Source organism: Coregonus clupeaformis, chromosome 1, assembly GCF_020615455.1.
Source record: "Coregonus clupeaformis isolate EN_2021a chromosome 1, ASM2061545v1, whole genome shotgun sequence".
In the NCBI taxonomy this organism is placed as follows: Eukaryota; Metazoa; Chordata; class Actinopteri; order Salmoniformes; family Salmonidae; genus Coregonus; species Coregonus clupeaformis.
The window spans coordinates 63,547,407-64,402,225 of NC_059192.1; the positions used below are offsets into that span (position 1 = coordinate 63,547,407).

General features: G+C 43.7%; 8 protein-coding genes, 1 non-coding gene and 1 pseudogene across 26 annotated transcripts in view; 5 read left to right on the forward strand and 5 right to left on the reverse strand.

The window, feature by feature from the left end:
* The first annotated feature begins 2,829 nt into the window (after nt 1–2,829).
* On the forward strand, nt 2,830–5,275 carry si:ch1073-126c3.2 (uncharacterized protein LOC555816 homolog). The gene is made up of 6 exons (XM_041899505.2): nt 2,830–2,951; nt 3,174–3,271; nt 3,446–3,560; nt 3,762–3,874; nt 4,312–4,426; nt 4,642–5,275. The coding sequence occupies exons 1-6, from the start codon at nt 2,900–2,902 to the stop codon at nt 4,815–4,817; spliced, it is 669 nt and encodes a 222-aa protein (XP_041755439.1). The 5' UTR covers nt 2,830–2,899; the 3' UTR covers nt 4,818–5,275.
* A 26,985-nt stretch (nt 5,276–32,260) lies between these two features.
* On the forward strand, nt 32,261–142,222 carry gfra1a (gdnf family receptor alpha 1a). Of its 2 annotated transcripts, XM_041883222.1 has the most exons (10): nt 32,261–33,278; nt 33,938–34,240; nt 35,990–36,073; nt 51,931–52,062; nt 121,405–121,756; nt 123,318–123,427; nt 124,334–124,468; nt 132,478–132,677; nt 140,198–140,245; nt 141,058–142,222. In XM_041883222.1, the coding sequence occupies exons 1-10, from the start codon at nt 33,239–33,241 to the stop codon at nt 141,211–141,213; spliced, it is 1,560 nt and encodes a 519-aa protein (XP_041739156.1). In that variant the 5' UTR covers nt 32,261–33,238; the 3' UTR covers nt 141,214–142,222. The 2 variants fall into 2 exon arrangements, with proteins under 2 accessions (XP_041739156.1, XP_041739166.1); XM_041883232.1 differs by lacking the exon at nt 51,931–52,062.
* Nucleotides 142,223–162,212: 19,990 nt separating this feature from the next.
* On the reverse strand, nt 162,213–513,901 carry LOC121571651 (attractin-like protein 1). Its single transcript, XM_041883244.1, has 30 exons — nt 512,894–513,901; nt 451,350–451,433; nt 451,004–451,117; nt 450,232–450,360; nt 449,230–449,438; nt 442,733–442,907; nt 442,306–442,393; nt 429,963–430,218; nt 425,170–425,353; nt 423,243–423,397; nt 416,310–416,394; nt 415,671–415,882; nt 412,941–413,059; nt 412,582–412,698; nt 412,284–412,416; nt 409,276–409,463; nt 407,845–408,058; nt 406,597–406,785; nt 385,562–385,798; nt 385,130–385,267; nt 346,785–346,878; nt 335,618–335,670; nt 325,726–325,820; nt 325,439–325,517; nt 324,236–324,393; nt 302,793–302,854; nt 282,575–282,653; nt 219,531–219,644; nt 184,590–184,704; nt 162,213–162,945 (listed from the first exon to the last, which is right to left on the reverse strand). The coding sequence occupies exons 1-30, from the start codon at nt 513,133–513,135 to the stop codon at nt 162,821–162,823; spliced, it is 4,242 nt and encodes a 1,413-aa protein (XP_041739178.1). The 5' UTR covers nt 513,136–513,901; the 3' UTR covers nt 162,213–162,820.
* On the reverse strand, nt 168,641–168,716 carry trnaa-ugc. Its single transcript has one exon. It is a non-coding gene; the product is annotated as a tRNA-Ala (tRNA).
* A 55,055-nt stretch (nt 513,902–568,956) lies between the features above and the next one.
* On the reverse strand, nt 568,957–571,128 carry LOC121548222 (annotated as a pseudogene).
* Nucleotides 571,129–578,566: 7,438 nt separating this feature from the next.
* LOC121548992 (inactive phospholipase D5-like) lies at nt 578,567–666,396 on the forward strand. The gene is made up of 10 exons (XM_041861110.1): nt 578,567–578,731; nt 635,432–635,568; nt 649,528–649,720; nt 658,477–658,585; nt 659,442–659,566; nt 660,488–660,685; nt 664,785–664,921; nt 665,108–665,273; nt 665,490–665,580; nt 665,777–666,396. The coding sequence occupies exons 1-10, from the start codon at nt 578,567–578,569 to the stop codon at nt 666,049–666,051; spliced, it is 1,596 nt and encodes a 531-aa protein (XP_041717044.1). The 3' UTR covers nt 666,052–666,396.
* A 10,586-nt stretch (nt 666,397–676,982) lies between these two features.
* LOC121571674 (cilia- and flagella-associated protein 36) lies at nt 676,983–701,255 on the forward strand. Of its 9 annotated transcripts, none has more exons than XR_006001754.1 (12): nt 676,983–677,308; nt 681,956–682,020; nt 682,274–682,375; nt 684,101–684,215; nt 684,548–684,635; nt 698,234–698,390; nt 698,912–698,980; nt 699,142–699,253; nt 699,565–699,720; nt 699,913–700,059; nt 700,423–700,530; nt 700,707–700,797. XR_006001754.1 is itself a non-coding variant. In XM_041883277.1 (12 exons), exons 1-12 carry the CDS (start codon nt 677,206–677,208, stop codon nt 700,788–700,790), a joined length of 1,311 nt encoding a protein of 436 aa, XP_041739211.1. In that variant the 5' UTR covers nt 676,983–677,205; the 3' UTR covers nt 700,791–701,255. The 9 variants fall into 9 exon arrangements, 7 of the variants coding, with proteins under 7 accessions (XP_041739211.1, XP_041739233.1, XP_041739214.1 ...); XR_006001752.1 differs by lacking the exon at nt 700,707–700,797 and adding an exon at nt 700,154–700,259 and having other exon boundaries at nt 699,560–699,720; nt 700,423–700,511; XM_041883277.1 differs by having other exon boundaries at nt 699,560–699,720; nt 700,707–701,255.
* On the reverse strand, nt 701,215–734,353 carry LOC121571660 (serine/threonine-protein phosphatase 4 regulatory subunit 3). 2 transcript variants are annotated; one of them, XM_041883256.2, is made up of 16 exons: nt 733,880–734,353; nt 732,703–732,758; nt 730,423–730,521; nt 729,348–729,971; nt 719,618–719,695; nt 719,394–719,510; nt 718,742–718,858; nt 718,313–718,444; nt 718,051–718,153; nt 705,094–705,135; nt 704,850–705,008; nt 704,236–704,405; nt 704,015–704,154; nt 703,607–703,755; nt 703,319–703,518; nt 701,215–703,168 (listed from the first exon to the last, which is right to left on the reverse strand). In XM_041883256.2, the coding sequence occupies exons 1-16, from the start codon at nt 734,019–734,021 to the stop codon at nt 703,070–703,072; spliced, it is 2,427 nt and encodes an 808-aa protein (XP_041739190.1). In that variant the 5' UTR covers nt 734,022–734,353; the 3' UTR covers nt 701,215–703,069. The 2 variants fall into 2 exon arrangements, with proteins under 2 accessions (XP_041739190.1, XP_041739198.1); XM_041883264.1 differs by having other exon boundaries at nt 703,319–703,437; nt 733,880–734,352.
* A 268-nt stretch (nt 734,354–734,621) lies between these two features.
* On the reverse strand, nt 734,622–743,866 carry LOC121571705 (polyribonucleotide nucleotidyltransferase 1, mitochondrial-like). 2 transcript variants are annotated; one of them, XM_041883344.1, is made up of 28 exons: nt 743,646–743,866; nt 743,290–743,350; nt 743,119–743,193; nt 742,802–742,907; nt 741,655–741,704; nt 741,493–741,556; nt 741,359–741,406; nt 741,152–741,265; nt 740,822–741,008; nt 740,679–740,730; nt 740,532–740,589; nt 740,334–740,430; nt 740,113–740,215; nt 739,898–739,968; nt 739,754–739,790; nt 739,576–739,642; nt 739,386–739,475; nt 739,187–739,240; nt 738,973–739,082; nt 738,800–738,871; nt 738,644–738,707; nt 738,467–738,550; nt 738,298–738,381; nt 738,073–738,179; nt 735,590–735,645; nt 735,359–735,437; nt 735,125–735,172; nt 734,622–735,027 (listed from the first exon to the last, which is right to left on the reverse strand). In XM_041883344.1, exons 1-28 carry the CDS (start codon nt 743,762–743,764, stop codon nt 734,872–734,874), a joined length of 2,313 nt encoding a protein of 770 aa, XP_041739278.1. In that variant the 5' UTR covers nt 743,765–743,866; the 3' UTR covers nt 734,622–734,871. The 2 variants fall into 2 exon arrangements, 1 of the variants encoding a protein (XP_041739278.1); XR_006001755.1 differs by lacking the exon at nt 735,590–735,645 and having other exon boundaries at nt 734,984–735,027.
* A 35,472-nt stretch (nt 743,867–779,338) lies between these two features.
* LOC121571715 (girdin) overlaps nt 779,339–854,819 on the forward strand; it is an 88,610-nt gene continuing 13,129 nt past the window's right edge. For 5 of the 7 annotated variants that reach the window (XM_041883359.2, XM_041883366.2, XM_041883383.2 and 2 more), the window contains exons 1-27: nt 779,339–780,125; nt 780,258–780,358; nt 787,849–787,957; nt 805,968–806,037; nt 821,006–821,064; nt 822,349–822,432; nt 822,708–822,848; nt 824,367–824,536; nt 839,915–839,996; nt 841,507–841,665; nt 841,836–841,982; nt 842,509–842,653; nt 843,036–843,214; nt 844,373–844,510; nt 845,042–845,356; nt 845,549–846,304; nt 846,871–847,001; nt 847,200–847,338; nt 847,697–847,879; nt 848,028–848,189; nt 848,674–848,951; nt 849,159–849,302; nt 849,722–849,908; nt 850,394–850,539; nt 850,684–850,776; nt 851,324–851,526; nt 852,085–852,156. In XM_041883359.2, coding sequence (XP_041739293.1) covers nt 780,063–780,125; nt 780,258–780,358; nt 787,849–787,957; nt 805,968–806,037; nt 821,006–821,064; nt 822,349–822,432; nt 822,708–822,848; nt 824,367–824,536; nt 839,915–839,996; nt 841,507–841,665; nt 841,836–841,982; nt 842,509–842,653; nt 843,036–843,214; nt 844,373–844,510; nt 845,042–845,356; nt 845,549–846,304; nt 846,871–847,001; nt 847,200–847,338; nt 847,697–847,879; nt 848,028–848,189; nt 848,674–848,951; nt 849,159–849,302; nt 849,722–849,908; nt 850,394–850,539; nt 850,684–850,776; nt 851,324–851,526; nt 852,085–852,156 — 4,456 coding nt within the window. In that variant the 5' untranslated portion in view covers nt 779,339–780,062. The remainder of the gene's footprint in view (nt 780,126–780,257; nt 780,359–787,848; nt 787,958–805,967; nt 806,038–821,005; nt 821,065–822,348; nt 822,433–822,707; nt 822,849–824,366; nt 824,537–839,914; nt 839,997–841,506; nt 841,666–841,835; nt 841,983–842,508; nt 842,654–843,035; nt 843,215–844,372; nt 844,511–845,041; nt 845,357–845,548; nt 846,305–846,870; nt 847,002–847,199; nt 847,339–847,696; nt 847,880–848,027; nt 848,190–848,673; nt 848,952–849,158; nt 849,303–849,721; nt 849,909–850,393; nt 850,540–850,683; nt 850,777–851,323; nt 851,527–852,084; nt 852,157–854,819) is intronic. The other 2 variants (XM_041883374.2, XM_041883394.2) reach the window with 1 other exon arrangement.

Genomic DNA, 854,819 nt, shown 5'->3' on the forward strand with positions numbered 1-854,819 from the left:
TCGCCAGCCCGGCCCGGCCTGTTCCTGCTCCCGCACCAAGCCTATGGTGCGCGTCGCCACCCGGCCCGGCCTGTTCCTGCTCCCCGCACCAAGCCAATGGTGCGCGTCGCCAGCACGGCCTGTTCCTGCTCCCGCACCAAGCCTATGGTGCGGCGTCGCCAACCGGCCCGGCCCGTTTCTGCTCCCCGCACCAAGCCAGGGGTGCGCGTCGTCAGCCCGGTCCGGCCCATTCCTGCTCCCCGCACCAAGCCTGTGGTGCGCATCGTCAGCCCAGTCCGGCCCGTTCCTGCTCCCCGCACCAAGCCAGAGGTGCGCGTCGTCAGCCCGGTCCGGCCCATTCCTGCTCCCCGCACCAAGCCTGTGGTGCGCATCGTCAGCCCGGTCTGGCCCGTTCCTGCTCCCCGCACCAAGCCAGGGGTGCGCGTCGTCAGTCCGGTCCGGCCCATTCCTGCTTCCCGCACCAAGCCTTGGGTGCGTGTCGTCAGTCCGGCACAGCCCGTGCCCGGTTCACCGGTGCCTGGTCAGGTACCGGTCAGCTGCTCCACACCGGAGCCTAAGCAATCCGCTCCACCGATGTCCAGTCCAGCTCCAGCCAGCGGGACCAGACCAGGGGCACTACGGGGGGGTTATTAAAGGGTGGTGGTCACGCCCGGAGCCGGATCCGCCTCCGAGGAGGAATGCCCACCCGGCCCTCCCCTGTTCGGTTTATGTTTGGGGGGGTACTGTCACGCCCTGGCTCTGGGGACTCTGTTATGTTGAGCCTGGGTGTGTAGAGTCTATGTTTTGTGTTTCTATGTTCAGGATCTAGTTCATTGTGTTTCTATGTTGGCCGGGGTGGTTCTCAATCAGAGGCAACGAGAATCAGCTGTTGCTTGTTGTCTCTGATTGGGAACCATACTTAGGCAGCCTGTTTGGCACAGTGTATGGTGGGATCTTATTCCGTGTTGGTTTGTGTTTGTTACCAAGGACTTCGTATCGTTTTGTTGTTTTTGTTTGTGTGGTGAATATATAATAAAGTATGTTCGCATTCCACGCTGCGCATTGGTCCAATCCTTTTGACGATCGTGACACAGTGGTGTATTTGATCTGCGAATGTGCTAGCACCAGCCTAGTGAGCCGCCCTCTTATGTGCGAATGAAGTGAGTTCGAAAAAACTACAAGTATGCATATTATAAATAGTTTTCACATACAAACTTTACATGTCCGAACTCCGAATCAAATAGTCACACGATAATTCCCGGGTTCGAGGGCATTATTAATTTTATAAAATGTTTGCCAACATATTTACAAAAATATTAATTAAACGTTTTCATTCAAAACATTATTTTAACAAGAAAATGTGTTTTTGCATTCTGAAGTTGCTACCCAAGCGGGCTGGTCTTTTTAGTTATTTTCTCCTGTATTGACCCAGTCGTTAGTTCTAATGGTTCTATTCATTTGGCGTTGTTATGCTAAACAAATCATTGGCCTGTAGCTAGCTAGCAGAGATTCAATGATGATGATAAACAAGAACTTCAGAAAATAATGATTGAATAAATATCCAATAGGCCCAAAGTTAAATCTAGAATTGGCTTCCTATTTCGCAACAAAGCCTCCTTCACTCATGCTGCCAAACATGCCCTCGTAAAACTGACTATCCTACCGATCCTTGACTTCGGCGATGTCATTTACAAAATAGCCTCCAACACTCTACTCAGCATATTGGATGTAGTCTATCACAGTGCCATCCGTTTTGTCTCCAAAGCCCCATACACTACCCACCACTGTGACCTGTACGCTCTTGTTGGCTGGTCCTCACTACATGTTCGTCGTCAAACCCACTGGCTCCAGGCCATCTATAAATCACTGCTAGGCAAATCCCCGCCTTATCTTAGCTCATTGGTCACCATAGCAGCACCCACCCGTAGTCTGCGCTCCAGCAGGTATATCTCACTGGTCATTCCCAAAGCCAACACCTCCTTTGGCTGCCATTCCTTCCAGTTCTCTGCTGCCAATGACTGGAACGAATTGCAAAAATCTCTGAAGCTGGAGACTCTTATCTCCCTCACTAACTTTAAGCATCAGTTGTCAGAGCACCTTACCGATCACTGCACATGTACACAGCCCATCTGAAATTAGCCCACCCAACTACCTCATCCCTATATTGTTATTTATTTTGCTCTTTTGCAACCCAGTATCTCTATTTGCACATCATCTCTTGCACATCTAGCATTCCAGTGTTAATACTAATTGTAATTATTTTGCACTATAGCCTATTTATTGCCTTACCTCCATAACTTGCTACATTTGCACACACTGTATATATATTTTCTGTTGTATTTTATGACCTTATGTTTTTTTTACCCCATATGTAACTCTGTGTTGTTGTTTTTATCGCATGCTTTGCTTTATCTTGGCCAGGTCGCAGTTGTAAATGAGAACTTGTTCTCAACTGGCTTACCTGGTTAAATAAAGGTTAAATAAAAAAAATAAAAAAAATACATAGGCAACAATTATTATGTTTGGCGAGTCCGAGCTAACCAAGCTAGTTGATGATGTTAATAGTGAAGTTTCCGTTGATGGCACCTACAAGCTCTCACAGTCTCACGTCAGAATTAGACGTTCATCCATGTTTCTCAAACGTCAAATTTCGAAGATGTTCCAAACTTCTAAGTGTTTAAGGTTAAGTTTAGGCATTAACTCTGAATTTTTAAAGTTAGGGTTAAGTTTAGGCATTAACTCCGAATTCTTAAGGTTAGGCATTAACTGTGAATTCCTGCAAGTCCACGGTCTGGCCCATGACTGGGAAATTGGTCAGCAGCAACATAAACTTTGTACCCTCCCCAAAGTGCAATCAGTCGTTAAATACACCAATGGTGGTTACAACTCAGGCTGAGGGAAGAAACACAACATTGACAACATGACAAAAACTACAACAAGAAGAGTTCTACTTTACTTTTGCTCACTGACAGGTAAGAAGGCAAGCCATGATGGGGGTAGAAACTTAATTGAGCCTTCAAATTCATTATACGTGTTTGAGTTTATGGTAACAATGTATTCAAAACAGTAGGCCTACATGCCGAGTATCAACCTGTCACATCATGACACTCATTTTTCCATCAACAGAACAACTACACATGGGCAGAGACAAGGTTGAGACTGTTGTGTGATACTGAATGTTTTTTGTCTGCCAGCTGTCCTCTCATATGCTGTTGCTCAGGAGAAAGATGTTGGGAACCATAAGTGCTCCTCAACCACCTTGATGTTTGAACAGCTCTCTACTCAGCTTACGGTATGGATAACTTCATCACTGAATTTTGTCTAAAATACTGTTAAATCTGTGATCAACTTTTACAAATAATGCAATGCTGATCAATTACTCTGGTTAACTAGCTTGTAGTTTACATGTTTTGGTACTTGGATTTCTAACAGATGAGTGACATCTCTTTCCACTATCTTTAAACAGGAGGCAGCACAATGTGCTGAAAACATTACTAGCCAGTGGAGCGATAACCAGACTGCTGTTGTGATTAACTCCCTAAAAACACTGACAGTCATTCTACAGAAACATCAAGAAACAGGTTAAGACTCCTGAGCAAAATACAGATCTGTGTACAATAAGAGTGTGTTGCTGACAAATACTTTATTGGCCCCAAATAAGCTATGGCAGAGCAAAGGGCCTCTTTTAGTGTAACCAATAATTACATTGGCTTCATTTTGTGTCTTTCTAAATGTATTACCTAAGTAATTATTGTGTTTCTGTGTATGTTTTCCTTGTATAGCTTGCCAGGCCGTTGATCCCAATCATTGTCCAGCTGCTGTAGCCCAGAGTGAAGGAGGACTTGTGTGTGTCACCATCAACAACAGGCGTTACTGTAAACCCATGTGCAATGAGGTACTCTTTCCTGTAACATCACATGCCTATGAGCTAAAAGCCTCTTATAATCACACTGTATGGTGGCACAAAGATTAAATATGCAGTATGCTACAATTGGCTATTCCTTTATATGAAACACAAACAGTTTCTGCAAAAAAAGAGTTTCTACAGAAAATGGGGGGAAATAAAATAAAATAAAATGTTTGGTTCTTACAGGGATACTTCGGGATTTTGGCAACGAGGCCCTTTATCTATCCCCAGAGTCAGATGAAATTGTGGATACCATTTTCATGTCTCTGTGTCCAGTTTGAAAGAAGTTAGAGGTAGTTTCAAGAGCCAATGCTAAGTAGCGTTAGCGCAATGGCTGGAAGTCTATGGGTATCTGCTAGCATGCTAGCACATTATTCATTATTTGCCATAGTTGCCTTATTAATTGTAATTTATTCACTACACAGGGCTATGACTTTGCGTTCTTGAGGACCAGTCGTCTGTATGAGAACTGCGGTGCAGACACCAAATTCAATTGGACAACCCAGTACATCGGAGGTAACAGGCTGGCCGTTTGCAACAGTAAGTCCTCTCTGTAAAGCCTCTATAAAGTCTCTCTATACCTCCACAGAAAGGCCATGGTGCACAGCTTGTAGAGCTGTAATATGTAATACTGTAACTAAAACATCCTCTAATTCTGTTGTAAAGTCTTAAATCATATTGAAATAACGATGATATGTTTCAAAGTCAGATGCTGTTCAAAAGTCGTAAGAATGTGTGTCCCTTTGTCAATGCAGAATCCTCAAGACCTATTGCAGGTGCTAAAACAGCCTACTTTCTCAAGGACCAAGACTGCCTGACGACCAAGAGTTACGATGATCAGGTGTTTAAGATCATTCAGCAGTTCATCAATGAGCTGAAGAGCAAAGGCATCGAGGGAGAGACAAAATACACCTGTCTCGTCTGTGGATAACCATAATAGAGAGGAGTGAGACTAGAAGGGAACGCTTCAGAGCTAGTAGGATCTCAAACCTCATATGTCGTTCAAGTTGCCAGAGATAAGATAAATGTTCCATACCATAATCACTATCACTAGCTGCTAAAACTCTCTACATTAATGAGGAGAATAATGAATTGAATTGTTAGATACTACTGCACTGTTGGAGCTAGGAACACAAGCATTTCGCTACACCCGCAATAGCATCTGCTAAATATGTGTATGTGACCAATAACATTTGATTTGATTTGATTTTAATTAAGAAGATTTATATCTTTGTGCTCAGCAGAACTGAAGTATGGAAGAAATGTTAACGAAATGCAGACATTAATGGTTTGATGTCAAATGCTCTTATTTTTTATTTTGTCATCATCACTTTCTTTTTCTGACTTGGGGATTGTGTTTGTAATAAATGTCATGTTTCTGAAGCAACATTACGTTGTGTGTCGATATTTCTCTTAATAACCAGCACCTCAGGTTTAGGTGTTAGACAGTGGGTGGATTTGTTGCATACACATTCACTTACACCAAACGTTCTTCATGCAGGTTGCATATTTCTTATTTGATGTGCTTCAAATTCAAATACAAAATTCAGTTGTTAAATGATCAGACTACTGCAATCTCAAAGGATATAAAATGAGCATTTTCAAATCCCAGGTGATGTGAAGCAGAATGCTGACAGTCCAGAAGCTGCAAACCACTTAGTCAAATGGCCTGATTTGAATGAATCCGGGTCATGCTCTGAAGTCAAGGTCAGCATAGCAAATACTCTAACAGGATTTGAACTCATTAACTATTATGTCATAAATCAATCAATTAATGGTCAATCAAATTCAGGGATGACATGGAAATGATCTAGAGAAGATATACACTATACACAAATGTATGTGGACACCTCTTCAAATTAATGGATTCGGCTATTTCAGCCACACCCGTTGCTGGCAGGTGTATAAAATCAAGCACACAGCGATGCAATCTCCATAGAAAAACATTGGCAGTAGAATGGCCCTACTGTAGAGCTCAGTGACTTTCAACGTGGCACCGTCATAGAATGCCACCTTTCCAACAAGTCAGTTTGTACAATTTCTGCCCTGCTAGAGCTGCCCCAGTCAACTGTAATTGCTGTTATTGTGATGTGGAAATGTCTAGGAGCAACAACGGCTCAGCCGCAAAGTGGTAGGCCACACAAGCTCACAGAAAGGGACTGCCGAGTGCTGAAGCGCGTAGCGCGTAAAAATCGTCTGTCCTGTTCGTCGGGAGCTTCATGAAATGGGTTTCCATGGCCGAGCAATTGCACACAAGCCTAAGATCACCATGCGCAATGCCAAGCGTCGGCTGGAGTGGTGTAAAGCTCGCCGCCATTGGACTCTGGAGCAGTGGAAACGCATTCTCTGGAGTGATGAATTACGCTTCCCCATCTGGCAGTCCGACGGACAAATCTGGGTTTGGCGGATGCCAGGAGGAAGCTACCTCCCCCAATACATAGTGCCAACTGTAAAGTTTGGTGGAGGAGGAATAATGGTCTGGTTTGTCATGGTTCGGTCTAGGCCCCTTAGTTCCAGTGAAGGGAAATCTTAACTTTACAGCATACAATGATATTCTCGACAATTCTGTGCTTCCAACTTTGTGGCAACAGTTTGGGGAAGGCCCTTTCCTGTTTCAGCATAACAATGCCCCGTGCACAAAGCGAGGTCCATAAAGAAATGGTTTGTCGAGATCGGTGTGGAAGAACTTGACTGGCCTGCAGAGAGCCCTAACCTCAACCCCATCGAACACCTTTGGGATGAATTAGAACACCGACTGCCAGGCCAAATCGCCCAACATCAGTGCCCGACCTCACTAATGCTCTTGTGGCTGAATGGAATCAAGTCCCCGCAGCAATGTTACAACATCTAGTGGAAAGCCTTCCCAGAAGAGTGGAGGCTGTTATAGCAGCAAAGGGGGGACCAACTCCATATTAATGCCCATGATTTTGGAATGAGATGTTTGACGAGCAGGTGTCCACATACTGGTGGTGCATGTTGGATCCCATAATCGTCAATTATATAAATGAGTAATTGTGTTGGTACCACAGTACTATACTGAACAAACATATAAATGCAACATGTTTCATGAGCTGAAATAAAAGAACCCAGATATGTTCCATACACACACAAAAAAGTATTTATCTCAAATGTTGTGCACAATTTGTATTATTATCATTATTATTATTTTATTTTTTTTATGGGGTAGATCAGCTTTAGTATTGCAGATAGATTGTGGCTTCCATCAATGTAATTGTCTTCATCATTTCCAATCCCCCATACATTTTTTTTTTAAATATATTTTTCTTTACTATTTCCCCCTAACCCTACCACCCCTCCCCTAATTGGAGTAAACTAATGGACAACAATACTTAGGCTTCTACTTCCAGCTTATACATACTATATACATTTTACGGACACAGTATATTTTACAATAGTTATCTTTTGTTTGTTTTTAGTGCCATCCTCCAGCTACCCTCAACCCCTCCCATCTATCTCTGAAGACCATTCAATTTTGATTTCTATTTGCCATATATTTTTAAACTGTGCTGTTTCACAAAAGTTCTGAACCTATATACATTTTATGGACACAGTATATTTTACATGAGTTATCTTTTGTTTGTTTTTAGTCCCACCCTTCAGATCCAATCAACCCCTCCCATCTATCTCTGAACACCATCCAGATCTGATTTCTATTTGCCATATATTTTTCAACTGTGCTGTGACAAAAGTTCTGAACCTATCTATTCTCATAGTTTCTACAGATTATAAATTAAGATACATTTTTAATATTAATTTCTCTACCATAAGCCGCCTCCAACGTCATTTTAGAAAATTTGGCAGTACATCCAACCGGCCTCACAACCGCAGACCATGTGTAACCACGCCAGCCCAGGACCTCCATATCCGGCTTCTTCACCTGCGGGATCGGCTGAAATCAGCCACCCGGACAGCTGATGAAACTGAGGAGTATTTCTGTCTGTATTAAAGCCCTTTTATGGGGAAAAAGTCATTCTGATTGGCTGGGCCTGGCTCCCCAGTGGGTGGGCCTAGCTCCCAAGTGATTGGGCCTATGCCCTCTCAGGCCTGCCCATGTTGCGCCCCTGCCCAGTCATGTGAAGTCCATAGATTAAGGCCTAATTTATTTATTTAAATTGACTGATTTCCTTACATGAACTGTAACTCAGTAAAATTGCTGAAATTGTTGCATGTTGCGTTTATATTTTTGTTCAGCATAGTTGAACAAGAACATCCTGGTCTGGTTTGCCACCATGTGTGGTGTCAAATGGCCTCTATAGGGCAGCAAATAATACAACTAGCAATCTCTGCAAACATCTAAAAGTTTTAATGGACTTCACTCTTTGGGGACATTTATGACTATTTAATACAATTATAGCCAGGGATAACGTTGGGATTTTGTAGGTGTAAAAGTAACTCCTACTATCTTTCCTATAAATTCAAAATAAGAAACCTCAAGAAATGTCACTGACGTTAGTAATTATTTCCTCTGAACTGGCTGCTTTGAAGTTGAAAACTGCTTCTGCACCTGGAAACAGAGACCATTGACCAACATCATATCAAAAACATATACATGTACACTCAGTGTTGGGGAGTAGTGAACTACATGTAGTTACACTAGTAATTTAACTATATTTTGCAGTAGCTTGGTGGTAGTCCCCTGTAGCTCAGTTGGTAGAGCATGTGGTCCTCTGTAGCTCAGCTGGTAGAGCACGGCGCTTGTAACGCCAAGGTAGTGGGTTCGATCCCCGGGACCACCCATACACAAAAATGTATGCACGCATGACTGTAAGTCGCTTTGGATAAAAGCGTCTGCTAAATGGCATATTATTATTATTATTATTATTATGGCGCTTGCAATGCCAGGGTTGTGGGTTCGTTTCCCACGGGGGGCCAGTATGAAAATGTATGCACTCACTAACTGTAAGTCGCTCTGGATAAGAGTGTCTGCTAAATGACTAAAATGTAAATGTAGTTGAACTAAATTCAAATCTTGGTAGTGTTTTCAGTAGTTAATAAAAAAATGTGCCATGTAGTGGCAGGAACTACACCCTACTTTTTTTGCAAAAATAAAATAAAATATGGGTGAAGAAGGCAAGAATTGCCTTTCTTTTTTGGCATCAGACCTGCCTAAATCTCACTTGAAACATAGGTTTGGTGTTTAAAAGGCTAAATTACACATTCTGTTAACATCTGACTCCAGAGTGATCTGTTCCTGCAATTTTTAGCCTATGACATTTCAGATTGACATATGATAATTTATCACAAAGTATTCTGAATGTAGTGAACTACTTTTTCAAAGTAACTTTAGTTAAGTAAACTATATTTCTCTTAAGGGTAGCTTTAGTGTAGCTTAACTTCTTCCAGTGTGAAGTAATTGGTAGCTTGGTAAACTATGTTTTCAGAGTAGCTTCCATAATTTAGGCAGAGACCATCATCTGATTCATTTGTATTTTCATGGAAAAACAAACAGAAAAGTCCACTATACAGTGGAGTAAGTCTACTGGATATGTTTTTGGTTATTCCTGTTCTCTGATTCTAACTGATATGTTGTTTCTTTCTCATTATTTTCATAGTGCATATAAAGATATTTAATGTACAGCCTGGTGCAGTCAGATTTACTGTACAATATGATACTGCAACTACAATAATTTCCACTAGAGGTCAGTTTCCAATCATTTTCAGGGGTAAAGAATTAACATAGGTTAGTAAAACAAATGCATGGGATTTGCTCTTGCTCTCTCTATCGCACTAAGAATATCATCCCGTCTCAATATCTAATCTATGGCTAAAATCCTATAATGTCTTGGTAACAACATGTTTAGTGGGTAAAGCCAAGACCTTCAATGAGCTGACAGTAAACACAAAATAAGTACTTTGACTATTGGTCTGAAATAAAATAAATCGAGAACTGTGAAGTACTGTGAATATTTTTCAAATAGAAAAATGGTAAAATACACAATCATTATGTTTTTTTGTTATGTCTAAAGATTTGTAAGGCTTTGCTGGTATAATCAATCATTCTCCTAACCTCTAACATACCAGAAACATGTTTGGACACTGTGAAATTCCTTGAGTATTGGGGACTCTTCTGAGACAGTTTCTGCAATAGAAAATGGCCTTTTACAATGAAAGCAATTTACTTACAGTGCCTTGTAAAAGTATTCATCCCCCTTGGCGTTTTCCCTATTTTGTTGCATTACAACCTGTAATTTAAATTGATTTTTATTTGGATTTCATGTAATGGACATACACAAAATAGTCCAAATTGGTAAAGTACTTGTTTCAAAAAATTCTAAACAATAAATAATGGGAAAGTGGTGCGTGCATGTGTATTCACCCCCTTTACCATGAAGCCCCTAAATAAGATCTGGTTCAACCAATTACCTTCAGAAGTCACATAATTAGTTAAATAAAGTCCACCTGTGTGCAATCTAAGAGTCACATGATCTGTCACATGATCTCAGTATATATACACCTGTTTTGAAAGGGCCCAGAGTCTGCAACACCACTAAGCAAGGGGCACCACCAAGCAAGCTGCACCATGAAGACCAAGGAGCTCTCCAAACAGGTCAGGGACAAAGTTGTGGAGAAGTACCGATCAGGGTTGGGTTATAAAAAAATATCAGAAACTTTGAACATCCTACGGAGTACCATTAAATCCATTATATGAATGTGTATGTACAGTGAGGGAAACAAGTATTTGATCCCCTGCTGATTTTGTTTGCCCACTGACAAAGAAATTATCAGTCTATCATTTTAATGGTAGGTTTATTTGAACATTGAGAGACAGAATGACAACAAAAAAATCCAGGGAGTGCTCCTAATCGCAGCTTGTTACCTGTATAAAAGACACCTGTCCACAGAAGCAATCAATCAATCAGATTCCAAACTCTCCACCATGGCCAAGACCAAAGAGCTCTCCAAGGAATGTCCAAAATGCTCAACTTCATTTTTATGCTGATGATACTGTTATTTACTGTTGTGCCTCATCTCTTACAAAAGCTTTCCAGAACTTGCAAACTGCTTTTTATACTGTTCAACATACCTTGTGTCAATTGAAGCTTATCCTCAATACTGACAAAACTAAACTAATGGTGTTTTCTAATGCAAGAAATAGACCTCTGAACCTTTCACCTGTTACTACCTGTCAGGGCAAGGAGATTGAGGTTGTAACCTCATATAAATATCTTGGAATTCTAATTGATGACGGCCTCTCTTTTAAATTGCATATTCAACAACTTACAAAAAAATTGAAGCTGAAATTGGGATTTTATTTTAGGAATAAGGCCTGTTTTTCTTTTGAAGCCAGAAGGAGGCTAGTATCAGCTACATTTATGCCTTTACTAGACTATGGGGATATTTTATATATGAATGCTTCCGCTCAGTGTTTGAGATCAATTGACACTCTTTATCATGGTACTTTGAGATTTATTTTAAACTGCAAAACCCTTACGCACCACTGTACTTTGTATACCAGGGTTGGCTGGCCTTCTCTAGTCACTCGTAGGCTCAGTCACTGGTATACTTTTATTTACAAAGCCATTTTGGGTTTACTACCTTTTTATTTGGGCATTTTTATTGTTCAGAAATGTGGTGGGTACTCTCTTCGTTCACTGGACTTTATCCTGCTAACTGTTCCAAATGTCCGAACTGAATTTGGTAAAAGGTCTTTTATGTACTCTGCGCCATCGTCTTGGAACACCTTACAAAATAATTTTAAACTGGAAGAACTTGTCCCGATTGGTGTTTTTAAATCTCTGATGAAGGATTTTGAGGCTGATTCCCTGACCTGTCAATGTCTTTAATTTGCTGTTTTTGATATTGTTATACTCTTGTGAATTCATGAATGGTTTTTACTAGATTACTTGTAGTTTTTCATGTTGTCTGTCTGTAATTTTTTGTAATGACTTGGTGCTGCCTATCTTGGCCAGGACGCTCTTGAAAAAGAGATTTTAAATCTCAATGAGCCCTTCCTGGTTAAATAAAGGTTAAATAAATAAATAAATAAAAAAGGATGTCAGGGACAAGATTGTAGACCTACACAAGGCTGGAATGGGCTACAAGACCATCGGCAAGCAGCTTGGTGAGAAGGTGACAACAGTTGGTGCGATTATTTGCAAATGGAAGAAACACAAAAGAACTGTCAATCTTCCTCGGCCTGGGGCCCCATGCAAGGTCTCACCTCGTGGAGTTGCAATGATCATGAGAACGGTGAGGAATCATCCCAGAATAACACGGGAGGATCTTGTCAATGATCTCAAGGCAGCTGGGACCATAGTCACTAAGAAAACAATTGGTAACACACTACGCCGTGAAGGACTGAAATCCTGCAGAGCCCGCAAGGTCCTCCTGCTCAAGAAAGTATAAATACATGCCCGTCTGAAGTTTGCCAATGAACATCTGAATGATTCAGAGGAGAACTGGGTGAAAGTGTTGTGGTCAGATGAGACCAAAATCGAGCTCTTTGGCATCAACTCAACTCGCAGTGTTTGGAGGAGGAGGAATGCTGCCTATGACACCAAGAACACCATCCCCACCGTCAAACATGGAGGTGGAAACATTATGCTTTGGGGGTGTTTTTCTGCTAAGGGGACAGGACAACTTCACCGCATCAAAGGGACGATGGACGGGCCCATTTACTGTCAAATCTTGGGTGAGAACCTCCTTCCCTCAGCCAGGGCATTGAAAATGGGTCGTGGATGGGTATTCCAGCATGACAATGACCCAAAAGACACAGCCAAGGCAACAAAGGAGTGGCTCAAGAAGAACACATTAAGGTCCTGGAGTGGCCTAGCCAGTCTCCAGATCTTAATCCCATAGAAAATCTGTGGAGGGAGCTGAAGGTTCGAGTTGCCAAACGTCAGCCTCGAAACCTTAATGACTTGGAGAAGATCTGCAAAGAGGAGTGGGACAAACTCCCTCCTGAGATGTGTGCAAACCTGGTGGCCAACTACAAGAAACCTCTGACCTCTGTGATTGCCAACAAGGGTTTTGCCACCAAGTACTAAGTAATGTTTTGCAGAGGGGTCAAATACTTATTTCCCTCATTAAAATGCAAATCAATTGATAACATTTTTGACATGCGTTTTTCTGGATGTTTTTGTTGTTATTCTGTCTCTCACTGTTTAATTAACCTACCATTAAAATTATAGACTGATCATTTCTTTGTCAGTGGGCAAACGTACAAAATCAGCAGGGGATCAAATACTTTTTTCCCTCGCTGTATATATATATAAATATATATATATATATATATATATATATATATTCGAGAGAAAAAAAACATATGGGGGATTGGAAGTGATGCAGACAATTACATTGATGGAAGTTACAATCTATCTGCAATATTAAAGCTGATCTACCCCTACATTTTTTTACAAAAATATACCTTCCAAGAGAGGGCCGCCCACCAAAACTCACGGACCAGGCAAGGAGGGCATTAATCAGAGGCAACAAAGAGACCAAAGATAACCCTGAAGGAGATGCAAAGCACCACAGCAGAGATCGTAGTATCTGTCCATAGGACCACTTTAAGCCGTACACTTCACAGAGCTGGGCTTTACGGAAGAGTGGCCAGAAAAAAGCCATTGCTTAAATAAAAAAATAAGCAAACACATTTGGTGTTCGCCAAAAGCCATGTGGGAGACTCCCCAAACATATGGAAGAAGGTACTCTGGTCAGATGAGACTAAAATTTAGCTTTTTGGCCATCAATGAGAACGCTATGTCTGGCGGAAACCCAACACCTCTCATCACCCCGAGAACACCATCCCCACAGTGAAGCATGGTGATGGCAGCATCATGCTGTGGGGATGTTTTTCATCGGCAGGGACTGGTAAACTGGTCAGAATTGAAGGAATGATGGATGGTGCTAAATATAGGGAAATTCTTGAGGGACACCAGCGGAACCCATCCAACTTGAAGGAGCTGAAGCAGTTTTGCCTTGAAGAATGGGCAAACTCCCAGTGGCTAGATGTGCAAAGCTTATAGAGACATACCCCAAGAGACTTGCAGCTGTAATTGCTGCAAAAGGTGGCTCTACAAAGTATTGACTTTGGGGGGGTGAATGTTTATGCACGCTTGTGTCTTATTTCTTGTTTGTTTCACAATAAAAAATAGTTTGCATCTTCAAAGTGGTAGGCATGTTGTGTAAATCAAATGATACAAACCCCCAAAAAATCCATTTTAATTCCAGGTTGTAAGGCAACAAAATAGGAAAAATGCCAAGGGGGGTGACTACTTTCGCAAGCCACTGTAATTTGAGGCTCATATATTTGAATATCTCAGACGTGATTAAATTTGGTATGTTAAGCCTATGAAAAGCTAGTCTCTCATTACACACGAACATTACATTTATCATTTAAAAAAATTGTCTGACCAATACTACAACCAAAGGTTGACCGTGCCAGCATATTGGAAATAGAGATTGGCTTGCACACATACACTTTTAAAAGACAGCACTCATTAAATTGACATGCATTCAATTTCAAACAATCAATAGGTGAGTAAAAACTCAGTTTAGGGCCAGTTTGAAGCATGATTAATGAACACACTCAGGAGGAATTATGTGAGCACAGTGAGCTTAGCTTCCCCAAAACCCCCATCCTCAGCACATCCTGTGGACTAATCAGGCTGTCAGTAATGAAGGAGATTTGTGGGGACAGAGGAACAGAACATGCTTCCCCCACGTATGATTTAAAAGCAGGGGGAGGCAAACACTGCCTCCCTGGGACAGATTCTGTATCGATCCATCCTTTTCATTAAGCTCTTCACATGTGAATCGGAGCTTGTTCTTTTTTTGACCGGATAATACAGGCAACATATCAAAGTCTTAATTAATGGGATTGGGGTAATGCTGCATTATTTACACATCCTGGTCTGAAGAGTGCCAGAGAGGCAGGATGGGTGCACGTCCATTCAGCGCTTCTCAAACAGGACCATTAACAGGATGAGACAGGAAGACAATAAATGTGCAGCAATTGGTGACTCACACACCAAATACCCAGAGCCATGCTGTTCTGTCAGCAATGCTGATATGATCCTGGGTATGTCTGTAAAACACAGTCCTCACATATATATTGTATATGCTTCCAAGCACATTTGTGATCTAAGTTTTGACTCTATACACACCTCAGGATAAGCCTTGATGTAGCAGTAACGGACCACTCTCTTCACGCAAACGCTATAAACGCAATGTATAGTCAGTGAGGCTCCAAGCAAGGCACTGGAATCCTCAGGCATCCTTACATGTCTCTCACGGTACAGCTGGCCAGTTTGGATGTGCAGTTGACGACCTTAAGCAAGTGCTTTCTGTGAGGGGCTTCTGGCTGACCATCAGAATCTCTGCTCTCAGTGACTCTGTCATTGATTTAGCCTTATTCAGCTGGCTCTCCTGGTCTGAAATAAACAACGATTAACAACATTACACATACCGGTCAGTGTGACCCTAAAGAAAATGAATCTAGGGGATGGATTCAATTCAGTCTACACATTTTCTACTGTATGTTGTCTTTCAGATTGTTTTATCTGGTGGAATGGCCTTCAAACATCTACCAGACTGGATCAAATATGTACCTCTCATAATATTTTTTCCAGTCCTTGTCGCTCCAAATGGAGACCTCTCTTTTCTTCTTGCATAGAGTTCATCCAAGTGTTCTTTTGGCCCATGGACTCCATTTCTAAGACAGGAAGGAAAATACAGTACATAAATCCTCAAGGTTGGCCAGAACAGTGCATGGTTAGTGTAGCATCAGGTTATATAAAGTAAATAAATGATTAATTCATAACCTAGCAAATAAATATACAGGACCAGTCAAAAGAATAATGGAATAATGTAGTAACCAAAGAAGTGTTAAACAAATCAAAATATATTTTACATTTGAGATTCTTCAAAGTAGCCACCCTTTGCCTTGATGACAGCTTTGCACACTCTTGGCATTCTCTCAACCAGCTTCACCTGGAATGCTTTTCCAAAAGTCTTGAAGGAGTACCCACATAAGCTGAGCCCTTGTTGGCTGCTTTTCCTTCAACTCTGCGGTCCAACTCATCCCAAACCATCTCAATTGGGTTGAGGTCGGGGGATTGTGGAGGCCAGGTCTTCTGATGCAGCACTCCATCACTCTCCTTCTTGGTCAAATAGCCCTTACACAGCCTGGAGGTGTGTTGGGTCATTGTCCTGTTGAAAAACAAATGATTGTCCCACTAAGGCCAAACCAGATTGGATTGCGTATCGCTGCAGAATGCTGTGGTAGCCATGCTGGTTAAGTGTGCCTTGAATTCTAAATACATCACAGACAGTGTCACCAGCAAAGCACCGCCACACCATCACACCACCTCCTCCTCCATGCTTCACGGTGGGAACTACACATGTGGAGATCATCCATTCACCTACACTGCATCTCACAAAGACACAGCGGTTGGAACCAAAAATCTCCAATTTGGACTCCAGACCAAAGGACAGATTTCCACCAGTCTAATGTCCATTGCTCGTGTTTCTTGGCCCAAGCAAGTCTCTTCTTATTATTGGTGTCCTTTAGTAGTGGTTTCTTTGCAGCAATTCGACCATGAAGGCCTGATTCACACAGTCTCCTCTGAACAGTTGATGTTGAGATGTGTCTGTTACTTGAACTCTGTGAAGCACTTATTTGGGCTGCAATTTCTGAGGCTGGTAACTCGAATGAACTTGTCCTCTGCAGCAGAGGTAACTCTGGGTCTTCCTTTCCTGTGTCGGTCCTCATGAGAGCCAGTTTCATTATAGCGCTTGATGGTTTTTGCGACTGCACTTGAAGAAACTTTCAAAGTTCTTCACATCTTCCGTATTGACTGACCTTCATGTCTTAAAGTAATGATGGACTGTAGTTTCTCTTTGCTTATTTGAGCTGTTCTTGCCATAATATGGACTTGGTCTTTTACCAAATAGGGCTATCTTCTGTATACTTTGAAGAATCTCAAATATAAAATATATTTTGATTTGTTTAACACTTTTTTGGTTACTACATGATTCCATATGTGTTATTTCATAGTTTTGATGTCTTCACTATTATTCTACAATGTAAACATTTTTACAAATAAAGAAAAACCCTGGAATTAGTAGGTGTGTCCAAACTTTTGACTGGTACTGTATATATTACCCAACTTCACATATTAACAGAAACAGTGTCTCATTTACCTCCCCTAAATTAAGTATCTCAGATTGGGTTTGGCTTTCAAACACAGTCTCCCATGAAAGGCAAATGGTACCATTCAGGTAATTACATACTACCTGGCTTCAAATGATATAAGCAATTATGAACGTTAATTGTGCTTGTGGAAAGCATAAAAAATTACTGTCTAAAAGGCATTTAGGACAATTGGTTCCTATGAGCGTTAAAAAAAGTCAAAAGATAAAAATAAAGCATTTAACCTTTGTGAAGGGAACAGTTAAAGAGAGCTTGAAAGTACTCTGGCAGTGTTCGAATACCCATACTAGCGTACTACATACTTAAACTGCATACTATGTACTCATCGTTGCATACTATTTAGCACGTACCATTTAGTAAAAAGTATGCAGTATGCCACGGCCACAACGCAGTAGTGGCTCCTGACTGGCTGGGTAGGTGGGGCGGGGCCGAGTGCGGGTGGATTTTTCAAAATTCAACAGACATGCCTGAATACCCATACTTACGTCCTAAATAGTAGGCCGTTTGAGTATGCGGGGGAAAAATGAAGTTTAATAGTATGCGACATTTCGAAAATCAAGTATACTTTAATTAAATGCCCGGATGACATACTCATTTCGGCTTTAACAACAGCTGATCAATTAGATACGGGGATGCACTACCGAAATCAACAAATAGCGGGAAACAACACAAATAGAATGTTTTATAGAATGTGAATTTTCGAAAATATTTTACTAATTTTGGCTCTTTATGTAGTAGAATTCGATGCAAACTTTTCCACAATGCATTGGAAGAGGTAGGCTGGGAGTGATAGGACCTAGTTCTCTTCAAGGCCACAAATGGATGATTGGGAAAGGTAAGAGTAAAAAAGGCAATGCCTGTGCACGTGACTTCCCCACGTTACGTTAGGGTGATTTCTTCCTTTCTCAGCTGTCTATCACAGACTCCTGGTTTCAGGCAATCGGTGTGCACAAATGGACATTTGGACTGGCCCCTCACACTCTCTGGAGCCCAAGCCAGCAGTGGATTCTTCGCCTGCTCCTAGGATGGAGCCACAGCCTTCAGCTACTGCAGATGTCAAGTGCAGCCAGGACATTGGGGCCTCTCCAGCCCCGCCTGCCAGCACTGTGCTAGTTCCAGCCCGAGGGTCCTGCTACCTCCAGACCTTCCAGACCTCGCCTCATGGTACCCGCCAGACATGTCACCGGAGTCACCCCTGATGTCCCCCCTAACCTACATGGCCAGTTCCCTGCCACCACGGTAGGGTCAGAGTTCCCTGCCTCCACGGTAGAGTCAGAGTCAGAGTTTCCTGCCCCCGTGCTAGGGTTAAAGCTCCCTTCCTCCCGGGAGGGTCAGAGTTCCCTTCCTTCATGGTAGGGTCAGAGTTCCCTTCCCTCCTGGTAGCCTCAGAATTCCCTTCCTTCCTGGTAGGGTCAGCGTTCTCTTCCAGTAGGATCAGAGTTCCTTTCCTTCCCGTTAGGGTTAGAGTTTCAGTTTCCTGCCTACCTGACAGTTGTAAAGTGTCCAGTCTTAGAGCCCCCTGCCCTGCTAGGCCATAAGTTAGCCGCCCTGTTTGAAGGTCTGTAGTCTCCTGCCCTGCTCAGTTCTCAGCCCCCTGCCTTAGTTGGTAGGCAGTTGCCTAGCCCGCCAGGTTTAGAGCCTCCCGCCCTACTAAGCCTAAAGTTTGCTGCACTAGGCTTTCTGTCTCCAGACCTATTCAGCCTGCAGCTCCCTAGCCCACCAGGCTTTCAACCTACTGCCATGCTAGGCCACAAGTTACCTGCGCTAGGCCCTCAGTCCCTAGCACCAGATCCTCAGCCCACAGCTGTACTAGGTCCACTGTCTCCAGCCCTAGTCGGCCATCAATCCCTAGCCCAGGTGGGTCATCGGACTGCTACCCCGCTAGGCTCAGAGTGACCTATTCCTGCAGTAGACCCAGAGCTCTACTGCTATCCTAGCTCTCATTCGTTCTTCCTGTCAGGTTCATAGTCAGTTTCCCTGTCAGGTACAGAGTCTGTTTCCCTGGCAGGTCCAGAGTCAGTTTCCCTGGAAGGTCCAGAATCAGTTTCCCTGGAAGGTCCAGAGTCAGTTTCCCTGGCAGGTCCAGAGCCAGTTTCCCTGTCAGGTCCAGAGTCAGTTTCCCTGGCAGATCCAGAGCCAGTTTTCCTTTCAGGTCCAGAGTCAGCCCCCAGCCTCACATGGCACCCAGTCGCCTGTCCAAGCTCTAGGCTCAACTAGGTTTGCAGCCTCCTGCCATACCTAGCTTGCAGTCCTCAGTCTCAGTTGTAGGTTCTCAGTCTTCTGCCACACCTGGCCTGCAGTCCTTAGCCATAGCTTTAGGTCATATGTCCCCTGCCCTGTCAGGCCCTGAGTTTCCTGCCCTCCTAGGCCCTCAGCCCCCTGACCTGGGGGCCTGATGTCTCCAGTTCTAGGGGGCCGCCCGTCTCCTGCACTGGATGACCCTCCGGCCTCCGCATATGAGGAACCACCTGACCTCGGCATTCTACTCAGCACCCACGGATGGGCCCCAGCGGACTTGCACCAGCTGAGATAAAGGATCCTCTGCCACTCCCGTGGCGTTCCATGGGGTGGGCAGACACTGTTCCTGCAACATTGTGCACCTTCCTCAAGGGGCGGCCCCTAGGCCCCTTACGTACACCAGAGCCTGCAACCTCCTGGCCCCCATGGTTCTCTACTGGCTATCAACTGCCCCTCTAGTTCGGCCAGATGCACAATAGGACTGGACCCCACCTCGTGTGGTCCCTTAACTGCTCTGCCCCGCCTTTCCTGCCGGATAGGACAAGACGCTTAAAGACTATGCCCCCCATTGAGGCCTTTTCCGACGTGTGGATTTCCTTAAGAAATCCAGGGGCGGCTGTAAAAAAGGCCTTTCCCCACAGTCCTGTTAGGGTAATTTCTCCCCTTGTGATTTGACCCCTGTAATTGCCATTCTTGTTATGTTCCTTTTTGACATGTACAGGAAGAGCTCAACAACATTATGAAAGGTTGATGAATCTATCTTCCGCATGTAATCCAAGTGTGTTAAAACGTTTCTTACAATAATACTAATGTAATCCGGCGGAAACTAGGAATTGATTTTGTAGCGCCACTTGCAATTGATCCATTCAGTCTCTGATGAAGCCTCTCTACTAGATTAAGGGTTTTAATTATATAACGGATCACCTCTTAAAAGTGAGTCAATACTGCACTTAATCTGTGAACACACTGCAATTCATGTAGCTATTTGACTATTCACTGTACTCTGTACATTCACTGCTCAACCAAGTGTCTGTTATTATCTCTGTCACTTTAACAATATTGTGTCACACCATGCTTTGAGGTTTGCTCTCTCACACACATAATGATAGCAGCAGATTCAACTTTCCATCAAGTTCCTTGGAGACACATTTGAATATTTATGTCAATGACTTGATCCTGTCTTGACATCTGGCAATAGCCACCTTGACGGAAAGAACATTGAAACAGAAAATACACAAGTGAACTTCATGACAAACACAACCAGTCACGCTCTATAGGCATCCCAATTCCCCAAAACAGTCAATTGAAAATGAAAAATAGACTAATTTAGCTAACCTTACATTAATAAAAGCTAGATAACTGTTAAGTAGCTAGCTAGCTAGCTAGCTAGAAAGGAAATTCTGGTTTGCAGCTCACCCTCTTGAGATTGTGGTGTTTTCTCTGATATTTGCTATTAGGTTAGCAGAATTTGTTGAAAAATAGTATCCAAACTCATATCTTTATCGGAAAAAAATCATATCTATATGATCTTTTAAATGATTTATTAAACATGAGGTTAGCCAGGACAGCAGTAAAACATATGCCGAGTGTGTTGAGATTCCAGTCAGAATTCCCGCCAACAAATGTGCATGTGTTCTATAGCGCAAGTGCATTTGGCAGGACTCACTCTGATCAACATTGTCCAGGCTGGTTACATTTTGTTGGCTTGAGGTCAGTTTACTTTTAACAGAAAACATACTAATATAGTGGAAAATTTAAAAATCACTATGTCCTCACCCAAACAAGGCCTACATAAATGTGTTAGACCTGGGGTAGCTTAGTGGGGCAGGGGGCTATTCAATGTAGCCTATAGGCCTACCACCATGAAGACATTCTGTAAACATGGTCAGAAATGTTCCAGTGCAGCCATTCTCTAGACCATTCATCAGAGCTGCTTCAATTAACTATTATTAGTTCTCATTATTGTTTGACATTTGTAAGTACAGTCAGCAATCAACTTTAATTCAGTGCCATTTGCTCCTTCAAGATTTGTCACATACCGGTAGGCTTATAGAGGCTAATTCTTCACTTTAACCAATTTCCTCCTGAACACTGTTGGAAATAATGGTTTTATCCGGTGCCTTGAAGAAGCACATTAATTAAGTGAACGCCTGCTCATTTATATGACCAGGACTAGCCTATATCATTCTGACATTCATTTGCAAAATTAATAGTAAATAGTAATTGAGTCTTTTCATAAATCCCAGATTGATGTTGCGCACCTTCATGAGGTTGGTAATTTTCCCTTTGAGATTAAAATAGCAAAGTCATCAAATTATATAGGTTACCCAGATAATAAACACTATATTTTTTCCTCTCTCAACGTGCTTCCCAGATAGCACATAATGTTCTAATAACCATATGTTTCTTATTGCTTGGTGAGAGCATGGTTGTCCTATGGTTATTTTGCATACAACCTTCCCACAACTTTCTGGGAATGGAACAGGATAGTTGCTTGGCTTTGGAACATTCTCAGCACATTTAAGGAATTTGACAAAAAAACGTGATTATCTTGGTATTTCATTACTTTAACAGAACGTTTCCTAAAAGTCCAAACATGGTTACATTTAGTAAACATTTTGGTAATGTTATAGGAACATTCTCCAACTGGTTTGACATTGGGAATGTCCTCAAATAGTTCAGAGAACGTTAAGAAACAACCTTCTTGTAATTTGTGTAATGCCAATCCTGGTTATAGGTAACAATCCTTCGTATGAACTGCTAACATTATTACAAATATTATTAGTTAATTGTGGAAATAAATTAAGATATGCAAGATTTTTAAATATATACAGTACCAGTCAAAAGTTTGGACACACCTACTCATTCAAGGGTTTTTCTTTATTTTTACTATTTTCTACATTGGAAAGAAATTCCACAAATTAACTTTTAAGAAGGCACACCTGTTAATTGAAATGCATTCCAGGTGACTACCTCATGAAGCTGGTTGAGAGAATGCCAAGAGTGTATATATTTTGATTTGTTTAACACTTTTTTGGTTACTACATGATTCCATATGTGTTATTTCATAGTTTTGATGTCTTCACTATTATTCTACAATGTAAAAAATTGTATTAATTAACAATAATTTTTATTTGAATGTGCAAATTGTTCAAACAGATCCGCAAGGTAGATGGATTTTTTAAAATACAGTGAGGGAAAAAAGTATTTGATCCCCTGCAGATTTTGTACGTTTGCCCACTGACAAAGACATGATCAGTCTATAATTTTAATGGTAGGTTCATTTGAACAGTGAGAGACAGAATAACAACAAAACATCCAGAAAATCGCATGTCAAAAATGTTATCAATTGATTTGAAATTTAATTAAGGGAAATAAGTATTTGACCCCTCTGCAAAACATTACTTAGTACTTGGTGGTAAAACCCTTGTTGGCAATCACAGAGGTCAGACGTTTCTTGTAGTTGGCCACCAGGTTTGCACACATCTCAGGAGGGATTTTGTCCCACTCCTCTTTGCAAATCTTCTCCAAGTCATTAAGGTTTCAAGGCTGACGTTTGGCAACTCGAACCTTCAGCTCCCTCCACAGATTTTCTATGGGATTAAGGTCTGGAGACTGGCTAGGCCACTCCAGGACCTTGATGTGCTTCTTCTTGAGCCACTCCTTTGTTGCCTTGGCCGTGTGTTTTGGGTCATTGTCATGCTGGAATACCCATCCACGACCCATTTTCAATGCCCTATCTGAGGGAAGGAGGTTCTCACCCAAGATTTGACACTACATGGCCCCGTCCATCGTCCCTTTGATGCAGTGAAGTTGTCCTGTCCCCTTAGCAGAAAAACACCCCCAAAGCATAATGTTTCCACCTCCATGTTTGACGGTGGGGATGGTGTTCTTGGTGTCATAGGCAGCATTCCTCTTCCTCCAAACACGGCGAGTTGAGTTGATGCCAAAGAGCTCGATTTTGGTCTCATCTGACCACAACACTTTCACCCAGTTCTCCTCTGAATCATTCATCAGGATTTCAGTCCTTCACGGCGTAGTGTGTTACCAATTGTTTTCTTGGTGACTATGGTCCCAGCTGCCTTAAGATTATTGACAAGATTCTCCCGTGTAGTTCTGGGCTGATTCCTCACCATTCTCATGATCATTTCAACTCCACGAGGTGAGCCCCAGGCCGAGGCAGATTGACAGTTGTGTTTCTTCTATTTGCGAATAATCGCACCAACTGTTGTCACCTTCTCACCAAGCTGCTTGGCGACGGTCTTGTAGCCCATTCCAGCCTTGTATAGGTCTACAATCTTGTCCCTGACATCCTTGGAGAGCTCTTTGGTCTTGGCCATGGTGGAGAGTTTGGAATCTGATTGATTGATTGCTTCTGTGGACAGGTGTCTTTTATACAGGTAACAAGCTTAGATCCCTAATCTAAGTGCAAAGGAACGGTCAATAATGTTCCCAGCTGCACCTGAATCTACTAGCGCCTTATGCTGGGAATGCGGAGAAAACTCAGGAAACTCTATACAGACACACATGTGCGCAACAGGGAGCTCTGTGTGAGTCAGGTGCCTACTCACCTGGGATGATCCACCAGTGCCCTGCCTGCTGCCTCGACTCCCTGGGGAACCTCCCCAGCACCGACCAGCAGTGTGCCCTCTGCAGCCACAGGTGGTGCAGGAAACGGCCCCTCACTCCGGTCACCCTTAGAGCAGCACCTCCAAGCTCCATAGGTGTAGACTCGGAGGTGCTGGGGGATGGAACAGACGGACCCCAATCCAAGCGTCCGTGGGTGGCCAACAGGTTATCCAGCCGGATGGATAAATCCACCAGCTGGTCAAGGGTAAGGGTGGTGTCCCTGCAGGCCAGCTCCTGATGAACGTCCTCCCGTAGACTACACCGGTAATGGTCGATCAGGGCCCTCTCGTTCCATCCCGCGCAGGCAGCCAGGGTCCTGAAGTCCAGTGTGAAGTCCTGTGCACTTCTCTTCCCCTGTCTGAGATGGACCAAGCGTTCCCCTGCCGCTCTCCCCTCAGGCGGATGATCGAAGACCGCCTGGAAACGGTGGGTGAAATCCTCGTAGCGAACCAACATTGAGTCTATCCCTCCCCATTCGGCGTTGGCCCACTCCAGCGCTTTCCCCGACAAACAGGAGATGAGGGCGAACACTCTCTCGTAGTCCGAGAGAGTCGGGTGGATGGTCGCCAGGTAGAGCTCCACCTGGAGCAGGAACCCCTGGCACCCGGCAGCCGTCCCATCATAGGCCTTCGGGAGCGAGAGCCGGATCCCACTGGGTCCACGAGACGGAGGGGTGGACAGCGGTGTGGGTTGAGGTGAAGTTGATGGGGGTGTGGGAGAACCCTCTCTCTCCCATCGCTCCATGGTGTGCAGCATGCGATCCATGGCTGTGCCCAGATTGTGGAGCATATTCACATGCTGCTGGACGCGCTCCTCCACCGGTAACGGAGGACTGGGTGCACCTGCTGACTCCATATGAGGTGCGTGATTCTGTCAAGTGTCAGTGTGCAGCGGTAGGACGGAGTCAGGCGCAGGACACAGAACTGAGTAACAGACTAACTTTACTCGGAAAGAAACAAATACTAATTCCACGCAGGGAAATACACCAGCTCACAGCGGTCATAAACACCAAACAAAGAACAATCATGCACAAAACCATGAGGGAACCAGAGGGTTAAATAGGGAAATAATCATAACGTGATGGGAACCAGGTGTGTACAATAAAGACAAAACAAATAGAAAACAGAAACGTAGATCGGTGGCAGCTAGAAGACCGGTGACGACGACCGCCGCGACAAGGAGAGGCACCAACTTCGGCGGAAGTCGTGACACATCCCAGCTCTGCAGATTTTGCTGCAAAGTGATAGAATCATTAGATAATTTGTTTTGGTACAGTCCATATGTAGCTTGTTTTTGGCTGCAGGTTAAACATTTACCTTGAGCTAACACTGCAAATAGCACTGCTGGGTGATTTAAAAACTGATAGTCAATCGATCAATAATATAATAACACTCTTAGCAAAAATGTTTATCTTTAATTTACAATATGTAGAATCTATGAGAATAGAAAGGTTCAGAACTTTTGTGAAACATCACAGCACAGTTGAAGAATATATGGCAAATATAAATCAAAACTGGATGGTGTTTAGAGATAGATGAGTGAAGCTGAAGGATGGGATTAAAAACAAACAAAAGAGAACTATTGTAAAATATATTGTGTCCGTAAAATGTATATAGTATGTATAAGCTGGAAGTATAAGCCTAAGAGTTGTTGTCCATTAGTTTAATCCAATTAGGGGAGGGATGGTAGGGTTAGGGGAAAATAATAAAGGAAAATATATTTTAAAATATATATATCTATTTTATATATTTACAAAAACATATATGGGGGATTGAAATGATGCAGACAATGACATTGATTGAAGCCACAATCTATATGCAATATTAAAGCTAATCTACCCCCTCCCCCCCAATAAAGAAACAACCTTCTTCTGTGAGAATTTCAGTACTTTAGCATAACGTTTCCTACAGGTTTTCTCATGGTTCTAGTTAAAGTATGGTTCTAGTTAAAGTCATGTTCTCAAATTGTTCCGAGAACGTTAAGAAACAACGTTCTTCTGTGGGAATTTCAGTACTTCAGCATAACGTTTCCTACAGGTTTTCTCATGGTTCTAGTTAAAGTATGGTTCTAGTTAAAGTCATGTTCTCAAAGTTCAGAGAACGTTAAGAAACAACGTTCTTCTGTGGGAATTTCAGTACTTCAGCTTAACGTTTCCTACAGGTTTCCTCATAGTTCTATTTAAAGTAACATTCTCAAATTGTTTACGAGGACGTTAAGAAAACTTTCCATAAAAAACGCTTTAGTAACGTTCAGAGAATGTTCTGAGTGTTATTTAAAAACATATACATTCCGTTCTCAAAATCAACAAAACTCTCTCTAGGGCACCGTGTAGCTCAGTTGGTAGAGCATGGAGCTTGCAACGCCAGGGTTGTGGGTTCGATTCCCACGGGGGGCCAGTAAGAAAATGTATGCACTCTCTAACTGTAAGTCGCTCTGGATAAGAGCGTCTGCTAAATGACTAAAATGTATCTTGTTAAGTGTGTTCAGGTGGGTTGGCCCTGCCCACTAATTGGCTGCACCTGATCTTAATGAGTGCTTGTTTCCTTTGAAATAGGGTCTGTTTGAATAGACTAAAATGAACAGCTTTGTATTAATTTTTTTTTTTAAACATGGCATGCTAGCTACATCCTGGTGGCGCAGTAGACTAATTCCATGGATAAAGAACAGAATGTCATAGGTTTGAATCTCAATGATGCCGTGCCACAATAAAAAATTAATGTGTTTTCATGATTAGTGCTTAAGCAATGTGTCTTATCTGTGCTTGGAGTTCAAAACACTTAACCTAAGATAGCAGTGTTATTAAAAGTGTTATTGAAACATGTTCTCAGAATGTTATTTAATTACCTTTAAATAACCTACAATTTACGTTCTCAGAACGTTAATAAAACCTCCCAGGAAAACTTTCAGGGAACCATAGTAAAACGTTCTCAGTATCTCCCAGCAACCAAAAATGAACATTCACAGAACAGGCGAAGTTATCACTTCTGTTCTCAGAATGTTTCAGTTTTACCGGTCAGGAAACGCATGGCTTGTTCCCAAAACCAATGGGAAACCAAAAACGTATGTTCCCACAACTTCCAAGGAACCAAATGTGCTCGCTGGATTGTAATTTGCTCAAGGAGGACACAGATTCTATTTTATCTGAACAAAATATAGGCCTAATTTGAAAGCCAATTAATTTTACTTTCGTTGACCTATGCGTTTTTGCACATTAGGCCTAGGCCTATGTATGTTCCCCTTTATGCATTTGCAGAATTTATGTTGCTATTGTGCTGTAGAATTACCCTAGTAGCCTATTTGTTAAAGACTCACCAATGTCACTTTGTACCTAATAGGCCTACAAGAAGATATGCCTATGCGCACTTAGCTCGCTTCTGTGTTTGTTAAACCGTCATCTAAACCTAACCTACTCTCAGACAATCATTTGGTTTATGAAACTTTTTTCAGCAGTTTACATGGTCCGTTAATAGTTATGCATGTTGTACTTCAGGTCCTAGGGGTAGGCAACGCGCCTGATTGGTGCCCATTAATTACCAGTTTGAAGGCGCCAATTCTGGCGCAGTGGTTTAGTTTCTCCCTATTCGTTATTCTTAGGTGACATCAATGTATAGTCTCTGTATCATTAGAGTTGATTAAGCAATTTTGTTCTATGCTGATTCATTTTTTAATGTCATTTCATATTAGTGTATCAGATCTAGGCTAGATGTAGCTTTTCTTATTTTCTTATTTATCTGGATCCATTTTTAGGCCTATATATTCGAGTCGACTGCTGAACATTATTAATTTGCTGTAAAAATGCCTGACTTCACCAGAAGACTGTTGTCCAGCCAGTGCCAATTCCTGACATATCCCTTGGCCATGAGACACCTAATCTATTCTTTCACACCATCTGTATAAATGTATATGGCCCTGGTCTCTCAGCTTCCCATTTGTGTATTAAAGGATTCAGTCCAGTTGATATAGTGAAGTAGAGGGGAGCATTCATTGTTGATTGATTCGGTTCAATATGGCATTGATTATATCTCACTTATTAATATAATGTAGCCTAACTCTGTGTTATTCAGTGGTCACAGTTAAAAATGTAATATGGAAAAGTATGTAAAATGAACCAAATAGGCCTAATGAAATGTTCACATTTTAACGATCATAAACCACTCAATTTGAATGATTGGAATAGCCTTCAAATTAATTCAGATAGTTTCATATTACATGAGACATGTCTAGGGCTAGGCATATAGTGATTGCATTATTTAAACTCACCAAAAAAAAAAATGTCCTCTCACTGTCAACTGCGTTTATTTTCAGCAAACTTAACATGTGTAAATATTTGTATGAACATAACAAGATTCAACAACTGAGACATAAACTGAACAAGTTCCACAGACATGTGACTAACAAAAATTGAATAATGTGTCCCTGAACAAAGGGGGGGTCAAAATCAAAAGTAACAGTCAGTATCTGGTGTGGCCACCAGCTGCATTAGGTACTGCAGTGCATATCCTCCTCATGGACTGCACCAGATTTGCCAGTTCCTGCTGTGAGATGTTACCCGACTCTTCCACCAAGGCACCTGAAAGTTCCCGGACATTACTGGGGGGAATAGCCCTAGCCCGCACCCTCCGATCCAACTGGTCCCAGACGTGCTCAATGGGATTGAGATCTGGGCTCTTCGCTGGCCATGTCAGAACACTGACATTCCCGTCTTGCAGGAAATCACGCATGAGGGAGGAGGATCTCTTCCCTGTAACGCACAGAGTTGAGATTGCCTGCAATGACAACCAGCTCAGTCCGATGATGCTGTGACACACCGCCCCAGACCATGACGGACCCTCCACCTCCAAATCGATCCCGCTCCAGAGTACAGGCCTCGGTGTAACGCTCATTCTTTCGACGATAAATGCGAATCCGACCATCACCCATGGTGAGACAAAACCGCGACTCGTCAGTGAAGAGCACTTTTTGCCAGTCCTGTCTGGTCCAGCGACAGTGGGTTTGTGCCCATAGGCGACCTTGTTGCCGGTGATGTCTGGTGAGGACCTGCCTTAAAACAGGCCTACAAGCCCTCAGTCCAGCCTCTCTCAGCCTATTGCGGACAGTCTGAGCACTGATGGAGGGATTGTGCATTCCTGGTGTAACTCTGGCAGTTGTTGTTGCCATCCTGTACCTGTCACGCAGGTGTGATGTTCGGATGTACCGATCCTATGCAGGTGATGTTACACGTGGTCTGCCACTGCGAGTACGATCAGCTGTCCGTCCTGTTTCCTTGTAGCGCTGTCTTAGGCGTTTCACAGTACGGACATTGCAATTTATTGCACTGGCCACATCTGCAGTCCTCTTGCCTCCTTGCAGCATGCCTAAGGCACGTTCACGCAGATGAGCATCTTTCTTTTGGTGTTTTTCAGAGTCAGTAGAAAGGCCTCTTTAGTGTCCTAAGTTTTCATAACTGTGACCTTAATTGCCTACCATGTGTAAGCTGTTAGTGTCTTAACCCTTGTGCTTTGCTGGAAAAAAATGACATCCATTATGTTACGGGTCAAATTGACCCTGACAGTTTAAACACACTCAAGACAGTCAAAGAATTAAGTAAAAACAGAAACAACTTTATTTTGTCTTATCAGACATTTCAGAAGAAGAAATACAATACTTTTTATTTTTTTTAAACAATATTTAAGAACTATTTGTTAAACATATTTCCTTTCTCACAAACAAGATTTTTCAGTTTCCCCAAGTAGGTTTTTTCCCCCTATTGGTCCATATTATCCCTTCAGTCTTTCTCTCTACATGTTGAACACAATGTGTGTGTGTGCTTTCTGCAGATGTATTTATTGCATTCTACACAAGTGGTGCTTGTTTTACTGTCTTGTCGAGGGGGCAGAGCTGGCATCTTTTCCGTTTCTTGCCACTGCCTGTATCCACTGGATCCATTTCTGGTTGATTGGAGGCATGTGTTGATGGTCCAGCTTGAATTTTCTGGACGGCAGATGCAGCTGCTGTCGACCGAGGAGGCCGGACTCTCCTCTGGATCTTGGGAGTGATGAGAGCTTTGCCGAGCTCCTCTAGGAAAAGCCGGCGTCGGTACAATTTGCCACCATTCCATTGCTGGTTGATTTCAGTCCACAGGACATAGGCATTGTAAGCAGACACATCCACAATGTTGTAGAAAATCACCAAAGGCCAGCGGGCAGTCATGCGCTGACAACTATATGTTGCTGTGACTTTATCCAAATTGTCAACTCCTCCTTTGGTGGAATTGTAGTCCAGTATTATTTGTGGCTTGATGTCCTCTCTTGCACTCAGCGATGCATCTTTGTGCATTGTGCTCATTACAAGAACATTCTTGTTCTTCTTTGGGCAGTATGAAACAACAGTTGCATTTTCAGAGAAAGGAAATTTAGAGGAATGCACAGTTCTGCCCTGCATTTTCAGAAGCTCACTGGGAAGTTCAGGTTTGTTTTTTCTGATTGTTCCAACCATGGTCAGCTTTCTCTTCTGTAGTTCAACACCAAGGCGGTAGGATGTGAAGAAGTTGTCACACGTGATGTTATGACCTTGCAGCCCTTCACTCATGTCCAGCACCACCCGCATCCCCTGGTTTTTCTCAGGCACTCCGCCGGGTGGCTTCCCAGTGTAAACTTGCATATTCCATGCATAGCTTGATGTGGCATCACATGCTGCCCATATTTTGATGCCACATTTTGCAGGCTTGTTTGGCATATACTGTCTGAAGGGACAACGTCCTCTGAATGGAACAAGGCGTTCATCAACTGTAACATGAGGACTGGGATTGTACAGTAACGGTAGAATTTCCACCCATTTATCCCATACATCTCTGATTGCAGCTAGTTTGTCTCTTTCACGTCGACCCGGTCTGGTATCACGGTTATCAAAGCGAATCACCCGAGAAATTATGTGGAATTCTTGTAGAGACATTGTTGCCCGAAATATTGGCCTTCCATTCTCTTCATTCCACAGGCTGGCCGTTGCTTCTCCGTTTGACCGGTAGACTCCAGCTAATATGAGCAATCCAATGTATGCATGCAAGTCAATCCGATCCAGTGGCTTCCAGTTCTCTTGAAACACACGGCTCCCCTCCAAGTTGGTCATGTCCAGAACAATCTTCTCTATTGCTTGGGGTAAAAAGAGCTCAAAAGCTGATTGTATGTCATGGACTCGAGTGACAGCAAATCGTGTAGGTCCTGGAACCATTTTTATTACATTGAAGCTGAGAGTCTACCTTGACCTCGTTGTGGTGACGGTGACCATTCAATATGACCATCTTTAGACTTCCATGTCTTCTCTTCTCTTGATGATGCTTGTTGCATGCTCTGTCTCTCATCTGATGTAGGGGATGGTACGGCAGACTCCTCCTCTGAATCCTCTTCAATGAAGACAAAATCTGGATCATCAACAGCATTGTCCTCTATCTCTGAAATATCCTCTGTCTCTGAAACCTCTTCTTCTTTTTCACTGTCACAGTCCAGAATTTGTGATAAGACTTCATTGATTGAAAATCTTTTGGAGCTCATTTTGAGTGTCTGTGTCAGGGACCTGCTGCTCTCACACTGAGGAGAAGCTTGGGAAAGCCCTTTTTAACCCAAACACAATTCTAAAAGTGCAACCAGGACCAGTCAAAACAAAATAAATCAAAGACACTTTTTTGTTTTGCACCTGTGCAAATATATATACACATGAAAGCCTCCGGGTCAAAATGACCCACAACATCATGTTTGTATACAAAATGTACACAGACATTCCACAACACATCAGTGTGTCCACATTTTGCAGTTAGGTTCATGACCCTAAATGAGGAAAAGTCATGTAATTTCATGGCGAAAAAGAGTGGTTAACTAGTATTTTAGACAACGCAAAAGTGGAAACGGGTCAAATTGACCTACAACATAATAGGAGGGTTAAGGACCCTTCCACAGGTGCATGTTCATTAATTGTTTATGGTTCATTGAACAAGCATGGGAAACAGTGTTTAAACCCTTTACAATAAAGATCTGTGAAGTTATTTTGACTTTTACGAATTATCTTTGAAAGACAAGGTCCTGAAAAAGGGACGTTTCTTTTTTTGCTGAGTTTATAATCAGATGCATATTGAGGCTTTTTATTAACCAACAGATGGCGATATTCACCTATGCTCACCATTTTATAGGCGACTCGATGTCAACAGTGGATTGACTGGCTGCACTGACGGCTCTACACTCTTTTCTCCAATTATGGAATGGCTAGTGTATGGTTTGCACTGTGAGCAGCACAGCAGATAGACAATTTAGGCTCCGTCTCATTTTTCTGCATGCGCATACGGCAGCATTGATACGAGACGATCTGATTAGATTTTCTGTGTGGAAAAGGGAACAAACACAGGCTTTCATCGAATTGGTTGGAAAGCGCACACGTCTATACAGAAATGCAATATTGTATAGCGTATAGCTATTCTCTGTGCGCATAGGGTTGTATATCGCTAAAATTAGTGTGGCGTTTTGATCGGCGATAGCAGCTTTGGTTTTGACTTGGGGATATTCCCATAACATATTTTGAACGTTTACATGTTGAACCCATGCTCTCTGTGACCCCAAGAATAATGGAATATTGTGAATTATAGTGGAGTAGACTAGTCCTACGAAATTAATCAAGACAATAGGCTATTTTGATTCAATTGAACAAAGAATCAACAATAAAAAATCTTGCGAATAGTGTCATAGCCTATCTTGTAGGATAGAGTATGCAAAAAAAAAACGTACAGTTCGTGTAACGTGTGCAATTCACTTATTTATTTAGCCAAACATCAACACTGTATGCCTACGAAGAAATAAAATGTGTCTGAGAAAGTTTAATAACAAAATGTATCTACTTGTCATCACCGAAATCCACGTTGAAATGCAGAAGTTCCACTGCCTTGCTGCTGCTGCCTGGTTGTGGCCACTGCACTATTGAGCACAGCATCATCGCGCGCTCAGACGCACGCGGGCATCCTACGAGCTGGAGTCCCGAGAGCACTCTGGCCGGTTCGTTTTGTCTCCTTGTGATCTCTTATCCTTGCCTTTTGTTTAGTTTTTACACTGAAAGGAATCATTCTGTGGTTGATGGTTTCGGCTGCCTGTCGCAAAATTGGAGTACTTTTGGGTCGGAATGTTTTACGCATGAAGGCAGCTGGATGTGTTCTGAATGTCGGACCTCATGCCACCGATGTTTTCAATGGATTTGAATAGAGTGGAAATACCTTCGGAATAAAATCACGAAGTTTTTTTTCTATACGTTCTATAAATTCCATTGTAACAAGGCATCACACGGATAGAAACGCAATGATCTTCGTCACTCTTTATGTCGTTCTGCCTCTTTTAGGTAAGTTTTAGTTTCAAGGCCAATGACTAATATACACTGCAAATGCCTAGTGTAAACATACAGTATATAACCACATTTGTAAATGGACAATGATAAGCAGTCAGAGGGCAGCTGAGATAAATAAATAGCAAACTTGGTGGTCGTTATGGAGAGAAATGGGCAATCCAAATGCGTGCCATGCCCACAGACTAGTGAAAAGTAAATTATGAGCCCATGTATCCCAATCGAAGTGAATTGAGTTCTGATTTTGAAATGGACATAACTAAAGACAGTGGCAATTCATTATTTGTCTCTCATAACCGATATACCCTTATTATAGCCAACGTTGCAAAAGCATGTACTTCATATTTAATAACTTTACTTATCCTCTGCTGATGTATTTAATGTTGCACACATCGATAGGGTATGAAATGCATTGAACGCTAGTCTGTGACTAGTAGTCTATGAAATGTTTGTGTTATTATTGTCACTTAATTGCATGGAATTGAGCAATAAAATACGATCAATATTTTAATCTTTAAAGCTGCTTTCATTTAGTTTAATCTCTGAATATTTATTGTGACTAAATCGCGTATAGCGGACAATATTTAACATATAAACGACAGAAACATTATTATTATTATTATTGTTAGGTCTATTATTATTCATTCTCTCCACAGATGTTTTGTATGCCCAGGAGAATGCCCTTTCTGGTCCCAACCGCCTCGATTGTGTCAAGGCGAGTGAGCAGTGTATGAAGGGGCAAGGATGCAGTACCAAGTATCGGACAATGAGACAGTGCGTTGCTGGAGGGAAGGAGAGAAACTTTAGCATGGTGGCTGGACTGGAGGCGCAGGACGAATGTCGGAGTGCCATGGACGCAGTCAAGCAGAGCCCCCTGTACAACTGCAGGTGTAAAAGGGGCATGAAGAAAGAGAAGAACTGCCTTCGCATCTATTGGGGAATTTACCAGACTTTGCAGGGTATGCACTATCATTACAGTTGGCTACAACACAGCAACCACACAATAATTGTCAGAAGTCAATAAAGATGTTTTTAATCCAAAACTCCCATACCTGCTGTAATGTATTAACGGACCATGTAAACTGCTAAAGCAAAAACAGATTCAGGAAGAAAACACCACATTATTAGGTGCGTAAACTTCCCTGCCAGTGCATACTGGGAATGGTAATGTCCTTAAGACATCTCTTGGAAGGAATCGAGTGTAAAGCTCCTTTGCACTCATCATCTTATAGTTGATCATACACAAAAAATTGTACTGCTTAATGCCAGTGGCCAGTGGGGCAGAATGGGTTCTCAGTTGCGCAACTGACCGATATGCCTAATCAACTGTAGGCTAATGAGTTGTAGGGCAGCATGGAAAATTGACTGACCCAGATATCCATCCCATGTGTCCTTGCATGGCTGCGTGTCGGCTGTGTTTACACAGGCAGCCCAATTCTGATATTTTTTTCACTAATTTGTCTTTTTACCAATCAGTTCAGAAAAATATCTGATGTGAAAATATCTGATGTGATTGGTTAAAATACCAATTAGTGGAAAAAATATCAGAATTCGGCTGCCTGTGTAAAGGCAGCTGTTAGACAGCCAGCCCAATTATGATCTTTTTTTCACTAATTGGTCTTTTGATCAATCAGATCAGATCTTTTCACATCAGATCTTTTTCAGAGCTGATCTGATTGGTCAAAATAAGTCTAAACGCAGCCCATGGTAGCTCACAAACATTTAGTGAAAACAATAACCCATGTGCATGCTCTTTAAATGAAATCTATCTATCTAGCTATACTGAACAAAAATATGAACGCAACATGCAACAACTTCAAAGATTTTACTGCGTTACAGTTCGTATAAGGAAATCAGTCAATTTAAATACATTAATTAGGCCCTAATCTATAGATTGCACATGACTGGGAATGCAGATATGCATCTGTTGGTCACAATATCTATTTTTTTTATGTAAGGGTGTGGATCAGAAAACCAGTCAGTATCTGGTGTGACCACCATTTGCCTCATGCAGCGCGACACATCTCCTTCGCATTGAGTTGATCAGGCTGTTGATTGTGGCCTATGGAATGTTGTCCCACTCCTCTTCAATGGCTGTGTGAAGTTGCTGGATATTGGCGGGAACTGGAACACGCTGTCGTACATGTCGATCCAGAGCATCCTAAACATGCTCAATGGGTGACATGTCTGGTGAGTGTGCAGGCCATGGAAGACCTGGGACATTTTCAGCTTTGTTTCAGAACATTCAATTATCTGGCAACAGCTCTGGTGGACATTCCTGCAGTCAGCATACCAATTGGACGGCCCCTCAAAACTTGAGACATCTTGTGTTGTGTGACAAAACTGTACATTTTAGAATAGCCTTTTATTGTCCCCAGCACAAGGTACACCTGTGTAATGATCATGCTTTTTAATCAGCTTCTTGATATGCCACACCTGTCAGGTGGATGAATTATTTTGGCAAAGGCGAAATGCTCACTAACAGGGATGTAAACAAATTTGTGCACAAAATTTGAGAGAAATACGCTTTTTGTGCGTATGAAAATATTCTGGGATCTTTTATTTCAGCTCATGAAACATGGGACCAACACTTTACAAGTTGCGTTTATATTTTTGTTCAGTGTATCTGGTTGTCTGCAACATTTACATGCCTATTAAAACTGCAAGAGTATGTTAAAAATCACATTGTATTTCATTATTCCTTTCAGGGAACGATTTCCTGGAGGACTCTCCTTACGAGACCATGAATAGCCGCCTCTCTGACATATTCCGACTGGCCCCCATTATTTCAGGTAAGGTCATGAATTTATTAAGAGTTTATGATGGTGCCACTTATTGCGAAGTTCATGGATGGACGCCTGGCTTCTTTGTGAATGTATACAGATTAAATGCAGGCTGTGCATGATCTTAGTGCAATTGTGTTTAAAACATTTTACAATCCTCACACTTTCCCTATTTCGCCCCAATGAAATGCATGCCCATTATAAGTGATCTTGCATGGAGATCTATAGTTCTGAGTGTTCACTGAGAGCTCAACACAGTGTGGTGGTGTGGAGTTGGAAAAATTGAAAAATGCGTCGGGTTGCAGCATAGTTTATTGGGCTGTGTTTAAGTCATACATCCTCTGTTTAAATCGTACATCGTGGTCAACAATTCGATCTGCACATTGGTAGTTTATGAGCCACCTCTAGATGGCAATATTCTCCCTTATTTACGATCGCACAGGCGCAATCCATTGATGCTATAGTGGCCTTTCTGACTTTCCCTTGGTCTTTGTTGAGAGGAACTCCCATCCAGTGCGCGTGAGGTGGCATATTGTGTGGCTGGAATAAGAGAGTTTGAGATTAGTTTAATAAGCACATGGAAATGTTACACAGAGATTTGGCTCTATTTAGATTTGCAATGGGATTGTGAATATAAAGGGAAGGTGCTTCTTATTTGCTTTTGAAAAGCTCTTTATGTTGATTGACGTTTGCAAATTATTTCTTAGCGATGGGTCCCACAGATCATCCATTCCTCCTCATCACGGGATATTTATGGGCCAGGCAGGGTAAGGGAGACAATAAGGGTGAGAGGGGAGACAGGACGGGTGTCAGGGAGGTTTAGGTCAACACAGTGCCTCTCACAACCCATACTCCCAGGCAGCCCTATAACATGTATGTCTCAGTAAGGCTTAAAGGACTCATAGTAAGGAACAAAGGGAGGCATTGTGAGATGTAATGAATCTGTAATAGGCCCTTCTTGGGACCTGAGCCTCATAATCTCCAGTGACATTGGGCATTCTCCTCAGAACCCTCCTGATTATAGTGAGGTTTATTCCTGATCTTTCCTACACACCCCCAGGCCCCACAGTCCTCATTCCCACCTCTACTCTGGGTACTGTAGGCCTCTGATGGACTAAACCAGACATAAAGCTGGAACAATATCAGTGAAGCTTATAGGGTACACAGCTGCCTTAAAGCACACTGGATGTCCTTTATTCTTATTAAGAGAAAATAAAAGAATAGTATTAGAACAGCAGCTGAAATGTTTAAGAGGATGTGGAGAGCTCCGAGCGTGATTGCATGAACATTCACACACACACTTTTTCAAACATACAATACCAGTCAAAAGTTTGGACACACCTACTCATTCAAGGGTTTTTCTTTATTTTTACTATTTTCTACATTGTAGAATAATAGTGAAGAAATCAAAACTATGAAATAACACATATGGAATCATGTAGTAACCAAAAAAGTGTTAAACAAATCAAAATATATTTTATATTGGAGATTCTTCAAAGTAGCCACCCTTTGCTTTGATGACAGCTTTGCACAGCACGGACATGTGCGTACACACACATACACATACACACACACACACACACACACACACACACACACACACACACACACACACACACACACACACACACACACACACAGTTCTTAGTTAATTGAATTATTTTGAAATATTTTCTCCAGGCAGATATAATGCTTTTAGCCTTATGTTGAGTCAGGGTGAGTCACTTTGAAGTATGAGTAAGTCAGTCTCTTAATGTGGTGGAAGCTGCCACATGAGAAACGTCAGTAGAGTGTACATCTCAGGAACAGAACATGTCATCTCATTTTGATTTGATCTAGATTTGCCATTTAAGTCACATGGACATTACTATGAGTGCAAAACAAACGTACAAAATCTTGAAACACAAATGAATGAAATCTGCAGATAGCAAATGTATCACATCAGTGACCACAACATGCTTCTTTGCTGGAGCTGAGTTATGTATTTTTCTACTTCTTCTTTTAATACAAGCGGTGCAGCTTGTTTCTTTCCCCTCCATTTCCTCATAGAAACCCTAAGTCTCTCTCAGTGAGAACTACCTGTATTGATGTCTGTTTCCACTCGATTAATGGCTCATTGAATGCTTCTGGGCTTCCGCTGTCTGCAGAGCTCATTGCTTCTTATTATCATGAAGAGCCAATGCTGTTGTCTGTGCGCCAGGCTAGGGTATTTGTGAAACATACTCAGTTTGGAGTGGTTCCTGTGTCAAGGTTCACAAAAGCCACAACTGCTGTCATAAGACAGACATGGTGAGTCATCTCATTCAAGGGATGTGCCCTTCTTTAAATATGTTTGAAAGTAAATGGTTTACTCACACAGAGTCACACATGTTTCAATTACATGCTGAGTTCACCCCAGTGCACCTGCTCATGGATGAAGTACCAGATAATTTAATTCATTTTGTACATTCCTTTGTGTGTTTGCATGTGTGTGCGCGTGAGCAAGAACACGATGGAGAAATAGAGGAAGAGAATTCAATGAAATGGTTCCTTTTCCGCCCACCAGTTTGCCATCTTGTGATGCACTGATGCATAGAGAAGGCAGTGAGAGCCCATTTCTCTTACATTCAAGTGGACTTGCATTACTCCCAGACCATTTGCCCCTGCTGAAGAGGCAAGCAGTGGAGGAAATGGATGAATACACAGCACAGTTTCATATTACCATAGTCATGAACACTCACTGGTCTGGAGCCTCTCATACTGACCAATGTAAATACTTCCTTCGATTTTGAGAACTAGAATAACAAAGGTTTGTTTGCTGTATGTGTGGAATAACATTGGAGGTTGACTCCTCAAAGTGTAAACCAAAAAGAGTTGTTGATGTACTGCAGTTTAAAACTGAGGAAATTACAAAATGGTCTGGCTTATCGCCACAGAGATATAGCTATGGTACAATCACTCTGTAGATAAACCCCTTTTAAATGTCAGCCAATTGTCATTTACTGTTCAGAGCGTCAATAAGAACAATGAAACCGGAGGGAAAATGTGACACAAAATGTATTACCGAGTCTTCTGTGCAGCAGGGGCTGGCTGGACTGAAATTGCTTAAATGATGAGGTAGCGGTGAAGAACATCAAAAAATCTGGGAAGTACTACTATGAATAAAGATGAGTTTCTATATCACTCCATTATTTTCTGAGACCTGTATACGACCTTTCCCCATTACGTTTTTGTGGTTTAAGCTGATGACAGATCATGATGATGATTATGAGGTCAGCACATAAACACACAACAGTGGCATTTAAATCATTTAAAGGATTCTCTCTGAAGTCCTTGAGCTGTGAATGTGTGAAAACACCTGTAGTCCCAACCTTGCAGACGGACCACACAGCACCTTAAATCCCCATACTGACACGATGCTGAGAGCCTGTCAACACAGCTCACTGCTGTTGGAATGCCACTCTTATAATGAACTCAGAGCCCAGCAGTGTATGAGAACAGACTGCTACTTGGGTTCTTATAGAGTGAGAGGAGGGAGAGGAATGGGAAAGAGAACGGTATATGTGTTGTTTGGACTCAGTAGTACCTCTGCACTTTATGATGTGTTGGTAGAAGTATTATGACAGCTCCAACCCTGGATTCCTCGAACCAACCAAAACCCCTCTCAATGTTATTGCTTTGGTGTTTGACTCTCTGTACTTTCCCCAACTGAAAATGTTTGTGTGAGAGAAAGAGAATATAAAAAGGAGATGTCTTTGATGGTAGCATTTCCATATCAATATTCCCTGTGCCACCTGAAAAACAAATGTCATTAAAATGGCTACTTTGATAAAGCAGCTCCATTTCCCCTGTCTGGCTGTTTGTGTCAGGATGTGTCAATCACAGGCCAAGCCTGGGCCTTTGATGTCTGGGTACAGTGGTGCTCTATCTGTCAGAGTTGTGGCCTCAGCCTCCTCAGTGAGCACTGACTGAGATAGGAGTTCTATGTTAACGTTCCCTTGCTCCCTCCTTCCTACTTTACAAGGGTTCTTTGTTCTGCTAAAGACTCCCAAATCCTCCTAGAATTTGATGTCGTAGGGAGACTTCACATCTGAAAGCTAATCAATAGCCAGACATGTTAAAATAGAAACCTGAGGCTGTGCATACAAAAAACTATTGATTTGTCTTTTCGCCCGAGCTCTTCTGTTGGACTGGATCAAAGGATAATCCCTCTGTTGCTGGAGCTCAGGTATACGGTTCCACAATGCACATCGGTCTGGAGGAGTCGGGAATCTCCACGGAGTTGTCTTGAATCCTCCACTCTCATCTGCTGTCTTAGAAGATTTAGGGCAGGGGTTCCCAAACATTTTTGCTGTGCGACCCCAATTTGATATACACAAAAAATTGCGACCCCACCATGTGAAGAAAGTGATGTAATCAACAGCCAATGTTTACTTTTTTAATTAGGGCTATGACAGTTTATTACAAATCAGTCTGACAGCATATATATTTCAATCTTAAAGAAGTATGGGTTGAAGTGACTGAAATGTATCAGAAAGGTATTGGGAAGTTCAGAAGATCCTCAGGCAATAACTTTGTATGACCTTCTGTGTAGAAAAGAACATCATCATTGATAATGTTCTTTCCCCCCCCACTCTGATTTAGTGCCTGGTCTTGTCCACTCTGTTCTAATGAGCCCTTGTGGGCATTGTAGAGGGAAACAGAAGAGGTGGATGTGTTCCTCGGCAGGTAGCTTAGTGGTTAAGAGTGTTGTGCCAGTAACCGAAAGGTCGTTGTGCCAGTAACCGAAAGGTCGCTGGTTCTAATCCCCGAGCTGACTAGGTGAAAAATCTGTCGATGTGCCCTTGAGCAAGGCACTTAACCCTAATTGCTCTGGATAAGAGCGTCTGCTAAAATGTAATGTAAATGTTATCTTTCAGTGATGGGGTCATAATATTTTGTTATTAAACCATTAGAAAGATATAGCCACATTTGTAGGAAGACAACAGATACCGCTCTGTTTATTGTAACCGCATCTAACGACTACCGGAAGTTATTTACTTAACGATTCGGTTCTATGAACCAAGCACAAGTTTCTCTTGCGACCCCATTTCCAAATCAGGCGACCTCTAGTTTGGGGAACGCTGCTGTAGGGATTGATTATAATATTAGATCTCTATGAAGGTTTTTTAAACTCCTTCAAATACCACAGCTACGCATAACTTCCTGTATGTCTGTTTTTGTCTGTCCATCTGACTTTCATCCAAAAGTCTACAGCTGTCCCTTCAAGTCACACAGAGGATTTAGCCACAGGTCGAGGGGCTTTAGCTGCTTAATACACACACACCGTTCCAGACATTACTCTCACAGCTGCAGCCTAATGACAGAATAATGCTAACAGAAGCATCAGGTTGCAGCCTTGTCCCTGCCGCTAGCTCTATGTGGCCAAAAAATAATTTAGTTAAAGGTGACCAGAATGGAGTCCTCCTGGGAGGTTTCTGATTGGATATAAAGTGGGAGAGTGATTCATCATAGTTAATCAATGCTCCTGACAGCTCGAATCAGCAGGGGCGCCACATGTGCCAGCTACCTCTAATGCTTTTCTGCCCAGATGCATGCAAATTATCCATACGGCAAACAGTGAGGTGTCAGTCTAAAGTCAGATAGATGTCGTGAGTAACCATGTTTAATCAAATCTTCACTGTCTTCATACAAAAAAAGAATCCTACAGTTTTAGGCCTACAGTTTTAGTTGTTTGGTACAATAACATTTTTTTTCATTGGTTGGGATTCAATTGATTATTATGCAAAGGCATACATACTGTATCATAGGATACTTTTCTTGGATGGGCAAGTCCTTTAAGTGACCACTGGCAGGTGTCAGACTCAGAGATGTTAGCCTTGGGTAAAACTACAGTCCTAAGCCCTCAAATGAAGTGACAGAACATACACTAAATGACCAGAAGTATGTGGACACCTGCTCGTCAAATATATCATTCCAAAATCATGGGCATTAATATGGAGTTGGTCCCCCCTTTGCTGCTATAACAGCCTCCACTCTTCTGGGAAGGCTTTCCACTAGATGTTGGAACATTGCTGTGGGGACTTGCTTCCATTCAGCCACAAGAGCATTAGTGAGGTCGGGCACTGATGTTGGGCGATTAGACCTGGTTCGCAGTCGCGTGCCAATTCATCCCAAAGGTGTTCGATGGGGTTGAGGTCATGGCTCTGTGCAGGCCATTCAAGTTCTTCCACATCGATCTCGACAAACCATTTCTGTATGGACCATGCTTTGTGCATGGGGGCATTGTCATGCTGAAACAGGAAAGGGCCTTCCCCAAACTGTTGCCAAAAGGTTAGAAGCACAGAATCGTCTAGAATGTCATTATACTGTATGCTGTAGTGTTAAGATTTCCCTTCGCTGGAACTAAGGGGCCTTAACCATGAAAAACAGCCCCAGACCATTATTCCTCCTCCACCAAACTTTACAGTTGGCACTACGCATTCGGCAGGTAGCGTTCTCCTGTCATCCATCAAACCCAGATCCGTCTGTCGGACTGCCAGATGGTGAAGCGCGATTTATCACTCCAGAGAACGCGTTTCCACTGCTCCAGTCCAATGGCGGCAAGTTTTGCACCACTCCAGCCAATGCTTGGTATTGTGCATGGTGCACATGGTGGTTTGTGTGCGGCTGCTTGGACATGGAAACCATTTCATGAAGCTCCCGACGAACAGTTCTTGTGATGACATTGCTTCCAGAGGCAGTTTGGTACTCGGTAGTGAGTGTTGCAACCGAGGACAGACGATCTTTACACACTACACCCTTCAACACTCCGCGGTCTCGTTCTGTGAGCTTGTGTGGCTTACCACTTGGCGGCTGAGCCGTTGTTGCTTCTAGACGTTTCCACTTCACAATAACAGCACTTATAGTTGACCGGGGCAGCTCTAGCAGGGCAGAAATTTTATGAACTGACTTGTTGGAAAGGTGGCATCCTATGACGGTACCACGTTGAAAGTCACTGAGCTCTTCAGTAAGGCCATTCCACTGCCAAGGTTTGTCTATGGAGATTGCATGGCTGTGTGCTCGATTTATACACCTGTTAGCAACGGGTGTGGCTGAAATAGCCGAATCCAATAATTTGAAGGGGTGTCCACATACCTTTGTATATATTGTGTACATGTAGATGTTGATCCCTTTTTAAGGCTGCAGCTGTTTGTTTTTTTCAGCTGAGAGGGAGGTAGTGGTTTGTCTCTGTGTGTCTGTGACTCTTCTAATCATGACTGGTAATGTTTTATTTTAGTGGTAGATCAGCTTTAATTTTGGAGATTGATTGTGGGTTCTATCAATTTCATTGTTTGCATCATTTCTAGTCCCCCTTATTTTTTATTTATAAAAATAAATAATCAACCCTACCACCCCTCTCCTGATTGGAGTAAACTAACAGACAACCCTACTTCTACTGCTATTTACAACTACTTTCGCTCACATGTACGGTACATGTAGTTAAATAATTATACATATAGTCTTATTTTCCTTTTTCTGCAAGTGCTGGATTTTCATTCACCATTCATCTTAACTCCACAGATTAACCCAACTTTCCCAGTATAATGCCATTTTGCAAAAATCTTTTGCAATACATCCCTCCATTTTACTGTGATGTCTTACGAGGGTCTTGAACCTCCCTATTTGTAACATTTCTACTGATATTGCCCTCAAAATAAATACTTTACCCATGAGTATAATGACATTTCCCATTGACTGATTGTGTTTTTTCCGATCACCTAACAATACAGTTATGGCTGGTAATATTAGTAGTCTTCTGATTGTACAGGACGTTTGTGCTGCAGCACTTGTCTTGAGAGAACCCCCCAACTTTTAATAACAGTTTCAGTCAACAAACTTCCTGGAAAACAAAAGTCCATGAAAATATACATCACTCCGGTATCCAGCTGTTTTTGGCTTTGTGCCATTCTTGATCTCAAGGATGTTAAATGACAGTATTGATACATACAGTGAGGGAAAAAAGTATTTGATCCTCTGCTGATTTTGTACGTTTGCCCTCTGACAAAGACATGATCAGTCTATCATTTTAATGGTTTATTTGAACAGTGAGAGACAGAATAACAACAAAAAAATCCAGAAAAACGAATGTCAAAAATGTTATAAATTGATTTCCATTTTAATGAGGGAAATAAGTATTTGACCCCTCTGAAAAACATGACTTAGTACTTGGTGGCAAAACCCTTGTTGGCAATCACAGAGGTCAGACGTTTTTTGTAGTTGGCCAACAGGTTTGCACACATCTCAGGAGGGATTCTGTCCCACTCCTCTTTGCAGATCTTCTCCAAGTCATTAAGGTTTCGAGGCTGACGTTTGGAAACTCGAACATTCAGCTCCCTCCACAGATTTTCTATGGGATTAAGGCCTGGAGACTGGCTAGGCCACTCCAGGACCTTAATGTGCTTCTTCTTGAGCCACTCCTTTGTTAGCTTGGCCGTGTGTTTTGGGTCATTGTCATGCTGGAATACCCATCCACGACCCATTTTCAATGCCCTGGCTGAGGGAAGGAGGTTCTCACCCAAGATTTGACGGTACATGGCCCCGTCCATCGTCCCTTTGATGCGGTGAAGTTGTCCTGTCCCCTTAGCAGAAAAACACCCCCAAAGCATAATGTTTCCACCTCCATGTTTGACGGTGGGGATGGTGTTCTTGGGGTCATAGGCAGCATTCCTCCTCCTCCAAACACGGCGAGTTGAGTTGATGCCAAAGAGCTCGATTTTGGTCTCATCTGACCACAACACGTTCACCCAGTTCTCCTCTGAATTATTCAGATGTTCATTGGCAAACTTCAGGTGGGCCTGTATATGTGCTTTCTTGAGCAGGGGGACCTTGCGGGCGCCGCAGGATTTGGTGTTCTCGGGGTGATGAGAGGTGTTGGGTTTGCGCCAGATATAGCATTTTTCTTGATGGCCAAAAAGCTCAATTTTAGTCTCATCTGACCAGAGTACCTTCTTCCATATGTTTGGGGAGTCTCCCACATGCCTTTTGGCGAACACCAAATGTGTTTGCTTATTTTTTTCTTTAAAAATAGGCTTTTTCTTGCCACTCTTCCGTAAAGCCCAGCTCTGTGGAGTGTATGGCTTAAAGTGGTCCTATGAACAGATACTCCAATCTCCGCTGTGGAGCTTTGTAGCTCCTTCAGGGTTATCTTTGGTCTCTTTGTTGCCTCTCTGATTAATGTCCTCCTTGCCTGGTCTGTGACTTTTGGTGGGTGGCCCTCTCTTGGCAGGTTTGTTGTGGTGCCATATTCTTTCCATTTTTTTATAATGAATTTTATGGTGCTCCGTAGGATGTTCAATGTTTCTGATATTTTTTTATGACCCAACCCTGATCTGTACTTCTCCACAACTTTGTCCCTGACCTGTTTGGAGAGCTCCTTGGTCTTCATGGTGCCGCTTGCTTGGTGGTGCCCCTTGCTTAGTGGTGTGGCAGACTCTGGGGCCTTTCAGAACAGGTGTATATATACTGAGATCATGTGACAGATCATGTGACACTTAGATTGCACCCAAGTGGACTTTATTTAACTAATTATGTGACTTCTGAAAGTAATTGGTTGCACCAGATCATATTTAGGGGCTTAATAGCAAAGGGGGTGAATACATATGCACGCACCACTTTTCCGTTATTTATTTTGTAGAATTTTTTGAAACAAGTTATTTTTTTCATTTCACTTCACCAATTTGGACTATTTTGTGTATGTCCATTACATGAAATCCAAATATAAATCTATTTAAATTACAGGTTGTAATGCAACAAAATAGGAAAAACGCCAAGGGGGTTGAATACTTTTGTAAGGCACTGTATACTTAACAAATTACCAGACAATCGTGAGCTGGCATTTGTAGGTTAAATACTGTGGATGTTATCCATACATATCTTACTTTTGTTGAAAGTATAAATTATATTATAAACTGTGTGGTTCGAGCCCTGAAAGCTGATTGGCTGACAGCCATGGTATATCAGACCGTATACTATGGGTATGACAAAACATTTATTTTTACTGCCCTAATTACATTGGTAACCAGTTTATAATAGCAATAAGGCACCTCGGGGGTTTGTGGTACAGTGGGGAAAAAAAGTATTTAGTCAGCCACCAATTGTGCAAGTTCTCCCACTTAAAAAGATGAGAGAGGCCTGTAATTTTCATCATAGGTACACGTCAACTATGACAGACAAATTGAGAATTTTTTTCCCAGAAAATCACATTGTAGGATTTGTAATGAATTTATTTGCAAATTATGGTGGAAAATAAGTATTTGGTCACCTACAAACAAGCAAGATTTCTGTCTCTCACAGATCTGTAACTTCTTCTTTAAGAGGCTCCTCTGTCCTCCACTCGTTACCTGTATTAATGGCACCTGTTTGAACTTGTTATCAGTATAAAAGATACCTGTCCACAACCTCAAACAGTCACACTCCAAACTCCACTATGGCCAAGACCAAAGAGCTGTCAAAGGACACCAGAAACAAAATTGTAGACCAGCACCAGGCTGGGAAGACTGAATCTGCAATAGGTAAGCAGCTTGGTTTGAAGAAATCAACTGTGGGAGCAATTATTAGGAAATGGAAGACATACAAGACCACTGATAATCTCCCTCGATCTGGGGCTCCACGCAAGATCTCACCCCGTGGGGTCAAAATGATCACAAGAACGGTGAGCAAAAATCCCAGAACCACACGGGGGGACCTAGTGAATGACCTGCAGAGAGCTGGGACCAAAGTAACAAAGCCTACCATCAGTAACACACTACGCCGCCAGGGACTCAAATCCTGCAGTGCCAGACGTGTCCCCCTGCTTAAGCCAGTACATGTCCAGGCCCGTCTGAAGTTTGCTAGAGTGCATTTGGATGATCCAGAAGAGGATTGGGAGAATGTCATATGGTCAGATGAAACCAAAATAGAACTTTTTGGTAAAAACTCAACTCGTCGTGTTTGGAGGACAAAGAATGCTGAGTTGCATCCAAAGAACACCATACCTACTGTGAAACATGGGGGTGGAAAAATCATGCTTTGGGGCTGTTTTTCTGCAAAGGGACCAGGACGACTGATCCGTGTAAAGGAAAGAATGAATGGGGCCATGTATCGTGAGATTTTGAGTGAAAACCTCCTTCCATCAGCAAGGGCATTGAAGATGAAACGTGGCTGGGTCTTTCAGCATGACAATGATCCCAAACACACCGCCCGGGCAACGAAGGAGTGGCTTTGTAAGAAGCATTTCAAGGTCCTGGAGTGGCCTAGCCAGTCTCCAGATCTCAACCCCATAGAAAATCTTTGGAGGGAGTTGAAAGTCTGTGTTGCCCAGCGACAGCCCCAAAACATCACTGCTCTAGAGGTGATCTGCATGGAGGAATGGGCCAAAATACCAGCAACAGTGTGTGAAAACTTGTGAAGACTTACAGAAAACATTTGACCTGTGTCATTGCCAACAAAGTGTATATAACAAAGTATTGAGAAACTTTTGTTATTGACCAAATACTTATTTTCCACCATAATTTGCAAATAAATTCATTAAAAATCCTACAATGTGATTTTCTGTATTTTTTTTCTCATTTTGTCTGTCATAGTTGACGTGTACCTATGATGAAAATTACAGGCCTCTCTCATCTTTTTAAGTGGGAGAACTTGCACAATTGGTGGCTGACTAAATACTTTTTTCCCCCACTGTATATGGCCAATATACCATGGCTATGGGCTGTATCCAGGCAGTCCACGTTGCGTCGTGCATAAGAACAGCCCTTAGCCATGGTATATTGGCCATATACCACACCCCCTCATGCCTTATTGCTTAAGTAAACATCCCCCAACCTCCTGAGTCCTATACTACGAATCAGGTTTGAGGAGTTAGCGAGGTAACTTTGGTCAACTCAGAGTTCAACTTGGGATAACCGGTCACACAAATGTGGCTCACCAGGTACATTTCTATGGCAACGAATCCCTCAGTACTAACCTGCTCTGGGTCAGGCTAACTCAGGGCTAACTCCACTTATCCTGAATGAAGTGTCTGAGCCATGAGTTGAGGACAAATTAAATCATATTCCCTCCCTCTCGCAAAGATTGCGTCATCATCCCTTTCCTCGCTGATTAAATATTTTATTACATGTTTTTTTGTGTTAAAAATAGTCACATTAAACTTGACTTATTGCACATTTTGTTGTGTTACAGCCTGAATTCAAAATTGATTAAATATATATTTTTCTCACCCATCTAGACCTAATACCCCAAAATGACAAAGTGAAAACATGTTTTTTAGAAATGTTTGCTAATTTATTGAAAATGAAATACAGAAATATAAGTATTCACAGTCAATACATGACCTTTGGCCGCAATTACAGCTGTGAGTCTTTACTGGGTAAGTCTCTAAGAGCTTTGCACACCTGGATTGTACAATATTTGCACATTATTCTTCAAATAATTCTTCAAGCTCTGTCAAGTTGGTTGTTGATCATTTCTAGACAGCCATTTTCAAGTCTTGCCATAGATTTTCAAGCCGATTTAAGTCAAAACTGTAACTCGGCCACACAGGAACATTCAATGTCGTCTTGTTAAGCAACTCCAGTGTATATTTGTCCTTGTGTTTTAGGTTATTGTCCTGCTGAAAGGTGAATAGGTCTCCCAGTGTCTGTTGAAAAGCAAACTGAACCAGGTTTTCCTCTAGGATTTTGCCTTTGCTTAGCTCTACGTTTCTTTTTATCCCCAAAAAACGTCCTTGCTGATGACAAGCATACCCATAACATGATGCAGCCACCACTATGCTTGAAAGTATGGAGAGTGGTACTCCGTAATCTGTTGTGTTGGATTTGCCCCAAACTGTTATGATTTAACTGGATAAGAACCCAAATGCAGACAAGTACACGAAGCCATATAAGTTTTAACAGGTTTATTTACAATGTTCAAAGTCCAGGTTTCCAAATATATGGGAAGAGCAAGTCCAGGTTACAGGGAGGGTAACAGATCCAGATCAGGGCAGGTGTGGTACCGTAATGTCCTAGTGTCCGTGATGAGTCCAAAAGAGAGGTCCGGTATTGGAGAGCAGGATGGTGGTGGCAGGAGTGAAGCGGAGGCAGGAGTCAGGTTCCAAATATCTGTGGCACAGGAGAAAAAGTAAATAGAACAGACCAAAAACACAAAGAGCAAAAATAACCAGGTTGAGTCGGCAGCGAGACTAACATGGTCGTCTTGACTATGATCTGACGATGAGTGGTAAGTTTGACCGGGTCTTAAAGGCTGAGGTGATTATGGTGAATGAGCTGCAGCTGGAACCCTGACTCCCGCACACCAGACTTCACTCCTGCAATCAAGGACAGACAGAGGGGAGGGAGAGAGCAGAGAGAGCTACCTAGCAGCAGTAGGCCTAACACAAACATAACGCTTTGTATTCAGGACATAAAGTTAATTTATTTGTCCCATTCTTTGCAGTATTACTTTAGTACCTTATTGAAAACAGGATGAATGTTTTGTAATATTTGTATTCTGTACAGGACTCCTTCTTTTCACTCTGTCATTTAGGTTAGTATTGTGGAGTAACTACAATGTTGTTGATCTATCCTCAGTTTTCTCCTATCACAGCCATTATACTCTGTAACTGTTTCAAAGTCACCATTGGCCTCATGGTGAAATCCCTGAGCGGTTTCCTTCCTCTCCAGCAACTGAGTTAGGAAGGACGCCTGTATCTTTGTAGTGACTGGGTGTACTGATACACCATCCAAAGTGTAATTAATGACTTCACCGCGCTCAAAGGGATATTCAATGTCTGCTTTTTTTTTTTTTTTTACCCATCTACCAATAGGTGCCCTTCTTTGCGAGGCATTGCAAAACCTCCCTGGTCTTTGTGGTTGAATATGTGTTTGAAATTCACTGCTTGACTGAGGGACCTTACAGATAATTGTATGTGTGGGGTACAGAGATGTGGTTGTCATACAAAAATAATGTTAAACACTATTATTGCACACAGAGTGAGTCCGCGCATCTTATCATGTAACTTGTTAAGCAAATTTACACTAATCGTTCAAAAGTTTGGGGTCACTTAGAAATGTCCTTGTTTTCGAAAAAAATAAAGCAATTTATTTCTCCATTAAAATAACATGAAATTGATCAGACATACAGTGTAGACATTGTTAATGTTGTAAATGGCTATTGTAGCTGGAAATGGCTGATTTTTTGTGGAATATCTACATAGGTGTACAAAGTCCCATTATCAGCAACCATCAGTATTGTGTTCCAATGGCACGTTGTGTTTGCTAATCCAAATTTATCATTTTAAAAGGCTAATTGATCATTAGAAAACCCTTTTGCAATTATGTTAGCACAGCTGAAAACTGTTGTGCTGATTAAAGAAGCAATAAAACTGGCTATAACCAGAATAGAAAGAGGAGTGGGAGGCCCCGGTGCACAACTGGGATGCTGACCTTCTAGGCAGAGTTGCAAAGAAAAAGCCATATCTCAGACTGGCCAATAAAAAGAAAAGATTAAGATGGACATTCTGAGATATGGCTTTTTCTTTGCAACTCTGCCTAGAAGGTCAGCATCCCGGAGTCGCCACTTCACTGTTGACGTTGAGACTGGTGTTTTGCGGGTACTATTTAATGAAGCTGCCAGTTGAGGACCTGTGAGGCTCCTGTTTCTCAAACGAGACACTCTAATGTATTTGTCCTCTTGCTCAGTTGTGCACCGGGGCCTCCCACTCCTCTTTCTATTCTGGTTATAGCCAGTTTGCGCTGTTCTGTGAAGGGAGTAGTACACAGCGTTGTACGAGATTTTTACATTATGGGGTATTGTGTGTAGGCCAGAGACACAAAATCTTAATTTAATACGTTTTAAATTCAGGCTGTAACACAACAAAATGTGGAAAAAGTCAAGGGGTGTGAATACTTTCTGAAGGCACTGTATCACATTACACATTTAGTGACAGGATGTTGAAACTTCACCCACAGTAAAACCTTTGTATGACTTATTTTATCGATAGGAGTGTGAAAAAAGGTGCTTGTGCATTGATAAGCACACCAAAGACGGCATTAACGATACATAATAAAGAAAAACGTCACTTCCTATTTCACACCATAGCCTGCTGAGTTCACAAGATAACTTTTCTTTCATGTTGATTTCTAAAAGAAAATGCAAATGTGGCACTGACTCGCCATGGATTGATGTCTCAGCATTGTCTCAATGAAGAGTTCGGCATTCAACTAGTCACGCGCAGTTACACGCCTGCAAGAGTTTGCGGCAGGCGGACGAGCAATATCCACAGTCATAATACGGATGAAGCCTGAGCTGGAATGTGAAAATTATTGAAGCTGAGTAGATCTAGCTAGCGTTGTAGTGTTACCACTCTGGTCTTTTATTTGCCACCAACTACCGTAAATGAACAACTTATGAGTGGGATATGAGTGGGAGTATTGTGAGTGAATAGTGTTGTGAGAGTTCAAAGTATAAATAGAAAATGCAAAGATGCTACATATACCTGTGTAGTCGCCATAGAGCTATATCTCATGTTGTGTAATATAATTAATAGGGCAGTACCCTGGGCATGGCATCTTTCCTTGTGTTTGGTGCTACCATCTTAACCAGAAACTGTCTGTTGTCAACCAGCTGTCTTTAAGAACTATACTCCCTGAGCAAAACACTGCCCATTGCAAGACCTCCCCTCTTCTCCTTTGTACTGTCCCAAACCTTCCACTAACCTCAGCAAGCTGTAGTCCTCTCTAACACCTTTCCCTTTGCCCGCCCAGTGACTCTCCTCCCTATGACCTGTCCCTTTTACCCTCTGAGTGTGGCCTGTCCCCTCTCCCCTGGTCCACTGCACTGTGAGCTCTGTTCACCCTGTGGTCCTGAATGTAGCGTGTCTCTTGCAGAGGAAGGGGTCAGCAGCAACCCCTGGAGCGGCCCCGTCACCGTGCCCACAGGGAGGGGGCCCCAGGGCAGGGGCCGAGCAGTGGAGGACCCCAGTAGAAACAGGAGAGCTCATCCCAATTGGGCAATTCTGGGTAATTAACATCAAGACATACAGGATGCACGACAGCAAGTGGGTGTGTAAAGGTGTGTGTGAATGCATGTGTGTGTGAGTGTGAGAGACAGAGAGAGAGACAGAAAGAAAGAAAGAAAGAAAGAGAGACAGAAAGAAAGAAAGAGAGACAGAGAGAGAGAGAGAGAGAGAGAGAGAGAGAGAGAGAGAGAGAGAGAGAGGGGGGAGAGAGAGAGAGAGAGAGAGAGAGAGAGAGAGAGAGAGAGAGAGAGAGAGAGAGAGAGAGAGAGAGAGAGAGTGGGGTGGGGTGGTTAAGAAGGTTTATCAGGAGTTGATGAGATATGTTGTGATATTGTGTTTTTGCATTTGTTTGTGGTTGATTTGTAGACTGCTGTGGGATGAAATCCTTCTATCCTTTTTTATAATAGGGTTTTGTAGCAAATATCAATAAGATTATAACACAAAATTACAGTATGTAGTCTTTAGTCTATATCATCCGGCCCTAAGATAAATCGTTTTCTGGGTGTAGCAGGATTGTAGCATCCTTGGGAAATAGTTTTAGAGCAGATGCGGTCTATGCTCAAGCCCTGGAGAGCAGAGAGAGAGGATGGGGAGATGTCATGCTTTACTACCCTGGACCATTTTACATACCCAGAGTATTAGAAAGATTACCAGTGTAAATAATTGATGTGGTTTTCTCAGTGGCTGTGTGTGGATAAGAACAGTGGGGTAGTGCATGCAACATTTAGGGAGCGTTAGATTCACCTTAAACGTCAATCAGTGTTTACCCACCTGTTTCACCACTACATCACTGGATGCACACACACGCACACACACCAAACACCAATACCCACACCCAGTGTCGTGCTTGCTCTCTGTGTTGCTAAAGGGGTGATCACATCAGTGAAGCTGAGAGGCTGAATCAGACTGAGCGTTCAGGGGGACCTGGGGGGTCATAACTCACTTCCACTCACTGTATGAAGTGCCAAAACACTGGTTCATTCTCACACTGAGCAATTGGAATACATACAATTTACAAACCCTCATGAAGGCAAATCTGCAACAAATGCATCCCATGCTCACATACAAATGCATCACAATGTGCGGGCTGGGGGGCATTGTAAATTATGTGGCTAAGAATGTTGTGCTCTTTAGATCAAAGCATTCCGCCTAACTTATTCACTCTCCCACAAACAAACCTCAATCTAAAACTAAACACCTTATTCAGTGTAATGCAATTAAGTGTTTGGTTGTATCGTGGCCCTCCTACTCACTATGAATGAATGCCCACATGAAAAAAGACTACAGTTGACTATAGAATACTACAGTAGTACTTACTATAGAATTCTATAGTAAACTGTAATGTACTATAGAATACTATACTATACACTGTGGTATCCCTCGATCATGTGTAGGACCTACTATAGAATGGTGTAGTATACTGTAGAATGCTATAGTAAATACTCCAGTATAATCAGCAAAAACAACAGTGTAGTAAATACTACAGTAATGTCTGCAAAAACACTAGTCTGCAAAAACATTACACTTTTTTAACAATAGTAAATACTACAGCATTTAATTTGCAGATACCTTGCCCATTCCCTTCACCCCCATAACGCAAATATTGTGTTCACTACAGGTTATATAAAATAGTAAATACAGTAAAGTCTGCAAAAACACTACAATGAATACTATAGAATTGTTCCATGTGGAAATTTACTAATCTCACTCAGCAGACGATAAATGAACCACAGTAGTGAGACGGAGGGACCGTTTCCGTAATGATCTACAAGAGTGACAAGAGTTTTCCAATAAAAACAGTTTCACGCCAGTGTTTGTCGTCTTATACTGGAGCATTGTGGTAGTGAAAACAGTGTTGTTCCGTCTGATTTAATGGGATTAAAAGGCAAAACATGTCACACTTTATTAGTTAAATGTAAACAGAGCCAGTGATAATATAACCAGGGATTATAACAGTCTGACAGGGTATTGAAGGTGCAGTAGCCCTGCTAAATGTGGTACAGCCTTATCATTTTGTTTTGATAGGTGTTAGATTCAGCAGGGAGTGTGTGAAGTTATCTCCACCTCTCAGTGGCTTACAGTGGCGCTGTTTTAATAACTCTGCCAAGTGTGTGAGCGAGCGAGAGCCAGGGCCCTCAGGGAGGCACATTCAGATTAATTAAAAACTAAAATCCCCAGAATGTTGTTAGTCATTGTTGAAGTTAAAATGAATGAGGCTGTGGGCTTCCCGTAAAGAGAGTTTTGGAAATATTAATCAAATTATTAAAGCAGATTTATTGTTTTATGTAATTAGTCATTTAAAGCATCACATCCTGCTGGGTTCGCAACAGGGTACATGTACTTTTTGTGTGGAAGTTTATAGCATATCCCGATGAGGTTGTTGCTGTTTTAACCATGATAAAGGGACATCCCTATTATATCAGAATGGATGGTAAATCATAGTTGACTTTGATATGATTTTGTAATCCTCATATATAGATCATCTAGGGAAATGCCTGGGAAATCAGACCTGTGTTTCTTTCAACACTATTTTAAATGCCATTCCATTCATTTGTGTTTTGGACAATCCTCAATTAAGAATTGACTTAAAAAAAGATAGCTCACACAGATTCCAGACTGAGTAGAACATATTGTTATTTGATGGTGTTAATATTTGTACTTTTGTAGTGTACATACTGTGCATTCGGAAAGTATTCAGACCCCTTGACTTTTTCCACATTTTGTTACGTTACAGCGTTATTTTAAAATTGATTAAATCGTTTTTTTCCCCCTCATTAAACTACAAACAATACCCCATAATGACAAAGCAAAAACAGTTTATTTTATTTTTAGGAAATGTATAATGATTTTGAAACTGAAAATCACATTTACATAAGTATTCAGACCCTTTACTCAGTACCTTGTTGAAGCACCTTTGACAGTGATTACAGCATCGAGTCTTCTAAGGTATGATGCTACAAGCTTGGCACACCTGTATTTGGGGAGTTTCTCCCATTCTTCTCTGCAGCTCCCCTCAAGCTCTGTCAGGTTGGATGGGGAGCGTCGCTGCACAGCTATTTTCAGGTCTCTCTAGAGATGTTCGATTGGGTTCAAGTCCGGGCTCTGGCTGGGCCACTCAAGGACATTCAGAGACTTGTCCCAAAGCCACTCCTGCGTTGTCTTGGCTGTGTGCTTAGGGTTGTTGTCCTGTTGGAAGGTGAACCTTCGCCCCAGTCTGAGGTCCTGAGCACTCTGGAGCAGGTTTTCATCAAGGATCTCTCTGTACTTTGCTCCGTTCAGCTTTCCCTCAATCCTGACTAGTCTACCAGTCCCTGCCGCTGAAAAACATCCCCACAGCATGATAGTGCCACCACCATGCTTCACTGTAGGGATGGTGCCAGGTTTCCTCCAGACATGACGCTTGGTATTCAGGCCAAAGAGTTCAATCTTGGTTTCATCAGACCAGAGAATCTTGTTTGTTGTGGTCTGAGTGCTTTAGGTGATTTTTGGCAAACTCCAAGTGGGCTGTCATGTGCCTTAACTAAGGAGTGGCTTCCGTCTGGCCACTCTACCATAAAGGCCTGATTGGTGGAGTGCTGCAGAGATGGTTGTCCTTCTGGAAGGTTCTCACATCTCCACAGAGGATCTCTGGAGCTCTGTCAGAGTGACCATTGGGTTCTTGGTCCTGACCAAGGCCCTTCTCCGCCGATTGCTCAATTTGGTCGGGAGGCCAGCTCTAGGAAGAGTCTTGATGGTTCCAAACTTCTTCCATTTAAGAATTATGGAGGCCACGGTGTTCTTGGGAACGTTCAATGCTGCAGAAATGTTTTGGTACCCTTCCCCAGATCTGTGCCTCGACACAATTCTGTCTCTAAGCTCTACAGACAATTCAACCGACCTAATGGCTTGGTTTTGTACTGTCAACTGTGGGACCTTATATAGACAGATGTGTGCTTTCCAAATTATGTCCAATTCAATTCAATCAAGTTGTAGAAACATCTCAAGGATGATCAATGGAAACAGGATGCACCTGAGCTTAATTTTGAGTCTCATAACAAAGGGTCTGAATACTTATGTAAATAAGGGATTTCTGTTTTTTATTTTTAATAAATTAGCAAAAATGCTAAAAACCTGTTTTCGCTTTGTCATTATGGGGTATTGTGTGTAGATTGATGAGGAATATATATATTTTTAATCCATTTTAAAATAAGGCTGTAACGTAACAAAACGTGGAAAAAGTCAAGGGGTCTAAATACTTTCTGAATGCACTGTATTGTACTTTCACTGAAATTCACCCTATTAGCTATGGGTGTAATGGTTCACCAAACCCACAGTTCGGTACATATTGCGATTTTGGGGTCACGGTTCGGTTCGGTTTTGGTACAGCTGGAAAATATAATGCCATTCACAATGTTCAGCAATGTCTATTGGCCAACAAACTGTGTCAACCATAAACTGAAAAGTAAGCTATCATGTTTGTAAAGAAATTATACAGTGCCTTGCGAAAGTATTCACCTATTCCTATTTTGTTGCCTTACAACCTGGAATATAAATTGATTTTTTGGGGGTTTGTATCATTTGATTTACACAACATGCCTACCACTTTGAAGATGCAAAATATTTTTTGGGGTGAAACAAACAAGAAATAAGACCAAAAAAAATAAAACCTGAGCATGCATAACTATTCTGCCCACCCCCCCCCCAAAGTCAATACTTTGTAGAGCCACCTTTTCCAGCAATTACGGCTGCAAGTCTCTTGGGGTATGTCTCTATAAGCTTGGCACATCTAGCCACTGGGATTTCAAGGCAAAACTGCTCCAGCTCCTTCAAGTTGGATGGGTTCCGCTGGTGTACAGCAATCTTTAAGTCATACCACAGATTCTCAATTGGATTGAGGTCTGGGCTTTGACTAGGCTATTCCAAGACATTATAAATGTTTCCCCTTAAACCACTCAAGTGTTGCTTTAGCAGTATGCTTAGGGTCATTGTCCTGCTGGAAGGTGAACCTCCGTCCCAGTCTCAAATCTCTGGAAGACTGAAACAGGTTTCCCTCAAGAATTTCCCTGTATTTAGCGCCATCCATCATTCCTTCAATTCTGACCAGTTTTCTGGCCACTCTTCCGTAAAGCCCAGCTCTGTGGAGTGTACGGCTTAAAGTGATCCTGTGGACAGATACTCCAATCTCCACTGTAGAGCTTTGCAGCTCCTTCAGGGTTATCTTTGGTCTCTTTATTGCCTCTCTGATTAATGCCCTCCTTGCCTGGTCCGTGAGTTTTGGTGGGCGGCCCTCTCTTGGCAAGTTTGTTGTGGTGCCATATTCTTTCAATTTTTTTATAATGGATTTAATGGTGCTCCGTGGGATGTTCAAATTTTCATATATTTTTTCATAACCCAACCCTGATCTGTACTTCTCCACAACTTTGTCTCTGACCTGTTTGGAGATCTCCTTGGTCTTCATGGTGCTGCTTGCTTGGTGGGGCCCTTTTGCTTAGTGGTGTTGCAGACTCTGGGGCCTTTTAGAACAGGTGTATATATACTGAGATCATGTGACAGATCATGTGACCCAAAGATTGCACACAGGTGGACTTTATTTAACTATTTATCTGACTTATTGAGGTAATTGGTTGCACCAGATCTTATTTAGGGGCTTAATAGCAAAGGGGGTGAATACTTATGCACGCACCACTTTTCCGTTATTTATTTTGTAGAATTTTTTTGAAACAAGTTATTTTTTTTATTTCACTTAACCAATTTGGACTATTTTGTGTCCATTACATGAAATCCAAATAAAAATCCATTTCAATTACAGGTTGTAATGCAACAAAATAGGAAAACGCCAAGGGGGATGAATACTTTTGCAAGGCACTGTAGAGTTAAAAAACACATTAATAGATTGCTTTTAATAAATCGTGTTTTGTTGTTGCATTTAACTGGCGGAAATGCTGTTTTAGAGGGTATTTCCTTAGTAGGTGACATCAGAGGTCACAATGTGTGAGAAGTGGGTGCTCAGAATGATTTCCCACTAGTAATTACCAGTTTGAGGGCCGTTCAAGTGGATTTTTCCCAGTCGTATGTGGTCAATTCCCACTTCCTACTTAGTTACGAATGCACCATAACACTGCCTCCTTCAGTGCCAGATGCACACTTGTGACTCTCATAAAAGGGGTGTGTCTGTAGCACGGTACATCTCCCACTACAGGTAATGTGATGGGGCTGTTAAGTAAGCACATTGAAAACTTCAACTTTGGTTTGCTTATATAGATCGAGTAGGCCTTCTAGAGGGAAGTTCGTAACGTTGCAAGAGCACTTTCAAGAGGTGCTGAAACCCCATATTTTCAACCACCGAGAATAGGTGCATATCCGCGACTATAAACAAAAATATAAACAAAATAGCCTACTTATCGCTCTTGTAATTTCTTTGGCCCGGCCAGAATCAGCTGCCAAGGGCTGCTTGAATGCAGAGGGGAGACAATGTTGTGTTGTTGTTTCTTTGTGTTTCCATCTCGCTCGGTTATACTGGGGTGATGTCAGCATAGACTATTCTCGTTGAGTATGGCAACACACTGTTAATGTTTTATCCACAACTCTCTGTCCATCGCTGTTGTAATCTACTGGCAAGCCAAAATGTTCCCAAACTGGAGATTTAAAGGATGTAGGATCCTCCAATTCTGGTTTATCGACCCCACCACTCGCCATCGTACAGAAGTAGTTCCCAGCTGCGCCTCACAAAAGGACAGTTTGAAATGCGGCAATAAGATTATAATTTTTATTACAACGTGCACATAGGCTCTAGTGTTTTTTTCGGAATAGCCTGAAATGTTTTTTCTGCTCAGATTTACTCAACAGGCATAGGACTACAACGCAGCGTAGGCCTAGCCTATAGGCATTGTGTTTTTATTTGTATTTATTCATTCGGGTTCATAGGACCGAACCAATGTCCCCGTACCGAACGGTTCGGTACAAATATATGTACTGTTGCACCCCTACTATTTTTACAGGAGGGGGTCATAGTTCCGGAGTGACCCACGAGGTGTAATCCTCCGACAACCTTAGGCACCTCCTCATTCACAGTCTGGACTAATCATTATCCTATTGGTGTCACCTGTGTCTACCTGTTCACCTGTGTATTTATGCCCTCACTTCCCTGTGTTCCCTTGCTCTGTTTTCTCTGCTAGTTTCTTGATGCCAAACAGTACTAATCAGTGTCTGATCGCAAGATGTATGTACAGGTACTTGAGAAGTGTTCTCCCTGTTTCATTGTTGTTTTCAGTTGTAGTTAGTACTTTGTATGTTTGCTATCGGCTTGTTTTTGGAGACCAATTTGCTCCTCCTTTATTTTATCGTGACAAGTCCGTTATTTTGTGTCCTGGTTTTGGGACCACCAGTAAAGATCCTTGTTTCACCATCTCTGCCTACTGCCTACTGTCTACCCTCACCGCACCTGGGTCACACCTCACACCAACCCTTACAGAAAACAGAGTCAATATGGACCCAGCGGAGGCAGCACAGTATCAAAGCGCATTGGCAACGCAGGGAGCTATGCTGAACCAGCACGACCACAGCCTGCAGCAGATCACTGAGAATCTCCGCCAGCTGATGATCGCTGTGCAGAGCCGGGTGGACAACCGACTAGCCCCGGCAGCCGGTGGAGCAGAAGCCGCGGCAGCGGCGTCTCCAGTCTCGCCTGCAACATCGCGGGAACCCCGCCTACCACCTCCGGAGAGGTACGACGGCCGTCCAGAAGGCTGCAGGGAATTCCTCACCCAATGTTCCCTGGTATTCAGCCTACAACCCTCTTCCTTCCCGACGGAGCAGGGCAAGGTGGCCTACATTATCACTCTGTTGATGGGTCGGGCCCTTTCCTGGGCTACCGCGGAGTGGGAGTTCCGGACCCGGGCTCGAGAGGCAGATGGTCGTCCTTTACGTGCAGGGGATATCGGAGGGGATGAAGGACAAACTCTCCTTCAGGGAGCTGCCTGAGTGACTGGATGGCCTCGTCGACCTCTCGGTGTGGGTTGACAATCGGCTTCGTGAGAGCGCTAACAAGAGAGGGATGACGCAAGGCGCGCTTGTCCAGGATGGAGAAGCAGAGATGTCTGTGCCAGGGACGTTGCCTGTACTGCGGCCAGACAGGTTACCACTGCGACTCTTGCCTGGAGAAGCCTGGAAATTGGAGGGCTTGCTAATATCGGGAGGGGTGCTAGCGAGCCGGAACCAAAACCCCAACCACAGAGACTCCCAGACTTTTTTCCCCGTCTGGGTTCAGTGGGCCCTTACTGCACGTCGGGCGCATGCACTGGTGGATTCGGGGGCCGCGGAAAACCTGATGGACGCGGGGCTGGCCCAAGGGTGGAGCGTTCCGTTACTCTCCCTCTCCAAGCCGGTTCTAGTCATGGGCCTGGACGGCCGGCCGTTGGTGTCGGGTTCTTCATTACCCGGCGCACTGTCCCCGTGCGTGTCCTGGTGGCAGGGGGGCTATGGGAGAATATCCAGTTTAGACTGGTCCACGGGGCGGCTCATCCTGGAGGGAGGCTCCGCCTCCATCCTGTTCCAGTCTCCACTGACCACTCATCAGCCCAAACCACCGTCCCAGACCACCTACCAGTCCTCACCTCTTCCCCAGGTCCCGCACTCCGAACCGCCTACCGCCCTAGTGGCGGTTGCCACCGGGAGGACGGCGGCTACAGACTCCGTCACCAGCCCAGACCTAGACCTGGCAGGCATTCCCCGGGAGTATTGGGATCTGGGGGAGGTGTTTAGTAAGAGGCGTGCCAAGGGCCTACCTCCTCACAGGCCATACGACTGCGCTATCGATCTCCTGCTGGGCGCCATGACCACACGAGGACGATTGTTTTCCTTGTCCCGGCCAGAGACGCTGGCCATGAGGGAGTATATCGACGAGGCACTCAACGAGGGTCACATCCGTCCCTCTACCTCACCCGCGGGTGCGGGCTTCTTCTTTGTGGGGAAAAAGGACGGTGGGCAGCGGCCGCGCATTGATTACCGGGCGCTCAACGACATCACGGAGAAGAACCGCTACCCAATCCCCCGATGATGACGGCATTCGAGTCGTTGCAGGGAGCCCGGGTCTTCACCAAGCTGGACTTACGAAATGCCTACAACCTGGTGAGGATTCGGGAAGGGGACAAGTGGAAGATGGCTTTTAACACACCCAGAAGGCATTACGAGTAGCAAGCCATGCCGTTCGGTCTAGCCAACGCACCTGCAGTGTTCAAGGCGTTGGTCAATGACGTGCTCTGGGACCTCCTCGACTACAGTGTCTTTGTGTATTTGGATAACATCCTAATATTTTCAAAGGACATGAGTGAACACCAGCAGCACGTTTGGCAGGTCCTCTAACGCCTTCTCCGTCACCAGCTCTACATCAAGGCGGAGAAGTGTGTGTTCCACACAGATACTGTCTCCTTCCTGGGGTTCATCGTCACCAAGGGGGACCTACAGATGGACCCAGCCAAGGTCAGCACGGTACTGGATTAGCCCCAGCCCTCATCCCTCAAGCAACTACAACGGTTTTTAGGGTTTGCTAATTTTTATAGGTGATTTATTCGCAATTTTAGCTCCCTAGCCGCTCCCCTGACAGCCCTCACCCAGATGAGCGTCCACCCCTTCGCCTGGACCCTGGAAGCGGGGAACACATTTGATGCACTTAAGCGGCACTTTACATCGGCCCCGGTCCTAGGGCATCCTGATCCGTCCCTACAGTTCATTGTGGAGGTGGATGCTTCAGACGTTGCGGTGGGAGAAATCCTGTCCTAGCGGTTCCTCACGGACGGTAAGACACACCCCTGCGCGTTTTTCTCCCGTCGGCTGTCCCCGGCGGAGCAGAATTACGACGTGGTGAACCGTGAGCTGCTAGCGGTCAAGCTCGCCCTGAGGGAGTGGAGGCATTGGCTAGAGGGAGCCGCCCATCCATTCATCGTATGGACTGACCATAGGAACTTAGCCTACATTCAAGGGGCCAAGAGGCTCAACTCACGCCAGGCCAGGTGGGCGTTGTTCTTCACCAGGTTCCGGTTCACGATCTCATACCGTCTGGGGTCGAAGAACACAAAGCCTGAAACGCTCTCCTGGTAGTTCGACCCCATGGACCTGGTGGAGAGGGACGACCCCATTGTCTCCAACACCCTGATTGCTGACCCAGTTTCATGGGGAATCGATAGGCAGGTCAGAGCAGCGCTACGGCGGGAGCCCGATCCGGGCGGAGGTCTATCGGGGAGAATGTACGCAAGGTTGCGCGCCAGCGACTGCTTCAATGGGTGCACGCGTCCGACCTCACCAGCCATCCGGGGGGCACCAGGACGTTGGTGTTCCTGCGTAGGAGGTTCTGGTGGCCATCAGCTGAGGGGGATACGCACGCCTTTGTGGTGGCTTGCCCGGTGTGCTTGCGCACGAAGAGCTCACATCAGCCCATGGCAAGGCTGCTCCGACCCCTGCCTATCACCAAGTGCCCCTGGTCCCACATCTCGCTGGATTTAATTTCCGCCCTACCCCCCTCTGATGGATACACAGTCATCCTGGTCATTGTGGAAGGCTGCCCACTTCATTCCCCTTCTCAAACTCCCGTCAGCTCGGGAGACGGCTAAGTTGGTGGTGCAGCATGTTTTCCAGGTACATGGCCTTCCCCAAGATGTGGTGTCGGATCGGGGTCCGCAGTTCGCCTCCAGGTTCTGGAAGGCGTTCGCCACCTGCCTCGGCACCTCCATCAGCGTGTCTTCCGGCTTCCATTCCCAGTCGAACGGGCAGACGGAGTGCGTCAACCAGGATCTGGAGGGGGTGCTGAGGTGCTACACCTCCAGCAACCCAGCTACGTGGAGTCAGCAATTGGCGTGGGCGGAGTACGCCCACAACACCCTTCTCTGCTCGTCCACCGGCCTGTCCCCCTTCCAGTGCCAATACGGGTACCAACCCCCGCCCCCCCCTATTCCCCGAGCAAGAGGAGGAGGCAGTGGTCCCGTCGGTCCAGGCCCGCATCAGTCGCTGTCGCCGCACCTGGAGAGCCACACCTGGGACAGAGGGTGTGGCTCTCCACGCGGGACCCCCCGGTTCGTCGGCCCATTCAGAGTGGTCCAACGAGTCAACCCAGTGGCCTACCGTCTGAAACTTCTCCCCACCATGCGGGTGCATCCCACATTCCATGTGTCCCTACTCATGGCCGTCGCCACCTGTCCCCTGGCTCCCCCTCCTCGTCCTGTTCCCCTGCTGCGCCTCGTAAGAGGGCAGCCGGATTTTACTGTGGACCGGATCCTGGACTGCCGGCGGGTGGGGAGGGGTCCTCACTTCCCTGTGTTCCCTTGCTCAGTTTTCTCTGCTAGTTTCTCGATGCTCAGCAGTACTATGACTGTCTAAGAAGGAAGCTAGCGGTGGCTTAAATCAATTAAAATAGTTAAGAATTGTTTGTAACTAATATAGAGGAGAGTCGGAGCAGTGGTGTGGGCGCTATTCTCCTCGCGGAGATGGCAAAAAATGCTAATTTTAGGGCAATTCCCAGGATTGGGATCACGAACGCAGTTACGTTTGCGTGGAAGGAGAAGGACATGGAGCCTTTTGGAAGGGAAACATTTGGGAGGACTTTGTTGATGGGAGTGTTAAAGCTGGCGGTAAAGGACGTGATGTGCCTCCAGGCGAACCCCTTGGAAGGGGCTTATGATGTGGTTTTACACACAGAGGGGAAGCATGACGAGGTCATGAAAAAGGCGAGGGAGGTGGAGAAGGCCAGGCCGATGTGCCACTACGAGGTGACAAGCTTGGCCAAGAACAACTTCAGGGTAATAACAGTAAACATGTATAACCCGCATGTTAAGGACGAGGAGGTGAGGGCTTTTATGGGGAGGTATATGGACAATGTCTCCTCGGCAAGGCTCCTCAAAGACTCGCTAGGGTTCTGGAACGGGAAGAGAAGCTTCCAGGCTCTGTTGAGGGAAGACCCAATGGGCCTGGGAGGTTATCTTCATCCTCCAGCTCTGTTCTCCCTGGGGGCTGACATGGGGACGTTGTTTTATGCCTGTCAGCCCCCTTTCTGCAGACGATGCATGGCCTATGGCCATAATTTCGCCTCATGTGGGGAGAAGAAATGCAGGGTGTGTGGGTCTGAGGCACACGAGGCGAGGGACTGTGACGAGTCGAAGAAGTGCCACGGGTGTGGATCGTCAGCACACCTGTGGAGGGAGTGTACGGCTCGTCACAAGTTGTATGCAGCTGCAGCTGGTGGGGGAGCAGGGGCAGAAGCGGGGGATGGAGGAAGAAGAGGAGGAGGAGTTCCAGACCCAAGCACAGGGCCAGAAGCAGGGGGGAGAGGGGGGGCCGAAGTGGGGGGAAAGCGAGATGTCGAGGGCCCAGGGGGATGAGGTGAGGGAGATGATGGAGGAGCTGGTGATCAAGGGGGGCTGGGTCTCCCCACTGCCGGCGTCTCCAAAGAAGAGAGGGAAGAGGAGGGGGAGATCCTCGGACAGGAAGAGGGAAATGGGTGGTGGGGGAGAGGGGGGGGCAAGCGTGTAATGGGGGAGAAGGGCGCTGTGGGGGAAGAATCTCCTGTGTCCTCGCTGGACCACCCCCAACGCACAGGATTAGGGTTTTTATAATAGGATATTGTAAGAGGAAAAAGAGGGAGGAAAGGAGGGAGGTAGATCATATCCAAAGGCTGCTCGAACTCGAGCTCGAGGCAGGCAACCTCGGCGGGTCGGTAGATTGGGAGAGATCCTCTGCCCTAAAAGCGCAACTTAGGGAGGTGCATGAGCGGAAGGCTTGCGCTTTCCTGGAGCGTGCGCATAGTGGGTTTTTAGAACACGACGAGACTTATTCCACCGTGTTCTTTAAATCAGTTAGGGGAAGACAGAGTAGGAAGGTAATGTACAGGGTTAGGGAAGAAAACGGTAGAGTAGTGAGAGAAACTGAGGAAAATGTCAAGGTGACCACGGAACATTTCCGAGGTTTTTTCAAGAAAGGGCAGTAGATGTAGAGCAGGGAAACATGTTTTTAGAACACCTGTCCCGGCGAGTGCTGGAGGACATTAGAGAAGCGATGGAGGCTCAGATCCCCTCGAAGATGTTGAGAGCGCCCTCAGGAGGATGGGAAAAGGGAAGGTGCCCGGGATGGATGGGCTGCCGGCAGAGTTTTACCTGAAGTTTTGGGGGAAACTTGGTCCAGTAGTCCTTGAAGTCTTGAAGGCCATCCTCGAGATGGGGGTCCCAAGGGGATTGATGGCCGTAGGTGTGCTGTCACTTCTTTACAAGAAGGGGGACGCAACAGACCTTGGCAACTGGTGGCCGTTGACCATGCTGTGCGTAGATTATAAGATGCTTGCGAAGGTTCTAGCTGACCGGTTGCGCACAGCCCTTCCCTACGTCGTCCATGAGGATCAGACGTGTGGGATAGAGGGCCGCTCTATTAGGTGGAACCTGAGTTTGATTAGGGACTCCGTCACTTGGGTAGAGGATAGAGGGCTGCCATTAATGGTAGCAGCACTTGAACAGGCTAAAGCCTTTGATCGAGTGAATAGATATTTTCTTTTCAGGGTGTTAGGTAGGTTAGGTTTTGGGGAGAAGTATATAGGGTGGTTCCGTGCTTTATACGTCGGAGCAGGGTGCCGGGTTAATGTAAACGGTCACATGGGTGACGTTTTTGACCTCACGTCGGGGGTCAGGCAGGGGTGCCCGCTCTCGGCACTCCTCTTCGTTCTGTACATGGAGCCTGTGGGGGCTGCCATTAGGGCAGACACAGGGGTGGAGGGCTTGCTTATCCCTGGGAGCGGTGGGCTGCACGTTAAGATGACGCAGTACGCCGACGACACTTCCTTGTTACTATGCAAGGACTCGTGCCTGACTAGGTCCCTTGCCATCATTGGGGAATTCACCCGAGCGTTGGGAGTGGTTCTCAATCACGCTAAGTCTTCTGTTAAGTTTTTCGGAAGATAGCGTGGGAGGACAGATGTGCCTGGGGGGTTATCTCTCTGTATCGGGGCCCTGAAGATTCTCGGGGTCTTGTTTGAGACCTCCGGCTCAGCAACGCTGAACTGGAACAGGAGCATCGCAGTGGTACAGAGGAAGCTGGGGATGTGGAGGGCTAGGTCGTTTTCCTATATAGGCAAGGTCCTGGTCCTCAAGGTGGATGTGTTGCTGTCTCTTTTGTATATGGCGTACGTCTACCCATTGCCAGCTAGTCTGAGGAGTGGCAGGCTTGAGCGTGTCGCGAGGGTTCGCATGCTCTGTCCCATCGGGGAGGGAGGTAGGGGGGTACCACATTTCCCACTCAAGCTGGACTCGATTTTTGTTTCTTTTTTGTTGACAGAGCTGGCTCCTCCGGTGATACACCCGTCTGGTTACTTCCTGCGGGTGTTCTCTCTTACCAGGCGAGAAGCATAATGGTGTGGTCTAACACGGGTCCTTGCACGGAACAGCTGCCGTGGCACTTTGGCTATGCGGCCAAGTGGCTGCGTGCGCACCCCGAGGTTGAAGTTGCCCGATTAGGTTTAGATCACAGGCACCTGTACGAGTAGGTGAGACAGGGATTGTGTCCAGGGCCCGTAGTGAGTATCCCGGCTGTGGTCTGGGAAGGAGTGCAGGTGCGTGGTCTGGACAACGGGCTCAAGGACCTGGATTGGTTGAGCCTCCATAAGTGCTTGCCCATGTGTTCCATCATGTACGGGCGTGGTATGACACGATCCCCCACCTGCCCAAGACCAACTTGTGGCGGGGAGGAGACATTGCGCCATGTTTTTTGGGGCTGTGCTTTCGCCGGGGTGGTATGGGCTAGGGCAAAGGTGTTGATAGGCAGGGTGAGGGGGGATTTTGTTGTGACGTGGGCTAGGGTAGAGAGAGGTGTAGGGAAAGCGAGGGGGACGGTTAGGGACAGGTTTCTGCTCTGGCTTCACATAAGCCTCTTTAAACGGGAGTTGTGGGAAGCTAGGCAGAAAATGGAAAGGACAGGGAGAGAAGGGGATGTGGATGGGATAGTGAGGAGGGTGGAGCAGCATTTGAGGGGGAGAATGAAGAGAGAGGAGAGGAAGTGGGGGCAGCATGCTGCTCGGGAGAGGTGGAAGGGGGGTTTAGAGTTAGTGTAGAGGGGTAGGGATTTAGGACTTTTGTGTGTGTTTTTAGCCTGGGGTGTAATTTCTGTTATTGTTCGGTTGTGTGGGTGTTTGATATGTATTGTGTTGGGTAGTTTTGTATTGTTACTTTTAGTGATGTTGGGGTTGGGAATTAATGGTGTCTGTAATGTGTATGATGATGTATGGTGTGGGTTTTTGAATAAAAACTTTTAATCACTAATCAGTGTCTGATCGCGAGACGTATGTACAGGTACTTGAGAAGTGTTCTCCCTGTTTCATTGTTGTTTTCAGTCGTAGTTAGTATTTCACATGTTTGCTATCGGCCTGTTTTTGGAGACCAATTTGCTCCTCCTTTATTTTATTGTTACAAGTCTGTTATTTTGTATCCTGGTTTTGGGAACAACAGTAAAGATCCTTGTTTCACCATCTCTGCCTACTGCCTACTGTCTATCCTGCACCGCACCTGGGTCACACCTCACACCAACCCTTACAATTATTGGCATAAAATAAAGCCATGGCCCTAGCTCCAGAGAGAGACTCGGGTCCTGTGTGAATATTCCAAGCGGTTTATACCGATGGGTTTGTTTGCTGTTAGGCCTTCCACTCCGCTCCCAACTCTATCATGTACTGTTTACTTTGTTGCCGGCCATTTGCATTCGGTACATAAAGACATGATGAAAGAGCTAAACAGGTCACAGAGCCTTCCAAAAAAGCCTGGAGGACTTGGTGGCACAAAACCAGCCTCCTGACAGGTGACTTTGAAAAATAATGTTCCAGATTTAGAGCATTAAGAGAATTCAGGCTGGCATGGCGACCAACATTCCTGAGGGGAAAGGGCAGCCTGGTCACATAGAGTAGACGTAACATAGTCAACGTAAATCCAGGACACCCAAATTAGTATGATATCTTACGTTTGGTATGGTATGGTTACATAAGACAGAAGGTTACTTAAGGCAAAAACGAAAGTAGGGTGGTAGGTCGGAGTGGATGGGTAGGCGTATAACATGAACGTTTAGCAACCCGAAGGCTGCGTGTTTGAATCTCATCACGGACAACTTTAGCATTTTAACTAATTAGAAACTTTGCAACTACTTACTACTTTTTAGCTACTTTGCAACTACTTAGCATGTTAGCTAACCCGTCCCCTAACCCTAACCTTACACCTTTAACCTAACTCCTAACCTTAACCATAACCCCTAACCCTAACCCCTAGCTAACGTCAGCCACCTAGCTATCGTTAGCCACCTAGTTACCTAACTAACGTTAGCCACAACAAATTGGAATTCGTAACATATCATATGTTTTTACAAATTCGTAACATATTGTACAAATTGCAATTCGTAACATATCATGCGAAATGGATGATGGACATCCACAAATTAATGCATACCATACGAAACGTAACACATCATACTAATTGGTGTTTCTCGGATTTACTTTTAATATGTTACGTCTACCCCTGAGTCCTTGTTGAAAGGGGAGTGAAGTTATATTTTTATATGGTGGTTTTTCACATAACTACCATTGTAAGGCCAAGGTCAGGTTTGATGGAAAACTGCAGGTTTTGACTGGGAACAAGTTGATATTCATTGAGGATATGTACTCTGTGTCCAACATGAATCAGCATAATACCATACATTAAAATGGGCTGTACTTAAATGTCAGTATAGCATCAGTCTAGAATACTGAATCCAAAAGTAGCTTGGTCATGGAACCCCTACAGTGAGGGAAAAAAGTATTTGATCCCCTGCTGATTTTGTACGTTTGCTCACTGACAAAGAAATGATCGGTCTATAATATTAATGGTAGGTTTATTTGAACAGTGAGAGACAGAATAACAACAAAAAAATCCAGAAAAACGCATGTCAAAAATGTTAGAAATTGATTTGCATTTTAATGAGGGAAATAAGTATTTGACCCACCTCGTGGAGTTGCAATGATCATGAGAACGGTGAGGAATCAGCCCAGAACTACACGGGAGGATCTTGTCAATGATCTCAAGGCAGCTGGGACCATAGTCACCAAGAAAACAATTGGTAACACACTATGCCATGAAGGACTGAAATCCTGCAGCGCCCGCAATGTCCCCCTGCTCAAGAAAGCACATAAACAGTGGTGTGAATTTTTTTTTGCCCCCTTCCTGATTTGTTATTTGTTTCCATGTTTGTCACACTAAAATGTTTCAGATCATCAAACACATTTAAATATTAGTCAAAGATAACACAAGGAAACACGAAATGCAGTTTTGAAAGGAAGGTAGTTATTATTAAGGGAAAACAAAATCCAAACCTACATGGCCCTGTGTGAAAAAGTGTTTGCCCCTCCTGTTATAAGACAACTCAACTGTGGTTTATCACACCTGAGTTCAATTCCTCTAGCCACACCCAGGCCTGATTACTGCCACACCTGTTCTCAATCAAGGGATCACTTAAATAGGACCTGCCTGACAAAGTGAAGTAGACCAAAAGATCCTCAAAAGCTAGACATCATGCCGAGATCCAAAGAAATTCAGGAACAAATTAGAAAGAAAGTAATTGAGATCCATCAGTCTGGAAAAGGTTATAAAGACATTTCTAAGGCTTTGGGACTCCAGCGAACCACTGTGAGAGCCGTTATCCACAAATGGCAAAAACATGGAACAGTGGTGAACCATCCCAGGAGTGGCCGGCCGACCAAAATTACTCCAAGAGCGCAGCGACGACTCATCCAAGAGGTCACAAAAGAACCCACAACAACGTCCAAAGAGCTGCAGGCCTCACTTGCCTCAGTTAAGGTCAGTGTTCATGACTCCACCATAAGAAAGAGACTGGGCAAAAATGGCCTGCATGGCAGAGTTCCAAGACGATAACCACTGCTGAGCAAAAATAATATTAAGGCTCATCTCATTTTTGCCAGAAAACATCTTGATGATCCCCAAGACCTTTTGGAAAATACTCTGTGGACTGACGAGACAAAAGTTGAACTTTTTGGAAGGTGTGTGTCCCATCACATCTGGCGTAAAAGTAACGCCGCATTTCAGAAAAATAACATCATACCAACAGTAAAATATGGTAGTGGTAGTGTGATGGTCTGGGCCTGTTTTGCTGCTTCAGGACCTGGAAGACTTGCTGTGATAAATGGAACATTGAATTCTGCTGTCTACCAAAAAATCCTGAAGGAGAATGTCCGGCCATCTGTTCGTGATCTCAAGCTGAAGCGAACTTGGGTTCTGCAGCAGGACAATGATCCAAAACACACCAGCAAGTCCACCTCTGAATGGCTGAAGAAAAACAAAATGAAGACTTTGGAGTGGCCTAGTCAAAGTCCTGACCTGAATCCTATTGAGATGATGTGGCATGATCTTAAAAAGGCAATTCATGCTCGAAAACCCTCCAATGTGGCTGACATTACAACAATTCTGCAAAGATGAGTGGGCCAAAATTCCTCCACAGCGCTGTAAAAGACTCATTGCAAGTTATCGCAAACGCTTGATTGCAGTTGTTGCTGCTAAGGGTGGCCCAACCAGTTATTAGGTTGTAGGGGGCAATCACTTTTTCACACAGGGCCATGTGGGTTTGGATTTTGTTTTCCCTTAATAATAACAACCTTCATTTCAAAACTGCATTTTGTGTTTACTTGTGTTATCTTTGACTAATATTTAAATTTGTTTGATGATCTGAAACATTTAAGTGTGACAAACATGCAAACAAATAAGAAATCAGGAAGGGGGCAAACACTTTTTCACACCACTGTACATGGCCGTCTGAAGTTTGCCAATGAACATCTGAATGATTCAAAGGAGAACTGGGTGAAAGTGTTGTGGTCAGATGAGACCAAAATGGAGCTCTTTGGCATCAACTCAACTCGCCGTGTTTGGAGGAGGAGGAATGCTGCCTATGACCCCAAGAACACCATCCCCACCGTCAAACATGGAGGTGGAAACATTATGCTTTGGGGGTGTTTTTCTGCTAAGGGGACAGGACAACTTCACCGCATCAAAGGGACGATGGACGGGGCCATGTACCGACAAATCTTGGGGAGAACCTCCTTCCCTCAACCAGGGCATTGAAAATGTGTCGTGGATGGGTATTCCAGCATGACAATGAACCAAAACACACGGCCAAGGCAACAAAGGAGTGGCTCAAGAAGAAGCACATTAAGGTCCTGGAGTGGCCTAGCCAGTCTCCAGACCTTAATCCCATAGAAAATCTGTGGAGGGAGCTGAAGGTTTGAGTTGCCAAACGTCAGCCTCGAAACCTTAATGACTTGGAGAAGATCTGCAAAGAGGAGTGGGACAAAATCCCTCCTGAGATGTGTGCAAACCTGGTGGCCAACTACAAGAAATGTCTGACCTCTGTGATTGCCAACAAGGGTTTTGCCACCAAGTACTAAGTCATGTTTTGCAGAGGGGTCAAATACTTATTTCCCTCATTAAAATGCAAATCAATTTATAACATTTTTGACATTAGTTTTTCTGGATTTTGTTGTTGTTATTCTGTCTCTCACTGTTCAAATAAACCTACCATTAAAATTACAGACTGATCATTTCTTTGTCAGTGGGAAAACGTACAAAATCATCAGGGGATCAAATACTTTTTTCCCTCACTGTATGTCTACAGCCAATGGTCTATAGGAGCAATGTGACGAAGGTAGGCCTACCAACAGACAGCAGTTATGTATGCAGACTGTGTTTTCAGTCTATTTGAACGCATCGAAGTAAAGTTTAAATCTTCATCTGGCGGGGTTGTGGCTGGGCAGGCCTTTACAGCTTGTACTTCATACATTATTCACACACTCTGATTCACCTAGGTAGAGGGGTGAGGGAGAGAAGAAGGGGCATTGTTTTGTGTGTGTGTGTGTGTGTGTGTGTGTGTGTGTGTGTGTGTGTGTGTGTGTGATTGTGTACAGTTGTGTGCAGTATGAGGCTTTTTGCCCTGTCCCAGACATTATGGAATAGTAGCTGTGTGAGGCTCACAGTGAGCGTGGTGTCTTATTCCTGAGCTGTGGACTGCCCCGGATGGCTCCTGCCTGCCTGCTTGCCTGCGGAGCTCTTCTATTTAAATCACTGATGACGATTGGCGCGCACACTACCTCAATAGACTGCCAGGCTTCCCATCGCTGCATCGCTGTGCCTTTCTGCTGACTGAATGATGGGCAAAGCAATTTTCCGCCAAATGGATCCCAGTGGGCAGTGATTGTGACGAGTATGGTGCGTTGGCTTTTCGCAGCGGCCCCAACGGCTGCAGTTTGGCAAGGCACCACAGTGATATTTGTGCTGCTACAACTCTCATGCAGATCTATTAGCTTTCAAGCACCTCGTCAGAGAAGTGACCTGTTGAGAAGGCAGTGAATGAGAATGGAGAGAAATGGCCGTCTGCCTACTTGCGCGTTTGTTATTCATTCTTACAGGGGAGTGACTCATTTTTAAGTGACCTGTATAGCAGGGAAATACAGGCTGGCAAGTTGGAGTCCGATTTGCTCTGGCGCTTTGGGAAATATGTGTGGGCTGCATGCTTAACTTTTAAATTTACATGCTAAGTACTGGTGCTAGGTCTTAACTGGGGAAGTCAAGTTTGAAATGTACTTGTCGCCAATGCGCTTAAGACTTTGGTACAAAGGAATCCAATTTTGTTACAAGTGGAAATTTGGGTAATATCTTTATACAGTATAGTCACTCACACTCACTTTGAGATTGTTAGTCTTTTTGTATGGAATTAATTCACATCAACAGCCGATGCAAAATCAGATTAATAAATGTATTCAAATATCCTGTTGTGTAAGAATATCCATAATGTTATTCCATAACTGAAATGATCTCCCTATATATGCATATATGAATTTCATATCATCAGGAGTTAAAGTTGTCCCTGCCAGCCATGATATGCAGGATCAATACCAGTGGGAGTTGACCAGCTCAACTAGCATGCAATGGCATCTCTAATGATGAAGCGCGTGACACAGTCCACCCCTCCACTACATTGGATTTGAATGTGTTTACCAGAGAGGAGATGGGCATTTTCACCCCTGCAGAAGCACACTATCCCAGACTACCCCGTACACATCCAATCGACGATAACGTGAAAGAAATAGGGAGGGATATATTTTCACCCAGCATCTTATTAGGACTTAATTTCAACAAATGGGATTTGTTTGCAAATATAATTCCATTTAATTGACTTACGAGGCATTTTCTTTCCTGCTTCTCTGCCATGCACTCAACTTTCAATCTAAGCAATAGATCACTCAAAAGCCACATTTGATTTAGCAGTTTGCCCTGTGACGAATTGAGTTGTTTACACAAAGCTCCAATAGCTTCTCGTGTGACAGTGCTTCGGGGCACATAGGTTGGTTGAGTTAATTGGAGAAGTCCGGCGTGAAGAGCAACAGCAGGGTCTGTTGTCTGAATGTGTCAGCGGGAATGAGAGAGAGACATGGCAAGTTTTACTGGAGGGAAATCAGAGCATGCACCTGTTCCTGCTCTCAGCTCTCAGACAATCCTGCTGGATGAGGTTGGTCATCTGTCTGAGGAACCATCTGGTGGTAAATGAATTTACTCATGTTGGTAACCTATCTCTGTTGGTAGCGTATGGCGCTCGCAACACCAGGATAGTGTGTTCGATTCCCGGGACCACACATACGTAAAATGTATGCCCGCATGACTGTAAATCGCTTTGGATAAAAGTGTCTACTAAATGGCATATACAGTTGAAGTCGGAAGTTTACATACACTTCGGTTGGAGTCATTAAAACTCGTTTTTCAACCACTTTCTTGTTAACAAACTATAGTTTTGGCAAGTCGGTTAGGACATCTACTTTGTGCATGACACAAGTAATTTTTCCAACAATTGTTTACAGACAGATTATTTCACTTATAATTCACTGTATCACAATTCCAGTGGGTCAGAAGTTTACATACACTAAGTTGAATGTGCCTTTAAACAGCTTGCAAAATTTCAGAAAATGATGTCATGGCTTTAGAAGCTTCTGATAGGCTAATTGACATAATTTGAGTCAATTGGAGGTGTACATGTGGATGTAATTCAAGGCCTACCTTCAAACTCAGTGCCTTTGCTTGACATCATGGGAAAATCAAAAGAAATCAGCCTAGACCTCAGAAAAAAATTGTAGACCTCCACAAGTCTGGTACCACGTTCATCTGTACAAACAATAGTATGCAAATATAAACACCATGGGACCACGCAGCCGTCATACCGCTCAGGAAGGAGACGCGTTCTGTCTCTTAGAGATGAACGTACTTTGGTGCGAAAAGTGCAAATCAATCCCAGAACAACAGCAAAGGACCTTGTGAAGATGCTGGAGGAAACAGGTACAAAAGTATCTATATCCACAGTAAAACGAGTCCTATATCAACATAACCTGAAAGGCCGCTCAGCAAGGAAGAAGCCACTGCTCCAAAACCGGCATAAAAAAGCCAGACTACGGTTTGCAACTGCACATGGGGACAAAGATTGTACTTTTTGGAGAAATGTCCTCTGGTCTGATGAAACAAAAATAGAACCGTTTGGCCATAATGACCCCCACCCTTGCAAGCCGAAGAACAACATCCCAACCGTGAATCATGGGGGTGGCAGCATCATGCTGTGGGGGTGCTTTGCTGCAGGAGGGACTGGTGCACTTCACAAAATAGATGGCATCATGAGGAAGGAAAATTATGTGGATATATTGAAGCAACATCTCAAGACATCAGACAGGAACTTAAAGCTTGGTCGCAAATGGGTCTTCCAAATGGACAATGACCCCAAGCATACTTCCAAAGTTGTGGCAAAATGGCTTAAGGACAACAAAGTTAAGGTATCGGAGTGGCCATCACAAAGCCCTGACCTCAATCCTATAGAAAATGTGTGGGCAGAACTGAAAAAGCGTGCGCGAGCAAGGAGGCCTACAAACCTGACTCAGTTACACCAGGTCTCTCAGGAGGAATGGGCCAAAATTAACCCAACTTATTGTGGGAAGCTTGTGGAAGGCTACCCGAAACGTTTGACCCAAGTTAAACAATTTAAAGGCAATGCTACCAAATACTAATTGAGTGTATGTAAACTTCTGACCCACTGGGATTGTGATGAAATAAATAAAAGCTGAAATAAATAATTCTCTCTACTATTATTCTGACATTTCACATTCTTAAAATAAAGTGGTGATCCTAACTGACCTAAGACAGGGAATTTTTACGAGGATTAAATGTCAGGAATTGTGAAAAACTGAGTTTAAATGTATTTGGCTAAGGTGTATGTAAACTTCTGACTTCAACTGTATACTACCTACACATACCAACATGATTACTTAAATTTGCTCTGTGAATTTCACCGGGTGTAGAAACCATGTGTGTTATACTGGAAGGTGAAATGTGGTATCAAGGACTTCAAAAGTATACACCATAAAATCTAGACATTCTACACTTGTGCGCGCACACACACACCAATTGCCTTTTACTTCAAAGTGTTGCCTGAGATGCTTACCCTGTGAGGTAAATATAGTATCTATTATCCATAACATTTTACTATATAAAAATGATACATAATATGGCTTAGAGCAGTGGTAGGCAAACATTTTGGGATTTAGAAATTCAACGGATGTCCACACAGATTTGCTAGTCAAAATACATTTTAGGCCCAGAAAACGGCAGTTATTTGAACATAGACGCTGTAGGTCCATTATAATTTCTTCATACTTTATATCAAGGTTTAGGTTTCAAGTGTGGCCTGGAGTGGTTTTCAAACCCAAAATAATATTTTTTTGTGGCCAGCAACTATTTTGTAAGAAAAAGAGGAGAGACAGGGTATGCACTGTTTAAATACAGCATGTGCAAGAGTGAGGAAGGAGGCATGGCACTGTGAACAACCCTGAGATGTCTGCACTTGCGTTTCACTACAGCGAGCAGCAGACAATCAAACAAAGCTTGGTATCGAAGCACAGCAGCGCTAGCCTAGTGGAACTGACATACTGAGTACATAATCCTCGAGCAGCACAGCGTAGAGCGAGGGCAGTGCGGCGTCCAGGCAGGCAGGCTGCCGACAGGTCGACAGGCATCACGCTGCTGCAGACACCAAATTAAGGGAGTAAATGCATAGGTACTCCTCTTTCCCCAGAGAGCCTTCTCTCCATTATGACCGTTCCGATTGGTCCTGATGCGAAAACATCCAATTAGATTTACTTTGGGGAGCTTTGATGTGATGTCAAAAGTGTTAGTAGTATTTTGGGGTAGGAATACGTTGATATTAGATGCAGGCATTTTAGGAAGACATTAAAATGTAATGGAAGTTATGTAAAGGGCTAATTTAAAGATTATCACACTGTGAATCAGTCGGAGTAAATGCTGACAATCTGTCCACTGAAAGCCATTGGCTTTTAACGGGTTCTCAGATAGGAGTTAGAGGAATAGAGAAGCATCTTTCCATTGTAGTATGATCAAAACAATCCCCCACACATACACAATCTCTCTCTCTCTCTCTCTCTCTCTCTCTCTCGCGCGCTCTCTCTCTCTCTCTCTCTCTCTCTCTCTCTCTCTCGCTCTCTCTGCGCTCTCTCTCTCTCTCTCTCTCTCTCTCTCTCTCTCTCTCTCTCTCTCTTTTCCCCCCTCCTCTCCCTCTAGGGGAAATGACTTTAGGAAACATGCCGTCCTATAGCAGGTCTTTACTTTAACATCAGATGAGTCAAGTTTTCTCCCTCTCACACTACTCTCTCCAGCCCCAGGTAAAATGGCAAACAAGGTTACCTTTGAACTGTATTTATTTATGAGAAACATGCATTTGTTCACATGCAGTTTCTGACATGCAGGTTATTCCGACATTCTTTGGTAGTTCAGGTAATTCTGTATATGTGTTGTAACTATAGGTTCGCATTATCCTCCGAGATACAGTACCATAGACCTCCTCTTAAATGTCTTCCTCTTTGTCAAGCAGATTCCATAAAGCATATTTATCTGTTATGAAGGATGTCATGTACACATACTTTATAATTTGGAAAATGTATGTTTCGGGAAGTGGTCAACGTGCCTATGACCTTGTGATAACTAATAGGTGGGAGAATGATTAATAGCAAATCATTACCTAAAGACAGATAGTTCCTATTTATTTAAACTTTATCCCTACATTACTCCCAGATAGCGGGCTGGGTCATCCATCATTCATAAAGACTACTGTAAGACTGTGCCAGAATTTGCATTTGCCGTTATAGTACGTTTTTCTTCCCTTTTTGGTCTGAAAGACAAATGTCATGGTCATTTAGGTCTCGGTAGTTATAGCTGTTTTTCCTGTGGTGGAGAGGAGAAATGATGAGTGCATAGTGGGGAAATGTTTGAGGCTGATAGCCACACCGAGTCCTACATTTAGGTCCTCTTGGTTTTTGGCCACAGTACAGTGCCTTGCAAAAGTATTCATCCCCCTTGGCGTTTTTTGTATTTTGTTGCATTACAACCTGTAATTTAAATGGATTTATATTTGGATTTCATGTAATGGACATACACAAAATAGTCCAAATTGGTGAAGTGCAATAAAAAAAATTACTAACGTAAAAGTGGTGCGTGCATATGTATTCATCCCCTTCACTATGAAGCCCCTAAATAAGATCTGGTGCAACCAATTAACTTCAGAAGTCACATAATTAGTTAAATAAAGTCCACCTGTGTGTAATCTAAGTGTCACATGATCTCAGTATATATACACCTGTTCTGAAAGGCCCCAGTCTGCAACACCACTAAGCAAGGGGCACCACCAAGCAAGCGGCACCATGAAGAGCAAGGAGATCTCCAAATAGGTCAGGGACAAAGTTGTGGAGAAGTACAGATCAGGGTTGGGTTATAAAAAAATATCAGAAACTTTGAACATCCCACGGAGCACCATTAAATCCATTATTTAAAAAATTGAAAGAATATGGCACCACAACAAACCTGCCAAGAGAGGGCCGCCCACCAAAACCCAGGGACCAGGCAAGGAGGGCATTAATCAGAGAGGCAACAAAGAGACCAAAGATAACCCTGAAGGAGCTGCAAAGCTCCACAGCGGAGATTGGAGTATTTGTCCATAGGACCACTTTAAGCCGTACACTCCACAGAGCTGGGCTTTACGGAAGAGTGGCCAGAAAAAAGCCATTGCTTAAAGAAAAAAATAAGCAAACACGTTTGGTGTTCGCCAAAAGGCATGTGGGAGACTCCCCAAATATATGGAAGAAGGTACTCTGGTCAGATGAGACTAAAATTGAGCTTTTTGGCCATCAAGGAAAACGCTATGTCTGGCGCAAACCCAACACCTCTCATCACCCCGAGAACACCATCCCCACAGTCAAGCATGGTGGTGGCAGCATCATGCTGTGGGGATGTTTTTCATCGGCAGGGACTGGGAAACTGGTCAGAATTGAAGGAATGATGGATGGCGCTAAATACAGGGAAATTCTTGAGGGAAACCTGTTTCAGTCTTCCAGAGATTTGAGACTGGGACGGAGGTGGGGGGTGCAACTCAATAATAGGAAGGTGTTTCTAATGTTTGGTATTCTCATTGTATTTAAAACAGTTTGTTTGGAAGGGTTTCAGTTACATATATGCCATGTGGAGCAGTTGGATTTGGTTAATAAGCTTGGCAGAGACTATCTCTCAGATTTGTATGCCTCAGTGGTATTTGTCATGTTTTCTAACAGATTCTTACATCACTCCGTCTCTCTCATTCATATACACAGAACAAGATTGACATAAAAATGGGCATGCACATACATATTCAGAGGAATGTATACATAAAACACAACCCCCCCTTCCTCTCTCTCTCCCTCTCTCCTCTCTCTCCCAGACACGTACGCAAACACATTTCTCCCCCACTCTCTTCCACACCGGGCCAGATGCAGACATAGATTTTTCAGAGTGCTCCCTGAGTTGTCAAGGCGATAGAGAAGTGCTTTTGGTAGGGAGAAGTTATGTATGGTATTAAGAAAATGCCCTGTAAAGGAGGGTTCTGAGAATAGGAGGAGGGATAATACTTTTTTCCAGCATGGGAACCTGATGGATTTAATATCACGCTTGGTAGAGATCAGCCCACTGGCAATAAGAACGTATATACATTTATGAGAGCTGGCTGATAATAATTGAGCGTCGTCTCTCTGAAGACTAAGGGCTTTTGGTCCTGGTGCTGGTGTGTCTGTAGCAGGAAGATGAAGACTCCTAAGCCCTGGAAGCATTCATCCCTGTGCCTCTAAGCCCCAGCATTTATCCAGCAGTGCTTAAACCACAACAGGTCAAGCCTTCACTATTCACTATGGGGGCTTAGCCCAGGCAGCCCCATCCATCTAGCACAGGGCTGAGTAGGGCTGCCACGCCAATGATGAAGTGACATGGCCACAGGTGCTAGCAGGCACATTTGAACATGAAAGCATGCATGGACTGTATAGGTAGACACATCCTAGATTGATACACACTTGAACAGGCAGGCATGACTTAACACATATATGCACTTTGATACGTGAAGACACATACTGTGAAATCACATGTAACCACTGTCAGAATACCTATGAGGTTGGCAATACATCTATCTTTAACTTCTAGGCTATGTGAGGATTTTGCTTCACTCTTAGATCATGCCTCCTGTGACCCAGTTGAACAGATTATTTGCCTCATTTGATTCTTTCCCACTAATCATGTGTCTTTTCTATTGGCAAATTGAAAGCCCCCAAGGGTGCATTACTAGGCCGCTGGCGATGGTAAAACAGAAAATGTACATTTTCATAGGTTATTAAGCATTGATTCCCCTTGGATTAAGAGGTATTGTAAAACTAAGCAGCATGAATTTTAAATGTGTCCTGTAATGCTGTTATCAGCTTAGTGGAGAGGCCTAATGGCAGCATTATTTATGTGCACAAACACACAAGTATGTCCTTGTGTTGTGTACACCCTACATCTCTGCTTCCCAGAATCACAGTATGCTTTTTCAGTAGTATGCTTTTTCACTCTGGCATTTTTACAACAAACAGGTCTACACACAATATGAGGATGCATTCTCTTACACATACATTTTCTCTCCCTTTTTTTACACACAGACGCACGAGCACATGCACACACACACAAATAATCAGTACATGAGCAACTTCCCCCAATTAGCCACCCTTAATTTTTCCACGCAGTCAGATAAAACGGAACTGAGTGAAATCAAATATCCTTAGGTACAAAATATTTAACATATCCACTTGGGAAGGCAGACAGAGATGAGTGGGAAATTAAACAGAAATATTTCCATTAGGAACACACTGTATCCACCTGGAGCCATCGCAGTACTGTAGCAAAGAGGACTGGACTCTCAAGGTCAGAACATGCCTAACACGTTAGTTATCCAATAGCATGTGAAATGCCCTAGTCACTTTCACCCGCGGATAAACACATCCATGGTAAACACATCCAATTGCATGTGAGAGATACTACAGTAATAGGATCTTAATTTGACCTGTATTGTCCCAGAAAAATAATCCTGCAGCAACAGGATTTGAACGTTTAGTCCATAATGTTGCTTGATCGGTGGTTAGGCTATTAGCTGGCCAAAATTAGACTACATGAAAAGTGCAATACTGTTAATATAACCGTGTGTTAGTGCGGGTTTTCAGTGAATTTATGTAAATCACGAAGCTCATCTTCATTTCTTGCAGTGCAGGAAAATTCTCAGCAACAAAATAGTGATCAAATTAAGATCCTACATCTGTACGTGAAATCATGTATGCGAAACACAAAGGATAGATCAATGTGAAATGAGCATTATTTTTCTGACAAGACATGCACTAGTTCAGGGTCGAAGTGATGACTACCGTTGCTTCAGTTCTGTGCCCGTTGATGTTGCTGGATGTGAAAATATATGTTGTGTAAATGTACTGTAAAAGTGTTGTTACCTAACAAGACGGATTCACATCTTAAAGTGGCAGTCAGCAGTAGAAACAGTAACAAAGTGTCCTTCTCGCCCCTGTTTCGGTAAAAAGCTGAGGGATGGGGCTGGAGAAATGTAGCAAGTCTCAAATTCATAGACAGAGCTATGGATGCGAGGACTGATCATGCATGTTATCAAAATTATAGTTTTGATGCTATGTAGTGTTTGTCTACATTTACTCTGTTTACAAACATTGGAGTAAAGCAAGCTTAACAGGTTCTGATTGGGTACGACAGTTGAACTAAATTCATTAGGAATTTATAAGTTATATTCTTCAAGAATCAATTGGTACATATCATTAATTTATAAGTCCAAAAATGGATGTAGCAACTGCTGATTGCCCTTTTAAGAGTGTTATTTTCTTAGACCAAAATGGATTCCACTAAAAGAGGAAAGGGTCTAATATGTAATATAGCAACTATTGCAAATTACAAAGAAATAATAGGATAGGTGTGCTCTAATACCATCTGCGCCATTGAAATAATTTCGGATTAAAAAGTAACATAATTTCCTGGAATTTTCCATGATCTAGAGTAGTTGTTTCCAAACAGGGCCACTAGCACCCCTCTGGGTTTTTGGCCTATCCACAGGGGGTACTTGAGAAGACTCATGAGACCATAGGCCTACTGGTAAAATGCATATGAGGGGGTACTTCAGGGGTACTCCGGACATAGCAGAAATTCAGTTGGTGGTATAGTAAACAAAAAAGTTGTGTGTGTTTGTGTGTGTGAGAAGACAAAAACACATACCGTCAGAGCACTGTGAACAGAGGTACACACATGCATGTGCACACACACACAGTACACAGCACAGCACAACACAGCTGAGATACCAATTTTTACTCTGGTTATTTTATAGCATCTCCCTAGTAAATATGTTCCCTGATCCGCCACTATAATATCAACATCAGTGAATGATACATGTCATTCTCTTAAATTTGCCCCAGGTTAATAGACAGCTGATGGTTGCCTAAAAATATCAGTGTCAGATATTTTTTTTTTTACATCAAGTTAGGGGGGGGGGGGGATTCAGCTGTTTAATCCTTTTTTATGCCAATGAATTAATTATATTGTGTGCTAAAATTGCAGTTGTGTGTGGTTGCTTTGAATTTAATTAATGCACAAGGGCTTTTAATATGTATGTCTATGGACTAATAATGCATTGGCAATGCTTAAAAGTGTATAATTCACTCACTATTCCATCATTGTCTTTTTCAATTGAATGAATAAAGCTGTGCTTGCTCAAATAAAGTAATATTCTAATAATAATCTAGAGCCAATCTAAAAGATGAAAGGTATGATGCACAATGAGCCATGATGGAGAAAGACACATGTTATTTAACTTAATATATGTCTTAATAACATTCCACACATATCATTATGCTCTGCTTTACTATACATTTACATCATCTTCCACTTATCCACACACATAGCAAACTGATGCAACTCTAATGTGCGTATGAGTGTAAATGTATTTTGTCAAAAATAAAACGTGTGTGTGTGTGTGCACTTCGCGTGTGGGCATGAGTGTTTGTGTGTGCATGTGCCTTATTTTAGCCTTATCTTAGCTCATTGGTCACCATAGCAACACCCACCCGTAGTATGCGCTCCAGCAGGTTTATCTCACTGGTCATCCCCAAAGCCTTTTTCCTTCCAGTTCTCTACTGCCAATGACTGGAACGAACTGCAAAAATCTCTGAAGCTGGAGACTCTTATCTCCCTCACTAACTTTAAGCATCAGTTGTCAGAGCACCTTACCGATCACTGCACCTGTACACAGCCCTTCTGAAATTAGCCCACTCAACTACCTCATCCCCATATTGTTATTTATTTTGCTCATTTGCACCCCAGTATCTCTATTTGCACATCATCTCTTGCACATCTATCATTCCAGTGTTAATACTAATTGTAATTATTTTGCACTATGGCCTATTTATTGCCTTACCTCCATAACTTGCTACATTTGCACACGCTGTATATATATTTTCTGTTGTATTTTTTACTTTATGTTTTGTTTTACCCCATATGTAACTCTGTGTTGTTGTTTTTATCGCACTGCTTTGCTTTATCTTGGCCAGGTCGCAGTTGTAAATGAGAACTTGTTCTCAACTGGCTTACCTGGTTAAATAAAGGTGAAAGAAAAAAGAAAAAAGAAAAAAAAGAAAAAAAGAAATAAAATGTGGACACAAATGAATGTATTTACTCTCCCCTCCTGGTTGTGTTCAATATCTCCCCCTACCCACCTCCCACCTGCCTGTGCTGATGAATGGCCTGGTCCATTTCCCCCCTGTGCTCACCTGTAAGTGTTTCTAGAACGAGAGGGACCCATTCTTCCCCTCCACACAGATGCTCACATACATCAATGTTATGATTTAACTGGATAAGAACCCAAATGCAGACCAGTACACCAAGCCAGAGAAGTTTTAACAGGTTTATTTACAATGTTCAAAGTCCAGGTTTCCCAATATAGGGGAAGAGCAAGTCCAGGTTACCGGGAGGGTAACAGATCCAGATCAGGGCAGGTGTGGTACCGTAATGTCCTAGTGTCCGTGGTGAGTCCAAAAGAGAGGTCCGGTAATGGAGAGCAGGATGGTGGTGGCAGGAGTGAAGCGGAGGCAGGAGTCAGGTTCCAAATATCTGTGGCACAGGAGAAAAAGTAAATAGAACAAGCCAAAACACAAAGAGCAAAAATAAACAGGTTGAGTCGGCAGCGAGACTAACATGGTCGTCTTGACTATGATCTGACGATGAGTGGTAAGTTTGACCGGGTCTTAAAGGCTGAGGTGATTATGGTGAATGAGCTGCAGCTGGAACCCTGACTCCCGCACACCAGACTTCACTCCTGCAATCAAGGACAGACAGAGGGGAGGGAGAGAGCAGAGAGAGAGCTACCTAGCAGCAGTAGGCCTAACAGTACCCCCCTCTACGGACGCCACCTGGCGGCCGACGGGGTTTATCGGGATGTAACCTATGAAACTCTCGGACCAGAGCAGGATCCACAATGAAGCTCCTGGGCACCCAGGAACGTTCCTCAGGACCATAACCCTCCCAATCCACCAGGTACTGGAAACCACGACCCCGGCGGCGAACATCCAGAAGTCGCCGGACAGTGTAGACCGGACCCCCACCCACGATCCTGGGCGGAGGAGGGGGACGAGAGGGCGGGCACAGAGGGCTAACCGACACAGGCTTAATCTGGGAAACATGAAAGGTGGAATGAACCCGTAGGGAGGCAGGAAGCTGTAGCTTAACCGCACAGGGGTTAACAATAGACAGTATCTTGAACGGTCCTATAAAACGAGGCGCCATCTTCTTAGACTCCACCTTCAATGGAAGGTCCCGTGATTTCAGCCATACCTCTTGACCAGGAGAGTAACCGGGAGCCTGGGACCGGTGACGGTTGGCTTGCCTCTGCATGTACGCCGAAGCTCGGGACAGAGCTACCCTGGCCTTCCTCCAGACCTTGAAGCAGCGGCGCATGTGGGACTGCACCGAGGGTACCGCCAGTTCCCTCTCTTGAGAAGGGAACAGGGAGGTTGATAACCCAGAGCACACAGAAAAGGAGACAAACCAGAGGAAGCGTTAGTCAAGGTGTTATGAGCATATTCCACCCAGGGGAGCATGGAGCTCCATGACCCAGGGTTAGACCCTGTGACACAGCGAAGAGCGGTCTCCATCTCCTGGTTCGCTCTCTCGGCTTGCCCGTTGGTCTGGGGGTGATATCCAGAGGACAGGCTGGATGTAATGCCCAAAGCTTTACAGAAAGCTTTCCACACCTGGGAGACAAACTGGGGACCCCTGTCAGAGACAATATCCGTGGGTAGACCATGAGAGCGGAACACATGTTCAACCAAAATATCAGCCGTCTCTCTGGCAGTGGGCAGTTTAGGTAGGGCCAAAAAATGAGCGAACTTAGAAAAACGATCAATCACCGTAAGAATTACAGTCTTTCCAGACGAGGGGGGAAGTCCAGTGACAAAATCCATAGCGATATGCGACCAGGGCCGGCTGGGTATAGGTAGAGGTCGTAGATGACCAGCGCTGGCCTGGGTGGAGTTCTTACTTCGTGCACATACCGTACAAGCAGCAATGAAGGCTCGAGTGTCCGCCTCCATCGTGGCCCACCAGAACTTCCGTCGCACAAAGTCAAGGGTCCGCGAAACTCCAGGGTGACAGGTAAGGGGAGACGAGTGAGCCCACTGAAGTACCTGGGAGCGAGCAGACTCAGGGACAAACATCCGGTTAGGAGGACCCCTCCCAGGGTCAGCTTGATGATGTTGAGCCTGTCTAACAATCCCCTCGATGTCACATGTGACGACCGCAATACTGCAGGTAGGAGGCAAAATGGGTTCAGGGTTACTACCAGTATCAACAGCCGAATGAACACGAGACAGGGCGTCAGGCTTGACGTTGCGTGACCCAGGACGGTAAGACAGAGAAAAATTGAATCTCCCAAAAAATAGTGCCCACCTGGCTTGACGGGGGTTGAGCTGCTTCGCTGACTGGAGGTAAGCCAGATTCTTATGATCCGTCCAAACGATGAAGGGTTGTTCCGCCCCCTCCAACCAATGTCGCCACTCCTCGAGAGCCAGCTTAACGGCGAGCAGTTCGCGATTGCCAACATCATAATTCCTCTCTGCCTGAGAAAGTTTCCTTGAGAGAAAAGCACAGGGATGCAGTTTGTTATCTTCAGAAGAACGCTGTGACAACACCGCACCTACCCCAGTGTCGGATGCATCCACCTCCACGACAAACTGGCAGTCGGGGTCCGGCTGCATCAGAATGGGAGTCGAGGCGAAGCGATGTTTCAGTTCTTCGAACGCTGATTCGGCCCCTTCATTCCAAGCGAACGGTCGTGAGATGGAGGTGAGAGCGGTGAGTGGCGCCGCAATGCGGCTGTAGTCCTTGATGAACCTCCTATAGAAGTTCGCAAACCCCAGAAATCGTTGAAGTTGTTTGCGGGTAGAGGGGGCTGGCCAGTCCGTGACAGCAGAGATCTTAGCTGGGTCCATCCGCAACTCCCCCTGAGCGATGATGTAACCCCAAAAAAGAGGTCTCAGACACATGAAATTCACATTTCTCCATCTTCACAAACAGTTTGTTCTCCAACAACCTTTGCAACACCTGGCGCACATGCAGTTCATGTTCCTGGGAGGACTCTGAGAAAATCAAGATATCATCCAGATAGACAAAAACAAACCGATTCAACATGTCCCGAAGGACATCATTGACTAGTGCCTGAAAAACAGCAGGGGCATTAGACAACCCAAAAGGCATAACCAGATACTCAAAATGTCCCAAGGGTGTGTTGAAGGCAGTCTTCCATTCATCACCTTTACGAATGCGCAACAGGTGATACGCATTTCGTAGATCCAGTTTCGTAAAGATGGTAGCACCATGAAGGAGGGGAAAAGCAGAATTAATCAAAGGCAGAGAATACTTGTTCTTAATGGTGATGTTGTTAAGTCCACGGTAATCAATACAGGGTCTGAGGGTCTTATCCTTCTTAGCAACAAAAAAGAATCCCGCTCCTACAGGTGACGAGGAAGGACGCATAATACCTGCCGCCAAGGAGTCCCGAATGTAGTTCTCCATAGCCTCCGTCTCCGGCCGGGAGAGATTGTACAGGCGACTGCTGGGGAGCGGGGCTCCTGGCTGGAGGTCAATGGCGCAGTCGTAAGGCCGGTGAGGAGGAAGAGAAGTAGCTCTGTGTTTGCAGAAAACGGATGCCAGGTCATGATACACGTCAGGAACATTAGAAAGATCCATGGACTCCAGTGGAGGTCGAGGCACAGTACTGGCAGGAGTCAGAGCAGAACACAAACAATTCACATGACAAAATGTGCTCCATGAAACAATTCTACCTGTCACCCAATCAATGTGTGGATTGTGTCTTATGAGCCAGGGGATACCAAGGACCAGAGGGGTCTGTGGGCAGTCGATAATATGGAATTGAATGTTCTCCTGATGATTTCCCGACACTCTAAGACAAACAGGAACAGTCTGATGGGTAATATGGGTCAACAATTGTCCATTCAAACCCTTAGCCTGCAGCGGACAGTCCATAGGAACAGTCTCCAAATCCATTTGTTGAGCCCACTCTCTATCCAAAAAGCTTTCGTCTGCACCAGAGTCAATCAGCGCACTAACAGAGAGATTCTGGAACTGCCACTGGAGGGATGCCTGGAGCAGAATGCGGGGAGAAGAGGAAGAATCCGCTGCTCGGCTCACCAAAACTTCTCCCATTAATGATGAGCCGGCCCTTTTCCCGGACGAACTGGGCAGGAAGGAACGAAATGACCAGCTTCTCCACAATACAGGCAGACCCGAGCCTGAATGCGACGTGCACGCTCCTCTGAGGACAACCGTGCACGACCCACCTCCATGGCTTCGGGTTCAGTGCTCCTCGTATCGACTCGGGAAGACACGGCTTTCTCCGTAGGGAAGATGCGGGGAGGAGTTTGTTGATGACAGACAGGTTGCTTGGAACTAACACTCCTCTCCCGGCGGCGCTCCCGAATCCGATTATCCAACCTGATGGTGAGTGAAATAAGATTATCCAGCGTAGGCGATTCATCATATGACACCAATTCATCTTTTAAAGTCTCAGACAAAGCATTGATGAACACTCCTTGTAATGCCTCGTCATTCCAACCACTCACTGCTGCTAAAGTCCGAAACTCCACTGCCATCTCCGCCACACTGCGAGCCCCCTGCCGAAGAGAAAACAACCGTTTCGCAGCCTCCTTGCCTCGTACGGGGTGGTCAAAAACCTTCCTCATCTCAGTGGTGAAGGCAACGTAAGCGTTGCAAATGTCCGACTGACTCTCCCAGACCGCGGATCCCCAGGCACGAGCGGAACCGCTAGTAGAGTTGATAAGGTAGGCAATACGGGCTCTTTCTGAGGCGTAGGTGAGTGGCTGTTGTTCAAACACTAACGAGCATTGAGTCAAAAAATCGCCACAGGTTCCCATGTTCCCGTCATAGCGCTCTGGAGCAGGAACAAAAGGCTCTCTGATCTGGGCTGAAGGGGTAGTAAGGGCAGACACTTGATTGGTGAGTAATTGAACCTGATTAATCAGCACCTGACTGTCCTCAGCAATCGTCTTAAACAGGGTATCATGTTGGCCAAGTAAAATGCCCTGATTGGCTATGGCAGTCCAAATTTGAGTGCACTCTGGGGTGGTATCCGAGCTACTGTCTGCTGGGTTCATGATGGTCAGATCATACTGTTATGATTTAACTGGATAAGAACCCAAATGCAGACCAGTACACCAAGCCAGAGAAGTTTTAACAGGTTTATTTACAATGTTCAAAGTCCAGGTTTCCCAATATAGGGGAAGAGCAAGTCCAGGTTACCGGGAGGGTAACAGATCCAGATCAGGGCAGGTGTGGTACCGTAATGTCCTAGTGTCCGTGGTGAGTCCAAAAGAGAGGTCCGGTAATGGAGAGCAGGATGGTGGTGGCAGGAGTGAAGCGGAGGCAGGAGTCAGGTTCCAAATATCTGTGGCACAGGAGAAAAAGTAAATAGAACAAGCCAAAACACAAAGAGCAAAAATAAACAGGTTGAGTCGGCAGCGAGACTAACATGGTCGTCTTGACTATGATCTGACGATGAGTGGTAAGTTTGACCGGGTCTTAAAGGCTGAGGTGATTATGGTGAATGAGCTGCAGCTGGAACCCTGACTCCCGCACACCAGACTTCACTCCTGCAATCAAGGACAGACAGAGGGGAGGGAGAGAGCAGAGAGAGAGCTACCTAGCAGCAGTAGGCCTAACAATCAATAGCTCAGCAGGCGCTTGCCTAGCATGGGAACCCTATAGAGCTGGACTTCCAGTCTCCATCACAGCTTTCTATATGTCTGTCTGTCTGTCTTTCCAGGAAAACTCACATCTGCAGAGCAAGGAGACTATATATTATGTTTCACAGCCAGAGGTTATATGAGGAAGTTAGTATCTGGAAAACATGGAAAGGGACAATTTAATAGATGTCCATGGGCCAATTATTATTTAAGTGCTTCTCAGTACTGGAGAAGTGAAAAGTTGAGTCTCAAACGGAAGCATAATTCTTATCAATCAACATTCATTTGAGATGAGATGGCCAGCAATCTCCACCAATATTGTATCCTTAATAACAGCGATGAGAATGTAGCTTACTAAATGGCATAACAAGCACAGCAGTATGTGGTTCTGAGTTTTCCTTGACCACGTGACATGACCAATCCTGTGGTTCACATGCGCACCCATGCATGGAGCTCTTATCCTTCATCTTAACAGCAACAGGTTGGGGGTGAGAACACCTTCCCTCAGGGTGAGGAATGTGGAACATCTGGACAGTGTCTCAGTGACAGTCCACACCGGTCTTCTCTCACCTCTCCCTGGGGTCACAGGGATCAGGCCAGGTTAACACAATGGAGTCATTTCCCGAGCAGTTCCATCATAGCCAATCCACAGGTTCCGTCAGGTGACAGGACAGTGTTATTTATCAGTGTCAGAGATGGAGCTCTGTTATGGGGTATGATGGATGGACCTGGGCTTTTTATTGACTGAGATGTTCTGTGTGTACATTCCCATTTTAAACAGATAAGGATCTAAAGTATAAAACAAATACCTTCACAGTGAAGTCTGTGTAACATCAGCCACTACTTCAGGACATCAGTGTTCATAACAATATATCTGTTAATGGATATAAGCTATTACTCACATATGACTGCAGCAAGAGTAGCCTACGTATTTGATCTCAAATGGCAGATGGATTCTTAAAGTAACTTTCCAGTGAAAATCTCACTTTTAAAAGTTCATATCCTGTTAACTCATACCCAAATAATGTTGTTGACTCGTCCTATACTCGTATTTATGGCCAAAGCATGAATTGGAGGGGGACAAAATACTTCAAAAACCCCACCTCAAACTTGTATCTCAAACAGAACGTTTAAAAAATGCTTGCTATTTCGTCATTGAGGATGATGGCTGGCCAATCAGCAGTCTACTCGCATTAATATCTTTAATGACCAGTATACACCCAGACCCTGCTGTTTTTGGGATACACCCACACAATTCCAACACAGAAAAGCTGCTTTTTAACATACTTAATTACCATTACCAAAAACGATTTAACTCATATTGTAATTAATTATAGGCCATATTTCATAGAACTCTGCAAACACTGGACACTTACTTTAATACATACATTTTTGGTGAAAGGGGGATTTAACTTTATATTCAAGTAGATTTACTTTACCCATTAGCAGTTTTTAGTTTTGACATTGGTTGGGTAAAGTTGGAAATCATTTTAAGAGCAGAATGGCACGGTTGGGAGGAGAAGCATAGTTTTTGATGCATCAACTCAACTCGCCGTGTTTGGAGGAGGAGGAATGCTGCCTATGACCCCAACAACACCATTCCCACCGTAAAACATGGAGGTGGAAACATTATGCTTTTGGGGTGTTTTTCTGCTAAGGGGACAGGACAACTTCACAGCATCAAAGGGACGATGGACGGGGCCATGTACTGTCAAATCTTGGGTGAGAACCTCCTTCCCTCAGCCAGGGCATTGAAAATGGGTCGTGGATGGGTATTCCAGCATGACAATGACCCAAAACACACGGCCGAGGCAACAAAGGAGTGGCTCAAGAAGAAGCATATTAAGGTCCTGGAGTGGCCTAGCCAGTTTCCAGACCTTAATCTCATAGAACATCTGTGGAGGGAGCTGAATGTACGAGTTGCCAAACGTCAGCCTCAAAACCTTAATGACTTGGAGAAGATCTGCAAAGAGGAGTGGAACAAAATCCCTCCTGAGATGAGTGCAAACCTGGTGGCCAACTACAAGAAACGTCTGACCTCTGTGATTGCCAACAAGGGTTTTGCCACCAAGTACTAAGTCATGTTTTGCAGAGGGGTCAAATACTTATTTCCCTCATTAAAATGCAAATCAATTTATAACATTTTTGACATGCATTTTCTTTCTGGATTTTTTTGTTGTTATTCTGTCTCTCACTGTTGAAATAAACGTACCATTAAAATTATAGACTGATCATTTCTTTGTCAGTGGGAAAACATACAAAATCAGCAGGGGATCAAATACTTTTTTCCCTCACTGTACAACCGTTCATAGCCTGTTTTAAAGATCAAGTGAGACTTTCCGCTGCCTAGTGAGTCTCTCCACTCATGTACCTAACCATGCCTGAACAACGCACACTGCAAAGTAGACCAAGTCAAGCGAGGCCCCTGTCTGTTTGATGTTGTGTTCAAAAAGCAGAGGTGGTGAAAGACGAGGGGTTTGAACAGAACTGAGAGTAGGAGATCTGGGATGGTTCCGGCCTTCAGTCACAGCAGGGGGATTTCCCCTCCAACCCACAGGGAATCACGTCAGCTCACCTAATGGTCCCAGCAGGAACACTGCAGGAACACTAATCAAAAGAAGCTCTCCGTCATCGTACGTCAACAATCAGTGAAGACACCATACCATAGCTGAGCAAACCTCAAATAAACTCTGTGTGAAGTAAACATATTGAAGAGGGTGTTTATAGTTTGTAAGTTTAGTGTTTGGGCTTTAAAGTGCGGCGCTTAGAGAACTTTGATCAGGGGTGTCAAACATGCGGTCCGCGGGCCAGATCCAACCTGCCAATCCGGCCCTTGGGTGTTTTGATTTTAGAATAAAAAATGTTTTGCAAATTTATTTTGGGGGGAGACCAACTCAATATACTTTAAATTACTGAAACCAAATTGAAACTGTGTAGAAATGATAATGGACCTAAATTCATACAGTTTCTTGACTGTCCAGCTCGCTAATAATCACCGAAAAGAAAGGTAGACAGTAAGGGAGCATCGGAAATTCCCCAAAATGTAGACAGCGAGGAAATCTAACACATTCTCAGTTTGGCCCACCGGACCTTGTTGAAGACCAAATGCGGCCCCCGGGGCAAAATGACTTTGACACCCCTGGTTTTATAATGTGCTTTGTAATACCACCATTTAAAATCCAGTTTGCTCTGTGCCATGGTCAGTAATTCCCCTCCCTCTGCCTTGCTTTTGAACTTGTTCATAGCAGATACTCTGGAATGATTCCTCTGTCTGAATTGTCCTCTGTCTGAATGATCTCAAACTAGAGCCACATCCTGACCTTCCACCCCTGTGGTGGAAATGGAGTCATACCTCAACAGCATTGGGTGAGTGTAAAACCACAGAGGCACAATAAAACCACACAACGACTTTGTCATCGGTACAGCTCTTGACTAGCCAGGGTCATTTCCTGTGAGTCCGATATGAGGTTCTTCATCATTGTGGCTGTAGGTAAAGGCTCAGCAACTCTCAATCTAGACACACAACAAAGAGAAATGCTGCCATGTTGCTATTACTGTTGGAGAGGCCTGCAGACATGAGAAGTGTGCAGACACAGATACACATTCACACATGCATGCGCTCACACACACACACACATGCACACACACAGACAAACACCTGCATGTGCACACAAACACACATACATGCACACACACAGACAAACACCTGCATGCGCACACAAACACACACACACACACAATCCGGCCTTTACGGCCACTCTATCTCACACCTGGCTCAGTGACAGCTCATTCCAAATCAATAATGTGAGACAGAGCCGGGATGGAGCATGCTTTCCCCCACAATCAGCCCAAGAGTGAGGGAATCAATTATTCATCGTCCTTGTAATGGGCCTACAGCCCCTCAGCACCTAAAACACATTGATATCCCCAGATCTCACAGCTAGGCTGTTCAGGAAGGGAAAATTCCTGTTTAAGTTTAACCCTTATATTGCGCTGGTAAATACAACAAACTTTGAAAATGGAGTGGCTGACATGTTTAATAATCTCCAGCACTGCTTAAAAATCAGTGCGGGAATCAACTCTTTAAAGTGTGTGTATAATGTTCAATGTTGCAACTGTAGTAGTGGCTTGAGTGAGTGAACATATTGACCAGGTAATGGGATTGTTTCAGGTTGCTTTGTTGCATTCAAATCCTGTATGATAACACTCTCTGGTCCATTCAATTCATCCACCCCTCTCTATTATAGAACACCTACTTTCTACAAAGCTAAATATAATATACACACACACACACACACACACACACACACACACATGCAGATTAAAGGAGGATAGATTCCTTCAACCTTGAGATAGTTTTATGAAATAGCATATGGGTGTTTAAATATACATCACTAGGCCCAGTCACCTAGCTCTTAGTATAAATCAATGCCCCTCAGTTGTGTGGAGATGCTCTGTGGACTCTCTCTAGCCCTCTCTCTCTCTCGCTCAAATCAAATCAAATATATTTATAAAGCACTTTTTACATCAGCAGATGTCACACAGAGCTTATACAGAAACCCAGCCTAAACCCCCAAAGAACAAGCAATGCAGAACTGCATCGATGAACTCGACAAAGAGAGGATTCTCTTGCCTTTAATCTTGTCAAGTTTGTGTGCTCAGCCTCCTCCTGTACTCCCTGTTCACCCATGACTGCGTGGCCAAGCACGCCTCCAACTCAATCATCAAGTTTGCAGATGACACAACAGTAGTAGGCTTGATTACCAACGAGACCGCCTACAGGGTGGAGGTGAAGGCTCTGGGAGTGTGGTGCCAGGAAAATAACCTCTCACTCAACGTCAACAAAACAAAGGAGATGATTGTGGACTTCAGGAAACAGCAGAGGGTGCACCCCCCTATCCACATCGACGGGACCGCAGTGGAGAAGGTGGAAAGCTTCAAGTTCCTTGGCATACACATCACTGACAAACTGAAATGGTCCACCCACGCAGACAGTGTGGTGAAGAAGGCGCAACAGAACTTCTTCAACCTCAGGAGGCTGAAGAAATTTGGCTTGGCACCTAAAACCCTCACAAACTTTTACAGATGCACAATTGAGAGCATCCTGTCGGGCTGTATCACCGCCTGGTACGGCAACTGCACTGCCCGCAACCGCAGGGCTCTCAAGGGGGTGGTGCGGTCAGCCGAACGCATTACCGGGGGCAAACTACCCGCCCTCCAGGACACCTACAGCACCCAATGTCACAGGAAGGCCAAAAAGATCATCAAGGACATCAACCACCCGAGCCACTGTCTGTTCACCCCACTGTCCTCTGTAGCTCAGCTGGTAGAGCACGGCGCTTGTAACGCCAAGGTAGTGGGTTCGATCCCCGGGACCACCCATACACAAAAAATTTATGCACGCATGACTGTAAGTCGCTTTGGATAAAAGCGTCTGCTAAATGGCATATTATTTATTATATTATTATCATCCAGAAGGCGAGGTCAGTACAGGTGCATCAAAGCTGGGACCGAGAGAATGAAAAGGCTTCTATCTCAAGGCCATCAGACTGTTAAATAGCCATCACTAGCACACTAGAGGCTGCTGCTGCCTATTGAAATCACTGGCCACTTTAAGAAATGGAACACTAGTCACTTTAATAATGTTTACATATCTTGCACTACTCATCTCATATGTATATACTGTATTCTATTCTATAATATTCTACTGTATCTTAGTCCATGCTGCTCTGTCATTGCTTGTCCATATATGTATATATTCTTAAATTCCATTCCTTACTAGATTTGTGTGTATTGGGTATATGTTGTGAAATTGTTAGATATTACTTGTTAGATATTACTGCACTGTTGGAGAAAGAAGCACAAGCATTTCGCTACACCCGCAATAACATCTGCTAAACACGTGTATGTGACAAATACAATTTCATTTGATTTGATTTGTCCTGTCTTTCTTGTTCTCTTCTCTTTTGAACACTCAAGGTTAAGATGAGCTGTCAATAGAAGCAAATGATTGCACCAAGCAAAACAAGGTCTCACGTTGCCACACTTCCAAGATACATGTTCACTTTCAGAATGACCGTGTGAAAGCCGGAAATCGAGGTTCAATTAGGGATGAATAATCACTGGGTTTGTTTTGTTGGATTCCTTTGTACAATAACAATAACATGTTCTCTTCAGCAAACAAGAAATGATACTTCCTGCTGGTCAAATCAGGGGCTTCACTTTTGCCCTAAATCTTACAGCTGTGCAATTTTCACAGTTGTGAGCTCAACCCCCGTAGTCTAAGGCTGTTATTCCTTATCACTATTTGCTGTTCCCTCGTCAAGTTAGCACATAACCTCCCCCTTCCTCCCTCTCTCTTTTTCCTTCTTTCTGTCCTCACATTACACTTTCCCATGGAGGATAGCAGGCTATTCATCTATACTGAGCCCTAGAAGTTCACCCCTCCTCTCACCCCTCATCCCTTCCTCCCCCTCTCCTCCTCTGAAGGATAGCGTCCTTGGAGAGCTTCAGCCATGATGAGGTGGCCACTGCTGCAGTTATATCATGGTAACTTACATTATTGCACTGCAGGACGACTCGTCTCAAAGGCCCACACAGCTAGGGTCAAAGTTCCACACTCTGATGAACAGACATGTCTCACAGTTCAAATTTAATCTGGAAATGAGAGACATTATTATTTTGCTGGACACTTTTCCTGTACTCATTATAGTAGTTGTGCTGTGGAGTGTTATGGATGTTTGAATCATTTACACATTTCACACAGACCAAATAGGTGGACTTGGGTCAATGGTAGGTTTTACTGGCTGCATTGTAACCAGCTAGTGCTATGTAATCATAATGTAATGTTGCTCGATGTTATTGATTCACTGAAGAATATGGAATCAATTCACCTTCCAGTGGGACATTGTGGTGGGATTACCTACTAACAAAGCTCTGTGTGGTCTGAGTATGAAAAATGTATGCACTCACTAACTGTAAGTCGCTCTGGATAAGAGCGTCTGCTAAATGACTTAAATGTAAAAATCTCTCAAAATGACCATACAGTATATTGTGTGCATTTTTTATACCGTTCTTTCGATTTACTAAGCTATCAATCGCTACATTTGACTGAATTACTCCCAAACATAGCTTCATAATCAATTTGCCCACCACTGAAATTGTGATTTGCCAACTCTTTATGGTTCAAATATCATGAGACAAGCAGATATGAATAGTTGAGGTGATTTGTATCTGCATCTCTCAGCCCCTACTCAATAGTAGTGCAGATACAGGTAACTGCCAAAATAAAGGAAACACCAACATAAAGTGTCTTAATAAGGCGTTGGACCACCACGAGCCAGAATAGCTTCAATGCACCTTGGCATAAATTCTATAAGTGTCTGGAACTCTATTGGAAGGATGCAACACCATTCTTCCACGAGAAATTCCATAATTTTGTGTTTTGTTGATGGTGGTGGAAAACGCTGTCTCAGGCAACGCTCCAGAATCTCCCATAAGTGTTGAATTGGGTTGAGATCTGGTGACTGAGATGGTCATGGCATATGGTTTACATCATTTTCATGCTCATCAAACCATTCAGTGACCACTTGTGCCCTGTGGGTGTAGGCATTGTCATCCTATGGGGGTATAGCCATGGTAGTCAAAAGAATGGCCAAAAGAATGGCCTGCCCAGCATTTGTTATGCATGTTGGGATGTTAATTGCTTAATTAACTCAGGAACCACACCTGTGAGAAGGAAGCACCTGCTTTCAATATACTTTGCATCCCTCCATTATTTTGGCAGTTACCTGTAGTCGTCGATTCACAGCCATGGGGGATAGATGCTTTCATTCCTGGGATGTCTGTTCTTTATGCGTTTGCAGATAAAACATCCCCCTGTCCCTCTGCTGTAATGGCCTGTAATGAATCCCCTTTAACCACCACTCACCTGGCCATGGCTCAACACCACCAATCCCTGAAGAGACTGCTTCTCAACTCGTATATTGTTGCTGTCTCCATTTATGAAATTGATTAAAGTTTAAGTTGGAGTTGCCTTAGAGATGGAGTCACAGATTACATAAAAAAATGAGTTTTTTATACTTTTAATTTAACATGACAGTAGCTTGATGAAATTTCTGTTAAGTTTTCCTTCCATTATAATTTTGAGACGGTTGAATGGATGTTACCTCACTGTTAACAAGTTGGAGGGAACTCATAACTTTATGGTGAACATTACTGGAATGAGTTAGCGGTTCAGATATGAAAATAGTGTCAGCCTAGTCATGAAGAATCAGAAGCTAACAACTACATTCATTTCCTCTGTAGAGAGTGGTCCTTCAGACCTGCTTGTCTCTTTCTACTGATGTATAATTACCTTCCCCACCTTCCTTCCCCTAATGGATAGAAAGGAACACATCCTGATTTAGGGCACTATTCAATCCATATCGTGGAAGTTCAGCGCTAAAGCCCAATTGAAATCGAAAGCCAATGTTCCCGCATTGGCGGAAACTGCATACACTGTAAATGCTGCATATGTCGGCTCAATCGGAAATTAGCTTAAAATTTCTATTGAACAATCTGTAATAGTTCAGCGACACAGATTGAATAGAGCCCATACTTTAAACCGAGCCTTGTAAAAGGATGCTCCATAATAAGTCCTGCACATGATAACAGAAGTTGGTTTCTTCTAGTGCATGAACATGCTACAGAGTGGTTTTCTGAGTGATCACAATGGCCTTGGTAAATGTCTGGATTTCCCCCCCCTGCTTTTTAAAGCAGTCAGACAATGTGATTAAGCTATGCCTTAACGTAAGACGACTTTTCTAGTGTTTCTAAATAATGACGGGGGAAGTAATTATGTCTCTAAATGGCCCTGTACCCGGCTGGTTGCCTGTGAAGTCATTAGGTAATCTCATTTAGTAATGACCTCATGGGTCGTTCCTGTACCTCTCACATTCACAGTGGGAACAACAGGATGTGTCCCTGACTCCCCGCTTCATTTATTTGTTTGTTTTTAAAAGAAAAACAGTTTTGTGCAGAGAGATGGATTCCAAAAGTCTGTGCTGTGAAATATAATAGCGGTGAGGTTTCAGTGGAATTGCCATGTGAGAGAAGAGGAAATGGTGTGCCTCTGGATTTTGATCTGATCCGCGCTCTGAGACCATTGTTACGGAGTCTAGTTGATAGGTAATCGACTAGTTGGACTGTTCCCCAGACTCCACGCGTAGGGATTTGTACAAGGCTTAACAAGGCTATTAAACTGAACATTGGTGTCTGTCTTTATTCCTTAATCCAACATATCATACAGAAACATGGTATCAGAAGTGGCTCGGAAAACACACGTTTGTTATTTTTGTAGCTAAGTACAGTATAGGCGCAGTTACGTTCCATATGCGAACACAAGCCGTTTCCTACTCACAACACTGATCAACTCGTGTTAGCTGGCTAGCTAGCATCACTACCTACCTCCATGACTGAAGACAAAGAAATCTCCTATTCCATTGCTATGGCAGCGAACATTCCGCCACCAAATCACATGGTTCTCACAGGGGACTGGAATACTAATTGGGACAACTTCAGGGATGAATTCGAGGACTATGCGCTGGCGACCGGTCTACATGAGAAACCCAACGAGGTACAAGCGGCAACTCTGAGGAGTTTAATGGGCAGCGAATGCAGGCATATCTACCGGCACAATCTCACCCTCACGGCACGACAACAGTGTGATGCAAAGGCTATATTGGATGCATTGGAGAATTACTTCAAACCCGCCAGAAACGTAATTTACGAGCGGTTCGTTTCTGGAAGCTGCAAACAGGAAGAGGGTGAGTCAGTACACAACTTTGTAACCCGTTTGAGAGAGAAATCCGCCACTTGTGAATACGGGGGATTGAAAGATGAACTGATTCGTGACAAAATAGTACTGGGAATTGCAAATGAGAATACGCGCCGGCGTCTACTGAGAGAGAGAGGCTTAACATTAATAACTGCCATCGAAATGTGCCGCACTGCTGAAGTCACTGACATGAGAATGAGAGCAATGGAAACGGAAACCCCACGCTCCGACGTTGATACTGTTCACGCTGTTGCTAGGCAGACATTCAGACAAAACCAATCGAGGCAGAGTAATTCACCACGAACGGTGAACACAGAGAGCCCCGTAGCATGTAAATACTGTGGGAATACACACACACGTGGCAAAGTGCACTGCCCGGCCTATGGAAAACCATGCAGAGCTTGTGGAACTAATAATCACTTTGCAAAAGTGTGTCTCAAAAGCAAAAGAAGGGTGAGTGAGGGCAAGATTCACTGTGTTGATGATGTTACTCAATGTTCAGAGCTGAACAGTGAAAGTGACATTTACATGCATGAATCCATTGGGGCTGTACACTCAAGAGGGAAGAAATGGTTTGTGACACTACGATTACACAACAAGCAACAACAATGTCAACTGGATTCGGGTGCTACATGCAACGTAATGAGCTACAAAGACAAAATCAATCTGGCACCTGACACACATCTATTTCCCAGCGATACTAGACTAAAGCTGTACTCAGGAGAACTAATGAGCTCTATGGGCACCTTTGAGACCGAATGTGTTATTCGGGGACGCAAACACAAGCTGGAGTTCGAGATTGTGAAAACCAGTCAAAATCCTCTCCTCTCAGGCTCTACATGTGAACGCCTGGGACTGATGCAGTTCACTGTACCAAATGACCTGCACATTGTGGATCATGTCCAGCATGGACCCCTGTCCAAAGAACAACTACTCAGCAGATATGACGATGTATTCAACATGCCCGTTGAATCAGTGCCTGGGGAGGTACACTTTGAAGTGGATGAGAGCATTACTCCAGTCCAGTGTGCTCCTCGCAATGTGCCCATTGCAATGAAAGTGGCTGTGAAGGCCCAGCTGGACAAGTATGAGGCCGATGGCCACATGACATCTGTGACTGAACCAACTGACTGGATCAGCAATATGGTCATAGTGAAAAAACCAGAGAAGCTGAGGGTCTGCATCGACCCAAAGCATCTGAACCAAGCACTGAAACGATCCCACTACATCATGCCGACACTAGAGGATGTCCTCTATAAGCTTCCCAAGGCCAGGATTTTCACCTTGGTGGATGCCCGAGATGCATTCCTTCAATGCAAGCTGGACGAAGAAAGCAGCTTCATGACTACCTTCTGGACCCCCTGGGGTCGGAAACGCTGGCTCAAGCTCCCGTTTGGTGTCTCAGTGGCGCCTGAGGTATACCAACGCAAGCAGCACGAGTTACTGGCTGGGCTCAAGGGCATTGAACCCATCGCCGATGATATCCTGATCGTAGGCTGTGGTGAAACAGACGAAGAAGCAGAACGCGACCACGATGTGAAGCTCCTGGCACTGATGGAGCGCTGCCGATCAGTTAAGCTTCGTCTTGGCCTGAAGAAGCTGCAGTTCAAGGTGAAAGACGTCCACTTCCATGGCCACATTCTCTCGGCAAAAGGCCTGAAGCCGGACCCAGACAAGGTCCAAGCGATCCTCGACATGCCAAACCCGTCTGATGCAAAAGGAGTACAGCGTCTCATCGGCTTTGCAAACTATCTTGCAAAGTTCATGCCACACCTATCAGCAGTCTGTGAGCCTCTGCGCCGGTTGCTGGACAAAGACACACCATGGCACTGGCTACCCAAGCACGAGGCCGCAGTGCAGGAGATGAAATCTCGGGCTTCATCCATGCCAGTGTTGCGCTACTACGACGTCACAAAGCCTGTCACAATCCAGAGCGACTCTAGCCAAAGGGGACTTGGATGCTGCCTTATGCAGGAAGGCCAGCCCGTTGCGTTTGCCTCGAGAGCGCTCACCCCCACCGAACAAAACTATGCACAAATTGAGAAAGAGTGCCTCAGCATCGTCTTCTCCTGCCAGCGATTCCATCACTACTTATATGGTCGAGAGCTGGTCACCGCTGAAACTGACCACAAACCACTCATTGCCATATTCAGTAAACCTCTCCTCAACGCGCCCAAGAGGCTTCAAAGTATGCTCCTGACTCTGCAAAACTACAGCCTGAAGGTCATTTACAAGCCAGGACCTGAGATGTACATCAGCGACACACTGAGCAGGGCAACAGCACAATGTACAGGTAGAGGCACTGCCTATCAGCGGCAGGCCATCTGTTCGCTACAGCAGGAACAACAAGATGTTCAACAGATCAATCAGGCAGACTACTTAAACGTGACAGATCACCGCCTAGCCCAGATCAGGCAACATACTGACAAGGACGAACACCTACAGTCACTGAAGTCCATGGCTCTAGCAGGTTGGCCATATCTGAAAGAGGAGACACCTTTCACAGTGAGAGAATACTGGACCTTTCGAGATGAGATCAGTGTGCAAAATGGCGTCTTGTTCAGAGGTCAGAAGGTCATTATTCCCAAATCACTACGTCCAGAGATGCTTACCCGCATACACTCCAGTCACGTCGGAGGTGACGCATGCTACCGTCAGGCTCGTGAAACATTATACTGGCCAAACATGCAAGCAGAAATTAAAGACTTTGTCAGCAACTGTACCACATGCAACGAGTACGCTCATGAACAGCAAAAGGAAACCATGATGTCACACGAACTGCCCACAAGGGCCTGGCAAATCATCAGCATGGACTTATTCAGCCACAGACAAAAGGACTATCTTCTCCTCGTTGATCATTACTCTGACTTTTGGGAAATTGAACTGCTCCCTGACTTGTCCGCAGAGACGGTCATAAAGCGCTGCAAGGCGCAGTTTGCAAGGCAAGGTCAGCCTGACAAGGTAATCACGGACAATGGCCCACAATTCACTGCACAGTTCAAGCGTTTCGCCTCAGAATGGGAGTTTGACCACGTGACCTCCTCTCCAAGACACCCAAAAGCAAATGGCAAGGCAGAATCAGCTGTCAAGATTGCAAAAAACCTGTTAAGCAGGGCCTTGCGCGACAGCAACGACCCATGGAAAGCGATCTTACAGTGGAGGAACACACCCACCGAAAACATGGACAGCAGCCCAGCACAACGCCTTCTGTCCAGACGTCTGAAGACTACTATCCCCGTAGCTAACAAGCTACTTGAGCCCTGCGTCATGGTTGGCGTCACGGACAAACTGCGTCACAGAAAGCAGCTCGCTAAGTGCTTCTACGACCGGACTGCTCGAGACCTACCAGAGCTGGAGGTGGGTGAAACTATAAGGATGAAACCGCTGCCGGGAGACCACACAGGACTTTGGAGGCTGGGCACATGCCTACAGAGAGTTGCACCACGTTCTTACCTGGTGGATGTTGGTGGCTCCCTCTATCGTCGCAATCGGGTGGATCTGCGCGTAGCAGAGCAGACAAACCAGAACATGCCATACACTCACTTAGATGAGCTGGATCACAGTCCAGGCCTAAGGGTAAGGGGTGCAGAATTGAGACATGAGCCAACTGAAGGTGAAGCTTCTACCCCACCAAACTCTCCAGCTCGTGGCCCTAATCCTACCCCTGTCAGAGCCAATACTTACTCACGGGTGGGTCGGCTGTGCAAGCCACCGGACAGGCTTACTCTGTAAGCAAGAGACTTAACTTGTTGTCTGTTAATTTAAAAAAAAAAAAAAAAAAATTTAAAAAGGAAGATGACAGCTGAAGTAAAAAGAAAATGTCATGCTTTTCAATTGTTATGACTTGACTGTTAAGAACGCAATGTTATGCCGTTATGTTTGCACTTTCTATTGAAAAGGATGATGTTACGGAGTCTAGTTGATAGGTAATCGACTAGTTGGACTGTTCCCCAGACTCCACGCGTAGGGATTTGTACAAGGCTTAACAAGGCTATTGAACTGAACATTGGTGTCTGTCTTTATTCCTTAATCCAACATATCATACAGAAACAACCATCTCGCTGCCGAGAGTACAGCGGCACAGATTCATGGGGATCACATATCTCCTACAATTAGCTCTCCTATCCACCATATCTGCTCTGTCGGGTGGAGCCACTCTGTCAGTAGCCTTACATGGGTACTAGTCTAAAACAGCCCCATCCTGATGCCCTGCACTGCGATCATGTCTGCTCAGCTTTCTGCTTCTCGCTCTCACTTTCTCCCTCTCCCTTTCTCTCTCCCTCTCTCTTTCTCTCTCCCTCTCCCTTTCTCTCTCCCTCTCCCTCTCCCTTTCTCTCTCCCTCTCTCTTTCTGTCTCCCTTTCTCTCTCTCCCTCTCTCTTTCTTTCTCCCTTTCTCTCGCCCTCTCTCTTTCTCTCTCCCTCTCCCTTTCTCTCTCTCTCCGTTTCTCTCTCCCTGTCTTTGTTCTTCCTCATCCCTCTCTCTTATCCTCCTTCGTCAGCAGTCTTGATGGAGTCAGTGTAGCACTCAGTTATCCTTATATGGATACCTCTATACACTTTCTATCTCCTCTCTCCATATCCTGCCAAACATACGTTTTTTTCCCATACGCGTTTTCCAGCTCCACCTGCCAGGAATCTGAGAGTCGGGACTATCCATCTTCAGTGCAGACTTTGGCACGCTGGATGTTTAATTAAAAATGTATCGCCCAAAGAACTGGGTCATATGCACTTAAAGTGTTGAAGACACAGCTTAGAAAATAAACATCATCAATCACAGGCTCTAGTCCACAATGCTTTGTGAATGGTGATTCAGCCTGATGCTGCATCACCATAGCCAATTATAGTGGGTGACAGTTGGGAAAGTTTGTTTTACAGCTAAAAGTCTCCAAATGTCACAGCTTTTAGGATGCTGTCCCAGAAGATAAACTTTTGGGCTGTCTGTCATCCAATCTTTGGACACTATGAAACAAATGTGATGGATGTGCTCATTGCAAAGCAGCAAGTGAATGCATGGTGAAAGAGTGGTGCTATCGGCTGTTATTTTCCAAACCCACTATTTTGCAATGATAAGTTATTGTATACCAACTCAACAATACAACAATTTAGATCAATAACCTCAGCCAAAGACAACAAGGGTCCTTCAGGCTATAAAAAATATTACATTTTATTTATTGATTTATTATCCCTACATGTAGATTCTGTCCCCCTACATGTAGATTCCTTTGAAGATGTATTTACATTGAGTTTATCTCATTATTAATTCATATCCTAGCATTTGAATATCATGTTTGATGCATGTGACAGATATTTGTTTTCTGTGAAAACTAAATCTTTCATTTGATCCTTCATTTAAATAAGCTGTTTTTGCATTAGTTCAACTTTGACATACAGTCTGTGTTGACTGAAAATACAGTAACTGCCAAACCAATCAGTGCTATATAACATTATCATTTTTGTATCACATCCCAACATGCAATTTATTCAAGTGGCTTGCGAAAGTATTCACCCCCCTTGGCATTTTTCCTATTTTGTGGCCTTACAACCTGGAATTAAAATGGATTTTGGGGGGGTTTGTATCATTTGATTTACACAACATGCCTACCACTTTGAAGATGCTAAATATATTTTATTGTGAAACAAACAAGACATAAGACAAAAAAACAGAAAACTTGAGCATGCATAACTATTCACCCCCACCAAAGTCAATACTTTGTAGAGCCACCTTTTGCAGCAATTATAGCTGCAAGTCTCTTGGGGTATGTCTCTATAAGCTTGGCACATCTAGCCACTGGGATTTTTGCCCATTCTTCAAGGCAAAACTGCTCCAGCTCCTTCAAGTTGGATGGGTTCCGCTGGTGTACAGCAATCTTTAAGTCATACCACATATTCTCAATTGGATTGAGGTCTAGGCTTTGACTAGGCCATTCCAAGACATTTAAATATTCCCCCTTAAACCACTCAAGTGTTGCTTTAGCAGTATGCTTAGGGTCATTGTCCTCCTGGAAGGTGAACCTCCGTCCCAGTCTCAAATCTCAGGAAGACTAAAACAGGTTTCCCTCAAGAATTTCCCTGTATTTAGCGCCATCCTTCATTCCTTCAATTCTGACCAGTTTCCCAGTCCCTACCGATGAAAAACATCCCCACAGCATGATGCTGGATGGTGTTCTCGGGGTGATGAGAGGTGTTGGGTATGCGCCAGACATAGCGTTTTCCTTGATGGCCAAAAAGCTCAATTTTAGTCTCATCTGACCAGAGTACCTTCTTCAATATGTTTGGGGAGTCTCCCAAACGTGTTTGCTTATTTTTTTCTTTAAGCAATGGCTTTTTTCTGGCCACTCTTCCGTAAAGTCCAGCTCTGTGGAGTGAACGGCTTAAAGTGGTCATATGGACAGATACTCCACTGTGGAGCTTTGCATCTCCTTCAGGGTTATCTTTGGTATCTTTGTTGCCTCTCTGATTAATGCCCCCCTTGCCTGGTCCGTGAGTTTTGGTGGGCGGCCCTTTCTTGGCAGGTTTGTTGTGGTGCGTGGGATGTTCAAAGTTTCTGATATTTTTTTATAACCCAACCCTGATCTGTACTTCTCCACAACTCTGTCCCTGACCTGTTTGGAGAGCTCCTTGGTCTTCATGGTGCAACTTGCTTGGTGGTGCCCCTTGATTAGTGGTGTTGCAGACTCTGGGGCCTTTCAGAACAGGTGTATATATACTGAGATCATGTGACAGATCATGTGACACTTTGATTGCACACAAGTGGACTTTATTTAACTAATTGTGTGACTTCTGAAGGTAATTGGTTGCACCAGATCTTATTTAGGGGCTTCATAGCAAAGGGGGTGAATACATATGCACGCACCATTTTTCCGTTATTTATTCTTTTGAAAAAAGTTTTTTTTTTTCATTTCATTTCACCAATTTGGACTATTTTGTGTATGTCCATTATATGAAATCCAAATAAAAAAATCTATTTAAATTACAGGTTGTTATGCAACAAAATAGGAAAAACGCCAAGGGGGATGAATACTTTTGCAAGGCACTGTAAATCTTGTGTTCCAGACTGTCTGAACTGTTCTTGAGCGGATGATGATGACTCAGTGGTTTGATGTAACCTCAAGTCCCCTTCCTAAAGTGATGGGGGCTCAATGTGCTGATTGACACTTGGCAGATGCAGACGAGATGCTGTCATGTGACTATATCAAACTGGGGCCTAAACTGAGCCATGGCATATGGCTGTCAACTCTGAGCTAAAATAATCATTATAAGCGTATGATCCAAACACGAGGGGACAGGCTCTCCTATTGCCATAACAGTAGCTACACACTGCCATTCTCTAGCGATTCTGAAAGGTGGCACTGAGATTGGTTTCAGTACCATCCGACTATATAACAGAAATGGTGCACGGCTATTCATTTTACACTCCCCGAAAAAGATATTGCGACAAACTTTCCTCAGACAACATCAAAGTTACTGTATTTTCACATGATGAAAAAATATAGGAACACATTTCAAGGAATGATCCTGTTCTAGGTCAGATCTATATAATATCCTACCGATATGAAAAACATTGGTATGTTATATGATAATGATAGTAATAGTTATGCTAGTAGCCTCAAGACAATCATATTAGATTCAGACATATCTATTCTCAAAGCCCTCTCACACCCACAGACAACCACCCAAAATTCATAGTCTGAAAGGGAAAAAGAATAACTAATTATCGACCAACAAGTTTGCTCAATCCAAAGTTACAACCAACTGATTGCAGCATTACTGCAAAAATGGAGAAGGAAAGTGGAAGGGCGAGAAGGTAGGGAACTTCTTTGTCTGCCATAGATTAAAGACTAAAATTGGCTGAAAAAGATTGGCATGAATTGAAAGGACAGAAATGTTAACAGCTGCGCCATACAGGTTGCAAAATAGCTGGGAAGAGATTTTCGATGTACCGTTCCATGGCACATGGTATATGAACTAAAACACAAAACAACACTTGATTCAACACTTAAGAGTTTTTCAATTTAAATTATTATACAAAATTATTGCCACCAACAGAATGTTATATACTGTATATGGGGCATACAACAGTCTCGGCTCTGTATATTTTGCTGCGAATAAAAATAATCAGGAGTACTTTTTTGTACTAGTGTTGAATAAAATAGTGTTGACAGCGCTGAATAAAAACTTAGACATGAACTCACTCATTTTAAAAAACAGCTCTTTGCTATTTTCTTTGACAGTCTCTCACTGATCATGCTTTTAAAAGTTATGAAATCTCACGTAGGCCTGTATCAAACTTTGCTGTGGCCGGGGTCGTGGAAGCTGTAGCCACTGTGTTTTGAGCTTTCCGATTGGCCAGCGCAGTAGGCACACTCGATTTAGCCACATATCTCCTGGTCCGCTGGGTAGGAGGAGTTTGTCTTTTCAGACAAATTAAATGGTTCAAAATGGGAACACTTTGCCTACCCAGTGCGCAGGGCTTCTGAATCAAATGCACTTACCGCCAACAGCGCAACACAAATAAAAAATGTAAAGGAGCGCAAGCCTTTATCGTTGGCTTTTCTACAGAAATGTTTGGTGATCAACTAGGAATGCCTTGAAGATCGACCAAAAAAAAGCAGACATTGAATATCCCTTTGATCATCCGTTTGAGTGAAGTTATTAATTACACTTTGGATGGTGTATTAATACACCCAGTCTACAAAGATACAGGCGTCCTTCCTAACTCAGTTGCCGGAGAGGAAGGAAACCGCTCAGGGATAGTCCCCTGTAGCTCAGTTGGTAGAGCATGGCGCTTGCAACGCCAGGGTTGTGGGTTCGTTTCCCACGGGGGGCCAGTATGAAAATGTATGCACTCACTAACTGTATTCGCTCTGGATAAGAGCGTCTGCTAAATGACTAAAATTTAAAATGTAAATGAGGCCAATGGTGATTTTAAAACAGTTACAGGGTTTAATGGCTGTGATAGGAGAAAACTGAGGATGGATTAACAACATTGTAGTTAATCCACAATACGAACCTAATTGACAGAGTGAAAAGAAGGAAGCCTGTACAGAAAACAAATATTCCAAAACATGCATCCTGTTTGCAACAAGGCAATAAAGTAATACTGCAAAAAATGTGTTATGTTTGTGGCAAATCCAATACAACACATTACTGAGTACCACTCTCCATATTTTCAAGCATAGTGGTGGCTACATCATGTTATGGGTACGTGTTACAGACACTGGGAGATTAATTTATCTTTCAGCAGAACAATAACCAAAAACACAAGGCCAAATATACACTGGAGTTGCTTACCAAGAAGACAGTGAATGTTCCTGTGTGGCCGAGTTACAGTTTTGACTTAAATCTACTTGAAAATCTATGGCAAGACCTGAAAATGGTTGGCTAACAATGATCAACAACCAATTTGATAGAGCTAGAAGAATTTTGAAAAGAAAAATGGGCAGATGTTGCACAATCCAGGTGTGGAAAGCTCTTAGAGACTTACCCAGAAAGACTCACAGCTGTAATCGATTCCAAAGGTGCTTCTGCAAAGTATTGTCTCAGGGGTGTGAATACTTATGTAAATTAGATATTTTTGTATTTCATTTTTAAAACATTAGCAAAAATTTCTAAAAAACATGTTTTCACTTTTTCATTATGGGGTATTGTGTGTAGATGGGTTAAAAATTAAATGTAATCCATTTTGAATTCAGGCTGTAACACAACAAAATGTGGAATAAGTCAAGGGGTATGAATACTTTCTGAAGGCACTGTATTCTGGTATTGTCCCCATGGAGCTTGTTTCTGGTCAAAGGTTCAGGAATGGCTGAACAATCACAACATTCATTTAAAATCAACCCTACAAACAGCAGTGTTGGGTGATTTGGGAAGCCATAATCAATCAACAATATAATAATACTCTTAGGAAAAATGTTCATATTTAACTTACAATTTGTGGATACTATGTGATTAAAAAAGTAAAAAATGCATGTAAGACAGCACAATTGAAAAATATATTGCACATAAAAGAGGGTGGTCTACGGAGATAGGTGGAATGGGCTGAGAGTAGCAGAGGGGTGGGATTAAAAAAGCAGCTCATGATCGGTAATAGTTATTACTGAAAACACTATATACACTGTAGATGTCTGAGTACTATCTATCCTAAATGTAATGTGTATATCAAAAACACAATATATTTGTTATGTAACTACTGTGTATAAAACTACCATGTACTGTATGTAAAAAACAAAAATGTTAAACAAAGTGACTTTTGGCCTACGAAGAGGTGGATGGGCCAATAAAAAGAAATAAAAGAAATCTACCAACAATAACTTTCCCTTGTGTTGCCGCAGTGTAACAAATTCATTGGCACTTTGGTACCACTATTATAAATCATTATGACAGGTCTGGAGGTGTTGTGTTGAATACAGTACATTCACAGCATACATTGTGTTTGTGTGGTAGGCTTGTATGCGCCAAGAAATAAGCAGGATTTTTTTGTCAATATATCCTCATCTATCTCTGTGTGGTGGCTGGTGGTTTCGCATAAGGAGTGGGCTGGGGGGCTGTGGGACTGGGGTCGCTAAAAGGCTTTGGGGAGAAGGATGGGTAGTATTTGTAGTATTTGTATTAAAGGACCCTCTACCCTGCTGTTTCCTTGTGGCCCACTCACAGAGGAGGTTCTCCTTACCGCCTGATCTCTACACCACCTGATTGTTAATGAAACAGGCCACAGTAGAAATTCATCACTGTGTAATGCAATATCTGAGAGTAACAGAGTCTGTCCTCGCAACGATGACCCCCACTCCCATAGGGGACCAGGGAGGACAGAGGGTACGGGGGAGGGGTAAGGTCCAACTTGAAAGAAGGATAGTGAAGGGAAGGAGCAAGAGAGAGGGGAAAGAGAGTGAGTGAAAGGGGGGAGATGAGAGTGAGAGGCACTGCGGGGATCAATTACAGAGGTTGTGAGTTAGCGTATTTGCAGCCCTGGTATGTGGGTTTATTGCACTGGGACACAGTCGGGAGAAACAGGGAGCTTATTAAGCACCAGAGAAGAAGGAAAAAAATAGATGAGTAAACCTGGGGGCTTCCTCTCCTCCTCTCATTCATTTCTGCTTGTCAGGCACTTTCAGTTGCAGACCATTAAAGTGATGAGCAGATGAACTTAAAGCAATGATAATCGAGAGGATAGACTGACTAGAGACACTTTATAAATATCACTATAGAGAGGCTGGACACAGCATTGAACTGCAACACTGATGAAACTGATCACAAATCATCATAGCTGATGTCTTCTCACACCCATTTAGAAGTCATCACACATCTTCACACTCATTTAAGTGACTACTAGTATGCACGACTCACCGCAAATTATCACAGCAGTGTAAAACTAATTTAAAATCCATCACAGCGATGCCACAGACATCACACTGTCTTTCAGTACAGGACAAAACCCCTTATAATTCATCAGACCTCCAGGAAACTCCATTGAGACCATCACCGACTAGGTTGCTCCATAGGTTCATGGACTCATACTGTGGCATTGTACACTCATCATCACAATGACAAATTCATTACCCTGACGCTAACCCCTACAACTCAGTTGACTCCTGTCTATGGACACTCAAAACAGCTCATCATATGCTTCACTAGCTCAACATCATTCCCCATTGTCCTCCACCATTCACTGCCTGCCCACAATGGACTAGAACCACTAAATTGATACTTGATCAAGCACCTAAAAAACCCTATTTACTTCTGGCATCCAATAATGCCATCTCATCGCTGTGTTCCATGCCCTCTACGCTCGGGTGATTCAGCACTGTCTGTGTCTGTAGAGCCCCCCCTCCCAACGTGATATTAATTCACCTTGAGCCCCTGTGTCTGTACAGCAAACAACTCCCCAAAGCTAGCAGATGGGGATGCATACAGGATTTGTGTGGGAATGTGTTTTTTAATGACTCCCTTCTGTACAGTCGGATCATTACCTATCGATCAGCTGATTATTTAACCCCTGGTTATATCGCCAGTCACCTGCATCATGGCTGGCACGCCCACTGAGGCACAGGTTATATGGCGGGAGGTCAAAGCTGTACAGGTGAGCATGTATACTATCCATATGAAGGGTGTAATTGAAGCCTTGGTTTAATCAAGTCCCTCTCTGACCATCCACTGATTGCTAAAGGCCCAGCCAGGATACATAAATGTGTTAAAGGGATGGCGCTCACAGTCTGCCAACCCTGGCAATCTAGAGTAAGGCTCCCTCTGGATCTGTGGTTAACCCCACCGGCTGCTTACCATTCAATCATTCCTCTCTTTTCAATGCAGATGTGGATATAAGGTGTGAGAAATAAAGGAGAGGTTTTAACTGGTTGGCGTCGCAGAGTCACACCAGTAGGGCCAACTAGGCTGTGGATGTGTAGTGTAAGCATGAAGCCATCACATTTACTCTGTTATTCCTGTGGAAACAGATAGGCTAACAGTCATAAAAAGGCAATTAACATTTTACATTTTTGTCATTTAGCAGACGCTCTTATCCAGAGCGACTTAGTTAGTGCATCTTAAGATAGCTAGGTGGGACAACCACATATCACAGTCATAGTAAATACACTATATATACACAAAAGTATGTGGACACCCCTTCGAATTAGTGGATTCGGCAATTTCAGCCGCAGCCGTTGCTGACAGGTGTATAAAATCGAGCACACAGCCATGTCATCTCCATAGACAAACATCGGCAGTCGAATGGCCTAACTGAAGAGCTGTGACTTTCAACGTGGCACCGTCATAGGATGCCACCTTTCCAACAAGTCAGTTCGTAAAATTTCTGCCCTGCTAGAGCTGCCCCGGTCAACTGTAAGTGCTGTTATTATGAAGTGGAAACGTCTAGGAGCAACAACGGCACAGCCGCGAAGTGGTAGGCCACACAAGCTCACAGAACGGGACCGCCGAGTGCTGAAGCGCATAGTGCGTAAAATTGTCTGTTCTCGGTTGCAACACTTACTACCGAGTTCCAAACTGCCTCTGGAAGCAACGTCAGCACAAAAAGTGTTCATCGGGAGCTTCATTAAATGGTTGTCCATGGCCGTGTTCTCTGGAGTGATGAATCACACTTCACCATCTGGCAGTCCGACGGACGAATCTGGGTTTGGCGAATGCCAGGAGAATGCTACCTGCCCCAATGCATAGTGCCAACTGTAAAGTTTGGTGGAGGAGGAATAAAGGTATGGGGCTGTTTTCCATGGTTCAGGCTCCTTCAATGAAGGGAAATCTTAATGCTACAGCATACAATGACATTCTGCTTCCAACTTTGTGGCGATAGTTTGGGGAAGGCCCTTTCCTGTTTCAACATGACAATGCCCCCATGCACAAAGCGAGGTCCATACAGAAATGGTTTGTCGAGATCGGTGTGGAAGAACTTAAATGGCCTGCACAGAGCCCTGACCTCAACCCCATTGAACACCTTTGGGATAAATTGGAACACCGACTGTGAGCCAGGCCTAATCGCCCAACATCAGTGCCTCACTAATGCTCTTGTGGCTGAATGGAAGCAAGTCCCCGCAGCAATGTTACAACATCTGATGGAAAGCCTTCCCACTAGATGTGGAAGCTGTTATAGCAGCAAAGGGGGGATCAACTCCATATTAATGCCCATGACTCTGGAATGAGATGTTCGATGAGCAGGTGTACACATACGCTTCCTGTGTGAGGTAGGGTTGTAATATATGGATGTTATAGAGAATGAACCTGCAGGAGAATGTCACTGGTTTGATGTTTGCAGAGAACAGCAGGGTGTTGTCCAGGGTCACGCCAAGGATCGTTGCCCTCTGGGAGGGGGACACCATTGTCAACCATGACGGAGTGGTTTTGTGCGGGCAGGCATTCTTCGGGAGGAAGAGCAGCTCTGTCTTGTCAAGGTTGAGCTTGAGGTAGTGGGCCGACATCCAAGCTGAGTTATCTACCAGGCACGCAGAGATGTGTGTCGCTACCTGGGTGTCAGAAGAAGAAAAGTAGTTAAGTTTCATCCGCATAGCAATTATAGAAGAGACCATGTGAGGATATGACGGAGCCGAGTGACTTGGTGTATAGAGAAAAGAGGAGAGGGTCTAGAACCGAGCCCTGGGGGACAACAGTAGTAAGAGTCCATGGTGCAGACACAGATCCTCTCTACGTCACCCGGTAGGGGCGGCCTGCCAGGTAGAATGCAATCCAAGAACGTGCAGAGCCTGAAACGCCCAGCCCTGAGAGGGTGGCGAGGAGGATCTGATGGTTCACAGTGTCGAAGGCAGTGGATAGATCTAGAAGGATGAGAACAGAGGAGAGAGAGTCAGCTTTGGCATTGCAGAGAACCTCCGTGACACAGAGAAGAGCAGTCTCGGTTGAGTGACCTGTCTTGAAGCCTGACTGGTTAGGGTCAAGATGATCGTTCTGAGAGAGATAGCGAGAGAGTTGGTCAGAGACAGCACGCTCAAGTGTTTTGGAAAGAAAAGAAAGAAGGGATACCGGTCTGTAGTTTTTGACGTCAGAGGAGTTGTGTTGGTTTTTTGAGGAGGGGAGCAACTCGGGCCATTTTGAAGTCAGAGGGGATGCAGTTAGTGGTCAGGGATGAGTTGATGAGGGAAGTGAGGAATGGGAGAAGGTCTCCAGAGATGGTCTGGAGAAGGGAGGAGGGGATGGGGTCGAGTGGGCAGGTTGTCAGCTGGCCAGACCTCACTAGTTGCAGGATTTCATCTGCAGAGAGAGGGGAGAAAGAGGTCAAGGCGTAGGGTAGTTCTGTGTGAGTGGGACCAGTGGACTCAATAGGCTGAGTGAATGAGGAGCGGATGTCGTCAACCTTCTTTTCAAAGCCATCTGCAGAGAGGGAAGGGTGGAGGATTAAGGAGGGAGGAGAAGGTGGAAAATAGTTTCCTAGGGTTAGAGGCAGAAGCTTGAAATTTAGAGTAATAAAAAGTGGCTTTAGCAACGGATACAGAGGAAGAGAAGGTAGAGAGAGAGTGTAAAAGGATGATAGGTCTTCCGGAAGTTTAGTTTTCCTCCATTTTCGCTCAGCTGCCCGCAGCCCTGTTCTGTAAGCTCGCAATGAGTCACTCAGCCACGTAGCAGGAGGGGAGCGGTAGGAAAGGGGACAGTGCGAGTCATAGTATGCGGAAAAGTAGGAGAGTAGGGTCGAAGAGACAGAATCAGGAGACAAGAGGGAGAAGGACTTAGCAGAAGGGAGAGATGATAGGATAGAAGAGGAGAGAGTTGTGGGAGAGAGAGAGCGAAGATTGCGACGGGCCATGACCATCTGGGTAGGGGCTAAGTGGCTAGGGTTGGAGGAAAGGGAGACAGAAAAGGAAACAAAGTAGTGATCAGAGAACTGGAGGGGGGTTCCAGTGAGATTAGTAGGCGACCAGCCTCTAGTAAAGATGAGGACAAGCGTATTGCCTGCCTTGTGAGTGGTAGGGGAATGGGAAAGGGTGAGGTCAAAAGAGGCAAGGATGGGAAAGAGAGAGTTGGAAAGAAATTAATCGAAGGCAGACATTGGGAGGTTGAAGTCGCCAAGTACAAAGAGCGGTGAGCCAGCGTCAGGAAATGATCTTATTAAGGTGTCAAGCTAATTGATGAAAACTGTAAGGGCAAATGGTATATATACAGGGGGTACCGGTACCGAGTCAATGTGTGGGGGCACCGGTTAGTCAAGGTAATTGAGGTAATATGTACATGTAGGTAGAGTTATTAAAGTGACTATGCATAGATAATAAACAGAGAGTAGCGGGGGCAATGCAAATAGTCTGGGTAGCCATTTGATTAGATGTTCAGGAGTCTTATGGCTTGGGGGTAGAAGCTGTTTAGAAGCCTCTTGGACCTAGACTTGGCGCTCTGGTAATGCTTGCCGTGCGGTAGCAGAGAGAACAGTCTATGACTAGGGTGGCTGGAGTCTTGGTGTGCTTGGACCATGTTAGTTTGTTGGTGATGTGGACACCAAGGAACTTGAAGCTCTCAACCTGTTCCACTATAGCCCCGTCGATGAGAATGGGGGCGTGCTCGGTCCTCTTCTTTTTCCTGTATGCTGAGATGAACTCGGCGTTCTTGACCACGGAACAGCAGTTCCAAACGCTGCCAAATTAGAAGGGTTGCAGTCAAGTGGTGGGAGCGTCTGTAAAGCCTACAGGGAGAGGAGCGAACAGGTATAGAAAACACACACATATGAGATCTGAAAATAACTAGGTAAGATACTCAAGTGAGAGAGTGGTGTGGAGCCGGTCGTGGTAATTATTCTAATCAAAGGAGAGACTTTTAGATTTCCTCAAAACAATTGAACTTTATTAATTACTGCAGTAATGGAGTGTAAACAGTCACCAGATGGTGTAGAGTTAATGCCCAAATAAACAGGATTCGGTTACAACTCTTTATAGTCTTCCTGAGTCCTTGTGACGAAGAACAGATATGTGAAATTATACAAAGGTACATTGTGCTCTCATGCAACAGACATCAAGATTTACATGCCGCCAAATATATGTCTCTAGTTCATTAACTGCTTGTTTATACAAATATACTAATGCAACATAGGATACTAAGCCCTTTTCTCAGAAGAGTCAAGTATTCATCTGCCATATGGGATAAATAAACTGGAGATTGGGTCTCCCTGGCACCGACAGAAAGGCACACAGACACTAATCATGGAATGGAATGTTGTCTTATCACCAAGCCATCGTAAATCGACTGTCAGAGTTCAATCTCAGTTGACACAGACACATGAGAGTTCTAAAAACCCTATTATGTTGCCTCTCAGAAGAACAGACAGTGTGAATGTACTGATATAGGAATACATTCTAATATAAAAGTAATGTGATTAACATAATGTTGTAATTCTACAACAAGCCTTCCTCTCTTTCCTTTCTCGAACAACTCGGCAAAACTGTCTTTGTTTCGGCGTCGGTCTTAGTTTTGCGACGAGACCACCGCTGACATGGCTGCCGCTGAAAAAACTGTGGAGACTGAAGTACTAATACTAATTGCTAATTGCCTTGCAAAGGTGAAGAGCACACCTCCTGGTACTAATTGCTGATTGCCTAGGAGAGGAGAAACTCTAAGCCTCAGCTGAATCTGGTAATTAATGGTGTGGCTGTTGAACAAGTTGAGGAGTCTAAATTACTTGGTGTTACCTTATATTGTAAACTGTCATGGTCAAATCATATAGTTTCAATGGTTGTAAAGACGGGGAGAGGTCTGTCCATAATAAAGAGATGCTCTGCTTTTTTGACATCACCTTCCAAAAAGCAAGTCCTGCAGGCTCTAGTTTTGTCTTATCTTGATTATTGTCCAGTCATGTGGTCAAGTGCTGCAAATAAATACCTAGTTAAGCTGCATTTGGCCCAGAATGGAGTGGCATGTCTTGCTCTTCATTGTAATCAGGGGGCTTATTTAAATACCTGCATGCCAGTCTCTCTTGGCTACACATTAATGTGTTGAAAATTCCAAATTGTTTGCATAGTCAACTTACACACAGCTCTGACACACACAGTCCCCAAATCCAGAACAAATTCAAGAAAGCATACAGTATTATATAGTGCCATTATTTCATGGATTCCCTTCCATCTCATATTCCTCAAATGAACAGCAAACCTGGTTTCAAAAAACTGATAAAGCAAAACCTCACTGCAAACGCCTCTCCCCTATTTGACCTAGATATTTTGTGTGCATGTGTTGATTTGTAGGCTGTGTGCCATTTTCAAATGTATGTAGTTCTGTCCTTGAGCTGTTATTGTCTATTCATGTTCTGTATTATGTCATGTTTCATGTTTTGTGTGGACCCCAGGAAGAGTAGCTGCTTTCACAACAGCTAATGGGGATCCTAATAAAATACCAAATACCAATACAGCTACTGATTATGAAAACAACAACAGTCACAAATTGTCCTGCCCCTTAATCCTGGTTGATGTGCCAACAATCATCTGCAAGTTACGAGCAGTCAGCAGTTCACACACCAAGTAGGCTACTGGGAAGACAGGCAGCACTTAAAGTAGATGGCCCTAGCTAGCAAAAAGACAGTACTAGACAACAACAGATAAAGACAAACATTATACTTATCACTCCTGGAGACATCAGGAGTCCTCTAGCTATAGAATAAAGCACCCTGAGATGGAGCCTGAGAAGCTGGTTATATACTCAGAAAAGAGGTGAAACCACTTCCCCTCCAATAGTAGTAAACTCAGCAAAAAAAGAAACGTCCTCTCACTGTCAACTGCGTTTATTAACAGCAAACTTAACATGTGTAAATATTTGTATGAACATAACAAGATTCATCAACTGAGACATAAACTGAACAAGTTCCACAGACATGTGACTAACAGAAATGGAATAATGTGTCCCTGAACAAAGGGGGGGTCAAAATAAAAAGTAACAGTCAGTATCTGGTGTGTCCACCAGCTGCATTAAGTACTGCAGTTCATCTCCTCCTCATGGACTGTACCAGATTTGCCAGTTTTTGCTGTGAGATGTTACACCACTCTTCCACCAAGGCACCTGCAGGTTCCCGGACATTTCTGGGGGGAATGGCCCTAGCCCTCACCCTCCGATCCAACAGGTCCCAGACGTGCTCAATTGGATTGAGATCTGGGCTCTTCGCTGGCCATGGCAGAACACTGACATTCCTGTCTTGCAGGAAATCACGCACAGAACGAGCAGTATGGCTGGTGGAATTGTCATGCTGGAGGGTCATGTCAGGATGAGCCTGCAGGAAGTGTACCACATGAGGGAGGAGGATGTCTTCCCTGTAACTCACAGCGTTGAGATTGCCTGCAATAACAACAAGCTCAGTCCGATGATGCTGTGACACACCGCCCCAGACCTGTAGCGCTGTCTTAGGCATCTCACAGTACGGACATTGCAATTTATTGCCCTGGCCACATCTGCAGTCCTCATGCCGCCTTGCAGCATGCCTAAGGCACGTTCACGCAGGTGAGCAGGAACCCTGGGCATTTTTCTTTTGGTGTTTTTCAGAGTCACTTAGTGTCCTACGTTTTCATAACTGTGACCTTAATTGCCTACCGTCTGTAAGCTGTTAGTGTCTTAACGACCGTTCCACAGGTGCATGTTCATTAATTGTTTATGGTTCATTGAACAAGCATGGGAAACAGTGTTTAAACCCTTTACAATGAAGATCTGTGAAGTTATTTAGATTTTTACGAATTATCTTTGAAAGACAGGGTCCTGAAAAAGGGACGTTTCTTTTTTTGCTGAGTTTATTTATTGGGATCCCTAATTAGGCGCTGCCTAGGCAGCAGCTACTCTTCTGGGGTCCAAGACAGGAAACAAAGCACAACAAATAAAATGCATAAAATACATAGTATACATAATATAATAAATAATATACATAACACTACATAATCTCCTGCCTCTGCCTCACGCTTTAGAAACAGGAGATGGCTCCTGCCCTATGAGCTGTTCCGGCTTGCACAAACCAATAATTAGTGCAAGCCCACCTACATAATACAATAAATAATTCAGTGCAAATTACAATACAGAATATATAAAAATGTCTGTCTCTTCTTGGTCCCCGTTGTGCCGTAAAGTGTTCTTTTATCAGTTTTTTAAATCAGTTTTTATTGCTACGTTGAGTTACCTGGGGTGGCAGAGAGTTCCATGTAGTCATGGCTCTATTTAATAATGTGCATTTCCCAGACTCTGTTCTGAACCTGGGGACTGTGAAGAGACCTCTGATTGCATTTATTTACCGATGAGTGTCTGAACTGTGTGCCAACTACTTGAACAGAGAGTTCGGTTACCTTCAAAACATCAACACCTCGCACAAAGTCCAATAGTGATGCAGTCCATCTCTCCTCAACTTTGAGCCAGGAGAGACTGACATGCATGTTACTGACATTTGCCCTCTGTGTACATCTAAGTGCAATATGTGCTGCTCTGTTCTGGACCAACTGCAATTTACCTATTTTCCTCTTGACCACACAACTGGGCAGTAGTCCAGGTGTGACAAAACTAGGGCCTGTAGGACCTGTCTGGTCGACTGAGATGTCAAGAAAGCAGAGCAACGCAATAAAGCCACTGGTTACCAAAATAACAACAGTCACAAATTGCCCTGCCCCTAATCCTGGTTGGTGTGTCAAGAATCATCTGCAAGTTATGAGCAGTCAGCAGTTCACACACCAAGTAGGCTACTGGGAAGACAGGCAGCACTTAAAGTAGATGACCCTAGCTAGCAAAAAGACAGCACTAGACAACAACAGATAAAGACTAAATTAAAGATGACAAAGATTTTCTGGCACATCCATTATCCATAACAATCTCTCAGGAGGGAACATTCCCCAAATATTCTGCCTTGTTTTCTTGTCCCGTGGATTGGAGGAGGAGGAAGAGGTCATTACTCGACCTAGAGCCCTGTGGTAATTGAAATTAGGGAGGGGGTTGGAGGAAACAGGCGACATGATAATCAATTTGAAGCTGTATCGGTAACAAGAGCTGCTGGGGGGCTCCAGCCCCCTATGAAGAGACCAGATGGCCCCAGCCCTGTGTGGGCCTGTGAGGGTGGAAGCGGAGGGGAGAGACAATGGGAGAGAGGGGAGGGGAAGGGAGCATGTGCAGGAAGGGATGCATGGGGCAAACACTTTTAGCTGGATAGAGGATTTTTGTGTGTGTGTGGTGCATGTGTGTGCGTGTTTGCTTGAGAGACGGTGCCATCTGCCAGCAACGCACTCGGGGTTCAGCAGATGTGTTCTCTGACACTGGGGGTGCCGCAGAGAGGGATGTGGAGAGGGTTCTAACACACCACAGTCTACCTCTGTGGGAGAGAGGAGACAGACGGCTGGGTGACTGGACAGCTGCATGGCACATGACACCCACATACGCACATACACACCATACCACAAATGCAAACACACACTGACTCTCTTGTACCGGCTCTATGAACACTCACTGGACTCTTCCCACACACTGACACTCCAACAAACACACACACACTACATACGCTCACACACACAAAACACACACACACATGCATGTTGATGCCAGTGTTGATGCCAGACACACACACACACTCTTCACATACGCTGCTGCTACTCTGTTTATTATCTATCCTGATTGCCTAGTCACTTTTATCCGTACCTATATGTACATATTACCTCTATTACCTCAACTACCTCATACCCCTGCACATTGACTCTGTACTGGTACTCTTGGTATTTAGTCTCATTATTGTTACTTTTTATTTAAAATTTGATTTGATTTGTTACTTTATTGTGTTACTATTTCCTTTTTCTATGCACATTTTTCTTACTTTTTAACTCTGCATTGTTGAGAAAGGGCTCGTAAGTAAGCATTTCACGGTAAAGTCTACACCTGTTGTATTCGGTGCATGTGACAAATAAAATCTGATTTGATTTGACACACACAGATGCACAGATGCACAGGTCCACACATACTAATACAGTATACACACTCACATGCTCACACAGACAGACATAACTCAGAACTCTGTTTTTTTCCATTGGACCCTGAGGGTAAAGGCCCTTTTGGGGACATAGGAGGGGGAGGATGTCTGGTCAGGTCTGTCCTCATTTGGATGCTGTCCTATTCTTTTTGTTAGACAGACAGACTGACTGACTGACTGACTGAATTCAGGGTCAGCAGATGACAGGAGATGCAGCTCCCAGGCAGCTGTAAAGTACTTCTCTCTAGACAGATATTATGTGTCTGGTCATTGAGCAGAGTAGCACAGACAGACTGAGTGAAGGAGAACTTCCAGATCTCAGTGAAAGGTCACAGTGAACCCCAGCTGGCCAGACCGGCCCGGCCAGTCATCTGGAATTGGCCGCGGGGACCAGCGGGTACCCTGAATGCACATCTATGACCTTTAGAGAACGCACTTCCTGTCTACAGCACCAGAAACAGTGTGTTAGTGTCTTCATTGAGGAGGGAGTGTGTGGCAGGGATATTCTACTCTAGTTTTCACAGGCTTTAGTGTCTAGCAGTTGTCTCTCTTTCCTGGAGCTAAGGTTTTAAATTGAAATCAAAGTGTGAGAGAGTCAGTCTTATTCCCTCTTGGTTTATGGGTGTTGGTGCTGGTGGCAAGCACATGCAAGCCTAAAAACTAGTAGACACTGTGGACATGAGACACTGTGGACACCCCCTGTAGCAGAGTGTAAGGCCCGTCTCTTCATTTAGTGTAACCCCACCTCTGTTACTATCGACAAACCACTGGACCATCCACTGTCCTCATCTAGAGAAGTGTTGAATCTTGTTAACACTATTTTCTGATCGCGACACGCACCACTCGTCTCAAGCCGGCTTCCACCAACCAACCGCTCCCATTTTTAATTGCCGAAAAATGTTGTTTGTTGCTTCATTTTCAAAACAATCTCTTGAAATGTTAATTAATGAGGGATCTGTAAGAAATCTGCCAATTAGTGAGACCTGACAGATGAGCAGGCAGTGGCGCCGGATGCGTTGATGACTCAGGAGTTCAGGAGAGCTGCATATTTGTTTTGCCTGCAGGGCTGCCGAAAGGAGGGGCACTGTATGATTTAGGGCGAGAAACAGGGTTAGCAGTAAATGGGCTGCTTGATATCAATTAGCAAGGAAGAGATCATTATGGGGGAAATATTCAAGGTTCCTAAAATATTTACATATTGTTTCTTTTTTCCATCCACTCAAATATTAGTTTGGTCAAGTGATGCTTAACTCTGTCTAGCACTCTCTCAATTTAGTTAGGTTAAACCGGTTCATATTATAGACAGTGTTATCAATCTATATCAATCAATACATTACCAATCTAGAGATGATGGAAAATTAACTAACCCTGTTGTCCTTTTTGTGACAGGCGAGCCCGTGGTGACGAGGGGGAACAACTGTCTGAACGCAGCCAAGGCCTGCAACCTGAATGACACCTGTAAGAAGTACCGCTCAGCCTACATCAGCCCCTGCACCAGCCGTGTCTCCACTGCAGAGGTCTGCAACAAGCGCAAGTGCCACAAAGCCCTGCGGCAGTTCTTCGACAAGGTGCCACCCAAGCACAGCTACGGCATGCTGTTCTGTTCCTGTCCAGCCGGCGATCAGTCGGCCTGCTCCGAGCGCCGGCGCCAAACCATCGTACCAGTCTGTTCCTATGAGGACAAGGAAAAGCCCAACTGTCTCTCCCTGCAGGCCTCTTGCAAGACCAACTACATCTGCAGGTACACTAGGATAAACAGTTGTCAGAGTACGTAATATAGTACACAGGCATCTTGCAAGACCAACAACATCAAACATATAGCATAGCAAACAATCACATAGTCTCACGTGTCAGACTCCACATTTAAAACACAGACTGACCTATGTCAGTATATGGATAAAATGACATTTAAGTCAACACTGTATTTCCCCAAGCCGTCTTTGAGATAGCATCCTCTGTAATGTGAAGAGGTGCTGCAGATTACAGATCCAAAGTGATGGGGTGTCTAAGTTAACACAGCATGGAGGTTGCTATCATGCCTTCAGAGGTGTTGAGAAATATACCAGTCCCTGATAAAAGCTGTGAAAAATAAACAAACCTGTTAAGATAACTGGATACTATGTTGGGAGACTGCATCAGAAATAAACCATAACCATTCACCATGTAATGAATATAAGCAAACACTAAAGCTACCTACAATAACTGAGAGTATTCAGGTTAAGCAGTGAAACACTCCCATTTTCTTTCTGAATGTATGTATTTTCGGCCTTAAGTGTTTCATTTAGCTGTCATGTAGCAGTATTCAGGCTAGAATTACTGGGCAGTGGATTGGATGTGTTTGGGTTAAGTGGCCTGTGTATCATTGGCAGTAATAGAGGCTGTATTGAAATGCAGTGAAACAGACTGGACTCAATGAGTGACGTCTGCCATCGCCTCTAGAGCTACAGCACTCTGTCTGGGATTAAATGGAGGCATTAGTGCAAATAAATTGGTTCCATTTCGATTCCAGCCTCAGGGCTGTGCAGTCTCTCTCTCTCTCTCTCTCTCTCTCTCTCTCTCTCTCTCTCTCTCTCTCTCTCTCTCTATCTCTCTCTCTATCTCTCTCTCTATCTCTCTCTCTCTCCCTAATTCTTTCTTTCTTTCTTTCTTTCTTTCTTTCTTTCTTTCTTTCTTTCTTTCTTTCTTTCTTTCTTTCTTTCTTTCTTTCTTTCTTTCTTTCTTTCTTTCTTTCTTTCTTTCTTTCTCTCTCTCTCTCTCTCTCTCTCTCTCTCTCTCTCTCTCTCTCTCTCTCTCTCTCTCTCTCTCTCTCTCTCTCTCTCTCTCTCTCTCTCTCTCTCTCTCTCTCTCTCTCTCTTTGTCTCACTATTTGTCTTATTTTCTATCTCTTCACTTAGCAAAATGTTCCCTTCTCAACAAATATGTAACACTAGGTGGTACTTGGCATCCCAGCTCCTCTCTGTTTGTGGGGAGGGATTATACCAGGCGTACTTGCTGGCTGCTCCCTCACCATATGGGAGGTGTATCACAGAGTGGAATCATCACAGCTCTCCCTCTTCTCCCCTTCCACTAACACAGGAACAGATTGATGAGGGTACACAGACCCAACCATGCTGTGTGTATGGTTGTGTGTGTCCTTGTGTTAGTGTGTGTGTGTGTGTGTGTGTGTGTGTGTGTGTGTGTGTGTCCGTGTGTGTGTGCGTACCAATCAGTACCAGTGCTTTGTCTATTTGACAGTGACAGTTAGTCTTATAGGAGAGATAAGAAAGTTCAGATACACTCACTGTTTGTGTTGTGTCTTTCAGGTCCCGTCTGGCTGATTTCTTTGCCAACTGCCAGTCTGAGCCACGCTCCCTCTCTGGCTGTCTTAAGGAGAACTACGCTGACTGCCTGCTCTCCTACTCTGGCCTCATCGGTGAGTCTCTCCCCTGTCTCTATTGGTAAACCTTTCATCACACACATTGATGGGTCTCCCTATGGTCTTTCATTTTCTCACTGAATCTTCATACTGTCCCCTGAGTGGATTTCCTTCCTGTTGCTATTGTCATCTGTCACAGAGGGTGCCCTTAATCCCCTTCCCATCTTCGCTCTAGCACAGCGCAACCCAACGTCACACCACTTCCTCATGTCCCTTCACATCATTTGATAAAATTAGCTCATTGTTCAGAGGAAACCAAGGAAACCAAGACTCATAGTTGCAGAAAACGCAATAGAGCGAGAGAATGAGCGTGTGAAAGAGATAAAGAAAGAGGAGGAAATTGTGTAGAGAAGATAAGTCTTCTTTATCTTCTGCTTCTGTGTGCTGAGGGACCCATCCTAGCTCAATCCATCACATTTCCCGTACTAGCACAGCTGTAGCAGATAGTCCACACAGCAACCAGCAAAATGCCAATTCATTTTGTCGCAAACAAAAATGGCTTGTTTGGACAGACGCCAGTAGAGGAATAATGCATTGAGGAAGCAAGAAATCACTGACTGCATCTATTTAGTTCACTACAAAGAGGAAGAAACCTAATTCGTCACGCTGCCTTTGGAAATACTCCATGACGTTTCCAGTGTTACATGTTGTTCAGAGAATTGGATGAAGATCTAGCTAGATTTTTTTTGCTAACAGTTGCAGTATGATAGGGATTCAACATTGCATGATGGTTTGGGGCAGTGAGAGGTGGAAACTCTTTCACCATGACCAGCCAATGACCAGCCAAGAGTGCTTATAGGTCATGGCTCTGTCACAGAGAATAACATGTCTATAGAAAACAGTATGGTAGATAAACTCTGTTCCTTTAAGTAATCTACTGTATTTCATCCCCCCTCCTTATAGGTACAGTGATGACGCCCAACTACCTGCGTTCTCCTAAGATCAGTGTTGTTCCCTACTGTGACTGCAGCAGCAGTGGTAATGGCAAGGAGGAGTGTGACAAGTTCACAGAGTTCTTCACAGACAACACCTGCCTCCGTGAGTGACTGACCAGCCTCCTCCTGTCCTCTCCTCTCATCTTCATTCTCTTACCATTTTCCTGTCTCCTCCACTCTTTCATTGTGGGTCTCCTGCCAATTATTCATCCCTCTCTCACATTCATCCTCCCTCTCTCCCAATTGATGCTCCATCTCCCCTGTGAGCTCTTTGACGATGGAGCAGAAAAGCAGAGATAGAGGAGGAAGAAACAGCGATAATGCATGCACACATTAATATATGTTTGTGTGTGTGAGTAAGGGGTTCCAATATCCGCATAGCTCTCCCAGATCAGCAACCAAGGCATTGTCTTCTAACTCTGTGACCATCCTTTCACATATCAGACAGCTTTAATTAACCTACCTCCCCTCCCTCCCTTTCCATCCTCTCCTCCTTTAATAAATATGGCTGCTTCACTATCACAAGGTGTCAGGCCTCTGGATATAGCAGATCCATGGCTGTGGTGCCTTTCTTTGTGCAATCACATCTCAACTTCCTCTGCTGTGTTATTAGTATGGCATTGTCTCTCAGCGCTTTATTTCCATCAAAGCCAGTAGGATCCAATATAGTCATGCTCTCACTGACCTTATGCGGGAGTTTGTTTTCACTGTATCATAGAGATAGAGTTGTATGAAAACATTTATTCTCAATGTGACAATGAGCACAACATAGCACTATCGCAAAAGAGACATTTCTTTAGTGGAATTTCAGTGTCATTGAAGTCTTTTTGACACACTGCTATTTGGGTTTTAGTTTTGAGAAAGAAAGCCATTGAGATAGTCTATCTCAGGGATCATCAACTAGATGATATTGAGCAAGTAGCCTGGCAGATAGGAGCGTTGGGCCAGTAAAGGTTGCTGGATCGAATCCCCGAGCCGACAAGGTAAAAATCTGTTGTTCTGTCCGTGAGCAAGGCAGTTAACCCCCAACAACAACTGCTCCCTGGGCACCGATGATGTCGATTAAGGCAGCACCCCGCACCTCTCTGATTCAGGGGTTGGGTTAAATGCGGTAGACACATTTCAGTAGAATGCATTCAGTTGGACAACTGACTAGATTTCCCTTGTCAGGAGGCCAGAACATAATTAGAAATAATTTGTAGACTGCATATTGACCGCAATATATAATATTTGACTAAAACATAATTTAAAACATTGCTTACAATGGTTTATGATCTCATATATCTATCTATTATGCGTGGGAATACTTTGGAACAGATTGGTGTGTTTACAGTCTTTTATGTACAACAATTTAAAGAATTTTTTTTTAAAAATTGCTTCGAAAACTTGGGAGGCCAAATAAAATCACCCGCGGGACGCCAGTTGGGAACCCTGGTCTATCTAGACAGACAGGTTTCCTCCAACAATGTACAAATGTTCCAGCATACATGTACAGTGGGGGAAAAAAAGTATTTAGTCAGCCACCAATTGTGCAAGTTCTCCCACTTAAAAAGATGAGAGAGGCCTGTAATTTTCATCATAGGTACACGTCAACTATGACAGACAAAATTAGAAAATCACATTGTAGGATTTTTTATGAATTTATTTGCAAATTATGGTGGAAAATAAGTATTTGGTCAATAACAAAAGTTTCTCAATACTTTGTTATATACCCTTTGTTGGCAATGACACAGGTCAAACGTTTTCTGTAAGTCTTCACAAGGTTTTCACACACTGTTGCTGGTATTTTGGCCCATTCCTCCATGCAGATCTCCTCTAGAGCAGTGATGTTTTGGGGCTGTAACTGAGGAACACGGACTTTCAACTACCTCCAAAGATTTTCTATGGGGTTGAGATCTGGAGACTGGCTAGGCCACTCCAGGACCTTGAAATGCTTCTTACGAAGCCACTCCTTCGTTGCCCGGGCAACACGACGAGTTGAGTTTTTACCAAAAAGTTCTATTTTGGTTTAATCTGACCATATGACATTCTCCCAATCCTCTTCTGGATCATCCAAATGCACTCTAGCAAACTTCAGATGGGCCTGGACATGTACTGGCTTAAGCAGGGGGACACGTCTGGCACTGCAGGATTTGAGTCCCTGGCGGCGTAGTGTGTTACTGATGGTAGGCTTTGTTACTTTGGTCCCAGCTCTCTGCAGGTCATTCACTAGGTCCCCCCGTGTGGTTCTGGGATTTTTGCTCACCGTTATTGTGATCATTTTGACCCCATGGGGTGAGATCTTGCGTGGAGCCCCAGATCGAGGGAGATTATCAGTGGTCTTGTATGTCTTCCATTTCCTAATAATTGCTCCCACAGTTGATTTCTTCAAACCAAGCTGCTTACCTATTGCAGATTCAGTCTTCCCAGCCTGGTGCAGGTCTACAATTTTGTTTCTGGTGTCCTTTGACAGCTCTTTGGTCTTGACCATAGTGGAGTTTGGAGTGTGACTGTTTGAGGTTGTGGACAGGTGTCTTTTATACTGATAACAAGTTCAAACAGGTGCCATTAATACAGGTAACGAGTGGAGGACAGAGGAGCCTCTTAAAGAAGAAGTTACAGGTCTGTGAGAGCCATAAATCTTGCTTGTTTGTAGGTGACCAAATACTTATTTTCCACCATAATTTGCAAATAAATTCATAAAAAATCCTACAATGTGATTTTCTGGAATTTCTTTTCTCAATTTGTCTGTCATAGTTGACGTGTACCTATGATGAAAATTACAGGCCTCTCTCATCTTTTTAAGTGGGAGAACTTGCACAATTGGTGGCTGACTAAATACTTTTTTTCCCCACTGTATTTAATTAAACCAATGTCAGTTTGGCAGAGAGGAAAGGGTGGCGTTGGGAAAGCCGTCCACAGTAATATCTGTTCATGTCCTGCCATAAACATTTTTTGGGGGCTAGCTAAATGGTACTGCAGGAGGATATTTTCAATGAGTGTATTTCGTAAGTGAGTAGTTTGCTTGCGCCATGACGTCAGCGTTACATGCTTACAACCACTGACTGGCTGTGGCTAAAATTAGCCTAGCTATCTGCACATTACCCACATTAATTTACTATAGAAACTACAGTACTTACTATAGAATTCTGTAGTAAACTGTGGTATACTGTAGAACAGTGGTTCTCAAACCTCTCCCCTGCGACCCCAAACATTTCACAATTTTGTTTTAGCCCTGAACTAGCTCACCTGATTCATCTAATCAAGGGCTTGATGATTAGTAGACAAGTTCAATCAGGTGTGCTAGCTCTGGAATAGATCAAATACATGGAATGGCGGGGGTCCCCTAGTAGATGTTTGAGAACCACTGCTGTAGAATACAATACTACACACTGTAGTATCCCTCGATCATTTGTAGTACTTACTATAGAATTTTGTAGTATACTGTAGAATACTATATTAAATACTACAGTAATGTCCGCAAAAGCACTACAGTTTAACTATAGGAATACTTAATTTGCATATACCCTGCCCATTCCCCTCCCCTATATCCCAATTTGTGCCACCCATAAGTGAGAAACCTACATACATGCCAAGTATAAACCATATATTGTGTTCCCTACAGGTTATAGAAAAAAGCTGACAGAAGCTTTCTGGTCAGACCTACCTACCTACCTACAGGTTATGGAAAATTAGGTATTTCAGGTTTTGTCCAGCAGGTTTCCTCAAGGAGAAAGCAAAAACACTATGGTAAATGCTACATTAATTTCCACAAAAACACTACAGTAAATACTACAGTAAAGTCAGCAAAAACACTATAGTATTTTTTCATGTGGGTGTGTCCGCCGATGTCATGTTTCTGAGGGGATTATTTTTGTGCCCCGCCTACTCAAACTCATGATTTGTTAGGAGATTTGTCTGTCTGAAGGGCACCCTCACCGAAATTTTCTCCTGCCCCGAAAATACGACATAATTCCCAGACCATGGGCTCTTTTGACAGTGTCGGAGGTGGAACTGCGTTAGAGCTGTCAAATCCACAAGCGGCTCCAGCATTAAACCTAAAGCGGACATTGCCATTGGTTGCACAAAGTATCACTGAGAGAGATCCCATGCAGCCTTGTTTACAAGTTCGAACACTGGAATGTGAGATGTAATCTACACCTCGATTAGGCTGATAGAAATCCTCATTATTTTGTTAAATGATTTTCCATTTGAAAACATCAGCTATCATTGGCTATCACCGGTTAGCACTTGATCTGAATGAATCTAGGCCCTAGTGCTGTTGCCCTACACTGTAAAAAATGACTGTTTGGATCAACCGAAACAAATTACTTCAACTGGTTACAAGTAAATGAGTTAGGTTTTCTCAATAAAAGAAATACTACACTTGTTGAAATATATGATTCCCTATCCAAATTTCTTCAATTGGGTTACAAGCGATTAATAAAATTCCCTGTAAAACAAGAAAAGTTGGGTCAAGAACTTGAAATTATGTTTCCAAAATATTCTTTACACTAGGCATTCACATCTACTAGTTATACTATCACAACCAAGCATTGGCTACTGTATGTGAGACTCTTTAGTATCACATACTCATATGCAACTATCAATACATATGCTGGCAGTGTACAGTTTTCAATTTGAATGGCAGCTACAACAGACCAGATTAACTGGAATGACATTCACTCTCACGGGTCAACAAAAAGAACAAACTGAAAGCCACACCCCCAATAAGCCACACCTCCAACTATTCTGATGCATGATTTGTTGAACACAATTTAGGGCTCTATTCAATCTGCATCGCTGAAGAGTTATGATCCCCTGCTGATTTTGTACGTTTGCCCACTGACAAAGACATGATCAGTCTATAATTTTAGTGGTAGGTTTATTTGAACATTGAGAGACAGAATAACAAACAAAAAAATCCAGAAAAACGCATGTAAAAAATGTTATATATTGATTTGCATTTTAATGAGGGAAATAAGTATTTGACCCCTCTGCAAAACATGACTGGGATTTCCGAAAACTACCACTGAGAGGTCAAGCTACTGTGGTTATTAGGGGTGTTTTGCTCAGTCACTACATGTCTCTGGGCTCCTCAAGACATCCACGAAGAGCCTGTGAAGTTTGTCCAGATTAAACTGTGTCCATCTCTCCCTCTATGCCATTTAAAATGTACATTTCGTCATTTAGTAGACACTTATACAGAGGGACTTACAGTTAGTGCATTAATCTTAAGGTAGCTAGGTAAGACGACTACATATCACAGTCATAGTAAGTAACACTTTTCCTAAAAAAAGCAGCTATCAGCAAAGTCAGTGCAAGTAAGAAAAGAGAAGTGCAAGTGTTGAGCATAGACTGAAGGTAGGGAGGGTCAGTTCTGGGAGCCAGTGGAGAGTGCAAAGGAACGGGGTGACATGTTTCGAACTTGGGAAGGTTGAACACCAGACTTGCTATGGCGTTCTGGATAAGTTTCAGGGGTTTGATGGCACAAGCAGAGAGCCTAGCCTCTGATTCCCTCAAAGATGCCAAGGCATGGCTGAGCCCTCTCCGTCTCTCTCTCTCTCTCTCTCTCTCTCTCTCTCTCTCTCTCTCTCTCTCTCTCTCTCTCTCTCTCTCTCTCTCTCCCTCTCTCCCTCTCTCTCTCCCCCTCTCTCAATTCAATAGACTTCATTGACATGGCAAGTTAAATGACTAACAACAGCCAAAGTACACATATAACAACAATGATTGGACTAACAGAAATAAATGACATTAGGCATGCATTACAGTGTTGTTACATCACCAAAAAGGAGGAAGCGAGTGAAGAGAAGTAAAGAGTAACTTCTGCTAAATGGCATATACAGTATAGAGTTATTGGTGGTCCATTTGCCGGTAGCAGTGGCATTGTGACAAAGAACATCCCAACAGAGATGTCACACTGAGTAACCGGCAGAATGATCACCAATCCATAAGTTCCCTGGGGGCGTCCTCCCTCTGTGCCCCTGAGAAATCACTTAGGAGAGCAGCAATGACGCTATTCTTCTGGCCAACAGCATGAATGGACCTCCAGCGGGCACATTGGCATGGTTCCTTTATGCCACCTCTAAGCACTCACTCCTAGTTCAAAAGAACAGAGATCAGCTTTTGTTACCGCTCTCCTATAAAAACCATCTCTCTTTAAAGAGAGGGGAAGATTGACTGAACTACTCCCTTTAACTGTGTCCTTCAATAGTAAATCCAATCCTTATACTGATTGATTACATATTTGTTCAATATGACTACGCAAAGTAAACGCAAGAACTCTGACTATTGCAATAAAGTCAATGTTAATCATGAACTACTTGAATGTGGTGTTACCTCACCTGGGCCTATTTGTTTGGCTCAACAGAGGGCCACTGTACACTAATGCCTCAGTCTGTCAGTGTTTAGGCTGATGCAAATGTGATATGATATCATGTTTACCCATTTGCTGTTTGCACTTGTTGAAGGTCAGGTAAATTACGTTTTCCTGTCAGGGAAACGATTAAGTAGCAGATTCTGCAGATTCGGGGCTGTTTGCACACAGTGTGATATTCCCTGTGTTTAAACATGGGCTCTATCTACTCTCTCCCTTTGGTAAGGCAAACACTACATTCCTGTGCAGCTGGAACAGCCTGCCTGGCCTACCTGTGTGCCTGGAGTCTAACATTGCTTAGACATGGTGTTTGCGGAGTAAAGGCCCAGTATTCAACCCCACTCTCATCTGTCAGCAAGAACAGGACACAGTTTCTATGTGTCCAGTTTGTTGTCAATGCCTGTAGGAATACACTCATCCTATTAGGGGTGTATACGGTATGTATTCTCAGGGGCTTGACTGGCAGGTTATACATGTCAGTATTTCTCAACTGCTGCTGATTGCTTCAGCAGGGTTCCTCAAACTCCATTGAAACCTCTGACATTGAGCTAGAGCTAAATGGGAGCTAAACTCATGTTTCACAGCACAAGCTTTATGCCTAAATACGAGCCCAAACAAGAGAAGCACCTCATCAGCCATGACAGACAACACAGTCTAATGCTGTGTCTCTAATTAGACTTTGTTGGAGAACAAAGCTCCGTAAAAGACCATATCAACAAATTCAATATGCTCATCAGGCCGCTGCTGTGCTGGCACAAAGCATTAGGGCACTAGGATAGGCTCAGTGGCACACCCGCTTTCTTCACAGCAAGATAATGAAATCAGCTCTAATTTATTCGCTCACAGCCAGCCTTTGAGAGGTGTGGCGGTGCCGGAGAACTTTACAGCCCTAGAAGATTCCAGCCTAAATGAGCTGACAAGTATAAAAAAAATATTTAAAAAAAGTAGGAAAAGTGGTGCATAACTCTGGTCCATCTATCTTCAGCTCTCTCTGTCTGCTTCACTTCAAAGATAGACCAGGTGCATTGTGTGCACACTAATGGATTGGGTAAATAGCCTCATCATCACTTTGTTATTATTATTATGGCCCTAGCTAACATATTCATATCCCTCAGCTCAGCCAAACTAAAGCACACTCACTAGAGTTGTATATTATAAATGAGTTTTTCCCCCAGAGTAATTCCATATAATTTGATTGTTCTCTCCCACCTATTCCATAGTATTTGGGAAAGATTGCTTAATAATGGATAGTGTTTTACTCCAGTAATGGCTTTATGAAAACCTTTTTGTTTTGGACTTAGATGTAGTCTCTTTCTCTCACACATACACCGGTGAAGAGCAGGACCATCCTCCACAGTGAATTTCATAAAAATATAAATAGTGAAACGTTAAAAAAGTTATCATTTTTAGATTAAACTATTCTAAATATATTCACATGTCACCAAATAATTGATTAAAACACACTGTTTTGCAATGAAGGTCTACAGTAGCCTCAACAGCGCTCTGTAGGGTAGCACCATTGTGTAGCCGGAGGACAGCTAGTTTCCGTTCTCCTCTTGGCACATTGACTTAAATACAAAACCTAGGATGCTCGTGGTATTGTGTGTAGGCCAGTCGCACATTAACTCAATTTAATACATTTTCAATTCAGGCTGTAACACAACAAAATGTGGAAAAATGAATACTTTCTCTCTCAATCTCTTCTCCCAATGCAACATTGACGTAGGAGTCTAACACAGAGTCTGGTCTCTCTGTAGGCAATGCCATCCAGGCGTTTGGGAACGGGACAGACGTGGGAGTGTGGCAGCCCATGCCTCCGGTGCAGACCACCACCTCCACCACCACTCCTTCCCAGAAGGCTAAGGACCGCTCCCCCAACTCACTGGATGCCACCACAAACACCAACCATCTCAACGCAGGAGACGAGTCCCTCTACCACTTCTGTGGCAGCTTGCAGGTGAGGGCTCCAGTAGCTATGACACACAGCAAAAAATGATTTCATGCCCCATGGACCTCCTGTCCTGGGGGCCTACGGCCCAGCATCTAATCTTAGGAAACTATTTTAAGAAGGCACTGGCTTAATTTAAGCATTATTGATTTAATGAGGTAGAACAAATATGTAGAGTATCCAGCTAGCACATTTGGTTCCTTGAAAGTTGGTTCTGAGAACAAAGCCATACGTTTCCTGACTAGTACGTTTTTTAAATGTTTTGATAACAGAAGTGACATTTTCACTTCATCTGGGAACTTTTAATTTTAGGTTGCAGGGAGGTTCTGAGAAAGTTTTACTCTGGTTCCTTGAAAGTTTTCCTGGGATGTTCTATCAACGCTCTGAGAATGGAAATTATAGGTTATTTTGAGGTTTTTTAATAACTTCCTTAAAACTTTCACTGAATGTTTCAATAAAACTTTTAATAACACTGCTAGCTTATTTTGGGTTAACTTTTTTGAACTCCAAGGACAGATAGGATACACGGAAATGAATTTCCTTAGGCATTAATCATGCAAACACATTTATTTTTTATTGTGACACGGCATCAGTGAGATTCAAACCTATAATCTTCTGTTCTCCATGGAATTATTCCACTTCGCCACCAGGATGGAGCTAGCATGCCATGTTTATTTACGCATACAAAGCTGTTCATTTTAGTTTATTCAAACAGACCTCATTTAGAAGGAAATAATTTATTAAGATCAGGTGTGGCCAATTAGTGGGCGAGGCCAACACACCTGAACACACTTAACGAGATAGAGGATAGAGAGGTTTGTTGATGCTGAGAACGGAATGTATATGTTTTTAAATAACATTCTTAGAACGTTCTCTGAACGTTACTAAAGTTTTCTTGTGCTTTTTATGGAAAGTTTTCTTATGGAAAGTTCTCGGAACAAGTTGAGAACATGACTTGAAATAGAATCATGAGGAAACCTGTAGGAAACGTTATGCTGAAGTACTGAAATTTACACAAAAGAACGTTGTTTCTTCACGTTCTTGGAACAATTTGAGAATTTGAATTAGCAATATGGAGTGGGAAAGCAGCCATGCGTTTTGACAATTAATAGACACTGCAGTACATAAAACCTAATAAAAACATCTATATTGTCCAGGACCGGAGTCTATGCAGACCGGTGCGCCATCGCCAATCAGAGCTACAGTAGGCCTATATGCAAATAAGCCAATTGCCACACGGGCCTGCCATCATTCACTTTGAACTGGACTGTGTGTTTACAGGCAGTAGCAACAATGCGGCTTTAGATCATTAGAACACATTCACCAAAAGCCACAAAATAAACCTGTATGGATTTCTGCAAATATGTAAATACCACGGGAGTCCTCTTACATTTGGGAACTTCACAGTCTTATTGATCAAACAACCATGCAAAGGTAGGCTCTCTCTCCCTCAGTTGCCTATGCACATCAACAACAACGAGATCAACAACTAATGCTAGCCAGAGTGAGATGAGCAAAAATCTAACGAGGGAACATTAGATAAATCCTCTCAAAAGTTTTCAGCTAGTTCGCCGTCAAAATTGCACTGATCAACGATGGGGAATAGTAGCCTGCTCGTCCTTCTGCAGCTTGCCTGCCAATGCATGCTTTTCCCAACCTATGTTTTGATAACTGAATGGGAACTTGCCTGCCTGCCCATTTATTTGATCGATGCCAATTACATTTGATTGACAACTAAGAGATATGCTAACTGTGGATAACAGTCCTTCAAGTTCAGCATAGCTAGCTAGAAAAGCGATTCACCGCTGTAGCCACCAAAAAACGATATGAGGGGAAAAAGTCGGTCACTCACCCACTCCTCCAATGACATGACATCCTCCCAGCAGCTAGTTAGCCAGCTAACATTAGGCGCCATGTTTTTAGCTTGCTAAATAAATAGCTAGCTACATAAATAGATACGCTAGCCCAGGGGTGTCAAACTCAATCAGCGCACGACGCACATATTTGAAAAACACATAGCCTATTTGTTTTTACAAAAAAAAAACTTTGACCCAAACTGGCCATTGTTTTATTAGAAAAAATATGGTCCTATATAATGTCCACTTATGTACATAGGATGCTGCATATAGCATTTTTACATATTATGTATTGTAGTTGAATAGCCTAGGCTACTGCTCAAATGTTGCTGTAATAGGCCTACATGTTTCTCCTTTGCATTGTGTTTTGTTGCAGGTTTTTGGGGGGGTTATTCATTGTCAAGCTTTAAAAACCGAAGCCAGACTGTAACATTTTAGTAGCCTAGCTAGGACTGTGGCATGTGTCTGTACACTTTCCCTCCACTGCGCGCTGTAAATGGGACCCAGGAAAGCAGCACAATTGAGGTTGAGTCACCGATGCGAGCATGGTAATTTCAAGTAGATGACTCAACTGTTGACTCATTTATACTCATTTGTGTGTGTCATATTCGGCCGCAGGGCTTGTTTGACACATGTCCGCTAGCCTATTAGCCACATTATGACTGACTTGTGATCATTGCCCTAGATAATTTGATTGTATTGACATTCCCAGCCTTAGTTACAGTCATCCGTTTTTTTAATTCAAAATATTGAGTAATTGAAACTGAAACAGTGCGTCCCGAATGGGTGGTTATGCTGAAGTACTGACATTTCCACAGAAGAAAGTTGTTTCTTAATGTTCTCTGAACTATTTGACAACATTCCCAATGTCAAACCAGTTGGAGAACATTCCAAGAACATTAATAAAATAATGAAATACCAAGAAAATAAAGTTATTTTGTCAAGTTCCTTAAATGTGCTGAGCCAAGCAACTATCCTGCACCATTCCCAGAAAGTTCTGGGAAGGTTGCATGCAAAATAACCACAGGACAACCACGCTCTCACCCTGCTCTGAGAAACATCTGGTTCTAAGAACATTATGTGCTAGCTGGGTAGTACTTTTGAGACCCGATACTGCTTTTTTTCAGCAGAGCCTGCATTAACTTGTAAAGGACTAACAGTTTATTAGGAGTCTGAGGCACATATATTGAGTTGTTATCCTGGCCTATTAGTGGTGTAGCAAGACACTGAGTGGAGTCATTCTCATAGCTAGACACTGTCCTTCAGTCAGTCAGCACATCCTGCTACACACTGCAGCTCAAACACTCACTCCAATAGCAGACACACTAGATATACTCCATCACACACACAGCATACACACACTCTAGCGCCCTAGAGAATCACACACCAGTGTGCAGGCTTCATTCACCTCTGTAATAAAGGCACGGTGGTGTCACCGACAGGGTGACGTGTGGTCTGATCTAAATGTCACCTACTGCCACCCAGCTCCCATTAACACGGATGACCGCCAGCCTGACCGCCAGCCAGCCGACCCCTCGCCTGATGAGGTCCTGCATCCCTGGCTGCTCTGCCTGCACCATTTGAAAGGGCATTCATATGCTAATAGGACAGATTAGGATATATTACCCAGATTGATCTGGATGGGAGATAAATAGTGTGCAGGCCCAGGGGTGGAGCGGGAGTTATCTCTGTGATGATGACAGGGTGTCTCCTGGCGTAGATGACCTGCTGGAGATGGATCTTACATTTACATCAGGGGACAGAGACTGGTGCTGTATCAGAGCTCACTGTTAGGATGGTTGATGGTTATTAAGATGAACATCTAAGATTGTAACTCGATCAATGTGAATTGTTGTCTTTCTGTTCAAAATACAAAAGGCTTCAACAAAGCAAATCCAGTTGTATATCAGCAATGTGATGTAACTGACACTAATGTTCAGATTTGGGATGCTCACAGTATTATGTCCGTCCAGGGTCCTGTCTTAGATACACACATTCTCTAATCAGATGAAAGCGCTCACTTTGCAAGGACACACACATCACACAACATACAAGTACAGGAGGCAATCATCCTTCCCACACACATGCGCATGCAAAACTATTGTATGGTTTAGCAAACCTTTATTTGTCTCACATCACACACACCGCAAACACACAAACACACACTACACACACACACACACTAAGCTGATAATGAGGCTGGTGTATTGGCGAGTTAGTGCTGTTGGCGCTGTACACGTGGCGTGTCAAGCTGAAGTTAATGAGAGTGTGTGTTCCTGTATTAGCCCTGTTTGCTCTGAAGCTTGTGTTGAGCAGGAACGGCTGTCTGAGGCAGACAAGCTCTTTCTAATCACATACTCAGGGGACGGGCCTGTCAGAACAGTCACTCCTCTCTCCTCATCGATTACAAACCCTCTATGCTGGCACTGGCAGACAGCTGTAGCACTGTGCAAAACCAATGACTCAGGACCCCACTAGACTTCTAGCCAAAAGACAACTTTGTAACTTCCCATGTAAGGAGCTCTATACGTAAACAGCTTGAAATATGTGCTTTTTTATCTTTCATTTTGTTAATTTTCGCAAATCAAATTTAGTTCTACTGTGTATTCCTCAAACTGCCAGGAAGTATTTTTTCTTTGTGACCGTAAGCTTCAAACTGAATTAGGAAGGATTCTCTTTGTCTTGTATCCGGTGAGAGCGATTTGCCTCTCTTTGTGTGGATTGAAAGTGGCGCAGGCAGAAATGCCTTTTGTCCCACGTCAGAGATTCAACAAAGTCAGATGACTCCCAGCGTATCTCAGCACCAGGAACAATAGCAAGGAGAGTCTGTTGTGTTGCTGCTGAGCCCAGCAGGGCCTGTAACGCTCCCCAACCTGGGCCTGACAGTTAAGAGCAGCAAAACAGATTATTCACTGTGAACCCCAGAGGTGATTCAATTTTACTTATGAATAGTTCACTCAAACAAAAATTGCTTAGCTGCCCTTAGACAAGTCTGTATCAAACAAATTCAAACAGCATTTCTGCATCAACATCATCAGTGGGTGAAACTGGTTATAAAGACGTCTTTTGTAACGTCATGGTCAGGTTGTATTTACGGTATTTGGTATTTTATTACGATCCCCAAAGCAGCAGCTACTCTTCCTGGGATCCACACAAAACATGAAACATGACATAGTACAGAACATTAATAGACAAGAACAGCTCAACGACAGAACTACATAAATTGTAATAGAACATTTTTTACTTGTAATCTGGTTACAGGTTATTGGTATTCAACACCCTACACATACATATGCATGTACTCATAAAGGATGCAGGTCTGATTCTCCTCCATTCCCCATGAAATCCCGTAGATAATGCATGGTGATATATGAAACAATAACCGCATGCCCAGTCAAGCTGACTGATGGTTTAGGCAAGCGGGAGAGAAATTAATTGTGGGACAGCTCTGGATTCCATTCAGTGGGCATTGACAAACATCTCTAATTTCCCTCTGCTGTGTCCCATCCAGCTCCCACTAGAGCCAAATCCACACACCCTCACACTATCTTCTACATTCCCACATTACACTGATCAGGACTAGTTATCAGTCTAACTTGATTTGCCCAGTTGGTTGGTCGTAATGTGTTTTCTTCACAAAGTACATATTACTCCACATAAACATTTACATTACATTTACATTTTAGTCATTTAGCAGACGCTCTTATCCAGAGCGACTTACAGTAGGTGAGTGCATACATTTTCATACTGGCTCCCCCGTGGGAAACGAACCCACAACCCTGGCGTTGGAGTGTGATCCACTCCAAACTGTCAATGCATAAAATCAAAATTGTGTGGACATTGCAAGAAATATATTGTCATTTCACATAACCATACCACAAGGTAACTACTCTACCTGCTTCATTCATGACAAGAAAACTAACGGAAACAAGCTAGCCAATGTGCTAGTTAGCTAACTAGCTAAGTTAGTTAGCTAGATAGCTTACATTAACCAGCAATACAAATAGTCCAGACTCGCTGAATTATTACATTATCATGCCTGCCCTGTACCATATTCCCCATGTCTCTGGGGGTAATACTTGTAGTGCCATAAACCAGCCTCCAATTTCATTTATACTGAACAAAATATAAACGCAACATATAAAGCTTTCTTCCCATGTTTCATGAGCTGAAATAAAAGATCCCAGAAATTTTCCATATGCACAAAAAGCTTTTTTCTCTCAAATTGTGTGCACAATTTTGTTTACATCCTTGTTAGTGAGCATTTCTCCTTTGCCAAGATAATCCATCCACCTGACAGATGTGGCATATCAAGAAGCTGATTAAACAGCATGATCATTACACCGGTGCAACTTGTGCTGGGGACAATAAAAGGCCACTCTAAAATGTGCAGTTTTGTCACACAACACAATGCAACAGATGTCTAAAGTTTTGAGGGAGCGTGCAATTGGCATGCTGACTGCAGGAATGTCCACCAGAGCTGTTACCAGAGAACTGAATGTTCATTTCTCTACCATAAACCGCCTCCAACGTCATTTTAGAGAATTTGGCAGTACATCCAACTGGCCTCACAACAGCAGACCACGTGTAACCACGCCAGCACAGGACCTCCACATCCAGCTTCTTCACCTGCGGGATCGTCTGAGACCAGCCACCGGACAGCTGATGAAACTGAGGAGTATTTCTGTCTGTAATAAAGCCCTTTTGTGGGGGAATATTCCGTCTGATTGGCTGGTCCTTGCTCCCCAGTGGGTGGGCCTAGGCCCTCCTAGGCCCACCCATGGCAGCACACCTGCCCAGTCATGTGAAATCCATAGATTAGGGCCTAATTAATTTATTTCAACTGACTGATTTCCTTATATGAACTGTAACTCAATAAAATCGTTGAAATTGTTGCATGTTGTGTTTATATTTTTGTTCAGTATATTATACTGTCAGACCTACATCCCCACAACACACACACAGGCAAACACACACACACACAGTTTTCTCTAGCTCCCACTAAATGGAAAACGACAAGTAATTTAAAGCATGAGAGCGACTGGCTCACATAGGGCACTGAACGCAACCCTCTCATGTAGATCCTCACTTCTGTTTCACTGTTGACAACAGCAGTTTCCCTTCAAGGTCTTTGTCCACTTGAGGCCCTGCAAATACCAGATGACTGGCCTCATCATACGACATTACCTAGAGCAGCCTTGCTCTTGTTCAAGGCACATATAAATAAAAGGATTTAGAAGTGGAAAAGCACTGAGATTTAACTGTGACCGGAGACGTTTCCTCATACAACCTGGTCCGGGAAGTGCAGACTTTTCCCGTCACTTTCCAGTCATCTGTAACAACTGAATCAAAATACTGTAAGAGGACCAACGGCGACATGTATTTCAGTAGAAAATGGTCCTGTATGGCTCAGTTGGTAAAGGATGGCGCTTGCAATGCCAGGATTGTGGGTTTGATTCCCAGGGCCACTCATTCGAAAAACATATGCACACATGACTAAGTCACTTTGGACAAAAGCTCCTGCTAAATGGCATATATATTATCCAAAGCAACAAATCACTGATGTTGAGCACTACCCATGGTCCATCACTGTTCACAACCACTTAGACGAGCGCATACATTCATACTACACACAGTATGGTGGTTTTGACCATATCACTCTTGGTTTTACAGGCTCAGAAACTGAAGTCCAACATCTCAATCGATGGTGTGCTTTGCGTGGTAAGTGGAGAGCATAATTTGATTATCCTGATTAACCTTGTTTGAGAAAAAAATATGAATCTAACTTTAAGCCATAACTATCAACTAACAATTCATCATGACTAAGGCCATGAGGTTTTCCTGACCATATGACCTAACCAGAAAAATGTGAGTGGGTCCTAGCTAATCAGTCATGATCTATGTAAAACTATGTATGAACAGTAGTGTAGATTTTCAATTAAGAGGAAAGACTATGGTAATTACTACTCAGACCCTAACCTCATGACACAGACCCACAGAAAGAAGTCAAGGCGACCCCTTCTGTACACATGCTCATGGTCTTTGTAGTCTGCTGGGCTGAAATGTGAGCATTGCTTATCTAGTGCTTTTCAAAGTTCAGTAAATGTCATTGTACATAATAAAGCAGCATTATTCCATGGAGTGACATTTAAGGAGGCAGTGGCAGGTCCAAACAGCCTGAGAAGAGATGACCCCTTTTCAGCACAGCAATTCATTAGCGCGTCAAAGAGCTTTTCATCTCATCTCCAAAGTAGCACATGGATATGATAGAGCCACCCTGGCATTTTAGTTCTCAAAACAAAATTATTTTTTTAACTTTCCAGTCTAGTCTGCCAATTTAATCACACATTTTGTGGTGTTATTAAGACTTTCTTATTTGATTTGGATTATGTCACCGTTCTTTAATTGAAAATGTGTAGCCCCAAGAGATCATGAATGTGGACACTTTAAATGCAGGTTTTAGATGCAACCAGGGACAAACTGATCATTATGATTTGTCAAATTGCTTCAATTCTCTGTCTCTCCCTCCACAGGACCCACAGATCAACGACCCCGGTATATCCAACTCCATCTCCAGGAATTCAGCCGGGCTGCCGTCATGTCAGGCACACCTGTACTCACTGCTGCTCCTGCTGGCCGTGCTGCTACACTGCACCCTGGCGGCGCTCTACCCCGCGACAGTCTTGTAGCCATGCTACCTTTCCAAAACATGGACAGACTCAATTTGTATAAAGAAGAAATTATATTCTCTGTTCCCAGTATACATGTTGTATTTTTATTTCCCTTCTCTCTGATTCCTTTTTTAATTCTAGTTTAAAGAAACATTACGTTGAAGTGTGCTAAAGTGATCTCAGTGTAACTCAGTTTTGCTCTGTTTTCTCTTGTTTCTGTTTTATGAAGGGAAAAGCTTCTATTTCGGTCACTGGGCGATCATGAAAATGCATTGCTACATTCCAATACACAATGGCTGGTGGCTTTTGGGCAGTTCCTGGTACGAGTCCTTCACATGGGATCTAATGTATTAATAATGGTATTGTCATTAAGCAGGCGCTTTTATCCAAGTGAGTTTGTGTGTTGAGGCTGAGGTCTTTGAAGCATAAAGTCCCCATCACTTTGATCGCAATGGTTTACATGAGGTAGGCAGCTTTTTAGGTGTCAATATATCTCATCTGTGGCGTGCGTGTGTGTTTTGATATGGTGTCTGCCATCCTTTCACATTTGAGAAGAAAGAATTTGAAGATGTGGATGTGGATGGAGCTATGAGGGCCCAGAGCTCAGACAGTATAGATGGCTAGACCACAATGAAGTCTTGGCTTTAGAACCTTTGATCTAAAATGGCTACAGAACTCCTTATTCTGTTGGGTGCCACGTTTGTGTCACCAACTCAGCCCGCTGCAGCAAAACACACATATTAAGAGCTCATTTAAACATTGTAGCTCAGGCAACGCACGCATGCAAAAAGCACATGCGCAAAGACCAGCACACACATACAGTACACACTCACACCCACATGTAAAGGCTGGTTTCTCCCTAACATGTACATTAAGCTATTTGACTGAAGGTTTGGGTGATATGGTGATTGTACATTGTGGAATTTGACATTCTTTTGGTCTTTCAAAGCAGTCTGACATACAGTTGAAGTCGGAAGTTTACATACACTTAGGTTGGAGTCATTAAAACTCGTTTTTCAACCACTCCACTAATTACCTGTGGATGTATTTCAATGCCTACCTTCAAACTCAGTGCCTCTTTGCTTGACATCATGGGAAAATCAAAAGAAATTAGCCAAGACCTCAGAAAATAAAATGTAGACCTCCACAAGTCTGGTTCATCCTTGGGAGCAATTTCCAAATGCCTGAAGGTACCACGTTCATCTGTACAAACAATAGTACGCAAGTATAAACACCATGGGACCACGCAGCCGTCATACTGCTCAGGAAGGAGACGCGTTCTGTCTCCTAGAGATGAACATACTTTGGTGCGAAAAGTGCAAATCAATCCCATAACAACAGCAAAGGACCTTGTGAAGATGCTGGAGGAAACAGGTACAAAAGTATCTATATCCACAGTAAAACGAGTCCTATATCGACATAACCTGAAAGGTCGCTCAGCAAGGAAGAAGCCACTGCTCCAAAACCGCCATAAAAAATCTTACTTTTTGGAGAAATGTCCTCTGGTCTGATGAAACAAAAATAGAACTGTTTGGCCATAATGACCATTGTTATGTTTGGAGGAAAAAGGGGGTTGCTTGCAAGCCGAAGAACACATTTTTACATTACATTTTAGTCATTTAGCAGATGCTCTTATCCAGAGCGACTTACAGTTAGTGAGTGCATACATTATTTTATTTTTCATACTGGCCCCCCATGGGAAATGAACCCACAACCCTGGCGTTGCAAACGCCATGCTCTACATCCCTGTCGGCCATTCCCTCCCCTACCCTGGACGACGCTGGGCCAATTATGCGCCGCCCCACGGGGGGCCATCCCAACCGTGAAGCACGGGGGTGGCAGCATCATGCTGTGGGGGTGCTTTGCTGCAGGAGGGACTGGTGCACTTCACAAAATAGATGGCATCATGAGGAAGGAAAATGATGTGGATATATTGAAGCAACATCTCAAGACATCAGTCAGGAAGTTAAAGCTTGGTTGCAAATGGGTCTTCCAAATGAACAATGACCCCAAGCATACTTCCAAAGTTGTGGCAAAATGGCTTAAGGACAACAAACTCAAGGTATTGGAGTGGCCATCACAAAGCCCTGACCTCAATTGTATAGAACATTTGTGGGCAGAATTGAAAAAGCGTGTGCGAGCAAGGAGGCCTACAACCCTGACTCAGTTACACCAGCTCTGTCAGGAGGAATGGGCCAAAATTCACCCAACTTATTGTGGGAAGCTTGTGGAAGGCTACCCGAAACGTTTGACCCAAGTTAAACAATTTAAAGGCAATGCTACCAAATGCAAATTGAGTGTATGTAAACTTCTGACCAACTGGGAATGTGATGAAAGAAATAAAAGCTGAAATAAATCATTCTCACATTTCACATTCTTAAAATAAAGTGGTGATCCTAACTGACCTAAGACAGGGAATTTTTGCAAGGAATAAATGTCAAGAATTGTGAAAAACTGAGTTTAAATGTATTTGGCTAAGGTGTATGTAAACTTCCGACTTCAACTGTATTTTCTCTATACTGGATGAAAAGGGGGAATGGATGTAGGGTTTCTGGTAGACAGATAATACATTCCTACCTGAATGAGTTTGTGAGCACTGTACTCTAACTGCTCTGTAAGCATCGTAAAGAGCTGTGGTGCTCTTGGCAACAGCCATACAGATGATGACTTTAAGAATTGTATCAGCTCACGAGAGATTGATTCTCATAATCAATGCTTTATTGTGTACACTGTAATTACACACAATCATTCAACAGACTAGCATACTTCTGCTCAGTGTATTGTCATATTGCCTTCACAATAAAACTGTCAAACTTATTGGAGCGAAGACTTATAAATAATATACGATTAGCATCTGAGTCCAGCTGACGCAGAACATGTGACTCTTGTATGTATATTGTAGCATTTTGTATGTTTCCTGAGAATCGCTGAGAAAATATCAACCTTGTAACATAATCATATTTAACTCTCAAATGAAATGTGCAAGTAAAAAGATACATTTGAAGTAATAATTTGCTCATGTGGACCACCCAACACACAGTCACCTCACACTTACATGTGGCATGTGCAGCAAATTACTTTAGCCTTTGGACATTTTAAAGCATTTATGACATGCTGCTTGGGCTCGTGTGGCTTTTCAAAAAATAATGTATATGACATGTTATTTACTGGGCATTAATAATAATAATAAAAATGATATATGTATGTACTTGATTGAAACAGTAATTGGACTAGAAATGTCTGATTATATCTTCTGTTCAGGAACATTGTGAGCAATTTTATCAGATTCAGATTCCCTATAAAATACATCAAATTAAACAATAGCATTTTTGTTTTACAACAAGCTTCGTATTTGCCCCAATACGTATAAATTAACTAATGAAAATGAAGATATCAACGTAGCTCTCCTATTGTATTTCCTGAGCAAACAAATATTCTACTAATTTTATGAGATTCAGATTCCCTATAAAATGCATCAAATTAAACAATGGCATTTTTGTTTCACAACAAGCTACGTATTTTCCCCAATACGTATGAAGGAACTAATATAAATGAAGATATCAATGTAGCTCTCCTATTGTATTTCCTGAGCAAACAAATATTCTACCATAGTTCCATTTATGCTGTTGCCTAAATATGATATTGTTTTTTGGTAAATACCTTGATATTTTTCTATCTTTTACTATTTTGGCCTTAATTTATTAAACTGGTACATCCGGCACAAGTAAGGAGCATATAGGACCGTACACATAGGTTAAAGTTCAAAATATCGCATGGGTGATAGGAAATGCAATAAAGGATATAGACTATCATTTGATCTATGGGGTCCGAGGCAGCTGGGTGGTTAAACGCATTGGTATCTGCAGTTGGATTGCTGATATTTCACAGAGATGTGTTGGAATCTGTGGGTGAGGGAGGATAACGAGCAGGGGCAGGTGAAGACATAAAATACCCCAAGAGTATTTGTATTCATCTGCATCACATTGGTTGTTTAACTTGAAGAAAACTAACTGCAATGTTTATAATGATTGGAAACAAAGAATCACTCAGCTATCCACGTTACTTTTTAGCTTGTGAAAATATACAATCTATTGTATAAAATGATAATTAAAATGTTGACTCATCCAACAGTGAGGTTGTTTTTTTATTTATTAGGGGATTGTTTTGTGGCCTGTTATAACCCTGTTTTGCTGGCTGTATGAGAGAGAGAGAGAGAGAGAGAGAGAGAGAGAGAGAGAGAGAGAGAGAGAGAGAGAGAGAGAGAGAGAGAGAGAGAGAGAGAGAGAGAGAGAGAGAGAGAGAGAGAGAGAGAGAGAGAGAGAGAGAGAGAGAGAGAGAGCGAGAGAGAGAGAGAGAGAGAGAGAGAGAGAGCAAGAGAGAGAGAGAGCAAGAGAGAGACAGAGAGAGAGAGCAAGAGAGAGAGAGAGAGAGAGAGGCATACACAGAGACAGTAAGAGAGAGAAACATAGGCTGCATTTACACAGGCAGCCCAATTCTGATATTTTTTTCACTAATTGGTCTTTTGACCAATCACATCAGCTCTGAAAAAGAGCTGATGTGAAAAGATCTGATGTGTTTGGTCAAAAGACCAATAAGTGGAGAAAAAAATAAGAACTGGGCTGCCTGTGTAAACGCAGCCATAGAGAGTCCTGATTCAAGTAAGGTGAACCTGTCTGCATAATTAGACACATGAGTAGCCATTGTCTGGTATCTGTGCATGAACTGTGTGAGCTGCGGAATCTGGAGCTGTGCTGAAAAGATTGACCGTGTTGATACACACCAGTTTATCTATGACATGCTGAGATGAGGAGTGGTTCCAGATGAGGACATCAGCCTTGGCTTTACCATGTCAGATAAACAGCTCCCATGTTCCCAGGACATTGGGGAAAATGTCTGACAATGTCAAAGGAAAACATTATCTTCGTGTCATGAATCAAACATAAGAAAGTTCTAAAAATGTTTGACATTTCCCTGGCCCTGGGCCTAGATTATTTACAGAGGGAACATTCTCAGAACACCTCTGGACAAATTCAAGGTAATCCCACTTGAAATACTCTAGGAACAAAACATGAAACGCAAAAACAGATAAGCTTCAATGCAGAAACACAGAAAAAAGCAGCAAATAGCATCTAATGTCTGTATGGCCTTTCTCTGGACATCATACTAGGAGTGGGTTGTTTAGTTGGAATGGGTAGAAAGACAGCCAACAGCGTTGACCTTTCCAATCCCACAGATTAGGGAACGCCTCACAATTATTACATCACATGTTGTTACGTAGTTTTTTCTGAAATCAACTCAAAATGTCACTGGTGTGGTTCTTTCAACAGAATACCAGCTGGTTCTTCATGTAAGTATGTTTTTTGCAGTAATTTTCTTAATGGACAGAAATCTGAGACAATATGTTAGAACGTGTTATACAGATTTTGACAGAATGCAGCAGCAGCTGTGACAAACACATTGAAATGGGACTGTCAGAGGGATGTTGAAAGGAAGCACTGAAGATGTTCATGCTGGTTTTGTGACAAGAATCAGCTCTTACAATTAAGTTAAAGTGCTTGGTTGATATGTGGCTTTTATATTCATCCAGTCCTCTTACAGTAGGCAAAACAACATACCATAATCTCTAGTGGACAGACGCACGTAACATTTATCGAGCATCTGACGCAATTTTGCACGATTTTAATTCTGGATTTCCGAGAATAATATGTATCAGCTGAGGTTGAATGGAATGTGTTCCAAAGAATAACACCAATGTTATGTAACTTGGGCTCCCATCATGCACACGCACAATATTTCCAATCATATACTGTAAAGAGGGACAAATAGATGGAAATGGCATGGGCTAAAGGAGGATAATGCCTTTTCAGACAAACAGAAAAAATGGTATTAATGTCAAACAAATGCAATGCACAACCTTGAAATTAAAGCCCTCCAGCAAAAAGGGGAACAGTAAAATAAAGATACTGAACATTAGTTCTACTAAATGTAGGGAATACAATGTTTGATAGTGAGAGTAAAACTGCATTTCTCATTGGAGATGTGCTAATTAAGAATTAGTCTATTGACACTAGCCTCTGCCGTAATGGAAAGAGAGCCGGTGACGTAACTTCTGCTTTTGGACGTTAATAAGGTGACATGCCATCTTAACTCCTCCTCCACATTTACTGGATTGGTTGAACAGTGTGGAAGAGAACCTCCCCAGACAGTTTGTTTCCTTCTCGTCAAGACCAGTATGTAGGGCATCTAGTTTCAGGCGTTTCTTTTACGCCTGCTACGTTAGGTTAATTGACGCAGACCAAGAGGAGGCTTCTATACATATTGACCTAAAGGAACCTTGGTTATGTAAATGACTGTTAACTGCACTTCAAGAAAACAGTGGACTATAAACTGAAGTACCTGAAAACATTTTTCAGGCAATTATCAAGGCTAAGATGGTCTAACAAAATAATATTGTATAAGACTGGTCTAAGGAGGAACTTGGTGAACTCGATGAGCTGGCTTCTCAAGGAAGTCCTATTGAAACAAATGTTGTAGAAAGGGAAAGGAAAGGGGGTACCTAGTCAGTTGTACAACTGAATGCATTCAACTGAAATGTGTCTTCCGCATTTAACCCAACCCCTCTGAAGCTGGCGTTGCATAGAACATGTCTAATCTAAAAAAGTGCTGGTATTATATTTAGTCTGTGAAATAGAAGGGGAAAACAGGTTTTAAGCATCGTCTGCAGATTAATGTTCATATCCACAACTGTACAGTCTGCAATTCATTTCTGAAACTACTTAATAGGTTGTAAAAACTGAAAAGATGTAAACATTTCAAGTCACTTTACACAGGCATTAATTCACATCTATTAATAAACATGTCACATGGGGGTTGCTGTACAGTGCCTTCAGAATGTGCACTACATGACCAAAAGTATGCAGAGACTTGCTTCCATTCAGCCACAAGAGCGTTAGTGAGGTCGGGCACTGATGTTGGGCGATTAGGCCTGGCTCGCAGTCGGCGTTCCAATTCATCCATCCCAAAGGTGTTCGATTGGGTTGAGGTCAGGGCTCTGTGCAGGCCAGGCAAGTTCTTCCACACTGATCTCGACAAACCATTTCTGTATGGACCTCGCTTTGTGCACAGTGGCATTGTCATGCTGAAACAGGAAAGGGCCTTCGCCAAGCTGTTGCCACAAAGTTATTTGCACAGAATCGTCTAGAATGTCATTGTATGCTGTTGCGTAAAGATTTCCCTTCACTGGAACTAAGGGGCCTAGCCCGAACCATAAAAAACAGCCCCAGACCATTTTTCCACCTCTACCAAACTTTACAGTTGGCACTATGCATTGGGACAGGTAGCGTTCTCCTGGCATCTGCCAAACCCATATTCGTCCGTCAGACTGCCAGATGGTGAAGCGTGATTCATCACTCCAGGGAACGCGTTTCCACTGCTCCAGAGTCCAATGGCGGCAAGCTTTACAGCACTCCAGCCGATGCTTGGCATTGTGCACGGTGATCTTAGGCTTGTGTGCAAGAGCTCGGCCATGGAAACCCATTTCACAAAGCTCCCGACGAACAGTTATTGTGCTGACGTTGCTTCCAGAGGCAGTTTGGAACTCGGTAGTGAGTGTTGCAACCGAGGACAGACGATATTTACACACTACGCGATTCAGCACTCAGAGGTCACGCTCTGTGAGCTTGTGGCCTACCACTTCACGGCTGAGCTGTTGTTGCTACTAGACGTTTACACTTCACAATAACAGCACTTACAGTTGACCGGGGCAGCTCTAGCAGGGCAGAAATATGACGAACTGACTTGTTGGAAAGGTGGCATCCTATGAAGGTGCCATGTTGAAAGTCACTGAGCTCTTCAGTAAGGCCATTCTACTGCCATTGTTTGTCTATGGAGATTGAATGGCTGTGTGCTAAATGTTATACACCTGTCAGCAACGGGTGTGGCTGAAGTAGCCGAATCCACTAATTTTAAAGGGTGTCCACATACTTTTGTATATAGTGTATTTACACCCCTTTACTTTTCCCACATTTAGTTGTGTTACAGCTTGAATTTAAAATGGATACAATTTAGATTTTTTGTCATTGGCCTACACACAATACCCCATAATGTCAAAGTGGAATCAGACATTTTTGGACATTTTTCACAAATTAATAGAAAATGAAAAGCTGAAATGTCTTTGTCAACAAGTATTTAACCTCTTTGTTATGGCAAGCCTAAATAAGTTCAGGAGTAAACATTTGCTTAACAAGTCACATAATAAATTGCATGGATTCACTCTGTGTGCAATAATAGTGTTTGATTTGTGAACGACTACCTCATCTCTGTACCCCACACATTCAATTATCTGTAAGGTCCTTCAGTCGAGCAGTGAATTTTAAACACAGATTCAACCACAAACACCACAGAGGTTTTCCAATGCCTTGCAAAGAAGGGCACCTATTGGTAGATGGGTAAAAAAAAAATGCTGAATACCCTTTGAGCATGATGAAATTATTAATTACACTTTGGATGGTGTATCAACACACCCAGTCAATACAAAGATACAGGCGTTGTTCCTAACTCAGTTTCCGGAGAGGAAGGAAATCGTTCAGGGATTTCATCATGAGTCCTATGGTGACATTAAAACAGTTACAGAGTTTAATGACTGTGATAGAAGAAAACTGGGGATGGAGCAACAACATTGTAGTGAATCCACAATACTAACCTAAATGACAGAGTGAAAAGAAGGAAGCCTGTAGAGAATAAAAAATATTCCGACGTATGCATCCTGTTTGCAACAAGGGACTAAAGTCAAACCAAAAAATGTGGCAAAGAAATTAACTTTATGCCCTGAATACAAAGCGTTATGTTTGGGGCAAATCCAACACAGCACATTACTGAGTACCACTCTTTATATTTTCAATTATGGTGGTGGCTGCATCATGTTATAGGTACACTTGTCATCGGCAAGGACTAAGGGTTTTTTGGGGGGATAAAAAAGAAACGGAATAGAACTAAGCATAGGCAAAATCCTAGAGGAAAACATGTTTCAGTCTGCTTTCCAACAGACACTGCAAGACAAATTCACCTTTCAGTAGAACAATAACCTAAAACACAAGGCCAAATCTACACTGGCGTTGCTTACCAAGATGACATTGAATGTTCCTGAGTAGCCTAGTAACAGTTTTGACTTAAATCGGCTTGAAAATCTATGGCAAGACTTGAAAATGGCTGTCTAGAAATGATCAACAATCAACTTGACAGAGATTGAAGAATTTAAAAAAGAATAATCTGCAAATATTGTACAATCCAGGTGTGCAAAACTCTTAGACTTACCCAGAAAGACTCACAGTTGTAATCACTGCCTAAGGTGATTTTAACACTGACTCAGGGGTGTGAATACTAATGTAAATGAGATATTTCTGTATTTAATTTTCAATACATTTGCAAACATATCTAAAAACTTGTTTTCACTTTGTCATTATGGGGTATTGTGTGTAGATGGGTGAGTGAGAAAAACAATTTAATCAAATTTAATCAGGCTGTAACACAACAAAATGTGGAATAAGTCAAGGGGTATGAATACTTTCTGAAGGCACTGTAGCTCACTGAAAACCCCCACGGGCAGTTTATGTCATATGGAAAAATGGATTATGAATACTAATAAATGTTTATGCTATAATTATTCCACTGTTTTGTAATCCCTATGTAATTATTTTACATTTTACATTTTAGTCATTTAGCAGACGCTCTTATCCAGAGCGACTTACAGTAATTATGAGGCTAGTTTACAATCGTACTGTATGCCCCTTCAAATTATGATATTGTAAAGATATACTGATCTAAATGATCCTGGGTCACAAATGAACTTGTAATTCCACATTAATGCATGGTAGGTCGTATGAGAAAATGTATAACTAATTGATTCAGATTAAACCCATTCGATTGGCATGAACCAGGAACACTACTCACTGGGAGAGTCTTGTACCAGGAAAGTTGTGACATAGAAGTCCCCCTCTGACACAGGCCAAAGAACCATACTTTCCCATCATTCCTACCATCTTTCCTATCTCATCAGATACTAATTTCTGTCACTATAGTTAATTTTTTCCTTTTCTCTTTGTTCTTGGTCCAATGTGAGGAGAAGGCCTCCTTTTGTTGTGGTGAAGAGCACTATTGACAGTGGTCAGGGTCAGATGGGATAGAATAACCATTCTTCTCAGGCTTCGGGGCTGTGGGTGTGAGGGTCCAGGGGACAACCATGTGCTTTGTAAGACGGCCGGCCCTGCTCAGTCATTTACCATTAGAAGTGGAAATGACCCACCGCAATTGGAACATAATGGCATAAAGATTGAGGTCTGGAAGTGGCATCAATCATGTGAACGTGGGTCGGGTTGACCCTGAGTCTTCACAATGAGATGAGTGTGGCCGGCCGGTCAGGGTCCATTAAGAGGGAGAATGTGATGGGAGGAATTAAATGGTGTGAATGTGAGAGTACATTAGGAGATGCTACAGTAGGGGACATACTTCAAACATAATAGTAGCTAAGCGTGGCATACTGTATGTCAAAGCTACAGCATATTCACAGTAGAAATGCATATGCGTGTGTGACTGTCTCAATAACTGGGTGGCTGGAATAGACAAAAAATGGCTGCTCCAATCAGTGCCCTCTGAGAAACAGCGGGTGGGCTTAGGCAAAGATTGCCTATTATATTGACAACATATTCAAGTGAACGCTCTAACAATGGAAATACATGTCCTCAAAGATGGAAAGCGAGATCAGGTGGGTCCATTCTAGCAAATGAGAGGGCAGATACGCGTGTGAACAACAGGACATAGAGATAGATAGAGGACTCATCATGGGCATCTCCATTTTAAAGTAGTCAATTCTCTTATTCTTCATTGGCTGATTGCTCCCAGGAATCCCCACCCAGTTGACTACTTTAAAAAGGTGGAAGCCCTCAATGGCAATGTCCATGCTAAAACTGGTTATAGCTATGATGAGTTCTCTATCTATCTCTATGACAACAGGCTCCGATATAGTCGTTCTTTTCAAAGTTTGCCAAAATATGCGTCCACATATCAGTGCATTCTTTTTTTTTTTTTTTATAATATGTTTATTATTTTCCAATAAAAATAAAGTAAAAAAAGACAGCAATACAAACAATGACATTCATTGTACTGTTGGATGGGATGGCCAGTTTAGAGGACAAAACAAAAGTTAACTCACACATACACAAAATAAAACAAAATCCTATTAGGTGGTACATGTATAAGAAGACAGCATATAGTCATTACAAGCAGTGTAGTTCAGCCAAAAATAAATATTGAGTGGAGTACAGCACAGAGTAGCAGCAGATCGTCAGCCCAGTTATGAAGCGGGACTAGACCATTTATCCAGTATCGGCTGCCATATTTTGTAAAACAATGGACTTCTATTGGAGGTGTTGTATCGAATCTTTTCCATATGGATTACATTCCCTAAATCCCGTAACCACATTTCAAAGGTAGGTACAGTCTCCAATTTCCAAAATTGCAATATGAGCCTTTTGGCTAATAGAGTACAAAGAGAGACAGCTTTCCCCTCCTGGTTATTCCCATCAACTGTACCAAACAGAGCGATCAATGGGTCTGGGGCTAGAACTCTATCAAAGGCCTTAGATAAGTAATCAAAAATGAGAGCCCAGTAAGCATGTAATTTAGGGCATGTCCAGAATAAGTGGGACAACGTCCCCTCCTCCTGCTTGCACCTCTCACACAGTGGTGAGGTGTCCGGGAATATTTTATGCAGTTTTACTTTTGAGTAGTGTAACCTGTGTATCACCTTAAACTGTACAAGGTTGTGTCTGGCATTCACTGAACTGTGGTTTATATTCCTGAGAGCTTCTATCCAGTCCTCATTTGAGATTTCTGAACCAAGTTCTTGTTCCCAAGCCCTTTTAATGGTGTCTGTGGATACCTCTATGTGGGCCTGTAGCACATCATACAGTCTAGAGACCGACCCTTTTGAGTGGGGTTTGACAAGGATCAAGCTATCTAATGTAGGACTATTTGGCTTCATGCCATACTGTGGGATGTGTGTCCTTAAGAAATTCCTGATTTGGAGGTATCTAAAAAAATTTGTTGTTGGCATGTTGAACTTTGCCTGTAGTTGTTGAAATGAAGCTAACTGACCATCTATGTATAGATTACCAATTGTTGTGAGCCCCTTCTCCCTCCACTGTGAAAACACCACATCATCCAATGCAGGGTGGAAAGCATGATTCAGGCTAATCGGGCTGTCTATGTAAACAGTGGGTATGTTAAGAAAATCCCTAATCTGTTTCCAGATCCTAAGAGTATGACCAATGACTGGGTTAGAGTCATAAGTGGCTTTTTTCACATATGATGGGCTATTAACAAGTGCAGGGAGTGAGGAACGTTGACAGGAGGCCTGCTCAATCAAAAGCCATGAAGGCATATCCTTCCGTCTCATCTCAGGTAAACTTTCCCTCCAGAAAGACACAATGTTCAGATTAGCAGCCCAATAATACAGTTTGAAGTGAGGAAGGCCAAAGCCCCCTCTATCTTGTACTTGCATAAATGCTTCTTTGCAATTCTGGCTGCCTTGTTATCCCATAAAAATGGAGTTACTATTGAATCCAGTTTCTTAAAATAGCTTTGTGGTATGAAATTGGGTAGACATTGGAAGAGGTAAAGAAACCTGGGTAGGACAACCATTTTAATAGCGTTTATACGACCAACCAAGGAAATAGGCAGAGTTTTCCAGAAATCTATATTTTGTTTAAGCTGATATATTTTCATGTCCCAATTCACTTTCAATAGCTGGTCAAGGTCTCTTGTCACTACAATGCCAAGGCTTGTGAACTTGTCCCTCACTGTTCTAAACGGGGTAGATTGCAGAAATTGCATATCCACAGGCCGTGATATTGGCATCAACTCACTTTTTTACCAGTTTATCTTGTAGCCAGAGAAGGAGCCGAATGTGTCTATCAAGTTAAGTAATGGTGGAATAGAAGTTTTAGGCTTGGACAAAAACAAAAGAACATCGTCTGCATATAGGGAAATTTTGTGCTGTGTGTCTTTTATTTTAACAGAAGCTATATCGGCACATGCCCGAATGCGCGTAGCAAGGGGTTCCATGGCTATAGCGAAGAGAGCAGGCGAAATAGGGCACCCCTGTCGGCACCCCTTGAACAGGCGGAATGACTGCGACATTTCCTGATTGGTCACCACGGACGCCATTGGGTGTGCATAAATAATTCTTATCCAATTAATAAATTCCTTTCCAAATCCGAAATGCTCCAGAACCGACATCATATACTTCCACTCAATCTGATCGAACGCCTTCTCTGCATCAAGAGCTATTACCACTGCCTCAACTTTATGATCATGATACATTACGTTGAAAAGGCGTCTCAAATTGTAGTATATATGTCGGCCCGGGATGAAACCTGTCTGGTCAGGGTGTATGATGTCGGAAATATATTTTTTTAATCGGTTTGCCAATATCTTTGTCAACACCTTGTTTTCTATGGGGGAGTAACGACACGGGGCGATACGACGACATCTCCATGGAATCTCTATCTTTTTTCAAGATCAGGGCTATTGTAGCCTCATACAGTGTTTGCGGGAGTTTGGTATTTTCTTTGGATTGTTGAAACATTCGCAGCATAAGTGGAGATAGACTAGCACAGTACTTCTTGTAGAATTCTATTACATATCCATCGGGCCCAGGGGCCTTGCTGTTTGGAAATTGTGCTATCGCTGTGTTAATTTCATCTAAGGTTATCCCTGCATCGAGTGCGGCAGCTGCCCCCTGTCTAGTTTAGGAAGTTCACAATCAGCGAGAAAGCGCTCCATAGTTTGTGGATCAGTAGCATCGCATTTTGATTGGTATAGCTCTGAGTAAAACTGTGCAAAGCATTTATTAATGTCCTGCGGATCTGTTACTATTTTACCCTTCTTGTCTTTTATTTTGTGAATAGCTCTAGATGCTTGTACATGCCTTAGCTGTCTTGCTAATAATTTATGTGGTTTGTCCCCCAGTTCAAAATAACTTTGTTGCGTTCTAGCAAGTAAAGAGCCCACCCGTTTCGAAAGGATGGTATTGTATTCATACTTTAACTTTGTGATCTTCTCAAGGACTGTATACGAGGAATTTGTCCTAAAAACGTTCTCCTGTTCCCCTAACTCTCTTTCAATTTCTCTCAGCCTAGTATTGGCACGTTTCTTCCTCTCTGATGTATAAGAAATAATGTAACCTCTAATCACAGCCTTTAGAGATTCCCAAAGGGTGGAGTCGTCAACATCCCCCGTGTCGTTAGTACTGAGGAAAAAGGCAATCTGCTCCTTCAAATACTGACAAAAAGCCTCATCTTTCAACAGGTATGCGTCTAAGCGCCACGGTCGCCGACCTGTCGACATATTGTCGAGTTTCAGCACCATGGACAGAGGAGAGTGGTCCGTAATTAGAATGGGGTGATAGGTAACCGACTCAGCTGCTGAAATTAGTTTGGAGTCCAACAAAAAATAGTCAATTCTGGAATATGATTTATGAACTGATGAAAAGAAAGAATAATCCCTGTCTGTTGGGTGCGTCAGTCTCCAAATATCGACAATGTTAAGGTTTGTCATCAATGTATTTAGACAGACACTGGCATTTGATTGTTGAAGTGACCTTGATAGCTGTTTATCTAAAAGAGGGTCTAACGTACAGTTAAAGTCACCTCCAACAATAACACTTGTATCCGAGATATTTGGTATGGCCTTAAATACCCTTTGAAAAAATAATGGATCATCGAAGTTGGGTCCATATAAATTGACCAAGGTTATTGGTTTTGAATTCAGTGTACCAGCCACAATAATATACCGACCATTAGGATCTGAAATCGAGGTTGAGTAAACAAAAGGAATGTTTTTCCTTATCAGGATTGCTACCCCTCTCGCTTTTGCATCAAAGTTAGACTGGTATATCTGACCGATCCAGCCGACTCGTAGCTTGGCCTGCGCGGTGCGTTTAATATGAGTTTCTTGAAGAAGCACTATGTCAGCACCCAGTGATTTAAGATGAGAAAAAACCTTAGCTCGTTTCACGACATGCCCTAATCCATTACAGTTCCAGCTGACTATCTTTATTCCACCTGGTCTACTCTGTGCTCGGTCACTATGTGGCATTTCTTATTTTAAAGCAAATTGCTGCTGTCATACAAAACCCAGAAGAAAAACGTCCCGCCGTGCGGGAGCTTGTCATGCCACCTGTACTAATAAACGTGAACATAAAACACAGACCCCATCCCCCTCCCGTCCCTTTACTGAGTGACTTCCCCAAACGAAGCACTCCTTGGCTAACACACAAACGTTAGGGTGTCTAGACATAAAGCTTGAACTAACTCGTCTTCTATAGATGCTCCGCATATAAACTAATATTAAATAACACTTAACTTAACTCTCATGTTAGGGGGTGAGTGGCGCTAAAACATGACATGCCAAACAATGCTATATTAGCCACAACATCTCACCTATCATATAAGTCCCAATTTCTGATCTTCTGATCGAAAAGACATAGGCCGGAAATTCAATTCACACACATTCCTGGCCTGTATTTGGCCATTTAGCCTGCTGGCACAGCCGTTCTGTATCCTCAGCCGGGGAGCTTGCTTGTCAAGAACAGATCGGCCTCTTTTGCGTTGTCAAACGTACGTGTTGATCCCTCGACTGTCACCTTAAACCGGGCTGGGAAGAGGAATCCATATCGGATGTTGGCCGCCCTGCATTTGTTGCGTACCTCATCATACTCTTTCCGTTGGTTCCTCACCTCCAAGGTAAGATCTGGGTAGAGAGACACCCTGGCTCCGTTGTAGTTAAGGGGGAACTTTTGACTAGCCAGCTTGAGGATAAGATCCCTGGTGTGGGGATAGTGCAGCCTTACGATGAATGGCCTTGGTGGCCCGCCCTTGGCCGGCTTCGTTGCCTGTGCTCTGTGTGCGCGGTCGATCAGGATGGCCGTTTGAAGTGTTCACTCCCCAGCAATGCCGGTATCAGCTCCGAGACAAATTCAGTGGGTTTCCCTTTCTCAGTGTCCTCCTGGATCCCACATATTCGGATGTTCTGGCGTCTTGAATGCGACTCGAGCATTTCCAGTCGGGCCTTCAGGGTTTTGTTGTCATTTTTGAACGTTGCGCACTGTTTCTCTATGTCCTGTAGCCTGGCCTCGTGATCGATTGTCGTCTGCTCAACCTCGTGCACCCTTCCCTTAGTTGCCTTCACAGTTTCGGCCAAAGTCCCAATACTCTTTGAGATATCAGCCAACCTTGTGTCTACCTTCTTGCTTAGTGCGTTTATGGCAGCCAGTATGTCACTTTGAGTAGGATCTGTGGGGAACTCTTGGAAGCTAGCCTCTTCAGCTAGCTCCTCGTGGGTCGGCGACGTTGAAATTGGTTCGTTGTCTATCTCATTCCAATTATCTTGTTTAGCGCCCCCTTTTTTGTTGCCTTTTCCCTTTGTCATATTTGTTTGAAGTTATAGGTTGTGAGAGGTTAAGATAAATATTAATTTGTTTCAAAATTGAGCGGAGCTCTAGCAATGCACGTCTACTCCATAGCACGCTCTCTAGCGCCCCCCATCAGTGCATTCTTAACAACTTAACCATTACAAAACTTAAATTAGATCAAATAAGCCCCATGTAGTAAATTAGCGATAACATTTTTTGGTTTACTCCAACACAGACAGTCTTTTAAAAAACAGTTGTATTTAAAATGGCAGGAAAGTGCACCACTTATCTCTCTTTACTAATGGAGAAGACAGCATGAGTATCGACAGTATGCAGCCCTTTCATGTATCATTGGATGGTGGAGTGTTAAATTAGAACCTAGCACAAATCTTTTAAGATCTACACTCCCCATGCCCTATCGAAATGTCTTCACAATTCTCTGACTATTCAAGTATACAAACATTAGACATTCAATTAAAGTGTTTATGAGGAAATATAACTAGGGCTCTATTCAATCTGTATCACGAAAATTCAACATTACAGCGTGATTTAAAATTAAAGGCAATGTTCCCGTGTTAGCGGGGACTGCATTCACAGTAAACGCTGCATATGTCGGCTCAATCGTAAATTACCTTTACATTTCTATTGCGCAATATGTAATGCTTTAGCGATACAGATTGAATAGAGCCCCTAGTCTTGACAGTGTAATAAGTCACATAAGACACATTACATATCAAAATCAACACACATTCTACAACTGAGCGATCAAACCAAGACATCCTTTAGGCGGATCTTTCAAGGTGTCCGATGTCAGTATCTTTTAAGTACTCAATGCTTGTAAATAAATCATATTGACATCCGGTGCATCAAATCAATAAAGCTTGAGAATTGAGTGGCAACAAAATACAAAGGAGACATTTCTAAATTACAGTATGAAGAAGCATCAAAATGTTTAATTGTAACTTTACATAATATGCCCATAATGAACAAAATAATGAGGTGAGCTGCTCAATTTCAACAGATCTGTGTAAAATACATGACATGTAGTTCACCTGACCGGAAAACATCAGATTCATCACATTTCTACATTTCTTATGTACATTTAAAAGTGTGATAATTTATTAGGGTTCGTTTACAATGATTTACAAGACAAAACGTGACACAGAACATAGGATGCTTCGGATAAAAGTGTAAACACGACAAACTTAAAAGTGATACAGAGAAACTAACTGCCCAAATGCCAAAAACATGTGCAAGAAAAATAATAATACAAATGGAAACAAAGATTTTCTTCATATGATACTGGAGGATGAAGAAACCACAGGACCCACAACCTGACTGAGGCTATGTTCCAATACTTTGAATATGCATGCATGCTTCCTTCCTCCCTTCCTTGAAGAAATTCCAGGTAGAGAGTAGGAAAGGAAACATATACAATATAACATTTTGGAACTGAGAATGGTATAGGCTGAATAGAGTTGCAGAGTCCACGTTGAGTTAGTGTGTAACACAAATTAATCAACCTGGATATTGAGGTTAAATTACTCATTTGGTTTTTGTCTTATTAACATACTGTACAAGAAAACATTACATCTAAGTACAATTTGTTAGGATTTGCCTTTTATGACTGTATGCCCTTGTCATTCCCTTAGAAACACAATCCTATACAATCACAACGAAATATGGCAAAATAGAAAATGAGTAGCAAATAAAATATTATTTTATATTCTAAATCTATACTTAAATAAACCAAGGAGTCTTGCTATGTATAAAGGATATGTGTTGACGGATAATGAGAAATATGTTGAAACATCTTCACATACAATTAGGTCCAAAATTATTGGCACCCTTGATAAAGATGTGCTAGAAAGACTTTATTCAATAAATAATAGAAATATTGAGCTATATTGTATGTAAATATTTTTTGGGGGAAATTATATTATTTTATACTAATACAATTGCTCAGAGAAAGAGATTTTGTTTAACAAGTAATATATATATATATTTTTTAAATAGAGCTTTGGCCATGCACACCAGAGGTGGATTTGGCGTTGAAAGAAGGATGCATTTGCAGAAAAGAAACCCATACCTACTGTAAAATATGGTGGATATATGATGTTATGGGGCTATTTTGCTTCCACTGGTCCTCGTGCCCTTGTTAAGTACGCCATAATGAACTTTACCCAGTACCAGGCCATTTTAGCCAAAATCTTGGTTGCCTCTGCCATGAGGCTGAAACTTGGCCCCAAGTAGGTCTTCCAGCAAGACAATAACCCCAAGTAAACATCAAAATCCACAAATAAATGGTTAATTGACCACAAAATCAACATTTTCCAATGGTAATTTGTCTCTGGAAATCTGTGGTCGAACACCTGTGGTTTGAATTGAAAAGGGCAGCCCATAAGGATCTGGAAATATTCTGTATGGAGGAATGGTCTAAGATCCCTCCCAATGTGTTCTTCAATCTCATATTATCCTTGCAAGGTGAAGTATTTTGTGTATTCCCGCTGGGACCACCCATATGAAAATGTATGCACACATGACTGTAAGTCACTTTGGCTTATATTATTATTATTATTATTATTATTATTATTATTATAGGTATTGAAAGTTATTCAAAACAGGGGTGCCAATAGTTTTCACCCCTATCTTTTTGAGAATGTTTTTTATTACTTAAACTCTTTCTCTGAGCATTTGTAATAGTATAAAATACTATAATTTTCCGAAAAATGTAACACAATATAGCTCAGTATTTTGTATTATTGATTTTATACAGTATTCTTTGCTCATCTTTATCAAGGGTGCTAATACTATATGACACATGGAGAGGACATGCATTTGAATGCCATAATAAATGTCATGCCATTGCTCTTTGACAATGAACTTAAACATAAAAAACACAGGCATGTTTCAATACTGATATACCAGTTTTCTTCCTTTTTTTCGCTGTTCTTTGCATCCGACTTCTTCATTGGCCCATGACATGCTGTACTGCTGGTAGGCTAAGTCATGTGAGGAACTCAGTGCAGAATCCTCAGCACAGGATATACAGTGGGGGAAAAAAGTATTTAGTCAGCCACCAATTGTGCAAGTTCTCCCACTTAAAAAGATGAGAGAGGCCTGTAATTTTCATCATAGGTACACGTCAACTATGACAGACAAAATGAGAAAAAAAAATCCAGAAAATCACATTGTAGGATTTTAAATGAATTTATTTGCAAATTATGGTGGAAAATAAGTATTTGGTCAATAACAAAAGTTTCTCAATACTTTGTTATATACCCTTTGTTGGCAATGACACAGGTCAAACGTTTTCTGTAAGTCTTCACAAGGTTTTCACACACTGTTGCTGGTATTTTGGCCCATTCCTCCATGCAGATCTCCTCTAGAGCAGTGATGTTTTGGGGCTGTCGCTGGGCAACACGGACTTTCAACTCCCTCCAAAGATCTTCTATGGGGTTGAGATCTGGAGACTGGCTAGGCCACTCCAGGACCTTGAAATGCTTCTTACGAAGCCACTCCTTCGTTGCCCGGGCGGTGTGTTTGGGATCATTGTCATGCTGAAAGACCCAGCCACGTTTCATCTTCAATGCCCTTGCTGATGGAAGGAGGTTTTCACTCAAAATCTCACGATACATGGCCCCATTCATTCTTTCCTTTACACGGATCAGTCGTCCTGGTCCCATTGCAGAAAAACAGCCCCAAAGCATGATGTTTCCACCCCCATGCTTCACAGTAGGTATGGTGTTCTTTGGATGGAACTCAGCATTCTTTGTTCTCCAAACACGATGAGTTGAGTTTTTACCAAAAAGTTCTATTTTGGTTTCATCTGACCATATGACATTCTCCCAATCCTCTTCTGGATCATCCAAATGCACTCTAGCAAACTTCAGACGGGCCTAGACATGTACTGGCTTAAGCAGGGGGACACGTCTGGCACTGCAGGATTTGAGTCCCTGGCGGCGTAGTGTGTTACTGATGGTAGGCTTTGTTACTTTGGTCCCAGCTCTCTGCAGGTCATTCACTAGGTCCCCCCGTGTAGTTCTGGGATTTTTGCTCACCATTCTTGTGATCATTTTGACCCCACGGGGTGATATCTTGCGTGGAGCCCCAGATCGAGGGAGATTATCAGTGTCTTCCATTTCCTAATAATTGCTCCCACAGTTGATTTCTTCAAACCAAGCTGCTTACCTATTGCAGATTCAGTCTTCCCAGCCTGGTGCAGGTCTACAATTTTGTTTCTGGGGTCCTTTGACAGCTCTTTGGTCTTGGCCATAGTGGAGTTTGGAGTGTGACTGTTTGAGGTTGTGGACAGGTGTCTTTTATACTGATAACAAGTTCAAACAGGTGCCATTAATACAGGTAACGAGTGGAGGACAGAGGAGCCTCTTAAAGAAGAAGTTACAGGTCTGTGAGAGCCAGAAATCTTGCTTGTGATTTTCTGGATTTTATTTTCTCAATTTGTCTGTCATAGTTGACGTGTACCTATGATGAAAATTACAGGCCTCTCTCATCTTTTTAAGTGGGAGAACTTGCACAATTGGTGGCTGACTAAATACTTTTTTTCCCCACTGTATTACCTCAGAGTGAAGCAACCATATAGTCAAGTCACAAGCTATTCTACCTAGACCCATAGGCTGCTCTGTTAATTTAGCCTGGATTGAACTTGGGCAGAACATACATTAAAATAAAACACGAAGGAGCTTTTATCTTTGTATCAAAATGAGCACACATCTCTCCAACAAGAGGCCCTTGGCATTGTTCTTTCAGACTCACGTCACATGACAGTCAAATCTCCAGTGGCGACCTGCTCTTCCTGAACTCTTAAGGAGATGTATTAACAGGGAGGAAGTGCAGACTACAAACTTCATGGCTGAGAGCCAATGGGACGTCCAGAACCCCCCAGCTGGGCTGGGCAGAGATCCAACCAGAGAGCAGACAAGTCACTCTATAAAGAAACCATTACAGGGCGTGGAGGTGAGGAGGCACACTTTGCTGACAATCAACGTCTCAATAAAGGGATTCTGTTATCACCAGGTTCACATCAGCACGCCGTGTTGTTGAGAGACTGGTAAAAATAGAGTGAGAACTCGTTATAAAACAGAAGCGTTCACGGTCCTTTCAGGTGCATTCAGGCTCCCCTTTTGGTCAGGCGGTTCAAACACAGGTCCCCTGATGTGCTACTGCGTGCGGTTTGCGATTCTTCAGGCCATGGTATTTATCTTTGAAGTCTCCAGGTTTCTGCTGCGAGGTGTCAATCAGGGCACTGGCGATGGCAATGCCTACAGGGAGAAACACATAGGGGAGGGAGTGAAAGGGAGGAGGGAGAGAGACAGAAGAAGGGAGGTGAGCTTCAAAGAAGACACTCAGCAGTGTGGCAAGTAAAACACAGCAGACAGTAATGAGCTCACTGCCTCCCGCCCACTTAAACCCATTCCCAGAAACGCTTCCCCAACTCTTGCCCAAGCCCTAACATATCAGAGTTCAGCAGGAGACGAGGGACTATATGTCACTGAAGCATAGCTCTATGCCTCTCTAGGCTGCTATGGGTTGTTGTTTTTCAAAAAAAAAACTATCTGATGGTCTGCTATTTTCTCCACAATGCAAAAAAAAGTGGAGAACACAATGACACAATGACACCAGCTGCTTACTGTAGTTAATATGGATTTTCAGCATGGCTTGCCCTCTTTACAGCGGTAGGCTTGACTAGTATACTCATTAGGACAGGAAGTACATCTCCTTGTATGCAGCCAAAACAACTAAAGAGAAAAACAAGGAAAAGCTCAACATGTTTAAGCATTTCACACACCAGTGATTCCTGGGTTTTTGCAGAGGGAAAGCTGATATGTGTGTGTGAGAGTGTGTGTGTGTGCACGCATGGTGCCTATGCATGTGTGTGGTCAAGCCACAGTGCGCCTTGGGTAGGCATGGCAACAATCGCCTCAGTGCTCTTTCCTGTCGCTATGAACAGGAGGCCAAACCTCAGCACTGATTACAGAACAAGATGTCTGAGTTCGAGAGGTATAGAGAAAGGGACAAAGTGAGGGTGGAGGAGAGAAAAAAAGCCTGGGCTGACACTCTAGTCTATAGCCTGACGTGTCTGGTCAGTGGAGCCAGACAAGATTACCTGTCAGCCCTTCACTCCAAATCACAACTAGATCCTTTCCAACACCGTTACCTGCCACTTTTTCTATAGCAATCACTACACGGTTTCATTGCAGCTAATATGTCTGACCTTGAAAACCACGACATCCAAAGCCATCACTACTATTGGATAGAAACCACCACCACATGTAACTCTTGAAAGACAAACTTTCCACACTTAAAATTAACACTTTTTAAACTCTAAATTAAAGCTTTTCATAGAAACTAAAAACACTTCATGAAAAAGCTTACACAGCGTTTCCCAAACTCGGTCCTGGGGCCCCCCCTGGGTGCACGTTTTGGTTTTTGCCATAGCACTACACAGCTGATTCAAATAATCAACTAATCATCAAGCTTTGATTATTTGAATCAGCTTTGTAGTGCTAGGGCAAAAACCAAAACATGCACCCCTTGGGATTCCCAGGCCCGAGTTTGGGAAATGCTGGCTTACAACCAAATAGCTTATTTTTCATGATTGCTATTTAAAGCCAATGGCTTCTGGATAACCAGAGATATCCAGCTCAAATTAAATTAATTGGACAACATAATCAAATCAGGATACAGGTGAGTGGAGGTGAAGGGCGCTCCCTGCTAATGCAACCTATTAAGGGAATTGTTTTGTCAGGTGAGGTTGCTGGATCACTAACCCTAATGTACAAGGTGGTTTAGAACAGGAAGTGCCTTTCTAGCACTGGGGACCCCAAATACATATAATTTTCAATCAAACAGGAATGGCACACCATACTATTATACTAAGATCTGACAAGGGTTTCAGGTAAGAGAACTACAGTAAAAAGGCCAGGTCTTCCTTGAATGTTAAACAATTTTGAAATGTAAAAAAAAACCTACAACTAAATACGAAGAACAAGCATATTATTCTGATGACAGCTTGATTACTGTAATGAAATATAATATAATTAGTGTAATCTGCATGATGTAGAGTTACAGGCCAATATCACTTTCCAACACAGATTACAACAGCTGCTTGACCTTCACGTTCAGCTTTTAGTATTTCTGCTGACCAGGCAGGATTTCTCCATGAGCTACTGTTGGATCCCCATTATTCAAATAGCGTCATTAAGAGTGAGAATCCTTGTGAAAACCTTGTCCTAGTTTGATACACTACATGATCAAAAGTATGTGGACACCTGCTTGTCGAACATCTCATTCCAAAATCATGGGCATTAATATGGAGTTGGTCCCCCCTTTGCTGCTGTAACAGCATCCACTCTTCTGGGAAGGCTTTCCACTAGATGTTGGAACATTGTTGCAGGGACTTGCTTCCATTCAGCCACAAGAGCATTAGTGAGGTCGGGCACTGATGTTGGGCGATTAGGCCTGGCTCGCAGTCGGTGTTCCAATTCATCCCAAAAGTGTTTGATGGGGTTGAGGTCAAGGCTCTGTGCAGGCCAGTCAAGTTCTTCCACACCGATCTCGAAAAACAATTTCTGTATGGACCTCACTTTGTGCACGGGGGCATTGTCATGCTGAAACAGAAAAGGGCCTTCCCCAAACTGTTGCCACAAAGTTGGAAGCACAGAATCGTCTAGAATGTCATTGTATGCTGTAGCGTCAAGATTTCCCTTCACTGGAACTAAGGGGCCTTGCCCGAACTATGAAAAACAGCCCCAAACCATTATTCCTCCTCCACTAAACTTTACAGTTTGCACTATGTATTGGGGCAGTTAGCGTTCTCCTGGCATCCGCCAAACCCAGATTCAGTTATTGTGCTGACGTTGCTTCCAGAAGCAGTTTGGAACCCGGTAGTGAGTGTTGCAAGCCCTACGCGCTTCAGCGGTCCCGTTCTGTGAGTTTGTGTGGCCTACCACTTTGCGGCTGAGCTGTTGTTGGTTCTAAACATTTCCACAATAACAGCACTTACAGTTGACCGGGACAGCTCTAGCAGGGCATAAATGTGACAAACTGACTTGTTGGAAAGGTGGCATCCTATAACGGTGCCACGTTGAAAGTCACTGAGCTCTTCAGTAAGGACATTCTACTGCCAATGCTTGTCTATGGAGATTGCATGGCTGTATGCTCGATTTTATACAGCTGCCAGCAACGGGTGTGGCTGAAATAGCCTAATCTACTAATTTGAACGGGTGTCCACATACTTTTGTATATATAGTGTATCTTCACCTGACAATGTGGTTGACAATGTGGTTGACAATGTTGACCAGATGTGCAAGCCTCATCTCAGAGTCAGTTCCTATAGTAACTGAATTTAATGCATACTCTGTTTTTAAATCTGTTAAATACATACTTATTAACAGTCTTTTAAAATCCCCATCTCCCAACCTGGCAGGACCGATATTATCTGAGACTGGGAGTGAATGAAAAGTGTCACATAAGAGGATCCACTCTGGGTCAATAAGCTCTGGTTCCCACTTGGTTCTCATATCACTGTCAACAAGCTCTCCACTCAGACCTGCGCAAGGGGAACAGTAGGTATCTCTGAAACCCTCAGAATAACTGGACAACACTGTAGTCGCCCAGCCAGTCCAGCCCAACCTGCACTGTAGGTCAGAGAGAGAAAGAGAGCCCTGAGTCTGGATGTCCATAGACACTACGCCTGGAAACAGAACACCCTACACTAGCATACCCTTACATTCCCAATAATGGCAACATCATTCCAAAAGGAAAAGGGATTTAGAAAAAAGATTAAGAAAAAAATAGCAATCATATCTTTATTTTGTATGCCTTATCTTCCCTCGACACACTCAGCGGCGGATGTTAGTTTAACGCACTTAGAAAAAGCCAAGGCCACCGGACCACATGGCTGTGATGGGAAACGGGGCGTCATGGTGGCAGCACGGCGGAGAGAGTGATAGAGATAGATAGATGAACAGGAGAGCAGAAACAGGAGAGATAACTGGGACCCTGATTGTGTTTTTCCTCCATTTTCCACCGCTTGCTTGGAAACTTCAAGAGATTTATAAACCAACGAGTTACCTGACGCTGGGAGACTTACAGTGCCTAGTGAAAGTTTACACACCCCTTGCACGGTCTTCAAATTTTACTGCCTTAAAATGAAATATAAAAAGGGATTACATTACATTTTCCCCTACAGATCTACACAGAACATTTTCCTAAATAATACAAAATAAAAAGACGAAGATGTCTTGATTGCGTATGTCTTCACACCCCAGAGTTAATACTTGGTGGAAGCACCTTTGGCAGCCATTACAGCTGTGAATCATTTTGAATAAGATTCTACCAACTTTGCACAACTCTTAGGGCAACATAGACTACCGTTCAAAAGTTTGGGGTCACTTAGAAATGTCCTTGTTTTCGAAAGAAAAGCAATTTTTTGGTCCATTAAAATAACATCAAATTGATCAGAAATACAGTGTAGACATTGTTAATGTTGTAAATGGCTATTGTAGCTGGAAACGGCTGATTTTTAATGGAATATCTACATAGGCGTACAGAGGCCCATTATCAGCAACCATCAGTCCTGTGTTCCAATGGCACGTTGTGTTTGCTAATCCAAGTTTATCATTTTAAATGGCTAATTGATCATTAGAAAACCCTTTTGCAATTATGTTAGCACAGCTGAAAACTGTTGTGCTGATTAAAGAAGAAATAAAACCTGGCCTTCTTGAGACTAGTTGAGTATCTGGAGCATCAGCAATTATGGATTCGATTACAGGATCAAAATGGCCAGAAACAAATAACTTTCTTCTGAAACTCGTCAGTCTATTCTTGTTCTGAAAAATGAAGGCTGAAGATCTCGTACAACGCTGTGTACTACTCCCTTCACAGAACAGCGCAAACTGGCTCTAACCAGAATAGAAAGAGGAGTGGGAGGCCCGGTGCACAACTGAGCAAGAGGACAAATACATTAGTGTCTAGTTTGAGAAACAGACGCCTCACAGGTCCTCAACTGGCAGCTTCATTAAATAGTACCCGCAAAACACCAGTCTCAACATCAACAGTGAAGAGGCGACTCCGGGATGCTGACCTTCTAGGCAGAGTTGCAAAGAAAAAGCCATATCTCAGACTGCCCAGCTTAATCTTTTCTTTTAATTGGCCAGTCTGAGATATGGCATTTTCTTTGCAACTCTGCCTAGAAGGTCAGCATCCCGGAGTGGCCTCTTCACTGAAAACAAGGACATTTCTAAGTGACCCCAAACTTTTGAACAGTAGTGTATATCCATCATTTTTGTAAAAATTGCTCAAGCTCAGTAAATGTGATTGGGAATCATTGATGGGCAGCAATGTTCAAACCTTCAAAAATGTAAGTCAGGACTGAGAGTGGACCACTCAGGAACATTCACACCTCTTGGAAAAACATTATTACATTTACATTTTAGTCATTTAGCAGACGCTCTTATCCAGAGCGAATTACAGTTAGTGAGTGCGTACATTTTTCATACTGGCCCCCCGTGGGAATCGAACCCACAACCCTGGCGTTGCAAGCGCCATGCTCTACCAACTGAGCTACAGGAGTGTCTTTGTCAATAAAATGTGTGCAATTGTCCCTCTGAAAAATCAAACTATATACCAGGGTAAGATTTACAGACGACTGAGGTGGGTTATCCTCTAACTTTTTACCTGGGCTTTCTTTTGATCCTGACAAACACTCTGGTCCCTGCCGGTGAGAAGCATACCCATAACATGATGCTGCCACCACAATACTTGAAAATACAGACACTCTGTTTTGTATTGTATTGCATTCGTGTCCAGTAGAAGATTTTCTTCATAAATAATTAAAATGTGTTGTGGCTAACGTTAGCTAGGCGTTAAGGTTAAATCAAATCATATTTACATTTTAGTAGACGCTCTTATCCAGAGCGACTTACAGCTAGTGAGTGCATACATTTTTCATACTGGCCCCGTGTGGGAATCGAACCCACAACCTTGGCGTTGCAAGCGCCATGCTCTACCAACTGAGCTACACAGGGCCAGTATATTTGTCACATACACGTGTTTAGCAGATGTTATTGCGGGTGTAGCGAAATGCTTGTGCTTCTAGCTCCGACAGTGCAGTAATATCTAACAAGTAATATCTAACACAAATCTAAGTAAGGAATGGAATTTAAGAATATATACATATATGGACAAGCAATGACAGATTGGCATGGACTAAGATACAGTAGAATATTATAGAATACAGTATATACAGTGGGGAGAACAAGTATTTGATGCACTGCCGATTTTGCAGGTTTTCCTACTTACAAAGCATGTAGAGGTCTGTAATTTTTATCATAGGTATACTTCAACTGTGAGGGACGGAATCTAAAACAAAAATCCAGAAAATCACATTGTATGATTTTTAAGTAATTAATTTGCATTTTATTGCATGAAATAAGTATTTGATACATCAGAAAAGCAGAACTTAATATTTGGTACAGAAACCTTTGTTTGCAATTACAGAGATCATATGTTTCCTGTAGGTCTTGACCAGCTTTGCACACACTGCAGCAGGGATTTTGGCCCACTCCTCCATACAGACCTTCTCCAGATCCTTCAGGTTTCGGGGCTGTCGCTGGGCAATACGGACTTTCAGCCTTTCTCCCTCCAAAGATTTTCTATTGGGTTCAGGTCTGGAGACTGGCTAGGCCACTCCAGGACCTTCAGATGCTTCTTACGGAGCCACTCCTTAGTTGCCCTGGCTGTGTGTTTCGGGTCGTTGTCATGCTGGAAGAACCAGCCACGACCCATCTTCAATGCTCTTACTGAGGGAAGGAGTTTTTGGCCAAGATCTCGCGATACATGGCCCCATCCATCCTCCCCTCAATACGTTGCAGTCGTCCTGTCCCCTTTGCAGAAAAGCATCCCCAAAGAATGATGTTTCCACCTCCATGCTTTACGGTTGGGATGGTGTTCTTGGGGTTGTACTCATCCTTCTTCTTCCTCCAAACACGGCGAGTGGAGTTTAGACCAAAAAGCTCTATTTTTGTCTCATCAGACCACATGACCTTCTCCCATTCCTCCTCTAGATCATCCAGATGTTCATTGGCAAACTTCAGACGGGCCTGGACATGCGCTGGCTTGAGCAGGTGGACCTTGCGTGCGCTGCAGGATTTTAATCCATGACGGCGTAGTGTGTTACTAATGGTTTTCTTTGAGACTGTGGTCCCAGCTCTCTTCAGGTCATTGACCAGGTCCTGCCGTGTAGTTCTGGGTTGATCCCTCACCTTCCTCATGATCATTGATGCCCCACGAGGTGAGATCTTGCATGGAGCCCCAGACCGAGGGTGATTGACCGTCATCTTGAACTTCTTCCATTTGCTAATAATTGCGCCAACAGTTGTTGCCTTCTCACCAAGCTGCTTGTCTATTGTCCTGTAGCCCATCCCAGCATTGTGCAGGTCTAAATATTTTATCCTTGATGTCCTTACACAGCTCTCTGGTCTTGGCAATTGTGGAGCGGTTGGAGTCTGTTTGATTGAGTGTGTGGACAGGTGTCTTTTATACAGGTAATGAGTTCAAACAGGTGCAGTTAATACAGGTAATGAGTGGAGAACAGGAGCGCTTCTTAAAGAAAAACTAACAGGTCTGTGAGAGCCGGAATTCTTACTGGTTGGTAGGTGATCAAATACTAATGTCATGCAATAAAATGCAAATTAATTACTTAAAAATCATACAATGTGATTTTCTGGATTTTTGTTTTAGATTCCGTCTCTCACAGTTGAAGTGTACATATGATAAAAAATGACAGACCTCTAAATGCTTTATAAGTAGGAAAACCTGCAAAACCGGCAGTGTATCAAATACTTGTTCTCCCCACTGTACATATGAGATGAGTAATGCAAGATTTGTAAACATTATTAAAGTGACTATTTTTCCATTTCTTAAAGTGGCCAGTGATTTCAATAGGCAGCAGCAGCCTCCAGTGTGCTAGTGAAGGCTATTTAACAGTCTGATGGCCTTGAGATAGAAGCTGTTTTTAATTGTCTCGGTCCCAGCTTTGATGCACCTGTACTGACCTTGCCTTCTGGATGATAGTGGGGTGAACAGGCAGTGGCTCGGGTGGTTGATGTCCTTGATGATCTTTTTGGCCTTCCTGTGATATCGGGTGCTGTAAGTGTCCTGGAGGGCGGGTAGTTTGCCCCCGGTAATGCCTTTGGCAGACCGCACCACCCTCTGGAGAGCCCAGCGGTTGCGGGTGGTGCAGTTGCCGTACCAGGTGGTGATACAGCCAGACAGGATGCTCTCAATTGTGCATCTGTAAAAGTTTGTGAGGGTTTTAGGTGCCAAGCCAAATTTCTTCAGCCTCCTGAGATTGAAGAGGCTCTGTTCTTCTTCACCACACTGTCTGCGTGGTTGGACCATTTAAGTTTGTTAGTGATGTGTACGCCAAGGAACTTGAAGCTTTCACCTTCTCCACTGCGGTCCCGTCGATGTGGATAGGGGGGTGCACCCTCTGCTGTTTCCTGAAGTCCACGATCATCTCCTTTGTTTTGTAGGGGTTAAGGTTAGGTTTAGGGTAAGGTAAGGGTTAGGTAACATGCTAGCTAAGTATTTAAATGGTTAATGTTAGCTAACATGCTAGCTAAGTAGTTAAAAAGTAGTACGTAGTTGCAAAGTTGCTAATGAGTTAAAATGCTAAAGTTGTCCATCATGTGATTCAAACACGCATTTGAGTTGCTAGACCGCGTTATGCGCCCACCCGTCCTCCCCAACCACACTCCCTCCCTTGTATCGTTTCTGTCTTATGTAACCTACTGCCTTCATCTGTGATTGAAATGCACTGTACACAAAATCATGTAATGGACATGAAAATAAATATATATTTGTGTGTATCACGAATTTCGCATTAGTAATTTGTGTCTATGTCACGATCATTTGTGATAGTGGGTTGGTAATGGGTATGCTTGTCACTGGCTGGGACTGGGGAGTTAGTCAGGATCAAAAGAAAGATGAAAGGAGAAAAGCCCAGGTAAGAAGTTAGAAGAAAACCCACCGTAGTCTTCTGAAAAAATACAATTAGTTTTATTTTTCAGCGGGACAATTACACAAACTTAAATGCCAAAGACACACCAGAATGGCTTTCCAAGAGGTGGTGAGTGTTCCTGAATGGTCCAGTTGCAGTCCTGATCACATTTACTGAGCTTAAAGCTGCAATATGTAACTTTTGGGGTGAATTCACATAGAAATGTGAGTTATAGATATGTCATTCTCATTGAAAGCAAGTCTAAGAAGTGGTAGATCTGTTCTATGTGCGCTATTTCTATGCTTCCCGTTCTTAAGTTTAGTTTTTTGCATCTTTTACTTTCGGTTCGGTACACCAGTTTCAACCAGCTGAAAATACAATATTTTTGGTTATGGCAAATATATTTCACAGCGGTTTAGATGGTACAATGATTCTCTACACTATACTTGCTTGTTTTGTCACATAAACAGAAATTAGGCAAACTATTAGAATTTTTGCAACCAGGAAATGCTTGGGGTCATTGTCCATTTGGAAGACCCATTTGCGACCAAGCTTTAACTTCCTGACTGATGTCTTGAGATGTTGCTTCAATATATCCACATAATTTTCCTTCCTCATGATGCCATCTATTTTGTGAAGTGCACTAGTCCCTCCTGCAGCAAAGCACCCCCACAGCATGATGCTGCCACCCCCGTGCTTCACGGTTGGGATGGTGTCCTTCGGCTTGCAAGCAACCCCCTTTTTCCTCCATACATAACGATGGTCATTATGGCCAAACAATTCTATTTTTGTTTCATCAGACCAGAGGACATTTCTCCAAAAAGTCCCCACGTGCAGTTGAGGTCTTGGCTGATTTCTTTTGATTTTCCCATGATGTCAAGCAAAGAGGCACTGAGTTTGAAGGTAGGCCTTGAAACACATCCACAGGTACACCTCCAATTGACTCAAATTATGTCAATTAGCCCATCAGAAGCTTCTAAATCCATGACATCCTTTTCTGGAATTTTCCAAGCTGTTTAAAGGCACAGTCAATTTAGTGTATGTAAACTTCTGACCCACTGGAATTGTGATACAGTGAATTATAAGTGAAATAATCTGTCTGTAAACAATTGTTGGAAATATTACTTGTGTCATACACAAAGTAGATGTCCTAACCGACTTGCCAAAACTATAGTTTGTTAACAAGACATTTGTGGAGTGTTTGAAAAACGAGTTTTAATGACTCCAACCTAAGTGTATGTAAACGTCTGACTTCAACTGTACGCAATCAACACATCAATCAGTAATTTGGAAAATGTTCTATAATTTTTCTTTCACTGAAAATGTGGAGTACGTTGTGTAGATCTGTAGGTTTGGCAGATTACATTTTAAGGCAGCAAAATGTGAAGAATGTGCACTAGTGACTGTTTCTTTACAGGCACCTTGGCTAAATGCATGTTGCTGGGTGACGAGGGCACCACCACGGACTCTTACCTCGGACTGCACTCCCTCAACAGATTTATCTCCCTCTCTCCCTCTCCATATCTCCTTCTCTCTCTCTCTTTCTCTCTATTACTCTCTCTGTCATGGCATGTCCACCTCTCCTCCTGAATAGGCAGATTATCGTTGATGAGAATAGGATTGCTGTGTTTGTATGGAGACTATGTTTAAACTCCTAAGAACATGCTGGTATCTGGCAGGCAGATGGTTTTCTTCCCTGTTCTCATCCTATAGGGGAATCCCAACAATGAGGGAGGAGGTAGAGAAGACTGAGATGATGGAAAGAGGAGCAGGTAAAGAATTAAGACATGATGGGAAAGATGAGCGGTAGTAAGACTAGAGAGGGAGATGGCTGCTAGACAGACGTCCATCCATCTGTTTGTCTGTCTGTCTCTGTCCCTTTAGCAAATAGGAGGATGTCTGTGTCTTTTGGATATTTTATCCAGGTGCCAATCTAGCTCCAGCTGTACAGTAAGTCTGTCTGAGATGCCTGACTTTAAAAAGTACACACCCTTTCTCAGACATTTTTGAATGTTGAAACCAACTTCCCTACATTCAGGCGAAGTTCCTCACTAAGCAGCTAGTCCCAGTAGGTCGGAAGCAGAGTGAGCAGATTAATACAATAGCCCCCCACTCAACTATTGGACTGAAGGAATACACTAGTTAGAGCCACCGCTCCCCTGACTTAGACAGAATAAGTAGTGTGTGTGTGTTGGGAGATGGGCAATGATAGACTCCAGAGTGGAGGGATTTGGTGCCTCTTCTGGTCTCCTCGGCAGAGCACTGTAAAGCCAGTGACACACAAGGGCTTAGAGAAGTCGACTGCTTCAGCAGCTAGTAATCTCTACACACAGACAGGCCTGTGGAGAGGAGTGTGTGTGTATGTGTGCGTTGGGCATGTGTGTGGGTATGTGTGTGTATTGTATGTGCAGGCAGATTGGCTATACCAGATAACTATTAATACAACAAAAACTTCTACTACTTGTAGTGGATGGAGAAACTACAGTTGAAATGTGACATTTCCTCCATGGTGTTATGTATGGATATGGTTGGTATGGAACTCCTCTATGTAACTTTTCCTATGAAGATGAGCCCTTTATCCACCTGTGCTATCCTGGGAGCCTCAGCTCTGCTGATCTCAGCATTACAGAACAATGTGTTTGAGCTCTGTACCAGACAGGACTGTGCACTGCTCTACCCAGCACACAAACCCCAACCTCGCAACATCCAGGCACTTTAATCCCAAAATCGGAGAAACCGTCAGGATCCTAAGAGGAGGATTACTATGGTGCAGGTGTCGTGATAACGCAGGATTCTGAGTTTTTCACGCAGAAAAGGAAAGATAAAACCCAGAAAAAATGACTTACTGTGTTTTGTAAACGCAGATTAAAAATTATTCTTATTGTAAATTCTGCTCGGTTCAGTCAGGGTTCGCACCAGATCATGAATGTAAAAGGACACATTTTGTGCTTCAGTTGCACTTCTCCACTTAGATGAAATATTTTTGCTGGCCCCTAAGACCCTCACAAATTTTTGCTGGCCCCTAAGACCCCCTAAGACCCTCACAAACTTCTATAGATGCACAATTGAGAGCATTCTGTCTGGCTGCATCACTGCCAGGTACGGCAACTGCACCGCCATCAACCGACTGGCTCTCCAGAGGGTGGTGCGATCAGCCCAAAGCATCAACGGGGGCACGCTGCCTGTGCTCCAGGACACTTACAGCACTCAGTGTCAAAGGAATGCCAAGAAGATCATCAAGGACCTCAGCCACCCGAGTCACGGTCCGTTCACTCTGCTACCATCTAGCAGAAAGAGACAGTACAGGTGCAAATCGAATCAAAGTTGATTGGTCGTGTACACAGATGTTATCGCAGATGCAGCAAAATGCTAGCTATAACAGTACAGTAATAATTACTAGCAATACAAAACAACACGCACATCATCCAAAAACTAAAAAGAAAGACATTGAGAAATATCAGAACGAGAAATGTTAGAATACGTAATATAAATATATACAGTGCATTCTGAAAGTATTCAGACCCCTTGACTCTATCCACATTTTGTTACGTTACAGTCTTATTCTAAAATGGATTAACTCAATACCCCATAATGACAAAGCAAAAACAGGTTTGTAATTTTTTTTGGCAACAATAAATCAAATAAAACAACTTAAATATTACATTTACATAAGTATTCAGACCCTTTACTCAGTACTTTGTTGAAGCACCTTTGGCAGCGATTACAGCCTCGAGTCTTCTTGGGTATGATGCTACAAGCTTGGCACACCTGTATTTGGGGAGTTTCTCCCATTCTTCTCTGCAGATCCTCTCAAGCTCTGTCAGGTTGGATGGGCAGCTTCGCTGCACAGCTATTTTCAGGTCTCTCCAGAGATGTTCGATCGGGTTCAAGTCCGGGCTCTGGCTGGGCCACTCAAGGACATTCAGAAACCACTCCTGCGTTGTCTTGGCTGTGTGCTTAGGGTCATTGTCCTGTTGGAAGGTGAACCGTTGCCCCAGTCTGAGGTCCTGAGCGCTCTGGAGCAGGTTTTCATCAAGGATCTCTGTACTTTGCTCCGTTCATCTTTCCCTCGATCCTCACTAGTCTCCAAGTCCCTGCCCATGAAAAACATCCCCACAGCATGAGGCTGCCACCACCATGCTTCACCGTAGGGATTGTATTGGCAATATTGGTGATGAGCGGTGCCCGGTTTCCTCCAGATGTGACGCTTGGCATTCAGGCCAAAGAGTTCAATCTTGGTTTCATCAGATCTTGTTTCTCATGGTCTGAGAGTCCTTTAGGTGCCTTTTGGCAAACTCCAAGCGGGCTGTCATGTGCCTTTTACTGAGTAGTGGCTTCCGTCTGGCCACTCTACCATAAAGGCCTGTTTGGTGGAATGCTGCAGAGATGGTTGTTCTTCTGGAAGGTTCTCCCATCTCCACAGAGGAAATCTGGGGCTCTGTCAGAGTGACCATCGGGTTTTGGCCACCTCCCTGACCAAGGCCCTTCTTCCCCGATTGCTTAGTTTGTCCGGGCGGCCAGCTCTAGGAAGAGTCTTGGTGGTTCCAAACTTAGAGTGGCCTCCATCAACTTAGAATGATGGAGGCCACTGTGTTCTTGGGGACCTTCAATGCTGCAGACATTTTTTGGTACCCTTCCCCAGATCTGTGCCTTGACACGATCCTGTCTCTGAGCTCTACGGACAATTGCTTCGACCTCATGGCTTGGTTTTTGCTCTGACATGCACTGTAAACTGTGGGACCTTATATAGGTGTGCCTTTTCAAATCATGTCCAATCAATTGAATTTACCACAGGTAATCAATCAAGTTGTAGAAACATCTCAAGGATGATCAATGGAAACAGGATGCACCTGAGCTCAATTTTGAGTCTCATAGCAAAGGTTCTGAATACTTATGTAAATAAGGTATTTCAGTTTTTTTTATACATTTGCAAACATTTCAAAAAATCTGTTTTCACTTTGTTATTATGGGGTATTGTGTGTAGATTGAGGAAAATGTTTAATTTAATCAATTTTAGAATAAGGCAAAATGTAACAAAATGTGGAAAAAGTCAAGGGTTCTGAATACTTTCCGAATGCAGCCCGTCGACGTGGATGGGGGCATGCTCTCTCTGCTGTGTTCTGTAGTTCACGATCTGCTCCTTCGTTTTGTTGAGGGAGAAGCTATTTTCCTGCCACTACTCCGCCAGGGCTCTCACATCGTCCCTGTAGGCTGTTTCGTCATTAGTGGTAATCAGGCCTAACAGTGTTTTGTCATCAGCAAACTTGATGATTGAGTTGGAGACGTGCGTGGCCACGTAGTCATGGGTGAACAGGGAGTACAGGAGGAGGCTGAGCATGCACCCTTGTGGGTCCCCCATGTTGAGGATCAGCATGGTGGGGGTGTTGTTGCCTACCTTCACCACTTGGGGTCAGCCTGTCAGGAACTCCAGGACACAGTTGCACAGGGAGGGGTTTAGACTCAGGGCCCTGAGCTTAGTGAAGAGCTTGGAGGGCACTATGGTGTTGAAGGCTGAGCTGTAGTTGATGAACAGCATTCTTAAATAGGTATGCATCTTGTCCAGGTGGGATAGGGCAGTGTGCAGTGCAATGGTGATTGTGTCGTCCGTGGATCTGTTGGGGCGGTATGCGAATTGTAGTGGGTCTAGGTTATCGGGTAAGGTGGAGGTAGAGGTAATAATAATAATATGCCATTTAGCAGACGCTTTTATCCAAAGCGACTTACAGTCATGCGTGCATACATTTTTTTTTGTGTATGGGTGGTCCCGGGGATCGAACCCACTACCTTGGCGTTACAAGCGCCGTGCTCTACCAGCTGAGCTACAGCTGGCTCTACCAGCTGAGCCACAGAGGTGATATGGTCCTTAACTAGCCTCTCAAAGCACTTCATGATGACAGACGTGAGTGTTACAGGGCGATAGACATTTAGTCCAGTACCTTAGCTTTACTGGGTACAGGAACAATGGTGGACATCTTGAAGCAAGTGGGGACAACAGACTGGGATATGGAGAGATTGAATATGTCCGTAAACACTCCAGCCAGCTGGTCTGCAGATGCTCTGAGGATGCGGCTTGGGATGCCAGCAGCCTTGCGAGGGTTAATGCGCTTAAATGACTTACTCCCGTCGGCCTCGTGAGCGAAGTGGGCCCTCATTGGCATTTCGATGTTGTTTTCCTCTAAATGGGCGAAGAAGGTGTTTAGCTTATCCGGGAGAAATGCGTTGGTGTCTGCGATGTGGCTGGCTTTCCCTTTATAATACATGATTGTCTGGAGTCCCTGCCACATACGTCTCGTGTCTGAGTCGTTGAATTGCGACTGCACTTTGTTCCTGTGCTGTCGTTTTGCCTCTATGATTGCCTTACAGAGGTCATAACTGGTCTGTTTGTCCATATTCCCAGTCACCTTGCCATGGTTAAATGCAGTGGTTTGTGCTTTCAGTTTTGCGCGAATGCTGCCATCTAGCCACAATTTTTGGTTTGGATAAGTTATAATCGTCACAGTGGCAACAAAATCCTCTATGCACTTCCTGATGAACCCAGTCACCGAGTCAGTATATACACTACCGTTAAAAAGTTTGGAGTCACTTAAAAATGTCCTTGTTTTTTCGAAAGAAAAGCAATTTTTTTGTTCATTAAAATAACATCAAATTGATCAGAAATACAGTGTAGACATTGTTAATGTTGTAAATGGCTATTGTCGCTGGAAACGGCAGATTTTTTATGGAATATCTACATAGGCGTACAGAGGCCCATTATCAGCAACCATCAGTCCTGTGTTCCAATGGCACGTTGTGTTTGCTAATCCAAGTTTATCATTTTAAAAGGCTGATGGTTGCTGATAATGGGCCTCTGTACACCTATGTAGATATTCCATAAAAAATCAGCCGTTTCCAGCTACAATAGCCATGAAGAGGCGACTCCGGGATGCTGACCTTCTAGGCAGAGTTGCAAAGAAAAAGCCATATCTCAGACTGGCCAATAAAAAGTCTGAGATATGGCTTTTTCTTTGCAACTCTGCCTAGAAGGTCAGCATCCCGGAGTCGCCTCTTCACTGTTGATGTTGAGACTGGTGTTTTGCGGGTACTATTTAATGAAGCTGCCAGTTGAGGACCTGTGAGGCGCCTGTATTTCTGATCAATTTGATGTTCTTTTAATGGACAAAAAAGTTGCTTTTCTTTCGAAAAAACAAAGAAATTTTTAAGTGACTCCAAACTTTTTAACGGTAGTGTACGTCAATACTATTCTGCATCAAAGCCAGAACCGAAAGATTGGAAAACAGCTTCTACCTCCAGGCCATCAGACTGTTGAACAGCCATCACGCCATCTTGTCACGAATTCAGCCGAGGCTGCCCCTCCTCCTTGCTCGGGTAGGCTTCGGCATTCATCGTCACCGGAGTACTAGCTGCCACCGATCTATGTTTCGGTGTTCCACTTGCTTTGTCTTGATTGTGCACACCTGATTCCCATCACGTTAATTTGTGTCCCTATTTTACCCTCTGGTTTCCTCATGGTGTTGTGCGTGAATGTTTGTTGTTTTTCTGTCTTTCTTGTGAGCTGGTATTTTTCTTCCCTGCGTGGAAGACATGCTCTGTTACTTTTGTTAAGTAAAGTACATGGTTTACTAAGTTCTGTGTCCTGCGCCTGACTCCGTCCTACCGCTACACACTGACGCATGACACATCTCCTGTAGTAAGTGAGAGTAGTAAGTAATACTCCTGTAATAAGTAATAGACAAAGAAGGACTCACTCACACAAGCTCAAACACACACACACCTCATACACACAGACTCTGTACTCACATATACACTCACACACGCACATACGCCCATACTCACAAACACACTCACTCACAAACACATGCATACACACACACAAACACACACAAACACACACAGCCAACGCTGATGTCCCATATACTGTCACGTTCGTTCATAAACGGGACGGACCAAGGCGCAGCGTGATATGCGTACATGTTTATTTTAACTTAATAAACAACACGACAAAACAACAAACTAAATGAAACGTGAAGTCCAAGGTAGAACACAAAACATACCTTACACGGAACAAGATCACACAACCCACTAGTGCCAATAGGCTGCCTAAGTATTGTCCCCAATCAGAGACAACGAGCGACAGCTGCCTCTGATTGGGAACCACACCGGCCAACATAGAAATACCCATACAAGAACCTATAACATAGAACAACACAACATAGAAAATCACACCCTGACTCAACAAATAAGAGTCCCCAGAGTCAGGGCGTGACATATACACTGAGGGTACAAAACATTAGGATCATCTATCTAATATTGAGTTGCACTCCCCCTTTTCCCCTTAGAACAGCCTCAATTCGTTGGGGCATGGACTCTACAAGGTGTCGAAAGCATTCAATAGTGATGCTGGCCCATGTTGACTCCAATGCTTCTCACAGTTGTGTCAATTTGGCTGGATGTGCTTTGTTGTGGTGGATCATTCTTGATACACACAGGAACATGTTGAGCGTGAAAAACCCAGCAGTGTTGCAGTTCTTGACACAAACCAGTGCACCTGGCACCTCCTGCCATACCCCGTTCAAAGGCACTTTAATCTTTTGTTTTCCCCATTCACCCTCTGAATGGCACACATTCACAATACATGTCTCAATAGTCTCAAGACTTTAAAATCCTTCTTTAACCAGTCTCATCCCCTTCAACTACACTGATTGAAGTGGATTTAACAAGTGACATCAATAGCTTTCACATGGATTCACCTGGTCAGGTGTTCCTGTTTTGTACTCTCAGTGTATATAGAGACATTTAACACTGGACGGTTAATTTTATACTGTCTTTCTCACTGTGTATTCATATATTGTATTCTTCATATAGCTTATTCTATATATATATACTGTATCTACTACTGTACATTGCATTTTTGTTACAACGTTTATACACACTGTGTATTAATGTACTGGATTCTTAATTATATACTAGATTACTGTATAAACCAGATTCTTATTCATATACCGTATTCTTCATATAGCTCATTCTAATATATCTACTACTGTACATTGCATTTTTGTTTCACTGTTTATACACATATAGTGAGGGAAAAAAGTATTTGATCCGCTGCTGATTTTGTACGTTTGCCCACTGACAAAGACATGATCAGTCTATAATTTTAATGGTAGGTTTATTTGAACAGTGAGAGACAGAATAACAACAACAAAATCCAGAAAAACGCATGTCAAAAATGTTATGAATTTATTTGCATTTTAATGAGGGAAATAAGTATTTGTTGGCAATCACAGAGGTCAGACGTTTCTTGTAGTTGGCCACCAGGTTTGCACACATCTCGGGAGGGATTTTGTCCCACTCCTCTTTGCAGATCTTCTCCAAGTCATTAAGGTTTCGAGGCTGACGTTTGGCAACTCGAACCTTCAGCTCCCTCCACAGATTTTCTATGGGATTAAGGTCTGGAGACTGGCTAGGCCACTCCAGGACCTTAATGTGCTTCATCTTGAGCCACTCCTTTGTTGCCTTGGCCGTGTGTTTTGAGTCATTGTCATGCTAGAATACCCATCGACGACCCATTTTCAATGCCCTGGCTGAGGGAAGGAGGTTCTCACCCAAGATTTGACGGTACATGGCCCCGTCCATCGTCCCTTTGATGCGGTGAAGTTGTCCTGTCCCCTTAGCAGAAAAACAACCCCAAAGCATAATGTTTCCACCTCCATGTTTGACGGTGGGGATGGTGTTCTTGGGGTCATAGGCAGCATTCCTCCTCCAAACACGGCGAGTTGAGTTGATCCCAAAGAGCTCGATTTTGGTCTCATCTGACCACAACACTTTCACCCAGTTCTCCTCTGAATCATTTAGATGTTCATTGGCAAACTTCAGACGGGTCTGTATATGTGCTTTCTTGAGCAGGGGGACCTTGCGGGCGCTGCAGGATTTCAGTCCTTCACGGCGTAGTGTGTTACCAATTGTTTTCTTGGTGACTATGGTCTCAGCTGCCTTGAGATCATTGACAAGATCCTCCCGTGTAGTTCTGGGCTGATTCCTCACTGTTCTCATGATCATTGCAACTCCACGAGGTGAGATCTTGCATGGAGCCCCAGGCCGAGGGAGATTAACAGTTATTTTGTGTTTCTTCAATTTGTGAATAATCGCACCAACTGTTGTCACCTTCTCACCATGCTGCTTGGCGATGGTCTTGTAGCCCATTCCAGCCTTGTGTAGGTCTACAATCTTGTCCCTGACATCCTTGGAGAGCTCGTTGGTCTTGGCCATGGTGGAGAGTTTGGAATCTGATTGATTGATTGCTTCTGTGGACAGGTGTCTTTTATACAGGTAACAAGCTGAGATTAGGAGCACTCCCTTTAAGAGTGTGCTCCTAATCTCAGCTCGTTACCTGTATAAAAGACACCTGGGAGCCAGAAATCTTTCTGATTGAGAGGGGGTCAAATACTTATTTCCCTCATTAAAATGCAAAATAATTTATAACATTTTTTACATGCGTTTTTCTGGATTTTGTTGTTGTTATTCTGTCTCTCACTGTTCAAATAAACCTACCATTAAAATTATAGACTGATCATTTCTTTGTCAGTGGGCAAACGTACAAAATCAGCAGGGGATCAAATACTTTTTTCCCTCACTGTAGCCTGTATATATATACTGGATTCTTGACATAGCTCACTGTAATATACAGTATCTACTGCTGTATATATCATTCTTAGTATATCTTTTTGGTGTATATACATATAAATTAAATTGCATTTGGATTACTGATACAGTGTTATTTGGGCTGTTAACCAGATTCGTCCTGCCATTCTTGATTTCTTTTTTGTTTGTTTGACTGTTATTTGTGTACTTGTTTGACATTTTTACTGCATTCTTAGGAGCTAGTAACACAAGCATTTCGCTGCACCCGCTATAACATCTGCTAAACTGTGTACGCGACCAATTAACTTTGATTTGATTTATAAAACACACTTATGCACAAACACGCACCCACACACACATGCACTCACATCCTAACTGGTGTTGGCATCTCTTCCTGACTAGTTTGCCCACATCAGATGGGCCCAGACAAATAGCCATTTCCAGTTTCCACCCCCAGTGTTCCATAAAGCCCCTATGGCATCCGACCACATCTCTCTCTTTCTTTACCCGGTTTCACAGCACTGCTTCAGCACTTACTAAAGAGTGACAGTTCCATTACTATAGTTCCATGTATGATATGCATATAAAGTACTTAATCAGCACAATATTACCGCATTAAACTGTCCGACCACCACAATACAAAAAGAGGGCTCGCAATGTTAACCAATCACCACAATTTTACTTCATAACATTTTTCAATCAAGCCACAGGTCAACAAACATTTCACCCATCGGCACATCTCTTGACAAATTGAACACAAATCTTTGCAAACTGACATGCAAAATGTCAGAATTTCTGCAGCAAAATCAAGCCTTTTTGCCTGCAACTATCACAAAAAAACACTGCAAAATCACGGAAGAACTGACTTACTGCAAAGTATGTATTTACCCAGCATTTGTAGCCAATACTGTAGCCTGTACATACTGGCTGCACTTATCAGCTGCTACGATTTGCCCAGTACCTGGTGGCTTTAAAGGCTCCTCTAAACGTAATACAAGCAGCTTTTCCCAGCATGAGAACCTGATGCCTTGTAAAGTGCTTAATTTTTGCTGTCTTTTACAGGCTTCCTGCTACAGTCACTTTTACACCTGCTCGTATTTCAGCTCATGTATTATACCTACATGATGAGCCGACAGCACTCTCTCAGAAAGCCCTGGACTTCAGGGGAAAAGGAAAAGGAGAGAAATAAAATAAGTGAGAAAGCGAGTGAGAGAGAGAGAGAGAGAGAGAGAGAGAGAGAGAGAGAGAGAGATAGAGAGAGAGAGAGAGAGTGTGTGTGTGAGTGTAAGGGGCAAGAGTGACTGAGGGAAAGCGATATTTTGATGGCTGCTGACAGTTCTAAAGCATTCCCGAGCTCATCTCTGTGACACTGGGTGCCATTCAAATGGTCATCTCCCTATTCATTTACCCACAGCACAGCGGCATATTTAACACCTCTGAAATATCACATATCCTCTTAGGAGAAACATGAGCTCATCTGGGCTCTGCTGGGAAACCCATTGGAGAGAACAATCGATCCAACAGCCTGTTAATTCCTCCAGATGTAACATGGCTTTTTCTGTCTCTCTCAAAACAAAGCCCCTAATAGCTGATAGATCAGGTATATCTGTGTCCGTCCAAACACAGATGGTACACAGATTTCCAAATTGAACTGCCAGAAGTAGAGAAATCGACACAGGCAGATATTGGGTTCTAGTTGCGATAAAGGGGAGATGGGGTTGTGATCTAACACAGAGAGAGAGGATAGGTGAGGGAGGAGGGGGAGTAAGGGAGGTTGGGGGAGGAGAAGGGTCTCCACCTCTAGAATATGTCATGCTTCAGCTAGCACCTGTCTGGAGAGACTCTTGGGGTCCTCTCCATAGACATGCAGGGGTTGAATCAAGAAGGTAGGGAGACAGAGAGAGCTATTTTGTAAATAATCTTTCTTTCTTTCTTTCTTTCTTTCTTTCTTTCTTTCTTTCTTTCTTTCTTTCTTTCTTTCTTTCTTTCTTTCTTTCTTTCTTTCTTTCTTTCTTTCTTTCTTTCTTTCTTTCTTTCTTTCTTTCTTTCTTTCTTTCTTTCTTTCTTTCTTTCTTTCTTTCTTTCTTTCTTTCTTTCTTTCTTTCTTTCTTTCTTTCTCTCTCTCCCTCTTTCTTTTGTTCTATATCTCGAATGGTAGAGGAAAATAGTGGCATCTGAAGCCTGTGGGTGCCATTTAATAACCAAAGAGAGAAGGCCTGGTCTAGAAGATAGACAGTGAGTGGAGAGGAGACGGGTGCTTACCAGACTGGCCAGGTGGTGGTATTCCTGAAGGGACTCTGGGCAGACACAAGAGGACGGTCAGTACGCCGGCCCTGCTCCCCCAACAAGGCTCCACTGCTATAGGCTTGGGCATACCCTGCACAGAGAGGAAGGAAGGAGCATGTCAGACATGTCAATCAATAAACACTCCGAAATCCCATCACAAAGTGGAACATTGCAACGCTTGTGTTCAGCTAAAACTTTGCTTGTTATACGCAAAGACAATATGCAAACAATATGGAAAATGTATTATATGTGCATGGATCCAGTATGTAAATGGACAGCAGTATCCACCATGTACTACATCATTGACTGGACATCTATTTGAGTTAGGCTGGAAGTCCAGGCGATGGAGGGCCCAACCCCACCCTGCTCCAATCTCCCCCAGATGCGGACCTCACACACGGGGGAGCGGGCTGGCTGGCAGCCCCTAGAGCTCTACCTGAAGCCAGAGTAATGGATATGGATGGATGGAGGGGACAGCAGGCGCAGGGGAGGTATTCTCCTCCTCTCCCCTAAGCCCACTACATCCATTCCACTCAGGCAGGTTGAGGGACAGACCTTTACAGGTTGAGGACCACTCATTTACATTCATAAAGCTATGCTCTCCTCACCCAGCAGCTCGGGACGTGCCTCAAGATACCAGCCTCACTTTCTCCAAGGAGAGGGTGTAAAACATGTCCCTGTCAAGGAGGCAGGGTGTGTGTAAACAAACTGTACACCCCAAAGCCTTTGTCATTACTGCCACCAGAAGCATTCCAACATGGAAAGGCCAAAATCACAGCTCTGATCATACACTTTAGCAAATGTGTTTTTCTTTTTTTCCACTCTCAAAGTACAATTTATCATCACTTACAACTGCTGTGTCAACCCTGTACCTAGACATTGTCAAAGGCAGTACATTTTCCCTGTAGTATGTCATTGGATGTACAAACACACACAAAAACACAGACACACAGACACACACCCTTTCAGCTTTAAGGCGCATCGATCCCTGCTATGAGATGATTAAACAGAGCGATGAGACGTTGACGCTGTCTCTTGATCGTCCTCAACGGTGCCTTGCTGCTATGCACAGCTCTCAAACACATAACAGAAGCACAGCAGGGGGGCGTACAGGAGAAAAATACAGAGGAAACAGGTGGTTCAAACAATGATGCTGAAGAGGAGTAGATGGGTGAGATGCAGAGGTGATGCTAGGACAACATAGTCTAGAGCTAGAGTTGAGCTTGAGGGCAGCAACTCTATTATATGTTAGTTTCTTTGTTATAAGGTCTTTGTAGCACTGGGTGCTTGTACCTGTCAGATGGAGCGCTATTGAGCTTGACCCCGGTACCACACCACAGGAGTCAGGTTGGTTGGACCGTGTTTACTCCTGGTGTCTGCTCTGGTCTAGGGAGGATCCGAGAGGAGACTGTTGCGGTTGTTTACCAGAAACAGGGAAGAGGGCTTGACCTCTGGTCGTCTAGATCAACGTCCAGTCGGTAGATGATAGCAGTGCAGCCTCTTACATAGGCTGGGTTACAGTTCCAGCACCCTACTATGCTCTACTTTACACTACAAATGACACACAGACAAACCCTATGTGTTTCAGTTGGAATGCACCAAAGGTATGTCAATATGGTGAAATGAAGGTGGACAGAGGGGTGCTAGCATATAGTCAGTACTTGAAGGGAGCCTTTCCTCTCTACAGTACTCTGAAGTGCCACAAGTGCCTGTCTCCTTGGGTAGAGCTCCCTTAGAGAGTAGCCTGTTCAGTCCAGCCGCATATCTCTCCAGAGACCTCACTTCAGCTGTGCCCGCCTTCCCTTGTTCTCCCCAGAGACATGGTGGCAATGCTGGGTGCTCTACATTTACATTACATTTTAGTCATTTAGCAGACGCTCTTATCCAGAGCGACTTACAGTTAGTGAGTGCATACATTTTCATACTCTACCTGAGATATACTATCCATTTACCGTACTGCTATTATTTTCTGGTCTTCTTCCCCCTCCTCTGCTCCCCTCATCTATTTTGGTCTTACACTCTTCCCTGTTTGCACTTACGAATACTCTCTGCTCTGCTCCCGCCTTGTCGCTGTTCTCTCCTCTCTCACGTCCTCTATCACAGAGACATTGAGGCGTTTCTACAGGCACTTAAGCTTGAAATGAAATACATATGAAGCGTTCTTCACAAAAAATATAAAATACATTAAAGGGGAATGGAGAGAGAGAGTGAGAGAGACAGAGAGAGAGAGAGAAAGAGAGACCAAGAGAGAGACTGAGAGAGACAGAGAGAGAGAGGGAGAAAGAGAGGCGCTTGATAGGAGTACAATGTGTGAGTTGCCCTACCACCCAAGTGGTCTGTAATTAAGTCCAAACATAAAAACAATGAACAATTATCAAAATGGCAATTACAAACCAGCAGTCACAGGGACAATGTGTAATGGCCCCAACAACGCAGCGCACAGTCTGAAAGAGTGCCAATCCATCCAATTCCTCTTATTACATACCCACCCACGCACACACCCACGCATGCACGCAGACACACAGACACAGAAAGCCCACTAACACCACACTACCAAAGGCCGCCGCCCCGCCGCCCCTTCCCTTCCATAGGCCCCATTGCTAATAGGTTTAAGTGCTGAAGCATACAGCATAATTACAGGGTAGCGCCTCCCATGTTTGTTTTGTGTTAAGGGGCATTAAGAAATGATCAATTTGCCAGCTCTCTGAAAGAGGAAATGGGTTCACGTAAAGAGCCATCTCTGGTAGAACAGAGTGCAACACTATGCCACATCCAGGAGGTTCTTATTAGAGCGCGATGGCCGCTAGCACACTGCTACCAATTACAAGAGCTGAGAAACACAACACAACAATTAGTGGCCATGATGATGTGTTTCCATTTGGAGTGTCAGAGCGAAACAAGTGCTAGAAGAACCTGGCAGAACCTCGTCATTTAAGCTTTCTTACAGGGGTTTGGAACAAGCAGCTCATTTGAATGGCACTTCTGCAGAAGAAAATACATCTCACAACACGTTCACATGTCAGTGTTGAGTGTTACTAACATATGTTTGCAAAAAGTACAGAATAGTATATATGTTCAACTGTGTGCACCTCGTAATCACCACAATACTATACATTAACTTTGCATTCATGATCATCTTTTGAGTAATGGAAATTGACAAATTCATGTAGCATGACTTAACGCCCTTGAGTCTAAGCCATTTGTCTATGATATCTACTACCCTAACACATGGAATGGTTTTAATATAATAATAACATGGCCCATCTAGCTAGCTATTCGATACAGCACATCTCCATGGAGAAAGATCATGAGAGTATGTGACCTGGTGTGTGACTGGGTCCTTTGATCCTATAATATAATAATAATAATATGCCATTTAGCAGACGCTTTTATCCAAAGCAACTTACAGCTGAAAACACACATACGTTCGCTTAGCTGAGATATTTCCTCCAGGAAACGACTGGTTAATGGATCTGACGCTCCTCATTTCCCCTCACACTGACCGGCCACAACCGTGAGCCAGCATGCAATTACACCACACACACACACACACACACATTCGTGTATGTACACGCACAAGGCAACACAACAAATATGTCATCATCACATAATTTAAAAAGTTACAGTGATATGCAACTAGGCTACAGTGTAGTTAAGAATGTACTGCAATCTCTAATAGGGCTTACTCCCTGTGTCCAACCTGTTGCTGGGAGCAGGACGACAGAGGAAACCCTACTCTGGCTGTGTCTCTGAGGGCTGAAAAACTCATCTTTTTAAAAGGCTTCATTAACACTGATTTATCATTCTGGAAGACAGCTCCAGAGGGCCATACATCTCCCTGCAGCCGCACGGCCACACATATTTGTCAATTTAATTTCAATCCTCATTAATAGGTATTTTAGTAAAATGACACCTTCAAGACGAGTGGCATTAAACAGTGGATGGGGTGGGGGAGTCAGTGATGAAGTTGTCCTGGACAGTAGAGTGCGACTTAGAGCCCCCCCTGGCTCCCCTCCTAAATTAATCAGCTTAAGTAGTAAGGACAAGGAAGTAAAGAAGAGAGAGAGAGTGCCAGGGCCAGGTTAAGGGTGAGACTTCTGGCAGCCATTTCGGACTAGAGAAAGATTGCTGAGCTGTACAGTAGAAAGGTTTTTACAAGCATGCAACACTTTAAAAGGAGAACTTTAACTGTATTTCCTGACCTGAGGAGAATTTGAGAGACATTCAGCTCCATTCGTCTTTCATATCTGAAGTGGGGGAATTATCCACTGGGGCTAACACTACATTCAACTTTGACATTATAAAGGACCGCGACACAGTATGAATACCACGTTGTAGTGCTAGTGTATAAAGGCACACCTTGACACTGTAGAAGTGGCAAACCACTTGGATCCATTATCCCATTTCTGCCCATTATGTTTCTCTTTTCCCTGATGAAGTAAGGGTTTTTTCTAGCTCTTCTCCTCCCTTTCACCCCACACGGAGAGAGAGAAACAGAAAGAGAGAAACAGAGAGAGAGAGAAAGAAAGAGCGAGAGAGAAAGGGAGAGCGAGAAAGTGAAAGTGAAAAGAGAGAGACATGCATTCCAGGTGGCAGCTTGTAAAATGGCTGACCCATCCAATCTAATAAAACTCTGTTAGAGCGCCGCCTGTCCCTTCCAAGAGAAAAGTGGTCAATTCTCATGCACTTAAAGGTGGGAGGAATAGATGGCTAAATAGTTTGCTGGGTGAATGATGGCAGAGGTTAACCTTTCACTGCTGTAGTCCTGTTTTACTATTCCTTTCTGCTTCGGTGGTTTTCTTATAATGATGTGCTTAAGAGGTGTTAGATCCCTGTTGGATTGTTCAACTCCGACATAAACACAGGGTTGAGAAAAGTCACAAGGCATGTCTATCTTTTCCCCTCCAAAAACACAGAGAATGTAGTATAAAACAGAATAAAATAGATGATTTTAACAGTGTCTCAAGATGTCTCGGTCCCCTCTCTCTACCTCATTTCTCAACATCCTACCCTGTACACCTTGCACATCTATTCTGTTAGACGTCCAGAGTTCCTTCAACTCAGAGAGTTCTCTGCACAGCCTCCAGTCAACATCAATTTTCAGGTAGCATTAGCATTCAATGGCCACACCAGATGTAGACAAAGGCCACTAAGAGGCTCTTACAAACAGCCATACAAAGGGGACATCAGTACTAAGTGGTGAATAGTAAAAGTGATGGAGGAGGGTGTCCACTGAGAAACACGCTGCTCCTAGTTGGTAATAGATAGATGGGGGAGAAGAGTGGAAAACAGGGCCATGGTATAACAACGTCTACAGCATGGAGAGAGAAACAGAAAAAGAGAGAGAGGGGTGGAAAAGACAGAAAAAATTGCAAAAGATTGAAATATGTATAAGGAGAGAAAGTGTGGGGTTTAGAGAGGGAGGGGTTAGTGATCTGGGCTTGGTAATTAAGATGTGTGTGGTCACATCCTGTCCCCTACTAGAGTTAATGTAGTGTATGTGGGTCACTTGTCAGTGGACATGCACATCCTCTCAGATGCCATAAACAGCTAGGGCGAAAAGGTGAATCGCTCGAGCCAATCAGAGAGAAGAATCATGCAAATATATGTCTGCTGGGTACAATTTTTACCTTACAGGCAGGGAGGTAAAGCGCTCATCTCTGATTCAGACATGGCTCAAACCATCCCACTTAATCAAAAGCCAATGAATACCAAATGCCTTGTTAAATCTTCTCCCTCAAATCAAATCAAATCATCCCCCACCTTCCATATGAAATGCCATCATACGCAGATGCCTGCCATTCTTAGAGAGCTGTGTGTGTGTGTGTGTGTGTGTGTGTGTGTGACTTTGATCGTCAGGCAGTCTGAATTAATGCATTCCCAGCACAAAGGATAACAGATTACTCTCAGAGCATATTCAACTTTTAGACACAATGCAGAGCCTGCTGGGGTATAATAATGTCACCCTTTCATTAACATGCCTTTCACATTAATTACTTTGCTGAATAGGCCTACCACATATGCCTGCAGAAGCACTTACATACATGTAACTGCCAAAATAAAGGAAACAACAACATAAAGTGTTTTAATAGGGCATTGGGCCACCACGAGCCGCCAGAACAGTTTCAATTCGCCTTCGCATAGATTCTACAAGTTTCTGGAACTCTATTGGATGGATGCGACACCATACTTCCACGAGAAATTCCATCATTTGCTGTTTTGTTGGTAGTGGAAAACGCTGTTTCAGGCGACACTCCAGAATCTCCCATAAGTGTTCAACTGGGTTGAGATCTGGTGACTGAGACACACACACACACACCCTTTAAACCCTCTATGGTCCTTTGAGACCCCTCTTTCAAAGTCACTGAGATCTGTAAGCATGAAGGAATGTTGTAAATGCTTAATTAACTTAGGAACCACACCTGTGTAGAAGCACCTTCAAAATACTTTGTATCCCTCATTTACTCAAGTGTTTCCTTTATTTTGGCAGTTACCTGTATAAGCATCATGAACAGACACACATATGCACGCACACAAATTCCAGTCTTACTGTGTCAGAAAGATGCACAATAGAATATGGGCTTTTGTTCTAAATCTGCACCTTGTTATAGTCTACACAGAGAGGGAGACACTGAGGCATCTCCCTGCAACGTTCATACAACGCTTAATCACCTGGCTGGCTTGCTCTGACAAGGCAAAAAATAAACCCCCAAATCAAAGCCAGACACCAAAAGCCATCTTGTTTCAGTCTTATCCTACACCAGGAGGGACATGATGAAAGATTCAGCCAACAGTCATGTAAAATGTAGTCACCTGACTTACCCTAACAAGGCAAAAGCCCAAAATAAGAACAAGGCAGCAGAAAGCAAAGTTTTAATCACCATCGATTTGTACCCAAATCTAACAGCAATCTGGAATGAATTCCCTGTAATGCCCTTTGAGAGATAATGGATCTCCAAACAGCTTGTGCTTTTCTAGCTGGAGAGGTGAAAGGAGGAGAGATGGATGAGGCAAGATTAGGGCTGTGGCGGTCATGAAATTTTGTCAGCCGGTGATTGTCAAGCAAATAACTGCCAGTCTCACGGTAATTGACCGTAATTAACATAAACAGGTTTAGCATCTCCTGGCTTCCACGCATAGCCTACAAGCCACTAATGCAGACCTTTGGAATATCTACATTTTAAAAAGCCTAGTAAATCCATTTAATATAGCCTATATTTTCACAATAAATCCATTATTTATTTTAGACAGGTCTAAAGAAGCATGATATGAAGAAAATGTAGTCTATTTCAGAAGAACAGAATAGCATATTCTGAGTTGTCCTTATGTTAGGCCCTGATCTGGCTATGCCAAATGGCTGTGGGCTACACTAGTTAGCAGATAAGATTTGCTTAGAATTCCGTGGCATTATTTTATATTATTTTATAGTATGGAGAATACAATTGAACAAAGCTGAATAACATCGAAAGGAAATCTTCTCCAAACGATTTGAGGGAGTGCGCACATGCGGCTGTTCTGTGTTGAGCGGTTTACAAAGAAATAGGTACTCCTATATGCTTAATTTATAGTTATTAATGTAACTTTAGTTGTTCTACAAACGTTGGGCTATATGTTTAGATTTTTAATACATTGTAAGGCTGCATGATGCGACTCTAATGATGATATGAAAAAAGTTGCTTGAAAGGCATGAGCTCTGCTTTGTTTTTTGCGCAGGATGTACACACTTGCACAGGCTGTCTCTCATTCACAATTTGACAAGCACTAGATAATGCCACGAATTTCACGGCGGCATCCCCTTTGTGTGGCCGTAATGCACCCAAAAAAGATCCATGCCTTTTGCGGCCAGTGGCCGTTGTGCCCTTGGCCTGGAGTGCTGCGTTGTGCCCTTCTCCCTGTGTGCTGCGCGGCTCTGAAGCACCTCTCACTCACGTGATCGGGTCTTTCTCACAAGCTACAAGTGAAAACAGACACATCAGGGACGCAACTGCGCGCATCCTTATCCAATTCCGAGGTGCATATTGAAGGTACTGGAAGAACTGTCCACATTTACTTTTCGTCAGCCAACAAGATGAGTAGGTCTAATGAACAGCAAAAGCACTAGCCTATGTCAATCCACTATCCCCCATAGTACAAAAGTTGACCTATTCTCTATTCTGTGCAATAAATAAATATTCCAAACATAGTCTGGGACAGTTGTGGGATGCGATAGATCCCAAATTAATACAACCACTAGCATCAAAAAACATTTTTTACGCAATGTGGCTGACGGAACAGATGGGGACGGTTGAGCTAACGTGAGCTAATGTGATTAGCATGACTGTTGTAAGTAAGAGCAAACTTTCCAGGACATAGACATATCTTATATGGGCAGAAAGCTTAAAGTCTTGTTAATCTAACTGCACTGTCCAATTTACTGTAGCTATTACAGTGAAAAAATAGCATGCTATTGCTTGAGGAGAGTGCACAACAACAACAGAAATTATCACGCCAACTGGTTTGATACATTCACCTCTGAAGGTAAATAATGTACTTACATTCAGTAATCTTGCTCTGATTTGTCATCCTAAGGGTCCCAGAGATCAAATGTAGGAACTGGGTTCTACAGTTTGAACCCCTGCTGTCTCTGGCTCCACACCCACCCCACCCGGCCATCTAGATGTGTGAAAGTTAATGTATAAGTTAATGATCCATCATGTATGAGATTCCTGGGAGTGTGTAAACTTACATTTTGTATTACCATATCATGTTTGTATGTTCTCTATAGTTAGGTACTTGAAAATGTATCAATTTACCAATTCGGCACATTTGGGCAGACTTCATACAAAATAGTCCAGTATTGCAATGCTTCACTGGATCAATCTGAAACTTTGCACACACACTGCTGCCATCGAGTGGCCAAACTCTAAATTGCGCCTAAACTGCAATATTATATTGTGGCCTTTCTCTTGCATTTCATTTTTTTTTGTTTGTATTATCTTTTACCAAATCTAATGTGTTATATTCTCCTACATTAATTTCACATTTCCACAAACTTCAGAGTGTTTCCTTTCAAATGGTATAAATAATATGCATATCCTTGCTTCAGGTCCTGAGCTACAGGCAGCTAGATTTGGGTATGTCATTTTAGGCGAAAATTGAAAAAAAGGGTCCGATCCTTAAGAGGTTAAAATGTTGATAAACTATTAGGATATTTCTTCACATTATAAGCGCAGCGATGCGTACATGGCAGTAGGCTATAAGCGCGAATGTTCCATTAGTGGGAAAACACAATTTTCAAAAGTGACCGCAAATGTGATTATGCATGTAATGCTGTTATTATAAAGGTGCATTTTTATGGTGAAACTTATCTTCCCCAAACTTGAAACTCACATGCTGCTTACATATGTCAGTTAGGCTCTACACCCCTTGTAAAGCGGATTAATGTGCTTAATTTTAAGAAGTTATTTGGCCACTTTAGTTGTGATAAAAACCTTATCAAAACATATAGGCCTATGGGCTAGGCTGCATGAGGTGTGCTGGGCATCATTCTCAAGTGATAATATATAATTCACAAACGATAGGCTAACATTGTCACCCATCAGACTATTCTTGATTTAATCTTGTCTTTACATATACACTACCGTTCAAAAGTTTGGGGTCACTTAGAAATGTCCTTGTTTTCCATGAAAACATACATGGAATGAGTTTGAATAGGAAATATAGCAAAATGCATAGGACATGTAGTCATTGACAAGGTTAGAAATAATAATTTTTAATATAAATAATAATTGTGTCCTTCAAACTTTGCTTTCGTCAAATAATCCTCCATTTGCAGCAATTACAGCCTTTTAGACCTTTGGCATTCTAGTTGTCAATTTGTTGAGGTAATCTGAAGGGATTTCAACCCATGCTTCCTGAAGCACATTCCACAAGTTGGACTGGCTTGATGGGCACTTCTTACGTACCATACGGTCAAGCTGCTCCTGCAACAGCTCAATAGGATTGAGATCCGGTGACTGTGCTGGCCACTCCATTATAGACAGAATACCAGCTGACTGCTTCTTCCCTAAATAGTTATTGCATAGTTTGGAGCTGTGCTATGGGTCATTGTCCTGTTGTAGGAGGAAATTGGCTCCAATCAAGCGCCGTCCACAGGGTATGGCGTTGCAAAATGGAGTGATAGCCTTCCTTCTTCAATATCCCTTTTACCCTGTACAAATCTCCCACTTTACCACCACCAAAGCACCCCCAGACCATCACATTGCCTCCACCATGCTTGACAGATGGCATCAAGCACTCCTCCAGCATCTTTTCATTTGGTCTGCGTCTCACAAATGATCTTCTTTGTGATCCCCGAACACCTCAAACTTCGATTTGTCTGTCCATAACACTTTTTCCAATCTTCCTCTGTCCAGTGACTGTGTTCTGTTGCCCATCTTTATCTTTTATTTTTATTGGCCAGTCTGAGATATGGCTTTTTCTTTGCAACTCTGCCTAGAAGGTCAGCATCCCGGAGTCGCCTCTTCACTGTTGATGTTGAGACTGGTGTTTTGTGGGTACTATTTAATGAAGCTGCCAGTTGAGGACCTGTGAGGCGTCTGTTTCTCAAACTAGACACTCTAATGTATTTGTCCTCTTGCTCAGTTGTGCACCGGGCCTCCCACTCCTCTTTCTATTCTGGTTAGAGCCAGTTTGTGCTGTTCTGTGAAGGGAGTAGTACACAGCGTTGTACGAGATCTTCAGCCTTCATTTTTCAGAACAATAATAGACTGACGAGTTTCAGAAGAAAGTTATTTGTTTCTGGCCATTTTGATCCTGTAATCGAATCCACAATTGCTGATGCTCCAGATACTCAACTAGTCTCAAGAAGGCCAGGTTATATTTATTCTTTAATCAGCACAACAGTTTTCAGCTGTGCTAACATAATTGCAAAAGGGTTTTCTAATTATCAATTAGCCATTTAAAATGATAAACTTGGATTAGCAAACACAACGTGCCATTGGAACACAGGACTGATGGTTGCTGATAATGGGCCTCTGTACGCCTATGTAGATATTCCATTAAAAATCAGCCATTTCCAGCTACAATAGCCTTTTACAACATTAACAATGTCTACACTGTATTTCTGATCAATTTGATGTTATTTTAATGGACAAAAAAATAGCCTTTCTTTCAAAAACAAGGACATTTCTATGTGACCCCAAACTTTTGAACGGTAGGGTACATATACTCATGAAGCCTAATTACCGTGACTAAACGTGACCGCCGGTGTGGCGGTAATATGGTCACCGCAACAGCCCTAGATGTGACGCTTGGCATTCAGGCCAAAGAGTTCATTCTTGGTTTCATCAGACCAGAGAATCTTGTTTCTCATGGTCTGAGAATCCTTTAGGTGCCTTTAGGCAAACTCCAAGCGGGATGTCATGTGGCTTTTACTGAGGAGTGGCTTCCGTCTGGCCACTCTATCATAAAGACCAGATTGGTGGAGTGCTGCAGAGATGGTTGTCCTTCTGGAAGGTCTCCCATCTCCACAGAGGAACTCTGGAGCTCTTTCAGAGTGACCATCGGGTTCTTGGTCACCTCCCTGACCAAGGCCCTTCTCCCCTGATTGCTCAGTTTGGCCGGGCGGCCAGCTCTAGGAAGAGTCTTGGTGGTTCCAAATTTCTTCCATTTAAGAATGATGGAGGCTACTGTGTTCTAGGGGACCTTCAATGCTGCAGAAATGTTTTGGTGCTCTTCCCCAGATTTGTGCCTCGACACAATCCTGTCTCGGAGCGCTACGGACAATTCCTTCGACCTCATGGCTTGGTTTTTGCTCTGACATGCACTGTCAACTGTGGGACCTTATATAGACAGGTGTGTGCCTTTCCGAATCATGTCCAATCCATTGAAGTTACCACAGGTGGACTCCAATCAAGTTGTAGAAACATCTTAAGGATGATCAATGGCAACAGGATGCACCGGAGCTCAATTTTGAGTCTCATAGCAAAGGGTCTGAATACTTATGTAAATAAGGTATTTCTGTTCTTTATTTTTAATAAATTAGCAAACATTTCTAAAAACCTGTTTTTCGCTTTGTCATTATGGGGTATTGTCTGCAGATTGATGAGGAACAATTTTAATTTATTCCATTTCAGAATAAGGCTGTAACGTAACAAAACATGGAAAAAGTTAAGGGGTCTGAATACTTTCCGAATGCACTGTATGTCAATCTACTATCCCCCATAGTACAAAAGTTGACCTATTTTATTCCAAACATAGTCTGGGACAGTTGTGGGATGCGATCGATTCCAAATTAATACAAATACTCGCATCAAAAAAACTTTTAAAAGCAATGTGGCAGATGCAACAGATCAGAACGTTTAGCTTAAAATGTCTATAAACTATTAGGCTATTTCTTCACATTATCAATTGCAGCAATGTGCAACTGTAGGATATAAGCGTGAATGTTCCAAAATGCAATCAATTTGCGGGAAAACACCATTCTCAAAAGTGACCACAAATGCTATTATGCATGTAATGCTTTACTATAAAGATGCATTTTTATGGTGAAAATTACAGTGAGGGAAAAAAGCATTTGATCCCCTGCTGATTTTGTACGTTTGCCCACTGACAAATACATGATAAGTCTATAATTTTAATGGTAGGTTTATTTGAACAGTGAGAGACAGAATAACAACTAAAAAATCCAGAAAAACGCATGTCAAAATGTTTTATAAATTGATTTGCATTTTAATGAGGGAAATAAGTATTTGACCCCCTCTACTTCAGAAAGATTTCTGGCTCCCAGGTGTCTTTTATACAGGTAACGAGCTGAGATTAGGAGCACACTCTTAAAGGGAGTGCTCCTAATCTCAGTTTGTTACCTGTATAAAAGACACCTGTCCACAGAAGCAATCAATCAATCAGATTCCAAACTCTCCACCATGGCCAAGACCAAAGAGCTCTCCAAGGATGTCAGGGACAAGATTGTAGACCTACACAAGGCTGGAATGGGCTACAAGACCATCGCCAAGCAGCTTGGTGAGAAGGTCACAACAGTTGGTGCGATTATTGGCAAATGGAAGAAACACAAAATAACTTTCAATCTCCCTCGGCCTGGGGCTCTATGCAAGATCTCACCTTGTGTTGTTGCAATGATCATGAGAACGGTGAGGAATCAGCCCAGAACTACACGGGAGGATCTTGTCAATGATCTCAAGGCAGCTGGGACCATAGTCACCAAGAAAACAATTGGTAACACACTACGCCATGAAGGACTGAAATCCTGCAGCGCCCGCAAGGTCCCCCTGCTCAAGAAAGCACATATACAGGCCCGTATGAAGTTTGCCAATGAACATCTGAATGATTCAGAGGAGAACTGGGTGAAAGTGTTGTGGTCAGATGAGACCAAATTCGAGCTCTTTGCCATCAACTCAACTCGCCGTGTTTGGAGGAGGAGGAATGCTGCCTATGACCCCAAGAACACCATCCCCACCGTCAAACATAAAGGTGGAAACATTATGCTTTGGGGGTGTTTTTCTGCTAAGGGGACAGGACAACTTCACCGCATCAAAGGGACGATGGACGGGGCCATGTACCGTCAAATCTTGGGTGAGAACCTCCTTCCCTCAGCCAGGGCATTGAAAATGGGTTGTGGATGGGTATTCCAGCATAACAATGACCCAAAACACACGGCCAAGGCAACAAAGTAGTGGCTCAAGAAGAGGCACATTAAGGTCCTGGAGTGGCCTAGCCAGTCTCCAGACCTTAATCCCATAGAAAATCTGTGGAGGGAGCTGAAGGTTCGAGTTGCCAAACGTCAGCCTCGAAACCTTAATGACGTGGAGAAGATCTGCAAAGAGGAGTAGGACAAAATCCCTCCTGAGATGTGTGCAAACCTGGTGGCCAACTACAAGAAACGTCTGACCTCTGTGATTGCCAACAAGGATTTTGCCACCAAGTACTAAGTCATGTTTTGTAGAGGGGTCAAATACTTATTTCCCTCATTAAAATGTAAATCAATTTATAACATTTTTTACATGCATTTTTCTGGATTTTGTTGTTGTTATTCTGTCGCTCACTGTTCAAATAAACCTACCATTAAAATTATAGACTGATCATGTGTTTGTCAGTGGGCAAACATACAAAGTCAGCAGGGGATCAAATACTTTTTTCCCTCACTGTATCTTCCCCAAAGTTGACACTCACTTGCAGCCTATTTATGCCAATTAGGCTCTACACCAGTTGTAAAGCGGATTAATGTGCTTAATTTTAAGAAGTTATTTGGCCACTTTAGGCAACATGAGGTGTGTGACTATGATTTTAAAAAGGTGGGGTGGAAAAAGGCAAGCGCTGTTTCTTGCCTTACTGCACATAATTCACAAGTGATAGGCTAATATTGTCACCCATCAGACTGTTCTTAATTTAATATTGTCTTTACATATACTAAATAATATATGTGTGAAATTAGTTTTGATTTAGAATGGACCATTATCATGCACATGTCTCGGAACAGGGGCAAGGGGACAAAATACATGTCATCTATGCACTTAAATGGGGAATGAAGAACACTTTTCCCGTGATTCATTTTCATGCCAGCCAGGTAGTCTATACTCCTGTTGTAAAGCGAATCAATGTGCTTAATATTACAAAAGTTGAGAAATACATATAGTAGGGTTAGCCTATAGAAAGCTGAATGGATCCTCCTCTTTTTAAAAGAGGCCATCAAAACGCAATTGCATAGCCTACAGAAATGTTGCGCAACATGAGCTCATGGGCTGTCATGAAGTGTTTGATTTGATTTTTCGAATACATTTGCATTGATGTCAGAGTGATTAGAGGGACAATAGAGTGCTGAGTACCAGGCAGTTAGCAAGTTTGGTAGGCTACTAATGACCATCAGCAGCATCAGAGCTTGGAGAAGCCTAGTTACCATGACTAAACGGTCATGTGGTATTTGACTGCGGTCATGACTCCTGGCAGCCGGTGTGGCAGTAATACGGTCACCGTAACAGCCCAAGGCAAGATGGAGGGAGGAGAAATGGAGGGGGGTAGAAAGAGGCCAAATTCAGACAGACTGGCTAATTAGAAGAGCCCTCATAAATCAAACAGGAACATGGAGTAGTGAGAAAACAAGACTTATGGCCACAACATCTGGTATCATTCAACTGTAAGGATCTTGCAATTAAATTGTTATAACACTATCATAACATCAAAGCCATGAGATCCAAGCCATGAGATATCATTGACAAGAAATTAACCGGATATAGTAATACATATACATTACTCTATAGTTTGTTATGGCAGGTAAAGGTTTACAAAGAATGCACAGACACACACACACACACACACACACATCACCTGTGCCATATTCCCCTCAGGTGACATACAACTGTGACATGATGACACAGATACTGTAGTAAACTCACCAGTAGCCCCTCTAGGGAGTGGAGAGTGACCCCTCTGTGGTGCCCCTTGAGAGGATTAGTCCAGGCATGCAAACCTACCCCCGCAGAGAGATTGCCGGGGAGGAGGAAATGGTGCTGATCAGAAAGCCGTGGCTCCCTCTGCACATTTCACAAGCCATTGACCAGTGCACTTATCCATTTGACATCCCTCTTTAGGAAGTAGCAGGTCACAAAATATCTGCTCTCCAACACAGGCTCCTTGGCTCACTGCTGTAGCATCTGTGCAGGCCAAATTAAACAGGAGGGTTGATTCAGCAGCGCTTTATTACTATCAAATGCTGTTCTATATTAGATCTACAGTATTTCTTAGCCATGTGTTAGTTTGTTATGTTTGTTTTAAGTTGGCTTTGTCTGACCCATCTAAACCTTCCAGGTCATTGGGAAGGAGAAATTGCGTGTCGTAAATGCTTGTGTGTGTATGTGTGTGTGCATGTGTGTTTTGTCTGACTAATTGGATCTGTTTAGTAGGGAGAGGAGCCTCTGCCACTGATTGTGTGTGAGAGTAGTGACACTACAACATTCCATAATAGAGATGGGGAGAGGAGCGAGGAAGAACAGAGAAAAAGAGAGAGAGAGAAAGAGAGAGAGAAAGAGAGAGGCATAGGCAGATCTGGCTCACAAGAGAAGGCAGGCTATGTGCACACTGTTCACAAAATGATGTGGAAACTGAGCTGCACTGCCTAACCTCCTGCCAAATGTATGACCACATTAGAGATACATATTTCCCACAGATCACACAGACCCACAAATAATTTGAAAACAAATCAAACATTGATAAACTCCAATATCTGTTAGGCTAAATACTGCAGTGTGCAATCACATCAGCAAGATTTGTGGCCCGTTGCAATGAGAAAAGGGCAACCAGTGGAGCACAAACAACAATGTAAATACCACCAATATTTATCTGTGTATTTATCTTCCCCTACTATTCGTACTACAACTATTTGCACATTGCTAAAACACTGTACATAGCTGACAATACAACACTTGAAATGTCTATATTTTTCAAACCTTTGTGAGTGCAATGTTTACTGTTAATTTCTAATCGTTTTTTGTTTATATTATTTTGTGTCTTCTCACTTTTGTTTATTGTTTATTTCACTTGCTTTGGCAATGTAAACACGTTTCCCATGCCAATAAAGCCCCTTTCAATTGAATTGAATTGACAGAGAGAGAGAGAGAGAGAGAGAGAGAGAGAGCTAGGGGGATGGAGAGGGAACAGGATGGACAGAGAGAGAGAAGATATTCATTCTCTTTTAATCTCTGCATTCCAATTCTTGCCGATATGAATTATTGCTCTGTGTTCTATGTGTCCTCCAGCAATACTCCATGATTCTAACACTCTTACTCAAGTCAAGGATTTTAAGGGGAGGGTCAATGATGTGGTCCTTTTGACCACACACAAACAACTCCATTTGGCAAATCTGACCATAACTCTATCCCCTTGATTCCTGTTTACAAGCAAAAACTCAAACAGGAAGAATCAGTGACGCACTCAAGTGGTCCGATGAAGCTGATGATAAGCTACAGGACTGTTTCGCTTGCGCAGGCTGGAATATGTACCGGGATTCATCCGATGGCATTGAGGAGTTTACCACATGAGTCACCAGCTTCATTAATAAGTGCATCGATGACGTCGTCCCCACAGTGACCGTATGTACATATCCCAAACAGAAACCATGGATTACGGGCAACATCCGCATTGAGCTAAAGGCTATAGCTGCCGCTTTCAAGGATCTGGACACTGATCCGGACGCTTATAAGAAATCCTGCTATGCTCTCCGACGATCCATCAAACAGGCAAAGCGTCAATACAGGACTAAGATCCAATCCTACTACACCAGCTCTGACGCTCGTTGGATGTGGCAGGGCTTGCAAACTATCACAGATTACAAAGGGAAACCCATCCCGAGCTGCCCAGTGATGTGAGCCTACCAGATGAGCTAAATGCCTTCTATGCTCGCTTCAAGGCAAGCAACACTGAACCATGCATGTGAGCACCAGCTGTTCCGGACAACTGTGGGATCACACTCACCATAGCCGATGTGAGTGAGACCTTTAAGCAGGTTAACATTCACAAGGCCGCAGGGTGTATTACGGATTACCAGGACGCGTACTCAGAGCATGCGCTGACCAGCTGGTAAGTGTCTTCACTGACATTTTTAATCTCTCCCTGACCCAGTCTGTAATACCCGCCAAGGTAACCTGTCTAAATTACTATCACCCCATAGCACTCACATCTGTAGCCATGACATGCTTCGAAAGGCTGGTCAAGGCTTACATCAACACCATCATCCCATACACCCTGGACCCACTCCAATTCGCATAACGCCCCAACAGATCCACAGATGATGCAATCTCTATTGCACTCCACACTGCCCCTTCCCACCTGGACAAGAGGAACACCTATGTGAGGATGCTGTTCATTGACTACAGCACAGCATCCTCACTCTGCAACTGGATCCTGGACTTCCTGATGGGCCACCCCCAGGTGGTGAGGGTAGGCAACAACACATCCGCCACGCTGACCCTCAACATGGGGGCCCCTCCTGTACTCCCTGTTCACCCACAACTGCGTGGCCGCGTACAACTCCAACACCATCATTAAGTTTGCCGACAACACGATGGTGGTAGGCCTGATCACCGACAACTATGAGACAGCCTATAGGGAGGAGGTCAAAGACCTGGCAGCGTGGTGCCAGAACAACAACCTCTCCCTCAACGTCAGCAAGACAAACAAGCTGATCGTGGACTACAGGAAATGGAGGGCCGAGCAGATCTTCAAAAAGTTCTAAAGCTGCACCTTTGAGAGCATCTTGACTGGCTGCATCACAGCTTGGTATGGCAACTGCTTGGCATCTGACCGCAAGGCGCTACAGAGGGTAGTGCATACAGCCCAGTACATCACTGGGGCCGAGCTCCCTGCCATCCAGGACCTCTATACCAGGCGGTGTCAGAGGAAAGCCATCAAAATTGACTCCAGCAACCCAAGTCATAGACAGTTCTCTCTGCTACCGCACGGCAAGCGGAACCGATACACCAAGTCTGGAACCAAAAGGACCCTGAACAGCTTCTAACCCCAAGCCATAAGGCTGTTGAATAATTAGTTAAATAGTTAACCAAATAGCTACTCGGACTATCTTCATTTACCCTTTTTGCCACAACTTTTTTGTCTCATCACATACGCTGCTGCTACTGTTTATTCTTTGTCGCTTTATTCCTAGTTATATGTACATACAGTATCTACCTCAATTACCTCGTACTCCTGCACATCAACTCGGTACTGGTACCCCGTGTATATAGCCAAGTTATCGTTACTCATTGTGTATTTATTATTTTTATTATTACGTGTTTTACTTTTCTATTATTTCTCGATTTCCTTTCTCTCTGCATTGTTGAGAAGGGCCCGTAAGTAAGCATTTCACCGTTAGTCTACACCTGTTGTTTACGAAGCATGTGACAAATACAATTGTATTTTATTTGACACGCCATACTACTGATCACTAAAGCATCATAATTCATATCTTAGAAACACCAAAGAGGATAATGTTCTGAATTCTCTAGGGTATAAGGGGGGTGGTGGTTCTGGCTGAATCGACATAATGGGCTACATGCATTTGGGTCAGGGACTGCCATTGGTTCAGCCACTTCTCTCATTTGCAAAATATCTAATCTGAATATTTGTCATAGAAAAAAAGAGCCAGCCTCTCTTTGAATTTCATCATTTAGTGATGGCAGTGTTTGCCATTTAATACACAAATGTTATTGCAATGGAATCTACTCTCAGCCTGGTATCTGTTCATAGCCTGAGGGGAGGCATTCTCAACAGAGAAACTAGTAGCAGGAAAACAGTTCTAAGAACCAAAAGAAACATTACTACATCTCTGCCTTAATCTTAGAAATCTGTGATCTACGATGAAAAGAGCCGTCCCGCTCCTCCTCCGCCCGTTGATGTATAGTCTAAACTCAGTGTCATGTCTTATTAACACCTGTTTACTGTCTGAGAAGTTTCGCAAAACAAGACATAAACAAGGCCCACGATAGAGCAGACACTCTCATCACCGTGACAAGCCCCTGCCACACTGGCATCGCCTGGCTGGCATCGTCGCCCACGGGCGCTGGCACGCTCCCTCTCACACCTGTCAACGCTGAGCTGGGGGAAACACACTGCGCAACACACACACACTGCGCAGCAACATCAGCTTGTGGTGGTGTTCACTGAGTGGTTCTGCTGAGTTTGCCAGTGTACGGGAGGAGACGCTGGGACTTATTATAGCTGAAAGAACTGAGCAGACATAACACAAACATGTCTAGGGATGTGATGAGAGGCGACACAATCATCTTTTCAATCTGTCTTTCATTTGCCGCTCAGCCACAGTTGGCCATTGCGATGCATTCAAGCGCTGCTGTGGAGTGATGTGCTGGGCTGGCTCTGGAGTGGTACAGCTGTGTGAGTCACTTTGAATCAAACTGGGAGTTTGATCTGGCTAAGGTTCTGTTTGTAAAGCGAATCATTTGCTGTGCTTTAAGGGCTCAAGTTATGAATCAGATGGATACATTCTACAGATTCAGCCTCCAACAGGTGTTAAGTCCTACACTGGTAACTGGTTTGTAGTAGGCCTACTGCTCTGAATCAAAATTCAAGAAGCAGAATTAATCTGAGCTGTATCACTCATGTGAATCAGAGTCAGACGTCAAGCACTTCTTTGATTCAGTCACATAGTAAAGTTTTGAATCAGACAAGACGTATGAGTCTGACAGTCAGGATGTCAGTGGGTAGTATAATTAATGTGTGGAGTGCCAGTGAATCAGTCTCAGTAAAAAAGGTTAGTATAGCAGCTGACTCTCTTCCCTCAAGGTTCCTATTCAGAGTTAACCAGGCTGCTGCTGCCTACTGAATCAATCAGCAGCAGGAGAGACTGACTCACCAGTCTACTAAGTGAGTGAGTAGGCACCACAACGCTACATTACACAACACTTCTCAACTCTGTCATCCAAGTCTTCATGTGAGCCAGAAGTGTACATGGGACCTCTTGGAGGCTCCCAGTCAGCCTCCCCTAGCATGGCCCAGCTCCTGGCTCAGAAAGCTGGGGTCTTCAGGGAGCTCATTGTGGTCGACTCCCAAGTCAGAGCACCAGAGCGCTGTCTCGGGAGACGGATTCATTAGCCACTGCAGATAGATATAAAACATTTCCATTTTAATCAGAGCGTCGGTCAGCGTAGCTACAATCCTATTAGGTAGCTGGGGGGACAAAGAGGCTATTCTGCAGCCCCTCACCTCCACAGACAACAAATTAATCATCTCTATAATGCTTAATGAAAGCCAAACTTTTTTGACTCTTAATTCGAGAGGTGGAGTAGATCTTTCATTTTTCCCCCCTCACTATTAACGGGTATGATTAATGTGTTTTCTGAGGCCTCAGATGTGCTTCGTGTCGGCTGGGGAGGAGAGAGAGGCTCCCACGCTCCAAAACGGTAGAAAGGCCATTATTTCAGAATGTTTGCTCCAAATTCACTATTGATTTTTACTTATTTCAGAAGGCAGAGATATTGATTACAAGCTGAGGGGGAAACAAAGAAACACCTATCATTAAGAAATAAGATAAAGTCTTAATAGAAAATAATTGGCTGTCTGGTACCTCATGCGTAGCCGTACACCTGTACCGGTAAACACAACACAGCCCCAAAACAACATGTGTAAATTATTGCTACATTTGTTAATTCCTCTTATGAGTTTGCTGATTATATGCTGCACAGGCATTGCAAGCTGGAAACAAAATGACTACATGCCAAGTCATGCAGAAATGCAGCCCCATAAACTGCATATTTGTCCTCACTAAAGAGGATGCTTTCCTAAAAACAGTTAATTTATTTGGTCAAAAGAATGGTCATGCTGCCTTCGGAAAGTATTCAGACCCCTTGACTTTTTGTTAGGTTACAGCCTTCTTCTAAAATTGATTTAATAGTTTTTTACCCTCAACAATCTACACACAATACCCCATAATGACAAAGCAGAAACTGGTTTTTAGAATTTTTTGCTAATTTATTAAATAAAAAACAATAATATTACATTTACATAAGTATTCTGACCCTTTACTCAGTACTTTGTTGAAGCACCTTTGGCAGTGATTATAGCCTCGAGTCTTCTTAGATATGATGCTACAAGCTTGGCACACCTGTATTTGGGGAGTTTCTCCCATTCCTCTCTGCAGATCCTATCAAGCTCTGTCAGGTTGGATGGGGAGCGTTGCTGCACAGCTATTTTCAGGTCTCTTCAGAGATGTTCGATCGGGTTCAAGGCCGAGCTCTGGCTGGGCCACTCAAGGACAGTCAGAGACTTGTCCCGAAGCCACTCCTGCGTTGTCTTGGTTGTCTGCTTAGAGTCGTTGTCCTGTTGGAAGGTTGAACCTTCGCCCCAGTCTGAGGTCCTGAGCACTCTGGAGCAGGTTTTCATCAAGGATCTCTCTGTACTTTGCTCCGTTCATTTTGCCTCAATCCTGACTAGTCTCCCAGTCCCTGCCGCTGAAGAACATCCCCACAGCATGATGCTGCCAACACCATGCTTCACCGTAGGAATGGTGCCAGGTCTCCTCCAGACGTGACGTTTGGCATTCAGGCCAAAGAGTTCAATCTTGGTTTCATCAGACCAGAGAATCTTGTTTCTCATGGTCTGAGAGTCCTTTAGGTGCCTTTTGGCAAACTCCAAGGGGGCTGTCATGTGCCTTTTACTGAGGAGTGGCTTCCGTTTGGCCACTCTACTATAAAGGCCAGATTGGTGGAGTGCTGCAGAGATGGTTGTCCTTCTGGAAGGTTCTCCCATCTCCACAGAGGAACTCTAGAGCTCTATCAGAGTGATGGGTTCTTGGTCACCTCCCTGACTAAGGCCCTTCTCCCCTGATTGCTCAGTTTGGCCGGGCGGCCAGCTCTAGGATGAGTCTTGGTGGTTCCAAACTTCTTCAATTTAAGAATGATGGAGGCCACTGTGTTCTTGGGAACCTTCAATGCTGCAGACATTTTTTGGTACCCTTCCCCAGATCTGTTGTCACGTTCGTTGAAGGATGGGTCAGACCAAGGCGCAGCATGATATGCGTACATGTTTATTTAAACTGAATAAACACACGACAAAACAATAAACAAACGAAACGTGAAGTCCTAAGGTTTAACACACAACAAACCTTACCCGGAACAAGATCCCACAACTACACAGTGCCAATAGGCTGCCTAAGTATGATTCCCAATCAGAGACAACGAGCGACAGCTGCCTCTGATTGGGAACCACACCGGCCAACATAGAAATACACATATTAGATAGAAAACATGGAACTACACAACATAGAATATACACACCCTGACTCAACAAATAAGCATCCCCTGAGTCAGGGCGTGACAGTACCCCCCCCAACGGTGCGGACTCCGACCGCACAACATAAACATAACAGGGTAGGGGCCGGGTGTGCATTCCGCCTCGGAGGCGGATCCGGCTCGAGGCGTGACGACCTCTCACTCTCCGCCTCCCTGTTGCACCCCTGGTCTGGTCTGGACCTCGGGCCGCTGCTTCCCCTCTCCTTCCTCCCACGATACGCCAGGCCCTGTCTGGACCCTGGTGTGGGAGACCCCGAACACACAGCAATAACTTTTCACTTCCTCCCTTTGTATCTCTGGATCTGGCCACATCAAGAACAGCACAGTAATCAATAGGGCCTTGAAAAGAGATTGCAATTCCAAGAAGTATTGAATGAAAGTGTGTTTGTCTATAGGCACCCTACTTCAGAGCATTGGCCTCAGCCTCAGCCTTCAAATCCCCCTCACAATTGAGAGAATTACGTTTAAGTCTGTGAAGTGTTATTCAAGCCAGCAATTGTGAGGACAAGTCCTTCATGCCAAAAGTGTGTGGATTTAATGAAGACCAAGGGGACTCAAATGGAGGACAATACAGTTAATAAAGTCCAAGTGACAAAGGAAATATGCCATGCATGCTCAATGCGTTGTTTTTGACAAGCAGCCCAAGTGTCAAAAGGGACCTTTAATCTGATTATTCAACCAATGTGGTCTATTTGGATAACATCACTACAATCTGCATTACCAAAATCTCCCACGTTGTGTCTCAAAGGTTACATGAGTGACGCACTAGCACCACTTCCTGTGTTTACTGCACTTCTTGAGTGCTCAGAACAGTTGACGTCAATCATTATACCCGCCATATCTGTCATAACCCTGCCTGCGCGCATAGACCCATTAGTTCCACCTTGTTGACATGGCCCTGCTGTAAGCACACAACAGCAGCTAGCGCAAGCTAATGGACTGATTAATGCAGGACTTAGAAGCAATCAAACAATAACCCCTGATCCACAGGACTATTGAGCTCCATCTGCTAATAGCAGGTCCACCGTAGGCTGATTGCATGTGATGACTGTACAGGCAATAAAAGGGAGATGGAGGTCTACTCAGGAACAGATTCATATGCATCAATGGTTGAACACGTCAGGCCTACGCTGGATAGAGCGGCACTGAGTATCATTGAAAGACACAGAGACACACATATAACCATCCAAGTAGAGTTCAGCAATATTGTTGTACTGGATTAAATATTTTTGGCAATCAGTGGGTTAGGGTTAGGTGATATTAGGCATCCTGCAATGGGAAATCCGAATGGCCATTCATTATTAACACTAGAACAGCTAAAGCAATCATTTTGACTGCTCATGTATTTATTTATTTTATTACTCTGCCATTTTTAAAGTCATGCCCCGCTCCGTCCTTGAATTTTCCTAAATAAGTCTAAAAAACACACTGCCGTTAGAATCGTAATATCACAAACAGAACTGGAGTTATATCCAGTTTTAGGAGGGCATGTCATTTTTTGAATGGTTTTCCCACGTTGCCCCTCCTTCTCCTGACAGCAAGGCATAATTATGTAATCACCAATTGTGAATGAAGAACAGGGCGGGCCATTCTATTTTATTGGCATATTCTAATTATAATCTCAAAATGATATGTATCCTATATCAGTCCACCAAATCCAAGCAGTCTTATCAGTCTACTCTGGCCTATAGTGAGAGCCTGTGTAATTTCCAATGGCAAGAAGACCAAGATGAATGGATGCACATGCTGTGTTAGCGCTGCTACAAGATCTGAATGAAAACGACTTAGATGGTGGGGAATAAAATAAATGAATCATGACATCTCTGATGATTATTCTTCTGATTCTGAGCCTCAGCCTGAACCTACACCTCTGAGGCCTAAGTGCAAAAAAGCCAGAACGGTACGCACTGAGCAGGTGCCCACGCCACCACTAAATGAAACGGTGAGATGGGAGAAAGGAAGGAACGGTACCATTTGGGAAAATATCCACATCGGGCAGCAGGTGAGCGAGTGTCGGAGAATGTGGTGATGAGGCTTAGGGAACCTTACGTTGGCAAGTGGAGAAATGTCAGCGTGGACAATTTCTTCACTTCACTGTCATTGGTGAACAAGTTGCTTGCAAATAAAACAAGCCTAGTCGGCACCTTGAACAAAGCGAGACTGGAGCTCGCTCTGAGCAAAATAAGGCAATTGCACAGCCGTTGTACTCCAAAACGGTGCTGAAGAATGACAAGACAACACTCACACTATACCAATGCAAGGCAAGAGGGAACGTTTCTGTCATGAGCACCATGCATCCAACAGTTGCCAGCGACTGGAACACAATAAAGAGAAAACCAGATACTACAACCAAAAGGTACTGTATGTCAATATTACATAATACACATCGCCATATATAGATAAACATATGAAATGCATTATGCTCTTCTGTATAACACGTGTTGTTTTTCCTATGGGAAAATAATCCTAATGTTTTCTACTCTATTATTTTCCATAGGTTGGTGTGGATGGCACGATTAGTAGGTGAAAGGAGGAACTCGCCGCTGGCCTGTTGCTGTGTTCTACAACATGCTTGACTTGGCTGCTATCAACGCACACGTGTTGTCCAAGTAGCGCATGAACAACACCATGCCCAGGAGAGACTTCATCATGAGTCTGGCACACGGGCTACGTGAGAGACATCTGAGGGCCAAGGTAGCAGCAAAGATTCCACGCAAGCCTTTGCGCGAGGGAAACTGTGCACAGCTCCCAGGGAGGACACAGTGCCAGGTGGCCAGATGCACAAAGAACAGAACCCAAGACACCTGTGTCACCTGCAAGCGAAGTGCTTCTACATCTGCATTGCTTGCTGTTTGTGGTTTTAGGCTGGGTTTCTGTATAGCACTTTGTGACATCTGCTTTATATATACATTTGATTGATTGATTGATTGAATGTGGGAAGTGGGTCAAGCAAGTGAAAGTGGTGAAGATTTGTGTCGACTGTTAGGACAAGGGATAGCCGCTAAATGAAATCCAACTGATGCCATTGCGTGAAAACCCAGACCATGTAAGCACAGGTTGACAATAATTGACTATTTTTGACTGCTGTCATTTCGACACTTATATTCATTATGATGCCATTATTGCTTTTGTGCTGATTTTCACTATTTATCAAGCACACTTGGCTCTTATGATTTTTAGGCTACTGTTTTCATCATTTGAGTACGCGTTTTGCTGACCATGCTAGTGTCTTTCTGGTTGGGGTATTTTGTAAAAAAAAAAAAAAACATATATATAAAAAGAAGCTGTTACTGTGTTCCAACACAGATGGTTTCTGTTTCATAGTTGTAACGAAGGCACTCCACCAATTAAATGTATTGAACAGTTGAATTTTTGTTTTTACATATAGCCTACAGTAACATAAACTAATGAAAATGCTATTTTGTTATTTGAAATGGAAAAATAAATATTGTACTCTAATGTTACTTAACACCATGAACACAACCAACATATTATTTTAGGGATAGCATATATGAAATGTATTAATTACACTGTTAGAATTTTGCAGTCAGAATGACTGCTCATTAGCTTGAAGGGGGTCCCTCGAGGCCCAGGGGTTCTAGTGTTAATAAGTGCATCGACGACATTGTCCCCACAGTGACCATACGTACATATCCCAACCAAAAGCCATGGATTACAGGCAATATCCGCACTTAGCTAAAGGTAAGAGCTGCCGCTTTCAAGTAGCGGGACACTAATCCGGACACTTATAAGAAATCCCGCTACGCCCTCCGACAAACTATCAAACAGGCAAAGCGTCAATACAGAACTAAGATTGAATCCTACTCTGACGCTAGTCGGATGTGGCAGGGCTTGGAAACTATCACGTATTACAAAGGGAAACCCAGCCAGGAGCTGCCCAGTCTACGCTCGCTTCGAGGCAAGCAGCACTGAAACATGCATGAGAGCACCAGCTGTTCCGGACGACTGTGTGATCATGCTCTCCGTAGCCTTTAAACAGGTCAACATTCACAAGGCCGCAGGGCCAGATGGATTTTACATTTACATTTACATTTACATCATTTAGCAGAAGCTCTTATCCAGAGCGACTTACAAATTGGATTACCAGGACACGTTCTCAGAGCATACGCTGACAAGCTGGCAAGTGTCTTCACTGACATTTTCAATATCTCCCCGACCCAGTCTGTAATACCTACATGTTTCAAGCAGACCACCATAGTCCATGTGCCCAGAAACTCCAAGGTAACCTGTCTAAATGACCACCATCCCGTAGCACTCACATCTGTAGCCATGAATTGCTTTGAAAGGCTGGTCATGGCTCACATCAACACCATCATCCCAGACACCCTGGACCCACTCCAATTCGCATACCGCTCCAGCAGATCCACAGATGATGCAATCTTTATTGCACTCCACACTGCCCTTTCCCACCTGGACAAGAGGAACACCTAGGTGAGAATGCTGTTCATTGACTACAGCTCATCACTAAGCTAAGGACCCTGGGATTAAACACCTCCCTCTGCAACTGGATCCTGGATATCCTGATGGGCCACCCCCGAGTGGTGAGGGTAGGCAACAACACATCCGCAACGCTGACCCTCAACACGGGCGCCCCTCAGGGGTGTGTGCTTAGTCCCCTCCACAACTCCAACACCATCATTAAGTTTGCAGACGACATGACGGTGGTAGGCCTGATCTCCGATGACAATGAGACAGCCTACAGGGAGGTGCCAGTGTGGTGCCAGCACAACAACCTCAACCCTCAACGTCAGCAAGACAAAGGAGCTGATCGTGGACTACAGGAAATAGAGGGCCAAGCACGCCCCCATTCACATCGACGGGGCTGTAGTGGAGCGGGTTGAGAGCTTCAAGTTCCTCGGTGTCCACAGCACCAAGGACCTATAATGGTCCAAACACACCAACACAGTCGTGAAGAGGACACGACAACGCCCTCAGATCCTCAAAAAGTTATACAGCTGCACCATTGAGAGCATCTTGACTGGCTGCATCACCGCTTGGTATGGCAACTCCTTGGCATCCGACTGCAAGGACCTCTATATCCAGGACCTCTATACCAGGCGGTGTCAGAGGAAGGCCCTAAAAATTGTCAAAGAATCCAGCCACCCAAGTCATAGACTGTTCTTTCTGCTACCGCAGAAAGCCAAGTCTGGGACCAAAAGGCTCCTGAACAGCTTCTACCCCCAAGCCATAAGACTGCTGAACAGGTAATAAAATGGCTACCTGGACTATTTGCATTGACCCCCTTTTTAATTTATTTTTTTACTGACTCTCTTGAATTGACTCTATGAACACTCACTGGACTCTACCCGCACACTCACACATACTACACTGACACTCCAACACACACATGCACTACATACGCTAACACACACTGGTCCTCTGTAGCTCAGCTGGTAGAGCACGGCGCTTGTAACGCCAAGGTAGTGGGTTCGATCCCCAGGACCACCCATACACAAAAATGTAGGCACACATGACTGTAAGTCGCTTTGGATAAAAGCGTCTGCTAAATGGCATATTATATTATTATATATTATACAAAAAACACACACACATGCATATTGACGCCACACAAACACACAAACAAACACACAAACAAACACTCTTTCACACTCGTCACACACGCTGCTGCTACTCTGTTAATTATCTATCATGATTGCCTAATCACTTTTACCCCTACCCTACCTACATGTACATATTACCTCAATCACCTCAACTACCTCGTACCCCCAGCTAGTTGACTCGGTACCGGTACTTCTTGCATATAGCCTCGTTATTGTTATTGTGTTAGATATTTCCTTTTTTGTGCAAATTGTCTTACTTTTTAACTCTTCACGGTTGGGAAAGCGCTCGTAAGTAAGCATTTCATGGTAAAGTCTACACCTGTTGTACTCGGCGCATGTGACAAATACAATTTTATTTTATTTGATTGTGAGTCAATGTCAATCTGCCCATTCTCACTAGACAATGACAGAGCCTATTGACTTTTCCTCTTATCACAAAGACAGTGTCAATTACAAAGCCATTAGCAGAATGACTTGTTGTTGTCCTTGTGCTAATAGGTGATTCTGTATGACACTGGCTGCATTGTCAGAACAGTCCACATATTCTGTTTTATCACTCTCTCTACATCCGCTAACAACAGAACAGCAGTACATCTGGTACCCAGCCCAGGCCTGCGGTGAGGCGGTGTAAATCAGATCTGTTCTGTCCTGTTCTTGCCTCAAACAAAAAGCAAAGCGCTATGAAAATAATCTATCCAATGCTTCAGTCTTAATGTGACCGTTTGATGGGTCAGCTAAATCGGAGACAGCCGGAGAAGAGACAGGCTAACCATTACTCTCCGGAGGAGGAGTGAGTGAAGGGAGGGATATGTGAGGAAATGCAGAGGAGTTGGGGGATGGACGGGTCGGCTCGTCTCACACCTTCACTGATCCTCTCAGAGCCTCTCCCTGGCTGACTTGTAGGTTGCCTGTAGAGGAGCTTGTAAAGCAGGGGGAACAGGGTGCAGGTCCTCCAGGGAAGGCAGTGGACTGTAGGCTCTATTTATGGACGTTTCATGTGAGCCCTTTATGGTGCATGGATCTGGGAGGCATTTTAGAGTAAAAGATTAAACGTGTTTGAAATGCAGTACCGTGACAGGCTGGGGAATAAATAGCCAGATATTCAGACCCAAAACATTGCATAATGTAACACGGCAGGCTTACCACAGCTAGATGGAAGGCCTGTGTTTGCCCTTATGAAACTGTACTGGTGACTGAAATATTGAGGGAAAAACTGAATTCACTCCACAAGGATAACACCAGGTCAAGAACGGCCAAGAACAAACTCTGCATTTTTTGTTCTTACAGCATTTATCCCTTCGAAAGAAGAAGCTCAACAGAGGAGTTTACGAATCAGAAGTTTATGTTGGGACAAGCAACGTTTCTCCAACAAGGAAAAACGTCCCCACCTGCTATTTCCAACTAAGCAAACTGCTACGGGGCGAGAGAGAGAGACAGAGCAGTAAGACAGGTTTCTACCCTCACTGAAAGCAGAATACCATCCAGGAAGATTTATCACTGCTGTATTGTCCCCATTTGCCACCAGTACACAGTGTTTGCCCAGCTGAGATTGATAGTTATGGACAAATGGGAAAGAGAGAGGCTGAGAGTCAGTTTACCCAGCTGAATCAGCAGGTGGCCCCATCATAGCACTGAAATATCCTTGGGCCACCTTTGTAATGTCCACATGATAATAAAGGCTTTCTGTTCAATACAAATAGAACACCAGGGGCCGGTTGGGCATAAAAAAGTTGGTCTTAAATGCTAGGTCAGGCGTAGCTACGTCCGAATTTGGAATCAGAATTTACACCTATTACACCTAGTCGTAGCTAAGTCCGGCGTAAGCAATGCGCATTCATGAGATTTGATGCTTCATAATGATGGTTGCTAGGCAGCGCCCGTTACTAGGCTGTTACCATACTTGTGGCAGTTCTAAACATTGCGAGGCATGTCGCTTCACCCATCACTTCGCAAAGCCCACCACTATAAATGCACGTTTTCTTAACCACAACTGGATGGATCAATTAATAATTACTGTGGGAATGAATATCACTGAATGACGGAACTATTTGAATAAAGTAGGCTAATGCCGTTGAAGGCATTTTGCTTACTGAAACTCCCAAAGTCATCCAACCGTTTGAAATACAATAAAGCAATAGCTATGTGTGGTCAACCATAATTTCATCACCATTATGATTGGGACAGTGTTATCGCACTGCTTTGAGACAAGCGTGGGGACTCGTCATGATAAATCAATCAATGTCAGATTTTTGTTTTCACGGAATCTACATTTGGTTACAATTAGGCTGGAAAAATGTTAGCCAAATTGAGGTGAGTGTTCATGATGATAATCTTTAGTCTAGTTTGCTCATCTAACAGTGTTATAAGAACATTTTGCTAGCATGTTAGCTAGCTATGTAACCTACACTAGCCTAGTATAACAGGTGGATTATTTTGCTTTTCACTTGAGCAGTAGCCTAGGCTATATCCCGACTAAAAGCCCTGACTTGTCTGAAAATCTATCAATGTGATTTTGTTTAACTGAATCTCCATCTGTGAATTTGGTTATTTGATCTTTGGCTGGGCAAATACAGTGCCTCCCAGTGAAGCATTTTTTCTTCTTTGGCTCTGTACTCCAGGACATTGGATTTGAAATGTTACAATGACTGTGAGGTTTAAGTGCCGACTGTCAGCTTTAATTTCAAGCTTGATGTAATCATTGCGTGCTAGGAATATGGGACCAAATGCTAAACGTTTGACTACTTTAATACACATAAGTGAATTTGTCCCAATACTTTTGGTCCCCTAAAATGGGGAGACTATATACAAAAAGTGCTGTAATTTCTGAACAGTTCACCCGATATGGATGAAAATACCCTCAAATTAAAGCGGACAGTCGGTACTTTAACCTGAAAGCAATTGTTTCATTTCAAATCCAAAGTGCTGGAGTACAGAGCCAAAACAACAAAAAATGTGTCACTGTCCCCAATAATTACAGAGGGCACTGTAAGTGGAGGTGGCAGCTCATCTATTCATTTTGCTAATATCTGAGGGGTGAGATTTAATAACACTGCAGCATGTGACAAAACTAAAGCTTTTGTCTGCATTTCTAAACTTTACATTTGATTGAGAACAGAGGCACAGGTCACTGCAAATTAAACCTAACCTATGTACAATTCATAATTGACAGTGATGGAAGGTGTGTGTGTAAGCATGTGTTTTGGTGGGGGTTTTCATGTGTAGCTCCAGATGTAGGTTTATTCTATCTGTGTTCTCTCTCTCTGATGAGATCATTGGCTTTGTGGGTGCTGATAAAACACACAAGTAAAAGGCTTCAAACAGTCCATTTCTCCCAGGTGTCATAAATATTCTTTATCTCCTCGCTGCTCCTTTCATTACCCTCCGCCCCAGCGCATTAAATCCCCCAGATTGGAAAATAAATACAGCGCATTAAAACATTAGATATGAAATTGATTCATTTCTCCCCTTTGAATAGCATTATGAAAACACCCAGCGCCATATATCACTCTGGGACGGAAGGCGAGATGCGTCCGGGCATCTTACAGATGCTCGTTCCTGTAGGCTCATCAGCTTTACGACGTTACGTGGATGTTATGGATCTTCTTATATACGTGATTGATGCTGATGAGTTACCTCTTGTTTTATTCTGCGGTCCGGTCATTTGGAGAACCATGATTAGATTGAGAGAAGGAGGGGGGGGTTAAGTGCTGTGTGATCTACATGCTAGATGGGTAGTTCACTGGTTATGGTTATTATAGACTCAAGACTGGGGTCTTTTACCTTTAAATTAAAAGTGGTTGTTGTCTTTTTGCGTCTGTCATTCAACTCTTGACAACGCTTGCGTGGCGTGCTACTAAGCAAGTGCAGGAACTCAACCCAGCTGTTTTATTCTGTGTGGTATTTGTGTACCACTTTCATTTCCATGCCTTTCACTCCAGTTCAGAAACAATGAACAGGATCCAGGTGTGGTGTTTGTGTGTGTGTGTGTGTGTGTGTTTGTGTGTCTGTCTGTGTGCGTGTGTGTGTGTGTGTGTGTAAGGGCTGTGGGTGTTTTAGTAAGCTACTTTAGTAAGCCAGTTTTACAACCGTCTGGGGACTAGAAAGCCCTCAGGTCACTGATTAATAATAGCTGCTCCAGACATCCTTTATCAACGGCAGGGGAGGGGAGAAATGATTAGGACCTATTTCAATCACCTTTGGCCTTAGGCTACACACCCACCTACGCAATGCATCTCTCCACTTTGATGTACCTGATCACAAGGCAAGGCGTCTCCTCAATACTACAGACACAGGCCAAGTCCCCTGTAGCTCAGTTGGTAGAGCATGGTGCTTGCAACGCCAGGGTTGTGGGTTCGTTTCCCATGGGGGGCCAGTATGAAAATGTATGCACTCACTAACTGTAAGTCGCTCTGGATAAGAGCGTCTGCTAAATGACTAATATGTAAAAATGTAAAATACCCACACAGGATGTTGGATTTGGTTTGATTGTCTTCTGATGACACCGCTATTGTCTGTCTTTATAATGACATGCCATATTACTTAACCCTACTCTTTCATAGTCTCTACTTTAGATAGCTTGTCTTCCATAGACCACTCTGATGACATTAGGAAATAACTTATGTTTGTGCGATTTTTTCATTGCATACCCGTCTGGTTTTCTGCAACCGTTTAGAGACAATTTGCAAGCACATAGATGATTTTAAACCAATCAATCCAAATTCTCTTACATCTGTTAGCAATACGCGCCTCCAATGACCTCTGTCTTGTTGATCTTAACCAGATGCCGGTTTTGAAACAAAAATGTTGTACTGTATTTCTCTGAGTAAATAACAGACTGTCACTCATTTGCCTGACTTTTACCGGATGTCAATAATTGCAGCTGGTTCTTTGAAGATTCTCAGGAAAGCAAATTTCTTTGAAACGCTGCGTTGTGTGGGATGGAATCCAAGAAACACACCATCTCACAAGAGTTGTCAGAGGCATTACTCCTCTCAGAAGAGTTTGTGAGTATCCTTGAGTGTGTGAAAAACTGTTTTACCGGCGCCTTGAAGCTGTGTGAAAAACCTCATCTCCACTTAGCACACATTAGCTAACTGCTCCACTCCACTCATGGTCATTGAGAAAGGGCTTAAGCCACTGTGTTATCCATTTGTTCAGAGGACAGGTAAGGCAACATGTGTCAACCTCCTCACGTGTATTGGCATTAAATACAAACACAACACTGCATTCAAATAAATTACACTTATCAATCCAGTAATGTTTTATTTGCTGTGTGTATGCTTCCTGCAGCCCTGTATATAGTTTGTGGGACTTTAATCCAATTCCACACTTTCGATGCTAGTAAAATGTAATCAGCATATCAAAATGCTGAGTAAACATTTGAAATGCCCTCCTGTACACCTTTTTCAAATGGCTTTGGCCCTAATACACCTGTACATAGAAACACAGGTCCAGAACTTGCTGTTACACAGTAACTGTCTAAATTAGGTATGAAAACCGATTATGAATCCATTTATTTGCCTGCAAGTACAACTGTTGTAACCATTTTCTTATTTACCATGCAATTATGCTAAATAGTCTCTGTGGAGCAACACCAGCTGTTACTTAATTAACCTTTACGTGAAGAGACCATTCCATTTCAATGTTTCTCACCTTCAGGAGCTCGAAACGGGAGAAACAGGAAAAAAAATATATAAATATATTTTGGGTTGGACACCGATGAAAGGCTGTAGAGTTAGCTGTGGGGGAAAACACTCCTCTAAGGGCTTACTGCTAACATAGGATATGTGCCCATGCAGTATAATACTACCATCTACTATATTAATAGTGATACCAGGAATAATGCATTATCAGAGCATACTTTGCCCCCCTGACACTCACTATCAATTCCATTAATGCCGGATGTGGACTGGCCAGCAGGCGGCAGCTGTTACAGAAACGTGTGTTAGAGCCGGTAAATCTTTTATGAAACAAAGACCTGGAAAACACACAAAACCACTAAGGATATTCAGAGGTAGATTATCAGATCATACGCAATACCCATAGAGGGAGTGTGGGAACACAATTCAGGATGTCATATATAGGAGGCAAACTAGTTATACCCTTTTCATACTACTGAGACTAGCCGAGCTAAGATTAGCCGAGCTGTACTGTGCTGGCTTGGTTATGAATCCACCATAGTTGCTGGAACGGTGCTGAAAGGGATAATATGAAAGGACCTAACCCATGTTATCGGGCACACAGCAAGAAAAGGAATTGGTTTTCAGCATGTCCATATTTCTTAACAAACTAGCCTTTCCTACCACACTAAACTCTGGACATGTTCTTTGTTGTGTGATTTCCCACAATGCCTTCAGTATTTGCTTGAGTTGGCCACATATGTTTTGCATTTCAAGTCGTGAAACATCCCTGCTTTCTTACACCCAAGCTCCAGTGTCTACACACAACAGAGGATGCTGTGGGCGATCTCGGTGCCAAGCCTGTATTCCACGGTATCACCATCGCCGTAGACAACAATATGCTAATGAGCTGTGATAGGTACCCACCTCCACCTGCCCCTGCAGCAGCTCTTCCTGTTCCTGGCCGACGCCTACATCCAGCGCCACGGCAACCGAGGCAAAGGGACGGCTGGCCATCTGCTGTCGCTCCCGCATGAGCTGCTGTAGACAGGAACGAGAAAGGGAATGAGAGAGAGAGAAAGAAAGAGAGACAGAGAGAGGAAGGGAGGGAAGAGAGAAGGGGACCAGAGGAGAAGAACAGCAGGGGGGGGTGGAGGAAAAAGAGGCAGAGGGGAAGAGAGGAGGGAGGAAAACTGAATTAATGAGGAAGTGGCAGATGAACAAAGCTTGTTTGAGTCAGACGCTGAGCGGTTCTTTATCGGCGTATGCTCCAAACACTCTGACGAAAACAAACACAAACAGAGACGGAGTGGGAACAATAGTGGGGACACACAGGAGCCAAGCAGGGCCTGGCTGGACAGGGACCACACAGACACACAGGAGCCAAGCAGGGCCTGGCTGGACAGGGACCACACAGACACACAGTAGCCAAGCAGGGCCTGGCTGGACAGGGACCACGCAGACACACAGGAGCCAAGCAGGGCCTGGCTGGACAGGGACCACACAGACACACAAGAGCCAAGCAGGGCCTGGCTTGATATGGACCACACAGACACACAGTAGCCAAGCAGGGCCTGGCTGGACAGGGACCACACAGACACACAGGAGCCAAGCAGGGCCTGGCTGGACAGGGACCACACAGACACACAGGAGCCAAGCAGGGCCTGGCTGGACAAGGACCACACAGACACACAGTAGCCAAGCAGGGCCTGGCTGGACAGGGACCACACAGACACACAGGAGCCAAGCAGGGCCTGGCTGGACAGGGACCACACAGACACACAAGAGCCAAGCAGGGCCTGGCTTGATATGGACCACACAGACACACAGGAGTCAAGCAGAGTCTGGCTGGATAGGGACCACACAGGAGCGAAGCAGGTCCTGGCTGGATAGGGACCACACAGACACAAAGCACTGATAAGAGCTGGCACACAATGCTGAGCGATTAACCAAAATGTTATTTTTCCGTTTTTAAACAACCAATTGACTGAAGTCGGTTGAATTATTGTCTACGGCGTTTTTTTTTCTGTGAGCTCAATACGCACATCGCACAGTCTCTCTAAAGGTGAATTATATCCAGCCTTAACTGTGTGATTTAGTAGTGAGTTGTAGTTTCCAAAAGGTCAATATTCTATATAGTTTAGCGCAAAAAAGCGTGGTAATTAACTACAATGATCACAATCCATTGCGCATCTACTTGTTGGGTCTGTTTCTTTTTCGACTGCTATGGAAGAGAAAAGAATGCGTGATCGTGAGGTGATATAGAGAGCAGCTGTTGCTTCGCGAGGTACCTCTACCTGAAAATACATGATCTAAGTGATTGATAGTTGGTATTCAGCAGTCATAAAATTATGCCTTATTTAAAAAATTTTTTTATTTTGTCAGACAGTATAAGCAGCAGCTCTATAGAGATGAGATGATGACTTGGAAAGAAATAATAAAGTCATCAAATAAAACAAATGTAAGGCCCCGTGTAGCTCAGTTGGTAGAGCATGGCACTTGCAACGCCAGGGTTGTGGGTTCGATTCCCACGGGGGCCAGTATGAAAAAAATATGTATGCACTCACTAACTGTAAGTCGCTCTCGATAAGAGCGTCTGCTAAATTACTCAAATGTAATATACACAACAACTGAAATATGATATTAAAGTAATGTTAATAAGTGATAAGCAGTAATGGGCAGTCACTACCAACATGGGAATTGTATTAATTGTTTTATTCTGCATTCAACCCACATAACGCCTAGTGCATTTAATATTTAGAAAAATAATAAAAGAAATTGACAATTGTGATTATTTTCTAATAATCGAACCGAAACCGAACCAACCTCAAAAAGCACTAATCGCACAGAACTAGCACACACACCTCCCACTCATGTATATTACTGTACACACACACACACATATATCCACACACATACACCTACACACCCACACTTTTTCGGCTTCAATAAAGTAGGCTGATGTTATTGGGCTATTGTTTCTAGTGTTTCTTTTGTTTTATCTTGGGGGTAATCACCTGTTCTATGTAAAGCACACTTGTTTCAGAGCAGTTATGCATAGTGTTGGTCTTACATCATCAATGTTTTCCTCATTGAGTTTCAGTAGAAAGTCCTGCTAGAGACATACCATACTGGGCAATTGTAATGGGGTATACTGTATATACATTATACAAAAGCTGTTGCAATGATGAAGGAATCCCACTTGGATCTGACTTAGACCTTGACAATGATATCTTAACCAGAGGTGCAGTCTTTTTCACTATGCCATAGACGGCATATTTGTGCTAGGTAGTACATGGTACTATGTGTGTTTAATGTTTTGACATAGGCTGGAGTCTGTTTGTATAACCAGTCAACCAATCTTTTGCCCAAAGAGTAGGAGTTATGTTTGCATGTTTAAGTTAGCATAACCCTTGATCCTTGACCCTGCCATGTGGTTGGTATCTGTGTGCTAACGTGACTACCACAGGATCCATGTCTGACATTTACTCTGCATTCCTAGTCAACACTACCTACCTACTCACCAGCGCACAACATTAGTGTCTGCAGGCATGAACAGAACACTACAGCTCACTCAAGCGCTATGGCATGTAGTGATGTGTAACCTGTCTGTTTCTGTTAGTCTGCCTGGAACACACACCTGTCCTGCTTTGTCAGGCTGCGTCTGTTAGCATGGCTGCTAGCTCAATGCCACTAGCACAGCACCGGGGTGTATGTGGTTAAAGGGAGCAGAGCAGTGTGTCTCTGTCTGTTAGCGTTAGCTCCTTCTCCCTATCCTCTATCCTGTCCCTCCTGCAGGGTTGGCGTGAGGGACGGTGAGCTGGTCAAGGTGAGCTAGGTCGGGGAAGTAGAGGCTTGATTAATCGGTCTGGACAGTCAGAGAGGCGATCATAAAAGGGAAGGCGGGAGAGCTGGGTCTGTGAGTCCAGTGGATACTGTGCCCTGGTAGAGCATATGTATTTTATGTCCCCTGACAAGTCCTTTACAAGTCAAGAAGGACAAGGTGGTATCCATATCGGCTGCCTGTAAATGACCAATAAAACGCCTAATTCATTTCAGAATACTGTAAACAATGACAGGCAGATATGAGAGGGGACGAGAGGTGAGGGGCAGAGGAGAGGAACTGACAGACTTTGGACCAATAACAGCAAACCTGTTTCTCCTGTGTGCACAGACAATAACAAACATTGTTGAAGTACCTGCAAGAGGACATTTTGAGAGCTGTTTGGCAGACTGACTACGGGGCTCCATGTAGTGCTCATTTATTTAAATGGAGTGAAATGGCACCTGCCCAAAGTGAGAGTAGACTAGGTCTACTAAATTCATACTTTGATACACTCTGAACTTCTATGGGCTATAACCCTACCCTTCAGAGGGGCACTGAGCTGCAAAGCTCAATAGGACGCACAAGTAAATACAAACACACATCAGTGGGAACCAGAACAAAACCATAAATCATCCGTGCTTTGGCTAGAGAAGTTGACCCATTTTCAGAATCAGAAAAATTGAATATGACAAAGTAATGATCTGGGGGGCATAGAGAGGCATTGACAGGAGATTGGCTTTTGTCCAGCAAAACACTATTCTTGAGAGCATGCACTCACACAAAGACGCTGATGTAGTGAAATGCCAAGCTCATTGAAAATACATTTCTCATGCTATATTGCTGAAGTGAGGAGCCAGTAGATATATGGCTGGAAGAGGGTGGACCTGTGGTCCTGCCAATCTGCATCCTAACTGGATTACTTAATCAATGACATAGACTCCTCTGGGCTTATCCTGATTAATGTCTTAATCAGTGATTAGAGGAGAACTGCAAACAAGACCTGTCCAACTCTTAATGAGACTCCCTGTGTTCATCAATACAGCCCTAATGAAGAGGAAAGTGTCATTTGGGTTGAGGACAATAATACAAACATCTAACGTCTGATTCAGTCTGATCAGACTGGCTCTATGGAAACAAAGATAAAGATCTGAGAAGTTTTACACATCCACCAACACATATTATGGTAGCTATAAGTATGATTATCTGATTTTCTAATAGAGGTGTGCTAGAATGGAAAATGATGTTCCTCTTTCCTACTACCTTCCCACTGTAACAACAGATATAGGGAAGTCTCTTTAATGACTTTGTTCAAGTGCACACACCTCATTATGTTGCCCTTGATGACCGTCAGGAGACAGCACGTTGGACATTGTTGGAGCTCTACACTGACGCAGACACGATTGATATCCTTTCAATTAATCATTCATTATCTTCTTATTAAACCCCTGTCCTCTGGCTGACGCTCAGCTTGGGATGGAGGAGTGATAGGACAGGTGGCAGTTATTGGCATGAAATATTTAAACAGGCCCTCTAATGGAGAGAAAGAGAGGGGTCCCCTGAGATGGGCTGTGATTTGACAACAATACAGCGCTATTACACCGGACCTGTTGAGTCATAAACTCCCTGCATCCCACATCTCCGCTGTATGCCGCTGGGCATAATATCGAGAGGCGATAAGAAACATAATTTCCACCGTATTTGCAAAGTTTCCAAGCAACATTTGTCTACTTGTTGAAAGAGGGTGAGAAATCTCATCTGTGCAAACAAGGGCAAAGATATACCTGCAAGATGAAATACCACAGTGGACAATGTTCTTAGAAGAGTCACTTTTTGGCAAAGAAATGGGTTTAAACTTTGAAAAAGTGGCTTTTGGACAAATGTTTTGAAATGAAAAACAAATTGACTGAGAAGTGGAACAGTCTCCATAACAATGACCATCATAGCCAATCAACAGTAGCAGTGACAGTGTGTTGTACAATTGAAAAGAACACCTTTGGAACGATGCAGCCTTGACTGGAGGCAGAATGTAAGCAAAGTGAATAGGAGCAGGATCCACAGTGCAGTTGCTACACTATAACAAGTGAGAAACCTCTAGTAGTCAACTACAGCACTGCGCTGAGCACAGTCAAGTCAACACATTTACCTTTCCCAGAGACCTTGTCAAATAAATCCTCCTTCATTGTGTGTAGTAATGTGAGTGAGAAAGAGAGAGCTCTTCTAGTGTTGTGTTTAATTGAACTGGACAGAGTACACCAGAGTACACCGATCCATTTCCATTCAGTCATGTAACGGCCTGCTAATTGGAAAAAATAATTTTCCTGCTAAAGTCCTGTCACATACTTATTTCTGCCTACTCCTTTTAAATATGAACAAAAGACAGTATAAATAATATAGATATAATGGATATTAGAGAGAGAGAGAAGAGGGAGATAGAGAAAGAGAATGAGGGAGAGGGGCACAAGAGAGAGTAAGGGTAGTGTCACGACTTCCTCCGAAGCTGCCTCCTCTCCTTGTTCGGGCAGGCTTCGGCGTTCGTCGTCACCGGCCTTCTAGCCACTGCCGCTCCATATCTCATCATTCCATTTGTTTTGTCTTATCTATTACACACACCTGGTTCATATTCCCTCATTAGTACGTGTTTCATATCCCCTCATTAGGGCTCCCGAGTGGCGCAGCGGTCTAAGGCACTGCATCTCAGTGCTAGAGGCGTCACTACAGACCCTGGTTCGATTCCAGGCTGTATCACAATCTGGCCGTGATTGGGAGTCCCATAGGGTGGTGCACAATTGGCCCAGCGTTGGCCGGAGTAGGCCGTCATTAGTAGGCTTGCATAGTTAAATGAAGGTTAAAAAAAAAAATTGTACGTGTATAAGTGTTCCCTCTGCCCCCTTGTGGGTGATTGTTTATTGTGAGGAGATAGTAGCTCAGTGTATTTTGTATTGCCTGTTTGTTCCAGTGCGCCTGTTTTGCGCACTGGACTGGTTAACGCTGTATTACGGAATAAACTCTGTATACTGGCATTTACCCTCCTGTGCCTGACTCCTTCAAATCACGCATCACAGGTAGAAAGGTTGAGAGTCATGGGAGAGAGAAAAAGAGAGGTTGGAGAGAGAAATGGAGATCCATACAAGAACCATAGTGGATGGAAGAGGAGTAACATCCATACTGGCTTTCTCTCTCTCCTCTCCCTCTCTCTCAATGAAATTCAATTCAATTTTACATTTTTAGTCATTTAGCAGACGCTCTTATCCAGAGCGACTTACAGTTAGTGAGTGCATACATTTTCATAATGGCCCCACGTGGGAAACGAACCCACAACCCTGGCGGTGCAAGCGCCATGCTCTACCAACTGAGCTACAGGGGACAAATTTAATTTGAGGGCTTTATTGGCATGGGAAACACAAGTTTACATTGCCAAAGCAAGTGAAATAAACAATACAAAATATTAACAGTAAACATTACACTCTCTCTCTCTCTCTCTGCTTCCCTCTGTCGTCCCCAGACGGGACAGTCAAGGTGTAAAACAGCATGTAAATCACCCACTGTTGACATTTCACACCTTGGGGGACAGGGTGGCGGGCCAGGGGAAGAGTAAGTGGAGAGGGGAGGAGGAAAGTGGGCCGATTCAGAGTTCATAAATTATATAACATTAAATTAGCCCCCATCATCGGCCTGCCCCGACAGCACTCATCCATCCCACTCTACCCCGAGCAGCCATGACCACAGTGGACGGCCACAGATATGGCATTGAGGGTGGGAGGAACTAGGCCATGTGGGAGTGTGTGTTTACCTCAGTGTAGTAATGGATCCTCACTTCTCTCCACCATCTACCCTCACGCACAGCTAAAACCCTACCATCTGCAATTACTTATCCTGAGGACAGGTCCTTAGCACAGACAGCATTAAATATTCCCTCAGACAGATGATCACACCTACTACATTCCTACAAAGGTGTGTGTGTGTATGTGGATGTGTGTGTCAGAGCTAGGTGGCTATTAATAAAGAGGACCTACAGCAGGCATCCCCAACTGGCAGCCCGCAATTTTAATACAACTTTTTATTTTATTTTCTATTGTTGGACATAAAATACTGTAAAAAGACCAGCGAAATCAGCTCCAAGTGATTTACATTTTGGAAATCTGTTCCAAAGCATTACCACGCATAATAGAGAGATATAAGTGATTGTATACAAATGTAAGCAAAGTTTGAAGTGATTATGTTTAAGTCATTGGTTTGGGCTTCTTGCGGTCAATTTGCCCCTTGACCATCCGCTCAAGAAAAAATCAGCCCACAGCTGAATCTAGTTGATGATCCCTGACCTACAGCATTCCATGAGGGCAAGCTAGTGCAGCGGACCTACATGCCACCTACAGACCCAAGAGACATGCCCCCCCCACACACACACACCCCAGTGCACTCGGGGGAGACTGAGACAGATGGGATGCTAATGCTAATGGGACACATGGCTAAATGGACTAAATGGCATGATAAACACTGTTCCCCTGGAAACCAGTGGAAACCACCAGCGGCTCCCTACACAGCCCTACTCTCCAACTAACAAAATAGCAGATTAATGCCCATCAATTTCCAAATGTGCCACAGAGGCAAGCATAATTGTCAGACGTGACCTTACTGTGACTGTGGCACATTTTTCCTTCCAGCTGGTTGGCTGGCTGGGTTCAATGGCCAATTACAGCCCACAGCTGACAGGGAGGCAGGGTGCCTCTTCCTGCCCTCGTTAAATTACCTCATTTTAATTAAATTAGTAAATGAAGGGTCAGGGGTCATCTCTTTCTGTGGGTGACAATGGCTTGTACTAGGTTTCTATTTCATGCTTGATCACACAATGGTAATGCAGGGAAATGTTTAATTACCACTCTTCTTCCTCTTATGTTGCTGTCTCTCAGACCCCGTTGCTCTTACTCTGGTGATGTGGATGGTAACCTTGAACCATTGTCCAAATACTGTATGTTGTCATTGGCACATCTCATGCTGGAGGCCTGCTATTTAAATTATCTTTAAAAATAAGGTAGTACCCCTGGTGTTTTTTTTACCAACGTCACCCCTTCTTTTCTCCAGTACACAACCCTAGTACCACAACCTGGGATGATGTCTAAGGCTGAACCTAAACCGGCTCAGAGCTGGAGGCCATGGACTGATCCAATTACAGAAGGCCCAGATCCAACAGCACATCAATGGGCAGAGAGCCTGTGAAATACAGTAGGACTCAGCAGATTTAGCACCAGCCCCCAGCTTCATCTCAACATCTCTTTAACAAGGAGCCCACCCAATCAATCCCCAATCAATAGCTATCTGTGGCCACAGCAGCAAGAGAAAGGCCTGGCCCAGCGATATCCTCAGGGAGCTGGGAGGCTGCATAGAGTTAATAAAGAGAGCCGCTGTGTAAGTGCTGGATTAGATCATCCTATTTCTGCTTGGTGTGCCAGGGAATTAAAAAGAAGAACAAAAACAGAACATCCTTTGCTGCACAATTATAAACCTCTGGGGGTTGGCAGGGGAGGGGTCGATAATGTTAGAATAAACAAATATTCTGAAGTGAGGCCTTGAGTGGTTGGTGCACCCAATTAAACTTTGATCAGATTGAAGGGAGACAACTGTCTCGGAAGTAAACAAGCCGATACTGCTCTATTACACTACAGACAGAGAAAGACTGACACACCTCTTCCTATGGTTTAGTTTACAGTAGTTTACTTATTTGCACAGATAAATAGGGGATCCAGTACAATGTCTATACAGCTCTATCATAGTCATAGAGATATGCCAATGTTCCCCAACCGTCACTGCCTAAGTCTGTGAATGGCAATGAAAACTTTCTTTACTCACTTCAATATTCACCAGAGGCTGTGTATACTCCTAGTACTGTAGATGCATAACACTAGTGTTTGTGTTTTTAAAAGGGACATATCTCTTTGTACTGTATGCTCAAGTGCACTGTGTACTTGGTTTTTCCCTCTCTTTTTTCTGTGAAGCGAGAGCAGGCAGGCAATTTCTCTGGCTTTCATCTATTTTTCTCTGCATGCTCCTCTTACTGTTAAAGTAGGGATCAACTCAGAGATGGAGGGTTCTCAAGTACAGGTATTGTACTAGAGGACTTTCTTTCTAGGTAAGATTATTTGAAATCATAATACTTTACGTGAGTTCCACATGTCCTTCTGGAGAAAGAGAAAACTTAAATGTATTATTAGTCTCAAGCCTTTACATTTGATTTAGAGTAGAGGCAGCATTAGAAGAGAGTCTTGGGCGTTTACATTTAATTAAGAGTACATGCAGCATTAGAAGACAATACCCAACAGGGGAAGCTTTGGCATCCCAGCTGATAAGTATCAGTAACGTTCTTACCCTCAGGGCATTGCTCATGAAATCGCTGATTCACTTTGCCGAGCAAAACAATAGACTGTGAAGAAAACTATATAGAAAACACTTCCACCAGCCTGCTATTCTATGCAAGAGGAAGAGTGGAAGGCTCCCGGAATATCTTTGTTGTTAAGTAGATTTTACACAGCGGTATTGTGAAAAATGACTTAGGACAGTGTGTTGGAATAATGTTGTGTTTGGAGGCTATGGCTTGGCTCGTGAAACACGCCAGGCTATTCTAGCTGCACAAAGTGTTCCAATGAACCAAATATCCATACTCATAGACCTAAAAGAACATTCACAAAACAGCATTGTGCTCTGTCGCTCTGGGTATACGTACAAACCAGAAATAAACATAAAAGGAGAGATAGAAAGAGACAGAGCAATAGAGAGAGATTCAGTAGAGCAAGAAAGAGAGAGAGATGGCGAGAGAGAGAGAGAGCTAGAGAGAGAGAGAGAGCTAGAGAAAGAGAGAGCTAGAGAGAGTGAGAGAGAGAGAGAGAGCTAGAGAGAGAGAGCTAGAGAGAGAGAGAGAGCTAGAGAAAGAGAGAGCTAGAGAGAGAGAGAGTGAGAGAGAGAGAGAGCTAGAGAGAGAGAGCTAGAGTGAGAGAGAGAGCTAGAGAGAGAGACAGTTAGAGAGAGAGAGTGAGCTAGAGAGAGAGAGAGAGAGCTAGAGAGAGAGAGAGCTAGAGAGAGAGAGAGCTAGAGAGAGAGAGAGAGAGCTAGAGAGAGAGAGAGCTAGAGAGAGAGAGAGCTAGAGAGAGAGCTAGAGAGAGAGAGCTAGAGAGAGAGCTAGAGAGAGAGCTAGAGAGAGAGCTAGAGAGAGAGCTAGAGAGAGAGCTAGAGAGAGAATGCTAATTAATCTGCAGAAAAAGCGGGGTCTGTTATTCCTCCGTAGCCACAGCGAGCAGCAAGACAACATCCCAACACAGCATGACTCCAGACCCATGGAGAGAGACACAGAGAATGACCAGGCGCTCACTTGTACATTGATGCTGGCTCTGGTAGACTCGTAGCACAGGGACTCTTGCAGTACACATGTAAGTTACTGTACCATATGCCATATGGGACCAAAGAGGTCCCATTCAGACTCTGGGTCAGACATAGCACTGACCACAGATAGACAGACAAATAGATACACAGTGAGAAAAGAAGAAGAAGAAAATAAGTTCACATGGTCTAAAATGGAAAACAGATGCACTACCATAAGAAGCTGTTTCTAATGCACATATCTTGAGTGCACTACTGAATTGCTATGATTGTGTAACATCTCTCCACTTCTTAAACAAGCATTCATCACCCAGAGGAAAAAATAGGAACAAGAAAACGTTCACCCTATGGATGAACTATAAGATAAAAAAGGAAGAGACGGTATGCCTAATTTGAATGAGCATGGAAGGATGGACATCAAGTCAAATCAAATGTTATTTGCCACATGCGCCGAATTCAACAGGTGTAGACATTACAGTGAAATGCTTACTTACAAGCCCTAACCAACAATGCAGTTTTTCAAAGAAAAATGTAAAATAAAGTGTTAATTAAGAAAAATAAAAAAATTAAAGCAAATAGCTAAAGAGCAGCAGTAAAATAAAATAGCAGTAGGGAGGCTATATACAGTGGGGTACCGTTACAGAGTCAATGTGCGGGGGCACCGGCTAGTCGAGGTAATTGAGGTCATATGTACATGTGGGTAGAGTTAAAGTGACTATGCATAAATAGTAAACAGAGTAGCAGCAGCAGTGGGGGGGTGCAAATAGTCCGGGTAGCCATGATTAGCTGTTCAGGAGTCTTATGGCTTGTGGGTAGAAGCTGTTGAGAAGCCTTTTGGACCTAGACTTGGCGGTCCGGTACCGCTTGCCGTGCGGTAGCAGAGAGAACAGTCTATGACTAGGGTGGCTTGAGTCTTTGACAATTTTTAGGGCCTTCCTCTGACACCGCCTGGTATAGAGGTCCTGGATGGCAGGAAGCTTGACTGGGCCGTACGCATTACCCTCTGTAGTGCCTTGCGGTCGGAGGCCGAGCAGTTGCCATACCAGGCGGTGATGCAACCAGTCAGGATGCTCTCGATGGTGCAGCTGTAGAACCTTTTGAGGATCTGAGGGCCCATGCCAAATCTTTTCAGTCTCCTGAGGGGGAACAGGTTTTGTTGTGCCCTCTTCACGACTGTCTTGGTGTGTTTGGACCATGATAGTTCGTTGGTGATGTGGACACCAAGGAAGTTGAAGCTCTCAACCGGTTCCACTACAGCCCCGTCAATGAGAATTGGGGTGTGCTCAGTCCTCTTTTTTTTCCTGTAGTCCACAATCATCTCCTTTGTCTTGATCACGTTGAGGGAGAGGTTGTTATCCTGGCACCACATGGGCAGGTCTCTGACCTCCTCTCTATAGGCTGTCTCATCGTTGTCTGTGTTCAGTCCTACCACTGTTGTGTCGTCGGCAAACTTAATGATGGTGTTGGAGTCGTGCCTGGCCATGCAGTCATGGGTGAACAGGGAGTACAGGAGGGGACTGAGCACGCACCCCTGAGGGGCCCCCGTGTTGAGGATCAGCGTGGCAGACGTGTTGTTACCTATCCTCACCACCTGGGGGCGGCCTGTCAGGAAGTCCAGGATCCAGTTGCAGAGGGAGGTGTTTAGTCCCAGGATCCTTAGCTTTGAGGGCACTATGGTGTTGAACGCTGAGCTGTAGTCAATGAATAGCATTCTCACGTAGGTGTTCCTCTTGTCCAGGTGGGAAAGGGCAGTGTGGAGTGCAATAGAGATTGAATCATCTGTGGATCTGTTGCGGCGGTATGTAAATTCTAGGGTTTCTGGGATAATGGTGTTGATGTGAGCCATGACCAGCCTTTCAAAGCACTTCATGGCTACAGACGTCAGTGCTACGGGTCGGTAGTCATTTAGGCAGGTTATCTTAGTGGCCTTGGGCACAGGGACTATGGTGGTCTGCTTGAAACATGTAGGTATTACAGACTCAGTCAGGGAGAGGTTGAAAATCTCAGTGAAGACACTTGCCAGTTGGTCAGCACATGCTCGGAGTACACGTCCTGGTAATCCGTCTGGCCCTGCGGCCTTGTGAATGTTGACCTGCTTAAAAGTCTTACTCACATTGGCTACAGAGAGCGTGATCACATAGTCATCCGGAACAGCTGATGCTCTTATGCATGCTTCAGTGTTGCTTGCCTCGAAGCGAGCATAGAAGTGATTTAGCTCGTCTGGTAGGCTTGTGTCATTGGGCAGTTCGCGGCTGTGCTTCCCTTTGTAGTCTGTAATAGTTTTCAAGCCCTGCCACATCCGACGAGCGTCAGAGCCGGTGTAGTACGATTCAATCTTAGTCCTGTATTGACTCTTTGCCTGTTTGATGGTTTGTCGGAGGGCATAGCGGGATTTCTTATAAGCTTCCGGGTTAGAGTCCCGCTCCTTGAAAGCGGCAGCTCTACCCTTTAGCTCAGTGCGGATGTTGCCTGTAATCCATGGCTTCTGGTTGGGGTATGTACATACGGTCACTGTGGGGACGACGTCATCGATGCACTTATTGATGAAGCCGGTGACTGATATGGTGTACTCCTCAATGCTATCTGAAGAATCCCGGAACATATTCTAGTCTGTGCTAGCAAAACAGTCCTGTAGCTTAGCATGGGACTCAGCAGCTGATTGATCTGTCCTACCGTCCTTTAAGTGGAGTGACTCATCACTGTTCTTCTAGCTCTATGGTTCCATTGTCACCACCATAAGAACAAACACAGTCCCAAAGTAAGCACCCGCTCCGACAAGTTCAGACTAGAGTCAAAAAAGAGCTAAGAGATCCCATCCACACTGGCTAACTATAGGGTGTGGAGAGAGAGATACATACTGAGTAAAAATATTAATTCTGAACAAGTAGTTCACAGAAGATAGGGGTTAAATGTTTCTTTTTTTGGAGAGAACACACAAGAAAGTATCAGGTAGAGAAAGAGAGAAAGCGGAAGAGAAAAAGAGGCCAATGTAAACAAGGAACGTCTAACTGTGAGGGAGTTTATGTAAGTATGCTAATCTGTCTGTGTTTACATGTCTGGTCTGGGAGAGAGAGGCGAGAGAGAGGAGAAAACTGTGTCTGCTCTCTGGTACATCGTGGGGCACCATGTACAGTAGACAAATTAGGACCCTCTTCTGCAGAAGAACAAGAAGCTGTGTGCGTCACAGTTCTGTAGGGTACCACTCCATCGACAGATAACACTTTATGGTGCAAAGTCAAACTTAGTTAACGAGGCAGTGCATAAAGAGTCCAAGAGGTCTTAGTGAGCAACATTGTATCATATTCTGGTACCAACAATACTATAATTGGATAGAAACGTAGGTGACAAATTCCAACTCTGCTAGTGAAACTCCCAGCAGGCAATAACGGAACGTCCTACCGCCGTCTCAGATTCCCAGACCCTTTTCATCTTTCTCCATGGAATGTGCAGGGTGTTAGTGCTGCTCCTTAAACGAGTGCCAGAATGGATACAATCTGTGCAAGAAGATGCTCTTAACACAGAGGATTCTCCTTGGAGTTAGACTTAGAGGCAAAATGCACAGTACGCTTATAAAACCACCTCATTAAAAGCACAAAATCAAAGATTTACCAAAAAGCATAAGACAAAACCTCAAATGACCTACTAACCCATCCTTGTTGAACCAGGACAATGATAAACACACAGTATAGGAAGTAAATGGTCAGGATTGACGCCATAATGAAAATTCATGCTCTCGTGTCGTGTGAATAGAAAATCCATACCTTGTGTGCCACATACAGACACTCTGTCAAAGCTAGAACCGTTTTAATAAATAAAGTGCTAATGCACACACATTCATCTCACATGGGGCATGCCTTGGACATTGACCAAGACCATTTCGTGTGTGAACTCCCCTCTGAGTCTGTCTGACTCACTCTACTTGACCTAGCTCAGAGCTCAGTGTCCTTCAATACCTTGGCGTCCATTTCACCAGGCTGAGATAACGGGAGGGATTGTGCTCGGCTGCCCGTTCTCCATATTGGCTGTTGACTCTGAGAGAGTCGGAAAGAGTGGGCCCTCTTCAAGAGCTCTTCATTACACACTACAGGCTGATTGGAGCAGATGTTAGCACTTGATGGTGCAGAGCTCATACTAATTAAAGAGGCTCTCTCTTCTACTCTCTCTCCCTCTTTCTTTCTCTCTCCTCTCTTTCCTTCTCTCTCTCGTCCTCTCTCTTGCACAGCTGCCAGAGAGGGTGGAGTAGACCAAGCGGACGTCAGCAGTAATATAATTGGGCTATTCCATCTGTTGATCAGAGGGAGAGGGAGACAGAGACAGACAGAGAAAGAGAGACAGAGAGAGAGAGAGAGAGAGCGCACGCGAGAGAGAGAGAGAGAGAGAGAGAGAGAGAGAGAGAGAGAGAGAGAGAGAGAAAGAGAGAGAGAGAGAGAGAGAGATAGAGAGGGGAGACGGAGACAGCGACAGAGAGACAGAGAGACAGAGAGAGACAGAGAGACAGAGAGACAGAGAGAGAGAGAGAGAGAGAGAGAGAGAGAGAGAGAGAGAGAGAGAGAGAGAGAGAGAGAGAGAGAGAGAGAGAGAGAGAGAGAGAGGTCATGGCTGTCGTTCTGGTCTGGAACACCCTCCAGACCTGAAAGTGCATTAAGTACTTTGGAAAAGTTCTTCTGATTCCGATATTAGTGTTTAATGTGCCAGTGTATAGACTGTATTCAACAGGTAAGCAATAGTCTTGAGACTTTCCTCCCTTTGGCTCTTAGACAGTCCAGCTGGCTGTGTTGTCTATCTGTCTGTGTTGTCTATCTGTCTCTGTGCCAAGGAGGAGGGGCTGGCCTGCCAAGCGTCCGTTACAGCTCACCACCCACCAAAGACCCAGACTGCCAGGATAATGAAGCATGGGTCAGACGCCCCGCCCTGTCTCACCTCTCCTCATCACTCTTTTTTATCCCTCTATCTCAACCACAAAGACTCATTAGCCAAGACCTGCCTCGGAGGACCAGTCGCCATGGTAACACCGTTATGATATCACCACACCACGAGCAGGGTGGTCTGGTGGTGGGGTGTGAGCGTGAGAGAGGGGCGCTACACTTTGCTGGCCAGTAACAGTTCACTGGTCTCACTCTCTCTCTCTCTAGACATCTGCTATGAAAAAGGTCTGTGATGCTAAGAGCCGATGCACCAGCGGCACCAGACAAAGGTAGATGAAGGGGGGAGGGAGGGACGTATCGGATCTGTTAGTGCTGCTCCAAATGGACTTCCTGTCTGGACGGTCCACCTGTTGGTGGCGTGGTTCCTCTGTGAGCAGGGACGGGGACGGAGACGGGGGGTGTCATGCGTCACCCTGACCGGGCTAATCCAATAGAGGGACTGTGGAGGTCTGTTCAGAGCCCAGGCCCAGCCGGAACTGGAGTGAGATCATTACGATCGCTGTTCCGGACATCTGCCGGCATCTTTAAGCAGAGCAAGGTTGGTTTGGGGTAATTGTGGGTGAGGAAGGACTTGCCGTGACCTCCGGCTGTGTGTGGAGGAACAAGGCAGAACTACAGGGAGAGAAAACACAAACGCAAGACCCCAGAGAGATGGGGTGGGCTAGCTCCCAATGGACAGAGATCACACAAGCACAGGCCTATTAGACTCCAGTAATCATCTCTATCCTCTGCTCTGAGGCGGGGGAGCATATTGAACATACTGATGGATTGAAAATGAACTAAAGTCAATTATGCCATACTTCGGTATTCGTCTCTGTCTTTGCTCTCGGGTTGTTGGTTTGTTTGGGGTGCAATAATGGGTATGTAGATTCATAATTATGAATTTAGTGAGCTGAGGAAATTACAATAGATGAACTGCCAGCAGGGGGTGAAATGGGATGAAAACACACTCTTGAATTCCACTTTCACTTTTCAAAGAGATGAGGAGGTGAGACGGTTCTGGCTAGAGGTATGCTTATGTAATGCTTAAGTTAAGTAAAGGCATAGACTCAACAAGCATAATGATTTCCGCTGTACTTTATGGCTATGAAAAACAATAGTGCTACAGTCACGGCAACAATGTTGACCTTGAAATGTAAACAATAGACAGGATCAATAGACATCCCCTTTAGACAAGGCATGTGGATTCATGCGTAAGCAGACTGTGCATGTGTGTGTATGTGTGTGTGCGCGACAGTGTGCGCGTGCGTTTGAACAACACTGACTCCCCTCCCAGTCCTGGAGGAACTGTGGTGACAGTATCTCCTCCTAATAATGCACGAGACAAAACAACAAGGCATCCATGAGCTTCACATCAAGCTTCAGTTTACAGTAGTTCACTCCTCAGTTTCTACACCTCTCTATGGTAGAACTCTGAGACAAAGAGCGTACTGTATTCTATACCAGAACTCTCATCACTGGGCCCACTGCCCTGTTTTTACATAACAGCAAGACACTTTTCTCTACCCCCAGAAACATGACGGCTCCACGGCTGTGAGCGCCCTAGTTAATCTCTAATTTAATTTACGAACTTGATGTGGGTAGGTATGCCTCTGAGCGGTGCGGCTATATTGCCCACACCTCCGCCTTGGCTGCCCTCCCAGTTCTCAGAGTAACCCACTGCTGTCCGACTCGGCTCCGCGTGGTAAAGAAACAGATGGTAGCGATCGGCCGCTAATTTACCCAGGGTACCGTGGGAGGGGGATCTTTGACCACTATTTACATCTGCAGCGCTGCACACACAGCTGCTGCTGCCTCTTTATTCTGTTTGGGAGCCAACCACAGACCAGCACAGCCGTAACACTGGGATACAGGGTCAAGACACTGGGCACCATTGCTCCAGCTCACCTCTGACCCTAACTGATAAACCAGAGTGGGCAGGAGCATCGTAAACATAAAACACTACATGTTTAAGTGAAGGCGAGGCTTGACTTGAATAATATCCTCCTGAGACCCAGCAATTCATTTATGTCCTCTCTAGAGGCCATACAAGCCACTGTATTAAGTCCTGTTGTCCCTTAGAGAGGACATTGGGCTTTTCAATGATATCACATGTGTGGGGGGGTGTGACCTTGACAACTTTATCTTCCTGCTTTAAAAAACAAAAATGGCTGCCGTCAAAATGTGCACCTTTGATGGACATTTGAAAAGAAGTGTGTGTAAATATTAATTATACTTTTTGTGAGTTTGATATTCTAATTGTTTCTAGTAAGTGAATAGCTCAGGAATAGTTAAGTGAGTTGTCAGGACTGTGTAATACTTTTTTCACATTAAATAATAGCTAAATAAGATCTTATCAAGAAATGTCCTCTGCTACAGTGTCACGATCGTCGTAATGAGTGGACCAAGGCGCAGCGTGAAATGCGTACATCTTTTATTGAGTACTATAACAATAACAAAACAACAAAACGAAACGTGAAGTCCTCGGTCATAAACACAAATCTACACGGAACAAGATCCCACAAATGACAAGTGCACAAAAGGTCCCTAAGTATGGTTCCCAATCAGAGACAACAAGCAACAGCTGATTCACGTTGCCTCTGATTGGGAACCACCCCGGCCAACATAGAAAACACATGAACTAGAAACTGAAAATAGAACACAAAACATAGACCCTACACACCCTGGCTCAACATATAAGAGTCCCCAGAGCCAGGGCGTGACAGTACCCCCCCCACCCCCCAAAGGCGCGGACTGCGACCGCGCCAACTAAACCCAACAGGGGAGGGGCCGGGTGGGCTTTCCGCCTCGGAGGCGGATCCGGCTCCGGGCGTGACCACCACCCTCTAACTACCCCCCCATAGCGCCCCTGGTCTGGTCTGGCCCCGCTGGCTGGAGCTGGACTGGACATCGGTGGAGCGGATTGCTTAGGCTCCGGTGTGGAGCAGCTGACCGGTACCTGACCAGGCACCGGTGAAACAGGCACGGGCTGTCCCGGACTGACGACGCGCACCACAGGCTTGGTGCGGGGAGCAGGAATGGGCCGGACCGGGCTGACGACGCGCACCACTGGCTTGGTGCGGGGAGCAGGAACGGGCCGGACCGGGCTGACGACGCGCACCACTGGCTTGGTGCGGGGAGCAGGAACGGGCCGGACCAGGCTGACGACGCGCACCACAGGCTTGGTGCGAGGGACAGGAACAGGCCGGACCGGGCTGGCGACGCGCACCACAGGCTTGGTGCGAGGGGCAGGAACAGGCCGGGCCGGGCTGGCGACGCGCACCACAGGCTTGGTGCGAGGGGCAGGAACAGGCCGGGCCGGGCTGGCGACGCGCACCACAGGCTTGGTGCGAGGGGCAGGAACAGGCCGGGCCGGGCTGGCGACGCGCACCACTAACTTAGTGCGGGGAGCAGGAACGGGTTGGGCCGTACTGGGAACACGCACCACTAACTTAGTGCGGGGAGCAGGAACGGGTTGGGCCATACTGGAAACACGCACCACTAACTTAGTGCGGGGAGAAGGAACGGGTTGGGCCGTACTGGGAACACGCACCACTAACTTAGTGCGGGGAGCAGGAACGGGTTGGGCCGTACTGGGAACACGCACCACTAACTTAGTGCGGGGAGCAGGAACGGGTCGGGCCGGACTGGGAACACGCACCACTAACTTAGTGCGGGGATCAGGAACGGGCCGGACCGGACTGGTGACACACACCACTTACTTGGTGCGAGGAGCGGGACTGGGTTTCATCATAAACCTCCGCTCCCTCTGCTGCCTACTCAGTTCCTCTCGCCGTGCCTCTACTCTCTCCTTCTCCCTTATCGCCTCCAGTAGCTCCTCCCTCTGACCAACTAACTCCTGCTCCCTCATGACCAATAGCCCCCGTAACCTGGTGGCCTCCTCTCCTATTCTGCAGATACGCCCTGTAGCTGCCTCCAGCAGCCCCGTCGTCCATGCCGTGTGCCCCCCCCAATTTTTTTATTGGGGGTGCCTCTCGCCTGTCCGACGACGACACTGTTGGCGCTGTACCTCCTCTCTCGCCAGGGCTTTAACCTTTGCCCATGGCCCTTTGCCCGCGAACATGTCCTCCCAGGACCACCATTGGCCCACCTGGGCCATCGCCATCTTCTCCAGCTCCTTACCCGGCGTTTGCTCCGAAACACGCTGCTTGGTCCTGTTTTGGTGGGATCTTCTGTCACGATCGTCGTAATGAGTGGACCAAGGCGCAGCGTGAAATGCGTACATCTTTTATTGAGTACTATAACAATAACAAAACAACAAAACGAAACGTGAAGTCCTCGGTCATAAACACAAACCTACACGGAACAAGATCCCACAAATGACAAGTGCACAAAAGGTGCCTAAGTATGGTTACCAATCAGAGACAACAAGCAACAGCTGATTCACGTTGCCTCTGATTGGGAACCACCCCGGCCAACATAGAAAACACATGAACTAGAAACTGAACATAGAACACAAAACATAGACCCTATACACCCTGGCTCAACATATAAGAGTCCCCAGAGCCAGGGCGTGACATACAGTCCCCTGTAACTCAGTTGGTAGAGAATGGCGCTTGCAACGCCAGGGTTGTGGGTTCGTTTCCCACGGGGGGCCAGTATGAAAATGTATGCACTCACTAACTGTAAGTCGCTCTGGATAAGAGCGTCTGCTAAATGACTAAAATGTAAATGTATTGGACACCCGGATGCCACAACAGTTTTTCACCTACTGTAATGTAATTTTTTTTTCATATTTATGTCCTAATGACCATTACAGAGGACAATTTTGCACTTACAATAAAAGATCAATAACAATATTTTTTCCAAACAAATTCTATTTTCATCCCAAACAATTATGTAAAATATCCTACAAATAAAAAATTGGGGTCTCAGGAGAATATACTGGGACTTGAATACAATATATATTCACAGTCCTCTTGTTTAAATGTTTTGTTTTACTGCCTGAGCTAATAAGTAGTTTGAAAGTGTTGTGTGACAGCCAGGTATGGCATGATATGAGGAGGATGTACTGATGCATATTTGTCAGGTCGTGTTGTAGGTGTGGTGTAGGAATCAAACGCAGGAAGCAGACTGAATTCCAAAAGCTGTATTCCTGCCTAAACACAGGCAACAGGACGAAATAAGCCTGACAGCAAAATACGCACGAAGGCGAAAAGACAATGCGCACAAACAGGTGCGTCAGGAAGAAATAAGTGCACACACAAGTGCAACGAACGCTCCAGCAAACAGTGGAGAAAATAACGCTCAACCGAGCAATACACAGACTGACGGTAACAATCACACACAACACAAGACAAACACAACGAGAAACTTATAGGACACTAATTACTACAAAACAGAAACAGGTGTAGAAACAAACAGACAAAAGCAAACGAACATGAAACATCAATCGGTGGCAGCTAGAATTCCGGAGACGACGAACGCCGAAGCCTGCCCGAACAAGGGAGAGAGGCAGCCTCGGCCGAAACCGTGACAATATTCATGAAGCGGTTGTACCACAGGAAAGTTTTCACCTGTTCTTTCCCTGAGGGAATAAAAACATACAAGGTAGAACGAAAGGTTAAATCACTTTATCACTTAAGATGAAGTATAGACAGACACTTTCATGGTTTTACATTGTTGGTTACATTTTATAAATAACAGGTGCAAATGCTTAATAAATCTGTTCCCATGTCAAATGAGATTACCAAGCAGTTACTGTAACAATGGGAATCACTCTGAGACCAGGTGGGAAGTTAGCAACCACACACTACACAGGTGTGGGTGCTTTATTTGTCTTATTTCACACTTGTACATGTGTGCATTGGAAACTCTCCCTGAGACACCCGCAGAGAGTTGAGGTCAGTTACAGTTTTTTCAAGCATACCTTGCTCAAGGGCACAACGTCAGATTTTTCATCTGTCGGCTCCGGTATTCAAACTAACAACCTTTTGGTTGTCACGATCGTCTACGAGAGAGGAGGACCAAAGCGCAGCGTTGGTAGCGAACATATTGATTTTAATGTAAGACACGAGAATACAAAACAAAACACGATCATGAAGTCCTCAGTGACAACGACTGAACATAGAACAAAAACCCACAACACTAAGGTGAACACTGACAGTTTAAATATGGCTCCCAATCAGAGATAACGAGCCGACAGCTGACACTCGTTACCACTGATTGGGAGTCACACGACCAAACAATGAAACACAACCAAATACAACACAACCAAATGAACACACCCTGGCTCAAAATACACAGTCCCGGAGCCAGAACGTGACAGTACCCCCCCCTAAAGGCGCGGACTCCGACCGCGCCTACACCCCAAATAGGGAAGGGCTGGGTGGGTATTGCTCCTCGGAGGCGGCTCCGGCTCCGGGGCTTGACCACCACCCTACTACAATCCCCCGTAGTGTCCCCAGTCCGATCTGACCCAGTTAGCTGGATCAGGACTGCCGACGCGCACCCCTGGCTTGGCGCGTGAGGCAGGAATGGACCGGACCTGGCAGACGATACGCACCCTTTGCATGGTGCGTGGAGCCGGAACAGGCCTCACCAGGCTGAAGACTCGCATCCCTGGCTTGGTGCGAGTAGCAGGAATGGGCTGAATCCGGCTGACGACTCGCACCCTTGGCTTGGTGCGAGTAGCAGGAATGGGCTGAATCCGGCTGACGACTCGCACCCTTGGCTTGAGTGCGAGTAGCAGGAATGGGCTGAATCGGCTGACGACTCGCACCCTTGGCTTGGTGCGAGTAGCAGGAATGGGCTGAATCCGGCTGACGACTCGCACCCTTGGCTTGGTGCGAGTAGCAGGAATGGGCTGAATCCGGCTGACGACTCGCACCCTTGGCTTGTTGCGAGTAGCAGGAATGGGCCGGACTGGGCTGGCGACGGCACCACAGACCTGGTGCGGAGAGCAGGAACGGGCAGAGCCGGGCTGACGAGACGCACCACAGGCTTGATGCGGAGAGCAGGCACGGGCCGTGCCGGACTGGACGACGCACACCACTGGCTTGGTGCGGGAAGCTTGGATGGGCCGGACTGTACTGGGGACACACACCACTGGTCCTACACCGGGATCTGGAATGGGCCGGACCGGACTGGCAACACACGCCAGTACCTCTCGCCGTGCCTCTACTTCCTCCATCCCCTCTTCGACCAGTGGCCCCCGTAACCCGGCGGCCTTCTCCGGCAACCCACTGGGCCGCTCTATCGCGGCCTCCTGCTGGTCCGACGTCGTGAGCCCCCCCCTAAAAATTTTCGGGGCGTCTCTCCTACCCGTGGACCAGGTCTCCATATCCCTCGCCAGCCTCTCGCCCTTCTGCCATAGTGTCAAGCCCTTCTCCTCCTCACTCGGCTTGACCCAGTCCAGGAGGCGAAGGAGATCTGTGAGGGATCTCCCTGGCGACGGCTCCTGGACACGCTGCTTGGTCCCATCTTGGTGGGTTTTTCTGTCACGATCGTCTACGAGAGAGGAGGACCAAAGCGCAGCGTTGGTAGCGAACATATTGATTTTAATGTAAGACACGAGAATACAAAACAAAACACGATCATGAAGTCCTCAGTGACAACGACTGAACATAGAACAAAAACCCACAACACTAAGGTGAACACTGACAGTTTAAATATGGCTCCCAATCAGAGATAACGAGCCGACAGCTGACACTCGTTACCACTGATTGGGAGTCACACGACCAAACAATGAAACACAACCAAATACAACACAACCAAATGAACACACCCTGGCTCAAAATACACAGTCCCGGAGCCAGAGCGTGACATTGGTTACCGGCCCAACACTTTAACCTTGAGACTACCTGCCGCCCCCAAGTTAGTGCACTATAGGGTCATCTCTCCAACATTAGACATACTCAACAATAGTCACTTAAAGGTACTCACATATCAAAACAATTAGTCAATGCCATGGGTGGCCCTCAGGCCACACAATTAACATGTTTCATTATCGCCGCGACTAGAGAGAAGCGACCCTGTTTGGTTTGCTGACGGAAGCATGATCAGTGTGCTTGGTTTTTAATTATGCATGGTTAACCTTTAAGTTTCAAGTTTTAATGTCACGTGCACAAATACAGTGAAATGCCTTTCTTGCAAGCTCTTTATAGCTAGTGATTCAGCTGCCGTTTCACTGTCTATAGCCACCTGTAAACCTATGTGAAGGGAAATAAGTAAACCATTTGGTAGTGGTATATGATGGAATACCTCTAACTGACCTCTCACATGTAGGTATACTATTTCACATGCTAAGATCAGCTAAAATCGGCTGACTTAACGGCAGCTTCACCAGCCAATAAGGTCAAGCAACAATGACCCATTGAGTCAAGGATGTGAAATGGCAACACATCCCCAGTAACGATAATGACAATAATGATAATAATAACTATAAGACTCATTTTGTGCCAAGCTGAGTAATCGTTATGGTCACAGCGTTATTGACTCTGGTGATTCCCTAGGACAGCTTCATAAATGTTCACTGCAGTGGGCTAAATCAGGGTCACACAGAGTGTTTGTTGGTAGTCTTAAAGAAATCTACTTTGAAACAAAAGTATACACCTCACACACATGGTTATGGGCTTAAAAAAAGAAGACACCTGTACCATGTCAGATACAGAGTTGAAATGTATTCAATTTTGAGTTTCCGTCCCAATATTACACTTTATTTACATCACAGAAGACTGAAATATAACAAAACCGTTTCACATAGAAACACTGTATTTTCAGCTGGTTTTTTAAAATAATGTTTATTAATTATGAAAAAATGTAATAACGTTCCACCTATGAGGCCACTAGAGGGCGATTTGGTAATTTGACTGCAAGAAAGGGCCACGGGCCAGCCCAAATTAATAGTGGCTGATGGCCCTTTTCTGTTTTATGAGGTCACTTTAGTAAATTAACTGAGGATGAGAGTGGACAGAGTGGACGTGGTGATCCATACCATCATGTAACAAGGCCATCTCATCAAGATGTCGAAAACAGAGAGACGGATCGATTTATTCATCTAACCATCTACCAGGTATATCATTAACAACAAATTATATTTTACAGTAATGAATGCTTAGTCAAGAAGTGAACAGATATTGGAAAACAATTGACAGTATTGTACATTTAAAAAATCAGCACTATTCCTTGAGTGATCTAGGCTACCACATTCTTACACTGGACAAAAATATAAATGCAACATACAACAATCAGAGCTAATGCATGTGTGCTAAACTCTCAAGTGTTTGTGAATTATCATAAGCAGTAATAAAATGGCACATGGCTGCATTGACACTTCTGTAACCTTTTTTCACAAAATGGCTGTTGCTGGCTCAGTTTCTCATTAATCATCGCTCGTCCTCTCCTCTCCTCTCTGGGCTGACAGCTTCTTGGTCATGTTGGTTGCCATGCCTCTCCTATGCTCTCTGTTCTCTCCTCCCCTGTTACTGTATTTCTGATAAATGTCCTATTCCATAGCTGGCAAAAGTTGGAAAGGTTCAACATCATAGGACAGCAGTGGGTCATTTGTTTACTAAAAGAGAAAACCCAAACAATAGACATAACATTGTATTCTAATGGAGAGCGCACAACTCTCTGCATCATTAGGTCCAACGTAATTAAAAGAAGGAAAATAAAACATGAGTTTTCCAAGCCACACACTCACTATCTGTCTTTTAACCATATGTCTCACATAGAAAATCCACAGCTAATGTACCACAAAGCCTTCAGTTTGTAATTTGATTAAGAAATACCCAGTATCCTCTATCCTTCATCCCTCCACACCAGTGTCTGGCCCTGCAGGAGGTTAATGTGTTGTTAGTTACTGCTGCTGGTGTCTGGCCTCTAGTCTACACCACTAGATACTTCCCTACCACTCTACACTACAGTATATACTCACCTACTGTTCCCACTCATTTCACTCTGGTTTCTGCATGATGAGGGGTTATGATGAGGTGAGTGTGTAAAGTTGTTCCCTCTCTCAGTGTAATGGTGCCCAATGTCCCCACCTGAGGGTCAACGTATCTGTGTGTGATTGAACTGTGCTGCTGCTACTGACAGTGGTTGATTTATGTGTGTGTGTGTGTGTGTGTGTGTGTGTGTGTGTGTGTAGCAACTAGGAGTGAAAATAAGGCGGGATGGTCCGGTACGGCATCGAGGCAAAATAAATAGTGGGGTATGCCATACCGGTAAAACGTGAGCCTATCATAATAACAAAAACAAAATGTCAAGGAAACTGTAGGCTATTACACCATTATTTATCATCACAGCATTTCTGAGGCATGTAAATGGACGCTTCAAAATGTGATGTGGTTTGACGAGAACACTGTCATTTTGCCAAGGCAGAGATGAGTGGCCGACACTGAGATACGCGCGGACAGCAGTGGAGCAATTAATTATGTAGCCAAATGGCATTACACTTTTTTATGTTTTGTGTAACTGATGTCTCTTTCCATTGGAAATATGTTGCGAGTGGACGAACGTGCGCGGGTAGCCTTAGAAAGGAGCCCTTTGAAGTGATTGTTTGACAATCAGATGAAAACATCATGACTGGTTGTGTTTATGCCACAATAAAAGGTAAATAATTGTAAAAGTTAAATGACAAATATGTATGACTAGGCCCACCGAGATGCTATTGAATTAATAGGGATTCTAAATATAAATCTAGGATTAGGTAGCCACCTGGAGCGGCAGATTGATGGCAGCATGTTTCGAGCTAAACTGACCAAGACGCACCTCCAACAACCCACAATACCTCACATTATTCTGCCTAAAAACAATGATAACTTCTCTCACCAAGTGGCATGACGGCTATTTAGGTGAGCACTGATGTATTACAATGTCACGAGAGACGCTTTTTAATTTATTATTGAGGAGAGAGAGTGCAGGAGAAAGTCAACTAAAATGGCAAGCAGGCAGACATCAGCTTTGGAGCGGCTTTGGCATAATCAAACAGAGGAGGACAGCAAATGGTGCTGAAAGTAATTGATTTCAACAACTGTCTTCATTTTAATTTGACTTCACTAACAACAAGATGGCTTTGTTGGAGCCTATTTCTTCCTATATACAGTGGGGAGAACAAGTATTTGATACACTGCCGATTTTGCAGGTTTCCCTACTTACAAAGCATGTAGAGGTCTGTAATTTTTATCCTAGGTACACTTCAACTGTGAGAGACGGAAATCCAGAAAATCACATTGTATGATTTTTAAGTAATTAATTTGCATTTTATTGCATCACATAAGTATTTGATCACCTACCAACCAGTAAGAATTCCGGCTCTCACAGACCTGTTAGTTTTTCTTTAAGAAGCCTTCCTGTTCTCCACTCATTACCTGTATTAACTGCACCTGTTTGAACTCGTTACCTGTATAAAAGACACCTGTCCACACACTCAATCAAACAGACTCCAACCTCTCCACAATGGCCAAGACCAGAGAGCTGAGTAAGGACATCAGGGATAAAATTGTAGACCTGCACAAGGCTGGGATGGGCTATAGGACAATAGGCAAGCAGCTTGGTGAGAAGGCAACAACTGTTGGCGCAATTATTAGAAAATTGAAGAAGTTCAAGATGACGGTCAATCACCCTCGGTCTGGGGCTCCATGCAAGATCTCACCTCGTGGGGCATCAATGATCATGAGGAAGGTGAGGGATCAGCCCAGAACTACACAGCAAGACCTGGTCAATGACCTGAAGAGAGCTCAGACCACAGTCTCAAAGAAAACCATTAGTAACACACTACGCCGTCATGGATTAAAATCCTGCAGCGCACGCAATGTCCCCCTGCTCAAGCCAGCACATGTCCAGGCCCGTCTGAAGTTTGCCAATGACCATCTGGATGATCCAGAAGAGGAATGGGAGAAGGTCATGTGGTCTGATGAGACAAAAATAGAGCTTTTTGGTCTAAACTCCACTCGCCGTGTTTGGAGGAAGAAGAAGGATGAGTACAACCCCAAGAACACCATCCCAACCGTAAAGCATGGAGGTGGAAACATCATTCTTTGGGGATGCTTTTCTGCAAAGGAGACAGGACGACTGCACCGTATTAAGGGTAGGATGGATGGGGCCATGTATCGCGAGATCTTGGCCAACAACCTTCTTCCCTCAGTAAGAGCATTGAAGATGGGTCGTGGCTGGGTCTTCCAGCATGACAACGACCCGAAACACACAGCCAGGGCAACTAAGGAGTGGCTCCGTAAGAAGCATCTCAAGGTCCTGGAGTGGCCTAGCAAGTCTCCAGACCTGAACCCAAAAGAAAATCTTTGGAGGGAGCTGAAAGTCTGTATTGCCCAGCGACAGCCCCGGAACTTGAAGGATCTGGAGAAGGTCTGTATGGAGGAGTGGGCCAAAATCCCTTCTGCAGTGTGTGCAAACCTGGTCAAGACCTACAGGAAACGTATGATCTCTGTAATTGCAAACAAAGGTTTCTCTACCAAATATTAAGTTCTGCTTTTCTGATGTATCAAATACTTATGTCATGCAATAAAATGCAAATGAATCACTTAAAAATCATACAATGTGATTTTCTGGATTTTTGTTTTAGATTCCGTCTCTCACAGTTGAAGTGTACCTATGATAAAAATTACAAACCTCTACATGCTTTGTAAGTAGGAAAACCTGCAAAATCGGCAGTGTATCAAATACTTGTTCTCTCCACTGTATATACGAAAAAAAAAGAGATAGGCCTACCTGTTTGACAGAAGCAATTATGCTATCCATAGATTTGTCAGTATAGCCAAATCCTCCAATATTGTCACCATGCACTCCTTAAATACCTCTGTGTCTGGGAAGGGCTTGGTGTGTTTGGTTAAAACCAGGGCTCAAATTAAGTGAGGGTATGCTGTACCATTTGTTAAAGAAAAGGGCAAAAATGATACCTGTTGTTAGCTTTATATTTTGAAATAAATAAATAAAAAGTATCCAGAAAATGTAAGCATTCTATAACAATGCTTAACTCTGTGATGCCTTATGCTACAAGCAAGCTTTAAAATGACCACAAAATACTTATTGATTAGTCTCTATGACATTCTGAAGCTGAGTTGCGGCCTTCAATATTCAAGGAGACAAAAAATGGACTTTGCTATTCTGTCCCTATTAATTGAGCTTTTCATTTTCTGAAAAGATAAGATGTTTAAACCCAGGAAGCTTTTAGGGAAGCACTTCTGTTGTTGGGTTAAGCAACGGACGAGTAGCCAGCAGTTGAAGCTTAACATTTCCTGCGTCGGTTGAGTCTCTGTCTGGGTGGAAAGGTAACTTTTGTTAGTGCCATTCTTAGATTCATAAGGATGTCTAATATTTAATTATCTGCAAACCGCAACCATTTCGTTGCAAACAAGACACTCAGGTTTGACATTGGAGAAATATGGTAAGAATGCCTATTTCTCTGTCCATTCTTCCCTGAAACTTCTATTTTCATTATCCACCTTTCTTTCTTTTCAGACTTTTTCAGATCAATATTTTGTCTTCATTACAAGCTGTTTTTCCCCAATCAACGCAAAAATAAATATAAAAAGCGTGATTTGATCAGTGTTATCAGATTGAAAATATTAGGATATGAAATGAAAACATTTTACTATCATATGCTATCTGGGGGCCCCCAGACCTGCAAGAAAATGGGGGTTGGGGGACCCCTGGAGGTTGGGTGCCCTGGGGCAAACCGGCCCTGGATGCGCTGAAATGAAAGCAACTTCCGAAATTGAACACTCGGATTATAGTCTGATATTATGTCTGATTTCACAAACCACAAACAATGTAAAGTATGTATAGATAGGTGTAATCTAGAGCCAAGCGTGTAGATTTTTTATCCGAGGCTATCCTTCTATTGACACACTTGTTGAATTATGCAACATAACGTGACAACAACAGTAATGAATGAGGCAGTCTAGACAGTGCAGGTGAGTGCAGGTAGGGTCGACAGAGCAAATGTTTGGTGATTGCTGCCCTGTTCCACCCCTTTATGTTAACGGCTTCATATATGCAAATACACCTATATTATTTATGCAAATGAGGCATATATAATTGTATTTAACACAAAATATTAAGAAATACGTGACACCATTAGAAAATATATACAGTGCATTGGGAAAGTATTCAGACCCCTTGACTTTTTCCACATTTTGTTACGTTACAGCCTTATTCTAAAATGGAGTCAATTGTTTTTTTTCCACATCAATCTACACACAATACCCCACAATGACAAAGCAAAAACATTTATTTAGTTTTTTGTAGCAAATGTATAAAACAATAAAATTAAAAAATGTCACATTTATATAAGTATTCAGAACCTTTACTAAGTACTTTGTTGAAGCACCTTTGGCAGCGATTACAGCCTTGAGTCTTCTTGGGTATGAAACACCATTCTTCTCTGCAGATCCTCTCAAGCTCTGTCAGTTTAGATGGGGAGCGTCGCTGCACAGCTATTTTCAGGTCTCTCCAGAGATGTTCGATCAGGTTCAAGTCCGGGCTCTGGCTGGGCCACTCAAGGACATTCAGAGACTTGTCCCGAAGCCACTCCTGCGTTGTCTTGGCTGTGTGCTTAGGGTCGTTGTCCTGTTGGAAGGTGAACCTTTGATCCTGACACTCCTTCGTTGTCTTGACTAGTCTCCCAGTCCCTGCCGCTGAAAAACATCCCCACAGCATGAGGCTGCCACCACCATGCTTCACCGTAGGGATAGTGCCAGGTTTCCTCCAGACATGACGCTTGGCATTCAGACCAAAGAGTTCAATCTTGGTGTCATCAGACCAGAGAATCTTGTTTCTCGGGGTCTGAGAGTCCTTTAGGTGCCTTTGGCAAACTCCAAGCGGGCTGTCATGTGACTTTTACTGAGGAGTGGCCTCCGTCTGGCCTCTCTACCATAAAGGCCTGATTGGTGGAGTGCTGCAGAGATATCCTTCTGGAAGGTTCTCCCATCTCCACAGAGGAACTTTAGAGCTCTGTCAGAGTGACCATCGGGTTCTTGGTCACCTCCCTGACCAAGGCCCTTCTCCCCCGATTGCTCAGTTTGGCCGGGCGGCCAGCTATAGGAAGAGTCTTGGTGGTTCCAAACTTCTTCTATTTAAGAATGATGGAGGCCACTGTGTCCTTGGGGACCTTCAATGCTGCACAGTTTTTTTGGTACCGGTCCCCAAATTTGTGCCTCGACACAATCCTGTCTCGGAACTCTATGGACAATTCCTTCGACCTCATGCACTGTCAACTGTGGGACCTTATATAGACACGTGCATGCCTTTCCAAATCATGTCCAATCAATTGAATTTACCACAGTGGACTCCAATTAAGTTGTAGAAACATCTCAAGGATCATCAATGGAAACAGGATGCACAAGAGCTCAATTTCGAGTCTCATAGCAAAGGGTCTGAATACTTATGTAAATAAGGTATTTCTATTTTTAATTTGGTATACATTTTCAAAAAAATTCTGAAAACCTGTTTTCCCTTTGTCATTATGGGGTATTGTGTGTAGATTAATGAGGACATTTTACTTTATTTTATTCATTTTAGAATTAGGCTGTAACATAACAAATAGTGGAAAATGTCAAGGGATCTGAATACTTTCCGAATGCATTCTAAGAAAAGAAAAGTGAAATATTACAATAAATTGAACACCTGAATTCCCACCAAAATCCCAGAACTCATTATTTGTCCATCTGTTGCATTTAATAGAGCGAAAGAGTGAGAGAGAAAGACAGAGATAGAGAGCGAGAGATGAAAAAAATAAAAAAGATAAGTCTGTTTTCCTTCAGGGGGGGCTTATTTTGATAGGCAGTGAAAAAATGATGAGGGCTGTGTGTGTGCCTCGAGGCAGTGCTTGTCAAATAGTACCCTGGTAGCTAACTTCAATACTAGAGGACAAAGACTTTGAAAGACTAAGCAGCTGGCTTAATTCATTAAGCCAATCGAAGCAGGCAGATGTCAGTGTTTGTTATTTTGCCTAATTTCAAGCAGCCTCCGTGAAGCAGAGCGAAATTGAGGATAGAGATCGCCTCGAGTCAAGGTGCTTCCATCATACGAGCAACTCACCTATTTCCATTTCTTATTCCAAGAGGGATAATGACTTTCGGCTAATCAAGAGAATTATCTAAATTGTCTGCTCTGAGACAAGTACTTCAGGTAGGAAAAAAACATAGACAGGTGTAATGATATGAAACTGAGAACTGTTGAAATTGAGAGTTGTCTGAATACTGCTCAATACAGTATTGAACAGGCATATTGATGCTGCTTCAAGGGCTTTCTGTTTTTTGTACCCCTACAGGTACTCTCACACCAATAACAACAAATCCAACCCCCTCCAGTTATAGTGCCATTGCTAAACGCACAATGCACCATGAACCATAGTTGGTTCATGAGAATATCCTGTTTCCTCTCTCATTTATAGCACACAGTGGGCCCTTTACCCCAGACAAAACTGTTCCAATATGTTACATTAACAATCATTATTTTGCAAAGCCACATTCTTTTTAAACCATCTCACCCTTTAAATCATGGCAAATTACGCTCTAGCCACTGAGATAAATAAATAAATAAATAAATAAATACATAATATGCCATTTAGCAGACGCTTTTATCCAAAGTGACTTACAGTCATGTGTGCATACATTTCTACGTATGGAGATCTGTTTATATTACTGGCCCAATCAGTCATGCTACATTCAGAGCCCTCTACTACAGAGTAGCAGAGCAATGCTCAACCAGACTTAAAGAGAATGATGGGGAAGGTTCATAATAGTCAGGGAAGGGTTATTAGCTGTCCTGTGCAGCATCCACCTAGAGGTGGTGTCCTTGTGGAAGGAATATACACTGTGTACAAAACATTAGGAACTCCTGCTCTTTCCATAGACTGACCAGGTGAATGACCAGGTGAAAGCTACGATCCCTTATTGATGTCACCTGTTAAATCCACTTCAATCAGTGTAGATGAAGGGGATGAAAGGGTTACAAAAAGATTTCCAAGCCTTGAGACAATTGAGACATTGATTGTGCATGTGTGCCATTCAGAGGGTGAATGGGCAAGACAAAGTGCTTTTGAACGGGGTATGGTAGTAGGTGCCAGGCACACAGGTTTGTGTCAAGAACTGTAACGCTGCTGGATTTTTCACACTCAACAGTTTTCCGTGTGTATCAAGAATGGTCCACCACCCAAAAGACATCCAGCCAACTTGCCACAACTATGTGAAGCATTGGAGTCAACATGGGCCAGCATCCCTGTGGAACGCTTTCGACACCTTGTACAGTCCATGCCCTGACGAATTGAGGCTGTTCTGAGGGCAAAAATGGGTGCAACTCAATATTAGGAAGGTGTTCCTAATGTTTTGTGCACTCAGTGTATGGTCCGTTGTGGAACTAACTGACTGGACAACTCCCATCTACACGCATGCACTTATATAGCACTGTATGCGCACACACGTACTTAGAGGCATATACACACATACTGTACACACACACGTACTTAGAGGCATATACACACATACTGTACACACACACACTTAGAGGCATATACACACATACTGTACACACACACACTTCTGTATTTCAACTCTATAAATGCAAAATAGGCTCAAAGCACAGGGACGATAAACAGATGCAATACAGTTTATCATTATATTTGGAAAAATGATTTTGTCTAAAACTTGGGGGAAATTACACTAATAGGGCAAGCTGTGAATCTCCACAGACAGAGGGCTACTGTACTGATTATTGGGACCTGTCTAGTTATGATTGATTAAGTCAGTGTGTGAGGCCGATAACTGCATTCATTACCCTGCATATTTACAGCATGATGTCTGGGATCAATACACAATGCTCTACATGTTACTGAGTCTTCAGGAGCCTCTGTCTACCTCTCTGTCTGTCCGCCTGCCTCCCAAACCCCTCTCTCTGTCTCTGTGTCTGTCTGCCTGTCTCTTTGTCTGTCTCTCTCTCTGTCTCTCTGTCTTTCTTTCTTTCTCTCTCTCTCTTTCTCACTCACTCAGTCTCGCTCTCTCTGTCTGCCCCATCCCTCTCTCTCTATCTTTCTCTGTGTTTGTCTGCCTGTCTGTCTGTCTCTCTCTGTCTCTCTGTTTGTCTGCCCCAACCTCTCTCTGTTTGTCTGCCCCTACCTCTCTCTGTTTGTCTGCCCCTACCTCTCTCTATCTCTCTGTCTGTCTGCCCCTACCTTTCTCTGTCTGCCCCACCACTCTCTCAATTCAATTCAATTTCAATTTAAGGGCTTTATTGGCATGGGAAACGTGTGTTAACATTGCCAAAGCAAGTGAAGTAGATAGTAAACAAAATTGAAATAAACAATAAATATTAACAGTAAACATTACACTTAGAAGTTTCAAAAGAATAAAGACATTTCAAATGTCATATTATGTATATATACAGTGTCTCTCTCTCCCCCCACCCCTCTCTCTCTGTCTGTGTCTCTCTCTCTTTCTCTGTTTGTCTCGGTCTGTCTGTCTCTCTTTCTCTCTCTCCTTTTCCTGATTTCCTGCTTGCCCACTGTGGTGAATATGGCAGGGCAGCAGTGTTACCCTTTTACATCAGCCACCTCATCTGCCATCTCCACACACAGTCAATCCAGGATCTAAAGTAGCCCCTCGTATTTTACTAGTCATTCAATCTGTCTGGGTTTATGCACACTGGCTGGATTTATAGACCCCTCTTATAACACAAACATGCACACACACACACATACACACACACACACACACACATTCGGTTAACGCTTGAATACTTACATACATGTAAACATCAATGCAGGCAGGGGCTACACATATACAACACACACACAAACACACATCATTATATTTTCTTTGGGGTTGGGTGAGCTCCCCATACACCATGTCCACTTCTGTTGGACCTTCCATCAACCCCATCCCCCTCCCCCTGCAGTGACCCCAGCTATTACCACTAGGGTCAACGAGGCAGGAAATGGCTGACAGCCATTAGAGATGAGGGGTTGGTTGAGAGGACAGTTCAGAGCTGGCAGAGACAACTAATACATCCTATATTAACAACACATCCCTCACTATTAAAAACCAAGAACAGCAATCAATGTAGTTATTCTACATAGGGCTAACAGAAGCAGGATTATGTGAAGGTAACACAGTGTAATAAAGAAAATCAGACCCTGAGATGATCTGTTTATCAATGATCTATTGCATACTGTACAGAATGGTCCGTCACAAAATGCCGTCATAATATATGCGCAAACTGTTCCGAACTGTTTCGATTGGGAAGCCTTTACTTCTACTCCAATTACTGCTACACCAAGACATCCAGGCTGTTGAGTCCACAAGCCAACCTCTACCCACCAACATGTCTGCAATATGCTAATGACTATGTTAATTAAGTTATCAAACACATCATTAATCCCCCAAGTGTGTCAATATTAGCACTCGTCTTAGGGTTTTACAAGTACTGTTTACACAACCGTGAGCATTCTCCATACAGCCTCTTGAGATGACCTATTCTCTGCACTCTTCATCATGTTCTTACTGTGGAATAGGCTGAACACTGAACATCAGCGTAATAACAATGCCAGAGGAAAATCACGCATGCACGCACACACACGCACACACACACACGCAACAATCACACAAAATAATGTTTTAGTCACTTCAAAGAAGGTGAGGCTAGAGGGCAGATATAAGAAAGGAAGGAGAAGAAGCACTTGAACATGAGCGAAGCGGGGGATAAAGAGTGATTGCTGTGTGAGCTGTTGAAGTAGTGGACACGGTGCGGTCATGTTAGCCACGTATACCCCGTGGACAGTTGACTTCAGACCTGCGCCTGAGTCTGTCCAGTGAATCCCTGCATGTCCAAATCCTTATATACAGGAAAAGCAGCATGAAAGGGTGGGTGAGGATGCAGGATGGAGGGTGAGGGAGCGTGAGGGTGGCGAGAGGGAGTCGGGATGCACTCTGATCACAGAGCCACTCTCGCTAATTGTCTCTTCCTGGTGCGAGACTTGCTGAGGACCAGGAGTGGGGGGACTCGATTCCACGGCACTCGTTTCCGCGGCAGCTGTCACCGCTCTTCTGGAGAAGGGGAGAGCAGGGGCTCTTCAGCCCTCACAAGGTTGGCACACTCAGAAAGACAGAGAGAGAGAGAGAAAGAGAGAGGGGGGGAGGAGAAGGGCAGGAAAGTTTCCCTACTTCACAATTGTAAAAGAGGAAAGGGGGAAAGGCATGAGTCAGAGAGAGAGAGACAGACATCATACCATAGAGAAGTGAGTGTATTGGGTATGGCAGTGGTAACCTACAACATCACCTGACGTGTGGAGCAGATCAAACCTGCCACATAGACAGCCCTGTTTGCTGATAAGGGGCTGATGATGTACTGTAGGTCTACCTCTGTGGCTGAAGTGGACAACCAGTGCATAGACTGACATTTAGCTTTTCACCATCACAGCCTACCTGGACTTTAAGCAGGAGGAGAGACGCTGGGCTACAGTAACTCAACGGTCCCCTGCAGCGAGCTAACATGGCAGAGGATGATGGAGACCGTGATAGCCTCACATAGACACCAATGTTACGCGTCACTTTGACACAGTGGAACAAAATGCTGTTTCACACACAATTGAATGAGCCCTGTTAATCTGATAAAGGCTCAGCTTTCATGTAAAATTAGTCGAAGCATTCCCCTATCTGAGACATGCATTAATTTCTCTCGCTGCTGGCTGTGGGAGGCTTTAAGTAATTTAACAGTCAAATCTTTACTATTCTAATTTGGCCTCCTAGTGATACTCCTTGAGGGCTTGTGTGTGAGTGTGCATAAGTGTGGAGTTTAGTGTGTGTGTGTGCGTGTTAGTGTGTGCATGCCTGCCTGTGTGTGTGCGTGTCAGCACGTGCATGTTTGTTTGTCATTTTAGTGCATCACTGCATACTAGTTGTTTGTTTGTCAGCTGTTTGTTCACCCGCACGAAAATGCTAATAACCCATCCGCAACCACCCGACTATATATGATAAAGTGAAAATCTGAGGCCCACACCCATGCATCAATCTAAGTAAAATAAAAAATATAAATCCCCATCAAAATCCATCAGTTTAAGCTAGAGATATGTTTTTTTGCATGGTCGAATTTGTATAGTCTCACAATCATCACTGCCATCATCCTCCGTGTATGATGTAAACCTTTTCTGCCCGTTCACAAAATCACCTGCTGATTGGCGTGTAGGCTATTTGGCGCACATACAGTTAGGCCTTAAAGCTTAGATTTACACACTAATCCAGATAGCCTAAAATAATGAAAGAAAAACCTCAATGTAGCCTATAGATATAAATTGCACAAGAATGATACATTTATGGATTTTTTAAGGTATTGTTTTCTCTTTATTCAACCCGCCAGACAGACACTACTGCATACGTCACGATTCCACATGTGTTTGTAAGTGTGTTCATGGGTATAGGCAGAGCCATCTATTTAGATATTCTATATACATGACTCTGGATATGGGCTATACCATAATAGTATGATTGTCTGGACTGCTTTGATCATATTGGCTAATGTTAAAACAGGGTGACAGGAAGGCATTTAGTGGACAGTCTGTATCTAGCAGAACAGGATGCAGATACCTCACTGTTAATCCTGTTTCTAAGCTTCACACTTCAGAACAGCAATCCAATTACCCACCGATCCCATATCTAGCTGATTATTTAACAATAGAAAAGCCATTTTTAAAGTAATGTCCCCCCCATTCTTCACTTTTCCTTAATAAGTCTATATAACACACTGTCGTTGTTAGAATCTTAATATCATGAACTTTTTTTTCTCCTGCCCCTCATTCACCGCCAGTCATTAACTGGCAGTCAGCCTGCACAGCTGATTATGGCCTGTCGAAACTACACCTAAACTATATCAAAACTAATTTCACACATTCTGTATAATAATAGAGTTAGCCTAAAGACAAGATTAAATTAGCAACAGTCTGATGGATTTTGATAAATTGTTAAATTGTATATGAAGACTCTGATGAACAGCTCAGCTTGGAATTGACACAGAAACACAGAAAGAAGCGCCAAAAAGTGGCTTTTGTAAATGCTCCTACAGTCACAAGCAGGTAAGACGTTTTAATGTCTATATAATAACAGCAAGAGCAGATTCTGCAGTTTCTAAATCACCTATCCTTGCCAAACAACTCTTGAAAATTACCCCTTGAGTTCTATTTCCAAATATACCTTTTTGGCAGAATTACCACGATGCCATGCGCTCCCCACGTGCACTCCCAAAGCTCAAAGCACAGCAATATATTAAAACTCAACATATGTCATTTTGTTATTTTGAAAAGCATTTTCTTAGTTTCATAATGTTCCTTAAGACCTGCCCTTAACTAATTAATAATGAATGATCTTTGAGATGGTGTTTATTTAATGGATTTTAACACTTGAATTGTGGTGTTTTAGTGGTTTTTCAGTTTACACATAGCCTATAGTTACATAAACTATTGAAAATGCTATTGTGGTCTTAGAAATACATTTTCTTTCATATTCTAATGTTACCTAAGACACAAACATAACCAAATTATTATTTTTGTGATAGTTCTATTTCCGCTGTTGTATACCAGAGTACAGGTACGGCCATTCAGTTAAACAAAGAAACATCCTGACCAGGTCTCAAACATAACAACACATAATAGCACCGTAATTCCAAAAATCCACAATGTCATCATAAAATAAGTTGTAAGTGGGGTTCAGGCTCCGGAAAATGCCCTAGTCACAAAGATAAGCTGGGGGAAGCTATGCAATGGGGATGGAGCAGGGTTGCAGTGTATATGTTTGATGCATGTGTCTAGATATTGTCTGGATATTGTGTTGGACAGTCTCTGTGTGAGGGTCTCTGTGTGTGTACATGCATAAGGGAGAAAGGGACATTGATTGTGTGATGGTCTGTGTACGTACAGTGCCTTCAGAAAGTATTCATACACCTTGACTTATTCCACATTTTGTTGTGTTCAGGCCTGGATTCAAAATCGATCTATCACACATCTACACACAATACCCCATAATGACAAAGTGAAAACATGTTTTGAGAATTATTTTCAAATTTATTGAAAATAAAATACAGAAGTCTCTCATTTAAATAAATATTCAATACTTTGTAGAAGCACCTTTGGAGGCGAATACAGCTTTGAGTCTTGGGTGTCTGTATCAGTTCTGCACATCTGGGGATTTTCTCCCATTATTCCTTGCAGATTTTCTCATGCTCTGTTAAGTTGGATGGGGAGCGGCGGTGAACAGCAATCTTCAATGGGATTCAAGTCTGGGCTTTGGCTGGGCCACTCAAGGACTTTCACATTCTTCTTCTGAAGCCATACCAGTGTTGCTTTGGATGTATGCTTGGGGTCATTGTCCTGTTGGAACATAAATCTTCGCCCGAGTCTAAGGTCGTTTGCACTCTGAAGCAGGTTCTCATCAAAGATTTGCCCCTGTTTGGCTCCATTCATTGTTCTGTCTATCCTTACCAGTCTCCCAGCCTGCCGCTGAAAAGCATCCCCATAGCATAATGCTGCCACCACCATGCTTTACGGTAGGGATGGTGTTAGACGGGTGATGAGCCTGTGCCTGGCTTTCTCCATACATAGCGCTTTACATTCAGGCCAAAGAGTTACATTTTTGTCTCATCAGACCACAGCATCTTTTGCCTTATGATCTCAGTCTTTCACGTGCCTTTTTGCAAACTCCAGGCCTGCTGTCATGTGCTTTTTTCTCAGGAGTGGGTTCTTGGTCACCTCCCTGACCAAAGTCATTCTTGCCCGGTTGCTCAGTTTGGTCGGAAGGCCAGCTCTAGGCAGAGTCTGCGTAGTTCCATATATTTTCAATTTCCCAATGATGGAGAGCAATGTGCTCTTGGAAACGTTCAACACTCTAGAAATTGTGTTATACCCTTCCCCAGATACTGTATATGCCTTATCACATTTCTATCTCGGGGATCTACGGACAGTTCCTTGGACTTCATGGTATAGTTTCTGCTTTGAAATGCACTGTCAACTTTGGGACCTTATATAGGCAGGTGTGTTTCTTTCTAAATCATGTCCAAACAATTGAATTGGCCACAGGTAGACTCCAATCAAGTTGCAGTGACATCTCAAGGATGATCAAAGGAAACTGGATAGACCTGAGCTCAATTTCGAGTGTTATAGCAAAGGGGTGTGAATACTTTTGTAAATGAGATATTTCTGTATTTCATTTTCAATGCATTTGCTAACACTTCTAAAAACATGTTTTCACTTTATCATTATGGGGTATTGTGTGTAGATGGGTGAGAAAAAAAATATATTTAATCAATTTTGAATTCAGGCTGTAACAACAAAATGTGAAATAAGTCAAGGGGTATGTATACTTTCTGAAGGCACTGTACGTACAAAGAAAAATAGGCATTGTTTTATCTGTGAGTTTCCATCTTCAATAGAGGCAGGACACCTGCAGTATTCCATAACCTGAGGCCTCATCAGTGGATCTACAGAGTCCATAATGCACAGCTCAAACAGAGTGGCTAAGGGACAAAGGACTAGCAGACATGGCTCTGGTTCAGAGGCACAGGGTTTAATAAGTGTCTGCTTTCAAGCAGCTGAGCACCTGCCCATGCTCATATGTTCTGGTGTTGGAATCTGCCTCAGTTAGGGGGCTCATATGCTGGGGAGGAGTGTGTGTCATATGCTGACATTAAACAATTATCTCAGGGAATCATACCACAGACCTGAAGGATATACAGAATGTGTACACCTAATAAGCTTTCACATTTCTAGTTTTGACAGAAGATGACAGATGTCATCAGTCATCAAACATGTCATTACAAATCCAATGAAACATCTGTTTTTCATTTAAAAAACACATGGCTAAAAACTGTTGTCATTATTTTAAGAAAAAAGGTTAGCTACTGTATCATCTCCATTTCTTGCATTATTTGAAACAGGCCCATTTTCATAACACCAACCTGCTTGCTAAACAAACACACATCATTTAAGCTGCAGCCGCCACAATTTCCATCCCCAGACAAACGTATTTGCATCTAGCTAATCAGAAATAAATTCAGCCACAGTAAGGGAATTTATAGGATGTAAAGCAGGGTAAATTAGATAGTGTCAATAAAATCAGGCTGTTCTTTTTATTTTCAATAGAGCTGATTGAAGGGGGGAGGGCAGACTCTGGGGACGTTGTTGTTTGCTACATAACAAATAAGTTTGAGACATAGAGGACTTGTGTCAGCATTCCCTCGATGTGTGTGTGTGTGTGCATTCACACATACACACACAAACACACACACATACACACACAGGCTAAATTCACAGACATTAAAATGCTGCCAGCAGACACTATTGGCGCATTCAGCTTTAGAATCCGTCTGACAGCAACAAACCCCCTCATCAGTGAAACCGGACCCAGAACATGATTATCACAACAAGCAAGAGAGAGCATGTAGATGCCAAGCTGTATGAGAGGCGGGCTGTGTTCTAACTAATGAGACATGAGGACAGAGTGCCCTCTACAGATGCTTTAGTCTAGTGTGAGAGAGCTCTAACTGCATGCTGGCAAGGCAATACATCTGTACTTTACCTTCGATGTGGCCGTGTTTCCCCACTATGAGTATACACTTGTAAGTATGCAGGCTGTGAGAGACCTCTAGAAGTAAACAAACCTATCAGTGACTACACTGCAATAAAACAAATGTAGTGGCTTGCGAAAGTATTCCTTGGCATTTTTCCTATTTTGATGCCTTACAACCTGGAATTAAAATTGATTTTTGGGGGGTTTGTATCATTTGATTTACACAACATTCCTACCTCTTTGAAGATGCAAGATATGTTTTATTGTGAAACAAACAAGAAATAAGACAAAAAAATTGAAAACTTGAGCGTGCATAACTATTCACCTCCCCAAAGTCAATACTTTGTGCCACCTTTTGCAGCAATTACAGCTGCAAGTCTCTTGGGGTATGTCTCTATAAGCTTTGCACATCTAGCCACTGGGATTGTTACCCATTCATCAAGGCAAAACTGCTCCAGTTCCTTCAAGTTGGATGGGTTCCGCTGGTGTACAGCAATCTTTAAGTCATACCACAGATTCTCAATTGGATTGAGGTCTGGGCTTTGACTAGGCCATTCCAAGACATTTAAATGTTTCCCCTTAAACCACTCGAGTGTTGCTTTAGCAGTATGCTTAGGGACATTGTCCTGCTGGAAGGTGAACCTCCGTCCCAGGCTCAAATTATGGAAGACTGAAACAGGTTTCCCTCAAGAATTTCCCTGTATTTAGCGCCATCCATCACCGATGAAAAACATCCCCACAGCATGATGCTGCCAACACCATGCTTCACTATGGGGATGGTGTTCTCGGGGTGATGAGAGGTGTGGGTTTGCGCCAGACATAGCATTTTCCTTGATGACCAAAAAGCAACATTTTAGTCTCATCTGATCTCCCACATGCCTTTTCGCGAACACCAAACTTGTTTGCTTATTTTTTTCTTTAAGCAATGGCTATTTTTCTGGCCACTCTTCCGTGTGGAGTGTACGGCTTAAAATGGTCCTATGGACAGATACTCCAATCTCCGCTGTGGAGCTTTGCAGCTCCTTCGGGGTTATCTTTGGTCTCTTTGTTGCCTCTGATTAATGCCCTCCTTGCCTGGTCCGTGAGTTTTGGTGGGTGGCCCTCTCTTGGCAGGTTTGTTGTGGTGCCATATTCTTTCCATTTTTTAATAATGGAGGGATGTTGAACATTTTTTATATTTTTTTATAACCCAACCATGATCTATACTTCTCCACAACTTTGTCCTTTACCTGGTTGGAGAGCTCCTTGGTCTTCATAGTGCGGCTTGCTTGGTGGTGCCCTTTGCTTAGTGGTGTTGCAGACTCTGGGGTCTTTCAGAACAGGTGTATATATACTGAGATCATGTGTCACTTAGATTGCACACATTTTGACTTAATTTAACAAATAATGTGACTTCTGAAGGTAATTGGTTGCACCAGATCTTATTTAGGGGCATCATAGCAAAGGGGGTGAATACATACAGTGGGGAGAACAAGTATTTGATACACTGCCGATTTTGCAGGTTTTCCTACATACAAAGCATGTAGAGGTCTGTAATTTTTATCATAGGTACACTTCAACTGTGAGAGACTGCACAAGGCTGGGATGGGCTACAGGACAATAGGCAAGCAGCTTGGTGAGAAGGCAACAACTGTTGGCGCAATTATTAGAAAATGGAAGAAGTTCAAGATGACGGTCAATCACCCTCGGTCTGGGGCTCCATGCAAGATCTCACCTCCAGAAAAAAAAAATCCAGAAAATCACATTGTATGATTTTTAAGTAATTAATTTGCATTTTATTGCATGACATAAGTATTTGATACATCAGAAAAGCAGAACTTAATATTTGGTACAGAAACCTTTGTTTGCAATTACAGAGATCATACGTTTCCTGTAGGTCTTGACCAGGTTTGCACACACTGCAGCAGGGATTTTGGCCCACTCCTCCATACAGACCTTCTCCAGATCCTTCAGGCTTCGGGGCTGTCGCTGGGCAATACAGACTTTCAGCTCCCTCCAAATATTTTCTATTGGGTTCAGGTCTGGAGACTGGCTAGGCCACTCCAGGACCTTGAGATGCTTCTTACGGAGCCACTCCTTAGTTGCCCTGGCTGTGTGTTTCGGGTCGTTGTCATGCTGGAAGACCCAGCCACGACCCATCTTCAATGCTCTTACTGAGGGAAGGAGGTTGTTGGCCAAGATCTCGTGATACATGGCCGCATCCATCCTCCCCTCAATACGGTGCAGTCGTCCTGTCCCCTTTGCAGAAAAGCATCCCCAAAGAATGATGTTTCCACCTCCATGCTTCACGGTTGGGATGGTGTTGTTGGGGTTGTACTCATCCTTCTTCTTCCTCCAAACACTGCAAGTGGAGTTTAGACCAAAAAGCTATATTTTTGTCTCATCAGACCACATGACCTTCTCCCATTCCTCCTCTGGATCATCCAGATGGTCATTGGCAAACTTCAGATGGGCTTGGACATGCGCTGGCTTGAGCAGGGGGACCTTGCGTGCGCTGCAGGATTTTAATCCATGACGGCGTAGTGTGTTACTAATGGTTTTCTTTGAGACTGTGGTCCCAGCTCTCTTCAGGTCATTGACCAGGTCCTGCCGTGTAGTTCTGGGCTGATCCCTCACCTTCCTCATGATCATTGATGCCCCACGAGGTGAGATCTTGCATGGAGCCCCAGACCGAGGGTGATTGACCGTCATCTTGAACTTCTTCCATTTTCTAATAATTGCGCCAACAGTTGTTGCCTTCTCACCAAGCTGCTTGCCTATTGTCCTGTAGCCCATCCCAGCCTTGTGCAGGTCTACAATTTTATCCCTGATGTCCTTACACAGCTCTCTGGTCTTGGCCATTGTGGAGAGGTTGGAGTCTGTTTGATTGAGTGTGTGGACAGGTGTCTTTTATACAGGTAACAAGTTCAAACAGGTGCAGTTAATACAGGTAATGAGTGGAGAACAGGAGGGCTTCTTAAAGAAAAACTAACAGGTTTGTGAGAGCCGGAATTCTTACTGGTTGGTAGGTGATCAAATACTTATGTCATGCAATAAAATGCAAATGAATTACTTAAAAATCATACAATGTGATTTTCTGGATTTTTGTTTTAGATTCCGTCTCTCACAGTTGAAGTGTACCTAGGATAAAAATTACAGACCTCTACATACTTTGTAAGTAGGAAAACCTGCAAAATCGGCAGTGTATCAAATACTTGTTCTCCCCACTGTATGCACGCACCACTTTTCCATTATTTATTTTTTAGAATTTTTTTAAACAAGTTATTTTTTTCATTTCACTTCACCAATTTGGACTATTTTCTGTATGTCCATTACATGAAATCCAGATAAAAATCAATTTAAATTACAGGTTTTAATGCAACAAAATAGGAAAAATGCCAAGGGGGAATACTTTTGCAAGGCACTGTATAGAGTGGAATTCTGCCAACAATAAACACAACAGCATTTGTGGCTGTAGCTTAACTTTGATAGAAACAATATCAACCATGGAAGGCATTGGATGGTGTTAAGAGATAAATGGGAGGGGTTGAGTGGAGCTGAAGGGTGGAACTAATAACAACAAGATAACTAATGTAAAATATACTGTGTCCGTAAAATGTATATAGGTTCAGAACTTTTGTGAAACAACACAGTTAACAATATATGGCAAATAGATATCAAACTGGATGGTCTTCAGAAATAGATGGGAGGGGTTGAGGGTAGCGGAAGGATAGAAGTAAAAACAAACAAAATATACCTATTGTAAAATAGATTGTGTCCGTAAAATGTATATAGTATGTATAAGCTGGAAGTAGAAGCCTAAGCGTTGTTGTTCATTAGTTTACATCAATTAGGGGAGGGGTGGTAGGGTTAGCGGAAAATAATAAATATATATATATATATATATATGTATTTTGTATGTATGTATGTACAGTGGGGAAAAAAGTATTTAGTCAGCCACCAATTGTGCAAGTTCTCCCACTTAAAAAGATGAGAGAGGCCTGTAATTTTCATCATAGGTACACGTCAACTATGACAGACAAAATGAGAAAAAAAAATCCAGAAAATCACATTCTAGGATTTTTAATGAATTTATTTGCAAATTATGGTGGAAAATAAGTATTTGGTCAATAACAAAAGTTTCTCAATACTTTGTTATATACCCTTTGTTGGCAATGACACAGGTCAAAAGTTTTCTGTAAGTCTTCACAAGGTTTTCACACACTGTTGCTGGTATTTTGGCCCATTCCTCCATGCAGATCTCCTCTAGAGCAGTGATGTTTTGGGGCTGTCGCTGGGCAACAGAGACTTTCAACTCCCTCTAAAGATTTTCTATGGGGTTGAGATCTGGAGACTGGCTAGGCCACTCCAGGACCTTGAAATGCTTCTTACGAAGCCACTCTTTCGTTGCCCGGGCGGTGTGTTTGGGATCATTGTCATGCTGAAAGACCCAGCCACGTTTCATCTTCAATGCCCTTGCTGATGAAAGAAGGTTTTCACTCAAAATCTCACGATACATGGCCCCATTCATTCTTTCCTTTACACGGATCAGTCATCCTGGTCCCTTTGCAGAAAAACAGCCCCAAAGCATGATGTTTCCACCCCCATGCTTCACAGTAGGTATGGTGTTATTTGGATGCAACTCAGCATTCTTTGTCCTCCAAACACGACGAGTTGAGTTTTTACCAAAAAGTTATATTTTGGTTTCATCTGACCATATGACATTCTCCCAATCCTCTTCTGGATCATCCAAATGCACTCTAGCAAACTTCAGATGGGCCTGGACATGTACTGGCTTAAGCAGGGGGACACGTCTGGCACTGCAGGATTTGAGTCCCTGGCGGCGTAGTGTGTTACTGATGGTAGGCTTTGTTACTTTGGTCCCAGCTCTCTGCAGGTCATTCACTAGGTCCCCCCGTGTGGTTCTGGGATTTTTGCTCACCGTTCTTGTGATCATTTTGACCCCACAGGGGTGAGATCTTGCGTGGAGCCCCAGATCGAGGGAGATTATCAGTGGTCTTGTATGTCTTCCATTTCCTAATAATTGCTCCCACAGTTGATTTCTTCAAACCAAGCTGCTTACCTATTGCAGATTCAGTCTTCCCAGCCTGGTGCAGGTCTACAATTTTGTTTCTGGTGTCCTTTGACAGCTCTTTGGTCTTGGCCATATTGGAGTTTGGAGTGTGACTGTTTGAGGTTGTGGACAGGTGTCTTTTATACTGATAACAAGTTCAAACAGGTGCCATTAATAAAGGTAACGAGTGGAGGACAGAGGAGCCTCTTAAAGAAGAAGTTACAGGTCTGTGAGAGCCAGAAATCTTGCTTGTTTGTAGGTGACCAAATACTTATTTTCCACCATAATTTGCAAATAAATTCATAAAAAATCCTACAATGTGATTTTCTGGATTTTCTTTCCTCAATTTGTCTGTCATAGTTGACGTGTACCTATGATGAAAATTACAGGCCTCTCTCGTCTTTTTAAGTGGGAGAACTTGCACAATTGGTGGCTGACTAAATAATTTTTCCCCCCACTGTATGTATGTGTATGTATGTGTATATATATATATATATATATATGTGTGTGTGTATGTATGCATGCATGTATGTATGGTATGTACTGTATGTATGTATGTATGTATGTATGTATGTATGTATGTATGTATGTATGTATCTATACAGTATAAAGTATTCAGACCACTTTACTTTTTTCAAATGTTGTTACGTTACAGCCTTATTCTAAAATGGATTGAATAAATTTTTTCCCCTCATCAATCTACACATAATACCCCATAATGACAAGCAAAAACATTATTTGTTGCAAATCTATTCAAAATAAAAAACTAAAATACTTTGTTTACATAAGTATTCAGACTCTATGCTATATGACTCAAAATTGAGCTCAGGTGCATCCTGTTTCCATTGATCATCCTTGAGATGTTTCTACAACTTGACTGGAGTCCACCTGTGGTACAATCAATTGATTGGACATGATTTGTAAAGGCACACACCTGTCTATATAAGGTCCCACAGTTGACAGTGCATGTCAGAGCAAAAACCAAGGTCGAAGGAATTGTCCGTAGAGCTCCGAGACAGTATTGTGTCGAGGCACAGATCTGGGAAAGGGTACCAACAATTTCTGCAGCATTGAAGGTCCCCAAGAACACAGTGGCTTCCATCATTCTTAAATGGAAGAAGTTTGGAACCACCAAGACTCTTCCTAGAGCTGGCCGCCCGGCCAAACTGAGCAATCGGGGGAGAAGGGCCTTGGTCAGGGAGGTGACCAAGAACCCGATGGTCACTCTGAGAGAGCTCCAGAGTTCCTCTGTGGAGATGGGAGAACCTTCCAGAAGGACAACCATCTCTGCAGCACTCCACCAATAAGGCATTTATGGTAGAATGGCCAGACGGAAGCCACTCCTCACTAAAAGGCACATGACAGCCCGCTTGGAGTTTGCCAAAAGGCACCTAAAGGACTCTTAGACCATGAGAAACAAGATTCTCTGGTCTGATGAAACCAAGATTGAACTCTTTAGCCTGAATACCAAGTGTCACGTCTGGAGGGAACCTGGCACCATCCCTACGGTGAAGAACGGTGGTGGCAGAATCATGCTGTGGGGATGTTTTTCAGCGGCAGTGACTGGGAGACTAGTCAGGATCGAGGGAAAGATGAATGGAGGAAAGTACAGAGAGATCCTTGATAAAATCCTGCTCTAGAGCGCTCAGGACCTCAGACTGGGGCAAAGGTTCACCTTCCAACAGGATAACGACCGTAGGCACAGAGCCAAGACAACACAGGAGTGGTTCGGGACAAGTCTCTGAATGTCCTTGAGTGGCCCAGCCAGAGCACAGAACCCGATCGAACATCTCTGGAGAGACCTGAAAATAGCTGTGCAGCGGCGCTCCCCATCTAACCTGACAGAACTTGAGAGGATCTGCAGAGAAGATTGGCAGAAACTCCTCAAATACAGGTGTGCCAAGTTTGTAGCGTCATACCCAAGAACACTCAAGGCTGTAATCGCTGCCAAAGGTGCTTCAACAAATTACTGAGTAAAGGGTCTGAATACTTATGTAAATGTGATATTTCAGTTTTTTTATTTGATAAATTTGCAAACATTTCTAAAAACCTGTTTTTGCTTTGTCATTATGGGGAAATGTGTGTAGATTGATGAGGGGAGAAAAACAATTTAATCAATTTTAGAATAAGGCTGTAACGTAACAAAATGTGAAAAGTGTCAAGGGGTCTGAATACTTTCCGAATGCACTGTATATACATATCTCATTTAAAATTGGAGATAGATTGTAGCTTCCAATTTCCAATCCCCATATATTTTTTGTAAATACACTGCTCAAAAAATAAAGGGAACACTAAAATAACACATCCTAGATCTGAATGAATGAAATAATCTTATTAAATACTTTTTTCTTTACATAGTTGAATGTGCTGACAACAAAATCACACAAAAATTATCAATGGAAATCAAATTTATCAACCCATGGAGGTCTGGATTTGGAGTCACCCTCAAAATTAAAGTGGGAAACCACAGTACAGGCTGATCCTGAACTTTGATGTAATGTCCTTAAAACAAGTCAAAATGATGCTCAGTAGTGTGTGTGGCCAACACGTGCCTGTATGACCTCCCTACAACGCCTGGGCATGCTCCTGATGAGGTGGCGGATGGTCTCCTGAGGGATCTCCTCCCAGACCTGGACTAAAGCATCCGCCAACTCCTGGACAGTCTGTGGTGCAACGTGGCATTGGTGGATGGAGCGAGACATGATGTCCCAGATGTGCTCAATTGGATTCAGGTCTGGGGAACGGGCGGGCCAGTCCATAGCATCAATGCCTTCCTCTTGCAGGAACTGCTGACACACTCAAGCCACATGAGGTCTAGCATTGTCTTGCATTAGGAGGAACCCAGGGCCAACCGCACCAGCATATGGTCTCACAAGGGGTCTGAGGATCTCATCTCGGTACCTAATGGCAGTCAGGCTACCTTTGGCGAGCACATGGAGGGCTGTGCGGCCCCCCCAAAGAAATGCCACCCCACACCATGACTGACCCACCGCCAAACCGGTCATGCTGGAGGATGTTGCAGGCAGCAGAACGTTCTCCACGGCGTCTCCAGACTCTGTCACGTCTGTCACGTGCTCAGTGTGAACCTGCTTTCATCTGTGAAGAGCACAGGGCGCCAGTGGCGAATTTGCCAATCTTGGTGTTCTCTGGCAAATGCCAAACGTCCTGCACGGTGTTGGGCTGTAAGCACAACCCCCACCTGTGGACGTCGGGCCCTCATACCACCCTCATGGAGTCTGTTTCTGACCGTTTGAGCAGACACATGCACATTTGTGGCCTGCTGGAGGTCATTTTGCAGGGCTCTGGCAGTGCTCCTCCTCCTTGCACAAAGGCGGAGGTAGCAGTCCTGCTGCTGGGTTGTTGCCCTCCTACGGCCTCCTCCACGTCTCCTGATGTACTGGCCAGTCTCCTGGTAGCGCCTCCATGCTCTGGACACTACGCTGACAGACACAGCAAACCTTCTTGCCACAGCTCGCATTGATGTGCCATCCTGGATGAGCTGCACTACCTGAGCCACTTGTGTGGGTTGTAGACTCCGTCTCATGCTACCACTAGAGTGAAAGCAGCGCCAGCATTCAAAAGTGACCAAAACATCAGCCAGGAAGCATAGGAACTGAGAAGTGGTCTGTGGTCACCACCTGCAAAACCAGTCCTTTATTGGGGGTGTCTTGCTAATTGCCTATAATTTCCACCTGTTGTCTATTCCATTTGCACAACAGCATGTGACATTTATTGTCAATCAGTGTTGCTTCCTAAGTGGACAGTTTGATTTCACAGAAGTGTGATTGACTTGGAGTTACATTGTGTTGTTTAAGTGTTCCCTTTATTTTTTTTAGCAGTGTATATTTACTATATATATATATATATATATATATATATATATATATATATATATATATATATATATATATATATATATATACAAAATATATATAAATATATTTACAAAAAAATATATGGGGATTGGAAATGATGCAGGCAATTACATTGATGGAAGCTACAATCTATCTGCAATATAGAACGTCAGAACATACCTCAGAACATGTAGGGGGATATTATTACAGAAAGTGAGCCTTGGGAACTTTGCGGGAAGAAAATAAATGAAACCGGAACAAACACAAATATAATTGGTGTGGGCCATGTTATGGCTCCAGGGAGACGTCCTTGCCATGTCCCTTAGAGTACTAAGCGCTGGGTCCCTGGCTCCTTTGAAGATTGACGTTGGCGTTTGGCGGCGGGCGTTTCAGATCCCTGCGAAGCTGGGGACCTTCAGGCTAATCTACCGTCAGATGATAAAAGCGGTCACCTGTGCAGAGCTGATAGTGTGGAGTCATTAATGCACAGTGGGTCCGTAAACATCACAGCTGTGTTTGAAGACTGATACACTATCCCTGTCTCTCATATTTACTCCAACTTCTGTGTCCTTGTCGGCCTATACCCCAATACAATGTATTAACAACTATCGATCATGCAGCTTGTACCCAAAACAAAGTAACACAAAGGGTGATTTGGTGCTCACTGGCCCAGACAACATAATCTGTCCAACAGGAGATTGTGGTCTGTGTTGCACAGTGTGATAGGTCTATAGAGGGTGCCAAGTACTGTAGGCCTTCAGAGTCACCTCAACTCACAGCTATGGGAATAACTTTCTCATCACTCTCAACACATTAGGTGGCTTCTCCACTACTACTGGAAAATATAATAACTTCAATAATTAGACTATCAAACATCTAAATTATTAAATGTGATTACTGGGAGCAACTACATAATAGATCTACATAATTGCTTTCAAATCTGTCTAACTTGAGAATAGCAGGGACAAGTTAAGAAAAACAAATAGCATTAAAACCTCAAACGTAATCACATTTCTGTTCATTATGGAATGTTTTTTCAGCTCATACAGCTGAATATCTCTAAACTTTAATGCAATAATGACTGCAACGAAATGACACAATATGTTAATTGCTTTATGCAAAGAAATGCGACTGTCTAATTTAAGATAATAAATGTAATGGGGAATTGCGGTAATTATCATACCGACACCAAAAGGTCAGAAGTGCACAGCCTTAACAAGTCTCACCTAATATGATAATATACACACACACACACACACACACACACACACACACACACACACACACACACACACACACACAAAAAACACACACACACACACACAAATGAAGGTTTAATTTTTGCCCTCAAAATTCATGTAGCTCTTTTGAGGACGACAGCGGCTAAACTAAATTACAGGAATAAATCACAATTTAATCAGAGAATTGGGCAACATCTGTCTGTGGTTTGGATTAGCAGTTAGATTGGACTGGAGACTAGAGGGGGGTAGATGGTAATTTCAGAGGGGAGCTGGTGAGAGACATATGTGCCACTTCCATACTCTACAATCTGACTAAACCCAATACAGATTTTAGCTGTGTGAATATTTTCAGGGTAAAAATGAGTCAACGCAAATGTAAAAAGTACATTTACTGCAGTAAGCTGCTTAACATGGCCATCAGACAACCAAATTATTAGCAGAGCAACACATACAATTGACAATTAAAAAAGAAAGCCATTATCTATTAATTTGTTTGTTTATTTGTTTATTTATTAATTGTGAGAAGAAGAACAAACTTAATTAGGTTAGTTGTCAAAATAGGGCTTTTTTTTCAGTCTACAGAGGGGCATACCTATTAGGGGAATCAAAGAGGTCTGTACAAGCTGTCTTGTGCATCATCATTAGAATTTCAAAGTATTTTTGATTGTTTGATCTCATATCCCAAAATGGTTGTTGGAAATGTAATTTAGCATAAGCCCAGTGTATTTTCCACTCTGCTGGTTGTGATCCATAATTAACTCTGAAGAGATCCCATTTTCACCTTCACAAGAACAATCCCTCCAAAGTTTCACCCTTAGGATATGTGCCAACAGATGATACTGTGAATACAATTGGAATGGTGCTACAATATAACTGCATTGAAATTAAGTCAAATAATGAGACATTTGCCTTTACCGTAGTACCAAAGAGTACAGTATGAAGATAGGCTAAAACTGCTTCTCAAATAGAAATCCTCGATCATGCTTGTAGGCGATGTCATGGTGACGTTGGCTATCTAAGCTCAAACGCAGAAACACGTCAAATCAAATCAAATCAAATTTTATTGGTCACATGCGCCGAATACAACAGGTGCAGACATTACAGTGAAATGCTTACTTACAGCCCTTAACCAACAGTGCATTTATTTTTAACAAAGAAAGTAAAAATAAAACAACAACAAAAAAAGTGTTGAGAAAAAAAGAGCAGAAGTAAAATAAAATAACAGTAGGGAGGCTATATATACAGGGGGGTACCGGTGCAGAGTCAATGTGCGGGGGCACCGGCTAGTTGAGGTAGTTGAAGTAATATGTACATGTGGGTAGAGTTAAAGTGACTATGCATAAATAATTAACAGAGTAGCAGCAGCGTAAAAAGGATGGGGTGGGGGGGCAGTGCAAATAGTCTGGGTAGCCATGATTAGCTGTTCAGGAGTCTTATGGCTTGGGGGTAGAAGCTGTTGAGAAGTCTTTTGGACCTAGACTTGGCACTCCGGTACCGCTTGCTGTGCGGTAGCAGAGAGAACAGTCTATGACTAGGGTGGCTGGAGTATTTGACAATTTTGAGGGCCTTCCTCTGACACCGCCTGGTATAGAGGTCCTGGATGGCAGGAAGCTTGGCCCCAGTGATGTACTGGGCCGTACGCACTACCCTCTGTAGTGCCTTGCGGTCGGAGGCCAAGCAGTTGCCATACCAGGCGGTGATGCAACCAGTCAGGATGCTCTCGATGGTGCAGCTGTAGAATTTTTTGAGGATCTGAGGACCCATGCCAAATCTTTTCAGTCTCCTGAGGGGGAATAGGCTTTGTCGTGCCCTCTTCACGACTGTCTTGGTGTGTTTGGACCATGATAGTTCGTTGGTGATGTGGACACCAAGGAACTTGAAGCTCTCAACCTGTTCCACTACAGCCCCGTCGATGAGAATGGGGGCGTGCTCAGTCCTCTTTTTTTTTCCTGTAGTCCACAATCATCTCCTTTGTCTTGGTCACGTTGAGGGAGAGGTTGTTGTCCTGGCACCACACGGCCAGGTCTCTGACCTCCTCCCTATAGGCTGTCTCATCGTTGTCGGTGATCAGGCCTACCACTGTTGTGTCGTCGGCAAACTTAATGATGGTGTTGGAGTCGTGCCTGGCCATGCAGTCATGGGTGAACAGAGAGTACAGGAAGGGACTGAGCACGCACCCCTGAGGGGCCCCCGTGTTGAGGATCAGTGTGGCAGATGTGTTGTTACCTACCCTTACCACCTGGGGGCGGCCCGTCAGGAAGTCCAGGATCCAGTTGCAGAGGGAGGTGTTTAGTCCCAGGATCCTTAGCTTAGTGATGAGCTTAGAGGGCACTATGGTGTTGAATGCTGAGCTGTAGTCAATGAATAGCATTCTCACGTAGGTGTTCCTCTTGTCCAGGTGGGAAAGGGCAGTGTGGAGTGCAATAGAGATTGCATCATCTGTGGATCTGTTGGGGCGGTATGCACATTGGAGTGGGTCTAGGGTTTCTGGGATAATGGTGTTGATGTGAGCCATGACCAGCCTTTCAAAGCACTTCATGGCTACAGACGTCAGTGCTACGGGTCGGTAGTCATTTAGGCAGGTTATCTTAGAGTCCTTGGGCACGGGGACTATGGTGGTCTGCTTGAAACATGTTGGTATTACAGACTCAGTCAGGGACATGTTGAAAATGTCAGTGAAGACACTTGCCAGTTGGTCAGCACATGCTCGGAGTACACGTCCTGGTAATCCATCTGGCCCTGCGGCCTTGTGAATGTTGACCTGCTTAAAAGTCTTACTCACATCGGCTACGGAGAGCGTGATCACATAGTCATCCGGAACAGCTGGTGCTCTCATGCATGCTTCAGTGTTGCTTGCCTCGAAGCGAGCATAGAAGTGGTTTAGCTCGTCTGGTAGGCTTGTGTCACTGGGCAGCTCGCGGCTGTGCTTCCCTTTGTAGTCTGTAATAGTTTTCAAGCCCTGCCACATCCGACGAGCGTCAGAGCTAGTGTAGTACGATTCAATCTTAGCCCTGTATTGACTCTTTGCCTGTTTGATGGTTCGTCGGAGGGCATAGCGGGATTTCTTATAAGCGTCCGGGTTAGAGTCCCGTTCCTTGAAAGCGGCAGCTCTACCCTTTAGCTCAGTGCGGATGTTTCCTGTAATCCATGGCTTCTGGTTGGGGTATGTACGTACGGTCACTGTGGGGACGACATCATCGATGCACTTATTGATGAAGCCAGTGACTGATGTGGTGTACTCCTCAATGCTTTCTGAAGAATCTCGGAACATGTTCCAGTCTGTGCTAGCAAAACAGTCCTGTAGCTTAGCATCTGCGTCATCTGACCACTTTTTTATTAACCGAGTCACTGGTGCTTCCTGCTTTAGTTTTTGCTTATAAGCAGGAATCAGGAGGATAGAGTTATGGTCAGATTTGCCAAATGGAGGGCGAGGGAGAGCTTTGTATGCATCTCTGTGTGTGGAGTAAAGGTGGTCTAGAGTTTTTTTTCCTCTGGTTGCACATTTAACATGCTGGTAGAAATTAGGTAGAACGGATTTAAGTTTCCCTGCATTAAAGTCCCCGGCCACTAGGAGCGCTGCATCTGGATGAGCGTTTTCCTGTTGATTTATGGCCTTGTACAACTCATTCAGTGCAATCTTAATGCCAGCATTGGTTTGTGGTGGTAAATAGACAGCTATGAAAAATATAGATGAAAACTCTCTTGGTAGATAGTGTGGTCTACAGCTTATCATAAGATACTCTACCTCAGGCGAGCAAAACCTAGAGACTTCCTTAGTATTTGATTTTGTGCACCAGCTGTTGTTTACAAATATACACAGACCGCCACCCCTTGTCTTACCGGAGTCAGCCGTTTTATCCTGCCGATGTAGCATATAGCCCGCTAGCTGTATGTTATCATTGTCGTCGTTCAGTCACGACTCGGTGAAAGATAGGATATTACAGTTTTTAATGTCCCGTTGGTAGGATAACCGTAATCTTAGGTCATCCAATTTGTTATCCAATGATTGAAGATTGGCTAATAGGATTGATGGAAGAGGCAGTTTACTCGCTCGCCGTCGGATCCTTACAAGGCACCCCGATCTACGTCCACGATATCTCCGTCTCTTCCTCACGCGAATGACGGGGATTTGGGCCTTGTCGGGTGTCTGTATGATATCCTTCGCGGCCGCCTCGTTGAAGAAAAAATCTTCGTCCGATACGAGGTGAGTAATCGCTGTCCTGATATCCAGAAGCTCTTTTTGATTATAAGAGACGATGGCAGAAACATTATGTACAAAATAAATTACAAATAATGCGGAAAAACACACATAATAGTACAATAATAGTCATTGGGTCTAACGGTCGTCTCGCGCCTAACAGCGCATTTGCAGGCCGTCAAATCAAAGACACTCCTTCGATATAAAGTTGTTTTTGACAAAAAGTCAGGTTGTCACTTTCATGAGGTTGGAGTAATAACATGTTCAACTACTTAAGACATTGTCTCGAATCTAGGTTTAGATTTAGAGAAAATTAACAGCTAAGGAAGAATCTTTCACTTCTCTCATTGACTTCTCAAACCCCAAACCCCGGCCTGGTCTGCTTGGTCTGATTTGCATGGGTTCCCGAAAGTCTTGCGATGTCTATGGGTTTAGAAACTCTGTGGTATTACTGTATACTTTAACGTCATCTATGTTCCCTATCATCTCTCTAATCCATTATAAGATCTGGATACATTGTAGTGTTGTCACGATACCAACATTTTACTAATGATACGATACCAGGCCAAGTATCACGATACCAAGTAGTATCGCAATTACACAGGGAAAAAATTCAGAGTGGCCTAGCGTCCTGTTTGCCTCGTCCCCCTGACACTTGTTCCCCTTTTCTAAACGCTATGCATATGTGCTACACAAAAAACCTGTCACTGATATTCACACTTCCACTCAATTCAACATATATAGAATTTAACTTCACACTGTATAATCAAACACTGCATAGAATGGCGATTTGCTCATATTTGCAAAGGCCCACCTGTGATTTGGCTGGAGAAATGGGAGGAAGGAATATACAGTGCCTTGCAAAAGTATTCATCCCCCTTGGCCTTTTTCCTATTTTGTTGCATTACAACCTGTAATTTAAATGGATTTATATTTGGATTTCATGTAATGGACATGCACAAAATAGTCCAAATTGGTGAAGTGCAATGAAAAAAATTACTTGTTTCAAAAAATTCTAAAAAATAAATAACGGAAAAGTGGTGCGTGCATATGTATTCACCCCCTTTCCTATGAAGCCCCTAAATAAGATCTGGTGCAACCAATTACCTTCAGAAGTCACATAATTAGTTAAATAAAGTCCACTTGTGTGCAATCTAAGTGTCACATGAGCTCAGTATATATACACCTGTTCTGAAAGGCCCCAGAGTCTGCAACACCACTAAGAAAGGGGCACCACCAAGCAAGCGGCACCATGAAGACCAATGAGCTCTCCAAACAGGTCAGGGACAAAGTTGTAGAGAAGTACAGATCAGGGTTGGGTTATAAAAAAATATCAGAAACTTTGAACACCCCACGGAGCACCATTATATCCATTGTAAAAAGATTGAAAGAATATGGCACCACAACAAACCTGCCAAGAGAGGGCCGCCCACCAAAACTCACAGACCAGGCAAGGAGGGCATTAATCAGAGAGGCAACAAAGAGACCAAAGATAACCCTGAAGGAGCTACAAAGCTCCACAGCGGAGATTGGAGTATCTGTCCATAGGACCACTTTAAGCCGTACACTCCAAAGAGCTGGGCTTTACGGAAGAGTGGCAAGAAAAAAGCCATTGCTTAAAGAAAGAAATAAGCAAACACGTTTGGTGTTCGCCCAAAAGCCATGTGGGAGACTCCCCAAACATACAATAATCGAGAATTTCAACAAGCATTTTGCTACGGCTGGCCATGCGTTCCACCTGGCTACCACTACCCCGGCCACCAGCTCTGCACCCTCCGCTGCAACTTGCCCATGCCCCCCCTCACTTCTCCTTCACACAAATTCAGACAGCTGATGTTCTGAAAGAGCTGAAAAATATGGACCCCTACAAATCAACTGGGCTAGACAATCTGGACCCTTTCTTTCTAAAATTAGCCGCCGAAATTGTCGCAACCCCTATTACTAGCCTGTTCAACCTCTCTTTCGTAACGTCTGAGATCCCCAGAGATTGGAAAGCTGCTGCAGTCATCCCCCTCTTCAAAGGGGGTGACACTTTAGATCCAAACTGTTACAGGCCTATATCCATTCTGCCCTGCCTTTCGAAAGTATTTGAAAGCCAAGTTAACAAACAGATCACCGACCATGTAGTCTATCACAGTGCCATCCATTTTGTCACCAAAGCCCCATATACTACCCACCATTGTGACATGTACACTCTTATGGCTGGCCCTCACTACATATTCGTCGCCAAACCCACTGGCTCCAGGTCATCTATAAATCACTGCTAGGCAACTCCCCGTCTTATCTTAGCTCACTGGTCACCATAGCAACATCCACCCGTAGTATGCGCTCCAGCAGGTAAATCTCACTGGTCATCCCCAAAGCCAACACCTCCTTTGGCCACCATTCCTTCCAGTTCTCTGCTGCCAATGACTGGAACGAACTGCAAAAATCTCTTAAGCTGGAGACTCTTATCTCCCTCACTAACTTTAAGCATCAGTTGTCAGAGCAGCTTACCAATCACTGCACCTGTACACAGCCATTCTGAAATTAGCCCACCCAACTACCTCATCCCCAAATTGTTATTAATTTTGCTAATTTGCATCCCAGTATCTCTATTTCCACATCATATTTTGCACATCTATCATTCCAGTGTTAATACAAAATTGTAACTATTTTGCACTATGGCCTATTTATTGCCTTACCTCCATAACTTACTACATTCGCACACACTGTATATATATTTTCTGTTGTATATTTTACTCTATGTTTTGTTTACCCCATATGTAACTCTGTGTTGCTGTTTTTATCGCACTGCTTTTCTTTATCTTGGCCAGGTCGCAGTTGTAAATGAGAACTTGTTCTCAACTGGCTTACCTGGTTAAATAAAGGTGAAATAAAAGAAAATCAAAAACTCTGGTCAGATGAGACTAAAATTGAACTTTTTGGCCATCAAGGAAAACACTATGTCTGGCGCAAACCCAACACCTCTCATCACCCAGAGAACACCATCCCCACAGTGAAGCATGGTGGTGGCAGCATCATGCTGTGGGGATGTTTTTCATCGGCAGGGACTGGGAAACTGGTCAGAATTGAAGGAATAATGGATGGCGCTAAATACAGGGAAATCCTTGAGGGAAACCTGTTTCAGTCTTCCAGAGATTTGAGACTGGGACGGAGGTTCACCTTCCAGCAGGACAATGACCCTAAGCATACTGCTAAAGCAACACTCGAGTGGTTTAAGGGGAAGCATTTACATGTCTTGGAATGGCCTAGTCAAAGCCCAGACCTCAATCCAATTGAGAATCTGTGGTATGACTTAAAGATTGCTGTACACCAGCGGAACCCATCCAACTTGAAGGAGCTGGAGCAGTTTTGCCTTGAAGAATGAGCAAAAATCCCAGTGGCTAGATGTGCCAAGCTTATAGAGACTTGCAGCTGTAATTGCTGCAAAAGGTGGCTCTACAAAGTATTGACTTTTGCATCTTCAAAGAGGTAGGCATGTTGTTTAAATCAAATGATACAAACCCCCAAAAAATCAATTTTAATTCTAGGTTGTAAGGCAACAAAATAGGAAAAATGCCAAAGGGGTGAATACTTTTGCAAGCCACTGTACATGCATAATGATCTGCATGACATTGTGGCAGTAACAGGAAAACACTGCATGAAACCTTCCTCACTCTTCAGTAAACAGACCCACACTCTCCCTCCCTCCCTCCCTCCCTCCCTCTCTCTCATAAACACACACACACCACTCTCTCTCCCGCAAACACATACACATACTGCTCCCAACTTTATAAACGCAAGGCACCAAGAGATAGATTTTTTTCTATATTTTAGGCTTACATTAGGCCTATATGAATCCTACCTTTGAAGCACATCTCATGAGTAGCAGACCCTTTTCCTTTATTCCTGTGCCAATCAGATTTGACTAGACCTACTGTCAAATTAGAAGGTTGCTAGCTAGGTAACGTGAATGATATATATATTTTTTTTATCTAACCAATAATTAGCAACCCGGAATTAGTTTAAAATGGCCCGCGACATGGTTTGTGAAATTAAATAAAATGTGTGCGAAATCGTGCAGGAAGAAAAAAAGGTAGCTCTGGTAATATGGGTCATATTTTGTTTTACGGTTTGAGCTATAGACAAGCCATTTTCTTTGCTGTAAAGCTGCAAGCATGCCTGTCGCACAGCTGTGCACTATTTGTCCTCTCTGGCACTCAGAGGCTGTGTGACAGCGAACTTGCAAAGCCTACTCAGACTGGCCTGTGCTCTTTGTTATACCAGTGATGAAATTATACAATGTTTCAACTTTGCTCGCTCTGCGTGCTGCTCCAATGTATCAAATGTACAAATGTAACAAAGACAACTCATTAGGGACTGCATCCCCAGTCGCCATCACAGCTACATTATATTTCAAAAAATGATTGAGGAATAGATGCGCAGGAAGAGTAGACGGGGCTGATTACAGCTCCCACACGTGATATGATATGTGCCTGAAAGTGAAGTGGAAATTATTGGACCAGCGCATACAAAAAACTAGTGGCTGTTGCTTAAAAAAATGCAAATGAATTTATAAACAAAACTGACTTCATTAACATTTTATAACAGGCACCATCGGGTTCTTTAGATTGGTAGGGCCGAAAAAAATATGAAATGGTACTACGGTAATCTAAAATGTTGGTATCATAAGTATCATGAGGTTTTGGTACTGTGATATTGCTGTGGAACCGGTACACCGTGCATCATTAATACATTGATATATATAAAACTGCATACAAGCTTTATTCACGCTAATGAATTACTGAAGCCCAGAGCACATGCGGTTTACATGGAGCAAAGGAGTCCTCTAATCACGTCAGAGGACCGTGATGCATCATCGATTCCCCCAGGGGCCTGTGTATAATTTATAATATTCCTTTTTTTTGTGTCACTTATATAACTGATTAAAACAACAACCCCTAGACTTCTTGTTTACAACAGAGAAATGAGAACTTGTTCAGAAACGACCCATTGGACCACAAAAAATAATAATGGCTATTATAAATTAGCCCCATTTGGTCCTATTGACCAAGTCCCCGAGCACCTAATATCAACAATTTATCTCATCACTCCTGCTCTAAATACATAAAAACAGGAAGATCATAAAAATACAGCATCCAGCTCCATTGATTTGCATTGTTAATTTCCCGCTTGATGGTGCAGGGTTAGTGATGGAGGAAGTAGGTAAGAAGTCTCCTGTGTAGTTAATCACAAAGTTATGAGCTGCCAGCACTGAAATACGACAATTGCTTTTCACTGTTTCTGACAATATGCGTGCAAGCGTGTGTTTACCTCAGTGTAGTAATGGATCCTATGTTCTTTTCCTCACTTCTCTCCACCATCTACCCTCACGCACAGCTAAAACCCTACTCAAAGTGTGTGTGTGTGTGTGTGTGTGTGTGTGTGTGTGAGAGAGAGAGAGAGAAAGAAAGACATACACAAATATAAACACGTTAACACTCCATTCCCCAACTGACCACAGGCATGCAGTTGCTAGAACATTTCTCACACTACCTTGTCTTTCCATAACATCTTTTTGACAGACATTTCATTAATTTATATTTATATTTATTTATTTCACTACATACCTCTCTGTTCAAACCGTGGTCATACAATAGGGCTACAACCCCCTGTAATATATGGGATGTAGTAAAATAACTATGTGTGATATCAGTGCCACTGGACTCTACCCCATGGGTGACATGCCATATTAAAGCTGAGTGTTAGTGTCCACAGAGAGAAGAGTGAGGCAGAGTGAATGCAGCATTGCAGCTCTTCTGTGATATGGGACTCTTCCTCATTAATAATGTAGACGTGTCCACAAGCAAGTGTGCTCTCACTGGGGAACAATGCTAAACAAATACACGGCTAGCCAGGTAAGAGGAGGCTTTACACTACACTGCAGATGTCACCACCATTCATTCATACTGGCATAAAATGTGGTGTTTTGGCTTCAAGTCTGCCGCATAAGCACAAACAGGAGTGTTGCACATGTACAGTGGCTATATTTTATATTCCCAGTGGCAATCCAAACCACACACACACATTTCTGCAACAGCAGAAAACTTGTTTCACACAGTTCCTGTAGGTATAATCTAAATGTTGCAGAGAACTTTAAAATGACTTGGCTAAACCAATAGCTGTCCCACTAACATAAGAATCACTTAATAATCTTAAACACAAGATATGAAAGTAAAATGGTCTAATAAGATGTGCACATTTTGATAAAAGGACAGAGCTAAGACAGGCGGGAATATTCCCCTCTGTGATATTAAAACCATTACATATCTGAATGCTTGGAGCACCCATCTCCAAAGCACATCATTTGATGAAGAGAAAACCACCAACTGTGGCAGCCTTGGCAGAGGAGGAACAAAACCACTAGTGTTTTAACTATAAGAGTCCTCTGTGAAGTCTCAATGGATTTCACAGAAATCGAGCATGTTACATCTCAATTAAATCCACACTGATGTTCGTATTGATTTTAAAAGCCCAATCATGACTCATTTAAGTTGCACATTGGTATGTGTGTGTTTATGGCACCGTTTTGCAGCCTATAAAGAAAACAGAAGAGTAGAAAAACAGACAAATGGAAACGATGTGGCATCTGTTGCAGCTTTAAGTGATATATCACTCCATTCCACTTCGTTAAGCATCACTCCGTCAGAGTTAATTGGTTCATGAGGAGCAGTAATTAAGGGGAATGGCCGTGTTCATCGCTGCACACCGCTCATTAAGGAGTGAGTCGTGTTTGCAGAGCGGGTGACATTAACACAACCTTCAGAACATCCGGGGGTCGGTAGCTGCCTTTGCACTGGAGGGGGGAAATTAGGCCTTGCCTGCAGGGGAAGCTACTAGTGAACGGCACACAGTGGGTATGGTACAGAATGTGATGGGGGGACTACTACCATTATAATAATGTTCTAGAGTCTACCCTACTATGTTGACATGTAGAGTCACAGACGAGGTCAGTCAATGTCATTGAGGATCTGGTCTGTTCAATTGTCCATGAAAAGGTGAAGGAATAATTGTGTCAATATTTATTAAGCTGTCAAATATACACTGAATGTATAAAACATTAGGAACACCTTCCTAATATTGAGTTACATCCCCCCTTTTGCTCTCAGAACAGCCTCAATTCGTCAGGACATGGACTCTACAAGGTGTCGAAAGCATTCCCACAGAGATGCTGGCCCATGTTAACTCCAATGCTTCCCACAATTGTGTCAAGTTGACTGGATGACCTTTGGGTGGTGGACAATTCTTGATACACACAGTAAACTGTTGAGCGTGAAAAACCAAGCAGTGTTGCAGTTCTTGACACACTCAAACCGGTGCACCTGGCACCTACTGCCATACCCCGTTCAAAGCCACTTCAATATTTTGTGTTCACCCTCTGAATGGCACATATACACAATCAATTTCTTAATTGTCTCAAGGCTTAAAAATCCTTATTAACCTGTCTCCTCACCTTCATCTACACTGACTTAAGTGGATTTAACAGGTGACATCAATAAGGGATCATAGCATTCACCTGGATTCACCTGGTCAGTCTATGTCATGGAAAGAGCAGATTTTGTACACACAGTGTACATATAGAGTACCAGAGGCTCTTACCACTGCATAGGAGATCATGTATGTATGTTCAAACCCACAGAGACAGCAACACACACAAAAACATACACAGATTAGTAGACACAAACACAAACCCAGAGTCTGAATTAGTGAGAATAGAGCACCCTCTTATTTGTGCCAGTAAGGGGGTTTGAATCTGGTGTTGTACTGTGTGATCCACTCATGGGCCACGTTCCAGGCAGACTACATTGCAGTCGCCCGCCAGATCCAATTACATCCTAAGATATAGTAATCTGATACCCGTCTGCGCAGTAAATGATGTGGCATTTTACCATTGGTAGATGTTTGCAATGCACCATGGTTGCCAACAATTAGGACAGCTGAGGAGATTGACCTATGACCTACCTCTCTCCTCCTGGACGCCCAGCACGTCTGTTTGACCTTCCACACCACCGCTGCCACCAGCAACAGGGACAGGAAACAGCTGCAGGAGGAAACAGCACAATCAATAAACCAATCAATCAATAATACATTGGCGGCAGGTAGCCTAGCGATTAAGAGCGTTGGGCCAGTAACCGAAAGGTCACTGGTTCAAATCCCCGAGCCGACTAGGTGAAAAATCTATCAATGTGCCCTTGAGCAAGGCACTTAACCCTAATTGCTCCTATATGCTGCTCTGGATAAGAGTGTCTGCTAAATGACGAAAATGTTAATTTAATTAGCTAATCATCCATTATATGTTATCTATTAATTATAGTATTTACATGAAATATAATATAATTTCACAACAGTACTATGAGGAGGTAAGGACAAAAGTAGCTGCATACAGTCAACCCTATTATTTAAATATTTCATAATTCTTAGAATTGGGATGACGTCACAAGGGGGTAGTGACCATTTTCATGGTCTACCATGTAGGGTCACTTGTAGCTAGCTGTCACATGACCAATCTGGTAACGCTTTATAATAACGTTCAGTAATAACCATTTATAAGGCATTCATACATAGTTTGCTCATCATGTATTTATTAGTATACCTACATTTGTAAATTTGTAAGTGCTATATAGATAGTTATTCACACAACTTTTTAATTATTTATTAATTATTCATATAAGGTGTTCTTTTAAACCATTTTACAAATTACTTTTTGCAGTACCTGATCTAAAGTGAGCCCTATTCATACTTTTGAAATACTTTATAAATGTTTTGAATGGCCAGTGAAATAATCTCCTGGAAAAATTTGTCAATGTACTTTGCGGAAGATTTGGTTGCCTTTAACTTTTTTTGACAGTTGTCATTTCTCCATGTGCCTGCATAGAGTGCTGCATGTCTGTTTACCTTAGAGAAAACTACAAAAATGTCCACCAAAGGGGTAGCAGCACCGAATACTATGAAATGGACTTTAAGATTGAGTGACTGACTGCGGAGGTAAACCAAGTGAAATATGGGGAAATAGCATGAGATCAGTTGGACAACATCAATAACCCCATGGAGTGGGTCAGGGAGAGTGGCCATCTTACACAGAGCAATGTCACATAGAATGACCCCAATGCCAATGACATTAGATCACACAAAGCCTGTCTTTCAACCAGCGCTTTTACAAGTCCTGGAGGCCAACGAACCAAACCGCCAAGGCAGGAAGTCAATTAGAGACACTTGTGAGTTACAGTCCAAGACAATCACTATCTTCATAACGCCCTCTGTGTACAGCTAGAAAGTAGCGTAGAAGCAATGACCACATTGTAAAGGGCTAAGGAGTTGTAATTAGCATGACATTTCCAAGCCAAGCCTGCTGAAAGGCTGTGGAAATGCTCTTTCTCATATGTTCTGGAAAACCACTAGTACAGTACATAAACTATCAGACTGAGGAATTTGCCTAGTTAGTGATGTGTACCATATACTGAGAGTATGGTACATACTTACAGTTGTCACTATAGGTGCATGTGTGTGCAGGCAATATTGTGTGAACTTAGATATAGAATAAAAATGTCTATGACAGGTTTGATTAAATATGACCATACGTCAAGCTATGACCAATTTCTTCACCAATGTCTTAAAACTTTGGGAAAATAAATAAATAATCATGAAAGTCTCACACAACCCTATGATGACTGTAGCTCCATATTATTACATTTTTTTGTCATTCTAGCAGACACTCTTATCCAGAGCGACTTACAGTTAGAGAGTGCATACATGTTTTTTGTTGTTGTTTTTTTTCATACTGGCCCCCCGTGGTAAACGAACCCACAACCCTGGCGTTACAAACGCCATGCTCTACCAACTGAGCTACACGGGACATATTGCTGGCAGGAGTGTAACTAAGATTGTTCGGAACAGACTCTGGCTTGGCCATATTTCAAAGCGCAATCAGTAACAGTCCATCATTCCACATCAAATCTATTAACTCAGCCTGCAATGAATCCCAAACAGGGCGGCTTACTGTGCTAATTGGGAGAGGAGAAAGCTAACTGTCACTATTGAAGAGATATTAGGGGGAGGTGAAAGGTGTGAAAGCTGATTCCGGTCCCTGTCGTGGAGCATACACTTCTTGGGGTTTCTTACACATATAGATTCATGGCTTTAGCCAAGTCATCCGCAACCAATGATATTCAAACCAATGAGTTACATGTGCAGTTCTGGGGTGGATGGGAGGGTTGAGTGGGATGGATACAGTATATGTTTAATTGTGTGTGTGTGTGTGTGTGTGTGTGTGTGTGTGTGTGTGTGTGTGTGTGTGTGTGTGTGTGTGTGTGTGGTTTCATTTTGCTATCCTTGTGGGGACCAGAAGTCTGACCAAGTGGGGATATTTCTCCGGTCCCCACAAGGAAAAAGGCTATTTTAGGCGTAGGGTTAAGGTCAGATTTAGGGTTAGGGTTAGAATTAGTGTTAGGTTTAGGAGTTAGGGTTAAGGTAAGGGTTAGGTTAATGGTTAGGTTTAGGGTTATGGGTTAGGGAAAATAGGATTTTGAATGGGAATCAATTGTTTGGTCCACACAAGGATAGTAAAACAAACATACAGTGCATTCAGAAAGTATTCACACCCCTTGACTTTTTCCACTGAAATGTTTTGGCACTGACCTACACAAAATAATGTCAAAGTGGAATTATGCTTTTAGAAATTTTTACAAATTAATTATAAATGAAAAGCTGAAATGTCTTGAGTCAATAAGTAATCATCCCCTTTGTCATGGCAAGCCTAAATAAGTTCAGGAGTAAAATGTGCTTAACAAGTTACATATAGTAATAAGTTCTGTCTCCTCCTGTTGCTCCCCTCCGGCGCTCTGATTCGCCGGTCTACTGAGCCACCGGTCTGAGCGCACCACCTCGGCAACACCGGAATGGAAACCCAACGCACCCTAATCACCTCCAGCGCACCTGCACCTCATCATCTCATCACCACCCCTATTTAGCCCTGGACTGTTCCTTATGATGTTGTGTGTGATTGTTTAGCTTCGTGTCGTGTCCGCTATCTTTGTTATTTCTCTTTGTCATTGTTTAAGTAAACCTTGACCTTGTTAATTCCTGTGTCTGCGTCCTGCCTCTTCGTATACTCAGTACTCGTCACGAGCAGTGAATTTCAAACACAGATTCAACCACAAAGACCAGGGAGGTTTTCCAATGCCTCACAAAGAAGGGCACCTATTGCTAGATGGGTAAAAACAAAAACGGACATTGAATATCCCTTTGAGCATGGTGAAGTTATTAATTCCACTTTGGATGGTGTATCAATACACCCAGTCACTACAAAGATACAGGCATCCTTCCTAACTCAGTTGCCGGAGAGGAAGGAAACCGCTCAGGGATTTCACCATGAGGCCAATAGTGACTTTAAAACAGTTACAGAGTTTAATAGCTGTGATAGGAGAAAACTGAGGATGGATCAACAACATTGTAGTTACTCCACAATACTAACATAAATGACAGAGTGAAAAGAAGAAAGCCTGTACAGAATAAAAATATTCCAAAACATGCATCCTGTTTGCAATAAGGCACTAAAGTAAAACTGCTAAAAAATTGGCTAAGAAATTAACTCTATGTCCTGAATACAAGCGTTATGTTTTGGGCAAATCCAACACAACACATCACTGAGTACCACTCTTCATATTTTCAAGCATGGTGGTGGCTGCATCATGTTATGGGTATACTTGTCTTCGGCAAGAACTAGGGAGTTTTTTTAGGATAAAAAAAGAAACTGAATAGAGCTAAGCACAGGCAAAATCCTTGAGGAAAACCTGGTTCAGTCTGCTTTCCAACAGACACTGGGAGACAAATTGACCTTTCAGCAGGACAATAACCTAAAACACAAGGCTAAATATACACTGAATTTCTCACCAAGGCGACATTGAATGTTCCTAAATGGCCTAGTTACAGTTTTGACTTAAATTGGCTTGAAAATCTATGGCAAGACTTGAAAATGGCTGTCTAGCAATGAGCAACAACCAACTTGACTCACAGCTGTAATCGCTGCCAAAGGTGATTCTAACATGTATTGACTCAGGGGTGTGAATACTTATGTAAATTAGATATTTCATTCAATATTTCATTTTCAATAAATTTGCAATCTCTAAAAACATGTTTTCACTTTGTCATTATGGGGTATTTTGTGGGGTGAGCAAAACATATCTGAGGGGCTGAGGGTTAGTTGTTCAGTATAGTGGATCACATGAACATGAACATGGGGAAGGGGTTTATAACTCGTCCAATCATCCGAACCACTGGAGAACATATCACAAAAACCCAGCAGCAAGCTACAAGATCGATACCCAATCCTCCACACACAATCCACAAATTACCAAAACAAAGACAATTCCATCTGTACACCATACTGTACCATGCTGTTATCCAATTATATTCCCCCAGGCACACTGAATGGCAAAAGGCTGATTTCTAAGGGAGCCCAAATAGTGGATAACACGATCCCAATTTGTTTACCTTTCTATCAGTTACAAAGAAGAGCACACAAAGCAGTGTTGTTTGTCAAACTGCCTGGAGTATCCCTCAGGTCGCAGCGGCACAGAATGTTGATAGCCATTTTTAATTAATTGGGACAGCTGATAGAGGCTTATTAGCCACTTAGCTTTGTATATTGTCTCTGTGCTGAACTTGAGCAAGAGGAGAAAGAGAGACGATTTCTAATCAACTTAGAGAGAGGAAAAGTGTAATTGGACCAAACTGAACTGCAATGTCACCAATTAGCATTGGGGCTGAAAAGGAGAAGCAGCATAAACGCTCCTTCATTACCACAATTTTTCTTGCTCATTTAGGGAACCACTCTGGAAAGTGTGAACAAGAGAGAGAAAGAGAGAGAAAAAAACGATTTAACCACTCTTCAAAGACAAGCTGGTCATAATAGTTTTTAGAAGTTAATCAGAGTCTGTTAGAATACTAGATAAAATTAAGTGAGAACCTTCCAACCTTTTTTCCCTCTCTCGTTTCTTTCTCTCATGTATGCATGTGTGCATATGTTAAAGATATGCATGATGTACCGTAGGAGATGGCATGGTCACACACACACACACACACACACACACACACACACACACACACACACACACACACACACACACACACACACACACACACACGCACACACACACACAAAGAGTCAGACAGATAGGCAGACAGGTGAACTGTACAGTAAAGATAAATGCAGAAAGATAAGTAGCTTGCATGAACACTAAAATAGAGGAACAGACACACAGTGTAACTGTCACGACTTCCGCCGAGGCTGCCTCCCCTCCTTGTTCGGGCGGGTTTCGGCGTTCGTCGTCACCGGCTTACTAGCTGCTGCCGATCCATTTATCATCACTCCACTTGTCTTGTCTAATTAGTCACACACACCTGGTCCTTATCCCCAATTAGTCATTGTATAAGTGTTCCCTCTGCTTCCTTGTCTGTGTGGGTGATTGTTTGTAGTGAGCTGTGTGTAGCTCGGTTGAGCTACCCTTACCTTGTTGTTGCCAGGGTAGATATTTCCCCTGTGCCTGAGTTTTGTTGTCGCATGCTTGCGCAACTGTTTATCGACTGAATAAACTTTTTGGATGCGTATTACTCTCCTGCGCCTGACTCCTTCTATCACACGCATCACATAATCACCCACCCGCTATGGAGTCAGCGGGAGAAGAGCGCATGCCTGGAGTCATGGCACGGGTCCAGGAGCACTCCACGATGCTTCAGGTCGTCCAACGCCTGGTGAGGAGCAGACCCGATCTGTCGAGACCAGCTGGCCAACCGGATCCAGCCACCTACACCCCAGCACCAGGAGGGCTCCAGATATCCCGACCACGGGCGTTTGAGGGGACAGCGGTGCTGTGCCAGGGATTCCTCCTCCAATTGGAGCTTTACTTCGCCAGCATCAGGCCGGCACCATCGGAGCGGGAGAAGGTGTCCGTCTTCGTTTTCTGCCTCTGTGGGAAAGCCCTGGAGTGGGCCAACACGGTGTGGAACGAAGGGGGAGCCGCGTTGGAGGACTACAGGGAGTTCGCTCGCCTCTTTCGGGCAGTATTCGACCACCCGCCCAAGGGTCGAGAGGCGGGTGAGCGACTGGTCCACCTGAGGTAGGGGACGGGACCGCGTAGGACTTTGCGTTGGAGTTCCGGACGCTGGCAGTGGGTCCGGGTGGAACGAGCTCGCTCTGATCGACCACTTCCGGTGCCATTTGCGGGAGGATGTCCGACGAGAGCTAGCATGCCGGGACACCATGTTGTGCTTCAATAAACTGGTGAACATGGCCATTCAGTTGGACAACCTGCTGGCAGCCAGAGGACGGCGTGGTAGGGGTCTGCCCGTTTCCACCCCGGAAGACTCGAACCTCGAGCCGATGGAGCTGGGTGGAGCCGCCGGCCGAGAGAGCGGAGGACGACAGCGCCAGTGCCACACTGGAGGCGCGAAGGGACATTTCACCACACGTTGTCGTCAACGCTCTTCTAGGTTTGGAGGCAGCAGGCAGGGCACTCTCACATCACCCCAGGTATCGAACACCCACACTTGTTCAGAGCCCTCTGTTGCACACTGTAAAATACTTGTCTCCTTTCCTGAGCGCATGGATGTTCCCCAGTGTAAGGCGCTAGTTGATTCAGGCACAGCTGGGAACTTTATGGACAGGGCATTCGCACATCGTATAGGCATTCCATTGATTCCCCTATCCATTCCATGCCCCAACAGAGCACTTGATAGTCGACCATTAGGGTCCGGGTTGGTTAAGGAAGTTACTGCACCAGTCACCATGATTACCCAGGAGACTCATTGTGAGCAGGTTACTTTTTCCATTATTGAGTCTCCTGCTTTCCCTGTGGTATTAGGTATCCCTTGGCTAGCACTCCACAACCCCACCTTCTCATGGCCACAGAGGGTTCTCACAGGGTGGTCGCGAGAGTGTCAGGGTAGGTGTCTAGGTGTTTCCGTTGGTGGAACCCCGGTGGAAAGTCCAGACAGTACCTCCACCGTGCACATTCCCCCTGAATACCTAGATCTGGTGCAAGCGTTCTCTAAAATGCAGGCTACTAAATTACCACCTCATCGGGCGGGGGATTGCGTGATAAACCTCCGGGTAGACGCTGTACCTCCCAAGAGTCATATATACCCCCGTCACAGGCTGAAACGGTGGCTATGGAAACATATGTCACCGAGTCCCTGCGCCAAGGGTATATACGTCCCTCCATTTCACCCGCCTCCTCGAGTTTCTTCTTTGTGAAGAAGAAGGACGGAGGTCTGCGCCCGTGCATTGATTATCGACCACTGAACAGGGAGACGATCAGATTTAGTTATCCTCTCCGCCTCATTCCTTCAGTGATTGAATCAATGCATGGGGCGCGCTTCTTCACCAAATTAGATCTCAGGAGTGCGTACAACCTGGTGCGTATCCGAGAGGGAGATGAGTGGAAGACAGCAATCAGCACAACCACGGGGCATTATGAATACCTGGTGATGCCCTATGGTTTGATGAATGCTCCCTCAGTTTTCCAGTCCTTTGTGAAAGAGGTGTTTCGGGACATGCTTGGTCGCGGTGTAGTGGTCTACATCAATGACATCCTGGTGCATTCCGCTACGCGCGCCGAGCATGTGTCCCTGGTTCGCAAGGTGCTGGCCCGACTGTTGGAAAATGACCTTCATGCTAAGGCAGAGAAGTGTATGTTTTTCCAGCAGTCCGTCTCCTTCCTTGGACACCACATTTCCACCTCAGGTGTGGAGATGGAGGGAGATCGCATTTCAGCCGTGCGTAATTGGCCGACTCCAACCACGGTTAAGGAGGTGCAGCGCTTCCTTGGCTTTGCCAACTATTATCGGAGGTTTATCTGGGGCTTTGGCAAGGTCGCAGCTCCCATTACCTCCCTGTTGAAGGGTGGGCCATCCCGGCTCCGCTTGTCTGCTGAGGCTGACCTGGCCTTCAGCAAACTGCGGGGTCTGTTCACCTCAGCCCCAGTACTGGCCCACCCCGATTCATCACTACCATTCCTAGTGGAGGTGGATGCGTCCGAGGTTGGGATAGGAGCTGTCCTGTCTCAACCCTCGGGTATGCCACCCCAGCTCCGCCCCTGTGCGTTATTTTCGAAGAAGCTCAGCCCGGTGGAGCAGAACTACGGCGTTGGTGATCGGGAGCTGTTGGCTGTTGTCCGAGCCTTGACCGTGTGGAAGCATTGGCTCGAGGGGGCAAAACAGCCTTTCCTCGTCTGGACGGACCACCGGAACCTGGAGTACATCCGGGCAGCGAGGAGGCTGAATCCTCACCAGGCCAGGTGGGCCCTATTCTTCACCCAGTTTGATTTCACTCTATCATACATCAAGGGGACGAAGAACGTGAAGGCAGACGCGCTGTCCCGGCTGTATGACACAGAGGAGAGGCTCAGAGACAACACTCCCATACTGCCGGCCTCCTGCATTGTGGTGCCGGTAGTATGGGCGATGGACGTGGATATAGAGCAGGCATTACGCACGGATCCCTCTCCACCTCAGTGTCAAGATGGACTACAGTACGTGCCTGCTCTTATCCGTGATCGTCGGATCTACTGGGCACACACGTCACCCTCCTCTGGTCGCCCAGGTATCGGTCGTACAGTGCGCTGCCTGAGTGGAAAGTATTGGTGGCCTACCTTGGCTAAGGACGTGAGGGTGTACGTCTCCTCCTGCTCGGTGTGCGCCCAGAGTAAGGCACCTAGGCACCTCCCAGCGGGTAAGCTACAACCGTTACCATGACCATGGTCTCACCTTAGCATTGATTTTCTGACTGATCTTCCCCACTCCCAAGGTAACACCACCATCCTGGTCATTGTGGACCGCTTCTCCAAGTCCTGCCGCCTCCTTCCTCTGCCCGGTCTCCCCACGGCCCTGTAGACTGCGAAGGCCCTGTTTACTCACGTCTTCCGGCACTACGGGGTACCAGAGGATATAGTGTCTGACCGAGGTCCCCAGTTCACGTCCAAGGTCTGGAAGGTGTTCATGGAACGTCTGGGGGTCTCGGTCAGCCTGACTTCTGGGTTCCACCCTGAGAGTAATGGGCAGGTGGAACGGGTAAATCAGGACATGGGTAGGTTCCTGTGGTCCTACTGCCAGGACCGGCCGGGGGAGTGGTCGGTGTTCTTGCCATGGGCAGAATATGCCCAGAACTCTCTCCGCCACTCCTCCACTAACCTAACGCCTTTCCAGTGTGTTCTAGGTTACCAACCGGTTCTGGCACTGTGGCACCAGAGCCAGACCGAGGCTCCTGCGGTGGATGACTGGTTTCGGCGCGCAGAGGAGACGTGGGATGCTGCCCACGTTCACCTCCAACGCGCTCTGCGTCGTCAGAAGGCCAGCGCTGACCGCCACCGCAGTGTGACCCCCATCTTTGTACCGGGGGAGAGGGTCTGGCTCTCGACCCGGAATCTGCCCCTCCGCCTGCCCTGCCGTAAGCTGAGCCAGCGGTTTGTGGGGCCGTTCAAAGTCCTGAGGAGAGTCAACGAGGTCACATATAGGTTATTACTTCCCCCTGATTACCGTATTAACCCCTCATTTCATGTGTCTCTCCTCAGGCCGGTGGTAGCTGGTCTGCTCCAGGAGCCTGAGGTGCGGGAGGTCCCTCCACCTCCTCTGGACATCGAAGGGGCCCTGCTGTACTCCGTCCATTCCATCCTGGATTTGAGGCGTCAGGTGGGGGGCCTTCAGTACCTCGTGGAGTGGGAGGGGTACGGTCCGGAGGAACGGTGCTGGGTCCCGGTGAGGGATATCCTCGATCCCTCCATGTTACGGGATTTCCACCGTCACCATCCGGCTCGCCCTGCTCCGTGTCCTCCTGGCCGTCCCCGCGGCCAGGGTCGGCATCAAGGGGGGTGTATTGTCACGACTTCCGCCGAGGCTGCCTCCCCTTCTTGTTCGGGCAGGTTTCGGCGTTCGTCATCACCGGCTTACTAGCTGCTGGCGATCCATTTATCATCACTCCACTTGTCTTGTGTAATTAGTCACACACACCTGGTCCTTATCCCCAATTAGTCATTGTATAAGTGTTCCCTCTGTTTCCTTGTCTGTGTGGGTGATTGTTTGTAGTGAGCTGTGTGTAGCTCGGTTGAGCTACCCTTACCTTGTTGTTGCCAGGGTATATACAGTGGGGAGAACAAGTATTTGATACACTGCCGATTTTGCAGGTTTTCCTACTTACAAAGCATGTAGAGGTCTGTAATTTTTATCATAGGTACACTTCAACTGTGAGAGACGGAATCTAAAACAAAAATCCAGAAAATCACATTGTATGATTTTTAAGTAATTAATTTGCATTGTATTGCATGACATAAGTATTTGATACATCAGAAAAGCAGAACTTAATATTTGGTACAGAAACCTTTGTTTGCAATTACAGAGATCATACATTTCCTGTAGGTCTTGACCAGGTTTGCACACACTGCAGCAGGGATTTTGGCCCACTCCTCCATACAGACCTTCTCCATATCCTTCAGGTTTCGGGGCTGTCGCTGGGCAATACGGACATTCAGCTCCCTCCAAAGATGTTCTATTGGGTTCAGGTCTGGAGACTGGCTATGCCACTCCAGGACCTTGAGATGCTTCTTACGGAGCCACTCCTTAGTTGCCCTGGCTGTGTGTTTCGGGTCGTTGTCATGCTGGAAGACCAAGCCACGACCCATCTTCAATGCTCTTACGATACATGGCCCCATCCATCCTCCCCTCAATACGGTGCAGTCGTCCTGTCCCCTTTGCAGAAAAGCATCCCCAAATAATGATGTTTCCACCTCCATGCTTCATGGTTGGGATGGTGTTCTTGGGGTTGTACTCATCCTTCTTCTTCCTGCAAACACGGCGAGTGGAGTTTAGACCAAACAGCTATATTTTTGTCTCATCAGACCACATGACCTTCTCCCATTCCTCCTGTGGATCATCCAGATGGTCATTGGCAAACTTCAGACGGGCCTGGACATGCGCTGGCCTGAGCAGGGGGACCTTGCGTGCACTGCAGGATTTTAATCCATGACGGCGTAGTGTGTTACTAATGGTTTTCTTTGAGACTGTGGTCCCAGCTCTCTTCAGGTCATTGACCAGGTCCTGCCATGTAGTTCTGGGCTGATCCCTCACCTTCCTCATGATCATTGATGCCCCACGAGGTGAGATCTTGCATGGAGCCCCAGACCGAGGGTGATTGACCGTCATCTTGAACTTCTTCCATTTTCTAATAATTGCGCCAACAGTTGTTGCCTTCTCACCAAGCTGCTTGCCTATTGTCCTGTAGCCCATCCCAGCCTTGTGCAGTCTCTCACAGTTGAAGTGTACCTATGATAAAAATTACAGACCTCTACATGCTTTGTAAGTAGGAAAACCTGCAAAATCGGCAGTGTATCAAATACTTGTTCTCCCCACTGTATATCCCCTGTGCCTGAGATTTGTTGTCGCATGCTTGCGCAACTGTTTATTGACTGAATAAACTTTTTGGATGCGTATTACTCTCCTGCGCCTGACTCCTTCTATCGCACGCATCACAGTCACTCAAACATATGAAGATATACTAAGAGAAAAACAGAAGAAAGATGCTAAAGGAGAGGCATGTAGAGGGTCAAAACATGTCCAAATTATCAAATTACTGTACTGTTGTTACAGTACCTGAAATAAGATGATGACAGTGAAATCTATGATTGCATACTGCCCTAACTCACGATTGGAGAAAAAACACCTAAGGGAATAGATCTCCTCCACTCTGTCTATCCCCCTCACCCTTCCTAGTTCCTGCTCTCTCTCTCTTTCACTTTTCCCCTCTGTATCTCTATCTCTGTGGTGCCAGCTCCATCATGTCAGTGTGCTGTGCCCTCCGCCTGCAGGGCCCGACTCACACACTGGGCACCGCAACTCTGCCGCCCTACCACTTCATCTCTTATACACACTAATGGAGCACAGCCAGCACACACACACACAGAAACATACACACCAAGGCATGCAGACACGCACACTCACACACAAACATGCAACGGACAAAACATATACTCTCACACACATTCACACATACAAAGACCACAAACTCACACCCTCTGTGATATGCACATGCATAGCCTACATTTACACAGACACATTTACAACCATGTTAACATAGCCACACCCTCTGACACATGTGAACTCCTTTTTCCCTTTGCCTAAAGCATCTAATCAACTGAGGTGACACAGGGAGGCACATACTGCTTCTGCTAAAGCCTTTGAGCTACTACCAATTGGATGCATCTCACAGGACCCATGATGCACAGGGCTCTGTTGAGGTTTTATTTATTGTGATATAATTATAACTGCACTTGATCACTGCAATAAACTTAACAAGGCAGGATAAGAGCAGGGGACAAACACAGAGAGTGACATTACATAGAGAAATCAGCTGTTACATCTGAAGAAAAAGTGGGAAAAGTACATGCTTCAGAAGCTGCTTACTAAAGAGGACAGTGGGTGAGAAGGAAGTGCGTGAAACTACGAAACATGACACAGTGGAATAAGCTCTTGGAGGAACTCGACTGAACCTTAAAGGCCCAGTGCAGTCAAAAACGTGATTTTCCTGTATTTTATATATATCTCCACACTAAGAGGTTGGAATAATACTGTGAAATTGTAAAAATTATGATAATGCCCTTTTAGTGTAAGAGCTGTTTGAAAAGACCGCCTGAAATTTCAGCCTGTTTTGGTGGCATGGAGTTTTGGTATGCCTGGGGACAGACCAATAAGACCAATAAGAAAGACTGTTCTAAACCTGTCTGTCAATAATGAAACACAACGCACAGTGCTTCTGTCACACCCTGATCTGTTTCACCTGTCTTGTGCTTGTCTCCACCCCCCACCAGGTGACTCCCATTTTCGCTATTATTGCCTGTGTATTTACAGTGAGGGAAAAAAGTATTTGATCCCCTGCTGATTTTGTACGTTTGCCCACTGACAAAGAAATTATCAGTCTATAATTTTAATGGTAGGTATATTTGAACAATGAGAGACAGAATAACAACAAAAAAATCCAGAAAAACGCATGTCAAAAATGTTATAAATTGATTTGCATTTTAATGAGGGAAATAAGTATTTGACCCCTCTGCAAAACATGACTTAGTACTTGGTGGCAAAACCCTTGTTGGCAATCACAGAGGTCAGACGTTTCTTGTAGTTAGCCACCATGTTTGCACACATCTCAGGAGGGATTTTGTCCCACTCCTCTTTGCAGATCTTCTCCAAGTCATTAAGGTTTCGAGGCTGAAGTTTGGCAACTCGAACCTTCAGCTCCCTCCACATATCTTCTATGGGATTAAGGTCTGGAGACTGGCTAGGCCACTCCAGGACCTTAATGTGCTTCTTCTTGAGCCACTCCTTTGTTGCCTTGGCCGTGTGTTTTGGGTCATTGTCATGCTGGAATACCCATCCATGACCCATTTTCAATGCCCTGGCTGAGGGAAGGAGGTTCTCACCCAAGATTTGACGGTACATGGCCCCGTCCATCGTCCCTTTGATGCGGTGAAGTTGTCCTGTCCCCTTAGCAGAAACCCCCCCAAAGCATAATGTTTGCACCTCCATGTTTGACGGTGGAGATGGTGTTCTTGGGGTCATAGGCAGCGTTCCTCCTCCTCCAAACACGGCAAGTTGAGTTGATGCCAAAGAGCTCCATTTTGGTCTCATCTGACCACAACACTTTCACCTAGTTCTCCTCTGAATCATTCAGATGTTCATTGGCAAACTTCAGACGGGCATGTATATGTGCTTTCTTGAGCAGGGGGACCTTGCGGGCGTTGCAGGATTTCAGTCCTTCACGGCGTAGTGTGTTACCAATTGTTTTCTTGGTGACTATGGTCCCAGCTGCCTTGAAATCATTGACAAGATCCTCCCGTGTAGTTCTGGGCTGATTCCTCACCGTTCTCATGATCATTGCAACTCCACGAGGTGAGATCTTGCATGGAGCCCAGGGCGAGGGATATTGACAGTTATTTTGTGTTTCTTCCATTTGCGAATAATCGCACAAACTGTTGTCACCTTCTCACCAAGTTGCTTGGTGATGGTCTTGTAGCCCATTCCAGCCTTGTGTAGGTCTACAATCTTGTCCCTGACATCCTTGGAGAGCTCTTTGGTCTTGGCCATGGTGGAGAGTTTGGAATCTGATTGATTGATTGCTTCTGTGGACAGGTGTCTTTTATACAGATAACAAGCTGAGATTAGGAGCACTCCCTTTAAGAGTGTGCTCCTAATCTCAGCTCGTTACCTGTATAAAAAACACCTGGGAGCCAGAAATCTTTCTGATTGAGAGGGGGTCAAATACTTATTTCCCTCATTAAAATGCAAATCAATTCATAACATTTTTGACATGCGTTTTTTCTGGATTTTTTTGTTGTTATTCTGTCTCTCACTGTTCAAATAAACCTACCATTAAAATTATAGACTGATAATTTCTTTGTCAGTGGGCAAACGTACAAAATAAGCAGGGGATCAAAAACTTTTTTCCCTCACTGTATACCTGCGTTTTCTGTTTGTCTGTTGCCAGTTCCTCTTGTCTTGTCGAGTCTTACCAGCCCATTTTCCAGCATCTCTAGTTTCTGTTTTCTAGTCCTCCCAGTTCTTCCTGCCCTGACCCTGAGCCTGCCTGCCGTTCTGTCCCTGTTTAACGCTGCCTTGGATTACTGACCATTCTGCCTGCCCTTGACCTGCCGTTTGCCTGCCTCCTGTGTCTGCATCTGAGTCGTGTTAGTACGAACTGGCCATGACTAACCCAGCAGACTCGGACCTGCTCCGCAACGCCGTCTCCTCCCAAGGAGCCACCATTGGAAGACTCGGGGAGTTACTTCAAAATCTTATGGAAGGATTCCAGACCTTGGTGGTATGCCACGACAACAATTTCAATACATTGCTGGAGTAATTCGGCGGATTGTCTATTAGGCAGCCAGCCACTACAGTAACCTCCCATCCTCTCAGTAACCCCGCTGTCAGCAGCGCGTCTCCCCAGCCGACCACTGCTTCCCGAGAACCCTGCTTACCTCCTCCGGAACGTTATAGATTCTGGAACCTGTCGGGCGTTTCTCCCAGTGCTCCCTCATCTTCGAGCTGCAGCCCTCTTATTTTCCCTCGGACCGCTAGAAGATAGTGTACCTTATAACGCTGATGTCTGGGAGGGCTCTCGCCTGGGATACTGCGGTGGTGAAAAAGGTGTTTGATTCTCTGTTGTCTGGGAGAGAGGCTGCTCGGAAGCTACTCCTACAACGTCAAGACTCCCATAGTGTGGCAGACTATGCGGTCGATTTCCACACATTGGCCGCCGAGAGTGCCTGGAACCCAGAATCCCTGTTCGACACGTTCCTTCACGTATTATTGGAGGAGGTTAAAGACGAGCTCGCAGCCCAGGAGCTGCCCATGGATCTCGACTCTCTCATTGCCTTGACCATACGGATCGATGGGCGGCTACGGGAACGTAGGAGGGAGAGGAGGTCTGTTCCCAGTCACACTCGCTCGTCCAAGGATCCCACCTCGCCTCCGAGGAATCCCGGAAGTCCCCGTTGTCTACATTACTGAGAGAATCCGAGGTTACCCGAGTTCCCCCGGGACTCACCGAGGTCTGCCGACTCGCCACCTCCAGAGCCTATGCAACTTGGCAGAGTTAAATTATCGTTTACGCAGACTGAACACCAAGAGCTGTCTGTATTGTGGGACTACAGATCATTACATTTCTACCTGTCCATTAAAAGACCAGGCCCATCAGTAGGTACGAGTATGCTGGTGGGCCGTACAGAGAATTTCCAATCTCCCATTACTCGTACCCCTCTCCATGCCATCCTGCTGTGGGGTGACAGGTCTAAATCTCTCCGGGTACACTTTGACTCTGGTGCCGACAAGAGTTTTATGGACACTACCCTGGTGTTAGAGCTGGGAATCCCCACTCAACCCCTCTCCATTCCCATGGACGTTAGAGCGCTGGATGGGCGCTCTATTGGCAGAGTCACCCACAATACAGTTCCTTCCGAGTGTCAGGTAACCACAGTGAGTCTATGCAATTTCTGCTCATCAAATCTCCTCAGGTACCCATGATGTTGGGGTTTTCATGGCTCCAGAGGCACAATCCCCTTATCGACTGGACTGTTGGTTCTATCAAGGGTTGGAGCCCGTTCTGCCACACTCATTGCCTGAAGTCGGCGCAGCCTACCCCGGTACGTCTTCCTGCGGGCTTGGAAAAAGCCTCGAACCTCTCCGCCGTCCCAGCGGAGTTACAGGACCTCCGGGAGGTTTTCAACAAGGCCAGTGCCACATCACTTCCTCCGCATTGGCCATACGACCTCGGGGGCGGCTTTATTCCCTGTCGGGTCAGGAGACCAAGGCGATGGAAAGGTACATTAAGGACTCCCTGGCTGCAGGGTGTATCCGTCCTTCTGCTTCCCCCGCCGGCACAGGGTTTTTCTTTGTGGAGAAGAAGGACAAAACCCTGCGCCCATGTATCGACTACCGGGGCCTCAATGACATCACGGTCAAAAACTGTTACCCACTACCACTCATCGCCTCGGCTTTCGAGCCTCCCCAGGGGGCTACGATCTTCTCGAAGTTGGACCTTCGGAACGCCTACCATCTGGTGCGGATATGGGAAGGAGACAAGTGGAAGGCAGCCTTTAACATGGCTAGGGGGCACTACGAATACCTGGTGATGCCATTCGGACTGACCAACGCTGTTGCAGTGTTCCAGGCCCTGGTTAACGGTGTTCTCCGCGACATGTTGAAACGCTTCGTGTTCGTCCACCTTGATGACATCCTCATTCTTTCCCGCTCAGCTCAAGAACATGTCCTCCAGCGTCTCCTGGAGAACCAGCTTTTTGTTAAAGCTGAGAAATGTGAATTCCATCGCTCTACCATCTCCTTCCTAGGATACATCATCGCTGCAGGTAATATGCAGATGGATCCTGGCAAGGTGAGAGCGGTGGTGGATTGGCCTCAACCCACATCCAGAGTGTAGCTGCAACGCTTCCTGGGGTTTGTTAATTTCTACCGCCTTTTCATCCGGGGTTACAGCACCCTGGCTTCCCCCCTTTCAGTACTCACCTCTCCCAAGGTCCCGTTCACATGATCTCCAGCTGCTGACTGGGCGTTCTCTGACCTCAAGCATCGTTTCACTACAGCTCCCATCATAATACATCCGGATTTGTCCCGTCAGTTTGTTGTGGAGGTCAACGCCTCGGACGTTGGAGTGGGATTATGTCCTGTCCCAGCGTTCTGCCCAGGACCAAAAGCTGCATCCCTGCGCTTTCCTTTCCCATCGTCTTAACACCACTGAGACATGGGAAATCGAGAACTACTCGCGGTGAAGATGGCGTTGGAGGAGTGGAGGCACTGGTTAGAGGGGGCGGAACATCCATTCGTAGTGTGGACTGATCACAAGAACCTTGAATATCTCCGCACCGCCAAGCGCCTCAACTCTAGGCAAGCTCGATGGGCCCTGCTATTCACTCGGTTCAACTTTACCATCTCCTACCATCCGGGATCCAAGAATGTGAAGCCGGATGCGCTCTCACGCCTCTATAGCCCCGCTGTTACACTGTCAGACCCCGAGACCATTCTCCCTCGTCCCGGGTTCTGGAAGGTGTTCTGCACACTCATTAGGTCGTCGGACAGCCTGTCCTCCGGTTTTCACCCCAGTCTAACGGCCAGTCGGAGCGAGCCAATCAGGACCTGGAGATGGCTCTTCGTTGCCTCATCTCCGCCAACCCCACAACCTGGAGCCAGCAATTTGTGTGGGTGGAATACGCCCGCAACACCCTTCCCTGCTTGGCCACTGGTCTCTCGCCTTTCGGGTGTTCCATGGGATATCAGCCCCCGCTCTTCCCTGAGCAAGAGGTCAGCATACCCTCGGCCCAGATGTTTGTCCGCCACTGTCGCTGTACCTGGATTAGAGCCCGGTCCGCTCTTCTCAAGACCACCTCCAGGTATCGTCTCGGGCAGAGGGTATGTGTCACGATCGTCTAAAACAGGAACAGACCAATACGCAGCGCGTTGAGTGAACATGATGACTTTAATTGATAAAGCACGTAAATACAAAACAAAAGACGATAGTGAAGTCCAACAGTGACTATGACTGAAACGGAACAAAAACCCACAACCACAAGGTGAAAACACACAGTATAAATATGGCTCCCAATCAGAGATAACGAGCCGACAGCTGACACTCGTTACCTCCGATTGGGAGTCACTGACCAAACACGGAAACAAAACCAAAACCAAACACAACAAATGAACACACCCTATACCCAACACACCCAAATGAATACACCCTGGCTCAACCAACACAGTCCCGGAGCCAGAGCGTGACAGTACCCCCCCTAAAGGCGCGGACTGCGACCGCGCCTCAATACGGGCTAAACAAGGGAGGGCTGGGCGGGCATACCTCTTCGGCGGTGGTTCTGGCTCTGGTCGTGGTCCCCACCCCACCATAGTCACTACCCGCTTTCGTAGCCTCCTCCAACTGACCCCCACCGGATTAAGGGGCAGCACCGGACTAAGAGGCAGCACCGGACTAAGGGGCAGCACCGGACTAAGGGGCAGCACCGGACTAAGGGGCAGCACCAGACTAAGGGGCAGCACCGACTAAGGGGCAGCACCGGACTGAATGGCAGATCCTGGCTGGCTGGCTCTGGCGGATCCTGGCTGGACCGGCTCATGGCTGGCTGACGGATCTGGCTGCTCATGGCTGGCTGACGGATCTGGCTGCTCGTGGCTGGCTGACGGATCTGGCTGCTCGCGGCTGGCTGACGGATCTGGCTGCTCGTGGCAGGCTGACGGATCTGGCTGCTCATGGCTGGCTGACGGATCTGGCTGCTCGCGGCAGGCCGACGGATCTGGCTGCTCATGGCTGGCGGAAGGCTCTGGCTGATCCTGTCTGGCGGAAGGCTCTGGCTGATCCTGTCTGGCGGAAGGCTCTGGCTGATCCTGTCTGGCGGAAGGCTCTGGCTGATCCTGTCTGGCGGAAGGCTCTGGCTGATCCTGTCTGGCGGAAGGCTTTAGCGGTCCCGGTCTGGCGGACGGCTCTGAAGGCTCATGGCAGACGGGCGGCTTATGCAGCGCTTGGCAGACGGACAGTTCAGACGGCGTTGGGCAGACAGGCAGTTCAGGCGCCTTTGGGCAGACGGGCAGTTCAAGCGCCGTTGGGCAGACGGGCAGTTCAGGCGCCGTTGGGCAGACGGGCAGTTCAGGCGCCCGTTGGGCAGACGGTCAGTTCAGGCGCCGTTGGGCAGACGGCAGACTCTGGCCGGCCGAGACGCACTATAGGCCTGGTGCGTGGTGCCGGAACTGGTGGTCCCGGGCTGAGGACACGCATCTCAGGGCTAGTGCGGGGAGAAGGAACAGGGCATGCTGGACCCTGGGGACGCACATAAGGCCTAGTGCGTGGTGCCGGAACTGGTGGTCCCGGGCTGAGGACACGCATCTCAGGGCTAGTGCGGGGAGCAGGAACAGGCCGGGCTGGGCTGGCGACGCACACCGTAGACTTGGTGCGGGTGGCAGGAACAGGCCGGACCGGGCTGGCGACGCGCACCGTGGGTTTGGTGCGAGTGGCAGGAACAGGCCGGGTCGGGCTGGCGACGCACACCGTAGGCTTGGTGCGGGTGGCAGGAACAGGCCGGGCTGGGCTGGCGACGCACACCGTAGACTTGGTGCGGGTGGCAGGAACAGGCCGGACCGGGCTGGCGACGCACACCGTAGACTTGGTGCGGGTGGCAGGAACAGGCCGGACCGGGCTGGCGACGTACACCGTAGGCTTAGTACGTGTGGCAGGAACAGGCCGGGCTGGGCTGGCGACGCACACCGTGGGCTTGATGCGTGGAGTAGGAACAGGCCAATTAAGGAAGTGGCAACTCGAATGAACTTTGATCGCTTTTATTCAAATTTTTACATTGCAAAAAGTGAAAATACTTTTCCAGTACCGTATCTGGCCAAATAGGTCCCGGAACAAAACAGTCCAAGATGGAGAGGTGCCGGATCCTGTTCCGGCAGGATCCGGCTCAAATTAAGCACGGACAACGCTCATTCAGTGAAACCGGTTGACTGGCAGAAGTTGGCCTGGAGACAGCAGACACAATTAGGTCTGTTGTGTTTTTTTATTAAGCAGCAAGGGATTAACCATGGAAAATGGCATATTTGTTTGCCTTATTAGTTCCATCTAAATGGTACGTACCTGAAAAAGGTGACAAAAAACTGCACCAGGTCCATGATGCTGTTGTGCTGGGAGAAGGCAATCTATGGAAGGAAAGACAGAAAAAAGGAGGATGTGAGAAGGATGTGAAAGATATTGAATATGTTGCATACAGTGGACATATTGATAATACCTTAATAAAACATATGTTGCTGACAAGAAACAGAAGTAGACAGAGTTTCCATTAGAATAATTCAATATAGTAGTTTATGCTACTGGCTGGAGACAGTACACACAGCAGGGGGATTCATTTCAAATGTACACCTTAAGTTCCGCAGCACGTGGACTATTTTCCTTCCCCGCTAATCAGGGCCTGTTCCAATCAAGGGAAACCAGGTGAGTGGATTTTCTGGCCAATCAATGACATTACACAGTCATTGTGGTTAACTATTAAAGTGAAAAGTCTAAAGGGAACGTTAACGTTAACCAAACTAAAGCCATTTTTCAGACATTAACGATCTTGTGCATGACGGTGCAATAATAAATACATGCATTACTGTACATGGTTACACAACCTACCCACACATGTAACAAGGACTCATGTGAAACCGCTGTTTTGTAGATATCTGCTTTACCTAAGGCTAGTGGTTGCTATGAACCATTACATAAGTTACATAAGGGGACTAATTTTTCTTTGCAATGCAAACTGCATTAGCTGCAGCACCACATGTTCTCTCCCACTTCATGACTAGTATGAGAGAGGTGCATGACTAAATCTACCTCCCATATTTGTAGATCACTTTATGCTGTGAGAGACTAAACTATTCAATGATATATTCAACTATTGTGATTTTCTCATTTGTTAGCTCATGCAAGGGGATATTGAATGGCACGTTGATATGTTTGCAGGTATAATTTAAAATCAAATCACATTTTATTTGTCACATGCAGCGAATACAACTTGGGTAGACTTTACTTTGAAATGCTTGCTTATGAGTCCTTCCCAATGATGCAGAGTTTAAAAATAGTAACATAAGAGGAATAAAATACACAAAAATAGAGCTATATACAGGGAGTACCAGAACCAGATCAATGTGCAGAGGTACGAGGTATTTGAGGTAGATATGTACACGAAGGCAGGGTAAAGTGACTAGCCATCAGGATAGATAATAATAAGAGTAAAATAAAGAACAGAGCAGCAGCAGCAAATGATGAGTGTAAAAGTGTGTGAGTGTGCGTGTGTAATGTGTATATATGTGTGTTTGTGTTGTGTCAGTAGGCGTGTGTCTGTTATGTGTGTGGGCGTATGTAGTGTGTGTGAATGTGTGTGGTTTTTGTGTGGGAGTGTCAATGTAGTGTGTGTGAGTGAGTGTGTATATGGTGTGTATACATAGTCTAGTGAGTGTGTGTAGGGTCAGTGCAGATACACTACATGAACAAAAGTATGTGGACACCTGCTCGTCGAAAATCTTACTCCAAAATCATGGGAATTAATATGGAGTTGGTCCCCCCTTTGCTGCTATAACAGCCTCCACTCTTCTGTGAAGGCTTTCCACTAGCTGTTGGAACATTGTTGCAGGGACTTGCTTCCATTCAACCACAAGAGCATTAGTGAGGTCGGGTATTGATTTTGGGCGATTAGGCCTGGCTCGCAGTCGGCGTTCCAATTCATCCCAAAGGTGTTCGACGGGTTTGAAGTCAGGGCTCTGTGGAGGCCAGTCAAGTTCTTCCACACCAATCTCGACAAACCATTTCTGTATGGACTACGCCTTGTGCACGGGGGCATTGTCATGCTGAAACAGGAAAGGGCCTTCCCCAAACTGTTGCCACAAAATTGGAAGCACAGAATTGTTTAGAATGTAATTGTATGCTGTAGCGTTAAGATTTTCCTTCACTGGAACTAAGGGACCTAGCCTGAACCATGAAAAACAGCCCCAGACCATAATTCCTCCTCCACCAAACTTTACAGTTGGCACTATGCATTCGGGAGGGTAGCGTTCTCCTGGCATCCGCCAAACTCAGATTTGTCCATCGGACTGCCAGATGGTGAAGCTTGTGCTGCCTACCACTTCGCAGCTGAGTTGTTGTTGCTCCTAGACGTTTCCACTTCAGAATAACAGCCCTTACAGTTGACCGAGGAAGCTCTAGCAGGGCAGAAATTTGACGAACTGACTTGTTGGAAAGGTGGCATCCTATGACGGTGCCACGTTGAAAGTCACTGAGCTCTTCAGTAAGGCCATTCTACTGACAATGTTTGTCTATGGAGATTGCATGGCTGTGTGCCTGATTTTATACACCTGTCAGCAACGGTTGTGGCTAAAATAGCCAAATCCCCTAATTTGAAAGGGTGTCCACATACTTTTGTATATATAGTGTAGTTTGGGTACCATTTATTAACTATTTAGCAGTCTGGCTATTTAGCAGTCTTATGACTTTGGGGTAGAAGCTGTCTCGGAGCCTGTTGGTCCGAGAGCCGGACGGTAGCAGAGTCTTTGGCAATTTTTTGGGCCTTCCTCTGACACCGCCTGATATAGAGGCCCTGGATGGCAGGGAGCTCAGCCCCAGTGATGTACTGGGCTGTCTGCACCACCCTCTGTAGCGCTTTGTGGTCAGGGCGGTGCATTTGCCATACCAAGCGGTGATGCAGCATAAAACTCCACAATGTGTTTATCAGTGGCCTGCTTAACCAAGTTTAACTGGACAAAGTGGAAGAAGTCCTGTACTGTACATACCATGGCAGTAAACACACACATTACACTACAAGGATAAGCATGTGTAACCTACACCAAGTCCCCTCTGCTCCCCCACCACACACAAACTAAGTTCTGCCTGTCACAAACTATCACATTTGCTGTATACAGCACCAATCTCTACATTTCCTTTACTTGTCATCTGTCCCAATGATCAACTCTGTTTTCCCCTTCTCCCCATGACTACACCTGTACAATGTTGGGCCACGCAGAGCCTGCTGTTAGTACAAACCCACTGCCTTCAGCTACAAGTCGTCAAAAGGGTTTATTTCTACGCTGAAGTCATTCACAGAAATTTGATAAGTTTGCAGGCATAATTGATTTAACATATTTTCACTAAGCCAAGAGCAGAAGTCGACCTAACAGAAGGTCTACGGGTTTGGTCGTTTTTAATGTCCTCCTCACATTGAACAGAGGGGAAATATGTGCTGTTCCATATGTTTCTGGTAGATAATTCTAGTTCCTATACATAAAAGGTGAGTCAAGACATAAACACATGGCTTTTGAGGAATAATAACCTGTCAAAAACCCGGCCATGTTTGAAGAATACCTCAGAAGGTAGTTGGTGGGGGAGGAAGGATTTAAGTGATTTACTGGCATGTATGTTTCTAGTGAAATTGCCTTCCATTGAAACATTTTGAGAAAGTCCGATTTTCGTCCAGAGGGACACACCATTAAGGGTGATATCAGATGGAAGCCTTGGTCTACAGTCAATGCACTCAGCCCTCAAGTATTACCCCTCCCCCCCCTCCCCACCACATATCACGGCTGATGCACGCTGGTGAGGACGGCCCTTCAATTTACGACAGCCGCAGTTGGGAAAGCAACAACAATCAATAAGCAGTACGGGGCTGGCCCTCTTCTGCAGGAGATGTACGGCGGTAGCGTCGTCGCCAGGTCTCGATGGCACTGGCAGTCGAGGAAAACGGGCACATCACTCCTCCTGACATCAACTGCTTGCATGGAAAATATCCCTCCATCATAAAAGAGAATCCTTTTCTGTCGTTTTTTGAAATCTCAGCACTCACCCGCCTTTTACTCTGTTCCATTAAAAAGCTCTTTGAGGAAATGGGAGCGCTGTGAGCTTGCTAGAGTCGGATCCCTTTCGGCAGGCCTGCAGGTTTTTTGGAGAAGGCCCAGTTGATGGTGTGTGTTCTGTGATGGATCACTAGGAGCAGTGTTTGTGGTTTAAAGCAAGGCAGGAAGGACATGGCCATAAAACCAGCAACATCTCTGTTTGCTCTGGATCTCTGAGGGCTGGTATTAAAGCCAGGGCTGTGGGGTTAAAGGGGCTTGCAGTTAAATGCCTCACTACAAACAGGTTGAGTGGGGAGAGCAGAACTGAATATGATCACTTAGGAGAGTGCTCAATGGTTTACATAACTTTGCATTAGTGAATATAAATGTTTGATTAGATCTGTTTAAATATGTCAATGTGAAAATATGTAAATTAAGTGGAAAGAGTTCCGCTTATAGGTGGATTCTACTACCCTGCCATAACTGAATAGGAACATGTCTATTATAAATAGCCAGAGGTGGGACCAAGTCCCTATTATTCGAGTCACAAGCATGTCTCAAGTCACAAGGTCCGAGTCTCAAGTCGAGTTCCAAGTAGAACGGGTCGAGTCTCGAGTCAAGTCCAAGTCGTGCATTTGAAGAGCAAGTCAAGTCGGGTCGAGTCACACGTTTTTACTTGTTCAACTACAAAAAGTTTTTACTTGTTCAACTACAAATCTTTGTCTATTTATTGAGGCTACCAGACAGCCCTTTTAACGATTTTGTCCACAACATATTTTGATTATGTAATAATACATTTTAACAACAAATTCCAAATGCAAGCTTCATAAGTAAATGATCAATTTCAAACAATTTCATACCAAAATACCAGCAGGCCTATGCTAGTAATTGTTGCTTGATGCCCCATTGCTGGTGAGCTTGCAAAGTAAACAGTTAATATTTTTGGACCTGCATATTTATTTATGGCAATACTCTCTCCCTACATTTTGACGTTTGCGCTGTACCCGATCCTATAGCTGTACAACAAATCTCCAATCTGTTTGCTAGCTCACCCGACCTGTGTTGATTGACAGTTATGCTGGTCTAATCAGAGGGCCGAGTGTGCGTTTCACTAGCCAATATGTTGCACATTTTTTGCAAGTGCGATGCTGCGGCTACTGTATCTGTCTGCGTGGAGAGTAATCCACAGAGACAATGTTCCACAAAATGAGTGACAGAACGTTACAAAACCTGGCCAGATAATTTCAAGTCATTAGTCTGAAGTCAAAGTCGAATCCCGAGTCTTGAGGCTCCAAGTCCAAGTCAAGTCTCTAGTTATTTTATTTTATATGAAGTCGAGCCTCAAGTCATCAAATTTGTAACTCGAGTCAGACTCGAGTCCAAGTCATGTGACTCAAGTCCACACCTCTGTAAATAGCAGGCCAACTATATTAATAATGAATAGGGGACTGTCAACAGATCACATAAGAGGATAAATAAGATGATAATTCTCCCACACACACTCAGTCCCATACCATAGGCCTGTGTTCCAACTCCACTCCCTCTCTACTAGAATCAAATTGTTTGGAGATCAGAGGTTAATAATGTATTGAGTGACAGTGCCCTCTAAAGCTCAATAGCAACCTATTTGAGTTGCAATTAGTACGAGTGAGACCAAACCAAGAGAGAGGAGAGGGAAGAGATAGTCACAGGCCTCTGAAGTCAATGATATGACTCAAAGGCCCAGAGGCCCACATTAAGACAGAAGAGTCATTACTGCAGGCCTACGGTGGCCCTCATGGGACGGTCAGAGAGGCAGTGAGGTAACTGTGCTGTTCTCAATTCCCAAAGCCTGGCGAATAGTCGCTTGTTAAAAGCTAGAGTAAAAGAGAGATTTCAACTTATCAATAAGAGATGGGAGAAATAGGGAAAGGGGTGCAGTGGATCACAGGGGGGAGGGGATAGGAGGGTAACTGTGTGAATGTGAGTCTGTGAAATTAAGAGTGTGTGTGTCCAAGAAAGAAAAATCAAGAGAGAGAGCGAGAGAGAGAGAGTAAGGGTGAAAGAGCGAGAGAATGAGAGAAAGTGCTTCTCCACAGGAAAACTGGACATGCGGCTACATTAGCATATTCATGAGGATACCTAATGACCACAGCAAGGCATTAGCTGAGTGTGACATCCACCTACACAGTATGCTAATCAGTGATCCTCAGCGATATGTGTTAAACATTTTACCGTTTTCAAGAGTAACCACAAGTGCACTCCTTTTAAACCGATAGGTGCTCCACTCACTCATTCCTCTCAGAGTTTATATACTGTATGTGTGTGAATTCATTGTTAAGTGTCATCGTTTGAAGAGTATATTTTTAAACCCATGTTTACCCCAGCTACAATATGTTCTTTGTTATATAAACATTGAATAAAGTCATGAAGTCGTATAGCGAGCCATCATAAAAGACCACTTGTGTTACATTGTGTTTATCTATCTGCCATACATTGATCTAGACCAGGGCTGTTCAAGTCCGGTCCAGGAGGGCCGAAACACTTCTGGTTTTTGTTTCTACCTGGTAGTTAATTGCACTCAACTGGTGTCCCAGGTCTGATTCCTTATTAGAAGGATGAGATGAAAAACAGAAGTGTGTCAGCACTCCAGGACCAACACTAAAAGCCCTGATCTAGACTCACTAATTCTCCCTCTTCTCCCAATGTGATGGCGGCATCATTGATATCAAATAGAGCCTGTTGCGCGCTAACAGCCATCACCAGAGGTTTGTGCATGTTCCTGTCCCTGGGAACTGACATGACTGCAAGGGGGCGGGTCGAAAACAGACCAAAATGGGTCCAGAGTACCAGGAAGAGAGCTACCCAGCAGTTAGCAACATCTGCAGGGTTCCCCGAAAACACTCTCCAAGAATAAAAAAGTCAGTAGCAGCTTTAGTGACCGCTGTGACTTGTACAAGCTCCAAACCAATGTAGGGATTACATTGTTTATATTGAGTGTGGTGAAGAGAAATACAGTGGAATCATTGAGTGGAATAAAAACATGTTTTGGCCTTTGACTGACTGTGTCCTTTATAATTCATTTGTTTGTCTGTTAATTTTAAAGTTAGACAATTCTCCTGATAAATTGAACAGTGTTTGAATGTAAACAGTTTCCCTGTCAACTAATCAATTTCACCAATCTTACATGGCAGCCTCAAGGTTTGTTCTTCATTTTAGAAAAGAGGTGAAAATAAACAGTCATATTGTTCAGATTTAAGTGCCTGTTGCAAGATCATCATTAAAATTCCTTACAAAATAATTCCTCTACATTCCGGTTTATATGTTAATGACCGTGAGTCACTTGTACCCCCAATCAACATCCATGAACTAATAGCCCATGTCTTATTATGACATCTCTCTGTTTCCCATATTTTTAAACAGGCAGCACTTAACCTGGCCTCTCCTCTTACATCCATAGGAAAGATGATCTCCTCCTGATAAGACCATCATCAGATAGAGATGCTGCTATGTTTTATGTGCCGTTTCAATTTCCCTTTTATCCAATAAAGGACACATTGTCACTCCCATCGTCGGGAGGCGAGCGGCTGTTGAGGTACACCGCACAGTGCCTGTCAGCAATTACATTATGAAAGGCATTCTACTTAATGATGTCCTCTGAGAGGCTAAATAAGTGACTCTGTGTTGGGAGAAAATCGAATCACAGACCAATCGTGTGCCCAGAGCCGGGGAAACAACATGGCCGCCTCACTGAAACCCATTTAATCAGCTGAATTAGGCCCGGCCGTGCAGGAGTCAGTGGAAAGACGGGAATCGATGAGAGGGCAGGATTCATACAGCCTTTATTTCTGTGGGGTGGCTGGGTAGGCGATTGATAGGGCCAGGACTTCACACACACAGCCTTCATTAAACAGACACTGGAGACACTCTGGAGGTGCAGGGCGGAGAGGAAATGTGCTATACATGAGCAGTTATTATTTTACAGCCCAGGGCATCAGTTTGCTGAGTATACTGAGTTCATTCTGACAGGTATATCGTCACTCACACCAAACTAACCATATAGAAGATTAGAGTAGTTCTGCTGAGAACTAATAATTGGTAATAGGGAACTCTTCTTCTGTCAAAAACGTTAAAACAGAAAATACACAGCAGTAAACGCAGCAAGGTAGCAGGTACAGTACACCGTTCAAATGATAGAAACAGATGACATGAATCTGTAGGTCAGGCAATCAGAGAGAGAAAGGGAGAAACAGAATAATAGAGAGATCGAGGGAGGCAGAGGGCGGTAGGCCTATGTCCCAATAAAATTTGCAACAAAAAATCTCAGACTGCCTTGACCAGTTGAGTTACCATCACCTGGCTCTACAAATCAGAGAGATAAAAAACAGAAAATACATTTCAGTAAAGTATGATGTCATGGTAGAAAAAACTTAGAGGGGAAGAAGGTGCAAGGTCACCGTGACAGATTCAATCTAAATCTGTTCCACAAGGACAGACGATCAGCAGCTCACTCTGCCCTCCAAACAGCCCTGAGAGCAGGGGTGAGGTCATATGGCTACAGGGGGCACACTCACACTAACGGGGGGAGGGGGGGGGGACTGGGCGCGTCCGTCATCCGGTGTAGTCTTTCCCGCCTAAGAGCGATGGGCCAGAAATACTTCCCACTACAGCTCGGCAATACATCACAGAAATAGTGTGCTAATGTATCCCATCGTCACCACTGTGATTTGTCCTCATGACTGATAATTGGAATATGAATAATACAATGTTTCATGTGAAAGGAGGTGGAGGAGGACTAGAGCACGGCATACAAACAGGAATGTGAAAACGTTTTTTTTTATTTTTTTTGAAAAACAAATATGTAGTGAAAAACATTCAAACATGTCAATATACAGTACATAAACTCAGCAAAAAAACAAATGTCCTCTCACTGTCAACTGTGTTAATTTTCAGCAAACTTAACATGTAAATATTTATATGAACATAACAAGATTCAACAACTGAGACAAACTGAACAAGTTCCACAGACATGTGACTAACAGAAATTGAATAATGTATCCCTGAACAAAGGGGGGGGTCAACATCAAAAGTAACAGTCAGTATCTGGTGTGGCCATCAGCTGCATTAAGTACTGCAGTACATCTCCTCCTCATGGACTGCACCAGATTTGCCAGTTCTTGCTGTGAGATGTTACCCCACTCTTCCACCAAGGCACCTGCAAGTTCCCAGACATTTCTGGGGGGAATGGCCCTAGCCCTCACCCTCCGATCCAACAGGTCCCAGACGTGCTCAATGGGATTGAGATCCGGGCTCTTCGCTGGCCATGGCAGAACACTGACATTCCTGTCTTGCAGGAAATCATGCACAGAACGAGCAGTATGGCTGGTGGCATTGTCATGCTGGAGGGTCATGTCAGGATGAGCCTGCAGGAAGGGTACCACATGAGGGAGGAGGATGTCTTCCCTGTAACGCACAGCGTTGAGATTGCCTGCAATGACAACAAACTCAGTCTGATGATGCTGTGACACACCGCCCCAGACCATGACGGACCCTCCACCTCCAAATCGATCCCGTTCCGGAGTACAGGCCTCGGTGTAACGCTCATTCCTTCGACGATAAACGCATATCCGACCATCACCCCTGGTGAGACAAAACCGAGACTTGTCAGTGAAGAGTACTTTTTGCCTGTCCTGTCTGGTCCAGCGACGGTGGGTTTGTGCCCATAGGCGACCTTGTTGCTGGTGATGTCTGGTGAGGACCTGCCTTACAACAGGCCTACAAGCCCTCAGTCCAGCCTCTCTCAGCCTATTGCGGACAGTCTGAGCACTGATGGAGGGATTGTGCACTCCTGGTGTAACTAGGGCAGTTGTTGTTGCCATCCTGTACCTGTTTCCCAGGTGTGATGTTCGGATGTACTGATCCTGTGCAGGTGTTGTTACACGAAGTTCTGCCACTGCGAGGACGATCAGCTGTCCATCCTGTCTCCCTGTAGTGCTGTCTTAGGCGTCTCACAGTACGGATATTGCAATTTATTTCCCTGGCCACATCTGCAGTCCTCATGCCTCCTTGCAGCATGCCTAAGGTACGTTCACGCAGATGAGCAGGGACCCTGGGCATCTTTCTTTTGGTGTTTTTCAGGGTCAGTAGAAAGGCCTCTTTAGTGTCCTAAGTTTTCATAACTGTGACCTTAATTGCCTACCATCTGTAAGCTGTTAGTGTCTTAACAACCGTTCCAAAGTTGCATGTTCATTAATTGTTTATGGTTCATTGAACAAGCATGGGAAACAGTGTTTAAACCCTTTACAATGAAGATCTGTGAAGTTATTTGGATTTTTACAGTCCTGAAAAAGGGACATTTCTTTTTTTGCTGAGTTTAGTATAAAGACAATAACAAGTATAGTACACACCCACACATATTCTACCTGTCACATCTTCCTCCAGATGTTAGTGAAGAGAAAGTGACATTGCTACACAGACATCTGTCACACTAAGCGACTTCCTATTCCCTGTGTTCAGGAGTGTTTAATTAGGAGGTTGTTTCCTTTCAAATCTGATTACGCTCTGTGAAGTGGATGTGAAAGGTATGTGTTACTCTGTGTGTAAGTATGTGCATGTGTGTGAAAGAGAGAGGGAGATCGATCGCTTAGTGGGGGAGTGTATAACAAGCCTTCGGTCATTGTAACTACTGAGACCGTTCGTCAGAGTCAGACAGAGTGTGAGTGACAGCGCTCAGGCAGTCAGGCAGTGTGTTGGACAGCACTCAGGCAGTCAGGCAGTGTGTTGGACAGCGCTCAGGCAGTCAGGCAGTGTGTTGGACAGCGCTCAGGCAGTCAGGCAGTGTGTTGGACAGCGCTCAGGCAGTCAGGCAGTGTGTTGGACAGCGCTCAGGCAGTCAGGCAGTGTGTTGGACAGCGCTCAGGCAGTCAGGCAGTGTGTTGGACAGCGCTCAGGCAGTCAGGCAGTGTGTTGGACAGCGCTCAGGCAGTCAAGCAGTGTGTTGGACAGTGCTCAGTCAGTAAGGCAGTGTTTTGGATAGCTCAGGGGGTCCTCTGGGATGTTGATTGCCCCAAAAAGCAGACCATGACCGGAGGGAGGAGGAGGACCCATCTTTACACCCAGTCTCACTGCCACAGTGAATAACATCACGTCAGGGACCAGAGCATGCGGCTACACCCGCACTGTTAACGAGGACTGAAATGGTCACGGTCAACCTAGTTTCTCCCATAATAGGAGGGGTTCAGTGGGCTTGTTTACATGCAGACTACCAATAACAATACATGTAGAAATCTTTGGAGAATAGATAAGCATACACATTTCTAAAGTATTTTAGAGACATAGACATGTCTAAGACACACACTATTTGTGGGGGAAGGTTTAGAATTGTTCATGTACAATACTTTTAGAAAACTATGATCTAAGGTTCTTAGGTAGACCGCCTCACAGAGCAAAAATTTAGCCACCCCTTCTTTCTGAAACTGTAGATGATTTCCAATCAACTGATGTGTCCCCGTATCTGCAGGAAACAAATAGAAACTCAATTCAATTCAAAGTGTGTATTATTCTGTGTGTTTCTGTGTAGGAGATAGTGAAAGAGAGAAAAAAGATAGAGAGATCAAGTAAAAGCCTTCCCGAGTGAAAGAGAAATAGAGAAAGTGAAGGAGAGGACAGGGATCATAGCCCTGGTGGCGAAAGTAACCTCTCTCTTGTCATTAGATCAGTCCAGCCGGGGAAAGCCAAGGCAACACATCTCACCAGCCTATCTCTGCCTCCATCTGACACACTCTGAAGTGGACACAGCTAGCCTGACCTGGCCTACACATCCCAGAATGAAACAATATGACTGGTCTGGAAGAGTCTTTGTATGACAATAGCTACAGAAACCTGGACATATGGTATCTAATTTTGGAATCAAAATCGAAAGAGTTTCTTCTCAAAGGATGAGTCACTCAGTCAGCTAAAAGGACAGATGTTGGTGGTGCATTTCACTGAGAGTGAGACTTCACTATATTTGATAGAAATTGTATATACATTACATACTAAACCAAACTTTAGAGCAAAACAATATATAATTAATCATTGAGACTGGCCATTAGAAATCCTCTGGACAATTCCTCATTATTACCGTGTATGTATCGGAACCCACCAAGGTCAAGAGAGCGGCAGGGTCTCGTGTTACTGATGACAATGCGTCCGACTGAGACGGCTCTATATACGGCTGTGGGATAGTGCTCATCATGATAATTAACTTCTCACGTTACCATCTCATCTGTATAGAGCTCTGATAAAAAAGCATTTATGGGAAATACATATGAGCCCCGATCAATGGACAGATGACCTAAACACATGCCGCAGGACACTCTGCAATCAACTGCTACATTCATATTGGAATACTACCAGAGCACCTTCAACATTCTGTATTTGATATTCCCCTCTGAGAATGTTTATCTGTTTGATTGTCTGTTTGGCTGCTGCATCTAAGGCCAGCTGGTGCTGCTCTGTTGTTCTCTCCCCGAAAGCTATGACATGAAAATAAGAAAATATGTAATTTACCAGAGAAGCAGTGGGGACTGGGAAAGGAATCCCAAATATGAGCTACAGAGTATGTGACAGTCCCAGAAGATATTTCAGATGTTGCAACATATGTCTAGCATATCCTATACCTCCATATATTTTTTTTTGGAATGTGTCTCAGTGTTGATTACCTAAGCATGCTATTTGCAGTCAGTCCATTCAATCAGATTTCAGCCCATTTCATCACAACATTGGATGTGACAGATATCTTAAAATATCACCTCCAAAATCTACTTCAATTTTATGGATCATAAGACTAAACCATGAATATTTTGTACGGTTGTCTCAGTTTTAAGGCAATCCTAAATAATTGATGGCAACACTACAAAACTCACGGATCATTAAAGATTATTTTTTGCCAAACACGTTTTATTATAGTTTATGCTCAATGTCCTATCAAGGCTTTATGCCTTTCTAGAGCCATTTCACATATTTATATGTTCTGTAGAGAAACATATTGTTTAAATCAGATATTGTTTTCCAACAGTCCTTTCAAGCGATCAAATCCATTGCAGGAAGTATAAAAACCACATATTTTTGGAGAGGGGAATTGTTCTCTGTGTACACATGAGAACATACAGTTATGACTATAACTACTGTTCCTTGAAGGAGGGAAACGAGGTACAGCACAGTGATGGGGATTTTAAGCGCTAGCTCCCTCTACTGTAGAACATTAGAATCACGCCTGACAAGGCCAATGAACATCGTGCCTCACCGGAAGCCCCGCCTTCCACAGGTGATAAACCCAAGGCACGGATTAATTCCTTTAAATTTCACAGCTCTTCATCGAGCCCAGAACTGGGCAGCGCGGGGCCGAACAGGTGTTGTATCTTCTTTCCCACAAAATCTCCAGGTAATTGATGTGTGGCATGCTCTGCGACACTGTCCACAACACCCGAATTGAGCTGTCCTCGCAGGATATAGCTCGACCCATGGGGGTCCCCAGCGACAACAGCCGCGGGTCCCTCCATTGAGCCAGAGCCCATAGGTATGACGAGACACCCAGAGTGACCGGTTTAGGGGTTTAGGTGGCGCGATGATGCCTCCAAGCGAGTGTCTTTCACCCACAGCTGGAAAGGTCGCAATAGCCCGAGGGGAACTACAGCTATCATAGAAGCCATCTTCCCTAATAGGCAAAAATTAGGCCAAGCAAAGCCAGAAACCGGCCACCCTCCGCAGGGACAAGAACACACGATTCTACACTGAATCTAACTCGAGACCCAGAAACAGAATGCATTGAGATGGAGTCAAACAGCTCTTCTCTTGATTCACTATGAACCCCAGACACTGAACATGGGAAACCAGCATGGATGTGTGTAACGCCACCTGCTCCCTCGACTCTGCTACCACCAGCCAATCGTCTAGGTAGTTCAATATCCTGAGCCCCAGACACCGCATAGGCGCCAATCCCACCTCCACAACTTTGGTGAAAGTGTAAGGCAAGAGGGAAAGCTCCAAAGGGAGGACCAGAAACTCGTAGGCTACAGCCTTGAAATGGAACCTCTGGAACCTCCTGTGAGGGGGATACAGTGGGGAAAAAAAGTATTTAGTCAGCCACCAATTGTGCAAGTTCTCCCACTTAAAAAGATGAGAGAGGCCTGTAATTTTCATCATAGGTACACGTCAACTATGACAGACAAAATGAGGAAAAAAAATCCAGAAAATCACATTGTAGGATTTTTTATGAATTTATTGGCATATGATGGTGGAAAATAAGTATTTGGTCAATAACAAAAGTTTCTCAATACTTTGTTATATACCCTTTGTTGGCAATGACACAGGTCAAACGTTTATGTAAGTCTTCACAAGGTTTTCACACACTGTTGCTGGTATTTTGGCCCATTCCTCCATGCAGATCTCCTCTAGAGCAGTGATGTTTTGGGGCTGTCGCTGGGCAACACAGACTTTCAACTCCCTCCAAAGATTTTCTATGGGGTTGAGATCTGGAGACTGGCTAGGCCACTCCAGGACCTTGAAATGCTTCTTACGAAGCCACTCCTTCGTTGCCCGGGCGGTGTGTTTGGGATCATTGTCATGCTGAAAGACCCAGCCACGTTTCATCTTCAATGCCCTTGCTGATGGAAGGAGGGTTTCACTCAAAATCTCACGATACATGGCCCCATTCATTCTTTCCTTTACACGGATCAGTCGTCCTGGTCCCTTTGCAGAAAAAACAGCCCCAAAGCATGATGTTTCCAACCCCATGCTTCACAGTAGGTATGGTGTTCTTTGGATGCAACTCAGCATTCTTTGTCCTCCAAACATGACGAGTTGAGTTTTTACCAAAAAAGTTATATTTTGGTTTCATCTGACCATATGACATTCTCCCAATCCTCTTCTGGATCATCCAAATGCACTTCAGACGGGCCTGGACATGTACTGGCTTAAGCAGGGGGACACGTCTCGCACTGCAGGATTTGAGTCCCTGGCGGCGTAGTGTGTTACTGATGGTTGGCTTTGTTACTTTGGTCCCAGCTCTCTGCAGGTCATTCACTAGGTCCCCCCCGTGTGGTTCTGGGATTTTTGCTCACCGTTCTTGTGATCATTTTGACCCCACGGGGTGAGATCTTGCGTGGAGCCCCAGATCGAGGGAGATTATCAGTGGTCTTGTATGTCTTCCATTTCCTAATAATTGCTCCCACAGTTGATTTCTTCAAACCAAGCTGCTTACCTATTGCAGATTCAGTCTTCCCAGCCTGGTGCAGGTCTACAATTTTGTTTTTGGTGTCCTTTGACAGCTCTTTGGTCTTGGCCATTGTGAAGTTTGGAGTGTGACTGTATGAGGTTGTGGACAGGTGTCTTTTATACTGATAACAAGTTCAAACAGGTGTCATTAATACAGGTAACGAGTGGAGGACAGAGGAACCTCTTAAAGAAGAAGTTACAGGTCTGTGAGAGCCAGAAATCTTGCTTGTTTGTAGGTGACCAAATACTTATTTTCCACCATAATTTGCAAATAAATTCATTAAAAATCCTACAATGGGATTTTCTGGAATTTTTTTTCTCAATTTGTCTGTCATAGTTGACGTGTACCTATGATGAAAATTACAGGTCTCTCTCATCTTTTTAAGTGGGAGAACTTGCACAATTGGTGGCTGACTAAATACTTTTTTTCCCCACTGTATATGGCCACATGAAAGTACACCTCCTTCAGGTCGATGGAGGTGAACCAATCTCCCGGGCACACTGACTGTAACAACAGGCAGTTCGTGATTATTCTAAATTTGTAGACCCTGAAGTGCTTGTTTAGGGCACGGAGGTCTAAAAAGGGACGCAAAGTCCCGCCCTTTCTGGGAACCAGGAAATACCGTCTGTACCAGCCGTCCTGGCCCTCTGACATAGGAACCACTCTGACAATAACGTGGGGCACCCACAACAAATTGTTGCCTATACCCTGACGTCACTGTTCGCATAATCCAGGGCGACACTGCGCATGCATGCCATTGGTCGACACAGAAAGCGAGTCTCCCGAAAAGTGCCATCTGAAGGGGCGGAACGCCACATTCGTTTCCGCCATTCTTGTCAGTGTCTGACTATGGGAAGGGACTATTTTTATTCAGCTCACATGTGGAGGCCACAACCCTTGACACCTGTGCCTGAAGCCCGGTACACTCTGGATTCGAGGGCTTCGGCTACCAGTGACGCACCCCAATTGGCCGTGCCACTAGGGGGTACTGTTATCACAGCGAACATCTGGGTAGTGGGGCAAGGGGGGACCCCAGCCCGTGCCACCTCCCCTCTCATCGCACTAGATCGCGGGGGCTGCACGTATTTAAAAAAAAAACTTTATCATGGAGGTTATCATGCCCACCAGTCATAGGTACCAGTGACACCGCACCTTATAACCCAGCTGGAAAAGGGGGGAGGGGTGCCCCCCCCTTGTGGACAGAGAGCACCTGGGGAATACATTGTGCTTCCATGATACTGTATAGCCCTCCTGAAGCCCGGCCCTTTTATGGGCACAGGAGCTCTAGCAATGGCCGACGTAGTACACCGGTCAGCCATAGCCAAACACAGAGGCACTGTTGTCACAATACCGTTTGCTAGTCGACGTCAGCCATGTGGCTTCTCAGTCTTGCTAAGCCAGTAGCCAGCTATCTGGCATTATCCCCGTGGGCCAGCACTAGCCAAGCCCGCTGCCAGCACAGAGCTAGCCGAAGAAAACCGTGTGGTGTTTTCCTTCTGTCTTTAGAATCTCTTGACCGCAGCATGGTTTAGAATAATCAAGAGACTGAACGCTACGTGTGCTAAACGAGAGAGCTACACAAACAATTCCACCATGGGAGGCAGGAATTGCCAGTGGCAGTAAGCTAGCTAGCTCGCCTTGACAAGTCAGCTAACCTGACTACCACGCAATGCAGCGCTGTTAAGCTAGCCTGTTCACGTCCACATAACACCGGATCATCAACCAAGTCTGGGAAGAGAGGTAAACTGGGCTTGACCGAGGCAGTCACAGGCGGCAGGGAGTGCCCACCGACACGGCTGCCCTCTCCCTTCAAGTCGCCCCCCTTAGCCGGCGACAGAGAGCACAACAACTGGGTTAAGCTAGGGCAGCTTTCACATGCTTCAGCCCAGGCAGACAATACATTTTATCTGACAACGCCACAATTCATCCCCGGGTCATGTAACTCAGACCCAGCAGTGGTATGGGCACCTGTGAGAGGAAGCCATAAGATTCCCACACGTTTGCCAAGGGAACATGCGTGCACAATGGACTAGGGGAACAGTGTCAGCCGCGGGCAAGCCACTGTTACTGGCACTGTCCTTTCTTCCTGCACACAAGATGACCCGAGCGGGTACAGCCGTAGCATGCACCACACCGAGACATACCAGACAGCACAATGTCAGCATCTTTTAATTTATATTGGCATGGTCTTGAACCCGAACCCGGCTTGTTAGCCTTCGTCGTTTTTGGTTGCATTAGCCATCTTACTCAGCCTGTGAGCCAGGCTAAGCAGGCAGAAGAATAACTAACAGATTCAGTAGGAAAATCACAAAACCAGTTACCAAGCTTTAACACACACCATCCAGAAGGATGAGCATGCCCTCCTTAAGTGAGACAGTTAAGTTGGAGTAAAGCCTGTTGGATTCTGCGTTCCCATGTTTATTTTAAAGAATGCGTGAAATTGTTCTGCTCAACTCGAGGTGAAGAGCAGAAGAATTGAAGGAATTAATCTGTTCATTGGCCTTGTCAGGCGTGATTCTAATGTTCTTCAGCAGAGGGCGCTAGCGAGCAAACTCCCCATAGCTGTGTTGTACCGAGTTGACCAACTGAAAGGGTACAACACGGTACAACACAATAGGCTTTCCAAAAGTACACAATTATCCATTTAATAGATTTGATCAAATAATTCCTCTATACTCACAACTGAGACGTTGTAATTTTTAGTCATTTTACATTTTAGTCATTTTAGCAGACGCTCTTATCCAGAGCGACTTACAGTTAGTGAATCCTTTTTTTTTTTTTATACTGGCCCCCCGTGGGAATCGAACCCACAACCCTGGCGTTGCAAACGCCATGCTCTATCAACTGAGCTACATCCCTGTATGCATTTATTTGGTCGAAGATTCTAATTGTCTTCCTAGGAAGTGTAACATGCTATCACAAGATCAATATGCATTTTCTCTTAATTTAGACAAACAGCAATTCATAATACAAACTACGTATAGCGGTAGTGTGTACTCTGTGTTGCTTAACCATTGCTATAGGAACAGAAGGGTACTAAGAGTCCTGCTGTGTCTGCAATCAGCAAGGCTTTCAGTTGTTCACATTATTCCGGTTCTATTCAATCCTATTAAATCTCATTAAATACAATTTCTTAATATTCCTATGGAACCCTGTCTCATGACAGAGAGTAAATTGTGTTTGCTGGGGAATTAACATTCCAAATAATTCCCAGTCAAGACAGGCCTATTACACTATTGGAAACAGTCACCCCCTGACAAACCATTCAAGCATGCAAATACACTAACGTTCAAAGGTTTGGGGTCACTTAGAAATGTCCTTATTTTCCATGAAAACATACATGAAATGAGTTTGAATAGGAAATATAGCAAAATTAATAGGAAATGTAGTCATTGACAAGGTTAGAAATAATGATTTTTCATTGAAATAATAATTGTGTCCTTCAAACTTTGCTTTAGTCAAAGAATCCTCCATTTGCAGCAATTACAGCCTTGCAGACCTTTGGCATTCTAGTTGTCAATTTGTTGAGGTAATCTGAAGAGATTTCACCCCATGCTTCCTGAAGCACATTCCACAAGTTGGATTGGCTTGATGGGCACTTCTTACATACCATACGGTAAAGCTGCTCCCACAACAGCTCAATAGGGTTGAGATCTGGTGACTGTGCTGGCCACTCCATTATAGACAGAATACCAGCTGACTGCTTCTTCCCTAAATAGTTATTGCATTGTTTGAAGCTGTGCTTTGGGTCATTGTCCTGTTGTAGGAGGAAATTGGTTCCAATCAAGCACCGTCCACAGGGTACGGCATGGCGTTGCAAAATGGAGTGATAGCCTTCCTTCTTCAAGATCCCTTTTACCCTGTACAAATCTCCCACTTTATCACCACCAAAGCACCCCCAGACCATCACATTTCCTCCACCATGCTTGACAGATGGCATCAAGCACTCCTCCAGCATATTTTCATTTGGTCTGCATCTCACAAATGTTCTTCTTTGTGATCCAAACACCTCAAACTTTGATTTGTCTGTCCATAACACTTTTTTCCAATCTTCCTCTGTCCAGTGTCTGTGTTATTTTGCCCATCTTCATCTTTTATTTTTATTGGCCAGTCTGAGATATGGCTTTTTCTTTGCAACTCTGCCTAGAAGGTCAGCATCCCGGAGTCGCCTCTTCACTGTTGACGTTGAGACTGGTGTTTTGCGGGTACTATTTAATGAAGCTGCCAGTTGAGGACCTGTGAGGCGTCTGTTTCTCAAACTAGACACTCTAATGTACAGTGGGGAAAAAAAGTATTTAGTCAGCCACCAATTGTGCAAGTTCTCCCACTTAAAAAGATGAGAGAGGCCTGTAATTTTCATCATAGGTACACGTCAACTATGACAGACAAATTGAGAAAGAAAAATCCAGAAAATCACATTGTAGGATTTTTAATGAATTTATTTGCAAATTATGGTGGAAAATAAGTATTTGGTCACCTACAAACGAGCAAGATTTCTGACTCTCACAGACCTGTAACTTCTTCTTTAAGAGGCTCCTCTGTCCTCCACTCGTTACCTGTATTAATGGCACCTGTTTGAACTTGTTATCAGTATAAAGACACCTGTCCACAACCTCAAACAGTCACACTCCAAACTCCACTATGGCCAAGACCAAAGAGCTGTCAAAGGACACCAGAAACAAAATTGTAGACCTGCACCAGGCTGGGAAGACTGAATCTGCAATAGTTAAGCAGCTTGGTTTGAAGAAATCAACTGTGGGAGCAATTATTAGGAAATGGAAGACATACAAGACCACTGATAATCTCCCCTCGATCTGGGGCTCCACGCAAGATCTCACCCCGTGGGGTCAAAATGATCACAAGAACGGTGAGCAAAAATCCCAGAACCACACGGGGGGACCTAGTGAATGACCTGCAGAGAGCTGGGACCAAAGTAACAAAGCCTACCATCAGTAACACACTACTCAAATCCTGCAGTGCCAGACGTGTCCCCCTGCTTAAAACAGTACATGTCCAGGCCCGTCTGAAGTTTGCTAGAGTGCATTTGGATGATCCAGAAGAGGATTGGGAGAATGTCATATGGTCAGATGAAACCAAAATATAACTTTTTGGTAAAAACTCAACTCGTCGTGTTTGGAGGACAAAGAATGCTGAGTTTCATTCAAAGAACACCATACCTACTGTGAAGCATGGGGGTGGAAACATCATGCTTTGGGGCTGTTTTTCTGCAAAGGGACCAGGACGACTGATCCGTGTAAAGGAAAGAATGAAAGGGGCCATGTATCATGAGATTTTGAGTGAAAACCTCCTTCCATCAGCAAGGGCATTGAAGATGAAACGTGGCTGGGTCTTTCAGCATGACAATGATCCCAAACACAGCGCCCGGGCAACGAAGGAGTGGCTTCGTAAGAAGCATTTCAAGGTCCTGGAGTGGCCTAGCCAGTCTCCAGATCTCAACCCCATAGGAAATCTTTGGAGGGAGTTGAAAGTCTGTGTTGCCCAGCGACAGCCCCAAAACATCACTGCTCTAGAGGAGATCTGCATGGAGGAATGGGCCAAAATACCAGCAACAGTGTGTGAAAACCTTGTGAAGACTTACAGAAAACGTTTGACCTGTGTCATTGCCAACAAAGGGTATATAACAAAGTATTGAGAAACTTTTGTTATTGACCAAATACTTATTTTCCACCATAATTTGCAAATAAATTCATAAAAAATCCTACAATGTGATTTTCTGGAATGTTTTTTCTCATTTTGTCTGTCATAGTTGACATGTATCTATGATGAAAATTACAGGCCTCTCTCATCTTTTTAAGTGGGAGAACTTGCACAATTGGTGGCTGACTAAATACTTTTTTTCCCCACTGTATTTGTCCTCTTGCTCAGTTGTGCACCGGGGCCTCCCACTCCTCTTTCTATTCTGGTTAGAGCCAGTTTTGCGCTGTTCTATGAAGGGAGTAATACACAGCGTTGTACGAGATCTTCAGGTTCTTGGCAAATTCTCGCATGGAATAGCCTTCATTCCTCAGAACAAGAATAGACTGACGAGTTTCAGAAGAAAGTTATTTGTTTCAGTTTTCAGCTATGCTAACATAATTGCAAAAGGGTTTTCTAATGATCAATTAGCCTTTTAAAATGATAAACTTGGATAGCAAACACAACATGCTATTGGAACACAGGACTGATGGTTGCTGATAATGGGCCTCTGTACGCCTATGTAGATATTCCATTAAAAATCAGCCGTTTCCAGCTACAATAGCCATTTACAACATTAACAATGTCTACACTGTATTTCTGATCAATTTGATGTTATTTTAATGGACAAGAAAATTACTTTTCTTTCAAAAACAAGGAAAATTATAAGTGACCCCAAACTTTTGAACGGTAGTGTATATATATTGTTAAACCTAATTTAATGTATCTCCCTGGGTGGGGATGTAACGTAGTTGTGGTTTGTGAGATCACTACTGACAGAACCTCACCTGGATCTTGATTGGCCAGGAGAAGTTGCTGACGTAGACATAGAAGGTGATGTTGGAGTTGACCCGGAAGTTGAACTTCTCACAGGAGAAGCTGTCTCTGTGTTCCTGGATATTGGTCTTGGACACAATGGGCACCTCTTCGCCAGAGATGGTGCCAGCTGGGGGTGAGAGGTGGGTCATAGTGTGAGTCGTCATGGGAATTGATACTGAGAGGATAATACAGTTGGTGATGGTCAAGCACACATATAGGTACAGAGGGCATAGGTACTGCTGTGACAGTTGCGCCAGTCAAACAAAACCAAGTTTTGTGATGACAGTCGAGAGAGAACACAGAAACAGGTAGCCAGGCTATTGACAGTGATGTTTTAGAAGACAGATGCACAGATTCTAGCAGTGATAGTGGGTGTAACCTGTCAACACACATGTAACTCCCAGCCAGAGACATGATCTGTTCAAATAAAGCTTTAAAAAATGGAAGGAAAGTGGATTTCTACTTTCCTTTAAAAAAAAGATACATGCATGTATATTTTAAGTGGTCCAAATTGAAGACGTCATCAAGAATACTGCATTAATAGGCCAGACTTTGGGACGGCTTAAATAAAAGATTACCCCATCCACTTTATTAGTGCCATAACACAGGCTCACTGTAATTGTTCTGCACATATATTCAAGCCCTGAAGTTTCCTCTCAAATGAAGTTTAAAAAAAAGAAAGAGATTCTGGGCCGTTAACACGGGAACAGTCTGGGCAAGGTTTTATCTTAATTGAAATCACACAAAAACACTTCAAAAATCCCCCAATGCCATAATTAAAAATATCTCCACAACATTTTTCAAGAGGGGCATTCCTCTACAGACATTCTTGTCTAATGAGAGACACTGAGTAGAACAACAAAGGCACCATTCCCTCTGGGTAAGATGACAAATAGAGTGAGATTTCGTACATCAGAGATTGTACATTTTATTTTTACCATCCCAGGTGAAAAGTACAGTATAACAATGTCCTACAATTGATTATGTAGTGCAGGGGGTGTACATTGTGTGATGCTGAATGGGTTATATCTGCCATTGTGAATATAGCTAGGTGGTCAGTCAGAATCAAATGAGATGGAAGACCCCGACATGTTGTCAAACAGTCAATTAAACATTTACAATAGTGCATACCGATCCAAACTACGGCAAAATGATCAGCCAAAACAAGTTACCTGTTGATCCAATAGACCAGGTGATGTTGAGGTTGAAGTTGTTGGATGCATTGATCGACATGTCCAGGTTTTTGTTGCTCTGTAAAATATGACCACAAAACGAGGTCGAACACATGTATTCCAAACCAACATTATGATGACTTGGAATAATACTTATGTGGGTTTTCTCTTCTTTACATAATATATGCATGATATACATGTTAGATGCACAAAATATATAATAGAAAGGCTACATGAGACCGTCCCTCTGGCCCATCGATGACTGAGGCCTCAGTGTGGTGACTGACCTGTTCAGGAGTGGCCATGAAGTTGATGGCGGTGTAGTGGTGGTCATCCTCCTGGAGAAGGCTGAAGGTGAACTGATAGTCAATCAGCAGGTTGTCTACAGGCACATAGAGACAAACAGAAGATCAGGGATGTATTCTTAAAGTGCAGGGACACACAGTCAGAAGAACCACAAGTCAGAACAACTCCAGTTGGAAGAGTTGCCCAAGAATCAGACCACAACAAGTGCAAGTGACTACCTTCATTTTCATATCAATAATGTAGTATTTCAATCAGCACAAGCTGTACTAGGAAACAAGAGTAGACGAAAATCAATATGACATGGGTGGACGGCTAATAGAAGACATTCACTGGGATTCAATGCCCGTTGTATTTTTATAAATGTTTCTCCTACTCAATGACATGCCCTCATTGTCTGAGCCACAATGGGCTGTAAGGCTGGGATTTGGAACATTTAAAAACTGGACCTCAGCAGGACTTAAGGAAGGTCACCTTGTCTGATTACATTCAGAAGACAGCCCTTGATTCGAAGGGTACTGTCTAGGAGGAGCCCTGTGGGAGACAGTCTCTATTGGATTGTCAATATGCTCAGCAGGACGGTTCACTAACCCCTTCAGATCACTGTTATTAACTCTTCAGGGGAGTTCAAGTTCCACCAGGGGTGCACAACTGAACTCCAGTCCTCAAGTGGTTGCAGGGCCTGCTGGTTTTCTTTTTTGCCTTTTGATCAGACATAGGCCAGGAATATGCACACTCTGGGCATTCAATGATACAGTTGAAGTTGGAAGTTTACATACACTTAGGTTGGAGTCATTAAAACTCGTTTTTCAACCACTCCACAGATTTCATGTTAACAAACTATAGTTTTGGCAAGTCAGTTAGGACATCTACTTTGTGCATGACACAAGTCATTTTTCCAACAAATGTTTACAGACAGATTATTTCACTTATAATTCACTGTATCACAATTCAAGTGGGTCAGAAGTTTACATACACTAAGTTGACTGTGCCTTTAAACAGCTTGGAAAATTCCAGAAAATGATGTCATGGCTTTAGAAGCTTCTGATAGGCTAATTGACATCATATGAGTCAATTGGAGGTGTACCTGTGGATGTATTTCAAGGCCTACCTTCAAACTCAGTGCCTCTTTGCTTGACATCATGGGAAAATCAAAAGAAATCAGCCAAGACCTCAAAAAAGAAATTGTAGACCTCCACAAGTCTGGTTCATCCTTGGGAGCAATTTCCAAACACCTGAAGGTACCACGTTCATCTGTACAAACAATAGTATGCAAGTTAAACACCATGGGACCACGCAGCCGTCATACCGCTCAGGAAGGAGACGCGTTCTGTCTCCTAGAGATGAACGTACTTTGGTGCGAAAAATGCAAATCACTCCCAAAACAACAGCAAAGGACCTTGTGAAGATGCTGGAGGAAACAGGTACAAAGGTATCTATATCCACAGTAAAACGAGTCATATATCGACATAACCTGAAATGCCGCTCAGCAAGGAAGAAGACACTGCTCCAAAACCGCCATAAAAAAGCCAGACTACGGTTTGCAACTGCACATGGGGACAAAGATCATACTTTTTGGAGAAATGTCCTCTGATCTGATGAAACAAAAATATAATTGTTTGGCCATAATGACCTTCATTATGTTTGGAGGAAAAACAGGGACGGCTTGCAAGCCGAAGAACACCATCCCAACCGCGAAGCACAGGGGTGGCAGCATCATGCTGTGGGGGTGCTTTCCTGCAGGAGGGACTGGTGCACCTCACAAAATAGATGGCATCATGAGGAAGGAAAATTATGTGGATATATTGAAGCAACATCTCAAGACATCAGTCAGGAAGTTAAAGCTTGGTCGCAAATGGGTCTTCCAAATGGACAATGACCCCCAGCATACTTCCAAAGTTCTGGCAAAATGGCTTAAGGACATCAAAGTCAAGGCATTGGAGTGGCCATCACAAAGCCCTGACCTCCTATAGAAAATGTGTGGGCAGAACTGAAAAAACATGTGCGAGCAAGGAGGCCTACAAACCTGACTCAGTTACACCAGCTCTGTCAGGAGGAATGGGCCAAAATTCACCCAACCTATTGTGGGAAGCTTGTGGAAGACTACCCAAAACATTTGACCCAAGTTAAACAATTTAAAGGCAATGCTACCAAATACAAATTGAGTGTATGCAAACTTCTGACCCACTGGGAACGTGATGAAATAAATAAAAGCTGAAATAAATCATTCTCTCTACTATTATTCTGACATTTCACATTCTTAAAATAAAGTGGTGATCCTAACTGACCTAAGACAGGGAATTATTATTAGGATTAAATGTCAGGAATTGTGAAGAACTGAGTTTAAATCTATTTGGCTAAGATGTATGTAAACTTCCGACTTCAACTGTATGAACTCATCAATTCAGTGCCAGGGATCATTTGAAAACACAGGGATACGGTCCTTGTAGACTGGAGTTGTGCATCCTGCGAGGCCTATACACACAATGGCCATCACAACCAAACCCCACTCACTAAGAGAGAAATTACATCTTCATAGCCAAATCAAATCAAATCAAATGTTATTTGCCACATGCGCCGAATACAACAGGTGTAGACATTACCGTGAAATGCTTACTTACAGCCCTTAACCAACAATGCATTTATTTTTTTATAAAAATTAAAATAAAACAACAACAACAAAAAAGAAGAGCAGCAGTAAAATAAAAAACAGTAGGAAGGCTATATACAGGGGGGTACCGGTGCAGAGTCAATGTGTGGGGGCACCGACTAGTTGAGGTAGTTGAGGTAATATGTACATGTGGGTAGAGTTAAAGTGACTATGCATAAATAATTAACAGAGTAGCAGCAGTGTAAAAAGATGGGGTGGGGGTGGGGGGGCAGTGCAAATAGTCCAGGTAGCCATGATTAGCTGTTCAGGAGTCTTATGGCTTGGGGGTAGAAGCTGTTGAGAAGCCTTTTGGACCTAGACTTGGCGCTCCGGTACCGCTTGCCGTGCGGTAGCAGAGAGAACAGTCTATGACTAGGGTGGCTGGAGTCTTTGACCATTTTGAGGGCCTTCCTCTGACACCGCCTGGTATAGAGGTCCTGGATGGCAGGAAGCTTGACCCCAGTGATGTACTGGGCCGTACGCACTACCCTCTGTAGTACCTTGCGGTCGGAGGCCGAGCAGTTGCCATACCAGGCGGTGATGCAACCAGTCAGGATGCTCTCAATGGTGCAGCTGTATAACTTTTTGAGGATCTGAGGACCCATGCCAAATATTTTCAGTCTCCTGAGGGGGAATAGGCTTTGTCGTGCCCTCTTCACGACTGTCTTGGTGTGTTTGGACCATGAGAGTTCGTTGGTGATGTGGACACCAAGGAACTTGAAGCTCTCAACCTGTTCCACTACAGCCCCATCGATGAGAATGGGGGCGTGCTCAGTCCTCTTTTTTTTCCTGTAGTCCACAATCATCTCCTTTGTCTTGGTCACGTTGAGGGAGAGGTTGTTATCCTTGCACCACACGGCCAGGTCTCTGACCTCCTCCCTATAGGCTGTCTCATCGTTGTCGGTGATCAGGCCTACCACTGTTGTGTCGGCGGCAAACATAATGATGGTGTTGGAGTTGTGTCTGGCCACGCAGTCATGGGTGAACAGGGACTACAGGAGGGGACTGAGCACGCACCCCTGAGGGGCCCCCGTGTTGAGGATCAGCATGGCAAATGTGTTGTTACCTACCCTTACCACCTGGGGGCGGCCCGTCAGGAAGTCCAGGATCCAGTTGCAGAGGGAGGTGTTTAGTCCCAGGATCCTTAGCTTAGTGATGAGCTTTGAGGGCACTATGGTGTTGAACGCTGAGCTGTAGTCAATGAATAGCAGTCTCACGTAGGTGTTCCTCTTGTCCAGGTGGGAAAGGGCAGTGTGGAGTGCAATAGAGAATGCATCATCTGTGGATCTGTTGCGGCAGTATGCAAATTGGAGTGGGTCTAGGGTTTCTGGGATAATGGTGTTGATGTGAGCCATGACCAGCCTTTCAAAGCACTTCATGGCTACAGACGTCAGTGCTACGGGTCGGTAGTCATTTAGGCAGGTTATATTAGTGTCCTTGGGCACGAGAACTATGGTGGTCTGCTTGAAACATGTTGGTATTACAGACTCAGTCAGGGACATGTTGAAAATGTCAGTGAAGACACTTGCCAGTTGGTCAACACATGCTCGGAGTACACGTCCTGGTAATCCGTCTGGCCCTGTGGCCTTGTAAATGTTGACCTGCTTAAAAGTCTTACTCATATCGGCTACGGAGAGCGTGATCATCCGGAACAGCTGGTGCTCTCATGCATGCTTCAGTGTTGTTTGCCTCGAAGCGAGCATAGAAGTGGTTTAGCTCGTCTGGTAGGCTTGTGTCACTGGGCAGCTCGCGGCTGTGCTTCCCTTTGTAGTCTGTAATAGTTTTCAAGCCCTGCCACATCCGACAAGCGTCAGAGCCAGTGTAGTACGATGACAGCTGAATGCACTACATGTCTGTCTCAGAAGCTCACACTGTGCCATTCACTCCCCCATTTCACGGCTTCTATGAACTGCTGTTTATCAGCCATTAATTTTTACACATGAGAAGAACAAACAATTGTTTGTCATCATTCTAACTTAACAAAAAGACACTCCTGCTGTGTTCAGAGAGGACTTAATTTGACTTCTTTTCAGAACGCACATTTCAAGCCTTAGCGAGACGAAAGGAAATTATGTTAGACAAATAGTTGTGTTTTGTTTAGTCACCACGCCGAATTAAAGGAATTAGCAGATATCAGATCAAAGCCAATGCGTGTCTCTCTCTCCCTCCCGCTCCGGGCACACACGTTGGTGTGTGTTGTTTATCCCATAAGGGTCTTTAGTAAACTTCAAACAGTTCCACATGCTCTGTAAAGAGGACACATAAGTGCAGGGAAATAGACATTGTGAGGTTTCTAGGGTGTTTGGTACCAGTGTATGGTGCTTATTAATGTACAGTATACTTAGACCACTGGGGCCGAGCTCCCTGCCATCCAGGACCTCTATATCAGGAAGGCCAGTAAAATTGTTAAAGACTCCTGCCACCCAAGCCGTAGAGTGTTCTCTCTGCTTCCTCACGGCAAGTGGTACCGGAGCTTCAAGTCTGACACCAACAGGCATAAGACTGTTAAATAGCTAGCCCCCCGGGGCTACACGGACTATTTGCATTGACCCTTGTATTTTATTTTTGCACCGTCTCTATGCACACTCACTCACACATACACACATGTCATTTGCTCACACACACATAAAAAATGCAAACACATTTATACTGACTCTACACACACGCAAACACACACACTCACATACAATCATAATTTACGCTGCTGCTACTCTAGTTATCATATAACCTTATGCCTAGTCACCTTACCCCTATACATATCTACCTATATCACTCCAGTATCCCTGCACATTGTAAATATGGTACTGGAACTGACCCTGTATATAGCTTACTTACATTCTTGTGTTCTTCTTATTTCTATTTCTTATGTGGTTTTGTTCTACTTTACTTTATATTATAGTTCTACATTGATATATTAATTACTGAACTGTTGGGATAAGAGCTTGCAAGAAAGGCATCTCACTGTACTGTTGCACGTGACATTAAAACTTGAAACTTGTTTCTGCAGTAATGAGGAGTGTGTGTGTGCGTGTGTCTGTGTCTGTTTGTGTCTGTTTGTGTGTGTGTGTGTGTGTGTGTGTGTGTGTGTGTGTGTGTGTGTGTGTGTGTGTGTGTGTGTGTGTGTGTGTGTGTGTGTGTGTGTGTGTGTGTGTGTGTGTGTGTGTGAGAGTGCGTGTGTGTGTGTGTTTTCAAGAATACATTTTTGAGTTCACAGAGAAGACAATGACATTATGCAAAGTGGAAAACTTGTCAAGTTGCACAATTATTTTCAACATGTTTCAATATGTTAGATTTCATGCCTGATTTCATGGCCCAACGGGGGCCAGTATACAAAATAATGTATTCACTAACTGTAAGTCGCTCTGGATAAGAGCGTCTGCTAAATGACGTAAATGTAAAATGTACATGTAATATTTGCCACTGTGGTGCAAAAGCTCAGAGTGCAAATTAAAATTCTCATCAGAGAAATGTAATCTAAATGTTCATTGGGCACACATTTGACCTTACAAAGATAATTAAATAAGGCAATGTAAGCATCAAATGAGCTACACAAGACAAAAGTTTTCATAGACGACTCATGGTATTAGCATAATGTGTAACTTTATTCAGAATCTAAAAGAAAGAACAAAATCTCACCTGTAAAGTAATTTCATATTCAGAAGCCTGCATCCAATAAGTTGAAACAAACATGATGCCCTATTCAACATCAGCTATACAGGATCCACTTGGAGATTTCATTTAGTGCCTGTTACCATTCATTACCTTGCATTTGAAACACTTTCTTCAAAGACAAATAACTACATGTACAGCATATTAGTACACGGGGAAAGCAATTTGTTTAAAAATAATATCATAAAAAGGTAAAAATCACAGAAAAATGCATTTTCAAAAATAACACCAATAACCAGGTTTCCATCCAACCTTTTTATGCAAGTAAAGAACATGTCGGATAAAAAATGTCAAGACAGGCCTAACGGAAACATCAAATTTGTTGGTAAACTTTCCAAATGTCGACAAAACTAAATACGCTAGACAAGGTGGGTCCTTTTTGTGCAGGTTAGCGTTTTTTGTCATGAATCTTGTTCTGGAGGCAGCTCTACAGAGTGATCACTAGATGGCAAAGCATGGAAACCTAGCTATTGAGACTTTACACTCAGGACACTGGCTCAGAAGAAGAGGTGTCCTTGATTATTCTGGGCCCCCAGGTAAAGTGACACCTATAATGATGGAGGTATCTTCTGTAAAGTAGCTATGAATATGTGCTTGTCTGATGGTAATACTCAGCTTGTCTGATGGTACTACTCAGCTGTCTGAGCCAACTGCCTGACTGATAATGTTCAGACATCTATTGTACAATTCAGTTGTCTGCTCAGTATTACTAACATTAATTCAAATGGAGATAATTCCCTCAGTCGGACAGACACTCTTCGTGACAACACCGAGGTAAAATACCATAGTCTACATAGCCAGTCTACAATTAGCAAGTAGAGACTATCAGCACAGAAAAGCCTCCGTGCTTGGGTCTGGGGAGAGTATCTCTCACTGTATCTATCTGACACTGGTTAGGCGTCTGCGCAGAGTGCCTGTCAGATAGTGTTTAGTGCAGACCGCCTGATCCTCTCATGATAAGGGGCTTGAGGGTTGAGGCTGGTAATGGTGGGTGGCGGGTCTGGTGGGACACACTTGGTGGCTCCTTCTCATTAGGGCCTTCTAGCTGACACTGATCCACTGTGAGGGCAACTCATTACCCACACTAACCTGGTCAGCCACTGATGACCAGCTTCCTCCTTAGCATCAGCCATGATTACATTCCAGTGGGAACCCACTGGGCACACACTGGTTGAATCAACATTGTTTCAACGTAATTTGTCAACGTATTGTGACATGGAATCAATGTGGAAAATACATTGGATTTGAAAAAAGTCATCAACCAGTACTGTTTTCATCTAATTTCAACCAGCATTGTAAACATTGAAATGAGGGTACAACTTCAACTGAAATACTTCGACTTAAGTAAATGAGTCAATGTATGATGAGGTTGAGTAGTGTTTGACATTGTATATGTCACTCCACAGACCACCCACTATACAGTATATTAAATATAGGATGAAAAATATTTTTTGCATTTCTACGTGGAATTTTCTACGCAATTTCAACATATACATAGTTCTGATGATTATGCTGAAATTAGATTGGTGTAACAACCTGTTAGTCAGGTTAAGTCAAATAATATAAGTTGAAGTTTTACCCTAATTTCAATATTTACAACTCTGGTTGAAATTAGATGAAAACAGTACTGGTTCATGACTTTTTTCAAATCCAATGTATATTCCACGTTGATTCCACGTCACAATACATTGACAAATTATGTTGAAACAATGTCAATTCAACCAGTGTGTGCCCAGTGGGAAGTCATCTGAGCTAAACCACAGTCCTCCACAGTACTGGTCCTCCAACAATGACCTAGACCAGTTTCCAATGGTAGGAAGTATTAGGCCTACCATTAGTAGAATTATTAAGTATTAGTAGTAGTAATAGAAGTACATATTGAAGCCATTAAGTAGTTGTAGAAGTACTAGTAGTTGGACTAGTGGTAGTTGTACAGTAGCAACACCTCCATTAATAAAATGATATTCCTCATCATCATTACTCTCCCTATCATTATTAGTGTCATTGTGCTAGATGGCTCCACATTTCTGCCTTGTCACAACTGACATTAATAGACGGTTAAATAATTAGCATGTAATGAGCGTGCAAAGTAAACATCAATCCCCTCAAATAGAGGATGTCACACTCAGTTCCCCAAGGAAAACAACATGATAAAAGCTTTGAATCTTGATTGGTTATGACCTAATTGTAGCATTTAAGTGGGGCTTAGCCTTTGAGCCTAAGTTTCTGTGCTCTTGACATATGGAAAACACTAGCCGTCATCAAACATGGCCAACCTTTCAGTCATCTGAAGTCAACAACAGCTTTGCCGATGACCCTGCCTGTTATGAAGATTTGAAATGCCATGTAGGATCAAAATCAGTCATACTTTCTCACAGACCTCAAATAGAGCTCTTATTTGCCCTCCATGTCCACCGTTATATATCTGAATAGCATGCTAATAGATGATTTACAGCCACTGTTCTATTTGATAGAACAGTGTATGATAAAGGAACACAGGAAACAAATGAATTTCTAATGTGCCATTTAGAGTATCTGTGTGATTGTTTGGCCATGTTCAAACAGACCTGGCAGATAGGGAGCAAATGGACCAGCTAATGACTTTGAACCCTCTCAACCGACACAGGGGAACGATCAGGATATGACATGTCCCTCAGGGGACACAGTCCGTAGCCAAACAGAGATACACAGATAGACACCTCTCAGAGTGACCATAGTGATTGAGAGTGATCTCCGGACCCATGTCCTCCACTGCCTCCTGGTAACTGTGGGTACACTGTACAGCCAGGGTGCCATCTAGTGCCCTCCTTACTCAGACATTATGCCAGTCAGCTGAACAGACGCAATCTCTCATGAATAATAGAAGACAGTGGGTGCCACAGTGAGTGATGCTGGTAGATGTTCTTAACCTTTCTAAAGCTGGTTAGAATCTGACAATACAAATACAGAACAGTACTAGTTCAATAGTTGACAGTACAGATGAGTGTTATTAGATAGAGATTTGTTTTATATATATCTGGATGTGTTTTGATGTTGTGAAAGGTTGTGCTTTTCTAGAGCTCTGGTCGCTCTTCTTCCTTAAAAATGGACAACCTCTCTCATAGAACTACATTCATGCATGACTACACTCAACAGGATTACTATTGGAAGTGACAGTACTTGAACTTTGTCCAAAACAGCTACCCTTACAACCCTGGTCAGTGGACCAACTTCCACCGGCTGATGCCAGAGAGCATATGTTTTTAGTAAAATATTTCACCAATGTACTTTAACTTGAAAAACCACCAATTTGCTGCAAATTAGTCACATCAATATGAGGCCAGTGATCTGACATTGACATCTGGAGAAAGAAGCCCCTCTAAACCTTGCTACCATCTCCTGCTACAAATCAAGTTTAGAGCCTGACAAATCTGCAGTGGATTGCTGCCATACTGCCTGGCACAGACTAAACGCTTCCATCTGCTTAGCCAACTCTCACTACAGGGCAAAGGTCAAAGAGATGTGCAGATGTGTGGTATGCTGCAATGAAGGTGTGGCTGCAGCGGCAGGATACTTACAGTAGCACGTTCCTCTGAGGGGGTTGCCAAGGTAACGGTTCTCAGAGTCGCAACTGCAATAATGGGAGAGAAGGGGGAGAGGGGGAGAGAGAGAGAAGAATAGAAGACATAGAACAATGAGCTTAACAAGGTATCTGTCACTTTGCCAAAGCCATCAGTCATCACAGACTGTTATTAACATCATTCTGAGGGTTATTTTGGGCGTGTCAGGGAAGAGTGTCTTTGAGAGTAGTGTTAGTATCTGAGGTGACAGTACTGTGTGCTGCTTCTGGTGCTGTCCTCTCCCTGGTTATGATGAGGTGATTTCCCCAGATAGCCCTATCTGACGATACCTCTCTGCTCAGGAGCCTTGTATATGTCTGTCTGTCTGTCTGTCTGTCTGTGTCTGTCTGTGTTCTGAACAGCAGGGGAGTTAGAAGGCTTCAGACAGCCCAGCTAGAGAACACCTTGAACGCTACTGAAAGACAGGGAGGACAGCTAGGACCTAATAGAGGCTTGAAAAATAAGCTAAACTGAATAAGTGCTATTACACAACTCCAGTCAGGTGTGTGGAGGACTCCATCAACACTTAATTTGACCCTGTGTTGATTAGTCCTCCACAATCAGGCAGCCTTGACTCCAATACTAAATGCAGGCAGAGAATTGAAAGCAGACTGTACTGTGGGGGTCAGGAGTACCATGTGTGAGGGTTATTGTGGTAGATGGCATTTGATCATCTGGTTTGGTTTACGAGGCAGGGGTCATTACTGCAGTCCAAAGACCCATGTTTATTACCAATACCCAACTTCTACAAAACCCAGGGGGAGACCTTGGAAAGGGCAACAGTGTGGAAAACCGCCACTTTGTAAATACATACTCCACTACTTTGACAAGCCTATCTAAACACATATGATACATCGTCAAATCTGCCCCTTGAGTCAATAAATGGATTCAGAACGTAATTGCTAGGGTTTGCAAGGCTGGTCAGGCATTGGTTACAGCTAAATAAGGTAGGCAATGCTCACTTTCCTGTGCTTGTACATAACAAAACAGATCTGAATTTCATTCAGTGGCTGGCCAACCCTTGGTATGAGGGTCATAAAGTAGCAGTAATGAATATTTCATAGCCAAGGACGGATCTTTATCCTTATGTATTGTTCTTTTAGAGGGCGTTGTTAACAATAACCCCACAAAACAGCTCAAGAGGACTTCAATTCAAACACAAAGGCCACAGCAGTGTTATCTGGTTTGTACGCCTCAGTCCCTCTATTTTTCGAAGGCCTTGTGAGGATACGAGTTTGGAACCGATTGTATTCCCCTTACACAAAGGCAAGGCAGAGACAAAAATATTTTCCAAACCATTATCTGTGTCCTCAGTTAATCTTAAGAACATGACAGCAATTTGAAGATGCACCATGGGGACTTTAGAAGGGGCCCCTAACCCCACTCGCCATCTCCCCAGAGAACACTTAACACTTAGCTAGGGGCTGGCTGGTTAAGTAGCTTATCCAGTGGTAACGGTGCCAAGATGGGTGTACCACCTTTGCTTACTTCCCCAGTCTCCCTTCTTTCTATCTGGCTGCCTTTCACTCCTACGCTCACAGACTGGGATGACAGAGAGAAAAGCACCACTGTCCTTCGGGACCCTTAATCTGCTATTAGGCTGCCACAGTCTCAGCTTTTCTCCAGACAACAGAACACACACACACACACACACACACACACACACACAGGTTGTGTGAAGAGTGTTTGACTCCCTGTGAACCCTCAGCACGGCTTTCTCTGTGAGCCTTGACAGAGGGCGGAAGGTCTGAAGATTAAAGGTCGCTGTGGGCGCGTGCCATCGCTCTGTGTATGTGTGTGTGAGAGAGAGAGAGAGAGAGAGAGAGAGAGAGAGAGAGAGAGAGAGAGAGAGAGAGAGAGAGAGAAAGACAGAGAGAAAGCGAGCGAGAGAGAGTCTCTGTGGTTTGTCTGTTCATGCAGCAGCTGCTGTCAGTAAAAGGAGGAGCATGCTGAGGTAAATGCTGAGATGGGAGATTGGAACTATTTAAAAAGCCAACTTCCCCCTCTAACTCACACAAACCCACCTATGCCATGACCCCACTGGGCCACACAGTGTGCCAGGCAGGGTGGCGACAGCAGTGCCAAAATAAACCTCTGAAACTGAGTCTGTTTACTTCTCTCTCCTCTGGGACCTAGGTTCTAGGGGAGCACGGATAGAACCTAGGTGTCAGGGGAAGCAGGAAAGGAAGGGGAGACTGCTGAGTTTCAGTCTGTCTGTCTGTCTGTCTGATAGGAAGGAGTCTTTTAATTAGACTCACCACGTAAGAGGTACCTACCTTTGATTTCACACTTATGCGTGCACAGAAACAGTGCAAACACACACACACATATCAAATCAAATTAATTCAAGCTTTATTTATATAGTACATTTCAGACATGAATGCAACGCAATGCGCTTCACAGGAAAAAACATAAATAAAAACAATGAAAATAAAAACAGAAACATAAGAGGATAAAAAACAAAAGAATAACAATACAACTGAAAGACTAAAAAGCACCCTAAGGAAAAGCAAAGCTAAAAATATGTGTTTTAAGATCTATTTTAAATATGTCCACAGTTTCGGCCCCCCTCAGCTTCTCTGGCAGGCAATTCCAGAGGCTGGGGGCATTATACTGTAACTAAAGGCTGCCTCTCCATGCCTCTTGGTCCTAGGCTTTTGGATAGTTAAAAGGCCGGGTGCCAGAGGACCTAAGGGACCTACTGGGTACATAACCTAAAAGCATGTCTGACATGTATTGGGGTGCAAAATCATACAGCTGAGCACACACATACACTCACAGAGTATTCGATCCTAATCAAAACAAACACACAAGAAAGAGCTAATTAGCAGCAGAGCGCAAACAAGGACAGGCCTTAGCTAAACAGGTTAAGGTGTTCCTGTAAGGACAGGCCTTAGCTAAACAGGTTAAGGTGTTCCTGTAAGGACAGGCCTTAGCTAAACAGGTTAAGGTGTTCCTATAAGGACAGGCCTTAGCTAAACAGGTTAAGGTGTTCCTGTAAGGACAGGCCTTAGCTAAACAGGTTAAGGTGTTCCTGTAAGGACAGGCCTTAGCTAAACAGGTTAAGGTTTTACTGTAAGGACAGGCCTTAGCTAAACAGGTTAAGTTGTTCCTGTAAGGACAGGCCTTAGCTAAACAGGTTAAGGTGTTACTGTAAGGACAGGCCTTAGCTAAACAGGTTAAGGTGTTCCTGTAAGAAAGACTGGCCCTCAGGCTACCTTTATATGGAGACAATCCAGCAGATCCAAAACTGAAGAGATTATCATAGTGTTTTCTGAAATCTGTCACGGCTGCTGTTCTTCTGCCTTTTATTTTGTATTTTCTCCCCGACAGCAACGCTTGGATGCAGCCTGCTTCCCACATGGAGGCAATTTCAACAGCCACTTAACTTGACATTTATTTGCTCAGTGCAAATTTCCCTTGTCCACCACTTAAGGCTCACATCTCCCTCCATCAAACTTTGCTCTGCCTCGCTGGTCCATGGGCACGCAGGCAGAAGCTCACAGGAATACACGGTATACTAGCAAATACACACATACTGTAATTTAAAACATTTACATTTTAGTCATTTAGCAGACGCTCTTATCCAGAGCGACTTACAGGAGCAATTAGGGTTAAGTGCCGACAGATTTTAAAACCTAGTTGGCGCGGGGATTCAAACCAGCGACCTTTCGGTTACTGGCCCAACACTCTTAACCTCTTTGCTACCTTTCACACTTCAGCACCATTCTATAAATAAATAAATAAATATGCCATTTAGCAGGCGCTTTTATCCAAAGCGACTTACAGTCATGCGTGCATACATCCTTGTGAGCTGCCTCTGCTGAGGAGAATGAGAGAGCAAGAGAGGAGCCTTGGCCTAGCTTAGTGGTTAAGAGCGTTGTGCCAGTAACCAGTCGCTGGTTCTAATCCCCGAGCCGACTAGGTGAAAAATCTGTCGATGTGCCCTTGAGCAAGGCACTTAACCCTAATTGCTCCTGTAAGTCGCTCTGGATAAGAGCGTCTGCTAAATGACTAAAACATTTAAATGTGTTGACCGAGCCACTCTCTCTCTCTTCTTTCCCAAGGAAAAAAAATGCTCCAGGAAAAAAAAAAAGTGTTCTGATAGTATAACATTTTAAAATCCAAATGCGGGAAAAACACAGCTAGCCTGTTGGATGGAGAGAGGATGTTCTCAGCTTTCAGTATTTTTTTCCCTCAACTCTCAATTTTGAGCTCAATAGCAACTACTTTACAAACAATATATTATATATGGCTTTGAGATACAGAGCGGCGAAATGTGCATTGGACATTGCAAGTGGATAGGCATCATTAGGCAGTAGGCTACAACTGCAATGTAATTTTGGACATTCAATGTACTGTTAGATTAATACATGGCTACTAGCGGTGGGTATTATCTTTAAAGTTAGTGATCTAGCTAATGTGTAGTCTATTACACTGTGAATTACTTAATAAGATTATTGAATTTTTTTATCCATTGCGTGATGCCGCATTTGTTTTTGGGTACGACCAAATCATGGGTGGGTGCCACCAACAGAAAAACATAGTGGCACCAGTGCCACCAGGGTAAAATGGTAGTCTGGAGCCCTGCTACAAGGGGAATGTCCACCTTATTGACACATTTTAATATTGTAGTGGACAAAGATGAGAAGGACGTTGGCGCGGCCAAATGCAGGCTACTGTGCAACTCGCTATTCAGGTAGGATGCAATTTCAGAACTTTTATTTATTCATTTTTTCTTATTCATAATAATTTGTTTTATCATTATTATTATTGTATATCGTTGTTATTATTGCAGGCCGAATCATTAACCTAAACCAGTTATTTAAATATGCAAAATGTGTTTTGTTTCATTCTGTTGAGACATTTTCTTTGGCTACATTAAGTTTGATATGTCGTTTTAATTGTGTGCTCCGTATTTAGTTTAAGATAGGTTATAAGTTGGCCTGTTGTAAAATCAATGTCATTAGCCTATTGCTCTCATTTGTTGGGTACGGTAGGCACTTGCTTTTCTTGGTAATTGCTGCAATATAGCAGTTTCAAAACTTTTGTGAAGGTTTAAACCAGGTCTCAAGTGTTTTGCTAAATTATTTTGAGCCATTTTCTTTGGCCAAATTAAGTTCCAAATGTAAAGTTGTGTTTGCCGTAATATAATATCCTGTTCGTATGTTCCCTATAAACAATGGCTTGACTTAATTTTTATATTACCCTAACACACTAATAAAGTTTAGAAACGTTTGTGAAGGTTTGGTGTGGTGTGGCTATTAGTCTATTTTACTGAAGGCCGTTGATATGAAGGCAGTGCGCACCGGCGCTCCAACTGATTCTGACAGTTGAACTTGAGGTGAGGAAGAATGTTTTAGGCCTACCAGAGTTACTCCTATAATCGAATCTCTCTCTATGGGGCTAGGCCTAAGCTTCTCTTCCTTTATATACAGTTGAAGTTGTAAGTTTACATACACCTTAGCCAAATACATTTAAACTCAGTTTTTCACAATTCCTGACATGTAATCCTAGTAAAAATTCCCTGTCTTAGGTCAGTTAGGATCACCAGTTTATTTTAAGAATGTGAAATGTCAGAATAATAGTAGAGAGAATTATTTATTTAAGCTTTTATTACTTTCATGACATTCCCAGTGGGTCAGAAGTTTACATACACTCAATTAGTATTTGGTAGCGTTGCCTTTAAATTGTTATACTTGGGTCAAACATTTCGGGTAGCCTTCCACAAGCTTCCCACAATAGGTTGGGTAAATGTTGTCCCATTCCTCCTGACAGAGCTGGTGTAACTGAGTCAGGTTTGTAGGCCTCCTTCCTCGCACACGATTTTTCAGTTCAGCCCACACATTTTCTATAGGATTGAGGTCAAGGCTTTGTGATGGCCACTTAAATACCTTGACTTTGTTGTCCTTAAGCCATTTTGCCACAACTTTGGAAGTATGCTTGGGGTCATTGTCCATTTGGAAGACCATTTGCGACCAAGCTTTAACTTCCTGACTGATGTCTTGAGATGTTGCTTCAATATATCCACATAATTTTCCTTCCTCATGATGCCATCTATTTTGTGAAGTGCACCAGTCCCTCCTGCAGCAAAGCACCCCCACAGCATAATGCTGCCACCCCCGTGGCATAACGATTGTCATTATGGCCAAACAGTTATATTTTTGTTTCATCAGACCAGAGGACATTTCTCCAAAAAGTACGATCTTTGTCCCCATGTGCAGTTGCAAACTGTAGTCTGGCTTTTTTATGGCAGTTTTGGAGCAGTGGCTTCTTCCTTGCTGAGCGGCCTTTCAGGTTATGTCGATATAGGACTCGTTTTACTGTGGATATAGATAATTTTGTACCTGTTTCCTCCAGCATCTCCACAAGGTCCGTTGCTGTTGTTCTGGGATTGATTTGCACTTTTCGCACCAAAGTACGTTCATCTCTAGGAGACAGAACGTGTCTCCTTCCTGAGCGGTATGACGGCTGCGTGGTCCAATGGTGTTTATACTTGCGTACTATTGTTTGTACAGATGAACGTGGTACCTTCAGGCGTTTGGAAATTGCTCCCAAGGATGAACCAGACTTGTGGAGGTCAATTTTTTTTTATCTGAGGTCTTGGCTGATTTCTTTTGATTTTCCCATGATGTCAAGCAAAGTGGCACTGCGTTTGAAGGTAGGCCTTGAAATACATCCACAGGTACACCTCCAATTGACTCAAATTATGTCAATTAGCCTATCAGAAGCTTCTAAAGCCATGACATCCTTTTCTGGAATTTTCCAAGCTGTTTAAAGGCACAGTCAACTTAGTGTATGTAAACTTCTGACCCACTGGAATTGTAATACAGTGAATTATAAGTGAAATAATCTGTTTGTAAACAATTGTTGGAAAAATGCACAAAGTAGATGTCCTAACAGACTTGCCAAAACTATAGTTTGTTAACAAGAAATTTGTGGAGTGGTTGAAAAACAAGTTTTAATGACTCCAACCTAAGTGTATGTAAACTTCCGACTTCAACTGTATATATTTGTATATTAATATCATACAGTGGACGCCTAAGCCTATAGGCCTATGCATGCAATGCCCTGATGCATTCAGTGCTCAAATCTCTGACCGCTGAACCGTGAGTTGGACATTTATTGTTTTAGGAAAGTAAAAAACAATAAAGCAATAGGCTATAAAGTTTTGCATATGCTACAAATCAAAACACAAGGAATAGGATGATTTTAAGGACACGTAAATGTGGCTCACTTGGCCAATATCCCTCGTTTATTGATGGTGTTGGCTGCGTGGGAGGACGCCCTAATGGGTTACGCACCCAACGCATATGGATGACCGGAAAATGGATGACCGGAAACCCTGATACACACACACACCAATAAGCACACACACACAAAAATACAAGTAAAAACTCACACAGGCACTGATACGGCTGACAAACACATACACTTACTATACTTATTATATCTACAAAGATAACATATACTGTACTCATATAACCTTGCAAAGGTTGTTCACAAAAACATAAACTCATATAAATATACATTTACAAGCGCAAAAAAGAAAACCATGCATGCACACACGACACACACACACACACACACACACACACACACACACACACACACACACACACACACACACAGAGAGACAGGCGTCCTGCTCTTGCTAATGGTTCCTTTATTGCAGCCCGTCAGAGTGTACACACCTGCTGAAGCTGAAGGGGATGAGGGCGCTTACCGCCAGCCCAGGGGAAATCGCTCGTTCATAATCAAAATGGCAAATAAATAAATAAATGCCTTCCATTACACACAGCCATTTTGAGAAAACTCTCAGAAAAACAAACAGAGTTTTGACGGCGAAAGCATTTGATGGGAAGCGTACGTGACATATCAAGAAGTCGCACAGTGCCGGCAGCGGAGGAAACAAATATAATTCAATGTGGGAAGCCGACTGCTCCCGACACTTCAAGTATCTGAGTGAAGGACAACAAATGAAATATGGGATAGCGGGGATCAAACGACAACATTTGATCCGAGTTTTCCGGATCAAAAACAACAACATTTGTTCTGTGCATGGTTTAATCAATATCACATTGAATCTCTTTTTCTGTAGCCTAGTTTCATACTGTACAGGTTAACATATTTTTTGAGGAGTCATGAATCTACTGTAAACAAGCAATTTGGTTTAGATTGAAGAGGGTGGAAAACTAGGACTGCCAAGACGTTTTTTTGATGAATAGCACTTTGAACCTCAGAAACACCTCAATCAACTACTATTCATCATTTCACCTCATCTCAGCAGAAAAGCTGGCTAAAACTGTGTACCAGAACAAACAAATATGAATCTAAAATCAGTGGTTTACATTTGTAGTTTCCTTGATGTAAAACTATTTTACAATCTAATCCGAAATTGCAATCTATTCATAAAACAAAAACACACAAATTAGTCTGTATATGTGCTCTGCTTAACATGGAAAGAAAGGCTTGTGTTTATATGTAGAACGTACAGTCATCGTTCCCTTGGTCAGTTGTGTAACTCATGCCAGTCACATGGTATAAATACAAGTGTGCAGTATGAAATGAGGCTTGCTCTGATGTGACAGATACTTAACCCTTGGCCTACAGCTTGTGTGGCATACCACTTCACGGCTGAGCCGTTGTTGCTCCTAGACGTTTCCACTTCACAATAACAGCACATACAGTTGACCAGGACACCTCTAGCAGGGCAGAAATCTGACGAACTGACTTGTTGGAAAGGTGGCATCCTATGACGGTGACACGTTGAAAGTCACTGAGCTCTTCAGTATGGGCCATTCTACTGCCAATGTTTGTCTTTGGAGATTGCATGGCTGTGTGCTCGATTTTATACACCTGTCAGCAATGGGTGTGGCTGAAATAGCCGAATCCACTAAGTTTAAGGGGTGCCCACATACTTTTGTATACACACTGTATAGGTACCTTTAAAAAAAAGTAGGGGCGTGGATCAGAATTTGATGTGTCCACCATTTGCCTCATGCAGCGCGAAACATCTCCTTCACATAGAATTGATCAGGCTGGTGATTGTGGCCTGTGGAATGTTGTCCCACTCCTCTTCAATGGCTGTGCGAAGCTGCTGGATATTGGTGGGAACTGGAACACGCTGTTATACACGTCGATCCAGATCATCCCAAACATGCTCAATGGGTGACATGTCTGGTAAGTATGCAGGCCATGGAAGAACTGGGACATTTTCAGCTGAAATTGCAATAGATAAAATGCAATTGTGTTCATTGTCCATAGCTTACGCCTGCCCATACAATAACACCACCGCCACCATGGGGCACTCTGTTCACAATGTTGACATCAGCAAACCACTCGCCCACACAACGCCATACACACTACACTGTCTGCCATCTGCCCGATACAGTTGAAACCGGGATTCATCCTTGAAGAGCACACTTCTCCAGCGTGCCAGTGGCCATCGAAGGTGAGCATTTGCCCACTGAAGTCGGTTACAACGGCGAACTGCAGTCAGGTGAAGACCCTGGTGAGGACGATGAGCATGCAGATGAGCTTCCCTGAGACAATTTCTGACAGTTTGTGCAGAAATTCTTCGGTTGTGCAAACCCACAGTTTCATCAGCTGTTTCCGGTGGCTCGTTTCAGACCATCCTGTAGGTGAAGAAGCCGGATGTGGATGTCCTGGGCTGACGTGGTTGCACGTGGTCTGCGGTAGTGATGCCGGTTGGACATACTGCCAAATTCTCTAAAACGACGCTTATGGTAGAGAAATTAACATTAAATTATCTGGCAACAGCTCTGGTGGACATTCCTGCAGTCAGCATGCCAATTGCACGGTCCCTCAACTTGAGACCTGTGGCATTGTGTTGTTTGACAAAACTGCATATTTTAGAGGGGCCATTTATTTTCCCAGCACAAGGTGCACAAGTGTAATGATCATGCTGTTTAATCAGCTTATTGATATGCCACACCTGTCAGGTGGATGGATTATCTTGGGAAAGGAGATATTATCACTAACAGGGATATAAACAAATATGTGCACAAAATTTGAGAGTAATACGTTTTTTTGTGTGTATGGAACATTTCTGGGATCTTTTATTTCAGCTGATGAAACATGGGACGAACACTTTGCATGTTGCGTTTATATTTTTGTTCAGTATATTATGACCACTCTGTGGAAAGCTGAGAATCTCACGAACATGATGGTGTTCTCCATTTTGCCACAAGCCTCACAAGCCTCATCTGAAGGTCCCCGGTACCAGTTTAAAAAATGAATGGAAGTATATATGGAGATAGTTTAGTGCCTAAAATAAGGGGTTTAGACAGGGCTTAGACTCTAGAGGGTTAATAGAGAGTGTGCATGCACGTGTGAGCAATACAGGAGAATGCACAGCATGTTAGTCCTGTAAAAGGAGCAAAGGTCAAATGATAATGATGAGAGATTCCCCATTTGGAAAACAAAACCTTTTCACTCGTATTCAAATCATTAAGACACCGCTATAAAATACATACGTGCACATGATTTGACATTCACAGAGACTATTCTACAAAATATATGCATGCACACTCACTCTCTTCATCAATCTCTCAATCCCTCATAGACACGTGCATGCAAACTCAAACACACACACGCACGTGTGCACGCACACAGGCACCCTCCAGAGCTGAGGAGGCCTCATTAGAAAACTACAGTGCCATTGGCAGCAGTGCACTCCTCCACTCCTCTACTCCCAGATTTATTGATGTAGCATTTTTCACCCTGCCTTTACCGTGCCAGTGAAGGCACTTTGGGGTATTATAGTGCTGCAGAAGGCCAGCCTGGCTCTCGGATGGCACAAACACACTGGGTGCTGTTACCCCTGTGCCAATCCCATTACTGGTCCTAAAGCCTGGGCTTTAAGGCCCCAAACGCAAATTAACAGAGAGCCAAATTGCTGACACTGCGATTCTCAATGGGTTCAGAGAGAGTACAACCCCAAATCTCATTCTGAGCTGCAGACGACCGGGGTCAAACAGTAGTTGTGGGATATACCATTAACATGGTATGAGCTAAAATCGCCCTATGTATTGCTGTTGTAGTGGAATTATGCAATAGGATTGATAATGAAGTGTGCTAGGACAAAATACATCATACTCACAGTTGGCACTGGTCTCCCTTGATCCCTTTGGTTTGGCAGTAGCATTTCCCTGTCGACACCTGACATATATTGGCATGTCCGTTGCACTTGCAGGCTACCATGATCAAACGGAGGAGAAAGAAAGAGAGGAGAGCAGGGGAGAGATGGGAAAGAGGAAAACACTGTCAGTCATCTCACAATGACGCACAACACACAAACCTGTGAGTCAAACCTGTGAGTCAGTGAGTCAGACAGGAGAGTGACAGGGCTGAATGTGGCCCTGAGCTCTAGGGCAAATCTGACATCTTTCTGGACTGTTCTGTTTATGTCTAAATACCCCTCTCTGGTGGAAAAGGGGTCAAGACTGGTGTCCTCACCTAACCCTAAGGTCAGTGACCTTGGGTTAGCCAGTGGGGAGTGACAGTGAGTCACATAATGTGATGGTTGCAGAGGACAAAACAGCATTGCATTTAAATATTTTGTACACTCAAGAGCAACAATAGGCAGATACAGTTTGAATGTTTACAGCGAGTCAACGTTTAAATCGTGACTGTTAGCTTCTGTATATATGCTGACCAGAAACCTTGGGGATAAAATTATCTGATGAAATTGCATGTGTATGTAAAAAATGATGGGACTGGGGAGTGTGTTTATAGTTATTCATTCTGAGTGGTCTGATCGAGGGAACGCAGAGGAAATGGGTAGAATGTTGTTTCAGAGCAATGAGGTCAAGGTAACCTGGGGCAGAGAAAGTATAATGAGAACAAAATATTCTCATGCCATTATATGAGTGAGTCTAAGTACATGATTGTGTGTCTTCCAAAGAAGGGACCTTTGGAGGAAGGATTGTTGACATATAAACCACACAAAAGTATGTGGACACCCCTTCAAATTAGTGGATTCTGCTATTTCAGCCACACCCGTTGCTGACAGGTATATAAAACCGAGCACACCGCCATGCAATCTCCATAGCCAAACACTGGCAGTAGAATGGCCCGTACTGAAGAGCTCAGTGATTTTCAACGTGGCACCGTCATAGGATGCCACCTTTTCAACAAGTCAGTTTGTCAAATTTCTGCCCTGCTAGAGCTGCCCCGGTAAACTGTAAGTGCTGTTATTGTAAAGTGGAAACCTCTAGGAGCAACATCGGCTCAGCCGCAAAGTGGTAGGCCATACAAGCTCACAGAACAGGACCACTGAGTTCTGAAGTGCGTAGCACGTAAAAATTGTCTGTCCTCGGTTGCAACACTCACTACCGAGTTCCAAACTGCCTCTGGAAGCAATGTCAGCACAAGAACTGTTCGTCGGGAGCTTCATGAAATGGGTTTCCATGGCCGAGCAGCCGCACACAAGCCTAAGATCACCATGTGCAATGCCAAGCATTGGCTGGAGTGGTGTAAAGCTTGCCGCCATTGGACTCTGGAGCAGTGGAAACACGTTCTCTGGAGTGATGAATCACGCTTCACCATCTGACAGTCCAACGGACTAATCTGGGTTTGGTGAATGCCAGGAGAACACTACCTGCCCGAATGCATAGTGCCAACTGTAAAGTTAGTGGGGGAGGAATAATGGTCTGGGGCTGTTTTTCATGGTTCGGACTAGACCCCTTAGTTCCAGTGAAGAGAAATCTTAACGCTACAGCATACAATGACATTCTAGACCATTCTGTGCTTCCAAATTTGTAGCAACAGTTTGGGGAAGGCCCTTTCCTGTTTCAGCATGACAACGTCCCCATGAACAAAGCAAGGTCCATAAATAAATGGTTTGTCGAGACCAGTGTGGAAGAACTTGACTGGAGTGCACAGAGCCCTGACCTCAACCCCATCGAACACCTTTGAGATGAATTGGAACACCGACTGCGAGCCTGGCCTAATCGCCCAACATCAGTGACAAACCTCACTAATGCTCTTATGGATGAATGGAAGCAAGTCCCCGCAGCAATGTTCCAACATCTAGTGGAAAGCCTTCCCAGAAGAGTGGAGGCTGTTATAGCAGCAAAGGGGGGACCAACTCCATATTAATGCCCATGATTTTGGAATGAGATGTTCTACGAGCAGGTGTCCACATACATTATTTGACATTTATACAACAGGTGGGTCTAATCCTGAATGCTGATTGGTTAAAACTGCATTCCAGCTGGTGTCTACAGTGAGGGAAAAAAGTATTTGATTCCCTGCTGATTTTGTACATTTGCCCACTGACAAAGAAATGATCAGTCTATAATTTTAATGGTAGGTTTATTTGAACAGTGAGAGACAGAATAACAACAACTAAATCCAAAAAAATGCATGTCAAAAATGTTATCAATTGATTTGCATTTTAATGAGGGAAATAAGTATTTGACCCCCTCTCAATCAGAAAGATTTCTGGCTCCCAGGTGTCTTTTATACAGGTAACGAGCTGAGATTAGGAGCACACTCTTAAAGGGAGTGCTCCTAATCTCAGCTTGTTACCTGTATAAAAGACACCTGTCCACAGAAGCAATCAATCAATCAGATTCCAAACTCTACACCATGGCCAAGACCAAAGAGCTCTCCAAGGATGTCAGGGACAAGATTGTAGACCTACACAAGGCTGGAATGGGCTACAAGACCATCGCCAAGCAGCTTGGTGAGAAGGTGACAACAGTTGGTGCGAATATTCGCAAATGGAAGAAACACAAAAGAACTGTCAATCTCCCTCTGCCTGGGGCTCCATGCAAGATCTCACCTCGTGGAGTTGCAATGATCATGAGAACGGTGAGGAATCATCCCAGAACTACACGGGAGGATCTTGTCAATGATCTCAAGGCAGCTGGGACCATATTCACCAAGAAAACAATTGGTAACACACTACGCCGTGAAGGACTGAAATCCTGCAGCGCCCGCAAGGTCCCCCTGCTCAAGAAAACACATATACAGGGCCGTGTGAAGTTTGCCAATGAACATCTGAATGATTCAGAGGAGAACTGGGTGAAAGTGTTGTGGTCAGATGAGACCAAAATGGAGCTCTTTGGCATCAACTCAACTCGCCGTGTTTGGAGGAGGAGGAATGCTATGACCCCAAGAACACCATCCCCACCGTCAAACATGGAGGTGTAAACATTATGCTTTGGGGGTGTTTTTCTGCTAAGGCGACAGGACAACTTCACCGCATCAAAGGGACGATGGACGGGGCCATGTACCGTCAAATCTTGGGTGAGAACCTCCTTCCCTCAGCCAGGGCATTGAAAATGGGTCGTGGATGGGTATTCCAGCATGACAATGACCCAAAACACACAGCCAAGGCAACAAAGGAGTGGCTCAAGAAGAAGCACATTAAGGTCCTGGAGTGGCCTAGCCAGTCTCCAGACCTTAATCCCATAGAAAATATGTGGAGGGAGCTGAAGGTTCGAGTTGCCAAATGTCAGCCTCGAAACCTTAATGACTTGGAGAAGATCTGCAAGGAGGAGTGGAACAAAATCCCTCCTGAGATGTGTGCAAACCTGGTGGCCAACTAAAAGAAACGTCTGACCTCTGTGATTGCCAACAAGGGTTTTGCCACCAAGTACTAAGTCATGTTTTGCAGAGGGGTCAAATACTTATTTCCCTCATTAAAATGCAAATCAATTTATAACATTTTTTACATGCGTTTTTCTGGATTTTGTTGTTGTTATTCTGTCTCTCACTGTTCAAATAAACCTACCATTAAAATTATAGACTGATCATGTCTTTGTCAGTGGGAAAACGTACAAAATCAGCAGGGGATCAAATACTTTTTTCCCTCACTGTATTTCACAAGTTACCACCGGCTAAATCTATGACGTTGAAATGCCTATTTACTCTGTTCCATCTGACTGTGCAATCTACTGTCTCATCAACCCTGCCAGGAAATGTATAAAATTGATCTCCACTATAAAAAGCATCTCGACATTATCTCCCATTTCTTTTAGACTAGCATTTGGTTTTCAACAGCAGAGATTTGTATAAACCTTGCTGTCTGTCTCTCCGACCTTTTCAATAGCGTTCACCACCGTCCCATATAGAGTGAATGTGTCCGAACGAGACAGACAGCAAATTGAGCTGGTTGACATAGCAACATATACAACGTATTTTCTGTTGACTGGCTAAATTGATACTTTGCTGTGAAAACTAAAATGGATGAGTGGAACATTTCTTTTGATCTTTTCGGTGGCATGACTATGGATGAATGGGAAAAAGAGATGGCAATAATACCCAGGCATGCAGATTTGGGGGATACTGCATTGAATGACCTAGAGAAAAGCCACAACGAAAAAAACACAGTTAAGAATACAAACTGGGCTGTGCGGTGCTTCGAGGGCTGGCTAGCAGAGAATAAAAAAGTTGTTGACTTCAAAACTGTCACTAAGGAAGAGTTTAACATCCTCCTCCGACAGTTTTATGGAAATGTACGAAATGGGAAGGGGGAGCAGTACAGCATATGTAGCTACCCGGCACTCCGGAGTGGGCTCAACCGGTTTCTAAATGACCCACCCATCGGTCGCAGCTGGTGCCTTATGAAGGACACTGAATTTACCACCTCGAATCATGTATTTCTGGGCAACATCAAACAACTTAGAAGGCAAGGAAAATATATCACAAACAGCCACCCTCCCATCACCGATAAGGACATGGCCCAGCTCCAAAACTCCCAGGCTCTGAATCCCGGTACACCAAGGAGTCTGGTCCAGAAAGTGTGGTTTGACCTCCAGTTACATCTAGTTCGAAGAGGAAAATAGGGGAACAGACAACTAAAGCCCAGCTAATTCCTCGTAAAAACAGACGAGAACGTTCTAAGGTATGTCTTTCATAGCCTGTTTGTGTTATTTCTAAGTTGCACTTGTAATTAGGCTACTGGAAAACACTATTATAACAACGTGTAAAAACGGCCAGCTCATCTCCTTTCCAAGACCCCAACTATCTTTTGGTTTTCCTATTGGAATAAGGTCCCGCCAATCATCATAATTTTATTAGCCAATCAGCAGCCTTTTCCCCCGGGACTTAGCGTAATACCCGACCAGGCAGGGCCTCAGGCAGTCTGTAGTTTCCATTTTGATGACCAACCAGTTTTTCTCTCCTGCTTATACTACCTCCTTTCTGATGTTTATTGTGCGTGCAGCTAAATGTAAGTGCCAAAATATTGATGTCTTGTTGTTTGGAGCTAAATAGTGTCTGTTGTAAATATGTACCATTTGTGTTAAACTTGTTAGCTTTAGCATTAGCATTGTCCTCCGGAATGCATGACTATTTAGCATGCTTATTAGCGATTAGCATTTTTTAGCATTTGTCTGTGGTGCTAGGCTATTTTCGGTTGTAGATTGTGCATGCTTATTATGTTGTTTTATAATGTGTAGTTATTTCTACATTGCTCTATTGTTATTTGTGCATCTATCATGTGTTTGGGTCCACATAGCCTGTTTAGTTGTTGACATGCAAATAGGCATATTTTTCCCATACTGTGCTATAGCCTAAGTTCTCCTCTTTTCTTTACAGAACCACAATTAGTATCAGAGAGAGTGGTGTTGTATGTGTGTGTTTGTGGATCTTCATTAAACCTTGAACTGGAACTACTGCTTCCTCGTGTTCTGAACGGACACCCTGTGGTGGTTGCTACCAGCCTAAAATCCAGCACCTACATGTTTTATCCCTTTTTTACTGGTCCTTCGAATTCATAAACAACCCATATTTGTCATGGTCATTACAAGCCTGATTCAGTAACTGCCAAAGTTCAAGGATGCCAGTCTCCAGAGAAGATCCTCCACAAGTTGTGGTTCGTCCCCGCTGTCTGACTCGCCCCCCACATCGTCTGGTCGACTATGAGGTAAGCTACGAGTCAAGGCAGACACCACACACAACAATACACCACTCCAACAAGGGACCACGAGCAGAGGGCACTGTGAGTGGAATTAATTACTCTCACAACAAGACCAGCAGCAGCTACCCTCCTGTACAAGATGAGTGAGAAACCCATTCTCCTTCCAGAACAGTCATAACATGCCTGAAGCTGATAGGAGAGGAAACTGAGAAGTTGACACGGGAGATACTGGAGCTATCGGAAGAGCTAAAGTAATATGCTTCAATGGGTCCCCAACAGTTCAAGTCACTACCCAGGCTGACCCGCAACAGTGAGGATGGAGCCTCACCTTCATCAATGGCCAACTCACCGGCCCCCCATAGCAGGCGCACCTCGACTAGAGATTGTCATCATCAAAGTCAGCCTGAGCAGGCACAGCTGGTGACAACCAGAGATGATAAACTGCAGTCACAAAGGCAGCGTGATAAGATAGAGCAGGTCATTGAAAACCTGGGGTCAGAGGGCTCTCCTTCTCAGACCAGTCATCCTCAGTCATCATCTACTCAGTCAACCCCTCGACGTCGTTAGCCATCGCACCTGTGAGACCGGTCGACTTCTCATTGCAGAACTCGTAGCCCTACAGTGCCACCTAGAGGGCTGACTTCACAGGATCGCCAACATCAGCCCTCACCTAACTGCTGCGGTCAGCCTACACTTGATCACTGTTGTCAGCTCGCACCTGACTGTCGCCGCCGCGACTACTCACCTGACCGTTGCGACTACTCACCTGACCGCTACAGTCAGCCTACACCTGACTGTCGCCGACGCGACTACTCACCTGACCGCTATGGTCAACCTATGCCTGATTGCCGTCGTAAACCCTCAACTGATTGCCATTGTCAGGCCATGCCTGACTGTTGCCGCCGCGACTACTCACCTGACCGTAGCCGATGCGAATACTCACCTGACCGTTGTCATCACCCCACACCTGACCAGCGCCACTGCGACTACTCACCTGACTGTCACTGCCGGGCCTACTCACCTGATCGTCGTCGACACTCACCTGTCCGCTACCGCACACCTTCTCCACCCAGCCGGGAGTGAGTCTACCGTGGACCAACTCCTACCATCCCCAACTTCACCAATGAAGATCCACAAGAGTTTGCAAGGCTGAAGGTGGCCCTCGACAATGTGCTGCCTGTAGATGCAACAGAGTGCTTCAAGTTTCAGATATTGGTGGACCACCTGAAGTTGGAAGAGGCTTTGCTAATTGCCGACTCCTACAGCAACAGCAGGTACCCATACAGTGCCACCATGTAGTCCCTCACAGAACTGTATGGCCAGCCCCACCAGCTTGCCCTCCAACACATTGCTTGGTTAATGGATGGCCCCAACATCAAGAGTGGTGACACCAAGGCATTCCGAAGATTCGCTCTGAGGGTGCGTGCCTTGGTTGGCATGTTGGATCAGCTAGGGAGTAATGGACAGACAGAACTGAGGTGTGGCTCACACGTCTCCCACCCTCTTAGCTAAGTTACCACACGACCTAAGAGCCAGCTTCAAGAGATGTGTGAACCCCATCAAGACACCCATTCCAACCCTCCTTCACCTGGCAGAGTGGCTTGAGTACGAGGTGAGATTGCAAGTAGAAACAGTGGTTCAGTAGCGAACAAAGCAGGGACCACCCTCGCTCACGCCGAGATCAGTGTAAAGACAAATCCTTCCCCAAGACCATCACCATCCTCCATGGAGGTGAGCAGAGAAAGGATGAAGTCGAACTCTCTGCACAGAACCAGTCTCCGGAGGAAAGGTCACGGGAGAAGCCAAAGAAGTATTGTCCGTTCTGCAACACCACGCAGCATTACATGAATCAATGCACCAACTTTCAGCTCCTTTCCAAAGAACAGAAAGAATCCAGGATCAAGACAGATTAAAGATGTTGGAAGTGTGGACACGAACACCAAGCAGCTCACTGTACTCTCAATGCTAAGTGAAAGAAGTACGAGAAGAAACATCTTGAGATTCTCCACGAGGTCAACACTAGCCCAACTGCTACAAAGAACGCTAGCACGAATGCTATGAAGACCGCCAGCACAAAGGCGTCAACAGAGAACATTTGCCTGGTGAGCTCCACCGCAGAGACCCTCTATGTTGATCGACCTTCCGGCAGCAGCAAGGTGCTGCTGAAGATGAGTCAAGTCATCTTGCGGAGCAGCAACAAGTCACTTGACACGTACGCCCTGTTGGTCGGGTCGGAACGCACTATACTACTACATGAAGCAGCAGAGCAGCTAAACCTCCAAGGAAATCCTGAGGACTTGGCACTTCGTACGGTGCATCAAGATATCTGAGTCGTCCATGGAGCTTCTGTGTCATTCTATGTGGCCCCTGTTACTCAACCAAACAGGTCCTTTGACATCCAAAGAGACTTCACAGCTGAAGAGTTGGGCCTCGCACCGCATACCTACCCGGTCGAAGCCCTTAAGAAAATATATTGGCACCTCAAAGGCCTACCCCTTCAACCGCTGGACCAGGCGCAGCTGTTACTGCTCATCGGATCAGACTAACCCCATCTAATCACCCCGACAGAGCCAGTGTGTTTGGGTCCCCCTGCTGGACATGCCACCATCAAGACTCAGCTCGGATGGACCCTTCAAGATCCTTCAAAGTTCCTGCAGCAAAGTCTTGCTCCACAACAGTGCCTACATACATCCCTTGTCTCTCCATCTGCAGAGCTCTTCAGCCATGTAGAGAAGCTCTGGCAGTTGGATATGCTACCGTACAGGAGTGAGAAGCTCGTCACATGGTCCAGACAAGATGTAGAAGCCATGCATCTACTGGAGGAGAAGACAGTCAGGGTCGAAGTGGACAGGGTTCAAAGGTACGCCACTCCCCTTTTGTGGAAGAAGAACCTTCCTCCCTTGGAAGCTCCGAAGGAGGCAGTACTGGCTCATCTGTGAGGGACAGAGAAGTGTCTATCCAAGGATCCAGAGAAATCAGCAGATTACCACACAGAGATTCACAAGTTGGTGGAGTCCGGCCACGTTAAGAAGGTATCCCCAGTAGCAGTCAAAGAGTACCAAGGTTGACACATTCCCCCATCATATGGTCCATCACAATGGGAAAAACAGAGTTGTCTTCAACTGTTCCTTCAACTACAGGGGCAAGAGCTTGAACGAACAACTCTTTCCCGGACCTACCTTGGGAGCTACTCTGCTTGGAGTCCTTCTCCGTTTCCGGGAACACTCTGTGGCCATCAGCAGCGACATAAAGTGGATGTTCCATCAAGTCCGCCTGCTACCCGAAGACCAGCCTCTTCTCCGGTTTCTGTGGCGAGACCTAAACTGATGATTACGCTGATGTCTATGAGTGGTAGGTTCTTCCCTTTGGGATGACATGTAGCCCCTGCTGTGCCACGTTTGCCCTTCAGAACCATGTGTTCGACCACAGTGAGCCCGAAGAAGATGTGCGCTTTTCTATAGAACGCTGTTTCTATGTAGACAACTGTCTACAAAGCCTACCCTCTGCGGATGAAGCCAATAAACTGGTGGACAAGCTGAAGTACCTTCTTGCTGAGGGAGGATTCGATCTACGCCTGTGGGCCAGCAACCTTCCAGCAGTCATCAAACACCTACCTCAAGAGTCCAGGTCGGAAAACGGTGAGCTGTGGTTCACCCAGGATGGCATGGAACCCCAAGAGCACACCCTTGGATTACGATGGCAATGTCTGTCTGACACTCTTGGCTACAAGCAAGGTCACATGGAGAAAGTTGAACCCACCATGTGCAACATATATCGGATCCTTGCCAGCCAGTACGATCCACTCGGCTTCATCGTCCCATACACCACACGGGCCAAGGTTGTGGTCCAGAGGCTCTGGAATAAGAAAAGAGGGTGGGATGGCCCAGACCTACCTGAAGATCTTCTCCAAGTGTGGCTTATTTGGGAGAAAGAACTTCCACAGCTGTCTCAGGTCACACTGCCAAGGTGTTACGTCAGCCCCGACATGGACCTCCCAACCAGCACAAGAAGTGTTCACATCTTCAGTGATGCCTCAGAACGTGCGTACGGTGCCGTTGTGTACCTCCGTAATGAAGACACCAATGGACAGATCCAAATAGCATTCCTTGCAGCAAGATCAAGAGTGGCCCCAAAATGACAACAGTCGATGCCAAGACTCGAGCTCTGCGCTGCACTTACCGGTGCCCAGCTGGTCGTGGTCATCAGAAAATAACTCACCCTGGAACTCCATGAGGTCACGTACTGGTCGGATTCTACAACAGTCTTAACCTGGCTCCAGTCAGACTCCTGCAGGTACAAAGTATTTGTAGGCACAAGAGTCGCAGAAATACAGGAGCTCACAGACCCCCAGGCCTGGCGTTACGTGGACACGGAGAGAAATCCGGCTGACAATATCACACGTGGCAAGAGAATACAACCGTTGGAGTCAGCTTTCAGAACACAACCGTTGGAGTCAAGGTCCTCCATTCCTGTGGCAGGCCCAGTCATCCTGGCCGAGAAGACCAGTCCAAGTCCCTCCTGACGAAGCAGAGGAGCTGCGGAAGCCTACCTTCTGTGGACTCCTGTCAGCGGACACCAAGTCGTCTCTCCCTGATGTTGCCCAGTTCAACACTTTCCATGAGCTGGTGGAAGCCACAGTGCAGTTGCTAAACGGGGCGGACAGTTGTGCCGACAGCCCTTCAGCAGACGATTTCAAATGCCTGATCTGGTACATGTCAGAGCCAATGGGCGTGAACTATCTGGCAGCACTTCTCCCCAAGATCTGCAGGGCAGCGGGAACAACTACATACACAAATCACAGCATCAGGACCACGACAGTCCTGAAACTTGCCAATGCTGGTTTAGAAGCGAGGGAGATTATGTCAGTGAGTGGGCATTGGTGCGAAGGTTCACTCCATAGCTACTGGCGTCCCTCACTGACAGACAGAAAACGCTGGAGCAACATCCTGGCCGAAAATAAAGAGAACACTGCAGCACCATCAACAACCAAAAGGCTGAAGCAAGGCAGCAGAAGTAGTAGCACAGACTCCGACAGATATTTCAACCAATGCACCATCCAGGGGAATGTGACATTCAATAAGTAGCAATAGCTATGTCAGCTGTGGTGGATAACAAAGAGAATGTATGTTTTCATTTATTAAAATTAACTCAAATGAATGTCATGAATTGTCTTTCTTTTTTCTGAACAGTGTCCTGACAAGAGAGCACATTTTCTCTGCCAGGCAAAGTCGTGCATCATAAACTGATTGTTATGGATGTATCCAAATAAATGTCACTAGAAAACAGCTTAAACAAATGCAAATGCAGCTACTTTGCTGGCTGTTATTCTGGCTGAACTTTTTGACGTAAGTTAGCTAGCTTGCAAGCAAGGGATAAGAACGTTGCCAGCCCGTATGGCAATGGAACATTTAGAACGAACGACTGGGTCGCGTCTATAGATACAGAACAAAAAAGACTGAACGACTGGGTCGCGTCTATAGATACAGAACAAAAAGACTGAACGACTGGGTCGCGTCTATAGATACAGAACAAAAAGAACGAACGACTGGGTCGCGTCTCTAGCAACCCTAGATTTGTGTCAGGACTATATCTTGTGGCAGGATGAAATAGTACAAATAAATTAATCAAAATAACGTTTTTAATGAAAATATGTCAATCATTATTTTAATATGTTGGTGACCCGTTACCAACAACTTCGTCTCGGGCCTAACAACACCCGTGCCAACATATCCAACAAACACCGGCTTCTCGGGCATTATCACTTAATTGTATCTTAAAGCATAATAGAGAAATAACTGATTGAAGTTGAAATATTTGTGAAACATTATGGAGTCTTAAAGGAGGCCTGGGTAAGGCCAAAATATCACAAATCTAACTTGAATTAATTATTTCTCAATTATGCTTTAATATACAAATGTCAAATATATGTCAAGAATCCTTCATCCAAAGGAGCCTTTTATGGATAAAATGTGAGGAATCACCAGAGAGAGAGAGAGAGAGAGAGAGAGAGAGAGAGAGAGAGAGAGAGAGAGAGAGAGAGAGAGAGAGAGAGAGAGAGAGAGAGAGAGAGAGAGAGAGAGAGAGAGAGAGAGAGAGAGAGAGAGAGAGAGAGAGAGAGAGAGAGAGAGAGAGAGAGAGAGAGAGAGAGAGAGAGAGAGAGAGAGAGAGAGAGAGAGAGAGAGAGAGAGAGAGAGAGAGAGAGAGAGAGAGAGAGAGAGAGAGAGAGAGAGAGAGAGAGAGAGAGAGAGAGAGAGAGAGAGAGAGAGAGAGAGAGAGAGAGAGAGAGAGAGAGAGAGAGAGAGAGAGAGAGAGAGAGAGAGAGAGAGAGAGAGAGAGAGAGAGAGAGAGAGAGAGAGAGAGAGAGAGAGAGAGAGAGAGAGAGAGAGAGAGAGATGCTGTAGGTGTATCTGTGAATGTAGCATGATCTCTGACTCATCCAGCTCCTTACAGAAGTTTAACAGGTATTAATCCAGATATAACACAGTCTGTTCTTGATGTGGAAAATTATCACTATACTTTATTAAAAATCAAAGTTCTTCCATAGTTTTTGTAGAATTAAGATAGACTTTATTACACAGAGTAATGTGAGCCGAGATGGTCTGCAGAGCACCTCCCATCTACCTCTCAGCTCTCCGTTTATATAGTCATATTCACATACATCTTAGTTTAGAGCCCCTCCCTCTTGGGTTCCCCCACCACCAATCTGGTTTCCCTCTCTCTACCGCTCCGCCCACTTCCTTAGTCTATGATAGCGGCTAAATTTGACTTTTAGTATCCTGCAAAAACACTCATGTTCAGTTTAAACTCTGTTCAACCCCTGCTCTCCCTGGCTTGACCTGAATATTGATTGTTGGACATGACATGTCCACACTTAATCTTTCAAACATACCCAAAACCCACCCCATCATGCTGTAATCAATCAAGAAGATAGCCAAGGAGAGACAAAGGGTTTAGCCTGAACTCTGTTCAACCCTGGCTCGTTCCAGGGATATGCCTAAGGAGAGCCACAGGGTCATAGTTTGGTTGCAGTCACAGATAAGATAAGACAACTGTAGAATTTAACCCAATGACAGGTCAGATGCCCATTTTACACACACACAAACCTAGTGAGAGGAATTCACTAAGTTCTTGCCTAGCAACAGCAATGTACCAATGTTTAATTATGACTCCTTGTTCGTCATGTGTGTAATTAACTTTGTTTATCTAATAATTTACAGAAAAATTCCCATAATTCTCACAATACATTGGCAAATACTTTCACTCTCTCAGAAACTTTCCCAAAACCAACAACAAGCAGTTCCACTCAGTGACAAATCATCAGGACAAAAACAATACAGTGCATAGAGCCTTAGAAATATCCCATTAAAACTTGACTTTCGTACATAAAGTACAGACCCTTAGGGACCACTGTGATATCCCTGACACTGGCAAGAAAAACTAGACCATCCTCCTCCTTCTCCATACTGCTGTTCTGTTCTGTAGGAGGCACGGAACCCAGTGAAGTGCACCACTAACTAACTACTGCAGCAGTAGAGACATACCACTTCACTTCCACTGTCTGTCCTATTTTCAGAGAAACACCCAGAGAGAGAGATCAAAATAATGAAATTAACAGAGAAAATATTATTCTGTGTTGGGAGGCAGTGCAGGTTGTTAGCTTATCTTTGGGACATATGCTCTACGAGCGGCAGCTCTCTCAGTGCATCCCTGCACAAATTCCAAAATGGAGATCTCCCCCTCCATCTCTCCCTCCCTCTTTTGAACAAAGCCAAATAGAGAAGTTTGACAAAGACATGTATTGTATTTTTCATCTTTAATCAGATGTAACTGACCCAATTAAAGAGGCTGACACAGAGACAATGTAAGATGGCTCTCAGTAAATATGTGTTCATGACACTATTCACTTGACAGTAAAGTTAGTATTTTCTGTAGAATGAGATTTCTGGGTATTTAGTATTTTATTAGGATACACCGCCTCTCACAGCACTAGTGGTATATGTAGTACAGCATACAGTGGGGAAAAAAAGTATTTAGTCAGCCACCAATTGTGCAAGTTCTCCCACTTAAAAAGATGAGAGAGGCCTGTAATTTTCATCATAGGTACACGTCAACTATGACAGACAAAATGAGAAAAAAAAATCCAGAAAATCACATTGTAGGATTTTTTATGAATTTATTGGCATATGATGGTGGAAAATAAGTATTTGGTCAATAACAAAAGTTTCTCAATACTTTGTTATATACCCTTTGTTGGCAATGACACAGGTCAAACGTTTTCTGTAAGTCTTCACAAGGTTTTCACACACTGTTGCTGGTATTTTGGCCCATTCCTCCATGCAGATCTCCTCTAGAGCAGTGATGTTTTGGGGCTGTCGCTGGGCAACACAGACTTTCAACTCCCTCCAAAGATTTTCTATGGGGTTGAGATCTGGAGACTGGCTAGGCCACTCCAGGACCTTGAAATGCTTCTTACGAAGCCACTCCTTCGTTGCCCGGGCGGTGTGTTTGGGATCATTGTCATGCTGAAAGACCCAGCCACGTTTCATCTTCAATGCCCTTGCTGAATGAAGGAGGTGTTCACTCAAAATCTCACGATGCATGGCCCCATTCATTCTTTCCTTTACACGGATCAGTCGTCCTGGTCCCTTTGCAGAAAAACAGCCCCAAAGCATGATGTTTCCAACCCCATGCTTCACAGTAGGTATGGTGTTCTTTGGATGCAACTCAGCATTCTTTGTCCTCCAGACATGACGAGTTGAGTTTTTACCAAAAAGTTATATTTTGGTTTCATCTGACCATATGACATTCTCCCCAATCCTCTTCTGGATCATCCAAATGCACTTCAGACGGGCCTGGACATGTACTGGCTTAAGCAGGGGGGACACGTCTGGCACTGCAGGATTTGAGTCCCTGGCGGCGTAGTGTGTTACTGATGGTAGGCTTTGTTACTTTGGTCCCAGCTCTCTGCAGGTCATTCACTAGGTCCCCCCGTGTGGTTCTGGGATTTTTGCTCACCGTTCTTGTGATCATTTTGACCCCACGGGGTGAGATCTTGCGTGGAGCCCCAGATCGAGGGAGATTATCAGTGGTCTTGTATGTCTTCCATTTCCTAATAATTGCTCCCACAGTTGATTTCTTCAAACCAAGCTGCTTACCTATTGCAGATTCAGTCTTCCCAGCCTGGTGCAGGTCTACAATTTTGTTTTTGGTGTCCTTTGACAGCTCTTTGGTCTTGGCCATTGTGGAGTTTGGAGTGTGACTGTTTGAGGTTGTGGACAGGTGTCTTTTATACTGATAACAAGTTCAAACAGGTGCCATTAATACAGGTAACGAGTGGAGGACAGAGGAGCCTCTTAAAGAAGAAGTTACAGGTCTGTGAGAGCCAGAAATCTTGCTTGTTTGTAGGTGACCAAATACTTATTTTCCACCATAATTTGCAAATAAATTCATTAAAAATCCTACAATGGGATTTTCTGGATTTTTTTTTCTCAATTTGTCTGTCATAGTTGACGTGTACCTATGATGAAAATTACAGGCCTCTCTCATCTTTTTAAGTGGGAGAACTTGCACAATTGGTGGCTGACTAAATACTTTTTTCCCCCACTGTAACATAAACAAGCCATCAAACATACCAAAACACCTCCCACACTTCCATAACCCACACAGCCATAACCAGATACTTGTTCAAACACACAGACCCAAGATGAAATGCCTGCCCTCACACAGTCATACCAAAAACAGAAAAGTCTAAATATTTTTGGGATTTAGCTATACCGTATTTGCATTTTAAGTTTTTGAGAAAAGTAAGACAAGGGATTTACTCAATCGGAATTATGCCTAGCTACACAGACAGTGTAGGATTAATGTAATACTGTATACAGTACTCTGGCTCAATGTAGGCATGAAGAATGTTCTAACATTCAGGCTCAGTGTACGTTGCCACAAGTAAAATCTGGTAGCAGCCACAATGAAAATAGAAGTAGGATAAAGAGAATGAACGATCATTGGCCCAGTGCAGGTATAGCTCTGTAGACTACATTGTCAAACTTCCAAAGTGTCCAGTATGCGTTGTATTAACAGTGGGTTGGCTCCGGTAGACTGTGCTGTAGAGAGGGAGCAACCTGCAGCTATAGAGCTCCTCTATAGCTCTCTGTTTCAGCACTTAGACAGGAAGATGTGGGCAGCATGGACTGACTTTATAGCACTAGAACAGGGTCTACTGCAGATATCATAAACATACACATACACACTGATACACACACACACACTCGGAACTATATACACTAACCCAAACGGACAAGGAACAAACAAACACCCAATATTATGCCTATGCTTGCGGAAACATGCATATAGTGTACAGTACATACACAAATGCATATGAGCAGACTCACAGCCTGACCCTCACTTTACTCTTGTTATTTCAAAACTGTGGTTGTCTACAGGTACTGCTTCTAAAGTTCTCAACAACTGACACATCTATACACACCAGCAGAAGAACCCACAATGCATCTCTTAGAACACTGAGACACAATGCAGCTCGCACTTCTGAGACAAGTTCTGAGACAACAAGCTGTGATAGCTAGCTGATTCAAAGGCAGGTCTGACACTCATGAGCCTCCCATACTGCACACTCTGGTCCTGTGAGACTTGACACGTCTTAGAGTGTGTGTCCCTATAGTGTAACACTGTGTGGTGCATGGTGGCATACAGGTAGAAGTGGTGTCTCATAACATTCACTGTCAGTCACTCTAGTCCCTCTAGGACCTTCCTTTTGCTGAGGTTAACACTTGTGACTAAGTTCTAAAAATGAAGGAGACAAAAGTGTCTTTGAGGTAGCTTTGCAGGGCAGAAATACTGGACTAAGAAATAATTGCAGAAGCCATTGATGTGATTCAAAATAGTTTAGTACCAATTTTACATATTTCATTTTAACACTGTAACCAGCTCACAGGGCTTCAGTGTTTGCCTGTTTAAAACCTTGCCTGTTAAATCAGCCATCGATTCAGGCCAGAGAATCCAGGTGAGCGGACTCAATATCATAAATTAGTCAATTAAGCACCAGGGAGAACTAGCCTAAGACTCCTTCTAGCCTTCTAGGACTAGAGTTGAAGTTACCTGCTGGAAACGGATTGATTTCTAACAAGGTGGAACAGTACCCTAATCCCTTATATACTCTCTGGCAAGATCAATTACATTTACAGTGGGTATGCCTGCATTTGGTTGCTCATCCATTCATTTAACATGGCCACTGCTAGTTCTTTACCATACTAAAATCTGTTTTGATTGAGGATGCCTTGAAAACAGTATTGCATTAGGATCCACTAAACTCTGATGCGTGGGAGGGGATTGGATATGAAAAAGCATCACACACCATATTTTCTGCTGACAACACAAAAATAAGATGAAAAAATAATAATAATCCTCTAACCGACAAGCGGATTTGATATAAATCATATTTCCTATTCCTTGTGCAAGCCCCTGTAGAGACTACAATTTCTCACCCCACTGCATCCTGCATCTGTGCGTAAAAGACAGCAGATCTAATGCACAGACACTACAATGGAGTGTGTGTGTGTGTGTGTGGGTTGGTTCTTCTATCCTTGTGGGGACCAAAAATCCCCAAAAGGCCCCACAAGGATAGTTAAACAAGGAAAATTCTCCCTCGTGGGGACATTTCCCACGTCCCCATGAGGACAAGGGCTATTTTAAGCTTAGGGGTTAGGGTTAAGGTTAGGAATTAGGTTTAGGGTTTGGGTTAGGGTTACGGGTTAAAGCTGCAATATGTAACTTTTTGGGCGACCCGACCAAATTCACATAGAAATGTTATAGATGTTTAATTCTCATTGAACGCAAGTCTAAGAAGCGGTAGATCTGTTCTATGTGCGCTATTTCTATGCGTCCCGTTCTTAAGTTTAGTTTTTTGAGTCTTTTACTTACAGTTTTGTACACCAGCTTCAAACAGCAAAATAAAAAATGGTTATGGAACATACAGTATATTTCACAGCAGTTTAGATGGTACAATGATTCCCTTAACTATACTTGCTTGTTTTGTCACATAAACTGAAATTAGGCGAACTATTAGAATTTTAGCAACCAGGAAATGGCAGAGTGATTTCTGCATAATGCACCTTTAAGGTTAGGGTTAGGGAAATAGGATTTTGAATCTAAATCAAAATTTGGTTCCCACGAGGATAGTAGAACAAAACGTGTGTGTGTGTGTGTGTGTGTGTGTGTGTGTGTGTGTGTGTGAGCGTGCATGTGTGTTGTTGTTTTAGTTATTGTGTTACATAAACCAGGTTTCCATCCAACAAACATGTCTGTAAAAAAAATGTCACGACAGGCCTGATGGAAACAGCAAATTTGTCTATAAACTCTGCAAATGTCAAAGAAAAAATCGTGTTCCTAATGTTTGGTATACACAGTGTACATGTGTGTTCCTAGTAAACATAAAGCTTTGCAGGTCTTTGAAGACACAGCAGGCCTGTATGGGTTTCTCCACTGACTGTTCATCTCCCCCGGCCAGCCTTTCAACCTCCTCTCCATTAATCGCCATAGGCCTGCCAACAAATGACAAGTTCAAATAATCATGACATGAATAAAATAATTGAATTGGAACCAGGCATTTTCTTCCTTCACACAGAAATTGAAATGTGCCAGCATTTTACAGTCCTTTTCTCCTGTCCTTCGAAGCAGTCAAAGGGGCGAGATTATACTGTACTGGCTGATGTTGGCAGGCAGAATGGTGTGCTTACTCAACTCAATGCCTGGTGTTCAGGATAGCCTGAGCATAGTCAGCAGACACACAGAGTTAAGCCTCCTCTGTGCTGCTGAAGAGATGTGTTGGCACAACAGCATTAACACACTTCAAATATAATATAAAAATGTCAAATCATGGAATCTAAACCAGCAACACTGTATGTGCAGGTCTCACACATTGCAAACAGAGACACTGACTACAACGCTATTTAATAGGGGCCTACCAAATCTCTATGTCCGGTTGACAAAGGACCTTCTAGGCAGACGGCACACAGGTAATTGTAGAGCGGTCTGTCTGTAAAGAGCATGACCTTCACAAAGCCTTCAGTAATGAAGGTAAACCTAATAACCCATGTGGATCACAAACGATGCCTGGCTAAACATGATTAAGTGTCACTGAGCTTTGCCTATGACATAACGAGGGGGGCAGCTAGATGTCCGGTGAACCCTAATGGAGATGGCAGAAAGACTAAATGGAGGGAGAAGATGATGGAAAGGAATGGAGAGGAGAGGAGGGGAGGGGCATGCTGTTCTGATCCTTCTATTTTAGATCATGTTGATCTTTGTTTGAAGACAGGGCCAATAATCAATTACATTGTTTATTGTTTGATTTAGTTTTTAAATCAACCTATTTGTCTAATCCTATGCCTTTTGGAAGAATACCATTTTCTACCTACTTCATAAATCTAAACCATACAGATCTGCTATCTTAATTTGATCACAATGTTGTCGCAGATAATTTTGTTGCGCAGCAGGAAATACAAATAGTAGTGTATTCAATTTTTTCAAGTTTCTAAAGTTTGTAATTTCCACTTTAACATTTCTGTCTTGATTTGCCCTAATGAAAAATGTATCAACCCCTACAAAAATATCCATTCAATATAATCCACATAATAATTCAAATTTCCTGTTGTTGCAGGATTATTTTCCTGCTGTGAGAAGCAGGGTCAAATTAAGATAGCATATCTGAACACTGTGACTTAGCATATAGTTCCTAAAACGCTACTTGAAACAGGACAAGTGCACACATCAAATGTAACACACCTGTGATACAGTGGGGGAAAAAAGTATTTAGTCAGCCACCAATTGTGCAAGTTCTCCCACTTAAAAAGATGAGAGAGGCCTGTAATTTTCATCATAGGTACACGTCAACTATGACAGACAAATTGAGGAAAAAAATTCCAGAAAATCACATTGTAGGATTTGTAATGAATTTATTTGCAAATTATGGTGGAAAATAAGTATTTGGTCACCTACAAACAAGCAAGATTTCTGGCTCTCACAGACCTGTAACTTCTTCTTTAAGAGGCTCCTCTGTCCTCCACTCGTTACCTGTATTAATGGCACCTGTTTGAACTTGTTATCAGTATAAAAGACACCTGTCCACAACCTCAAACAGTCACAATCCAAACTCCACTATGGCCAAGATCAAAGAGCTGTCAAAGGACACCAGAAACAAAATTGTAGACCTGCACCAGGCTGGGAAGACTGAATCTGCAATAGGTAAGCGGCTTGGTTTGAAGAAATCAACTGTGGGAGCAATTATTAGGAAATGGAAGACATACAAGACCACTGATAATCTCCCTCGATCTGGGGCTCCACGCAAGATCTCACCCCGTGGGGTCAAAATGATCACAAGAACGGTGAGCAAAAATCCCAGAACCACACGGGGGGACCTAGTGAATGACCTGCAGAGAGCTGGGACCAAAGTAACAAAGCCTACCATCAGTAACACACTACGCCACCAGGGACTCAAATCCTGCAGTGGCAGACGTGTCCCCCTGTTTAAGCCAGTACATGTCCAGGCCCGTCTGAAGTTTGCTAGAGTGCATTTGGATGATACAGAAGAGGATTGGGAGAATGTCATATGGTCAGATGAAACCAAAATATAAATTTTTGGTAAAAACTCAACTTGTCGTGTTTGGAGGACAAAGAATGCTGAGTTGCATCCAAAGAACACCATACCTACTGTGAAGCATGGGGGTGGAAACATCATGCTTTGGGGCTGTTTTTCTGCAAAGGGACCAGGACGACTGATCCGTGTAAAGGAAAGAATGAATGGGGCCATGTATCGTGAGATTTTGAGTGAAAACCTCCTTCCATCAGCAAGGGCATTGAAGATTAAACGTGGCTGGGTCTTTCAGCATGACAATGATCCCAAACACACCGCCCGGGCAACGAAGGAGTGGCTTCGTAAGAAGCATTTCAAGGTCTTGGAGTGGCCTAGCCAGTCTCCAGATCTCAACCCCATAGAAAATCTTTGGAGGGAGTTGAAAGTCCGTGTTGCCCAGCGACAGCCCCAAAACATCACTGCTCTAGAGGAGATCTGCATGGAGGAATGGGCCAAAATACCAGCAACAGTGTGTGAAAACCTTGTGAAGACTTACAGAAAACGTTTGACCTGTGTCATTGCCAACAAAGGGTATATAACAAAGTATTGAGAAACTTTTGTTATTGACCAAATACTTATTTTCCACCATAATTTGCAAATAAATTCATAAAAAATCCTACAATGTGATTTTCTGGATTTTTTTTCTTCTCATTTTGGCTGTCATGGTTGACGTGTACCTATGATGAAAATTACAGGCCTCTCTCATCTTTTTAAGTGGGAGAACTTGCACAATTGGTGGCTGACTAAATACTTTTCCCCCACTGTATGTCTCTATATAGCCCAGCTGTGTAGACCAGAGTTTCCCCAAACTCGGTCCTGGGGTCCCCCCTGGGTGCATGTTTTGGTTTTTGCCCTAACACTACACAGCTGATTCAAAAAAACAACTCATCATCAAGCTTTGATTATTTGAATCAGCTGTGTATGGCTAGGGCAAAAAAAAAGCTGATTGGGAGCTGATTGGGGAAAGCCCAGGACCGAGTTTGGGAAACCCTGGTGTATACTATAGTTATTTAGCATAGCGTGAAACCATCTCTTCTGAGAACGAATCATTTTCTGCTAAAGAGGGTTTGGGTTTGGTCTTCCATCTTGCCTTTGTTAGATTGTGAGGAGTTGGCAGTTTGTTGAGATAAAAGGGACTTGCTATTCTGGCTTTAATGATCATCTAAGGTCAAGGGCTATGAAAGCAGATAAAGGCTCATGACCTTTCTGACATCAATAGGGTCTTGAATATAGAGGTGCAGAGTGAGTGACAGGCCTACTCTCCACACTCAGCAGATTAGTATATAATAGGAGGGCATTACTCTCAGGTTGATGTATCTGCTAAACTTGACCTGCGGTTTTGACATGGTAATGAGACGCATAATAATTAAACTCCCACCACTCCACATTCAGGTTGGCTCAGTTACAGGTATGCAATCCTATAGCAGTAGATGCCTTTTCCAGATCAGAGCGCTAAGCGTTTGTGTGTGTGTGTGTAGAGTCGTGGTCAAACGTTTTGAAAATGACACAAGTATTGGTCTTCACAAAGTTCGTAGCTTCAGTGTTATGAGATATTGTTGTCAGATGCTACTATGGTATACTGAAGTATAATTACAAGCATTCCATAAGTGTCAAAGGCTTTTATTGACAATTACATTAAGTTTATGCAAAGAGTCAATATTTGCAGTGTTGACCATTCTTTTTCAAGACCTCTGCAATCCACCCTGGCATGCTGTCAATTAACTTCTGGGCCACATCCTGACTGATGGCAGCCCATTCTTGCATAATCAATGCTTGGAGTTTGTCCGAATTTGTGGGTTTTTGTTTGTCCACCCGCCTCTTGAGGATCGACCACAAGTTCTCAATGGGATTAAGGTCTGGGGAGTTTCCTGGCCATGGATCCAAAATGTCGATGTTTTGTTCCCCGAGCCACTTAGTTATCACTTTTGCCTTATGGCAAGGTGCTCTATCATGCTGGAAAAGGCATTGGTCGTCACCAAACTGTTCTTGGATGGTTCTGGGAGAAGTTGCTCTCGGAGGATGTGTTGGTACCATTCTTTATTCATGGCTGTGTTCTTAGGCAAAATTGTGAGTGAGCCCACTCCCTTGGCTGAGAAGCAACCCCACACATGAATGGTCTCAGGATGCTTTACTGTTGGCATGACACAGGACTGATGGTAGCGCTCACCTTGTCTTCTCTCGACAAGGTGTTTTCCGGATGCCCCAAACAATCGGAAAGGGGATTCATCAGAAAAAATTACTTTACCCCAGTCCCCAGCAGTCCAATCCCTGTACCTTTTGCAGAATATCAGTCTGTCCCTGATGTTTTTCCTGGAGAGAAGTGGCTTCTTTGCTGCCTCTCTTGACACCAGGCCATCCTCCAAAAGTCTTCGCCTCACTGTGCGTGCAGATGCACTCACACCTGCCTGCTGCCATTCCTGAGCAAGCTCTGCACTGGTGGTGCCCCGATCCCGCAGCTGAATCAACTTTAGGAGACGGCCCTGGCGCTTGCTGGACTTTCTTGGGCGCCCTGACGCCTTCTTCACAACAACTGAACCTCTCTCCTTGAAGTTCTTGATGATCCGATAAATGGTTGATTTAGGTGCAATCTTACTAGCAGCAATATCCTTGCCTGTGAAGCCCTTTTTGTGCAAAGCAATGATGACGGCACGTGTTTCCTTGCAGGAAACCATGGTTAACAGAGGAAGAACAATGATTTCAAGCACCACCCTCCTTTTAAAGCTTCCAGTCTGTTATTCTAACTCAATCAGCATGACAGAGTGATCTCCAGCCTTGTCCTCGTCAACACTCTCACCTGTATTAACAAGAGAATCACTGACATGATGGCAGCTGGTCCTTTTGTGGCAGGGCTGAAATGCAGTGGAAATGTTTTTTTGGGGATTAAGTTCATTTCCATGGCAAATTAATTGCAATTCATCTGATCACTCTTCATGACATTCTGGAGTATATGCAAATTGCCATCATCAAAATTGAGGCAGCAGACTTTGTGAAAATAAGTATTTGTGTCATTCTCAAAACCTTTGACCATGACTGTATGTGTTTGCGCGTGCATGCATGTATGTCTGTGTGCGTGTGTGCGTGAATGTTTGCGTAGTGGCCAGAAATAGGGCCACTGGAGGGGGATTGACTGGATTCCGAGAGGCTGCTGGGAAAGGTGCTCTACCGGCATGGGCCTTCATGGACCAGGTACACATACACACATTTTTCACATAATGTAGGCGTTAATACATATGTACAGTATACTGACTCAAGCATTCACATTCCGCATGGATTCACATATAACAGCGTCCTTCCACACTTAACATGACAGCCACTCATTTATACCCCGCCACTGCCAAAGGGTGTGTGTGTGTGTCTGCGTACTTGTGTATGTACAGTTGAAGTCGGAGGTTTACATACACCTTAGCCAAATACATTTAAACTCAGTTTTTCACAATTCCTGACATTTAATCCTAGTAAAAATTCCCTGTCTTAGGTCAGTCAGGATCACCACTTTATTTTAAGAATGTGAAATATCAGAATAATATTAGAGCAAATGATTTATTTAACCTTTTATTACTTTCATCACATTCCCAGTGGGTCAGAAGTTTACATACCTCAAGTAGTATTTGGAAGTGTTGCCTTTAAATTGTTTAACTTGGGTCAAACGTTTCGGGTAACCTTCCACAAGCTTCCCACAATAAGTTGGGTGAATTTTGGCCCATTCCTGCTAACAGAGCTGGTGTAACTGAGTCAGGTTTGTAGGCCTCCTTGCTCGCACACGCTTTTTCAGTTCTGCACACACATTTTTTTATAGGATTGAGGTCAGGGCTTTGAGATGGCCACTCCAATACCTTCACTTTGTTGTCCTTAAGCCATTTTGCCACAACTTTGGAAGTATGCTTGGGGTCATTGTCCATTTGGAAGAACCATTTGCGACCAAGCTGAATAACGTCCTGAATAACGTCTTGAGATGTTGCTTCACTATATCTACATACATTTCCTTCTATTTTGTGAAGTGCACCAGTCCCTCCTGCAGCAAAGCACCCCCACAGCATGATGCTGCCACCCCTGTGCTTCACGGTTGGGATGGTGTTCTTCGGCTTGCAAGCTCACCCTTTTTCCTCCAAACATAACGATGGTCATTATGGTCAAACAGTTCTATTTTTGTTTCATCAGACCAGAGGACATTTCTCCAAAAAGTACGATCTTTGTCCCCATGCCTTTCAGGGTATGTCGATATAGGACTCAATATAGATACTTTTGTTTCCTGTTTCCTCCAGCATTTTCACAAGGTCCTTTGCTGTTGTTCTGGGATAGATTTGCACTTTTCACACCAAAGTACGTTCATCTCTAGGAGACAGAACGCGTCTCCTTCCTGAGCGGTATGATGGCTGAGTGGTCCCATGGTGTTTATAATTGCGTACTATTGTTTGTACAGATAAACGTGGTACCTTCAGGCATTTGGAAATTGCTCCCAAGGATGAACCAGACATGTGGAGGTCTACACATTCTTTTCTGAGGTCTTGGCTGATTTCTTTTGATTTTCCCATGATGTCAAGCAAAGAGGCACTGAGTTTGAAGGTAGGCCTTGAAATACATCCACATGTACACCTCCAATTGACTAAAATTATGTCAATTAGCCTATCGGAAGCTTCTAAAGCCATTACATCATTTTCTGGGATTTTTCCAAGCTGTTTAAAGGCAGAGTCAACTTAGTGTATGTAAACTTCTGACCCACTGGAATTCTAAGTGAAACAATCTGTCTGTAAACAATTGTTGGAAAAATTACTTATGTCATATACAAAGTAGATGTCCTAACCGACTTGCCAAAACTAGAGTTTGTTAACAAGAAATTTGTGGTGGTTGAAAAACAAGTTTTAATGACTCCAACCTAAGTGTATGTAAACGTCCGACTTCAACTGTATGTGTGTATTACAGTGCATTCGGAAATGTCCACATTTTGTTACGTTACAGCCTTATTCTAAAATGGATGAAATTGTTTTTTCCCTCATCAATCTACACACAATACCCCATAATGACAAAGAAAAAACTGTTTTTTAGAAATGTTAGCAAAACGGAAATATCACATTTACTTAAGTATTCAGACACTTTACTCAGTAATTTGTTGAAGCACCTTTACTCAGTACTTCTTGGGTATGATGCTACAAGCTTGGCACACCTGTATTTGGGGAGGCTCTCCCATTCTTCTCTGCAGATCCTCTCAAGCTCTGTCAGGTTAGATGGGCTGCGCTGCTGCACAACTATTTTCAGGTCTCTCTAGAGATGTTCGATCGGGTTCAAGTGTGGGCTCTGGCTGGACCACTCAAGGGCATTCAGAGACTTGGCTATTTGCTGTTGGAAGGTGAACCTTCACCCCAGTCTGAGGTCCTGAGCGTTCTGGAGCAGGTTTTCATCAAGGATCTCTCTGTACTTTACTCCGTTAATCTTTCCCTCGATCCTGACTAGTCTCACAGTCCCTGCAGCTGAAAAACATCCCCACAGCATGATGCTGCCACCACCATGCTTCACCGTAGGGATGATGCCACGTTTCCTCCAGACGTGACACTTGGCATTTAGGCCAAAGAGTTCAATCTTGGTTTCATCAGACCAGAGAATCTTGTTTGTCATGGTCAGAGTCCTTTAGGTGCCTTTTGGCAAACTCCAAGCGGGCAGTCATGTGCCTTTTACTGAGGAGTGGCTTCCGTCTGGACACTCAATCATAAAGGCCTGATTGGTGGAGTGCTGCAGAGATGGTTATCCGTCTGGAAGGTTCTCCCATCTCCACAGAGGAACTCTGTAGCTCTGTCAGTGACCATTGGGTTCTTGGTCACCTCCCTGACCAAGGCCCTGCTCCCCCGATTGCTCAGTTTAGCCGGGCGGCCAGCTCTAGGAAGAGTCTTAGTGGTTCCAAACTTCTTCCATTTAAGAATGATGGAGGCCACTGTGCTCTTGGGGACCTTTTTTGATACCCTTCCCCAGATCTGTGCCTCGACAAAATCCTGTCTTGGAGCTCTATGGACAATTCCTTCGACGTCATGGCTTGGTTTATGCTCTGACATGCACTGTCAACTGTGGGACCTTATATAGACAGGTGTGTGCCTTTTCAAATCATGTCCAATCAATTGAATTTACCACAGGTGGACTCCAATCAAGTTGTAGAAACATCTCAAGGATGATCAATGAAAACAGGATGCACCTGAGCTCAATTTTGAGTCTCATATCAAAGGGTCTGAATACTTATGTAAATAAGGTATTTCTGGTTTTTACTTTTAATACATTTGCAAAAATTACTAAAGACCTGCTTTCGCTTTGTCATTATGGGGTAACGTGTTTAGATTGATGAGGGGAAAAAATAATGTAATCAATTTTAGAATAAGGCTGTAATGTAACAAAATGTGGAAAAAGTCAAGGGGTCTGAATACTTTCCGAATGCACTGTATATCGTTCCAGCTCAAAAAGCACAAAAAATTGGATTTCAACATCCACCATCTTAGATTGTTCTGAAATCATTTCTGTAGTTAGAAACAGATCAGATAATCATTCCTGCAACATTATTTTGTTGAACATTTGAACTATATAGAAATTAAAACGAATTGATTGCACCCAAATTAGCCATTTCATTATATAGGATTCATATAATATTCAGTAAATATAGTACCCAACATCCAATTTGGACCAAACCTTTTCTTAACAATGATTAAGCAATGGACAAAAGCAACCCAATGACCCCCCAAACCCCACACCAAGCCGACCCCAACGGCCAGTATATAGTATCAGTTCGCTATGTCTGACATGTAGTATGAAGTTGCAGCTAGGAGTATTGTTTCTTCATACTATGTCATCTATTCTCAGTGAATTTGGTGGTTATTTTCCCCTTTTCAGAGAAATTAGTCATTGAAGTTGTCATATAACCTGATATTACCAGGGGCTGACCACTATATGGTTTTGTTCCTGCTATTAGATTAAAAAAGTGTGAATAATCTTTATCCCCCTCAATGTTAATTCAAGACTGAACCTTCAAATGATAATGATTTATAAATGTAGAGTTAAAGTTTACTGTTAGAACAATGTATTTGCCCAAATACATCTAAAATAAAAATCATGTTTTTTTGTTGTTTTTTTCACCTTTATTTAACCAGGTAAGCCAGTTGAGAACAAGTTCTCATTTACAACTGCGACCTGACCAAGATAAAGCAAAGCAGTGCGATAAAAACAACAACACAGAGTTACATATGGGGTAAAACAAAACATAAAGTCAAAAATACAACAGAAAATATATATACAGTGTGTGCAAATGTAGCAAGTTATGGAGGTAAGGCAATAAATAGGCTATAATTACAATTAGTATTAACACTGGAATGATAGATGTGCAAGAGATGATGTGCAAATAGAGATACTGGGGTGCAAATGAGCAAAATAAATAACAATATGGGGATGAGGTAGTTGGGTGGGCTAATTTCAGAAGGGCTGTGTACAGGTGCAGTGATCGGTAAGGTGCTCTGACAACTGATGCTTAAAGTTAGTGAGGGACATAAGAGTCTCCAGCTTCAGAGATTTTTGCAATTCGTTCCAGTCATTGGCAGCAGAGAACTGGAAGGAATGGTGGCCAAAGGAGGTGTTGGCTTTGGGGATGACCAGTGAGATATACCTGTTGGAGCGCATACTACGGGTGGGTGTTGCTATGGTGACCAATGAGCTAAGATAAGGCAGGGATTTGCCTAGCAGTGATTTATAGATGGCCTGGAGCCAGTGGGTTTGGCGACGAATATGTAGTGAGGACCATTTACATTTACATTTTAGTCATTTAGCAGACGCTCTTATCCAGAGCGACTTACAGTTAGTGAGTGCATACATTATTATTATTATTTATTTATTTATTTTTCATACTGGCCCCTCATGGGAATCGAACCCACAACCCTGGCGTTGCAAACGCCATGCTCTAACAACTGAGCTACATCCCTGCCGGCCATTCCCTCCCCAACCCTGGATGACGCTGGGCCAATTGTGCGCCGCCCCATGGGTCTCCCGGTCACGGCCGGCTACAACAGAGCCTGGATTCGAACCAGGATCTCTAGTGGCACAGCTATCACTGCGATGCAGTGCCTTAGACCACTGCGCCACTCGGGAGACTAGGACCAGCCAACAAGAGCGTACAAGTCACAGTGGTGGGTAGTATATGGGGCTTTGGTGACAAAACAGATGGCACTGTGATAGACTACATCCAATTTGCTGAGTAGAGTGTTGGAGGCTATTTTGTAAATGACATTGCCGAAGTCAAGGATCGGTAGGATAGTCAGTTTTACGAGGGCATGTTTGGCAGCATGAGTGAAGGAGGCTTTGTTGCGAAATAGGAAGCCGATTCTAGATTTAACTTTGGATTGGAGATTCTTAATGTGAGTCTGGAAGGAGAGTTTACAGTCTAACCAGACACCTAGGTATTTGTAGTTGTCCACATACTCTAGGTCAGACCCGTTAGAGTAGTGATTCTAGTCGGGTGGGCGGGTGCCAGCAGCGTTCGATTGAAGAGCATGCATTTAGTTTTACTAGTGTTTAAGAGCAGTTGGAGGCTACTGAAGGAGTGTTGTATGGCATTGAAGCTCGTTTGGAGGTTTGTTAACACAGTGTCCAATGAAGGGCCAGATGTATACAAAATGGTGTCGTCTGCGTAGAGATAGATCTGAGAGTCACCAGCAGCAAGAGCAACATGAATTGATATACACGGAGAAAAGAGTCGGCCCATAATTGAACCCTGTGGCACCCCCATAGAGACTGCTATAGGTCCAGATAACAGGCCCTCCGATTTGACACATTGAACTCTATCTGAGAAGTAGTTGGTGAACCAGGCGAGGCAGTCATTTGAGAAACCAAGGCTATTTAGTCTGCCAATAAGAATGCAGTGGTTGACAGAGTCGAAAGCCTTGGCCAGGTCGATGAAGATGGCTGCACAGTACTGTCTATTATCAATTGCGGTTATAATATTGTTTAGGACCTTGAGCGTGGCTGAGGTGCACCCATGACCAGCTCGGAAACCGTATTGCATAGTGGAGAAGGTACAGTGGGATTCGAAATGGTCGGTGATCTGTTTGTTAACTTGGCTTTCAAAAACTTTCGAAGGGCAGGGCAGGATGGATATAGGTCTGTAACAGTTTGAATCTAGAGTGTCACCCCCTTTGAAGAGGGGGATGACCGCGGCAGCTTTCCAATCTCTGCGGATCTCAGACGTTACGAAAGAGCGGTTGAACAGGCTAGTAATAGGGGTTGCGACAATTTTGGCGGCTAGTTTTAGAAAGAAAGGGTCCAGATTGTCTAGCCCAGATGATTTGTAGGGGTCCAGATTTTGCAGCTCTTTCAGAACATCAACTGTCTGAATTTGTGTGAAGGAGAAGCGGGGGGGGGGCATGGGCAAGTTGCAGCGGAGGGTGCAGAGCTGGTGGCCGGGGTAGTGGTATCCAGGTGGAAAGCATGGCCAGCCGTAGCAAAATGCTTGTTGAAATTATCGATTATTGTAGATGTATCGGTGGTGATAGTGTTTCCTAGCCTCAGTGCAGTGGGCAGCTGGGAGGAGGTGCTCTTATTCTCCATGGACTTTACAGTGTCCCAAAACCTTTTGGAGTTAGTGCTACAGGATGCAAATTTCTGTTTGAAAAAGTTAGCCTTTGCTTTCCTAACTGCTTGTGTATATTGGTTCCTGACTTCCCTGAAAAGTTGCATATCACGGGGGCTATTTGATGCTAATGCAGTACGCCATAGGATGTTTTTGTGCTGGTCAAGGGCAGTCAAGTCTGAGGAGAACCAGGGGCTATATCTGTTCTTAATTCTGTATTTTTTAAATGGGGCATGTTTTTTAAGATTGAGAGGAAATTATTTTAAAGAACAACCAGGCATCCTCTACTGACGGAATGAGATCTATATCCATCCAGGATACCTGGGCCAGGTCAATTAGGAAGGCCTGCTCGCTAAAGTGTTTTAGGGTGCGTTTGACAGTGATGAGGGGTGGTCGTTTGACCGCGGACCCGTAACGGACGCAGGCAATAAGGCAGTGATCGCTGAGATCCTGGTTGAAGACAGCGGAGGTGTATTTAGAGGGTAAATTAGTCAGGATGATATCTATGAGGGTACCCATGTTTACGGATTTAGGGTTGTACCTGGTAGGTTCGTTGATAATTTGTGTGAGATTGAGGGCATCTAGTTTGGATTGTAGAATGGCCGGGGTGTTAAGCATAACCCAATTTAGGTCACCAAGCAGTACGAACTCTGAGGATAGATGGGGGGCAATCAATTCACTTATGGTGTCCAGGGCACAGCTGGGTGCTGAGGGGGGTCTGTGGCAAGCGGCAACAGTGAGAGACTTATTTCTGGAAAGGTGGATTTTTAGAAGTAGAAGCTCAAACTGTTTGGGCACAGACCTGGATAGTATGATAGAGCTCTGCAGGCTATCTCTACAGTAGATTGCAACCACCCCCTTTGGCAGTTCTATCTAGATGGAAAATGTTGTAGTTGGGGATGGACATTTCCGAATTTTTGGTGGCCTTCCTAAGCCAGGATTCAGACACTGCTAGAACATCAGGGTTGGCGGAGTGTGCTAACGCAGTGAATAACTAAAACTTAGGAAGTAGACTTCTGATGTTAAAGTGCAGAAAACCAAGGCTTTTACTGTTACAGAAGTCAACAAATGATAGCTCCTGGGGAGTAGGAGTGATACTGGGGGCTGCAGGGCCTGGGTTAGCCTCTACATCACCAGAGGAACAGAGGAGGACTAGAATAAGGATATGGCTAAAGGCTTTAAGAACTGGTATTCTAGTGTGTTGGGTACAGAGAATAAAGGGGGCAGATTTAAGGTTTGGGCTGAGGCTAAACAGAATAAACAGGACAGGGTACCATGTAAAGGAACAGTCCAGCAGGCATCAGCTGTGCAGCTGAGTGATCATAAGGTCCAGTGAACAGCAATATGTGAATCCGAGAGCAGTTCAAATTGGTGCTTCAGCACAGCGAGCAGGAAGCACGGTTGTAGTTTGCGTGTGCTAGCGGGCCGGGGCTAGCAGATAGATATTCGTCGCAACGGGAAGCCTGTTGAAACCACAGACGATTACGTCGGCAGACCAGTCGTGATGGATCGGCAGGGCTCCGTGTCGACTCTAGGAGGTCCCGTCCGGTTGACAGAGAGGTAGATAGCCGGGAGATGTGCTTGACTCAAGGCTAGCTTAAGGCTGATTAGCCAACAACAACGTTCATTTGGTAGCAGCTAGCTAGTTGCGATTATCCAGAGTTAAAGGTCCAGTGATTCAGTGATTCTGGTTCTGGGTCGATAACTCGCTGTGCAGACAGTGCAGACTGGCCGATAATAGTCCAGGCTAGAGCTGGATGGTAGGTAGTGCAGGCCACGGACAATGGAGAAAAAGCCGCTAACTGTGGCTAATAGCAAGTAGCTAGTTAGCTGGTTAACTGGCTACTCCCGTCCGGTAGACAGAGAGGTAGATAGCCGGGGCTAGCTCAAGGCTCAAGGCTAACTGGTGCTATGGGGGCAATGGTGATTAGCCTACAGCAACCTCCATTCGACATCCATTTGGTTGCGGCTAGCTAGATCCGGTGTTAAGGTCCAGTGATTCAGTTATTCCGGCAGAAAATCCGATGTTCTGGGTCAAAACCGCTAAAGGTGGCTAATAGCAAGTAGCTAGTTAGCTAGTTAGCTGGCTGGCTAGTTTCAACTGGAGATTCTAGATAAAGGTGAGTTTTATTTTTATTTATTTTTATTTCACCTTTATTTAACCAGGTAAACCAGTTGAGAACAGGTTCTCATTTACAACTGAGACTTGGCCAAGATAAAGCAAAGCAGTGCGATAAAAACAACAACACAGAGTTACATATGTGGTAAAACAAAACAAAGTGAAAAATACAACATAAATAAATATATATACAGTGTGTGCAAATGTAGCAAGTTATGGAGGTAAGGCAATAAATAGGCTATAGTGCAAAATAATTACAATTAGTATTAACACTGGAATGATAGATGTGCAAGAGATGATGTGCAAATAGCGATACTGGGGTACAAATGAGCAAAATAAATAACAATATAGGGATGAGGTAGTTGGGCGGGCTAATTTCAGATGGGCTGTGTACAGGTGCAGTGATCGGTAAGGTGCTCTGACAACTGATGCTTAAAGTTAGTGAGGGAGATAAGTGTCTCCAGCTTCAGAGATTTTTGCAATTTGTTCCAGTCATTGGCAGCAGAGAACTGGAAGGAATGGCGGCCAAAGGAGGTAAATAATAGAAGGAGTAAATAATAGAATCCGTTCCACATTGAGTGAGGCGGGTTGCAGGAAAGTACAGTGGGGGAAAAAAGTATTTAGTCAGCCACCAATTGTGCAAGTTCTCCCACTTCAAAAGATGAGAGAGGCCTGTAATTTTCATCACAGGTACACGTCAACTATGACAGACAAAATGAGGAAAAAAAATCCAGAAAACCACATTGTAGGATTTTTAATGAATTTATTTGCAAATTATGGTGGAAAATAAGTATTTGATCAATAACAAAAGTTTCTCAATACTTTGTTATATACCGTTTGTTGGCAATGACACAGGTCAAACGTTTTCTGTAAGTCTTCACAAGGTTTTCACACACTGTTGCTGGTATTTTGGCCCATTCCTCCATGTAGATCTCCTCTAGAGCAGTGATGTTTTGGGGTTGTCGCTGGGCAACACGGACTTTCAACTCCCTCCAAAGATTTTCTATGGAGTTGAGATCTGGAGACTGGCTAGGCCACTCCAAGACCTTGAAATGCTTCTTACGAAGCCACTCCTTCGTTGCCCGGGCGGTGTGTTTGGGATCATTGTCATGCTGAAAGACCCAGCCACGTTTCATCTTCAATGCCCTTGCTGATGGAAGGAGGTTTTCACTCAAAATCTCACGATACATGGCCCCATTCATTATTTCCTTTACACGGATCAGTCGTCCTGGGCCCTTTGCAGAAAAACAGCCCCAAAGCATGATGTTTCCACCCCCATGCTTCACAGTAGGTATGGTGTTCTTTGGATGCAACTCAGCATTCTTTGTCCTCCAAACACGACAAGTTGAGTTTTTACCAAAAAGTTCTATTTTGGTTTCATCTGACCATATGACATTCTCCCAATCCTCTTCTGGATCATCCAAATGCACTCTAGCAAACTTCAGATGGGCCTGGACATGTACTGGCTCAAGCAGGGGGACACGTCTGGCACTGCAGGATTTGAGTCCCTGGCGGCGTAGTGTGTTACTGATGGTAGTCTTTTTTACTTTGGTCCCAGCTCTCTGCAGGTCATTCACTAGGTCCCCTCGTGTGGTTCTGGGATTTTTGCTCACCGTTCTTGTGATCATTTTGACCCCACGGGGTGAGATCTTGCGTGGAGCCCCAGATCGAGGGAGATTATCAGTGGTCTTGTATGTCTTCCATTTCCTAATAATTGCTCCCACAGTTGATTTCTTCAAACCAAGCTGCTTACCTATTGCAGATTCAGTCTTCCCAGCCTGGTGCAGGTCTACAATTTTGTTTCTGGTGTACTTTGACAGCTCTTTGGTCTTGGCCATAGTGGAGTTTGGAGTGTGACTGTTTGAGGTTGTGGACAGGTGTCTTTTATACTGATAACAAGTTCAAACAGGTGCCATTAATACAGGTAACGAGTGGAGGACAGAGGAGCCTCTTAAAGAAGAAGTTACAGGTCTGTGAGAGACAGAAATCTTGCTTGTTTGTAGGTGACCAAATACTTATTTTCCACCATAATTTGCAAATAAATTCATTAAAAATCCTACAATGTGATTTTCTGGATTTTTTTTCTCAATTTGTCTGTCATAGTTGACGTGTACCTATGATGAAAATTACAGGCCTCTCTCATCTTTTTAAGTGGGAGAACTTGCACAATTGGTGGCTGACTAAATAATCATCCTTCTACTGTATATTTAGTAGAAGGATGAAAAGTGTGATAGGGAAATATATACATAAAATACACCAAAAATACAAAAAACAGGCTATTTACATGGACACACAAGAGAACACGACCGCACTGCTACGCTATCTTGGAAGATAAGATAGCAGCTTGAGGACTACGCATTCCTCATTTCATTCTTTCACTTTATTTTCTTTCTTCAGTGCATCTTCTATTGCAGTGATAACGCCCAAATTATATTGGTGACCAGTTGCAGTGGTTGGTGCCTTATGGGATACTTCAGAATTTTGGCAATGAGGCCCTTTATCTACTTCTGCAGAGTCAGATGAAATTGTGGTTACTATTTTTATGTCTCTGTGTCCAGAATGAAGGAAGTTAGAGGTAGTTTTGCGAGCCAATGCTAACTAGCGTTAGCACAATGACTGGAAGTATATGGGTATCAGATGATGCTTGTTGTTGGTACATAACATGTGTCCTCTCTGTTTTGCCAATAAAATGACCTTGCTGGATAACTTGGTACATGAATTTCACCTTTACGGTCATGTTTTCATCATCCACAGCATCGGCAATTCCAATCCAGTACTCATCATCATAGCAACAAACTAGAACTCATGAACTCTGACAGGAACCCGCAGCTTCCATCACATCGTTCCACTCTCTAAAAAGCCTCAGAGGTGCAAAGAGAGTTTCCAGTGACACAGATTATGCCATTAAGTTTGACTTGGTCCTTGGGAAACCCATTTTTGTTTTCATATGATGTATTTGGGCAAATAAATTGTTCTAACTTGAACTCTTCCCCTATATTTATAAATCACTATCATCTTCACACGTCTGTAAACTAATAGCAGGAACAGCACCATCTAGTGGTCAGAGCCTGGTAATATAAGGTTGTATGGGGGGCATAAACCTAACAACTGCAATTACTAATTTCTCTTAACAGGGGAAAATAACCATCACCAAATTCCCTTTGAATACATTACATAGTATGGAGAAACAATACTCCTAGCCGCAGCTTCATACTACTTGTCAGACATAGAGAACTGATACTGTATACTGGTCATTGGGGTGGGCTTGGTGTGGGGTGTCCGTGGGTGGCTTTTGACAATTCCTTTGGATTCCTCATGTCTTAGTCATTGGTAGGATGAAGTTTGGTCCAGATCGGATGTTAGGTACTATATTTATTGAATATTATGTGAACCCTATTAATTAAACGGACCAATTTGGCTGCAATCAATTAGCTTAATATCTCAGAGATCAGATGATATTATAAACTAAATAATGTTGCAGGAATGCTAATCTAATAATGCTAATAATATTTCTAACTGCAGAAACCCTATTACAGAACAATCAAAGATGGTGGGGGTCATGGCTTGCTGAAATGTCATGGAACAACCCATATGTGTTTCGAGAGAGACAGAGAAAGAGAGAAATAGAGAACGGGGAGAAAGAGAGAGCAGAAGAGAAAGAAAACCAAAAAGTCAAGAAAGAAGGTGAAAGGGTGTTGAAGTAGGCTACTCCTGCATGCAAGATTTATGAAAGGCAATAATAAGAGAATTCTGCATGAAATCTTAGTGGTTTGGGGAACACTGTGAGATGTGAATACCATTACACAGAAAGGTTAGCGGGCAAACAACACAACACAATATGAGTTTATAAATCCCCTCAAGAGCAATTTAGGCGTCATTGAGAGCACAAAACCACAACAGAAAAACCAACAAGCAATTCAGGGTTGGAGACCATTAAACAAACAGGCAGGAAGAGAGACAGAAAAACAAAAATACAGACAGACAGACATACAGACAGACAGACAGAAACCAAGACAGACAGACAGCGAGAGAGAGACAGACAGACACACAGACAGACAGACAGACACACAGAACGACAGACAGAAAGCGAGAGAGACTGACAGACAGACCACCCAACTGACCAACCGACCGACAGATAAACATGTCTCTACATCACATGTAGAGACAGGGCCTGTGGAGGACTAGTTGGGTAAAGGGGCTCTACTACAGTCTGTAATGGAATTCACCAGGCTAGCACAGTGTGCCATATCCAAAAGCAATAAAAAACATTTATTTGAACTCTGCAGTGCTGGCTTCATGCAAGGAGAGGGTGGAATAAAGAGAGGGAGAGGAGGAGAGAGAGGTAGACTAAAAGAACAACAACCAACAGCTTTCTGGGGCTCCCGGTGTGTCTTTTGTGTGACTGTGTGCCTACAGTGCAGTTAGTGAACAAAAACACACTGGAAGTCAGACATATTACGCTGCCACTTGTCCAGAGCAAACAAAGAACAAAGTAGGCCAACCAGAAGTTTCCAGAAGAGTGTTAAACAAGTACAAGTACTACTACAGCTGTAGTTAAGGAGAAACAGATCAGTCATGGCTACCATAACACAAGAGCAAATGCTAACCTTGGCACATTGCATCAACCAGGTTTACAGTAGCTCAGGCAACACTGGCTGCCTTACCTTGCTTTGGTATTATCTCGTATTGTAAGTTTTGGTATTGTAGTCAACAGAAAGTGTCTGGGACTGTACGTTTTGCTATTGTACAGTAAATTCCCTCACCAAGCTCTATCAAACCTCTACCACCACAGCAGAACATGTTATGTCACCATGCTGTTCTCTTTCAAAAGTCAATTTATATGCACAGCCCATCACAGGCTAGTGCTAAGAGTGTTCTCTCTCCTTCTCAAAGTACTCTAAGCCCCAGAGAGAGGTGTGCTGCAGTGAGTCAAGCCATGCCGTACTGTGCTAGACTGGGCTAGGCTGGACAGGGTGAGCAGACGGTTTCAGTGTCTCCACAAGGTGAACCTGTCAGTGAGACTTGGAGGGCTATTCTCCTCACCACATATGTGCTGCATACACACACTCCTTCAAACACACACACACTGCCCCCTCTCACATTGCACAAGGTCAGCTCTTCATCTATCACGGCCGGGGACACCAGACCGGGCAATCTCTCCTCCTCCTGTCTATCCTCCATCTCCCCATTTCCCCCTAACATTCTATTATCCATTCTTACTCCAAGGGCAGCTCTGCATTCCTCATATTTTAGTATGATGCCTTGTTGACGTGCTGTCTCTCTCGTCCTCTCCCCCCACCTCTCTCTCTCTCTCTTCAAATCGCTCTCTCTGTCTGATGTCTACTCTCCCTACTCTCCTGCCCCTCCACAATGTAAAGACATGAGGAGATAAATCCCATTCGGAGCCTAATCCAGTACAGATCAGTGACTTAGAGCCATTGACGCCCAGGTAAATCGTTCTATCCTGCAAGACTGAGGAGTGAAACAGCCTCCACAGGCACACTCCTCAAGAGTCAGCCTGTTAAACAAGCGGCCGTGGTGGGGAGGTATATATATGACAGACGGGAGTTAATAAATTGCATTTAATCATGACAGCGTTAAACCTGTTGGGGGAGGGATGGTGATGGAGGGAGGAAAGACAGAGGGGAGGATTGAGGGAGTGTGAGAGAGGAGAGAGGGTGAGCGGCCCTGTGCTCGTCGCCAGCGGCGGGGGCTGCAGTCAACTTCAGGAAATAAGAAAATGATTAAATGTGATTTAATGACACGTGCCACCCGGGGAAAAAGCACATCTGTCAGCCGGAGAATGACGTTATTACACCTTCCTCTCTCTCACGCTCACTCACTTTCTCCTACTCTTTCTTTCTATCTCACTATTATAGTCTACAGATATCGGTTTCCTTCCTCTTTCCATCCTCTTTCTTCCCATCTCTCTTTCTGGCCCTCTCTGTTATTCACCTTGCTCTTTCTTTCCATGTCATCCTGAGAGATTCAGAGTGATAGTGTTGTGGATCTACCAGATCAGCGTTTCATAACAATCGTGACCACTGGACTGGACAGGATTGAAATAATGCAGCAGCTGATCGAACTCTGATTAAACACAGAGCTGCTCAAGCGCCTGTCTACTACACCTTTCAACACAGTCAGAAATACATCTGAGCCAAAACCTTTACACACTGCCCCCTCCAGTCCACTCTGCTGCACTGCACCCCTACTGTACTTACCCTGGCACTTCCCACCGTTAGTGGGGTCTCCATGGTACCCAGGCATGCAGGTCTGGCACTGTGGTCCGGTGGTCAAGTTCCTGCACTGCTCACAAGCACTGCCGTTGACACACGTACTGTGGCCGTTACACTGACAAGCTGGAAAACAGGGAGAGAGAGCGAGAGAGATAGAGATTATCAATGAGTGTTTGGGTATGTACTTAAGTATTTGGAGTGGGTGTATAGCTTTAAGTCTGAAGCCAAGGGAATACAATAAATGTGAATGTATTTATGTGTGTTTATAGTTGTATTGATGTGCTACATGATGTGTCTGAGTTATAATGAGTTTTTGTGTGTGCGTAGTTACATGGGTCGACGTACCTACGTGTATGCATGCATGCATTTGTCTCTGTGTGTGTGTGTGTGTCTGTGTGTTTGTGTGTGTTGACTCACCAGGGCAGTGGATGTAGGCCCAGTCAAACCCTTTATCTCTGGGGCAAAGACCAGGCTCCAGCACCATGTCTCGGTCCCTCTCCCTGTCTCTTGTCTGTCTGGAGGGGCTCTTCATGGGCCCGCGGTATGAACCCTCCATACACTGGCCTTTCCCTGTGTTAGTGGGGTCTCCACACCAGCCACACTCTGCCTGATCCAAACACTGGCCACACGTCCTCAGGCCCGAACAGTTCTGAGCTAGAAGGAGAGAGAGAGAGAGAGAGAGAGAGAGAGAGAGAGAGAGAGAGAGAGAGAGAGAGAGAGAGAGAGAGAGAGAGAGAGAGAGAGAGAGAGAGAGAGAGAGAGAGAGAGAGAGAGAGAGAGAGAGAGAGAGAGAGAGAGAGAGAGAGAGAGAGAGAGAGATTATTTAGACACATCCACAATTAACAAAACTATAAATGCAACATGTAATGTGTTGGCCCCATGTTTCATGAGCTGAAATAAAAGATCCCAGAAATGTTCCACACGCACAAAAGCTTATTTCTCAAATTCTGTGCACAAATGTGTTTACAGTGGGTATAGAAAGTCACCACCCCCTTTCAAAATGTTCACCTTTGGTTGCCTTACAGCCTGAAATGAAAACACATCAAATCAGACTTTTTCCGGCTTTATTTACACACGGTAACCCACAATATCCAAGTGAGAAAAGAAATATCTAAAAAACTCTGAAAATTAATTACAATTAAAACAGTCAAATACCATACTTGGATAAGTGAACACCCCCCCTTAGAATTGCAATTGAAAACTTTCTGAGGTATAACCAACCAACTTCCAGATCAAAAATTAAGCTAATTGGCTTCCATCTGTGATCAATTGTATTGACTTTGATTAGTTCAGAATAAAAGCAGTTGTTCATAGAGGACTCCACTGCTTTGTAGTGCAATTCAAAGCAAAGAATCCACTATGGGCGGAACGGTACTTTCAAAAGATCTAGGAGATAAAGTTGTGGAAAGGCACAAATCAGGGGATGGATATACAAATATTTCAAAGGCTTTGTCTATCCCTCGGAGTACAGTTGAAAGGGGGTGGTGACGTTCTATACCCACTGTACATCCCTATTAGTGAGCATTTCTCCTTTGCCAAGATAATCCATCCACCTGACAGGTATGGCATATTAAAAAACGGATTAAACAGCTTGATCATTACACAGGTGCACCTTGTGCTGGGGACCATAAAAGGCCACTCTAAAATGTGCCGTTTTGTCAAACAACACAATGCCACAGATGTCTCAAGTTTTGAGGGAGCGTGCAATTGGCATGCTGACAGCAGGAATGTCCACCAGAGCTGTTACCAGATAATTTAATGTGAATTTCTCTACCAACGTCATTTTAGAGAATTTGTCAGTATGTCCAACCGGCCTCACAACCGCAGACCACGGGTAACCACGCCAGCTCAGGACCTCCACATCCGGCTTCTTCACCTGTGGGACCGTCTGAGACCACCACCCGGACAGCTGATGAAACTGTGGGTTTGCACAACCAAAGAATTTCTGCACAAATTGTCAGAAACAGTCTCAGGGAAGCTCATCTGCGTGATCATTGTCCTCACCAGGGTCTTGACCTGACTGCAGTTTGGCTTCGTAACTGACTTCAGTGGGCAAATGTTCAGCTTCGATGGCCACTGGCACGCTGGAGGTGTGTGCTCTACATGGATGAATCCCGGTTTCAACTGTATCGGGCAGATGGCAGACAGCAAGTATGGTGCTGTGTGGGCGAGCGGTTTGCTGGTGTCAACGTTGTGAACAGAGTGCCCCATGGTGGCAGTGGGGTTATGGTATTGGCAAGCATAAGCTACAGACAACCAACACAATTGCATTGTATCGATGGCAATTTGAATGAACAGAGATACCGTGACGAGATCCTGAGGCCCATTGTCATGCCATTCATCCGCCGCCATCATCTCATGTTTCAGCATGATAATGCACGGCCCCATGTCGCAAGGATCTGTACACAATTCCTGGAAGCTGAAAATGTCCCAGTTCTTCCATGGCCTGCATACTCACCACCCATTGAGCATGTTTGGGATGCTCTGGGTCAACGTGTAAGACAGTGTGTTCCAGTTCCTGCCAATATCCAGCATCTTCGCACAGCCATTGAAGAGGAGTGGGACAACATTCCACAGCCCACAATCAACAGCCTGATCAACTCTATGCGAAGGAGATGTGTCGCGCTGCATGAGGCAAATGGTGGTCACACCAGATACTGACTGGTTTTCTGATCCACGCCCCTACCTTATTTTGTTAAGGTATTTGTGACCAACAGATGCATATCCGTATTCCTAGTCATGTGAAATCCATAGATTAGGGCCTAATGGATTTATTTCAATTGACTGATTTCCTTATATGAACTGTAAATCTTTGAACTTGTTTCATGTTGCGTTTATACTTTTGTTTAGTGTATTTAGACACATTAAAAAGTCCCTTATACAGTGAGAGAAAAAAAGTATTTGATCCCCTGCTGATTTTGTACGTTTGCCCACTGACAAAGAAATGATCAGTCTATGATTTTAATGGTAGGTTTATTTGAACAGTGAGAGACAGAATAACAACAAAATAATCTAGAAAAATGCATGTAAAAAATGTTATAAATAGATTTTTATTTTAATGAGGGAAATAAGTATTTGACCCCCTCTCAATCAGAAAGATTTCTGGCTCCCAGGTGTCTTTTATACAGGTAACGAGCTGAGATTAGGAGCACACTCTTAAAGGGAGTGCTCCTAATCTCAGCTTGTTACCTGTATAAAAGACACCTGTCCACAGAAGCAATCAATCAATCAGACTCCAAACTCTACACCATGGCCAAGACCAAAGAGCTCTCCAAGGATGTCAGGGACAAGATTGTAGACCTATACAAGGCTGGAATGGGCTACAAGACCATCGCCAAGCAGCTTGGTGAGAAGGTGACAACAGTTGGTGCGAATATTCGCAAATGGAAGAAACACAAAAGAACTGTCAATCTCCCTCTGCCTGGGGCTCCATGCAAGATCTCACCTCGTGGAGTTGCAATGATCATGAGAACGGTGAGGAATCAGCCCAGAACTACACGGGAGGATCTTGTCAATGATCTCAAGGCAGCTGGGACCATAGTCACCAAGAAAACAATTGGTAACACACTACGCCGTGAAGGACTGAAATCCTGCAGCGCCCGCAAGGTCCCCCTGCTCAAGAAAACACATATACAGGGCCGTATGAAGTTTGCCAATGAACATCTGAATGATTCAGAGGAGAACTGGGTGAAAGTGTTGTGGTCAGATGAGACCAAAATGGAGCTCTTTGACATCAACTCAACTCGCCGTGTTTGGAGGAGGAGGAATGCTGCCTATGACCCCAAGAACACCATCCCCACCGTCAAACATGGAGGTGGAAACATTATGCTTTGGGGGTGTTTTTCTGCTAAGGGGACAGGACAACTTCACCGTATCAAATGGACAATGGACGGGGCCATGTACCGTCAAATCTTGGGTGAGAACCTCCTTCCCTCAGCCAGGGCATTGAAAATGGGTCATGGATGGGTATTCCAGCATGACAATGACCCAAAACACACGGCCAAGGCAACAAAGGAGTGGCTCAAGAAGAAGCACATTAAGGTCCTGGAGTGGCCTAGCCAGTCTCCAGACCTTAATCCCATAGAAAATCTGTGGAGGGAGCTGAAGGTTCGAGCTGCCGAACGTCAGCCTCGAAACCTTAATGACTTGGAGAAGATCTGCAAGGAGGAGTGGGACAAAATCCCTCCTGAGATGTGTGCAAACCTGGTGGCCAACTACAAGAAACGTCTGACCTCTGTGATTGCCAACAAGGGTTTTGCCACCAAGTACTAAGTCATGTTTTGCAGAAGGGTCAAATACTTATTTCCCTCATTAAAATGCAAATCAATTTATAATATTTTTGACATCCATTTTTCTGGATTATTTTGTTGTTATTCTGTCGCTAACTGTTCAAATAAACCTACCATTAAAATTATAGACTGATCATGTCTTTGTCAGTGGGCAAACGTGCAAAATCAGCAGGGGATCAAATACTTTTTTCCCTCACTGTAGAATACGTTGCTGCACTTGATAACATTAATCAGTAGTATAAGTAAGCACTGTTAGATCCATCCACCTAAACAACACATAAATAAAGTAGACATTTGTTACTCATTATTGAATTAATTCTGTTGGCAGTGGGAGGTAATGCTGTCTAACACTTTCTTAGACAGCCACTGACTCTTCCTGTAATAGCCAGCTGATTCATTATTTAATGGATTAGAGGGTGGGGATACATTTACTGTTTTTCATTTAGAGAGAAATGATTCCCAACTTTAGGACAATGTTGTTGTTTTTTGCTTGACAATTAGTGTTATTGAGCCAAGTTATCAAGAACTGCCAAGTTATCAAGAGCTGCCAAGGTTATCAAGAGCTACCAAGGTTATCAAGAGCTGCCAAGGATATTAAGAGCTGCCAAGGTTATCAAGGCTTGAGTTGGAAATAACAACACTGAGGTTGATAAAGTATGTTTTCACATCATCTATTGAAAGCTGAACGCTGACTCAGGCCTTCCAACCAAAGAGTGACATTTTGCAAGCATTATATTTTAGCAAACATGCCTTTGTTCAGTCTATCAGAAAAGGGAGAGGGCTGCGGGTGGCAGCCATATTGGAACCCGTCGGACTGTCTGACAAAAGCAGGTGGCTGGCTGACGACAAAGAGTAGACCCCCTAGACATAGGGAGAGGTGAACGTCTGTTCATCCCATAGCCCCAACATTTAGAGAACAAAACACTTCCTTGCAGTCTTTGATAAAGGCCCCCAGGACCAAACACAATTTACAGTGGGGAAAAAAAGTATTTAGTCAGCCACCAATTGTGCAAGTTCTCCCACTTAAAAAGATGAGAGAGGCTTGTAATTTTCATCATAGGTACACGTCAACTATGACAGACAAATTGAGGATATTTTTTTCCAGAAAATCACATTGTAGGATTTTTTATGAATTTATTTGCAAATTATGGTGGAAAATAAGTATTTGGTCATCTACAAACAAGCAAGATTTCTGGCTCTCACAGACCTGTAACTTCTTCTTTAAGAGGCTCCTCTGTCCTCCACTCGTTACCTGTATTAATGGCACCTGTTTGAACTTGTTATCAGTATAAAGGACACCTGTCCACAACCTCAAACAGTCACACTCCAAACTCCACTATGGCCAAGACCAAAGAGCTGTCAAAGGACACCAGAAACAAAATTGTAGACCTGCACCAGGCTGGGAAGACTGAATCTGCAATAGGTAAGCAGCTTGGTTTGAAGAAATCAACTGTGGGAGCAATTATTAGGAAATGGAAGACATACAAGACCACTGATAATCTCCCTCGATCTGGGGCTCCACGCAAGATCTCACCCCGTGGGGTCAAAATGATCACAAGAACGGTGAGCAAAAATCCCAGAACCACACGGGGGGACCTAGTGAATGACCTGCAGAGAGCTGGGACCAAAGTAACAAAGCCTACCATCAGTAACACACTACGCCGCCAGGGACTCAAATCCTGTAGTGCGAGACGTGTCCCCCTGCTTAAGCCAGTACATGTCCAGGCCCGTCTGAAGTTTGCTAGAGTGCATTTGGATGATCCAGAAGAGAACTAAAACCAAAATAGAACTTTTTGGTAAAAACTCAACTCGTCGTGTTTGGAAGACAAAGAATGCTGAGTTGCATCCAAAGAACACCATACCTACTGTGAAACATGGGGGTGGAAACATCATGCTTTGGGGCTGTTTTTCTGCAAAGGGACAAGGACGACTGATCTGTGTAAAGGAAAGAATGAATGGGGCCATGTATCGTGAAATTTTGAGTGAAAACCTCCTTCCATCAGCAAGGGCATTGAAGATGAAACGTTGGCTGGGTCTTTCAGCATGACAATGATCCCAAACACACCGCCCGGGCAACGAAGGAGTGGCTTCGTAAGAAGCATTTCAAGGTCCTGGAGTGGCCTAGCCAGTCTCCAGATCTCAACCCCATAGAAAATCTTTGGAGGGAGTTGAAAGTCCGTGTTGCCCAGCGACAGCCCCAAAACATCACTGCTCTAGAGGAGATTTGCATGGAGGAATGGGCCAAAATACAAGCAACAGTGTGTGAAAACTTTGTGAAGACTTACAGAAAACGTTTGACCTGTGTAATTGCCAACAAAGGGTATATAACAAAGTATTGAGAAACTTTTGTTATTGACCAAATACTTATTTTCCACCATAATTTGCAAATAAATTCATTACAAATCCTACAATGTGATTTTCTGGAGAAAAAAAAATCTAATTTTGTCTGTCATAGTTGACGTGTACCTATGATGAAAATTGCAGGCCTCTCTCATCTTATTAAGTGGGAGAACTTGCACAATTGGTGGCTGACTAAATACTTTTTTTCCCCACTGTATGCTTAATACATTTACTGAATACTAACATGTGCAGCGTAGGTACTTTAACAAGAAAGTGAGGGCGTTTGGTCAGTTTAGAGGACAAAGTTATCTCAAAAAGCCTCAATGGAGGTGCACTTACTCTCCATATAAACATTTATGTACTGTATGTAAGCCTTAAAACGTCAGTGCTTTCAAATACACTTCTGACATACAAATACAGTACCAGTCAAAAATTTAGACACACCTACTCATTCAAGGGTTTTTCTTTATTTTTACTATTTTCTACATTGTAGAATAATAGTGAAGACATCAAAACTATGAAATAACACACATGGAATCATGTAGTAAACAAAAAAGTGTTAAACAAATCAAAATATATTTTACATTTTAGATTCTTCAAAGTAGCCACCCTTTGCCTTGATGACAGCTTTGCACACTCTTGGCATTCTCTCAACCAGCTTCATGAGGTATGCATTTCCAACAGTCTTTTGGAGGAGTTCCTACATATGCTGAGCACTTGTTGGCTGCTTTTCCTTCACTCTGCGGTCCAACTCCCAAACCATCTCAATTGGGTTGAGGTCGGGTGATTGTGGAGGCCAGGTCGGGTCATCTGATGCAGCACTCCATCACTCTCCTTGTTGGCCCTTACACAGCCTGGAGGTGTGTTTTGGTTCATTTTCCTGTTGAAAAACAAATTATAGTCCCACTAAGTGCAAACCAGATGGGATGGCGTATCGCTGCAGAATGCTGTGGTATCCATGCTGGTTAAGTGTGCTTTGAATTCTAAATAAATCACTGACAGCGTCACCAGCAAAGCACCCCCACACCATCACACCTCCTCCTCCATGCTTCACATGCGGAGATCATCTGTTCACCTACTCTGCGTCTCACAATGACATGGCGGTTGGAACCAAAAATCTAAAATATGGACTCATCAGACCAAAGGACAAATTTCCCCCGGTCTAATGTCCATTGCTCGTGTTTCTTGGCACAAGCAAGTCTTCTTCTTATTGGTGTCCTTTAGTAGTGGTTTCTTTGCAGCAATTTGACCAAGGCCTGATTCACACAGTCTCCTCAGAACAGTTGATGTTGATATGTGTCTGTTACTTGAACTCTGTGAAGCATTTATTTGGGCTGCAATCTGAGGTGCAGTTAACTCTAATGAATTTATCCTCTGCAGCAGAGGTAACTATGGGTCTTCCTTTCCTGTGGCGGTCCTCATGAGAGCCAGTTTTATCATAGTGCTTGATGGTTTTTGCGACTGCACTTGAAGAAACGTTCAAAGTTCTTGACATTTTCCAGATTGACTGACCTTCATGTCTTAAAGTAATGATGGACTGTCGTTTCTCTTTGCTTATTTGAGCTGTTCTTGCCATAATATGGACTTGGTATTTTACCAAATAGGGCTTTCGTCTGTATACAACCCCAGTTGTCACAACACAACTGATTGACTGAAACGCATTAAGATATTTTGATTTGTTTAACACTTTTGTAGTTACTACATGATTCCATATGTGTTATTTCATAGTTTTGATGTCTTCACTATTATTCTACAATGTAGAAAATAGTAAAAATTAAGAAAAACCCTGGAATGAGTAGGTGTGTCCAAACTTTTGACTGGTACTGTACATACAGAGTACCAATTTAGTTAGTTACTAAATATAATCTTAACTGCCTGTCCTTGATGAAGCATAGCAGTGACTAATACACTTCTAACTTCCTTGTCAACATTTCATTGAGTTTTTCTTGAGGACATCTCCAGTAAAAAAAAGTGCTTTGTGTTGCTTAAAGTACACTAATGCCATAAACATCACAACAAAGGCTATTTTATTAGTACCACCTGCATCCTCCTTTATACGCTTAAACTATTTGATATGTTTATGCTATTGCTAATACTATTTTATAAACATTTTTTTATGTATTTATTTTATACTATTGCTAATACTGAACAATTCAAACACTTTCCCCCCAATCCCCCCTTCCCTGATACATGTGTGAATTGTGTACTATAAAATTGCGCCTTCCTGTATTATACTTATGCTAAAATGTTTATTCTATTCTACTGAGCCATTTACTTTATGTTCGTGTCCTTAACATTATTATTTCTTATTGTTGTTGCATTGCCGACAAGGAACTTGCAAGTAAGCATTTCGTTGGACGGTTTATACCATGTGTATCCTGTACATACAACTAATAATCCTTCAAACTTGAAACGTTATTACTTCTTTCCGAATGTTGTCTCTGTTGAGGATACATTGTTATTCATACAATGTTTCTGACATTCAAACAAACGCTTTACTGAGAAATGGGAAATTACATATTTTACTGCATTCAATGCTGACAAAGAAATTCTCCATCCTTACCTCCCTTTTATGAATTCAGTGTCAGAATGCGACGGTGAAATGCGGTAGGCGAAGTCAAACGCAGGACACAGAGCTACTGGAAACGTACTTTACTTGAAAGTAACCAGAGAAGAAAACAATCTCCATACAAGGAGGAAAAACAACCCGCACACTAACACTGCCGATGACGAATACAATAACACACAACACACAATGAACGACAAGAGGGTTAAATAGGGAATACAATACAACGTAATGGGAAACAGGTGTACACAATCAGGACAAAACAAGTCAAACACCGAAACATAGATCGGTGGCAGCTAGTACACCGGGGACGACGAACGCCGAAGCCTGCCCGAGCAAGGAGGAGGAGCAGCCTCGGCTGATTCCGTGACAGTACCCCCCCCCTTGACGCGTGGCTCCAGCCGTGCGCCGACCCCGGCCTCGGAGACGGCCAGGAGGACGCGGAGCAGGGCGAGTCGGATGACTCCGGTAGAAGTCCCTCAACATGGAGGGATCTAGAATGTCCCTCCTGGGGACCCAGCACCGTTCCTCCGGACCGTACCCCTCCCACTTCACGAGATACTGCAGGCCCCCCGTCCGGCGCCTCGAATCCAAGATGGAACGGACTGAGAACGTCGGAGCCCCCTCGATGTCCAACGGGGGCGGAGGAGCCTCTCGTACCTCACTCTCCTGGAGTGGACCAGCCACCACCGGCCTGAGGAGAGACACATGGAACGAGGGGTTAATGTGGTAATTAATGGGCAGTTGTAACCTATAACATACCTCGTTCAATCTCCTCAGGACTTTAAAGGGCCCCCCAAACCGCCGACCCAGCTTCCGGCAGGGCAGGCGAAGGGGCAGGTTTCGGGTCGAGAGCCAGACCCGGTCTCCCGGTGCATACACCGGAGCCTCACTGCGGTGGCGATCGGCGCTTGCCTTTTGACGCCTGATGGCCCGCTGCAGATGGACGTGCGCAGCGTTCCAAGTTTCTTCCGAGCGCCAAAACCACTCGTCCACCGCAGGGGCTTCGGTCTGGCTCTGATGCCAAGGTGCCAGAACCGGCTGATACCCTAACACACACTGGAAAGGCATAAGGTTAGTGGATGAATGGCGGAGGGAGTTTTGGGCTATCTCTGCCCAGGGAATATATCCTGACCACTCCTCTTGCCGGTCCTGGCAATATGACCTCAGAAACCTACCCACATCCTGGTTAACTCTCTCCACCTGCCCATTACTCTCGGGGTGAAAACCTGAGGTAAGGCTAATCGAGACCCCCAGACGTTCCATAAATGCCCTCCCGACTCTAGAGGTGAACTGGGGACCCCGATCAGACACTATATCCTCAGGCACCCCATAGTGCCGGAAGACGTGTGTAAACAGGGCCTCAGCAGTTTGTAGGGCAGTAGGGAGACCTGGCAGGGGAATGAGACGGCAGGCTTTAGAAAACCGATCCACAACGACCAAGATCGTAGTGTTCCCCTGGGAGGGGGGAAGGTCCGTGACAAAATCCACTGATAGGTGAGACCACGGCCGTTGTGGAACGGGTAGGGGTTGTAACTTCCCCCTGGGCAGGTGTCTAGGTGCCTTACACTGGGCGCACACCGAGCAGGAGGAAACAAAAACCCTCACGTCCTTAGCTAAGGTTGGCCACCAGTACTTCTCACTAAGGCAGTGCACTGTCCGACCAATAACCAGATGACCAGAGGAGGGTGACGTGTGAGCCCAGTATATCAAACGGTCGCGAACCTCGAGCGGCACGTACCTCCGACCCTCTGGACACTGTGGAGGAGTAGGGTCGGAACGTAGCGCCCGCTCTATTTCCGCATCCACCTCCCACACCACTGGTGCCACTAAACAAGACTCCGGGAGTATGGGAGTGGGCTAAATGGACCTCTCCTCTGTGTCATATAGTCGGGACAGGGCGTCTGCCTTAGCGTTCTGGGACACTAGTATATAGGTGAGCTTAAATACAAAACGGGAAAGAAACATTGACCACCTTGCCTGGCGAGGATTCAGCCTCCTCGCTGCCCGGATGTACTCCAGGTTACGATGGTCAGTCAGAATGAGAAAAGGGTGTTTAGCCCCCTCAAGCCAATGTCTCCACACCTTCAGGGCTTGAACCACAGCCAGCAGCTCCCTATCCCCCACATCATAATTGCGCTCCGCCGGACTGAGCTTCTTAGAATAGAAAGCACAGGGGCAGAGTTTAGGTGGCGTACCCGAGCGCTGAGACAGCACAGCGCCGATCCCAGCCTCGGAAGCGTCCACCTCCACCTGGAATGCCAAAGAGGTATCCGGATGTGCCAGCACCGGAGCCGAGGTAAACAGGTCCTTCAGACGTTTAAACGCCCTGTCCGCCTCAGCTGACCACTGCAGGCGCACCGGACCCCCCTTTAGCAGAGAGGTAATGGGAGCCGCTACCTGTCCAAAGCCCCGGATAAACCTCCGATAGTAATTGGCAAAACCCAAGAAGCGCTGCACCTCCTTTACCGCGGTGGGAGTCTGCCAATTACGCACGGCAGAAACGCGGTCAATCTCCATCTCTACCCCTGACACGTACAACCGATGTCCCAGGAATGAGATGGACTCCTGGAAGAACAGACATTTCTCCGCCTTCGCATACAGGTCATGCTCCAACAGTCTACCAAGCACTCGACGCACCAGGAACACATGCTCGGGTCGTGTAGTGGAATATATTAGAATGTCATCAATATATACCACAACACCCTGTCCATGCAAGTCCCGGAAAATCTCGTCCACAAATGATTGGAAGACTGAAGGAGCATTCATTAACCCGTATGGCATGACGAGGTACTCATAGTGACCCGAGGTGGTACTGAATGCTGTCTTCCACTCATCTCCCTCCCTAATGCGCACCAGGTTGTACGTGCACCTGAGATCCAATTTTTTGAAGAATCGTGCCCCGTGTAATGACTCCGTCATACTAGCAATCAGAGGGAGAGGATAGCTGTATTTGATGGTGATCTGATTTAGACCACGGTAATCAATACACGGGCGTAAACCCCCATCCTTCTTCTTCACAAAAAAGAAACTCGAGGAAGCAGGGGAAGTAGACGGCCGTATGTAACCCTGTCTCAAAGATTTGTTGACGTAGGTCTCCATAGCGGCCGTCTCCTCCTGACACAGAGGATACACGTGACTACGTGGAAGCGCAGCGCCTACCTGGAGGTCTATCGCACAATCCCCCTGTCGATGAGGTGGTAATTGAGTCCCCTTCTTCTTACTGAAGGCGAGAGCCAAATCGGCATACTCAGGTGGAATGTGCAAGGTGGGAACTTGGTTCGGGCTTTCCACCGTCGTTGCCCCTACGGAAATGCCTACACACCGCCCAGTACACTGATCAGACCATCCCTGGAGAGCTCTCTGCTGCCATGAAATATTGGGGTCATGAGCTGTTAACCAGGGAAGCCCCAACACCACGGGAAACGCAGGAGAATCAATAAAATACAACCGTACTATCTCCTCATGACCCTCCTGCGTTTTCATCCGGAGAGGCGCCGTGACCTCCCTAATCAAACCTGACCCCAACGGGCGGCTATCTAGGGCATGAATGGGGAAGGGCACATCAACAGGTACGATAGGAATCCCTAACTTATAGGTGAACTGGCGATCAATAAAATTCCCAGCTGCGCCTGAATCTACTAGCGCCTTATGCTGGGAGTGAGGAGAAACCTCGGGAAACACCACTTTAATACACATATGATCAGCAGAGAGCTCTGGGTGAGTTGGGCTCCTACTCACCTGGAATGACTCATCAGTGCGTCGCCCACTGCCTCGATTCCTAGGAGACCCTCCCCAGCACCGACCAGCAGTGTGTCCTCTGCGGCCACAGTTGGTGCAGGGGACGGCCTCCCTCCTGGTCTCCCTCCTGGTCTCCCTAGCACCAGCACCCCCGAGCTCCATAGTGGTCGGCTCGGAAGTGCTGGGGGATGGAATGGACGGCCCCGAATCCGGACATCCGCGGGTAGCCAACAGGGTATCCAGGCGAATCGACATGTCCACCAGTTGGTCAAAGCTGAGGTTGGTGTCCCTGCAGGCCAATTCCCGACGCACGTCCTCCCTCAGGCTGCATCTGTAGTGGTCGATGAGGGCCCTCTCATTCCATCCCGTATTGGCAGCTAGCGTCCGGAAGTCCAGCGCGAACTCCTGCGCGCTCCTCCTCCCCTGTCTAAGGTGGAATAGACGCTCACCCGCTGCTTTACCCTCTGGGGGATGATCGAATACTGCCCGGAAGCGGCGGGTGAACTCCGCATAGCTGACCGTAGCGGCGTCTATCCCACCCCATTCGGCGTTGGCCCATTCCAGCGCCTTGCCGGACAGACAGGAGATGAGGGCGGACACGCTCTCGTATCCCGAGGGCGGCGGGTGAATGATTGCTAGGTAGAGTTCAACCTGGAGTAGGAAACCCTGACACCCGGCCGCGGTGCCATCATAAGCCCTCGGGAGCGAGAGCTGAATCCCACTGGACTCCGGAGATGGAACGATGGGTATGGCTGATGATGGTGGTATCGTAGGATGAGGTGTGGGCAAACCTCCACTCTCCCATCGCCTCAAGGTGTCCATCACCCCTTGGATGGTGGTGCCCAGGTGCTGGATCATGGCCTCTTGTTGGGTTACACGCTCCTCTAGTGCTCCCCTTGGCGCAGACGATCCTGCTGACTCCATCGTAATGGTGTGTTATTCTGTCAGAATGCGACGGTGAAATGCGGTAGGCGAAGTCAAACGCAGGACACAGAGCTACTGGAAACGTACTTTACTTGAAAGTAACCAGAGAAGAAAACAATCTCCATACAAGGAGGAAAAACAACCCGCACACTAACACTGCCGATGACGAATACAATAACACACAACACACAATGAACGACAAGAGGGTTAAATAGGGAATACAATACAACGTAATGGGAAACAGGTGTACACAATCAGGACAAAACAAGTCAAACACCGAAACATAGATCGGTGGCAGCTAGTACTCCGGGGACGACGAACGCCGAAGCCTGCCCGAGCAAGGAGGAGGAGCAGCCTCGGCTGATTCCGTGACATTCAGAAGCAGAGGTGAGCTTGGTGGGATAGTTAAATCTGTATTCTTTCACAACGTCTGGGCGATTGAAAGTTTCCTTCTTTGAACTTGTTGTCGAGCATAAGAGGAAAACATTTGTTTGTGATCCAATATTTATAGCCTGGTTATAGTGTATAATAATACATTATCAATCTAAATGATTGACTGGGGCCTTTCAGATAGCTTATGCAGGTTTGGCCATCATGGAGTAGCTAAACAAGTCAACTGGTTGTGAGCACAACAACATGAACAAATAGCTGTGAAACACAGTTGAAGTAGGACACACAAGGCAACTCAACAAGAATCCATAGGAGACCAAAAGGTATGAGGAAGTACCAAGATGTTCTTTTCCATTGCCGTGTGGCTGACTGAATGGTAGAATTTGCAATTTTGTCAGAAGTTGGAGTTTTGAACCCCTACCATTTCCATAACCCACAAAAGTGTTTGCTGAATTTTCTCCCCAAATGCTGTGCTTCAGAGTCTATCCCTGTTGCATTATTCAACCATGGTGCTGATTCATTTCTAGGTTCCCCTGTCTTTTTCTCCAACCACAATCTTGTGCTTCACAATTACAAACACAGAGGCTCTCCTCTTCCCTCTCCCAGCCTCAGAGAGGCAGTAGAGTTTACAGAGTGTGGAAACAGCTTTTTAGGCTTTCTAAAGGGCTCTTGTATTTGTTTAAAGTTCAAGCGAAAATGCCACTCCAAGTAGCAAGAACCAAATAGCATAATCCCTCATTTTACAAAGCAGGAAGCTAGGTTTACACATACCAGAGACGATAGTTCAATAAGAAATCATATGGGGCTACAAACTGAAAGTATGTCATCATTCTGACATCTACTTCATATTTCAAGAGGTTCATACCCTGTCCTCATTAATATCCTGTCTTTTTCCACTGTGTGTTGAGAACTGTTTGAATAAACATAACCCAGCCTACCCTCTGTCGATCACAGAACAGAAGCCTATGTGGTACAGTACAACACCTCCATAAATATGCAGTATTGTTCTCTCAATCAACGCTGGGGTTGTCTTTGGAACAACTTGACTTTAAAGAACTGTTAACGACTTTTCTCCTCCTCTATGACAGATCTCTGAATGAAGCATCTGTAGTGAGACTAGAGAGATGTTTTAATGCTATGCCGAAACATAAGCTATGTAGTCACCAGTTGAAGTGTCCTGGGGTAAGGAATGTTTTGGGGATTTTCAAGTCCCTCAGTCGAGCACCTGATTCCCTTCATGTTCAAGCTGGGATGAGGCGAATTTGGGTACACATTTCTTTCCATTGCTACATAGCATTCTGTGTGAGCTCAAAGCACAAGGGGGAGGATGGTTGATTGCTAAATGAACATATGCAGGTGTTGGTCAGGTTAATGCTGCTGGACATTTGGGTGGTGTGGTGTGCCAGGCAGATGGATGGGGATGGTGAATCACTCTGAGATGCAAATAAGTGGGCACTGCCCTCATCGGATGCCAGTGTGCTTGTGTGCTTGCGTGCGTGTATTCGTGTGCATGCGTACGAGTGTGCGTGTGTGTGTAGGAGGTAAGCTGAACCTAACTAAAGAGAACATTGGCCTGGCTGTGTTCTAATTACCTGCTGAAATAGGACCTTAACGGGGAGAAAGACCATTTCCAGGAGCAGCAGTAGAATCACATTGTGTTTTGGGGGACATTCTTTCAGGAGCACAGCCAGATTGGAGTCGCTGACCTCCCCCGGGTCTTTAAAGATAAATACATCCTGTGGCTACTGGCTAGTACGCCAAAAACTAAATCTTGCTTCCTGTTTCTCCCAATATCCCCTCAAAACCAAAACACAAGTAACCACTTACCTAAAAAGATATGGAAAGACACTGTGGATGGAGAAATGGCAAACTTGAAGGGAAAACCTTGGCAAGGATTTTCAGCTGAAGTGAACAGGATGGTGGAAGTGAACCACACGGATGGAGTTGAATAATAATTACTTTTTGTATATTTGTTCTCTTCCTACAAAAACCTGCTAAACTTGATAAAACAATCCTAAAGCGAACTATGACATTTCTTTAAATTAACATGTTGAAGACAAAAACACATTAGCACAATGCCGCACTGTGTTTTGCTGTAACAGTATATTTCTTTATCTCAAAGTTCTGAAGCAAAAAGCCTGATATGGGCTTAGCATGCACAGCGACGCTGCAATATCTCATTTACATTTTGATTGGATCCATATTGTCAGGCTTCCGTGAGTTGCATTACTCTGGAGGACAATAAAAACAATAGTACAATTTACCTAATTACATTCCCCAAATCTCAGAACCGATAGATGTTTGTATAGAATGTTTAGTGTAATCAGAAATGTCAGGCCATAATATGAATACTCCACAAGCACACTGACCATCATTTAGTAGCTGAATCGTAATGACTTCAGAATCCACTGGTGAAATGGCACCGAGAGAAAGTGGCCTAATTGTGCATACCATTATGTAAAACAACACTGTGAATACTGTCGCTGCTGTGGTATAATGAGGGGGAATTCAGGCAAATGATGTGACCATGACAAAATGTGGTGAAAGCTCTTTCCCTATTTGTTTAATTGTTCACATGACGAAAAGTTGTGAAACAGAGGAAGTCCATAGATGGCACACCGCCTGTTACTCCTTGCATCTGACTATAAGAACAGAAACTCACAAAGCGTTATTGTTGGTACCAACCTCTGCTTGACATGAGTTTCAAAAGAACCATTGCGTAAAACACATATCCTGTTTATGTGTTCCTATCTCGCAGCAAAGTCTGGGGATTATCGGACACAACATAATCTATATATCAAGAGAAGGTACAAATCACAGAACCAATTGAACATCTGAGACCTTTAACAGAGGGCTTTTAGATCAAAGGAAACACTAACAGCTGAGCATATACTTTTCGAGTGGATACTTTATTGATTTTCCCATAGTACCCAAGGGCAGGGACCAGGGTGGCATACACATAAGGGTCTAGGGAAGTTGAAGCACCTGACTGACTGTAGAGCAGAATGATCTCACTGAGCTACACTAACCCTGAGGAATTCACTACTAACACACAGGAGCTTTAACTATGCTGAACATAAAGTGAGCCAGAGTGAGAGTGACAGAGAGAGAGAGAGCGAGCGAGCGAGAGAGAGAGAGAGAGAAAGAGAGAGAGAGACACAGACAGACATACAGACAGACAGACAGACAGACAGACAGACAGACAGACAGAGAGAGACAGAGAGAGAGAGAGAGAGAGAGAGAGAGAGAGAGAGAGAGAGAGAGAGAGAGAGGGAGGGAGAGAGAGAGAATTTGTTCTGTGTGCAAGGTACTGAAATAAACAATTCAATTCATCAACCTATCAATTCTACTCTAAACAGCATTATTGTTGACCAGAGTATTTGTATTTGTCTTTATTATGGATCCCCATTAGCTGCTGCCTCTTCCTAGGGTCCAGCAAAATTAAGACAATTTTAAAAACATAACAATACATTCACAGATTTCACAACACACTGTGTGCCCTCACGCCCCTACTCCACCACTACCACATATCTACAATACAAAATCCATGTGTACATGTGTGTATAGTGCGTATGTTATCGTGTGTGTGTATGCATGTGTCTGTGCCTATGTATGTGTTGCTTCACAGTCCCCGCTGTTCCATAAGGTGTATTTTTATCTGTTTTTTTAATAAAATTTTACTGCTTGCATCAGTTACTTGATGTGGAATAGAGTTCCATGTAGTCATGGCTCTATGTAGTACTCTGCACCTCCCATAGTCTGTTCTGGACTTGGGGACTGTGAAGAGACCTCTTGTGGCATATCTTGTGGGGTATGCATAGGTGTATTTCAAACAGACAGCTCAGTGCATTCAACATGTCAATACCTCTCATAAATACAAGTAGTGATGAAGTCAATCTCTATCCACTTTGAGCCATGTTAGCTCTCTGTGTACATCCAAGGGCCAGCCGTGCTGCCCTGTTCTGAGTCCCTTTTTGTGGTACCTGACCACACGACTGAACAGTAGTCCAAGTGCGAGAAAACTAGGGCCTATAGGACATGCCTTGTTGATAGTGCTGTTAAGAAGGTAGAGCAGCGCTTTATTATGGACAGACTTCTCCCCATTTTAGCTACTGTTGTATCAATATGTTTTGACCATGACAGTTTACAATCCCGGGTTACTCCAAGCAGTTTAGTCACCTCAACTTGCTCAATTTCCACATTATTTATTACAAGATTTAGGGTTTAGTGAATGATTTGTCCCAAATACAATGATTTTAGGTTTATAAATATTTAGGACTAACTTTTATTCCTTGCCACCCACTCTGAAACTAACTGCAGCTCTTTGTTAAGTGTTGCAGTCATTTCAGTCGATGTAGTAGCTGACGTGTATAGTGTTGAGTCATCCGCATACATAGACACACTGGCTTTACTCAAAGCCAGTGGCATGTCGTTAGTAAAGATTGAAAAAAGCAAGGGGCCTAGACAGCTGCCCTGGGGAATTCCTAATTCTACCTGGATTATGTTGGAGAGGCTTCCATTAAAGAACACCGTCTGTGTGCTGTTAGACAGGTAACTCTTTATCCACAATATAGCAGGGGGTGTAAAGCCCTAACACATACGTTTTTCCAGCAGCAGACTATGATCGATAATGTCAAAAGCAGCACTGAAGTCTAACAAAACAGCCGCCACAATCTTTTTATCATCAATTTCTCTCAGCCAATCATCAGCCATTTGTGTAAGTGCTGTGCTTGTTGAATGTCCTTCCCTATAAGCGTGCTGAAAGTATGTTGTCAATTTGTTTACTGTAAAATAGCATTGTATCTGGTCAACCCCATTTTTCCCAAAAGTTTACTAAGGGTTGGTAACAGGCTGATTGGTAGGCTATTTGAGGGCTTTACTATTCTTAGGTAGCGGAATTACTTTTGCTTCCCTCCAGGCCTGGGGGCACACACTTTCTAGTAGGCATAAATTGAAAATATGGCAAATAGGACTGGTAATATCATCGCTATTATCCTCAGTAATTTTCCATCCAAGTTGTCAGACCCCGGTGGCTTGTCATTGTTGATAGACAGCAATAATTTTTTCACCTCTTCCACACTCACTTTACGGAATTCTAAATCACAACGCTTGTCTTTCATAATTTGGTCAGATATACTTGGATGTGTAGTGTCAGCGTTTGTTGCTGGCATGTCATGCCTAAATTTTATAATCTTGCCAATGAAAAAAACATTAAAGTAGTTGGCAATGTCAGTCGGTTTTGTGATGAATGAGCCATCTGATTCAATGAATGATGGAGCGGAGTTTGCCTTTTTTCCAAAAATAATTAATTTAAGGTGCTCCAAAGCTTTTTACTATCATTCATTTATCTTTGTTTCATAGTGTAGTTTCTTCTTCTTTTTATTCAGTTTAGTCACATGATTTCTCAATTTGCAATACGTTGGCAATCAGTTGTGCAGCCAGACTTATTTGCCATTCCTTTTGCCTCATCCCTCTCAACCATACACTTTTTCAATTCCTCATCAATCCACTGGGATTTAACAGCTTTTACAGTCATTTTCTTAAATGGGTGCATGCTTATTAGTAACTGGAATAAGCAATTTCATAAACGTGTCAAGTGCAGCGTCTGTTTGCTCCTCATTACACACCACGGACCAACAAATATTCTTTACATCAACAACATAGGAATCACTACAAAACTTATTGTATGACCTCTTATAAACTATATTAGGCCCAGCCTTTGGAACTTTGGTTTTCCTAGATATGGCTACTATCTTTTGATCACTACATCCGATGGAGCTAATTTCTGCAGCATTAGTAAAGTTGTGATCAATACGTGTTGATTATTTAATTCCTGTGCTGTTTGTAACTACCCTGGTCAGTTGACTGGGCCCCGTGTAGCTCAGTTGGTAGAGCATGGCGCTTGCAACGCCAGGGTTGTGGGTTCGATTCCCACAGGGGGCCAGTATGAAAATGTATGCGCTCACTAACTGTAAGTCGCTCTGGATAAGAATGTCTGCTAAATGACTAAAATGTAAATGTTGACTGATAACCTGAACCAGGTTGCATGCACTGGTTACAGTTTGAAGCTTTTTCTTGAGTGGGCAGCTTTATGAAAGCCAGTCAATATTTAAATCACTCAGAAAATATACCTCTCTGTTGATATCACATACATTATCAAGCATTTCACACATGTTATCCAAATACTGATTGTTAGCACTTGGTGGTCTATAGCAGCTTCCCACAAGAATGGGCTTTAGGTGAGGCAGATGAACCTGTAGCCATATTACGTCAACAGTATTTAACATAAGATCCTCTCTAAGCTTTACAGGAATGTGGTTCTGAATATAAACAGCAACACCTCCACCATTGGCATTTCTGTATTTTCTGTAAACGTTATAACCTTGTATTCCTACTACTGTATCATCAAAGGTATTATCTAAGTGAGTTTCAGAGATAGTCAGACTATGAATGTCATCTGTTACTAGCAAATTATTGATTTCATGAACCTTGTTTCTTAAGCTACATATGTTAACGTGGGCTATTTTGGGCACTTTTGTTCTGGGATGCTTACTTGTTTTCATTGCTTTACTGGGAAGCTTAGCAGAAGTAGATATGCTCATGTTATATATGCTAGTGCAGGGTGAGCTTCACACAGTGGACTTCCTACTAGGGCACACCGCCTCAGTGCTAACATTATAAATCTGGTATATAGGCACATGATTACTGCATACAATAGCTGTAGGATCAGCAGAGGCATTCAGGGCAGTTAGAGGGACATAAATTAGGTTACTTACATTGTATCTACCAACGCCCCTGGTATAATGTACATTTGCTAAAGCATTATGACAACTCAGCGTCACAATGGTAGCTGGGCTTGGATCATTGATAAGTCATTGTCTCAATGCAGCCTTATAATGCTGTGAAAGGATCCAGGAACCCAAATGATTTGGGTGGATCCCATCCTCCTTATAAAACGTGTTTTGTTTCCAAAGGGTATCGAAATTGTCAACAATGCTGTCATGCATGAGGCATTGATTGTGCTTGTACCACTTGACTTCACTTGCATTAGTGTCAATAGTAGTGGTATGATGACAAGCAGTTGTATTTGAACCGAGTGACAGTTTGCAATAATCTATTTGCCCGTATTCCTTTGGAGGTTGTGTTGAAGATACACACACATACACACAGTGGAAGCTGGACATTTTGACCTGTATACTCACAGACGCAGTCTCCAGTCTGCCACTCCAGACACTGTCCGTAGGGGAAGGAGATTACATATGCGTTGGAGTCCACACATCGCTGGGTGCTGCTGCACCACATACACTCCATGGCCTTACTGGTGCAGTTGGCACAGATGGTGCGCAGGGAGCAGGGCGTCTTACACGGGTGGGCACTCTGGTTGGGGCTCACTGTGGAAAGGAGAAAATAAGATCATATTTAAATAATGTCTGTGCCCAGTGCACAGCCTGAAAGTAGTGCTAAAAATATTCTGTGGGAGTTCATGTACATTTGCACTGCCTCTAAAACATAGACATTTTATCTCTACCTTGGACAGAATGTTTTTACAGCAGGTATACACATAACCATTCATGTACCATTTATTACATTAAATGAGTAATTTAACCCAAGAGCAGATGGTAAACAATAGTCATTTCCTCCCTCAGTCCGACCCCATCATTTGATCTGAGTTAGGCAGGCAGGTTGTATCGGAGTGGGAGACAGCCCCGCAGCGGTGGAGGAAACAGAAAAGTAATAAGAAACAACAGGGTGTCTTTGGTTACCCATTTCCCCTCTCTGTCAGTGCAAAGTCGAGCTATGGGAAGTACGGCGGCCAAAGCCGCACATTTGAGGCCTCATTTTTTTGGGCTCCCCAGCTATTTTGGGCTCCTAAATGTGTCCAAGCATGGTTCAGTGGAGCTAAACGCAGACAGAATAAGACAGTGAGTCAGGCGGGCCTGCTCGTGTTTTCTGTTTCCTTGTGTGTGTATGTGTTTGTGTGAGTGGGATGGTCGGTCACTGAGGGGCCATGATGGGAAGGAAGGTCAGCTACTGTCAAACACTCCAGGCTGTGATCTTCTCCAGTCATAAGGATGCTCTTCCTAAAACAATATCTCTCCACTAACACTCTGTCCCCTTTTAAATTCACTAGACTAGAGAATTCTGCTCATTGTCACTGATGATGACAGCCCAGAGGGTTTTCTGGTTGTAAACTTTTATTTTCCACTCCAACTGATCTCTAATTCAATAGTGCCTGATTGAGCTTTCGAATAATTACATACACATGTTCAAGGGAGGCCTCTTGGAATTCACAAGGGTTACAGGTGCCTTTGAGAATTAGTCTCTATTTAGTCTCTATTATTCAATCACCATCACCTCCATTCTTCTTCAGCTCTCCTTCCCTTTCCCTCCCTCCCTTTTCCCCTCCCTTTTTCCCTCCCTCTCCCTCTTTCTCCCAGTCCCTCTCTCACCGACTGGTTTTTCACAGATGAGTCCATCAGTGGTGGCGGTGCAGGGATTGGCCTTGAGCCCTGCCACCTCTACCTTCTCCAGGTAGGCACAGAAGCCTGAGTCGCTGGGCTCCCCGGGCAGCCACTGCAGGGAGGAGTTGGTGAAGGGAGACATGTCCTCCCAGCCCCAGTACGAGATGTTGATCTTCCTTAGACCCACCCACGGAGCTAACTTCTACAGGACAGAGAGGGGAGAGAAAGAGGTAGGAGAGAGAGGGAGAAGAAAAGGGATGGAGAAAGAGGGGAAGAGAAAGGTGAAAGAAGGAAGAATATGAGAGACAGAGAGAAAAGGGAGAGAGGAAGGTTCAGGATGGAGAGCCTGAAATCTAAGCTAAGAATTCTCTCTATTCTCCATAGTATGTTGAGGGCCAGTCAGAGTATGAAAACATGTTATTAATTTCTCAACATAAATCATACATATTTGATTTGTGCCATGTTTATGTGAAATCTTAAATCAAACCGTTGGGAAAATTGCTATAATTACAGTGAAAGTTCCCGACCTCAGACTTACAGCCAACACCAACCCATAAAACCAAGACAGGCCAGAGTCATTAAACTAAGGTATTTATTTTGACTTTTAAAAATGTCTGTGAGTTTGAGTTATTTCTTAAATGGGCAATAATGTCTCAAAAGTTTTACCTGTAATAAATTGTTAATTAGCCAGTTAACACCGGCTATGATCTATCACACAGTAAAAATTTATGAGGGCATAACATTTGAGTAATCGAAGGAGATTGCCGTGAGTCAAATCCTGAAAAATGTGTTGCAGTACGCTAAAATGTACTTTAATTCAAAATTCCTATTACAGGCCATGGAGAGCATCAGCTCCTTCCAAATAACTGTCAGAAAAGAGGAGGGAAAACTATTTCCTCTGCATCCTAAAACAACGAAGGTGAGCTTTGTTATTAAGAATAGTGTTAATCTTCAAAGAGCAGACAGAAGCTGCTTAAACACTCCACCCCAAAAATCATAGCAAGAGGTCCTCTTGCTCTATTCTTTAATCAATAGCACCAGTCAAACACCAGTCAAATATTTGCTCCTGCATATCCTCCTGACAGCGCAATCACTGGAAAAGTCAACATGTGTGGTGGGGATATAAACAGGGAGTATGACTCTTGAGAAAACAAATACAAGTTTGGTTGGGATCAGGGAAATCTAGTTTAGATTGATATGTAAACATTGGATAACGTGGGCTGATTCATCAGTAAATAAGCTAAGACTTCAACATGTGTTCAACATGTTCGGTTTCACATTATCATGGGGTAAGTTTCATGAGGTCTGTCATGGCCGTTCCGCAGGCCTTCGACTTGGAAAAGTACATTCCTCATGATAGTCCTTGATAAAGTACTATGTTTAAAACAACACACTATTTTAAACAGGCGTTTCCCTTACCTTCTCTTGTAGCTGGTACTTCTGCAACTCGTCCAGTACAAAGTCCACCTGCTTGGCGGTGGTGAGGGAGGCTATGTTCCCTTCCAGGTTCTTACAGTAGTGCTGGGCGTTGTCATAGCTCTCCCTGCTGGAGTTGATCCTGAGGCAAGCCTCCCCAACGTGGTGCCAGCCTTCCCCACAGAGCTGAGCTGTAGACAGGGAGAGAGCAGTAATTTAGACCCAGGCTTCTGACTGTGTTGGGCCACACAATTGGATGGTGCACAGACTTCACACAACTGGAGGACTCAATACCCCTCAAGGATCTCAACTACATTTGATATACATCTCACTACACACACATTAATTAAGCTAGTATATCACTAATGTAAAAGCAAAGTTGATTGACCAATATCTTATAATTGTTTTTATTTTTAGGAACTCAGTCGGGGTCTCAACTTACTGTTGAGAGTTAGAATAGTAGAATACACATTCTAACTAACAAGAAATGTGGTAGTGCATCAGCAGTTTTTCTCAGGGGACCCCCGTTGATTGTGTTAGTCACTCTCACTCAGATATCATATGAACATGGCATAATTCATTGCAAAATGTGTAGAATTGCAGGAAATTCTCTTTAAAACTGCACATATTTTTCTCTTTGCCCAATGGAAAAATGAGTAGAATTGCAGAAAATGTGCTTTAAAACCACAACATTTTCTCTACACCCCATGACAAAATGTGTAGAATTGTTTTTTTCTCTCCACCATCAAGAGGGGGACCACTAAAATGTTTTGACCGTGAGGTGGAGGGCCACCAAACCAAATCTCACTTACGGCCTCCAAAAAGCTAGGACCAGCCCTGACCTCATGGTGTGAATTTAAGAACAGTCAGTCAATCAGTTGAGATGTAGATTGAGAATGATGGATTATGCTTCAAAGAGGCTTGCATCGACCACCCTGATTGAATACACAAGTATGTGTTTGTCAAGCACAAGTATACAGTTGTGCTCTGACTGACAGACACATCAAACAGTGGGAGAAATGGATGAGGGACGAGACCTTCGTTAATAAGCAACAATTTGCAGAGATTAAAGGAGAAACAACTCCGGTTTCATCTCAGGAATGTCTCTGCTTATTTTGGAGACTTGCGCTGATTACAATCATAGTTGGATAATGGTTACCACCATCACATTATTTTCATCAGACTAAGAAATAAACCCTTTTTTCAACCATAAAAGGCTGTTGAAAAGATGTCCAACCAGAGAGCAGTACTGACATGAACACTAACAAACACATGGCTAGAGTTACAGTCTTTAGAACTGGGGTGTCAAACTTATTTTGCCCCAGGAGCCACATTCGGTCTTGAGGGCCGCACTGAAAATGTGTTATATTTCCTTGCCGTCAAAATTGGAAGAAAGAAATAGTCCTCGATCCATGGTTTTTAAAATTTCCGATGCTCCCTGACTGTCTAGTGATTATTAGCGAGCTGGACAGTCAAGAAGCTGTATGAATATAGGTCTATTGACTGTGCACAGTGATTATTAGCGAGCTGGACAATCAAGAAGCTGTATGAATATAGGTCCATTATCATTTCTACACAGTTTCGATTTGGTTTTAGTCATTTTGAGGTATCTAGAGTTAGTTTCCCCCCATGCATCCTGTTTGCAATAAGGCACTAAAGTAAAACTGCAAAAAATGTAGCAAAGAAATGAACTTTATGTCCTGAATACAAAGCGTTATGTTTGGGGCAAATCCAACACAATACATCACTGACTACCACTCTTCATATTTTCAAGCATTGTGCTGGCTGCATCATGTTATGGGTATGCTTGTCATCGGCAAGGACTAGGGAGTTTTTAAGAATAAAAAGAAACCGAATAGACCTAAGCAAAGGCAAAACCGTAGAAGAAAACCTGGTTATGTCTGCTTTCCAATATACACTGGGAGACAAATTCACCATTCAGCAGGACAATAACCTTTCCAAGTCGCTTACCAAGACGACATTGAACATTCCTGAGTGACCTAGTTACAGTTTTGACTTAAATCGGCTTGAAAATCTATGGCAAGATTGAAAATGTCTGTCTAGCAATAATAAACAACCAACTTGACAGAGCTTGAAAACATTTTAAAAGAATAATGTGCAAATATTGTACAATCCAGGTGTGCAAAGATCTTAGAGACTTACCCAGAAAGACTCAGAGCTGTAATCACTGCCAAATGTGATTCTAACATGTATTGACTCAAGGGGTTGAATACATATGTAATCAAGATATAATCGTTTTCTTTCCTTTTTTTTCTCCTTTTTTTTTTTAAACAAATATTATAATATTTCTTCCACTTTGACATTAGAGTATTTTGTGTAGATCGTTGACAAAAAATTACAATTAAATCAATTTTAATCCCAACTTGTAACACAACAAAATGTGGAAAAAGTCAAGGGGTGTGTATACTTTCTGAAGGCACTGTAGTTACTGGGCTCTCATTTGTGAATCAGCTGAGGCTCCATTTTCATATCATCAAGTAAACAATTATAATTGGCCTACATCCCGTCCCCACGCAGGAGAGGAGAGTGTATTTGGGCCCTGTGTAGCTCAGTTGGTAGAGCATGGCGCTTGCAACGCCAGGGTTGTGGGTTTGATTCCCACGGGGGGCCAGTATGAAAAAATAAAAAGAATGTATGCACTCACTAACTGTAAGTCGCTCTGGATAAGAGCGTCTGCTAAATGACAAAAATGTAAATTTGTGGATGTACTGTATTTGGAGGTGTGTAGACGTGCGTGTGTGTCTGGGTATGTGTTTGTTTGTGAGTGTTTTTGTCTTGAACTCCTTCTGGAGCTTTGAAAAATGAGAGCAATAAATCCACTTCAGAGACAGGGGAAAAACATGTTTTCCCTGGGGAAACGCTACAAGAGTGTTAATAATGAATCAAACATTAGCATAAGTTCTCCAAGCATTCAAACTTGCTTGTAGCTGTCAAACAGGTAGTCAGCCAAGCAGAGTTCTTGCTTGTTTTGAGTTTTTGGAAGTTCTCACCAGGGATGGCATGGCACTCCTGTTGCTGGAGCTCCCATTGACAGTTGAGGTTGAGGGAGCAGCTCTTACAGTTAACCAGCTTACTGCAGATATGTTCATTTCTCACATGGCATTTGATGAAGTTCTTCACAGACTGCGAAGAAAGAGTACAACCAACAAACATCAACATAGTTATTATTATGGTGAATTTACTTCATAGTATTGGGGTCATGTAAATCTGAAATGTGTGCATTGGCAGAACAGAAAAGTATGGTTTGGCATTAAAGGAAAAGCCCCTGCAATAGTATGGAATACCCACGTGTCCCATACTCTTGGCCCCTTGCTTCCACACAGAGAGCTGTTGTTCAGAGAGCATGGACGGGGGAGGGGCCAGGGACAGAGGACCTCTATGCTGCTGCGCTAGCTCTAGGGTCAGCTATAGACACACACAGAGGAGACAGCAGGGGCAAGCATTAGGCTAACTGACACAGTTAGCCAAGCAGGTGCGATAATAGCGACTTAGTACACTACAACAACTAGAGTTAAGTAGTGACTCAAGAGAAGGCAAGCTTAAAGCTGCCTGACTATTCATGCTGCGTAATTAATTGACAAATGTAGCTAATAAGATCCCAGCTGTGATTGTGCTGTCTCACTACTGCCCCCTGTAGGCAGACTCACCACAGTGCAGTTGCTGGAGGCAGAGATGCACTTCTTGTCTTCACACCACTGGCAGCCGTTGGTGTTGGCAGTGCAGCTGACACAGTCAGAGAACCTGAAGCACCTCTCGTCTGCACTATCTGGAGGGGGGATGACACAGTTTAACAACAGAGTACAGTTAGTCTAGACTGCACTGTCTGGGGGGGGGGACACAGTTTAACAATGGAGCACTCGACACAGAGTTTTATAAGGGAACAGAGTTAGAGAACCCAGTCAAAAAGAGAGATCAAGTTCAGGATCAGTGGTAACTGTAGCAGAACAGAGACTGGGCAGTGACATTGTCCTCTCTACCAGGATTCTGTGTACAGAATATCAGTCTAGACATAGTGAGAGAATACAATACTAGAGAACAGCAGGTCAAGAGACACAATCAAAGTGACTCAATCAACAAATAAAATAGGGTTGACATGCAAATGCCCCCTGCAACACCAGTAGGAAAACAGAAAGGTAGATGGGTTTAGCTCAATATGCCTATCATTTCTATTTGCCCTGTAGAGCCAATTCCAACTCATACCCTCCATGCCAGCAGCCACTGTCAAATGACTGACTGAACGATTTGAGAAGGACAGAGGATAAACAGTGTGATTATCTGTCATCAACTAGAGTCATTTCATTAGTTAATCACCGGTCCAATTCACCTCCGATAACACTCTAAAACCACCCTGTAATTATGATTATGATCTTAACCTCGGGTTTGCCCACATATACAAACAAAATATGTGTTTCTGCAACCGTGTGAGTGTATTTGTATTTGCATAATTGTATTTGCCTCCGAATGAGATTATTGTGTTGGTCCTGACCTTTTGTTCCCACCACTATGTACATAGGCCTTATGAGAAATCAGAATTATTATTACTCTCAAAAAGCATGATGATTCATACAGCACAGCATAAGAGGCAGGTAGGAACAGGAGAGTTTGATGTGAAATAAAGATTGGCTCCATGATGGACAGCTCAACTAGAACATGTACAGTGGGGAAAAAAAGTATTTAGTCAGCCACCAATTGTGCAAGTTCTCCCACTTAAAAAGATGAGAGAGGCCTGTAATTTGCATCATAGGTACACGTCAACTATGACAGACAAATTGAGAAAAAAAAATCCAGAAAATCACATTGTAGGATTTTAAATGAATTTATTTGCAAATTATGGTGGAAAATAAGTATTTGGTCACCTAAAAACAAGCAAGATTTCTGGCTCTCATAGACCTGTAACTTCTTCTTTAAGAACCTCCTCTGTCCTCCACTCGTTACCTGTATTAATGGCACCTGTTTGAACTTGTTATCAGTATAAAAGACACCTGTCCACAACCTCAAACAGTCACACTCCAAACTCCACTATGGCCAAGACCAAAGAGCTGTCAAAGGACACCAGAAACAAAATTGTAGACCTGCACCAGCCTGGGAAGACTGAATCTGCAATAGGTAAGCAGCTTGGTTTGAAGAAATCAACTGTGGGAGCAATTATTAGGAAATGGAAGACATACAAGACCACTGATAATCTCCCTCGATCTGGGGCTCCACGCAAGATCTCACCCCATGGGGTCAAAATGATCACAAGAACGGTGAGCAAAAATCCCAGAACCACACGGGGGGACCTAGTGAATGACCTACAGAGAGCTGGGACCAAAGTAACAAAGCCTACCATCAGTAACACACTACGCCGCCAGGGACTCAAATCCTGCAGTGCCAGACGTGTCCCCCTGCTTAAGCCAGTACATGTCCAGGCCCGTCTGAAGTTTGCTAGAGTGCATTTGGATGATCCAGAAGAGGATTGGGGAGAATGTCATATGGTCAGATGAAACCAAAATAGAACTTTTTGGTAAAAACTCAACTCGTCATGTTTGGAGGACAAAGAATGCTGAGTTGCATCCAAAGAACACCATACCTACTGTGAAGCATGGGGGGTGGAAACATCATGCTTTGGGGCTGTTTTTCTGCAAAGGGACCAGGACGACTGATCCGTGTAAAGGAAAGAATGAATGGGGCCATGTATCGTGAGATTTTGAGTGAAAACCTCCTTCCATCAGCAAGGGCATTGAAGATGAAACGTGGCTGGGTCTTTCAGCATGACAATGATCCCAAACACACTGCCCGGGCAACGAAGGAGTGGCTTCGTAAGAAGCATTTCAAGGTCCTGGAGTGGCCTAGCCAGTCTCCAGATCTCAACCCCATAGAAAATCTTTGGAGGGAGTTGAAAGTCCGTGTTGCCCAGCGACAGCCCCAAAACATCACTGCTCTAGAGGAGATCTGCATGGAGGAATGGGCCAAAATACCAGCAACAGTGTGTGAAAACCTTGTGAAGACTTACAGAAAACGTTTGACCTGTGTCATTGCCAACAAAGGGTATATAACAAAGTATTGAGAAACTTTTGTTATTGACCAAATACTTATTTTCCACCATAATTTGCAAATAAATTCATTAAAATCCTATAATGTAATTTTTTCTCATTTTGTCTGTCATAGTTGACGTGTACCTATGATGAAAATTACAGGCCTCTCTCATCTTTTTAAGTGGGAGAACTTGCACAATTGGTGGCTGACTAAATACTTTTTTTCCCAACTGTATCCATTAGTCAGTTAACTACCAGAGAGGGAAGTCGAAATCATCCCTCCCCCATGACAAATATACAAATAAAAACATGTCAACACACGTATCCTATGGTGAATACAGAGCAATATCATGCAACACATACTGGTGCGTGTGGGGCAGAAGGGAGCGGGCACGCTGCCGTTGGCATGGCCGGTGTCCCAGGGGACACAGTGGTCCCTAAGCCAGACACAGCGGATACCAGGGCCAGCGTTGGCACAGCGCTGCTCCTCACTGAAGGCCTGGCAGCTGGGAGGAGTGTAGACCAGCACGTCATTCAGCAGCACACCAGAGAAGCCTCCAAACACATACATGGACCTGGGGAGAGAACACGATCACACTTTATTTGGATAATCCATCTGTAGATGCTCTGCAAATGGTCATACCATCAACAAACAATCTGTTGATAAGCAACTGCTTGCTAAGGTCATGGTTAGGGTTAGCGTTAGGCTAAAAATAAGGTTTAGGGTAAGGGTTAAGGTTAAGGTTAGAGTTAGGGCTGGGGTAAGGGTTACGTATAGGGTTAGGATATGGGTTAAGGTCAGGGTTAGTAGATAGTTGAAATGTTACTGATAGTCTGTAGAGCATCTACAGATGGACTATCCAAATAAAGTGTTACCGAGAACACAACGCAGGAAATACTCAGAGTACACATCATTACCAGGAACACTGCGGAAACTGATGTCAGGAAACTGCGAGAATACCAAGTAACGGAGGGGCAATATACTGAATGTGAGTGACTGACCCATTGCTGATGACGGAGGTGTGGCCAAAGCGGTTGACAACACGGTGGAGATCTGGCCTGGGCAGGACTTTCCATTCATCACAAGCTGAAAAGAACAAACATGCACATAGTGATCAGTTTTTGCTTCAGTAGAAACGTTGTAACTTGTATCATCTTGTGTAGGGTACTGCAACTCTCCCTCCATATCATACTCATACTATCACCCAAGCAACCGTGACAGGCAACCCTCTGGACCCCAGATTGAGTTTTGAATTGAAGGTCTTTATCTTTATATTATGTAGCCAGGTAATCTGAGCTCCTTGGCATTTGTTCTCTACAGCCCACCCAATTTGCCCGTCTCTCTCTGCTTCACACTTTTTAATTTGGCAATTAACCCAGGTCCATTACTTAGCAACAGGGGAAAACCAGTGTTCCTTTTTGCCTGGATTTCATTTCAGTAGGCCTGTACCATACCACCCTACTGTACATACTGAAACACAGAAGAGGTTCCAGGGCCACTGAGACAGAATATCTGTGAGACCTGAGACTGGGTACACACACACACACACACACACGGGCGCACGTACACACACATGCACACACACGCACACACACACACACACACACACCCCATCTGCACTGTTGCACACACATACAATCTACAATGGAAGTGTCAACTCTACATTATTAACACATTATATGAGAATCCTGTGGACAGAGGCTGTGGAGATTGGCCTGTATGAATATCATGGTCCCCTTGGCTGTAGGGCTGGGTGTGTCAAGCCCAGCAGTGATTAACACTGTGTGTCAGCATAGCAGAGCACTAGGGGTCATACCCTAGAAACAGGGCCATCATAAACAACTAACTGCAGCTAGAAAATATGCCTTTTACGATTGCATGAATAACCATCATTAAAGTTGAATCCACTGCAGCTGCTATTAGACAATTCTAGGGTAGTGGTGGTGGTGGCGGGCACACAGGCCCTTAATGGTAGTTTGATTACCAATCTCCTAGGACCATGGTCAGGAACCGCACTGATCCATGGGTAGGCTACAACAAGTCTACCTGGAGCAGCTCTGACAACACAGCCCACAATGTAGCTAGACAATTTGTCTGTCAGTGATTATCTACCAATCTGCTCAGAGCAAACAAATAATAACAGAGAGAAAATGATAGTAGGCAAAGTCGATTTCTTCACTTTGTCAATATCACGCGCCAAATCATGTTACATTGAGAGAGTACAACGTTCAGTTTCCTCACTGTTAGTGGGATCCTCGGAGAGTATAAACGCCAACCTCTTAACATAATGTATTTGAATTGTTTATTATGTAGCCGCCTCTGAATATGACTTCATAAACCAGTTTATTCATCCATTGATCTTGTCTGTTGGGGATTCTAGTCTGTGGTACAGAGTAATGGTTCTAAGAGCAATCACGATCGTGTATTTTAGCATTTCATTTTACAGCTTTCTGACGCTTTACAACCCACAAGTCCACTATTGCATTAATATGTAAATGTCCCATTTACCCAGATGAGTTGTCCAATATAAACTGTGCTTGGGAGTTAAATGTGCAGCCAGGTTGCAAACGACCACGCAAGTGCTTGGCTAATTGGGACCGCGTTTAAAGGAAAAGACAAGTCAACAACACCAGTCCAGATCAGAAGGCGCTTTAATCCCTTCCTAAAGACCAAGGGGCTCTCTGACAGGGTCATGGTGTGATCAGGTTTTTATGTCAATCATTCTAATGCTCTCTCTCAGCTGGTCAGACTCAGACCTACAGTACTTTTTGATAGTCGCATAAGATAGAGATGTGCATAGGTGATGCGGTGGCTAAGGGGACAGACCAAAATAAGTATTTGTGACAGACCACCAGTAGTTAAATTGGAATCCTGACGTTTGCACTATCTGAGGCCTACTACCTATCCTGACGCCTGGAGCTAGAGTGAATCCATACCCCAGACATGCACTGACAGACAGCCCAATGGGTCTTCCAACCAACTGAGGTGTACTGGAGATAGAGATGACTCTCTATAATGACAATTCCTGATACTTATCACAACGGTCCCCCTATTTCATTTCCTCCCAGGAAATTGGCAGAGGAACCATGAATAATGTACAGGTAGACAGAGGGAGATGACAGGAGAATCAGCAGACCAAATCTGCACCAGTCGAGAGTGATGGGGAAATCATACTCATTCAAATGGCAAACTTAATGAAATGTGTTTTTGTGTTCGGGGGCCGCTTTGAGAGACACTGTCTAGAGCTCCAATATAAACAGGTCACTCTTGTTGAAGACGGCGCTGCCAGTTGCCTTTCAGGGGGTGTGGGGACAAAACATTTTTAATTAGATTTCATTTCCCCCAAATCTAATTAGAAGTATGAAGATGGGGTAATGAGGGGGGGGGGCATCTGCCATCTGTGTCGACCTGTATTAAATCTCTCGTAGAAGAAAAACACAAAAAGCTAATAACGCGCTCCCCCTCCAAGGTTAGCGGAGAAAAACAAAAACAAATTAGCGCTTAAAACCGTCTCTCAGCGTGCGTGGCGGGGCCGATGGAGAGAGGGTGCGGTAGAGTGAGGCCTCTTCCACAGGTGGAACTAATTAATTAGCTCAAAGAGAGAGGAGCGGAGACGAGAGGAAGTCATATCAGTCCATTAACTAATAAATGAGACTTTTAACACATTCAACTAGAGAAACCTGTTAGCACTTGAAGTGCTGTTGACACATCTCATATGTACTGTAGTAGGCTACAATGTCTTTCAGCATTACTTGAGTAAGAAGCATCATTCACTATAGCTAAGTTTTGGTCTAGGTTCAGGCATGATTTATAACCAAAATGTCAAATTGTTCCATTATTGTAAAAACAATACAGGGAAAATGCCTTCCATAAACCTTTTCTCTCTATAAGAGGATGATAATGGAGATTGTTAATTTGGCTTTATAATGAAATTAGTCAACAATGTCCAGTGACAACCCAGTCCTCAGGGACTATAATGAATGACAGGTCGCCAAGAGGCCATGTCTGGCCAAACACTGGTCTGTATAACGGCGCTTCAATCACAGAGATTGGTCTTGCCTGGGCTTGAGTGAAGAGTCTAGACCACACTCCCCAAGCCAAGCATCAGTCTAGCCTACCACCTTGAACATAAAACAATCAGTCGCTTTCGGATTATAAAAGTGACATTGGACTTTTTATCCCTTGGAGTGGCCTACTCAGGGTGATTGGACTGGCTATTTAAATGAATAAGAATGAGAGTGGAGCAGTGACCCTCCATGACTGCAGGAGAAGGCTTGGAAGCTATAGTCAAGTTCTTCAACGTTCTTCAAACATCTTGTCCTTATCTGGATTGGCTACAACTTCTAATTAGCACATAAACGTTATTCTTTAATGTATTTTCTTTATTTGAATGTATTACCACATCTAGTACTTTAATGACTCATTGACTTAATGTTGTCTCCTCTTTCTCTCTCTTGTCCCAATCTTGCTATTTATTTTGTCTCACTCTCTCTCTCTTTTAATTATCCATCAACCCTCCCCTCCTCTCTCAGTGCAGTAAAATTTGTGAAGGGTGGCTGGTGAACAGAGTCAGGGAAGGGCTGGCTGTAGAGATTTGAGGACGGAGTATTGATGAATAAATTATTTGATTTGTTTAGTAAGGGGAGACCCTATACCTCTGCTGAGTTGTGATATGGGAACATGTAAACAAACATTTACTGTGTTTTGATAGGGTAGGACTCTTGTTGCATCTGATATGATTTGACATCAAATTTGACTGAGAATCTGATGGATGCAACAACTACTGGGGCTTTGTAAAACCACTTTCTCGATTTCCATCTAAAAAGCCTTACTCCTGTTTTATCTCCCTCAGTCCTCACCTCCTTTAGCTTACTCCTCTCCATCTCCCTCCATCCCTTTCTCCCTGCATCCTTCTCTTCCTCGCTTGCCTCCCTCCCTGTGCTCAGCATGTCCTGTAATGCCCCTGCAGAGCCACTTTATTCAAAACAAATATTCATAAAAGAGCAGACGCCATCTGGCCGGCTCCCATTCTGCAGCTCTTTATGGGGCGTTAATGATCCCCACTGTATTACTGTCAGCACTGAAAGGTGAGCTGTAACTCACATCACGAGATCTCATGTAAAAACCCAGGTAGTCTAAACACACACACAGGGTGGCACACACATGCACACACATGCACACGCACACCTCTAAACCTTTAGTACTAAACCACCCTTTTATATCTTGCAGAGGATAGCTTACTAACTCCAAAGAGGAGGGCAAAATAACTTTACCTGACCAGGGGGTAATGAAGAGTCGATCATGAGCAGGACTGTTGCAGTGACCGTATTACCGTCACACCAGCAGTCATGAGTCATGACCGCAGTGAAATTCCATGTGACCGTTGAGTCACGGTAATCTCCTTTTATGCACTCTGGACATGCGTTGGTAGTACCCAACTCGCTAAAGAACATCAGGTCGCTAATGGCCTGGTACTCAGTGCTCTTTTGTCCCTGTAACCACTCTGACATCAATGTAAATGAAATCGAAACTCAGATGTTTTGTTTTTTTGTCATTTAGCAGACGCTCTTATCCAGAGCGATTTACAGGAGCAATTAGGGTTAAGTGCCTTGCTCAAGGGCACATCGACAGATTTTTCACCTAGTCGGCTCGGGGATTAAAACCAGTGACCTTTCGGTTACTGGCACAACACTCTTAACCACTAAGCTACCTGCCGCCACATCAAACAATTAACATCAAAACAGTATCATGCTTTAAAAACTCACCGTTAGGCAAAATGTTTTGACCTCACTGTGATGATCAATTTTGAAGAAAGAAGTTCAACAACAGGTTGAAACTGAGTGGAAAACAAGGTCATTGTGGATGTTGTTTCAAAGCCAAACACAACGAAATGGACAGCGCTTTCTAAGGTGATGATTAATTAAAAGCATTTAGGATGTTGCATGTAGAACATCCATATGCATATACACTACCACTCAAAAGTTTGGACACACCTACTCATTCAAGGGTTTTTCTTTATTTTTTTATTTTTTTACATTGTAGAATAATAGTGAAGACATCAAAACTATGAAATAACACATATGGAATCATGCAGTAACCAAAAAAGCGTTAAAAAAATCAAAATATATTTTATATTCTTCTAAGTAGCCACCCTTTGCCTTGATGACAGCTTTGCACACTCTTGTTTTACCCCTTTTTTCTCCCCAATTTCGTGATTATGATCTTGTCTCATTGCTGCAACTCCCCAACGGGCTCGGGAGAGGCAAAGGTCGAGTCATGCGTCCTCCGAAACATGACCCGCCAAGCCCCGCTTCTTAACACAAGCCCGCTTAACCCAGAAGCCAGCCGCACCAATGTGTCGGAAGAAACACCGTTCAAACTGACGACCGAAGTCAGCCTGCAGGCGCCCGGCCCACCACAAGGAGTCGCTGGCCCAGCATCGTCCTAACCTGGACGACGCTGGGCCAATTGTACACCGCCCTATAGGACTCCCGGTCACAGCCGGTTATGACACAGCCTGGGATCGAACCCCAGGCTGTAGTGATGCCGCAACACTGCGATGCAGTGCCTCAGACTGCTGCACCACTCGGGAGGTCTTTTTGCAACCTTTTCAAATAGTCAATAACCTATAGTCGCATCATGCAGTCCATTAATGTTTTGATTTCTAAGACATTCTAAGCTTTGTATCATTCACAACTAAAGTTGCCAAAGTACTCTAACTCAAGTGTATATGACCTGTTTCAAACGATCACTTTTACGTTCAACATAGCCACTTCATATCCGCACTCGCTCAGAAATGGGAAAAATATCCTTTCTATGTTATTCAGCTAAGTTCAATTATATTATTCTTACAATTAAATAATATAATATAAAATAATGGCACAGGACTCATAAGGACATCTTGTCTGCTAAATGAACTAGCCTACAGCCTATGGCATGGCGCATAGCCAGATAACATACAGTAGGCCAACTCATATTCGGTTCTTCTTAAATAGATTTTCTTCATATTATAATGTTTCTTTAGACCGGTCTAAAATAAATAATGGTTTATTGTGTTATTTATTAAATTGATTTATTATACTTTTAAAAAATGTAGATGTTCTAAAGGCGCGCATCAGCGACTTGTATGCGTGGAGGCCTGGAGATGCTAAACATGTTTATGTTAATTAACGGCCAATTACCGTGAGTCCGGCAGTCATTTGCATGACAATAACTGGCTAACAAATTGTAATTACCGCCACAGCCCTAATCTTGAGTGGTTATGACTAGCTTTTGGTTGAGGGCTAGTTCCACTTTTTAAAGGATGTCTACTGTCACTGTTACAACAGAATGTGATCTTCTATCTCAGGTAATTAGGGCTGTGCATTCACCACTATGGAAAGGTATCTTAGCTTTACACTTCCACTTGACTTTCATAACAGGCTAGGGCTAATGCTGTTGTTTGTTGAGGTCAAAGGTCAGTGAACACACTTTCCCTAAGGCTGCAGAATGTCACCTGCCAGTTCTTCTTTGGTTACACTCACTGTGTGTCTGTGTGATCTGTGTGGGTCCAGGCCTGGGAGGCGGCTAACACTGGAAAATGACAAATGACAACTGTGGCTTTAGGGGTCAGGGGTCAACCCTGATGGGAGTGGGTGGGTGGTCGCATGCTTGTGATAATGAACATCACATGTATGATGTCTGGATGGAGGGTATGTGTGGTATTGTATGGTAGGGGGTGTGGGTTGGTTATACTTAACTATGTTAGTATATGTATTGAGTATGTAACATTTATACCTGTATCATATGCCTGGAGGTTGAAACTGGTAACTTATATTTTCAGCACAAAGGTGTCAAATATAGTATTTTCAAAACATTGCATCATACCAACAACAGGTGAGGAGGGGGATGGTTGTTCCCTATGATTTGTCTGTATGCATATGATTGGTCCTTACCTATGTCGTAGGCCAGGAAGTCAGCCGAGAAGCACTTGGCTCCATTACTGAGTGACGTGTCGTTGTGGGTGTTTCCTCCAAACACCAGCAGAGCACCATTGCTCAGCACTGCAGTGTGGAGGTACCGCGCCAGACCACTCTCTCTCAGGATCATCCTGTCAACACACACACACACATACACAGTCACCATGTTAATGTGTTAATGTGTCATTTATGAGAGTGTGTGTGCGTGCATGCATGTGTGTGTGCGTGCGTGTGTGCCCATCCCTGGGTGTTGATTACAGCAGTGTGTACTCCAGTCTGGGTCACGTGGCTTATGTAAGGGAACAGTTGGTCTGAAGGTCACTCTCCATAGGCCAGGTCAAATATCCAGACAGACATCATCAATCATGTGGCACCATGGACACACACACACACAAAACTCTACAGGAATATTTCAGAGCCCAATCTGCCACCTCCCATCCTCTCCTCTGCTATGGTCAAAGTGCACAGTCCCCACCGTCTGCTTAAGCGCCAACTGTACTATCCATAGATACAGATAGAGTATCTAGGGTTTTACAGACTTCATAGTTCTGAGAGGGTTTGACGATCCCATTCCAACACACAAAGACATCTGCCTAAGTAGCCTCAGTGTACACTCAACCTACCGACTGTAAATAAATGGACGGATTGCAATAAACTGTGAGCTATGTGTCAGCAAGCTTTGGCAAGAGGGCACATCAACTACCTCAATAAGTTACCAGTGAATATACAACTGACATCAGACATGAAAGACAGACAGAACTCCTGTTGAGGAACAACAGCCAGACAGACAGACACCGGCCATGCAGACAGACACTGGCCACTGTCAAACCCAAGGGATATGTCACAGTCTGGATAGACAGAGAAACAGTGAGAGAGAGGGGGGAGATTGAAAGGGTGTACGTTCCTCTGTCGCCCACCCATCTGTCAAGGTTCAGTGGAGGTCAATCTCCTCCTTTCATATCACCCTATTTATACAATCTCTGCTTCACTGTGAATCTCTCTAGCTAATCCTTCTGTATCTTTCCAGTATGCGCTGTATGGTCATGTGTTTGGCGCTGAGTGTCTAAGTACGTGGACATATGTGTACCTCCTCACAACACAATGCTGACTATTAGGAGCCTCCTGTAGCTCAGTTGGTAGAGCATGGCGCTTGCAACGCCAGGGTTGTGGGTTCGATTCCCATGGGGGGCCAGTATGAAAAATGTATGCACTCACTAACTGTAAGTCGCTCTGGATAAGAGTGTCTGCTAAATGACAAAATTGTAAATATTAGTGTGCTGTGTCAAATCTGCATTTCAGCTGTCCAGCACTGAGTGTCTAGACACAGTGTCTGAACACAGGCAAGACAAGCATCTCTGTGTTAAACATCTACCTCATGTAAGACGCCAAATGTCTGTACATTTAGCAAATAAATGCATTTTGCTACTGGGGCACTGGGGAAAATAGGCTTATTTTACACACAGTTTTCTCAGGACTGGTAAATTGACACAGCTTGTGAACTCTCAAGTGCATATGCATCTGATGATACAAGCACAAACACAGACAGAGAGACAGAGACAGAGAGACAGAGAGACAGACAGAGAGACAGACAGATAGACAGACAGGCAGACAGACAGACACAGGCAGGCAGGCAGACAGACAGACAGACAGACAGACAGACAGACAGACAGACAGACAGACAGACAGACAGGCAGGCAGGCAGGCAAGCAGGCAGGCAGACAGACAGACAGCCTGGCAGACAGGCAGGCAGGCAGGCAGACAGACAGACAGACAGACAGACAGACAGACAGACAGACATGCAGGCAGGCAGGCAGGCAGGCAGGCAGGCAGGCAGGCAGGCAGGCAGGCAGGCAGGCAGGCAGACAGACAGACAGACACTTTCTGCCAACCTAATACCACTCACCAGGTCCGTGTCTGCACCTCATAGCGATACAGCTCGTCCACCAGGCCATACTTGTTGGCAGGCAGGGCCTTGTAGCCCCCGTGGACGTACACACACCTGCTTGAGCTATCATACACACTGCTGTGGCCATAGCCACCCTGGACGATGGCCCCGTTGGTCTCAGGGACCTGCCAGTAGTTTGTCCCTGTGTGACAGAGAGGCAGAAGAGAAGTGCATCTTAGTGTGAGTGGGCCAACATGATTGGATCAGCTTTGAGACATACAGTATGGAAAATAAGTGTCCATGCTCGTGAGTGTGCGTGCCTGGGTATGTCAAATGAGAGTGTGTGTAAAAGGCTGACTCTGGTAGCCAGACCAAGCCAGCGGGCTGCTCCACCATGTACTTCAAGTCCCCTTGTGACAGATGGAGGGAGGGATGGAGAGAGGGGGAGGCCACGGAGCATGTGGATACACTGAGAAGCAGACCTCCCAACTCCCACAAGTGAAGGGAAATAGAGAAAGTGAAAAGTAGATAATGGGGGAAGGTCAAATAGTTTACTTACAGTTTGTCAGATGAGCTTTTTTATGATCTATTTCCTTCTTGCTTTCACTTACAGTCAGTCACCTAAAAGGTAGACTCAACACTCTGAATGATGACACTCAACTCTCTAAATTTGATGAAATATCACAATATTTGCTTGCAGAGAGATAGAGAGAGGGGGGGGGGGACTAGTTTGAGATGGAGAGAAAGAGATAGGGGAGACAGATATGAGGGCGGGAGAGGTGAGGGGAGGGGAGAGAGATGAGGGGCAGGGAGAGAAGGAGGTAATAAAGTGAGATTCCAGTAGAACTCAGACACATTAATTATCGTCTTCTCCCAGATGGTCTTGCCAAGGTGCCACCTCCTCTTAATGACCAGAGAGTTGAATCAGGTGTTTTTTGTGTGCTATTGGAGGTATTTGAGGACTGGAGTTGGGAACCAGTCTCCAACACTGTAGATGTCCCCTCTCTATCCCTCCCTCTTAAGCTCTCTCCACAGGCTTTAATGTGGCTGGACTGGGCTGCAGTGAGCTGTCCTGCCTCTGTCTGCCTTTGAGTCTCCTATAGGCTGAAATGCTTTATAATGCAGGCATTCGCCTGATTGTTACTCCTCAAAACACTGTAGCTTAGCGCCATCTGCTGGTATGAAAACCTAGGTGTTCCACAGTGGTCACTAGCTCTGGTTAAATGACCTTGACTCTAATGCAGTCAAGAGGATAACCTCATTTGAGTCAGAAAAGGATGTTCATATGATAGGGAAGATATACAAAACCGTGCAGAGAGCATATCCAACTGACAATCTCTTAGAAAAAATATAAACTATTGGAACCAAGACTTAAAAAGAACTGATGTTGGCCCAAGATGGAGGGAATGTTGGAGCATAACTAACGAAATGACAGTTAACGGAAATGTACGCTTAATCCAGTATAAACTAATGTATAGACACATTTTTATAAATTTTAATTCACAAATTCTACAGCACAACGGCAGAGCCATGTCTTAAGAGTAAAACTAATAATGACTCAATAATCCATGCTTTCTGGGAATGCTATGAAGTCCAGAAGTTGTGGGCAGAGTTAGAATGTTGGCTGTCAGAAGTATTACAATGTAAACGTACTTTTAATCCGTCTGTCTGCGTATTTCGAGACATGGCATAGGGGGGTGTAGTGAGATACCCGATGGGTTGGACGATTCTCTTCTTATCGATCGTCTTTAAAAAACATATACTAAAAACTTGGAAATCAATCAATCCGCCATCAATAACACAATGGAAACATTTGTAATTTAAATATTGAAAGTGCGTGGGCTACGGAGAGAAACAAAATGGTGCCGTTTCAGGTCATGTGGCGGAAAGTGATGCGGGCGCTGGAGATGGGGCTGTGTGCTAGTGGGTCTGGGCAGGTGTGATGTAGTTGATGTTTGTATGATGTTGTCATTTGTATGTGTATGTTTCGTATTGTTTATAAAAGATCAAATCTTACAAAAAAAGAGGATAACCTTAAAGGTACTGTGGAGTGTATAAGTGTCTGTTTATAGACAGTAAGTGTACTAGCCATCATAAGAATAAGACTGCTACAGAGTACTATGCAGGTAATGGTGCTACAAAAAAATAATTTAATGGGAAAAGATAGTTATCTGGGTACACATAAAAGATCCTGAGCCTTCCATAAATAGATGAGTGACAGTAACACCCAAAGATGACCCCAACAACAATGTATTCATCTTTCAGTACCATGAAATGAATCCAACGTTGCTGCGGTCATCTGTGGGTGTTGCTGTCTCTTTGCCTATTTTGCAACACTCTAAATCTGTCACCGGGTATACAGTGGGGAAAAAAAGTATTTAGTCAGCCACCAATTATGCAAGTTATCCCACTTAAAAATATGAGAGAGGCCTGTAATTTTCATCATAGGTACACGTCAACTATGACAGACAAATTGAGAAAAAATAATCCAGAAAATCACATTGTAGGATTTTTAATGAATTTATTTGCAAATTATGGTGGAAAATAAGTATTTGGTCACCTACAAACAAGCAAGATTTCTGGCTCTCACAGACCTGTAACTTCTTCTTTAAGAGGCTCCTCTGTCCTCCACTCGTTACCTGTATTAATGGCACCTGTTTGAACTTGTTATCAGTATAAAAGACACCTGTCCACAACCTCAAACAGTCACACTCCAAACTCCACTATGGCCAAGACCAAAGAGCTGTCAAAGGACACCAGAAACAAAATTGTAGACCTGCACCAGGCTGGGAAGACTGAATCTGCAATAGGTAAGCAGCTTGGTTTGAAGAAATCAACTGTGGGAGCAATTATTAGGAAATGGAAGACATACAAGACCACTGATAATCTCCCTCGATCTGGGGCTCCACGCAAGATCTCACCCCGTGGGGTCAAAATTATCACAAGAACGGTGAGCAAAAATCCCAGAACCACACGGGGGGACCTAGTGAATGACCTGCAGAGAGCTGGGACCAAAGTAACAAAGCCTACCATCAGTAACACACTACGTCGCCAGGGACTCAAATCCTGCAGTGCCAGACGTGTCCCCCTGCTTAAGCCAGTACATGTCCAGTACATTTGGATGATCCAGAAGAGGATTGGGAGAATGTCATATGGTCAGATGAAACCAAAATAGAACTTTTTGGTAAAAACTCAACTCGTCGTGTTTGGAGGACAAAGAATGCTGAGTTGCATCCAAAGAACACCATACCTACTGTGAAGCATGGGGGTGGAAACATCATGCTTTGGGGCTGTTTTTCTGCAAAGGGACCAGGACGACTGATCCGTGTAAAGGAAAGAATGAATGGGGCCATGTATCGTGAGATTTTGAGTGAAAACCTCCTTCCATCAGCAAGGGCATTGAAGATGAAACGTGGCTGGGTCTTTCAGCATGACAATGATCCCAAACACACTGCCCGGGCAACGAAGGAGTGGCTTCGTAAGAAGCATTTCAAGGTCCTGGAGTGGCCTAGCCAGTCTCCAGATCTCAACCCCATAGAAAATCTTTGGAGGGAGTTGAAAGTCCGTGTTGCACAGCAACAGCCCCAAAACATCACTGCTCTAGAGGAGATCTGCATGGAGGAATGGGCCAAAATACCAGCAACAGTGTGTGAAAACCTTGTGAAGACTTAGAGAAAACATTTGACCTGTGTTATTGCCAACAAAGAGTATATAACAAAGTATTGAGAAACGTTTGTTATTGACCAAATACTTATTTTCCACCATAATTTGCAAATAAATTCATAAAAAATCCTACAATGTGATTTTCTGGATTTTTTTTCCTCATTTTGTCTGTCATAGTTGACATGTACCTATGATGAAAATTACAGGCCTCTATCATCTTTTTAAGTGGGAGAACTTGCACAATTGGTGGCTGACTAAATACTTTTTTCCCCCACTGTATATGGGATGTAAATCTGAATTCATTCATGTGGATTATTCATCATGGCTGTTAACCCCACTTAATAACCCAATTATCTGATTATCTTGCCTCAGATATATAGCAGGCTAATGGAGGGTGGACTCATCAGTGGGCTAGTGGACTGATTGATTGATCGGCTATGAAAAGCCAACTGAGAGACCTGAGCCCTAGGACCATACGTCGGGACTACCGGCCGTGGTGACTCCTTGCTGTCCCCAGTCCGCCTGGCCTTGCTGCTATTCCAGTTTAAACTGTTCTGCCTGCGGTTATGGAACCCCTACCTGTCCCAGACCTGCTGTTTTAAACTCTAATGATCGGCTATGAAAAGCCAACTGAGATTTATTCCTGATTATTATTTGACCATGCTTGTCACTTATGAACATTTTTGAACATCTTGGCATGGTTCTGTTATAATCTCCACCCGGCACAGCCAGAAGAGGACTGGCCACCCCTCATAGCCTGGTTCCTCTCTAGGTTTCTTCCTAGGTTTTGCCTTTCTAGGGAGTTTTTCCTAGCCACCGTGCTTCTTCACCTGCATTACTAGCTGTTTGGGGTTTTAGGCTGGGTTTCTGTACAGCACTTCGAGATATTAGCTGATGTAAGAAGGGCTATATAAAATAAAATTGATTGATTGATTGATTGATTAACGTCAGACTGAGACAAATCAATTGGTTAAGAAGACAGACAAGAGAGATCAATGAATGGATAGATGGATAGATGGAGGGAGGGAAACAGTATGTGGCTAGACAGACTTCATTCACTCATTCATTTGATTCATCCACCCACCCACCCACCCATCCATCCATCCATCCATCCATCCATCCATCCATCTCTCCATTCTTGGACCTACTGATGTTGTATTCCTGCACTTTGCTGATGTAGCTGTAGACGGGTGAGTATCCGAAGATGACCACCATCACCAGGTCCCCATTGGTCAGTTCAGCCAGGTGGGCGGAGTGTCCCTCCACGGCGTAGGGCTGTCCCTGGACCAGGCTGCTCGGGGTCCTCAGGGACCAAGTACGACTAGGGATGTTAAAGACCCACAGCTCGTCTGTCACGTTGCCTGAACCGGCCTCCAGCTTCCCCCCATACATGTAGATGTCGTCCTGAGGAGGGGGGCAAACAACAGAGGCATGAGATGACAGAGAATATGTGTTAGAGATTGTGTTTCTATGTGTAAAGACAGACAAGATTAAAGGGCTTTCTATCCACGACTGCCCTCCACAATATGTCTGCTCTGTGCATGCTTGTGTTCAGTATGAGAAGAAGGCGAGACAGTGTGTGTGTGTGTGTGTGTGTGTGTGTGTGTGTGTGTGTGTGTGTGTGTGTGTGTGTGTGTGTGTGTGTGTGTGTGTGTGTGTGTGTGTGTGTGTGTGTGTGTGTGTGTGTGTGTGTGTGTGTGTGTGTGTGTGTGTGTGTGTGTGTGTGTGTGTGTGTGTGTGTGTGTGTGTGTGTGTGTGTGTGTGAGTATGTGTGTGTGTGTTGGCGCTATTGAGCTACAGCACCCTGAGCTTCTCCAGAGAGTGTATCAGCTCTGCCAGAGTGGAAGTTGGACCCCAAATACCCCACACACACACACTTGGTATAGCTACATTGCACTATGAACATCAACAATCAATAAGAAAGACTGCTGCTACAGCCCTCATACTGCAGTCAACTACCATACACTCAATGACCTGACACTACAGTACCTTAACCTGATAGTTATGCTACTAAAACCTTTTAGAGTTTATGCTACTAAAACCTACTACAGCCATTGCAGTGATCTAAGATAACAATAGTCATAAATGCTATGGCATCCTTATTTTACAGTGCAGACTACTACTCTACTGCAACTATCCATTTCCTAAACATAAAGCAACATTCTGTACTGTACAGTCAACCTAGAGGAGCTCCACCCTCACAGGAACAAAGAAGGGAACATCCTAGCACAGGTAACACACTGTGTCACTACACCGCAAGGGGCCAATTATACCATATCCCTGGCCACAAACACATCCCACCAGGGAACCAACAGCCTTAAGAGTCTTTTCTGTCAAGGAAATCTGCTTCTCTCTTACTTCCAAATTACCTCAGCACGCACTGCAGCCCCCACCTGAATCACGTTTCACTAATCCCAGAACTAAAATCTTGCATAATTGCGTAAAATGCTTGAGTAAGTTCTGGGGGGAGATGTTAGGAGAAAGATACTAACGCGAAAGATACTATGCACGTTTCAGGCTAGTCTATGAGCCAAACGTCCCCTCCCCTTCCGAAATTCGAAAGATAAGAGCACCTGCAAAATCGTGATTTGTCCAAATGATCAGTGCCGAAGAATCAGCATACCGGAACAAAGTTCCTTGTTAGTCGTCGCATTCCCACAGTCTGTTGACAGAGGCTAATACCATTTATTTTACATGCCTCTGTCCACGAGAGATTACTCTCTCACACGCACAGTCTGAGTCCTGTAGTAGAAGCAGTGGGAGAGGAAGAGGAGTGCACAAAACACACAGCCAAACACACACTCCAACACACAGCCAAACACACACTCCAACACACAGCCAAACACACACTCCAACACACAGCCAAACACACACTCCAACACACAGCCAAACACACACTCCAACACACAGCCAAACACACACTCCAACACACAGCCAAACACACACTCCAACACACAGCCAAACACACACTCCAACACACAGCCAAACACACACTCCAACACACAGCCAAACACACACTCCAACACACAGCCAAACACACACTCCAACACACAGCCAAACACACACTCCAACACACAGCCAAACACACACTCCAACACACAGCCAAACACACACTCCAACACACAGCCAAACACACACTCCAACACACAGCCAAACACACACTCCAACACACAGCCAAACACACACTCCAACACACAGCCAAACACACACTCCAACACACAGCCAAACACACACTCCAACACACAGCCAAACACACACTCCAACACACAGCCAAACACACACTCCAACACACAGCCAAACACACACTCCAACACACAGCCAAACACACACTCCAACACACAGCCAAACACACACTCCAACACACAGCCAAACACACACTCCAACACACAGCCAAACACACACTCCAACACACAGCCAAACACACACTCCAACACACAGCCAAACACACACTCCAACACACAGCCAAACACACACTCCAACACACAGCCAAACACACACTCCAACACACAGCCAAACACACACTCCAACACACAGCCAAACACACACTCCAACACACAGCCAAACACACACTCCAACACACAGCCAAACACACACTCCAACACACAGCCAAACACACACTCCAACACACAGCCAAACACACACTCCAACACACAGCCAAACACACACTCCAACACACAGCCAAACACACACTCCAACACACAGCCAAACACACACTCCAACACACAGCCAAACACACACTCCAACACACAGCCAAACACACACTCCAACACACAGCCAAACACACACTCCAACACACAGCCAAACACACACTCCAACACACAGCCAAACACACACTCCAACACACAGCCAAACACACACTCCAACACACAGCCAAACACACACTCCAACACACAGCCAAACACACACTCCAACACACAGCCAAACACACACTGCAACACACAGCCAAACACACACTCCAACACACAGCAAACACACACTCCAACACACAGCAAACACACACTCCAACACACAGCCAAACACACACTCCAACACACAGCCAAACACACACTCCAACACACAGCCAAACACACACTCCAACACACAGCCAAACACACACTCCAACACACAGCCAAACACACACTCCAACACACAGCCAAACACACACTCCAACACACAGCCAAACACACACTCCAACACACAGCCAAACACACACTCCAACACACAGCCAAACACACACTCCAACACACAGCCAAACACACACTCCAACACACAGCCAAACACACACTCCAACACACAGCCAAACACACATCCAACACACAGCCAAACACACACTGCAACACACAGCCAAACACACACTCCAACACACAGCCAAACACACACTCCAACACACAGCCAAACACACACTCCAACACACAGCCAAACACACACTGCAACACACAGCCAAACACACACTCCAACACACAGCCAAACACACACTCCAACACACAGCCAAACACACACTCCAACACACAGCCAAACACACACTCCAACACACAGCCAAACACACACTGCAACACACAGCCAAACACACACTCCAACACACAGCCAAACACACACTCCAACACACAGCCAAACACACACTCCAACACACAGCCAAACATACACTCCAACACACAGCCAAACACACACTCCAACACACAGTCAAACACACACTCCAACACACAAGCCAAACACACACTCAAACACACAAGCCAAACACACACTGCAACACACAGCCAAACACACACTCCAACACACAGCCAAACACACACTCCAACACACAGCCAAACACACACTCCAACACACAGCCAAACACACACTCCAACACACAGCCAAACACACACTCCAACACACAGCCAAACATACACTCCAACACACAGCCAAACACACACTCCAACACACAGTCAAACACACACTCCAACACACAAGCCAAACACACACTCAAACACACAAGCCAAACACACACTCCAACACACAGCCAAACATACACTCCAACACACAGCCAAACACACACTCCAACACACAATTAGTAATCCCATCCGGCTGGAGGGGGGTTTAACCACTGCACCACCAGCAACCCCCACGCTTCTGTTTCTACCACGCGTCCCTCCAAAGCTCTATTTCCGACAGTGGGGACTTTTATTGAAGGTAACTTTTTTATTTGTGAATACAAAATGTGAATGCCAAGCAGGGGATGTTATATAAACGATATGATCTAAATGCATGTGTAATGACGAGCTATTGCTTCGGTCGGTATTATAAAATCGATAATGGGCGCGGGCGACAGCCTATATTCCTAGCAGCGGCAGACACTTACGGTAATCTCTCAATCCTCAGAGGGGAGATAGAGAAGAATTACATATTTCAGGGTAGATGGAGGACTCTTGAATTACAGACTTGAGGGGGATGGTGTGTATGGAGGGGAGAGAGTAGGGGTGTGTGTGTGTGTGTGTGTGTGTGTGTGTGTGTGTGTGTGTGTGTGTGTGTGTGTGTGTGTGTGTGTGTGTGTGTGTGTGTGTGTGTATGTATGTGTGTGTGTGTCTGTGTGTGTGTGTATAAACAACAACATGCATGGTCACACCCACACATGATCTTCTCCCTGACCCTGAAAGTCTATTCTCTCATGTTCCTGTCTCTAGATTCCAGGTTTGTTGGCTTGATTTCTCCGTGTATATCAATGATGTCGCTCTTGCTGCTGGTGACTCTCAGATCCACCTCTACGCAGACGACACCATTTTGTATACATCTGGCCCTTCATTGGACACTGTGTTAACAAACCTCCAAACGAGCTTCAATGCCATACAACAATCCTTCAGTAGCCTTCAACTGCTCTTAAACACTAGTAAAACTAAATGCATGCTTTTCAATCGAACGCTGCTAGCACCCGCCCACCCGACTAGAATCATCACTCTCGACGGGTCTGACCTAGAGTATGTGGACAACTACAAATATCTAGGTGTCTGGTTAGACTGTAAACTCAACTTCCAGACTCACATAAAGAATCTCCAATCCAAAGTTAAAGCTAGAATCGGCTTCCTATTTCGCAACAAAGCCTCCTTCACTCATGCTGCCAAACATGCCCTCGTAAAACTGACTATCCTACCGATCCTTGACTTCGGCGATGTCATTTACAAAATAGCCTCCAACACTCTACTCAGCAAATTGGATGTAGTCTATCACAGTGCCATCCGTTTTGTCTCCAAAGCCCCATACACTACCCACCACTGTGACCTGTACGCTCTTGTTGGCTGGTCCTCACTACATGTTCGTCGTCAAACCCACTGGCTCCAGGCAATCTATAAATCACTGCTAGGCAAATCCCCGCCTTATCTTAGCTCATTGGTCACCATAGCAGCACCCACCCGTAGTCTGCGCTCCAGCAGGTATATCTCACTGGTCATTCCCAAAGCCAACACCTCCTTTGGCCGCCATTCCTTCCAGTTCTCTGCTGCCAATGACTGGAACGAATTGCAAAAATCTCTGAAGCTGGAGACTCTTATCTCCCTCAATAACTTTAAGCATCAGTTGTCAGAGCACCTTACCGATCACTGCACCTGTACACAGCCCATCTGAAACTAGCCCACCCAACTACCTCATCCCTATATTGTTATTTATTTTGCTCTTTTGCACCCCAGTATCTCTATTTGCACATCATCTCTTGCACATCTAGCATTCCAGTGTTAATACTATTGTAATTATTCTGCACTATAGCCTATTTATTGCCTTACCTCCATAACTTGCTACATTTGCACACACTGTATATATATTTTCTGTTGTATTTCTGACTTTATGTTTTTTTTTACCCCATATGTAACTCTGTGTTGTTTTTATTGCACTACTTTGCTTTATCTTGGCTAGGTCGCAGTTGTAAATGAGAACCTGTTCTCAACTGGCTTACCTGGTTAAATAAAGGTGAAATAAAAAAATAAATAAAAATTATGTGCTGCACTAGCTCAGCATAAGGCTTACATTTAAAATCTCTTCAATGTAGATGTCCATTTATATGCTAATTGTGGATTGCTGCTTTCCGTATGTGGGGCCGGTGGATGAAGAACAGCGGCCAAACATGGATCTTCCCACCCGCAGAGGAAATGAACAGAGTGAAGGAAAGGGGGTTCATAACGGAGGAGGGAGTTAAACAGGTACAACTAAATATGTCTCTACTGCCATAATGACTAATATAGAGACGTTTCCTCCATTTCCTCAAATTTTTCAGTTTTTGGTTAATTGACACCTGGACACACCAGTGGTGCAGGTACACCATTGTGAATGGTAAAGGAACATTTGATGGACTAAGTGTGTTCAATCAAACACATGAATGGAACATGTGAAAGATAGGGGTATAGTCAAAAAGTGGGCACACAGCCATGACTGTCCACACATGCATGCACACACTCACACTAACACACATACAGTACTTTCAAGAAGTAGTCATACCCCTTTACTTATTCAAAATCTTGTTGTATTACAGCCTGAATTCAAAATGGATTAAATATATGTTTTTTCTCAACCATCTACACACAATAACCAATAATGACAAAGTGAAAACATACTTTTAGAAATGTTTACACATTTATTGAAATATAAATACAGAAATAGTATTCACACCCAAGTCAATACTTTGTAGACGCACCTTTGGCGGTGATTACAGCTGTGAGTCTTTTTGGGTAAGTTCCTAAGAGATTTGCACACCTGGATTGTACAATATTTGCCCATTATTCTTTTTTAAATTCTTCAAGCTCTTTCAAGTTGATTGTTGATGATTGCTAGACAGCCATTTTCAAGTCTTGCCATAGATTTTCAAGCCGATTTAAGTCAAAACTGTAACTAGGCCACTCAGGAACATTTAATGTTGTCTTGGTAAGCAACTCCAGTGTAGATTTGGCCTCGTCTTTTACTGGATATATGAGAGTTGAAGGCTCATGTCTATCAGCACAGAGAGAGGGGGAGAGATCATAGAAAGTGAATCTCATTTTACAGTAGTTCTGTGAGAGATACAGGCGCGCTTCTTTCTCTCACCACAGCAATGGCCATGCGTTGGTCTATATAGGCTACAATGTTGTGCAAAGCGTAAATGCGGGCCAGCCCAACGTGAATCAATTCTTAGAATATCCGGTAAGTTTTCACATTACATGTTTTAGGGGGCTGGAGAATTACAGAGGAGTCAAAGTTGAATTAAAGTCTGATTGCTTTTATTATCATTTTTACATTGCAAACAGTGAAATGTATTTTTCATGCCGGATGGTTGAATCTTTGTTTGAAATTCACTGCTCGACTGAGGGACCTTACAGATAATTGTGTGTGTGGGGTACAGAGATGAGGTAGTCATTCAAAAATAATGTTAAACACTATTATTGCAGACAGAGGGAGTCCATGCAACTTATTCAAATAAAATAAAATAAAATGTATTGGTCACATACACATGGTTAGCAGATGTTATTGCGAGTGTAGCGAAATGCTTGTGCTTCTAGTTCCGACAGTGCAGTAATATCTAACAAGTAATATCTAACAGTTCTACAACAAAAACCTAATACACACAAATCTAAGTAAAGGAATGGAATAAGAATATATCAATATATGGATGAGCAATGTCATTATCAGAGTGGCATAGTCTAAGATGCAATAGATAGTATAGAATACAGTATATACATATGAGATGGGTAATGCAAGATATGTAAACATTATTAAAGTGGCATTATTAAAGTGACTAGTGTTCAATTTATTAAAGTGGCCAGTGATTTTCAAGTCTGCATGTAGGCAGCAGCTTCTCTGTGCTAGTGATGGCTGTTTAACAGTCTGATGGCCTTGAGATAGAAACTGTTTTTTCAGTCTCTCGGTCCCAGCTTTGATGCACCTGTACTGACCTCGCCTTCTGGATGATAGCGGGGTGAACAGGTAGTGGCTCGGGTGGTAGTTGTCCTTGATTATATTTTTGGCCTTCCTGTGACATCGGGTGCTGTAGGTGTCCTGGAGGGCAGATAGTTTGCCCCCCCTCCACTGCTGTCCCGTCGATGTGGATAGGGGGTACTCCCTCTGCTGTTCCCTGAAGTCCACGATCATCTCCTTTGTTTTGTTGACGTTGAGTAAGAGGTTATTTTCCTGACACCACACTCCGAGAGCCCTCACCTCCTCCCTGTAGGCTGTCTCATCGTTGTTGGTAATCAAGCCTACTACTGTTGTGTCGTCTGCAAACTTGATGATTGAGTTGGAGGCGTGCATGGCTACGCAGTCATGGGTGAACAGGGAGTACCGGAGGGGGCTGAGCACACACCCTTGTGGGGCCCCAGTGTTGAGGATCAGCGAAGTGGAGGCGGCCCGTCAGGAAGTCCAGGACCCAATTGCACTGGGCGGGGTTGAGACCCAGGGCCTCAAGCTTAATGATGAGCTTGGAGGGTACTATGTTGTTGAATGCTGAGCTATAGTCAATGAACAGCATTCTTACATAGGTATTCCTCTTGTCCAGATGGGATAGGGCAGTGTGCAGTGTGATGGCGATTGCGTTGTCTGTGGACCTATTGGGGCAGTAAGTAAATTGAAGTGGGTCTAGTGTGACAGGTAAGGTTGAGGTGATATGATCCTTGACTAGTCTCTCAAAGCACTTCATGATGACAGAAGTGAGTGCTACAGGGCGATAGTCATTTAGTTCAGTTACCTTTGCATTCTTGGGTACAGGAACAATGGTGGCCATCTTGAAGCATGTGTGGACAGCAGACTGGGATAGCAAATGTTTTATCCTGAACTTAATTAGGCTTGCCATAACAAAGGGGTTGAACACGTATTGACTGAAGACATTTCAGCTTTTCATTTGTAATTAATTTGTAAACATTTTGAAAAACATAATTCCACTTTGACATTATGGGGTATTCTGTGTATTTTTTTTTTTTTTACATTCAGGCTGTAACACAACAAAATGTGGAAAAAGTAAAGAGGTGTGAATACTTTCCAAGGCACTGTAAGTTGCATGGACTCATTCCGTGTTCAATAATAAGTGTTAACATGATTTTTGAATGACAACCACATATTTGTACCCTAAACAATTATCTGGAAGGTCCCTCAATCGAGTAGTGAATTTCAACCACAGATTCAACCACAAAGACCAGGGAGGTTTTTCAATGCCTCACAAAGAAGGGCACCGATTGGTAGATGTGTAAAAATTCAAAAAGCAGACGCTGTATATCCCTTTGAGCATGGTGAAGTTGTTAATTAGGCTTTGGATGGTGTATCAATACACCCAGTCACTACAAAGATATAGGTGTATTTCCTAACATGCCAGAGAGGAAGGAAATTGCTCAGGGTTTTCAATATGAGGCCAATGGTGATTATAAAACAGTTACAGAGTTTAATGGTTGTGATATGTGAAAACTGAGGATGGATCAATAACATTGTAGATAATCCACAATACTAACCTAAATAACAGAGTGAAAAATGGAAGACTGTACAAAGTAAAAAATAATCCAAAACATGTATCCTGTTTGCAACAAGATACTTAAGTTTCCTTATAGAATCATAGCCGTGGGAAGTGTACTGGAGTTGCCCTGATAAATTGAAATACATTTGCCAAAGTTATATAATTACTGCTGTCTGTTCAGAAAGAAATGAAATAATTCCGAATACTACACACAGAGTGAGCCTATAATTTAGTCACAGAGGATCAATAGCTTATTTTAAAAAATAGCCTAGCTGTGGATTGTGTGTAGCCCAATCACAATGCATGCTTACAGTCGGGAACGCGCCTCAAATCTGTCAGTGAACAGCATGCAGCCAAAACAGGCCTTTCGCAATATTTAAAATACAATCGCGGGAAAACATGTTGGAAAGCAAATGGATCCTGCTGAAAAGAGAAGACTATTCTGTCTGTAGGCTACCAAGTTATCAACTTCCAAATAGGCCTATTGAGCGAACAGCATTGTTTTACAAAGTAAAACAAAAGAGAGATAAGCTTTTGGCAAGAGCGCATCGGCCATCGCCAGTGAGTGAGCTGCGCATCATTGAGCGAGTCAGTGAAACTGGAAAGCTTTTTGACGTCCAAAATAAACTTCTCAGCCTTTCAAGCCATAACCTTTGAGCTGTAAAATACTACTTCCAATCAACTCACGTAAGCAAAGCTGAATCCCCTTAGGTGAGTAACCATAGTAAGACATCTAATATAAAATCCATTTGTACCCCTTCATGAAAGCAACCCAAGCATTTAAGAGTTTAGCAGTAAAGGAAGAGTTTAATGTCACACATTCATGCCAGAGGCAGCCTTTCTATTTGACAGGGAGGGTCATTCAGACAGACTCCTATAGTTTCAAGGGGAGAAGAGGCAGAGAAGGCATTTTAAATGTGGTCATGCTTGTTTCCCCTAGTGAGACAAAGCGTCAGTTAGCCAAGGCAAAACCTGCAGCCCTTCTGCTCTCTGACAAACCCTGAGGTCCCCAACTCCATCTTACTGCCATGTGATCTCTACTCAGACCCAGGGAGGCAATCCTCTTAGCTCCCTCACCCAACAGAGAGAGGGAGAGAGGATAACCACAGAGAGAGAGAGAGAGAGAGAGAGAGAGAGAGAAAGAAAGAAAGAAAGAAAGAAAGAAAGAAAGAAAGAAAGAAAGAAAGAAAGAAAGAAAGAAAGAAAGAAAGAAAGAAAGAAAGAAAGAAAGAAAGAAAGAAAGAAAGAAAGAAAGAAAGAAAGAAAGAAAAAGAGAGAGAGAGGAGGGAACCCTGTATAAATGTACACAGTATATGTGTGAAGGAGAAAGAAACACCCAGAGACACAGAAAGAGTCAGAGAGAGAACCCTACAGTATATACAGTGAGGGAAAAAAGTATTTGATCCCCTGCTGATTTTGTACGTTTGCCCACTGACAAAGACATGATCAGTCTATAATTTTAATGGTAGGTTTATTTGAACAGTGAGAGACAGAATAACAACAAAAAAATCCAGAAAAACGCATGTCAAAAATGTTATGAATTGATTTGCATTTTAATGAGGGAAATAAGTATTTGACCCCTCTGCAAAACATGACTTAGTACTTGGTGGCAAAACCCTTGTTGGCAATCACTGAGGTCAGACGTTTCTTGTAGTTGGCCACCAGGTTTGCACACATCTCAGGAGGGATTTTGTCCCACTCCTCTTTGCAGATCTTCTCTAAGTCATTAAGGTTTCGAGGCTGACGTTTGGCAACTCGAACCTTCAGCTCCCTCCACAGATTTTCTATGGGATTAAGGTCTGGAGACTGGCTAGGCCACTCCAGGACCTTAATGTGCTTCTTCTTGAGCCACTCCTTTGTTGCCTTGGCCGTGTGTTTTGGGTCATTGTCATGCTGGAATACCCATCCACGACCCATTTTCAATGCCCTGGCTGAGGGAAGGAGGTTCTCACCCAAGATTTGACAGTACATGGCCCCATCCATCGTCCCTTTGATGCGGTGAAGTTGTCCTGTCCCCTTAGCAGAAAAACACCCCCAAAGCATAATGTTTCCACCTCCATGTTTGATGGTGGGGATGGTGTTCTTGGGGTCATAGGCAGCATTCCTCCTCCTCCAAACACGGCGAGTTGAGTTGATGCAAAAGAGCTCGATTCTGGTCTCATCTGACCATGAAACTTTCACCCAGTTCTCCTCTGAATCATTCAGATGTTCATTGGCAAACTTCAGACGGGCCTGTATATGTGCTTTCTTGAGCAGGGGGATCTTGCGGGCGCTGCAGGATTTCAGTCCTTCACGTCGTAGTGTGTTACCAATTGTTTTCTTGGTGACTATGGTCCCAGCTGCCTTGAGATCATTGACAAGATCCTCCCGTGTAGTTCTGGGCTGATTCCTCACCATTCTCATGATCATTGCAACTCCACGAGGTGAGATCTTGCATGAAGCCCCAGGCCGAGGGAGATTGACAGGTCTTTTGTGTTTCTTCCATTTGCGAATAATCGCACCAACTGTTGTCACCTTCTCACCAAGCTGCTTGGCGATGGTCTTGTTGCCCATTCCAGCCTTGTGTAGGTCTACAATCTTGTCCCTGACATCCTTGGAGAGCTCTTTGGTCTTGGCCATGGTGGAGAGTTTGGAATCTGATTAATTGATTGCTTCTGTGGACAGGTGTCTTTTATACAGGTAACAAACTGAGATTAGGAGCACTCCCTTTAAGAGTATGCTCCTAATCTCAGCTCGTTACCTGTATAAAAGACACCTGGGAGCCAGAAATCTTTCTGATTGAGAGGGGGTCAAACACTTATTTCCTTCATTAAAATGCAAATCAATTTATAACATTTTTTGACATGCGTTGTTCTGGATTTTTTTGTTGTTGTTCTGTCTCTCACTGTTCAAATAAACCTACCATTAAAATTATAGACTGATAATTTCTTTGTCAGTGGGCAAACGTACAAAATCAGCAGGGGATCAAATATTTTTTTCCCTCACTGTAGATGTATGGTACCAGTTGATGACAGAAAGCTAGATGGAAGGAACACATCTACTCTGACAGTGGGCTGATAGTGGGCTGTGACCATTAGCTGCTTTACCTGGTAGAGAGCCAGAGAATGGCCGTATCTCTGCAGAGGACCACTATTGATTGGCACCACATCCCAAGTGCTGCTCTCCATATTATAACTGCAGATAGGAAAAAAGAGAGTCAGGCCTGAGCTATACAGAACATTCAACAAAGAGATAGATAGATGGAGAGTGGAGGGAGAAGTTAGCGATACAGAGAGATATTACAGGTAAAGGGAGACAACGAGAGATGAAGTAGTACAGGGGAGAGAGAGAGACAGAGAGTTTGGAGCAAAAGACCCACAGAGAGAAGGCAAAAGACAGGAAGGAGAGAGACAAATATATAGGAGGTAAATATACACAGAGAGAGATGAAGAGAAAGAGGGGGAAAGACAGACAGACAGACAGAGACAGCCATACATACAGAGGTTCCAGGCCTCTCTTCAGTCAGTGCCTTACTTGAGCACCATGTGGAAGGAGCTGTAGTTGAAGGTGTATCCTCCAACGACCCACATGAGTTTCCCGTGGACCACAGTCTTATGGGAGGCCCTGCCCAGAGACTGTCCGAAGGGCTTGACGTTAGGCATCACCCAGTAAGACTCTGTGGATGGTACTGACAGAGCACAGTCTGGACCTGGATAGGATGACAACACATGGCTCAAACACATATGTAAAATACCTACAAATAACTGAAAGTATGTGAGGTGCGTTTGTAGCAAAATACTCTCTTCAACAACACTACAATACAGCTGACTACCAAACATGGTACCATACCACCATCTGCTGGTGAAGAGCCTGATAACACAGCCTATGTCATGAGGGGGGTCGGCCATGATGGTGATGAGCTCACATGGCTAACAGGACCCCACCACCCAGACGCCAACTGGTGGCAGAACCATTAGGGGTTTTAATCAGGAGGGAGGGACTGATTCATCAAACCCCATTATTAGAAGGACCCCATGATATTGGCCTCTGTTGGCCCCTATTAGAGTGGGGGACAGACAGTGGACAGGGGGAATGGGTGGCTGTGATCGGGTCTATGGGCCAGGACGTTGTCTAACCCAATACATCAGTGGAGAAAACCTCATTAGGGAAATGACCAGTGTGAAATGACCAGTGACCAGCAACTCATAGCTACTCATAGCATAGCAGTGGCACCCTGCTGACCAGCTCTGTCTAATTGAGAGGTGCTTGGTTGGTTCTAATGTAAGGATGAAGTATTAGGTTTTCAGTTTTATTTATTTGCACCAAAGAAAAGAAGTGAAAGACAAAACAGTACAGATAAAAACAGCTAAAAACAGTGTGAGGTTAGAAAAAAAAAGTTTGTTCAATCAGTTCAACAAAGCATATAAATTATAATTGTACATTATATACTCAGTACACAAGAAAAAACAAGTTTTCTTATGTGTGTGTGTGTGTGAGAGAGTTAGGCAACATAGAGGGGATTATTGGGTAGTTTGGTTCATCAGGTTGACCCCCAGTCTTCGCTTGATGTTATTGAGGGATGATGAGGTTTTGGCAATGTAAAGATAAGAATTCCAGAGTATGGTACCTCTGTATCTGATAGAGAATTGACTATGTGAGGTGCGGCAGTGGGGAAGGTGAAGATTATCGCAGTGTCTTATGCACTGTTACTATTAAAACCTACCCCAACCAGAAACCGTGGATAGATGGCAGCATTCGTGAAAAACTGAAAGCACAAACCACCGCATTTAACCATGGCAAGGTGACGGGGAATATGGCAGAATACAAACAGAGTGGTTGTTCCCACCGCAAGGCAATCAAACAGGCAAAATGTCAATATCGAGACAAAGTGGAGTCACAATTCAACGGCTCATGAAGCTGGTTGAGAGAATGCCAAGAGTGTGCAAAGCTGTCATCAAGGCAAAGGGTAGCTATTTGAAGAATCTCAAATATAAAATATAATTTGATTTGTTTAACACTTTTTGGGTTACTACGATGTAGAAAATAGTACAAATATAGAAAAACCCTTGAATGTGTAGGTGTCACGGTTCAGACAGACGACAAGAGGACCACAATTGCGTCACACCAGAAAGTTTATTTAAACTTAAGGGGAAAGGGATGTAGGGAGTGAGTGAAGGCTCCAGGGGTTCTCCCGTCCGATGTGCTGGGTCTGTGCCTCCCCCCAGTGGCAGCGATGCGTCCGATGACGCCGGTGGTTGGTGGTCCAGAAGTCCTGGGGGGGGGAGGAAACACAGACACAACGGGGCGGATGAAAACAGGCAGAAGTACAGTTCAAGGGAAATCCAAATACGTTGTAGCAAGGCAGAAGGCTGGTCAGAGTTACCGGGGTCGAAGAGTAGTCAGGAGTCGTAATGGCAGGAAGCAGGTCTGGTTTTCCTGGGGCAGAAGAGTATCCAGGAATCAGGCAGGTCCGGGGTCACAAAACAAGGGTGAGCCAGAAGCGCGAGCACACAGGTTCCGGGTGTGAGCTTTGCAGACGATCTGACAAAGGAGAGCTGAAAGACAGGGCTATAAATACTGGGAGAGGTTAGTGGGTAATGCAGCGCAGCTGGCAGAGTAATTAGAGCCGAGCAGAGCAGGGACAGGTGGAGCTAGTTAGGCTGAGTAGAGAGAGAGTGGTGAGCAGAGTGGAAACAAACTAAGGTGGTAACCCGGTGGAGTGAGAGGGCTCATGACAGTAGGTGTTCTAAAACTTTTGATTGGTAGTGTACGTTAGAGGTTCAGTAATCAAGGAAGACACTGATTTCACCAAAGAGGCACCAATCTCATCATGACCTGCTGCTGATAGAGCTCTTTACTCTAATCCAAGATGGCATAGCAGTGCGGTCGTGTTTTCTGTAGTGTCCTCATGTAAATAGCCTTTTTTGTTCTCGTCTTTTTCGTATATATTTCTCAATCTCACTTTCCATCCTTTAACTAAATATACTTTCCTGCAACCCGTCTCACCCAATGTGGAACGGATTCTATTATTTCTTCATATATTTTTATCCAGAACCTCTGGCTGAAACTAGCCAGCTAGCCAGCTAACTAGCTACTTGCTATTAGACACCGTTAGCGGTTTTCACCATTGTCTGTGGCCATGGCCTGCACTACCTAACAGCCAGCTCTAGTCTGGACAATTATCGGCCAGTCTGCACCGTCAGCACATCGCGCCATCGAGCCAGAGCATATCGGATTTTCTGCCGGAATCACTGAATCACTGGACCTTAACACCGGATCATCGCAACTAGCTAGCTGCAACCGAATGGCTGTTGTCGTTGTTGGCTAATCACCACTAATCACCACTGTCCTGAAGCTAACCCCAGTTAGCCTTGAGCTAGCCTCGAGCCAGGCCCATCTCCCGTCAACCGGACAGGACCTCCTAGTGTTGACACGGAGCCCCGCTAATCCATCACGACTGGTCTGCCGACGTAATCGTCTGATGTGGTTCTCATTGCGACGACCACGAAGATCCATCTGCTAGCCCCGGCCCGCTAGCACACGCAATCAACAGCCGTGCCTGTAGCGTAGCAGCCACTGAACTGCTCCCGGACTTACTTATTGCTGTTCACTGGAACTTATGATCACTCAGGTACACAGCTGATGCCTGCTGGACTGTTCCTTTATACAGTACCCCATCCTGTTGATCTGTTTAGCCTCAGCTCAAACTTTCGTCGCCATTACCAGCTGTTGTCTTAGCTCTCTCGAATAACACCTGTGACTGCTTTATGCCTATCTCTCATGTCAATATACCTTGTCTATTGCTGTTTCGGTTAGTTCTAACTGTACTTTTTCAATGTAGAGCCCCCAGTCCTGCTCAACCTGTCTCAGATAGATCCTTTGTCCCACCCCCCACACACGCGGAGACCGGCTCAATCGGTGCCTCCAGTGATGCTATCTGTTTCATTTTTACCCAACGCTTAGGTTTACCTCCACTGTACTCATATCCTTCCATATCCTTGTCTGTACATAATGCCCTGAATCTATTCTACAACGCCCGGAAATCTGCCCTTTTTTTTCTCTGTACCCAACGCACTAGAAGAACATGTCTTAAAGCCTTTAGCCGTATCCTTATTCTACTCCTCCTCTGTTCCTCTGGTAATGTAGAGGTTAACCCAGGCCCTGTAGCCCCCAGTATCACTCCTGCTCCCCAGGCGCTATCATTTGTTGACTTCTGTAATCGCAAAAGCCTTGGTTTCTTGCATGTTAACATCAGAAGCCTCCTCCATAAGTTTGAGTTATTCACTGCGTTAGCACACTCAGCCAACCCTGATGTTCTAGCAGTGTCTGAATCCTGGCTTAGGAAGGCCACCAAAGATTCTGAAATGTCCATTCCCAACTACAACATTTTCCGTCTAGATAGAACTGCCAAAGGGGGCGGAGTTGCAATCTACTGTAGAGATAGCCTGCAGAGCTCTATCATACTATCCAGGTCTGTGCCCAAACAGTTTGAGCTTCTACTTCTAAAAATCCACCTTTCCAGAAATAAGTCTCTCACTGTTGCCGCTTGCTACAGACCCCCCTCAGCACCCAGCTGTGCCCTGAACACCATATGTGAATTGATTGCCCCCCATCTATCCTCAGAGTTCGTATTGTTTGGTGACCTAAACTGGGATATGCTTAACACCCCGGCCGTCCTACAATCAAAACTAGATGCCCTCAATCTCACACAAATTATCAAGGAACCTACCAGGTACAACCCTAAATCCGTTAACATGGGACTAATTTACCCTCTAAATACACCTCCGCTGTCTTCAACCAGGATCTCAGCGATCACTGCCTCATTGCCTGCGTCCGTAATGGGTCCACGGTCAAACGACCACCCCACATCACTGTCAAACGCTCCCTAAAACACTTCAGTGAGCAGGCCTTTCTAATTGACCTGGCCTGGGTATCCTGGATGGATATTGACCTCATTCCGTCAGTAGAGGATGCCTGGTTGTTCTTTAAAGGTGCTTTCCTCTCCATCTTAAATAAGCATGCCCCATTCAAAAAATGCAGAACTAAGAACAGATATAGCCCCTGGTACACCCCAGACTTGACTGCCCTTGACCAGCACAAAAACATCCTATGGCATACGGCATTAGCATCGAACAGTCCCCGCGATATGCAACTTTTCAGGGAAGTCAGGAACCAATATAAACAATCAGTTAGGAAAGGAAAGGCTAATGATTTCAAACAGAAATGTGTATCCTGTAGCACTAACTCCAAAAAGTTTTGGGAGAACACTGTAAACACTGTAAAGTTCATGGAGAATAAGAGCACCTCCTCCCAGCTGCCCACTGCACTGAGGCTAGGAAACACTGTCACTACCAATAAATCTACGATAATAAAAAATTTCAACAAGTATTTTGCTACGGCTGGCCATGCTTTCCACCTGGCTACCCCTACCCCGGACACCAGCTGCGGACCCCTACAAATCAGCTGGGCTAGTCAATCTGGACCCTTTCTTTCTAAAACTTAAACTCTCCTTCCAGACTCACATTAAGCATTTCCAATCCAAAGTTAAATCTAGAATCGGCTTCCTATTTCGCAACAAAGCCTCCTTCACTCATGCTGCTAAACATTCCCTCATAAAACTGACTATCCTACCGATCCTTGACTTCGGCGATGTCATTTACAAAATAGCTTCCAACACTCTACTCAGCAAATTGGATGTAGTCTATCACAGTGCCATCCGTTTTGTCACCAAAGCCCCATATACTACCCACCATTGTGACCTGTACGCTCTCGTTGGCTGGCCCTCACTACATATTCGTCGCCAAACCCACTGGCTCCAGGTCATCTATAAATCCCTTCTAGGCAAATCCCCGCCTTATCTTAGCTCATTGGTCACCATAGCAACACCCACCCATAGTATGCGTTCCAGCAGGTATATCTCACTGGTCATCCCCAAAGCCAACACATCCTTTGGTCGCCATTCCTTCCAGTTCTCTGCTGCAAATGACTGGAACGAACTGCAAAAATCTCTGAAGCTGGAGACACTTATCTCCCTCACTAACTTTAAGCATCAGTTGTCAGAGCAGCTTACTGATCACTGCACCTGTACACAGCCCATCTGTAATTAGCCCACCCAACTACCTCATCCTCATATTGTTATTTACATTGTTATTTATTTAGCTCATTTGCACCCCAGTATCTCTATTTGCACATCATCTTCTGCACATCTATCACTCCAGTGTTAATACTCAATTGTAATTATTTTGCACTATGGCCTATGTATTGCCTTACCTCCATAACTTACTACATTTGCACACAATGTATATAGATTTTCTATTGTGTTATTGACTGTACGTTTTGTTTATTCCATATGTAACTCTGTGTTGTTGTTGTTTTTTCCGCACTGCTTTGCTTTATCTTGGCCAGTTCGCAGTTGTAAATGAGAACTTGTTCTCAACTGGCTTACCTGGTTAAATAAAGGTGAAATAAATAAAATAAATAAATACAAATATCTTATGTGATTTAACTAAGGGAAAGCAGTGGTGAAATACAGAGTTGAAAGATGTGAGAAAAGTCAGGTAAACAGACTCCACATCGGCCTGATTATAAAAAATGTCCCATGAAATATCATTAATCAACATCTTAAAGCGCTCACAATTAGTTTTGTTAAATATTCTACATTAGTGCTATTAATCATTCCCATCTTTTCATTTCCAGCTGCCAAATAGAAGTGGAAAATTGGAAAGTGGTCAGAAATGTCAGTATAAAGTATAACTGTATTAGCCACATTATTCAAAGAATTTGTAAAAATAGTATCAATAAGGGTGGCAGATGAACTGGTCACTCTTGTAGGCATATAGATGAAGGGATACAGATAGCTGAAGTTCTCTTTTCAGCCAGAAGATGGCCGTGTGACTCAATCTACAAGAACACAAAGAACTTACCTTTGTCATTGAAGAAAAAATGAATGAACCCTATAAACCACCATGAAGATACCACACCATGGTGACAACATTGACACAATATTAGAATAACCATGGCCCTAGCCCCACCTTGCCAGCTGTCGTTGCAGACACAGCTCTTCTCCCCAGTGAGGTCACAGTAGCCATGGTCGGGGCTGCCACAGTTGTTCCTGCAGTAGGGGATGTCACAGGCCTCGCCCTTCCAGTACTTATCACACTCACAGTACACCCGGCTGGCGATGGAGTTCCCTGTGCTGCACTTCCCATGGCCCGAGCAGTTATTGGGGCACGAGTTGACCCTGCAGACACAGAACAGAGAGATGGGAGGGATGGGGATGTACATTTTGAAAGGTTATCATTGTAATAATTGACGAAAGACAAATAGCTGACAGAATGATTGATTAACAGAGGTGATTGACATCCATTGGAGCATTATTTTTCTGGGAGCAGAACAGATAGAGTGAGATACAGAGGAATTGAGAGAGAATTAGAGAGAAGTGCAATAGAGACAGACACAATAATTGAGAAAGAGGGAAGGTACAGTAGACAGAGAGACAGAAGTCAAGGATTCAGGATAATGCATGGGCTTTTCAGCAAACACGGGGACGATAATGTTTAAGGCTGTGACAACTGCGTTGCTATGGCAACACCTTTATGGCCACAAGGTGTATGTCTGTGCTGGAGACCTTGAGGCTGAGCTAGACTCTAGTCTGAAAGCCCATCCTTCTCTCTGGCTGCTGCTTTGTGAGGCAACCCAATTAATACTTGTTCAGAATCACACACACACACAGTACACAGTACACACACACACAGACGTCTCTCGTATGTCAACGGGTGTTATCTCCTCAGCTGTAATGGCGTTCCCCAGCTAATCCTGTGACAGACATTGTAGACCCTAGAGAGGATGGGATGTGGTCTGAGGTTGTATGTGTGCAGGAACATATAGAGAGGAAAGACAATTTAATGGGGACATGGCTCTTAGCCAACCCACTGTCTGCTACTGAGTCAGAGACTTCCCCAATGTGGATATACTGTATAGGTGAGGACTTTGACTGTAAATGTAAAGTGTGTGTATTGGCTAGGGCCACTCACGAGTAGGAGATGTGGAATCCAGTAAGGTTGTAGGCAGCGTCACTGAAAAAATGCAACAGTGCGTATCCAGAGGTTGCTACCACTTCCGGAACAGTCTCGTTCCCTCTCGGTTCCGGGACAACGAGACCGCTGTAGGAAAAGAAGAAAAAGACATTAATGATGGAGTATTCGCACACGGTATTCACACACACACACACACACACACACAAAACACAAATGCATGCTAAGCTCCAAAGCATGCTGGGTAAATGATCACCCTTCGCTTGACTGCTGAGCTGGGATTGCTGTCACCATGACAACCCCCCCTCCCCTTCCGTCCACCCTCCTCCTCTCTCTACATCATTGGGAGAAAGTGATTCCTTTCTCTCCTTGGGATCGATCCCTCTATCGCATGGAGGATCAGGCTCAGGCCTGAACAGCACAGCACACACAGTACACACAGCAAAGCTCCATCAAGGTTATCGGAGAGAGTGGAGAAATCCACTCTAATCTGTTTACCAGCAGTCAGACAGAGTCCCCACTGGGAGGACTACACACAGGCTCCTAGGTTCAACACAAAGACCACACAGACAATACTGATGGACCAGGGGAGAGTTGATGGTGAAGGACCCCCAGTGGAAGGAATTACTTTGTGGACCGATTGTTCAAAGGGAAGGGGGAGAGAGGGTGGCTAGGTGGGTGGAGAATATTGCTTCTAAAGATTGGAGAGGAGGAACACCTAAAACAGGCCTAAGAGTAAACACGTATCTAAATAGAGTATGATGACACTCACCTGAATACTGCGACCAGAGGTGCATAGATGGAGTCTCCGTCATAGACGTACATGTGGTCCCAGCTACATTCCGTGGCAAAATGGTTGAAGCGCAACCTGAGCACAGCGTTTGGGCTGGAGGACAGAACATAGAGCATGGTTTAAAATGGGCTGCAGTAGTAACTAGAACTTCACAACTGCCCACATCTGACCAGGATTCTTTACAATAGACAAATAATTTAACACTAAGACCATTGAACAATAAGATTAATCAGTCTAAGAATGGATTCATACTGTACGGAATGTAGAGAAATGGGGGTATGAACAGCGATAGGAGGGAGGAGGAAAGAGAGAAAGAGCTACTTACTAGCCCTCGATCAGCCAGGTGCACTTGGTCTTGTACTTGTAGTTGATTGGTCCATCAGTGAGGGAACCTGACAGCTCTGTTAACCTGGCAAAGAGTGAAAAGCAGCAATTAATACATGGAGAGAGAAGGATGGATAGATACAGTTGATGTCGGAAGTTTACATACACCTTAGCCAAATACATTTAATTTAATCCTAGTAAAAATTCCCTGTCTTCGGTCAGTTAGGATCACCACTTTATTATAAGAATGTGAAATGTCAGAATAATAGTAGAGAGAATTATTTATTTCAGCTTTTATTTATTTCATCACATTCCCAGTGGGTCAGAAGTTTACATACACTCAATTAGTATTTGGTAGCATTGCCTTTAAATTGTTTAACTTGGATCAAACGTTTCGGGTAGCCTTCCACAAGCTTCCCACAATAAGTTAGGTGAATTTTGGCCCATTCCTCCTGACAGAGCTGGTGTAACTGAGTCAGGTTTGTAGGCCTCCTTGCTCGCACACGCTTTTTCAGTTCTACCCACACATTTTCTATAGGATTGAGGTCAGGGCTTTGTGATGGCCACTCCAATACCTTGACTTTGTTGTCCTTAAGCCATTTTGCCACAACTTTGGAAGTATGCTTGGGGTCATTGTCCATTTGGAAGACCCATTTGCGACCAAGCTTTAACTTCCTGACTGATGTCTTGAGATGTTGCTTCAATATATCCACATCATTTTCCTTCCTCATGATTCCATCTATTTTGTGAAATGCACCAGTCCCTCCTGCAGCAAAGCACCCCCACAGCATGATGCTGCCACCCCCGTGCTTCACGGTTCGGATGGTGTTCTTCGGCTTGCAAGCACCCCCTTTTTCCTCTAAACATAACGATGGTCATTATGGCCAAACAGTTCTATTTTTGTTTCATCAGACCAGAGGACATTTCTCAAAAAAGTACGATCTTTGTCCCCATATGCAGTTGCAAACCATAGTCTGGCTTTTTTATGGCGGTTTTGGAGCAGTGGCTTCTTCCTTGCTGAGCGGCCTTTCAGGATATGTCGATATAGGACTTTATTGTGGATATAGATACTTTTGTACCTGTTTCCTCCAGCATCTTCACAAGGTCCTTTGCTGTTGTTCTGGGATTGATTTGCACTTTTCGCACCAAAGTACGTTCATCTCTAGGAGACAGAACGCGTCTCCTTCCTGAGCGGTATGACGGCTGCGTGGTCCCATGGTGTTTATACTTGCGTACTATTGTTTGTACAGATGAACGTGGTACCTTCAGGTGTTTGGAAATTGCTCCCAAGGATGAACCAGACTTGTGGAGGTCTACAATTTTTTTTCTGAGGTCTTGGCTGATTTCTTTTGATTTTCCCATGATGTCAAGCAAAGAGGCACTGAGTTTGAAGGTAGGCCTTGAAATACATCCACAGGTACACCTCCAATTGACTCAAATGATGTCAGAAGCTTCTAAAGCCATTACATCATTTTCTGGAATTTTCCAAGCTCTTTAAAGACACAGTCAACTTAGTGTATGTAAACTTCTGACCCACTGGAATTGTGATACAGTGAATTATAAGTGAAATAATCTGTCTGTAAACAATTGTTGGAAAAATACTTGTGTCATGCACAAAGTAGATGTTCTAACCGACTTGCCAAAACTATAGTTTGTTAACAAGAAATTTGTGGAGTGGTTGAAAAATGAGTTTTAATGACTCCAACCTAAGTGTATGTAAACGTCCGACTTCAACTGTAGGTCACAGTTGGGTCACTATTTAAAAGAAGACGGAAAATAAGCTATAGGATGAAAAATGCCAGAGTTTTGGTACAGGTAAAGCCGACTAGCGCTAGCTAACACTAACTATCAATTTGTCCCCCGTCATTAGAGGGTATAGGCTTAATTAAAACTCAAAAAAGGTGAGAATGAAGAAATGTCATCCCATTTGCAACATGGACTGTCCCAATTAAGCCTACTATTAAAACGCTGTTATTATACTCCTTTCCCTCTGCACAACAATCATACACTACACCTCATTCATCATGAATAAGAAAGCTGGCCAGCATATCAAATCTATTAAATGAGGTCAATAAACATCACCAGGAAAACACCTGCTTCTCTTGGCTGAGTAGAAACACATAATAGAATGGCACTCAGCATGGTGAGAGACGGGGAGGGAGACAAATTTGTCAGCCATGGGTTTGCCTGCTACATTTTATGTGCATATAAATGAAAAACTATTCCAACCTGTCTATCATATGAGCCCATCAATGTGGTGCAGCTACAGTACATTTCTTGTGAGTAAGTGTCATCTGAGGTGTGTGTTTGAGTGTCTGTTTGTGCATTGGCGTTCTCTACATGTGATCACATTGAGGGCCTTCCTCATCTCAAATGGGGAATTGAGGGACAGATATGTGTCCGCTTTAAGGAGTCCTTAACTGAACAACAATCCCAACAACCATCTCAACCAATTACACTGAAACCAGGGCCATCATTTTCTGTAAACAAATCCGTGCACCAAGATGCAATTCGATGCGTGGTAAATTTACTGTTGAAGAAAAATACCCTTTATAATAAAGCCATAATAACATATGTGATGTGGCATAGGCTACAGTTGAGAAGAGGCGCTTTTAGGATTTCCACACATTTTTTTTGGTGCTTTTAAAAACAAATTTCATGCAATTGTACGTAATTTACATGATAGAAGACATAATAATAATAATAATAATAATAATAAAATAATAATAATAATAATAATAATAATAATATAATATGCCATTTAGCAGACGCTTTTATCCAAAGCGACTTACAGTCATGCGTGCATACATTTTTGTGTATGGGGTGGTCCCTGGGATCAAACCCACTACCTTGGCGTTACAAGCGCCGTGCTCTACCAGCTGAGCTACAGAGGACCACATTGGCTGAATGTTTTTAATACCACACAAATGACCCAAATATTTATTTAGGCTACAGTAGGCTATTAAACACAATTTCCAGTGGGAGACTGACTCACCTAATGATGAAGCCATAGGCTACTACTCACGGTGATGGCCGATGCGCTTCTCTTGGCAATAGCCTATCTCAAGATGAGCTACTTTGAAAAACAGTGCTGCTGTTTGCAAAGAAATTGGGAGTTGTTGAGAAAAACAAATCTATTGGTTCTACAGACAGATTAGTCTTCTCTTTTCAGCAGTGTGGCATTTGCTTCCAAACTGTACGTTTTCCCCGCAATTGTATGTTGAAATGTGCAAAAGGCAAACAGACAGCCACAACCAACCATACAGTATAATTATAATCCATAGATGGCAGTTCCCATTCAAGTCAGGACTGGCAGCCATTGCTATAGTACCCATAGAGTTTAATAGTCAAATGGCCAGGGTAAGAGGTTCCAAAACCCTTCTATGGATTATGTCTATGTCCACAATGAAAAAAGCTGTATATTTGGGTACATGCTGGCCAAATTGCAGCCTTCCCAAATGTAGGCAACCGGTAACTGCCAAAATAAATGAGGGATACAAATAACATGTTATGCATGTTATGGGTGCATTTTCCTGGCATGATTTATGTCCACTTGTAGAATCTATGCCAAGGCGTATTGAAGTTGTTCTGGCAGCTCGTGGTGGCGTTTCCTTTATTTAGGCAGTTACCTGTATGTGCTTGTGATCTAATTTAATCCAAACCATTGATCCATCATTCCTTCAATTCTGACCAGTTTCCCAGTCCCTGCCGATGAAAAACATCCCCACAGCATGATGCTGCCACCACCATGCTTCACTGTGGGGATGGTGTTCTCGGGGTGAGGAGAGGTGTTGGTTTTGCGCCAGACATAGCGTTTTCCTTGATGGCTTAAAAGCTCAATTTTAGTCTCATCTGACCAGAGTACCTTCTTCCATATGTTTGGGGAGTCTCCCACATGCCTTTTGGCGAACACCAAACGTGTTTGCTTATTTCTTTCTTTAAGTAATGGCTTTTTTCTGGCCACTCTTTCATAAAGCCCAGCTCTGTGGAGTGTATGGCTTAAAGTGGTCCTATGGACAGATTCTCCAATCTCTGCTGTGGAGCTTTGCAGCTCCTTCAGGGTTATATTTGGTCTCTTTGTTGCCTCTCTGATTAATGCCCTCCTTGACTGGTCCGTGAGTTTTGGTGGGCGGCCCACTCTTGGCAGGTTTGTTGTGATACCATATTCTTTCAATTTTGTAATAATGGATTTAATGGTGCTCCGTGGGATGTTCAAAGTTTCATATATTTATTTATAACCCAACCCTGATCTGTACTTCTCCACAATTTTGTCCCTGACCTGTTTGGAGAGCTCCTTGGTCTTCATGGTCCCTCTTCCTTGGTGGTGCCCCTTGCTTAGTGGTGTTGCAGACTCTGGGGCCTTTCAGAACAGGTGTATATATAATGAGATCATGTGACACTTAAATAAAGTCCATCTGTGTGCAATCTAACTAATTATGTGACTTCTGAAGGTAATTAGTTGCACCAGATTTTATTTAGGGGCTTCATAGCAAAGGGGGTGAATACATATGCACGCACCACTTTTCCGTTATTAATTTCTTTAGACATTTTTGAAACAAGTAATTTTTTTCATTGCACCTCACCAATTTGGACTATTTTGTGTATGTCCATTACATGAAATCCAAATATAAATCAATTTAAAGTACAAGTTGTAATGCAACAAACTAGGAAAAATGCAGTGGGGGATGAATACTTTTGCAAGGCACTGTACAGGAAAATTCTTGAGGGAAACCTGTTTCAGTCTTCCAGAGATTTGAGACTGGGACGGAGGTTCACCTTCCAGCAGGACAATGACCCTAAGCATACTGCTAAAGCAACACCCGAGTGGTTTAAGGGGAAACATTTAAATGTCTTGGAATGGCCTAGTCAAAGCCCAGACCTCAATCCAATTGAGAATCTGTGGTATGTGATGGGAATTCTTTAGTAAACTATTGGATAAACAAAGTTAAATCACAGACGTGACGAATATATAGTCAGGATTCTCTGTTGCTAGGCAAGAACTTGAATGGTTCCTTTCACTGGGCTTGGGTGTGAAGTGGGGATCTGACCTAGGGTCGAATTGCCCGCTCTTACCTAATTCATGGCTGTCCTACCTTATCAGAGACTGATACCAGACTGTTGCCTAATGCATCTCTCCTCAAACAAAGTAGAGAGAGAGCGGCGCCAGAATTGAACAAATCCTAGACTAATCATGAGTAATTACAGAATGACGGGAGGGATGAGAGGAGTAGGTTTGGGTATGTTTGAAAGATTAAATGTGGACCTGTCATGTCCAACAATCTATCTTTAGGTCAAGCCAGGGAGAGCCGGGGTTGAACAGAGTTTAAACTGCAGATGAGTGTTTTTGCATGATAAGGGCTGGATTGATTGTCCTACTAAAAGTCAAATTCAGCCACTATCATAGACTAAGGAAGAGGGCAGAGCGGTAGAGAGAGGGAAACTGAAGATGGTGGTGGGGGAACCCAAGAGGGAGGGGCTTTAAGCTAAAATGTATGTGAATATGACTATGTAAACGGAGAGCTGAGACGTAGAGGGGAGGTGCTCTGCAGACCATCTTGGCTTCCGTTAATCTGTGTAATAAAGTATATATTGATTCTACAAAAACTCTGGAAGAACTTTGATTTTTAATAAGTATAGTGATAATTGTCCACAACATATGACTTAAAGATTGCTGTACACCAGCGGAACCCATCCAACTTGAAGGAGCTGGAGCAGTTTTGCCTTGAAGAAAGGGCAGAAATACCAGTGGCTAGATGTGCCAAGCTTATAGAGACATACCCCAAGAGACTTGCAGCTGTAATTGCTGCAAAAGGTGGCTCTACAAAGTATTGACTAATTACACGCTCAAGTTTTCTGTTTTTTTGTCTTATTTCTTGTTTGTTTCACAAGAAAAAATATTTTGCATCTTCAAATTGTTAGGCATGTTGTGTAAATCAAATGATACAAACCCCCCCAAAATCCATTTTAATTCCAGGTTGTAAGGCAACAAAATAGGAAAAATTCAAAGGGGGGTGAATACTTTCGCAAGCCACTGTATATATATATTACATAAACAGCGCCTTCAGAAAGTATTCAGACTCCTTGACTTTTTCCCCATTTTGTTAGGTTACAGCCTTATTGTAAAATTGATTGAAAATGTTTTCCCCTCATCAATCTACACAAAGAAAAAACAGGTTTGTAGAAATGTTTGCTTATTTTTTTTAAATAAAAACCGGAAATATCAAAGTTAATAAGTATTCAGACCCTTTACTCAGTACTTTATTGAAGCACCTTTGGCAGCGATTACATCCTCGAGTATACTTTGGTATGACACTGCAAGATTGGCAAACCTGTATTTGGGGAGTTTCTCCCATTCTTCTCTGCAGAGCCTCTCAAGCTCTGTCAGGTTGGATGGGGAGCATTGCTGCATAGCTATTTTCAGGTCTCTTCAGAGATGTTCGATCGGGTTCAAGTACGGGCTCTGGCTGGGCCACTCAAGGACATTCAGAGGCTTGTCCCAAAGCCACTCCTGCCTTTGTCTTGGCTGTGTGCTTAGGGTCGTTGTCCTGTTGGAAGGTGAACCTTCGCCCCAGTCTGAGGTCCTGAGCACTCTGGAGCAGGTTTTCATCAAGGATCTCTCTGTACTTTGCTCCGGTCATCTTTCCCTCGATCCTGACTAGTCTTCCAGTCCCTGCCGCTGAAAAACATCCCCACAGCATGATGCTGCCACCACCATACTTCACCGTAAGGATGGTGCCAGGTTTCCTCCAGATGTGACGCTTGGTTTTCAGGCCAAAGAGTTCAATCTTGGTTTCATCAGACCAGAGAATCTTGTTTCTCATGGTCTGAGAGTCTTAAGGTGCCTTTTGGCAAACTCCAAGCAGGCTGTCATGTGCCTTTTACTGAGGAATGGCTTCCGTATGGCCTGATTGGTGGAGTGCTGAAGAGATGGTTGTCCTTCTGTAAGGTTCTCCCATCTCCACAGAGGAACTCTGGAGCTCTGTCAGAGTGACCATCGGGTTCTTGGTCACCTCCCTGACCAAGGCCCTTCTCCCCTGATTGCTTAATTTGGCCGGGCGGCCAGCTCCAAACTTCTTCCATTTAAGATTGATGGAGGCCACTGTGTTCTTGGGGATCTTCAATGCTGCAGAAATGTTTTGGTACCCTTCCCCAGATCTGTGCCTCGACACAATACTGTCTCGGAGCTCTACGGACAATTCCTTCGACCTCATGGCTTGGTGTTTACTCTGACTTGCACTGTCAACTGTGGGACCTTATATAGACAGGTGTGTGCCTTTCCAAATCATGTCCAATCAATTGAATTTACCACAGGTGGACTTAGAAACATCAAGGAAATAAATGGAAACAGGATGCACCTGAGCTCAATTTCATGTCTCATAGCAAAGGGTTATTTTTAATATATTTGCAAAAATTTCTAAAAACCTGTTTTCGCTTTGTCATTATGGGGTATCATGTGTAGATTGATGAGGAAAAACATTGATTTAATTTATTTTTGAATAAGGCTGTAGAGTAACTAAATGTGGAAAAAGTCATGGGTCTGAATACTTTCTGAATGGACTGTATATATATACATTTTGTAAATGTTGCTGCCTCTTGGGCTCCCCACGGGCCTGGGCCCAGGGGCTTCAGCCCTGGTAAGCCCCTGCATTAATCCATCCCTGACTGAAACCACAAGAGAAATACAAGAGTGTTATAGAAAATCATTAGCTCTCACATTCAGAAAGCATCTACCCTGTTAAACGGACAATACCTCCATCTACAGCCACACATCCCTATAGACTCTATTAGACAATGCTATTTTCAGGTCATCCTGATGTAATGGGACTAAATAGAAGACTATTGAAGGAGAGCCAAGAGCTGATGTCTTCAGGACATTGACATGTCCCCAGTATCTGACATAGCATTGTCACTGCTGGGAACCTGGGACACTGTGGTCACACTGGCACCCAGCCAGTGTGTGTTCGTGTGTGTGTGTGTGTGTGTGTATGTGTGTGTGTGCGTGTGTGTGTGTGTGTGTGTGTGTGTGTGTATGTGTGTGTGTGTGTGTGTGGACGTGTTTAACTATTCTTGTGGGGACCAGAAGTCCCCACAAGAATAGTAAACTAACAAAAATTGGACCAACTGGGGACATTTTGTTGGTCCCCAAGAGGTCAAATGCTATTTCTAGGGGGTTTAGGTTTAAGGTTAGAATTAGTGTTAGGGTTAGAATTAGGTGTTGGGTTAGGAGCTAGGGTTAGTTTAAGGGTTAGGGTTAGGAGCTAGGGTTAGGGTTAGGGTTAAGGTTAAGGTTAGGTTTTTGGGTTAAGGTTAGGGTTAGGTTTAGGGTTAGGGGTTAGGGAAAATAGGATTTTGAATGGGACTGAATTGTGTGTCCCCACAAGGTTAGCTGTACAAGACTGTGTGTGTGTGTGTGTGTGTGTGTGTGTGTGTGTGTGTGTGTGTGTGTGTGTGTGTGTGTGTGTGTGTGTGTGTGTGTGTGTGTGTGTGTGTGTGTGTGTGTGTGTGTGTCTAGGGGGTGAGTCGTAGGGCATCTAAGGCTGAGCAGTGACTGTCTCATATTCACATATCAGCAGAGCAGTGACCTTATCACAATGACCTTATGTCACAACATATCATGTAGAAGACACAACAACAATGACTTCTCAACAACCTTGATGCACAGCAGAACACGCATTAAAGGAACCGCTCTACAAACTGACAGAAATCACACATGTCTGCAATCATGCAGAGAGTACAGTCAGCATGGAGTGAAGTTAGCGAACGCCCTACTGAGTGGCATGACGCAAACAGAACGACAACTGCACTTTAAAGGAATATAACACAGTTACATTTTCAAAGGCATCTCCAGGGAATCATACGGAGAGAGAAAGTTAAAGGGAGTCAGAGAAAGAGAGAGAGAGAGAGAGAGAGAGAGAGAGAGAGAGAGAGAGAGAGAGAGAGAGAGAGAGAGAGAGAGAGAGAGAGAGAGAGAGAGAGAGAAAGAGAAATAGAAATAGAAAGAGAAAGAGAAAGAGAGAAAGAGAGAAAGAGAGAATGGCCGAGAGCCAGCAGAGCGACTAGACTAGCAAAAACCCAAACTAAGCTGCATTGATATTACTGCACTGTCGGAGCTAGAAGCACAAGCATTTCGCTACACCCGCAATAACATCTTCTAAACACGTGTATGTGATTTGATTTGATTTGATTGTGTTGCGTGTCTGAGCTAGGAGCTAGTACTTTGATTACAGACAGTACAATCCATCTGGCAGAGGTCATCCAGGACAACCAGGTCAGGGCCTGTGGTAGGGGTAGGATGAGGAACACACACAGACAGGCAGACAGAGACAGACGACACACACAAAGACAGAAACACACAAATACAGACAGATAGACAGACACACACACACAGAGACAGACATACACACACTAACACACACACACACACACACACACACACACACACTAACACACACACATACTATGCACAGGTGCTGTCTGAGCCGAGATAGGCCAAACAACGCTACATTATACCACTCATGACCGGAGTTGGATCAGGGCCTTTGAGGACCGAACGTGAAGTCTCCCTGTAAAACAGACAGATTGCAGCCCAGCCTGACTCCAAGGTGACATACTTACAAATACTGCCAATATAGAAGGGGAAACAGCGGCCAGCTACGTGCGGCGAAGGAAAACAGGAACACACAACCACGTGAGTGAGCTTCCACCTGGTTATGTTTGGGTCTCTCTCTCTCTCTCTCTTGCTCTAGCTCTCTTTCACTCTCGTTCTCATTATCTCTCATTCACACTCACTCTCGATCTCTTCCTCTCTCACACTCTCTCAATCTCACTTTAATCCCAGGGATTGGAACAGAAATATTCATCTATCTCGAAGGCAGAGAGCTCAGATTGCCGTACTACACAGTTCTTATCCAATCCAAACATACTGTAACCAACAAGCTCAAATATTCAGATTAAATTTACATTATCGGTCTAATGTCAGAGATATTGTGTAGGTGTATGTTTTCTACTCTGAGCCTGGGAGGAATATATTACTGACCGCCTGCAGTCATGCTGGAGACATCAAAGGCACAATACATACTGTATTCCATGCAGGTAACACACGTTGTGGATAGTATAATGATACATCTAGCAGTAAATTAATAGGCCTATGCTCTTTCCTTTAGTGTTAAACCCTTAACCGGGACAAGCACATTGATTGTTTTTCTAAAGAGCCTTTGAAGGACATGAGGATAAACGGTCAGTCTTCTTAGACTTCAATCATGCGCCAATCTGACCACATTCAGGCCTATCGTCAAGAGTGGTCTGAGGCTGAGCCCTATAAGCATGAAATGCTACTAGGATTTAACGAGTGCATCTCAAATTGGGGTGGAGCGTGGAGGCCCATAAATGTTTAAAGGGGACCTGGAATGTCTTTGAAAACCGCCTGAAAACCCGAGCCACTCAAAATCCACACGTAAAATTCCACAACACCCTGAACAGTGAGATGCACAAGTGAGTTTCACAGCGAGGTAGCTTTAGAAGATTAGGCCAGCAGCAGACTCTCCCACAGAACGCAGGGAGACGAGAAGGCTTTAACCAAAGTGCTTCTCCTCCTCCTTTTAGAATTCCACAAGAACAGAAACACATAAAAAGGCAGAGATTATTTTTTATTTAGCAGACGCTCTTATCCAGAGCAACTTACAGGAGCAATTAGGGTTAAGTGCCTTGCTCAAGGGCACATCGACAGATTTTTCACCTAGTCGGCTTGGGGATTAGAACCAGTGACCTTTCGGTTACTGGCACAACGCTCTTAACCACTAAGCTACCTGCCGCCCCAGAGATGAGTGGAGGTATGGGAGGCGAGTAAATCGTTTTGAAATATTAATCTCCTCTGAGTGAATAATTGATAGTGTGTAGCAGATAGATGCACAGCGGCCAGAGTGTACACACTTGCTTTCTTGGAAACAGATCCTATCACACACATTCTGACCTGGAAAAGAAGTGGAAAATCCCTATTGGTTTCACTTCACTAAGGACACACCGACAGACTGGTGGGAGGGGGAGCAGAATAGACTGTGCCAAATATGTATTGCAGAGGACAGGGAACGATATAACATACAGTAGCCTATCACAGCCTTCTAACGTAGTGACACCGCAGGAAGCAAGTGCTGATCTATATGACCTCTGACATCTAGTCCACAGGTGTCCAATATAAAAGGCTCTGGTTCCTTGGAGAGAAGACGTCATCCTGCAGAGAACGTCCATGGTTCCTCCTACAACATCCTGTGACCTCACCATTCGTTTTCTCCCAACTCTCTGCTCTCGCGGAGTCAGACTCCCTTCACAGCTGCGTTCTCCCCTACTACTTCTCCTCCTTCAACTTTCCTCACTGCATAATTATAGCAACGTTTTCATGATGCACAGATTTTCAGTCAGCTACAGTACTTTTGCTTGTTACTTGGTAGCAACACTCCATGTTTCTTCTCTCCTGGGCTGTGTTAAGTGTTCTGAGCACACCTGCCCCTCTCAGAGAGCTCTGACTGACCTGTCTGTCTGCCAGGAGCAGATCAAAGCCTTGTTCCCACTCTGCACAAGGGCTCTCATACAAATTCATGAGTCCAGAGAGACTGCATGTCAGAAGCAGAGAGAAGTGGTGAACAGGACCAGTTAGATAACCTCATTAATACAGCCTGGCACTAGAGGGCAAGGGTATTAAGAGAGGACACATGCATAATGACACTATCTAGACCTAGTATGATCACATGGAGGAAGAGCATGCCCATGGTTCAAGTTCAAGTGAGGAAAATATACAGAGAGTAGTGTCAAATGAGACTATGTGGGAAGTTTTTGTTCTTTTGATTTCTGTAAGTAGTAACTGGAGAGGTTTACAGTATGGATAAACAGGAGTGGGAGCAAAATCAACCATTCCTTAGATTTATCAAACTCCTCAAATGTCTCTGAAACAATAAATAATACAGAAGACTGATATGCAGATGCCCATAGTTACATATCTGGTCACTCTGTCATTATCATGAGGTGTCAATAAAGCACAGTCATAAATCCCTCTCTCTCTTGTTCTACCAATAAAAACACTCCAAACTCAGGACAACAGAAATGCATTATATTGTTCAACATATAGAGTCCAAGATCGTGAAAACATTCACACAAGGGTAAGTATACATACACGCGTACACACACAAACAGGCACACAAAGACAGATCTAGCTTGGTGGACAAAGAGCTTAGTGACAGTGTCCAGTCAGCTGATAGTGACCTCATCTCAAGTGTTATACAATGCTGTCCCGTTAAAAAATAAATAAAAATACTCCCCTGTTCAAGACAACTGTTTTCTCTGGGGACAGAGCATGACCACTCTCTTACTGTCGCATAGCCTCTATCGAGATCAGAGAACGACCGAGCTGATATATCGGGACGATATTTACCTTTTCTAGTCTAACGGCTATCAGCCCTTCTCTATCGGCCTAGCCGATAGTCCCTCTACATAGCAAAACTGCTGCTATGCCAGCCGCCACTCACTGCCTGAGCCACGAGCACTGCACAATGCTGAGGAATGTCTAGCTGGGAAAATTAGCAGCAGCAGCAAGCAGCAAGATAGCTCATTCTCCAACAGAAATGTGCAGTATTGAGAAACGGATGAATTGACACAGTGACCAAAATCGAACTCCTGTCGCAAATATTAGTTTAGTTTAATTCACTAATAATAAGGCTTATGTCGACATGCCCGGACATGCATGCAATAAGCAAGCTAACTAGCTAAGCAGACAGCTATGAGACCTATTATCAAAGATTACGATAACCCTTTCATCTGTGGTGTTAACTAGCTAGCTATATTATCTACTATGCTAACTAGCTGGCTAGATAAACATGGTGCTAAGATATCAGATAGGATCTAATAGCCAACATAGCTAGCTAATGTTAGTTGGTTATCATTTTGAACATGCACCATTTTCAGCAACAAGCCATCTGACTTGCGGTGTAACGTCAGCTATTTACTGATGTGCTGATCTAACCAGCCGCAATCTTATCTGTAAATTGACAGTGGATAGTCGGATTAGATGGTTGTCACTTCTCAAACTATAGGCAGATTTGAGTAATTCAGACAGAACGTGCATCGTCACTTCAAATTTTTTCCTACACTCGCTCTCCTTACTAGATATTTAGCATGTTTATGGCTTGGTAACAAATGTCATCGCCATTGAGCTAGTTACATTTGACATTTTAGTCATTTAGCAGACGCTCTTATCCAGAGTGACTTTTCCATACTGGCCCCCCATGGGAAACGAACACACAACCCTGGCGTTGCAAGCGCCATGCTCTACCAACTGAGCTACAGGGGACCTAGTTATCATAGTAGCAGTAAACAGCAGCAAGTAATATGTAAATAGTCAAGTAATATGTAAATACATTTTCAATGTAAATAGTCCGGGTGGCCATTTGATTAATTGTTCAGCAGTCTTATGGCTTGGGGGTAGAAGCTGTTAAGGAGCCTTTTGGTCCTAGACGCTCTAGTACCGCTTGCCATGCGGTAGCAGACAGAACAGTCTATGACTTGGGTGACTGGAGTCTTTGACAATTTTTTGGGCCTTCCTCTGATACCGCCTAGTATATAGGTCCTGGATGGCAGGAAGCTTAGCCCCAGTGATGTACTGGGCCGTACGCACTACCCTCTGTAGCGCCTTACGGTCAGATGCTGAGCAGTTGCCATACCAGGCGGTGATGCAACCGGTCAGGATGCTCTCGATGGTGCAGCTGTAGAACTTTTTGAGGATCTGGGGACCCATGCCCAATCTTTTCTTTCTCCTGAGGGGGAAAAGGTGTTGTCGTATCCTCTTCACGAATGTCTTGGTGTGTTTGGACCATGATAGTTTGTTGGTGATGTGGACACCAAGGAACTTGAAACTCTCGACCCGCTCCACTACAGCCCCGTCGATGTTAATGGGGGCCTGTTCGGCCCGCCCTTTCCTGTAGTCCACGATCAGCTCCTTTGTCTTGCTCACATTGAGGGAGAGGTTGTTGTCCTGGCACCACACTGCCAGGTCTCTGACCTCCTCCCTATAGGCTGTCTCATCGTTGTCGGTGATCAGGTCTACCACTGTTGTGTCATCAGCAAACTTAATGACGGTGTTGGAGTCGTGTTTGGCCACGCAGTCGTGGGTGAACAGGGAGTACAGGAGGGGACCAGCATGCATCCCTGCCACATCCGAGGAGCGTCAGAGCCGGTGTAGTAGGATTCAATCTTAGTCCTTTATTGACGCTTTGCCTGTTTGATGGTTCGTCTGAGGGCGTAGCAGTATTTCTTATAAGCATCCGGATTAGTGTCCCGCTCCTTGAAAGCGGCAGCTCTAGCCTTTAGCTCGGTGTGGATGTTGCCTGTAATCCATTGCTTCTGGTTGGGATATGTATGTATGGTCAATGTGGGGATGACGTCGTCGATGCACTTATTGATGAAGCCGGTGACTGAGGTGGTATACTCCTCAATGCCATTGGATGAATCCTGGAACATATTCCAGTCTGTGCTAGCAAAACAGTCCTGTAGAGTAAAATCTGCGTCATCATAATTTATCCAGTTTATCAAGAGATGTACCATTCAAATACAATTATTACCCTTATGTTGTTATGTAGATAGATTTGTAAAAAACAAAGTCACATTTATTGTTAGAATTTTTAAAGTAATGCATACATGGCTGTCTCTGGAAAATTTTGCCATCAACATTTTCAAATGTAATGATATTGAATATCGGCATAACATAGCAGCCATCGGCCTCCCCCCAAAAAATCGGTATCAGCATCGGCCCTAAAAACTCCATAACGGTTGTTATTTAATAGAGATATTGTACTGTACTTGCATACAATGCACACAAACACCCTCCAGGCTATTGCAGCCCTGCGAATAGACAATGATAAATTAATTATGGTGACTGCTGCATTGTTCACTCATACACACAGGTACAGTAGCAGGGTCCCTTTGCTGTGTCTGCTTGTGAAGATGGAGAGATATGTTATCGTGCTCCCGCTGAGAGTGTGTGTGTGTTTGTGTGTGTTTGTGTGTGTGTGTGTGTGTGTGTGTGTGTGTGTGTGTGTGTGTAGTGTATGATACATCAGATGATTGGACGATGGCAGCCTCGGGCAAGTCCAAAGGGGGAGGGGTGTGCCTCTTCATAATCAACAACTGGTGCCCTGCTTCCAGTGTGAAGAAAATCTTGAGCTTTTGCTCACCTGATATAGAATCCCTCATGATAAACTGCATACCTTTTTATCTACCAAGAGAGTTCTCATCCATAATTATCATGGCTGTCTACATCCCTCCACAAGCCAACCCCACTTTAGCACTCTACGAACTGTATGGGTCCATAAACAAACAAGAAACAGCACACCCAGAGGCAGCGTTTCTGGTGGGCGGAGACTTTAACGGGGAGAGACTTAAAACCGTTCTACCTCACTTCTACCAACACGTCTCCTGCGCCACTAGGGGTGCTAAAACTCTAGAACACTTTTATTCCACCCACAGATACGCGTACAAGGCCCCTCTCGCCCTCCCTTCAGCAAATCAGACCATGACTATCTTCCTGCTTCCTGTTTACAAACAAAAGCTCAAACAGGAAGTACCAGTGACGCGCTCAATACGGAAGTGGTGCGATGAAGCAGACACGAGGCCACAAGACTGTTTTGCTAGTACAGACTGGGATATGTTCCAGGATTCATCCGATACCATTGAGGAGTTTACCACATCAGTTACGGGCTTCCTCAATAAGTGCATAGATGAGGTCGTCTCCACAGTAACTATATGAACGTATCCAAACCAAAAACCATGGATTACAGGCAATATCCGTGCTGGGCTATAGGCTAGAGCTACCGCTTATAAAGAATGGGACACGGACAAGGACACATACAAGTAAGCCCACCAAGACCTCCGACGAGACATCAAACATGCAAAAGGACAATATAGAAGGAAGGTGGAATACTATTACACCAGCGCTGACGCTCATCGGATGTGGCAGGGCTTGCAGACGATAACAGATTACAAAGGGAAACCCAGCCGTGAGATGCCCAGTGACACAGAACTCCCAAATGAGCTAAATGTATTTTATGCTTGCTTTGAGGAAAACACTGAGTCCTGCATGAAAGCCCCTGTTGTTCCGGATGACCGTGTGATATCGCTCTCCATGGCCGATGTGAATAAAACTTTTAAACAGGTTAACCAAGAACTCCAAGGTAACCTGCCTAAATGACTATCGCAAGGCCGCCGGGCCAGACGGAATACCATGGCGCATTCTCAGAGCAAGCGCAGATCAGATGGAAAGTGTCTTCACTGACATTTTCAATCTCTCCTTGTCCTAGTCGGTAATCCCAACATGTTTCAAGCTGACCACCATTGTCCCTGTTCCCAAGAACTCCAAGGTAACTTGCCTAAATGACTATCGCCCTTTAGCACTCACATCTGTAATTATGAAGTGCTTTGAAAGGCTTGTCATGACACACATCAACACCATAATCCCAGACAGCCTGGCATTTCACTGTACTTGTGCATGTGACAATAAAACTTGAAAGTTGAAACCCACTCCAATTTGCATATCACCCCACAGATTATGCAATCTCAATTGCACTTCACACTGCCCTCTCCCACCTGGACAAGAGGGGAAATAACTATGTGAGAATGCTGTTCATAGACTACAGCTCATCGTCCAACACCATAATCCCCTACAAACACATCACCAAGCTCGGGACCCTGGGACTGAACACATCCCTCTGCAACTGGATCCTGGACTTCCTGACAGGCCGGTCCCAGGTGGTGGCAACAACACCTCCGCCACGCTGACCTTCAACACGGGGGCCCCTCAGGGGTGCATGCTTAGTCTCCTCCTGTACTCCCATAATCCCCTCCAAACTCATCACCAAGCTCGGGACCCTGGGACTGAACACCTCCCTCTGCAACTGCTTCCTGGACTTCCTGACGGGCCGGCCCCAAGTGGAGTCAACAACACCTCCGCCACCCTGACCTTTAACACAGGTTAGTTGTGGTTAGTCCCCTCCTGTACTCCCTGTTCACCCACAACTGCGTGACCACGCACAACTCCAACACCATCATCAGGTTTGCTGACGACACGATGGTGTAAGGCCTGATCATCGTGGTACTTTTTGGTGGTAGGTTTACAGGCATATATTTTGGTAACTATAATTGAAATGATGGTAAGTGGTGAAATAAGTATAGCTAGTTATAATTGTAATGATTTAGCAGATTTAAAAAAAGACGATCAGTCTTTACCTGGCTAAAAGAGAAGGAATATAATATATATTGTTTACAGGAAACTCACTCTACGATTACAGATGAGGTTGTATTGAAAAAGGACTGGGAGGGAGAAATATATTTCTGTCATGAGCAAAGAAACTCAAAAGGGGTGATGATATTAATTTAAATAATTTTTATCCGAATGTGCAAACTGTTCAAACAGATCTGAAGGAAGGTGGATCATTTTAAACATGCTATTGGACAATAAACTGATTTGGCTAACTAATCTATATGGTCCAAATAATGATGACGCACACTTCATCGAAATTATATATACTAATCTATCAAGCTCACAAGCAACAAATGACTATATTATTATGGTGGGAGATTATAATACAGTTTTAAGTACCCCAATGGATCGTAAAGGAAATCACACTACAAACTATTACCCTCATGCACTTAGGGAAATTAATGAATATCATGTGTGAGGGCCAAATTGCAGAGGAGGAACTTCTTGATGCAATTAAAGCCTTTAGGCCTGGGGAAACTCCAGGGCTGGATGGCATACCAGTTGAGGTATATGAACCCTTTTTTGATCTACTCAAAGATCCACTATTAGCATGTTTTATCCACTCCTATAAAAATGGTAAATTATCAGGTACTCAGCAAGATGGTTTGATTTCACTATTACTGAAACAGGACCCAGGTCTTAAGTATAAAGATCCAGTCTATCTAAAAAAACTGGAGGCCCCTTACACTAGAGTGTAGCAAAATGCATAGCACATATAATTAAAAAGGTGTTGTCGAATATTATTCATCCTTATCAGACAGATTTTTTACATAGAACATACATTGGAGATAATATAAGACAAATACTTGAATCAATAGAACACTATGAAAAATCTAGGAAACCAGATCTGGTATTCACAGCAGATTTTGAAAAGGCTTTTGATAAAGTATGACTATAATTTATATATAAATGCCTGGACTATTTTAATTTTGGAGAATCTCTTATACAATTGGGTTAACGTTATGTATAGTAACCCCAGGTGTAAAATAATAAATAATGGCTACTTCTCAGAAAGTATTAAACTGTCATGAGGAGCAAAACAAGGTTGTCCACTGACGGCAAATCTATTTATTATGGCCATTGAAATGTTAGCTATTAAAATCAGATCCAAGAATAATATAGAGGGGCTAGAAATCCAGGGCTTAAAAACAAAGGTATCATTGTACACTGACGACTCAAATTTCCTCTTAAATCCACAACCTGGATCCCTGCACTGCTTCATAGAGGATCTAGATCATTTTTTTAACCTCTCTAGATTACAACCGAACTATAATAAGTGTGTACTATATTACGTATTGGATCGCTAAAAAATACAACTTTTACATTACAATGTAGGTTACCAATAAAATGGTCTGACGGTGAAGTGGACATACTCGATATTCATATCCCTAAAGAAATAAAGGAACTTACTACAACAAATTTTAACAGAAAGTTAGCAAAAATAGATAAGATCTTGCTACCATGGAAAGGTAAATACCTGTCTATCTGTGGGAAAATCACCCTGATTCATTCTTTAGTCATATCCCAGTTTACCTATTTACTTAGGTAAACTACGGCGAACGATTTATCTTTTAAATTATTTGAGCAAAACATATTTCACTTTATTTGAACGGCAAGCCAGACAAAATAAAACATGCTTATTTATATAATGAATGGGATGGACAACATGAATTATTTGCTAGGATAACAATTGCTAGTCAATAAATTAAATGTAAAACAATGGCAATCCGGGTTATATGTTAAAATCCTACGCATGAACTGCCGACATTATTACGCATATTAATTGATAATGATGGAAAATAGGATATGCATATATTTTTTTTAATAGTTATATATATACAGTGAGGGAAAAAAGTATTTGATCCCCTGCTGATTTTGTACGTTTGCCCACTGACAAAGAAATGATCAGTCTATAAATTTAATGGTAGGTTTATTTGAACAGTGAGAGACAGAATAACAACAACAAAATCCAGAAAAACGCATATCAAAAATGTTATAAATTGATTTGCATTTTAATGAGGGAAATAGGTATTTGAACCCCTCTCAATCAGAAAGATTTCTGGCTCCCAGGTGTCTTTTATGCAGGTAACGAGCTGAGATTAGGAGCACACTCTTAAAGGGAGTGCTCCTAATCTCAGCTTGTTACCTGTATAAAAGACACCTGTCCACAGAAGCAATCAATCAATCAGATTCCAAACTCTCCACCATGGCCAAGATCAAAGAGCTCTCCAAGGATGTCAGGGACAAGATTGTTGACCTACACAAGGCTGGAATGGGCTACAAGACCATTGCCAAGCAGCTTGGTGAGAAGGTGACAACAGTTGGTGCGATTATTCGCAAATGGAAGAAACACAAAATAACTGTCAATCTCCCTCGGCCTGGGGCTCCATGCAAGATCTCACCTCGTGGAGTTGCAATGATCATGAGAACAGTGAGGAATCAGCCCAGAACTACACGGGAGGATCTTGTCAATGATCTCAAGGCAGCTGGGACCATAGTCACCAAGAAAACAATTGGTAACACACTCCGCCGTGAAGGACTGAAATCCTGCAGCGCCCGCAAGGTCCCCCTGCTCAAGAAAGCACATATACAGGCCCGTCTGAAGTTTGCCAGTGAACATCTGAATGATTCAGAGGAGAACTGGGAGAAAGTGTTGTGGTCAGATGAGACCAAAATCGAGCTCTTTGGCATCAACTCAACTCGCCGTGTTTGGAGGAGGAGGAATGCTGCCTATGACCCCAAGAACACCATCCCCAGCTTTGGGGGTGTTTTTCTGCTAAGGGGACAGGACAAGTTCACCGCATCAAAGGGACGATGGACGGGGCCATGTACCGTCAAATCTTGGGTGAGAACCTCCTTCCCTCAGCCAGGGCATTGAAAATGGGTCGTGGATGGGTATTCCAGCATGACAATGAAAGGAGTGGCTCAAGAAGAAGCACATTAAGGTCCTGGAGTGGCCTAGCCAGTCTCCAGACCTTAATCCCATAGAAAGTCTGTGGAGGGAGCTGAAGGTTCGAGTTGACAAACGTCAGCCTCGAAACCTTAATGACTTGTAGAAGATCTGCAAAGAGGAGTGGGACAAAATCCCTCCTGAGATGTGTGCAAACCTGGTGGCCAACTACAAGAAACGTCTGACCTCTGTGATTGCCAACAAGGGTTTTGCCACCAAGTACTAAGTCATGTTTTGCAGAGGGGTCAAATACTTATTTCCCTCATTAAAATGCAAATCAATTTATAACATTTTTGACATGTGTTTTTCTGGACAAAATTAGAAAAAAAATTCCAGAAAATCACATTGTAGGATTTTTTATAAATGTATTTGCTAATTATGGTGGAAAATAAGTATTTGGTCAATAACAACATTTCTCAATACTTTGTTATATACCCTTGGTTGGCAATGTCACAGGTCAAACGTTTTCTGTAAGTCTTCACAAGGTTTTCACACACTGTTGCTGGTATTTTGGCCCATTCCTCCATGCAGATCTCCTCTAGAGCAGTGATGTTTTGGGGCTGTCGCTGGGCAACACGGACTTTCAACTCCCTCCAAAGATTTTCTATGGGGTTGAGATCTGGAGACTGGCTAGGCCACTCCAGGACCTTGAATTGCTTCTTACGAAGCCACTCCTTCGTTGCCCGGGCGGTGTGTTTGGGATCATTGTCATGCTGAAAGACCCAGCCACGTTTCATCTTCAATGCCCCTTGCTGATGGAAGGAGGTTTTCACTCAAAATCTCACGATACATGGCCCCATTCATTCTTTCCTTTACACGGATCAGTCGTCCTGGTCCCTTTGCAGAAAAACAGCCCCAAAGCATGATGTTTCCACCCCCACGCTTCACAGTAGGTATGGTGTTCTTTGGATGCAACTCAGCATTCTTTGTCCTCCAAACACGACGAGTTGAGTTTTTACCAAAAAGTTATATTTTGGTTTCATCTGACCATATGACATTCTCCCAATCCTCTTCTGGATCATCCAAATGCACTCTAGCAAACTTCAGACGGGCCTGGACATGTACTGGCTTAAGCAGGGGGACACATCTTGCACTGCAGGATTTGAGTCCCTGGCGGCGTAGTGTGTTACTGATGGTAGGCTTTGTTACTTTGGTCCCAGCTCTCTGCAGGTAATTCACTAGGTCCCCCCGTGTGGTTCTGGGATTTTTTTTCTTGTGATCATTTTGACCCCACGGGGTGAGATCTTGCGTGGAGCCCCAGATCGAGGGAGATTATCAGTGGTCTTGTATGTCTTCCATTTCCTAATAATTGCTCCCACAGTTGATTTCTTCAAACCAAGCTGCTTACCTATTGCAGATTCAGTCTTCCCAGCCTGGTGCAGGTCTACAATTTTGTTTCTGGTGTCCTTTGACAGCTCTTTGGTCTTGGCCATAGTGGAGTTTGGAGTGTGACTGTTTGAGGTTGTGGACAGGTGTCTTTTATACTGATAACAAGTTCAAACAGGTGCCATTAATACAGGTAACGAGTGGAGGACAGAGGAGCCTCTTAAAGAAGAAGTTACAGGTCTGTGAGAGCCAGAAATCTTGCTTGTTTGTAGGTGACCAAATACTTATTTTCCACCATAATTTGCAAATAAATTTATTAAAAATGCTACAATGTGATTTTCTGGATATTTTTTTCTCAATTTGTCTGTCATAGTTGACGTGTACCTATGATGAAAATTACAGGCCTCTCTCATCTTTTTAAGTGTGAGAACTTGCACAATTGGTGGCTGACTAAATACTTTTTTCCCCACTGTATGTCAAATGTGTGTAGAATGTACTAGTAACAACAAAATAAAAAGCTGTAAAAACTAAGTTTATTTTTGTCCTCCGAAGAGGATGGGCCCCCAAAAAATAAAATAAAATAGTTTGTCTTTTCTTAGCCAGTTGTGGCTAAATATAAATTGTGTTAATCGCTAGTTAGTTAACTAAACGTACTTAGTCAGAGCAAACGTAGCTAGCTAATACAGCCTGATACCAGTGCTGGTGTAGGCCTAGATCAGCATGTTGTTTGTGCAACAGTATATAAATCAGAGAGGAATAGGCGGAGCATGAATATGTTAGCTACAAAAAAGCTACATCAAGTAAGAGAAAACATTTAATGTAACATCTAATTAGGTTGCCTGATGACTCAAACTGAATTCTTCCGCTGCTTTATGTTCGCTACATACTTTAGTCTCAGACTGCCATCATTGAAGTTATTTGTGGTGATGTCAAATTGAAGGGGGTTGTACAAAACAAAGTAATCAGCGATTGGATCATTTCTAACCAATCAGAGTATCAAAGCCAATGACGGATTTTTAAAACGCTGCTTTATCCACGTGTGTTCTGGATCCAGAATGATCCAGACTTGTTGCTGACAAGAAACTATCGTCCATGTGCGTGGCGTAGTGTTTGGCCAGAGCAAAGAGTCTGGGTAGCCAGGCAACTAATTAGAGTCCACTGGGAAACACTGACCAACACTTTAGTTCGTACCTTGTCACAATAACCCAATAACCCCTCCCTGGCTTTTTCATTTGTTGTCTTGTCAAACAACACTGTATTCAAAGTGCCCACTATATTCCAACTTTTGGTTGAAGTTTGATTGAACAGTATAAAACAATCAGAATGGAGAGAGACCCATTAAAAACATGTACAATGTATGTGTTGCCACCCTAGCAGTCATGCACTACTCATAAAGCATATTTATAACTTTTTATTATTCAGAAACCTAATATACTGTCTAATACCATCAAAAACTTGAAAAATATTGTGATATGATATTTTGTCCATATCCCCCAGCCCTATCTGATCCACACAAACAAAGAAAATGGACAAAAGTCACTCCCTAAAACAAGTCTACAGCAATCTCTCTCTCTATCTCTCTCGCTCTCACACAGACCACACACCGTGTCAATCATCTCCCCATTGTCTCTCTCTCTACTACATGCACACACACGCATGTACACTCACATGCACACTCAAAATCATGTAGTGATTATAATAAAACCCTCATTCTATCTGATGTATCATACACCACACACACACACACACACACACACACACACACACACACACACACACACACAGAGAGAAGAGGTCAATGTGTCTGAACTGAACTAAATCCAAACTGGGTCTGGCCGTAAGAAACAGGCTAGCCCTCCCCAACAGAGTTTACAGAACAGGTAGAAATAGCTAGTGCCACTACCTCGGCAAAACCATTGCCACAACAAGCAGGGGTGCACATAAACAACCAACTGGTTGCAACCTAATTTACCAAACACAGAGGCTACATAATGTCTAGAGCAGATTAAAAAAATCATCACAATATTACAGAGGCCTTTCTAATTCGCATCGGGACATATTCAATCGCAGAGATCTCAATAACCAAAATAATAAATTGACACAATGACAAAAGCTGCGGGGAAAAAGGCGTGCGCACTTCTCCAGCAACCACGAGTGTACATGCACACGGCCGCAGACATGCCTCGTATATAGCCCTGACATGAACAAGCGGAGGTCTGAAAAGCGGCAACAAATGCATCACAAAGTTAGCACTCAAAATAAATGCACCACAAACTGAAAGAATATGAACTCGACTTCGACAGATAACTCTGGCAAATGATAGCAAAATGGAGAGCAATGATCTTTATACAACATAAAAATCTCTAGAAAAGTAGGGGCCAGTCGTAGCCTAGGAAATGTAAGAGCGCACAAGGGAGCAGTGCTTGAACATGAGCATGAGTGTGATGTGCACAGTTATGACTGTCGCTATCACACACACACACACACACACACACACACACACACACACACACACACACACACACACACACACACACACACACACACACACACACACACACACACACACACACACACACACACACAGGTATACAGTACATAAACATGAGAAAGGTGTTTAATACACATGATAATACAAAGCATTCGCCTCTGGGCTTTCCTCTGAAGAATAACATTCGTGGACACTCCAGTATGTAGTACTGTACTTGCTGACAGAGAAAACAAGTCCCTTGTAAAAGCAGCTAGCTACCTTTGTATAGGCAGGTGATTAGTGAGTGTAAATCAGTGCAGTGAATCTTATCTGTGGGACTTTCTCGAATGTCACATGTGACACTAAAACCATGGTTTTCTCAGAAATCTTATGATCAAATAGCAATCTGCATCTATGGGTTCCTGAAAACACATCTATCACTCTCAATCTCTTCATACTGATATGAACATACAGTGGGGAAAAAAGTGTTTAGTCAGCCACCAATTGTGCAAGTTCTCCCACTTAAAAAGATGAGAGAGGCCTGTAATTTTCATCATAGGTACACGTCAACTATGACAGACAAAATGAGAAGAAAGAAATCCAGAAAATCACATTGTAGGATTTTTAATGAATTTATTTGCAAATTATGGTGGAAAATAAGTATTTGGTCAATAACAAAAGTTTCTCAATACTTTGTTATATACCCTTTGTTGGCAATGACACAGGTCAAACGTTTTCTGTAAGTCTTCACAAGGTTTTCACACACTGTTGCTGGTATTTTGGCCCATTCCTCCATGCAGATCTCCTCTAGAGCAGTGATGTTTTGGGGCTGTCGCTGGGCAACACGGACTTTCAACTCCCTCCAAAGATTTTCTACGGGGTTGAGATCTGGAGACTGGCTAGGCCACTCCAGGACCTTGAAATGCTTCTACGAAGCCACTCCTTCGTTGCCCGGGCGGTGTGTTTGGGATCATTGTCATGCTGAAAGACCCAGCCACGTTTAATCTTCAATGCCCTTGCTGATGGAAGGAGGTTTTCACTCAAAATCTCACGATACATGGCCCCATTCATTCTTTCCTTTACACGGATCAGTCGTCCTGGTCCCTTTGCAGAAAAACAGCCCCAAAGCATGATGTTTCCACCCCCATGCTTCACAGTAGGTATGGTGTTCTTTGGATGCAACTCAGCATTCTTTGTCCTCCAAACACGACGAGTTGAGTTTTTACCAAAAAGTTCTATTTTTGTTTCATCTGACCATATGACATTCTCCCAATCCTCTTTTGGATCATCCAAATGCAAACTTCAGACGGGCCTGGACATGTACAGGCTTAAGCAGGGGGACACGTCTGGCACTGCAGGATTTGAGTCCCTGGCGGCGTAGTGTGTTACTGATGGTAGGCTTTGTTACTTTGGTCCCAGCTCTCTGCAGGTCATTCACTAGGTCCCCCCGTGTGGTTCTGGGATTTTTGCTCACAGTTCTTGTGATCATTTTGACTCCCACGGGGTGAGATCTTGCGTGGAGCCCCAGATCGAGGGAGATTATCAGTGGTCTTGTATGTCTTCCATTTCCTAATAATTGCTCCCACAGTTGATTTCTTCAAAACAAGCTGCTTACCTATTGCAGATTCAGTCTTCCCAGCCTGGTGCAGGTCTACAATTTTGTTTCTGGTGTCCTTTGACAGCTCTTTGGTCTTGGCCATAGTGGAGTTTGGAGTGTGACTGTTTGAGGTTGTGGACAGGTGTCTTTTATACTGATAACAAGTTCAAACAGGTGCCATTAATACAGGTAACGAGTGGAGGACAGAGGAGCCTCTTAAAGAAGAAGTTACAGGTCTGTGAGAGCCAGAAATCTTGCTTGTTTGTAGGTGACCAAATACTGATTTTCCACCATAATTTGCAAATAAATTCATTAAAAATCCTACAATGTGATTTTCTGTATATTTTTTTCTCAATTTGTCTGTCATAGTTGACGTGTACCTATGTTGAAAATTACAGGCCTCTCTCATCTTTTTAAGTGGGAGAACTTGCACAATTGGTGGCTGACTAAATACTTTTTTCCCAACTGTATGGGTGTTCAGCTAAACAAGTTCACATGCTCATCCATTCTGGCAACATCAATCAACCCACAAGCCTTTATCACATCTGATTCAATGATATCTGACATCGGATTTCCACTGGAAACGTCAAAACTTCATCATAGTGAAGTGGTGAAAATAATAAGTGGTGTTCATTCACTAACTGCAACCCTAAATAGCCTCTGCTCAGGTGACAATAAACCATGCAGAGAATCACCAACCAACTCAGCATACAGAGTAACCCACTCTTATCTGAACAATGAAATCCATCCTAAATTAACTGAAAGACAAAAAACATACTGGGAGAGTCTCATGCGTGCCTGCTTGCACACGTGTTCGTGTGTGTGTGTGTGTGTGTCCACCTGTGCACATGCTTGCATTAGTGTGGGTGAGAAAGAGTCTACCAGCCTTTAAATGCTGGTCTACCACTTTGTTGATGATGCAGTTATGACTGTGAAGACAGAAATACTCCTCATTAAAGTGTGTGTGTGTGTGTGTGTGTGTGTGTGTTTGTGTGTGTGTGTGTGTGATGATGTTGGATGGTATGTGAGAGCAGAAATAGACCCTTCATTATAGTACTACTACTATTATTACCCACAGTGTACACCCAGCCCACAGAGGAAAAATTACATAGGGCGGTTTAACTTAAAAGCCTTGTGTAGTTTAACAGTACCTTGTGCTAAAAATATTCCCAGAATGGCATATATTTTACACTGATATTATTGTAAAATCCTAAACACACTAGGGATTATGATGAGGGAGGAAAACTGTAATAGTAATTTAACACAAAAGCAGACGCCACAAATGACAAACACGTGTGAGACATCCAAATCCTCATTAACATACGTAAAGCATCTGGTGAGGTGTATAAAAATGCATGTGTATACCACAGAAAGACACACTCTTCAAAGTGCGTGCACATTTGTGTCACCAGAGAGAGAGAGAGAGAGAGAGAGAGAGAGAGAGAGAGAGAGAGAGAGAGAGAGAGAGAGAGAGAGAGAGAACCTGGTCAGTCAGGGTTAATAGTTTCATTTACAGAGCCAGATAAATCAATGTGTCCTGCCACTATGATGGAGAGCTGCTTCCAGTTTCTCCAGAGCTGACCACACCACTGATATCTCCATCTGCAGGCTCAACACTCTACCCTTAACAGCTATTTTAGGATCAGTTCTCCCTAACCCAAACCTGACCCAATCCATTATGAGCTAAACAACTACAGGCTCTGGATCAGAATGTTAGACTTAGAAAGTAGAGCTAAGATTGGAGGGAGGGTCTGTGAAAGCAATGCCAGACTAATAGGCATCTCCTCCTAACTCAGTCCTGATGGTGGGCCCCATCACATATGCTCCTCATTAGGACTCCAGAGCAGCATGGGGAATCCATGCCAACTGAACTCACTATCCGCTGTCGTCAGCCTCCTCCTGATTTCATTAAAGGACCATACTGTACTGTATGCCCCACACACTCCTTAGATCACTGCAGACCCAGAACTCAGGCTGGCAGCTCCAACACAGTCTTCATACAATATTAATTCATAAATTATCATTTCACTGGAAATTATATCTCAATCAAGTCCTGAGTTGAGCAAACAAGACACTGGAATAAAAAAGAGTAACACATGGTTTCCGTGAAAAGCGAGATGTTGACAACGGGTGTCAGCAATTCCAGGCAAACAAAAGATGAGACTTGGGCAAACATGTCAAAGTGGTTTAATTGGTACTTTAAGCTCATGCAAGGTCTGAAACTAGGCGAGACTTTGCAAATCATCAAAGCCAAAAAGGAATGGTGTGACATTGTGAAATGTAAATACAGAATAATTACACACACACATGTACAAGTGTGCAATTAACAAGTGTGTCTGCACTACCCTCAGTGATCTGTCAACTGAGACGAGGGGGTATTTTTAAATAGGGTCAAAGGTCATGTTTGACCAATCCACTGTTGACATGGAGTAATCCATTTACAAGACAAGTGTCCATTCATGATTTATGAATGAGACTATCCTCCTCATATTAGCCTGCATTTCCATGCTTCTTCATATACAACTTCTTAATATTGAGTTGCATCCCCTTTTGCCCTTAGAACAGCCTCAATTCGTCGGGGCATGGACTCTACAAGGTGTCGAAAGCATTCCACAGGGATACTGGACCATGTTGACTCCAATGCTTCCCACATTTGTGTCAAGTTAAAATGGTCCAAACACACACATGCACAGTCGTGAAGTAGGCGCGACAATGCCTCTTCCCCTTCAGGAGGACTTCTATATCAGGTGGTGTGAAAAGAAGGCCCGGAAAACCGTCAAACACCCCAACACCCAAGCCATAGACTATTTTATCTGCTGCCGCATGGCAAGAGGTAACAGTGCATCAAGTCTGACACCAATAGGCTCTTGAACAGCTTCTATCCCCAAGCAAAACGACTGTTAAATAGCTAACAAAATAGCTACACGGACTGAGTTTACCTTGTATCTTTATTGACTTTTTATTTCATTATTGACCTTTATGCACACTCACAGTGCCCTACACACTCACACACACTGTCACTCCAACACACACAAACACTCACTCCATCATTTTCTCACTCACACATATTATGCACATACATTTATAATGACTCTACACACCCACACACCCACTCACATGCAAGGTGCTGCTACTCTGTTTATAATATATCCTGTTGCCTAGTCCCCTTACCCCTATACATACAGTTGAAGTCGGAAGTTTACATACACCTTAGCCAAATACATTTAAACTCAGTTTTTCACAATTCCTGAGATTTAATCCTAGTAAACATTCCCTGTCTTAGGTCAGTTAGGATCACCACTTTATTTTAAGAATGTGAAATGTCAGAATAATAATAGAGAGAATGATTTATTGCAGCTTTTATTTCTTTCATCACATTCCCAGTGGGTCAGAAGTTTAGCATTGCCTTTAAATTGTTTCACTTGGGTCAAACGTTTCGGGTAGCCTTCCACAAGCTTCCCACAATAAGTTGGGTGAATTTTGGCCCATTCCTCCTGACAGAGCTGGTGTAACTGAGTCAGGTTTGTAGGCCTCCTTGCTCGCACATGCTTTTTCAGTTCTGCCCACACATTTTCTATATGATTGAGGTCAGGGCTTTGTGATGGCCACTCCAATACCTTGACTTTGTTGTCCTTAAGCCATTTTGCCACAACTTTGGAAGTATGCTTGGGGTCATTGTCCATTTGGAAGACCCATTTGCAACCAAGCTTTAACTTCCTGAGATGTTGCTTCAATATATCCACATCATATATCCACATCATTCGCCAAACAGTTCTATTTTTGTTTCATCAGACCAGGAGACATTTCTCCAAAAAGTACGATCTTTGTCCCCATATGCAGTTGCAAACCGTAGTCTGGCTTTTTTATGGCGGTTTTGGAGCAGTGGCTTCTTCCTTGCTGAGCGGCCTTTCAGGTTATGTCGATGTAGGACTTGTTTTATTGTGGATATAGCTACTTTTGTACCTGTTTGCTCCAGCATCTTCACAAGGTCCTTTGCTGTTGTTCTGGGATTGATTTGCACTTTTCACACCAAAGTAAATTAATCCATAGGAGACAGAACGCGTCTCCTTCCTGAGTGGTATGACGGCTGCGTGGTCCCATGGTACTTATACTTGCATACTATTGTTTGTACAGATGAACGTGGTACCTTCAGGCGTTTGGAAATTGCTCCCAAGGATGAACCAGACTTGCGGAGGTCTACAATTTTTTTTCTGAGGTCTTGGCTGATTTCTTTTGATTTTCCCATGATGTCAAGCAAAGAGACACTGAGTTTGAAGGTAGGCCTTGAAATACATCCACAGGTACACCTCCAATTGACTCAAATTATGTCAATTAGCCTATCAGAAGCTTCTAAAGCCATGACATCATTTTCTGGAATTTTCCAAGCTGTTTAAAGGCACAGTCAACTTCTGACCCACTGGAATTGTGATCCAGTGAATTATAAGTTAAATAATCTGTCTGTAAATAATTGTTGGAAAAATTACTTTGTTAACAAGAAATTTGTGGAGTGGTTGAAAAACGAGTTTTTTAATGACTCCAACCTAAGTGTATGTAAACTTACGACTTCAACTGTATCTACCTCCATCACTCCAGTATCCCTGCACATGTAAATATGGTATTGGAGCTGATTTTTTAAAATATTTCCTGTATATAGTATGATTACTTACTTACTTTATCGTGTATTTCATATTTCCTACTGTTATTTCTCGTGTGTTTTTTTTATAGTAATACATTGTTATTGATTATTGCAAAGTTTGGTTTTGAGTTTGCAAGAAAGGCATTTCACTGTACTTGTGCATGTAACATTAAACCTTGAAAGTTGGCAAGATGTCGTTTGGGTGGTGAACCATTCTTGATACACACGGGAAACTGTTGAGCGTGAAAAACCCAGCAGCGTTGCAAATCTCGACACACTCAAACTGATGCACCTGGCACCTATTACCATACCCCATTCAAAGGCACTTAAATATTTTGTCTTGCCCATTCACCCTCTGAATGAAACACATACACAATCCATGTCTCAATTGTCTCAAAGCTTAGAAATCCTTATTTAACCTGTCTCCTCCCGTTCATCTACACTGATTGAAGTGGATTTAACAGGTGACATCAAATAGGGATCATAGCTTTAACCTGGATTCACCTGGTCAGTCTATTTCTTGGAAAGTGTAGTCCCTAATGTTTTGTACACTCAGTGCATATAAAGTTGTGCTCAAAAGTTTGGTCTTCACAAAGTTCACTGCTTCAGTGTTATGAGATATTTTTGTCAGATGTTACTATGGTATACTGAACTATAATTACAAGCATTCCATAAGTGTCAAAGGCTTTTATTGACAATTACATTAAGTTTATGCAAAGAGTCAAAATTTGCAGTGTTGACCCTTCTTTTTCAAGACCTCTGCAATCCGCCCTGGCATGCTGTCAATTAACTTCTGGGCCACATCCTGACTGATGGCAGCCCATTCTTGCATAATCAATGCTTGGAGGTTGTCAGAATTTGTGGGGTTTTGTTTGTCCACCCGCCTCTTGAGGATCAACCACAAGTTCTCAATGGGATTAAGGTATGGGGAGTTTCCTGGCCATGGACCCAAAATTTCGATGTTTTGTTCCCCGAGCCACTTAGTTATCACTTTTGCCTTATTGCAAGGTGCTCCATCATGCTGGAAAAGGCATTGGTCGTCACCAAACTGTTCTTGGATGGTTAGGAGAAGTTGCTCTTGAGGATGTGTTTGTACCATTCTTTATTCATGGCTGTGTTCTTAGGCAAAATTGTGAGTGAGCCTCCCTTGGCTGAGAAGCAACCCCACACATGAATGGTCTCAGGATGCTTTACTGTTGGCATGACACAGGACTGATGGTAGCACTCACCTTGTCTTCTCCGGAGAAGGTGTTTTCCGGATGCCCCAAACAATTGGAAAGGGGATTCATCAGAGAAAATGACTTTACCCCAGTCCTCAACAGTCCAATCCCTGTACCTTTTGCATAATATCAGTCTGTCCCTAATGTTTTTCCTGGAGAGAAGTGGCTTCTTTGCTGCTCTTCTTGACACCAGGCCATCCTCCAAAAGTCTTCGTCTCACTGTGTGTGCAGATGCACTCACACCTGCCTGCTGCCATTCCTGAGCAAGCTCTGCACTGGTGGTGCCCCGATCCCGCAGCTGAATCAACTTTAGGAGACGGTCCTGGCGCTTGCTGGACTTTCTTGAGCGCCCTGACGCCTTCTTCACAACAATTGAACCTCTCTCCTTGAAGTTCTTGATTCTCAGAAAAATTGTTGATTTAGGTGCAATCTTAATAGCAGCAATATCCTTGCCTGTGAAGCCCTTTTTGTGCAAAGCAATGATGAGGCAGTGGAAATGTTTTTGGGGGATTAAGTTCATTTTCATGGCAAAGAGGGACTTTGCAATTAATTGCAATTAATCTGATCACTCTTCATGACATTCTGGAGTATAAGCAAATTGCCATCATCAAAACTGAGGCAGCAGACTTTGTGAAAATTTGTATTTGTGTCATTCTCAAAACTTTTGACCACGACTGTAGATTGAACGTGAGATTACTGCATTTGACAGTGCAACGCCACCGCCTCAACACAGGTCAGCATTGATTGTCTTTCCCTTTACACTGATGTGGGGTGGCAGGTACCTTAGTGGTTAACAGCGTTGTGTCAGTAACCGAAATGTCACTGGTTCTAATCCCAGAGCCGACTAGGTGAAAAATCTGTCGATGTGCCCTTGAGCAAGGCACTTAACCCTAATTGCGAGTGTCTGCTAAATGACTAAAATAAATGTGGGTAGAAATACTGATGAAAAATGTCCTTTCTGACGCTGCAGTCAAAAGGCTGTGTTTCTGTTAGTGCCACTGACAGCTCCATCTTGTACATGTCACCAGGGCAGCAAAGGGCACCCCCCCACATCCCATCTGGCACCTGCCACTGAGTGACAGACCATGGCAGAGTAGCAGCTCGGCCACCTGCTGCCCCCTGGGCCACCCACCTCTGTCTGGTAGCACACAAACACACACACAGTATACATACACGTGCATTAGGGCTGACCCCAATTAGTAGACTGGTCGATTGTTTGGTCGACCGAAATTGTTTTAGTCAAGCAGTAACAAATATATATAATATACACAGTGCATTCGGAAAGTATTCAGACCCCTTGACTTTTTCCACATTTTGTTACGTTACAGCCTTATTTGAAAATGTATTAAATGGTTTTTTTTCTTCTGATCAATCTATGCATAATACCCCATAATGACAAAGCAAAAACAGGTTTTTAGAATTGTTTGCAAATGTATAAAAAAGAAAATAAATATCACATTTAGATAAGTATTCAGACCCTTTACTCAGTACTTTGTTGAAGCACCTTTGGCAGCAATTACAGCCTCGACTTTTCTTGGGTATGACGCTACAAGCTTGGCACACCTGTATTTGGGGAGTTTCTCCCATTTTTCTCTGCAGATCTTCTCAAGCTTTGTCAGGTTGGATGGGGAGCGTCACTGCACAGCTATTTTCAGGTCTCTCCAGAGATGTTCGATCGGGTTGAAGTCTGGGCTCTGGCTAGGCCACTCAAGGACATTCAGAGACTTGTCCCGAAGCCACTCCTGCGATGTCTTGGCTGTGTGCTTAGGGTTGTTGTCCTGTTAGAAGGTGAACCTTCGCCCCAGTCTGAGGTCCTGAGCACTCTGGAGCAGGTTTTCATCAAGGATCTCTCTGTACTTTGCTCCGTTCATCTTTCCCTCGATCCTGACTAGTCTCCCAGTCCCTGACGCTGAAAAACATCCCCACAGCATGATGCTACCACCACCATGCTTCACCGTAAGGATGGTGCCAGGATTCCTCCAGACGTGATGCTTGGTATTCAGACCAAAGAGTTCAATCTTGGTTTCATCAGACCAGAGAATCTTGTTTCTCGTGGTCTGAGAGTCTTTAGGTGCAACTCCAGGTTGTCATGTGCCTTTTACTCAGGAGTAGCTTCCGTCTGGCCACTCTACCATAAAGGCCTGATTGGTGGAGTGCTGCAGAGATGGTTGTCCTTCTGGAAGGTTCTCCCATCTCCACAGAGGAACTGGAGCTCTTTCAGAGTGACCATCGGGTTCTTGGTCACCTCCCTTATCAAGGCCCTTCTCCCCCGATTGCTCAATTTGGCCAGGCAGCCAGCTGTAGGAAGAGTCTTGGTGCCATTTAAGAATGATGGAGGCCACTATGTTCTTGGGGACCTTCAATGCTGCAGAAATGTTTTGGTACCCTTCCCCAGATCTGTGCCTCGACACAATCCTGTATCGGAGCTCTACGGACTATTCCTTCGATCTCATGGCTTGGTTTTTGCTCTGACATGCACTGTCAACTGTGGGACCTTATATAGACAGGTGTGTGCCTTTCCAAATCATGTCCAATCAATTGACAGTGGACTCCAATCAAGTTGTACAAACATCTAAAGGATGATCAATGGAAACAGGATGCACCTGAGCTCAATTTCGAGTCTCATAGCAAAGGATCTGGAAATGTACGTAAATAAGGTATTTCTGTTTTTTGTTTTTAATATATTTGCAAACATTTATTCGCTTTGTCATTATGGGGTTTTGTGTGGAGATGGATAAAACAAAATAATCCTCATCAATTTTAGAATAAGGCTGTAACGTAACAAAATGTGGAAAAAGTCAAGGGGTCTGAATACTTTCCAAATGCATTGTATATGCCAGAATGTCTTTATTGTTTTAGAATATGTTTATTATTTGGCAATAATAAAGAAGACAGAGAAATGGCGCCGGAGGGGATGGCTGCCGTTTTATGGACTCTTAACCGACCGTGCTATTTTTGTTTGCTATTTCGCATTGCTTGTAACTTATTTGATCACCGACAACAACGAGACTGCCTATAGGGAGGAGGTCAGAGACCTGGCCTTGTGGTGCCAGGACAACAACCTCTCCCTCAACGTGATCAAGACAAAGGAGATGATTGTGGACAACAGGAAAAAGAAGAGGACCAAGCACGCCCCCATTCTTATCGACGGGGCTGTAGTGGAACAGGTTGAGAGCTTCAAGTTCCTTGGAGTCCACATCACCAACGAACTATCATGGTCCAAACACACCAAGACAGTCGTGAAGAGGGCACGACAAAGCCTATTCCCCCTCAATAGACTGAAAAGATTTGCCATGGGTCCTCAGATCCTCAAAAAGTTATACAGCTGCACCATCGAGAGCATCCTGACTGGTTGCGTCACTGCCTTGTATGGCAACTGCTTGGCCTCCGACCACAAGGCACTACGGAGGGTAGTACATAGTGGCCAATACATCACTGGGGCCAAGCTTCCTGCCATCCAGGACCTCTATACCAGGCGGTGTCAGAGGAAGACCCTAAAAATGATCAAAGACTCCAGCCACCCTAGTCATAGACTGTTCTCTCTGCTACCGCACGGCAAGCGGTACTGGAGCGCCAAGTCTAGGTCCAAGAGGCTTCTAAACAGCTTCTATTCTCAAGCCAAAAGACTCCTGAACATCTAATCAAATGGCCGCCCAGACTATTTGCATTGCCCCCCCCCCCCTTTATGCTGCTGCTACTCTCTGTTTATTGTCTATGCATAGTCACTTTAATAACTCTAACTACATGTACATATTACCTCAATTACCTCGACTAAACGGTGCCCCCGCACATTGACTCGGTACCGGTACCCCCTGTATATAGCCTCGCTATTGTTATTTTACTGCTGCTATTAGGTGGTACATATTATAAGAAGACTTCATATAGTCATTACAAGCAGTGTAGTTAAAACAAAAATAAATTTTGAGTGTAGTACAGCACAGAGTAGCAACAGATCATCAACCCAGTTGTGAAGGGGGAATAGACCATTTATCCAGTATCAGCTGCCATATTTTGTAAAACACTAGATTTTGTAAAACACTATTGGAGGTATTGTATCGAATCTTTTCCATATGCATTACATTCCTTAAATCCCGTAACCACATTTCAAAGGTGGGTACAGTCTCCAATTTCCAAAATTGCAATATGACCCATTTGGCTAACAGAGTACAAAGAGAGACAGCCTTCCTTACTGGTTATTCCCTTCAACTGTACCAAACAGACTGATCAATGGGTCTGGGGCTATAACTCTATCAAAAGCTTTAGATAAGTAATCAAAAATGAGCGCCCAGTAAGAATGTTACTTAGGACATGTCCAAAAATAGTTAGTTAAAGTCCCCTCATCCTGCTTGCACCTCTCACACAGTGGTGAGGTGTCTGGGAATATTTTATGCAGTTTAACCTTAAGAGTGTGACAAATGACTGTGTTAGAGTCATAAGTGGCTATCTTCACATATGCTGGGCTATTAAAAAGTGCAGGCAGCGAGGAACGTCGACAGGAGGCCTGCTCAATCATAAGCCATGAAGGCATACAAAAGTATGTGGAACCCCCTTCAAATTAGTGGATTCGGCTATTTCAGCCACACCCGTTGCTGACAGGTGTATAAAATCGAGCACACAGCCATGCAATCTCCATAGACAAACATTGGCAGTAGAATAGCATTACTGAAAAGCTCAGTGACTTTCAACGTGGCACTGTCACAGGATGCCACCTTTCCAACAAGTCAGTTAATCAAATGTAAGCCCTGCTAGCGCTGCCCCTGTCAACTGTAAGTCCTGTTATTGTGAAGTGGAAACATCTAGAAGCAATAATGACTCAGTTGCAAAATGGTAGGCCACACAAACCTAATGGGACCGCCGAGTGCTGAACCGCGTAGTGCGTAAAAATCGTCTGTCCTTGGTTGCAACACTCACAACAGAGTTCCAAACTGCCTCTGGAAGCAACGTCAGCACAATAATTGTTCGTCGGGAGCTTTGTGAAATGGGTTTCCATGGCTGAGCAGCCACACACAAGCCTAAGATCACCATGCTCAATGCCAAGCATCAGCTGGAGTGGTGTAAATTGGACTCTGGAGCAGTGGAAACGCGTTCTCTGGAGTGATGAATCATGCTTCACCATCTGGTAGTCTGATGGACAAATCTGGGTTTGGCGAATGCTAGGAGAACACTACCTGCCCCAATTCATAGTGCCAACTGTAAAGTTTGGTGGAGGAGGAATAATGGTATGGGGCTGTTTTTCATGGTTCGGGTTAGGCCCCTTAGTTCCAGTGAAGGAAAATCTTAACGCTACAGCATACAAGGCTACAGCATATGATTCTGTGCTTCCAACTTTGTGGCAACAGTTTGGGGAATGCCCCTTCCTGTTACAGCATGACAATATCCCAGTGCACAAAGCGAGGTCCATACAGAAATGGTTTGTCGACATCGGTGTGGAAAAACTTGACTGGCCTGCACAGAGCCCTGACCTCAACCCCAACAAACACCTTTGGAATGAATTGGAACGCAGACTGCGAACCAGGCCTAATCGCCCAACATCAGTGCCCGACCTCACTAATGCTCTTGTGGCTGAATGGAAGCAAGTCCCCGCAGCAATGTTCCAACATCTAGTGGAAAGCCTTCCTAGAAGAGTGGAGGCTGTTATAGCATCAAAGGGAGGACCAACTCCATATTAATTCCCTCCAGAAAGACACAATGTTCAGATAGGCAGCCAATAACACAGTTTAAAGTGTTATTGAGATCCCATAAATGCTTCTTTGAAATTCTGACTGCCTTGTTGTCCCATAAAGATGGAAATACTATTGAATACATTTTCTTAAAATAGCTTTGTGGTATGAAAGTAGGTAGACATGGGAAAAGGTAAAGAAACCTGGGTAGGACAACCATTTTAATAGCGTTTATTCAACCAACCAAGGAACTAGGCAGTGTATTCAAAAAATCTATATTTTATTTAAGCTGATCAATTTTCCTGTCCCAAATCGTTTTCAACAGCTGATCAAGTTTTGTTATCACTACAATGCCCAGGGGTGTGAATTTGTCCATCACTGTTCTAAATGGGGTAGATTTCAGAAATTGCATATCCACAGGCTGTGATATCGGCATCAATTAGCTTTTTTGCCAGTTTATCTTGTAGCCAGAGAAAGAGCCAAATGTATTCTTCAAGTTAAGCAAGGGAGGAATATGAGTTTATGCTTGGATAAAAACCAAAGAACATCGTCTGCATAGAGGGAGATTTTGTGCTGCGTATCTTTTATCTTAACGGGAGCTATATCAGCACGTCCACGAATGAGAGTAGCGAGGGGTTCCATGGCTATAGAGAAGAGAGACAGTGAAATAGGGCAACCCTGTCGACAGACTGCGACATCTCCTGATTGGTTACCACGGATGCCATTGGATGTGAGTGAATAATTGGTATCCAATTAATACATTCCTTTTCAAACCCAAAATGCTCCAGAACCGACATCATATACATCCACTCAATCTGATCAAATGCCTTCTTTGCATCAAGAGCAATTACCACTGCCTCAACTTTATAATCAGGATACATTATGTTGAAAAGGCGTCTCAAATTGTCGTATATATGTCGGCCTGGGATAAAACCTATTTGGTCAGGGTGTATGATATCAGAAATATATTCAGTTTGCCAACACTTTATTTTTTCTATGCAGAGGAATGACACAGGGCAATAAGACGACATCTCAGTGGCCTCTGTATCTTTCTTTCAAGATCAGAGCTATACGGTAGTAGCCTCATACAGTGTTTGCGGGAGTTTGGTATTTTCTTTGGAATACAGAAGCAGAGCTAGACTGGCACAGTACTTCTTATAAAATTATATTACATATCCATCAGGCCCAGGAGCCGTTTTGGGAAATTGTGCTACCACTGCATTAATCTCCTCTAAAGTTATCTCGGCATTGGGTGCAACAGCTGCCCCCCTGTCTAGTTTAGAAAGTTCACATTCAGTGAGAAAGCGTTCCGTAATTTGTGGATCAGTAGTATCGCAAGTAAAACTGTGCAAAGCATTTATTAATATCCTGCGGATCTGTTACAATTTTCCCATTCAGGTCTTTTATTTCATGAATAGCTCGAGTCACCTGTGTATGCCTTAGCTGTCTTGCTAATAATTTATGCAGTTTGTCACCCAGTTCAAAATACAGTTGTTGTGTTCTAGCAAGTAAAGAGCGCACCCATTTCGAAAGGATGGTATTGTATTCATATTTCAACTTTGTGATCTTCTCAAGGTCTACATTCGAGGACCTCTAATCACAGCCTTGAGAGATTCCCAAAGGGTAGAGTCGTCAATATCCCCTGTGTCGTTAGCTCCAAGAAAAAATAAATCTGCTCCTTCAAATACTGACAGAAAGTCTCAAGTAAGCGTCTAAGCGCCACAGTCGCCGACCTGCAACATATTGTCCAGTTTCAGCACCATGGACAGCGGAGAATGGTCTGTGATTAGAATCGGGTGATAGGTAACTGATGCAGCTGCTGAAATTGGTTTGGAGTCCCAACAAAAAGTAGTCAATTCTGGAATATGACTTATGAACTGATGAAAATAAATAATAATCCCTATCTGTTTGGTGCGTCAGTCTCCAAATATTGCCAATGTTAAGGCTTGTCATCAATGTATTTAGACAGACACTGGCATTTGATTGTTGAAGTGACCTTGATGGCTGTTTATCTAAAAGAGGATCTAACGTACAGTTAAAGTCGCCTGCGACAATAACACTTGTATCTGAGATATTTGGTAAGGCCTTAAATACCCTTCGAAAAAAGAATGGACCGTCGAAGTTGGGTCCATATAAATTGACCAAGGTTATTAATATTGAATTCAGTGTACCAACCACAATAATATACTGACCATTAGGATCTGAAATCGAGGATGAGTAAATAAAATGTCCCAATGTCTGATCTTTTGCTGGAAAAGACATCGGCAGGAAATTCAAACACAGTTCTGGCCTGTATTTGGCCACTTAGACGGCTGACAGTCATAGACTGTTATCTCTGCTACCACACGGCAAGCGGTACCGGAGCGCCAAGTCTAGGTCCAAGAGGCTTCTAAACAGCTTCTACCCCCAAGCCATAAGACTCCTGAACATCTTCTACCCCCCCCCCCACTCTCTTTTACGCTGCTGCTACTCTCTGTTTATTATCTATGCAGTCACTTTATTAACTCTACCTACATGTACATATTACCCCAATTACCTCGACTAACCGATGCCACTGCACATTGACTCGGTACCGGTACCCCCTGTATATAGCCATCGCTATTGTTATTTTTACTGCTTCTCTTTAATTATTTGTTACTTTTATTTCGTATTATTTTATATTGCATTTTTTGTGATTTGTTTTTGGTATTCTTTCTTAAAACTGCATTGTTGGTTAAGGGCTTGTAAGTAAGCATTTCACTGTAAGGTTGAATTCGGCGCATGTGTATTCGGCGCATGTGAAAAATAAAATGTGATTTAATTTGACGTAACAGTTCTGGATCCTTAGACAGGGAGCTTGCTTGCCAAGAACAGTTCGGCCTCTTTTGGGGTATAAAATGTAGGTGTTAATCCCTCAACTGTCACCTTGGACCGGGAAGAGGAATCCATATCGGATGCTGGCCTCCCTGCATTTCTTGCGCAGCTCATCATACTAACTCTGTGTTGTTGTTTTTATCGCACTGCTTTGCTTTATCTTGGCCAGGTCGCAGTTGTAAATGAGAACTTGTTCTCAACTGGCTTACCTGGTTAAATAAAGGTTAAATATTTTTTTTAAATCAAAATACTCATTCCATTGGTTCCTCACCTCCAAAGTAAGATCTGGGTAGAAAGACACCCTGGCTCCGTTGTAGTGAAGGGGGAACCTTTGACTCACCAGCTTGAGGATGAGATCCCTGGTATGGGGGTAGTGCAGCTGTGCGATGAATGGCCTTGGTGGCGCGCCCTTGGCCGGCTTCGTTGCCTGTGATCTGTGTGCGCAGTCGATCAGGAAGGGCGTTTTGAAATGTTACATCCCCAGCAGTGCCGGTATCAGCTCCGATACAAATTCAGTGGGTCTCCCTTTCTCAGTGTCCTCCTGGATCCCAAAGATTCGGATGTTCTTGGGAGCTAGCATCTTCAGCTAACTCTACGTGGATCGGCGATGTTGGCATCGGTTCGTTGTCTGTCTCATCCAAATTATCTTGTTTAGCGCCCCCTTTTTTGGTGCCTTTTCCTCTTATCATCTTGTCAGACAATTTTTGAAATTATAGGTAGTGAGAGATTAAGATCAATATGAATTTGTTTCCAAATTGAGCAGAGCTCTACCAATCCATGTTTATTCCATAGCACGCTCTCTAGCGACCCCCCCCACCCCCATGCCTAAATTTCAAAAACAAAAATATAGACTCTTAGCTTTCATTTGACACCCAATTTGACATGCTCCTACTCCTATGAACTTCACATATTGGTGCTCATGGGTCATTTTACATGGAAAGGATAATAGCTATGAAGCCTCTCTCACACAACGTTGGTGTTGGTGACTTAACTCTTCCCCCGGCTTAACTAAGCTGTCAGAACATAGTTAGAGGCAGCTAAGAAAAATAAAACACATGAGCAGACCCAGGGAAGAACACGGCTAAAAAACTCAAATTAAGTACAAATAATCAAACCACACTGTGTAGTTTAAACCACCACACCCACACACCGCCACCCAGCAAATGCTTGGGTTATGAAATCAGTTATGAAAACAGCCATTTTGAAATGGGGGTGTGGACTTCGCTTTCCAGGGTGCATTCATGAGTGGTCATTAGTGCAGCTTGACAGAAAGGAAACAACTAAATGCATCCAGCAGGGAGAGAAAGGTGGAAATAGAGGGTGAGGGAGAGAGAAAGATGGGGAGAGTAAGAAAGAGAGAGAGATCAAATGACGGGCATGGGGGTGAAGGAAGAAAAAATCTGAAGTAATCACAGCGCACTCGGTTCAATCACAGGTTTTGTTGTGAACTATACATGAACCATCACTCCACTCCCTGGTGTTCCCATGTGTTCCTAGAGAGAGAGATGCACTCGGCCAGGCAAACCATAACAACTCCAGCAGGGACACACAGTATCCATAACACTGAGTGAACATTCCGCCCTAGACACCGCTGAGACACAGCTTGACAACGCCAAGGGTCAAGGAGTTGAAGTGCGTAATACCTCCCTTGGAGATCTCACATGGGGAGACCTTTTACAGCAATGCTGTGCAATCTATCAAACTACAGTTCAACTGACTAAACCTAACTCAGTATATGTACAAACACACACTGATTCTACAAATGCACAAACACATGCACAGGACATTAAAGGGATACTTGGCAATGAGGCCCTTTATCTACTTTCCCAGTCAGATGAACTCGTGAATACCATTTTTATGTCCAGTATGAAGGAAGTTAAAGCTAGTTTCCGAGCCACTGCTAACTAGCGTTAGCGCAATGACTAGAAGTCTATGGGTACCACCCGAGTGGCGCAGTGGTATAAGGCACTGCATCGCAGTGCTAGCTGTGCCACTAGAGATCCTGGTTCGAATCCAGGCTCTATCGTAGCCGGCCGCGACCGGGAGACCCATGGGGCGGCGCACAATTGGCCCAGCGTCGTCCAGGGTGGGGAGGGAATGGCCGGCAGGGATGTAGCTCAGTTGGTAGAGCGTGGTGTTTGCAACGCCAGGGTTTTGGGTTCGTTTCCCACGGGGGGGCCAGTATGAAAAAAATAAATAAAAAATACACTGCTCAAAAAAATTAAGGGAACACTTAAACAACACAATGTAACTCCAAGTCAATCACACTTCTGTGAAATCAAACTGTCCACTTAGGAAGCAACACTGATTGACAATAAATTTCACATGCTGTTGTGCAAATGGAATAGACAACAGGTGGAAATTATAGGCAATTAGCAAGACACCCCCCAATAAAGGAGTGGTTCTGCAGGTGGTGACCACAGACCACTTCTCGCTTCCTGGCTGATGTTTTTGTCACTTTTGAATGCTGCCGCTGCTTTCACTCTAGTGGTAGCATGAGACGGAGTCTACAACCCACACAAGTGGCTCAGGTAGTGCAGCTCATCCAGGATGGCACATCAATGCGAGCTGTGGAAAGAAGGTTTGCTGTGTCTGTCAGTGTAGTGTCCAGAGCATGGAGGCGCTACCAGGAGACAGGCCAGTACATCAGGAGATGTGGAGGAGGCCGTAGGAGGGCAACAACCCAGCAGCAGGACTGCTACCTCCGCCTTTGTGCAAGGAGGAGCAGGAGGAGCACTGCCAGAGCCCTGCAAAATGACCTCCAGCAGGCCACAAATGTGCATGTGTCTGCTCAAACAGTCAGAAACAGACTCCATGAGGGTGGTATGAGGGCCCGACGTCCACAGGTGGGGGTTGTGCTTACAGCCCAACACAGTGCAGGACGTTTGGCATTTGCCAGAGAACACCAAGATTGGCAAATTCGCCACTGGCGCCCTGTGCTCTTCACAGATGAAAGCAGGTTCACACTGAGCACATGTGACAGACGTGACAGAGTCTGGAGACACCGTGGAGAACTTTCTGCTGCCTGCAACATCCTCCAGCATGACCGGTTTGGCGGTGGGTCAGTCATGGTGTGGGGTGGCATTTCTTTGGGGTGCCGCACAGCCCTCCATGTGCTCGCCAGAGGTAGCCTGACTGCCATTAGGTACCGAGATGAGATCCTCAGACCCCTTGTGCCGTTGGCCCTGGGTTCCTCCTAATGCAAGACAATGCTAGACCTCATGTGGCTGGAGTGTGTCAGCAGTTCCTGCAAGAGGAAGGTATTGATGCTATGGACTGGCCCGCCCGTTCCCCAGACCTGAATCCAATTGAGCACATCTGGGACATCATGTCTCGCTCCATCCACCAACGCCACGTTGCACCACAGACTGTCCAGGAGTTGGCGGATGCTTTAGTCCAGGTCTGGGAGGAGATCCCTCAGGAGACCATCCGCCACCTCATCAGGAGCATGCCCAGGCGTTGTAGGGAGGTCATACAGGCACATGGAGGCCACACACACTACTGAGCCTCATTTTGACTTGTTTTAAGGACATTACATCAAAGTTGGATCAGCCTGTAGTGTGGTTTTCCACTTTAATTTTGAGTGTGACTCCAAATCCAGACCTCCATGGGTTGATAAATTTGATTTCCATTTATAATTTTTGTGTGATTTTGTTGTCAGCACATTCAACTATGTAAAGAAAAAAGTATTTAATAAGATTATTTCATTCATTCAGATCTAGGATGTGTTATTTTAGTGTTCCCTTTATTTTTTTGAGCAGTGGTATATATATAATGTATGCACTCACTAACTGTAAATCACTCTGGATAAGAGCGTCTGCTAAATGACTAAAATGTAAATGTAAATGTATCTGCTACCTGCTGTGGAAGTAGATAAAGGGCCTCATTGCCAAAATCCCGAAGTTTCCCTTTAACTCATGTCCTACACACAGTCCCACACTGATTCAACAATTGCTCCAACATACACACAGGACATTGACAAAAAATACACAATGAGACCTAGAACTACAGATAGAGAAATTAGTTTAACACAAATTGCTTACAACTCTTAACACCTCCCCGGATACCTCACTGGCTCCGAGTATAATAACTTGTGCAAAAGGGAAGGGCAAACCAAATGACCCCACTTTGTAGCAGACATTTATTTAAATCGATTATTTTCCCCCTCTGCATCTTAATAATTGGCCTGGTCCATTAAAGAAGGATAACAATTCATCTTACTTGACAATCTCACACCACAATTGCGCCTGGCACTTAATTGATCTGCACAGCCTATTCTTCTTGGTGAATAGTAGAAAGAGCAGGGGGACTGGGATTGCTACGATAGGGACAAATTATCATTGATCGCTCTGCTTTTATGGAGCATGCCAACACTGGCATGACATCATCAACTGGGGGAGAAATCTATTGTGAGGTGCAGGGTTCTATGGTTCTAACTCCCTGCTGATGGAAGCGACTCCACGCTGAAGCAGACACTCTTTCACGACTAACAAAGACTGACTGACACAGACACTGACAGACCAGAGAATGGCAGGCAGAACCACTGTCAAACTTCCATTTAGGAAAGAGAAAGGAATGCCAACTTTTACATGTTGAATGCCAACATTGTAATAGCTATTCAGTTGATGAGCTCAAGACAGGCGACCAAAACCATCGGAGGAAAGCTATGCTGCAGTGGTTCAGATGAGACTAATACCTCCTTCAGAGACGGAAGGTGTCTGTCAGACAGATATATAACCATGGCCATACTCACACAAGGCACTGAAATAAGTTTGTGTTCTAATTTGATTTATATGTCTACATAAGCAATTTGCAGAATGACTGAAAACCCAAAAGGCAGTGAGTATACTGAACAGAGATGGATACATGCAGTGATTACAAACATCTTAGAAAGAAAGCAGACCACATTGTTCCACTTTTCAGATCACAACAAGCATTCTCTCATTCTTCATGATAATCCCATGGTGATGGTGATGGTCACAGAAAACATAGTGACATTGTGTGTGTGTGTGTATTCTTACATGAGGGATGGCCCTCTCTCTCATCATAGCAGGATTAACCTTTTACTGCAGTGGGCTGAATCAGGGTCACACAGTGTTTGTTGGTAGTCTTAAACAAATCTACTTTGAAACAAAAGTATACACCTCGCACACATGGTTATGGGCTTAACATTTACATTTAAATCATTTAGCAGACGCTCTTATCCAGAGCGACTTACAGTTAGTGCATACATTTTTATTATTTTTTATACTGGAATCGAACCCACAACCCTGGCGTTGCAAACACCATGCTCTACCAACTGAGCTACATCCCTGCCGGCCATTCCCTCCCCTACCCTGGACAACGCTGGGCCAATTGTGCGCCGCCCCATGGGTCTCCCGGTCACGGCCAGCTACGACAGAGCCTGGATTCGAACCAGGATCTCTAGTGGCACAGCTAGCACTGCGATGCAGTGCCTTAGACCACTGCGCCACTCGGGAGTAAAAAATGAAGACATGTACCATGTAAGATATAGAGTTGAAATGTATAAAATGTTGGGTTTGCATCCCAACATTACACTTTATATACATCTCAGAATTGTTTTAAATACACTGCTCCAAAAAATAAAGGGAACACTTAAACAACACAATGTAACTCCAAGTCAATCACACTTCTGTGAAATCAAACTGTCCACTTAGGAAGCAACACTGATTGACAATAAATTTCACATGCTGTTGTGCAAATGGAATAGACAACAGGTGGAAATTATAGGCAATTAGCAAGACACCCCCAATAAAGGAGTGGTTCTGCAGGTGGTGACCACAGACCACTTCTCAGTTCCTATGCTTCCTGGCTGATGTTTTGGTCACTTTTGAATGCTGCCGCTGCTTTCACTCTAGTGGTAGCATGAGACGGAGTCTACAACCCACACAAGTGGCTCAGGTAGTGCAGCTCATCCAGGATGGCACATCAATGCGAGCTGTGGCAAGAAGGTTTGCTGTGTCTGTCAGTGCAGTGTCCAGAGCATGGAGGCGCTACCAGGAGACAGGCCAGTACATCAGGAGACGAATCCAATTGAGCACGTCTGGGACATCATGTCTCGCTCCATCCACCAACGCCACATTGCACCACAGACTGTCCAGGAGTTGGCAGATGCTTTAGTCCAGGTCTGGGAGGAGATCCCTCAGGAGACCATCCGCCACCTCATCAGGAGCATGCCCAGGCGTTGTAGGGAGGTCATACAGGCACGTGGAGGCCACACACACTACTGAGCCTCATTTTGACTTGTTTTAAGGACATTACATCAAAGTTGGATCAGCCTGTAGTGTGGTTTTCCACTTTAATTTTGAGGGTGACTCCAAATCCAGACCTCCATGGGTTGATACATTTGATTTCCATTGATAATTTTTGTGTGATTTTGTTGTCAGCACATTCAACTATGTAAAGAAAAAAGTATTTAATAAGATTATTTCATTCATTCAGATCTAGGATGTGTTATTTTAGTGTTCCCTTAATATTTTTGAGCAGTGTATAATGTTTATTCATTATGAAATATATTAATACCTAATAACACTCCACCCATGAGGCCACTAGAGGGCGCTTTGGTCATTCGACTGCAGGATAGGGCTACCTCACTCTCTGGACAGATGGCCATCCAGCTCTCCCCCACCCACCCTTCAAACACACAGCTCAGCTCAACACAGTGGCAATTTCAGTTCACTGTGTACAAAAACATAGCCGCCATCAGCTGCGTCATCACTGTACCCAGCCTGAGGCTTAAACATGCATACCGGTAATCACAACACACAGACAAACACACACACACATTGTGTATGAGAAACACATGTTTGGTGATGTAAGAGGTCACTCCTGTGTTCTCAGACAACTAAAATATGTAGGATACGCCTGTGAGAACTAGACAGAACTGGACTCCTACCTCTTCCCTCCCTACAGTATGCACATGAACACCAGAACAGCCATTACCCATCAACCATTTAACAGGAGTTCGGGAAACATTAACTGTTCCTAGGACAGGCGAGCCATTTCTACAGTAGATCTGGTCAGACATTGAGGTTTGTTTAAACTGAAATGTGTCTATTTTCATTTTCTTCATTGTCGATGCCGCTGGGAGAGCCGATTATCTTGATCCACAGGGATCAAAAACCAACATGGCTATATTTATATCAGACGTGCTCTTTAATATCATGTCATTTTACAGTTAATCCTGGTTTAGATGTTGAGTCTCCAGTATCTCTGTCATTAAATGGTTCAGTCCACCACATCATAGCCGTGTCTAACTAACCACAAGGGAACTCTGTTTGTAATGTCATGAGCAGCCCAATACAATTTTTTTATTTATTTTTTAGTCATTTAGCAGACGCTCTTATCCAGAGCGACTTACAGGAGCAATTAGGGTTAAGTGCCTTGCTCAAGGGCACATCGACAGATTTTTCACCTAGTCGGCTCGGGGATTAGAACCAGCAACCTTTCGGTTACTGGCACAACGCTCTTAACCACTAAGCTACCTGCCGTAGCAATATAGTGCATTTATGAAATGTGGTCTAGTGGGAGGAGCTCTGAAGGGCTTGTGAGTAGACCATGGAGTAGAAGAGCAGCCCATTCTCATTTAGAAGTCTCAGAGGTCTGTATGAATCTAGAGAGGCCCTAACTGTGTTCATATTCAGAGATCACATCCTGATAACAAAGAGTATTGGTCAATAGAAGGTGAGCAGGGTCATGTGCAATGTTCTTGTACTATTTGCGTGCACACTCCCTCTACAGTAGTTCTCTTTCAGTCTGTGCTGTGCAGGGATGTTTCCCACCACCTCACCTGTATATGTGACACCATTTTCAGAACACCCCCAGAGGGTTTGGATGCTGAGGAAACTGAGAGGCCGTGTAAAAATAAGTGCTTGATGTTCTTTGCTCTATAAATACAGTGTCATGATCTCAAAACAACTTTACAATCCCTCCTCTCAGAGCTGTTCAGGCTGTCCGTGCAGGAAAGAAGGCCTTCATGTTTTGGACACTTCACCCCTCGGCTACATCTGCATGAGGTCTCTAGCAGTTTTCACACTCTGATCTGTTTCCAAATTCCACGTCCCGAGCTAAGTTAGAGAACCACATCAGGACTGGAGGGACTGAGGAGGAACAAATGGAAATAGAGTAGATAGGACTCCTGTAGCTCAGTTGGTAGAGCATGGCACTTGCAACGCCAGGGTTGTGGGTTCGATTCTCACGGGGGGCCAGTATGAAAAATGTATGCACTCACTAACTGTACGTTGCTCTGGATAAGAGCGTCTGCTAAATGACAAAAATGTAATAGGGGGAGATGCAGCAACGAATACAGATTCTAATATCTGTTCATTTTGGCTATTTACATCACAGAGTTTATTTGGTGCTCCTCAGAGCTTACAACAACTTCTAGAAATGCAGAGAAGAAATGGAGAGAAGGGGATAAGGGAATGAAGGGGGGGGGGGGGAGTAAAAGCAGATAGGCTAATTTCCTTAATTAGATACTGTGCGTTCTCCCTTACCAGGATGCTCTCTGATTGACATTGTGTCCATATCTTTGTGATTCTCATATTCTTGTCATTTTATTCCTGGTGGGAATGATGTTATCAATAGGCAAGTACAGCTACTATAGAGATTTACTACTTGAATCTTCCCTTCTGAGCTCAGTGTTCCGAGATCAATGGATTTTACAATGTTTAATAAATTCAGTGCACATGACACCAGCAAGTGCTGCTTGACAAATAAATGAACTAAATGAATGCACTCAGCATGTTTGTGATGAGATGAGAGTCAGGAAAAATCTAATTAGGAAAGTCTTAAAAAGGCAAGTTTAAATGACCAGAGGCCTTCAATCCCCCATATCAGAAGTTTCCTTTGAAAGAGCAGAACCTTATTATCCCTCGCTAAGTGCACAATGTACTGTAGTTTCACTAGAGTAACAGGAAACACATTTACTGGTTCTGTAGCAATTATGTCCTTTCAAACTATACCACTTTAAAAACATGAGCAATAGGTTTTTGGTGAAACTAGCAGTTTGATCACCAAGGCAGAGTCAAGAAAGAAAGAGAAAAATAAGAGATAAAAGGAGGGAAAAGTAAAGTGTGGGAGTATAGGCCTACATGGGCCAAGCAGGAGGCAATCGCCTCAACTCCATGTCCACTCGTAACCCTCACATTTTCCTATAACAGGACTGAGAATAAAATAACAAAAGTGCTTCATTGACAGATGTGCAAAACTGCCAGAGACCATTTTTTTGTCCTGCATTCAAAACAATCCATAAACTTAATTTGACCTCTTTATCAGGCTGTAAGAGTATGAGCTAGCATTTTTTAAATGTAGGATGCCAGCGAGTGCTCGTAGCCTGAATTTTGGTTTTGGCAGCATCTGAGTTGTAACTGTGTTTGTTTGTGGGAATAATTAATGTATGGGTTAACTGCAAGATGCAATCTATCTGTCTGGCTCCATTTGCAGCATCCAGCCTGTGGGACAGTCAGATAGTCACACTCAGGGAAACAGACTAGAGAGGGCTGCAGTGCCGTAAAAAGCACTGATATCAAAATCAATAGACAAACAAAGCAAGCTGTTCCCACACTGCTGTCTCACATATTTCACTGACTACAATAGAACCACTCTAATGTCATGCACAGTCAATGGGAGGATGAACCACATGTTTTTTTCATGCATCTGTCTGTCTCTCATAGATTGGCACTTAAGCTGTTATGAACCTCACACAGCATCTGTGCCGTTCCAACTTCCCTATTTGCCACTGATAATGAACCTGTTGTAGTCCACTAAACTATTTGATTCACCCTAATGAATCAGGTGCTCTTGGAAAACCCAGAACTAAAATATTGCGTTATTGCGTCAGATGCTATGTTATTGCGTCAGAGCCCTTTGCGGCGCACTGTACTTTATCTATCTCCTTTCCCGATCACTTGGTAGGTTCCCAGTGTAAGGCGCTAGTCGATTCAGGCGCAGCTGGGAATTTTATGGACAAGGCATTTGCACACCGTCAAGGCATTTCATTGGTTCCCCTAACCATTCCACTCCCCATTAGAGCACTTGATAATCGACCATTAGGGTCCGGGTTGGTTAAGGAAGTTACGGTACCAGTCACCATAATCACCATGATTACGCAGGAGACGCATGTTGACCAGATCACCTTTATGATTATTGAGTCTCCTGCTTACCCTGTAGTCTTGGGTATCCCGTGGTTAGCCCTTCACAACCCCAATTTCTCATGGCCGCAGAGGGTTCTTACGGGGTGGTCGCGTGAGTGTCCGGGTAGGTGTCTAGGTGTTTCCATTGGTGCGACCACGGTGGAAAGTCCAGACGGTATCCCCACCGTGCGCATTCCCCCCGAATACCATGATCTGACGCTCGCGTTTTCCAAGACACAAGCGACTAAATTACCACCTCATCGGGAGGGGGATTGCGCGATAAACCTTCGGGTAGATGCTGTACCTCCCAGGAGTCATGTGTACTTTCAAGAAATGTCTGACCTCTGTGATTGCCAACAAGGGTTTTGCCACCAAGTACTATGTCATGTTTTGCAGAGGGGTCAAATACTTATTTCCCTCATTAAAATGAAAATCAATTTATAACATTTTTGACATGCGTTTTTCTGGATTTTTTTGTTGTTATTCTGTCTCTCACTGTTCAAATAGACCTACCATTACAATTATAGACTGATCATGTCTTTGTCAGTGGGCAAACGTACAAAATCAGCAGGGGATCAAATACTTTTGTCCCTCACTGTACGTCCCTCCACTTCACCTGCCTCCTCAAGTTTCTTCTTTGTGAAGAAGAAAGATGGCGGTTTACGCCCGTGCATTGATTATCGACCACTGAATAATGTGACGGTACGATTTAGTTATCCTCTTCCCCTCATTCCTTCAGTGATTGAGTCAATGCATGGGGCCCGCTTTTTCACCAAATTAGACCTCAGGAGTGCCTACAACCTGGTGTGTATTCGGGAAGGGGATGAGTGGAAAACAGCATTCAGCACAACCTCGGTGCATTATGAATACCTGGTGATGCCCTACGGTTTGATGAATACTCCAACCGTATTCCAGTCCTTTGTGAACTAGGTGTTTCGGGACATGCTTGGTCGCAGTGTGGTGGTCTACATCGATGACATCCTGGTGTATTCCGCTACACGCGCCGAGCATGTGTCCCTGGTTCGCAAGGTACTGGTCCGACTGCTGGAAAATGATCTTTATGCCAAGGCAGAGAAGTGTGAGTTTTTCCAGCAGTCAATCTCCTTCCTCGGATATCGCATTACCACCACAGGTGTGGAGATGGAGGGAGACCGCATTGCAGCCGTGCATAATTGGCCGACTCCAACCACGGTAAAGGAGGTTTAGCTCTTCCTTGGCTTTGCCAACTACTATCGAAGGTTTATTCAGGGCTTTGGCAAGGTCACAGCTCCCATTACCTCCTTGTTGAAGGGTAGGTTATCCCGGCTCCGCTGGTCTGTTGAGGCTGATTTGGCCTTCAGTAGATTGCGGGGTCTGTTCACCTCAGCCCCGGTACTGGCTCACCCCGATCCATCACTACCGTTCGTAGTGGAGGTGGATGCGTCCGAGGTAGGGATAGGAGCTGTCTTATCCCAACGCTCGGGCACACCACCCAAGCTCCGCCCCTGTGCCTTATTTTCTAAGAAGCTCAGCTCAGTGGAGCAGAACTATGGCGTTGGTGATCGGGAGCTGCTGGCTGTTGTCCGAGCTTTGACGGTGTGGAGACATTGGATCGAAGGGGCGAAACACCATTTCCTCGTCTGGACAGACCACCGTAACCTGGATACATTCGGGCAGCGCGAGGAGGCTGAATCCTCGCCAGGCCAGGTGGGCCCTCTTCCTCACCTGGTTTGATTTCACACTCTCATACACTCCGGGTACGAAGAACGTGAAGGCAGACGCACTGTCTCGGCTGTATGACACAGAGGAGAGGCCCAGAGACAACAACCCTATACTCCCGGCCTCATGCATTGTGGCGCCGGTAGTATGGGCGATGGACGCAGATATAGCGCAGGAATTATGCACAGATCCATCTCCACCACAGTGTCCAGCTGGGCTGCAGGTGCCTGCGCTTATCCGTGATCGTCTGATCTACTGGGCACACACGTCACCCTCCTCTGGTCATCCAGGTATCGGTCGTACAATGCGCTGCCTGACCGAAAAGTACTGGTGGCCTACCTTGGCTAAGGACGTGAGGGTGTATGTTTCCTCATGCTCAGTGTGCGCCCAGAGTAAGGCACCTAGGCACCTCCCATCGGGTAAGTTACAACCTTTACCAGTTCCACAACGACCATGGTCTCACCTGAGTATTGATTTTCTCACTGATCTTCCCCACTCCCAAGGTAACACCACTATCCTGGTCGTTGTGGACCGCTTTTCAAAGTCCTGCTGCCTCCTTCCTCTGCTCAGTCTCCCCACGGCCCTACAAACTGCGGAGGCTCTGTTTACTCACGTCTTCCGGCACTACAGGGTACCAGAGGATATAGTGTCCGACCGAGGTCCCCAGTTCACGTCTAGAGTCTGGAAGGAGTTCATGGTACGTCTGGGGGTCTCGGTCAGCCTGACCTCTGGATTTCACCCCGAGAGTAATGGGCAGGTGGAAAGGGTGAATCAAGATGTGGGTAGGTTCCTGCGGACCTACTGTCAGGACCGGCCGGGGGAGTGGTTGGTTTTCCTGCCATGGGCAGAATATGCTCAGAACTCTCTCCGCCACTCCTCCACTAACTTAACACCCTTCCAATGTGTTTTAGGTTACCAATCAGTCCTGGCACCAGAGCCAGACCGAGGCTCCTGTGGTGGATGACTGGTTTCGGGGGGCGGAGGAGACTTGGGACGCTGCCCACGTTCGCCTCCAGCGCGCTGTGCATTATCAGAAGGCCAACGCTGACTGCCACCGCAGGGAGGCCCCGGTGTTCATACCGGGGGATCGGGTCTGGCTCTCGACACAGAATCTGCACCTCCGCCTGCCCTGCCGGAAGCTGAGCCTGCGGTTTGTGGGGCCGTTTAAAGTCCTGAGGAGAATAAACGAGGTGACATAAAGGTTGTTACTCCCCCCTGATTACAGTATTAACCCCTCATTTCATGTGTCTCTCCTCAGGCCGGTGGTAGCTGGTCCGCTCCAGGAGTCTGAGGTGCGGGAGGTTCCTCCACCTCCTCTGGACATTGAGGGGGCTCCGGCATACTTGGTCCGTTCCATCCTGGATTCGAGGCGTCGGGTGGGGGGCCTTCAGTATCTCGTGGAGTGGGAGGGGTACGGTCCGGAGGAACGGTGCTGGGTCCCAAGGCGGGACATCCTCGATCCCTCCCTGTTGAGGGATTTCCACCATCGCCCTGCTCCGCGTCCTCCTGGCCGTCCCTGAGGCCGGGGTCGGCGCACTGCTGGAGCCGCGCATTGGGGGGGGGGGGGGGTGTACTGTCACCACTTCTGCCGAGGCTGCCCCCCCTCCTGGTACGGGCAGGCTTCGGCGTTCGTCGTCACTGGAGTACTAGCTACTGCCGATCCCATTCTCGTCACTCCACTTGTCATGTCTTGTCAATCACACACACCTGGTTCTCATTCCCCTAATTAGTATGTCTATAAGTGTTCCCTCTGTTCCCCTTGTCTTTGTGAGTGATTGTTTGTTGTGAGAGCGTGTAGCTCGGCTGAGCTACTATTCACTGTGTTTATGCCAAGGTGGATGTTTCCCTTGTAATAGTTTCGTTTGACGCTTTGGGCGTTTGATTTATGTAAACGGAATAAACTCTGGACTTCGGTATTTTACCTCCTGCACCTGACTCCTTCATTCACACCTCGTCACACACTCTGTCATTGCTTGTCCAAATATGTATATATTCTTAAATTCCATTCCTTACTAGATTTGTGTGTATTGGGTATATGTTGTGAAATTGTTAGATATTACTTGTTAGATATTACAGCACTGTTGGAGCTAGAAGCACAAGCATTTCGCTACACCCGCAATAACATCTGCTAAACACGTGTATGTGACAAATACAATTCGATTTGAACATTTACAATGATTTGTGTAAAACTAACAGTGAAATACAACTCAGACTCATCCTCTCGCGGTACGTTAGTTGCGTGGTAAGAAACAAAAAACACTGCTTAATCAAAACCGTCTAACCTATAGCAGAGCGCTTTATACACACCCACTCCTTTCCACACGCCCACTACTTTCCTATCGACACACCCACTCGCCCATACTCCGGTCGTCATATTGAGCTGCAGCTACCCTTTCTCGGCGAAATGGCGTGGCGCTAAATACTTGCCTTGCCAAAAGCCCCACTGCATCCCCAACGTCATGATCGATAAAATGGATGTCTACTGAAATGGAGACTTATTCCAGACTGCAGAACGAGACTTGGCAGTCCATTCTAAGTGGACTATTATGGTGGACTCAGAGACAGAACTGCATTGAGCACCAGAGTCAATGCAGTGCTGTTTAGTGATGCCACTGCAGAAACGTATCAGTAGCTTAGCTTAGCTCAGTATCAGTAGTATCAGTACCTTGTGACCTAGCTTATGATCATATTCCACTTTACGTCTGTATTTCTATGCATTCAGCATTCTGATACCAGATATGGATCTGGCCATGTCATTATGGATACTGACATGAGATATCAACCAGAGAACTATGAACTGATGATAGGCCTACCCTCTCTGACCAACATCCACTGATTTACAATTGATATTTTATGACCAATTAATATCACATTATAAAACATATGGCATAGAAAAGACAGATCAGACCTTGATGAAACATCCAGTCAAGTAAATACATGCCCACAACATGATTAAACCTCTAATCACGTGTGGTTTGAAACCAGACATGGACCATACCTCAGCTGGGCTCTCAGAAAAAGAGAGATGGGGGAGTGTTTAGGTGTTTGCATACTAGGTTCGGTTTTCTCCTAGCTGAACTCAGCTAGGCAAAGTGAACGGCTGTGCCTCGCATACACCCTTAAAAGACTGCTTGAAAAACAAGAAAAAAGTGGCAATAGTACTGTTTGTCCCTCTTGAGACACCGTAGCCAGTATACACTTCCTCAAAATAGTCTGAATTAATATAAGATAGAAATTAATGACAATTTCTTGAGTTACGTTTTTGCCGAGGAGGTCTTAGTCACGCAAATTTACATCTGACTAAGATTGCGTGCACAAACAGCCGAAGACCAAAACGAACAAAAACGTTACAAAATGTAATCATAATATATGCACAAATTGTTTCGGATGGAAAGCATGTGGACGCCAAAATGTACCCAAGTTTACCCAAAATCCAGAAACTCCCAAGTGATTCCATACATTGAAACGAGTTTGCCCTCTCCCCCTCTCTCTCCCTGTAGTGCTGTAGTGAAACAGCTGCAAAAAAAAACGGGTCACGTGACTCGTGACGTTGCTGGATGCAAGCCTAGCTCTGCTCTGTTGCCAGTGAATTCATGATTCAGAAATTTAAAAAAGTGTGGACAAATGTGTTATTTTATTGAAAGCGTCTGGCCGAATGAGCTATTTTTGTCAAAAGTACTATCGGTTTTGGGTCAGGAAATGTGTACTTTTCCACCTAAAACATTTGTGATTATTTTATATCATTTATTTATGTAGCTGACTGCCACAGCAGCAGAGATGGGTAGCAACCGCGTATGTGCGCCCTTGTGGTGGTGATCCTGCTACATGGAAACATTACGATTTGCCTTTTTATGGAGCTTGATGTCACAAATTCAAGTTTTTTTTTTTGGGGGGGGGGGGAGAAGGTGCTGGTGCGAAAGTTGATAGAGTTAGGCATATCGCAGGTAAAGTTAGTTACGCAAAGTGTAAAAAGATATGGCTGCAAGAGCAAGCTGGCTATTCGGTCCCTGGCTGCACTTTGTACAGGAAATCAAGGGAAGAACGCACCAAATTGTACTGTTTTCTGATAAAGATACAGAGAGAAGCAGAAGAAGGCAGCATCCCATGTATCCTTCGCTGGGAAGGCTATCCCATATTACCTTGCTGCGCAATAGCTAGCTAACGTTAGTAGGCGATCTCTAAACAAACTAGGCCTAATCGTAGATTCAGCAATGTGTCAATTGTGAAGACCCGAACATGTAGCAAATAGACATGTAGCAAATAGTTTTTTCCCCATTTGTTTTCAGGGAATGAAGTGGGCACCTGATCGCGTTTCACTCCATTGCATTGGCTTGACAGGAGAAAACAGTCTTGCCCAACTCAATTGGAGGTAAGACATGTTAATTTTTTTTTGTTCTGTTCATTCTAGCCTTGCTAGCCAGACAAGTTATTTGTGCATTCTGTTGATGAGTCTGTTTAGCTAGCTTACTAACTAGCTGCATGCAGTGTCTGTTTACCTAACATTAGCTAACTTTCTCGTCACTTTCAATTGGGTTTGGTGTTACTAGTTAAAATTAGAGGCTAAGTTATTTTACTCTTACTGTAATCAACTGAACAAGCCTAAAAATATGTTAAACTGTTAACAAAAAGATTGGACATTAATAAAGGTAGTTGTGACTTCAACGACTTGAACCAGCACTGAAATTTGAGCAGTAGGTTAATTTTTCCACCCTTGTCTCTGCTTGTTCCAGCTTGAAGGAAATATCACCCTGACACCCTGCAGATGTAAAGAACTTGTTGGGAACCTCCCAGCCACTAGGATAGTCACCATATCCCAGGATCTTATTATGGAGTGTGCAACATCACAGTGTTAGATAGAAATAGATTCACCCATGTTATTGTTTATCATGCAGATGTGTCAGGACATTGTACCTTGTGAAGCTCATTCTCCTCATTCAGACATGATTTTTTTGTCCCTGGGGGTTTGCACTGTGTGCAAGTCTTCAATTTAGACCACAATTAGTTGAATGAGGTGTTAGTAAAGGGCTGGAACAAAAACTTGTAAACTCCTGTCCTGTGTATAAAAAACCTGTGGCGGTCATGACTAAATTTGCCCTCATCTACTGAATAAGCTTATGGATGTTGGATGTTAATCTACTTAAAATGTCCCTCACTTGGGAATTACCTATTTTGTACAATGGACTTTGTTTTAAGAACTCATGTACAGATACAGGAAAACCAATAAAAATGTCAACATTTATTCAAAATGACAAGTGTTGGTGTATCCATGCTTCTGGTTTTGAAGCTTGGGCATCTGGTGTTTGCAGTTCATCTGTCTAATCCCCTGCAAGGAGAGTGAAAGGCATCAATAATATTACAATGCTGTATTCATTTCATTTAATAGATATGTTTGATATGCATTTATAGAATTATATTGGACATGTTATCCTTTATCACATGCCAGTATTTGTATCCAATGCATTTAGCTTACATTAGGATAAAGTAGCCTAGGCCTTCTAATCTACTTAGACTGCATCATATCACCTTTCAATATCAGTTATCAACTAATATTAAACCATGTTATCCTGAACATCAGTGTAATTTAATAATATGCACAGGTATGATAGTAGTATGAATTAATCACAATGTAAGCCTACTCATTAGAACAAACATTAGCAGCTCTAATGCAATATTAGCTTCCCAGTGAAACACCACTATTGTGGCTATTAATCATTCTTAAACAGTCAGTAAAATAGCTTATTTAGCTATCTCAAAAAATCTTATCCTGTATCATGCATCCAAGCAAGCTTGTCTGTCCACAACAATGGAGCTGCAGACCAAGCAATATGCGGGAGGGGGAACCTATGCCGCAGGATAATTCATTACCAGGTACTGAGGAGATCGATGCTAGCACTAGTTCAAATCAAATCAAATCAAATTGTATTGGCCACATGCGCCGAATACAACAGGTGCAGACATTACAGTGAAATGCTTACTTACAGCCCTTAACCAACAGTGCATTTATTTTAAATAAAAAAAGTAAAATAAAACAACAACAAAAAAGTGTTGAGAAAAAAAGAGCAGAAGTAAAATAAAATAACAGTAGGGAGGCTATACATACAGGGGGGTACCGGTGCAGAGTCAATGTGCGGGGGCACCGGCTAGTTGAGGTAGTTGAAGTAATATGTACATGTGGGTAGAGTTAAAGTGACTATGCATAAATAATTAACAGAGTAGCAGCAGCGTAAAAAGATGGGGTGGGGGGCAGTGTAAATAGTCCGGGTAGCCATGATTAGCTGTTCAGGAGTCTTATGGCTTGGGGGTAGAAGCTGTTGAGAAGTCTTTTGGACCTAGACTTGGCACTCCGGTACCGCTTGCCGTGCGGTAGCAGAGACAACAGTCTATGACTAGGGTGGCTGGAGTCTTTGACAATTTTGAGGGCCTTCCTCTGACACCACCTGGTATAGAGGTCCTGGATGGCAGGAAGCTTGGCCCCAGTGATGTACTGGGCCGTATGCACTACCCTCTGTAGTGCCTTGCGGTCGGAGGCCAAGCAGTTGCCATACCAGGCGGTGATGCAACCAGTCAGGATGCTCTCGATGGTGCAGCTGTAGAATTTTTTGAGGATCTGAGGACCCATGGCAAATCTTTTCAGTCTCCTGAGGGGGAATAGGCTTTGTCGTGCCCTCTTCACGACTGTCTTAGTGTGTTTGGACCATGATAGTTCGTTGGTGATGTGGACACCAAGGAACTTGAAGCTCTCAACCTGTTCCACTACAGCCCCGTCGATGAGAATGGGGGCGTGCTCAGTCCTCTTTTTTTTCCTGTAGTCCACAATCATCTCCTTATTCTTGGTCACGTTGAGGGAGAGGTTGTTATCCTGGCACCACACGGCCAGGTCTCTGACCTCCTTCCTATAGGTTGTCTCATCGTTGTCGGTGATCAGGCCTACCACTGTTGTGTCGTCGGCAAACTTAATGATGGTGCTTACGCTGCTACAGTGGCTACAATGTAAGCAAACGTCCTGCGCTCGGTAGAATTGTGAATGCGTTGTCACGTGATGCTGCCTTCGAATCCTGTCCCAAATAGCAGTTACCTACTGGAAAAGTGCTACCTACTAAGGTAGGTGCCTTTAGAGGCAGGTAGGTAGCTGCCTTTGGATTGGGACACAGCTATGCAATCTGAAATTCTGGGGACAGAAAACCGGCGGATACTAAAAGGTACAGCAGTTGCTACTGTATTTCCATGGACTGGATCTGGCACAATGCCAAAATACAAAGGCGCATTTGAGAAGAGACAGCGACAAAGCAAGCGTGCGGAGGAACGTAGCCTAGCCTGATTCTTGACGTTCAAGGTGTTCTTATTGTGTTATTACAATTGCACCATATCATGTAGACATACATATAGGCCTAGGTGCTCTACAGGTTAGCATATGTGCCCTATGTATTCATGACCAGGGGGGTTGAGAGATAATAGACATTGTGTCACCTTACATTGCAGAATAGAATATAAAAAAAAACATGGTGATAAATAAACATAGGCTATAGAGTTTAGGGCTAATGTGAAAACATAAACCCACTAACAGTCCCGCTCATAGAGGTTTATGATAAGCGATCATTCAATAAAGTAAAGTTTAGCTACTTACTCGTTAGATAACTGTCAATTTGGCCCAGCTGGAACAGGGGTGCGTCTCCCATTCGTTTTTGGAATACAGATTTTTTTTTCTGGACACCAGAGTTTATGTTGGCAGCAAAATCCCAGTGGTCGCAAATGTAAACTAACTGCTCCTCATCATCATCCTCCATTTCTGTACGAATTGTAGTCACGTATTCAAATTCTCTGCAGCACAAACATTCCTCATTCAAGGCATTGGAGTGCAATTGCCACAACTGCATCACCAGTCTGTGTTGATCCTGGGGATGGGTTGGGTCTGTGGTACAGCTACTGCTGCGGCTTCGGTGGCAAGAGCAGCAGCGGCCATCTGAAGCTCAATTTGCCTCAATTCTTCGTCCGAATACTCAGGCTTAAATAAATACGGTTCGATCTGTGCACCTCCAGTAGTTTTCTTCATCACTCGCAAGTATTTCATCGTCAGACATACAGTACCAGTCAAAAGTTTGGACACACCTACTCATTCAAGGGTTTTTCTTTATTTTTACTATTTTCTACATTGTAGAATAATAGCGAAGACATCAAAACTATGAAATAACACACATGGAATCATGTAGTAACCAAGAAAGTGTTAAACAAATCAAAATATATTTTAGATTTTAGATTCTTCAAAGTAGCCACCCTTTGCCTTGATGACAGCTTTGCACACTCTTGGCATTCTCTAAATCAGCTTCATGTGGAATTTCTTTACTTCTTAATGCGTTTGAGCCAATCAGTTGTGTTGTGACAAGGTATACAGAAGATAGCCCTATTTGGTAAAAGACCAAGTCCATTTTATGGCGAGAACAGCTCAAATGTAACACTTTTTTGGTTACTACATGATTCCATAAGTGTTATTTCATAATTTTGATGTCTTCACTATTATTCTACAATGTAAAAAATAGTAAAAATAAAGAAAAACCCTTGAATGAGTAGGTGTGTCCAAACTTTTGACTGGTACTGTATTTGTAGTTTGTTTGATTACTTTGTATAACTAATGTGTAACGCTGTCTTCACTTATCCGCCGAAGAAAACTTGCATCTGTGGATAAGGGAATAATGTGCAGTTTCTATGTAGCAGGAGTTCCCCCAAGGGCGCACATGTGCAGTTACCCATCTCTGCTGCTGTGGCAGTCAGCTTCATAAAACAATAATATAAAATCATCGCAATGTTTTAGGTGGAAACGTACACATTTCTTGACTCAAATCCGACAGTACTTTTGACAAAAATAGCTCTATAAAACAGCGAATTTGCCCACACTTCGCGGATTTCTGAATCATGAATTCACTGCCAACAGAACAGAGTGTAGACTGCATCCAGAAACGTAACGAGTCATGTGACCCGTTTTTTGCAGCTGTTTCAGTACAGCACTACAGGGAGAGAGGGGGAGAGGGTAAACTGCACTGAACTAGTTTCAATGTATGGAATCACTTGGGAGTTTCTGGATTTTGGGTTAACTTCTCCTTTAAATAGTGTATCCCAGGAATCACCCTTAGTGGTGTGAGCAACACCTGGATGTATCCAGTTTTCAGGGAAACAGTATCTTCAACCTAGCTTCCGTTTCCCCTGAAAACTGGACGTTGGGACTCTGCACAGGCATTTATTTTACGCCTGCTAAGTTAGGTTAGCCATGAAATGACAGCAATAGCAAGCCCAAACCACAAGGTCAAAAAAACATGGCTTTATGCATTACATATTTCTGTTGAGTCTACAGGTGACTGCTGCTAGGGCTATTTGATTGGGAAATCGATAAGATTCGCCAGAAATAATTATTTGGACAAAAACCCCTCTTGATGGAAATGTAAAGACTTTATATTGTAGCGTGGCCAGAGAGCAATAACAAAGGAATGAGCCGGGTTACGGAGTCATGGCTCTCGATATTGGTTGAAGATTCTGAAGCATCAGCGGCATGCCAATAATTGGCTACTTCAGACCGAGGATGTAATAATGTCTAGTGGAATTTGTATTTGAACAAAGGTTACAAAGTAGTCTAGATCAAACAACTCAATACTCCATTAGAATGTTACTTAGAAACATTATCTTTGTGGATACTTACTTGAATCTTCCCTGACAGTGTTGACACAGGTCTCCAACCCATCCTTGGTCACAGACGCATGTTCCATTGGTGCATTTCCCAGAGAAGCAATTTTTATCACAGGACTTGGAGACTGATGCTTCGGTGTAAAACACCAAGTACAGCATAAGGAATGCCCCAAAATATATTTTTATGTCCTGGGGTCTCGTATTTGGATATGTAGTCCATGTGCATAGACGCATTCCTCGGCAGTCCCCACCCATTCTACTTTAGAAACAGGTAAATGTCTACTTTTCTGGTGATGACTCCCTTATTCACACTTAAAACAGATGGAGTGACTCAATTATACGTCACTTATTGGTAATAACTCATTTGTAAACAAAGGTTTAGCGTATGCATGTGATAGCCTAGCCATAAATGTTAATAATACACTCAACATCCAAATAGGCTTATTTATAGGCTATAGAAACATAGCTCTGAGTCTGAGCATATTGCTAGAGTCAGCTCCCGCAACTAGAGCATCATCCGACAACAAAGCCTGCAAATTTGCACTGACTTTAATGCACTCCTATTAAACTTTCTTGAACTAATGAATGCACACACCGTTATTCCCAGAGGCTAAGAAGCCATTTTAAAAAACCAAAGAAAATTGTTGTGTATAAGTTGTAGGCCTATTCTAAATTAAGTATTTTCCAAGCAATTTTCAAGTTTGCCATCCTAATGTTTCCAGAAAAACCGGAAGAAAAGGTCACAGGATTGATACTGAGATGTTAGTTCTGGAACCCAATTTCCATTGCAAGAGCCGGTGTTGGATGTTGTTCGCTGCGGTGGAGAATGCAGCAACCCGGACAAATAGATCAAGTTGACCGTTCTCCGTTCCGCTTTTTCCCACTTTCAGGTTAGGCGCATCCACCGAAGATAATGCCTAGTTATTTACATTAAAATCCTTTTAATCCTGGTCAGAGAGAGCGATATTCACCGATGAATAACAACACAACTCCCCTACGTGAAGATGCTCGCACAGCTGGTTTTTCGACAGGGAAACTCCTGGACAAAGCTCCGAGCATGTGCAGTGCAAAATTACGCATTTAAAGAGACAGTAGCTACATGATTGAGCTATATGTAGCGATAGTGTCCCTGACATAGAATTGGGAATTACAATACTAGAACGGTGACATAGAATTGGGAATTACAATACTAGAACGGTATGAACCTTCTTATGATGGATAAAGGTCTGCCATTTTGGTCAGGGAGTTGGTCAAGCATGGTTTACCAGTGCTGTGATAAGATATTGTGTAAAATAATTTATTGGAAGAATTGATCTGCACTGTTTGATAGCTAGCTAGCCAGCCATTAATGATTCCATAATTTTTTTAATTAACTGACAATATGCCAACATTCCATTTAAAACTAGGGCGGCAGGTAGCTTAGTGGGTAAGAGCGTTGTGCCAGTAACCGAAAGGTTGCTGATTCTAATCCCCGAGCCGACTAGGTGAAAAATCTGTCGGTGCCTTTAAGCAAGGCACTTAACCCTAATTGCTCATTTAAGTCGCTCTGGATAAGAGCGTCTGCTAAATGACTGAAATGTAAATGTAAAGATGCAATATGTAACTTTTTGGGTGAAGACCAAATTCACGCAGAAATAGGTGTTATAGATATGTCATTCTCATTGAAAGCATAAGAAGCGGTAGATCTGTTCTATGTGCGCTATTTCTATGCTTCCCGTTCTTAAATTTCGTTTTTGGTTCTTTTACTTTGAGTTTTGTACACCAGCTTCAAACAGCTGAAAATACAATATTTTGGGTTACGGAAAATGATGGTACAATGATTCTCTACACTATACTTGCTTTTTTTGTCACATAAACTGAAACGAGAATTTAAGCAACCAGGAAATGGCGGAGCGATTTCAGCATAGTGCATCTTTAAACAATGCAGTCAATCCACAGCTGTACACTGGCTGAAATCTGTTGATGTGATAGGATTTAGACAAGTTGTAAATGCAACAATTACTGATATTGTATCATATAATAGCACTCACAGCTTTCCAAGAAAACAAAAATGTTGGCATTTATGGTCTGTTTACATACGAGGGAAAAAAGTATTTGATCCCCTGCTGATTTTGTACGTTTGCCCACTGACAAAGAAATGATCAGTCTTTAATTTTAATGGTAGGTTTATTTGAACAGTGAGAGACAGAATAACAACAAAAAAATCTAGAAAAACGCATGTCAAAAATGTTATAAATTGATTTGCAATTTAAAGAGGGAAATAAGTATTTGACCCCCTCTCAATCAGAAAGATTTCTGGCTCCCAGGTGTCTTTTATACAGGTAACGAGCTGAGATTAGGAGCACACTCTTAAAGGGAGTGCTCCTAATCTCATCTTGTTACCTGTATAAAAGACACCTGTCCACAGAAGCAATCAATCAATCAGATTCCAAACTCTCCACCATGGCCAAGACCAAAGAGCTCTCCAAGGATGTCAGGGACAAGATTGTAGACCTACACAAGGCTGGAATGGGCTACAAGACCATCGCCAAGCAGCTTGGTGAGAAGGTGACAACAGTTGGTGCGATTATTCGCAAATGGAAGAAACACAAAATAACTGTCAATCTCCCTCGGCCTGGGGCTCCATGCAAGATCTCACCTCGTGGAGTTGCAATGATCATGAGAACGGTGAGGAATCAGCCCAGAACTACACGGGAGGATCTTGTCAATGATCTCAAGGCAGCTGGGACCATAGTCAACAAGAAAACAATTGGTAACACACTACGCCGTGAAGGACTGAAATCCTGTAGCGCCCGCAAGGTCCCCCTGCTCAAGAAAGCACATATACAGGGCCGTCTGAAGTTTGCCAATGAACATCTGAATGATTCAGAGTAGAACTGGGTGAAAGTGTTGTGGTCAGATGAGACCAAAATCGAGCTCTTTGGCATCAACTCAACTCGCCGTGTTTGGAGGAGGAGGAATGCTGCCTATGACCCCAAGAACACCATCCCCACCATCAAACATGGAGGTGGAAACATTATGCTTTGGGGGTGTTTTTCTGCTAAGGGGACAGGAAGACTTCACCGTATCAAAGGGACGATGGACGGGGCCATGTACCGTCATATCTTGGGTGAGAACCTCCTTCCCTCAGCCAGGGCATTGAAAATGGGTCGTGGATGGATATTCCAGCATGACAATGAACCAAAACACACAGCCAAGGCAACAAAGGAGTGGCTCAAGAAGAAGCACATTAAGGTCCTGGAGTGGCCTAGCCACTGTGGCCTAGCCACTCCCTGTGGAGGGAGCTGAAGGTTTGAGTAGCCAAACATCAGCCTCGAAACCTTAATGACTTGGAGAAGATCTGCAAAGAGGAGTGGGACAAAATCCCTCCTGAGATGTGTGCAAACCTGGTGGCCAACTACAAGAAACGTCTGACCTCTGTGATTGCCAACAAGGGTTTTGCCACCAAGTACTAAGTCATGTTTTGCAGAGGGGTCAAATACTTATTTCCCTCATTAAAATGCAAATCAATTCATAACATTTTTGACATGCGTTTTTTTCTGGATTTTTTTGTTGTTATTCTGTCTCTCACTGTTCAAATAAACCTACCATTAAAATTATAGACTGATCATGTCTTTGTCAGTGGGCAAACGTACAAAATCAGCAGGGGATCAAATACTTTTTTCCCTCACTGTATATTTTAGAGGCTAAATATACAGAAAATGTATATAAAACCCGTATAAACCGTATTTATAATTATATGACAATTTTGTAGGTTGACAACAATTCTATTACAACATTTCTGATACATCACATGCCGTACTTACTTTTCCTGCATAAGTAAAATCAAGATTATGCCACTACTGCCATTCATTCTGATTAGACTGGTTTGGATTTCTTCCTGACCTTTATGGCAGCCATTTTCACTGTAAGGTTCTGTATTTGTTTTCTTAGTTCACCTTTTGTCCTTGTACGTAGCCCTGTTTCTTTGTGTTCTTGAACGTAGCCCTGTCTTTCATTTTTGTTCATTGATTTCACCTGTGTTAGTTACTCACCTGGTCTCATCGGCTCCTTATTTAGTTCAGTTCTTTCTGTTTGTGCCTTGTGTGGTATTGTTTGTTTAGACTCTACAAAGCCTTTTTATAGCTTGTTTGTGAGAACCAGTTATAGCCTTCAGTCCTAGTTTTTGATTCTCCTGCTTGTTCGCCTACCTGTGTATGACCATTGCCTGCTTGTGACCACGATTCCTGCCTTTTGCGAAGGTGAAATGAACACCTGCCGCGCTCTGCGCGTGAATCTACACCTTTTTCTCCCTGAGTATTCATTACAGAAAATCAATGAACAAAAATGAAAGACAGGGCTATGTTCAAGAACACAAAGAAACAGGGCTACTTACATGAACAAAAGGTGAACTAAGAAAACAAATACAGAACCTTACATTCACCTCCATTCTGGAACATTGTGGGTTTATGACATACCACTATAGTGATTTAATAGGATCTCTATGGTCCCTGTACAGAACCTTATCACAATCACATCACATAATATTCCCATGGGCAATTTCAAACCACTCTGGCAGAAATGTTTTCTTTGTTACTGCTAATATATTTAATCTCAATTTGTTTTAAATGGCACACACTTGACTTGAGGCCAGGAAGACGATTGATTATGGATGCTGTTGAACAAGAACAAGAACCTACCATGGAGTCAGCCTTTTCTACTCGACCAAGAAAATAAGCTATCATTATACAAATGTAAATGGTTTGCCACTGAATAGCCTAGGCCTAGATGTGTTGAGTGAGTTTTATATTTATAAATGCAATTTGTTGTTTTGGTTTTAATCGAATTGTCAAGAATCAATATACATTTTTCTTTTTAATTTTCCTCACGATGGGTCTTTGTGACCCAATCAATATTTCTGCATTGACTCCAGGGTGAGCAAAATGCTAAGCTGCATAATGGAATTTATCCAAGCAACAAGAATACAAAGGCAGCATAAATGGTTCACTGTGGTATATGAATTTTCTACTCAGGTACTCTTTTACAGACCCTATTCAGAGTTGTAATGAGGATTCAGGTCTGACCTTGTTCATCATCACCTTCAGTGATTTGGGGAGGGCAGGGGGGGGGGGGTTACTTTCCACTAAGTGAATGTACTTTGGAGGAGAGGAATGGGGGAAAAAATTATTTAGTCAGCCACCAATTGTGCAAGTTCTCCCACTTAAAAAGATGAGAGAGGCCTGTAATTTTCATCATAGGTACACGTCAACTATGACAGACAAAATGAGTGAAAAAAATCCAAAAAAATCACATTGTAGGATTTTTAATAAATGTATTTGCAAATTATGGTGGAAAATAAGTATTTGGTCAATAACAAAAGTTTCTCAATACTTTGTTATATACCCTTTGTTGGCAATGACACAGGTCAAACGTTTTCTGTAAGTCTTCACAAGGTTTTCACACACTGTTGCTGGTATTTTGGCCCATTCCTCCATGCAGATCTCCTCTAGAGCAGTGATGTTTTGGGGCTGTCGCTGGGCAACACAGACTTTCAACTCCCTCCAAAGATTTTCTATGGGGTTGAGATCTGGAGACTGGCTAGGCCACTCCAGGACCTTGAAATTCTTCTTACGAAGCCACTCCTTCATTGCCCGGGCGGTGTGTTTGGGATCATTGTCATGCTGAAAGACCCAGCCATGTTTCATCTTCAATGCCCTTGCTGATGGAAGGAGGTTTTCACTCAAAATCTCACGATACATGGCCCCATTCATTCTTTCCTTTACACGGATCAGTCGTCCTGGTCCCTTTGCAGAAAAACAGCCCCAAAGCATGATGTTTCCACCCCCATGCTTCACAGTAGGTATGGTGTTCTTTGGATGCAACTCAGCATTCTTTGTCCTCCAAACACGACGAGTTGAGTTTTTACCAAAAAGTTATATTTTGGTTTCATCTGACCATATGACATTCTCCCAATCCTCTTCTGGATCATCCAAATGCACTCTAGCAAACTTCAGACGGGCCTGGACATGTACTGGCTTAAGCAGGGGGACACGTCTGGTACTGCAGGATTTGAGTCCCTGGCGGCGTAGTGTGTTACTGATGGTAGGCTTTGTTACTTTGGTCCCAGCTCTCTGCAGGTCATTCACTAGGTCCCCCCGTGTGGTTCTGGGATTTTTGCTCACCGTTCTTGTGATCATTTTGACCCCATGGGGTGAGATCTTGCGTGCAGCCCCAGATCGAGGGAGATTATCAGTGGTCTTGTATGTCTTCCATTTCCTAATAATTGCTCCCACAGTTGATTTCTTCAAACCAAGCTGCTTACCTATTGCAGATTCAGTCTTCCCAGCCTGGTGCAGGTCTACAATTTTGTTTCTGGTGTCCTTTGACAGCTCTTTGGTCTTGGCCATAGTGGAGTTTGGAGTGTGACTGTTTGAGGTTGTGGACAGGTGTCCTTTATACTGATAACAAGTTCAAACAGGTGCCATTAATACAGGTAACGAGTGGAGGACAGAGGAGCCTCTTAAAGAAGAAGTTACAGGTCTGTGAGAGCCATAAATCTTGCTTGTTTGTAGGTGACCAAATACTTATTTTCCACCATAATTTGCAAATAAATTCATAAAAAATCCTACAATGGGATTTTCTGGATTTTTTTGTCTGTCATAGTTGACGTGTACCTATGATGAAAATTACAGACCTCTCTCATCTTTTTAAGTGGGAGAACTTGCACAATTGGTGGCTGACTAAATACTTTTTTCCCCCACTGTATCTCTGTTGCTAGAAACCGAGCAACACACAGATAATGACATTATATTGCATGTTTTTGCAGGCCCAGAGAAACATTAGAGAATTCTTTGAATAAAATGAATCCCAAAATGTTCCTCTTTGTCCAAAAACTATTAGTGGGGCTGAAGTAGCATCGGGGAAAAGAGCCATCCTAGATGGAAAGACCTTGAAGATATAGGCTAGTGGCAAGGCCCCCAAAAATTGTAGGTACCCCTACCCGAGGTGTAACAAAACACAACCATGTTTTTTTCAAATCTATAATGTCTCTAATTTATTAAATGGATGGTTGTGTAAAAATATCTTACTGCAAAAGTGGTTAAATTGATAGATATTGTGACACACCCCCTAAACTCATGGGCCACATAAACTCATGTTACCCAACATTGCAAGCTCTGAAAGAGCTAAACACAAGTAGTCAGTTGTCTGCCATACATACACAAATAATTAGTGTAAGGATATCTTAATTAATCTTGGAAATATAGACCTGTAAACACAGAGATACAAAAGGTGGAAACAGCAACTATGAATATTTATGATGAATGTAAGCTTTACTTTTGGTAGCTGAGTCTTAGACAACTTTCCAAGTAAAATTCGCTCGCATTCAGTGCTGTATGGTCATGCCTGACAAAAATACATACAGTTACATGTTTTTTAATCAATCAATCAATCATATATATTTATAAAGCCCTTTTTACATCAGCAGATGTCACAAAGTGCTATACAGAAACCCAGCATAAAACCCCAAACAGCATGTTGTGGTTATTGTAATTGGCTCCAAGGAAAATAAGTGGGCTCAAACATTGAAATAAAAATTGTTAGTAACTGCCAGAGGGGAGGACTGAAGGTGAATTGAGCCTATCAATGACAGTTTTGGGAGATTCAGGATGGCATTGACATTGGTGCAATTCCTATGACATGTGAAGGCACACTAAGTTGATAGCATTTCTTGTCTAAGAGTCTCAGGTTGTGTTTGTTCATTGTGGTTAACACCTGCCTTATGCGCTTGTCATTATGTGTGCTTGCATCCTCCCCATACACCATAATGTCACCATGTCAACATACAGTATATTGAAGCTCCAGGTCAGACAGCCAGGATGGTGGACATTATTTCCTAGAAGAAGCAATGTGCCAGCACAACCCAAACAGCATAAGAGTGCACCGGAACACACCAATATGCATCACGAATTCACTGAGCCAGTGGAAGATCATGCTAGATTTAGGCAGCCATTTTGGATTAGCAATTAATCAAAGCTCACTTCTAAATGATAAGGAGGTGACTTAATAACCCAATACTGGAGGCTCAAGTTATACCACAGTGGGGGCAAGTTGTAAAGCTAGGGAGTGGGTGTCCGAGTCCAGGGTTGGATTCTCTTTCCTTTCATTGGAGCCTCTAAGTTGCCTCATTGATCCTCAAAAAGGCTTGTGACTTAAAATACCATGCCAAGCAGTCTGCTGCCTTTTCTATATCCAGACAAAGGTGTTTTAGTGTAATTATGGCGGGCATATTGGATTCCCAACATAATTCAATTACATAAAAATATTCTTGACTAGGTCATAAGTCCCGTTTAGCTCAGTTGGTAGAGCATGGCGCTTGCAACGCCAGGGTTGTGGGTTTGTTTCCCACGGAGGGCCAGTATGAGAAATGTATGCACTCACTAACTGTAAGTCGCTCTGGATAAGAGTGTCTGCTAAAATGACTAAAATGTAAAAAAAATTATAAGCACAGTACACAAATCTGAAAATTGTCTCTCATTTAAAACATGTAGAGCGGCTATATAGGTGATTAAACCACCATTTAATGGTATTGTGGCAGCCATATTGGATTGTGGACACCATTATGGACACCCCCTAACGTAATTGCAAGAGTAGGGGCTGAAATCCACAGAGGAACATTTGACTGGAAAAATAATTACAGTTTTCCGTGTCTGAGTATACTTGTTTTCATTAGAGTCGATTACAATAGCTACAACATTTTAAAAACAAACGTGTAACTGTTTGTTTTATTTTCAGGTAGGACCATCCAGCACTGAATGAGACCAAATTTGTCTGTCTCTCTCTCTCTCTCTCTCTCTCTCTCACACACACACACACACACACACACACACACACACACACATACAAACACACATATTTGTCATTTCAGCTACCAGGAAATGTCATTTAATACCTCGTCATGATGTTGTTTATGTTCCCAAAGTGGGCATCCCCGGGATCCTTAGGTAAGCCATGGGCCAGATGTTTCCTGATGGACTGTGTAGAGTAGGTAGCTACCTGCGGGAGAGTTGGCAGTGCCCTCTTTGCTGCCTGCACCAAAAATAGTTTGAGCCCATTGTTCCATGATTTCCCTGAAATAGCTAATAAAACCTAATTGCTGGTCAGGGATTTTTTTACAGAATGGTAAGGAAAATGGTTTTGTATCAGATTACACAATGGCCACCGATCCTTTATTTAGACATGGGGCCCAGATAAGAGCATCACATCATGAACAGAACATCTATGGCTAGATCATCATCAGAGGGGTATACTACAAAAGAGGATCAATGAGTTAGCCAGCTAACTTTGATAAACAACCAGAAATAACTGTTGATTTTCTGATTAATTAAGAAAGCTAAACATACAGTGGGGAGAACAAGTATTTGATACACTGCCGATTTTGCAGGTTTTCCTACTTACAAAGCATGTAGAGGTCTGTAATTTTTATCATAGGTACACTTCAACTGTGAGAGACGGAATCTAAAACAAAAATCCAGAAAATCACATTGTATGATTTTAAAGTAATTAATTTGCATTTTATTGCATGACATAAGTATTTGATCACCTACCAACCAGTAAGAATTCCGGCTCTCACAGACCTGTTAGATTTTCTTTAAGAAGCCCTCCTGTTCTCCACTCATTACCTGTATTAACTGCACCTGTTTGAACTCATTACCTGTATAAAAGACACCTGTCCACACACTCAATCAAATAGACTCCAACCTCTCCACAATGGCCAAGACCAGAGAGCTGTGTAAGGACATCAGGTATAAAATTGTAGACCTGCACAAGGCTGGGATGGGCTACAGGACAATAGGCAAGCAGCTTGGTGAGAAGGCAACAACTGTTGGCGCAATTATTAGAAAATGGAAGAAGTTCAAGATGACGGTCAATCACCCTCGGTCTGGGGCTCCATGCAAGATCTCACCTCGTGGGGCATCAATGATCATAAGGAAGGTGAGGGATCAGCCCAGAACTACACGGCAGGACCTGGTCAATGACCTGAAGAGAGCTGGGACCACAGTCTCAAAGAAAATCATTAGTAACAAACTACGCCGTCATGGATTAAAATCCTGCAGTGCACGCAAGGTCCCCCTGCTCAAGCCAGCGCATGTCCAGGCCCGTCTGAAGTTTGCCAATGACCATCTGGATGATCCAGAGGAGGAATGGGAGAAGGTCATGTGGTCTGATGAGACAAAAATAGAGCTTTTTGGTCTAAACTCCACTCGCCGTGTTTGGAGGAAGAAGAAGGATGAGTACAACCCCAAGAACACCATCCCAACCGTGAAGCATGGAGGTGGAAACATCATTCTTTGGGGATGCTTTTCTGCAAAGGGGACAGGACGACTGCACCGTATTGAGGGGAGGATGGATGGGGCCATTTATCGCGAGATCTTGGCCAACAACCTCCTTCCCTCAGTAAGAGCATTGAAGATGGGTCGTGGCTGGGTCTTCCAGCATGACAACGACCCGAAACACACAGCCAGGGTAACTATGGAGTGGCTCCGTAAGAAGCATCTCAAGGTCCTGGAGTGGCCTAGCCAGTCTCCAGACCTGAACCCAATAGAAAATCTTTGGAGGGAGCTGAAAGTCCGTATTGCCCAGCGACAGCCCCGAAACCTGAAGGATCTGGAGAAGGTCTGTATGGAGGAGTGGGCCAAAATCCCTGCTGCAGTGTGTGCAAACCTGGTCAAGACCTACAGGAAACGTATGATCTCTGTAATTGCAAACAAAGGTTGCTGTACCAAATATTAAGTTCTGCTTTTCTGATGTATCAAATACTTATGTCATGCAATAAAATGAAAATGAATTACTTAAAAATCATACAATGTGATTTTCTGGGATTTTTGTTTTAGATTCTGTCTCTCACAGTTGAAGTGTACCTATGATAAAAATTACTGACCTCTACATGCTTTGTAAGTAGGAAAACCTGCAAAATCAGCAGTGTATCAAATACTTGTTCTCCCCACTGTATATATGTGTTTTTGGTTGTTGAGTCAATTAGACAATGCCCATTTCAAGCTTATCTTTCTTTAAAATAAAAACTATTTCAGAATATTTAGGCAAGTTAGCTGGCTAACTCCTTTATGCTGCTTTGTAGTATACCCCTCAGCTCTGCCAACTGACACTACCATAGCCAGATATATGTATATATGAATCATCGGAACTCCCGAGTGGTGAGGTGGTCTAAGGCACTGCATCGCAGTGCTAGCTGTGCCACTAGAGATCCTGGTTCGAATCCAGGCTCTGTCATAGCCGGCCGCGACCGGGAGACCCATGGGGCTGCGCACAATTGGCCCAGGGTAGGGGAGGGTGGCCAGCAGGGATGTAGCTCAGTTGGTAGAGCATGGTGTTTGCACCACCAGGGTTGTGGGTTCAATTCCCACGGGAAGCCAGTATGAAAAAAAAAAAAAAAAGGTATGCACTCGGCTAAAATGACTTAAATGTAAAATCATTGATTAGTATAACAGAGTCTGTTTGCCTACTCCCTGTTTGTTGGCTCCCTCATGCGTCCACAAACTGTTACTGCAAGTATCCAATACTGTGGCCCTAAGGGGCAAACTAGCTTTCAAAATAATAGGCTGTGAAAAGTTTGGTAAAAGGCTTCAAAGTTTGGTAAAATACTTAGAAATTTGGTAAAAGGCTGCAAAATATTTTGGCCAGTGAAACATTTTGGCCTGCGAAGTTTGTTAAAAAGCTGAAAAATATTTCAAACGCTTGCGAACTTTGGTAGAAAGCTGCAAAATATTTAGAAGTCCTGCAAAATGCTTCAAAGACCTGCAAAATATTTCAAAGGCCTGTAAAATATTTCAGAGACCTGTAAAATGACGTAATGCCTTCATAAGCACTACATGAACGTGTTACAAAGCATCTATAACCGTATGTCATGCTTTATAAAGGGTTCATATAAAATTAGCCGCCGAAATTGTCGCAAACCCTATTACTAGCCTGTTCAACCTCTCTTTCGTATTGTCTGAGATCCCCAGAGATTGGAAAGCTGCCGCGGTCATCCCCCTCTTCAAAGGGGGTGACACTCTAGATCCAAACTGTTACAGACCTATATCCATCCTGCCCTGCCTTTAGAAAGTATTTGAAAGCCAAGTTAACAAACAGATCACCGACCATTTCGAATCCCACCGTACCTTCTCCGCTATGCAATCTGGTTTCCGAGCTGGTCATGGGTGCACCTCAGCCACGCTAAGGTCCTAAACGATATAATAACCGCGATCGATAAAAGACAGTACTGTGCAGCCGTCTTCATCGACCTGGCCAAGGCTTTTGACTCTGTCAATCACTGCATTCTTATTGGCAGACTAAATAGCCTTGGTTTCTCAAATGACCGCCTCGCCTGGTTCACCAACTACTTCTCAGATAGAGTTCAATGTGTCAAATCGGAGGGCCTGTTGTCTGGACCTCTGGCAGTCTCTATGGGGGTGCCACAGGGTTCAATTCCCGGGCCGACTCTATTCTCTGTGTATATCAATGATGTTGCTCTTGCTGCTGGTGAAGCTCGGATCCACCTCTATGCGGACAACACCATTTTGTATACATCTGGCCCTTCATTGGACACTGTGTTAACAAACCTCCAAACGAGCTTCAATGCCATACAACACTTCTTCCGTGGCCTCCAACTGCTCTTAAACGTTAGTAAAACTAAATGCATGCTCTTCAATCGAACGCTGCTTGCACCCTCCCGCCCGACTAGAATCACTACTCTCGGCGGGTCTGACTTAGAATATGTGGACAACTACAAATACCTAGGTGTCTGGTTAGACCGTAAACTCTCCTTCCAGACTCACATTAAGCATCTCCAATCCAAAGTAAAATCTAGAATCGGCTTCCTATTTCGCAACAAAGCCTCCTTCACTCATGCTGCTAAACATTCCCTCATAAAACTGACTATCCTACCGATCCTTGACTTCGGCGATGTCATTTACAAAATAGCTTCCAACACTCTACTCAGCAAATTGGATGTAGTCTATCACAGTGCCATCCGTTTTGTCACCAAAGCCCCATATACTACCCACCATTGTGACCTGTACGCTCTCGTTGGCTGGCCCTCACTACATATTCGTCGCCAAACCCACTGGCTCCAGGTCATCTATAAATCACTTCTAGGCAATTCTCCGCCTTATCTTAGCTCATTGGTCACCATAGCAACACCCACCCGTAGTATGCGCTCCAGCAGGTATATCTCACTGGTCATCCCCAAAGCCAACACCTCCTTTGGCCGCCATTCTTTCCAGTTCTCTGCTGCAAATGACTGGAACGAACTGCAAAAATCTCTGAAGCTGGAGACACTTATCTCCCTCACTAACTTTAAGCATCAGTTGTCAGAGCAGCTTACCGATCACTGCACCTGTACACAGCCCATCTGTAATTAGCCCACCCAACTACCTCATCCCCATATTGTTATTTACATTGTTATTTATTTTGCTCATTTGCATCCCAGTATCTCTATTTGCACATCATCTTCTGCACATCTATCACTCCAGTGTTAATACTCAATTGTAATTATTTTGCACTATGGCCTATTTATTGCCTTACCTCCATAACTTACTACATTTGCACACACTGAATATAGATTTTCTAATGTGTTATTGACTGTACGTTTTGTTTATTCTATATGTAACTCTGTGTTGTTGTTGTTTTTATCGCATTGATTTGCTTTATCTTGGCCAGGTCGCAGTTGTAAATGAGAACTTGTTCTCAACTGGCTTACCTGGTTAAATAAAGGTGAAATAAAAAATAAAAAAAGTTCATAAATGTGGCATAACTGTGTGACATAATCACCATGTCAAATGTGACATAAACCACTAGGTCGAATATGATATAAACATGTGCTTTATAAAGGGTGACATGTTGTGCTGAAGGATGGCATACACTCTTAAGTGATGTCACGTTAGTCACATTACACCTAATCTCGTTCCCAGACACTTCTGCCCAAATGCGAGGAAGGTCTGATGGAACAACGCATCAAACTTGGCCTTCATTAGTTAGGGTTAGGTTTAAAATTACTTTTTGACTGTTAAGTAGTGACGATGACAAATACTTTACTCAGTAAGGTCACTCCTATAGAAGTCTTTGGTCACTCCCACTAAGGCCAACTCTGAATGGTTGATATCCCAGGCTTACAGTGGGGGAAAAAAGTATTTAGTCAGCCACCAATTGTGCAAGTTCTCCCACTTAAAAAGATGAGAGAGGCCTGTATTTTTCATCATAGGTACACGTCAACTATGACAGACAAAATTTGGGAAAAAAATCCAAATAAATCACATTGTAGGATTTTTTATGAATGTATTTGCAAATTATGGTGGAAAATAAGTATTTGGTCAATAACAAAAGTTTCTCAATACTTTGTTATATACCCTTTGTTGGCAATGACACAGGTCAAACATTTTCTGTAAGTCTTCACAAGGTTTTCACACACTGTTGCTGGTATTTTGGCCCATTCCTCCATGCAGATCTCCTCTAGAGCAATGATGTTTGGGGCAACTCTCTCCAAAGATTTTCTATGGGGTTGAGATCTGGAGACTGGCTAGGCCACTCCAGGACCTTGAAATGCTTCTTACGAAGCCACTCCTTCGTTGCCCGGGCAGTGTGTTTGGGATCATTGTCATGCTGAAAGACCCAGCCATGTTTCATCTTCAATGCCCTTGCTGATGGAAGGAGGTTTTCACTCAAAATCTCACGATACATGGCCCCATTCATTCTTTCCTTTACACGGATCAGTCGTCTTGGTCCCTTTGCAGAAAAACAGCCCAAAGCATGATGTTTCCACCCCCATGCTTCACAGTAGGTATGGTGTTCTTTGGATGCAACTCAGAATTCTTTGTCCTCCAAACACGACGAGTTGAGTTTTTACCAAAAAGTTCTATTTTGGTTTCATCTGACCATATGACATTCTCCCAATCCTCTTCTGGATCATCCAAATGCACTCTAGCAAACTTCAGACGGGCCTGGACATGTACTGGCTTAAGCAGGGGGACACGTCTGGCACTGCAGGATTTGAGTCCCTGGCGGCGTAGTGTGTTACTGATGGTAGGCTTTGTTACTTTGGTCCCAGCTCTCTGCAGGTCATTCACTAGGTCCCCCCGTGTGGTTCTGGGATTTTTGCTCACCATTCTTGTGATCATTTTGACCCCACGGGGTGAGATCTTGCGTGGAGCCCCAGATCGAGGGAGATTATCAGTGGTCTTGTATGTCTTCCATTTCCTAATAATTGCTCCCACAGTTGATTTCTTCAAACCAAGCTGCTTACCTATTGCAGATTCAGTCTTCCCAGCCTGGTGCAGGTCTACAATTTTGTTTCTGGTGTCCTTTGACAGCTCTTTGGTCTTGGCCATAGTGGAGTTTGGAGTGTGACTGTTTGAGGTTGTGGACAGGTGTCTTTTATACTGATAACAAGTTCAAACAGGTGCCATTAATACAGGTAACGAGTGGAGGACAGAGGAGCCTCTTAAAGAAGAAGTTACAGGTCTGTGAGAGCCAGAAATCTTGCTTGTTTGTAGGTGACCAAATACTTATTTTCCACCATAATTTGCAAATAAATTCATTAAAAGTCCTACAATGTGATTTTCTGGAGAAAAAAAATCTCAATTTGTCTGTCATAGTTGACGTGTACCTATGATGAAAATTACAGGCCTCTCTCATCTTTTTAAGTGGGAGAACTTGCACAATTGGTGGCTGACTAAATACTTTTTTTCCCCACTGTATGTGTGCTGTGTGTGCAATAGGCTGGGGATGACTTTACACCAAGAAACACTTACCTTGATGAAAGCCCCCAACCTAAAGAAATTGAAAGTGTATTTTCTTCTGGAACCAAGTTACATGTTCCTCAGTACACAAACATGAACACAACAAAAACGAGCCATACCGCACAGTGCTGGGCCCAATCAGATCTTTGACACATTCACCCACTCACCCGCTGAAAGATCAGCCACAAAATGTTGGCACCATTGTAACAGGTTCTAATCAAGCCCTGGCCTCCAGCATGGGAACAGAAGAGGAATACCTGGTGCGGTAGTCTCATGTTGGACTTCTCCAAATCATCTTGGTTCTGACACATACACACAAACGCAAGCTTTGCAGGTCCAGCAACCAATTTAAATACCTCTCACACCCTACAGTATTCTGTGGATCATGAGAGAACCTTCATAAATCAGCAGAATGTTAATAACCTATTTATTGACACTTTATGTAGTGTCCTGTAATACTTAGTTTGAAGCGAAACACCTTCGGTTATTTATAACACATCCATGAAGACTCTATATTGCATGATGCTGTACTTAATTTAAAGTCAGACCCCTTTGGTCATTTATAACACATACATAAATGCCTTATATCATATGACGTTGTACTTAGTATAAAGTCAGACGCATTTGGTCATTCATAATACATACATAAAGGCTTAATGATGGAAACAAATGTATTAACACTTAGGGAATTATCAGTCACTGGCCTTTGAAATATTTCGCAGCCTTTTACCAAATTTTTGAAAAATTTCACAACTTCTAACAAACTTTGCAGACCGAAATATATCGCTAGCCAAAATATTTTCCAGCCTTTTACCAAACTTTGCAGGCCACTGAAATATTTTGCAGCCTTTTACCAAATTCCTCAGGCCTATGAAATATTTAGCACCCGTGAAGCATTTTACCAAACTTCGCAGACTATTATTTTGAAAGCTGGTTTGCCCCTTAGGGCCACCGTGCCCAATCAAGTTGTACTGTTAATGCATTCAATACAACTGCCTCTGAGCTGCACCTATCCTCTACAGAGACCAGGGTTTCCCAAACTCGGTCCTGGGGCCCCCCCGGGTGCACGTTTTGTTTTTTGCGCTAGCACTACACAGCTGATACAAATCATCAAAGCTTGATGATGAGTTGGTTATTTGAATCAGCTGTGTATTGCTAGGGCAAACACCAAAACATTCACCCAGGTGCTGTAGCCAAACAAAAAGCATGTTACTGAATAATGGAAGTCCAAAGAGAATGATTGAGTCCTAGTGATTGAGGGCAGAGGGCAAAACCAAATCTAGGTCAGACCCATCTAGGTCAGACCCATTTCAGACAAATCCTGTCATATAGCGTCTGTGAACTTGCCATGAGGGAGATCATCGATGAGGATGAAAATGTGATTTCATATTCTCTGAGCTGCTCGTGCCAGAGAGGGTTTATGAAACACTGCCATCTGTCCTGCCTTTTGCAGTGCGTCTAAACAGGGAGGTCTGAGGCTGGCCTGGGCTAAAGCACTGACAGGATCATCCGTTATGTTATGTCATGAGAATGAAAAATTGTGCCGATGACCCCATCTTCTTCAATGATGTATGTCCCCCAGGGTCAAACACTCCCTGCAGTCTGGGTTTAAATCAGGTCCTCTCTCTCTCTCTCTCGCTCTCTCTCTCTCTCTCTCTTTCTCTGTGATGCTTGTGTTAGGTTTGTATAGCCCAAACGTCCCATTGCTTTCATGTTAGGGTCAGGGTTTTACAATATATTATATTTGTCATTTCTATACAGTACCAGTCAAAAGTTTGAACACACCTACTCTTTCAAAGGTTTTTCTTTATTTTTTTACTATTTTCTACATTGTAGAATAATAGTGAAGTCATCAAAACTATGAAATAACACATATGGAATCATGTAGTAACCAAAAAAGTGTTAAACAAATCAACATATATTTTAGATTCTTCAAAGTAGCCACCCTTTGCCTTGATGACAGCTTTGCACACTCTTGGCATTCTCTCAACCAGCTGCACCTGGAATGCTTTTCCAACTGTATTGAAGGAGATCCCACATATGCTGAGCACTTGTTGGCTGCTTTTCCTTCACTCTGCCGTCCGACTCATCCTAAACCATCTCAAATGGGTTGAGGTCGGGAGATTGTGGGGCCAGGTCATCTGATGCAGAGCTCCATCACTCTCCTTCTTTGTCAAATAGCCCTTACACAGGCTGGATGTGTGTTGGGTCATTGTCCTGTTGAAAAATAAATGATAGTCCCACTAAGCTCTCGAGTGGCGCAGTGGTCTAAGGCACTGCATCTCAGTGCTTGAGGCGTCACTACAGACCCCCTGGTTTGTTTCCAGGCTGTATCACAACCGGTCGTGATTGGGAGTCCCATAGGGCGGCGCACAATTGGCCCAGCGTCGTCTGGATTTGGCCGGTGTAGGCCATCATTGTAAATAAGAATTTGTTCTTAACTGACTTGCCTAGTTAAATAAAGGTAAAATGAAATAAATAAATAAGCGCAAACCAGATGGGATGGCGTATCGCTGCAGAATCCTGTGTATATTGGGTTGATTTCTTTGGGATTTTTGTATCAGATCAGTACAGATTAGGATACGAACTTGCACAAGTTCATTTGTTAGGACTTTTGTTGAAAGCTGTATCTATCGATACGGTCCTTATGTAGGACAACTATACAAAGCTGAATGTATAAAATGTACTCATGAGTACTACTCAATTGTAGATAGAAACTGTCTCTGAACCTGTTGGTATCAGACCTCATGCTCCAATACCGTCTACACGATGATAAGGGACAGAACAGATCATGGCTGGGGTGTGTGTGGTCCTTGATGATGCTGCGTGCCTTACTCAGGCACCGTTTCGAGTAGGTGTCCTGGATGGGTGGGAGCACAGTCCCAGTGATGTACTGGGCCGTCTTCACCATCCTCTGGAGGGCCTTGGCGGTTGTGGACGGAACAATTCCCCTAGCAGACCGTGATGCAACCGGTCAGGACGCTCTCAATGGTGTAGCGGTAGTATTTGGAGAGGACCTGGGGCGGATCCTCTCCATGCCCAATTTCTTCAGCCGTCTTAGGAAGTAGAGGCACTGTTGCGCCCTCCTGCCTTACACAGGAAGCGGCGCAGGTCCTGGTCCAGGCACTTGTCATCTCCCGTCTGGACTACTGCAACTCGCTGTTGGCTGGCCTCCCTGCCTGTGCCATTAAACCCCTACAACTCATCCAGAATGCCGCAGCCCGTCTGGTGTTCAACCTTCCCAAGTTCTCTCACGTCACCCCCCTCCTCCGCACACTCCACTGGCTTCCAGTTGAAGCTCGCATCCGCTACAAGACCATGGTGCTTGCCTATGGAGCAGTGAGGGGAACGGCACCTCTGTACCTTCAGGCTCTGATCAGTCCCTACACCCAAACGAGGGCATTGCGTTCATCCACCTCTGGCCTGCTGGCTCCCTTCCTCTGCGGAAGCATAGCTCCCGCTCAGCCCAGTCAAAACTGTTCGCTGCTCTGGCACCCCAATGGTGGAACAAGCTCCCTCACGACGCCAGGACAGCGGAGTCACTCACCACCTTCCGGAGACATTTGAAACCCCACCTCTTTAAGGAATACCTGGGATAGGATAAAGTATTCCTTCTTCCCCCAAAATTGTAAAGTGGTTATCCCACTGGCTATAGGGTGAACGCACCAATTTGTGAGTCGCTCTGGCTAAGAGCGTCTGCTAAATGACGTTAATGTGCCCTTGAGCAAGGCACTTAACCCTAATTGCTCCTGTAAGTCGCTCTGGATAAGAGCGTCTGCTAAATGACTAAAATGTAAATGTAAATGTTGACAAGAGTGGTGGTGTTGTTGGTCCATGACAAGAACTCCTCCCTCCTATGCTTCTTGAAGTAAACAATAAACTCCTTTGTTTTGCCGACGTTGAGGGAGAGGTTGTTGTCATGAGACCACAATGCCAGTTCACTTACCTCCTCCCTATAGGCTGACTCATCATTGTTGGTTATCAGGCCTACAACCGTGGTGTCGTCAGCAAACTTGATGATGGAGTTGGTGTCATGCAAAGCCACGCATTCGTGGGTGAACAAGGAGTACAGCAGAGGACTGAGGGCACACCTTTGGGGGGCCCGAGAGTTAAGTGTCAGTGTGGAGGAGGTGTTGTTGCCAATCTTCATAGCCTGTGGTCTGACCTTCATGAAGTACAGGATCCAGTTGCAGAGGGTGGTGTCCAGACCCAAGGCTCTGAGCTTGGTGTTGAGCTTGGAGGGAACAACAGTGTTGAATGCTGAACTGTAGTCAATTAACAGCATTCTCACATAGGTGTTCCTCTCGTCCAGATGTGTTACGGCAGGGTGAATAGCGATGGAAACAGCATCTTCCATGGATCTGTTGGAGTGGTAGGCAAATTGGAGTGGGTCCAGTGTGCCTGGCATGCTGGCCTTGATGTAGGAGATGACCAGCCTCTCGAAGCACTTCTGATAGTGCCCAAGGTGAGCGCGATGGGGCGATAGTCGTTTGGGCATGTCAACTTGTTTTTCATGGGCACTAGGACAATGGTGGTCTCCTTAAAGCAGGTGGGGACTACAGCCTGGGACACAGACAGATTGAAGATGTCTGAGAAGACACCTGCCAGCTGGTCATCACACACAGAGGACACGGACATGGAAGCCATCTGGGCCGGCGGCTTTGTGAGAATCCACTCTTTTGATAGTTTTCCTCTCGTCAGCCTCGGAGAGCAAAAGCACCTGGTCGTCCAGAGCAGCGAGAGTCTTCCCGGATGGCTCGGTAATGTCTGCCTTGAAGCGAGCATAGAATGTGTTAAGCTCGTCTGGGAGGGAGGCTTCAGTGGGCACCACACACTTGGATTTGCCTGAGTCTGTAGTCCTTGCCACATGTGACGCAAGTCTGGGTTGTCGAACATCAATTCAAGTTTCTGTCTCTATTGTCTTTTTGCATCCCTAATGGATTTGCGGAGCTCGTACCTGCTTGCCTTGTTCGCATTGTGTAACACTGAGTCATCGGGGTTCGTTCTGCTGACAATTAATGCTGCAGTACGGACTCTCAGCACTGTACGGATATCTCCGTTCATCCAGGGTTTTTGGTTGGGGTATGTCCTGATTGTTATTGTGGGTACAACATCATCAACACATTTCCTAATGAAGCATGTGACTGATGATGTATATTCCTCAATGTTGATGGATGAATCTTTGAACATATTCCAATCAGTATTGTGATGAGGTGATTTCGAAGGAGTCAGGCGCAGGAGGGTAAATCGCATAATAACAGGCTATATTCTGAAATACAGAGTTACGCAGTAATACATCAAAAACACTCCAGTGCGCAAAACAGGCGCACTGGAAAATACAAGGCACATGGGGAAATATCCCGGCGATACAAAATACACGGAGCTCCACCGATCTTCTCTATCCTCCACAATAAACAATCACACACAAAGACAAGGGGGCAGAGGGAACACTTATACAGGTACTGATGAGGGGATATGAACCAGGTGTGTGTAATAAACAAGACAAAACTAATGGAATGATGAGATGAGGAGCGGCAGTGGCTAGAAGGCCGGTGACGACGAACGCCGAAGCCTGCCAGAACAAGAGAGGTGGCAGCTTCGGAGGAAGTCGTGACAAGTATTCTCAAAACAATCCTGCAGTATTCAGCCTGCCTCCTCTGTCCAGTGCGGACTAACATTCCTAGAGTCTCTCTGCAGATAATATTTTTGTCTCTGTATAATGTTATCAAGATAAGAATGAGTATTCCAGTATGACCTTGGTTATGGTTGCAATAACACAAAATAATGAAATCACCAATCAGATGGTAATTATATTTATGCCTAAAATAACTGAGGCTAGGAGGGCATGACTTGTCCGTGTGAGTGATATGGCCATGTAAACAGAGCCCACAGACCCTTGGCTTCAGGGACAATTGTTGTTTTTTGCTTCAGTGTTTGCCTGTTTGAGAGACACAGTGAAATATGGACATAGCTTAGTCTGCAGATAGAAGCCTCCACACTAATTGGAGCCTAATTATCCTTGATAAAGCACAAATCCAATTTCCTCACACCAAAAGCATGGCACACTTTAATAATATCTAGATTATTTTTTTCTTGTTGTTTTTCTTTTGGGTGGTTGAAATTATAGCGATGAGTTAAATGAATATTTTCCCTATTACATATGATTTTTCTTGTGACAGCACAATTAAATATTTTGCTGTCGCGTCAGAAAAATAAGATGTCTACCATACTGTACAATCAAACATTTAACTCTATGGGAAATCCCACCCAGTTAACTTCTTCAAAATCGTGAATGTCCTCAATGGCGCTGCCCATGCTAAAACAGGCTTTGTGGCACTAGAGCTGTCAATCTAAGTCTATGGTATAATCAGGGAGTCTTTCATGTATGGATGACTATTAGTTGTGCCAACACAGTGGTCGAGTTCCTGTCCGACTACATTGCAGACATTGCATTGCATCAACCAGTGGTTGTGTGCTACCTCATCGACTGGGCAGCAGTCGGGCAGATTGATATATCATATGATGTGGTCAGCTGATATGTTAACCACCTATCCAGGCATTGTGAGATCTGGCATGTGCCTGCAATGTAGTCAGGCAGGAACGCCACCAGTCTTTACATGCCTCACCATAGTGGAGCATAACCCTGCAATCATAACAAAGTGGGAAGTTGGTATTTATCACATACGACTGGGAAAATCCACTTGAACGCCCCTCCAACTGGTAATTACTAGTGGGAAACTCGTCTATCATCTCTGAGCTCAGACTTCTCCCACATGCTGACCTTTGACGTCCCCTACTAAGGAAATTACCTTGATAACAGCATTTTCTGGAGTTAAATTAAACAAAACATTCTTTATAAAAAGCAATCTATTAATATGGTTTTTGAACACTATAATTTGTTTGTGAGCACAATAATTTTTGTTAATAGTTGATGCATCTTATTTTCCATTAGCCAATCTGTGTTTCTCGACGAGTTCAAAGCACGTGAATGCATCCAACTACTATTTACTACTTTACAACTGGAAATTACCACCGTCCCACTTGCTTATGAACACAGCATTAGCATGTAACAGGAGGGACCTTTTAGATGTCCACAACAATAGAATACCACAGTATGAGTTATAATACCCATAAAACCTAGTGGTCAAACATGGAAATGGTTCCAATCATTTTTCCACCATTCATTTTTCCCATAGGGGTTTTTAGAAACGCTTAAAATAAGGGCTGTGTTTCGTGTAGGCTTACCCTGGTGTGACGTTTTGATAACTGTGTAAATCTCTCTAGGACAAGGTGACCTTTATCAAAATCATTAGATTTCAAATTATGTGACTGGTATTTTAAGTTCTGATGATGTTTGTGCATTTAGCAAGAGAAATGTGGCATTTTGGCAAATGCACTTCAGTTTAGTGGGCTGCGTTGACTGAAACCTGTTTCTAGAAGTGTTCAAGCAATCGAGAAACGTACTTACGTGAAATTAACCTCTACGAGATCAGTGGCCCGTACAGTGGCTTGCGAAAGTATTCAACCCCCTTGGAATTAAAATGGTTTTTTGGGGGGTTTGTATCATTTGATTTACACAACATGCCTACCACTTTGAAGATGCAAAATATTTTTTGGGGTGAAACAAACAAGAAATAAGACAAAAAAACAGAAAACCTGAGCGTGTATAACTATTCACACCCCCCCAAAGTCAATACTTTGTAGAGACACCTTTTGCAGCAATTACAGCTGCAAGTCTCTTGGGGTATGTCTCTATAAGCTTGGCACATCTAGCCACTGGGATTTTTGCCCATTCTTCAAGGCCAAACTGCTCCAGCTCCTTCAAGTTGGATGGGTTCCGCTGGTATACAGCAATCTTTAAGTCATACCACAGATTCTCAATTGGATTGAGGTCTGGGCTTTGACTAGGCCATTCCAAGACATTTAAATGTTTCCCCTTAAACCACTCGAGTGTTGCTTTAGCAGTATGCTTAGGGTCATTTTCATTAACATTTACATCATTTAGCAGACGCTCTTATCCAGAGCGACTTACAAATTGGTGCATTCAACTTATGATAGCCAGTGGGACAACCACTTTTTATTTTATTTTATTTTTATGGGGTGTGGGGGAAGAAGGATGACTTTATACTATTCCAGGTATTCCTTAAAGAGGTAGGGTTTCAAGTGTCTCCGGAAGGTGGTCAGTGACTCCGCTGTCCTGGTGTCGTGGGGGGAGCTTGTTCCACCATTGGGGTGCCAGAGCAGCGAATAGCTTTGACTGGGCTGAGCGGGAACTGTGCTTCCGTAGAGGTAGGGGAGCTAGCAGGCCAGAGGTGGATGAACGTAGTGCCCTCGTTTGGGTGTAGGGTCTGATCAGAGCCTGAAGGTAAGGAGGTGCCGTTTTCCTGCTGGAAGGTGAACCTCTGTCTCAGTCTCAAATCTCTGGAAGACTGAAACAAGTTTCCCTCAAGTATGTCCCTGTATTTAGTGCCATCCATCATTCCTTCAATTCTGACCAGTTTCCCAGTCCCTGCCGATAAAAAACATCCCCACAGCATGATGCTGCCACCACCATGCTTCACTGTGGGGATGGTGTTCTCGGGGTGATGAGAAGTGTTGGGTTTGTGCCAGACATAGCATTTTCCTTATTTTTAGTCTCATCTGACCAGAGTACCTTCTTCCATATGTTTGGGGAGTATCCCACATGCCTTTTGGCGAACACCAAACACGTTTGCTTATTTTTTTCTTTAAGCAATGGCTTTTTTTCTGGCAACTCTTCCGTAAAGCCCAGCTCTGTGGAGTGTACGGCTTAAAGTGGTCCTATGGACAGTTACTCCAATCTCCGCTGTGGAACTTTGCAGCTCTTTCAGGGTTATCTTTGGTCTCTTTGTTGCCTCTCTGATTAATGCCCTCCTTGACTGGTCTTTGAGTTTTGGTGGGCGGACCTCTTTTGGCAGGTTTGTTGTGGTGCCATATTCTTTCCATTTTTTAATAATGGATTTAATGGTGCTCCGTGGGATGTTCAAAGTTTTGGATATTCTTTTATAACCCAACCCTGATCTGTACTTCTCCACAACTTTGTCCCTGACCTGTTTGGAGAGCTCCTTGGTCTTCATGGTGCTGCTTGCTTGGTGGTGCCCCTTGCTTAGTGGTGTGGCAGACTCTGGGGCCTTTCAGAACAGGTGTATATATACTGAGATCATGTGACTGATGATGTGACACTTAGATTGCACACAGGTGGACTTTATTAAACTAATTATGTGACTTCTGAAGGTAATTGGTTGCACCAGATCTTATTTAGGGGCTTCATAGCATATGCATGCACCACTTTTCCATTATTTATTTTTTAGAATGTTTTGAAACAAGTTATTTTTTTCATTTCACTATTTTGTGTATGTCCATTACATGAAATCCAAATAAAAATCATTTAAATTACAGGTTGTAATAGAACAAAATAGGGAAAACGCCAAGGGGGATGAATACTTTTGCAAGGTACTGTATACGGGACGGTTGAGCTAACATGTGCTAATGTGATTAGCATGACTGTTGTAAGTAACAGGACATGTTTCCAGGACATAGACATGTCTTATATGGGCAGAAAGCTTACATTCTTGTTAATCTAACTAGCTATTAATGTGAAAAAATACCATGCTATTGTTTGAGGAGAGTGCACAACAACAACAAACTTATCACGACAACTGGTTTAATACATTCACCTCTAAAGGTAGAAAATGTACTTACATTCAGTAATCTTGCTCTGATTTGTCATCCTAAGGGTCCCATAGATAAAATGTAGCATAGTTTTGTTTGATAAAATCCATTTTTATATTCAAATGTAGGAACTGTGTTCTACAGTTTGAACCCCTGCTGTCTCTGGCTCCACACCCACCCCACCCCGGCCATCTAGATGTGTGCAAGTTAGTGTATAAGCTAATGATCCATCATGTATGACATTCCTGGAAGTGTGTAAACTTACATTTTGTATTACCATATCATTTTTGTATGTTCTCTATAGTTATGTACTTGAAAATGTATCAATTGACCAATACGGCACATTTGGGCAGACTTGATACAAAATAGTCCAGTATTGCAATGCTTCACTAGATCAATCTGAAACGTTGCACAAAATCTAAATTGTGCCTAAACTGCAATATTATATTGTGGCCTTTCTCTTGCATTTCAAAGATGATGGAACAACAACAAAAATTGAAAACACATGTTTATTTGTTTGTATTATCTTTTACCAGATCTAACGTGTTATATTCTCCTACATTAATTTCACATTTGCATAAACTTCAAAGTGTTTCCTTTCAAATAGTATCAAGAATATGCATATCATTTTACCTTTACCTTAGCAGACGCTCAGAGCGACTTACAGGAGCAATTAGGGTTAAGTGCCTTGCTCAAGGGCACATCGACAGATTTTTCACCTAGTCGGCTCGGGGATTAGAACCAGCGACCTTTTGGTTACTGGCACAACGCTCTTAACCACTAAGCTACCTGCCGCCTCGGCAAATCCTTGCTTCAGGTCCTGAGCTACAGGCAGTTAGGCGAAAATTGAAAAAAAGGGTCCGATCCTTAAGAGGTTTTAAACTATTAAACTTTTTTGAACTGCAATGTGCTTCTTATCATTAATTTAATTGCCTGTGTCATGTAGCCTTAGCCTTAGTTCGGCGCTCCTCTTTGCTCCTGTATAAACAAAGGGGTAGCGTAGTATCGGCTTGTACCACTTAGTCCAGTAGGTCACACCAACACTTTTCTTAAAACCAATGTCTCTCCTGTGGCACTGAATGAAAAGAGCACCTAAATCCAACTTATACAATGGACTGAAGGTTTCTATTTCACAATTATTCAATAACATCAATTAATGGATTAATAGAATCAGTCAAGAATAATGGATAATATATGAAACTGTACGTACATTAGGTATGGCCCTTTGATATAGCATGGATGTTTACACGACCAGACTAAGTTTTATAGTCCACTGCAGCTTTAATGCAAATAAACTTTTTTCTAAAATATTATTGCCAAATGTATTTCAAGTCAAACTAGTCAAACTAACATAATTTAACACCAGCTTCTGCAGTGCTGAACTTTTGAGCCACACAAACATCCACTAGATGGCAACAAAAGATGGGAATCTCAGAAATTGAATAAGTCGCCATGCACAACGCAAAGTGATTATCAGGAGTGCCAGGAGTTTTTCCTGACCATGTGACCTGAACATGAAAAACCCAAACCCTAATTGCAAAGGTATAACATAAGCTGTGTTCACACTGCACTTAGCCCTGAGCTAAGGGAGCTTTTGGGCCAGGGCCAAGACACACATGCACATAAAGTAGGCTAGCAACAACCTTAGCCCAGGGCTAGTTGGCCCTGCTCTGGAGCAGGGTTAGCACCAACTTTTCAATCTAGCCAATCAATTTTTACCTAATTTGAATATTCTACTCCAGAAAAGGTTCTTACACATTTTTGCTTATTAGCAAATCTTACCGACCGGCGAAAAAAGCCCACTTAACTAATAGCATGAAAGGGAGTGCCTTCCTACAACAGTATGGTGAGCTCTGTAGCAGCTATGCAGTGTATTATGGTTTCATTAGAGCTTCTTCATCTGTCTCCTGGGTCTCAGCTGCTCTCATTAGAAGTTATTTGAGAACTTTCTTGGGCCCCTGAGACGTGCCCTATTAAAACACATACTGTAATTGGCCATCTTAAACCACCAGTACAGTACTGCTATGGAGCCATGTAGGATAGAAGTTGCTATGTTTTATAAGAATCGCAGGCAATACATGTACCCCTTTTTCTCCCCAGTCTTGTTCCATCTCTGTAACTCCCGTACGGAGAGGCAAAGGTCGAGAGCCATGCGTCCTCCGAAACATAACCCTGCCAAGCCTCACTGCTTCCTGACACACTGCTCACTTAACCCGGAAGCCAGCCGCACCAATGTGTCGGAGGAAACACTGTACATCTGGCGACCGTGTCAGTGTGCATGCGCCCGGCCCGCCACAGGAGTCGCTAGAGCGCGATGGGACAAGGACATCCCGGCCGGTCAAACCCTCCCCTAACCCGGACTACGCTGGGCCAATTGTGCGTCGCCTCATGGGACGCCTCAAGCACTGCAGTGCCTTAGACCAGTGTGCCACTCGGGAGGCCCTAGAATATGATAATCTTTTGACGCTGACAGTCATTTTCTATTGTAGGTGTGGGTGGTGTTGCCAAAATCCATGTCCAAAATGGAACACAATGACACACTTTTAGACAGGGAAAGTAACACTAATAAATTCACTCTTTTGGCACAGGGCGTCTCAGAGGAACCCAGTTAATGAAGTATCAGAAGCTATTGTTTCATTTCCTTGATAGTCAGAGCTGCACAATCTATCCGCAGTGGGCTTTAAAGGCATGAGGTGCTTCCCAGGGCCCAGTGGACTTTATAGGAGAAGCACAAACAACTCACACCAGCACTGAATCACATTAATTATTCATTGTGCTAAACTCAAACGGTGATCTTCCAAATCCACGGAAGAAAACATAAGTGCAGGAATGACAAAATAAAGTATCTGACGCCTCAAAGGGTCATGGGTAAATGTCGGACCATCCCCCAAAATGGTAGCAAGCAAAAAGTATATTCACTTCCAATGACATGGAAAGGGCAACCCTAACATCAATCCACTTTATAAAACTTTTCCGCTACATTACTCTCCCTATTGTCCACCGAGGACATGAGTCTGTTAAGTATTTCTGCAAAGCATAATGTCAATTAACCTTTAATTCAGGGTTAGCATAGGGCTGACCAGATACAGTATTCATACCCCTTGACTTTTTCCACATTTTGTTGTGTTACAGCCTGAATTTAAAATGGATTAAATTGAGATTTTGTCCCTGGCTTACACACATTACCCCATAATGTCAAAGTGTAAATGGATTTTTTTTTTAAACAACGAAATGTCTTGAGTCTAAGTATTCAACCCCCTTTGTTATGGCAAGCTTAAATAAGTTCATGAGTAAAAATGTGCTTAACAAGTCACATAAGTTGCATGGTCTCACTCTGTGTGCAATAATAGTGTTTAACAAAACGACTACCTCATCTCAGTACCCCACACATACAGTACAATTATCTGTAAGGTCCCTCAGTCGAGCAGTGAATTTCAAACAGATTCAATCACAAAGACCAGGGAGGTTTTCCAATGCCTCGCAAAGAAGGGCACCTATTGGTAGATGGGTAAAACAAAAAAGCAGAAATGTAATATCCCTTTCAGCATGGTGAAGTTATTAATTGCACCTTGGATGGTGTATTAATACACCTAGTCACTACAAAGATACAGGCGTCCTTCCTAACGTTGCAGTTTTTGACACAAACCAGTGTGCCTGGCACCTACTACTATTCCGTTCAAAGGCACTTAAATCTTTTGTCTTGCTCATTCACCCTCTGAATGGTACACATACACAATCCATGTCTCAACTGTCTCAAGATTTAAAAATCCTTCTTTAACCTGTCTCCTACCCATCATCTACACTGATTGAAGTGGATTTAACATGTGACATCAATAAGGGATCATAGCTTTCACCTGGATTCACCTGGTCAGTCTATGTCATGGAAATACATAATGTTTTGTCCACTCAGTGTATGTGTGTTGACTGTGATCAGGGCATGGCAGGGGAATGTAAGTGTGTCTGTAATTGGGTGACTCATGAAACCAACTGCAACCATGTCTGTGATGAATTCAGCTACAGTGCCTTCAGAAAGTATTCACAACACTTGACTTTTTCCACATTTTGTTGTGTTACAGCTTGAATTTAAAATTGATTAAATTGAGATTTATTTTGTCACTGGCCTACACACGATATCCCATAATGTCAAAGTGGAATTATGTTTTTCAACATTTTTGCAAATTAATTAAAAATGAAAAACTGAAATGTCTTGAGTCAGTAAGTATTCAACCTCTTTGTTATGGCAAGCCTACATTAGTTCAGGAGTACATATTTGCTTAACAAGTCACATAATAAGTTGCATGGACTCTGTGTGCAATAATAGTGTTTAAAATGATTTTTGAATGACTACCTCATCTGTGTATCCAACACATAGAATTATCTGTAAGGTTCCTCAGTTGAGCAACCACAAGACCAGGGAGGGTTTCCAATGCCTCCCAAAGAAGGGCACTTCATGGTAGATGGGTAAAAAAAAGCAGACATTGAATATCCCTTTGAGAATGGTGAAGTTATTAATTACACTTTGGAGGGTGTATCAATACACCCGGTCACTACAAAGATACAGGCAACTCAGTTGCCGGAGAGGAAGGAAACCGCTCAGGAATTTAACCATGAGTCCATTATGACTTTAAAACAGTTACAGAGTTTAATGGCTGTGATAGGAGAACTGAGGATAGATCAACATTGTAGTTACTTCACAATACTAACATAAATGGCAGAGTGAAAATTAGGAAGCCTGTACAGAATACAAATATTCCAAAACATGTATCCTGTTTGCAACAAAGCACTAAAGTAAAACTGCAAAAAAATTGGCAAAGAAATTCAATTTTTCTTGAATAAAAAGCATTATGTTTGGGGCAAATCCAACACATCACTGAGTACCACTCTTCATATTTTCAAGCATCATGTTATGGGTATGCTTGTCATCGGCAAGGACTAGGGAGTTTTTTTGGATAAAAATAAACAGATTAGAGCTAAGCACAGGCAAAAACCTAGAGGAAAACTTGGTTGTCTGCTTTCCAACAGACACTGGGAGACAAATTCACCTTCAGCAGGACAATAACCTAAAACACAAGGACAAAAATACACTGGAGTTGCTTACCAAGACAACATTGAATGTTCCTGAGTGGCCTAGTTACAGTTTCGACTTAAATTGGCTTGAAAATCTATGGCAAAACTTGAAAATGGCTGTCTAGCAATGATCAACCACCAACTTGACAGAGCTTGAAGAATTTGAAAAAGAATCATGTGCAAATATTGTACAATCCAAGTGTGCAAAGCTCTTAGAGACTTACCCAGAAAGACTCACAAAGGTTATTCTAACATGTATTGACTCAGGGCTGTGAATACTTATGTAAATTAGATATTTCTGTATTTCATTTTCAATACATTTGCTAAGATTTCTAAACATGTTTTCACTTTGTCATTATGGGGTATTGTGTGTAGATGGGTGAGGAAAAATAAATAATTTAATCAATTTTGAAATCTGGCTGCAATGCAACAAAATGTGGAATAAGTCAAGGGGTATGAATACTTTCTGAAGGCACTGCATGGGACACTTTGGCTGAGTTTACACAGGCAGCCCAATTCAGATTCTTTCCCCCACTAATTGGCCTTTTGCCCAATCAGCTCTGAAAAAGATCTATGATAATGTCTGTGATTGGTCAAAAGACCAATATCGGAGAAAAAAAAGATCAGAATTGGGGTCCGGTGTGGATCAGTTGTTAGAGCATGGCGCTTGTAATGCCAGAGTTCTGGGATTGATTCCCATGGGGGACCAGTACAAAAAAGTATGACAATTTATGCACTCACTACTGTAAATTACTGAAATGTAATTGGTCTGCCTGTGTAAACGCAGCCAATGTTAAATGGCTAATTAATCCCAAAACAAAGAGACTGCCATTTGATAAAAATCTGCATGCAGATAATGTCCTTTTTAACTTCTAAACTAAATAGTTTTTTGATTTAGACTTTGGCTGAGGCATATGCTGAATAATCATTGGATGCCATGCATAAGAAATTGCTGAGTTTATTCACTGCAGGTTATATGTTTTCTTAGCTCAAACGATATAATGGTATGTTCTAGGCTGTACGTTTTAAGCAGTCGACAGACACAACGAATGTCCGAACTTTATCCTAAATTTCATGCACAGTGAATACTAATTATGAATCTGGTTCATACAGATATTGTCACAAAGGCAATTACCATTCAGTCCCAATTCCAGGGACAGAGGATATAATGCCATAGGCCTTAACCTTTTCAGGAGGCTGAAAAGATACAGCAGGGGCTCTCAGATCCTCAAAATGTTACACAGCTGCACCATTGAGAGCACTGCTTGATATGGCAACTGCTTGGCATCCGACCACAAGGCGCTACAGGGGGTAGTGCGTACGGCCCAGTACATCACTGGGGCCGAGCTCCCTGCAATCCAGGACCTCTATACCAGGCCGTGTCAGAGGAAGGCCCTAAAAATTGTCAAAGACACCAGCCACTCAAGTCATAGACTGTTCTCTCTGCTACCGCACGGCAAGCAGGACCGATGCGTCAAGTCTGGAACCAACATGACCCTGAACAGCTTCTATCCCCAAGCCATAAGACTGCTAAATAGCTCATCAATAGCTACCCGGACTATTTAACTATCTGCATTGACCCTTTTTGCAGTAACTGTTTTGATTCATCACATACGCTGCTGTTACTGTTTATTATTTATCCTGTTGCCTAGTCACTTTCTCCCTACCTATATGTACATTTACATTTTAGTCATTTAGCAGACACTCTTATCCAGAGCGACTTACAGTTAGTGAGTGCATACATGTTTTTTTTCATACTGGTCCCCCGTGGGAAACGAACCCACAACCCTGGCGTTGCAAACACCATGCTCTACCAACTCAGCTACACGGTACATATCTACCTCAATTACATTGTACCACTGCACATCGACTAAGCTAACATATGGAATTGTTTTAAGATGGTAATACCATGTTGATAGATCATTTAGCTATTTGATTTGGAATTTTAGGGCCCTTGGCAGGGCTGTAAATAAATACAAATCTTTGGCAGCGCTGGTGCTCCTAACTTTAAAAAGTTAGGAGCACCAGAACATTTGTTTTCAATTGATTGAAATACAGCCTATATTGGGTCTATATTATGGTACTTTCAACAACAAAAAAGTCAAATCATGACGTCAGTGATCTTCAGGTCGGAAAGTCGGAGATCTAGAAAGATCATTAAAATGTTTTTTTTCCAGTTGGAGCTCGTCTTTTTCCCGAGTTCTCTGTTGTCTTGAACGCACTAAAGTCGGAAGTTGGAGATTTCGAATCAAATCAAATCAAATTCTCCAAAGTTTCCTAAGAGCAAGTCGCGAGGCCGCCATCCTCGTCGGCGCCAGGTACATAGATTTCCGAGGTCCCATGTTTTGAACGCTGCATTAGACAGGCAGCCCAATTCTGAAATTTCTTTCACTAATTGGTCTTTTGACCAATCAGATCAGCACTGATGTGAAAAGATCTGATGTGATTGGTCAAAAGACCAATTAGTGGAAAAAGATCAGAATTGGGCTGCTTGTCTAAAAGCAGCCTAAGAATTCTAGCTACTTTTTAAGCATGTTGTGCCCTAGAAACGAATATGTAACACTGTACATTTTTTAAACTAATACTTGTCATTGAAACTACAAAGTCATTTGTTGAATATTAGGTTTCTACATTGTGTAAAAGCAAAACATTTCAATTGAGATGCATTACATTGAAAATTGTACACGTCTCTTTAAAAACGTCAGGTTGGTGATGACGACGTGCAAGAGATCTGTCATTCATTCATTGCTATGATCATTGATCTCCTGAAGAAGCTATCCCTTTTCTTTCTGTGCCCCCAAATGTTAGGATATACTGGTAAAGTTAACAGGTTGTTAGCTAGCTAGCCAATGAGGTAACATGACTGAACAAAGTGAAAACAAATGGTTAACGATGTCGAGTAGTTTTAGAACGGCTCACGACATGGTTTATGAATGTAAAATGCAATCCCAGCGATCGGCTATAGGAAGATATAAATGTTGCGGTGGTAAAATCTTTGGTAACGCTTTACTTGACACCTAGCGTCATAACACGTTATGACACGGTCATAACCATGTCATAACAGCTGACATAACTTGTCATAACCTGTCATAATATGGTCATAACACTGTCATGACACATACAGTGAGGGAAAAAAGTATTTGATCCCCTGCTGATTTTGTACGTTTGCCCACTGACAAAGACATGATCAGTCTATACTTTTAATGGTAGGTTTATTTGAACAGTGAGAGACAGAATAACAACAAAACAATCCAGAAAAACGCATGTCAAAAATGTTATAAATTGATTTGCATTTTAATGAGGGTAATAAGTATTTGACCCCTCTGCAAAACATGACTTAGTACTTGGCGGCAAAACCCTTGTTGGCAATCACAGAGGTCAGACGTTTCTTGTAGTTGGCCACCAGGTTTGCACACATCTCAGGAGGGATTTTGTCCCACTCCTCTTTGCAGATCTTCTCCAAGTCATTAAGGTTTCGATGCTGACATTTGGCAACTTGAACCTTCAGCTCCCTCCACAGATTTTCTATGGGATTAAGGTCTGGAGACTGGCTAGGCCACTCCAGGACCTTAATGTGCTTCTTCTTGAGCCACTCCTTTGTTGCCTTGGCCGTGTGTTTTGGATCATTGTCATGCTGGAATACCCATCCACAACCAATTTTCAATGCCCTGGCTGAGGGAAGGAGGTTCTCACCCAAGATTTTATGGTACATGGCCCCGTCCATCGTCCCTTTGATGCGGTGAAGTTGTCCTGTCCCCTTAGCAGAAAAACACCCCCAAAGCATAATGTTTCCACCTCCATGTTTGACAGTGGGGATGGTGTTCTTGGGGTCATAGGCAGCATTCCTCCTCCTCCAAACACGGCGAGTTGAGTTGATGCCAAAGAGCTCGATTTTGATCTCATCTGACCACAACACTTTCACCCAGTTCTCCTCTGAATCATTCAGATGTTCATTGGCAAACTTCAGACGGGCATGTTAATGTGCTTTCTTGAGCAGGGGGACCTTGCGGGCGCTGCAGGATTTCAGTCCTTCACGGCGTAGTGTGTTACCAATTGTTTTCTTGTTGACTATGGTCCCAGCTGCCTTGAGATCATTGACAAGATCCTCCCGTGTAGTTCTGGGCTGATTCCTCACCGTTCTCATGATCATTGCAACTCCACAAGGTGAGATCATTGCAACTCCGAGGGAGATTGACAGTTCTTTTGTGTTTCTTCCATTTGCGAATATTCGCACCAACTGTTGTCACCTTCTCACCAAGCTGCTTGGCGATGGTCTTGTAGCCCATTCCAGCCTTGTGTAGGTCTACAATCTTGTCCCTGACATCCTTGGAGAGCTCTTTGGTCTTGGCCATGGTGGAGAGTTTGGAATCTGATTGATTGATTGCTTCTGTGGACAGGTGTCTTTTATACAGGTAACAAGCTGAGATTAGGAGCACTCCCTTTAAGAGTGTGCTCCTAATCTCAGCTCGTTACCTGTATAAAAGACACCTGGGAGCCAGAAATCTCTCTCATTGAGAGGGGGTCAAATACTTATTTCCCTCATTAAAATGCAAATCAATTTATAACATTTTTGACATGCGTTTTTCTGGATTTTTTTGTTGTTATTCTGTCTCTCACTGTTCAAATAAACGTACCATTAAAATTATAGACTGATCATTTCTTTGTCAGTGGGCAAACGTACAAAATCAGCAGGGGATCAAATACTTTTTTCCCTCACTGTATATTTAGACCTGTTGTGACATATTGCGTTTTTTTATGACTGGTTATGACACCAACATCAGTGTCATAACCCACAAAACATACCACACAAGGCAAAACATTCCATTACACCATAGCCTACCTGTCAACAGTATTTTTATGTTATTTAACATTTTCTGAAATTGACCACATTAAATTATCATTGTAACTGCGCACACATTGATGTCAGACATGCACCTACCCCAATGCTGATAACTGGGATGAATGCAGGAGCAGATTTCAGGAGCATGACAAGACACCATCTTTTTGACTAATGACTGACATAATAGTGATAGGCCTATCTGGCTTATATGATGGTCATAATTCTTCTTGACAGTGTCATAAAGTAGTATTTTCTTAGTCCAAGTAAAGTGACACAGGATGGTCATAATGCTTCATGACAATGTCAAAAAGTGTATTTTTTACAAGTTATTTAGAATACGATGGAAAAAAAACCTGACTGTAAATAATTAATTACAACAAAGGATTTAAGAAACACATTTTCAAACTAAAGGAATCTTCTTGGCAGAATAAATATGGGTTTTGACACTTATGTAGGTGTCATAACCAGCCAAAAAATAACTGACAGTGTTATGATCATATTATGACAGGTTATGACCGTGTCATAAAAAATTATAAAAAATAAAAAAATATATATGCCATTTAGCAGACGCTTTTATCCAAAGCGACTTACAGTCATGCATGCATACATTTTTTGTGTAAGGGTGGTCCCGGGGATCGAACCCACTACACGCGCCGTGCTCTACCAGTTGAGCTACAGAGAATCACATGTTATGATGCTAGGTGTCAAGTAAAGTGTTACCAAATCGGTAGACCTGGTTTTGGTGCAAACATGACACAAATGAATCTGCACTTGGATCTTTCTCTACGGCACTCTGAAACAATGGTATAGCAAAGCCTTATCATTACAACAAATACCTGGGAGATTTTTTTTAATAGTCGAACAGTGCTCCCAAAATAAAACTCCTGGTCGCACAGCAAAATATTTCAGTACATATGTGACCAAATTGGTCGCACTTTAGAACCCTGTCTGTAGGTAAAGTATATATATATATATATATATATATATATATATATATATATATATATATATATTTGTATTTGATGAAACATTGAATTGGGCCTTACTGTTATTAGCCCATAGAAACACATTTGTTTTTTAATTTTTTTATTTCAACTTTATTTAACCAGGTAAGCCAGTTGAGAACAAGTTCTCATTTACAACTGCGACCTGGCCAAGATAAAGCAAAGCAGTGCGATAAAAACAACAACAACACATAGTTACATATGGAATAAACAAAACGTACAGTCAATAACACAATAGAAAATCTATATACAGTGTGTGCAAATGTAGTAAGTTATGGAGGTAAGGCAATAAATAGGCCATAGTGCAAAATAATTACAATTTAGAATTAATGGTGCATTTAATACATTTATACATGTCAAAACAGATAGTAAAACATGTTTTGAAGTGTCTGTCCTAGATCTGAGAAAAACTCCAAGAGAAAAAACAGTATACCTTTCACGTGGAAATGCCCTATTCACTTCAATTATATTCCGACATGTACCTGTTCGTGACAGTCTCAGCTTTCGATGGTGGGGTCATATTAGTTTGTAGCCCCAACCGTTCGAACGCTACGGACAGAAGTTGGCACATCGGCGGTACCGACTTCAGACTAGTCCCAGGAAGCTTGTGGGGGTCGTAGAGCAAAACGTAGAAACTATTGTGTTTGTGAGTCTCAGCTTTACATAGTGGGGGTCATATAAGCCCAAACCTTTCTGACTCTGAAGACGTTTTTGTGAGAAGATTTTCGGAATGTCGCTTGGTCTGACAAACAGTGCTGTAACTCTGCCACCTTCCAATGCAAATGCACAAGGCCGACATCGGCAGATGCGTTGGATTGAGACATAGCCCATGCAAAAAAACATATCTCTAGCTTAAACAGAAGGATTTATGGATTTTTTTGACATCGACTCTTCTCATCTATTTGGCCCAATTCTGCAAGTGCATGCATGGCTCAAGGATGCAAGTATTACATTGGAGCGCAACATATTTATCTTTATTTCAAGACTTTTAAGTTGTAATATCATTGAAAGTGGTACAGTATGCATTTCTGTTCAAATCCAGTGTCATTATTCATTCATAAAATACGTATTTTTGTATCCATAAGCAGCTAGATTGGTTTCACTCCCACTGATGAGGTTACTATGTCATTTCATGGCTCATTTAAATGTTGCTGGTAAGATTGGACAAGGTGCAACCTAATCTGCTGCCGCCAATAAAGTCATCCACATAGCATCCTATTTCGCAAACTGTTTTTAATGGCTTATCCCACACATTCTCTTTTATTTGTGCAGGGGGAAATGCTATGGAAACATTTCAGTCATACTGACATTAGTTTTAATAATTCATTGCCACATAGGAAAATTGGAGTGAAGCCAAGTATTTTAAATGATAGTTTTCAAGTACGTGTAGCATAATACTCTATACTGCAGCTATCTCCTTAATCCCCAAGTCTAATGTCAGATCAACATCAATTCTATTCTAGTCTCTGAACTAGAGCCAGAATGTTGGCCTTGAGGTAGAGTTATAGTGTTGTCCAGAGTTCAGTATTCTCTGTGCTGGATAGACTCCTGATGCTTCTCTGATAGGCTTTCTGGTAGAGAATGTGATTGGAATATAATGAGATGGACAGCAACCTTTACCAAGAACCAGCAGGAGGGTACAACACCCACCTCTCCTTGCAAAGATACAGACATGATTCGGCTTCACTTGATGTTTAATGCAGTGCATATATTGATAGAGTAATGTGGACACTTCAATCAGAATATACACTGAGTGTACAAAACATTAGGAAAACCTGCTCTTTCCATTACATAGATTGACCAGGTGAATCCAGGTGAAAGTTATGATCCCTTATTGTCACCTGTTAAATCCACTTCAGTCAGTATAGATGAAGGGGAGGAGACAGGTTAAAGAAGACAATTGAGACATGGATTGTGTATTTGTGGCATTCAGAGGGTGAATGGGCATGACATACGTTTTAAGTGCCTTTGAACGGGGTATGGTAGTAGGTGCCAGGCGCACCGGTTTGTGTCAAGAACCGCAATGCTACTGGGGTTTTCACGCTCAACAGTTTCCTGTGTGTATGGTCCACCACCCAAAGGACATCCAGCCAACTTGACACAACTGTGGGAAGCATTAGAGTCAACATGGGCACCTTTTGACACCTTGTAGAATCCATGCCCCGACGAATTGAGGGCAAAAGGGGGTGCAAATCAATATTAGGAAGGTGTTCCTAATGTTTTATACACTGTGTAAATGGTTGTCTGAAAGGTTATGTTAAAGGACAACTCCGGCCACTTTTAACATTTGGGTTGTTATTATGAAGTACTTAGTGATGTTTTTAGTGTAATTGTATGATTTCATGTCTAGTGATAAAGTAATGAGCAAAACCGGAAATTGCTTCTCTGTGACATTTTCAAAGCAGGATCCCTGGGATGACTAATACAATAAATTATGGACAGTCATTTTCATCAATCTATGTAACCCATCTGTAGTTTTCTGATCGTATTGGAACTCCCTGTTATATGTTGCTATGGTTGTCTTTGTCTAATAACATCTGTAAATATTTTAAATAGACTCTCAAAAACCTATGGAATTTTATTTATAGTTGGCTTACTCTAATATTTTTTTGTTCAGGGCTCCCATGATTCCATTTGGCAAATCCACCCCCACCATCACTGACCGAAGTTGCAGCTCAGTCATCACTATTTCTTTTATATATTTTTTTAAACCTTTTCTTTAGGGGGAAAATCAGCTTTAATATTGTAGATAGATTGTAACTTCCATCAATGTAATTGTCTGCATCACTTCCAATCCCCCATAATAAGTTTATCTTGTATATAAATGTATATATATATATATATATATATATATATATATATATATATACATACAGTGGGGCAAAAAAGTATTTAGTCAGCCACTATTTGTGCAAGTTCTCCCACTTAAAAAGATGAGAGAGGCCTGTAATTTTCATCATAGGTACACGTCAACTATGAAAGACAAATTGAGAAAAAAAAATCCAGAAAATCACATTGTAGGATTTTTTATGAATTTATTTGCAAATTATGGTGGAAAATAAGTATTTGGTCACCTACAAAGAAGCAAGATTTCTGGCTCTCACAGACCTGTAACTTCTTCTTTAAGAGGCTCCTCTGTCCTCCACTCGTTACCTGTATTAATGGCATCTGTTTGAACTTGTTATCAGTATAAAAGACACCTGTCCACAACCTCAAACAGTCACACTCCAAACTCCACTATGGCCAAGACCAAAGAGCTGACAAAGGACACCAGAAACAAAATTGTAGACCTGCACCAGGCTGGGAAGACTGAATCTGCAATAGGTAAGCAGCTTGGTTTGAAGAAATCAACTGTGGGAGCAATTATTAGGAAATGGAAGACATACAAGACCACTGATAATCTCCCTCGATCTGGGGCTCCACGCAAGATCTCACCCCGTAGGGTCAAAATGATCACAAGAACGGTGAGCAAAAATCCCAGAACCACACGGGGGGACCTAGTGAATGACCTGCAGAGAGCTGGGACCAAAGTAACAAAGCCTACCATCAGTAACACACTACGCCGCCAGGGACTCAAATCCTGCAGTGCAAGACGTGTCCGCCTGCTTAAGCCAGTAAATGTCCAGGCCCGTCTGAAGTTTGCTAGAGTGCATTTGGATGATCCAGAAGAGGATTGGGAGAATGTCATATGGTCAGATGAAACCAAAATATAACTTTTTGGTAAAAACTCAACTCGTCGTGTTTGGAGGACAAAGAATGCTGAGTTGCATCCAAAGAACACCATACCTACTGTGAAGTATGGGGGTGGAAACATCATGCTTTGGGGCTGTTTTTCTGCAAAGGGACCAGGACGACTGATCCGTGTAAAGGAACGAATGAATGGGGCCATGTATCGTGAGATTTTGAGTGAAAACCTCCTTCCATCAGCAAGGGCATTGAAGATGAAACGTGGCTGGGTCTTTCAGCATGACAATGATCCCAAACACACCGCCCGGGCAATGAAGGAGTGGCTTCGTAAGAAGCATTTCAAGGTCCTGGAGTGGCCTAGCCAGTCTCCTGATCTCAACCCCATAGAAAATCTTTGGAGGGAGTTGAAAGTCTGTGTTGCCCAGCGACAGCCCCAAAACATCACTGCTCTAGAGGAGATCTGCATGGAGGAATGGGCCAAAATACCAGCAACAGTGTGTGAAAACCTTGTGAAGACTTACAGAAAACATTTGACCTGTGTCATTGCCAACAAAGGGTATATAACAAAGTATTGAGAAACTTTTGTTATTGACCAAATACTTATTTTCCACCATAATTTGCAAATAAATTCATTAAAAATCCTACAATGTGATTTTCTGGATTTTTTTTCTCTCATTTTGTCTGTCATAGTTGACGTGTACCTATGATGAAAATTACAGGCCTCTCTGATCTTTTTTATTGGGAGAACTTGCACAATTGGTGGCTGACTAAATACTTTTTTTCCCCACTGTACATACATACATATACACATATACTACTGTTCAAATGTTTGGGGTCACTTAGAAATGTCCTTGTTTTCAAACGAAAAGCAATTTGTTTGTCCATTAAATTAACATAAAATTGATCAGAAATACAGAGTAGACATTGTTAATGTTGTAAATGGCTATTGTAGCTGGAAACGGCTGATTTTTAATGGAATATCTACATAGGCGTACAGAAGCCCATTATCAGCAACCATCAGTCCTGTGTTCCAATGGCATGTTGTGTTTGCTAATCCAAGTTTATCATTTTAAAAGGCTAATTGATCATTAGAAAACCCCTTTTTCCTATTTTGTTGCATTACAACCTGTAATTGAAATGGATTTTTATTTGGATTTCATGTAATGGACATACACAAAATAGTCCAAATTGGTGAAGTGAAATGAAAAAAATAACTTGTTTAAAAAAATTCAAATAAATAAATAACGGAAATGTGGTGCGTGCATATGTATTCACCCCCTTTGCTATGAAGCCCCTAAATAAGATCTGGTGCAATCAATTACCTTCAGAAGTCACATAATTAGTTAAATAAAGTCCACCTGTGTGCAATCTAAGTGTCACATGATCTCAGTATATATACACCTGTTCTGAAAGGCCCCAGAGTGCCACACCACTAAGAAAGGGGCACCACCAAGCAAGCAGCACCATGAAGACCAAGGAGCTCTCCAAACAGGTCAGGGACAAAGTTGTGGATAAATACAGATCAGGGTTGGGTTATAAAAAAAATATCTGAAACTTTGAACATCCCATGGAGCACCATTAAATCCATTATTAAAAAATGGAAAGAATATGGCACCACAACAAACTTGCCAAGAGAACCACCAAAACTCACGAACCAGTCAAGGAGGGCATTAATCAGATAGGCAACAAAGAGACCAAAGATAACCCTGAAGGAACTGCAAAGCTCCACAGCGGAGATTGGAGTATCTGTCCATAGGACCACTTTAAGCCGTACACTCCACATACCTGGGCTTTACGGAAGAGTGGCCAGAAAAAAGCCATTGCTTAAAGAAAAAAATTTGCAAACACGTTTGGTGTTCGCCAAAAGGCATGTGGGAGACTTCCCAAACATATGTAAGAAGGTACTCTGGTCAGATGAGACTAAAATTGAGCTTTTTGGCCATCAAGGACAAAATGTCTGGCACAAACCCAACACTTCTCATCACCCTGAGAACACCATCTCCACAGTGAAGCATGGTGGGGGCAGCATCATGCTGTGGGGATGTTTTTCGTCAGCAGGGACTGGGAAACTTGTCAGAATTGAAGGAATGATGGATGGCTGATGGATGGCGCTAAATACAGGGAAATTCTTGAGGGAAACCTCTTTCAGTCTTCCAGAGATTTGAGACTGGGACGGAGGTTCATCTTCCAGCAGGACAATGACCCTAAGCATACTGCTAAAGCAACACTTGAGTGGTTTAAGGGGAAACATTTAAATGTCTTGGAATGGCCTAGTCAAAGCCCAGACCTCAATCCAATTGAGAATCTGTGGTATGACTTAAAGATTGCTGTACACCAACGGAACCCATCCAACTTGAAGGAGCTGGAGCAGTTTGGCCTTGAAGAATGGCCAAAAATCCCAGTGGCTAGATGTGTCAAGCTTATAGAGACATACCCCAAGAGACTTGCAGCTGTAATTGCTGCAAAAGGAGGCTCTACAAAGTATTGACTTGGGGGGGGGGAATAGTTATGCACGCTCAAGTTTTCTGTTATTTTTTTGTCTTATTTCTTGTTTGTTTCACCCCAAAAATATTTTGCATCTTCAAAGTGGTAGGCATGTTGTGTAAATCAAATGATACAAACCCTCAAAAAATCAATTTTAATTCCAGGTTGTAAAGGCAACAAAATAGAAAAATGCCAAGGGGGGTGAATATTTCGGCTGTCAATCCTTTTATCCTTAAATGAAACTGGTATACTTTTTTATTTATCCCAATTTTATTAAACCAATTATGGTCTTTAATGCAGGGCCGACAGACAAGTTCCTTACTTTTTCCCCCTTACACTTTCCTCTTCCATTTTTGCAGTAATGCTGCAATTATTTGGTTGTAATTTTGGGTAGAGCAGACATTTCCATGTTAGCTGCATGTGTGACATAACTACACCAGTCCCACCTATGATATCATTTTCGAAGATTATACTTTTATTTTATATTTTTTTCATAATGGTTTTTTATCAATTAGTATATTTGAGCTTAACCACAATATTTATTGCATTATTTGTTCTGTCATTTCTGGAGGATTAAATTGAAATTGCAACCAACTTTCTATGGCTTGTTTTAGAAATTGTGATATTTGGGAGATTATTTCCTTTTCAAATAACTGAAAGTGAGAGGTTGTAATCTGAATAAAGGGAAAAAGGCCATTCTTGAACATGGGGTGAGACAATCTTACTAATTTGCTAGAGAACCAGTTCGGATTTAAGTATGACTTTTGTATGACTGAAGCTTTTAGTGATAGGTCTAACGCTTTAATATTTAATAATTTCTGTCCTCCGAATTCATATTCATTATATAAATAGGCCCGTTTAATTTTGTCTGGCTTGCCATTCCAAATAAAAATGAATATTTTTTTCTCATATAATTTAAAAACTGTTCGCTAGGCGTAGGCAAGACCATAAGCAAATAGGTAAACTGGGATAATACTAAAGAATTAATCAGGGTGATTTTTCCACAAATAGACAGGTATTTACCTTTCCATGGTAGCAAGATCTTATCTATTTTTGCTAACTTTCTATTAAGATTTATTGGAGTGAGATCATTTATTTCCTTTGGGAAATGTAGTCAGAGTATATCCACATCACCATCAGACCATTTTAATGGTAAACTACACGGTAATGTAAAAGTTGTATTTTTTAGTGATCCAATACGTAATATAGTACATTTATCATAATTTGGTTGTAATCCAGAGAGGTTAGAAAATATATCTAGATCCTCTATGAGGCTGTGGAGGGATTCAAGTTGTGGATTTAAAAGAAAACATGAATCATCGGCGTACAATGACACCTTAGTTTTTAAGCCCTGGATTTCTAATCCCTTGATATAATTGTTGGATCTGATTTTAATAGCTATTATTTCGATGGCCATAATAAATAGATATGCAGATAGTGGACAACCTTATTTTACTCCTCTTGACAGTTTAAAACTTTCTGAGAAATAGCCATTATTTACTATACATGATTTTAACCTATTTTATAAGAGATTCTCCAAAATTGAAATGCTCCAGGCATTTATATATAAACTCCAGTCGTACTTTATCAAATGCCTTTTCAAAGTCAGCTATGAATAGCAGGCCTGGTTTCCCAGATTTTTCATAGTGTTCTATTGTTTCCAGTACTTACCTTATATTATCTCCAATGTATCGTCCATGTAAAATACCTGTCTGATTAGAATAAATAATGTCCGACAATACCTTTTTAAATCTATGCGCTAGAGTTTTTGCATCACTACACTGAAGTGTAAGGGGCCTCCAATTTTTGAAATGGACTGGATCTTTATATTTCCCACTTGTATCCTGTTTCAGTAATAATGAAATCAGACCTTCTTCTTGAGTGTATGATAATCTACCATTTACATAGGAGTGATTAAAACGTGCTAATAACGTTCCTCTGAGTATATCAAAAAAGGTTTGGTATATCTCAACTGGTTTGCCATCCAACCCTGGAGTTTTCCCGGACTTAAAGTCTTTAATTGCATCAAGAAGTTCCTCCTCTGTAAATTCACCTTCACATGAGTCTTTCTGTATGGCTGTTAATTTTACATTATCAATAGAAATGAAATCCCTACAATTAGCTTCAGTTAGAGGAGATGGAGGCGACTGAAACGAAAACATATGCTTAAAGTACTTTGCTTCCTCCTTCAGAATATCATTTGGTGAATCATGGGTGACTGTCATTTGTAACCAGTTTCAGTAAATTATTTTTGGTAGCATTTCTGTGTTGAATATTAAAAAAGAATTTGGTGCTTTGTTCCCCGTATTCCATCCAGTTTGCTTTATTTTTATAATATATTACATTTTATCTTTCTTGAATAACTTTCTCCATTTCTATTTGTTTTTCCTCTAATTTATTCTGAGCCTCTATGTTACAGTTTTTATTTATATCTATCTGTTCTGTTAGACCTTCTATTTCTTTTGTTAGTGTGGACTCTTTTGACCTAAATTGCTTTTGTTTTCGAGATGAGTACTGAATTGCATGGCCTCTAAAGGCACATTTAAAAGTGTCCCATACAATAAGGGGATTTGCTGTACCTATGTTATGTCAGAAAAATTCAATTATAAATTAATGTATATCTCACTAGGTCAGGATATTTAAGCCTCCATATATCCACTAGTTCTAATGTATCCATGACATTCATGATTTCCTTAAGCGCATGAGGGTGATAGTTTGTAGTGTGATTTCCTTTACGGTCCTTTTAGCTATTTAAAACAGTATTATAATCTCCCACCATAATAATAGAGTCTTGTATTGCTTGCAGGGTTGATAATTTATTATATATATTGTCAAAGAAGCGTGGATCATCATTATTTGGTCCGTAAAGGTTAATGAGACATATCTGTTTATGGTCCAATAACATATTTAAAATCTTCCATCTACTTTGCGGATCTGTTTGGACAATTTGCACATTCGGTTAAAAATTACTGTTCATTAATATCATCACCCCTTTTGAGTTTCTTTGCCCATGGGAGAAGTATATTTTGCCCCCCCCCCAGTCCTTTTTGCACCCAACTTCATCTAGAATTGTTGAATGAGTTTCCTGTAAACAATAGATATTACATTCCTTCTCTTTGAGCCATGTAAATATTGTTCTTCTTTTGTTATTATCTGCTAAGCCATTACAATTATAACTGGCTATACTTATTTCACCACTTACCATAATGAGATACAAGTTTCAAATCTATTTATCATAATAAATGTTTGTAAATTTACCAATAAAAAGTACCATAGTGATTGAGTGTCCTTATAGCTGTACCATGATATTTGTATTGCTACTAAGTAACCCTCCAATTGTTCTCCACTATTCCCCCTGCTAAAGCCCTTCCCCATCCCAAGTTGGGTTGTCATCCCAGTGATTGGCATACCACCCCCATCTCCCCGGATCCCTAGGCACCGGAGAGGCCAGGACTCATCCTTCGAAAACAGCACACAGTGCCACCCACAAAACAGAAGCAGGTGTGGTCCCTAATTAATGATGCTAATTATGCTGTGAGAACAAGGAATCTGCTGACACTGTCCTCGATTATAATAGTTTATTTACATTGAAGATTTCAGCGCCAATTTACAGACTTCTGCAGACATCTGGAGAACAACCGTCCCAATCTCTGATATGTTGTTACTACCCTCCTATGTCCTAACCATAGTATTTATAATCTGTGACATGATATGGGTGGTTTCCCCTACAGACCAATCCCAGGACGCCACATAACAGACTTCCTCTGTTTTAGGGTGCCCCTATAGAAATGCTCTCCAGATGCTTCCTCAAGCTGAGTCAACTTCCTCTAACACACCATTTGCAAACGTCAGCAAAGTCATAAATTGTTTAGACACTACATATTTCCCCCCTTCGAGACTAATTAAGTCTCGAAAACAAAAAGAATAGGATTATGACAAATAACAATTTCTCTTATTGAGTAACTTTAGCAATAAACCACATTTTATGGAGAGTAAACTAATTTTTCTATGGAGTGTAAATAAATTTCCATGAAATATGAACACATCTTTATGGAGTGTGAGAGCAAAAAACCTGTCTGGCAGCTTTCTTTCCAAATATCCATCAATCAATCAAGACAGTAAAATTCTCTCACGGCCCCTCTGCCCCAGGCGACCACCTAAGTACTCCAGATCAATTCATAAATCTTTATCAATCCATTTTAAACTATGATACTATTGAATACACATGAAAGCCTCAGAAAACAAAATACAATCAAAAAATATTCACATTCAGGCTGGTCGACCCATCGGACCCTCCTGTGGATTCTCTCTGTCCCTGCCTAGACCCAATATCCCTAAGCATCCACGAAATAAACAAAAACATCTGAGATCCCCACATGTACCCAACAACAGAAACCATCATTCTTCAAAAATTAATACAGAAAGAATATGACACAAATGATGTATTACACATGCAAATATGTCTATATATCATTGCAGACACTGGAATGTAGTCCCCTACACTGCATCTCCTCAGCAGTCTCTTTTCACCCTATTTCCAAACCTAGAAGATTTATCTGTGTCCGGTTCTTCCCCTCTTTTAATGGTAAAAACCTCATATGGAAGCTTCAACGTCGACATTGTTACGTTCCCCAGTTTCTATGTTGTGGTTTGTGTATTTTCATGTAGGTATTTCAGGAAATGGGTTCCTGAAATTCCCCAACAAGCAGCTGATTGAGTTGAAAAACATTGATGATTGGAGAGCTGACACCGCGCCCTCGTCAGGACGCAGCTGTCTCCAATTTACCAACTCCTCCTGAAGCTATATAAGCCCCAGTTGCTCAGAAAAGGCAGGAAAAAGGGGAACCAGAATTGCTGAGAGTTACAGCATGTTGGTTGTATGCTAAGAGTTTGGTATGTACTGTGCTGTTGTTGCTCTGACCACCAATTGTAATGTTTTGTGTTAGTTTGTGGCTCAGAGTTTCTTTAATGTCCTGAGTTAGTTTTTTTCTCAGGTTTTTGTTGTGAACCAGTTTGTGCTATTTATGTTTCATTTGTTCCCAAGGGGGGAAGGGGAAGGCACCTAGGGAGTGCTTAGGCAAGAGGCCCGCGGGCATACATTACCCGTAGAAGTTGATGTCTATGCACACTAGGAAAGACCTGTGCGGACCATCCCTTGTATTTTGGTTAGTGCACCAGGTGGTGCTAGTTAAGTAAGTAGTGGGTAGGCAGGTAAGGTAGGAGAGGGGGCTTTGATATTTACTTCATTTGCTTTGGTTCCGTCCAGCCCCTTTTCCCCAAACTTACCGTGCGAAGGAATAAATTCCCTGTTAACGGTATTCTCTGCCTTTTGTCATCCTTACTCACACCTACAGTCCCATACCTCTTTCACACCACTGAGAGTTGAGTTGTAGCAGGGTGTTGCGTTCCCTCTTCCGAGAGGCGTGCGTAACAGACATGTAACAACATCCTGTCCATCCATAGGGTAAGAATATGCTTTATCACCACAAACCCACCAAATATCTCTAAAATTCCCAATAGTCACATTACCAGGCAAAAGCTGATCTTTCACCATCAAAGTCCTGCTCTTCTTACGAACTGGAACATAAAAAGTTACATTATATTTCTCATTACTAACCTTATGTTCATGCTTACCCAAAGTCATCATATAATCATCACAATCTGATATTCCCATAAACATACCCTTTCCATCATATGTTTTATTTGAACAAAAACAGCTTTTAGCCCTCACGGGTTTCACCTCCAATGCTTCAGGAATCGCTGTTAACTGATTTTCCTTCCGATCTAACAAATTCACATAGGGTAATTCATTTAACCAAGAACACTTAAACCTATGCCTAAACAAATGCTTCGACAACGACATTATTGTATCTGTTAATGATTGTTGCTGATACAACAGCCATGATAAAGCATAAGATTGACACGTACATGATAGAGGTTGAGCCACCGTCTCTAAGATTGAACCCCATGTGCCTGGTGCTGGAATTCTCAACAGACATGGACCCTCAAGATTCCTCACTGATCTTACAGAATGAGTTAACTGCTGGAACCATAGATTCCTACCTGCCCATCCATCTTTAATTTGCAAAACAGAATAATCAAATCCATATGCCTTCCATTTAGTTTCTCTCTTCCCTAACGAGCGGTATTGATCAGATATATCTTCTTGTCTTCCATCAAAATCAAAGAACTCATCCTGTACCTCCATGATAGTATTCTGCACTATTTCAGATGAATCTACATCATTCTCTACTACCATCTGCTCTCCTATTTCAACACTATCCTTACTACCATTCACAGCACTCTCCATCCGTATCATAAACTGCTGAGTCACTCTTACTACATCCTTTAGTTTCAGAAAAGTTGTTGTTGGTGTCTGTGTCACATTTCCTAAATTTGTTATTGCCGTCGTAACATTAATCTCTTTCAAAGTTACTGTTAAAATAGTTGCTTTAGTTGATGTATTAACACTCTTAATTATTTCCAGTGGGAAAGTGACAGATGTCCTCTGTGTATTATTTACTGTTGGAGTTGCTACTGTAATATACTTCTCCTGAACTCCTTTGGTGACTGTGGAAGCTTCAACAGACTTTAAATCTTCCATCATAAGTGTCACCTTACGAGTTACATAGCCTTTTAACCAATAATTCTTAACCGGAATAAATTTTAATGCTTGCACTAAATAAGTACACATATATTCTCCCTGATCTTTCCATGTAACATTACGCAAAATAAGTGAGCAATCACTCATAACCCTCTTCCACTTCATATCGTTGTACAAAATATACTTCCTTTGACTAGGGGGCACAGCTTCTACTTCTGGTCCTGATAACAACACTTCTTCTCCATAATTATCTCTCCACGTAGGAGGAATGTCACCACCCCCACTCCTTCTCTCACATCTACAAGGAAGATGAGCTGTACCACCCATCCTAACACTAATGACAGTCTTTTCCTCTAAAATTGGTGTTGGAGCGATTGGCTCCATTATAATCAAATGTGATACATTTATAGCTTTAATAACTGTCAATGTTGAAATAGTTGAATTGCTTCTCACTGTTGTTGTAATAGGCTGAAGTGTTGATGTCATTGTTGTTGATTCATCTATTTTCCCTAAAGCTTCGAACTCTTTACTTATATTTCCATCTATCACCACTAGTGTCACTACATTAACTCTCAGTCCCAACTCTAATCCCTCACTTTCAAACTGTTGATTATAAAAAATACATTTATAATCACCTTGATCCTCCTGCTGGGAATTGTACACATAGAGACTGCAATCACCCTCAATCTTCATTCTTCTCTTATCATTCAGCAACGCATACTTTCTCAATGCAACTGCTCCTAACAGATCTAAACTCCTGCCATATCTATCTTCCCACTGAACTCTAAATTTCCCTTCACCACTGTTCTCTCTTGTGCACTTACATGGAAGCTGAGCTGACTGTCCTAGAGTTACTTCAACCCTAGTTTTCCTAACTTTTTTTGTCTGACTTTTTTCCCCAATTTTTCAAAAACCATTTCACTGATTTATCCACAAAACTCTCTCCCACTAATTTGAGGATATTTGATTGGGAAGTCCCCACCTGCTTATGACTTCTTTACACAAGAACTTGGCAACCGATTGAGCATCTTTTCGCTTAGTTGGACATCCTATGCACCTCTTGGTGTAGGAATGTAACCAAGAATAACAGTCACACCCCTGCAAACATTATTTTTCAGACAGATTGTGCACCTGCCTATGACATAGTCAACCTGTTCAAGCAAATATGGTGCACAAAACCCATACTCCTTTGTGATCTTTCTCCTAACCTCCCCCCTTGCAACATGAGCTAACCCATGTGCTTCCTGAATCATCAGACCTAATAGGTCTAGAGGCGCTACTATAAACCCCTCGTGGTTTCTCCATAGACAGCAAAGGATTGCTACTCTAAGGATTTTTTATTTTCTTCAAAACACCTGCTTTCGAAGGTCCTTCAATTTGTGATTCAATCCCTTGGATTGCTTCATCTTTTAATGGATACTGATTCTTCCAAGGAGGTCTGGCTCCTGGTCGAAGTTCAACTTTCACCTCAATCGGGCTGATTTCACAAGTCCAATATCGGTACTGTGTTGAGACCACAAACATTCTGGAACTTGTTGCAACATCTCCTCTTTCATAGGGTCTGAATCCATCTTCACACTGCAAATAGATTCATGTGTAATCCGTACAGCTTGTGGCTCTCCTTGTCCTTGAGCCAAAATCATTATTTTGAGAAATCGCTGATCTTCACTCCTCCAAATCGCCAAATTCTCTTTCATCGGTACGAAAACAGCTTTCTCTGCTTCTGTCATAATTTCTCCTATTTGCTTCTGCTCATAGCCTTCAGAAACCAACAAGGTCACATGTGGCACACTCTTCTCAATCTCCAATTCTTTATCCAGATAATCGTCTGTGTTTATCTTCATAGCTGCTCCTTGTGGTCCTAAAATTATGCAACATGAGCTGAGTTGAACTTTCTTTGGTTGATGACTCAACCATTCCTCTGAGTTCGATCGGGCAGCATTCTTGAAATACTTGAGCGTACAATGAAATGGATATTCCGGAAGCCTCGCATCTGGCATATTTGTCACAATACATTTCTCCCATATCTTAGCCTGCTTCAAAAAATCTTCACTGAGATTTCCAATCCAGAATACTAAAGACGAATCCATCTCTGTCATCATCAACAATTGGTAAACCTTTTCCTTTGGCACTTCTACCAGACAGCCGTCTGGTGTACATTTTATTGTACAGTTCAACTTACACAATGCATCTCTTCCCAACAATGCAATAGGTGTATGTTCTGATACCAGTATGGGTATTGTAATTTTCTGATTTTTATAGCAGAGCTCAATTGGTTCCGTAAGAGGAATCAGCTGTTTCACTCCCTCAAATCCGATTGTCCTAATTAGTTGATTGGACATAGGGAGATGTGTAGCATCTTCAGGCCGAACACAGGTAAAAGCAGCTCCGCTATCCGCCATCACTTCCAATGGTCGGTTGTTTATTTTCACCTCAATTGTTGGATCTTTTTCCGGTCCTGATGCTACCAGCTGATACCCCCCTTTCGGATCTTCTGGGCACCCCTAGAATCCTTGCTCCGGGACCCTATAAGGGTTCACCGGTCCTCCAGATGATCTTGACTGGCCCCTGTATCTTCCTCTGAAATTCCCTCTGATGTTTCCTCCTGGCCCATTACACTCTCGGGCAAAGTGACCAACCTGTCCACAATTATAACACACTTCTGAAGATTGCTGGAAGTATGGCTTAAATCTTCCTCCTCTTCCTCTTCCTAAGTCTTCTCGTCCTCTTCCTCTCCAATTCTGTGTCTGTCCAGAGACTGGCTGTGGATATGAAACAACTGGTACCGCTATTGGTGGCTGGTACAATTGCGATTGGAACTGGTCCAATTGAAGCTGTGGCAGTGATTGTTGATTTGGTGCACACTGATTCTTCATAACCAAAGCTTGTTTCTTCTCCTTCTTTTTCTCCACCAGTAGTATTTCATTTGTTCACATTTGCGCTAAGAAATAAGCAAACAGCTTAACTCAGGAATATTATAAATAGCTCAATAACATTTTATTTTATTTATTTTTAATCCGTTAACATCATACAATGTGATTTTCTGGATTTTAGATTTCGTCTCTCACAGTTGAAGTGTACCTATGATAAAAATTACAGACCTCTACATGCTTTGTAAGTAGGAAAGCCTGCAAAATCGGCAGTGTATCAAATATTTGTTCTCCCCACTGTATATATAGCTATTAAAAATATCTATCTACAGTGGGGAAAAAAAGTATTTAGTCAGCCACCAATTGTGCAAGTGTTCCCACTTCAAAAGAGAGAGGCCTGTAATTTTCATCATAGGTACACGTCAACTATGACAGACAAATTGAGAAAAAAGAATCCAGAAAATCACATTGTAGGATTTTTAATGAATTTATTTGCAAATTATGGTGGAAAATAAGTATTTGGTCACCTACAAACAAGCAAGATTTCTGGCTCTCACAGACCTGTAACTTATTCTTTAAGAGGCTCCTCTGTCCTCCACTCGTTACCTGTATTAATGGCACCTGTTTGAACTTGTTATCAGTATAAAAGACACCTGTCCACAACCTCAAACAGAAGAAATCAACTGTGGGAGCAATTATTAGGAAATGGAAGACATACAAGACCACTGATAATCTCCCTCGATCTGGGGCTCCACGCAAGATCTCACCCTGTGGGGTCAAAATGATCACTAGAACGGTGAGCAAAAATCCCAGAACCACACGGTGGGACCTAGTGAATGACCTGCAGAGAGCTGGGACCAAAGTAACAAAGCCTACCATCAGTAACACACTACGCCGCCAGGGACTCAAATCCTGCAGTGCCAGACGTGTCCCCCTGCTTAAGCCAGTACATGTCCAGGCCCGTCTGAAGTTTGCTAGAGTGCATTTGGATGATCCAGAAGAGGATTGGGAGAATGTCATATGGTCAGATGAAACCAAAATATAACTTTTTGGTAAAAACTAAACTCAGTCGTGTTTGGAGGACAAAGAATGCTGAGTTGCATCCAAAGAACACCATACCTACTGTGAAGCATGGGGGTGGAAACATCATGCTTTGGGGCTGTTTTTCTGCAAAGGGACCAGGACGACTGATCCGTGTAAAGGAAAGAATGAATGGGGCCATGTATCGTGAGATTTTGAGTGAAAACCTCCTTCCATCAGCAAGGGCATTGAAGATGAAACGTGGCTGGGTCTTTCAGCATGACAATGATCCCAAACACACCGCCCGGGCAACGAAGGAGTGGCTTCGTAAGAAGCATTTCAAGGTCCTGGAGTGGCCTAGCCAGTCTCCAGATCTCAACCCCATAGAAAATCTTTGGAGGGAGTTGAAAGTCTGTGTTGCCCAGCGACAGCCCCAAAACATCACTGCTCTAGAGGAGATCTGCATGGGGGAATGGGCCAAAATACCAGCAACAGTGTGTGAAAACCTTGTGAAGACTTACAGAAAACGTTTGACCTGTGTCATTGCCAACAAAGGGTATATAACAAAGTATTGAGAAACTTTTGTTATTGACCAAATACTTATTTTCCACCATAATTTGCAAATAAATTCATTAAAAATCCTACAATGTGATTTTCTGGATTCTTTTTTCTCATTTTGTCTGTCATAGTTGACGTGTACCTATGATGAAAATTACAGGCCTCTCTCATCTTTTTAAGTGGGAGAACTTGCACAATTGGTGGCTGACTAAATACTTTTTTTCCCCACTGTATTCAAATATTGCCATTGCATTACATTACATTTTTGTCAAGCTATTATTATTTTAGCAAACAATTATTGTTCTTCATCCTATATTCTCCCTAACATCCTTACCCCCTTGCAACAGATGTGGGATACATACACACACACACACACATACTCTTACACACTCAACCCCTTTCCTCCACAATCAACCATAAGCTCAGATGCTCAACGGTTGTTACATCCCAGAGCCCAACTCAAGAAAGGACCTGATTTACGAATACATATAGAGTTACAGCTGTTTGAGAAAGCGTGCAAAAATTGACACAAATTTGAGATTTGATTAACCTATGTCAAGTCCTAGGTGATGGAGATCAGATCCACCCTCTTCCCCTGAAACACAAACACTCAGGTCCCCAGTTGTAACCATTTTCCCAAGCATCTCCGTGCAGTCAAACCTTTGATTATTTTATGCCACCAGGGCCACAACAATATGCCCCCTCTCTGATTGTCCGAGTGTGACCCCCTCCCCATTGGTTACTGCTGCCAGTGTTGCCAGCACTGCCACTACCTGGGTGGGGGTATCCCACCGGAATCCCCACCGGCTAGGTACAAGGTCGTCAAGGTTCTCATTAGCAGCTTTGAGAATGTCCTTGTATATTATGCGCTCCCATCATGGGGAGACAGACATGACTCGGCTTGGCTTGATGTTTAATGCAGTGCATATATTGATGGAGTAATGTGGACACTACAGTCAGAATATACACTGAGTGTACAAAACATTCGGAAAACCTGCTCTTTCCATGACATAGACTGACCAGGTGAATACAGGTGAAAGTTATGTATGATCCCTTATTGTCACCTGTTAAATCCACTTCAGTCAGTGTAGATGAAGGGGAGGAGACAGGTTAAAGAAGACAATTGAGACATGGATTGTGTATTTGTGGCATTCAGAGGGTGAATGGGCATGACATAATTTTAAGTGCCTTTGAACGGGGTATGGTAGTAGGTGCCAGGCGCACCGGTTTGTGTCAAGAACCGCAATGCTACTGGGGTTTTCACGCTCAACAGTTTCCTGTGTGTATGGTCCACCACCCAAAGGACATCCAGCCAAGTTGACACAACTGTGGAAAGCATTGGAGTCAACATGGGCCAGCATCCCTGTGGAACGCTTTTGACACCTTGTAGAGTCCATGCCCTGACGAATTGAGGGCAAAAGGGGGTGCAACTCAATATTAGGAAGGTGTTCCTAATGTTTTGTACACTGTGTTAATGGTTGTCTGAAAGGTTATGTAGTAGAATACGCCACCACAGCAGACGGCACAGGCCGGCTGGCCAGCTAATATGCTGTAGTAATAGTGTCCACAATCCAATGTGAGAGTCTCTGTTTTGATAGGCTCTTCCCCAGAACTCTCTGACCATAACATACGAACAGCTGATCCGACTGTCGTAATGTCTTAGTCTGTGTAAAGTAAGTGTCTAGTGCCCTCACCGGGCACAGCACACTTGGGGGAAAAAACCAGCCCACTCGCAGCCATGGGAGGTGCGTATGCGGAGAAATGTAAGGGCCGGTTCACATGTCTGTCAGACAGGACCTTTGGCAAGAAAGAGGGGTTAGGCCGGAGGATAACACTCCCCTTGTCTGCACCCATTCGGAAACATTCAGCGCTCACTGAAAGAGCATGAAGTTCACTAACCCTCTTAGTGTAGGTAATAGCCAACAGGAATGCCACCTTCATGGATAGGTGCTTCAAAGATGCTAACCCCAGGGGCTCGAAGGGTGGCCTAGCAAGAGCTGATAGCACCACGCCAAGGTCCCAGTTTGGCACCGAACGGGCCTTCACTGGACGCAGACGTCTTTTTCCCTTCATAAACTTGGAGCGCAATGGGTGGCCACCCATGGGTCCCTCCGGGCCATCGTCATGGCACGCCATAAATGCGGCCAAATACACTCTCAAATAGATGCCACTCGGCCCGCATCAAGCAGTGATTGTAAAAAGTGTAAAACCTTTTGTACATCACACGACTCTGGGGCAATATTATGACCCTCACACCAAGTACAAAATATGCCCCACCGCATTTGATATGATGCATTGTGCAACGTGTTCACCACATTGTCCTGAATGCCTAGACTTGCCCATTTACGCATCTCAGGGGCTGGAGTAGGCGTGGGTCCGGATGCCACAGCGTCCCACGAGACTGAGAGAGCAGGTCGGGTCTCAGTGACATCTGCCATGGGGTCCCAGAGAGGAGGGACAACAGGAGGCTGAACCATTGTCATCTCGGCCAGAATGGGGCTATCAGGAGCAGCCGGTGGCCCTTCAAACTGACCCTGTCTAGCATAGCTGTGATCAGGAGAAATGGTGGGGACGCATAAAGTGTCGTTGCCGGCCAATCGTGAGCAAGGGCGTCCAAACCCAGAGGGCCTGGAGGGTCCAACGTCGAGAACCAGCTGGGACAATGAGTGCTCTCCTGAGACTCAAACAGGCACACCTGCTCTCTCCCGAACCTTTCCCACAGCTGTAACACCACCTGAGGGTGTAGACTCCAGTCCCCCTCCAGCGGGCCATTTCACGAAAGCATGTCAACTACCCGGTTCAAGACCACGGGAATGTGCACTGCCTGCAGTAACGCTAAGCGGGTCTGAGCCCACAGCAAGAGCGCCCAAGCCATTTCATGGAGGTGCCGTGATCCCACTCCCCCCGGTGATTGATATATGCCACTACCGTGTTGTTGTCTGATCTGACCAGGACATGCTTCCCCTCCAAGTAGGGCAGGAACTGTTGGAGGGCCAGGCGAACACTGCCCCCCAACCCGCTAGCAAGGCATCGGTGCAACTAGCTCCCTGCGGTGAACTCTGTTCTGTGTCACTCCCTCCAACAGGAAGGAGTGAGAGTGGCATTTCAACAGAGTCCTCACACATGCATTTGTCACCGATAGCTGACAATGTCTGAGTCGTCTCTGGTGTAGATGGTTAGAGTTGAACCATCGCTTGAGTGGCCTGAGGTGAAGAAGGCCCAGCGGAATCAACAGAGAAGCCGACATGAGTAGGCCGAGTAACTTCTGGCACTCTAATACGGACACAGCTCGTCCAAGCCGGAAACGGTCTAGGTAGGCCTGCATCCTCTCCAATCTCACATGAGGGAGACATGCTCTCATAAGAGTTGAGTCAATCAACATCTCCAGGAAGACCACCATCTGTGAGGGAGTCAGGTTGCTCTTCTCCCTGTTTAGGGTGAGGCCCGGGTCTTGAATGTGCTTCAAGATTATCCTTGTGTCTGCCGTAGCTTGCTCTCTTGATTGAGCACACACCAGCCAGTCGTCCAGGTAGGTCAGCACTAGAATGCCCTGGGACATAATGTACACGGCGCCAGTGAGAGGCTGAACGGGAGGACTTTGAATTCGTAAGCCACTCCTTCGAAGGCAAACCGGATGTACTTCCAGTGATCTCGATTAACAGGAACATGGAAGTACGCATCCTTCAGGTCGAGACTGCCTGTAACACCCGCGCTGGCGAGAGCATCTTGAACTTCAGCTCCTTTAAACATTTGTTGAGGCCGCGCATGTCCAGGATCAGCTGAAAGCTGTCGTCCATTTTCTGAACTTTGAAATACGTGGAGTAGAACCCACTTAGCTCTACCTTCCTTGATTGCATCCTTGCTCAACTGGCAAGCCTCCTTCCTCTCCCCATCTGCCACCGAGGTGACCCAGATGCCCCTGTAGGACGGCGGTCGACATCGGAACTGGAGTTTGTATCCCCCCAGGACTGTGCCCAGTAACCAGGGAGAGACGGCCGAGGCCGACCGCCAGCACCTCAGGAGGACTGCCAGGGCCCATCGTTCTTAGACGCGTGACACTGCTTGTAAGGGTGGTCATGACACCTGTCCTTGTGCTGTCGGGGTGTAAAATGGCAGTTCCCATTTCCCTGCCCCTGCTGTCTCGGCAGGGGAGGAGGGGGGCCAAGACGTTGCTGAAGCGCCCTCGAGACATCCTGCCTTGTCTTCCAGCTCCTCCGAGGGGTGGCGGATGGCCTGCAGTCTCTGTCTTTGCGCAGTTTTGTAGTCTGCTGTATGATGTTGTTGACACCTGGTCAAAAACTGGAACCTGGCATGAAGGGGAGCTCCAAGAATGATTTCTGAACTGGCCGTGGCAGTTTAGACTGTGCGAGCGGTGTGAAGTCACCACTGAAGCCAAAGCCTTGCCGTTGGCAGGTGCTATGTCCATCTGGAGCATAGTGAGCAGCCTTGACACCTCTGTAGCCTCCTTAAGAAGCTCGTCACCACCCCCTTGGAGGCGAGGGAAAAGCCAGGTGAGGTAGGATTGCAGCATCGTAGCTGCATTTACGAGGTCCTGGTTTGAGGCGACGATCTCCTTGTCAGGGAGGATCATGGCAGCCACCATGTCATCCATCACCGGATAGTGGTCTAGCCCCAAGGACCCTGCATCCATTAGGAGAGTCCACGGCCTGGTCTGGTTGTCGCAACGGAAGGACCCTCACATCTTGCTCCAGTATTCGCGGAGAGCCAAAGTGAACTTGGGGTAGATGGGAATAAGGAGCTGCTCAGATGGTGTTTCTTCCAGCTTGATATGAAGGGCAGTAGCCACTCTCGCTAAAAGCTCCCGTGTTGCTTCCGTCACCACCGGGGATGCCTCTTTAGTGGCGCTCCCAGCTACAGATGGCGCTGTGGACTGGGTCAATCCCTGATGTGCTCGGCACACTGAAGCACTGTCACCCAACTCCAACTCGTTTCCAGCGTGGAGCGAGAGGGCATCGTCGCGGTCATCATCCCCCCGTAAAGCGTCCACTTCCTTCAGGCTTTCCGCCTGACGTTCGAGGCGGATCAACTCCTCAGCCGTACTGAGTTTGTAGTGGGGGGGAGGCCAAAGCGGCCAAAGGGGTGCTGCCATGACGACGCATCACCTCAGAGGGGGGAATACGGTCATCAGATGGGGAGGACTGTACTGTGGCCCTCAACCCCTCCAGGCGTGCTAAGCACATGCGGCGCAGGCCAAATAACTATTGGGTTCTCTAACCGCTCTTTGTGGGTGATCTAACCCAAGACAGGTCATGCAGGCATAGTGTGCATCCCCCATAGGGTACCCCGCATCTTTCAGAATGAAACACCATAATAGTTATGTATTTTCTCTGTGAATGTGAAGCCAACAGTGTGGTGTGAACTGTCTGATCGTGGGGGGAGGGGCAGAGCACACAAACTCACACACTTTAGCTCACTTTGGTTAATACATGTGGGTCGGCTGTAACTCATGCTAAGTTATAGTTGATTCTACTATACGTGGGGGTGTTGGCAGGATGTAAGGAGTGTGCTTAGTCCTGTAGTGGTCTGCTCTCGTTAAGCTAGCTACTGCATAGCTCGTTCACTGTGGAACACACAAGAGTCTAGGCAAGATGGCTGCGCCCTGTGAGAGGTAAGCATGGTGCGCCTAGCGACACATGACTCACTCTCCGGTTAAAACTGCAAGCCCGCCAGAGCGAAACATACACAGACTCCCGATCTTGCGGGGTTAGGTGCGGTCCCCGAGTCCGAAGGCTAACCGTGTATAAAAGTATCATGTGAAGTGCATGAATAATGTATATGTAACAAAATGTCTTGAACTCACTGAAGTCTGAGATTTCCCAGTTCGGAGTTTCCAGTTGTTTTGAACGCGGCAGAAGTCATGCTGGATTGACAGCATGGCCAATGTATTCAACATTTTCTGGCCCATGGTGTTGCAAGTGAATGTTTATCCTTAAAAGCTTGAAAAATAGACCCTTAAACCCAGACTTGGACCACACACCCTCTCCACTGAATAGCAGGCTAACGATTGCTTTGCAACGCTTGCAGTTAGCCACTGATTCCTTCCAAACCACTCATTGTGGAATTTGCGATTTCCAACTGTTTATCTCCAATGGCTGATGAGCACCGATACGTTTTGAAAAGGATTTGCCAGTAGATTGTCAACTTGATTCATGACGATGACTGCTGGTCTAGCTTGCTAGCTAAGATTTTGAAAGTATGATGTTGACATGATCAGTCCAATCAAAGCTACAGTAGATATAACGTGATTTAACATCATTTTATCAATGACCTTGAGCCTTCTTGGATGGGCACTTATAATGTAAATCTATGGCAGCACCCAAGGGGCTTGAATTTCCAGAGCTCTCCCTGTAGATTTTTGCTGTGACTTAGTGTCCCCATGAGGGACAGAACACTGAGCCAATCACGGCGCAACTAGAGAACATTACGCTCTGTATTTTCCGCTGGCTGCCCCACCACTACAGAAAGCACTGAGCTAGGCTGAAATACCTGCATTTTGGAGCTGCCTTACTCAAGAAAGCAAAAAAGAGACCATGTTTGTATGCGGCTTTATTAACTTAATTATTTATTTTTTACATTGTTTGCAAACTGATATGTGACACGTATTAATGCCAAAATAACATGCAAAACAGGCACAAAAATAATTTTAAAAATATATAAAATATACAGTATATATATATGTATATATATTATTTTATTTTATTTGCTAAACAAGGGGCTCAAAACAGGTGGCGCTCTGCCCCACCTGCCCTGAATGACGGGTTGCCACGGCATAGGGTAAGGGTAGCCTATGGAGGGCTTGGGTTTTATCATATGAAATGGGAAGCAACTGTTACAGGAAAATAACTTCTAAATACAAGATTCACCGGTATTCACCGAGGTTCTCATCTCTCGTTTCATGATGGGCATGAACACATGTAGTATACATCATGGAGGGGGTTTTACGCACGTCCAAAACGGGAGCTGCTGCATGACAAAAAGAATGTAGGCCTGCCTACAATACAAAAAAAGGGAACGTCAGCTTACTGTTTTGCTCCTCTAAAACTTGATCTTTCAATAAAGCTTGGTGATTAAGATTAATTTCCAAGTGGTCTCAAGAGCAGGACAAAAATAAAACAGCCTTCATTGAGAGGAGGGGAGGCTATGCTTGGTTTTTAATCATAAATAAAAGAAACGGGGATAAAAACATGAGTTTATGTTTCTAAATACAAGGTATACAGTCACCAAAAGCACATTACTCTTGTTCCATGTACATATGGGTAGGGGCTGGATAGGTTGCGTTTATGCTGTCAAAATTCATGCCATAACCAACTGCATTACCGCTAAAACCAGCTTTTGGTCTTAAATACCCCTACCAGTGCTGCCTGAAATTAGTACTTTGGATCATGTTTTTAAGGACACCCCTCAGATTTCCACCCCTCCCATCTGAGCGCAAGAGAGCTGATATAAAACAGGTCAATTACCAATCCTTTCGCAACAGTTTGAAAATAGAAGAGCGTTGGGTTTAACAGGTCGATGGAGACCATTCATTTCGTCTGTCAAACAGGTAGGCCTACCTCTTACAGTATTTCTTGAATAGGAAGAAATAGGCTCCAACACAAAGCCCTCTTGTTGTTAGTAGCCTAAAGTTAAAATGAAATTGAAGACTGTTTAAATGAATTAGGCCTTCTCGAATTAGCTTACTTTCAGCTCCCATGCGCTGTCCATCTCTAAACTATGTAAATTACTCAAATATGGCTTATTGTGAGGTCATTAACTCTGATAAATAGCTTCATTATGGACAATGAAACATATTGTTTTTATTAAAATCACTTATAGCAGTAGCAAGCTTACCTCATGTCCTCCTCATCTTGCGCTCTTAATATAATAATAAATATGATATGCCATTTAGCAGACGCTTTTATCCAAAGCGACTTACAGTCATGTGTGCATAAAACATTTTTTTTTTTGTGTATGGGTGGTATGAGAGGGCGCTCTCCCTCTCAAACTGAACAGGACATCAGTAGGCCTAGTACACACACACAGATATTGCTATTTTTCTAGGAATACATTTTTTTTGGCCTCCTTAGGCAGCACAAAATAGTTTACATCAGCAAGAACAAGGCAGGGCTCATGATTGGGATAGCCTATCAATTGCAGTGTGTAATGCAGTGTAACCAAGTTTTATATACACCATCCCAGCAGTTCAAAAACTCAGGAAGGAAGTACATTTTCTTAGAAATATAACTTTGCCCTGTGCTTCTCCGAGCATGCTCTTTGTACAGCCCAGGCCTATAGCCTATAGTATAGGCTATGGATCATTTGATTGAGCCCACACTAGGCACACTTGATACAGGATGCAGTGATGAGTATCAAAACTGTCACCTGTAACAAAACGAAGGGCACTATGGTAGTTGGCATCGAAAGGTTTAAGAGTAGTAGCAGCTGCACTTTGATAAATAATATCACCATAATCAAGAACAGATAAAAAGGTTGACTGAATAATCTGCTTCCTACTGGTTAGAGAAAGGCATGATCGGTTTCTGTAGAAAAAGCCAACTTTAAATCTTAGCTTCTTAACCAGCTTATCTATATGTTTTTTTAAACGTAAAATCCATATCAATCCCTCCCGAGTGGCGCATCACTACAGCCTGGGGTTCAATCCCTGTGACCGGGAGTTCCATATGGCGGTGCACAATTGGCCCAGCGTCGTCCGTGTTAGGGAAGGGTTTGGCCGGGGGGGGGGCTTTACTTGGCTCATTGCGCTCTAGCGAGTCCTTGTGGCGGGCCAGGTGCCTGCAAGCTGACTTCGGTCGTCAGTTGAACAGTGTTTCCTCCAACAAATTGGTGCGGCTGGCTTCTGGGTTAAGCGAGAGGGTGTTAAGAAGCAGCACGGCTTGGCGGGTCATGTTTCTGAAGACGTATGACTCGACCTTCACCTCTCCCGAGCCCGTTGGGGAGTTGCAGCAATGAGACAAGATTGTAATTGGATCACAATTGGTTATCATGAAATTGGGGAGAAAAACGGGGTAAATAAAATCCATATCAATCCAAATGCCTAAGTATTTATATGCGGGAACACGTTCAATTGGAGAACCATCTAATGAGTGAACATGTAGTTCATTATAAGCAACTCATTCTCAAACACTAAGCAATATGACATTTAATCGATTAGAAATTACATGACCCTCCCCTGGACCAAATAAAAAAATACTAAACACTCCACATGACAGAAATTAAAAAAGCATGACCCTCCCCCATTTTCCTCCGGGTAACAATTATGTACATTTCGACCGATCCCTTATTTCCGATGCAGCATGTTTGGCTACTTAGCGAGCATTGCTAACATTAGCTACAAAGATACAGGTGGAGACTACGATTTTGTAATGATTTGTCTGTATATTTCATAATAAATGTTGTGTACTTCTAACAGGCCTACATGTTTGGACCGTTCTTTAAGACAGTCACTAAGAGGAAACTCGGCTGTCATTGTTGCACACACTATTTTGGATGTAACATTAGCAGTCGGGCTAGCTAGTATGATAGAAACGGTAACTCCAAAGACAGTTCAGTATGGTTTAGAAACTCTGTGGTATCTGTGTTATGGTTAGCATAGCTAGTTAGAATCTAAGACCGAATAATTATTGAGTGTATTGCAGTTCATTGGTGACAATGACATGAACATATATTCAACATGACATTTATGCACTAATTATAATATATTTACAACCCAAACGTAATGTGAAATGCACTCATAACTTATGAAATAAGCAATATTTAGACTAAGCTTTGTCTGGGCTTAATAGCCAGCAAGCTAAGCCAGAAATATTAGAGGAAGGAGGAGATAGGAATCCAATTGGGCAATGAATGGAGGAACATATAACGCCCCACCCAGTAGACTGTCGACCAATCGTTTTGACGTTGTCATGCTGCGTCACACGGTTGCTACGCTAATCATCACGCAATCTCTTCTCAAAGTCAGAGTATGATGCCACGTTCAAAACAACTGGGAATTGGGAACTCGGAAATCTCTGACTTCCGACTTCAGTAGGTTAAAGACAACTGGAAACGCAAAGAAAAATGGCTCAGACTGGGATTATTATTAATTTTTTACGGTCATCCAACTTGGAATTCCAAGTCGGATGCTCTGGCATCTTTCTAGAGCTCCGACTTTCCAACCAGAAGATCACTGATACCATGATTTTACCTCATTTTTTTCAGAGTTCCCAGTCTGTCTTGAAAGCACCATGAGTCAAGAAACCTGCCTATTTTCCTCAAAAGTATGTAATGTCACGATTCCAAAGCTATACGATATTACAGAGAACAAGTTAATTATCTCACATCTCGGAAAATATTGGTAATGTTGTACTGCTTGATCACAAAATGTATACTAATGTTGGGTTTTTGAGCTAGCGCCCAATTGACTCCCATTCAGTACTTGAAGGAGTGATCTCCTTGTCCCATAATCGCCCAGAATGCACCGCGTGGCCTATTGACGACGCATAAGCAATGTTAACAATGGCCATTAATACGATCCCAATGGAGTTTCCCCATCTCTTCAAAAGTATCTCTGGCTAAGCTAACTGCAGGCTAACTATGCAGAGCATTGCATCATGGGAGACGAAATGCACCCTGGGAATTGTAGTATTCTGTAGACGAGGGCAATACAGAAGCTTCAAAATGACAAAAAAGGAATAGTGCAGTATGACTAATAAAAACGATAAAATCAAAGTGTATCAAATCTTACGGTAGTGCATATATACTAACAGTATAATAACTGGTTATAAAGTGGCGTAATTGTCCTTTAAGATACTCAGGTAAATAAGAATCAGACACTGATAAATTATATAATTTGAAAGACATCGCTATCGTCGATCCTCTGACATAGATATACAGTTGCATTACATTTGGGAGAGCTAAATCGGCATCTCCAAACTCATTGCTCAATTTTAGCACATGTGGATTATCCAAGTTTTTAGCCAGAAAGATGGAACTTATGGTTGCTTTATGAACCATTGCTCCCAAAAGTAAAGCAGCTAGACACAGCTATGATTTATGGGCTGGAAGAGCAATCTCACATAACCTGCCTTTTTTACAAAGTATTTTCTTCAAGTTACGTAACACCTACAGTAGCTATAACTATGGTGAAAGTTGAAGAGTCAAGCTGAGGAATCCACCTACAAATGTGTGGGTCCCAACAAACTCCCAACAAACAAAAGGGTAGCGTAGGTGAAAATAAGCCACTGTTATCTCATTATTCGTCAGGAAGGCAGGCTTTCATGCTACAATATGTCCAAATTAAGGAGCTCTGACTGTTCCTCTGGGAAAGGAGGTTCTGTCTGGGTAATAAGGCATCAAGCTCTATTGCCTGTGTGGCGTTTGATGGGCTGAGGTAAACAGAGGTTACTGCAGATCATACATGATGTCATACGTGTGTATGTCTGTGTCCACAGATCATACAAAATGATGTCATACCCAGGGCTGGATTACCGGACGTGCATGCAGGGTTTTTGGGGGGGTTGGGGCCCTTCTCTCAGCCTCATGGCAAAATGTGAACAAAAGCATGATATGAGCTATAAAACGGCACATTCTTCTCTGCCCCATGGCAACAACTGTTTTGGGGGGGGGTGGGGGGGGGCGGAGGTCGTCGCCCCGGGGCCCCAAATGCGATAGTCTGGCCATGGTCATACCTGTGTGTGTGTGTGTGTCTGTGTCTGTTTGAGTGTGTGTGTGTACACATTCAGTTGTTTATGTATGCGTGTGTGCATACCTTTTAGATTAGTCTGTGAAGGCTAATCCCTGCTTGAGATGGAGAGTGGTGAAGGTAGAGACAGAGGAGATAGAAAGACCTAGAAACTAGAAACAGGGAGGGAGGGGGATAAAAGTGCCAGAGAGAGAGAGGGTAGAGTGGAGCAGCTTGCCTCCCTACCTCTGCCAGGCAGTGTTGCTGACTCTACTGGGGTCTGATCCAGACGGGTCTCTTCTTCCTCCGTCAGTCTCTTCCTCCTCCGTCAGCACAACACATGGGATCCGTGAGCCCCAAGCCAGGGGGCTGAGCACAGGGCTTCTCCAGCCTAGCCTGCCATGAGGGGATGGAGATGCGCTCAGCCGGGCTGCCGTCAGTGGGCTTTATGGAGCTCCAGCTGAAGGGGGGTGGTCCCCTGGTGGTCCCCGCGAATACCATCTACAGCACCGTCCAGCAGCAGGACTACTCTGCAGGTGTCTGGCTCCGCAGGAAAGAGAAAAAACTTGAACATGTAAGCTTTCAGATGTTTGTCTGATAAGTTATTGTACTTGTGAAATCTATAGAACAGCCATGTGGATCTATCGTTATTTGGAAGTTGGTGTTGGTGTTAGGTATTTTTTATCTGGTGTTTTGGGTTAGCAGTTTTTAGACTTTAGTGTTTTGGGTTAGCAGTTCCAGTGCTTCTTTGTTATATGCATTGACTGGATGCTGCATGATCTTATCTGCTTTAGTAGCGACTGCATTGTCTGACATAAATTATACAGTTTGACTTTATTGCTGCAGACAGCTATTGCATTATTAATTGCTCCGCTTTACATAGTAGAAGTTAGGGTCCAGAAATCCATTGGATAAGCTGCTGCAACCATTGAATGTTTTCAGACAAGGGAAGGCATGCTAAATTCAGACTGCACTGCATGTTGATTCTCCCAGTGCTCAGTTGATGCTGTTAGTGGACTGAGCCTGATGTAGAGGAGTTCTGGCATTGTTTATTGAGGATTGAGATTAACGATTTGCTCCTCATAGCTGTACTATGAATCACAACTGATTTATCCATATGCAGCTGTAAGTAATGCTTCAATGTGCTCTTTTTATTGAAGGAAGTTAATATGAGTCAGACTTAGAGAAAAGCTTCGTTTTTTGGCTTGCTTCCAGTCAGTGTCTTAACCCTCCCGTTGTCCTAGGGTCAAAATGACCCGCCACTGTGTTGAACCAACATTATTTAATTTTTATATTTTTTGGATCATTTGTGAGAAGGAGGCAGTGATACTTTAAAAAAAGTATCACTGCCTCCTTCTCACAAATGATCCCAAAAATATAAAAATTAAATAAAGTTGGTTCAACACAGTGGCGGGTCATTTTGACCCTAGGACAACGGGAGGGTTAAAAGCAGAGTAAAGGCTTCTATTCATATTCTATCAAGTCATCTATTCATATCTAGTGGCTAGCCTGCGGCCAGCAGTTTGAAATGGAAATGGTGCGTTGACTATTTGATGTTTCAATGGGAATGGGCAGTGTCTAAGTGATGTGGGAACACTTTACATTAAGTTGCCCCTATTACTATGTAACTAACACAGTAATATTATGTTAACATCGTAGTTACATAGGTTTTAATATGTAATTATATGGTAATAGGGTTGTTGCGGAATCAGTTATTACACAATTGGAACAAGGGATGTGTAATTACAGTCCCTTTTTGAAGGTTATTCCACATGTAACTACACTGAACAAAAATATAATATACAACATGTAAATTGTTGGTCCCATGTTTCATAAGCTGAAATAAAAGACCCCAGAAAATGTCCATATGCACAAAAATATTATTTCTCTCAAATTTTGTGCACAAATTTGTTTACATCCCTGTTAGTGAGCATTTCTCCTTTGCCAATATAATCCATCCACCTGACAGGTGTGGCAGATCAAGAAGCTGATTAAACAGCATGATCATTACACAGGTGCACGTTGTGCTGGGGACAATAAAAGGCCACTCTAAAATGTGCCGTTTTGTCACACAACACAAGAGAATCATGATTCGTTTTTCTGAGTGACTCGTTGATTTGTCATTTGTTTGACCTGCTGGCTGAGTAATTAATTCTACAGCAGAATTAATACTCACTCCTCCAGTGACTCTGGGGTCTAGCCAGCAGATTCCGATCCTACTGTTACACTTGTTTACACTGAGCTGCACTGGGGTCGAAATGGATTCATGGTTAGAATAAGATACTGCGGAGGCGGCACAAAATACGGGTCGGAAAACATTCCTCAATGTAGGAATGGGATGTGCCACTATACTCCAAATGTTACATATATCCAAACTGATACATCGAGAAGATTGAAATACTGCTTGTTTTTCCGGAAAACTGCCCTTTTCATCCTCATGCTAGCTAGCAGTAGCCACCACCGTCATTGTGGAATGGCAGTGTCAGCAAATCCGCTCCTTTGTTGTTCAACACGAAGTGCCATTCCATAATGGCTGCTGTGGCTACTGCTAGCTAGCATGAGGATGAAAAGGGAAGCTTTCCGGAAAAACTAACAGTCATTCAATCTTCCCAGTGTAACATTTGGGATTAATATTAATATGGATAATTCGGAGTACAAAGCAATTTCTCACCCCTGGATTTAGGTACATTTTCCGAGCCATATCTCGCGCCGGCTCCCGTGGTGTCTTAATCTAACCATGATGGCGTTCTGACCCCAGAGCATCTAAACAAGCACTCAGACCAACTGTCTGTCATATATGCGCACAGGCAAAATATATTTCTTTATTTTGACTGAACGAGTGGAAAGATCGAAGTCAGTAAAAAGAGCGAAACTTCTCCTCACTAGTGAGAGGTCAGTGTGATGTCACTTCCTGGTGACAGCCCAGCGTTCTTCTGAGTTCTTATTTTAATTTTCTTCTTTTGAATGCGCAAATGTCCAATGTTTAGTAATAGTGAACAAAAAGGTTAACTGTTTCAAAAGTTTATTTAAACGATTTTGTATAAGTGAGAGTTCACCAGGAAGTGATGTCACACTGACCTCTCACACTCTCCTCTGCAGCCAAAATGGAAGTCACATGCTATTTTTATTTGCATTCTGGGATCCTTGGGACCTTCCTACCCCCCATTGAAGTTGACATTTTAAATGGTAAGGGTAAGGGTTAGGGAATGGATGTCCTAAGGATTCCGGATACCATTTATGTCTCTTAATCTTTCCTGTTTAGGCCAATAAAGGTTTGTAATGTGCAAAAGTGCAATTCAAGTCTCAAATTTTATTGATTTGGAAAACGTGTTGACATTATGCCAGTGCTTAGCTAGCTAACTACAGTACATTAGTGAATGATGGGGAAATTCTTGCTAGCTAGCTTTACCACCACCCTGTTAGTATGTTTTACAAACTAAAATAGTTATTGCTTTGAGTCTGAAATGGGGAATTGAATTTGAATGGTGTCTTTGTCAAATCCATGAAAGAAATGTCTCCTGGTTAGTCTTTTAGCCTAAGGTTGTTATGTTGTAATTAAAATGTCACTTCACTTTACATTAAGTTGCTTGCTCCTGGGTAAGTACATTGTAAGTACATGTATATCACTTGTAACAACATTGTAATTACAGAGTTGGTTGTTAAAGATTGCTACATTGTAAGTGCAATGTAACTAAAAAGGTTAAACCTAATGTTCTCCTGTCTCCTAATTTCTCCTGTTTAGCCTGTTGTTTGCAAAGGTTGTTATATTGTAACTACATGGTAATCATAAAGGTTATACCCTACTGGGTTTCACTTTACATTAAGTTGCTTGCTCCTGGGTAGTTACATGATAATTACAAGTATATCCCATGTAACTACATTGTTCTTACATTACACTTGATTCGGTATAGCTTTTGAGCCAGGTCATAAACTAATTGAAAATGACTGGTAGTTAATGACAAGATGTGTGATGTTACAATTGTTGTTACCAGGTCCTAGCCTATTTATCAACCCTGGTATTACAGTACATTCCATGGTAGTGGCACCTTGTAGTTACATGTAACAAGGTCATATTTCGGTTTGAGTTATTAACATGGTAATTCACAGGTGACTTTCAAATGTGTAATTACAAAACATTAGTTACATAGTGGAACAAGAGAATGTGTAATAGCATCTGTAGTAACACAAGTGGAATAACCTTCAGCAAGTCAATGTGTAATTACACATTCCTTGTTCCAATTGTGTAATAACTGATTTCACAACAACCACTATTACCATGTAATTATGTGTAAAACATATGTAACTACTGTTAACAGTTATTACTGTGTTAGTTACATATTAACTGGGGCAACTTATTTTAAGCATTACCAGTGATGCTTTACCAACCCAGCTCTCTCTGCTCAGACTCTGTCTGCGTCTCCAAAGAGGAGGAGAGGAGAGAGTCTGCAGCTGCAGCCTCTTCAAACCTGCTGCACTCCACTCCTGGCTGCTCGTCCTGTCACACCATGCAGTTAGCCAGCTCTCACAATCCCCCCCACCACCCCAGCTATTTCCTTTCTGAGGTTCACTCTGTGAAAATTGTTGCAACCATTTATTAAGACTTGATCAATAAAGTCTGCAACTTTATTGAATTCGGAACAGGGTAAAATACAGTGGCTTGCGAAAGTATTCACCCCCCCATGGCATTTTTCCTATTTTGTTGCCTTACAACCTGGAATTAAAATGGATTTTTGGGGGGGTTTGTATCATTTGATTTACACAACATGCCTACCACTTTGAACATGCAAAACATTTTCTATTGTGAAACAAACAAGAAATAAGACAAAAAAATTACAGAAAACTTGAGCGTGCATAACTAACTAACTGCCACCACCATGCTTCACTGTGGGGATGGTGTTCTCAGGGTGATGAGAGATGTTGGGTTTGCGCCAGACATAGCATTTTCCTTATTTGCCAAAAAGCTCAATTTTAGTCTCATCTGACCAGAGTACCTTCTTCCATATGTTTGGGGAGTCTCCCACATGCCTTTCGGCGAACACCAAACATGTTTGCTTATTTTTATCTTTAAGCAATGGCTTTTTCTGGCAACTCTTCCGTAAAGCCCAGCTCTGTGGAGTGTACGGCTTAAAGTGGTCCAATGGATAGATACACCAATCTCCGCTGTGGAGCTTTGCAGCTCCTTCAGGGTTATCTTTGGTCTCTTTGTTGCCTCTCTGATTAATGCCCTCCTTGCCTGGTTTGTGAGTTTTGGTGGGTGGCCCTCTCTTGGCAGGTTTGTTGTGGTGCCATATTCTTTCCATTTGTTAATAATGGTGCTCCATGGGATGTTCAAAGTTTCGGATATTTTTTTTAGAACCCAACCCTAATCTGTACTTCTCCACAACTTTGTCCCTGACCTGTTTGGAGAGCTCCTTGGTCTTCATGGTGCTGCTTACTTGGTGGTGCCCCTTGCTTAGTGGTGTTGCAGACTCTGGGGCCTTTCAGAACAGGTGTAAATATACTGAGATCATGTGACACTTAGATTGCACACAGGTGGACTTTATTTAACTAATTATGTGACTTCTGAAGGTAATTGGTTGCACCAGATCTTATTTAGGGGCTTCATAGCAAAGGGGGTGAATACATATGCACGCTTTTCGGTTATTAATTTTTTTAGAATTTTTTGAAACAAGTAATTTTTTTTATTTCACTTCACCAATTTGGACTATTTTGTGTATGTCCATTACATGAAATCCAAATGAAAATCCATTTAAATTACGGGTTGTAATGCAACAAAATAGGAAAAACGCCAAGGGGGATGAATAATTTTGCAAGGCACTGTAAGTGCTAATGACTGTATGAAAACAAAACTACACTTGAGATAATGTATTCTGTACTTTACTTTGGTGAAACTTGAGTCTTGGAGGGAATAAAGTAATCAACACCATTCCACCATGAACAGTCACCCACCTTAAATTAACTGTGAATAGGGCATAATCTTTGTTTTGCTCTGAGAGCAAACTCACAAACCGCGAGAGCAGAGGCCTGGGGAAATTGCTTGGGAGAGTCGTGCTGCGGAATGAAGCAGTAGAGGTGCTATGCTTGCTGTTAAAAGCAGTGAAGATTGTAAATGGCATGGTGTTGATGCAGATGCTCTTCTCTATCAGTATCCCGTGGGCTGTGTGGGTGAACCCCTGCTGAACCCATCATATCACACCAAACAGAGTTAAGAGAGTTTACTGCACTTCATATCTATGGATATGAGGCAGGAATATAATAATTCTCATAACTCATCTAGTTTGATATGTTGAATTACAGGAAGAGTAGCCTAGCTATTGCGATCAGTAAAAGCCAATTGGGGATCTAAATAAACAAATCAGTAGCCTACCTTCGTTTTGTTTCTCGCAAAATAGACTAGCAGCTAGGCAAATCGTCTCACTGGAGAGGCACACTGTAGTTCAATATGAAGCAGGGCTGTATGTGAGCAATGTTTGATCTAAAGATGTAAGACTAATTGCCTTAATTATGGTGCCTTTGAACTTTGCATGTTGAGTGTATTGATGAAAGAGAACCTTTCTACCGAGGCAAATGTCAGTCTCCCAACAGGGTGCAGGATGTCTGGATAATTAAGTCACGGAGAGATTGAAGAAGCCCTAGCTTTGACAGTAAAACTAATGGAATCAACTGCCAGGTCTGGCTGACTGCCTTCTCACCCATTTCCCCAATGTCTGTTAGAGTTAAAGAAAAGGGACAGTTCAGGCACAACCTATTCTCTGCTGATGCCACACGTTCAATCCCCCAATCGTCTGAGTGTTAGTTTCAAATTCTATTAGTCGTATGTACAGAATACACATGGTATACACCGTCCAACGAAATGCTTACCTGCAGGTTCCTTCTCGACAACGCAACAACAATAAGAAAACATTTAATAGAAGAATACGAACGAAGTAAATGGCTCAGTAGAATAAGTTAGTAGTATAGTTATGACCTGAAATGACAATAAACATTACATCAACTTGTAGACTTGACAATTAAGCTTTTACTTTCAAACTTCATCCTCTACCAAGGGCATGAGTGAAACTGCTGTTTCATCATCATGTCATCATCATAGTTTAAATAAAACATGTCAAACACGTCAATTTTATATTTAATGCCCTGTGATTGAGCTTGCCTTACATCTGAGTTGACAGTGGCAAGACAAAATTCCAGCTAAATGTACAGGCACATAAAACCATAAGCCTGGGGAATATGCCAGAAGAGAGAGACCATAGAGATGAACGAGAAAAGGATAAGTAAGTTTTAGTTTAGCTTGGCCAGCATTGGTTTTAATATTATAGAACAAGAATAAACCAAACACTAGAGCCTTACTGTCCAGTATTTGTCTGTGCACATTGGTCACTATAACCACAGATACAGCAGAGGGTACTATTGCCAAGTCTAAAAGATCTTAGGATCTCAACGTTATGGTCTCATGAAAGGGATGCAGGTGGCTTTGTGATGTGCAGTGTGTAGAGCCTCACTTTACATGATGGCTCCATAACAATGTGTGAGAATCTACATTGCTGATTTCTGCTTCCTAATTAGCTTCCCGTGGGAAGTTAAAGCTTAGTCTCTGTCAGTGACAGAGGGCACTGACTGCATCAACACCCTAGTGAAGCTTTCAATAGCGCTACTGAGCACAGCTGCAAAGTCTAACACTCTGAGATATATGGAAATGAGAACGCATTCAAAATCAATGAATCTGTGGACTAGATATCCTGAAATGACATCAAATTAGTTTATTTGTTGTTCCTATGCTATGTCTTTCCTGGTGTCAGAATATATTGTTCTGTATAGTGGTATATTGATTTTCTATATATCATGACGGCTTAGACCTCTGATATAATGATATATGAGTGTTTTATTTATATATAATACATTTGCACATATGCCAATAAAGATCTGAGGCCAAGTTCATTACTGGCAGAGGCGGGTTTGGATGGAAGTGCAGGTGTAATGAATTATAATAATGAATGGTTTGTCACTGAGGCTCTAGATCAAACGTTTTCACACGCACCAACTTTCTGTAATGACATAGGCCTACTAGGTACGGGGAGGGTGTGAACGAATAATAAGAGCAGTGTTGTGTTCGAGACCACCTAAAGCGAGACTGATTCAAGACCAAGACCGGAGCGAATCAAGTCCGAGTCAAGACCAAGACCGGGTGTCACGGATTCTGCCGAGGCTGCTCCTCCTCCTTGTACGAGCAGGCGTCGGCGGTCGCCGTCCCCGGAGTACTAGCTGCCACCGATCTTTGTTCTGTGTGTGATTGCTTTTGTCTGTCTGTCACACCTGTGTCCAATTGTTTATTGATCACCTGTCCTATAAGTTCTGTCTGTTTGCTTAGTAGGATTGTGTGTTGTTGTTCGCCTGTCGTAGTGCTGCGTGTTTCGTTTCTTGTTTTCTGTTTTAGTGTTTTACGCATTTTGCGTAATGCTCGCCTCTGTGTTTTTCGAGGCAGTTTGTTTACCGTTTCCTTGTTGGATTATTTGAGTAAACTCTGTTGGACTGAGCCTCGGTGTCCTGCGCCTGACTTCCACCCCACATACACCTCACCTCTTGACAGAACAACACACCATCATGGAGTCAGCAGGAGCAGTAGCGGCACCCAGGTTGCTGGAGGAGCAGTTACGCTATCAAGACATCTTGTTCCAGCAACTTGAGGCCGCCCTTGACGAGGTGTCCAACAAGATGAGTCGCTTGGTGACGAGGGAAGTGCCCACGCCATCACCCACGATCCCATCACCAACGACCAGTCCTCCTCTCTCAGCACCGGAACCCAGTGGCATTCGGCTCTCGCTCCCGAGGGCATATGACGGTTCTGCAGCCGGGTGTCAGGGTTTCCTCCTGCAGATAGAACTATACCTGGCTACTATACACCCAGCGCCCTCGGGATACGAGAGCGTCGCCGCCCTCATCTCCTGTCTATCCGGTAAGGCGTTGGAATGGGCCAACGCCGAATGGAGGAGAATAGACGCAGCTACCATCACCTACGCTGAGTTCTCCCGCCGCTTCCGGGCAGTCTTCGATCACCCACCTGAAGGGAAGGCGGCGGGGGAGCGTCTGTTCTACCTCCGACAGGAGAAGAGGAGCGCACAGGAGTTCGCACTGGAGTTCCGGACGTTAGCTGCGGATGCGGGATGGAATGAGAGGGCCCTCATCGACCAGTATCGGTGTAGCCTGCGAGAGGAAGTTCGTCGTGAGCTGGCCTGCAGGGACACCAACCTATGCTTCGACCAGCTGGTGGACATCTCCATCAGGCTTGACACCCTGCTGGCCGCCCGCGGGACGTCCCGAGTGGGGGGTCGTCCATTCCATCCTCCAGCACCTCTGAGCCAATTCCTATGGAGCTCGGGGTGCTGGCGCTAGAGAGAGGAGGAGGGAGAACCCGAGGAGGGCCAATCCCTGCACCAACTGTGGCCGTGGAGGACACACCGCGGCCAGGTGCTGGGGAGGGTCTTCTGAGAGAGGGGACAACAGGTCACGCACTGGGGAGTCATTTCAGGTGAGTAGGCGCCCCACTTACCCAGAGCTCTCTGTTGGTCACATGAGCATTCCTGTGCGTTTTCCACAGGTGGCACCTCATTCCCAGCATAAGGCGCTAGTAGATTCAGGCGCAGCTGGGAACTTTATTGATCGGGCATTTTGTGCTAGGTTAGGAATTCCCCTTCGGCCGGTAGAAGTTCCATTCCCTGTCCATGCGTTAGACAGCCGGCCGTTGGGGTCGGGTCTAATCAGGGATGTCACGGCACCGCTGACGATGACTACGCAGGGGGGTCATGAGGAAATCATTCAGTTCTATCTGATTGACTCTCCTGCGTACCCAGTGGTGTTGGGGCTTCCCTGGTTAAGCACCCACGATCCTACCATAGCGTGGCAACAGAGGGCTCTTATGGAGTGGTCTGCCCAGTGTGTAGGGGAGATGTCTAGGTGTTTCCATAGGGGCGACCTCGGTAGAGAGTCCGAACCAAGTGCCCGCACTGCGCATTCCCCCGAGTATGAGGATTTAGCACTAGCGTTTAGCAAATCGAGAGCAGCACGGCTACCTCCTCATAGACAGGTGGACTGTGCGATAAATCTCCAGACCGGAGCAGCTTTTCCCAGGAGTCGTGTGTATCCCTGTCTCAAGAGGAGACTGCGGCTATGGAGACTTACATAGCCGAGTCCTTGGCACAGGGATACATACGGCCCTCTACTTCTCCGGTTTCCTCGAGTTTCTTCTTTGTGAAGAAGAAGGACGGGGGATTGCGCCCGTGTATTGATTACCGTAGTCTCAATCAGATCACAGTAAAATACAGTTACCCACTTCCACTGATTGCGACGATGACGGAGTCATTACGCGGAGCGCGTTTCTTCACAAAGTTGGATCTCAGGAGCGCGTACAATTTGGTGCGCATTAAGGGGGGGATGAATGGAAAACAGCATTTAGCACCACCTCGGGTCATTACGAGTATCTCGTCATGCCGTATGGGTTAATGAATGCTCCTTCAGTCTTCCAATCCTTTGTTGATGAGATTTTCCGGGACATGCATGGGCAGGGTGTAGTGGTGTACATTGACGACATTCTAGTGTATTCTTCTACACGAGCCGAGCATGTAGCCCAGGTGCGCCGAGTATTGAGACGACTGTTGGAGCATGACTTGTATGTCAAGGCAGAGAAATGCCTGTTCTTCCAGGAGTCCGTCTCCTTTTTGGGTTATCGGTTGTCCGCGTCTGGCGTGGAGATAGAGGTAGATCGGGTATCAGCTGTGCGTAATTGGCAAACTCCAACCACCGTAAAAGAGGTGCAGCGGTTCTTGGGTTTTGCTAATTACTACCGGAGGTTTATCCGGGGTTTTGGACAGGTTGCAGTTCCCATTACGTCCCTGCTAAAGGGGGTCCGGTGCGCTTGCGGTGGTCAGCTGAGGCGGACAGGGCATTTGTCAAGCTGAAGAACCTGTTCGCTCGGCCCCGGTGCTGGCACATCCGGATCCCTCTTTGCCTTTCCAAGTAGAGGTGGACGCGTCCGAGACCGGTATAGGGGCAGTCCTGTCACAACGGTCCGGCACGCCACCTAAGCTCCGCCCCTGTGCGTTCTACTCCAAGAAGCTCAGCTCGGCGGAGCGCAATTATGACGTTGGGGACAGGGAGCTGTTAGCTGTAGTCCAGGCCCTAAAGGTGTGGAGGCATTGGCTTGAGGGGGCTCAACACCCTTTTCTCATTCTGACTGATCACCGCAACCTGGAGTACATCCGGGCAGCTAGGAGATTGAACCCTCGTCAGGCTAGGTGGAACATGTTCCTAACCCGGTTTGTGTTTAAGATCACATACATCCCTGGGTCCCAGAACGGTAAGGCAGACGCACTGTCCCGACAGTATGACACGGAGGAGAGGTCCATTGAGCCTACTTCCATACTGCCGAAGTCTTGTCTGGTGGCTCCGGTAGTATGGGAGGTCGATGCGGAAATCGAGCGGGCGCTGCGTACCGACCCTACTCCCCCGAGTGTCCTGTGGGGCGGACGTACGTTCCGCTCGAGGTTCGTGATCGGCTTATTTCGTGGGCTCATACATCACCCTCCTCTGGACATCCTGGTATTGGTGGGACGGTGCACTGCCTTAGCGTGAAATACTGGTGGCCAACGTTAGCCAGGGATGTGAGGGTTTATGTCTCCTCCTGCTCGGTGTGTGCCCAGTGTAAGGCACCTAGACATTTGCCCAGGGGTAAGTTACATCCTCTGCCCGTTCCACAACGACCATGGTCCCACCTATCTGTAGATTTTGTGACCGATCTACCCCCTTCCCAGGGTAATACTACCATTTTGGTCGTTGTGGATCGGTTTTCTAAGGCCTGTCGTCTCCTCCCACTGCCGGGTCTCCCTACTGCCCTACAGACCGCCGAGGCCCTCTTTACCCACGTGTTCCGGCACTATGGGGTCCCCGAGGATATTGTGTCCGACCGAGGTCCCCAGTTCACCTCCAGAGTCTGGGGGCTTTTATGGAACGCCTGGGGGTCTCGGTTAGCCTTACCTCGGGGTACCACCCAGAGAGCAATGGGCAGGTTGAACGTGTTAACCAGGATGTGGGTAGGTTTTTGAGGTCCTATTGCCGGGACCGGCCGGAGGAGTGGTCGAGGTATATCCCCTGGGCAGAGATGGCCCGGAACTCTCTCCGCCACTCCTCCACCGGATTAACACCTTTCCAGTGTATTTTAGGGTATCAGCCGGTCCTGGCACCGTGGCACGAGAGCCAGACCGAGGCCCCTGCGGTGGACGAGTGGATTCGGCGCTCAGAAGAGACGTGGGACGCTGCCCATGTCCATCTGCAGCGTGCCATCCGTCAACAGAAGGCGAGCGCCGATCGCCACCGCAGTGAGGGGCCGGTGTACGCACCGGGAGATCGAGTCTGGCTCTCGACTCGAAACCTGCCCCTCCGCCTGCCCTGCCGGAAGCTGGGTCGGCGGTTTGTGGGGCCCCTTCAAAGTCCTGAGAAGATTGAACGAGGTGTGTTACAGATTACAACTGCCTATTGAGTACAAAAATATTAACCCCTCGTTCCATGTGTCTCTTCTCAGGCCGGTGGTAGCTGGTCCACTCCAAGAGGAGGAGATAGGAGAGACCCCTCCACCCCCTTTGGACATCGAGGGGGCACCGGCGTACAGGGTCCGGACTTTATTGGACTCGAGGCGCCGGAGGAGTGGTCTCCAGTATCTCGTGGAGTGGGAGGGGTACGGTCCGGAGGAACGGTCCTGGGTGCCCAGGAGGGACATCCTCGATCCATCCCTCCTGACTGAGTTCCACCGTGGGCATCCCACGCGCCCGGGTCCGCGTCCTCCTGGCCGTCCCCGAGGCCGGGGTCGGTGCACGGCTGGAGCCGCGCGTCAAGGGGGGGGTACTGTCACGGATTCTGCCGAGGCTGCTCCTCCTCCTTGTACGAGCAGGCGTCGGCGGTCGCCGTCCCCGGAGTACTAGCTGCCACCGGTCTTTGTTCTGTGTGTGATTGCTTTTGTCTGTCTGTCACACCTGTGTCCAATTGTTTATTGATCACCTGTCCTATAAGTTCTGTCTGTTTGCTTAGTAGGATTGTGTGTTGTTGTTCGCCTGTCGTAGTGCTGCGTGTTTCGTTTCTTGTTTTCTGTTTTAGTGTTTTACGCATTTTGCGTAATGCTCGCCTCTGTGTTTTTCGAGGCAGTTTGTTTACCGTTTCCTTGTTGGATTATTTGAGTAAACTCTGTTGGACTGAGCCTCGGTGTCCTGCGCCTGACTTCCACCCCACATACACCTCACCTCTTGACACCGGGGGGGACAAGAGGTCCTAGACCGAGTCAAGACTTAAACCAGAAAAATGCGAGTCCAATTCAAGACCATGACTGTAATTTTGTTAAATGTCACCATAATAAGCCTTCAAAATGTCCAGTATTTCTGTGTTCATATTTCAGAAGAACATAATGGGTTCTTTAGACATTCAGAATGGTGAAAAGATGCATGCTGAGGGCAAATAGAGCCATTCTACAAATGTTAACTAACACAAACGCAGTGGGGAACAATTAGGGCCTTCTACGCTTTCAGAGAAAGGCTAAGGATTTATAAAATAATACAAATAATAATAATAATATTATTATTTTCAATGATGTTCTGATTTAATCTCCTCAGTTTTCGTTAGAAAGGAAAAGGTTAACACTGAAGAGAAAAAAAGATCCAATCAGGATTTTTCTTTGGTGGTCTCTGGAGAGATAAATCTACTGTAGCTAGCTAAGTCAGCCATTGGCTAGGCCATCAGAAGCTTGATAGAAGGCATCTGCCATTCAACTGTATTAGGGCAACATTTTGGAGTGACAGTGAAATCAACCAATCACATTGACTTGTAATGGCCAATAGCTCACTGTGCAATAGCAAACAGTTGTTTTCCCATGGTCTAGCTAGCTAGCTTTTGTTGTAGGCTAGTTTGCAGCGGCTGCAGCAGGTGTTGTTGAAGAGGATGTTGTTGCTAATGTGTTAGCTTCTCCCTTTTCAAGACTAACTTTCAACAAGAAGTTAAGTTTCAAATGATCATCATCTGGTGAGTGGAACTGTGTTTTTTATTGCAGCTCGCATGCTGTTGTTAGCCATCTCTTTGAAAATAACTTGTGTGTGAAACATTGTTGCATTTAAACTTTAGATCACCTGTTACTTTGTGGGCTAAATGTTAAATGTTTTTTGCAATGGGAAGTAATAGTATCACGACTCAGGATATGACCCAGATGCAGACACAGGAGATGGATGGTTCGGTTCTCAGAATATTTGTTATTACAAAGGGTCAGGCAAAAGGGCAGGTCGAGGGCAAGCAGAGGTTCGTAATCCAAGGCAGAGTCAACAAGGGACAGAACGGCAGGCAGGCTCAGGGTCAGGGCAGGCAGAAAGGTCTGAACCGGGAAGACTAGAAAAACAAAACTAGAGAGAAGGTAACACACGGAAAACACGCTGGGACGACTTGACGAGACAAGACGAACTGGCAACAGACAAACAGAAAACGCAGGTATAAATACACAGGGGATAATGGGGAAAATAGGAGACACCTGGTGGGGGGTGGAGACAAGCACAAGACAGGTGAAACAGACTAAGGAAGTCTCTAGGTTTTGCTCACCTGAGGTAGAGTATCTCATGATAAGCTGTAGACCACACTATTTACCAAGAGAGTTTTCTTCTATATTTTTCGTAGCTGTCTATTTACCACCACAAACCGATGCTGGCACTAAGATTGCACTCAATGAGCTGTATAAGGCCATAAGCAAACCGGAAAACGCTCATCCAGAGGCAGCACTCCTAGTGGCCGGGGACTTTAATGCAGGGAAACTTAAATCCATTCTACCTAATTTCTACCAGCATGTTAAATGTGCAACCAGAGGAAAAAATCTCCAGACCACCTTTACTCCACACACAGAGACGCGTACAAAGCTCTCCCTCGCCCTCCATTTGGCAAATCTGACCATAATTCTATCCTCCTGATTCCTGCTTATAAGCAAAAACTAAAGCAGGAAGCACCAGTGACTCGGTTAATAAGGAAGTGGTCAGATGACGCAGATGCTAAGCTACAGGACTGTTTTGCTAGAACAGACTGGAATATGTTCCGGGAATCTTACAATGGCATTGAGTACACCACATCAGTCACTGGCTTCATCAATAAGCGCATCGATGACGTCATCCCCACAGTGACTGTACATACATACCCCAACCAGAAGCCATGGATTACAGGCAACATCCGCACTGAGCTAAAGGCTAGAGCTGCCGCTTTCAAGGAGAGGGACTTTAACCCGGACGCTTATAAGAAATCCCGTTATGCCCTTCCGACGAACCATCAAACAGGCAAAGAGTCAATATAGGACTAAGATTGAATCGTACTACACCGGCTCCGACTCTCGTACTACACCGGCTACTGATGTCATTATTCTGGGAGCTGCTCCATGCGACAACCAGTTGAGAGCTGCGCGTTCTTGCTGCCTGCAGATGATATTCCACTGAAACTTGGCTGTGTGCTGCTCGCATGTGAATATATTTAATGTGCTTTGTGATTGTGTAGGCTACTTTGTGCATGATTTCTCTACTGTACTACATAATTAATAAGTCGTATACCTCCACGACATACTTTGATACGCAACAGAAGGGATTAAGAAGTGAGTATAGGCAATGCCCACTGAAAATAAAAGTAGGTGTAGGGTGTATACCTGCGTATAGCCTCCACTACACCACTGGCCCTTTGTGTTTTACAAAAAAGTGCACTCTCTCCTACATGAGTGCGCTGGTATTACGGTTGCTGTCCTTTCAGCATTACGAGCCTCACACACTGTAGGCCTAGGTCCAATAGGTCGCCACTGCGCAGACATGTCTATAATAGATATAAAGACTGTTACAATTTCCCCGTTCCCCGTCTCCTGCTCACTAATAGTGAGCGCAACTTTCCAACAATTTCCCCCACTCTTCCCGACCAGCGAGTCAAGGAAATTCAGACAAAGTTTGAGGATATTTTTCAATGAAAGTAAAGAACAGTACTGTTACGAGTAAAGTAGGAATCCCAGGTTTCAATAGGGCATAAGATAGTAATGTTTCAAGAAAGGAGTGTATATATTTGGCCTGGCGAAGCGCTTTTATGAGCTGACTGAATGGAAGCTGATAATTATGAGTTTTTTACTCCGCTGGTCACGGCTGGTCTCCGCAAGAAATTATGAGTCCTCACTGTCCGTCCTCACTGTCCGAGACCGAGTCAAGACCGAGTAAAAATGTATCTGACACCGAGAAAGACAGAGACACTCAATATGTGGACCGGACATCGAATACTACAACACTGAATAAGAGTTCCTTAATGACCTGGGGATCCTATTACATAACTCTCCTTTGGTAACACTATAGTTTCCAGTTGTAAAAAGAAATACAATAACTTTCAGTAGTGGGATAGCCATGCATGCATCTGCATCAAGATGACACGGGTTTGCTTACGTTTTATTATGTGTGTGAGTGCATGTGCATGTGTGTGCGCGTGTGTGTTCATTAGATGGGGCAGATGGGCCATGTCAATGCAGTCTAATCCTGCTAATTCAGGGCAGGCAGACACACTGCTGGTCGATTCTATGTTATATGGCCCCAGTGGGACATTTAAAGCAAGCCTTCAGGCCACCATTTATCAGCTCTCAGTGTAGGCTCTGCCTTAGTCTACTGTATAGTCTACTTAGTGTACTGTAAAGTGTTAGAGAGTTATTGTGATAAGAAGAGGGATTTTTGCTCTCAGTATTATGCACATATGTATTTTTGGAATTGTAAGGTGAATCACTATCATTAAAACAACTCATGTAAAACTACAGTTGATTTCTAAATCTATTGAACAGCTATTTTGGATTTAAAAGTTCAGCAAGATGGCGCCGACAGACATGGCAGCTCTGCTTCTAGCTCCTAAGCAACTTTGCAGTATTTTATTTTTTTGTGTGTTATTTCTTACATTATTATTATTATTACTACTACATACAGCCAGAAATAACTTTTGGATATCAGAGCAGCGGTAACTCACCAGCATTACGACCAGGAATACGACTTTCCCGAATTGGATCCTTTGTTCATACCCCCCAGGGCAATTGAACTTATCCCGCCGGCGGAGAAGAGATATTCGGAGTGGACTTCTAGACCGACTCAGGAGGCGTACACACCATCCACCGCTTCCGAGTATATTACTCGCTAATGTTCAGTCTCTGGACAATAAAGTAGACGAGCTCAGGGCGAGGATCTCCTTCCAGAGAGACATCAGGGACTGTAACATACTCTGTTTCACAGAATTATGGCTCTCTCGGGATATACTGTCCCCATCCATACAGCCAGCTGGGTTCTCAGCTCATCGCATAGACAGGAATAAAGAACTCTCCGGGAAGAAGAAAGGCGGGGGTGTATGTTACATGATTAACTACTCATGGTGTGATTGTGATAACATAAAGAAACACAAGTCCTTTTGTACACCTGACCTAGAATACCTCACAATCAAATGCAGACCGTATTACCTCCCAAGAGAATTCTCTTTGGTTATAGTCACCGTATATATTCCCCCTCAAGCCGATACCATGATGGCCCTCAAAGAACTACACTGGACTTTATGGAAACTGGAAACCACATATCCTGAGACCGCATTTATTGTAGCTGGGGATTTTAACAAAGCTAATTTGAGGAAAGCGCTACCGAAGATCTATCAACACATTGACTGTAGTACTCGCTTAGGAAAAAGACTAGAGCACTGCTACTTGCCTTTTTGAGATGCCTACAAGGCCCTCCCCCGCCCTCCATTCAGCAAATCAGATCACGACTCCATTTTGCTCCTCCCTTCCTATAGGCAGAAACTCAAACAGGAAGTACCCGTGCTAAGGTCTATTCAATGCTGGTCTGACCAATCGGAATCCATGCTTCAAGATTGTTTTGATCACGCGGACTGGGATATGTTCCGGGTAGCCTCTGAGAATAACATTGACATTTACACGGACACGGTGACTGAGTTCATCAGGAAGTGTATAGGGGATGTTGTTCCCACGGTGACTATTAAAACCTACCCAAACCAGAAACCGTGGATAGATGGCAGCATTTGCACAAAACTGAAAGTGCGAACCACCGCATTTAACCATGGCAAGGTGACTGGGAATATGGTAGTTATTCCCTCCGTAAGGCAATCAAACAGGCAAAACGTCAGTACAGAGACAAAGTGGAGTCGCAATTCAACGGCTCAGACATGAGACGTATGTGAAAGGGTCTACAGACAATCACGGATTACAAAGGGAAAACCAGCCATGTCGCGCACACCGACGTCTTGCTCCCAGACAAGCTAAACACCTTCTTCGCCCGCTTTGAGGAAAACACAGTGCCACCTACGAGGCCCACTCCCAAGGACTGTGGGCTCTCGTTCTCCGTGGCCGACGTGAGTAAGACGTTTAAGTGTGTTAACTCTCGCAAGGCTGCCGGCCCAGACGGCATCTCTAGCCGCGTCCTCAGAGCATGCGCAGACAAGCTGGCTGGAGTGTTTACGGACATATTCAATCTCTCCCGATCCCAATCTGCTGTCCCCACATGCTTCAAGATGGCCACCATTGTTCCTGTACCCAAGAAAGCAAAGGTAACTGAACTAAATGACTATCACCCGTAGCACTCACTTCTGTCATCAAGTGCTTTGAGAGGCTAGTTAAGGATCATATAATCTCTACCTTACCTGACACCCTAGACCCACTTCAATTTGCTTACCGCCCCAATAGATCCACAGACGATGCAATCGCCATCGCATTGCACACTGCCCTATCCCATCTGGACAAGAGGAATACCCACTTCAGAACGCTGTTCATTGCCTATAGCTCAGCGTTCAACACCATAGTACCCTCCAAGCTCATCATTAAACTCGGTGCTCTGGGTCTGAACCCCGCCCTGTGCAACTGGGTCCTGGACATCCTGACGGGCCACCCCCAGGTGGTGAAGGTAGGAAACAACACCTCCACTTCTCTGATCCTCAACACTGGGGCCCCACAAGGGTGCGTGCTCAGCCCACTCCTGTAGTCCTTGTTCACCACTGACTGCGTGGCCACACACGCCTCTAACTCAATCATCAAGTTTGCAGACGACACAACAGTAGTAGGCCTGATTACCAACAACGACGAGACAGCCTACAGGAAAGAGGTGAGGGCCCTGGCGGAGTGGTGCCAGGAAAATAATAACCTCAACGTCAACAAAACGAAGGAGCTGATCGTGGACTTCAGGAAACAGCAGAGGGAGCACGCCCCCTATCCATATCGACGGGACCGCAGTGGAGAAGGTGTAAAGCTTCAAGTTCCTCGGCGTACACATCACTGACAATCTGAAATGGTCCACCCACACAGACAGTGTGGTGAAGAAGGCGCAACAGCGCCTCTTCAACCTCAGGAGGCTGAAGAAATGTGTCTTGGCCCCTAAGACCCTCACAAACTTTTACAGATGCACAATTGAGAGCATCCTGTTGGGCTGTATCACCACCTGGTACGGCAACTTCACCGCCCGCAACCACAGGGCTCTCCAGAGGGTGGTGCGGTCTGCCCAACGTTTCACCGGGGGCACACTGCCTGCCCTCCAGGACACCTACAGCAGCCGATGTCACAGAAGGCCAAAAGGATCATCAAGGACATCAACCACCTGAGCCACGGCCTGTTCACCCCATTATCATCCAGAAGGCGAGGTCAGTACAGGTGCATCAAAGCTGGAACCGAGAGACTGAAAAACAGCTTCTACTGTATGTCAAGGCCATCAGACTGTTAAATAGCCATCACTAGCCAGCTACCACCCGGTTACTCAACCCTGCACCTTAGAGGCTGCTGCCGTATATACATAGACATGGAATCACTGGCCACCTTAATAATGGAACACTAGTCACTTTAATAATGTTTACATACTGCTTTACTCATTTCATATGTATATACTGTATTCTATTCTACTTTATTTTAGTCAATGCCACTCCGACATTGCTCGTCCTAATATTTATATATTTCTTAATTCCATTATTTTACTTTTAGATTTGTGTGAGGGCACGACAAAGCCTGTTCCCCCTCAGGAGACTGAAAAGATTTGGCATGGGTCCTCAGATCCTCAAAAAATTATACAGCTGCACCATCGAGAGCATCCTGACTGGTTGCATCACCGCCTGGTATGGCAACTGCTTGGCCTCCGACCGCAAGGCACTACAGAGGGTAGTGCGTACGGCCCAGTACATCACTGGGGCCAAGCTTCCTGCCATCCAGGACCTCTATACCAGGCGGTGTCAGAGGAAGGCCCTCAAAATTGTCAAAGACTCCAGCCACCCTAGTCATAGACTGTTCTCTCTGCTACCGCACGGCAAGCGGTACCGGAGTGCCAAGTCTAGGTCCAAAAGACTTCTCAACAGCTTCTACCCCCAAGCCATAAGACTCTTGAACAGCTAATCATGGCTACCCGGACTATTTGCACTGCCCCCCCACCCCATCCTTTTTACGCTGCTGCTACTCTGTTAATTATTTATGCATAGTCACTTTAACTCTACCCACATGTACATATTACCTCAACTACCTCAACTAGCCGGTGCCCCCGCACATTGACTCTGCAACGGTACCCCCCTGTATATATAGCCTCCCTACTGTCACTTTATTTTACTTCTGCTCTTTTTTTTCTCAACACTTTTTTTGTTGTTGTTTTATTTTTACTTTTTTTGTTAAAAATAAATGCACTGTTGGTTAAGGGCTGTAAGTAAGCATTTCACTGTAATGTCTGCACCTGTTGTATTCGGCGCATGTGACCAATACAATTTGATTTGATTTGATTTGATGTGATGCTTCAGTTACAGTTCACACCGAACCCTCAAGACCTGATCAAGCACCAGACGTACCCAAATCCCAGACAAGTACTTTACCCTGCACACTTCTCTAGCGTACATATCAGCCACATTAGCCTAATATCCCCAGTTAACTCAAATCCCCTCTGCAATTTTGGTAAAGTGTTTTGCATTAAACTTCCATGCTTTATTATGCATAACTGACAAAAGCTGTTGAAATCCTTTTAATTGACCATATGCGAGATCAGTAGAGATGAATGGATCTCAGCAATGTATCACACATTTGTTTTATAATAGCATTATTAATCATAGTATGTAAAATAGCCTTGCACAAGCTTTGGCTTATATGAGCCAGAACAGGTCATAGGCAGGAGCCTATCTCCTGTTTCTGTAGCGTGAGGCAGCTTGATGTACAAGTACACCGCCCTGGGCAGGACGCTAGTCTATCACCCCAAATCTATCTCCTTAATGCTGAGTGCCAAGCAGAGATGCATCAGGTCCTATGCATTTCTACTGCATGCTACAGTCTTCAGTATTGTTGAAGTTATCATTACTATTATCAGCATTGTTGAAGTGAACAGAATATTGTTCTCAAAAGCCTCCCGGGCATCTCCTGTTTGGCAAAGTCTAAATGGATAGAGACAAAGGTTGATGTTATTGTTTTGTTTATCAGACGTGAATATTGTTGGTTCATTTGGTTTGTATGCTGTATTAATAGTAGAAAATGCACTTGGACATTCTTTTATCACTGATTCTCCCTCTTACTCATTCATAAAGCAATTTAATGACTAGATATATCTTTAAAGAGCTGCTGCTGGATAACACCACCTTAAATCCTGACCAGTGACCGTATTATCATCGCTTCACTGCAGGACCATTGCTACATTATTTATGTCCTTTTCACTCCTTTTCTTCACAGATTCATTTGAGATCATGAGTAGGAGACGCTGAGGGACAGGGAGTGGCCTTCCAGTGTATAGGATTAATTGGGGCTGTCAGTTGTGTAGTGTCTCAGATCTAATTCAATGCTAATCTAATTAAATTGTGCAAAGTATATGCCAAGGGCAATTGCAACACATATCACTCGTACATTAGTACATTTCTTTCTCTGCCATCCCACCACACCCCAACCCCTCTACCCCCATTCCCATTACATATTTTCACACCCTTGAAATATTGCATCAAATGCAATTTCATGCAACTGTGATAATTAGACGTCAGTGGAAATACAGTGAACAGTCATGGTGATGGTTATTGAAAAAATCCTTATTGTCAACATTTGTAACTGGAATTGATATTTCACTACATTAAACTAATGTGAATGACCACTTTTGATTGTATCATCCTGATATGATAATTGATACATATTTTTATGGTCAGCACCGTATTTTGACTGGGTGTTTATATCTGTAGTCTCTGAAAGGTCAAGGGGTCTGAATATTTACATTTTTTACATTTTTAGTCATTTAGCAGACGCTCTTATCCAGAGCGACTTACAGTTAGTGAGTGCATACATTATTATTATTTTTTTTATACTGGCCTCCCGTGGGAATCGAACCCACAACCCTGGCGTTGCAAACGCCATGCTCTACCAACTGAGCTACATCCCTGCCGGCCATTCCCTCCCCTACCCTGGACGACGCTGGGCAAATTGTGCGCCGCCCCATGGGTCTCCCGGTCGCGGCCGGCTACGACAGAGCCTGGATTCGAACCAGGATCTCTAGTAGCACAGCTAGCACTGCGATGCAGTGCCTTAGACCACTGCGCCACTCGAATACTTTCCGAAGGCACTGTAAGTGAGGGGGGGGAAACTTTTCAGTAGAGTGGATCAAACCTTAATTTTCTTCTGCAATACAATCTTTTTATCTCCTGAAGAGGAACTTTACTGAGTGGATGGATGAGTTTCCAGGAACAACTGCCATCTGGTTTAGTTTTTCCATGTGAACACATTCCGAGATAGTTACCTCTCTTCATCTGTCAATTTGATCAAACAGCTGGCATCATGTTCATTAATTCTTTGTTTTTCAAGCTGTCATGTCTGTGATTTTGAACCGAGCATCGTAATATCAATGGCTTTGTTTTTGCTTCATTACATACTCATTGACAGCTGTATTGTATATGATATTGTAGTTCAAAGGCACGATGGTGCAGTGGTCTGCTTTTGTCCCTGCTAGCTGTCATCTGTGGGGAATATGTTTGCCAGCCCCGTCCCTTTACAGCATGTCTTTATCCCCACTCTCATTCCCAATGATCTGAGTTATGGCTTTCCTGGCTTCGGGGCTGTGAAATGTCTATTGTTCCCCCTTTGTTCTTCAGTCAGCTGGGTGCTTCATTATCCAGAACTGCACACAGTACACTGTCCAACACAGCACAATACAGATGCACTCTGTAGATCAGATAGCACTGACCGATTAGAATAGAGATGTATGAGATAGAACTGCACAGTCAGTAATAAATACTGTAAAGCACACTAAGGTAGAATAGCAGCGCTAGATCTGATAGAACAGCAGCAAAGCAGATCAGCAGTTAGCTAGATAGACATAGCAGACAGAAGAGCAAAGACAAAGATGGATCCGATAATTCAGCTCAGGTGCTCTGATAGATCTACAGAAACTAACAAATCAGATCTGACAGGTCAGAGAAGATGGGCTATTACAGACAGACGGAGTAGTAGACATAGCCATCCCAAAAGGCTAGACAGAAAATAGATTAGACACCTATGGATTTGACCAGATGCTCACGGTGACACCCTCACAGATGATTTACTTCTGTTTGGTGATGGAAGTCGATGGCAGATCTGCCTGTTATAGGAAAACGGTGTGAGGAGACTGTCCTCTATTGGTGGCTGTTTGTTATGACAGTGTTGCAGGGAAGGTTGATGCTCTGATAGGATGTCATGAGTCTACAAAACATTACATTTTGATCAAGATTTCTTCACAGCCAAAACAGGATGATAATTTAAATCAGACTGTGGGAAATACCATGGGTGTTTTTGGGTATGTGCTTTGCAATAGCTTGGTAATTGTGGCTTAAACAATTTTCATTCAGTGCACAGTATGGGGAGACTTGTGCTGCGATTCAGCCGCCCTCTCTCTTTCTCTCTCTCTCCCTCTTGTTCCCTTTAATTTCTCTCTCTCTTTCTACCGCTCTCTCTTGGCACACAAAGTACAGACAGCATCTCCTTCCCTGACTGCACAAACACACTGCAGAGCCACAATGGGAGACATACTGTATATCTACTTAGAATTGTGACATATTAATCTAATTGATTCGTTTCAGTAGATCATTAAGTTAATCATGTAATATTAAAACAGGTAATTATTTTGTCATCACTGAGGCTTCAAATCTTCATCTATACAATAAATTTCTGTGTAGGTACTTAGCCTATTGGTAATATTTTGATGTAATTCACATGAGATTTGAGGACCTAGCTGACAGTTCGCCACTCCACGCCACCTATAGTGTTCATTATGTATTTCCTTTGCTGTTGGCAACTTGTTTATAATCTACACATTTACATTGTATTCGGAAAGTATTCAGACCCCTTCCCTTTTTCCACATTTTGTACAGTCTTATTCTAAAATTAATTAAATAAATACAAGTCCTCATCAATCTACACACAATACCCCATAATGACAAAGCAAAAACAGGTTTTTAGCATTTTTGCTAATTTATTACAAATAAAAAACAGAAATACTTTGTTTACATAAGTATTCAGACCCTTTGTTATGAGACTCGAAATTGAGCTCAGGTGCATCCTGTTTCCATTGATCATCCTTGAGATGTTTCTACAACTTGATTGGAGTCCACCTGTGGTAAATTCAATTGATTGGACATGATTTGGAAAGGCACATACCTGTCTATATGAGGTCCCACAGTTGACAGTGCATGACAGAGCAAAAACCAAGCCAAGAGGTCGAAGGAATTGTCCGTAGAGCTCCGAGACAGGATTTTGTCGAGGCACAGATCTGGGGAAGGGTACCAAAAAATGTCTGCAGCATTGAAGGTCCCCAAGAACACAGTGGCCTCCATCATTCTTAAATGGAAGAAGTTTGGAACCACCAAGACTCTTCCTAGAGAGAAGGGCCTTGGTCAGGGAGGTGACCAAGAACCTGATGGTCACTCTGACCGAGCTCCAGAGTTCCTCTGTGGAGATGGGAGAACCTTCCAGAAGGACAACCATCTCTGCAGCACTCCACCAATCAGGCCTTTGTGGTAGAGTGGCCAGACGGAAGCTACTCCTCAGTAAAAGGCACAAGACAACCCGCTTGGAGTTTGCCAAATGGCACCTAAAGGACTCTCAGACCATGAGAAACAAGTTTCTCTGGTCTGATGAAACCAAGATTGAACTCTTTGGCCTGAATGCCAAGCGTCACGTCTGGAGGAATCCTGGCACCATCCCTACGGTGAAGCATGGTGGTGGCAGCATCCTGCTGTGGGGATGTTTTTCAGCAGAATGGACTGGTAGACCAGTCAGTATCGAGGGAAAGATGAATGGAGCAACGTACAGAGAGATCCTTAATGAAAACCTGCTCCAGAGTGCTCAGGACCTCAGAATGGGGCGAAGGTTCACATTCCAACAGGACAACGACCCGAGGCACACAGCCAAGACAACGCAGGAGTGGCTTCTGGACAAGTCTCTGAATGTCCTTGAGTGGCCCAGCCAGAGCCCGGACTTGAACCCGACCAAATATCTCTGGAGAGACCGGAATATAGCTGTGCAGTGACGCTCCCCATCCAACCTGACAGAGCTTGAGAGGATCTGCAGAGAAGAATGGGAGAAACTCACCAAATACAGGTGTGCCAAGCTTGTAGCGTGATACCCAAGAAGACTCGAGGCTGTAATCGCTGCCAAAAGTGCTTCAACAAAGTACTGGGTAAAGGGTCTGGATACTTATGTAAATGTGATATTTCCGGGGGTTTTTTAAAATAAAAAATGTGTTTTTGCTTTGTCATTATGGGGTATTGTGGTTAGATTGATGAGGGAAACAAATAATTTAATCAATTTTAGAATAAGGCTGTAACGTAACAAAATGTGGAAAAGTCAAGGGGTATGAATACTTTCCGAATGCACTGTATAATGGATAATACCTTCTGAGGATTTATAATTTGTCTAGTACAGGCCTGTCAACTACAATTTCATTTGGATTCATGTGAGCGCCTTAATATGAATCATGCATATGCATGTATCAATTTATACAGTGTGTCAATGTCTGATTTTGTTTGAAAAGAACTGAGAAGCTACAGGAGTTGTTATTTTCTCCAGTCTGCCACTGGCTGAGGCTCTCACTCAGTATGGCTTGAACAGAGGGAGGGGGAAGAGGGCTGGAGAGGATTTGTATTGGATGGAATAGAAGAGGGGGTGGATCATAAAGGGTAGGAGGGGTGAGGAGAATGGACCATCTATCTTTCCCAATCTCTCTCTCTATCTGTGTTTCCAACTAAAAGGTGGAAAAGTGTGAGGAAGAGAGGGATAAAAAGAGAGACGAGGGAGAAAGGGAGAGAGTAGGAGAGGGAGAAATGGAGAGGGGGGGAGATTGATAGCATCATGTCAGGACTCAGTAGCTTCCTGTTTCTTCACTCTACGTTATACCTTTCATTTGGATGCTGTCCAGCAAACAGGAGTAGCAGCGTGTGAGGGGACATCTTTCCCTGCTCCTGCCCAGGACACACACACAAATTACACACACACTCACACGTGTGCTGCGGAGAACACTGTCGACACAGGGATGCACCATGAAGGTGAGCTCTACTCACTCAGAGTGACAAATAGTTTGAGGGGAAGTCAACACCTTACTGTATGTCAGCAGCTACTGTACTGTTTCACTGGGCAGTTAACAGCTGCCTTGTCATCTTTTCGCTCACATTCATGTGTCAGTTTACGTGGGACAGTGTGTAGCTGTGTTGTAGCTCTCAATTAGACTTTGAAATTCAGAACAGATGAATGTGTTTTTGCCTGTGAACAGTCTTCTTCTCTGAGATCTTGATGCTACAGTATATACGATCTGCTTAGCTGAGAGTTGATTGTTTCAAACCTCAGTTCAAGTTATAAATGCATGTATGGCTTGCCTTGAACTATTTCACATCCAGGTGGTTTATTGGCGGTCTGCCAGTGCATAATGTCTGTAGTAATTATGTGAACCAGAGTGAGTGATTGTTTGTGTTGTTTTGGATGAATGTGCTGGTGTAGAAGATGGGGGATCTGTGGACCTCACTCCTCATCTTGAAGTGTCCCTACTTATGCTGCTGAATAGCTAACTTTTCGGTGGCGCGACTGGGTAAGACGCTTCAGGAGGGCGGTCACGTGTGTTTGCGAGGCAGATGTCACGATATTTCCCTCATTAAATTGCAAATCAATTTATAACATTTTTGACATGCGTTTTTCTGGATTTTTTTGTTGTTATTCTGTCTCTCACTGTTCAAATAAACCTACCATTAAAATTATAGACTGATCATTTCTTTGTCAGTGGGCAAATGTACAAAATCATCAGGGGATCAAATACTTTTTTCCCTCACTGTAAGACTAAAGAAAGTTTGTGTTGTGAAGGCGTCTATCACTAAGTTACTGACATAAGGCAGTTATGACATTAAACAGATTTCAAATGTTTATACAGTTAGTGGGTGAAAACTTTCATGAGGATTTGGGGATGTTGGTCATTTACATATTTGGCTAATGTTTTTGTAATGTGGTGGTTCAAGTAATTTTGTCATCTGTCATATTGTTGTCACATTGCGGACGACACCTCTGAAATGCTGAGGATTGTGAGACTGACAATGTTTGGCCAGGGATACAGGCAGGGTTGAAGGTTTTGTGTAGATCTTTTTTGACACCCTCCTCTTTGTGGGTGTCACAGCTCACTTAACAGTTAGGGAAGCCGCAAATTGCAGCAACTTTCCCTCACATCGCCCGTCACTCTTTCAGCCCCGCTGCACAAAACAAAGTCTGACAACTGAAGCAGGCAGCCAATATGACACTGACAGTGTGTGGGGAGATGAGTGGAGGGGGGTTCTCTCTAAATTCCACTCACAGACAGGATCTCTATGCACAGAGTGTGCCAACATTCACACTCACTCACACAAACACACAAACGCACGCACGCACGCACACACGCACACACGCGCACACACTCACACACACACACACACACACACACACACACACACACACACACACACACCTCATCCAGCAGAAAGCCCATAGGAGAGAGTAGACAAAAGCACTTGGAGTGGTACCCATGGAAACATAATTACTGTCTCCTCAGGTAGCTCCATCTAATGCAACAGAGTCATCTAATGCAACAGAGTTGGTGGGATCATTTGAGGATAACATTACTACTTAGGGCTTAAAGTCTATAATGAGGGTATGAGTAACATTGTATCTGTTTGTTTTGTACTAGTGTGTATGTGTGTCTGTGTGTGTGTGTGTGTGGGAAGCATACTGAAATTCTAATGTCGTTTTCTCAGACCTCATGCTGTAAGACAGTTCCATGGGCAGAATTCTGTGCCATTTGCTGAATCTTATTTCAGAAATAACACATTCTGCCGACTGGTGCAATATGGAAATGTAGCACATGGGGATGTGTGAAACGTACTCCTCAGCCTCCTTACCCTTACTCGCTAAGCGTGACGTCCTTTACAGTGGTGCCGTGACCTGGATCTACAGTTGTGCTCAGCTCAACACTGGGGTCACTGTTGAGTAAGTTTGAGGGGTGAATGTAGCACATTGGGATGTGTGAAACCAGATTATCCATTATATTGACCAGATACTCCATTGGCCGCTCTAACAATGAAAATAAATGTCATTGGGACCTCCCAAGTGGCGCAGCAGTCTAAGGCACTACATCGCAGTGCTAGAGGCGTTACTACAGACCCGGGTTCGATCCCGGGCTGTATCACAACCGGCCGTGATCGGGAGTCCCATAGGGCGGCACACAATTGGCCCAGCGTCGTCCGAGTTAGGGGAGGGTTTGGCCGGGGGGGCTTTACTTGGCTCAACGCGCTCTAGCAACTCCTTGTGGTGGGCCGGGCGCCTGCAGGCTGACCTCGGTTGTCAGGTGAACAGTGTTTCCTACAACACATTGGTGCGGCTGGCTTCCGGGTTGGGCGGGTGTTAAGAAGTGCGGTTTGGCGGGTCATGTTTCGGAGGACACATGACTCCTCCCGAGCCCGTTGGGGTGTTGCAGCGATGAGACAAGATCGAAATTGGGGAGAAAAAGGGGGTAAAAATATAGAAAAAAAGGTATTCAAAAATGGAAGGCAGTCGGGAGGAGGCAGGTGGGACCATTCTAGCCAATGAGAGGGCAGATACGAGTGTGGTAACGGGCACAACTCGGATATAAAGTGTTTTTTCTCAAAGTTGCCGGGATGTCACATGTCCTACTTATATCAGTACACTCGTAACAACCTAAGCATTACCAAACTTCTATTAGATCAAATAAGCCACGCGTAGCAAATAAGCCATACAATTTTTGTTAACCAAATATGACACCCTCATTGACCTCCATACAAAGACTCCTCCCTTGGTGAGGTGAAAAAAAAAGAAAACCCTACGTGCTGGAGAAGACAGATTTTGGGCCCAGTTATCCCTCTCGCTTCTCCTCTTCCTCTCTGGTGAAACCTACTCCTCAGCCTGAAATGTCCTGACTTGCGCCAGTGAATAGCTAGCTTTTCGCGTGGCGCTGAATGGTAAGAAGCTTCAGGAGGGCGGTCATGTGTGCTAGCAAGGCAGAGGTCCCGAGTTCGTGCCAGGTATGGGCCGAATCAGGAGGAAGTGGTACTCGCTACAGAAGCTTTACCTTTGTTGTTTATTTGAGAAGTATGTAGGCTCAAAAATGTGTACAGTGCATTCGGAAAGTATTCAGACCCCTTGACTTTTTACACATTTAATTACGTTACAGTCTTATTCTAAAATTGATTAAATTGTTTTTTTCTCTTATCAATCTACACACAATACCCATAATGACAAAGCAAAAACAGGTGTATAGAAATGTTTGCCTTTTTCTTTTTTATATAAACCTTATTTACATAAGTATTCAGACCCTTTGCTATGAGACTCGAAATTGAGCTCAGGTGAATCCTGTTTCCATTGAGCATCCTTGAGATGTTTCTACAACTTGATTGGAGTCCACCTGTAGTAAATTCAATTGATTGGACATGATTTTGAAAGGCACACAACTGTCTATATAAGGTCCCACAATTGACAGTGCATGTCAGAGCAAAAACCAAGTCATGGGGTCGAAGGAATTGTACATAGAGCTCTGAGACAGGATTGTGTTGAGGCACATATCTGGGGAAGGGTACCAAAACATTTCTGCAGCATTGAAGGTCTCCAAGAACAAAGTGGCCTATATCATTCTAAAATGGAAGAAGTTTGGAACCACCAAGCCTCTTCCTAGGGCTGGCCGTCCGGACAAACTGAGCAATCGGGGGAGAAGGGCCTTGGTCAGGGAGGTGACCAAGAACCCGATGGTCACTCTGACAGAGCTCCAGAGTTCCTCTGTGGAGATGGGAGAACATTCCAGAAGGACAACTATCACTGTAGCACTCCACCAATGTCAGGGGCGACGTGTATGCGGTGAGTGAAGTCAAGCGCAGGACACAGAGATACTAGCAGACGTACTTTACTAATAGTAAAGAACATACAAAAACAAAACCTCCTAACAGGGAGGAAAACAAATACACGTATACGACAAAAACAGCAATGCCGATACAGCCTAGACACAAAACAATAACACACAATACCAAACGAGAGACATGGGTAAATATAGGGACTACAATCAAACATAATAGACAACAGGTGTAACCACTCAAGACAGAACAAGACAAACACCGAAACATCGATCGGCAGTAGCTAGTACTCCGGGAACGACAAACGCCGAAGCCTGCCCGAGCAAGGAGGAGGAGCAGCCTCGGCAGAATCCGTGACAACCAATCAGGCCTTTATGGTAGAGTGGCCAGACGGAAGCCACTCCTCAGTAAAAGGCACATGACAGCCCGCTTGGAGTTTGCCAAAAGGCACCTAAAGGACTCTCAGACCATGAGAAACAAGATTCTCTGGTCTGATGAAACCAAGATTGAACTATTTGGCCTGAATGCCAAGCGTCACGTCTGGAGGAAACCTGGCACCATCCCTACGGTGAAGCATGGTGGTGGCAGCGTCATGCTGTGGGGATGTTTTTCAGCAGCAGGGACTGGGAGACTAGTCAGGATCGAGGGAAAGATGAACGGAGCAAAGTACAGAGAGATCCTTGATGAAAACCTGCTCCAGAGTGCTCAGGACCTCAGACAGGACAAAGAGCCTAAGCACACAGCCAAGACAACGCAGGAGTGGCTTCGGGACAAGTCTCTGAATGTCCTTGAGTGGCCCAAGTCAATGGGGTCTGTATACTTTACAAATGCACTGTATGTACACTTTTATTCCATTTAAGGAACTTTAATTGCGGAAAATAACCTTTCATAGTTTGGGCAAAATCACAACAGCAACATAAGAGCCACTTTAACATTTTTCTTACATTATTGCTAATGTCGCTTCACTAAACTAACACAGGGGAATGGATCCTACTGTACCCCTCCTCTTCCCAAGTGCATTAGATCACACAGAGCTCTGGAGATCATTTTCAGGATTGAATGAACAGATGGATGAGCGGATGGGCTGACCACAGATCAGTCATTGTCAGGTCTCAGGAGCACTGAGGTCTCTGTGAGCCTGTAATGACCCAGACAGTGCTGCAGGCTGCAGCCTATAGGAGCTCCAGGAGGGAGGGACTGGGACAACGACATTGCTACCCTTCCTGGCTGGGCCACTGATACTGCAGCATGGGGAGACACATCATTGATCATCTCCCTCCAAATTGGCCCTTTACTGGAGAAAACAAATGGTGCCCCTCCAAAGATAATGAGATCAAAGGAGTGTGTGCACTGTCCGATTTATAAAAACATGAATTAGTGTATGTCCCTTTATTAGATACAAAAGGAAAGGGAAATGGTTTTGAATTGTGTTTGAGATAGCTTAGTTGATGCTTGAAAGTTATAATTTTATCAAATATTCTACCTTCTCTCCATTCTTCTACCAACCCACATGAAAAATACTACAGTTTACTACAGAATACTACAGTACTTAGTATAGTAAACTGTAGTATACTGTAGAATACTATACTACACACTGTAGTATCCCTTGATCATGTGTAGTACTTACCATAGAATGTTGTAGTATACTGTAGAATTCTACAGTAAATACTACAGTATTATCTACAAAAAAACACTTCACTTAATACTACAGTAATGTCAGCAAAAATACACTTTTCTAACTATAGTAAATACTACAGTATTTAATTTGCATATACCATGCCCATTCCCCTCAGATCACAATTTGTGCCACCCATAAGGGAGTGAACTTATATTTATAATATGGGTTAAATCTGACCTCTCTGAAATGAAAATGGATGGCCCTCCCTTCAGCAAAATGTATTTTACCTAAACCCTTCCTGAACGCTTGAAAAGACCCTCCCCTATACACAAAATAATAACTAAAACATAAAGTGGATAGCAGAGAACATGTCTACCATTTACCCTCACTCCTAGGCAGGGGCGGTGTGTTCAATAGGGCGATATGGGCGACGCACTGCCAAACGGGAAAAGGAAGGGATTTTTTTTCTAATCAATTATATCACGGCAACAGTAGTTATCAGTGTTCTAATCTGATCTGACTGCCACTAAATGTCAAATCAGGCTAAAGTCGTGCTTCAAATGGCCCCGCCCGTTTTTGGGGCGATTTCAGTCATGTTGAAAATCGCCCAGAAGTCTGTCATAGACTCCCATGTAAAATCTATTTTTTTCAAATTTCAAAGCTTTCAATACAATCTCTATGGGTGTCTGTGGGCTTGCACTTACGCGCTTTCGTCATACGTGACGTAACCATGAACGTAACTAAGAAAATAGCGGCTAGCAGCGTCTCTGTTGCGACCTGCAGTGTGGCGTTATCTTATGTTTTTAATTTGTACACTTAGTGGCGTTATTTTATGTTTTTAATTTGTACACTTAGTTTACAAACATTCTGCCAACCATGGATTTCCAGTGGTGGGTTTTGGACTGATCTTGTTGATCGTGTACATACCCGCTACGAACGGACTAAATAATGAAACGCTGCTGGCAGCGGAATCCAATACAGCTGGGAGACTTGGCTGGATGACAGAGTCCCGGACAGAGAAGTGGAGCCGGCCGGCTTCACCCTGGTCAGAGCGGACCGCGATCTGACAGTCACAGGGAAAATCGATCCTGGTAAGAGAGCGACTCTGTACCCCCGACATTGAACTGCTTTCTGTGTCACTGCGACCTTACTATCTGCCCCGTGAGTTCCCCCAATTGTTTGTTACCGTTGTGTACTGTTGATAATCACAAGTTTACTGGAGAACTGAGACCAAGTAGAGACTTTGGACAGGGTGGATATGGTATAATAAAGGCAGTTTATTCAGAGGTAAAGATATCTGGAATCGCGTGCACGGACTCGTTCGTCAAACTCTTAGGGAGCTATCTGAAGAGAGCCCCGAAAACATTGTGTGCAGACATTTTATACAATAAATGATGTAGGTTGAATCTAGTAGTTCTGATCTTCTGATTGGTCCTGATGAGTTGGGCGAGGTCCCCTCCACTGTTGCATTGGCTCTGAGTCGGGTTCTCTGTCTTCAAATGTTCAGCCTAAAGAGAGGGGATTTTTGTGTGTGTGTGTGTGTGTGTTTAACAGTGATGATGTGTGTGTGTGTGTGTGTGTTATCAGTGATGATGTGTGTGTGTGTGTGTGTGTGTGTGTGTGTGTGTGTGTGTGTGTGTGTGTCCTCAGAGCAAGAACTCGTGAGTTGGAAGAACTGAGAGACCTATGGCGTGGGTGTTGTCCTTGGCCACCTGCTGACAAGGCTGACAAGATAGGACTATTTTGTCCATTGTTATAGGATAGGAACAGCATTGATTGAAAACAAACGCCCAACACAAAATGGGTCATGCACAAGATTTTAGTCAGACCAAGCTATAACATTATATATTTACTACGACAGTACATTCAACCAAAAGCTAATATAACAAAGGCATCAGAGATTATTTATAATCTGTCACAGAAACTGGAATCCATCTCCCCAGATCAGTCAATAAATGCTTCTGGTATTGACTTATATGCTGCCCCTGTCTTCATGTTGTTGCTGGACATATCTTTTTTTAAATGTGTGTAGGTCACCTAAATCATCAGAAAAATTGCCCCTCCTGAGAATTTTTTCAGGAGCCGCCACTGCTCCTAGGACAGACCAGAGACTTAGATATGCAGTTTTAGAAACTGTTCTTTGTCCTGTAAGCATTACATGGCAACGCAGGAATAGCGCACAGGGTTGCGGGCCAGAAGGCTTTAAAGGCAGTAAAAGCATTGCATGAATCATCGTATTTACAGGTCCGATATCTTTTTGGGCTTTTATAAATATTTCATGCAATTCTACATCATTTTACATATTAGCAGAATATTTTTTGGTAACACTTTACCCGACACCCAGCGTCATAACACGTTATGACACGGTCAAAACGATGTCATAATATGTCATATAACAACTGGCATAACTTGTCATAACCTGTTATAATATGGTCATAATTTACATTTACATTTACGTCATTTAGCAGACGCTCTTATCCAGAGCGACTTACAAATTGGTGCAATCACCTTATATCCAGTGGGATAACCACTTTACAATGTGTTTTTTATTTTATTTTTATTTATTTTATTTTCATTTTTTTTCCCCTCACAGCTCCATAGGCAAGCACCATGGTCTTGTAACAGATGCGAGCTTCAACTGGAAGCCAGTGGAGTGTGCGGAGGAGGGGGTTGACGTGAGAGAACTTGGGAAGGTTGAACACCAGACGGGCTGCGGCATTCTGGATGAGTTGTAGGGGTTTAATGGCACAGGCAGGGACCACCAGGTTAGAGAGGCAGCAGCCACGCGGTGTGAGGCGTTTGTGTAGCCTGTGCGGAGAGGAGAGAACAGGGATAGGCAGAGGCATAGTTGACAGGCTGCAGCAAATGGCTACAATAATGCAGAGGAGATCGGAATGAAATGAACTAAACATCTGGGAAAGGAGAGAGCGGGGCCTCCCTCAGCACAACTCCCAAATATAACTCTCCCAACTTCCACCTCAGAAACTATAATTGTTGTAAACTACAGCAGTTCAATGTTTCTAGGAATAGACTAACTCAGTTTATTCAGCTAGCTAACTAGGTGCAGTATTATTCCGTGAAAATCGTCCGGGCATCAAGTCATATGACGCCACAGCCAGCTAGCATGCCGGACTCCAGCAACACGGTTTAGCGCCAATACTCTGCCACAACAAACCACCAGTGTATCAACATGCAAGCAGATCGTTCGTGTCCGTGTCTAACGTTGTGGGTTAGTCCCGACAGCTTGAGCGAGTCTGTCGTCAACTTATTCAGCCAGTTAGTTAGCTAGAATAGTTAGCAAACTAGCTAGCCATTGCTTTCAGACAAACACACAGAGAGAGCCGGCACGAACACACAGAGAGAGCCAAACTAACGTTAACTAGTCACCCATGTCCCAAATTCATTGAACGACTCGGGCTATCAATATGTAAAAAACAAAACACAAATGTAGGTTATGACTTACCCCTAGCAGCTACTGTTAGCTAGCCAAGTGCAAAGCTAGCCACTGAATTGACTCAGCCAGTTCGCGTCTGTTCGCACGGTCGTTCCAGCTATTGTTTACTAGTAGCTATCCAGGTAGCAACAAGCTAGCTAATATTTCAAGCACAGTAGCCACTTGCTACCTAACGTTAACGGTTCAGACAATGAGGTTAGGAAACAGCTGAATGGTAGGCAATTATTGTATGTAATTATTGTAGGCAGCCAGCTGGCGTAATTACAGGCACTCTCAGGCGTGAAATAACTATACCGTTGCTAATAGCTACTCGCCAGCTAGTCCCGGTGGTGGGTTAGCTAGCTAGCTTCGTGCTACGCTGGGCACAGCCGAATACAATACTAACCTACAATAATTACATACAACAACCCACAATTACTACCTACAATACCCAACTACAATCTAAATACATAGTTTAAGCCTTACTCGACAAAGCACAAGCTATGTGTAAAGCCAAGCTTACCCGACGCCAAGCTTACCCTCCATTGTTGGTCAACATTTCACTGTTAGTCTACACCTGTTGTTTACCAAACATTAAAATGAAAAAATAATACTGTCATGACATATATTTAGACCTGTTGTGACATATATTGAGTTATTTTATGTCTGGTTATTACACCAACATAAGAGTGTGAAAACCCATACAATCTACCACACAAGGCAAAACATTCCATTACACCATAACATACGTGTCAACAGTATGCTTATGTTATTTATTTATTTTTGAAATTGACCATGTTAAATTATCGTTGTAATTGTACACACATTGATGTCAGACATGAACCTACCCCAATGCTCTGTTGTCGATGACTGGGATGAATGCAGGAGCAGATTTCAGGAGCAGGACAAGACGCCCTCTTTTTAATGACTGATATCAGGGCATGTACAGTGAGGGAAAAAAGTATTTGATCCCTTGCTGATTTTGTACGTTTGCCCACTGACAAAGACATGATCAGTATATAATTTTAATGGTAGGTTTATTTGAACAGTGAGAGACAGAATAACCCCAAAAAAATCCTGAAAAACACATGTCAAAAATGTTATAAATTGATTTGCATTTTAATGATGGAAATAAGTATTTTTCTCCTCTGCAAAACATGACTTAGTACTTGGTGGCAAAACCCTTGTTGGCAATCACAGAGGTCAGTCGTTTCTTGTAGTTGGCCACCAAGTTTGCACACATCTCAGGAAGGATTTTGTCCCACTCCTCTTTGCAGATCTTCTCCAAGTCATTAAGTTTCGAGGCTGACGTTTGGCAACTCAAACCTTCAGCTCCCTCCACAGATTTTCTATGGGATTAAGGTCTGGAGACTGGCTAGGCCACACCAGGACCTTAATGTGCTTCTTCTTGAGCCACTCCTTTGTTGCCTTGGCCGTGTGTTTTGGGTCATTGTCATGCTGGAATACCCATCCACGACCCATTTTCAATGCCCTGGCTGAGGGAAGGAGGTTCTCACCCAAGATTTGACGGTACATGGCCCCGTCCATCGTCCCTTTGATGCGGTGAAGTTGTCCTGTCCCCTTAGCAGAAAAACACCCCCAAAGCATAATGTTTCCACCTCCATGTTTGACGGTGGGGATGGTGTTCTTGGGGTCATAGGCAGCATTCCTCCTCCTCCAAACACGGCGAGTTGAGTTGATGCCAAAGAGCTCGATTTTGGTCTCATCTGACCACAACACTTTCACCCAGTTCTCCTCTGAATCATTCAGATGTTCATTGGCAAACTTCAGACGGCCCTGTATATGTGCTTTCTTGAGCAGGGGGACCTTGCGGGCGCTGCAGGATTTCAGTCCTTCACAGTGTAGTGTGTTACCAATTGTTTTCTTGGTGACTATGGTCCCAGCTACCTTGAGATCATTGACAAGATCCCCCCGTGTAGTTCTGGGCTGATTCCTCACCGTTCTCATGATCATTGCAACTCCACAAGGTGAGATCTTGCATGGAGCCCCAGGCCTAGGGAGATTGACAGTTATTTTGTGTTTCTTCCATTTGCGAATAATCGCACCAACTGTTGTCACCTTCTCACGAAGCTGCTTGGCGATGGTCTTGTAGCCCATTCCAGCCTTGTGTAGGTCTACAATCTTGTCCCTGACATCCTTGGAGAGCTCTTTGATCTTGGCCATGGTGGAGAGTTTGGAATCTGATTGATTGCTTCTGTGGACAGGTGTCTTTTATAGAGGTAACAAGCTGAGATTAGGAGCACTCCCTTTAAGAGTGTGCTCCTAATCTCAGCTCTTTACCTGTATAAAAGACACCTGGGAGCCAGAAATCTTTCTGATTGAGAGGGGGTCAAATACTTATTTCCCTCATTAAATTGCAAATCAAATTATAACATTTTTGACATGTGTTTTTCTGGATTTTTTTGTTGTTATTCTGTCTCTCACTGTTCAAATAAACCTACCATTAAAATTATAGACTGATCATTTCTTTGTCAGTGGGCAAACGTACAAAATCAGCAGGATATCAAATACTATTTTCCCTCACTGTACGTGATTGGCCTAGCTCGCATTATGATAGTTATAATGCTTCTTGACAGTGTCATAAAGCGTATTTTCTTAGTCCAAGTAAAGTGACACAGGATGGTCATAATGCTTCATGACAGTGTCATAAAGGATATTTTCTACAAGTTATTTAAACTATGATGAAAAAAACATGACTTTAAATAATTCATTACAACAACAAAGGATTTAAGAAACAAACTTTCAAACGAAAGGAAACTTCTTGTCAGGGAAAAAACTAATTTGAATAAATGTGGGTTTTGACACTCTTATGTAAGTGTCGTAACCAGCCATAAAATAACGCAATATATGTCACAACAGGTGTAAATATGTGGGCCATGACAGTGTTATGACCATATTATGACAGGTTATGTCAAGTTATGTCAGTGGTTATGACATATTCTGACAAAATACCCGGGAAAGTGTTACCTCTTTGGTAATACCACACAAATTACCGAAATTTCTGGCTCAGAATGGACAGAGAGATAGGCCTATGTGTTCATCTTATAATATGTATCCAATGCCAAAGCAGTGTGTCTTGTTTGCAACAAAACTCCCTGTTTGTAAATAATTATATCTGAGACTTCATTTAGGAATCTGAGCATGGTAATTTCAAAAGTTAGGCCTACCTTTTCACCTACCAATGCAGAAAAATGTACTGCTGGCTACTCTTCTTCTGTGGCTTAACCCAACAAGAGAAGGTCACAAGTGTTTTCCTAAAAGCTGTCTGGGTTTAAACATCTTCTATTGTACAGAAAGTGAATAGCTTAATCAATTGATAGTGACAATTGATGTGTCCAATCTTTTGACTGGTAGTGTATAAGCATACTGTAATGAATACTCAGGGAGGAAAAGGTGTAGATTCAGGTGTTTATTTCGCCTTCGCAGAAGACAGGAATCGTGGTCATAGGCAGGCAATGGTCATACACAGGTGGCAAACAGGCAGGTGAATCAAAACTAGGACTGAAGGCTATAACTGGTTCTCACAAAAGAACTGAACTAAATAAGGAGCTGATAAGACCAGGTGAGTAACTAACACAGGTGAAATCAATGAACAAAATTGAAAGACAAGGATACGTTCAAGAACACAAGGTGAACTAAGAAAATAAATACAGTATTTTATACTGACGGGGTAACTGGAGGCGGTACGTGACAGGGTTGATGCGATGGGTTATCTTGAAGGGACCAATGAAGCGAGGAGAGAACTTTTTGCAGGGGAGGCGGAGCCGGATGTCTCTGGTAGAGAGCCACACACGCTGTCCGGGGTGAAAGAGTGGTGTAGGTCGGCGGCGTCTGTCGGCAAAGCGTTTCTGGGTATTAGAGGCTTCCTGCAGATGCCGGTGAGTGGTCTCCCATTCCCGCTTACTATGCCGAAACAGTCGTCGACAGCTGGGACAGTACCAGGCTCCGCCTCCCAGGGAAACATGGGGGGTTGGTAACCAAGGACACACTGAAACGGAGTAAGGCGGAGGGATGAATGCATGAGTGAGTTCTGAGTGTATTCGGCCCAGGCCATATACCGACTCCAGTCTTGTGGAGAGGCAGAATATTATTGGCGGAGGTACTTCCCTGTTTCTTGGTTCAGGCGTTCCGTCTGCCCGTTGGTCTGGGGATGGTACCCGGAGGAGAGGCTGAGGGCGACCCCCAGTCGAGTTGAATGGTTTCGGTGTGGAAGACTTCATTACGCACTGTCAGGTGCGTAATGAAGCCCGTGCCCAATGGCTGCCCGTACAGGGTGTTAAACCTTAAGGGAGGGGTGACAGGTGTTAGATCAATGTCAAGCTCTTGTACTAGCTGGTGATCGATAAAATTACCTGCTGCTCCCAAATCTATTAAGCCCTCTACGTACTTAGTAACCCCCTTCATGGTTATTAATACTGGGATGGAGAATTGCTTCTGGGAGAGATTTAGAAATAAGGACACGCCTACCTGCATGGCAGCGGAGGGACCCTTCTCATCTCTCCGTGGGGGGCGAACAGGGCAATGGCTGAGTAGATGATCTTTCCCTCCACAGTATAGGCAGAGCCCTTCTTGGATCCGCCTTTGACATTCGATACATGGGAGAGGAGCATGGCCCAACTGCATGGGCTCTGGAAGACTCGAACGGGATGACGGAATCATGGAAAGAGAAGGTTTCAGGTTCCTGGGTGGCAGAGTTCTTCGGCGGTCGGCAATGAGGTGGTCGATGGAGATGGACATACGAATGTATTGATTTAAATCCTGAAGGTCCCCTCTACAGGCCAGCTCCGCCTGAAGTTCCCTGTTGAGCCCTCTTTGGTAGATGGTAAGTAAAGCAGCCTCACTCCATCCACTCCCTGCAGCCATGGTGCGGAACTCGAGGTCATACTCGGCAGCTGAATTGCGTCCTTGAAGGTCTATAAGGAGGTCTCCTATAGGACGACCGGAAGGAGAGTGATCGAATACCTCTTTGAAGAGGGTGTGGAAATGGGTCTTGGATCCGACTTCTGTGCTGTTGGCAGTCCATATGGCAGTGGCCCAATCCAGGGCTTTGCCTGTGAGTAGACACAACAAAATCCACCCTGCTCTTGTCAGTGGCGAAGTTAGTTGGGTTGTGCTCAATGTATTTGCTGCATTGCATCAGAAATTCCTGATATTTCCCAGGTGAACCGTCATATTTTCCAGGCATGGATATGAATGAAGGAGGGCTATGGGTTACGATACCTGGCATCGGAGGAGTAGGGATAGGCTGGCGGAGAAGATGGCCGATTACTTCCATACGCTCCTCTTGCTGGGTTAGGTGCCGCTGTAGCTCCGCTGAATCCATTCCGTTTTTAGGTGAGGTATTCTGTAATGAATACTCAGGGAGGAAAAGGTGTAGATTCACGCGCAGAGCATGGCAGGTGTTTATTTCGCCTTAGCAGAAGGCAGGAATCATGGTCACAGGCAGGCAATGGTCATACACAGGTAGGCAAACAGGCAGGTGAATCAAAACTAAGACTGAAGGCTATAACTGGTTCTCACAAACGAGCTAGGAAAAGGCTTAGTAGAGTCAAAACGAACAATACCTCACAAGGCACAAACAGAATTAACTGAACTAAAAAGGAGCTCATGAGACCAGGTGAGTAACTAACACAGGTGAAATCAATGAACAAAAATGAAAGACATGGCTACGTTCAAGAACACAAAGAAACAGGGCTACGTTCAAGAACACAAGGTGAACTAAGAAAATAAATACGGAATCTTACACATACCTATCATCTTAATGATAATCCATTGCTAATTGCTAACTAGTGTAACACAATTTGATGTCAACACCAGCGGTTGGCTAGCTATCTCCAGTATGTGTTGTCATGTGGAGTATTCTCAGGTAACAGTGTGTTCTACTTCTACCCTCTGTCTCCCAGTCTGCCTGCCAGTCAGCTCATTAAGCTGGCGGAGACATGTCATATTAGTGTGGCCGCTGCTGTCCTGTCATTGTTGCTGCCTACATACAGACTTGAAAATCACTGGCCACTTTAATAAATGGAACACTAGTCACTTTAATAATGCCACTTTAATGTTTACATATCTTGCATTACCCATCTCATGTGTATATTCTGTATTCTATACTATCTATTGCATCTTAGACTATGCCACTCTAATAATGACATTGCTCATCCATATATTTATATATACCTATTCCATTCCTTTACTTAGATTTGTGTGTATTAGGTTTTTGTTGTGGAACTGTTAGATATTACTTGCTAGATATTGCTGCACTGTCGGAACTAGAAGCACAAGCATTTCACTACACTCACAATAACATCTGCTAACCATGTGAATGTGACCAATACATTTGATTTGATTTGATTTGAAAACACCTATGCCTCATCTCCCAAAGGTGACCTTGAAAAATATTTGATGTTATAAAATTATTATAATGCTGGGACAAGAATAATGTCCTTGTTGCTGTTATGAGATGGCTTTTTCTCTCTGAATTATCCCGTTGGCAACTTCCAAATAGGTTTATGGTCATCAATATATAATGTCCATGTCTGCGGTGGAGTCCTCCTGTGGTGTGGTCCTATTTTATTTGCCCTAAACTGAGGCTTTCCCCATGAAACCCAATACTACAATTATACACTGAACAAAAACAATTTCTAAGATACTACTGAGTTACAGTTCATATAAGGAAATCAGTTAATTGAAATAAATTCATTCGGCCATAATCTATGGATTTCACATGACTGGGAACACAGATATGCATCTGTTGGTCACAGATACATTAAAACAAGGTAGGGGCATGGATCAGAAAAGCAGTCAGTATCTGGTGTGACCACCATTTGACTCATGCAGCACGACACATCTCCTTCACATAGAGTTGATCAGGCTGTTGATTGTGGCTTGTGGAAGGCTGTCCCACTCCTCTTCAATGGCTGTGCAAAGTTGCTGGAAATTGTCGGGAACTGGAACACACTGTCGCACACGTCGATCCAGAGCATCCCAAATATGCTCAATGGGTGACGTGTATGATGAGTATGCAGGCCATGGAAGAACTGGGACATTTTCAGCTTCCAGGAATTGTGTACAGATCCTTGCGACATGGGGCCGTGCCTTATCATGTTGAAACATGAGGTAATGGCAGCGGATGAATGGCATGACAATGGGCCTCAGGATCTCGTCACGGTATCTTTGTGCATTCAAATTGCCATCGATAAAATGTAATTGTGTTCGTTGTCCGTAGCTTATGCCTGCCCATAACATAACCCCAATGCCACCATTGGGCACTCTGTTCCCAACATTGACATCAGCAAACCGCTCACCCACACAACGCCATAAAAGCTGTCTGCCATCTGCCCCTTACAGTTGAAACTGGAATTAATCCATGAAGAGCACACTTCTCCAGCGTGCCAGTGGCCATCGAAGGTGAGCATTTGCCCACTGAATTCAGTTACGATGTTGAACTGCAGTCTGGTCAAGATCCTGGTGAGGACAACAAGCATGGAGATGTGCTTCCCTGAGACGGTTTCTGACAGTTTGTGCAGAAATTCTTCGGTTGTGTAAACCCACAGTTTCATCAGCTGTCCGGGTGGCTGGTCTCAGACCATCCCGCAGGTGAAGAAGCCGGATGTGGAGGTCCTGGGCTGGCATGGTTAAACCTGGTCTGCAGTTGTGAGGCCGGTTGAACGTACTGCCAAATTCTCTAAAACGGGTATGGTAGAGAAATGTAACATTTCATTTTCTGGCAACAGCTCTGGTGGACATTCTTGCAGTCTGCATGCCAATTGCACACTCCCTCAGAACCTGAGACATCTGTGGCATTGTGTTGTGTGAAAAAACTGCACATTTTAGAGTGTCCTTTTATTGTCCCCAGTACAAGGTTCCTGATATGCCACACCTGTCAGGTGGATGGATTATATTGGCAAAGGAGAAATGATCACTAACAGGGATGTAAACAAATTTGTACACAAAATCGGAGAGAAATAAGCTTTTTGTGCATATGGCTCTTTTATTTCAGCTCATGAAACATGGGACATGCGTTTATATTTTTGTTCAGTATAGTCTGTGATCATAATGTATCGAATGTAAAGCAAAGTAGACTCATTAAAAATAAAGATAATCCTCCTTTCATTAACAACAATACCTCAGGTTACACGATCTGCTGATTATGTTCTTTACAGAGAAAACCCCTGCTTGAAACAAAGACCAAATAATTAAACCCCGTCATGTCCTGGAATCTCCCCTGAAGTGCTTAATGTTTGTACCTCCTCCTTAATGAATGATTTTTGCCTGTGGCTCGTCAAGAGATAAGCACACTCATTCCTATTGGCAAAGCTTTAATGAAAGTTATGTAGCTTGCAGAGTGTGTCGTAGTCTGTCTTTTAGTATGCGGCTTAGAGTAGTACTGATGGGAGTTTACACCCCCTCTAAACCAGACACCAATTCACAGATCAGTCCTGGCAGTGCCATTGTAAATCGTGCTGATTCCACAGTAAAGATGGTTCCTACGGAGAGAGGTTGATAGTGGATAGTGACCTGCCCAAGGCAATATGATACTCTACAGATATGCAGAGAGAGCAGAGGCAGGAAGCAAGAAGCAGCATTAGAAGAACCGCAGAAGTCGGCAAAATATATACTACTTCTACTGTAAATGGATAACAGTGGTAGCCTACTGCAGCTGCTAAAACGGATGTTTCTGCACCAGCATAGTCATTTGTTTTGCCTACTTTTGTATTTGAAGTGTTCAAGGCTTTTGTATTCTGACAGGCAGCAGAGTCTTCTGACACAGATAGTGTTTAATTGATCCCTTGTCTTGAAGAAAATGGCTGTCTTTCTGTCAGTGCAGCAGTTCTGGCATTCCAGTCGCATTGTTCCTATTATCATGGTGTTCGTTCTGCACCAGCTGTCCTCTGGTCATTAAAGTACCAGGCTGATGCTTCACAGGAATGTGGGGAAGTCTGCTCCCATCTGGCATTAGAGGTGTCTGGAGCCTCAGCTCTAATGTCGCTCTGATGGAGGCTTAATTGACTTATTGATCAGGAGGGCCCTGGCTGTGATCAATGGGCTGAGCTGCCATGCAAGGCAGGGAGCGGTTCCCAGCCCTTCAGACTATAGTAGACACAATCCTTACCAGCTACCACTCTGAGAGACAGAGGAGAGAGGGGCATAGCTGCGGGAAGTATGGGTGCTGAGGGTGCTGAAGCACCCCCTGAAAAATCTGAATAAATAAATCTGAATAAAATAAAAAATCACAAAAAAGTAGTGCACTGGGCCTTTAATAGTGGGGAGGTCAGCCGAGTTCCAAGGCGAACGGCAGCGTTTGTATTCTGACCTTTCTGTGTGATGGCGGTAAGATCAGGGAAGAGGACCTCGACTTGACTGCTTGACTGGCATTGAAAAGGAGATGCATCACAGATATGATGGCTCATGTATATTGAATAGTTATCATTGATTGTTGATCACAATTATTAGCGTCCTCACCTCACATTTCCAATGTTAAAGTTCCTTTAGGAGATTCCACATAGAAATCCACTGTGGTGATAACTCAGGTTGGTGCAATTTAACATGATATAGTCAAGGAACCATTAGAGCTAAACAATATACATTTTAAACACCCATCACTCCATTGTGTGATTGGCAGCAGCATTAATCAGTGGGTGACATGGGTGCCAATAACCAATCACAGACAGCAAAGCTCCTCCTGTTGGAACCAATGTAGCACACTTTTCTTGTATACTGAGTATATCAAGTACAATTATTATTTGTTTAGCAGATTTTTTGTACTTATATTTGTGGTGTGGTTTTCATATAAGGCCTTTTGGACTTCTAACCTCATCTGCACACCATTTTTACCCGTTTTTAATCTGTACTGTTTTGTCTTTCACTTATTTTCTTTGGTGCGAATAAATAAAACCTAAAAAACACATTTGTCAGTCACTGGCATATAGCTACCTTACGTGTGTCTACCTCCCAGCCCAGACATAAATTAGATAGGTACTGACCTAGACCATGTGGCAGGCTACATTTAATCTGTAACATGTTAGTATTGAAATCGTAAATTACTTCTCAGAATGCAGACTGGAGTAATGATGGATAATTCTGGCAGGAATCAGCGCTAACCTTCAGGCCCAGTCCCGATGGACTGAATAGATGGCAATCCCACACTGATTGGGTATTGATGAATGTTGCAGCAGTAATGCCTCTGCACAAATTGCCAACAGATTGAAACTTGGCTTGTCTCTTGTTTAAGTGGTGATATTGCATTAGGAAAGGAACAGTGAGTCGGGTATCTAGGATAAACTGTAAATTGAGTGACAAGAAATATGCCATGTGGCCAATGCTAATACTAACTGTTGTGTAGCAGATAAGCCTGATCACAGCCAATCTTACTATATGATGGTGTACCAGTGATTGTAGATTATATTATCAGATGTGTAGGCTTACAAAGGGCATGCAGAAATGGAGGCTTACATGGCACTTTCAAGTATAGGAAATCACATCCTATCTGCTTGTCTTCATGACAGATGAGCTCCAGGTTCCATTGATTGGTTCAGTTATGTGACTAGCAAGACAAAGGAGCTGATCGTGGACTACAGGAAAAGGAGGGCCGAACACGCCCCCATTCACATCGACGGGGCTGTAGTGGAGCGGGTCGAGAGTTTCAAGTTCCTTGGTGTCCACATCACCAACAAACTATCATGGTCCAAACACACCAAGACAGTAGTGAAGAGGGCGTGACAACACCATTTCCCCCTCAGGAGACTGAAAAGATTTGGCATGGGTCCCCAGATCCTCAAAAGGTTCACCAGCTGCATCATCGAGAGCATCCTGACCGGTTGATTCACCGCCTGGTATGGCAGCTGCTCGGCATCCGACCGTAAGGCGCTACAGAGGGTAGTGCGTACAGCCCAGTTCATCACTGGGGCCAAGCTTCCTGCCATCCAGGACCTATATACTAGGCGGTGTCAGAGGAATGCCCAAAACATGGTCAAAGACTCCAGTCACCCAAGTCATTGACTGTTCTCTCTGCTACCGCACAGCAAGCGGTACCGGAGAGCCAAGTCTAGGTCCAAAAGGCTCCTTAAGAGCTTCTACCCCCAAGCCATAAGACTGCTGAACATTTAATCAAATGGCCACCCGGACTATTTACATTCCCCCCCACACCCCTTTGTTTTTACACTGCTACTACTCGCTGTTTATTATCTATGCATAGTCACTTTACCCTTACCTACATGTACAAATTACCTTGATTAACCTGTACCCCCGAACATTGACTCGGTACTGGTACCCCCTGTATATAGCCTCGTTATTGTTATTTTATTGTGTTACTTTTTATTTTATTTTTAACTTTAGTTTATTTAGTAAATATTTTCTTAACTCTATTTCTTGAACTGCATTGTTGGTTAAGGGCTTGTAAGTTAGCATTTCACGGTAAGGTCTACACCTGTTGTATTCGGCGCATGTGACAAATAAAATGTGATTTGATTTGATATAGCCAGACAGCCTCCGCACCAATACAGCTATCATAAAGCTGGCTGGACTTCTTAGCCAAGCTCTAAGTTCCCCAACACATCATCATTAATTCACAGTTCTGACTGTATAAGATCAAAGGTGTCAAAATAGTTATGGACACTATGTTAATGTGAGGATCAGTTTGCAGTAGCCTATACAGTAAGTAGCTATATGAATCTGATATTGCCATTTGCTTGTTCCTTAGTTGAATTGCCATGTCACTCTTGGTCCTTTGAAATGGTACCTGGGGCTCTGCAACATTTCTGAAGTCGCACTGTTGTGTCATGGTGTCACACATTCCTCTGAGAGGCTTTTAACCAGCCTCTGGACAAAACCAAACCAGTATAAAAAAGTATTCATTCTAAAACAATAAAACTTGAGCATCTCTGCACTTCTAGATGGAAATATTCAGGGCCTTGGAAAAATTGTACCTTTTGCACTGTAGGTATCTTGTCTGGGCCATCAGCCAACATGAATACAGTCTGTCCTTCACTCTGGAGATGGAAAAGGAGTGAGCGTGTCCAACGAAAGACCATACATCCCAGAGTGCTTAGCCTTGATGTGCTGAGTATGTGCAGAGACTCTTCTGGCTGACAGGACACACTGTCCTGGCCTGACTCACTGGCTCAGGGGACCTACACACTGTCATTTAAAGAGGAGGTACAGTACTGTAGTGAACAACACTGTGTGATGGGCATAGCGGTAGAAAGACAGGGAATAAAAAGACAGGAGCCAGGGACTGTGGAACCAGACACTGTTTGGACTAGGTGGTGCGTTTGCCAGCACTTTGTTGCAGGTGTCAGAGATATGCACACCGAAGACACAGTGCAACATCAGGTGATGAGAGATCTTTTATATATATATATATATATATATATAGTGGTCTGGGGAATAGTTCAATGACAAATGTTGTAAATCGTTGTGCTAAATAAGTATGTTATAATAATTATTGTTTCAATAATTTATTTTATGTATGCTATTGTTTGTTCTAATGGCTGCAGCAGTTGTATGGAACTTAACTGAATCAACTTAGAAGTCCTTGAACTCCATTTTAGGACAATCCTAATCTATCAATTCAATATCATGAACACAGATTGTTTGCTTAAGTTTGATACATTTCACTGTGAATTAGTGTACCAATAAATGGATCCCACTTGAATGCTTGATAACTGAGGCAGATTTAAGTTGGGTTGATTACTGCCTATATTGTTTATGTACAGTCAACCTCAGCAAAACTGTTACAGACCTCAGCATATACAATTTTTCTGAATATTAGGAAGTTGTTTTGACCTTTCAAATGATACCCCAAGGGTATGATGTCTTGTGTGTTGCTTTGAAACAACATGCATGTACTGTATGTTGATACATTACATAACATGTATACAACAACATGTATGAAGATTTTCCTGTGGGCTCACCCAACGGAGGACCCTCCCTTTGTTCTTGGTGCAACATAACTTAATATCCACTGGATAATGTAATAACTCTTCTTAATGTAATAACTTTTCAGTAGTATATAAAATAAAGCCATATATTGCATTATCCATTGTCTGATAGATAAAGAGTACACTATTTCTTACTGTAACTATCCCTCTACCTTAGGTGATCTACAGCTACTCTAATTCCTTTTCCTTAGCTGTTGTGCGTCATACCACCAGTTTAACTTATTCCACTTCTCTTTGTTTTAGTTATACCTTCGGAGAGGTGCAAGATCTGAAGATTTCACTGTTAATGTTGGGTAGAGGAGCCATTTGTACTTGTTAAAGGGATAAGCTAGAAAAATGTGGTATCCTTTAAACATTATTCAGGAAGCGGATTTAGCATCAACCTTCAGAGACATAAAGAAACTCAGAGGTATTTTATTTCCAGGCTTTTTATAATTCAAGACATAGCATCTCTAAGATTGGCTATACAGTGTCATCAATCAGATATCTTTCTTTAAAAAATCTGGTCCTCCAAAGAACTTGAAGTTGTGAAGTTTTCTTTTCAAATCAATCTAACTGATTACACCGTTTTGGTGTGTCTTATCTGTATTTGACACATTCTCCACACTACTGTAAGTCCCCTGTGTGTAAAGTGTCTATATGTAGAAGGTAAACACAGTTCTTACATTAAGAGTCTGTTGTTTAGGGAATGTGTCAAACAATCGCTGCTTTGGTCGAATACAGCAGGGAACCCCCAAAAATATTTTTAAACAAATAGTTTTTTGTTTTTGAAATTTTTATTTTTTCACAAAAGTAGTGCACTGGGCCTTTACAAACCCTGTATTGGCAGACCTATAAAGACTTCTGTAGCGCAGGCAAAACAATTTGGTGTGCCAAATCTGTGATTTTAGTGTGTTTTTATTGGGTAAGCAATATAATAAGCAGCCTCAATATTTACAGCCATAGTGGGCTGATCTCTCTATGAGCTGATCCGTCATCAATATTGTGAAATAATTATAATGTTAAGGAAAGATTTGAATGGAGAAACTGATCCGAGAGCAGCTACTCCCTATTTTTCGATCCTATCAGTATTAGTATGCTGCAACAACGCAATTATCTCAGCATGGTGTTTTTGGAAATGCATGTGACATATTCATCCGTTGTAGGAAAGATGCGTCTTTAAAACACTTGTCAGCCTAAATTCCATCGCTATCGGGAAACCGGGCCCTGTTCTTTAACAATTACCAAGCTGTTAGATGTCAGGAAGTGCTGTAGGCCTCGACTTTCCCTACTACATTAGAAGGGAAGATCCTCTCACAAGAGTACAGATGAGAAATTTAGTGTAGTATATAGTTATACTCTGCTTCTTGCTTGTCTGTACAACATGCCAAGTTTGATAAGAAATCCTCCTCTTCGATTAGATGTTCCTCAGAAAAAGACAAATCATTGTCTTTTTTGAATGGGAAAGTAAGGTGTGTTTACAAAGAAGTCACGATTGAAAAACCTGACCTTAGCTAAAGCCCAGAGTAATATTTCCAATCTAACTCAGTGTTGGCAGTTGTCATTGCTTTTCCTGTTTTACCTTTTTGAGCAGTAATGTTTTTATTTTTTTACATAGTTTAATATTTATACAATGTAATTTCCCCTGCCCTTTCCATTACAAGTTGTATCTCTGGATGTGCGTGTGTTTGGCTTCTGGGTGTTCTGAAGATGAGGCTTGTGAGCGATGACAGTTCTTCATAGAACAGCTGTGCTCACAACAGGCAATAAGGCTAATGAGGCACACAGCATATTAACACTGTCTCTCCACTATTTCCCCAATTCTAAGGATGAGTAGCTTCCATTGCTGATCTCTGCATAATTGTATAGGTAACAATGTATGTACGTGCATATATTATGATGACCATGGTGTAAGGTTATGGTACAGGCACTGTGGCAGACCAACCTTGTGGGTGGGTAGAGGTTAAAACTGAGTGCTTAGAGAGATCTGGGGCTTGATGAAGGAATGTTGTAGGTTACTGAACCTGTACAGAAGAGGTGTGCAGGCCATCTGTTAATCACTGCTGAGAGCCTAGTATGGATTAAAGCATGTCTTTCTGCTTTGGTTTTTAGTTATTGCAATTATCTTGTTATAAATATGACCGACCCAAGGGAAGCACATTTAGATTGTAACTTCCATGAAACCAACCAGAAATCCCTGATTGTCAGGCCCTGTCAGTTTGGATCAATACAACTCAACACTTGAAGCTTTATGCTGAAAGAAAGAAAAATCTGGTTTGTTGGGGGCATAGGCACTTTTCTTTCTTGGATAGCTGTATACATGCTAAAGTGTTTAAGGGACAGCATTTTCCAACGCTTGTACTGTATGTAGGCTGAAGTCAATGGCTGAAGTCAACAGGCAAACGCTCCAGCTGTTCCTCTATTCTGGAATCACATTTTCAGCGACTACAAAGGGAATAGAAAATGAAGTTGCATCTCTGGTCACAGCAGTGGCTTACAGATACTTGGCTTGCCTCGAAACAATCTCTGGTCACAGCAGTGGCTTACAGATACTTGGCTTGCCTCGAAACAATCTCTGGTCACAGAAGTGGCTTACAGATACTTGGCTTGCCTCGAAACAAGACTGTCTGTTCAAATTTTCATGAAACAATGTGGCCACGCCATGGGGCTTCATTCTCTGCAGAGGTTCTCCAATGCTTAGAGTCATAGCACTATATGAGGTCTGAGTGTTTTCCCTCTACCTGTGCTGCGGTATACCCCTTTCCTTCGAGAAGCATGAGGACATGGTAGCTCTAAAAGAGGAGTAGTCTGTAGCTCTAAAATAGGAGTAGTCTGTAGCTCTAAAATAGGAGCAGTCTGTAGCTCTAAAATAGGAGTAGTCTGTAACTCTAAAATAGGAGTAATCATCATCAACTTAATTGGGCCCCTGACATTTGCCTGCTTTTTGCTTGTGTACAGTAAGACACACATTTTACTATGGGTGTCTCTGAAAATAGGATGTGACTTGTCTAGACATTTACATTACCCTTTTCAATATTACAGTAATCTAATTAGTTAAAATGCTCTAGATAACTGATACCACAGAACCATGACTACCATGGTAAAATAGTTTTAATTCACCTTACATAACATTCTGAGAGAGAGTTGACTGTAATGGCAGTGAATACACACAAGTTGGGAAAATAACTTTCCACTGCATACTTAACCTCCAACATTTTGGCCTAATGTTTTAATCCTTGATGGAGAAACACCCTCTATTCAGCACACATCTATGCCTCAGATCCCTGAATGTGAATGCTCATCCAGGTTGACCTTCCCTTCAAATTGGGTGTGTGACTGATGGGCACCCTGCCAGCTGACATGTACCAGTCAGCCTTTTTCACAGGGACTATAACTATGAAGCTTTTAAAGCAGCAGCCACTTTGAGCAGGCTTGGGGCTTCCCGCAAGGTCAGTCCAGCCTCTTGGTAGTGAGGGTGAGATCCAATGAGGTGTCTGATGTCTTTGTCAAAGATGTGGTCTGTTCCCTCAATCAATCAAATATATTTTATAAAGCCCTTTTTACATCAGCAGTTGTCAAAAAAGTGCTTTACAGATACCCAGCCTAAAACCCCAAAGAGCAAGCAATGCAGAGGCAGAAGCACAGTGGCTAGAAGAAACTCCCCTAGAAGCCATGAACCAAGTAGAAATGTATTGTTCCTGTTCCTATAGCCAATTATATACTTGTTTCATTAGGAGTAGCCTTTTGTGTTCAGAGATTGGAGTCCCTATATAATCCTCTATACTTATATTCATATTACTGGACATTGCTGTGTGATACTTGGTAGTCATAAGGTGGTCAGTGCTGTTTGTACTCTGTGTTCTTGTTGGTGGTGATTACTGTTTCTTGCTCCGTCTTACCAAGGTGGGCGTTATTGTTTAAAAGGATGTTCACCGAGGAGGGCATGGCTGTTTTTCATCTAGGGAGAATGATTTTGGTAATTGAAGGTCTATTGACTTGGGCCCCTTTCCAGAGACAGATAACTGGCAGAGTCTCAAGTGCACATATACTATGACCCCTCCCAGCAACGCAAACATAATTCACATATATGTCCTAATGTGCCCACAGGGGTCCTATATGATCATGTGAGAGAAATGTATATGTACCTACAACTATAATTGTTTTTGAATTAAGATGTCATTGTTGTATGATATGAAGTTCTTATCAGTAATGAACTTGGGGATGCTACCCATTTAATGACCCTTTGTGTTCAAGGGTAATTATGTTTGACTCCCTTTACAGCAGTTAGAGATTGGGACACATTTGTTATTGTTTTATTTATAGGCTTGATGTTTTGGAGTAATTAGGTCATGGTTGTAAATCAATGCACATTAAACAATGTTTCGGTTGGAGTTATGATTTACCACTGCACAAAGTGTATTTGGTATACTTTTAATGGATACAGATAACATGAGAATATACTGTACATGAGGGAATATTTCAATATTATTTGATGTTATGATTAACTTTTCTTACCCTCCAAGGACACCCAAGTATGTAAAAATAGGACAAACAAAATGCAAGCAATTAAATATACTATAAAGTGACCAGCTCACTGGGGAAACTATAGCCTGGGGTTTTTGGAATATAAAGTGTCACTAGATGATACAGTATATGACTATCCAATACTTTCTCATTATAAGTGAGTCCCCCTCAGCAATAGCCTATATCAGGGCTCTCCAACCCTGTTCCTGCAGAGCTACCATGCTGTAGGTTTTCGTTCAACCCTTGTCACACCCTGGCTCGGGGACTCATTATGTTGAGCCAGGGTGTGTTCATTCTATGTTTTCTGTTTCTTTGGTGGGTGTTCTAGATTGTCTATTTTCTATGTTTGCCGGTGTGACTCCCAATCAGAGGCAACGAGGGTCAGCTGTCGGCTGGTTGTCTCTGATTGGGAGCCATATTTAATCTGTCTGTTTTTCTTTCGGGTTGTGGGATTTTGTTCGTGTGTGTTCGTGTTGTAGCATAGACGTCACGCATTCGTTGTTTATTGTTTTGTTCGTGTGAGCATTTAATAAATAGAATATGTTCACTCGCAACGCTGCGCCTTGGTCTCCCTCATTAGACGATCGTGACAGAAAATCCCACCAGTACCAGACCAAGCAGCGTGAGGAGGAGAGAGGAAGGACCTGGGATCAGTGGAGTAGGAGTTTCGGCTGGGCCCCGCTAAGTGAAGAGAAGAGAGGCTGGTCTATGGAGCAATGGATCAAGAGCTTCGACTGGGTCAAGCCCATTGAGGAGCTGAGTGACGAGGGTTGGAGACAGAGGAGCGAGAGGTGGGCGAGAACGATGGAGGCCTGGCCCACGGGGAGGAGAGACCCCCAGAAATTTTTTAGGGGGGGGCTCACGACGTCGGGGCAGCAGGAGGCCGCTATGGAGCGGTCCAGCGGGGTTGCAGAGGAGGCCGCCAGGTTACGGGGGCCACTGGTAGAAGAGGGGATGGAAGGTGTAGAGGCACGGCGAGAGGTACTGGGGTGTGTTACCAGTCCGGTCCGGCCCGTTCCAGATCCCGGTGTAGGGCCAGTGGTGTGTGTCCCTAGTACGGTCCGGTCTGTTCCTGCTCCTCGCACCAAGTCTGTGGTGCGTCTCGTCAGCTCGGCTCTGCCCGTTCCTGCTCTCCGCACCAGGTCTGTGGTGCGCGTCGCCAGCCCAGTCCGGCCCATTCCTGCTCCCCGCATCAAGTCTGTGGTGCGTCTCGTCAGCCCGGCTCTGCCTGTTCCTGCTCCCTGCACCAAACCTGTGGTGCGCGTCGCCAGCCCGGTCCGGCCCGTTCCTGCTCTCCGCACCAAGTCTGTGGTGCGCGTCGCCAGCCCGGCCCGGCCTGTTCCTGCTCCCCGCACCAAACCTGTGGTGCGCGTCGCCAGCCCGGTCCGGCCCGTTCCTGCTCTCCGCACCAAGTCTGTGGTGCGCGTCGCCAGCCCGGCCCGGCCTGTTCCTGCTCCCCGCACCAAACCTGTGGTGCGCGTCGCCAGCCCGGCCCGGCCTGTTCCTGCTCCCCGCACCAAGTCTGTGGTGCGTTTGCGTCAGCCCTGTCCGGCTCGTTCCTGCTCTCCGCACCAAGTCTGTGGTGCGCGTCGCCAGCCCGTTCCGGTCCATTCCTGCTCCACGCACCAAGCCAGGGGTGTGTATCGTCAGCCCGGTCCGGTCCGTTCCTGTTCCACGCACCAAGCCAGGGGCGCGTGTCGTCAGTCCGGCTCCGGCCAGCGGGGCTAGACAGGACCAGGGGTACTTTGGGGGGTTGGAGAGGAAGTGGGGATCAAGCCCGGAGCCGGAGCCGCCGCCGAGGAGGAATGCCCACCCAGCCCCCCCCTGTTTTTGCTCGTATTTAGGCGCGGTCGCAGTCCGCGCCTTTAGGGGGGGGTACTGTCACACCCTGGCTCGGGGACTCATTATGTTGAGCCAGGGTGTGTTCATTGTATGTTTTCTGTTTCTTTGGTGGGTGTTCTAGGTTGTCTATTTTCTATGTTTGCCGGTGTGACTCCCAATCAGAGGCAACGAGGGTCAGCTGTCGGCTGGTTGTCTCTGATTGGGAGCCATATTTAATCTGTCTGTTTTTCTTTCAGGTTGTGGGATTTTGTTCGTGTGTGTTCGTGTTGTACCATAGACGTCACGCATTCGTTGTTTATTGTTTTGTTCGTGTGAGCATTTAATAAATAGAATATGTTCACTCGCAATGCTGCGCCTTGGTCTCCCTCATTAGACGATCGTGACAACCCTAATCTAGCTCACATTATTCTAATAATTACAAAGAAAGCGGCACAGGTCCTAATCCAGGCACTTGTCATCTCCCGTCTGGATTATTGCAACTCGCTGTTGGCTGGGCTCCCTGCCTATGCCATTAAACCCCTACAACTTAACCAGAACGCTGCAGCCCGTCTGGTGTTCAACCTTCCCAAATTCTCTCTTGTCACCCCGCTCCTCCGCACACTCCATTGGCTTCCAGTTGAGGCTCGCATCTACTACAAGACCATGGTGCTTGCCTACGGAGCTGTGAGGGGAACGGCACCTCCTTACCTTCAGGCTCTGATCAGACCCTACACCCAAATGAGGGCACTACGTTCATCCACCTCTGGCCTGCTAGCCCCCCTACCTCTACAGAAGCACAGTTCCCGCTAAGCCCAGTCAAAGCTATTCGCTGCTCTGGCACCCCAATTGTGGAACAAGCTCCCCCATGACGCCAGGGCAGCGGAGTCACTGACCAACTTCTGGAGACACTTGAAACCCTACCTCTTTAAGGAATACCTGGAATAGTTAAAAGTAATCATTCTACCCCCCCCCCCCTCCCTCCCCCACCCCACCATAAAAAATAAAATAAATTAAAAAGTGGTTGTCCCACTGGCTATCATAAGTTGAATGCACCAATTTGTAAGTCGCTCTGGATAAGAGCGTCTGCTAAGTGATGTAAATGTAAATGTAAATGTTTATAAGATGAATCAGGTTAGTTACAACCGGGGTTGGAGTGAAAACCAACAGGAGGGTAGCTCTCCAGGAACAGGGTTGGAGAGTCTTGGCCTACAGTATATATAAGCAAACACACACAGAACACAATATAAACACCCTTTAGTGGGTGGGTAGATAACGGTCTCTGTAATGTTTATGTAATAACTTGGTAACTAACTAAAAAATTAATTATAGCAACCACATTCGTTTCCTGCTTTCCGTTGATTGTTATGTTTGAGTGGATCAGTCACTAAATGCCTGGTCTATTACCATAAGTTTGAGTTCAAGTTTCATTAACCGCCATGGCAATGATGCACATGATTAGCTTGATAGATCAGTAAAGGAAATTTGAAATTCTGAGCAACCACATGTATGGCAGCAATTTTTCACTTTTGAATGTATTCATTATATTAATTATAAATCCACAGTATATTTCAAAGTTCAAAGTCAGCATATCTTTCTATGGGCACATGTTGTAGATCAGCTGGTGCCCTTTGAGGATCATAATTAGCAGAGTGAATATACCTTAGCACTCTCACATCAACAGAGGTACATTATAGATGATGTCAGACTCTGTCAGCCATATACAGTCCACAGAGCAAATGTACTGAGAGCACTATTAGATAATCCACAGTTTTACAGAGGAGCTGATTCATGCTAGAGGTAATATTGACACTGAACATGCCATCTAAGCATAATTAGTAACAAGGGTGCAACATTAGCATACATAATATTGTTCACACAGTTTCCACTGGCATATTTACTTTATTAAAATTGCATTTGACTGCATTAGGCCTCAAGACATAGTTATTGATTTACCCACAATTATTTTCTAAAATTATCTGTCTGAGAGAGACTAATAAATACAGTGTTGTGATGATATACTGTATATATTGCAGATTGTCCGCCATTTCAATATCACTTTTTCAGGCTTAGCCAAGGTCCAAGTGTCCCATGTGATTTGGACAAGCCCCCAGCAGTACTTTTTTATAAATGATTGATTTAGGGCCAAATAAAACTATTTTCAGTAGATCACTCTACCACCAGCCCTGCCCTCCCCTGTAACTATTTTGTTCTCCCTTTTCCCATCATTATCCTTCCAAATAAGGATCACCTTTTCAACATATGAAGCCACTTGGATCTAGCCTAAATATGTCAAGTTAGCGGCTATAAATACAAGGGTGGAATTAAAAGGCCTCTTCAGTGGGTTCCCTGTTGGCTTCTCTCCTCCATATGGTGGAGCCTGAACATGTGGCCATGTACAGCATGTATATGTTTGTGTAAAATTCCCCTGGTAACAAGCTGCTATCATTTATGATTTGCTGTGTGGTGCAATACATCAGGCAGTGTGAGGGCAAGGTTGGGGCACTTTGACCATCTCTAGGCGAATAAAAATAACAAATAGTTATTGTGTTTCTTCTCTTGCAGTCTCAGCAGAAATGCATCGTAATCTTTGCTTTGGTGTGCTGTTTTGCTGTCCTGGTGGCCTTGATCTTCTCGGCGGTGGATGTCTGGGGAGAGGATGAAGACGGTATAACAGAAGAGAACTGTAACAAGAACTGCAGGTGAGATATCCTCCAGCCATCACAATCTCTCAATTTCCAGGTGATATTCACTTGCCTCTATACACTATAATAACACTGTCAATCAAGTATGTTATTTCAGCTGGATACATAAATACACTATATATACAGAAGTATGTGGACCCCTCTTCAAATTAGTGGATCCGACTATTTCAGCCACACCCGTTGCTGACAGGTGTATAAAATCGAGCACACAGCCATGCAAACATTGGCAGTAGAATGGCCTTACTGAACAGCTCAGTGACTTTCAACGTGGCACCGTCAAAGGATGCCACCTTTCCAACAAGTCAGTTCGTCAAATTTCTGCCCTGCTAGAGCTTCCCCGGTCAACTGTAAGTGATTTAATTGTGAAGTGGAAACATCTAGAAGCAACAATGGCTCAGCCGCGAAGTGGTAGGCCACACAAGCTCACAGAACGGGACTACCGAGAGCTGAAGCACGTAGCGCGTAAAAATCGTCTGTCCTCGGTTGCAACACTTGCTACCAAGTTCCAAACTGCCTCTGGAAGCAACATCAGCACAAGAACTGTTCGTCGGCAGCTTCATGAAATGTGTTTCCATGGCCTAGCAGCCACACACAAGCCTAAGATCATTATGCGCAATGCCAAGCGTCGGCTGGAGTGGTGTAAAGCTCGCCACCATTGGAGCAGTGGAAACGCGTTCTCTGGAGTGATGAATCACACTTCACCATCTGGCAGTCCGACGGACAAATCTGGGTTTGGCGGATGCCAGGAGAACGCTTCCTACTCCAATTCATAGTGCCAACTGTAAAGTTTGGTAGAGGACGAATAATGGTCTGGGGCTGTTTTTCATGGTTCCTTAGTTCCAATGAAGGGGATTCTTAATGCTACAGCATACAATGACATTCTAGACAATTCTGTGCTTCCAAATTTGTGGCAACAGTTTGTCATGCTTTCCTGTTTCAGCATGACAATGCCCCCGTGCACAAAGCAAGGTCCATACAGAAATGTTTTGTCAAGATCGGTGTGGAAGAACTTGACTGGCCTGCACAGAGCCCTGATCTCAACCCCATTGAACACCTTTGGGATCAACTGGAACGCCGACTGTGAGCCAGGCCTAAGTCATTTCTCTCCACTACTTCAGATAGAAAGGCTCCTCCTGCGCTGATGCGTCTTAGCAGTGTGCCTAAATCACTAAACCACAGTGTTTGTTCCTGTTATGCAAATGTCCTTTAATCAGGATGCTCTCTAGAGTGGGATGAATCATGCTTGGTAAGCAAATACGCACTTCTGAAACTGAGATGGCATTCTATTGGGCTGCATCGATGACAGGGCACATCTGAAAGCATTGTGTGAGGAAAAATGTATCTTGAGCCATGGATTTGTTTGTTTGAGGAATAGGAAAATCCACTGTGCTCATTCAGTTAGAGTGGAACTAGCCTAGTCTGCTAACTCAGTCAGGTTTAGATCAAATCAATGACATCCGGAATATACCATTTTTTATGTGTCATAGACCAAGACCTTTGTGAGGCAGGGATCTTGTTTTGCATTGACGAAGTCTGCTTCAGGGAACAAAATGACATCAAATAATTTAAATCCGGATTACGGCACATAGGCCATGTAAACAGAATATTTTATCAAATGAAAATCTTGTGTGCAGATCAGAAAGCATAAACTAATGTGCTGCGTCAGACATTTTCACAGCTCAGGCTGCAGTGTGTCAGAGAGAAGCTCAGAATGATCGACATAGTGTTGCTTTCTTCCTCATGACTCTTTGCAAGCTGTCAGTATTTGGAGCCACTGTTGATCGTGGCTACATTTCCATGCTGTCAACGTGGGCTGTTTTAGGACGTCTTGCAATGCCTGATCCCATTGGCTCCAGTCTTAGCATCAATTGTCAGGGATTGTGAATGGCATGCTGTTTAGAATGATTGGGGTTCTGTTTTTAATTTTTATTCATTTTTATTGAACCTTTATTTAACTAGGCAAGACAGTTAAGAACAAATCCTTATTTACAATGACGGCCTGTTAAAGACTAAATGTTGCTATGCCATGGTAGAGCTTAGTGAACGTAATGTACTGTAAACAGTATGGGGGCTGATAGCATCTCTCTAGAGCTCTTTCTCTTGTAAGAGTTACTTTTGCATGTGCTGATGTACTTTTCATACTTTTCAGACATATACTGTCTAAGCTCTTTTATTTCCCGATACCAGAAAGTATGGCTCGAATGAGTAATGTAAAATTGTCAACCTATACCCGAATGTCAAACTGTGCTCACTGCAATACACGGTGTATCAAACCATTAGGGCCTAACATCAACTAATGCATTATCATGATGATATTCTACCTTACCACTTTAGGTTCATCCAAAGATTTCATTGACGACAACATTATACAGTTGAAGTCTGAAGTTTACATACACTTAGGTTGGAGTCATTAAAACTCGTTTTTCAACCACTCCACAAATTTCTTGTTAGCAAACTATAGTTTTGGCAAGTCGGTTAGGACATCTACTTTGTGCATGACACAAGTCATTTTTCCAACAATTGTTTACAGACAGATGATTTCACTTATAATTCACTGTATCACAATTCCAGTGGGTCAGAAGTTTACATACACTAAGTTGACTGTGCCTTTAAACAGCTTGGGAAATTCCAGAAAATGATGTCATGGCTTTAGAAGCTTCTGATAGAATAATTGACATATTTGAGTCAATTGGAGGTGTACCTGTGGATGTATTTCAAGGCCTACCTTCAAACTCAGTGCCCCTTTGCTTGACATCATGGGAAAATCAAAAGAAATCAGCCAAGACCTCAGAAAAAAATTTGTAGACCTCCACAATTCTGGTTCATCCTTGGGAGCAATTTCCAAACGCCTGAAGGTACCACGTTCATCTGTACAAACAATAGTATGCAAGGATAAACACCATGGAACCATGCAGCCGTCATACCGCTCAGGAAGGAGACGCATTCTGTCTCCTAGAGATGAACGTACTTTGGTGCAAAAAGTGCAAATCAATCCCAGAACAACAGCAAAGGACCCTGTGAAGATGCTGGAGGAAACAGGTACAAAAGTATCTATATTCACAGTAAAACAAGTCCTATAGTGACATAACCTGAAAGGCCGCTCAGCAAGGAAGAAGCCACTGCTCCAAAACCGCCAAAAAAAAAACAGACTACGGTTTGCAACTGCACATGGGGACAAAGATAGTACTTTTTGGAGAGATGTCCTCTGGTCTGATGAAACAAAAATATAACTGTTTGGTCATAATGACCATCGTTATGTTTGGAGGAAAAAGGGGGTTGCTTGCAAGCCGAAGAACACCATCCCAACCGTGAAGCACGGGGGTGGCAGCATCATGCTGTGGGGGTGCTTTGCTGCAGGAGGGACTGGTGCACTTCACAAAATAGATGGCATCATGAGGAAGGAAAATGATGTGGATATATTGAAGCAACATCTCAAGACATCAGTCAGGAAGTTAAAGCTTGGTCGCAAATGGGTCTTCCAAATGGACAATGACCCCAAGCATTCTTCCAAAGTTGTGGCAAAATGGCTTAAGGACAACAAAGTCAAGGTATTGGAGTGGCCATCACAAAGCCCTGACCTCAAGCCTATAGAAAATGTTTGGGCAGAACTGAAAAAGCATGTGCTAACAAAGAGGCCTACAAACCTGACTCAGTTACACAAGCTCTGTCAGGAGGAATGGGCCAAAATTCACCCAACTTATTGTGGGAAGCTTGTGGAAGGCTACCCGAAACGTTTGACCCAAGTTAAACAATTTAAAGGCAATGCTACCAAATACTAATTGAGTGTATGTAAACTTCTGACCCACTGGGAATGTGATGAAAGAAAGAAAAGCTGAAATAAATAATTCTCTCTACTATTATTCTGACATTTCACATTCTTAAAATAAAGTGGTGAGCCTAACTGACCTAAAACAGGGAATTTTTACTAGGATTAAATGTCAGGAATTGTGAAAAAAATGAGTTTAAATGTATTTGGCTAAGGTGTATGTAAACTTCCGACTTCAACTGTAGATAGCCACTATGATGTGATCATATTGTGCATTCCTCTACATGTCTAATTGCTGGTATTGAATGTCTATTGACGAGGTACATATTGATCCAAGGCTGTGTAGTGGCAGGCTTGAAACCAAATACTGTAGTTTTCGGATGGTGATGGACCTAGAAAAGCGTTACACTGGTCTTCTTTTACTGGAAGACCTTTGATGAGAATATATCTATGGAATACACTGCTCCTGATACTGCAGTTGGATAACTATACTATTGTGGGACCTTTATTGTGATAACATAATGTGTGGGAATCTTATTTTAAAATGTTTTTTCTGGCTCTTGGGAGAGGAGCAAAGGTTCATGGGCAATGTTCCCTCCAAGCTGTGTGCGTGCGCTCGCAGCTCCCCGGGACTGCTGCACAGAAGAAATATCAGCCCACGCAGAGAAGCACGTTTGAACTTCACGCAACTTTCTAGTTTTCCCCTTTAGTTAACACTATCAACATTTCCCTCTACTGTGGGAATTGTGATTGAATCAACGCAATATTAGCCACTTTCGCGGAAGTCTTGCGATGTTGCACCTCTGAGTTTAGAAACTCTGTGGCTTAGGTGTGTTGCAAGGGGCCAGGGTTCTAGTCTAGAAGCACGGTTTTGACTGCTCCTACAGTCTTGCTTCGGTACTGCAGTTTAACTGACACCCGGCCCAGAAAGAAAATGTCTATAGATGCCCACATAGAGAAGTCAGATTTGATAATCCCTGCTAAACTGCTAAACGGAAGCCAGTAAAAGGCACAAGACAGCTCGCTTGGAGTTTGCCAAAAGGCACCGAAAGGACTCTCAGACCATGAGAATCAAGATTCTCTGGTCTGATGAAACCAAGATTGAACTCTTTGGCCTGAATGCCAAGCGTCACGTCTGGGGGAAACCTGACACCATCCCTACAGTGAAGCATGATGGTGGCAGCATCATGCTGTGGGGATGTTTTTCAGCAGCAGGGACTGGGAGACTAGTCAGGATTGAGGGAAAGATGAACGGAGCAAAGCACAGAGAGATCCTTGATGAAAACCTGCTCCAGAGTGCTCAGGACCTCAGACAGGGGCGAAGGTTCACCTTCCAGCAAGACAACGACCCTAAGCTCACAGCCAAGACAACGCAGGAGTGGCTTCGGGACAAGTCTCTGAATGTCCTTGAGTGGCCCAAGTCAAGGGGTCTGTATACTTTACAAATGCACTGTATGTACACTTCTATTCCATTTAAGGAACTTTAATTGCGGAAAATAACCTTTCATAGTTTGGGCAAAATCACAACAGCAACATAAGAGCCGCTTTAACATTTTTCTTACATTATTGCTAGTTTATGTCCTTGAGTGGCCCAGCCAGAGCCCGGCCTTGAACCCGATCTAACATCGCTGGAGAAACCTGAAAATAGCTGTGCAGCGACGCTCCCCATCCAACCTGACAGAGCTTGAGAGGATCTGCAGAGAAGAATGTGAGAAACTCCCCAAATACAGGTATGCCAAGCTTGTAGCGTCATACCCAAGAAGACCCGAGGCTGTAATCGCTACCAAAGGTGCTTCAACAAAGTACTTAGTGAAGGGTCTTATTACTTATGTAAATGTGATATTTCCGGGTTTAAAAGAAATTGACTTTTTTACAAATCAATTTTAGAATAAGGCTGTAACGTAACAAAACATGGAAAAAGTCAAGTGGTCTGAACACTTTCCAAATGCACTGTACATCATTTACACACACACACACACATATACCACACAGAAGTCAGCTCTGACAGATCCAGCTCAGAGGCCCAGCTCATGAGCTCCATCAGCAGCAGATTTTTATTTAGAATTGAAAATGAATGTGTTTATCCAACAAATGTTAGTGCATTGAATCGTATTGCACCGAATCGCATCAATTCATTCTCTAATCAAACCAAATCGCACCGAATCGTTTCAAACTAAAACGTATCGTAACAGAGCCCATGTAACTAGATAGATATCGAATTGTCTTGAAAGGGGCCCTGACCTCCAGGTGTCCCTCATTGATTTTGTTAGTCACTCTCATTCAGATATCACATGGCAAAATGTGTAGAATTGCAGGAAATTTGCTTTAAAACTGCTAAACTGTCTCTCTGCTCCATGACGAAATGAGTAGAATTGCATGACATTTGTTATAAAATTGCTACATTTTCACTCAGCAAAATGTGTAGAATTGCAGGACATCAACTTTAAAACGACACATTTTCCAAGAAAATATGGTATTTCTCTGAAGGCAAGGCCCTATATGTACAATGAGCCGCTGGAGGTGTAGGCTGCAGATGTGCACCGCCTTGTACTTCAGGCCTTCCCAGAATATGGACAGACTGATATTACAAGAGAAATTCTGAGACGTTTTATTGCTGGACTTGACCAAGTTGTATGAGTATGGTGGTACCACCCTAGATGAAGCTCTCAGGGTAACTAGTCAGTGTGAAAGAGCACACTCCTCTTTTAATGTCCCCTCCCTATCTCCAGTTATTGCACCAACTGCATCACCTATGTCTACCCATGTCATAGCTTCTCTAGCACCACCGACAGCAGACTTGCAGCCCAACTTGATGCACTCACCCATGTAGTAGACAAACTGGAGTCAGAGGTAGCCTTTCTGTCACACACTAACCTAAAAAGAGACACTAATGTTAATTCCCTTGAGCACCCCTCTAGATCTGTGGAGAACAACTCCACTGTGTGAGCGTGCAAGGGATGACCGCTGCGGGAGGTGCCACCACAGGAGGTTGGTTGCACCTTAATTGGGTAGGACGGGCTCGTGGTAATGGCTGGAGCGGAATTAGTGTAATAGTATCAAACACATGGTTTGATGCCATTCCATTCGCTCTGTTCCAGCCATTATTATGAGCCGTCCTCCCCTCAGCAGCCTCCACTGGGTGCCACAGCCATTGCCACCCAGAGGTTTACTCAGTCGACCAGTTCTACTCAAGAGGACGACCGCAATCACCTAGCCCGTACTACAGCCATGGCGGGCGTTTCCGCAGCTGCAGCACAGATAACAGGGAAAGTCAAAGAGGAGAGCAGACTTCTAGACACCACTCCCAAAGTCCAACACCATCGTGTGCACACCATGCACACACACTTTACAGAGACAAAGGTACAGGTAAACAGACTGTAGCTGGAGATGACGGCCCATCTTCAGCTGCCTGTCCTGTGGCCAAACAACGAAAACGCGAACAATGTCAAATGTTACTGTGCAGCTCCACACAGTCACGCTGTCCCCCACTGGACTTTGGGCAGTCCCCATGACCGGGTCACAGGCTTGTTACATTGCCTGACCATTTCAGAGACTTTGGTGTGAAGTACACGAATACAAACATACAAAAACAACAACAACAAAAAAGACTGAAAGACAAAACAAGCACTTATGTTCTATGTTGTGCTGCACTGCAGTCAAGCTGTTGTGACGTGACTATAGAAATTAAGTTACATTGTTCCCAAATGTTACAGTTTTCTACATTGCTTTTCTGAAACATGGAAGTTTATATTCCTACGGAAAGAGTACTGTGGGACCTTTATTGTGACAACATAATGTGTGGGAATCTTATTTTGAAATGTTATTCTGGCTCTTGGAAGAGGAGCAAAAGTTCATGGGTAATGATTCAGTCTTGAGTGGAAGAAGGAGCCACGCTCTTGCCTCACGTTATTTTGTACAATTACGTAGTGAGTGCATACATTTTCATACTGGTCCCCTGTGTGAATCAAACCCACAACCCTGGCGTTGCAAGAGCCATGCTCTACCAACTGAGCCACACGGGACCTTGTCCCGTATAAGTTGTGTAACACTCCAACATTAAACATTGAGTCTAATGCTGAAGTCTCAGTGTCCCTGGTTTACATTCTTATCACTGGCCTTACTCTATGTTTATTTCATACATGACATTATACATATAAGTCCCCACCCAATTTTTTTTTTTTATGTCATATAGTGTATAATGAATCAAGGGGCATAAGCACAGTTTGTTAAACATGTATTTTTGGCTACTGAGTACCAGTGCAATCAGTCTTATAGGCAGTCGGTCTATGCACCCAGTGCCCTATAAATCAAAAATCTGTTTACTTTTCTGGCAGACCTTCAGTCGGTAGCATCCAAGACACTCTACCTTGGTCATGTACTATACAGTAACCAGACAGGCTCAAAGTTCTGCCAGCATCTGGAGTGTGAATGAATGAATTGTCTAAGCCACAGAAGTATTATAACAACGAAACCCCAGGGTCAGGCCCAGGCCTTTGATTCTTACATATTATTTTGGGAATTTATCCCAATATCTCTGTATTTGAGTTATTTCTCAGCAATATATCAGAGACATTTCTAATGTCATTACAATAATGCATAATAACAATACCTTTTTATGACTTGTGTCATCCTACTATATATTAATTTGCCTATTCCTATTGGGATGTCATAAAGAATATATGAAAACACTGATCAATTCCAGGCATATCTAGTCATCCATCATACAGTGCCTTCAGAAAGTATTCAAACCCCTTGATTTTTTCCACATTTTGTTGTGTTGTAGCCTGAAGAAAAAAATGGATTCAATTGAGATTTTGTGTCACTGGCCTACACACAATACCCCATAATGTCAAAGTGTAATTATGTTTTTAGATTTAGAATTATTTAATTAAAAATGAAAAGCTGAAATGTCTTGAGTCAATAAGTATTCAACCCCTTTGTTATGGCAAGCCTAAATAAGTTCAGGAGTAAAAATGTGCTTAACAAGTCACATAATACGTTTAATGGACTCACTCTGTGTGCAATAATAGTGTTTAACATTATTTTTGAATGAATACCTAATCTCTGTACCCCACACATACAATTATCTGTAAGGTACCTCAGTCGAGCAGTGAATTTCAAACACAGATTCAACCACAAAGACCAGGGATGTTTTCCAATGCCTCGCAAAGGGCACCTATTGGTGGATGGGTAAAAAAAAAAAAAAGCAGACATTGAATATACCTTTGAATATCCCTTTGAGGATGGTGAATTTATTCATTACACTTTGGATGGTGTATGTCAATACACCCAGTCACTACAAAGGTACAGGCGTCCTTCCTAACTCAGTTGCCGGAGAGGAACGAAACCACTGGCCTCATGATTTCACCATGAGGCCAGTGGTGACTTTAAAACAGTTACAGAGTTGAATTGCAGTGATAAGAGAGAATTGAGGATGGATCAACATCATTGTAGTTACTCCACAATACTAACCTAAATGACAGAGTGAAAAGAAGGAAGCCTGTACAGAATACAAATATTCCAAAACATGCATCCTGTTTGCAGTAAGGCACTAAAGTAAAACTGCTAAAAATGTGGCAAAGAAATTAACTTTATCTCCTGAAATCAAAGCGTTATGTTTGTGGCAAATCCAACACATCATTGAGTACCACTCTTCATATTTTCAAGCATGGTGGTGGCTGTTATGGGTATGCTTGTCATCGGCAAGAACTAGGGAATATTTTGGCATAAAAAGAAACGGAATAGAGCTAAGCACAGGCAAAATCCTAGAGGAAAACCTGATTCAGTCTGCTTTCCAACAAACACTGGGAGACAAATTCACCTTTTCAGCAGGACAATAACCTAAAACACAAGGTCAAATATACACTGGAGTTGCTTACCAAGACGACATTGAATGTTCCTGTGTGGCCTAGTTATAGTTTTGACTTAAATCGTATTGAAAATCTATGGGAAGACTTGAAGATGGCTGTTTAGCAATGATCAACAACCAACTTGTCAGAGCTTGAAGAATGTTTTAAATAATAATGTGCAAATATTGTACAATCCAGGTGTGCAAAGCGCTTAGTGACTTACCCAGAAAGACTCACAGCTGTAATCGCAGCCAATTGTGATTCTAACATATATTGACTCAGGGGTGTGAATACTGTATTTCATTTTCAATATATTTGCAAACAGTTCTAAAAACTTGCTTTCACTTTGTCATTATGAGGTATTGTCTGTAGAAAAAAGTGTATTTAATCAATTTTGAATTCAAACTGTAACAAAACAAAATGTGGTATAAGTCAAGGGGTATGAGTACTTTCTGAAGGCACTGTACATGGATAACATTCACAGAGCCTTGGATGCTGCTATCAAAATAGCTTCCACCAATTAACATGGCAGTCTGCTCCAGTGTGTCTGCCTGGACAGGCTTCCTGCCCGTTCGCAGAGCCGCTGGATTTAACTGGACTTATTTGTTAGAAGATTCGGAAAGTATTCAGACCCCTTGACTTTTTCCTAATTTTGTTACGTTACAGCTTTATTCTAAAATTGATTAAATAATTATTTTCCCTCATCAATCTACACACAATACCCCATAATGACAAAGCGAAAACCGGTTCTTATAAATTTTTGCTAATTTATAAAATAATTTACATAAGTATTCAGACACTTTGCTATGAGACTCGAAATTGAGCTCAGGTGCATCCTGTTTCCATTGATCATCCTTGAGCTGTTTCTACAACTTGATTGGAGTCCACATGTGGTAAATTCAATTGATTGGACATGATTTGGCAAGGCACACACCTGTCTATATAAGGTCACACAGTTGACAGTGCATGTCAGAGCAAAATCCAAGCCAAGAATTGTCCGTAGTGCTCCGAGACAGGATTGTGTCGAGGCACAGATCTGGGGAAGGGTACCAAAAAATGTCTGCAGCATTGAAGGTCCCCAAGAACACAGTGGCCTCCATCATTCTTAAAGGGAAGAACTTTGGAACCACCAAGACTCTTCCTAGAGCTGGCTGCCCGGCCAAACTAGGCAATCGGGGGAGAAGGGCCTTGGTCAGGGAGGTGCCCGAGAACCTGATGGTCACTCTCAGAGCTCCAGAAGGAGAACCATCTCTGAAGCACTCCACCAATCAGGCCTTTATGGTAGAGTGGCCAGATGGAAGCCACTCCTCAGCATCATGCTGTGGGGATGTTTTTCAGCGGCAGGGACTAGGAGACTAGTCAGGATCGAGGGAAGGATGATCGGAGCAAAGTACAGAGAGATCCTTGATGACAACCTGCTCCAGAGCGCTCAGGACCTCAGACTAGGGTCGAAGGTTCACCTTCCAACAGGACAACGACATTAAGCACACAGCCAAGACAATGCAAGAGTGGCTTCTGGACAAGTCTCTAAATGTCCTTGAGTGGCTCAGCCAGAGCCCGGACTTCAACCCGATCGAACATCTCTGGAGAGACCTGAAAATAGCTGTGCAGTGAAGCTGCCCATCCAACCTGACAGAGCTTGAGAGGATCTGCAGAGAAGAATGGGAGAAACTCCCCAAATACAGGTGTGCCAAGCATGTAGCGTCATACCCAAGAAGCTGTAATCGCTGCCAAAGGCGCTTCAACAAAGTACTGAGTAAAGGGTCTGAATACTTATGTAAATGTGATATTAACGTTTTTTTATTGTTTAACAATTTGCAGCCAATTCTAAAATCCTTATGAGGTATTGTGTGTAGATTGATGAGGAGAAAAAACTATTTAATCAATTTTAGAATGAGGCTGTAACATAACAAAATGTGGAAAAAGTCAAGGGGTCTGAATACTTTTCGAATGCACTGTACGTGTATGACGGATGCTCCACTGAAGGACAGCAACAACAGTAAAATTAGCCTGTCAGATAGGTGGGAGGCATTTCATGGTCATTCTGGAGATTGAAAAGTTTTGCCTTGAAAATCACTGAAATTTCCTCCACCTGCAGACCAAATAACACACATGGCTGCACATTGGGATTTCAAATGAGTGTGGGGTAATGCACACTGACTGTGAATAAATCAATGGACTGCCTTAGTGCTGAAACAAATGTTCTTCTTATTCTCACTTTACACAAACCTGCTTGATGTCTACAGGCATACAGAATCGCCATGCATCATTTCCTGAGTGAATGGGTTGTGTTTATTGTTTTTTATTAAGATTACATTCTTCCCTTCCCTGGTTTTCCATTTCCCTGCTTTTTTCATTATGAGATGGTTATTATGAGCTGTCTGTCCTATTTGATGCGGTGCCCCTTTTGTGTTTCTAATTCTAATGGTAAATAATGCATGGAGTGACTTCATTTTCATTTGAATATTGCTAAATCTCTCTGCATATTGCATGCTATTTTCAGTGTTTGTTTATTGCGTGTTATTGCGTTTGGCTATACATGTTTTAGAGATTGAAAGCCAGCAGAATAATCTACAATACTTTATTGATCCTGACCTAAATCAATCTAAGTTCATTTCACACACATTTCTTTGACTACCATCCTCTTTGGGATATGTAGTGCTTTCATTATGGAACATTTGAACACCTTAGTGGCCTCACCTTACCATATTCCTCATCTTGCTCCAACATCGTGACCTGAATAAAGTGGTTAGTCATGTTTCTGTCTCACCACCTGTCAGTTTGGTTTTGCAGCACTGACAATATTTCATCAGCTTGCTGAATCAACCAGGGACAGGAAATTAATGGTTGTCTGCATTCACCATTCACTTGACTTGCCCCATTACTGCTTTATATGATTTACTGTGTTTTCCTCCAAAATTGAACCATTTCCCAGCATGAAGAATATGTGCTCAGCATTGGATCGGTATGAATCAATGACCTGGCACGATAAAGCAGGAGCCATTGAGGCTTGATATAGCATACAGTGTGTCTAAAGCACTCGGACTGACACACTAAATCCAATATGTTTACCTGCCGGGTTATAATTGGGTTTGAAACATTAAAGACAGCAGGGAACGATTTTCTGTCACCCAAATGACACGATACCGGGACTGAACTTTCTTGGAAGATGTGGCACATTCTTGGAAGACTGCCTTAAATTAGCTATGATCAATTAGCTATGAAGTAGTCCTGTGTAGCTCAGTTGGTAGAGCATGGCGTTTGCAATGCCAGGGTTGTGGGTTCGATTCCCACGGGGGGCCAGTATGAAAAATGTATGCACTCACTATCTGTAAGTCGCTCTGGATAAGAGTGTCTGCTAAATGACTAAAACGTCAAATGTAAATGTTCTTGTGGCCCAGCACACAGTTTGACATGCATTGTGCTGCATATGCATATTAAAATAGATACTTTGGTATCTGTTAGGACTGTGTTTGTTGTCATGTTGCCTGTTTCACTAAGGCCTTGATAAATAACTGGAGACACAATAGAAACAAGTACATAAAGTGTTTCTGAAATGTATTTCCTACTGGGTGCCAATCGGTGGGGTAAAGAAAAAACGACGACCTGGGTCCAAATTCTTTAAAATACTTTAACTGTACTTAATTGAGCTTGCCTGGTGTAATGGAACTAATGGAATAATCCCAAAACTGCAAACCCTGCCCATCCAAGCAGACTCAATCTATTGCTTGAAGTATTTCAAAGAAAACAAGTACTATTTTAAGCCAGGCTTGATGACTGACTATTGGTCTTAGGACTTCACTGGCTGGGTATATCATTTTTTGAACCTTTAATGTCTCATTTCCATTACATTTATGATACAAACATTCACTCTACTTGAAAGCAGTCAGGAGAGAATGATGCCAAATTATGCCCTGGAAAATGTATTACAGTTCAATAAGAGCTCTGCCATGGTGTTCCTGTTAGAAAGCAGTTCAGCTACTCTTCTCTTCTCCCCTAAAACCCATCTCAGTAATAATGCCCAGATGGAAAGTGTTCTCAATCTCAAACATAGTGCAGGAGGTAATCATACGTGAAAGTCAATGAATATGACCTCATTTTACAACATCCCAAGGCAGCTGCACAAGGTATGGATGATTCTGTGGCTAATACAGACGGACATAATTGTCTCTTGAAGACTCAAACTACACATCAATGTGCTGTAAATTCCTCTATTAGAAATAACATTTTGGGGGCTTCTTTAATTAAACTTCTGTCTTTCAGGTCTTTTCCATTACAAACCTGAAAAACAGCCATTTGTCTTCATTACATTGGATGTTTTTCACTCTTTTTCAATCACAGGGTAGTGCTTGTGGAGAATATTCCAGAAGATGTCACCTTCTCTGAGAATGGTACGGCCCACCTCACCCTCTCTGCTGGGCTGCACAGCCTGTTGGACCTGGCCGTGGCTGGTCGTTCTGTGGAGATTGTGTCACCACAATGGAACCTGAACTCTTCTGACTATGAATCAAGCTTCCTACCATCTTCTAGTCAGGTAAGCACAACAACCAACCAGGTAAACCCAACAACCAACCAGGCCAAGTACGTCATTAGCAGTGGCGGATTGGCCATCTGGCAGTTCTGGCAAGTGCCAGATGGGCTGGACCATTTTTTTCTTGGGTAGGCTGGTCAAAATTGAAAATATACACTGCCGTTCAAAAGTTTGGGGTCACTTAGAAATGTCCTTGTTTTCGAAAGAAAATCAATTTTTTTGTCCATTAAAATAACATCAAATTGACCAGAAATACAGTGTAGACATTATTAATGTTATAAATGGCTATTGTAGCTGGAAACGGCTGATTTGTTATGGAATATCTACATAGGCGTACAGAGGCCCATTATCAGCAACCATCAGTCCTGTGATCCAATTGCACGTTGTGTTTGCTAATCCAAGTTTATAATTTTAAAAGGCTAATTGATCATTAGAAAACCCTTTTGCAATTATGTTAGCACAGCTGAAAACTGTTGTGCTGATTAAAGAAGCAATAAAACTGGCCTTGTTGAGACTAGTTGAGTATCTGGAGCATCAGCAATTGAGTCAATATCACTATGAGGTGCCTTTGGTGTCCTCATCAGACTCACTCAGTCATCATGAAAATGTAGCAGAATAATGAAAGTCTGAGGTCTTATTATAAGTGGCCAAACATTTGCACACATATCAGTATAATGATAAGTCTCTAAAAAAGTGTTTCCTTCATTTTATTAAATTTCTTTCATTGGATGTACGTGATTTTGGCATGTCCCACACACTGCTCTGCTAACTACAGTGTGTGTAATAAGTGGATAAATGATACTAAATCCCCCCCAAAAATTCATGGTTTTACTGTCCACAATAAGTTATTTGATAAAACAAGTAATTTTGATCATGTATATTGTATTTTCATAATCATATTGAACATTTTGCATGTGTCCCTGAAATTGCTGTCCACCCTGTCATTATGGGGTAACTGCCCCTTTATGAAACCCACTGATGTTTTCAGTGACATCACTACGAGCATTTTGTCTTTCTTCAATGAAGGCTGAAGCAGTGTCTAGTTGCAGAGTAAGTATTTACACTTATGTTTCATAATTTTCATCATATTATGTGTGTAGTTGGATGTTGTCAAGCTCTGTCATAGTGAAATATCAATTGATAGAAAAACCTATCAGAACTTTGAAATATATTTGTAAAACAGTACACAGTCAGCTTGCTAACTGTAGTATGTTGCTAAGTGAAGGTCCACCATGTGCTCATTAAATGCTAACATTAGCCAAAAATGTCCACCCTGTCATTGTCCACCCTGTCAGCAAGCCTTCCATGACAGGGTGGACATGGTTCATGACAGGAAGGACATGTGCATAGTTTAGGCCACATACTGATAATGTTACACATATTACAACAGCTATTACACACATTTTATAACAGTACATGCTATACATAGTAAGAATGGACAATATGGACAATTTTTTTGGCGATATCGGTATCAGCAAACCTAGTTTGATAATGCAAGCCTAGTTTACCGGGACTGCCAATTAAAGTGTGTAAGGGAACATTTTGAATCGTCTTTTTCAAGGAATGAGATCAAAAGGAGCTGAGATAGCAAGGAGATATCGGGAACGTCGTGATGCTGACCCAGACAGAAGAAGAAAGTACCTTGAGAAAGAAAGGGTCAAATGGAAAAAAGACAGAGAGACTGGAAAGAAGAAGGGTGTCAATGAGCTCAGTGAGAGAGAGAAGAGGGCAAAAAGAAAGAAATGGAGAGAGGCAAAAAGTCAAGCCAGAGCCAGAAACAGGGCCAGTGCCATAAAAGGCACTATGAGAATCCACCAAGCTATCAGTCTGACACCCGGCCAAATGAAATACAGAGACATTTCATGTCTGTGTAAAAGGGAGGAAGGTGTTTTGGACTGCCCCTGCTTTAACCTTCAAGAGGTCACTCTAGCTAATGTTCCTGTTTCATCTGACAAGTCCCCAGCATGTGGAAAGACACCAGATAATCCTAGGAGACCAGAAATGATTGAGGTAAAGCACATTGGAGAGTGGTGCGTCGTTAATTATGACAATGAAGCATACCCAGGTATCATCATTGTGGTCCTCTGTAGCTCAATTGGTAGAGCACGGCGCTTGTAACGCCAGGGTAGTGGGTTCGATCCCCGGGACCACCCATATGTAAAAATGTATGCACACATGACTGTAAGTCGCTTTGGATAAAAGCGTCTGCTAAATGGCATATTATCATGGATGCAGAAGGGCACAGTGTGAAAGTTAAGTGTATGCAACGCCATGGCATAAACAAGTTCAAATGGCCAAGTCTTCAGGACGACATCTGTTGGTACCATGACTGGCAAGTACTTTGCCTAATACCAGAACCACAGGCTCTGAACAAGCGCTCTGTACAGATTGAAGTGTCTGCATGGAAGTATGTGGAACAGCAACTGCAGAACTGAGCCATGTCTCTGCAGAAAGGGAGAGACTGTTTGGAGATGCGTCCAAGTGATCTTTCTGTAATATTCTGTTTTTTCAAATCAACTGTTCTCCACTTAAAAAACATTTTTCTTCTTGTTCTACAGTTGAATGTTTGAATTTCACTGTGCAGAATGATGTACAGAGTTTAACGCTAGAAGGCCACATTAATGTCTCATTTTGGGCATCTTTATTCAGTGGCTGCATGCAGGTAGAGTGGATCAAAAACAGTCTGTTCAACTTGTAATTTCCCCCTACATGGGAAAAGGCATTTTTTACATAATTTTCTTGCATTGTTCCTTGCATTTATGAGGCCATTCAATGACATTTCACAACGTGTCCACTCTGTCATGCCCAGGGTCCACCCTGTCATGTCACTGTCCACCCTGTTATTTTCATGTTCTATGAAAATAAACAAATTATTTTCACAAGTTAGCAAAATATTTTGTGTGATTCCTTTATAAACAAATGAGGGCCAAATAGTTTGTTTGAAAGTTTGACCAGATATCTTCTTTGTTAGATTTTATTTAGAAAAGAAAGTGCAACTCTCGCAGATTTTATAGAAAAACAAATAGTTTGCCATAATTTCATTATTATCCAAATACTTTTCCCATAAACTAAAATATATTGTTGAGAAAGTGACTAAATCGTTTTCTGAAAATGTACGTTTTATAATCACTATGTAATTACAATGTATTTATTCTGCTTTGAAATTGTCCATGACAGGGTGGACATATTTTGCTGTTTGCATGTAAATTGTCTGCTTGCAGTTAATTTATAAAAAGTGTGGGAGCTTGACCAATATGCATTTCTAACAGCATAACATATACTTAATACAATGAATATGAAGTTCAATGGAAAATCTCAGCTTTTTGGGGGGGAAATGGGGAAGTCTCAAAGGCACCTTATGGTGATATTGACCCAATTGTGGGTTCGATTACAGAATCAAAATGGCCAGAAACAAATAACTTTCTTCTGAAACTCATCAGTCTATTCTTGTTCTGAGAAATGAAGGCTATTCCATGCGAGAAATTGCCAAGAAACTGAAGATCTTGTACAACGCTGTGTACTACTCCCTTCACAGAACAGCGCAAACTGGCTCTAACCAGAATAGAAAGAGGAGTGGGAGGCCCCAGTGCACAACTGAGCAAGAGGACAAATACATTAGAGTGTCTAGTTTGAGAAACAGACGCCTCACAGGTCCTCAACTGGCAGCTTCATTAAATAGTACCCGCAAAACACCAGTCTCAACGTCAACAGTGAAGAGGCGATTCCGGGATGCTGACCTTCTAGGCAGAGTTGCAAAGAAAAAGCCATATCTCAGACTGGCCAATAAAAAGAAAAGATTAAGATGGGCAAAAGAACACAGACACTGGACAGAGGAAGATTGGAAAAAAGTGTTATGGACAGACAAATTGAAGTTTGAGGTGTTCGGATCACAAAGAAGAACATTTGTGAGACGGAGACCAAATGAAAAGATGCTGGAGGAGTGCTTGATGCCATCTGTCAAGCATGGTGGAGGCAATGTGATGGTCTGGGGGTGCTTTGGTGGTGGTAAAGTGGGAGATTTGTACAGGGTAAAAGGGATCTTGAAGATGGACGGCGCTTGATTGGAGCCAATTTCCTCCTACAACAGGACAATGACCCAAAGCACAGCTCCAAACAATGCAATAACTATTTAGGGAAGAAGCAGTCAACTGGTATTCTGTCTATAATGGAGTGGCCAGCACAGTTACCGGATCTCAACCCTATTGAGCTGTTGTGGGAGCAGCTTGACCGTATGGTACGTAAGAAGTGCCCATCAAGCCAATCCAACTTGTGGGAGGTGCTTCAGGAAGTATGGGGTGAAATCTCTTCAGATTACCTCAACAAATTGACAACTAGAATGTCAAAGGTCTGCAAGGATGTAATTGCTGCAAATTGAGGATTCTTTGACGAAAGCAAAGTTTGAAGGACACAGTTATTATTTCAATAAAAAATCATTATTTCTAACCTTGTCAATGACTACATTTTCTATGCATTTTGCTATATTTCCTATTCAAACTCATTTCATGTATGTTTTCATGGAAAACAAGGACATTTCTAAGTGACCCCAAACTTTTGAACGGTAGTGTATATTTTTATATAAACAGTATAAAAATAAAACAATGAAAAAGGTGATATGGCAGCCCATGGGCCGGTTAAGTGTTGTTGTTTTTTATGATTTTTGCACAATTTCTCTTTTATCCTAATCTATAATGAGCCTTTGGCTGATCAGTTGGCTGAGGTCACGCAAACTCACATTCAAAGTCAAACAAGCCATCAGCAAGGAGATCAGCAAAGAGATCCACTCCAACTCTGTCTTCAGTTAGACAGCCAAGATCATGGGTTGTAGAAAACGGAAATGGTGCCTATAAATGTAGAAAGAACACATTCTGCATTGTAATTTCACACAAAACGTCCTATTTTTGGTGCGGCTAAAACCATGATTTGGTCAAACATGACTCCTGTAATGAAAGTGTCTGCCCTGCCCCTGTGCCTGTGCCCTCTCTGGGGCCTGCTGCTGTGATGAACGAGCCGCTCTCTTCACACTCCATGCGCTAAAGATAAAAATGTGTTGTGATCTTATAACATTTAAAAATGCAATTGGGGGAAAAACACAGCTTTAGAAGCTTCGTCCCCTTGTCCCTGTCGAAGAGAGGAGGGTCTCAGCTTTTTGTAGGTATAATTTTTATTTCTCAATATTCGTCTCAATAGCAACTATTTTACAACCAAGATATTTTATATGGCGTTGAGATATGGAGCGGAAAGCGCGAAATGCGCACCGGCCATTGCGAGGGCATAGGCCTATTCATGGGTTGCATGTTTCCTCACAATATTGTTTTGAACGTTCGTTTTGGACTGATGCCCGACTGAGCATTCTACTCAATTCATCGTCAATGGACGCTGATGAAGATTTAATCCAAAGTGCGTTACAGTGGCTTGGAAATACAATGAATTTCAAAGGAAAACATTTTGTCATAATTTTGATGTCACCAGATTGACTTTAGATGCAGTATAAGGTTGACGGGAGGCCACCGGATTTTAGCTAGCTATCCTTAGCATTGTCCATTTGCTAGCTAAATGACACCATTGCCATACGTCTAAAGGACATTTGACGACATGATAATGCTGGCAAAGTTGTTTCCTACTAAATATTTCACTACTTTAGCAATGCAATCATACTTCCAGGTACTATAGTGTAATTTAGACTAAACAGTAGTTAGCCTCCGTTCAGAATGACTGGGTTTATCACCACTTTAGGGCACCACTATGGCGCCGCCGATAGATGGCGGCTTGAGAACGTTCATAACAATGGCATGACGTGACGGAGTTGCAACGTATGAATAGGTTTCATAGGTAGTAGCCTACAACTGCAAGTATTTTTTTAGGACATTACATTTACTGTTGGATGAATACATGGCTACTAGCAGTGGGTATTATATTTATCTATTATATTTATATTTAGTTAGCGATCTAGTTAATGTGTTTTGAGTTTCCACTTCCTCAGGGGTTGAACCACAAATTTTATTAGCATATGATATTAGTTAGTGCACATAAAGATGTATGTAATTAATCTCTATTGAACCTGAAAAAAATCAAAGTTTGACAGTAAAATATAGCAACTATAGTCTAATTCTCAATTGTCTCTCCACTTACGTTGCAGTTTTACTAATGGTATTTTTCTTGTCAGCAAAACCAGATTATTACTGTTCTTCCACCAAGAATACAAATAATGTATTCCACCTGCTTTGACTTCTCACTGTTGCTTTCTATGATAAGCTTCAAAGATCAGCCAGTGAAAATCTCACTTTTAAAAGTTCATATTCTGTTAACTAATACCCAAATAATGTTGTTTGTACTCGTATTTGTGGCCAACGCATACATTTGAGAAAAAACACTTTAAAATCCCCACTTCAAACTTTTATCTAAAAAATGCTTTCTGTATGATGTCATCCTCCTGAGGGGTGTGAACTGGCCAATCAGCGGTCTAGAGGAGGATGAGCTGGCCAATCAGCGGTCTACACGTGTGAATATTTTTAATGACCGGTATACGCCCACACCATTCTGTTGGTTGGGGTACGCCCGCACCGTTCCAACACAGAAAAGCTGCTTTTTAACATGCTTAATTACAATTTTTTGGAAATAACTATTTCACTCATATTGTAAGTAAGTAGAGGTCCTATTTCATAGAAATCTGGAAACACTGGACAGTTACTTTAAGCCCAGTCTTATCCATCTCTCACACATTGTATTTATAGACTTATGCAGGCTACGTATGGCCTCCTTCTGCCAGAATGTGCCATTCGTTTTCCTGGGTTGCAGGCAAAGTTGAGCCCATCCACTGTGTTGGCACACAGGCAGACTCCCAAACAGCTGACAGCCATTAGCACCCTAACAGCCCTGCTTATATTGAGGTTAAATTTACACTTGGGCTTGGCTAAAATGCCAGTGTTGAGTTTTGGACAGCCCCTGTATCTACCCACTGGCGTTTAGTTACACTAAACAAAAATATAAACGCAACATGCAACAATTTCAAAGATTTTACTAAGTTAAGATTCATATAAGGAAATCAGTCAATTGAAATAAATTCATTAGGCCCTAATCTATGGATTTTACATAATTGGGAATATGCATCTGTTGGTCACAGATGTCTTTAAAAAAAAGGTAGGGGCATGGATCAGAAAACCAGTCAGTATCAGGTGTGACCACCATTTGCCTCATGCAGCGCGACACATCTCCTTCTCATAGAGTTGATCAGGCTGTTGATTGTGGCCTGTAGAATGTTGTCCCACTCCTCTTCAATGGCTGTGCGAAGTTGCTGGATATTGGCGGAACTGGAACACGCTGTCGTACACGTCGATCCAGAGTATCCCAAACATGCTCAATGGGTGACATGTCTGGTGAGTATGCATGCCATGGAAGAACTGGGACATTTTCAGCTTCCAAGAATTGTGTACAGATCCTTGCGTCATGGGGCCGTGCATTATCATGCATGACAATGGGCCTCAGGATCTCGTCAATCTCTGTGCATTCAAATTGCCATTGATAAAATACAATTGTGTTCTTTTGTCTATCCCTGCCCATACCATAACCCCACTGCCACCATGGGGCACTCTGTTCACAACGTTGACATCAGCAAACTGCTGGCCCACACGACCCCGTACACGCTGTCTGCCATCTACCCGGTACAGTTGAAACCGGGATTCATCTGTGAAGAGTACTCTTCTCCGGCATGCGAGTGGCCATCGAAGGTGAGCATTTGCCCACTGAAGTCGGTTATGACGCTGAACTGCAGTCAGGTAAAGACCCTGGTAAGGACAACGAGCAAGCAGATGAGCTTCCCTGAGACAGTTTCATCAGCTGTCAGGGTGGCTGGTCTCAGACAATCCCGCAGGTGAAGAAGCCGGATGTGGAGGTCCTGAGCTGGCGTAGTTACACGTGGTCTGCGGTTGTGAGGCCGGTTGGATGTACTGCCAAATTCTCTAAAACGACGTTGGAGGCAGTTCATGGTAAAGAAATGAACATTCAATTCTCTGGCAACAGCTCTAGTGGACATTCCTGCAGTCAGCATGTCAATTGCACTCTCCCTCAAAACTTGAGACATTTGTGGTATTGTGTTGGGTGACTTGCACATTTTAGAGTGGCCTTTTATTGTCCCCAGCACACGGTGCACCTGTGTAATGATCATGCTGTTTAATCAGCTTCTTGATATGCCACACCTGCCAGGTGGATGGATTGTCTTGGCAAAGGATAAATGTTCACTAACAGGGATGTAAACACATTTGTGGCCAAAATTGGAGAGAAATAAGCTTTTTGTGCGTATGGAAAATTTCTGGGATCTTTTATTTCAGCTCATGAAACAATACTTGTTGCATTTATATTTTGGTTCAGTGTAATTAGTGAGAATGTAATGTGTCATGCCTAATTGCTCGCCATGGCAGTTTGACTGGAGAGGGGGCCTCCAGGCTATGCAAACCTAATCGCTTTAGCCTGCAGCAATTGTTTCCTGTGCTCCACTGAAATGAAACCTCAGTTTAAAAAAGGATTGGGGACCTGAAAGTATAACATATTATTTCAGAGCATGGCTGTGCTTTATGCTCCCTGAATGTGTATACTCATGTGTAGGGGTATATCGCTGAATGAAGATTCTGAGAATTGGACACTGCCAGTATGTCATCTTCCTACCATGTTAGGAATTGTCTAAACATCCCCTATCAAACACATCCAGTTACCCACCAGAATGTGATGACCTATGATGATGCTATTGATTGTGTTCTTGCTTACAGGGTCGGGCTTTGCTGCAAAGACTGCGGGGGCTGAAGAAGAAGGGAATCAATTTGAAGATAGCCAGTGGAATGATCAACTCTGTAGAGCTCAAGAGCCTCTCTCGTCTGAGTGAGTCATGTTGTAACCCACAACATCAGAGTTACAGCTATATTTACTTTCCAAATACAGTACCAGTCAAAAGTTTGGACACACCTACTCATTCAAGGGTTTTTCTTTATTTTTACTATTTTCTACATTATAGAATAATAGTGAAGACATCAAAACTATGAAATAACACATATGGAATCATGTAGTAACCAACAAAGTGAGATTCTTCAAATAGCCACCCTTTGCCTTGATGACAGCTTTGCACACTCTTGGCGTTCTCTCAACCAGCTTTACCTGGAATGCTTTTCCAACAGTCTTGAAGGAGTTCCCACATATGCTGAGCACTTGTTGGCTGCTTTTCCTTCACTCTGCCGTCCGACTCATCCCAAACCATCTCAATTGGGTTGAGGTCTGGGGATTGTGGAGGCCAGGTCATCTGATGCAGCACTCCATCACTCTCCTTCTTGGTCAAATAGGCAAAGGGTGGCTATTTGAAGAATCTCAAATATAAAATATTTTTGGTTAACACTTTTTTGGTTACTACATGATTCCATTTGTGTTATTTCATAGTTTTGATGTCTTCACTATTATTCTACAATGTAGAAAATAGTAAAAATAAAGAAAAACCCTTGAATGAGTAGGTGTGTCCAAACCTTTGACTGGAAGTGTATATTGCCACTTTTTATAGAAAATACTGTTTATATCATTACTATTGATAGTGGAAATGACTTTTATTGCAGCGTATTCATATAGTCTTGACACTTACCTTGAGGAGGGACGTTACATCATGACTCCCATCTTACATGCAATACTAACATACATAAAATGTTGAGATTTCTATCTCCGTCGTTTTCTGTGTCTTTTCCAACCTGTGTAGGTGAGGTGCACTACATTAACATGACTGCCCTGACCAAAGGCTTTCTGCACTCTTCTTTCTGGGTGGTGGACAGGAAGCACATCTACATCGGCAGTGCCACCATGGACTGGCGATCACTGTCCATGGTATCTTAGTATATTCACTCCATTATATCACCTACCTGTGTGTATTTCTGTAACATTTTTACCCCATTCAATGAGACCACCTATGAGTACACCTCATACTGACTATGTTCCACACTTTGATTCCGCAAACCCTTTTACTAACCAATTGTGTACACAAAATCTGTTTGATTTTGAGTTCTGATATTTGGCAGGTATGTTGAGGCCACTGTGTACAGCCATCTTCTCTGGTGATTTGTCCAATGACTCAGCAATAAATATTTATTCAAACACTCTGCTATTTACCCTAGGAGAACAGCATACATTAATTGGCTCAGGTTGCACAAACATACTGAATAGGAAAGAGATGCAACCTTATAGTTGGCAGAAAACTTGAAACCTTTTAACGAAGGAGAGAGGAAAATACTGAATTAATTGAGTAGGGACAAAAAGGGAATGTGGACATTCTTTCATGTGCTGCTCAAAGCCGGAAAAAGTACAACGGTTCATTCAAGTGTGACCCGATTCGCTGTACCTAGCCTGTCTTTCTTTAGCATTTCACTGAAATAAACCCTTGCTTGAAAAGGGCATCACCCCCGCTGTGAGAGGGGATAGGAGAGGCCTGGTGATTGGAAGTGCCTGGAGGACTATCTGCCTTGTCCAGGGCCAGAAGAGGGCAGGAGAGGATGGGGGGAGTCAGGGCTGGAGGGGCGAGAGGCACTGGGCTGTGGAGGGGAGACAAGAACAAGGGAGAAGGGTAAATGGAAGTGTGGGGAGTAGGAGATGGAAGGAGAGGACAAAGTGGGAATGGAAGTAAAGGAAAATGGGGGAGAGAAGGAGAAGAGGAGATGGGTGGAGGAAGGGTAAAGTTGGGTGTGGGTGGAGTCCCTGGGGGCACGTGCTAACATCTTACAACATCTGTGTTGTTGCTTTGTTGTCTCTTAGATGAAAGAACTGGGGATCATCATCTACAACTGTAGTTGCCTGGCACTGGACCTGCACAGGGTATTCAATCTCTACTGGCAGCTGCAGTATAAGGACTTTATACCGTCCATCTGGTCCAAGAGGCTGAGTGCCCTGTGGAACAAAGATGAGAACCTCCCGCTTCTCTTCAACAACACCAAGGCTGAGGTCTTTCTCTCTGTGAGTGACATTCTCACCCATGGCTTTATACTTAAGGCCAGGAGTTTGTCCTGACGATGTGACCTTATAACAAGGGCCTTGAGTTTTTCCATGTCTGGTTACATAGTCAGGGGAAAACTCATGCCGTTACTAATGTATCATTGTTTTTTTTATCATTCTGAGAGACAGGCTCATCTGTATATTCAATTAATGAATACTTCTCTGAGATTTGGAATTCTGTGGGGTTTTTTCTTGCTAGCAATAAGAAATTGCCAATATTTATGGATACTATTTTCATAGCGAAGACTTTTCTTGGCTCCAACCTTTTCATTAGTCCTGATATGATGTAAACATTTGCAACATCCTCCCACAGTTGTAATAACTTTCAAGAGAGGTGACGGTTAGGTGAAAAAATCAATTTCTTATACAGCTCGCTATAACTCATCAGCTCAATTTTTTTATGTCTGCTGACTGGATGAAAAATGGCATCAGAAAACATGTGGTTGGCTCGCTATAAATTAGGCTTGGCCATCTCTTCATGTCGATGAACATTTCTGAAATGCAGAGGAAACGTTAATCATTGGAACTATTGATAGCAATCCATGTGAACCGTGATCCGTCATTGTTCTCATCACACACACCCACATTCTGATTACACACAGAGAGGGGAGGTGAATAACATAGCGACAGAATCAGTTCCAGGGAGAGACATCATTTTACTCTTAGAGAGGCTGTGACAAAGATATGCTCCAAGACGTGTGGTGATGATGATGACAATGACAATGACAATGATTGATTGCATCTACAGTATATACAGTGCCTTGCAAAAGTATTCATCCCCCTTGGCGTTTTTCCTATTTTGTTGCATTACAACCTGTAATTTAAATGGATTTTTATTTGGATTTCATGTAATGAACATACACAAAATAGTCCAAATTGGTGAAGTGAAATTAAAAAAATAACTTGTCTAAAACAATTCTAAAGAATAAATACCGGAAAAGTGGTGTGAGCATATGTATTCACCCCCTTTGCTATGAAGCCCCTAAATAAGATTTGGTGCAACCAATTACTTTCAGAAGTCACATAATTAGTTAAATAAAGTCCACCTGTGTGCAATCTAAGTGCCACATGATCTCAGTATATACAGTGGGGAGAACAAGTATTTGATACACTGCAGATTTTGCAGGTTTTCCTACTTACAAAGCATGTAGAGGTCTGTCATTTTTATCATAGGTACACTTCAACTGTGAGAGACGGAATCTAAAACAAAAATCCAGAAAATCACATTGTATGATTTTTAAGTAATTAATTTGCATTTTATTGCATGACATAAGTATTTGATCACCTACCAACCAGTAAGAATTCCGGCTCTCACAGACCTGTTAGTTTTTCTTTAAAAGCCCTCCTGTTCTCCACTCATTACCTGTATTAACTGCACCTGTTTGAACTCGTTACCTGTATAAAAGACACCTGTCCACACACTCAATCAAACAGACTCCAACCTCTCCACAATGGCCAAGACCAGAGAGCTGTGTAAGGACATCAGGGATAAAATTGTAGACCTGCACAAGGCTGGGATGGGCTACAGGACAATAGGCAAGCAGCTTGGTGAGAAGGCAACAACTGTTGGCGCAATTATTAGAAAATGGAAGAAGTTCAAGATGACGGTCAATCACCCTCGGTCTGGGGCTCCATGCAAGATCTCACCTCGTGGGGCATCAATGATCATGAGGAAGGTGAGGGATCAGCCCAGAACTACACGGCAGGACCTGGTCAATGACCTGAAGAGAGCTGGGACTACAGTCTCAAAGAAAACCATTAGTAACACACTACGCCATCATGGATTAAAATCCTGCAGCGCACGCAAGGTCCCCCTGCTCAAGCCAGCGCATGTCCAGGCCCGTCTGAAGTTTGCCAATGACCATCTGGATGATCCAGAGGAGGAATGGGAGAAGGTCATGTGGTCTGATGAGACAAAAATATAGCTTTTTGGTCTAAACTCCACTCGCCGTGTTTGGAGGAAGAAGAAGGATGAGTACAACCCCAAGAACACCATCCCAACCGTGAAGCATGGAGGTGGAAACATCATTCTGTGGAGATGCTTTTCTGCAAAGGGGACAGGACGACTGCACCGTATTGAGGGGAGGATGGATGGGGCCATGTATCGCGAGATCTTGGCCAACAACCTCCTTCCCTCAGTAAGAGCATTGAAGATGGGTCGTGGCTGGATCTTCCAGCATGACAACGACCCGAAACACACAGCCAGGGCAACTAAGGAGTGGCTCCGTAAGAAGGTCCTGGAGTGGCCTAGCCAGTCTCCAGACTGAACCCAATAGAAAATCTTTGGAGGGAGCTGAAAGTCCGTATTGCCCAGCGACAGCCCCGAATCCTGAATGATCTGGAGAAGGTCTGTATGGAGGAGTGGGCCAAAATCCCTGCTGCAGTGTGTGCAAACCTGGTCAAGACCTACAGGAAACGTATGATCTCTGTAATTGCAAACAAAGGTTTCTGTACCAAATATTATGTTCTGCTTTTCTGATGTATCAAATACTTATGTCATGCAATAAAATGCAAATTAATTACTTAAAAATCATACAATGTGATTTTCTGGATTTTTGTTTTAGATTCCGTCTCTCACAGTTGAAGTGTACCTATGATAAACATTACAGACCTCTACATGCTTTGTAAGTAGGAAAACCTGCAAAATCGGCAGTGTATCAAATTCTTGTTCTCCCCACTGTATACACCAGTTCTGAAAGGCCCCAGAGTCTGTAACACTCCTAAGCAAGGGGCACCACCAAGCAAGCGGCACAATGAAGACCAAGGAGCTCTCCAAACAGGTCAGGGACAAAGTTGTGGAGAAGTACAGATATGGGTTGGGTTATAAAAAAATATCCAAACTTTGAACATCCAACGGAGCACCATTAAATCCATTATTAAAAAATGGAAAGAATATGGCACCACAACAAACCTGCCAAGAGAGGGCCGCCCACCAAAACTCACGGACCAGGCAAGGAGGGCATTAATCAGAGAGGAAACAAAGAGACCAAAGATAACCCTGAAGGAGCTGCAAAGCTCCACAGCGGAGATTGGAGTATCTGTCCATAGGACCACTTTAAGCCGTACACTCCACAGAGCTGGGCTTTACCAAAGAGTGGCCAGAAAAAAGCCATTGCTTAAAGAAAAAAATAAGCAAACACATTTGGTGTTCGCCAAAAGGCATGTGGGAGACTCCCCAAACATATGGAAGAAGGTACTCTGGTCAGATGAAACTAAAATTGAGCTTTTTGGCCATCAAGGAAAAATGTCTGGCGCAAACCCAACACCTCTCATCACCTCTCATCACCCAGAGAACACCATCCCCACAGTGAAGCATGGTGGTGGCAGCATCATGCTGTGGGGATGCTTTTCATCGGCAGGGACTGGGAAACTGGTCAGAATTGAAGGAATGATGGATGGCGCTAAATACAGGGAAATTCTTGAGGGAAACCTGTTTCAGTCTTCCAGAGATTTGAGACTGGGACGGAGGTTCACCTTCCAGCAGGACAATGGCCCTAAGCATACTGCTAAAGCAACACTTGAGTGGTTTAAGGGGAGACATTTAAATATATTGGAATGGCCTAGTCAAAGCCCAGACCTCAATCCAATTGAGAATATGTGGTATGACTTAAAGATTGCTGGACACCAGCGGAACCCATCCAACTTGAAGGAGCTAGAGCAGTTTTGCCTTGAAGAGTGGGCAAAAATCCCAGTGGCTAGATGTGCCAAGCTTATAGAGACATACCCCAAGAGACTTGCAGCTGTAATTGCTGCAAAAGGAGGCTCTACAAAGTATTGACTTTGGGGGGGGTGAATAGTTATGCACCCTCAAGTTCTGTTTTTTAGTCTTATTTCTTGTTTGTTTCACAAAAATATATATTTTGCATCTTCAAAGTGGTAGGCATGTTGTGTAAATCAAATGATACAAACCCCCAAAAAATCAGATTGTAAGGCAACAAAATAGGAAAAATGCCAAGGGGGGTGAATACTTTTGCAAGCCACTGTAGCCCTGACATTGACATGAGGGCCTCAGTTCTCTACTCTCCACTGATTTTAAGTGTCTGTTATCATCATGTGGCAGAGCTCTCCAGATGTCTTCTGCCCTAAAGACAGGACCAGAGACCTCGACGCCATATCCTATGTGATCCAAAAGGCCAAGAGGTTCATCTATATATCCATTACAGATTACCTGCCTCTCACTAATAGGAATTCTCACAGGTGAGCAATCTTTATTACTGACAGCACTTGATCATCTTATTGTTAGCATTGTATCATATGCCCATTTATACAACACAATGACAACTGATAGAATGAAACTGATAGGATAAAACTGTGTAAATGTGTGTATAATTACCAGTCATTACCAAACAGGTAAGTGTTTGTAACTCTTTGTTACCTGGGCAGATACTGGTCAGGTATAGACGGGATGCTTCGGGAGGCCTTGATCCTGAGGAACATCAAAGTGCGTCTGTTAGTAAGCTGCTGGGAGCAGACACACCCCCTGACCTTTAACTTTGTGTGGTCCCTGAAGACCCTGTGTATGGAGCTCCCCAACTGTTCACTGGAGGCTGTGAGTGTGCACCTACAATACATTATTGGACACCACACACCTACATCCTCATTAACTGGATACAAACTGTATAACATCACTCATCATGCCTACATTATCAGGCTCATCATAACTATATTATAATCTCTACTGTACCTGCAAACCTTATGTACTGTACATCATGTCAAACATATTCATCACTACTGCTAAGCCAGTCCTTCTGTGTGTTTTGTGCAGAAGTTCTTCAGTCCCAGGGAGCAGAGAGATGGCACGCTACAGGGAATCAACCATAACAGATTCATAGTGACAGACAGTGCTGTGTACATAGGTGAGTTTACTTCCGTGAATTTCAGATGACTAATATGTATTTTGCGAATGAATGAATGATTTGTTTATTCAATTATTGGTCGGTCTACTGGTTGGTGGGTTGATTAGTTTGCTTGTGAGGTGGGTTGATCTTTGGCTAGTACTTTTTAATCTATGTTTCTGATTAATGCTTTTGGCGGGTGTCTGTTGTCCCATAGGGAACTTTGACTGGGTGGGGAATGAGTTTACGTTCAACGCTGGAGCAGGCATGGTGATCAGTCAGGCAGAGGGGGTGAAGGAGAGGAACTCAACGTTGGTGGAACAGGTGAGGGATGCGTTCGAGCGGGACTGGTATTCACGCCACACCAAGAGCCTGCAGGCTAACAAGATCCCAGTCTGCAACAAGCACCAGCTCAACCAACTGGCACATCTCAAAATCACTCAACCAACAGAGAGCAGTGGGAGTCAGGAGAGTCCCAATGGCTCCCTGTGAATCCAAAGACATGTGGTGCGTTACAAAACTGATTTATGCAGGCTTTAAGAGAAAAATAACTGTTTGAATGCTGAAATCGGATACAATATAGGACTTGTTTTGAGGTAATATTTGTTTTTCTATCACATCTGCTGTTTATTTCATCCTCTATGACTGTTTCTTACAGAAGACATGGGCAGGGAACTGATGAAATAAATATATTTTCTATTGATTGCCAAACCTAAATATAGTTAATTGTTTAATCCATTTTGCCAATAATGTCGTCATTTATCACAACCCTTTAAAACCCTCTCTGACCAAAACACGGTTGGAGCTGCATGGACAGTAGTGTGGAGATACAGTACAGTGGGGAAAAAAAGTATTTAGTCAGCCACCAATTGTGCAAGTTCTCCCACTTAAAAAGATGAGAGAGGCCTGTCATTTTCATCATAGGTACACGTCAACTATGACAGACAAAATTAGAAAAAAAATTCCAGAAAATCACATTGTAGGATTTTTAATGAATTTATTGGCATATGATGGTGGAAAATAAGTATTTGGTCAATAACAAAAGTTTCTCAATACTTTGTTATATACCCTTTGTTGGCAATGACACAGGTCAAACATTTTCTGTAAGTCTTCACAAGGTTTTCACACACTGTTGCTGGTATTTTGGCCCATTCCTCCATGCAGATCTCCTCTAGAGCAGTGATGTTTTGGGGCTGTCGCTGGGCAACACAGACTTTCAACTCCCTCCAAAGATTTTCTATGGGGTTGAGATCTGGAGACTGGCTAGGCCACTCCAGGACCTTGAAATGCTTCTTACGAAGCCACTCCTTCGTTGCCCGGGCGGTGTGTTTGGGATCATTGTCATGCTGAAAGACCCAGCCACGTTTCATCTTCAATGCCCTTGCTGATGGAAGGAGGGTTTCACTCAAAATCTCACGATACATGGCCCCATTCATTCTTTCCTTTACACGGATCAGTCGTCCTGGTCCCTTTGCAGAAAAACAGACCCAAAGCATGATGTTTCCAACCCCATGCTTCACAGTAGGTATGGTGTTCTTTGGATGCAACTCAGCATTCTTTGTCCTCCAAACATGACGAGTTGAGTTTTTACCAAAAAGTTATATTTTGGTTTCATCTGACCATATGACATTCTCCCAATCCTCTTCTGGATCATCCAAATGCACTTCAGACGGGCCTGGACATGTACTGGCTTAAGCAGGGGGACACGTCTCGCACTACAGGATTTGAGTCCCTGGCGGCGTAGTGTGTTACTGATGGTTGGCTTTGTTACTTTGGTCCCAGCTCTCAGCAGGTCATTCACTAGGTCCCCCGTGTGGTTCTGGGATTTTTGCTCACCGTTCTTGTGATCATTTTGACCCCACGGGGTGAGATCTTGCATGGAGCCCCAGATCGAGGGAGATTATCAGTGGTCTTGTATGTCTTCCATTTCCTAATAATTGCTCCCACAGTTGATTTCTTCAAACCAAGCTGCTTACCTGTTGCAGATTCAGTCTTCCCAGCCTGGTGCAGGTCTACAATTTTGTTTTTGGTGTCCTTTGAAAGCTCTTTGGTCTTGGCCATTGTGAAGTTTGGAGTGTGACTGTTTGAGGTTGTGGACAGGTGTCTTTTATACTGATAACAAGTTCAAACAGGTGCCATTAATACAGGTAACGAGTGGAGGACAGAGGAGCCTCTTAAAGAAGAAGTTACAGGTCTGTGAGAGCCAGAAATCTTGCTTGTTTGTAGGTGACCAAATACTTATTTTCCACCATAATTTGCAAATAAATTCATTAAAAATCCTACAATGGGATTTTCTGGATTTTTTTTTCTCAATTTGTCTGTCATAGTTGACGTGTACCTATGATGAAAATTACAGGCCTCTCTCATCTTTTTAAGTGGGAGAACTTGCACAATTGGTGGCTGACTAAATACTTTTTTGCCCCACTGTATGTCCTATACAAATCTATACTCCAAGGGTGTTTACCTGATGTCTTCAATATTAATTTTGAAAATCCAACATGCCTCCAGCCTCGACCAAATGAACAGGTGCCATCTGTCTGTTGGACAACAGCTGATCAAATGAAGTGAATGGGAAAATAACAGACTGCCAGAAGCATGTCTTGATCTCATCAGACTCATAAGCTACTGACATCTTTCGGGTGTTTATTGTTGCAGAGTACAGACATTTATGCCCCATTAGCATCAATCTATTTTGGTATCACATCTAAAATCCTGTCTTGGTCTCAACTAGAATGTATACTTGATTATATTTAATGTCATAATGCCAGGGGTTGATCTCCGAATCTTAACTAAATTTACAGGATTAAGATACATTAACCAATTTTAAGAGAAAGTTGCATCTTTTATTTTATTCTGTATATTTTCTTTGTTGGAAACACTCAAAAGGGTAGAACTAGCTACAGTGGGGAGAACAAGTATTTGATACACTGCCGATTTTGCAGGTTTTCCTACCTACAAAGCATGTAGAGGTCTGTCATTTTTATCATAGGTACACTTCAACTGTGAGAGATGGAATCTAAAACAAAAATCCAGAAAATCACATTGTATGATTTTTAAGTAATTAATTTGCATTTTATTGCATGACATAAGTATTTGATACATCAGAAAAGCAGAACTTAATATTTCGTACACAAACCTTTGTTTGCAATTACAGAGATCATACGTTTCCTGTAGGTCTTGACCAGGTTTGCACACACTGCAGCAGGGATTTTGGCCCACTCCTCCATACAGACCTTCTCCAGATCCTTCAGGTTTCGGGGCTGTCGCTGGGCAATACGGACTTTCAGCTCCCTCCAAAGATGTTCTATTGGGTTCAGGTCTGGAGACTGGCTAGGCCACTCCAGGACCTTGAGATGCTTCTTACGGAGCCTCTCCTTAGTTGCCCTGGCTGTGTGTTTCGGGTCGTTGTCATGCTGGAAGACCCAGCCACGACCCATCTTCAATGCTCTTACTGAGGGAAGGAGGTTGTTGGCCAAGATCTCGCGATACATGGCCCCATCCATCCTCCCCTCAATATGGTGCAGTCGTCCTGTCACCTTTGCAGAAAAGCATCCCCAAAGAATGATGTTTCCACCTCCATGCTTCACGGTTGGGATGGTGTTCTTGGGGTTGTACTCATCCTTCTTCTTCCTCCAAACACGACGAGTGGAGTTTAGACCAAAAAGCTCTATTTTTGTCTCATCAGACCACATGACCTTCTCCCATTCCTCCTCTGGATCATCCAGATGGTCATTGGCAAACTTCAGATGGGCCTGGACATGCACTGGCTTGAGCAGGGGGACCTTGCGTGCGCTGCAGGATTTTAATCCATGACGGCGTAGTGTGTTACTAATGGTTTTCTTTGAGACTGTGGTCCCAGCTCTCTTCAGGTCATTGACCAGGTCCTGCCGTGTAGTTCTGGGCTGATCCCTTACCTTCCTCATGATCATTGATGCCCCATGAGGTGAGATCTTGCATGGAGCCCCAGACGAGGGTGATTGACCGTCATCTTGAACTTCTTCCATTTTCTAACCATTGTGGAGAGGTTGGAGTCTGTTTGATTGAGTGTGTGGACAGGTGTCTTTTATACAGGTAACGAGTTCAAACAGGTGCAGTTAATACAGGTAATAAGTGGAGAACAGGAGGGCTTCTTAAAGAAAAACTAACAGGTCTGTGAGAGCCGGAATTCTTACTGGTTGGTAGGTGATCAAATACTTATGTCATGCAATAAAATGCAAATTAAATTACTTAAAAATCATACAATGTGATTTTCTGGATTTTCCGTCTCTCACAGTTGAAGTGTACCTTTGATAAAAATTACAGACCTCTACATGCTTTGTAAGTAGGAAAACCTGCAAAATCGGCAGTGTATCAAATACTTGTTCTCCCCACTGTATGTATTCAACTTTTAATAGAGCTTTAGGCGTCTTATGTTGTTTTAACATAATCAAATCATTTATCTATTACTAAATTCTTCATAAAATTGACATTTCTGTAAAAAGGTGAGTGTCTTGCTTCCTTGAGTATCTTGGAAAGTATTGAAAACCACCACTAGAGAAACAAAACGTCCCTGGGCTTTACTTAGTTTGTAATGGATATGTTACCATACCACTGTCATATGCATATGTTAAACAGAGAAACAACAGCAGAGGTCAATAGCATACTAACATTGGAAGGCACTGAGCTGCCATATAAGGTCTACGGTATTCGTTTGGTCAAGTTACAAGGCAGGACAATGATTTTACCTAATGGAATATTGGTAATTGATTCCCAAGGTCTTCGTGGATAATTGGGTTTCTTTCTGGTATAACTCAGCTGGAAAAAAGTGTCTAACCAGTGGGACAACTGTAGCTCTCTTTGGAAGCAGATGTTGACTTATTTAACAGATATTGAAAAAACAGTTGTTGGATCAATAGCATGAATTTTTAAAGACTGCTAGACACCATTTCCAGTTTCCCCCAAGGACATGTTTTGAAATAAGATGGTATGCATTGCTTAACCACGGGATCTCTTTACATCAACTGCATGATACAAGCTTTGTGCCTGATCATCAAAGATGATCAACTACAGGAGTTGTCAATATCTTTTTATGATCATGTCACGCCAATTAATAAATACTGTATGTAATAGCCTATCTGTGGTGGTTGATGGGCATTACACTTCTATTAATTGTCATGTCTTATATCTGTCTTTTTATTGTCTTTTTACAGTAATATAATGGGAGAACACTTTCTCTATGGTTCCTGGCGGTTCTCTTCGCACACATTCTGTTTTCATTGGAGTTATTTTGTATCTGTTAACATATTTTTATACAGGAAAACTATTAATAGTAGATTGAAAAAATAACAATGCACTTCCTGAAAATATTTTGTCAGTGTTAACCAGAACATAAATGTAGCATTAACAAACGTCTATGATGTACATTGCACTTGTGCCAGACAATGTTCTTAAAATAGTTTAATCTGAGAGTAAATATCTGTACAAGAATTTACCCTTGAACTATGTCCTCTTGTCAAAAAGAGGTAGTCAAAGGCATTTGACTGCTTTTGGTCCAGAGTGGGCTATTTTAAATATTGTTTTAAGAGTACATCAATATTGACTGTGAATACTCTGTTTGCACTTTGTCACTTTTTTTCACATTGCTGGCAAATCTTCAGTCACTGTATTACTCTTGATGTAGCAATGCTGGGATTAATATTTACATACCTTGTCATTTAGCAGATGCTCTTATCCACAGCGACTTACATTTACTAACCTATACATCGAACCCGTTAATAACAGATCAGAGCAAACCAAATTTGGGGTGTGTCCCAGATACAATCTATAAACTGTCCCCGACTTACTGTTGCCACCTAGAGTTAGTTTAAGGAAAGGCTATTTCTCTTACCTGCAAACAGGAACAAAAGATGTCTGAAATAATCAATTGTGGATTAGACAGATAGCCTACATTTGATTAGAATAGACACCTGTGTTGTTTTCTCAATATGTTACATTAGATTTGTACATCCACAGTAGGCCAACATGTCATAGGCTACTACTGACTGGTAAATGTGTTAATTAAAAGGTATGATTGTAATATTCTAATAATAATTGGAAGGATACCACTGTGGTCAAGGTGACCACACAGTTAATTCAAAAAGCACATTGCATCACATCACAACATTGAAGACATTCATTTTACTACTTTCTATTACAGTACAATCACTGCCCTCTGGAGGACAATATGTCCCACCAGCTGATTATTCACTGAGTGTACAAAACATTAAGAACGCCTTCCTAATATTGAGTTGCACACCTCAGCCCCCTGAAGCGTTCCACAGGGATGCTGGGCCATGTTGACTCAAATGCTTCCCACAGTTATGTCAAGTTGGCTGGATGTCCTTTGGGTGGTGGACCATTCTTGATACACACGGGAAACTGTTGTGCGTGAAAAACCCAGCAGCGTTGAAGTTCTTGACACAAACCGGTGCGCCTGGCACCTACTACCCTAGCCTATTCAAAGGCACTTAAATCGTTTGGCTTGCCCATTCAGCTTCTGAATGGCACACATACACAATCCATGTCTCAATTGTCTCAAGGCTTAAAAATCCTTCTTTAACCTGTGTCCCCTTCATCTACACTGATTGAAGTGTATTTAACAAGTGACATCAATAAGGGATCATAGCTTTCACCTCGATTCACCTGGTCAGTCTGTCATTGGAAGAGCAGGTGTTCATAATATTTTGTCCAATCAGTGTACATTATAGCATCTCTGTTTTGCATCTATTTTGCTCAATTTTGGCATGCTCACTGCTTGTATGCCCTGCCTTTATGAACTGTATAGTACAATAGAGCCTTCTTTTAACATTATAAAATTAAAAAATACAAAAGGAATGTATATTTATTATATAACCTTGTTGATGCCTATATCTAATTGATACATTTAATTTGTACTCTTAATAAAACATGTTCTGACATTGTATTGTGGTTTATTCAGAGCCTGTACATGTTAATGTCCAGTCCAACCTAAGTGACTATCCATTTCAGAGTACTTGTGATTTAAACTGTGGTGGTTTAACCTGTGAACTAATTAATCCAATCTCAAGAGTGGGGTTGGTGAGGGCTCTCTCAATCCTGAAACTAGGCTAACTCAATCACCCTATTCAGGGAGGTCAGTAGCCTCGTAATTAGCAGACTGATTACCGCCAGAGAGGAAGAGGCAAAGTTAGAGGTTCCACTCCCGTCAAAATCTGCCTATGCAGACCAAGTGGGGATGGAGGTCTATGAGAGTGTGCCGGATTTGATCAACAGAAATTTGTATTGCTAATTTGCTGAGGGAGGCTTATTTGATCGAATAGAAGTTTTGTAATGTTTAGGTTGTTACGAATATGCTGATGTAAGTGGATGCATGTTAGACTGAGTACCAGTCTCTTTAGCTAACATTCCACTCCTTGTTATTGCTTTGGCACATGACATGGAGTATAGGGAGTGGATTAGCCTGGTACCCAGGTTAGACGCACGTGGCATCTCTGCAACTTTGAGAAAAAACAATTTTATATCGGAGTTGTTGGTTCACACGCATATCTGCCCTCTAATTGGCTAGAATGTTCCCACCTGATCTCACCTCCTCCCACCTGCCTTTTCCGCCTTTGCGACAACGACTCCCATTGTTAGGGTGGAGACAAGACCATCTCATCATTATCTAGAGTATGATCAGGCTCCCCTGCTCAGACGTTGCATGCATCAACCAATGGTTGCGTGCCACATCATCGACTGACAGATTTATATTGCCGTGTTCACATGCTAGTCGGAACTAGGAAACTCTGAAATGTCAGACTTGCTAACAGGTTGTAGTTATACACGTGCCACGTTCAACCAGTTGGCAAGTCGGACATTTCTGAGTTTCATAGTTCTGACTAGCACGCGAACGCGGCATATAAAATGATGTGGCTAGCTGATACTTAAAATACCTATCCAGGCAGAGGACTGTGCCCTATCTCTGTTACCGCTGCACTGATATCCATGTAAGTGAGCTCAGGCGGCTTGCGGGGCTAGGGCCGCTCAGGCGGCTTGCGGGGCTAGGGCCGCTCCCTCTGCCCCGGCGAGGCGACATCACGCAACAACCAATGGGCAAACTCTGCCGGTTCACGCTGGGTTCATAGCTGAAGAAAGTGTCCCAGCGAGTCACCGGGTGCATTACTATTCTTAGACCTTGCTGACACCTGACAGATCTTCGCCTGGATAGGTATTTTAAGTATCAGCTAACCATGTTATAGCAATTTGTCAGTCGATGACGTGGCACGCAACCATTGGTTGTTGCGTCGCCTTATTAGCTGTGGAACGTGCCCACCGCCTACATTGGCTAAATGGCAGCGAATTGTGCAGCGCTGTAGTTGGTCCACAGATGGTGGATAAATGAAGATAGTTCACTCAGGCTGTTGACCTTTTCTTTTTTAAAGGTCCGTTCCGGTCTGCTTAACAGTGAGGTTCTCTCATAGACACCAATGCAATAGCACCTGGGTCTGGTCTGCTTAGTTAATTGACTGTAATGTAACCAGAAAAAATGGAGTGGGGTGTCTCACTTCCTCTTCAGTTTCTGGTTGGTCTCCACCGCCTACAAGGTCAATCCAATATCTGCAGTGGCCTACAGCATTTACTGTGATATGGCCTCTGCAGAAGTCAGGGCATTCCTACTTCTTGCTCTTCACGGAGCAGAGCTGTTGTGAAGGAGTTTGTGTTTATACAGGACCTCTCGCCCCCACCTACCGTCAACCAATCATGTCAATGCGGAGCTATACGGAGACCTCCGCATTGTCGCATTGTGACAACATTTGAGAGGTGCACAGCGATGCAGTACGGAGCTTGATTTGGCCTCTGCATGCCTCTGGAGGCTCCGCAATTGTGTCACACCCTCCATAGGAAGCCTCCGACCACATTTAGGATCAAGCATAAATTGGCTTTTACTCATTGAGGTATAAAAGAACTGGAGACTGCGTCCAAGATGGCCGACCGTTGTTTTTAATGTAATCTTCTCATGTTAAAGGCGCTGCATGGTCAATCCCACATCTGCATTGGCCTTGCAGCATTTACGGTGATATTGCCTCTGCAGAAGTCAGCAGTGTTGCTAACTTAGCGACTTTGTCGCTATATTTAGCGAGTTTTCAGACCCCTCTAGCGACACGTTTTCAAAAAAGCGACTAGCGACAAATCTAGCTACTTTTTCTGGTGTTATTGGAGACTTTTGGAGACTCTGACGTGAAAGCTCAACGAGCAGTGGGTGATGCCGTGGGCCCCACCCCCGTCCCAACGCACTCACAGGCGGCCCAGTCCTCGTGCAGCAGTCCCTCCCAGCTGCAGTCAGAGCAGGAGATGTTCACCCCTCCGCATCCAGACTGCAAATGAATGGCACATGCGGGAAGCCGCCGCTGGCTGATCCCGCCCTGGCTTACATTCAGGGTGGGATGTAAATGTAGGGTGTTTTTTACTCACTTTTTGTCTCTCCCATGACATTTTCCTCTCTTCTACAGCGTCCATCACAATTACATGCACATGGCAAATTATATAAATTAGGTGATGACGTAATTTAGCGACTTCTAGGGACTTTTAGGACAGCCAATAGCTACTTTCCTTACTGAGGAGTTGGCAACACTGGAAGTCAGGGTGACATCATACTTATTGCGCTTCGCTGAGCAGCGCAGAGCTGTCAAGGAAGTGAGTTTGTGTTTATACAGGACCTCCCGTCAACCAACCATGTCAATGCTGAGCTATACGGAGCCCTCCGCATTGTTACAACATTTTTGAGGCGCATGGCAATGTGGTACTGAGCTCAACTTGGCCTCTGCATGCCTCCAGAGGCTTCGCAATTGCGTCACACCATCCATACGGCGCCTCCGACCACATGTTAGGATCAAGCATACATTGGCCATTTTGTAAAAGACAATACAGTATGAAGATAGGCAGAAACTGCTTCTCCAATAGAAATCCCCATCACGCTTGTAGGCAATGTCATGGCGACGTTGGCTAGCTAAACTCATGCACAGAAACACGTCATCGGGTCTAACGGCATATCGTCATATCAAACGCACTTTTTGACAAATCAAAACGTGTCAGTATATCACTTTCACGAGGATGGAGTAATAACATGTTCAACTACTTAAGACATTGGCTAGAATCTAGGTTGTGCCTTTGGATTTGGAGATAATTAACAACTAAGGAAGAATGTTTCACTTCTCTCATTGACTTCCCAAACCCTAGCCTGGTCTGCTTCGCAAGAGTTCCCCGAAGTCTCGCGGTGTTGTGCCTCTGGGTTTAGAAACTGTGGTTTCGTGGTTGCTGCCATTTTTCTTACTAGGATTACTACGCCTGCGCACTAGCACTCAGTGGGCACTGGACAGACAGCAGTATCAAAGACCATACAGTATGAAGATAGGCAGAAACTGCTTCTCCAATAGAAATCCGACACATCCCCTGGCTAGCTGGCCTCATGACAGAGCAAAACAATAATGCCGCATTCAAAACAACTGGGAACTCGTGGAAAAAACGAGCTCCACCTGGGAAAAATCGTTTTGAACAGTGTCGTAGTAAATATTAAAATGTTATAGCTTGGTCTGACTAAAATCTTGTGCATGACCCATTTTAATGTTAGGAGCTTGTTTTCAATCAATGCTGTTCCTATGCAAGAACAATGGACAGAGCCAATATCTTCTCAAGGACAACTCCCACGCCACAGGCCACAATCTGGTTGCTCCCCACGAGACTTTCCTTTGAGAACATACACACATTCACACACACATCTCCATGCATACGCACACTCATCCTCATGCCTCACGAGTTACGCACACACACACACTGCACTTCCTTCTACTGGTCAAAATGGGGCTTCTACTCTGGACAGAGCAGACCCGCCTCCTACGCCTCGGGAACCAATCAAGGGACTAGAAGAAGGACCCCTTCCTTTGTGTTGCATTGTATAAAGTAATGCTGAAAACTCTGTTTTTGATCCCTTTCAACTGTCTCGATAAGAGGCAACTGAATGGGTCCATGCATGTAGCTTGAGCAGTACCAGCTATCTCTGTTGTTTAATAAACTGCCTTTTGCTTAAACATATTCCTCTCCGTCTAGCGTCGTTGGTTCTGTACTTCCTCTCCTGTATGGTTTCACCAACAACAGTCATTATACTCAGAATTCCAATTCGGGAACTCGGGCATCTTAAAATGATCGGCTGTGAGTGATGGGAGAAAAAAAATATCCCAGAAATTATTAACAGAAATTCAGATTTTGGTCAAAAAGAATCAGTGTCATGTACAAGACCTAAGTGTCAACAATAGAATATAACAATATACAAACGTTTCTTTTGAAAAACCCGTTCATTCTCACTTCCCTCCTTGTCAATTCACACTGCCACTACTCTCACTTGACGAGCTGTTGTACTTGTAGAACGTAATCGGTAACCATAGGGACCGATTAAAGGTGTCAACCCATTCGACCACTTCAAACTTCATGAGTGCGCATTTTCAGATTTTATGCAGCTACCAAAGCATGTTACGGAGCGGGATAATAACAATAGACTAGCTTGCTAGCTAGATTTCAACAAATATGTGGATACTTAGACTTCAATTGTGCATTGTTGTACAATTTCAGGGCTAAACCTCCTCGCCCTAAGAACATTATAGGGTGTTATTAGACAACATGGCTGAGGACAGCGAGTGGGTTGTGGAGAGCATCGCTGGATATTTGTCAAGTCCCGAATGGGTCATACCAGTCACGGACTTCATGGAAAACAAATGTACAGGTAAGGCCATTTATTTTGTACTTTTTTTTTACGATAAATAAATTATTAAACAGTTTGTAGTACCAGGATTACACATGCTATAATCAATGCTTTGCACCCTTGAGTTAACTAGCTAGCCAGCTAACTTAACGTTAGCATGCTCGGCAGAGTACTTTAGCTAACTAACGTTAGCTGTTATTAGATTTTACTTGGTCCGATTAATCAGGCTGTAATACACAATTAATTTGTACAGTATAGATGGCTATACAGCCTGATACATTTGTGTGCAAACTCGTGTAAATGTTCCTTACAAGCCAGAATGTTGAATCAAATTACTTTTCAACTTATTCTACCGGTTGTCTGTGCAGTTTGTCCTTCAGTTTCAGAAAAAATATCCACGGGAAAGTATTGTTTACCCGAATTTTTAGAGAGCCGGTAGGTATATAGTTCGGTTCTGCACTGAGGTAAAGTTAGTTTTATATTGGATATTACGTTTTAATCTAGTCAATACCTATTCAACCAACCAAGCATGCCATGACAATGAAAATGGCATATTCTGAATCAAGAGAGGATGGAGAATAATCCACTATTTTATTATTAAAGTTATAATATTACTGTCCCCACTACAACAAAACATACATGTCATTTTGTCCTTGAAACATTTCATTGAAATACTGTAGAATTCCATTCATTCCTATGGAGGACTGCTTCTTCTGGGGAGTGCCAATATGGCCGACAGGTGACTTCAAAGCCTCTCATTTGCCAATACATAGCATCAAATCAAATCAAATGTTATTTGCCACATGTGCCGAATACAACAGATGTAGACCTTACAGTGAAATGCTTACTTACAAGCCCTTAACAAACAATGCAGTTTTAAGAAAAAGAAAAAAAAAAGTGTTAAGTGTAAAATAGCAAATAAAAATCCAGGGTTTATATACATCATTGGATTACACCCCAGTTCAGGTGTGTATTCATTACTGAAACCGTTTAACGTTTAAGAACCAAACGGAAGCAAACAGAGCAAAACAAGAGTTTCTATTGGACAAATTCATATAGGTCCCTCCCCGTTTTGTTCCATTTGCATCCGTTTAAGAACTGTTTTGCAACAGAATCGGCGGAATGAATACACCCCAGTTGTTTATGTTGTTTGAAATGTGTCAGCGCTCCACATGTTTGAGCGACATCGATCCAATTATTGTAAATTAGTACTTTGATGCAAAGAAGCTAGCTAGCTAATCCCTCTGGCTCGCGCTAGTTAGCTACCATTCCTTTAAGCCACTCGCACGTGGAACTGTCACACTGTGGCAACAACGGTGCTTAACCAAATATTAACGATCACCTCAGTTGCCAAACCTCCCAGTGCCAGGACCCAGTTTTTCAAAAATGATCAAGATTTTGCCTATCGGATAGGATTAAGTGCATAGGAATAGAATGGGAGTCCCAATTTAAGACAATGATTTGTCCGTTCTATTTGTTCCATTTCTATGCATTTAATCCCATTGATAGGCTATATGGATTTCGCCTATCTTTTGATGTTATGGAAGACAACAGCTGGCTACTATAGCCTAACTTTTGAAATCTGATGTTACATAGGCCCACATGAAAATGTAGGCTTGATGTTTGTTGGTATTGTTTATGATGATGAATTAAACACACAGCTGCAAATCAGGAATACATAATGTACAGTACCATTCAAAAGTTTGGACACCTACTTATTCAAGGGTTTTTCTTTATTTTGTTTATTTTCTACATTGTAGAATATTAGTGAAGACATCAAAACTATGAAATAACACATATGGAATCATGTAGTAACCAAAAAAGGGTTAAACAAATCAAAATATATTTGAGATTCTTCAAAGTAGCCACCCTTTGCTTTGATGACAGCTTTGCACACGCTTGGCATTCTCTCAACCAGCTTCATGAGGTAGTCACCTGGAATGCTTTTCCAACAGTCTTGAAGGAGTTCCCACATATGCTGAGCACATGTTGGCTGCTTTTCCTTCACTCTGCAGTCCAACTCATCCCAAATTATCTCAATTGGGTTGAGGTCAGGTGATTGTGGAGGCCAGGTCATCTGATGCAGCACTCCATCACTCTCCTTCTTGGTCAAATAGCCCTTACACAGCCTGAAGGTGTGTTCTGGGTCATTGTCCTGTTGAAAAACAAATTATAATCCCACTAAGCGCAAACTAGATGGGATGGCGTATCGCTGCCCAATGCTGTGGTAGCCATGCTGGTTAAGTGTGCCTTGAATTCTAAATAAATCACAGACAGTGTCACCAGCAAAGCACACCCACACCATCACACCACCTCCACAATGATTCACGGTGGGAACCACACATGCAGAGATCATCCGTTCACCTACTCTGCGTCTCACAAAGACATGGCAGTTGGAACCAAAAATCTCAAATTTGGACTCCTCAGACCATAGGACAGATATCCACCAGTCTAATGTCCATTGCTCATGTTTCTTGGCCCAAGCAAGTCTCTTCTTCTTATTGGTGTCCTTTTGTAGTGGTTTCTTTGCAGCAAATCGACCATGAAGGCCTGATTCACACAGTCTCCTCTGAACAGTTGATGTTGAGATGTGTCTGTTACTTGAACTCTGTGAAGCAGTTATTTGGGCTGCAATCTGAGGTGCAGTTAATTGCCCATTTCTGAGGCTGGTAACTAATGAACTTATCCTCTGCAGCAGAGGTAACTCTGGGTCTTCCTTTCCTGTGGCGGTCCTCATGAGAGCCAGTTTCATCATAGCGCTTGATGGTTTTTGTGACTGCACTTGAAGAAACTTTCAAAGTTCTTGAAATGTTCCGGATTGACTGACCTTCATGTCTTAAGGTAATGATGCACTGTTGTTTTGCTTTGCTTATTTGAGCTGTTCTTGCAATAAAATGTACATGGTCTTTTACAAAATGTCTTCTGTATACCAACCCTACCTTGTCACAACACAACTGATTGGCTCAAACGCATTAAGAAGGAAAGAAATTCCACAAATTAACGTTTAAGAAGGCACACCTGTTAATTGAAATGCATTCCAGGTGACTACCTCGTGAAGCTGGTTGAGAGAATGCCAAGAGTGTCATCAAGGCAAAGTGTGGCTACTTTGAAGAATCTCAAATATATTTTGATTTGTTTAACACTTTTTTGGTTACTACATGATTCAATATGTTATTTCATAGTTTTGATGTCTTCACTATTATTCTACAATGTAGAAAATAGTAAAAATAAAGGAAAACCCTTGAATGAGTAGGTGTGTCCAACAGAGCATATGAGCGGAGTGGAGCGGTGAGAATCTCAGCTCCTCGCTCACGGAGCTGTTCACCCCTCCGCTCCCCCCGCTCAAAGCCACATCAGGCCAGTCTGCTCATTATCGCTCAGCGCTCAACGCAGTTTGCATCGCGCTCCACTCAAATCGCCCCCCGCTCACTCCAAAAAAGGAACAAAATCTGCATGTATTTCACTTTTAGCTTAAACCACAGCCTTACTTTATCTCCCCGAATTTGTTGCATACAGACTCATCTCGGATTATCCATTCTGTCTTGAACGGGATCTAACACTGACGCTAAAATGAGATGTTAATCAGTATAGTATATTCCATAGCGAATTGACACGTTGTTTGCCAATGTTTCTGCAAAAGCAGCGATGCCCATTGGAAGTGCAGCGTGAGTGTAATCGGTGAGCAGGGATTTCATTTCTGTGACAGCAGGGGAGGATCATCCCCAGGTTCCCAGCTCCTTCTGCATTTTGTCTGTGAGGTCTGCTAGTGGTGTCAGCACACTGACAAGGTGCGTCAGCTGCCGTACTTGATTCAGGGTGATGTTAGCAACATTAGACTTGAGTTTGTTTTACCATAACGGGTCTTTTTGGAACAACCGGATGAACGACTGAATCATCCCCAGCTGGCTGCTCCATCGAATGGCGCAGGCATTTGTGGGGCGGACACCTAATTGGTCGGTTTCCTCTGTGCTCTTGCGTACACTTTTCACCAGGTGCCCGACTTTCACTAACAGCCTATTAATGTTGTCGTGCTTGTTAACAGCGTTTTTGATCGCCAGCTGAAGCATGTGAATGGGGCATCTCAGATGTAAATTTGACAAAGTAAAGTACTAATTTATCATAGTTTCTTGGGGGGGTGTAGCCCGGTTGAGCTGCGCTGGCGAAGTGTTGCATCCCTTCGCGTTCTCCTTTACTCAGCGGTTCATAGTCCATGAAAATCATTTCAAAAAATGCTACACCCAGCTCTCTTTTTCTCTCCCTTGTTATGGTTGGGCCTTTACGTGCAGTGAATAAACTTTTGAATTCCTCAACCCTTTTCTCTTGTTGCTGCTGCTGCTCCTCTCGCTCTATAAAATACAAATTCATGGACGACACAAATTAAATTAAACAGATGGATTCTGGGTCAGGCTTGAGCATGCTTCAGACTCGTGGTGTGAGCGAGCGAAATTGGAGCGGGACATAGGGCGACGCTCCGTCCTTTTAAAAATGCCGCTCTGCGCTCTGTTCAAAATCCGTCCGCTCACGCTCCATGCTCGCTCCCGCTCCACTCCGCTCATATGCTCTGGTGTCCAAACCTTTGACTGGTACTCTAGGTAGTGTCCCCCTAGTTGTTTAATTGAGATTATGCCTGCAAGTTTGCATAGTTCACCAATTTGCATTTTATTTCAGTTTTTGATGATGAAGATGAAAATAAATTGACTTATACAGAAATCCATCAGCAGTACAAGCATTTGGTGAGTAGCTAGTCTTTGGAATGGCTTGCAACATTAATATTCATTGGGTTATTGTACAAGTTTTCTTATTTTGATTATTTAACGTTACACATACATCTTAAATATAAATAGTTTAGATCTACAATTCCAAGTAGACCTAAATCAAGATATGAAATGCATGAGTTAGCCTAGTCATGAAAAGTGTTTCAGTGTCTTAACATCAAATGTTTTGTTTCTGGAAAACAGTGATGCAAGTAGCTACATTTATTTTCAGGTGGAGAAGTTGTTAGAATCCTACATGCAAGAGGTTGGCATCAATGAGCAGCAGTTTTTGGAGGCATGCTCCTCTCCTTTCGCCAAGTCCAAAACCTTACAGGTAAGCGCGATGATCATCTTTTTCATATGCTGCCACAAATACGCCAGATACGTAGATTTAGATGGATGAGTGTGCAGTTTTACATTGAACATGGGTTCAGATAACAGAACCTCTACAAACAATTGCACAGTACGAGAGTTGCCTTTTTAATTAAGTGCTTTGCACAAGAGTCAGTGGAAGGAAGATGTAAACCATTGCTCTGAAATTCATGTCCTAGGTCTATGTATGGGCCAGGGCAAGGCATCTCTTTAGATACAGCATTAAGGCTCCCCCTAAGAATAACATCATCAATGCCACTCTGCTCTGTCACTTGCTCCATCATGCCCCTTGTGATGACCAATATCTAGAGGATTTGTATTATGATGATGACATCCAATGGTTGCTGGAGACTTTCCAGCTCTTGGTCTCTTACTTTGGACTCTGGCCTTACTGAACAGAGTGAAGGCTATATTCTGTATCCGGGCAGAATTCAATAGCCTCCATCTCAGGACAATTAATTTAATGCACCATTAATGCCATATAGCCTGTCATGTATTTGTTATGGTTCAGATGCCCCTAAATGATTCCTGTATGTGAGGGAGTTCATTAGTGATTACTTATTAATGTAATGTTACACGCAGTAGGCTACCTGACGTCTGACCTAACACCTTTAACAGTAGAGATTAGCTCTTTGACATCCCAAAGGCCTAGTTCCGCCCCTGTGTAGACCTGTTTACTGATTTTATGAAAAGGGCCTATGGTTGTTGCCTGTTGGAACCAGCCGAGTGCAGCAGTCAGTCTGCTTAACCAGGCTTGCATGGCAAGCAACCAAGAACAAAACATTTACAGATTGAACTACCTGTGAAGAAAGGTAGGCTACGTGTTAATGCTTTGAGGGCAAGCTCCTTTCAGGTCTGCACATGCTGTTACCTGTCTTTACCGTCCACCAAGGAATTACAGCACATCTGCAAGGTTGTGATGGTAGCTAATTCCATGAGGTTTCAATCTCAGAGGACCTTATCACCATTGAGCCTAATGCTCTCCTGCAAATCATTCAAGTTAACTTACATCCTAGATCAGCTATTGTTGAAATGCGTTCTCCCCGTCGTGGACTGAGGAACATGTCCCATCATGTTCAACTCCATGGCCAAAGAATGTATGGACCTGTATGACAATAAACAATAGGAAATGGTTCCGGTACATAATGATGAATTCTGTTTCTCCTTTATCTGGTGATGTTGGGTTGTGAGCCTGAGACAGTTAGCTACAGGAATTCAGGTAGACCTGATATATGACAGGATTAGTGGGCCAGGCCTGAATTGGATTAGTGAGATACAGGAACAGCTCAAGGGAGCTATTCCTGATGGAGAGTGTTACTTAGACCCAGATCCAGCGGTGCCCTCTGGGACTTACCTGGGCCAGAAAAAGACCTCAGTTGTGAGTGATAGAGAGAGAATGCATGCAGCTGATCTGGTTTCAACACTAACCATGCTGTTGGCCCACTGTAACAATGACAGTGCCAACTGCCAAGAATGCACACCCAGAGGCAGTAGAACCCAAAATAACTTCCTTTACAAGAACAAACATGAATAATTAATTTGACTAGCCAAAATAGTTAGAAAATGATTTATTGCTTGTTATTAACTTGTTACTAACCCCTTGTCTTTTTGTCTGTCCAATGTCCATCCTAATTAGTGTGAAATAGGCTAACTGTTTTCTGCTCCTGTCCTGTCTTCCTTGGTACAGACTGTATTCCATCCCGTCCTGGCCACAGATGACTTCCAGATGTTCAGGGCTCTCATGGTGCAGAAGAACATGGAGCTGCAGCTCCAGGCGCTGCGTGTCATTAAAGAGAGAAATGGTAGACTTATAGGCCTTGTCAGTGTTGTCACACAACTCCTAATTAGGGTTTCAAAATCCTATAACTTTCCAGATTTTCCAGAAGTCTTGTTTGGAGGATTCTGGATTTCCTGATTCTCGGAATCTTTCGAGCGGGATTTCTGTAGAAAATATTGGGAAAGTGACTTGATATTTTTGCAGCCCTAGTCCTAATGCTTGCCAACCGTACCTGCTTACACTGTACTCCATCATGCGGGCATGTGTGCACACGCACTATGGTACTGATGAGCCTACACAGTCTAAAACTACACAGATTAAACCGTTTGTTCTAATGCTCCACTCCTTTGTATGTAGGTGCCCTGCCTGAATGTCTCACAGATGGAGCAGATGTGATGAGTGAGCTGGAGCAGCAGGAGCTGAACATTTTACAGGAGGTGCTCAAGTAAGAGACAGAACTGAGGCCTTTACACCCAATCTCATACATGCACTGTGACTCTTTAATTTATTTATGTAATTTTATAAGAAAAGGGTTTTCATCAGGATCTCATCAATGATGTAGGCCTTTGTGTAGTTTCCTTTACTAATTAGAACATATAGGGCCCATAGTTTTTCCTGAGCACATCGTTAGACCTGGAAAAACTCCAGCTCCAATGATGGTCTACAACTAGGGTCTGGAGACTTTCCTGGTCAGGACATTTGGTCATGAACAACTCCTGGCTCTAAGCGTTATGCTATCTATGATAATGCACTTGCCTACAATAGTATCCATTTTGATGTTTGTATTCTGTACGGTGTGCTGATGTTTGCTCTGGTTGCAAATCCAATGTCCTCTTTGGGGATCAGTGTTTGTATTTATTATGGATCCCCATTAGCTGCTGCCAAGGCAGCAGTTACTCTTCCTGGGGTCCAGCAAAATTAAGGCAGTTATACAATTTTTAAAACATTACAATAAATTCACAACAGATTTCACAACACATTAAGTGTGTGCCCTCAGGCCACTACTCTCACATATCTACAACACAAAATCCATGTGTACGTGTGTGTATAGTGCGTATGTTATCGTGTGTGTATGCATGTTCTATAAGGTGTATTTGTATCTGTTTTTTAAAATCTGATTCTACTGCTTGCACAAATTACTTGATGTGGAATAGAGTTCCATGTAGACATGGCTCTATATAGTACTGTGCGCCTCCCATAGTCTGTTCTGGACTTGGACACTGTGAAGAGACCTCTGGTGGCATGTCTTGTGGGGTATGCATGGGTGTCTGAGTTGTGTGCCAGTAGTTCAAACAGACAACTCGGTGCATTCAACACCTCTCACAAATACAAGTAGTGATGAAGTCAATCTCTCCTCCACTTTGAGGCAGGAGAGATTGACATGCATATTATTAATGTTAGCTCTCTGTGTACGTCCAAGGGCCAGCTGTGCTGCCCTGTTCTGAGCCAAGTCCCTCTTTGTGGCACCTGACCACACGACTAAACAGTAGTACAGGTGCGACAAAACTAGGGCCTGTAGGACCTGCCTTGTTGATAGTGCTGTTAAGAAGGAAGAGCAGCGCTTTATTATGGACAGACTTCTCCCCATATTAGCTACTGTTGTATCAATATGTTTTGACCATGACAGTTTACAATCCCGGGTTACTCCAAGCAGTTTAGTCACCTCAACTTGTTCAATTTCCCCATTATTCATTACAAGATTTAGTTGAGGTTTAGTGAATGATTTGTACAATGTTTTTAGTTTTTGAAATACAGTGGGGGGAAAAAAGTATTTAGTCAGCCACCAATTGTGCAAGTTCTCCCACTTAAAAAGATGAGAGGCCTGTAATTTTCATCATAGGTACACGTCAACTATGACAGACAAATTGAGGAAAAAAATCCAGAAAATCACATTGTAGAATTTTTAATGAATTTATTTGCAAATTATGGTGGAAAATAAGTATTTGGTCACCTACAAACAAGCAAGATTTCTGGCTCTCACAGACCTGTAACTTCTTCTTTAAGAGGCTCCTCTGTCCTCCACTCGTTACCTGTATTAATGGCACCTGTTTGAACTTGTTATCAGTATAAAAGACACCTGTCCACAACCTCAAACAGTCACACTCCACTATGGCCAAGACCAAAGAGCTGTCAAAGGACACCAGAAACAAAATTGTAGACCTGCACCAGGCTGGGAAGACTGAATCTGCAATAGGTAAGCAGATTGGTTTGAAGAAATCAACTGTGGGAGCAATTATTAGGAAATGGAAGACCACTGATAATCTCCCTCGATCTGGGGCTCCACGCAAGATCTCACCCCGTGGGGTCAAAATGATCACAAGCAAAAATCCCAGAACCACACGGGGGGACCTAGTGAATGACCTGCAGAGAGCTGGGACCAAAGTAACAAAGCCTACCATCAGTAACACACTACGCCGCCAGGGACTCAAATCCTGCAGTGGCAGACGTGTCCCCCTGCTTAAGCCAGTACATGTCCAGGCCCGTCTGAAGTTTGCTAGAGTGCATTTGGATGATCCAGAAGAGGATTGGGAGAATGTCATATGGTCAGATGAAACCAAAATAGAACTTTTTGGTAAAAACTCAACTCGTCGTGTTTGGAGGACAAAGAATGCTGAGTTGCATCCAAAGAACACCATACCTACTGTGAAGCATGGGGGTGGAAACATCATGCTTTGGGGCTGTTTTTCTTCAAAGGGACCAGGACGACTGATCCGTGTAAAGGAAAGAATGAATGGGGCCATGTATCGTGAGATTTTGAGTGAAAACCTCCTTCCATCAGCAAGGGCATTGAAGATGAAACGTGGCTGGGTCTTTCAGCATGACAATGATCCCAAACACACCGCCCGGGCAACGAAGGAGTGGCTTCGTAAGAAGCATTTCAAGGTCCTGGAGTGGCCTAGCCAGTCTCCAGATCTCAACCCCATAGAAAATCTTTGGAGGGAGTTGAAAGTCTGTGTTGCCCAGCGACAGCCCCAAAACATCACTGCTCTAGAGGAGATCTGCATGGAGGAATGGGCCAAAATACCAGCAACAGTGTGTGAAAACCTTGTGAAGACTTACAGAAAACGTTTGACCTGTGTCATTGCCAACAAAGGGTATATAACAAAGTATTGAGAAACTTTTGTTATTGACCAAATACTTATTTTCCACCATAATTTGCAAATAAATTCATTAAAAATCCTACAATGTGATTTTCTGGATATTTTTTTCTCCTTTTGTCTGTCATAGTTGATGTGTACCTATGATGAAAATGACAGGCCTCTCATCTTTTTAAGTGGAAGAACTTGCACAATTGGTGGCTGACTAAATACTTTTTTTCCCCACTGTATTTAGGACTAACTTATTCCTTGCCACCCATTCTGAAACTAACTGCAGCTCTTTGTTAAGTGTTGCAGTCATTTCAGTCGCTGTAGTAGCTGACGTGTATAGTGTTGAGTCATCTGCATACATAGACACACTGGCTTTACTCAAAGCCAGTGGCATGTCGTTAGTAAAGATTGAAAAAAGGTAAGGGGCCTAGACAGCTGCCCTGGGGAATTCCTGATTCTACCTGGATTATGTCGTAGATGCTTCCATTAAAGAACACCTTCTGTGGTTCTGTTAGACAGGTAACTCTTTATCCACAATATAGTAGGGGGTGTAATGCCATAACATACGTTTTTCTAGCAGCAGACTATGATCGATAATGTCAAAAGCCGCACTGAAGTCTAACACAATTTACTAAGGGTTGGTAACAGGCTGATTGGTCGGCTATTTGAGCCAGTAAAGGGGGCTTTAATATTCTTAGGTAGCGGAATGGCTTTTACTTCCCTCCAGGCCTGAGGGCACACACTTTCTAGTAGGCTTAAATTAAAGATATGGCAATATCGTCTGCTATTATCCTCAGTAATTTTCCAGCAAAGTTGTCAGACCCCGGTGGCTTGTCATTGTTGATAGACAACAATACTTTTCACCTCTTCCACACTTACTTTACGGAATTCAAAATTACAATGCTTGTCTTTCATAATTTGGTCAGATATACTTGGATGTGTAGTGTCAGCGTTTGTTGCTGGCATGTCATGCCTAAATTTGCTAATCTTGCCAATGAAAAAATCATTAAAATAGTTGGCAATATCAGTGAGTTGTGTAATGAATGAGCCATCTGATTCAATGAATGAATGAGCAGAGTTTGCCTTTTTGCCTAACATTTCATTTAACGTGCTCCAAAGCTTTTTACTATCATTCTTTGTCATTTATCTTTGTTTCATAGTTTAGTTTCTTCTTTTTATTCAGTTTAGTCACATGATTTCTCAATTTGCAGTACGTTTGCCAATCGGTTGTGCTACCAAACTTATTTACCATACCTTTTGCCTCATTCCTCTCAACCATACAATATTGCAAATCCTCATCAAACCAAGGTGATTAAAGTTTTTACAGTCATTTTCTTAATGGGTGCATGTTTATTAGTAACTGGAACAAGCAATTTCATAAATGTGTCAAGTGCAGCGTCTGGCTGCTCCTCATTACACACCAAAGACCAATAAATATTATCTACATCATCAACATAAGAATCACTACAAAACGTATTGTATTACCTCTTAAACATTATATTAGGCCCAGCCTTTGGAACTTTGGTTTTCTTAGATATGTCTACAATATTGTGATCACTACATCCGATAGATTTGGATACTGCTTTAAAACAAATTTCTGCTGCATTAGTAAAGATGTGATCAATACATGTTGATGATTTCATTTCTGTGCTGTTTGTAACTACCCTGGTAGATTGACTGATAACCTAAACCAAGTTGCAGGCACTGGTTACAGTTTAAAGCTTTTTCTTGAGTGGGCAGCTTGATGAAAGCTAGTCAATATTGAAATCACCCAGAAAATATACCTCTCTTGATGTCACATACAGTATCAAGCATTTCACACATATTATCCAGATACTGACTGTTAGCACTTGGTCTATAGCAGCTTCCCACAAAGAATGGACTTTAGGTGAGGCAGATGAAACTGTAGCCATATTACTAAAACAGTATTTAACATGAGATCCTCTCTAAGCTTTACAGGAATATGGTTCTTAATATAGACCGCAACACCGCCCCCATTGGCATTTCTGTAGATGTTATAACCATGTATTGCTACCACTGTATCATCAAATTTATTATCTGAGTTTAAGAGAGTTAGAATATGAATCTGTAACTAGCAGGTTATTGACTTCCTGAACCTTGTTTCTTAGGCGACATACAGTGCATTCAGAAAGTATTCAGACCCCTTGACTTTTTCCACATTGTTACGTTACAGCCTTATTCTAAATTGTATATATAAAAAAAAAAATCCTCAATCTGCACACAATACCCAATAATAAGAAAGCAAAAAACAGGTTTTTAGAAATGTGTGCAAATTTATAAAACAAAAAATGAAATCTTATTTACGTAAGTATTCAGACCCTTTGCTATGCGACTTGAAATTGAGCTCAGGTGCATCCTGTTTCCATTGATCATCCTTGAGATGTTTCTACAACTTGATTGGAGTCCACCTGTGGTAAATTAAATTGATTGGACATGATTTGTAAAGGCACACACCTGTCTATATAAGGTCCAACAGTTGACAGTGCATGTCAGAGCAAAAACCAAGCCATGAGGTCAAAGGAATTGTCCGTAGAGCTCTGAGACAGGATTGTGTCAAGGCACAGATCTGGGGAAGGGTACCAAAACATTTCTGCAGCATTGAAGGTCCCCAAGAACACAGTGGCCTCCATCATTCTTAAATGGAAGAAGTTTGGAACCATCAAGACTCTTCCTAGAACTGGCCGCCCGGCCAAACTGAGCAATCGGGGGAGAAGGGCCTTGGTCAGGGAGGTGACCAAGAACCCGATGGTCACTCTGACAGAGCTCCAGAGTTCCTCTGTGGAGATGGGAGAACCTTCCAGAAGAACAACCATCTCTGCAGCACTCCACCAATCAGGCCTTTTATGGTAGAATGGCCAGACGGAAGCCACTCCTCAGTAAAAGGCACATGACAGCCCGCTTGGAGTTTGCCAAAAGGCACCTAAAGGACTCAGACCATGAGAAACAAGATTATCTGGTCTGATGAAACCAAGATTGGACTCTTTGGCCTGAATGCCAAATGTCACGTCTGGAGGAAACATGGCACCATCTCTACAGTGAAGCATGTTGGTGGCAGCATCATGCTGTGGGGATGTTTTTCAGCGGCAGGGAATGGGAGACTAGTCAGGATCGAGGGAAAGATGATCGGGGCAAAGTACAGAAAGATCCTTGATGAAAACCTGTTCCAGAGCGCTCAGGACCTCAGACTCGGGCGAAGGTTCACCTTCCAACAGGACAACGACCCTAAGCACACAGCCAAGACAACGCAGGAGTGGCTTCGGGACAAGTCTCTGAATGTCCTTGAGTTGCCTAGCCAGAGATCGGACTTGAACCTGATCGAACATCTCTGGAGAGACCTGAAAATACAGTGGGGAGAACAAGTATTTGATACACTGCCGATTTTGCAGGTTTTCCTACTTACAAAGCATGTAGAGGTCTGTAATTTTTATCATAGGTACCACTTCAACTGTGAGAGATGGAATCTAAAACTAAAATCCAGAAAATCACATTGTATGATTTTTAAGTAATTAATTTGCATTTTATTGCATGACATAAGTATTTGATACATCAGAAAAGCAGAACTTAATATTTGGTACAGAAACCTTTGTTTGCAATTACAGAGATCATACGTTTCCTGTAGGTCTTGACCAGGTTTGCACACACTGCAGCAGGGATTTTGGCCCACTCCTCCATACAGACCTCCTCCAGATCCTTCAGGTTTTGGGGCTGTCGCTGGGCAATACGGACTTTCAGCTCCCTCCAAAGATTTTCTATTGGATTCAGGTCTGGAGACTGGCTATGCCACTCCAGGACCTTGAGATGCTTCTTACGGAGCCACTCCTTAGTTGCCCTGGCTGTGTGTTTCGGGTCGTTGTCATGCTGGAAGACCCAGCCACGACCAATCTTCAATGCTCTTACTGAGGGAAGGAGGTTGTTGGCCAAGATCTCGCGATACATGGCCCCATCCATCCTCCCCTCAATACGGTGCAGTCGTCCTGTCCCCTTTGCAGAAAAGCATCCCCAAATGTTTCCACCTCCATGCTTCACGGTTGGGATGGTGTTCTTGGGGTTGTACTCATCCTTTTTCCTCCAAACACGGCGAATGGAGTTTAGACCAAAAAGCTCTATTTTTGTCTCATCAGACCACATGACCTTCTCCCATTCCTCCTCTGGATCATCCAGATGGTCATTGGCAAACTTCAGACGGGCCTGGACATGCGCTGGCTTGAGCAGGGGGACCTTGCGTGCGCTGCAGGATTTTAATCCATGACGGCGTAGTGTGTTACTATTGGTTTTCTTTGAGACTGTGGTCCCAGCTCTCTTCAGGTCAATGACCAGGTCCTGCCGTGTAGTTCTGGGCTGATCCCTCACCTTCCTCATGATCATTGATGCCCCACGAGGTGAGATCTTGCATGGAGCCCCAGTGACCGTCATCTTGAACTTCTTCCATTTTCTAATAATTGCGCCAACTCTCACCAAGCTGCTTGCCTATTGTCCTGTAGCCCATCCCAGCCTTGTGCAGGTCTACAATTACACAGCTTTCTGGTCTTGGCCATTGTGGAGAGGTTGGAGTCTGTTTGATTGAGTGTGTGGACAGGTGTCTTTTATACAGGTAACGAGTTCAAACAGGTGCAGTTAATACAGGTAATAATAATAATAATAATAATAATATGCCATTTAGCAGACGCTTTTATCCAAAGCGACTTAGTCAAAAAACGAACAGGTCTATGAGAGCCGGAATTCTTACTGGTTGGTAGGTGATCAAATTCTTATGTGATGCAATAAAATGCTAATTAATTACTTAAAAATCATACAATGTGATTTTCTGGATTTTTGTTTTAGATTCCGTCTCTCACAGTTGAAGTGTACCTATGATAAAAATTACAGACCTCTACATGCTTTGTAAGTAGGAAAACCTGCAAAATCGGCAGTGTATCAAATACTTGTTCTCCCCACTGTAGCTGTGCAGTGACGCTCCCCATCCAACCTAACAGAGCTTGAGAGGTGTACCAAGCTTGTAGCGTCATACCCAAGAAGACTCAAGGTTGTAATCGCTGCCAAAGGTGCTTCAACAAAGTACTAAGTAAAGGGTCTGAATACTTATGTAAATGGTTATTTCTGTTTTTTATTTTGAATACATTTGCTAAAATTTCTAAAAACCTGTTTTTGCTTTGTCATTAGGGGGTATTGTGTGTAGATTGAGGGTGATTTTTTTTTAAAATCTATTTTAGAATAAGGCATTAATGTAACGAAATGTGGAAAAAGTGAAGGGTCTGAATACTTTCCAAATGCACTGTATGTTAACGTGTGCTATTTTTTAGCACTTTCTGGGATGCTTGATTGTTTTCTTTGCTTTACTGGGAAGCTTAGCAGAAGTAGACATGCTCATGCTATTTATGTTAGTGCAGGGTGAGCTGCACACAGTGGACTTCCTACTAGGGCACACCACCTCAGTGCTAACACTATAACTCTGGTTCATAGGCACATGATTACTGCATACAATAGCTGTGGGATCAGCAGAGGCATTCAGGGCAGTTCGAGGGACATAAATTAGGTTACTTACATTGTCTTCCAAAACCCCTGGGAAAATGTACATTTGCTGAAGCATTATGACAACTCAGCGACACAATGGTAGGGATTAAATGAGCTGGGCTTGAGTAATTTGATAAATAATTGTCTCAACGCAGCCTTATAATGCTGTGAAAGGATTCAGGAACCAAAATGATTTGGGTGGATCCCACCTTCCTCATAAAGCCAAGCATTGTTTCCAGAAGGTATCAAAATTATCAATAAATGTTACACCCACAGAGCTGCAGTAGTCTCATAGCCAGTTATGGAGGGCTAAAAGTCTGCTGAAACGGTCAATGCCATGCTTTAGGGAGGGCAGAGGGCCAGATATTATGGAGCGTTTGTTGGTGTCAAGCAGTGACCCAATCAGTTTCTTTAAAATCCATATTCAGCTGTTCTGAGCTACCCTTCATAAAGTCATTGAATCCCACATGAACCATGATAGACTCAATTTCCTGATGTTTAAAATGTTTGGGAGCAGCTTATTGATGTCCTGTACTCGTGCTCCTGGCTAGCACAAAGTCTTTGCTCCAGGGACTGAGACATTTCTCACCAATGAACTGCCCAATACAATGGCCGGAGAAGAGAATGGAGAAATCCGCCCATTCCTACCCCTAACACAATTTGTTGAACCTTTCACCGGTCCACGAGAAGCAGGATAGCGTACGCCCGCTGCTCCCGGCGACAGGTCCAGACCTCCCAGAGCAGGAGTGCCCCGTCAGATCCAGAGAGGGGGAAAGGAGCCAAACTCGACGATGAAGCCGCTGCTGGAGTCAGCATAGTTAGTCAGCACCGGAAATCCCAGCGATGAAGGTGCAGGTAGATCAGGCACCAGTGCAGCGAAGCTATTCCTTATGTCAATCTGCTCCGAACCTCTCTGTCATTCCCATCCACTTAGCAGCATGCCGCTGCTTTCGGCTTCCACGACATGTGACCAGCGCTGATTGGAACAGTCTTCTTGCTGTTCTCCGTCTACTTCATTACAAGATGGAGAAGGAGAAGCAGATGGAGACTACTTCTTTGGCAGGCAAGTTCCAGGTAGCACAGGCCATTCGGATAGGGACAGATGACAAGGTGGGGAAACTACCATCAGGAGTTGAGGACGAGAAAGTTCCAATTTGCGTTTTCCCCACATTCGCACAGAATTGAGATTTGCTTGCAAAGCATAGCCACCTCATTCCTGTAATCCTCCGCTAGCAAACACTTGCCACATTGTAACTCCGGATTGTCAATATTGTCCCGGACAAGAGCGTAATAAACACAGCTTCTACAGCGCTGGAAATGTTTGTTAGCTCCGTTGCAACCCAGCTAGCTAGTTGGTAGCAGGTGTTGACACAAACACTTATAAAACTAAGTAAAACTTCGGAAACAACAGGTCAAGGCGCAGGAGGTATCAGAGTTTGTGACAGGAAATTACGTAAGATGTATAGCCAGGACCAGGAGTGAACAACACATACTGTCTCACTATTTTGGTAATTCTTGTAAACCCTTGTGTCGGTGTCGTCATGTTTCGTGGTAGATGGCTGTGTAGTAAGTCAGTGAGTGACAAATCATCCAAGATTATATCTTCCTTGTTCTCTAATGGGATTTCTGCATTTGAAGCTAAGCGAAGTGCAGCACTAAAGGTTGTGTGTCCAAAGGGAACTAAGCTCCTTGATGGGTTTACTCTTTTTTTTTTGTAGTCATTTAGCAGACGCTCTTATCCAGAGCGACTTACAGGAGCAATTAGGGTTAAGTGCCTTGCTCAAGGGCACATCGACAGATTTTTCACCTAGTCGGCTCGGGGATTAGAACCAGCGACCTTTCGGTTACTGGCACAACGCTCTTACCCACTAAGCTACCTGCCGCCCATGATGGCGATCATATATATTCAATATATGTATATTATATACTTTCATAGATATTACAACATTTCATTAGATATGTGGCCTCTATCCAAAACAGAGGATAGCACTTAAACAAATAACATTTTCTGCAGAGTATAATGGCAATGGAGAACATTTTGTTTTTATCCTTGTCTTAGGGCTGGCCCCACCCACCACTTGAAGTCTATTTGACGTGTCAGAGGGACTTGTTATAGATCTATGTGATGCGTCTTCATTCTTTGACTGTAAGTGGTCTAATCGGGGCATTAGATCGCTAGTTCACCCAGAGCTTTGAGATGTGCTTCACAAGAGCTAGGCCTAATTTATAGCACAGATTGTGTAGAGACCACTTGGCCTACGTTGCTCTCATGTGAAGTTATGTTCTCAGTTATGCTCATCGAAAATGTTGCAAAATGTTTGTGCTCTTCAAATCCTGTGTGATGGAAAGCTTCATCCTTGTTGAATCAAGCTGCTAATCAATAACATTAAGAGATCATCATGGTGAGTGTCAGCAAGGTGGTCACCAAGGACAGGAGCTTGGACTGCCAGCTCTGCGACCTAGTACTGTAGTATGAGTGGTATAAAGACACTATTTATTTATTTTTTATTTTATTTCACCTTTATTTAACCAGGTAAGCCAGTTGAGAACAAGTTCTCATTTACAACTGCGACCTGGCCAAGATAAAGCAAAGCAGTGCGATAAAAACAACAACACAGAGTTACATATGGTGTAAAAAAAACATAAGGTCATAAAATACAACATAAAATATATATACAGTGTGTGCAAATGTAGCAAGTTATGGAGGTAAGGCAATAAATAGGCTATAGTGCAAAATAATTACAATTAGTATTAACACTGGAATGCTAGATGTGCAAGAGATTGTGCAAATAGAGATACTGGGGTGCAAAGGAGCAAAATAAATAACAATATAGGGATGAGGTAGTTGGGTGGGCTAATTTCAGATGGGCTGTGTACATGTGCAGTGATCGGTAAGGTGCTCTGACAACTGATGCTTAAAGTTAGTGAGGGAGATAAGAGTCTCCAGCTTCAGAGATTTTTGCAATTCGTTCCAGTCATTGGCAGCAGAGAACTTGAAGGAATGGCGGCCAAAGGAGGTGTTGGCTTTGGGAATGACCAGTGAGATATACCTGCTGGAGCGCAGACTACGGGTGGGTGCTGCTATGGTGACCAATGAGCTAAGATAAGGCGGGGATTTGCCTAGCAGTGATTTATAGATGGCCTGGAGCCAGTGGGTTTGACGACGAACATGTAGTGAGGACCAGCCAACAAGAGCGTACAGGTCACAGTGGTGGGTAGTGTATGGGGCTTTGGAGACAAAACGGATGGCACTGTGATAGACTACATCCAATTTGCTGAGTAGAGTGTTGGAGGCTATTTTGTAAATGACATCGCCGAAGTCAAGGATCGGTAGGATAGTCAGTTTTACGAGGGCATGTTTGGCAGCATGAGTGAAGGAGGCTTTGTTGCGAAATAGGAAGCCGATTCTAGATTTAACTTTGGATTGGAGATTCTTAATGTGAGTCTGGAAGGAGAGTTTACAGTCTAACCAGACACCTAGGTATTTGTAGTTGTCCACATACTCTAGGTCAGACCCGTCGAGAGTGGTGATTCTAGTCGGGTAGGCGGGTGCCAGCAGCGTTCGATTGAAGAGCATGCATTTAGTTTTACTAGTATGTAGGTTAATGTACTGTATGTTGTTTAAGACTGGCAGTAGGCCAACCTTTATTCAACTACAAATGGCTTGCGAAAGTATTCACCCCCTTTGGCATTTTTCCTATTTTGTTTCCTTACAACTTGGAATTAAAATAGATTTTGGGGGGATTTGTATCATTTGATTTACACAACATGCCTACCACTTTGAAGATACAAAATATTTTTTCTTGCGAAACAAACAAAAAATAAGACCAAATATTTTTTCAACTTGACCTTGCATAACTATTCATCCCCCCCAAAGTCAATACTTTGTAGAGCCACCCTTTGCAGCAATTACAGTGCAAGTCTCTTGGGGTATGTCTCTATAAGCTTGGCACATCTAGCCACTGGGATTTTTGCCCATTCTTCAAGGCAAAACTGCTCCAGCTCCTTCAAGTTGGATGGGTTCCACTGGTGTACAGCAATCTTTAAGTCATACCACAGATTCTCAATTGGATTGAGGTCTGGGCTTTGACTAGGCCATTCCAAGACATTTAAATGTTTCCCCTTAAACCACTCGAGTGTTGCTTTAGCAGTATGCTTAGGGTCATTGTCCTGCTGGAAGGTGAACCTCCGTCCCAGTCTCAAATCTCTGGAAGACTGAAACAGGTTTCCCTCAAGAATTTCCCTGTATTTAGCGCCATCCATCATTCCTTCAATTCTGACCAGTTTCCCAGTCCCTGCCGATGAAAAACATCCCCACAGCATGATGCTGCCACCACCATGCTTCACTGTTGTGATGGTGTTCTCGGGGTGATGAGAGGTGTTGGGTTTGCGCCAGACATAGCGTTTGCCTTGATGGCCAAAAAGCTCAAATTTAGTCTCATCTGACCAGAGTACCTTCTTCCACATGTCTTTTGGCGAACACCAAACGTGTTTGCTTATTTTTTACTTTAAACAATGGCTTTTTTCTGGCCACACTTCCGTAAAGCCCAGCTCTGTGGAGTGTACGGCTTAAAGTGGTCCTATGGACAGATACTCCAATCTCCACTGTGGAGCTTTGCAGCTCCTTCAGGGTTATCTTTGGTCTCTTTGTTGCCTCTCTGATTAATGCCCTCCTTGCCTGGTCCGTGAGTTTTGGTGGGCAGCCCTCTCTTGGCAGGTTTGTTGTGGTGCCATATTCTTTCCATTTTTTAATAATGGATTTAATGGTGCTTCGTGGGATGTTCTAATATCAGAAACTTTATTTATAACCCGACCCTGATCTGTACTTCTCCACAACCTTTTCCCTGACCTGTTTGGAGAGCCCCTTGGTCTTCATGGTGCCGCTTGCTTGGTGGTGCCCCTTGTTTAGTGGTGTTGCAGACTCTGGGGCCTTTCAGAACAGGTGTATATATACTGAGATCATGTGGCGAATCATGTGACACTTAGATTGCACACAGGTGGACTTTATTTAACTAATTATGTGACTTCTGAAGGTAATTGGTTGCACCAGATCTTATTTAGGGGCTTCATAGCAAAGGGGTTGAATACATATGCACGCACCACTTTTCTGTTATTTATTTTTTTCATTTCACTTCACCAATTTTGACTATTTTGTGTATGTCCATTACATGAAATCCAAATAAAAATCCATTTAAATTACAGGTTGTAATGCAACAAAATAGGAAAAACGCCAAGGGGGATGAATACTTTTGCAAGGCACTGTACAAGTAACACATTCAAACACACCAGTACAACCCTATAAAACCATGGGGTTCTTTGTTGTAAAGTAACCTCTCATCATCTGAGTTATGCGACTATCTAGGCCCAGAATAGGGGATGAATCTACCGATATTTGAACATATCTCCCTCTGTGTTTGCACAGGATGTCAAAGGATGAGTATTACCAAGAGATGGCTCTGAGACTGCAGTCAGAGGAGGAGATTGGCTCCACGTCCAGAAGCTGCTCTGATAGGCCACTTCTAGAGGCAGTCAGTGTCCAGACGACCGCCTCCACTCAACAGACAAACAGCACTAACAAGGTGAGTTATGAATCTAATACCGACCCATTGGAGTGATGTAATACAAAAAGAATAAACACCAATGACTCTGTCTGCCTTTCTTCAGAGTGTGATAAATGTGTCATATTTAATGTATTCAGAGCTATAGTATTCTTCTGTGCTATGTAATTTAGCATCAACACGAAGGAGTAGGGATGAGTGCAGCAGCCAGCTGCTTACAGTCCCTGCATAGGCTACATATCATGTTACTAGACGGTCTTCAATCAGTCACATCAATCTCCTAATGCAGAGCAGTACATGATCTGGCAGATATCCAGCCCTATTCAAGGACATGGACTCTCTTTACTACAATGGCTGGTTTTTCTATTACTTGATTGAAAGTGATCTCAGAAAGCAGAAAATGGCTTGTGTCCCTATAAACTAAAGCATTGACTTGTAACACTGTTTTTGCTGCATTATCGTTACAATATATGGTGTTTTAGCCTGTATATTAACCTAAAGTGGGGTATATGACAACTCTCTTGTATGTTGCACATGCTAAGGCCAAGGCGAAGGTGGGGAACAGTGGGGGCCAACAGCCCTCTGTCGCTCTGGTCAATGGCAACGCAACGGTAACTCTCCTAGTTATGCAATAGCAGATTGTGTGCTAGACCTGTAGTCTGTTGTGGTCACCCATAAATGTTAGCTGTACAACCTGAACTTTGAAGCTCAGTGGCATTAGAACTGGAACAGCTAGATGCAATGACATGGCTGCCCTGTGCCCTCCCTGTAGGTTAACAGTACATCTCAGAAGAAAGAGGAGCTGAAGGCTGCTGTAGGTGGAGGTGGTGGGCAGATGAGTCCAGCCAAGACCAGCACATCTACCCATTCTAAGTTGCCATCAGGTAATAATACTGATACTGTCTCCAACAATTTTGCCTACTCTTTTCCTCATATAATTTGGTGTGTGAAATTCCCTTCTCTGTATCATATTTTCAGCACATGCTTGCTCTATTACTAGCCTTTAGTGATGTCACTGTACCCTCCCTTTTCCTGCCCACTAGTGATTTATTCTATGTGCCCTCAGTTTATAGTATACACTACTGTTACCCTTGAAGCCTTTCCTGTAGTGTAGATATAGCACATGAATGCTAAAAGGTTAATATACTTCAGAGGGTGTATGAGTAATAGATGGTTGTGTGTTGATGCAGAGCAGGTCAGTGCAGAGCCACGGGTCCTTCCTGCAGTGAGGGTACCAGTGAAGGGTACAGAGCCTCCGGCTGTCTCCAGGGAGAAGGGCAGCAGCAGCCAGGCAGCAGAGGGCTGGATAGAAGAGGCATGCAAGGAGGCTGGCATTTCCAATCTATTCACAGTGAGACTTTCCTACTGCATATACCATACCTGCCATGTGTGTCATGCACTGACTATAAGTCACTCTGAATAACTTGATTGTGGCAAAAACAACACTCAGGCAACAGTACATAGAAAGGAAACCTTGAAAGGCTACATTACCAGTTTTGTTGGAGACTGAGGACTGATGGATTGTGTTTCTGTGTGTGTTCAGGAGTTGTCAGCAGAGCAGCAGGAGCAACTCCAGCAGAGGGCGCTGTATCTGAGGCAGCAGAGGGACAAGCTTCAGGCCCTGAAAAAAGAGCAGAGACCCAAACCAGCCACACCAGAAAAAAACCCAGCACCCCCTGCCAGCACACTGGTAACATCACACCTACTTCTATAATGACTCTTCCTGTAAGCATATGGGTAGTATTTCTCCATAAGACACACGTAACAGCTTTCGTTTGTGGTAGATAATGCACCACACCTCGGCTGATGACTGCATATTCAAGTAGAACGCAAAGAATACGGCTAGCAAAGCACCGGAGGTCAACTCTGGTCTTCCTGTGTTTTTTAGTAGTGAGTTTCAATCCTTTGTCTTTGTTTAAAATAATATTTTCTCTTGATTTCCCCTGATATTTAGTCTCAGTTTTGTCTGTTTTCACATTCTTCCCTTTTTGAAGTTTGGATTTGCTTCTGCTCTTTATTCCCTCATTTTATTTTGCTGCATTGCCAATCAAAGGACGATGGTCCCAAAATGAACGGGGGTGGTGCTAGTATAAAGGAAGAGCGGGTCAATGCACCCCAGCCTGTGAGCTCTCCTGTGGGGGGACAGGAGAAGCAGCCCAAGGTGATCTGTTTGAGTGATGACATTGTCTCCACTGTGTAGTGCTGCTGCCCTGTGTGCTTCTATTCTTACTGTAGCACAGCCCTGCGCCTGTCAATATGGCTGATATGTGCAACATGACTAGATTTAGTGGTGCTACTGTTCAAAATTTTACTCAAACACTTGTTTTCTCTTCATAGGAGATCTCTGTCGAAGAAAAAAAGAAGTTGCAGAAAAGAAAACATCTGGCAGAAAAGCTGAAAGAGGAAGTCATCAAAAAGTAAAGTCAACTGTAGTCAAACTGGACCATCAATTCATTGGGAAGCTGAGATGGACTGTGCATTTGTAATGGAAGAATGCAGTATTTAAATGATTCTTGATAGTCTTAAAAGGGAATGACATATTGGTTTCCTTACCCTGTAAGCAGTCTATGGACAAGGTGACAGCAATCCATGCTTTGGTTTAGTTTCCCTGGCACTGATTTGGAAATGATGCGCAAACAATTCTAATATTGGTCCCATGACATGAATGTGATTTGTGCCGCAAATGCTAAAATGTGGAAACAGTGCCAGGGAAACTAAACCAACGCATGAATTGCGGTCATACCTTGGTCTATAGACTGCTTACAGGGTAAGGAAACAAATGTCATTTTGGGTGCACAATCCCTTTAAGTATAATATTGCACCACTGATTCAATGTAATAATGTATGTGGTTTAATAAATCAATTTTTATTAAAATTTTGACAGAGCTCTTGTGTGTAAACCTACTGGTCTGTGACAGGTGGTTAGCATGAAAAATATGCAACTAACTATCCATGCATGTAGATAACAGGAGGAATACCTCAGAGCATCTTAACAGTGCATACTGATGAGTGAATAGGCATTAGGAAATTATCAGCACAAATATGAAATATGTAAGGGTTGTAGCATTAACACAATTCAGAAGATAAGCAGGTTGTTCACATTTGTATTGCAGGTTCAATGACTTATAAACCCTGGATTGCTGATGCTACATATTGGCCATTGAGAACTTTGAAGCCACCGGTCAGCCATATTGGCACTCCCCAGTAGGAGCAGTCCTCCATAGAATGAATGGAATTCTACAGTATTTCAATTAAATGTTAAGGACAAAATTACTTGCATAAGTATTTTGTAGGGGGGACTAACATTAATCTCAATTATACATTAAGGAACATTATGTTTAGCTCACAATATATAATTTAAAAGTATTAAGGTTTCTAATAGAATAACATGCCAAAAACAAATGTAGACAAATGCATTTCTAAATATTTTTTTACAATGAGTGAGTGCCAAGATTGAGGAACGGTGGCTTCAATACAGTACCCCCTATCAGTCATCAAATATAAATCATTAAAATAAAGCTAGATTCACACATTAATGCCAGGGTCACATTTAATCTGAAAACGTATCAAATGTATACAAATGTTTAGAATGGAGATAGTGGTAGTAAATGTTCATGACACAAAAACCTACGCGCTCTAGACATCTTTGAAATGGTTACATTTGGGCACTCCGCTGCTGTACGTACTCAGACTGAAATGATTTCCACCTCTCCCTGACATCTCACACTTCATCTGTCATTAGGAATGTCTATAAATGGCAGTAGCTGGCCTAAACCACCACTGCTGCAATTTAGGTTTGAAAAATGCTCTGACCCACAGCGACTGTGCTAGCAACAAAATCAACTCAATCCATGAGTACTGAACACTAGTATGAGAAGGTCTTGTGTCCTTTTAAAAAAGATACACATATTAGCTGGAAAATAGACTTCTCTTAACAAAGACACCTTTGGTAGCTCAGTTGAAAGGGAGCCACAGTAAATCAAAGCCACTGAATACACAAACTAGACATCCTCAAAGTGGGCTGCAAAAATGACTTTACTGCCATTTAATACACGTTATTTTAAAACCAGCTTTGCAACTCTTGCTTTATACAATGAATCAAATAATTGAATTAAAAGGGTGAACAGTGATCCCACCATTTGTGCAAAAGAAACACACTGGAAGGTATAGCTCTACCCTTTTAAAATCACTTAAGGGGCAAATGATTAAAAAGAAAAATACCTGTACAGTACTTTTAATAAACTCATGAATACAGGATTCCTGGCTGATGTAGTTGTGTGAGCCTCAGCAATGCAGCCCCAGCGTCAACGGTTGAGTCCTGCTCCTCGGAACTAAGCAACTTTTTTGTTTTCTGTTGGTTAGTTTTTTTTGCCTAGTTGCCTCCACCCAACCCAAATGAACAGTTCTATAGGGTCAGCCAATCAAGCTTCCATTACTAAGCGGCTAGTCCTGCTAGCCTGACTGGCTCTCCCGTTAGCCCCTGCTCCCCCTTCTGTAGGGCGGCTGAGGTTTGCGTGATGTGCTGTGTCCCTGCCGGAGCATCAGGGAAACCTTGGCACTGTTCAACCTCTGGTCCACAGGCCAGGTAGGGGGGCGTAGGAGCAGGGGAGCAGGCTGGGAGGGTAGGACGGTGGGAGTGGTCTCTGTCCAGTGGACTGTGACCGTGGCACAGCGGACCAAGACCAGAGGACTTCACTGGCTTATGAGCCCAGACGGGGACGTTTCCGTGGGGACTGCTCTTCGTCTTCTTCCTCCTCGTCTTCATCGTCAGGGTAGTCTACAAGGCCGACCATCGCAGTCTGTCAACGAGAACACAGGTCACAGAACTCAAGTGACTAAACCCTGGGGTTTGGATCATTTAGACTACTGGGGCTTTTTACTACAGATTGACAGGTAGAGGATATGGCTCACCTTGGCAACTAGAATGGCAGTTGACAGGGAAAGCTCACCTTGACTACCGGGGTGGCGGGTGGCGCGGCTGACTTGGCTGGGGAGCCGTTGGAACTGGCGGCGGAGGCGGGCGAGGTGGATGGCTTGCAGTTGGCACCGTTGGTTCCGTTGGCAGCCCCTGCAGAATGAGAGAAGGTAAACTTAAAGCTGCCAGTTGGGGCCCGCTTTGGGAAGTTCTCTTTGTTGTCACTTTCTTTAACTGCAAAGAGATGGAAATACATAGGGTGAACATACCATTCCACAAGCTATGGGGTTGAACACACACAGAGCACAGCGGCGGCACTTACCTTTTTTTGCTTCCATATACTTTCCGTAGCTCTCTGGGAACTCTTCTTCAGGCTTGCTTCTCTCAATAGCCTCTCCTTCATCATCATCTTCATCTTCATTGAACCACATTTCCTCATCCTCGTCCAGCGTTCGGGCATCCCTACGATATCTGCTTGGATAAAGTCAAGACCACTTTTAACAGGCTTTATGTAAATAACCTATCAAAAATTCAAGTCACTCGACAATGCAACGTTGCTTAAACAGCACTGCATACAAAACACTGCTTAAGTTACTCTGCTCAACACAAACTACTATTAAATGATATGCTAAGCTATCCTCTTTGGCTGAACCAAACCACAAAATCAACTACTCCACTTTAACGCCATTTTAGTTGTCCATGTCTGTGAGGGAGATGACGCCTCACTGACCTGTTGAGTCTCAGAGTCTGTCTGTCCTTCTCCTGCTCATATCTGCCCTTCAGGCCCTTAAAAGTCTGGACGTATTCAATGGATTCAAGTGCTTTGTAGTAGTTGTCTATGATGTGTGCTATGAGGGACTTGATATCCTCCTGTAGAGATATATAGTTATTTGGGTGTGTACGTGTGGTAAAATGGTAAACAGACATGTTAAAGGGTGAATATGGGCATACCACTTTGATGAACTCAAAGAGTTCAATGATGGCTGAGTTTAAGAGGTTGTATCTAGTTCCATTGTCCAGCAGAGTGTTGATGACTGGCTCAAACAGGTTCCCTTTGACAATGTAGCGGTTGTAATACTCATCCTTCTGCCCAATTATCCTCCTCATGAAGCGCAGAGCACCTGTTAAAAGACATAACAAATCACTACAATCAACACCTTGAAAAAAGGCATTGAGGAAACTCCATATTGCAACTACTTACACCACAAGCAGTACATTTAGATTGTTTTTTTGTGTGTATTTTAACCCCATTTTCTCTGAATTTCAATTACGATCTTGTGTCAGCGCTGCAACTCCCCAACAGGCCCGGGAGAGGCGAAGGTCGAATCATGCGTCCTCCGAAACATGACCCGCCCGCTTAACCCGGAAGCCAGCTGCACCAATGTGTCGGAGGAAACACTGTTCAACTGTTCAGGCTGAAGTCAGCCTGCAGGCGCCCGGCTTGCCACAAGGAGTCACTAGAGCACGATGAGCCAAGTAAAGCCCCCCCGGCCAAACCCTCCCCTAACCCGGACGACGCTGGGCCAATTGTGCGGCACCCTCTGTAGTGTTCCCCAGTGACTCACACAGCGCAAGGAAGGTGTGTTTAGAGTTCATTAGCACCAGGACTCGTCGCAGCAGGTCCTTGTTCATGATGTAGGTCTTTATGTGGTACGTGTGGTGCTCTACACAGAACGTCAGCAGCTCCAGTATCAAAGCCAGGAGTTGGGCTGTCTGGAAATTATCTGAAAGACACAAACATGCATTTACAATAGAGAAAGAGACACTTAGTGAAATGAGAATTGTGAGTATCAATGTATGGTTACATACCAGGACACACTGGGTTGACCTTGGTGGACCCCTCTTGCAGATCTGGAAGACACAGTCAAAGCAATGAATATCAGTCATACAAATGCATAAGTCTATAAACACAACACAGATCCCAACAAAGACATCATGGCCTGTCAAAATCAAATACATTTGTAGGCTTTACTGTGAAATGCTTACTTATGAGCCCTTTCCCAACAATGCAGTTAAAAAGAAAACAAATAAAGGAAATAGTAACACAAAATAACAATAATGAGGCTATATACAAGGAGTACCGGTACAGAGTCAGTATACTGGGATACGAGGTAGTTTGGGAGAATGATTGAAATAATATGTACATGTAGGTTTGGGCAGGTGATTGTTTGAATGTAGGTAGGGGGGGTGAAAAGCAGAAAGTCCGGGAAGCCGTTTTAATTAACTGTTCAGCAGTGTTATGGGTTTGGGTAGAAGCTATTCAGGAGCCTTTTGGTCCCAGACTTGGCAATCCGGTACCACTTGCCGTGCAGTAGCAGAGAGTCACTTGGGTGGCTGGAGTCTGACAATTTTTAGGGCCTTCCTCTGACACTGCCTGGTATAGAGGTCCTGGATGGGAAGGAGCTGGGCCCTTTGTGTTGTACTGGACCATACGCAATACCCTCTGTAGTGCCTTGCGGTCAGAGGCCACACCAAGCGGTACCAGATGCTCTCAATGGTGCAGCTGTAGAACTTTGAGGATCTGAGGGCCCATGCCAAATCTTTTCAGCCTCCTGAGGGGAAAGAGGCATTGTCGTGCCATCTTCATGACTGTGTTGGTGTGTTTGGACCATGATAGGTCCCAAGTGATGTGGACACCGAGGAACTTGAAGCTCTCGACCATCTCCACTACAGCCCCGTCGATGTGAATGGGGGCATGCTCGGCCCTCCTTTTCCTGTAGTCCACGATCAGCTCCTTTGTCTTGCTGACGTTGAGGGAGAGGTTGTTGTCTTGGCACCACTGACATCTCACCGTCGTCAGTGATCAGGCCATGTGGCGGGCATGACATTTTGTCAGCCGGTGATTGTCAAGCAAATAACTGTAGGTCTCACGGTAATCGACACATTTAGCATCTTCTGGCTTCCACGCATAGCCTACAAGCCATTGATGAAGACCTTTGGAACGTCTACATTTTAAAGTCTAATAAATCCATGTAATATAGCCTACACAATCACAAATAATCCATTATTTTAGACAGGTCTGAAGAAACATATGAAGAAAAACAGAAGAACAGAATAGCATACTCGGAGTTGTCCTTATGCATATGGCTGTGGGCTACACTTGTTCATTTAGCAGACAAGATTTGCTTAGAATTCCGTGGCATTATTTTATAGTATGAAGAATACAATTGAACATAGCTTAATAAAATGGAAAGGATATTTTCTTCAAATGTTTTGAGGGAGTGCGCACATGCGGCTATTCTGTGTTGAGCGGTTAACAAAGAAACAGGTCATCCAATATGCTTAATTTAGAGTTATTTATGCAACTTTAGTTGTGATACAAACATTGGGCTATATGTTTAGATTTTTAATACATTCTAAGGCTGCATGATGCGACTAATGATGATTTGAAAAAAGTTGCATGAAAAGGCATGTTTTGCGAAGGCTGTACACACTTCATCAGTCTCATTCCCAATTTGACAAGCACTTGATAATGCAGAGTTTCCCGGCTGCATCCCCTTTGTGTGGCCGTAATGCCCCCTAAATAAAATCCATGCCTTTTGTGGCCGTTGAGCCCTTGGGCTGAATATAATAATTATAATTCCCATCTCCCGGCTGCGTGCTCCGAATCACCTCTCACTCACATGGCTCCCTCAGAAAGCTCAATTCTTATTAGTCTCCCAGTCCCTGCCGCTGACAAACATCCCCACAGCATGATGCTGCCACCACGCTTCACCGTAGGGATGGTGGCAGGTTTCCTCCAGACATGACGGTTGGCATTCAAGCCAAAGAGTTCAATCTTTGTTTCATCAGACTGGAGAATCTTTTTCTCATGGTCCGAGAGTCCTTTAGATGCCTTTTGGCAAACTCCAAGCGGGCTGTCATGTGCCTTTTACCATAAAGGCATGATTGGTGGAGTACTGCAGAGAGGGTTGTCCTTCTGGAAGGTTTATCCCATCACCACAGAGGAACTCTGGAGCTCTGTCAGAGTGATCATCGGGTTCTTGGTCACCTCCCTGACCAAGGACCTTCTCCCCCGATTGCTCAGTTTGGCCGGGCGGCCAGCTCTAGGAAGTCTTGGTGGTTCCAAACTTCTCCCATTTAAGAATGATGGAGGCCACAGTGTTCTTGGGGACCTTTAATGCTGCAGACAATAACACAATCCTGTCTCGGAGCTCTACGGACAATTCCTTCGGTCTCATGGCTTGGTTTTTGCTCTGACATGCACTGTCAACTGTGGGACCTTATATAGACAGGTGTGTCCTTTCCAAATCATGTCCCACAGGTGGACGCCAATCAAGTTGTAGAAACATCTCAAGGATGATCAATGGAAACAAGATGCACCTGAGCTCAATTTCGAGTCTCATAGCAAAGGGTCTGAATATTTATGTAAATAAAATGGTATTTAATTTTTTTTGCAAACATTTCAAAAAACCTGTTTTTGCTTTGTCATTATGGGGTATTAAGATTTTTTTTTTTTTTTCATCCATTTTAGAATAAAGCTGTAACATAGCAAAATGTAGAAATGGTCAAGGTGTTTGAATACTTTCCGAATGCACTGTATAGGCCTATGGGCTAGGCTACATGAGGTATGCGACTGATTTGAAAAAGTCGCGAAAAAAAGCATGCACTGTTTCTTGCCTTACTGCACACAAGCTGGGCATCATTCACAAGTGATAGGCTAATATTGTAACCATTCAGACTGTTTTTCAACTTGTATTTACATAAATAATGTGTGTGAAATGTGTTTCTATTTAGAATGGACCATTATCATGCACCTGTCTCGAAACCGGGGCAGGGGGAAAAAAATACTCGCTTTTTCCGTGGTTCATTTTCATGCCAGCCAGGTAGTCTATACTCCTGTTGTAAAGAAAAGCAATGTGCTTAATATTAGGAAAGTTGGTTAATAAATATAGTGGGCCTAGCCTATAGAAAGCAGATGGGATCCTCTTTTTAATAGAGGCCATCAAAACTCTTGTTTTCTCACGCAATTGCATAGCCTATAGATATGTTGCGCAACATGAGCTCTCATGAAGTGTTTGATTAAATGTTCCATTACATTTGCATTGATGTAAGAGTGATTAGAGGGTGGTGGCATGCGTAGACGCGTAGACAAGATGGCGTATTGAATAGAAAGCGGTACAAAACACCTCAAGATAAAAACATAATATTCAAAATCAGTAAGTTAGACTAAATATTAGCAGTTAATATAATTCAATCTGGATAATAACACAAAACAGATCATAAGGCTAGAGAAATATATTGACAAATATTACAACACCACGCAACACCCAAACATGACTGAAGACAAGCGTGGAGAGCCTATCCCCAAAAGGAAACGCGACTCATCGACTGATACAGATGATATATGCTTTTCACCACTGGGTATGGTAAGTGTGGAAAGCGACCTGTTGAAGTCGATAAATGACAAATTGGGCATACTAGAATTGGTCAGTAAAGACGTAAAAGAGTTGAAAGCGAGTCTTCAAATGAGTGACGAAAAAGCTTTGGTAATGGAGAAAGAAACCAAATAATTAAAAGTGACAGTCTCTAAAATGGAAACGGACGTTAGGGAACTAAAAAAGGAGAACAACCTTCTGAGAGAAGCCTTACTAGACATCCAAACTAGATCGATGAGGGAAAATCTAGTACTTACGGGTATTCAGGATAAGGAGGGAGAAATAACAGAGAATATTATGAAGGACTTCCTGCATACAGCGCTACAAATCCCACTTGAGGCTGTCGATAAAATCCAACTCGAACGTGTACACCGTTTCGGAAAAAGAGGACAGAAATATGAGCGCCCAATCGTTGCCAAATTCGCTTTTTTTAAGGATAAAGCTATGGTGAAAAGCCTAGGAAAAAGACTTGCTGGCACGAAAATAGGCATGAATGATCAGTTCCCAAGGGAGATTGTAGAAAGGCGCAAAGTTCTATATCCAATCTTCAAGGAAAACAGATTAAAAGGGAAACGTGTTGCACTCGTGGTGGATAAACTATATATTGACAACCAAATGTTCGGAGACAAAGACTACTCCATGGCTATTCTAAAAGTTGTAATAGAGGAGTCGAATATTGGAGCACCTGATACTAGCAATGATAGGGATTGTAATATTAAATAACATTTATAGTAAGTATAGTATTTTATAAAAGGATAAAACGACATAACAAGCAGAATAATACATCTTTAAATACAAATAATTAGAACATGGCTTTTTTGGCGGGAGGTTGTTGTTTTGGCGGATGGTTGTGGTGGTTGGTGCGTTTGCACGCTCGGCCCATTTCTTCCGCAGTCAACCATGTGGTGTGCATTTTTGTGTTTGAAAAGGTGCAGCGTTAAGTGAGTGAGAGGGGAAATGGTTTCATATCCCAGAGCCGACCGGGGGTCTATGAGCAGGGGTAGTGAGAGAGAGCTTTCAATTTTGTGTAGATGAGGGATATACACTTTTAAATATAGTATACATCTAATCTAATTTTTCATTGTCCTATCATGATGGAAAGATCCCTAACCCTATAACCTGGACACCCACCTGAGCGACCCATACACCAAAGAGAAGTTCCCATCTCTTTTATGGACCTGCTGTGAGTATGCAGCCTAAACAGAGAAATAAATGCGGTCAGAGACCTACTTGAGCAGCACCGCCCCCTCAAGATTCTGAGCCTGCCTGGCAGGGTTGGTCCTACAAAGCCAGAGCCCCCTGAAGGGAGAGCATAATATACAAGGAAATTCTCAAAGCTGCTAATGAGAACCTTGACGACCTTTTACCTAGCACGTGGGGATTCCGGTGGGGTACGCCCACCCAGGTAGTGGCAGTGCTGGCAACACTGGCTGCAGTAACCCATGGGGTGGGGGTCACACTCGGACAATCAGAGAGGGGGTTTATCATTGTGGCCCAGGTGGCACAAAATAATTAAAGGTCTGACCGCACGGAGATGCTTGGGAAAATGGTTACAACAGGGGATCAGAGTGTTTGTGTCTCAGGTGAAGAGGGTGGATCTGATCTCCATCACCTAGGACTTGACATAGATTAAGTAGATAAATCAAATCTCACATTGTTATCAATTTCTGCTCAATCTGCATGCTTTCTCAATCAGCTTTAACTGTATGTGCACTCGTAAATCAAGTTATTTCTCGAGTTGGGCTCTGGGATATAACAGCCGTTGAGTATCTGATTTTATGGTGGATTGTGGAGGAGGGGGGTTGAGTGTGTTGGAGTATGTGAGTATGTGCGTGTGTGCTTGTCTGGCATCTGTTGTGGGGTGGTGGGGATGTTGGGGGGGGGGGGGGTATGGGATGGACCACGGGAATTATTTGCTAGGATAATAATTGCTTGTCAATGAATTAAATGTAATACAATGGCAATCCGGGTTATATGTTAGAATCCTACGCATGAACTTGCTGACAATGATGGAAAATAGGATATGCATATTTTTTTTTAAATATATATATAGGCGGTTAATCTGCTTCTGTTTTGTGGGTGGCACTGTGTGCTGTTTTCGATGGATGGGTCCTGGCCTCTCGGGGCCTTAGGGATCCGGAGGGACGTGGGTGGGATACTGATCACTGGGATGACGGCTCAACTTGGGATGGGGAGGGGCTTTAGCGGGGGAATTAGTGGAGAACAATTGAAGGGTTACTCCGTAGCAATGCAAATATCACGGTACAGCTATATGGACACTCAATCATTACGGTATTTTTTATTGGTAAATTTACAAACATATATAATGATAAATAGACTTGAAACTTGTATCTCATTATGGTATATGGTGAAATAAGTATAGCTAGTTATAATTGTAATGGCTTAGCTGATAATAACAAAAGAAGAACAATATTTACATGGCTCAAAGAGAAGGAATATAATATCTATTGTATACAGGAAACTCATTCAACGATTCGAGATGAAGTAGCGTGGAAAAAATAATGGGGGGGGGGGGGTATACTTCTCCCATGGGCAAAGAAATTCAAAAGGGGTGATGATATTAATTAATAGTAATTTCGATCCGAATGTGCAAATTGTCAAAATAGATACGCAAGGTAGATGGATTATTTTAAATATGTTATTGGACCATAAACAGATATGGCTCATTAACCTTTACGGACCAAATAATGATGATCCACAATTATTTGACAATATCTATAATAAATTATCAAGCCTGCAAGCAATTCAAGACAATATTGTTATGGTGGGGGATTATAATACTGTTTTAAATAGCTCAATGGACCGTAAAGGAAATCACACCACAAACAATCACCCACATGCTCTTAAGGAAATTGTGAATGTCATGGATACATTAGAATTAGTAGATATATGGAGGCTTAAATATACTGATCTAGTGAGATATACATGGCGGAGACTGAATCAAGCTAGTCGTCTTCTCATTCTCATTGGCACCAAAAGTAAAAAAAAAGTGTTGATAGGGGACAGAATGCGGTCGGACCATCATATAATAGGCATATACATTACTCTTACTGAATTTCCACGTGGGCGAGGATATTGGAAATTTAATCAAAGCCTATTGGATGATAATTTATTTATAATTAGAACAAAGGAATTTATAACTGACTTTTTCCAACATAACATAGGTACAGCGAATCCCCTTATTGTATGGGACACCTTTAAATGTGCCTTTAGAGGCCATGCAATTCAGTACTCTTAGGTCAAAAGAGTTTATACTAAGAAAGGAAATAGAAAGTCTAACAGAACAGATAGATGGCAATAAAAACTATAACATAGAGGCTCAGAATAAATTAGAGGAAAAACAAAAAGAAATGGAGAAACTTATTCAAGAAAGATCAAGTGTAATATATTATAAAAATAAAGCAAACTGGATGGAATATGGGGAAAAATACACAAAATTATTTTGTATCTTCAACATAGGAATGCTACCAAAAAGAACTTAATGAAACTGGTTACAATTGACGGAGTCACCCATAATTCACCAAATGATATTTTGAAGGAAGAAACAAAGTACTTCAAGCATATGTTTTCTTTTCAGTCGCCTCCATCTCCTCTAACTGAAGCTAATTGTAGAGATTTTTTTCTATTGATAATGTCAAATTAACAGCCATACAGAAAGACTCATGTGAAGGTGAAATTACAGAGGAGGAACTTCTGGATGCAATTAAAGACTTTAAGTCTGGGAAAACTCCAGGGTTGGATGGCATACCAGTCGAGGTATACCAAACCTTTTTTGATATACTAAGAGGACCGTTATTAGCATGTTTCAACCACTCCTATGTAAATGGTAGATTATCTGACACTCAAGAAGGTCTGATCTCATTATTATTGAAACAGGATACAAGTGGAAAATATAAAGATCCAGTCCATTTACAAAATTGGAGGCCCCTTACACTTCAGTGTTGTGATGCAAAAATCCTAGCAAAATGTATAGCGCATAGAATTAAAAAGGTATTGTCGGATATTATTCATTCTAATCAGACAGGTTTTTTACATGGAAGATACATTGGAGATAATATCAGGCAAGTATTGGAAACAATAGAACACTATGGAAAATATGGGAATTCATAGAAGACTTCGAAAAGGCATTTGATAAAGTTCGACTGGGGTTTATATATAAATGCCTGGAGCATTTCAATTTTGGAGAATCTCTTATAAAATGGGTCAAAATCATGTATAGTAACCCTAGGTGTAAAATAGTAAATAATGGCTATTTCTCAGAAAGTTTTAAACTGTCAAGAGGAGTGAAACAAGGTTGTCCACTATCGGCATATCTATTTATTGTGGCCATCGAGATGTTAGCTATTAAAATCAGATCCAATAATAATAATATCAGAGGATTAGAAATACAGGGCTTAAAAACAAAGGTGTCATTGTACGCTGATGATTCATGTTTTCTTTTAAGTCCACAACTAGAATCCCTCCACAGCCTCATAGAGGATCTAGATACATTTTCTAACCTCTCTGGATTACAACCAAATTATGACAAATGTACTATATTACGTATTGGATCACTAAAAAATACAATTTTTACATTACCATGTAGTTTACCAATAAAATGGTCTGATGGTGATGTGGATATACTCGGAATAGATATCCCAAAGGAAATAAATGATCTCACTTCAATACATTTTAATAGAAAGTTAGAAAAAATAGATAAGATCTTACTAACATGGAAAGGAAAATACCTGTCAATTTGTGGAAAAATCACCCTGATTAACTCTTTAGTATTATCCCAGTTTACCTATTTGCTTATGGTCTTGCCTACGCCTAGCGAGCAGTTTTTTAAATTATATGAGAAAAAAAATATTCAATTTTATTTGGAACGGCAAGCCAGAAAAAATTAAAAGGGCATATTTATATAATGAATATGAATTCGGATGACAGAAATTATCAAATATTAAAGCATTAGACCTATCACTAAAAGCTTCAGTCATACAAAAGTTATACTTAAACCCGAACTGGTTCTCAAGCAAATTTACATTTACGTCATTTAGCTGACGCTCTTATCCAGAGCGACTTACATTATTATTTTCATACTGGCCCCCCGTGGGAAACGAACCCACAACCCTGGCGTTGCAAACACCATGCTCTATCAACTGAGCTACCTCCCTGCCTGCCATTCCCTCCCCTACCCTGGACGACGCTGGGCCAATTGTGCGCCGCCCCATTGGTCTCCCGGTTGCGGCCGGCTACAGCAGAGCCTGGATTCGAACCAGGATCTCTAGTGGCACAGCTAGCACTGCGATGCAGTGCCTTAGACCACTGCGCCACTCGGGAGACAATTAGTAAGATTGTAAGATTGTCTCACCCAATGTTCAAGAAAGGCATTTTTCCCTTTATTCAGATTACAACAAATCATTTGCAGTTATTTGAAAAGGAAATCATCTCCCAAATATCACTATTTCTAAAACAAGCCATAGAAAGTTGGTTGCAATTTCAATTTAATCCTCCAGAAACGACAGAACAAATAATGCAACAAATATTGTGGTTAAATTCAAATATACTAATTGACAAAAAACCTTTTTGACAGAATGTTTAAAAAAGGTATAATCTTCGTAAATGATATCATCGGTAGGACTGGTGGAGTTGTCGCACATGCAGCTAACAAAAACATATGGAAATGTCTGCTCTACCCAAAATTACAACCAAATAATTGCAGCCTTACCGCAAAAGTGGAAGAGGAAAGTGGAAGGGGGAGAAAGTAAGGAACTTGTCTGTCGGCCTTGCATTAAAGAACATAATTGGTTAAGGAAAACTGTGATAAATAAAAAAGTATATCAGTTTCACTTAAGGACCAAAGGATTGACAGCCGTCCCATATAGATTGCAAAATAGTTGGGAAGAGATCTTTGACGTACCGATCCCATGGCATAGTGTTTATGAACTGACACGCAAAACGACACCGGATTCAAAAATTAGAATCTTTCAATTGAAATTATTATATAAAATTCTTGCTACCAATAGAATGTTAATTATATGGGGGATACAATCTTCCCAGCTCTGCAGATTTTGTTTTGGTTCTGTCCATTTGTAGCTTGTTTTTGGACACAGGTCCAGGAATGGCTAAAGGATTGCAATATTTACCTGGAGCTAACCTTGCAGATAGCATTACTGGGTGATCTGAAAAGTCAGTCAATCAATCAATAATATAATAATACTTCTCTACAATCTGTAGAAGCAATGAGAATAGAAAGGTTCAGAACTTTTGTAAAACATCACAGTACAGTTGAAATATATATGGCAAATAGAAATCCTATATGGATGGTGTTAAGAGATAGATGGGAGGTATTGAATAGAGTTGAAGGATGGGACTAATAACAAATAACAACAAATAATAACAAAGATAGCTAATAATGTAAGCATACTGTGTCCATAATAAGTATATAGTTGTATGTTGGGAGCTTTTGGGAATGAGCACAGTTAGAAAGATATGGCATATAGAAGCAAACCGGATGGACATCATGAAAATGATCAGAGAGGTTGAGAGTAGAAGTAGTTCAGGAGCAAAAAAATAAATATATATATAAAATAGACTTATTGTAAAATTAACTCTGTCCATAAGGTGTAGATAGTAAGTATAGACCGGAAGTAGAGGCCTGGGCATTGTTGTTCACTAATTTACTCCAAGTAGGGAAAGGATGGCGGGGTTGAAAAGTAATAAAGGGGAGTATATAAAAAACATGGAGGATTGGAAGTGATGCAGACAATTACATTGATAGAAGATACAATCTATCTGCAATATTAAGCTGATCCATCCCCCCCAAAAAATAGTGATTAGAGGGACAATAGAGTGCTGAGTACCAGGCAGTTAGCAAGTTTGGTAGGCTACTAACGACCATCAGCAACATCAGTTTGGAGAAGCCTAATTATCGTGACTAAACGGTCACGTGGAATTTGACTGCTGTCATGACTCATGACCGCCGGTGTGTCGGTTCAGTGTTGCATTTAGCTCGTCTGGTAGGCTTGCGTCACAGGGCAGCGCGCTGCTGGGTTTCCCTTTGTAATCCGTGATAGTTTGCAAGCCCTGCCACATTCGACGAGTAACAGAGCCGATGTAGTAGGATTCGATCTTAGTCCTGTATTGACGCATTGCCTGTTTGATGGTTCATAGGAGGGCGTAGCAGGATTTTTAAAATAAGTGTCCGGATTTGTGTCCCGCTCCTTGAAAGCGGCAGCTGTAGCCTTTAGCTCAGTGCGGATGTTACCTGTAATCCATGGCTTCTGGTTAGGATACACTACATTACCAAAAGTATGTGGACACCTGCTCGAACATCTCATTCCAAAAGCATGGGCATTAATATGGAGTTGGTCCCCCCTTTGCTGCTATAACAGCCTCCACTATTCTGGGAAGGATTTCCACTAGATGTTGGAACATTGCTGCAGGGACTTGCTTCCATTCAGCCACAAGAGCTTTAGTGAGGTTGGGCACTGATGTTGGGCAATTAGGCCTGGCTTGCAGTCAGCGTTCCAATTCATCCATCCCAAAGGTGTTTCGATGGGGTTGAGGTCAGGGCTCTGTGCAGGCCAGTCCAGTTCTTCCACACCGATCTGGACAAACCATTTCTGTATGGATCTCACTTTGTGCATGGGGGCATTGTCAGACTGAAACACGAAGGGGCCTTCCTCAAACTGTTGCACAACGTTGGAAGCACAGAATCGTCTAGAATGTCATTGTAGGCTGTAGCGTTAAGATTTCCCTTCACTGGAACTAAGGGGCCTAGCCCAGACCATGAAAAACAGCCCCAGACCATTATTCCTTCTCCACCTAACTTTACAGTTGGCAATGTGCATTGGGTCAGGTAGCGTTCTTCTGGCATCCGCCAAACCCAGATTCATCCGTAGGACTGCCAGATGGTGAAGCGTGATTCATCACTCCAGAGAATGCGTTTCCACTGCTCCAGAGTCCAATGGCGGCGAGCTTTACGCCACTCCAGCCAACGCTTGGCATTGTGCATGGTGATCTTAGGCTTGTGTGCAAGTGCTCGGCCACGGAAACCCATTTCATGAAGCTCCTGACGATAGTCACTGAGCTCTTCAATAAGGCCATTCTACTGCCAATGTTTGTCTATGAAGATTGCATGGCTGTGTGCTTGATTTTATACACCTGTCAGCAACGATGTGGCTAAAATAGCCGAATCGACTAATATGAAGGGGTGTCCACATACACTACATATACACAAAAGTATGTACGTACGGTCACTGTGGGGACTACATCGTCGATGCGCTTATTAATGAAGCTAGTGACTGATGTAGTAAACTCCTCAATGCCATCGAATGAATCCCGGAACATATTCCAAACTGTGCTAGCAAAACAGTCCTGTAGCTTAGCGTCCGCTTCATCAGACCACTCCCGTATTGAGCGCATCACTGGTACTTCCTGTTTGAGTTTTTGCTTGTAAGCAGGAATTAAGAGGATGGAGTTATGGTCAGATTTGCCAAATGGAGGGCAAGGGAGAGTTTCTTTGTGTAGAGTAGAGTTTTTTTTGCCTCTAGTTGCACAGGAGACATGCTCAGTTTACCTGCATTAAAATCCCTGGTTACTAGGAGCGCTGCATCTGGGTGAGAATTATCTTGTTTGCCAGCATCAGTTTGTGGTAGTAAATAGCCAACCATGAAAAATATAGAACAAAATTATTGGTAAATAGTGTGGTCTACATGTTATCATGAGGTATTCTAACTCAGGCGAGCAGAACCTCGAGACTTCCTTAATATTAGAGATCGCGCACCAACTGTTGACAAAGCGACACACACCCCCTCCCCTCAGCTTACCAGATGCAGCTGTTCTGTCCTGCCAATGTATAGAAAAACCAGCTCGATTTATATTTTCCATGTCCCTGTTCAGCCACGACTCCGTGAAACATAGGATATTACAGTTCTTCACATCACGCTGATAGAATAGTCTCGAACGGAGCTCATCCAGTTTATTTTCCAATGATTGCACATTCGCCAATAGAACGGAGGGTAATGGCGACTTATCCACTCGCAGTCTCATTATATATCCCGAACGCCGACCTCTATAGTCACCGCTTCCACCTCCTCCGAGTTATAGGGATTTGGGCCTGGTCTGGGATGAGCGTTATGTCGGTCATATGAAACGATGGCCAAACATTAGGTTAAAAAAAAAAGTTTGGCTCATGGTAAAAAATGCTAAATAGCTCAACTGGTCAGGGGCCCATCCCCTCCGGCACCATTATACTGTCCAACCTAAAGCTATGTATATCAACATACAGCTGGACCTAAACACACCCATTCAAGCACGACATGAAAACGGAGTCCATACACACAATGCATACATCCATTTAGATCAAAGGGTTCCCTCTGCTCACCTTTACAGTTCTTCTCATCTACAGTGCTGGCCAATAGAGGGGCTGTGAGGACCTGCATGCAGTACTTGTAGAAGAAGCTGAGGAACTCCGTCTTCTCCGTTTTCTAATGGTACTCAAAGTAAGAAGTCGATTAGTCAGTGATGCTGACATATTGCAGTTCTTTAAATTAATGAAAGTTGAGGTATAGTTATGTATTCTTGTACAATAATCATTACACCCAGTGTTATGATAGAAGTGTGTGTGAGATCGGACAGGGTCTTACATTGGTGGGGGCCAGCATGTTCTCTGGGTCGACCAATGTGCGTATAAGCCCCATAAGCTGCACAGCACCCCCCAACTCAGGGTCGGAGTCACAGATCATCTGCTTTATCACCACGTTGATCAGCAGCACATCCTAATGCACACAGAGGGGACCTTTGAGCAGCAACACCTACAGGAAACCTTGAACATCCTAAACATCTAAACACTGAAAATGATCCAAAAAATATATGCTTGGGTAAACAGTACACCTATTATAAGGAACAGTTCAATGCGCATTTTACAAGTAACATTTTACTGGGTAAATAATCATGCCTTTTTTATTTACCTAATCACACCTTCATATGGTACCTAGATGTGGCAGAGAAATTTGCCCACCAGTGTCACATTTCATGTAGGCCTAGCTATATGACAAGGGTGATGCCATACTTACATCATCAGTCTGCTGTGGCTCCTGCATAACAAACTCTCGGACCATGGAGGGGCTGAACTCCACCAGATAGGAGAAGATATCTGTGGCTGCAGCCCTCACCTGCAGGTCGTCCATACCCTGTGGAGACAGCGAGACACACACTGATAGTGTGCTCAAACTAATAGCTAATTCAGCGCCATCAACGTGTTTCTTTCGGGTACATGTTTCAAACTCACTCCACTGAGGGTAGAGTGTCCGCAGGTTTTCGCTCCTCCCTCGGACTTGATTGATGAATTAAGGTCACTGATTATTAAGTAACTCCCCACACCTGGTTGTCTAAGTCTTAATTGAAAGGAAAAACCAGCAGATACTAGGCCCTCCATAGAATGAGTTTGACACCCCTGCTTTAGGGGCTCAGGAGCCTAGTGCAATCTGGACTAACAGACTTAATATCTTTAAGTTCAGGGTTAAGAGACATACTTGTACATTTAAATTAACTTATTTTGACGTGCTTGCAAGATGCAGCCCTTGCAGTTGAGATGGCATTTCACATTCAAGGGATCAAGAGAACTTTACCACATCAAAACACATATGAAATGTCTAAGATAAATATGCAAAAACTGTGTTTGACATTTAAAGATGCTTATGCATACAGTAGTAAAACCATTCATACCATGACTATTTCAAGAGCAGGAAGAATGCCTAGATTCGCCAGAGTCTTGAAAAAAGCATCTCTATTTTGCGGTTGCAAGGTTTGTGAAAAAGCACAAAATTCTTTGAAAAAGTTCACCTGTGAAGAGGAAGGAAAACAGAGGACAGTATGTCACTGAAACCTTCATGGCATTAAAACTTTGTATTTGCATGTTTTTAATTAAACGAGTTGATCATTAAACTTACTAGTTCCCTCCTTTTACCGTCCTCTGTGGCTTCATCCGTTAGCTGTGCAAAGACTTCAGTTAGGAACTTCTCATCCTCCTGTAGTGCAAGGCAGGGATATAAGGTTTACAAACATACTCACTGCATATCCGTTTTCTGTGGTCTGTAGAGGCTTTGTGAGGTGAGAGACGTCATGTGGAAAAGCACCAGGACTTTATGAACTTCATTTAAGTCGACAAACCTTACCCAAAAGCAGTAAAAGCATGTTTCACATCGAACCACCAATATAAGGAGAGACGAAAGGAGACAAAATAGCCAGTTTTAGAATTGTGTTGTGGAACAAACAGCTGACTGACGACGGCTGCAGCAAACATGTGGTTGAGGCAGTCTCCGTGGTAACATGAACTCTTTACAATGAGATGAAACTTTGCTTCTTTTCAGCAAGGTGTTGTAGCAAACAAATGGCTTAACAAAAACAGGGCACACTGACTGTCAGGAGTGGAGAAAATGTGCAAATTATTTTGTAATAAATAAAAACATAAATAAATATATAATATACACTACCAGTCAAAAGTTTGGACACACCTACTCATTCAAGGGTTTTTCTTTATTTTTACATTGTAGAATAATAGTGAAGACATTAAAACTATGAAATAACACATATGGAATCATGTAGTTAAAAAAAAAAAAAAGTGTTAAACAAATCAAAATATATTTTATATTTGAGATTCTTCAAATAGCCACCCTTCACCTTCTCTCAACCAGCTTCATGAGGTAGTCACCTGGAATGCATTTCAATTAAAACAGGTGTGCCTTCTTAAAAGTTAATTTGTGGAATTTATTTCCTTCTTAATGCGTTTGAGCCAATCAGTTGTGTTGTGACAAGGTAGGGTTGGTATACAGAAGACAGCCTTATTTGGTAAAAGACCAAGTCCGTATTATGGCAAGAACAGCTCAAATAAGCAAAGAGAAAACGACAGTCCATCATTACTTTAAGACATGAAGGTCAGTCAACACCAGAGCATGTGAGCGGAGTGGAGCAGGCGGATTTTGGACAGAGCGCAGAGCGGCATTTTTAAAAGGACGGAGCGTCGCCCTATGTCCCGCTCCGCTCACACCACGAGTCTGAAACATGCTCAAGCCTGACCCAGAATCCATCTGTGTCTTGCAGTCATCAACAGTAGACTATTTTCAGTCAAAACAATAATGGAGTTCACCAAGTACTTCAAAAAGGAAAATGAGAAGTCATACAGGTGTACTATTAATATAAAAACTAACAATGATAATGTGGTACAAGAAAAAGAATGTGGTGACATCATTTCAGTCAGTAAAGATTTATTTTGGAAACTAAAAAGACATCTCTCGAAAACAAGAAAAAGTGTGCTACGTGAACACGCTGGGAAGAAAGCAAAAAGGTTAGCAAGTTGAATACGGTAACTTGTAACAAAAGTGTACAGTAAATATAGCCTAATATTCAAAAAAAATTGTTTTGTCATTCAAAGTAGGCCTAATATATGGTTCGTTTAATTTAATTTGTGCCGTCCATGAATTTGTATTTTATAGAGCGAGAGGAGCAGCAGCAGCAACAAGAGAAAAGTTTCTTCACTGCACGCAAAGGCCCAACCATAACAAGGGAGAGAAAAAGAGAGCTGGATGTGAACACTTCGCCAGCGCAGCTCAACCGGGCTACACCCCCCCATGCTACAACACCGTACGGGACACGCGCATGCCACATGCCCTGGAAGAGATGGAAGCCAAACTGCAAGACCTACTGCAAAATGGTGATGGGCTCGTTCTGTCAGCAGACATTTGGGCCAGTAGAAGAGGGCACAGCCTCCTTGGCATCGTGGCCAGTTTCATTGATGGGACGTTCCGGGGGCACGCGGTTTTGTTGGGCTGTGAGCACAGACAGAGGCACCATACCGCAGATCGTATTTACCAAAAGTATGAAAGTGTACTGAAATATTGGAACGTGCAACGACGTGTGATTCGGGTCGTCACTGACAGTGCCAGCAACATGATCAAGGCGTTTAACCTCCTCCCTGGCACTGAAGAGGAGGCAGAGGGTGAAGTGACCGCGGATGCCAGCAGCAGCGCAGAACATGAAGAGGAGGATGAGGGACCACCTGCGCCCTCGCAAGTCCATGTGGAAGTGATAACCACTAATGTAGAAACTATGATAAATCAGTACTTTACTGTGTCAAATTTACATCTGAGATGCCCCATTCACATGCTTCAGCTGGCGATCAAAGACGCCGTTAACGAGCACGACAACATTAATAGGCTGTTAGTGAAAGTCGGGCACCTGGTGAAAAGTGTACGCAAGAGCACCCTGAACACAGAGGAAACCGACCAATTAGGTGTCCGCCCCACAAATGCCTGCGCCACTCGATGGAGCAGCCAGCTGCGGATGATTCAGTCGTTCATCCGGTTGTTCCAAAAAGACCTGTTATGGCAAAACAAACTCAAGTCTAATGTTGCTAACATCAACCTGAATCAAGTACGGCAGCTGACGCACCTTGTCAGTGTGCTAACCACTGGCAGACCTCACAGACAAATGCAGAAGGAGCTGGGGAACCTGGGGATGATCCTCCCTACTGTCACAGAAATCAAATCCCTGCTCACCGATGACACTCACGCTGCACTTCCAATGGGCATCGCTGCTTTTGCAGAAACATTGGCAAACAACGTGTCAATTCGCTATGGAATATACTATACTGATAAACATCTAATTTTAGCATCAGTGTTAGATCCGTTTCAAGACAGACTGGATAATCCGAGATGAATCTGTATGCAACAAACTCGGGGAGATCCGCGACCACCTAATAAAAGAAGCTGAGGAAATTAATGCTCCCAGCGGGACACCCGAGACCGACACCCCACCCGCAGCTGACCTGAATTCCGAGCCTGAACCAAAAAGAGCTCGCCTATTCGGGTCATACTTCAGCGAGCAGCTACGCATAACCGGAGACGCCAAAGGTGAAGTCGAAAATTACCTCTCATCCCCGAGACAGAACCCGGACGCAGATGTTATTCGAGTTTGGAAAGAAAACTCAGTCTTTTCCCCGCCTGGCTAAAGTAGATCGCATTGTGTTCAGCATCCCAAGCGGGTCTGCGAGCGCAGAGAGGGTTTTCTTCGCTGCTGGCCTGCTGTCAAGAAACCACCGCATGAGTCTGAAGCCTCAGACATTGGCCAAACTTGTGTTCTTGAAGGTGAACTCAAAAGAACTGTAGATAAGGAAAGCAATTCATTTTATTTTAAAGTTTGACAATGGATATAAGCCAATTAAAATTTTTATCCACGTGCACGCTGCGCAAAAGTTCAGTTATCAGAATTTTGGCCTAATAGTTCATTTACTTTTTAAAACTTTGATGTATAGCCTGTATTTTTATTTATATAATTAGGCCCATTGATTGTTTAATTTTACAGGACTTTTGTGTATATTCCTTCTTACATAGGCTAGGCCTAATTTGTAATTTGAAATAAAACATTTCTATTTGGAAAATGTTATCGTTGCTCTTTAGTTCTTTGGGAGGTAAGGCTGTGGTTTAAGCTAACAGTGAAATACATGCAGATTTTTTTCCTTTTTTGGAGCGAGGGGGGATTTGAGTGGAGCACGATGCAAACTGCGTTGAGCGCTGAGCGATAATGAGCGGACTGGCCTGATGTGGTTTGAGCGGAGGGATAAACAGCTCTGTGAGCGAGGAGCTGAGATTCTCACCGCTCCACTCCGCTCATATGTTCTGGTCAACACAGAACATTTCAAGAACTTTGAAAGTTACTTCAAGTGCAGTCGCAAAAACCATCAAGCACTATGATGAAACTGGCTCTCATGAGGACCACCACAGGAATGGAAAACCCAGAGTTACCTCTGCTGCAGAGGATAAGTTCATTAGAGTTATCAGCCTCAGAAATCGGCAATTAACTGCACCTCAGATTGCAGCCCAAAAAGTAACAGACACATCTCAACATCAACAGTTCAGAGGAGACTGTGTGAATCAGGCCTTCATGGTCGAATTGCTGCAAAGAGCCCACTAAAGGACACCAATAAGAAGAAGAGACTTGCTTGGGCCAAGAAACACAAGCAATTAGACCAGTGGAAATCTGTCCTTTGGTCTGTTGAATGCAAATTTGAGATTTTTGGTTCCAACCGCTGTGTCTTTGTGAGACGCAGAGTACGTGAACGGATGATCTCCACGTGTGGTTCCCACCGTGAAGCATAGGAGGTGGTGTGATGGTGCTTTGCTGGTGACACAGTCTGTGACTTATTTAGAATTCAAGGCACACTTAACCAGCATGGCTACCACAGTGATACGCCATCCCATCTGGTTTGCGCTTAGTGGGACTATCATTTGTCTTTCAACAGGACAATGACCCAACACAACTCCAGGCTGTGTAAGGGCTATTTGACCAAGAAGGAGTGTGATGGAGTGCTGCATCAGATGACCTGGCCTCCACAATCACCCGACCTCAACCCAATTGAGATGGTTTGGGATGAGTTGGGCAGCAGAGTGAAGGAAAAGCAGCCAACAAGTGCTCAGCATATGTGGGAACTTCAAGACTGTTGGAAAAGCATTCCAGGTGAAGCTGGTAGAGAGAATTCCAAGAGTGTGCAAAGCTATCATCAAGGCAAAGGGTGGCTACTTTGAAGAATCTCAAATATATTTTGATTTGTTTAACACTTTTTTGTTTACTACATGATTACATGCGTGTTATTTCATGGTTTTGATGTCTTCACTATTATTCTACAATGTAAAAAATAAAGAAAAACCCTTGAATGAGTAGGTGTCCAAACTTTTGACTGGTAGTGTGTATGTATGTATATGTACATATATACATATGTACGTACACATACATACATACATACATACAGTGGGGAGAACAAGTATTTGATACACTGCCGATTTTGCAGGTTTTCCTACTTACAAAGCATGTAGAGGTCTGTAATTTTTATCATAGGTACACTTCAACTGTGAGAGACGGAATCTAAAACAAAAATCCAGAAAATCACATTGTATGATTTTTAAGTAATTACATTTGAATTTTATTGCATGACATAAGTATTTGATACATCAGAAAAGCAGAACTTAATATTTGGTACAGAAACCTTTGTTTGCAATTACAGAGATCATACGTTTCCTGTAGGTCTTGGTTTGCACACACTGCAGCAGGGATTTTGGCCCACTCCTCCATACAGACCTTCTCCGGATCCTTCAGGTTTCGGGGCTGTCGCTGGGCAATACGGACTTTCAGCTCCCTCCAAAGATTTTCTATTGGGTTCAGGTCTGGAGACTGGCTAGGCCACTCCAGGACCTTGAGATGCTTCGTACGGAGCCACTCCTTAGTTGCCCTGGCTGTGTGTTTCGGGTCGTTGTCATGCTGGAAGACCCAGCCACGACCCATCTTCAATGCTCTTACTGAGGGAAGGAGGTTGTTGGCCAAGATCTCGCGATACATGGCCCCATCCATCCTCCCCTCAATACGGTGCAGTCGTCCTGTCCCCTTTGCAGAAAAGCATCCCCAAAGAATGATGTTTCCACCTCCATGCTTCACGGTTGGGATGGTGTTCTTGGGGTTGTACTCATCCTTCTTCCTCTTTAGACCAAAAAGCTATATTTTTGTCTCATCAGACCACATGACCTTCTCCCATTCCTCCTCTGGATCATCCAGATGGTCATTGGCAAACTTCAGACGGGCCTGGACATGCGCTGGCTTGAGCAGGGGGACCTTGCGTGCGCTGCAGGATTTTAATCCATGACGGCGTAGTGTGTTACTACTGGTTTTCTTTGAGACTGTGGTCCCAGCTCTCTTCAGGTCATTGACCAGGTCCTGCCGTGTAGTTCTGGGCTGATCCCTCACCTTCCTCATGATCATTGATGCCCCACGAGGTGAGATCTTGCATGGAGCCCCTCGTCATCTTGAACTTCTTCCATTTTCTAATAATTGCGCCAACAGTTGTTGCCTTCTCACCAAGCTGCTTGCCTATTGTCCTGTAGCCCATCCCAGCCTTGTGCAGGTCTACAATTGTATCCCTGATGTCCTTACACAGCTCTCTGGTCTTGGCCATTGTGGAGAGGTTGGAGTCTGTTTGATTGAGTGTGTGGACAGGTGTCTTTTATACAGGTAACGAGTTCAAACAGGTGCAGTTAATACAGGTAATGAGTGGAGAACAGGAGGGCTTCTTAAAGAAAAACTAACAGGTCTGTGAGAGCCGGAATTCTTACTGGTTGGTAGGTGATCAAATACTTATGTCATGCAATAAAATGCAAATTAATTACTTACAAATCATACAATGTGATTTTCTGGATTTTTGTTTTAGATTCCGTCTCTCACAGTTGAAGTGTACCTATGATAAAAATTACAGACCTCTACATGCTTTGTAAGTAGGAAAACCTGCAAAATCGGCAGTGTATCAAATACTTGTTCTCCCCACTGTACATATTTTTTATATATATATACAGTGAGCTCCATAATTCATTGGACAGTGACCATTGTTTTGTTATTTTGGTTCTGTACTCTAGCACTTTGAGTTTGAAAGGATACAATGACAATTAGCGTGAAGTGCAGACTGTCAGCTTTAATTTGAGGGTATTTTCATACATATCGGATGAACCGTTTAGAAATGACAGCACCTTTTGTACATGGTCCCCCCATTTTAAGGTACTACAAGTATTTGTTAAATTGGCTTCACAGATGTGTGTCGTTAGGCAGGTGGATTCATTTGTGTCGTTAGTGAATGCAGGAGAGCTGTTGATGAATAGTAATGATTCTAGACGTTGCTATTGCCTTTGGAGGTTGTTATTGGGGTGTGACAACATGAGGAAGACAGCAGTGTCGATGCAAATGAAGTTGGCCGTCAAAAGGCTCAGAAATGAAAATCAATCATTCAGGAACATTGCAAAAACCCTGGCCATGCCCAAGTCAACAGTTTTGTTCATCATTAACAAGAAAAAAACAACCGGTGAACTCAATTATGTCAAAAGACCCGGTAGACAGAGGAAGACCACTGTAGTGGATGACCGGAGAATACTCTCTATGGTGAAGAAAAAACCCTGATAACAGCCCAACAGATCAAAAACACTCTCCTGGATGCAGGTGTAGATGTGTCAAAGTCTACCATACGCAGAAGACTACACCAGCAGGACTACAGAGGGTACACTACAAGATGCAAACCACTGATAAGCCTGAAGAACAGAAAGGCAAGATTACAGTTTGCTAAAAAAGCACCTAAAAGAACCCCAAGAGTTCTGGAAAAAAATATTGTAGACAGATGAGACAAAGATTAACATGTACCAGAGTGATGGAAAGACAAAAGTGTGGAGAAAAAAAGAAATGCCCATGATCCAAAGCATACCACCTCATCCATGAAACATGGTGGAGGGGGTGTTATGGCTTGGGCCTGTATGGCTGCCAGTGGAACAGGCTCACTTGTCTTCATCGATGATGTGACTGCAGACAGAAGTAGAACAATGAATTCTGAAGTCTACAGAAATATTTTATCTGCTCAGATAAAACCAAATGCCTCCAAACTCATTGGACGGCACTTAATCACGCAACAAGACAATGACCCTAAACATACTGCTAGAGCAACAAAGGGGGTTTTTGATGGCCAAAAAGTGGAAAAACCTTGACTGGCCGAGTCAATCACCAGATCTGAATCCAATTGAACATGCATTTTACATGCTGAAGAGGAGACTTAAGGCAATAAGTCCCCGAAACAAGCAGGAACTGAAGATGGCTGCAGTACAGGCCTGGCAGAGCATCACCAGGGAAGATACCCAGCGTCTGGTGATGGCGATGCATCGCAGACTTCAAGCAGTCATTGCATGCAAAGGATATGCGACCAATTATTAACAATGATTACTTTATTCTACATTATGTTAAACTGTCCAATGATTTTTGATGCCCGAAAATGGGGGGGACCATGTTCAAAAGCTTCTATAATTCGTAAACGGTTCATCCGATATGTATGAAAATACCCTCAAATTAAAGCTGACAGTCTGCACTTCACCCTCATTGTCATTGTATCCTTTCAAACTCAAAGTGCTAGAGTACAGAACCAAAATAACAAAAGAATGGTCACTGTCCAGTGAATTATGGAGCTCACTGTATATATATACACACACACACACACCCCTTCAAAATCAGTGGATTTGGCTAAAAATTGAGCACACAGCCATGCAACCTCCATAGCGAAAACATTGGCCTGTACTAAAGAGCTCAGTGACTTTCAACGTGGCACCGTCATAGGATGCCACCTTTCCAACAAGTCAGTTCGTCAAATGTCTGCCCTGATAGAGCTGCCCCAATAAGTGCTGTTATTGTGAAGCAACAACAGCTCAGCTTCGAAGTGGTAGGCCACACAAGCCCACAGAACGGGACCACCGAGTGCTGAAGCGCATAGCACATTAAAATCGCCTGTCCTCGGTTGCAACACTCACTACCGAGTTCCAAACTGCTTCTGGAAGCAACGTCACCACAATAACTGTTAGTCGGGAGCTTCATGAAATGGATTTCCGTGGCCGAGCTGGTCTGGGGCTGTTTTTCATGGTTCAGGCTAGGCCCCTTCGTTCCAGTGATCGTAACGATACAGCATACAATGACATTCTAGACAATTCTATGCTTCCAACTTTGTGGCAACAGTTTAGGGAAGGCCCTTTCCTGTTTCAGCATGACAACGCCGCCGTGCACAAAGCGAGGTCCATACAGAAATGGTTTGTCGAGATCTGTGTGGAAGTACCTGACTGGCCTGCACAGAGCCCTGACCTAAACCCCATTGAACACCTTTGGGATGAATTGGAACGCCGACTGCAAGCCAGGCCTAATCGCCCAACATCAGTGCCCGACCTCACTAATGCTCGTGGCTGAATGGAAGCAAGTCCCTGCAGCAATGTTCCAACATCTAGTGGAAATCCTTCCCAGAATAGTGGAGGCTGGTATAGCAGCAAAGGGGGGACCAACTCCATATTAATGCCCATGCTTTTGGAATGAGATGTTCGACGAGCACTTCAAGAGATGTCTCTTGAACTTCTAAACTTGTATAATTATACTGCGTAGTGCCAACAAGGGAACTTAAAAAATCAAATCACATCACAACCTCATTGTTGTTAACAATGTGAGATCGAAAACAAACATCAGGGCCTATGTTGATTTCAGATTAGATATTTCCTTAAATTGAAGATTACCTATCAACTACAAACCCTTTCACCAATATCAGAGCCAAAGACAAACAGTCTAGAACTAGTCCTTAGAGAAGTCACAAGCATTGATATACAATACTGAAGACAACAAAGTGGCATGAGTATATTATCACATTTGATTACATTCTATTACCATTAAATAAAATACATTCATAAGGTTAATCCATTCCAGGTTGTTGGCAACAGCAGAATATCACATACACGTAACGATTACAATTTATGTTCAGATCTGGAGATGGGGGGGGGATTTTTCATATTTTTCACAGGAAAATAAAACCATCAGCAGAAAAACTCAGTCACAACAACGTTATCTACATTGACAATGGTGTGAAAGTTTCTGTGATATGTAGCGAGTTAAGTTCAGTGCTTGTGCTTTATTACCTTCACTTAACACACTAAAATGTCAACTGTTAAACTGAAAACACCAGAGCTGAAGAGGCATTCGTTCAGATAACACAAACGGATTTGCTTACACTCCATTTGTAGTCAAGAACGGCAAAACCGAAGAGGTAACATTTTTGGGGGGTTCTTTTGGTTTGCAGTGACTCACCTGTAGCATGCTGACTATCTCCACCTTGTTGAAGAAAATGAAGGATGTGAGGGTGGAAAGGAAGTTCTCCTCGAAGACAGAAGGTGTGGGCAGAATGATGTCCTGGATGTACTGCACCCGGTACGTCTGGTGTATCTTCTGCCGCAGCTCTGAGTCCGTGATGGGGATTACCTCCTTGAACTTGGCCGTCTTGGTGAGGAACTCCCGGTGCCTTTTAGGCTGCACCAGCGCCGGATCAAACTCCAGACAGCCAACCACATCCATGATACAGTCGTCCGAGAACATGACCTCAAATAGAGCCGCCTTGTTGAGGAACAACACGCCACGTACAATCTCATACAGGTGGTGTAGGCCCTCCCGGTTGTCGAGGTCTTCGCACATCTGGAAGAGCTGCAGCAGCTTCTTCATGTAGCCTTCGCTCATAAGGGCCAGGGCCAGCTTCTCCCGGCGGATGGGCGAGGACAGGACAGAGGTTACAAGGTCAGCGATCTCCTCCAGCCGAGCCAGCTCACATGGAGGCAGCTCCACCAGGTGGCTGGTCTCTGGCATCTCCTCGAAGCGCTCCTCCTCAGACTCATCGATGGGGTCCTGGGTGATTTCCAGCGCAGGGTCTTTCCCTTGCACCTGGGGAGGAAATTAGACACGGGCCACATGTAATAACTACTGAGAGAAAGACTATAGTCCCATATTGCAAAAGAGAAACTTCAGTAACATGATATTCTATACTTTAAAATTAATAAATGGTTTAGTTTCGTAAGAGACATTTTTGTTTACTGGCCCCTAAAGACGCAGCAGTGACCTACTATGCACAGACATGGCTATTCATAGTATTGGGGCTTCAAATAACAACCAAATACGGTACAATCAGTTGCTCCAGACAATGTTCTATTGCAAAAGGATGTTTTTTTCTTATTTGTGTACATGTGTCACCAACAGTTGTGACATGTTCTATACATGTAGCTCCTGCAGTTGAAAGTGTGCTTTCTGGTGCCATAAAAAGACTAAACAGTATAGTAGTGCATCATAAACCTTACACTGATTTACAAAGCCGTATAGATTAAACACGGTACTATACCTGACAAATCTTTTCCCAGATTTCATCGCAGCCAGCTTTTTCCTGAAAACTCAGAGCCAGATCATAGTTCTCTGCTTCCGACCACACGATCAGGGTGTCCTGAGAAGGGAAAGACCATTCTCATGATCAAGTTCAAAAAAGTATATTTTCATAAAATGAGGTTTGTAAATCTGGTCTTTGCATCAAAATAGTAAAAAATAAAAATCATTATTTACTGTGTCAAATTAACTGCAACTGTACACATGCAGAATTATTTAGATACATTAGGCCGAGCTCCCTGCCATCCAGGACTTCGATCAGGCAGTGTGAAAGGTAGTTCCGGTAAATCATTAAAGACTACAGCCACCCAAGCCATAGACTTCTCTCTGCTTCCGCACGGCAAGCGGTACCAGTGCATCAAGTCTGACACCAACAGGCTCCAGAACAGCTTCGATCCCCAAGCCATAAGACCGCTAAATAGCTAACAAAATGGCTACATGGACGGAGTTGACCCTTGCACATTTACAGTCTCTGTGCACACTATCGGGACTCCACACACTCACGCATTTATACTGACTCTACACACACGCAATCATAATTTACACTGCAACTACTCTGTTTATCATATATCCTGATACCTAGTCACCTTACCCATATCTACCTTTATCACCCCAGTATCCCTACACATTGTAAATATGGTATTGGAACTGACCCTGTATATAGCTTCTTATTTGATCATGTTCTTATTTCTATTACTCGTGTGTTTTTGTTCTCTTATTTTTAGTGCTAATTGATACTGATTAGGCCTACTGCATTGTTGGGTTTGGAGCTTGCAATAAAGGCATTTCACTGTGCTTTTGCACGTGACATTAAAACTTGACAGGCTACTTTTATAAATGGATCACCCACAGCGAAAAGAAAAAACACTGAAGATACAGTGCCTTCAGAAAGTATTCACACCCCTTTACTTCTTCCATGTTTTGTTACAGCCTGAATTTAAAAGGGATTAAATTAAGATTTGTTGTCACTGGCCTACACACAATACCCCATAATGTCATTATGTTACAGTTACAGAGTTTAATGGCTGTGATAGGAGAAAACTGAGGATGGATCAACAACATTGTAGTTACTCCACAATAATAACCTAATTAGCAGTGAAAATAAGGAAGCCAGTCCACAAAATTTTTTTACAAAACATGCATCCTGTTTGCAACATGGCACTAAAGTAATACTGCAACAACAACAAAAATGGAAAAGCATTTAACTTATTGTCCTGATTCTAAAGTGTTATGTTTGGGGCAAATCCAATACAACACATACTGAGTACCACTCTCCATATTTTCAAGCATAGTGGTGGCTGCATCATGTTATGGGTGTGCTCGTAATAGTTAAGGACTGGGAGTTTTTCAGGATAAAACAGAAACTGAGCTAAGCACAGCCAAAATCCTAGAGGAAAACCTGGTTCAGTCTTCAATTAATCTTACAGCAGGCCAATAACCTAAAACACAAGGCCAAATCTACACTGGAGTTGCTTACCAAGAAGACAGTGGATGTTCCCGAGATGGCCAAGTTACAGTTGTGACTTAAATCTACTTGAAAATATATGGCAAGACTTGAAAATGGTTGTCTAGCAATGATCAACAACCAATTTGACAGCTTGAAGAATTTATAAAATAATAAATGGGCAAATATTGCGCAATCCAGGTGTGCAAAGCTCTTAAAGACTTGCCCAGAAAGAGTCACAACTGTAATCGTTGCCAATGGTGATCCTAACATGAATTGACTCAGGGTTGTGAATACTTATGTAAAGTAGATATTTCTGTATTTCATTTTCAATAAATGTGCAAACATTTCTAAAAACATGTTTTCACTGTCTTTATGGAGTATTGGTTGTAGATGGGTGAGAGAAAAAAAGATTTAATCAATTTTGAATTCAGGCTGTAACAACAAAATGTAGAATAAGTCAAGGGGTATGAATACTTTCTGAAGGCACTGTACACAGCAGTCCACTATAGACAGGTTTACATATTGTCATGAGCCTTGTCCTGGAGGCAGAACTGAGCGATTTCCCCATAGTCAGCTGCAAAGTCAAAATTGTCTACATTGTAAAAATTAATGAGGGAAAAAAAGTAGCTTTTTGGTCAGGGTTAGGCATTAGGGTTAGCAGTGTGGTTAAGGTTAGATTTCAAATCAGATTGTATTACTGTGGCTGTGCCAGCTAGTGCCCACTGCACAGCTGCCTCCAGAACAAGACTAATGACGAAAACGCTAACCTGCCTGTTACAGAGGCAGAATACTCACTTGTTGTTTCTGATATGCAGTATTTGGGCTGATTTTAGACTCCAGAAGAAGTGAGCCTAAAAGACAAATAGGAATTTAGTTAGTTACCCACTACCTTATTGAAATAATTAGTTGCTGCCTAAATGTTAGCAAAATTATAGTACAGAACTGGATAATTCAGTCACATGGGTGTGAAAGAACATGTTCTTCAAATAAGATGGCTGTTGTAAGACTAACAATTACTGCTGAAACCTGAACACCACACCTTTACTGACATGAACTGTGCACGTAAACAAGGACAACTACCCACAAATTAGCTTACAGAATGTATGTTTTTGGCTGGCAAACAAATGCCCCTTTATTTATTAACAAGTTAGCCAAGTGAGTTTACTAGCTAGCTACCTAGCTAAAACTAGCAAGTTGACTAACATTTGACCGGGTAGTTAACTAGCTTAGTTGGCTGGCTAGCTCGTCAGCTAGCTGGATACAATATTTTAAGTGTACCAAGGTTACCTAGTTATGTACCAAGATAGCTATAAAAATAATAAGTATTGAAATGAAAATCAGGATTACAAAGCAAGTTAGTTCAACCACATTTTACTTCCAAGCATTGGCTAACTAGCCATCTAACTAGGTTAGTTAGCTAAGAAGCTGGTTTGAGGAAATCATGCTAGCTGTTTATTTCGTTTATAGCTACCTAATTAGCTAACGAGCTACCTTTTAAGCAATTTGTTTTGCTGATTTGTATTTCATCTTCAAGGCCAACCATCACTATGTAGCGTTAATACAAGTAAACGTTGAACATTGGCTAACTACCCAGTTAGCTAACCAGCTAGTTAATTTAACTAACTAAATAGATAACGTTAGCTAGCTAACAGTAGCAAACTAGCATTAGCAATATAGTGTGATGTAGCTCGTTAGTTGGCTAGAATAACCTATTCACACCGGCAGCAGTTATTGTACGTTACTAACGTTAGCAAGATCATAACAGTTAGCTAGTTAGTTCAGTTGGCTGATTTAGTTAGCTACAGTAGCTGATTCTTAAACTAGTTCGCGATGTTGAGTTATTGCATCTGTGGCCTGTGTTAGTTGATGTTACCAGCCAACTAACGTTAGATAGCTGCGTTACGAACAAAACAAACGTAAGTGACGAGCTATCTGACCATCTGCTAATAAGACATGTTAGTTAGCAACTCACCGTCGGATTCCGCCCGAACTAATAATGATATTCCCTTCAGTCGTTCGACAAAGGTAGACGAGACATGTCCTGTGCCCCTATCGTCCCACTGCCGGTCTTCATTAAGCGTATATACTTTCACACGCCGCCGAGTATCCGACATGGTTACCTTGAGCGGAAAAGCTAACAATCTAACGTTAGCTAGCCACTGGTTCACTCTTTCAAATAGTTGCCTAGCTATTTCCTTATCCCCGAGCTTCAAACTTTGTTTCTACCCGCATGTTTCAGACACATCTGAGTATGATTCGCAATAATGTGCTAAAACGTAAAGCTAATTCACGAGCATATTACGATGATTATTATTTATATCCCCCGCAGAATGACGATTTCTAGCTAGCTACCTGTAAAATTCACAGTTGAGAACACAACTACGACGGCCTCTTCACTATCGTCCAGAGACCGCCATCTTGTAATCTGATCTTGTCTTTTTCTTCCCTACGTCATCCAAACGGTTACCGCCGCGGGGTCTCCTCTGAGGGGCTACGGAAACCGGTGTGTTATTGTGGCAATATCGAAACAGACAGACCTGTTATAGTCTGTCCTTGTCAAAAAAAAAGTTAATAAAAATAATGCTGTTGATTTCAATAAAAGACGCCAACTCTAAATATTTTACAACTAAAACAATGAGTATGTAGAAGATTGGAATATGGTATGAGCGGTCACAGCTTTAAGTCAATTCAATTTAAAACAATTAAAATTGTTAATTTACATATTTATTACACATTGTATAAAATAGATTAACAGAAATTGACAGCATATAAACTCAATAGTATGGCCACCGATCTGATATCATTGCTGAAATCACCAGAGAATGAGAGTACAGTAACTGGTGATTGGAGGATGTTGGTGAGTAAAGAGAAACAGTAGTTCAGTGAAGTCAGGGGGAATGCAGAGTGTCCTTGAGATGCATGGTCATGGACAGTTGGTCACACAGTCTAGGAGGACAAGGGGAGTCAAGAGGAGGTGCTGGTCGCTTGGCCATTCCCTGTGCCCATGTTGATGCTCTGCTTTTCACTCAGTGTCTTAACAACTGTTGCTGCTGGAGATTGTAACACCTTCCTCGAAAGCCTCATTCTTCCATCTGTTGGGTCTCGCCCAAAGTATTTAACCTGTTGGCAAAGTTCCATCAGAGAAAAAATGTTAGTCAAGAAGTCAATCAGATTAACAACTAAAGGTCAGAAGAATGATCCTACTCCAACACATTACCTGAATCTGCTGTCCAACCTCTAATCCAAGAGCACTTGGGTGTTTTATCTGGACAAATTCAGAGTTTACAATTATTTCACTCTGTCAAAAATGTTATCTGAAACATAAATGACATGAATAAACAGAAAACAAGCCAACACATGCAGCCCTTTCCAAAATGGTAACATCTGTAAAACATAATCTGTGTAGAGGGTCCTGTGACCCCTGCATGGTATTCTGGGGCTAGACTCTTACCCGTTTGTGGTCCAGCTGAGAGTTATGGAGCAGAACGGCACTCATGTTGGGATACAGCTTCACCATGACACCAATGTCCCTGTGGCGGAAGGGAGACAGAATTGAAGCAAGTCATGAAGCTACCCATTTAGCAATCCAATGTTTAATCAGTCCTATGTTTAAAAACCACAGGCTGTAGCTGCATCATATTAGATTAAACAGCATCCTCCAATAACACATAACATTGGGTACCTTATTTCCATGATGGTGGCAGTGTAAACAGCACCAAATTCCAGCTGCTGCTCTTGCTGCCATGCAAAAAAGTAAATGTGGGTAAGCATAGCCTTTTGGATGATATACAGTGAGGGAAAAAAGTATTTAATCCCCTGCTGATTTTGTACGTTTGCCCACTGACAAAGACATGATCAGTCTATAATTTTAATGGAAGATTTATTTGAACAGTGAGAGACAGAATAACAACAAAAAAATCCAGAAAAACGCATGTCAAAAATGTTATAAATTGATTTGCATTTTAATGAGGGAAATAAGTATGAGACCCCTCTGCAAAACATGACTTCGTACTTGGTAGCAAAACCCTTGTTGGTAATCACAGAGGTCAGACGTTTCTTGTAGTTGGCCACCAGGTTTGCACACATCTCAGGAGGGATTTTGTCCCACTCCTCTTTGCAGATCTTCTCCAAGTTATTAAGGTTTTGAGGCTAACATTTGGCAACTTGAACCTTCAGCTCCCTCCACAGATTATCTATGGGATTAAGGTCTGGAGACTGGCTAGGCCACTCCAGGACCTTAATGTGCTTCTTCTTGAGCCACTCCTTTGTTGCCTTGGCCATGTGTTTTGGGTCATTGTCATGCTGGAATACCCATCCACGGCCCATTTTCAATGCCCTGGCTGAGGGAAGGAGGTTCTCACCCAAGATTTGACGGTACATGGCTCCGTCCATCGTCCCTTTGATGCGGTGAAGTTGTCCTGTCCCCTTAGCAGAAAAACACCCCCAAAGCATAATGTTTCCACTTCCATGTTTGACGGTGGGGATGGTGTTCTTGGGGTCATAGGCAGCATTCCTCCTCCTCCAAACATGGCGAGCTAGATTTTGGTCTCATCTGACCACAACACTTTCACCCAGTTCTCCTCTGAATCATTCAGATGTTCATTGGCAAACTTCAGACGGGCCTGTATATGTGCTTTGTTGAACAGGGGGACCTTGCAGGCGCTGCAGGATTTCAGTCCTTCACGGCGTAGTGTGTTACCAATTTTTTCTTGGTGACTATGGTCCCAGCTGCCTTGAGATCATTGACAAGATCCTCCCGTGTAGTTCTGGGCTGATTCCTCACCGTTCTCATGATCATTGCAACTCCACGAGGTGAGATCTTGCATGGAGCCCCAGGCCGAGGGAGATTGACAGTTATTGTGTTTCTTCCATTTGCGAATAATCGCACCAACTGTTGTCACCTTCTCACGAAGCTGCTTGGCGATGGTCTTGTAGCCCATTCCAGCCTTGTGTAGGTCTACAATCTTGTCCCTGACATCCTTGGAGAGCTCTTTGGTCTTGGCCATGGTGGAGAGTTTGGAATCTGATTGATTGATTGCTTCTGTGGACAGGTGTCTTTTATACAGGTAACAAACTGATTAGGAGCACTCCCTTTAAGAGTGTGCTCCTAATCTCAGCTCATTACCTGTATAAAAGACACCTGGGAGCCAGAAATCTTTCTGATTGAGAGGGGGTCAAATACTTATTTCCCTCATTAAAATGCAAATCAATTTATAACATTTTTGGCATGCGTTTTTCTGGATTTTGTTGTTGTTATTCTGTCTCTCACTGTTCAAATAAACCTACCATTAAAATTATAGACTGATCATGTCTTTGTCAGTGGGCAAACGTACAAAATCAGCAGAGGATCAAATACTTTTTTCCCCTCACTGTAGATCCTTGCCCTTGATCATGACTCTCAGTTCCATTACATTACACATAAGAGCCACTGGACGAAGGAGTCTTCTGTAGGGGGAAGTTTTGTTAAGATCCCAGACACTCGGTATGAACATTAACATGCATCGCTTGCGGTAAAGTTTTGGAAGCATAAGGAACTTATCTTTCATTTCAGCAAGAAATAATGTTCTAAACACAAAAGGTTAAATTGATACATATCTTAATACGGTTAGGGTTAGTGTTCCCACATCTCCATGTTACAGAGTTTGTTTATGGAAAACAGACGGAAGACAAGAGGCGACCACCTGTGCTAATGAGCTATCTAGCATGCTCCGAACACCTGTGTGTAAGCATAACTCGGGAAGTGTAGCGGAAGTGTAGTTTCGTCGGATGGAGGCACCCATAGCTGTATGGATCTATGCAAAACTGCTACAGTAAGTGTTTTTTTATTTTAAGGAATTTTTCTCGCTGATGAAAGATAAGGGCCATATGTTTGGAAAGCCCTATCGCAAGCGATGATTATAGATGTTTCTAAACGTTAAACCACAGCATCGGGATTGTAGTTCACATGAGGCAGTCGTGGGCGACGCTAATGGCTGAGAACTGTAGGGAGAAGGCAGAATGCCGCCTAGAGTTTTGAGAGCTAATATAGAGCCCTTTTCTAACTTTATGACGCGGCCGGGAAATGGGTCTATAGTACAATTATGTTTAACTAATAGTAAATCAAAATGCATTAAGGAATGGTAAGAAATTAGGCAATACAGTGGAATTAGACTAGGTTGGACTTACATCATCCTTGCAGATTTCTGTGATGAACTCCTGGGCTTCATTCATGGCACCAGGAGTAGGTGCAAACACAGAGAAGGTCTCCTCGTCCACCTGGCTTATCGTCACACCTATCCAATGACACAAAACAACCTGTCATTTTCCCATACACTATGCACCTATGAAGAGAGCTTGTTGGTGTAGACACAAATGGAGTTAGAATGTTGTTTTAGAATATTAAAATGTTACCTGTTTGAGCTTGTAGTCTACGGAGGTTATAGCCCCCTGGCCCAACAAAGCGTGCTCGTCTGGAGACAGGGACTCTGACATTTTCTGCAACAGACAGGAAACATTCCTTTAAAGGAAAATACATAAATGATGGGAATCAAATAAGGACTAGACACCAAGAGAATCTTACCGACAACTGGGCCATTCTCCTTTCTTTTGTCCCTTGGCTTCGCAATGGTCTTGTTCATGATGCCCAAAATCTCCCTCTTGGCAACTGTAAGGATATGAGAATGAAATGAGGATTGGTGACTGCGATATTTTATAGTGGCATAAACAATATATTTCTGGGGAATGTCTTTCATTTCACCTGTGGCTTGCTGAATAGCCTCCATTACAAGTTTCAGCGGTAAGCCTGGAATCTTCACATCAACCTAGAAGGAGGCGGCATACATTATAGCAAAAATAAATACAGTCAACAAAAAACGACGGAATAGAGAAACCACTGGACATTCAGCTACAGTACCTGTAAGGCATTGATACCCTTGTTTGTTCCAGCCAGTTTGAAGTCCATGTCTCCTAGGTAATCCTCTATTCCCTGTTGTGACAGAAAACACAAATAAAACAGTTCTACAGGGGATCCCATTATTACAGTACGAATGTAGGATTGGTGAGAAAAATACTAGTAATATTGGGTACCAGAATATCAGTCAATATTCGGTAGTCCTGGATTTCTGATGGCTTCTCTGGGTTTGCCTTGGATATGAGTCCAACAGCAACACCTGCCACAGCTGATGAAATAGGAACACCTGGAACACAAAAGTGCTACGTTTCACTGCAAACAGAAGGATCATCAACAACATTATCAAATTACATTTTAAATTTTCCACTTCAAAAACATTAAGTACTGTACCAGCATCCATCAAAGCCAGACTGCCTCCACATGCTGATGCCATAGACGAGGACCCTGAGAGAATGAGTGTGTGTGAGAGAAAGAAAGAGCGGGGGCTAATCATTCAGTCAATGAAATGACTAAGATTTGGCAACTAAGCTTATAATAAGTCATAGTCTAAAAATGTACAAGGAAAATGGAAGTCATCCATAGAACTCACCATTAGACTCCAGAACCTCAGAGGTAACTCTAATAGTGAAGGGGAAGTCTTTGGGGATGACAGGTCTCAAAGACTTCTCAGCCAGTGCCCCTGTCACCATAGAAGCAGAATATGATTTAAATAGTCACATCAATTTAGCCATGCCACCCACACTACCCACGCGTCGTCTAATCTATGCCAACATACTAACCATGACCAAGCTCTCTTCTGTTCATTCCACTCATCTTTCCAATCTCATTGGTTGCATAAGGTGGAAACTGAAATAGAAAAATATAATTTCAGCCCATTCAGATGTTTTTTTTGTGCAATACCAAACTAATAAGCAAATCCTCCTTGAATCCTGCGTATTTGCTAAATGTGATACTCACCTCATAGTGAAGCATGAAATTCTTGTCTTTGACTCCACTGTTAAAAGAGAGCAACTAGTTTAATCTAACCTACATATAAATTGTATTAACACTTGCTTGAAATTTGCATTAAAGAGGACCGTAATTAATAAAGTGTAAGTTTACCTTAACGCTGTAGTAATGATGTCTGTTTTAATACTAGACTCCAAGGAGTCAAATGTTATAGAGCACAGAACCTAGATAGAAATGGCTTTATTAAGTAGGCTAAAGATATGTCAAACAACCCAAAACAAATCAGACTCCGTCAATACTTTCCAATGTCCCCAAAATGAATAGGATGCCTACTCTGAACCTACTTCTTTATAACGCCAGATCCCTACCTGTGTCTGTCCCCTCTGGAAAAGTGCCGACCCATGAAGGGGCTTAAAGATGTCCGCCTCACAGGAAATATTTCTCAATGAAGTCAGGTCTCTTCCATCACACCTGTAAAACAAGGAAACTATTTTATTGTTCCAAACCACACAGTATTCATCAATCACATATGTTGGTCATGTATTCATGACAATTTGCTAAATACTACTGAGACATGCGTTCTTTTTACCTCCTGTATTCGTTCAAAACCAGATTGCGGAAAACCTCTTTTGATACCATGTTGAAGGACTCCATCACCTCATAAGGTTCTGCTTCAGGATATTTCTCTACAGAATACAGACATACTTAGGCAGTTAGACAGTAAACAACCACTCACAAGACCTTGAAAGTTGCAAACATTTATTTGGTATATAGCAATGATATATACCTTTTATTTGTTCCTCTGTTTCAAGCCTTACTTTGTTAATGGCATCATCCCTGGAAATCTGAAAGGACACAATAAGTTACTAATCTTACTGAATGAAAAAGTACCACCAAAACACAATAGCAAAAACACCCAGACATAAATACTTACTTTGTCATGAGTGAAGTCTGTGAAAACAGCGTAGACCTTTTCAGAGGCCAACCTGAAAGCAAAACCTTGTGCTGTCATGTTACCATCAATAAAAAAAACATGACAGATATGAGAAATATTAAAACAGAAATGTTATGCCTTACTGTCGTGTATGCTCAATCATTACCGCAGGAGCAGAAAAGATTTTGGGAGGGGTGCGCTTGGACACCTTTGCTTCTCTGGCCATCTGCTGAATAGCCAGTATGATCTGCTGTGTGTGCTTCACGCCAACCTTGACTGCATGACAGAAGTCCTGCTGCAACACATTCTCAGCAGATGCCTCGATCATCACTAAAACATAAACAATACGTGTTTGTTTTTTTACAGAGACTGAATATGGCATAACACACACTGTAACATTCTACTATAGATATTAAGGTAGAAGAGAGAGTACTGTAGGAAAAATGTATGTGTGATATAGATGGACTACTAACCCACTTGGCTGAGAGGTGCTCCAGCCACTATCAGGTTGATAGTGCTGGAAGCCATTTCCTTTCGTGTTGGGTTCACCAGAAACTCTCCATTCACCAGGCCAATGCGCACTGCACCTAAACATCCAAGAAACACAGACCATACGGTTAAAGCCACACGCTCTGCAACAAAGAAAGAAAAAAGGACACAGGTCTGTAAGAGATACTAACCAATGGGCCCATTCCAGGGAATGTCAGACAGGGAAAGGGCAGCAGAGGCTGTAGAGATGAGACATAGTTTATTTAATCACTGGATGCCAAACAAAGGTAATGTGACTGCTTCTACAAGGAAATCAATCTCTCACCTCCATTAATGGCCAGTACATCTGGATCATTTACGCCATCAACTGCCAACAGGTTACACAGGACCTGAAAATATACATAGCAGTATTACAATCAAGAGCATAGCTTGTAATAACAGTGTAAATACACTGTTATTATAACATTAGCTACACATGATGACTCACCTGAGTGTCATAGAAATAACCAGCAGGAAAAAGGGGTCTGATTGCCCTGTCTGAGGTGAGACAGCAAAAAAGGATACAGTTAAAAGTCTGCTAATGGTATTGGATTAATTCTAATTCTAGAGTAACAGTTGGGTTGTTCCACAAAATTAGTGCCTTTGATATTTTAGGTAGAAAATGTGAACCAATATTGAATTTTAAAAGCCTGTTATATTAAATTAAGTGCCTTTTAATATAGACGACAAGGAGAATTTAATAAATCCGATTATTAATATGAAGGAGGTGAGGAGGAGGATTATTGAAGATACTGTTTAAAGAGGTACGGTTTCAGATGTTTTCAGAAGATTGTCAGGGACTCTGCTGTCCTAGCTTCAGGGGAAACCACCATTGGGGGTGCCAGGACAGAGAAGAGCTTTGACTGGGCTGAGCAGGAGCTTCCCTCCCGTATGGGTGACCGGGCCAAGAGACCTGAGGTGGCAGAACCGAGTGCTTGGGTTGGGGTGTAGGGTTTGAGCATGGCCTGAGGTAGGGAGGGGCAGTTCCTCTTGCTGTTCCATAGGTAAGCACCATGGTCTTGTAGTGGATGCGAGCTTCAACTGGAAGCCAGTGGAGTGTGCGGAATAGTGGGGTGACATGAGAGAACTTGGGAAGGTTGAAAACCAGGCGGGCTGCAGCGTTCTGGCTAAGTTGCAGGGGTTTCATGGAACAAGCGGGGAGCCCAGCCAACAGCAAGTTGCAGTAGTCCAGACGGGAGAGGACAAGTGCCTGGTTTAGGACCTGTGCCGCTTCCTGTGTGAGGTTGGGTCGTACTCTATGGATGTTGTAGAGCATGAACCTGCAGGAGCGAGTCACTGCTTTGACAACAAGCTTCCATTTCCCCTGTCACAAGAGGATTTATGGCTGATTTAAGATGAAATCGTCAACACTGTTACTTTATTCGGCACTTAATAGGCACTCACTACAGTCATTTATTATTTAACCTCTTGAGATGGGAAAACATGTTTTTTATTAAGTTGAACATGTGCTCTTTATGACAGAATGTAAAAATGAGGTGAAATCATTTTTTTATTTTATTTTTACCAAGTTACACATCTCAAAAGTCACCGCATTGATGGAACTTATGGGATAGGAGTTAGAATAATCTTCTCACCTATTAGCCTACTAGTCAGAATCTCATTTTCAGTGGTGCCCAACTCCCGCCGCAGGTGGTTAGTGGGGATTCTACCAGCAGCAGCTGCTTTCTGTCTGTAGTCCACCTGTCAATCAAAAACACACAGCTCTAGTCAAGGGACCTGAATTACTCCAAGGGACCTGAAAACACTATGTAATAGCCCAATGCACTAAATAGATCATTACACATAATGAACAATCCTGCATGGAATACTAAAAGCAGGTTTTCAATATGTTTGAAGGGCATTGAAATAAATTAATACGATCCCACTTAAAAAAACAGGAGCATTAACTTACCACTAGTGGCATAAATTGTGAGGGGGACGGTTTTGTTTTGCTGACAGCTGTCACCATCACTGTTGTATCCCCAAGCTGGATAAAGAGGTGGAATGCATCTGAGTAACTGGTCTGAACATCTTGTGCATATTCACTTACAAACTCTCAAAAGTAATTCAGAAATATAGTTACCTGCACAACAGCCGACCCATCTGCAAATCTGGCAAGTTTCCCTGTTGAGATCTCAAGTTTTCTTTAAAAGAGGGGAAATCAGAAAACATCTGAGGTTAGAGTGAATTGATGGGAGTCTATCACCCATTCATCATAACAGCAATACAGATTTAGGAAGACTCAGACAGAAATATTCTAAGTAATATTCCTTCTTATAAATATATCTGACTCAGACTATGACAATATGAAACCAACAAGCACACCACTGCGTTGAATAATGAACTTGAAACCTTGACCCACAGGCTTGACTGCTTGTCACTGTGTAACGTTATGTTATTAGCAAGCTATGAAGCTAGCAAAGTCAGATGTCAACTTACTTCTCACCCAAGTCCACTCCCACTTTTCGTATCGTTCCATGGCTGTTCCAGACGCTTTGGTGGCACAACCGCACATTTAGTCTGGCCAGCGAGGGCCCAAGCCTCAGTAAATGTCTCATATTCGAGTAAAAGCTAACATGAGATAATTTGTTCAATTGAACAGGTATCCTTTACACAATTTTGATACGCATGTGGGCTGCCATGACAGTTCATCACATGCACGGAAGTACGTCAGAAATACATCGTGTCCTGTGATTGGACCAAAGAGGATCGACTTTGTGCATCTTCTAACCAAGGTGGTCCAACATACCAGACCACTTCACAGTCCCTCCTCATTTATAGTCCAAATTACATACAGTATATGTTTTCTCAAGAAACTGAGCGAGAAAAGTGATGTTTGAATTTTGCTTTGTTTACTTTCCTAATGTGATTGTTGTTGGTATCCCACACAATCACCATAACCATCAAGTAAATGGATCTAACTAGTACCTTTTCATGGGGAGTTTTAAGTGGTTCATAACTATATTATATAAACCATTTCTGGTACAGTGCTGTTTAAAAATGTGAACACAAGAGGGCGCTTTGTCCTCACAATAAACATGACGCCCACATGGGCCATGTCCCAATTATCTCTCCTTCCACCTAAAGTGTGCAGTGCACTCCCCTTCACCGATTTGAAAGAAAATGACTGGTTAAAGAAATATTGTGGAAACTCCCACCAGCCCATGCCTCTGCCAATTCCATGCTTTTAGATTTGTGGGAAGTAGTGAACGAGTGCACACTTCAGGAGAAAGGAGATATTATTGGGAAGCACACAGGGATAATCCTGTATGATGAGGGTTGTTCTTGAATTGTGGGGGCATTTGCATCCCTTGCCTTTGCAACCATGAAAGCACTTTAAAATGACACATCCTTACACATCATACATGTTTTTGTTTATATTAAACTATTGATCAATGATAAAACATATGGCAAGTCCTTTATACTGCAAACATTGTTTATGCATTGCTTAAAGTACTTAGGGTAAGCAAATTGTCTTGTCCCAGTTGTGATAGAGTGTAGAGTTGTAGAGACATGTTTTGGGGATTTAGAGATATCTATTATTTTGAATGCTAGAAAGTGAACAAAAGTATTTAATATATTGTATAGATCAATAAAAACAAAGAAGGCTATTAAAATAAAATAATGTACTAGTATAATGTCTGTCCCTCAGTTTTATGTCATTGGTGTTACCGCCTTGAAAATCACTCATTACAAAGCTAGACAAGGACCTTCAGCATTCCCTCCAGTGGCAAACTGTTATCGGCGGGGTGGTCTATATTAAATGTATTTATTTGCTAATCGCACCCTTTTAGTAGGTTATGAATTTGAGGATTCCATTGATTATTTGGTGTGTCTAAATCCAAAGTGTCAGTTGGTGTTACTCAATTTAAATGAAGGGAAATAACATTGTGAGCAAAATTATTAATCATATCACTTTATTTAATTATTTGTTAAAGCGTTAATGACCTTAGATTTGAGCCTCTGTGGACTCCATTTAAGAAAATCCTCAAAAACCTAAAATGTCTCATTGATGTTAGCATCACTGGTGTTACTACTCCTACTGGTGGCACAATGTTATCCTTATGGTAAAAAATAGTTAAAGTCATTAGGCTGCCATATTAGTTGATTTAGAATGGATGTACCCAAATATTTTTCCCAAAATGGCATGCCCAAATGCCACCGCAATTCAAGACCGACCGATGAACCGGAAGTCTTTGGTTGTACAACGTCAGGCTTGCCAGCCATGCTGTAACTGTACTGTACCAGCCTAAAGAACAATGTGAGGATATGTTGAAAGACTTGTTAGATAGGAATATGCTGTTTTTGCTCAACACAGTATTATCAGCTTCTTCATCATGAAATATTGGTTGTCCCTTACACTGTATATTGGGAGTCCAATTCACCTGCTTTAGAGTCAGTTATTGGTACTACCCAGGCATTTAGGCTAGCCCACTTTTGTTATATGATTATGTAGAGTGACTCTTCTGTTTTCTTACACTTTGAAACCCTATTTTAATTCTCTAGATTTGAAATTAAATTAGGCAACCACTGTTTTGCAGTATTCAACAGATAATTATTATTTATTTACTTTCAGAGTGGTGAAACTGGTCTCCTCTCTTTTACTGTCCATTTTGGTGTCAGTGGACACTTCTTCAATGGATGAACCGCTCACCAGATCCTGCCCAACCCTGTTCCTGGAGAGCTACCCTCCTGTAGGTTTTCGCTCCAACCCCAGGTGTTACTAATCTGATTCATCTTATCTACTTGCTAATTATTAGAATCAGGTGTGCTAGATTAGGGTTGGAGTAAAAACCTACAGGACGGTAGCTCTCCAGGAACAGGGTTGGGCAGTCCTGCTCTATAATAATTACCAAAGTGTTGTTATTGGTGTCGTTGTTTTTGCTAGTGTTGGTGATGGGTGTTGGACCCGCCAGCAACCTAATTGTTGACATGGCAAGAGAATGCATAATTAACCTAACATCTATAAAGAGGGAAAGCACACGGGATATGTATGTTCTGTTGCAAATAGGCCTAACTGGCGTGCTAGTCACAGCATTATGTTTGAAGTGATGCATGCTTCATACCAAATCATGTTTGTAACTTTGAATTTAATCATCTTAGTCTGTAACCACTACAGTTCACCATCCTTACACTCAGATAATAACCATTTGGACCTGAAGCTCTCTCTTTCACTGTTATACCTTCTCAGAGTGATTCTCTTCTTTGGGGGGCTAATTCAGTAGATATGGATCTGGATGAGTCTTCTATCTAGGCCATTACTGCTTGCTACCTGACATGTTTGTGTGGTGTTTTTTGGGGTTCAAATTTCACAGTTACAAGCCATGCCTCATGTGTCAAAAATATCCCCTTGCTGTACCTCAGGAGGGCATCCTGGTGTAATGAAGGGATATTAGTGTGAGCAGCCTTGCTGAGGATGGGGTGGGGGCTGTGGTTGTTACGACAACAGATTAGTGTCAGCAGGTTTTTTTGCCAGAGATTCTATTAGGTTTATCCAGTTGCCATATATTTGGACAGGTTAGGAGCTCCTGTCCTGACGATATCCAGAGGCAAGGACCATCAGTGTCTTGTGGACCATTCACTTAATGTTGCCATCAGATTGCACTTAGATAATTATTGTTTCATGGTTTCTTACAGAAGACAGTCTTGGAAATGGAATTCTAATTATGTGTGTGCTTTGACCAGAATACAAGTAAATCAATATTCTATTAATTGACCGGTAATCTATTTAACATCAATTCAACGTTTAACCTTTACTGTGATCTTTTGGGTCACAACTCATCCTACAGTCTATAGCCCTCAAACTCAACTCTGGATCTCAAAACCAGTTCCACTGCATTTTTTTTATTGTTCCCCTCTAATCAGGGACTGATTTAGACCTGGGACACCAGGCGTGTGCAATTAATTATCAGGTAGAACAGAAAACCAGCAGGCTCCAGACCTCGTAGGGTAAGAGTTGAGTACCCCTGGTCTATAAGGACTGGAAGGTGTCTGACCTCATATCTGAAATCAAATTGTAGTTGTGCTGTGAAAGGCATGCTGAAGGATTGGGAAATACTGTGTGTAGTGTATAACAGTGGTTCCCAACTCCAGTCCTTGAGTACCCCCAACAGCACACATTTTTGTTGCTGGTGTTGCTGGTGTAGAATGTGCTGCTGTAGCCTAGGCCACTCCTCCAATTTCCTGTAGGTCACTCCAGGACTCCGGTGGTTAAAGAGAGTGAACCCATTGCTAGTGTCCATACTGTGGTGGCGCTAGGCACTGACGACAGGCTGTATAAGTACCACAGTGATTCATTTTTGGCAAATCCAATGACATTTTCACCAGTGGAGTGACAATTAGGGTTAAGGGTGTCTGGCAGGCAATCCTCACTGCGTCTTAGATAGAGATTACACATTAGACCATTCTGTAAAGAAACAGTGCAAATATGTTTACAAAGGAAGTCTGTGGCACACATATTTAGAGTATCGGTTATATAAAGCAATACGATGCACAGGAGGTTGGTGGCACCTAAAATTGGGGAGGACGGGCTCGTGTTAATTGCTGGAGTGGAATCAGTGGAATTGCATCAAATACATCAAACACATGCTTGGAGGCCATTCCATTCACTCTGTCCCACCCATTATTATGAGCCGTCCTCCCCTCAGCAGCCTCCACTGATATGACATATAAAGGAAATTGCTTTTACATTAGCCATAGTCTGCCTACAATAGCTTTAGGTGCAAAAGGTACAATATACATTTTGCTGAGTGATAATAGAATTAGATTTCATTTTCTACATAATTTCATCCCTGCCCCAGTTTACCAGACAACATGTGGTGGCCATTATCCTTGCTCCTACCGTAGCTAATTTCTCACCAGTCAAAAGTGGACATTAGATCATGGGCACTGAGGTATTCATTGACTATAGCTCAGCATTCAACACCATAGTACCCTCCAAGCTCATCATTAAGCTCGGGCTATCGTCCAGAAGGCGAGGTCAGTACAGGTGCATCAAAGCTGGGACCGAGAGACTGAAAAACTGCTTCTATCTCAAGGCCATCAGACTTCCACCCGGTTACGTAACCCTGCACGTTAGAGGCTGCTGCCCTATATTCATAGACTTGAAATCACTGGCCACTTTAATAATGGAACACTAGTCACTTTAATAATGTTTACATATTTTTGCTTTACTCATCTCATATGAATATACTGTATTCTATTCTACTGTATTTTAGTCTATGCCACTCCGACATTGCTCGTCCTAATATTTATATATTTCTTAATTCCATTATTTTACTTTTAGATTGTGTGTATTATGTGTATTGTTGTGAATTGTTAGATATTACTGCACTGTTGGAGCTAGGAACACAAGCATTTCGCTAAACCCGCAATAACATCTGCTAAACATGTGTATGTGACCAATAAAATGTGATTTTATTTTATTTGATTAGACTGATCGTACATGTCAGGTGTGTAGTAATTGCATATGGTGCCTAGCAGAGCTGTAGGTATCATTAAAACTTCTAAGGAAACTCTAACCTGACATATTTATTATGACAATGAGGTGTTGATACTGTAGTCTTGTAAGAAACAAAGCAGCAGGGAATGTATTGGTATTTTTGTTGTAATCAGGCTGACCCAATGATGTATATAAACCCTGGATTGCTGATGCTATTTATTGGCTATTGACAATATTGGCACTCCCCAGTAGGAGCAGTCCTCCATAAGAATGAATGGAATTATACAGTATTTCAATTAAATGTTTCAAGGAGAAAATTACAAAAAAGTGTATATATATTTTCTATAAAAGAATTATGTTTAGCTCACATAATATAATTTAATAGTATGCATTAAGGTGTGTGTAATATAATACATGTGCCAAAAAACGAATGTTGACATTAATAAATGCATTTCTATAGCTTCCCAAATATATTTTACAATGGTGGGGGAGTGCCAAGATGGAGGCACAGTGGCTTCAACACAGCGCCCCAACCATTTTTTTTTTTAATGCCATTTAGCAGACGCTTTTATCCAAAGCGACTTACAGTCATGCGTGCATACATTTTTTTTATTTTTTATTTTGTCATCTAATATACATACAGTGCATAAAAATAAAACAACAACAAAAAAAGTGTTGAGAAAAAAAAGAGCAGAAGTAAAATAAAATAACAGTAGGGAGGCTATATACAGTGGGGAGAACAAGTAATTGATACACTGCTGATTTTGCAGGTTTTCCTACTTACAAAGCATGTAGAGGTCAGTCATTTTTATCATAGGTACACTTCAACTGTGAGAGACAAAAACTAAAATCCAGAAAATCACATTGTATGATAAGCTGTAAACCACACTATTTACCAAGAGAGTTTTCATCTATATTTTTCATAGCTGTCTATTTACCACCACAAACCAATGCTGGCATTAAGATTGCATCTGGATGAGCGTTTTCCTGTTGATTTATGGCCTTGTACAACTCATTCAGTGCAATCTTAATGCCAGCATTGGTTTGTGGTGGTAAATAGACAGCTATGAAAAATATAGATGAAAACTCTCTTGGTAAATAGTGTGGTTTACAGCTTATCATAAGATACTCTACCTCAGGCGAGCAAAACCTCGAGACTTCCTTAGTATTTGATTTTGTGCACCAGCTGTTTACAAATATACACAGACCGCCACCACTTGTCTTACCGGAGTCAGCCGTTCTATCCTGCCGATGTAGCGTATAGCCGCTAACTGTATGTTATCCATGTCGTCGTTCAGCCACGACTCGGTGAAACATAAGATATTACAGTTTTTAATGTCCCGTTGGTAGGATAACCGTAATCTTAGGTCATCCAATTTGTTATCCAATGATTGAATATTGGCTAATAGGATTGATGGAAGAGGCAGTTTACTCGCTCGCCGTCGGATCCTTACAAGGCACCCCGATCTACGTCCACGATATCTCTGTCTCTTCCTCACGCGAATGACGGGGATTTGGGCCTTGTCGGGTGTCTGTATGATATCCTTCGCGGCCGCCTCGTTGAAGAAAAAATCTTCGTCCAATACGAGGTGAGTAATCGCTGTCCTGATATCCAGAAGCTCTTTTTGGTTATAAGAGACGATGGCAGAAACATTATGTACAAAATAAATTACAAATAACGCGGAAAAACACACATAATAGTACAATTGGTTAGAGGGCTGTAAAACGGCAGCCATCTTCTCCGGCGCTGTTAAATATATATATATACAGTGGGGAAAAAAGTATTTAGTCAGCCACCAATTGTGTAAGTTCTCCCACTTAAAAAGATGAGAGAGGCCTGTAATTTTCATCATAGGTACACGTCAACTATGACAGACAAAATGAGAAAAATAAATCCAGAAAATCACATTGTAGGATTTTTAATGAATTTATTTGCAAATTATGGTGGAAAATAAGTATTTGGTCAATAACAAAAGTTTCTCAATACTTTGTTATATACCCTTTGTTGGCAATGACACAGGTCAAACGTTTTCTGTAAGGTTTTCACACACTGTTGCTGGTATTTTGGCCCATTCCTCCATGCAGATCTCCTCTAGAGCAGTGATGTTTTGGGGCTGTCGCTGGGCAACACGGACTTTCAACTCCCTCCAAAGATTTTCTATGGGGTTGAGATCTGGAGACTGGCTAGGCCACTCCAGGACCTTCAAATGCTTCTTACGAAGCCACTCCTTCGTTGCCCGGGCGGTGTGTTTGGGATCATTGTCATGCTGAAAGACCCAGCCACGTTTCATCTTCAATGCCCTTGCTGATGGAAGGAGGTTTTCACTCAAAATCTCACGATACATGGCCCCATTCATTCTTTCCTTTACACGGATCAGCCGTCCTGGTCCCTTTGCAGAAAAACAGCCCCAAAGCATGATGTTTCCACCCCCATGCTTCACAGTAGGTATGGTGTTCTTTGGATGCAACTCAGCATTCTTTGTCCTCCAAACACGACGAGTTGAGTTTTTACCAAAAAGTTATATTTTGGTTTCATCTGACCATATGACATTCTCCCAATCCTCTTCTGGATCATCCAAATGCACTCTAGCAAACTTCAGACGGGCCTGGACATGTACTGGCTTAAGCAGGGGGACACGTCTGGCACTGCAGGATTTGAGTCCCTGGCGGCGTAGTGTGTTACTGATGGTAGGCTTTGTTACTTTGGTCCCAGCTCTCTGCAGGTCATTCACTAGGTCCCCCGTGTGGTTCTGGGATTTTTGCTCACCGTTCTAGTGATCATTTTGACCCCACGGGGTGAGATCTTGCGTGGAGCCCCAGATCGAGGGAGATTATCAGTGGTCTTGTATGTCTTCCATTTCCTAATAATTGCTCCCACAGTTGATTTCTTCAAACCAAGCTGCTTACCTATTGCAGATTCAGTCTTCCCAGCCTGGTGCAGGTCTACAATTTTGTTTCTGGTCGATACCCGGATGTCCAGAGGAGGGTGACGTGTGAGCCCAATAGATCAATCGATCCCGAACCTCGAGCGGAACGTACTTCCGACCCTCCGGGCACTGTGGTGGACTAGGGTCGGTGCGTAACGCCCGCTCGAGTTCAGCATCGACCTCCCACACTACCGGTGCCACCAGACACGACTCAGGCAGTATGGGAGTGGGCTCCACGGACCTCTCCTCCGTGTCATACCGCCGAGACAGCGCATCTGCCTTGCCATTCTGTGACCCAGGGATGTACGTGATCTTAAAAGTAAACCTGGTCAAGAACATACTCCATCTTGCCTGGCGAGGGTTCAGCCTCCTCGCCGCCCGGATGTACTCCAGGTTACGGTGGTCCGTCAAAATGAGGAAAGGGTGTTGAGCCCCCTCAAGCCAGTGCCTCCACACCTTTAGAGCCTGTACCACGGCTAACAGCTCCCTGTCCCCTACGTCATAGTTCCGCTCCGCCCGGACTGAGCTTCTTGGAATAAAAAAGCACAGGGGCGGAGTTTAGGTGGCGCGCCAGACCGTTGTGAAAGCACGGCTCCTAAACCGGCCTCCGACGCGTCCACCTCTACCTGGAACGGCAAAGAGGGATCCGGATGCGCCAGCACCGGGGCCGAGGTAAACAGGCCCTTCAGCCTCCCAAACGCCCTGTCCGCCTCGGCCGACCACTGCAGACGCACCGGACCCCCCTTCAACAGAGACGTGATGGGAGCTGCCACCTGTCCAAAACCCCGGATAAACCTCCTGTAGTAATTTGCAAACCCCAAAAACTGCTGCACCTCCTTCACAGTGGTTGGTGTTTGCCAATTACGCACGGCCGACACCCGGTCTACCTCCATCTTCACCCCTGATGCAGACAACTGATAACCCAAAAAGGAGACCGACTCCTGGAAAAACAGACACTTCTCTGCCTTCACATACAGGTCGTGCTCCACCAGCCTCCGCAACACTCTACGCACCAGGGCCACATGCTCGACACGGGTAGGCGAGTACACGAGAATGTCATCAATGTACACCACCACCCCCTGCCCCTGCATGTCCCTGAAGATCTCATCCACGAATGATTGGAAAACTGACGGAGCGTTCATCAACCCGTATGGCATGACCAGATACTCGTAATGGCCCGAGGTGGTACTAAAGGCTGTTTTCCATTCATCACCCTCCCTGATGCGCACCAAGTTGTACGCGCTCCTGAGATCTAATTTCGTGAAGAAACGCGCCCCATGCAACGACTCAGTCATGGTCGCAATCAGCGGGAGTGGATAACTATACTTCACCGTAATCTGATTGAGACCACGGTAATCGATGCACGGGCGCAAACCACCATCCTTTTTCTTCACAAAAAGAAACTCGAGGACGCAGGGGAAGTGGAAGGCCGTATGTATCCTTGTCTCAGAGATTCGTCTATGTAAATCTCCATAGCTTTCTTCTCCTCCTGAGACAGAGGATACACATGGCTCCGTGGGAGCGCAGCTCCTGCCTGGAGGTCTATCGCACAATCCCCTGCCTATGGGGTGGCAACCGCGTCGCCCTCGCCTTACTAAACGCAATAGCCAAATCCCCATACTCAGGTGGAACGTGCAATGAGGGCACCTGGTTTGGACTCTCCACCGAGGTAGCCCCTACGGAAACGCCCAAACATCTACCCACACACTGAGCAGACCACTCCATCAGAGCCCTCTCCTGCCACGAAATAGCTGGGTTATGGGTACTCAACCAGGGCATGCCCAGCACCACCGGATACGCAGGAGAGTCAATCAGGAACAGCTGAATCATCTCCTGATGATCCCCCTGCGCACACATCCTAAGTGGCGCCGTGACTTTCCTGATTAAGCCCGTACCCAACGGACGACTATCTAGGGCATGAACGGGAAAGGAACATCAACAGGAATAAGGGGAATCCCTAACGCTAAACAAAACTTTTTATCAATAAAATTCCCAGCCGCGCCTGAATCTACCAGCGCCTTATGCTGGGAATGAGGTGCTACCTGTGGGAAAACTGACAGGCATACAAAAATGGGCAACAGTGAGCTCTGGGTGAGTGGGGCGCCTACTCACCTGGAGGGAATCCCCAGTGCGGGACCTGTCGTCATCTCCCCTAGGAGGCCATCCCCAGCACCTAGCCGCGGTGTGTCCTCCCGACCACAGTTGGTGCAGTGGATGGACCCCCTAGCCTGCCGACTCCTCCTCTCTCTAGCGCCAGCGCCCCCGAGCTCCATAGGACACGGCTCGGAGGCGCTGGAGGGTGAAATGGACGGACCCTCCGCAGGACGTCCCGCGGGTAGCCAGTAGGTTATCCAGCCTGATGGACATGTCGACCAGCTGGTCGAAAGAGAGGCTGGTGTCCCTACAAGCCAGCTCCCGACGGACGTCCTCTCGTAGGCTACATCTGTATAGATCGATGAGGGCCCGATCATTCCACCCTGCATCTGCCGCTAGAGTACGGAATTCGAGAGCGAATTCCTGGGCACTCCTCCTCCCCTGCCGGAGGAAGACCAGACGCTCCCCCGCCGCTCTCCCCTCCGGGGGATGGTCAAACACCGCCCTGAAGCGGCGGGAGAACTCGTCGTAGGTAATCGTCGTGGCGTCGATCTTCCTCCACTCCGCGTTGGCCCACTCCAACGCTTTTCCGGCCAGGCAGGAGATCAGGGCGGACACGCTCTCATGCCCCGAAGGTGCCGGGTGCACTGTGGCCAGTTATAGCTCCACCTGGAGTAGGAATCCCTGACACCCAGCCGCGGTTCCGTCGTAGGCCCTCGGGAGAGATAGTCGGACTCCTCGAGGTTCCGGCGCTGGAATGGGCGGGCTGGCCGATGGTGCTGGCAGGGAGGGAGGCGGTGGAGGCGTACCCCAGCCTCGGAGGGTGGAAATCACCTCCTGCAGGGCGGTCCCCATCTGCAGGATCTGATCTCGTTGGTCCCGAACCTGGGCCTCCAGTCTCGTCTGGGCTGCTTCGGCTCCTGCTGATTCCATTGATGGTGTGTAATTCTGTCAGGGCGTGCTGTAGGTGCAATGGTGGAATCAAACGCAGGACTCAGAACGATATTCCAAAGGCTTGTATTACTGCCCAAACTAAGGCAAAGGACAACTTTGCCCGAAGGCGAAAAATACGCACGAAGGCGAAAAGTAACAGCGCACAAACAGGTGCGACAATGGTAACTGCGCACAAACAGGTGCGAAAATACTCCAGCGTAGTGGAGAGAAGCTCAACCGAGCAATACACACAACTGACGGAAAATAATTACACACAACACTAGACAAACACAACGAGAAACTTATAGGACACTAATTACGCCAAAACAGAAACAGGTGTGGAAACAAACAGACAAAAGCAAACGAACATGAAACATACAGCGGTGGCAGCTAGAATTCCGGAGACGACGAACGCCGAAACCTGCCCGAACAAGGGAGAGAGGCAGCCTCGGCCGAAACCGTGACAGGAACTCCTTCAAGACTGTTGGAAAAGCATTCCAGGTGTAGCTGGTTGAGAGAAAGCCAAGAGTGTGAAAGCTGTCATCATAGCAAAGGGTGGCTATTTGAAGAATCTCAAATATATTTTTATATGTTTAACACTTTTTTGGTTACTACATGATTCCATATGTGTTATTTCATAGTTTTGATGTCTACGCTATTATTCTACAATGTAGAAAATAGTAAAAAAATAAAGACAAACCCTTGAATGAGTAGATGTGTCCAAACTTTTGACTGGTACTGTAAATCATTGAGCTGACCTTTGCCACAGGGGCTTCATATCAACAGAAGGGGAATTTGATCCGTTTGATTTCCCATGTCAGCCCCACAGGATGAAGAGAAGTGAGTTAGGGGGCTTCCGCTCTAAATAGGCCAGTCATCCCAAAGCATACGTCAATCATTTGTCATGTTAGGAAGACCAGCAAAGTGTAAGGTTTATAGTGATGTATTGGATAAAGAGTCCAAAATGTTTATGATGAGGCATAGATAAGCAGAGTTGGGTAGGTTACTTTGTAAATGTAATTTACATTTTACATTTTAGTCATTTAGCAGACGCTCTTATCCAGAGCGACTTAGAGTTAGTGAGTGCATACATTTTCATACTGTAATCAGTTACAGTTAATAGTTACCTGTCCAAAATGTAATCATTAACGCAACTTTTGGATTACCGAAAATCAGTAATTGGCAAAACAGGTTTATCCGGGGTTTTGGACAGGTAGCGGCTCCCATTACCTCCCTGCTAAAGGTGGGCCCGGTGCGTTTGCAGTGGTCGGCTGAGGCGGACAGGGCGTTTAGTCATTTGAAGGACCTGTTCACCTCGGCTCCGGTGCTGGCACATCCAGATCCCACTTTGGCGTTCCAAGTCGAGGTGGATGCGTCCGAGGCGGGGATCGGTGCTATACTGTCTCAGCGCTCGGGCACGCCTCCAAAACTCCGCCCCTGTGCTTTCTATTCTAAGAAGCTCAGTCCGGCGGAGCGCAATTATGACGTGGGGGACAGGGAGCTGCTAGCTGTGGTCCAGGCCCTGAAGGTGTGGAGACATTGGCTTGAGGGGGCTAACCACCCTTTTCTCATTCTGACTGACCATCGTAACCTGGAGTACATCCGGGCAGCGAAGAGACTGAACCCTCGTCAGGCTAGGTGGGCCATGTTTCTGGCCCGGTTTGTTTTTAAGATCACGTATATACCCGGGTCACAGAACGTTAAGGCAGACGCCCTGTCCCGACTATATGACACAGAGGAGAGGTCCATTGAGCCCACTCCCATACTACCGGAGTCTTGTCTCGTGGCACTGGTGGTGTGGGAGGTCGACACGGAAATCGAGCGGGCGTTACGTACCGACCCTTCTCCCCTAGAGTGTCCAGAGGGACGGAGGTACGTGCCGCTCGAGGTCCGTGACCGACTGATTTATTGGGCTCACACGTCACCCTCCTCTGGTCATCCTGGTATTGGTCGGACGGTGCACTGTCTTAGCGGGAAGTACTGGTGGCCCACCTTAGCTAAGGACGTGAGAGTTTACGTTTCTTCCTGCTCGGTGTGCGCCCAGTGTAAGGCGCCTAGACACCTGCCCAGGGGGAAGTTACAACCTCTCCCCGTTCCACAACGGCCGTGGTCTCACCTGTCGGTGGATTTTGTCACGGACCTTCCCCCCTCCCAGGGGAATACCACGATCTTGGTCGTTGTGGATCGGTTTTCTAAGGCCTGCCATCTCATCCCTATGCCAGGTCTTCCTACAGCCCTACAAATGGCCGAAGCCCTGTTTACTCACGTTTTCCGGCACTACGGGGTGCCTGAGGATATAGTGTCTGATCGGGGTCCCCAGTTCACCTCTAGAGTGTGGAGGGCGTTTATGGAACGTTTGGGGGTCTCGATCAGCCTTACCTCGGGTTTTCACCCTGAGAGTAATAAGCAGGTGGAGAGAGTAAACCAAGATGTGGGTAGGTTTCTGAGGTCCTACTGCCAGGACCGGCAGGAGGAGTGGTCGGGGTATATTCCCTGGGCAGAGATAGCCCAAAACTCACTCCGCCACTCCTCCACTAATCTCACTCCTTTCCAGTGTGTGTTGGGCTATCAACCGGTTCTGGCACCCTGGCATCAGAGCCAGATCGAGGCTCCTGCGGTGGATGAATGGTTTCGGCGCTCGGAGGAGACATGGAACACTGCGCACGTCCATCTGCAGCGGGCCATCAGACGGAAAAGGCGAGCGCCGATCGCCACCGCAGTGAGGGTCCAGTTTATGCACCGGGAGATCGGGTCTGGCTCTCGACCAGAAACCTGCCCCTTCACCTGCCCTGCTGGAAGCTGGGCCGGCGGTTTGTGGGGCCATTTAAAGTCCTGAGGAGATTGAACGAGGTATGTTATAGGTTACAGCTGCCTGTTAATTATCGCATTAACCCCTCGTTCCATGTGTCTCTCCTCAGGCCGGTGGTAGCTGGTCCACTCCAGGAGAATGAGGTACGAGAGGCCCCTCCGCCCCCACTAGACATCGAAGGGGCTCCGGCGTACTCAGTCCGTTCCATCGTGGATTCGAGGCGTCGGATGGGGGGTCTGCAGTATCTCGTGGAGTTGGAGGGGTACGGTCCGGAGGAACGGTGCTGGGTCCCTAGGAGGGACATCCTAGATCCCTCCCTGTTGACAGAGTTCCACCGGAGTCACCCAACTCGCCCTGCTCCGCGTCCTCCTGGCCGTCCCCGAGGCCGGGGTCGGCGCACAGCTGGAGCCGCGCGTCAAGGGGGGGGTACTGTCACGGATTCTGCCGAGGCTGCTCCTCCTCCTTGCTCGGGCAGGCTTCGGCGTTCGTCGTCCCCGGAGTACTAGCTACTGCCGTTCGATGTTATCGGTGTTTGTTTAGTTTTGTCTGTATTGTTTACACCTGTTCGTCATTATGTTAATTGTTTCCCTTATAATTACCCCTGTCTCTCATCTGTACTTTGTGTATGATTGTTTTCCCCTTCACGGTTGTCTATTTTGTGAGCGGGTTATTTCCTCCCTGCGTGGAGTTATTTTCTGTGTCCTTTTGGATCCTTTTCGTATTAAAAGTACGTATCCGAGAGTTCTGTATCCTGCGCCTGACTTCGTTTACCGCATCTCACAGACAGTCGTGACAGTAATGTAATCGGATTCCTTTCAGTTACGTTTAGATTACTTTCACCTTAAGAGGCATTAAAAGAAGACAAAAAAGATCCATCAAATGCATTTGGTGTGCCATCATATCGGTCTCTGACTTGTGGTCAGACTCACTTAAGGTGGAACAAATTTAAACTTGCGCCTTTTGTCAATGGTGAATTGAGTGTCATTGAGAAAACAAAGGTGAAGTGAGAGGTGTGAAAGCCCTTGAACCCAACAATGGCAACATAAAATCACAACCTCCCCCACCCAAATGCAGAGGCCTCTGAACCCGCTGCTCCATGGCTTCATTTACATTTACATTTTAGTCATTTAGCAGACGCTCTTATCCAGAGCGACTTACAGTTAGTGAATCAAACCCACAACCCTGGCATTGCAAACGCCATGCTCTATCAACTGAGCTACGTCCCTGCCGGCCATTCCCTCCCCTACCCTGGACGACACTGGGCCAATTGTGCGCCGCCCATGAGTCTCCCGGTCGCGGCCGGCTGCGACAGAGCCTGGATTCGAACCAGGATCTCTAGTGGCACAGTTAGCACTGCGATGCAGTGCCTTAGACCACTGCGCCACTCAGGAGGCTTCCTTACACCCCTGTGCAGAGGCTATCATAGTATAGTTCCCCTCAAATTAAAAATGACTCTGCACCAAAAGATTACAAACAGAAGCTCCGCACCAAAAGATTACAAACAGAAGCTCCTCAGGGACAATCCAGAGTCACTATCTGCAGACTGTTACAAGCCTGGGAACATTAGCAACTTAATTTTTCACACATACAATCCCCTGGCATGGCACAGTGCTATAATAGCACACTACCCCTCTGTCAAGAGAGAGGGTATTGGCCCAGGGTGGAAAATCAGACTACTGGAAAACTAGGACCCTGAGACTGAGACAGCCTCTGTCAATTTGTACAAGGTTGGAACAGCGGTGGTGTAGGGAAACTTCAAAGACTTCCAACAGGACTTTCATAGAATCAAAGACATGGCACAGCAGGAGAAGCTCTCTCTTGGGACGACTCCCCGACTCCACTTTTTCAAGGACCCTGAAAGACATTGCCCTCAACCACAACCCCAGCACCTCACACAGCAGTAATGGAGCAATGGACAACCCGCCCAGATCAGCGAGACACCCTTCCAGACCTGCAAGGCCCCCCCATGGATCTGCACCTAGAGGACCCACGCCGAGAGGACCTACATCCAGACCACAGCACCACCAGGCACATCCACCCCCCCCCCCCCCACCCCCCACCCCAAACAATTAACACCATCCCAAAACCAACCATGGCCACAACCCATATAGGTTGCCCCAGATCAGCCCTGTGCCCATCCTGCCCCTCCCATGCCCCAAACCCCAACAACAAGGAACTCAACATGACAATCACACATACGCCCAGGCGGTGAGCCGAGCAACAGGCACAACCACCACTCCTACACCCACCCAAGCCCCATCCTGCAACCTAAGAGGCATGAATCAGATTCTCAGCATGCTCTGCTCACAAGTATTGGTCCAAGCCTAAACCACACAAATAACAACATTGGACACAATGGACCACAAAGCTTTTATAATCTCATCCTGGAATATACAGTGGGGAGAACAAGTATTTGATACACTGCCGATTTTGCAGGTTTTCCTACTTACAAAGCATGTAGAGGTCTGTCATTTTTATCATAGGTACACTTCAACTGTGAGAGACGGAATCTAAAACAAAAATCCAGAAAATCACATTGTATGATTTTTAAGTAATTAATTTGCATTTTATTGCATGACATAAGTATTTGATACATCAGAAAAGCAGAACTTAATATTTGGTACAGAAACCTTTGTTTGCAATTACAGAGATAATATGTTTCCTGTAGGTCTTGACCAGGTTTGCACACACTGCAGCAGGGATTTTGGCCCACTCCTCCATACAGACCTTCTCCAGATCCTTCATGTTTCGGGGCTGTCGCTGGGCAATACGGACTTTCAGCTCCCTCCAAAGATTTTCTATTGGGTTCAGGTCTGGAGACTGGCTAGGCCACTCCAGGACCTTGAGATGCTTCTTACGGAGCCACTCCTTAGTTGCCCTGGCTGTGTGTTTCGGGTCGTTGTCATGCTGGAAGACCCAGCCACGACCCATCTTCAATGCTCTTACTGAGGGAAGGATCTCGCGATACATGGCCCCATCCATCCTCCCCTCAATACGGTGCAGTCGTCCTGTCCCCTTTGCAGAAAAGCATCCCCAAAGAATGATGTTTTCACCTCCATGCTTCACGGTTGGGATGGTGTTCTTGGAGTGGCCAAAAAGCTCTATTTTTGTCTCATCAGACCACATGACCTTCTCCCATTCCTCCTCTGGATCATCCAGATGGTCATTGGCAAACTTCAGACGGGACTGGACATGCGCTGGCTTGAGCAGGGGGACCTTGCGTGCGCTGCAGGATTTTAATCCATGACAGCGTAGTGTGTTACTAATGGTTTTCTTTGAGACTGTGGTCCCAGCTCTCTTCAGGTCATTGACCAGGTCCTGCCGTGTAGTTCTGGGCTGATCCCTCACCTTCCTCATGATCATTGATGCCCCACGAGGTGAGATCTTGCATGGAGCCCCAGACCAAGGGTGATTGACCGTCATCTTGAACTTCTTCAATTTTCTAATAATTGCGCCAACAGTTGTTGCCTTCTCACCAAGCTGCTTGCCTATTGTCCTGTAGCCCATCCCAGCCTTGTGCAGGTCTACAATTTTATCCATGATGTCCTTACACAGCTCTCTGGTCTTGGCCATTGTGGAGAGGTTGGAGTCTGTTTGATTGAGTGTGTGGACATGTGTCTTTTATACAGGTAACGAGTTCAAACAGGTGCAGTTAATACAGGTAATGAGTGGAGAACAGGAGGGCTTCTTAAAAAAAACTAACAGGTCTGTGAGAGCCAGAATTCTTACTGGTTGGTAGGTGATCAAATACTTATGTCATGCAATAAAATGCAAATTAATTACTTAAAAATCATACAATGTGATTTTCTGGATTTTTGTTTTAGATTCCGTCTCTCACGTTTGAAGTGTACCTATGATAAAAATTACAGACCTCTACATGCTTTGTAAGTAGGAAAACCTGCAAAATTGGCAGTGTATCAAATACTTGTTCTCCCCACTGTACAAGGTCAGAGGTCTTTGCAGTCGCCGGTCTACTAACCACCGGCCCTGGCAACCATTATTACACATACAGTGGGGGAAAAAAGTATTTAGTCAGCCACCAATTGTGCAAGTTCTCCCACTTAAAAAGATGAGAGAGAATTTTCATCATATGTACACGTCAACTATGACAGACATATTGAGAGAAAAAATTCCAGAAAATCACATTGTAGGATTTTTTATGAATTTATTTGCAAATTATGGTGGAAAATAAGTATTTGGTCACCTACAAACAAGCAAGATTTCTGGCTCTCACAGACCTGTAACTTCTTCTTTAAGAGGCTCCTCTGTCCTCCACTCGTTACCTGTATTAATGGCACCTGTTTGAACTTGTTATCAGTATAAAAGACACCTGTCCACAACCTCAAACAGTCACACTCCCAACTCCACTATGGCCAAGACCAAAGAGCTGTCAAAGGACACCAGAAACAAAATTGTAGACCTGCACCAGGCTGGGAGGACTGAATCTGCAATAGGTAAGCAGCTTGGTTTGAAGAAATCAACTGTGGGAGCAATTATTAGGAAATGGAAGACATACAAGACCACTGATAATCTCCCTCGATCTGGGGCTCCACGCAAGATCTCACCCCGTGGGGTCAAAATGATCACAAGAACGGTGAGCAAAAATCCCAGAACCACACGGGGGGACCTAGTGAATGACCTACAGAGAGCTGGGACCAAAGTAACAAAGCCTACCATCAGTAACACACTACGCCGCCAGGGACTCAAATCCTGAAGTGACAGACGTGTCCCCCTGCTTAAGCCAGTACATGTCCAGGCCCATCTGAAGTTTGCTAGAGTGCATTTGGATGATCCAGAAGAGGATTGGGAGAATGTCATATGGTCAGATGAAACCAAAATATAACTTTTTGGTAAAACCTCAACTCGTCGTGTTTGGAGGACAAAGAATGCTGAGTTGCATCCAAAGAACACCATACCTACTGTGAAGCATGGGGGTGGAAACATCATGCTTTGGGGCTGTTTTTCTGCAAAGGGACCAGGACGACTGATCTGTGTAAAGGAAAGAATGAATGGGGCCATGTATCGTGAGATTTTGAGTGAAAACCTCCTTCCATCAGCAAGGGCATTGAAGATGAAACGTGGCTGGGTCTTTCAGCATGACAATGATCCCAAACACACCGCCCGGAAAATGAAGGAGTGGCTTTGTAAGAAGCATTTCAAGGTCCTGGAGTCCAGATCTCAACCCCATAGAAAATCTTTGGAGGGAGTTGAAAGTCCGTGTTGCCCAGCGACAGCCCCAAAACATCACTGCTCTAGAGGAGATCTGCATGGAGGAATGGGCCAAAATACCAGCAACAGTGTGTGAAAACCTTGTGAAGACTTACAGAAAACGTTTGACCTGTGTCATTGCCAACAAAGGGTTTATAACAAAGTATTGAGAAACTTTTGTTATTGACCAAATACTTATTTTCCACCATAATTTGCAAATAAAATCATAAAAAATCCTACAATGTGATTTTCTGGAGAAAAAAAATCTAATTTTGTCTGTCATAGTTGACGTGTACCTATGATAAAAATTACAGGCCTCTCTCATCTTTTTAAGTGGGAGAACTTGCACAATTGGTGGCTGACTAAATACTTTTTTCCCCCACTGTACCTGCTCCCCATCATTACGCACACCTGCTCCCCATCATTACGTATACCTGGACTTCATCATCACCTTGATTACCTTCCCTTTATTTACCCCTCAGTAGCCTCAGTCATCAGGCAGAATTTGTTTGGGTTCATGTTCAATACGCATCTCCTGTTTTGTTCATTTGACTTGCATCATTGTTATTAAACTCTCCTACTGCACCTGCATCCTGACTCCCTGCGTATACGTGACAGAATACTGCCTCGCAATATGAAAGCAGCAGAGGAAAAAAACATCTACCAGACGGTCAAGGAACAGGGTCACCTACTCCACCAACACCACAACCAGGTACGGGTTGTCCTCCACGTTCTCCACCGCCTTGACACCACCAGCGAGGCTATCCATACCCCTATCAGAGGTCCTCCTACCACGGGTCGTCACAGTGAGCCAGTCTCCCAGCCTACCCAGCCGTCCGCCCAGGTCAGCGATGCCCGACTGTCCCTTCCGGAGAAGTATGACGGTACACCATCGAAATGCCATGGCTTCCTACTCCAGTGCTCCCTCTATTTCGCTTATCAGACGGGAGCCCCCTCCACCGAGAGGTCCAAGGTTGCCATGGTCATTTCCCTGCTGACCGGGCGGGCGTTGGAGTGGGCTATGGCCAGTGGTTGAAAAAGTACTCAATTGTCATACTTGAATAAAAGTAAAGATACCTTAATAGAAAATGACTCAAGTAAAAGTCTAAAAGTATTTGGTTTTAAATATACTTAAGTATAAAAAGTAAATGGAATTGCTAAAATGTACAATTTCAAATTCCTTATATTAAACAAACCAAACGGCATCATTTTCTTTTCTTTTTAATTGAGCATGAGCATGAGCATCTGCTATACAAAATGATGGAAAGCGGTGTTTGGGGACAAACAACAATAAACGCACATATTACTTTCCTCAGGGCCATAGGGTGAGCCAGGGATGCAGCTTGAGCCCCACCCTCTTCAACATATATACTGAGTATTCCAAACATTAGGAACACCTTCCTAATATTGAGTTGCACTTTTGCCATCAGAACATCATCAATTCGTCAGGGCATGGACACTACAAGGTGTCGAAAGCGTTCCACAGGGATGCTAGCCCATGTTGACTCCAATGCTTCTCACAGTTACAGTGGGGGAAAAAAGTATTTAGTCAGCCACCAATTGTACAAGTTCTCCCACTTAAAAAGATGAGAGAGGCCTGTAATTTTCATCATAGGTACACGTCAACTATGACAGACAAAATGAGAAGAAAAAAATCCAGAAAATCACATTGTAGGATTTTTAATGAATTTATTTGCAAATTATGGTGGAAAATAAGTATTTGGTCAATAACAAAAGTTTCTCAATACTTTGTTATATACCCTTTGTTGGCAATGACACAGGTCAAACGTTTTCTGTAAGTCTTCACAAGGTTTTCACACACTGTTGCTGGTATTTTGGCCCATTCCTCCATGCAGATCTCCTCTAGAGCAGTGATGTTTTGGGGCTGTCGCTGGGCAACACGGACTTTCAACTCCCTCCAAAGATTTTCTATGGGGTTGAGATCTGGACTCCAGGACCTTGAAATGCTTCTTACAAAGCCACTCCTTCATTTTCCGGGCGGTGTGTTTGGGATCATTGTCATGCTGAAAGACCCAGCCACGTTTCATCTTCAATGCCCTTGCTGATGGAAGGAGGTTTTCACTCAAAATCTCACGATACATGGCCCCATTCATTCTTTCCTTTACACGGATCAGTCGTCCTGGTCCCTTTGCAGAAAAACAGTCCCAAAGCATGATGTTTCCACCCCCATGCTTCACAGTAGGTATGGTGTTCTTTGGATGCAACTTTGTCCTCCAAACACGACAAGTTGAGTTTTTACCAAAAAGTTCTATTTTGGTTTCATCTGACCATATGACATTCTCCCAATCCTCTTCTGGATCATCCAAATGCACTCTAGCAAACTTCAGACGGGCCTGGACATGTACTGGCTTAAGCAGGGGGACACGTCTGCCACTGCAGGATTTGAGTCCCTGGCGGCGTAGTGTGTTACTGACGGTAGGCTTTGTTACTTTGGTCCCAGCTCTCTGTAGGTCATTCACTAGGTCCCCCCGTGTGGTTCTGGGATTTTTGCTCATCGTTCTTGTGATCATTTTGACCCCACGGGGTGAGATCTTGCGTGGAGCCCCAGATCGAGGGAGATTTTCAGTGGTCTTGTATGTCTTCCATTTCCTAATAATTGCTCCCACAGTTGATTTCTTCAAACCAAGCTGCTTACCTATTGCAGATTCAGTCTTCCCAGCCTGGTGCAGGTCTACAATTTTGTTTCTGTTGTCCTTTGACAGCTCTTTGGTCTTGGCCATAGTGGAGTTTGGAGTGTGACTGTTTGAGGTTGTGGACAGGTGTCTTTTATACTGATAACAAGTTCAAACATGTGCCATTAATACAGGTAACGAGTGGAGGACAGAGGAGCCTCTTAAAGAAGAAGTTACAGGTCTGTGAGAGCCAGAAATCTTGCTTGTTTGTAGGTGACCAAATACTTATTTTCCACCATAATTTGCAAATAAATTCATAAAAAATCCTACAATGTGATTTTCTGGATTTTTCTTTTCTCAATTTGTCTGTCATAGTTGACGTGTACCTATGATGAAAATTACAGGCCTCTCTCATCTTTTTAAGTGGGAGAACTTGCACAGTTGGTGGCTGACTAAATACTTTTTTTCCCCACTGTATGTCAATTTGGCTGGATGTCCTTTGAATCGTGATAACAACACATCTGCCACGCTGATCCTCAACACGGGGGGCCCCTCAGGGGTGCGTGCTCAGTCCCCTCCTGTACTCCCTGTTCACCCATGACTGCATGGCCAGGCACGATTCCAACACCATCATTATGTTTGCCGACGACACAACAGTGGTAGGCCTGATCACAGACAACGATGAGAAAGCCTATAGGAAGGAGGTCAGAGACCTGGCCGTGTGGTGCCAGGATAACAACCTCGCCCTCAACGTGATCAAGACAAAGGAGATGATTGTGGACTACAGGAAAAAAAATAGTACTGAGCACGCCCCCATTCTCATCGACGGGGCTGTAGTGGAACAGGTTGAGAGCTTCAAGTTCATTGGTGTCCACATCACCAACAAACTATTATGGTCCAAACACACCAAGACAGTCGTGAAGAGGGCACGACAAAGCCTATTCCCCCTCAGGAGACTGAAAAGATTTGGCATGGGTCCTCAGATCCTCAAACAGTTCTACAGCTGCACCATTGAGAGCATCCTGACTGGTTGCATCACCGCCTGGTATGGCAACTGCTTGGCCTCCGACCGAAAGGCACTACAGAGGGTAGTGCGTGCGGCCCAGTACATCACTGGGGCCGAGCTTCCCGCCATCCAGGACCTCTATACCAGGCGGTGTCAGAGGAAGGCCCTAAAAATTATCAAAGACTCCAGCCACCCTAGTCATAGACTGTTCTCTCTGCTACCGCATGGTAAGTGGTACCGGAGCGCCAAGTCTAGGTCCAAAAGGCTTCTTAACAGCTTCTACCACCAAGCCATAAGACTCCTGAACAGCTAACCAAATGGCTACCCGGACTATTTGCATAGCCACTCCTATCTGTCATATCTTTAATCTGAGCCGCTGAATCTGGTAATGAATGGTGTGGCTGTTGAACAAGTTGAGGAGATGAAATTACTTGGCGTTACCTTAGAATGTAAACTGTCATGGTCAAAACATATAGATTCAATGATTGCAAAGATGGGGAGAGGTATGTCCGTAATAAAGAGATGCTCTGCTTTTTTAACACCACACTCCAAAAAGCAAGTTCTGCAGGCTCTAGTTTTGTATTTTCTTGATTATTGTCCAGTCGTGTGGTCGAGTGCTGCAAGGAAAGACCTAGTTCAGCTGCAGCTGGCCCAGAACAGAGCGGCACGTCTTGCTCTTCATTGTAATCAGAGGGCTGATATATAGTGGTCCTCTGTAGCTCAGCTGGTAGAGCACGGTGCTTGTAACGCCAAGGTAGTGGGTTCGATCCCCGGGACCACCCATACACAAAAATAAAAAATAAAATGTATGCACCCATGACTGTAAGTCGCTTTGGATAAAAGCGTCTGCTAAATGGCATATTATTATATAAATACTATGTATGCCAGTCTCTATTGGATAAGAGACTGACTGCATCACTTCTTCTTTTTATAAGAAACATGAATGTGTTGAAAATCCCAAATTGTTTGCATAGTCAACTTACACACAGCTCTGACACACACATTTACCCCACCAGACATGCCACCAAGGGTCTTTTCACAGTACCCAAATCCAGAACAAATTCATGAAAGCGTACAGTATTATATAGAGCCATTATTGCATGGAACTCCGTTCCATCTCATATTGTTCAAATGAACAGCAAACCTGGCTTCAAAAAGCAGATAAAGCAACACCTCAAGGCACAGCACCTCTCCCCTATTTGACCCAGATAGTTTGTGTGTATGTACTGATATGTAGGCTACGTGTGCCTTTAAAAATTAAAAATGTATGTAGTTCTGTCCTTGAGCTGTTCTTGTCTATTAATGTTCTATATTATGTCATGTTTCATGTTTTGTGTGGACCCTATGAAGAGTAGCTGCTGCTTTTTGCAACAGCTAATGGGGATCCTAATAAAATACCAAAAATAATAAAACAGACCTCACAGAGCCCCAGGACATCAACACAATTAGACCCAACCATTATGAGAAAACAAAAAGAGAACTATTTGACACACTGGAAAGAATCAACCAAAAAACAGAGCAAATTGGAATGCTATCTAGCCCTAAATAGAGAGTACACAGTGGTAGAATACCTGACCACTGTGGAGAGAGAGAGAGAGAGAGAGAGAGAGAGAGAGAGAGAGAGAGAGAGAGAGAGAGAGAGTTGTAGTTTCAGTAAGGGAGACACAAGGTCAGTTAGTCCTGGAAAAATGCCTCTCCCTCTTTACTGTTAAAAACAACTTGGGGCCCATTGTGTTCAGAGAAAGCTTGGCGTTTTGGTATTGCGGAATTGCTTGGTCAGTGGAATCTTTGCTTTAGGCTAAATTAACATGATTTCGAATGTGATTTTTTTTCCCCGTGCACCTCTGCTGCAGCTCTGTTTGAGCACACTGGCTTTGGAGAGTTTGAGTTTCCTTAGCCAAAGGGGCGGTCTGCGTTTTTAGGAAGCCAGCCAAGTTGAAAGAATTTGTAGAGTTGTTTTCCCTGCTGTGTTCAAGCTGCGTAAGGAATGCTGCTGTCGCTCTATGACCCAATAATGAATTAGTCAGCTCTGTGACGCACCACATAAACATTATTAATAATTTATGAATAAAAGACATATGACCAATCGCACTCAAAACGAAGGTTTATGCTAAACACACACTGCTCTCCCCATTGAAAAGAGCTCCACTAAAAACAACATGACTAATTCCACATTAAATATAATTGTATTCAGATTGTGGTAGGTGTGCATTACATGAGTCATGAGGAATCGATGAGTATTAATTAGCTGTATGTGTTTCAGAATCTACAGTGGAGAGAACAAGTATTAGATACACTGCCAATTTTGCAGGTTTTCCTACTTACAAAGCATGTAGAGGTCTGTAATTTTTATCATAGGTATACTTCAACTGTGAGAGACGGAATCTAAAACAAAAATCCAGAAAATCACATTGTATGATTTTTAAGTAATTCATTTGCATTTTATTGCATGACATAAGTATTTGATACATCAGAAAAGCAGAACTTAATATTTGGTACAGAAACCTTTGTTTGCAATTACAGAGATCATACGTTTCCTGTAGGTCTTGACCAGGTTTGCACACACTGCAGCAGGGATTTTGGCCCACTCCTCCATACAGACCTTCTCTAGATCCTTCAGGTTTCGGGGCTGTCGCTGGGCAATACGGACTTTCAGCTCCCTCCAAAGATTTTCTATTGGGTTCAGGTCTGGAGACTGGCTAGGCCACTCCAGGACCTTGAGATGCTTCTTACGGAGCCACTCCTTAGTTGCCCTGGCTGTGTGTTTTGGGTCGTTGTCATGCTGGAAGACCCAGCCACGACCCATCTTCAATGCTCTTACTGAGGGAAGGAGATTGTTGGCCAAGATCTTGCGATACATGGCCCCTTCCATCCTCCCCTCAATACGGTGCAGTCGTCCTGTCCCCTTTGCAGAAAAGCATCCCCAAAGAATGATTTTTCCACCTCCATGCTTCACGGTTGGGATGGTGTTCTTGGGGTTGTACTCATCCTTCTTCTTCCTCCAAACACGGCGAGTGGAGTTTAGACCAAAAAGCTCTATTTTTGTCTCATCAGACCACATGACCTTCTCCCATTCCTCCTCTGGATCATCCAGATGGTCATTGGCAAACTTCAGACGGGCCTGGACATGCACTGGCTTGAGCAGGGGGACCTTGCGTGCGCTGCAGGATTTTAATCCATGACGGCGTAGTGTGTTACTAATGGTTTTCTTTGAGACTGGGGTCCCAGCTCTCTTCGGGTCATTGACCAGGTCCTGCCGTGTAGTTCTGGGCTGATCCCTCACCTTCCTCATGATCATTGATGCCCCACGAGGTGAGATCTTGCATGGAGCCCCAGAACGAGGGTGATTGACCGTCATCTTGAACTTCTTCCATTTTCTAATAATTGCGCCAACAGTTGTTGCCTTCTCACCAAGCAGCTTGCCTATTGTCCTGTAGCCCATCCCAGCCTTGTGCAGGTCCACAATTTTAACCCTGATGTCCTTACACAGCTCTCTGGTCTTGGCCATTGTGGAGAGGTTGGAGTCTGTTTGATTGAGTGTGTGGACAGGTGTCTTTTATACAGGTAACGAGTTCAAACAGGTGCAGTTAATACAGGTAATAAGTGGAGAACAGGAGGGCTTCTTAAAGAAAAACTAACAGGTCTGTGAGAGCCGGAATTCTTACTGGTTGGTAGGTGATCAAATACTTATGTCATGCAATAAAATGCAAATTAATTACTTACAAATCATACAATGTGATTTTCTGGATTTTTGTTTTAGATTCCGTCTCTCACAGTTGAAGTGTACCTATGATAAAAATTACAGACCTCTACATGCTTTGTAAGTAGGAGAACCTGCAAAATCGGCAGTGTATCAAATACTTGTTCTCCCCACTGTATATGCTCAGCCTGGCCTGTGGGTTGGCCTGCTGCATATCTGAATCCCCTCCTACAAAAATGGTATGACAACATCAATCTTAGTACAAAGTCCCGCCCAAACCAGAGAACACATGGAATGTCTACCCAACGTTCTCTTTTTAAACATAAACATAGGCCTACATCCATGGGAATGAGATAGTGTTCCCAGAAAGTCACTGTCTGTAATGGTGACATCAAATGAGCTCAGAAGCTCTCCTTCCTTATCTCGGCAGACTGGGGAATTACCCCTAGTAATTATTTCTGGGAAGGTGATGTGCTTCTATATTTTGATTTTAGCTAAGCCCTCAGACGTAGCCATTAACAAGTCAATAATTGTTTTTAAATTGCCTTTTTGGTGGCATTGACCTCTCCCCATTCATTCAGACAGACCAATTAATCAGTTAGATTAATTGTGAGGCTTATCTCGTGGGGTAAATGACTGGGCTGGTCTCAAAATATTCCACAGGAGGTTGGTGACACCTCAATTGGGGAGGACGGGCTTGTAGTAATGGCTGGAGCGGTATAGTGGAATGGTATCATATACATCAAACACATGGTTTCCGTGTGTTTGATGCCATTCCATTTACTCCGTTCCAGACATTATTATGAGCCAGCCTCCCCTCAGCAGCCTCCACTGAAATATGCCTCCTAGCTCATCAAATCAAATCAAAGTTTATTGGTCACGTACACAGTTTAGCAGAAATGCTTATGTTACTATACCGAACAAAAATATAAATGCAACATGCAACAATTTCAAAGATTTTACTGACTTACAGTTCATATAAAGAAATCAGTCAATTGAAATGAATTCATCAGGCCCTAATCTATGGATTTAATGTGCAACAAAAGTTCAACATTCACCTTTTGCAACTATACTGAACAAAAATATGAACGCAACATGTAAAGTGTTGGACCCATGCTTCATGAGCTGAAAAAGAAAAAATAATCCATATGCACAAAAAGCGTATTTCTCTCAAAATGTGTATACAAACTTGTTTACATCCCTGTTAGTGGGCATTTCTCCTTTGCCAAGATAATCCATCCACCTGACAGGTGTGGCATATCAAGAAGTTGATTAAACGGCATGATCATTACACAGGTGCACCTTGTGCTGGGGACAATAAAAGGCCACTCTAAAATGTGCAGTTTTCTCACATAACACAATACCACAGATGTCTCAAGTTTTGAGGGAGGGTGCAATTGGCATGCTGCATGCCGGAATGTCCACCAGAGCTGTTGCCAGAGAATTGAATGTTAATTTCTCTACCAACGTTGTATTAGAGAATTTGGCAGCACGTCCAACTGGCCTCAGAACCGCAGACCACGTGTAACCACGCCAGCCCAGGACATCCACAGCCGGCTTCTTCACCTACGGGATCATCTGAGACCAGCTATCTGGACAGCTGATGAAACTGTGGGTTTGCACAACTAAAGAATTTCGGCACAAACTGTCAGAAACCGTCTCAGGGAAGCTCATCTGCGTGCTCGTCATCCTCACCAAGGTCTTAACCTGACTGCAGTTTGGCGTCGTAACTGACTTCAGTGGGCAAATGCTCACCTTCGATGGCCACTGGCATGCTGGAGAAGTGTGCTCTTCACGGATGAATCCCAGTTTAAACTGTATCGGGCAGATGGCAGACAGCTTTTATGGAGTTGTGTGGGCAAGTGGTTTGCTGATGTCAACATTGTGAACAAAGTGCCCCATGGTGGTGGTGGGGTTATGGTATGGGCAGGTATAAGCTTCGGACAATGAACACAATTGCATTTATCGATAGCAATTTGAATGCACAGAGATACCGTGACTAGATCCTGAGGCCCATTGTCGTGCCATTCATCCGCCGCCATCACTTCATGTTTCAACATGAAAATGCACAGCCCCATGTTGCAAGGATCTGTACACAATTCCTGGAAGCTGAAAATGTCCCAGTTCTTCCATGGCCTGCATACTCACCAGACATGTCACCCATTGAACAATCAACAGGAGATGTGTCACACTGTATGAGGCAAATGGTGGTCACATCAGATACTGACTGGTTTTCTGATCCCACCCCTACCTTTATTTTTAAGGTACTGTATCTGTGACCAACAGATGCATATTTGTATTCCCAGTCATGTAAAATCCATAGATTAGGGCCTAATGAATTTATTTCAATTGACTGATTTCTTTATATAAACTGTAACTCAGTAAAATCTTTAAATTGTAGAAGCGGCGCGCCTAGTGGCCGGAGACTTTAAGGCAAGCAAACTTAAATACTTTTTACCTCAATTCTACCAGCAGGTCACGTGCAACCAAAGGAAAAATAAATCTAGACCACCTTTCCTTCACACACACAGAGACGCGTACAAAGCTCTCCCTCATCCTCCATTTGGCAAATCTGACCATAATTCTATCCTCCTGATTCCTGCTTACAAGCAAAAACTAAAGCAGGCAGTACCAGTACTCACTGAATACAGAAGTGGTCCGATGATGCGGATGCTAAGCTACAGGACTGTTTTGCTAGCACAGACTGGAATATGTTCCGGGATTTCGTCCGATGGCATTGAGGAGTATATCACCTCAGTCATCGGCTTCATCAATAAGTGTATCGATGACGTCGTCTCCACAGTGATCATACATATATATCCCAACCAGAAGCCATGGATTACAGGCAACATCCGCACCGAGCTAAAGGCTAGAGCTGCCGCTTTCAAGGAGCGGGACACTAATCAGGACGCTTATAAGAAATCCCGCTATGCTCTCAGACGAACCATCAAACAGGCAAAGCATCAATACAGGACTTAGATTGAATCCTATTACACCGGCTCTGATGCTCGTCGGATGTGGCAGGGCTTGGAAACTATTACGGACTACAAAGGGAAACCCAGCCGCGAGCTGCCCAGTGATGCGAGCCTACCAGACGGGCTAAATGCCTTTTATGCTCGCTTCGAGGCAAGCAACACTGAAACATGCATGAGAGAACCAGCTGTTCCGGACGACTGTGTGATCACGCTCTCCATAGCCGATGTGAGTAAGACCTTTAAAAACAGGTAAACATTCACAAGGCCGCAGGGCCAGACGGATTACCAGGACGTGTACTCAGAGCATGTGCTGACCAACTGGCAAGTGTCTTCACTGACATTTTCAACCTCTCCCTGACTGAGTCTGTAATACCTAAATGTTTCAAGCAGACCACCATAGTCCCTGTGCCCAAGAATGCCAAGGTAACTCTGCCTAAATGACTACCGCCCCGTAGCACTCACGTCTGTAGCAATGAAGTGCTTTGAAGGGCTGGTCATGGCTTACATCAACACCATCATCCCGGAAACCCTAGACCCACTCCCATTCGCATACCGCCCCAACAGATCCACAGATGACGCAATCTCAATTGCACTCCACACTGCCCTTTCCCACCTGGACAAAAGGAACACCTATGTGAGAATGCTGTTAATTGACTACAGCTCAGCGTTCAAAACCATAGTGCCCACAAAGCCATCACGAAGCTAAGGACCCAGGGACTAAACACCTCCCCCTGCAACTGGATCCTGGACTTCCTGACGGGCCGCCCCCAGTTGGTAAGGGTAGGCAACAACACATCTGCCACGCTGATCCTCAACACGAGGGCCCTTCAGGGATGCATGCTTAGTACCCTCCTGTACTCCCTGTTCACCCACGACTGCATGGACAAGCATGACTCCAATACCATCATTACGTTTTCTGACAACACAACAGTGGTCGGCCTTATCACAGACAATGATGAGACAGCCTATAGGGAGGAGGTCAAAGACCTTGCAGTGTGGTGCCAGGACAACAACCTTTCCCTCAACGTGAGCGAGATTAGGGAGCTGATCGTGGACTACAGGAAAAGGAGAGCCGAACACGCCAAAATTCACATCAATGGGGCTGTACTAGAGCGGGTTGAGAGATGGTCCAAACACACCAAGACAGTCGTGAAGAGGGCACGAAAACAACTATTCCTCCTCAGGATACTGAAAAGATTTGGCATGGGTCCCCAGATTCTCAAAAAGTTATACAGCTGCATCATCAAGAGCATCCTGACCGGTTGCATCACTGCCTAGTATGGCAACTGCTCGGCATCCGACCATAAGGCACTACAGAGGGTAGTGTGTATGGCCCAGTACATCACTGAGGTCAAGCTTCCTGCCATCCAGGACCTCTGTACTAGGTGGTGTCAGAGGAAGGACCAAATAATTGTCAAAGACTCCAGCCACCCAAATCATAGACTGTTCTCTCTGCTACTGCACGGCAAGCGGTACCGATGCATCAAGTCTGGAACCAACAGGACCAAGAACAGGTTTAATCCCCAAGCCATAAGACTCCTAAATAGTTATTAGTTAACTATTTAACTATCTGCATTGACCCTTTTTGCACTACCTCTTTTGACTCATCCCATATTTTGCTGTTACTGTTTATTAGCTATCCTGTTGCCTAGTCACTTTATGTTATTTTCTTTTTTCTATTATTTCTATTTTTTTCTCAGCATTGTTGGGAAGGGCACATAACCATTTCACTGTTAGTGTACACCTATTGTTTACGAAGCATTGGAGAAACCACTTTGTCACCAATTTTTTTCCCAACACTTTCCCTGGCTGCCTCTACCCTTGCTCAACTAAAAATGTTATGTCTCATCTACATTTTTTAAGTCACAATTCTGAAGTAAGTTGATCTAATATTTCGTAATTTAGAACAATTAAGTTAGATCTATAAACTTTTTATGTACAGTTGAAGTCGGAAGTTTACATACACTTAGGTTGGAGTCATTAAAACTCGTTTTTCAACCACTCTACAAATTTCTTATTAACAAACTGTCGTTTTGGCAAGTTGGTTAGGACATCTACTTTGTGCATGACACAAGTAATTCTTCCAACAATTGTTTACAGACAGATTATTTCACTTATAATTCACTGTATCACAATTCCAGTGGGTCAGAAGTTTACATACACTAAGTTGACTGTACCTTTAAACAGCTTGGAAAATTCCAGAAAATGATGTCATGGCTTTAGAAGCTTCTGATAGGCTAATTGACATCATTTGAGTCAATTGGAGGTGTTCCTGTGGATGTATTTCCAGGCCTACCCTCAAACTCAGTGACTCTTTGCTTGACATCATGGGAAAATCAAAAGAAATCAGCTAAGACTTCAGAAAAAAGATTGTAGACCTCCACAAGTCTGGTTCATCCTTGGGAGCAATTTCCAAATGCCTGAAGGTACCACGTTCACCTGTACAAACAATAGTACGCAGCTATAAACACCATGGGACCACGCAGCCGTCATACCGCTCAGGAAGGAGACGCGTTCTGTCTCCTAGAGATTAACGTACTTTGATGCGAAAAGTGCAAATCAATCCCAGAACAACAGCAAAGGACCTTGTGAAGATGCTGGAGGAAACAGGTACAAAATTATCTATATCCACAGTAAAACGAGTCCTATATCGACATAACCTGAAAGGCCGCTCAGCAAGGAAGAAGCCACTGCTCCAAATCCGCCATAAAAAAGCCAGACTACGGTTTGCAACTGCAAAGATCGTACTTTTTGGAGAAATGTCCTCTGGTCTGATGAAACAAAAATAGAACTGTTTGGCCATAATGACCATCGTTATGTTTGGAGGAAAAACATGGTCACTTTACCATTAAGGCCTGATTGGTGGAGTGCTGAAGAGATGGTTGTCCTTCTGGAAGTTTCTCCCATCTCCACAGAGGAACTCTAGAGCTCTGTCAGAGTGACCATTGGGTTGTTGGTCACATCTCTGACCAAGGCCCTTCTCCACCGATTGCTTAGTTTGGCCGGGCAGCCAGCTCTAGGAAGAGTCTTGGTGGTTCCAAACTTCTCCCATTTAAGAATGATGGAGGCCACAGTGTTCTTGGGGACCTTCAATGCTGCAGTTATTTTTTGGTACCCTTCCTCAGGTATCTGTGCCTCCACACAATCCTGTCTCGGAGCTCTACGTACAATTCCTTCGACCTCATGGCTTGGTTTTTGCTCTGACATGCACTGTCAACTGTTGGACCTTATATAGACGTGTGTGTGCCTTTCCAAATCATGTCCAATCAATTGAATTTACCACAGGTGGACTCCAATCAAGTTGTAGAAACATCTCAAGGATGATCAATGGAAACAGGATGCACCTGAGCTCAATATCGAGACTCATAGCAAACGGTCTGAATACTTATGTAAATAAGGTATTTCTGTTTTTTAATACATTTTGTGTGTAGATTGCTGAGGATTTTTTTTCAATTTAATCCATTTTAGAATAAAGCTGTAACATAACAAAATGTGGAAAAAGTCAATACTTTCCGAAGGCACTGTAAATGGTAAAGTACAGATACCCCCCAAAACTACTGAAGTAGGACTTACTGGTATTTTAACTTAAGTACTTTACACCACTGATCATAGTGAGGATATTAATAGTGAGATGTGCAATGCCATTTTGTTTCAATATTTGATTTATTACCCCAGTACTTGGGAAAAACGCCCCTTTTCTGCATTGAATTAAATAACTAAAAAAGTGTAAACTTCGTAGTTTGTTTGCCTAAGCATGACCATCATCCACATACCAAAATATTTTCCAAGCTTCTTTTGTGTCAGACATTTACATTTTAGTCATTTAGCAGACGCTCTTATCCAGAGCGACTTACAGTTAGTGAGTGCATACATTTTCATACTGGCCCCCCGTGGGAAACGAACCCACAACCCTGGCGTTGCAAGAGCCATGCTCTACCAACTGAGCTACAGGGGACTACAATATTGGACATTGTTCTTAGGGGGGGGGCTAGTTACCCCAAGTTACTAAGAATGATATGTACAGCAGTAGATATATTAGAGTGGGCTATGTCAAATATACGGTGTGTATAAACAGTAATAACTAAAATCCAATGTATATTAGTAGAAATATTACAATGAGCTATGTCGAGAATACAGTATTAAAATACGGAGAACAAAACCCCGTGGCAAAATTGATAGAATTGGAGGGAATTAGCTTCCGGACCAGAGTCCGGAATATAAATAATATGTCCATTATTGGTCAAAAGTTTTAGAACACCTACTCATTCAAGGGTTTTTCTTTATTTTTACTATTTTCTACATTGTAGAATAATAGTGAAGACATCAAACTATGAAAAAAAAAAAACATATGGAATCATGTAGTAACCAAAAAAGTGTTAAACAAATCAAAATATATTTGAGATTTGAGATTCTTCAAATAGCCACCCTTTGCCTTGATGACAGCTTTGCACACTCTTGGCATTCTCTCAACCAGCTTCACCTGGAATGCTTTTCCAACTGTCTTGAAGGAGTTCCCACATATGCTGAGCACTTGTTGGCTGCTTTTCCTTCACTCTGCTGTCCGATTCATCCCAAACCATCTCAATTTTGGTTGAGGTCAGGGGATTGTGGAGGCCAGGTCATCTGATGCAGCAATCCATCACTCTTCTTCTTGGGAAAATAGCCCTTACACAGCCTGGAGGTGTGTTGGGTCATTGTCCTGTTGAAAAACAAATGATAGTCCCACTAAGCCCAAACCAGATGGGATGGCGTATTGCTGATGAATGCTGTGGTAGCCATGCTGGTTAAGTGTGCCTTGAATTCTAAATAAATCATTGACAGTGTCACCAGCAAAGCACCCCCACACCGTAACACCACCTCCTCCATTCTTTACGGTGGGAAATACACATGCAGAGATAATCCGTTCACCCACACCGCGTCTCACAATGACACGGCAGTTGGAACCAAAAATCTCAAATTTGGACTCCAGACCAAATGACAAATTTCCACCGGTCTAATGTCCATTGCTCGTGTTTCTTGGCCCAAGCAAGTCTCTTCTTCTTTTTGGTGTCCTTTAGTAGTGGTTTCTTTGCAGCAAATCGACCATGAAGGCCTGATTTACACGGTCTCCTCTGAACAGTTGATGTTCAGATGTGTCTGTTACTTGAACTCTGTGAAGCATTTATTTGGGCTGCAATTTCTGAGGCTGGTAACTCTAATGAACTTATGCTCTGCAGCAGACGTAACTCTGGGTCATCCATTCCTGTGGCGGTCCTATCATCAGATTTATCATATCGCTTCATGGTTTTTGCGACTACGCTTGAAGAAACTTTCAACGTTCTTGAAATGTTCCTTATTGACTGACCTTCATGTCTTAAAGTAATGATGGACTGTCGTTTCTCTTTGTTTATTTGAGCTGTTCTTGCCATAATATGGACTTGGTCTTTCACCAAATAGGGCTATCTTCTGTATAACCCCCCCCAGTAGTTATATAGGATGAGCCATGACCAGTGTTCAATGAATGTATGGGCAGCAGTCTCAGGTGCAGGGTAGAGTACTGGCCGGATAGTGACTGTGTCTAAGGTTCAGGGCAGGGTACTGGGCAGAGGCCGGCTAGTGATTACTGTTTAACAGTCTGATGGCTTGGAGATAGAAGCTGTTTATCAGTCTCTCGTGCCCAGCTTTGATGCACCTGTACTTTCTCCGCCTTCTAGATGGTAGCAGGGTGAACAGGCTGTGGCTCGGGTGGCTGAGGTCCTTGATTATCTTCTTGGCCTTCCTGTGACACTTCCTGTTTCATACCATTAGTTTTGTAATTACAGGTAGATAACAGTGTAAGTAAAAATCCAATATGAATTTCTACAATATGACCTACAAAGCAGTGCATTCTAAATAGGATAATTAAAGGGTTGTGTGTGTTTGAGGAGAAAATATATGTGCACTGGCATGCAAGCATCACTGAAATTCAAGAAAACTCTATGTTTTTTAAATCAATGACATCAGGATATCTATAGATATCTATAGGGCCGATGTAGATTTATTTCAAACCATAATACAAAGATTTTGTCTGGACATTCTTATTGATCTATATGTGGTAACACTAATGCTTTTTCTAGTCATGTTGTTTGAGATCATTCATATGAATCCTACCCATAACCTACATTGGCAGCCAGCCAGCAGGCTACACACACACACACACACACACAATGCATAGTCCTACTGACACACTCACTTTGCCAATATTCATTGACAAAGAAGACACATCAAATGTGAATCAACCTAACATAAGACATTTGAGATTATGCCCTGATAATGTAGTCTATAGTCTATATACAACATAATCAATTTAATGTGGAGGTGGAACTGTTAATGACAACGTGCTGCAGCCCTATTTTCTTGAGCGCAGTTGATTTTGGCGGAAGAAGACACGTCCTCTACGGGTGAACGACTAGGCTGGAATGGAAACACACGGAGTCGAGCCGGTAATTCAGCCGTTAGTCACTTTGTTGGAAGAAGGGAATACATGATAGAAGAAAGACATCTCTGCCCAATACTATTGGAAGAATCGTCGGTTTTATGGGGGGGGAGGGGAACGCAACCTTCAAGACTAAAAGGAACGTGATGGGGAAAGGCATTTATTTTTTTAAAGAATATTGTAACTCGACGTCCATTGGAGGAAACCATTTACTGTCTATAGGCCTACTACTAGCTCTGTGCTTTATCAGATCGTTAGATTTTCATGGATCATGTCCTTTATTATTAGCCTACCTGTACCTGTCTTAGTTTAAGACATTTAGCTGTAGGTAGGTCAGCTGCCTTGACGGGCGGGCACAGGCTAGATGAGATTCAAGGTTTTTCCAAAAATGTGGTGGGATTCCTTGTCCTTCCCAAGGAGGGTAAAACGTGTTATCTAGGGTAGCAGATACGATAATTGTGGATTAATTTAATTTTTCAGCAAAACCCGACGCCATGGACTTGTTTTCTTCATTGGCGAAATTAGTGTCTGTTTAATTAAATCATCCACATGAGCGGCGTCTAAATTAAGGAAGCGTTCAGAGGGGTGAAAGGCGACGCTGAGAAAATTCACCAACAAGGAGAAAATTACAGTTTCATTCATATTCTCTGGAATTGTCGCTGTCCAACACAAGGAAATGGAAAGTGAGATTTTTACGCCGTTGTTGGAGCAATTTCTGCTCACGCCTTTGGTCGCCTGGGTAAGGCACCCTAATTAACCATTCTATGGGAATTTGAGCATACTAATTAAGCAGGGTATCCAAAATACATGCCCTGTTAACAAGTGATTTCGTTTTGCTGACAGGTTTTGTGTGTATTGTCATATTTTTCAGGTTAAGGCGGCAGGGCATTCATCAGGAAACGATGGCACCAAACTATCGGAATACATTGAATTAGTGGATGGCATTTATTTAAACGAGATCATGCTTGAGATGTAAGTAGTAGCCTATCTGTGATTTGTGGGTTCTCTCTGTCTTTCATGAATGAATGGCCACGCATGGTTCTGATCCATTGGTCATTATCATCAACGTTCGCCCTGCACTGTAGGCTACAGTGGAAGCACAAACACCCATGCATGCATTCATGATTCATGACACAAATTCAGGACCCAAAAAATATATAAATGTTTAATGAGTTCTACAGAATTACACATTTCACAAGTGAAGTATGTCAGCCACCGATGCAACAACAGGATTAGGTTGTCTAATCAGAATGAAATAAGTGTACAGTGAGTTGTAGGTATTTTGAAGCAGACAGTTCCACCTCGAGTAATGTATTGATGGCGCGAGTCGGCAGCAGCTCATCTTCCACTGGAGCCGTCAGTCAGTCACTGAAAATGTCAGAACGTGAAGTGTCATCTGCAGTCTACTGAAGACTCCCTCTCCCTGGAGCTTGCTCTTCTTGCCTGCTAGAATAATACCGAGGGCGGCTATTCTACCTCACTCACCCAGCCTACCCCTTGAGGAGGAGTAGAAATAAGGAATCCCTCAATCTCTGCCATGGCCACTGACACGCACTATACAAAACAAGGCGGTTTCCACCCATGCTTTTGTCTGGGCTAGGTTTGCATGATAAGGTAGCCTATGTCAATTTTGGCCTATTCATCCTGTATGAGTAGAATAACCCCTAACCAAGTTAACCTGCACATTATCACTCTGTATTCAAAATTAGAAGGCAGACATCACATGAATTTCCTTTTGCGTTATTGCCGAGCACTTTCTCTCTTCTCACACTGAGTTTGTTACTTATCACATTCTATCAACAGGTCTAAGCTCTACTGGCCCAGAGTATCAATTATCTCACAGTTTCCAGGTACTAGCTGTGCTCATGCTGCCTTGGCAACACTGTCCTCAGCTCTCAAGTATTACTAGGTTGCCAATGACCTTGCAAACCCTACTCAAGTCTGTTTTGGCAAATTTGGTACTGTATTCATTTCTATTACTCTGGTCATCATACCAGTAGGCCTAGTTTACAATTGCCAATATATTCAGTCAAAGCCTAATATTTGGAATTGTTCATTCTCATCCCAAGAGCAGTTTTCAGTTTTAATGACCTGTAGTTTAGCTGTGCTTGTCTGGCCGGCAGGGTGTTGGGGCTGGCTAGTCACTTCATCCTAGCTCTTTGTGTGTGCGTGCGTGCACAGTCAGTTTTGGGCAGCTGTTGGCACTCGTCTGCCCAGCAAGACTCCCACACAGAAGGCACATTGTCAATATTTGTTGTGAAGCAGGTCTTTGTCTCACTCTCACAGATTATGAAGGCTACATGTTCATCTTACATTGGCTGTTTAAGATATTCACTGGTAAATATTTACCTTGTGCTGGATGAAATTATTATTATTCCCCCATGTTTGTCCTTGGTTTATTTGATTCAGCCATATCAAAATGCAGGCCTCCAGTGGTTTATTTAGTGAAGTTGTACAAAAGAGTTGTTGTGAGAGTAGATTTAGTTAATGTTAACCATGTTACTGGTTGATTTGGTTCTGTTCAAATGACTTCAGCTTATTCAACAGGTCATGGCTACCAAACGTAATGTTGTCTGCAATGATGCCGAGTTAGTATGCAGAGCGGAGAGCTGCATTAAGTGATGAAAATGATTAACTGCCCAGCAGTTTGTAAGGTTGATTGCTTTGCCCAACAACACGCCCCCTCACTGCCCCTGTCTGTGTTGAAACTCCTGCAGAGTGCTGTTATTGTCGGCGTAATGGTAGGCATACTTGGTATTGACCTGCCTGATCAATATAGCCTCGTAAAGGGGTGCTCAGTCTTGTCCATGAGCAGCCATTAGAAAGATAAATGGAAGTTTAAAAACACATCATCCTTCTAGCACAGGGCTGTGTAGACTTTCGGCTTCTCACACTTTGAAGTAGAGGACGCATCATGTACTGCATAAAATTAACATAAAACGAGTTGCAGTGCTTGTTGTACAAATGTTGAGTTTGGCATACTACCATTTGAAGCTTCCCATGTTGAATAATATATGTGTGTGATTCATCATGTACTGTACACCGATTGGGGCTCCAAATAATTTAAGCAGCTGTATGTAGTAGTATGTTATTTTGTAATATCTCTCTCCAAGCTGTTGACAGGGAGGCAGGCAGACTTAAGTTGTCCAGGAAGCACAGAGGCCCTGCTGGATTATCTAACGGCTAGTTGGAGGCACAGATGGCATGGTGTCACTGTCCTGTCCCTCAGTCACTACTGCCCAGCCTATTAGAGCACCCTTCAGCAACATACTGTAGGTCTGTTTGTTTGTGTGGAGCACAGACTGGACAGAGAAGTGACATTTCCCTCTTCTCATTACAACGGTCAAAAAACAGGTACTTTTTTTTCTGGTTGTACTGGCATACATTACAATGGTTCAGGTCCACAGTTGGAATAAGGTGAATGGCTGCATTTTCAGTGTCTGCGATGGTTGACCTCAAGGCCAAATTGTGGCAAAATTCAGAGCTAAATGTGTTTGAAGCTAGATTTCTGTATCAAGGCCATACTACATCCCCCCTCAATTCTGGAAGAGATATTGTTAGTGTGCTATTTTCCACTTCAGTGCTCAAATACAATCACATCAAAGTCCATGACGCTCAGATGATTGAGAGTAATGAGCATGTGACACACACACACACACGTTAATTCCACCTGAAGCCGTGCAGCAGCTGTAGCGAAGCCACATGCTCATTGTTCCTGAGCCCCTCCCTCAACACCTCAGTCAGACGAGTGCAGCCCACTTCCAACCCGACATGGCCACTTAACGCAGCGGTGCAGCAGCTTAGAGGAAAATAAAGATATCTGTTGAAGGACAACATTTTAATTATCTTAATCCAGATAGGATTAAAGTCTCTAGCAGCTCCCCAATTCATACACAAACTGGGTTTTTTTCAACTGGAAAAACGGGTGATAAGAAGGGACAGCATCACAACCACCACCTCTCCAACACTGCTGAACCAGACACAACACGCCTCTCTGCACTCTCTCTCCCTGTGTTTTCACGGAACAGCATGCCTCCTGCTTTTGTTTTCTCTCCTGTTTAGGTAGAAGGGGTATAGTTTGGATTCTTGCTGGATGGCTGGTGTGTATTTGTTGAATTTCCCACAGCTGGGTTCTTTATTCTTGGAGATCAAAGGCTTCAGTCATAGGCTACCACTGCCAGCCAGCCAGATATTCAGACAGACAGAGAGGAGGGAGGGGGCTGCATCCCACACCATGCTGCTTGGCCGTTATCTGCCACAGACCAGCCATTAATGACCATCCTCCCTGCGTCGCATCTCCCACTCTTCCAGCCCTACATTCCGTTTATCTGCCTGAACCTAGACCTCTCTCCGTGTCTCTACCTATGGTTGGTTTGAACACAACAGAGCTGGTTGTTCTGTTTTTGAATGGTAATGTAAACAGTGGGCATTTTACTATTATTATTAGGTCCCGTGTAGCTCAGTTGGTAGAGCATGGCGCTTGCAACGGCAGGGTTGTGGGTTCCATTCCCACGGGGGGGCAGTATGAAAAAAATAAAATAATGTATGCACTCACTAACATTAAGTCGCTCTGGATAAGAGCGTCTGCTAAATGACTAAAATGTAAAAAAAAAAATGTCTGTCTTGTGCTTCACTCACACGGTCACTAGACTATGGTATTGAAGGAGGATGTTGAGCTGTAAAAAGCCCTGTGAGTCAGACATGCAGGAAGCAGCGGTTGTGACCTTGAAAGGGTACTGCTTTAACAAGGCCATGCAGAGACTCAGGAATAGGAACGGCCCTATGGAAATGTACATGAATGACACAAAGCTCCATAGAGAACCGAACTACCCATTAAAGCACAAGACCAAGAAAATAAGGCATAGGTACAGTACGTACTTCTGCTGTTCCCTCTCCCTGGATTGTGTGCTGTCCTGTAGAGAGAGTATGTTACAGTAGGTTGCCGTGATACTGGTTCTGGCTTTCAGGAGCTCAGAGCTGACAAAGGAAACGATTGGGAAGCGCTACAGCAGCTCCATGACACACACACACACACTGTCATCCTGCCTGCGTAGTTCTGAACACCACCTCACCACAGTGGGACTACTGTAGTCATCATCCACATTCCTCTCTGGTGATTCCCCCAGCTAGCCCTCCATGTGCCTGGGAAGTCATCACTCCTCCCCACTAGTGTGTTTGGACTGAGAGGCTTACTGACTCTGTCCTCTCCTCGTGCTGGGCAGCCGGCCCATGCTCTACTCTCTGCCCCTCGCTGACTGCTCTACTCTCTGCCCCCCGCTGACTGCTCTACTCTCTGCCCCCGCTGACTGCTCTACTCTCTGCCCCCCGCTGACTGCTCTACTCTCTGCCCCCCGCTGACTGCTCTACTCTCTGCCCCCGCTGACTGCTCTACTCTCTGCCCCTCGCTGACTGCTCTACTCTCTGCCCCCCGCTGACTGCTCTACTCTCTGCCCCCGCTGACTGCTCTACTCTCTGCCCCCCGCTGACTGCTCTACTCTCTGCCCCCGCTGACTGCTCTACTCTCTGCCCCCCGCTGACTGCTCTACTCTCTGCCCCCCGCTGACTGCTCTACTCTCTGCCCCCCGCTGACTGCTCTACTCTCTGCCCCCGCTGACTGCTCTACTCTCTGCCCCCCGCTGACTGCTCTACTCTCTGCCCCTCGCTGACTGCTCTACTCTCTGCCCCCCGCTGACTGCTCTACTCTCTGCCCCCGCTGACTGCTCTACTCTCTGCCCCCCGCTGACTGCTCTACTCTCTGCCCCCGCTGACTGCTCTACTCTCTGCCCCCGCTGACTGCTCTACTCTCTGCCCCCGCTGACTGCTCTACTCTCTGCCCCCGCTGACTGCTCTACTCTCTGCCCCCCGCTGACTGCTCTACTCTCTGCCCCCGCTGACTGCTCTACTCTCTGCCCCCCGCTGACTGCTCTACTCTCTGCCCCCCGCTGACTGCTCTACTCTCTGCCCCCCGCTGACTGCTCTACTCTCTGCCCCCGCTGACTGCTCTACTCTCTGCCCCTCGCTGACTGCTCTACTCTCTGCCCCCGCTGACTGCTCTACTCTCTGCCCCCCGCTGACTGCTCTACTCTCTGCCCCCCGCTGACTGCTCTACTCTCTGCCCCCCGCTGACTGCTCTACTCTCTGCCCCCCGCTGACTGCTCTACTCTCTGCCCCTCGCTGACTGCTCTACTCTCTGCCCCCCGCTGACTTTGATGCAGCGTGTCAGAAATAGATTACTTCCCAAAGCAACGCAGGAGTGCACCGGGCAGTATTGTGCTCTGCATTGACTATTGACTTGTGCATTGACTTCCCATTTTCCAAAACCTATATGATCAGCATGGTACAGTATTTGGGTTTTGTCTACCTCACAAAGGGCCCTATTCAGGCGCCTGCAGTCACTAATACTGGAGGTGATGTTGTCCAATGAGGGGGGAGGAATAGAGAAGGCCTCAGCCCAAAAGAAACTGAGCCGCTGCAGGATTGTGTTGTATAGAGATGTGAGTTACTAAATTAGCAGCTCCCTCTGTGCAGCCAGTGCTCGGTTTGACAGGATTACAGCTCCCTCCATGCTATTTCATTAAGGGGTTAAGACGACCCCCCCCCAAAGTGCTCCTCTCGAGGGGCTTTGAAGGAGCGGTGGGGTCACATGGCCAGTGCCATTCAAAGCACTCTTAAAGAGGACTCTGTCTTTCTGATTTGCAAGACTGAGGCGACAGTGTGTGTGGGAGCATGGCTGATCAAAATGCCTATTAACACACCCGCTTCCCTTCTCGCGATGTTTGCTTTCATAAAAAATCATGAATGTTGTCATTTTTATTTAGCTTTGTTCGTAGTTCAACGATAGCTCCCTGGTCTTATGAAGTGGCATTTTTATTTTTTCTAGGTCAACTGCTAAGTCTTATCAATACAGGGGATTTTAGGAAGAGGCTGGAAACTCTGTTTATTCTATTTTATCAGTTGCTTGGCAACGGGCCTATTATGACCGAGGCTCATTAGAAGACAATTTTATCCCTCACTGAGTGGGCTTCCATGGAATTAGAACAATCTAGAACAGAGTTAACGGTGAGGGGAAATTGTGCAAGGTTAATTTGAAATCAGCCTTTTACACGAGGTTGTGTTAGACATAAACGCTAAAAGCTTGGATCGCAGATGCAGGCATGTACTCACGCATGTATGACTGCACGCGTGCATGCACACATTCATGTAAACACACAACCCTGTTTACTATAGATTTAATGAACATGCCATGCCATTTGGGTTAAATGGCCATGCGACTAATGAGAGATTTTGTTGTCAAATAATAATTGTTCCATCCTCCAACATTGGGACATCCTTTATCAGCAAAGCTTTTAGACTCCAGACCAGACCACTAGATCAGTGCAACGCTGCATGGATGCACCATCAGATGGGCTTCAGTGAGAAATGAGGTCAGAGGAGAGCATCCAGAGACTAAACTCAAACCATCTGGCCAGTGAAGAAGCCCAGTGGAGGCCTGCATGTGTTAATCTCTCAGAGTTTGTAAACCATGTTGGTCCAAAACCTTTGCTTGATGATCATCAAAGCACAGGTCTGAACTGACAGACGGTAGATGAGAGACTCAGAAATTGGGTTAGCCTTGATGGTCTGTGAGGACAGATGAGGTGAAATTCCTCTGCTTTTGTCTCGTTAGTGTTCAATAATTCAATTCAGTAATTTCAGGTAGTTTCACAATTAATGCCTCATAGCATGTTATCAACATGAAAGTAGTTTTGAAAACAATCATGCTAAATGATTTAGAATGCATGATTGATTACTAAACTGTTGATTTATTAAAGGCAGATTGTTGGAATGTCATGCATTCCTCACACACTCAGAGCAAGGAAAAACCGTACTGTTCTGAAGTACCATACCCATGTAGAGGCTTAGTATATTTGGAATGTCTGTCGTTAACACAGGTCGACACTCCTGATAACATCAGCAGTTATGCTCCTAGCCCTGGGGGCAAGACATCTCAATAGCAGTCCTTGACTGAATTCTCCCACCAGAATCAAGTAATAGTTAAGTGAGTTGTTTTTGCGGCAAACTGTCCTACAACACAGACAAACATTCCAAAGTTTCGACCAGGGCTCTCCAACCCTGTTCCTGGAGAGCTACCGTCTTGTAGGTTTTTGTTATAATCGTAATCTTGTGTACCTGATTCTAATAATTAGCTGGTTGATCAGCTGAATCAGGTTAGTTAAAACTGGGGTTGGATTGAAAACCTACAGGAAGGTAGCTCTCCAGGAACAGGGTTGGATAGCCCTGGTTTAGACCTAGCTCTGTTAGTACTGGGTGTCATCAACACAACCATGAGAAATGTCAATGTTCAAACACTGACTTAACACTGTACTGCTAATGCAGCATTTTACTGACTGACTGAAAGGCAGACAATTTACAAATGAATTTGTCTACTCTCTGCTGTTGTTCTCATTTTTTCTTCCCCACAGAAATCCAAAAGCCACTGTTCAAAGAACCAACAAGAAAGTGAACAATGACTCAACACTGCGCATACAAAACCTCTCCATCCTGATCCGGCAGATAAAGTCCTACTACCAGGTGAGTGGAAGGTTAACACTAAAGCTCTAATGGAAAGATTGCATCTGGTGCTGAGGTCTGGTATATTGTGCTGATCTGTTAAAGCCATGTGCTTCCTAGCTCTTTAGGATCAATTACATTTTCTACCCTGAGGTTTGTCAGCAAGACACGTTTCAGTGGAGACTGTGCCTTGTACACACACACACACATATATACACATACGCACAAAATCACGTTTAAACTACCCGATAAACACATACACACACATTGGAAAATAAGTATAAATACACACGTATTTGACGATGTCTGTGGCTGGTGTGATGTGGCAAGGGGACCTCCATCCAGATGTCACGGAGGCCTCTACAAATGGAAGGGGAGCTGTATGCAGACACGTTAGAAACGTTTGGAGCTGAAACGCAGCACACTAATGTGGTTCTCCGTCTCACGCTTTGACTAATGAAGATCTGGGATGTATTTTGGCTTCAGTTTTGTGAGAGCTCAGAACAGTATTAAAACGGACACAAAATGAGGAGTTACTTCCCCACTATAGTAACTTTAAAAGCTGTCTGCAAGTAGTGTCTCCGTTTTGCTGCTTGGCTGATGTTTTCACTGCATTAGATCATATCAGGTTCTTGCATGTGAGAGTAATCTGAGTATGGTTGATAATTTCCATTCAGCTCAAGGAAGAGATGCTTCCCATTAATCTGATGGACAGAGGGAGGAAGGGGGGCTTCCTTGTGACAAGATCTGATATATACCATGACTGCCGATGGTGGGGCTCTGGCCTTAATATCCTACACGGGAAGTTTATCTAGCAGTCAGTACATCTGTCCAGCAACTTTTTGCGAACCTCACAGCCGAGAGAGAACACACTTAATACTTAACAAGGATGATAAAGAATTTCAGCCATCATAATTTGGTGTTTCTGCTGAAGGTGATGATGCTGGGAGAGATAATTGGCCGTCTCAGGGTGTCTTGGCACTCAGAATGATAATCAGGAAATGTACGTGATCCAGCATGCACAACACCAACTGCAGGAATGTGTGGAGTTGACTATGGGAGATTTACCCAGCAGCACAGTCTCAGTGAGGAGAGGATTTCCCACGGCTGTGTCTATCTGGACAGGGACTGTTCCCTCCAGTCGGCCATCATCGATCTTCCTGTAGTCATCTGCAACTCAGCAAGTCTCAAAGCAGAAACTACGCAGTCACATCCCCATAAGCCCAATGCTCATCAACATACCATATTGTAGAGTAGGATGATGGACAAGACTCTGGACACTTCTATTACATGCTAACAGACCTACCTGGAACATCCAATTAAACATCCCTTGAACATCTCATTACACAGGGCCATTGTTTATCGACAGTAATGTCATAAGCCTTGAAAGCCCTGCTAGGCCCTCTCAAAATGGCTTTCAAAATAATCTGTCACAAAGCCAAGAGTCTTAAGACCCTTATTAGCCGCTTGGGTTAAGTAAGAACATCAACTCTCCGAGTGGCCATGTGAAGCTGAAAGTATTAGCCTTAGAAGCACAAACAATAAACGTGTTGTGCTTCTAGGGTGGGTGTCATCAATCTTTTCCTTGCCTTCCCTGCCTTTGTGTTAACCTCATGGTTAATATATTGTCAGTCCAGTGTCCATTATAAGCCCCCACTGTTCCTCCTGCCCTTTTGTAGCAAGCCTCTCAATGGTCGTTGATGCTTTACCACCCACAATCAACTACTCAGTTAACTGGAAACGCCATGGCATTTTCCTTTGGTGTGGACAACAGTGATTCTTGTGGTGGTGTTTTGGTGTTTGAGTAGACATGAGTAGTCCATTTGACTTGTCCGTTTGAGATCCACTTGATTATTACCTCATTCACATTCAAGGGTTGAGATTGGATGGAGGGCCGGCCTTTGGTGTGAATCACAACAGTACTTGACTAAGATCAGTGGACAGCTGTCAGCAAACACTCTGCTTTGCTTATTTTTACGTTACTGTTGTGACTTTCCTACGGTAGGTTATCAGATTTTACATTGTAGTCATTTAGCAGACGCTCTTATCCAGAGCGACTTACAGTTAGTGAGTGCATACATTTCCATACTTTTTTCATACTGGCCCCCCGTGGGAATCGAACCCACAACCCTGGCGTTGCAAGCGCCATGCTCTACCAACTGAGCTGATTTTTAGCTGATTAGTGAACACAAGTATTTGCTCAGCTGAAACAAGAACAGCCCAGTCTTAGGATCTTGGATAATGTGTAGAAACCGAGAGCAAATACATTCTTTCAGATGAAAGGTCGATTGGTGGTAGACCCCTTGATCTTATTGGGGTCCTCATTCAGCACACTACTCCTTATTCCTAGACTCTGGATGACCTACTATCCAGCCTTGAGTTGCTATCTCTGCCCTGGCTATGGTTCACCCTGGTGCTTCAGTGCTGCTGGTTATAAACCTCAATGACTGGCCTGCCTGGCTGATTTTAAACCAGGCTAGTGGAAAACAGGCCAGCAGGCCCCAGTCATTCACCACCCACATCCTAGCGGGGCTGATCAAAGTCTAGAGAGAGGCACTTTGACATTGAACAATGTCTTTGATTTTCTTTGCTGTGGTCCCATTTGTTCCTGTTCCTGGCTTTTCATTCATCTTACATGTTCCAGATGGAAATGTCATCAATTCTCTAGGTTTTCAACCAATAGAGTTAACAGCAACATCATACTGAAGTGGGCACAGACACTGCGGGGCACATTTGGCATATATGCTGGTGATGTTGGCAGCTCTACCATCCTAAGGGTCTGTGTAGTTTGGTGACATTCCTTTGTCTGTCGAGCTTCTGCAGTGTAGCTTCACTCTTGAATCTCGGGAGGAGGAACATCATTAAGTTACTGATCGTGCTGACTCCGCTCAAAGTCTCCTGCAACTGAACAAATGTAGTAATTAGGCTAACTCTCCTCTTCAGAGTTCAGGTGTCAGACTAGAGACCTCCATTCCTCTGGGACATCCCTCCTCCATCCGTCCTAGAAGTGCACTAGTGTCTGGGACACGTGGAAAATGACTTTGTGTAGAGGTTGTTAAAGTGGACCGGCCTATAGTTCCATAATGTCTTTCATATAAAACATTTTTTGTTGTTGCAGTGTCAGCTCTCATCGGCATGCATTTTATCATGTGTCCCAAGGTTTCTGCTATTGCACTTATAGATTGGGAGTGTGTCCACTGTCTAGACACACGGCTGCTTAAATATTTGTAGGCGCTAGTCACTCATTGAGTTTGGAAGGTACTAGCCTATTGAGAAAGTGCTGTTGTTGGCATGGATAGCGTGTTACTACAGTATGACGCTGTATTGCGGTTGGGTTTTGTAGGAAGGAGCAATGCTCATGAGTTGTTTCTGTCAGAAGGAATGATTGATTAGAGCCAACGTTTTCCTATTTATGGCTATGTATTACACTAGGAGTGCACTAGATTTTAATTTTAAAAAATTGTATCGATTTGTATTTATTTAGTAGCCCATTCATTCTTTGTCATGTTCTTTCAGGATCCTCATCACTCAACTGTACATAATACCTTCCTTAGCTAGGCTTTGGTCATTAGGATCAGGGCCTAAGGTAATCATTGGTGAATGCATCGCTCCCAGGTACTTCACAGTCCACTGAATTCAACTGTGAAGCTGTGAGGAGAGGAGAGCTTTCCAAATACTCAACTGTTCACTGAGTACTACCTGGTGATTCATCAAGTCCAGAGGCGGGCCAGAAGGTAGTTTTGAGGTCTAACTTGTTAACTCTATTTCACACTGGAAATGGTCATTTTACACATTTCAAATGTCATTTTACGTGATGATGTGTAGAGGATGTTGGGATTTACTGTATTGTTTTGTTTCCTTGTAATGATATTTAAGCATTTGCCAGTATTGTTGAGATTAGTCCTATGAAGGTCTCTCGTCTTGGTTACTCAATCCAAATGAATGTTAGGCCTCTTTTTTTTAAATCTTTTTTTTTTGTGGTCTCTGTTTGGCATGCATGCAGAGATCTTTGGAGCTCTCGCCAGCCAAACCAATTCCATGTGCGTAGCATCACGTCGAGCTCAAAAACAGTAATGACTTATAGGCCTACACTTTTCTGTACCAATGTGAATTGAAGAGTGGACCTGCTGTGTAACGTCTTCCTTTAGCACTGCTTTGCTTTGGGGTGTGTTCTTAAGGCAGTAGCTCATTTTGTTTTCACTGCATTAAGGGGAACAGAGCTCCATTCACACACAGGGCCATGTCCTCGGGGCACTGAGCCTCATGTATCAGGTGACCTCACCCCCACCCCATGCCCATTTGAGAAGCCATTAAAGATGAGTTGGCACACTCACAGCCCGCATCCTCTCTGCTATCATCCAAACGCTAAATAATCCTCCACATATGACACTTTAATGCTGTATGTCTCTATGCTGAGCCCCAGAGTAGTGGAGCTTGTTTTGGAGGCTCAGGGAGACTGAGTTCCCCTCGCGGCTGAGGCTAGCTGACCTACACAAAGACTGTCTGTTAGTGGGCTGAGATGGCTAGAGCAGAGTCTAGGGTGGTTGTTGTTCTTGTCTTACACTTCATCATGGAAATATTTAAGTGTGTGTGTGTGTGTGTGTGTGTGTGTGTGTGTGTGTTTAAATCTGTGTTAATATGGGAAAGCTTCAAGCCGGAGGTTATTTGCTTTCTTTGAATCATCTTCATCATCGGCAATCCACAACATTTATTTAATTTGTGGCCTAATACCCAAGTGATTTCTTTCATGGCCTTAGCATTTGAAGCATGAGCAAATCAGTTCAATAGGGCATGTAGGCTACTTGTAGCTTGGGACTAAATGCATGTACTCATGCAATCTCACATGCTAAGCCTAAATGTCCTGTTCAAATCAAATAATTGTATTTGTCACATACACGTGTTTAGCAGATGTTATAGCGGGTGTAGCGAAATGCTTGTGCTTCTAGCTCCGACAGTGCCGTAATATCTAACAAGTAATATCTAACAATTTCACAACATATACCCAATACACACAAAACTAGTGAGGAATGGGATTTAAGAATATATACATATATGGACAAGCAATGACAGAGCGGCCTGGACTAAGATACAGTAGAATATTATAGAATAGAATGCAGTATATACATATGAGATGAGCAGTGCAAGATATGTAAACATTATTAAAGTGACTAAGAAATGGAACACTAAAGTGGCCAGTGATTTCAATAGGCAGCAGGAGCCTCTTATGTGCTAGTGATGGCTATTTAACAGTCTGATGGCCTTGAGATAGAAGCTGTTTTTCATTCTCTCTGTCCCAGCTTTGATGCACCTGTACTGACCTTGCCTTCTGGATGATATCGGGGTGAAGAGGCAGTGGCTCAGGTGGTTGATGTCCTTGATGATCTTTTTGGCCTTGCATACAGCACCTGTGACATCGGTGCTGTATGTGTCTTGGAGGGCGGGTAGTTTGCCCCCGTTAATGCGTTCGGCAGACCGCACCACCCTCTGGAGAGCCCTGCGGTTGTGGGCGGTGCAGTTGCCGTACCAGGCAGTGATACAGCCCGACAGGATGCTCTCAATTGTGCATCTGTAAAAGTTTGAGGGTTTTAGGTGCTAAGCCGAATTTCTTCAGCCTCCTGAGGTTGAAGAGGCTCTGTTGCGCCTTCTTCATCACACTGTCTGTGTGGATGGACCATTTAAGTTTGTCAGTGATGTGTACACCAAGGAACTTGAAGCTTTCCACCTACTCCACTGCGGTCCCGTCGATGTGGATAGGGGCGTGCACCCTCTGCTGTTTCCTGAAGTCGCGCAGACTGTGGCAATAGCTGGTACACACACATCATCGCCAGCAGTCTTTACAGGGTTGTCATTTGTAGGTTTATTTTTTTTATTTAGCAGATGCCATAAAGATTGAGGCCGGAATTCAATTCATAGCGCAGCGTGCTGGACAGCCGACAATGTGGCTTTTAATGGCCTTTTCCGCGACGTTCGCAGAGATCACATTCACGGTAAAGGCTGACATGTCGGCTCAATCGGAAATGACCGTTAAATGTCAAGCGGGCTATAGCGCGGATCTAACGCGGATCGGATCAAATCAAGCCTTTATTTAGATTCTGCATTGCTGTTGCCACTTAGGCTACACTGGGGAAAACTAAGCAAAGTATGGAGAATGTGATGTTATGGCTAAGTAGAGTTTGATTTTACAGCTTATAGCATCATGATTATCTATATAAAAAGAGACTGTGTCAGTGACCTCACCGTGTTCGGAGAAATAATTGGATCTATCATGAGTACTGCCCTTGTCTTAATATAGCATAATGAGAGGTGTTTTAATTAATTAAAGCGTACTCTGCAGAAGAGCTTGGAGAGGGTTCTATTAAGGCTGGACCAAGGTTGATAATTGGTGCAGTCACCCCTCTGTGGCCTCCTCATATAAAGAAACCCCCCTCGTTGAGCACCACCAGATCTCTAGCAGGCCTGAAGTGCTCTCAGTTAACAGTAAAACTGCACCCTATAGCTACACCCTTATCCCCACATAGCCTAATCAGTTGAGAGACTAGCTAAAATTAAATCAAAACGTGTTTTCTCATGGCGCTCCCTCGTCCCTTTGCAGCAGACATACAGTGCATTCGGAAAGTATTCAGACCACTTGACTTTTTCCACATTTTGTTACGTTACAGCCTTATTCTAAAATGGATGAAAATAAAATAAGAAATCATTAATCTACACACAATACCCCATAATGACAAAGCGAGAACAGGTTTTTTGAAATGTTAGCAAATTTATAAAAAATAAAAAACAGATACCTTATGTAAGTAAATATTCAGACCCTTTGTTATGACTCTCAATTGAGCTCAGGTGCATCCTGTTTCCATTGATCATCCTTGAGATGTTTCTACAACTTGATTGGAGTCCACCTGTGGTAAATTCAATCGATTGGACATGATTTGGAAAGGCACACACCTGTCTATATAAGGTCCCACAGTTGACAGTGCATGTCAGAGCAAAAACCAAACCATGAGGTCGAAGGAATTGTCCGTAGAGCTCCGAGACAGGATTGTGTCGAGGCACAGATCTAGGAAAGGGTACCAAAACATTTCTGCAGCATTGAAGGTCCCCAAGAACACAATGGCCTCCGTCATTCTTAAATGGAAGAAGTTTGGAACCACCAAGACTTCCTAGAGCTGGCAGCCCGGCCAAACTGAGCAATCGGCGGAGAAGGGCCTTGGTCAGGGAGGTAACCAAGAACCCAATGGTCAATCTGGCAGAGCTCCAGAGTTCCTCTGTGGAGATGGGAGAACCTTCCAGAAGGACAACCATCTCTTCAGCACTCCACCAATCAGGTCTTTATGGTAGAGTGGCCAGACGGAAGCTACTCCTCAGTAAAAGGCACCTGACAGCACGCTTGTAGTTTGCCAAAAGGCACCTAAAGACTCTCAGACCATGAGAAACAAGATTCTCTGGTCTGAAACAAAGATTGAACTCTTTGGCCTGCATGCCAAGCATCACGTCTGGAGGAAACCTGGCACCATCCCTACGGTGAAGCATGGTGGTGGCAACATCATGCTGTTGGGATGTTTTTCAGCGGCAGGGACTGGAAGACTAGTCAGGATCGAGGGAAAGATGAACGGAGCAAAGTAGAGAGCGATCCTTGATGAAAACCTGCTCAGGACCTCAGACTGGGGCGAAGGTTCACCTTCCAACAGGACAACGACCCTAAGCACACAGCCAAGACAACGCAGGAGTGGCTTCGGGACAAGTCTCTCAATGTCCTTGAGTGGCCCAGCCAGAGCCTGGACTTGAACCCGATCAAACATCTCTGGAGAGACCTGAAAATAGCTGTGCAGCGACGCTCCCCATCCAACCTGACAGAGCTTGAGAGGATCTGCAGAGAAGAATGGGAGAAACTCCCCAAATACAGATGTACCAAGCTTGTAGCGTCATACCCAAGAAGACTCAAGGCTGTATTCGCTGCCAAAAGTGCTTCAACAAAGTACTGAGTAAAGGGTCGGAATACTTATGTAAATGTGATATTTCAGTTATTTGCCAAAATATCTAAAAAGCAGTTTTTGCTTTGTCATAATGGGGTATTGTGTGTAGATTGATGAGGGGAAAAAATGATTTAATCAATTTTAGAATAAGCCTGTAACGTAACAAAATGTGGAAAAGTCAAGGGGTCTGAATACTTTTCGAATGCACTGTATGGTGAGCAATATGTTTGGAACATTGAATCACAAAATCACGGGATCGAATCGCAATACATATCGGCACCTAAGTATTGTGATAATATTGTTTTGTGAGGTCCCTGGCAATTCCCAGCCCTAGTTTCAAGAGTTTTTTTTAATTTTTTTGACTGCTGTAGGGTTTTAGGTGAAAATTGCCACAGAACAGGTGCACCATTTAGATTGAAGATCAAATAAAGGGGGATGTCTGCCTGTGGACATCCCTGTGACTGAGAGTAAGAGATCTATCACCATGACCTGCTTTAGTACAGAAATACGCCTATTTATTTAGCCAAGGATGACCTGAGTTCGGTACTCTTGCACCTTGAGTTACACCATTGTTTCTATCTATAGTAAGTATTGTCATGACATTACAGTACAGCCACTTAAGCAGCACATAGCGACTTACACTGTAGTTGTGTTATTGAGCATGCGTAAAAGAACAGCACATTTCAAGATTCATTTAGATTAAAGTAGAAAGAAAAGAGCCTGATCTGTAGGAGAGACAGGGCAGTGTTGGTACCTGCCAGCAGATGCTAGTCTCTGAGTGGTAGGGCAGGTTCCAGACCCTACGGGAGGGCAGTGTGGGCCAAGGCTGTCCTAGTGGAGGTGCCTCTATCTTGGGCATGAGCAACAGCAGCAGCCATACTAAAACCACTCTAATTGATAGCTCTGGAAACAAAGGGAGGACAGGAGTAATGGCCATGTACTCTCCTCCTTCACATGCATGACGTCTGTCCATCTGGCTAGGTCCTTGGGTTTCTCGTTTGGCCTTGCTAACAAGGGTCATTGACAGTCTGACTCCTGGGGTCATTTGGTCAGCTGGTGGTACTACTGACTGTGACAGCTGGCATGATTACATGGATGCTTTGATGAGATGTCTGTCATGTATCCAAATCAGCACTAAAACTATATTTTGGAATGTGTACAGTAACTTATGGCCAGAGGATTTGATTCTGACCTACATTACAATACAGCAGATCTGATATAACCAAGCACATTAGAGACCATGTTTTATGCCACTATTCACACAGGGAGATATTCTGAATTCTTTGCGCTGAACTCATTAAATTAGAGAATAATTTAAGTGAAAGTCCAACTTGTGCACACTTATCTCCGCTCTGAATTGGACCCACAATACTGCCTAAAGGGTTTCATTATTCTCCAGCTTTTCTTGAAATCCTCAACAATAGGAGCGCTTTCCTTGTCTGTCACATGTGGTGTGTAACTAACTAGCTACTAGCTAATGCTCTGGGTGTGTTACAGTGATAAAGAGGAAACCTGCTGTGGCTCGTTTCAATTGTGCTGCTTTCTGGAGCTGCTGCCTCTCCCTCTTTCCCCTCTCCCTCTTTCCTCTCTCCCTCTTTCCTCTCTCTCTCTTTCCTCTCTTTCCTCTCCTCTCTGCATGTCCTCTTCTCATTCTGCTATCTGACCAGCTTAAGCCTCTCTGCAGATTTGTAATCACAGCACGTTTGTACTGTACCGTAAAGGAGTTAAGTCTGCAGTGCTTCGCCCAGAAGTGTGTGCATGCGCACATGTGTGCGAGCCCAGGGAAGATTCACCAGGCTGGGGAGAATAAACCCCATCATCGTTGCTATGGCAACCCAGTCTGTGTGCAGAATGGTTGTGATTCAAGCATTGAGTTCTTAAGCAAGCAAGCCACTATCCACCCCCTGTCCTTCCTTCCCAACACACACATGTGCACACACACACACACACACACACACACACACACGCAGGCAGGCAGGTGCACTCTCACTTTGCTGCACAATTGCCCCCGTTTGAGAGGTGCCGGTAGCGGAACCTGGGGAGTTGGGGGTAGTGAGCTGCTTAAACAGACAGGGGTCCTGTGAGACAGAAACACAGCAGTCTCAGAGCAAACCTCCCCTTTCTCCTTCCCTCCCTTCCTGGGGCTGGTTCCTGGGGCTGGGGCTCTATACAGCCTGTGCACACTCTTGGTGCCCAGCCCCATTTAAGGAAGAGAAGGGAGGAGGTAGATCTGCATTCAGCATACGGCAGCAGAATACTGTATTAGGGATATGCTAGTATATCAGCAGGACAGAAGATGTCAGCAAGCATGGTTTATTGTGTCAGCAGTATACTCAAGTCTATCGGGATGAAGAACACCGTCTAGTTAGCATACAGTGTCAGGAGGATCCACATACTGGCATAATGAGGGTTGTGGTTATTTTGAGCAACTGCATTTTTTTAACACCTTGTTATCGCAAAAATGAGTTATGTTTTGATGCACTGTGAGAACACTGTTTCGTCTCAGCAATACATAGTACTACAGAACTGAAGGTGTAGCACTCCAGTAACAGATCTTATCTGATTGTAAGGTGACCCAGTCTTGAAGAGCAATGAACTCTGAGCTGATCAATAATTCAGGAGTACACAGTGTGAAAAGGAAGTGTAGGCTAATCACAGCATACTGTAACTTTCTCTCTCTCCACACTGGCACATCTGGTTAAACTGCTTTACAGATGGACTATTTTCTAACCATGAATATTAAGTTGCAGATGTGAGAAGTAAAACAAAGGCCCATACTGAGAGTGCTGTTTTTGTTTCCCTCCTGCCTGGCACCATGGAGCTTGCCACTGGATGATAGGGAGGCGTTTCCATTTAAAAGAGGAGCATATATTCCTTCCACCACATGCTCAGTGTTTCCACTATATGCATTTAGCAGCGGCTCATCGCTGCTGCTAAATCGTGGATGCCACTGCAAAAATAAAGAATAAAAAAACAATAATTGACGGGTTGGTTGTTTAGCAACAAAACCGACACCTGTGCAACTGAGGCAAAACAGATAGGGTTGGCTTAGACTGTTGACAACATGTAAACTATATCTAGTCTCCAAATGTTTATTGAAAATCAGGGGTGAAGGTAAGGCGGTATGGTCCGGTACAGCGTCCAGGCAAAATAAATAGTGGGGTATGCCATACCGGTAAAACGAGAGCCTATCACAATAACAAAATGTCAAGGAAAATGTAGGCTATTACACCATTCTTTATCATTACAGCATTTCTGAGGCATGGAAAATGAGCGAATGGAATTGAAAACGGGTGGTAGGCCTATAGCTTACGCTTCAAAATGTGATGTGGTTTGACGAGAACACTGTCATTTTGCCAAGGTAGAGATGAGTGGCCGACACCGAGACGCGCGCGGATAGCAGTGGAGCTATTAATTCTGTCACCAAAATGGCATTAAACTTTTTTGGTGTTTTGTGTAAGATGTCTCTTTCCATTCACCACTGTTTGGAGGCTGTAAATATGTTGCGAGTGGATCAACGTGCACGAGTAGCCTAGTGAAGGAGCTCTTTGAAGTGATTGTTTGACAATCAGATAAAAACCTCATGACTGGTTGTTTATGCCACAATAAAAGGTAATACAGTTATAAAGTAAAATGACAAATCTTTATGACTAGGCCAACAGAGATGCTTTTGAATTAATAGGGATTCTAAATATAAATCTAGGATTAGGCAGCCACCTGGAGCGGCAGTTTGACGAGGGTGGCATTTTTCGAGCTAAACTGACCAAGACGCACCTCCAGAAACACACAACACCTCACATTTTATTCTGCCCAAAAACAATAACTTATATGGGGATATATTGATTTGTCTCTATGACATTCTGAAGCTGAGCTGCGGCCTTCAATATTCTAGGAGACCTATTCTGTCCCTATTAATTGAGCTTTTCACTTTCTGAAAAGAGAAGATGTTTAAACCCAGGAAGCTTTTAGGGAAGCACTTTTATTGTTGGGTTAAGCTACGGACGAGTAGCCAGAAGTTGAAGCTTACATTTTTCTGCATCGGTCGAGCCGCCTCTGTCTGGGTGGATAGGTAACTTTTGAAAGTGTCATGCTTAGATTCATACTGATGTCTAATATTGAATTATTTGCAAACAGCAACTGTTTCCTTGCAAACATGACACTCTGGTTTGACATTGGAGAAATATGGTAAGAATGCCTATTTCCATTCTTTCCTGAAACTTCTATATTCATTATCCACCTTTTGAGACTTTTTCAGAGCGACATTTTCTCTTGATTGCAAGCAGTTTTTCCCGAATCAACGCACCAAGAAATATAAAAAAACACATGTAATAGACATTGGTGATTTTTATCAGTGTAATCAGATGGAAAATATTAGGATATGTTATAGACATTGAACTGATTTATATAGCCAACTAACCAGATGTGTTAAAAAAAATAAAAAAATTGTAGCATAGGCCTATGAATTGAGCTGCTGTTATGTTCTGTTCTGCCTACTATTAGCTGAGAAAAAATAGTCCCAAGTACAAACTTATTGCCGACCCCAGCTGTATTCTATTCTAGTTTAGCGGTGAAAGGAGTGGGGTGGCAATATCTTGTCTCGCCTAGGGCGGCAGAACGTACCGGGCCGTTCTGCTGCCCATAATTGTTTGGGGTGCATGCGCGTGCGCACACAGGAGGTCCAGTACCGCGAATAAATTAAATCTACTTTCACCCCTGCAACATAAATACATCTACACAATCAGTACTTGTTGTCTCTCAAATACATTGTTACAGTTGTTGGTTAGCTAGCTAGTTTTTTGTTGTTGTTGACATGAAATCTGTCAAAACACCTCAAAACAAGACATCAAGAAAACGATAAAACTAGCTGAAACGAGGCACCTACGATTCCCCACTTGGCAGCTTCTTGTCATTGTTGCTAGCTATCTGACCGTTCAGAATCATAACAAAGCACAGCTTCTGGCCACATCGACGTGCGCGTAACATTTGTGACGTTGTCAGCCAACCCGTCTATAGATATATGCCCCAGGAAGACCACATCCGCCACCCCCTGCAGGAAGACCCCCGCTAGACACCATTCACATGGCGCAGTACAGCTTCCAGAAAAAACAGTTGCTTTCAAACTAGAGATTTCGTAACTGAGGTAAAACAGTAATTCTGCACATAGATTATGCATGTATGAACTATACATTGAGACATCCAGCCCAAAGCGGGAGGTTAAAAATTACTTACTAGTCCCAAATTTCCAGAGCATGTCTTTTTAATATGCTAACCTTGTTTTAGCATCGACTCGTTCAGCCTCTGTGATTTAGCAATTAGTCCTATGCTTCTTGTTTTGCTTTGCCTAATCAAGCATCTATAATGAAACATCATGGAGTTTATCATTCATTGGCCAATCTGTGCACCTCCCACTGCTCTACTTAGAATCCAACCCCCCACTTCAAGCATGTATGGGGGATTTAAAGAGTGTTAGATTTCATAATCCAAACAAATAGGAATACACTTGAGATCCTATAGCCTGGATCTGAGGCTTTCCATTCCCCGTGTTTTCTCTCATTGCAATAGGAGATGGTTCAGCTTCTTAACCCAAACAGAAAGAGGTGACATTGAGAGCAGATGAGGTGGGTAGACTGGGTAACGTACACTCAGGCTTTTGACGCAGTGCTATGTGATTGCATTGCAAACATGTGCCTGTTGCGAGGGACAGGTGTGTGTCTGGCTGTGTGTGTGCCAGGGAGGGGGAGGCAGCAGCTAGAAGGGACAGGTGTGTGGTGGAGAGAAAGGGTGTTTGTATTTATTCCTCAGTGGGTTCCTAACTATCCAAGGCCACAGTTGCTGTCTTGGGATCTGACTCAGCAGTCAACACCTTATGCCACATGGGTGTCCTGTCCCCCTCACTATCAAAATGATTGTGGTGGGATAGCATTTGATGATGACAAATCACATGCTATTCCATTCGATCTATTCTATTCTGGAAGCATGGAAAAATGTGAAGGTACTCCCTTCCTGTGGGGTTAGCCATATAATCATCCACCCTTCACCAGCATAGCAGCAGTACAGGGTGGAGCAGCAGCTTGACGCTCTTATCCTGACTGACACATAAAACCACGTGTAAAATTATATATTTTTGTAATCCCTGGAAACGGATGACCTTGAGCCCGTCTGACCTTCCGTCCCTGGGCCCCAGTTAGTGTGATCGGCATCTACCACACGGCTGGGGTTAGGGGTGCTGTGGAGAGGGAGAGCGTGTCTGATAGCTGAAGTGTCCGTATTTTGTCCACTGTTCTGTTTTTCCTCATGTCATGTTATACACATGTCATATGTAGGGCTACAACCGTAAATCTCGCTCAACAGACAAGCTTATTAATGGCCAGATGTCACCAATGGACATAATCGTTTCCCCTCTCTTGCCTGGACACCATTGGTAGCAATATGTTACAAGTAAACAAACATTCTGTACATGGTCAATCAAAAGCACAAACTGAAAGTTTTTTAAAATCCTTCTCCATGAGGTAATGGCATCAATATGTGGTAGACAGAAGGCGAGAGGCTTTCCAAAATCTCATGTTAAATAATAATACGCTTCATTTTCATTACATCAGCGAGAAGAGCACATAGACATTTTAAAGAGGGTTACATGAGTTGAAAGTGGTGTTTGCCTTGGTTGACATTAAAATATTGAAGGCAGTAGCCCTCGTGTCCTTAATGCTTGAAAAAACACATTTTCTATTTGACCACAGAAGTCTCGTAAGAGGACTCAAATTAAGATCCACTAGAGCTATGTTTCTAAATGTTATGACAGGTAGTTGGAGACATATTTCAACATTGAACATATTTTGGGTGTCTTCTCTGATATAGGCTCTAGTGCAGTATGGCATTTTCACCAGTATCTTGGTGTTTGTTTAACCATTAGACACAGATGCACCAACCCAAGCTCTCCGGATGTAATGCTAGCTGGACAAATGACAAGGTCAGGCCACCGCCCCACATATACTTTAATGGTTACTTTGGGTTGGAGTTATTTGGCTCAAGGCCCGACATAGGCTTAAATTACTATCCACACACCATAAGCAAGGTCATTATCAAAGGTTCTGTTCCAAACGGCAGCCTGGCAGTCTGTTAGAGATTAGACACAGGCCCTAGGACAGTGGGTCAAACCAGCACTGCCCACTAGTCTCATTCCAGTCCCACCAGTTCAACAGACTTCTTCACTACTGAATCAATAGTTAAAGCTGTTTTAATGAAAGGTTTCCTTCATTTAGTGAGTACTTGTCTTTTTACATAATAGATGAAGACTAGCATGTGTGTGGACGGTGGAGTCATGCCCATAGGGGGCACAGGGCACTTGCCCCCTCAGATAAAACAAAAAAAAATTGGCTTTAGTTAACCCAGATAGGTTCCCAACCTCATAACTAGCTACCAAGAAGCCATTTCAGACTATCAATCAAGTTCGAGTAGATAGTTAGACATGCTATCTTACCTGGAATGCCTTCTGGCAAGACTGGTAGACTTAACTAAATGTACTGAATAAGACTCATATTTTACTAGAGATGCAGAGAAGCATATTTCGTTTCTTTAAAAAAAGAACCACTCTATCCTATCTATCAATCAATCAAATGTATTTATAAAGCCCTTTTTACATCAGTAAATGTCACAAAGTGCTATACAGAAACCCTAAACAGCAAGCAATGCAGATGTAGAAGCACTAGGAAAAACTCCCTAGAAAGGCAGGAACCTAGGAAGAAACCTAGAGCGGAACCAGGCTCTGAGGGGTGGCCAGTCCTCTTCTGGCTGTGCTGGGTGGAGATTATAAGAGTACATGGCCATTAAGGCCAGATTGTTCTTCAAGATGTTCAAACGTTCATAGATGACCAGCAGGGTCAAATAATAATCAGGAGTAAATGTCAGTTGGCTTTTCATAGCCGAGCATTCAGAGGTCGAGACAGCAGGTGCGGTAGAGAGAGAGTTGAAAACAGCAAGTCCGGGACAAGGTAGTACGTCCGGTGAACAGGTCAGGGTTCCCTAGCCGCAGGTAGAACAGTTGAAACTGGAGCAGCAGCACGACCAGGTGGACTGGGGACAGCCGGGAGTCATCAGGCCAGGTAGTCCTGATGCGGGACACTAGATAAGACAGGAGAATTACACCAGAAATAACAGACTGACCCTAACCCCCTGGCACATGGACTATTGCAGCATAGATACTGGAGACTGAGACGGGGGTTGGTCGTGGGACACTGTGGCCCCGTCCAACGATACCCCTGGACAGGGCCAACCAGGCAGGATATAATCCCACCCACTTTGCCAAAGCACAGCCCCCACACCACTAGAGGGATATCAACAGACCGCCAACTTACTACCCTGAGACAAGGCTGAGTATAGCCTACGAAGATCTCCTCCACTGCACGAGACCGAGGGGGGCGCAAAACCGGACAGGAAGATCACGTCTGTGACTCAACCCACTCACTAGTCAGGAGGATACAGACTTAGAGGCCTGCGGGTCCTGACAGAGAGCATTGCGGCGCGGTCTGCATTTTTCAGGCTGCGGTTGGGAGCAGGCGGTCAGATCAGACAACTTTGGGATTATACTTTTTTTTGTCCCACAGATTATTTGGAAACGGTCATCTTTCTGCTTTGTATGCTTTATTCTACATATTGTATTAAAAACACCTCTGTCGCATTATTCACACTCAGAATTCGCTGCATCAAGTTCAGTAGCCTACCTCTCCTCTCCTAGTTGGACGTGCGAGATCTAGTGTGCCTACAGTATATGTGTAGTCTCAATGAAGTAGAGTAGGCTGCCTATGCATGGGCGGAGAATCACAAGGCAGTACTATATGATTATGCTATAGTTTACTACATAGCCTAGAAATAAATATTGATCGCCCATATTTGTCTCCATCTGAAAATTGTCCCACTCCTAAAAGGTAGGCTATAAAATGTAGCTCAAGAGAAAGTGCAAGTATTTGCTCTCTTTCCAACTCTGCTCTCTTCAAACTACATCTAGCCTATTGGCTGATATAGCCCAGTAATACAGATAGCCTAATATAATGGGCCCAGTGAGAATCTCTGGAAATGTAACCTATTTCCTAGGTTATTTTTGTGCAATTTGATATTGCCTATAGGGTACAAAGTTGCTGGGACCATGGCTGGCAAATGAGCTGCGTCGTCACATACGCCTAAAATAACATTGCGAGACTGCGGTTGGGTTCGGGACCAGTTCTTGCGGTAGCTTGTGGGAGTCGGACAGAAAGACTGTGGGTTGGGGCAGTATGAAAACCTGCGGGCAGGAGCGGGATGCCATCCTCACGTACTTTGTGCCCCCTCAGATCTTTGGGGTGCATGACGCCCCTGTGGGTGGAGAATCAATCAGTCAGCATGACTGTCTGTCTGTCAGAGTAGCAGCAGCATCATGGTGGTGTAGTACTGAACTAGGAGGAGCAGGGGATAAGCAGCTTTACTTGTCTAGTCAGCTGAGGACAAGTTTTCCGCTGATAGTGTGGTGCAGTGTGTGTGTTTGCTTGCACTCCCATGTGCTCATGTTCACATGTGTATCTGATATTTGTAAGTGCTTTCTTGTATGTAAGCTTTAAGTGTGTGTTTTAGATGGGCATCCTGTTTTCATGATGGACATATGAACACCTTGTATTGAAAGGGGGATTTGAGATTTACAACCTACAGAAAGACCAAGGTCGCTGTTGTGTCAAATGACAGCCAAGAGCACAGTTGATGCTATATGAGACTTCTGCTTTGTCCATTGTTGGACAAATTGATACTCTTTATATAACATCCCCACTGGGCATCCCTCTGTCTGTACTGTCTCTGTACACGACCTGCCTGAAACTCTCTAGCTTAGCCTATAGCTATCGCATTGTGGAAGGAGGGGAGTATTCATGCATGATTCTGCAGTGATCCTTTTAAAGATTGCTTCTCTTCATGCAATCACTACTCATTCTGATGTTCCGTGAAAACAATATGTACACTTGTCAGGATGTATAACATCCTGTGAACATCTGTAATAATAACTAATACTGTAATAATAAGTATTTTATGTTTTGTTCTTCCAGGAGACCCTCCAGCAGCTGGTGATGATGCCTCTTCCCAACGTGCTTGTGCTGGGCAGGAACCCTCTCAGTGGTACGTCTGTCATCTGACTGATCTGCCAACAATACACACTGTTACACTGATCAGCCATCAAATGTTACAGTGTGTATAATACACACTCTGTTACACTGGGATATAATGTGCTTTTTGAACCCTTTATTACTTCATTATTATGCAACGTACATGTAGGTTTGTTGCATTTCACAGTCCCCTTTTCATCTTGAAATCAGTTTTCCTCACGTCAAACCTTGTGTGTAGATTTAAATTCCCACAGCTAGAATTAGTCTCGGTTTTCTTCATGGTACAATATTGGCATATTGGCTGGCTAAATAAAATCAAGATCAAACCAGCCATTGATTGTATTGTCAAAATACTGTGATTTGGAAAACACTATGCTGGTTTATTGAATCTTGAATCATTCAGCTACTGTGAAACTTAGCTAGTATCTGCGTCTAGAGTCAAGACCTAGACAACACAGCCATGTCATTTGATACTCCTATGTGCAAAGTATTATCAGACCAACTCAAAGTCCTGAACCAAAATGTGGCATTCCGGTCTCTTTCCTGTGACCTTTGACCCTAGTTGTGTGCAGGGGTGCTGGTATCTGGAGCCATCTGAAAGTGATTGACCATGTGGCTTTTATTATGCAGTCATTAAGGCTCAGTGGGTTATGGGCCTATTATCAGCACTGGGAATCCAGAATCCACCCCGGGCTCTGATTTATTAACCCACTCTGTACTAAACACTAAAAAACCCTGCTCCTCTGAGCCCACTAACTCATCTGGTTCCCTCTCCCCTCCTGCCCCCCTACCCCAGACTGTCTGTTGAAATCAGATGCAACTTCCACACTCAATATCACTTTGATTCAGTCTGATCCAGCTTCAAAATGGAAAGCACTTAGACCAGCTAGAACACAATGTGCTCCTGAAGGCTAATCTCCTGTTCAATGTGGACAGTCATGCCATGTCTGTGTCTTTATAGTGAAACTACTTCTCCTTGGGTCCAACGATCAAGCCTTTATTTCAGAGACTGGGCATGAGTGTCAGTTTCCTGCCACGTAGAGAGCAGTTTGTACCTACTTTGTATTGCTGACATTGTAAGTGTGGTCATTTAGATGCCAGAGAAGTGTCCCTTTTCAGGAACAATGACAATTGTAAGGAGATGTATGCACAAATGTATGCACTCACTAACTGTAAGTCGCTCTGGATAAGAGCGTCTGCTGAATGACTAAATTGTAAAATGTATAAGTGCTCTCCAATGACAGGTGGAGGCAGGCCAGAGTGGCAGTCATCAGCAATGCTATGTGGGGTTCTGGGAAGGTCAGGAAACCTGAAGTCACATTTAGAAACCTGAAGATGGTTAGAACACCTGGGGCCTCATTTATATCCGTTACATAAATTTAACACTAAATATCTGCGTGTGCCATTTCTGAAAAGACTGCACACGCACCAAAATATTGAGATTGATCAACTTGGCGCACGCCATACATATGCATGTTTCCTGTTATAAATCAAACCTGTCGTAAAAAAGTGTGTGCGTGAACGAGCATTATACAGTGGGGAGAACAAGTATTTGATACACTGCCGATTTTGCAGGTTTTCCTACTTACAAAGCATGTAGAGGTCTGTAATGTTTATCATATGTACACTTCAACTGTGAGAGACGGAATCTAAAACAAAAATCCAGAAAATCACATTGTATGATTTTTAAGTAATTAATTTGCATTTTATTGCATGACATAAGTATTTGATACATCAGAAAAGCAGAACTTAATATTTGGTACAGAAACCTTTGTTTGCAATTACAGAGATCATACGTTTCCTGTAGGTCTTGACCAGGTTTGCACACACTGCAGCAGGGATTTTGGCCCACTCCTCCATACAGACCTCCTCCAGATCCTTCAAGTTTCGGGGCTGTCGCTGGGCAATATGGACTTTCAGCTCCCTCCAAAGATTTTCTAATGGGTTCAGGTCTGGAGACTGGCTAGGCCACTCCTTAGTTGCCCTGGCTGTGTGTTTCGGGGCGTTGTCATGCTGGAAGACCCAGCCACGACCCATCTTCAATGCTCTTACATGGCCCCATCCATCCTCCCCTCAATACGGTGCAGTCGTCCTGTCCCCTTTGCAGAAAGCATCCCCAAAGAATTGATGTTTCCACCTCCATGCTTCACGGTTGGGATGGTGTTCTTGGGGTTGTACTCATCCTTCTTCTTCCTCCAAACACGGCGAGTGGAGTTTAGACCAAAAAGCTATATTTTTGTCTCATCAGACCACATGACCTTCTCCCATTCCTCCTCTGGATCATCCTGATGGTCATTGGCAAACTTCAGACGGGCCTGGACATGCGCTGGCTTGAGCAGGGGGACCTTGCGTGCACTGCAGGATTTTAATCCATGACGGCGTAGTGTGTTACTAATGGTTTTCTTTGAGACTGTGGTCCCAGCTCTCTTCAGGTCATTGACCAGGTCCTGCCGTGTAGTTCTGGGCTGATCCCTCACCTTCCTCATGATCATTGATGCCCCACGAGGTGAGATCTTGCATGGAGCCCCAGACCGAGGGTGATTGACCGTCATCTTGAACTTCTTCCATTTTCTAATAATTGCGCTAACAGTTGTTGCCTTCTCACCAAGCTGCATGCCTATTGTCCTGTTGCCCATCCCAGCCTTGTGCAGGTCTACAATTTTATCCCTGATGTCCTTACACAGCTCTCTGGTCTTGGCCATTGTGGAGAGGTTGGAGTCTGTTTGAGTGTGTGGACAGGTGTCTTTTTTACAGGTAACGAGTTCAAACAGGTGCAGTTAATACAGGTAATGAGTGGAGAACAGGAGGGCTTCTTAAAGAAAAACTAACAGGTCTGTGAGAGCCGGAATTCTTACTGGTTGGTCGGTGATCAAATTCTTATGTCATGCAATAAAATGCAAATTAATTACTTAAAAATCATACAATGTGATTTTCTGGATTTTTGTTTTAGATTCCATCTCTCACAGTTGAAGTGTACCTATGATAAAAATGACAGACCTCTACATGCTTTGTAAGTAGGAAAACCTGTAAAATCGGCAGCGTATCAAATACTTGTTCTCCCCACTGTAACTACGCCTGAAAAACGCCCATCATTCACCTTTTGTGGTGAAGATAACGCCTTTATTTGCTGTAGATTGGAAGTATTGGAATTAGGCCAAGACAGTATCTAAAGGAAATAGCGATGGCGACCTTGATCAAATGTCTTTGGAGGGATTGGCAGAATGTTTTCTTTTGCAGTGACATTTACTGTATCTGACCAGTTTCTGAAGGGCAAAAACAATAGCAAATTGTTGTGGACCTGTAAACAGATCGTTTGAATGCAATAATGTTTTGCATAATGTTTTGCAAATGAAAACTACAGTAGGCCTACTTACAGTGGTAGCCTACACACTTCAATGCAAAATATCAACTGTATGTTCACCTGTTCATCTTATGAACCGTGCTCCCTGTCGTATGCATAGAGCAAAGACTTAAAATTATAATTTAGGCCCAATTTAAACGAGAGATGTGCATAGTAATTTGTTGTATAGCTACATCGGGAATATGAACTCCGCTGTCTCAACATGCAATGGTTATATGTAGGTATGTATGTATATGTGTTTATAAATGAAATATATGTTTATAAATGAAATATTGTCTACTTGAGAAATTCGACATTGCATTATTCAGATGTAGCATACAAATGTCAATGGAAAAGGTGAACCGTCTGTTCTACCGTTAAACTGCGCTTCAGATTAGATCACAGAGCAAAATACTATATTTACAACTGTGACATGGGTCCAATTAAATGAGAGATGGGACGAATGGTAGCCTATACTAACTTGTAGGCCTATAGGCTATTTGGCGACACGAGTAGCCTATGAAACCATTAGTCAGAAAAGGTGAGGAATCTATTCTGCAATGATCATGGAAATAAAATGCCTATTTCTAATTATTTTAGAATGCAAAGATAAGAAAAAAGTAAAATGTCGCTCTTCGCACTAATGGCAAATGTTTGCATCTTGTTATTATATTTAGTTGGGCTACTAGTTGTATTTATTTTTATGAATAACATTTGCACAAGGCTACTACTTTGCCTCTTGCAATGCAATACTTCAACCACTAGAAACTGCGTAGACATGGTCTATAAAGTTTGTGGGAGGATAAGCATATTCTCACGTCAAGTTTAGTTTTTATAAATGCCAAGTTTTGTGTGAACTGACACACGCATATTTTGTGCATATGCAATGTTTATAAATGAGGCCCCTGGGGAGTAGTGGATATAAGTGATTTATGAAATCAGTTTCAGTGAAATGAGCAAAAGTCTGGTCTTTTCTTTCTCATCAGAGGAACCATGAGTAGTCCCTGACCCACATTATAGATATAATGAATAACAATTATTGGGCCAATTGACAAAATACGCTGTGTACAAAACATTAGGAACACCTGCTCTTTCCATGACATAGACTGACCATGTGAAAGCTATGATCCCTTACTGATGACACTTGTTAAATCCACTTCAATCAGTGTAGATGAAGGGGAGGAGACCGGTTAAAGAAGGGTTTTTAAGCCTTGAGACATGGATTGTGTATGTCTGCCTTTCAGAGGGTGAATGGGCAAGACAAAAGATTCAAGTGCCTTTGAACGGGGTATGGTAGTAATAATAATAATAATATACCATTTAGCAGACGCTTTTATCCAAAGCGACTTACAGTCATGCGTGCATACATTTTTGTGTATGGGTGGTCCCGGGGATCGAACCCACTACCTTGGCGTTACAAGCGCCGTGCTCTACCAGCTGAGCTACAGAGGACCGGTTTGAGAGTGTCAAGAACTGCAACGTTTCTGGGTTTTTCACCTGTATGCCCCAGCGTTACTCAGAGGCCTTGGGCCCCTTCTCCCTGGTAGGACCCCCCTCGCCAGGTTCCTGTGAACAATGGCTGGGCAGGAAGGGTTGCAGCAGAGGGGATGGTCACTGTCTGTGCGCCCCTGTGAGTTTCCTGCCAGGAGGAGCAGAGTGTAGCGACCGAGGAAAGGATCCACACTAGGCACATACAGCACTATCATAACAAAGCCTGCGGAGCCAAACCTCAGCAGAGCCAAGGCTGCTGAAGGGAAATTTCCATCTATTTTAAACCTCCTCTCTCTCCCCCATCTCTTTCCTTCTGTCTCTCTCTTTTTCATCTCTCTCCGTCATCTCTCCCTCTCTCCAGACATGCTTGGTTCAGTCAGCTTCTTAAATTATTTATCCAGCGCCTGCCTGCTCATTATCTACAGCGCTCAACAAGATTTGCTTTCTAAATCACTGCACAGGCTTCTTTGTGTAGGCTCTGTGTGTGTATGAATCCTTCTTAAGGCTTTCAGTTAGAAGAAATAGCATTTAGAAGGCATTCGTAACAGCTGGCCTTCTGTACTCAGAATATCATCTAGAACAGACTACTCTCATATTCCCGAAAGGACCACACACACCACCGCTTTTTCGGCGTGGTCCCACCACCCGCTGATGGACATCTGACTGCCAACATTTTCGCGCAATTCTACATGAACAATCGGTTTGCACTTGGTTTGCAAATTACGGTTGGCACTCTGTTGAGAGGTGCTAAGTACTCTCGGCCGGCAAACGCTATTGTGTGTCCTAGCCTTTATAGATGTTGTTTAGCTTTGATGACGTATTGTGAGGATGGGCCTCAAAACCATCTAATCGTCGTCCATTACGCCCATATCCTATCAGAATATTATCTTGAGTTATTCACTGCGACCTTAACACTTAAAGGTCAGTTTAGTTTTTTTTATATGAGTAGACTTGCTAAAGTGCCAAAATTCTGCATTTTGACATGTCCCTCCGTGCACCCTCTATCACTTTCTAGGAAGATTTTTAACCCCAACATTTCTCTTAAGTTTTCACCATCATTGTAAAGCCCTAGTTATTTTGTTACTTTGACAGTCATTTCTGAAGATTATTTATTTTGTGTGATTTTATTTATCTGGCCCTCATTTTAAGGTCAACCCAGTTACTTGAACTGAACTCTTGTTTTAATATGGTGAAACTATTCCTTTTTAAATATTTTTTTCTAAAGAAACATTGAACATCTTATTAAATCATAGTGTAAAAGCAGGTGGGTTGGTTCTACTCTTTTTGGCCATTTTCTGGTGTTTTGTGCTGGAAAACTGAGCAGGTCGAGCATAACATGTCAACCCTGTTACTCACAGCTAGATGGGCTAGAAATGTTTTAACAATGTAAATGTTTTTGAAGTTTGCATTCAATTACCATTTCCTGTTGCACACTACAAGCTTCCATTCCCTCTGTCAAAATGAGATTTATGGCTGATTTAAGATGAAATCGTCAACCTTTTATGGGAAAACATGTTTTTTTTATGAAGTTGAACATGTGCTCTTTATGACAGAATAAAAAAAATGGGTGAAATCAGAAGTTTTTTGGGCAAGTTATACTTCTCCAAAGGCACAGAATTGGTGGAACGACCCCCCCCACAGAGCAACGCTTATGTCAGGCATTTTCACGTCTCGCAATTGGTATGCACTCATAACAGACCTACAGTACTTCTCTCAATTTAGATTCTGAGGCTGTTCCTGTTCTGGACCGAGGAGGTTGTGAATATAGGCCAGTAGTTATTTTTCTTACTGATGGTGCTTCAGTCTGGGCCATAAAACGTTCTGTTAGTTTAGCTGAGACCTGTGTTTGATCCTCTGGATGTCCTGTGTGGACATTTTGTAAGGATTCCAGATGGAATAGCAATAATCTTCTCTTCAAGGATGGTGTCATTAGGATTTGTGAAAAAAAAACACTGTCACTATCAGTTGTTGATTAGCTACATATATAGGCTAGCTCAGCTGAAGTGTTGCGAGTCATAATTTTTATCATGGCTTTTATAATCAGTTGAATTGACACTATAGCAGTACATTTAACACCAAATGCCCCTTAGAAGCATATTGCATTGTATAGGCTACATCCAATAGTTCAACCTTCCAAACCCACTACCTCCTCTGTCACTACACACCCACAATCTGCACCCACATGGAGGAAATGGATGCACCATAACATACACCAAGAACAAAATATTGCCATTGATATTATGGCTGTCCATAAAGATGTTGTACCTACTGGTGGGGATTTACAGTGCCTTGCAAAAGTATTCACCCCCCCTTGGCGTTTTCCCCATTTTGTTGCATTACAACCTGTAATTTAAATTTATTTTTATTTGGATTTCATGTAATGGACATACACAAAATAGTCCAAATTGGTGAAGTGAAATGAAAAAAATAACTTGTTTCAAGAAATTCTAAAAAATTAATAACGGAAAAGTGGTGCGTGCATATGTATTCACCCCCTTTGCTATGAAGCCCCTAAATAAGATCTGGTGGAACCAATTACCTTCAGAAGTCACACAATTAGTTAAATAAAGTCCACCTGTGTGCAATCTAAGTGTCACATGATCTCAGTATATATACAGCTGTTCTGAAAGGCCCCAGAGTCTGCAACACCACTAAGCAAGGGGCACCACCAAGCAAACGGCACCATGAAGACCAAGGAGCTCTCCAAACAGGTCAGGGACAAAGTTGTGGAGAAGTACAGATCAGGGTTGGGTTATAAAAAAATATCAGAAACTTTGAACATCCAACGGAGCACCATTTAAATCCATTATTAAAAATTTTAAAGAATATGGCACCACAACAAACCTGCCAAGAGAGGGCTGCCCACCAAAACTCACGGACCAGGCAAGGAGGGCATTAATCAGAGGGGCAACAAAGAGACCAAAGATAACCCTGAAGGAGCTGCAAAGCTCCACAGCGGAGATTGGAGTATCTGTCCATAGGACCACTTTAAGCCATACGCTCCACAGAGCTGGGCTTTACGGAAGAGTGGCCAGAAAAAAGCCATTGCTTAAAGAAAAGAATAAGCAAACACATTTGGTGTTCGCCAAAAGGCATGTGGGAGACTCCCCAAACAAATGGAAGAAAGTACTCTGGTAAGATGAGACTAAAATTGAGCTTTTTGGCCATCAAGGAAAACGCTATGACTGGTGCAAACCCAACACCTCTCATGACCCCGAGAACACCATTCCCACAGTGAAGCATGGTGGTGGCAGCATCATGCTGTGGGGATGTTTTCCATCGGCAGGGACTGGGAAACTGGTCAGAATTGAAGGAATGATGGATGACGCTAAATACAGGGAAATTCTTGAGGTAAACCTGTTTGTCTTCCTGAGATTTGAGACTGGGACGGAGGTTCACCTTCCAGCAGGACAATGACCCTAAGCATACTGCTAAAACAACACTCGAGTGGTTCAAGGGGAAACATTTAAATGTCTTGGAATGGCCTAGTCAAAGCCCAGACCTCAATCCAATTGAGAATCTGTGGTGTGACTTAAAGATTGCTGTACACCAGCGGAACCCATCCAACTTGAAGGAGCTGGAGCAGTTTTGCCTTGAAGAATGGGCAAAAATCCCATTGGCTAGATGTGCCAAGCTTATAGAGACATACCCCAAGAGACTTGCAGCTGTAATTGCTGCAAAAGGTGGCTCTACAAAGTATTGACTTTGGGGGGGTGAATAGTTATGCACGCTCAAGTTTTCAGTTTTTTTGTCTTATTTCTTGTTTCACAATAAAAAATATTTTGCATCTTCAAAGTGGTAGGCATGTTGTGTAAATCAAATAATACAAACCCCCCCTCCAAATCAATTTTAATTCCAGGTTGTAAGGCAACAAAATAGGAAAAATGCCAAGGGGGGTGAATACTTTCGCAAGCCACTGTACAGTAGGTATAATTGCTGTGTGGCCCTTTTTTCTGAATAGACATGCCTGGTTGTCTAAGCCTGTTAGTAATCTGTGTTTATGGCCCAGCGCGGGCTCTCTACCCCTGGTGCTGATGAGCTGGCTTAACACACACAGACACACACACATACACACACACACAGAGAGAGAGAGAAACCACCTGGCTCATTATTTTACAGTGCAATTCTACAGATTAGCTCAGCCTTGTTGCGCTTCCGAGCAGCTGTTTTATCATTTAATTTACATGGCATCATACTGTACCTAGCTGATTGGATGCTGCAAAATACAGTACAATCTTTTTGGTTAAGGACATCGCATTATAAGCAAGCAATAGCAGGTATTCAGACCGCTTGACTTTTTCCACATTTTGTTACGTTGCAGCCTTATTCTAAAATGGATTAAATAGTTTTTTTGGCTCATCAATCTACACACAATACCTCATAATGACAAAGCAAAAACAGGTTTTTATACAAAATAAAAAACGGAAATATCACATTTACATAAGGATTCAGAGCCTTTGCTCAGTTATTTGTTGAAGCACCTTTGGCAGCGATTACAGCGTTGAGTCTTCTTGGGTATGACGCTACAAGCTTGGCACATCTGTGTATATATGGTGAGTTCCTCCCATTCTTCTCTGCAGATCCTCTCAAGCTCTGTCAGGTTGGATAGGGAGCGTCGCTGCACAGCTATTTTCAGGTCTCTCCAGAGATGTTCGATCGGGTTCAAGTCCAGGCTGTAGCTGGGCCACTCAAGGACATTCAGAGACTTGTCTCGAAGCTACTCCTGTGTTGTCTTGGCTGTGTGCTTAGGGTCGTTGTCCTGTTGGAAGGTGAACCTTCGCCCCAGTCTGAGGTCCTGAGCGCTCTGGAGCAGGTTTTCATCAAGGATCTCTCTGTTCTTTGCTCCGTTCATCTTTCCCTCAATCCTGACTAGTCTCCCAGTCCCTGCCGCTGAAAAACAACTCCACAGCATGATGCTGCCACCACTATGCTTCACCGTAGGGATGGTGCCAGGTTTCCTCCAGACGTGACACTTGGCATTCAGGCCAAAGAGTTCAATCTTTGTTTCATCAGACCAGAGAATCTTGTTTCTCATGGTCTGAGAGTCCTTTTAGGTGCCTTTTGGCAAACTCCAAGCGGGCTATCATGTGCCTTTTACTGAGGAGTGGCTTCCGTCTGGCCACTCTACCATAAAGACCTGATTGGTGGAGTGCTGCAGAGATGGTTGTCCTTCTGGAAGGTTCTCCCATCTCCACAGAGGAACTCTGGAGCTTTGTCAGAGTGACCATTGGTTTCTTGGTCACCTCCCTGACCAAGGCCCTTCTTGGTTTTTGTTCTGACATGCACTGTCAACTGTGGGAACTTATATAGACCGGTGTGTGCCTTTCCAAATTCTGTCCAATCAATTGAATTTACCACAGGTGGACTCAATCAAGTTGTAGAAACATCTCAAGGATGATCAATGGAAACAGGATGCACCTGAGCTCAATTTCGAGTCTCATAGCAAAGGGTCTGAACACTTATGTAATTAAGGTATTTCTGTTTTTTAATTTTAATAAATTAGCAAAAAATTCTAGAGACCTTTTTTTCGCTTCGTCATTATGGGTTATTGTGTGTAGATTGAGATTTTAAATTTTTTATAATCCATTTTATAATAAGGCTGTAACGTAACAAAATGTGGAAAAGGGGAAGGTGTCTGAATACTTTCCGAATGCACTGTATGTAATAGGGTTACTTGAATGGCTCATCTCATGGCTGTAGCCATACCCATTGAGACTGTGTCTGTGCCTCGACCTAGGTTGGGCAAAACTAAACATGGCGGTGTTCACCTTAGCAATCTTATTAGGATAAAGACCTCCTCCATTCCTGCCATTATTGAAAGAGATCGTGATACCTCACATCTCAAAATAGGGTTACTTAATGTTAGATCCCTCACTTCAAAGGCAGTCATAGTCAATGAACTAATCACTGATCATAATCTTGATGTGATTGGCCTGACTGAAACATGGCTTAAGCCTGATGAATTTGCTGTGTTAAATGAGGCCTCACCTCCTGGTTACACTAGTGACCATATTCCCCGTGCATCCCGCAAAGGCGGAGGTGTTGCTAACATTTACGATAGCAAATTTCAATTTACAAAAAAAAAATGGCGTTTTCGTCTTTTGAGCTTCTAGTCATGAAATCTATGCAGCCTACTCAATCACTTTTTATAGCTACTGTTTACAGGCCTCCTGGGCCATATACAGCGTTCCTCTCTGAGTTTCCTGAATTCCTATCAGACCTTGTAGTCATAGCAGATCATATTCTAATTTTTGGTGATTTTAATATTCACATGGAGAAGTCCACAGACCCACTCCAAAAGTCTTTCGGAGCCATCATCGACTCAGTGGGTTTTGTCCAACATGTCTCTGGACCTACTCACTGCCACAGTCATACTCTGGACCTAGTTTTGTCCCATGGAATAAATGTTGTAGATCTTAATGTTTTTCCACAAAATCCTGGACTATCGGACCACCATTTTATTACGTTTGCAATCGCAACAAATAATCTGCTCAGACCCCAACCAAGGAGCATCAAAAGTCGTGCTATAAATTCTCAGACAACACAAAAATTCCTTGATGCCCTTCCAGACTCCTTCTGCCTACCCAAGGACGTCAGAGGACAAAAATCAGTTAACCACTTAACTGAGGAACTCAATTTAACCTTGCGCAATACCCTAGATGCAGTTGCACCCTAAAAACGAAAAACATTTGTCATAAGAAACTAGCTCCCTGGTATACAGAAAATACCCGAGCTTTGAAGCAAGCTTCCAGGAAATTGGAACGGAAATGGCGCCACACCAAACTGGAAGTCTTCCGACTAGCTTGGAAAGACAGTACCGTGCAGTACCGAAGAGCCCTCACTGCTGCTCGATCATCCTACTTTTCCAACTTAATCGAGGAAAATAAGAACAATCCAAAATTTCTTTTTGATACTGTTGCAAAGCTAACTAAAAAGCAGCATTCCCCAAGAGAGGATGGCTTTCACTTCAGCAGTAATAAATTCATGAACTTCTTTGAGGAAAAGATCATGACCATTAGAAAGCAAATTACGGACTCCTCTTTGAATCTGCGTATTCCTCCAGGGCTTAGCTGTCCTGGATCTGCACAGACTCTGCGAGGGCCTGAGATCGGGAGAGACACTTAAGTGTTTTAGTACTATATCTCTTGACACAATGATGAAAATAATCATGGCCTCTAAACCTTCAAGCTGCATACTGGATCCTATTCCTACTAAACTGCTGAAGGAGCTGCTTCCTGTGCTTGGCCCTCCTATGTTGAACATAATAAACAGCTCTCTATCCACCGGATGTGTACCAAACTCACTAAAAGTGGCAGTGATAAAGCCTCTCTTGAAAAAGCCAAACCTTGACCCGGAAAATATAAAAACTATCGGCCTATATCGAATCTTCCATTCCTCTCAAAAATTTTAGAAAAAGCTGTTGCGCAGCAACTCACTGCCTTTCTGAAGACAAACAATGTATACGAAATGCTTCAGTCTGGTTTTAGACCCCATCATAGCACTGAGACTGCACTTGTGAAGGTGGTAAATGACCTTTTAATGGCGTCAGACCGAGGCTCTGCATCTGTCCTCGTGCTACTAGACCTTAGTGCTGCCTTTGACACTATCGATCACCACATTCTTTTGGAGAGACTGGAAACCCAAATTGGTCTACACGGACAAGTTCTGGCCTGGTTTAGATCTTACCTGTCGGAAAGATATCAGTTTGTCTCTGTGAATGGTCTGTCCTCCGACAAATCAACTGTACATTTCGGTGTTCCTCAAGGTTCCGTTTAGGACCACTATTGTTTTCACTATATATTTTACCTCTTGGGGATGTTATTCGAAAACATAATGTTAACTTTCACTGCTATGCGGATGACACACAGCTGTACATTTCAATGAAACATGGTGAAGCCCCAAAATTGCCCTCGCTAGAAGCCTGTGTTTCAGACATAAGGAAGTGGATGGCTGAAAACGTTCTACTTTTAAACTCGGACAAAACAGAGATGCTTGTTCTAGGTCCCAAGAAACAAAGAGATCTTCTGTTAAATCTGACAATTCATCTTGATGGTTGTAAAGTCATCTCAAATAAAACTGTGAAGGACCTCGGCGTTACTCTTGACCCTGATCTCTCTTTTGACGAACATATCAAGACTGTTTCAAGGACAGCTTTTTCCATCTACGTAACATTGCAAAAATCAGAAATGTTCTGTCCAAAAATGATGCAGAAAAATTAATCCATGCATTTGTTACTTCTAGGTTAGACTACTGCAATGCTCTACTTTCCGGCTACCCGGATAAAGCACTAAATAAACTTCAGTTAGTGCTAAATACGGCTGCTAGAATCCTGACTAGAACCAAGAAATTTGATCATATTACTCCAGTGCTAGCTTCCCTACACTGGCTTCCTGTTAAGGCAAGGGCTGATTTCAAGGTTTTACTGTTAACCTATAAAGCGTTACATGGGCTTGCTCCTACCTATCTTTCCGAGTTGGTCCTGCCGTACATACCAATACGTACGCTACGGTCACAAGACGCAGGCCTCCTAATTGTCCCTAGAATTTCTAAGCAAACAGCGGGAGGCAGGGCTTTCTCCTATAGATCTCCATTTTTATGGAACAGTTTGCCTACCCATGTGAGAGACGCAGACTCGGTCTCAACCCTTTAAGTCTTTACTGAAGACTTATCTCTTCAGTAGGTCATATGATTGAGTGTAGTCTGGCCCAGGAGTGTGAAGGTGAACGGAAAGGCTCTGGAGCAACGAACAGCCCTTGCTGTCTCTGCCAGGCCGGTTCCCCTCTCTCCACTGGGGTTCTCTGCCTCTAACCCTGTTACAGGGGCTGAGTCACTGGCTTGCTGGTGCTCTTTCATGCCGTCCCTGGGAGGGGTGCGTCACTTGAGTGGGTTGAGTTACTGACGTGATCTTCCTGTCTGGGTTGGCGCCCCCTTGGTTTGTGCTGTGGTGGAGACCTCTGTGGGCTATACTCGGCCTTGTCTCAGGATTGTAAGTTGGTGGTTGAGGATATCCCTCTGGTGGTGCGGGGGCTGTGCTTTGGCAGAGTGGGTGGGGTTATATCCTTCCTGTTTGGCCCTGTCCGGGGGTTTCTTCGGATGGGGCCACAGTGTCTCCGGACCGCTCCTGTCTCAGCCTCCAGTATTTATGCTGCAGTAGTGTATGTGTCGGGGGGCTGGGGTTAGTTGGTTATACCTGGAGTACTTCTCCTGTCTTATCCAGTGTCCTGTGTGAATTTAAGTATGCTCTCTCTAATTCTCTCGTTTCTCTCTTTCTCTCTGAGAACCTGAGCCCTAGGACCATACGTCAGGACTACCGGGCATGCTGACACCTTGCTGTCCCCAGTCCGCCTGGCCTTGCTGCTATTCCAGTTTCAACTGTTCTGCCTGCGGTTACGAAACCCCTACCTGTCCCAGACCTGCTGTTTTCAACTCTTAATGATCGGCTATGAAAAGCCAACTGAGAGACCTGAGCCCTAGGACCATACGCCGGGACTACCGGCCGTGGTGACTCCTTGCTGTCCCCAGTCCGCCTGGCCTTGCTGCTATTCCAGTTTCAACTGTTCTGCCTGCGGTTATGGAACCCCTACCTGTCCCAGACCTGCTGTTTTCAACTCTTAATGATCGGCTATGAAAAGCCAACTGAGATTTATTCCTGATTATTATTTGACCATGCTTGTCACTTATGAACATTTTTGAACATCTTGGCATGGTTCTGTTATAATCTCCACCCGGCACAGCCAGAAGAGGACTGGCCACCCCTCATAGCCTGGTTCCTCTCTAGGTTTCTTCCTAGGTTTTGGCCTTTCTAGGGAGTTTTTCCTAGCCACCGTGCTTCTACACCTGCATTACTAGCTGTTTGGGGTTTTAGGCTGGGTTTCTGTACAGCACTTCGAGATATTAGCTGATGTAAGAAGGGCTATATAAAATAAAATTGATTGATTGATTGTAGTAAGTATCCTGTCTGTGTGACCGGGCAGATATCTTTTTAGCTTCTTGCAATATGATGCTGCAAAAGCTTATGGGATTTGGTTGTGATTATGAAATGGATTTGAAACAAGGCAAAATGCCTGGGACAATAAGAACCACAGTCAATGAAAATATGTAGTCAAATCAATGGTAGTAAAACACTAATTGACAATCTCTGTGTCTGCAGAGCAAGGTCTGGAGGAGATGAGGAAGCTGTTGTTGCTGTTGCTTGGCTGTGCCGTCCAGGTAAGTCCTACACTCATCACCCCCTTAATCATCTACTGTCAGTAGTCTACCATTACCATACCTTTCCTGTAGGATAAGCACTCACTCGTCTACTGTTATGGGTAGCTCTTACACACTAGTTCCTGAACATCAATAACCTTCAGCTCTATTGTTCAGACAAGTTTTAACACAGCTACAGTTGTATGAGTAATGTGAGTAAAATGAGTCATTCTCACTCAGACTAGCATTAGTTCCCCATTCCTACTTCCTCAGCAGAGTTGGCACTGTGACAGGTGGTCTGTCTTCTGTCCTGGCAGCAGGCCAGAGAAGGGTCAGAGGGGCTGTCAGAGGGTGTGTCTGCTCCATGGGAGGCTCTGTATGCCCTGACCCGACCCTTGTCTCTGTCTTTGCCCTGGGCCTGGCTGGAGTAGCACTGATGATGCATCATACTTAACCCCTGGCCAGAGAGACGCTAACCTCACACAGTCATTCTCGTTCATACTTCGTTCACTGTTTTGGGAGTTCTGACATAGGATACTTCTTCAAAGACTCCTGAAAGGGAAATATGTATCCATCTCATCTTTATGTGTGAAGTCAGTGTTGATTAAATGTTGTTTTCTAGATCATAATTGGTAGGTGACAATGTTCTATTACAGGCTAACTAATTTTTAGCTGAATTCCTGGTGGTTTTAGTCTTGTTTGACCAAAAAATCAGGCGCGGGCCGGTTATGGCCTGGGGGCCGCCTGTTACCGACCCCTGACCTACACATTCCTTCACAGGCATCTTTCCTCAAAGCCAACCAATCAGAACCCAGGCCATTCTCCTGTTAAGAAAACGTAATAATTCCATGCGGAAGCATTCGAAAATAAACAAATTAATGGGACCAGCGCCGTTGATAACTACTAGTGCCGTTACTAACTAGCAACGCTAGTCCCATGAATTGCAAAGAGTTATGGGATATTAGAACCCTGTTGTCTTAACTTTGTAATCTTCAACCTCGACGTTAGCTAGCTGGCTAGATGTCTTTTTTCTGGCATTCGCTTAAAATACTTTTTTCCCCCACCAACGTTATAATATCTGCTTCAGACTGCTTGCCTTCTGCCTAGGCAGCGAAGCTACAATGCTTTAGCTGGTCCCATGGTTGATTCAGAGCGGTAGAACCTCTGCATTATTGTGACGCTGTTGTCTTAACTTCCCATCTTCAACCTAGCCTGTCTTTAGGAAGCTGACCTCACAAAGACCTCTCTAACATTCCACTCTCCAGACTGTCATCCTAACCCCAAACTGCCTCCTTTTGTTTGCAGTGTGAGAAGAAAGAAGAGTACATCGAGAGGATCCAGACCTTAGACTTTGACACAAAAGCTGCCATAGCATCTCACATCCAAGAGGTATGAGCGTTTATTTTTTTTGTGAGGGCATCCAGTTCAAACATAAACCCTGGGACCTCGTGTGTCTATTTTGGGCCAGCTTTTTGTGTAAGGACACTTAAGTTATTGTAGGATAGATCTGTGAGTTTATCAGCCAAATGTATGGCACTGCCCTTAACAGCAGTTTGAGTTCAAGTAAATTAGTTGGCTTCCCATTGCTGTCAACACATTTGTTCTGTGTATTGGCTGGTACATTGGCTGGCAGAGTGAGATGACTCTATGCTGTTGTTTTGAAGGTGACCCACAACCAGGAGAATGTTGTGGACCTGCAGTGGCTGGAGGGGGGTGAGCTGCCCCCAGAGGACCTGGACTCCTTCTCCAGGAACATGGCCTTCCATCTCAAACGCCTGGTGGACGAGAGAGACGACCAGCTGGAGGTACATGTCTGAAACAGGGCACATTGGTGCCTTTATAACTCTGCTCAAGAGAGTACGTAAAATGTTGTCTCAATGAAAGAGAGTGGGAATTTGTTAACGGCCTGTGTAAAGTCTGTATGGTGCAATGGTGTGTCTGTGCATTTTCATGGCATGTTCGTCAATTTGTGTGTGTATGTGTGTATGGTGTGTGCCCACCCATACGGTTGCCAATGACTGGTGTAGCAGCAGTCCCAGCATCCTATGGGCTAGGGGGGCGGGGAGAAGGAGGGGGGATGATAATGATCTCCAGATCTCCACTGGAGGCCAGACGCTCTTCATTAAAAGCCCATTTCCTTGCATGGCCACTGGGTTATGAACGGAGGACGAGAGAGTAGGGATGCGGGGTGAACTACAATGACGATGATGGGAATACGTTGTTGTCACAGACCATTTTAAACCCAATGCCTTTTGCTACTCTTATCACCGAACCCAGCCTAATATACTCATGTTGTGTGCCGATACTTAAGCCTTAACTGCATTGGGCTTTTCATTATGTTTGGGGTTTCCATTTATGTGACTGATCCCGGTGACTAGGTGCTGCTGCTCCTCCCCTCAGAGGTCCGTCCTAATTGGAGTCATCTCCCTAAGCTCACACCTCCCAGACTAAGCAGACAGAACAGCAGGGGAGCCTGACGCAACATAGGTGCTACTGTTCAATAACAAGGTGTCACGGTAGACTATATATAGACTGCAATTCACACCGTCATTATCCTCAATCTTCAATATCCTGTCTGACAACTGCTTTGTCCCTCATTGTGATCAATGATCTAACACGGTTGAATGCAATTTGGTGAGTCTTTTTTTCACCCATCCAAATCTGTTAGATTACTTGGGCTGATAATTTCAAGTAAGGAGGGACGGATACACGTGTTAAGTATAGAAGATGTGTGTAGGATACATGATCAGGGTCCTGGTCTGTGAGTTGTCTACAGGGATGCAAACTTATTACTTTTTGGCAATATTCGCTGTTTTGATCTTAAAATATTGAGATCATTGAGCTATAAAAGAGGGGCGCGAAAATAGTTTCTCCCTGTGTGATCACTAAATAATGGTGTATGTTTCTCATATCGAAGTTAATGACTGAGCACAAAATGCATGAATACGCTTTGTATTCAGGACATTTCTTAGCCACATTTTTTGGCAATTTTACTTTAGTGCCTTATTGCAAACAGGATGCATGTTTTGGAATATTTGTATTCTGTACAGGCTTCCTTCTTTTCACTCGGTGTCAATTAGGTTAGTATTGTGGAGTAACTACAATGTTGTTGATCCATCCTCAGTTTGCTCCTACCACAAACCCTGTGTGGTATCACGATACTACTCAGTATCGTGAAAATTGGCCATCGTTAGTAAAATATTGGTGTAGTGACAACCCCACTCTGAAAATAGGCAGTTAACACAGAAAATGTTTTGTCACCTTCTTGGGCCTTCACCAGTTTGCATCCCTGGTCTAAGTGTTGTGGTGTTGTGTCCTTCCAGACCATTGTGGAGCTGACCCTGGAGAGGGACTGTGGACAGTACTCTCCCCCGCTCCTCTTTGCCCAGTCGCCCAACGACTCGCCCAGCATGCGCCGCACAGAGAGCCGCCAGCACCTGTCTGTGGAGCTGGCCGACGCCAAGGCCAAGATCAGACGCCTGCGCCAGGAGCTGTAAGTACCCCAATTGGCCTTTCACCAGCTCTGTATATACCCCATTGGCCCTTCTGAGTAAGTCTGTGGTAGACTGCAAACACTGTTGGCCCTCACAGGATCTCTTAACACACCATTGGTTCTCACAAGTTTTATAAGCTTCCTACAAGTATCCTAAGAGTACTGTGTGTTCTTCGTGCTGTCTAGCAGAGTGTCTAAATGTGACACTGCATTCATCTACTGCTGTCTCGTGACTGTCTAGTAATGAAAAACAACCTAGTACGGTGTGTCATTGGAGTTAGGAACCGTGACTCAGCTCTCTGTCTGTCTTTGAGGAGTATCCCATTCTTTGTTCTCCAGTTCATGGAGCACTCTAACGCTGACCGGAGAGAACTGCAAAAGCAGGAAACTAATTACGGAAGTAAAAGTTTTATGTCAGTGATATTGTTAAAGAAGAATACATTTCCTCTAGCCTCTCAGTAGGAAACAAATGGTTCTACACTACTGTTCTGATGCCATAGTGCTAGACCTTTTTTATTGTTGTCATAAACAATTGAACATCCTCTTCAGAGTCCATTAACCCTGGGCAGAGACAAAGGCCAGTGGTCAGTTTATCAAAGGGAGGGGTTGTTACGAGAAGCTTTCTCCGTTTCGGGCGGAAGTGTTTTCTAGAATGCAAAAAATTGAGCTGCTGACTCTGTGGAATCTCTTCATCAAGTCCATCATAACATTGAAGTGGTTTGTCCAGTGATATGGTTGGGGATCTGTAATGCAGGCTTCTGAGTGCTGGGTCGAACCGGTTCTAAGGTACACTACATGACCAAAAGTATGTGGACAAAAAAATTGTAGGCCTCCACAAGTCTGGTTCATCCTTGGGAGCAATTTCCCAAAAAAATGTGTGGGCAGAACTGAAAAAGCGTGTGCGAGCAAGGAGGCCTACAAACCTGACTCAATTACACCAGCTCTGTCAGGAGGAATGGGCCAAAATTCACCCAACTTATTGTGGGAAGCTTGTGGAAGGCTACCTGAAATGTTTGACCCAAGTTACACAATTTAAAGGCAATGCTACCAAATACTAATTGAGTGTATGTCAACTTCTGACCCACTGGGAATGTGATGAAAGAAATAAAAGCTGAAATAAATCATTCTCTCTACTAATAATCATTCTCTCTACTACATTTCACATTCTTAAAATAAAGTGGTGATCCTAACTGACCTAAGACAGGGAATTTTTACTAGGATTAAATGTCAGGAATTGTGAAACTGAGTTTAAATGTATTTGGCTAAGGTGTATGTGAACTTCCGACTTCAACTGTATATATATATATGTGTGTGTGTGTATATTTGTGTGTGTATGTATATGTTGTTGTTCTGTCTCTCACTGTTCAAATAAACCTACCATTAAAAGTATAGACTGATCATGTCTTTGTCAGTGGGCAAACGTACAAAAACAGCAGGGGATCAAATACTTTTTTCCCCTCACTGTATATATACAGATATATACGTGTGTGTGTGTATACACATACATACACACACACACACACACACACATATATCTGTATATATACAGTGAGGGAAAAAAGTATTTGACCCCTCTGCAAAACATGACTTAGTACTTGGTGGCAAAACTCTTGTTGGCAATCACAGAGGTCAGACGTTTCTTGTAGTTGGCCACCAGGTTTGCACACATCTCAGGAGGGATTTTGTCCCACTCCTCTTTGCAGATCTTCTCCAAGTCATTAAGGTTTCGAGCCTGACGTTTGGCAACTAGAACCTTCAGCTCCCTCCACAGATGTTCTATGGGATTAAGGTCTGGAGACTGGCTAGGCCACTCCAGGACCTTAATGTGCTTCATCTTGAGCCACTCCTTTGTTGCCTTGGCCGTGTGTTTTGGGTCATTGTCATGCTGGAATACCCATCCACGACCCATTTTCAATGCCCTGGCTGAGGGAAGGAGGTTCTCACCCAAGATTTGACGGTACATGGCCCCGTCCATCGTCCCTTTGATGCGGTGAAGTTCCTCACCGTTCTCATGATTATTGCAACTCCACGAGGTGAGATCTTGCATGGAGCCCCAGGCCGAGGGAGATTGACAGTTATTTTGTGTTTCTTCCATTTGCGAATAATTGCACCAACTGTTGTCACCTTCTCACCAAGCTGCTTGGCGATGGTCTTGTAGCCCATTCTAGCCTTGTGTAGGTCTACAATCTTGTCCCTGACATCCTTGGAGAGCTCTTTGGTCATGGTTGAGAGTTTGGAATCTGATTGATTGATTGCTTCTGTGGACAGGTGTCTTTTATACAGGTAAGAAGCTGAGATTAGGAGATACTCCCTTTAAGAGTGTGCTCCTAATCTCAGCTCGTTACCTGTATAAAAGACACCTGGGAGCCAGAAATCTTTCTGATTGAGAGGGGGTCAAATATTTATTTCCCTCATTAAAATGCAAATCAATTTATAACATTTTTTACATTTGTTTTTCTGGATTTTTTTGTTGTTATTCTGTCTCTCACTGTTCAAATAAAACGACCATTTAAAATTATAGACTGATCATTTCTTTGTCAGTGGGCAAACGTACAAAATCAGCAGGGGATCAAATACTTTTTTCCCTCACTGTATATATGTATGTATGTGTATATATGTGTGTAAATGTACAGTGGGGAAAAAAAGTATTTAGTCAGCCACCAATTGTGCAAGTTCTCCCACTTAAAAAGATGAGAGAGGCCTGTAATTTTCATCATAGGTAAACGTCAACTATGACAGACAAATTGAGAATTTTATTTCCAGAAAATCACATTGTAGGATTTTTAATGAATTTATTTGCAAATTATGGTGGAAAATAAGTATTTGGTCACCTACAAACAAGCAAGATTTCTGGCTCTCACAGACCTGTAACTTCTTTAAGAGGCTCCTCTGTCCTCCACTCGTTACCTGTATTAATGGCACCTGTTTGAACTTGTTATCAGTATAAAAGACACCTGTCCACAACCTCAAACAGTCACACTCCAAACTCCACTATGGCCAAGACCAAAGAGCTGTCAAAGGACACCAGAAACAAAATTGTAGACCTGCACCAGGCTGGGAAGACTGAATCTGCAATAGGTAAGCAGCTTGGTTTGAAGAAATCAACTGTGGGAGCAATTATTAGGAAATGGAAGACATACAAGACCACTGATAATCTCCCTCGATCTGGGGCTCCACGCAAGATCTTACCCCGTGGGGTCAAAATGATCACAAGAACGGTGAGCAAAAATCCCAGAACCACATGGGGGACCTAGTGAATGACCTGCAGAGAGCTGGGACCAAAGTAACAAAGCCTACCATCAGTAACACACTACGCCGCCAGGGACTCAAATCCTGCAGTGCCAGACGTGTCCCCCTGCTTAAGCCAGTACATGTCCAGGCCCGTCTGAAGTTTGCTAGAGTGCATTTGGATGATCCAGAAGAGGATTGGGAGAATGTCATATGGTCAGATGAAACCAAAATAAAACTTTTTGGTAAAAACTCAACTCGTCGTGTTTGGAGGACAAAGAATGCTGAGTTGCATCCAAAGAACACCATACCTACTGTGAAGCATGGGGTGGAAACATCATGCTTTGGGGCTGTTTTTCTGCAAAGGGACCAGGACGACTGATCCGTGTAAAGGAAAGAATGAATGGGGCCATGTATCGTGAGATTTTGAGTGAAAACCTCCTTCCATCAGCAAGGGCATTGAAGATGAAACGTGGCTGGGTCTTTCAGCATGACAATGATCCCAAACACACCGCCCGGGCAACGAAAGAGTGGCTTCGTAAGAAGCATTTCAAGGTCCTGGAGTGGCCTAGCCAGTCTCCAGATCTCAACCCCATAGAAAATCTTTGGAGGGATTTGAAATCCGTGTTGGCCAGCGACAGCCCCAAAACATCACTGCTCTAGAGGAGATCTGCATGGAGGAATGGGCCAAAATACCAGCAACAGTGTGTGAAAACCTTGTGAAGACTTAACGAAAACGTTTGACCTGTGTCATTGCCAACAAAGGGTATATAACAAAGTATTGAGAAACGTTTGTTATTGACCAAACACTTATTTTCCACCATAATTTGCTAATAAATTCATTAAAAATCCTACAATGTGATTTTCTCGAAAAAAAAATGCTAATTTTGTCTGTCATAGTTGACGTGTACCTATGATGAAAATTACAGGCCTCTCTCATCTTTTTAAGTGGGAGAACTTGCACAATTGGTGGCTGACTAAATACTTTTTTCCCCACTGTATATGTGTGTGTATATATAATTCCAAAATATAAGAGTAAAGCGGCAGACTGTTTTTCTGTAGGAGTACATATACTTTAGTCTCGTGTGGAGATGGTATTTCCATAGAAGCCACATACACCTCCAGTCACCCAGGCCTGATGCTGATGTCTGAGGATTTGGCCCAGATCAGATGATGCCGTGCCGAGGCATGATCGATATTCTTTATGAGTTTTTGACCTACTTACGCAGTTCCTCAGATCACAAAACCTATTGAATTCCACTTTCTTTGCTCCGATTTCTGCCCGTTGTTGACTCTGGCTCACCAACACTAGAGGGAAGGGGAGCTGACCATTCTCTGCCAAAGGCATGCTGTAAAACACAATCAATAGAGATTCAGTTCTACTGTCTTTAATGGTTGCCAGGGGGTCCTTTTGAGGGCCCAGTAAAGTGACCATACCTCCAGCAGAATGTCTTTAGAACATATGGCTTAATGTTCATGTTATTTTTGACCTTAAGTACGAAACCTGGTGTTAAGAGGAATGCAGGAATAGATTGTGTAGAAATAGATGATGATGTAGCCCCTAAAGGCCCAATCTCCATCTCAATCCTGTCAGGTTCTGTGGAACTACAGTATGGTGCATTTTCTATTGTGAATGTTAGACTGTAAAATGCAGGTAGACCATGGTACCATGGTTGTTAGTGTGACTCAGAGCTGCTGCAGGCTCAATGCTGTCACCCACACAGACTCACAGTGGATGAGCAGCTTTTTGTTCGGCCTAGGCTGTCAACTACTCTTTGTTAGGGCCTTAACGAAACGTGGAATACAGTGAAAGGTGTTGAAAAGTTGTTTTGCTGCTGAGGCTGAATGTCTGTTGACAGGATCTATGGTGGGATGAGATGAAAGGGCTCCAAACAGAAGAGGTACACACTTGGAATGTGTGTGTGTGTGTGTGTGTGTGTGTGTGTGTGTGTGTGTGTGTGTGTGTGTGTGTGTGTGTGTGTGTGTGTGTGTGTCACCAAAAGCAGCTGTAGCAACAGCAGCAGAACGTGAGTTTTATTCCAGGCACGAAGCTAGCTGCTCCAGCCTCTGATTTCAACATGCACATCACAGGAAGCATGGAACAGAACAGTGATAATAATTCCTACAAGCAGCAAAGCCAGTACAGATCACTAATCTAGCAGGCCATCGTAAAGTATGTTCAGTGGACCAAGGAGACTGGAAAGCATCTCCACTCATCTGAAGAATGCACAGTCCTCTTCAAAGCTTTGTGTGACGCTTTCTTAATTCCTCACCGACCGGGAGCCTGCAGGACTGGCCTCCCTCAGCCCTAGTTCTCCCGAGAGGCGTGTATCACAACCGGCCGTGATCGGGAGTCCCATAGGGTGGCGCACAATTGGCCCAGCGTCGTCCGGGTTAGGGGAGGGTTTGGCCGGGTGGGATTTAGAAGTAGGCAGTCATTGTAAATAAGAATTTGTTCTTAACTGACTTGCCTAGTTAAAAATGCATTTGGGTTGCATTGCATTGTCTGTGGTGTTACAATCGCGCAAACCCATTAACAGTAGAATATGATGTTGTCAGATGAGATCTTTTTGTTGCTAATTCTGGGTTGAGGGGGTTTGAAGTCAGTCTAGTTAGAGACAGAGCGAGGAAAGGAATCTGTTGGCCTGTTGCTCACTTAACCAGATGTTATCTGGATTTGCTCTATTATAAAGAGCTGGTGGAACCAAAGCAAGGCAGCTCTACAGTTAGAGATTTGCATGCCATAGGGGGAGATTGTCATGAGGTCATTTGTAGGTTGTCTTTGTGGTCCTACTTTGTATATTTTCAGTTGAGCTATGTTTGTTGTCCTGGAAAGAGCTGCTCTGTCACAGTTGAAGTTATATAATAACACAAGAAAGGTGTTGTTTTTTTCACTCAAGATCAATGACTTGCTTGATTGTATGCTTGATTCTTTTTTCAAGTACAAATTAGGTTGTTTTCATATGATCAAAAAGACAGAAGACATACTCACACACTCACTTCTGCTGTTATCTCAATTGTTCATTACACATATAAATGAATTATCCTCACCTGCAGAGTCTGAATGTTAAATATAATTCACTATCTACTGTTTATAATTTGGTAAATAATCACATCCCCGGCCCCTGCCCAACCCACACACGCACTAGTAAACAAACTGACCTGACCCGGTAAGGACAGAGGTCCATGGATTCCTATCTGCTGGGTAAACAACTTGGTTTATGCTAACCAATGAGAGTTACATTGCCTAAGTAAAAATTCCAGTTTTTCAAGACTACTTTAGAGAAAACAGAAATAAATATAGCTGTGAGCAGCAATAAACTGGGTTCACAGGATGACAGAAAGGACACAAGTTCAGTTGTATAACAAAGTCAGCACTTTATCATGTAGGAACTATCTTCCTTTATGTGCAATCAGTGAAGGCATTACCATGTTTATCTCTCAAATTGTTGAGGTTTACTTTACTGAAATCAAAGGCGTATTTGTGATAGTGTTAGAGTACAATCGTAATGCATATAGGTCTATCTTATAAAGACAATACAAAAAAAGCTCCTCGAAGATTGCTTTACTTTGAGGTTTACGTTATTGAAATCAAAAGCATATTTATGATAGTGTTGGAGCACAATCCATTGTACAACAAACTTATTCACCCACTATCTATAGCAATTTATTTATTCAAGACATTCACAGCGATTTAGAATAAATTGTTGGTCTTTGTTCATCATTTACACAAACTAGCAATAAACTAATATATACAGAAAGTATTCACACCCCTTGACTTTTTCCACATTTTGTTGTTACAGTCTGAATTTAAAATTGATTAAATTGAGATTTTGTGTCATTGGACTACACACAATACCCAATAATGTCAAAGTGAAATTATGTTTTTATTATTTTTTACAAATTAATACAAAATGAAAAGCTGAAATGTCTTGTCAATAACTATTCATCCCCTTTGTTATGGCAAGCCTAAATCATTTCAGGAGTAAAACGTTTCTTAACCTCTAAACGATCGGACCCTTTTTTTCAATTTTCGCCTAAAATGACATACCCAAATCTAACTGCCTGTAGCTCAGGACCTGAAGCAAGGATATGCACATTCTTGATACCATTTGAAAGGAAACACTTTGAAGTTTGTGGAAATGTGAAATTAATGTAGGAGAATATAACACATTAGATCTGGTAAAAGATAATACAAACAAAAAACATGCGTTTTGTTTCGTGTTTTTTTTTTTTTCATCATCTTTGAAATGCAAGAGAAAGGCCACAATATAATATTGCAGTTTAGGCGCAATTTCGATTTTGGCCACTAGATGGAAGCAGTGTATGCAACGTTTCAGATTGATCCAGTGAAGCATTGCAATGCTGGACTATTTTTTATAAAGTCTGCCCAAATGTGCCGAATTGGTCAATTGATACATTTTCAAGTACGTATCTATAGAGAACATACAAAAATGATATGGTAATACAACATTTTAGTTTACACACTCCCAGGAATGTCATACATGATGGTTCATTAGCTTATACACTAACTTTCACACATCTAGATGGCCCAGAGGGGTGGGTGTGGAGCCAGAGACAGCAAAGGTTCAAACTGTAGAACCCAGTTCCTACATTTGAATATAAAAATTGATTTTATCAAACAAAACTATGCTACATTTTATCTCTGGGACCCTCAGGATGACAAATCAGAGCAAGATTACTGAATGTAAGTACATTATTACTAACTGTAAGTCGCTCTGGATAAGAGTGTCTGCTAAATGACCAAAAAAAATTAGAATGTACAGTGAGGGGAAAAAAGTATTTGATCCCCTGCTGATTTTGTACGTTTGCCCACTGACAAAGAAATGATCAGTCAACAAATAATAACAAAGATAGCTAATAATGTAAGCATACTGTGTCCATAATAAGTATATAGGTTGTATGTTGGGAGCTTTTGGGAAAGAGCACAGTTAGAAAGATATGGCATTTAGAAGCAAACCGGATGGACATCATGAAAATGATCGGAGAGGTTGAGAGTAGAAGAGGTTCAGGAGCAAAAAAATAAAATATATATATATATATATATATATATATATATATATATATATATATATATATATATATATATATATATATATATATATATATAGAATTATTGTAAAATTAACTCTGTCCATAAGGTGTAGATAGTAAGTATAGACCGGAAGTAGAGGCCTGGGCGTTGTTGTTCACTAATTTACTCCAAGTAGGGAAAGGATGGTGGGGTTGAAAAGTAATAAAGGGGAATATATATATAAAAAATAAAATAAAACATGGGGGATTGGAAGTGATGCAGACAATTACATTGATAGAAGATACAATCTATCTGCAATATTAAGCTGATCCATCCCCCCCCCAAAAAAAAGAAAAAAAAAGAAATGATCAGTCTATAATTTTAATGGTAGGTTTATTTGAACAGTGAGAGACAAAATAATAACAAAAAAATCCAGAAAAACGCATGTCAAAAATGTTATAAATTGATTTGCATTTTAATGAGGGAAATAAGTATTTGACCCCCTCTCAATCAGAAAGATTTCTGGCTCCCAGGTGTCTTTTATACAGGTAACGAGCTGAGATTAGGAGCACACTCTTAAAGGGAGTGCTCCTAATCTCAGCTTCTTACCTATATAAAAGACACCTGTCCACAGAAGCAATCAATCAATCAGATTCCAAACTCTCAACCATGACCAAGACCAAAGAGCTCTCCAAGGATGTCAGGGACAAGATTGTAGACCTACACAAGGCTAGAATGGGCTACAAGACCATCGCCAAGCAGCTTGGTGAGAAGGTGACAACAGTTGGTGCAATTATTCGCAAATGGAAGAAACACAAAATAACTGTCAATCTCCCTCGGCCTGGGGCTCCATGCAAGATCTCACCTGGTGGAGTTGCAATGATCATGAGAACGATGAGGAATCAGCCCAGAGCTACACGGGAGGATCTTGTCAATGATCTCAAGGCAGCTGGGACCATAGTCACCAAGAAAACAATTGGTAACACACTACGCTGTGAAACTCTGAAATCCTGCAGCGCCCGCAAGATCCCCCTGCTCAAGAAAGCACATATACAGGCCCGTCTGAAGTTTGCCAATGAACATCTGAATGATTCAGAGGAGAACTGGGTGAAAGTGCTGCCTATGACCCCAAGAACACCATCCCCACCATCAAACATGGAGGTGGAAACATTATGCTTTGGGGGTGTTTTTCTGCTAAGGGGACAGGACAACTTCACCGCATCAAAGGGACGATGGACGGGGCCATGTACCGTCAAATCTTGGGTGAGAACCTCCTTCCCTCAGCCAGGGCATTGAAAATGGGTCATGGATGGGTATTCCAGCATGACAATGACCCAAAACACACAGCCAAGGCAACAAAGGAGTGGCTCAAGAAGAAGCACATTAAGGTCCTGGAGTGGCCTAGCCAGTCTCCAGACCATAATCCCATAGAAAATCTGTGGAGGGAGCTGAAGGTTCGAGTTGCCAAACGTCAGCCTCGAAACCTTAATGACTTGGAGAAGATCTGCGAAGAGGAGTGGGACAAAATCCCTCCTGAGATGTGTGCAAACCTGGTGGCCAACTACAAAAAACGTCTGACCTCTATGATTGCCAACAAGGGTTTTGCCACCAAGTACTAAGTCATGTTTTGCAGAGGGGTCAAATACTTATTTCCCTCATTAAAATGCAAATCAATTTATAACATTTTTGACATGCGTTTTGCTGGATTTTGTTGTTGTTATTCTGTCTCTCACTGTTCAAATAAAACGACCATTAAAATTATAGACTGATCATTTCTTTTTCAGTGGGCAAACGTACAAAATCAGCAGGGGATCAAATACTTTTTTCCCTCACTGTATTTACCTTCAGAGGTGAATGTATCAAACCAGTTGCCGTGATACGTTTTTTGTTGTTGTGCACTCTCCTCAAACAATAGCATGGTATTTTTTCACTGTAATAGCTACTGTAAATTGGATAGTGCAGTTAGATTAACAAGAATTTAAGCTTTCTGCCCATATAAGACATGTCTATGTCCTGGAAAGTTTGCTGTTACTTACAACAGTCATGCTAATCTCATTAGCGCACGTTAGCTCAACCGTCCCGTATACGGGACACTGATCCCGTAGAGGTTAACAAGTCACATAAATTGCATGGGCTCTGTGTGCAATAATAGTGTTTAACATGATTTTTAAATGACTACCTCTGTACCCCACATACAGTGCATTCGGAAAGTATTCAGACACCTTTTTCCACATTTTGTTACGTTACAGCCTTATTCTAAAATTGATGTTTTTTGGTTTTTTTTTTATCCTCCTCAATCTACACACAATACCCCATAATGACAAAGCGAAGACAGGTTTGTAGAAATTTTTGCAAATGTATTAAAAATCAAAAACAGATACCCTATTTACCTAAGTATTCAGAGCCTTTGCTATGAGACTCGAAATTGAGCTCAGGTGCATCTTGTTTCCATTGATCATCCTTGATGTTGCTACAACTTGATTGGAGTCCACCTGTTGTGAATTCAATTGATTAGACATGATTTGGAAAGGCACACACCCATCTATATAAGGTCCCACAGTTGACAGTGCATGTTAGAGCAAAAACCAAGCGTGTCTGTAGAGCTCTGAGACAGGACTGTGTCGAGGCACAGATCTGGGGAAGGGTACCAAAACATTTCTGCAGGATTGAAGGTCCCCAAGAACACCGTGGCCTCCATCATTCTTAAATGGAAGAAGTTTGGAACCACCAATATTCTTCCTAGAGCTGGCCACTGGCCAAACTGAGCAATCGGGGAGAAGGGCCTTTGTCAGGGAGATGACCAAGAACCCGATGATCACTCTGACAGAGCTCCAGAGTTCCTCTGTGGAGATGGTTCTCCCATCTCTGCAGCACTTCACCAATCAGGCCTTCATGGTAGAGTGGCCAGACGAAAGGCACTCCTCAGTAAAAGGCACATGACAGCCCGCTTGGAGTTTGCCAAAAGGCATCTAAAGGACTCTCAGACCATGAGAAACAAGATTCTCTGGTCTGATGAAACCAAGATTGAACTCTTTGGCCTGAATGCCAAGCGTCATGTCTGGAGGAAACCTGGCACCATCCTTACGGTGAAGCATGGTGGTGGCAGCATCATGCTATGGGGATGTTTTTCAGCGGCAGAGACTGGGAGACTAGTCAGGAACCCGATCGAACATCTCTGGAGAGACCTGAAAATAGCTGTGCATCGACACTCCCCATCCAACCCATCCAACAGAGCTTGAGATGATCTGCAGAGAGGAATGGGAGAAACTCCCCAAATACAGGTGTGCCAAGCTTCTAGCGTCATACCCAAGAAGACTTGAGGCTGTAATCGCTGCCAAAGGTGTTTCAATAAAGTACTGAGTGAAGGGTCTGAATATTTATGTAAATTTAATATTTCTGTGTTTTTAATACATTTGCAACATTTTCAAAAAAATGGTTTTTGCTTCATCATTATGGGGTACTGTGTGTATCTTGATGAGGGGAAAAAACTATTTAATCCATTTTAGAATAAGGCATTAACGTAACAAAGTGGAAAAAGTCAAGGGGTCTGAATATTTTCCGAATGCATTGTATGCAATTATCTGTAAGGTCCCTTAGTCAAGCAGTGAATTTCGAACACAGATTCAACCACAAAGACCTGGGAGGTTTTCCAATGCCTCGCAAAGAAGGGAACCTATTGGTAGGTGGGTAAAACATGTTTTTTTAAAAGCAGACATTGAATGTCCCCTTGAGCATGATGAATTTATTAATCACACTTTGGATGGTGTATCAATACACCCAGTCACTACAAAGATACAGGCGTCCTATCTAACTCAGTTGCCGGAGAGGAAGGAAACCGCTCAGGGGTTTCACAATGAGGCCAATGGTGACTTTAAAACAGTTACAGAATTTAATGGCTGTGATAGGAAAAACTGAGGATGGATCAGCAACGTTGTAGTTACTCCACAATACTAACCTAATTGACAGAGTGAAAAGAAGGAAGCCTGTACAGAATACAAATATTCCAAAACATGCATCCTGTTTGCAATAAGGCACTAAAGTAAAACTGCAAAAAATGTGGCAAAGAAATTCATGTCCTGAATACAAAGCGTTACGTTTTGGGGCAAATCCAACACACATCACTGAGTACCACTCTTCATATTTTCAAGCTTGTCATCGGCAAGGACTAGGTTTTTTTTTTTGATTAAAATAAATGGAATAAGCTAAGTACAGGCAAAGTCCTAGAGGAAAACCTGGTTCAGTCTGCTTTCCAACAGACACTGGGAGACAAATTCACCTTTGAGCAGGACAATAACCTAAAACACAAGGCCAAGGATACACTGGAGTTGGATGTTGCTGAGTGGCCTAGTTACAGATTTGACTTAAATCGGCTTGAAAATCTATGGCAAAACTTGAAAATGGCTGTCTAGCAATGATCAACAATCAACTTGAAAGAGCTTGAATAATTTTTTTAAGAATGTGCAAATATTGTACAATCCCAGGTGTGCAAAGCTCTTAGAGACTTACCCAGAAAGACTCACAGCTGTAATCGCTGCCAAAGGTGATTCTAACCTGTATCGACTCGGGTGTGAATACTTATATATTTCAGTATTTTTATTTTTTATTTGTTTTATTCAGGCTGTAACGCAACAAAATGTGGAATAAGTCAAGGGGTATGAATACTTTCTGAAGGCACTGCATGTACATTAATGTAATAGAATGAACAGTACCTGTCAAATAAATACAAATCAAACGAGTCCAAACCACTTCCATCAATGGAAATAGATTTTCAGCTCCTATTTATTTCTGTGTGTCTGTAGAATCACTCTCCCTTCTCCACCATCCATCTCTGCTTTACAGTCTTATAAAAGGCAGACTGTTGAAGCTCCCTCCAATGCCATGTACACTTTGGCTAGGCAGTAGATATTTTCCTGCCACTCCAGGAAAGCCGGTATGTGTGTGAGGGCCTTTCCGTGGCTGGTGGCAGAACCTGTACAGACGGCCGGAGGGATGCTGCTCTGAGGATTTTCTTTCCTCTGATTGCTCCTTCCTCACTGCCTCTGTTTCAAGACCTTCAACTTCCATTGAAAGAATGCAGATCGGATCGGTCTCACCAGGGAGGAGAGCCAGAAAGTCATGCATGTCCGTCCTCTGCTGAAATAGACAACCAATTACCTTCAGTGATGATAATCACACAGCTAAACTACGTGAGTGACTGAGAGGCGGAGAGGTAACTGTGATCATGTCGCTATGATGTTTCTTTTTTTTGTTGCATTCAGTCACGAGGCACATTGAGCTTTTTTAGGTTGTCTTTTTGTAAAACTTTTAACTTGCTTTATCGGGCAACCACGGAGCAGACTTAATTTTTCCGACTGCTCACACAATGTACACAAAAGTATGTGGACACCCTTTCAAATTAGTGGATTCGGGTATTTCAGCCACACACGTTGCTGACAGGTGTATAAAATCGAGCACACAGCCTCTCCATAAACAAACATTGGCAGTAGAATGGCCCATACTGAAGAGCTCAGTGACTTTCAACGTGGCACCGTCATAGGATGCCACCTTTCCAACAAGTCAGTTCGTAAAATTTCTGCCCTGCTAGAGCTGCTGTTATTGTGAATTGGAAACGTCTAGGAGCAACAACGGCTCAGCCGCGAATTGGTAGGCCACACAAGCTCACAGAACGGGACCGCCGAGTGCTGAAGCACGTAAAAATCGTCTGTCCAAGGTTGCAACACTCACTACCGAGTTCCAAACTGCCTCTGGAAACAACGTCAGCACAATAACTGTTTGTTGGGAGCTTCATGAAATGGGTTTCCATGGCCGAGCAGCTGCACACAAACCTAAGATCACCATGCGCAATGCCAAGCGTCGGCTGGAGTGGCGTAAAGCTCGCCGTCATTGGACTCTTGAGCAGTGGAAACGCGTTCTCTGGAGTGATGAATCACGCTTCACCTTCTAGCAGTCTGACGGACTAATCTGGGTTTGGTGGATGCCAGGAGAACGCTACATGCCCCAATGCATAGTGAGAACTGTACATTTTGGTGGAGGAGGAATAATGTTCTGGGGCTGTTTTTCATGGTTCAGGCCCCTTAGTTCCAGTGAAGGGAAAACTTAACGCTACAGCGTACAATGGCGTTCTAGACGATTCTGTGCTTCCAACTTTGTGGCAACAGTTTGGGGAAGGGCCTTTCCTGTTTCAGTCGGACAATGCCCCCGTGCACAAAGCAAGGTCCGTACAGAAATGGTTAGTTTGTCGAGATCGGTGTGGAAGAACTTGACTGGCCTGCACAGAGCCCTGACCTCAACCCCATCGAACACCTTTGGGATGAATTGGAACACCGACATCACTAATGCTCTTGTGGCTGAATGTAGCAATGTTTCAACATCTAGTGGAACGCCTTCCCAGAAGAGTGGAAGCTGTTATAGCAGTAAATGGGGGAACCAACTCCATATTAATGCCCATGATTTTGGAATGAGATGTTCGATGAGCAGATACTTTTGGCCATGTAGTGTATAATTCTTGTGCAATATTATTTAATTATTTCATATATTTTACATGTGATAATGCCACACAGAGGGACCGACACCTGTAATAATCTGAAGTACCCAAAAGTGCCACTAAATGTCTTGTGATAGATTACATAAAATCCTTGAAAGATACCAGAATTCTGGTAGTTTACTGGTAAACGTCAAAAGTTTCCAGTAATATACCCTCCGTTTGCAACCCTAACCATGAGCCTACATAACTAATTTGTTGTGATTTGGACTTTATGGTTCACGTGAAGGTTTTCCAAAATGGAGGAAAATCTATCCTGACAGACCTTATGGGTCCTTGAGGCAGATTTGTTCAGAATGAGGAAAGACACCTACATACCAAGTTTCAAGTCTAAGTCAAACGGACGGCGGATGTGAGGGTTTAAGTGAGACTGCTTATAACAGTGCCACCTATAGGCCAATCGGTGCCTTTTTGACCAAGTTACTCATGGCCAAATTAGAAATATGTCAAGAAAAAAAGTATCATAAGAATAACAATAGATTTCACAGCTTTGGTCTTTGTTTGTGAGGAAGGATGTTTTACAGATATGTCTCTTTCTCTCCCTCTCTCTTTTCCTTCTCTCTCTCTCTCTCAGGGAGGAGAAGAGTGAGCAGCTGCTGGACTGTAGACAGGAGCTGGACAATATGGAGACTGAGAACAAGAGGATTCAGCAAGAGGTACTGGACAAAACAAACCTAGCTACTACAGCACAGAGATATATAGAACAGATTTCCAACTCAGCATTAGAAAGATGAAACTAGTACAACATATAGCCCGACATAACACATTACCGTTCAACCCCAGAGCAGACTGAGGCCTCACTAGTGTGGCACAGAATAGGTCAACACAGCTGAGTAATCACCGGGAGTCAATTACAGCTGATGTCAGAGTTCCCAGTCCACGTCACATTACACGACTTAGCACCAGCATGACTCCACTTAATACACTAATACACACAGTCTGCCTTGGACCAACATGTCTCTTCTGATCTCCAGCTACACACTTTTACACAGAAACTATGCACTGACCATGCTGCTGAGCTATGCTAGGCATCAGTCCAGCTTTACAAGCCTGCCACACAAAGCTGGCCCACCGACTACTAGACAAAAGCTCCACCTATAAGACATCATGTCACCAGTGGTGCCCTGACTGCTCTCAGGGTTATACAACACATCAAACCATCTCCACCACCTCCTATTGTAAATGCTTAATCATTAGGTTAATGCCCTTAACCAATTAGTGGCTGAGCTATCTATAGTTTGGCTAACTCCTTAGATGTAGGCAAAGATGTTCTTTTATTTATAGTCTTTGCTGTAAACATGATTCGCAGCGCTAGAAAGTAGGGACCACAGCAACAGCATGGCAGAGGTGCTTGTTATTGTGTGTGTTGGGTCATTTCAAATCCCCCTTCCAGAGAAGATTACTGGCTAATGACCCTATTGACTAAGGGGAGCTTTAGCCTTTCCCTGTGTATGACTGCCATGTGTGTGTACGTGCATGCGTCTACCTACTCAGTCTATGGTGTCTACCACCTGAGTGTGTGAATGTGTTTGTTTACCAATATGAATTATGCCTGTGTGCAATGCATGTACACGGAGTGTACAAAACATTAGGAGTACCTGCTCTTTCCATGACATAGACTGACTAGGTGAAAGCTATGATATTTTATTTATGTCACCTGTTAAATCCACTTCAATCAGTGTAGATGAAGGGGAGGAGACATGTTGAAGAAGGATTTTTAAGCCTTGAGACATGGATTGTGTATGTGTGCCATTCAGAGGGTGAATGGGCAAGACAAAATATTTAAGTGCCTTTGAACGAGGTATGATAGTAGGTGCCAGGCGCATTGGTTTGTGTAAAGAACTGCAACGCTGCTGGGTTTTTCACGCTCAACGGTTTCCCGTGTGTATCAAGAATGGTTCACCACCCAAAGGATATCCAGCCAACTTAGGAAGCATTGGCGTCAACATGGGCCAGCATCTTTGTGGAATGCTTTCAACACCTTGTAGAGTCCGTGCCCCGACGAATTGAGGCTGTTCTGAGGGCAACATGGGTTGCAACTCAATATTAGAAAGGTGTTCTTTCGTTTTGTACACTCAGTGTATATAGTGGGAATGAGTCTGTGTGAAAACAAATATCTTGTATGTGTGTGACACTGACATTAAATGTTTTGTTTGTTCCCTCCAGAGCCTGCAGTTGTTGTCAGACGCGCGTTCTGCCAGGGCCTATCGTGACGAGCTGGACGTTCTCAGAGAGAAGGCCATCAGAGTGGACAAGCTGGAAAGTGAAGTGGGACGCTACAAGGAGAGGCTCCATGACATTGAGTTCTATAAAGCTAGAGTAGAGGTACACCCAACAAACAAATAGCAGTTCAGCACCCAACAAGCTTGACCTGTCAATTAAGCATTCATTGGGTGTAACATAAATGTATTGACAATGTTTGTTGAATGTTGTGAGCCCTGTGTATTAGAAGTGATAGGGCTGTGGCTGATGTTGATCTGTGCTGGGCCCTACAGGAGCTAAAGGAGGACAACCAGGTTCTGCTGGAGACCAAGGCCATGCTAGAGGACCAGCTAGAAGGAACCAGGGCTCGGTCTGACAAACTCCATGAGCTGGAGAAAGAGAGCCTGCAGCTCAAATCCAAGATCCACGACATGGAAATGGTGAGGGAGAGATTGAGAATGAAAGTCTGTGTTTTGTGTGTGTGGGATTAAAGGTTAACAGACATGCTGGTATATTTGTATATTTTCTCTTTATGGAAACATTTTGTAGGTTCTCTCTGAATAAAATCCCATATACTGCGCTGAATAGGTTCTCACTGTAAAATACAATTTATGCTTGATCCAGTTATATGCGATCCAGAGGCTTGCGGAGGCCAAATCAAGCTACGTACTGCATTATCATGCGCTTCCCAAATGTTGTACAATACGGAGGGCTCCATATAGCTCTGCATTGACATGATTGGTTGACGATATGTGGAGGCGGTACGTCATGAAAACTTCCTTTACAACAGCTCAGCTCCACGAAGCACAATAAGTATGAATGCCCTGACTTCTACAGAGGCCGCATCGCAGTAAATGCTATACTGTCAATGCAAACGCCGGAATGACCTTAAATCGGCTTTAAGATTTAGTAACTGTATAGCCATCCTGACAGTACGTTGTGTGTTTGTCTGTCTGTGTGCATCAGGAGCGGGACATGGACAGGAAGCGTATTGAGGAGCTGCTAGAGGAGAACCTGGTGCTAGAGATGGCCCAGAAACAGAGCATGGACGAGTCTCTCCACCTGGGCTGGGAGCTGGAGCAGCTCTCCAAGACCCCTGATCTGACAGAGGGTGAGCAGCTTGGAGCAGCAGCCTACAGTAGGCCTACTGGGGCTCTGGCTCCAACCCCGGCCCTGGCCCACCATACACACACAACAGATTGGACAGGGTTTATTTACACATGATTAGCTCCTGTAATTAATATTTAATGAATCCAAGACCCAGATTAGCAACGGGCCTGGATTTGGAACAATGTTTATGGGTTTAACTGGTCTTGGATCAGGATAAACCCTGTGTGTTTCCTCAGTAACTACAGCGCTGATATAGATCTACATTAGGGATGTCCCATACTTCCTCTTCCCCTTTAGGAAGTTCCCCAACACTATAACAGAGCCTTTAGTATTCGGGTGCAGTATGTTGTTGTGTGTCTAACATAGTTGGTTTCATTGTGCAGTGCCTCAGATGTCTCTGGGCCACGAGGTGAATGAGCTGACGTCCAGCCGCCTGCTGAAGCTGGAGAAAGAGAACCAGGGCCTGCTGAAAACCGTGGAGGCGTTGAGGGGCTCTGCCAGCGAAGACGCCCCTGCACGCCGCCTCAAGGCCGACAAGGAGAACCAGAGGCTCACCCAGAGGGTCAGAGCAGCTTTTACACTTGTCCCCTACATCTTCACACTTGCTGCCTAAACATGTGCCCTCATCTGCCCAACCCACATTGGCTCTTTATTGCATCAACAACATAACAATGGCTGCCTGCTCTGTAACCCTACAGTACATTAGCATCTTTCTCCAGCCCCCTATATTTCACCCCAGGACTTGGCTTTCAGGACTCTTAGATCCATGACAACAGAGGGAGTTGAAAGAACTGAGTAAATCCTGAAGTCCATTTCCTATTATTTCTCAGACTTGACACTTGAAGGCCCCTCTCTAAGCTAACTCTCTCAGCTATTTTCAGATACTTAAACCTTCTCTGTGCTCTCCACATAAAATGCATGAAATGTGCATTTCTCAGGCAAAACTGAGTTAGGCAACAGCACTCTGTCTGTAACAGAGCCCATTTAAAAGTGAATCCAAGCAGGAGCTCTTGCACAATAACAGCCGTTTAACTGGCAGCCTGTAGACAGGCAATAAGAAGGCAATTTTGAGTTAAGCTGCTTTGACATAATTAAGTGCTTGTGAGTATATCTATGATATGATTAGTAATAATCAGCCTGCCTTTTGAAGAATTTACTCCACAAGTGTGGTGTGTATGTGTATGCAGTGCCCTTGTAGTTGCTGTTGGTGCCACAGTGTTTGTGCGTTATGTGGTGTACAGGAAGGGGAGTGGGAGAGAATAGATGGAGGATGAAATGGCTGCAGTGAAAAGCTTTTATTTGTAGATAATTCAGCCCCCTGCCTTTCCCTTTGTAGAGGGTGTGAGTGAAGTGAGTGGTAACTATCTAGTGCAGTCAGACAAAGCAGCTACTGGAGGGGAGAGGAGACAACTGAGATTGGAGCCAGTGTTCATCGGAAGAGTTCTATATGGAGTCGCTTACGCATCTCTTTAATATAGGACATGTATCACAACTATTAGAGAAATATAAATAACAATGTCTGTGCATCAATTCAGTTTTACTTTGGCAAATCAGGAAATGAATTTGAGAACAATGGGTTCTTCAATTTAAGTGACCGGATTACAATGTAATTGAGTCCAATCGTGATGGGTAATGATGTGGTACTGCATACTGTCATTGTGTCTGTGATCTAAGTGACTGGGTGCCATGGTAACAGTGCATCCTCTGTGTGTGCCTGCAGCTGGAGCAGATGGAGAGTGAGCTGAACACAGACCGGGAGAGTCTGCACAGTGCAGAGAGCCTCAGCACCGACCTGATGAAGGAGAAGGCTCTGTTGGAGAAAACCCTGGAGACACTGAGAGAGAACTCAGATAGACAGGTACACAGGAATGCATGTCCATGCTCAAGACACAAGCAGCCCTTCATTTTAGGTGGGTCAAAGGACTGATTTGATGTTGTTCTGGTCTTGTTCCAAGAAACTCAAAATGACATTACAATTTAATCATTATGTATCTGGATTGAGTTTTCTTAGGAGAGAGCAGTATTTGTGCTTACATTCTCCCAGTGAGTTTGAAGAGCTCTGTGTGGCTTGGGGGGTAATGAAAGCAGACAGAATCTAATGAGGCACCAGACACAGGGAGTTTAGATTGATGATGTTTACAGTAGAAGAACAGGGACACAAGCCAGATCTCTGGTGGACCTACACTACAGCGTTCAGAGCTAGGTCCAGGAGCTTTTCATGACCACTCGACCTGATTAGGAAAGATTCAGGACCCTAGGGTATTATTAGAACAAATAGTTTTTCATGGTCAAATAATCTCTGGGGCTCTGTTGATATTAACACCATATTGAAACATGACTGGAGTTGAAGCTGTCCCATATCGCCACTCAGACGTCCTCCATGTTCCAGGTGAAAGGCCTGGAGCAGGAGAACGAGCATCTGACCCAGACCGTCTCGTCGCTGAGGCAACGCTCCCAGGTGGGCGCTGAGGCGCGGGTCAAAGACGTGGAGAAGGAGAATCGCGTGCTACACGAGTCTATCCGGGAGACCAGCTCCAAGCTCAACAAGCTGGAGTTTGAGCGCAAGCAGCTACGTAAGGACCTTGAGGTGTACAAGGAGAAGGGCGAGAGGGCGGAGGAGCTGGAGGTGGAGGCGCAGCGGCTGGAGAGGGAGAATGAGGCCCTGCAGAAACGAGTAGCCAGTCTGGGCATCGCCTGTGATAAGGTCTGCCCCTGCATGCATTGGTGGCTGTAAACTTCACTTATATTTGTCGGTGTACCTGGTGTCTATTGTGTGCCAAATTAGTCACTTATTTCTTACTTTGTTGTGCAGCTCCCATTGTATACAGTAGATGGGAGTTTGAATGAGGAAAAGTGCTTTATTGATAAATGTTCCCATATTCTCCCAAATCTTCAGGTGGTGTCTCTGGAGAAGGAGAACTCCGAGCTGGAGGCAGAGGGCCGTCGTTTAAAGAAGTTGGTGGACGGCCTGCGGAGCACATCCTTCCAGCTGGAGGCCCTGGAGAAGGAGAACTCCCAGCTGGACGAGGAGAACCTGCAGCTTCGCAGGGCTGCTGAGGTGCTCCGCTCGGCTGGGAACAAGGCGGCTCAGCTGGAGCTGGAAAACCGTGAGCTGGAGAGTGAGAGGAGCCAGCTGAAAAGGAGCCTGGAGCTGCTCAAGGCCTCCTCCAAGAAAACTGAGAGGCTCGAGGTGAGCAACCAGGGCCTGGATACAGAAAACCAGCGGCTGCAGAAGGCCCTGGAGAACAGCAGCCGCAAGATGCAGCAGCTGGAGGGGGAGCTGCAGGACGTGGAGCAGGAGAACCAGAGCCTGCAGAGGAGCCTGGAGGAACTGAAGATCTCCAGCAAACGTCTGGAGCAGCTGGAGCAGGAGAATAAGACTCTGGAGCAGGAGAGCTCTCAGCTGGAGAAGGACAAGAAGCAGCTGGAGAAGGACAACAAGAGGCTGAGACAGCAGGCGGAGATCAGGGACTCCAAGATGGACGAGGACAACCTGAGGATCAGCCACCTGGAGAAGGAGAATCGCTCCCTGGGCAAGGAGATGACCTCATTCAAGGACTCCTGCAACCGCCTCAAAGACCTGGAGAAGGCGAACAAGGAGCTGGTCAAACAGGCCACCATCGATAAGAAGACCCTGGTCACTCTGCGAGAGGTAATGATGTAGCTACTACCTTAGAAATGCATGGTGTAATGGTAGGATATATATTGTTATGGTAATGCATTGGGTGAATGCCCATAGGACTTCAAATGTGCATTTAGAAGATTGATTAAAGGAAAACTCCACCCAAAACTATATTTTGGTATTTGTTTTATTAGTCCATTGTTGATATAGTCCCAACATGTTTTGCATGTCAGCAATCAAGTTTTCAAGATGTATTTTGAAAGTAAGATATCTTGAAAACTTGATTGCTGACATGCAAAACATTTTGGGACTGACCTTTAGGTTCAGCTATAATCATTGCACCCGCATTATGCGAGAAGTAATAAAACCAGAGCACTATGCCAACACTTTTTCTCAAACTTGGAACTCCACTATGTTCCATTAAGGCCATTAAGATTGGATTATTCATGAATAAAGGATTACGTTCTAGGGATTATGAATGTAGAAATGAAAGGAAAGGGGGTACCTAGTCAGTTGTACAACTGAATGCATTCAACTGAAATGTGTCTTCCGCATTTAACCCAACCGTGACTCTGGATTGGCGTTTGATGTTCCAGGAACTGGTGAGTGAGAAACTGCGGACTCAGCAGATGAACAATGACCTGGAGAAACTGACCCACGAGCTGGAGAAGATAGGCCTCAACAAGGAGAGGCTGCTGCAGGACGAGCAGAGCTCTGACGACGACAGGTAACACACACACACACACACACACACACACACCACTATGCTGCTGCTCAAAGGTACCCATCCCCCCATAAATAATCCTAATCACATCAATGAAGGTTCATATTAGGCACTCTGCCAACAATACAGTGTCAAGACATTGAATTCTGTCCAGGAAAGATCCTTTGTCTTTTAATGATTGTGAATGTCCCTTATGTGCAGGTACAAGCTGCTGGAGTTCAAGCTAGAGTCCACTCTCAAGTCTTCTCTGGAGATCAAGGAGGAGAAGATAGCTGCCTTGGAAGCAAGACTGCAGGAGTCCTCCAACCTCAACCAACAACTGCGCCAGGAGCTCAAAACTGTTGAGTCCTAAAACAATACAGAACAGCAGCCCAGTGAAAATTCTGTACCAAAACATTATCCCAGAGAGGTTCTGTGTTATGCTTCTTTAACACATGACTCAGAGAAACGCTCAAATGCTTCTCAGAGGCAATTCATTATTTATTAATTCCTTTTTCATTGTGTTATCTATTCATGAGGCACCAGGAGCCTAGAAAACACTGAGAATAGTTTCCGCAGCATATGTTTAACTCTGTGACGAAAACTAGAACTCTTGCCGCTGGGGTGCCAGAACAGAGAACAGTGTTAGTAATGGAACTCATAGCATGGGCATATTTTGGGGGGTGGAGGTTTAACCATTTCACCTTTGACCTCTCCAGGTGAAGAAGAACTACGAGGCCCTGCGACAAAGGGAGGAGGAGGAGAGGATGGTGCAGAGCTCACCCCCCAGAGGAGGGGACAGGGAGGACTCTCAGGCGGTCAACAAGTGGGAGAAGGAGAGCCACGAGACCACCCGGGAACTGCTGAAGGTCAAAGACCGCCTCATCGAAGTGGAGAGGAACGTGAGTAAACTCCATCTAATCAACAACTCAAAACAAAAACAGCAATCGTAGATACAGTATGTGACAGTGATGTGTCACTGAAGTGTGAAGGGCCTCTGTATATAATTAATGCATGCGTGAATCTTGTGTGTCTCTCTGTCATTTTCAGAACGCCACCCTCCAGGCAGAGAAGCAGGCCCTGCATACCAACCTGAAGCAGCTGGAGACCCAGAGCAGTAACCTGCAGGCTCAGATTCTGGCTCTACAGAGACAGACTGCATCTCTACAGGAGAACAACACCACCCTACAGACCCAGAACGCCAAACTACAGGTAAGACCTGGTTCCCTCTGTTGCTCCTTCACTGCCGTTCCCATGCACCCTATACGTTGGCCTTGTCTTCACTGCATCCATAGCCTATATTGTAGTTTAAACCCTCCCCAAGCTGTCTCTCTCCACTCTGCCACATGGCTAGAGAGAATTCCCATCTCATAAGCCACATCTAACATTTGACCACTGATGTTTATCCAAATCAGACAAGGACATGCGATGTCTCAACCATCACTGTTTACTGGATGGACAGGCTGTCTGTGTACACAGTGCCCCCTATTGCTCAGAACTGACACCTACACCTATTCAAATTATTTGGTGTGGTTCTCACCCTGTTTTTTTTCACATAACTGAATAATATAATCCAATGCAATGCCTAGAAGGACATGACAAAATCCTTGAATAAATAGATCTAGTTAAGGGCATTTCTGAGTAAATGAGTTCAGACAGCACAGATGTCCAATCAGATGTCTTGTTTCCCCTTTAGGTGGAGAACTCCACCCTGAACTCCCAGAGTGGTGCTCTCATGGCCCAAAATGCCCAGCTTGCGACACAGCAGTCCAGCATGGAGAACGAGAAGGAGGGGGCGGTGAGGGAGAGGGAGGACCTGAGGTCCACCTATGAGATGCTACTGAGGGACCATGAGAAGTTGGCTGCCCTGCATGAGAGGCAGGCCTCTGAGTATGAGGGCCTCATCGGCAAACACGGAGGCCTGAAAAGTGCCCACAAGAGCCTGGAATCACAGCACAGAGACCTGGAGGACAGGTGGGGTTTCTACTGGTGCTGTTATGTGCTTACAGTATACTGTAGCACAGCTGGCATCGATCACACACTTAACCACACACGGCCAAATACACATGCATGACAGTCTTACTATGCACTCAGTTCCACACTACCATTACACAGTACTCAAGTCAGAGACACATATACACACACAGCTGCCATCCACTAACTGGTGGTAATGTGTTGCAGGTATAACCAGCTGCTGAGGCAGAAGGATCAGCTGGAGGAGCTGGAGAAACAGCTGAAGGCACAGCAGGAGAAGATGCTGTCTGAGAACATGAGCCACGAGGCCACGGCTGTAGACTACTACAAACTGAAGGAGGAGAATGAAAGGTGAGTGTTTCAGGGACTGAGTTCTGTGTGTGTGTGTGTGTGTGTGTGTGTCTGTTTGTATGAGAGAGTGGGGGAGGAGGAGGGGAATTTGCCCTGAGGGTTACTTTGAGGTGCAAGGGAACATCCTTAAACTGTCAATCCAGGTGCAGAGAAATCTGTGCAAGAAGATCTTTAGAGAGAGAGGGAAAAGAAAGTCTGCATGTTTTGAGTGGCAGTATGCAGACATTTTAAGTGGTTGCAATTAGAGAACTAACCATTTGGTTGTTATTTTCAAACTGAAATGTTAATAAGTGTGTTTTTCCCTCGTCTTGAAAGGTCAGTCCCTCAAACCACAGTTTGACATGTGACAGGGGCTATGAGTAAAGAATGTGCTGTTTAAAAACACATGATGACGTCTCTGTGTGTGTTTCTGTGTGTAGGCTGAACATGGCACACTGCCAGCTGGTGAAGGATAATGAGGGACTGCAGGTTGACCATAAGAACCTGAAGAGCCAGATGAACGGTGCCAAGCTGGAACAGACCCGCCTGGAGGCGGAGTTCTCCAAACTCAAAGAGCAGTACCAGCAGCTGGACATCACCTCCACCAAGCTCACCAACCAGTGTGAGGTACGGTTACACTCCCCGCAGTCCCCCTTCACTCCCTCCCACTCACTAACCAGTGTGAGGTACTACAATATCTGTACCCCCTTCCCATAGACTGACCACTAGGTTGTAATTTTCATGTTCCACATATTTCCCAACTCTATCACAGTTAACTCTTGGTAAATGTAGTCATATGTTATGTAAGTGTTCAAAGCTGATATGTGGCCTCGGTCCAGACATGCTTATGTTTGCCTGACATCTGTCTGTTGGAAAGGAAGGCTGATAGAGTAGATGTGCCTGGGGACACACAGCTGGTTTCTCAATACCATGCTCTATGAGGCTTAACAAGTGTCTGACATGTATTCACCCACTGTGAAGGGAAGGCACAGCCCACGTGTAATACATACATACAACAATGTGAAAGAAACTTGGACACCATCCACGTTGCTCAATGAGTATTTCCCATTCAAAATGGAGGTAACAAAAATAGTATATTTCTCTCTCCCTAGTTGCTGAGTCAGTTGAAGGGAAACCTGGAGGAGGAGAACCGTCACCTGTTGGACCAGATCCAGACCCTGATGCTGCAGAACCGCTCCCTGCTAGAACAGACCATGGAGAGCAAGGACCTGTACCACGTAGAACAGAGACAGTACATGTGAGAGATGACCCCACTATTACGTTTTGCAACCCTGTAACCAGTGTTAACTTTAACATTTCAATAGGATAAATGTCCGTTTCTTGGCTATGTAGCTAGATGTCATTTGTGCCTGTCCCTAACTGGTCTTTCCGTCCTTCACAGTGACAAGCTGAACGTGTTGAGGAGACAGAAGGAGAAGCTGGAAGAGAAGATCATGGACCAGTACAAGTTCTACGACCCCTCACCTCCACGGAGGTAAGTAGCTTGGAGGAGTCCACTGCTGTCATTGTGGTTGGTGCTGTGACCATATATCAGCCTCTGTTATAGTAAACAGCTGACTGAGACAAAGCTGACACCCCCCACATGAAAATGAAATATATAACTGCAGTAGATTGCTGCAGTTGTCTGGTTATGGTTCATTCCATTGCCTAATCGACTGCCTTAGCTCGTGTGTGCCTAACCATTCAGTTCTGATTCATTTCCATGCCTTACTAAATGCATATGGTTGAAGTCTGAACCTAACCAACTCCTGCATATGGTTAAAATGTCTACCTAACGAAGAAGCTCTGGTTCATGTTTATGCCTAACCAACATCATCATAGCTGTCTCTGGTGAATTGGAAGGCTGTGGTTTACAAGAACTCCCCTGTTTCAATAAGGCACAAAATGGGAATACAAAAAAATTAATTCCCTTCATTTCAAAACATTGCCCCCCTTTTCGTGCCTACTGAACACTACCCAGAGTCAAATAATGTACCCCAAATTACAAACCCCTCCTACTCCCCCTCTCTCTCTCGTCTCAGACGAGGGAATTGGATCACCCTGAAGATGAAGAAGCTGATCAAGCCGAGGAGTCGGGAGCGGATGCGTTCCCTGACACTGACGCCCACACGCTCCGAGTCCAGCGAGGGCTTCCTGGGGCTTCCTCTGGACAGCCAGGACTCCTCCTCCATAGGCTCTGGCTCCAACTCCCTGGATGACACGCTGACACACAAGAGGAGCAGCAGTGAGTAGACACTCTCTCAGGCCTGCATGGAAAACACCCTACTGATCAGATCAATCAAGCCTTATTTGAAGTGCAATAAAACACATTAATATACTTCACAGTAAAATAGACACAATAGAAGGAAGTAATATAACTATATTTTAAGAGAGTCCGCTCCTGACCAGACAGTCTAGTACTAGGTCTTCCTCTCACTCAATATGTCCCTTCCTCTGACCAGAGGGACTAACACACAGGAAGAAGGACTAGATCACATATTAGCTAAATAAGACACGGGGAGCAGAGCACATGTTAATATATACATGTGGGGTTACACACAGGAAATGCATGTTCAGGCAGAGACAGGTAATATGATGCACGCAGACAGAGAAACCGAAGTACACTGGGTCAGACAGGAAAGTACACGCTGACACAGACACTAGAACATGAGCAGGGGTCATTTGCAGACAGTGAGGTATGCAGGGCGGGAGACACCAGGACAGTAGCTGCTTGTTGCTGTGTGGTGGCTGGTTGTGTGGGCCTAATGCTTGCTGTGCTTGTTTTTCTCTCTCTGAACGATAGGGAAGAAAGACTCTCAGAGAGTGCAGCACTCCCATGTGCAGAGTAACCAGGGCAGCCAAGGTTCCTCTAATGGTATGCTGAGAGGGGAGGGCTGGGCGGGGCTTGTAGTCGAGCTGTCCTGTCACTCAAGGCACGTCAACATGTCGTGACTCATCCTTCAGTCAATGGTCGCGTTCCCCTACTCAGATGTTGCATGCATCAACCAATGCTTGCGTGCCACGTCATCGACTGATAGATTGCTATAACATATGATGTGGTTAGCTGATACATAAAATACCTATCCAGGCGTTGTAAGATCTGGCAGGCGTCAGCAACGCCTGGGCAAAGGAACGCTCCCACATTCCATACCTATTAAACGGTGCAATGCATTATAGGTCACCTGTGCTCAATGCACCAGCTATATATATCTATCTATCTATACAGTACCAGTCAAAAGTTAGGACACACCTACTCATTCAAGGATTTTTCTTTATTTTTACTATTTTCTACATTGTAGAATAATAGTGAAGACATCAAAACTATGAAATAACACATATGGAATCATGTACAGTGAGGAGAAAAAAGTATTTGATCCCCTGCTGATTTTGTACGTTTGCCCACTGACAAAGACATGATCAGTCTATAATTTTATTGGTAGGTTTATTTGAACAGTGAGAGACAGAATAACAACAAAAAAATCCAGAAAAACGCATGTCAAAAATGTTATAAATTGATTTGCATTTTCATGAGGGAAATAAGTATTTGACCCCTCTGCAAAACATGACTTAGTACTTGGTGGCAAAACCCTTGTTGGCAATCACAGAGGTCAGACGTTTCTTGTAGTTGGCCACCAGGTTTGCACACATCTCAGGAGGGATTTTGTCCCACTCCTCTTTGCAGATCTTCTCCAAGTCATTAAGGTTTCGAGGCTGACGTTTGGCAACTCGAACCTTCAGCTCCATCCACAGATTTTCTATAGGATTAAGGTCTGGAGACTGGCTAGGCCACTCCAGGACCTTAATGTGCTTCTTCTTGAGCCACTCCTTTGTTGCCTTGGCCGTGTGTTTTGGGTCATTGTCATGCTGGAATACCCATCCACGACCCATTTTCAATGCCCTGGGTGAGGGAAGGAGGTTCTCACCCAAGATTTGACGGTACATGGCCCCGTTCAATTGTCCCTTTGATGCGGTGAGGTTGTCCTGTCCCCTTAGCAGAAAAACACCCCCAAAGCATAATGTTTTCACCTCCATGTTTGACGGTGGGGATGGTGTTCTTGGGGTCATAGGCAGCATTCCTCCTCCTCCAAACATGGCGAATTTAGTTGATGCCAAAGAGCTCTATTTTGGTCTCATCTGACCACAACACTTTCACCCAGTTCTCCTCTGAATCAGTCAGATGTTCATTGGCAAACTTCAGACAGGTCTGTATATGTGCTTTCTTGAGCAGGGGGACCTTGCGGGCGCTGCAGGATTTCAGTCCTTCACGGCGTAGTGTGTTACCAATTGTTTTCTCGGTGACTATGGTCCCAGCTGCCTTGAGATCATTGACAAGATCCTCCCGTGTAGTTCTGGGCTGATTCCTCACCGTTCTCATGATCATTGCAACTCCACGATGTGAGATCTTGCATGGAGCCACAGGCCGAGGGAGATTGACAGTTATTTTGTGTTTCTTCCATTTGCGAATAATCGCACCAACTGTTGTCACCTTCTCACCAAGCTGCTTGGCAATGGTCTTGTAGCCCATTCCAGCCTTGTGTAGGTCTACAATCTTGTCCCTGACATCCTTGGAGAGCTCTTTGTTCTTGGCCATGGTGGAGAGTTTGGAATCTGATTGATTGATTGATTGCTTCTGTGGACAGGTGTCTTTTATACAGGTAACAAACTGAGATTAGGAGCACTCCCTTTAAGAGTGTGCTCCTAATCTCAGATCATTACGTGTATAAAAGACACCTGGGAGCCAGAAATCTTTCTGATTGAGAGGGGGTCAAATACTTATTTCCCTCATTAAAATGCAAATCAATTTATAAAATGTATGACATGCGTTTCTCTGGATTATTTTGTTGTTATTCTGTCTCACTGTTCAAATAAACCTACCATTAAAATTATAGACTGATCATTTCTTTGTCAGTGGGCAAACGTACAAAATCAGCAGGGGAACAAATACTTTTTTCCCTCACTGTAGTAACCAAAAAAGTGTTAAACAAATCAAAATATATTTTAGATTGTAGATTCTTCAAAATAGCCACCCTGTGCCTTGATGACAGCTTTGTACACTCTTGGCATTCTCTCAACCAGCTTCAACTGGAATACTTTTCCAACAGTCTTGAAGGAGTTCCCACATATGCTGAGCACTTGTTGGCTGTTTTTCCTTCACTCTGATGTCCAACTCATCCCAAACCATCTCAATTGGGTTGAGGTCGGGTGATGCAGCACTCAATCACTCTCCTTCTTGGTCAAATAGCCCATACACAGCCTGGAGGTGTGTTTTGGGTCATTGTCCTGTTGAAAAACAAATGATAGTCCCACTAAGCGCAAACCAGATGGGATGGCGTATCGCTGCAGAATGCTGTGGTAGCCATGCTTGTTAAGTGTGCCTTGAATTCTAAATAAATCACAGACAGTGTCACCAGCAAAGCACCCTCACACCATCACAGCACCTCCTCCATGCTTCACGGTGGGAACCACACATGCGGAGATCATCCGTTCACCTACTCTGCATCTCACAAAGACACAGCGGTTGGAACCAAAAATCTCAAA

Excerpts from the sequence above, each read along its gene's own strand:
- si:ch1073-126c3.2 (XM_041899505.2), top strand. The coding sequence starts at position 2,900 with ATGACAAAAACTACAACAAGAAGAGTTCTACTTTACTTTTGCTCACTG. Across the intron at positions 2,952-3,173 it reads TTACTTTTGCTCACTGACAG|CTGTCCTCTCATATGCTGTT; the intron begins GTAAGAAGGCAA and ends TTTGTCTGCCAG. Across the intron at positions 3,272-3,445 it reads AGCTCTCTACTCAGCTTACG|GAGGCAGCACAATGTGCTGA; the intron begins GTATGGATAACT and ends ATCTTTAAACAG.
- gfra1a (XM_041883222.1), top strand. The coding sequence starts at position 33,239 with ATGATCTTCGTCACTCTTTATGTCGTTCTGCCTCTTTTAG. Across the intron at positions 34,241-35,989 it reads AATTTACCAGACTTTGCAGG|GGAACGATTTCCTGGAGGAC; the intron begins GTATGCACTATC and ends TATTCCTTTCAG. Across the intron at positions 36,074-51,930 it reads ACTGGCCCCCATTATTTCAG|AGGAAGGGGTCAGCAGCAAC; the intron begins GTAAGGTCATGA and ends TGTCTCTTGCAG.
- LOC121571651 (XM_041883244.1), bottom strand. The coding sequence starts at position 513,135 with ATGGGTGGGGACTGCCGAGGAATGCGTCTATGCACATGGACTACATAT. Across the intron at positions 451,434-512,893 it reads CACTGTCAGGGAAGATTCAA|GTTAACAGAGCTGTCAGGTT; the intron begins GTAAGTATCCAC and ends ACTCTTTGCCAG. Across the intron at positions 324,394-325,438 it reads CTGGTCTATTGGATCAACAG|CTGGCACCATCTCTGGCGAA; the intron begins GTAACTTGTTTT and ends TCTCACCCCCAG.
- LOC121548992 (XM_041861110.1), top strand. The coding sequence starts at position 578,567 with ATGGAGATGCGCTCAGCCGGGCTGCCGTCAGTGGGCTTTATGGAGCTC. Across the intron at positions 658,586-659,441 it reads CAAGAGCCTCTCTCGTCTGA|GTGAGGTGCACTACATTAAC; the intron begins GTGAGTCATGTT and ends CAACCTGTGTAG. Across the intron at positions 660,686-664,784 it reads AGGCTGAGGTCTTTCTCTCT|AGCTCTCCAGATGTCTTCTG; the intron begins GTGAGTGACATT and ends ATCATGTGGCAG.
- LOC121571674 (XM_041883277.1), top strand. The coding sequence starts at position 677,206 with ATGGCTGAGGACAGCGAGTGGGTTGTGGAGAGCATCGCTGGATATTTG. Across the intron at positions 700,060-700,422 it reads CACCCCCTGCCAGCACACTG|GACGATGGTCCCAAAATGAA; the intron begins GTAACATCACAC and ends TGCCAATCAAAG. Across the intron at positions 700,531-700,706 it reads GACAGGAGAAGCAGCCCAAG|GAGATCTCTGTCGAAGAAAA; the intron begins GTGATCTGTTTG and ends TTCTCTTCATAG.
- LOC121571660 (XM_041883256.2), bottom strand. The coding sequence starts at position 734,021 with ATGTCGGATACTCGGCGGCGTGTGAAAGTATATACGCTTAATGAAGAC. Across the intron at positions 705,009-705,093 it reads GGTCAACCCAGTGTGTCCTG|ATAATTTCCAGACAGCCCAA; the intron begins GTATGTAACCAT and ends TGTGTCTTTCAG. Across the intron at positions 703,756-704,014 it reads CAGACTCTGAGACTCAACAG|ATATCGTAGGGATGCCCGAA; the intron begins GTCAGTGAGGCG and ends TTATCCAAGCAG.
- LOC121571705 (XM_041883344.1), bottom strand. The coding sequence starts at position 743,764 with ATGAGACATTTACTGAGGCTTGGGCCCTCGCTGGCCAGACTAAATGTG. Across the intron at positions 740,731-740,821 it reads ATGATTGAGCATACACGACA|GTTGGCCTCTGAAAAGGTCT; the intron begins GTAAGGCATAAC and ends TTTTGCTTTCAG. Across the intron at positions 735,028-735,124 it reads AGGTTGGACAGCAGATTCAG|GTTAAATACTTTGGGCGAGA; the intron begins GTAATGTGTTGG and ends CTTTGCCAACAG.